Here is a 1,093,036-nt window from a genome sequence, read left to right as displayed (position 1 = left end):
TAAAGGCTAATGGCTACTAGGGAAAGGGGGTGTCATGAGTAGTTTGCAGGTCAGTGCTTTGTTCAAAAGGGTTCAGGAAGGATTATGCAGAGACAGTCAGTCTGGGTGTGTTTTGGCTCCCCAAAGTTCACCAAAAGTTTAGACCCAACATTCCTCCATTTGTAGCTTTGAGATAACTATTAATCAAAAAGCTACACCCTATTTCAAGATCTCAAGGGCCGCCCAATTCGAAGAGAGTAAGGCTTTTAGCTGAAGTGGGAAAAGAATAAACTGACTTACATGAGTTTATGAGGGAGAGGACACACTGAATACAGCAACACAGTATTATAAGGACTACTATGGCCCCAACAACACCCACCAAGAGTTTTTTTAACCCACCCAAATCCGGGCAGCCAATTTCATAAGGCTCCCCACCAATCATAAGGTGGCTGGCCAGAGGAGTAGTTTTTAGCCATTTCCCTTAGGTGTTTGGTACGTTGAAAAGTGTCAGAGTAGGTGTCATTTACAAAAACACAGCATTCTTCATAAGCAGAAAATAAACTAAAAAAGCATAAAAAAAACATACAGTTGTGAGAATAAAGGGTCCTCTCATTTTTTTCGAGTCAATTTAAGTCTAATGTCTGAGAGAGGTAAGCTGGTCCACTGGTCGAAGGCAGTGTCCTCAGTGGTGACAAGAGCTGCTGGTCCGTCACTGTGGTCCACTACGGCTGGCTTGACATGGGAGTGGTGGATCCAAGATTTGCGTCCTTCCAGGAACACTGCAGTCTGGGTTGTTAAAAGAACCTGGTGGGGTCCAGTAAACCTTGGCTGGAGGGTGTCGTCACGAACGAACTGTTTGGCCCAGACGAAGTCCCCTGGTTGGAACGGGTGGATCTGTTCCTCCAGCGGCACGGTCTGGGAAAACTGCGAGGCTTTCCAAAGGGTACGGAGGCGAGCCTGTAGGGAGAGAAACTGACACGCGGTTAAATGATCCCCTCCCAATAGTGAAACATCAGCACGTGGTAGCGCCCCGCCTTTGAAAGGGGGGTGTCCATAGAGCAGTTCAAAGGGGGATAATCCCAATGCGCGGGTTGGGCGAGTACGAAGGTGAAACAGGACCAAGGGAAGTACCTGAGGCCACTTTAATCCTGTTTCCTGACAGTATTTAGCCAATGTAAACTTAAGTTCCCTATTTATACGCTTAACTTTCCCGCTAGACTGGGGGTGGTAGGGTGTATGAAAGGAGTGTGAAATGCCCAGTCCTTGTTCTAAACGGCCAAGGACATGACCAGTAAAGTGAGGTCTGCGATCTGAGTCGAGCACAAGAGGGATGCCAAAACGGGGTACAATGTCTCTAAGGAGAATCTTCGCCACTGTGGCAGCAGTACAATTAGCAGTAGGAAAAGCTTCGACCCAGGAAGTCAGAGGGCAAACCAAAACAAGGAGGTGCTTTTTCCCAAAAGCCTTTGGCATATCTGCAAAGTCAATTTGAAGATGTTGAAATGGAGCAGCAGGCGGAGGTTTTCCACCCTTAATTTTGTTAAGAGGTGGAGCAGGTCCATTACGCTGACATGTGCTGCATGCTTTCACTATTGATAGGCAATAGGGTTGAATGCCTGGAGCATACCAAAAGCGAGCGATGGTGTTCACGAGGGCGTGCGTGCCGTAGTGACCCCCTTTATCATGGTGCCAGCGAACTGCCACGGGGTATGTGGAGCGAGGGAGGCAGGCTCGGCCATCTGGCATAAGCCAGGTCCCTTTGACCAGAGTGGCCCCGAGGCTCTCCCACGATTGTAGTTCAGCAGCGGGTACTGGTACGGGGTGCGGTGGAGTAAAGGAGGAGGCTGCAGTAGCCAATGTGGGCATGGCTAAAGGTAAGGTGGCAGCCTTCTTAGCGGAGGCGTCAGCCAGGGCATTCCCACGGGTAACGGGGCTACTATCTTTAGTATGGGCCCGGCAGTGAACTACAGCCAGGACAGAGGGTTTTTGGAGGGCGTCCAAAAGCTTGTGGATGAGGGGGAGGTGCTGAATGGGTTTACCGGCAGCTGTCTGGAAACCTCGAAACTTCCAGAGGTGGATATGACAATGCACAACTCCAAAGCATATTTGCTATCAGTAAAAATGGTAACGGTCTTACCAGCGGCCAACTGGCAAGCTCGGGCCAGGGCATAGAGTTCAGCGGCTTGGGCTCCCCAGTTGCCTGGCAGTGAGGCGGCCTCTTGAATGTCCCATTCAGAGGTGACAGCATAACCAGTGAAACGCTTGCCATCAACATAGAAGGAGCTTCCGTCCGAGAAGAGGATGCAATCGGGGTTGTCCAGTGGCACGTCAAACAGGTTGTCTCTTATCTGTAAGATGCTGTAAACTACTTCCACACAGTCGTGCTGATCCTGGAGGACTGGCAGGTCAGGAAGCAAGGTAGCTGGATTAAGGGGTCCACACCTTTCAAAAATTAGGTTAGTGTCTTCTAAGAGTTCGGCCTCTAGCTGTTGCTGACGATGGGCCGAAAAGACTTGGGTTGTGCCCCTACGCAGAAGGGCTGACAAGGCATGAGAGGTCCAAACCGTGGTAAAATGACCCAGGGTTAGGCTCTTTGCCTTTGTGATCAGCAGGGCAGCTGCTGCCAGAGTCCGGGTGCAGGATGGGGTTCCCTGAGCGACAGGGTCGATTTGCTGAGAGTAAAAAGCAAGCGGGAAATGGTGGGGCCCGCTCAGCTGGGTAAGGACACCACTAGCAATTCCGCCCCTCTCGTGGACAAAAAGGTGAAAGGGTTTGCTGTAATTGGGGGGGCGGAGAGACATGGAGGAGGCCACACTGTCCTTGAGTAACTGAAAGGCTTGAATAGTGTCCGGGGACCACTGCAAAGGGTCAGGAGCAAGGTTAGCAGTGAGTCGGTGGAGCGGTTTGCTTAACTCCCCGCAGGACGGCAACCAGGGGCGACAGAAGCCAATTAATCCTAAGAAACCTCGAAGTTGTTTCTTGGTGTTCGGTAGAGGGCAGTTTTGAATAGTCTTTATGCGGGCTGGGTCCATCTGTCTTCCCTCTGGGGTTAACAGGAAGCCCAGATATCGGACCTTTTGTGAGACCCACTGAATCTTTTTAGGGTCTACCTTGTGGCCTCTGGTGTGTAGGTATAATAAAAGTGCCTTACCATCGATGCGGAGGGCAGCTTCTTCGCGATTACCTAATAGGATGTCATCTACGTATAGGACCAATGTGGATCCCTGCGGACTGGTGAAACCTTCCAAGTCGTGGCGGAGGCACTGGCTGAAAATCGTGGGGCTGTCTCTGTAGCCTTGAGGAAGTCGTTGCCAGACATAACTTTGTCCCTCCCAGGTGAAACCAAAGAGATACTGAGAGTCTGGGTGCACAGGAATGCTGAAAAAAGCTGATTTTAAGTCAATAACAGTGAACCACTCAGCATCCCAGGGGATTTGGCTGATGATAGTAGCTGGGTCAGGAACTACTGCATGAAGAGGGACCACATACTGATTAACAACTTGTAGATCCTGTACAAAGCACCAACGAACAGGGTCTCCGTCCTTTTTAGGAGGCTTTTTGACAGGCAGTATAGGGGTGTTACAGGGAGTGCGCTGAGGGCGGACTAGCTTTTGTGCAATGAATCCCTCGATAATGGGGCGGATGCCCTCCCGGGCTTCCAGCGACAGGGGGTATTGAGGGACTGACGGGGGGGTTAAGGAAGGCTTCACCTGAATCCTTACGGGCTCTGCCGAAAGGAGCAGGCCAACATCAGTGTCAGAAATTCCCCAGAGGGTTGAAGGCAAGTCAGTGAGGTCAGGGGAGAGAGAGGGGGGTGTTTCCCAATTACCCTGAGTAGGGGCCGAATCTCCTAACACTGTCATCAATAATCCTACCCCTTCAGGAGTGCAGGTTAAAGTAGCCTCAAGCTTACAGAGTAAATCCCGGCCCATCAAAGGGATCGGACAAGCTGGGGAAAAAAGAAAACGGTGAGGAAAACATTTATCAGCATAAATAATCATTCAAAGGCAAAGTGAGTCCCAGAGACTGTGGGTTGCCCTCCACCCCAGTCGCAGTTTTAACCTCAGAGGATAGCCAGGGAGAGGGGGCATGATTTAAAAGAGAGAAAGTAGCCCCAGTATCAATGAGGAAAGAGACAGGCAGTCCCTGGACTGAAAGGGTTAAACGAGGCTCTTTGCTGGGAGGGGAGAAAGTGAGAAAGGAGCCGGCTAAAGACATTAAGGAAATAAGACCATCACATTGTTTGTCTTCGCCCCCGGGGTACCGTCATTGAGGAGGCTGAGTTTGCTGCGGCTGCTGCTGTTTCCCGTAGTTGATCCAGGCCTGGGGAATGGGCTGAGCTGGTGGTGCACCTGTAAAGGCATCTCTCTAACTATACTTTTATTACTCGCAAGAGATTTGACGGGGACATCCTCTGGGCTATCCTCGGGGGGGGGGCATGCACCCTGCTGTATCTGTTTGGACATTAGCCTAGTAACAACTACTCCCGAGGTTTGCCCCTCCATTTCCTCCTCATCCTTCTGCAGAAATTCCAATCTGGGATTCTGCAGATTCCCCTCTGCTACATGGAGAGAGTCCCCCTGCGGAGGAATAGGGGCAGGTGCAGAGGGGACCAGCTGACGAGTCAAAACACGCCGTGGTCTACACCCTTCATCGAAATAACCTGGAGGGGGTTCACTCTCGGGAGAGTACCTGACTGCCATAATTTTTAAAGATTTCCACAGCTCTGCTGCTGTGTCCCAACAAAACCAGTAACATAACTGTCCCAGATGGTCTTTTTCGATCTGGCTCTTTACTCCTCTTAAGGCAGCCTGTTCGAAAGAGCCATACGAAGGCCACCTCATCTCCGGGTCGGCCAATACCGCGGTATACCCAGTCCAATTCCTTACACATAGTGTGTACAACTTCTTCCTAGACATTCCTGTCTGTACTGGGAGTTTCCCTTCGTTCCATAACTTATTTACAATCCCCAACGGACTCTCAAGAGGCACGCTAGTCCCTTGACCCATGGTGTCTGACAGGAGCCCTCCAACTGGCGTTTACCCTGCTGTCCAATACACGACCCTTCAATATTGAATTGGCTGGGAGAAATCTCCTGTGGCGCCTTGCCAATTCATATATGAGTGGTCTGACCACTGGACAGAGGTACCGCACCAGAAGGAATCCCGGACGAGCCCCCAAATTGTTAGGTAATAAAGCAAGTCCTCACTCACCTCTCCAGCACCCGAGTTCGTGCGGAGTTGGTATGGGGCACACAATTCTGTCAGAGACCAGACACCAATGCGTTGATCAACGGGCTCACACTATCCTTAGCTCTAAAAAGCTTTAGATTAAGTGTGGCCCCTTTATTAGGGGTGAGCATCAATATTTATACACAGAAGTAAACAAAGTGATTAACAAAAGATAATGGTCATGCATAATTAATCAAGATTTTACAGGAAAAGCAAGTTAACAAGTAAATGCATAGAGATAAAGGCTAATGGCTACTAGGGAAAGGGGGTGTCATGAGTAGTTTGCAGGTCAGTGCTTTGTTCAAAAGGGTTCAGGAAGGATTATGCAGAGACAGTCAGTCTGGGTGTGTTTTGGCTCCCCAAAGTTCACCAAAAGTTTAGACCCAACACCCCTACTGCAACCCAGTGAAAGAATGAGGGTGGGGGAGAGTGAGCCACCGAGGGAGGGGAAATGTAGTGGGCAGGGCCTCAGGAAAGGAGCAGGGCTAGGGTGTTCTGTTTTGTGGGATTAGAACTTTGATGGGCAAACTACAGCCCAAGGGCTGCCTCCAGCCCTCCAGAGGTTTTAATCTAGCCCTCAAGCTCCCACCAGGGAGCAGAGTCAGGGGTTTGCCTCACTCCATGCAGCTCGTGGAAGCAACAGCACAGCATGTCCCACCTCCAGCTCCTATGCTTAGGGGCAGCCAGGGGGCTCCACACACCGCCCCTACCCCAACTGTAGCCTCTGCAGCTCCCATTGGCCGGGAACCATGGCCACTGGGAGCTGCAGGGACAACGCCTGCGGATGGGGCGGCACCTCCGCGTAGGAGGCGAAGAGAGAACATGCCGCTGCTTCTGGGAGCTGCTTGAGGTAAGTGCTGTCCAGAGCCTGCAGCCGACCCCTTCCTACCCCAAACTCCCTGCCTCAGCCCGAATCCCCCTCCTAGCTGCCAAACCCTTGGTCCCAGCCCAGAGCACCCTCCTGCACCCCCAGCTCCTCATCTCCAGTCCCACCCCAGAGTCCTCACCCCCTCTTGCACCCCAAACCCAATTTCATGAGCATTCATGGCCCACCATACAATTTCCATACTCAGATGTGGCCCTTGGGCCAAAAAGTTTGCCCACCCCTACATTAGAAAGTTGGCAACACTACTGAACACCCATGCCCCAGCCACTGCCTTGCCCACCCTTTCCTGCTGCTCTGCCTCTCTCCCTCCATTGCTTGCTCTCCTCCACTCTTGCTCACCTGCTCATTTTCACTGCAAAGCCCAAACCGGCATATTTATTGTTTTGACAGATGTATTATGCTAGTTTCAGGTCAAAAGGGTAATTCAAAAAACATTTTTTACAGAGATTTTCATGATTCTTTCCCTCCCTTCTTCCCATTTTTCATAACCAGCTCCATGTTTTTTGTTCACTGAAGTTACAGTAGTTTTGTGTGTGGAATTAGGACCACACATTATCACAACTGCAATGGGTCTATTAAAGGCCAGCTCCTGAAGCCCAAGTACAAATCCAAAAAGCAAAACTCCAGAAATGCACATCTGCCCATATATCTTGTCATAAACAGACAGCTAAGGGTTAATGTCTCTTTCACCTATAAAGGGTTAACAAACAGTGACCTGCAAACACCTGACCAGAGGACCACTCAGGAGACAAAATACTTTCAAATCTCGTGGAGGGAAGCCTTTGTTTGTGGGTTTGGGGTTTGGCTTTGTTCTCTCTGGGTCCTGAATGGGACTAGAGGTGCAACCAGGTTTCTGCCAATCTCCCTGCTACAGTCTCTTATCTATTCAGAATTGTAAGTAAGAAAAGGCAGTCATAGTCTTTTAATTTGTTTTTTTTTCTCCATTTGCATATGTGTACTTGCTGGAAGTAGCTTAAATTGTGTTTCTGCTGGAGAAAGTTTCTTTCTATTGTTTATAGTTGAAAGACCCTGTAACTTTTTATCATCTAAAGTGCAGAGATAAACCTTGTACTTTTTTCTCTCTTTTTTATTAAAAGTTTTGCTTTTAAGACCTGTGTAATTTTTTTCTCCTAGTTAAGGTTCAAGGGAATTGGCGGGGAGAAGGGAAGGATAAATTCTCTTTGTGTTAGATTCACACAGCTTGAATCTGTATGGCCTCTGGGTGAGGGGGAAGGGAATGGTTTATTTCCCTTTGTTGTGAGACGCAAGAAATTTGGGTCTTGGGACCCCAGGGAAGGTTTTTGGGGGAGACTAGAGTCTATCAGGAGCTCTACTCTAAGTCCTGATTGGTGGCAGCCTATCAGATCTAAGCTGGTAATTAAGCTTAGGGGAATTCATGCTAGTACCCATATTTTGGATGCTAAGGTCCAGAATTGGGAATTATACTATGACATGGTGTGCAGCGTGTGGGAAAGATAAGAATCCAAAAGCCAGTAAGATTATTAATTTTCTTTTCTCTGTTAGCTGCTTGTAAGCAGAGAGAAGGGTTTATTTTTTTAAACCTACAGCCAGAGAATTTTTTTTTCCTTGCTCTGTCTGGCTGTGCATAGATATGGCCTCAGGCAAGGGCCATTAAGTTTACAGGGGTCTTTTGTTAGACAATAGAACTCCGGCTGTGAGTCAACTACACCAGCAGAACAGATTTGTAAATGAAAGACAGTTTCTTTTGCTTTTTACCTCTTTCGGGAGAGGCTAGGAAGTTAAAAGGACTCTGTTGCTAAGCAACCCCAGGAAGCCAATAGAGAACCTGAATTTCAGGCAGTAAACACCAGAGGGCGCCTCAGCACAAGAAAGCAGGAACCATGAGTTCCAAGGAAAGCCTGAGACAGGAACAACCAGGGCAACAAGCCATGGACAAAGAAAATGAACATAGGAGACGGATGGAACTAATTAATGCAGAACTAGCCAAGGAAGAGGCAGCCCACAAAAGAAAACAACAAGAAGAAGAGGTGGCCCACAGAAGGAAACAAGAAGAAGAAGATGCCGCCTACAGAAGACAGACAGAACTCCAGAGGGAGACCCACCGACAGGCCCTGGAATTAGAACAGGCTAAGCAACAGAACACAGCCAATCCTAACAACACTTCGCCAATAATGGTTCCACAGCACAAGAAATTTCCCACCTACAAAGCAGGTGATGACACTGAGGCCTTCTTAGAAAATTTTGAAAAAGCCTGCCATGGGTACAACATCTCTACAGACCAGTACATGATAGAGCTGAGGCCACAGCTCAGTGGACCCTTAGCAGAGGTGGCGGCTGAAATGCCTAAGGAGAAAATGAACAATTATAAACTTTTTCAAACCAAGGCCAGATACAGAATGGGGATAACACCTGAACATGCCCATCGGCGGTTCAGAAACCAAAAATGGAAACCAGATGTGTCATTCCCCTGACACGCCTACCACATTGCAAAGAATTATGAAGCCTGGATATCAGAAACAAAGGTTAACAATATGGACGAGCTGCACCTCCTGATACAAATGGAGCAGTTCTTAGATGGTATTCCTGAGGAAATAGAGAGGTACATCCTAGATGGGAAACCCAAAACGGTAATTGAGGCGGGGGAGATTGGAGCCAAATGGATGGAAGTGGCAGAAAAGAAAAAAGCTATTGTCAAGGGGAGCGAATACCCCAGGGGGCACACCGACAATAAACCCTACAACCGAGGGTAGCCAAAGACCCCACCTACAACCCAAGGAAAGCCACAGACGCCCTATTCTTCCACCTCACCAGTCTCCAGTAACCCACCTCGACCCAGTGACCAGTCAGCTGGAAGATGCTTCAAGTGTAATGAACTGAGACATATAAAGGCCAACTGCCCCAAGAACCCCAACCGAGTGCAGTTCATTACACCACCATCACACCAAAGATCCCCAAGCCCAGATGCCTCTCAAATACCCTTGGAGCGAAGGGAAATTTTGAGAGTGGGCGAAAAGAAGGTTACTGCGTGGAGATACACGGGGGCACAAGTGTCAGCTATCCACCAATCCTTCGTCGACCCCAAATTCATCAACCCAAAGACCCAAGTGACAATTTACCCCTTCATGTCACAAGCTGTAGACTTGCCTACAGCTGAACTGCCTGTCCAGTACAAAGGCTGGTCAGGAATGTGGACTTTTGCAGTCTATGACAATTATTCCATCCCCATGCTACTGGGGGAAGATTTGGCCAACCAGGTGAAGCGGGCCAAGAGAGTGGGAATGGTTACACGTAGCCAAACCAGGCAAGCTTCCAGACCTGTTCCTGTTCCTGAGCCGTCCACAGAGGCCCAGTCTGTGTTACAAGAGACCCAGACAGAGGTAGTGGACCCGGATCCCATGCCAACAACGGAAACAGCCACAGTGCTTCCAGTCCCAGACCAGGAACTGGAAAAGCAGTCAGCACCAGAACCGGTGCCAGCACTGACGACAGTGCTTGCAAATCCATCTTTAACCCCAACGCCAGAGGGCGCCAGCGAGCCTGAACTGGCAGAAGCAGCAGACAACCACACCCAAGAGGCTCAGCCAGAGCCTGAAATACCCCCTGGTGCACCAGTGGAGAGCGGTTCACCAGCAACGGAAACAACCCCATCACCTACATCGCTTCCAGAGGGACCAAGCCCAAGTCCACGGTCTAAGGGAGAACTGGTATCTCCAGCTTCAAGGGAACAGTTCCAGACTGAGCAGGAAGCAGATGACAGCCTTCAGAAAGCTTGGGCGGCAGCACGGAGCACCCCACCACCTCTCAGCTCTTCTAATCGATCCCGGTTTGTTGTAGAACAAGGACTTTTATACAAGGAGACTCTTTCTGGTGGACACCAGGAAGACTGGCATTCACAAAAACCGTTGGTGGTTCCAACTAAGTATCGGGAAAAGCTCTTAAGCTTAGCCCATCATCATCCCAGTGGCCATGCTGGGGTGAACAGAACCAAGGACCGGTTGGGGAAGTCCTTCCACTGGGAGGGGATGGGCGAGGACGTTGCCAAGTATGTCTGGTCTTGTGAGGTGTGCCAAAGAGTGGGAAAACCCCAAGACCAGGTCAAGGCCCCTCTCCAGCCACTCCCATAATTGAGGTCCCATTTCAGCGAGTAGCTGTGGGTATTCTGGGTCCTTTCCCAAAAAAGACACCCAGAGGAAAGCAGTACGTACTGACTTTCGTGGACTTTGCTACCCGATGGCCGGAAGCAGTAGCTCTAGGCAACACCAGGGCTAACACTGTGTGCCAGGCCCTAACAGACATTTTTGCCAGAGTAGGTTGGCCCTCCGACATCCTTACAGATTCAGGATCTAATTTCCTGGCAGGGACCATGAAAAAACTGTGGGAAACTCATGGGGTGAACGACTTGGTTGCCACCCCGTACCACCATCAAACCAATGGCCTGGTGGAAAGGTTTAATGGAACTTTGGGGGCCGTGATAGTAAATTCGTCAATGAACACTCCAATAACTGGGACCTAGTGTTGCAGCAGTTGCTTTTTGCCTACAGGGCTGTACCATATCCCAGTTTAGGGTTTTCACCGTTTGAACTTGTGTATGGCCACGAGGTTAAGGGGCCATTACAGTTGGTAAAGCAGCAATGGGAGGGGTTTACGCCTTCTCCAGGGACTAACATTCTGGACTTTGTAAGCAACCTACAAAACACCCTCCGACACTCTTTAGCCCTTGCTAAAGAAAACCTAAAGGATGCTCAAAAAGAGCAAAAGGCCTGGTATGACAGAGAGCGTTCCTTCAAGGTAGGAGACCAGGTTATGGTCTTGAAGGCGCAACAGGCCCGTAAGATGGAAGCATCATGGGAAGGGCCATTCACGGTCCAAGAGCGCCTGGGAGCTGTTAACTACCTCATAGCCTTTCCCAATTCCTCCCTAAAGCCCAGAGTGTACCATGTTAATTCTCTCAAGCCCTTTTATTCCAGAGACTTACAGGTTTGTCAGTTTACAGTCCAGGGAGGAGATGACGCTGAGTGGCCTGACGGTGTCTACTATGAAGGGAAAAAAGATGGTGGCGTGGAAGAGGTGAACCTCTCCACAACCCTGGAACGTCTGCAATGGCAACAAATCAAGGAGCTGTGCACTAGCTTCGCCCCATTGTTCTCAGCCACCGCAGGACGGACTGAACGGGCATACCACTCCATTGACACAGGTAATGCTCACCCTATTAGAACCCCACCCTACCGGGTGTCTCCTCATGCCCAAGCTGCTATAGAACGGGAGATCCAGAACATGCTACAGATGGGTATAATCCACTCATCTACCAGTGCATGGGCATCTCCAGTGGTTCTGGTACCCAAACTAGATGGGGAAATACACTTTTGCGTGGACTACCGTAAGCTAAATGCGGTAACTCGTCCAGACAACTATCCAATGCCATGCACCGATGAGCTATTGGAAAAGTTGGGACGTGCCCAGTTCATCTCTACAATAGACTTAACCAAGGGGTACTGGCAAGTACCGTTAGATGACCCTGCCAAAGAGAGGTCAGCATTCATCACCCATGCAGGGGTGTATGAATTTAATGTGCTTCCTTTTGGGCTGCGAAATGCATCCGCCACCTTCCAGAGGCTGGTAGATGGTCTACTAGCAGGACTGGGTGAATATGCAGTTGCCTACCTCGATGATGTGGCCATTTTTTCTGACTTCTGGGCCGAACACCTAGAACACCCGGAAAAGGTCTTTGAGCGCATCAGGCAGGCCGGACTAACTGTTAAGGCCAAAAAGTGTCAAATAGGCCAAAACAGAGTGACTTACCTGGGACACCAGGTGGGTCGAGGAACCATAAACCCCCTACAGGCCAAGGTGGATGCTATCCAAAAGTGGCCTGTCCCAAAGTCAAAGAAACAGGTCCAATCCTGCTTAGGCTTGGCCGGGTATTACAGGCGATTTGTACCACACTGCAGCCAAATCGCTGCCCCACTGACCGACCTAACCAAAAAGACCCAGCCACATGCAGTCAAGTGGACTAATGAGTGTCAGAAGGCCTCTACCCAGCTTAAGGTGACACTCTGTCTGACCCTGTGCTCAGGGCCCCGGACTTTGACAAGCCATTCCTAGTAACCACAGATGCATCTGAGCGTGGTATAGGAGCAGTTCTCATGCAGGAAGCAACGGATCACAACTTCCATCCTGTCGTGTTTCTCAGCAAGAAACTGTCTGAGAGGGAAAGTCACTGGTCAGTCAGTGAAAAGGAATGCTACGCCATTGTGTACACCCTGGAAAAGCTACGCCCATACGTTTGGGGACGGCGGTTCCAGCTACAAACTGACCATGCTGCGCTAAAGTGGCTTCATACTGCCAAGGGAAACAACAAAAAACTGCTTTGATGGAGTTTAGCTCTCCAAGATTTTGATTTTGAAATTCAACACATTTCAGGAGCTTCTAACAAAGTAGCTGATGCACTCTCTCATGAAAGTTTCCAGAATCCACTGGTTGAAATTTGTCCTTAAAATGTAGAAAGTCTTGTAGTTTACATACTTAGTAGTATATGTAAAGGTACATGTGTTGTATTAACCTGTTTATTCTAAAGTTATAGGAAGAAATCACCGTCAGTGAGGTTCCCCACTGTCTGCGATTTGGGGGGCGTGTCATAAACAGATAGCTAAGGGTTAATGTCTCTTTCACTTATAAAGGGTTAACAAACAGTGACCTGCAAACACCTGACCAGAGGACCACTCAGGAGACAAAACACTTTCAAATCTCGTGGAGGGAAGCCTTTGTTTGTGGGTTTGGGGTTTGGCTTTGTTCTCTCTGGGTCCTGGATGGGACTAGAGGTGCAACCACGTTTCTGCCAATCTCCCTGCTACAGTCTCTTATCTATTCAGAATTGTAAGTAAGAAAAGGCGGTCAGTCTTTTAATTTGTTTTTTTTTCTCCATTTGCATATGTGTAGTTGCTGGAAGTAGCTTAAATTGTGTTTCTGCTGGAGAAAGTTTCTTTCTATTGTTTATAGTTGAAAGACCCTGTAACTTTTTACCATCTAAAGTGCAGAGATAAACCTTTTACTTTTTTCTCTCTTTTTTATTAAAAGTTTTGCTTTTAAGACTTGTGTAATTTTTTTCTCCTAGTTAAAGTTCAAGGGAATGGTGGGGAGAAGGGAAGGATAAATTTTCTCTTTGTGTTAGATTCACGCAGCTTGAATCTGCATGGCCTCTGGGTGAGGGGGAAGGGAATGGTTTATTTCCCTTTATTGTGAGACTCAAGGAATTTGGGTCTTGGGACCCCAGGGAAGGTTTTTGGGGGAGACCAGAGTCTATCAGGCGCTCTACTCTAAGTCCTGATTGGTGGCAGCCTATCAGATCTAAGCTGGTAATTAAGCTTAGGGGAATTCATGCTAGTACCCATGTTTTGGACGCTAAGGTCCAGAATTGGGAATTATACTTGACATACCTATATAAAGAAATCTGTAGAAACTGACTCCCACACCAGATCCAGATACACACAGGTATTCCTGTGTACATGTCTGGCATGTAGTAACACATACTTCCACATTATTTATTATTACAATTGTTTAGTGCCTAGAGTCCCCAACTAAGATCAGGGCTCCTGGGTTATAGGTGCTGGACATACACACAAAAAGAATCTGCAACAAAGTTTATAATATAGCTAGACTAAGATAGAGAGAAATGTATGATATATTATCTCTTCTGCAATTACAAGTTAACAACATTCACTTTTTAAGAAATAATACATTTCTTTTAGAGTTCCCTTCTCTTTTAAAAACTTGTTATGAAATTAATACATCTTTTTTTGTGTGCAAGCTAGCAAAAGGAATAAGAGTCAAAGAGTTAGGCTGCAAATTTTATTCACAAAGGTATACACACATGCAGCAATACATGTACTTCCCTACACAAAGACACAGTTTCTTACATGTATGAACACACTTGCCTGCACAGAGACACCCAGCTGGGAAAGGAGGAGGGTGAACTGGCAGGGAAAAGATGGGGAGGCAGGCGGAGGAGAGAGGATGGGGGAGGGAAAGAGGCCAAGGACAAGAGCAGAGTGGGGGTAAGAGGCAACAGTGAAGGAAAGAGTTGGGGGAGGGGTACGTGGGGTGGATGGGGATGCAGAAGGCTACCGGTGCACGTGGATGTGGGAGGCACAGGGGTGTATAGGGACATAATGGGAGTGAACTAGTGTCTGAAGGTGAATAGGGTGCAGGGCTGTCAGGGGTGAGGGACATGGGGATGGGTGAAGGAGGTGGAGAAGATGGGTGGGAGAGTGCTGAAAGGGGTACATGGCTGGGATGGGTAGGTGTGAGGGACAGTAGGATGGGATGGGGAGGGATGCAGTGAGGGGGATGAGGGTGCAGAGGCGTTGGGACGGGGGGTGTGCAGCCTTATTCCCAGCACTCTGAGATGCAGATACATACCACCAACTCCTGGGTGCTGGCGATGGGTGACAGACTGCAGTTCACCACAGGGCACGTGCCGCAGCTTGAGCCCAGCCACAGGAGGAGCATGAGGAGAAGTGGGCCAGGAGCAGCAGGAGAGACACACACCACCACCCCTTAACAGCCACCTGCTAGGCACGCTAGTTCATCCCCTGCCCCAGCCAATGGGAGCTGTACCTGTGGGTGGAGCAGCACGTGGACCCCCCGGCTTCCCCTACATGTAGGAGCTGAAGGGGGGACATGCCAGCTGCTTCCCGGGAACTGTGCGGTTCAGCCCCCCGTGTGGCACTGCTAACCCGACAGTCAACAGCCTGGTCAGCTGTGCTGACCGGAGCCACCAGGATCCCCTTTCGATCGGGTGTTCCGTTCCAAAACCAAACACCTGGTCACCCTAGTGAGGGCTCCAGCTGGGGGTGTGGGCTCTGGAGTGGGGCCGGGGCCAAGGAGTTCAGAGTGGAGGAGGCGGCTCACGCCTGGGGTCAGCAGAGGGCTCAGGGCAGGGGTGCAGGAGCAGGTGTGGGCTCTGGGAGGGAGTTTGGATGCAGGAGGGGGTTCTGACCCGGGGCAGGGGGTTGGGGATGAAGGAGAAGGTTCGGGGTGGGGGAAAGGCTCCAGACAGTGTTTACCTGAGGTGGCTCCCAGAAGCAGTGCTATGGCCCTGTGGCCCCTAGGCACAGGGGTGGCCAGAGAGGCTCAGCGTGATGCCTTCACCTGCAGGTACTGCCTCTGCAGCTCCCATTGGCTGTGGTTCCCAGCTAAAGGGAGCTGTGGAGCCAGCAATCGGGGCAGGGGCAGTGCACAGAACCTCTCTGGCCACCCCTGCACCGCAGGGACATAGCACTGCTTCTGGGAACCATGCAGAGCCAGGGTAGGCAAGGAGCCTGCCTTAACCCTACTGCGCTGCCAACTGGACTTTTAAGAGCCCAGTCAGCGCTGCTGACTGGAGCCACCAGGTTCCCTTTTCAACCAGGTGTTCCAGTTGAAAACCAGATGCCAGGCAACCCTAATTGAAGGGCTAAAGAGGCTGCACACTTGGCTGCCCAAATCAAGCAAGCAGCATTCGGCCCCTGGACAGTTTCATAGGGGGAAGGTGTATCAGATATAGGCAAGCAGGCATCCCATTTATAAGCAACCCACAGGCCCCAGCATACAAGACTCCATCCTAGCTTGCTTTGCATTACATGCAGAGACCAGTAGTTCCCAGGGGACACACCTTTGTAGTGAGATAAGGGTTGCAGAACAGGCACAGCATTTGGGTTCTTCGCAAAGGGATCAAAACAGCCCTGCTAGGGAAAGTTTGGACCTCCTTGCCTGCTGGGATGGGAAACCTAACAAGGCTCCTAAAGAACAGAGATCATCATAGATGGCTGGGGCCAAAATGCATTCACGGGGCAAGTCCACTAGAGTCAATTTTAACCCTTGGTTTCAGAGATGCAGAAGCCAACTCTCTCCCTTTTCTATTGGCATATAAATGAATCATAGCCTGGGGGACCACATGCACTGAGTTGGCACTTGCAGGAGATCGAAGCAGAGGAGCTGGGATTGAGAGGATGCAGCCCCTAGGACTGTCATTGTTTAGGAACAAGAGGAAAGTAGGTTTGGAATTGGGAGTTACTTAACACCCTGCATGGAAATGCCTGGAGACCTGTGCCCCATGGGAGCTTATTCCTTCAGCACAAGAGTTCTTCCCCATTCCCAATCACTCCCCCCTCCAATATCCCTCCACAATGCTTTGCAACAGCTCCCAGAGTGCTCCAGAGCGGGCACACAAGGACTGTATGCAATAGGTTATCAGAGTGCTTGCTGAGCAGGCAGGAGTTGCCCCAGTGGCTGCCTGGTACCCAGAGCCTAGCTCCAGTGGGAATGTGATACATAGATTGGAGGAGGAAAAAAGTCTCTCACCCCTGATGCCTCAACATCCAAGAACAATGCTCTTCACCCTCCCATCAACTCCAGTAGGGTGAGGTACAGCTTGTATCTGTCCCCCACAGTAACACAGGCCCTAGACAACACTGGAGAGAACAGACCCACACACACACACACACACCTTTCCTAGATAGCAAAATATATTTCAACTGCTGAAATACAGTAGATTATATAAACCGTGTTTCTGCATGACAGAACATTTTACAGGTTAATACATTGCAGACAGTAACAGAATCACATCTCCCACAACAGGCATCTCTTGGCAGCTATTCCAGCCTTAATAACACCAGAGGTTGTTCATACAACAACTCACAGGTAGAGTGCACTTTAGTTTCTTCTACTAAGTGGTATTTGCACACTTAATTCTTTCTGTCGCCCACCCTTTCCAACTAAAGAGATTAGAATCTGTCTGCTCCAGGAAGGAGACCAGTAGGGTTGTCAACTACTCTCAACAGCAAAGACTCTAGCGCACTGGGTAGAGACTTGCAGGTATCTTGCTGACTAGGTGCATAACCCTGAGACATCTGAAAAGAATGCATACTCTCTCAGAGGGCACATTTAAATCATTCCCTCCCTCCAGCTCATTTACATTCACAGATTCAAGCCAAATGATTCACTTTCCATTAATAGGTTAATACTGCCTCTTCCCATCCCAGGCACCCTGGCTCAAAAATCACTGATTTCTTCACAGCAAGTAAAAATAATTAGGCTAATTTTGATAATCCTTATTGAACAGTATACAGTTTTAAGAGATCAAAGGCAGGATTTCTTTCAGTTCTAAAGCCATCTTCATGCAGGAAGCTGGATAGCTTGGTGGGTTTTTTGAAAGCAGCAAAAAGGACACATTAAGTATGAAGATTCTGTATGAATCTACAGTTCTCTTACAAGGACAAATATACAATACCCTTGTGAACTATTACATATTTCATATATGCAAGAAACTGGGTACAAAAATATCTCACCACATTAATACTGATTTCTGTGATGTTACTGAGCAGTAAGTTGAGTTGTATTGGCAGGAATTCCAAAATGGAAGCTTCCCATTTCATGGATGGTTAAGAGATAGTGGAAGTAAGCTTCACAACTTTACAAAGAACACTTAATATGTGTATACCGTAAGAATTCAAATAGGTTGTTAGCCTTACGTGGCCAAATCACTGGCCAGACCACCACACTGCTAGAGCTGGTATTCTATGGTCTACAAAAAAACAAAACAAAACTCTTCAAATGAACCAGGTAGTATCTTCAATTCCCATTTAGCCCAGCAATGTGCAATAATTTCGCTAGAAAGTCTAAGGCCTAAAGTATTTCCCCAAGGCAATTATGAAAACTGAATTTCAAGCTGATATCAAATCACAAAATAAGTCAACAAATAGCAAAAATTGTCAGTAGTGTAGTTGTCAATGCGCTCTAAAGGCATGGTTTCAGATGACTTGAACTATAAGGTTAGAACTGAATGTATCAAGAAAAAAGGCCAGTTACAGCAATGGAACATGCCTGTATAATGACTGGCTTCTGCTTGCAGTATTTTAATCCTTTGGCTCCAAGCACTGAGGTTATTGACATAGTAACGCTCAAGATTCTACACTATAGGTAAACTGGCACCAGAGAGTTATACTGAGTCCTATTAGTAGGCAAAGAAGACTCAAAATACAATTCTTCCTTCTTTTGAGAACACTGAGACACAGTAGCAGGAATCAGACACAGGCTTCAGAAAACCCAAGCCTCTAATCCATCATACCCCAGGGGAGTGCAAGGATTTCCATACATAAACAGTACATTGCATTTTAAGAACTATGATTAAAGTGTACTGACTTCAATTCGTCTTAGATGGAAGAGAAGTGCTACTATCTGACCACAAAGCTATTTTTAAAGAGGACACTATCAGGTTAAAAATAATCTCTTAAAATTATTTTACTAGCAGCACATTTTTTTTAGAAAAGGTCTAGTTTACTTTCCATTATAATTGTTCAAGCTCAACTAGTGGAAGTAAAAAACCAACAGACAGGGTAAAGTTTCTAATGATTTTCACCTCCAGGCTCTTCTGTACTAGCACAAATGTCCTATGTTTGGGGGCAATATTTGTTAAATTCTTCCTACTAAAATAAAAAAAATGAAAACAATTAAGAGTTTTTATATTTACTGTCATTCAATTAAAAAAATCCACCCTATACATTCAAAACCTGAATTTGTCACATATTTGACCTGATTGTGTCCTTTCAATAAAAGCAGGAGACCTATTAGACAGAAACTGAAAACTAAGAAAAAAATACTTAAAATCAAAATTAGTTGGCTCTGATGAAGTTATGTTTCAACTCAGGTTAGAAAATAGCTTTCCCAACACTTGAATAGAGTCCCATTGTCAGCACTGGTAGCCATGCCTGTGGCTTGGAGGTCAACAGGATCAACTTGCCACTCAGAAAAATGCCATTAAAAAACATTTGAGTAACTGTGAAATTACAGTACTTAATGAAAGCCAAGTTGTTCTCTACCACTCAGCTCCTTCCTGCAACGGAAGTTGTAATTATTGTAGGATACAATTCAATGTGCATCACTTAAATGAATAAATGCCATTCAGATAAACAGGAGTTATATGGTTAGTTTCTGAACTAATTTGTAACCTAGAGTGCAAAACTGACATCTCCATATAGAAAGTGAAGCAGACAGTAACTGGAAAGGAACTTCAATTAGATACAATAATGCGCAACTGCTGTGGTAAAGGGAATATTCCCAGTTTGAATATCCCATTTATCAATCAGAGTTTCTCCCTGTAGCAGTGCAATGGTCCCATCTCCCTCCCAAAGCAGGGCATGAACTTTTCCTGACTCCATATATTTTTGATGCAACATTCCAAGGGAGATGTGGTTTTCCATTGTAAAAGTAGTGATTTAGAGTGATGGGGGGTGTGGGGAAAAGGCTTTGATTCATCCCCTTATTTCCAACTGCTTTTGTGTCAGGAAGCTATTATGGAGCATCTTGTCAACATGTGGCAAGATTAATGGGCATTGTATACAGTAGAGCCATTTGAATGAGAATACAAATCACTGAAATCAATGGGATTTTTTCAAACTGCTTCATATACTCAATGCATACTAACATATGCAGAATAGTAAGTGCACATGCACAGTAACAACTTTTCACTTTGACAGTTTTGTATCCCCCTAAGATAATTGATTAGTCTAGGGGCTACGGGGAGGGAAGTTGTCAGAAAAAGCAAAACTCCTACTGCTCATAGTCACATGAGCTTCAGAGCACAATACAAAAAGCCAAGGGGCATAAGAGCTGTAGTTGGAATTCTGAGAGCCAAAGAGGTCAGACTTTTGTGATTTAGAGACCAATCTTAAGCTTTTTTAGTGTAACTAAGGTTTTTGTTTTTTTAAGACAGTATGCCCTACTTTTGAGTAAAGCAAATATCTTCATATAGCCAGTAGCAACTGATCGTTCATTGCAACCACAGAAAGAAAAAAAGTCCTCAGCATTAAAAATTAAACTTTCCCCAGCCCATTTTCAGTCTCTATGTACTGTCTGTGGAAAGTAATTCCGGACAGAGGACATAGAAAGCCATCCACCAATACTTGGGCTATGATGCAAAGACATGTTGCTCTGTCACATAATACTACCATAGCAACAAGAAGGGTTCCAAAGAGCATACAAATTCTGTAGAGTCTCCAGTTACTGACGGAGGAAACAACTCTGAAGGAATGTCTAAGAAACAGATGGACAGAGGCTACCACTGAGCTCTAATTAGTCTGACCAGACAATCTATTGTCTGGGTGAAGAGTAGCAAAATATGAAGCATGGCTGGAATGAGCAAAATTCCAATGGACATAACCTTCATCTCAGTGTTTCATGACTGACATGGGAATGACTGAGTAGAGCGGTGTGCAGTGAGAGCTACCTGGATGCCTGCTGCAGTCCACTTCAACTGGGCTGCCTCAATAAAGTTACAAAAACAGTTTATCTCCAATAATCAGGAGGCACAACTTCCCTTAAAAAAGATTTGAAGTGAATTATGTCATTGTTCCCTGTCCTTGGAGGAGCACAGGCTGATCTTCAGATACGGGAGGTAAGATGAAAGCTGGGTTTAATGGTTTTAAATCTGAATATGACAATCCCAGGAACGTGGTTTCACGTAGTCCAGGAACGTGGGCTAGAAGACACAACAGAAGAGAGGCAGCATGTTAATCATGGACATGTAGTGGTGGACATTATTGTACTGTCTATTGAAGTCAGGTAACCTTTTCTGTTCACACTCCCCTTACAGAAAAAGCCAGCAACACCACATAGTCTCACATCTGATAGTCATGGAGGCCATGACTGATTCTGACAGCAGGGTGTACACAGACGACATTTTTTCAGGTAAGCATGAGTGTCTAATCTATGCCATTACAAAAATCTATTCATCTGTCTTCAGCGAAGACAGATTTACAACAGCAGCTGATCATTTCATGCCAGGAGTCAGTTCTGGGTGATAGCTACCACTACAGGAAATGAATACAAAAACTGCAGAGATGACATATTTGTAATGGGGGGGAGGGAGAGGAAGACCAGTATTCCCTCTAATTTTTTAGATCCACGTACGGAATAATTTTGTTATGGGCACCAATATGGAGGTGAGGTGTGACATGTCACCTTAATACTGGTGCACATAAAATTCATATAGTGTGAGTAGGGCCGAGGGGTTTGGAGTGTGGGAAGGGGCTCAGGGGTGGGGCAGAGGGTTGGGGGAGGGCATGAGGGCTCTGGCTGGGGATGCAGGCTTGAGGTGGGGCTGGGGATGAGGGGTTTGGGGTGCGGCAGGGGGCTCAGGCCTGGGGCAGAAGGTGAGGTTTTCAGCTAGGGGTGAAGGCTTTGGGGTGGGGCCAGGGATGAGGGGTTCAGGAGGGGGGCTCAGGACTGAGGCAGAGGGTTGGGGTGCAGCCTCTGGGGTTGGGCCAGGGATGACGGGTTTGGGGGTTCAGGCTGCCCCAGGGCTGCGGTGGAGGGAGAGAGAGAACTCCCTCCAGCCCTCTCTCACTGTAGCAGCTCGGGGCAGGGGGAGAGGTGCCTCTCCCGGCTGGGGCAATTCCAGCAGTCCTGGGCCAGGCCGAGGGAGGGGCGCCTCTCCCCCAGTCCCAGCAAGTCCAGGGCAGGTCCGTGCTGGGGAAAGCAGGGAGGGGCACCTTTCCCCTGGCAGGTCTGCACTGGGGCCAGTGGGGAGGGGCGCCTCTTTCCCAGCAGCAGCAGGTCCGTGCTCAGGGAGAGGAAACTCTCCCCACTGCAGCCCTGAGCCCCTGCACAGGGCTTAATAGGCACATGCGCAGCTTAGAGGGAACTTAGGACCAGACCTTGAATTCTGAGCCCACTTAGAATGGGCTTCAGGTAAAACCTTGCTGAATAGGTTTGAATGCCTTGTCAAGGGGCTGTGCAAGACAAGTTGAGCTATCAAGACTACTCAAACACTGAAGGGTTGGTGTTTAGGAGCAAAGTTGTTCATGTTTGATTTTATAATCATGTTTTTATTTTCCCTATTTTACAATTGCCACTGCTGAAAGCAAGGGGAAATTTCCTACAGACCCAATCAATGCAAAAACCACAACAACCCACAAGACAAAACCCCTCCACCCCAAAACACAAAGCAAAACAAAAAAAAACCAAAATCCCACAACTGTTTCTCCTCATCCTGGAGGCTGAGCATGCTGCCTCCCCTGCACTGTAATACTAGTACATATTGCCTGAACGGATTAAAGTGCTCTGAGTTTAAAGGACATAAGCCCACCACTTGAAAACTGACAGTCAGGGGGAAATAAAATGTGCTGTTTAAACTTCTTTAAAGAAGTGACCCTACAAAGTAAAACTGAAAATGTGTGCGTGAAGGTAGGGGAGACAGTGAACAATGGGCAGTAAAATACCAGATCCTTGAGTTTTTGTCAGCTAGAGACCTTCTCTAATTTCTGTTAGTAGAGTCAGCCCTTCTCCAAACTGATCTCAGAGGTCAGTAATCATGTAAGAGTTATGTCTCAGGCTTTGTACGATTCTGGAGTTTTTGTTATTAGGCTCATCTCATAAGTTTAAAAACAGTAAAAGTGAAATAGAAACCAACTTCTTTACATCATCACCCCCCATTTTCCAGATTACGCCATATCAGTCCACCGCTCTCCTCTATCACATTAGAATTTCTCACCCTTTTTCCCATAAGGCCGACTCTCACTAATCTTTTGTCCTTTACACAAACCAGGCTTGTCCCTTCTCACTGTCTGTACACTTCGTTATTTCAGAATCGAAGGTTAATCACTTACATTTTCCAGGGGGCAATACTGATGTGCATACCACTCCTGACTGTAAAGGCAAATGATGACACCCTGGCCCAGGAAGAGAGAGGTCCACATGATCACATTCCAAATGGGCCCTTTCCGACGGTCATCAAGAATGAAGTTGAAAACCACTGGAAGAGGAAATAAAAAGTCATCAAGGCGCGTTATTCAGGACATCTGCAAGCTCAAGTTTTAACCCACGTTAAGAGCCAATAAGTCTCTTGAATTCTCCTTTCAGTTCCACTAAATTAGTCTGATCATCGGTCTGCTGTCCATCTCCACTGTATTGATGGCACGTTATGGGAAAAGTCCATACAGCACAGGAAAGCATGCTCATCATCTTCTTTCACAAGTGATATGTACCACATTCGCAGGTTTATTCCCTACAAGACTACCAGGTCCATCTGGCAGCCTCGGTTTAGAATGGGAGTGGTAGTGTGCTACAACAGAGGAGTGAAGAACGCTGGCAGAGCAGGGAGTGGGAGGCAGCTGTGAACATCTGCACTGTGCCTGCCCCATAACAACCACCACCCACAATGTAAACATGTTTGCACTCAGGCTCCCACAAAAAGAGGCAGGGAAAAGGGAAGATGCCGTCCTCCAACTCAGTGCTGGAAGGCTACACTTATACACATCAGTTACTGTAGCAAGATAAAAACTGAGCAACTACTCCCTCAGGCTATGGCTTTAAAAATAAAAATATTGGCTACTAGGCAGAAGCGTGGAAACTCATCCTCGAGGGGCTGGCTAAAGGGAAAAGTTATGTTATAAATTCACTGCCCAGTTTTATATACATTAACTTGGTATGTTTTATATGCATGGGAATATGTATGTTGCTATACAACTAGCCATAGAAGTGCTGGCAGCCTTTTTGGCGCCCAAAGCAACAGAAGGTCCCACTCCTAAAATGGTGCCCCCAACGGAGGCAGCAGAAGGCCCCACCCTTGAAATACCACCAACAACCGCGGTGGCTGGATGTTCAGCCGCTGCGGTCGCCGCCCCCAAATGTCAGTGCCCTAGGCGACCGCCTAGGTCGCCTAATGGGTTGCACCGGCCCTGCACAGCAATACAATTTCCCTCACCCTTATATTCCTTGCATCCTTAGACCCCAATCCTGAAAACACGTTAAGTAATTCTTTAATGTGACTCCTTGGACACATATGTTTGCAGGATTTGGTTCTCCAGCTGAAACTTTTCTACAGGAAACAGTTCTGCAAGTATTTGAAGAGCAACTCGCCTAACAGACCCTGATCACTATTTTAGTCTCTGTGCTTTACCCCAGCTGTATATTTTATTATTTTTTACCAAATGCTTTCCTGGTGACTTACTTCCAAAGCACATGAAGAGGCAGAAGAGGACTGGATAAAAATAACCAAAGCAGACTCCCAGGACATACTCGTGTACGGCAGCTGAGACAGCAAAGACGGACAGCATAGCAGCAGCTTTGAACTTTTTACCAAAGAACTGGTGATGGGAAGAGGGGCAGGGGGAAGATATCAAATACAGACCTGTTCTGTTATACTTTATTCTATTTTATTCTAGAGGTTAATACATTTAAAGTAATTTTAATGGACTAGTTAGGATCTGCCCCTGCTATGCATGAGGTGCTTTAAAAATGCCATATATATTACAGATTCCTTAGATTAAGGGAAGTGTCTATTCTTTGCGGGATTTCTACTCTGCTTCTCACTTCCTGAGAACGCACATGAAATATAAAAACACACCAATGCTCATCTATTCAAATAACGTATTACCATGCCAGAATATAACAGTTCTGTGAACCAACATATTAGGTTCAGTTGTTACCTTTCATTAAAGCATTAGAATAGGCCCCACTCCTGCACTTTATGCATGTGAGTAGATCAGTGAACTCAATGGTTCTCCTAACATGCATCAGTGGCTGCCCATACCAGGACACTGAATTTGGTCATTCACATCCCTGAATGCACTATGAAGCAGCGTTTCACAATCAAGTTACTCGTTTGTCTATAGTTACATTTTTAACCTAAGTCTCCCCTCCCATCCTGCAGGAAAGGCTTTGTGATCTCCCCCTCAAAGGTCAGCAGATCGCCAGTTTGTCAGTCACTGACTCTTTTTGTTAGTCATCAGGTCAATCAAAAAGCAAGGCCTTTTTGCACCTCTACGGGATAAGACACTGGCTTCTGTAAAATTGGCATAGAAATAGGGAGGAGCTTTTACTGGATATTCATTTATTCAAAACAATTTACAAACTTCTAATATGGATTCCATTCCTACACCACTACATTAATTCACATTTCCCCACATTCTCTTCCTTTGTCATCCTCTTCAGTGATTTCTGCATAATTGCAGAAATAACCTTGCTGGATGAAAGCTATTCCAGAGTGCTTCTCCACATCAGTCCTGTTCCAAAGCCAATGAGGACTCTAGCAACGCAAACTACTAATTTTCTCACGAGGAAATTTTCTCACCCACCTCCTTACTTTTTTAGAAAAAGATGCCATAGTGTTTCAAAGAGAGGTAAAGAATGAGGACCAAGTCTGCTTGCTGCTCACCCACAGAAAGTCCCTGTAAGCGTAGTAATACAGCCAGTCATGTACCACCACATTCCATGTTCGGTAATAGTTTGCATATGATGTGGAGTTCCACCAATCCTGAAACACATAGTTAAAGGGGAGAAGAGGGCACATAGTTGGTGTTAGTGACAGGTCTTCCATTAACTCTTTTTTGAAAACTAAGTTTGAAAATGTTTGAGGAGACAGATTGTGTGATTAGAACAACTAGTTATCCCAGTTAAATTAACAAGTTGTATTGCACGATTTCACAGGTTACGGCATTTGTAACATCTTGATCTTTCACGGGTATGACAGTTACTCCAATAGCTGAGTTCTGTGGAACTGCAGTGGTCAAACAGAATGAAAAATTTAAGTTATGGTCATGCTAATGAAAAGACTTGACAGTTCTGGTGGCTGAAGTCCTGTTCACTCACAGAGAGGTAATACAGGCATCGGCAGGTCAAGTTTCCTCCACAATACCCGACTGGGATGCCTCAATCCTGATCTAGAGGGACTTTGGAGAAGGAACTTCCCCTACAATGAACATCAGCAGCATTGAGGTTCTTTTCCTCTCCTGACACTATTTCATTTGGAGAAAAAAATTCTAGGAACTTCATAAAACTAAAATCATTTCATTTGGGGTGGATTAACAACAATAGCATCTGTAGAGAACAGCAGCAACATCTACAGACATTGCAGAAGAAAGACCTTGTTACCTTGTAGAACATTCTGTCTGCAAAGCGCAGCATCTCAGCAAATGCATTAAGCCAGCAGTGAAGGAATGCAAAGAAGACCAAGAAGAGAATCAGAACACCTGGAGATACGGGGGGGGAGAAAAAAAAAAAAAAAGACTCATTTCACAACATCTGTTGGTTTACTCATCTGTGACCAGGGATACATAAACAGAGCCATCAAACTGTCTGCTGCAAACAGGTTTAACAGGAGGAGCCAGATTTTGTATTACTCAATCTATAACTATCATTTTTAAAGGCTACCTCACCACACGAGATGCACAAAGGCTGCTCTATGGTGCAGAGACTGTTGACAAAAGGAGCTGAATTAAAATCTGAAGTTCTGTTTGACTCTCTCGTGCCCTCAAGCTATAATATCTCATTGCTGAACTTTCATGGAGAAAGTCTTATTTAACAACAGAACAGCAAGTTATCTTCTTAGTTATCACAGAATAGGTGCACTGCAGGGCAGCCATATCTGCTATAGCAACCAATTCTCCCCTTCCTATGAAAAACCACTCATCTCACACAAACCCTGTGAGCAGGAGTTTTGGCACTTTCTCTGAACCCTCCTTTTACAAGTCTAGCCTGGGTGAGAAATGGAGGAAGGTTGTAATGTCGCACAGCCACCTAGGTCTCACCTGGCAGGATGGAATTGAAAATGCAGAGGACCAGCCCTCGCAGATTGAAGGGTTCCTGACTTATGTTCCGAAATGGAGGGATGCAGAGTCGCACAAAGATGTAGTAGGCATAAAAAAGCGAACCAATCACCTGCAGCACAAGAGCAGTCACACTCCATAAGAAAAATTAACGCACAAGTAACATCTGTAACATCGCAACTTTCTACAGAAGAGAGAGAGAGAGAAACAATGGCACCACCCCAAACTTCCCACCACTCACACACTTCTTGGATTAGAAACAATATTCATGAAACTCCCACGATATTCTAATTTTTTGTTTTCAATTAATATTGGAGCATTGCTCCCAGATAGCTGGTGGGGTAATGTCAGTGCATTGTCACTGTTTTGCCAGAGTAGCTTTATAAATTTCTCCAAGTCCACCTACTGATGTGGCGGCTGTGAACAGTTCTAATATAGTGCTAGAAGATGAAGCTCAATAGTTTTATGCTGATGCCCAAAATACAAGTGAGAAATCTCACAGTTTGGATCTAACCAAGACACTGAGACAGAGCTGAGCACACATTGTATATTATAATCTTTACTTCATATATATTATAATCTTCAATTCTCTTCCACCCGAGAAGTTTTACAACAGGCCGGGCCATTCAAGAACCTGGTTTTGGTTCATCAGGCAACTCCCTATTCAAAGTTTTAAGACAGGGAAGTTCTGTCAGTACACTAATTTGACTGGATGAACACCCTGACTCACTTTATAATTAGCTTTTCAGCTCACCTAATCCCCATTATAAATGCACATACGGTACCGCAACTAGAGTACACATTTTTTCACCCCTTTCCTTCCACATCAAGAACAGCCTATCAAGAGGGAGCTGGGCCCCCTTGTTAGTGCCATTTAGATGCAAAGAAGGATTCCTTGTGAAGTGGCATAACTCCAGGTCACACCACACTGAGGGTCCAAAAAAAATTTGACCTGGAAGTTTCTTTGGATTACAGCAAGAAATAATGAACAACTGTGCTCATTGAAGCACATGGGGCAAAGGAAGCAGTTTCTTGTCACTGACCCCGCAACATACACACACTGCCTTCCCAAGCTCACAAACAGGGCCGTCCTTAACCATAGGCAGAACAGGCAGCCGCCCAGAGCACCACTAGGTCTGGGGGCACCGCTCTGCTGGGAGCCCGGACAGATGGGAAGCAGTGGAGCATGTAAGAGCAGGGCTGCTGGGTCCTAGAGAGATGAATGCAGCACAGTCTGAGGGAGAGGATTGGCTGCTGGGGTCTCTGGGAAGGGGTGGGGGAAGGAACTCACCTGCAGGGTGACCAGATGTCCTGATTTTATAGGGGCAGCCCCGATTTTTGGGTCTCTCTCTTATATAGGCTCCTATTCCCCCCCACTCCTGTCCCGATTTTTCAAATTTGCTGTCTGGTCACCCTAGGTGGGGGTAATTGGTACCTATATAAGATAAAGCCCCAAATATCGGGACTGGCCCTATAAAATCAGGACATCTGGATCTGGTCACCCTAGCTGGGGAGCGCGTCTCTCCCCCAGGCTGGCAGTGATCCATCTCATCCGAGGGGAGCTGCACAGGGCCTACATGAGTGCCCCGTCCCTGAGATCGGATGCTGTGCTAACTTCACCAGGGTCTGTTGGGCTGGCGGTGGTGCCCATTGGCATGTGATCGGACCTGAGGGTTTGCTGCTGCTGTTGCCACTCTGCACCCCAAGAAGTGGATTTTGAGGTCCTGCAGTTTTCCACCTATCTCCTCCTCTACTGCAGCTGTTGGACCAGCAGGCTAGGGGGTGAGCCAAGCATGAAAGCAGTGCTGTGTTGCCATTTAGATGTTCATTTAACAAATTTGTTCACCAAAAATGCTTGCTAACAATCCTGAATTCAATTTCAATATTTTTTTTTAAAAAAAATCCACTCTTAGCCAAAACCAGAAAATTAAGTTGTTGACAATTATTTGTGATGAGTTTGGTATGGGGAAGGGAGTGGTCCAGTTTTCATCAGAGAAACAAAAAATGTTGACTGACTTTCCTATAGCCCTGTTACTGCTAAATAGAGCCCTCCAACAACTGTAATATGCTCATCTCCTTACTAATGTATAGAGCAGGGGTCAGCAACCTACAGCACATGTGCCAAAGGTGGCACGCGAGTTGATTTTTGATGGCATGCAGCGGTGGGCTGAGCGGCTCAGCCTGCCACCGCTCTGGGGTTCTGGTTGCTGCCTCATTGCCACCCAGGGTCCCGGCCACCAACCCCACTCAGTACCCACTGCTGGCCTGGGGATCCCCAAGGAACCCCAGACTGGCAGCAGGCTGAGCAGGCTGGCGGCTGATACCCAGGCAGAGCCACTCAACCCGCAGTCAGCCTGGAGTTCCATTCACTCAGCTGGTAGGTGGGCTGAGCAGGACTAAATTCAATGAAATAGGAAAACAAGAGCAACTAATGACAAAGTGCAAGAACCTAGAGTAGTGGTCCCCAACCTTTTTCGTCTGGCGGTCACCAGACGAAGGACCGTGGCAGTGGACGAGCATCCGCCGAATGCCATCCGGCGACGCCTCTGGATGACGCTGCTTATTGGCGGCAAGTGGCGTCATCCAGAGGCATTGCCGCCGAAATGCTGCCGGATTTCAGTGGCATTTCGGCGGATGCTTGTCCGCTGGCTAGTACGCAGGTGCACTGAGAGGCCCCTGCAGGCGCCATGGCATCTGCGGGCACTGCGTTGGGGACCCCTGACCTAGAGAGCCTCCTGAAGCACGGCGATCGTTTTGATTTAAATGGACTTGAACTGTATGAAGAATTGAGTACTGTCCTCAATGCTGCCACACGCAAAATTGATAATGGACATTGTACAGTTTACTCATACCAGCAAACTTGTTGACATATATCCTAACGTGTACATTGCCACTCGTATTCTACTGACAATTCCGGTAACAGTACCATCAGGAGAACGGAGTTTCTCAAAACTAAAGCTCATTAAAAACTATCTTCGCTCTACATGGAGTCAGGAACACTTGACTAGTCTTGCTATTCTTGCAATCAAACAAAACATCACTTTGTCTTTGTCATACAATGATATTCTTACTGATTTTTGCAGACAAAAAAGCCAGAAAGATTGCTTTTAATTAAAAACAAATCCTTGTTTCAATACCTCTTGATAGAAATTTCCAATAAAATGTTGACAAATTAAAAAAATTATATTATTTGCATCATTCTGTCAAATCAGAATTTTTTCTGTACTGCTGCTTCTTTAGTGCTAGTCCATCAGCATTACAGTGTGCTTCATTACGTTAAACTGGTTTTAACAACATGCATGTGGCAAGTTTTCCCAATAGTGTAAGCTTATGTTTGTGTTGCTAAGAGCAAGACAGGTTCAGGGGCACCAGTTCAATAATTCCGCCTATGGCGCCATAAATCCTAAGGATGGCCCTGCTCACAAAATCTTGATCAGTGCTAGATTTAGAGAAAAAGTGAGGTGAGAATACAGATGTGTAAGTGTCCTCTGCACCAATCTCAGTTGAACTAATTAACTAAAAGTTATGTACTTTGACAAAGTATGGCCATTAAAATAAAACAAGTTTAATGTTCAGATAAGCATCCAAAAGCTTGGCTTGAACTATCAAAACCTCAAGTTTTCAAAAGAATGCTGGACATCTCAAGAGATATACTGGCACTTGTGTTTCTGTCTGGAGCCTTTGAAGTGGTAAACCACCTTTTCCAAAAAGGGTGTGGTTCAAAACTAAGGCAAAGCCTCAGATCAGTTCTTTGTTGTGCAAGGTAATTAGCCCTTTTCCAGTATCCACAGTACGATGGTAAAATGCATACTGGTGTTTCTATTGCCCTCTGTATCAATATAAAAGCCAATGGTCATAAATCAAAGCTAAGGAAAAATCAATCCCTAACTGAAATTATGACAGAATTTCATCATAGGGTGGATTATATATCGAGTCAACTCACTGAAGGAAGCAACTAGTAGAAATATTTTTTCTTAAAAAGGAATTAGATGAGTATCTGACAAAATATTTCAGGGTAAAAATATTAATATAATAGCAGGGATCAGAGAGAGTTTTCTTTTCTTTCATCACTGGAAGGGCTTCTGTATTTTTCCGGTGAAACTCATTGCTGAATAATTCACATAAGCTGAGGCATCAAGCAGGAAGTGCCCGACAATTCCATCTGATAGAGTCTGAGAATTCTCTGGACATGTATTAAGATGATCAAAAATTAAACTAGACTCACCTGTGCAAACTTGGTAGCTACATAACCCCATCTTATCATGGGATTCCTACAAAGAGAAAGACCACAATGTTACATCTAACAAACTCTTTCTTTGAGGCAGCAAGGATCTCATCCAGTACAACTGTATTCTGTAACCATCCCATCCCTTGAGCACAGAACTAAATTAAAGTTTAAATTAGAGGTTTAGTCTGTGGAATATTGAAGGTCTGTAGAACAGGCCCATACTATGAAAGTATGAGAACTCCAGGGCTAAGTGTATTTAAAAGGTACCTGTAGTTCCTCCTCAAATCCAAGAGATGGAGCTGCTTAACAACTCCATATTATGGCAGATACTCAAATTTAACTAAAATCTAAGGGACTGGTCTTCACAGTTTCCTTTCTTTCTAAAGACATTTAGCATCTGGTTGTTTCATTCCTAGATCTAACTCTAGATGGTTTTTCAGAAAAGCTCCTAAAATACACCTCTACTTCAATATAATGTTGTCCTCGGGAGCCAAAAAAACCTTACCGCATTATAGGTGAAATGAACTTGCTTTGATCCACTGGAGTGCACAGCCCCGCCCCCCCAGAGCACAGCTTTACCGTGTTATATCCGAATTTGTGTTCTATCGGGTTGCATTATATCGGGGTAGAGGTGTACCCAGAGACTGATTAGCAGGGGGCGGGTCCGACAAATCATTGGGGTGTTATTTCCAGCCCTGCCAGTCGTTTGGCATATGACCTGCAGAAACTCACCTTATCTCTCAGTGCTTCAGTAAAGTGGGGGTAGTTCCCACTTCAGAGTTATTAAACATTAGCTCAGACTTTTAGAATACTATATAAAGATATCAGTGTTGTTGACATTACCTCGGATAGTTGTCCCTGTAGATGAGGGTGGGAGCGAAGAGGAAGTACAGATACTGGGTAACTTGGGGAACTGGGATGGTGCCTGAAAGAGTAAAAGAGTATCTGGCAGTGAAGCATTCCGCACACTGAAGGCATAGTACTTCCCTCAGTAGCCTTCTGCATACTTAACCCAGGCCTCCTAACTAGCCATCACCCTGAAGACTTTAGTCAAGGAGGCAGAATTCTTAGACTGCCAGAAAAAGAACAGAGGGACAACAGATTAGTAATTAGCAGGAATTCTGTTTGGGACACATAGTTCAGAGAAACCAGCACAGCCACTCAGTGCACAGTGTTGTTAAACTGGCAGTCATTACACACAGTCGCATTTTTAAAAGGAGTTACTGCTGGTGTGTCATGATTACTGGTATCATGTGTACCCCAGGGCCAGAATGTTGGCACCACACCAGCATCTGGGCTTTTATTCCATGCTAATTTTGCTGTGCAGTTCTAGATGGGCTACTGCCCTCTTAGAGGTGCTGTCCTTTGGATTGAAGCATTACACCGAAGTCCCTTCTGCCATTTCTTGTGGATGTCCCAGTGGTAGCAGGATCCCCTGGCACTAAAAGCACATAGAAAAACCCTTGATGTCTTGACCAACTTAGAATTAGAACTGGTTTTAGAGAGACACTACTTCTTTGTAATAACTCAGTCACCCTGGTTGAAATTCACTTCTATGCAGAGGGCCACCACAGACCCGAGGCACCTCTCTAGCCACATTAAAGACCCACTTATACCTGAGTGTCTAAATGGTGCACAGAAGCCTTGGGCTGACCATATGCATATGGGTGAATTTCACCCCTAGAGGAAGGAGGACTTGGGAAGCAAAGAGTAAAACAACATATCCACAAACGTCTAGTGGTAGCAGGGTAAGTTACTCACTTGACTTCTCCTTGGCTGAAGACAGGACCCGAGGAACATTCTCCCTAATGAATGAATAAGCCTTCATAATTAGACGAACCTGTAAAACAAGAGTGTCCAAGATCCCATTTTCCACAGTTTAACTTCCTCAGCCTCTGCACTCCAGTGGGACAGAGTGATGCATCTAGGTAACGCTTTCAGCATATAAGTCTCTTTTCACCTTATCCTTTTTAAAAAAAGGTATGTACTGTTCCCCCTCTAGGTTCACCTCTCGACTAAACACTCAGAGTACCAGAAGGGGCAAGTATGCAGATAGTAGTGGTACTTGCCCCCTCTGCACCTTCAAAAAATCCAAACTGTTTTGTAAATTTAGGTGGAAATTAAAATGAGCTCCAGTCCAGTGCATGTGCTGTGTGACGTGGAAACCAATAAAATGTTAGTCAGGTTAACCAAACACAATCTAGACTGAAGCAATCAATCACATCATTTCAACACCCCAGCTGTTCTCAGCATTGAGATTATTGCTGTCAATCTAGAATTATTTATTGAGTATATGGCTCCATTTTTTAAGTGATCAAGTTGAAACAAGATGGCACCAGCACATGAGCTCTATGCCTACTGTTCAATTCACTTTTTTTGCCCCCCCCCCCCCCCATTTCCTCTCAGGAACTGATAATTGCTTGGCAGTTAATACTCCTCAAACTTGCTCTGAGTGCTGGCGACTCCTTTTTTGAGAGACGCTCACAGTGACAACTGCTTCTAGAATTACAAACATCAGGACTGTTGCGAAACATTCAGAACACAAAACGTGAATATACAGTAACAAACTAATGTCAAACGTAGCTATTAAGAACTGTTTCTGGGTCACAATAGAGGCGTACACTTCTCTTCTTTGTATGAATATAATTGTTCAAGAAGGATCTTAAATTCTCTTTCAGGCCAGCACAACATGTTTAATGAGAGTTTCAAGTAAAAATCTGACCCCCCTTTTATAAAAGCTAGAATTGTTCTAACTCTAATTATATTTAATCTACTTAAGATTGGCTCCCTCAAAATGTAACTGTGCACAGTTACCACCTTCCTACTTGGGATACAACTGAAAGATTATTCTGTGAATATCACAGAGTATTACAAAGAAGCAAAAAGCGATGCATCACATGGGCCATAGGAGCAACATTTGCTACATTAAACTGTTTGCTGTTTGGGTCAATATGGACATATATTTCATATACCGCAGATCTTACAAGAGGATATATGTAGTCTTCATATTTAGATGCACAGGGCACAAAAAACTGCTTGAATTTAGAATTACAGTATTAGAAGTCAAAATCACCAAGAAGGTGAATGGCTATTTTAGACGGAGACCATTCAAAACCATTCCCTACCATTTCTGAATATATTTAATGTCATCTGCACTCTTCATTGACAGAGCAGCAAATAAAATGAGTGTGAGGTTGCAAGACAACCCAAAATTAAAGCTTGAGAAATTACACAGATTTGTTCTGCCCTCTTTATGGGTATTGCACCTTATCTGTTGTGTGACAACTGGATTAATTTACATCACAATGGTCAAGTGGCTTTAAATTTTTACTTTTGTTCTAAAAGCAGCCAATACTGGGAATTGGCAATATTTCAAGTGTTTCCACTTGTGACTGCTGGAAGCAAGAGACATGGGTACACTTTGTCTACAACATATGATATTTAAAAATATACATGCAATAGTTCAGTGCAATTGTATCATATTAACAGATACTGAATTTGATTCAATTGGCAAAGGGTACAATTACTGAAAGTCTGTTAATAAAAAAAAAATTTAAAAAAAATCAGAACTAGTTGCCAAGAGTAATGAGGTCTCTTAGTTACAAATTGCTATTGTCTCACATGCAGAGACAGGTATTACAATAACCTTTTGAGGAGGAAAAAAGGCTTTTCACCAAGTTCTTTCCTAGACAAAATTTTCATTCTAGCATGCAAAGCCATCTACTGTTCTGCCTCTAAAGTCACCATGCAGAGACTCACCTGTTCAAGTATTATAATGAACCGAGAGGCTGGAGGTAGAGCATACGACACAGCAACATATGTTGGCCCAAACCCAAGCCCGATGCTTTGGAAGAGCATGAAGAGCATCCCAAAGAAGAGGGAGCGGATTTTCCGGTGGGAGGAACAACAGTGACCCTGGGCCCACTGCTGGAAGAGGCTATAGGGTAAAATGAACGTGGACAGAAACATGCAGAGCCAGGTGGAAATGACAACAGGAAACTTGCCAAAAGCGAAGACCAAAAGATCAAATTCAAGCACCAGCCTAAAAGAAACAGATACGAGACAAAGCCAGATTAGTGGCATGTGGTGTTCGTTATCTCTTTTTATGAAAGCTTCCAACCCAGTTCTGCAGTGGTCACAGAAAGCGACATAAGCAGACAACAGCTGGTAGATGATCTCAGTACAATTCCTAAATGGACAAGTGCATTGTGCAAAACCAAACCACACTCACTTTTGTTGGCAACACTGACTGGCTGAAAGACTAAGGTCTGACTCAGCAACACGTGCAAGCACATGCTTAACTCTAAGTCATATGGGCTTCAATGGGACTTAAGTGCCTGTTCTAAGGACGTGCATGTTTAAGTTCTTTGCTGAAGATGAATGAGCTTAAGCACGCACTTAAGGGTAAGCATGTGCTTAAATGCTTTGTTAAATCAATACTAGAGTGAGACCCAGAGACAGAACTTCTCTCACTTCTAGCAAGGGTCCCTCCAAAACAGGGAGGAGACATTTACTGGGAAGTGAGAAAAGCTTCTATTGATGCCCCATGGCTGTACTTGTTCTGTGGATAAACAGGATTTCAGTCTCCAGAGATGTCACTTTAGCATGTTTCACAAGAATTCAGAGTCAGTTTATTAAAGATATTTAGGCACCCAAAAATGCAGATAAGCACCTAGTGGGGATTTTCAAAAATACCTATACACCTGATATCCACTGATTTTAACAGGAGTTGGATATCTAGGTGCCTTTGAAAATCCCACTAGATACCTAAGTACCTTTACAAATCTAGCATTAAATCTACTCTGGTTAAAAAAAGGTAGAATTAAATCCCAGGCAGATTTGCTATAGAACATGGTTGATTATTTTTAGAATAATGAAGGAACAGTTCAAATCCACACAAATTAATATTGTGACTGGTCCTTCATGGTTTTCCCCTCCTTTAGAATCTAGTCTGATTTAGAAGTTTTAGATTTCTAGCCCTTCTACCTCAGAAGAACCTTCACTCTATAGATTTAAAACTGCTGGCTCAGGACAGCCTCTCAGGAACATATACCACAAGTACACAAAAGCTTAAAATGTATTCATTCCCATCTGGATTCATACTAGGATTACAAAATGTAACCTGAGACACTATCAGATCTATTTAGGAAGACAGTTTTTAAAAAAAGGATATTACTGCAGATACTATTATGATAAAATATTAGACAGACAGACACAGACAGACAATCTGTTCCTCTGTATGGAAGACAAGTCTCCAATGTAGATCCATCCAATGTAGATCCATCCAATGTAGATCCATCCAATTCTTCCCCTTCTGCCCACATCACTTTCAATTGAGAAACAAAGCTAAGCTTCCATTTGGAAACCCAAGTTACTGCCAGTTTACATTCATCCAGAACTGTACGTGCCAGCTCTCAATGAGAGATGGAAAAAAACACTAACACAAGTCATGTCATAACTGGTTCTGATACATGAAAAACAAGGAAATTGTATTATCAATAAGATAAACATGTAGTTTCACTTGGTAATCTACAGGGATAGCTGCCAAAAACAACCACAATTTAAGCAATAAAGTCAACAAGTCAGAGGAAGATTCTCTCTCTCTCAAGCATGTTCAGTACTGGCTACAAGCATCTAAGCACAGACATAACTGACACTGTTCCAGGACCTTCAAGGTTCTCTTAGAACAACTTAATTTACATCTATTTAGCAACAGTACAGTCCTCCAGAAGTGTGTTCAGTATAGTCTACTAATGCAGGACAGAAGACTACCAAAGAACACCTCTACCCCGATATAACGCCACCCGATATAACATTAATTCGGATATAATGCGGTAAAGCAGCGCTCTGGGGGGCGGGGCTGCGCACTCCAGCAGATCAAATCAAGTTCAATATAATGCAGTTTCACCTATAACGTGGTAAGATTTTTTGGCTCCCAAGGACAGCATTATATTGAGGTAGAGGTATATTTGCCATTTTTCAAAACTGTCTACAATGTCTCCTTCACCTGACATAAATGAAGAACCACCACTATCCAGTTCATAATTCTGGTGCTCTGAGAACCTAAATGAAAAGAAGCTATCATCTACCTTTATGCTGAGTTCTCAAGAACTGCATGCCTCTAGCCCAATGACATTGGATATAATATTTCTAGGATATGTGCCCAAAGCCTATGAGCCATATGACAAAATTGCTCACTATCTACTTAGGCCTTCTGTGGTTGCCTTGTCTGTCTAGATGTAAATACTACCACAATTTTAAAGCTTGTTGAGTCTATTTACAAGTTTTATGACCTGTCCCCACTGCATTATACTTGGACTACGAGTTCCTCCATTTTGTAATTTTATGTACCACTAATTTTTAATTATCAATTTTCAATATGCAAGTGCTTCCCTTTCAACACGCTTTCTTACCTTCCTTCATCAATAAAGTCTACTACAAGTGTGCTGAGAATGAAGAGGATGAGGAGAGCGATGAACATGTGGTAGATTGTCCGGATGTGGTTCACTTCAAACAGCTCACTGGGGAGGAGGTCCAAATGAAGAGCAATATCATTAGCACACATATGAATAGCATATACTGTCTACAGTACTTTTTCCTCTTCCAAATGTTTCCTTTCATTGTGAAACATGCCCCAACAAGTACAGCACAACTGGGAGACAAGAGATCCGAGTTATAGTTCTGACTTGCTACATGACTAAGTCACTGCTCCGTTCCTCACTTTTACCATCTGTAAGAAGATGGTGATACAACTACCTCACCAGGATGTTGTGTGAATTAATTCATGTTTGTGAATAAAAGACACCTGGTTCTCATCTAGCACTTATTCTACCTGAAGACCTCAAAATTCTCTCTTTGAAGGTGGAGTAGGTAATCCTCAACCTTATTTTTACATAGGGAGTATTAGTCACAAGATTAAATGACTTGCATAAGAATCCAAAGGGGACTGTCAGCAGTCAACAACTGAGACAGGTCCATTAAAGCAATGAACACAAGCAATAAACAGTTTCACCCAAAAGGAATTCAGATTTGAGGATCCAACAAGTGTTGTGCTGTGGCAGCCCTCCAGCAGGGCTACAGCTATTCCTAGTGCCTCCCACTGTCACCATCTTTCTAGCACATGTGGACAAGGGCATGTGGGAAAAGGTTTACAGAACCCTCTACACAGGTGAAAGGCAGGCAAGCAAGCTACACTGCTTTATAGCTTCAGAGAACCATTATCTTTTCAACAAATATCCATTTTCTTAGAGATAAAGCTCCAGGGACATTTGCAACTATATATGGCTGAAAAAAAATATTCAACAAGAATCGGACATGGAAAGAAAGGGCTCAACTATAATAAAGCAGAGGTCCCAAAGTAAAGATACTGAGGGTGGCCAAGTGAGGCACTTTTAGCCAGTATGCTTCAGAAACAACAAGTGCAGTTAAAGTACTCACTCCAAGAGGGACCTCCTAGCAATAAAGAGCTTTCCATGTTCTGGAGGTACTCTCAAGCCCCTGTGAAGAAGGAGGACAATATTAAAGACAAAAAATTGTAAACTATAAAGGTTGCAGGAAACTTAACCTCATCCAGGGACTGGCTTACTTGGGTTTGTGCAGGTCTCTCTCTGAGCAGGTAGCTACAGGGAAGGTGGATGTTGCTGTGGAGGATTCCAGAAGCACAGACTTTGCTATCAAACGGTTCACAAACTCTGTAAAGTGACTGTCCACCTCCTTCATGAATGCTGGCTTCAACTCCTGATAAAGTAGAAATAGGTTCACATTATTTTCTATGCCTTGATGGGTCAAGTCAGCTGTGAAACACTATCATGAGTCATGCTTTGAATAATGCTTATTCATCTTTTGATACAATGCAGAAGAGAGGAAAGCTATCCATATTCTGGTGATAAAGTTTAAAGAAGGTGAAAAGTAAAAATTAGGGGTAGTATGTACATCATAAAATGTGGGACCAAGTAAGTTAAATGTAACCTCCTATCCCTGGAAACAAAGCCCGGCATTTTCACAACATTATGTTACATATTTAAATACAAGAACATTAGAATTGGTACACGTGATGTAACATGAGATTGCCCATGTTGCACTACGAGGACAGTGCCCTTTGCTTTCATAGTTTTTATATTTAACCATGTAAGTTTTTTGGGAAGGTTAAGGGAGTAGAGTTACACATTAATTTCTCATATGAACAATGAAATGGTCCCAACTAGTCTTTGAATTTTACACCCTCACAAAATGAATGTGGGCAAGAGAAAAGAAAGGAATTCACACCTGTGCTACTGCAGTTGTTTGGCTACAGGCAGTTTTCTGCATGGCTGTGTTTACAGGGCAACATGTGAAAATGCAATAGCAGATGAAACAATAGCAATAGAGAAAAAAAAAAATCAAACAAATAGGCCCCAAAGTACTGAGCCCTCCAATTCCCATTAGAGTCAACAGGAACTAAGGGTTCTTAATATCTTGCAAGGCCAAGCCCTTTGATTTGCACTGTGGAAAGATTATGCCACTTGTACTTTTGATATTTACAGTTTCCAATTAAAATATTCCTGCATGCCAGGCCAAGATGCTTGCACTGTATTGTCAAAGGGGACTAGGTATGCCATTACAGCATGCTCAGAGGTGATTTGACAATAAACTGTAGACACTTTTTATTCTTCCCTCTCCATGCAAAAGCCTACTACGGGTCCAATGGTTTATCAAAAGGGTGTTCAGATGCATTTTTGAAAGGTCCTTTGGATGACCAAAAAGAGGTCTTATGCTGTAATGTTACATTCTCAATTACAGTATTTCAATGACAGCTGAAGGAATTTTTGCTTAAAAGTCTTTCAAAAAATTTCATAGAATATCAAGGTTGGAACGGACCTCAGGAGGTCATCTAGTCCAACCCCCTGCTCAAAGCAGGACCAATCCCCAGACAGATTTTTACCCCAGTTCCCTAAATGGCCCCCTCAAGGATTAAACACTCAACCCTGGATTTAGCAGGCCAATGCTCAAACCACTGAGCTATCCCTCCCCCTCTTTTGTAAGATAGCTCACTGAATAATCAAAATTGGGTAGTCAAGGCTACTTCATAAAGCAAGCAAAATTATAGCTTCAAAAAGGTGAATTTTCAGAATGTGAAAGTGTGGCTATAACTGAAGTCCTATCTTGTCTATATTACCAGTCTGCATAACATGTTTCCTAGTTGCACATTGCTTTCCAGTTTGTAACGTACTAGGAAACGCACCATAATGCAGTCTACAGTTTGAAGATTGTACTGATGCAACGGAAGTGTCCAGCTTATTTGCAAGGGAGTTAAAATGGTAAAATGGTAGGTGTCTTCAGGCTGACTGTGTAAAGAGAACTACTACTGCTAGTATGTGCTAGATTGACAGTTCTGGACAGTGAAGTGTTCTTCTCGCCCACAGAAAAAATATGGCAGAAGCAGTGGTAGTGAAAGTTTTCCCCATCATATTACATATATATCCTGAGATGAAAGCAACAGCATAAACATTAGCCTCAGGAAGACCGGAGAGCCATGCAACGCTAATTCTTCTAAAAAATCCAGAGAATATGAAAAACAGACTGCAAGAGATATGGGGCCAGATTCTTTGCCTCACGTTAGAAGAGCTACATTGATCTACACCATTTGAGCATCTGACCCCTGGGTAATAGTCTGAAGTTAAATACTTGCTGTTGGGTTGCTCCTCAAAACACCAGCCTGGTGGGGAGGAAAGATGGGGAAAGCTAACTAGTAAGACAACAATGCTCTACCCCAGAATCTTTCCAGAAATTAATTTTACAAAAATTAAATTTCTGCAGCATAAGAGGAGCATTTCTAGGCAATGGATTTCAAAAATAGGGGCTTTAAATTAAATAAAAACTCAAGCTGGTCAAAAACTCAAAAAGGTAATAAAATGTTTAAGTATATCAGAAGCAGGAAGCCTGCTCAACAACCAGTGGGGCCCCTGGACGATTGAGATACAAAAGGAGCACTTGAAGACGAAAAAGTCATTGCAGAGAAACTAAATGAATTCTTTGCTTCAGTCTTCACAGCTGAGGATGTTAGGGAGATTCCCAAACCTGAGCCGTCCTTTGTAGGTGACAAATCTGAGGAATTGTCACAGATTGATGTGTAATTAGAGGAGGTTTTGGAATTAATTGATAAATTTAACAGTAACAAGTCACTGGGACCAGATGTCATTCACCCAAGAGTTCTGAAAGAACTCAAATGCAAAATTGCGGAAATGTATATGGTTTGTAACCTGTTCTTTAAATCAACTTCTGTACCTCATGACCGGAAGATAGCTAATATAACGCCAATAGTTAAAAAGGGCTCTGAAGGTGATCCTGGCAATTACAGACCAGTAAGTTTAACGTCAGTACCAGGCAAATTAGCTGAAACAATAGTAAAGAATAAAATTGTCAGACACATAGAAGAACATAAATTGTTGGGCAAAAGTCAACATGGTTTCTGTAAAGGGAAATCATGTCTTACTAATCTATTAGAATCCTTTGAAGGGGTCAACAAACATGTGGACAAGGGGGATCCAGTGGGCATAGTGTACTTAGATTTCCAGAAAGCCTCTGAGAAGGTCCCTCACCAAAGGCTCTTACGTAAATTAAGTTGTAATGGGATAAAAGAGAAGATCCTTTCATGGATTGAGAACTGGTTAAAAGACAGGAAAAAGGGTAGGAATAAATGGTAAATTTTCAGAATGGAGAGGGGTAACTAGTGGTGTTCCAAGGGCCAGTCCTAGGACCAATCCTATTCAACTTATTCATAAATGATCTGGAGAAAGGGGTAAACTGAAGTGGCAAAGTTTGCAGATGATACTAAACTGCTCAAGATAGTTAAGACCAAAGCAGACTGTGAAGAATTTCAGAAAGATCGCACAAAACTAAGTGATTGGGCAACAAAATGGCAAATGACATTTAATGTGGATAAATGTAAAGTAATCCATATTGGAATAAATAACCCCAACTACACATACAACATGATGGGGGCCAATTTAGCTACAACGAATCAGGAAAGAGATCTTGGAGTCGTCATGGATAGTTCTTTGAAGACGTCCACGCAGTATGCAGCGGCAGACAAAAAAAGCAAACAGGATGTTGGGAATAATTAAAAAAGGGATAGAGAATAAGATGGAGAATATCTTATTACCCTTATATAAATCCACGGTATGCCCACATCTTGAGGCGACCACATCTGTACGCAGTATTCATCTCAAAACAGATATACTGGCATTAGAAAAGGTTCAGAGAAGGGCAACTAAAATGATTAGGGGGTTGGAACAAGTCCCATATGAGGAGAGATTAACGAGGCTAGGACTTTTCAGCTTGGAAAAGAGGAGACTAACGGGGGGAAATGATAGAAATATATAAAATCATGAGTGGTGTGGAGAAAGTGAATAAGAAAAAGTTAATTTACTTGTTCCCAAAATATGAGAACTAGGGGCCATCAAATGCAATTAATGGGCAGCAGGTTTAAAACAAATAAAAGGAAATTCTTCTTCACACAGCACAGTCAACCTGTGGAACTCCTTGCCTTAGGAGGTTGTGAAGGCTAGGACTATAACAGGGTTTAAAAGAGAACTAGATAAATTCATGGAGGTTAAGTCCATTAATGGCTATTAGCCAGGATGGGTAAGGAATGGTGTCCCTAGCCTCTGTTTGTCAGAGGGTGGAGATGGATGGCAGGAGAGAGATCACTTGATCATTCCCTGTTAGGTTCACTCCCTCTGGCACCTGGCATTGGACACTGTCTGCAGACAGGATGCTGGGCTGGATGGACCCTTGGTCTGACCCAGTATGGCCATTATTTTGTTATAAGGAGTGTCCTGGAATGAGTCACCCCATTTTGGGGTGCTGCCAGGAAATAACACACAAGGAAAATGTCTTGGAAAATTTTCTAGGTATTATTTGATGTCCACTTTATTTTCTATCATTGGAATAGCTAGCTGATAATCGAATGAACTTTTAAAATTTAATAATCTTTCTTTAAGCTTTCTTATTTTCCCTTTCTAAGATACTTTGAAATTCACTATAAAGTAGATAATTGCTATGTCACAGCTGGTACTTTTGAGAGGCACAACTTTTACCTGGGACATTATCACATGGTCTCTAGGAAAGAGAAAGCTGAGTAACCAACTTTCTGTTGCAGCTCACCTTTGAGATCAGCAAATGTCATGAGCATGGATTTTTGCTTCTTTATGATGTGTAATGAAAGCCTGAAAGTTTCTGCTGATTCTTTACCTTAGAACAGGAACACAGATAGAAACAACAGACAAGGGAAAAATCAAAGGACTCTTTGGAGAAGCTAACAACTGAAACTCTTGTAGGGCTACATGCGTTTGGATCTTACACAGAGATTTTCTCCCAGTTATTTTTCCCAGGTGTTTTGAGTTGGACAGATTTTTAAAAAAACATCCTTCTCCATCCCCTTATCACCACCCAAATTGCTCATGATTCATCCTTGCTCCTCATGATACCATAATGCTACTAGTTCTCCAGTTATCCATCGATTCCATGAAAAGATGACAGGTTACACAAGGCATGAAATACTAATAAGCAATAAGCCCTTTCTTACACCCTAAAGCAGAAAAAGGGAAGGTGTTTTCTTCACTTTGAGGGCCCTCTTTACCAAAATACTACATATCTAGGGAGATGCATTCTTAGAGACTAGTAATGTGTAATTAAAAGGAAAACAAATCCAGTCAATTAAGTGTACATTGTGCTTAAGACTCAGACATTCAGTTGCGAAAGAGTTGAGATGTGATCGTATGAAAATAATGGTGAACTAAAAAAAAATATTATATAAAAAATTATAAGACAGCTTTGCCTGTTTCTTGAAGAGGTGGTGAGTCTCCGAGTTTCCTACTCTCCACTCGGAAAAAAGATCTGTCCATTGCTCTGCTCAAAACAAATTGCAACTGTTAATATTTAGCTTATTGAAAATACTTGCTCAACAACCACCATGGGAACAAAGAAGCAGAAGGTAAGATGAGGATTTAGTTGAGCAGGGATTATGGCTGAGACGACTGTAGATACCAGAATGCTAAAGCAAAGTATCAGAACCAAAGCCAGAAGAGGAGGAGTTGTTATAGGATTCCTGCTGGTACAGAAAGCAGGAACAGTCCTTTAAAATACACTACATCCCCTTCTCCATTCCCCAAAAAGCAAGGGACGGGGGACAAAGAAAGAGTCCTCATGAGGGTTACCAAAGTCAAATAAAATTTACCCTGGCACCGCACCAGAGAAGTGTCAGCTCCAAGGGCAGGGTGCATTATGGCACCGCTCCTCATTCCTGAGGACTGCCACCTCTCACATTTCCCAACCCCCTCCCACACACTTAGATGATTCACTAGTGTCACTAGGGACAAGGAAAGCAGGAGCCTAGGCAGGTGGTCTTGCAGTAGCTGTTTCTCTCAAGTCTGCCCCATGGGCCACAAGGCAGAGGAAGGTATCAGAAAAGCTTTCCAGCAGGAAGCCAATGCATGCCCTGAGTCCTCAGCATGTACCTCCTTTACTCTCATAATTAAAAGAGCAGTAGAACTTCTCTCTCCCTCCTGAAGTGCAGGCAAGCACCACACCATGCACCCAGTTAGTGCATGTGAAGCTCTGGCCCGCTTTCTTTCCACCTCAACACATCAGTGAGATGGAGAAAAGGAATCTGGCTGATTCTGCCAGTGCCAGCCAGCTCATTAGTAGGGGACATACAGGGAGATGAAGGAAATTCCGACACTGAGGCTCTTGTGAGCTTCCCACAAGTCCCGATACTGCTCCAATAATTCCCTACACCTCCTTCCCCACTAATAAACCAACTGGTCTAGAAAAGATACAGGGGTCTTTTTCCAACTACTTCCTGAAAGGTCATCTAGCCAGCTGGGGAAGGCACATGTTTGGATCAGGGCTAGCTGGTAGTGAGTACTTGCAGGAGGGAGGTCTATTGGCCCTTTAAGGGTGCTGGAAAGAGAGCATGTTGCGGACAATTTTCTGCATCAGGCTAAATCTATAGTCCCTGTAGTACGCAATGATCTATTTCATATGGATTTAATACCAGGTTGATCAACTGCCCTCCACACCTTGGAATGATGGAAAAACAGCATCGCAGTTTTGAGACTCTTTGGTAAAGGATGATCTCCAGCAGCTTTCCTACTCTACTGTAATGGCTGGTCAGGGAGGACCAGACCTCTGAACTCCAATGGCTATATTTTAAATAAAATGGAAAGATGGCGACACTGACACACTCTACACTGATGGGGGGTGGGGGGGAAGGTTTATAACCGAGCCTTATACTGCCCCCCCTCATCCCCATATCACCCAATATTCTCCTATACACAACCTATGAGAACCCCAGTTCTGTGGTCCCTCAACACCCCATTTCTATGGCCCTGCAGACAAATTATATTTATTTTCTCAATTAACTATCAATAGTCCCTTTGCCATTATTGATTATTTACTTTTACATAAGATCTTCCTTGGGCTTAACCTTGGAAGAAAGGCATCATTCAATAGGGATATTATTTATAGCCATGAAAAAAATTGTAATGTGACAGATTCAGCATTATGACTTCCCTATAGGACCAAAGATATAAGCAGCTGTGATTGGAAAAAGCTTTCTGTAAATACAAATTTATTGAAAGCAAAGAAGCTATGAAGTAAAGAATAAAATTTGTTTAAATGCCGTATATATATATATCAGTACTACATCCCTCCCCTACTGTGTGAATCTCTTTAAATGGGACATCAGGAGTCTCCTGCTGTTCCTTCAGGTGCAATTCATGATTAGGCAGCAGTGTTCCAGAGCGAACAAGGGGGAAATGGAACAAGCTAGGTTTAACCAGGCCAGTGCTCTAGGGAGCACACAGTGCTTACATGTCAATGGAATGCTGCTATGGATCCAAAAGCGAAGGGGTTAAAAAACTTTAAGGCCATGGAACAAGCAAGCAGAGTTCAAGTTATTACTCACTCTCCTGCTCACTACACTGAGTATTTCTTTGTCTGCTTATGGAGCTGTCAGCTGACTATAAAGTGGCTGCGGTAGTAGCCCCTGCTTCCTCCCAACATTGCTGGGTCTCTCAGTGGTGAATCAACTAGTCCAGAAAACTGGATCTATAAATAAGAAAATTAAGCACTCTCTCAAACAATTAAAGTGTTTGTTGCAGTTTTTAACTGCCAAATGTGAAGCATGACTTCAAACTGAGTTTTGAACTACAGTTAATACTCATTTCTGTATTATTTGTCTGAAGGATTCCTTCTGTAGTCCAAATACACTTTAATGTTTTAACTAAGAAGGATCAACAGCAATAATCAGATCATTTTCCACCACAGTGTCTGAGATTTCCCCTATACGCAGAATAGGAAACAGTCGTGTGGTACTGGTTGGCAGAGTTTGATTCAATGGCTTCTGCTGTGCATATCCAGGTTGCTGACAGAGCTGAAGCCCTTGGCTAAAATAAATAAAGAGAAACATTTGTTAGAAACTAGACAGATATTAACTGGTTTCTTTTACTAAAAGGACAGGGTTTTAGGTCCTGAAGTCTCAGGTTCAGAGTTCTCAGCCAACAGCTTTCCAAAGCCCATTTATTAAACAAACACAGTGTTTAATAAATCACTTACAGTTAAGTGAGCTAGTCAGATCTCCAGTCACATGCACTACAGAGTTTTAGACAAGAGAATTATATCATTGAATAATTGTCTTATTTACCATGGAACCTGAGCTTTAACAAAAGGGAGGAAGTGTCTCTCTGGGGGAGCCATGCTGTGCCATAAAAAGCATCAATCACAAACTGAATGATAGCAGAGAGAAGAGAATAGACTTTCCATTGCTCTGACCAGGCCCTCGAGGTAGGTGGGCCTCCATCCCCACAGCTTAGCTCTCAACTGTTGCCAGTAACTTTTATTTCAGTTATATTTTCCAGCCTTAACAGCTTTAGTTGTTTTACTATCAGTCAAGCATCACTGTGCTCAATCGCAGTGCAAACCGAGTGACAGAAGAGTGCATTGCTCCTGTTTAGAGTTTATAGTTTAGGAAAGGATAAAGTGTTCAGATCTTAGACCATAGACTTAGGCATCTCAAAGACATGTACTTATTAGGGCCTAAATCTATAATTAGGGATTTAACTCAAAGTTCCTGCATTTGAAAATTTGGACCCAATTTTAGATTTCAACAATAGTTCACACTGAGAAAAGAACAGCGTCAGAGGCTCCACAAAATATCTGCTAAGGATTTTGCTACTGATTTTACATGGAAAGTACACAGACACTATGGTGATGGGTAGCAGTATTAAACCCTAAGAATTTGCTGTTAGTTTAGTTTAAATTCTAAATTTTCAAAAATTATTTGAAAGACTGATCATCAGTAATTAGCCTGTGCATGTTGTCTTCTTGTGTGCAGCTCCATCCATGAGCAATTGAATCTTAATTTAGGCCAGTGGTTCCCCAAACTTTTCAGGGTTGTGCCCCCCCTTACTGCTATTCCCTCCGCCCCCAGAAGCAGGTCTGTGGCTTGCGGGGGAGGGAGCAGCATGAACAGGAGTAAGGGGGCTGGGGCCAGAAGCGGAGATGGGTGGCACTCCCTTCCTGCCCCGTATGAGGGCTGGCCCAGGCCCCAGTCGCACCCAAGATTCAGAAATGCACATTAACTACATGCTTAAATGCTTTTCTGAATTAGGGTCTTCGAGACCGCTAAACTGACCCCTTTTTATACAGCTACATAGTGTCTCATTGAAGCTGTGGCTGCATAAGGGTTAAGTGTGGTTGACAGCTAATAAAAGTTTATGTTCCACGTTCATATTTAATTGCTCCCAAGTTTGTTTGCTACCATATTTTCCCATGAACAGAATTCATTCCACAACAAGCTGTGTAAGCTAGAGGGCTTTCTGTAGCCCACCAGTCTCTATCACCACCATATTTGTTGATGATGTCACAAAGCTAAGCTTTGGCAGGAAATTTGCTCCCCATCTCCCTCACGCTATATGCAAAAAAATAGGGCTGTCAAGTTATTAAAAAAATTAATCACAATTAATCACTTAAACCATTACAGAATACCATTTATTTAAATATTTTCTGATGTTTTCTACATTTTCAAATATAGTGATTTCACATTACAACACAGAATACAAGGTGCAGAGTGCTCACTTTATTTTATAATATAAATATTTGCACTGTAAAAAACAAAAGGTAGTATTTTTCAATTCACTTAATACAAGTACTGTAGTGCAATTTCTATCATGAAAGTTGAACTTACAAATGTAGAATTATGTACAAAAATAACTGCACTCAAAAATAAAATAATGTAAAACTTTAGAGCCTACAAGTCCACTCAGTCCTACTTCTTGTTCAGCCAATTGCTCAAACAAGTTTGTTTACACGTTCAGGAGATAATGCTGCCTGCTTCTTATTTACGTTACCTGAAAGTGAGAACAGGCGTTCGCTTGGCACTGCTGTAACCGGCATCCCAAGATACTTATGTGCCAGATGCACTAAAGATTCATATGTCCCTTCATGCTTCAACCACCATTCCACAGGACATACGTCCATGCTGATGATGGGTTTTGCTTGATAACGAGCCAAAGCAGTGCAGTCCAATGCATGTTCATTTTCATCATCAGAGTCAGATGCCAACTGCAGAAGGTTGATTTTCTTTTTTAGTGGTTCAGGCTCTGTAGTTTCCACACCAGAGTGTTGCTCTTTTAAGACTTCTCAAAGCATGCTCCACATCACATCCCACTCAGATTTCGGAAGACACTTCAGATTTCAAGTGCTGTAGCTATCTTTAGAAATCTCACATTTGTACCTTCTTTGTGTTTTATCAAATCTGCAGTGAAAGTGTTCTTAAAAACGAACATGAGTTGGGTCATCATCCGAGACTGTCATATATTTCATGTTATAGTAATGTGGGTAAAACAGAGCAAGGGACATACAATTCTCCTCCACGAAGTTCAGTCACAAATTTAATTAATGCTTTTTTTTTTTTTTAAAACGAGCGTCATCAGCATGGAAGCACATCCTCTGGAATGGTGACCAAAGCGTGAAGGGGCATATGAATCTTTAGTGCAGGGGTCAGCAACCTATGGCACGCGTGCCAAAGATGGCACGCAGCTGCCTGCTGGGACTCCGTGTGTCATTAAAAATCCTGCCGACGCAGCAAGCCACGGGGTCCGCAGTCCCGCGCCAGTGCGCTGGCCTAGCGCAGCAAGCCGCTGGCCCTTACCCCGCTTTCCCCCAGAGCCCTGCTGCCGCCCGCGCAGAGCTCTGGCGGGCTGGCGCTGCGCGCTCCCGCGGGGCAGCGTTTGGCTCCGTGGGGAGGGAAAGACGCTGCCCGCTCACCCAGAGCCCTGCTGCCGCGCGCACAGCGCTCTGAGGGGTGGGGGCGGAGCAAGGCTGCGCGCAGGGGGGTGGGGGCGGCAATGGCGGCAGGGGCAGGGATCCGGATGAGCAAGGAGCCTCATGGTAAGGGGGCCGGCTCCGGGGCTGGGGGGGGGGGGGTTGGCTAAGGGGTGGGGGCAGTCAAGGGACAGGGAGCAGGATAGGGGGGTGGGGGTCTCTGGAGGGGGCAGTCAGGGAGCAGGGGGGGGTTGGATAGGGCATATGAGTCCTGGGGTCTGTTTGGGGGGTGGATAGGGGTCAGAGCAGTCAGGGGACAGGGAGCAAAGAGGGTCCTGAGGGAGCAGTTAGGGTGGGGGGGGGGTCAGGGGACAAGGAGCTGGGGGGGTTGGATGAGTCAGGAGTTCGGGGGGGACTGCCTGGAGGTAGGGGCGTGGAGAGGGGTTGGGGCAGGCAGGGAGCGGGTGGGGGGGGTTGTATGGGTCCAGAGTTCTGGGGATCCTGTCAGGGGGCGGGGAGCGACTCGATAGGCATGGTGGGGGTGTGGATAAGGCTTGGGGTAGTCAGGAGACAGGTAGGGGGTAGGGTCTTAGGGGGACAGTCAGGAGATAAGGGGCTTAGATAGGGGGTGGGGTCCCAGGAGGGGGTAGTCGGGACAAGGCGCGGGGGGGGTTAGGGGTTCTGGGGGGTGGCAGTCACCCAGCCCTTTGCCCTGAGCCCTGATCCCCCCCAAACACACACACCCAGCCCTCTGCCCTGAGCCCTGCACCCCCACACACACCCAGGCCCCTGCCCTGAGCCCTGTACCACCCAGCCCTCTGCCCTGAGCCCCGGCCCCCCCACACCCAGCCCTCTGCCCTGAGCCCTGCACCCCCACACCCCCCCAGGCCCCTGCCCTGAGCCCTGTACCACCCAGCCCTCTGTTGACTCCTTGACACCCCCCCCCCCCATGACCCCAGCCCTGACTGGCACCCCCGCACATACTCAGCCCCCCTACCCTGACACCTGCACCCCCCTCACATGCCCCCAGCCCTCTGCCCTGACTCTTGCACCTCCCTCACATGACCCAACCCCCCCCCACATCCCATGCACCCTGCACATCCCCACCCGCACCCTGAGCGCCAAACAGGAGCCCCTGCACCCTCACTCACATTCCCACCTGCACCCCTCACACTACATGGGAGTTGCCCAGGTAAGTGCCTCCACACCCAAACCTCCTGCCCCAACCCTGAGCCCCCTCCTTCATTTTAGCTCCTGGCCAGACCCTTCACCCCCAGCCCAGTGCTCGGTCCACTCTAACTCTCAGCTCAGTGCAGAGAGAGGAAGAGAATGGGCCAGAACCAGGGAGAAGGTAGGTACCCACTGTATGTGGGCAGGGCCGGGACCCCAGACCGGCACTGGGCTGAGCTGGTCCAGCAGCCGGAATCGCGGCTGGCAGGAGCCGGAGGATGGAACCCCTGAGCGGCAGTGAGTTGAGCCGCTCAGCCCACTGCCGTTCTGGGGTCCCGGCCACCAGCCTCACAAAGCCCGCTGCCAGTCTGGGGTTCTGGCTGCCAGACCCTTCCCAGCTGGGGTCCCGGCCGCAGGCCCCACACAGCCCACTGCCGGCCTAGGTGAACAGAACCCAGACCAGCAGCGGGCTGAGTGGGTCGGTGGCATAAGATCAAACATTTTAATTTAATTTTAAATGAAGCTTCTTAAACTTTTTGAAAACCTTGTTTATTTTACAATACAACATTAGTTTAGTTATATAATATATAGACTTGTAGAGAGAGACCTTCTAAAAAACATTAAAATATATTACCGGCACACGAAACCTTAAATTAGAGTGAATAAATGAAGACTCAGCACACCACTTCTGAAAGGTTGCCGACCCCTGCTTTAGTGCATCTGGCACATAAATATTTTGCAACACTGGATACAGCAGTACCATGCAAACGCCTGTTCTCACTTTCAAGTGACATTGTAAATAAGAAGTGGGCAGTATTATCTCCTGCAAAAATGTAAACAAATTTGTATGTCTTAGAAATTAGTTGAACAAGAAGTAGGACTGAGTGGACTTGTGATTTACGTAACTGCACTCAAACAAAAATCTACATTTGTAAGTTGCACTTTCACAATAAAGAGACTGTTCTACAGTAGTTGTATGAGGTGAATTGAAAAATACTATTTCTTTAGTTTATCATTTTTAGTGCAAATATTTGTAATAAAAAATATAAAGTGAGCACTGTACACTTTGTATTCTGTGTTGCAATTGAAATCAATATATTTGAAAAAGTAGAAAAACATTCAAAATTTTATAAATTTCAATTGGAATTCTATTATTGTTTAAAAGTGCAATTAAAACTGCGATTAATCATGATTTTTTTAGTTAATTGCGTGAGTTAACTGCAATCAATCAACAGCCCCACAAAAAAAGTAAATCTTAAGTAAAAAGTAAAAATTAAGATATGTGACGTTTTCTGCCTTCCACTGGTATCTCACTGAGGCCCTCTTAGCGTGTGCATATATGAAGTCAGGAGAGTTCCCAAGGGCATTTTAAAGCATCAAAACTGTTCATTTCATTGAAAACCTAAACTTGGTCACATTAGTGCAACAAAATGCATAGAGAGGCATCTTCCTCTGTTGTGCAATGCCTTTAAATCCACTCTAGTTACCGCTATCATATAATGAAACTGTGTGTTCACCACCCACTAGCCATAATACCAAGATTGCGAAATGGTATTTCTCCGAGGCAAGGGCATTCACCTTTCCTTCTAAGAGTTATTCATTCTCTGGCATCAGGTAAGACTGTGAAATTACAGATCATTGCTCTGGAACACTTGTGACGTTAACAGAAGGTGTGAGTAAGGCACAGTGTGTCCTGAAGAACATGCAAACAAAAGAAAACTGGTTGCTAGGATGAAGAGTGGAACTCAATGCTGCCCCACTTAGTATGGGAACAGGGTACCCTTGCAGAATAGCATGGAAAGGTTTGGAAACTCCTTCTGTGTCTTAACAAGAATAATGGCAACCACAGGGGAAAAGGATTAACAAATGGTTTAATAAAGCCAATGGATATTTGTTTAGAAGACTTGGGAAACCATTTGGGAAGGAGGACTGTGGAAGTGTGTATAATTTCTGTTCTGATCAAATACAAAAATTAATTCCTATGTCAAAGTTCTCTACTCCACTTCTGGTGCCCAGGGAAGGGGAGATGGCAAAGGAATTTCCCTTGGTGTTCCAAAGTATTTTATGTATTCTTAAGTAAAGTGAAGAAAACACGATTTTTTCTGATATTAATTTCAAGACCTTCTAGGCAGAAGATGCTTGGACAGGAAAAGGAAGCCCTAAAGATGTTTAAGGTAGTAAAAGCCGCATAACAGCTCCATTAGGAGCAAAAGTCAACATCACTTCCACTAGAGAAGACACTGGCTGAATATACAGTTTATTAAAAGTAATATTATTCAGGCTAGTAAGCCAGAAGTCTCTCTGAACACATGAGTAAGTGTTGATAGTTAGCCTTCCCATTCGAAGATCAGAGCAGGACATGCAAACAAGCTTGTGTCCCCACATCCCTAACAAAAGCAGCCACGGGTGTGTCATTGTGATGACTCAACTGAGATGTTACTTTATGTTGCTGCCTTCATATTGGAAGAATTTTAAATTTCAGATTCCAGAGAACTTAAGCGATTCTCTTTAAGAGGCAGTTCAACTCTCTGGGCCTATTGCTTTGAACAGTGATCCTTCAAAAGTGAACTACTACTGTTCAAATCTTATCCTGCAGACATACGTCAGATGCTCTAAATGGCAAAGACAAATAGAGGATTCAGCAGACAAGCAGCTTGAGGAAAAAAGCTGCTTCCCTACTCTACCAGAAATTGGTAGTATTTTTAACCCTCATATCACTGTAGAATGACCAAGCAGTGAGCACATAACTCAGGAGAACACTGCCGGATGTAGCATGCAGGGAGTTCAGTCATGTTAAAAACCACACTACTGTTTCACGGACTATTATGTTGGAAGCTGGGATATTCCTGTAGGTCCCCTTAAAAAATAAAGGTGTCATAAAGAATGAAGAAATTCTCTAGAAATTAGAACCCACATCAGACTGTCTGCATCTCCTGCTCACACACATTTATGGACAACACAACCTTGTCTGCACTAAGAGAGTCACCTCTGGCTGCTGAAGGAATGCAGAACTCCCTACTGAAAAGGGTGGGAGAAAGTGTCTTAGCTGGCTCCATAGCAACAGGCAAGAATACCAGGCAGTGAGTAGCCCATTCAGTGGATGGTACCATTAGGAACTTTTTCCTTTAAACATTAAAACTACAGATTGCCAAAATAGCAGTCCCAGCTGTACTGTCAAGGGGTAATACAGACAAAGCCAGTCAATTTGTATACGGGTGTCAAAGTTCACATGCTTATCTGTATAATTAAGCTCTTGGGGCCCAAGTACAACACAGGCTGAGAAAGAAAAACAGCAGAGTTTATATTTTGACAGAGATGCTGTGCAGGGGGCACAGGAATAGGTAGGGGAGAAGGAGAAGAATAAAAGCTTGTGTAAAACCGCTACTCCTAAGCCATGTCTGAAATTATGGCATTATAGAGCATTAAACTAACCATAGACAAACACACACAAAGAGATGTTTCATGTTTTCCAGGAGTCTGGATCCCTCCTCCCCGCCCCAAGTAAATGTTAAAAAAATATTTACCTCAGCCTCTGCTATTAGTCGCATTTTCTTTGTTATGCCATGGTCAACATCAACCCAACCTAAAGGAGGAAAAGCAAATATTTAACAGTTATGTTTTCAATAGATATGATGTGGTCAACACACATGCCCAGAAGCATGAAGAGAAAAGGAGGAACAGCATATCCAGCTCACAAAAACTGGATTTACCATTAACTTTCTCTCTGATAAGCCAAGGGCCCCGTTAAGCTCAGAACTGACTGAGCTGTAGGAAGTTTAGAAGCCAAGAAGGAGCATTTTGGTGTTTTATGTGGATGGTGATTTTACTAAACAGCTGCTGAAACCCAAGCACCCCGTAATTTTGCAAGTGTCAAGTCTTCTCCCTCCATCTCAAACAAATAAATATTTTTCAGGTTTCACCAGGAGCCAAATTTTTGATACAAGCAAGAGGACAAATGCACATATACTTGTCAGAGTTAACCCCAGGAGTTTAAATTAGTCAGGTGACAAAGCAGCTGCATCTTCATATTAGAAGGTGCTAGATTTGAGAAAAACTTACTTTTGCCCATTGCTAACCATAACCTAGAGTCATCTTCAGTATGTCATTTGTAATATCATTAGGGCTACGAATCAGTGAATTCCAGAGACCTCTGACTTGAGCTCATGCACCTGGGAGCTGCAGGGTCTCCCCACAGCCCATAAAGGCTGGGAACTGTGGGGACCCCCGCCCCCACAGTTCTGAGATATCACGGATGTGCCCTGGGAGCTCCCAGGAACCATGGGTGGCAGGGATGCCCCAAGCTGGGAGCCATGGGCAGTGGGGGGACCCCACAGGTCTGTGCTGGGGGGCCCAGGGTGGTGTAGGGATCCCAGAGCTTCCAATTTTGTCATGCATATTTTTAATAAAAGTCATGGAGAGGTCACAGGCAAAGAAAAATTCACAGATGGCCATGATCTGTCTGTGACTTTAACTAAAAATAATATGTGAGACATAATCTTAGTCTTAATTATTACAGCACCTAGGACCCCCAATTGTGGACCAGGACCCCACTGTTGTAGCTGCTATGCACACACAGAACAAAAAGAAGGCTCCTGTGGCAAAGAACTAATGATCTAAGTAACAAGTCACACTGATTGCAAGAAGCAATGGACTGAGCTTGTGTCACAATAAGACGACCAGATCCCAGCAGATCTTGGTAAGACCAAAGTGCAAAAGACAAAAACCAACAGATTCCCTGCAGAAGGGCACTTTGGAAATACAGCTTGGTAAGAAAAATACACCAAGATGCCTACACATATTTATGACGAGCTGAGGCAAAGATACAGCACTCAAAGAGCCATACACTATTTAATGTTTACCACTATGCTTAAAGGACAGAGTTCAAACGTTATCCATATTTATAGACACCCTTCGGAAGTTTGAATCTGAAGCCTATTATCTTACTAGAAATCTTCCCTTCTATTATGTATGCACACAGGTATATTACTATAGGGTTGCACACAAAGAACAGTGTTGACTTAGACTCTTGTTCTCTTATGAGACCTGAAGCAGTTCATTCCAAACGGAAATTTAAATATTTAGAGTATTACATTATAATATGTTGGAGCAAAACAGATGGGAGATGTTGTTCTGGCATTTACATAATGGAATAACCAAGGCCTTGCTATGCAAGAGTTGTGTTTCCTGTCAGGCACAGTGCCCGTTTCTGGATATCACTCACTAAGGAACACAATATCCCAACAGTTGGATTGGGAGTAAGGACGCTAAATGGTAAAGGGTGGGAACAACCGATAACATATTGGCTTTTGGAACATTTTTTGTTTGCAACTACATAAGTCTTGCCAAGGTCCCTAAAGTTGGCCAACCCTGAAACAGTGATAAACAACCTTTAGAAGGCCACATGTGTCTGTGTGGACCTTTGCTGTAGTTTTCTCATCCTAATCTTGCAACTAATTCAGAATGCCTAGGTAGAAATGGAATAGTAGTGCACTAGCAGCACACAACCCTCCAAACAATGAGGCCTTTACATGCTGCTACCTTTTTAAGTAAAGAGCACTCAGCAAGTTTCTTATTAAAATAATGAATTCTTAGCAAACAGGTTTAAAGACTTCAGTAAAAACAAATCTTGAACCACGTCCCCCCAAAAAAATCCACAAACAAGTATATAGAGAAATAAAACATTGGCCTAATAGTGTATCTTGCTAAGGGGAGGCCTATTTATAACCACCCCATTAAAAAAAAAAAACTCTCTTCGGTGCCTGAATTTGTGACTTTCACATTCACTTTAATGCTTGTCATCCTGTATTTAAAGCCTTGCCACTTACATGAAGAACTTAACACCAGAAACTTGTTACACCCAATATAATAGGCATCCAGAAACAGCAGCATACAAAGAGAACTGAAGGAACAATAAGAGTTAGTGGCTCATCAATTATGTTTGGGAGAACTTTTTATAGTAACAGGAGTGCAGAAGTATACTGTGTTGTAAAACAACTTTTTCCCATTGTTGTTTGTAGTGTTGTTGTATCCATGTTGGTCCCACAATAATAGAGGATAAGGTGGATGAGGTAATAGCTTTTAATGGACCAACTTCTGTTGGTGAGAGCGGCAAGCTTTTCTTCAGGTTTGGGAAAGATACTAAGCATCACAGCTAAATATAAGATAGATTGTTCAGTATAAGTAATTCCACATATTGTGAGACACCATTCAAGGTGTGGGCGGTGGGGGTTTGTGGGTTTCAGATTCTTGTAATAAGCCATAAATCCAGCATATTTAGTAAAACCATCATTTTAAATATCTAGCTAAGTTACGGATTTAAGCTCCCAACTCATCTTTTGAAAGTATTGTGCAGGTTTCCTTTGAGGACAAGGACAGAGGTAAGATCGTTTTGAGAAAAATGTTCGTCCACAGGTGATAAAAAAAAAACACACCGTATCATTTTTCCCTGGGAGCTCTTTAAAGAGTGTAGTGATTATATGATTTCCACCCACATAGTATTACTAGGATATTTAGTGCCCTGGATGAGATATACTACACTTTGTGATAGATACGTGTAGGACCAGTGGATCTTGAAAGCTGTGTTGTGGGGGGTATTGATCATCGTAGCAGTAGAGATATGTCTGCAGGTTTTGTATCAGTTGTTATGGCAAAGTCTTTGTCCATTTACAGTTGTTTATAAGACATGACAGCTACCTTTTGACTAAAAGAGGTTTTATTTTCAAACAGATGTACATAATAGCATTGCAGTAAAGCATAACTTATCAGATTCACAGAATAAAAATCGCTGTTGTATGGTCGAAAGAAAGTTTATCTTTTTATGATCTTTACAAAAATAGGAAACTGCTAGAATACCTAACTAAGTCCACACCCTATGGATCTACACTATTCCATTCAAATAGTTTGAATACAGAACCCTATGCAGAACACTGTATTTGTTCAACTTATTAAAAAAGCAAATGCTTTAATGATGGGTAGTAGTTTTGACATTCATATTAAATAAGAGGTGGTTAAGAAAAATTAATCTAAAACAAGTTCCTCATTTGAGGGGACTGCAACTCTAGCACTATAATAAAGTTAAAGAAAGGTTTTGAGTTCTTCATTTTGAATGTTAAGTGAGGTGAATTTGGTTATCTTGAAAATGAGAGTTGATAGTACTGGCTAGAGCCTCATATCAACAGCAGTCCCCATGCAAGCCCTCCCAACAAGTCTGTTCATAACATGGCTGATATCTGAATCCTCAGCCTAGTGAACAATCAACAGATGGCACCTGTTTATTTAGTGGCCTTGTGATGTGAACCAAGACACCCAGTAGAGATGACTAACACCAGAGAATGCATTTGGACCACCGTCAAGCTCATGAACATGGGTGTCAACCTCAGGATGGTTTATTACAAACCAGGGAAAAAAAACCCAACTGGTTGTGTGTTCTATGATTAGATTTCACCAACAAAGTAGCAAGTGTGAACTCCTCAAGCACTATAACTGCCTTGAGATGGAGTCACAGACAGTCTCCTTCCTTAGTCACTTCAGTCTATCTTGCCACACCGCCATGCCTGCCTTTCTGGTAGATGGTCCCTTACACCAAAAATTGGAACAACATTCAGGTTACTCCTAGTCCCAAAGGACCAGTTACTTACCCCAGGTCAAATGTACTTTAGATCTCTCACTAAAGACAACACTTGTAGCCAACCCTAGATTAAACTAAAAGTTTATTAGCTAGGAAAAATTAAAAAAAAAAAAGTTATTTACAAGGTTAAAGCAGGTAAACACACAAATGAGTTAAAGTCTTTGGCTTCAAAAAATAATAGAAGCTGCTGTAATGTACAACCTCCATAGGTCCTTTAAGGCTAAGCTAAGCATCTTGGGGATCCCTTGCTTATTTTTAGAAATACTGCCCTCTCCAAATTCAAAGCACCATAGTGATACAGTTCCTCCAGCTCTGAGATTTTATTCCCTTCTCCCAGAGTTAAAGCTATGATGGGATGAGGGTTTGTGCCCATCCCCTCTCCATATGGGTGTGGGGGAGCAAAGTCACCTATCCACTGATGTTCCACAATGGTTTGTCTGGTGTCTATAGGCTTTCCTTTGCTGGGCAGAATACATCTCTTGCAGTCAGGGCTGGCTACAGCTTTTTTGCCGCCCTATGTAGCCACACAAAAAAAAAAAAAAGAAAAGGCACAGATCAGCGGCACCTCGACTGTGCTGCTTCGTTCTTCGGCGGCAATTTGGCAGCCGGTCCTTCCCTCCGAGAGGGAGTGAGGGACCCGCTGCCGAATTGCCACCGAAGACCCGAACGTGCCACCCCTTTCTATTGGCCACATCAAGCAACAGCTTCCCTTTCTGGTGCGTGGAGCTGACTCTGCTTGTGGTGAACTAGTATTTCACACTCGATAATGCTTCTCTCCTCTGAGGGTTTCCATTTTCACAGCAAACATTTAAATATTACCTTATAACGTGGTTTAGACATTGTAAGTGAGATTAATGGATGCAGCAACTCAAAAACATTTCATAAAGTCCAAACACAAACCCATCTCTATAAATCTAATACAAATACTAATATGCAGGTGAGACAGACAGGTGTCCAACTATGCATTTGTCAGTGTTCAGTGAGGTCTAGGGGCCTTGGCATGAGCTGGCACATGGTTGGCCAGTGCCATAACCACTACCTGCTTTTACTGCAAATACGTCAAGATCAACTTGCTCAAAGTTACCAAAAACAGACATTTTCTGACTGCTAGGCAACTTCTCCAACATAAGACTTTGGCCAGCATTTAAGATGATTGCATTATTAAATGCAGGCAATTCTGATTTCAGAGATAATTTGACTAAGATTCAGAGGAGAGAAAAATAAATAGATGTTTGTAGCCAAAAAGGCAATTCTCTCCCTTATCTCTTGCAACCTATTATACATTAGTCTGAAATTGACCAAGAGCATACAAGGAAAAAAATTGAGAAACGTTTACTATTAAGTCACAGCTTTGAATTTAGCAGACATTTTACTGTTAGATCGTTTAATTAGAAACTACAAATATTACAACTAGTCAAAAAAAGATTTTTTTCTGTGAAAAAAAGTTTTTTTTGGTGAATGATTTTGAAAGTTTTCAACCAGCTCTATTAACTAAGGGAAAATTATATTAAAGCAACACCAAAGGAAAACTGCTAAGAATAATGAGTGGGAGGGAAAGGAGGGGAAGTGAGTTTGATATAATAGTGGTTAACAACGTGACCATCAGCATATAAAATGTGGATTACCACTGGAGAGATCAGCAAACCTAAGCATTATCAAGAATGAGGGACCCACAGACTCTGGGCCGGACACAGAGAAACCCAGAAACTGTCTTAACAGAATCTAAATATCCAAAACAGTCAGTCATTTTCACTGTTATCTCATGTTAGAGTATGTACATTGACTACACAAATGTAAATGTACTAAAAAGTTAAAACAAAAGTAGAATAGCTAAATTGTGATTTGCCCTGGAAATCCAATCTCCTAAAACAAACAAATAAATAAATAAAAACTACACCAAGAACTCAGTCTCCTGATTAACACTGGTCAAAAAGATTATAAAAAAGTGAGTCAACGTACAAATACATGTGTACAGAAAAAGGGGACAATTCATTTATTTTCTGTTACATAAATTGTTGCTTACTCACAAGGAACATTTGACTGGAGGAGGAACCCTCATATGATGATCAGTCTGAAGTGAGGAAAGGATGTCTGAGTAGGGGTCATAAAAATTGATTTAACATGGGCCTCTCTTTGGAACTGAAATTTATGATCTACACACAAGGGAAGTCATACTTAAATGACTTACAGGTTGCAACATCTTCTCATTGCAAAACTAAACTATGTTAGCATAGCAGAAATTAAGAACGCCTAGATACTGACTTTTAGAATAGGGTAGGGTGCTAATTAAAGGGAAAAAACCTAATCAATGAGACTAGCAAACAAACTTGCAGGATCTTTGAGAGACAAAATAAACATGATAGTTCCATAAAAAGGTTTAAAAGTGGGCTTATATTTTGTAAAGCAACTTTAAAGATGGTATTTAAGAGTGCCATCTCTGTGTAAAAAACTCTTCATCTGAAAATGAAACTTGGCTCTTTTCTTCTTGTTCAACACCTGAGCTGGTTAAAAAAAATTGGATTTCACAAAAATAGGGAATTTTTTTTAAAAATGTAACCTGTTTCTGTAATGGGAACCTACCAGAAGTGTTTGTCATATGCAAGACTCTAGTTCAGTAGCTCTCAACCTTTCCAGACTCCTGAGAGGGGTACAATAGCCTGATTTGTCTTGTGTACCCCCAAGTTTCACCTCACTTCAAAACTATTTGCTTACAAAATCAGACATAAAAATACCAGTGTCACAGCATACTATTATTGAAAAATTGCTTACTTTCTCGTATTTACCATACAGTTATAAAATAAATCAATTGGAATATTAACACTGTACTTACATTTCAGCATATAGTGTATATAGCGCAGGATAAACAAGTCATTGTCTGTACGAAATTTTAGTTGGTACTGACTTCACTAGTGCTTTTTATGTAGCCTGCTGTAAAACTAGGCAAATATCTAGATGAGTTGATGTACTCCCTAGGAGACCTCTGCACATCCCATGGGGTACATGTACCCCAGGCTGAGAACCACTGCTCTAGCTAGCCCAAATGTGTTGGCTCTGCAATATTAACAAGGCTTCTCAAAAAGCAGTAAATATTTAACCACTCAAGTCAGCAATTATGAATGAGCTCATAAAAGGAACAGATCAGCTGAGTAAAGAGGTGGCCTTTTTATATAGTTCTATTACAGACTAGAATCACACTAAAATCCACGGAGTTGCCTGAAGTTACATACTATGAAGTTAAAACTGGCACAAGACTGGAACATTTTTAATCATGATGCATAGATCAGAAGCCACTGCATGTGGTTGTCAAGTAGTAAGAATTCGGCAAGATGTTACTATTGGCCAAATAATTGCTCAATATATGAATGACAGGACAAGATGCCCCCAGCTGCAGAAAAACAGAGAGAAAGAAGCATGTCAGAGATAAGCTTCTAAGGGTTTAGATGACCTAATATGGGAGATACCACCACACTATACAAGGAAATCAAATAAAAGAACCACCCACAGGTAAAATGGATTTCTCCAATAAAGTGTCTAATCAGGTTGCCACTCCTGGAATGCCACTTCTCTGAATAGGGCCTTCCTTTCAGAAGTCATACAACTGACTTACAAAACTTCAGTCTTGTGTATTGCAAACCCCCAGGCATATGTCAGCCTCCACCCACTACATAATGTGAAGATACGTGGAATCCATCTTTACACACAAAGGATTGTGAGATATCCATCTAAGTGCACAATTCAAGTAGGTGTTTTATAGGTACATGATGCAATGCACATATCTAGAAATATTTAGAGTTTCAACTGGAAAAAATAATTCAAGAATAGCCCATGGGCTTTGACATATACTTTGCACTTGTAAGACATCTTTCAGATCCTGGGTGAAAGCACTTAAAATATTACACCTTACTCCTGAGGCAGACAGACAAATGATCTTTATTTTACAAAGGCGGAAAACAGCTAGAGGTTAAACAATTCGTCTAAGGTCGCACATCAAGTCAGTAGCAGAAGTCAGATGAGATCTTAGTCCCAATTCCCAGTCCTTAAGCCAACCACTAAATAGAACACTACCTGCCTGAAGTAAAAACTACGCTACAATTACTCCAGTGCAAGGCTACCATACTATTCAATTTAACAAGTTCTCCATTTACAATATGCAACTACTAATACTGTTTATTGAGTTAAGTTAATTTTTACAGTGAGCCAATGCAGGCATGTTATGACTCCACAGTGACTAAATAACTCAGCTGATCTACTTGAAAGTACATGCAGGCCACAGAGGGCATAGTTCATTGAGCTGTTGTCCAAAAAGGAATTAGATTAAAACTTCAGACACTGCAGACAATACTCATGTGATCATTTCCACTGGCAAGCTAGAAAGTGCCAGCATTATCTAGATTAAGGAAAAGCTTACTACTGTAGGTGTCTTTTTCTGTCTTCTTCAGGCTTCCTTCACTAAACGTCATTGATTTTGCCATAACAAGAGAAGCAGAGAAAGACAGATCCTAGAATAACTGGTGTTCTTTGTTTGGATCCTACCTGATCCCTGTGAGAAAGAGTAACTCCACATTTGATTTCCACAGAGAATATAAAACATTGGTTGATGTTGCTGAAGCAAACTCCCAGAATATGGATCAAAAAAAACAGGATTCCAGGCAGGGTAGACTGGTTTAAATTAGATTAATTATTTAAGTCAGCAAGCTTTATGTAAAATATCAATTGTAATTTTCATTTATAAAGGCATCCATCACAAATGCAGTCTAGCTAGAGCAGAAATAAAGAGATTAGTAGAGTCACCCAAGAGTTAAGAATCAACTCTAGGACACGTGTAGTTTCCCACTCTTCCTTTCTCCTAGATAATCTAGTAGTTGTTGTTGGTCTGTTTGTTTTAAATAAAATTTATAACTCTTCCTTCTAACTTCACTTTTTGTTCCACCCCTTTTCTGTTTATTTGAGAAAGTGAAACTGAAATATTGCCTATTCTGAAGCCTAAGATCAATGATTTTCTCTAGTAATAAATTCAAAAGTCCTGTCTCCTCTTGCAGAGGAAGCCCAACTCCCACTCAAAGATTTCACCCACAAGGATGACAGCTCCAAAGCGCCTGAGGAACATATATACTTGCAAGATACAGCTCTCAAGGAAAAAGGCACTCGCTGACATGCCGAAAAACAGCTGCAGAAGAACATTAGCTTTTAACTTAATTTTATAAGAAGCCACGATAATGAGACTAGCAGTACTAGTTCTTGGTGGCCGGTGTTGCCAAAACAGGCTGGCTACTTCATTCTGGCTAAAATAATACTCATGCCTTGATAAAGCAAGTTGCAGTAATCCAGCCTAAAAGCCATGATGGAGTGGATGACTGTGGCCAAATCATCCAACAGCATGAGGTATAATCTTCTAACTAGACTCTGGTGGAAGGTTGCATCTTTCACAGCAACAGCTATTTGAACACTCCAGCGGCAGCAAGGAGTTGAAGAGGACCTCAAAGCTGCAGACTACTGATGATGATTACCTGAGGACTGATTCCCTCCAACAGAGTGGGACAGCCACCCTATTAGTGGTTCCATTCGTGCTTTCATTGTCTAGTCTTCCAATAATGAATCCTATTCCTTGCTATTTGTGCTTCACTTTTGCATTTTGCCCTTTGAAAACTTCTGAATTCCATAGGTTCACTCCAACCCTCAAAACTCAGACAACACACTGCTTTGGCTAACTCAGATATTGGGCTAGTCCTACCATCCTGCGGAGGTAGAAGAAATCTTTGAACTTCACCATCAACCAGCCTTTCCTACAGGATGGAATTAGGGGAAGGTGACAGAGGAGCTCACATTGACTTCTGGGTAATTAATCTTATTTTGCCAGCTTGTGAATTCTTTTCCCTACTCCCCCATACATCAAGTGAGCTAGAGTGAGGCGCCTCCACTTGCACCAAAAATGAAGCGCAAACTTTGCAGAAGCCCTTTCATCAAGCCAATGAGAAAGCGTGAAAGGTATGGGAGATGCTTATGATATTTTATGAATATGATATGTCCAGCTATTTGTTATTGCATCATTAATTACCAAGATTAATTCCAGCAGGAGTTACTTAGAATCATAGAATATCAGAGTTGGAAGGGACCTCAGGAGGTCATCTAGTTCGACCCTCTGCTCAAAGCAGGGCCAATTCCCAACAAAATCATCCCAGCCAGGGCTTTGTCAAGCCTGACCTTAAAAACCTCTAAGGAAGGAGATTCCACCACCTCCCTAGGTAACCCATTCCAGTGCTTCACCACTCTCCGGGTGAAAAAGTTTTTCCTAATATCCAACCTAAACCTCCTCCACTGCAACTTGAGACTATTACTCCTTATTCTGTCATCAGGTACCACTGAGAACAGTCTAGATCCATCCTCTGGATCCCCTGTCAGGCAGGGGAATGCAGCTATCAAATCCCCCCTCATTCTTCTCTTCTGCAAACTAACCAATCCCAGTTCCCTTGGCCTCTCTTCATAAGTCATGTGCTCCAGCCCCTTAATCATTTTTGCTGCCCTCTGCTGGACTCTTTCCAATTTTTCCACATCCGTCTTGTAGTGTGGGGCCCAAAACTGGACACAATACCCTAGATGAGGCCTCACCAATGTCGACACTGTGTCCACAGGAAAGGTGACCACAGCACAGCCAGGAGTTCCTTAGCAGACATCCAGGACTATTAACTATGATGTGATATGCATGTAGACTGCATGTGTTAATAACCCTTTGCTCTTGTTCTGCTTTGTTCCTGCTATAAAATTGAAAAATATGTTGTTTTGAAAGGACTGTTTTGTGTCACCATATCCACACACTGGTCACAGCTCCTGAAGGAAGCCTCCAGCCCAGTCAGCCCTACTGAAGAATCACAGTCAGTACCCCAGGATTCAGTCTGAAAGTGGGAGAACTGTGGGATTCCTCCTTCAAAGAGGTGAAGGTACGAGGCCTGGCACCAAGAGGAGGTGTCCCCAGCCAGGCTAGAATGGGTTGCAGGCACAGATAGCTCTGAACCATTAATGAAATAACTCACCATTGCTTGAGTTTTGGAATGGCTTCTCTGCCTCAGATCTCTTCTGCATTTCATTCTTCTCAGGGGTCCCGTGTCCCGTAGAACTCGGCTGGCGGTGTCTTATGGAAGCATAATCTTCACCTACCATTGTAGTCTACCATAGAAGAGGGGAAAGAATTAGTTAACAAAAGGCCTCAGACGTGATGCATTTATTCAGCAATTACATATGCTAGATTTGTCCTGCCTTTGACTGCTCACTGGAGGTGGGGAGAGAAAAAAAAAGAAAAAGAAAAAAGCAGATAAATGGGACTGGCAGTGTAACAAAGCTAACCCCCTCTCCCATCCCAACTATCGACATAGTAAAACCTGTACTAAGAACCATACCTTCTCCTCCCTTCTCTCCACACTAGACAGTAAGTGGGACAGTAAAAGCTAATTCCCCCACATTCCCAAACCACCTCCAATATACAAACTCTTCATTTTAAGCAACTAGGAAACCTCAGGGCTCCCAACACAATGTTGGGAGAGTCACTTCACAAGTGAAGCCTTTAAAATGCTTCATTTTTCACATGATTTTTGCTGGTAATTTATATAGCAAAACCTGTCTCTCAACACTGGTTTGGGGGTTTTGAGATTCCTCCCCTCCGTGCTTTTTCAAATTTCACTTTGGCATCACGGAAGAGAATAGTAGCCTGAGAATACCAAACAATCCCCTCCCTGTTAAAAAAAAAAAAAAAAAAAAAAAAAAAAAAAAGCCCAAGTCCTCAGTAAACCTTGTGCCTTACTTAGGCAAATGAATGATTGTGCTGCAAACCACAGTGAAACAGGAAGAGAGAGAACCGTGTTTGTTTAAACCACGCCAAACTCAACAGCAGGGGCCATTGCTGAAGGCTGAATTATTACTAACACAGATTCCTGCACCACCACCTCCAGATTCAAAACGTAGACCTGTTTTTTAAAGAGAGGGAGGGGTGTTATTTCCCACAGTCACCAAGAGAAAAATGGCATCTTGCCCTACTCTTGACTAACAAAATGGAAATCTATGAAGCTCTCTAAAGTTGCCCCTGTCCCAGACTGGGCTTCCAAAATACCAACCACACACACTTTTCTTTCATAAGACTAGCTCCTTATATTTATCTAAGTGCTTCTCATCCAGAAGCATCCAAAACGTCTCTGTAGTCCATCAGAGTATACTCTGTGCGCATATTTATAAACACACATACTATACCCACTATTGAAAGGCAATATCCATTTAAGAAAATGTACCAACACTACAACCAGGGTTGACACTCCTGCAAGAAGAAACAGGATCTCTCTCAATCACATGTGGTCAGGCCTTCAGCTTCACTTCTCATTAAAGATACAGCAGCACCAGTTACTGTTCTTGATTCTGTAAACTTTATATCTAGCAACAGTTTCCATTCCTTCCCACACCACATTGGGCACTACTTCTGTATCGACAAAGGGAAGAATGCCACCTACTGAACTACCAGCATCACTTCCTGCAGCACCTACATGTTCCTTGGAAGCCCCATAGCAATTACTACTAACCAGGCCCAGTCCTGTTTATCTTATGAGATGACACCCCAGACTGCAAGCTATAAAATAATCAAGGACTATAAAAAATTTGAGAAAACCTTCCCAGTTAACCACACACAATAGCAGGTAGTTTGTGAGAACAATCATTGATATGACAGATATTACTGCTTTAATACAGATTTACATAACCCAGGAAGTGACCTTAGAGGAAGAATTAGTATATTTTCTCACCAAGTACCAGATGTAATGCACTGGATCAGACAACTGGTTGAAAAGGACAGAGTTCACAGGGGCAGGCTTTGTACACCACTGTTGCTGCTATCACCCCACAGCAAAACCAGTTTGTGTTAACTTCACATATTCCCCAATGTATTGAAGGCATTTCCCCCCTGAAAAATCAAAGTTCTAGGGTGCACTCAGAGGTTTGCGGTCACATGGAATATCCGAGGTGGGCCCAAAGCTCGATACCTTTCTCAGTAGCACTTTCAACCCCACAGAGGCTGTAAGGACTGCAAATTCTCTGGTAAACCCACCCCCAAATCCCTTTCCAAAGGGCCTTTGGGATAGTGACAGGAAGGTGAATAGAAATTAAAGAGGAAGGTGAGGGTCACCAAAAGTACATTTAAGAATATAACTAGAGTAAAATAGTCAGTATTGTAGGTACAGTATGTTTAACTGACATACATTAGACTTGTTTTAAAGACAAATATAGCTCTTGCCTAAGATAAATGTCATTCATATCATCAAATCTATCATGCAAAATTAAATAAAAGATTTTTGCACAGGGAGAATGGGATAGTATTTGTGGGGAGTGTGTCTTAATGTGCACCCTCAGTATTAGAAGGCACTCTATTTGGCAACTGTCAATGTGTCACTCTAACAAAAAAAGAAAATATTCTCTCTCTTCTCTAATCTGCTTTAGAGCTGAGCCAATCACAAGAAAAGGCTAAGATAAATCAGAGGTTTTCAGATGCCCTGCAGCAAACAGGGCTAACTGCTTTCTGAGTTTCACCTTGCCACACATGAAAGTCTGAAAGAATACAAAGAACAACCTATAATATGGACACAAGAATCATCTCACCTTTTCTAGTAGGGAGGATTTAATGTTACACCTACCTCACTTTCTGCAAGTGATTTCTGCACCCACAACTATTAATCTAGACCTTGACATTAAAAACCAACATAACTAAAGAGCAGCAGCAGGTGGCTAAACCCCCTCACACTTGTATTTTTTTGTTATTTTCCTGCCCCTTCTTTGCTAAGAACTCCCATGTTTCCTTTTTATGCCTCTGTCCAGTTTAACTGTCTCAGGCAGGTAAGCAAATGTTCTTCAGTCCCCTGGCTCCTTGAATGCTATGCAGTAAATCTCTTCTGGCTTCCTTCCTCCCACAAGCTCAGCATATCACTGCTTCCACAAGCTGAACTTCCTCTTACTGAGAGTAAAGGTGAACAGAAGGGGATGTAAGGAACAGTGTATGTTTCCGATACTCACCCTATGCTCCTTCTGGGCTTCAGAACCATGAACAGATCCTCTCAGCAGATTTCTTTAGAGAGACTCAATTGAAATGGAATATCAGTTACCAGGTACTATACCTCATACACAATCACTGAGGTTTAGTTTCTCCACCTTCCTTTTTAATTATTGCCAATAATCATGAGTTCACCTCACGTTAGCACAGAAACAATATACTTAAATACACCCATGTTTACACAATCACCTGTAAAAAGGTTGTGACGTGGCTTCAAACTAAACTGCAGACTACAATTAATGATCTCACTGTCCAGAGACAGTGTTTTTGTTTTCCATATCAACAGTTTTATAAAAAACATATGTGAAATCTGCACCCTCAGACTGAAAGAGCCCTTCACACAACATAGGGCCAAAAATAACCAAAATAACCAAAACAAGCCTATTACGGCCAGCAAATAAATGCTATTTATTGTTTTGCTGGCACTCAGTACACTTGTATAGTAACAAGTGGACTTCCCTCTCTGCTAAGCCAGTGTTACTTACTACAGTACAGACAAAAAGCAACAGAGTGTCCTATGGCACCTTTAAGACTAACAGATGTATTGGAGCATAAGCTTTCATGAGTGAATACACATTTCGTATTCACCCACGAAAGCTTATGCTCCAATACATCTGTTAGTCTTAAAGGTGCCATAGGACTCTCTGTTGCTTTTTACAGATCCAGACTAACACAGCTACCCCTGATACCTGAGTACAGGCAAGGTGAGTGGGAAACAGCAGCATTACTTATTACAAAACAAACATTCTTTAAGAACAAATATAATGCCTGAACTGGACTCTCTTCTCCAGATTGCATGCAGGCCTAAGAAGCATTACAGAATCATAGTACTATAGGGCTTGAAGGGACCTCATGAGATCACAGCCAGCCTCCTCCCCAAGGCAGGACCAAGTAAACCTAGACCTTCCATAATCAGTGGAAGCCTATTCCAATGTTTAACTATCCTTATAATTGGAAAGTTTTCCTAGCATCTAAGCTACCTCTCCATTGCTGCAGATTAAGCCCATTACTTCTCACCCTACCTTCGGCAGACATAGAGAACTGATCACTCTCCTCTTTAAAGCTGCCTTTAATATTAAAAAAAACTGTTACCAGGGTCCCAAGTCTAATCTCCAGTCTTTTAACCTTTCCACATAGCTCAGGGCAGCTCATCCTTGTCATCTGTGCTAGTCTCCTCTAGACAGCGAGGTAGCCTCCCCGCGAAATCCTAGCCAGACTTGGGGCTCCGAGGACCGTCCCCCTCCCAGCCTGGCGGTCCCCATAGCAAGGCTGCCACACCAGCGAGGGACCGCGACCCCCAGCAGCAGCCAACAATTAAAGCCTCTGACCTAAGAAGCTGGCGGCGCCGTGGCAGAGATCAATGCACAGTGCGAGCCGGTCCGCACGGCAGGGCAGACCCCCGAGCCCGGCCCGTCCGGCGGAGAGCCCCTGGCGAGGTCAGCGCGCGCAGCAGTCCGGCAGCGGGAGAACCAGCGCGCGGAACTCACGAGCGCCCGGCCCAGGTGGTGGAATACGTCACCTTGTCCTCAGGGAGACCGTCCGGGCGACTCCCCTACGCCTCAGCTCCACTGCCGGTTGGGTGAACGAGAGCGAGAATGGGACGCTCCAGCCCACCCCACTCCTCCGCTACGTCACCGCGCAAAGGAAAGGAGTGGGAAGCGTCACCTCTCATTGGCTGCCTGCCCTAGAACCAGGCCCCACCCCCTTGCTACAGGCCAGCGCCGGCGGCGCAGAGACGAGGAGCGGGGGCAAAGGAGCAGCGTGCATGTTGGGGGCGGGGCAGAGGGAGGAGCTGAAGAGGGGGAGGTGGGCAGGGAGCACGTGGGAGGCACTTGTTCGTGCGCTGTGACTGGGCCCTCCTAGCTGGAGCCCTTGTTCTCGCAGCTCTGCCCTGTCTCCTTCCCTAGCCTGGGCCCGTCCGACGCCAGCGTGTCCTGCGGCAGCTCTTAGCGTGGACGGTGGAAGACTGGCCTGCGACCCTCCCGCCAGAGGGCAGCAGGAGTTGCTGCTCGCCCCTCTGTAAGCAGACCCGGGGTCTCTCGGTGCAGCGCTGGAAGGTGCTCAGATGCTGCGGAGGGCAGTGGAAGAACCTCGAGAACATACTGGAGACTAGCCTTGGTGAAGCTGCGTTTTCAGGAGAGGGAACTGCAGAAAATAAGAACGGCCATACTGGGTCAGACTAGAGTCCATCAAGCACAGTGTCTTGTCCTCTGACAGTGGCCAATGGCAGGTGCCCTAAGGGGAATGAACAGACAGGTTATCATCAAGTGGTCCATGCCCTGTCACCCATTCCCAGCTTGTGGCAAACAGAGGCTAGGGACACCATTCCTGTCCATCCTGGCTTATAGCCATTGATGGACCTATCTTCCATGAATCTATCTAGCTCCCTTTTGAACCCCATTACAGTACTGGCCTTCAGAACACCTTCTGGCAAGGAGTTCCACAGGTTGACAGTGCGTTCTGTGAAAAAAAATACTTTCTTGTGTTTGTTTTAAAAGTGCTAACTATTAATTTCAATTGGTGGCCCCTTGTTCTTGTATTATGAGGAGTAAATAAGACTTCGTTATTTATTTTCTTTATATCATTCATGATTTTATAGACTTCTATTATATCACTCCTTAGTCACCTCTTTTCCAAGCTGAAAAGTCCCAGTCCTATTAATTTCTCCTCATATGGAAGCCATTCTATACCCCTAATCATTTTGGTTGCCCTTTTCTGAACCTTTTCCGGTTCCAATACATCTTTTTTGGGATGGGGTGACCACATCTGCGTGCAGTATTCAAGATGTGGGCGTACCATGGATTTATAAAGAGGCAATATATTATTTTCTGCCATATTATTATTATATTTTTACACTTCATTTGCCAGAGTTTACACTCTTTTCTATTTTCCTCATTAGGATTTATCTTCCAGTTTTTAAAGGATGCCATTTTGCCTCTCACTGCTTCTTTTACTTTGTTGTTTAACCATGTTGGCTCTTGGTTCTCTTACTATGAGTATTTCTACACTACAGGATTATTCCGATTTTACAGAAATTGGTTTTTTTAAACATTGTATAAAGTCGAGTGCACGTGGCCACACTAAGCACATTAATTCGACGGTGTGCGTCCATGTACCGAGGCTACTGTCAATTTCCATAGCGTTGCACTGTGGGTAGCTATCCCATAGCTATCCCATAGTTCCCGCAGTCTTCCTCACCCATTGGAATTCTGGGTTGAGATCCCAGTGCCTGATGGGGCAAAAAACAGTGTCGCGGGTGGTTCTGGGTACAGCCTCACCACTGCCTCACCCCTCCCTCTGTGCAAGTAGCAGACAACCGTTTCGCGCCTTTTTCCCTGGGTGAACTGTGCAGACGCCATAGTACGGCAAGCATGGACCCTGCTCAGCTCAAGACAGCAATCATGGACGTTGTAAACACCTTGCGCATTCTCGTGCAGTCAATGCTGAACCAGGACCTGCAAAACCGTCGAAGAGGAGGTGGCTATGGCAGCACGGCGACGAGAGTGATGAGGACATGGACACAGAATTCTCTCAAACCGAGGGCCTCTGCACTTTGGAGATCATGCTGGTAATGGGGCAGGTTCTAGCCACTGAACACCGATTTTGGGCCCTGGAAACAAGCACAGACTTGTGGGACCGCATAATGTTGCAGGTGTGGGACGATTCCCAGTGGCTGGAAAACTTTCGCATGCATAAGGGCACTTTCATGGAACTTTGTGACTTGCTTTCCCTTGCCCTGAAACGCCAGACTACCAGGATGAGAGCAGCCCTCACAGTTGAAAAGCGAGTGGCAATAGGTCTCTGGAAGCTTGCAACGCCAGATAGCTACTGGTCAGTCAGGAATCAATTTGGAGTGGGAAAATCTACTGTGGGGGCTGCTGTGATGCAAGTAGCCAAAGCAATCATTAAGCTGCTGCTATGAAAGGTTGTGACTCTGGGAAATGTGCAGGTCATAGTGGATGGCTTTGCTGCAATGGGATTTCCTACCTGTGGTGGGGCGATAGATGGAACACATGTCCCTATCTTGGCACCGGAGCACCAGGGCACCCAGTGCATAAACCACAAGGGGTACTTTTCCATGGTGCTGCAAGCACTGATGGATCACAAGGGACATTTCACCAACATCCATATGGGATGGCCAGGAAGGGTTCATGACGCTCGCGTCTTCAGGAACACTACTCTGTTTAAATGGCTGCAGCAAGGGAATTACTTCCCAAACCAGAAAATAACTGTTGGGGATGTTGAAATGCCTGTAGTTATCCTGGGGGACCCAGCCTACCCCTTGATGCCATGGCTCATGAAGCCATACACAGGCAGCCTGGACAGTAGTCAGGAGTTGTTCAACTACAGGCTGAGCAAGTGCAGAATGGTGGTAGAATGTGCATTTGGCCATTTAAAGGCGCGCTGGCGCACATTACTGACTCGCTCAGACCTCAGCCAAACCAATGTCCCCATTGTTATTGCTGCTTGCTGTGTGCCCCACAATCTCTGTAAGAGTAAGGGGGAGACATTTATGGCAGGATGGGAGGCTGAGGAAAATCACCTGGTCGCTGATTACGTGCAGCCAGATACCAGGGCGATTAGAAGAGCACACCAGGAAACGGTGCGCATCAGAGAAGCTTTGAAAACCAGTTTCATCACGAGCCAGAGTACGGTGTGGCTGTTGTGTTTGTTTCTCCTTGATGAATCCCACCCCCCTTAATTGACTCATTCCTTGTAAGCCACTCACCCTCCCCCTTCTATTACCGTTTGCTTCCTAAGGAAATAAAGTCACTCTCATTTAAAAATCATGTATTCTTTATTAATTAATTATAAAAAGAGGGAGAAAACTTACAGGATAGCCTGGGTGTGGTTTGGGAGGAGGATAGGAGGGAAGGAAAAGGCCACTAAAAAAATTTCAAAATAATGACAGCCTTTTGGTTGGGCTGTCCACTGGGGTGGAATGGGCAGGTGCACAGAGCCTCCCCCCACAAGTTCTTAGTCGTTTGGTGGGTGAGGAGGCCAAGAAACATGGTGAGGGGGAGGGCAGTTATACAGGGGCTGCAGTGGCACTCTGTGATCCTTCTGCTGTTCCTGAAGCTCCACCAGATGCCGGAGCATGTCTGTTTGATCACGCAGCAGCCCCAGCGTTGCATCATGCCTCCTCTGATCTTCCTGCCGCCACCTCTCATCTCGAGCGTCTCTCCTCTCCTCACATTCACTGGCATCTTTCCTGTACTTTGATACCACGTCCTTCCACCATTCAGATGAGCTTTTTCATTGCGATTCACTTCCATGATTTCTGAGAACATCTCGTCTCGTGTCTTTTTTTTTTCGCCACCTTATCTGAGATAGCCTTCAGGACGGAGGAGGGAGACTTGAAAAATGTGCAGCTGCAGGGGGGAGGGAAGAAAGGAGAGAAGTATTTTAAAAGATACATTTTACAGAACAATGGTTATACTCTTTCACAGTGAACACTATTCACCTTACATAGCACATGTGATCTCACTACAACGTCGCATTTTGCATCTTAATATCGAGTGCCTGCAGCTTTGGTGTTAGAGATCACAGACGCAGGTCCGGGCATCAGAATTCGGCTTGCATGCAGCCATGGTAAGCCATTGTCTTTCGGCTTCTGCTGCCTTCATATATCCAGCGCCCTCCTTTCCCAAATAGCAGACAAAGCCCGTTGAGTGCTGCTTCTTTCCTGTTAACGTGCAGCACCAGAACCACCCCCATCCAATTCTCTGGGATGATCGCTTTACCCCTCCCCCCACCGCGTGGCTGGTATCATGGAAGATCGCTGCTAGCTACCCTCCCCGCCGCCGCGTGGCTGGTAGCAGGGAAGATCCCAGCTACCCAAACGTGAAAAAGCTCAGCGCCAGTCACCCCGCCTCCTTGGCTAAATGCAGGGAAGGATTTCTTTTAAGCCACAGGCAAACAGCCCAACCATCTCTGTCCCCTTAATTAAATTCCCATATTTCAACCAGGTTACCATGAATGATATCATTCTCCTGTGGATAACACAGCAAGATAAAGAACAGATGTTGCTTGAATGCCAGCAAACACTGGGACCATACGCAGCTAGGCTTTGTCATGCAATGATACCAGATTACTTGCTACATGCATGGCGTGGTCAAGTGTCCTACTATGGAGGACAGAATAAGGCTGCCCTGCCCAGAAACCTTCTGCAAAGCTTTTGGAGTACCTCTAGGAGAGCTTCATGGAGATGTCCCTGGAGGATTTCCGCTCCATCCCCAGACATGTTAACAGACTTTTCCAGTAACTGTACTGGCCGCAAATGCATCCCAAGTCCTCAGGGCAAATTAATCATTAAAAAACGCTTGCTTTTAATCCATGTTTTATATTTACAAAGATATACTCATCAGAGGTCCCTTCCATGGCTTCATTGTCTGGGCTAGTGGCTTGGGAGGGCTGGAAGGGTAATTCTGTCAGGCCAAGAAAAAGCTCCTGGCTGTTGGGGAGAACGGAGTGCTGTGTGCTCTCTGCAAGCTCATCCTCCTCTTCCTCCTCCTCATCTTTCCCGTCCGCAGACTCCTCAGGCAAGGCTAAGATTACCCCCACCTTGGAATCCACAGACAGGGGTGGGGTAGTGGTGGCAGACCCCCCTAGAATTGCATGCAGCTCAGTGTAGAAGTGGCATATTTGTGGCCCAGCCCCAGACCTTCCGTTTGCTGCTTTGGTTTTCTGGTAGGCTTGTCTGAGCTCCTTAACTTTCACACGGCACTGTACTGAGTCCCTGCTGTTGCCTCTCTCCATCATGGCCTTGGAAATTTTTTCAAATGTTTTTTCATTTTGTCTTTTGGAACGGAGTTCTGTCAGCACGGAATCCTCTCCCCATATAGCGATCAGATCCAGTACTTCCTGTGCGGTCCATGCTGGAGCTCTTTTTTGATTCTCAGACTGCGTAGTTACCTGTGCTGATGAGCTCTGTGTGGTCACCTGTGCTGATCAGCTCTCCATGCTGGGCAAACAGGAAATGAAATTCAAAAGTTCACGGGGCTTTTCCTGTCTACCTGGCCAGTGCATCCGACTCCAGATTGCTGTCCAGAGCTGTCACAATGGTGCACTGTGGGATAGCTCCCAGAGGCCAATACCATCGAATTGCGGCCACACTAACCCTAATCCGACATGGCAATAGCGATTTCAGCGCTATTCCCCTCAGCGGGGAGGAGTTCAGAAATCGGTTTTAAGAGCCCTTAATTTCGATATAAAGGGCTTTGTTGTGTGGACGGGTGCAGGGTTAAATCGGTTTAACGCTGCTAAATTCGGTATAAACGCGTAGCGTAGACCAGGCCTATGTTTTTTAAATTGGGCTATACGTTTAAGTTGAGCCTCTATTATGGTGTCTGTAAAAAGCTTCCACACAGCTTGCAGGGATTTTACTTTTGATACTGTACCTTTTAATTTCTGTTTCACTAACCTCATTTTTGTGTAGTTCTCCTTTCTGAAATTAAATGCTACAGTGTTGTGCCGCTGTGGAGTTTTCCTCACCACAGGGATGTTAAATTTAATTATATTATGGTCACTATTATCAAGCGGTCCAGCTATATTCACCTCTTGCACCTGATCCTGTGCTCCACTTAAGACTAAATCAAGAATTGCCTCTCGTGGGTTCCAGGACTAACTGCTCCAAGAAGCAGTCATTTAGGGTATCAAGAAACTATCTCAGCATCCCTTTCTAAGGTGATATGTACCCAGTCAATATGGGGATAGTTGAAATCTCCCATTATTATTATTGAGTTTTGTATTTTAATAGGATCTCTAATGTCTCTGAGCATTTCAGAGTCACTAACACCATCCTGGTCAGGTGGTCTGTAATATAGCCCTACTGCTATATTCTTATTTTTCAAGCATGGAATTACTATCCATAGAGATTCTATGGTACAATTTAGTTCATTTAAGATTTTTATTTCATTTGGCGCTATGCTTTCTTTAACATATAGTGCCACTCCCCCACCAGCACAACCTGTTCTGTCCTTCCGATATATTTTGTACCCTGGTATTACTGTGTCCCATTGATTATCCTAATTCCACCAGGTTTCTGTGATGACTATTATATCAATATCCTCATTTAATATTATACACTCTAGTTCTCCTATCTTACTATTTAGACTTCTAGCACTGGTATATAAGCATTTTAAAAACTTGTCATTTTTTGGCTGTCCCCTATTGCATGATGTAATTGAATGGGACTTTTTTTCATTTGACTGTTTCTCATCAGATCCTCCCTGTATTTTATCATTTTCCATCCTCTCCTCCTTATTAAGACATAGGGAATCTCCATTTATAGATCCTCCCATAAGGGATGTCCGAACCACATGCTCCTTTGCACCTGTCGGCTTTCCCCCAGCCCTTATTTTAAAAACTGTTCTATGACATGGCACATTAAACACCAATATTTTGCCAAAAACTCTCTCCCTGCAACCCTCCCATGGCTGAACATAAAGATGATGGCCTGTACGTACTGAGGGTGTACAATACTGCTATAGGGTTATAGGTGATGTGTGCATTTTCAACCGTTCTGGATAGATTAGATGGCACCTCGCAAACTGAGTGCTGAAATGGCACTTCCATCATAATCCCTCTCATCACACACACACATACATACACACACACTTCGTAATCTGGTCCCAGGAAAGCACCAGTCCTTTTAGCACAGCTTAAAACACCAAGGTTGGCAGGAGTCCCAGGCCCCGGGGAGCCTGCCTGCAGTTTACATTGTCCTTCTAAAGGAAAATGATTGCGTAGCAAGTACTTTACCCGATGCTTGGGTTTAATACAAAGGCTTTCCGCGGCTATATCCATTTCAAGTAGATTTACAAAACCTCAGCTAGGCATTTCAAAAGGAGTCAGAGTTCATGTCAACTTCTCAGACTTTCCACCCTTAGAGACAGCTTTTCATATTATTGTGTTGTAGGTGTTCTGATACCGTGTATTTCATCAAGAAAATATTTCTAATTAATTAGCAAGAATGTTAATAATTAACTGACCAGTAATGTAGATTAAATGAGAAATGGTCCTGGAGAAGTCCAATTCCAATCGTTGTCCAGAATTCTAATAGTTGGTGGATTGAAATCTGTGATCTTGGTTCATACATGCATATCTGTTTAAAACAGACTGATGCAAACAATATGAAATAATCTGATTCACTGGAAAATTCCAGCCACAAATGATCTTTAGTAACCTTTACTTGTCTGTGTGTCAGTGGTTATACTATCACGATGAAAAGGGGGAAGGGAAGGAATGTCATACAAGGAGAACTAATCTCTCTCTTTCATCCATGAAGTGTTACTTATCTCCTTCCTATTTCAAGTATAATAGTTTCAAATTCACAGTCTAAGTTAACCAAGCAGTCATGTGTTCTTCACTTGTGCTTTATCAATGCAGTCATGAGAAACACTTTTAAAAAGCTGTACAACTCCACTGAGCTGGATTGTTCAAACTTTACTTAAGTGGCCTCTGGGACTCTGAGTACAGTCCTGAGTGAAAAGAACTTGTACTGATTCAGGTTACAATATATAAAGGGTTACAATGTTAACCCACTACCCATCTTTGCCTCATCTACATTAGGGAAATTTTGTAATTTCCACCATTGTTAGCACCCGCTCAGTCCCACAGATGTTAGCAACCAGGTTTCTGTTGCAACAGATTTTAACATCTTCCCACTAGTTAGACATACTGAGGCTTCCACTGTTGCTAACACTGCTGGAGATTAACCAGTGGGAAAATTTCTCTATAGTCAACAAAGTGTCTACATGAAATTGGTAAATCGTCAGGAAAACCATGCTGGGGGATGATGTACCTTTAACAGGAAGATGGAGCTAACCCACTCACTTCCCACTTAGGAACTTTTCTTGTTATGCCCAGGGCTGGTGCAACCTATTAGGTGACCTAGGCGGTCACCTAGGGTGTTAGGATTTGGGGGGACGGCATTTTCTTCAGCAGCGGCCTGATCTTCAGCTGCCCCAGTCACCGCCGGCATTTAGGCGGAGGGAGCTGGGGCAGGGGGGCGTGGGGAGGGCCGCCTGCAGCAAGTAAGGGAGGAGGTGGCATGCAAGGGAACTCTCCGCCCCAGCTCACCCTTGCTCTGCCTCCTCCCCCAGCATGCCGTGGCTGCTTCACTTCCCGCCTCCCAGGCTTGCGGCACCTAAACTGATTGGCGCCGCAAACATGTGAGGTGGGAAAAGTGAAGCAGTTCACCCCTGCTCCGCCTCCTCCCCGAGCACACCGTGGTTGCTTCACTTCTCCCGCCTCCCAGGCTTGCAGCGCCAATCAGCTTAGGCGCCGCAAGCCTGGGTGTCGGGAGAAGTGAAGCAGCCATGGTGTGCTCGGGGAAGATGCAGAGCAGGGGTGAGCTGGGGCAGGCAGCTGTCACACGGCTCCCCAGGCCGGGGGGGAGCTGCCATGGCAGGGGGAGAGCTGCCGCAAAGGGGGTTCCTCAGGGCGGGGGGATGGGGGTAGGGAGCTGCCAAGGGGGGGTATATCAGGGCGGGGGGGGCAGGGAGCCGCCGCAGGGCTCGGGGATGGGGGAGGGCGCAAGGTGGAAGTTTCGCCTAGGTCACAAAACATCCTTGCACGAGCCCTGGTTATGCCCATAATTGGAGACAAAAGACAGAGACAGTCACATCTTTATTAGAACATCTTGAAAATATTCTCCAAGATCACAGAGGGAAACAAGAGAGACATACAAACATACACCCAAGCATTTTGAAAAGTCAAAAGGTAGGATTTTCCATTGTTCATGGTGTATATTTCTCCATGGAAATCTGGGATACAGGACTCTGCAAAATAGAACAACTTTTTTTCTGCTGTCAAAAGTGGGGCAGTATGTCAATAGTCCAACCATCATATTAAATATATTGGTCAGACGGAATCAGACTTTTCCTCTCTTCCTTCTAGGATTTTGTTAATTAAGATCTGTAAAGTATTTTGAGATTATTGGTGGAAGCCACCTTGAAGGTATCTTGTTTTACCAAGCATAAAGTTTGTGCCTAAATTAAAGCATTTAATTTAACCTAAAAATAACACTTAATGCTCAGTTTTCAGAATGAACAAAAAACTCACTGTTCACCTCTTTTCTCTTATCTTCTTTATTTCTAATTAGTTAAAAAAATATACCAAACAAACCCGCAAACATCAAGAACATGGACACAGAGTTTTTCCCTTTTGCTTTTATCCCTGTTTCTGAGTATAGCATGAAGGAAGTTTATATTCATTTCCCTGCCTCATCACATGACAATCTCCATCTGAATCTGTGAAACAGAAAGCATTTCTAAGCAATCATACAAGCAGAAGGATTGAATCTTCTCAGACTCGTGAAATTTAAGCTAGTGAGTGATAGTTCCCTCTTCCCCACTGGTGGGAGAACTTTAAGGTTCCACAAGGACTCCTTATTGTTGTTTTTTTAAAAAAACAAGTGCATCCAAGCAGCACTCTGTGCCCATGCTTCAGTACATTCTTAGCAGATGGCAATAGGAGCAAATGAATGTCTCTAGTAGGATTGCTTACCAGTCCTCCCTTCAATCCCTTTCACATTTTTCCTTCATCAGTACATCAAATGAAGTAGAAAATTAGAAAATTCCCCCTTACCTACCTTCCCCACCTCTTTTAAAGAGAAGTGGGTGTGACATTGCACTCCATATATTTTATAAAAATATGTTTATAAGTGTGAATATGCTGTAACTGGAATATGCTTCATGCAAAAGGTCTCTTGTCAGGTATCATTACAAAGCTTATAATCTACTTAGTGTGTTCATCCTATTTGTATGCATGTATCATTCTTGTATCTAAAACTAGAAATATGAAGTATTACTCTGAAGTCCTATTGTAATTATGCAAAATGTGGGCCATTAACGGTGGCTTAGGATCTTGATGGTTCCCATTAACTAGGACAATTGGTTGTAAATGACACTGTTTACTTGTAAGCCTTCCTGTGTTTCTGGGAGTCAGGCTGGAAGTAATGGAGGCTTGGGAGTCTCACAGGGCATGTGACCATGTCACCTGGTCTTGGAATCCATCTTAAACCTGGTGCTTTTCCATTTAGAAGGAGGGGTGGGGACCCAGAGAGACAAAAGATTCCTGCCTTGTGCCAAAGCTATAAATGGGGTGGCACAGAATAAAGGGGGCTGCAGTCATGAGAAAACCCCTAGTTATCACCTGAGCTGGAATTAACAAGAACTGTACTAGGGAAAAGGATTGGACCCAGAGTAGGAAGGAGTCTAGTCTGTGAAAGAAGCTTATTGGAACATCTCTGAGGGTGAGATGATATCTATAATCAGTTTCTTAATGTATTAGGCTTAGACTTGTGTGTTTTGTTTTATTTTGCTTGGTAACTTACTTTGTTATTACTTGAAATCACTTACATCCTACTTTTATACTTAATAAAATCACTTTTGTTTATTAACAAACCCAGAGTAAGTGATTAATACCAGGGGGAGCAAATAGCTGTGCATCTGTCTCTCTCAATGTTATAGAGGGTGGACAATTTATAAGTTTATCCTGTATAAGCTTTATACAGAGTAAAACAGATTTATTTGGTGTTTGGATCCCATTGGGAACTGGGTGTCTGAGTGCTGGAGATAAATGACTTGCTGAGCAGTTTTTTGTGAAAGTCTGCAGCTTTGGGGGTGTGGACCAGACCAAGGTCTGTGTTGCAGCAGACTAGTATGTCTGGACCAACAAGACAGGGTTCTGGAGTCCTAAGCTGGCAGTGGAAAATGGGATCATAGGTAATTTCAGCGCCTCAGGTGATAGTCCCAAGGGGGTCTCTGTGACCGAACCCATCACAGTGGGAATGTCATGCCTTCCTCTACGCGAGCTGTTTCCCCAGTTTATGCACTTTTCTTCACTGATCCAAGTTGTTACATTGCTTCATCAATTGCCTAATTTCCTCTGTTTCTCACAGAATATTTTGCAATCTTGACTCATTAATTCTACTGAAAGCATTGCCTCGCTTATTTTCTAATTGCTATAGTTTCTCAGTGATCCTGTCTGTAACACTACATCATCGTTACCATTATTTCACATAGGACAGTGTTAGTTTACACTTGTTATCTGTTTTGATGTTGCATTTGTAACAAACAAACAAAAATTTTAAGACTTTTTAAAACGGCACCAAGCTTAGCCATTTAATGGAAAGCTGGTTACAACCCTAGCTACAAAGAGGCTGCCATCTTTGTATAATGAGGAAAATGGTTTGAATGGAAAGCTGAAGCTAAACCTCAATGAAGGCAACTGCTGGCTGAAAAAAAAAGCATAGTAAAGAAGTGACAGCACAAGGATGCTCATCATCTCAACCTAACCCCGAGATCCTAAAACTGTATTTTGTAGTGAAGAACTAAGGCTAGTTCCAGCAAGTACCAGATCATTTAGAATTATTGACTTGTCTTCATAAATCTTATTTATTTTTTAACCCTTTGGTTCCAGGTTTCACAGTTCCTCCTATAGCAGTGCCAAGACTCTGCATGTGGAACTAGCATTATCTCTGCTCCTCTGTACTGGGAGGTTAGGTTTAGAGTTCCCAAAATAATTGACAACATAATCAGATCAGGAAATCCCTTTTTAAGAATAGATAGAAGCAGCAGGAGGAATTAAACTCAGGATTCCAAAAATAATCTAAAGTAGCAACTCCACTGGTTTTGCTAGCAGAGGGGACAATTATACACATACAAGCCCTAAACATCCACAGAGAGCAGCGGTATCCTGAAAACAAACACCACATCACACATTGCATTTAAACTCAATTCACCTCACCAAGAAGGGTGGAGTGCTACTACCTGCCAACTGGCTGCTGGCCTCCACACAAAGCTAATTAACAAAAGCAGGAGTTTTACTGGGAAGAAACCAAAGAGTTGAGTTACTGAATATTACCAAATAGGAGACATCTGAGCCAACAGTCACTGCCGTGACCCCGCTAGTGATCCATGAAAAGGAAACTTGCATTGTTTTCCAATGGGTGAATAATCCCTCCCTTTTCTGTACAATTTTCAGAGTAATAGAATCAACTCTGCCAGTCTGGCTGATGAACTGGACTTTTAAACAAGGAAGACTATTGTTATTATTTTGCCCTATTGTCATAAACAGATAAGTAAGAGTTAATAGAACAGAAGTACTTCATATCTCTTTTGCCTGTAAAGGGTTAACAAGATCAGTGAGCCTGGCTGTCACCTGACCAGAGGACCAATCAGGGGACAGGATACTTTCAAATCTTGAGGGAGGGAAGTTTTTGTGTGTGCTGTTAGATTTTGGTTGTTGTTCACTCTGGGGGCTCAGAGGGACCAGATGTGCAACCAGGTTTCTCTCCAATCTCTCCGATACAGGCTCTTATAAGTTCAGAATAGCAAGTATTAGGTAGATAAGGCGAGCTAGACTTATGTTTGTTTTCCTTATTTGCAAATGTATATTTGGCTAGGAGGAGTTCAAATTTGTATTTTGCTGAAAGGATTTTAATTTGTACTTGTATACTTAGGCTGGGAGGGTATTCCCAGTGTTTATAGCTGAAAGACCCTGTACCTATTCCATTTTAAATTTACAAAGATAATTTTTACTGGTTTTTCTTTCTTTAATTAAAAGCTTTTCTTGTTTAAGAACCTGATTGTTTTTTTTATTCTGGTGAGACCTCAGGGGACTGGGTCTGGATCCACCAGGGAATTGGTGGGGAGAAAGGAGGGAAAGGGGAGAGAAAGGTTAATTTTCTCTCTGTGTTAGGATTACTTTCTCTCTCAGGGAGAGTCTGGGAGGGGGAGAGATAAGGATGGGGGGGAAGGTGAATTTTCCTCTCTGTTTTGAGATTCAAGGAGTTTGAATCACAGTGATCTTCCAGGGTAACCCAGGGAGGGGAAGCCTGGGAAAGGGTTTACTTTCCTTGTGTTAAGATCCAGAGGGTCTGGGTCTTGGTGGTCCCCGGGCAAGGTTTTGGGGGGACCAGAGTGTACCAGGCACTGGAATTCCTGGTTGGTGGCAGCACTACAAGTACTAAGCTGGTAATTGAGCTTAGAGGAATTCATGCTGGTACCCCATCTTTTGGACGCTAAGGTCCAGAGTGGGGAATTATACCATGACACCTATAGTCTACACACAGCAAGAAGGCCCTCCTGTGAGTCAGACTACACATCAGACCGGGAAAGCTACTGCATCTAAAATCTAGGCACAGGGCAGAATTACTGGTTGACTGTGCCAAGTTCAGCTCAGTTTTCTGAAACTACTCTTCACCCTCTGCATATGACATGCATTCTCTTGCTCAGGGGCAGAAGAAGTTTCTCAAAGCTCCCAACGTTAAACTATTATTGTCATCCTCTTTGGGACATCAGCTCAAAGCATTCTAGGATCTATGGTGTAGTGTATTTTACTGCTTACTAAATGGCATTACAGAAATTATCTCCCTCAGATAAAGCTGCTCTGAGCTTGTTCAATTAGGAATATGCCAAGTCAAGCTATGTAAAGAATCATTTAAATGTGGCTCCAGAGATACCAGTTCCAGAACAAGCTGGTCTTGCAGAAGCCCAAGTGAGAAAAAGGACCTATTCTAGACTGTCTTCCACCTTATATAATCATGTACAGCTGTGAAACCTGAGTGCAAAAGACTACCACACAAAACACTATAAAAGAAAGTGAGGCCCTGAGTGTCTGTATACATCTATCACTGCATACTCAATGCTAATTGTGTTGGTACCAGCAGTTATAGTGAGCTCTACTGCTGACAGCAGAATGCATACTGGAATCTTGACTGGGTGCTCCAACAACTCAATTTGTTACTGAGAGAGAGAAAGGAAGTATCCAAGGGAAGGAAATATCTTCATAAGGCCATGGAGAATTGACCCTTCGTTGTAAACATAAGAAGAAAAAAGTGTTCAGTGTTAAGAGTCAGTCACTTCCCCTTTCTCATCTTATTTTAATCTCTACACAGATAGACAATATCTTTGGAAAGTAGCTCCCAGGAGCAGACTTTTATAAATCCATCCCCCACCAGTGCTGTGGCTGTTTCTATGGTGATGCTGTTGCAAAGCCTGTTATTCTCCTTCCTGTGAGTGCCTTCACCAGATTTACTATGAAGCAAGAGAGTCCTGCATGTGAAACTTTTATTTCACTTCCTCATTAACTTTCCCTCTTCTCTGCTTACAGCCATTTTCTCCCTGTTCCTTCCTATCCCCTCACCCTTACTTGTGAAATACCTGGCCAGAAAGGGAACCTAGAACAAATCAGGTGTGTATTAAATATGTGGGTGTTCGACTTACACTGTGTTTTCTGCTCAGACCTATCTGATTCAGGCACAATGGGGACTGCTGCTGACTGGAAAAGCCATGGAAGAGGAGATAGCACCAATTTGACTGTGACATTACACTCCATATTCTTCATAGACATCATTATGATGTGAATGACATAACTAGGATATGTTTTATGCAAGATGGGTCATGTGAGATATCATTGGAAAAGTTATGATGGACTGAATGTGATTATCCAATTTGTTTGCATTTATAATTTCTGTATCTAAAGTTAGGAATATTTGCTATGTAACAATTACAACTGTGAATGTACTTGGGAAACACCCACCAGAAAGGAGGCCATCAGCCTTGATGGGCCATTAGGAAGAGAACAATAGAACTTTGATAATGCTAATCTCCCTCCTTCCTGAGACATTTACTGGGATGCTGCATTGACACAGCAGAGTCAAGTGACCATGTCACCTGGTACTGGACAATGTCTTAACTTGCTGGTACTTTTCCACTGTAGTGGGATGGGGATCAAACAAAGGATTTCCGCCTTAAGTAAATCCTTTTTAAGGCAGGGGAGGTTAAGCTTGACTCTCCTCCATTGCCCGCACAGGAAGGAAAACTGCTAAAAACACCTGCAGGGAAAGGCAGTTTTGAGTCTAGGCTCAGACAGGAGTCCAGACTGTAAAGAGAAATAACTGGAACTCTAAGGCCTGGTCTACACTATGATTTTAGGTTGAATTTAGCAGCGTTACCTCAATTTAAGCCTGGACCTGTCCACACGACAAAGCCCTTTTTTTCTCTTAAAGGGCTTTTTAAATCGATTTCTTTACTCCACCTCCAATGAGGGGATTAGCGCTGAAATCGGCCTTGCCAGGTCAAATTTGGGGTAGTGTGGACGCAATTCAACAGTATTGGCCTCCGGGAGCTATCCCAGAGTGCTACATTTTGACGGTTCTGGACAGCGCTCTCAACTCAGATGCACTGGCCAGGTAGACAGGAAAAGGCCGTCGAACTTTTGAATCTTATTTCCTGTTTGGCCAGCGTGGCAAGGTGCGAGTGAGTGCAGATCTCATCAGCAGATGTGACCATGATGGAGTCCCAGGATCGCAAAAGAGCTCCAGCATGGACCAAACAGGAGGTACAGGATCTGCTCGCCATATGGGGAGACGAATCCATGCTAGCTGAACTCCATTCCAGTAAATGAAATGCCAAAACATTAGAAAAAGTCTCAAAGGGCATGAAGGACAGAGGCCATAACAGGGACTTGCGGCAGTGCCATGTGAAAATTAAGGAGCTCAGGCCAGGGGCAGCTCCAGGCCCCAGCACACCAAGCGCGTGCTTGGGGCGGCAAGCTGCAGGGGGCACTCTGCTGGCATCGCGAGTGCGGCAGGCAGGCTGCCTCCGGTGGCTTGCCTGTGGAGGGTCTGCTGGTCCGTGGCTTCAGTAGACCTCCCGCAGGTGTGCCTGCGGAGGGTCCACTGGTCCTGCGGCTTCAGAGGCAGCCTGCCTGCCGTGCTTGGGGTGGCAAAATCCCTAGAGCCGCCCCTGGCTCAGGCAAGCCTACGTAAAAAACAGAGAGGCAAACGGCCACTCCGGATCAGAACCCCAAACATGCCGCTTCTATGATGAGCTGCATGCTGTGCTGGGGGGGTAGCCACCACTACCCCAACCCTGTGCTTTGACTCTGTCAATGGAGAATCATGCAACAGGGAAGTGGGTTTTGGAGACGAAGTAGATAATGATGAAGAGATTGAAGATAGCTCATAGCAAGGAAGTGGAGAAACCAGTTTCCCCAACAGCCAAGATATGTTTTTCACCCTGAACCTGGAGCCAGTAACTCCCGAACCCACCCAAGGTGGGCTCCTGGACCCTGAAGGCAGAGAAGGGACCTCTGGTGAGTGTACCTTTGTAAATATTACACATGGTTTAAAAGCAAGCGTGTTTAATGATTAATTTACCCTAGCATTTGCGGCCAGTACAGCTACTGGAAAAGTCTGTTAATATGTATGGGGATGGAGCGGAAATCCTCCAGGAACATCTCCATAAAGCTCTCCTGGATGTATTCCTAAAGCCTTTGCAAAAGGTTTCTGGGGAGGGTGGCCTTATTCCGTCAGCCATGGTAGGACACTTTACCATGCCAGGCCAGTAGCACATAGTCGGGAATCATTGTATAACAAAGCATGGCAACGTATGGTCCCGGTGTTTGCTGGCATTCAAACAACATCCGTTCTTTATCTCGCTATGTTATCCTCAGGAGAGTGATATCATTCATGGTCACCTGGTTGAAATAGGGTGCTTTTATTAAGGGGACATTCAGAGGTGCCTGTTCCTGCTTGGCTGTTTGGCTGTGGCTGAACAGAAATGTTCCCCGCTGTTAGCCATGGGGTGGGTGGAGGGGTGAAGCGTGAGTGATCTCTCACACCAAACCGGCAGGCCCTCAAGAGTCAAAATGAGACCTTATAATGAAAGCACATGTGCTGAGTAATGTGAACAGCAAGGTTTAAAGTGAAAGAGTGTACCCATTTTTCTCTAAAATGTGTCTTTTTAACCACTCTCCTTTTTCCTCCACCAGCTACAAATGTTTCTCCTTCGCAGAGGCTAGTCAAGATTAGAAGGTGAAAAAAATGCACTCGGGAATGAAATGTTCTCTGAGCTCCTGCTGTCCTCCCACACTGACAGAGCCCAGCAGAATGCGTGGAGGCAGACGCTGTCAGAGTGCAGGAAAGCACAATATGAACATGAGGAGAGGTGGCAGGCTGAAGATGATAGGTGGCGTCAGCTTGCTGACAGAAGGCAGGAGTCGATGCTCAGGCTGCTGGAAGATCAAACTCATATGCTCCAGCGTATGGTTGAGCTGCAGGAAAGACAGCAGGAGCACAGACCGCCACTACAGCCCCTGTGTAACCAACAGTCCTCCTCCCCAAGTTCCATTGCCTCCTCACCCAGACACCCAAGAACGCGGTGCAGGGGCTTCCAGCCACCCAGCCACTCCACCCTAGAGGATGGCCCAAGCAACAGAAGGCTGGCCTTCAATAAGTTTTAAAGTCTTAAAGTGCAGTGGGTCCTTGTCCTTCCCTCTTCCCCTCATCCACCAACGCACCCCACCCAGTGCTTCCCTCCTCCACCACCCCTCCCAGGCTACCTTGGCAGTTTTCCCCCTATTTGTGTGATGAATTAATAAAGAATCCATGAATGTGAAGCAACAATGACTTTATTGCCTCTGCAAGTGGTGATCGAAAGGGGGAGAGTGGTTGGCTTACAGGGAAGTAGAGTGAACCAAGGGGGCGGGTTTTCATCGAGGAGAAACAAACAGAACTGTCACACTGTAGCCTGGCCGGTCATGAAACTGGTTTTCAAAACTTCTCTGATGCGCACCATGCCCTCCTGTACTTTTGTAACTGCCCTGGTGTCTGGCTGCACATAATCAGCAGCCAGGCGATTTGCCTCAACCTGCCACCCCGCCATAAACGACTCCCCCTTACTTTCACAGATATTGTGGAGCGCACAGCAAGCACTAATAACAATGGGAATATTGGTTTTGCTGAGGTCTATCTGAGTTAGTAAACTTTGCCAGCGTGCTTTTAAACATCCAAAGGCACATTCTACCATCATTCTGCACTTGCTCAGCCTACAGTTGAACAGCTCCTGACTACTGTCCAGGCTGCCTGTGTATGGCTTCATAAGCCATGGCATTAAGGTGTAGGCTGGGTCCCCAAGGATAACTATAGGCATTTCAACATCCCCAATAGTTATTTTCTGGTCTGGGAAGAAAGTCCCTTCCTGAAGCTTTTGAAACAGACCAGCATTTCTGAAGACATGAGTGTTATGTACCTTTCCCGGCCATCCCACAGTGATGTTGGTGTAATGTCTCTTGTGATCCACCAGTGCTTGCAACACCATGGAAAAGTACCCCTTTCAGTTTATGTACTCGCTGCCTTGGTGCTCCGGTGCCAAGATAGGGATATGGGTTCCATCTATCGCCCCACCACAGTTAGGGAATCCCATTGCAGCAAAGCCATCCACTATGACCTGCACATTTCCCAGAGTCACTACCCTTGATATCAGCAGCTCTTTGATTGCGTTGGCTACTTTGATCACAGCAGCCCCCACAGTAGATTTGCCCACTCCAAATTAATGCTCAACTGACTGGTATCTATCTGGCGTTGCAAGTTTCCACAGGGCTATTGCCACTCGCTTCTCAACCCTGAGGGCTGCTCTCATCTTGGTATTCTGGCGCTTCAGGGCAGGGGAAAGCAAGTCACAAAATTCCATGAAAGTGCCCTTATGCATGTGAAAGTTTTCCAGCCACTAGGAATCGTCCAGACCTGCAACACTATGTGGTACCACCAGTCTGTGCTTGTTTCCCGGGCCCAGAATTGGTGTTCCACAGCATGAACCTGCCCCATTAACACCATGATGTGCACATTGCCAGGGCCCGAACTTTACGAGAAGTCTATGTCCATCTCTATGTCTTCATCACTTTCATCACCGCTCTGCCGTCGCCTCCTCCCCTGGTTTTGCTTTGGCAGGTTCTGGTTCTGCATATACTCCAGGATAATGCACATGGTGTTTACAGTGCTCATAATTGCCAGGGTGATCTGAGCGGGCTCCATGATCCCAGTGCTATGGGATCTGGGCTGAAAAAAGGCAAGAAACGATTGTCTGTTCTTACGGAGGGAGAGGTGACTGATGATATGGCTTACAAGGAATTAAAGTCCATAAAGGGGGTGGCTTTGCATCAAGGAGAAACACAAACAACTGTCACTCAGAATGGCCCCCTCAAGGATCGAACTCAAACCCTGGGTTTAGCAGGCTGCTGATTTCATGCAGGGAGGGAGAGAGGGAGGAAGCAAATGAATATGTTGGGTCTAAACTTTTGGTGAACTTTGGGGAGCCAAAACACACCCAGACTGGCTGTCTCTGCATAATCCTTCCTGAACCCTTTTGAACAAAGCACTGACCTGCAAACTACTCATGACACCCCCTTTTCTCAAATAGCCATTAGCCTTTATCTCTATGCATTTACTTGTTAACTTGCTTTTCCTGTAAAATCTTGATTGATTATGCATGACCATTATCTTTTGTTAATCACTTTGTTTACTTCTGTGTATAAATATTGATGCTCACCCCTAATAAAGGGGCCACACTTAATCTAAAGCTTTTAGAGCTAAGGATAGTGTAAGCCCGTTGATCAACGCATTGGTGTCTGGTCTCTGACAAAATTGTGTGCCCCATACCAACTCCGCACGAACTCGGGTGCTGGAAAGGTGAGTGAGGACTTGCTTTATTTACCTAACAATTACAAAACAAATCGTTTCTATTTCTTGTTTTGATCCACTCCATCTATCTTTTACATCTTTAGGGTGGCAGCAGACAGTGCAGTTTGACTGCTAGCCATTGTCATCTCCTGGGTGCTTGGCAGAAAGTAGGAATGACCTGACTGAGTCACTCCCATGTCTGTCCAGGTGCGCCTGACTGACCTCACAGAGAGGACTCCCCCTGCAACCCTCTCCCCCACTGCTGCTGCCCCTCACTGTAGCCTCACTGGGGGTGGGGGATGGGGCTGTCCCTTGCCCAGCATGGGGCAGGAGCAGTGACTGTGGACGGGGGGCGGGGTGCAGGGTGTCACAACGCTCACTCAAGCCCAAGCTGCTCAGGTCCAGGAAGCCTCCTCACCTCCCCCGTGGTAGGTGGGCGCTGGAGGGGGAGGGGGAGGGGGAGGGGGAGGGGGCTGCCATCACATGTGGCTTCCTCTCCTGCTGCAGCCTGCTGCCCCACTCCATAGCCTCATGGGAGGGGGGCCCTGCCCCTGGCCCCTTGGCTGCGGGCTTTGGGGGGGCAGGATCACAGAGTCGGACACTCAAGGAAGCCCCAGCAGCTGCTCAGGTGACTGAGGTTCAGAGATATCCCTGCCGGAAATCCCCTTGGCGTGGCGTCCATGTGGGTGCCGGGGGGGGGGGGCGGGGGGGAGGTCTGCCAATCATGTGTGCACCTCCTCCCCCTCCTACAGTGCAGCAGCAGCCAGCGGCCTCAGCCTGCTCTTGTGCTGTAGCCTAGCCTTAGGCAGCAGCAGCCGGCAGTGCAGGCAAGGGAAAGCAGCGCAGCGCAGCGCAGCGCAGCAGGGCAGCCGCCCGCCTTTAATCAGACAGGGACGCTCCGGGGCCAGGGGAGGCACGCGGGAGGTGGCAGGCAGGGGCCAGGGGATGATCCAAGCAGGGCTGGGTGAGAGACCCGGCTACAAACATGGGTGTAGCTGGGGCCCCAGCCCTGAATATTCCTGGAGCCCGGGCACCACAGGCTCATGTAACTCGCTGCCTGTCAGCGAAACCCCAATAAATCAGGTGGCATCCTGGACGGGGGGAAGGAGGAGGGCTCCAACCTATCACATTTTACACCAACAGCAGGACTGGGTAGAGGTTTAGAGGGTAGGAAGTTAAAGAAGTTGTAGGTATCCAGAGAGGGCACAAAGCAGAAGAAACAAAATCCAGATTATTCTCCAGCCACTTCCAGTCTCCCTAAAGCATCTGCTGGAACTTGTCCTCTCTGGCCATAGCAACAAGTAGAGCTGTAAATAATATACAAACTCAGTACGAGGCAGGAGTTATTGATGCCAATGGCAAGCGTGAAGAAATGCTTTAAAAAAATAGATGAGCCAATGTCACTGCTGAGCTTCTAGCATATCTCACCAGTCCTGAACTCTGAAGGAAGAAAAATAAAAAGGAGCAAAACCACAAAGCACTGCTCTGAAGAGTAACGTTCCAGTGGGCTTCATTCCCAGCTTATTAGAAAGACGAGGTGGTTGAGGTAATATCTTTTATGGCTTTGCTACACTGGAGAGTTGCAGCTCTGGTGGTGGGTTTACAGTGCTGCAACTTACTCGCCATCCACACTGGCAAGGCACATACAGCGCTCCATCTCCCTGGCTGCAGTGCTGGCTGTACTCCTGCTCTGCCTGGGGTATAACGATTGCGGCGCTGGTGATGCAGCGCTGCTCCGCCAGTGTGGCCACCAAAAGCGCTATAATTGGCCTCCAGAGCTATTCGGAGGTATCAGAATGCCTGTTCAGCCACTCCCAACAGCACTGCAAATGTGGCCACACTGCAGCGCTGGTAGCTGTCAGTATGGCCACACTGCAGCGCTTTCCCTACACAGCTGTACGAAGACAGCTGTAACTCCCAGCGCTGTACAGCTGCAAGTGTAGCCATTATTGGATCAACTTCTGTTGGTGAGAGAGACAAGCTTTACAACTACACAGAGCTCTTCTTCAGGTCTGGGAAATGCAAGGTAGAACAGATTGTTTAGCATAAGTAATTAGCACATATTCTAAGGGACCATTCAAAATAGAGTGGTATCACAACATCTGGTATACCTCATCCACTGCACTAAATGCCTCAATAACAACTATGTGGGTGAAACTTGACAATTACTACGCTCTCAAATGAACTCACACAGGAAAATGTCAGCTGTGAGTGATCACTTTTCACAAAGTGATCACTCTATATCTGACCTATCAGTCCTGATCCTCAAAGGAAATCTGCACAATACTTTCAAAATACGAGCCTAGGAGCTTAAACTCATAACTCTGCTAAACACTAAAAATCATGGACTGAACAGAGACACTGTATGTATGGCTTATTACAACAATTTGTAAACCACTAACGCCCTCATTTTGTCCTATGACTGCAGAGGTGTTAATAGTCCACTCTACCTTAAACGGTCCAGGTGATGGTACCATTTTTCTGGGGGTGAAAGTAAGGTGCTTACCAGTATGGGGGGGCCTAGCTTCAGGCTTCTGGAAGGGGTAGGGCCTCAGCAGAAGGGGTGGGGTTGGGGTTCAGCCTCCTACAGCCAGGCCTTCCACGCTGCATGGCCCATGCCACCTGGGGGTCTGGCAGTGATTTAAAGGGCCCGTGGCTTTGGCTGCTGGTAGCAGCAGTGGCGGCCGGGAGCCCTGAGCCCTTTTAAATCACCAAGCTCAGAAGCAGCTGCCCCTTTTGTCTGTCCCCCTCCCCCGCCATCAGCGGCGTTTGGGGCAGGGGTAAAAGGGGCAGCAATGCACTTTAACATGGCCTGTGTACGAGCTGGTACCAGAGACCACTTCTTACCTGAACTCTGTTCCGGTCCATACCGGCCCACTTTCACCCCTGCATTTTTCTTAATTTCTGGATGGTTGTGGTCACTCTTCCACATAGAATTACATTAAATCCATGACCCACAATCAGGGCCAGCTCCAGGCTTCAGCAAAGAAAGCAGGTCCTTGGGGCGGCCAATGGAAAGGGGCAGCACGTCTGAGTCTTTGGCAGGAATTCGACAGCGGGTCCCTCAGTCCCTCTCGGAGCGAAGGACCCACCACCAAAGTGCCACCGAAGAATGAAGCAGCGCAGTAGAGCTGCCACCGAAGTGCCGCTGATCACAGCTTTATCTTGTTTTTTTTCCAGCTTCGCCGGTTGGGGCGGCAAAAAAGCTGGAGCCGGCCCTGCCCACAATAATATATAAATTAAACACAGCTCTTCCAAAGATATTGCAGGAAATTGCCATACCTATGACAACCTCATCTCAACATGCTGCCAGCTGGCCAGAGGCTGACACCAAGATATTAGAGAATCTCTGGTGTGAGGTTCACAGGACCCACAATTTCAGAAGGAAGAACCAAACTGCCAAGCTGTATGATGTTATTTCATATGAGCTGGCCAAGCACTGAATCCAATGAACAGGACCTCAGTGCCTAGTCTGGTAATTCCTCATGGCTGTGCCTGCGCTACGATGAGACTGATTGCATCATTAGCAGAGCCCTAAGACCAGACCCTGATTTCACATTGGACATGGAGCTCCAAGGAGCATACAAAGCTAGAGAGGGTCCAATAAAAGTTGCAATTTCTTCTGCTTAACTATGACGCAGAAACTGGAAGGGTAGAAGCTTTTCCCAAGGAACACAAAAATGATTTATTATCTCATTGTTTTCCAGGGCCATCAAACCCAAGTGAGGGAAGACTTTTCCCCAGGAATCCTCTAATGGTGAGCAAGCAGCTTCTGACCATAGCAGAGAGGATGCTGGAGGGGAAGGAAAATATGGCTTAGATGGTCAGAAGTCTTAGGGTCACATAGGACAGAATTGAGCTCCAGTGTGGACATTACAGTAACACCCCCCTCCCAGGAACTTGACTGTTATTCTGTAGTGTGGCTGCTCTTTCTCATAATAGGCTAATATGAGGGAAATAACTCAAGGGTAGATCATGCAAAATAGTTCTGTAGTGTGGATGCACCCAAAGAAATAAGAGACAAAAGAGGAGAGGATGCAAATTAGCCATGGCAATGCAACAAATTATTGCATGGTTTACTGAAATCAAATTTGCCTTTGTGTCCCTCTTGTTTAGGAGAATACTGTATAAGAAGAAACAGCAGAGTAACAGACAGGTTTTCATGTCTGTTAGCAACAGTGAGCAGGGTAGCAGGTAGACCTAGGAATCTTCTCCAGTGAGCACAAAGGTGTAAATCTACAATTGTCATAAGGGAGATGCTTGTGTTTCACTGACAGAAGTCTCTATATAGAGTGCAGAGTACAGAAAATGCCTCATTTGAATGAACTGGGCAGTTGACTTTCAAAACTATTGTTTCAGGATGGCCACAGATTCAGGTAGGCATAATTACTTTGGGCCATCTGAGATTCACATTTGACAAATTTCCTGCACAACTATAAGGACATGAAACATTCTTTTAGAAAAAAAGCTTAGAATCATAAACAGACAATAAATTCTGCACCAAACTCCAGTCATGGAATTCACAGGGCCCCATGTAAGATAAACATATTTACCATTTAACTTGTTGCTTTACCTTGGTAGTCTATGTTAATTAATGAGTAAAAATACATACAGCTTAGAGAAAGGAGAGTCTGAATATCTGAATATTTGATTTAGAAGAAGCTACTAGGAAAGAAATATTGCCTGTAGGAGTGGGAACCAGAGGCGGCTCCAGGCACCAGCACGCCAAGCGCATGCTTGGGGCGGCAAGCCGCGGGGGGCACTCTGCCAGTCGCCGCGAGGGTGGCAGGCAGGCTGCCTTCGCGGCATGCCTGTGGAGGGTCCGCTGGTCCCACGGCTTTGGCAGACTTCCTACGGGCTGCCACCGAATTTGCAGGACCGGGGACCTCCTACAGGCAAGCCACCGAAGGCAGCCTGCCTGCCATGCTTGGGGCCACCCCTGGTGGGAACAATAGACGAGATCTCCATTCTGACAAGAACAAAAGAGAGCAAGTCAGTGATTAACAGAAGACTGCTGCTATATGAACACACACAATTCCTAAGGTAGAAAAAATGGGATGTGACGTGAGACAGTGTAACTGTTTTTTACAAGACATTTCCTACTCCCATTTTATAATATATATAAAGACCACCAAAACACAGCAGGCGATACAGAGGAAGGTTCTGGCTCAGTATTTTGTGACAGTTTGCGTAACGAAAAGGGTGATAGCATTGCAGTGAAGCGGGTAGCATTTCTGCGCTTTACAGAAGAAGCAAGTTTTAAACTAAGGCCATGTCTACATCTAAAATTTTGCAGCGCTGGTTGTTACAGCTGTATTAGTACAGCTGTATAGGGCCAGCGCTGCAGAGTGGCCACACTTACAGCAACCAGCGCTGCAAGTGGTGTTAGATGTGGCCACACTGCAGCGCTGTTGGGCGGCTTCAAGGGGTTTTGGGGAAGGCGAGAGCAAACCGGGGAAGGAGACCAGCTTCGCCGCGGTTTGCTCTCGCGTTCCGCGAACCACCCTGCAAACCGCAGGGAAGGAGACCTGCTTGCTCGGGGGTTCGGCGAACGCGAGAGCAAACCGGGGAAGGAGACCAGCTTCGCCGCGGTTTGCTCTCGCGTTCCCCGAACAAGCAGGTCTCCTTCCCTGCGGTTTGCAGGGTGGTTCGCGGAACGCGAGAGCAAACCGCGGCGAAGCTGGTCTCCTTTCCCGGTTTGCTCTCGCCTTCCCGGAACCACCCAGCAAACCTCAGGGAAGGAGACCTGCTTGCTCGGGGTTCGCGGAACGCGAGAGCAAACCGCGGCGAAGCTGGTCTCCTTCCCCGGTTTGCTCTCGCCTTCCCGGAACCACCCAGCAAACCTCAGGGAAGGAGACCTGCTTGCTCGGGGTTCCGGGAACGCGAGAGCAAGCCGGGGAAGGAGACCAGCTTGATTACCAGAGGCTTCCTCAGGTATGCTGGGATACCTGCTTATTCCACGGAGGTCAAGAAAAGCGCTGGTAAGTGACTATACTTGATTACCAGCGCTGGATCACCAGCGCTGGATCCTCTACACCTGAGACAAAACGGGAGTACGGCCAGCGCTGCAAACAGGGAGTTGCAGCGCTGGTGGTGCCCTGCAGATGTGTACACCTCCTAAGTTGCAGCGCTGTAACTCCCTCACCAGCGCTGCAACTTTCTGATGTAGACAAGCCCTCAAGTGAGATTTGATTAAGAAGTGACCAGGCTAATCTCCTGGATAGTAGCTACTTTACACATGCATGCACACACACTTAAAAAACCTTGTTTCTCTTGTTGAAATTACACAATTGGATGCTTTCTTTCATGAGAATAATTTCACACAAATACACAAATAGAAATTCCACACTGTTACAAGTTTTACTGTTATAACTTTAACCATGAAAACAGGAAGGTACAGGGTTTATTTGTTTTTTATTATTGGTCATCATATAAGCCAAGACAGAATACCGTTAATATCCCAGAAAAAGAAAGTTGCAAGCCAAAGTAATCACTTGCAATTCTTTTATAATTAAATTAAATAAATCTGGCGAGGAAGAATCTATCAGCTCTTTGTCGACAGAAACAACAAAAATAATTTAGAGTATGCTTTGGTTAAAAAAAGAAGTCATTTAATTATTTAGAACTATTATATAGGGCAGAAGTACACATGGAGACTCACAAAAGTATTTGAGAGAGGACAGAGTACCAGCCTCACAGATCTCAGAATCTAGAGCCCAACCTTGCAAAGAGTTCTGCTCATGTAAAGCTCAACTGAAATCAATGGTGTTTTGTGTGGTATCAAGATCTGCATGCCTGGAGCTTTCTTAAATAATCAGATCCTAGTGGGTACAATTCAGAAACAAATTGGAGCAAACTCAGAGAGACTAGTGGAATACTTACAGGAAGATGATCAAGATGATTGTGAGACACAGACCATGTTTTTGGAATACATCAGCTGGGAGGCTGTGTCAAACATGAGAGACAGTTTGGAAGAAGCCACAAAGTCAGGAGTGGGTGAAGGAAACAAAGAAGAAAGTCCCTTTCCCCACTCTGTGTCTGTCTTGCCTATTTAGACTGTAAGCTCTTTGGGGCAGGGGCATATTACTTTGTGTTTGTATGGCACCTGGAACAATGGGACCCCATTTTTGGTTACCATCATAAACATGAGTAATCGTAAAAACAACAGAGGGGAAATCAGACAACACCTAGTGCTGGTTTCATCATATTTTGAATTTCACATCTTGTGAATCCTCTTCCAGGCCTGAAGGGGAAGGGAGGGACTCAAAACCATTATGCTCATCCAAGACACTCCCACACATGTATGCTGAAGTCAAAGGTAGACTGTAAAGAATTGCTGAATTTTCCATGTTTTGCCAAATTTATCAGATTCCTCTGTGTGATAGTAACATCCATTGTTACAGGTAACACTTTCCTGAATTTATTTCTGGCTCATATAGCCTTTATTTTGTGGATTGTTGTGGCACTTAGCTATTTTACATTCAAATTTATATATATTACTGTCAGGGCCGGCTCCCGGCACCAGCTTATCAAGAAGGTACTTGGGGCGGCAACTCCGGAGCGGGGTGGCACTTTCAGGTATTCAGCGGCAATTCGGCAGAGGGTCCCTCACTCCCACTTGAAGCAAAGGACCTCCAGCTGAATTGATGCAGATCGCTATCGCGGCTTTTTTTTTTTTGGCTGCTTGGGGCGGCAAAACCCCTTGAGCCGGCCCTGATTATTGTACTCACTGGCAGGTTTAACAGTCAGCAAGACTACAAATGCTGATGGGGCTCCCCCTTGTTCAGGTCCCCCGTCTCCTTCTCCCATCTGCCCATGGAAGAAGAACAAAAAGATGGGCCCCGATGCAGGTTTTTCTTCTGGGCCCCCGCATGCTATCACCTGCACCACAGTCAAATAAACTCTTTCTTCCCTCACCCTCCAACCTCATTCCTGCTTCTGCACCTCTGCTCTGCTGCCCTGTTCCCACCCCACCCACTCCCTGCCAGGCCAACTGCTCCCAGCAGCTCACAGTTCTTTTGCTTTGCTGCAGGGTGTGATGTTATTGATATAAACAGGGACCATATAGAACATGGTTTGCAACCAAGGTCCTGTAGTGGCACCAAATCTTACGTAAAGGGGGTCATATAAGGTGTCTAAGACCAGGTTATGGGTTGCTAGTTATGATTATGCTGTCTGTCTGTCTGTATCACTTTGTAGTTGAAGCTATAAGTATTGGCTGTATACTGTCTGTATTTCAAATTTGTGCTGTGTTTCTGGGAAAAATCCCAGATAAATTGGTGTTAGCTCTGCCTAGCCTGCTTGATGGCCCATTAAGGACCATCAGCTACACAACTGACCCATTGAGAGGAAGCAGATATGCCTTGTAACTCAGCAGGGTGTGCAGGAACTTGCCCATGTGACTGCAGACTCCATTTTGCTGTAATTTTCCACAGTAAGAACAAAGAAGTGTTCTTACACCTGGAAGAGCCTATATAAGGCTGATGCCTCATCTCCATCTTGTCTTCAGTCCTGCTTCTTACCTCTGGAGGGACTTTGCTACAAGCTGAAGCTCTACACAAAGGACTGAATGACCCATCCCGGCTGGGGATGTACTCCAGAGACTTGATTTAAACCTGCAGTTTATTCCATCACTGCTACAAGCCTGAACTAAGAACTTTGCCATTACTGTATGTAATTGATTCCATTTAACCAATTCTAGCTCTCATCTCTGCCTTTTTCCCTTTATGAATAAACCTTTAGATTTTAGATTCCAAAGGATTGGTAACAGCGTGATTTGTGGGTAAGATCTGATGTGTATATTGACCTGTATATTGATTCTTTGGGATCGAGAGAACCTTTTTCTTTTATTGGGGTGTTGATTTTCATAACCATTCATCCCCAGGACGAGTGGCACTGGTGGTGATACTGGGAGACTGGAGTGTCTAAAGAAATTGCTTGTGTCACTTGTGGTTAGCCAGTGGGGTGAGACCAAAGTCATTTTTGTCTGGCTGGTTTGGTTTGCCTTAGAGATGGAAAAACCCCAAACTTGGCCTGTGACTGCCCTGTTTGAGCAATTGGTCCTGAATTGGCACTCTCAGTTGGGTCCTGCCACAACTGCATCGTCACACAGGGAGAGGGGAGAACCATAGCTGTAGTGTCTGGTTTTGAGAAATTGGAAAGTTGGCAACCCTATCGCCACTGCAGCGCATCTGGTGAGTACACTCTATGCTGATGGGAGACAGCTATGCCGTCAGCATAATAAAACCGCATCCACAAATGGCAGAAACTATGTCAGCAGGAGAAGCTCTCCTGCCAATATAGTGCGGCAACATCACAGCCACAAGATGGAGTCTCTAGCCACCTGGGCAAGTCACATGTGTATGAATGATTCAGCTTTTTGCAGGCTGACACCATTGTTTACATGTTCGTTTGAATGTTCCCAGGAAAGCTCAGATGTGGATTGGCATCTCCCAAAGTCCATTGTCAGTTAAGTGTTTCTTGATTGGGCCCTTACTGAGAATAGTCCTTTCAAGAAGCTGATCAGGTGCTTCACCGAGGCTACTTAGAATTAAACAAATACATAGCCAATATTCATAACCTCAAATGTAAAAACGATACATGCATACAGATAGGATGAATATATTCAGTGGATCATATCCTTTGCAAAGATATGTTACATGGCATATCTAGCATAAAACATATTCCAGTTATGTCATATTTACACTCATAAGCATATTTCTATAAAGCATTATAGGGTGCAACATCACAGAGGCTACAGAAAAAAACTACATTTCCCAACAGCAGCTCTTTCATTCATACACCTGCGACTTGCCCAGGTGGCTAGAGACTCCATCTTGTGGCTATGATGTTGCACAAGAATGAGAATATAAAAGGCCCTAGAAACCTCTCCATTTGGTCTTCAACTGGCTTAAAAGATAGCCTCTCCATCCCAAAGAGATGCTTGAAAGAAACTGGAACAAAGGACAGTAACTACGGGGGTGTGAGTGATTGCTGGACCCAGATGAGGAAGGAGTATAGTCTGTGAAAGAAGCTTATTGGAATATCTCTGAGGGTGAGATTTACCTGCATTTAGTTTCCTACTGTATTAGGCTTAGACTTTTTGTTTTATTTTGCTTGGTAATTTACTTTGTTCTGTCTGTTATTACTTAGAACCACTTAAATCCTGCTTTTTATTCTTAATAAAATCACTTTTTGCTAATTAATTGACCCCGAGCAAGTAATTAATACCTGGGAGAGCAAACAGCTGTGCATCTCTCTCTATCAGTGTTATAGAGAGTGAACAATTGATGAGTTTACCCTGTATAAGCTTTATACAGAGTAAAGCGGATTTATTTGGGGTTTGGATCCCATTGGGAACTGGGTATGTGAGTGCTAGAGACAAAAGCACTTTCTAAGCTGTTTTCACTGAAGTCTGCAGCTTTTGGGGGACGTGGTTCAGACCTGGGTCTGTTTTCAGGAGGCTAGCGTTTCTGGCTCAACAAGGCAGGGTTCTGGAGTCCTAAGCTGCCAGGGAAAATGGGCTCAGAGGTAGTCTCTGCACATCAGGTGGCAGTCACAAGGGGGTTTCTGTGACCCAACCCGTCACAGAAGTATGTGTCTTCCTGCTTCAGCTTCTCCCTAGCCGGCCCCACTCTCATTCTGCCATTCTCTGCTAGATTCTGCAAGGAAAAATCAAAAAAAATTTTTAGGATTACTGCCCCAAATTGAAGGATAAATTAAGCAGCACAAAAACACACTTTATTTACGCTGCCTGTACTTCCAACTTAGTTATCTTATCCGGTAAGATGTTTGAAAATGAAAACCATAAACACAAATACACATTTATTTTATAAAAATTATTTTATTACAAACTGCCTCCAAAGATCCTAAGCAGCAGAAACTATTGTTTTCTAAACTTTCTGATCAACTCCTGCAGTCTAAAGCAGAAAATCAGGAATGGCCCCTCTGTTCAGCAAACATAAGTCTGTCATTGTATCAAGGTTTAAGTCAGGAAAACCATTTGTGCAGTACCACTGAAGTTCCACCTGTAGTAGTAGCTGATGAAACTTTGCTTGACACAAGCGCATCTGCATACCCTGTAGATGAGCTACAAGCCAACAAAGCCAAAGATTTCATAGAAGATGATCTTAATACCAAAAAAACCCCCAACAACAACAACCAAAGACCCTGTCGATTAACTTGAAAGAAGCAAAACCAAAAAGGCTTTAGATGAGCAGGTCAACAATGAAGCAGGTCAAAGCTGAAATTTCCCGCTGAAATAGATTTGATGTTCCCATGCCCATCTGATAAATGATGCTTTTAAGACACAGTTTTATCAGCTGAGCAATTGCGTATGCTTGTACAGATTGGTCCTTGCCAGACCACTGAAAGTGATATGCCAAATGAGCAATTTCCATTTTTCCCTACAAACCACCTTTTTTCATCTTCATTTACAGAATGAAAAATGCACCACATGAGGATTTGCATGTCAAATGGCTCAGCATAGCCATGTCTTTCAGATTGTGCATACTGTAACATTTGTTGGTTGTTAGGGATACAGAAACTTGAAAACCAACATGGGTAACAGTGATTGGAAGAATATGCTAAAATCTATATCTATTCATGGGAGAAGCAAACAAGATGTGCAGTCACATGTGGCAGCTCTACAGTTTGTGAAGGGTCATAGTTTCAATGCGGGTTTGATAAACAAGCATCTGAAAGAATTAAGAAACAGCAAGAAGTACCAAAAAATATTGCTTGAGTGAGTCAGAACTTTAGCTAATTTACGTATCCCCAAAAGGGCCCCTGTGAAGTGCTGGAGAGCAATAATGGTGGTATTTACTTGAGCATCAGTAAACTTCTTGCCAGATACAATACAACTTTTGCCCAAAATATAAGTGACACCAAGAGAATCCAATACTTGAACAAGACAATTACTGATGAACTTGTAACTCCTTTAGCAGCAGAAACCAGGAGGCTCATACTTAACAGCTGCGAAGAAGCTAAGTTTTTTACTGTCACAGCAGATGCATGGATATTAACTATATTGATCAAATGGCCATTTTTCTTTGCTTTGTTAATATTGATCAATGTGGACGAGGGGGTGCCGGGGCTCAGCCCTCCCTGGGGAGGAGGGGAGCCACACCGGCCTCGTCTCGTCGTCCGACGGCCTCTATCTTCGGGACCTCAGTCCTCTCTGGCGGTTCGGGCCCTGTGCGTGGGGCCGAACAGCGACACAGTTCAATAACAGGGGGGCCAGCCCTTGGGTCAGGCGGGCCCCAACAAACCTAGTAGTAGTTTATCGGCTCTGGCCCTTTGGGGCAAGGCAGAGCAGGGCAAAGTCAACAGGGGCCCAGCCTTTGGGTTGGGCGGGGCACCAAACACAGTGATCAGCTCTGGCCCTTTGGAGCAGGGCAGAGCAGTGGCAGAGTCAAAGGGGGCCCAGCCCTTGGTTCGGGCGGGGCACCAAACACAGTGATCAGCTCTGGCCCTTTGGAGCAGGGCAGAGCAGTGGCAACAAGTGGGGGGGAGTCTGCCACCCGGTTACGGGTGGCGGGGGAACGCAGGTCCACCCACTCCTCTGCGTTCCAGCCCGGGGCCCTAATAGCGGCTGACGCCGCTAGTGGCGGTCAGTGGGGAGGTGGGTCCTGACCGAAACACACTGACATAGGCACAGGGCCTTCTGCAGCCTGACTATAGTCAGCTGCCCCCAGGCTACTTCCAGCCTCCTCCCTGGTTCCTACCTGGTCCGTTGGGGCGTCCAGTACCATGGGCTCCTCCCAGTCCGGGCAGGGCGGTAGGTCCGGGAATACCTCCGGGACGGCGGACCAGGTCTGGTCTGGCGGCTCCTCGGGGCTGTAGTGGGGACGGGGCAGCTCTGGCAGCTCCTTGTCGTAGCAACTGTGGGGCAGCTCCGGCAGCTCCTTGTCGTAGCGGCGGTGGGGCTCCGCGGCTTCCCGGTGAGGAGAGTCAGTGGGCACGTCTGCTCCTGCCGGCGGCCGAGACCTGACTGAGGGCTGAGGCCTGGCTTTTATCCTTCCGGGTCGCCGCCTGACCCTTTGAGGGGCGGGACTTCCTCCCAGCGGTTCCGCCCTGGGGGGTGATTGACTGGGCTCAACCCTCCCTGGGGAGGAGGGGAGCCACACCGCCTCGCTACACACACCCCCTCAAGTCCGACCCCCGTCGGTCGGGGTCAGGCCATCCCATCTCAGCGAGGCGGGAGAAAAAGTCCGCATTGATGTGGTCCTTGCCAGCCCTATGCCGGATGGTGAACGCATAGGGCTGCAAGGCCAAGTACCAGCGCATAATGTGGGCATTGTTATCCTTCATCCGCATTAGCCATTGGAGTGGGGCGTGGTTGGTTACCAGAGTGAACAGGCCCGCCAGGAGGAAGAACCGAAGAGCCTCCCAGGCCCACTTGACTACGAGGGCCTCCATTTCGACCGTGGCATAGCTCCGCTCCCGGGGGAATAGCTTGCGACTCATATACAGGATGGGGTGGTCTCCTCTGGCCCCTTCCTGAGATAAGACAGCCCCTAAGCCCACATCAGATGCATCCGTCTGAAGGATGAAGGGTTTATCAAATTCGGGGCTATATAGGACAGGCTCCTGGCACAGGCAGTCGCAGAGCATCTTAAAGGCTGCGTCACACTCCGGAGTCCAATGCACGTTTCGGGGGCTGTTCTTCGTCAGTAGCCCAGTCAGGGATGTGGCAATTGACGCAAATTGGAGAATAAACTGTCGGTAATACCCTACGAGCCCCAAGAAGCGCCGTACTTGCCACTTCGTGGTCGGGGTAGAGCACTCCACCAGGGCTTGGACCTTCCCCAAGAGGGGCTTTATCCGCCCCTGCCCGACAGTGTAACCGAGGTAGGTCGTTTCCTCCCAGGCTATTCGGCACTTCTTGAGGTTCACCGTTAACCCCATCTCCCGAAGGGTTCGGAGGACTGCCGTGACCTGATTCAGATGGTCGTCCCAGCAGCGGCTGTAGATCACGACATTGTCCAAGTAGGCGGCCGCATACTCCTGGTGCGATCGCAAGAGGCGGTCCATCAGCCACTGAAAGGTCGTGGGGGCGCCATGGAGGCCGAAGGGCATCTGTGTAAATTGATACAGCCCAGACGGGGTGGCAAAGGCGTTCTTTTCCTTGGACGCCTCCTCAAGGGGAATTTGCCAGTACCCCTTGCTGAGGTCCAGCGTGGTGATATAGTGGGCTTCTCCGAGGCGGCCGAGTAACTCGTCGACCCAGGGCATCAGGTACGTGTCAAAACGGGAGATGGCATTCACCTTTCGGAAGTCTATACAGAAGCGCCGGGGATGGTTCAATAACCCCTAAGGCCAACATTGCCCGAACCTCCTCCTCCACCTCTGTTCGCATTTGGTATGGGATCAGCCTGGTAGTCTCCCTAATGACCTTCCCGGTCGCTGTTTGGATCATGTGGCAAGTGGCACCCGTGCAGCCCGGTAGTGCTGTGAAGGTCCAATGGAAGGCCCGCAGGAGGCACTTGGCCTGCTCCCGTTGCTCCTCCGTCAGGGTACTTCCTAATGCAGGTTCTGACATCTCCTCCGTCCGGGCCCCTTCCGGATCCAACTCTGACTCTGGCGGGCATGGGTCGATCAGCAGGCCCTCCCGGTCCTGCCATGGCTTCAGCAGGTTGATGTGATACAACTGCCCTTTCCTTGTGGCAGTCCGCTGGCGAATCTCGTAGTTGACGGGCCCCACCCTCCAAAGCACCTCGTAGGGGCCTTGCCAATGGGCCAGCAGCTTTGACTCACTGGAAGGGAGGAGTAAGAGAACCCGATCTCTGGGGGCGAACTCTCGCAATTGCGTGTCCTGGTTATAACCCCGCTCCTGCTTCTCCTGGGCCGTCTTAAGGTTCTACCTCGCCAGGACTCCGGCCTGGGTTAGGTGTTCCCGCAGTCGGAGGACATACTGGAGAAGCCCCTGAGTTGGGGAGGCCGACTGCTCCCACGTCTCCTTCATAAGGTCCAGGAGGCCCCGCGGCCTATGCCCATAGAGAAGTTCAAAGGGGGAGAACTTAGTCCAAGCCTGGGGAACCTCCCGGACAGCGAGGAGCAGCAGCGGGAGGAGTTGGTCCCAGTGGCGAAGTTCGTCTGGCGGGAACCTCCGGAGGATGCCCTTAAGGGTGCAGTTGAAGCGCTCCACCAACCTGTCCGTCTGGGGGTGGTAGACGGAGTTATGGAGCTGCTTTATCCCCAGGAGTCGGCAGACCTGTTTCAGCAAGCGGGACGTGAAATTTGTACCCTGGTCCATCAAGACCTCCTTTGGCAACCCCACGCGGGTGAACACTTTCACTAGCTTGCCCGTGATGGTCCGGGCCATGATGCTCCGCAGCGGGATGGCTTCCGGAAACCGTGTGGCATAGTCGATTAGGACCAGGACATATTGAAATCCCGCCGTGCTCTGGGGAAGCGGGCCCACCAGGTCCATGGCAACCCGCTCGAACGGTGTATCAATTAGAGGCATCGGGACCAGGGGCGCCCTCGGTGTCCGGGGTGGGGCGGCCAGTTGACACCCCGGGCATGAACTACAGTACCGCTTCACATCCCCGTCTATCCCCGGCCAATAAAATCGAGCCCGAATCCGTGCCAGGGTCTTCTCATGCCCTAGGTGTCCTGCTGCTGGTATGTCATGGGCCAAGCTCATTACGGCCCTTCGATGGCACCGGGGCACGAGAAGCTGTGTTCGGGGCTCTTGCATGCGGGGGTCCCGCTCGACCCAGTAAAGTCGGTCCCAGCGGAGCTCGAAGTGGGGCCACTGCGTAGCCCGGCCCGGGTCGATGACTGACCCGTCGATGGCCGCGAGCTGCTCATAGGCCCTTCGGAGAGTGGGATCGGCCCGCTGGTCCCGACAAAAGTCTGTGTTAAAACGGGGCGTGGAAGAGTCACCTTCGGTTAAGATCCCGGCCACCCCGGTTTCTGCCCCAGGCTCCTCAGGACCCCCTTCGGTCCTCTCCGGGGGTTCCGGGGGCTCGGCCGCCAGGGCTGGGATGGATCGGAGGAGCCCCTCAAAGGCCGGCCAGTTGCGCCCCAAGATGACCGGGTAGACCAGCCAGGGGGCCACCCCGACAATCAGCGAATGGGGAGGCCGTTGACCGTCAGCCAGGCCCGGGTGCTCGGGTAGGGCCGAACGTCTCCATGGATACACTGGAGGCGGATAGGTCCCAGGCCGGGGTCGATTGGCGGTCCCAGGGCCTGACAGACCAACATTTGGCCGCAGCTGGAGTCAACCAGGGCCGTCGTGGCTTTGTCCCCCATGACCACCGGGATTGTGAGCTTAGGGGACTGGGGTCGTCGAGCCTGACCTTCTCCGGCGCATACCTGCCCATAGTCACATTCCATCGTGGGGCAGTCCCTCTGTAGGTGGCTGGTCCTCCCACACCCAAAGCAGGGTCCTATTTCTGAACGGCTGCGCCGGGGCCCGCTGGTCTGGGGGCTTCGGGGGCTTTGGCGAGGCTCTGACGGGCCCGCAGGAGAGATCCCCGCGTCCGCGGGCGGGGCGTGCTCCGAACGTTGGGCCCGAGGGGCCCCACCTGTGACCCGGGCCCCGCGTTCCAGGCAGAGCGGACCCTCTTCTCCCTCCATGGGGTTGGTCGGGTCCCAGGGCTGGGGCCCGGAAGGCGGGCCCCACTGAAGTCTCTGCAGCGAGGAAATCCTCCATTAAGGAGACCGCGGCCCCCAGGGTGGCGGGCCAGTGGCGGAGGACCCAGGCCCGTCCTTGCGCAGGCAGGATATGCATAAACTGCTCGAGAACGACCTGCTCAGTTATCTCCTCCGCCGAACGGGTTTCGGGCTGCAGCCAGCGGCAATCAGCTTCCTTCAGGCTTTGGGCGACCAGTCGAGGACGCGCACCTGCCGGATACGTCTGGCCCCGGAACTGCTGTCTGAAGGTTTCAGGGCTGACGTCCAAGGCGTCAAGGATCGCCGCTTTCACTCGGTCGTAGTCTCGGGCGTCTTCCGTCGCCAGCCCGCGATAGGCCAACTACGCTGGCCCGGTCAGATAGGGGGCCAAGAGAGTGGCCCATTGTGCTCGGGCCAACTTGTGACTAGAGCGACCCGCTCAAACGTGACCAGGAAGGCCTCCGAGTCGTCCCTCAGGCCCATCTTGGTCAGGCGTAGGGGCGCCGGTGCCCAGGGACTGCCGGCGTCCGCTCCCGCGGCTCCGTCGGCGGGTCGGGTGGCAGCCTTGAGGAGCGTCTGTAGCTGGCCCCCCAGTTGCAGGATAAGTTGCTGTTGCTGATCCAGCCGGGCGGCGTGCTGCTGTCGCTGCTGCTGGAGGAGGGCGGCATCTCGTTGCTGCTGCTGCTGCTCATGAACAGCGGTTTGCTGCCGTTGCTGCTGCAGCAGTTGCGCCATCTGTTGTCTTTCCTGGCTTTCTGCCAGCAGTTGGAACAGCCGTTCCAGATGCATGTCTCGGTCCGGGAACCACTGAGTAGCTTAGTGCTCCTATCGGCCCCTCCTCACAGGGGCAAGGGGCTCAGCGGTCCCTGGTCAGGCGCCAAATGTGGACGAGGGGGTGCCGGGGCTCAACCCTCCCTGGGGAGGAGGGGAGCCACACCGGCCTCGTCTCGTCGTCCGAGGGCCTCTATCTTCGAGACCTCAGTCCTCTCCGGCGGTTCGGGCCCTGTGCGCGGGGCCGAACAGCAACACAGTTCAATAACGGGGGGCCAGCCCTTGGGTCGGGCGGGCCCCAACAAACCTAGTAGTAGTTTATCGGCTCTGGCCCTTTGGGGCAAGGCAGAGCAGGGGCAAAGTCAAAGTCAACAGGGGCCCAGCCCTTGGGTCAGGCAGGGCACCAAACACAGTTATCAGCTCTGGCCCTTTGGAGCAGGGCAGAGCAGTGGCAAAAGGGGGGGGAGTCTGCCACCTGGTTACAGGTGGCAGGGGGAACGCAGGCCCACTCACTCCTCTGTGTTCCAGCCCGGGGCCCTAATAGCGGCTGACGCCGCTAGTGGCAGTCAGTGGGGAAGGGGGTCCTGACCGAAACACACTGACATAGGCACAGGGCCTTCTGCAGCCTCACAATAGTCAGCTGCCCCCGGGCTACTTCCAGCCTCCCCCCTGGTTCCTACCTGGTCCGTTGGGGCATCCAGTACCATGGGCTCCTCCCAGTCCAGGCAGGGCAGTAGGTCCGGGAATACCTCCGGGACGGTGGACCAGGTCTGGTCTGGCGGCTCCTTGGGGCCGTGGTGGGGACGGGGCAGCTCTGGCAGCTCCTCGTCGTAGCGACTGCGGGGCAGCTCCGGCAGCTCCTCATCGTAGCGACTGCGGGGCAGCTCTGGCAGCTCCTCGTCATAGCAGCGGCGGGGCTCCGTGGCTTCCCGGTGAGGAGAGTCAGTGGGCACGTCTGCTTCTGCCGGTGGCTGAGACCTGACTGAGGGCTGAGGCCCGGCTTTTATCCTTCTGGGTCGCCGCCTAACCCTTTGAGGGGCTGGACTTCCTCCCAGCGGTTCTGCCCTGGGGGGTGATTGACGGGGCTCAATTCTCCCTGTGGAAGAGGGGAGCCACACCGCCTCGCTACAATCATATAGAAAGAAAAGTAGATATAAAAGAACATTTTGTAAGCTTTGTGGCAGTAAGTGAGGCACATGTTGCATCTTTATGTGACCAGTTAATTAATGTTTTATTCTGCAAGTAAGGATTAGACCCCAAATACATGTCTGGACAGTAATATTATGGGGCCAGTGTTATGGCCAGAGCTTATGAAGGATTGCAAGCAAAAATGAGAGAATATCTTTCAGGAAAGGGAGACAAAGTGTGTTCCCCACAGATCTATTGTCCAGCCCGTCAGATTAACCCAGTTTTGGTGCATGCTGCTTAACAGAAGACCAGTCCAGACCTGAAGGTTTGTTTTTCAACTTTGCAGGAAATATATACACCTCTACCCCGATATAACACAACCCGATATAACACAAATTCAGATATAACACGGTAAAGCAATGCTCTGGGGGGCAGGGCTGTGCCACTGTTGGCTAACAGAAAGACAATGGCGCTGCTTGGCAGCACAGTTCAGCTAACAACTCCCAGTGCGTAAGCCAAAAACCCTTCCCAGCTCCACCTCCAGCGAGTGATCAGAGGCACTACGCACTGGACAGCCTGAGACAGCCGGGAGTGGAATCCTCTAGGTAACAGCCCGTCAGCCCCCAGTGGCAAGGCGCTGGCACACGCAAGAGGACCCATCTCTACCTGCACAGAGCTCGTTATTTTGCCACCACGTCGGACACGCTTCTGGAGCGGCCACCCGCAGGGCCAGCCTCATCCAGCTCCCACATCTACCAGTGATCTGGGGCAGCAGCAGCAGGGCACAGAAGAAGGGCACAGCGGGAAAGACGTGGGAGCTGCCAGCTCAGACCCCGGCCCAAGCCTCGCCCCACCCCACAGGGCCCACCTCCCCATCAAGAAGTCAGGTTGCACGGTCCCTGCTGCCGACATAGCAAAGGCCACGGCCAGCCAGCGCGGCCCTCAGCAGGGAGGCAGGACTGTGGAGTCACCTCACCCAGCAAGGAGAGGAGAGAGGACAGAGACCAAGCCCTTGTATGGGGGGATCTCCAGGGGCAGGAAAACAGGACTTCCCTGTTCTCTGCCTAGACCGAGGTTGCAGCAAACAGCCCGGGGGTAGCCACTGTGTAACTCAGACCCACTGTGGTCACAGCTGCCGCCATGCTGGCCCCTCAGCCTAGAATAGGGGTTGTAAGAGCTCTGAAAACTAGCAGGGAATTGGTGTCTATCGAAGGCCAAAGCAAGTTCAATATAACGCAGTTTCACCTATAACACAATAAGATTTTTTGGCTCCTGAGGACCGTGTTATATCATGGTAGAGATGTATCTATTTCAAAGACTCTTAACTGTCAATGGGGAAAAACTGATGATTAAATGTAAAAATAATCTTTATCTTCAAATTCTTGCTTGAGAGAGTACAGTTTTGCAAAGGGAAGAGGAACTTGATGATGCACCTCAGGCCCCTGAAAAAGTTGACAGCATTAATACAGCAGATTAAATTGAACTGGCTTCTGAAGAACGAGAGACCTTTACATCTAAAGGCACTCTGCAAGACTAGATGGGCAGCTCAAATGAAGGCAAGGACAGTAAATTTTCAGAGTATAATTGAATCCCTGGAAGAAGAAACTGTCACTGAAAGCAGGAGTAGTGAGAACATATGTTGAGCAAAAAGCAAATTGTCTTTGATGGCTTCGATGTTACACCTCAATTTGCTATGGAGGCACAGGATTTTAAGCTTGGTCTACACTACGAGTTTAGGTCAAATTGAGCAGTGTTAGATCCACAAGACACAGCATTTTTGTTGACTTAAAGGGCTCTTAAAATCAATTTCGGTACTCCTACCCGATGAGGGGACTAGTGCTGAAATCGACCTTCCTGGGTCGAATTTGGGATAGTGTGGATGCAATTTGACAGTATTAGCCTCTGGGAGCTATCCCAGAGTGCTCATTGTGACTGCTCTCAGTGTGGACAGCACTCTCAACTTCAGTGCACTGGCCAGGTAGACAGAAAAAGCCCTGCAAACTTGTGAATTTCATTTCCTGTTTGCCCAGCATGGAGAGATGATCAGCACAGGTGACCGTGCAGAGCTCATCAGCAAAGGTGACAATGGAGTCCCAGAATCACAAAAGAGCTCCAGCATGGACTGAATGGGAGGTACTGGATCTGATCACTGTATGGGGAGATGAATCCATGCTATCTGAACTCCATCCAAAAAGACGAAATGCTGGAATATTTGAAAAAAATCTCAAAGGGCATGAAGGATAGAGGCCATAACAGGGACTCACAACAGTGTCGTGTGAAACTTAAGGAGCTGAGGAAAGCCTACCAAAAAACCAGACAGGCAAATGGCCGCTCCAGTGCAGAGCCCCAGACATGCCTCTTCTATGATGAGCTGCATGCCATTCTAGGGGGTGCCCCTACAACTACCCTGCCCCTGTGCTTTGACTCTATCAATGGACTCTCATGCAACAGGGATGCGGATTTAGGGAACGAGGAAGAGGAGGAAGAGGAGGATGTTGAAGTTAGCGCACAGCAAGGAAGCGGAGAAAATGTTTTCCCTAACAGCCAGGAACTGTTTATCACCCTGGAGCCAGTACTCTCCCAACCTTGAAGGCAATGAAGGCACCTCTGGTGAGTGTACCTTTGTAAATATTGTACCTGGTTTAAAAGCAAGCGTGTTTAATGATTAATTTGCTCTGAAGACTTGGAATTCGCAGCCAGTACAGCTATTGGAAAAGTCTGTTAACGTGTATGGGGATGGAGGGGAAATCCTCTAGGGACATCTCAGTGAAGCTCTCCTTGATGTGCTCCCAAAGCCTTTGCAAAAGGTTTTTGGGGAGGACAGCCTTATTCCGTCCTTCATTACCACACCAGGCCAGTAGCACTTAGTCTGGAATCTTTACATAACAAAGCATGGCAGCGTATAATCCTGGTGTTTGCTGGCATTCAAGCAATGTCCATTCTTTATCTCTCTGTGTTATCCTCAGGAGAGTGATATCATTCATGGTCACCAGGTTGAAATAGGGGAATTTTATTAAGGGGACATTCAGAGGTGGCTGTCCCTGCTGTGGCTGAACAGAAATCACCCCAAATGTTAGCCATGCGGTGGGGGAAGGGGTGAAGCGATCATTCCAGAGAATAGGTTGGATGAAGGGCTTTAGTTGGGTTTGTGCTGCATGTTAACCCGAAAACTGCAGCCTTCTTTTAAATGGCCAACCCAACGAGTGCTTGGTATGAGACATGAGGGTGCTGCTGCTGCTTGAAACCATTCCCACATGTTATGAAGGTTAAAGAAGCCAAAAGACTGTGGCTTACCAGGGCTGCCTGCAAGCGAATTCTGTTGCTCACCAGTCCTGTGTGTATGATCTCTCAAACCAAACTGGCAGGCCCTCAATATAAGAGTCAAAATGCGACCTTGTAAAGAAAGCACATGTGCTATGTAATGTTAACAGCTTGGTTCACCGTGAAAGCGTGCACCCACTGTTCTCTAAAATGTGTCTTTTTAAATACTACTCTCCCTTTTTTTTCCTCCTGCAGCTGCAAAAGTTTCAACACTTCCCCTATCATCTCCATTCCAGAGGCTGGCGAAGATTAGAAGGTGAAAAAAAATGCACTCGCAATGACATGTTCTCTGAGATCATGCAGTCCTCCCACACTGAAAGAGCCCAGCAGAATGCATGGAGGCAGACAATGTCAGAGTGCAGGAAAGCACAAGATGAACGCAAGGACAGGAGGGATGCACAAGAGGACAGGAGGGACCAGTGAGAGGAGATGTGGCATCAGCATGATGAAGGAGGCATGAAGCAATGCTCAGGCTACTCAAGGATCAAACTCATATTCTCCGGCGTATTGTTGAGCAGGAAAGGCAGCAGGAGCACAGACCGCCGCTGCAGCCCTTGTGTGACCAACCGCCCTCCTCCCCAAGTTCCATAGCCTCCTCACCCAGACACCCAAGAATGAGGTTGCGGGGGCCTCTGGCCACCCAACCACTCCACCCCAGAGGACTGCCCAAGCAACAGGAAGCTGGCATTCAATAAGTTTTGAAGTGCAGTGTGACCTTGTCCTTCCCTCCTCCACCACCCCACACCGGCTACCTTGGCAGTTATCCTATTTGTTTGACAAAGTAATAAAGAATGCATGAATTTTGAACAACAATGACCTTATTGCCTCTGCAAGTGGTGATCAAATGGGGGAGGGGTGGGTGGTTTATTTACAGGGAACTGGAGTGAGCCAAGGGGGCAGGTTTTTATCAAGGAGAAACAAACAGAACTTTCACACCGTTGCTTGGTCAATCATGAAACTGGTTTTCAAAGCTTCTCTGATGCGCACCGTGCACTGCTGTGCTCTTCTAATCACCCTGGTGTCTGTCTGCACGTAATCAGCGGCCAGGCGATTTGCCTCAACGTCCCACCTCGCCATAAATGGCTCCCCCTTACTCTCACAGATATTGTGGAGCACACAGCAAGCACTAATAATGATGGGAATATTGGTTTCACTGAGGTCTAACCGAGTCAGTAAACTTCGCCAGTGCGCTGTTAAACATCCAAATGCACATTCTACCACCATTCTGCACTTGCTCAGCCTATAATTGAACAGCTCCTGACTACTGTCCAGGTTGCCTGTGTATGGCTTCACGAGCCATGGCATTAAGGAGTAGGTTGGGTCCCCAAGGATAACTATAGGCATTTCAACATCCCCAATAGTTATTTTCTGGTCTGGAAAGTAAGTCCCTTGCTCCAGCTGTTGACACAGACCAGAGTTCCTAAAGATGCGAGCGTCATGTACGTTTCCCAGCCATCCCACGTTGATGTTGGTGAAACGTCCCTTGTGATTCACCAGTGCTTGCAGCACTATTGAAAAGTACTCCTTTCGGTTTATGTACTCGATGCCTTGGTGCTCCGGTCCCAAGATAGGGATTTGCGTTCTGTCTATCACCCCACCACAGTTAGGGAATCCCATTGCAGCAAAGCCATTCACTATGGCCTGCACATTTCCCAGAGTCACTACCCTTGATAGCAGCAGGTCAAAAATCGCTTTGGCTACTTGGATCATAGCAGCCCCCACAGTAGATTTGCCCACTCCAAATTGATTCCTGACTGACCGGTAGCTGTCTGGCATTGCAAGCTTCCACAGGGCTATCGCCACTTGTTTGTGAACTGTCAGAGCAGCTCTCATCTTGGTATTCTTGTGCTTCTGGGCAGGGAAAAGCAAGTCACAAAGTTCCATGAAAGTGCCCTTACGCATGCGAAAGTTTCGCAGCCACCGTGAACCATTCCAGACCTGCAACACTGTGCAGTCCCACCAGTCTGTGCTTGTTTCCTGGGCCCAGAATCGGCGTTCCATGGCATGAGCCTGCCCCATTGTCATTAGGATGGGTGCTCCTGGCCGGCCTGTTGAGGTCAGTCGGGGGCGCCTGGACAAAAATGGTAATGACTTCAGGTCATACTCTCTTTAAGTTTTGTGTAATGGAGATTCAGTCCTGCCTGGAATATCATGTCAGCTGGAGGCTTCTGCCTCAGGCTCCTCTGCCAGTCAGCAGCACCGCGTGGTCGCGCCTACCCCTTGCTCCCATGGCTCATGAAGCCTGGACAGTAGTAAGGAGCAGTCCAACTATAGGCTCAGCAAGTGCAGAATGGTGGTTCACTCTACTTCCCTGAAAGCCAGCCGCCCTCCCCTTCTCCCTTTGATCTCTGCTTGCAGAGGCAATAAAGTTAGTGTTGTTTCAAATTCATGCATTCTTTATTACTTCATCACAAAATGGGGGGATAACTGCCAAGGTAGCTTGGGAGGGTGAGGGAGGAGGGAAGCAACAGGTGAGGCTGTTGTAGGGGCACCCTCTAGAATGGCATGCAGCTCATCATTTCTGCGGGATGTCTGGGGCTCTGATCTGGAGCAGCCATTTGCCTCTCTGGTTCTTTAGCAGGCTTGCCTGATATTCCAGGCAGGACTGAATCTCCATTAGACAAAACTTAAAGAAGAGAATGACCTGGGGAGTCATTCTCATTTTTGTCCAGGCGCCCCCAACCGACCTCACTGAGGTCGGCCAGGAGCATCCATGACAGCAGCAGATGGTACAGTATGACTGGTAACTGTCTTTGCCAACTTGCAAAGGCAAGGAGCTGCTACTGTATAGCACTGCAATACTGCGTCTGTCAGCTGCACCCAGGAGATGCATGGTGACAGTGAGCTGAGCGGGCTCCATGCTTGCCATGGTATGTTGTCTGCACGGGTAACTCAGGAAAAGAGGCAAGAAATGATTTTTTGCCATTTCTTTCACGGAAGGCGGGGGAAGAGGAGAGGGGCTGACGACATGTACCCAGAACTACCTGTGAAAATGTTTTTGCCCCATCAGGCATTGGGAGCACAACCCAGAATTCCAATGGGGGACAGAGACTGGGAACTGTGGGATAGCTACCACAGTGCAACACTCCGAAAGTCGACGCTAACCTAGGTACTGTGGACGTACACCGCCGACTTAAAGCGCTTAGTGGGGACACACACAAACGACAGTATCAAATCAGTAAAAGCAGCAAAGAATCCTGTGGTACCTTATAGACTAACAGACGTTTTGGAGCATGAGCTTTCGTGGGTGAATACCCACTTTGTCGGATGCATGTAGTGGAAATTTCCAGGGGCAGGTATATATATGCAAGCAAGAAGCAAGCTAGAGATAACAAAGTTAGTTCAATCAGGGAGGATGAGGCCCTGTTCCAGCAGTTGAGGTGTGAAAACCAAGGGAGGAGAAACTGGTTTTGTAGTTGGCAAGCCATTCACAGTCTTTGTTTAATCCTGAGCTGATGGTGTCAAATTTGCAGATGAACTGAAGCTCAGCAGTTTCTCTTTGAAGTCTGGTCCTGAAGTTTTTTTGCTGCAGTATGGCCACCTTAAGATCTGCTATTGTGTGGCCAGGGAGGTTGAAGTGTTCTCCTACAGGTTTTTGTATATTGCCATTCCTAATATCTGATTTGTGTCCATTTATCCTTTTCCGTAGCGACTGTCCAGTTTGGCCAATGTACATAGCAGAGGGGCATTGCTGGCATATGATGGTGTATATTACATTGGTGGACGTGCAGGTGAATGAACCAGTGATGGTGTGGCTGATCTGGTTAGGTCCTGTGATGGTGTCGCTGGTGTAGATTTATGGGCAGAGTTGGCATTGAGGTTTGTTGCATGAATTGGTTCCTGAGCTAGAGTTACTATGGTGCGGTGTGCAGTTACTGTTGAGAATATGCTTCAGGTTGGCAGGTTGTTTGTGGGCGAGGACTGGCCTGCCACCCAAGGCCTGTGAAAGTGTGGGATCATTGTCCAGGAAAGTCCAAGTATCAAATCAATTTCTAAAAAATCGACTTCTATTAAATCAAACTTATTTCGTAGTGTAGACATACCCTTAGTTATCCTGGCTGTAGCCTTTGGAATCCTTCAAAGAAAACTGACCTGTTCTAAATCCTCCAGACATTTGAAAGCACAGCGAAAGAGCTTAGTGAACTCAGAACAGAAGAAAAATCGGAAATTGTAAAGGAATCTCAGAACAGGTGAGAAGCAATGAGTTTTGAAAATGCAAACTAATCAAGCCACAAGAAGAGATGTGTATGCCACATGGCTGATAAATTTGCATATGATTCTGTGTTAGAAGCAAAGGATAATCATTGAAGGAAATATTTTGAGGTCTTAGACAATATGATCAGAGAACTAAAATCTCAATATCAGGGATTTCAAGAGGTAGCTGCCTATTTGATTTCCTCCATCCCAGGCAACTTCAAAATATAAACTTTAGAAGAGTCAAAGGGGGAAATTCTTAAATGTTTGGGGAAAATATTAATATTTTTCTTCCGACTTGGTAAAATAATACATCTTGAAAGACATAATATCGTGAACCAAGGACACAGATGTTCATTTTGTCACTTAGAGTCCTGGGCTACTTGAATTTCACAGTATCAAATTCTCTTGATGATATTTTACTAGAAATGCAAATGTTGGGTTGACTTTCTCACCATACTACTGACCAGGCAATGAGCACATTAAGACATGTCAAGAACTACATGCATTTGACACTATCACCAATACCTTGCTCTACTTGCAACTGAGAAAGACAAGACAGCAAGGTTGGAACTGAACAGCATCATTAGAACAATCTGAGAAGGAAAACTGTCACTGTGATATGAGGTTCCAATAACTGGACATAGCATGCCAACACAATTTAGGTGAGCTTCTACTTTTGTTTAATCCTGTGATTTGTTAAAAAACTTTTAACATGGTGACATGACCATTGGGACCATTAAGCATGTTTTCTGACCATGCTCTAACCCTTAAATCTGCCCCTGACTGTAGTAGTCCATAATAATGATATAGAGGTAATTTTGTCTCAATGCATTGGACTGCACTGGGGGTAGTATGCCCTCACACCATCCTGCATTGTGCTACAAAGCACTAGCTGTACTTTTTTTAAGGGGCCTGGCATACTACTACAAATATCTCTCATGCGTTGCTGCTAACATGTAGGTAGAGAAGCTTTACCTATACAATAAATATCCCTCATCAATCAACAGGACAACAAGGATCCAGGTCCAAGATTTTCAAAATAAGAGCCTAAGTAAGTGGCTTGATTTTTTAAATTAGTATAATCTGTATTGCCATAGCACCTATCAGCCCTAGTCATAGATCAGGACCCCACTGTTAGGGCCCTACCAAATTCACAGACAATTTTGGTCAATTTCACAGTCATAGGATTTTAAAAATAGTACATTTCATGATTTCATCTATTTAAATCTGAAGTTTCATGGTGTTTTAATTGTAGGGGTCCTGACCCAAAAAGGAGTTGTGGAGGGTTCACAAGGTTATTGTAGGGAGGGTTGAGATACTACTACCTTTACTTCTGCACTGCTGCTGGCAGTGGCGCTCCCTTCAGAGCTGGGCACCTGAAGAGCGGCAGCTGCTGACCAGGATCCCAACTCTAAAGGCAGAGTCACCACCAGCAGCAGCGCAGAAGTAAGGGTGGCATGGTATGATATTGCCACCCTTACTTCTGCACTGCTGCTGGCGGGGCACTGCCTTCAGAGCTGGGTGCCCCAGCCAACAGCTGCCACTCTCCAGCCACCCAGGTCTGAGGGCAGCAGTGCAGAAGTAAAGGTGGCAATACTATGGCCCCCCTGCAACTCCATTTTGGGTCAGGACCCTCACTTTGAGAAATGCTAGTCTCCTCTGTGAAATCTGTATATAGCGTAAAAGCACACAAAAGGCCAGATTTCACAGAGGGATACCAGATTTCATGGCCATGAATTTGGTAGGGCCCTACTCATTGTGTTAGGCATTGGCCACACACAGAACAAAAAGACATCCCAGCCCCAAAGAGCTTACACTTTAAGTATAAAACAATAAATGACAGATGGATGCAGACACACAGGGGAGTACAAGGAAACAATAAGATAATATTGGTCAGCAAGTGAGTGAGAAAAAAGACAAATATTAACAGAAAACACCATAGAATGTATACAGTAAAGCAGAGGTCTCAAAACATTTTTGATCGTGCACCCTTATCAGTAAAAAAATTTTGAGCACACACCTCCAATATATGTATATTTATGTATAAATTATATACATGTACTACTGTGTTAATATTTATGTACATTATAAAACATACACAAAAAATAGAAATTAAAAAAGGATGAGATAAAGATGAAATAATATTTTTAAAATAATGTATTTTATTTTATTTATTAACGGTACAAAAAACCTTTTTGCTCTCACAAAAAATTATTATTAATAATATTTTTAGTGAGAGCAATGTGATTGAATATGCTTCATTATTTCTGAAAATCTTGGTTTAACACTTTGTGATACAGCAATTTGAAGGTCTGGTTCTAAGTTCAGTTTATTTCGCATCTTGGTTTTAATGGCTGTGATAGCTGAAAAAGATGCCTCACAAAGATACGTAGATCCAAATGGAGGAAGTGCATCCTTGGCTGCACTTACTAAATCATGATACTCATTTTTCAATCCCATCCACCAATTATGCAAAGATTTTTGTTGAAATTCAGCTAGCAAATTTCCATCTTCCCTGATGTCAACCAGTTGTTCTTGCAAACTAATCGGAAGGTGTTGCATTTTTATATTTTTAACAAATGGGTTCAAAACCCACTGAAACTCTTCATTTGGAAGATTTTTAAACAGGTTAGAACATTCTGTTTCCAAGTTTAAGTGTGCAGATATGAGAGTTTTTATAGGGGACACATTTACATCGTTTTCAGCAACAAAAGTCACATAACGATGGAAACATTTCCAAATATCCATTTTCAAAATGCTCTCTCCATAGCATGAGTTTCTTTTGAAAAGCAGTTACTTTTCTTACTCATTGTTAAAACGTCACCTTTACCTTGAAGGGACAGATTAAGAGTGTTTATTTTTTTGAAAATATCTGCTAAGTAGCATACTACTGACAGCCACTTGTCATCACAGAAAAGGTCAGCAAATTTGGAACACTCTGTCTTTTTGTAAAAGAAAAATGCGTAACTCATCTTTAAATTTGACAACTCTTTTAAGCACTTTGCCATGAGATAACCAGCGAACCTCTGTATAGTACAAAAGATTTTCATGGTCACTCCTCATCTCATTACAAAATATTGTAAAGATTCTACTATTTAAAGGTCTTGTTTTTATAAAATTAACCACATTGATGACATCCTGTAGCACTTTGTGCACTTCTGGCTCCAACTTCTTTGCTGCAACAGATTTATTCTGAAGCATTTCCCATGCACAATTGATATATCAAGCAAACAAACAGCACTGCAAAGCCACAGGGGAGATTAGGATGACACCAAGAGGCTGTTTCATGTACTGTAATATAGAACATCCAAGAATCATTTCATTGGCTGAACATTTTAACTTCTCTTTTTGGAGCAGAGATTCCATGCAGTGTTTGTGACCAGTTGACAGTTGTCGATGTTTGGGAAAAGGAGTTGTGAAATTTATATATGGCAGATGCTTTTAAATTAGTGAATAAGTGCTCCTGGCAATGTCATATTTCTCCTTAAGTAGCATTGCAATCTCAGTTTTGTCTTGACTTTTTGGTAATTTTTCCCCCTCTCCCAAACTGCTTATGTGACAGAAAACTCACTGGAAGACAGAAATTGTCAGGACAGAATTTGTCAGGAGGCCTTGTTTATGGATATTGCCAAACCTTTTCAGACAAAATTAGCTTTATATAAACAACATATTCCTAATACTACATGAGGCTGGTAACATTACAGTTGATTATAATTAGCATTAATACATATTTTTCCTCTTCAAAGCACTTTGCAAACATTAAGTAATTAATACTTAGAGCACTCTGTGGATAAATAATGATTTGGCCCACTTTAAAGATAAGAAGGGATGTGGCTCATGGGCACACGATAAAGTGGCAGAAAAAGAATTAGAATTTATGAGTTTCTTATTCATATTCCCGTTCCTGCTTTACTAGACTATTAAGAAGCTAATTAGGCACAACATATTGCATGGTTTTCAAAGTATTATTAGATTATATAAAATACTAAACACTTTGCAAACATATGCAATAGGTTTTTACAGTCTTACCTCATACCATCTCAGTAATTTGTCCCTAAAGGCAGCAGATTTGTCTCCAGTACACACACAAAGAGGGCCAATCTGTTGAGTTAGAAAGTGCTTACATAGTCACTTTTTGGAATAAAACCACCTTTTAAGAAGGAAGAAGCACTGAAATAACATTTTAGGCAAAGATAAAATGAACTGTCTTGCATCTTCATTGAAAAATTTCTTACTCCCAAATAGGGATGGACTAAAGTGATTTGAAAGATATTCAGAACTTTAAAGTGTAAGAGGTTCCAGACTTTTAAGTTACATAGTTTCATTCTGATTTTGTTTACCAAATAAATCATAGAAACTGTGAATGTTTTTCCCTCTGTGTATACCTGCAAGTTTAAGTAATAGTAATTGTGTTTTAATTTAGTGTAGATAGTTCTATTCAGTTTTACTCAGGTTCTTTTATTGTGCCTATCAACATAGCATCTGGGTACCTTCCAGAAGTTTATTAAGTGATGTAACAAGCATTGCTCATGTGTGATCACTTTTCCTCCCTTCGTAGCTCCCCAGGAAGAAAATAGTGAGAATTATTTTTTAATTTTTTTTTCATTTCTGTTGTGCTCTGTGTTTTTATTACTGAAGGCAAAGTCGAAGTGTGCCAACATTTGGAATGGAAAATGCTGAAGTTTGAAGTCATTCTTAGGTCCTACGGGAGTTCATTCCACAGTCTTCAACCAGACTCTAAGAAAGCACTTTCTCCTACACAAATGAGCTGTCCCCTTCTGATGGACAGCTCCATTGTGCTTGAGGAACAGTTGTCAACCATGGTCTACATCCTAGAGTTTTAGGTGATCTTTTAGGTATCCCGGATGCAGGCCACTGAGCATCATGAAGACATGGACTCGAATCTGACTCAGTATTTTATGGGAGACCATTGTGGTGAGCAGAGGACAAGTTTGTTTAATTACAGGTCCTTATGGAACACATTAGCATAGGCACAACCTGGTGATGTGCTGCCCATCCTGCCAGCTTTGGCCAAATGAAAAAATTAAGGGTGGGGGGAGCAGCAAAACTAAAAAACAACAAACTCTTCCACTAGCCCAGAGTCTTGCAGTAGTCTCTCCCTCTCTCTCTTTCCATAGCTATTAGTTTCCATTCTTCCAAATGCTTATGGTTTGTAACTGGAATATTACTTGATATATGTATGTAACTGTAGTTGAAAATTTGTCCATTATATGCTGTCATATAATTCTGTACTTAACGTTAAGATGTCTATTTTTGTTTTATTAGTGACTATTTCAGGTGAGGTGGTCTTGGGGAAATCACATATCATTTCTCATATAATCAGGGTATGTTTTCTGGGTCATACATCTGCCAATCTGGAATTTTTAGGCCTTTTAGCGGATAATGGATAGTTCTTCACATGATTATTAATGGGCAAGCATTTGACCTGTCTTTTGATATAGTCTTCACCTTCACTGTTTATTCTTTTTACTCAATATCTTAAATGGGAAAAAATTACATCAGAAATGACCAAATGTTGAAAAGAAATAAAAAAGTAGAAGAAGAGGACCACCTTTGAGAGTCTGAGTGTATGTACAAGTTCTACAGCAGCATAGCTGCAGCTATGCCACTGTAGTGTAGACACTTACTACAGTAATTGGAAGCGTTTTTTCCATTGCTTCTAGTAAATCCGCTCCCTCGAGAGGAGGTAGCTAGGTCGATGGAAGAATTTTTCTGTTCACCTAGCTCAGTGGCTCTCAAACTTTTTTACTGGTGACCCCTTTCCCATTGCAAGCCTCTAAATGCAATCTCCCTAATAAATATATTAAACAGTGTGTTTAATTTAACACCTGTGACAAAGTTCCTTCTCTACCTTGGTGGGTCCTGCGCTTATTGGCAGATTTGCTCACCTCAGTGATCTTTCCCACAGTCTGGATCAACTCCTCCTGCGTCTGATCAGGAGTTGGGAGGAACCCAGGCTCGCCCTCTACTCCGGGTTCCAGCCCAGGGCCCTGTGGATTGCAGCTGTCTATAGTGCCTCTTGTAACAGCTGCATGACAGCTACAACTCCCTGGGCTACTTCCCCATGACCTCCTCCAAACACCTTCTTTATCCTCGCCATAGGACTTTCCTCCTGGTGTCTGATAACGCTTGTACTCCTTAGTCCTCCAGCAGCACACCCTCTCACTCTCAGCTCCTTGTGCCTCTTGCTCCCAGCTCCTCACATGCACTTCCTCTCCTTTGGCTCCCCCCACCTGACTGGAGTGAGCTCCTTTTTAAACCCAGGTGCCCTGATTAGCCTGCCTTGATTGGCTGCAGGTGTTCTAATCAGCCTGTCTGCCTTAATTGGTTCTAGCAGGTTCCTGATTACTCTAGTGCAGCCCCTGCTCTGGTCACTCAGGGAACAGAAAACTACTCCTCCAGTGACCAGTATATTTGCCCTCTACCAGACTCCTGTACCCCACTGCAAGGGGTCCGCTGTCGGGGGGGGGGGGGTCTTCGTCCTCTGGGGCGCCTGGGAACCAGGCCGCCTCACTACACCGAGCAGCAGTTCAGTCTATAATGCCCAGGCCCTGGGATCAGGGCGGGGCAACAAACACTAGTGCAGGGCTTGGACCCTCAAGCAGGGGCTGAGCAAGCAGTTCAGTCGTAAAGCTCAGGCCCTGGGATCAGGGTGGGGCAACAAACACTAGCAAGTCAAATAGGCTCAGGCCTTTAGGCAGGGCCGAGCAGTAACAGTTCTAGGCTTTGGCCTCCTCAGGTCCAGGGAGAGGGGGAGTCTGCCACCCAGATGTTGGGTGGCAGGGGGGGACGCAGGCCCTCCCACTCCACTGCGTCCCAGCCTGGGGCACTAACAGCGGCAGGAAGTCCGCTGCTGTGTCAGTGGGGATCCTGGCAGCAACACACTGACATTGGCTCTGGCAGTGTTGCAGCCAGACTGGGGTCTGCTACCCCCGGGCCACTTCCACTCTCCCCCTCATTGAGTACCTGAGTCATCGTGGTGTCAGCCGAGGGGTCAACCACCATCAGTTCCTCAGGGTGAGTGTCCACGGGCGGGCTCAGCAGGTCCTCGGGGTAGGTGGCGAAAGGTAGGCTCGGCTCCTCCTCGGGGTAGCGAGCACGGGGCAGGTTCGGTTCCTCCTCCGGGTAGCTGGAGCGGGGCAGGCTCGGACAGTCCTCCTTCAGGTAGCGAGCGCGGGGTAGGCTCGGCCAGGCTTCCCTGGGATAGTGAGCGAGGGGTAGACTAGGCCGGCCACTGCCTTCTGCTGCCTCCCCAGTGGGAGCCTGGTCGCAGATGTCCAGCCTTTCTGACAGCTGGCCCCTTACGGAGCTCGGAGGGCCTGCCTTTATACTTCTGGGTCGGTGCTTGACCCTTTGTGGGGCAGGCTCAGAGCTCTGTAGCTCCACCCAGTCCAGCCTCCAGCTGGGCTCTTCATCCTCCAGGGCGCCTGGGAACCAGGCCGCCTCACTACATCCACTGGTCTGGGTCTGTCACATATCCCTCCCCCGCGTTCAACACCAAGGGGTTGGGCAGCTTGGGAAGCCAGACAGTGCACATGTGACAAGCCATCATCATTGCCGTGATGGCTCCCTGCTCTGTGTTGCACACGGAACTGGAAAGGTTGGAGGGATAAGAACCCCCTGGTCACCCTTGTGTTCTTCTCCTTGTTCCGCTGCATCCATTGAAGAGGGGCATGGTCGGTCACGAGGACAAATCTGCGCCCAAGCAAGTAGTAGCGCAATGCTTCCATGGCCCATTTTACGGCGAGGCACTCTCTCTCCACCACTGCATATTTTTGTTCCCTCGGAAGGAGTTTCCTACTGAAGTAGAGGATTGGGTGTTCCTCCTCCCCAACTATCTGTGATAGAACGGCCCCCAACCCTACTTCTGATGCATCTGTCTGCAGGATAAATTCCTTGGTGAAATCAGGGGCTATCAGTACAGGGTTACTGCAGAGGGCAGTCCGTAGGTCTGTAAATGCTTCCTCTGCTGCATCAGACCATCTCCCCAGATCAGGTCCACAGGATTTTACTAGGTCTGTCAGGGGGCTTGCCCTTGTGGCAAAGTGAGGGATAAATTGTCGGTAATACCCCACTACACCTAGGAATGCCTGGACTTGTTTCTTGTGATGTGGTCGGGGCCAGTTTTGGATGGCCTCCAACTTGTTCACTTGGGGTTTTACCAGACCTTTTCCCATAATGTAGCCAAGATATTTGGCCTCTGTAAACCCTACAGCGCACTTGGCAGGGTTTGCTGTAAGGCTAGCTCTCCTGAAGGTATTAAGGACTGCCTCCACCTTTTCAGGTGGGTTTCCCAGTCTGGGGTATGAATGACCACATCGTCCAAGTAGGCAGAAGCATAACTGTTATGCGGGCGTAATAGCTTGTCCACGAGGTGCTGGAAAGTAGCTGGGGCCCCATGTAGTCCAAAAGGGAGGACCGTATATTGAAAAAGACCCTCTGGTGTACAGAACGCAGTCTTTTCCTTTGTGTCTTCCGCAAGGGGAATCTGCCAGTACCCCTTTGTCATGTCTAGAGTAGTCAAATACAGGGCATTACCCAGATGGTCCACTAGCTCATCTATGCGAGGTATAGAGTATGCGTCAAACTGGGATACTTCGTTTAGTTGCCGGAAGTCATTGCAAAACCTTGTGGTGCCATCAGGTTTGGGCACCAGCTCGACTGGGCTGGACCACTCACTGTGGGATTCTTCGATGATCCCCAACTCCAGCATTTTTTTTACTTCTGCTTTTATTTCCTCCCTTTTGGCCGATGGCACCTGATAGGGCCTCATTGTTATTCTGGCCCCAGGGTTTGTGATGATGTGGTGATATGTCTCGGTTGTTCGACCCAGTTTTGTCGAGAACACATCTTGGTTCCAGAAGATCATCTCAGACACCTCATTCTTCTGGTCTGGTGTTAAATCAGGAGACACTCTCACCTGTTTGGAAGGCTTGTTTTCCTGGGTTAGGTCTTGTTGGACAGTTATGCACGCCTCGTGTGCATGTCAGGGTTTCAGAAGGTTGATGTGATAAATCTGTTCTTGTTTTCGGCGTCCTGGCTGCCGCACCTAGTAGGTTACTTCCCCCACAGGTTCAACCACCGCATAGGGTCCCTGCCATTGGGCCAGAAGCTTGCTTTCTGCCGCGGGTACCAACACCATCACCCAATCCCCTGGTTGGAACTGTCGGACTTTTGCCTGGAGATTGTAATAGGTTCTCTGGGCCTCCTGTGCCTTTTCCAAATGTTCTTGTACAATAGGGGTGACCCAGGCTATCCGGTCTCGCATCTGTATTACATGTTCTATTATATTTCTCCCCTCATTGGGTTCCTCTTCCCAGATCTCTTTGGCGATATCTAGTATGTCATGAGGGTGACGCCTGTATAATAACTCAAAGGGGGAAAACCCAGTTGAGGCCTGAGATACCTCCCGGATAGCGAACATAAGATAGGGTAGTAGGCTGTCCCAATCCTTCCCGTCCCGACTTACCATCTTTCATATCATAGCCTTGAGGGTTCGGTTAAACCTTTCTACCAACCCATCAGTCTGCGGATGGTAGACTGAAGTTCTCAGGGTATGTATATGGAGCAGCGTACAGAGGTCCTTAATTAGCTTTGACATAAATGGGGTTCCTTGGTCTGTTAATATTTCCTTTGGTAGCCCCACTCGGGGAAAGATCCCCACCAGCTCTTTGGCTATCATTTTAGAGGCTGTGTTCCGCAGGGGGATGGCTTCTGGGTAGCGAGTAGCATAGTCTAAAACAACAAGTATATATTGGTGGCCTCGAGCCGTCTTCTCCAGGGGTCCCACTAGGTCCATGGCTATTCGCTCAAAGGGGACCTCTATGATGGGAAGGGGTACTAAAGGTGCCCTCAGGTGGGGATGGGGACTATGCAGCTGACACTCCGGGCAGGACGCACAGTACCTCCACACTTCTTCATGTACTCCAGGCCAGAAGAACCGTCGTAGGATTCATGCCAGGGTCTTCTCTACCCCCAAATGCCTCCCAAAAAGATGACTATGAGCAAGACTTAATACAGCGTTCTGGTGTTTTTGAGGTACTAGGATCTGCTGTACCTTCTGCCCCTGTATTGGTGCAACCCGGTAAAAGAGATTCTTCTTCATTATGAAGTAGGGTCCTGGTCCCTGGGTTTTCCCTTCCATGGGGACCTCATCTATTTCAGTCACCTCCTTCCTAATGTTGTCATACCTTGGGTCTTCAGCCTGGTCCCATCCAAAATTTCCTCTCCCAGGGCTAATCTGCCCAAGATCTAGGGGCCCAGTCTCTGTTGCCTCTACTGGTTCAGAAGCGTTAGGGTGGGAGTCAGACTCAGGTGCTTCTCCCTCCTGGGTGGCCTCCTTTCCAGCTGCTCAGGGGTGCTTACCTACGAGAGCAACCCTCTCTGGCTTTGAGTCAGTATTCGGGTTCCCAAGGCCTTAGCTGCCCTCCTTTCCCTTTTTGACTTTCTACCATGTCTGGGAATGGAAAATAAATCTGGGGATATTTCAGAGAAGACTGGGGGTTGACAGTCTGCTGTGGATGCCTCACTAACTTCAGGGTTCCCCTCTTTCTCCAATCCTCCTACTGGGAGTAAGTTTCCAAACGCTGGGAAGTCTCTCCCTATGAGCACCAGGTATGGGAGTTTAGGGACTACACCTGCTACGTCAGTAGTGTTCCCCTGAATCTCAAGTTTTACTGGGATGGTGGGGTAATAAACAACTGTCCCATGAACGCATGTTATCCCTGCATGCTTAGGCCACAGCAGCTGACTACACTTGACGAGTTTCCCTGAGACAAGCGTAATAGCACTCCCCGAATCAACCAGTGCTGTGGTCTCTACCTCATTTAGTTTCACTGGTCTGGTGTACATATGTGGGTTAGTGAGGCCCCCACAAGGTGGATTAGGGAGCATGGGTCTGCCCAGTTCCCCAGGTTACACTGCATCGGTCCTCAGCATTGGGACACTGTGCAGCTATATGTCCCCACTCCCCGCAGGCATAACATCTGTATGGAGCCCTAGGCATTCCCCGGTCTCTTGATTTGGGCAATCAAACATCATGATCCTCTTCTTCCTCCATGCTCCGACTCTTTGTGGCCTCTGGTGGGCCTTTAGCCCCTCTCTTTTTCTACCTGGTGGCCCAGTCACCCGAGCTCTCGGGCTTGGTGCTGCTAGTTTAACCCCGAGGTGCCTCTTCCTTAACTGGTTGGGTCAGCTCCCACACCATCCTTCGCCTCTCTACCAGTGCAACAACTTCATCATAGGTGGAGGGTTCGTTCTGGCTTACCCAGGCACAAAGGTCTGGCGGTAGCCCCCTCATGTATCAGTCGATGACCAGAACCTTTAGTATCTCTTACGGACTCCGGGACTCTGTTAGCAATCACTTTTGTGCAAGATGGATGAGGTCATACAATTGGGACTTTTGTTTTCCTGATACCTCCACTCGTGATACCATTGGGCCCGCACTGTAGTCGTTACCCTAGATCTGGCCAGGATCTCTGCTTTCAGCTGGGGGTAGTCTGCTTCAGCCTCTTCAGACAGATCATAGTAAGCCTTCTGGGCCTCCTCACACAGGAATGGGGCAAGGATGCCAGACCACTGATCTCGAGGCCAGGCCTCCCGTAGGGCTGTCCTCTCAAAGGCCAGAAGGTATGCCTCTACATCATCCTCCCACGTTATTTTCTGCAGCCAATGGATGGCCCGTATGATCTGCGTCCCATCATGGCTGCGGTTCAGCTCTGTAAGGGTCTTTACCTGCTTTACCAGTTCCTGCAACATAGCCCGGTCTTGAGAAGCCTGGTCCATCAGCAGGCGATTAGTCTCTTGCTGCAGCCGCACTGCCTCCTGTTGGGCAGCTGCCTGGACATGGGTAGCCTCCTGCTGGGCCGCCATAGCTTGTACCAGTTCCCGTACTAAGACATCCATTGTGGTGGAAAAAAAAAAACCCTCTACCTTTTCTTTTTTTAAAATCACCCTTCTTCTGCCGCGCTGTGCACACCAAATCCCATCCCTGACACCAGTTGTGACAAAGTTCCTCCTCTACCTTGATGGGTCCTGCACTTATTGGCAGATTTGCTCACCTCAGTGATCTTCCCCACAGTCTGGATCAACTCCTCCTGTGTCTGATCAGGAGTTGGGAGGAACCCAGGTCCACCCTCTACTCCGGGTTCCAGCCCAGAGCCCTGTGGATTGCAGCTGTCTATAGTGCCTCTTGTAACAGCTGCATGACAGCTACAACTCCTTGGGCTACTTCCCCATGGCCTTCTCCAAACACCTTCCTCCTGGTGTCTGATAATGCTTGTACTCCTCAATCCTCCAGCAGTACACTCTCTCACACTCAGCTCCTTGCCCTCTTGCTCCCAGCTCCTCTCACACACACTCCTTCTCCTCTAGCTCCTCACTGCTGACTGGAGTGAGCTCCTTTTTAAAGCAAGGTGCCCTGATTAGCCTGCCTTGATTGGCTGCAGGTGATCTAATCAGCCTGTCTGCCAAAATTGGTTCTAGCAGGTTCCTGATTACTCTACTGCAGCTCCTGCTCTGGTCACTCAGGGAACAGAAGCCTGCTTCTCCTGGGGCCAGTAGCAGGTTTCCCTTTGACCGCTCTGCTGTAGAGGAAGGAGGGAGAGGGCTGCTGCTGCTGCTGCTGCTGCTGTTTCCTGCTGGGCACTGGGCCCTCGGCCCTCACTGCTGCTGTTTCTGCTGCTATTGTTCCTGCTCCTGCTGCTCCCCTGGCTGGGCTAGACACCACCACTGGCCCCTCTCTCTGCTGTCTGTTTGCTGGCTGGCTGGTGGTTCCCCCCCACCTCAGTTACTGCTGTTATTCCACCTACAGCCCCTTGGGAGGGGGCTGCTGGCCTGCTTCCCAGAGAGGCGGGGAGTGAGGGACCCCAGCTCTTGTTGCTAAGGACACCACCCTCTGAGCGGGGTCCCTCCTGCCTGGACACCAGACCACCACCACCTGGAGCTGCTGGGGCTGCTGTGGCTGTTGCTGGGGAGCTGTTGGTGCCCGGAGAAGGAGAGGAAGGAGAAGAGGACTACCTGCTGCTGGAGACAGTATGAAGACCACTGTGGAGGGGGCTTTTCTGGACTGAGTCTTTTTCAAACTGTGCTCTTGTGGTGGGGGTTTGGACTGTGTCTGCTGGGGCACCGGGGGTGTGGTGTGGAGCCTGCCCCCAGTCCATCCGTGTCCCCCTTCGCCCCCAACACCATCGTTGCCCCCTCCACCACCCCTGCAGGCTGTTTTTCCTTCTGCTTTGGACTCCTGCCTCTGGGTCTGAGCTGCTCGCCTGGCTCACCACGCCCACTTCCGCCATTTGGGCCTGCAGCAGCAGCAGCCAACCATTGACTTTTTGGCACAAGTGCCTGTGGGTGCACCACCTCCCCCCTCATACTGGACTGACCCCCTCCCCTTTGCCATATTTGTCCACCCCACCTATTTCCCTCTGCTGCCTGATAGTTCTGCCCCAGCCCTGTAGCTGTCCCCGTGGTCCCTCTCCCCCAATCTCAGCTCGCCCTTTCCCCCCCACCCTGTGTTCCCCCAGCCCTGATCGGTTCCCCCTCATGCGCCCACGCCCCCTCTCAGGCGCTTGTGCCCTTCCCCATTTGGTTTCCCCTTGTTCACTGCACTCCCCCCTCTGCCGTTGCCCCCCCGCTCCCCTAGTGCAACTGGAGGAGCCGGAACCCCCCTCTGCGTTGGTGCCCTGCACCAATCCCACCCGTAGTCCTTGGTTGCTCCCTACGCCCCTTTAGCCTTCCCCTTCTGGCGCCCTCCTCCCCTGCCTGCAGCCTAGCGGGGAAGGGTGGCCGCCTCCTCTCCTTCCCCTCCCCTCGCTGTTTGTCCCCCTCCCCGCTCTCGTTATGGCGGGGAACGCGGCGGGGGAGACCCCTCGCGATGCTCCCACTACCCCTCCTCCACCTGCCCCCGTGTCCACTGCCCAAGCCTCTACCTCGACCGCTGCTGCTGATCCACCTACCACCGCCCCTGCTGGGGCACTGGCAGCAGCGAGTACTGGGGAGACCTCCGTTGCTGCCACGTCTCTCGCCCCTTCTGATTCGGGGGGAGCCCCCCCAGCCGGTGGGAAGGGTCGGGGTGGGAAGAAGGGTAAGGGCCCCGCTAGAAAGGCCAGGCCCTCCATGGCGGAGACTGCCCCCGCTGCCGCAGCCCCGCTTCCAGCTGCGGCGTCCCTCCCCGCTGTTCCCTCCACCAGCTCTGCCAGTGTCCCTCCCCCGGCCCCCAGGGCATACGCCCAGGTGGCGGCGGCCCCCCCGCCTGCCGCTGCTCCTCCGCCCGCCGCTTCCGCCAACATCTACAGCGGCCAGGGCCCCTTTCCCACTTTGACCAGGAAGCACGGCGTCCGTTGCCTCCTGGTGCCCGCCTCGCCCCACGTGGAGACCTACGTGCGGGCGTTGGCCAGGGTAGTGGGGCCCACGGCCATCGTGGCGGCCTCCAAAATGTACGGGAAGGTGGTCTTCTTCCTGGCATCGGAGGCTGCCGCCCAGGAGGCGGTAGAGACTGGCCTGGCGGTGGGGGGCATGTTCGTCCCCCTGGAGCCGTTAGAAGACCTGGGGGTCCGCTTGATCTTGACCTCCGTCCCTCCCTTCCTGCCCAATGCCACCCTGCTGCCTGCCCTTTCTGCCCTGGGACGCCCCATCTCTGTCATCAGCCCTCTCCCCTTGGGCTGCAAGGACCCCGCCCTCCGTCATGTTCTCTCGTTCCGCCGGCAAGTGCAGCTTCAACTGCCGCCAGCGGCGCGTGGCGGAGAGGCGCTCGAGGGGTCCTTTCTGGTCCCTTACCAGGGAGCCCACTACCGGGTGCATTACTCAACGGGGGAGGCCCGGTGCTACCTCTGCCGGGCGATGGGGCACGTCCGGAGGGACTGTCCCTTGGCCCAGCACGGAGGAGCGTCCAGGACCCCCGAGCCCCGGCAAGGCGCCGGCCCTGTCATCGCCGGTCCCCCTAGCTGCCCGGCACCCGAAGCTGCCCCTCCTCCTCCTTCTCGGTCCACCTCTGTGGAGGAGGGTGTGGCGGGGCTACCGCCGGCCGTGGGAGAGGGCTCGTCCCAGGGGGAATCCTCCCCGGTTTCTGCTGTCCCACCACTGCCTCCTCGAGTCCCTGAGCCATTGCCCTTGCCCCCCGAGCCGACCCCTGTTAGCCAGCCCCCGGATGATGCCATGGAGGGCTGGTCCTTAGTGCAGGGGAAGCGGGGCAAGCGGAAGGCTCGAGTTTCTTTACATCCTTCGGATTCGGAGGCCCCCCGGAAGAGCAGGAAGGGGGGCGCCGATGTCGAGTCTTCCGCCTTGTCCCCTGATGACTCCCAGTTTGTGGTGCCGGCTGGGGATGCCGTGGCAGCATCGGAAGGTGACACCGCCTCTCCTCCGGGGTCCCTTCCCGTGGATGCCCCCGAGGAAGCCTCTCTCGCCCCCTTCCCACTTGGCGCCTCTGAGAGCGCTGCGGTGGGTATCGCCTCGGGTGCTGGCAAGGAGGGCCCTGGGGTGGTGGACTGTGATCTCCCTCCCATCTACGCAGAAATCGAGGCCCTGGGTTTGACCCCGGTCACGCAGGGGGAGGACGACCCTCTGCCGGCGGGCCTCGATCTGGGCGACCTCACTACGTCCCCCCTGTCCCTGGGTTCCTTCCCCTACCCGCTGTTTCTGCTCCCACCTCTGAGGGTCCCCTGGAATCTTCCCTCGACTCGGCTGCGGGTGGCACTCTGTTGGCAGTGGCCGAGCCCCTTGGGGCAACGGCCAGTGCCCCGCTGCCGAGACCCGCTTCCCAGGGGGTGTCCCTCTTGGGTGTGGAGGACCCGCCCTCCTTCCTCAGCGGGGACCCCATTGACCACCATCTCTCTCTGGATGCCGAGGCTGCCGCACGTGCCACAGTGGCTGAGCCCGGCATCGTTAGGGGTCCCCTGCCCACTTCCCAGATCCTTGAGCCTGGCCAGGAGGAGCCACCTTCTGGCGTCTCACCTATGGAGGCTCCGGATCCTGCCTCTACCTCCTTCCCGGATTCTCGCCCTACTCCTGTTGGCTCTGTCCTTGTCCCCCCCACTTCCTGTGATGCCAGTGCCGCCCCTGGCAATACCTCCCAGGGAGCGGGTTCACTAGTTCTTTCCTGTCCCGACCCCCCAGGGGCTGCTGTTCTCCTTCCACCGCCCCTTCTCGAATCTGAGAGCGGGGCGGGTCGTGTGGCGTCGGTCCATCTGCTGCCACGTTGGGGATCTGCCCCCTGCCTACCCGCCTTGGTGGGCCACGGGGCTGTGACGGGGGCCCCACTGGGGGCCAGTCATCGATCAGTGACCCCACCCCCCCATGCGCTGAGGGAGGAGCTGCGGGAGTTCCTTGAGGACGTCCGTGGCTCCCGGAACAAAGTCCATCTTGCACTCCAGCGGTGGGGGGATTTCCATCAGGTCCTCCGGGCCGTGAGGGCCCTCATGGGGGAAGGTAAGAGGACTGGGAAGCAGGCCGCCGCGGCCTACCGGCAGGTCCGTGTCTTCCGTGACTCCTTACTCACCTTCGGGGTTGGTCACGGATTGCTGCGCGGCCTGCCGGAGGCCGTGGGCGTGTCTGCCAGCGAGGATCCCCCCCAGCCCTCCTCATGGCGCCGATCATCCTTGCCACTTTAAACACCCGAGGCCGTAGGATGGGTCTCCGCAGGAGCCAGGTGCTCTCCTTCCTCCGGGAGGGGGGGTACTCTGTGGTTTTCCTGCAGGAGACCCATACGGATCCGGCCGCTGAAGCTAGCTGGCGGCTGGAGTGGGGGGACGGGGCCTACTTTAGCCACTTCTCTGTCTGCGCGGCTGGAGTGGCGACCCTGTTCTCCCCTGACCTACGGCCCGAGGTGCTAGGGGTCGCCGAGGCTGTGCCGGGTCGCCTGCTGCACCTCCGGGTCCGCATGGAGGGGCTTCTGGTTAATCTCGTCAACGTTTACGCCCCGACATCGGCCCCGGAGAGGCTACGTTTTTATCAGCAGGCATCCGCCTTCCTCGGCTCCCTGGACCCTCGTGAGTGCCTGGTCCTGGGAGGGGATTTTAACACCACCCTCGAGGAACGGGACCGCTCGGGGACTGAGCAGTGCCCGGCAGCTGCGGACGTCCTCCGGGAGATTGTCGACCGCCACTCCCTGGTGGACGTCTGGCGCGACCACCACCCAGACGACGTCTCGACGTTCACCTTCGTCCGGGTGGAGGCCCATCGGTCGTGCCACTCCCGGCTGGACCGTATTTACCTGTCACGTTTCCACCTTTCACAGGCCCACTCCTCCAGCGTTCGGCCGGCCCCCTTTTCGGATCACCACCTTGCCACCGTGACGGCCTCTCTCTGCGCGGAGAGGCCGGGGCCGGCCTATTGGCACTTTAATAATAGTTTGCTGGAGGATGCGGGCTTCGTGGCGTCCTTCCGGGAGTTCTGGCTGGCCTGGCGAGGGCAGAGGCGTGTCTTTTCCTCGGTGCGGCGGTGGTGGGATCTGGGGAAGGTGCGCGCCCGGCTCTTCTGCCGTGACTACACTCGGGGTGTCAGCCGACGGAGGGATGCGGCGATAGGGCAGTTGGAGCGGGAGGTCTTGGAGCTGGAGAGGCGTCTGGCCGTCAACCCCGAGGATCCATCCCTCTGCGGAGCGTGCCGGGAGAAGCGGGAGGAGCTCCGGGCCCTCGAAGACCATCGGGCCCGGGGTGCTTTTGTTCGATCCCGCATCCACCTCCTTCGGGAGATGGATCGCGGCTCCTGCTTCTTCTACGCCCTGGAGAAAAGGAGGGGGGCCAAGAAGCACGTCACCTGCCTCCTGGCGGAGGACGGCACCCCCCTCACGGATCTGGCGGAGATGTGCCAGAGGGCCAGGGCCTTCTACGCCACTCTTTTCTCCCCGGATCCGACCGATCCTAACGCTTGCAGAGTGCTCTGGGACGGGCTCCCGACGGTCAGCACGGGCGACCGGGACCGGCTAGAGCTGCCTCTCACTCTGGCCGAGTTCTCGGAGGCCCTCCGTCACATGCCCACCAATAAATCTCCGGGATTGGACGGGCTGACCGTGGAGTTCTACCGCGTGTTCTGGGACGTCCTCGGCCCAGACCTGGTCACTGTCTGGGCTGAGGCTTTGCATAGCGGGGTCCTCCCTCTCTCGTGCAGGCGAGCCGTGCTGGCCTTATTGCCGAAGAGGGGGGACCTCCGCGACTTACGGAATTGGCGTCCCGTCTCGCTCCTCAGCACGGACTACAAAATTGTTGCGAAGGCCATCTCGATGCGGCTAGGGTCCGTGCTGGCGGACGTGGTCCATCCAGACCAGACCTACACCGTCCAGGGCCGCACCATCTTTGATAACTTGTATCTGGTCTGGGACCTTCTGGAATTGGGGTGTAGGGATGGTCTGTCGTTTGCCCTCCTGTCCCTGGATCAGGAGAAGGCGTTCGACCGGATGGATCACGGGTATCTCCTGGGCACTCTGCGAGCGTTCGGCTTCGGACCCCTGTTTGTGGGTTTTCTGCAGGTGCTGTACACTTCTGTGGAGTGTCTGGTCAGGCTCAACTGGACCCTGACCGAGCCGGTCAGCTTCGGGCGGGGAGTGCGGCAGGGGTGCCCCCTCTCGGGCCAGCTGTACCCTCTGGCGATCGAGCCCTTCCTCTGTCTCCTCCGCAAGAGGTTGACGAGATTGGTGCTTTGGGAGCTGGGGCTGCGGCTGGTCCTGTCGGTGTCCGCTGACAATGTGCTCCTCGTGGTCCAGGACCCGGGCGATTTGGCGCGGGTGGAGGCTTGCCAGGCTGTGTACTCAGCGGCCTCCTCCGCCCTGGTCAACTGGGTCAAGAGCTCTGGCCTGGTGGTCGGGGACGGGTGGCAGGCGAGCTCCCTCCCACCCACGCTTCAGGCCATCCGGTGGAGCGAGGGTTCGCTGCTCTATCTCGGCGTTTACCTTTCTGCCACGCATCCATCTCTGCCGGAGAACTGGCAAGATTTGCAGGGCAGGGTGACGGAGAGGCTCTGGAAATGGACAGGACTACTCCGGTGCCTCTCCCTTCGGGGGAGGGCACTGGTGCTTAATCAACTGGTCCTGTCCATGCTCTGGTACCGGCTCAACACCCTGGTCCCGGCCCCGGGTTTCCTGGCCAACCTCCGGACGGCGATTCTGGAGTTCTTTTGGCCAGGGACGCACTAGGTCTCTGCAGGGGTCCTCCACCTGCCCCTGGAGGAGGGGGGGCAGGGCCTGAAGTGCTTACACGCCCAGGTCCATGTCTTCCGCCTCCAGGCCCTGCAGAGGCTCCTGTTTGGTGCGGGTAGTCCGGCGTGGAGCGTATTGGCGCACGCCTTCCTCCGCCGCTTCCGAGGGCTCCGATACGACCGGCAGCTCTTTTACCTCCATCCGAGAGGTCTTCCGCGAGACCCCTCCGGGCTGCCGGTCTTCTACCAAGACCTCCTCCGGACCTGGAAGCTCTTTTCAATGACCAGGTCCGTGGCGGCCACCGTGGGGGCTGACCTCCTCGCGGAGCCCCTGCTACACAATCCCCAGCTTCGTGTGCAGGTGGCGGAGTCCCCCACGGTGCGCCAGAGGCTGGTCTTGGCGGGAGTCACCAGGGTCGGAGACCTCCTGGACTACGACCGGGGAGACTGGCTGGATCCCCTGACGCTCGCTCAGCGCATGGGGCTCTCCAGACCTCATACTCCCCAGCGCGTACTTTAGGAGGTGAAGGCCGCTTTACTGCCTGCTGCTCGGGCTTACCTCCACCGAGTCCTGCGAGAGGGCACGCCCCACCCACCCTCCACCCCAGGCCCCGCGAACATTTGTATCGGGCCCCTGCCCCGTGGACCCAATCGGCCCCCTCACCCTTTCACTGGCAGATGGCTGCATGATCTGCAGCCGGTTCTGTTCCAGACTGCGCCACAGAAACATCTGTACACGCTCGTACTCCATACCCTTCACTACCTCACCCTCCCGTCCCACCCCGATACCAAATGGCGGGACCTCCTGCCACCTCTCGAGGGTGAGAAGCCCCGGTGGGCCAACTTATACTCTGCCCTGGTCCCGAGGCCCGCCGGGGATATCAGTTGGCGGCTCCTTCACAGGGCCGTGAGCACGGGCGTGTACTTGGCGCGGTTCACCTCTGTCCCTAGCACCTGCCCTTTCTGTGGCGAGAAGGAGACCTTGGCGCACATTTATTTGGAGTGCGCCAGGTTGCAGCCCCTGTTCCAGCTCCTCTTGCATGTTTTCCTGCGTTTTTGGTTGCACTTTTCCCCTCACCTTTTTATCTACACGCTCCCCATCCGTGGCCCCACAAAGTCGCGGGATCTCCTTCTCAACCTCCTCTTGGCCCTGGCCAAACTGGCCATCTACAACACCGGGGAGAGGAGGGGGATTTCCTGCGACTGTAGGACCTATTTCCGTTCCTCCATCTGTTCACGCATCCAGGCAGAGTTCCTCTGGGCAGCATCCACTGGCTCCCTTGACGCCTTCGAGGAGCAGTGGGCGTTGTCCGGGGTTCTCTGCTCGGTGTCCCCATCAGGTTCCCTTAGTTTAGCCCTATGACCTCACTCCTGATCCTGTTTTTTCATTAGTTGTCCCACGTAATTACTTGGTATCCCAGACCTGTGGGTCCTCCCCTTAGGCTGGGGGGAGGTCCTTTAGAAGTGGTCCGGCTTTGCCCGCCCACCCCCTGGACACTAATAGGACCAGACTCCTGTACCCCACTGGCCTGGGTCTGTCACACACCATTATAAATGCTGGAGGCAAGCGGGGTTTGGGCTGGAGGTTGACAGCTCGCGACCCCCCATGTAATGACCTCACGACCCCTTGAGGGGTCCCGACCCCCAGTTTGAAAACCCCTGACCTAGCTGCATTTATAGTCGGCGTTAGGTTGACCTAATTATATCACATAGGGCGCGAAATTTTTCACAGCCCAGTGATGTAGCCAGCTTGTACATTTTAGGTGTAGCCCAGTCCTAATATTATGAAATAATCCTATGGCACTCACTGTGATCAGTATTTCAAGTGTCCCAAGCAGAGTTCTACAGAACCGGGTAAGAGCTTGTGGTCAGGAAGAGCACTATGGGACAGAAGACTAACAGGGTAGTCCGGCGGGGACAGATAGTAGTAACCATGTGAGGAGATAGCGGTGGAGAACATGGAAGGGGTCAAGTGTACAGTGGGGGATAGTCAAGATGATACTGTAGGTTTGTGATGGGGTAATGAGGGGGATGGAAAAAGTGGGGAAGGTTAATAGGTGTGGTGTAGGGGCTGTCGGGGATCAAGAGGCAGGTGGTACAGGATAGGCAGGTCTGTCACTGGGGAATCAAGGGGATAGTGCAGGATGGAAAGGAGGGATGGGATGGGGTGGTCAGGGGTGGGGGTGTCAGGGAGGTGTTGCTGAGTGATGGCAGCGAGGGGGCGGGCGGGCTGCGTGTTGCTGGGTGACGTCAGGGAGGGGCAGTGGTGTCAGGGGGAGGGCGCGGGGTTGCTGGGTGATGTCAGGGAGGGGGCGAGGGGTGGAGCCAGGGGGCTGGCGGTGGCAGGACACCCTTGGAGGACCGGAGGTGGGTCTCTAGGAGACGCTCTGTCCCCTCTCCCGCAGCTCTGTGGTTAAGATGGCGGCGGGGGTTGAGGGGGCGAGTCCGTGAGTCCCAGGCCGGAGCGCGGCGGGGCTGGGGGCAGCCCTGTGGGGAGCCGCCGGGCCGCGGGAGCAGGAGGCGGCCTGCCGGGCCGGCAGCGGAGGCGGCATGTGAGTGAGGGCTGGCGGGGGCCCAGGACGGCAGCGCGGGGATGGGCCAGCAGGTGGGCCGCGTCGGGGAGCCGGGAGCCGGGCTCCAGCAGCAACCGCCGCCGCCTCAGCAGCCCAGGGGAGCGCGCGGGAGCAGCGCGGCCAGGCCCGCGGGCCGCAAGCGGGAGGCGGCCGGGCGCACAGCGGAGAGCGGCTTCAATATCTTCACCCAGCACGGTAAGGAGGGCGGAGGCAGCCGCCGATCACTGGGGAAGGGGGCGCCCGGGGGACCGGTGGGGCAGGGTCTGCAGTTGGAAATAAGGGGTGGGGATGAATTAACAGCGACTGCGGAGGGACCGTTGGGGGCTGCTGGGACCACCCCCTCCCCCATCGCTGTCCGCGGGGGCACCAGCTCTATGTACCCCCTTCCCCATCACCGCCTGCAGCAGTCTGCTCTGGCGTGTCCCTCTTTTGAGATCTGTGGAGGGAGGGAGCTGGAGCTGCTCCCAGAATGATTTCTGTCAGGCATGGATGGGGTGGGGGCAACTCCATGCGTAGGGTCGGGGTGAAGTGTACGTTCAGGGAGAGTGATGTTCCATGGCTGATTTCATTGCCCGTGAAAGGGGGGGGAATTAAAGGATGCTTCTCTCCTGACGTGAAATACCTAGGGAGGAGGCTCTTATTGCTACAGAAACTTCTACACAGCTGAGTAGCTGGTATGCAAGGGGGCAGCGATTTTTGCTGCCTTTTTATTGGTAAGGAGTTGCCTTGTAGACAAATCTGAATAAAAATTGGCAGCTACAAAGGCCCTTTATCTTAGCAAAATGTCTGTGAACATCATTGGAATGGGTCTTAGCTCATTAGATCCTTGTCTGTTTGAGAGGATAAGTACTGAACACATTTCTGAGCTACTTTTGTTGTTTAATTTCATTTCAGTTGCTGACATAGCTTTATAATATATGGAGATATACGTATGTCACAGAGCTGGAAGGGACGCTGAAAGGTCATTGAGTCCAGCCCCCTGCCTTCACTAGCAGGACCAAGTACTGATTTTGCCCCAGATCCCTCAGTGGTCCCCTCAAGGACTGAACTCACAACCCTGGGTTTACCAGGCCAATGCTCAAACCACTGAGCTATTTGCCCCCATTGAACAGGCTGTTTTTGTTCTTGGTCTGGCTTTAATAGTCTACATCTGTCAGCTGACTTAGATGAAGTTCAAATTTACCATCTCTTTTCACTTTACAGAAATAAAAATACTGAATATGAAAGTGAAGTTACAGGAAAAGGTCCTCTTCGGAAAGCCAACCATTTAAAATACGTTATTTTTGTAATTTTCCTGTGCCTTTTTTGGTCCATTAGTTGGGGGTACTTCATCCTGTAGGTCAAGGAAGGTTGAAAACTATGATAAACTGAAAGCTGTACACCTTAGCAAGAGCATGAGGAGCTGAAGTCTAATGTTGGTGCATTTTGTTGGTATTTTTTTTTTTTTTTAAATCTTGTGGACCTGAATCTGCTACTGAGAGGTTTATCGATTTTTATTTCAGCTAGGGCAGTCATGCTCCAGTGTTTGTGGCAGAACTGCTTTTGACAGCTTAGCTCTTTCTGTGCCCAACAGAACAAGCATATGCATTAAAATCCTGGACTGCTGGTTACACATTTTTTAATGTAAACTCATCCACTATGACAGCATTAGTAAATCAATGATACAGGCTTGTGGACATCTACCACCTGACATAGGCAGAATGGAATCTTCAATGAAAATTCACTTTCTAAATATACACCATGTATGGATGAGATTCTAAACGTCCTTTATACTAAACAGCTTATGGAATTTCAGGGCATTGTCAACTTAAAAAAAAAAAGTCTTGTGTGCTGCTATTGCAGGTTAAATCCAAAGTTGCTATAATAGAAAGATTAGAAAGGAAAAAATTCAGTGGGACCTAGTATAGTCAGTTTCAGTATTTCCTCTGTACAGTCAATTAGTTTTCCTTGTTTGTGTGGGTCTTTCACACAGCATCATGGGAGAGAAAAATTATTAAAAGTAGGAAAATCACTGTAAATCCAAAAAGTGGCAGAGGGCCTCAAGGGCAGGTATAGGTGAAAGTACTTTCTAACTCTTCAGTTTGATGTTGAAATCATAAATCTTTATCTCCACAGCAGAGCTGCTATGAAAGCCTGATCAAACAATCTGAACTATCCCTGTAATGACAAAGTGGCTCTCCTTGGTGTTTTAGTAGCAAATAAGCATAGGGATAACTTTCTAAAGGGCTGAGGCAGTGCTGGGAATAGAAATTATGTTCACAGGAAGTACAATGTAGTATATGGAACCATTTGTGGTTGTTTAAGTGTAATGCAGTTAAGGTTAATTCATATTCTCTTTACTCCAACTTACTGTAAATGCTCTTTTGTAAATTGAAGTAGTACCTAGAGGTCCTAACCAAGTTTGAGGTCCTGTTGTGTTAGGTACAGTACATCCATGGAGTAAAAGAGTTCATGCCCCAGAAAGCTTGTCTGAACTGCTGGGGGGGGGAGGGGAAAGGGGAACATTTTGGGGAACAAAGGCACATAGAGACCCTTCTGATGTTGCTGAGCTGATATGTCCCCTGCAGTTCTTCTGCCCAGCACAAGCTCCTGCTCTCCCAGGCCCTGACACTGATATCTCGTAGAACTAGGGAGAGAGGGAGCCTGACATGAAGCCTGCCTCGTTGTAGATAGGCAATTTAGAAAGAGCATTTCTCTGTACTAGTAGTAATTTAGATTATTAAGACAAAATTGCAGCAGCTCAGTTTTTCACTATTTATACTGCTTGCTTTTAACTCTCAGCTTGAACAGTGAAAACTAGTCACTAGTCACTAGAAATAGTTTCACTGTCACCCTCTCAGTGTTTGAAATAGTTTCGTTGCAAGCAGTTCAGGAGGTGTTTTCATAGGATGTGAGACAAATAGAAATTTCTTTTTTATAGATTTTTTTTTCTGTTTTTTAGAAACCTGGATTCTCCCATCCCACAAAAAATCGAAAATTGTGTAAGTTATAGCTCTCACCTCTGAATCCCCACATTACCTCAGTAAGTACTTCAGTCCTATTAGAATTGGCCTCAAGTCCACGCTTCACTAGAACTGATTAGTACCTTAGAGACAAGAACTCATTCATTGGGGAGAAGTTATTATAGTGAACACTAGGCAAGGCTGAATTCTTATCTTTAAACAGTCATCTCAGACGGCAACCAAACCTTGGTGCAGTTAGAGAAGTAGGAGCTCATTTCCCTTTTCTGGGAGGCTCCTTGATCTGCTCTTATTTTCCCTTGGATCCATTGGTTTCTCTTGCTCCCTCTCTTCTCCTTTATTCCCTTCACTCTTGCCTCCCTGACACCGTTCTGCTTTCTGACTTGACCTAGCTTCCCATTAATTTCCCTCAGTACCTGGACCCAGTCTGCCAGATCCCCGCCCCCGAGGCTTTTGCTGTTGGCATTGCACTTAGACTCCTTCCTTCTCTCGCCGACTGCTAGGGAACCTAGTGATTGCAGGATTCCATCCTTTCTCTGGTGAGCAGGGCAGTACTTGTAGCAGTGTTCACTGTATGAATGATAAACCAATGTTCTTCTTATCCCTTCTATGTGCTCAATTATAGTGATTGACCAGCACAGCCAGTCAGAGGCTGAAAATGAAAACCCTCCACCTGCCTCCATTTTTCTTGAAACACCAGCAAATGTGGGGAGATATAGATGGTTGGCCAGTCCAGCCGCTGGCTTTTCCAAATTCCTCCTCAAGCTCTGCTCAGGAAGTTGCATCCCATCCTGTACTACCAGCAGAGTGAACCTTGCTAAATCTGTGTGTACTTTTTCCAAGTGCAGTTCGGGGTGTTACTGCCATTTTAAGTCCTTGATAAGGAAACACATAGAGGAACAATATTTGTTTCCAAACTCAGAGTAGACTTGCTAATCAAGATTTTTAAGTACAAGTGGGATCTGATCAGCAGAGGAAGGAATGTTAAAAACAGTCTTAATATAAACTGATAAAAAGTTTGCAGACAGCACAAAAATTGGGGGTGTGGTAACTAAGGAGGAGGACAGGTCACTGTGTTCAGAGTGATCTGGATCGCTTAATAAATGGGGCACAAGCAAACCATAAACATTTTTATACAGTGAAATCTACAGATCTAGGAACAGAGAATGTAGGCCACACTTACAGAATGGGAGGAAGCTATCCTGGGAACGAATGACTCTGAAAATAACTTAGGATCTGATGGAAAATCAGCTGAACAGGAGCTATAGTCAAGAGAGCTGTTGTGATCCTTCGATCCATAAACTGGGGAATCTTGAGTAAGAATTGAGAAGTTATTTTACTTCTGTATTTGGCATTGGTGTGACCACTGCTGGAATACTGTGTCCAGTTCTGGTATCTACAATTCAAGAAGGATGTTGATAAATTGAAGTGGGCTTAGTGAAGAGCCACAAGAATGATTAAAGGATTGGAAAACATGCCTCGTAGTAAGACCCAAATAACTCAATCTATTTAGCTTAACAAAGAGAAGGTTAAGGGGTGAGTCTAAGTATATGGGAAACAAACAGTTAATAATGGGCTCTTCGATCAAGCAGAGGAAGGTATAACATGATCCAAAGACCGGAAGTTAAAGTTAGATAAATTCAGACTGGAAGAAAGTCATAAGTTTTTAACAGCATGTAATGAGCATTGGAACAACTTACTAAGTCATGGTGGAGTCTCCGTTATTGACAATTTTTAAATCAAGACTGGATGTTTTTCTAAACTGTATGCTCTAGGAATTATTTTGGGGAAGTTTTATGGCCTGTGTTTATACAGGAGGTCAAACTAGATAATCACAGTGGTCCCTTCTAGCCTTGGAATCTGTGAATTTAATTCATCTTGGGCTATGGAGAAATGGGGGCAACTAATGTTTTCTTATTACACAAAATACTTTGAAATTCCAATTGTCCTTACACCTCACTAAGTCTGCTTTGCCCCCCTTTTGTCCCAGTCTGCTCTCTCATGCTAGTTATAGAGGTTCAGTCCCATAGAAGGGAAGGAGAGCAGATGTATCCAGAACTAGTGTGGATGTGAGATAGTTAGGGAATTTGTACAATTTACAAACTCTCTGTGTGTGCGCATGTGATTATGAACTCTGTATATGTCTTTATCAAGCTGCAAATCACATTTTGAGTGTGGAGGCGATTGCCTTCTCACCTCCATGTAGGGCTGAAATTCCAATGTGTTGTGGTACAGAGCTGGCAATAGAGTGTTTTTAAACTTGGAGTGGTCCTCAATTTTAATACAAACATCCTAGACAGACTGGCTCCCACTCAGAAGAATTGGTTTGTCTGGGGAGAGAATGCCAGGCAACAAAGTCATCTGGTAGAGCACTGATCACCAGTTGAGGCTGATTCGGAAGTCATCTGATCAAGGGACTAGAAGTTTATAAAAGGACTCACAAGGGAAAGTCTCAGGACACACATGAGGTTTGGCAGGAGAGAAGAAGGGAACGAACTGATGATGGCCAGAGGTGGTAGATTGGAGAGAAGGCTACATGTTTAAGAACCCAAGCTATGCACTGCAACAGGAGGATTCTGGATGGCTCTAAAGGGCTCTGGTCTCAGCACAGAGAATGCTCTGGAATGGTAAGGAAGCTGAGGCAGAGAAATGCATATCGGGTTTGTTTTTGTGTAGATCTGTATTTCTCATAGTATTAAAGAGCAAAGTCTGTGTTGTGCTATATCTTATCACCTGCCCCCTTGAAGCCTTCTACTTTACCTCTTCAAGTAGAGTTCTGGAAGAGGGTGTGCTAAAGCTATAGGGGGAATCTGAGAAGCCAGTACTAGCCCCAGGGACTGGGCCAGATAGTCCAAACTCTCAGGAGGGTATGCCTGGGGATTCCATGCCGGGGCAGTGCCTGGATTTTGGAGTCTTAGAACACCTTAGGCTTTACTGGCTGGATCTTTTCACAGCAGTCTAGTGAGGGAGCACTAGCCTGGACCTGTGTCAGTGTTTTTGGAGGCAGTTCAAGGACTGGTAGATATATTTTATTACACAGAAGGAAGGGGAGGGAACCTTCAGTGTTGTGCACCAGGTGGCCATTTAAGAGACACCCGGATTTCCCCAGGGGTCTCAAGTTGAGTGCTCTGAGCACAGCAGTGGAGTGTGAGTAGTTAAAAACAGAGGCACCACACTAGCATATCAGCCTGTCTGTGGTGGAGTGAAGCCCTAAGACCTAGACCCTTTTTGCAGATTGGCAGCCTTATCTGAACTGGCCCTGCAAGTTGCCTTATTACAAACGTGATTGTGGGTTGTAAATGCAAGAAATGGATCAGACATGTAGTTGCTAGTAGTATATTATAAAGTCAAGTTTAAATTGAAGTTTTATAAATGCAATACAATAATTCACTGAAAAAGAACACTTTAGTCTAGTAGTTTGAGCATGGAACTAAGAGCCAGAGACTTGAACATTATAATATTGACTCAAATACTGACTCCTGGTGTGACCTTTGACAATTGCTTATTCTCTCTAGTTGGTCTACACTACCAACTTATGTCTATATAAATATGTTGCTCAGGTGTTTGGAAAATCCACATCTGAGCAACAGTTATACCAACCTAATCCCAGTGTAGACAGCACTATGTTGATGGGAGGGCTTCTCTTAGTCGACATAGCTACCCTCTCTCAGGGAGGTGGAGTATTTATGTCGATGGGAGAAGCTCTCCTGTTGGTGGAGGTAGTATCTTTGCTCAGTGGTACAGCAACACAGCTTTAAGTGTAGATAAGCCCTTCATTTTTTCTTCTGTAAAATAAGTGCATTACCTTACTTGGGGCATTATATAGATTGATATTGGATTGGTTTATATCTTCAAAGTGCCTTACAGAGTATTAAAGTAAGTTTATTATAGGAAACAATCAAGAAAGGAATAATGGTCAGTTTCTCTGGCCTGGTTGCTCCTACAGTACCTGTTCGTAATAGTGCTGGGTTTGTCCTAGTTCTGATTTCTTTGTTTGTGGACTCTACCACTCTAGGCTTTTGATCTAGAAGAGCCAGGTCATTTCTGTTCCAGGTTTTGTTCTCTGGGAGGAGGAGTTTAGCAACCTTTTATTTTGTGCAGCAAGGTCAAGCAAGATAAGCCTGTACTTTTAAAAATAAAATCATCATTAAAGCTCCCCTAAGGCAGTTGGAGTGCCATGCAACATGATAAAAACTTTCTGTCATGGGGGGGAAAGCATAAAGCAGCATTTGTTGTTTTGTTTTTGTTTATTTATTTGTAAATTCAAACAGCCTGAGGGAGCTGGATACAGAAGAAAGAGGCAGAGGGAAAGAATAAGGGGTCAACTTAATATAGGTGAATGTGTGATATAGCTCATACACTCTCCTTTTTAAAAATCCTATAATTTTCATTCATGCTAATGAAATATAGAGTTTGGGCCAGGGCTGATTGCTCAGATTTTCCTGTTGCAAAATTCTCTGTGCTGATGTAATATAATGACTGGACTCTGGGTGACTGCCTTTGCATTGTATTGAGAAATCTTGTGGGACTATAACATATAAATAGCTGTCTAACAACTAATTACCCAAACAACGAAGGAGGATGGATCAGTTAAGTGTCTAAAGGAATGACTGAAATCATAGGCATGTTCTCTCTAATGCCCCAATTGCCATATCTAAATTACTCCTACAGTTTCAATTGGATTCAGTATTAGTGACCACATCTTATCCTAAGCTGTGGTGCATGGCAACTTTACACTATTAAAAAGCTGCTGTATTACACCCCAAAAGTGAGGTACAGGTCTGTCACATCTTACGTGCCTTTAACATGCACGATTTCAGCTTTACGTGTTGGCAAAAACAAAACAAAAAAAGAGGAAAATAACAATTTTAATATTGTACCTGTAGTGCGAGTGATTCTGCCTGCTATTACACTCAATGTAATTTTGACTATACACGATTTTCGCTTTACGCGCTGACTTCGGAATGTAACCCCAGCGTGAGATGCGACAAACCTGTAAATGATTCTAATTTCAATGGCTTATAAAGATCCTTGGGTGGAAACATACAAAGAATATATCCTGCCTTTTGCATAGTATTTCTGGCATATCAATACTTCCTATACAATCTTTTTGTATACAAAGAAACTTTATCTGAAGAAGCTAAGCATTAAAGGCAATAAGCAAATTACTTCAAAACATTTTAGCCAGAACTTTATGGACTGACCTGCTTAAAACTGAATTTAACCCTCCACATCCCCCCAACCTCCCCATGCCTCCAATTCCTGTGTTCTCCAGGTGGATCAGACAGCATGTTACAAATTGTGCTGGCAATACTTTGAGGGTTGCTACTGCTTGCAAGTATAGTAGTTTGTAAATTTTTTTCTAAACGGGTTTTTTTGACAGCAGGGACATGGCCAAGTGAATAAATTGGCAGGGCACAATTTTGATCAAGCATGTAGTACAGAGAAAGGAGATTGTCAGAAGTGGTTTTCATCATAGCTTTTTTCCTAGCTGGATTGGCAATTTGCAGAGTTGCTTTCCATTTCCTAGAGAATCTGTGACAGGATTGTTGTTTTGAGCTTGAGGGAGGCTGTATTGCTAACCTTGATTGCCAGTTTACGTAAGAACATAAGAATGGCCATACTGGGTCAGACCAAAGGTCCATCCAGCCCAGTATCCTGTCTACTGACAGTGGCCCATGCTCGGTGCCCCAGAGGGAGTGAACCTAACAGGCAATGATCAAGTGATCTCTCTCCTGCCATCCATCTCCACCCTCTGACAGACAGAGGCTAGGGACTCCATTTCTTACCCATCCTGGCTAATAGCCATTAATGGACTTAACCTTCATGAATTTATCCAGTTCTCTTTTAAACCCTGTTATAGTCCTAGCTGTCACAACCTCCTCAGGCAAGGAGTTCCACAAGTTGACTCTGCGCTGTGTGAAGAACAACTTCCTTTTATTGGTTTTAAATCTGCTGCCCATTAATTTCATTTAGTGGCCCCTAATTCTTATATTATGGGAACAAGTAAATAACTTTTCCTTATTCACTTTCTCCACATCACTCATGATTTTAAATACCTCTATCATATCCCCTCTTAGTCTCCTCTTTTCCAAGCTGAAAAGTCCTAGCCTCTTTAATCTCTCCTCATATGGGACCTATTCCAAATCCCTAACCATTGTAGTTGCCCTCTTCTGAAGTTTTCCTAATGCCAGTATGTCTTTTTTGAGGTAAGGAGACCACATCTGTACGCAGTATTCAAGATGTGGGCGTACAATGAATTTATATAAGGGCAATAAAATATTCTCCATCTTATTCTCTATTCCTTTTTGAATGGTTCCTAACATCCTCTTTGCTTTTTTGACTGCTGCTGGAAACTGCGTGGATGTCTTCAGAGAACTATCTACGATGACTCCAAGATCTCTTTCTTGATTAGCTAAATTATGCCCCATCATATTGTATGTTTAGTTGGGGTTATTTTTTCCAGTGTGCATTACTTTACATTTATCCACATTAAATTTCATTTGCCATTTTTTTGCCCAATCACTTAGGTTTGTGAGATTTTTTTTGAAGTTCTTCACAGTTTGCTTTGGTCTTAACTATCTTGAGCAGTTTAGTATCATCTGCAAACTTTGCCACCTTACTGTTTACCCCTTTCTCCAGATCATTTATGAATAAGTTGAATAGGATTGGTCCTAGGACTGACTCTTGGGGAATACCACTAGTTACCTCTCTCCATTCTGAAAATTTACCATTATTCTTTCCCTTTGTTCCCTGTCTTTTAACCAGTTCTCAATCCATGAAAGGATCTTCCCTCTTATCCCATGACAACTTAATTTACATAAGAGCCTTTGGTGAGGGACCTTGTCAAAGGCTTTCTGGAAATCTAAGTACACTACGTCCACTGGATTTCCCTTGTCCACATGTTTGTTGACCCCTTCTAAGAATTCGACTAGATTAGTAAGACAGGATTTCCCTTTACAGAAACCATGTTGACTTTTGCCCAACAATTTATGTTCTTCTATGTGCCTGACAATTTTATTCTTTCTTATTGTTTCAACTAATTTGCCCGGTACTGACGCTAGACTTACCGGTCTGTAATTGCCAGGATCACCTCTGAAGCCCTTTTAAAATACTGGTGTTTACAGGCTGTAGATAACTATATGGATAATTTTAGGATCATGTTTTCATCAGTGTCAACTTAGTAGCTTGTTCTGAGAGCTACTCACCTTGGCAACTGTCAAATGCCTTTCTTAGAGAGCTGCAAGAGAACTAATTTTTGCTGCAGTTAAATCATACTGTCAAACTATACCAATTCATAGACTAAGGCTAGGAGGAGTCATGATTATCTAGGCTGACCTGTCAACACAGGCCACAGAACTTGACATTATTTCCAAGGTTCACTTAATTTGCTGTTGCCCTTAAGATTAGTAGATTTCCAACACTGCTGACAGCTAATTAGCTTATTTAGGTCTGAACTCAATGTTAAACAACCAATTACGTGAAGCAGGTAAGATGCACTATTTCTTGAGCATTTGCTATTGTTGAAAGCAAGTGTCTGAAAAGTAATTATACAAAAAAACCTAACTGTATCCCCCTTCTTGTGGCTTACCTATCAAATTCATTCAGTTTCCATTTTGTTCAAAGAGCTGAGGACTGCTGACCTTATTTGTTTTACAACATGCAACAGTATCTATGCTACTGTTAGTGCTCCCAGCTACTACTTTGCTGCATGCCAACAATTTTAATACATAATTTGGTATTTACGTGTGTAGCATGGCTTGGTTCTAGTGTAGATGGCACCATAAAGATGTGCAAGCAACATTGTGGAAGGAGAAAAACAAGTTCCGTCTGCCAGTGTGCTCAGAAAGGGTTTGCTAGTGTAGAACGTGAGGGCAGTACTTTTTCATGGAAATTTAGAAAAAATACAGTAAATTGTTGATAGAAGACGTTTGAGTTCCTTGAACAAATTCAGAAAGCAAAGTAAATTTTATTTGTTGATGTGACAGTACAGTTTGAGCAACATATGAAACAAGCATTAACTCAGACCCATATAGTTATCTCTGCTGTACTTTAGCCTGTGTGTCTGGCTTTGTGGTTATGGTTGTAAAATGCTGGCTTCCATTTTGGAGGCTAATCTTGTGATGATCTATGCAGGCTATTCTCTGTAGAATATATAGGCAACTGTAAAGCCATTGAGGCTTCCTGTTGGTAGCACTATAAACCACAATAGCAAATTTTGGTTGTATTACGAGTGTCTGCTTTGGAAACCACATATGAACATTGTGGCTTTATGAGCAGACATGAGTAATTGTATTGGAGATAGGTACCTGCAACTACATCTGAAAAATAATTAGATAGCCTTAATGGTAGCTTCCTGTATCAGCTAAACCACCCCAAGTTAATTACAGAGTGGCTTTTGAAATTCCTTTATTTTTGTGCTATTGAGCAACTGGAGAGGTGGAAGCTACAACTCTCACTAAGGATAGATAGCCGGTTTTATCTTAGTTTTTCCTATGTTTTGATGTAGCATTAAAGAGATAATTAGGTTAAAGTCCTTAGGACTCTTAGGAAATTACTTTCCTTGAAGGTTGTAGACTATTTTATCCAGTGACTTTATAGCTCTTTTAGAACTGTTTTAGTCTTGTAAAGACATTTCTAGAACAACTGTATATATTGAAGTTTAGTTTAATTTTCTATAAAATACTTTTTTTACTTATCTCAAAGTACTTTACAAAACAATCAGATATTGGGGATGCAATAATTGTAGGTAGAGCTATTGTATTCAATAATGCACAAAGAGTTAAATTCTCTCTGGTATTGTGCTTTCATTGTCCACATACTTCAGATATTCTCCAGCTGGACAATTCTGCATGTGAAGATATTTAACTCCTTTTCCTTAGTGATTGCTGTTCATGCGTGTGATGCTTTCCAACAGAACAGAGTAATGCTGAAGCAAACCAGTCAGTTTCATGCTGCTGGATATGAACTGTACTATAAACAGAGGCAGCGGCACCATTCTCTGCTGATGTTGAGGCATTCTACTGAGGAACTAGGGGAAGAAATTAGAACATTGCTACATTTTCTCTTGAATGTGTGGGGTTGGTATATGCACACATGTACACAAACGTGTTCCCAGTGAGAAAATACTGAGCTTGTGTGTCTACTGCTCCACATAGTGCATCGCCACTGTAGTAGATAGAGCGAGAGAGCCTGGACCACTGGACCTGGTGCACAATTTGAGGCCTGAATCAGAGGCTGTGAACCAAAGTTAGACCATGTATTAAAGCAGATGCTTGCAAGTTCACTGTCCAGTACATGAATGTGGCAAAGTGGCTGATAGTATGCTAGGCACTAGATATTTACATAAATATATTTCAGTCTAGTACAAAATAAGATGGTTTTACAATACAGTTAAAGATATTTTGTTCAAAATATCAAGAACAAGGGGAGGTAACAATGTGATGAACTACGTAAGGTAGTATGTAAGTTGTATATTCCAGTTGTCTGCCTCAGCCTATAAATATCGGGTACTTCACCGTAACCCTTTGTCTAGCCTAAGGGGCAACAGAAGGTCTTACCGCTGACTGAGCTGAGTCCATTGCAACAAGCACACGTGTTAGTGTAACTGTAGACATTGATCCAGGGAGCTAGTACTTTGCTTCGTTGACAATAAACATGGCTGAGAGCCTTCACCACCAAACTGTGCCTGTGGTCTTCCTTTATGAATAACATCGAGTCTGCTAAACTAACATGCAGCACTATCTACTCACAGCATTGAAACTCCAAGGACAGAAGCACTGAGCAGCCTAAACAGTGCTACTGAGGCAACAGCATTCCAGCCTCCAGCACTTAACCACGCCGGGTAGTACTCTCAAGCTTTGTTCTAGAAAGTATCTGTGCAGAGTTGGGAACAGCACATGAAAAGAACACCCACTAGCACAGTGGTTCTCAAACTTTTTTTTTACTGGTGAACCTTTTCACACAGCAAGCCTTTGAGTGCAAACCCCCCCCCCCTTATAAATTAAAAACACTTTTAAAAATATATTTAACACTATTAAATGCTGGAAGCAAAGTGGGGTTTGGGGTGGAGTCTAACAGCTCTCAATCTCCCGTGTAATAGCCTCGTGACCCCCGAGGGGTCCCGACCCCCAGTGTGAGAACCCCTGCACTAGCACCATCAGGATGAAACTGATCAGAATTGTGGGGTGGGCAACTATAAAGCTGCTTGTCTCACCATCTTCTAACGTTAGTACGTTTCACAGCATTTGAATTTCTTGTGCCAGGTCTGATCAGTCTCTGTTCCCTTTTGTGATTGTGGCAAGTGTGGAGAAGCTGACTGGAGAGAGCAGACTTTGCATTTTGGGGAAACTTGGGGCTCTCCAAACACTTGGAGGATGATCTGAAATAGCAGGAGTTTGGTGTTGAGGTCTCTGACAGGGCAGAGGAAAAAAGTTATAAGACTTGGAAGGAAGAGGAGCTGTGGGGTCGAGGGAAGGGAACAAAATCAAGATTTTGATATGGCAAAGGAGAAAACTTCCAGTCCTTTCCTACTTAACTCCTGTTTAAAATCTTTTCCGTATTTGCTAATTTGAGAAAATGTAGTGAGAAATATGAGTGTTAGTGAGAAAAAAGGTCATAGAAATGTAGGGCTGGAAGGGACCTTGAGAGGTCATGAAATCCAGCCCTCTGCACTGAGACAGAACAAAACAAAAAAACCCCATGCATCTAGACTATCCCTGACAGGTGTTTATCCAACTTGTTCTTAAAAACCTCCAATGATGAGGATTCCAAAGCCTCCCTTAGAAGCCTATTCCAGAGTTTAACTACCTTTACAGTTAAATATTTTCCTAATATCTAACCTAGATCTTCCTTGTTGCAGATTAAGCCCATTACTTGTTTTACTTTCAGTGAACATGGAGAATAATTGAGCACAGTCCTTTTAGTAATAGCCCTTAACATATCTGAAGACTTACCAGGTTTCAACTAAGTCTTCTTTTCTCAAGGAGGAGGGAAAAAAAAAAAGACTAAACATACCTAGTTTTTTTAAACTTCCCTCATAAGTCGGGTTTTCTAAACCTTTTATCATTTTTGTTGCTATCCACTGGACTCCCTCCAGTTTATGTACATGTAACACGTGGAACCCAGAGTTGGACACAGTACTCCATCTGCGTTCTCGTTAGTGCTAAGTAGAGCAGGACAGTTATCTCCCATATCTTATGTAATAACACTTCTGTTAATACATCCCAGAATATTAGCCTTTTTTTGCATATGCATCATATTCTTGACTCATTCGATTTGTAATCCACTATAACTCCCAGAGCCTGCTTCCCTACTTCCCCATGACTATCTTCCAACTTGGGTTTGCCTACCCCATAGCTATCTCCAGTCTAGCACTGTTTGCTCCGTGGCTCCCCTGCTAACCTTCTGACCTCAGTTCTGCTCCATCTCATGACTGCCCTCAAGCCTGGCATAGCATACCCTATAATTATCTCAAGCTCATACCTGTCCCAAGGCCCATAGTTTAGCACAGTCTACCCCCATAGTGCCTCTACTATCCCCCATTAAGTTAACCCCAAACCCATGCCTGCCCTTATTCCCTCCCACTACAAGTTCAGCGCTGCCCTTTACCCAGACTGCACACACACGATACACTGAGCAGTTTCTCACCATTGCGCAGGTGCAGCTTCTGCCAGGCTAGTCTGGCAAGACTCACTTGTTCTTATGATCTTCAAGTGCTGGTAAAGTCAATGTCAAGCTTTCTTACTGGCAGTCTTACTGTCTGGTTAATACAATAATAGAATCTTTGCTTGGAAATATTAACACAGGAAGTTATGATTGTCTATAGTTACAGGACTAGCTGCACCTCTGTCCCCTTTCTGGTCTAAGGGCTTTGTCTACACTTAACAGAGGATCAGTGCTGCAGCGATCGATGCATTGGCGGTCGAAATAGTGAGTCTAGTGAAGACCTGCTAAATCAACCGCCAATTGCTCTCTCCTTGACTCCTGTACTCCACCTGATTGAGAACAGTAAGGGGAGTTGGTGGGAGAGCGTCTCCCGTGAACGTCACGTAGTGTGGACCCTGCAGTGAGTAGATCTAAGCTATGTTGATTTGAGTGTAACTCAAATTGCATAGCTTAGATCAACTTTTCCCTTTAGTGTAAACAAGGCCTCAGTACAGTCCTTCAGGTCAGTGTTCATGCCTTTACCTCTCCTGGCTACAGTACCCCTTGTATTCACCCTACTTATTTTCCTTTCAGGAGTCTAACCAAACAGCCAAACCAAAATGACTCTTATAGTACAAAGAAAACATGTGAGAGAAGATGATTTAATAAGTCTGTGTACATATTTCTTACCTACGGCCCTTCTATTCCTGATGATAACCTGGGCAGGCCTAGCTTCTTCAGGTATCTCAGCGGGTGCCTGTGTCAGTGGTTTCCTGAAACAACTTCCCCAACAACTGCCTCTCTTTCTCTCTCTCTCTTGAAAGGAGTTCCTTTTTTAAACTGCTGTAGTCCTTTTGACCTGGTATTCCTACGTCTTTTCCTGTCCAGTGTTGTCCCTTAACAACCCTTAAGTGTGTATGTTATTAAACTAAAGCAATATATTCATACAATACATAACTGAACAAGGTCAGCATACGGCATTAAGAGCGGCTCCACACCATCACAGTGCTTTATGCATTTTGGAAAACATTGTCTCCTATAATCTGAGAGTGGTCAGTTCACTGTAACTTTCACTTGGCTAAAGCTGTTAATTTTTTATTCAAGCTTAGTTTCTTCAAATTTCAGGATAATTGTAAAAGTTATTTGAGCAGACCAGTAGGAAATTCACTGGTGAGCAAGGGTACCAAGAACACTGACTTCTGCAGAATTTTCTTTTAAAAAACAAAACCCAAACACACACCACTCTAAGTTTCTAGCCTTTAAGTTGTGATAATCTTTCAAACTTGAACAGAGTATAAATCAGTGCTGTAACATCTTTCTAGGCTTGCTCCAGAGCCTTTGTTGCTACTAGCAACAGTGTGAAATTAACAAGACTGTTCAATTTCATTGCTTCTATTCAGAAGTCTGTGGGGAGCCCTGAAACTGACAAGAATATCAATTTCATGTTGCTCCTTGGGAAAGCTGTGAACAGCAGCATAGGCAGGGAATAAGGTTTTTTTTAAAGTGACTTTCCAGCAGCTTTGTGGCAGTATTTGATTACTTGAGAGATCTGGGAGGCACCTTTACCTTTAAGGTATGACATGGTGAACATTATGATGTGCAGCATTAATCACTGAGTCATGAAAGGTTGCTCTGCTGGCTATAATTAATAAATTAAAACTGATGTAATTATTTCAGTGTAAGTTTGTGTGTATTCAAGCCTCAAGTCAATATTTAGTTTTTACCATTTGATATTTGGCACATGCTCTATGAAATGTTTTGTGATAGTAGTGCTATTAAATACTACAGTACTTTACTTGCTGTTCCTGTTTTACAGTTGGGGAAATTTTGAGAGAGTGCTGAGTATTAGCTCATGTTTGTACAGGAGTTGTCTTTTTACAGCAGCTGGCTTGTAGCTGATATGCAGTAAGATAATGCACTAATGGTTTCACATTTTTCAAGTGTCCTGGCCCCAACAAAAGTGGAAGTGAGCCATGATGGGGGATATCTTTACAATGCTTTCTCTATTGGAAAGCTCACCTTTTTACACTGGAATATGAAGCTGTGTGAGAAATGGCTACTGCATTGTAGGAGTATAGTATAAGTGATCTGTGGTACAGGCAGAGCTGGCTATGTTCTTTGAAATACTGTTAGAGGAAGAACGGTATGATGCTGTGTACATTTAAAGCGAGACAGTAAGAGGAGCAACTATGTACCTTTGCCTAACCTACAAAAACTTCAACATACCACTAGGGGATGCTGAAGTCCTTTACATTCAGCATCCTACATTACCATGCTTAAGAGCTTTGTTTTCTGTTTGTAGCAAAAACCTTTGGGCTCTTTTGAGATTAGGATGCTATTTATGAGGAACCCATTCCTGGAAAACAACTCCCACTTAGTATTCAGATATCTTTGTACTTTCCTAAGTGGTGGGGGTAGGTATCATCACTTTTTTAAAGTGATGTTGGTGATTTCATAGCTCTTTCTCTTTCCTTGGTTCAATACTGAGCCAATGCTCCTAGATTGGTGCTAAGGTCATTTTGTTTCTATTGGGTTCCATCCTAGAGAGTGCCATGCTTCAATGGTACATAAATGATTTGACCATTGTGAACCACTGGATTCTTACCAGCTTGAGGGGAGTTAAGCAGACAGTTATTAAGATGTCTACTTGGCCCTCCACCTAAGGCTCAAATCCCAAACCTCCAAGTGTCACTAAGCCATTGTCTGGTGGCTCAGGATGACCTGACCTCTACAGGAAAAAAGGGAGAAAATGGACACCAGAGATGATGTAGGAATGCTTATAGAAGGGGCATATCAGTTTATCATCAACATCCAAATCCTCTAGTCCCATAATTCTCCTACCTCTCAGTCAAGTCTAAAGTTTTCTAGGGAGGTAGACCCCAGCCTCCCCAAATTCAGTATTTTTACCACCACCACCACCTCCCCGTGGCAGTCTTTTAGCAATCCAGTCATCTTGGGTGTTGCTTTTCCTCTCCCACTCATGAGCTGAATCTTCTATAGATGCCAGACCCCACCCATTCCCAGAAGCCTATGAGAGGATTGGCTAATTGGAGACACCAACTTGGGTTTTCTCCCCCCATGTGACAGTTCAGACTGCTCTTTTCTAATCTGCAATATGGGGATAATACTGACCTAACTCCCACGGGTGTTAAGTATTTTTCTTGGCTTTATACAGTGCTTTGAAGATTAAAAGGGCGTTGTAAGTGCTAAATACACCTCTACCCTGATATAACGCTGTCCTCAGGAGCCAAAAAATCTTACTGGGTTATAGGTGAAACCACGTTATATCGAACTTGCTGTGATCTTTCAGAGTGCGCTACCCCCCGCCCGAGCACTGCTTTACTGGTCCACTGTTCTAGACTGAGCACTGAGTCCCATTGGGTAGATAGAAGGATTAACCTAAATCTATAAAGAAGTCGCTGGAACTTCATAAGATTGGGTCCATAATCCATGAACTATTAGAACTCATTTACAAAGCTTTTCTTAAACATTACATGAATATATTGTCTCATAGAATTAGAATTTATAATCTCTATTCCATTATGAGATGTCTGTGAGCTATAATGTATCTTAATTAAAATGATCTTTAACTATCTTTTTCCTCAAAGCATTTTATCAAAAAAAAATTTTTTAATCTATTGATTTTCATCCACCTTGCTTCAGAGTGTGCAGGGATAGTAAACAGCCAGTACCTTGAGTGGTTGTCTCATATAGGCAATGCCTGTGCCTTTTTTGTTTATGTAAGGAAAGGAATGATTGTCCTGTGGTTAGGGTGCTAGGCTGGGATTCGAGTCCCTGCTCTGCCACAGACTTCCTGTGTGGCCTTGGACAAGTCCTTTGGTCCAGATCCTAAAAGGTATTTAGGCTCATAGCTTCTATTGAAAGTCAGTTGCCTAAATAGCTTTGAGGATCTGGGCCTTAGTCTTTCTGTACCTCAGTTCCCCCTCTGTAGGATAGGGACAATAGCACTTCCTTACCTCACAGAGGTATTGTGAAGATAAAATAGATTAAAAGATTGTGAGGTGCACAGATGCTATTGTAATGGTGGCCATGTAAGTACCTAAATTAGAAATATTTTGACTCAGTATTATGCACCATGACTACAAGAGTGTCTCCTTTACATTTATTCTGTTATAAACTGAAGTCACAGGTTATTCAGTACTAGTGATGGGCAGCCTTGAAGAGTCAAGTCTTTTATCCATAGAACAGGTACAGCATCATCAAAAGTGCATTTTCCCACACACTGCCTCTCCAACATGCTTCAACTCTTACCTCCAGGTACTGCTTCTGGGGATGAAGGCAGAGTGAATTCCTCTGCCTATATATAGAGAGTGCAAGCACTATTAAAACCACTGGCAATCCCCATGTATTTTTGTTTGCTACTTGGAAGCAGAAGGGCTAGATGGCTATCCACTTTCTTTCTTCCTATGGGACCAGGATTCAGTTCAGATTGAGGTTTTTAGATTTATGAATGTGTTCTCAGTTCATTATGAACATGGATTTTCTATGACTGGGATAACTTCTCAGGACTCCTCAGATAATAAATAGGAATATTCTTTCACTCTAGAGACAGATCCCTCAAGGTTAGGGATGGAGACCATTGTTCAGAGTGAAATGCTGATAGTAATGCTACCTGACTCTTTCGTGTCCATAGGAGACTAAAAACTTCACCTATTACGATCTGTCTCTGAACTTTCACAAGCATGCAATGATTTTGGGGGAGAGAGAGTGAGGGGGAGAGAAAAATGGCATTTTAAAAGTTGTCCTACATTAAATCTCAAGCCCAGTCTCTGGAAAAACAAGCAGGAATGTTTAGTCCTCTCAGCAACATGCCTGAGAAGGCAGCTGTGCTGTTAACATTCATGTCAGCCAGAGTCTCTGTGTGCTCCATGTGATAGTCCCCACCCCAAGTCTCCAGACAAGAACTGATAGAGAGAAATGCTAACAGCTGTTGGATACTATCCCACTGAGTTTATGAATCTGTTAATGAGGGTAAATGTTAAGTATCAATGGCTCCTAGTTCTTGGACTGGTGCTTGTTCCTTGTCATCAGTCTGTCTGTGGCGGTGATGAGAATGCAGTGCTACCCTAACAAATTAGGAGACATGTAATAAATATTTTTCTTTCCTGTGTGTGTGGAGGTTGAATCTTAGTGCTCATGAGACTGGGGACTTCTACTTCTGGCAAAGCAAGGCACAGTGAATGTTGATATGTACTGTACAAAGTTGCTTCATATGCTCTGCCAATGCGCTTTAGGGGGTGGTTCATTTGAGGGACACGAACTCATCCAGCTCTATCAGTACCTATACTCTTGATTTTCCAGATTTGGCCTTTGGTGGAGCATAGATTTAAGAATCTGACTAAATGATGTAGTGGTTCTGTAATATTGGAAAAGTGTCCTCTAGAAGCTAAATTCACCACCGGACCCCAAATGAACATTCTAACAAAAGGCGGCCCCAGGCTTGGGTGCCCTTTTGCAGTAGGCTGTGGCACGGCAAGTTTGCCTGCCTCAGTTCTTTCTTAGTCCGATCATAAAGAGCATAGTCTCTTGCATTGTCCAATACTAAGACCCACTTCTGGGCATAATTCTTGTAAAAGGATAGTAGTTTGTAGTAACCTCATGGTAAAGCCATTCTTCCAATTCCCACAGTGACACTTAACATACAGGGATTCTTCCATGCCCCTCTCCAGGAACACTATTTCTAGGTCACCCACCTGTGACCAAGAGCACTCAACTCCCAGTTCCTTTCTGCCCTTGTTCCAGGGCTCCTCTCTCCCAGCCACCCACCTGGCACTGGTTCTCTGTCCCAGTAAAGACAACAAGCTAACTCCTCCACTGGTCTCCTAGTCCTCCCCACTTTTCAGCCTCCTAGCACCAGCTTTCCAGCTCAGGAAGGTCACCAGACTAGCCCTCTGGTGGTCTCCTAGGCCTCAACTTTTGTCAGCCTCCTGCTCAGGCAGGTCATCAGTCTAGGCCCTCTGCTGGCTGCCTAGCCAATTCCTCCTTATTCCCAGAGAGGACCGATAGAGCTTTCTGCTGCTTCCATATCTCTCCCAGGCAGCTCTCACTTGCCCCTTTCCTTGGTCCTCCAGTCTGTGCTCTCAGGCAGTGCTCACCTGCCATTCCTTTCAGGCAGTTCTGGCTTTCCAGATCACTGTCTCTCCTGGTTTCAAACAGCTCTCACTTGCTGGTCTCCTCCCTCTGAGGTTAAAAGGAGTCACTAAGACCCTAATTGGGGTTCCACTGACCAGTCACAGGAGCACTAGCCTCTTCTTTCCAAGGATCAATGTTACCATGACACTCCCTCCCCTAATTTAACTGGAAGGATTGACTCACATTTTATATATTTGGCTCAGACAGAAAGTCACTTTATATGTGAAGAACAAAGCCAAGCTTGTTCATAATTCTCCCTAGTTATCTTTATATACTATACCTGTCAGTCAATTGATACATTCTAACTGAGTGAGTCAGTTTCAGTTTTGCCTTTAGAGTACACACTTGTACTCTATTAATGTTTGTGTCATCCTATCATCTCTTTCTCAGTGCTGCATTTTTCTTTTGTTGGCACACTAAAGCAAACATAATAGTGCCAATGGTCTGAATTCAGTTGTGGAACAAGGAGGCTCCAATATTAGCATTTAGTTGTGGAACAAGGTGGCTCCAATATTAACATTAGTAACATGTTGATACACCAACTGTCACTGTTGAAAACCTTATTTTAGAAATACTGGTCTCTTTCAAGAGAAATAAATTGTCACTTTTTATGTTGAAACCCACTCTTTCTTTGAGACATAGAGCAGAGGGAGAAGATGGGAAATAGGACTAGAAAATTCAGATCTACAACTAAATTTTTATCAGGGTAGAGCCAATTTGTAATCTGATCATTCTCAAAAAATGAGTTAAATGGTTTCAGATACTACACGTGCCCGTTGCCAGTTTTTGTGGAGATCTTTGTAAATCAGCTTCCAAGTTGCCTTTAATAGCAGCTTCCATAGGACTTTCATACTGCTAGAGTCACATGACACGTTTGCAGCAAAATTGCCTTCATCCAAAACCTTCTCTCTTTTTCAACATCCTTGAAACTCAAACATGGCTGAAGTTAGTGACAGATAATTATAAACATAAGTTTATGGATGAGTAGGGGGAATAGGAGACTTTTTTTCTTTTTTACTGAGACTTTGCTTTCATAGTTTTATTTTAGGGAAAGAACTTCCATAGCCGTTATAGGCTCATAAAAGCCAGGATATTCCCTTGCCTTTTACCTGTGGGGTGGTTTGGTGTTTTTGTTTTTTTTTTGGTCTTTAAAGATATGTTTTAATTCAAAAGGAATTATTTTGGGGAAGCGCTATGGCCTGTGTTAGGAGGTCAGACTAGATAATCACCATGGTTCCTTCTGGCCTTAGAATCTAGAAACCTTCCTTCACTTTATTTTCCCCACACCCTTATAGTGATTCTGTCAGTTGCCACTGTACCACTGCCAGCTTTCTTCAGATTTAAGTGTATGTATCACTTTAATGTAGGAATTGATTGGTTAGATTGAATCCAATGTAAATGAACAGGGGATTTGATGTTGTTATGCATTACTATAGCTGAATCAGTATGAGTGATGGCTAAAGAGAAGGAATGTCTGTGGCGCTGTCATTCAAGCTGAATTAGGGAAAGTCACTTTACACTTAAACAGGTAAAAATTGATTAGGTCTGATTTTCTGCCATAAATTTCTTGCTTCTATAGGCAAAACTGTTAAATTAATCACCTTCTAAAAAATAGGGAGAAATTCTGCTGCTGCTAACAACTGTTCCTCTGGTTGCTGTGCATCGCTTACAGCTGATGTCCCTTCGGCGGACGAAGGGATAGAATTTGGCTAAATTGCCAAGTTTGAATTTGATGTCAATAGTGAAAAGATATACTACCCTTGATTAGTCAGTCCTTGTGAGTGTGGTGATGATTCTGTTTAGCTTAAATGCTTTTGAGCGATATGACTTATAATTTGCCATATTACTTAACTTTTCCAGACTCCAGATGTTGAAGCTGACACGTTTATTGAAATTACTGTTCACTGGCTCATCAAAATAAAAACACAAAAATGTGTGGTGTTTATACTTTGTTTGTAGAGGTAGGTTTATTCGGAAATATGGTTTAACTCACATTTCCCCTAGGATGTGCTGCTGGAATGTGTTATCTAAAAGCATTGGGAGGCCATAGGTGCTAAATAACAAAAATTTTATTGCAAAGTTGACTTAACAGTATGCTGACATTTAATTTGTAAACAATAGGAACTGAGCACAATCCTGGCAATGCTGAGGCTCAGCAGGAAGCACATAGTTATTCTAAAGAAATTTTAAACTGAACTATTTCACAAAGCATTGGCATTAGAACAACTTTCTATTATAAGCTAAAGGGTCTTTTATGTAGAGGCTGTGTACAATACTGGCAGTCAGAAGTAATTGGTTTTGTTTCTGGATCTCTCACTGACTTGCTGCATAACCTTGGGTAAGTTTCAGCCTCTGTATCTCAGTTCTTCATTTGCCAAAAGCAGCTAATAATTCTTAGTTGTCTCAGGGGAGTATTGTTAAGCTTACAGAGCGTTTACAGGGTCGGATAAGGTGCTCTAGAAGTGCAGAGTGTTATTAAAATTATGTCCTAGAACCAGGGCTCTCAACTGGAGTTGCAAAAAGATGTCAAGAAGTTTGCAACTTCCTTGTCCTTCCAATGCTGCTAAATGAGAGAGTGGTCTCAAGGCAGCCTCAGCATGGAAAAAGGTTGAGACTCACTTGTCTGGAACTAATGAGTGGGTGAAAAAACAGCCTGCTTTCCCGAGTTACATCCTTGAGGAGAGCGAGAGCTATTGGAAAAAGATAGGGCTTTTTAGACAGAGACCACTGCCACAAGGAAAATGTCATCATTCATGGAAATGAAAAATCTTCTCCCAGATATTAAAAAAAGAACAAAGCTGCTTCTTGAGATCAACAAAATATCACTAGATGATACAACTACCCCAAGCAGAATTTAGTCTCTTAAAATGTAAGACGTATCTTATAAAGCTGTTAAATAGTCAGATGATTCACATAGTGAACTGGAGCCAAAATATGTTAACACCCATTTAAGATGCTCATCTTGGACAAAACGAATCTATTTACATAGAGTTTGAAAGGAAGTTAGTGTTTGTTTTCTCTAATACAGTTCTAAAGCTTTAGTTGCACAACTAAATAGTTCTTTATAGCAAGGAGAAATTTTGTTCTTGTGAAAAATCTTGTTCAATGTTCCTGTCGTCTTGAAATTCCCGAGTTCAACAGAGCCAGACTGACTTCACTGCATGTACTGAACTCTGGTCCCAAAAGAGATACTTAGAAGAAGTATGGCTCATTCTTAAAGGAATACAATGCAACCAGTGTAATCCAAGCAGTCAGCTGTCTTGCCAAACCTGTGTAGGCATGCAACAACTGGGAGTCTTGTTTTATGGAGAGGGAAGAAAGCAAGAGAGGGGTTGCAGGGAGGCAGAAAATAGTCAGACAATCTTAGAAAAAGCTTAACAAAATTAAAGGGCTTAGTCGCAAAAGCAAATGCTACTTTGCATTTCAAAACAGTGGGTAAAGTTCTTTCTTTGATAGTTCCCTCCTCCCTGTGGAGGGGATTTAGCCCTGGCACAAAGTTTACAAGTCTAACATGCCTAGCATCATATCAATTAATAATTTTGCAAAACTGTTTCACAGCATGTCACTCTCGCTGTAGGGATTTTATACTGGCTCTATCTGAAATGTATGTAATATAAAATTAGCTGGGTGATCCTCCAAAGCAGTACACTAACTTGGATGTGTCTGCCATACAGATTTACTCCATGTGACAAAAGGAAGCCTTTTTCTTTCAAGGAATGGCATGGCTTAATTTTCTTAGTATTTTCCCTAGATACCTTGATGAATAGGGTTTATTTTGGTCTGTACGTGCCATCAAAGAGCATTCAGAACCAGTTCACGTCTCCTGTTGTCAGCAACAAGTACATTAGCTAGTTTACACAATGAGAGCAAATCTCTTTGGGTATGTCTGTACTGCAGTCATAGATTGACATACAGTATAGACAATCCGTATAGACTGATATATATGTATATATGTCTATACGTATATGTCTGTACTGCAGTCATAGCTTTAATCTACCTAGCTCGGGTCCGAAAGCAGTGAAGCTATGGCAGCATGCGCTTCAATATGGGATGTACAAGCCTGCTCAGAACACTGGGTAATTATCCTTTGTCTATCAAATGGTAGACATGGTGGAAGTATTAGAGAAACAGTTTGCAGGCATTTTTATCCTTGTGGGGCTCCAACTCTGCTCTGAGCAGATTTAGATGACTTGATGATAAAACACCTGTGCCTTGAAAGCACTTCTTAGTTATTTATATACCAAGTGTCTCTCCATATGCTTTGGGTAGCCTTGGCATAACTTAAAAATTCAACAAAATACTACCCAACCATAATGGGGGGAAGGGATAGCTCAGTGGTTTGAGCATTGGCTTGCTAAATCCAGGGTTGTGAGTTCAGTCCTTGAGGGCGCCACTTAGGGATCTGGGGCAAAATCAGTACTTGGTCCTGCTAGTGAAGGCAGGGGACTGGACTCAATGACCTTTCAGGGTCCCTTCCAGTTCTGTGAGATAGGTAACCTGCAAGTCAATATAAATTATTAACACTACCACTGGTAGACAACTTCATTGGCTCTAGACCAGTGGTGGGAAAATTGCTATAAAAAAGGCCTCATACTTCATGTTGCATTGCTTAGGACATGTTGCTTGTAGTCTCTCTACAGAAAAGCAAAGTCTTTGTCACAGTAAAGTCCACAGAGATTGGACTTTCATTTGGAAACTAATCTTTTACATAGTAAAAAGGAGGAAATGGATTGTTTTACTCAGCAGCAATATTAGACCTCCCAGTGGGAGTTTCAAACTCTTCCTCTTCCTGAATACTTGGAAAATGAGTCATGAGAGGTAGCACACAAAGACAGACATAGTACTGATGGAGGTTAGCCTGGCCTCCTATTACAAATAGCTGACACTGCCTTGCCAATCCTTTTTGGCATCCCAGTCACACCACCACAAACGGTGGCAGCAGGGATAGTGTTTAAACAGCTATGTGAAAAACTAAGTGGGCAAAGGTATCTTTAAATAACTAGAAGTGGGTCTTATTCCTTAACTGTGTCAACATGAGTTGTTGTTCCATCCTACTGAGCAGGAGAAGTGAGCCAAATGTAATTCTGAATGTTGCAGATGTAAGCAATGAAGTGAGATCATTTTCTGTTGCTCATAGCTTTCCTAATCTACACCAGAATGAAACTGACCCAATTGTCAGTTTTTACTGCTTCCATTCAAAGTTCTGTGGGAAACAGTGAGATTTGCAGGAATCAGGTCATTTTCATTATGCTGATGTTTGAGGAAACCATGAGCAGCAGCACAGGCCAGGGGTGGAAGGATGGGACCTAACACCTGATGGAGGGGGGAAGAGTTAGAATAGTAATAAATATTGTCCCCATCTCCTTGGTTTAGATGGGAGGCTCTGGGGTGAGAGAGGAACAGATATTGCTGCTTCTTTCTTCCAGTTTCATGAAGAGTTTGGTTTGGGGGTCTTCAAATTTATCAGGCTGGACACTGTGAAAAATGAAACCTCCAAGAAGGGTTCAGGGTCAGCACCCTAGCAGGAAACTTACAGGTGCTTCCCAGCAAGTAGGTGGGATGGGCAAGTGTTTGGCTAATAGGTTTAGTCCTCTAGCTAAAGTGTGTGGGGGGAAGGAATTGGGTAAATTTGTCACACGTGGCCTCATCTATACTTAAGTTTAACCAAACTAGCTATACCAGTAAATGCGCTAGTGTAAATGCAGTTATACCAATATAAAGGCACCTTGTAGCAGTATATTTTATTCCCCTTCCAGTCTCTGAATAAGGTATAAGCACTTTTATACCAGTGTAACTGCATCCACGCTAGAAGGGTTGTACTGCTTTAACAATACTGGTATAGATAAAGCAGCACAACTTTCTCGGGTAGACAAGGCCTGGGTGGATGGACTATTTGAGAATAGAAATAAGAGATATAGAGGGACTTTGGAGAAAGAATGAATGAGATAGAGACAGAAAATATATGGCAGGAGGGAAGGGAAAAGGGATAGCAGGAGATGTGATCAGAAGAAGTGGAGAAAAGACAGGAATGACACAGGAAGAGAGAGAACCAGATTTATTATAGGAAAGAGAAAAGGGGAGAGTGCAGTAAAACCAAGAAACAAAAGTTCTTTATCACACCAGGAGGAATACAGAAAGAGACATTTCTTACATTACACTGGTCTACAATTTTTGAGAAGTAGTCTGCTTCAGAGATAAAATGTGATATTTATTATGTATTTTGATGTGCTGAATTCAAATATGACAATTAAAGCAACTGATTGGCTACTGTTTCTAAGATCTTTAAGTTTTTACATTTTATACCAGTCTATGTATATTGTGTAGATAGTAGAGTTTTAATCATAAATTGTAAACCTAGGTCTTTTCATGTGTTTATGGTTGCTTTACATGATAATATTTCACCTGTCCTGTTTATGTAACTCTTTAAAAATCAGCAAAAGGGTTATATAAATAAAATTTATTATGAAACAGAAGGCAAAAAACTATTATGTACATAGTTTAGTCCTATTCAGTGTCTACTTGGCGCTTATAGATAGATAGATTCATAGATTCTAGGGTCAGAAGGGACCAATGTGATCATCTAGTCTGACCCCCTGCACAAAGCAGGCCACAGAACCCCACCCATCCAGTTCTATAACAAACCCCTAACCTATGCCTGAGTTATTGAAGTCTTCAAATTGTGGTTTGAAGATCTCAAGCTGCAGAGAATCCACCAGCAAGTGACCCATGCCCCACGCTGCAGGGGAAGGCGAAAAACCTCCAGGGCCTCTGCCAATCTGCCCTGGAGGAAAATTCCCTCCTGACCCCAAATATGGCGATCAGCTAAACCCTGAGCATGTGGGCAAGACTCACCAGCCAGCACTCAGAAAAGAATTCTCTGCAGTAACTCAGATCCCATCCCAGCCAACATCCCATCACCAACCACTGGGCATACTTATCTGGCGATAATCAAAGATCAGTTACCAAAATTAGGCTCTCCCATCATACCATCGCTTCCATAAACTTATCAAGCTTAATCTTAAAGCCAGATATGTCTTTTGCTTCTTGGCTTGTCTCTTGTATTCATTAAATGGAGCATCTCTTGTCACTGTCCAGCAATAGTCTGCAAGCATTGATGGGCTCCATTTGCCCTGATAGCCTGCCAGGAGATTCCACTGCTGTAGTCTGGAGCCCAACAGCTCTGCCTTACTCTTGGGTAGTTCCAAATCCCTGACAAGGTCATTCAGTTCACCTTGTGTTATGAGGTGCGGTTCAGAGGAGGAGGATGGGAGAAATTGTGGGTCTTGTGACATTGATGGTTCAGGACCAGAAGTTTCATCCTCTTCCTCTTCCTCATCTGACTCAAGTGAGAATGATTCTGGTGCATCAGGAACCGGCAGTCCTTCTCCGTGGGGTACTGGGCGTATAGCTGATGGAATGTTTGGATAATGCACAGTCCACTTTTTCTTCTTTGACACACCTTTCCCAACTGGAGGCACCATGCAGAAGTAACAATTGCCGGTATGATCTGTTGGCTCTCTCCAAATCATTGGCACTGCAAAAGGCATAGATTTCCTTTTCCTGTTCAACCCCTGGGGAAGATTTGTTGCACAAGTGTTGCAGCATATATGTGGGGCCCACCTCTTGTCCTGATTTCCAATTTTGCAGCCAAAATAAAGGTGGTAGGCTTTTTTAACCATAGTGGTTATACTGCGCTTTTGTGATGCAAAAGTCACTTCACCACAAACACAGCAGAAGTTAGCTGCACTGTTCACACAAGTACGAGGCATCTCTGCTCACTTTGGCTAAACAGAAATGTGTCCCTTTGCAAAATGAAACACTGACAAATAAGAGAGCATGACACTGTATGATTTTCTAGAGCTGATATAGGGCAATTTGTTCAGCAGAGTGATGTAAGCTTCGTTCTGATTGCATCATCCATGACTTCTAGGAATAACATGATCCTATTCATATCATGTATGATGCAATACCAGCTTCAGATTGCATCATTCATAAGGTATAAGCACTTTTATACCAGTGTAAGTGGTGCTTATACCTAAAAAGCAAGTACTATCCAAACCCAGTCATAGATTTATTCATAGATCCAGTCAAAGATGTATTTTAGTCATTTCTGGTTTAAATTGAGATCCCTTCCCTTTATAACTCACTTATCCTCCGCCATTCCCAAGTCAAGGGTCGTATATACTGACCCAATAGCATATCTTGAAAACTAGAGCCAATCAGCAATTTTAAGCATCATTTTCTTTCACATTGACCCAGAACTGGTAAAATTGGACTACATTTATTTCAGAAGCATTTTGGCTGTAGAGCAGTGTTATCAGTCAACTTTCTGTTGAATAAATTAAAGCTAAATACAGTATACAATAGAGTATGTAACTGTCCTATTTTCTTAAACTGCCGATGATTGACTGTTATGACCTTAGTAGTATTGATAACTTTCATTCTGGTTATTAAGCTTAGCGTCTTAGTTGGTGTTTGTGTAAACAATACTTAAAATTTTCACTTTTCTAATAACTGGAATCACAGATGTGGTGAACTATTTCATCTCTAATTTGAGGGTGAATAGGAAGGGGTTTGTATTGTCCCACTTTGATAAGCTGTTTTACATTTAATATAGCTCCTGTCCTCCAAAGACCTCAGAGTTCTTTATAATCATAGATTGATCCTCATAACCCCCATATGAAATGGGAATTGTATTCATTTTACAGATAAGTATAAACTGAATTACAATAAATTTTGTTGCCCAAGGTCACGCAGTGAGTCAGTGGCAGATCCTGGATATATTGTGGGCATATGCCTTTTGATGAATATAGGAATTCCCTTATGGATTCAGACAAGTGGACACTCTGATCCACTATCCTGTCGCTGGAAGGGGCTGCATTCTTCAGAGGATAGTGCAAGAAGCACTGCAATCGACAATTATGGAATAATCTGCTCACAGGGTTTCTTCCTTATCCCTATCAGTGATTATCTTAAGCCATACAACTTGAGTTTACACCTCTTTGGGAGTGGCAGAAATAAATCCTTGTTAGTTTTGTTGCCTTTCAGTCATGGAATAGTCATATGTTCTTGTTTTATAATAAGATAAATCTGGTATTTGTTTGCCTTCTCTCTGCCATTCACTCTTTTGTACACCACTATAATTTCTCCTCTATAAACAGAAGTCTTTCTATGACTTGTCAGGGTTCCTTCCCCACTCTGAACTCTGGGGTACAGATGAAAGACCCCCTAAGCTTATTTCTACCAGCTTAGGTTAGAAACTTCCCCAAGGCACAAATCCTTTCATTGTCCTTGGATGTTATTGCTGCCACCACCAAGTGATTTAGACAAAGATTCAGGAAAAGGACCATTAGGAGTTCCTATTTCCCCAAAATATCCCCTAAGCCCCTTCACCCCCTTTCCTGGGAAGGCTCGAGAATAATATACCAACCATTGCCTTTAATAAAATAACAGACCCTTTATTTTTAGGACACTGAAATCAAGTAAAAGAAGCATCTCTCTGTAAAATTTGGATGGAAGGTAATTTTACAGGGTGATAAAAAGATTTAAAACACACAGGATTCCCCTCTAGACTTAACTTCAAAATTACAAAAACAAGAATAAACTTCCCTCTTAGCACAGGGAAAATTCATAAGCTAAAACAAAAGATAATCTAACGCATTTTCTTGCTTTACTTACAATTTTTGTAATCTTAGATGCTCATTTTAGGTATGTTTTTAGGAGATTTTTTTTCCTGCCTTGGCTCCTCTCTCGTCCAGAGCGAGAACAACAAAGAGAGCACAAACAAAACCTCCCCCTACAGATTTGAAAGTATCTTCTTTTCTTATTGTCCTTTTGGTCAGGTGCCAACCAGGTTATTAGAGCTTCTTAACCCCTTACAGGTAAAGGAGGGATTTTACGCTACCCTTAGCTATATGTTTATGACACCTCTAAATGTTGTTGCAGTTCTCTGAATCCCTTCTGTTTTTACTATATCTTTTCCAAGTGAGAGTATACTCTTGACTTATATAGTGGTGTCATTCTATTTTCAGCATTGTTTTCTATCATATTCTTTATACATCATAAGATTATCTGTCTGCCTTTTTTTTTGGACAGTTGTTGCAAATTGAGCAGGTATTGTAATTGAGATGTCTACAATGATGGCAAGATCTTTTTCCGAATGACTACAGTTGATTTAGAACCCAGCAATGTTCATGGGTATTTCAAGTTATTACCTCCAGTGCACATTACCTTGCATTTGTCAATACTGAATTTTATCTGCATTCATGTTTCCCATTCATTTAATGGTTTGTTAGCACCATTTGAAGTTTAGTAAATTAAATAATTTTGTCATCTGCAAATGTTGTTATCTCAGCATTCATGCCCTTTTCCAGATCCTGAACTATAATTAGCAACACTGGTTCTAGCATGTAACCTTCTGGATCCCTATTGTTAAAACATTGTACCATCTGAAATATTGATAATGTATTCCTACTTTCTAGCTATTAATCAGTTAATGACATATATCAGTAATTTACATAGGAGCGGCCATACTAGGTCAGACCAAAGGTCCATTAAGCCCAGTATCCTGTCTTTTGACAGTGGCCAATGCCAGATGCCCCAGAGGAAATTAACAGAACGGGTAATCATCAAGTGATCCATCTCCTGTCGCCCATTCCCAGCTTCTGGCAAACGGAGAACAGGGATGCCATCCTGGCTAATAGCCATGGATGGACCTGTCCTCCATGAATTTATCTAGTTCTTTTTTGAACCCTGTTATAGTCTTGGCCTTCACAACATTCTCTGGTAAAGAGTTCCGCAGACTGACTGACTGCGCTGTGTGAAAAAATACTTCCTTTTGTTTGTTTTTAAATCTGTTGCCTGTTAATTTCATTTGGTGACCCCTAGTTCCTGTGTGTTGAGAAGGAACAAATAACGCTTCCTTATTTACTTTCTCCACAACAGTCATGAATGTATAGACCTCTACTATATCCCCCCTTAGTTGTCTCTTTTCCAAGTTGAAAAGTCCCAATCTTATTAATTTCTCCTCATACGGAAGCTGTTCCATACCCCTAATCATTTTTGTTGCCCCTTTCTGAACATTTTCCAATTCTAATTATCTTTTTTGAGATGGGGTGACCACATCTGCATGCAGTATTCAAGATGTGGGCATACCATAGATTTATACAGAGGCAATAAGATTTTTACCTCAGACTTCATGACAACCTAATTAACTTAGTAGCCACTAACAAAAGATTTTATCAGAGGCTTGCTGAAAGTCCAAATTGTCAACTGGTTCTCCTTTGTTTAGTTGACATATTCAGAGTTCTAATAGATTAGAGAGGCATGATTTACTTTGTATAAGTGGTGCTGTCTTGTCCCTATCATATAATTATCATTCTATTTTTAATTATAGTTTCATCCAGCTTTCCTGATATCTGAAAGAGGGCTAATTGCTCTGTGATTCTCAGAATCACTTCTATTCAGCAATAGGTAAAACATTTACTGTCCTCGAGCATTTAAATGGCTGTGTTTTGTTAGCACTTCAGTCACTTCACCTTCCACCTCAAGTCATTGATGTATCCAGCCCTAGTAATAATTTGTTCTTAAGTTTATCTATTTGTTCCAATACTATTACTTTTGATACTTCAATTTCTAGTGGTACCTACTGTTTGTTACCTCAAAGAGTAGGTCTTGGAGTTGCGTCTTCAACATTTTTAGAGGTGAAGAGCAAATCCCAACTCATTTAATTTCTTTGTCCTCCTCCACTGACTCCCTGGTAGCAGTGTTAATATTTTAATACATGTAATTGGCAAAGAAACAGTCCAGAGTTGGCATCTGATTAATTCTCTGTTTACCATCTTTTTTTCTGTGTAACATTGATTACTTTTAACATACACAGTATCAAACATACCTTTTTGTGCCTGTTTAAGTTCTTTAGTGAAGCTTGCTAAGCTAATAAGCTGTTTCACCTACACCTCCAAGCCAGAAAAGAAGACCTTTTTTCTGAGCTCATGTAATTTCAATGAGTGCTTTGTGTCCCTAAGTGCTGGGCGCAAAGGCATGGTGAGTAAATACTGCTACCAACAGATTTGAAAAAAACAAATGCAGTGACATAAGGCTGAAACTGAAAAGCTGTCCAAGTTGAGCTATGAATTGCCCTCTTGCAGTCTGGGTGCTATTGATACCTTGGACATTTAGCAGCTGCAGGAATCAGGCTTGTGAATGGAGTCCCTTGTCTGCATCAACTGAGCCAATTAAAAGTGTCTTGGTTTAGCCAATAGGAAATGACATTGCAGCCAGTACCTAAATATAGTGTGTATGCATGCATATCTGTGATTACATATACACTTTCTTCCACTCAGAAGGTTCTCTCAGAAACTGGAGAAGACAGAGAAACAGAGCTGGCACAACTATAACTCAGCATAAAAGAAGACTGAGTTGTTTTGCTGTGAATATCAGATTCACAGAGTGAGATCTCAAGTTCTAGACATGAGAACCAGAAAAACCCTTAATGCTATTGCCTGGTCTCTCATTTTTACGGGGCTGAGGGGCAGGAGTATTCACGCTTGAGCTTGTCATTTCTTGGAAAGAAAGGAAAAATTTCATCTTATTTGCTCTTTCAACATAAATGCATCTGAAAGATTTCACATTTAAAAATATTTTTCTTGTATTTAAACAAAAAAGATATTATGAAATCTGTTTTGGTTAAACAAAGGAAGTAGCTATAATCTTGAACAGCATTTGGCAGCTGGTGCTACATGTATGAATTTTTGGAAACTTTGTTAAAGCTAGAGTGTATTTGTGTTTCTAGTGACTGCATAGACTTGGTAGTTATTGAATATTCATTGTGGTTTGATGGAATTGAGCAGTGAGTCCTGCGCTAATGAGCATCTTGGGATTGCGTTTAAGAGTTAAACTGATGTACTGGAAATTCAGATTGTATCAGCTCACCTGGGGAACTTTGCCCTCGGAATATCCTCAGAAAGGTAAGCAGTATTGCCAAACTCTAACATTAAAAAATCATCAGTCATGCCTCAAAAAAAACACGAGATTGACTTTAAAAATAGTATTTTAGTATTATTTCCTTTCTGACTTTTGAGACTTTAGCTTATGTTTTCAAGCCTTTCTCTGCAATCCTGAGAGCTAGAAACTTATCTTAAAAACAAGAAACTGAGATTCTATTGCAGTAATACTATTCCAGGAGTTTGGACTTTTAAGAAAAATACCAAACGTTACAGGAGTCATGATAAAATCATGAGTTGGAAAGAATTGCTTCAAATCACTGAAATATGATTTGGAGATTGAATAGTTTGGGATATTCTCAGAGGGTGTGAATAGCTGCTACTTGACATCTGCGGAACAAACTTACTTTGCCAGGTAGCTATTCTGTTAGCATTGATGCTTCTAGCTCCGTTAGTCTTAGGTGAGTGCATTGTTTTTCAGATAGTACTTTCACAGTAAAACTAGTCTGTCTCCTCCCCCAGAATTGTTTCTAGCTGTCATTCTACATATTTGATATTTCTAGAAATGTGTATTGGCACACACAATCTTTTTCCAGAATTGTGGAATTTTCATTTGAGCACTTTGAAATAGATTATACAGTTGACAACCACTTGACTTTTTGTAGTAAGTCACCCTAAATGACTTATACCTTGGAATTCTGTGGAAGAGGAGCTCTCACATGCTAAAAGTGACTATTTTTAGCTTACTCTTTCCCAAGCTCCATGATATGCAGAATATCACTTTGAAGTTATATGTTACCATAATTTAATATTTGAAGATGCACCCTTGCCTAGACCTCCTTACAATTCACACTTACTGAGAGTTAGGCCATGTCTACATTTACCGGGGATCCATGCTGCTGCAATCGATGCATTGGTGGTTGATTTAGCAGGTCTAGTGAAGACCTGCTAAATCGACTGCAGAGTGCTCTCTGGTTGACTCCACCAGAACAAGAAGAGTAAGGTAAGTTGACAGGAGAGCATCTCCTGTAGATGCAGCGCAGTGTAGACACCCAGTAAGTCAACCTAAGCTACATTGACTTCAGTTACGTTATTCACGTAGTTGGAGTAGCATAATTTAGGTTGACTTACGCTGGTAGTGTAGACAAGGCCTTAGTGGAATCTGTTCTGCTAATGGGGGTGTAGCTATACAGTACTAGATTTCTCATCGTAAGTGTATATACAGTTCCTCAGCTATCTTTCAAGCCTGTGTGTGTCGTCATATTTCCTTTTACCCCAACTTGTCATTGTGTCTGTAATGTTGCTGCTGCTCGAGTGTGGTGGTAACATAGATTTGCCATTATGAATTTTCTCAGCTATCATAAAGCAGATCACTTTTGCAAATATCCAACATACTTTAGCTTTGTGAAACCCAAAGAGCAAGTACTGCAAGTGGACCATGTTTGCTGCTCCCTTTCCTCCCACTCAAGCACAACCTTCATTATTGCATATTAATAATCATTTTTAGCTATATTTTTTCCCCACTGCAGCAAGTATTTATTACCAATTCTATTAATATTTTTTACCATTAATATTGACTTTTTTCTTCGATCATTCTTATGCCTCTGATAGCCCTAAAGATATCCCTCCTCTTATTTGTTTATTAGCTTACAGGTGTTGGATGGAACTCCTTGCAGAGTTTAATTGGCTTGAAGGGTGGGGGAGGGATAGCTCAGTGGTTTGAACATTGGCCTGCTAAACCCAGGGTTGTGAGTTCAACACTTGTGGGGGCCATTTAGGGAACTAGGATAAAAATCTGTCTGGGGACTGGTCCTGATCTGAGCAGGGGGTTGGACTAGCTGACCTCCTGAGGTCCCTTCCAACCCTAATATTCTATAATTCTAAGGGTAAAGTGAGTGATATGCTTTCTTCTTCATGGTCTGATCACATGGTCTCCACAGCATTTCCAGGACACCTTCAACATGACTTTCCTACATGGTAGTGGACACACCACTATTAGATTACTGGGCTAACTCTCTGTGTTTAAGTGGAAGTCTTTTATGTCATCTTAAAATATATTTTAAAATTGAAATAAAACTCACTTCTCTAGGTGCTTTTATTTTAACAATTCACTCCTTTCCTCTCCAGGGTGCTTCAAGGTGACTGGTGTTTTTAGGGAGAAAGATGAAGTCTCTTATACTGTAATAATAAATGAACCACCTCCACTAAGATAATAATTTAAGAATTCCTGTCCTGGAAAAGAGCAATGGGTCATCTAATCTGCAGTTGAGTTTCTAAAAATGGCAATGCCAAATGTTTCAGTACAAGGTGCAATGTCTTCATAATGTATCTAGTTGTTCGCTATTGAGCTATAGAGGGATTTCCTTCCTGACTTCAGCTGGTGAACAATTTAAACCCTAAAACAGAGGTTCTCACACTGTGGTCAGTGGACCACCAGTGGTCCACGAGCTCTAGTCAGGTGATCCGCGGATAGTTTCTTCTAAGGGGCGCACCTGGGTGGCCGCACAGGAGAGAATGAAGGGGCACCCACCTAATTGGTGGAGCCATGCAGGCATAGCTCTACTAATTAGGTGCCTCAACCCTGGAGAAGACTCACATGTAAGGTGAGATGGTGGCCTTGGGGGGGAATAGAAGGTGGGTGGGAGGGCTCAGTAGGGTGAGAAGACGAGGTGGAAGGAATTTGGGACATCCATGGTTGCAGTGGACAGAGAAAGAGGTGACTTTCCCCAGCTCCAGGGCTGTGACTCCCAGGGAGAGATGGCCCTCCTTCCTAGCTCTGTGGCTGCTGTGGTTTTGGGGGGTCCCCCTTCCAATCCCCAACTTGGGGGCTGCAGCAGCGAGGGCAGGAGAGGGAGAGACCCCTCTCCTTTCCAGCCCTAGCTCGCAGGCTGTCGCAGTGAGGGAGAGAGGGCATATCAATTTCATTAGAAAGGTAAGACTACTGATATTAAAATTTGAGTTGTGTGCTTTTATTTGTCGAACAAAAAAAGTTTTTGTTTTGTTTTTTGATACAGCGCTTTTATCCAAGGCACTTTACAATAGTTAGTTAACGGTACAAACAACATTTGGAAAGATCATTAAGTGGTCTGCCGAGACCCTCCGCAATTTTCAAGTGGTCCACAAAAAAGAAGTTTGAGAACCACTGCCCTAAACCATCCAAATCTGATTATCTGTAGGTTCTCTGTATGAGCCTGATGTAAGTCTGGCAGCTCGAATGTTGTATTTGGTTCTGGGCATTCTGGGTTCACTAGTTGTCTGGAATTGGGGAAGAAGCAAAAAATGATTTGTGCCACAAGGATGATATGTTTCAGAAACATCAGAAGGGATGCAGGGGCAAGGTAAAGAATACATAAGTCTACAAATGTTTGGAAGGGTATTGACAGAAAGGAGAGAGAGGAATTGAGTCTAGTGCAACAGTGTACAACTAGGAGTAATGAGATGAAAAAGCTTAACTTCACTGCCAAAAAGGTGTATTTTTTTATGTCAAGATAGCTATTGATGTAAAATCCTAGTGGAGACAAGGACCTGTAGTGTTTACCTTAATGTGGCTGATCAAGGTTAATTCTGTATTCCGACCTGAGGTTTTCCTCAACTAGCCACACTGAGGTAAACACTACAGGGCCTTGTCTCTACTTGGACTTCACATCAGTAGCTATTCCATTTTACATGAGGACAGCCATCTTAGTGTAAAAACAACAACAAAAAACAACTTCTTTGCTTTCTCCACATCCCCAGTCTCTTTGCCTCAGCATCACTCTCCTTGACCTCTTCTCCCCTTCAGCATCCCCTGTCCCATTAGCTCAGGGGTGGGCAAACTTTTTGGCCTGAGGGCCACATTGGAGTTCTGAAACTGTATGGAGGGCTGGGTAGGGAACACTGTGCCTCCCCAAATAGCCTGGCCCCTTCCTCATGTCCGGCCCCTCCCACTTCCCACCCCTGACTGCCCGCCTCAGACCCTCCACCCATCCACCCCGCCCAGCTCCTTGTCCCCTGACTGCCCCCTCCTGGGACCATGCCATCCCTAACCTCTCCCCCCAGAACCCCACCCCCATCGAACCCCCCCCCCCATTCCCTGACTGCCTCCATCCCCTGACAGACCTCCCAGGACTCCCATGCCTATCCAACCGCCTCCTGCTCCCTGTCCCCTGACTGCCCTTTGGGACCCCCTGCCTCTTATCTGACCCCACCCTGTCCCGGAACCCCTTGCTCCCATCCAACCCTCCTGTTCCTCGTTCTCTGACTGCCTCCCAGGACCCCCTGCCCCTTATCCAAACCCCTCCCCCCCACTCCCTGCTCCCTATCCAACACCCCCGCTTCCTGTCCCTTGACTGCCCCTGGGACCTCCTGCCCCTTATCCAACCTCCTCGCCCCCTTAGCATGCCACTCAGAGCACCAGGACTGGCATCCGCACCGCCTGGCCGGAGCCAGCCGTGCCGCCTGGCAGGAGCTCGCAGCCCCCATGCCAAGAGCACTGGTGGCACTGCAGTCTGAGGCTGCAGGTGAGGGGGCACAGCAGGGAAGAGGCTGGAGGCTAGCCTCCCCCACCAGGAGCTCAAGGGCCGGGCAGGAAGGTCCTGTGGGCCGGATATGGCCCATGGGCCGCAGTTTGCCCACCTCTGCTTTAGCTGATGCCCTCGTATCTAAGCCCACCACATAAATAAATAAATAGTGGAACTGATGTGTTTTCTGCCATCACATTGTTCATTCTGCTTGTGCGTTCCACCTTTTTCTTCACCCTTTTACCTGTCTTATCTATTTAGATTGTAAACTCTGCAGGGCAGGAACCATCCTTTTGTTTCATGTTTGTATAGTTCTTAGCACAATAGAGTCCCAGTCCATGACAAGGGCACCTATGCACTGTGCTATTACAATTAATTTTTAACAATAATAGCCTACATTTCCCCTTGCCCTTATTTGGCTATCAGGAAAAACTACCTCACCAAGTTCTTTTAAACTATGAAATATTTTTCCAATTCAAACAGAGAGCTCTTTTTCTTTTAGTCTCTTCATATCAAGCCTGCACAACTTGTAAAGCGGCGAGGGCCATATTGCTCCAAAGAAAAAGAGCCGAGGGCCAAACCCCCCCCCCCACGCCACCAAAACACCACAACACCCAGCCCTCCCGGAAACACAACACATGCACCCCCAGCGCCACCCACCCGCTCGGTTCATCATCCCCCCCATGAAATAAGGGGAGGGGAAAAGGGGGACAGTTTGAAGGAATTTTCTAGGGCTATGAACTAAGCCAGGGAGGGGAATGGGGGGCAGTGTGAAGGGATTGGATGTGACTGTCCAACACACAAACACGGGCTGCAGGGAGCCCTTGGGCGGAGGTGAGGGGGGCCAGGGCAGTGTGATAGGGGCCAGGGAGGGGGAAGGTCCTGGACCAGGGAAGGGGGCAGCAGTTGGGGCAGGGCAGGTGCAGCACGCACGTGCCTCCCCCGGGGATTTCCTGTCTGCCCACAGACAGTTCAACCCTCCCCCCCCCATCACTATGGAAGCCGCCCTGGGAGCAACCAGCACAGTAACCACCCCGCCCCCAACCAAAGGGGGGCGCTTGGGGAGGTCTTGGCCCAGTTCCCCCCCCCCCCCCCCCCGCCGAGCTGCGGCTTGAGCCCAAGCCAGGTGCCCTCCCCTGGCTTGGCACTTACTGTCTCTGCTCCCTGTCCCCTGACTGCTCTGCTCCCTCTCCACACTCCCGCCCCCTGACAGCCCCCCCCTGAACTCCCACCCAACCAACCCTCCCCCTGTCCCCTGACTCCTCCGATCCCTCTCCACACCCCCGCCCCCTGTCCCCCAAACTCCTGACCCATCCAACCCTTCTCCAGCTCCCTGATTGCCCCCCTGGCACTCCCCTTACCACCATGCCGCTTCAGCCACTGGCTCCACATGGAGCCAACCAAACAAGCTGCCGAGCACACAACCCCTCCCCCACAGAGTGCTGCGATGCAATCCTGAGGCAGGGGGCAAGTGGGAGCAGGGGAGGGACTCTGTCTGCTGGAGGCCAATGGGAGCAGCTAAATCAGGCCCAGGCGCCCAATTAGCCACACTGCACTCTGTGTGAGGGGAAGGGAAGGAAAGGAGGAAAAATCCCAGACGGTTGCACCGGCCCTAGGCAAACCTGACAGCCCCACCCTGCCACATATGACCCACGGGCCACATGTTGTGCAGGCCTATCTTAGAGGCAACAAAAATAATCAGTGGTAACAGAGTTCAGTTGCCATTAGGTGCCCTCTCATAACCAGGTGTGGCGTCACAGCTCTGGCTGGGCTAGCGCCCCTGCCTATGGTCGCGCTGGTGCTTTCTCTGCCTGGTAACTCAGCCCTGCAGCCAGGTCAACATCTTTAGTTCACCCTTTCCAACATCCCAGTTGTCCCAACTAAAAGTCCAAAAATGCCATTAACAGAGAGAAATCCTTTCATCCTCTGTAGGGTTCCTCCTCAGCCAGTCTTTGGCTCAATCTACAGCACCCTTGCTAGGCTTGATGATCCTTTTAGGGGCTTATACCAAACAGCGAGGTCTGCGCCTTTACATTTGCTGTGGTTTTCCTTGGGCCATTTCCTACCTCTTGTCTCTCACTCCACTCTGGGACTTCCCTGTTTTGGTCAAGGTCTGCCTATCTGAGGAACTTTCTTTCCTGTGCTGAACTGTCTACCTAGCTCTCACTTCAGCTCTTTCCTCAGCTGCACTTTATCACCAATTAAACCTGGCTGTCTCTGCGGCCTCATTACCCTCAGGTGGGGTTTATTCAATAGTCAGATTATTTTAGCCCCAGGCTCTTCAGCACAGCAGGCAAGCTACTCTGTTATATTGCCCTTTTTTTAGATGTAGTGATAAAGAGCATATAGTAATTGAAGTGAGAAGGTACCATCAATTTCATGCATTTTCCATATAATTTATCCCCTTCTTAATTGTTTTCATAATTAAAAATCATAAATTTTACTCACACATAATTATAAATAGAACTGTATTACATACCAAGCCAAGCATTTTACTTAAATGTGACTCTGAGCTGTGTGTGTTTGCTTTATTCAGTAGATTTGTTGCAGTGCAAGGTTTTAACATCATTCTGTGGAAGGCCTGGTTACTGTAACTATTAATCTATGCATTGTTCTCTGAATTCTGTAGTTTACTTCGAGTCATTTGGTTGCCTACCAGGGAGAAGCACCTGGGAATGGCATTTGGTTTCGTTGTCCCTATTTTTCCAAAGCCAGATGTGAACTGTTAGAAAACCTTTAAATTGGTGTTTTCTCATGACCAAATAGAAGTCAGCATGGAGACTAAGTGGTCCTTCTGCGTCAGGGTTGATGCATGTTGATAGGGCAATGCTGGGAAGCTGCAACTGATACTCATGTTATATCATGTTCATTCAATAGACTGAAGCTCATTTTCCTGAGCTATCAATCCAGCGGAACAGCTTGTGCTCTTGCTTTACTCAGTATGGTTTAGCAGGTGATAAATTTTAGCTAGTATGCCCATTTATTAGGATAAAGTAAGCTTATACCTTCCTATTAATTTCTTTAGGAGGAAAGCTCTAATACTTTTTAGCTTCTTCTTGTGTCCTCCACCATGATCATATATCTTTTTAGAGTTGGGTACATGATACGGCTTGGTCTGTGGCCTTGGTGAGATCTTCCATGGTGCAGGGTTCATCCAGGACCCAACAAATGTTCCATGGTTTGTGTTTCACCACAGTCATATGAGTCTGGATCATTCATAGTCCCACTTCTGCGTATTGACTTTTGATCTGCCACTGCTTGTTCAGAGCTAATTTAAACAACTTCAGGTTGACCAATCCTTCTCTCCAACTGTGGAAAGGTGTTCAGCAATGTCAATGTGCATTTTGATGTCCTTGTCAAATATTTTGAGCCGTGAGCACCACATTACCAGTCATGTAGCTGTTGTTGTTGATTTTTTTTTTAAGTGGTTCCATTGCAGCTAGGAAGCTTTTCTGCAATTTCACATGTCTAACTGCTGCAGAGTGACCATATAGTGGATATCTGGTTTCTTCGACTGTTGTAATTATTCCATTTGCCTTGTGATTGTTGTCCTAATATCAGGCAGAGTGGTTCCAAAAAACATATAAAGGCTGATCACATTTGTTGGTTTTAGACATCCTGTGATGTAGCGACAGCTGTCATAAACTTCTTTGTGGGAGCTGCTCTTTCCCACACCAGACATGGGTATTTGGATGTCAAATAGTGAAGTTCAGTTGCTGTTAGTGTTGCTGGGTTGGTTCCTCATTTTTAATTTGTAAGCTTCCTAAGTATGTTGTTCCAAGGGCTAACTTTGCCTTTTGTCTTCTCCATGTGTGCCGTGAAGGAAAGAGTGTAGTCTAGCATCACTCCAAGGTAGACAGGCTTTCAGAAGTGGGTAAGTGATCCCCACATTCCAGATGATGTTGAGTTGCCTATTGGCCTCACAATTCCAGAAATGGAGGAGATTCACTTTTGTTTTTCTGGGTTTGCACAAAATTGGTTCTTGGCGTAATAGACTGAGAGCCCACACAGTGCCAATGTTAACGTAGCTTCGAGGCAGGCAAGATCTTGGCTTGGGCAGCAGTGCATAGTTCATCAGCATAGATAACTTCTTGGGCCAGGATGGATTGATTGATCATTCACGTAGGTGTTGGAAAGTATTGGCGAGAGTACACTCTTTTTTATGGTTTCAGTGAGTGCTAATTTAGATGCTACTGATGATACTTTTGATGTCAACATTTAACTATTTCACTTCTTAGCAAAGCATGTAAGAAAGAGGGGGAAGTGTTATATTTATGAAGAGCTATACTTGTTTCCTAAAATGGGGTGTGTGGAAGATGAATATAGGGGAGTTGAAATGGACTGGAGATCTGCCAGTTAACTTGTATAGGCCTCTAACATGGCTGAAATTTAGAGGGGCACAGTTGGTTTCATTTTCCTGAGGGGTTTCCATCCAATAAACTTGGGAAAAACTGGAGTATAGGTAGGGCTCTTCATTTAACAATGGCCGAAGTGTTGAATACCTTTTTTGTTTCAATTTTCACCAAAAAAGTTAAATGATTGGATGACTGACATATGAAACATCAGTGTAAACAGGGTTGGATCTGAGGCTAAAATAGAAAAAGAAGAAGTTAAGAATCCCTTAGACAAGTTACATGTCTTCAAGTCAGCAGGACCTGATGAAATACATCCTAGAATACTTAAGGAACTGGCTGAAGAGATCTTTGAGCCATTACAGCTCATGGAGGATGAGAGGGATGCTAGAGGACTGGAAAGGGCAAATATAGTACCTATCTGTAAAAAGGGGAATAAGGACAATCTAGTGAATTATAGACCAGTCATCTTAACTTTGGTATTCAATAAGATAATGGAGCAAATAATCTATTTGTGAGCACCTAGAGGAAAATAAGGTAATAAGTAACAGTCAACATGGATTTGTCATGAACAAATCGTGTCAAACCCAACTAATGTCCTTCTCTAACAGGATAACGCCTTGTGGGTGGGGGGACGCACTCGATATGATATATCTCAACTTTAGTGAGGCTTTTGATACTGTCTCACATGACCTCAAACAACCTAGAGAAATATAGCCTAGACAAATCTACTATAAGGTGGGCGCACAACTAGCTGGAAAAACCAAACTCAGAGAGGAGTTATCAGTGGTTCAGAGTCGAGCTGGAAGAGCATATTGAGTGGGATCCTGCAGATATCTGTCCTAAGTCCGGCTCTATTGAATATCTTCATAAATGATATAGATAATGGCATAGAAAATACACTTCTAAAGTTTTGCAGATGATACCAAGCTAGGGGGGATTGCAAGCACTTTGGAGGGTAGAATTATAATTCAGAATGATCATGATAAACTGGAGAAATGGTCTGAGTTAAGCAGGATGAGATTCAGTAAGGACAAATTCAAAGGACTGCACTTAGGAAGGAATAATCCATTGCACAAATACAAAATGGGAAATGACTGTCAAGGAAGGAGTACAGCAGAAAAGGATCTGAGGGTTATAGTGGATCAGAAACTGAATATGAGTCAACAGTGTAAAACTGTCGCCTCCCCCTACCCCAAAAAAACCCCACAAAAAAACCCCACTCCATTATTCTGGGATGTATTAGCAGGAGTGTTGTAAGCAAGACAAGAGAAGTCATTCTTCCACTGTACTCAGCACTGATAAGGCCTCAACTGGAGTACTGTGTTCAGTTCTGGGCACCACACTTCGGGAAAGATGTAGACAAATTGGAAGAAGTCCAGAGGAGAGCAACAAAAGTGATTAAAGGTCTAGAAAATGTGACCTACAAGGAAAGATTGGGGAAAAAAATGGGTTTATTTAGTCTGGAGAAGAGAAGGCTGATGAGGGACATAAGTCTTCAAGTACGTAAAAGGTTGTTATAAAGAGCAGGGTGACAAATTGTTCTCCTTAACTACTGAGGACAGGACAAGATGTAATGGGCTTAAATTGCAGCAAAGGAGGTTTAGGTTGGACATCAGGAAAAATTTCCTAACTGTCAGTGTAGTTTAAGCACTAGAACAAATTACCTAGGGACATTGTGGAATCTCCATCTTTGGAGGTTTTTAAGAGCAGGTTAGACAGGCTCCTGTCAGGGATGGTCTAGATAATATGTAGTCCTGCCTTGAGTGTATGGGACTAGACTAGAAGACTTCACAAGGTCCCTTTCAGTCCTATGATTCTAGATATTTACTGATTTCCCCTTAGCCCTTCAATCCAGAAAGTTTTTAATAAAAATTGCAGGCCCATCCACTTCTTTTGCACAGTGGGTGGAGCAAGAGAGTCAGGGAGCCAGATTCTGGCAACTAAGACTGCCTAACTGCTGCAAGAAGTGGAAGGATGCACCTCATCAACAGTGACTTCCCATGGCAGACAGTGCCCCCTCCTAACCTCAGCCCTTTAACGCAGGAGTGGGCAGGGCCGCTCTGAAGGACTTGGATCAGGAAGGGACCCTGTTTGGCAGGGGAAGTGGACAGGGCTCTATGGGGTGGTCCCAGCTGCCAGGAATAGGCCCCTGGCCCAACTTGTTACACTACTGTGCAGCTTCAGCAACCCCCAGCCTGCAGTTACCCTTCTCTGCAAGCAGGAGCTGAAGGCACAGGCCCACAGAGCCTTGTCCTTTTCCTTTTCCCCTGTTGGACTGAACCTGCATAGCAGAAGCAGGCAGGGCTGGGTCAGGAGGGGGCTCTGTCTAACAAGGGTGTCAGTGTTCAGTGGCTGCAGCTTTCCACTCCCTTCCTGACTGGCCTTTTAGCGTGGCCCCATCCGCTTTCTCTGAACAGTGGCAGGGAGAGATGGGAAGGAGCTGTGTCCTGGCAGCTGAGACCACTGAGCTGCTGCAGGGAGCAAAAGATTTCCTCAGCTGCCAGATGTTTATTACACCTCCCTGCCCACTGCCCTTTGTTTTTGGTTTTTACCAATTTTCTCCCATTTTAAATTTTTTTTAATAAAAACCCACCAGTTCCTGGAAAATTTAAAACAAAAACTGAAAAGGAAGGGCCTTAAGTATAGTAAGTTTCAACTCCTTCCCCCATCCAGTTAGTTTCTCTTTTGCTGTTGTTAAATCCTTACAAACATCAAAAGGAATGCAGAGAAACCCTTATAAAAATTACAGGAATTTCAAAAATTCCTTTTTAAAGGCAGCTCTATAAACTGATGTTTGTTTAAATTAGTCAATTTTAAAATAATCAGTTTGTCCGTGGCCTTTTGAAATAACATAAGTGTTCTGACTTGGATATTCATAAACAAAAAATGTAGGTTTACTGTGCTGTTTATACTTAGTCTTTTTAAAAGGTGTGAGTTAGGACCAGAATGTCAACATCACCACATTTTTATCACTGATTACCAGTTCTCTAGCTTTTGTACATCTTACTCACTCTTTTAATGTTTCTTTAATGTAGTTACTTGTCGTTTCCTGTAAATAGCATATGAGCAGTTGCATGTAGTGTGGAAAATGACTCAAGCTGGGTGGCCCCCTTAAATTGATGACATGGTAGATAATTTGGATGAAAGCTAGCTGTTTCCTTGGAGAAATCATGATTCTTATGGTCTTAATTTGCTAAACCTAATGGAACAAAGACTAACTTGCTTGATGCCAGAGATGTTTCAATTTGCAATCCATTCTCCACCTCCTCCTCACACTGTCCACAGTGCATTGGGAAGCTCCACCCTTACTGTACGTTTAGCAATAGTAGCTAGATAGAGCACAAAATGTATTTTCTTAGTGACGACTCCCCTTGCTCCTGGAGTGATGCTTTTCCTATTGGTTCCCAGTCATGTGAGTAGTAATCACATAGAATGACTTGTGCTGGGAGTGGAATTCTAAAAGAGTGCTTGTGTTTAGCAGTTCCTTTTGCTTGCTGTCGAGCACAGTATGATCCTGGGAACGGTTCTACTACAGTCCAGCAATTATGGCAAAGAGGAGAACCTGCTTTGCTGTCTCTGCAATGAAGCCTCTGATTCTGGTTTATCAGATTTCACAGGTATGGTGTATGGAAATGCTACACAGCACCCCTTCATGCCTATGTTGCTGTGTACGCTGAATAGAGGACTTGAAAGGAAACAAAAGTCTCTTTCTTCCTTATAGTACAAGATCAGCTATAGGAAGACTGAGGATTTGTTTTTGTTAAGTTTTTTTAGAGGATTATTACAACTTGTCATATTGAACAGTTATACCTATTTTATTTCAGAGGAGTAGAGAACTTTAATGTTCTGATTCTAAAATGTCAGGTTTAGGACTTTCTTTTAACTTTCTGTTCAGTTTTGTGCGGGAAGAGAAGTAACAGTAGCATGGGAAAAAAGGTACCTTGCAAATTGTCGGAACGGGAAAGTGAGTGTGCCAGGAGGGGAGTAAATTCTATAGTGGGAACAAAGAACAGGAAAAGGAAAGGGATGGATGAGACACAACCCTTTTCCTTGATCAAAAATGATGCAATTAGTATGTAAGAGAAGTGATTTTCTAGAGTGTAAATCTTCACTGTGGGGGAGACTAATGCAGTAGTACCATAACAATTGTTTTAAAGTTTAAAGTTAAAAGGATCTAGAGTTTAAAAACTAGAGGTTTCTAGTTTGGTGCCCTACCCTGGATCTAAATGTAGCGCTTATGAAGTATTCACTCTATGGGGTTATTATACATACATGTCATTGTTTCCTTGATGAGTTAGACAATCAACATACGTAAATATAGCTTTTTCCATCTAGCAGTTTTTTTTCCTGTCCCTTATTCCTCCTGAAAATAAGGCTCCTATGTGCCTAAATCGCTTTTGAAAATGGAGTTAAATCTTATAAATCCCTCAGGTGTTTTTGAATATTTTACCTCTGATCTCACTGACTGCTGAGAGTTACTCTTCAAACGTTAAACCATTTACTTCAGTTTTGCTTTTTTTAGTATGTAATACTTCTCTTATGAACATGCACAGACCTCCTAAGCATTCAAAAGGAAGTAATGGTAGTCCCACATCTGCTTTGAATTCCTATTGGCGACTCAGGCCTTGGCTACACTGGCGCTTTACAACGCTGCAACTTTCTCGCTCAGGTGTGAAAAAAACACCCCCGAGTGCTGCAAGATACAGCTCTGTAAAGCGCCAGTGTAAACAGTGCCCCAGCGCTGGGAGGGTGGCTCCCAGCGCTGCAAGCTAAACCCCATCAGGATGTGGAGTACGTGCAGCACTGGGAGAGCTCTCTCCCAGCGCTGGCGCGGCGACCACACTCGCACTTCAAAGTGCTGCCGCGGCAACGCTTTGAAGTTTCAAGTGTAGCCATACCCCAAGGGTAGTACCACAAATGGTTTAATGTGGGTAGTGTTGCTCAAGGCTATGGAATCAGCAGCAGGTGGCATACCTACTGCCGCCTTTGGTCTGGGCTTTCCCTCTGGTTAAAGTATCCTCTGCTGAGCTGCATGTGGGCAGGCTAGAAGATCTTGACTGGTTGTAGTGCTTGATTCAGCAGCATTGATATTCTGCTCCTGCTATGAAGTTAACAACTAGATTCATAGTAACTGATTATACATCTGCTGTAGCCTTTCCTTAAATTTGGGCTGGGTGCTCATTGCATTAGCCACCATGGCTTGAATTGAAACACTTGCATTTTTTATCTAAACTATATTTAAACTGTATTTGACTGTAAAAGAAAACTGTGTGTGCACTTTTTAAAAATCTCTGACTTTAAAGCAAATGCATAATTGAAACCAGGAAGACATTTGCACCTTGGTTAATGTAATTTGAGGCCAAAAGTACAAATGTCTTTAAAGAGAGTGCAAGTCCTTATCACACACTTGCAGCATTTCTGCTCCTTTAAGGGAGGAGGACAGTCTGATCACAAAAGTAGAGAGCGCTGGGAGTCAGGAGACTTTCTTTGTCTGAGGCTTGGTGTGTGACCTTGCCCAATGCACTGAAAGACTTGGAATGGCTTTGATGGAAGGCACTACAAAAGTGTAAAGAATGTATTATTTAATTACTATTTATTTTTGCTCCATAAAGACAGCTGCTTCTAGGAATTGGTGCTCCTATCCGTTGCCACTAAAACAGTTCAGTGCTAATTATTTGACGTGTATATACATGCCCAGCTAGAAGAAACTGTGCTGGGATTTGGGCGCTTGTGCTATAATTTATCCACCGGGATTTTCTCATGTTGTCTTGTGATACCAGTGTAGTACTGTAGTATTCTCTAAAACCAATTGGTATTGATGAGATGATAGCAATCCGTGTACAAAAACTGTTGCGCATACCTGCAGTAAAACATTAGGAATGAAAATATCACTAGCTTAATACCTAGCTGCAGGTTTATTTGTTGCTAGTGGAGCTTATAACTTTGAGCCAGATGAGCTCCGCTGGTGCATGTGATAACTTTTCAGTTAGGCCTGGAATGTAGGTTACTCACCGTACACAAGATCAGCAGGTTATGCTGGCAAAGCACATAACTTCTGTGAGACCTCAAATACAGATGTAGTCACTCCAGACACAAGTTTACAGCCCCCCTGAGAAGCATGTTCTTGATTTCATGATAGTTATAAACTCTGCCAGCATAACCAACAGAGTATGTAACTATTCATGAGTGCTGCTAAGAAAAATGTTGGATAAATTAACAATCACAACCTGTGCTGTCATGTTTGTTACAGTAGCATGAAAATGTAGGGGGCGGGGGAGGGGAGAAGGAGAGTAAAGTGGAAAAACTGAATGGATATCGCAGGAAAATCCCTAAGTTTTGGTTTCCTAGCACTGAGTCTTGGCCTCTTCTGAATCCATGCCAAATGTTTGCCTGCTGCTTGGACCATGCCCAGGCCCTTCCCTGTTTGTTTCTCGCTGGCTTCCCCTTGTCCCCATCCTGTAGCACATTTAAGCTTTCCCTCCCCTTTCAGGGGTCTGCGCAGACTAGCTTCTGCTTTTGGGTGTGTCTCACTCTGTGCTGCCTCATTCTTCCCATGTTACTCAGTTAACTGGCTCCTTCATGCCTTATTCCCTCCTGTCTCTGAATTCCTAACACACCAATTAAAAAGAAAAAAAATCTAAATTGTTGCATTAAATGCTAGTGTAGTCCCAAGCTTGTCTCTGGGAACATTTGTATCATTTTAGGCTTCCTAAAGCGGTTGATCTTCGTGGAGACATGCCATTTGATGTCAGTATTAATTAATGTTTCTGGCCACTCTTTCCAGTTCAGCTTCCCTAAAGAGGAGGAAAAATGTGTAAATTGATCATATGAAACATTTGTCATCAATCTTACTCTCACTTAATCTTTAGAAACTTGTGTGTTCCTTTCTCTTGTGGAAGAACTTCTAAAAGGTAAGGATGAGTTTGAAGAAGGGCTGATGAATTTCAGTTTCAACACAAGTTACTATATATTTTCATATGTTTATAACAACCTCGATATTCTCTGGTCACACAGGCTGTTTTTGTGATGCCTGGCTTGATATACAACATCCGTTCTTGAAAAATCCATACTTCCTGTTCTAGCCAGTGCTCACAAAGCTGCAGCAACACTGTTGTGTGTGCTTTGGATTTTGACATTCACAGCTGTTGTACATAGAGTAAATTCCCTCCTCTCACCTTTTTTGTCCAGAGGCCCTTCACCGCCCCTATGGTTGTGATGTTGAACCCCAGGCACTGAATGAAGCCATCAGGTGGAGCTCTAAGGAGAACCTGCTTGGAACCACTGAGAGCGATCCCAATCTTTTTGTTGCACTTTATGATTTTGTAGCAAGCGGCGACAACACGCTCAGCATCACTAAAGGTAAGGCGTGCTGTACCCTTTCAATATCTTCATGTCACTCAGGTTTGTTCTCATCAAGGTGTTGATTCACAGACCTGTGATAGCTAAGATGGTAGCACGTACCTGTCCAAAGAGCCCTAAATTAGAGGGAAAGCATGACTCACATGGACTATTGTTTCTCTGCCGCTCTACAAGGGGAAAGGTATTTCACATTAAGGTTGTGTCTACACTTAAGCCTCTGACAGTGGCAACACTCCAGCTATGCCACTGTAGCACTTCGATGTAGAACTCACTACAGCAACAGGAGGGGTTCTCCCATCACTGTAGTTAATCCAACTCCCTGAGAAGCGGTAGATAGAAGAATTCTTCTACTGACCTATCAGCTTAGCACTGTCTATGCTGGGGGTTAGGCCAGGGCCGGCTTTAGGCCGATTCACCCAATTCCCCCGAATCAGGCTTCGTGCCTAAGAGGACCAGGCATTGGCACCTTTTTAACTTTTACTCACCCGGCGACATTCCAGCTGCATTTCAGCAGCGGGTCCTCAAGTGCCGCCGAAGAGCCTGGAACGCTGCCAGATCAGTACGAATTGGGGCCTGCAATTGCTAAAGCCGGCCCTGGGTTAGGCTGCCACTTAGGGATGTGGATTTTTCACACCCCTGAGCAATGTAGCTGGGTGAACCTAACTTTATAGTGTAGACCTGGTATAAGATGGCAGCATTAACTTCTCCCTTCAGAACTATAGTTAGCTTCCTTCAGTGCTAAAGCTGTGGGTTTAATATTGAGAAAAGAATATACTAGAATCACTTGTCACTTCATTCCACCAGAGAGCATGGAAGAAGTGAATATAGCTGAAGTAGATTATGATCTTTCATGAACTGCTGATAGGTAGATTGGTGCCTTGCTAGTGGGTGTTTTTTCTTTGACTTATGTAACAGGGACCCCTGCTGGAGAAATAACTTATTGCAGAGATTACTATCTATAGATAGTACTCAGTTGGTGATCCAATGAGCATAATTATTACCATCATAGACTTTAAGGTCAGAAGGGACCATTATGATCATCTAGTCTGACCTCCTGCACAACACAGGCCACAGAATCTCACCCACCCACTCCTGTATCAAACCTGTGTCTGAGCCATTGAAGTCCTCAAATCATGACAGTAAATCATCTTTGTTACCAGAAAATGTCAGGTCTGTGGCAGAAATTTACCCAACATCTGTGGTGAAGACTGATAGAAAGTCATCAGTTTTCTGCTCAGCAATGTTTTTATTTTCTTTAATTGCCATCCTAATACTCCAAAATCACCTACGCCTAACCTTCCCATTGCAGTGTGAGAAGTTTCATAGTTTTTCTTCGGAAATAAGTAAACTCTTGGGTTAGGCCTATAGCACTAATTTTCACTGCTAGTATCACTGCATGTCCTTCAGCCTTAGACAGGGCGTTGATTGAAGGGCAGTTAACATAAGCCTTGGTGGTGCTGGGCATTAGTGACCAAACTAACTTGGCAGGTGGGAAGTTGATCCCGCACCTGCTCTGAAACTGTCAGCTTTCAAAACACTAGTTCTTCCCTGCTCCCATCAGCAGCTGCTGATTTTACCAGTATCTCCATCCCTACAGAAAACTAATCCCAGCACCACTGCTGTCAACATGCACACAGATATTTTGGGAACGTTAGGAGCAATTCTCTAAATTGCTTGGCTGGCACAGAGGGCAGGTAATTGAACATCCTGAGGAGCACTGCGTGGTAGGACTGTGATACTAGTACTGAGATCTAGAATCTCATGGTCCTACTGTGGTAATGTGTGCAGGCTTCTTTATCTGTCTGTAGTGACACTTCTCAACTTTATCACCCATATACAGATTTCACTGTCCTGCTGCCTCAACTCAATGGAAATCAAAGACTTCTTTAAATATATCAAGGAGGTCTCTTAGCACTATTGTCAATGGATGCCAGAAAAATGTATCTTGCTGTACAACAATTTTTAAAAGGGTTGGTTTTAAGTCCTCCAACCTGGAATGAGTCCTCAACCTCTTAGGAAAGAATCAGCTTCCTGATTCAGAAATCTAAACCAGATGAAGCACTGGAACTGGTTGACATATGTGGAAATGTGGTTGCATGTTAGTAAGTTTTAGCTGAGTATCCAAATTGGAGTAACTAGGGAATAATGTCTTAACTGTTCAGCTCCTCAAATTTGGAAGTTGTCAAAACTATTCTCCCCACCCCCTTCCCCTGGGACTCCTGAACCTAGGTTAAAAGCTCATATGAGTTCACTTTCTGAATTTTAATTTTATCTACTTAAAAATTACATGAAGCAGCTTGGGACTGTTGAATTAAAAGTTCTTTGCCAAAGACTTGTATTCTCTAGCTGCAAAGGCAGGCTTACATAACTAGTAGTATCAGAGGGGTAGCCGTGTTAGTCTGGATCTGTAAAAGCAACAAAGAGGCCTATGGCACCTTATAGACTAACAGACGTATTGGAGCATGAGCTTTCGTGGGTGAATACCCACTTCGACAGATGCATGTGTAGTAGTATGTGTACTCAAAGGAGACTGACCTGATTTCAACTTGATTTCTTTCCCCTTGTCCCCATCTTCAGGTGAGAAGCTACGAGTCCTGGGTTACAACCAGAATGGTGAATGGAGTGAGGTATGTTCTAAGAATGGGCAGGGATGGGTGCCAAGCAACTATATCACACCAGTGAACAGCCTGGAGAAGCATTCCTGGTATCATGGGCCCGTGTCACGCAGTGCAGCAGAGTATCTGCTGAGCAGCCTCATCAATGGCAGTTTTCTGGTTCGTGAAAGTGAGAGCAGCCCGGGGCAGCTGTCCATCTCCCTCCGGTACGAGGGGCGTGTTTACCACTACAGGATCAATACCACCGCAGATGGAAAGGTAAGGCCCGCTCCAAGGAACACAATGGGAAGAGAAAGTAGGGGATGTCTCGATTATCTTGTCTTGTACAAGTGAAAGGTGAAAAAAGGGAACGTCTGTCCATGCTGTATTCCCTAATCCAAGAAATAACACTTTGGAAAAAATCCCGAGAATACTGTTAATTGTCCTTGTTGAGTGGGTTACTGGAGAGCAGAATAGTGGTGGTTTGATGTAGTTACAGATCTATTTCAATTGGCCCTGGCAGGAACATTCTGTATGTGAGACTAAGCAAGACTTTGTTAAATCAATGGTTGGTTGTCTTTGGCACAATTAGGGTGTGGTGTGTCATATCTGGGGGAGATTCCACTGGTCCTAAGGAGGTTGGAGACTGCACTTTACAATAGTTTTGGTTTTAAAATTATGGAAAGCATGGGGGAGGTCATTAGACAAGCCGATCACTTCAGCAGCTGTACTTTCCCAACCTGCCTCTTACTGCAGATGTAAACCCTATGTATTGGCCTGTTCTATTTCCCTATCAAACTGAGAGCAAATTTATTTATGAATTCCCTTTATATTTATTTGAAAGTTTTTACTGTCCAGTCTTCCACGATCACTGAAATATTTCAGATATCTACGTAGTCAAATGAATTCTTGATCCTTTCTCATCAGGTGTATGTGACAGCCGAAAGCCGCTTCAGCACATTAGCAGAGCTAGTTCACCATCATTCTACAGTGGCAGATGGACTGGTGACAACCTTGCATTACCCAGCACCCAAGTGCAATAAGCCCACAGTCTACGGAGTGTCCCCCATCCATGACAAGTGGGAGATGGAACGAACGGATATCACCATGAAGCACAAACTTGGGGGAGGGCAGTATGGTGAAGTATACGTTGGTGTCTGGAAGAAATACAATCTCACTGTTGCTGTGAAAACACTAAAGGTGGGTTTTAAGACCACTGTGCACTCATTGTTTCATTAGAAGTGTGTGTTTAGCCAACAGAAGAGTGCAGTGTGCTCTTACTTCTGGAATGTTTTGCCCCTGCTAATGTCAAACGCATCAGGAAATTGAGTGGGGAAACCCTAACTCCTATGCTGACTATACAGTAGCCTGCATGGAAGAAAGGTTAGCAACAAAAAACTTTAAGCTCTGTGTGTGGCTTAAAAGTGGTTAGAATTCCCTAGTCAAGTCTATTCTCCATGGAAACTGAGTGTCCAAGGCAGGGCTATTGTAACAGCCACCTGGAAGAAGAAAACGGGTTATGGAGGCTTCTCAGAGAACAAGGGGTCCGGAAAACTCCTCCTCCTCCCCACTCCTGCCATTGGGAAACTTCAGAACCCTTTCCCCCTACACACTCTTCATTTAAGTTCCAATATTGTGTAGTCTGATTCTTTAGTGGTTATTGACTTCCAATTAACACTCATTTAAAGGGCGGGGGGATTGTAAGATTCTAGTCCTAGAAACAAGGTTAATGAGTTCAATATCTGGTTGGGAACCCTGATATGCACAATAAAGGCACTCATGCTGAGGGCAAAGCAGAACTTTCACCACTTGTATTAGCACAATTAGTAAAGAGACACAAGCTCCAAACCACATACAAAGATAATAGTACTACAAAGTTAATGTTATACCTTGTACCATTCCTTGCATATATTCCCACACACTTCTTTGGGGATCTGGCAATGAAAGACAAAAAACCTGTTCTGTCCTTGACATGTCAAGCAAATCCAGTGGTCCAGGTCAACTGATGATGACCACACACGTACCCCCTTACATTATCGTCTGCCCTGTTATAGGGCCTAGAACCTGTCATAAATATTCATTTGAGTGCCCAGCCTCCCTTGTCCATATTTAACTTCCTTACCCTACAGGTGCCTTTTATCCTATAGGTTTGTATACATGTGATTTTAATTTATTACCATATGCATCAATTTGTTGCCAAGGCAAGTTTGTGGCTACGCATCTGCAATGATCCATTGTAAGATATCCAAACTTAGTATCAGTTCAGTGTTCCTGCAGTTACCTGGTATTATTATGCACAAACTCTCCCTCCTCCCCTCACCCCCCACCCCCCAAAAAAAATGCTATTCCCAGTTCTGCAAAACTCAGAGTAATTGTCAGGCCATTTTTCTATGCCAGAGGTCATAGGCCTCAAAGCCTTATGGTAACTTATGCCGTATGCTAACTGTGTAAACTAATATTTTAGAGGATACAGGCTTCTTGTGTTACTGCTAAGTAAAATAAAATGCTAAAGCTATCTCTACGGTCTACAACTATAGCTGTCATCTTTCCAGGTGAGGACACTTTGGCAGGATTCTCTTGTATAACCTATCAAAACTACTCCTTAGTCAGAAGGATTGCTAATAATTGACCTCAGGTCCTCTTTCCCTCCAGAGACTTGAGCTCCATAGCCTTTTTAGACTTGATGGACTATGGAGCAAGAAATCACAAATTAAGCTTAAAGCTCCCAAGTGTCAGTGTAGATCAGTCACTAGGCTGATAAAGTTGCTTTACCATACTGCAAATGTTCAGTCAGCTGCACCAAAGGTTATTGAGTCCTTTTGATGTTGTTTTGTTCAAAGCCTGAGTAGCAGCACCTATGTTGGTCAGTCGTGGGTGGGGAAGAAATGGACATGCTTTTTTGCAAACACTAGTGCATTAATGAAACCAGAAATGAGAAACAGATGCAAAAGACTTCATCTCCAGTTCCTTTGTTGGAACAGTGCAGTGTTAAAACAGACCTTAAAGTCATTGAGAGGTTTGCATGTTTTTCTTTTGTCCCATTTTCTAGGAAGATACCATGGAAGTGGAGGAGTTCTTGAAAGAAGCTGCTGTGATGAAGGAAATCAAACACCCAAATCTAGTGCAATTATTAGGTGAGTGAAGGAGTTTGATCTCTCTTTCTGTGCTTACTGACTTAATTTCTATTGAAACTGAATCTTTGTTTAAAAACAGTGACAGCTGTCATATTATTGACCTGCTTTAGCGTATGCAGTATTCTTGCAAAGTCGGGGTCTAGTCTGGGTTTAAGCTGACAGTATGCTCCAAAGTGTACACTTGTGGCTGTGGCATTCAAACTTGGCCTAATTGAAGGCCATTTTGACAACCTGCCTGAAGCTACGGGACACCCCAAATTTGAATCCAATACTTAATGGAGAACTGTGACATCTATTGACAGAGTCCAGCAGGCAATGCTGCCTGGGTGCTTGGATCAAACTGCATACTCAGATCTGTCGCTTCTTTGGATGGTGCCTCTATTTAGACAGCACTGGTTTATGCTGTGGTACTGTGAGTTGCATTAGACTTAAGGATGATGTTTAGGCCTCTCTGGGTTTAGAGTGTCCTCACCTTTGTGGTATGTGTACTCTTGGGGCACTAGAGTGAAGTCCAGGAGCTTTAGCCATATAAGATACATTTGACAACATACATTCTGAAGTTGGAGTCTTGTACGTACACACACACACACACACACACACACACACACACACCCCAACTCTACATCTTTAGCATCCAGTCAAGCTACAGCCATGTTAATGGACAGACTACTCCTTCGGTCTGTCAGAGCAGCCTTACAAAATGTTACGTACCTGGACTGAAGTTTTCTTTATTAGTGCGATAGCCACAAATACAGAGACAGTTAAAATAATACAGTTATCACTGCACTGAGAAAGATGATGTCATATCTAAAAGCAAATATGATAATCTTATTCACACAAGACACTGTCATTTATAGTCTTTGCTCAGTTACTTATATGAACAGAAAGACATTTATTGAAAAAAGCCCCACTGAATAGATTAAATGTATCTGTAACTAATAACAATACAAAGCAACCAAATCTCTACTGCGGTGGGAAAGGACAAATATGCATATCACCAAATAAATATTAGTGTGTTGTCCTCTAGGTTCAAATATAACAATTAGATAACTGCAGTGGGGTGGCAAAATGAAGAGAAGCCCATATTGAAGCAACACGTGAGTGGAAGAAATACGCAGGCTTTGCAGCTTGGCCATACCCGAGTTTTCCCACTGGAATGTGTATGGTAGGGCGATTACTGCAACAGAGTCAGCATAGCTGTTAATTCTGTATGTGGAAAGATTCTCTATAGACATTAGATCCCAAATCTTCACTATTGTATAGTCCCATCTGCTGCCTCACCTGGACTGTCACTACTTTTGGGAGCCAAGCTGTCAGCTAAGAGTAGGGCAAAAGGAAACAATGCTGGGAATGTGAAGAACTCCAATAATGTCAATCACTCTGCACCCATCATCAAGTAGACATAGAAGATGTCTCTGCCCAACCCTGTCTGGTAGCCACAGGAGAGTATCCTGTAAAGAGACTTGTGTTCAAGATATACATCAGTGCTTTTGGAGTACCTCTTCTGATCCATCACCTGGCAGTATGCTGTTTGTCAGTGTGAGAGAGCCAGAATGATTAGCCCTAAAAGGGAGCTACAAAGGGGGTGAGACCTATTTAAAGAATTGACAATAATATCACATTTCCCTCTACCACCAATACATGTTTTGCACACAGCTGCAATAAATGTGCAAGTTGTCAAAGGAATGTATGTGAATGAGTCCTGATCTGCAAGCAGGCTGCATGGTATTGATAGTTTACCAAGCTGTTATACATGGGAGTTTTCACATACTTAAGTGACATTCCAACTTGTAGACCCACGCAGCTGATTCTTACCTGGTAATGACCAGCTTTAGTGGGAATTCTAATTGGCTCTCATGAGTTTGAGGGTGAGAAAAATATCAAATTCTTAGGGTTCAAAATATCTCTTCTTCCACTCTGCACCCATGCATCACTGTGAGACTGCTCTCTTATGCATATTCCGTTGGATTATTAGAACTTTGGTACTAATTACCCTATATGTAGGGTGGCACTGAATGTGCACTTTGCCGCCTGTATCTTGGTTTGTCCTAGGCCACACTGAAGTTGTTCCTGGAAAATAAAACAGATTCAGCTTTGAGTACAAGAGATGGGATAGGAGTACATTACTTTGGCAGAAAATGCTTTAAATGGATTTCAGTTCCTTCAAGAGTACTGGTAAACTAGGGCGGAGATAATTACTTAAAAGTTAACTTTGTCTATTTCACGGCTAGGTGTATGCACCCTGGAGCCACCCTTTTACATTGTGACGGAATATATGCCATATGGGAACCTGCTGGACTATTTAAGAGAATGCAACCGGGAGGAGGTGAGCGCTGTTGTGCTGCTCTACATGGCCACTCAGATCTCCTCTGCTATGGAGTACTTGGAGAAGAAGAATTTCATCCACAGGTGGGTGACAACATGCCACCATGCTGTGACACAAACCCACATGGCAGTGAAAGGGGATGGGACTTTGCCCTATCGTTCAGAATGATAACTTTTGCAGTTTTCATGGGCTTGGAAATGGGATTTCAAGAGAGGTCACCTACAAGCTCTTTGAAGGAAATAGGGAGCCAGAGTTACCTGTTCGAATCTGATCCATTTCAGTAATGAAAGGGCCTGTGTGTTATGAGCTGATTTCATCCCATTCCCAGTGGGCATGTATCCATCATCACAATAGCCATTGTTGTTGGCAGTGTTAATAGAGGCCCAACAAAGAATGAACCATGGACACTGAACTGTGTTATCATTCCTGGTGGTGGTCCATTTAGTTGGAAGCTTACATTGTCTTTGCCTGTTCTGTGGAGAGAGACCTTCCTCCTTCGGGCTGATCAGTGTCACACCTCTCAGTTACTAAATTCATTTAAAAATATTCTATCCTTTTTTAAGTGTAGGGGCATAATGACAGCTTAGCAGAAGGGTTAGGCAAAAACACATTTGCTCCCACTCATCCTGGTGTGGATGAGAGCGAATAATTGATACTAGAGGCCCTTTCAGCATCAGTCTCAGGGCTCATCCTTCATGGTAAGAAGTGCATATAATTTGCTTCTGTGCCCAGGCCTTTGAGTAAGCACATAGTACTATTGCTGTTACCCTGTCCTTTGCCCTCACCCCTACACCCTCCCTATTGTTTGGTTACCTCTTTAGTTCATCTCATCATAAATTATTTTGCAGCTCTCTGAGACAGGGTCCATGGCCTGTATTCTGCATTGTGCCTTGCACACTTCTGGGTGCTTGTCATCATGCCTCTCATGTCCAGAGCACCTTCCCATGTCTGGGTGCAGTGTTAGAGGGTGTTTTTCAATATAGCACCCCCTCTAGTCATTCTGGGGGTGCCACAACAGTCTGTCATTGTATAGGGCCTAGCCATCCAGGGTTAACAGAAAAGTCCCAAAGAGGAAACCCCCAAGTCTTGTGGCTTTTGAGCCCAGTCCTCAACCTTAGTCTGGGAGCTGAGATACTTGGCCTCTTCTCCTTCTGATTCCCATGTCTTCCCTCTTGGTCTGGGAAAGAGAAGGGGAACGTAGGACCACCCTCAGCTCTGGGCTGTGGCCAAGAACAGTTCATTCAATCCCTCCGACATTTTCCCAGGACTGCTCCTACCTTTTGCCCAGCTTGTCAAAATCTTCTCTCGAGTCTCTGGATTCTGCTATCACTGCCTGGAATCATAGGACTGAAAGGGACCTTGAGAAGTCTTCTAGTCCAGTCTCATACACTCAAGGCAGGACTAAGTATTATCTGCACCATCCCTGACAGGTGTTTGTCTAACCTGCTCTTAAAAATCTCCAATGATGGAGATTCCACAGCCTCCCTAGGCAATTTATTCCAGTGCTTAACTACTCTGGCAGGAAGTTTTTCCTAATGTCCAGCATTGCTTCTTGTTCTATCCTCAGAGGTTAACAAGAACAATTTTTCTTCCTCCTCCTTGTAACAATCTTTTATGTACTTGAAAACTGTTACCATGTCCCCCCCTCAGTCTTCTCTTCTCCAGACTAAACAAACCCAGTTTTTTCAATCTTCTGTCATGGGTCATGTTTTCTAGACCTTCAGTCATTTTTGTTGCTCTCCTCTGGAATTTCTCCAGTTTGTCCACATCTTACCTGAAACACAGTGTCCGGAACTGGACACAATACTCCAGTTGAGGCCTAATCAGTGTGGAATAGTGGTTCTTCATCACTTCTTCTTTGGCAGCTACAAGGGTACCCCTGCTTCCAGCCCCTCACAGCAGCTAGGCTGTGACAAGTAACTCCTTTATCTTTTGCCTGGAACTAGTCAGTCTTTCCCTTCTCCAAGCAGGAATTTTCCCCTCAGCCCTGTCTCCAGAGCTAGGATAATGCCTCAGGTCTCTCTGGCTCAGGTTAGCTAGTCCTACCTTCTGTGACAGACCCAGGCCAGTGTGGTACAGGAGTCTGGTAGAGGGCAAATATACTAGCCACTGGCTGAGTAGTTTTCTGTTCCCTGAATGACTAGAGCAGGGGCTGCACTAGAGTAATCAGGAACCTGCTAGAACCAATTAAGGCAGACAGGCTGATTAGAACACCTGCAGCCAATCAAGGCAGGCTAATCAGGGCACCTGGATTTAAAAAGGAGCTCACTCCAGTCAGGGAGGGAGGAGCTAGAGGAGAGGAAGTGTGAGGAGCTGGGAGCAAGAGGCACAAGGAGCTGAGACTGAGAGGCTGTGCTGCTGGAGGACTATGGAGTACAAGTGTTATCAGACAGCAGGAGGAAGGTCCTGTGGTGAGGATAAAGAAGGTGTTTGGAGGAGGCCATGGGGAAGTAGCCCAAGGAGTTGTAGCTGTCATGCAGCTGTTACAAGAGGCACTATAGACAGCTGCAATCCACAGGGCCCTGGGCTGGAACCCAGAGTAGAGGGCGGGCCCGGGTTTCCCCCAAACCTCCAACTCCTGATCAGACACAGGAGGAGTTGATCCAGACTGTGGGGAAGATCACTGAGGTGAGCAAATCTGCCAATAAGCGCAGGATCCACCAAGGTAGAGGAGGAACTTTGTCACACTTCCTTAACTACAGAGAGAGAGAGATCCTGCTTTATCTCCTAGCTTTAGGATAATCAGTATTGCCCTCCTTCAAGCAGGCGTTCCCTCCCCAGCACTTTCCTTGCAGCAGGGGTTGTGACTTAAATCAGTTGCAAGGCTTTTGCCAATTCCTTTCAGCTGTGCACCCTTCCTAATTGTCCTGCCACTCTGGAGGGTCCAGCAGGGCAGCCTTCTCCCATCAGTGCCTGTCTGCTGGCAGGCAGGAGGCAGCCTTCATGTTGTTCCTTCTCTAAACTCCTTCCGAGCTGGATGGGAGAAAAGGAAGCCTCGCTCCACCTTCTCCGCAAGGTTTCAGGCCCTTGTAGGTACAGTGCCCAGATTCCTTCCACAAGCACATTCATTCTCATGACCCTTAGAAGCAGCAAAGAATCCTGTGGCACCTTATAGACTAACAGACGTTTTGGAGCATGAGCTTTTGTGGGTGAATACCCACTTCATCAGATGCATGTACCCTTAGGTTTCTATATGTATCTGCTGGACCCTCCTGAACCCTTAAAGGGTCAGGTAGTGAAGTCGGCAGCTGGCCACTAGGTGCTGCTACTCTCAATGGCAGACAACTCTGTCATAGTACTGTATGATATAATTAATACATTGTACACCAACTGCGAAATGTAGAATTCTAGTTAAAAATAAATTGTGCATGTGGCCCAGCAGTTGGTGTGCAACGACAAATTAATGTAATGCTTGTACCACACATGTATTGGCATTAAGAGTTCAGGATGTTTGCACCACAGCATCCCTGCAATTGCATCTCTTCTCACTCACACAGGGACCTAGCGGCTCGAAACTGCTTGGTAGGAGAAAACCACGTGGTGAAGGTGGCTGACTTTGGCTTAAGTCGACTGATGACTGGAGATACCTACACAGCTCATGCTGGAGCCAAGTTTCCTATCAAGTGGACAGCACCTGAGAGCCTGGCATATAACACCTTCTCAATTAAATCAGATGTGTGGGGTAAGAAGGAAAGAACTCTCAATGTTCTAAGCCAGGGGTAGGCAACCTATGGCACGTGTGCCAAAGGCGGCACACGAGCTGATTTTCAGTGGCATTCACATTGCCTGGGTCCTGGCCACCGGTCTAGGGGGCTCTGCATTTTAATTTAATTTTAAATGAAGCTTCTTAAACATTTTAAAACCTTATTTACTTTACATACGACAATAGTTTAGTTATATATTATAGACTCTTACAAACAGACCTTCTAAAACTGTTAAGTATGACTGGCATGCGGAACCTTAAATCAGAGTGAATAAATGAAGACTCGGCACACTACTTCTGAAAGGTTGCTGACCCCTGTTCTAAGCCCTCTTCTATGCCAGCCTAGGGAGAAGGCATCTTTCCTTCCTTAGTCTGCTGTCAGAGGGACAAGGAGGATGTGTTCTGATACCAGGCTAGGTCACCACATCCAAACTCAGCAATACTTTTAGGGTGCAAATCTCCCCTTGTGCCTTCCCCCACGGGCTGGCCTGAAAATACCTTCAAAGGAGAGACTGCTTTATGTTACAGTACAAACAGCGGTAGTATTCAGACGATGGAAGAGAAGGGATAGATTTATAATCATAATCTGTTTTTCCTCTTTTTGCAGCCTTTGGGGTGCTATTATGGGAAATTGCCACCTATGGGATGTCACCGTATCCAGGTATTGACCTCTCACAGGTGTACGATCTGCTGGAGAAGGGATATCGGATGGAACAACCAGAGGGGTGCCCTCCAAAAGTTTATGAACTGATGAGGGCATGTGAGTATTTCCTTTCACTTTTAATTTGGAGGCAAAATAGAGTCTGGGGAGGTAGAGGGAATTTATAATAGGCTATGGAGTCTTTTGCTTCTAGCTTGCCACTTCAAATAGAGCTGATGGTGGTAGTGTTTTTAAGTGAGTGTGATGGTCTCAAGCCACTGCCTGAGGGAGCATGTATCCACTTCAGAAAATCACCATTACCGCTGGTACTAGATGGCACTTTTGGAAATGTCAGCAGAGGCCAAGGACTGCATGGTCCCTGAAGCCTGAACTATCCTAACACTGTGAAGAGATTAGCTCACCTCTTGATGCCTCATTGTGGCTGGGCATGGCGTGGCAGCATTCTCTCTTCCCTGGGGTCTGCATCTGCTGGATGCTCCACTTCTGCAGTGGTCTGTCTCTTCCTGTGAGTTGGCCTTCCGGGGTAATCCATAAACAAAAAGCAAGAGGAATTAACACAAACGGAGTTAGTACAAGAGAGATGGGGAATGCCTCAGTCTCAGGGCATATCAGAATCAGGCCCTTCCTGCCTTGAGGGAGGGATCTTCACGCAGTTGTTGTCAGGAAAGATCCTGCCTTCCCACGGCCATTTCTGCAGGAGTGGAGAGTTGAAGGTCTGTTCTCTTCCCTAGCCTGCCCACAAGTGAGCTGTTCTGCTCCCCTTTTAACTCCTCTTCAAGCCTGTGCATGTCTTGCAGGTGTGGTGGGCCAGGGCTGGCTGAGCACAGAACAACTCCTTAACCCCTTGTTGTCAGTGTAGAGTTTGTATACCCCATCACAGACCCCACAGCATAGTTAAAAAAAAAAATCGGTGGTTCACTGCTGAAAAGTTGTACTGATGGTGCTATATATACTACTTCTTTGGTTAGATAAGAATTCAGTCTCCAGGACTGAGGTAGCAAATAAGGAAAAACTCACTTTGAATTAAAAAAAAAAAAAAAAAAATAGGAAAAGCTAATGTTGGTGACATGGTGCTTGGCTTAAATCCAATGATGTAATTCCTGACCCATCAACACCACATCAGTGCTTTATCTTGGATATAGTGGGACCTCTTACACAGCCAGTGTATCAGTAGGATATTGTAGTCCGTCAGGTAGTGGGTTGGCAACTTTTCTGCCTTCCTCAGTGAGAATACTGGATTGTCCACTATTCCTGCTTTATACACTGAGAACTTTCCTGGTTTCTCATGCTGCAGGCTGGAAGTGGAATCCTCCAGACCGACCATCCTTTGCTGAGACCCATCAAGCTTTTGAAACAATGTTCCATGACTCCAGCATCTCTGAAGGCAAGTACCCTTGCTACTCTATTCAAAGTGTTGGGAGTGGAGTTTCACCTCCAGGGCACTGTCTCACTGAAGCAGGCTGATTACAGGCCTATTGGTGCTTACCTTGCTAGAATACAGAAGCCATTTGACTGCATTTTATAGCTTCTTCTCAACATGTGCAAACTTGTGTTCATATTCATTACAATGGATACACTTTAGAAATATTTCAGTGCAGGGGAAACTGAAGTAATTCATTCAAATACAAAGAGGAGAAATTTTTAGAAAGATTAAACTCTTGCTTCCATTGCAGACCTGAGTTTGACTATCATTCAGGAGACAAGTGAGGAAGGTGGGTGGGTGTAAAATAGGTAGGGTTTATATTTTTTACTCCAGAAATTGCACAACTGTGAAAACAATTTATATTTATAAGGTAGTATTACTGCTTTAATCTCTGAAGTCAGATTCTTCTAGCGTGCCATTACCAGCAACAAAATGGATGCAACAACCTCATGGACATAGCTAGAAAATAAATAATAGGGTTAGTCTACACTAGAAGCGCTGCAGCAGTGCAGCTTCACCAGTGCAGCTGTGCCGCTGTAGTGCATCTGGTGAAGCTGCTGTACAGTCTGTGCCCACAGGAGAGAGCTCTCCCACCGACTTAGTTAATCCACCCCAACAAGCTCTCCCACTGACATAGCGCTGTCCACACGGGCACTCTAGGTCAGTGTCCCTTACATCACTTATTCACACCTCTGAGCAAGGTCAGTGTACCTTATGTGGCTCAGGGGGGTGGCTTATTCACACCCCCGAGCAACATAATTATACTGACGTAACCTGCAGTGTAGACAAGCCCGTAGTTTGAAACATAGTACACAGTATTAGACAGAAGAAGGGAGTACCTCAGCACCTCCTAACCAGCTTTGAAACGAAATGTAAAGAAAGTTGATCCATCCACTTCCCTAACACAGAAAAAAGACTCCTGTCTAAAATTCCCCAGTGATGGTTTAGAATAGGGGCAGTCAAACTTTGCCTAGACAAGAGGCAGCCTGGCAAGTTGCCAGGAGCTTTTAAGGACCCACCTGACATGTATACATTGGAGAAAATAAAAGCTGTCTTCATCTTTTAATATGGGGTTGCAGCCTGCAAAGGTGCAATGTCCTCCACCTTGAGCTCTGCAGCTTCCTCCTAGGTCAAGAGGGACTGCATTGTGGGACCCCGCTAGTCTTTGCGGGCTGCTTCTCCCTATTAAAGGTAGAGGTGGTCCCTTTTTAGAACCTCTTGGTTAGCATTTGAGCCATGAGCAGATCTGTCTCAACTTCAAAGTTTAGAATGTGAACTTTTTTTTTTTTTTCGTGGTTGCTGAATTTAAAAATGTAAACGAGTTACCTTGAGACCATCAGGAAATAACCAATCCTCTGCATCCTTGGACTCAGTAGAGCAAAATTACATTCACAGGCTTAATCCGTTGCTCTTCTCTCTCTGGTCCAGTGCTGCTTGTAAAAATGCACACACTCTCATTCCTCTGCTCTTCTTTGTTCCAACTATTCTCCTGGCTTTTCTTACAGAGGTAGCAGAGGAGCTTGGAAGAACAGCCTCCTCCTCATCCATAGTTCCCTACTTGCCCCGGTTACCCATGCTTCCCTCCAAGACTAGGACTCTGAAGAAACAGGCAGAGAACAAGGAGAATATTGAAGGAACACAAGATACTGTGGAGCATTCAGCTTCCAGCTCAGCACCAGGTATGGGCACAACCATCAATGTGACCGGAACGCTGTGGGGCAGATCTTCAGCTGGTGTAAATTGTTATAGCTCTATTAAAGTCAAAGGAACTATGGATAGTTTATACCAGCTGAGCATCTGCCCTGTGTATTTTACCAGAATGTTTTGTAGATTTAATAACTCATCAAATAGACTCAACTGGTTCTTCGAGTGATTGCTCATGTGCATTCCACAGTAGGTGTGTGTGATTGCCATGTGCACCGGTGCCAGAAGTTTTTCCCCTAGCAGTACCCATAGGGAAACGCCCCTTGTGACTCCTGGAGTGGTGCCACTATGATGCGATATAAGGGGCACTGGTGCCCCCCTCCACCCTCAGTTCCTTCTTGCCACCAGTGAAGGTGTTTCAGAACTGCTGTGCTCCAGCTGTCCACTGTAGCTTTCCCTGTTTGGACTGTCATTTAGTTCATAGTTAGTTAGTACCTGTAGTTTAACTTTGTCTATATTAAAAAAAAAAAATAAAAAAAAAGACTAGAGAAGTGTGCCCAAGTCAGGGCATGCCCTGGGCTTTAAGCCGTGCGACACTTTTAAATGGCCTGTGCCCATAAGTGACCCGCACACTAGCTGCTTATGCTGTCTTGGGGAAACCCACATCAGCGGGACACTCTAAGAAGATGAAGAAGAGATCTTCTCCGTCAAGGCACCAGGGCAAGGCTGGGGGCAAGACTAGACCCACACTGGGCAGCTCTCGATCCCCCTCTGACTCAAGTAGAGCGGAGTAGTCCTGCCCACTCCAAGCCAACCTCCCCGGACACCAGTGGCCACATATGGGTGCCCTCCCTGCAGGCAGCTCAAGACATAATGTCTCTCCTGGTACCAGCTACACCGACCCCAGTGGCTCCCCAGTCCAGAGGCAAGCCAGCGTTCAGACTGCCACAGTTGCCATGTGGGTGGTACCGCTCGTGGTTGAGGGAAGGTTCCCAATGCCGCTATATGCAGAGTGACCACTTTGCTTGCAGAGTGCACCAGTCCCTGTCGACACTCGCCCAATTGTCTGGCTGGGTGCCGAGCAGCCAGGGAATTGAGACACCACTCCACATCGAGGGAGCGCAGGCCTCAGGTCAGAGCATGCCTGACCGGGACTGGGACCATCAACTCCGAGAAGCCACTGTAGCCCCTCACGGTATCGAAGTCGACACCACTCACGCTCTTCGTCCCGGTCGAGGTCCACGGCATGGCACCGCTCCTGCAGTTCGAGGCGTAGATCGCCAGCAACCGGCCGTTGTGGATCTGCCAGACGGAGCCGTTTGTGGAGCAGCCACTACAGATGGTACTCCCTGCTCCTCTACACCGGACTCAAGGTCTCGAGCCCAGCACCACTCACACCGCCCCTACTCGTCCCATCCTGGGATAGCAGTCATTCATATGCCAGCCCAGCCTCCCCTCGGAGCCGGCAGTCAGCAGACCAGAAAAGTCCAGCAGGGCAGCCCGCCCCAATGGTGTCACAGCAAGTGCAGTGGCCTCAGACTCCCTGGCCAGCACCCTGGTACTAATGGACCCCCAGGCCCCAACGCAGCCCCCAGTGGTGGCCCACTTAGTAGCCAAGGTCTTGGACAGACCGTCGGCCTCCCTCTCTCAACTCCCCAGGAAGGGGTCAGCGGAGTGCTCTTCCTCAGCCCTATACTCAGAAGGGGACCAAGTGCTGGGATCTGTGGCACCAGTGGGAGTGCAGAGCACTGTGCCTCCATCCTCATCCTCCCCTGATGAGGAGGCGGCGCTATGATGGCCTCGTGTTCCCCAGGAGGACACACAAGCCTAGCAAGAGCTCCTGAAAAGGATGGCTTCAAGCCTCAATTTACAGGATTAAGAGGTGGAGCAGCCTTTGGACTCCCTCTTTGATGTCCTCTCAGCCACAGCACTGGCCAGGATGGTGAAAATCTCCACTGCCCTGTGGCAGACTCCGTCTTCCTTGCCCCCTATATCTAAGAGGGCAGAGGGGAAGTATTTCGTGCCCACCAAGGGGCATGAATATCTTTACACCCACTCCACCCCCAACTCCCTAGTGGTCGAGGCGGTCAACCACAAGAAGCATCAAAGCCAGCCCACTCCCACCCCTAAGAATAAGGACTCGAGGAGGCTGGACTTGTTTGGTAGAAAGCTTTATTCTTCTTTAGGCTTCCAGCTGAGGGTAGCAAACCACCAAGCCCTGCTGGGCAAATATGATTTTAACTTGTGGGGCTCAATGCCAAAGTTTATGGACTCCCTCCAGGAGCATGATAGGAAGGAGTATAAGGCCCTGGTGGAGGAGGGCACCGCTGCTGCCAAAGCAGCCCTTCAGGCAGCCTCGGACGCAGCAGACATGGCAGCGAGAACTATGGCCTCTGCGGTGTCCATGCGGAAGGCAGCATGGCTCGTGTTGTCCTGCAAGGCACAGAGCTCCTTGCAGAATGTCCTCTTCAGTGGCAAGGCCCTGTTCACAGAGCAAACAGACATGAAATTACACAGTCTCAAAGACTCTCACGCAACCTTAAAGACTTTTTTGGTCTCTATGTCCTGGCCCTGGCCAGGACCAAGTTCAAGCCTCAGCAGGCCCCCAGCCAAGCCACCCGTTCTCGATACAAACCTCCTTATAAAAAATCCAAGGATTATAAGAAGCGTCTACAGCGGCAGTCTCGGCCTGCCCCGCAGCCTGGCCCCTCTAAGGGTAAGCAGGCGGGTAAGGGCCAATTCTGATGGAATGCCCGGAGACGACTTACCAGTCTGCACCAGGCATCCGCCTGACCTACCCTTCTCCAGCTGTCTATGTACTTTCCTCCAGAGTGGTCGCTACTAACCTTGGACCAGTGGGTCCTCAACACTATCTCCCAGTGCTATACAATCCAATTTCTCTCTACCTCACCTGCCCACCCTCTTCCCCATTCCTCTTCAGGGATCCCTCTCACAAAAGCCTACTCGAGCAAGAGGTGAGGCAGCTCCTTCACCTGGGAAGGTAGAGCTGGTGCCTGCGGAGTTCAGGTACAAGGGATACTACTACCACTATTTCCTTATCCTGAAGGCAAAAGGGGGCCTCAGGACCATCCTATATCCGCGAGGCCTAAACCAGTACATGGTAAAACTCCAGTTCTGCATGGTCTCCCTGGCCTCCATCATTCCCTCCCTGGATCCCGGAGACTGGTACAATCTCTTAAGACACATACTTCCACATTCACATATTTGAGGGCCACAGGCGTTTCCTCCGCTTCACGGTAGGACAGGAACTCTACCAGTTCACTGTCCTCCCATTTGGCCTCTTGACAGCATCCAGAGTCTTCACAGAGTGCATGTCTGTGGTGGTGGCCTACCTCAGGCGTCGGGGGGGGTCTAGATCTTCCCCTGCCTCAGTGACTGGCTGGTCAAAGGCAGCTCCAGCTCACAGGTACAGGACTATGTAACACTTCTCCTGTCCACATGCACCATACTGGGACTGCTGGTAAACACCACCAAATCCACATTGGTACCAGTACAACAAATAGAGTTTATTGGCACGATTCTCGACGCGACATCAGCCAGAACTTCCCTCCTGCTGGACAGGTTCGAAACCTTGAGGGATCTCATCAGGACGATCATGAGGTTTCCTGTGACAACTGCCAGGGCGTGCCTCCAACTCCTGGATCACATGGCAGCGTGCACGGCTGACCTCAACATTCTCCCAGTCCAGAGACAGGATGGACAAAGTCCTCGCTGTGCCCGAGTCCGTACTAGCCTCCCTTCTTTGGTGGTCCACCCCAGAGAACATGCTCTGAGGGGTCCCATTCAGGAACTGCTCCCCAACTATAGAGTTGGTGTCTGATGTGTTGGACTTGGGGTGGAGAGCCCACGTGGGAAACATCCATGCCCAGGGTCTGTGCTCTGCAGAGGAACTAGCCCTGCACATAAACGTCAAACAACTCCAAGCAGTCCATCTGGCCTATGTGGCCTTTTGCATGTGCCTTACGAGCAGAGTAGTCAGAGTTCTACATCAACAGGCAAAGCAGGGCCCGCTAGCTCAGTGGTTTGAGCATTGGCCTGCTAAACCGAGGGTTGTGAGTTCAATCCTTGAGGGGGCCATTTGGGGATTGGTCCTGCTTTGAGCAGGGGGTTGGACTAGAAGATCTCCTGAGGTCCCTTCCAACCTTAATAATCTATGATTTCTCAGCCCTCTGCCAGGAACTGCTCCAGCTGTGGGACTTCTGCATCGCCCACGATATCAACTTGGAAGCCCACCACTTACCAGGCATTCGGAACTCTCGAGCAGATCGCCTGAACCGGGACTCCTCCTCCCAACACGAGTGGTCATTACACCCGGAGGTGGCTCACATGATCTTCCAAATGTGGGGCACTCCCCAAGTGGACCTCTTCGCAACCAGGCAGAACTGTTGGTGCCCCCGGTTCTGCTTCAGGAGGGGTCTGGGCAAGGGTGTGATTTCCAATGCCTGCCTTCTGTCCTGGTCGGGTCAGCTACTACACCCCTACCCCGATATAACGCAGTCCTTGGGAGACAAAAAATCTCACTGCATTATAAATGAGACTGCATTATATCAAACTTGCTTTGGCCTCCCCATTCCTTGTTCCCTGACTGCCCCCCCCAGAGACCCCTGTCCCTAATCACTTCCAGGACCCTACCCCCTACTCAACCACCCTGCTCCCCATCCCCTGACTGCTCTAACCCCTATCCACACCTCCTGCCCCCTCCAAGCACTCTCCGGCAGCGGCAGGAAGCGGAGCGACGTGACCCCAGCCCGCTCCACTCCTCCACCTCCCAGCCGCGGCACTCCACTTCCCACCACTGGAGAGTGCAGGGAGGTTGGGGAAAGGATGCCCCCTGTACTCACCTGTGGCAGGAAGTGGAGCACTGCAGCTGGGAGCTGGCGGAGTAGAGTGGGCTGGGGTCAGGCTGCTCTTCTTCCCGCTGCTGGTGAGTGCAGGGGGCGTCCTTTCCCCAACCTCCCCGCACTCACTTGCGGTGGGAAGCGGAGCGGTGTGGCGTGGCCCCAGCTCGCTCCACGCCGCGGCGCTTTTTCTCGCTGCTGGTGAGTGCGGGGAGGTTGGGAAAAGGATGCCTTCCACACTCACCGGTGGTGGGAAGCAGAGCGATGCAGCCCCAGCCTGCTCCGCTTTCCTTGCCCCAGCCCCAGCCCCAGCCATGTCGCTTGGGAGGGCAGGGGGAAAGGTTCCGCACTCACCTGTGGTGGGAAGCAGAGCACTGCAGCTGGGAGCTGGTGGAGTGGAGCGGGCTGGGGCCAGGCTGCTCCGTTTCCGCTGCTGCCAGTGAGTGCAGGGGAGAGCCGTCTCCCCAAGCCCCCTCCCCTAAGCAACAAGGCTGGGGCCAGGGTGAGGGAATGGAGTGGGCTGCTCCTGGCCCCCCACTAATCCCCCAGGCCACTCTGAGACTGTGGGGCCCCCCCAAATTGCCCTCCCCACAGGCCTCCTAGACCCTGGGGGGGGGGAAGAGCCCCTGACCGCCCCTGAGACCTTCTGCCCCTTATCTAACCCCTTAACACGCCACTCAGAGCTTTACCGCATTGTATGTGAACCCGTGTTATATCGGGTTGCGTTATATCGGGGTAGAGATGTATACGGTTTTTCCCTCAATTCTGCTGATCAGCAAGGTCATGGAAAAAATCAAGATGGACAAGGTTCACGTCCTCATGATTGCCCCAGCATGGCCCAGAGAGCACTGGTATGGGACTCTTATGAACCTGTCCATTTCCCCCCCACCCCCGCCCCCATGGCTGCTGCCAACCCTCACAGACCTTCTCTCTCAGGACCAAGGTCACCTCCTCCACCCCAACTTTGCAGCTCTCCACCTCACGGCGTGGTTGCTCAAAGGTTAGGCCAAGAGGGGAGGACCTCCATGTGTCAGGTTTACCTGGCAAAATGGTTAAGGTTCTCTCGGTTGGCCGCTGATCATGGTGTCTCACCAGTGGCTGCCCCACTCCAGTTTATACTGGATTATCTCCTTCATCTCAGAGCCCAGGGCCTAGCGCCCTTGTCTGTCAAAGTGCATCTGGCAGCCATATTGGCCTTCCACCCGCCAGTCCAGGGCCACACAGTATTTTCTCACGCCATGACCAGTCAGTTCCGTAAGGGCTTGGATCGCCTCTTTCCTTATGTTAGGCCCCCGGTCCCATAGTGGGACCTGAACTTGGGTCTGGCCAGGGTGATGGGGTCTCTGTTTGAGCCACTTGCCACGTGCTCCTGATCCCACCTTTCATGGAAAGTAGCCTTTCTTGTGGCAATCACATCTGCTAGGAGGGTCTCGGAGCTCTGGGCCCTGACTTCTGACCCCCCGTTCATGGTATTTCATAAAGATAAGGTCCAGCTCCACCCACAACCCTTTGTTCCTCCCCAAGGTGGTGTCCACCTATCATATGAGCTAGGATGTTTTCCTTCTGGTACTCTGTCCCAAGTCTCACACATCTAGTGAGGAGCACCGTCTCCACGTGCTAGATGGGAGACAGGCCCTGGCATTTTACCTGGAACAAACAAAACCGTTCAAGAAGTCTTCGCAGCTGTTCATCGCCACAGCCAAATGCATGAAGGGCAGGCCGATCTCCACTCAGCGGCTCTTCAGCTGGATCACTTCATGTAGCCATACTTGTTACGACCTGGCGGGAGTCCCCCCCGCCACCGATTGTGAGAGCACGCTCAACAAGGGTGCAAGCCTCGCCCACTGCCTTTCTGGCTTGCATCCCTATTCAGGACATTTGTAGCGCTGCTACATGGTCCTTGGTCTACATGTTGGGCTCGCATTATGCAATCGTCTCCCAGACCAGGGAAGACACCGAGTTTGGCAGGGCTGTGCTCCATCCCGAGTGTCTGTGAACTCCTACCCACCTCCAACAGATATAGCTTGGAATCACCTACTGTGGAATACACATGAACAATCTCTCTCTAAGAAGAAAAGACAGTTACCTTTTCCATAACTGGTATTCTTCAAGATTGTTGCTCATGTCCATACCACAACCCACCCTCTTTCTCCACTGTTGGAGTGGTCTGGCAAAAGGAACTGAGGGTAGGACGAGTGTGCAGCGCCCCTTATACCATGCCGTGGTGGCACCACTTCAGGGGTCGCTAGCACCACTCCCCTATGGGTACTGCTAGGGGAAAAACTTCTGGCACCGGTGCACGTGGCGAGCATGCACGGACATGAGTAACACATCTCAAAGAACATCAGTTACAGAAAAGGTAACTGTCTTGTATAGTGGTGTCTTTTATCCTGAACTTGCTGTGCACTGTCAAATTAAGGTAGGAAAGGAAAAGGTAATACAGCCATGGGCAAGTACAGGGCCAGTAAATCTTGGCTGTGTTACTGTTTCTGGAGTAGTGAGTGGAGTGATCAGATTGAGGGAACCCTTGATTTCTTGGGAAAGCTGCAGGTGCTGAGAGACAGGAGGATTCCAATATGGAGAAAAGCAGCATGGCTCTTTTCTTCAGAAGATTGAAATGGTACAGAACAAGTTTGGGCTTTTTGTCATGGTCTGTGTGCAGAAATTGCTTGTTTTATTGTTAAGCAAATTAAGGTATTTCTAGCATTAATTAAAAGCAGGCCTGGTTTGGGCAGGTGCTGTGCAAGCTTCTCCACCTCATTCTAGGACTCAAAAACAGAGTTCAGTAATTGTTTCATGGTGTGAAGCAGCCTTTGTGGTGAGGACATATGCCCAGGAACTAGCTACAGAATTCCTCTGGTTTATTTCACTTGTGGAGTCAAAGCTTGATGGTCACTGTCATGACATACTAGGGCATTTAATCAGTTATGCCACGGGGACCGGCTGTAGCCTCCGTTTTATTTTGGTAAATTCAACTTTTTTTCCTTTTAATTTCACATTTATTGCTGTATTAAAGAAAAATCTCTTGCTGTGTTTTGTCAGTTTTATATGTGAAGTCCTGTATCAAACAATAAAATTCAAAAACATTTTAAGCGTTTAAGGAAGGAAGAGAGAATAGGGACAAGGAAAGGAAAAGAAATAGCAAGAAAGTAGAAGACAAGAGCAGATTCCTCAATTTTATCCTAGATATTCTGTTAAGAGAACTTCTTGACTTATTTTTGTGTGTTAAATCATTTGCCAAAGACCAGATGTGCACAAAATTATATTTTTTTCAGAGGAGAGCCCTGCAGATTTGGAACGTCTACATGTTCCAGGCCTGTTCAATCCATTCCAACCTGCAGGGTGAGTTCAAGTTTTTATCAATTCTTTATTCACATCTGTTTGTTCTCTCTAGGGTTTATCAGAAGCACACAGCCAACAAGTGGATCTCCAGCACTGCCTCGCAAGCAAAGGGACAAGTCCCCCAGCGGCCTCTTGGAAGATGCTAAAGAGACCACTTTCACCAGGGACAGAAAGGGTGGCTTTTTCAGCTCCTTCATGAAGAAGAGGAATGCCCCCACACCTCCAAAGCGTAGCAGTTCCTTCCGTGAGATGGAGAATCAGCCCCACAAGAAATATGAACTCACGGGTAACTTTTCATCTGTTGCTTCCTTGCAGCATGTTGATGGATTTTCTTTTACTCCCACCCAGCAGGATGCAAGCCTGGCCCCAGCCAAGTGCTACAGTGGGGGCTTTGCACAGAGGAACTTCTACAGTGATGACAGTGGTGGTACCAGCAGTGGTGGGAGTGCAAACACTGGTGGTGGGTGGTCAGGCATCACAGGTTTCTTTACACCACGCTTGATTAAAAAGACACTGGGTTTACGAGCAGGGAAACCCACGGGTGGCGAAGAAGCTTCAAAGCCTTTTCCAAGGTCAAATTCTACATCTTCCATGTCTTCGGGGCCTCCCGAGCAGGATAGGATGGCAATGACTCTTCCTAGAAATTGCCAGAGATCAAAAATCCAGCTGGAAAGGACAGTGTCTACCTCCTCTCAGCCAGAGGAGAGTATAGGTAGATCCACTGACCTGCTTCCCAAAAGGCTTGAAGAAGGTCCTGCTCTGACCAGAGAGAGACCGAGAGCCAAACTCTTGCCAAGAGGTGCCACTGCTCTTCCAGTCAGAACCTCTTCAGGGGATTCAGCTGTTGCAGAGAAGGACTGTCCAGGTCTGGCAACAACCCCTAAGAGCAAAGAAAAAAACAGTGGTACACGGCAAGGTGCCCTAGAAGATGGAGAGAGACCAGGATGGTCTTCTCCAGCAAAGGCTGCAGCAATACTTCCAACCACTCATAACCACAAAGTGCCAGTCCTAATCTCACCCACTCTAAAACATACTCCAGCAGATGTGCAGCTTATTGGCACAGACTCTCAGGGTAATAAATTTAAGCTCTTATCTGAGCATCAGGTCACATCTTCCGGCGACAGGGACCGGCCCAGACGGGTAAAACCAAAGTGTGCCCCACCTCCACCACCAGTGATGAGGCTCCTGCAGCAGTCACCCGTTTGCTCAGACACAGCAGAAGAGTTGAGCAACGCCGCAGCAGCGCAGCATGGACTGGAAACAAGTGAAGGTGGTAAAAAGGCAGTGGTGGCACATGGTGGTGGAAAAGCTGGGAGGCCCATGATGCCTCCCCCTCAAGTGCCTCTGTCATCATCTTCCACCTCACCAGCGAAAATGGCCAATGGCACAGCAGGTGCTAAAGTGGCATTAAGAAAGACCAAACAGGCAGCTGAGAAAATCTCAGCAGACAAAATCAGCAAAGAGGCACTGCTGGAGTGTGCAGACCTCCTCTCGAGTGCCATTGCTGAGCCAACGCCAAACAGCCAGCTGGTGGATACGGGGCACCAGCTGTTGGATTACTGCTCAGGCTATGTGGACTGCATCCCACAAACACGCAACAAATTTGCCTTCCGGGAAGCCGTGAGCAAACTGGAACTCAGCCTGCAGGAACTGCAGGTGTCCTCAACAGCTGCTAGTGTGCCTGGAGCAAACCCCGTCCTTAATAACTTATTGTCATGTGTCCAAGAAATCAGTGATGTGGTTCAAAGGTAGCTACTGTCAATCTGGGTAAAGGAAAAATTACACATGGAGGGGAAGCTCTGTTCCTGTATTGATGCTTTCAAAAGGCAAGACTGATACTTGAGTGAGTTTTTGTGAAGTACCTCAGATCACTGAGTTCTCCTCACGTTTACAGTTTCATCTCAAAAATAGGGGGAGGGAGGGAGGGAGGGAAGAGACACTGGAGGAGGGAGTGTGTGTGAGAGATTGAAGCTGAAAGGGCAGAATCTCAAGAATTTTCCCTAACCAGCAAATCTGATTTACTTGTGTCCGCAAGTGAGAGAAGTTCCTTGCTCTTGCCTGTAAAAGGCAGGAGAATCGATGATGGGTTCTTTTGGTAGGGGGGGTTTCCACGTGCTGTCCAGAGTCCTGGAGTGACTGCATGGCCAGCTGGCTGTACAGATCCTCCCCTTTCTGCACTAATGCATATTTTGGCCTCCAGAGATCACCAGGGAAAGGCAGTAGGGCACAGTTGGTACCTAATGCTGAGAATTCTGAGCCTGAGTCCCAGAGGGGGGAGAGTCTGTGTATGGTTGTGGGGAAAGAGGTGTAACGCACTGATGGTGTTCAGAGCTGCTGGAGTGGATGCACTAGCCCAGGTGGCATACTTCCACAGTACTGTTGCTGCTGTAGTAAGAACTGCAAAATGAGTTAATATATTAAACTAACCGCTTTCCCTCCCACCCACTTCATGCCATTACACATTTATATTTGAAGCATCAGGCATGCTGGGCAGATTTGCCACTGATGTCCTGCCCTTGCCCCCCCCCCCCCCCCCAAACCACAAACACAGTCTTCACTTTGGTTGACTCTACCCATTTCAGGTAGTGTAGCATGGGTGCTACCTGACAGTTGGTCACTTGTGAGTAGTTTGAGGCTGTTGCACAACTTACCAGTGTCTGTTGATAAACTGTAGATTGTTTTTAACTTTGGTACAATGTTAGTTCCTTCTTCTGTGTGGTCACCTGGAGATGCACAGTTGCCAAGGCACTGCCTCCTGTCCATGCAGAATCTCATTGCTCTCTACATTCCTTTGTAGCATTGAAAGTGCTGACACTAATACAGCCATCTTGGGAACCAGCCATATAGCCTTACTGGCCCTGTAGTCCCACTGTGTAACAGCCTTCTCAGCATGTCTGACCAACATAGCATTAGCTTTGTGGGAGTTGCTCCACAAGCCCTGGCCTTTCCAAGTCACTAGGCTGTAAATATAAGTAAGATATACCAGATGTCTCCACAGTCTTTTTTTAAAATGCTAGATATCCGACAGCATTTTGTGCTGTGGAACGTAGACAGTTCTTCCTACTATAGCACAGCAGAATGTGATGATGACACAACTGCTTTGTTTTATAGAGCACCAGTGTTTGTGTTGACATTCATCAGTTCTGTAGTGGATTAAAAAGCTGCTGTCTAGTGGGGTTACATAGTGACTGGGGTCAGTAATTGCCATAGGCCATATCCTGAGCTCCTTACTGTTTTATTCAGCCTCCCACTGAAGCCCTTGGGAGCTTGCCTGAGTAAGAACTTCACAATTGGGCCCAATGTGTGCGGAAGAAGGCCTTGCCTGCTATTTGTGCTGTCACTTAAAAGGAGATAATGTGTGACCAAAGCACCACTGCAGGATGGCTCCAGTACAGTATGCTCGGTCTCTCTCTAGGGTTATGACTGCTCTGGCAAGTGGTGGGTTTCACTTTTTCACAAGTGCAAGTGACAGGCTGGTAATCACCACTTTGTTTTAAATGCACAATACACCACTTACAGAGGTCGCCACAAATGGAGATTAGTGACTAGAGCATGCTCAGAAACCTCCTTTATTCTATGTGTGCTGAACGCTTTCCAGTATCTTATGCAAGTGGATTTTGCATGGATGGTCAGTGGAGCTGGAGGACAGAAAAAGATCTTTAGCCTATTCCATGTTGATAGCAAATTTTAGATTACTGAACACCTGCTTTATTTCTCTCTCTAATATTAAATGTCTATACCAAAGGGTCACTCTTCCAATGTGTGTGCTGTGCACAGGGGTTAACGATTATGGTCAGCTCAGCACACAGTTTGTATCAGTAGTGAATTTATTGAGGACAATATTGGATTAAACTAAAAACACCTTAAATCACCAATCACACTACCAGTGTTGTCGATTGTTTTGTTTAATAATTGTTGTTGTAATATATTTGTTTTTTCTAATTTAATTTTCACTCTATTGTCTGACTGTGAACTGCAAACAGTGTTAAACTTGATGTAAATAAGGTTTTGCCTGTCGTTCCACAAGTTTTGCCAAGTTGCATTTTGTTTTAAATAAAAGTTGCAATATTTTATTGGCAAATAAACTTGAATACATGGTGCTTTTATTGGAGTGGTTCAGCTTGCCTGGTTCTAAGCTAAAGGTTGCTGCACTGAGCTTAAAAATTAACATCTCTGCAAACATGTAAAAAATAGAAACATTTAACTGAGCAGGTTTGCAAAGAACCTGAATATGTTATTAACCCCACTGAAATGGGATTGTTCCAGCCAGACTGCATTTCCTTTCAGCCAATCTGAGTGCAAGGATTTGTCTCATTGGTTTTTCCATAACTGAAGTTCTCTCCTGCGCTAGTTACTAAACCCCCTGCCCCCTCCCCCGATCTGTTTTTAGCACCAGGGAGCATCTCAGCTTTTGATGTCCTATAACTGAATCTAAACCACTTATGTTTTCCCCTTTCATCTGAATTTAACCTAGATGAGAAAAAGAGGAAGCTTTGAGGAGGAGGAGCCGGCTTTCTTTTGGTCTTAATTCATGACCAAGTAGTGGTTTATTATGATTTTATGAGGTTTATTCTTTTGGATAATACTTCTTGAAGTCTTGTGTACACTGAAATGAAAGCAAGTAGGGAGCTGGTGAGAGATGGCAAACTCCTTGGCTAGCATGGTGATATATGTGGTCAAATAGAGTTTGTGTAAGTACTCTTTTATACCTATAACTTCTAAACCATTAGTTTATAGTTAATTACTTACAGAAGTGTAGTGGTGAGGTGTAGCTAGGAAGGATGAGAGAGCTATACTGTTTTGACACAGTGTAAGCTGGTCTGCTCTATCACTCAGCCAAAAGAAAAACAGTAAGGAACCACGTGGACCATTTATCTTCACAGTACTATAGCGGTGCATGGTCATTCACTAGTAACTAGAAGCCAATATGCTAGGTGGGAATACGAGCTCAAAATCCACTTCAATGGCAATTAGACAAAATGTGTCTGGTCAGACTCTTTTAAAGCCTAAAATAGATCAAAGAGCAAGTACAACGTCCAGGCAGCTGAACTCTGTCCTCAGTAAAACTGTTAGAAATGAGTGATGTCCACATTGATTGCATTGGCCTCATTAGCACAACAAAAGTAATTCTCCTTTGATAGTCACCCCTTCTTGTCAACTATTGAGAATAGGCCACTTCCACCTTAACTGAATTAGCCTCATTAGCAGTGACCCACCCCCAACTTGATAAGGCAACTCCCATCTTTTCATGTGCTGTAATATTCATATTGCTTTCTGTATTTTTCACTGTGTGCATCTGCTGAAGTGGGTTTTAATCCACAAAAGCTTATGCCCAAATGTTAGTCTCTAAAGTGCCACAAGGCCTCCTTATTGTTTTTTGCAGATACAGACTAACACGGCTACCACTCTGAAATCTGTGCAAGTGTCTGCTGTTCCACCTCATCTTCATAGAGTAAGTGATTATTCATCTAATTCCACTGTATTTAATGTTGTTGACATTTTAGGGCTTGCTTTTTTTTTTTTTTTAAATCATTTGGCAGGTACCCGAGACAGCAAACAGTCCCTCTTGTAGTAATACACATTCTGGCTTTTGGCCAGAGATAGTAACAGCAAAATCCTAGCTCGTCTGTGAAATAGTAATCAAATGGCAGAATTCTCCTTCACAGCCACTACTCTCCAACCTTTGCTCTAGACAAGGACAAAGATAAGCCACCCTGTACTCTAGTCCTCCTGAGTTATCAGAGCAGGCAAGAGGCCAAGTTGCTGCAACTGGGAGCTCCCTTAAGTGAATGCTGCAGAAGTAGTTTAGCCAAACTGAGGAATCTGAGCATGAGGAGTGTGCATAGCAAGAGCTGCCTCCGTGAGGGGAAGATGCTGGCTCGTATCACCCAATGCTATCCCTGTCAGAATAGTCCTGGGCTGTAGTGGAGACATTCATAGACTTGGAATTGCAGACACACTGGCACCTTGCTGTCTAGGGGCGGGGGGGAATGTTAGCATGTCTAAAGTGAACATCTCTTCACAGCACAGTAACAAAATAAGGTTTTTTAATCTTTATATTAAACAAATTGTCAAGAACTATTTGTCCTCTCACTTGGAGTCTTGTAGTGTCATTGCTCTTTGGTGACTTCTATACAAGGTCAGTGTTATACGCCTGGAACGCCCACAGTAGGTGGAGGCTGCAGATGGGAATATTAGTCCTAACCTCTATTCAAACTGTGCACCATCATCTGTGCAGGCTGCTGGGCATCCTCTCCTAGAGCTGTTGTCGTTAACCAGATGTCTTGGTAAGAAGGTTCCTGGGAGAGACATTCTCAGTCTATCCCCAAATGGGAGATTGCTCCATAGCTAAGTTTAGGTTTTTCTCCATCACTGTCTTACCAACAGCTAATGCACTGATTTTACTTTGCAGGTGCTGGAAATGACACATTGGGGGAGAGGCCCAGAGGAGAGGAAGCAAGGACATGACTTCTGTGACCTCTTCAGACTTTCCCACTGACGGTACTAAGCTACCTCAAGACCATTCACACCATAATAAGCCAAAGTCCCAGACCAACTCTGCTCATGTGAAGCAGACCACTGTTTGCCATCCAGAAATCTTGGTTTGGCAACAGCTACTCATTGCTTCTGCTCTGAGCTACTTGTTAAGAGATGGAACTTCAAGTAGGCAAGGCAGGTATAGCAGCCCAGCCTTCTACCAGCTGAATGCTGCACAGGTGCCACACAACTCTGACAATCACAGCAACCCTTGGAGGCCTCTTTCAAGTTCTGAGGGACTTCACAAGTTCTCATCACTGTGCAAGTAGGTGAATTTTCAATCGGCTCATGCAAGAGGAGCAGGTCTCATTATGCAGCAAGCAGCCATGCTGGTCACTGGTACAGTTCCCCCTCACATTCAGGGTAGGAAATAGTTGATGCGGTGAGACACAGATTTACAACCTTGTGCAGAGAAAAGCTGCTCCTCGGGAATGAAAACCATCATCCTGACCACCTCGTCCAACACCTCCTCAGTGTATGGAAGGCTGCGGGCCAGAAAAGCATCCCGCACGCACAGCTTCACATGGTGATTCTCCAGGGGCAGGAATGGCACAAGAAAGTCAATGAGGTTCTCTTGAAGGAGGTGGCTGTGGGCAAAGCCACCATCTGCAATGAAAACCAGAGCAACAAGGGCACTCAATGCACAGTTTGTAACAGAACCATTTGTGTCTTTCAGGCACCTAGATCTCCATCCCTCTCAGCTAGCACAAATGTTAAAAGAACAGTGCAGTTTGCCTGGAGAAGCTGGTTCAACCCTGAGAAAATATTGTCTGAGAGAGAGCCTTGGCTAATTGTGTGTCTGGTTCTTCTGCCCTGGAGTTAAAGGCGTATCTCTCTACAGAAAAGGTCCTTCTGCCCTGAATAATGGAGTTTCTGCCACTGCTCACCTAACCATGCAGAAGCATCTTGGGAAGGGGGAGGTTCATGGTTTCAATTACACACATAGAAATCATGAAACACTCCTTAAGTAGGAAGCCATAATCACTCTTTTGCATGAGAAACCATGTGGGTTCACAGCCTGTGTGCCATTCCTGGCCATGCTGCTGCATGATGATGTCAATGTTGCATGCCACTATGGAGACTCAAAGGGAAAAATCTGCCAGGAGCACGGGGAGGTCTGGTGCTGCCCCTGCACGTCCTGGGCCTCTCTTCACTCTGAACAGCCGGCTCTGGGTTCTGGAGGTGGCTCTGCTCAGCACCGTGTCCTGAGTAGGGTGGCAATAGTCACCAAGAGTAACGAAGTGCCCACGCGAGGCTACATCTGCCCCATATTTCATCCTGTTTTTAGGAAATCTATTTACAGATTGCACACACTTATCTCCAGACACAAGATATGTCTGAAACCATCGAGTGATACCACCAACAGTGGTCAATGCTGTTTTAGAGAAGTAGTCAGCACCCCCACTCTCAGACCAGCTAGCCAACAAGGTATTACTGATTAGTAGGAATTTGGGAGTGAAAGGGGAAGAGGATCCTGTGGTCATCTGGCTAGGATATGCCAGCATAGCATAGGCTAAGGCTGAGCTGCGGAGACATTGCTCATATGGTACTTCTACTCCACTCCCTTTGATAATAGGGGCTGTAGCTCAGATAGAAGAGGAAATAGTCTTATGGCTAAGGCACTAGACCCTCTTGCAAGACATCTAGGTTCAAACCCCAGCTTTGCCACCAAGCCTGTGTGACTGTGAAGCAAGTCACTGACGTACCTCCCCCGGAATGTAGTGAAGATAGATTTTGGGGGTGGGTGTTCAGTAATCTTTGAGGGCCATGAAAAAGCCAATCAATAAAATGAGTCCCCATGTCTCTCTGCTCCCTGCCAGTCCCACAAGGAAGGGGCAGCAGAATGCCAAACTCCAGTGCAGACTTGCAGCGATTAGCTCAGTTACCTGTGGACTCAAGCAGCTCCAGGCGTAGGTGCTGCTCCAAGTATTCCATGGTGATCTCCTCCCTGATCCGTCCAGCTCGCCAGAAGTCCAGGGTCACCTGGTTGATGATGTTCCCACCAGTGTTACTGAGAAGGAAATGGAAGTTAAATGCTTTATCTGGAATAATCCTAATGTTTATTCCTCACAAAATCATACATCAAAAACCACTAACAGCACGCAAGTCCAGGCCCTGAGGCCATTGGTAGCACAAGGATTCATGTAGCTCCAAGCCAAAGCTCTGCCTTTCCAATGGCCCTAGACACAGATTTGCTTTCTCTCCCCCTGCAAAGAGAGCTAAACACTTTTTCACCAAATCAACTGCTTCCAAGCCCCAGCCCTGATTCTTAGGGTTAGGCCCCACCCTCCCAGACTATTACACACTGTGAATCAAGAGTACAGAACATATTGACTCCAGCCCCTGCAGAGAAACCCCCCGTTGCAGACAAGTCAGCAAAGGATAGAGAAACTGGTATGAGTCCCACCAGAAACAATGGTCCCGACAGCCCTTTGCGTGGATGAGAAAGTGGAGCCAGAAGATCATGAAGGAGGCAGAGAACCCACATTGGGGTCCTTGCCTGACTGACTAGTGCTTTGTAAGGAGAAGGGCAGCTGGAACTCACACATTGGGGCCACTTTTAAAAAAGCTTGTTTCTCTAAGCACACGTGCAATGAAAGGGGGCAAGTGGGCACTGAAGTTTCTAAAGGGAGCCTCAGGCAAAATTATCCCAGTCAAACAGCATCAGCCCTGGTGAGGGAGTTGCACCAGCTAGAGTTTTGTCAGCCCTGTGCCCGCGTGGGGGAGGGTGTGCAGAAGAGTGGGGTCACTTGGCAGAGAGCCCAGGAGAAAAGCTGCTTGAGCCCCTCCCAAATGCTTAGCCAGTACAAAGGGGTTAGGAACAGGAGAGGCAAAGAAGAGTAGGACTGGTACACACACTGACACTCCCCCCTCCCTTCTCCAAGGGGTTCATGAGCCATCTCTGATGATGGAGGGGACAAACTCGTAGTCAAGATGAGAGTGGGAGAGGGATGAGACTAAAGACTCTCCCACCTACCCACCCCAGCCCATTGCCCACACGTTAGTTCTGAACAGCCTACTCCCTCTACCCCAGCTCCCCTTCAAATTTTAGTTAGCTCTGTCCTGGAAGCTGCAGCTCCCACATTTCCCCTGGAATCAACAGGAAAGAAACCCCTTCTGCTTCACAGAGACACAGCCACCCCCATAAGGGAGGACCCAGTGTGGCAAAAATTCCAATGACACCTCCGAGAGCAGTCTGGTTTCTAAATGGCAGACATGCAGAGCCAGTGTTTCTGCGTGCACAGCCCAGAGGAGAGCTTGCCTTCCCAGATGGCAGCTTCACAGAGCGGCTCTGCTGCCCCCCTTCCCACAGCACTTGGGATCACACGTTGTTCAAGGTTCCCCTCAGCGTGGCAGGGAGAATGGCCAATGGTACATGACCACAAGAGCAGGGTAGCCCCTCCGTCCTTGGGCTCAGTTCCAGTTTCCTCTCCACAAACAGACTGATCAAGGGTTCGGAGGCCTATTCATTGGAAGCGGGAGAGTCCCCCTGACCTCTGGGCCAGTTCTGAAAATGGCAGGCCAGGTCATATGCATTCTGAGCAGATAAATCCAGCTGGAATCAGGTGGAGAGAAGCACCCAGGCCTCTAAAGATCAGAATTAAGTAGAGGTCATGGGACCTGCCGTACCACAGCAGACTAATGGCCTAGTTTGGTATATCCAGCCTCCATCAGTGGCCAGCGGCAGATGCTCAAGTGAAAGGTAAACACTTCTCATCACTTCTCTGATTAACTGTGCAATGCTTGCCCAACTTTCTGGGCTACACCATCGGAGTGGGGCACCGGTTTGATTCCTAAGATGCAGCTCACTGGCGTGCTACTGATACAGTGCCGAATCCAGGAGTCAACTCCTGAGGGTTGCAGACATTCAGCCTCACAGTCAGCAGCACATGCCAACTCAGGAGCTGCACTGATGGGCTCTGAAGAGACAGTTACAATCAGCCATCATGAGGCAGTGGTGAGCAGCTGTAGTGAGTGGGCTTTGGGGCCACTGCACAGGGAGAATCCTGAGAGCTACTTTCCCATCAATTCCTGTGCCTTCCAAGGGCAGCTCTGTCCCACACCTCAATCTCCCAGATCACGGGACTTTAATATAGATTGTCACGAACCTTGAAGAAAGCAGATCCTTCCCCGTGAGCCATCCCTTTCTCCCTAGGGTCCCTTGTAGTCACCTGAGGAATAGGAAAATGGATCTCCTGTAATCCACCCCATCGATGCTGTCATAGTGATCCACATAGGGTTTGATGGCATCCAGCAGGCCAGAGTGAAGCTTCTCTGCCTCATCGAAGATGAACAATGACTGCTTGCAGAGCTGCACTGTTTCACTTATCTGCTTCTTCAGCTGAACCTGCATGGCAGTAGGAAAAGAGTGTGAACTGGCAAGTAGAGGGGCCTGTGTATAGATGACTGGTGTTCACCACCAGCACCACTGCATCCTTCATACAGACACAACTACCACGGAAGACTGAGCTCCCTCACAGCCAGCACCCCACCTGCTGCTCCATTCCCTATCGTGACTCCCACTGGCAAAGGCTGGGATCACAACAGCTGGGAGCTCCTCCACTGCAAGTGCTCCTGCACCATTCCCTGCAATGGCCCCAGCAGCTCAGAGCTCACCAACCACTAATCATTACACACCAGTTTTCATAATTGCCTTCTGGGAGGGGCCAGTACTGGAGTGGCATTGGGCTCTCCCACAGCCAGCGGCCCCTGCTGGGAAGGGTTGGAACTTTGTAGTTGATATTTTTGTCATGGAGTGTGGGGAAGTCAGGGTCCTGCACCCCCACTTCCTGCGATTCACTGTGACTCTCAGCCAGCCAGTAAAACGGAAGGTTTATTGGATGACAGGAACACAGTCAGAAACAAAGCTTGTAGGTACAACCAGGACCCCTCAGTCAAGTCCTTCTGGGGGGCAGGGAGCTTAGACCCCACTCAGCCCTGGGGCTCCCTGTTTCCCCAACCAGCTCTAAACTGAAAACCCCCTCCAGCCATCTCGTCCAGTTTCCCTGGGCAGAAGGTGTCCCTAAGCCCAACCCCCCTCCTGGGCTCTCAGGTATCTTCCCTCAAGGAAAGTCTCCCATCCCCAATGCAGACAGTCCCAGTAAAACTCCCCTGCAACATTCCCAGGTCAATACTCCCCATTCTCTGCTGTGTCACAACTTTGTACACTGGCATAGGGCTCCTCCAACAGCCTCTGCCCCTGCTCTATCCTCTACTAAAAGTGGGGTCTGAGATAGCTACCTATTCAGAAACGCCCCTTTGATTGGGATTGAAGAGGCTAGGACTAAGGCCTGGTCTATGCTGAGGGTGGGGGTGTTGATGTAAGATAGGCAACTTCAGCTACAGGAATACCGTAGCCGAAGTCGACGTATCTTATTTCGACTTACCTCCCGTCCTCACAGTGTGGGATCAATGGCCGCGGCTCCCCCGTTGACTCCGCTACCGCCGCTCGCTTTGGTGGAGTTCCGGAGTCGACCGGAGCGCATTCGGGGATTGATATATCATGTCGAGACAAGACGTGATACATCGATCCCCAATAAATGGATTGCTTCCTGCCCGATACGGTGGGTAGTCTGGACATACCCTGAGTTACCCTACTAACCGGCAGCTGTTGTGGCTGGTAACATCGGCGCTTGCTCACCTTGTACAAGTCCACATATTTGGGATGTGGGAAGTGAAAGAGCGAGATAAAGACTTTAACACACTCGCTTTTCAGCCCATCTCGGTACAAATGATCAGCGATCATCCGGGCCACAAAGTTTTTTCCAGTGCCAGACCAGCCATGGAATGACAGAGCTAGAGCCTTCTCCGAATGTGGCGTCTCCAGGAAGCCTTGCACTGCTTTCAGAATGACGTCCTTTGCCAAGTGCTGACCATGTAGCCTCCTGCTCAGGTCCAACTCTAACCCTGCAGAACGAATGGAAACACTGATCTTACACCCAACCTGCCTGCTATCAAGGTTTTTCTTTTATCATTGTAAAACCAAGGACGATTTTATAACTTTTTTGTATGTAGCTGTTACATGTAGAGCAACCTCTGTCTAAATAGGGGTACATTACTCCAAAAAACATTGATCCTAGATACTTTACTTGAAGAGAACACTATCTTGTTGTTTAAATAAACTTCTTGTTTAAATTTTTTTTAAAAAATCACTTTAGGGTAGGAACAAGTAGGGAGGACGTTTGGCAGCATTTTTGCTCTAAGTTAAGCCCATTAGAGCATTAGGCATCCTGCCTTGCATTGCTGGAGGGTATGCCTGTTCAAGGGGTCTCTGTGCAGTGGTATTACAGATGCAGAGCTAGAATGGAAAGCAGCATTTTGAGTGATCTGATCACAGAAGTGCAAATCAGGATTCTTGGGCTCTATTCACAACTTTGCCACGGACTCAGGCAAGTCACGTATCCTCTCTTTTCCCCTCTGGAAAGTGGGGATTGTATTTACCCACTTCACAGGGTATTAGTTCATTAACGTTTGCAAAAAGGCACTAAGATTCCCAGATAGAAACCCCTAGAGAAGTACAAAGTATCAATCACTGTTTGCGCTGATTACTGAAGTTCCAGACCCAGTCACAGCTTAGGACATTTTCACATGGACTACCTACAGGGCTCAGTATCTACCGTCTAGGTCAGGACTGGGAGAAAGGGATGGGGCTTAGCAGACCCTCTTTGAGCAAGCTCTTCCTCCCCCCTCCATGTGCTCTGGGTGTGCAGGAGACTACAGGCAGGAACAGGCAGGGTCTCTGCTCTGGAAAGTGCTCTGCACAGTGATGTTAAGATTTTGTCATGGGGTAAAGGAGGGTCTGTGCATCACAGAACAGAAAATGTTTTGAAGTTGAATTGTCTAAATTCATGGAACACTGAGGCAAATTCAGCACCTGGCTAAGAACTGTTACTTCTCTAACTTCTTTGTGACCAAAAATTTGATTTAAGTATTAAAAAAACCTCACATAGGTTTGCCCTTAGTTCTAGGAACTGGGAATTAGAGGTTTCACTCCAGCTGACAGGGAAACATACACACACATTCTGTCTCTGGTACTTCTCTGGCCTCCATTCCTACTGCATCTGAACACCTCATAATCTTTAAAGAATTTAAGGCCAGGCGACACTGACAGCCCCATATACAGATGGAGAACTGAGGCATAGAGACTAAGTGAGTTGCCCAAGGTTACACAGGGAGTCCTAGCAGAGCAGGGAACTGAATCTGGGTCTCCTAAATTCCAGACTAGCACCTTAAACTCTGGACCATCTTCTATCTCAAGGGCCTTTACCTGTGATGTTGTTAGCTATTCTGCAGTCTCCTGTCTCGCAGCACTTTCCAAAGCTGCAGTACCAGCTGGAAAGGATCTCCAGATAATCCTGACCCACCAGGGGCAAGCTCCAACCTAGGAAAGAGACAGCAGTGAGAAAGGAAATTGTATGGCAGGCTATCTGCCTCCTTAGGATAAACCTTGCCCTATCAGCCTTGAATTCCCCACAGACCCATGGTAAATCTCCTATCAATTTACCAGCAGCACCAACGTCCATAGCACAACTCGGCGGGGACAGGATGGGCCTGACATAGGTATCTAGGCAGTCACACAAATGGGACATTGCAGCTACTGGGTGAAGCCAAAGTAACTACACAATTACTGACCATAATTATATACACATCTGAGAAAGACAGTCAGTCAAAATGGCAAGATCCCCATCACACACCCCTGTGCTAGGGATGTAGGCTGGGAAATGGCTAACCCCACTGGAGATGGGACAGCACCTCTCCCCAAGGGATTTCTCTTGGCTTGGATCCAAGGTCTAGGAGCCCATACAAATGAATCCCATTTCGCAGCCTGGCTCAGCAGTGTCTGTTTACTGCAAAGGCTTAGGGGGACCTCTCTGGTTATGCTGATGTACAGAAGGCAGCAATGAAAACTCACATGTGACTGACAGCTACAGGAATTAAATAGGAAACACACACAAAAGCCGGTCACTCCATATTTTACACGCACAGCTACCTGGAGACACGGGCATATGCACAACAGATCACAACACCTCTTAACTGTGGGAACCTAAAAAGCTCCTGGCTCAGCTCCTCAGCTGCTGTAAGAGGCTGTGATGGGATGGTCCGGGCCCGGAGCTCCTCTGCAGCACTTTCTCTCCCCCAGCATCGGCCGAGACATCCCGCTAGCCCAAAGATCCCCCGGCGGCCTGAGGCAGGGCGAGGTGCCCGATCGAGGGGAGGGAGACAGGGCAGCTCCTCACCCTGCGGCTCCCGGCTGGCCTCTTCCTGCGGCTGCTCGCAGCCCTCCCGCCACAGCCGGCAGGCCACGTACTGCCTGGAGAGGTCGCTCCCGGCCCTGCCCGGCGGCACCCCCGGCTCCGGGTCCCGAGGCGCCCGGCTCCGCCCTGCAGCGCCGCACAGCAGCGGCCCGAGGCAGCAGAGCAGCAGCGGGAGCCCAGCCTCATGCGCCATGGCCGCAGGGAGGCGGCGAGCCGGACACCCCAGCGCCAGCTCACTCCGACGGATGGGGGTGGGGCCAGCTCGCCCACGCGGCCGAGGGACGCCCCCAGGCAGCGAACCACCGCGCCCATCGCCCGGGCAGGACCAGGCCAGCCAGCGCGGCTCGGCCGTTTGCACAGGGGCCATCGCCCAAAGCACCGCCGGGTCACCTGCTCTGCAGCCCCGTGCAAGGCGCACGCACAGCCCGCTGCTCTGGCCCCTGCTGCAACCCGCGGGGCAGCGCAGCCGGGGCTTCCGCCTCGCCCAGCGGGAGCGGAACGGCGGCTGGGGTAGCCCCAGAGGCGGCCCGGCAGCTGGGACAATGCGGCAGGTATCCCCCGTGGTGCTTCCCAGCTGCTCGGGCGAGCACTGGTCCTCGCGTGCGGGATGCAAGCTGCCCCCTTTCACCACGGCGGGATTCCCAGGGCAGCGCTGGGCTAAGACAGGCAAGTCCCACTGACCCTGCGCAGAAGATGCTCTACAGCAGGGGTCTCAAACACGCGGCCCGCGCCTGCACCCCACCCTCGCCCACCTGCAGGCCAGGAGTGGGCAAACTACAGCCGCGGAGCCCCGCGCCAGCCGGCATTACAGGGTCGGGGGAATAGCGGGATCTGTCCGTGTGTTGCCCTGGCTTCCAGGCACCGCCCCCCCCGCAGCTCCCATTGGCCAGGAACGGTGGCCAATGGGAGCTTCCCGGGAGGTACCTGGAGGCGCCGCAAGCAGCCTGCAGAGCCCTGCATCCCCCAGCCACATGATTCGAGCTACTTCTTGGAGCAGGGCCACGCCCGGCAGCGTGCCCTGGCTCCGCGTGTGCCGCTGCTGCCACCCCGGAGTCCGAAGTCTTCCTGCACCCGGCCCCGAGCCCAAAGTGGAACCAGGCTGCTGGCACTAAACATTGAAAAGGTTGTAGAGCAGTTTTTAAACTAGGAGATGGGGGAAAGCTGACTGCTGCAGAGGAGCATGTGGCTCAGACACAGACTTCTCTTAGTGGAGAGTCTGATGATAGAGAATCTCCAGGTTATAGTCAGGCGCAGAGGACAGAAGAGGATAATGTAAGGGCTATATCAGATAATAAACAGTCACATAAAAAAGAATCTGGCACATCAGAAAAGGGCAGACAAATAAACAAGGACAAGTTTTTAAAGTGCTTATACACATATGCTAGAAGTCTAAATAATAAGATGGGTGAACTAGCGTGCCTTGTGACAAAGGAGGATAGTGATATAATAGGCATCACAGAAACCTGGTTGAGTGAGGACAATCAATGGGACACAATCATTCCGGGGTACAAAATATATCAGAAGGACAGAACAGGTCGTGCAGGGGGAGAAGTGGCACTATATGTGAAAGAAAATGTAGATTCAAATGAAGTAAAAATCTTAAGTGAATCCACATGTTCCATAGAATCGCTATGGATAGAAATGTCATGCTCTAACAAAAAAATAACATTAGGGGTCTATTATCGACCACCTGACCAGGACAGTAATAGTGATGATGAAATGCTAAGGGAAATTAGAGAGCCTATCAAAATTAAGAATCCAATAGTAGTGGGGGATTTCAATTATCCCCATAGTGACTGGGAACATTTCACTTCAGGACGAAATACAGAGATGAAATTTCTCGATATTTTAAATGACTGCTTCATGGAGCAGCTGGTACGGGAACCCACAAGGGGAGAGGCAACTCTAGATTTAATCCTGAGTGGAGCGCAGGAGCTGGTCCAAGAGGTAATTATAGCAGGACCACTTGGAAATAGTGACCATAATACAATAGCATTCAACATCCCTGTGGGGGGAAGAACACCTCAACAGCCCAACACTGTGGCATTTAATTTCAAAAGGGGGAACTATACAAAAATGAGAGGGTTAGTTAAATAAAAGTTAAAAGGTACAGTGACTAAAGTGAAATCCCTGCAAGTTGCATGGGCCCTTTTTAAAGACACCATAATAGAGGCCCAACTTCAATGTATATCCCAAATTAAGAAACACAGTAAAAAAACTAAAAAAGAGCCACCGTGGCTTAACAACCATGTAAAAGAAGCAGTGAGAGAGAAAAAGACTTCCTTTAAAAAGTGGAAGTCAAATCCTAGTGAGGCAAATAGAAAGGAGCACAAACACTGCCAGCTTAAGTGCAAGATTGTAATAAGAAAAGCCAAAGAGGAGTTTGAAGAACAGCTAGCCAAAATCTCCAAAGGTAATAACAAAATGTTTTTTAAGTACATCAGAAGAGGGAAGCCTGCTAAACAACCAGTGGGGCTCTTTGACGATTGAAATACAAAAGGAGCGCTTAACGACGATAAAGTCATTGCAGAGAAACTAAATGGATTCTTTGCTTCAGTCTTCACGGCTGAGGATGTTAGGGAGATTCCCAAACCTGAACTGGCTTTTGTAGGTGACAAATCTGAGGAACTGTCACAGATTGAAGTGTCACTAGAGGAGGTTTTGGAATTAATTGATAAACTCAACATTAACAAGTCACCGGGACCAGATGGAATTCACCCAAGAGTTCTGAAAGAACTCAAATATGAAGTTGCGGAACTATTAACTAAGGTTTGTAACCTGTCCTTTAAATCGGCTTTGGTACCCACTGACTGGAAGTTAGCTAATGTAACGCCAATATTTTAAAAGGACTCTAGAGGTGATCCCAGCAATTACAGACTGGTAAGTCTAACATCGGTACCAGGCAAATTAGTCGAAACAATAGTTAAGAATAAAATTGTCAGACACATAGAAAAACAAACTGTTGAGCAATAGTCAACATGGTTTCTGTAAAGGGAAATCGTGTCTTACTAATCTATTAGAGTTCTTTGAAGGGGTCAACAAACATGTGGACAAGGGGGATCCAGTGGACATAGTGTACGTAGATTTCCAGAAAGCCTTTGACAAGGTCCCTCACCAAAGGCTCTTACGTAAATTAAGCTGTCATGGGATAAAAGGAAAGGTCCTTTCATGGATTGAGAACTGGCTAAAAGACAGGGAACAAAGGGTAGGAATTAATGGTAAGTTCTCAGAATGGAGAGGGGGAACTAGTGGTGTTCCCCAAGGGTCAGTCCTAGAACCAATCCTATTCATTTATTCATAAATGATCTGGAGAAAGGGGTAAACAGTGAGGTGACAAAGTTTGCAGATGATACTAAACTACTCAAGATAGTTAAGACCAAAGCAGATTGTGAAGAACTTCAAAAAGATCTCACAAAACTATGTGATTGGGCAACAAAATGGCAAATGAAATTTAATGTGGATAAATGTAAAGTAATGCACATTGGAAAAAATAACCCCAACTATACATACAATATGATGGGGGCTAATTTAGCTACAACGAGTCAGGAAAAAGATCTTGGCGTCATCGTGGATAGTTCTCTGAAGATGTCCACACAGTGTGCAGAGGCGGTCAAAAAAGCAAACAAGATGTTAGGAATCATTAAAAAGGGGATAGAGAATAAGATTGAGAATATATTATTGCCCTTATATAAATCCATGGTACACCCACATCTCGAATACCGTGTACAGATGTGGTCTCCTCACCTCAAAAAAAGATATTCTAGCACTAGAAAAGGTTCAGAAAAGGGCAACTAAAATGATAGGGGTTTGGAGAGGGTCCCATACGAGGAAAGATTAAAGAGGCTAGGCCTCTTCAGCTTGGAAAAGAGGAGACTAAGGGGGGATATGATAGAGGTATATAAAATCATGAGTGATGTTGAGAAAGTGGATAAGGAAAAGTTATGTACTTATTCCCATAATACAAGAACTAGGGGTCACCAAATGAAATTAATAGGCAGCAGGTTTAAAACAAATAAAAGGAAGTTGTTCTTCACACCGCGCACAGTCAACTTGTGGAACTCCTTATCTGAGGAGGCTGTGAAGGCTGGGACTATAACAATGTTTAAAAGGGAACTGGATAAATTCATGGTGGCTAAGTCCATAAATGGCTATTAGCCAGGAAGGGTAAAAAATGGTGTCCCTAGCCTCTGTTCATCAGAGGATGGAGATGGATGGCAGGAGAGAGATCACTTGACCATTGCCTGTTAGCTTCACTCCCTCTGGGGCACCTGGCATTGGCCACTGTCGGTAGCCAGATACTGGGCTAGATGGACCTTTGGTCTGACCCGGTACGGCCATTCTTATGGCCCCCTGCTGCACCTCAACCCCCTGCCAAGCCCCCATCCTGAACTGCAACCCCCTGCTGCACCCCACCCCCTGCTGCTTCCCACAGCCCTTCTGCACCCTAAGCCCCCTGCCTGCACCCCCCAACCCCCTGCTGCACCTCAAAGCCCTGCCCTGAGCCCCCACCACACTCCTCATGCACCCTCTGGGGGCAGGGAAGAGGTGGAGTTGGGGTGGGGTCTTCAGGGAAGGGGTGGGAAGAGGCGGTGCCTCATGGAAGGGGTGGAGTGGGGGCAGGGGCAGTGAGGGGTGTGCATCAGTGATCCAGCCCTCAGGCCAATGCACTAGCCCTCATGGTCATTTGAGTTTGAGACCCCTGCTCTACAGGCTGGGCACTTACTCTGGGCATCCTAGTGATTTACAATAAGATCCTGAGGCTTTAACAGCTGCTTTGCAGAATTATAGGGCCAGATCCTGGCATCAGCCAGGATTCCTGGGAACATGAATTTTGGGAGGAGGGGGCCTCTGTTCCATTCATCCTTTCCTAGCTGCATCTGTCCCAGCACATTCTAGAGCACTGGTATACAGTACAATATACAGACAGCCCACACAACACACCCAATCTTAGCTGGTCCAAGAAGGAGCCCCCATCACATAAACCCTCTCCCTTAAGGCTAGCCTGGCCTGTGCTTTTACAGAAAGGAGATTCTAGGATTGCAAATAAAGCAAGACTTTAATATTGGAGAAAAGCGGGGTGCAGTTAGAAATGCAGCCTAGAGACTGAGTCCGTAAATAGTGACCAATAATTTATAAATCCAGGTGCTGTCTGACACAGCCTAGAGAGTAGTGAGAGACTAGCACCTATATTTAGTGAGGATGGGGAGAGGACAAGTTCAAGTTCACTTGTTATATTCCAGTCCTTCCCATCATCCACTCACAACCCTCCATAGCTTAGAGCCTGAGATTCAATCCCAAAACATGGAATGAATATTAAGCACATCCAACTGCTCATGAAGTGCAACAGTTTTTAAATAAGCTTGGCAATTCATTCATTTCAGAGGTTATACACCAGATCAATTCCAAAGTGAGAAAGCCATCCAGTGGAATACAAGGCCCTCTAGAGGTTGATAGAAATATTACAAACTGTGGTCACAATCTACAGGGATTATCCTGTGGGTTGGAAAGAAAAACTTCCCATTTTGCAGATCAGCCTAGAGAAGCATAATTGTCCCTTTGGGCTTTAAAAAAAAAATCTATGAAACCTTAACACTTCTAACCCTCTGCCTAAAATAATGAGCACTGATTTAAAACTAACCTGCCTATGACTTAGGGATTTTCTACACACACAGTTGAACTAGTTTAAAATAGGTTTAAAAACTTGGTGGTTTGGTTACACTAGTTCAAAAACCCTGTGTGGACACATTTTAAACTTGGCTTATATCAACTTAATTGAAGTCAGTTCCTTACCAAATTGAGTTAAACCAATATAAGCCATTTTTAAACTAAATTGAAGTGTCTGCCTCAACTACATCGATTTTTAAAACACCCTTAATTAAACTGGTGCAACTGTGTGTCTAGACAAGAACTTAGACTGAGAAACATCTGCATGAGAAGGAAGAAACTCACCAAAAACAACAAACATTCCCAGGACATAGAGTTTTCAGAGTCTAAAGGAAAAGAAAGTTTGCAAATCCAAATACTGGGGGAAAAAAGAAAACGGTTAACTGACCATCAATACACTGGTTCCATGGTACTCAGGCAGATCTGATAGGTCACCAGCTCAGGCATCACAGCAGAATCCAGGCTGCTGCAGAAGGGTTGCATTTCACAGGAGCTAAAAGGAAAACAAGAATGACTGCTTTCCAGCAACCTGCTGACTGTACACCTATTAACCAGGTTAAGAGATGGGCCAATATGCTAAGTATTATGAGACAATACACTCTGGTTTATCCGGCCTGGGGGACATCCAAAACTGTCAGCTAACCAGGTGTTCCGGATAAACAGACGGGCTTTTCTGAGCTAGTTTCACTGCATGTAGCCCAATGTTAATCACCTGCTAATAGCTTCTCAATTAGCCTCCATGTGCCAGTAATGCTTAATACTTGAATAAAGAGTAAAACACCCTTTGTTTATTAAAACACCAAAAATTATTAAAGCTATATTTACAGTGGTTTAAAATACAATTTTAGTGTCAATTCTATTTGCAGGGCTTAAAGCAGGTTTGTCTTTATAATTTTATATATATACACACCCACACAATGTTGTTAAAATAGCACTAAAATACAATGAACATAGGGGGACTTGGCAGATGCCTAGATGTGATCTTACTTCATTAATCAACAAGAGGTGGGGAGGAAGAGTGGTCATTCTCAAGGGCAGATTCTATGAACTGGTGGGAAAAGAATACAAACAACTCCTTGAAAAGAACACAGAGGGAATTATTGCTTTTTCTGCATTTCTTGGACCGAACTTCAATAATCCACTGTAATCTTTGCTAGTTCTTTTGGGGGGAGGAGTGGCAGGAGGAGCTTAAAGGATAGATGGCTGCAGAGGTCTAAACCAGTGGTTCTCAATCAGGGATACACGTACCCCTAGGGGTACACAGAAATCTTCCAGAGGGTACATGAACTCATCTAAGTATTTGCCTAGTTGTGCAAGAGGCTACATAAAAAGCACTAGCAGTAAATACAAATTAAAATTTCATATGACTTGTTTATATTGCTCTATATACTACGCTGAACTGTAAGTACAATATTTATATTCCAAATTGTTTTATAATTATACGGTAAAAATGAGAGAATAAGCGATTGTTCAGTAATACTGGGCTGTGACACTTCTGTATTTTTATGTCTGATTTTGTAAGCAAGTAGTTTAAGAGGTGAAATGTGGGGTACCCAAGACAAATGAGACTCCTGAAACAGGTATAGTAGTCTGGATAGTTTGAGAGCCACTGGCCTAAACAATTCACAGCGGGAAGAGAGGCTGATCACCAATTTGGAGATTTTCATCTGTAGATGTTTATTCACATGTAGTCCTGATCAATAACTGAGGCCTGGTCTACACTTAAGAAGTTAGATCAACATAGCTATGAAAAATTCAGACCCTTGAGCACTGTAGTTAAGCCAACCTAACCCCTAGTGTAGGTGTGGCTAGTCTGATGTAAGAATTCTTCCATCAACCTGGCTCCCACCATTTGGGGAAGTGGATAACCTACATTGATGGAAAACCCCTTTCTGTTGCTGTAGGAAGGGTCTACACTATGTTTCGACAGCAGCATAGCTGCAGCACTGTAGTGCTGTTGCCTAAACATGGCCTGAGAATAAGCAGCTGATTGATAATTGAGCTCTCAGTTCAAGTCTACTAGACAGATGTTTCCCACCAGGGAAAAAAACAAAACCACAGCACCACTAAAGTTTGGCTAAAAGAACACAAGAACAATCATACTGAGTCAGACCAAAGGTCCATCCAGCTCAGTATCCTGTCTACTGACAGTAACCAATGCCAGCTGCCCCAGAGGGAGCGAACATAACATGTAATGATCAGTGATCTCTCTCCTGCCATCCATCACCACTCTCTGACAAAGGCTAGGGACACCATTCCTTACCCATCCTGGCTAATAGCCATTAATGGACTTACCTCCATGAATTAATCCAGTTCTTTTAAACCCTGTTATAGTCCTAGCCTTCACAACCTCCTCAGACAAGGAGTTTCACAAGTTGACTGTGCGCTGTGGGATGAACAACTTGGAGGGATAGCTCAGGGGTTTGAGCATTGGCCTGCTAGACCCAGGGTTGTGAGCTCAATCCTTGAAGAGGCCACTTAGGGATCTGGGGCAAAAATCAGTACTTGGTCCTGCTAGTGAAGGCAGGGGGCTGGACTCGATAACCCTTTGGGGTTCCTTCCAGCTCTATGAGATAGTTATATCTCTATATTTTTTATTTGTTTTAAACCTGCTATCCATTAATTTCATTTGGTGGCCACTAGTTCTTATAGTATGGGAACAAGTAAATGATTTTTCCTTATTCACTTTCTCCACATCACTCATGATTTTATATACCTTTATCATATCTCTCCCTTTGTCTCTTTTCCAAGCTGAAAATTCCTAGCCTCTTTAATCTCTCCTCATATGGGACCCATTCCAAACCCCTAATCATTTTAGTTGTCCTTCTCTGAACCTTTTCTAATGCCAGTATATCTTTTTTGAGATGAGACCACCACATCTGTATGCAGTATTCAAGATGCAGGTGTACCATGGATTTATATAAAGGCAATAAGGTATTCTCCATCCCCTTTTTAATGATTCCTAACATCCTGTTTGCTTTTTTGACTGCTGCTGCACGCTGCATGGACATCTTCAGAGAACTAACCATGATGACTCTAAGATCTTTTTCCTGATTCGTTGTAGATAAATTAGCCCCTATCATATTGTATGTATAGTTGGGGTTATTTTTTCCAATGTTCCATTACTTTACATTTATCCACATTAAATTTCATTTGCCATTTTATTGCCCAATCACTTAGATTGTGTGAGATCTTTTTGAAGTTCTTCACAGTCTGCTTTGGTCTTAACTATCTTGAGTAGTTTAGTATCATCTGCAAACTTTGTCACCTCACTTTTTACCCCTTTCTCCAGATCATGTCTGGCTTTGGTACAATTGTATTTCCTTTAATTTATCAGAGACAAGATGGTGGTCTTCAGGCCTGTAAGCTGAAAAGCTTGTCTCTCACCAACAAAAGTTGGTCCAATAAAATATATTACCTCACCCACCTTGTCTCTCACAACAAAAGTTGGTCCAATAAAATATATTACCTCACCCACCTTGTCTCACTAATATCCTGGGACCAATACAGCTACAACACCACTGCATAAATTTATCAACAGCCAGATGGATACAGCTACACAGCAGTAATACAGCAAAGATACTGAAGAAGCAGTTTTCAAAACAGGCTAAAAACTTTTTAAGTTAAGCTTTGCCAAATATTGAAAAAAGGAAAAATTTGAGAAAAGTTTTTACAGAAGAAGTTTAAAGAAAAGGTTAAACTTCAATGTAAGATTTTAATTTGAAAAATTCCTAACAGCTGTTGTAGTTTATATGGGTTGCCAAACTGGTGAAAAGCAGCAAGGGTCCTTTCTTTTCCAAGGGGCTAAATGGGCATATAAAACAGTGGAGATGGATATAAAGAGATACTGTTGTTACACAATGCAAAGGAGCAGAAAGAAGTGGATGTAAAGTTCAAAGTTGTGAAAATGGGCATCAGAGTGTGAGTTTGTGTTGGTGCATTTTATCGAAAGCAGACATCCTTGTTTGCATGCTGACATGGATGTGGCACCACAAGCCAAGTCAAAGGTCCCAAATGCAACCTAGGGTCAACAACCACATTGCATTTGAGAAGGTTCTGATAGGTGCCTGACTCCAGGAATCATACTGTTGTGGTCCCTGTAGACCTCACAGATAGAACACACTTCCTATGCATTTCCCTCCAGATCTTCATGTAACTCTCATTTAGAATTGTGCATGTCACACCTGTACCTTTGAAAAACTTGATACTGTGGGGTAATCCAGGAAGCTAACTCATGATCTGGCCAAACTAAGTCCGAGCCTTAGGGAGACAAGGGACTTTCCTGACTCTCTCTTTACTCCCTCTCTCTCAGAAGGGCTTCCAGCCACAATAGGAGTTGGAAGCCAGTCATAAATAGCTGCAATTTAATGCACGTGTCGCTGACAGCTGTGTGTACTGGTCTAATGATGCAATACAGAACAATTGCTCCTTTGCTGATGCAGACCCTTGGGGTGAATTTTCTAATGCCAAAACAATTGCATTGAGGAGACCACTTGAACACGTGTGCATTCCTTTGATGAGTCCATTGCAGATGCATTTCCTTGGCCACGCCTCTCCTAACCTGAACTGCTACTTTGCAAACACATTCCATGCGGCCCCTTTCTTAAAAATGCACTACCAGAGCCCATTTTTTAAGAAACTACCACCAAATATAGTAGCACAACACAAAGTTTAAGCCACTGTATGCTGGGAAACCAGAGCAAGAGAGACTTAAACAATCCATCAATGTTTTATTAAAATTTTTATTCACAGAGTTTCTTTATGCAGAGTCTGACCCTGGGGAACACAAATAGAAAGTCAGGATTGCATTTGTTTTCTCTTCTTACTAACAACCTTCATTTGTGCAGCTGCTCCCCGGGGCAATCCTCTGGCAGCTACAAGGCAGGTGTTTTTGTTCCAGCTCCAGCTGCCACAACAAATAAGTTACCATCTTAATACATTATTTTTTAATTGAAGTTTGTTTGGCAAGACACACTCCAGTTCATTACATGCTGACAGAAGAGCAAATTAGAGTGTTTCCTCCACCTTGTTTGCCGACTCAGGCAGGAGATAAATAAAAGTAGGCTAATAAAGCTCAACTTGATTAGTTCTTGATTTCTGCACCCTGACTTTAAATACCCCCAGAACACCTGAGGCCAATCATGTACCGCATGTGCATCTGTAGACTGTGACAACTGGAATAAGAGGGCATCATGAAAATTTCAATGACAAAGCCTAGCATCTCTTACAAATGAGGGATGCCCATTTTTTAAGGTATAAGACAGACCCCACTGGCATAGGAATGCCATTTTTATTTCTACTTTGGGGTAGCCTAGCTTTAGGTAAGAAAGGACACAGTGTTTCTCTCTGTTAGCTTCATATCCAGCCCTGAGCAGGCTCTTCCAGTGACCTTCACAGGTAACATATTATAACATCCCTTTATTTCCTGCTTCCACCCTTCTCCAAAGTTGCCTATTCACCCCTTTTCCATTTATTGTTAACCAAGATGCAGTGCTTTAATTCTCTGACAGTCACAGTGCAGGAAAGCAGGCTAGTAAATCTCAACTCACTGCAACTCACTTTTCACTCTGGAAGCCAGAGGGAAAGCAAACTGAAAGCTCTTTACACTAATTTCATTTTGTGGCAAGATCGTAGTTTTAAACAAAAACCCATCACCAAATGCAAATGAGCAACTGTTAATTAAATTCCCAATCCCACCCAATATATTTGATTCTTCCCGCACCATGAAACGTCATGGCTTATGCTTCAAAACAGATGGGAATAACAGATTTGTGAGATCATGCAAGCCACACCATTCATTATTCTTCTCTCCTTGAATAAGTTATCTTCAGTTTCACAGTAAATATTTAATGCCAATGCACACCAAAGCTTAATTCCGTTACCCTCACTCATTCCAAGTACACCTCGTGACCGATATAACACAAATTCGGATATAACGCAGTAAAGCAGCGGCTCTGGAGGGGCCGGGCTGCACGCTCTGGCAGATCAAAGCAAGTTCAATATAACACAGTTTCACCTATAACGTGGTAGATTTTTTGGCTCCCAAGGATGGCATTGTATCGGGGTAGAGTTGTACCACCTTACTCCATAAGTAGCCCTACTGAAATCAGTAAGACTATTCACAGAATAAGGCACTATCTGGGATCAGTGAGGGTGGCAGAAGAGGGCTCTCAAAGATGGAGAAAAGAGCCAACACTCCCCACACACACTCACAATAAGCTCGTTCATGCTGAAGCAGTTCTGCTCTGATGGAAGCCAGGAGGAACAATTCACACATAGTAGGAAAGAACTCACTGACCAAATGAAATTTGCCTTTGAAGAACGAATTCTGTGCTCATGAAACTGAAATGATAGGCACTAGTTTAAAGTCAGGTATACTGCCAATAAGTATTATACAAAATTCTCTCTCAGCTGTCAATGCACTTCAGTCCTTTCCTGTAGCACCCACTACTATTCCAGTCCTAAGGCTACATGTGTAGCTGGTTTGACACATGGATGATGCCCAGAGGGGAACTAGAACAAGACCAGACTTTCACTTATGCTCTAATCATGATGTGAGCCCAGGTCCCCTGAGGAGATAAGTATCATCAGGTATTAGCCTATTAACAACAGCATCTCCAGTTCCTTGGGACAGGTTGTGTAAACACCCTAACCTTGAATAAAACCAATTTCTGTAGCCCACGAAAGCTTATGCTCAAATAAATGTGTTAGCCTCTAAGGTGCCACAAGTACTGGTCTTTTTGCATTTTCAATGTAATCTCTTCCACTTATACCTGCTAGACTGGCTATGGCAGCAGGTGCATCAGCTAGAACATTGAAGTTACTTTTTATTTCTATTCTACCTTGTTGAATTTCATGAAGATAAACACCTGCAACAGAAAGGACAATCTCCAACTGCCAGCCACACTATGGCAGAGCCAAAGAGATTCTTAAATTGGCAATTAGAACAGATTTAAAGAAAGAAATCGCAGGAGGCCAGGGAAAGTATAGAAATGGAGATCAACTTGCTGCACTTTGTCTTGTATCATCTAAAGTAGTGCATACAAAAACATCCCCCCAACCCTGCTATTTCTAGGACGAAGCTTAAGTAAGATTATTGATCCTTTTCTGTACTATATAAGCTACACACATCAAAGTGATGCAAGGCCAGTAGATGTGGGAGTGTACTGAAAAAAATCCTCTTTTGCTTCTGGAGCCATGGATTTAAATAATCAATTTATCATAAAGGATGATTTTTGTGGCCTCAAGCTAGCCTATAACAGTTTGAAATCTCTGCTAGAGGATGACACAGGACCAACAGAAGAGGACAGCTACAAATCAAAATTGAGGTGCATTGACAAATGCACAGGAACATGTACACAGAACTCCTCCATCATACCCTCCTATAGACAGCATGTATTTTTCATGAGCATCAAGTTTGCCATACAAAAAATGCCCTGCAAACAAACACAAGGTAGAATTCCAAGACAACCACCAGAGAATCAGTATATCACAGCATGAATTATAGATGAGCAGCTGGGAAAAGGAAGGAGGCCAACTGAAGTTGCTCAGTTTAGCTCTGCCACGAAAGTCAATGTCTGGTCTTTTACAAAACCAACAGCACTGAGAACTGTGATTGCCATTGGGAGTGGTGAGGAGTAAGCCCTTCGACACCATAGGCACAGCAGCCAATACTTTCTGAAATCCTCAGGCTCTTTGTTCACAGTATTGGCTATCTGTTTAGTTCAACAAGAAGCCTGTTCCTAGTTTGTATTACATACTCTGCTCACCCCATTATAGGGCCTAGGGTAAGAAGAATGATCTGGCTAAGCGGAATCTGCTCTGAGAACAGATTTCATCCTGCTTCTCAGCTATAACACAAAGATAATTTGGTTAATATGGACATAGAATCATGGGGATATCTGCTCTGCTATATTCCCTATGTACAGAAAGTAGTGCTGGTCCATGTAGTAATTTCTTGGGGAACAGATATTAATCCTCAGCCATTGGATGAATCTTAGTGCTGTAAAAAAAGCTTGCCATCTCCTCACCTTCCAATTGCATGGATGAATTTTCACTAGCACTTCAGTGCTAACATTGAAGCATCATCACATATGAAGCAGATCCCTCTTCCCAGCAGCTTATTAACGAGAAGACAGCTGAGCAGCAGACACACCATCTCCCACCCCATTGGTGTTCGCAAGACCTTTCTATGCCAGTAGGCAGCACTAAGGGGCACTAATAATTATTTTATTTACCACTTCCTCTTTTTTCTTTCTTTTTTTTTTTTTTTTAAAGAGGCAGTGAAATGCCTAACCAGCTCACAGCTGATTATATACAACCCTGAACTGGACTAAAACCTCATAAGAGCATATTAAGAGTGGGTGGCTGTGGAAAGAGAATGGGGAGAGGACTGTAATATTCCATCTCCACTGTCCCCTCTAGAACCAGCCCACGTATTACTGTTTGAATTCCACTCTTTCTTCCATTAACACCAGCAGTTGTTTTCCCAGTGCAATGTCCACTGCCAACAATGGACACACCACGACGGCGAAGCTGCCTCTGTGGCTACAGGGCTGTCCAAGAGCTCCCAAACTCTCCACCTTCTCTAGCTGCTATCAGCCAAAGATAAAGACCACCACCACTTTTCTCCCTGGCTCAGAAGCTTTTCCATTCATTTCCAGTCCATCCTGGGCATGGCCATTCAGAACCGATTGTGCTGTTTTTCTATCATTTGTTTTTTTTAAAAAAGGAGTTTCATCTGTTTTCCATGAAAGTTACAAATGGGAGAGTGTCATCCTGTCTTCCACCAGCACAATGTCTGGACCAAACTGGTCTGTGCACTGTTTCACTGTAGCCAGGATGCTCAGGAGCCGCTGGTCCATGGCATCCAAGTGAGGGTCGGAGAGCACTGGTGAGATGGGGTCATGAGACATGGCAGTCTTTAAGGCAGACTTCAGCACTCCATTCTTCAGGTAGTTCAGTCTGTTCCAGGTGGAAACCCGGATGCTGGAAAAGAAAGATGAGCACACATCACACTAGGGCACACAGGACTTCCAGTCTAAGGTCCCATCAGCACTACCATATAGCTGCTCCGTTGAGGAGTCCAGTTACCACATGGTTATGCCTGCATAGATGGGAGCAAATTATAACTGGTATCGCTCCGCCCTCCCAAATAGGACTGTAACTGTAACATAATCAAGACCTAAAATGTTGGTAGCAGATGAAGGTGAAGGGAAAGTGATCTAATAGGTTGCATTTCTTCTAAGAATTGCTCCACGGAACTCTTGACAGGAAGAGAGCAGCTAGATCAGTCTGAAGGCCTCTCAGACAGAGCTGGGGAAGGGAACAGCGTGAGAGGTCTGACTGCTAATCCAAAACAATGCTTTACTCAGCATTACTCCAGTCAGAACTTCATCAACCAACAATCAGTCATGGATGAGAAAAGACTCAGAAGATTAACCTTCCCGACCAAGTCAGCGTACATAGCAATGTTCTTTCTACTGTGCCATTTAATCTTTTCATACTATCACATTTGAACCGTTTTCTTCTGGGGAATCTCCTGGGAATCCTCCCATCAAAGTTGCCATGTTGTAGCAATTTGCCACAGCTGAGGTCCTGACTCACATAGCTCCCTTTGGAGTGCATCATTGTCACTGAGTGTTAGGGGAGGGTGGTGTTACCCATGTTACAGGGTACTCCCTATCCCCAGGGGAAGCTGTGAATTCTGCAGTCAAAACAATTGAAACAGATTTGAGCACATTCACATGGCTACCATAGAACATTCTGTTTACAGGCTTCCCTGCGTAGAGGTGTGAGCTGTCCAAGGACCACCTGGGCTCAGTGAAAATGAAAACCAGAAGAGCAGGGAGCTGTTCAATCTTCTGCAAGGATGGAAGAGGAATTGCCTCTGGAAACCTCTCCTCTAGGACTGTGTTTGGAGGAACTTGAAGTAGAGGACACAGACTCCAAAGGAGCCACACAAAACAAGAAAAAGAAAAAACATTTACAAAAATTACTAGGGAAAGCTAAGGAAATGTTTAATCGTTTTTTAAAGCATTTCTATTTACTTATTTTATGCTCCTGTTGAAATTTCAATTTTCTGCAGACTTTAGTGTGCTACAGAAATCAGGGGCGTTACAAAAGAAGGTAGGTCAAATGTGCTGTAGTATATAGGGGCCATATTGGCTGTACTTGCAGTCTGAGGAGCTGAGCCTCTGTACTCTGCAAAGCTCCTGGTTTCCAGAGACACTGAAGAATTCAGGAGACAAACTTAACCCTCAAGGGGCAACTCAAGGAACTCTCAATAGATGGCCTATTTTAAAAAGTGATGTGATTTTCATTTCTCTGTTTGCGTTGCCCTGATGCAGCACATTCATGCAAACTACTGCACCGATTTCCTTTCTTTGTTTGGGTTTTTTAAGTGCTCATGCAACATACAGCCTGTTTGTTAGCTGGACATGGAGAGCAGAGTCCACAAGAGCAAAGAAAGGCTTGCCCCATCAGGTAAGCATGGGGCCACAGAACCCAGAAATCAACAGGTTGCAGGAGACAAAAAATGAAAAAAAGCAGGATGGGGGTGCAGGTCACAGGGACAAAATGAGGGATTCAGAGTGGGACAGTGAACAGAGAATCCCAGACAACGCCATCTGCTCTAAGGAGTCATGGGATACCCTGAAGAACTCTGCCTGGATGCAGGCACAGATAAGGGACAAGAAAAAGGCCTCACAGAGAACACTCTTCCCTCTATGCAGCACAATGACTAGCAGTTTTGAAGTCTCAAGTCCTCCATATAATCCAAAGCAAGAACCGCACAGGTAGCAGCAGTGCAAGCTTCTACACACTGCCTTGCCACTGTTCCTCAGCCCTCAGAAGGGACATCAGGAATGAGGGTGGTTTAGTTACCATGCCTATCCAATCCCAGGCTTCTGTCAGTGAGAGTTCCAATGCAAACATCTGTCCATCAGGAACTGGCCAGAGACCAGCTCATTTCATATAAGCCACTGAACAGCTGCAGATGGAAGCTACTTGTCATTACTGATCAAAGGTAAATCTGAACCAGTGACCTAAAAGAGTTCTGTGTATAACTTGCATGTCTCCAGGCTGTCAGAGGGCTTCAATGCTATGAATTTCAGTGTGCTCCTGATTTAGATTTGGCAATTGCATACAAATAAACTCAGTGGCTTCTCCGTGACTTACTTACATGCAGCACTGATAAAGAGGAGCTAGGATGCTTCTTTCATCCAGGGAGGGGTTTCCAAAACTGAAAAACAAATTTGAAGCAGGTGAGCCAGCTGAACATGCATCTGACGAAGTGGGTATTCACCCACGAAAGCTCATGCTCCTAAACGTCTGTTAGTCTATAAGGTGCCACAGGACTCTTCACAACTTTTACAGATCCAGACTAACACGGCTACCCCTCTGATACTGAACACTCAGCACCCTTTCCGACCTCAGCAGATTCTGTAAGAAATTTGAAATCAAATAACCAAACAAATCCATGCTCCAACAACTCAAATCAGTTAAGCTAAAACATTCTCACCCCCATGACCAATTAGACACAACTCCCAACAGTTTCTGTTAACGTACCCAACAAACAGCAGCAGCAGCAGCTTTAGCTTTTATAGTTCTTTACCCTGCCAAGCCATCTCAAGGCACTTTAAAAACAAGCTGTGAAGAAATGTAGTGATATAGCCCACACTGCTGAGCTAAGGGGGAAAACAAGTGGGATATCAGTTTAGACAAAGAATGAGAGTATCAGCTCCCTGACATTCCTGGACAAGGACTGTATTGAGGAACAGCCATTTGGCACATGTAGATCCCCAAGTTAGCCAACCTCGAGCTGAAGGCCAGGGATATAAAATGTTGATCAGTTCTAATCCATCTAAACCTCACTATCACTCTTTCAGCTAGAGAACTGCCAAAAGGACTTCTTAGTATATTTTGGGCTCCATTTATACAGATGGCAAATAAACTTGCACAGAAGTTATTTTTCAGTCACTTATAAATTTAATTTAAAAATTTCTTCACAAGCCTAACAGAGTCTGCTCCTTAACAAGGGCCATTTACATGCAAAATCTGGACCTGTTTTATTCATCTGAGTTGCTAAGCATAAAAGAGCCTTAAAACATCAGAGTATTTTTTCACGCTTCAGAGTAGCAGCCGTGTTAGTTTGTATCCGCAAAAAGAACAGGAGTACTTATGGCACCTTAGAGACTAACGAATTTATTTCAACACGAGCTTTCGTGGGCTATAGCTCACTTCTTCGGATGCATAGAATGGAACACACAGACAGGAGATATTTATACATACAGAGAACATGAAAAGGTGGAAGTACGCACACCAACAGGAAGAGTCTAATCAATTGAGATGAGCTATTGTCAGCAGGAGTCCTGCTGATGATAGCTCATCTCAATTGATTAGACTATAGCCCACGAAAGCTCGTGCTGAAATAAATTTGTTAATCTCTAAGGTGCCATAAGTACTCCTGTTCTTTTCACGCTTCAGTAACTCAAAGACAGCTGAAGGGACTTTACTCAAAATGTCAGAAGAAATTCATTTCTGGGGCTGAGATGCCCCCAGAGGAAATTGTTTCTGAAGGGTATGAGCATGTGAACACAGTTATAACAAAAGCACAGTCATAACCCATGACTATCACCATGGCTATCCATTGACTAATTTGCAACTCTCTCCCACTCTAATGTCAGGACATTTTAAAAAGCCACCATTTTTGTAGGATCCACCAAAAGCCATCTGAGAGCAGCAGCAATTAACTAATATTCCTAAAGCAGAATACATCCCTGCTGGCATCATGGAAAGAGTCACTGAAGGGGCCGATGCATAAACAGCAATGAAAATTAAACTGAGCCATGTTTATTTCAGACAGATTAGAAATACTCACAAGAAAAAAAAGGAGCAGGAGAACCCAGTACTTAAATGGGAAGAAAGGCCAAGAGTAACAAGGAGGAAATGGTATTTTCAAGCCTTCTGAAGGTCTGTCTAGACGACAAAAAAGGTGCTTTAAACTCAAGTTAGCTACCAATCATGGTAGTTCATTGGTAACTCAACCCCAAGGTTAAGTCTTCACTAAGTTAGGAAGTATTTTCAACCGGTGTTATCTAATGTACTAAGATCATACTGTAGCAAAGTGATTCACCACTTGGAGCACCTCATTGAGACTAAGAGCGATGCTGCACAGTTTTATCCTTTAATTGTCTCCATTCACCTTGTGACTTATCCCTCAAGCTGGGTCACCTATGGTCTCACCCTTTTGAAATAAACCAGTGTTTTCATCCAATAGTCCTGTGATAAATGAAGGAGGAAGGGGGTGGCTCCCTTTTATGAGCACCCATCCAGCCAGTAGCTATAAAATCCTTCTTAGTAGCTGGTCTCTAATTGCTCTACCTGTAAACGGTTAAAAAGTCTCACTGCTATGAATAGGTAAAAAGAAGTGAGTGGGCACCTGGCCAAAAGAGCCAATGGGAAGACTAAAACTTCTAAAAATTGAAACAAGACTCCCCTTCTGTCTGTCTGTGTTTGTTCTCCAGGAAGAGGTAGACAGGGCTGCAACCAGGCTGTAAGAAGCTTGGGGCCAGGTATTTAAAAATAAATAAATAAATAAAATAAAATCAATCTATATTATACCTAGAAACTACTCATTTGAAACCCCAGATATGCAAGTAGATCAGGAAATGTCTAGGAATACACATTTCTTTATGGCTTGTGGACTCCTCTGTGCTACCCCAGATGCTTTTGTTTTCCTTGTAACCTTTAAGCTGGACCTCAAGAAAGTTATTCTTGATGCTTAACCCTTGAAGGTTTTTTTGTTTTTGTTTTTTTAATTTTAAAATCTAGCAAATGCCTAAGTTCCCAGATGGTTTTTTTATTAATAAAATTTACGTTTTTTTAAGAACAGAATTGAATTTGTGTCTCTTAAGAGGATTGTGTACATTGTTTAATTAGCTGGTGAAAACAGCGGATTTCCTTTTTACCCCTCTTTCTCAGCAATTCCTCAGAGTGGGTGTATGCGTGGGGGGGGGGGTAAGGGAGGGGGATTTGAAAGGGCTTGAGGGCACCACTACAAAAAAAGTTTTCTTTTCTTCCTTCCCCTTCTCTCTCTCTCTGGTAATAGCTCATATTAACTGATCACTTTCATTATAGTGTGTATGGTAATACCCATTGTTTCATGGTGTGCACGTTGTATTTTCCACGGCATGCATCCGATGAAGTGGTTTTTTACCCCACGAAAAGCTTATGCTCAAATAAATGTGTTAGTCTCTAAGCTGCCACAAGTACTCCTGTTCTTTCTGCGGATACAGACTAACACGGCTGCTACTCTGAAACTTCACATATAGTGCCACACCCCACCAGCATGAACCTACCTTGTCATTCCTATATATTTTCTACTCTGGCATCACTGTGTCCAATTGATTATTATCAGCACAATACAAATGCCAAGGTCTTTGAAAGCCCATATTATTTGAAAGGATTTGCCATAAGGAATATTGACAGAGTTTTAGCTTGAGCTATTGCAATGGATAACTATGGGAAAGGCAGAGTGGGGGCATGGATAACTGCGTGCTGCCTTTCTCATCACCAAGTGGCCGCCAGCATTAATATGCTTCCTACCTTTTGGCATTGTCCAGGAGGATGAGCATACTGGCTCCTTCATCATCCTGGAAGCTTTCATAATGATGTCGGTCAGCATTCCCAATCAAATAATCAAAGATGGCGGTGTCAATGATATCAAGGAGGCGGGGGCCTGAGTCATAAGGTGAGGTCTTCTTCACTGCATCACAGTAGCTCTCGTCATACTCCCACCTGCAGGCAGACAAGGGGAATCAAAGCAATGTCAACCCGGATGGCAATCTACTGGAACCCCCAGGCACCCCTAAGAACAGACTTGAGCACTTTGCAACTGTTTTAGACAAACATATGAGCTGATCTTTCAAGTCTTGTTTATAGTTGTCTTTTTACTCACTTATCAAAGACTGTGGTGTTTAAAAAGTGGATTTTTAGGGCTGTTGATCAATCACACTTCATTCGTACAATTAACTAAAAAAAATTAATCACGATTAATCGCCATTTTAATCACACTGTTAAACAGAATATTAATTGAAATTCATTAAATATTCTGGATGTTTTTCTACATTTTCAAATATATTGATTTCAATTACAACACAATACAAAGTGTACAGTATTCACTATTATAAATATTTTTACTGTTAAAATAAAAAATTGTATTTTTCAGTACACTATTCCTACTGTCTCAATTTATTTTCCTCCATCCAATCTAACTTCTCTCTCTACTGAAAATGACCCAAGCAACATTACCAGTGACCCCTGCCTGGCCAAGTCTAAAGGCCTTCTTTGTCTACTCATTCTCCTTTATAGCACACAGAAGGAAATATCAGGGTTAGAGTTACTGTGCCCTCTCCCTTTAAGGACTGAACATATGCTGAGGGGGCTCAAAGGGGATAGTTCTGGTCGCAGCAGCAGAATTTTGGTGTGCTATGAAAAGACTGAGCTGAAATGGGGTTGTGTAAGCTCTGCATGTGTTTTTGGACACTAAGTTTAATAAAATCCAGTTTTAAAACTGTCCCCGGTCTGTGAGTGCAACACCTTCGACACAATGATCGTCCTTTATACTCTGAAAGCCTCACCTGCATGCATTTCCATGATACAATTTGTCTTCTACTTCTGTCTACTCCTTCAGAGTTCTGTTTGGAAGCACCTCATTTTCTTCTCCACTAGCAAGCTTTCAAGATAGAGCCCTGCATAAGATTTTTTTTAAATCCCTCCTCTGCTATTATAGCAGTGGGTGCTGCACGACCTGTGGGACCCCAGTCCTGCTGCAGGGTTCTATTTCAGGGTTCTCTGTCTTCTCTCCTTTCTATATACTCATTCTCTGTGCCTGGGGTCCTGAAACTCTTTCATTCTGCAGACCACTCTACAGAAATCTCTCTTATGGAACAGCTCCAATCCCAATCCCAAACCCAGAGAACTTACTTCTCAAAGTATTTCAGTCTTTGGACCACCAGGAAGTGCTCCATGGATAACATTTTGAGAATTGTTGCCCATCCCCACAGTTTCATGCTGATTTCACAATGAACATTTATTTCCAGTGTCTAACTGCAATACTCCATCCTCAACATCCTGCCACAGTTTCAACCTCAAGTGGCAAAAGGGACAAAGTGCCTTTCCTCCCAAAGCTTTTACTCCCCCTTCATTATCACAGTTAACAACTCCATTCTTTTCCTAGTTACCAAGCCTTGAAACATGGGTGTTATGCCCACCACTCCACAGCCAGGCTCTTGCTAAGTCTTGTTTCTTCCTCTTTCTCAAATCCATTCTTCCTCTCCACACAATCTGCTAATACCCTGATTTATGCCCTACCCATCTGTCATCTTGACTAGTAAGAAGTACAACTTCTACAGCACCTTCCATCCATGGATCTCAAAATTCTTCACAAAACATTAACTAAGACTAAAAACCCCTAAGAAGGTTTGTATTCCCATTTTACAAAGAGGTTATTAACTGATCTGCCCAAAGTCAGAGTGAGTCAGCAGCAGAGGCAGAAATAGAATTTAGCTGTTGCAACCATTACCAATGCTGTCTCCCAGAGGACAAGAATAAGTTCTACGTTGGCCTCCCTGTATCTCACCTATCCTCTATCTATCCAAAATACTGTGGGCCAAAGTCTTCTCCTCTCATTGCGCCGACAGTCCTCAAATCCTTTCACTGGCTTCCTCCTTTTCTTCCTGCATCAAGCCCAAACTCCACATCTTCACCTTTAATATTCGGCACATCACTCCAACACCTCATCTTGTATTTCTTCCTATGCCCCATGCACACTCTAAGTGTCACTCATACCACACTCCTAAATGCTCCCCTGCTGCCTCCTAGCAGTCTTTAATTCATATTTTTTAATGACAGCTCTTACTCCACTTGGAACAGCTTTCTCTTTCCCCTGCACCATGCTACATTCCCCTTTCTATCCACCATTTGTCAATCAAGTTACCACACTGATCCTTCTCCAGCACTCCAGATCTGCTCCTATATTTACTTCTGATAATTTTTATTCTATTGCAGAGCTTAATTGTGACTCCGAAGGTCAGGGATCTTATCTAGTACATGGTTGTAGAAAGCTATGTACACTAATGGCACTAAATGAATAATGTTAAACAGAATTATTCAAGACAGAGCAGCAGCTTTGAGGAGAAAAACGCCTACACAAATATCTTCCATAATTAGGAGCAGCAGAAAGGACATTACATGCCATATGGAACATATGTCTATTTCTTCCCCTACTCCTGAAGACAGGTTTCCAGAGAGTGAAAGCAGCAATATAGTTAAGTACATGACAAAAGAGCAATGTTATCTGATTCTATCTGCATGGGCAAGAACAAAGTACTTTATAACATAAGGATTGTCACGTTAGACCTGGAGCTTGTCTACACAGTGGGGTAAGGCACTTTATGGAAGTGTGATTTCTGAAGTGCACTAAAGTTGTTGTGCATTTATAGTCCACACAGACCCTGCTGGTGTGCTTTAACATAATGGTATTTGAAATAGTACTATGCTAGAGCACACAAGGGAACTTATAGTGCACACCAACAGGGTTACAATTAATGCATAACACCTCAGTGTGCTTTAAAATCATGCCCTTATAGTGTGCATTACCCCATCATGCAGAAAAGCTCTAGCTCTGACTCCAACATGGTAAAACATAGCGTAAATGGGCCTCCTAAGTTGAGAAACAACTTCTTAACAGAAGCAAAATGTTTCCTGTTCTCTTTTCCACAAATACATCGTCAAGTGATCCATCCCCTGTCATTCATTCCCAGCTTCTGGCAAACAGAGACTAGGGACACCACCCCTGCCCATCCTGGCTAATAGCCAATTGATGGACCTATCCCTCCATGAATGTATCTAGTTCTTTTTTGAACCCTATTATAGTCTTGGCCTTCATAACAACCTCTGGCAAGGAGTTCCACGCAAAAAAAAAAGTTCAGACTTTTTCTGTGAATAGCTAGCTAGTTAGAAACTGATGGAAATAGCTAAACCAAAAATCTAGTTCAGCAAACAAGATCTCAGGGGCTGAAAATGTTTTTCTGGTCACTTGTCCTGGATCAATGCTTGGAAGTTTACTGAGCCTGAAGTCATTTGGGCTAGTGTTTCTGTCCTAATGAGTTTTTGAGATCCCATGTCTGTCTTATAACGATCAGGCCCACACTGGTCTCTGTCTAACAGTGCTCTTTGGACATGGGTCCAGATCCCTACATGTTGCTGGCATACAAACAAACAAACAAACAACTTTTCAGTTCTAAACTATTTAAGGTGAGAAATACTTCGCAGAAAATAACACAAAAATTTGAACTTTAAAATAAATAAGGAGCGAACTTCATCTCTTCCAGGCTGCACAGAATCTCCCTCAAACACACCGAAATTACTCTGGCATGAAAGCTTTTGCATAGGTGCACAACAAAAAAACAAAACAAAAAAAAAAAACAAACACAAAAATAGAACCAATAAAACCCCAAGAAATTAGGCAAAAAGACTACTAACTCAGTGTCACAGAAGTCTCTTGAGCTAAATAGAGGCACAGCATAAAAGAAAGCCTCAACAGTGAGAGGCAAGCAGCTAAGATTCCACAGTCAACTCGGGTATGGCTGAATTGCTCACTGACTTGTGTGGCAAGTTACTTTCCAGGGAAGAAGTCGGGGAAAAAATGACACTTAGCATTCCTGGATGTCCATAGGATTTTTCCCCCTCTCACTCAAATTAATGCTTGTCCCATCAGAGGCCTTCACTAGTAGTTCTGTTTCAAGAAAAACTGGCTGAAAGTTCCTTTGGATCTTGTGAACACTGCTCTTTAAACAGCCCAAGTCACTGCAAAGATTGGTGTATTCTGAACTGCTGCAGTAGGCCTATGAGGTTCTTATACCTGGCCAATTTGCCTTCACGGTAAGTCCTTCCCCAAGGATGCCGGTGCTTCTGAAGAGGCCAGACATCCGGGAGCCATAGCGTGACTGACCCCTCCATGATATCTCCATCAGCACAAGCTGGTTCTGTTTCTCGACAATAGTAGCACTTCCCATAGAAACAGGTACTATTCCCTTCAAAAACAAAAAAAACATATCACAAGAAGAGTAGTAACTCTATGGAAGCTCAAACAAAAGAGAGGAGCAGCCTGAAGGACCTTTAGAGAGATTTCCACAAAGAAGTCCTTTCAACAATTCACTTCATTTCGCCTTCCTCTTCCTTCCCTCAAGAGGAAACCAAAACTTCTCTTTTTCCATTTGGAACTTCTTTCCAAAAGAGAGATAACCAACAGGAAATTATTCATCTTTGACAAGATGAAAAGCTCACTTTAAAAGGATCCACTGAATAGACAAGGGAAAACACACACACAAAAAACTACATTAGAAGAACATTATTAAGTTTGTAAAGTCAAGCACTCAGACATTAGGAAATACAAAAATTTCTTGTGCTCACATGCTTAGGGTTTAATGGACTGCACATGTGGGGTTGGGAAGGAATCTTCCTCCAGGTCGCATTGGCAGTGATTTGGGGCGGGGAGAGGACAATTTGCCTTTCCCTGCAGCATGTGGGCATGGCTCACTTGCCAGGATTATCCGGGTATCCTCCTTTAAACTTGTCCATGCCATTGCAAAGGACTCAGGCATTGGTTCATCTCTGTCCTTCCTAGTCCCTGCCTGCAGCACATAATAGCCTGACTTAATTTCGGTTGCTGGGTTTAACAGGAGGGGGCTGGTGACCTGTGATATACGGGAGGGCAGACTATATGATCTGGAGGTCCTTTCTGGCCTTAAATTCTGTAACTATGACATTGAACAATGAAGAGAAAACATAATACTGAATTAGTTGCTCAATTAAGTGAGCACTACCATCCAGTGCAGTGAATGAGAAGAGGGATGAAGTGGGAAAAAATAGTATTTGATCATGCACAAAGGGGTCAAACTAAGGTTGCACAGGCAATCTTAATTCTGGCATTTCCTAACTTCTGAGTGCTTGGCTTTGCAATCTTAATTATATTAAGTTTTTGTGTTATATCCTAGGTTTAAAAAAAAAAATAAAAAAAAAAAGCATATGGGTGGGGAGGAAAGAAATTCCACCATTCTGACACCTACTTGGGTCATCTGCAGGATTGGATCCTTTAAAATTCTATTGCAAAGACCTCTGCCATTCAAGCAAATGGAGTAGCTGATAGCAATAGTATGTTGTCATCCTCTGTGTCAGGGATTGGCAACCTTTCAGAAGTCCTGTGCTGAATCTTCATTTATTCACTCTAATTTAAGGTTTCACGTGCCAATCATACATTTTCATGTTTTTAGAAGGTCTCTTTCTATAAGTGTATAATATATAACTAAACTATTGTTGTATGTAAAGTAAATAAGATTTTTAAAATGTTTAAGAAGCTTCATTTAAAATTAAATTAAAATGCAGAGCCCTCGGACCAGTGGCCAGGACCGGGGGCCAGGACCCAGGCAGTGAGAGTGCCACTGAAAAATCAGCTGATGTGTGCCTTCAGCACGCGTGCCATAGGTTGCCTACCCCTGCTCTATGTGGACTAGTTCTGGGCATGGCGGTGGATGGGACGCTGCCAGAGGGTTTCACTGCTTCTGACAGCAGAGAAATGGTGAGACTCAGGAATCTTATGTTCCATTTCAGGCTCTGGAGAGAAATGTGTTCTAATAGGCAAAGCCTCTTCTGCCTATCCCTCCCTGCCCCCAACCCCTCACTTTCACCCCTGCTGCTATATCCTTCCAATCTTTTTCACCCCCATTTCCAAGTCCCAGTCTCTTGCCCAGCCAGCCCTCGTTCCTGTGCACCTTCTGGCTCCTCATTCCCAGTTTCCCCTCCGAGCTCCTCATTTAATCTGCTTCTTTTCTCCCAACCTCCAGTCACCCTACCACCTTGTCCCCCACCCTGGCTTCTCATTCTATCTCCCCACACACTGCCACCGCTCTTTGTCCTGACCCACTCCTCTGCACCCCATCACCGTAGGTTTGGCACTTGTCCCCTTTGCTTTCAAATCAGACAGATTCTCCCTCCATGCTGCTTTGGCATCAGCAAAGGGAGCACTCCCAGCAAAGGAGACACTGGCTCCATGTAACACTCCCAGCCACAGCAAAGACAACAGCTGTGACTGGAGAGAGAGTCCTCCTTCAGGCCCTGGGTGCAACATGCCTAGTGGGGATGGAATCTTCAAATTTTTAAAAGGCTTATAGCTTGGCCAAATTTAGTCAGGTTTCATAGGGGGTAGCAAAAAGCACATCCCCGTCACAAAGGATACCATGTTTCTAAATTTCAAGTCCCTATTCCACAGAATGGGGGCACAAGAGCTCCCTCCTCTAAAAAAGAAAAAAAAAGTTGCCTGAATTTTTGAACATAGGTGAAACAACAATTTTTCATTAGCCTCATTTTCTGAAATAGCTGAATCATTTTGACTGAAATTTCAAAAAAAACCCACAACCTCAGCATAAGGCAGAGACCTGGCATGGTATATTTTAGCCTGAACAGTTAAAGTTTGGCAGAGTTATAAACTACTGAAAATACAGTCTTATAACTGGAAGTGTCTGACAACCTTAATAAGTGCTACCAGCCCTGCCCATCAAACATACATAAAAACAATACATTGTTGATGAACAGTTGTCTCTAAATATGTTTTCTGACAAAGAAATATGATACTTTAGAATCTGACTGAAGTACTAATGGTTGTAGCACAGGACATTTTCTGAGGCATAATGACCACCAGCCAGGACTCTGCCCTTGAGCCATTAACCCCCAGAAAATACCCCATCAACATTATTACTATAAATTAAATGAATGAAACTGTTCTGGGACATCTAGTTATGAACATCTTATCCAGTTCTATAATCATGTTGCTATGCCAGGCACACTGCTGGTGCTATACAAACATCATCATCCATCACCATCTGATATCTTAGCAAGCCACATCGTTCCAAACGTCCATTCAGTTTACTCAGAGTAAAAGATAATTCAATTTTTTCAATTCAGGTCTATTCCTAAATTCTTCTGAACGCTTCTGACATTAGGAAGAAAATACTTATTCAAACAAATACCTGCAAAAGGGAACAAAAATTACAGGCAAACCAAAGTATTCTTTCTTGAAAAATAATCCCACCCCCATTTCCCCACCAAACAAGGTTACACCAGTGTTAAAAACCCTCTGAAGGGCTGGAAGCAGTTTATCAGGTTCCTAGATAGTAGTTAACTGTTCTACAGTTATGTCAGTTTCCCACTGCTCCCTTTTTTTTTTTTTTTTTAAATAAACATGCTTATTTTCAGTGGGCTGCACGATACATAGCACCCACTTACCCAGCATCAGGAAGGTACTCAGCAGCTGCTCTGTTGCAACGGGTTTGATCTCTGTACGCAGATTCACAAATCTGCCAATAACCAGTGGAGCTCGCCGGAAACCCAGAATTCTGTTTTGCGAGGGGGGGGAAAGGGGTGACAAAGTATGAGCATTTTAACAGGGATAGCAGTTTCAAATCTAAAAACCACATCAAATCTCCAAGCCACTGAGCAAATTCAAAGATGGCTGCCTTATAGCAGGTGCTAAGCTTGGAATCCCATTGGAAATTAACCCTTCACCATTTGTACCTTCTATCTTCTTTCAAGACTTTCCTTTAGCTAAGGAAGGCTGGATGGACAAGACTCCCTTTTCAGCCCATCAGCAATGCTCCTATATTGGTCTGAGTGGTCACTGCAGAGCAGCATGAGATGCACCTTTTCTTCACGGGCCAAATACAGTGTCTTCACAGAACTCAGCCCAGGAAATGAGACCTCATATCACAAAATATATTGTGTCTCAGGTAGGAGCTCAAAGCAAACACCATAGGGCCTTGGGCTGGCCACATGGAAAGATAATTTATACTAATTCCCAGAAGCCACCTGATAAACTCTGTTGTAATTTAAACTCCAATTCAGTTAAACTTGAGAGCAGACAAGCTGGTTTGAGAGAACTGGGTGTCTTTGGAAAGCACAAAGACATTTAGAAACACGAGAGAGGGGGGAAAGATAGTTAGCAGGTAAGCACAAGTCTCTCAGGGAGTTCTGTTCCTGTATCTGTTAGACTTACTGTGTGACCACAGGCAACTTAGGTGTTCAGAGTGGGATTTTCAGAAGTGCCTAAGTGAGTTTGGAGCACAAGTATCAATACAATTTGCACTCTTAACTCACTTAGGCACGTTTGAAAGACCCACCCTAAATCTTTATGCCTCAGTTGTCCCCTCTGTAAAATGGAAATACTTATCTCACAGAGGTACTATGAAAGTTAGTTCTTTAACATTTGTAAACTGCTTTTAGATCCTCAGACAGAAAGCCCAAGGAAGTGCAAAGTATTACTCAAAATAGGCAAAGAAGAATGTTTGTCTTAACAAATCACGCCTGAGATATACAGGACAGTAAAAGAGTCCTAAAGATTTGGATGTGTGCAATTATCCAATTTGTATGAGCAAATGTGATAGTCTTAATTCTGTGCCCCTTTGCATATGGCTATTTAAAATAAGTATCCTTTGAAGTGTCAGCATCAGAGTTAAATATTAGCACCCTATTGTGATGAATGGGAAAGATGTCAGTTCACACCTCACTAGAACCATTGCTTAGGTATAAGACAGCACTACATGGAATCATATTCAGAAGGTCATCTTTGCAACATAACCACAAGAAACATACTTAAAACAAAAAAAAAAAAAAATAAAGCTTGCAATTTGAAGCTGCTGTGGATGCCAGAAAAACAAAGTACAAGTGGTCCAGTTCCACCCCAGGTGTCAAACTCATGCTCCACAGAGACCCCTCCCACAGATCTAGGAACAACAATTTTCAGCTCTGAAAGAACTCCCATCAGACCTTCTTAACTGAAAGTAGGCAGCTGCCACACAAGTCCTGAAGAGGTTGTAAATTACGAGAAAAAGCTGGAAAATCTGATCTCTCACTGGACAGCTCTAGAGAAACAAGAGCCCAATGGCGCTGGGGCAGTATCCCTTATAGAAACAGAACCTTTACTCTATTTAGTCCAATATAATCCTATTGTAGGAAAAAAATGTGGCTGAGAAAGGACATCACCATGCCCTATGCAGGAAAATAGACCCTACTTTGTCTCCCTGATTGTGGAATATGAAAGAAAACTGGCATAAAGTTCAGAGCAACAATTCAACACAGGAATTGGAGCACAGCAACTGTCATGCTAGATCAGACCTACGGTCCAACGTCCAGTATCCTGTCTCTAACAGAGTCCAGCACCAGACAAGTCAGAGAAAGGTGCAAGAAACCACCCAGTTCCTAACAGTTAACAATCGTCTTAATATCTCTTCTAAAAGCTACTGTAGTATTAACTATGTGACCAAATCCCTTTCTGAGTCTTGCTCAGTTTTTGACCTCAATGGTATCCTCTGGCAATAAATTCCACAGCTGAATTGCATGTTTGTGAAAATATATTTCCTTTTAACAGTTTTGAATTTGCCCTCTTTCAATTTCATTTAATCTCCCTTTGTTCTTGTGTTATGAGACAAGAGAACAGAACGTTCCAATCTACCTTCTCTAGATCATTCATTATTTTGTATACTTTTATCATGTTCCCTTTTATTCACCATCTCCTTTCTAAAGTAAGAGATTCCAACATTTTCGCTTTTTCTTCATATGAGAGTTTTTTTTCATTCCCTTAATTATTTTCTATACCCTTTTCTAAAACACCTCCTCATTATATAATAGCCTTTTTGAAATGGAGTGACCAATACCACAAGCAGTATTCTAGATGAAGCTGCACCATTGATTCATATAATGGAATTATAATATATTCCATAGTATTTTCCACTCCTTAGATATCCTAACATCTTTGGTTTTTTGACAGCAGTTGCACATTGAGCTGAGGTCTTCACACTGAGCTGTCTACAATGATTCCCAGACCCCTTACCCAAACTGATCGTTAATTTAACCCTTCTAAGGTATATGAGTAGTTGATTTTTTCCCTCCAGTGTGAATTACTCTGCATTTACCATCAATATACTTCATCTGTCATCATGTTGCCCATTCACCAACCTTGGTTAGGTCCCTCTGATGTGCTTCACAGTCCTCTGTCATCTAACCTAAACAACACTATATCATCTGGAAAAAAATTTGCTTTCTCACTGCTCACCCCCCTTCCCAGATCACTGACAAATATACTAAACACAAGACCTAGTACAGAACTTTAAGGCATCCTCATTCTTCACTTTTTGCCAGGATGAAAATTGACTATTTATGCTCACTGTCTCTTGGTCAGTTTTTGATCCATGATAATACTTTACCTCTCATGATGACTACTTAATTTCTTTAGCAGTCTCTCGTGAGGAACCTAGTTAAAACCCTTTGAAAGTCTACGTAAACTATGCCCATCTTGTTCTTTTTTTATCCATTACTTTGTTGACATGTGCTAAGCATTCTAATAAGTTAGGATGATATTATTTCCTTTCACAGAAACCCTGCTCATTGGACTCTATCATGTCATGATGTTTTAACAACATTTTTTGTTCAACTCAATGAGCAGGTTGGAGATTGATGTCTCAGGCACCCTCTCTGAAGTGAACTGGTGCAAAATAAAAACAAAACAAAACAAAACAAAAACAAGAGAATAATTAAATAGTGAACCCAATAGTTCCATACCTGTCCAAGTGAAAGGCTGTCACCTCAGCATTGTGTCTGTCATATCCAGCATATGGCTCTCCTTCTACTACATAGTCTCTGGCATATCTGTAAATGCAATGAATGATGAAAAAACAAAATGATTTATGGGGGATTCTCCTCAGTAAAGTTAAGAGTCACACAAGCAAGAATCATTGAAATGGAATTGGTTCTGGGTCACCTCCAAAATGATTTCTTGTGGGAGAGGAGGAATGAGGTTAGTGAAATTAAAGAGTGTAAAGATTAGCAGAGAGGTACATAGTGAGAACAGGGTACTCACGAATTGATCTCAGTCACCTGGCAAGCTAGGACCAGTCAAACAAAATGAGTTTTAATACAACCTCAGAGCAAAGAATACAAGCCATATCTATAGAATCGGGGACTCTATCCTAGAAAGCAGTGACTCCGAAAAGGATTTAGTAATCATAGTGGACAAAACTCAACATCAGCTCCTAGTGTGATGATGTGACCAAAAGTGCTAGTGCAATCCTTGCATGTATAAACGAGGTCAATAACAGACTGAGAGGTAACTTGATTACAGTGAATAAGTATCTTCCTAGGGCAAAAATACCAGGAGTTAACAGGCTCTTTAATCTAACAGAAAGAGACATAACAAGACTCAATAGCTGGAAGCTGAAGCCAGACAAATTCACTAAAAAAAAAAAAAAAAAAAAAAAGAGTGCCTTCTAATTTGAAGATGATTAACCAATGTAACAAACTACCAAGGAGAATGGTGGATTCTACATCTCCTGATGTTTTCAAATCAAGACTGGATGCCTTTCTGTAAATTATGCTTTAGTCAAACACAAGTTACTGAGATCAATATGGGGGTAATAGAGTGAAATTTTATGGCATGAGATATACTAGATGATCTAATAATCCTTAAAATCTGCAGCTAGTTAGTGCAAGTTAGACAATTAATAGCCCTAGGGACTACCCAGAACAGGTACAGCAGCAGTGCATGTCTCCCACAATATCTGCTAGTGTGCTTTAATCCTGACCCATCTTTTGGTTGAGAGGATAGCTTGTGACTAAGGCTAACGATTTAATCATGGATATTTTTAGTAGAAGTCATGGAAAGGTCACACGCAAGAAACAAAAAAAAAAAAAAAAAACCAAAAAAAACCACAGCCCGTGACCTGTCCATTATGTATACCATAAATACCTGAAGCTGCTCCCACTACTCCAGGGACTGCTGCTCAGGTGGCCCCCAGAGCCAGCTGCCAGGGGCCGTGAGAAGAGCAGCTGGTGCGGCTGGTCCCGAGGCCACTCCAGCAGTGGCTGGTGTGGCTGGCTGCAGAGCCAGTACCGCAGTCCACGGGGCCAGCTGCTCAGGTGGCCCTGGGGTCAGCCACCCTGGCTGTTGCAGAAGTCGTGGAAGTTGCAGGAAGTCATGGAATCCGTGACAAACACAGAGCCCTACTTATGACCCGGAGGAGAGGTCCAGTCAAATCGTTGCTTTAGAACATAAGAATGGCCATACTACTTCAGACCAATGGTCTATCGAGCCCAGTACCCTATCTCCCAACTGTGGCCAATGCCAGATGCTTCAGAGGGAAAGAATAGAACAGGGCAATTATCGAGTGATCCATCCCCTCTCATACAGTCCCAGCTTCTGGCAGTTAGATGCTTAGGACACCCAGGGTTGTGTCCCTGATCATCTTGGCTAGTAGCCATTGATGGACCAAACCTCCATGAATTTATTAATTCCTTTTTTTAACCAAATTACAGTTGTGGCCTTTACAACATCCCCTGGCAACAAGTTCCACAGGTTGACTGTACCTTGTATGAAGTAGTACTTCCTTATGTTTGCCTTGAACCTGCTGCCTATTAATTTCATTGGGTGACCCCTGGTTCTTGTGTTATGTTAAGGGATAAACACTTCCTTATTCATTTTCTCCATACCATTCATGATTTTATAGACGTCTGTCATATCTCCTCTTAGCTCTCTTTTCCAAGCTGAACAGTCCCAGTCTTTTTAATCATATGGAAGCTGTTCCATACCCCTAATTATTTTTGTAGCCCTTCTTTGTACCTTCACCAATATTCATATATCTTTTCAGATGGGGTGACCAGAATTGCATGCAGTATTCAAGATGGGGCATACCATGGATTTATATAGTGGCATTAAGATATTTTCAGTCTTATCTATCCCTTTCTTAATGGTTCATAACATTCCCAGGAGCCAGCACCCCACGTCAGCAGCTCCTCCAGCATGGTTGTAGCCGCTCCCAGCCCTGCCCACAGCTGCTCCTGGGAACAACAGCATACCAGACTGCTGCTTTCACTGCTGCAGTTCCCGGTAGAGCCCTGCAGCTCTGTGGATACCGATTTATATCCACAGATATAGATTTCGTATCCGCACAGGGCTCTACTTTTTTGACTGCCCACTCAGTCTGCTAATTCTCCACACCTACCGGATTCAATCAGAAAGATGGCAAATAGGGAACCTGACTACCTACTCTGGAGCTGAGTGTGGGCAATTGCTTAAAAACTTCCAGAATCCTACGAAAAAGAGGTAGGGATAAACTCCTACATCCTTGCCAAAAATTCCTCTCTGCATCCCCTTCTTTTCTCACATGCACTGCATATCACCGTAAATTGTCTGGCATTCCTTTAAAAACATTCCTGGCTGTACATGTCCTTGATGCGTACATTTTGCCTGCCTGCACACCAACATTCCATTACTGGAATGTAACTTAAGGCTTTGTGTACTTCTTTATGGCATTCAGTTATATAAAAAGCACTATAGAAATACAGTAACAAGACATGGTAATTACAATATGCATGCAGTATCCTGTGCAAGCTGTATCACCACCACTTCAATGCAAAAAGTTCATAGTGTTTCAACACAGTACAGTCCAATGATGTAACTCCAAACCAGGCGTGCAAGTCGTCATTAGAGAAATGGCACTGAAAATTCCAGCAGTCCACCTTTTCCTCAAGGAAAGTTAGTTTAGAAAGCATTACAGGAATACACAAGTCACATAAGCAGCTTTATGGTGGAATGAGAAAATGTTCAATCAAGGCAGAAATGCAATTTCCATATTGACAAATACAAGGAAGAACATAAAATATTACATTCCACTGGTAGCACCACAACCTTCTAGGCCTAGTTTGAAGACGGCCAACAATTTCCATTTCTTGACACCCTATGAGACTCACTGCCATAAAGCACCCAGATCATGACAACTAGCCTCTCACTGTGGAATGCTACATGACTCCTCTTCAGATACCCGACATCTGGCCAGCAACACTGGTCAGAAGCCAGTGTTCAGCACTGCAAGGTTTGACCAACCTTGCTGATTATGTCTCTGAACTATAGAGAGGTTGGGTTTGGAGGTCAATGTTGAAAATCTCAGGTTCAGCTGGCAGACAAGCTGAATATTACCAAAGGATCAGCATGGCTCCATTCTACCTTCTGAATACTAGACTGCATCATATGCAATATGAACATATATCAGTTTATAAATTAATGAATCAGCAGAGAGGAAAAACCCAAACAGGTTGTTTTATCCAGTCACTGATGGGTATATTTACCTCTTAGGTTTGAAGACCACTTTCTGTCCCCCTTCAAGTATCAGCAAAGCTTTCAGCTGGGTCCCTTTGTAGCCCACATCAGCTTTTATAATTTTCTTGGTAGCCATGGCATGCATAACAGCCCCTAGCTCCGGCGTCTCCTCGGGATACACTTCCCGTGGTACCACCCACTGGGCGGCAATCTCCCAGGGGGACTGCAGCGTATGATCAAGTCGGGGGTCTAGCTCCACACGCAAGCTTGCCATCATGCGGTGAAAGGCCCGCTGGTCCTCCCGGTTGGCAGCTGAAGTGTCCAAGTTGTCAATGAGGAAAACTTTCATGAAAATGAAGATGACAAAGAGGATGGCCAGCAGCACCACTCGCTGCTTTAGCTTCATGGTGACCTTCAACTCCTTTCTCCTGACCCTCTCTTCCAAGGGCTACAGGAAGTCTATTAGAGATCAGGGTCAGGAGGGGAATGTGAATGCATTTCATTCATAATTTTCACTCTTGTGGGTCTATCATCACGGAAGTATCTTCTGGTACCTCTACAAATTAACCAAAAAAATAAAAAAAAGAAAAAGAAAAAATGTAAGTTTCACAGGTACCGATCCTCTGGTACCATCAACTCAAAATCTAGTCATGTTTGCTAAGCATGTTAAAGAATGCTGCACTTGCACCCCAGGCCCAAACTTCCTGCCAATTTTTGGGGTTTCACAATCCCACTTTCCTCTTTTGTAAATACTCTCCCTTGTTGCTGTGTGAACATGCCTCACAAACAACGGGAATGGACTGATACAGTTAAACGAACGATATACATAAAAGGCTGCCAAATACAGGAAATGTCCTCTATTATTGCACTTACAAGTAACAACTGAAATTACTGTAAGTACAGTAGGGAGAACATTTGGAAAGAATTATTATTTAAGTTGATGGTACCACATTTAAAAGCAGAAAATGCTCATTTAAAAAAAATGTGGTCCCTACCATATCTCCAAGTTCTCTGCACTACCCCAAAAAAATCAAAAGTGTGTACTAAATTCTGGTGTACTAAATCCATCCTTCATAGCAGTTTTCAAAAATGATAGCCAAAAACATCTCCAGAGCAAACAAACAGAGGAGAAATAAACAATAGACAATTAACAGCCTCACAGACACAAAGGAAATTAAAAAAAAAAAAATCACTCTGTTCTAAAACCTCAGCCCAACCAACTATGCTGTGACACATCTATGTCTTCGTATTTAAGACAGATGCAAGACATCTCCCTCTTCAATAAGTTTTGGCTGATAAATCGTTATCAATTAAGGCCCATCTGATGAGCAGTTAATCAAATCTAGTTAAATTAAATCAAGAAAAGAATATTCAAACATTATTAAACATAACCAGAACGCAGTTGAAAACTGACACTAAATCACCATCACTGTAGGACACACATGGAGCTGATAGAGACTGCACATAGGAACATAAACAATTTTTTTCAAAATGGCCACAAACTGCACCCTGAGTGGTAGATGCTCACTGGGATGAGCAATAAATGGATGAGGCAGAAGTTACATATTCAAGAAACAAGTAATAGCAGTGCACTTGCTTAGCTATTTTACCATCAGTTTTACCATCTACAACACAAGGACAGCCAAAGTGCATCCCACTGGCCAAATACAGATCACAGCCATCCCCACCTTCAGCATGCAAGTTGCGGCCCGCGTGTTCAGATTAACACGGACTACGTTGCATGAGAGAATCAGTGTCTCTCTGCAGGCCATACACCCTGCGCTGAAGAGATGAGGGTAGGTGCAAATCTACCTTGTTTTAATGAGATAGATATCCTTGGGCTCCTAGCTGTCCTCAGGGAGGCACAGTAGGAGCACTCCTGCATGAAATCTTAATGTTAGACTAAAACAATAAGATGGGGGACAGCCTGGTGACCCACTTTTAAACCAAATTACAAGTTACAGCTAGGGACAAGCAGTTCCACACCCAGTCAACAGATCTCTATATTTTGAAAATGACTCTTTGTTCAGCTGGCTAACAGTTTTAAATGTGCAGCATAACAGTAGTAACTTTAGCCCCATCATTTTCATTTTGTCTCATTCGTGAGGTGACAGTTCAGATTAGATTGCTCATTTTCGGTCATACAACTTGCTTCTCAAACACTATTGATAACCCCCATTTTCAGATATTAGTATGTAAACAATGTCATTGTAAAGGCAACTTGCATGCAGCTGACATGTGAATAACTTATTTAATGTGATTAGTCACTCAACACACCAAATTCCATGAAGGGAAAAGGAAGAATTAAAAGAGAGGCCAAATGCCCAAGCTGTGTCAATCTAGCACTACAGACACCTGATCTATGTAATACTTATCTGATCTGCCAATTATAAAAAGAACCTCTCCTGGTATTGATCGGAAATGAGCCAGGAAATTCACATAAGCTAAAATTCATCCTTCAGTTCTATCTAGACAGGGCAGAATTTCTCTGAACAGAATGTCTGTGGTATGCAGGTTGGCAATGGGAATCAGCAGTACTGATGGCAAACCTTCAACTGACCAAAAAGGCCATACTCCTGCAAGTGCAGGATACAGGACTTATCTTCACTGCAACAGTTAGCTCAAATTAGTACACTTGGGTTACTCCACTCAAGCTAGTTTGAGTGACCACACTGCAAAACACCACTAAAACTATACAGAAATAGATTAACAGCTGATGAGTTATAATCAGTGTCGTACCACCACTGCATTACTTCCTAGAGTTTTAGCAGCATTTGAGCTCCAATCATCCCTCCATTTATGCTTAACTAGCTCAAACTTAAAGCACCACTTAACTTGAGCTAGAGATTTGTGGATGTGGATGGGAATTGGGTTAGGAGCTCAGTCTAACACTGCAGTCAAAACACACCCCCTAAGACATTAAACACTCATCCTGAGTGTAACAAAAAGACCAAGCAGATTAATATGAACAGAATTTTATCTTCAACTCACTATATCTTTATTTATTTATTCATTCATTCACTTTATTTCACTTCGTTATTTTAAATGTAACTAGTATAGGAACTTGCTTTCTTTTGTTTCCTTTTTTAAAATATCTCAGAGATTTATGAGAATTAACACTGGATCATACAGCCCACTTCAGAACCACTACTATCTACAATGGAAACACCTATTAAGGCTTTATTTATCCCAGTTCTGAACAGATTAAAGCACTTAGTACCTAAAATTTAGGCACCTACATAAAAGTGGCCTGATTCTTAGAAACGCTGAGCAACCACAGATTCCTTTGATTTCCAAGGGAGCTAATGGTGTTAAACACTTCTGAAAAACAGACCACATATATACAGGCATCTACACTGCCCTTCATTGTTATCTCCCTTCCCACCAAGCCTTCTGTGTATGTTGTTAATTGGTATTTAACAAAAAATATTCCATGAAAGATAACCATTCTTTGTCTCCTACACATTGTGGTTGCTGCTGGAATTAATACACAGTTGCAATTTGATCATTTGCTGAGAACAAATCACAGTCAGGAATCATCAAAATTTTAATGAAAGGCAGCAAGTTAATAAAGCATGGCAGAGCGCTGTAATGACACATTACTGGATCTCACTGTCAAAATGGTGCCTCAAAGCCTCCCTGATTCGAATTGCCCCCCTCTGTACTCCTCTAATAGCCCTAGTATCTGGCTGCTCAAAATCAGCTGCCAGGCGATCCCCCTCCACACTCCACCCCAGGGGAAACTTTTAACCTTTAGCCTCACAAATATTATGGAGTACACAGCAGGCTGCTATGACCATGGGAATATTTTCCTCATTTAGGTCTAACCTGCCATAAAGACAGCCCCAGTGTGCTTTTAATCTGCCAAAGGCATATTCTACAGTCATTCTGCACCTGCTCAGATTAATGTTGAAGTGCTTCTTGCTGCTGTCCAGGTTTCCCACATAAGGCTTCATGAGCCACGGAAGTAAAGGGTACACTGCGTCTCCCGGGATCACTACGGTCATTTCAACATCCTCATTTTGAATCTTCTGGTCTGGAAAGAAAATCCCTGCTTGCAGCTTTCTGTAAAATCCAGAGTTTCTGAAGATGCATGCGTCATGTACCTTCCTGGACCACCCCGTGTTGATAGTGAAACAGCCACGGAAAGCCACAAAGTGCCTGCAATACCATAGAGAAGTACCCCTTTCTATTGATTTACTCTGTCACAAGATGGTCCAAGGCCAAAATTAGGATATGAATGCCATCTATCGCCTTGCTGCAGTTAGGGATTCCCATTGCTGCAAAGCCATCCACCATTTCATGCACATTACCAAGAGTCACAGTCCTTCATAGTAGTATGTGATTAATGGTCCTCCACGCTTGCATTAACGCAGCCCCAGTGATGGATCTCCATACTCCAAACTGATTTGCAACCGACTAGTAGCAGTCTGGAGTAGCCAGCTTACACACAGTGATTGCCACAAGCTTCTCCACTGAGAGGGCAGCTCTCATTTTGGTGTCCTTGAGCTGCAGTGTTGAGGTGAGCTCTGCACACAATTCCACGAAGGTGGCTTTCATATCTGAAATTCTGCAGCCACTGCATGCAATCCTACCACTCAGTGCTTGTTTCCCGAACCTAGAAGTGGCAGTCCTCCACATCCAACTGCTCCGTGAATGCCAAAAGTAATCTGGTGGTGTTTCTTTCCATGGCTCATAACAGGTTAGGCACCTCTCATTTGTGTTCAGATTGGGTGTTCATGATATACTGCATGACCAGCCATAATGTGTTCATAACAGTGACAGCAGAGAACAATGCAGGATCCATCCTTTCAGACAGAGATGGCAGGTGCACAGTAAACAGAGACCGTTGAAAAATGCCACAAAATGCACTCGGAAGCCCATGGAACAATGGAATGGAAAAATGCATCATGAGACGTTGAGCCCTTACCATGATGCACTGCAACCCGTTCTGTCTTCCCACCCCTAGCTGCAGAACGTGGCGAGTTGCACAGTGCACTGCTCTCTCTGTCGATGCTAGAGCACCAACTGTGGACGTGCTCTGCTGAGAGAAGGAGTGTTATGAGAATATACTGGGTTATAATCATCGGCATAACTTCTGTCGACAAAACCCTTAGTGTAGGCAAGGCCTGAGAAAGTCCTTTCACGCAGTGCACACAAGTGTCTCAACTAAAGCATTCCCACCCACTTATTAAACAAAAACATATCTCAGTAACTTTCCTGCCTGTCTGGAAGGTTACTCATGCTACAGCCAAACAGCAGCTAAACCACTCTCTTCCCCAAACTCGCACTCTCAGTGGAAGCAACTCACCACAGTCAGCTCTCTGCTACTTGTTGAGGAAATGGAATCCATTTATATTCTTAAGACTTGGGGTCCTGCAACAGCCAACCACCTCTAAGCCAGCCCAGCACCACTTTCCAAAAGCAAAAAAAATCAGCAGGCACAGCACAAAACCAAAAGGGTGTATACTCTGGCACCTGAGAAATTAGAGAAGAACTGTACTTAGAGGGCAATGCCATTACAGGGACAGAATCAAAATTATCTAATAAGGTGCCTGTCACAATGTTGTCTGGACACAATTTACAAGACTTTCACTTGGTCATTAGGATTTTTAAATAAGGCAGAACAGGGAGAGGCCTCATTAGTCAGATCTGGACCCAGAATTTCATAGTTCAGTCACATGAAATACGCCATTCCATTCTGGCAGATTCCTTGGTAGCTCACCCTCTCTCTCCCTACATAGATCTTATCAGCATAGAATTCTTTTATTCACATACTCCCCCAGACATTATCTTAGAATCTGCAGACACTCTTACCACCTCTCTTTCATTACCTGGTGATTGTTCTGTACTACTCTTATGATATAGTGCTTACAGCTTCCTACAAGTTTACTGGTTGGTACAGCATCTCCCTGCTCCCTTAGTCTGTAACAACCTTCACCATACAGCCCTGCAGGCAGTCCTCTGACGCTGGGCCTATCCTAGAAATTTTTTCCTTAAGAAACACCTTCCATTGCACCTTCACCAGTGGCAGCAGTAGCTAGAGCTCGAGCAAAGACAAGGTACTGGTTGGTCACCAGCATTTTAACACTGTCATGGAAACCTGACATGAAGATAAAAAGTGTCAGTAAACACCAGCGGTTTTTTTTAAGACACCAAAACTCCCCCTATTGCTACTACCAGTGGAGTGATAAGCAAAGGGGTAATTTAAGGAGACTAGTGTAGAAAAGGCCTTAAACTGATGGAAAATGACATGTATTTCCTTCTAGGTTTGGTGTCAATGATGCTAAGAACAAGTTTATTCAGCTGACAAATAAAAAGATGCACTAAAAACTCAAACTGAGATCTGAAAATCTATCTACAATCTTAAATAATAATAGGCCCAATCCTGCCAGGTGATGAGCCCACCAAGGGCCGGCACTTCCATTTAGGTGACCTAGGCGGTCGCCTAGGGCACCAGGATTTGGGAGGGCGGCAGACTGCTCCGGTGGACCTCCCGCAGGCGTGCCTGTGGACGGTCCGCTGGTCCCACGGCAGGTCCACCAGAGCCACGGAACCAGCGGACCGTTCGCAGGGACGCCTGCGGCAGGTCCACCGGAGCCGCGGAACCAGCAAGCCGGCCCTGCGCCTAGGGCGCCAAAAACCCTTGCGCAGCTCCTGGGCCCACCCTATCTCCGCTGGCCTCAACAGAAGCTGAAAGTAATTAGCACCTCTACAGAATCAGAAGCATAGATTCTGGGATCAGATCTTAGCTGCCAATTTTGTTGACAACATGCAAGGCAGTACAAAGTCTATGCGGCTCTCCTGGGACCAGGGCTGGCTCCAGGCGTCAGCATCCCAAGCAGGTGCTTGGGGTGGCAATCTGCAAGGAGCGGGAGTCCCTGTGTTTCTGCCCCCAAGCAGCACGCGAATTGCTGCTGCTGACAGCGGGAGCAGTACGTGTGCCCTTAGGGCGGCACGCACATTTCTGCGGCGGCGGCGGCAATTCGGCGGCAGCTTCTATGTTCAGCTGTCCGGGATGGTGTAGCTTCTGTCTTCAGCCTCCATGGAAACGCAGGTGCCACCCTAACGGCACATGGACTGCCCCTGCCTTCCGTAGCGGCAATTCGGCACGCTGCTTGGGGTGGCAAAAACAGTAGAGCCAGCCGTGCCTGGGACTTTGGTTTGCAAGTGGAAATAAATCGTGTTTTCTCACTGACTTATACCAACCAATGGTCTGGCCTTCAATGCTGAGCCAGGCTCACTTTAATTTTTTTTTTTTTTTTTTTTTTTTTAAAAGGGAGCCTGAATCCATGCTTCTTATGACTGCCACATCTAATCTGTATGCTCAATGGTAAAATTGTTTCTTTTTTTTCATCATTTGACAATGTCATTTGCTGAATGTCAGGTTTTACCTCCAAGCTTTCCCATAACCATAATGGCTGTTCGAAGTGGAACCTACTTACTGAAAAGGCAAAATTTTCCAATTACATAGGGTGGAGAGAGTTTTTGTTTGTTTTGAGGTGTTTATTTTAGATCTAACTGCAAAGGCCCTATAGAATGGAGGTAAGGTAAAACAGCAAAAAATTATTTGCTTTTGTTGTAAGATACACAGCGAAACACCTTGACTGGAAAAGTCAGCCAAATATAGACTGTACTGCACTGAACGCTTAGAGATACTTTTAAGTAAAACGATCCCGTAAGGCAGTTTTCCTGTTGTTGGAGGGGTCTCACTGTGCTGGTTTTATGTTACTGCTAGGTAGACTACGAGGTCTAATAACAGTATAAAAACACTAACCTTCACTGTAGTGTATTAGAGTTTGAGTCCTGTGTCAGAAATGGCTAGAGTACAAGACAGCACTCAAACAATCCCTTTTTACTGAAGATTGGGCGGGGGAGGAGAGGAGAGGGTGAAATCTTTGTCCACTACCGTTCAGCCACTGAGAGGGTCCCAACAATTAAAGTGTGCTGTCTAATTGTCAGAGCAAATAACTTTGAGTCAGGACTCCTGGGTTTTATTTGTGGCTGCCGCTGACTGGCAGTGTGACCATGGACAAGTCATTAAACCGTTCTGTGCCTCAGCTTCCCCATCTACAAAAGGGGGTTAATATTTTTCTAATTGCTAGGACATGCGGGTATAGCTTTAATTGTCTGTAAAGTGCTTTGAAATGCAAAGATGAAAGGGATCACAGAAGCATGAATTATTATTCAAATACTTTTCAAAATCAAGTAGAGGAGGCTTCTCGGGGGACTTCTCACAAGAGCAGGATCTTATCTGAATGATCAGCTATGCTTGGGAAAGGCTCACAAACACCCCAGGGAAATCTGTGCTAAAGACCCGTTCCTACCATAGGCAGCCACTGTAAAGCCCTATCAAGGTTTCCAATGCAAGTTACTTCCACTCTTGCAGACCCAACTCTGGTGGGTGACTGATCCCCTCTCCCTATCGCCCAACATACCAGCCTGGCTGCAGACGGGACCCCACACCGCCCCAGCGAAGCGGGGATTCCCAGAGAAAAGACCCCGACCCCCCTCGGGGCTCGTTATCCGCCCCACGGGCGCTCCGGCACCGCACGGGGGGTCGCTGCTGCTCCCCAACTGGACCCGAGGGGGTGACCGCGGCGCGGGGAAGGGGCGTGTCGGGCGGGAGAGGGGCGCCCCCTGCCCGTATGCGCGGGGCCCGTCCCCGCCGAGCCACGCAAGCAGCGCAGGGCCGCGGCCGCAGCGCTACGAGGCCCCCAGGCCGAAGGGGTCGAGCGCGGCGGGCCTGAAGCTCCCGGCCCCGCTCCCCTGCCCCGGCCCCGGCCCCGGGGCCCCTAGCGAGCGCCCAGCGCGCCGCTCCCGGGAAGGCGCCACCCGGCGCCCCGTACTCACCCCCGCCGGCGCCCGCGCGCCATCCCCGGCCGGCGCTGCCAGTGCCAACAGCCCCGCGAGCTGTCCAACATGGTGGCGCCCGGCGCCGCAACCAATAGGGCCGAATCATCCAACACCACCGACCAATGGGGCCCCACCTTTCCCCGCTCCCTCACCGAAAGGACCAGAGGGGCTCCCGAATAGGGCAGCTCCTTTAACACGCCAGCCAATGGGACCGGCTCGTTGACCTCCATCCACGCCCACAACTATTCCCTGACAGCCAATAGGAGCGTGCCTAATTTAACTCCCTCCGCCCAAGCCAGACCCTCTGTCTAAGCCACACCCAATTAACCCTGCCCTGCTTGAGGCTTGGGAGCAAACAGCAGCCGGGGGGGGGGGGGGTGCCCAAGGTTGGGGGCAGTACCTGCTGCGGGAGAGGGTTAGTCAGAAGTATCTTGCCCCCTCCCCTACAGATTAGGGTTTGTCTGGAGTGGTCACTCATCAAAAATAATCCACATTAAGAAAAGATGTGATTTTAAAGAGGATTAGTTACACCAGATTAAGGCCACTTTATATCTGCATAAGCATCCCCACACAGGGGTTTAACTAAGCAACTTTAAATTCACAGTTAATTCACATTCATGTTCGTGAGTGTCTCCATGTAAACACACCCTAAGGTCAGAAGGGCCCAGATCATAGGTGCACTGGTGTCTCCCACATTCTTCCTAGCAGTGAACCAGAAGCCACACCTTCTACAGATCCCTCATCTCAGCCCCTGATCCACACAACCTGAATCCCCTCCTAGTATGTTTGCAGGTGAATTATTTTACTTTAGAAATAAAGGATCTAATGATAGCAATGGAAGGAGTCACTGACACTCAGACACTATAGCCTACAACATTTTAAGTTTCATGCATATATAATTTGCTCCAGGTCTCAGTCATACCTCCACTGGGGCATGGCTGGTTGAGAAATATAGATACAGGCTCTGGTGCTTTCCCTCCTTTACCCAGAAAAGGGTGGAAGTGCTTTCTCCCATTAGAGGGGGGAATGGCATGCACTAGAAGGAAACTAGATGCTGGGCCTGGCTGACCCCTACAGGAGCTTGTTGCATAGATAAATCCTTTTACCCTACATCGATCTGCTAGAAAACATGCTTAATTTACTTTTTAAAAAGAAGACTATAACGGACAGAGGTGGTAGCAGCACCCTTTTTAAGGCTGTTTGAAGCTTCCCATTATAATCAGGGCTGGCGCTTCCATTTAGGCGACCTAGGCAATCACCTAGGGCGCCAGGATTATTGGGGGGGCGGCATTTTGCCGGGGGAGCGGCAGGCTGCTCCAGTTGACCTGCTGCAGGCGTGCCTGCGGAGGGTCCGCTGGGTCCCGCGGCTCTAGTGGACCTCCCGCAGGCACGCCTGCGGCAGCTCCACCGGAGCCGCGGGACCAGCAGACCCTCCGCAGGAACGCCTGTGGCAGGTCCACCGGAGCCGTGGGAGCAGCGTGCGGGGCGGCGAAATGGCCGTGCGCCTAGAGCGCCAAAAACACTGGTGCCGGTTCTGATTATAATAATACCCTGTTTTCAGTTGCTTATAACTTTGACAACATTTACTTGTTCAGGCTGAAATCTTCCATGCCAATTGCCTGCTTTAGACTCATTTTTCGAAAATTTCAGCCAGAACAACTCAGCTATTTCTGAGAACTTGGAATGGCTGGCTAGGGAGACTGGAGACAAGGAAGTGGGGAAGGGAGAGGATTGGGACAGAGAGTTGGAAGGGGTGGGACTAGGATTTGCTGGGCCAGGAGACAGACTGGGATGAGAAGGCAGAGGAAAGGGGAGACACTGGCTGTGTGGAAGAATGGGATTGGGTTGACAAGCTAGGGGTAGGGAAGAGATTAAACTAGGACAGGGAAAAGTTGGAAGGGACAGCCGTGGGGGAAATGGGCAGAAGAGTTTGTGCTTACTAGAGCACACTCCCCTCCAAAGCCTAGAATGGAACCCAAGGTTCCTGAGCCTTATCATTCTTCTTCTGTCAGCAAATAGCTGTAAAACCATCGCATCCCCCTCTAGTGTTGGTCCCCATCGAGGAGGAGGATGACAACCTACTACTGTTATCAGTTACTCTGTTAACTCATGTCATAGGTGTCTGTTTGGTGATCTAAAGGTTCCAGTCCTGTTGATGATCCATGTAGGTGTCAATATGATGCCACATGATGGAATTTGGATTTTTTAGTTTGCTTTTATAAAAACCCAAGAAATTACACATACAAAAATCTATGTTAAAAGATCATTAAGGATGCAAAGTCAACCACTCAAGTTAAGAAATGCCAGAAATAATAAGCACCAAAGAAAAGCCCATAGAAATTAATAATTCTGTATTCAGATCAGGGTTTGAATAGTGTGTAGTAAATAAGGCCTGGAGCCACCCACTGAACAATGAGGAGAAATGCAAAATATTGAACAGCTGCTCTTTTAGTGAGCATTATCCATCCTGTGTCCTGAATGAGGCCAGGGTCATATAGAAAAAATAGTATGTGAACATATAATAAAAACTGCATCATAATGCATATGCACAAGGTTAATGAATTCAAGTTGCACAGGCAACTTTCATTTTGGCGTTTCCTAACATCTGAGTGCTTGACTCAGCAGCCTCAATAATTTTATTGTGTGGGTGAAGGTGTGGAGTTGTGAGGTGAGGATGTTTATGTTATAAGGGGAGTGCATGGCCCTGCAGTTAAACAGACAAACAGGAGAGCTGGATTCTATTCTTTGCTCTTCCACCATCATTTACCCTTTTGTATCTCAGTTTCCTCTCCTGTAAAATGGAGATGAATTATCCTCACCACACAAAGCTGTTACTAGGCTTATAGATCAACTATAGAAAGCTATCAAAGAGATTTCGCTAACCGAGGGCACAGCGGGTTAAATGGGTCCCATCCTTCCTCTTGAGCCCTCCAGACCCAGAACTGTGCAGAAGACATCCCATTTGGGTCACTAGGACCCAGGTGGCATTCCATTTCCTCCAGCCATGATGATATCGATCTTTAGGAAAGAAACTGCAAGGAGGAGGCAGAGACTGAAGCCATAATAAACACGATTATTAATAATAATATAACAAGATTAGTACCCTTACCGCTGATTCTGATCCACTTCTATTTTCTGCTTTGAGATTCTTTGATGGATGGTGCTGCAGAATGGCAAAACTATTATTTTTATTAGTTTCAGACTTATGTGCCTCATAATATTGTACAACATGAGAACAGGAGATCACATCGAGTCTGTACATCCTTCAAAATCTTTAGTGCCTTACTCAAGCACAGGCTACAAATTTGCTTATAGAAAATTTACACACTAGACTCAACAATCAAGGTAGTTCTTACCAAAAAAAAAAAAAATCTTCCTTCCTTTCAGAAAAACTGTATACTTTTTAAAATGTTTTGTAAAGTCACATTTCCTTGATGTTACCTGTGCTATAGGTTGTGAAGCATCCTAATAGTAATAAATAAAATGTCTGCAAAACAGATTTATTTGATTTTTTAAGAAACATGCCCTCGCCTCCCACTCTACCTGCTTCATTTAGTAACAGTGCCCTTTCCTCTTCTTCTGCTCTGCTTTACAGTATGCATGGCCTGACCGTTTTTTCATGCTAGTCTCCCCTTTCCTGATCTGCTTGTTGTTTCTTTTTCATTTCAGTACCAGTATTTAGGTAGAAATGCTTCCCCCTAGCACTACTGCAGCTGTGGGTCAGTCCAAATTTAACCCTTCCCATCCTCAGGTCTGTCAGCATGCAGCCCTGCTTTAACACTTTTGTTCCCAAATCACTGCTGAGTGCATTGACGGATGTGAAAAACAAGCTTTTCAATATTACAACATGCAGAATTATTAAGTGTTTCAGTCATCTTAACCTCACTCCAAAAATATGGAACACAATATTTAATTATTCCAGTTGTTAAAACTGCAACTTTTAGAATAAGTTCCTATATAGCGCTTTTCATCAGAAGTTCTCAAATCACTTTATTAAGGAGGTCAGTATCATTAACCCCATTTTACAGATGGGAAAGTGACTTGCCCAAGATCACTCAGCAGGCCAATGGCAGAGCTGGGAATAGAACCTAGGTCTCCTGGGTCCCAGTCCAGTGCTCTGTCTACTAGGCAACACTGCCTTTACACTGTTGCAGTGCCAGGCTCTCCCAGCAGGAGTCACTCATGAATGGTGTAGAAATATCTCCATGTGATACTGCCCCAGTGTTTCCCAGAAGATATTATGGCAAGGAATGCTGGAGCAGTATGGTGGACTTCTCATAGCTGTTGCAGTCAACAGAGAGAATCGCTTTATTCGGCATAAGTTCAAGCTACTCATTCCCTCACCTTGAAGATTCTACCCAACTTTGTCCCCATCTCCTTTTACATCTCTCTGCTTCATTTGCTGTGCCCTAGTTTGTCTCATAAGTACTGCTCTCTTTGCCTTCTCAACAACTTGCTTGACATTCTTCCTTCCTTTAAAAACAAAAATCCTGAGGGATGCATCTTTACAGAGAAGGTTTTGTGCTACAAGACCATGCCCACATCACACATTTGTTCTGCTGTGCATTGCTTTGTACTGTACTTACTGGTGCCTTTAGATTGTAGGTGATTGGGGCCAGGATTTTCCTCCAAATCGCCCAGTCTCCTTGAGGAGAACTGGGCAGATCTGGAAATGGGGGCACAGGAGGCGGGAATGCCAAGTCCAAGGTACCTAGATATTATAGTAATGAGTGCAATATAAGAACCTACGTAGATAGATTCTGCCCTTCTGTTGACTCCTTCCATGGAGGGATCCCTCTGAGGAATGAGTTGTGTGCTTGGGACAGGGAGGGGGTAGAATGCTACTCAATCACAGTTTTTCTCCACCTAGGTTAGACAGTTTCTTCCTCTGTGCTATGAAACACCCCGAGGGAGCATACTGGGATTAGCCACTAGGTAAGGGGATTCTTTGGCAAAACACAGTTCCTACAGAAGCTGTGTTATCAGGGAGCTGGAAAAGAGTCCAGAGGTTTGGGGCTTCCACACAGATCACCCTTGGCTTCAATGATGCCTTCAGAAGCCACATGTTTTGGTGGTTGAACTCCTTGGCCATTTCTCAAGGAAGACATCCCGCACTACAAGAGCCATCTGGGGAACTTGTAGAATTTCCCATCCTCTACACGGACATGGTATGCGCTACACACGATGGCCTGCCCATCTGTTATTTGTTTGACATATTGTATGGCGTCATGAACCTTTACAGTATTATTATAGAGGCATTGACTGACACTCCATAGAGATTTTTCTTTACAAGTCCCATTAGCAACCTGCCTGTAATTTATGTCTGCAGCAACCAATTTTTTGCAAATTGGCATGTTAGAAATAGATGAGGAATAGAATTTTTCTAGAGCCTTTTTTAAAGTTTTGGAGTAAAGGCTTAAATTGTTGGCTAATAAACCTTCCTGTGTTTGAAAAGTATTCCTTGTGATTCATGATTTATTGATCCATATGTTTCATCCCAGCAAGTACGTCACAAACATTTTCACACACACAAGCAGAGGCTATTATTCCTATCAATTGTTACTGACAGGAAAAAATTATTACAACTTCATTGTTATGGACTGGATCTCTGTCAGCTGTGTGGTGATTAAAATTTTAAATATCCCACAATTAAAGTTTTAATTACCAAGGAATTAGAAGTTAACATTTTAAGTGCTAGGCAATCAGCTGCTTTCCAGAATTGCTAGGAGTGGAGATGGCTGAGCTGGGTCATGGAGGATCACTGAGCTAGGAATGGAGGATGGAAAGGGGACCAGGGAGAGGTGAAGGCTCTAAGTTTTCATGTTCAGTCACCTTTGGCAGCTTGCAGACCTATTAAGGTCCAAGTAAGTGCAGCTCCATTCCTGCAGACCTTACAGCGGGAAGAGGGTAGACTCAGGATAGGGCACAGAGGGAACCAAGGAAAAGGGCTAGTGAAAGTGGAGTTGGCTGGGGAGGTTGGACTGGTATTGGGCCAGGGAACAAGGACTATCTAGGGAATCAAGAATGAAGATTCTCAGGAGGTGGGGAGTTGGGCTGACTCGAGAACACAACCAGAGAACCAGTAAAATAATTATATCGGTGCCAGTAAAGTCTCTGCATGCCTAGGTGAGAAAACTTTCAAATCAACACATAGGCTGTTGCCAGATGCTGCACAGATCTTCTCACTTGAAGCAGTTGGATAAACATGGTAATATAATAAATCAGATGTTTACAAGAAACAAGAGAAATTCCAAAGTAAAAAACTCCACTCCATTATAGTTAATATTGTTAAGTGCAGTTCCATGAAAACCTCCACAAACATTGAAATGATGGAAATTACAAACTAAGGTTATAAAAACAATTTTGACAATGCTGACACCAAGCTTTACACCCAGTTAACACACACAGACTATTAAACTGGAACATTCTCAATTATCAGCAATCAAAAGGAAACAAAACATTTCGCTAAGCACACTTTCCCACTTGGGGAGAGGATGAGTGAGAGAATGAACCACCCGTGACAGATGTCAGTTATATCATTTTATGCTCAACTGGAAGGCATTCAGACACGATGGTGATGAGAGTGGTATAAGAACCTGCATGGAATAAAATAAAGCAAACAACTTTAACTTTGCCCCACAACAAAGCTCTTGTGATGACTACGAAGAGGCAAATGATTCTTCAGTCTCTAGTCAACAAGGTCAGACCCTCGACAGTGCACTCAGTCAATAGGATGAAACCTTGGGCTTGGACAACAGTTCAACCAGGCATAGCACCAGCGGATCTTGATGAGCAGATCTCCAGAGTGGATGCTGGACTTACACAGAAGGGATGAAAGCCTCCCCTGTTAACGAGGCTTTGAGGTTGCTTACTCACTTTCTGCAGGTCTGTCTATACAAAAGTCAGACACACACACATCCTTTCCTTTCTTCTCTCATTTCTTTGTTTTAAAAAGAAAACTTTATTAACTGATTCACCACAGGACTTCAACCACCAGCTAACAAAAACTGCCACCAAAGCGTCAGGAAAAAAAACCAAGACAGAATGAGGGAAGCATAAGAGTGACTGAATGAGCTCTGAGCTTGTTGCAGCTGGAGCTGTTCATAAGGAACTGAAGGGCAAACATGATACCACTCCTCCTTTTATACCCACCGAACCCTGACCCAGAGGAAGGGACAAGGAGAGAGAATTGTTCCTAATGGACACTGCTTTCTAAAAGATTCCAGAAACTCACGGAGATGTATATTGAACCCACAAATAGGAAAAAACAAAGGCCACCTTCTAACTAAAATAATAATAACACCTAGTTTTTATATACCGCTTTTCATCAATAGATCTTAAAATGATTCACACTCTTTAGGCTCCAATCCTGCAAAGAGACACCAGTGCTTACAGGAACAATTGACACTGAGCTCAGCACACAAATAGCATGCAGAGGTTATGAAAAGCAAACTATTCTCAAAGATGAGCACCTAGCCTTTCTAATTCTGCCCTGTAACAAATCGCTCACTATTACTACAATATCAGCGAACCAAATACTACTTACCACGTGGCTTTCTCTCAAAGCAGTACATAAGAACTTTAATAACTTGCTCTTATACATAGTGAAGTTATAAAAATGTTGAGCTTTCATGCAATATCATACGCAATTCTGGAAAATCAAGGATAGTTTAACAATCCAAGACTGCCTAAATATAATCTTCAGGTTTCTCTATAGCATTGATCAGTGTAGTATATAAACATGTAGCAATCTCTTCTTACTGAGAAAAATGATCTCATGTATTACTACTGTGATAAATATTGCTAGAGACAAAGCTGCTGTGAGAACATAGCCTATACATGACCCATACCAGTTCATAAAAATCCACCCACTACATTAAAGCAGGAGCCATTCATGTCAGAATGAAGCATCAAACTTTACACTTCAGAAGAAACTGTATAAACATTACTCAAATGGACAATGTTAAAAAGGTATACAAAGGCCCAGTCCAACTCTCAGTAAAGTCAAAGGAAAGACTACCTACCACTAGTTACAGTGGATGCCTGGATTGGGCTCTAAAATAGAAAAAACAAATCCAGAGTCAGAGGCTATGGCTACACTGGAGCTTTACAGCGCTGCAACTTTCTCGCTCAGGGGTGTGAAAAAAACACACCCCGAGCACTGCAAGATACAGCGCTGCAAAGCGCCAGTGTAAACAGTGCTGCAGCGCTGGGAGCACGCCACTCAGCACTGCAAGCTAATCCCCATGAGGATATGGAGTACGCGCAGCGCTGGAAGAGCTCTCTCCCAGGGCTGGCGCTGCGACCACACTCACACTTCAAAGCGCTGCCATGGCAGCGCTCCCGCGGCAGCGCTTTGAAGTTCCGAGTGTAGCCATACCCAGAGTTGTGGTTGCTTGCTTGTGCGTCACTGAATTTGTTTCTGTTTAATGGTGGGAGCAAGACCCGGGTGTTAAAGCCGGTGTCAGAATTATGTATACAACTTTAGGCCTTGGCTACACTTGGAGGTCTGCAGCGCTGGGAGTTACAGCTGTCTTTGTACAGCTGTGTAGGGAAAGTGCTGCAGTGTAGCCACACTGACAGCTACCAGCGCTGCGGTGTGGCCACATTTGCAGCATTTGCAGTGCTGTTGGGAGTGGTACATTATGGGCAGCTATCCCACAGAGCACCTCATCCCATTTTGGCACCATGGGTTGTGGGAAGGGGATGGAAGGGTGCGGGTCATTCTGCTTCCTGTCCCAATGCCCTGTGATGCATCGCTTTGCATCCCAGTGGTCCCTGTTTTTCCATCCACGTTTGGCACCATTGTGACTCTCCCAACGGTTTCTGTGCAGTGCGATTTCTGTGGGAAATGGAGCCCGAACTGCTGAGGACTTCACTGATGAGTGTCGCCAGCACATCACGTTTGGCAGTTGAGCTATTCCTTAAGCTCCAAAGCGATGAGGAGTCCGACGATGATTGCGAGTCGCCTGACGCGTACGACACAACATTGCTTGTGGCTTTGATGGAAAAGCTCAGCACCGTAGAACGCCACTTTTGGCTCGGGAAACAAGCACTGAGTAGTGGGATCACATCGTCATGGAAGTCTGGGATGACGAGCAGTGGCTGCAGAACTTTCAGATGAGAAAAGCCACTTTCACTGAGCTCGCCCCCACCCTGCAGCGCAAGGACACGATATTGAGAGCTGCCCTGCCGGTGGAGAAGCGGGTGGCTATTGCAGTCTGGAAGCTGGCAACTCCAGACAGCTACTGATCAGTCGGGAACCAGTTTGGAGTGGGAAAGTTGACCGTTGGAGTTGTTTTGATGCAAGTTTGCAGGGCCATTAATGACATCCTGCTAAGAAAAACCGTGACTCTGGGGAACGTGCAGGACATTATGGATGGCTTTGCACAAATGGGTTTCCCTAACTGTGGAGGGGCAATAGATGGGACTCATATTCCTATTCTGGCACCACCCCACCCCTAGCATCTGAGTACGTTAATTGGAATGGGTATTTCTCTATGGTTCTCCAGGCGCTTGTGGATCACCGTGGGCATTTCATTGACTTTAACACAGGCTGGCCTGGAAAGGTGCATGATGCACAAATCTTTCGGAACACTGGCCTGTTCAGGAAGCTGCAGGCAGGGACTTTTTTCCCAGACTGGAAGATCACAGTAGGGGACATTGAAATGCCCATTGTGATCCTTGGAGACCCCGCGTACCGTTAATGCCTTGACTCATGAAAGGAAGCTTGACAGGAGCAAGGATCAGTTCAACTACAGGCTGAGCCGGTGCCGAATGACTGTGGAGTGTGCTTTTGGCCGTTTAAAAGCGTGCTGACGATCTCTGTATGGGAAGCTAGACTTGGGGGAAAGCAGCATCCCTGTGGTTACATCTGCGTGCTGTACCCTCCATAATATTTGTGAAGGGAAGGGTGAAACATTCAGTCAGGCATGGACTTCTGAGGTTCAACGCCTGGAGGCTGAATTTGCACAGCCAGAGAGCAGGGCTACTAGAGAGGCCCAGCACAGGGCTTCAAGGATCAGGGATGCCTTGAGGGAGGAATTTGAGGCTGAAAACCAACAGTAATGTTTGGTGCCTTGCACGGGAGTGAAGTGCAGTGGTTACAATGTTAGTAGGAATCTGTTTTTCCTAAGCTGATTTGCAGTGCCTGTTTCTTTCCTGTTCTAAGGTATCTTTGACTTTCTGCAATAATAAAGACTGTTTTCAAAGCCAAGAATTCATTTATTGAAAAGAAAATGACTTTATTGACAGACACACAACATTTCGGGAACCTAAAAGGGCAGGGGGGTGTGGTGGGGAACTGTACAGTCACAGGTTTGAATATGTCCTGTCTGGAGCGCTGTGCAATGACTGCTGCACTTCAGGATGCCTGTACTGCATGGTGATGGGGGTTGAGTGCAGAGGGTACGGGTCGTAGTTCTCAGGGCTGGTTGGTGAACGTACAGGTGTTGGAGGCAGCTGGTGGAGGTAAGAACCTGGATGCTGGGGAAGGAAGTTTGGAGCTGACATTGGGGCACAAAGGAAAGAGCTTTGGGACGGGGGTGGGGGGGGATGCGGTAGTGCTCTTCCTGCATGGCTACGAGCGCCTGGATAGAGTCCACTTGGCACGCCAGGATGCTTATCAGCTGCTTTGTGATTTTCCTCCTGGCCGCTGCGTTTCTCTGGTGGATCCTGCTTTCCCTTTCCCTCCAGTCCTGCAGTTTTTTATTCTCTCTGGCAGAGTGATCCATAACTGTTTGCAGCAGGTCGTCTTTGCTTTTTCGCGGCTTCTTCCGCAGGTTTTGGAGTCTTTGAGCTACTGTTAACACGGGCAGCTGAGAACTCATGGTCGCTTGTGGAAAGGAAAAAAAGGCTACAGTTAACAGAGGCAACATTGTTTATATCTCAGATAGTTATTCCCAGACAGTGAAGGAGTTTACAGTCTTCACTTTAGCATAATTTTCCCATACCAAAGAGAGCGCACATAACCCACAGGAGCCCCGAAATGGTGAGTAAGGGGGACTGATTGCTTCAGGGCTGTACAGGGGTTTCTGTGCATTGGGGAAAGCAAACTGCTGCAGGGGGCACCTACAGTGAACACTCTCCCAACAGCTTCCAGGATTAACTCCTGTGGAAAATATCTCACTGCTGCGGGTCACCTGGGAAGGGGGAATGATTGCTTCAGGGCTGTGCTGGGGTTTCTGTGCATTGGGGAAAGCAAACTGCTGCAGGGGACACCTACAGTGAACACTCTCACAACATTTTCCACAGGAGTTAATCATGGAAGCTATCTCGCTGCTGCGGGTCACCTGGGAAGAGTGGGAGGGTCTTCTACAGCAATGCGGATTCCACCCTGGCCCCTATGCAGCTTGCCTGTGTGCAGCAATGGTCCCCCCACCCCTCGCGGCACAGTGGCGCGGACGCGTTAGCCTGACTAGGACAAGGACCACAGTGGCTCTCCCTATAAACTTGCGGAAGCGCATTGCCCACACTCTGGCTAAAACTTTTGAAGAGATTACCGAGGCCGATTACCGCGACGTAATAGACCACATCTAGGCATGCATGCGTGCAGCCCTAACCCTCCCTCCTCTCCCGAAACATTTCCATCCTGAAAATAAAAGCCGCTTACCGGGAACCAGCTCCTCTGCTTCTCCTTCACCAAGTACCGGCTGCTGCGACTGGCTGTCTTCCTCCTGGCTTGAGAAGAGTTCCTGGCTGCATGCCTCCTGGGACTCCGGGGTGTCTCCTCCCACCCCAGTACCCTCACTCTCGGTTTCCTCCTCCTCCGCCTCCACCTCCCCCCCCCACTCTGAAGTGTCCATCGTGGTCCTCGGATTGGCGGTGGGGTCACCCCCAAGTATTGCATCCAGCTCTTTGTAAAAACAGCAGGTCGTGGGGGCAGTACCAGGGAGGCGGTTTCCCTCACGCACTTTGCAATAGGCACTCCGCAGCTCCTTCACTTTAATCCTGCACTGCACCGCGTCCCGGTCATGGCCCCTTTCCAGCATGGCCCTTGATATCTGCCCATAGGTATCGTAATTCCTACGGCTGGAGCACAGCTGTGACTGCACAGCTTCCTCCCCCCAAACACTGCTGAGGTCCAGCAACTCGCTATTGCTCCATGCTGGGGCTCGTTTGGCGCATGGAGGCATGGTCACCTGGAAAGATTCACTGATTGTACTCCACACCTGGCTGAGCAAACAGGAAGGGGATTTTTAAAATTCTTGGGGCATTTAAAGGGCGGGTCACCTGAGGCCAGGGCAGTAGAGTTTGAACTGATGAGCAGAGTGGCTGAGCAAGCATTCTGGGATACCTCCGAAGGCCAATAACAGCGCTTTTGGTGGCCACACTGGCGGAGCAGCGCTGCATCATCAGCGCTGCAGTCATCCCAGGCAGAGGAGGAGTACAGCCACCGCTGTAACCAGGGAGATACAGCGCTGTATGTGCCTTGCAAGTGTGGACGGTAAGTAAGTTGCAGCACTGGAAAGCCACCACCAGTGCTGCAACTCTCTAGTGTAGCCAAGGCCTCAGATTGTAGTTTCCACAGTTTAGCATTTGAGGCTTTTGCCCCCTCTTTTACAGATGTGTTTAATGGTTCATCTTTTCTTGAATTACCCTTAACTAAAAATCAACATTTTTTGTTTGCATTACATAAATAAGAAACAGTGCAAACAGCCAGCCTCTCCACTCTCAGCAGTGTACTTTTAAGTAAAGAGCACAGCAGTTCTGGCTCACATTACATAAAACTACCTTGTATTTTGTTTCCCCCATCCTGTTTGTATAGATGTATCCCTGACTAGCTCATCTCCTCCCCTTAACACACACCCGGCCTTACCTCACTGGCACCATGATAGGAAAAATCTCTTCAGCCTAATCCATGACACCAAACTGAACTCTGACAGCCCCCTTCCTTTCTGTCTTTTCCCTTGTGGGAGCTGTCAGATTCCAGCCCAATCACCCAGTGGAGCAGCAGCCAGCTGATCATAGATCAGACTAGACTAAACTTCCTTGTGGCAAGAGGGAATGAGTTCTGCTACCTTTGCTACATACCTTCCTGATCAAGACAAAAGGTATTCAGAGCAAAGAAATGAAAAGCAGTGAAGTTCATGACGGTTTCATGAAACCCAGATGTTAGTTTAGGTTGGTTTCCCATGAAACACATCCAGATCTTGCATCATTCAGCACCACAGGCTGCACCAGGATGAGAGGGAGAAAATAAGAGACATTAAATACACATTAGATCTGAACAAACACAGACTCTGTCTAAAAAGAATATCAAAGAAGGCCTCTTCAAGTTGGCCACTTCAGCCAGAGCAAAAACAAACTAATGGAGCTAATGTGATTAACATATTTTAAATGTATTCTTGTTTTGCTGCAGGGAAGTGAGAAATAACCCTACAAATTTGTTTAAAAAACACTTCCAAATGTTTTCCACTGTTGCAAATCTGATCTAGGAAACATCAGTTGTTAAAACTGATAATTGTTGATTTTCTTACCATAAAATCTGGTGATAAAAACCCCATGAATAATTATTCAAAAGGAGTTTAATGTCTCATATAGGCTGGGAAAACAGACTGAAGGAAGATGTCTGTCTTATACAGACTGGTAAGCTCCATGGAGCAGAGACACTGTCTTCCGCTACACATAAACCGGCCCCAAGCACAATGTACAATATATACAGGACATATGGAGACTTACATCCTGCTCAGTTGTAATAATGGAAAGGTTGCTGACAGGGGTCAAACTGAATTAAAAATAGTAGCAGTCTCCCAAGCCCCTTCCACTTGCCATAACAGTTTTGGATAGGAAATTAAGAATTGAATTTCAACCAACTGAAAGTGCAAGGGGAATTTGAAGGAAACCATACCGGAATTTGGCCACAATAATGGAGTTTACACATCCATTGTGATGAAAAGTGATATGGTGTCTTTAAACTGCCATGAGTAGTCAAAATATTGGCTATCCCCAAAGATAGAAGGCACCGCACCTCAAACAATGCAGTGCTGAGAAACTGGTTCAGTGCTGACTCATGGGGAAGAGGAACACCTATTGAGGACTGTGTACACAATTAGTTTGCTGTAAACTGCGCATCAATCTACTCTGCACTAGTCTGCTGAGGTGTAACGGTCTGTGTGTACCTGCTGATGCATATTATACTCCTGGGGAAATTCTGCATCCATTTGGCATAGATTTCTTGGCTCCCCTGCAGAAAAATGGGGAAGCACAGAAATCTGTGGTGAACACATGCCCCTTCCCCGGTAGCCTGGACAAATCTGCTGGGAGCAGCCAGCAGCAGAGAGCAGATCACTGTAGGGCAGAGGAGGGAGGCCGGGTGTGTGCGTGTGTCCGTGGAGAGATGTTAAAAGGGTGGGGCTGGGCTCACGCCTGCGTGTGAACAAGTGAGAAGACGAAAGGCCCTGTCTACACTGGCAAGTTTCTGCGCAGTAAAGCAGCTTTCTGCACTGTAACTCCTGAGGTATACACACTGTCATGCGACTTAGCGCACAAAAACTGCGCAGTTGCAGCGCTTTAAAAAAACCACCCCAAAGAGAGGCATACAGCTTTCTGTGCAGGGGCTGCAGAGCCAGTGTAGACACCAAGGTTGATTAGAGCACTGCAATTGGCCTCCAGGAGGTGTCCATAATGCCTGTTCTAGCCTCTCTGGTCATTGGTTTGAATTCTACTGTCCTGCCCTCAGGCGACCAACTGTCATCCCCACCCTGTAAATTCCTTTGGAATTTTGAAAAAGTCCCCTTCCTGTTTGTTCAGTGATGCATGCAGTGGTCTTAGTGCATATTTCCAGGTCGCCATGCCTGCTCCTCGCACCAGGCTACATCATAGAATTCCAGACAGAAATAGCTGAGGTTGCATCTAATGCTAAACTCACTTTTGACCATTTCAACACCTAGGTGAGTCCTCTCGTCAGTACAAAAGTTTGGTGGTGGGTACACAGCTGCTGTATTTTCAACAGTTTTGATCTGTTATTGCTTAAACTGTGGAAGTGGGAACACTGCAGCATCTTTCGCTGGACACAGAAACTTTTAACATTAGATCTCTGTGACGTTCCCCTGGTGTTATCTGGACCGGTGATCTGCTAGATCACTCCAATCCTTGATTCTGGGAGCAAGTCTACCCTGCTCTGCTGTGAGAACTCCCACTCCTGGGCTGTTCACACACCTCTGGCGTGTAAGCTGCTCTTTGGATTGTGCAACTAAATGACATTAGCCAACATCTCCTGTCGTAGACACAACCCTAGGAACCTCCGTCTTGCAGTGTCCAGTTATGCCCGCTGGACGCTGCAAGCTTATATGAGTTCATCAATTTAACAAAGAAATTGATATGTACCAGCCTTGTTATCCCAAGAGGAGTCTCTGACATGCTTCAAACCAAACATACTGCTTCAGATAGAACAAACAAATTTATTAACTACAAAGATAGATAATAAGTCAAAGCACAAGTCAGATTTGGTCAAACAAAATAAAAACAAAACACATTCTAAGCTGATCTTAACACTTTCAATGCCCTTACAAACTTAGATGCTTCTCACCACAAACTGGGTGGTTGCCCTTCAGCCAAGCTCTCCCCTTTCGATCAGCGCTTCTGTTGCTTGGTGGTGGTGTCTGTAGATGTAGGTAGAAGAGAGGACGCATATGGCAAACGTCTCTCCCTTTTATCATGTTCTTTCTTCCATCTTGGCTTCCCCCCCCACATTCAGAGTCAGGTGAGCATTACCTCATTGAAGTCCCAAACTGACCAAGGGAAGGGGGGTGACTCACTCGAGAGTCCAACAGATACTTTGTTGCTGCTTAGGCCAGTGTCCTGGGAGGCTGGTCTGGGTTTGTCCCATACATGCCCTGACGAGGTGTGAACTGTCCCTCTGCTCTTGGAGAGTTTTTGCCTGGGCTTGTTTTAAGCCACGAGGACACATTTTCAGCCTCATAACTATATACATGAAATTACAACCTATAACATTACTATTAACAACAATGCTCAGTGCATCATGAGCCTTTCAAAGACACCCGACAAACTTTGCACTGGATACCACACAATCATTTTATAAAGATGAACATGGGGGTGAAGGGTGTTCCCCTGAGGTACAGAACGTCAATCTCCCAGTGTATTGTGATAATAATACAAATCTTTAGACCCACATAAAAAAAAGGCAGATTATTTTTCTCACAACTGGAGATCCATAAAAAAACCTAGCCAGGTGGTAACCCTGCTTATATACCCGGAAGGGTAAGCAGGCCCATAGTCTCTCTGGGCACCGAGGAACCTGAGAGTGACTCTCAAGCTCTGCTACAATGACGCTAACATCCCCCAGTGAAAGTCCCTGCACTGAGGTCTGAGATGGTATAACCATGGAAAGCTGCCTGCTGAGGCAAACGGAGAAGGCAGACGGAGGGACTAGGTATTTCCAAGGACACAATCACCCTTAAATACTGTGAGAGCATTGCAGCACAATTGGGCTGGCAGTGACAAGGAACCGGAGACTGAGGCATAAGTATTCCTTGGTGGCAAGGAGATTAGTGTCAGGGTATTACTAGCACCAGCCTCCTCCAATGCCACAAAGATGACAAAGGCTCAGCCTTGAGGAAACCAAGGCACTGATCTTCAGAGCTGAGCTGGCTAATATCTTCCCTCAACATCAAACTCTCCAGGTCCTTGACAATGGACTAATTTCAGATGGTCCCTAAAAGTTTTTCTATCTGATTATTTTCAGGCAGCCCTCCACTTCACTTACGGATCCAAAGGGTGAAAGCAATGCACAGATTGAACAACGGACAAAGCTGCGTTCCCCTGCCCAGGCATCTGAGGCACCAAACATGATCATCCGCAATGGATATATGCATGATGAGCAAGGCTTGAAGGTGGTCTCCTGACTGTCACATTGAACCTGAGGGAGGAGAAAGGAAAAACAGCACAACGGACCCAATCCTGACAATCTGACCATGGGACTGAAAAGGAGCAATCCAGTGGGGGCCAAGTCTCAAACAATTCCCACAATGGTGCAGAGAGAGAAGCTGAACAAAGGGGCCAAATTTCCACTAAACCCCACAACAGTGTGGAACTAAGTACAATTATTTGTAGACACAATAAACCTAACTAAATGATTCCTAGCACCCTAATAGGGCAAGGCAGTTGAAGGACAGCAGCAGTGCCATTAACGCATCCTTACCTTTTTACTCTCACAGTGCTTAGATTCTTAGAAGGACCTGAGTGGTTGCTGGGCCCATCAGGCTTTTTTTTATTACTATTATTATTATTATTATTATTATTTTGTAACCATCAGGTTCTAGCATGTGGCTTTTGGGAGGATGTGTGCCTATTCCCATCAAGCACTGCTGTTCTATCTGCAAGTAGCACTATATTCTACTATCCTCCAACTGCGACCAAAAAATGTCATGGATTTCTCCTCAAAATATCTCAAACGTTCCAAAAAGCAGTTTTTTTCACATTTTTTATTGCCCCATAACAATATTGGGTCTTAAACCTATACATTTTATGTAGATATCATACCCTGTACTGACTGGGTATGCACAGTGGAAGTTTTGAGTTCAGAGGTACAAACGCAGCTAATAACTTCCAATTAACCTCCAAGAAGCATTCAATAGTCTAAAACTTAGAATTTGCTGGTCTCACAAACAAAACTTGTGAACAAGAACTGATCCATTATCTCCAGTTATTACAGCAGACACATGTTCTGTGCAAACAGTCAAACAAAAAGGTATCAGGTTTGGGTCACATATGCCTATTACTGGTGTAACCCTTCTGCCCTCACAGTTGGCAGCAACAAGGGCCGGGTTCAGTATCCAGGGGTTCCCTTTCAATAATTCAATGCAAAACCGGCTCGAGCCCCCACCCAGTGACCTGGGACAATTACATACCACGCCCTGGGCACCTCTAGGAGGCAATATTTCCCCTCTCGCAAGCACGGAGTCTGAGGGTACGTCTACACTACGGGATTATTCGGATTTTACATAAACCGGTTTTGTAAAACAGATTGTATAAAGTCGAGTGCACGCGACCACACTAAGCACATTAATTCTGTGGTGTGCATCCATGTACCAAGGCTAGCGTCGATTTCTGGAGTGTTGCATTGTGGGTAGCTATCCCATAGCTATCCCATAGTTCCCGCAGTCTCCCCCGCCCATTGGAATTCTGAGTTGAGATCCCAATGCATGATGGTGCAAAAATAGTGTCGCGGGTGATTCTGGGTAAATGTCGTCACTCATTCCTTCCTCCGTGAAAGCAATGGCAGACAATCATTTCGCGCCCTTTTTCCCTGGACTGGTCTGGCAGACACCATAGCATGGCAACCATGGAGCTCATTTTGCCTTTTGTCACTGTCACCCTGTGTGTACTGGATGCCGCTGACAGAGGCGGTACTGCAGCGCTACACAGCAGCATTCATTTGCCTTGGCAAGTTAGCAGAGACGGTTACCAGTCGTTCTGTACCGTCTGCTGTGCCATTGTAAATTGGCGATGAGATGATGGTTATCAGTCGTTCTGTACTGTCTGCTGCTGTCATGGGTGCTCCTGGCTGAGATCGGCCAGCGCAGAGACAAAAATGGGAATGACCCCCCAGGTCATTCCCTCCTTTATGTTGTATCTAAAAATAGAGTCAGTCCTGCCTAGAATATGGGGCAAGTGTGCTAGACAACCAGTGTACTAGAGAGCACAGCCGCTCCGTGTCAGATCCCGCAGAAATGAGCAGCTGCATGCCATTCTAGGGGGTGCCTCTGCGACAACCCCACCCATTGCTTCCCTGCTTCCCCAATCCTCCTGGGCTACCGTTGCAGTGTCCTCCCCCATTTATGTGATGAAGTAATAAAGAATGCAGGAATAAGAAACACTGACTTGTTAGTGAGATAAAATGAGGGGGAGGCAGCCTCCAGCTGCTATGATAATCCAGGCAGGACATTAAACGGTGCAGGGGAGAGGAGCCCAGCATCCCGCTGCTATGATAGTCCAGGCAGTACAGAATCTTTTCTTTAGACATGAAAGGAGGTGGCTGAGCTCCATCCAGTTGCTATGATGAAGATGGTTACCAGCCGTTCTGTACCATCTACTAGGAATGACAGGGAGTCATTCCTATTTTTACCCAGCCGCCTCCAGCTGACCTCACCTGAGGCCAGGCAGGAGCACTCACGGGCTGATGACGATGGATAGCAGTTATATTGTACTGTCTGCCACCAGGGAGGGGAGGGGAGAGGGTGCTGCTCTTCAGTGCTGCAGCATCGCATCTACCAGCAGCATGCAGTAGACATAGGGTGACATATAAAAAAGTCAAGAAACGATTTTTTTCCCTTTTCTTTCACGGGGAGAGGAAGGGGGTAAATTGACGAGATATACCCTGAACCACCCCGGACAATGTTTGACCCTACAGGCATTTGGAGCTCAGCCAATAATGCAAATGCTTCTCGGAGACTGCGGGGACTGTGGGATAGCTGGAGTCCTCAGTACCCCCTCCCTCCCTCCATGAGCGTCCATTTGATTCTTTGGCTTTCTGTTACGCTTGTCACGCAGCACTATGCTGAGTCCCTGCTGTGGCCTCTGTCTGGAGATTTTTTTCAAATGCTTTGGCATTTCGTCTTCTGGAACGGAGCTCTGATAGAACAGATTTGCCTCCTCATACAGCGATCAGATCCAGTATCTCCCGTATGGTCCATGCTGGCGCTCTTTTTGGATTTGGGACTGCATCGCCACCCGTGCTGATCAGAGCTCCACGCTGGGCAAACAGGAAATGAATTTCAAAAGTTTGCGGGGCTTTTCCTGTCTACCTGGCCAGTGCATCCGAGTTCAGATTGCTGTTCAGAACAGTCACAATGGTGCACTGTGGGATACCACCCGAAGGCCAATACCGTCAATTTGCGACCACACTAACCCTAATCCGATATGGTAATACCGATTTCAGCGCTACTCCTCTTGTCGGGGAGGAGTACAGAAACCGGTTTAAAGAGCCCTTTATATCGATATAAAGGGCCTCGTTGTGTGGACGGTTGCAGCGTTAAATAGGTTTAACGCTGCTAAAATCGGTATACATGCATAGTGTAGACCAGGCCTTAGTGTAGCAAAATCCTTTTAATAAAGGAGGGAAACAATGCAGCATTATGTTGGGGAAACACCACAAACAGGATTCATAACACAAACCATGAGCAAAAGACCCACTCCCCAAGCAAGTTTGGCAGTATCCTTTTCCCCTCAGGGTCTTAAGTCCAACCACCCAAAAGATCACCCCAAAGTCCCAAAAGTCCATCACCCCAAAGTCTCTGTCCCTGTTCAGTGCAGCCTCCAAGTTCAAAAGTTTATCTGCAGAGTTGTACCCCCCCAGCTGAGTGGAAATTGGGAGGGCGGAAAAGGGGCACATGGGGTGTTAAAGGGCACCTTACGTGGTCTGAGGCTGACTGCCCTGTCTCTCTGTGGGGCTCTGCTGCAATCTTTAACACAAGCCACTCCACTCCACCAGCCGTCCCATGAGCCGCTCCAGCCATCCCACAAACTGCTCCACTCTGCTTCACTTGCCGTCCCATGGGCTGCTCCAACTATCCCACAAACTGCTCCGTTCTACCAGTCGCTTAGCTATATATCTTCAGGCTCCCCCACCAGTTAACACAGCACTCAGTGATCTCAGCTCTTAGTAATTTTGGCTCTTTAGTGATTTCAGCTTGTAGTAGGGGAGCCCCAGTGCTGGTGCACCATTGGCCCTAAGTGAATACAGCACAGCAGCCTGTAACTAGACTCTTAATGGAACAAAAAGTAGCTCTGCTATTCAACAGTGGAGAGAGGAGGGGGTGCAATTGGTGTTTCAGGCCCTCAAAAGCGGCCCATACCATCAGGTACAAATACCTGTTCCCAGCCTCTCTCAATTCACTCGGTTTTGGAACCCACGTCCCTTGTCTAGCAAGTGCTACTTAGTTGATCGTGAGTCCCTCTGTCATAAACAGTTCCACTGGCCTTGATTCACATAATCAGGACAAACACTTTATTCTTGCTGCCCCAATAACAGAGAAACTGGGGGGTCCCACAGAAGCCAAAGTGACCATTTGGGCAGCTGTGGGCTCATGCTAGGCAGGGTGGGTGTGCCTATGCAAACAAGACCAGCCTCTGACCTTTTCCACAACTCACCACAATTCATCACTAGAGGTCAGGGTAGAGTTAATCCTAACTCTGCTAACACTGGGATATACAGGACAATGCACATCCATCCAGCTTTGTGAAGGTTTGACACATCAGGGTGACATTATAGAATATCAGGGTTGGAAGGGACCTCAAGTCATCTAGTACAACCCCCTGCTCAAAGCAGGACCAATTCTCAACTAAATCATCTCAGCCAGGGCTTTGTCAAGCCTGACCTTAAGAACCTCTTAAGGAAGGAGATTCCACTACCTCCCTGGGTAATCCATTCCAATACTTCACCACCCTCCTGGTGAAAAAGTTTTTCCTAATATCCAACCTAAACCTCCCTCACTGCAACTTGAGACCATTACTCCTTGTTCTGTTGTCTGGTACCACTGAGAACAGTCTAGATCCTTCCTTTTTGGAAACCCCTTTCAGGTAGTTGAAAACAGCTGTCAAATCCCCCCTCATTCTTCTCTTCTGCAGCCTCTCCTCGTAAGCCATGTGCCCCAGCCCTCTAATAATTTTTGTTGCCCTTTGCTGGACTCTTTCCAATTTTCCACATCCTTCTTGCAGTGTGGGGCTCAAAACTGGACACAGCATTCCAGATGAGACCTCACTAATGCCGAATAGAGGGGAATGATCAAGTCCCTCCATCTGCTGGCAATGCTCCTACTTATACAGCCCAAAATGCCATTAGCCTTCTTGACAACAATGCCAGACTGTTGACTCATATCCAGCTTCTCGTCCACTGTAACCCATGGGTCCTTTTCTGCAGAACTGCTGCCTAGCCACTTGGTGCCAAGTCTGTACAGTGCATGGGATTCTTCTGTCCTAAGTGTACCTGTCCTTGTTGAACCTCATCAGATTTCTTTTAGCCCAATCCTCTAAATTGTCTAGGTCCCTCTGTATCCTATCCCTACCCTTCAGCGTATCTACCACTCCTCCCAGTTTAGTGTCATCTGCAAACTTGCTGAGGGTGCAATCCACGCCATCCTCCAGATCATTAATGAAGATACTGAACAAAATGGGTTCCAGGACCGACCCTTAGGGCACCCCGCTTGATACTGGCTGCCAATTAGACTTGCAGCCATTGATCATTACCCATTGAGCCCAATGATCTAGCCAGCTTTCTATCCATAGACATGCCATAGAAAGAGGCACATTTCAAAACATTGATCAAGAACTGTCCTTTTCTTATAACTGGACATGCACATTCCTTTTGCTTTTAGAAATTTATATTATACATCATATTTGTACTGAAATTTTTTTGGTATAAATTGATTGTTTATTTTTATTGGATTGCAATATTACTTTGTAGAAAGTAGAAATTTAAATAAAATGTAAGTAATTGGGACGTGAAGGAATTCATCAATAATATCAAGCCAAAACACATAATCAAGAGAATTGTCAGCATGATCTGTGGAATCTCTCCCCCTAAGTGTCCACAGGGTGTCAGTGTTATTTCATGCTATTCCATCTTATGCTGGAATCAGGCAAACTCTGTTCAGACTAATTCTCCCCAAAACTATTCTTAACCTTTCACCTGATTATCTCAGAGAACTGCTGCCTTCACCACAAACTTCTCTCCTTTTCCAAGTCAGCAACAGTTCATTATGACTAAAACAGACTTCTAAAAATGGGACACACACACACACACACACACACACACACACACGGTAGAGTAGGAAAAACAACTGGAAGATATGGGAAAGATTTCAGAAATGTGACATTCACTACTCATGTTTGCAGCTTGGGAATGTGGTTGGATTCCCAATTCTTGTTGGATGATTAGCTTTCAGCACTGGTCAAGATGGCTCTCTTTGGCCTGGTCTACATTACAGAATTAGGTAGAAGGAAGCTGCCTTAAGTCGACCTGTTAATGTATGTGTCTACACTACTAGGTCCTTTACGTCCGCCTAAGTCACCTCTGATGTCGACTTCCGTAATCCACCTCTGCGAGAGGCATAGCGCTCAGTTCGATTTTCATGGGCTGACTGCGAGGTAGTGCAGATGCAGTGTTGTATAATTTGACTTAACTGGCCTTCAGGTGGTGTCCCACAATGCTCACTCTCAACTCTGCTGCATTGCAGCCAGGTACATAGGAAACAGCCCATCCCCTGCTAAAGCCCCAGGAACTTTTGAATTCCCATTTCCTGTTTGATCAGCACTGGGAGCATGACAGCTTGAGCACAGCTGATCATGGAGACTACACGCCCCAAACGTCTCCAGCCTGATCTGCACAGGAGGTGGTGGATCTCATCGCTGTGTGGGGAGAACAGTCTGTGCAGGCAGAGCTCCGATCCAGCAGAAAAAATGTTGACATCTATACAAAAATTGCTCATGGTTGGGAGAGAAGGGCTACACAAGGGACACACAACAGTGCCATGTGAAAATAAAAACTTCTCTAAGTGTACCAGAAGGCAAGGGAGGTGAACAGTTACTGTGGTGCTGAACCCCACACATGCCAGTTCTACAACGGGCTGCATGTGATTCTCGGGGGTGACCCTACCAGCACCCCCACAAGCAACGTGGGCACCTCACAGGTTGGAGAGTCTAGGGACAACAAAGAGGATTATATGGTGGATGAGGAAGGAGGAGGAGGATGATAATGGGAGACAGGTGAGTGGTGGATCCATTCTCACGGAGAACCAGGAAATATTTTTAACCCTGGAGCCTTGTGGGTCGCAGGACATCACGGTGGCCGACTGTGATGCCAGAGAAGGCACCTGTAGTGAGTATACCGTTATAATGAAAATCCAGTTAAACTTTAACAGGCACACACATTCAGTAGTATTGCATGTTTACTGTGAAGGAAAAGCGAGGTGCTGTGGTTCTCTGCTTACGATATGCAGTGGGTGGCCCCTGAAAAAGACTGTTTATGTAAACTGGGATAGCCCTGGAATCCTCATGGATAGCTCTAGGAAACTTTCATGGAGTATTCTGCAATCCTTTGCAAAAGGTTTCTGGGCAGAGCAGTCTTATTTCTTCCATCATGGTAGGACACTTTCCCATGTAACTTCCATGGCTGGCTGGTGTCAGCTGACTCAGGCTTGTGAGGTTTAGGCTGCGGGACTGTAAAATTGTGGTGTAGATGCTCAGGCTGGAGTCTGTACTCTGGGATCCTGTCATAAACAGATAGTTAAGGGTTAATGTCTCTTTTACCTGTAAAGGGTTAACAAACAGAGGACCAATTAGGAGACAAGATACTTTCAAATCTCGGTGGAGGGAAGCCTTTGTTTGTGTTGGTTGGGTTTTGCTTTGTTCTCTCTGGGTCCTGAAAGGGACTAGACGTGCAACCAGGTTTCTTGCCAATCTCCCTGCTACAGTCTCTTATATATTCAGAATAGTGAGTATTAAGTAGAAAGGCGGTTATAGTCTTTTGATTGCTTTCTGTATTTGCAAATGTGTATTTTGCTGGAAGTATTTTAAATTGTATTTTGCTGGGGAGAGGCTTCTCTCTAGTGTCCATAAGCTGAAAGACCCTGTAACTTTGACCATCTAAATTACAGCGACAACTTTTACTTTTTTTCTTTCTTTTTATTAAAAGTTTTGCTTTTTAAGACCTGTTTGATTTTTTCCCCTTGTTGAGGCTCAAGGGAATTGAGTCTGTACTTACCAGGAAATTGGTGAGAGACGGGGGTGGGGAACCTGATTTCTCTGTGTTGCGATTCAAGGAGTTTGAATCACGGTGATCTCCTAGTGTACCCAGGGCAGGAAAGATCTGGGAGGAAGAAAGGAGAAGGGGGGGAAATGGTGTATTCCCCTTTGTTGTAAGACTTAAGGAATTTGGGTTTTGGGGTCCCCAGGGAAGGTTTTTGGGGGGACCAGAGTGCCCCAAAACACTATATATTTTTGGGTGGTGGCAGCTTATCAGATATAAGCTGGTAATTAAGCTTAGAGGAATTCATGCTGGTACCCCATTTTTTGGACTCTAAGGTTCAAAATGGGGCATTATACCATGACAGATCCTCCCCTTCATTGGGTCCTAGAGCCTGGGCTCCAACCCAAGCCTGAACATCTACACCACAGTTTACAGCCCCGCAGCCTGAGTCCCTTGAGCCCAGGTCAGCTGACACAGTCCAGCTGCGAGTATTTAATTGCAGTGCAGACATAGTCCTGGTGTGGGAACTGAACCCACAAAATTCCAGCCCAAATGCAGGAGTGCTGCCAATTGAACAACAGCAGCACTTCACCATTACGTGAAGTATTTGGCAGATGGGGAGAGACTCCCCTGAGAAGCTGCAACTGTTCTCAACCGCCACCTACCAGATTCTGCCTTTTACTGGGAAAGGAAGAGTGACTTCATTTCTTTTACCTCTCCGTTCCCCATTTTCTTTGCCCCAAACAGGCAGATATGGCTTTGCAAGAGAATTAATTACAGCTGGAAGCTAAAATAGGAAAATAAAATTAAAAATACTAAACCACAAGCTTCTTCTATTGCTTTTTCCTCTGCAGAGTTGAGGATGGATGAGGTGACCTGGGAAAACTGGCAGATGGAAAACCCATTACAGATGTGAGGTTTGGAAAAAAGGCAAAGGAACAATATGAAAGCTGTAAATTTCAAGTTTGGGGGGTAAAAATATATTGCCTAGCAACAAGAAACCAAATAGGAAACAAGTAGCCCCATGAGAGAGATGCTTTAGAATCCCTACCCAAGGTGAAGACTGCATTACCAGAGACCTAAGCAGCTGCTATTCTCCCAGCTAAAATTATAGCACGGGGGGGGGGGGGGGGAGGAGAGAGAGAGAGAGAGAGAGAGAGATTTAATCTCTCTTTTGCATTTACACACTCATCTGTGTTCACCTTATTCTGTGAGAAAGAATGTGAGCACATGCACACACACTATACATGCACAACTGGAACAGAATCTGTTGTGCACCCAAATGAATTCAGCTAAGAAGAGATGCCTCATGACATGCTTAAATCTCTTCCAGTGTCAGCTCTACTGGGGCATAGAATCATTGCTTCCATATGCTTGACCCTCACTACGTGGTCCAATGCATTTTTATACCATTTCATAAATCCTTTTCTAATACCCATGGCTTATCAAAGCATGGATGACTCTACTCTGTTTCGACGGGGAAACTAGTCCAAATCGTATAGGAGCAAATGCTAAACTCTCTGCCCAATACTTCCACTATGGAAAGACAGTAACAGAGAGGAAGGGGAGAACAGAATTCGAAATGGAACTTAAAGGGACATTGTCAGCTATGGGAAGTCAGAAAGCACCATCCTTTGAGAGTTTCTTCCTTTCTCTTGTTATTTAATATCTGATTCATGCTAACACTAGAAATGCAAAGAAAAGTAATGTGTTTACAACTTAACAATTAAGCCATCACACAACTCAAGGCCTCTACAGTAACACACAGAGAACTCATGCACCATCAAAAAAAAAACTTGCAACAAACAAAACTTTCCTTTTAAAAATAATTTCCCTTGAAAAGCTTGAAAACAACACTTCTTCCCCAGCTATTTTTGTCTCAGCAAAGAGTCAATCAGCTATCAAGTAGTTCCTTGAGTAACATACCCTGATGGATCAGGATGCAGCTGAGTCAGTTCAATCTTGTGTGGGTACATTGGCTGAGTGTGTGTTCTTGGTGAGGGAGTTGTTGTGGGAGGTTCTGTGGAATAGGCCAGAATTTCCCTTGTTCAGTTTTGCTCCTGTAGCTAAAGGGACACTTTTAGGTTCACATTTTTGCTTTTGTAAAAAGCAAGATTTACAAAAGCTAAAATTAACCAAAATGTTCCTGTGAAGGTTAAAACAGCTGTTTGGATAGACTTATTCCTCTGCAGCACTTGTAACCAAAACACTGCAGCATTGTCCTACTGCCCAAGAGTCAGAAAGTGAACTTGATTAGAAACAGACTAAAAACTAAGTGAAACGAGCAAGTCTAGTTCCACCATGGAGTGGAAATACAAAGAATGAACAAACAGCTTTTAGTTCTTCCTTTTTAATCTTCCTTCTCCCCACCCTCTCCCTCCTCTTCCCCCACCCTTTTTTTTTTTTGCAAAATTGAAACCAGAAGAATGGGGGATAAGGGGGAAATGGAGGAAAAGCTGAAGATTGAAATGAGTTGATAAAATTTTGAAAAAAAAAATCTGTATAGATAAGGAATCATTACTTCTTAAAACCTGCAGAACAAAATGTTCAAATTTTCTGAAATTCCTTTAACAGTTTTCAACCAGCTCTAGTTAACACAGAAGATGCCTCCAAAAGGGAAGAGTTTTTGTTGTTGTTGTATGGTGTGTGTGTGGTTTTTAAAAATAAAATATGGAGAAATAGACTGACAAGGAAGGAGTTAGTGCATACCATTGGGATTGCTACAGCAAACGTGTGGTGCCTTCTACTGATCTAAGGGTGTTATCAGTGCAGATGCCTGTTAGGACAAACCTCAAAGAGCAGACTTTAAATGTGATTGGACTCTTTCTTCATTAAGATTCTTAAAAATCCAACAGGACCCACCCACTGCTTTATACGTAACAAATACAAGAAGAGTAGAAATTAACCTAGCTGTATTTGCTGCCTTCCTTGTTTGTGCACCAGCCTAAAATGTTAGGTCAAAGCAACCTTTGGGAATTGGAGTTTGTGAATAACCTGATGTGGCCAAAATATTCATCTAGCAGACCAGCACACAGAGAGATTTCAAATAGGCTGGTTTAGTTTTGGCTGAGGCAGAAGGGGAGAATGCAAGCCGGTTTATAATAGAAAGCTAGTTACCATTGTAAATGTGACTAATCAGGACAAATACGTCGGTTTGTCCCCTTATTTTGCTTTTTGAGAGACATGGAGCAGGCCTAAGAAAAGGGCTTTGTTTCTCTCTTTCTACTTAAATTTTCTTACCTTAGAGAGTTCAGGGATCCCAAGGGTTTTCTCTTCCCTACTTTTGCAGAAAGTTCTCCTTTGAAGACCAAGAAAAGTGGATTGACAATTTTCTAAGACCTGAATCAAAGACCAGGTTGTTGAATCTTATACAGCTAGAAAAAAAGCTCTGTTAGTTTAACAGGGTTCACAAAAAACAAAAACAAAAAACAAAAAAATACTTAAGAGTTTTAAACAGTTCAAATAAAAATGATTTCTTCTCTCAACTACTCAGCTTTCACTTCCTTGGCATGTGATAGAACTCTACAAGTTTTCCAGTCACCCACAGATTTTGCGTACAGCAGTAAATTTCAGAAAAATAATCCACACCAGTTCTACTGTTGCATCAACTGCACTGGTGGGAGACCTGGTGTATTCAAAGTCCAAGTGGCTTTCAGCATTTTATTTCCTCATTGCGGCAGCTGAATCTTTACTGATTTGATGAGAAAGATGCCGGACGGTGACAGTCTTGTCTCCAGTAGGGCTCCCACTGGTACATCTGGCAGGAGTGTTTTGCTAAAATTCTCTGGAGTAGACAGGGCCTTACAACCTTCCAAGGAAGAAAAGGGCAGTCAAAACCTGAGTATTTTATGAAACAAAAACAAAAAAAACCCAGAATTTCTTTCTCCCTCAAAACAATTTTCAGGTCTTCATTTGACGTCATCAAGAAGAAAAAAATAAAGCACAAACCCATTCCCTCCACCCCTTTGCCAGCCCCTTTTAATCATCAAGAGGCTACCCTTTCCATAATATCTCCCCTCATCCAACCAAGCACTGAGAGATTGGCCTGTGAATCCAGCTTGCACTTTTCTGGCACATAAGGCAGCATGGAAGGCATGGACAGAGAAGAGATCCTGACTGTACTGGGTAGCTTCTTGTAACCAGGAAAATATATATATTTGGGACCAAATTCATCCCCCTGTCAATGAGGTGACATTGGGGATGAATTTGACCCTTGGAGTTCAATTAAACTAAAATATTCCCAAGAGTTTATCTATACTGAGTGAAAACACACTGCTAAGAACTGCACTCGAGCTAAACAGCACTACAGTGTTGAAACTAAAATCCCATCAGATATTCAGAAGCATCAGCTTCTCCAAATGTAAAACAGCACTGCTGCTCTTGGATGGCGAAAAAGACTAAGCAGCCAGGGGGCCAAGTGAGTTTGTGAAGTCTGGGAAGGTTCCCCTTCTTGGTGTTGCTGAACCCCCATGGTTTCAACACACACTCCAAGCAGAGGAGTCAGATGGAGTGGGGGAGGAGAGAGAGACAGCGTGTTTTTAAGATGTGCTTCTCTAAGATTTCTTCCTAGTGCAGCGGTTTTCAACCTATGATCCCCAGACCACTGGGGGTCCGCAGACTATGTCAAAGATTTCCAACAGGGCCTGCATCTCCAATCGACATTTTTTAGGGGTCAGCAAATGAAAAAAGGTTGAAAACCACTGTCCTAGTGAAAAGGTACCTTCTGCTAGATGTGAGTCTCCATCTGCCTTTTTGGATATATGCTGCCTTTTGAGTTTATTCATTTCTGCTGGAGGTTTTGCTTACAGAGAAACAGCAGGATATTTTGGCAGAAGTTAAAAAAAAAACTCTACCTCCTTGTGCACTTTAAACACATACAAAGCTACTACAGTAAAGGCTGTATACATCCCAGAAGTTGGACTGATTTGGACCCACAGCAGAAAATGCTGAATATGGTAGTATTTATTTTAAATATGGCATGAGGACATCATATTCAGAGGGGAGCCTTGCATAACACTGAAATTGTCCCTTCGCATGCTTTGTCCACTGTCAGCTATTCAGAGTGCTCATCTAGCCTTCAACATCCTCTTGCCTCTCTTCCTGGAGTCTCTGGTCTCTTCCCTCATCCTCATTCCCATCCCTGTTATGTCTGTCCACTTAATTTGGTGGCAGATGAATGAGATTCTCACTGCCACCTGCTCTTCTCATGCAGAAGGTGGCTGCTTTTCCAGAGTTGTCTATGAGAAATGGAGAAGGGCAGCAGATAGACTGATGAGCAGGCAAGTGGCTTCAAAAGAGCCACCAAAGGCTTTCCCTGTTCCCTAGCATTAGGAGGAGCTTTCTGAAAGGGGGATGGAAATCTGACAGCTTGCCCCATCTTTGTTAGTCTTCACTGTTCCTTTAATGCACCTTGCTTCTTCAACTTCTCCCGCACAGGGCAAACAGACAGGGGCAAGACCTGACTTCTCCCTATGGGAGCAGTGGCTTTTGTGGGATCTCTAGATTCAGGAGAGCCCAAGCTCCACTGCGGTAGGATTTATGATAATTGGTAAAGGACAGCCCAAGAGGTGCTTTATTATTTGCGATAAGAGACTACCAAAGAAGCCACATAGTACTATACTCGCTTAGCTTTGTTTCTTTAATTCTTGGGCAGGAATCTTGGCTAATGCTATGTTTTTCTCTCCCCTCCTACTCATCAATCTTCCATCTTGCGGCCTTCATGGCTGCGTTAACTTCAATACACTATATGCTGGGAAATCACTCCATAAATGCTAAAGAAACTACAGCTGTTACCAAATGTAGTAGCCTGGCTGCTGACAAACACGAGTCAACAGGAGCAGAATAATGATACCTAGGTCTTATATAGCACTTTTCATCAGTTGATCTCAAAGCATTTTACAGAGGCAGTATCATTATCTCCATTTCCCAGATGGGGAAACTGAGGCACAGAGCGGCAAAGTGACTTGTTCAAGGTCACCCAGTAGATCAGTGACAGAACTCAGATCTCCTGGATCTGAGTCCAGTGCTATTATCCTCTACACCAGTATTTCTCAAGCTTTTTGATACCAGGGACCAGCTTGCTGCCTTCTTAAACTGTGTCAGGGAGATCTCAGGGAGTGGTGCCAGTTCACAGACTGTTCATTGAGAAACACTGCTCTACACTACGCTGCCTCCTATCATTACACTAGCTACACAGCAAACAGAAGATGGAGCCTAGGCGCCTGGTCTTGAACATTAAGGGTAAATGGTATGGAGCCAAGCTCTCTCAGTAACACCGCTCCCTGGATCCAGACCTGGAAGGTGTTGGATATGATAAGACTAATAGGAAACAGAACCTTTTCACTGGCCAGCCCACAGCTATGTAACTTCCCTATACAAGAGTCGAGGATGATCACAAACCCATTACCCATTTTCCTCCACTCTTTGACCTAGATTCTTACCATGTCAGATTCATCACTTCTGCATGCGTGAAGGGTGTCCAGTGTCTTTGTCCAAAGCCAACTCTGCAAGCCTGTAGTCAACAAGGGCAGAAAATCCTTCCACTCACGGCCTTTGACTGTTTTTTGAACCATGATATCAAAAGACAAACAGCTTTTCCTTCAGTAAGTATATACGTTTTATGATGCGTTAAGCATTATGTGACCAGTGGTCATGTCTTTGTTTCCTGGCTTTTCCTGTGTGAAGAATGGAGTCAGATAACCAGTCAATAAGCATATGGAAAGTATACATATTTATAATATTCTTACCCCTTTACCCTCTGTCAAGCATTGGTAAATAAAGAATTTTGCCCAACTTGTGCTGTAAATGCCACTCACAAAAAGGTCACCTTCTCAAGGGCAATCTGATTTGTCCACTTACTTCAGAAACATGTTCAGCTAAATATCCAGTGTTACTCATTGGAACTGATGGCACATAAAGAAGGCCAAGGAAAGGGCAGTTGTGTTTTATTGCTTTTACAGCATCACAAATGCCATAGGAGATAGATTGGCTGCCAGTGTAATTTAAACAAAAAACAGGGAGATAGGAAGGGGTGTAGGCTGTTAATCTGAGCTGGAGGGTACAGAAACAAATAAGTGTCTATTAATCTTCTAGGACTTGTCTGTACAGATGTTTCATTCTTCATAACACTTTTAGGTTTAACCCAGCTGTTGTAAATCAAGCTGTAATGTTTCTTTAAAAGAAAGCATCACCTACCCTGCCCACTGCAATGGTTTTAAAAGTTCACAGGGACAGAAGCATCCACCTTTCATACAAAGGACCAAATCCATCCTGGCAGTACAGACAGCAAACCTGCAGCAGGCAGCAAGAGAGCACAGCAGAAGTTCTCTCTCTCTTTGCTGGTTCCCCTCCTAACTGCAACAAGGCCATGTCATAGGGTGTCAAAGAGGAAACTTGATTCTCATGTTATGCATGCACTATTCTGAACTGACCATGTCTGCAGTTGCTCCTTCTTTTTCCTCACTTATATTATTCCAGCTTGTGTATGTGACTAGTTAGTGCCAGGAGTGAGCTTCCTCAGTTGACCCTGAAGTCTAGCCAGCCCAGCCTCCAAGCAGATTAACGAGGTTAGCTGGGTTGCAGTTAGACCACCTGATTGGCTGAAGGGAACAAGCAGGCCTGCTTTTCAGCTCACTAGCTGGTTGCCGGCTGCTCAATGCTTATGCCCGCAGCTGCAATTACTCCTGTGCCTACCTCATGCAGAGCCTTGCTTCAGCTTTATTTCTGTCCTGCTACAGTCCTTTCCAGACCTAATTCCCCTACTTGCTGCTGACTCTGGCCTCGACTCCTGGTTCCTGACCCTTGGCACCTGACTCCATCTCTGACTCCTGGCTTGACTCCGGCTCCAACCACTAGACCTGTCTATGACCTAGTTGTGACAGTTTGAGCAACTTGAAATAACTTGTTTTATCTGCTAGGATAGACTCCGTTAAAGCCTTCATCTCCTTGGCAGAGCTTGTAGGCACCTTGTAGAATCTACAGACCTGGTCAATGCCCCACAGGTGCAAAATGCCGCCCTACAAGCACAAGCCGTACCACCTGTGACCCAGACCTACTGATAGCCAATGACACCCTTGCCTGATAAGTTCTATGGTGACAGGAAAATTCCATGGGTTTCTAAACCAGGTGTCATCTCCTGTTTCTACTCTGCCCACAGACGTTTCCACCTACAAGACCAAGGTGGGGCTTGTCAGCTTGGTGACCACAGAGGCATTGGCTTGGGCCTCTCCACACCTCGGAAAATCTAGCCCTCTCTTGAATCGGATTGAAGAATTTGTCTAAGACATGTCAGTGATTTTTGGCAACCCAAACCAAACATGCACAGCAGAGGCCACACTTCAGACCCTAATGCAGGGATACCAGTCGGCTGCTAACTACACTGCTAACTTCCAGCACCTAGTGGTGGTCACAGAATGGAACAAGGCACTCAGTGCCATTCTTTTCAGCACTGTCTCTTTATGATGACATTAAGGATGAGCACCAGCCTAAACGTTTTTATTGATCTGGCCATGAAAACTGACAATGCCTATCTGAATGCTGCCAAGAAAGGAGGGTGACATTCTGAGCCAGGCTGGTTTTGACGCCCCTGTCATGGGGTACTCCACTCACTGCTAGGATGGCACTTCCTCCTGGCTGTTCTGGGGATTAGCCTCATGAGGTCGAAGTCCCTTCCTACGGCTGCATGTGTCTCTCTGCCTCTCTCTCTGTGTCTACAGCCCCTCTCGCTCCACGAGCTGCTGCCTCGTCGTGACTTGGCCCTCCAGCCAGGTCACTATACAAGTTTTCCCCTTTCGGGAAGTTTTTCTTCAGCAATCTTAGACAGTCTTCCCATTCGCTGGCCCATGGAGCCATGTCCTCAGTGGCTGGCAGGGAAACCCAGGCCTGCTCTCTACTCTGGGTTCTGGATCAGGGACCCTCTAGTCAGCAGCCAAGGTCGGTTCCCTTCTAGACTTTACGGCTCTCTCTGAGCTGTTTCCTTACCATCTAGCATTCCCCCACACCACTGTGGGTTTGCCCACTTCACAACTCCCTCATCCCAGGGAGTAACTGTAGGCTACTTGCCTTTCTCACCCTAAACACTCATCCTTTCTCCCCGGGAGTGACTGCAGCCTATTTCCCAGCAGCCCCCTCTGCTTCCAATTTCCTGTCTTTATACCTCCAGTCCAGCTCTTTACTCACTAACTGGGCTCCCTCCCTGAGCCAGGGAATTACTTTGCCACCTGATTCCTCTCAACTATGGCCTGTCGGGTTAATTAGCCCCCTTCTCAATCTACATTAACCCCTTCATGACCAGTGCAGGGTGAACACCCAATCAGAACCCCCCACCAACCAATCTCCTGTGTCCACACTGCAGCCTGAATCCCTGCAGATTGATGGGCCTCAAAACTGCCTCTCCAAAGGGAAGGAGACTCAACACTAGGCAGGTGGTCTCTGTCTGTATTGTGGACAGCTTGGGCATTTTGCTCTGTCCTGTCCAATGAAGACCTGACCCACATCTTGATTGGGAAACACCCCAGCTGTGATAGAGATACATGAGTTGGGTGGGTTTTCCTCCCCTTATTTTAGCATGCAGAGCCTGCACCTGTCCACAGTGACTCTTGAGGCATCCATCCAGTGGCCAGCACCCCTCCAGCTTCTGCTTTGTTTGTGGTATCCTTCCACACAGAAGTTCAGTCTAGATCAGGGGTGGGCAAGCTACGGATTGCCTCCCGTGGTGCCATGAGTCCAGTGCCGCTCTCAGAAGTGGCCCTTGGGCAGGGGGGCAGAGGGCTCCATGCACTGCCCTCACTTCCAGGCACCACCCCCCGCAGCTTCCATTGGCTGGGAACAGGGAACCGCAGCCAATGGGAGCTTCGGGGGAGATACCTGGAGGTGCAGCAAGGGCAGAGCATGCAGAGCCCTCCGCCCCCTCTCCCCCAGGGGCTGCAGCACTTCCTGGAGTGGCATGGGGCCGGGGACAGGACAGGCATGCAGGGACCCTGCCCTGGCCCCAGTGTGCGCTGCTGCCACCCCGCCCCCACCCAAACTCCCTGCCTGCACCTCACACCCCAACTCCCTGCCCTGAGCCCCCTCATACAGCCCACACCCCTCCTGCACCCCCCAACCCTCTGCCACACCCCTCCTGCACCCCAACCCCCTGCCCTGAGCTCCCTGCTGCACCCTGTAGCCCTGTGTACCCCAACCCCCTGACTTGAGCTCCCTACCACATCCCACACCCCTCCTGCACTCCAACCTCCTGCCCTGAGCCCCCTGCCGCACCCCAACCCAAGCCCCCTACCGCAGTCCGCACCCTGCCCTGATCCCCCTTCCTGCACACTGCACCCTCTCCCACACCCCGCACTCCCTCCCCTGCACCCCAACCCCCTGCCCCAGCCCTGCATACAATTTCCCCACCCAGATGTGGCCCTTGGCCCAAAAAGTCTGCCCACCCCTGGTCTAGATGCACTGGTTGATTCTGGCACCACTGGTAACTTTATGGACTTGAAGTTTGCTTGGGTACATGGGATTCTGACATAGTGCAAGGCCATTCCTGATCTTGTGGAATCTATTGACTGGCCTCTGCCCTCTCATTAGGCCTGGTCACATGAGACACTGCATCCTTGGAAGTCACAACCCTTCAGTATCATTGCAAAACCCTGCAGTTTGGCCTGGTTCACATTGCATTTCCCAGTCAGTCATTCTTGATATCTCCTAGCTCACTAAGTATGAGCTGCATATTTGGTTGGGGCAGGCACAGGCTGTTTTTTGCTCACCATTTGGATGGCAGTCTTGTCTCACTGAACCCAGTTCCATGCCACTGCCCATCCATAGTTTAAACCTGAGGAACACCAGCCACCTCACCCCCCGGTCCCCAAAATCTGGAACAGACAGGATGCCAACACTTCGGAGGATACTGCAAAATTCAAAAAGAGACGACAGCGGAACCTTCATCAGCACCTGTAGCTCCCTCAGTAGCAGGTGAAATATAGAGATCTGGCAGATGTATTCAATAAGAAGAAAGCCAATATATTATTGCCTCATTGTCACTACAATTGCCCCATTGACCTCCAGACAGAAAATTAGGTTCCTTTTGGACGTATCTATTCCATCTCAGAGCCTGAGCTTCCGGCTCTCTGAGAATAACTCAGAGAGAATCTGTAAATGGGTTCATCCACACATCCATGTCTCTGTCTGGAGCCCTGATTTTTCTTGTGGCCAAAAAGGATGGCTCTCTGCACCGTTGTGTAAACTATTAAGCCTTGAATAAGGTAACCATCTGGAATAGATACACTCTACCACTTATCAGTGAGCTCTTCAAGAGACTGCTCTGCTAAGATCATTACCTAGCTGGACCTTGGTGGAGCTTATAATCTGGTCTGTATTTGGGAAGGAGATGAATGGAAGACTGCCTTCCACATCTGATGTTTATACTGCGAGTACTTAAGTAATGCCTTTTGGCTTGTGCAATGCCTCCGTCATGTTTGAACATTTCATCATTGACACCTGTAGAGACAAACTGGATGTGTTCACCATAATCAATAATATCCTCATCCTCCCCAAGAACCAGGTCCTCCACAAACAACCGTGCCTTGGAAAGACACCACAAGAACCACCTTTATGCTAAGTTGGAGAAGTGTGAATTTGACCAGAATACAATTGTGTTCCAGGATACATCATTTTGCCCAAAGGGCTGACTATGGATCCACATAAGCTATCTGACATTTTTGAATGGGCAGCTCTGAGGGACGTGCAAGGGGTACAACAATTCCTCAGGTTTGCCAGCTTTCACCAGCATTTTATCAATGTGTTTTCCTGCCTGGGAGTCCCTATGACAACTCTTGGGAAGAGCATCTGATTTGTCTGGTCTCCTGAGGCTCAATCCACCTTTGACCAACTAAAGAGAACTTTCACCACAGGTCTCATCCTTGTCCATCCAGACCCCACCAAGTTATTAACAGTGGAGGCCAATGTATCCTATTTCATCATCGGAATCATACTGTCACAACAAATGGGCCCATGTAATCAGCTCCAGCCCTATGCCTTTTATTTGTGAAAGTTAATCCTGGCAGAAAGGAACTATGACATTTGTAATAAATTGCTACTGGAGATCAAGGCAGCCTTCGAAAGTGGTGTCACCTCCTGGAAAGAGCCTAGTTCTTAGTTCAGGTCCTCATTGACCACAAGAACTTGAAATCTCCCTTCATGGCGCAAAACTTAAATCAGCATCAGATCCTCTGGTCATGATTCTTCACCTGATTAGCATTTGTCATGAGTTACCTCCTGGGTGCTAGAAACAGAAAGGCAGATGCCTTATCCTGCAAGGATAAGTACATCGAACCCTGCACAGAACCTCCTTCAACAGTTCTTAACCCATCCAATTTTCTCAGTGGAACTGTGGACAAGAGCCTAGTGTCTATCATTCAGTTCCTGCTGCCTCGTGATCCATTCACTACTCAGATCCACAAGACCTAGGACAATGCAGATACCCAGCCAGCATCAGGTTTCCAATTACAGAATAAGATCCTCTATCATGGTGAATGTTTATATACCCCTGATGGAACACCTCCGCTGCAAGTCCTGAAACTGCCATGAGATGCTGCTCACCAGTCACTTTGGGCAAACTAAAACATGGAGCTTGGTTTCACAGACCTTCTGTTGGCGAGGTATGCATTACTTTGTCAGGAAATATGTACGCTCTTGAGACCTTTGTTCCTGAACTAAGAACCCATACATGAAGCTACTTGACCTCCTCCAGACACTGCCAACCCTGTCCCAGCCCTGGTCCACCATGTTTCTGGACTTCATTGTGAATTTGCCTTGTTCCCACAGTTGCATGGCAATGCTGGTTGTGATCTATCTTTTGAGCAAGGTGGCACATTTTGTTCCACCCTACGCAGTCCCTACCAGCTTAGAGTCAGCTTACCTCTTCTTATAGCATTACTTCCCGCTCCACAAACTTCCAACTGGCATTGTCTGAAATTGAGGTCCATAATTTATTGCCTGCTTCTGGGCATGAGTTTTTAAGCTCCTAGATGCAGCACACGTCTTACCTCATTGGCATAGACCAAAGGAACTGACAGAACAGGTAAATCAGATTATGGAGCAATACCCTATGTTGCTTCTTAAATTATCAGCAGGACAATAGATCTGGTCATACACCTACATTATATACAATGGGAGCTCATGGAACATCTGGAAACAATCAGAGACCTACAAGTGCTATGCTAATCAGGGACCTCTAACCTTACTGTGGGGGACAGGGTCTGATTTCAACCAGAACCTTCCAGTCAACCCGACCATCAGCCAAGTTAGACCATCAAACATAGGTTCATTCAAGATCGTGGAGCAAATCAACAATGGTGATGGTTAACTTGCGGCTTCTGGAGTCAATGAAAACCCACCTGGTAGTCTGTGTCCCCCTGCCAAAAAAACCATTTCTCAGTCAGTCCAACCTGCCACCTATATCAGTCCAAGTATAAGAGGAATACTTACGCCAACAGATTCTGGACTTCACGCAAGGGAGGGGTTAGCTTTGCTACCTAGTGGTTTGGGAATGCTATGGTCTTGATGACCAGTCACGAGAGGAAGCAGAGTATGTTTATGCATCACATCTGCCTCTGAGCTCATCCCAAGAAGCCTGCGAAAAGGGCCCCTAGAACGTGCCCCTGGGAGTGTGTGTGTGTGGGGATATTGTCAGGAGTGAGCATAGTCATCTGAACGTGAGGACTTGCCAGCCCAACCTCCAGGCAGATTAGTGAGCTCAGACGGGTTGTGGTAGGACAGTCTGATTGGCCAGCCCACCTGATTGGTTGAAGGGAGCTAGCAGGTCTGCTTTTAAGCTCAGCAGCAGCAATTACTCCTGTGCCTGTCTTGTTCTTGTCCTGTTCCAGTCTGCTCCAGTCCTGCTTGCTCCTGGTTCTGAAATCTGGCCAGGTTCAACTCCTGGCTCTGGCTCCCAACTCTGGTTCTAACCCCTGCTCCTGGCTCCGGGTCCTGGCTCCTGCTCCGACCCCTGGCCCTAGCTCCTGACTCCCAGATCCAGTTCCTGGCAACTGGCTCCAACCAGCAGGCCTGATTGTCCATGCACCAGTTTGGCAGAACCAGAACATAGGTATTAAATTATTACTGTTTTTACAGTGTGTGTCCCCACACCTGTTTTGGAGGCCAATATATGAATTTCCAGAATTCAACCTATACAATTACACATTGCATTCCAAATTAAATAAATTCCATCCTCACCATAAATCCTCCATGTTTCTGCAAATCCCTTTTCACCTTCTCTGGGGATTAAAATTTGTTTAGAATGACTGTTAAATTCTGTATGCAGACTGCTATATAAATGACATTTAAACTCCAGAAAATAACCACCTTGATTTTTCAATTCTGCACTTATATGCACCAATCAGTTTTGTATTCTATCCTTAGTATTTTCTATTTTCTGCACCCTTTTCCTGGTCTTCCACCATCTTAAGTAGTTACTGCAATCCCTACTGAGACTGTTTACAAGAAGTGCCTACATTTTCTTATGTAATACAATAGGAAAAAGAAATAGAGGGTAAGATACTGGAGCCAAATGTAAATCAGACTTCACATTGATAATAAACCAACCCTATCGTGTAAGATCCAGCAACAAATACTAATTCAAAACACCAAGTAATTTATTCTTATTCTTAGAGAGAGAGAGAGATCTCTAAAATCAAATAACAGCCTCAGTGCATATGGAAAAGCTGTCAACGCTCCATACTTAAATGATCTCAGATGCTCTGGAAAAAGTAAAAGAAAAAAAAAGACTTTTTACCACGCTAATGGAACATACAGAGGCATAAAAGGATTGGCTTTCATTTAAATATTTTAGTGAGATTGGTCTAAGTATAGATTTAATATTCATTTTACTGTAGTTTGTGTAACTTAAAGTAACTGCCAGAGAAAAATAATCCTCTGGGAGCACCAACTTTTGTTCTCTGCTTTATTGTAACATCGACCATAAATTGTACTTGTTTCACTAATAAAAAACCTATGCCAAAATTATACATTGTACCTGAGAAGTTAAAAATGGATTTGGACGGAAGAGTTAATGTTTTAAGGTAGTTAAAATATTTTTTTCAACATCACTGTAAAAAAAACTCCCCAACTCCCCCCCCTGCATTTTTGCATGTTACTAAATTCCTTTTTGCTTACATAGCCATTGTTCAACTAAAAAGGGGAAGGGGCTATTAGAGTGCCAATGCAAGAACAAACAGGAGGGGACATAGACCTTAATTAAAAAGAGGACATTGATCACTGTGCAATTGTACATAGAAAAATCTGTGTGTAACCTGATTTGCTGAGCATGCTCTTGTGCACCAATCCTTACTGAACTCAGTTTGGTGCCCAACTGGATACACTGGACTCTCTCTTCAATTTGTCTAAACTGTCACGGCTCAATTCAAATCAATGAAGCTATGACAATTTACCCCAGCTAAGAATCTGGCTGGCTAAGTTCCTGATTTCTAACTTGCAATAAGAAATGTAACATTCATTACAACAATCTTTCTTCTTATGACCTCGCACTTTAAACAAACGTGGACATAGCCTATTAAATATGTATTGTTACACTCATCTTACAGGTGGAAAAGGCAGAAATGTTAAAGTTAAAATTTTCAAAAGTGACTACTAATTTTGGATATCTCCTTTTCTCAACTCTAAACTTGATATATATGGGCTGATTCCAGATGTGCCATGCACCCAATCCTCCCACTGAAATCAATAGGCTCTATGGGTTCTCAGTATCTGTGACAATCAGGTCCCTTAAAGAGTCAAGCTGGACACCCAAAAACTCGGGGACCCAAAAAATCAGTCACTACTATTGAAAATTAAGCGAGTTGCTTAAGGTCACACTATGAGTCAGTGGCAGAACATGAAAAATGCAAGAATGAATATTACTAGCAGGTAACAGGAAATTTTTCAAAGAGATTCCACTGGGCAAACCTCACACAGATACCCACAGTAAGAACTTGCTGAAGAGCAGAAATGTTAGAAAAGCAAGCTGACAACATTCGACACAAAAATAAATTCTGAGAATCTTTCTTTCAGTATTCCTCGATCAAGGTCTCAGCTTCTGTTCCCGGAAAGCAAAGCCTCACACATTTCACCAGTTTCATTTGCAAACATGGGATAGTACTGGAACACTAGCACTTTTTTCATTTGAATCTATGGGATTTATTTCCAGTTTTCTCTGCTTAAACTTGAGGACCAACTCATACAGTTAGGTTGTGCCAGGCTAATGCAGGTAGTTCACACTCAGCACACAGCTCTGGAATCTCTCTCCCTAGCCCTCTCTGTATAAATCAAGCAGCAGGGAAGCTCGGAAACATGACGAATACGTTGGCTGGAATATCTCCTGCTTTAAAGATGGAGGGAGGAAAGGGGATGGAGGAGTGGGGGATACAAAACTAACCAGGCCTTGGATGGAAAAGCAGCTGAAATTTAGTGCTCCTGGAAGCCAGCCCTAGCTGTTCAGACAAGGATCTGCCAGGGAACTCCCCTGTGGGGGCACTGTTCACTCTCCAATGCTTAAATGCCCAGAGAAAGTATCAGAATCCATTAAGCACATTAGATTTGTCCAAGAAACGTTGAAAAAACGGAAGAACAAAAAACAAAAACAAAACAAGTCTTCGATGTTGATGCAAAGCAGAAGGGGTTTCAGTGTAAACTCCAAGTGGGACTCTGCTCAAGCTTGCTGAGTTGAAGTGATGCCAGGCAGAGCTAGCCTTAAGCAGGGTGAACCACAGGAGACTGCCCTGGTCCTGCACTCAGAGACCATCAGGATGAATTCACAACCAGACAATCCCATCAGAGAACTTTACAACTTCGACTTCCACTTGATAGGCTGAGTGGCTGGATCTATTCTGAATTCTCACAACAAAGGGGGAGTTGTGCTGAAACAGAAGGCAGCGAGGAGAGCAGCTTTCTCTGGGGAAGGAGCAGCACACAGCCCCATAAACCCGGGTATGCCTGTGTCCACCATTGGTCTCAGTGGTGCAAGCCCCATTTGATGATTCAGTAGATTTCTCTTATTTTGTAGCCAGTACAGAACCAACACCTTGGTGCGATGACAGGGAAACTGTGCAATTGGAAGTGCCGCTTTTTAGATGAAATGTAATCAGAGGTCCTGACCACTCTGCAGTAATTAAAAATCCCACGTGGTTGGGGTAAATGCCATAGTATCCTAGCCAAATTCTAAGTGGGCAGTTATATTCTGCTGACTTAACTACCTCCTGAAATTTTACTGGATAAGGTACTCTTTTCAGTTGCATCTCCTGAATTATGGTGTAACATTGCAAGCAGCTGGCCATGTTTCATCTCAGAGATGGCTGCAATTCAGTGGTTGTTGGAAGCAATTTCTCTATTTGTATAGAATTTGTACAATTCGTACAGTGTCTGAGATCCTCTTTGGAAGAAAGCCATTATATCAATGCAAGATCAGCATCAGTATCACTGCAGTGATACATACTGCAAAAATGTTAGGAAAGAATTCAGTATTACCAAAACATTTTTTAAAATATGACTCATATTTAATATAGAGGTGTGTATACTCTCCCATGCTATTGAAAGATGTGGCAAATCCTGCTCTCACTTGCCTGGGTGCGGAGGGTTCCACATACCAGTGTTGTTATATTGTGTGTAGAAGGAGCAAGATTTCAGAAGAATATCTAGGTGAGCAACTCCTGTGCAACGCAAAGGGGCTCTTCAGAGGTGGCAAGGGATGGGTAGAGTATCAGTGATGTATCTGGTTTGATTAATTCAATAACCATTGCTCCTACATCAAGCTAGGGCACAAAACCTGCAGACTACCATCCAAGCCCTGAGAGCAGACTAGTGGCCAGGCACAAATCTGCTGCCTCTAGGGGGCCTGGTGAGAGGGCAAGAATATTCCTGTGTGCTAGGAAAAGGAATTGCCCTTTCATATGCACACACGGAACAATGGGCATATTCAAGAGGGAGGGATAGGTGTATTTTTCAAATAAAAAAATAAATTTGAAATGCCCTTTGTGCACTGGGGTAAAACACCTTCTTCTAGAGTAGGCCTCTAACAGAAGTCAGTCCACGTATATTCCAAGCTCTAGCAGCATATGTTGAAAAATTTATGGGATAAAAAACCCAAAGCCGTTTCCCCCTCGCCCCTCACAAAACTGTCTGGAATAGCAATTTCCTTCTAAGGCAGAAACAGATCACTGAGACAAACTTATTCACAGGGATTTCCTGTCATGAAGCCACTCTAATACAAACATTTTTTATTAGGAAAAAATAAAACCCACAGTGACATCAGCAGAAAAATGTTCTTAGAACACGTTATTTCCATTTAAAACAGATTATGACAGCTTGAGAGTTTTAATGGAAAGGAAAGTCTGCTGGCACTGTCAAACTACTGTTAAACCAGCTGAGAATTTTGTTATTTTATTTTTTGGAAAACAAAATATGTTTGAATTAGATACACACTGTCAAGACATTTGGGGATTCAATTTCAGCTTCCATATGTGCTGTTAATAGAACACTTAAGGTCCAAAATTTAACTGACTTTTAAAATTGTGTTATTACTATAAATATGCTTGCTATAGCTTTTGCTCCCTAAGATAACCTTTTTAGAGTTGATTAAAAGAACATCTTCCTTTTCCCTAATCTGCAAATACACTAGGTTCCTCACAAAATATCAGGATGTATACTGTTTTTCTTATTTGTCTTCTAATAGTTAGAGCAGAGAACGGGGAATCAGAAATCTTGGATTCTGTTCCTGGCTGAGCCAATGACTTACTGTATAACCTGTATACACAAGCAGAGTGAATAATGGGTTATGTTAGTGGCTTTTTTTGCAGGGGGGGGGTGGTTTGTTAGAAGGGGATCAGCTAAATGGAAAGGAAGGGGAGAAGAGGGTAGGATAGGCAGATGTGGAGTTGGACTGAGGTGAAGAGACTATGAAGGAGGGCAAGGGGGAGATAGAGGGAGGGAATTGGAGCAAACAGCCAATCAGCACAAAGTCCAGTTATAACTATAGAAAGGTCTACATAAGAACGGCCATACTGAGTCAGACCAAAGGTCCATCCAGCCCAGTATCCTGTCTGCCCAATGCCAGGTGCCCCAGAGGGAGTGAACCTAACAGGTAATTATCAAGTGATCTCTCTCCTGCCATCCATCTCCACCCTCTGACAGACAGAGGCTAAAGACACCATTCTCCACCTAACCTGGCTAATGGCCATTAATGAACTTAACCTCCATGAACTTATCTAGTTCTCTTTTAAACCCTCTTATAGTCCTAGCCTTCAAAACCTCCTCAGACAAGGAGTTCCACAAGTTGACTGTGCACTGTGTGAAGAAGAACTTCCTTTTATTTGTTTTAAACCTGCTGCCCATTAATTTCGTTTGGTGGCCACTAGTTCTTATATTATGGGAACAAGTAAATAACTTTTCCTTATTCGCTTTCTCCACACCACTCATGATTTTATATACACCTCTACCTTGCTATAACGCTGTCCTGAGGAGCCAAAGAATCTTACTGTGTTATATTGAACTTGCTTTGATCCACCAGAGTGCGCATCCCCGCCTGCCCCCCGGAGCGCTGCTTTACCGTGTTATATCCGAATTCATGTTATATCAAGTCATGTTATATTGAGATAGAGGTGTACTTCTATCATATCCCCCCTTACTCACCTCTTTTCCAAGCTGAAAAGTCCTAGCCTCTTTAATCTCTCCTCATATGGGACCCGTTCCAAACCCCTAATCATTTTACTTGCCCTTCTCTGAACCTTTTCTAATGCCAGTATATCTTTTTGAGATGAGGAGACCACATTTGTACGCAGTATTCAAGATGTGGGCATACCATGGATTTATATAAGGGCAATAAGATATTCTCTGTCTTATTCTCTATCCCATTTTTTAATGATTCTTAACATCCTGTTTGCTTTTTTGACTGCCACTGCACTGTATGGACGTCTTCAGAGAACTATCTACAATGACTCTGAGATCTCTTTCCTGATTAGCTGTAGCTACATTAGCCCCCCCTCATATTGTATGTATAGTTGGGGTTATTTTTTTTCTAATGTGCATGACATTTATCCACATTAAATTTCATTTGCCATTTTTTGTTGCCCAATCACTTAGTTTTGTGAGATCTTTTTGAAGTTCTTCACAATCTGCTTTGGTCTTAACTATCTTGAGCAGTTTGGTATCATCTGCAAACTCTGTCACTTCACTGTTTATCCCTTTCTCCAGATCATTTATGAATATGTTGAATAGGATTGATCCTAGGACTGACCCTTGGGGAACACCACTAGTTCCCCCTCTCCATTCTGAAAATTTACCATTTATTCCTACCCTTTGGTTCCTGTCTTTTAACCAGTTTTCAATCCACGAAAGGATTTTCCCTCTTATCCCACGACAACTTAATTTACCTAAGAGCGTTTGGTGAGGGAACTTGTCAAAGGCTTTCTGGAAATCTAAGTACACTATGTCCACTGGATCCCCCTTGTCGACACCTTCAAAGAACTCTAATAGATTAGTAAGACACAATTTCTCTTTACAGGAACCATGTTGACTTTTGCCCAACAATTTATGTTCTTCTGTGTGTCTGACAATTTTATTCTTTACTATTGTTTCAACTGATTTGGCCGGTACAGACGCTAGACTTACCGGTCTGTAACTGCCGGGATCATCTCTAGAGCCTTTTAAAAATACTAGCGTTACATTAGCTATCTTCCAGTCATTGGGTACAGAAGCTGATCTAAAGGACAAGTTACAAATCATAGTTAATAGTTCTGCAATTTCACATTTGAGTTCTTTCAGAACTCTTGGGTGAATGCCATCTTGTCCCAGTGGCTTCTTAGTGTTAAGTTTATCAATTAATTCCAAAACCTCGTCTAATGACACTTCAATCCGTGACAATTCCTCAGATTTGTCACCTACAAAGGATGGCTCAGGTTTGGGAATCTCCCCAACATCCTCAGCCATGAAGACTGAAGCAAAGAATTAATTTAGTTTCTCCGCAATGACTTTATCGTCTTTAAATGCTCCTTTTTTATCTCGATCATCCAGGGGCCCCACTGATTGTGTAGAAGTCTTCCTGCTTCTGATGTACTTAAAAAACATTTTATTTCCTTTTGAGTTTTTGGCTAGTTGTTCTTCAAACTCTTTTTTGGCTTTTCTTACTAAAAATTTTATATTTAATTTGGCAGTGTTTATGCTCCTTTCTATTTACTTCACTAGGATTTGACTTCCACTTTTTAAAAGATGCCTTTTTACCTCTCACTGCCTCTTTTACATGGTTGTTAAAGCCATGGTGGCTCTTTTTTAGTTCTTTTACTGTTTTTTAATTTGGGCTATACATTTAAGTTGGGCCTCTTTATAGTGTCTTTGAAAAGCATCCATGCAGCTTGCAGGAATTTCATTCTAGTCACTATACCTTTTAATTTCTGTTTAACTAACCTCCTCATTTTTGCATAGTTCCCCTTTCTGAAATTAAATGCCACAGTGTTGGGCTGCTGAGGTGTGCTTCCCACCACAGGAATGTTAAATGTTGTTATATTATGGTCACTATTTCCAAGTGGTCCTGTTATAGTTACCTCTTGGACCAGATCCTGTGCTCCACTCAGGACTAAATCGAGAATTGCCTCTCCAGTTGTGGGTTCCTGTACCAGCTGCTCCAAGAAGCAGTCATTTAAAGTATCAAGAAATTTTGTGTCTGCATTTCGTCCTGAGGTGACATGTACCCAGTCATTACAGGGATAATCGAAATCCCCCACTATTATTGAGTTCTTTATTTCTAATCTCTAATCTCCCTTAGCATTTCTTAGTCACTATTGCTGTCCTGGTGAGGTGGTCGATAATACATCCCTACTGGTATATTCTTATTAAAGCATGGAATTACTATCCGTAGAGATTTTATGGAACATGTGGATTCATTTAAGTTTTTTACTTTATTTGATTCTACATTTTCTTTCACATATAGTGGCCCCCTCTCCTGGATGACTTGTTATGTCCTTCTAATATATTTTGTACCCCGGAATGATTGTGTCCCATTGATTGTCCTCACTCAACCAGGTTTCTGTGATGCCTATTATATCAATATCCTCCTTTAACATGAGGCACTCTAGTTCACCCATCTTATTATTTAGACTTCTAGTATTTATATACAAGCACTTTAAAAACTCGTCACTGTTTATTTGCCTGTCCTTTTCTGATGTATCAGATTCTTTTTTATGTGCATGTTTCTCATCTGACCTCACCCATACTTTATCCTCTTCCATCCTCTCCTCCTAACTAAAACCTAAAGCATCTCTATCAATAGACTCTTCTAAGAGAAGAGTCTGTCCAATCCACGTGCTCCTCTGCAGCAATCAGCTTTCCCCCATTTCTTAGTTTAAAAACTGCTCTGCAACCTTTCTAATGTTAAGTGCCAGCAGTCTGGATCCACTTTGGTTTAGGTGGAGCCCATCCTTCCTGGATAGGCTCCCCCATCCCAAAAGTTTCTAATAAATCTAAACCTCTCCTCCCTACACCATCATCTCATTCACGCATTGAGACTCTGAAGCTCTGCCTGCCTACCTGGCCCTGCGCGTGGAACTGGAAGCATTTCTGAGAATGCCACCATAGAGGTCCTGGATTTCATTCTCTTTCCTAGCTGCCTAAATTTGGCCTCTAGGACGTCTCTCCTACCCTTCCCTATGTCATTGGTACCTACGTGTACCACGACCACCAGCTCCTCCCCAGCACTACACGTAAGTCTATCTAGATGCTTCAAGAGATCCGCAACCTTCGCACCAGGCAGCAAGTCACCATCCTGTTCTCCCCGTCATCACAAACCCAGCTATCTATGTTACTAATGACCGAATCTCCCATTACTAACACCTGCCTTTTCCTAATGACGGGAGTTCCCTCCCCCAGAGAGGTAACCTCAGTGCGAGAGGATATGCCTACATCACCTGGAAGGAGAGTCCCAACTATGGGAAGGTTTCCCTTTGCTCCTGTTGACTGCTCTCTTTCCCTGGGCCTTTCATCCTCCTCAACAGAGCAGGGGCTGTCTGACTAAAGGTGGGACAAATCTACAGTGTCCCGGAAAGCCTCATCAACATACCTCTCTGCCTCCCTTAGCTCCTCCAGTTCCGCCACCCTGGCCTTCAAAGCCCGTACATGGTCTCTGAGGGCCAGGAGCTCCTTGCATCGAATGCACACATATGCCACCCACCCATAGGGCAGGTAATCATACATGCTACATTGAGCGCAATAAACAGGATAGTCCCCACTCTGCTGCTGGGCTTCTGCCTGCATTCTCCCCTACAGCTACGTAGGTTAATGATAGGGTTTTTGTTTAAAATCAAGAAGTTTTGATTATAGTTTAGTTTAAAGGTTTTAAAGAATGGCAAGTGTACCTCATCCCCTTCCAAATTCCCTTGCGAAAATCCCTGTTAGTGGTCCCTGTTTGCAAAGCTGAATGCCCACAGATCCCTGCTTTGGTGCCTTTGCTCCTACCATTTGGAGTCTCTGGCTGGCTCCTCTCTGCAGTCCCTCCGCGCCCCTCCTCCCAAGGCCACATGGCACAGGGGAAGGAAGACACCATCCAGGTTCTATTGTACCCAGTATGTACAGAGGGTCTTCTTGCACAGTTGTGTCCAGAGAGTGCTGGGAAGGGTGGTCCTGGCAAGGCTCCATATGCATATGCACTATAGTAGGAAAGCAGATAAAAAAGTTGTTTACTTTACATATAATATTAAAAACAACTACCAAGCACCAAATGATGTTTCATGGACCAAATGGGGATCCAAAGGCATTGTGCTGCAAGCTATTAATAGGTTTTAGTTATAGAAAATGATATATTTACAGGTTAGATAAGCAGATTTTTAAAAAAAATCTCAGACTAATATTTTGGGAGGGGGACAAGAGGTTTGGTCAAGAAATTTGTGGCCTCTCTTGCTGTACCAGCTCCTAATCCAAAGACTCAGGTGAGGCCCCTTAGTTTCCTCCCTTCCTATCAATGGGTGGTGGGTGGACCCCCCTCTTCGGAGAGGCTAGCCTCTTACCCCCTCCTCCACCTGCAGCCAGAGCCTTGAGCCCTCTCGCCTTCCACTCCTGTGGCCAGAGAAGCCCCGGGCAAGCTGGAACCCCTCCCACCCGACCCAAACAGTTCCAGCCACGCCATCTGGCCCTGGGCAGCCCGAGCCCTGAGTCTTGAACAGCAGCTGCAACCAGGGAAGGCAGAACCTTCTCTGGCCTATTATACCCACCGCCTATGTAGCTATCTGTTATGAGGGCACAATTTTAACCATATTTGGCCCATCCCTTTTATATGAAAACAATGGCATGGAGGATGAAGAGTTATTCTCTCTTAGATTGACAATAATGCTGCTCCATGAAGAATCTGTGGAGGAGTTATAGAAGGAGATGGCCAGCTCACTCACACATACAACTGAAGCTTGTCACCTTCACCATCTTCAGAAAGTAGATCCTGATTGATGTGCAATTGGAAAATATTCATCTCAAACTTGGCCAGACTCTAGCCATTTTTTGGGGTGCCTTTGTATAAAAAAGGAATACTCTAGCTGCTAGAGTATTCCCTTTTTGTACAAAGGCACCTAAAACAATGGTTACTAACCTTTCTGTAAATGTTGTTCTTCGAGACATGTTGTTCACATCCACTGCACAGTTGCTGGAGATTTTTCCCTCAGTGGTATTCGTCGGGCTGGCTCTATTACCCTCTGGTGCCACATGCTCATGTGCTGGTATAAGGGGCCCAGCCAGCCCCACACCCTCTCAGGTCCTTTTTGCTGGCTAACAGACAGAACGGCGGGTCATGGAATATATGAGCAAAACATCTTAAATAACAGTAACAGAAGGTTAACTGTCTTTTTCTTCTTTGAATGCTTGCTCGTGTCCGTTCCATGATAGGTGACTCCCAAGAGTACCTGAGGTGGGCTTGGAGTGCATGGACATGTGGATTGCAACACTGCTCTACCAAACTTGGTGTCATTCCTAGCCTGCTGGGGATGGCATAGTGGGAGGAGAAAGTTCATACTAATGACCAGGTCACTGCCCTGCACGTCTTGGATCGAGACCTGAGCCAGAAACGCCGCTGATGAAGCCTGAGCTCTCATCAAATGGGCTGTCAAGATGGCAGCTGGTGCTGTCGGAAGAACACTCTGCACCGATGCTGAGGTATTTGGTGCCAAGTCTGAGTGCGGCTTCCATCAGGATGGCCCTTAGGGTAGCCTCCCTGTCCCTTTTTTCCTACGAGGCTTGAACTTGTGACAGATCTGGCAAGGATCTTGCACATGGGCTTCCCCCAGACACTTCTGACAGCTGGACTGTGGGTAGCTTACTGGCATGGGCTTGCCGCAAGAGGCACAGAGTTTGAAACTTGAAGTTGTTCCAGTAACCATCACAGATGGTAAGAAGGAATGGAGAGGACGTGGGGCCAGCTTGGCCCCTTATACCAGCATATCAGCATGCAGCACCAGAGGGCGATAGAGCCGGCATGCCGGATACCACTGAGGGAAAATTTCTGGTGACTCTGCATGTAGCAAGCAAGCACATGAAGAACTGCAAGCTCTTCCATACAAGACGACCCCTATACCTTGAAATCAGTGGGGCTCTACTCTGATGCAGAGATTTGCCATGTCTGCTATGAGCACCAAGTTGGTGTCAGTAGACGTGCTCCTGGAAGTTCTTGTACAGTGTATAAGGCTATATCTACACTAGCACTTTGTCGGTAAAACTTTTGTTGGTCAAGGGAGTGAAAAAAACACCCTCCTGACTGACATAGGTTTCACCGACAAAAGCGCTATGTTGGTGTGGACAGTGCTATGCTGTCGAGAGACGCTCGCCCCCCAATGTAGCTACTGTCACTCATTGGGCCATATACCGCCATCAGCATACAGTGGATACATGGGAGACCTTATAGTGGTGCGGTTGCAGTGGTACAGCTGTGCTGCTGTAAGGTCTATAGTGCAGACATAGCCTGAGACAGACTGATCCACAGGCTGGTTTCATGCAGCTCTTCACCAACGGCTCATGGAGATTAAGAACTTGAAAGGAATATATTGCCAGAGGCGTAAGGACCTGCTTCCCCACATTCTGAACTGATAACCAGCAAGTTATTTGACAGCTCTTGTACAGTTAAGGGCAAATGGAGAAACACCACAAAGATTTTGATTTAATCGAGACATTGTTTAGTAAATGTTTACTGGATACCATAGTAGCATGCATGCTAAGGCCATGCATAATGGGTAGCAGATATTCTCAGCTAATCAAATGATTAGTGTATTTATCCTCAAATATTTCTGTTATTCCAGACACAGCAAAACCTATAAGCAATACTCTTTTACCTGTTGTGTACGCATTGTATAAAATGCTTTGAAATCCTTAGAAAAAAGGTACAAGGTAAGTGCAAAGTGTATTATTCATATATGGACTATACTTTAAAATAACTAAGGTATTCAATATACAGACATCTGTGGAAGGATATAAAATAAGATTTAAGGCACTATATTTAAGTCCAAAATATAAATCTATTGCTGATGTGGAAAGTAACTTTAAGCCCCATATGATTTCAATTTTTCTTCTTTTTACTGCACAATTTCATTCATTTTCTGAAAAACTGCATCTTTCTAAGTGTGAACTAAAAAACACTGGAAAAGAATGAAAAAGAGGTATTTTTCGATTTATAATCAAAAGAACTTCATACAAAGAGTTTTGGGCTTAAATTGATCTCCATTTATGGTCAGGAAGAAATGCTTCCATCACCATAGATTACTGCACAGTAAGCCAGATGCGTTAAGGGAGATTCACGTTCCTCTGTGACATGGGCTAGAAAGCTGCTGTTGGAAACATGGGACTGGAGTAAATAGAAAGCTGTCTGAGAATTCTGATGTGGTAATTTCTTATATTCTAACTGGTACCTTTGTTGGGGGTCTCAAACAGGATAAGGACTGAATGAGAAAGAAGCCGGAACAATCACTCTAGACGGTCCCTGCAGATCAATGCTGAGATGCATTGGTGGGGATGTATAAGGACACTTGCTCTTCTCCTGTACATATTCTGTAGATAAACTGCAGGTGTCTAGGATGGACAGTGATGCTTTTCATTAGTGCTAGAATTAACTTATATTAACAAAAATCCATTCCCAAGAGGATAAGCTCCCTTCCCCCTGGCTTTTGAAGTTCAATCCTCACCATTCTGTGGAAGAAATGGCAATTTCATAAAATATACACATTTATAAAAAGAGAAGAATTCCTATACATGTACGAAGGCTAGATCTTTTTGAAAGGACCAAGATTATTACAAAGCCATTCAGTAGCTAACTGGTGTCACTGTCTTTAAGGGCGAAATACACTTTGCTATGAAGAGGCAATGTGACGGCTGATGGGTCAGAGCAAGATTAAATGGTGTGGTTTGCTTTCTTCTTCAAAATGCACAACTAACATGCGGAGCTCACTGTCAGAGGATATCAGCAAGGCCAAGAGGTCAGTAGAATTAAAAAAGAGATTAGACATTTGTATGATTAGTGAGAACATCCACAGTTACATACGTTTTAAAATAAGCAATATAAACTCATGCTTCAGGGCATAAGACAACCAATAAGTATCAGGATTTAGGAAGAAACTTCCCTTTTGGGCAAGTCATTCTACAATTGTCCACCATGGGGTATCCGACACCTTCCTCTGAAGCTTCTGCTACTGGCCGCTATCAGACCGGATACGAGATTAAATGAGCCTTTGGTCTGATATGGAAGGGCAAGTCCCATGTTCTTATGAGTTTTTTATGATTATTGTGGAGAAACAGCCTCATTAGTCCTGTCTACACTGAATACCTTGGACATTTACAGTTCAAGTCCAAGCACATGGGCTGCTTGTAAAATATTTCATGTCCACATTCAAAAGCAATTGTAATAGTTCACAAATGTTCTAAGGAGCAGTTAAACTGATCTAGCTGTCAGCAAGCCTTATAATTCAGCCTGCACTTGTTCAGTGGGCCCTGTTTCAGCACTAGTGAAGACAGGAAGTGCAGGTTGTGCAGCTGAACTAATTCAAATGGTTTCCCTACCGAATCCTACAATGATATTCATGCCACCTTACAAATTCTTCCCCAAACCACTGCTTTGGGATAACTTCTACAACAACAGGTGGAGGGATTGCTGTGCATGGACATGTTGAATCAGTTCATACTTAACCAGGAAGATTAGTGTCCACACCTTTTCAGGAACAAAGGGTTATGGTAAATGCTTAGCTGTTGACCTTGAAACTGTTCAGCTCCCTATGATTCTGCATGATGTGGACAGAGATAAATCTGACCATTAACTATGAATTAGTTAAAAATAATCATTTAGAACTAATTAGTATTTTCCCACTTGGAGGAAAAATTCGTAATTCATAGATTCCAGGCCAGAAGGGACCATTGTGATCAACTACTCTGACCTGCTGTATAAAACAGACCTTAGAACTTCCTCAAAATAATTCCTAGAGCGTATTTTAGAAAAATATCCTATCTTGATTTAAACATGGTCAGTGATGGAGAATCCACCATGACCCTTGGTAAACTGTTCCAATGGTTAACTAATTTCAGTTAAAAAAAATTATGCCTTATTTTCTGTCTGAAGTTGTTTAACTTCAGCTAGACTCAATCTGTCTAACTCAATACAGAAGAAACTGACAGGAGGCATTTTGCTGATAGCTGTATTTTTATATGAACTTCTCTCTTAAAGGTGATCAGCAAAAGAGTGTTTCTGCTTTTTTGTTTTTAATTATGCATAAAGAAAGGGGTGGTTTTTTTGTACATAAAGTACACAATTTTTGTCCTTTGCAGATCACCTTTGAACAAGACCTTTATGAAAAAAACCTGAAATTTATGGAAAGTTGCAGCATTTTACACATTGCAGCACATTGTAACAGTCAGTCACAAACTTAAGTTACATGTTTAGTTATGTGGTATACAGGGCCATCTCCAGGCATCAGTGCAGCAAGCAGGTACTTGGGGTAGCCAACCAGAAAGGGGTGGCAGGTCCAGGTCTTTGGCAGCGGGTCCCTCAGTCCCTCTCGGATGGAAGGACCTGCCACCGAATTGCCGCCAAAAAAAGAAGCGGCAGCAGTAGAGCTGCTGCCGATTGCATTTTTTTCCCCCCCGCCACTTGGGGCAGCAAAAATGCTGGAACCAGCCCTGGTGGTATAAAGTAAGGGCTTGTCTTCACTACTGTGCTACGTTGATGGGAGAGCACTCTCCTGTTGATGTAATTACTCTCCACCTCAATGAGAGGCGGAAGCTATGTTGGTGGGACAGTGTCCCCCACTGACATAGTGCAATGTAGACATTGCTGTAAGTCTGTATAAAACTTATGTCGCTCAGGAGTGTAACCCGTTCCCCTCGCCAGTGCGATGCAAATTACATAAACTTAAGCAGTAGTGTAGACAAGCCACAAGTATGCTCATACAAGATCAGTTAAGCAAAGCAGCAGTCTCTGTAAACTAGCTCAGGCAGAAAAAAGTGGAAGACAAGTTTTGTTCTGGATTTCATTTTCAAGTCCCAAGGTTGACAAGAAATTGGGCATTCAAAAGGGATACTTGTTTAATGTCTAGGTGGAAATATAGATAGTGTTATAATATATAAATATACAGGTAGTATTAAGGTGTATTTAAATAATAATATTGTTCAATTTAAATGAAAATAGTAATACAACTTAAATTGATATTAACATGAATAAGTCAAAATGTTTAAATAAAATTCCCCTCAAATTCCATCTGCCTTAAACTCCATTTATTAAGAGCAGTATGAAACTACTGGCCACTTACCAGTTAGAAGCACAAACTCTCTTTCATACTTTTGTGCAGTTTTTCTTTTGTTTATAAAATAGGTGCCTAGCCAATGTTTTAGGTGTATACATTTTCACTTAAAGGGACACCATCTGCTTATAGATCATATGTCTGAATTATTTTTTTACCTAATATTCTTACATATAAAAACACCTAAGATGACTATAAACATAGCTCAGTGGTTTGAGCATTGGCCTGCTAAACCTAGGGTTGTGAGTTCAATCCTTGAGGGGGCCACTTAGGGATCTGGGGCAAAAATCAGTACTTGGTCCTGCTAGTGAAGGCAGAGGGCTGGACTCGATGACCTTTCGAGGTCCCTTCCAGTTCTAGGAGATAGGTATATCTCCAATTATTATTATTATTAAGAGGAAAAAAAATGTCTTCAGGCTTGTTAAGTTTGTGCATTTGACAGCACTTTACTGTGGTGCTGGTTTCACTGCTTCTCCTATACACAGTCAGCTTGTCTGTTTCTCCTACAGTTTGCGCAGGTCCTTCATACAGCAACAGGGAAGCATAGAATTGTAAAAAGGAAAGTATGCAAAAACTAAACATTAGTACACCACACAATTTATAACGTTTCACAGGAAAAGCATTTAGTTGATGGGTTCACTATGATATCTATGAAACAACATCACAGCATGGTTCCTAGTCATACTAGACCTGTAGGCTTCCAATGCAAGATATTGGAAGAGGCACCATATAAGCCATTAAGAGTCCTCCATGTGTAAAATGTGATCATGGTTCTCCTACTGTCTGATTTTACCTCTCCACTGAGGCCCTCTGCTGTAACAAGCAGTCCTCTGGATGAGGAAATTACCTTTGGAGCTCTATTAAGATGTTCAATAATTTGTGAAAATGGTTGCTAGGTACTCAAACCCCAGTCAACTGTGTCATGCAGTCAGGAAGGATGTAATAGTCCATGGTACAAAAATGCAGTACTGAAGATAAGAATGAGGACAGAGGAGCCATGAACAGACCAGTGACAACACACAGAAGGAGTGGAAGCCAAACTTTCAAAGAAGTTACTCACCTTATGTAGTAACAATGGTTCTTTGTGATGTGCATCCACAGGGTGCTCCACTGTAGTTGTACTTGCGTCCCTGCGCAGCTGATCAGAGAACTTTGGTCACAGTGTCCATTAGGCCTGCACATGCGCTGTCTCTTCTTGTTCTGCGCCACAAGGCTAGTCAGTGTGGGTGGGCTAACCTCCTCCAGATCCTTCTCTACCATAGAGTCATTGACAAAAACTTCAAAATAGAGGAGGAGGAGGATGGGTTTGCAGAGCACCCATAGGGACACCTCTCGAAGAAGCATCATTACCGGACAATGTAACTAATATTCTTTCTTCAAGAGGTGTCCCTATGGGTGCTCCTGATTGCATGACAGGAGGGCCAGGACTTTGGAATCAAGTCAGTTACACTGGACAGCACTGTAGAGCTGAAGATGGCATCAGAAGCAAAATCTCCAATGATCACATAGTGTTCTGCAAAGGTGTGGACTGATGCTCATGTTGCTGCTCTACAGATTTCTGAGATAGGGACATTCTTGAAGAAGGTGACAGATGAGGAGATTGAACTTGTGGAGTGTGTATGAACAGAGCCTAGAGGGGTCATGCTGCGAACTTGGTAACCCTGTCTGATGCAATTTGAGACCCACTTGGCGTGCCTTTGGGCTGATATTGCTGAGCCCTTGGATCTTTCCTAAATGGAGAGGAAAAGCCTAGGAGACTTCCTGAAGACCTTTGTCCTGTCCACATAGAAGGCCAGAGCTATCCTGATATCCAGGTATGTAATATAGCCTCCCTGTTGTCTTGGTGAAGCTTGGGGTAAAAGATTGGAAGGTGAATCAACTGATTCATATGGAATGGGGAGGTTACCTTAGGAATGAATTTTGGATACAGCCTGAGCATAACCTCCGGAAAAAAGAGAGAGCGCTCTGGCCTGTAATGAGTCACGGTCAGCACCTATGGATGCCAGGTGTTTCACTCAAACTAGGGTTGACTTCTGGGCATTGATCTGTAAGCCCAGTTCCAAAGATCTCTTGGAGAGATTTGGCTCTGAGAAGACAATTGTCCAGGTATGAGTAAATCATGATCATGTACAAGAGAGCATCCATCACTGAGAGAACCTGGGAAAATACTTTCAGGGCCGATGGCAGTACGAAGGGGACCACTGTGCATTGGTAGTGGTCCTATCCCAGAGTGAATCTGAGAGTCAGTAGGATTGAGATACGAAAATAGACGTCCTGAAAGTTGAGGGCCAAAAACCAGTCTCCCTGCTTCAACACTGGAATGATCATTGATAAGGTAACCATCTTGAACTTTTGAGCCTTAAACTTGTTGAGAGCTCTGAGGTCTAGTATGGGTCTCCAACCTTCCTTCCCTTTGGGTATTAGGAAATAACGAGAGTAGAATCCTTTGCCTGACAGATGTTGAGGTACCATTTCTATAACTCCTAACTGGAGAAGATGATTTATCTCCCGTCACAGTGAATTCTCATGAGACAGGTTCCTGAAGAGGGACGGGGAAGGGTGTTTTGGAGGGGGTAGGGAGATAAAATGGGTGGAGTACCCAGGTCAAACGATCTCTAGGACCCACCAGTCTGATGTTAGTCATTCCCAGGCACTGCAGAACGCTGCCAATCAGTGGCCAATTGGGTGTAGAGCAATCGTCAGCTGTATTGGGGGAAGAATAGTCTAATGGCATCTAGACCTGTGTGTGGTCTCTGCTGAGACTGGGGACTGAACCAGCTTTTTTGTCCTGGTGTGTAGATGCCCAGCGACCAGAGAGTGGCCCTAGAGTCCTTCAAAGTGTGAAGGGAGGTTTTGCCACGTCTCCAAAAGAGAAGTCTTCAACTGTAGACTGTACCTCCTTCAGTAAGCCTTACAGATGGAGCCAAGATGCCCGCTGTATCACTATAGCTGTGGAGTGAGACCTAGCCACTGTATCAAGGGCAGGCTGCAGCAATGTCTTTGCCACTACTGGCCCTCCTTAAATTGGACAAGATGTGACTCCAGCATCCACTCAATAAAGTAATTCTATTTTGAATAGTTTATATAGTCATATTTTGCTGTGAGGTCCTGATAGTTGGTGATAAAGATTTGAATGTGGCCAAGCAGTATGCCTTCCCTCCGAAAAGGTCCAGGTGCTTCCAGTCCCTATCATAGGGAGTGGCCCTTGATTAGTGTTGTTGCCCACAGGAGTTGATGGCACGCACCACAATTGAGTTGGGTGGTAGGTGGGAGAAGAGAAACTCAGATTCCTTGGCAGAGAAATAGTATTTTTTGTCTGCCCACTTGCAGGTAAGGCGCTACCGATGCTGGGGTTTGTCCTACTGTTCTTGTCGGGTCTAAGATGACTTAATTAATAGGGAGGGCAATCTTAGAGAAGGAAGAATGGAGAATGTCAAGGAGTTGATGGTGTGTCCTTGACTTCTTCCAGTGGTATTTTGGAGAATCTGTGCAACTCTCTTTGCCAGCTCCTGGAAGAGACAAAAGTCATCTGCCAGAGTTGATGGGGAAGGCATGACAGCTTTATCTGGGGAGCAGGAGAATATGGTCCTCAGTGTCACTTCTTCCTTAGCTCCGCCCTCCTGTGCCTTTATGATGTCTTGTGGAGCCTCCAAAGCTCTGGATGCTGTGTCCGAGGGGCTGTGTCTTGAGAGTTCTTCAGCGAAGCTGGAAGCCCAAGGGGCATGCTGGTAGTATGCCACCCACGGCTCCTAATAGGGCCATTGGAGTGGTGGTGGCACAGAGCCTGGCAGTGATGCCCATGGGTGGCCACACCAGGATGGCAGTGGTGGGGCCATCTGTGGATACATGTTTGGGCTCTGTCTGTACTGAGCATCATATGGGGCCCGAGAGGAGTACTGTGATGCCACCTCCATTGGTTTGCAGTCTGAACTAGAGACTGAGGAAATATGGCATGGCAGTGGAGATGATTCCTATGCTAGGCAGAGGCTCAGTGAGGCATTCCTGGTACCGAGAAGGGACCCCAGTACATCTGGCATGCGAAGGTTCCTGGAGTGATGGGATTCCACTGGTACCAACTGTCCCAGTGATAGTGTTGAAAGGGGGCGGAGTGGGGGTGTCAGGGATCTTGTCCGTATTGGTCGCTCCGGTGCTTGTCGAGGCATCAATGGTGGTACCAATATAGACTTGTGTACTGGGAACATCTTTTTATTGGAGTTCTTATTCCTGTCCCCCAGTGCTGATGACTCAGTGCCCGTGCTCAGTGGTACTGGCTGCTGATGGTGTCCGTTAGCCATGGGTGCCGGACTGAGATGGTCTTGGTGCCAAATATACCGAGCAAGATGGAGATCGCTTATGGCCATCTCTGGGCTCACTATGGGGACTTCTCGCTCTCTTAGATGACTTGTGAGAAGGGTCAGCAGTTTATTTCCTCAACCTACAACCTTTAGATGTAGAGGGCTGTGGCTCATGCCTGCCAGCTGACTCCTGGCACAGGTCCTGAGGGGGCCTGAGAGTCGCTTCCATGAAGATGATCTTCTGTCAGAGCTCTCTGTCCTTAGGAGATTGTGGCTAAAGTTGCTGGCAGAGACCACACTTCTGTTAAAGGTGGCCTTCCCCGAGGCAGCGAATACACTGGGAGTGCTTGTTTGCAATCGGGATTGCCTCCTTGAAAGTGAGGCACTTCTTGAAGCCCAGCATACCCTGTTGGGGGGAAGGGAAAGAGTCCCCAACGAAAGAAAAGGTTTTTTCCCTCCAATTTTTTTTAAGACAGAAAAAAATGAGTAAAGAAGAAATCACAACTACACTATGCTACAAGGCTAATTAACTATCTAACTGCAAATAGAGCAATGATCTTAATGGACTGCAAGGAGCTCCGTCTCTAGCCAGGGGCAACTGAGAAGGAACTGAGGGGACTTAGCAAGCATGTGCTGAGTAGCCGCGTGGGGCAGCATGAGGAGACACAGTGCATGTGTGGGACTAACAGACACTGCTACCGAAGTTCTCCAATCAGCAGCACAGGGACGCAAGCACAGCTACAGTCAAGCACCCATAGGGACACTACTTCAAGAACAATTAAGGCTCTTGTGTGGAGAGAGGTAATTAGACAGGTGAGAAAGGACTCTTCCAAAAACTTGAGCCAAGAACACTGCTCTAGTCAGCATCATTCAACTTCCAGTAATAGCCATGTTACAGACTGCAGTCCTTGTCAGAAAATGCGCACACCAAAACTGTTGTGCTGAGCTCTAGAGAGCAGTTTATGAGAAACAAAAAGATCTGGAAAATGAGTGAGGAAATAAAACCGATGACAGATTAATTCCATATAATTTTTCACAGTATTGAATACTTACAACAGTCTTAAAAGTTCCATAATTTGGAAATAATGAGGAGTAAAGTCTGCTCTGCCCTTTTTATTTTTTAATGCATCCAGTCTAGAAGCAAACAGTTCCATCAAGGAAACAGGGTAGAAGAGGCCCTAGGTTAATAACCTGTTCCAATGTGATGTAACACAGTGAAAAGGCACAGAACGCTGATATGCCATGCCAAGGACTAATAAAGTATTTTGCACATTACCAACATTCGGTCCACATGCTCAGTTTTTACCTTTTTTGCAGTTTCTTATTAAAGTAATAGGAATAAAACATGTTAACTAATGGCTGTGTTTGCAATGAATTTAATTTATCTCATCTTTAAAGGAAAAGTCTACAGGCAAAGGAGGATGAGGATGGAGAAATCAAGAGGAAAATCTGATAAAAAACAGACAGCACATGTATGGAAATACCATGGTGGGAAAGCATCTGCTCACTGGCAGCTAACAGAAGGAGCAGTAAAAATTAATAAAATAAAAGCTCTTTTCAGTTAACTGTCTTCCCTTGTTAGTTTACTGATTTCTTTATCGTGTTCATTTGTAGTGGTATATTATTATTTTCATGCTGTTCTTCACAAGTCCATTGAAAAAAGCTTATAATACACAAATTCCAGCTGATCCCAGGCATCAATGTATTTCGAAAGAACCAAATTCTGTGCTCAAGAGTGGTTCAATACGCTTATGAAAAATAAACTAATAGTTCACACAAATCCACATTTTAAATAATTTATTTCAGTAGGAAAGATTTCTGAAATCCGTACTTAAAGTAATTTTAAACTAGCTTATGCAAACACACAATTTCACACACACTCACACTAAAGTATTTAAAAAAGAAGAAAAAAGGCTAGAGGACAGTCTAACTGCACATCACTCATAGAGGTCATAGTGCAATTACTATCACTATAGCATCTCAAGTCAACATGGAAGAATAACATTAAAAATGGCTTGTGTTTATCATATAAACAATCTTTGTTTTTTCTTCCTGGATTATTATAGATTGTATGATTTCCCCAGCCTCTGCACTACTACAGTAGGGCTTGAATAGGTGTATTTATCTGTATGCAAGGAGTCAAGGGCTCTGTAAACAGGTGAACCCTAAAGATCCTTTCTCTCCCTATTTAATTGGTCAACTTTTACTACTTTTGGACCATATTTGGGAGGAGTTCTGGAATGGCAAGAGTTTTGCTGGGGAATTGGAGGCCACATCCCTCTTCCACTAAGGTAAATTTGATACTAATCAAGTGTACAGAAGAAACTGAATGTTTATGTTACTCCTGGCTGTTTGAGGAAAAGCTCCAGAAATGAGCCACCACGGTGTGATTTGCAAAAGCCTCCATCTCATTGTGGCACTTTTTTTTTTATAGCAATAGTCCTTGAGAAAAATCCTCAACTCTGTTCAGTAACATGCATGGCTAGACTCAAACCTCTGCTTTCTTCACCTTGGGCTAATCCTTTCAATTGTCACTGAAGAACCCTTTAAGGTTGATCATTTCTGTGCTAGGTTATGCTTTTCCTTTTAAACATCTGAAGAACACTGCAGAGGAAATGCTCTGTTTTCTACCATAATGTCTTAGAGGAAAATGAATATTCTATTGTATGTGGCTTTCATTGCTAAAAGAACCTCAGTGTGTGAAAGCTTATTAATTAATTTCTCCCTCCAAAGCTATGTGCTTCAAAGCTTAATGCTTCAAAGCTCACACATCTCTTGTAGGGAAACTTAGTTTTCACTAGATGGTATGACACTAGAAATAGAACAAACCACCCCTGAACAAATGAGCTTAAAGTATGTCAAGAAAAGCTACAATATACAGTTTGTCCAGTTTTTTTTTTTGAAATTTCTCCTTGATATTTATTCTAAATTAACAAAAAAAAGGTTCGTAGGTATAGTCCTTTCACATTTGTACAGTACAGTGTTTCAAAGGAATAAAAAGGAAGAGAATCCTCATTTTTAGCTAGGAGAATTAAAGGTCACAAAACACTAGAAATTACTCGGAATGCCCTCTGATCCTTATTTATTCTTGCTGCTTTTTTATCTTTTATGCTGGACATTACAAATGTTTCATATTTTAAAGAAAAATTGTTACAAGATGGTTTAGACAGTTCTGATAAAAGCTGCAGACAAATCTGTCAATGGCTGCTTCTGCTACAAAAAGTTACCAAACCTAGAAAAACAGTTTAGTAATTTAAACCATATCTATCTTACACAGACCAAAATTGACTAATTCCTTCTGTGAGAAAGTAAAAATGTTGGGAAAGAGGGTACACACTACAGAAATCAGGGAAAGTAATTCAGTCCAGTGGTTGCTATTATATTTTCAGCTCTAGAACAACAGAACTGGACTTCAAACTGACAATAAGGCACTGACCAGTCTCTCTCAGATCCAAGTGTCTTGCCTCCCCACAAAAGTTTGGATGATGACCAGAAAGAAGTTCATTTGTACCCACTGAAGTAGTTCAGCATTCATTTATACAGATTCCTTCAATTACAACTCTCCCAAACACCAAATCTGTTTACTTTAGACACAAGCCATTTTTAGGGAAAGGCAAAAGAAAAAATGAAAGGGTCGGTATTTAAATAATGATGCTTTTAAAAGTTGACCTCGTAGCAAGAACAAACTCCTCATTGGTGTGATTTAGTACCACGTCTAGTGTTTTGAAGCTTAGAGCAGGCAGTATACTAAAATGGCTGGAAAAGATTAGGACTTCTACTGCTTGTGAATGAAAATACCAGAAGAGGAGAATGAAGAAAAATGCCACTGCAGGAGCCAGAAAAACATCACCACACAATTTTCCTTTTATCAAAAGGGATCCAACTGCCCACAGTGCCTTAGCAGTACAAAGCTACATTTACTTCTGTTGGAAGGGAAATCATCTTCCAGTTGACAACCTTCTTACGTTTCTCCTTAACAGTGGAAGATTACAGTCTTCTAAAAATTTAATTGCAAATAAGCGCACTTAAAATGTGGCAAGGAAACTAGCATTAAACTACATAGCCAACGTCAATCAACAAAAATAAACTGATGCAACTGCGCTGCATTCTTTTGTGTTTCCTTGATAGTTTGTTTCTTTTATGTTTTCATTTTCAGTAGTAAATGTACTGCTAGCAGCAACAACGTTGCTGCAAATTCTTTTATAACACATCTGAGTTCCGAGAGGGAAAGTTAACATATAGTCAATTCCCCAAAAAGACCACATATGAGAGTGCAGAATTGAGGAAGTGAAGACCGCCCTGTCACGATTTTCAGCATAGTGAGCTTTTCAGATCTTACTGATCTGCTTGTTAGAATCTTTGAAAAGTTCCTTGTAGGAAAGGTTAAAAGTTGGGTATTAAAACCAGGTGGCACATACTTAACTCAAATGCACATTGAATCAGAGTAATTTGGGCAATGTTTCAAAGGCATTTTCCACAAGAAATGGTTAGTAAAATGAAGCACATGCCTAGATTAACTCAAATTGCATAGATCCCATTTTGTAAAATGAATTGTGACTAACAATAGCTCTTTAAGAACACTGAAATGGAAGGCATTTGATTAAATGTAAATGAAGTTATAAAGAAAAAAGAAACAGCACTAAATTAGAAGCGAACATTAAGTTAGCATTTAGTGCTTCAATTTACAGCCAGAGATGTATTAGAAGTGCACTACGTTTAGTATCACCACAACTAATTCTCTAAACTGGGTGGATTCTCTGTTGGTGTTTAAACTAAAAATCTTGTAGGAAGTGAAATGTGAAAAAGTGCCTTTGTATACCAGTCAGCAGATGATCAACATTTACATATAACCCAGCCAGGAAGATCTACTCTGAACTATTTTTGTCCACATTCCTGTAATAATGGATCTTTTGTTCTGCAAGACATCTCAAGAGACCTCTTTCAACTAAAGATATAAATACAACAAAACAAAAGTTATGAATGTTAGCTGCAAAACTTCAACAGTTACTGAAAGTAAAAACTAAAGAAAAACATTGCAAGATAAACCAAAGACAAACACAATCAACTTGCTGACATTCTGGATAGTGCATCCTTACCTGTCTATATCTGGCTGCTGTATTGTTTTCCCATTTCTACTTTAAACGTTTTGTTTAACTACTACTTTTTACAGAGAAGTGGATTACTGTGCTCTTCACAGTTGATTTGAGTTGTCATTCTATTTAAGCTTTCTGTGACAGGTTTCCTCTCAGGAGAGAAAAAAAAATCACTTGTCCCTAATAATCTTCCAATTCAAAAGATGTAAAGTCTTAATTCCAGTAATCCTTCAGATTGCCACATAAACACTAACAGGGGATAAAACAGAACTAGATATTGAACTTCTGGTACTAAGTATCTAAAAATGTTTTCATTAATCATTCTCTCTCTTATTACTCTTGCTAAACATTGTAAGAGGCTTCTTTTTTCAACAGTTCTCCCATGAAAAATGAGATATTTGAGGCTAGAAAAATAAAGATCAAAATGATATATGATGTCTAAATAAGTAGAGAGCAGCTACAGGTAACAGTTCATCTAATGGTGACTATTGACAAGGGCTCAGCACTGCTTTCCCCATCTTACTCTATGTACCATAAAAACAGAAGAAAATACAGCTGGATAAATTCAAAGAACAAAAACAACACCTTCTGACCCAACTCTGTCTTTAGCAAAGCTGTGTGATGTCAGGCTGTGGCTCCCAGTTTCATGTTTCCTCTCACTAACATAAGAATAGATATAGTTAACCTGTGATGCATCTAAATTAGCTTATTAAAAAAATTCAAAATCCACAGGGTTACCATACACAATGCTTAAAAAAAGTACACACATTTTGTTAAAAAACACTTTTGAGAAGAAACACACACTAAGTAATTTTAAAAATGCAAAACAAAAACTAAAGCTGTGCAAAATCTATTACAGTAATACTGTTGGCTATTAAGATGTTGTCTCTGCTATACACCCAACATGGGTTAAGTGATGTTTGAACTGAAAAGTGATTCGTCATGAGCAACCTCCTTTCAGGATATACTACTTCAGGATCAGAACTGATTATTCACTCTCCACAGAAAAAGATATACAAAGTGACACCAAATTGTGTAAGTGTGACACAGAAGTGTGCATCTACTATATCCTCTTTATACTGAAAACAGATTTCACAGAGTAACATTTGGAAATGCCCCAACTTTCCACTTCTCTCTTCCCCCAGAATGGTTCTTTCTTTATGCTAGTTTGTTCTCTCAATAGGGACAGCAACCTTCCTCCTCTGCCTCATGAGTCACAAACGATTGATTTCTGTTAAGAAAATGTGATATTGATTCTGGGAACTTTAATGTGTGAAATTCTATCCCCTTACCCTGATTTAGTAAATGAAATGTACATTACCAAACAAATTACCACCTCCGGAATTTCCTGCCCCCCCAGATTATCAAGAGAACTCATTACCTGAGACTACTGGATAGTTTTGGAAAATCTAGGGGTGCACCTGTAAGCTTATTTAGTGCTTTTAAATTACAATCTCAGTGGAATATCTACTATTTTTTCAAGAAGTTTTCCTGGACACTATTGGAATTTCTTCCCTATTTATGAAGATCAATGTTCTGAATCTTAAATAGGGCTTTGTGACAAGAGACTATAATTACATAACTTAAAAGAACCCAAAATAAGGCATGAATGAAAATCTAATGCATAGAACACAGCAAATTTGTCCTCCTGTTTGGGATTTTAAATTTTTTGAGGAAGTACATTTAGTGACAAAGAATTACTCATATATAGGAAAAAGGTTTTGATTATCTAGTCCACCCTATTTTTCTTTCCTAGATTAAACTTCTCTAGAAATTGCAAATACAGTTCGAGCTCCTAAATCTTGAACAATACAGATAATTAAAACCATTTTTTTCAAAATGAAAATATGGAAACTCTGACATTGTGTCTCTCAAACACTGTAAAAAAAGAGGTCTTATAAAACTGATACTCTGAACCATCTTACCCTGAGAGAGGGTCTTCTGCTTTTCCCTCCCTTTAACTGTACCTAGGGAAACACCCCTCCAGAGAAGTAAAAGATCTCTGTGAGCTATATCCAGTGTTTGTTGTGTAGTGGAACCATCACATGCAGGAAAGTAATCAGTGTAGAAACACAATGGGAAGGAAACACTCAGTTCTGACCTGATGACACCTCACTGCTCCCACTTAAACCCAAAACAGACTATTCTTCAACCAGGAACTAGACAAGCATGTATCACAATCCTGCTTACAAGAAAAAACGTGCTGTACAAACACTCAGCCTTTGTGCCACTGGCAGGAAGTAAGGTTCCTATACAGTACTAAGGTTACCAAATTTAGTACTTAAAACCAACAAACAAACAAAAAAAGTTCCATTTGTTACAGCTCTCATAGTCTAGGTCTGAGAAAATTAATGATGCTCCAGATCAAGTGAGCCTGAGAGAAGCTCCAATTGAAGGCTGCTAATACAGTTTAAACACCATCCCTAGAATGTGTAAGTACCGCTATATCCTTAGTCTAAACCCAGATGTTGATGCAACCCTTAAGAATATGGTTAGACCCTTTTTAAAGAATACTAAAAAGGTGGTGTCCCCCTACCCCCAAAAAATTAGTATAAAGTTAAAAGAAATGCAGATTAGCTACAACCTATTTAACCCAAGCACAGCACCGCCATTAGTTTCACACACACTATTTGGTGTTTCATGTTGATTTTCCTTTCACTCTTTAAGGCAGTGGTTTCCACAGGTCAGTTCAGAAAATATTAAGCATAGTCCATGGCAGTTCATGTTGCAACTCCATTTTTCACTCAGGGAATCCATTCCCCAAATTGTTAGTACTCCAGCGTTTAGAGATTGAGCCTTTAGGTTCTGTTCCGGCACAGAAATAAATGTATAGCTGGCACGCTTTCTTCAGGACGTCATGCTCAAATTATGAGACAAACAGTTCATCAAATTGTTCTCTTTCATGTTTTGAATTAGCTTTTTACTCAAAAGACATCAAGTTGGCAGGAACCTAAAACAAAAACACGAGTAACAGCTGATTTTTATTTTGAGAATTGGCTTTCCATATTTCATCTTTTCAGAACCCACCCCATGCAAATGTTCAGTTTACCTCTTCCCTCTACAAAAAAAAAAGGGTAAATACAACCAGTCAGGCAGCATGAGAGTAACTACAACTAGAGGAAACATATATACAGAGAAGGCAGACACTAGATTGCAGTATGGTTTATAAAATGTGTTATAACATGATTTGGCTCTGGTCTATATCTATAGGTGAATTATGACATAATGTAGTTTAGCCACAATTGAGAGTTTAACATTTATTAAAGTTAACAAGCCTACTGGAGACAGACGCAAGGCCTTTGCAGCTGAAGGTGCCAGTTTATGGAATTCCAATGAACAGTGACTAGGATAAGGCCAAGTCTTGCCATGTTTATGGAATATGCAAATCTCCTATCTTTGTGAAGGCATTCCCTAAATAATGGAGAGGAATAAGTGCCCAGCAGTGTTGTTCATCATTCTTTAATAGCTAGAAAATGGGAAGTGCAGACGACACTGCTCCTATAAAAGCAGAGGAAATGCTAATATACTCCAGGAGCAGATCTAGAACAATCAACTTGTTCTATGTGAGGAAGTCATATTTTGCCAGCACTTTTAGAGAGCTGTCATTCCTCATCTGCACTGTGGCTGAGGAATAAATCTTAGTCCCCAAGAGATCCAGCTGCTTAATGTCTTTACCCTTTGATATGTATCTAGAAGCTTCAGCATAGTGAGATCTCACATCAGCTGGAGAGTTAATTTGAGAGCCCAAGGTCAGACAAGTAAAAATATTTAAAACCTTTTTCAATGACCTGATATAGAGGGATAGTTTGTCTATTTCAGAGTCAGAAGAATGAATCTGGGGATAACCAAGGCTCCTTGTCCGTTTCATGGTACACTTGCTTAAAAGGGATCTCCACAAATCTGAGGTACTTGGTCTACAGCAGGGTTTCTCAAACAGGGGTCGCCGCTTGTGTAGGGAAAGCCCCTGGTGGGCCGGGCGCATTTGTTTACCTGCCCTGTCCGCAGGTCCAGCAGATTGCGGCTCCCACTGGCCATGGATCGCTGCTCCAGGCCAATGGGAGCTGCTGGAAGCAGCGGCCAGAGCGCCCATTGGCCCGGAGCAGCGATATGCGGCCAGTGGAAGCCACGATCGGACGGACCTGCGGATGGGGCAGGTGCACAAACTGGCCCGGCCTGCCAGGGGCTTTCCCTACACAAATGGTGACCCCTGTTTGAGAAACCCTGGTCTACAGAATAATGAAGACCCTGTGAGCTTTATTGGGACCAGATTAAGTCCTAGGTTTAAGCTCTCTGCAAGGGGTCAGAATAACTCCAGGAAGGGAAATCGGTTCACAAAGAGATCATAGATTCACCTGGAAAAGGTGAGATTCGAAGTGTTGTTTCAAGGTCACTAGTCATCTCAAACTCACCCTCTTCCATTACTGACCCCTCAAAATGAACATGTTTACACAGCAAAAAGTTAGGACAGGCCTCCCCACCACTGACAGTGACAAACTTTAATACTGCACTTGGTTTACTGGACCTGAAAAGCCTACCTCCTAAGTAAGTGTTTGAGGTGGCTGTCCTGATATTTATACGGGTGACTAGAGAAGACAAGATATATTGAACACCTGTCAGGATTGTGACCTTTTCCTAGGCACCAGTAGCACTGAATAAGAGTGTTTATAACAGACATCACTGCATTATATGTAGCTTATGGCTCAAAGCTAAGCTCTCATCAATGTGCCCCCCAGGTTGGGTAGGTAGACTTGAACTAGCTCAACTTGAGCTATCACACTAAAAATTGCGGCACAGGCAGCAGCATGGGCTAGCCAGCTAAGCTCAGGCTCAGGTGCTTCTTTACGCTTTTTAGCAATATAAGCAACACAAAATTTGATTAAAGGTTATATGGTGTAGCCAATTAATCGTGCGATTAATCACACTGCTAAACAATAATAGAATACCATTTATTTAAATATTTTTGGGTGTCTTCTACATTTTCAAATATATTGGTTTCAATTACAACAAAATTTTAGAGTATGCAAGTCCACTCAGTTCTACTTCTTGTTCAGCCAATTACTCAGACAAACAAATTTGTTTATATTTGCACGAGATAATGCTGTCCACTTTTTGTTTACAATGTCACCTGAAAGTGAGCACAAGAATTCTCATGGCACTGTTGTAACAAGGTATTTACGTGCCAAATGTGCTAAAGGTTCATATGTCCCTTCATGCTTCAACCACCATTCCAGAGGACATACATCTATGCTGATGACTGGTTCTGCTCAATAACAATTCAAAGCAGTACGGACCGACGCATGTTCATTTTAACTGTCTAAGAGTCAGATGCCACCAGCAGAATGCTGATTTTCTTTTTTTGGTGGTTCTGGTTCTGTAGTTTCCGCAAAGTGTTGCTCTTTCAAGACTTCTGAAAGCATGCTCCACACCTCATCTCTCAGATTTCGGAAGGCACTTCAGATTGTTAAACCTTGGGTTGAGTGCTGTAGCTATCTTTAGAAATCTCACATTGGTGCCTTCTTTGCTTTTTGTCAAATCTGCAGTGAAAGTGTTCTTAAAATGAACAACATGTGCTGGGTCATCATTTGAGACTGCTATAACATGAAATATATGGTAGAATGCGGGGAAAAGAGAGCAGGGGCACACAATTCTCCCCCAAGGAGTTCAGTCACAAATTTAAACTTTTTTTTTTTTTTTTTTTAAAAGAAGCGTCATCAGCATGGAAGCATGTCCTCTGGAATGGTGGCCAAAGAATGGACATACAAATGTTAAGCATATCTAGGACAAAAATACCTTACAATGCTGGCACAAAAATGTCATGCAAATGTGTGTTCTCACTTTCTGGTGACATTGTAAATAAGAAGAGGGCAGCATTATCTCCCATAAATGTAAACAAACTTGTTTGTCTAAGTGATTGGCTGAACAAGAAGTAGGACTGAGTATACACTTTGATTTCAATTACAACACAGAATACAATATATATGAAAATGTAGAAAAACATCCAAAATATTTAATAAATTTTAATTGATATTCTATTGTTTAACAGTGCGATTAAAACTGCGATTAATCGTGATTAATTTTTTTTAGTTAAACTGCGTGAGTTAACTGTAATTAATTGACAGCTCTAAATGACACGACAGAGAATTTTGCAGTACTGATTCTAAACACTACTACACCTTACAATAGTGATATTACCAGTAAGGTTTTCTGAATTATTACTTTATAATAGCCTAGTATGTGGCCTTTAAAAAAATAAAGATATGAAAGGATATATTATGTGTAAAACTGTCAATATGTTAGAAGTATTAAGATATCCCTTCCCCCTCCAAATTGCCCAGTTGCTTCATTTGATCCTTATAAAGGCTTAAATCTTTGTTTGTGAACACAATCTTTATGTTACCTCCAAGTTGTATATATTGATAGTTTTTAAGCAAAACAACATACTCCTGACTGACTAGTACCCTGTTTTCTTTCAGAGCTAGTTACCAAAGCCAAGTTCCAATCAGCAGCTCTCAGTTCCATTTCACAGTATTGTTCTCACCTGTTGTCTGTTGCTTTGGCATGCAGCGCTCAGATGTTTGAACCACAGCATTGCATTCATTCTGTTACCAGCTTGAAACTTGTATGAATTTCCTAAAATAACAGAGGTAGGGGAAAAACTGATTAAAAAAATCAGACAAGAACAAATACAGTACTGTACTTCAATTCTACCAAAGTTCAAACAAATATATTAAATAAATAAATAAATAAATAAATAAAACATTATCGAAGAGTGAAAAGACAAAATTCTATTCATATAACTTTAGACCTTGGGTGGTGTGGTTGCAATTTAAACAATATAATTTGACGTCATACCACAGATGTGCTATATTCTACCAAAAGTTCACAGCCTCCAAACCAATTATTAAGATCAGCGTCAATAAAAAACAAAAGAAAATAAAAACAAAAATCCCCCCAAGACCCCAATCCCACCAAATTATTTAGAACGTTGTGACCAAAATACTTTTTGTCCATGGTACCTGTGACAGATGGGGCAATTTCCTGCAATATCCTGGACAAACCTTATTGAATTAAGTTTAAGTATCTTAGGTGTCCATTATATTAAAAATGCAAATGTTTATATATTACTATGAGGTTGTATATAACATCTCTAGGGGGGGAAGAGAAATGGCTAATGTAAAACTGGGAGGCATTATGAGCTTTGAAGGACTATTTGAAACAATGAACTTTTAAAGCAAAGTGAGTTTCCCAAGAAACCTTTAGGGACAAGTATACGCAAATGTAACTCCTCTGATTATGCAAAAACCCAGCCTTTTGAAGCTACTAACTGAGAAGAGACCCACTGTCCACAAATGATCTATTTCCAGTTCAAAGATACTGGCTGTATAAAGGGGCGACTAAACTTTTCATGAGTGTGATTGTTCTGAGCTAACAGCTGTTACAAACTTGTGACCATAGAAAAACCTGTTGGTGAAGTCTGAAGAACTGTTCACCTGCCAGAGCCCTTCATGTACTGGGGTGATTGCTGGTAAACTTATTAGCATGTGTGTATATTCTTTTATTGTTTTTAATATGTACTCTAACGCTTTTACCTTAAGAATAAATGTGCGTTCTCTGAAGGAGCTATGTGGTACCTTAACGGCACAATTACAATGTTTATAGCTTCTGAGGAGAAAGCAATGCGCCCGTTGAAGCAGTCTGACTTGCTGTGGAATTCACAGTGTAGGCAGAGAACTGTGCAGCTTGGAAATATGTTGGTCGGGAGGAAGAAAGACAATCTCTGCCCAACAGAGGTGATGTTAGGGAGCTGGAAGCCTAAGAGTGGGTGCACTTGATGGATCCTAGAGGGGGAATATGGGTGCACTTGCCCTGAACTGTGACAGCCCCTCCTTCCAAACTGCTTAATAATTTATTTTTAAAATGTTGCCAAGAAAACCAGAGTGAAATGCAGGAGAGCACCCTGGAGTGCACACTGGAAAAGTTACCTATGAGAATAGTTGTGAGCTGTTCCAAAAAGTGAGAACATATTTTAGATGAACTTTTTCAGTTCTCAGTTTTATACATTGCTTACTTGACTACAGACAGCCTAAGGAAAAATATTACAGAAGTGTTCAATTTGATGTGAAGTTGAGAAGGGGCATAATTCATATACTGTGGTGCTGTCCTTCGGTTGACCTCTTACAGGAGAAGCGCATTTGCAATATTTTTTCATATAAGCATTAAAATGAACTTCCTTCATTCTGTTCAAATATTCATGTAAATCACCATATTCAAATGTTCACTGAAAATTAACTGCAGTTGTGGAGATATTACAAAGGAGTCAAAGATATTAATTCTTCAATACTATTATATAGATGTCAACAAGAAAAAGACCTAACAAGTCACTGGAAAACTTGTTACATAGGTTAGAACAGGGGTTCTCAAACCGGGGATCAGGACTCCTCAGAGGGTCGTGGTTATTACATGGGGGGGTCATGAGCTGTAAACCTCCACCTCAAACCCTGCTTTGCCTCCAGCATTTATAATGGTGTTAAATATATAAAAAAGTGTTTTTAATTTATAAGGGTGGGGGTCACACTCAGACTCTTGCTATATGAAAGAGGTCACCAGTAAAAAAAAGTTTGAGAGCCACTGGGTTAGAATATGTTATCAAAACAACTTTTGATGTCCTTTCTGCATATTTTTAACTACTATGGAGAGTCAATAGTCTCTCCACAATTAAGGCTGATGCTGGACTTTTTATTAAAAGCCCACTTTGTGAGATGGCTTTTATTTTTAATATTTTCCTAGTTGTTTGTTAGTTCATTGTATCTCCAAAACTGCTTGGTCTAGTAACACTAAACTTATGCTTGTGAGGAATAGTGCAGGGCTTCTCAACCTTTTTCTTTCTGAGCCCCCGCCCCACAACATGCTATAAGAACTCCGTGGCCCACCTGTCCCACAACAACTAGTTTTCTGCATATAAAAGCCAGGGCTGGCATTAGGGGGTAGCAAGCAAGGCCACATACCACGGGGGCCCCATGAAGCTAAGTTGCTCAGGCTTCATCTTCAGCCTCGAGTGGCAGGGCTCAGGGACCTGGGTTCCAGCCCCAAGAGGTGGGGCTTCAGCTTTCTGCCCTGGGCCCCGGCAAGTCTAACACTGGTCCTGGTTGGCGGCCCCCCTGAAACCTTCTGGTGGCCCCCTAGAGGGCCCCAGACCCCTGGTTGAGAACTACTGGAACAGTATCTGAATAGCCCCTTTTTGTTTTAGTTGGGTGAATGGTGTGGACTGGATGTTGAACTACTAGAGGTAGATGCAGTTTAATGTAAATAATGTCTGCATGATTCAAGCATGATTTACAAACATGTATCAGGCAAAGCTGCTGCAAAACTTCTAAGTTAGGAAAGTAGGAGTTAGGAGCTGCAGTCCTACGGAGTTCCTAAATTTGGCTTAAGCTCCGAGATTTAATATCCCTTCCGAAGTTTTTCTTATTAATTATGAGCACACCTAACAAAGAGTTTTAAGTGATTGTAAAGTCAGGTGAATCTGAAGAAAAGATCTTTATGCTTATCACCATTCTCCTGATGTTACTTACCCTTCTCAGAATCAGTCAGCAAGAAGAGATCAGGATGTTCTGGGTCATCAGCCATCATCACCATCCATCCTACCACTGACACATTTTTACTTGGTGTAGATTTGAACTGAAAAAAACAGAGTACATATTAACGTTAAGCAAGAGGGCTCAGCCAGAATTAAAGCATCACATACTACAAAAATATGGAAATAAAGGGGCAATTCTGCTTTCCGCTAACCTGCCATAAACACACAATAATGCTATTCTGGATCTCCATAAAGGAATAATAGGAAACAACACATCCACAAAGTTGTGTGGTCATAAACATATGTATAATACAGTTTGACAAGACTCAGTATTTTCAGCACCATGATACTTTAACTGTATACCAGGGGTTGGCAACCTTTCAGAAGTGGTGTGCTGAGTCTTCATTTATTTACTCTAATTTAAAGTTTTGCGTTTTAACATTTTTAGAAGATCTCTTTCTATAAGTCTATAATATATAACTAAACTATTGTATGTAAAGTAAATAAGGTTTTTAAAATTTTTAAGAAACTTCATTTAAAATTAAATTAAAATGCAGAGTCCGGTGGTCAGGACCTGGGCAGTGTGAGTGCCACTGAAAATCAGCTCGCGTGCCGCCTTCGGCACGCGTCCCATAGGTTGCCTACCCCTGCTGTATACTATACTGATTTCACTGGGAGACCAGCATTTCTTAAATTGGGGGCCGTGACCCAAAAGGGTGTTGCATGGTTATTTTAGGGGGGTTGTAGTATTGCCATCTTGACTTCTGTGCTGCCTTCAGAGCTGGGGAGCGGTGGCTGTTGGCTGGGCACTCTGCTCTGAAGGCAGCAATGTGCCAGCAGCAGTGCAGAAATAAGGGTAGCAATACCATACTGTGCCATCCCTACTTCGGCCACTCAGCTCTGAAGGCAGCAGCATAGAAGAGTGGCGGTGGCTGACTGAAGGCCCAGCTCTGCAGGTAGCAGCTCTGCCTTCAGAGCTGGGTTCCTGACCAGAAGCCACCACTCTCCAGCTGCCCACCTTTGAAGGCACCGCTGCTGCCAGTAGCAATGCAGAAGTAGGGGTAGCAGTACTGCAATCCTCCCTACAATAACCTTGTGCCCCCCACCCCACAATCCCTTTTTGGGTCAGGACCCCTACAAATTACAAACACCGAGAATGTCAGATTTAAATAGCTGAAATCATGAAATGTACAATTTAAAAAATCTTATGACTGTGAAATTGGCCATAATGGACCATGAATTTGGTAGGGCCCTAATGATGTCACAAAGGCTTTTATCTGCATGAGTTTGTGATGGATGCGTTACAGCCAAGTGATAAACCCATTACTCAATTATCCAGATTATACTAAATAAACTTTTATACTGTACCACATCATTTCATATTCTGTTTATGCTATGTATATTAGAGAAAAAACTATTTTACAAATATTTCAGTTACAAGTTGTATTGAGACTTTCACATCTCTCTCTCTCTGCAAAGCCAGGGCCTTAGCTACTCTCATTTCAACTGTCTAGGTCTCCAAATGAACCATAAAAATCTTTTAAAATTACTGAAAATATCCTTTTTATACCTAAAAATTAAACAATGTAACTGCCAGACCTAGAAACAAATGCTTGGGAAGATTAAAACCTGTCTTTTTCATAAGGATAAAACTCCTGCATCTATATCCCTTTGGAACCATGAGATATCAGGTTAAATTTTTGATATTTTTATGTCTAGAAAAGCTATCACTGGGCCAGGACTAAAACATGCCTATCCTGGGCCTCAGGCTGGAGTTATTTGGGGTGGGGGGCAATTTAATGGAAATTCTACTTTTTGGATGGGATGTTGAATGGTGTGATATATGTGAAGAAAAACATTTGCCATGTAGCTAAATTTTTTTTTTTTAAAGACAGTTATTTGCAGAGGGTTGAAATAGCAAAATAAGTACTGGGTGAGATAAATGAGCAGGCAGAGAACAAAAGTGGTCAAAAGTGTATGATAAATGCTTATCACAAGAATATCAATATATCACATATTTTGATATTCTTGCGACAAGCTGCAGAACAGTTTGATAATATGGGGTATACTTTAAGATCATTTTTAGAAGTTTTACAACTGTATTAACACTGTTTCTCCTCTCCCTCTTCTGTACAACTGGTCTCAAGATACTAACAAAATCTGGCTTATCGAGGCTGAGATATGAAAATTAGTATAAAATTAAAAGTAACATTTCTAAAATTAGATTTTTTTTGGAAAAACGTGGCATGAATAAAATACAAAATAGTGCAAAGTGGTGTGAAGACTCATTAGGACCTATATAATTCACTTGTAGCACTGCCATTTGTAAATAGCGAGAACAATCCAAGCTCATGCCAAAAAAATATTTATACCACCATACTCCATCATTATACATGTGATACAAACCCACAAATAAATACTTTTTTGGTTGAGCACTGCCAGGATTATTCCACTTCTTTCCCCACTCCTACCCACTGGCAAAGCTGCTATCCTCCTTCTGGGTCAAGGGGACATTTTGGCAATGATGATGCTTTCCTAACCATTACTCTAAAGGCTTGTGACCAAAACTTGGATTGTGACATCTGGAATTTGATAGGAAGCCTTTACACATCTGAACACATACCTTTCATAATATAATAATTATACCATCTTCTTTTCTGAATGTATGCCATTTTAAAAACCATCAGTGAGTAAAACAAACCTTTTTTTAAAGTTACTTGTCATTAATATCACACAATGTGTTTCAGATTAATTTTGACAGATGCACAATATGAACTGTGACTGGAAATTTGCATGTTGTTTAAATTTACACGGGGTAATGATGCAATGCCCTTAATTTAGAATGAGTGGAAGTAGCTTGTAGAAATGACTCAAGTCTACCACAGCAGTTAGAATGTGGACTTTGCATCTCAAAAAGAAACAGTTGTTTTGGAAATCTTTTCAAACTTCTCCCTGTCAAAAAGCTGATTCTGAACTCTGCTTTAGATATTAACAACTGACCTTTGGAAATTATAAAGTGACAAGAGTCTCAAAGTTTTTTACGTTATTAAAACTAGTTTAAAAATGAAATTTCTATTTAAAATATCTATTTTTTACTATAATATTTTATAGCAGATTTACAGAATGAAGTACCAAATGCATGTTCGAAATGTTTGTAAATAATGTGACTTAACCATTGCATATCCAAAAAAAGGGAGCATTAGCACAGATAATTACCATGGGTGATTATTTTGAGTTTATCAGGAGTAAAAGGAGATAGGGAATCTCTGCTGTAAACTCTAACAGGCAATTTAATTGATAGATTAAAAATATTTCCATTCCATATTTTTATCTCTGCAAAACTATCTTGGGGCTGTGGAAGAAATAAACTGCACTTTAGCCCTCTAACCTCTGTCCATAATTTAAATTAATAAATGCAATACCAGGTACTAGACTAAAAATAACATCCTAAATCCAAAGTCATCATCAACAGTTTAGCATCCCAGCATTCTTCAGTCTCCTTACAATGTGATATAGACAACAAGGAGTCCAGTGGCAACTCCTTTTATCTTGCTGTGTGTACTTTGCATATCCAAGAGGCAGGGGTTGTGCAACCATACTCTTTTACCAGCTCTGGGTCAGAGACACATAAGCCCTCCTGGGCCACTGCTTAAGTTGCTCAGAACAAATACTTGCCTCCTCCTAGGGCCTCAAGGATTTTCCCCTCCTGGTTGGAAAAATTGGCCCTGCTTGAAATTGATCTTTGGAGGCTCTTTGATGGTGAGCTACCTGGGGAAAACTGAGCTAAGGAGGGCTAAGGCTGGAAAGAAGCAGGGAGCTGAGAAAGACAAAAAAGACAAAAAAGCAAAAAGCCCCCAAGTAGTGAAAATAGATAATGTCAGAGATACAGCACATGGGTTTGTGTCAGTGTGTATACCAAGGGTAGACAAACTTTTTGGGTCGGGTCACATCTGGGTGGGGAAATTGTATGCAGGGCCAGGGCAGGGTGGAGGGCTCTGCGTGCACTGCCCTTGCTGCGCCTCCAGGTACCTCTCCCGAAGCGCCCATTGGCCGTGGTTCCCCATTCCCAGCCAATGGGAGCTACGGGGGGGGGGGGGGGGGGCCGTGCCTGGAGGCAAGGGCAACGCATGGAGCCCTCTGTCCCCCTGGGCCGGATCCAAAGCTCAGAAGGGCCAGATTTGGCCTACAGGCCATAATTTGCCCACCCCGGTGTATACACTGCTTCCAGAAAAAAAGAGGGGGAAAGGGCTACTGAAGCTTCCATGTAGGGGAGAGAAATACTCACTCCACAACTCAGGAGGAAAGAATTGACATCTGGCTTCACCAGTGAAGTCATTCTTTTTTTTTTTTTTTTTAAAGCAGCATTTGAGCTATAGGAGAGGACTTTCCTTCCAGAGTGGAACATACTCCAGCTGAACTCCAGGCCAAAAGAACCACCACACATAGTGCTTAAGACAGAATGCCAATGTCTTCTGGGAAACAAAACAGGGTCTGGAATAAAACCCTCTTTAATATCTCACTGTGTAAACCTCTAACGGAGCTGAATGTTGGGGCAGCTAGAGACTTGCCAGCCAGGCCAAAAGTAAAAAATAAGGGCTACTGATTACTTCAGCAAGAGTTCAAAATACAATTGGTGCTTTTCTGCCCACAAGAGAACTTCTGGAGGTTTCCCCAAAGGATGAGACCCATGACATCCTCTTCTCTTGCAGCTCTGTACAACTGTCTCCATATTAATGTAAAGTATCAGGGGGTAGTCGTGTTAGTCTGTATCCACAAAAACAACAAGGAGTCCGGTGGCACCTTAAAGGCTAACAGATTTATTTGGGCATAACCTTTTGTGGGTAAAAAACCCACTTTTTCAGATGCACTTGAAGAAGTGGGTCTTTTTTACCCATGAAACCTTATGCTCAAATAAATCTGTTAGTCTTTAAATTGCCACCGGACTCCTTGTTGTTCATATTGATGTAAAGTACTTAACATGCAAAGAACTAAGTACCATATTACTATTTATATTTTTCATATCAGACATGTATATGCCTTAAAAAAAGACCCCCCTCTCATGACCAGTTCATGTGCAACCCCTTCCAACTATAAATAAACTTATCACCTCATAGTTTCAAGTAACCTGTTTTGTTCCCCCTCAGTTGCCTGTTACCTCTCACCTCTCAGACCTCCCCAATCCTCCTAATACAGACTATGGATCTCATCTTATACTAGCAGATATGAGGAAACATTATGTAGTAGCTTTGACTAAATTTGAATAACTGATGTTTGTATTTTATATATTAATATCTACAAGACAATAAGTTGGTGTTTGTCTTATGAAAAGGACAAAGTTCAAACTTTTAACAATTCATTTCCTGGATATGATTTTATTATGCAATTGTTATTACATGCACCACCTAACCTGTGCAATAGAAGATATATCAATTCATGCCTCAGCTTCTAAACACAAATGAAATTAACACAGCTGCAGACCATCTCCAATTTACCCTCAGATAGTTAAACTTCATTCCTGAATCATAACTAAACAAATATGAGCTGTATACAGGCTCCCTGACAGCCCACAATCAGATAATTAGGACTTAAGGGGCAGGCTGAGGCCTACACTATTCTATTTCAAAATAACCCTGCAATATAGGAGATGCCAAGCTAAATCACCCCATGGGAGCATCAGAAGGCATTGCATTAATAAGGTCATCAGAAGAACAGATAAAATGCCAAAGTGTTGCTATATCTCCATTAAAAGTGAATTTAATAGTTTTTCCTCCCTTTAAAGTTACTAATACATTTTCAGTCTTATCTCTAGTTTAAAGATTCTGATCTGGGAATTATATAATTATCTTCAGAGAAGTATTACTGTATGTCCATTTAATGTATACTACTTATCCTCAATAAGACTTTTAAGATAAAAGATTGCTCCCCTTATAGTGTGATATTCATTATTGTATTTTTACTCTGAAATAAATTGTTAATCAACGAGCCATCTATAAATAGAAGTGAAACTTTTTTTTTATTTAGAAACAGAATACAATAGCTAGCTATGTAACTTCCCTAGGTTTCCCACTGCCAAGTGCTACTCAGATTTTTTTTTCAACAACATGTTTATTAAATCTGTTTTAAAATTACTTGTTGAGAAGTATATGCATGTTACAGGTATTATAGTAAAACCCTTTCTCATCCATGTTAGTATACTAGGGAGGAGAAATAGCTCAGTGGTTTGAACACTGGCCTGCTAAACCTAGGATTGTGAGTTCAATCCTTGAGGGGGCCACTTAGGGATCTGGGGTAAAATCAGTACTTAGTCCAGCTAGTGAAGACAGTGGGCTGAACTTGATGACCTTTCAGGGTCCCTTCCAGCTCTATGAGATAGTACTTAATTGATAATATATGGAGATACACTTATTTCTCCCTTTCTGAGTTATCATTTGATATTTTGAAATGGAGAAAACACCAGGCAAGAGAGATTATAGAATGATGATTCCATTCTTGGAAAAATACATTATTTGGAATAAAAGCTAAAGGCATCAAAAGTCAGCAACAGGAGCACAAAACGTGACATACTGGCAGAAAGGAGGCTTTTTCAACTCTCAGTGCCTTCACAAAGACAAGCAATACACTCTTGACAATATAATGCCAGCAACAAATTATTTTCTTAATTTTTTTTAATATAATCATTTGTACAGTCTTGTTTCTTTCCATTAAGAGTAGAAATAGCAGGAAATAATGAGGCAGATTTGAATATGTAAGTTTTTCATTAATATCACATATAAATCTGTCAAAAATGTATTTCACTAGTTTCAAACTAAGCAGTAACAATTGACAGATTAGATTAAGCAGGACCATTGCTCTCAGCTAAGCAAACTGAATGCCAATTTAAGTGGGAAGAAAAAATAATTTAAATCATGCAAACCTTTTTAGTGCACTAAGCTACTATTATTAAGCTACTTTAGATATTATAATATTGGGTTTCCCAATGAAATTAACTAGTCTAAATAAATTTGGAAAACACCTAGCTTGTTATATAAATGACAAAAGACAATTTTTAGTGGATTCTTTTTATAGAAAGTAGAGCAGAACTTTCAGAAATCCAAGATCTTACCATTGCCCTCTGCATGTAAGAAATAGAAAAAGAACATTTTGTACCACAGACAAACAAGCTAGTCCCCTTTCCAGGATTCTGGAGCACAACTTCTCATTTTCTAAAATTATACAGCTTTATGCAAAGGTAATGACCTAATGTACAGTGACATCTGACAAAATTCACATGGCTAATGAAGACTTGAAACATTGGATAAAGTTACTGCCTAGAAGTGATAGTCACAGTATAGACTCTACATAGACAACATCAGAGGTTCCCAATTCTCTTCTGTCTCTTGACAGATTCATCCACTTCCCCTTTCATGACTACACAGACCACCCTTCTCCCCTTCCAGTGGCTATGGCATAACATTCCTGGGGCAAGTACAGCAATTACTTACATAAAAAAGTAGTAAAAGTAGTATTTAATGTAATTTTAGCTTCTTTCAATGTGATTTAGCAGCTGGAAACAAGACAGGAAAGCCAGCAACACATGGCAAGCCAGCTCTCTGTATACCACCAGGAAGTGCTCTGCAGCCACTGGTGGTCCACAGACCACAATTCAGGAATTAGTGGATTAGCAGAATAGGCAGGAAGAGTAATCCACAAACTGGAGTTTAACACACTCTCCAGTTCTTTACATAATAGCAAATATAAATATTTAAATGTTTGCTTGAACGTTGGGAGGGGGGCAGTGATATATTCTAATCCAGGGGTGGGCAAACTATGGCCTGCGGGCCGGATCCAGCCCCTCAGGGCTTAGGATCCGGCCCGCTGAGCCATCGGCACCACATCCCTGCAGCCCTGGATGGGGGGAGGGGCAGAGGGCTCCATGCGTTGCCCTTGTTTCCAGGCACCGCCTCTCACAGCTCCCATTGGCCGGGAATGGGAAAACGCAGCCAATGAGAGCTTCCAGGGAGGTATCTAGAAACGCAGCAAGGGCAGCGCACGCAGAGCCCTCTGCCCTCCACCCCCAGGGGCCGCAGTGCTTACCGGAGCGGCACAGGGCAGGCAGGCAAGAGGCCTGCCCTGGCCCCGGTGCGCACCACTGCCACCCTGGAGCCACTTGACGTAAGCGGCGCCAGGACGGAGCCCAAAACCCTCCTGTGCCTCACCCCCCAACTCCCTGCCCTAAGCCCCCTGCCTGCACCTTGCACCCCCTCCTACACCCCAACCCTCTGCTCTAAGCCCCCTGCTGTACCCCAAACCCCTCCTTCACCCCAATCCCCTGCCTTCAGCCCCTTCATATGCCCTGCACCCATCCTCTGCCCCAATCCCTTGCCCTGAGCCTCTTCCTGCAAACTGCATCCCCTCCCACACTCCCTCCCACACCCCAACCCACTACCCCGGCCCTGCGTACAAATTTCCCTACCCAGATGTGGCCCTCGGCCAAAAAAGTTTGCCCACCCCTGTTCAAATCAGATATTGTAGGAAGGTATGGTCTATAGGTGACAACTCAAGACAACCATTAGCAGTTTTCTCTCTTTCTTTCCAGGTCTTCTCTAATGCGTTTAATATACAATTTCACTGAGCCCAAAAGACACATGCAAAGTAGATGTTCCCTGTATAGCCTATTACAGTGCCTACTTCTATTAAGTTGTATCCATAGAGAAGACAGAGACTGACTGAAGGACAGGATAGTGCTCACTTGCAGGTCCAGGATTATTCTGTTGGTCTGTATATCAGGAAAGGGCATTAACTTTTAAATTTTGGCAGGCAGTGTCGGGAGATGCACTATAATACATACATGTTTTCTCTCTGTAGCCTTCAGAGACTTTGCAGCATAGTAAAAAAGCTGGGTTCCACACAGCGCTGCCCAGTATTTTGTCCAAGATGCTACCTACAGAGAAAGAGAGAGAACAGATTAATGAAACAAAACATTTTATGTTGTCTTGTTAAAAATGCATGTACGTTTACCTCATCATCCCACAAATTTCCCTAGGGGAGCAACTGCCCAGGACCTAGCCCAGCCAAAAACAGCTGCCTTTTCACGGATGCTGTTTCTAGTTAGATTAAGAATACATGCTCGGGAACACAGTATGGATCAAGAAAGTAGTGCACAGAGGTCTTGATCACTCCTTAATGATCCAGGCATCAAACAAGGTAATATTTATTTCCACTACTTTACCAAGGCTTTTTATTCAATACTGCACTGACTTTGGGTACAGAAATACCTTTTCTTTTTAATGATATATTTGCCATCAAGGGGCAGCATCAAGAATTAGACAACTGACTTGTTTGGAAATTACTGATTTATCACAAAATATTTGTAATAACACAACTATTAAGATCCATTTTAGCTGCTGTCATTTCAGCACTCATCCTCCATTGAGCAGGGTTGAAAACACAGTTACCAACTTTTCATAACTTGTTCTTTGAGATGTGTTGCTCATGTCCATTCCATTCTAGGTGTATGTGCGCAGTCGTCAGAGATTTTTGCTTTAGCGGTATCTGCAGGGTCGGCATTGGTGCCCTCTGGAATGCCAAGCTCATGTGTCGGTATATTAGGCACCACCATTCCTACGCGCTCTCAGTTCCTTCTTGCCAACCACTCAAACAGGGGCAGGAGGACAGGTAATGGAATGGACAAGAGCAACACATCTCGAAGAAAGGTAGGTAACCATTTTTTCTTCGAGTGCTTGCTCATGTCGATTCCATTCTACGTAACTCACAAGCAGTATTCCTGAAAGTGGGCTTGGAGTTCATGGTTATGCGTGGGGGGTGCAGCAGCACGTGGCTCCATGCATTGCCCCTCTCTGCAAGCACTGCCCCCACAGCTTCCACTGCAGTGCTTGCAGGCAAGAGTAGCGTGTGAAGGGAGACCCCTGCCCCCTGCGACCCTGGGGCCACACTGGCCGCTTCTGGGAGTGACGTGGGGCCATGACAGGCAGGGAGCCTGTCTTAGCAGCAGCCCTGCTGGAGAGCGTGATCAACTGGGAGATCCTATAGGATCAGTCGATTGCGATTGATCAGTTAGTGACCACTGGTGTAGATTGTGTCTGTTGGGGATGTAGACCAATGCTAACCATGCTTGCAATGGCTAGAGATGGAGTTGGGCATGATGGAGGCTAGGGAGACAGTGCAAAACTTCACCTTCTTGAGAGACTTGTTGAAGTGCCGCAGGTCCAGAATGGGTCTTAGGCCCCCTTTTGCTTTCGGGATTAGGAAATAACAGAAGTAGAACCCTTTTCCCTCTCATTGCCTGAGGGAACTCTTCCACTGTCCCCATCTGCAGGAGGTTCTCAACCTCTTGAATGCGGAGTTGCTTATGAGAAGGGTCCCTGAAGAGGGATGGGGAAGTGGGGTGGGAAAGAGGCAGCCAAGAATTGTAGGGGGTAGCCCAGGGATATAAAGCACCCAGCAGTGCCAAGTCACCTGTGACCAGGCCGAACAGTAGGGACGTAGGTGGTTGAGGAAAGAATGAGGCAGATCCAGGAAATGACTGGGGCATCGCTCTTGAGCGCACCCTCAAAAAGAGCACTTCTAGCTCCCCATGATGTTTCACCAGGCCGGGCTGCACAGGTGAGCAGAAAGAGGAAGGGTGGCGACAACGAAAACTCATGTCTCTCTCCCTTTTCCTGCAGATCCCTGCTGAGGCTGCCAAGACCTTGGAGGAGGGAGTGGCTGGAACTGCTTCCTCACCAGCTGTGGTGCATGAAGATCCAGCAAGCAGAGGGTTGCCCGAGTGTCTTTCAGTCCATGCAGCCTTGCATCCATTTGTTCTGCAAAGAGTCCATTCCCATCAAACAGAAGGTCCTGGATGGAGGACTGCATCTCCTGAGACAGGCCCGCGGCCTGAAGCCAGGAACTGTGCCTCATGACCACCGCCAATGCGACCACCCTGGCGGCCAAATCGGCCACGTCCCAGGCCATTTGGAGGGAGCATCTAGCCACTGCTGTACCTGCCTGTAGTGGGGTGGTCACCCCACTTCTGCCCAGAGGGGTTAAAACCAGCCCTGGGAGAAGGCTGGAGCAGGGGAAAAGCTGGGCCGATTGAGGGAAGCAGCCTCAGCTGGGGACCATGCCCCAGTCAGGGTCCAGTGAAGCCAGGAGCAGACAGTTTCTCTCTGGCTGTAGGGGAAGACGAGCCTGGCTGCTGGGGAGCTAGGTAAGGTACCTGAGCTGGAGCAGGGCTGGGGGAAGGCCCAGGGAGCGGCCTAGTATAAGGCCAAATAGGTACTGGGGTTGTACGGGACAGCCCAAGGCTAGGCCAAGGCAGTAGGTCCAAACCCCTCCTTGCCTGTGATGAGTGGCTTATACTGCAGTCTGCCCCAGGGAGTAGGGGCTAGTTGGTGACTGGCAGTAGCCTACGACTGAGGCAAGGTGGGGATAAGGGGTGGAGACTCCCTGGGGAGGGGAGACCCAGTGAGACTGCAGTCTGAAAGGGGCACCGGGGTCCAAGAGGGACTTGGAACCCAGCAGGAAGTGGGACACCAGCCTGCAGAGGGCACTCCAGAGTTGAAGAGCTAATTCCCAGGATGACCGACAGGAGGCGCCACAGGGGTGAGTCGCTGCCCCATTACACTGCCTCAGTTAGGGCCTTGAATTCTTGGGCCAAGTCCTGGGGCAGGGAATCCTCGAAATTACGAAGGGAATCCCAAAAGCTTAAGTTATATCTCCCCAAAAGAATCTGGTGGTTTGCTACCCTGAACTGATGGCTGGCCGTTGAATAAATTTTTCTTCCAAAAAGTTCCAGCCTCTTGGCTTCTTTATTTTTGGGAGTAGAACTGGTTTGCCTGTCTGTCTCTCTCATTGGCCACAGAGACGATCAGCAACCCTGAAGGTGGGTGGATATACAGGTATTCAAACGCTTTAGGTGGGATGAAATACTTCTTTTCAGCCCTTTTGGAAGTGGGCAGGATGGAAAACGGGGTTTGCCAGAGGGCTTTAGTTATTTTTAAGACCCCATCGTGCACCGATAGTGCGACACGCGAGGAGGTTGATGCCGAGAGCATAATAAACAAGGTGTCCAAGTGCACTATCATTTCCTCCACCTCCAGGCCCAAGTTCATGGCCATCCTTCAAAGCAGGGCGTGGTGGCTCCTTAAAATTGTCCAGTAGGCTGGCAGGAAAGCGTCCCACAACACCCTCATTTGGAGATTGGGAGGGCCTAGGACATCATCGCCCATGGGGGAAGGGACTTTAGGAGTGGGCATTCGCTCCTCCCCCCAGCATCTGATTCTGCTTCACGTACTGAGCCTGGTGCCGCCAGTTGCTTTTCCAAAGTGGCAACCGATGAGTGGTGCGAAAAGGGCATTGGCATAACAAGCATGCCCCATGCATTCCAGTAGGGCCACTGTGCCGGTCACTGGTCCTGCTGCCCGGAAGGCATCGTGGAGGTTGAAATAGCCTCAGGAGCCCACTCGTGCTGGTGCTGCCTCAGCGAGGGGCTCAACTCCCTTTCAGAGGCCTTCGGTGACCATGGTGGGGCTGTTGACACCTGAGTTTAACGGCTAACTGTCACTGTAGGTGAAAGGTGCCTTGAGTAGGCAGATTGGTTCCAGGAGCGAGTAGACTGGTACTGCATCGGAGATCATTCCCGTGGTCTAGGTGATGGGGATTTATGCCGTGGAGACTACTAACGGGAGGACAACCAGTGCCGGCCATACTGTGACCAACATCTCCCTCTGGACTATCCATGTCAAGTAGGTGGACACCGCAAGTGTGGTGTCGGCAACCTAGGACATCTAACCGGCGACCTGGACTGTGGAGATGGAGAGAGCTGCCCCAGCATTGGGGACCAGTGTGTTTGCTTGCCCTTTGGGGTGGGTGGCTGGGCAGTTTACGGCTGCCCTGCCCTCATAGGGAGCCTTTGCTGGGTCCAGAATTGTGTGCAGTGCCAGCGGCACTGGAAGAGTCCTTTGCTCTCTGGATGCTGGTAGGGCCTGGGAAGACAACAGTCCTGTCATGAGTCAGGGTCCCCCTACCACTCTTGGGAGTCGGTGGTGGATACCTTGAGAGGACGGGGCACTAAGGGGTCTGATCAGGGAGGCACTTCCATATAGCTCTGGGGTGGGCGGGCAGCCCAAACTGAATCCTTTATCTGATGGTCATTGGCCTTTATTGCTTGGTGCTGGGGAGTCGTGTTTTTCAATTTCTTCTTGGCCATTGGCAAAGGGGAGCATTGCTGGGCAAAGTCAGGTCTTAGGGGTGCACTATACACAAGGCTGAAGTGCTGGGAGAAGAGTCCAGCTGGGAGGGCTACAACGCTGGGTGGAGAGCAGCCTCAATGAAGAGGGCCCTCAAACGGATGTTGTGCTCCTTTTGTGTTCTCGAACGAAAGTTCTTACAGATGTGACACTTGTCCTTCACATGTGATTCCCCCAAGCACTTTAGGCAGCTGATATGGGAGTCACTAACAGGCATAGGCCTGTACAGGCCAAACGGGGCTTAAAACCCGGAAACCAGGACATACCCCACCTGGGGCAAAGTCCCCACTGGGACTCTAACTTACTAACTACACTACTTTACTACTACTTACTAATTAACTACTGTAAACAAACTATTTACAAGACACTAAAAGTTTGAAAGAAGGAGAGACTTGCTAATGAACTTGCTAGGCAAGGAGAAAAAGTCGCAGAGACCAACTGTCACGGGCGGTAAGAAGCAACTGAGAGGGCATAGGGCTGGCAATGTCTTATATACTGACACATGAGTGTGGCACTCCACAGCTGACCCTATAGATACCGCTAAGGCAAAAATCTCCGATGACTGTGCAAGTGGGTGCACACACATACCTAGAATGGAACTGACATGAGCAAGCACTCAAAGAAGAACATGCCTTCTGTTCCAAAGTCACTATTAATCAGGTGATGCTTATATAGTGGTATAATTGTCTTCCTCTCAATGGATTCTAAGTCTATCACAACGTGACCATCTCTATCAACTAGTGTAGTGGGAACTATAACATTGCTTCTAACCCACAGACAGCAAGCCAACTGAGCTACAACAATAGGCATTTGTGATGGCTTATAAAAAGCTATTGATTATTTTTGATGTGCTGCTCTTTGTCAGCAAATTGTCAGTTAAAATTACCATGTTTAAATAAAAATAAATTTCCAAACCAGCTGCTGATAGAAGCAATATTAACAAAAAGCAATATTATTTACTATACAATATCAGCATAACAACACCTTTCTGCCAGGCATCATAAACCTCTAATTATTAAAGGACAGATGCTTTTCTTCTTCTTGTGGAACTATACATCAAGATGATTTTAAAGAAGTGCTGCAAGCATTTACTCTTTAATTTGCATACATTCATACTATATTTTAATAATTAATAATACATAATGAATCTTTTTTTAAATGGTCAATTATCTTATTTCTCTGAATTTATTATGTACCAAAATATTGTAGTATATGAAATATTTAAGCAGAATACGCTATTTGTTGACAAATCAGAGCAGTTTTAAAAGACCCATTGTGATGCTCTGCACACACTCGTTAACATCAATAGATTTAGCAAACAAGGACATTTTGGTATTTTTAATATATAAAATGAATAAACTCAGAGCAAATAAAGTTGAAATATTTACATTGCAATATAATTTCCAATACTTTTAATTAGTTGAACACATGCACAAATTAATATATTAGAACAGGGACATTTAAGATAGACTGGGCTTGCAAATAAATGAGAAGTATAGAAATAGATATGATATTTGTGCTTGTGATATCCAAGGGATCACATTTATAGACAAAATACGTCAAAATACAGAAATAATCTATAAGGGACAGATTCTCAGCTGGTATATATTGGGATAGCTCCCTCAGTCAATGGAACTATGCCAGTTTACATCATCAAAGATCTAGCAATAAATGAGTAGGAATAATGACATTTTGTACTCCAGGTTGCTTAGTCTGTTCATTCTTCGGATCAGTTCAACAGTTAGGGAGGGAAAGGGAAAGAAATAGTTAGCACTTCCACAGTCCAGTTGGATATGAATGGCAGCAAAATTGACATTCTAGTTACTAAAAGGAAAGATAAAGACATCTTCCAACAACAGAACATTTTTTGGGAGATGAAGTTTGAAAAACCTACTTGGATTAAGGAGAAAAATATGTAGGTCTAAAAATGTAAATAAAATCCAAAGAATTTTGTGGTGTAAACTTACAATAATCTGATAGATATGTTACTTCTGGAGAAATACTTATTTGCTAAATCAAGAAACATTAAGGTCCTAGATCTTGCAATTGTATCTGCACAGGCTGGCACTTGAAACAATGGTACAGACACAATGGTCCATCCACATGTATTCAACTGAAGCATGGGTTCCCTGTATTGTACCTTATCGTGCAGCATTCCAAGTGCTTTGGCTTGGGGGTGTCTGGCAGTTATCAATATAATTATTACATACATAAATATAATTAACGGTGTGTTACCATTATAGTTTAAAGCAAAGAAGTTCAGAGAAGGATGCTATTTCCTCCTTAATATATCCAGTTTTATTTAATTCAAGCATTGTAGATTCCCCAGAATCGGATCTCATGCCTAAGGAGGGGGTGGGGGAGGGAATCCGCTCGAGGTCTTTGGTGGCAGTGTGTGTGTGTGTGTGGGGGGGGGTCTTCGGCGGCATATCGGTGGCGGGTGGGGTCCTTCGGTGCCATGGAAGCCCCGGAGCGGACCCCCCCCCCCCGCCAAAGTGCTGCCCAAGCCCCGGACCGCTGCTGGGTATTCGAATTGGGCTCTGCTGTTCATAAAGTCGGCCCTGGTAGAGTTGTCTCAACAATGTATGAAGTTATAGACTGTGTATGCAAGGAAGAGGCAATAAAACTGAACAGGCTGTAAATGTGAATTCTCTTGTGTCTATAGACATATCAACACTAATATTTTAATAATATTTCTGTTTAATATCAATAGTTGCCAGGCTCTTGCCCTCTAAAGGTATTTTGATTTGTTTTCTTGTAGTGGTGGATATGGATAGATAGTAAGTTATACTACGGTAAGTTAAACGTATTTATAAGTTATACAGTTTATGCAAGTGCAAAAATGTTAACAATTTAGGATTAATGGAATACTTTTGAAGGAACACAGAAGATCAACTTCCGTAACAGTAATTCCCTGATTTAGACAAATCACATGAATTCCAGAAAATCAAATCTAGGAGCGGGAGCCTTTGTAAGTGGCAAATATATAAGGTATCAAATACTGAAGTCTTTACTCACTTTTTAGTCAGTTCCTACTTGATCATAATTCCTACCGATTTTAGCAAGAGTTGTGTTTCAGTAAGGACTGAGCAAATAGTGAGCAAAGGCTTCCGGATTTTAACCAAGTAGCTTTGTTCTGTTTTAAAGATATCATTTTAAAATAGAGAAAGAGGAAAAATGGTTTACGGTAGTCTTACAGTAGGCTTTTTGCCTTCCTTCAATAAAGTCTTCCTCCTGAGAACACCTTGAATAGTAACTGCTCCTGGATACAAATGAACAGCCAAATCTTCAGATTCTGCAGAACTACAAGAAGCATGTGAGAAAACAGTGTGAAAAATATATAAATATCCTTTTGCCAAAGCAGTACTCCAGTCATTACCCAAACATAATGTAAACATCTGCACTTTAATTTAGAAATGCTGACATTTTATTTATTAGACTTCATCATGGAAAAAAGACTTTGGTGGCTATAAGGGATTGCTCTTAAGGAATTTACAGTCACAAGCAAAAGTAAATGATTACTCAGGCTATGGCTACATTAGAAAGCTTATAATGGCGCAGCTACATCAGTACAGCTGCGCCACTGTAAGCTCCAGTGTAGACACTCTAAGCTGACATGAGAGCATTCTCTCATCAATTTAATTAATCTCCTAATGAGCAGTGGTAGCTATATTGATAGGAGAAACTCTTCTGCCAACATAGTACTGTCCACACCAACTCCTAGCTCAGTGTAACTTATGTCACTGGGGGGTGGTGGTGGCTTATTCACACCCGAGTGACATAAGGAGTAGTGCAGACATAACCTGTGACTCAGATTTTACAGTCAGAAGGGACCATTATGATCATCTAGTCTGATTCTTGCACATTGCAGGCCACAGACCCTCACCCACCCACTCCTGTAATAGACTCCAAGCTCTAGCTGAGTTAATTAAGTTCTTAAATCATGATTTAAAGACTTCAAGTTACAGAGAATCCACCATTTACTCTAGTTTAAACCTGCACGTGATTCGTCGCCATGCTGCAGAAGAATAACAAACTAATGAAGCCAGAAGGTGGTTCATGATTTTAAAATGCACTTCCCAAAGCTTAGGATACAGCTGTATTTCAACAAAGTCTAACTGGTAAGTAATCATAGATTTGTCACTACCCCCTGAACAAGTAATGCTGTATCATTGTTGCAATATTTTATTAGAATCTTTTCCTAAGTGCTAGTGGGAAAAACTGGATTTTTTATTAGAATCATTTGAGTCAGCCAAATTACAAAAAATAAAATAAAAAATCCACAGCAAAAGCTCAACAAAACATGCACAATTTAATTATAAGATATTTGAGAGCAGTAAAGGACATCAATAATAGAGAGCAGAAAACCTGGCCTACAGCAGTAAATTGTGTGTGTTACAATGCAGTTGGTGCGCTGTTAATTCCCTATCAATCTAAATTGTGCCCAAAAAGAATATGGCAAAAACAGATGCCTGGTATGGTGAAAAGGAAACCAAACTTTATTAAAAGTGAGCGACTGGCTTACAAATTATTTTAAAACAGGAAAGATTCTTATTTTCACAACAGGGATAATTTCAGTTTATATCAACCAGTTTACATAATTAAATTGGTGTATGCATCAGCTTTCTAGAAATATGCTGAGAAACTACAGATTTCTGACATGTCTGTTGAAGTAAATCAGAATTAATCCATTAACCCATCACAACAGTTACGCATATGCAAAATAACTCAGAAATCTGGCAAACATTTTCACTACACCTACTAATTGACAGTGATATACTGACAAATTCAGACACTGACATGAACATGAATTTAATTCAATTACACGCAATGCTTGCTACTCATTAATATTTAAGAGTTATTCTCTTCCCTTTTACAACTCCAGTACCACACTGCTGCAGAGAGAGTTGTAATTTAATTAGACAGAATGAAAAGCTGAGTGAGCATGCAGTTTTATATATAGTGCTATTTAGAATGAGTCTGGCCACACAGAGGGCCAATTTTAATGCATGACTTGCAATTTAACCAAGTCAGCCATTTTTTAAAGGCAAGTTCAATGAAGAATTATTAACAAAGAAAACACCTTGGACGCAGTCTCAAGCACAAGTCGCACGCTTTGTGGCCAACGTGGTTTCTACCACCACCACATAGTGTTGCACTGTTAAAAAGCTACCTATAGTAAAGCATCTTTAATGTCTTGATGTAGAGATATAGTATTTAGAAACTGGATAGGCAGAACAGAATGAGCCAGAGCCTGTATGATGAAATAGATCAAATCACAGAAGAGAAATTTTCTGTTTTAAGGATAAGTCGCTACCTTAATTTTGCCTTGAAAGTTAGAAAGATCAGAAATGTCAGAGGACACCCACTTAATTATTGAGCCAGTCACCAACACCAGAAGAAAAATCTGTGACCCCTGGATGCAGGGGATTATTGTACCTGCTGGCCTTCATGTGGCCTCGATAGCCATTTCGTGCCACTCTTGTCACCGGACCGAGAGAATGGTATAATCTGTTCCTGTTGGATTCCATTATAAATTGTATATATTACATACACTTTTATCCACACAAGCAGCATAATTTGCTAGAATAGTGTAATAAAGTCTCTCTTGTGCCACATAACTACCACTCCTACAATAAGCAGTAGTGGATGATTTCATTAGAAAAAAACATGCAGTTGTAGATTTCAAAATCTACATTTCTTATTTGAACAGATGTTCTTGATGTTAGTGCTCATAACACTGGGGTATTTTTATTGTCATCTCAATTAATGGGTTTTCAGAAAAGAAAAGCTTCTTTTAACTCACAAAATAAAAATGAAAATACTATAAGGAACTAGGTTGCAAACAGCTGCCTTTAATGCTGACTATAGATACTGCTACAGACTCTGTGACAAGAAGCAAAGGGCAATAAGGCCCCTAAACTTAGAAACAGGCACACAAGCAACTGTGTGAGGAATACAAAGACTTCTTAACTCAGTCCTGAGTACTGGCACCATTTCCAAATCAATCACTGAAGCCAAGGAAAATCACATACAGTCTGCTATGAGACAATATCTATTTAAAATACTATACATTAAAAAAACAAACAAACAGATACTTTGCTTGGATACACCTTTATTGTCTGGGAAAAGTCAACAAAGCAAAATCTTGTGGCTTATTATATTATGGTTCCAAGATCAAATGCAAATTATTTAAGCTCTAAGAGGCAGCAAACCTGTAACATCTCAATGTGTCAGTTTAAAGGGAGTATAAAACGTTACATAAGAAGTTTTAAATTTTTGAACCCTTCGCTACTGCTGTTTTCAGTACTGCTACCCAATTCCAGCACTTAGTTTCTAAACTTATCTTTTGAATATTATTCTGTGCCTGATTCAAAGCTGGTTATATAAGGTCAGATCCATAGCTAGTGTAAATTGATGTAACTCCACTGAAGTCAATGGTGATATGTTGATTAATTAATAGCAGTATTGAAGAAAAAACAGTAATATCAAAAAGGTTAAAACAAAATATAAAGTTTACACTCTCTTACCAACTCAAATAATTTAATATGCTGTAATAAGAATCCTCACCATAAATGTATTATAAGTATACATTTCCACCCTATTCTTTCTCCCAAGGAAACTGTTTTCTAAATAATTAATCTCTGCCCTTCAGCAACCTAGGTATCTTTGAATTTGCAAAATTCAATAAGGTCAGATTTTTTTTTAATTTCTAAGAAACTCTAATGATTTAGACAGCTAAAGTTTTATACTTACAATTTTAAAAAATTAAATACAACTGTTGCATCAACATATATAGATGAGAGGTTTATGACTTGCATCTATCTTCCATGTAAATGATGGAAATAAGCTTTGTTCTAATCTTTAAATTTGTCTTTGCATAACAAGGAATCAATCAATCTGGATAAAAACTATATTTGGTAAATATGCCCACCAGCACTTGAGATGACAGCCCATTGGTCTATCTACATGCTGGGATACAACCTCCCAGTGGAGGGAACACACTGACAAAATTTTGCTGACAGTATGATTGAGGAGAAATGATGATTAGATCTGGTTTATATCTTAGCCAAAACTGAACAGAATTTCAAGCAACACAGAAAAGGCACTTCTCTAGCATGAAGGCTTTCTCTCTGAAGAGCTTCAAAAGCCTGCTTCAAACAAGAAGAGAGTTAGCACTTCACAAAAAAAAAGTCACAAGAGCTTTTTATAATGGAAAGCCTTAGGCAACCTAAATATGGCTGTCACTATGAGGGAGAGAAAATCCAGACTGATCAATTCCTTGCCATAAAACAACAAATTGTAGATAAGGACAACATTGTCTCATTTTCATACACAAGAAATCCATCAGTCTGGAAATGGAATATTAGGAATTAGAGAGCAATCAGGAACTCAGAAGAGGGAGGGAGGGAAAGTCAAACAGCGATCAATCGAGGATGGCAATCTGCAAGATACTACAACCAAAGCGAGCAGCTGAAGATGATGAACACATTGAACTGTGTTTTATAAATGAATGAAAAGATGCCAGGTTGTCATTTTGCAGTGTTTCCCATAAAAAGCTGTATTTCCCTCTTCCATGAAATAGAAAGAGATTTTACAGAATTAGTTCAAACTAAATCGAGGCGTTTCACCTGCTCAGCTATGCAATTTTACAATCCTGCTTAGACTTACTGAAAGATTGTGGCTTTTGATCTTGCTCTGCCGGAGTAGAATAATATCTTGGCAGACATCCAGACAATGCTACTTTATTTCATTAGGATGGGAAGGATTGGGGGAAATAAAGGGAGTCAAATATACCAATTTAAATGGTAAGGAGACACAATCTTGAGTAAAAATCAAAATAAACAAAATAAAGAAAAAATTATTAATGATAAGGCATTGAATTCACTGGCCATCCTTGAAGAAGTAATGACAACAATGTATTGACAACTGACAAGAAAAGACAACAAGGTCATAGTCATTAGTTCAAAGGGCTGTTGCATCAACTCTCTCTGTACTAAGTTGAGCTCCCAGCTGGGGCTGCAGAAGCTTTAATTGAAAGATGTAATTCTGACCATGTTTTAGTTACTCCTGAGGGCATTCTGTGCCAAAAAATTAAAAATTCTGCACCAAAAATAAAAATTCTGCACACATTTTAAAATTCTGCTAATTTTATTTGTCAAATAAATATGGAGGCTCCAGCATGGCACTGCGGAGCACAGGACACTGGCTGCACAGAAGTGGGAGATCACTGTCCAGCGCCCCCCCATTCCTCCAGACATGGACTCAGCGGTGAGGCTGCACTCAACCATGACACAGTGCAAGGTCCAGGCCTGCCCCAGAAACACCCCAGGGCCCTGACCCTCCATGCCAGGTACACCAGGTGTGGGCAGGCAGGCTCAGCAAGGCAGGATCCAAGTGTGGAAGGGCTTTAGTTTAGGGAGACAGGTGTGGGTTCAGAGGGTTGCGTGTGGGGCAATCTGTGTGTGGGCAGCTCAGTGGAGGATTCGGATGCACAGGGGATTGTTGGGGGTTTCTGAGAGCAATGGTAATGGAAATCTGCAGGGGAGTCCAGGTGAAGGTGGCTGGGACTCAGCCAGAGGGTGGGGGTTGGTTTTCGTCTGAGTGTGGTGGGGATAGAGCTCAGCAGGGAGGGATGGGGGGGCAGATGCTAAGAGAGTGGGGCGCAGTGGTGTGAGGATCCAGGTGCATTTGGTTGGGGCTTGGTGGGGTGGAGATCCAGGTGCAGGTGGCTCGTTGGGGTGGTCTAGGTGTAGGGGGAGTGGGGCTCATTGTGGGGGGGGGTTCTTAGTGCAGAGGGGTGAGACTTGATTAGAGAGTCTGAGTATGAGGGGGCCTGGATGCATGGGAGTTGGGCAGATGCGGGAGCAGTTCCCTGTACAGGGATCCTTGCCCCTGCAGCTGAGGAGTGATGGGTGCAGGAAACAGGGGGGAGGGAGTTTGCAGAGCTTCCTGCAGCTGGGGGAGAAATCTAGGGGTGGATCTGACCCAGCCCCAGATGCTGTGCAGGGGAACAGGAAGTCCCATCCTTCACAGCCCAGCTGGGACTAGCAACTGAGCCTGGAGCAGGGTAGGAGCCATCAGCCAGGTCTTCCCCAGTTCTGCCCCTGCCGGAGGGTCATACTGCTGGAGGGTTGCATGACTGCTGTCGTGTCTTCCTTTTGATTCCCTGTCACAAAGTTATTTTTCTGTGGGGAAGCAAAGAAATCTGAAGGGGATATAAATTCTGTGTATGTGCAGTGTCACAGAACTAACCCAGGAGTAATTTAGTGAATCAAGGGATAGGAGGGTAAAAAACTAACTTTTCCTCATAGATAAGCAGAGGGCTCTTACTGCAGTTACAAGTAAGATACCAAGGAAGTTCCAAAAGTGCCCAAGGAAATTAGGCATCTAACACCCTTAGGCTAGTTTTAGTGAATCTACCAAGTAAGTAGCTAAGACAGGTTTTGACTGACATTGATTTTGAAGTGAGACCATGTTCAACATACAAACCTTTTAAAACACAGCAGATCCTTTCTGGACCACAAGAAGATCTTGACTAGCTGATCCAGATCCCAAAGTTTTTAAAGCTTACTATTAAGTTCCAGACTGCCAGTTTGAACTTCTGAGCCTTGAAACATATTAATCATTGCATTACCAAGTCTCTGGAAATAGGTAACCTCCACAGAGGGCCTTTTTCAGCAAAAACCGTATTTGATAAGCAAACAAGGAAGAGGACTCAGGCCCCATCCCTTTTGAATTTTCTGGTTACCTAAGCCAGGAAAGGAAAAAGAATAGGTGTACATAAGATGGTATGTCCACTTGAATTAGAATAATTTATCTTCCATATCCTGCTCTCCCACTGCTTCAGATAGAAAAAGTACAATTTCTTGTTGCTTGAAGCAAATACGTTGATCTGCTGACTCCCCTGACTCTGTAAAATAAACTGAAGGATACCAGCTTTCAGTTCGCACTCCCTGGCTCTGAACCAGAATGGAGGTGGTAGTCATGAAGGACATTTGGTGGGTCATGGTTTTGCTAATGGCTAGCAATTCCAACTAATTGATGCTTCTCCTCTATTCACAAAGGGACCTTTTTCCTTAACAAGAATGGAGCTCTACTGTATAACTTTCCAACTTTGCAGGCAAGCATCACAGTGACCTTTAATTTTAGGCATGTCAGTCAAAGCATCCCCCATCAAGTTCCTAGCTTTGCTTCACCATCTCAGTGATTGAAAGACATAAGGTATAACTATGAAAGTCTCATACATGTTCCCACTGTCCATAAAGAATCTATGCCCCTTTCCCGGGATGGGACAAGAGAAAATATCCTCAAAAAGAGGTTACATCAAATAGGGTCCAAAAAAGCTTGCTCTTTGGTCAGGACTAAGGGAAGCATCAAAAGGATGTGGAATTTGGTGATGAATGCAGGACGAAAAATTCTCTGAGGTAGCCATGATGCTCAGTCACACACCCATTTGTCCTGGATAGTTCCAGCCCAGACCTGCAGCAAACCTTTCAACATGCTCCCAATTGGGCAGTGAGTCTGATCCATTCAATTCTCATTATTTATTGGGAGAGGGACTGGAGATAACCTGCTTTCTTCTGGATTCTTGAGATAAGGGCCATGAGAAGTACTCTTTTCCTTTGGAGACAAGAAAGATTCTAGCAAAACATAAGAACTAATCCTAAATTTTTTGCCCTTGAGGAAGAAATGTGTGTCTTCCTTGGGCCAGAGGAAGCTTACTCAGATCCATGGCTTCTTTCACCACTGTATCTAAGGCTTACCCATATAATTTTTGGCCATCAAAGGGAACTCAAATCAAATGGACACTCAATATGATACCCACATCTCAGGACCTTGCTCCACTCTTGCCAGGTAGAATAAAGCAGGAAGAGCAGAAAGAAAACCTTGTGATATCACAAGCTGCATCACATATAGGAATGGGTTATATGCAAGTTCCAGATCCTCTTTTTTCTGAATTTATTTCTGTTTAAATATCAATACAGATGACTTGAGCACTTCAGGGATCTCTAAATGATGCTGTATGCTATAGCTGCATGCAGGGTAGCCAAGGAGTAGTCTGCTACTCTGAAGAGACTGTTCTAGCTTTTCATCCACTGGATGCTTAGGGGCTCCTTCCATGGAAATAACAGATTTTATAGGAAGAGATGGTATTGAAGAGTTCACCTTTGGTACAAAGCACAACTTAAATCTCTCTCCATAAGGAACTTGTACAATCTGAACTGTTTCTACAAGACAAAGGCAGAATACTGGGAAGGGATACATTTCCTGGCTATAAACAAAGTCCTTAGGCCAAAATTTCTATCCATGTCTCCATCCATACAGGTGGGCATGGTTACCCCACAGTTTCCAGATTGATGAGTTCCCTGAATATGAAAGAGAGAATTATAATCCATGTTACCAGCAGACTGTTCAGTGAATAGGCAGTGGGCTCAGTACACTTTATTCATGATTCAACTTAATAGCTTGCAGGAAAACATTAGGTTTCCAATTTTTAGTATTTTCAACTGTTATTATTTAACACCTCATCTTACTTTTGAATACTTAGGGGGTTGGATTACAGACGTCAATGACACCTGGATAGTGTTCATATACTATGGTAATGAGCATGATATAAAAAAAGTCTACATTAGATAGGATAGGTCGTGATAGCTGGGATTGCTTCAGGATTAGCGGACAGAGGAGTAATCAGGAGATAGAGTGGGGGAATAGGAGAGAGCAGGCAGCAGAGTAAGGAGCAGCCAGAGCAGCAGGACTTTGGTAGGAATGCAGGGAGCCAGGAATAGAAGAGATACATAGAGGAGGTCTGAGGGCTAGTGAAGATGTTGAAACAGGAGAGGCAAACAATGTTTAGGATACTGAACAGGAGATGCCGGTATTCATGAAAAGGAAATCTGTCGGGGTTTGGTGGTGGTCCAGTTAATTCAGGAGACAAAGTTGAGAAATAAGCCATTACGGTGACAAAGCTCTCTGTTAGCTGATAACCAGAAGCTGCTGCCCCCTAAACTGGCTTGACAAGAACCTAAAGGGTACACCGTACTCTAGAAGCAATTGCTGTTACCCAGTTTATTACATAATTGAGTCCTGCACACCACTAACATTACACTTCATTTGCAAAGAGTTGAGTGATAGGTTTAAACTAGTGAGGTCTGAATGGAGTTGGAGATATAGGTTTAGCTGTAGCAGTTTTTCTTACCTTTCAAATGCTGGCCATGAAGTCTCTTCACTAAGTTCTGAACCATCACTGCTACCTAAAACCAGAAGGCATAATACTTTGAAACCAACTATTTTATTCCTTAGTTTGTACCATCTGTAGTCTAATTGTTCCAATTGTGACATTTTTTCCTTAGAATTTCTATGAGAGCGATTAGGCAGAAATAAATCTATAACAAACGCTACACATAAGGTGCTCACTTTAGGTATGACTTAAAAGAGTTATGGATAAAAAATGTAGGAGATACGGATTTGGTAGGAGACTGGTCCTATGTATCTGCAATATCCAAAGTCTAAAGGGGAGAAGTGTTCTCAAAATTAATGCAACAATCCCAAATTTTCATCTGCCCAACCTGATGAGTATTTAAAAGGACTTGCTTCTTTAGGTGCCATTACAACACAAAATGTGATAATTCACTGTCATGATGAACAGATGCAGCTTCGTTACAAACAAATACAGGAGTAGACTGAAACTTAATCCACTAGCTCCAGACTAACTTCACTGAGAGTCTCCAATATCTTAAAAGCCAATGCTGATTCAGAAACCCTTAATTAACTTTTTTAAGTTAACTGAATTTAACTCAGAGCCGGCACTAGGCATAAGCAGACTAAGCAATTGCTTAGGGCCCCAAGTAGCTTAAGGGGGCTCCATATTAATTATTAGTATGTGTTCTGTGTAATCAGGGGGAAATATTTCTGCTTAAGGCCCCCAATGGGCTAGCACCAGTAATGATTTAACTGAAATGCTTATTAAAATCATAGAAATATAGAGCTGGAAGGGACCTGAAGAAGTCATCTAGTTTATCCCCTACCCCCATGCTCAGGTAAGATAAAGCATACCTAGACTTAGGCAAACAATTAGGTTTCATTGTTTAAAAAATAATTGTTCATGTTTCAGGAAAGTGAGGTGTATGGTCAGACTATTAGTGCATTTGTTTTGCTCCACAGAACATATCGGATGGAGATGACAGATTCTGTAAAGACTAATATATAAATGTGAACATATGGAGGTGTTGTTGGCAGCTCCATAGTACTGAGATGTGCAATTACAAAGGTGACTAAATCCCGTAGTCAGGTCTGAAAATTAGATATATGATCAGAAAACTTATGCCAGTTTCCCCTATGGTTAATTTTCTGGTTATCACTTCTGGAATCTGAAGTCATTTCAAATTACCTTCTTTTGAAATGTGCATCTACTCAATTTTTTTTCTCAGATCCCTCTAACTTACAAATTCCTTGGCCTTAACAGCTGAAATTAAGTATATGTACAAAAAATTCAATATAAAAGGGAGTTTAAAAAATAAAAAATAAAGTTATTTATATTACTTATAACTGCTTCTGTTTACACCAAGAGATACCCTCTTGTCATTAACCTCTCTCTGGTACTTATTATGGCCCCCATTACCATAGTATCTGAGTGCCACACAATCTTTAATATATTTATCCTCAGAACACCCTTCTGAGGTAGGGCAAGCGCTATTGTCCCCATTTTACAGATGGGGAACTCAGGCACAGAGATAACAATAAAGGATTTGAACCCAGATCTCCATGGTCCTAGGCCACTACCATAACCACTAGATCATCCTTCCTCTCTACTGGCTGCAGCACAGCCATTTAAGAATTGAAGCATTTAAAATTGTAAATGCAAACTTTAGTTGCTTCACTGTCTGCAATATAAGGCCCCTCTTCCCTGCTGGACTCTCTTTCTTGCTCTTTAACCTTCAGATGAGCCCTGCTTCCTGGCTCCAGCTACCAGCCTTGCTCCATTCCTCCAGTTATCACCCAATCATAAGACTGGCCTTACTGGGTCAGACCAAAGGTCCATCTAACCCAGTATCCTGTCTTTTGACAGTGGTCAATGCCAGGTGCCGCAGAGGGAATGAACAGGTAATCATCAAGTGATCCATTCCCTGTCACTCATTCCCAGCTTCTGGCAAACAGAGGCTAGGGACCCCAGACCTGCCCATCCTGGCTAATAGCCATTGATGGACCTATCCTCCATGAATTTATCCAGTTCTTTTTTGAACCCTGTTATACTCTTGCTTTCACAATCTCCTCTGGCAAAGCGTTCCACAGGTTGACTAGCTCCAGCCTCCAAAAAAATCCCTGCTCCTTAGCTCCATCCCCATTCTACAACAACAGCCTCTAGCCAGTCCATCACACTGACTTCCTTAATGCTATCCAAGCCTACAAATTCCCTGCTCTGCCTACTATTGACTTGCCATATACCAGGGGTCTCAAACACGTGGCCTGCGGGGCTCTTCTATGTGGCCTGCCAAGCTCCCTGAGCCCCCAGGGGTGGGCAAACTACAGGCCAGGGGCGGATTGCCCCCTGCGGGGCCATGAGCCCCACGTCGCTCCCTTAAGTGACTGGAAGCACGTCCCTTCGGGCTGGAGGGGAGGAGGCACAAGGCTCCTGTGTTGCCTTGCTTCAAGGTACCGACCCCTGCAACTCCTCTTGGCCAGGAACAGGGAACCACAGCCAATGGGAGCTTCGTGGCAGGTAACTGAAGGAGCAGCAGCGGAGCCTTGTGCCCACCCTCACTCCCCCAGGGGCTATGGTTCCGGCTGCTTCCTGGAGCAGAGCGGGGTCAGGAGCCTGCCCTGGCCCCAGTGTGCGCCGCTGCCGCCCCGGAGCCGCTCTAGGTAAGTAGCGCTGGGCCGGAGCTTGCATCCTGCATCCCTCCTGCATCCCAACTCCCTGCCCCGAGCCCCCTGCAGCACCCCACGCCCCTCCCACACCCCAACTCCCTGCCTTGAGCCCCCTGCCGCACCCCACACCCCTCCTGCACCCAACTCCCTGCTGCACCCTGCACACCTCCTACACCTCAACTCCCTGCCCTGAGACCCTGTCACACCCTGGTGACAGGGAAGGGGCAGCGTTGGGGTGGGGACTTTGGGGAAGGGGGTGGAAAGGGGCAGGGAAGGGGTAGAAAGAGGTGGGGCAGCGGCAGGGCCTCATGGAAGGGGTGGAGTAGGGGCAGGGCCTGGGGCAGTGAGGGTGGGAGTATCAGTGATACGGCCCTCGGGACAATGCACTAGACCTCATGTGGCCCTTGTGGTCATTTGAGTTTAAGACCCCTGCTATATACTATAACAGCAGGGGAGTCCCAGCTCTGAGAATGATTTTGGGGTAAGTATTTTCAAATCTTAGTAGGGAAGTAGCATTGGTCTTAAGGGTCATGGAAGGAGCCAGGGTGAAGGGCAGCTTAGAGCTGAGCTGGAGAGCAAGGCTGTCTGTGGCTTCAAGGCTGGAAAAATCAGCAAGGAACAGGGATGCCTTTGTGGATACAGCATGATTGTGCGGACGCAGAACTGGAGACCTGCTGAAGGACTACAGAATGGGGCTGGACCAGGGCATGGGGCTACTCTGAAAAACTTTTCACACTCAGCAGACATAGCTTTAAACTGAAGGTCCAGCTTTTTCCCCTTGACTTCAAAGGATTTCATGTGAACCAATTAGAGCTTGGAGACAATGAAAATCTTCAAGCCCTGACTAGAGAAGGCTCTCTTCATTGAATACATAAAGTCTGAGAGAAAGCACAAATCTCTACTTATCTATCTCTAGAGCCCTCCTCCTTGGCCAATCCAAACCCTAAGCTGAGGGGTCCCATCCTACAGCCACAATGCCAAGCCCCAGATTTGCTACCAAACAGATTTCAGCCAGCTTGGTCTCAGCTACCCTGATTTGTCCCTAAAAGAAGCTTTGACCTGGCTTATAACCAACACTATGGGAAATGAGTAGGAAGCTGTGGATTGGACCACAGAGTGTACAGAGCAGCCAGGAAAAAGGAGAAATGCATGAGAAGGTGCCTATCTAATGAAGTCATTAATTCCTAACTCCACTAGGTAGACGTAAAAGTCCACAAAAAGGGGACATCAGGATCAAGGGGTAAATATTGAATCTGTGGAGCTCCTAAACATTTTCTACTTCTACTAGCAAGCTAATTTCTAGCATTGCCATTTCAGTGAGCTTAATGCTTCTATGAGTTGAAAATTTTAAGTATTCAACTGCTTAAATGGCTACAGTAGAAGCTAGTTTGTTTGTAAAAACAGAACTAAATTCAAAATCTTTATTCTAAAACTAGGAAATTCTCATACAAAAAAATTGCTTAAAAGTAAGGTATTAATGAATTTAAGACACTGACAAACATTCAAATTCATCACTAAGATATGCACATCCTGGAATATAAAAATATATGATTAATTACATATATGCCAAGAATTCATAAATATATTTTGTACATCACAGTTAAATTGTTACTGTAAAATGGATTTTGAGATAGAAAAGTTACTCACTGTAGTTCTCTGAGAGTACCACCTTTGAATATTATTTATACTTGCTCAAGGAACTCTGTAGACTGAGCACCTGAATGCCTTTTTAACAAACAGAGAGTCAATGCTGAACTAACACAGTGTTAGACTTAGGGTAGATCTACATGGGAAGGGTTACATCAGTGCAGCTGTACTGCTGTAGTGCATCTGGTGAAGACGCTCTTTACTGATGGAAGAGTGCTCTCCCGTTGGCATAATTATTCCACCTCCGCAAGAGATGGAAGCTAAATCCACAAGGGAGCATCTCCCACCGATATAGCATCAGTGCGGACAGTGTTTAGGTCACTGAAACGTGCATCACTCAGGGGTGTATCTTTTTCACACTCCTGAGTGATGCACATTAGATTGATTTACGCAGTAGTATACACCTGCCCTTAGTTGACGGGGCCTAAAGAACTTCCCTTGTCAACTAAGATTTCAGAGTGCTCTCCCACACTCCAACGGCCCAGGCAATGCTCATGACGTATGAGCACCCTTCGCTTTCTTTTTAAACTGACTAGCTAACTAATAAAAAAATAATCCCCAAAAATGCAGAAAAACAAGAGGTGATGATGATGAGGGAAGTATTTAGGGCACTGAGCGAATTCAAGCTTGTGTGTACCTTCAGCAGACAAAAGGGACCCTCCCTTTCATACCCTTGGAATTCTGAACAAGCAGAGAGGGAGTAAAGGGGAGGGGTAATGGTCCACAACAGTCATTGCTCTCTTGAATTTTTTGGAAGCACATGGCACAAGAACCCTCTGTTATCCAGTTTTTTCACTCTCACTATTTTTCTTTGCAGTGGGAAAACAATTTTCTTTTAAGGCTTTTTTAAATGTTGTTTTGCCTACTACTGAACACAATTCAGTGCTTTAAAGATGCAAAGTGCTATATTAGTGCTATTATGGCACATATACAAAGTGCAGAATCTTTAAAAAAAAACCCTACGAAATAAAAGACTTCACAAAATAAGTCTCTCTGGGGTAGAAAATATATTACTAAAGATTTCCTTGCAGCTCCCTAAGGCTTGTCCCTATAAGCATTTATGCTGCTTAGTGGATGGAAACAAAAAAGTCTGCTTAGCTTAGTTTATTTGTCTAAGGACACTGGAGTGTGAGCTTATTTCTTCTTATTTTGTTTCCCCACCAAACTTCCCTTCTTTGGGTATTTAGCGAGGAAGTGGGATACCCCACAGCCCCGCTGAGGGACGGACCTACCCTAACACCAACGTGGGCAGAGTCACTGGGTCCTGCGCCTGCCCCTTAGAGGTCACGGTGCAGACCTGAAAGTATAAAAGCTCACCGGCAGAGCTCGGTTGGGAACCAGCCACCGGAGAGGCCAGACGTCTGTGACCGAGCTCCCTCTGGGGAGACAGCAGAAGGCCGTGGCTGGCCTGAGGTCACACCGGGCGGGCCGAGCCTACCCCTCACACATTACCCCGGGGAGGACTGGCCCGGCCTACCCTGCGCTCGTTACCCCGAGGAGGACTGGCTGAGCCTGCCTCTTGCCCGCTACCCCGAGGAGGAGCCGAGCCTACCATCCGCTACTTACCCAGAGGAACTGATGGTGCTCGAGACCGCCGGCGACGCTACCACCACTCAGGTACCCTACGAGGGGGAGTGTGGAAATGGCCCAGGGGCAGCCGACCCCAGTCTGGCCGCAGCAGGGCCAGAGCCTATGTCAGTGTGTTGCGGCCAGGATCCCCACTGACAGCAGCGAGTTTCTGCCGCTGCTAGGGCCCCGGGCTGGGACGCAGTGGAGTGGGAGGGCCTGCGTCCCCCCGCCACCCACTCCTTGGGTGGCAGACTCCCCATTTTCCCTGGCCTGGAGAGGCTAGGACCTTTTGTTACATGAACTATGGACTCAGCCCCTGCTTAAGGGCCTGAGTCTCTGACTGTTTGTTTGCTGCCCCACCCTGACATAGGGCCTGGGCTGCTATTTGAACTATTGACTCAGCTCCTGCTTAAGGGCCTGGGCCGCTGTGTGATTGCTGCCCCGTTTTGACCTAGGGCCTGGGCTGCGCTTTGCTATTGAACTACTGACCTGGACCCTGCTTAAGGGCCTGGGCCTGACTGTGTGACTGCTGCCCCGCCCTGACCTAGGGCCTGGGCCACTTTTGAACTACTGACTCAGCCCCTGCCTAAGAGCCTGCATCTCTGACTGTTTGCTGGCCGCCCCACCCTGACCTAGGGCCTAGGCCGCCATTTGACTATAGACTCAGCCCCGCTCCAAGGGCCTGAGCCCCTAATCGAGTGTGCATTATTTCCCACGATTGCAGAGCCCACAGACGGCAAGCTAGAGCGAGGCGGTGGGATACGCCACAGCCCCGCTGAGGGACGGACCGCGGCAAAGCCGCACTACAGGGTATTTCTAACTTTTATTATGCATCTTTTCCTCTTTTGTTTGATATGTTTAATTGCAATTTCTTTATTTGGGGTGGTGTGGCCATGTATTTTGTATAATTTAAACTGAACTTTTAATTACAGGTTAAAACAGGTCTTTGCAGGCCTAATTTTAGGAGATATAAAAAGTGTTTTAAAATACCATATGTTTAATTCAGAGGCAAGTCTAACATTGATGGGAATCTAAATTTGTGCATTTTACACTTGATTCTGGGCTCATTAGTGTGTAAGTTACATTAATACAGAATCCTTTAGTCTCATACTAATTTACCAATGTACAAATTACACCGATTACACAACACTTCTGAATTTGGCCCTATAATTTCTTACAATAGAATACTGAGGTGCTTTTCAGTGTCCACTCTATAGGACATAAGATTTCTTAGAGCTGCTTTTTTATAATGCATCTTCTCTGCACTTTTTGCTTAGCCTAGACCACTGGGAAGTTTTGGCTGATATAAACAGGATATTCTAGCTCTAAATAGTTCATATATGAAAGTCATGTTTCATCTAACTTATTCGGTTAGACTCAAGATCAGTTTGTGAACTCTGGTATGCAACTATCATGGATTACTCCAGCATCAGATAAAAGGTTATCAGTTTCTTAGTATTCAAAATAAATGTGTAAGCAATTAGATGTTGCAGTGCCTGTACAAAACTGAGGGGCAGTGACCTCCTTGTATAATCACAAGTCCAAACAGGTCCATGAGGAAGCATCCACACAATTCCAATGGCTAAAACTTTCTAGAAGATTCTGTCATAGACACATCCCAAGAGTGATCTGTATAGACAATATTTTAAGAAGGTGTTTTGTTTGCAGATCAGTACCATGCATTTTTCTAAGCACTAGCCTTTCCTTGAAACCAAGTCCTATCATGATTCCTACAGTTAGTTACTAAATAATAACGTATAGGCAGGTGACCAGTAGAAATTTGTGGTATAATTAATATATTTATATATTAAAGACTCATGACATCAAATTGTACATTTAGCTAGTCTACATAACTACATGTGCTTTTCACTGTTACTTCTAAACCTCCCTCTCTTGTTTGTTATCCTTACTTGTTGTATCTTGTCTTACCTTTGGAACTGACCCTACAATTGGAGCCATGCAGATAGCAGAGGGGAGGAGGGAGGGTAATGGAGCACCCACAGGGACTCACATTTCAAAGAACCTCTGTTAATGCATGAGGTGAGTAATGTTCTCTTCTTTGAGTGATGTCCCTGTGGGTGCTCCACTTTAGGTGACTTCAGAGGAGTGCCTTCTGGTGGAAGGAGGTCGCTTTGGAGCGGAAGTCATAGCAGATGAAAAGTACAGTATGTCCGAACAAAGTATCGAAAGATTCATGTTGTTGCGAAGTGTAATGTTGGGTAAATGTGTGTGGAGAGGCTCAGATTGCGGTCCTACAGATTTCAATGATGGGAATATTATTAAGAAATGCTATGGAGGCTGATAGGCCTCTCGTAGAATGTGTGCAGATCCCCACAGAGGGTTGTCGTTCATGCTGGAGGTAACACAGTTTTATGCAGTCTGATATCCATTTGGATAGACATTGTTTGGAAATGGCGTTACCATTTGATTGTTTGATGATTGAAACAGTTTTGGAGATTTGCGGAAAGATTTTGTTCTATCAGTGCAGAAAGTGATAGCCCTGCAAATATCCGGGGTGTGTAATCTGGATGTTCATTTGTTCATGTGTAGTTTAGGAAAAAATGTTGGAAAGTATATTGTTTGGTTGAGGTGAAAGGATGAGACAACTTTAGGTAGAACCTTGGGATGTGATCTCAGGGATACTTTATCTTTAAAAAAGATTGTGTAAGGTGGGTTGGCAATGAAAGCTGCCAGTTCTCCCACCCTTCTGGCAGATGTAATGGCCACTAGGAATGCAACCTTCATGGAAAGATGTAGGAGGGAGCTTGTAGTCATGGGCTCAAAGGGAGGGCTGGTGAGGTCATGGAGGACTAAGTTGAGGTCCCATGGTGAGGTGGGATTCCAAATATCTGGGCAGGAACAAGTGAGGTCCTTAAGAAAGCGTTTAGAGAATGGATGCATAAAAGTAGGGAATCCATCTACTTTATGATGGAACGCCCTGACAGCTGATAGATGAACACGAATGGAACTCATGGAAATGCCAGTCAGTTTCACTTCCAGCAAGTAGTCTAGAGTAAGAGGTAAAGGGGCTGAGAGGGATTTGGTCTGTTTGTGTCAGCACCATGAATTGAATTGCCTCCACTTATGTATGTGAGTCTGGTAGTTGTCCTACAACTGTTTAACAAGATGTTTTGTACGTCTGCAGAACATGTCATTTCAGGGTCTAAGAGCCATGCAGTAGCCAAACTTTGAGATGGAGCCATTGAGAATCCGGATGGATGATGTGACCCACGTCTTGTGATAGTAGCCGAGGTAGAAGAGGCAGTGTGCGTGGTGGGCAGACTGCCAAGTGGAGAAGATAAGGGTACCATATTTTTCGTGACCTTGTAGGGGCTATTAGAATCACTCTGGATCTGTCTTGTTTGATATTGTGAAGCACACAGCTAAGAGGGAAGAGGGAGGGAAGGTGTATAGTAGGGTAGCATTCCATTTGATGAGAAAGACATCGCCCAGAGAGCATGGGCCAAGTTCTGGAGCAGAACTGGGGGTGTTTGGTGTTTTGCACGGTTGCAAAAAGATCTATAGTTGGAAAACCCCGCGTTTGAAAATGTCTAAGAGTACTGGTGTGTTCAACTCCCACTCATGGTCCTGGTAAAACTTCCTGCTTAGGGTATCTGCCATGGTGTTCAGGCAGCCAGATAGGTATGAAGCCATAATACATTGTGCTTGATCCATCAGTGCCAAAGCACATGGTTCCCACACAGAGGGAGTGTGATTGTGCTTCCCCTTGTCTGTAGAACATACAAGCTACATTGTCCGTGAGAATCTGTACCGTCTTCTCTCTGATTAGCAGTAGGAAGTGGGAACAAGTGTTCTGAACCACTCCCAGTTCTAATAGGTTTATATAAAGATGATACTTTGTTGTGGATCACAGACCAAGTATAGAGAGTGGTTGCAGATGTGCTCCCCATCTTAGGCAGGAAGCATCTGTGGTGATAGTGATCGACGGTAGGAAGGGCACCCCTCTGCAGACATTGTCCAGCTTGGTCCACCACAAAAGAGAATCTTTGACTGTTTCTAGCATGGTGAAATACAAGTTTATACTGTGCTTGTGTAGAACTCAATTTGTTCGGAGCCAGGTTTCTATGCACCACATATGTAATCTTGCATGTTGGACGACAAAGATCACTGCAGATATGTGGCCTAGAATTTGTAGGCAAGTTCTGGAAGACACTTGTGGGCTGTTTTGTGCTGTGGAGATCAAATTGTTTCAAGTCAGATATTGTTTTGTTGGTAAGTGAGGCTGTTGCCTCAAGGAAGTTGAAGTCCACTCCCATAAATTTCAGGTGCTGAACTGGTGTTAGAGTGGATTTTTGCATGTTTATCTGAAGGCCTAATCTAGTGAACACTGTTATTGTGCGTTTGGTAGATTTTAGGGCTACCTGTCTTGTTGGTGCTTTCAACAGAGAGTTGTCCAGGGGCAGGGAAAATCATAATTCCCTCTCTGCGTAGACAGGCAGCTACTACGGCAAGTACCTTTGAGAATACCCAAGGCACAGTAGAAAGGCCAAAGGGCAGCACTTTGTATTGGAAATGGTCCTACCCTATTGCAAATCGTAGGAATTTTCAATGTGAGGAATGGATGGATATATGAAAATATGCATCCTGGCGGTCAAGAGCCGAGAACTAGTCCCCTCTCTTTCCAACGATGGGATAATGGTGCTCTGTGTGACCATTTTGAATTGCTGTGTTTTCACAAATTTGTTGAGTTGCCATAAGTCGAGGATAGGCCGCCAACCTCCAGTTTTTTTTCTGTGTGAGAAAAAACTGTGAACAGAATCCCTTGCCTCTGTACTCCGATGGTATGGACTGTGCTGCTCCTAGTGACATGAGGTCGGTTATCTCTTCTTGCAGTAGATGCTCATGAGGTGGTCCTTGAAGAGGGACAGGGAAGAGGAGTGGGTAGAAGGTTTGGAGATACGGGGGATGGAGTAACCAGTTCTGATAATTTCTAATACCCATCTGTTTGATGTAATACTCTGCCAGATTGGGTAAAATGGGTTCAGGCGATCTCCAAAGGTCTTGAAAGGTGTAGATGGTTCCAGCATTGAAAGAGGTGGAGATCTCAGGCTCTTGACCAAAGCCTCAAATTTGTTGTCTGGAAGTTGATGGTTGTGAAGTAGTATTCAAAGGAGCAGGTTGCCATCTCCTCAAGGTTTTTTACTTCTGACCCTGCTGGTCATAGTATCTATTGTGCTATGCATACAGGGGTGGTGGGGAGAAATCAGAATAACTGAGGGGCTTGATAAGTGCTGTGTCATCTTGCATCTTTTGATCTTAGGTGTGTCGATGCCCAGAGATTGCAATGTCACCCTAGAGTCCGTAAGAGTGTGTTAACAACTCATCAGTTTTATCCATGAAAAGTTTGGATCCCTCGAACGGTAAGTCTTCCACATCAATTGTGCTGGTTTTGGGAATCCAGAATGAGCCAGGAGGCTCGTCTCATAACAATTGCAATTTCTATGGATCTCGCAGCTGAATCTGCTGAATCAAGGGCAGCTTATAACGTTGTCCTGGTTATGAGTGGACCTTTCGTGATGAGGGATTTGTATTGTTCTTATTTGTCATCTGGAATAAAGGCAGTAAATTCAGAGAGACTTGTGTAGTTATTGTGGTCATACTTTGCCAATGAGGCCACATAGCTGGCAATTCTCAATGTCACACAAGAATATGCTTTGGGGCCGAAAAGATTAAGTCATTTCCAGTCTTTGTCAGAACGAGTGTCTCTGTAGTATTGTTGCCTACCCCATTCATCGACGGCGTTAATCACCAATGAATTCAGTGTTGGATGAGAAAAAGGGAATTCAGAGCCATTTGTAGGCAATTTTTTTTTTTTTTTAATCAGACCTCTTACAGGTAGGTGGAATCATTGCAGAGGTTAGCCAGAGCAACTTCACAGGGTCTATAATCACATCATTCATGGGAAGGGCGATTTTAGATGAAGTTGAGGGTGCAGTATGTCAATTAGTTTGTGTTGCGATTCCTGGACTTCTTCCAGGGAGACATCCAGTGAAGTGGACCTCTTGTAGAGGTCTTGAAATTGTTTAAAATTATCACCTGTAATGGGAAGTGGGTGCATAACAGTGTCATCCGGTGAGAATGAGGAAAAGTGGACTTCAGGTGGATTAGCTGGATCAGAGAATTCCTCCTTCTCCTCTTGAGCTCCCTGGTCAGAGGTGCAGGGTGGGCCCTGTGGCGTCAATAAAGGTGCATGATGTGTGTCAGCTGTGGAAAGCCAACAGGTATGCCCTGTTGTTGTTGTTATGGGTATGTAGCCCAAAGGCCATTGTGATTGGAAGGACATAGTGGGCATCCAGGGCTGGTTGGGAATGTATACTGGGTAGCTCATGTACGTAGGGGCACCGCGTGATAGGAGCAGCCATAGAGGAGGAATGTAGTGCAGACTACCCTGCATCCTCATCTCCATCCTCATCATCACTGGAGAACTGTGGAGCAGAGGTGGAGAACTGGGTTGACTAAGTGCTGCAGGTACCATTGTACCGTTGGTGCCAAGGATGGGAGACTCAGATTCTGAAAAAAGAGAAAGTTACTCACCTTCCAGTAACTGAGGTTCTTCGAGATGTGTCCCCCTGTGGGTGCTCCACAGTGTTTCCCGGTGCTGTTGATCGGAGATTTTCAGTAGCAGTGCCTGGTTGGGGCGCACGCACTCAGATGGTATCCCCCATCTAGTTGGAATCTTCCTGAGTGTGTGCGCCTCACACCCTCCTCAGTTCCTTCTCTACCATGGAGAATCATATCAGTACTCCAAAGCAGAGGGGAGAAGGGTGGGGAGTGGAGCACGCACAGGGACACACATCTCGAAGAACCTCAGTTACTGCAAGGTGAGTAACTTTCTCTTCTTCTTCGAGTGCTGTCCCTGTGGGTGCTTCACTCTAGGTGAATGTATAGCAGTACCCATTATGGTTGGTGGGACTTTGGAGATGCGGCAGTGAGTACTGTAGATAGTACTGTATGGCCTACTATTGTGTTTGCCGTGGTGTCTTGCGTGAGAGTATAGTGTTTTGCAAACGTGCGTTCGGATGACCATGTAGCCGCTTTGCAGATATCAGGAATGGGAACGTTGTGTAGGAAGGCAACGGATGCCGACATGGCTCTAGTGGAATGAATTCTAATGTTGTCGGGTGATTGAAGATTTTTCGCATGGTAATAGGATCTGATGCAGTCAGAGATTCACTTGGATAGGAGTTGTTTAGAGATAGCCGGACCTTTCGATCTCTCGGCAATGGAAACAAAGAGTCGTGGAGACTTGCAAAATGGTTTAGTCTTGTCTAAATAAAAGGCAATTCCTCGCCTAATGTCGAGAGTATGCAGGGTTGCCTCTTGAGGAGTTTTGAGAGGTTTGGGATAGAAAGTAGATAAATATATAGGTTGGTTGAGATGGAAGGTCGATACTACCTTAGGAAGACATTTAGGATGTGGTCTCAAAGTGACTTTATCTTTGGAGAAGATTGTGCAGGGAGGGTGGGCCATCAGGGAACTCATTTCAGCAACTCTCCTTGCCGATGTTATGGCAACTAAGAAAGCCACCTTCATGGACATATGGAGATGAGAGGAAGTAGCCAAGGGCTCAAATGGAGGTTTCATGAGACTATGAAGAACGAGGTTAAGATTCCATGTAGCCGCTGTTGGGTGAATTTCAGGGTAGAGATTTTGCAGGCCGGTGAGAAAGCGTTTAATGGTGGGGTGGGTAAAGAGTGAGTATCCATCTAATAGGTCATGGAAGGCGGTAAGCGCCGTCAGGTGCACTTTGATGGAGCTGAGCGACAGTCCTTCCTGTTTTAGTTTCAGGAGGTAGTCTAGAATGTTAGGGAGGGTCATGTTATTGGGTGCTAAATGCCTATGTGAGCACCAAAGAGCAAAACGCTTCCACTTCTGCAGGTAGGTTTTACGAGTGGAGTCTTTCCTACTGTGCAGGAGGACATATTGGACTTGCTCGGAACAGGTTAGTTCACGGGTTTGGAACCATGAAGGAACTAGGCTGTGAGGTGGAGCTTTTAGAGCTGGGGGTGAAGAACTCGTCCGTTGCCCTGGTAAAGGAGGTCTGGCCTGTTGGGGAGAGCCCATGGGAGGACATGCGGAAAAGGTAGAGATACCACGTCTGTCTTGGCTAAGCTGGGACAATCAGGATGACCTGGGCCTTGTCGTCCGCGATCTTCCGAAGAACCCTGTGTAACAGAGGGATTGGTGGGAAGGCGTACAGGAGGTAGTTGTTCCATGGGATGAGGAATGCATCTCCTAGGGATGCAGTCCTGAGTCCTGCCCTGGAGCAAAACGGGGCATTTTCGGTTTTGGGTTGTGGCAAAGAGATCTATTGATGGGGCGCCCCAGTGGGAGAAAAGCTGTTGGGTGCAGTTCCCATTTGTGTTCTGTCGAGAAGCGCCTGCTGAGTGCGTCGGCAGTAGTATTGTGGCAGCCTGGTAGGTAGGAAGCGATGATTTGTATTTGATGTTGTATGCACCAATTCCATAGTTGAATGGCTTCCATGCAAAGGGAATGTTATCGGGCTCCCCCTTATCTGTTTATGTAATACATACATGCTATATTGTCTGTTAAGACCTGCAGATATTTGTTCTTTATGAGGGGAAGAAAGTGATGGCATGCTCTCCTCACTGCTCTGAGCTCTAAGAGATTTATGTGTAGATGCGTCTCTGATGCGGACCACCGGCCTTGTGCCCTGTGTTCCCCTAGATGGGCTCCCCAACCAATCAGGGAAGCGTCCGTGGGGAGCATGAGCGTTGGGGATCGTTGCTGGAAAGAAATCCTTGTGCAGAGGTTTTCTGGACTTGTCCACCATTGAAGGGAAGCTGTAACACTGGGAGGAGTTAGCAGCATCCCTAAGGGGTGTCTGTTGGGTTTGAAACTGGAGTTGAGAAAGCCCTGGAGGCATCTCATATGTAGCCTGGCTTGTTGAACCACGAAGGTGGTGGCTGCCATGTGACCATGGAGCTGTAGGCAGATTCTTGCTTGCATCCTGGGACAAATAGAGAGCGTGCGTATGAGCTGCGTGACAGCAAGGAATCTGTTGTATGGGAGCAAGGCCCTGCTCCAGGTTGAGTAGAGGTGAGCTCCGATGAACTCGATCTGTTGCGTAGGTGTCAGGGTGGATTTTTGTATGTTTATTTGGAGACCTAGGCTGTGAAAGAGGGAGATGGCGAAACGCGTGGCTTGAAGTATCTCGCCATAGGAGTCGCCCTTGATGAGGCAATCGTCCAGGTAGGGGAACAGCGTGACCCCGTGTTTATGGAGGTGAGCCACGACCACGGCTAGGATCTTGGAAAAAACTCTTGGAGCTGTGGAGAGTTTGAAAGGAAGAACTCTGTACTGAAAATGGTCCTGACCGATTGTGAATAGTACGAAGCGTCTGTGATCTCGATGAACTGATATATGAAATTAAGCATCTTGTAGGTCGAGGGCTGTGAACCAGTCCTGTTGATCCAGTGCAGGTATTATTGTGCTCAGTGTGACCATCTTGAATCTTGGTGTCCTCACGAGTTTGTTCAGTTGGCGTAGGTCTAGTATAGGCCTCCATCCCTCGGTCTTTTTCTGCATTAGAAAGTAATGGAAGTAGAAACCTGTCCCTTGGTGTTGCGTTGGCAAAGGTTCCACTGTGCCTAGTTTCAGAAGATGTGGCACTTCTGTGCGAAGTAATTGCTCGTGAGAAGGGTCCCTGAAGAGGGACGGGGAAGGGGGAAGGGTAGGATATAAAAGGGATGGAGTAACCGGTCTGAACTATTTCGAGGACCCAGCGGTCCTGTGTAATCCGCTGCCAGGGATGTTGGAAATACTGGAGGCGGTGGTCAAATGGGCAAGTAAGCGGTAGAATCAAGGGGTGGTCGTGCAAGCCCTCGACCAACGTTTCAAAACTGTTGTTTATTGCCCGATGGACAGAAGGTGGTGGCTTGATTTTGATTTTGTCTGCGCTTGGGGGGGTCTACTACGATTCCTAGTTGTGTCGTTTGGTCTAGGTTGAGGACAATAGCACTAATGTGTGTGTGGTCTTTGGTTGGGTTGGTATCGTTGTCTCCTGGGAAGAGATGGGTGAATGCCCAGGGTGCGCAGTGTTGCTCTAGAATCTTTCATGGTGTGGAGGAGTTAATCAGTTTTTTTTTTTGGAGAAGAGTTTGTCCTTATCAAAGGGGAGATCCTCCACTTTGGTTTGGAGTTATTTAGGAATGCCAAACGCAGAGAGCCATGAGCATCTGCGCATAACCACAGCAATTGCAGTGGTACAGGCTGCTGTGTCCGCCGTGTCTAGAGACGCCTGTAGGGCCGTTCTGGAAATCAGTTGTCCTTCAGTCAGGATTGATTTAAAGTCTGCTCTTCTGTCCTCGGGAACGTAGGAGGCAAATTTGAAAAGCTTATTGTAATTATCAAAATCACAACTGGCGAGGAGAGCAGAATAGTTTGCAATCCTGAATTGTAGTGTAGAAGATGTATAAACCTTGAGACCCAGGACATCAAGGCGTCTAAGGTCCCTGTCTTGCAGGGTGGGTCGATATTGTGACTGTTTGGTCCTCTATGCAACTGCATCCATGACAAGAGAGTTCAGTGGTGGATGAGAAAATAGGAAGTCTGCGTCCTTTGCAGGAACATAGTATTTACGTTCAGCCTTCTTGCAAGTTGGTACTAGAGAAGCTGGGGTTTGCCAGAGAGTGTCAGCTGGCTCCATGAGTGCTTCATTTATAGGGAGCGCGATTTTCAAGGGCACAGATGGTTGAAGGATTTTGAGGAGTTTGTGTTGCGTCTCTTGAACCTCTTCTAAGGGGATATCCTGACTAAGTGCCACCCTCCTAAAAAGTTCTTGAAGTTGTTTGCAGTCGTCCATGGTCTGTGGAGGTGAAGGGAGGAGGACTTCATCCGAGGCTAGTGGAGAGTTAGAGTTAGATGAGTCAGGATATGGTGCGTAGCTCCCAGTCTCAGGAGGGGGCTCGGGTACCCTAGAAGTGGATGGAGCAGGAGATTGAGGCACAGAAGGAGGATGATTGGTAGGAGGATGTTGCCACGGGTACCACTGAGGCCATGGCATACAGTAGGAGAACCCAGGAATGTGGGTGTCCCCGAGGCACTTCACACAGTGCGAGTTCCCATCGGACCGTGGCATGGATTCCTGACAGGAGATGTATCTTTTAAATCCTGAAGCTCCTGGCATTATGAATTAGAGATGGGCTAGTAGAGTTTCTCAACGGGAGACGACCCTGAGGGGCTCTTTTATTTTTATTTTTTTTAAACTACGTAACTAACTATACTAAAGGAAGGGAAACAACTGGGAAGTAATTAATAATTATTTCTATTTCCCATAGAGACTAGGGAAGAAAAAGGCAGCACTGCCCCGAGTCCCGTCTTTCAGCCGAGGACGGTTGAGAAGGAACTGAGGAGGGTGTCGGGGGCACGCACTCAGGAAGATTCCAACTAGACGGGAGATACCATCTGAGTGTGTGCGCCCCAACCAGGCACTGCTATCGAAAATCTCCATCAACAGCGCCGGGAAGCACCGTCACCTAGAGTGGAGCACCCACAGAGACAGCACTCGAAGAAGAACAGAGAGGTCCTTTGGGCGGAGGAAACTAAGTGATTGGGCAACAAAATGGCAAATGAAATTTAATGTGGATAAATGTAAAGTAATGCACATTGGAAAAACTAACCCCAACTATACATACAATATGATGGGGGCTAATTTAGCTACAACGAATCAGTAAAAAGATCTCGGAGTCATTGTGGATAGTTCTCTGAAGACGTCTACGCAGTGTGCAGAGGCAGTCAAAAAAGCAACAGGATGTTAGGAATCAACATAAAAAGGGGATAGAGAATAAGATGGAGAATATATTAATGCTCTTATATAAAATCGATGTGGTCTCCTCATCTCAAAAAAGATATACGAGTACTAGAAAAGGTTCAGAGAAGGGCAACTAAAATGATTAGGGGTTTGGAATGGGTCCCATATGAGGAGAGATTAAAGAGGCTAGGACTTTTCAGCTTGGAAAAGAGGAGACTAAGGGGGGATATGATAGAGGTATATAAAATCATGAGTGATGTGGAGAAAGTAGATAAGGAAAAGTTATTTACTTATTCCTATAATACAAGAACTAGGGGCCACCAAATGAAATTAATGGGCAGCAGGTTTAAAACAAATAAAAAGAAGTTCTTCTTCATCACAGCGCACAGTCAACTTGTGGAACTCCTTGCCTGAGGAGGTTGTGAAGGCTAGGACTATAACAGTGTTTAAAAGAGAACTGGATAAATTTATGGAGGTTAAGTCCATTAATGGCTATTAGCCAGGATGGGTAAGGAATGGTGTACCTAGCCTCTGTTTGTCGGAGGGTGGAGATGGATGGCAGGAGAGAGATCACTTGATCATTACCTGTTCCCTCTGAGGAACCTGGCATTGGCCACTGTCGGTAGACAGGATACTGGGCTAGATGGACCTTTGGTCTGACTCAGTATGACCATTCTTATGTTCTTCTGTGCCCAGTATCAGTTTCTTGGCACCGACAGTGCTGAAGGGGACCACTCTTTTGGCTGTTGACAAGGTTGGTGCAGTCGGTACTGGGAGCGTTTGCTCTTGAGTGGAGCGCCTTTTCTTGGTCAACTCCAAAGTCTGGGACATGGTTCCCCGTTTTTTTTGCTGTCTTCTTAGAGGGTAGATCAGGAACCTGTGCAGTGGAAGAAGGGCCGTTATCAGAAGCTGCTGATGGTGATTTCTCACCACATGAGGTGCATACCTCAGGTTCAGATGCTTGCTGAAGAGACTTCTCCATGAGGAGAAGTTTCAGCTGGAGATCTCTTGCCTTTCTGGTGTGAGCTTTCAGATTGTGACAATGCGAGCACTTCTGCAGTAAATGTGCCTGTCCGAGACACCGGACACACAGCATGTCCATCTGAAAGAGGTATAGAAAGCCTGTAGGTAGGTAAGCATTTGAACCCTGGGGAGCCAGGCATGACCCTCAGGTAGTGTACTCTCCCTGTAAAAAATAAAGGGAAGGAGGTACGCTAACTGTGTTGTTGCAGAAGAATGGGAAACCTGCAACCCTATGAGGAAAATTTAAAATAAGTTTCTTTTTTTTTTTTCTTTTTTTTCCTTTTTTTTGGAGAGAGAGAAGAAGAAAAAGACAGGGATAAAATAGGAAGGCTAACTATTCTGAGAACTAAAACTAAGGGAAAGTAAAACTATTCCTAAGCTGTGAGGCGCTACTAAGTGCTCTGACTCGAGCCAAAGACGGTAGAGAAGAAACTGGGGGGATGGGGTGATCGCAAAGCACCAGTTAACTGCCTGAAGTGGCACAAGACGGGGACCACGCATGTGTGACCTAACCAGGCACTGCTACCTTAAATCTCCGGCTACAGGCACATGGGCACACTGACACCTAAAGTGAAGCACCCACAGGGACATCACTCGAACAAGAATCAATGGGTATCCATACAATCACAAAGGTTTTTGCATACTATTTTGATTGAAGGATCAGGGTCTTTGAATGTACATTCTTTGGGGGAAGAAACTGTCTCTTCCTATGTATTTACACTATGTCCAGTACACTAAGGCCACAATTTGACTGGGGTATCTGTGCCCTGCAGTAATACAAATAAAGTCATCAGAACATACTAATTTCAGTTCCTGTAACTGACTGCTTTAAAAGCCAATCTGAAATAAAGAACAGCCGTACCATTTAATTAACAGTTAAAAAGACGAGTGAGCACATCTCCCACACCAAACAAAACCATTCAAAACAAAAACCATAATAGGAAAAGAACATGTTTCAGTTAAGGAACTTGGATACCCAAATGTTTGACTTCATCCTAGCATAAGTGCTCCTTATTTAAAAATTAAATAAAATAGCTTTGAATCATTTATTTAAACCCTTGGGTAAAGCCTTTTTCAATTAAAGAATATGGCTCTTGGTATTTTCACTGTTTCAAATAGAGCTGTCATTGTGACCAAATACACCCCATATTCACACTGTACACACCATTATAATCATCTTTGTACAAAACACACTGTGTGGGCAGTGTTCCCGCTAATTTTTCTCACCCATGTGCAGAATGAATTTTGTTATATACCTCCATAATGGGGCACATAACAAAATTCATGTGGTGGTGATGGGGTCGAGGGTTCAGAGTGTGGGAGGGGGCTCAGGGCTGGGGCAGAGGGTTGGGGTGGGGGTGAGGGCTCTGGCAAGAGATGCGGGCTCTGGGGCGGGGCCAGGGATAGGGTCTGGGGGAGGGCTCCGGCTGGGGGTGTAGGCTCTGGAGTGGAGCCAGGGATGAGGGATTTGGGGTGCAGGCTGCCCCAGGGCTACGGCAGAGAGAGAGAGGACTCCCCCCAGCTCTCTCTGCAGCAGCACCTGGGCTGGGGGGGAGGGGCTCCTCTTCCCACTTCAGCAGGTCCAGGGCCGGGATGTGGTTGGGGCCACAACAGACATGCTTCTCCCACAGCCACAGCTGGTATGTGCCGGGGCTGGGTTGGGGCCGAGAGACACACGCCTCTCCCACAAGCTGACACCTCTAGCCGGTTGTCATCCAAGTGGATGGGAAATCATCTATCAAGTGACCATTCTTTGGCAAAGAAGGGGAACAGGAACAAACAGCAAGGAACCTCTTTCACCACCAGACTTCTTGTCTCCATCCTCATAGCGTGAATAAACTTTAACTTGGGGTAACTCTCAGGAAAATGCATTTCAAAGGGTGACTGAGATATAAAAGTGAGTGGCAAAAAAACCCCAAGTGATCTTCCCCTATCCATATCTTGCTCTTTTATCTAAATAGATAAAAGAAAGAGACTCGGGACTTTTGCAGCAGATCCTGGCCTGACAATTTGGTGAGCAATGTTAATGGGAACATGTAGTAAGGAACTTCACCTTGAACCCAGTCTAATTTGTTAAACTTTAGTACTAGGAAGCATTTTATTGTTGTATCTCGTGTAACCATTTCTGACTTTAATGACTTAGGTTGTAAGTGAACACAAGTATATCTCCTTGTAGTTAAATAAACTTGTTAAATCAAAGCTAATTCAGTGTTGTGAACTGTGTGGGTAACTCTGTTTAAGATAGTTGTATACTGACCCCTTAGAGGGCCAATGGACCTAAAGGAATGCTCTAAGGAATACCTGCAAGGCCTTGAGTAATGGCTATGTGCACAGAAAAGGAGTTTGCTCGCACACACAGTATTCTCTGTATATGCCCTGAAAACTGTTTGATATAGAGCTCGCTTTCCTTTAATGCCTTTGAACTCTATTTTTCAAATCACACTAATTCCTATATGTTTTGGCTTTGAAAAAAAAATTCTACAAGAAAAGGAGTGTTAAAATCAAATCCAATTAAGAACAATAATGTTTAATGGTGGCTTTACTAAGCTGGTAACCTTGTTTCTCCCTACTTCTTTCCTTATTTTTACATCGATTTAATTTCATAAACAGCAATAAACACATCTTTAGTGTGATGGCTACATTATTTGAGTGACTGAAGTCCCTTACTCCTACAGTCCTATGCCTGATAACACCAACTCAGATATGAATATGCCCTGTTGCATCTTTATATTTAAATTTTTAATGCGTTAACATATTTCTTCTTAAAAAACTTTTTAGTGAGGGCTTCTCAGCCAGACAATGCTTTAAATCAGTGTTTCTCTACCTTTTTGATACCAGGGACTGGAATGCTGCCTTCCTAAACTGTCCAGAGATCCCAGGGACTGGTGCCGGTCCACTGACTGGTCGTTGAGAAATGCTGCTTTAAAAGATTTACAAATTCCTCAACATCATGTGTATTAAAATTTTTCTTTGCATTCCAGCAGTTTCCTCTTTTTCAGATAATTGAACATTTTTATCTGATCTTTTGCTTTAGATTTAACTGCAAGTTTCTGAAAATAAAAATAATCCTTGCTATAATACTATTATTGCAAAGGTTAAATTAATTTTTGGGGATTGCATAAAGTTTCATTTAAAAAATTTGATAAACTGTCCTATTAATAGCAATTTTTTATTTTATTTGTTTGTTTATTAAGATATGATTTGCAGTTTAAGAGAGAAACAGACCTTGGGTCATTGTGGCTGGAATAATTTGGTGCCTACATCTATTCATTTTTTTAAATTTCCTTGCCCCGCTTTTTTTCTCTTTTCTTTTTACGATGTATAAAGACATCTAAAAGGGATTTCCCCTCTTTTTTCTGCATTAGAAGTTCAGATTTTGTCTACTCTGTATTTTCTGGAACAATCTATGGATAACTGGACAACCAGTAGGATCATGACACCACAAGTACCAAAGTAGTGAAGCTTGATTAACTGAAAAGGGATTTTTAGTCACAATACTTATTATAATTGCTGTGTGTGTTTGATATACCTCAAACACTTGAACAAATATGAAAAATTTCTTTATGAAAGATTCAAATTTACAACCCCTTCAATTAAGGCATGAGAAAGCTTCAACTCTAGTTGTCTAGTCCTCCAAAGAGATCTCAAAAACACATAAAGGAAGAAACAAGACTTTGTATGCCTTAGATATCTAAGATAAATCATTTAAAATTTTTTACACAGGCCACGTTTATACATCCTAAAGCAGTAAAAAAAAGGGCACAAAACCCAACCTCCCTGCTACTGCACATCACCTTCAAATGTTGATTTTTAAACTTTTTGTGCAAAACACTCCAACAGAAAACCAACCTCCTCTCCCCTGCTCAAAAAAATAAAATGTCCCAAAACCGAAAAAAAAAGGCAGAAAATATTTATCTCACATCTGCACTCCTTTGCACCCTGCTCAAAAGGAGCTCAGCCACAAAACAAACTCACTTTAACTTATTAAACTTTATATCGCTATCCAAGTTTTCTTTAAATACCCTAAATACACCATTTGACTCTATCAACTCAACAGGAAACCCACTTCAGCCATTCAATACTTCCTGTAAAATACCATCTTCTTAAATTCTTCTTTTATGTGTCCTCAATATTTGGTCTTTCCAATGACCTCAAATGGACCCTTCTGGCAAAATTTTATAATTGTTGTTAGCTTCTTCAAATACTTCATCTGAAAAATCTTTAAACATCCTTGCATCTATGCAACATACTGTGCTTGATACTAGTCAACATCCCATTAGCTTTCTTTACTGCTAATAACTACTAGGCTCAGAATTTAAATTTGACTTGTGCAGGCTTTTAAAAAACTGGGCTTCTGTACTTATTTGCTACTTTGTAATGCAGAAAGAAGGCCTGAAAGATTTTCAACCTTCAAAATATCAGGAATGGAAAGTTTGGTGTTCACTGATTTGGCTGGATAACCTCAGAGATCTCAGGGTTGTTTACTGTGAGCTCTAACACCTTGACTGAAAGTATGAGGTGCTGAATCTTTAATACAGGCTTTCTATAGCCAGATGTTCATCACATAAGTTAAGTGGGTATTAATAAAAACAAACATGCAAACAAAGCCGACAGTTTAAAAACATATCCGGAGTAAGATTTTCCCCCTCTTTTGACTCCTATGATGTCATCATTATTCTAGTGCTCCAATCACCATAGACTGTGATTTTTTACCCTAAAACACAAGTGGAAAGAGATCCCTTTCTCAGGAAAAACATTTCAGCCTTCTTTAGATATCATGAAGAAAAAAAGGACAAGCCCCATTTTTCTTTGGGGACCCTCTTGAATTGTTGGGCCGGACCCTCAGTTGCTGTAAACTAAACAGCTCTACTGAAGTTCGGGATGGAGCCAATTTACCCCTGCTGGGTCTGTTATTAAAATCAGAACTTTTCCCTAAAATATTTTAAATAATTCAAGGCTACTTAAATTTTACTTATCTTGCACACTGTTTATACTCAAGCGCATCATTTTACCAAGAGATTTACCATGGGTCAAATTCATAATTTATGTAACTCCATTGACTAACAGCAGCAATAAATCTGGTCCATCATATTTCATATTCTACTTAAGTTTATAAGACCGCTATATCACTAAGTTCTAAAACCACCTATTCTGGCATCTGTAAATTTTAATGCATATATTTGACAGCTTTGTCAAAATCATTAATAAAAGTGCACTAGTCCAATGCAAGTATCCTATGGGATAAGGCTACTCACCAACTTCTCAAAGACCAAGCTCCCAAAGTGATTCAGCTCTATCCTATCACAAGGACACCATAATGGGTTTTAGAATTTATTTTTTAGTTGGAATACCAACTAAATTACAGATGGTCGCCTAACAAAAACAAAAGTCTAGAATAAAGAGTACCAACATCAAGAAGACATAGAATGTCAACCATCTACTGCTCCCAATACTACTGTCAAAATGAAAAGGACAATGTGTTATACTGTCCATGAGATAAAACATACACACAACACATTGGATAGTGACTGTATGCCCTGGATTTGTAGTAACAACCTAAAAATGAAACTTGTGTATTCACAGCCCTCAGTTGTTTCCTCAATTTATGCCCTTGCCATAAGCTCAGTTAACTTACATGTAGCTTTATGCAATACCAAGCATGAGACCGAGGTTTAGGAGAAAAGAAACTCATTTATTTGCATATTCAGAGGTGACTTTTTATCTTCCTGTTTCTAGGCCCCAGATTTGATTTCCCAAAGCAATTTGCTTGTGACTTAGAAGAATTCCAAACACCTGAACAGTGTACTCCACGGGGCTGCATCACACAGCAGTTCTGTGGAGTTCTCTCCTACTGGATAGGGTCCCAAAAATAGAAAGTCAATGTACGTACTGTAACCTATCTACACACACCACTTATTTATAAAAATATAATCTCATTTGGAATCCAAGTATTTCAGGAGCGTAACTTAATAGGAAAATTCTTTAAAATGTTGATACTATGATACATATTTTTATTTCAATATAAATCTGAAAAGACACTGTTCTTATGAAGAGATACTTTCTTGAATTAGTTCAGTTGAAGTTAAAGATCTTTCTCTGACACTGCAGCAGTACAGCTTCTGCCACCATAAGGATAAGGATTGGAGCTATACTTGAGAAACTGGAACACATTGGAGTAAAGACTGTTGTCTTTGTTTAAGGCAGAAATATACAGACACTAACAATTCTAAAATTTTTACCACTTTCCTCCAGGAGGAAAGATCAGAGGAATTAGTCTGAAATTAGAAATGGATTTAGGCCCAAAAGAATTTCTGCAAGACTGGATGGACTATAAACATATTATAGTATTGTTTGAATTTTAATGGATAAAAGCTATGTTTCTTATTGACTGGTTGAACCATTTGGATTTCACACACAAGCATAGACTCCCATAGGTACACATCTAGGACTTCACCCCTAAAAAAAAAAAAAAAACCCGCAAAACACATCAGTGACCACCGACTATAGTAAATGCGTGAGTGGGCAAGTGGATCAAACAGACAAATATAACAGAAGTCACATAGGGGAAAGGAGCAGAAAGAGACAGAGGAAAGTGAAAATTTTAAATTGTCCTTCTCAAAATGTGACAGCTCCCTTTCAACAGCAACAGAAGTGACAGCGACTTTTAATGCAACCTTTATTTTATAAGATAATTTGAAAATTACATATCTAAAACCTAAACCTGAGAGATGCTGAACAACTGCAATGCCTGAAGAAGTCAATGAAGGTCAGATGAATACAGATCCTGGCGCACAAAATGCTACTTAAAAGGGTAGCCTGTTTCCTGGATAATAGGAGGAGGGGAAAAGGATCTAAGGACTAGTCTTCACTATAGTGCTACATTGGTGCAGCTGCATTGATGCTTGTGTGGACAGTGCTTAGGTCAATGTAACTTGCATCACTTGGGGGTGGGATGCGGGTGGGCTTTTCACACACCTGAGAGACATAAGTTGCATTGACTTAAGGCAGTAGGGAAGACAAGCCCTAAATGATGCAGGAAAGTTTAGAAACAAAAATTGGTAGAAAATTTTAACAATGAACTGTCTCCTATTATTTTGAATATATTTATTTTTTTAATCTTTTTTTTTTTTTTTTTAATCACCACATATCCCACTAGGAGCTATTTCTCCCAGTAGAAGGATAAAGCTTAAACTCCCTTATCCTCCAAAATTGTTTTCAAAACCTGGAATTCAAAATAATGAGCAATACCCTATTAAGCTATAAGACACCAACCAACAGACTCGTTTCTCACGAAGTTTAATGGGTGAAGCCTGCACCTGAAACTTGAATCAATCATTTACTAATGCACGCTCATTATGTGCTTATCTGAAACATGTGATCATTACCACCTTCTCCAGTAAGAAAACTTACCAGATAGAGGTTTTCTTTCCTACAATTTAAATTTGTGTTGTTAATTCAGTATTACATTTTAAATAATGATCAGTGCCAGAAGGCAAAAAGTTTTAATTTGGCATGATTTGAACAAAGGATTTGCTTGGAAAAATATCTGGCAAGAAAGTGGTAAAACAATTATTGTTTGGATGCATCACTGAATAGGTTTAAAAACAATCATCTAATAATGATCTCTCAACCTGTAGTTCAGGTCATGCCATTTATTCTGCCACTTTTCACACACAGTCCCCCCACTGCACATTCCTGCCTATCTTTGTTCTAAAACGTTATTACGATTTTATAATAGTCCTGATGGTACACACCTTTGAGTCAACTGTACTAAAACACATTTTTCCTAGCACAGCTAAATTTTAAAAATGTCTCACCTATTGAAATTCCACTAGAAAGGGTGGAGCTCTCTGCCTGCCCTCTGGATGGGGCATGAGGTTCCATGACACTGTCGTCCAACAGATGCCTTGGTCCTGCGTTGGGGAATGTTGCACTTTTAAACTCTGCTGTATTCATTTTGTGTATGAAACTGGAACAAATGAGGATACAAATATTCTTAATACATTTCAACAGCCACTGCTCCAAGGAATTAAAGAATAATACATAGTTTGCTGTGCACCTCTTGATCATTTAATGGGCTCATTGACAAAGCTCTAGTGGTATAACTCGCATGGGTTATTAGTACCAAAACTGCTCAATGCCCCTGAGGACCGAGGGATGACTGTTGCTTGAAATAACATTTATCTGAATGAAAATGCAAGTGCGTTAATTTAATTATAAGAACTTTGAAAATAAACTGTATTTTATATGCTAGGGACAAAATGAAGTCACTTTAGCCTCATATTTGCACAGATAAATGTCACGTTTTTATTGCAGTTTATAAAGCTTTCACGTGAAAGATGAATTAGAGAATAATCTCTAGAACGTGCTCCTTGAGGTGACAAGGGAACTGAGGAGACACTGACATAGTTTTTGGGTATACTACCAAAAGAAGGGTAAGGAGCGTTGCTCAGCCATGGAACAGATTTAATTATAGCTTAAAAGGAAGTTGACTGTCTGCCTCAGCAAAAGGTAAGTGGCATTTGAGATATGAAGCTGGTCTAGAAGTTTTTCTGCATGGGTTTTTAAGAGTAGCTAATATGAAAGAGCAAATAAAAACTCCATGATTTTTACTGGACTTTCAAATAAAAAAAATCAAATGCTTTATGAAGGAAAAATGAATCTGTTTCTCTAAAAGAATGATGTAAACAGGCCCAAAGGTCAGAGTGTCAGTGATGCAATTGGACCATATCTAGCTCAGGGTGGAGCAGAAGGGGGTAACATCACATTGGAAAGTCAAAACTCAATAGGTATCTTCATGGAAAATGCCTCTATTAAAAAAAATCATAATGTTTTAATTACAGAGACTGACTAGAGACCATAGCAAAGGGTGCACTGGGAAACAGAAGTCAAAACTGAGAAACTTTATGCTGACATGGGACAAATATTACTGATTAATGGGCTGCAGTACTAGGGGAGCTCCTTCAATAGTCAATCACAGCTCATCAAAGCACTGAGGAGAGCAAACCAACACCAGTTGATTCTGACAGCTAGCACTTCTGAGTTCCTGCCAGCTCTTCCCACAGATGCAAGAGCTAGTGTGTAGGAATCCACTGAGACTGGTATTCTCACTGTAGCATAAAATTCCTTACCTGTATAACTACTATTCTCTAAAAGTAACATTCTACACAGCTCCATATTTTAAATTCATGTGGAATTCAGAACTGCTTAAGGATACAGAAAAGTACAGATCCTGTCCCATACAACTCTACACAGAAGTCTTGAGCTATAATGGGTATATGAACGCATAGTACCTAACTTCTCATTATAAGCCTCTGTTAGAACTACTGCCATGAATCTCAGAAGCTAACAAGACAAATCTCAGCTCTTCAATAACTATGAATACACAAAACTGTTTGAAGAAAAAATGAAATTAGCAGTTTATCATTTCTCTGTAGGTAAACACTGCTATTGCTAAGTATCAGAGGGGTAGCCGTGTTAGTCTGGATCTGTAAAAGCAGCAAAGAATCCTGTGGCACCTTATAGACTAACAGACGTTTTGGAGCATGAGCTTTCGTGGGTGAATACCCACTTCTTCAGATGCATGCATCTGAAGAAGTGAGTATTCACCCACGAAAGCTCATGCTCCAAAACGTCTGTTAGTCTATAAGGTGCCACAGGATTCTTTATTGCTATTGCTAGAGACTACTGAGCTAGAAGAAGTTCTGGAACCAGTCAATCATTTGGGATAAATTTCCAGTGCAGCGCAGAGATTTGGCTCTGTGACTAGAGTTGCCATTAATGTGAGTCTTGGAGATACAGTGCTGTGTACCAATATTTGGTAAAGTATATATATAATAAATTCTATTTGGTTCCTTTAGAGTTCTGTTAGGACAGAAGAAATCTGAGAATGGCTAACACAACTTTTAAATTGACAGTCCCACTAAAGTGTGTTTGCCCGTTACAAAATTAAGGAGCACAAAAGTCCAGAACAAAAAGTTTTTTCTCTCTCCATTCTTTTGGGATAAAGTGGACTTCATTGCATGTATAGGATGTTTTTTTTCTTTAAACAGCAATTGTAGAGGTTAAATTTCATGCGAGCAAGTTTACAGAGAAATAATTCAACATGTCTCACATACAATTGGAGATAATTAGTTCATCTCAAAACAATAAAAGCTGGATGCACTTTATTATGGCCTCAATTCCTTTCAGGTGTAATTTATGGAAGGCATAAGGGAAAGGAGAGAATATTAGAAGGATAACTGATTAAAAAGGAACTAAACACCACTTGCTTAAAAAACTATTAAAAATCTACTACTTGAAGTACCATACTAAATGAGCAACCTTGTGAGACAGAATTATTTTAGCTTCACATAGAGAAAGGTGCTCTGGTTCTAAGCAATCATATTGTACCTGGCAGATTTGGAATCTCATGGGATCTGCTCTTGCAAATTCAAAAAATAAAGGAAACCCAGATTGCTGCAGGTAACAAGAAGCAATCCATGCAAGTTCTTAAATCACATAAGTATCAGGATCTTTTTTATTTTTACTTAAAAAGCAATTTTATGTTAAGTGTGCAATGAGGAAATCCAGGTCAGGTACTCTGAGGAAGATCTGGTTCATCATTTCCTGAGTCAGGCTCACTCTCAGAAGGAGAGCTGTAAGGAATGCAACTTTTCAGAGGTAAGCAGTAAGACATCATAATGCAAGTTAAAAAAAATGATTAACTAATGGACAAACCCTGTTTCTTGCATAAATTCCTTCCAGAATATGAGCTGTGTTTTGTGGTCTTTAAATAGAAAGATTGCTAATTAAATACTTCAATTTTTAAAGCAAAAGCTTTTGTTGTCAGAAGACGGTCCAATATGTAAATGCTCAAACTTGTAAAAGTAAATAAAATGCTGACTTGTATCCCAAGCTGTGACATTTCCTATGCCCGTGTGGTATCAGGTTCCTAGGTGATGGAGGAGTTGGTGGGAGCAATGCTCCTTCAGCTGCAACATTTTTCCGTGCACTTTGTGGAGATGCTCCTACTTCAGAGCCTGTGAGCAAAGGAAAAATAGGAAATTCCAACTGAGAATGAGAAATACCAATGTGACTACTTCAAATGCTATTCATCAGCCCTCCAAAATAATACAAGGTTCATATCTTTCTAAAAATTGTACAAGATTCTTACTGAGAAAATACTGCAGGATCTTGCTAATGTACAAAATTAAAATTCAGTTTAAGAGGAGCTGACAATTATTCTTAAAAAAGCAATAAGAATATAAACATTTGAGTCTTTTAAAAAAGTCAAACCATTATACTATACATTCCCATTAGACAAGTAATGTGTCTTTTGGTATACTCTGATACAAAGGAAGCATCTAAAAAGAATAAGGAAAAGGTTTCTTTTTATCTTAACCTTTTCGTCTTTATAACATAGTTTTACCATTAAATAGTTATTCCTCCTAACATCATTGTGAAATAAAAGGGCTTTTTCTCCATGTCACAGGGAGAGAAGCAATCATAAATTTTATTATTCGATGTCATTTTAAAATAGTATTTATTCTTATTAAAATAATAAATATGTTAAAAAACCTGGAGCATTACAAAGGCAAAGCAGAGCCAGGTCAAATCTGTGGGAATGGAGAAGCTGGCTGGAAAGGAACTGATGGGTATGTCTGCACTGCAATTAAAAACCTGCCCCTGGGCCATGCCAGCTTCCTCAGGCTCGCAGGGCTTGTGCTGCAGGGCTGTTTAATTGAGGTATAGACATTCAGGCTCAGGTCTGGGACCCTCCCACCTTGCAGGGTCCTACAGCCAGGACTGCAGCTCAAGCCTGAATGTCTACACAACTCATTAGCTCAAGCCCTGCAGCTCAAGCCCTTAAACAACCCCTTAGCTCAAGCGCCGTGAGCATGAGCCAGCTGCAGGTTTTTAATTGCAGGGTAGACATACTGTATAGCACATTTACATATTGTTTGTTCTTTAGATAGTTGTCTTAAAGCCACAAATAAGACAGGAGAAGCAGATTCAACTTTAGCTTACTAGCAGGGTTGACTCCAAGTTTTTTGCCGCCCCAAGCAAAAAACATTTCCTGTGCCCCCCTAGCCCCACCCCAACTCCGCCCCTTCCCCACTCCAGTCCAACCCTTTCCCCAAATCCCTGGCCCCACCTCCTCCATCAGCTCCCTGGGAGGGAGCGGGAAGAAGCGGAGTGGCAGCGCACTCGGGGGAAGAGGCGGAGGTGAGCTGAGGGGGAGTGGTTCCTCTGTCCCCTCCCCCCCAGGTTACTTCCTGTGGCCCTCCCCGTGCCCCACACCGCTGCAGCTCACCTCCACTCCGCCTGCTCCCAAGTGCACTGCTGCCGCTTCGCTTCTCCCCCCTCCCTCCCAGGCCTGAGCAGGCGGCAGTGGAGCGGAGGAGCAGTTCCTCCCCCCCACCAGGGTTACTTCCTGTGACCCTCCCTGCGCGCCCCCACCACCACAGCTGACCTCTGCTCAGGGCCAGCTCCTGACTTTTTGCACCCCAAGCAAAAAAAAAAGAAGAGCCAGAGTGCTGCTCCAAGCACATGCTTGGAGCGCTGGTGCCTAGAGCCAGCCTTGCTTACTAGGTAGCCTAACTGGTTTTGGATGCAATGGTCCCCAATCTGATTTCTTGGTAGATAAGATTCCTTACAAAATATTAACTTTGCTATTTCATTGCACAAAGATCAGGAAATTCAGATTCAAGATTCCAATCAACATCTTAATTCTGTTCCTTTGCTTGCATACACTAAAATAGCGTCTGTGGAAGATCATGTCAACTGAGGTTGAGATGGAAATAGGAGACAGACTTGTTGAAAATCTCTGAGTAAGGATAAAAGGGGTAAAAAACAAGGGTGATGTAGCGGTAGGGGGTCTACTACAGAGCACCTAAGCAGGGAGAAGAGGTGGATGAGGCTTTTTTTTTTTTTTTAAGCAACTAACAAGATCATCCAAAGCTTAGGACTTGGTGGTGATGGGGGACTTCAGTTACCCAGACATCTGTTGGGAAAACAACAAAGCAGGGCACAGATTATCCAACAAGTTCTTGGAATGTATTGGAGACAGGTTTTTTTTTTTTTTTTTTTTTAAATTTCAGAAGGTGGAGAAATCTACTAGAGAAGAGGCTGTTCTAGATTTGATTTTGACAAATAGGGAGGAACTGGTTGAGAATTTCAGAGTGGAAGGCAGCTTAGGTGAATGTGACCATGAAATGGTAGAGTTCATGATTCTAAGGAATGGCAGGAGGGAAAACAGCACAATAAAGATAACGGATTTCAAGAAGGCAGATTTCAGCAAGCTCAGGGAGTTGGTAGGTAAGATCCCACGGGAAGCAAGTCTAAGGGGAGAAACAGTTCAAGAGAGCTCCCAGGTTTTCAAAGAGATATTCTATTAGGACACAAAAGCAAACTATCCCACTGCATAGGAAAGATAGGAAGCATGGCAAAAGACCATCCTGGCTTAACCGGGAGATCTTCAATGATCTGAAACTCAAAAAAAAGAGAGTCCTACAAAAAGCAGAAACTAGGTCAAATTACAAAGGATGAATATAAACAAATGACACAAGAATGTAGGGACAAAATTCGAAAGACCAAGGCACAAAATGAGATTAAAATAGCTAGAGACATAAAGGGTAACAAGAAAATATTCTACAAATACATTAGAAGCAAGAGGAAGACCAAGAACAGGATAGGCCCGTTAGTCAATCAGTGGGGAAAAAGCAACAGAAAATGTAGAAATGGCAGAAGTGCTAGATAACGTTTTTGTTTAGTTTTTCACCAAACAAGTTAGTAATTATTGGATGTCTAACATAGTGAATGCCAGTGAAAATGAGGTAGGATCAGAGGCTAAAATAGAGAACGAAAAGATTAAAAACTACTTCTATAAATTAGATGTCTTCAAGCCACCAGGGCCTGACGAAATACATACTAGAATACTCAAAGAGCTGACTGAGGAGATATCTGAGCCATTAGTGATTATCTAATAAAAGGCACAGAAAATGGGAGAGATTCCAGAGGACTGGAAAAGGGCAAATATAGTGCCCATCTATAAGAAAGGGAAATAACAACAACTCAGGGAATTACAGACCAGTCAGCTTAACTTCTATACCCAGAAACATAATGAAGAAAATAATTAAAAAATCAATTTGCAAACACCTAGAAGAAAATAAGGTGATAAGTAACAGCCAGCATGGATTTGTCAAGAACAAATTGTGTCAAACCAACCTAATAGCTTTCTTTGGCAGGGTAATAAGCCTTGTGGATGGGGGGAAGCGGTAGACACAGTATATCTTGACTTCACTAAGGTTTCTGATACTGTCTTCTATGACCTTCCGATAAACAAACTAGGGAAATACAACCTAGATGGAGATAGGTTTCAGAGGGATAGCCATGTTAGTCTGTATCAGCAAAAACAATGAGGAATCCTTGTGGCACCTTAGAGCACAGGTGGGCAAACTACGGCCCGCAGGCCACATCCAGCCTGCGGGACCATTCTCCCCAGCCCCTGAGCTCCTGGCCCGGGAGGCTAGCTCCCAGCCCCTCCTCTGCTGTTCCTCCTCCCCTGCAGCCTCGGCTCACTGCGCCACTGGTGCAATACTCTGGGTGCAAGCTCCTGGGGCAGCACAGCTGCAGAGCTCGGCCTGACCCAGTGTTCTGTGCAGCGTGGTGCGTGGCTGGCTCCAGTTGTGAGGCACGGCTGCCTGTCATGGTGCTCCAGGCAGCACAGTAAGGGGGCAGGGAGTGGGAGGGTGTGAGCTGGATAGAGGGCAGGGGAGTTTGGAGCGTGGTCAGGGGTGTTGATAGGGGTCGGGGCAGTCAGAGTACAAGAAACAAGGGGGTTGAATGGGAGCAGGGGTTCCGGGGGCAGTCAGGGAGAAGGGGTGGTTGGATGAGGCAGAGGTTCCAGGTGGGGGCAGTCAGGAAGGAGAAGAGGGGTTGGATGTGGAGATAGGAGGCAGTCAGGAGTGGGGATTCCGGGGGCGGGCAGGGAGGCTGGATGGGGCAGGAGTTCCAGGGGAGCAGTCAGGAATGAGAGGAGGGGTTGCATGGGGCAGCTGGGGACAGTCAGGGGTGGGTGTTCCGGCAGTGGTCTGGGGCTAGGGAGAAGGGGTGGTTGGATGGGGCAGGGGTCCCTGGGTGGCAGTCAGGAAGGAGAGGGGGTTCATAGAATAGAATATAGAATATCAGGGATAGAAGGGACCTCAGGAGATCATCTAGTCCAACCCCCTGCTCAAAGCAGGGCAAATTCCCAGTGTTTTTTTTTTTTTTTTAAGCCCAGTTCCCTAAATAGCCCCCTCAAGGACTGAACTCACAACCTTGGGTTTAGCAAGCCAATGCTCAAACGACTCAGCTATCCCTCCCCAAAGGGTGCTGGATGAGGCAGTGGGAAGATAGAGGCAGGGGGTCTGGGGGCGGTCAGGGAGAAGGTGTGGTTGGATGGATCATGGGTCAGTTAGGGGTGGAGGGTCCGGAGGCGGTCGGGGGGGTGGATGGGGCAGGAGTCCCAGGGGGCGAGAAGCAGGAGGGGATAGGGGGTGGGGGCCAGGCCATGCCTGCCTCTTTCGGGAGGCACTGCCTCCCCTAACCGGCCCACTATACAATTTCTGAAACCCAATGCAGCCCTCAGGCCAAAAAAGTTTGCCCGCCCCTGCCTTAGAGACTAACAAATTTATTTAGGTATAAGCTTTCGTGGGCTATAACCCACTTCATCAGATGCATGGAGTGAAAAATACAGTAGGCAGATATAAATATACAGCACATGAAAAGATGGAGTTGCCTTACCAAGTGGGGGATCTACTATAAAGTAGGTCCTTTTCTGGTTGGAAAAACATTCCCAGAGAGTAGTTATCAGTGGTTCACAGTAAAGCTGGAAGGGAATATCAAGGGGGGTCCTGCAGGGATCAGTTCTGGGCCCAGTTATGTTCAATATCTCCGTTAATGATTTAGATAATGGCATAGAGAGTACACTTATAAAGTTTGCGGACGATGCCAAGCTGGGAGGGTTGCAAGTATTTTGAAGGATGGGATTAAAATTCTAAATAATCTAGACAAACTAGAAAAATGGTCGGAAGTAAATAAGATGAAATTCAGCAAGGATGAACGCAAATTACTCTACTTAGGAAGGAACCATCAGTTGCACACATACAAAATGGAAATGACCGCTTATGAAAGAGTACTGCAGGAAGGGATCTGGGGTCACAGTTAGGGCCCTGCTAAATTCACAGCTGTGAAAAATGTGTTACAGATCGTGAAATCTGGTCTCCCATGTGAAATCTAGTCTTGTGTGTACTTTTACCCTATACTATACAGATTTCACAGGGAAGATCAGCATTTCTCAAACAGGAGGTCCTGACCCAAAACAGGGTTGTGTGGGGCAGGGGTTCCCAAGGTTATTGTAGCGGCGTCATGGTATAGCACAGAAGTGTGGGTGGCAGTCTTCAGAGCTTGGTGGCTGGAAAACTGTGGCTTGATTTCTAAAATTCTATGACTGTCAAATTGACCAACATGGACCGTGAATTTGGTAGAACCCTAGTCTTAGTGGATCACGAGCTAAATATGAGTGAACAATGTAACACTATTGAAAAGAAAAATAATAATATTTAATTCCAGAATGAATTAGCAGGAGTGTTGTAACAGGACATGAAAAGTAATTCTTTTGCACTGATATGGCCTCAACTGGAACACTCTGTCCAGTTCTGGGCACCACATTTCAGGAAAGATCTGGACAAATTGGAAAAAGTCCAGAGAAGAGCAACAAAAATGTTAACGGTCTGGAAAACATGACTTATAAGGGAAGATGAAAAAAAATGGGTTTATTTAGTCTGGAGAAGAGAAGACTGGCGGGGGACATAACAGTTTTCAAGTATAAAAAAGACTGTTACAAGGAGGAGGGAGAAAAATTGTTTTCCTTAACCTCTGAGGACAGGACAAGAAGCAACGGACTTAAATTGCAGCAAGGGCAGTTAAGACTGGATATTAGGAAAGACTTCCTTACTCTCAGGGTAGTTAAGCATTGGAATACATTGCCTAGGGAGGCTGTGAAAACTCTATAATTGGAGATTTTTAAGAGCAGGTTAGAAAAACACCTGTCAGGGATGGTCTAGATAATATTTAGTCCTGCCATGAGTTCAGGAGACTGGACTAGATGACCTCTCAAGGTCCCTTCTAGCCCTACAATACTATGATTACCCAAATACAATTTTTTTAATGTATCCTGTAACCTTAGAGACACATATGCTAGTAATTATTTTGGAGAACACATGGAGAATGCATGAGGTCCCAGAGAACTGAGAAGGGCAAACATAGTACCTATCTTTAAAATGGGGAACAAAGAGGACCCAGGGGATTATACACCAGTTAGCAATACACCAGTCAGCAATAATTTTCTAAGCATCTATAGGATAACAGGATTGTATGTAATAGCCAGCACCGATTTGTCAAGAACAAATCATGCCACGCCAAACTGATTTCCTTCTTTGACAGGGTTATTGGCCTAGTGGATAGCGGGAAAGATGTAGACAAGATATATCTTGATTTTAGCGAGGCTTTTGAGAAAGTCCCAATGACAGTCTTATATGCAAATCAGGAAAATGTGGTGTAGATGAAATTACTACAAGGTAGTTCCAAAACTGGTTGAAAGATTGTATTCAGAGAGTTGTTATCAATGGTTTGCTGACAAACTGGGAGGATGTATCTAGTGGGGTTTGGCAGGGGTCAGTCCTGGGTCCAGTACCATTCAATATTTTCATTAATGATTTAGATAATGGAGTGGGGAGTATCCTTCTAAAATTTTTGGATGACACCAGCTGGGATGGGTTGCAAGAGCTTCAAAATGACTGAGACAAATTGGAGAGTATTATCAACATGAGGATATTCAAAAAAGTGCAATGCACTACACCCAGGAAGAAAAAAAACAAAAGCACAACTACAAAATGGGCAATAATTGGTTAGGCAGTAGTACTGCTGAAAAGGATTTTGGGGTTATAGTGGATCATAAATTGAATACGAGTCAACAATGTGATGCAGTTGGTAAAAAGGTAATATTGTTCAGGTGTGTATTAACAGGAGTGTTTTAAATAAGATATGAGAGGTAACTGTCCTGCCTACTTGGCACTGGTGAGGACTCAGCTGGACTACTATGTCCAGTTCTGAGCACCACATTTTAGGAAAGATATGGACTAACTGGAGAGTCCAGAGGAGAGCAACAAAAATGATAAAAGGTTTTTAAAAATGGGCATATTTAGTCTTGAGAAAAGAAGACTGAGGGGAAACCTGATAAGACTTCAAATATGTTAAGGGTAATTATAAGACGGTGGTGATAAATTGTTTTCCATGTCCACTAAACATAGGACAATATGTAATGGGTTTAAATCTGGAGATTTAGGTTAGCTAGCAAGGGAGATGTAGGTTAGATAGCAGGAAAATCTTTCTAACTACAGTAGAACCTCAGAGTTTCAAACACACCAGTCAACCACACACACCTCATTTGGAACTGGAAATACACAATCAGGCAGCAGAAGAGACACAAAAAAAAGCAAATGCAATACAGTACTGTGTTAAATGTAAATGACTAAAAAAATCAAGGGAAAGCAGCATTTTTCTTTTGCATAGTAAAGTTTCAAAGCTGTATTAAGTCACTGTTCAGTTGTAAACTTTTGAAAGAACAACTGTAACATTTTGTTCAGTTATGAACATTTCAGAATTACGAACAACCTCCATTCCCGAGTTTGTAACTTTGAGGTTCTACTGTATAAGGACAGCTAAACATTGGAACAGGCTACTAAGGGAGGTTGTGGAATAGCTGTCATTGGAGATCTTTAACAGGTTAGATAAACACCTGTCAGAGACAGTATAGGTATACTTGGTCCTCCTTCAGTGCAGGAGGCTGGATTAGATGATTCTAAGAGTCTATGTACCATAGCATTTTCCCTCTTACTGCATACCCTGAAGCTAAATTTTAATAATCGTTTTCCTGTAAAAAAAGTGTAATGTTGAAAAAGTTTATTTTTAAACTATATGTGCATTATTTTGGAGGGTAAATTGGCTCACAGGCCCTGACTTGTGGTTACACCAGTTCCTTACATAGGCTGAATCTTTTGCTAGTTAACCAGATGTCTTCTTTAATAGCATTTCTTTTATACTATATTAGGAGCAGTTCCTTAACATATTAAAATGTTTATTTTAAAGAAATAATTGTACTTTCAGTCTAAGAGTAGATTTTCAAAAGCACCCAAGTGAATTAGGAGCACAAGTCTCATTGAAAATATTTGAACTTGTGCTCCTAAGTCACATAGACTCTTGAAAATCCCACCATAAAACATTTTTAAATGTACATCTTGTATGCTGCAAATCAAACAAGATCTACACCTTTGAAAGGTAATTGTTCCAAGAAAAAAAAGGCATTTAAGAGGAAAATAGCAAATATGAAGTTATTTAGTGTGACATGGCAGACAATGAATATTTAAATGTAAAGTTAAATTTCATATTTAAACCAAGGAACTGACTAAGTTTCCTATGACAACAAGAGTCTACTTAAAGAACAAATTTAGAATTTTTATGACAAATACATTTTGTAAATCTTTTATTGCACTTCACTTTTAGGAAAATATTTTTTATACTAGTAACTCAAAAGAAGTGGAGAATGGATTTCAGATTTTGATGTCTTCTGGTAAGTAAGCATTTACCTACTAAATCTTCTCTGGAAGCAGCAGAACGAGGGGTGCTGGTTCCTGGCTCTATCTTTAATGAAAGCCTGCATTAAAAAAGGAATAGAAGTTAAAGTGTTAATTTATCAGGAACCTGAAGTGTTTTAATGTAAAGCTTTGAAAGCTAAAATATTTGTTGGCTTATGTTGCAAGATGTTTTGCCATCACAAGTGTAAGAGAGACTATGCACATAAGAGAAATTTCAGATATGCAAATCACTTACGTAGCAATTAAAAGGGGGCAACAACCAACCCACTTTTTTTCTTTTACTTAACCCAAGTTTATATTTATTGTACTTTGATGTTCTGCTTTCCACAGCAGGGATGAAAATAAAAAGGCATATGCAGAAGTCACAGTAGGCAAAACCATTTATTATCTCCTGTTTTTATTTGTTCTGAAACCCCTATAATAGTGTCTCAATTTTATTTTTATTTATTTATTTTTTTTACTGGTGACTCCTTTCACATAGCATGTCTCTGAGTGTGACTCCCTCCTTATACATTAAGAACATTTTTTTATATATTTAACACCATTATAAATGCTGGAGGCAAAGTGGGGTTTGGGATGGAGCTTGACACTCGTGACCACCCCATGTAATATCCTCGCAACACCCAGTTTGAGAAACCCTGCCCTATAAGTTTTAACCAATAAGAACATAAGAATGGCCACATTGGGTCAGATCAATGATCCATCTAGCCCAGTACCCTGTCTTCTGACAGGGGCCAGTGCCAGATGCTTCAGAGAGAGTGAACAGAAGACAACAAATTTATCAAGTGATCCACTCGATCTTCTAGTTCCAGCTTCCAGTAGTTAGAGGTGTAGACACACTCCAAGCATGGAGTTGCATCCCTGACCATCTTGGCTAATAGCCATTGAGAGACCTATCTTCCATGAACTTATCTAATTCTTTTTTTTGAATCAGATATATTTTTGGCCCTCAACATCCCTTGGCAATGAGTTCCACAGGTCAACTGAACGTTGTGGGAAGTAGTACTTCCACGTGTCTGTTTTAAACTGCTACCTATTAATTTCACTGGATGACCCCTTGTTCATATGTTATATGAAGGGGTAAACACCACTAGTGAAAAGTGCTCTACTATTTTAAAAACAAATGAAATATCCTTCTGTAGATTTTTGATACAATATATAATCATATTGACTGGGTTAATAATTCAACCTGTTTACTTTTCCATGACATCTTCAATACTATTGGAAAGCTGCAGTCTGCTTTTTGCTGAATATTTCGATGAATTGACCATTTTTAAATTAACGAACTTAGGAAGAACTTTTTAGAAAATAAAAGTTTAAAGGTTTGTTAGCCACAGGAATAATTTATACAATATTGTTACCATTTTAAAATTACCATTTCAATACAGCTTAATGAAAAAGGAAACTGTTTAAGTACTTTTTCTTCTGAGACTTATTTTTAAGTAACTATCTTAACTACAGATAGTTACCTTTCTGACTCTTTACCTGTCAGAGAAAAGGGCTAGTTTTCCTTTGAAGAGAAAGAAAATGCTACAAGAATTAAGTATCAGTTGGTTTTCTCAAAGTAGTAATGGCCATCTCCTTTCACCTTGAAGAGACTAAAGTTATCATCTCCACAATTTTCTCAGTATACAAAGGCATATGCACTGCTAAAATCATATTCCTCATTCAGTTAAACCACATGACTCCACTGACTTTGCCTAGTCCATAAAATGAACATAGGAATCGCTACTTTGGACCAATTCACTCTATCTTCTAGTCCAATATCTAATCTCTGACTGTGGTCAGCGCCAGATGGTTCACAAGAAGGTGCAAGAATCTCTAATGAACAATTATAGAATAGCTTCCTTGGAATTCCATGGAATTTTCTTTCTAGCTACCACCAATGATTGGCTTATGCACTGAAGCATGAGGATTTATGTCTCTTATAATTTTTAATCTCTCTCATAAACCTATGGATGTTCTATAGTTACCTAGGTACATGTAGTTCTCTTTGGAATTCTGCTAAGGACTTGGAGTCAATTATATCTTGTGGCAAATGAGTTACACACGTTAATTAAGCGTTATATAAAATTTAATTTATTTTTATCAAATGTAAATGTATTTCTTTACCAGATACCCCTTAGTTCTTATATAAAAAAGTGTAAACAGGAGTGCCTAGTTTACCTTCACTATACCATTCATTACTTTATATATCTTTATTACCTTATATCTCCTCTCCAAACAGTTCCATCTCTCCACACTCTTCTCATATGCAAGTCTCTCCGTGCCTCTTATTTTCATTGTCTACTTCTGTATCCCTTCTATTATGCTTAAAGGATTTTCCAAATAAAAAAACATATTCCACTCTGCATTTAATTCTTTCTATTGTTACACCACCTAAAATTACTGAAATAGAGTAATGAAAAAAAATCTCTACTCTGATCAGTTTGTTTACTTTCTGCCTTCAACAGCATTTTGCAGTTTTACAGCAGAGTAAAGATACTATACTGGATTTTTTCCAACTTGAATGTTTAATTTTCTTATATATCTATCCCTCAAACAATAACAAAATAAAATGTTTAAAGGAAAAATTTAAGTCACGACTACTGCTGCTTATTTTCTAACTCCAGTTTCTTCTCAGTCTCCTTATAGTAAAGAGAGAGAGAGAGAGAGAGAGAGAGACACAGACAGATAGACTTATGGAAGTAAGAGTGGCAGCGTTGAGGTTACATTTATTTACCTGTATGAACGCAGGATCTCTTGCCTGCTCATTATTGTATTCAAGGTTTCTGTTACATAAAACTCACTTTTTTAAAAGGAAAAAGAAAAAGTTATCTAGTCAGTTGTAGAATTTTATACTTACTTGTAATTGTCATCTTCCACAAACTTTTGTAGCTCTTCTATGTATTGAACTGAGTTCAAGTATTTTTGGACATGAGGCAACAGAGGAATATCTACAGAAGAGGCAATATATTAGTTATCACTATGTCATTCATCGTTAGACAAAGGGAGTTTCTTGAAAACATTTGTATACAAGCAGATATTTCTCTTATTGTCTTTAGTTGGGGCCATAGATTACAATGATCCCTCACCACTGTTTTGCAGTTTTTTGTTCCCCCTCATCCATTACCATGCCTGGGCTGACCTCCCCTGCACCCAAGGAAGGCCAGATGTGAACATCTTCACAGCACGTATTTTGAAAATACAGAAGCGATAAGTAGAAGATAAATAAGTCTCATTCTATCCCTGCCTGCTAACAGGACAGGATAACCCAACAATTCCAGAATTTGGTTTTAATAGGATTTATGGTTATAGATGGGAATGGTACATTAATTGGTTAAGACTTATTAAATAAGAGCATGGTAGAAGATGAACATTTTATCAGTTGCCCTCAGTAATACTGCAAAAGTAATAAATGAGCTAGATTACCATATTCACAGGACTGCTGAAAATCTGAGATTATTCTAAGTATGTTGTTCATTAAATTTGATCTCTGCTCGCTTTCCAGAATGCTCCCTGTAGATGGGTATGCGGAGTCAATATACGTCAAGTCGGAGAGATAAATACCTGAATGAATAAGATTAGAGTATTTCCTTTATTTAATGTTTCAAATTTAAAAGAAAAAGCAATTAATTGAATTTGAATGTACTTCTGCTCACACTTACTAATGTGTATAAGGATCCATTGTGGCATTTAATCTTTGTCTTACTCCAGGAGCAATGGAGAAAAAGCTCTGTGCCTGCAAGAGCTCTTTGCTGGTTTGTGCCTCAAGGAGGCACAAATAATATTGCTTGGAAATGCTGTGCCTCCCCTTGGAGCAGTACTCCCCTTCATCACTTGTCCAGTGGTTTTGCCTCACTCCTTTCTCAGCCCTTTTTGCAGTGAACAGCTCCAGCAGCAGTACTAGCCCAGTGAAATCTTTGTGCTTATTGAGTGTAAGGACTTGCATTCTCCCCTGGGGTGAAAGTAACTTATAGGACTTATTGGTATGCTGGAATCCTGAGTGGGGGCCCGGCCTCAACGGGAAGAGGTGGGGCCTTTAAATCAAGATTTAAGGGCCCCAGGGCTCCATCTGTGGCTGGAAGCCCCAGGGCCTTTAAATAACCCACCGAGCTACCAGCTGCAGAGGCAGCTGGAAGCCCTGGAGCTAAGGAGCGATTTAAAGGGCCCGGGGCTCCTGCCACTGCAGGGAGCCCTTTAAAGTGCTGCCGGAGCCCTGCCACCACTACCCCTATCCTGGGGCTCTGGCCACCCCAGCCCCGAGGTAGCAGCGGCAGGGCTCCGGCAGCGCTTTACAGGATTCCCCACAGCGGCAGGAGCCCCGGGCCCTTTAAAACGCCGCCCAAGCCTCGCCACCTGAGTCCCAGGGTAGCGGCAGAGGGGCTCCGGAGGCAATTTAAAGGGTCCAGGGCTTTGGCCACTGCAGGGAGCCCCAGGTCCTTTAAAGCATCAGCCTGGGGAAGCCGGTTTGGTCTGGTACGCCGTACCAGCTTACTTTCACCTCTGTTCTCTCCACAGAGGCCAGGCACAATGGAAGGTTGGAAGCTTTCCTTGTATATTATACAGGGACCAGGCACAATCTGACTCTTAGTCTTTGACGGTGGAAGCATATTAACATTTCAGAATCTTCAAAGTAAGTAAGTATCAAACTATGTGCAACTATGCCAGGTCTCAGCTTCTGTAATCCCAACAATTAATCATCATTCCCTTGACAAGCCTATAGTGGTATTCAACACAGAAGGTTCAAAAACATGAACTTTGTTAAACATTTTCAATGTGATACAATCTAATAAGGTGTAAGTTTTTATCAGAGGACATTAACTAACCATTGGAACACTTTACCAAAGGTTGCGGTGATTCTTCATCACCAGCATTTATGAAACCAAGATTGGATGTTTTTCTAAAAGATATTATCTAGTTAAAACAGGAATTATTTGAAGGAAGTTCTATGCCTCTTGTATACAGTTATCCGACTAGACGATTAGCTTCTGGCCTTAGAATCTATTAATATTTAATTCCTCCAACGCAGCTGTGTTGAAACAGACCAACAGAAAAATCTCCCCTTCTATGCCAGCAAAACGAACAAAAACTTATCAAATTGCAGCAACGGGAAAGCGTTTGCTAGACAAAGAGTATATGCAAATTGAAATCTGATTAGGACACTTGGATTAACATCCTTTCCCCACAGGTGATGGAACTAGGGCTGATAGGGGTGGAGGTGGGGGTGGGGCTGCCACAACCCTGGGCTTGAAGTGGTTTCCATCATATACAGGTTTATAGTTTGCTTCAATGGCTCTCAGCACCCCCACTATACAAACTGTTCCAGGACCCCTGCCTCTCCCTAACACTTTGTAAAAGCTCTATAGGATCTTTAATGATTTTGAGTATTTAGTGTCTTAATTCCAAGTCTCATCTTTAAAGCTTCCATATTTTTCCTTCACCACTGGCAACTTCGTTATTCTCTGTCCCAAAGGCTCACAACTTTGGAGTTAAAGATAGCAGGATTTAACAGCAGCATTAGTGTGTGGAAAGGAGGAGGGGAAAAAAAGCAGTAAAAAGACATCAAAGTCCATGTATTCCTCTCCATTTCCACTTCCAAAGCCTTGTCCCAGTCCTGACCATTTATAGCTGCAACAAATGCAACACTATTCTCTCTCACCAACATGACACTTGCATCACATTTCCTTTAATCCCCTTGCATGTTGGAAGAGGGGGCCTCACTATCTACAAATAAGGAGAGTGAGGAATGGACTGTAAGGAGTGGAAAAAAGGCTACTGAATTTCATCTCCATCACAAGGCTTGCTGACTTATCAATGCAAACTGTCATGCTATGTGTGGGGATGGGTGAATTTCATTCTAATATATACATGCCCCAACATAGCCATACAATTTTTAAATTCATTTCACTAATAGCTTATTTGTTACACAAGAATTCAAAAGTGCTGAAAAGGTAGAACCTTGAGTTTTTCTCTATCAGGAATAGATGTAATATCAAACATCTGTCTAGGGTAAGGGCATGATGATTATGCATGGGTTTTATCCCCTTGACATTTTGCCATTTTTTATTTATGATTTAAGAGCTGGTTGCTATATAACATAACTATCCCTAATGCCTTTTCCCACTAAAAACCAGTAAGCAAAACTGTGCACAACTATGGGAAAAAAGAAAAAAAGTCTTTATTTCTGATAAGTTTGAAGACATTTCTCTCCAATTCCCTCATTTTGGATTCTGCAGTAGAAAACGCTTTTGTTTCAACTGCTCTTCTACCACACTGGTTGCATAGATCTCTTCTCTTGGTTGGAACTTTATGTCTTCTATTTACTACTTCTACATTGTCATAAACAGATAGTTAAGGGTTAATAGAACAGGAGTTTCATGTCTCTTTTGACTGTAAAGGGTTAACAAGTTCAGTGAGCCTGGCTGTCACCTGACCAGAGGACCAATCACGGGACAAGATACTTTCAAATCTTGAGGGAGGGAAAGTTTTTGTGTGTGCTGTTAGTTTTTGGTGGTGGTTCTCTCTGGGTTCTGAGAGTGACCAGATGTGCAATCAGGTTTCTCTCCAATCTCCCTGATACAGGTTATTATAGATTCAAAATAGTAAGTACTAGGTGATAAGGCGAGTTAGGTTTATGTTTGTTTTCTTTATTTGCAAATATGTATTTGGCTGGAAGGAGTTCAAATTTGTATTTTGCTGAAAGCATTTTAATTTGTACTTGTATACTTAGGCTGGGAGGGTATTCCCAGTGTCTATAGCTGAAAGACCCTGTACCTATTCCATTTTAAATTTACAAAGATAATTTTTATTATTTTTTCTTTCTTTAATTAAAAGCTTTTCTTGTTTAAGAACCTGATTGTTTTTTGTTTTTTTTTTGGTGTGAGACCCCAGGGGACGGGGTCTGGATTCACCAGGGAATTGGTGGGGAGAAAGGAGGGAAGGGGGAGAGAAAGGTTAATTTCTCTCTGTGTTAGGATTACTTTCTCTCTCAGGGAGAGTCTGGGAGGGGGATTGAGAAGGAGGGGGGGAAGGTGAATTTTCCTCTCTGTTTAAGATTCAAGGAGTTTGAATCACAGTGATCTTCCAGGGTAACCCATGGAGGGGAAGCCTGGGAGAGGCAACGGTGGGGGAAAGAGTTTACTTTCCTTGTGTTAAGATCCAGAGGGACTGGGTCTTGGGGGTCCCCGGGCAAGGTTTTGGGGGGACAAAGTGTACCAGGCACTGGAATTCCTAGGTGGTGGCAGCGCTACAGGTTCTAAGCTGGTAATTAAGCTTAGAGGAATTCATGCTGGTACCCCATCTTTTGGACGCTAAGGTTCAGAGTGGGGAATTATACCATGACATACATCTACTGCTGTTTCAGCATCTGGTAAGAGCTTCTCATGATCTGCACATTTCACTGTAGGGATGCACACACATACTTACACCCTCTCCCGCCAGGAGACATCCATATCATAAGAAAATGTGACTGCTTTGCCTACATTCTGCTCGCTAATCCGACTTTCATGTAACACTGTAAATTTCAGAGCAGCTTGCTGCTGCTACCACTTAAAAACAACCTGTTATAGAAATGATTTCTTTTCATCCCCCAAGATACAGTCTGAAGTGCAGGACAGGCAATATTCAGTCCTGTAACTGTTAAAAGGCCCAATATAACATTACCCTGCAGGGTGAGGAAAACTTCATAGCTTACCCTTGGAATGGGGAAAATCTCAGTTTTCTAATGAGACAAAGCACTTACTTCTAGCCCTGGAAGGCCTCAATATAGCCAACCTTAATTTCAATACTTTGTACAACCCATCCCCCTGCTATTTTAGGTAATACTTATGGGACTTCTAAAATTAGTTATGTTTTTCTTTTTTCTGAGACCTGTATAATTAGAGTCAGAGTAATCCAAAAATGTTTGGCTTTACAGGTGGAAGAACATTTAAAAACACACTTCGTTGGAGCAGTGATTGTGTTTGTACAGCTCCTAACACAGTGAAGCTCTTAGTCCTGAGTGGGGCCTCTGGGCATTGCTCCAATATTAATATACAAACACAGTCTGCATGCACACAGAAGCAAGTTAATAGTCTTCTGGCTGAAAGGTGACAAAAAGTTCATAGAAAGTTATTAAATAGAATCTGATATAGAGTTTAATTTTATTTTCATCTAATTTTTAATTCAGGATTTTTTATTCTGCTAATACTAGAATATTAATTTACTAAAATGATAAATTAATAATGATCAGTGATTATTATTTAATATTTATACTGTGGTGTTACCTAAAGGATGTAACCATGTTGGATCCCATTGTACTAGGCAGTAGTCCAGAGATAGTCAATAAAAGTCCCTGATCTGAACAGTGTACTATCTAAAATAGAAAGAAGGGTGAATAATGTTGTCATAAACAGATAGTTAAAGGTTAATAGAACAGGAGTACTTCATGTCTCTTTTGACTGTAAAGGGTTAACAAGTTCAGTGAGCCTGGCTGTCACCTGACCAGAGGACCAATCAGGGGGCAGGATACTTTCAAATCTTGATGGAGGGAAGATTTTGTGTGTGCTGTTAGTTTTTGGTTAATGTTCTCTCTGGGTTCTGAGAGTGACCAGACATGCAATCAGGTTTCTCTCCAATCTCCCTGATACAGGTTCTTATAGATTCAAAATTGTAAGTACTAGGTGATAAGGCGAGTTATGTTTATGTTTGTTTTCTTTATTTGCAAATGTGTATTTGGCTGGAAGGAGTTCAAATTTGTATTTTGCTGAAAGGGTTTTAATTTGTACTTGTATACTTAGGCTGGGAGGGTATTCCCAGTGTCTATAGCTGAAAGACCCTGTAACATATTCCATCTTAAATGTACAAAGATAGAAAAAACAGTAAAAATTTTCTTTAATTAAAAGCTTTTCTTGTTTAAGAACCTGATTGTTTTTTTATTCTGGTAAGACCCCAGGGGACTGGGTCTGAATCCACCAGGGAACTGGTGGGGAAAAAGGAGGGAAGGGGGAGAGAAAGGTTAATTTCTCTCTGTGTTAGGATTACTTTCTCTCTCAGGGAGAGTCTGGAAGGGGGAGAGAGAAGGAAGAGAGGAAGGTAAATTTTCCTCTCTGTTTTAAGATTCAAGGAGTTTGAATCACAGTGATCTTCCAGGGTAACCCAGGGAGGGGAAGCCTGGGAGAGGCAACGGTGAGAGAAAGGGTTTACTTTCCTTGTGTTAAGATCCAGAGGGACTGGGCCTTGGGGGTCCCCGGGCAAGGTTTTGGGGGGACCAGAGTGTTCCAGGCACTGGAATTCCTGGTTGGTGGCAGCGCTACAAGTACTAAGCTGGCAATTGAGCTTAGAGGAATTCATGCTAGTACCCCATCTTTTGGACGCTAAGGTTCAGAGTGGGGAATTATACCATGACAAATGTTTACTGGTTCAAACAACAGAGATTCATAAGGAAGAAAAGTGTAGTATTTGTTATAAATTTATGGATTAGTGAACAGATTATTTCTGGAAGGAGATATCTAAACAACTATTTCTTGCTTAAAGTTAAGTGACAGCCTTTTTATCTTTAGCACAATTAAGAGTACCTTTCTAGAGAGCTCCTCTGCAAAATACAAGATCCTTAGACCCATTTATCAAATCTAAAACAATTTTAAAAGAAAAAAATAAACCAAAACATTTATTTAATTAGTCATTTCTGACAAAATTGACAACTACACTAAACAAAATCCCAAACTGAATCAACTCCTGTACACAAACTGTCAAGTGACAGAATTAAAAGCGGACGATGGTATCCTTCATTTCTTAAAAGCACGTAATACATGTGGCTTCTGCTTCTTTTAATACTAATCAGATGGCATCAAATATTCTAATACCCAATCCAACACCAAACATAGCTCTAACATTTTCCACATGTATCAGATTCTTTGTGAGTGTAACAGCCAAAACTGTTTCTTATTAAGTGAACTTCAAGAATTGAATGTGACATTCTGTTCAACATTCTTCTAGACTATAAATGGTTCATTCTTCCTGTTGTACCCAGTCAGTCTGCCTCTTTTATTCCTGGGAACTCAAATTGAGTTCATTAGTCTGAAAGAATCTTTCTTCTAAATGAAGCCCAGTACTGTAACAACTTGAAAGGCATCTTTAGGCTGTGAAATAAAATATTAGTTTTGTAATTGCCTGCTGAACTCTTGCACAGACTGTTTCCATATAGTGCCCTCCCTCTAACCAACAAACAATCTTTCCTTGTCCATAGCTCTTCAGCCTTCGCCTGCCCTTTCATAAAGGCAATGACAGGAAACCCTAAGGAGTTTTGTTTGCTCTTCAGTGAGTTCATAGTGACATCAGAGGTGGGCTGAACGGCTAAGTCTAGTGCGTGTTTGTTTAAGAAAAGGAAAACTGTCCAAGCGTACTGCATATGGAATCTGGGTCAGCTGTAGCTGGTTAGTGCATTTCTGCATGTGATAGTAAGACACAGCAGCTTCAAACACACTACTATCCCTTTTTCTGGAATAGAATACACTGGAACTTCAGTTATGTTTCTTAGAGAGATTTAATTGGATTGATTTTTTTATTCTATTAAATCTGCAGGAAGACGACCAATTTCTTAATACAGTTTGGATCTAACAGAGCAAGAAAAAAAAAGTTTTCACTAGAACTACAGATTAACAATAACACTGGTAACACAAAGAAGAAAAAAAACAAGTTGACTTCTGGATTTTCAATCTACTGTAGAAGCAAAAAGCAGCAGCAAAATTTGTTTTTGGTAAGTTTTCTATTTTAGCTTAATTGCAAATCCATAGGTAAATTATTTGCAAGCAAGTCTGCATATGGATGTTGTATATATATGCACAATTCTGCATGAGATTGATACATTTATGTATAGAATACTATCCTAAGAGTTATTTGACAACTCTCAAACATTAAACTAATTTCTGTAGCATCTGATAATAATCATTAAAAAACTCTACGACACTGGAAAAGTTTAACATAGGGGAAAATCATGACAGCATGAACCAATTCATTTGAGTTGTTTTGAAATACTTTCTAGTCAAATTTTTATTCTACAGCATCTGTACATTTTATTTTATGTTAGCTTAATGACTTAGTGCACATATATAGTGATAGAAAACCAGCAGATAGCATAAAGGAAATTATTTAGTATATGCAGTTAGTATATCTTGAACATAATGGGTAACACCCTGGCCCCGAAGTTAATGGCAAAGTTCCCACTGACTTCAGTAGAGCCAGGATTTCACCCAACTTCAGAGTGTACTGGTAGCGAGCACTACTAGAGCTAGAAAATGGATATCCAAGTAAAACCACTTTAGAAGAAAACAGGCCAGCATAGTCAACAATTCAAACAGCTACTAATACGCATCAGTCCAAATAATATGTTTTATTAGGGGATTTTCTATCTAAGACTACTATTTGCATTTTCTCTATTAACAAACAATTATTCCAGTTGTACAAACAAACAAGAATGATATTAGTCATATATCAGTTTAAAATAACATTAAAACCTGTAAATTGACAGACAATCAAGCTGTTTGATCTCATGGCCAAATACTCATCTTTTCCTTTCCTTTAAAAGCTTTAACTATGTGTAATAAAGGATAGCTGTATGTACATTTGGCTACTAGTGTGTTCCCAATGCATCCACAAAACTAGAGGACTAAAATGTAAGAGAATGAAAGTTAATTACTGAATGACTGGTTAAAGTGCAAAGACCCTGAAATGTTTCATAAATAATATTGTGAATCCTAGTTTACAACTGCATTCATGCTAAACGGAGAAACACTTAAGGTTTTTAATATTTGAAAAATCAAAATGGTTAAACTTGAAATCTAGTTATTAGGACTGAAGAAAAAAGCAGAATTAAAAAATATCAACAGTTTAAACAAAGTTTACACCTTTCATCTCTCCCTATGCATTTTTCAAGATGGATAAATACAAAAATATATTAAACCATCTAGAACAATGGAAAAGATATAAAGTAACTATTTGTATTTACTAATCCTCAGGAATCACCTGCAGATTAAGAGACCCCAGAAAAAAAACTAAAGGGAAATTTAAGTGTGGCAAAAAAAGTTTTGGGGGAAAAATAACTATGGCATAAAACAAAAGTCTTAGACGTTCTTGACAACCTGTTCAAATTCTTTAAAAGGTAAATAACTACTTTTTCTAACCCTCCTCTGGCTCCCATTACAATATGCTATGGGGTGTAACCAAGAAAGCAGAATGTCATTGGAAAATCTACATTTTGTGTTTTTGAAAGTAGTCTTCACTACTGACACATTTAGTTACTTAAGGTCTTTGCTACACACATTTTAGAACAGTTCCTAAAATCTTTCAACAGCTGAGTCAATAATTCTGGAGGAATATAAAACTATATGTTTTTGGACCCTAAGCGCTAGTTTTTTGCTCTGAAGTGTTTATTTTAAATAATCAGTGGAATATCAGTATTTATAGTCAGAATATTTTGGACCTTTTGGAACATGTAGCTAGCTTCTGCCAAAAATTACATAACTATTACCAAGTTAATTCTGACAGCAATAACTGGTTTTAATTTGCTGTTCCTCAGATGTGCTGCTATTAATCTGGTCTGTGAGAGGTATATAGTGATTAATGAACCAAAACTTCTCAGAGCTTACCTACTGCCAAGTGCAAAATGTTTTCAATATCAGTTCTGCAGGGAATTTCTAAACATGCGCAATGCTCACCAGTTTAGTATTTCTGCTTGTTAAAAAGTTACATGTAGGTAATGTAGTTGCAAACAAAAGCCAAAACTTCTGGCTACCAGGAACACAGTGACTTTTGAATCTGAATAGCTTTAAAAAAGAAAAAAGAGGATTTCATTGATATTTTTGCTAAATTTTCATAATATATGGCATGATAATCTTTAAAATCCTCTTCTGCCGAGAGATTTTCTTTCAATTTTTAATTTTAAAAACAATTATCAAGTTTCCCTGCTGAAAAAAAAATATTTATTTTAACACACACCTGAAGATTTTAGCCTATCTTGAAAATAGCCTTCTCTTTGTCCTAAGGAGTATTTTGAGTAGAAATGCTAAACATAATTCTGTTGTGCCACTATAGTGATTTGACACACAAAATATAACATTGTATTTTTACTGGATTCTAGTGGACAGAGATTTACGTAATCCAGTTATACAGTCCAAAGTAGAGGCTCTTGCTGAACAACAGCTTGCCTACATGGAGAAACTTACTAGGAGAACAATACGAATATAATTATACCAGTATAACTGCCCGTGTAGACATGGTTATTCCAGGATAAGAGTGGTTTTTTTGGTTTAGTTTATATGTCATTTTGAAAGCAACATAAAATAAGCCCTCTCCCCCAAAGCCACTCTTATTCTGGAATAAGCATGTCCACATGGAGAATTATACCAGGATGGTTCTGTGAGTTATTTCCCCACATAGATATTTCCTAAAAGATTTTTCACTTCTTTTAACAAGGACAAAGCTGTTCAGATGTGTATAACAAGATGAAAAACTCATAATGTGGAAAAATAATTTGCTTTGTTATAAAGCTGTGCTTTTTCTTCTACTGTGTGTGTTCTTAAAGTATGTGCACGTGTGCACCTAAGAATAACTTCCTCTTATTATTTAGAATGTGTCTAGTATTTATGACTGTATCTTGTTTTAAATGTGAACTCTGGAGAAAGTAAAGAAACACTGATAATATGTTCTCCATTCAAACATAAAGTACAAAAGCCTGTCCTCAGATAAGCATGTTAAAATTCCATCAGTTTCAATAGCAGTAGCCTATGCATATCTGAGGGCAGAACCTGGTCCTAAAAAGTGAAATGAATTGGAATAATCAATCATCCCTACTATGGAAATAAAATCTTTTAGATCTTCAAATTCTATCCTGAGACACAAAATACAAGATGTAATTAAAATATACAACATAATTAGAAGGAAAAGAAAAAACAGGACTAATTTCATGCAATTGAAAGACCACTGTAAACCTTAAATCAACAAAACTTGGAAAATATGTAATCTGTTAGACAGATCACATTTAGCAAAATGACTTAAACCAATGTACATTACAGTTTCTTCCATGGTTTCAAAATTCTAGTATGCTCAGTATGAAAACCACATCAGCTCATATCAGAACAAACAGCTAGCTTTCTTTGTATACAATTCAAATATACCAATTATAAAATTATACTCTCCACACCTACCCCCATTCTGCATACTTCTGCTGGCACTGACGTATTTAAAAGACATACAGTATTTGTTTTGGTAACATGTCATAACCAGGGAGAAACCAATGCTACACTGCAAACTAAAAACTAGATTAGGTTTGGATTTTTTTTTTAAGTTGGTAATAAAGAACATTATTCCCAATTAAATAGCAGCTTTGTAATAAATAAACCAGAAGAGGAATTTTGAAACAAAAATAATTAAAGGTGAATTGAAATGCTTTGTCCTGTATTTCCTTTTAAAACTGAGTCTGAAAAATGTAATGGTACTCTAACTCAAGCTCTATTCACAGTACCTGAATTTTTCTGCTAAAAATGTTCAACTATATAACATACAGTGCAAGAGCTCTGTGTGGCTCGAAAGCTTGTCTCTCTCACCAACACAAGATGGTCCAGTAAAAGATATTATCTCACTCACAATATAATAGCTAATATTGAGACAAGTAACATTTTATTTGCTTGTCTCCAGACTCAGTAAGACACTACTGCATTAGTTTACATTCAGTATATTTTCTTCACAGTCGTAAGGGTACAGAACTTGAAAAAAGAAACAAAATAAATATGCTACAGACTGATAGGAACAGCAGAAAAGTGCCGGGTGAATATACCGCTGACTTCTAGCACTACCTGGCCCCTTGTTTGAGATCTTTAATCTCTAGCAGGATACACAAGCACAGCGAAATGTTACAAATGCATTTTAAATCAGCGGTGTTGCAAGCTCTTCCTCTTCACTTACTTGTCAAGACCTGAGTTCAAGCCCTTGGAGTTCTATATTTCCACTTAAAGTTGCAGGCATTTCTAGACCTGGATATGAAATACAGATCCTTGATCTGCTTAAAAAGTCTATTCTTTTCCTATAACAGTTAAAGACACCACATAAATTCTTCAATCTATGACTGACTTGTAAAAAATCCTTTCATTTTATATCTTATTTTTAAAATGAATGTGTCATTTTTAGGTCATACATTTTATCATCAATTTTGGATTTTTAAAGTTTTTAAAATACAAGTGTTTGAAAACATTTCAGTTTATCTTTAAATAAAACAAACAATCTGATCTATTTATTCAAGCAAGAGATGAAGGCTACTTAAGAACATAATGTAAGAATGCCCACATTGCAACAGACCAATGGTCCATCTAAGCCTAGTATCCTGCCTTCTGACAGGATAGCCACTGCCAGATGCTTCAGAGGGAATGAATAGCACAGGACAACTATTGAGTGATCCTAAACCTCTGACTGCCAGATGCTGGGACTAGATCACAGGGGATGAGACACCCCTTACATGGGTACTTATGGGTATTGAGTTGCTTGGTGGTGTTTAATGGTAGAACGTTCACCAAGCAGTGCCTGTTAGAACGAATGGGCATCCCCTCCTAACCTCCTTCTCACCATTTCCAAATGATCTGAGGGTGAAGCTATATAATGAGGCACTGCACCCACTACTGCCTCAGTTCCTTCCACCACTAAGCCAGCGGAACCACAATAGGACTCTGAGAAGAAGTATGAATATGCATAGTAAACTTGAAGAACTCAAGTTACAAATAACCTTCATTTCTCCAAGCAGCCCTACTTATGTGTAGTTTGACAAATAGTGCTGAAAGCTCAGGATGCAGGACCAGAGAAAAGACAGTTACTTTTTCCGTAACTGGTGTTCTTTGAGATGTGTTGCTCATGTTTATTCCACAGTAGGCATGCATGCTCGCCACGTGCACTGGTGTTGGAAGTTTTCCCCCTTGCAGTACCTGTCGGGGAGTGCCCCAGTGGTCCCTGGAGTGGCATCTCCATGGCGTGATATAAGGGGAGCTGTGCGCTCCCCCCACCCTCAGTTCCTTCTCGCCACACAACTCCGACAGAAGGGAAGGAGGTCAGGATGTGGAATAGACATGAGCAACACATCTCAAAGAACACCAGTTATGGAAAAGATAACTCTTTTCTTCTTCTAGTGATTGCTCATATGTATTCCACAGTAGGTGATTCCAAGCTATATCTGTTGGAGGTGGATAAGAGTTCATAAATTCTTGATATGGTTTGGGAGACTATCACATAATGTGAGGTGGAAGTGTGAACTGAAGACCATGTATCAGCCCTACAAATGTCCTGGATGGGGACATGGGCCAAAAAGGCGGCCAACGAGGCCTGCGCTCTAGTCGAGTGTGCCCTCACAATTGATGGCCGGGGATTCCCACTAGGTCATAACAGGTATGGATACATAATGTGATCCAGTTGGAGATCAGCTGACCGGAGATCAGCTGACCCTTCATGCGTTTGGACAAGGCAATGAACAGCTGCAAGGACTTTCAGAACAGTTTTGTCCGCTCCAGGTAGAAAGCCAGAGCCCATCACACATCCAGCGTGTGGAGGTGGCACTCCTCTCTGGATGCATAGAGCTTGAGGCAGAGGACCGATAGGAAAATATTCTGACCCATGTGGTAGGCGGAGACCACTTCCAGGAGGAATGAAGGATGTGGGCAGAGCTGGACTTTATCCTTATGGAACACCATGTACAGGGGGCTCGCAGGACAGGGGCCTGAGTTCTGAGACCTGTCTAGCTGACATGATTGCCATCAGGAAAGCTAGCTTCCACAAGAGGTTCGACCAGGAGCATGTAGCTAGCGGCTCAAACAGAGGGCCCATGAGGAGGGCCAGTGGCACCAGGTTCAGGTCCCATTGTAGGACTGGGGGCCTGACGTATTGGAAGGGACGATCCAATCCCTAAAGGAATCGGCCAGTCATAGCATGGGAGAATACCGTGTGGCCCTGCACCAGTGGGTGGAAGGCTGATATGGCCACCAAGTGTACCTTGACGGACAAGGGCACCAGGCCCTGGGCCCTAAGGTGAAGGAAGTAGTCCAAAATGAGCTGGATCAGGGCAGCCACAGGGGAAGATGCCCCACTCATCCGCCCATCAGGAGAACCGAGACCACTTTGCCAAGTAGGCTTATCGCGTGGAGGGTTGCTTGCTTTCCAAAAGGACGCACTGAACCCCCTCTGAGCATGTCCTCTCCTCCCGGCCTTACCATTGAGTAGCCACGTCGTGAGGTGGAGTGCTGCTAGGTTGGAGTGGAGGCAGCGGCGCTGGTTCTGGGAGAGCAGGTCTGGGCGGGATGGCAACGGCAGGGCAACCGCCAGGCCCATGAGGGTCCCATACCAATGCTGTCTGGGCCATGCTGGGGCAATCAGTAGGACCTGGGCCTTGTCCATCTTTATCTTTTCAGGACCTTGCCTATCAGTGGGAATGGGAGGAAGGCATAGAGAAACTGGGCTGATCAGGACAGCTGGAAGGCATTAGAGATAACACTCCATCACAGCCCCCACCCAGAGCAGAATTGGGGACAGCAATGGTTCTGCCAAGTCGCAAACAGGTCGACCTGGGGAGTTCCCCACCCATGGAAAAGTCTATACACCATCTCTGGGTGAAGAGACCACTCATGTTGAGAGGAGAAGTCCCTAAATCAAGCGATCCACCCACAAGTTCCAGGAGCCCGGTAGGTGGTAGGCCTGTAGGCAAATGTCATGGCTATACAGAAGTCCCATAGCCTGAGGGCTTCCTGGCCGAGGATCGGGCCCCGCCTTGCCTATTGATGTAAAACATCGAGGCCATGTTGTCTGTGAAAACCCTGACCACCCGGCCCTCCACACGCAACCAGAAGGCCATGCTCGCCAGCCACACCACCCTGAGTTCCTTGACATGTATGTGGAGGGCCAGGTCCTGCGCAGACCACAGATCTTGGATATGAACATCCCCCACATGGGCTCCCCACCCCGGGTCTGATTTATCAGACATCAGTTCCATCGACAGTGGCCTGCCTGTGAACGGGACCCCCTGGAGCAGGTTTCCCGGAGAGGAACACCATTGTAGGGAGGCAATCACCGGTTCGCCACAGTGAGGACTTTGTCCATCCTAACTTTGGCCTGGGAGAATGCCGAGGCCAACCAGAGCTGGAGGGGCCTCATCCTGAGTCTGGCATGGTGGACCACATACGTGCACGCCGACATGTGACCCAAGAGCTGGAGGCACGCTCTGGCTGTCGTCACTGGAAACCTCGTGACTGTGTCGATGAGCCCTTTCAGGGTCTCAAACCTGTCCTGAGGGAGGGAGGCTCTGGCTGACCTGGCATCAGGACCGCCCCAATAAACTATTTGTTGTACAGGGACTAGTGTGGACTTGGTGTCGTTTGCCAACAGGCCCAAAGTGGCTCACATGGACAGAAGTAGCGCCACATGATCCCACGCCTGCGACCAGGAGCTGCCCTTGACCAGCCAGTCATCCAGACAGGGGAAGATCTGGACCCCCCAGTGCCTGAGGTAGGCCGCTACCACCGACATACACTTTGTAAATATCCTGGGGGCAGTGGACAGGCCAAATAGGAGGACCGTAAATTGGTAGTGCTCCTGCCCAACCGTGAAACAGAGGAAGCATCTATGCCCCTCAAATATACGGATGTGGAAGTATGTGTCCTGCAGATCGAGGGTGGCGTACCAGTCCCCAGATCCAGGGAAGGAATGATGGAGGCCAGGGAGACCATGTGGAACTTGAGCTTCACCATGTACTGGTTCAGGCCTTGCAGGCCTTCGGGATAAGGAAATAGCGGGAGTAGTACACCTTGTGTTTGAACTCCACTGGCACCACTTCCACCACTCCTAGGCCAAGGAGCCACCTACCTCCTACTCAAGCAGAGCCTCATTAGAGGAGTCCCCCAGTAGGGACGGGGGTAGGGGGTGCTTGGGCAGGGTGGAGGTAAACTGTAAAACCCTGGGAGATGGTGTTGAGAACTCATCGGTCCAAGGTCAGCCACGACCACTCCTGGAGGAAAGCACCAACCGGTTGGAGAAGGGAAGCTTTACTGTGGGTGGATCCCCGATGAGAACTGGCAGGGCACCCCTGGGCATCCCATCAAAACTGCTGTTTCCCTGCCTGTTTGCCCCCTTGGAGGACCCAGGCAGGGGGGCAGGCCAAGACTGCCTCTGTAGGCGTGTCTTATAGTCCCATGACTTTTTATAAGTGAGCTCGTATTTAGAGTGGGTGGTCTGGGCAGGAGCCTGCTGTGGCTTAAACTTAGGCTTAGCCGGAGCCAGAACGCAGAGGCCCAGAGTCTGAAGTGTTGTGAGGGAGTCTTTCAGGCCATGCAGTTTTATATCTGTTTGGTCCACAAACAGAGCTTTGCCGTCAAATGGGAGGTCCTGCAAGGTCTGTGCCTCACTGGACAGCACAGAGAGCAAGAGCCACAACACCCTTCTCACGGACACTGTGGAGGCCGTGGACCGTGCGGCCTTCTCCATTGCATTGGACACTGCCTGCATGGTTGCCCTGGCGGCTGCTGTACCCTCCGCCACCAGCTCTTTGCCCAAGTCCTCGATCTTGGGCAAAGAGCCCCACAGGTTGAACTCATACCGGCCCAGGAGAGCCTGATGGTCTGTCACCTGTAACTGGAAGCCTGAGAATGAATAAATTTTCCCTCCAAATGAGTCCAGCCACCTTGAATCTTTGTTTTTTGGAGCAGGGGCTGATTGGCCCTGCTGCTCTCTATGGTTGAATGACTCGACCACCACGCAGTTAGGAGCAGAGTGGATGTATAGGTATTCATGCCCCTTGGTGGGCACAAAATATTTGCGTTCCACTCTCTTAGAGATGGGGGCCAATGAGGCTGGTGTTTGCTACAGGGCATTTGAAATTTTCGCCACCCCTTCGTGGAGAGGCAAGGTCACCCTGCCCGGTACTGAGGGGGTCACTACATTAAACAAGGAGTCCGAGGGCTCCTCCACCTCCTCTGCCTGGAGGAGGTGGCTTGATGCCACCCTTTTTAATAGTTCTTGGTGGGCCTTCAGAGTCCTCCTGCAGGACGGAGGGAGCAGGGGCCGTAATCGCCTCATCGTGGGAGGGCGAGGAGGCCAGCACCGTACTTTGCATGTCCACCAGCACTGGAGGGTCCACCACCTGGTCGGTCTCCAGGCACGGTGTCAAGGATGTACGTCCCACCGACTCCTTCCTTGGAGGCTAGGAGAGAGAGGCCAATGGCCCTTCTGAGGCTCCGGATACCAAGCAAACCCCCACCAGGGGCTGCGTCGGGGGCCACAGTGCTCATCGATACCGTTGGCCTGGCCACGGGGCTCAGTGCCACTGCACCTACTGTGGCACCAGGGGAGTGGGTTATTTAGCCTGGCTAGTCTGGCCCATCAATGGATGGCTACAAAGGAAGGCCGGGCTGACCTACAACCGTAAACTGTCCCTGGACTGAGAGGAGCAGTGCTGACCCCGAGACCGCGACCTTGACGTGGAGGACTGATACAGTTTGTAACAGCTGCTTGGCAATCAGCTCCGACGGATGGATCCGAGATGGTGACTCACTGGCGATCTACTCCTGGGACTGTGGGAGCAGTGCTGTGGCAGGATCCAGGAGCGAGACAATGAACGGGAATGGCGTTAACATTTGTGTTGCGACTGGCTATGATAGCCCCTCCAAGATGAGGACCTTCAGCGGCATCTGCCTCGGTCCCATTAACATTCACTCCTCAAGGCGGAGCAGTGCCTGGAGTCTCGGTTGGATGGAACCCAGCCAGACAACCAGGGGGGCGTCAATGGCGACCTATGTGGACTACGCACGGAACAGTCACTGAGCGGCAAATGGCGAAGGGAACGTTCCCTCGACTGAGGGTGACTGCAGAGATCCCAGCGACAGCTTGCCTCTGGAGCGTGGGGCCAACATTGGCGACACCCCTGGTACTGGCATGGACATGATGTCCCGGGCCGCCTGCAGGGCCTCCGGATATCCGGGGAAGCCTGCTCCGACTGGACCGGGCTATTCAGCTCAACTTGAGACGGAGGCCTAGAGGCTGATGGGGATCAAGGACTGCCTAATACGGGTCTAGTCTTTGTCCCAGATTTACTCCGATGCCGCGGCAGAGAAGGCCTCTTCTTAGCCTTCTTGGCGTGCCCCACGGACAAGGAGTGGTGCCGACTAGTAGATGGTGTCGGGGGGTCGCTGGGCACCGACATCATGGTATCTGGTGGTGACTCGGAGTGGCGTGTCGGAGTTGGGGTCAATGCCAACTCAATGAAGATAGTCTGGAGCCTAATGTCTCTCTCTCTCTCTCGGTCCAAGGCTTAAACGACTTGCAAATCTTACAACGATTGCTGAGTTTCACCCAAACAGCGTAAACAGTCTGCGTGCAGATTACTCACTGGCATCGGGCACCTACAAGTGTCACACCACTTAAAACCTGGGCCGCGGGGCATGCCCCAGCCCGGGTACGCTAGCTAAATTAAACTAGAACTAATCGGGTACTAACTACAGGTCACATACATTGAACAAACGAGTTCTGGGGACAAGCTACAGCAAAGCTGGAGCAAAGCATTTCCGAAGCACCTTCACTGGCGGCAAGAAGAAACTGAGGGTGGGGAGAGCATGCAGCGCCCCTTATACCGCATCATGGAGGAACCACTCCAGGGGTTGCTAGGGGCGCTCCCATACGAGTACTGCTAGGGGAAAAACTTCCAACATCGGTGCACGTGGCGAGCACGCACACCTACTGTGGAATACACATGAGCAATCACTTGAAGAACTAATTAAATAATAACCGAGGCAATGCTCTGCCAAATTTGGCATCACCCTTCAAAGCTACACTGAGAACATGTATGTATGTACTCACTTCCAAGTAGAAAGCTTGCAAATTTCTCCAATAGCAACATGTTTAACACAAACAAGAAATGCTTGTACAGCTCTAGTAGACTGAGGCCCTACAACAATAGGCACAGGAATTTCTGCTAACTTGTAACATTCAATGATGTATGGTTTAAACCATCTGGAAATAGTCTGATCAGAGTGACTCTCATGATTCTTGACAGAAGAAACAAACCCAATGTAGATGATTTCCTAAAACTCTTAGTTCTATTTAAATAATACGCAAGAACCCTTCTAGAATCTGAAGCAGATAACACAGATTTCCCTTTATTAGGGCATGGATTTGGGAAAAATACTGGTAAATTTAGTTTTTTGATTAATATGAAATCATTTTGGGTAAAAATGTGGGATCAGGTCTAAGAACCACTTTAACTTTATGAAAAATTGTAAATGGCTGATCAACCATTAGGATATGCAATCTGCTCACCCTTCTGGATGATGAATAATGAATATTGTTTTATACATAAAAGAATGAACACTCTGCTAAGTGTTCAAAAGGGAATTTCATGTTAGATAACTCCTTCATAAACTTTTTACTTATACTATGCACAAAAGGCAAGCTACCATCATCAACAAAAATATGGTTAAGTTGAGACAGCTGCCAGGTGAACTTTTAAAGAACAACTGGATAACTCTTCAGATTTTAAGTCCATTAAATACTCCAAAATACAGGGAATAAAGCTGGACTAGAGAATCATATTTTCCTGCATCCAAGCAACAAATCCAGATTGTTTAAAAGGAAACACTGTCTAGCAGACACTTTTCTAGAAGTGAGCACTACATTCTGCACTAATGAAGAACAGGACTTTTCAAGATTAATCAGAGTCCGATAGCCAAATTAAGAGGCTGAGGATCTAGATAACAGAATTGGCCTTGTTGCTGGAACAAGAGATCTGGAGACAGAGGGAGATGCATGCAAACCCTGTTTGACAGCTGAAGCAAATCAATGCTGGCTTAGTCAAGCTAGACCAATCAGTATAATTCATGCTGCTCTGACCCGACAAATCTCCTGTGCTGCTTTCTGAATTAATGGAAAGGGGCAGGGGAAAGTATACAGAAGACCCCATTCCCTAATGCAGAAAGACAACATACGAGGTGGAATGACTGTCCCTTCCTGCCTTTAAACAGAAGAGAGAACAATTTTGGCTGAACCTTGTAGCAAACTGGTCTATGTAGGGGCAACCCCAGCTGGAGAAAATGTCTTGCACTATTTTGGACCTTCAGGGACCACTTGTGCATCTGAGAACTGTTCCTGCTGAGACTATCTACCAGCACACTGCCCTACCTTGCTAAATACAGGGCCACCAGACAGACCAGTCCCATAATTTGACTGCTTTGACATATAATTGGAAGGCATAAGCACCTCTTTGTTTGTTAGATGTAGCACATCACAGCTGCATTGTCCATCATCATACCTGAACAACTTTCCCTTCTATATGAGGAAGGAAATATTTGAGAGCCAAATGAAGGGTTGTTCACTCCAGCACATTTATAAGCAAGCTGGTTTTCTGAAATGTCCAGTATACATGAATTGTAAGAAGACCTAAATGTGCTCCCCATCTGTTGTTTAAAGATCTGAAGATATGGTGACTACTGGTGAAGGGAGATTGAACAGATCTCTGAGAATTTGATCTGTCCATCCACCTCCTCAACAAATTTAGAACATCTTGAGGCATGGTGACAAAATCTGAAGTCTGTCTAGATTGTGTTTCTAGGCTTGAGATATCCAGTGCTGCATCAAACTCATTCTGGGGTCAGCAAACAGAATTACATAAATGGTATTAGCCATGCCATCCAACCAATGAGACCCAGGCAGATCACTTCCTGGGTTTGACAAGTTCATGTTTCCAAAACAGACTGCACTATTTTCAGAAAACTGTCCTCTGGGAGCAAAGCTTTCCCTACTACCAAGTCCAACACAGAACCTATTAAACGAATTCTCTGGGTTGGACAGAGATTCAATTTTTTGACATTCAGAAGCAGACCCAGATCCAAAAGGAGGGAGGTTATAACCCTGATGTAAAGAAACAGACCCTTGCATGCAGCAGCCTTCAGCAACCAATCATCCAAATATGAGTAAACAAAAATACTATATTTCCTCAGATGTGCTGCTACCAGAGTAAGGCACTCAGTAAAGATTCTTTGCACAGTGGACAGCACAAAGGGAAGGACTTATTGGAAATACCACTGTGCTACTATAAAATGAAGATATTTTTGATGACTGTTGGACAGAAATCTGAAAATATGCATCCTTTAAATTGAGAGTTGAGAACCAATTCATAATTGCAAGTGTGAGGGTATAATGGAGGCTGAGTTAACATAAGAAATCAAATATTCTAAATGTATCTGTTCAATTTTCTTAAATCTAAAATTGGATGAAACACCCCCCTTTCTTCTCTAATGGGAAGCACCTTGCATAAAACCCCTGACTCTACAGATGTTTGGGTATCTTCTTGATAGTTCGCATCAGGAGCAACTTTTGTACTTCCAAAAGTAAAATAGCCTTGTGAGAAGGTTCCCTGAAAAGGGTAGGAGAAGGGAAATTGAAAGGGGGTAATTTTTCTGAACTGAATGACACAGCCCTTCTCTATAATTTCTAGGACCCACTTGTCCTATGTAATAAGTCTCCATTTGTTGATGAATTGGGATAGCCTGTCTCCAAATAAAGGAAAGGATAGATGCTTGCTGATTGGTCCATGACTCTCAATCCTAACATCAAAACCAATGCCTGGCATTCAATTAAGACAAAGAGGAGGGAGAAAGTTGTTTCATCTTACGTCTGGATCTTCAGACCTCTTTTTTTATGCTGATGAAGATGTAGCTTGCTGATAGTACTGCTGACAGCTGTGACTTGAGGAGAATGAAGGTAAAACTGTCTGAGAGCAGAAAGAAGGCATAGAAGGACTCCTAACATAGGGTTAAAGACCCAGTGACTGTGCAGTGGATCTAGTTTCCTTCAATTTTTCCAATAGTTCAGTTGCTTTGTTCCGGAAAAGACCATTGCCTTCAAAGGGGAGATGTTCCACTTTAATTCTTGTGTTCACAGCAAGGGAAGAAGAATGCAGCCAAGCATGTTCCTCAAGGTAACTGTGGACGCTAATGCTTTGGCGGAAAAGTCCAAAGCATCAAACAAAGCCCTTAGACCATACTTTGTCACATTGTCCTGCTGTGAAAATAGCATTCATGTGCCTTCTTTTATCATCTTGGACAAACACAGCCATCTTTTCTCATGGACAGAACTGATAATAGGTTATCACCGTCTGATAACTAGCCATCCTAATACTGAGAGAAGAGACAGGAAAAAAAAATCTCCCCCAAGTGCATCAATCTTCTTTCTCTCTGTGTCAGCGGAGTGGAGTGGCCTTGGCTGGACCTAAGCCTCTTAACTGGCAGCAATCACCACCAACAACTTAGACACAGGATATGTATGGAATTAAGAAAACCCCATCATGGGGTAGCTGATCCTCTTTCCAGAAAAGTGAACAAAGTGTATGGCAAAAAGCAATAGTTGTTCAAACAGTCTTAGCAGGCTGTGAAGGACCAACCAGAATTGGTATGGCAGCATATTTCTTGAGGTAGCCCAAAGAATGTTGAATACCATATGGGAGGTTTCCTGCACAGACACCAAAAGCAGGCTTAATGTGGATGCCATCTGATCCATCAGCTCACAGAACTGTAAAATGTGTTCAGAAGGGGAAGAAGCAGAAGCCACACCCACATGTTCATCTGGTGATAAATTGGGGTCAAAGTCAGTATCCATTTGTTCTGGTTCAAAAAGAGGAGCTCTCTCCTCATCTTCCTCTTCAGATAGTGTATCAGGCACAACTTTCTGAGCTGAAGACAGTCCCAGTGCAATCGGATCCAGAGATTTCTGAGCTATTGGATCCTTATCAGATGAAACTTTGTCTCCCAATCCATAAGAAGAATGATTAAAAAATTCCTTCGGTGGAACACAATAGGGCTGTGGAGTCCAGGACTGCCAGTCTTTACAACAGGAAACATACCTTTAGGAGGGGCAACAAAGGAGTTGGGGAACCCTGGCTGAGTAAACATGAATTGAGATGATCAGATCTCTTAATTCTTCTTCTAAATAAGGATTCAATCTTGGATCCACTGTGGACTGCACCAGCTACAGCATCAGACCTGGAACGCGAAGAGAAATAAACGGTGAGAAAAAGATCTTCATTGATGACTCTGTAGGAGTCTCAGGACAAGGGGGCATAGATTCAGAGGAAAAACTAAATCTCCGCTGCTCTTCTCTTCATGAGAAATGGATACCGATCGCAGAGCAGGTGAAGCATGTCTCTTCCTTATCAACTGGCCCTCAGTCAGATCAGAGAAATATTCAGACATGGAATGGTGCATATCAGCCACCACAGTAAAAGACCTCTTTGGATCAGAGGATGGTCCCTGAACAGGAGTGGAGGACAGAGCCAATCCCATAAACCTGGAGTGTACCAGATCTGGAGAAATACTCAGCTCCACATCTCTGGTCTTCAAAGCTAAACCCAGAACCAACTTGGATTTCAGAATTGGAACAGCAAAGGCCACAGAGTAGGATGGATTCTATAAGTCTGATGTATCGGGTCTGACACTGCTAACAGTGGCTGTCTTCTCCCTCACATTCTTCCTTGGAATCACTACAGCTGGAGCCGATGACATGGCTCTAAGATCCTTAGCAGGCAGATTGTCTTTTCCCACCAACAGTGCCTTAGAAGCCTTGACAGCTTTAACAGAAGGATCCTGAGCCAGAACCAATGAAGATTAGAATGACTTGAAACCTTTAAGAAGCTTAGTGTTGCTAGAGGAAGCCACAGAAGCAGAAACTGGCCTGAGGACTTTGGATTGAACAATCATTCAAAACAAGGTTTAGCAGCTAGAACTTCCTTAAGTAGAAGCACTTGCAGTTCATTGTGCCTCTCTGGATGTGAAGGTCGTGAAAATGAACACCCAGAAGTACGACCTTTGCCCAGGCATGTCAGGTATCTAAAGTGGTCATTGTATGCCAGGAAGACAGCTGTGTATGAAGCACATCTCTTAAACCCCTGGTTTCTTCTTTGGCTCCACCATTACGCAGAAGCAAGCCTACCAGCTATACTAAATTGCCACTTATCGCTATACTTAAACTAAATTATACACTAACAACTAAAAGCTACCAAAAGCACTATCAATAAAGAAAATTCCCAGATCCAAACAGACTGAAGCAGTTCACTTCTGTCTGGTGCAGAGGTTGGAAGGTACCGAGGCAATAGAGCAAAGATTAGCAACCTTTGGCACGTGGCCTGTCAAGCACCCTGGTGGCCGGGCCGGTTCGTTGACCTGCCGCGTCCACAGGTTCCGCCGATTGTGGCTCCCACTGGCTGTGGTTTGCCACTCCAGGCCAATGGGGGCTGCAGGAAGCGGTGCAGACTGAGGGATGTGTTACAGGGTCCCCTGATACAGCCTCATCCTCAGAATGTTCAGAAAGGCTGAGGGGAACAGAAAAGAGGGGGCACACATGCACTCTAATGGGCACTGCTTGGAAAAGGTTCTACCATTTGGTGAGTGAATATGCAAAGCCACATGAACTTTTTATTACAACCTTATTAGGAACCCCAGCTGTGTCAGTCAACATTAGTACTGAACTGCTGAATACCACACACGTAGGGGAGCCAAAGTTTTCACAGTTGGAAGCTTCTGTGACAGCACACAAGTTAACAACGAAGTCTGTGTCTCAGAAGGAACTCATCTTTGCGTGTCTATAGGCACATCTTAGTTTCAGACCAGCTGTCCACACAGCAGAAGGTTTAAACATTTGTTTATTTTGGAGTTCTAAGACACAGCTTGAGCAACTGTTGTCATGGTTATTCCATTTTAGATCATTTAATTTCTTTTATGGTCAGACAGAATGTCTATGGCCCCACTCCTAAAAACACTTAGGTATGTTTGTAACTTTACTCATATGATGAGTAATGTATATGTGTATACAGGATAGACACATATATATATTAATTAGTTCATTAAAAGAACTTACAAAAGTAGACTACAGCAGAAAATCTGAATGGACTAGGTGCTTTATTGCAGCGCATTTGCTTTTAAGAAATATTACTTGTATTTCAGAGAAAAAATACAGCATACCAATTTTATTTCCATTTGTTCAATAATTTTAAAACCGTTACTTAGGCTGTGTCTTTGTGACAACCATGGATTCCATAATATTTATATTTTTAAAAAGTATTTACAAGACTATTTTTGAAATGTCTGTGTGAAAAAGGACCAGAACATAGTTTTTTTTATTGAGTTCATATTTTTAAGGTCTCTTTCACCCCAGTTATAAACATCCATTTTTAAGGAGAGTTAGGAGAGCCAGGCTGGGATTACAAATTTAGTTTGATTAGTTCAATTGGTCAAGGATCTGTTGAGAAGTACAGTATATTACAGCAAATGGCTCTGCTTTCTGATATTTTTATCATGACTCATCTGAAAAAGTTTACCTCGAACACTAAGCATTGCACAATTGGCTAAGTACATTACACATGTGAGGGAGGGGATTACCTTCATATGGATTAGACTACACAAATTAGTGATTTAGTGTAGCATAACTCTTCCTCTCTGACTTTTTGTCCTTTTCACTAGGACTACCTCATAATTTGTCCTGAAATATATCATGACAAAAAATGTTGCTGTTGTCTACTGACTTCGCAGACAGTGTACCTTTAGCAGTTATTTTTACAATTAACAAAACACCCACACAAGTTCCGCTTCTGGAAAAAGTATTTAAAATGGTGTATTTTCTGTTTAAATGTTTTGTTATTGACAATCACTTGCTACTGTGTATAAATTGTGAAATATGCAGGAATATCAAAATGTACATTATTTCAATTAAATTTTCACTACAATTGTCTTTTAACAGTGGCTATTTGTTTGAAAAATACCATTTAGCTCTGGCAGTCTAGTAATCCAATTTAAAAAAAGACTAGAAATATATGTCAATACTTTCTTGCTGGCTAAAACAGAAAAACCATGTCAATATTCAACATTCTGGTAAAACACTGAAGGTCTTGATTGTTAAATCATATGAAAAATGTTAAAAAATGTGAAATTTGCAAAATCAATTACTCACAAATTAGGAAATGCCAGAATTAAGATGACTAAAGGCAACCTGAATTCTGACACCTTGTTCAAATACATTGTGACCTTTCAATTATATGATCACGTATTATGTTTTCCTGCATAAATCAATATTTTTTGAAACCAGGACCTTCAGACACATAGCACAGAGCTCTACAACTTAAGCTAAAAGAGTAACTGACAGAAGAAATAGACATCCTGTATATGGACCAGATCATAGAGGGAACCTGACAATTTACCAGTTATTTACACAGCTATTTGCTAGACAGCAACTCTAACATCAGTGAGTAGCATAAGACAAGAACTTGTGACCACCTGAATCCCAGCCCAGTGTACTTAGGCTAAAGGGCATTTTTTTTTTTTTTTTAAATAGGTGAGGAATTTCTGTCTCTTTCTCTCTCCGGACTTTGACAGTCCTGTTGTGGGTGCGGAACAGTTGTTTCCATTTAGGGACGGTCCAGTGAAAATGGGGATGAGTGGGGTATCCATTGTACCAAGGGTTATCCACCCCTGTACCATAGGGTACTCACCAATTTCCCTCCTGAAGAGGAGGATTGTGTCTGGGCTGATACTTCTGCACAAAGCGTTTGTGCAAAAGTGGCAAGTGCAGCATGAAACCAATGAACTTCTACTTAATTTTACTCTGCTGCTCTTGGTAAGTCACACAGAGACCATTGTGCAGTATTGTGTACAATCTGCTAATATTAGGCTGAGGAGGAGAGAGAGATTAATTTCAGCTCTGCCCATAGCTGAGAGAGAGAGAGAAAGAAAGAGAGAGAAAAATCTCCCTGACAAAAGTGAATCATCTCCGAAGCCACCACCTTTCCACAAGTCAATTAGTCAAAGATAATGATAAAAAATAGTTAATTTATTCTGGGTCTGAATACCACTCGCTATTTATAACAACAAATACAAAACAAAGAGAAATGGGAAAATTTAATCAATAGTCCTCAGATTTTTCAATGTATTCTTACTTCTCTACATAACAGTTTAAGCAAACACATTATTTTAATGTGTCATATGTTTAAGACAGTGTAACAGTTATAGCTGGGGGTTGCTTCTTTACAAGTTATCTGGAATAATGGCAAATTTATCATAAAGATGTTAGGAAAAAAGGACAGTTTATTAAAGACTCTTTTTTTAAATGATTGGTAATAAAAATCCCTTAATACTCTTTAGGACACCTAAAAGCATGCATAAAACTAACAAATACTCCTATTGCTTCTTCACTTCTACCAGAATGTAGTCCATTAACCACCATGTATGTTTTGTGAAAGGTAAATATTAACCTGCTGAAGAAAATATAATTTGAAGTACAGAAAAATTTGTGGGAAGTTGTTCTCCCCCTACCCTGCTTTTTACAGTCTGATTTGTAGTTTTGCAGTGTGTTTGTTTTATTATACCTCAGAGTAGAAATCAAACTTTTAGGAGAAAAAGTCACAAAAAGCAAACATTCTTTGCTAATGAACTGTTTAATCAGAATTGTCATTAAAATGACGGGCTTGTCGACAAGGTGCAGTAATGTGCACCAGAGGGGTATGAATTCTTAAGTGAACCAACATGTTGCACGCTAACTGGCCCGTGTAGACCCTGCTCGCAGGCACTCAACGTTCCCGAGTGTGTAGTGGTCAGTATTAAACAAATGATCCCAGACACTACATTCTAAATATTTAGTTTCACAAAAACAAAGATCACTTACTTGTTTTCATTCATATGTGAAAAAAGATAATCACATTTTCATCAGGTCAGGGCATATGATCTCACAGCTAACCCTATCATTACATTTCTTACAAACCAAATTTACTTGAATACATTTTTTTCAAAGTAAAATTATGACAACCATGTTAGGGAGATCTCCACTAGTTGTAAATCTAGCTGTAGACATAACTAAGACTAATATTCTGCAAATTACAAAAATTGCTTCAACCTCAGATTTTCTGGAAAGCCCAAATCAGGATTTACATATTTTTTTGGCTACAAAAGTATTACAATATTTCCATATTTTAATATTTATGAACTTATGGAGCCAGGCTTATTATCAAATAACTACTTTTATCTGAACATACTGGAACTTGTTTTCTGAAAATGTATTCATTCAAATTAAAGCTAAAACATGTCTACTGCCTGACATCTTTCAGGTCTTGATGCTTCAAGAAAGGAGATAAGTTGTTCAATGCAGTTTAAGTCCAAATAAATATGTAATTTTGTGATAATTAAATTTAACATGTGTCATAAACAGATAGTTAAGGGTTAATGCCTCTTTTTACCTGTAAAGGGTTAAGAAGCTCAGTAAATCTGGCTGACACCTGACCAGACGACCAATCAGGGGACAAGATACTTTCAAATCTTGGTGGGGGGAAGTCTTTTGTTTGTGCTCTTTGTTTTGGGGGTTGTTTGCTCTTGGGACTAAGAGGGACCAGACATCAATCCAGGCTCTCCAAATCTTTCTGAACCAGTCTCTCATGTTTCAAACTTGTAAGTAACAGCCAGGCAAGGCATGTCAGTCTTATTTTTGTTTTCTCAACTTGTAAATGTTCCTTTTTGCTGAGAGGATTTTACCTCTGTTTGCTGTAACTTTGAACCTAAGGCTAGAGGGGGTTCCTCTGGGCTATATGAATCTGATTACCCTGTAAAGTATTTTCCATCCTGATTTTACAGAGATGATTTTTACCTTTCTTTTCTTTAATTAAAAAAGCCTTTTTTTCTTAATACTTGATTGATTTTTCCTTGTTTTTAGATCCAAAGGGATTGGATCTGGACTCACCAGGGATTGGTAGGGGGAAAGGAGGGGGGATGGTTAATTTCTCCTTGTTTTAAGATCCAAGGGGTTTGGATCTGTGTTCACCAGGGTATCGGTGAAGTCCCTCAAGGCTACCCAGGGAGGGGAACGTTTTGGGGGGACAGGGAGTGATCCAGACACTGAAAATTCTGGATGGTGGCAATGATACCAGATCTAAGCTAGTAATTAAGCTTAGAAGTGTCCATGCAGGTCCCCACATCTGTACCCTAAAGTTCAGAGTGGGGAAGGAACCTTGACAACACGGTAAGAAAATCTCAGTTTGGCCAACATCTGTAGCAGAGATGTCTCAGTTGTATTTGTGTCATAAGTAAAAATTTGTGCTCTTCCGTGATGTTGCATGATATAAAGTAAGGCCTTAAAACTGGATTATGATTAATTAACTTTCTTTCTATTTATCCAATGATTAATCTTCTGAAAGCCACCACATTCATCTTAAAATGAAGATATCTACATGGACTTTGGGTGTGCTATTATTCCTACTACTGTCTACAGGACACTGCACAGAAAAGTCTGAACTCAGTAAAATATCCCCGAAGAGGCACCCTCGTTCAACAGACGGTGGAGAGGAAGGAAAAAAATGTGGTTATACGTTCTTGGTTCCTGAACAAAAAATAACAGGGCCAATCTGTGTAAACACCAAAGGACTAGGAGCAGATAATAGAAAAAATGAAATCACAAGGATGGACATAGAGAACCTGAAGGAAGTACTGTCCAAACAGAAGCGGGAGATTGATATCTTGCAGCTAGTGGTGGACGTGGATGGAAATATTGTGAATGAGGTAAAACTGCTGAGAAAAGAAAGTCGTAACATGAACTCCCGAGTCACTCAGCTCTACATGCAGCTCTTGCATGAGATAATCCGAAAGCGTGATAATTCACTTGAGCTTTCCCAACTGGAAAACAAAATCCTCAATGTTACAACAGAAATGTTGAAGATGGCAACACGGTACAGGGAGCTTGAAATAAAATATGCAGCACTAACTGATCTTGTAAATAATCAGTCTGTGATTATCTCTTTACTGGAAGAGCAGTGCTTGCAGATACTGTCACGACAGGACACAGACGGATCTCCTCCTCTTGTTCAGGTGGTGCCACAGCACATTCCTAACAGACAGCACTATACTCCCAGCCTTTTGGGAGGTAATGAGATACAGAGGGACCCAAGTTATCCTAGAGACAGAGACATAAGGCCACCACCTGATCCAGCTACTTCCCCCACAAAAAGTCCCTTCAGGATACCACCGCTAACTTTAATCAATGAAGGTGAGTTGATTAACATGCCCAAAATAAAGAGAATGTCATGTAAACAAATAGACAATCCTCTTACAATGCTTACTTATAACTAGAGTGGAATGAATAATTCAAAATGAATAATTTATTCAGCAAATTCAACCTCTTCTGATGATAAACAGGTTGACAGCAGCTGTAGATTCTCAAATTTATTTGTCAAATAATTTCTATGACTAATTCTTGACCTATAGATAACATGAGAACTTTGCTGCAAGTATTTAATATTTGAAATTGAACCTGTGTAGGTAAGTATCACTGGTTACAGGTTGTAGAGAACTACTTTTACTTCCAGACTGGATGAGCATAAGTTGGAAACAAAATTTGAATTCTGCAAACATTGTTTGATACTTACTTACTGCTTTTTCTATGAACATTATTGTCCCACAAGTTACATTAGAGTTTTGTGAACAGCAAAGAAAAGAGAAACTCCCTGGAAGTAAATGCAGCTAGCAATGTTTGCTGTATTCACCAGTTCTACTTACACTCACTATGCATTATTGCACTGTTGGGTTTCCAGCCTTAATAAATTCTTAACACTTGGCAGATTTTGACTTTATGATAGCAGGACAATTTGATGTCACAACAATCCTCTAAACAACATTTTATTCTTTAGGCTGGGAATTTCAAAGGAGCTTAAGATAGTAAGACAATCAACTCCAAAAATTGAAGTTAGATGCCTAACTCATTCAGGCTCTTTTAAAAATCCCAACCATAGATATTTAAAAAGAAAAACAACATTTTTTCCAGCAAGGGAAAGATAATATTGCATTTGTTTTCTTTATGAAAATATCATGAGAACACATTTAGGAGATTCATTGAATGTTTTCAGTTAACTGTCCTACGTCACCCAATTATATAGATTCACAAAGTCTTTAAAAAAACAGTGACAATGAAAGAAAAATGCATTTAATCTGGGGGTTACTGGAACTCCAGCATGATTCCTAGACATGTTATTAATAGGGTGGATTTGATTTAGATCATTAGTCAGGAAGACTCGATTTAATCATGGATTTCTACATAAAATGCATTCTTGTTGGTTGTTATAACCTTAATACATATTCTTCACAATTCAAGAGATAGATGTAGGTTTCATTTTTAGAAGGTATACATTATACATTTTTAAAACAGTGATTTATTTTGAAAACTTTTCAGATTAGTTTTACAGCTGTATCAGAAAATGAATGATTATTTGGTTATTTCATTTACCAAAGGTAATTGAAGCAGGTATTTATGAAGTCATTGGCAGGTGAACTATTTCCAATTCAACAGGTTAATCAATATTTGGAGGATTTTCTTGCCATGCTGTATTAGAAGGAGATCACCACCAGACAGACATTTAAATTGTTTTATTTAACTAAAACAACAACATTAAGTATTTAGGATTTTTTTCTTCAACAGCAAACATATAATATTTTAACAAAACAATCATATGTCCCTCACTTCTCACATTTATCTCCAGACTTCCTCTCCTTGTCCAGATCTATTCCACCCCTCAACAATCTTCTATTCATTGAACTTTTTGAAACGTTGCACTTTTATAGAGGGGTAAAGGATTGACTTTTTGTACACAAATTTGCAGAGGGACAATAGAGTTGAGGTCTGTTATTTCTCACCTCTACATATTTATTTATTTATTATTTATTTTTTTTTTTTTTTTGCTGTTACCAAGCATGTTACCTCTGGAGATACAAATCCACAGTTTGAGAACTGCAAAACTAAGCATCTCTGATCGTATCTTCTAGACTGAGCACTGAGTCCCATTGGGTAGGTAGAAAGATTAACCTAAATCATCTATACAGAAGCCTGTGAAACCCCAACAGATTGGGTCCCTAATCCATGAACTATTGGAACTCATTTACAAATCTTTTCTTTAACATTACATGAATATATTCTCTCATACTATAGATTTAGAATTTATAATACCTATTCCATGATGAGATACCTTTGAGCTATAATGCATCTTATTTAAAACTATTTTAAACTACATTTTTCCTCAAAAATCTGATTTAAATTAAAAATCGTTGATTTTTATGCACACTGGTTATTAAAAATACTTCACAGAATTAGTTCCAACTGCATCACAAATTGTCAATTTATTCTGCTCAATCCTGAAAGTTTGGATTATCTTTTTTTTCAGTCCATGCTTTCCAAGTAACCATCTTTATTCTTGCCTTTTATGAGCACACAGCATAATGTTCTGCATTGGGTTTTAGACTCAGCTGGACATTCAGTGTTTCTGAGGGTGAAAACACACATTTATCTTGGTTATTCTGCATACACTACAACCAAGCTGCTATTGATAAAAAGAGGGACTATTTGGGGATCTGGGGAGAAGTTAGCCCAGAGTACAACTGAAATGCCAGATGTCATGAGAACTTAATCACCTGTAAGTGGCAGAAAGAAACACAGCTAATATGAAAAAAGCTATGTTAATGTCTAATCAGACAGCAACAGCAGAATTCTCTTAAAAAAAACCCAACAAACTTTCAAACAAAAGTACATGTTAATTTATTGTTTCCCCAGATACCCATTCCCTCAGTTTTATAATTACAAAAACAGATAGGTATGTACATATGAGGAAACACAAAAGCACAAACGAATGTTTTCTGTAAAACATTTATCAAAAAGTCTTCTCTTTCCTCTACACATTTCTGGAAACTAAGTTAAAGGAATCTCAGTCAACTTATTCTAACATTAATGGGTTCATTTGTTGTGCGTTTTCTTTTAGTACTGAGGTCCTTGAATTTTAAGAATGTGCATTTTGTACAGAGGTGGGAGAAAAAGAATTGAGTAGTTCCAAAGCTGGTAAAATGTAGATCATTAAAAGTTAAAATAAAAACCAGTATACAATAAATTACAAAGCTATTCCTAGTTCTCTGTTTCCTGTAATTAAGGTACCATTTGATAAAGCAGTTTAGAAGAGAAACGGGCGGTAAAATAATAGGAAAAATGAAAAACAGCAAGAGGGGGATGTTAGTTTAGAAGATTATGCAGAAAATTTACAAACAGAGACTGCCAAATAAGACTAACAAAACCCAATAAGGCTGTCCTCACCAGATAGATGTTGTTAAAATGAAGAAAAGATTGTACATATGAAAGGTAAAACTGTCTTCTGGATATGTTATAGCATATTTTTTTCTCATTATATTTGAAACAACTGTTCTTCTCAAGTACAAATGAGTCACTAAGCTACAACTGCAGGAAACAGTTACACAAAACATCTTTAATTGTGGGTCGGAAGGAAAATACATAGCACATTGGGAAAACTATTTTACACTGAGGTGAAAATATTAGAGAAATTAACCTCATAGAAGACAAGTTCCTAAAGGGGAAAAAAGTGTTTTCCATACAAATGAAAGATGTATATGTAAACACAAAATTATGAACTCCGATAAATTACTTAAATAAACCTCAGTTGTATACTCATTTCCTAACACAAAAATAAGAAGCGATTTAAGCTTCATTGAAGAATCCTTAGAACTCAATGGGAGCAGGTCAGGCACTCAGCTGCCAATTAAGCAAAATACTTAATGTTTCATTTTAAACTTCAATGCAGCCACTTTCATTCTTAAGACAGGCACATGCTTAAGTAACTTTCTGAATCTGAACCTCAGTGAATAAGTTGGACTGCACAGCATGTAAGGAAATCATGCAACAGTTAATTTTAAATATCTTACTGAAGGGAAGAGGAAAGCTGAATGCAGGACAATTTAAAATAAAAAATTTAAAAACTGTTCTGAATGCAATTAAACTGAATATTTATATTTGCAACTACTTTATCAAAACAAATTAATACATTTGGTCTCAGTTCACAACTTGGTCTGGGTACAAGGATCCTTAGGTCTGTGCAAAACAAATGTATTCTAAGTACTTACGTTCTCTTATTTCCTTATTTTAAGTACTTAATGTAATTTATACAGAGAAAATTTTTTTCAAGTTATTCTTATTGGTTGAAAGTAATTAAAACCTACCACACATGTGTAAACTACAATCTTTAACTACTCATAATCAATTATAACCAATTTTCAGTGGAATGTCAAAAGCATCTTTCCTCCTTAAGAATAGTCTCTCTGCCCAATTTCAACTGTCTACTCCCGAGTTTTGGAGTCAGAGAGGTTTTAATAAAAGCCTCTAAACATTGAGTTTCATAGATTCTAAGGCCAAAAGGGACATGGTCATCATCTAGCCTGACCTCCTGTATAGCACAGGCCATAGAAGTCTCCCAAAATAATTCCTAGAGCATATCTTTTAGACAAACACTCACTCTTGATTTAAAAATTGTAAGAGATGGAGAATCCATTATGACTCTTGGCAAATTGTTCCAATTATTAATTACTCTCACCGTTAAAAGTTTATGCCTTATTTCCAAGTTTGTTTGTTTATTTGTTTGTTTTTCAAGAGTATGAAGTGTTTTTCTCTACTGCTCTCCTACTCAAAAATGGTTGAATCATTTTTGCTCAAGCTCCACATTCCCTCCAAAAAACAAAAAACAACCAACTAACCAAAAAGTTCCACTTCAGTTACAGACCAGACTTGGAAAATAACAGCCAGAAAGGTGAAAAAATGAGAACATTATGAGCAAATGATAAATGTATTTAGCATGGAAATGTGTAGGCACATTTAACTATAGTTGTCACTATTCACACAAGCGATAATACCTCATCTATACTTCAGTGTTTCATACAAGACAAGTGAACGTTAATGGCCTCTCACACATCTTTGTTCTATAATCACATTTTTTAGCTAGTTGGTTTTTATTTCTTTGATTTTTGGATTCTCCTTTAATGTCTCCAAAATACTTATAAAGGACATGAAACTACAAATTGCAATTGCTCAGCAATATCAAAGTCTCTGGACAATCCACATTAGGGCATCAGCCACCTGTTCTATTCAAATCAAGAATTAGGTTTGGGGTTTTTTTTGTTATATTCCATCCTAAGAAAATAGTAATATCCCATCATCATTGATTTGTTAAATCATCATATACATAGAATGCAATTTTGGTACTGTAATAGTAAAAAATTAGGATATGAACTCAAAAAGTGCACATTACCAACAGCATCCAAGCAAACAAATAAGACATAGATCCTATGCTCTTCTCAAGGTCTTAAAATTTGAATGCATATGTTCTAAGTGCTAAAAGACTAGGTGTCCTTTTGTGAAATTGATCTGCTCTCCTTTGTTCTCACATATTTAACAAAATTCCAAAGCTATGGTCTCTGTTCATGTTAATATTTCATTCTTAAAAACCAAAAGCTGTTAAAGAAATTATGTGGTTGGCTTTCAAGAGGAAATAGTAAACATTTCTTTCTGACTATGACATCAACAATAATAAGAATAGGTAATTAGAACTTAGTTAATTTTGTTGATGTGAAAATTTCTATATTCGGGTCTTCAATGATACTGACAATAAGTAGTCTTATAGCTTGATTTTTCAGTAAACAGCTATGACTGTGGGTACGTCTACACTATGGGATTATTCCGATTTTACATAAACTGGTTTTGTAAAACACACTGTATAAAGTCGAGTGCACGCAACCACACTAAGCACATTAATTCGGTGGTGTGCGTCCATGGTCCGAGGCTAGCGTCGATTTCTGGAGTGTTGCACTGTGGGTAGCTATTCCGTAGCTATCCCATTAGTTCCTGCAGTCTCTCCCGCCCCTTGGAATTCTGGGTTGAGATCCCAGTGCCTGATGGGGCAAAAATCACTGTTGCGGGTGGTTCTGGGTAAAGGTTGCCAGTCATTCCTTCCTCCGGGAAAGCAACGGCAGACAATCATTTCGCGCCCTTTTTCACTGGATTGCCCTGGCAGACGCCATAGCATGGCAACCATGGAGCCCGTTCAGCTTTTTTTTTTTTTTACTGTCACCATATGTGTACTGGATGTCGCTGACAGAGGCGATACTGCAGCGCTACACAGCAGCATTCATTTGCTTTTGCATGATAGCAGAGACGGTTATCAGTCACTCTGTACCGTCTGCTGCCATTGTAAATTGTCAATGAGAGGACAGCTATCTGTCGTTCTGTACCGTCTGCTGCTATCATGAGTGCCCCTGGCTGAGGTCGGCTGGAGGCGCAAAGGCAAAAATGGGAATGACTCCCTGAGTCAATCCCTCCTTTATAGTATCTAAAAATAGAGTCAGTCCTGCCTAGAATATGGGGCAAGTGTACTAGAGAACCAGCGTATCAGAGAACCAGAGAGCACAGCTGCTCCATATCAGATCCCGCAGAAATGATGACCTGCATGCCATTTCCAGGGATTGCCCCTGCAACAACCCCATCCGTTCCTTCCCTCCCCCCCCAACCTTCCTGGGCTACCGTGGCAGTGTCCCCCCCATTTGTGTCATGAAGTTATAAAGAATGCAGGAATAAGAAACAGTGACTTGTTAGTGAGATAAAATGAAGGGGAGGCAGCCTCCAGCTGCTATGATAGTCCAGGGAGAACATTAAGCGGTGTGGGGGAGAGGAGCCCAGCATCCCGCTGCTATGACAGTCCAGGCAGGACATAATCTTTTCTTTACACATGAAAGGGAGGGGGCTGATTGAAGCTCAGCTCCTAGTTGCTATGATGAAGACGGTTACCAGCCGTTCTGTACCATCTACTGGGAATGACCAGGAATCACTCCTATTTTTACCCAGGCGCCCCACCCCCCCAGCCGGCCTCATCTGAGGCCAGCCAGGGGTATTCAGCAGTTATCAAGCATATTGTACCGTCTGCCACCGGGGAGGGAAAAGGAGTGGATACTGCTCTTTACTGCAGCAGCATCACGTCTACCAGCAGCATTCAGTACACATAGGGTGACATTAAAAAAAAGTCAAGAAATGATTTTTTTCCCTTTTCTTTCATGTGTGTGTGGGGGTACATTGACGAGCTGTACCCTGAACCACGTCGGATAATGTGTTTGAACCTACAGGCATTGGGAGCTCAGCCAAGAATGCAAATACTTTTCGGAGACTGCTGTGGACTGTGGGATAGCTGAAGTCCTCAGTACCCCCTCCCTCCCTCCATGAGCGTCCATTTGATTCTTTGGCTTTCCATTACGCTTGTCACGCAGCATTGTGTAGCCTGGAGATTTTTTTCAAACACTCTGGCATATTATCTTCTGTAACGGAGCTCTGATAGAACAGATTTGTCTCCCTATACAATGATCAGATCTAGTATCTCCCATGCAGTCCATGCTGGAGCTCTTTTTGGATTTGGGACTGCATCGCCACCCGTGCTGATCAGAGCTCCACGCTGGGTAAACAGGAAATGAAATTCAAAAGTTCGCGGGGCTTTTCCTGTTTACCTGGCCACTGCATCAGAGTTCAGATTGCTGTCCAGAGCGGTCACAGTGGTGCACTGTGGGATACTGCCCAGAGGCCAATACCGTCAATTTGCAGCCACACTAACCCTAATCCGATATGGTAATACCGATTTTAGCGCTACTCCTCTCGTTGGGGAGGAGTACAGAAACCGATTTAAAGAGCCCTTTATATCGATATAAAGAGCCTCGTAGTGTGGACGGGTACAGCGTTAAATCGGTTTAACGCTGCTAAAATCGGTTTAAACATGTAGTGTAGACCAGGCCTGTGAGACACAAGAGGCCATACCATGTTCTCAGTTACACCAGCATCTAACTTTAGTAACTGGACTGAATTTGGTGGAGAGAGAAAAATCTGTCAAAGAAGGAAGATATAAATTATGTTCAGGCACTATCATTATCCCAACAAGACTTCAAGGATGACCATACAGTCCTAATAGGGACACTGTGTATTTGATACGTTATTCCTTTCATTAGCATAAAAACAACACCTCTTTACTTCAACACAGCGCAAACTATTTTATCAAGTCACAAATCTCAGTATTTCCAATGAACAACTACAAAAAATGGATCATAGTTCCTATACCATGATATATCAAAGGATTTATTTGTCCCAAGAAAGTGATGTAAGATAATTAATCAAAGCTAAAGGATTTGTTGGATTTATTCACTCCTTCATTCTAAAATATAACTTTGAAACCTCTTCTACCACTTCAACATTTTATATCAGCAGTGTTTACAATTCTAAGGATCAAAATTTAGACAAATTGCATCCTGTGAGACTAATGCCAGCTGAATTTTAGCAATGGTCAAAAGCTATTATGTAAACAGACTATTGACACCTTCCATTGCGTAGCAGCAAGTCAAAACAGCACTACCATCTGCTTTGGTCTCTAATGGTCCTGGAAATAAGAGTCCTAGATTCCTTTCCTCTGCACAGAACATAGTATTACAGCCATAGTAGAAGATCTCAGACTCACAGACTTTAAGGTCAGAAGGGACCATTATGATCATCTAGTCTGACCTCCTGCACAATGCAGGCCAAACAATCTCACCCACCCACTCCTGTAACAAACCCCTAACCTATGTCTGAGTTATTGAAGTCCTCAAATCATGGTTTGAAGACCTCAAGGTGCAGAGAATCCTCCAGCAAATGACCCATGCCCCACGCTGCAGAGGAAGGCTGAAAACCACCTTTGCCAATCTGCCCTGGAGGAAAATTCCTTCCAGACCCCAAATACGGCGAGCATGTGGGCAAGACTCACCAGCCAGAACCCAGGAAAGAATTCTTTGTAGTAACTCAGATACCACCCCATCTAACATCCCATCACAAACCATTGGGCATATTTACCTGCTAATAATCAAAGATCAATTAATTGCCAAAGTTAGGCTATCCCATCATACCATCCCCTCCATAAACTTATCAAGCTTAGTCTTGAAGCCAGATATGTCTTTTGCCCCCACTACTCCCCTTGGAAGGCTGTTCCAGAACTTCACTCCTCTAATCGTTAGAAACCTTCATCTAATTTCAAGTCTAAGCTTCCTTGTGTCTAGTTCATATCCATTTGTTCTTGCGTCCACACTGGTATTAAGCTTAAATAATTCCTCTCCCTCCCTGATATTTATCCCTCTGATATATTTATAAAGAGCAATCATATCTCCCCTCAGCCCTCTTTTGGTTAGGCTAAACAAGCCAAGCTCTTCGAGTCTCCTTTCATTAGACACGTTTTCCATTCTTTGGATCATCCTAGTAGCCCTTCTCTGTATCTGTTCCAGTTTGAATTCATCCTTCTTAAACATGGGACACCAGAACTGCACACAATATTCCAGATGAGGTCTCACCAGTGCCTTGTATAATGGTACTAACACCTCCTTATCTTTACTGGAAATACGTTGCCTGATGCATCCCAAAACTGCATTAGCTTTTTTAACGGCCATTTCACATCGGTGGCTCATAGTCATCCTGTGATCAACCAATACTCTGAGGTCCTTCTCTTCCTCTGTTACTTCCAACTGATATATCCCCAATTTATAACCAAAAGTCTTGTTATTAATCCCTAAATGCATGACCTTGCACTTCTCTATTAAATTTCATCCTATTATCATTACTCCAGTTTACAAGGTCATCCAGATCTTCCTGTATGACATCCCGGTCCTTCTCTGTGTTAGCAATACCTCCCAGCTGTGTGTCATCCGCAAACTTTATTAGCACATTCCCACTTTTTGTGCCAAGGTCAGTAATAAAAAGATTAAATAAGATTGGTCCCAAAACCGATCCCTGAGGAACTCCACTAGTAACCTCCTTCCAGCCTGACAGTTCAATTGTTCTCAATATTTCAATCTACATTATAAAGTTCTGCTATTTTTCTGCTTTCACATCTTTTATAATCAAGAAGTTGTATTAGAACAACATTTATTATGGAGCCACACTGTTTTTTTAATACAGCATCAAATTGTGCTAGGCAATTTACAGAAAGCTCCCCATGCCCTGGGGAACTTTCACTCCAACTGGACACCTTCAGACAAAATACAAAAGAATGGAGAAAATTAAAACAGGCAAGGGACGGTATATAGAGCAAACAAAATGATTCAAATGTGGCAGATGTGGTCAAAGTAGCAAGCAAGGAAAATGACTTTGGCAGCAGCATTTTGGATACACTGGATGGGATGAAGTGGGTGTTGAAGGCAAGTAAAGAAAGCTACAGTACTCAAAATGGGAAATTATCAAGGCCTGGCCAAAGGTTGGAAGTAATGATTGAAAGTTAGGGACAGCTTTGGATATGTTGGGAAGGAAGTAGCAATAATTTTGTTTCTATTAACAACCCTATTTTTCACCCATCCAGCTTTCCAAAACTCATTTTTTAATTTCTCATGAGTATTAAAACTGGGAAGGGAGAATCTGAGGAGGTTTCAAGAAAATCCTAAACAAGCCATCTTTCAGATACTGGAATTAACACTTCTCTTACACGTAAGCACCATTTTTTGTTCAAAAAACAATCCAGTCTTTACATTTCAAAATCTAGTTTACTTACCTAGGTCTCTGAGAATTCTGATAGACCCAGTTTTATAAACTTGGGTTTTCAGATTTTAAAGTAAAAATTCCTTAAAGTGCCATTAATTAGCTAGACACATTGTTGCAATGTGCCTTGCAAAATTCTTAATGTTGCCAGTACACTGGCACTGTTTCTGACTAGTAAATATGGATAATCAGCAACTAAAAGTGCTGCCGATATGCCAACAGGGCTTCTTAATAGTACAAGTCCTTTACTGTGCCACGACCTGGTGTCTATATGCATCACTAACTTGGACAAAAGGTCTAGTCAGTTACAAACATTGATAGTAAACCAAAACAATTTATAGAACTCATGACTCAATTCGCGCAGCACTTCTTGTAGTTGTTAGTGCCATCAACATTTGCCAAAGGGCTGTCAGGATTGTCACCTATGTTCCAGTGGTGTTTCTAAGCACTCTGAGCAGTTACCAAGTTATTAAACTCCTCTGAACCCTTAAGTCATGACTTAAGATAGTTACAAGTATAACTGGGTAAGCCTTTAATAACCAGGACTCCTAAAATGCATCACTCTGGAGAAGGATAGGCCCCAATGACTTGTTAATAAAGAATGAGTCCTGTAGCACCTTATAGACTAACAGAAGTTTTGGAGCAGGAGCTTTCGTGGGTGAATACCCACTTCGTCAGATGTTCCAAAGCTTCTGTTAGTCTATAAGATGTCACAGGACTCTTTGCTGCTTTTACAGATCCAGACTAACACAGCTACCCCTCGGATACTTAATAAAGAATGAAATCTCTGAGAGGCCTGTAATAAATAAGTCATGGTTCTATGTACCCAGAACTTCAAGCTGTATGGTGATTCAAGCTTTATATCAACTTGTAACAGCTGTGGACTAGTTCTATGGATATCCTGGTTGATTACACATCTAATATCAGACTACTACTCACAAGTCTTTAAAAAAAACAGATAAAAAACCTCCATTATGATGGAGTTAGGGGTGAAAATGGTTTTCACTAATCAAGAACATTAAAGGGATTCCATCAACAAACTTCACTGTGCTTCTTTCCAGACTGCCCGCACACATGGAATATACTCCCTGAATTTAGCAGGTGGGTTACCAAAGGACAGTCATTGCACATCCATCTTTTTGTTCTAAAATAGAGCAGAGATCAAATTAAGACAGTTGTACCTAGTCCACCATCTTAGTAATTGAAGAGAACTGAAAAAAACACTTAAAATATTTTTTAAATGATAATCCTTATATTGGTATTTGTTTAAATTGTTAATTGGGCAGGTTAAGTTTATTGTTTCAAATCAGTATCAGAATTGTAACCCAGTAATGGTTACTTTAGATGTAGCATAAACTTATATGGAGACAACTGCACAATTTATTGATATGTTTATATTATACTACAAACACAACAAAAAAGTAACCAAACCTTTATATGGACTTAAGTATACTGATTTTTCAAATCAGTTGAATTTAAGTGATTCATCACTAGCTAGCCATTATCAGAACATATCCAGTTCGTTATGAAAAAGCTGACTAAAAGATGGTCTAAAACCAGTCCAAAATCAATATAAATAGTGATGTAGTAACAGCATTAATTTTTTCGTGAGGGAAGGATGTAGTGGAGGTAAAAATTATAGTTGGATTTCTAATATTTTAAGAGGGACACATCAACATAGCAAGAATCTCCAAAACATAAGCTGACAGTGTTTCCTACTGAACATTCATAGATCACCTTTCAGAAATGGAGAGCATGCTTTGTAAATATAGTACACCACTACCCCGATATAATATTGATTCACATACAATGTGATAAAGCAGCGCTCCAGCGGATCAGCACATCAGCTTCCAGCCGCGGCGCTCTGCTTCCTGCCATCGGTGAGTGCGGGGAGGTTGGGGAACGGATGCCCCCCGCACTCACCTGCAGCAGGAAGTGGAGCACCACGGCTGGGAGCTGGTGGTGTGGAGCAGGCTGGGGCCAGGCTGCTCTGCTTCCGCTGTTGCCATGAATGCAGGACCTCTCCCCAACCCCCCCACCCCAGCGACACGGCTGGGGCCAGGGCACTCCAATTCCCAATGCAGGTGAATACAGGGGGCATCCTTTGCCCAACCTCCCCACACTCACCAGTGGCAGGAAGCAGAGCGCCATGGCTGGGAGCTGGCGGAGTGGAGCGGGCTGGGGCTGGGCTGCTCTGCTTCCTGCCGCTGCCAGAGAGTGCCTGTCAGGGGGTGGGGGGTTGTAGATAGGGGTTGGGGCAGTCAGGGGACAAGGAGCAGGGGGCCTGGGTAGGGGGTGGGGTCCTGGGGGTGATTAGGAACAGGGGTCTCTTGAGGGAGCAGTCAAGAGAGAAGGAGCAGGAGGGGCCAAAGCAAGTTCAATATAACATGGTCTCACCTATAGCGCGGTAAGATTTTTTGGCTCCGGAGGACTGGGTTACATTGGGGTAGAGGTGTACTCAGAGCCTGAAGAGAACTTTCAAGAACTACAGTCAGCAGCTGCATTTCTACATAACTGTAGGTTTGAAACTCAATAAAATGAACACTATTATCTGCTCAAAAATATCCGGTCCACTGCTTGCATGCTATCCCGGATAACAGCCATGCACATATATCATAACTGTCAAGAAATGGAAGTATAAAAATCATTAGATTTATAAAGGTTCCTGTCAGAGGGTTTGCAGAATTTGACAAAAGTTTTCTAATTAAATTCTAGTTCTGCTGCTATTCATGCATTCTAGTTTACTTTTTACTTTATGACCATTTCAAATGTATGCATTATAGGGAAGAAGTAAGCCAGCATCCGAAATCTGGTAAAGCTATACAGGATAAAGTAGTCACGAAATGCAAGTTGTATTATTTGCCTATCTAGTATCAGGGTGTAATTTGTGATACACAATAAAGAAAAAAGTTACCAAAATAACAGGGTCAAAGAATCAAAATATGCGCCATCTGTTTAACAAAATAGTTATCTATTTGTAAGGTTGGTGGGGGAAAATAGGCAAAATTTATAAAATTAACCATAAACTGGAAAGGATGTTTTGCAGTGTTTACCATGGAAGTTTTAAATTTGCAGTTAAAATGAGAAAGTAAATATTTTCTAGCAGGAAACAGCAAGAATAAAATGGGCTCTCAGATATTTACCACCTCTAAGATAAAGTCTTGTATTGCAATAAAGTCTTTTTGTACATACTGTGACAGACTCAGGCCAGTGGGGTGCAGGAGTCTGGTAGAGGGCAAATATACAGGTCACTGGGTGAGTAGTTTTCTGTTCCCTGAGTGACCAGAGCAGGGTCTGCACTAGAGTAGTCAGGAACTTGCTAGAACCAATTAAGGCAGACAGGCTGATTAGAACACCTGCAGCCAATCAAGGCAGGCTAATCAGGGCACCTGGGTTTAAAAAGGAGCTCTCTCCAGTCAGATGGGGAAGAGCCAGAGGAAAGAAAGTGCATGTGAGGAGCTGGGAGCAAGAGGCACAAGGAGCTGAGACTGAGAGGGTGTGCTGCTAGAGGACTAAGGAGTACAAGCGTTATCAGACACCAGGAGGAAGGTCCTGTGGTGAGGATAAAGAAGGTGTTTGAAGGAGGCTGTGGGGAAGTAGCCTGGGGAGTTGTAGCTGTCACACAGCTGTTACAAGAGGCACTATAGACAGCTGCAAATCCATAGGGCCCTGGGCTGGAACTCGGAGTAGAGAGCAGGCCCAGGTTCCCCCGAAACCTCCCAACTCCTGATCAGACACAGGAGGAGTTGATCCAGACTTTGGGGGAGATCACTGAGGTGAGCAAATCTGCTAATAAGCGCAGGACCCACCAAGGTAGAGGAGGAACTTTGTCACACTACACTACTAACTACATGTTATATGTAACTTGTGTCCCACGTGTACATTTTTAAAAAATAAGCTTGAGCTTAAGGCAGTTCTTTTCAAACAGGTCCTTTCAAGGACTGTCAACAAGCCAAAGAAGCTGGGCATTCCAACAGTGGAATTTATATGATCAAACCTGAAAACAGCAATGAACCAGTACAGTTATGGTGTGAGAACAGTCTGGACCCTGGAGGCTGGGCAGTTATTCAGAAAAGGACAGATGGATCTGTCAATTTCTTCAGGAATTGGGACAGTTACAAGGTAAGTTTTAGAATTCAGAAAAGTAACAGCTTCATTTTGGTAGGCACAGTAACCACTAGAATCTGGTATCAGTATTCACAAGATGACATTTTTCAATGCAATGCTTCTCCACTGCAGTTAATTTTGCTGCAAGATTAACAATTGAAAAAGAATCAGAAGTAAAATAGTTAGTTACCTCAGAACTAAGAATTATCAAAAACAGGCAAATAAAAACAGGAAAAGTAAAAGCTAAAAGGGAGCTAATCCACAAAGACTAATGTTCTTGTCTGTGAACTGGCATCATCATATATGCCTGGTCATATGTTGTAAATTTTACCTCTTAAATGTGCAGAGGAAGTGAATTAAAGTTACATGAGAAGTTTAACCATTGAATTTCTTGGAATCTGACTGTTAAAGCTGTATCCTCGATGACAAAATAACAAATGGTTTTTAATTTATCCCCTCTTTTATAAAAGGAAAAAGGATATTAAAATAATAAAGCACAAAACCAAACTTCTTTTACAAACAAACAATCTGAATAAAGTATTTACCTTCAATAGCCTCAAAGAGTACAACTCTGAACATTTCAGTATAAAGTGAAAGTTTTGTAATGAGTGTACACAATTGGTTTTTCAGTTGCTTAACTTTTTTGGGGAAACTGGCCCACAAACTAGCTCTCACTTAGAGCGTTTTGTGGAAGAAAAGAATTTGTAATCCTACTAAATACCAGACATTTAAAAGAAAAATGAGTATTTTATTTACAACTCCAATCACTTTATACATTGATATTAAAGTGGATATTTTCTTAGGGAAAGGAAACAATGGCTTGCAAATATTAGCAAAAAGGTATCATACCAGCAGTCTGTGATTCAAGACCAATAGTCTTCATTGAATTTACTAGAACTGAAATCTAGAGTACACAGATGGATTGTCTAATTACATATATAGTGAAATACCATTCTACCTTGTAAAAGGTACAAAAAAGTTATGCATCTTGATTATTGGCTTACTTACCTATAATCTTTTGGGCCTCAAAGTACTTCATGTAATGGGTTACTCATACGATCTTAATGGACATTTGTTGTGCCACAGAAAATACTGTTCCAAAAAGCACATCATGGGAATCAAAGGTGCAAAGGATCAGATTCTGACACCTTCACTCTTGCTGAGTAATACATTACACTGCCAGTAGTCCCATTGAGATCAGTGAGACTACTCATGAAGTGGAGTACTACTTACTTTGAGTAAAGATGACAGAATCTAGCCCAAAGGAACTAATTGAAAGGGTGGAGCAGAAGTTTAAAAGCCTAAGCGTTTGTAGTTCAGATACACATATTTTACTGGGATATACTACTACTACTGGTAAATGTCTTCATTCAATAGATTCAGAAAAGCCAGTAGATTTAATCTCATATTCTGGTTTTCTTTGTTCAGAAAGGATTTGGCAATGTTGATGGAGAGTACTGGCTGGGACTAGAAAATATTTACATGCTTACCAATCAGGACAATTATAGGCTACTGATTGAACTAGAAGATTGGAGTAATAAGAAAGTCTATGCAGAATACAGCAGTTTTCGCCTGGAGCCTGAAAGTGAATTCTATAGGCTGCGTCTGGGAACTTACCAGGGAAATGCAGGGGATTCCATGATATGGCACAATGGAAAACAATTTACAACACTGGACAGAGATAGAGATACATACACAGGTAAGGGAATTTTAATGTTATACATAGGGAAAAGCTGCTCAATGCAACAGATTCCATTGGTAGTGCCACCTTATGCATATATAACTGTTTCAAGAAATAATACAGTTCGTGCTCCAGAATAATTTAAAGACTCTTATGAAGATGAATTTTTCTTATAGGCAATGAGTCAGTTAATCCACTCAGTTGTAAATGATCCCAACATAGACTTCAATCCTGTAAATTATTCCATGTAGGCAGACCCATGCATGGAGCCTGCTGCACAACTGGGGACTTAGTTATTTTAATTCAGTCAACTTCAGTAGGGGTAAAATGACTGAATAAGCTATGTGCTTCTTCTATTCCATATAAAGACTTTTGCTGTTGTTCTCAGAAATCATGTCATTTGTCTTTCTTGGTGATCCTTGAGCCAGAGGGTTAGCACATGGCCTTTCCATATCTTACTATACATCTAAGCCTTCTTTTGAGGCATTAGTGGGATTTTAGTTGTGATTAGGCCCAGTGCAATCCTGCAAAGGAGCAAACTTCTTGGGTTTTTACCAGCATGTGAGAAAATCAGTCTTTCCTTCTTATTATGCATGTCAATAAACACATTTTTACATAGCCATTATCTTACAGGGAAACTTCTATCTGAAAATGTTATAGTACTTATTACCAGTTAACATCTAATATTGCTACAACCAAAAGACGGAGAGAGAAGAAATATTTCTCTCTTTTTTTTGTACATTTTGCAAGTCAGCTTTATTGAGTCTCCTGCACAGTCAGTTCTCTTTTTTTTTGTGAGTTTTCCTATACTGAAATGGAGAGGAAAAAAACTTTTGAAATAGGATTATTATTTGCATTAAAGTGGGGCCTACATACCTCAATAAAGAGATTACAACTTCACTGTGCTATGTGCTGTAATGCAATTATAAAGACTCAAAAATTGCCAGAGATACACTACTTTTAACTAGTGTTTTTAAAATAGACTAGATTTCAAATTGACTGTCTCTCTTTAAGCACTCCTTTGGTTAGCAATCTGGAAAATGCTGTTTTTCTGTGGATTAGGGAGTCCCATAGCAGTTTTTGATGCTAGCATTATTTGCACTTCTCAAAGGGACATTGTTAACTTAGGTATTTTTAAACTGACCAGTTAAGAAATTCCCATTTCAGTTAATGTAACATTGTGTCCTTCTAAAAAATACCTTTAAAAACACTTAAAACAGTGTTTCTGTCCCCTTATATTTTTAAGGGTCCTTTTGGCAAGAGAATAACCAACTTATTATATATGGGAAACAGTGAAACCAATATACAAAGAGTAAACAAACCGGAAAAAATAGAGAATACTATTTTCTCTCATCTGTTTCACTAATAGCAATGTTATGCCCCAATCCTGCAGAGATTTATACATGTGCTTAACTGGAATCACTCAGTAGTTCCATTGATGGGACTATTTACAGGTGATTAAAATTAAATACATGAATAAGTCTTTGTGGGATCAGGGCCTTGTATGTTACTTGTATCTATAACAAGTACAACAACATTTTCAGACAAAATATGATTCTTTTCTATGATGCCCCTTTAATGATAAACTCATACTAATATAAAATTGTTGGTTGATTAAAAACTGAAAATGACCCATAGAAAAACATACCATGTTATGGCACCACTCATTGTCCAGTTTTGGCCCTGAATGTAGGTAGCTTCTTAAAAATAATGACGACTTAAAACAATTATTACTTTGTTAACATTGTTACTTTTAAAACTTCAAAGAAGACTGACCACCATCTCTCTTCATAAGGTAAACTTCACCACAAATCACTGAAATTGAAACTTAAGGCACAAGTCACAATGCTCCCGCCAAAGTACTTCTGAACAGTTTAAAGCAGATATTCTTAACAATTGCTTACATAAAGTATTTAATATGTTTAGTTTCTTTCAATATAATTAAGCAGCTGAAATCAAAGAGGAGAACCAGCCCCATGTGACCAGCCAGCTCTCCTCAGATTACTAGCAATCTTCTGTGAACTGCAGTTTGTAGTTGCAACAGAGTTTAGAGAATTGTAAGTGGAAGGAGAAGTGATCCATCTGATCCCTAATGGGTGGCAAAGTGGCAAGCAAGACAAGCACTCTGTTAATATGTAGTCCATAGCATAAAAAAGTTTGAGAAGCCCTGGTCTATCATTTCCCCTCTGAAGTGCTGAGGTTTCACTTATTTTATTCTCTCCCAACAGGAAATTGTGCCCATTTTCACAAAGGAGGCTGGTGGTACAATGCTTGCGCACATTCTAACCTTAACGGAGTGTGGTACAGAGGAGGCCATTACAGAAGCAAATATCAGGATGGGATTTTTTGGGCTGAGTACAGAGGAGGTTCATATTCCCTGAAAGCAGTTCAGATGATGATCAGACCCATTGATTGAAAAAAAAACCAAAAACCATACCCTACTATCTCAAGTGATCAAATATAAAACTTTTCAGTGCTTGAGCTCCAGGGGGAAAAAAAAAAAGTTACATTTAAACTCTTATTTTGCGCAATTTAGCCCTGCAAAATGCAGTGCTACAAGTGTTTTGGGTTTTTGTTTTTTAAACTCTCACTGATACAGTATGTGTTAAACATAAAACTTCTAATAATTCACAAAACACACAAGGGTTTAAACATTTGTAATAAATATTTATCTTCATTAAAGTCCTACACATTTTTCATTAATTGCAGCCATTAAAATAGCTCTTAGGTTACAGTACAAGTTTCTCCAGATCAGTTCAACCTTTAAATGTAAATATGTAAAACAACTATTTGTCTTATTTTAATGTAAAAATTAATTCATTTTCAGTTATTTAATAGTTTTTAAAAAACTCATTATAAGATTACTTTCAATGTATATCTGATCTTACATTATTGTTTTTAACATTTACACACACGAGTTTGCACCCCAAAATAGTAGACAGAAAATTGGTGAGAAACTCTAGTTTTGCCAGCAGATATATTTTGTTGCAAATAAACACTAAGAGTTATTTCCACATGAAGTTGTGAATTTAACATAAAATAGTTGCTAATAATGTAGACTGTTTCTTACAGGACATGCGTATCCTGCTTCCCATCAAAGCATTTAGGAGAAATGTTTTCTTAGCACAATAAAAACAAAACACAATTCTTATAACACACTCTTATAAATGCATGAGTAAATTCCACAGTGCTCATGTCTTTTCTATGTGTCTTTGTACTCCACACATGTAGCAAGCAGGCTGTGCTACCTATGGTATGCATGTTACTGAACAGGAAAATCATTCTTGATCACTTAAACTCAAACAATCAGCAAAATAGGTAAAAATTAAAGGAAAAAAGTTTTACTAGAATATATGAAATACACATTTTCTCAGCCTTTTGCAAATTGTGACCAAACTGGCATTTTGAAATAATTGAAAAACTAATCTCAGTTTCCAAGAAAACATTAAAATTCTTTTTTTTTCATTTTTATTAGTTCACGACTTGAACAGATTTCAACATGTTATAACATGTTGGCATTACATAGTAAATTCAGAAAATATGATGCAGTTAAAGAAATTAATGTTAATTACTATATTAATTTATTTCTAAGCTTTGTATAAATGCAGTCTGGGGACATTTGTGCTTGCCTGGATGAGGAAAGGCAACCAATATACAAATGCAAATCAACTTCAAAAGCAAGAAAAAAAAATGGTATTTCTAAAGCAAATTCGGGCTGATACTCTTGTGGCCCAGATATAAATGGATGGAAGGGACTTTTACTACTTCACTCATACTTTCCAGATACTAATTAGGTACACAAAAAACCAAGAATACAATAAAAAGAGTTTCTTGGTTCCACAGACTTAAGTTGACCTGGCCAAGTATTAACAAAGAACAGTTCCACATATAACACTATTTACTAGTTTGCTCAACAAAATGGTTTAAAATCCAGTTCTTACATTAATCAATCTCAAATATTAACAATCACAAAACTGCAAGGACCTGAAGTTGTGAGCTGACGTCTTTTTTAAATTGTAACATTTTACAATATAAAATATCCAGAATCATGTGAATCTCTCAAATCTGTCATTTTGAATATTGTAAGAACAGAGTTTTAGTTGGAGAAATACCATTTAAAGATCAGAAAGAATTTTCAAAGTAAACAAGCTTACACCACAATTTAATAAGAGATCTGTGAAAATCCCATCTCCACACCTATAAAAGATTATACTAAAGAGAGAAGTTCTGCCTCAGTACAGGCATAGCAACTTATTCTGTAACACCTAGTAAGGGTGAGAGTTGTCGACTAAATTGCATCCTTGCATATCTGCTGTAAAGACACATTGTACCTCTACCTAACTGTCTTTCTAGCTGAATGACCTCATAGTCCTAAGGGACAAAATATATCCTGGGGAATTATAAGGAACAGAAATTCACATTCTCAACCACTTACACAAAAACACTCTTGTACTTTACTTTTCTTGGGTTCTTCAAAATAAATATGGTATTTGCCAGCTCTGAACTTATAATTATAGAAATGTAGGACTGGAAGGGACCTCAGTAGGTCATCTAGTCCAGTCCCCTGCACTGAGGTAGAACTAAGTATTATCTAGACCATTCCTGACAGAAGTTTGTCTAACCTGTTCTTTAAAATCTCCAGTGATGGAGATTCCATAATCTCCCTAGGTAATTTCTTCCAGTGCTTAACTTCACTTACAGTTGGGAAGTTTTTCCTTATGTTGACCTAAATCTCCCTTGCTGCAATTTGAGCCCATTATTTCTTATCCTGTCCTCAAGGGTTAAGGAGAACAATTTATCACCCTCTTTTTTACAGCAACTTTTTACATACTTGAAGACTGTTATAAGTTCTGGCAATAACATATTGCCATCATATATATAAAAACTCACAGTCTCTTTGGCTACAGAGCTGTTGATTCAAAGCCAATTAAAGTCAGTGAGAATCTTAACAGAAAGCCCCCACTGGATATTGGTAGCTCTGGGTCAGGTCTTAAGGAATTGCAGTTTTCTCTGAAGCACATTGCAGGTGAACATGACAGCAGGAAGTACCAACTTTAGAGTCTACTGAAAAAAAAGTAAGACACAAAGTATTACAAGGTGTAACAACTTTAATCTTATTGAAATCTAGATAAGGAGACTGATAGCTACCTGGATCTGAAACTGGGCAAACAGAAACAATACAAAGAAGAAACAGCATCTTATGGGCAAAGAGACTGTGGGGCCTAAAGCAATAAGCACAGGGTTGGGAGCTGGAACAGTAACTAAACTTGGAAAAATTAGTTAAAATTTTCAGTCTCAGATATCTGACCTGTAAAATTGCCAACTATATTGAAGTTATAAGCTACTTACCAGGAGACTTCTAAAGTTTGAATTATCATTACCCTCCCCTAAAAATCTTGGAATACTATTCCCAGGAAACAGTTTAAATTCAGCTTCTGAAGAAGTCCAAGCTGATGGCCAGATATTACAAGATAGCTGTTCTAGAAATCACTGAAGTAGATTATATTTAAATATAAACATAGAAACACAGATTTCTAAACTAAAGGCATTTACTAGAAGTACTCACTGATTTCCAGATAGCAATCTACCAAGGCTGATTCCCTAACAGTTTTTTCAGGGAAGTAAGTGATTCTCAGACAGCTAAAAACCTGTTTAAAAAAACCCGATAAGTGTGCATTTCAAGTAAAAGTGCCAAGAGTGAATCAAACAGCAGCTAATTGTGAAAGCACAATGGCAACAAGAAGTGCTGAGTGTGAAGTTCTAGGATAGTTGCTATGTATAACACTATTGTGGCTTGCAAACCAATAGCTGGTTCTTTCCATTAAAACTATATTCGGACTCAATCAATTAATACACTACAGTTCTGAAACACAATCTTTGTAGATTAATATGTATGATTAACCAGTGCTGGCTTTTGTAAATATTTTTATTCATTTCATGTTTAGTATCAATACATAGGTAAACTGAAAAGTTACTGTCTATAATATAGCCAATTGCTTAACTACACTAGTAGTTTGATATTAAAAGTGTTCACGAGACCAAACACTGAAGCCTAGACAAGTTTATCAGCTAAAGACGACGCAGTTCAATGCAGAAAGAAAAGAATTATTACTTTACAGAATCTTTCAGGGAAGCTTGTTTCTCACAGCATGAAGTTCACCGTACACAGAAGAGTTGCTCACAATATACTCCCCGCCTCCAACTCTACCTAATATTTGTATCATGGTAGTTTACTAAGTAAAAGCATTCTGTACATCACCTAAGACTAAGCATCAATTAGCTTTTTATCTTGTTTTTTTGGCACCATGATGCATACATCTCTCTCAGTTTTGAATACTACATTTCAAACCAGTTTCCTGTGAATGTACCTCTCAACTTGTACCAGGACAGAGAACAAATGTATCTTGCCTTTGACATGTTTCACATTTTCCAGTGCAAAAGCTGACTTCAGCTTTGCAGGTATTGTGGCTATATATCTTGACGTTAGTGAATGAACGTAAACAGGATTGTGGGAAAGACATAATTCAGTTAACATAACTGCCCACGTGTTGGATAAAACACAATATTAAGGCAATGTGCACTATGCCTAACATGTATGTATTGACTAACAAAGTGCATATAAACCAAACCCAACTTGTTTAATGAAGTGCTTTAGACATCTTCAGTTCATGAGAATAAGCCATAAGGAAAAACAAAAAATATTGCTACAAATATTGCAAGTTGGCATATTATTTGCTTGAAAAATACAAAATAACATCAGCTAAACACGTTTATGTAACATTTATTCAATCAGAAACAATGAGGTTTAATGAAATTTCTCTTTGAACAAACAGCGTTCCCCTGAAACAAATGTTTCCTTTAAAAAAAACCACCTGTGTTAATAAAAAAGAGAGAGCGCACACCATGGTAATGACAAAATAAAGTTTTTCTCCATCTGTTAATAACTGCAATTTCTTGGGAAATATTAATGAATCCAAAAAAGAACTCAAAATCCTGCTCTCAGAAATAGGAGTTTATTTTTTCAAACTGTGGCTGCTGTCACAGAATCTTTGGAATATGCATTCCCCCATCCCCTGTATCAAAATATTTCCTGTGCAAGGGCCACTTCAGCCTGAATGGTCTTAGAACAGGGGTCTCAAACTCAAATGACCATGAGGGACACGAGGACTAGTACATTGGCCCAAGGGCCATATTACTGATACCTCTCCTGCACTGTCCTTGGCCCTGCCCCCACTCCACCCCTTCCATGAAGCCCCACCTTGCCTCTTCACACCCCTTCCCTGCCCCCATTCCAACCCCTTCCCTGAAATCCCCACCCCAACTCCGTCCCTTCCCTGTCCCCAGGGGGTGCCAGAGGGGTGCGGCAGGGAGCTCAGGGCAGTAAGTTGGGGTGTGGGGTGCAGGAGGGGTGAGGGGTGCGGCAGGCAGTCAGGGCAGCGGATCGAGGTGCAGGAGGAATGTGGCAGGTGGCTCAGGGAAGGGGGCTGGGGTGCAGAAGGGGTGCAGAGTGCAGCAGGGGATCAGGATGCAGGGTACGGCAGGGGTTCGAGGTGCAGCAGGGGGCTCAGGGCAATGCATTGGGGTGGAGTGGTGTGGTGTGGTGGGGGTTGGGGCAAGGTGTTCAACTGCAGGAGGAGTTCGGGGACGCGGACTCTGGCCCAGCGCGCATCGGCGACAGGGCAGGCTCCCTGCCTGCGTGCCTGCCTGCCTGCCCTACCCCTGCCCCGCTCCAGGAAGTGGCTGGAACATGGGGAGCAGGGACACGGGGTGTGTGTGTTGCTGTTGCTTCAGGCACAGCCCCCAGCATCTCCCATTGGCCAGGAACAGGGAACCACGGCCAATGGGAGCTGCTGGAGGCAGTGCCTGAAACAAGAGCAACATACACACCCGTGCCTCTTCTCCCGCAGGTTCCATCTGCTTCCTGGAGCAGCGCGGGGGCAGGGCAGGCAGGCAGGCAGGCAGGCAGAGAGAAGCCTGCCCTGCCCCCGGGTGTGCGTCAGGCCGGAGCCACCCTAGGTAAACACTGGAGGAGGGCGGGGGGACTGCGAGGACCTTGTGGGCCACAGAAAATAACCTCACAGGCCGCATGTGGCCTGCAGGCCACGTGTTTGAGACCCCTGTCTTAGAATATGTACTAACTACTTATGCTAAATTATCTGTTTGATTGTTTATTTAGCTGTGACATGCCTAGTACCTCTCCCAGACCTGAAGTGCTCTGCATAGCTCCAAAGCTTGTCTCTCTCACCATCAGAAGTTGGTCCAATAAAAGATATTGGCTTATCCGCCTCATCTCTCCATTTCCCTTTTGTCATTCAGAACTAGATACAGGTATCACTTTCTCTGTCAGGCTTTTACTGTAGGATTCCACTGGACTTTAAGCAGTCCTCAGCTTTCCTTTTTTACCACTCCCCCAATGTCACCTCAGAGTTCATTTAGATATTTCATTAGAAAATACCTAGAGAAACTGCATTAGCTAAATTACAGTTACATTTCTAATTAAGGCAGTTATTTCACAGCTGTACTAATCTAGACTTCATTCAATATAGTCTGATTTTCTAAGAAAATTAAGTAAATTTTATTGTAATTTCCAAAAACAATGCAACAGTTTCTGAGAAAAGAGGTGAGTGAAAATTATGTTTTGCTCATGTTTAAAGTTTCCAGTGACCTTTTCTTTGAGACGCTGTGGTCTCCCCATGCTTTGGAGCAGGTATTTGAAATTCGACAGGGATGTGGCCTTTGTGTTAGGGATGTGTCTCCTTTTTGCTATTCCTGTGAAAATTCACCCAAATTTGGCAAAATTAGAAGCTTTTGAGAAAAAAAATCACTTCACACATGCTCGATAGACAGTTGCTTGATTGCAGTGAAATTCCCCAGAGTCCACCACACTGAGCATGCTCCAGCCCAAGCTGCAGGGGCCAAGCAAGATATTCCCTTCAATTGCTGCTCCAGTCTGAGATACACAACTTCAACTATGTGAATAACGTAGCTGACGTTGACGTGCTTAGATCTACTCAATGTAGTGTTTTCACTGCGGTGAGTCGACAGTTGACGCTCCCCTGTTGACTCCGCCTGCACCTCTTGCTCTGGTGGAGGACCAGAGTTGACGGGACAGCGCTCGGCAGTTAATTTTATCGCCTCTAGACTAGATGCGATAAATCCACCCCTGCCAGATTGATTGCTTTCTGTCGATCCTGTGGGTAATGTAGACAAGCCCTAAGAGGGAAAAAAGGCCAGAAGTGTGAACATGCAGAGCTATCTCAAAGAACTATGGTTACAAGTATGTAACCTTAATTTCTCCTTTGATGGACTCTACGTATTCCACTTATGGGTGGTTTGACAAGCAGTTCTAAAAATAACCTGGAGGAAGGAACAGAGCTAACTGAATAGAGACTGAGGCACCGCTCTACCAAAACAAGCACCAGCCCTTGAAGCCAAATCGAGGGCAGAATGTTTAAGGAAAAGTGTCTAAGCAACAGGGACTTGCGTAACGTGAACAAAAGACACAGCCGAAGCTCTGGTGGAATGAGAGAGTACCGTTGTAGGTACAGGAATTTCTGCTACCATGTAACATTCAATAATTCATTGTTTAAACTATCCGGAAATAGCCTGAGAATACACAGTCAGACCCATGTGATTCTTGGAATAAAATCACACAATTGTCTGATAGATGTGAAATTCAGAAACTACTTTTGGCAAAAACCTGGGATCAGCCATCAAGACATCTAATTCATTCACCTCTCTGGCTAATGTAGGTAATAACGAATGCCATCTTAACAGATAAGTAATACAGGTTCCAATTTCCTGGACTCTTTAAGCTGCTTTGACATCCTGGAGAAAGACACAGGAGCAGAGACTGGCCTCCTTAAACCTTGGATCCAACAAATGCCAAAAACTTCAAGAGCCTCAAGGTTAAGCACTTGCAATCTTTTTTGCCTCTCCTTTGAGATCTAGGCATGAAAGTCCAGCAGATGGAACACTGAGGAGAGTGGCTCTCTGCCAAGTACTTCAGGCATCTAACACAACTGTCCAAAACCAGGAAAGCAACTGGACACCATAACCCTGAACAGACCACTAACTTAACTAAGTATACTTATTACTAAACTATAGTCAACAATTACAAAGGTAGCAAGAAATCAAGAAAAAACCCAGACTGAGCGGATCAGAACAGTTCACTCCCACCTTGCACAACAGTTGGAAGGAACTGAGGTAGTAGAAGGCGCTGTACGTTCTTTCCTTCAGCATGTTCAGAGATGGTGAGGGTAGGAACACAAGGGGCCATGCAAGCACACTAATAGTGGTTTTCAAAAAAATTTTCTGGCAATACAGTTGAAGAAAATTGTTGATGCCTGCAACCCAAAGGAGCTGGGGATGAGCAGTTTGGGGATGAGGAGGGGCTCAGGGATGGAGCAGAGGGTGTGGGGGTGAAGGCTGTGCGCTAGGGCCAGGAATAAGGGGTTCAGGATATGGGAGGGGGTTCGGGGTTGGGGGGGTCAGGGCTCTAGGCTGGGGATGCAGGATCTGGGGTGTGGCAGGGGATGAGGGGTTTGGGGTGCAGAAAGGGACTGGGGTTTGAGGCACAGGATTGGGGCATGGGCTTACCTTGGGCAGCTCCGGGTCAGCAGCACAGCAGAGGTGCTAAAGCAGGCTGCCTGCCTTTCCTGGCACCGCAGACTGCGTGGTGCCCTGGAAGCGGCCAGCAGCAGGTCCAGCTCCTAGGCAGGGATGAACAAGCAGCTCTGCGTTGCTCTCGCCCGCAGGCACCTCCCCCTCCAGTTCCTATTGCCTAGCAGCCTGTGCTTGTGGCGGGAGCAGCATGCGGAGCCCCATGGCCCCCCGCACCTAGGAGCCAGACCTGCTGCTGGCCACTTCCTTAGCCAGACAACACTGCCAATGGGACTTTTAATGGCCTAGTAGGCAGTGCGGACCAGAGCAGCTGCAACCCAGTGTCTTATATTCCGTGACCCAGTACCTTACATTCTGTGACCCAGCACTAGGTCACTGTCACACCCCAATGGCCCCCTTCCTCAGGGAGTCCCCAGGGAAGGCAGATCAGCACTGCATGTGGCTAATGCTGCTGCAAGCATCGCAAAGCATTTTGGGGAGGGTCAAAGGTGTGTGAGTGGGGAATGGAAGATTCCTTTGCAGGAGTACAAGGACAGGGTAGGGGGGAGAGAAAGAAAGAAGCAGAGAACGGGTTAAGTCGGCACTTTAGCTAGCTCCGTGTAAAGATAAGACACTGGTCCAGGACCAAGGTCATGAGCTCAATGAGAAATCTACAGACGAGAAATCTACAGCTGCCCAGTTGTGAGAAGAGGAGAACTAAGTGGAGCAGAGCTGCAAGGATAGCAGCAAAAACAGAGTGAATGAGGCAGCGATGGTGAAGGCCAACAGAAGGGAAAACAAATTCTCCAGAGCTGGTGTGTTTTGGGCAGCCGAGAAGGCCACAGCAAGCCGATTGGGACTGGTACAAAGAGCACCAGGGACAGAGGGCCCTGGACAACGATACTGCCAAAGGAACCCAGGACTTAAAACCCCTCCCGAGAACTGGAGCAATTCGGAGATCACACAGCGGATCCTGGACAACATGTGCGCACAGGACAGACCTTCCGTCCACCCTTCCCCCCACACTTTTTTCCAACGCTACACCCAGCCCCAGGTAATGAGTGTGAGAGTATGAAAGTAGGTTAGGGCTTAGGGCACTAATGCTTGCTTTCTTCCTTCCTCTGAGTGACGTGGAAGCATTTCCGGCACTCTCCACTGTTATTTTATTATTTTATCAATAACGCTTAAATTCAGATGTGTGGTGTGCCTTGTCATCTCCTCCCCAAAAAGATCCTGTGGTCCCAGCCTGATCAACTGTGGGCCCAGGCAGATTGGTAACAAAAATCTGTCACATCGTGACCTGCACTTTGAAAAACACTGCTTCAACAGACACTGCTTAGAGAAGATTCTACCATTAGGGACCAAAAGGCAGTGCAGTATCCATAAAAAGGATTATGCAGAACCGCTCGAAGAACTGTGCTTTAAATATATTAGCTAGGTTCTTTGCATATTAACCTGATCCTGAATAAGTAATGTAAAATATAGTATGTTAATGTCTTATTGCAACTTTGCCTTAATAATGTTTCAAAAATTCCCCCAAAACAGTAAGTGCTGTATAATGTTACACACTAAAGAAAAAAAAAATCCTAGGTGTTTCAAATTGGGCATTCAAAATTAGTGGATACTTTTAACCTTAATCTCTGTCCCTCCACTCCCCATCTATATAATGGGGATAATATCAATTCATCTCAGAGGGATGTTATGAAAATACATTCACTGTTTGTGAAGCATTCAGATAATATAGTGATGAGCACCAAAGGAAAACCCAGGAGTAAATTAATAATTCTGTTTCCAGAGTAGAGTTTGAATAACATGCAGTAAATAAAGCATAGGGCCACACAATGAACAAGGAGAAACAATATTAAACAGTAGCTCATTCAGTGAGCATAGTTCATCCAGTGCACTGAATGAAGCAGTATCCTTTAGGAAAAAAAAAGATTATGTAATTAAAGATGGTCATACACACACACAAAGGAGCCAATTAAGGTTGCATAGGCAACCCTTACTTCTGACATTTCCTAACTTCTGAGTGCTTGACCTTGCAACCTTAATACTGTTCTTTTAATGTACATTTTTGCATGCAATACATACATGCACGCACACCCATTAAATACGTGTGTGTGTACACACACACACACACACACACACACACACACACACACACACAATTATTTCCTCAAGAGAAGACTTACAAGACTGCAAAAAATCACTTCAAGGGAAACCATAAGCAGTGCACTTGGAAGATTTGCTCAATTTACTGACTTCAATTTTTGCCTGACTAAAGGTATTTTTCTGCATATTTTCTTTCTCACAGTAACATCCTCAGTAGTATAAATTGTATTGCCTCCTCATTAGGAAAATGAAGTAGGCATGCCTACAAGAATTATACATGGAGAATATTTATCATGTTTCATACCCCAATGCAGCACGCTGTTCTATTTTCAGAGTGCCAAATCCCCAGCACAACACTTAAGATTGTTCTGTAATTTAGGACAAGAACAAAAAAACATTTTTAATGATTTTCAGATTTAGAGCAGTAATTCACACATTTTTTTTTCGTTATGATTTGCCAGACTAGTACTCGCCAGACAAATGTTTACACCTTTACTCTGAGAACCTCTTCTCCCCTCTCCCAGCTCAGCACAACTGATGTCACCTTCAGTGAAACACAAATATAAAAGACTATTTCAAGGAGTAGTACATTTTCAGCTAAGAAAACATCTTTTATTTCTAATCAGTATGACCCACTTGTTTCACTGTGAAGTCTGGCAGCACAACTATAACAAGGGCTTTGTCAGAATTTCCATTATAAACTTTTTTCAGAGAGGTTATATTTTGCGTAGAATAAAATAAACATGACTTATCCATTCTCAGTTTGCGTTGACCACTTACATTGGCCGTATAAGACATGTCTTCACTACAGAATTAACTTGGTGATTGGCATCTGGGTTTCAGCATCCAGGTTAGCTATCCCGGGTGTGAACGGTCACACTGAAAAGCCATATTTGACTTACTGGGTGCATACTGGTGCTGCACTCCCCTGTATGTCACTAGAAATTCTGGGGGAAAATCCCATGGTTCTTAGCACTGCAATAAGTGGAGATGCTCTGATTCCTTCCCAGTGAACTGTGGAAGAATGTGTCTGACCTTCTTGGCTCTCTGGGGAATTATGGGAAGGAACTAGAGGACTATCACCACGATTGATTTAGCCTGCATGCTCACTTGTGCTTTAGACTATAACCAGAGATGTACCAGCAAACCCCAGGTGAAAGCAACAAATTCAGGTTAGAGGTTTGTATGTCTGTATAAGAGACAGTTTAGGGACAACATGCAAGTAAGAGCTTAAGTTAACGCTACAGTGAAAATACATCCATATTAATTTTGGAGACAAAACTGAACTCCTTTTAAACTTCTGAGACAACACCACAGTTATCCTCTTTTTGTGTCCTTCCTAACCCCACTACCAGCAGGGTCCCTCATGACCAGTGCCAATATAACTGTGCATCTGTTAGCAGCAGGATTCTCAGACAGCATATGACAATCTGTCTAGTAAGTCTAGAAAGTTACCTTTTTAAAGCAATACCATTCTTCCAGTTCCTGGAGTGTGATATCCAAAGTTGTTTTCCAAACTAAGTTGTCATGCCACAGCAGAGCCATTAAACCAGTTAATAATTTAACAGCATTTTATATGTAATTTAACACAGAAGCAATACTCTTTCTGCACACGTTTTACATACCAAAGAACAGAAAAAACAAACAATAACCTTTAATAGATTATAGCCTACAAGTGGAAAATCAGAAACAGATTAGTGAGTTGTTTTTATTGAATATTCTTCTACTCATTTCAGTAAAAATCTATAGTTAACAACCTTTAGAGAGAATATTTTTATAAATTCTCAACAGGCCTTACTACAGGTTAAATTTTTCATTGCAGGAAGAGATTAACTGAATTGAACAGTTAAGCTTCCAAGACAGTTCCAGATTTACTAAAATTACTGTTCCAAACCATTTTCATTTGCTTTTCCAGCCATTTATTCATAAGAAGTTAAGTAACATTAGAGAAAGAACCCCAGAAAAGTGTATCTAATTCACTATTCCTCTGGAGAATTAAAATGGAAGCATACGACATTCTTGTCACTAATAACTAATACTGTACAAAGCCAGATGATAGACTAGTTTTTAAACTACAGCTGGTCCCAACAAGAAGCATTACCGACATCAACTAAACCAATTTTTCATTTCTAAGCAAAAAGGAAATACACATTAGACTTTAATAAACTGACATGTTATGTCCAAAGACTTGCTCTACAGTAGAATTTGGACAAAAAGTTGTTCATATGTCTAAAGGAAGATGTTTGCACTGGCACAAACTTGAAATAAAAGGAAGAACAATCATACAGTTTTCCAGTATTTTTCTGTTTTCCCTTGCCAATTTTGTATATATTTGTATTTTGTACACTTCAGGAGGGAACAGAAAAAATCCAAATCAGCTAGATAGAGAAAAACATCTATTTTATTTCTAAAATGTTAGATAACAAAAAGACTGTTTAAGCAAGAAGCAGAGAAGCCCAGGATATTTGGGATGCTGAAAGAAGCCTGACCTACTTGGTAAATTGTTTCTGCTTGGTCTGATATCATCTCAGACCCATAACAGATAAAAGATAATGCTAAAAAACCTTTGAATAGCTATAAATTGGAGCTTTCCAATATTCTAGAGAAACATTTTCTAATCTTGGAGGTTTGGAAGAAGTCAAATCTTAAAATTCCATTCTGATTATGTTTTATGCCCCACCTCCCAGCCCCCTGCTCAGGTTCAGTTCAGTTCTGATTGATTAATGAGATTTGTAATCACTGCAATCTCCTATGCCATATATCTGAATACCTGAAAATCTGTTATTAAAATACATTAAACATTAATCTCTCTATATAGGAGTTTATGAGCAGAGTCACTGCTAAAATCAAGCTGGAATTGCCAAAGAGGTAGAAAGTAGGTTCAATAAACTGATTCTAAGAGTGGGAATCACTGAACAAAGTATTTCCCCTTCCCCACTGTTCTTTTTGATTGAGTGAAAGTCATATGAAACCTTTCAGCAATTTCACAACACTCAAATGTTAACATTTGTACCCTGGATGGGATTCTCCCAAAGGCTGAAGCTATCTGAGTCTTAGAGTGGGGGGTCAGATGGGGGCAACGGCCGAGCCTCGCCTGGCTGTTTGCGGAGGCACATCCTCCCCTAATTGGCCCTGCATACAATTTCTGAAACCCAGTGCGGCCCTCAGGCCAAAAAGTTTGCCCGCACCTGTGCTATAAACAGAACATTTACAGTCAACCAAGTGCTTCTACATTTTTTGTAAAAACACTAAAATACTCTCAAATACAGCTTAAAAGATGGTTTTTAGTTTTTCTGCAAGTCACTGTGCAAGTACTATTGCCTTAACACTGCACATCAAACATATTAAGCTTACCTACCTAAATAAGGAATACAAGGAGTCATTTTCAAGCTGTTAATATAGTCTCTAAGTCGTTTGTAATTATCTTCTTTACTCATAACATACTCCAACTTCTCAAAGGTAGTTTTGTCTTTTCGGCTCAATAACTAGAAAAGAAAGACAAAGACAGAAGGGTTGCAGTTCATTTAGGGTTGAGATGAATTTTGCACTTAAAAAAGGATTCAACCAGTTTGCTACATATGAAAAATACTGAGTATCGTCCCAAAAATTACAGCTCTTACTCTTTGAGTATAGAATACATTTTCTCAGAATTTACAATAAAATTGGTTAGTTTATGAGTTAAAATTCATTTTTAAATGGATCCTTTAAGAAATTTAGCACCAGGTCAAATCATTTTTTTGGCCTTGAATTATCTCAATAATGGAATAATGCAGACTATTAAAACTTCTATATCAGTTAAAACTCAATGAACTCTCATGCACTGGTTACGTTTTTTTAAAGGATTAATTTTTTTTTTTTACTGTTATTCTCCATTATTTAAAGTTTCTTCTTCAGCAGGTACGCACAAATAAAGTTCTAGTACAAAGGATTCCAAGAAGATCTATCCTCTTTCAAAATGGCCACTTTCTTCCATTGCTCTCAATAGGAGTGAAGCTAAAAGTCCCCTTAGAAGAAAATGCCCATTCCTCCCAATGGGAGCGACGTGAAGTTGATTGCAGGAAATATGGCTGCCCTCACACCATAGGTCCGTAACAAAGCCCTGTTTCACAACCATGACATTTTGGTTGAGCTATTGATACTCTTATGGTTTCTTTATCTTGAAACTTCATGACCTGTAAACTGAATTTTCCCAATAAGTTTATTTTCTAGTGAAAGAAATAAGAGCATTAAAATCTAATGAAAATTTTAAAAATACACTATAATTCTTTTAAAATCAATGTACTGCCTGATGCAGACATACTACTATTCACATACATAAATTCTGTTTAGTAAGAGAAAACAGGCAATAGGGGCTTGGATCTGCTTTCTCCACAGAAAAGTACAATGGTCTGAGCACACACACACACCCACCCCTGTACCTCGATATAAGGCTGTCTTCGGGAGCCAAAAAATCTTACCGTATTATAGGTGAAACTGCATTATATTGAACTTGCTTTGATTCACCGGAGTGCACAGCCCCTCCCCCCCCGAGCACTGCTTTACTGCATTATATCCGAATGTGTGTTATATTGGGTCGTGTTATATCGAGGTAGAGGTGTGTGTGTGTGTGTATATATATGTATATATATATTTTTTTTAACTGTAAATCTATACTGTGCTCAACACAATTAACTAAAGCTTAGTTATTGTGTGTGGAATGAGATGTCAAATTAGAAAACACTGCACTCGAGAGAGAACTTTAACAGAATTACCATTGAGCAGCCACATTAAAGGTTTTATTTCATTTTTGGGCCAAAATTTAAGGAAATGTAGAAAAATGTTTAGATTGACTATTTTGGCAGGAGACTAGGTGTTCTAGTCTCACAACCAAAGTTTTAGCTATATGCAAAGATGTACAGTAATTAGTAGTTTAAAAAGTGCAATGAGAGATATCCTAGGTGTGTAGGTACATAATCTTGAGATTTTACACAGCTACTACAACCAAAATCTACCTGGGTTTCCATGACAATGATGAAACAAATCTATGAACTTCAACAAAAATATAATCGCATTTATTTTACACCTTTTGCCTTTCTTGCCTATATGTTCTGCTTACAAACTTCATTAGGGTGCAGCAAATATTACACTAGCTTTCAGAGAGATGCCACTTTTAAAGGGAGAGAACTGTCATCCAGAAAATTGTGTTCCTTGAAGTTCTGGCCCTAAGCCCATCTATGAAACAGTTGTGTGTCTTACATCTACTATGATAGGTTGCTAGGTTTGGGCTATTGCAGATTTCCAGGGAAAGATGCAGAGCTGAGGACAGCCATGAGGATAATGGCTTGCTGGGAACTCATGTGATAGTTTAAACATCTCTGCAGAGAGGAGACACTGTGGCAGAGCATAGAGGGAAAAGCAGTCTCTGAGGTAGCTGGACAATTCAGATGCCATGATCACAGCCATGTTTTCAACGTACTTCATTTTTCAAACCAGCATCATCTCCATCTTGTCCATATTTAGTTGGAGGTCCCACCATTTGCGTTAGCAGCACCTCATGCTCAAAAACACTGAAGACTTCTCTATATTTTAAATGTATTTGGCTACTGTTAGAGCTCAAAGTATTAGAAAGATGTCTGATTTTTCCACTATTATCAGGCTCCAACATTTGGGACATGAAGTTTACCTTTTAGGTTTGTCTTCTCAAAATGGGTATTTGCAGCATACATTAGTTTAGACGAATTCATGTCTTTTCACCATGTGTAAGGACCTGCGTTTCTGGTTTATAGTTTTTCTAAAGTTTCCAGGAAATGCATCAGTATTTATTTCAAAAAAATTTTAAAAAGGGTGAAAAAAATCAGTAGAAAATTTACCTGGAAAACTGTGAAGTTAATATCAGGGTTAATATTGGAGGACAGAACAACAGGGTGAAAAAAAATCAACAAATAGAAAAAAAATTGTTTATGGAACAAACTAACTGTTGGTGATTTGTGCAGTTATGCTTGATATAAGGGGCATCATCAGTGTAAATTCCAAAACTCCAGGGTAGCAAAGGCTTGCAGCAGTTTTTTCAATATTCTCACATTGCAAAATCGTCATCTTTCTTGTCTCAGAGGTGGGATACAGGGGCTAGGAGCCAAGAGAGCAGATCCTAGCTCCTGAGGGTATGGCTACACTTACAGTTGTACAGCACTGGGAGTTACAGCTGTCTTTGTACAGTTGTGTAGGGATAGTGCTGCAATGTGGCCACACTGAAAGCTACCAGCGCTGCAGTGTGGCCACATTTGCAGGGCTATTGGGAGTGCTGCATTGTGGGCAGCTATCCCAGCGTTCAAGTGGCTGCAACATGCTTTTCAAAAGAGGGGAGTGAGGGGGAATGTGAGGGAGAGAGAGTGAGTGGATTTTTGGATCTTTCAGCTCCCTGCTGCAAGTTCTAAAGACTAGAACATACACATCATCAACCTGCAATCAATTTAAAAGTTTTGAGCCCTCCCCCCACCCCTCTCTTATTCACTAAATGCAAATTATGCACTCCTAAATAGCCTTCAGACCACATAAGCAGCTGCTCAACACGGACTCCCCCCTCCCCCTCTGCCATGTGACTTCTTTCTTCAAGCAAACAGCTGTGAACCTTCCAAGGCAATTCCCCTGCCTGCCTCCGATCGCTCACTCGAGCAAACAGCAGCTGTGTTTGTTTTTTAGATAAGCAGCTCGGGGAAGCTCGGAGTTCAGCCATTCTTCCGGTTTGTTGTGAGCAGGCATTCTGGGATACCTCCTAATATCCTGGAGGCCAACAACAGCGCTTTTGGTGGCCACACTTGATGAGCAGCACTGCATCACCAGCGCTGCAATCATTACACCCCAAGCAGACCAGGTGTACAGCCAGCGCTGCAGCCAGGGAGTTGCAGCGCTGGATGTGCCTTGCAGGTGTGGACAGTTATTAAGTTGCAGCACTGTAAACCCACCACCAGCGCTGCAACTCTCCAGTGTAGCCAAGCCCTGAGACTCAGTCCCACCAGCAGCAAGGGTGCTGCCACTATCTTCCTCACCGCAACATGCCCACCTCCACTTACCTCCCTGGGGCTGCACAGGAATCAGAGTGACCTATTCCCAGCCTGGGGGCAAGAGGGTTCTCTGTCTGGCTGGTGAAGCAGACAGAGTTCTGTGCCCTGGGGTTCCTTTCCACGGAGTGTCACATCCCTGAGCTCAACTACTCACAGGTGTTATCATGGAGGTGGGGAAAAGGATGCCCAGAGGGAAGATGGTGTGCCTGACACAGTGACAGCAAGCAGGGAGTGGGGCGTGATTGTTCAGAACTGCTGTTTTTTTTTTTTAAGGAGGAGTTGTCAGGAAGAGGAGACATAAGTAATGTTGCAGGTGGAGATCCTCAGAATCTATAAGGAGAGTCCCCACTCCACAATGTTAAGGCCCCATATGTTTGAAGAAATACCAGCACACATGAAGAAAAAAATTACTTACCTTACAGTAACTTGTTCTTTGAGTGACTGTGAACATATACATTCCACTGTAGGTGATGCATCAGCAGTTCCCTTATAGGATTAAGAACTTTGGCTCATCCAAACAGAGACTGCAATACCTCATTTGCCAGAGCTCACTTCATTGTGAGAGAGATGAGTGATAGCATAAAGAGTGGAAAGTACATGCAGATGACCACATGTACAATATGCATGCATATTAGTTATTGGAACATTGCCCAGGAAAGCTGATGAGGTGGAGTAAGTTGCTATTCTTGATGGAGAAGAGACTTAAAATTTTTTTTACAATCTTTCTAAACAGACAGAAACCAAATGTGAGACGCATTGAGATGACACTGTTTGACCTTTAATTATTTCAGTATAGTTTACAAAGATTCTAGGGGGAAGACCTGAAGGATCTAGCGTGGTCCAAGTAAAATGCAATGGGCTCTATGAACATCCAAAGCATGGAGTGCTTCTTCAGCCTCAGATGAATGGAGGTTTTTTTTTGTTTGTTTGTTTTGTGTTTTTTTTTTGGGGGGGGGGGGGAGATCACCAAAAATTAATCATTTGGCTTAGATGGAAGGCTGAGGTTGCTCCAAGCAGAAACTTGGATATAGCTTAACGGATACCTTGTCCTCATGAAAGACTGTGAAAGGAGGATCATCCAAGAAAGGGTGAAGCTCTGAAACCCTCCTTGCAGAATTTATATCTAGCAAAAACACCATCTTCATCAACAACGAAGGTAATGAAGTTGTAGTCACAGGCTCTCAAACAGGGACCCTCAATTTGGAGAGAACAAGATTTAAATACCATACAGGTACAGAAGCAGACAAGGGAGGGTAAATGTTGATTAGGCCTTTCGAAAACCAAGAAATGAGGGGATGAAAGAAGATGGAAAAAACATCTACTGGTAGATATAATGCAGAAATAGAGGCTAGGTGAACTATCACAAAATTATTTGAAAGGCCTGATGATTTCAGGTGCAGAACATGTCCAGCACATGTGTAACCTCTGTGAGATGGGACAATAAACTGTGGGATTGTACCCAAATGGAAAATCTCTTCCATGTAGCTGCATACCTGGCTCTAGTGGATTCCTTTCTGATGCTCACCAAGATGGTTTGAACCTCCCAGCAGCAATTTCTTCTGAGTGTTCATGCAGTAAGGTGGAAAAATTTGAGGTTTGGATGTAGAGATTTGCCCTGGTGCTGAGTTACAAGTTCTGTGACTAGTAGCAGAGTTATCGGTGAGTGAATAGACAGTCGATGTAGATCCATGAACCAATACTAGCTTGGCCATGCTGGTTCAATAAGGATTAACAATGCTCTTTCTTGTTTCAGTTTCCTCAGTACTCTTGGAATGAGAGGAACTGAAAGAAATGCAGATGGGGGTGTCCAGACCAGAGAAGAAAACCATTTGTGATGGAACTTGGGCAGAGGCTTACCCTGGAGCAAAACCTCATGCATTTGCTGTTGAGGTTGGTCACTAGCAAGTCTATTACTAGATATCCCCAGCAGTGGACAATCTGAAGAAAGATGTCTTTCTTGATTGACCACTCATGTTTGTCTATGAAAACCCTGCTGAAGAAATCTGCTAACATGTTTCTTACTCCCAGAAGGTGAAAGGCCTTCAGGGAAACATTGTGAAGGATTCACAAATTCCATAGGAGGCCAGCCTCCTTGCACAGTTGGGAGATTCTTGCTCCTCTCTGCTTGTTCAAAAAACAAATACGGCAGTGGTGTTGTCCGTGAGAATTTGTACCATTGGTTCTCAATGGTGGGTATAAATATCTCACAGGCCTGATGAATAGCTCAGAGCTCCAACATGTTTATGTGGAAGGAAACCTCCTGAGGTGACCAAGAAGGTTGCACCTGAAATTGACTGGGATGCATCTACCAATGGCTGGGGGACCCATCCATTACCAGAGTAACAGTTGGTTCTCAGGACAGAAATGCAACTACTCTACATACATTTTGTGGATTCAGCTACCAATCCAGGTACGCAAATATGTATGTCCAGAGGATTTCTGAGTGATATACCAAATCGTGTCAGGCCTGCAGAAAGTGAAAGTGAAGTCTGCCATGCGAAGTTACATATATGTATGAGATCACGTGACCCAGGAGCTGAAGGCAAGCAGGCACTGTTCTTGTCCTGGACTTGAGGTTACGGACTGATATTGATAACAATCCCTTGGGAAATCAGCCATGGCTGTTCTGGCATCGAGGTCTACTTCTATGAGTCATGAGTTGAGTGGGTTTTTAATTGTGATTTCTGCAAATTTAGTTTCAGCCCTAAACTGAAGACCATTAGTCTGATGAGCAGAACATTGCTCTGGACCCAGTCGCTTGATAGTGCGCAAACTAGCCAATTATCCAGATAAGGAAATATTTGAATGCTCAAACAATGGAGGTAGTCTGCTACCACCAACATGCATTTGGTGAAGAACCTTAGGGATGAAGAGAAACTGAAGTAGAACACCATTTACTAGTAATGGTTGGTGCCTATAACAAATCAAAAATACTTTCTGTGGCAGGGATATATTGTGACCATCCTGAACTTGATTTTTTTTTTTGATGAAACAGTTCAACTTTGAGATGAAAGCATTTCTTCAGGACCAGAAATCACTAATAACAGAAGCCTTTCCCTCTGTGTTGGCAAGGAACTTCTTCTATTGCTCCCAATTCTAGAAGAGACCATAGTTCTTGAAGTAACACAATCTCAGGAGAGGGTTCCCTGAAAAGGGATGGGGAAGGCGGGTTGGGAAAAGGAAGGTAAGAGTTGGATAGCATATCCCTCCCTTAAAGTGCTGAGTACCCACTTGTCCAACATGATGTTTTCCCAAGCACAGTAAAACAGAGACAGGCATAATCCAAATGAAATAGATATCATCAGTATACATTTCTTGATCAAAAATCAAAATGACTGCTTCGAGGTTGCAGATGTCTGGTGGGAAGGCCTGCTACAGGCAAAGATAGCTGGTGACATCACCTACAGTGGAACATGTATGTGCACAATCACTCAAAGAAGTAGTTTTCATTATTATCTTGACCTCTTCTTCGGGACATAGCAAGGTCTCTGATGAAAAGAGGTTCTAGAGTAACACTGTGCCATAAACCGCTTCTTTTTCATAACTGGTCTATGTCCTTCTAAAGAGCAAAGCATTGCACAACTATCTTTTAGTGTGCACACAGCATTATCTTTTTTGTTTGTTTGTTTTGGTCGAAAACAGTTTAGACCCCTCAAATGATGTCTTTTATTGTATTCAGCAGCTCCTTTGTAATGTCAGAATCCTGCAACCAGGAACAACGTCACATGGAGACTTCAGTGCTCACAGAGTGCAAAATGATATCAGCCTCATCTATTGCTGCCTGAAGGAAAATCTAGTTTAAGGGCCGCCTTACAGCACAAAGCTAGAAACTGGTCCCTAAATTCCTCTAGTAATTTATCAGTAGACTTAAAAAGAGAAGAGAAATTAATAAATTATATTTTGAAGAAAGAGCCTGATAAATTGTCAACTCTCAAGAGTGACAGGAGAATAGTTTACAGCCACATAAATCCAGTTTCTTAAATTCCTTATCCTTTGGAGTGGACTGACAAAACTATTCATTAGCAGTCACTACCACCAGAGAATCAGGAATTGGAGGAATAAAAAAAAAAAAAAAATACTCAAAATCTTACTGAGGGACCTGGTATCAACTGCCCACTCGGTTGGCCACAAGGGATATAGAGGGTACAGTATGCCAAAGATTCTTTGCTGGCTGTAGTAAGGCCTCATTGATAGGAAGGGAAAGCTTCCTGAAGTAGGAGTCTGCAGTACATCAAGGAAGATATGTGTATTCTCCGGCACAGGTTCTGCCTGCACCCTTAGAGAAGCAGCTACTCTCATCATTAGATTCTGGAAAACTTCAAAATTCTCTTAGGGGTAAGGTGGAGAGGGGAGAAGAGGGGAGAAAGACACTGACTCTGGAGTAAACACTTTGTCCAGCGAAGAGGAAATATAGGGAGGAGCCTCTAAGCGTTCCTTTAGTAATTCTTCCTCCTTCATAGATTCCATCACAGAAGGTTGAGAGATGGCTGCAGGATACTGAGAAGATGCCTCTTGTACTAAGGGAGGAGTATACCTCCTCTTAGAAAGTGAATGGAGACAGGGGTCTACAATCTCTTGGAGCAGCCCAAGACTAATAGGACCATGGAGAAATAGGGCCAGGGAAGATACTGAGGTGGCTGAAAAGCCAATTAATAGGTCAGTGCTGGGTATATCTTCAGTGCACAGTGCGTCGTCGACACAAATACTGGAGCGAGCTGCAGCAGAGGAGATTAAGCAGGGAAAAACAAAGAAGAACTCTAACTGTCCATTCCCAGGGAGTAGAAGGCTCCCTGTGTAAGCATATTGATGCCGATAGTGTTGGTGATGCTGAAGTACACTGGACAGTCTGAGTAGTACACTGGCACAGCTGAGGACATCTGTCTCAATGGCTCTGATGGAATTGACGGTGTCACGTCAAATGGGACTGATGAACACTTCAATTTGTGAAGCTTCTAACCAGTACCAGAGGACTTAACAGATGCCACCTTCAAAAAGTGAATCTTAAGACGACAGTATCTCTGCTTTTCAGTTGGGGGGCGATGAAGGTACAAATAGGGCATTTGCCTCACATGGCCCTCACATAAACAAACCTAACGGCTCTTGTGCCTATTTGTGATATGGATATCAGTCCTACACATGACAGTTTAAAATCTAGGGATTTTTTCCATAATAAATCCTCCAGGTTCTAATAAAACTATAATTAATGATAGTATGCTAAATACTAAATGTATACACTAAAAGTTTTTTGAAAGCACTAGGGGAGCCCCAACTCTCACAACAGGAAAAGGAACTGAGAGGCAGGCAGTGGGCACACCCCTTGCATGCCCTGACCTAAGAACATGGGGAGGCAGGGGCACATGGACCACCTAATGGTATTGATGGCAAAAGTGTGTAATTTGTGTGCACTGGAACACAAACACCTACAGTGGAACATGTATGTGCACAATCACTCAAAGAAGTAGTTTTCATTATTATTTGAACTGTAGTAGTGCACAGGGGGTCACAACTGTGGATCAAGGTTCCATTGTGCTAGGCACTATATATAATTACAAAAAAAGCGTTCCTTCCCCTGAAGAACTGACTGTGTCCCTTCTAGGAGGGTCAATTCAAAGCGAGTCCATTAGGCATAATCTTGTTTATATTTGATGCAGCCCTATAGGCTCTTTTTGAGGAATTCGACATGTAATTTCACCCCAAAGGTTCCTGTATGTAACTTCCCTGTGATGGTGGGATACATATCAGAAGTCCTGAGATACAAGTATAACTTTCTAAAGTATTTCAGAGAAGACATCTGCAGAGACTGTGGCAACATCAGAGGTAGTGTCATAAGGAAAAGCAAAAGCCAATTTAATGGATTTTGGGTTTTGTTTTGTTTTTTTAAATCATTCCTCTCCAGTCCCTTTTTTTCACAGAATGCAGACAAGTAGGTGATAGATAAGGCTATGGTCAGACATGCGTGGTCAGTATGTTCCCTTTGTGAAGGGGTTTATATTGAGGACAATCACCTGCACCAATCTGGCCTATTGTCCTTGTAGCTGAAACAGCCAAAGTTTCTCTGCCACTGAGGTGAAAATGACCAATAAAACCTTGTAAAGGGCCATACCAGTATCATGCATGTTGGTGGCAAAGATACAGTTATGCGAACAAAGACAACAGTGGACATGACTACCTGCAGTGCAGTGAGGAAGAATTTAGAGACTCACTTTAGAGAGCTTCAGTCCTGCAACCCACTAATTCTTTCAGAATGCTTGCTCAGTCCACTTTAATTAGGATTTCCCTATGCTGATAATAGTCTTGTTGAGATGTAAAAAGAAAGAGTTGATTTTAGAAGGAGACATGTTTCGTGACAATGGGTTTGCTTACTGAACCCATTAATTTTTAAAGGGGACTCTGTTGATGACTCTTTTCCTCTCTGGATAGTGGGGAATGAGTCCACTGTTTTGTCCAGGAATCTGGAATAGGTAAGGCAGACCAATTGCATCTATGTCTCATTTTCAGGTCTCCTTGTGTAAACTGAGATGTTCAATCTGCCAATTTTAAATGGGAGTGCACAAGATCTACTTCATGCCCCATAGCTTCATTCAGGAAGAGAGGACTAGAGTCATAAGATTCAAAATGTTTCAAGAGGGAGTGGGAAAATGTCAGCTTCTTCAGCTGAAGGTTTTGGGGACTGATTATATTGCATGACCTGCTCCACAGATGACAATGCTGAGTTGGTGCTTCCTATCTTTAGAAGACTTTCCTTCCTATTTATATATTGAGAACCAGAGGGAAATGTTACTTCCAAAAGAATTTACACAAACTGGATTTCATGAGAGAAAAATATCTGAAGAGGTCTCCAGAATGCACCTCCAGGGGTTATCATGCGACTTGAATTTGCAAAGGGTGATGGACTGCGTGACTGAGCTCACCTCAGGAAAGTCTGAAGTGTTAAAAACACTTTTCCAGAAATAGGAGAAGAATCAGTTCTCCATTAAAATCAAAGATTTTTCAAAAACTGGATTACCTGAAATTTCAAAAATGGTCAGAGGAAAGGCTGAGCTGGCTTTAATTTGAGCATCCCCTGATGGAGGCCTGAGACACACCCTTGTGATATGGATGGTGATCCTGGCAGAGAGTGCAAAATGGAATAGGCAACGGGCTTGTGGTTAACCAAGTCAGACTGGGGCAACAAAAGGGAGGGAATTAAAAATAAATGGGAGGTTTGGGGATTCTCTCCCAGAACTCCTTGAAACGCCAACTGAAATTTTCTGAACTTTTGACTATTTTAAAACATTCTGAAACAAAAAATGTTATACAAAAAATAAGGACCTGCATGGTGTTTACTTGGAATTCTCAACAAGCCTAACTTGCCTGAGGCAAATTATATTCAGCTGATTACTGAAGCTTCTACCATCCTACAGGGTCATGAATAGTGTATGTTAACTGAAAAATACTACCCTTCACAATGCCTCCTGGTTTGCAGGAATACAGCAACTCTGGTAACATATAAGACAGTTACCTATTCCGTAACCGGTGTTCTTCGAGATGTGTTGCTCATGGCTATTCCACAATAGGTCTGCATGCTCACCACGTACACCGGTGCCCTAGGTTTTTCCCCTAGCAGTACCCGTATGGGGGGAGTGCCCCCTGCAACCCGTGGAGTGGCGCCTGCCTGGCACGGTATAAGGGGAACTGTGCGCTTCCTCCACCCTCAGTTCCTTCTTGCCAGACAACTTCAACAGAGGGGAAGGAGGGTGGGATGTGAAATAGACATGAGTAACATCTCGAAGAACACCAGTTATGGAAAAGGTAATGGTTTTTTCTTCTCTGAGTGATTGCTCATGTGCATTCCACAATAGGTGAGTCCAATCTGTATCTGTGGGACATGGGTACAAGTTCACAAGTTCCCAGGATGGAGGACAGCCCTGCCAAACCTAGCATCATCCCTGGTCTGGGGGACAATCTCATAGCGCGAGATAAACGTGTGAATTGAAGACCACGTGGCAGCTCTACAAATGTTCTGGATGGGGACGTGGGCCAGGAAGGCAGCCAACAAGGCCTGCACCCGAGTCAAGTGTGCCCTCACAACGGGTGGCAGGGGAACACCTGCCAGTTCATAACAGGAACGGATGCACGAAGTGATCCAACTGAACAGCCTCCATGTGGAAATCAGCCGGCCCCCCGTGTGCTCAGCCAAGGCAACTAACAGTTGCGAGGACTTTCTGAACGGCTTAGTCTACTTGAGGTAGAAAGCCGAGCCCATAGCACACTGAGTGTGTGGAGACGGCGCTCCTAACTGGACATGTGAGGCTTGGGGCAGAAGACAGATAGAAAAATGTCCTGACCCATGTGGTAGGTGGAGACCACCTTCGGGAGGAATGCGGGCTGTGGGTGGAGCTGGACCTTGTCCTTATGAAAGACCATGTACAGCGGCTCGGAGGTCAGGGCTCTTGAGACTCACCTGGCCAATATGATTGCAATGAGGAAGGCCACCTTCCACGAGAGGTGAGACCAGGATCACGTGGCCAGTGGTTAAAACGGGGGCCCCATGAGACGAGCCAACACCAGGTTTAGGTCCCACTGTGGGAGTGGGGATCTAGAATACAAAAAAGACAGACCAAACCCTTAAAGAGCTGGCCAGTCATAGCATGGGAGAAACACCGTGTGCCCTTGCACCAGCGGATGGAAGGCTGATATGGCTGCCAGATGCACCCTGACTGACGAGGGCACCAGGCCCTGGGTCCTCAGGTGGAGGAGGTAATCAGTGATAAGCTGGATCGAGGCAGTCACCGAGGAGATGTTCTGGTCCACCACCCACCTAGAAAATCAGGACCACTTTGCCAAATAAGCGTGGGGAATGAAGGGCCACCTACTTTCGAGAAGGATGCACTGAACCTGGTCCGAGCAGGTCCATTCCTCTTTACGTAACCACTGAGCAGCCATACCATGAGGTGAAGAGCCACTAGATTGAGGTGGAGGATGCAGCCCTGGTCCTTTGAGAGCAGGTCGAGGCAGAGCGGCAACGGCAGAGCTAGCGCCAGATTCGTGAGGGTCCCTCCCATACCAATGCTGCCTGGGCCACTCTGGGGCAAGGAGGACCTGGACCTTGTCCAACTTTAACTTCTCCAGGACCTTGCTGATTAGGGGGAACAGGGGAAAGGCGTAGAGAAGCTGGCCTGACCATGACAGGAGAAAGGCATTAGCGCTAGCGCTCCTCCCCAGGCTCCCCCCCCGCAGGGCAGAACCGGGGGCATCATCAGTTCTGCTGAGTCACAAATAGGTCCACCTGGGGAGTACCCCACCTTCAGAAGAGCCAGTGGGCCACTTCCGAGTGGAGGGACCACTCGTGTTGCGAGGAAAAGTCCCTGCTCAAGCAATCCACCCTCTTGTTCTGGGCGCCCGGTACGTGGAAGGCCTTCAGGTGGATATCGTGGGCTTTACAGAAGTTCCACAGCCTGAGGGCTTCGCTGCAGAGGATCGGGCCCTGCCTTGCCTGTTGACATAGAACATCAAGGCCGTGTTGTCCGTGAGGACCCTGACTACCTTGCCTTCTAGGTGTGAGCGGAAGGCCATACACACCAGCCGCACCACCCTGCGCTCCTTAACATTTATATGTAGGGTCAGGTCTTGGGTCTGAAAGTCCCCCACATGGGCCCTCCAACGCAGGTCCAATGCATCAGACACCAGATCAAACGATGGGGCCCTGTCCCTGAATGGGACCCCCAGATCATGTTGTTTGGGGTGGACCACCACCATAGGGAGGCGATCACAGAGTCCGGCACAGTGAGGACCTTGCCCATCCTGTCCGTGGCCTGGGAGAACTTCGAGGTCAACCAGAGCTGGAGGGGTCTCATCCTGAGTCTGGTGTGACGGACCACATATATGCACACCAACATGTGACCCAAGAGTTGCAGGCAAACCCTGGCTGTTGTCACCGGGAACCTTATGACTGAGTCTGTGACATCTTTCAGGTTCTTGAACATGTCTGGCGGGAGAGAGGCCCTGGCCGATTCTGCGTCCAGGAGCACACCGATGAATTCTATGCGTTGGACCAGGATTAACGTGGACTTGGTGTTGTTTACCAACAGTCCCAAGGTGGTGCATGTGGATAGGAGGAGCGCCACGTGATCCCTCACCTGCAACCAGGAGCTGCCCTTGACAAGCCAATTGTCCAGATAGGGGAATATCTGGACTGTCCGCCATCTGAGGTAGGCCGCTACCACTGACATGCATTTTCTCAACACCCTGGGGGCAGTGGACAGACCAACAGAAGGACCGTGAATTGGTAATGATTCTGTCCCACCATGAAACGGATGAAGCGTCTGTGCCTCTGGAATACATGAATGTAGAAGTACGTATCCTGTAGATCAAGGGCAGCGTACCAGTCCTCGGGATCCAGGGAGGGGATGATGGAGGCCAGGGAGACTATGCGGAACTTGAGCTTCACCATGTACTGGTTCAGACCTTGGAGGTCCAGGATGGGCCTGAGGCCCCTTTTGGCCTTCAGGATAAGGAAATAACGGGATTAATACCCCTTGCCCATGAACTCCTCGGGCACCACCTCTATCGCTCCTAGTCATGGGTGCTGCCCCATCTCCAGCTTGAGCAGAGCTTCGTGCGAGGGGTCCCTCAAGAACAGTGGGGGCAGAGCATGGTTGGGCAGGAGGAAGTAAACTAGAGGGTGTAACCCCGGGAAACAGGGTTGAGAACCCATCCGTCCGAGGTTAACCGCGACCATTCCGGGAGGAAAGCACACAACCAATTGGAGAAGGGAAGCTTTATTGGGGGTGGATCCCTGATGAAGATTGGCCCCCGAGCGTCCCATCAAAGACGCCTTTTCCCCGCCTGCTTGCCCTCAGAGGACCCAGGCTGGGAGGCAGGCCGAGACTGCCTCTGAGGGCGTCTCTTATAGTCCCACTGCTTCTTATGGGCGGCCTCGTGAGGGTGGCCTGGGCAGGAGTCTGTCGCCGCTTGAATTTAGGTTTTGCCGGACCCAGGACATAGAGGCCCAGAGTCTGAAGGGTCGTGCGTGAGTCTTTCATGCCATGCAGCGTTGTATCTGTTTCCTCCGCAAACAGAGCTTTCCTATCAAAACGGGAGATCCTGCATGGAAGACTGCGCCTTGCTGGACAGCCCAGAGAGTAGCAGCCACGACACCCATCTCATGAATACCACAGAGGCCATTGATCGTGTGGCCATGTTCGCAGCATCCAAGGCTCCCTGTAGGGACACCCTAGCAACCACTGTCCCTTCCTCCACTAGTGCCTTAAACTCCTTCCTATTGCGCTCCTGGAGGGAGCCCTCAAACTTAGGCAGGGAGCCCCACTGATTGAATTCGTACTGGCCCAGGAGAGCCTGATGGTTTGCCACTTGTAACTGGAAGCTCGAAGATTAATAAATTTTCCTTCTGAAAGAGTCTAGTCTCAGAGTCTTCGTTCTTTTGGGTCGGGGCTGGCTGACCCTGCTGTTCCCTATGGTTGACCAACTCGACCACCAAGGAGTTGGGCACTGGGTGGGTATACAAGTACTCGTGCCCTTTAGTGGGTACAAAGTACTTACGCTCTGCCTTTTTAGAGATGGGGGCCAACGAGGCCGGTGTTTGCCACAGGGCATTTGAAATCAAAGCCACCCCTTCATGGAGAGGCAAGGCCACCCCACCCAGTGGCAATGGGGACAACATGTTAAATAGGGAGTCCAAGGGCTCCTCCATCTCCTCTGCCTGGAGGTGTAGGCTCACTGCCACCCTCTTTAAGAGTTCTTGGTGGGCCCTAGAGTCCTCCTGTGGGACACAGGGGGGCAGCGCCGCTATCGCCTCCTCCGGGCGGGTGAAGAGGCAAGTTTAGTGCCCTGGGTGTCGGCCGGCACCGGAGGGTCCACCACCTGGTCAGACTCTGGGCACAGTGCCGAGGACTTACGTGCCACCGACTCCCTCCTTGGGGGTCTGGAGAGGGAGGTCGATGGTGCTTCCGAAGCTCCAGCCACCGAGCGAGCCCCCACTGGAGGCTGCACTATAGGCCACAGCGCCCATTGGTACCATTCAGCTGGCCACGATGTTTGGTGCCATCGAGGGACAGCTATGGATGGAGACTAGGCTGGCGTATGATCCGCTGCTGTCCCTGGACTGGGAGGAGTGGCAGGGTCAGGATCTACGGTGGTCACAGGACCGTGATCTTGACGTGGAGGACTGGTACCGACAGTAATAGCTGTTCCGCGAACAGCCTCAGTGGGTAGACCTGCAACGGCGAGATGCCGGCGATCGACGCCCAGGGCTGCAACATTTTGACGGAGACTTGGAGCGGGAGTCCAAGCGAGAACTGCATCGATCGTGTCATCACTGACTGCAGTACTCTCTGCGAGACGAGGACAGACGGCAACGCCTGCCATGGTCCTGTCAATATTCGCTCCTTGAGGACAAGCGGTGCTGCAAGTCCCTGCCAGAGGGAATCCAGCCAGACAGTCTGGTCAGCGTCGAGGGCAATTCACCTGGACTCTGCCCCGAGGGGTCACTGGGTGGTGATCGGCATCAAGAACATTCCCTCGACCGAGAGCGGTACCGAGGCTTAAACGACTTGCAAATCTTGCACCTTTTGCTGATATGGGTTTCTCCCAAGCAGAGCAAATAGTCTGTGTGCGGGTCTCTCCTTGGCATAGAATGCCTGCAAAAGCCGGACAACTTAAACCACGTGGCATGAGGCATGCCCTGGCCCAGGCTCACTGACTAACTAAACAGCTAACTAACTAGAGGTACTAACGATGAACGAACAAACAGTTCTGGGGACAAGCTACAGCAGAGCTGGAGCAGAGCTGGAGCAGAGCAGTTCTGACACACCTTCACTGGTAGCAAGAAGGAACTAAGGGGGGGGGGGGGCGCGCAGCTCCTCTTACACCGCACCAGGCAGGCACTACTCCAGGGGTGGCGGGGGGTATTCCCCCCCATGGGTACTGCTAGGGGAAAAACTTCCAGCACCAGTGCACATGGTGAGCATGCACACCCATTGTGGAATACACACAGCAATCACTCGAAGAAGAGAAAGTTCTGTCCACTAATATGCCCTCGCTGAGAACTGTCAGCCGTCATTTTACAAGTCAATTCATGTATATGCCTTACACGCAAGTATTTCAATTGCTGATTAAACCTTACCAGGTTTGAATACATTGCAAAGGATGAAGCCCATCTGTACGGCTATGCAGGCGTATAATTTATGGCAAAATCAGACAATATTTTTCTTGGATCTGCAGCAGCAATTAGCAAAAGCTATTCCCAAAATTGTGCTGACCAACGAAACTTGTACAGAAAAATCATCTTACTTTCTATTTTAGCCAAATATAGTGTAGCAGAGGGGAAAAACTGCCAAACAAAAAGAACTTCACACTTTCAAAATTTGATATTAAAAAATGAGACATGCAAATATACTATTCAGTACATTTACTACAACTGAAAAAAGATCAAATTTAGTTATCAGTGATAGAAACAAGAAAATTATTTATGGAATCTGAGCAAGTAATTTTTGGACATTTAATCTCTATAGCTTAAAAAACTCCAACAATATGATCCCTTGCATGATTAAAATACAACTCTCTTGGCCTTCATAATATTCCAATAACTAATACAAAATAGCATTTGGCCAAATTAGGAAGCACTGTATTTAACGGAATCTGCAGGGAACAATTTTTCAAAGGAAAATATTTCAATGTCAAAATGGAAAAAGACTCAAGAGGAGAATGGAGACTTAAATGACGAGAAATACACTGTACAATTGGATTCAAAAGTGTCTTTAATAATTGGATCCTTGACGCAAGCTACAAAAGGTTATAATAAATCTATTTTTCAAGAAGGAATAAACAAAATCACAAATTACCCTACTGAGCTTACTTACCGCCCAAGTTTTAGTCAGCCTGAAGATGGGGGCACTTTGCAATCCAGACACCACTGCCATAAGGGCATGCAGGTTATTCAGCTCATAAAGTTTCTGTAGATGAAAACACACACAACTGAAAAAATACTCCAACTGCAGTAAAGTGATGAATGTACAGTGGTTAAAAATACTGATCAAACATTTTAAGATTACACAGAAGGCAAGTTAAGCTCATACGTAAAAAACAAACCATATTGTATAACAGTGTAAAAATGGTATCTTAATTAAATCTTCACAGTATATAACTGGTGAATCCTTGGATGACTGTAGCTATTATCTTTAGGGCACTGAGTTTCATGGAAACTTTATTCTTTGTGATTCTGCACAGATGATCACCATATGTGAACCTCTCTCACTACACACTTTAACAGATTCCCTATTTATGTTGAAATTAATAGTTAAGATTTTTCTATCCCTATCCTTTCATCTTTCATTTTTAATTAAAAAAGCAAAAGGCATACCAAAGTGATTTGTACAAATATTTTCCAAGCTTATATAGTAGATCTCACTATGACTAGGAAATACGTCTTTTTTTGGTCTTTATAGCCCTTACTAGATTTGGTTTGGTTTTGTTTTTAGTTCTCTACTTCTATTGCATTTAGGATATATGAATGTCTTACACGACCCTCTACATTCTTACACCATCCTATATATAATGCAATAAATGATAAACATACTCGCAAATTAACTGTTTTCCCTACACTGCAAAATTAGTGAATTCGAACCCTGTAGAGTTGAAACACTATTAGAAATACTTCACATCTTTTGTTCTCTAAGCCCTACATGGAGAAGTGCAGAATAAGCTGAAGTGTGATTTTAAAGGGCAGTAGCAGAAAGTAATAGTGAATACTGATATTTGGCTATGATTAACATCCCTACCACGAATGAACGCGGCCAGATCAAACACCACTACTCTTGTAACTAAACACCTGTGGAAGTTTTTGCAAGTGTTACATTTAAAACTGTAATTTTATGTTTCATTCAAAAGATAAATACCTCCAACAGTACTTTGTCCCAATATTCAGCAGCATGCTGAAGCATTGGTTAAGTGCTGACTAATGGGTTAGAATGTCACCTGCTGAAATACTGCTTCTTGCAGGACTCTAAGCTTATCTTGTCACAGGCCCAAGGACTCCCTCCCTCAGGGGGGGTCCCATAGGGAGGCAAATCAGCGCTGTATGTTGCTAATGCGGTGGCAAGCAACGCAAGGCATTTCAGGGGAGAGCCAAAGGTGTGAATATGGAATGGAAGATTCCTTGCAGGGTGCAAGAGGCCAAGAGGGGGAAAAAATGAAGAGAGCAGAGAATGGGTTAACTCGGCACTTCAGCTAGCAATGTGTGGAGATAAGATGCTGGCCCCGGCCCAAAGTCATGGGCTAGACAAGAAATCTACAGCTGCACAACCATGAGAAGAAGAGGAGAACTAAGTTGAGCAGAGCTGCAGAAATAGCAGTGAAAATAGTGAGAGCAAATGAGGCAGCGACAGTGAAGGCCAATAGGAGGGAAAACAATGTCTCCAGAGCCCATGTGTTTTGGGCAGCCGAGAAGGCCACAGCAAGCCAATTGAGCACCAGGCACAGAAAGCCCTGCATGACAACACCCCCAAAGGAACCCAGGACTTAAACCCTCCCGAGAGCCCAAGCAAGGCAGAGATTACAGAGAACCACAGACGACCTGGGCCCAGGACAGAACTCCCATCCACCCTTCCCCCTCGTCTTCTTACGTTACACTCAGGTTGGCCAGCAGTGGGTAGAGCGTGTGCATGAAAGTGGGTTAGGGCTTGGAGCACCAACACTTTCTCCTTCCTCTGAGTGATGTGGGGAGCACCCATCACTCTCTGCTGTTATTTTCAGCAAAGAATCCTGTGGCACCTTATAGACTAACAGACGTTTTGGAGCATGAGCTTTCGTGGGTGAATACCCACTTCGTCAGATGCTGTTATTTTATTAAATAATAAATCTTTAAAATTTAAACCCTTGATGTGTTTCATCATCTCCTCCCCAAATGATCCTGTGGCCTCAGCCTGATCACCTGATGCCTCAGGCAGATTAGTAACTGAAATCTGTCATAACCTTAGAGGTCACCTACCCAAATATCAATCAAGCCTGATTCTTCTTAGTTAATGAGATCATAGCCAAAAGTAGCATGGATTCAGGGGAAAAAAAAAAAAAACTACGTAGGAAACAACCCTTTATCCATAAGAGCTGTGATCTTAAAAACTAGATTGCAAAACAGACATTTTGGTAATTGCAGTTTTGTTGTAGCCTTGCTGGTCCCATGACAGAGACAAAGCGCACGTCCAGACTAACCCGCGGCATCGGCGGGTTAAAATCGATTGCTCGGGGATCGATATATCATGTCTAGTCTGGACGCGATGTATCGATCCCCGAGCGCGCTTACATCGATTCCGGAACTCCATCAATCCGAACGGAGTTCCGGAATCGACACGGAGAGCCGCGGACATCGATGCCGCGCCGTCCAGACGGGTGAGTACCTCGATTTTAGAAATTCGACTTCAGCTACGTTATTCCCGTAGCTGAAGTTGCGTATCTAAAATCGATTTTAATACCTAGTCTGGACGTGGCCAAAAGGTGGGTGAAGTAATATCTTTTATTGGACCAACTTCTGTTGGTGAAAGAAAAGCTTTTGAGATACACAAAGTTATTCTTCAGGTCTAGGAAAGGTACTAAATGTCACAGCTAAATACAAGATAGAACAGATTAAACAAGAACATTTTGGGGAAAAAAAACCAATCTTATCAGATGATCAGAATCAAACACACATTAAAAATGCTGCTATGAATGGATGCTGCTGTGCTGTCAGTATTCCTGTGGTGGTAAAATCCTCAAATAAAACTGCTATATTACAATCGATAAGTGTTATTCTGTTCAGACAGAACAGACAGACAGATTGATATTACCCATAACATTATTACTAGAAGAAAAGAGGTCTCAGGCCCTTTCCTTCCAAGCAGCAAAAATAAACAATGTATTTTAAAGAACATCAGCAAGAGCAAAGTAAAATATTCAGGGCCTGCAAATAGCGACAAGTGCTTAATTCAGATTATTCAACAAAACGGGTAATAAATTATACTGATAGAAAAATAAAATTAGTAAACATTAAAATTAGAAAATATTAATTAGTAAATTATTTGAAATACAGCATCTGAAAGCATTTTCTTAAACCAAGTAAATTTTTGTTTAGGCATATAACTCCAGTTCTGGAGCTTTGGTCTGTCACCCTTTCTGCTGATGTTGTCACACTGATGAGGCCAAACACTACCACATGTTAACAGATACCACTACAGCCAAATGGAGCGTTAAACAAATATTTATCCACATGCATTTTTGAAAGAGTGAACTTGCATATAAAAATTACAGCATATCAAGTCTCAAAAAAAATAAAGTCTTACCTTAGCAGTTTTAATATAGTGGCTCAAAACTTCAGCTCTGATTTTTAAAGTTTGTGCATGAAGAATCTCTCTAACGACCCAGAAGCTTACCTGAAAAAGAAAATTCACTTAGTTTTAAAACACATAAAAAGGCAATTAAAGCAAGTAAGTTTTATATATGAAGTGAAAAAATTAAATACATGAAAAATATCATGCTTACAGCAACTTTATAAGTTAGGAAATGCAAAAGTAAACATTGCTATAAAAATCTTAACTGACCAAAACTGCACATAATACTTATAAAATAAATTAACTTAAAAGCCTTAATAATTCAAAACACTTCCCTATATGCAAAATGTGACTACATTAATATTGTTGAGATCCTTAACTTTTGAATTTCCTGACTTTAATATTTGAAGTTTACAACTTTAAGTTGCATTAATGTAGATACTTGCATTTAATTACATTAGATTTAAAAAAAAAATAGCTATCCTACAATATGAAGTTTAGAATTCTATTATATAAACTCTATAAACTGCAAGACCTACAACAGATAAACAAAAATTCTGCTTACGAAGTTATGCAATTGTGTTTTTCTGTGATGCCAGAGAATTTAAACTACACTATTCTGAATTTAGAAGGAAAATATCATTTTGATACTATAGAATTATGAATTTAACCACTATGAAATTATATAACTCCACAGTACTTCAGGCAATAATGTAACTAAAAACATGCAGTAAAAAAAAAAAAAAAAAAGTGTGTTGCATGCCTATGCCGATTTCTAATGCTTATTTCCTCATTTGAAAGTTGTTCCTAAACCTTTCCTCCTCCCCGACAAAAGCTAGCCTTGCCTCAGATTTCTTCACTGAGAACTAACCATGTACGAAGATAAGCTTTAAAGTTCTGCTGCTTGAGGTAAGTGTATGAAGAAAGCCTATTTTTACACGGAGAAAGTATTTTTCCACAAATCATCCATCTCAAAAACAACTGAATATGTTGTGTGTAAACTTCCCCAAAACATTCACTTTTGAGCTGAGACCTGGCTTGAGTTAAGTTTCGGCTCTGCTGAAATCAATGGCAAAACTCTCACTTTCTTAAATGGGGCCAGGATTTCATTCTGAGAGTGGAAAGTTTCAGTTCCAAGGCAAAAAAAATCTGAGACAGTTATGAATGGACATAAGTGGATACAATATAAGTTGAACTGCAACCTTTTTACAAGTTTACATTACTACAAAGTGATATGATCTGATTTTCAAAGATACTGAGCACTAGCAGCTTACATTAACTTCAGTGGGATTTGTGGATGCTCAGCACTTCTGAAAATCTGACCAATAATATTTAAACTAAATCAAGGAAGTAGGAAGGCCTTCCTATACTCTAGATTCCACAGTTTGATGTCTTGTCATTGCTAGATAAACTGATATTTATAAGTAATTTACACTACAAAAATTTCCTTGTTAAAGTCTTAAGATTCACAAATGTTATATTTTTAATATACTGCAGTAAAACCTCAGAGTTATGAACACCAGTTATGAACTGACCAATCAACCACACACCTCATTTGGAACTAGAAGTACACAATCAGGCAGCAACAGAGAGACACACAAAAAAAGCAAATACAGTACAGTAGTGTGTTAAACGTAAACTACTAAAAAAAAATAAAAGGAAAGCAACATTTTTCTTTGGCATAGTAAAGTTTCAAAGCTGTATTAAATCAATGTTCAGTTGTAAATTTTTGAAAGAACCACCATAACATTTTATTCAGTTACCAACATTTCAGAGTTATGAACAACCTCCATTCCCAAAGTGTTCGTAACTCTGAGGTTCTACTGTAGTATGATTATACACACTATATGGCAGGGGTGGGAAAACTTTTTGGCCCAGAGGCCACATCTGGGTATAAAAATTGTATAGTGGGCCATGAATGCTCATGAAATTGGGGTTGGGGTATGGGAAGGGGTGAGGGCTCCAGCTAGGAGTGCAGGCAATGAGGGGTTTAGGGTGTAGGAGAGTGCTCCAGGTTGGAACTGAGGGGTTTGGTGGGCAGGAGGGGGATCAGGGCTGGGGTAGGGGGTTGTGGCTGGGGCGGGGATCAGAGTGCGGGCTACTGGCAGCACTTACCTCAAGCCATGGTTCCCAGTCAATGGGAGCTGCAGGGAGCGGTGCTTGGGATGGGGGTAGCATGCAGAGTGCAGCCCCCTGGCTGCCCCTGGGGAGACATGTCGCTGCTTCCAGGAGCCGCGTGGAGCAGCCTCCAACCCTGCTCCCTCGCTGGAGAGCTGGAGAGCAGCAAACCCCAGATCCTGCTCCCCAGTGGTAGCTCAAGGGCTGGATTAAAACGACTGGCGGGCCAGATGCAGCCCTCGGGCCGTAGTTTGTCCACCCTGCTATATAGTGTGAAATCTACAGAAAATGTTGTACTGGAACATTCTTTTTTAAAGTGTGGCTGCTACCAAATACAACATATCTCAAATTGCATTAACATTTTAAGCTTTCACTTTAAATATTTAAAAATTATATTAAAACTTTGTCAATTTTATTTTAAAAAATAAAAACAACTTTCCAGTTATGACGAATTAGCAAGTGAACAATGATGTAGCTTATCTTGCAACTTTCTTTGTTACACTGTTAAAAATGCTGAAAAAAGATCAGGGTTTGGCAGGATGTAATGCAACTGCTGTTTACAGAGTTCTAAAAAATAAACACTATAGACGCATTCTCTGCTGCATTACTCTTCCCATCCCCAAACTTATACCGCTTCCTCAACTTCTGAGAAACTAATAAATTATTTCTTGCAGACTCTAGCTGGATGTATAACCAGACACTATCCCTGTATCTACTTCCAGTAAGAAAAAGCCTTGTTCATCCTATCTAACCTCACACAGTGCAGTTTTACAGTTCCATATTTGTTTATACAGAACAGCACCAGGAGAGAGTCAAGTCCCTAAAGTACTGCATTCCTGTTGAAGTCACAGAAATTTGGTTAGAACTAAAAGCACTATCATGAAGCAAAACAGCTCTTTAACATCATTCTGGTATCAAATGAGGGTTCAGAAGCAGTATTCTAAATACTTCAAAACTGTGTAATACCTAGAAGAGCATTACATACAGAACTCAGTTTTTTTTTTTAATTTTTAAGCAAACTGATTACTGATAATTGGTGGTGGGAAACAGCAGCGGTTTCAAACCAGCCCTACCGAGTGCAGATAAGTTTGCTGATGAAGGGGAAGGGAGCTCGTTAAGAGCATACATGCAATTTATTGATTGATTGATTGCCTTTTGTTACCCAAAACCTCATCTTCCTAACTAAACCCCCTTCCACCATCATTCCCCATTTTAAAATGGTGCCCATCTTCATCTGCGGATTTACAGAACAAAGGCATTGACTTTTGATTGCTTACTTTAGTAGTATAATGTCAGAAAATAAAACATTAGGGAATAAATTCAAATAAATTAGTATGGCAATCTGATCATACAGTCCACATCAGATCCGTGTCAGAAAGTAGACTCAATGTCCACTTTTCAATTCTTTGGTTTACTGGGCTAGGCAGAGGGGTAGAGCGAGGATGCAGTGTACTTTGTTTATCTGAATAAGGGCATCCCTTTTATCCTCTTGAGAGATCTAAATGAAGCTTTCGTGGAGATACTCTGCAAACCTTTTAAAGATTTCTAGTTATGTCAGCTTGTTTCTTCCCCTGTGACAGGAGACTTTCCTATGCTACTCTGGGATGAGTTTGATTAGCTCTATTGCAGTAAACAGGCCTGCAGCATATGGGCACAGGCAGTTTTGGGACACCACCAGCAGCTGGGTTCTCTGCACCTGTGTCAATCAGGGTCCAAACACAGCAAGGGGAGAATAGGGAGTATGAACCCTCAAAGAATAAGCACTTGAATCAACAGAATATATACAACTTTATTATATTATAAAAGGCGAGTAAAATTTTTTATGAAAGCTTGTAAAGAACTAAACTTAATGGTCATTAGAAGATATGTATGAAGAGTGTGGTTATGAATGTATGTATAAGTGTATATAGAAAACCATGCTCACAATTTGTGGTGCAGTCAGGCAAAGAGAGGCTGCCTCCCCAACCAGATGATACTAGCTAAAAGCACCTAGAAAAATTATACAACCCAGGAAAAGACATCCTGGCTAAAATTTACCTACCCTCAATATCCATGCAGAGAGGAAGACCTTTTAAAAAAGGAGACCTGAAATTGAGGTCTTCTTACACATAGAGAGCTGTGGGGATATAAAAATTTGGATCCGCATCCACAATAAATAACTTGTATCTGACCCGCGATCCGCACCCCACTTTTATATGTATCCGCATCTGCTCATGCGCCGGCACCCTATCTATCTCACTGTACCTCTCAGGAGGAGCATCAATGTGCATGCATCAATACCGTATAAGGAAGCTATATGGCTTCATAAATGCACACACTTGCTATATTATTACTTTAATCATCTTATTATACAACAGGCACCAGAACAAATAGCATTTTACATACAAAAATAGTAAAATAAATGTTTCAAGTCAATAATACTCAAAATCACAAACTGAACTATAAAATAAAAAGTTGGGCAACTGTTTAGCTTGTGACTTATACCAGCCCTGAATTGCGGGACTTCGTCTTAGATGTCTCTCAGAACTGTTGATTTTCTTTGAAATATTATTATAAATCATCCACAAGTCCTGGCTAAAGTGAAGTTTGAGTCTCATTAACTGTGTAACCAGAGACTGAGATGGCCCTCTTGGAGGGTACACTGGATGCAGGGACGGTGGAATGCACAAACCGTGCAACTCGACTGAAAAAAAGAGGAAAGTTGTGCAGCTGCTGGGGTGATGGAGACAACAGAAGCACATCTTCATTCTTTGTCAGCATCAGGGTGACATACTTTGATACTTCATCATCTCCACACTTGTTATTCGAATCCTCAAACTCTGACAATTTTGCCTCCTTTGTCTATGTAGCTGACAAAAGAAGCATAAGATTCACTGCAGCATTATTTTTCCTCATGCAATGAGACAAGCTTCTTGGTTTCTTGATAATCTTCCTGTCTCTCTTCAATGAAAACATTTCATCCCCTTCGTCCGAAGGTGTAGGAAAACCGCTACTCTATGCATAGGCCTAATTTCAAATTTTTCCATGAGACATTGCAAAGCTTTGACTTAGACTAACTTCATCAGTGGTAGAAGGATGGAGATGCTTTTTCAGCCTTTCATACCAAACGGGCACTAAGTGGAGACTGGGCTGTGATGACTGCTCTAGATGACCGCTCTAGTGCATCTGACACTTCTTTGAAGGGCTGAAGGAATTCTATTAAGATGTTCAAGGTATTGTGGTCAATGCTATCAATGAGCTGAGTATCCTCATTTTCTGTCAAAATTGCATATGGTCTGTCCCACTGTTCCTTGATTGTCTTAAACATGAGTAGTTTGCTGCTTCATCGCGTTTCTACATCTCCTTTCAGAGATTTTCACAACCTGCTTTGAAGTAACGAGATTTTGGCTTTGTTTGTTAGCACTTTAATTTTGTTGTCTGTTTCTTTACTGTGTGCAAAATTCTATTTTGGAAAATGAGTGTCTCTATTGGTTTACACCAAGCAGTACAGAATTCATATGGGTGGATTATTGCCTCCTGCTATTTAATCTCCAATGTCACAAGAGACATTACTTTATATAATTATACTATTGTAGTAGACTGTTAAAATGGTCTTTTAAGGCCTCCTTCAGCTGTATTGTTCCATGGTTGGCTCAAATTCAGCAGCTAATCTATCCACCTTGACCCTCCATCATCTTGGTAGCTCTCCCCTCTTCACCTGACATATCACGCAATACACAACATGCAGCTAAACCAAGGGGATATTTGCATCACTGAGATCCAATCTAGTGAATAAACAGCACCAGTGTCCCTTCAAATTTACCAGAAGCATATTCTCATCAGTCACTCTGCATTTGCTGGGCCAGAAGATGGATCTTTCTTTCGTGCTACCCAGGTGGCCAGTGTAAGGCTTCATAAGCCAGAGAAACAAGGGGTAGGTTGGGTCCCCCAGAATCACTATTGGCATTCAACATCCTCAAGGGTAATCCGCTGGTATGGGAAGAACATCCCTCCTTACAGCTCTTTTGAGAAGTCATGTGTTCTTAAAGATGTGAGCATCATGTACTTTCACCAGCCATCCCACAAGTATTACTGAAGTGCCCCGGTGAACCATTAGAACGTCCACAACCATGGAAAAGTATCCCTTCCTGTTGATGTACTGGTGCCAGAATAGGATATGCTTGCTATCGCCCCACAGCAGTTTGGGCAACCTCCATTGTTACATATTCAGCCACTATTTCCTGTATATTACCCAGAATCACAGTCCTGTGCAGCAGTAGACACTTAATGATCGCAATTGGAAAATCCACAATGGGGGCATTCGTTCATCCAACTGATTGCCCACTGACCAATAGCAATCCAACACTGCACGTTTCCAAAGTGTGACCACCACCTGCTTCTCCATTATAAGTGCAGTTCTCCCTACAGTGCCCCTGAGCTGGGGGTCTGGGTCAAGCTTGGCACACAGATCCAAAACATGGCTTTTCACATCCACAAGTTCTGCAGTTACTGCTTATCATCCCAAACTTGCATTATGATGTGATCCCACCAATCAGTCCTTCTTTCTCGGGCCCAGAAGCAGCAATGCACCATATGGCACTGCTATATGAATGCTAGACGCAGCCTGGCAACTTTTTCAGCATCAGCCGCCTCCGGCCACTGTACTTGAACATCTCTGCATCTTCCTCATTGCAATCCTGGTTGTAGTAATATTCATTCAAGTTCTGCAGATACAGGAGGATAATGCATCCTGTGTTTGCATCACTCAGGATTTGTGAGGAGCTGTGCAGGGTCCATGCTTCTGCTAGAAAGATGGTGGATACCAAAAAGAAGTCCACAGGACTGTGGGAGTTGTAAGAAGTGACAAGCAAATTATAGGCTTTCCCCATCTTATAAGGAAAGCCTTATAAAGATGGAGAAAGTGGCATGGTGGGAACTTGATCCCTATCTCCCTGACCAACCTGGGCAAATCGATGGCATTCCATAAAGCACTGAGAAAATGTCCCACAAGATCCTGATCTACACAGCAGCAAGGGGTAAACTGCGATATCTACTTGTCTTGCACTGTATTTTATATCAGTGCAAGCAACTGTGGTGAGTATGCTCATAGGCAGCACAAACACCCAAATGTGCATGCACTGGAGTGATAAAAAAATCGGCGCTGTGAACAGTTTTCTCCAGGGTGCCACTTGGAACTCTGGTACCACTGAGCCTGCCTGACCAACCAGCCTGGGCTCCCTTTACACTCTATTCCTGAGGCAAGGTGGATAAGGAACTGGTTAAAGGGGAGACTACAACGGGTCGTACTGAAAGGTGAACTGTTAGGCTGGAAGGAGGTTACTAGTGAAGTTCCTCAGGGATCGGTTTTGGGACCAATCTTATTTAATCTTTTTATTACTGACCTTGGCACAAAAAGTGGGAATGTGCTAATAAAGTTTGCGGATGACACAAAGCTGGGAGGTATTGCTAACACAGAGACAGACCGGGATATCCTATAGGAAGATCTGGATGACCCTGTAAACTGGAGTAATAGTAATAGGATGAAATTTAATAGTGAAGAGTGCAAGGTCATGCATCTAGGGATTAACAAGAATTTTAGTTATAAACTGGGGACACATCAGCTGGAAGTAATGGAGGAGGAGAAGGACCTCAGAGTATTGGTTGAACACAGGATGACTGTGAGCCGCCAATGTGATACAGCCGTTAAAAAAGCTAATGCGGTTTTAGGACGCATCAGGCGAGGTATTTCCAGCAAAGATAAGGAGGTATTAGTACCGTTATACAAGGCACTGGTGATACCTTATCTGGAATACTGTGTGTAGTTCTGGTCTCCCGTGTTTAAGAAGGATGAATTCAAATTGGAACAGGTACAGAGAATGGATGATTCGAAGAATGGAAAACCTGTCTTATGAAAGGAGACTCAAAGAGCTCGGCTTGTTTAGCCTAACCAAAAGAAGGTTATGGGAGGATATGATTGCTTGTTATAAATATATCAGAGGGATAAATATTAGGGAGGGAGAGGAATTATTTAAGCTTAGTACCAATGTGGACACAAGAACAAATGGATATAAACTGGACACTAGGAAGTTGAGACTTGAAATTAGATGAAGGTTTCTGACCATTAGAGGAGTGAAGTTCTGGAACAGCCTTCCAAGGGGAGTAGTGAGGGCAAAAGACATATCTGGCATTAAGACTAAGCTTGATAAGTTTATTGAGGGGATGGCATGATGGGATAGTCTAATTTTGGCAATTAATCTGGCAATTGATCTTTGATTATTAGCAGGTAAGTATGCCCAGTGGTCTTTGATGAGATGTTAGATGGGATGGGATCTGAGTTACTACAGAGAATTCTTTCCTGGGTGCTGGCTTGTGAGTCTTGCCCAAATGCTCAGGGTTTAAGTGATCGCCATATTTGGGGTCGGGAAGGAATTTTCCTCCAGGGCAGATTGGCAGAGGCCCTGGAGGTTTTTCGCCTTCCTCTGTAGCATGGGGCACAGGTCACTTGCTGGAGGATTGTCTGCAGCTTGAGGTCTTCAAACCACAATTTGAGGACTTCAATAACTCTGACATAGATTAGAGGTTTGTTATTGAAGTGGATGGGTGAGATTCTGTGGCCTGCATTGTGCAGGAGGTCAGACTAGATGATCATAATGGTCCCTTTTGACCTTAAAGTCTATGAGTCTATGAGACTGCACTAAACCAGCACACATATAGGTAGGAACACACTCAGCTACAGTTTTACACACAGATGCTGAGATCAGCTAAGGAACTGCCCAGTACTCAAGTGCACACCCAAAATTATACTGTCTTGTGCTGCACAGAGAACTGCACAGCGCAAGTTCATTTACACTTTAACTTGAGGTGTCCTCGTCCTCTTGCAAGGGTTTAACATTCGCTTCTGTGACGGTGTCTCTCAGATACACTTCTTCAATGCAGACCTATTTTCTATGAATTTCCCCTCACATTGTCACATTGTCTCATCTTCAATTCATTGAGGCCAAAGCCAAGCTCCTAACTTTTCCTCTCTAATATTCTCTGTTTAAAAAAAATCCTCACTCTCATGTAGGCCTTCAAACCGCAGACTAATTTTCTCTCCCTCTCCTTCTTTCCCCACATTGCAGATGTGACCAATTCCTGTGAATCTTCACACTATTTAAAATATCCTCCCCTGGCCATGCAAAAGGCTGAACTGCTTGTCCATGAAAGGGGTTTGAACATTTAGCATGCTTCACTCTAACTCCCAATCTAAAATGCCATTCCCAACATGATCTCATTCTGACCACACTGCCCATATCCTTGAATACCTCTATTTCCAATACATTGCTTACCACACTGAAATCTTCTTGACCTCATTTTCAAGATTCTCCATCACTCAGCCTGAACTATATTTCCCCTACTCCTTCTGCTACACCAATGAGTCCAATCCTTGAGGCTCCTTTGTTTTCTTCTCATTCTCCTATTGCTGTATCCTCTTTCACGTTGCCCCTTATGCCTGGAATACCCTTCTAAACCCAATTAACCAAGCCAATAACTCCTCCTCATTAAGGTCCATTCTACAAATGCTCTTTTGCTGAGTTGCCTATGATGGGTTCTCAAATATTTTCATAGCGTGTAGACTGTATGTTTATAGTGTACCTCATGAAACACCTCACTATTCATTTGTGCTCACATACGATTCCTTTGTCAATGTGTTGCTTTCTGGGCAAGTGGGGCCTTTATAAAGTGTGCTTTAATCCACTGGCTACTGTAAAGAAATGAATTTCAGGAAGGGAATTCTCTGCCATTTTATTCTGTTCTGTCCTTTGATGTGTGTACACATGCATGTGTTGGTCTACACACAAATAAAAGGAAATGCAAGGAATGAGAAGTAACACCTATCAAGCCAGGGTAATGATTATTTTTGAGTTTTCAAATTTGCTAGCTGTTTATTAGAAAAGTAAAAAAACCACCACCTCCACCACCGCCAAGAAAAAAAAAACAACAAACCTGGTGCTCCTGACTCTCAAAACTTATAAAATTCAAATGAAACACAACAAGAATCATAAGAGTTAGATATAGCATAAGGATTACAATAATAAATTTATGTGGTTATTGTGAAGTATGTAGAATTTCTATATAATCTAAGAGGACTGAGATGTAATAATTTTATGAACTCTGTAGGTGACCTGGCCACTGAAGTTATCGTAAACTGGGTTATAAAGAACTTTTCTGTATGAGCCTAACATGGACCTATGGGAAAAAAACAAGCAAGGAAGCAACCATTGAACAAATACTTGTGGGGTAATTAAAGACAATGGAGGAAAATGTTAGCTTTGAGGAAGATTCTATGTCCTATCTCCACCAAAGTGACACAGCTGATCTTCCAGTTATGGAAATGAAGAGATCAAAAGAACATCACAAAGTTTTCTTCATGCACACAAATATATGGCTTTATTAACCTGTGGATTCATGGCTGTGTAGTCTGTTATTTCTGTTAATTCCCTCTGTGTAACCTCATCCTTAGTAGAATGGCTGGAATAAGTTATGGTCTTCACCAGGAGATTATTTTCTACTGTCCTGTGATGTCTCCTCTTTTAGCAGGCTCTTATTATTTCCATTACACCAAACATCTTAACTTGTGATTCATACTGGTTATATGCTTCAACAAGTTTAATTATCTGCATTCCACAGCAGAATCTAGCATCATTGTTTGCAGGGAACTATTATCCTTTGCTGAAAAGACTAGTCCTATTCAGGAAGGCTTCTCAGGAAACAGATCTCACTGACCTGCAAAGTCCAATGTGCTGTCTTTGTTCTTTGAATTTAGCCCATTTACACTACATGGTTTTAGATGTACTGAAGGATACATGACTCACTAACTGTAAATCAGATCTTTGCCCTTCCTGGATGGTAAAGGAGAGTAATTGGGCCCTGAAACGGTGATTGAGAGGCTGCCATGGGTTTTTGTTGTATTTAGTTTCTTCTCCCACTTGGACACCATATGTCAAAGGGCACAAAAAAGCAGATTGGCTTCTAACACTTGTGCTGTAGTCAATCAGATAGAGACTAAAATTCCTCTAACGATTCCTCTCTTCTCTAACTTGAGGAGTGGGGGACGGTCCAGAACACCACCAACCAAAATGCATCTCTGGGGGTGTCAGCATTAGTACTTTGAATAGGTAAATCCTAGACAACTTACTGGCTCATTCTCATCTTCCTACTGATTCTATTCCCCTTTTTATTATCCCATTTTATACAATATCCTCTTGCTGCAGCAGTTAGTGGCCTTGACGATGATGCCTTGTTTCCAGAGATGTGTATTTCGCCTATAATCCCCCAGACCTATAAACTAAACCCTGAGGAAAAGGATTAAAGATTAACTCAATAAAAAAATCCAGACAGCCTCTTAAAGTGCTTAGTCACCCTGTTAGAGGATTACTTCTGACTTACCACTGCAGAATACCAAAGGGGGAGTCTTCCCTTTCACCTTAAAAAATCACCAGATTTCTCACTTGTGGGGACTCTCCAGGCTTAGTTCAGTCTCTTGACCTACTCAACATCTACTCGCAGCTACTAGAAGACATGATAGGGCTAACATGGAGTGAGTGAGTGGACTGTTTATGTGGACGGACAGGAGAGAATAGGGGAAGGAAGTTGTGACTGAAGGGTAAGAAGCATGGAGGGGAGGACAAGTAACCCCCTTCCTTTTTTCATGGCAGTTCTAGCTCTAGCTCCTCTAAACCCCACATCAGACCCCATTCAACAGAGAATAGCTCCCATCTGGCACCCACCCCACTGAATTGGTTTAGTCTTTTTGAGGAGCTTTGTCATCCTAACTCAGCTAGGCTAAAATTAAATGACCTATACAATTACTGCCTTTCTACTAGTTTGTCTTTATCAGGTATAACACATCTCATTAAACTTTCTCTAACCTTTGAATTTACACTGAAATTGTGAGATACAATTGTGATACTCTGTACCCCAAAGAAACACCCTGGCACCCCCATATTTACCATGGTGATATAATTATGGTGTGTTTGTACAAAGTATGCCTTGTGAGATGGTATTTTAAAAGTCTTAATCCGTTAAACATTAATGTCCTGTTGGATTGTATGTGCTATATTTGTACATTAAGTTATGTATATTGTGAGGTTAGGAACACTCACAACCAGCCTTTTAGGTACAACAATAGGGATGCCAGTCAACATTGACGGCCCATTAAGGGGACTGCACATACCAACAAGGATTACCTCAAGAACTGAGATAGCACGTGCACAAGGGAAGCTGTTTGACTCAGATCACCGCAAAAAATCTTTCCAGCATGCGGGAAGAAGCTATAAAAGGGGTAATTGACATCATTTGTTCTCACTCCCCCCACAACTCGAAACCTGAAAACACGTTTGGCGAACGAAGAATGAACTGGGGAAGTAGTCCCAGACTGAAGGGATTTCTAGCCTGTGTGTGAAAGATCTGTGACCTGCCTGTATTGTCTATCAGGGTGAGAATCAAATCCTGTCTGTCTATAGAACCTAAAATGTGTTCTTTATTTTTATTTCTTAGGTAATCAACTTTGATCTGTGTGTTATTCTTTATAATCACTTAAAATCTCTCTATATATAAAAACCCTAAAACAGTGTGTTGTTTAAAGTATAAAAGAAAATCTGCTCAGGAACAGGGGCTGGTGGATTGTCCTCTCTGCACTGAGGGAGGGGCAGACTGGGTAATGAACTTACACTGATCAGGTTTCTGATAAGGGCAAGACGGTACAGCTCTGGAGTCCTAAGCTGGGAAGCTGGGGTGGGGACTGGCTGGAGTCTCTCTATTGTTGGTTCCTGGGTGGCTCGTGAAAGCATTCATGTAACTCAGCTGGATGTGTCCTTGCTTGTGAATGTTTGTGTGAGTGCAAGACCTGGAGGAATTTGCAGTTTGTCACATCATCACAGTGTGAGAGGGAGCCCTGGTTGGTAAGACAGAGGGCTCAGTGGTACCCCACTTTCAGGTTGCACTCCGGGGATCCCGTCACAACAGTACACAAGTCTTAGTTTTCCTCCTCCTTCCCACATGCCTTCAAAAGAAAGGCAGCTTTCATATTGTGGCAGCAAAGGGAGTGTTAAATCACTTACAGATGCTTTTCAGCAGTATTGGTCTGCTGATAGTATTTTGGAAGCAACAATGATCATGTGCAGTAGACTAAAGTTCATCAGAGAACTTTACACTATGTTTACACTGCAAAGTTTGGTCGACAAAAGTTAAGTTGACATAGAACTGCCTGTGCACGCCACTATATTCTTCACAGAGATATTGTTATGATATGAATATGGCATGATTATGATATATTTTGTGCAAGATAAAGCATGTGAGATCATTGGAAAGGTTATGATTTACTGAATAAGATTATCCTACTTGTACGCATGCATCATTTCTGTATCTGAAGTTAGGAATATTACAATTGTGTTTACTCCGGGGGAAAGCCCACCAGACAGAACGCAATCAATCAGTCTAGATGGCTTACTGTGAGAAGAGCCATCAGAGAGAGCAATAGGTCTTTGAAGATGCTAATCTCCCACCTTCTTGTGAAGTCTTCCTAGGGATGCTGAAAACAGCCTCCGAATCATGGCTGCTATGGCGCTACAGAGGCATGTCACCAAGCCATCTGGTACTGGAATCCATCTTGGAATACCAGTGTTTTTCCACTGACCGGGGGTGAGGATGAAACTTGGACACAAAGGGGGGGGAGGGATAGCTCAGTGATTTGAGCATTGGCCTGTTAAACCCAGGGTTGTGAGTTCAGTCCTTGAGGGGGGCCATTTAGGGAACTGGGGCAAAAATCTGTCTGGCGATTGGTTCTGCTTTGAGCAGGGGGTTGGACTAGATGACCTCTTGAGGTCCCTTCCAACCCTAATATTCTATGATTCTCACCATATGCAAAAACTATTTAAGGCAGGGGAGTGACATCATTGTAGTTTGTTTTCGCCTGAGAAAGAAGGCTGCTGGAAACACCTGAGAAACAGAGACTGAGCTGAGGGGGGTTGGGAGGAGAAGGGCTGAGCCCAGGCTAGAGGTTGTTTGGCCTCTGAAAGGAATATCTGGAGTTTTAAACTGAAAGCAAGTCTCTAATCTCCCTAAAACATCATTTAGTGTGAGAATTTGCTACTTGTAACCAATTTCTTTAGTATATTAATCTTAGATTGCCCACAAATAAAACAAAACACAATCTGCTTTGATCTGTTTGCTATTCCTTATAATAATTTAAAATTTAGCTTTTGTAGTTAATAAACTTGTTTTTGTTTGGTCTAAAACCCAGTTTGTGGAATTCATAATTGGGGAGCAAAAAGTTGTTGCATATTTCTCTCCGCATGGAGGGGGGAAGTGAATTTAATGAACTATAGTCAATTCAAGAAAGGAGCCCTGAGAGACTCCCACAGAGGGGAGAACTACTACATCTGATATACAAAAATTTGGCATTATAAAAAAACGTTACAACCTGGAGTATAATAGAGCTTCAAGGCGCCCAGAGATATAGCTGTTTCAAGTAGGGCTGTCAATTAATCGCAGTTAACTCACACGATTAACTCAAAAAAATTAATCGCTATTAATTGCAGTTTTAATTGCACTGTTAAACAATAGAATATTACTTGGAATTTATTAAATATTATTGAATGTTTAGCTCAATGGTATTAAAACCAGGGTTGAGAGTTTAATCCTTGAGGGGGCCATTTAGGGATCTGGGGCAAAAATCTGTCTGCGGATTGGTCCTGCTTTGAGCAGGGGGTTGGACTAGATGACCTCCTGAGGTCCCTTCCAACCCTGATATTCTATGATTGCATTGTGTGTTGTAATTGAAATCAAAGTGTATATTATTTTTTATTACAAATATTTGCACTGTAAAAATGAAAACAAAAGAAATAGAATTTTTCAATTCACCTCAGACATATACTGTAGTCCAACCTCTTTATCGTGAAAGTGCAACTTACAAATGTAGATTTTTTTTGTTACATAACTGCACTCAAAAACAAAACAATGTAAAACTTCAGAGCCTACATGTCCACTCAGTCCTACTTCTTGTTCAGCCAATCGCTAAGACAAACAAGTTTGTTTACATTTACAGGAGATAATGCTGTCTGCTTCTTAGTTACAATGTCACCAGAAAGTGAGAACAGGTATTTGCATGGCCCTTTTGTAGCTGCCATTGCAAGGTATTTACATGCCAGATATGCTAAACATTCGTATACCCCTTCATGCTTCAGCCACCATTCCAGAGGACATGCTTCCATGCTGATGACGCTCATTAAAAAATGCTTTAATTAAATTTGTGACTGAACTCCTTGGGGGAGAATTATATGTCCCCTGCTCTGTTTTACCCGCTTTCTACCATATATTTCATGTTATAGCAGTCTCGGATGATGACCCAGCACATGTTGTTCATTTTAAGAACACTTTCACTGCAGATTTCACAAAAAGCAAAGAAGGTACCAATGTGAGTTTTCTAAAGATAGCGACAGCACTCGACGCAAGGTTTAAGTAACTGAAGTGCCTTCCAAAATCTGAGAGGAACGAGGTGTGAAACAGGTTTTCAGACATCTTAAAAGAGCAACACTCTAATTCAGAAACTACAGAACCCGAACCATCAAAAAAAAAAAATCAACCTTCTGCTGGTGGCATCTGACTCAGATGATGAAAATAAACATGCATCGGTCCACATTGCTTTGGATTGTTATCAAGCAGAACCAATAATCAGCATGCATGCATGTCCCCTGGAAAGGTGGTTGAAGCATGAAGGAACATATGAATCTTTAGCGCATCTGGAACGTAAATATCTTGTGACGCCGGCTACAACGGTGCCATGTGAATGCCTATTCTCACTTTCAAGTGATATTGTAAACAAAAAGAGGCCAGCATTGTCTCCTGCAAAGGTAAACAAACTTGTTTGTTTGAGTGATTGGCTGAACAAGAAGTAGGACTGAGTTGACTTGCAGGCTCTAAAATTTTAGATTGTTTTGTTTTTGCGTGCAGGTTTTTTTGTATATAATTCTACATTTGTAAGTTAAATTTTCATGATAAAGAGGTTGTGCTACGGTACTTGTATTAGGTGAATTGAAAAATACTACTACTTTTGTTTTTTACAATGCAAATACTGGTAATCAAAAACAAATATAAAGTGAGCATTGTACACTTTAAATTCTGTATTGTAATTGAAAGAAATACATTTTCAAATGTAGAAAACATCCAAAATATTTAAATAAATGGAATTCTATTATTAACAGTGCAATTAATTGCACGATTAATCACGATTTTTTTTAAATTGCTTGCTAGCCCTAATTTCAAGTAATTGTTGAGACAACTAAAGTATTTAACATGGTATCAGGGACTTATATAAAAAGTTGCATTTTAAAATAAAAACTGAATAAAGACCACAAACTGACTTTCATAAGATTGAGCAAATGGAGACATTTTGGCTGAGACAAGGTGGGTGAGGTAATGTGTTTCACTGGACCAACTTCTGTTGATGAAAGACAAGTTTTTGAGCTAAACAGAGCTCTTCTTCAGGTCATTCTGGCTGATAAATTATGTCAAACAGGAGACTCACTGGCAAGTCAGTTTAGCACAATCAGACAGGCTGTTTGCAATTTGTAACAAGCTTTAGCCAAATGTTTTCAGTGGTCAGATTTCCACTGCCTTTCATAATTTGGGATTAACAGCAGTATATAACCATCTAGCCACATTGTCAACAGTCTTCTCAGAAGCACAGTAAAAATGGAACCATTCTGATGGAATTCAACACCACGTTTTTTGGGACAAGAACTGCTACACAAATAGAAGACACTAAATATTCTTATAGATGGGAAAAATGTTTCTATTGCATCAGGAACCCTTTTTACACTAAACCCTTCACCCAGACCACCTTATGAAAGGAAATGTACAGCAAATATCCAGGAGAAAACCTACTTAATATCTTTTCCTTCTCTTAATCATCAAAATTTGTTATTTAACAAAAAAGCTTAATAGAAACAAACAGGACTAAAGTAATCACACTGTTGCACCTAAGCAAGCCATTTAGATCACAGGCAGTCAATCCCCAAATATTTAGCAATGAATGACAAAAATATACATATTAAACATTCCACTTGGATGATTTTTAACACTGATACATACAATCATGTTGCCATTACTATAATAAGAACTCACATGGTTGAATCTTCTTGTGAAGGCAACTGCATTTGGAGCAGAACTGTACTTCTCTTTCTTATTCCACCCACAGCTTGACAATTCCTAGAATATGAGGATGACAATTAGTTTATAATATTTATAGTTTATTGAGTGCCATCAGCATATTCAGCATGGTTGATACAAAACAAAGACAGACATGGTTATATACCGGGGTCATCAACCTATGGCACGAGCCAATTTTTGATGGCACGCAGTGGTGGGCTGAGCCGATCAGCCCGCTGCCGGCTCCTGCCAGCCCAGGTCCCAGCGCCGGTCCCACTCAGCGCCTGCTGCTGGCGTGGGTGAAGGAACCCCAGGCTGGCAGGAGCTGGTGGCCAAAACCCCACAGTGGGGGCAGGCTAGAGGCAGAAGATTGGTCCTGCCAGCAGCCAAGCTCCCACCTTCCCCGCTTCTTCCCCCAGCACGCTGCTTTCCTGCCCTTCCTCCTCTCTTTCCCTGTGCCAATCAGCAGATTGCCCTTACAAGGGGGAGGGGGGAGAGGAGCCACAGCGTGCTTGCTACTCCAAGGAGGAGGCAGAGAAGAGGTGGGGATGGGGCACATCCCCCTCCAGCCCTCTGCCGCGAGCCGCTCATGGCAAGGGGCTGGGAGCACCCCAGCCCTCTACCCTGACCCCTGCACCTCCCACAACCCCAGCCTTGATGTCTGCACCCCCTACACATACCCAGTCATCCCACATCCTGACTCCTGCACCCCCTCACACACCTCCAGCCCATTCTGACTGCTGCACCCCCCACACCTCATGCCCTAACTCTTGCACACACCCCTACATCCCCACCCCCACTCTGAGCACCAAACGGGAGCTCCTGCACACAGACCCACATTCCCACCTGCACCCCCCACACCAAATGGGAGCTGTCCCAGGTAAGCGCTCCACACTCAAACCTCCTGCCCCAATCCTGAGCCCCCTCCCTCATTCTAGCTCCTGGCCAGATCCTGCACAACCCCCAGCCTGCTCCTTCATCCCCAACCCTGTGGTCAGTGCACTCCCACCCTCAGCTCAGTGCAGAGAGAGAGGAAGAAAATGAGCTCAAACAAGGGAGAAGATATGTGAGCAGGGCCAGGACCCCAGACTGGCAGCAGGCTAAGCGAGGCTGTCAGTCAGGACCCCGGCTGGGAGGAGCTGGCGGACAGAACCTCAGTGCAGCAGCGGGATGAGTGGGCATAAGATCAGCATTTTAATTTAAATTTTAAATGAAGCTTCTTAAACATTTTGAAAACCTTGTTTACTCTACATACAACAATAGTTTAGTTATATAATATAGACAGAGAGGCCTTCTAAAAAACGTTAAAATGTATTACCGGCACACGAAACCTTAAGTTAAAATTAGTAAGTGAAGACTCGGCACACCACTTCTGAAAGGCTGTCGACCCATTATATACATTTCAAGGTACTCAAATCTTCATTTTCTTTAATTTTGGCAATGAAATGCAATAATGCACTGAGGTAACAAATATGCAGAGTTCAACTTTTTCGAGACTGATTTGGTATGTTTGCGTCTATTGGGTTGGATGCAAATAAGACATAAATGGAAAAAAAATCTCATTGTTTACTAAGTAAATACTATTCCTAAATTTTCAAAATCTGATTTTAGGGTTTGATTTTGGTTGAATTCAGGGTTTGGGGTATTTTTTTTGTTTTGTTGTGTTTTTAAAAGGATGAAATAACACAATAGCAATTTGGTGGGTTTCAAAGTTCTATTTTTAGATTTACATGTGGCCTGAAAAAGCATGGAGGGATGACATGTTTAGAGATTTGGTTTAAGGTAATTTATTCAAGACGCTTATTAAAAAAAACCTAACTGATATGCATCGACAGTTGCATCTTATATACATAAACTAGTATGTTTGATTAAACTGTAGACTAAATTAAAAAAAAAAGTTTACAAACAAAACTGAGAGGGCCATCATCTTCTCCAATGGTTGCAGTGGCAGAAACTAGAATGGCCCCTTTGTTGTGTTACTTGTTTATCCACAATACCCAGTCTTATTTAAGAGATTGCTTGGAGTGCCAGCATTGAAAATGTGAACCACTGGCCTTGTAATTAGCCCAGAATGTCATGTCATCAAACAACCTAGGTAACATGGCAGCAAGTCATGAGAGGAAAACAGGTGATTTCTCATTTAAACCTAAACATAGAGCCCCTAATAATTCATTTACTTCTAAATTCTAACAAATTATTTCTAATTTCTAGTATCTGAAAAAAAAGATTTTCAGAACTATCAAATTATGATTCCTTCCATAATATCTCCACCCCAACTACCACCAGGATTTTATATGGAAAATGTTACTCTCCATTGCTATTTATTTACAATTAATTCTGAAGGAGCAGATCTAGTTAAAATTTCTTACTTCCAAATTGTATAGGTACATGCACCAACAACAATTGCCTCGTCTACATCACACAACATGCACACAGCACATAAAATCTACCTCACAAAGTAATGCAAAATCCTACACAGTATAGCTCAGATTTTCAGTATGCACAGTTTTGCATCTACTCAATCCTTTATCTACATGCACAAATCTGGGGTTAAGTGCATACAACAGAGTTTGTTTGCATGAATATTTGTATTTTGACAATTTGGTCCAATTATTATTTGACAATCTGCCAATTATTAAACGGCCAAATAGCAAAGTAGCTTCATTTGTTTCAATTTATTACTGTCTCTCTCAAGCCCTTTAAACATTTACACAATTTTAACAACACGGACATAGTACCATAACTTATCAAAACCAAGCACTACTCCATGCTTCCAGTAGGCTTCCACTTTATTGGTACAACAAAATTAACACACAACTATTGTATTCAGCTCATAAGGTGTTTCATCATAATTACATTGAGAAGGCCTCCTCAGCCCCAGTAACCCCCTCCCATCCCAGGAACCATCTCACATGACTAACAGATGTGAGTACATCAGAGAGGCAGGAGGACTCTCAAATAGTGAGGACCTAAACCATTTAGGGCTTTAAATATAAGGACACACATTCTTTAATTTCATATCAATATGATACACAATACACTGTATACTGTTAACATAGTACCAACAAGAGACCAGACGTATTTCCAAAGTGGACCTTTGAGATTACAGACTTTAATTTGTCAGCCTGATTGCTAATAGATACATGATGCCTTTGGAAGTATAAACAATTTCTCCCAGCTGTAGAATTGAATGGAAAGTAGGATGCTTTTCTAATTATTGATGAAAAACCTTTGTTCCTGAAGTGTTCTCAAAGCTCTCTCTCTGTGGTTCTCATTCATATTACAAATGAGCAAGTGATCCAGGAATGCATTACGTTGACATTCCCCAGAGAAAAGTTTGGCAATGAGTGACTAGAACCTTTAGGAAATACTTTTGGTCAAAATATAGGGCCTCTAATGATAATATGAGTGAGAGAAGGCAAATCTTGAGACACATCCATGCACCCAACTGGAATGAGAAAATCACTTTTGGTAAATACTCAGTGTGAAAGAGTCTCCATTTGGAATCTCCTGTAACTGAGGATCTTTGATGTCCAATAAGGGCCTGATCACTCCAGACCTTTTCTGTATAGTAAAAGAGAAGTTGGATAACTTCTCCTTTGGGGAACTGGTTCTACAGTCCCAATGGAAAATTGTGGTTCTACTGCCAAGAACAATCCAGTTTGTTTTGAAGATTTTTTTTTTTAAATGTCTGTAATGCAGCAATCTTTTGGGAAGTTTTCAGACTGAAATACCCTTGCTCTTCTATCACAAGAACCCGTCTGTCTACAATGGAGTTCTTTCACATGGGAGAAGGGGAAAAGAGAGAGAAAGAAAGAGAGATCTGCTAGTCAGACAGGGATCTGCTGCTTCTCCCAAGTAGAGAGCCTGGGCATTTGTTGTGTTTAAGGATTGCACATGCTCCTGCCAGGACTTTCCTCCCATTAAATTCCTGTTTCCATATCTTCCAATGTTTTGTGTCTGACCTCTTCTGTTGATCCTGGAGTGATCATAGTAGAAAACAAATGGAACTGTCTGAAATCCCTTTTATGGCACCCTACAGCAGAAAGATTTCCTTTTCTGAATTTCTACCACACACCTTGCCTAGTCTCTACCACCTTTTCAGCTGCAAAAAGAAATGGAAGCCACAATTTGTTTTGCTTGTTCGTCTGCTCTCCAGACAGGATTCATGAATGTCCTAGTAACTGCACTCTATGCGTTTGACCAGGTGGACAATGTGATTGAATCCACAGTGGCATTTTCCTTGAAGTATGAGGTGATCAATTTCATGTTAAGAAAGGCTGTCTCTTTGTCCTTCAGTGGGAGCAGGTCCTCTAAATCATGTTATATATATATTCAAGCAAAATAAATGGCCAGACAGAAGAGATTCATCCGTGGCTTAATTATTCCTACACAATGAAAATTCTATTTTCAGTCCACTTTGTCAGTAGGGAAGGGGAAGAATCTTTCAATGGGCATGACTATTTCTTTTGCCTCAGCAATCACAGCCACATTCCTGGTATCTGCACCAAACAGTAGGTAGGTTTTTGTATCCTGGAATTTATAATATTTCATGAGATGTCTATTAAAGCACTTCTTTCAATGGCTATTTTCATTCTGAACTGATCACTTCCTCAACAACTGCACTGATAGGAAATATGTTTCAATTTTTGAGCTGGAGGGAAAATATTTCCCCTATAAAGAGACTGGATTTCTGCTTGGTTTATTCTGGAGGTACAACTAGGTTAGTGTGGTTTTAAAATATTCATGAGGAAATAGACTGTTCTGTGAGGGAATCTGATTATTCAGAGTCAGATTCTAACAAATCTCCTTCCTATAGTAGAATCTGAGGTGTCATTCTGAAGATGGCTATACTGCCTTCTTTGTCTTTTTCTTGTAGCATTTTGATTTGTCAACCCTGTTGATTAATTCTGTGAGAATGGGTGCAAAGAATCAAGCCCAGCTATGTTTATTTTATTTCATTTTACTTTGAGGGAAGATTTTGGCTTTTATAAAGGTAGTCACTGGAAGTTTTCTGGGATGACTGTCACGAGGCTGTGCGGGCTTAGGATCTGAGGAGACTGCAGAAGGAAAGAAGCCAGTCTAACACACCAATGCCATCACTGTTCAGCAAAGGGAGGGGACTACAGAAGTAAAATAAAAGAGAAAGGGAGAAAAATGTCTGAGTATTCCTTCAAGGAAAGAAAAATCAAATTAAAAGGGAAAGCATGCCATGCTGCACTGCAGAGACAGACACACCAGGCAGTAATATGGTGGATAAGTCCTTTTCTCACCTAACTTGTCCTGAACAAAACATTAGATGCCTCATGGAATAGGGAATATAAATTAATTCTATAATATGAGACAATATATTCATGTAATGATTAAGAATAGTTTTGTAAATTAGTTCCAATAGTTCATGGATTAGGGACCCAATTTTATGGAGTTCCAGGGGCTTCTGTATGGATTATTTAGGTTAATCTTTCTATCCATGCAATGGGACTCAGTGTTCAGTCTAGAAGATACCATCAGAGATGCTTAGTTTTGTGTTCTCAAACTGTGGATTTGTGTCTCCAGAGATGTTAAATACAAAGGGAAGGGTAACAAAATCCCTTCTGGCCAGAGGTACAGAATCACTTACCTGTAAGTGGTGAATCAGTTCAATTAATCTAGCTGGCACCAGACCAGAAGGGCCAATGGGGAAAGAAGATACTTTCAAAGCTTGAGGAGGGAAGGAGAAGAGGGGGAAGGTTTTGTTTGTGCTCTCTTTGTTGGTTCCCCCTTGGGACAAAGAAAGAGACCAAGCAGGTAAACCAGCTTCTAAAAAATCCTAAAATGATACAGCTAAAATTACAGAAATGAATCATAAGCCAGTTTGTTTATAAGACAACCCCCCCAAGACGGAGAAGTAAAAATGGAAAATTTTTATAACCCATTCATAAGCCAACCCTATAATTCAGGGGTCAGCAAACTTTGGCTCCCAGGCCATCAGGATAAGCCACTGGCTGGGTGAGATGGTTCGTTTACCTCACGCATTCGCAGGCACAGAGGTAAACCTAAGTAAACAAAGTGTCCCGGCGTGCCAGCTGCTTACCTTGACAGGCCGGGAGAGCAACTTGTGGGGAAATTTTTGTTTGGGGCAGGGAGAAGCTAGGAGTCAGGGAAGTAACCTCTGTGACCACCCCCCATGGGCCAGAGGAGGATGTCTCTGACTTGGCTGGAGCTGCTCCGGCAGGTTGGGCAGTGCGACCAATCGAATCCACCCTGAGTCTAAATAAGTACAATTATCTAAATTGGGCAAGTTATCAAGTATATTTTGAACATCTTATATTTTTCTTATTTTAAATACTGCCTATCTACAATAATGTATTTGCTAGGCTTATCCATCTGGACTACAGTAATGGTCTTTCTATATTAGCATAAAAGCAACATTCACCCAGTCTATAATTAAAGATATTTTTCCAGTTTCTATATTAACCTTTTTTTAAGCAGTGTCTTGCTCAGCCATAAATCTGCTTTGAGGCATTTTTGTGTTTGTTTTTAAACATACAACATTTAATTTCCCATACCACAAGCACTGCAATACCCAGCTACAAGGTGAATTAAGGACAGTCAGAGCCTTCAAACGAAATTTCTTTGCTTTTCATAGATTCACAACCTTTTCCTTTTTTAAAAAAATAATTAACTTTAATTCATTGGTCTATTTCCTCAAGGTTTACAAGATAAAAAAAGCTGCTAATTTAGTAAATTCTAAATTATGCAGTGTGACAGGGTCAGGCCAGATGGCTACAGCAGTGACAGAAGGCAGATATATTAGCCCCAAGTTAAGTAGGTCTCCTTTCCCTTCGTAAGGTAACAGGGAAGGTTCCAGAACAAGCAGGAGCTGTCTGGAAACAATTAAGACAGACAGGCTGATTAGAACACCTGCAGCCAATCAAGAAACTGCTAGAATCAATTAAGGAAGGCTAATCAGGACACCTGGGTTTAAAAAGGAGCTCACTTCAGTTTGTGGTGCACATGTGAGGAGCTGGGAGCAAGAGGCACAAGGAGCTGAGAGTGAGAGGGTGTGCTGCTGGAGGACTGAGGAGTACAAGTGTTATCAGACACCAGGAGGAAGGTCCTGTGGTGAGGATAAAGAAGGTGTTTGGAGGAGGCCATGGGGAAGTAGCCCAGGGAGTTGTAGCTGTCATGCAGCTGTTACAGGAGGCACTCTAGACAGCTGCAATCCACAGGGCCCTGGGCTGGAACCTGGAGCAGAGGGCAGGCCCGGGTTCCCCCCAAACCTCCCAACTCCTGATCAGACAAAGGAGGATTTGACCCGGACTGTGGGTTCCACCAGAAGGGAAGATCTCTGAGGCGAGCAAATCCGCCAGTAAGCGCAGGACCCACCAAGGTAGAGGAGGAACTTTGTCACAACAGGTATCCAGTAAAACTGCAGAAGTAAGGACGAAAGCAATGCTTTTTCCTGACTTTAAAAACAGTATCTTAGAAGAACAGAAAAATACATTTTAAAGGAATATTTGGATTTGCCAGTTGAAGAGACTGAACCTTTAATTTCAAGATTATAATCCACACAAGAGCTGCATATCATTCCTATAACTGCATGTCTGATGATATGGCATTTCTTATATAAATCAGTGAGTACATTTTTCTTGCCACAATAAAATTCAAAAACTGTAAACTATTTATGAAGATTAATATCATAGCACAGCACCACTCTAGCGTTGCCTAATAAATATTTCATTTCAGCTGATTTTAGCAATGGACCCTCACCAAGCCATTTATTCAGATGCAAAGTACAAATTTCAAAAGGATTAAAGACAAAAAAAAAATCTCAGAAACCTAAACAGAAAGCCAGCCACTGTGGTCCCCATTAAAATATTTAAAGTTCTGCCTTTGCCAAGCAAGTATCATGACTTGAGCACTCTAAAGTTATTCCCTTTACAAAAAGTAGACCGTATCATGGCAACATAATCCGACTGCAAAGGCAATATTGCGAAGATTTTAGATCAGATCTCCTGTAAATAGCTTTTCCCTCCCCATCTCAAATTATTATTCCTGTAGGTCATCTAGACCATTCCTGTGACAACACAGGATCATTTCCTAAGTGTGTATTCTAGTGTTCTGTTCAGTCTAGATTTTTAAATCCATAAGCCTTCTACCATTTCCCTTTGAAAACTTGTGAACGGACTAAAAATTTTGCAGTGTAAGGAAATCCTCCTGACATTGTCAGCCTAAAAATTTTCCTGAAATTTATTCCATTATAACTTGTTATATTCTTTTTTCCACCCTACCTAAATCATCCCTATCCTTGATATTTTGACATGCATAAAATATATCACATGGAAGCTGTGCCTTTGGCAGAGAAGGTTTCAAGACTTGGTGAGGGCACCTAAACAGATGGGAAAGGAAAGAGAGAGGAATCAGGCAAATGGAAAAACGAAGGTGAAGAGGGTGGGGAGGGAGGTGAGATGAAGACAGGGCAAGGCTGGTTTGTTTTTGACATTGGTATATTTGAAGTCTGAAGAAGACGTGCCAAATGAGTAGAGTGGTGAATGAGAAGCATGCATGGAGGATAAGATAGGAGCAAAGAAGATCAGCTGGGGAATGTCGTCGAGGGAGCAGTTTGAAGGAATAGCTGATGGCAGCAGAAGACAGACTTCCAAGTCCAAGAAAAGTGAGGGAGAGAAGAGTCAGGGTTCATGAAAAAGCACCATTTTATATGCATTAAGAATAAAATGGTACCACTTTTTAAATGTGTACCTCAGACTTGCATGGGCAGTACTAGCATGGAGTCTCAACACTTTGAAATCTGACTGAATCAGGTTTTACTTGAAGAAATAATTCTTCAAAGCATTCCAGGCCAGCCTTTCTACCAGACTTAAGTAGTCTTCTTGGAATGCCTCAAGAAGGATCAAAGGCCTAACCCACATCTTTTTAAGAGTACAGAATACCATCCGATCATTAAGGGCACATCTGCACTGGCAAAGTTACAGCACCAGCAGTTACAGCACCACTCAGCAGGAAAACCGCTGTTGTGTGTTCAAACTGACAGCTACCTGCACAATAGCGTGTTCACACTTGTGGCACTTGCAGCGGTATTCGGAGCAGGGCACTCTGGGCAGCTATCCCACAGAGCACCTCTTCCTCTTTTGCTGCTAAGAGTTGTGGGAAGGCGGAGTGCCCCGTGATGCAGTGCTTCGTATCCCAGCAATCCTTGTGCTTGTCTGTATTTGACACCATCTTTCAACTGTTTGTGTACTGCACATCCTGCTTCTTTAGTCTGCAGAAATGGATCCCAAACTGTTGACCAGTATGCTGCTCGCTCTGACCAACACATCACAAGTGGCAGTGGAGTTATTCCTTAAACTGCAAAGGCAAGAGGAGTGCGACATTGATCTCACCACATGAAGTAGCTACGACATGAGATTGCTTGTGGCATTCACGGAGGTGCTGACCACAGTGGAATGCCGCTTTTGGATTTAGGAAACAAGCACTGAGTGGTGGGATCACATCGTGATGCACGTCTGGGATGACAAGCATTGGCTGCAGAACTTATGCATGAGAAAAGACATATTCATGGGACTGTGTGATGAGCTCTCCCCAGCCCTGCGGCGCAAGGACACGAGAATGAGAGCTGCCCCATTGCTGGAGAAGTGCATGGCGATTGCACTGTGGAAGCTGGCTACTCCAGACTGCTACCAATTGGTCACTAACCAGTTTGGAGTGGGAAAATCGACCATTGGAGTCATGTTGATGGAAGTGTGAAGAGCCATTAATTGCATCCTGCTCTGAAAGACTATGACTCTGGGCAACGTGCGTGACATTGTGGATGGCTTTGCACAAATGGTCTTCCCTAACTGCGGAGGGGCGACAGATGGCATGCAGATTCCAACTCTGGCACCAGAGCACTTAGCCACCGAGTATATTAATCACAATGGTTCTCCAGGCGCTTGCGGATCACCGTGGGCATTTCACAGACATGAACGTAGGCTGGTCCGGAAAGGTGCATGACACGTGCATCTTTCAGAAGACTGGCCTGTTCAAGAAGCTGAAAGCAGGGACTTTCTTCCCGGACCAGAAGATTACTGTAAGGGAAGTCGAAATGCCTACTGCGATCCTGGGAAACCCCACCTACCCCTTAATGCCATGGCTTATGAAATCATATACAGGGCAACTTGACAGCAGTAAGGAGTGGTTCAACAACAGGCTGAGTAAGTGCAGAATGACTGTGGAGTGTGCATTTGGCCGTTTAAAAGCCCGCTGGCGATTCCTGTATGGGAAGCTGGACATGGCAGTTGAGAACATTACTATGCTTATAGTTGCGTGCTCTACACGCCATAATATTTGTGAAGGGAAGGGTGAAAGCTTCACTCAGGGCTGGACCGCAGAGGCTCAGCGCCTGGAGGCTGAGTTTGAACAGCCAGAAACCAGGGCTATTAGAGGGGCACAGAGTGGGGCCATAAGGATCAAGGATGCCTTGAGGCAGCAATTTGAAGCTGAAAGCCACTAATATCTGGTGCTATGCTTGGGATTGCAGGGCTTGTAATGCTAGGAGGTAACTGGGGCACATGATGCAATAAGGGGTTGAACATAACTGCACGTTGCTTTGCAGTGCTCTTTTTGCTTTCACTTAATAGAATAAAGATTGCTTTCAAACCAAACAATTCTTTTAATAAAAGACAGCAACCAGAGGAGAGTGTCAAATGACAAAAATACATCAGCAAGGAGAGGGATGGAGGAAGAGAAGATGTCCAAAGAAGGAGGGGTCTTGAGATGGTTACAGATTTGCTTATGGCCAGGGATCATATCCAACCTTCTCTTTTGGAGTACAATGCAGCGGGTGCTGTATTTCAGCAAGGCCAAACTGCAGAGGGATGGGTGTTGAGTGCAGTGGGTGGTAGGAGTCCACACTGCTGGACTGGGAGGAGTGGAATGTTGCAGGTAGAGTGTGGAACCAGGAGGTTGATAACCGTGTGTTGGCAGTTGGGGTGGGGGTACTTGGGAAAGAGTTTTGTGACAGCAGCTGCAGGGGCAGGTGAGCGCGGAGCTGCTCTGTTTGAAGAGCTAGTATCGCCTGGAGTGTGTCCGCTTGGTGCTCCATAACCTTTAAGAGCCACTCCATGGCTTCTTTCTGGTATGCCATGTTCTCCTTTCATTCCCTCTTCTCACTGTCCCGCCACTCCTTCAATTCCTGTTTCTCGGCAGCGCAGTGCATCATAACTTCACGGAGAAAGTCCTCCTTAGTTCTTTGTGGCCGCTTTCTAACTCTGTGCAGCCGTTCTGCCCCCCGATAACAAAGAGGAAGGCTGGGCTCTCAAGGTCATTTCTGTGAAGTTTAAATGCAGCATTTTACAGAAGCAGTATTGTTTGCAACACAGACAACACTGATTCAGTGCTTTAAAACACAGTACTCACACACCTGTCACTAACTGGCTGACCCCAGGCAAGCACACGAGCCACAAGACCCCCAAAATGGTGACTAGCCACAGGGGCAGGGTAAAATCACTCTTCCCAGACCCTGCTGTACACTGGGCACATGGCTCTTGGGGAGAGCCAGCACTGTAGGGGGGGCCTGATAATCATTCCTGTCCCCACACTTTCCACAGGATGTGATCATTATGGAAGATCTCTCGCTGTTGAGGGTGAACAGGGAATCAAGGGAGGGTCTCCTCAAAGACTGCAGCTTCCACCCTGGCCCCTATGCAGCTTGCCTGTGTGCAGCAATGGTCCTCCGGCCAGTACCGCACATTGGCATGGGAAAGTTACCATTAATGGGGCAAGAAACACAGCAGCTCTGCCGAGGAACCTGCGGCAGCAGATTGCCCAGTATCTCCATAAGAGGTTCCTGGAGACCCGAGGGAGATTCCCATGAAGAGAGGGAGTCTAGCAACAGCCTGTTCCGCCGCTCAGACTAGGCATGCGGTGGGAGACAAGCCTGCTTTCTGCAGCCCTCCTGCCCCCAATAAATCACTTCAGCAATTCCCAAAATCAGATCCACTTACCAGGGCCCTCCTCTCCTGTTTGCGCATCACCAAGATCTGACTGCTGTGACGGGCTAGGTTCCTCTGGGGTAGAAAAGAGCACCTGACTGCATGCATCTCTGGTCTCTGAGCCATCCTGTGCCTCTGGTTCCCCCTCTCCCTCTTCATCCAAGATTTCCTCCCCCTGGCTCGATCCACTCTCGACTGGCACGCAAGCCAACGAAGTATCCACAAGGGCCTTTGCAGTGGAGGTGGGGTCGCCACCGAGTATCACATCCAGCTCTTTGTAGAACCAGCAGCTCATGGGCACAGCACCGGAGAGGCAGTATGCTTCCGATGTCTTGTGGTAGGCGTTGTGCAGCTCCTTCACTTTTACCCTACACTGCAATGTGTCCCGGTCATGGCCCCTTTCTATCATGCATCGTGAAATCTGTCCATAGGTATCATAATTTCTATGGCTGGAGTGCAGCTGGGACTGCACAGCCTCCTCTCCCAGAATTCTCATGAAGTCCAGCAGCTCAGCATTGCTCCAAGCGGGGGATTGCCTGGTGCACAGAGCAGGCATTGCCACCTGGAAAGATGTGCTGAGACCACTGCACACATCACCGAGCAAAGAAGAAAAGGACTTTCAAATTTGCAAAGGAATGTATGGGGTGGGGATGACGGTTGGTCACCTAAGGGCGGGGTAGTAGAGTTCAAACCGATCACCAGAGAGGTGAGAACAGGCATTGTGGGACACCTCCCAGAGGCCAATCACAGCACTGCAATCGCCACAGTGTCTACACTGGCACCGTGGTGCTGTAGCCCCAGTGCAGAAAGCTCTACGCCTCTCAATGGGGTGTGTGTTTTGTTTTGTTGTTTTTTTAAAAGAGTGCTATAACTGCGCAGCTTCCGTGCAGGAAGTGGCTTAGCAGTGTGTACACCTCAGGAGTTACAGCACAGAAATCTGCTTTACTGCGCAGAATCTTGCCAGTGTAGATAGGGCCAAGTTTCACTGCTCTTCTCCCTACCGCTATGTGATAGGTGAGCCTAGACAGACAATACATGTGGCTGTCAACTTCATATCTGTCATATGAACAAGCCTTCAAGAACGTAAATTCCCTCCCTTCCTCCTTGGAATACATATCTGTTAAAAACAAACAAAAAAGTGACACCATAAACAGTAACAGGAAAAACAATGAATTAACACTAGAAAAGATCTAGCAAAGATTGCACGATGTCAAGAAAAAAGAAGAACCAATGCCAACACGGCACAAAGGCAAAAGGTGTGTGGAGGCAAAAAGGTTTTGGAAAATAACTGGAATGTGGGAATTGAAAAGACATATAGGGCTAGAGACAGAATATAGTAACACTAGAAACGCATTCACCATCTATGGATAAGAAGGATTGGGCTTGAATTCTGGAGATGCAGTATTTATAGCCTGTGGATAGTGGCATGTGATGCTTGATGGTAGAAGTGTTCCTATTACTGCCCTGACAGGTCAAAATTCTAGCCCTCAGATTTTCACAAGCCTTGCAATAAAAAGCTCAGATCCAGGAAAGACTCTGGGTGAAATGGTGGCTTTAATGAATGATAATTTTTCATTGTTCATTATCTTGCAATGGGTACTTGGAAATCTACATGTTTATCCACCTTTCTTTGAACATTAATTCCAGTGTGCACATTTAGATGTCCAATCCAGGATGTGTACGGTTCTGTCTCAATACAATTTGTTTTACTTCGTCAATAGCGGCAGATGTGATTGACTAGTTTTTCCCCTGAAATTAGGTAGTTTTCATTTAGGCATATTCCATTCAAGTCTATTTATATAATGTTTATCTAACAACTGTGAGTTTTGACAGAGGAACTGTGGGAAGAGGATGTGAAACCGTTAAGAGGTGCCCGTGGACGGTGTGAGGCCGGTAGCGGCCTCTGGTGCGCCGGGACTGCATCGTCTTGGAGTCAGGTTGCTTGGGAATTTGGGAAGATAGTCATTTATAGTTCCATGGATTTTGTTCTTCATTTAAGTCATCTTATTTCTATTAGGAGGCACATGATATTACTATGTCTTGAGATTTTTCTCATGGGTGGACATATTGGTCTCTGTGGCAGGGAATGCTGCAATTGTTATATTTGCATTTCTCTCACCTTCTCCTTTTCTTTCATTCCTTTCTAAATATTTTTACGTAACTATGGACTACTTTTTCTTCTTCATTAAATTTCTGGAATTTTGATTTGTCCTGCTGTTCCCTGGTTAACTTAATCTTGGATTGTCGTTTCAGTGTTATTTTGGCGAGGGAGTGTTAAATGACCATTTCATCCAGATGTTCCAGTGCTCTTCACTTTTTTGGATGTATTTTCCTTGAATTTTGTAAGCAGTTTCTAGTAAGGCAATGGATTCTTTGACCATTTGAGGTGTTTCTGAAGTTCAATTATGGTAGGAAATTTGGAATTTTGTTTTTTAGTGGAGTTTATGACGATGATCTTTAATTTTCTCCTGTTCCTTTGTATCAATTTCTTTTCATTTAAGGAGTTTGTGCTATTGCTATTCACTTTTATTTAGTGTTTCTCTATCAGGTCTGAAAGCGATTCCACAAGATAGATAGTTGAAATACAGGGAAACAAAAAAGTTTTATGCTGTGTGGCTTGCATTTCTGCTCGTTCCTGTATGATAATCTGTATTATTCCATATACTTATTTTATGTACATCAACATGATTGTTCTAGTTTTAATGCCCTGTCTGTAGCTAAAGATTGGGAACAGTGCTGTGTGCTCTTTCTTGGCCAGATTCTCATCTGGTGTAAATCAGCATAACTCTGCTGAAGCCAAGATAAGAATATGGCTCTCAGTATCTTTCTTATAATCCCTCTTTCCTGAGGCAGTATTGGGGATTTTGATTCCATGTGTTCAAATGAGTCCAGTGGCACAGAGACAAATGTAATTTTAGGAAAACTTTCTGGAGTGTTTCTCTTAGCCTTTTGACCTTCAGAGTAGAGTATAAGCTCATTAGAGTCCAAGCCAGGATGGTTCTAGAGAAGCAGAATAACTGAGCCAAGGATCTCAAGGCTTACAAGAGGTTTTGTTGCTCCACCTCAAAGATAATCATTCATTTACCCTACTGGTAAGGGACACTTAGGAAGAAACTCTCTCTCTCTTTTTGATGGGGAAATCACATATCCTGAAATGGATCTTCTTTGGTCAAGTTACAATCTTCATCTTCAGGCAGAGACTAGAGCTTCTAGCGTTACCTGTAATCTGTTTTGCTATTTTTAAAAAATGGCAAGTGTTTGCAGGCTGCTTGCTTGTCGTACTCAAGAGTCCCTTTCCCCTGCAGCTTCATACTGAATTTCCAGGGTTTTGAATAGCTGTGGAAGCAACAGTGTCTCCATTGCCATTTCCTCTGCTTCACCTGGGTTGGATGAAGAAACTTTCCTCTTTTTCTACTGAAAAGTCATATGAAGATGGAAACAGCCTAAGTTTTCCTCCATTTTTATTTCTTCCACTTCAATGTGCAAGTCTGATAATCAGGGCAAGGAAGAGAATGATAAAGGTGAAGAAGCTTTTTATGTTCTCGATCTTTTTCATTTTTTATTCTGCAGTATACGTGCTTATTGGTGCTGACAGATCAAGGCTGAACTGGGAATTCAAGCTCAGAATACCATTGGACTTTGTGTCTTTGGTTTGTTGTTCTTTTTCCTTTGGGGCTGGTATAGGAGAAGGGAGGAGACTGACTGATACCAGGAGTTTCTTTTGCTTACACAGTTTTCGCGGAGTCTGAGGACGGCATCATACATTGCAGACCCCCCCAAGAAGACTGCCAATCCCCTATGTTTTAAGAGGGCTGAACTGACGGTCAACTAGGAGGGTTATCAAATTTACGAGGGCAGATATAACTGTCCCATGCATAATTTAGAAGTGGGAAGGAGGACAGTTTACCACTCCAGTGACATTAAGCCACACATCCTGGGAGACATTTGCTGAGAGTCAAGGAACAGAATTGCCAGAAAGAAGATGAAATATTTAATTACCTACTGGAGTGAGTGAGATTGGGATATGCTGAATGAATGGGAGTGCTAAAGACATGATACTTATTAGATGTTCCATAGTACTTGTCCTCAATTGCAATGGATGGGAGGGGCATGAAAATCAGCTCAGCTACTGAATTAAATGCTGTCTGGGCATGCTATCAATGATTGATCTAGTTGAGGATACAGGAAATGTGAGAGCCTTCCTGGCTTCTGCCTACTCTTCCAATGGACAGAGTCCCAGTTGACATACCAACCAAAGGGCTGGACTCCTGAGGTGTTTGTTGGAATCTAGCCTGTCCCCAGGTACCAGGGTAATCTGGTCCTGTTCACTGTCTTTGTTAGATCCATCATCTTGATGCTTGAGCAGAGAAAGCAAAGAGCAACTTAGTGCCACCTCAAAAGCTCTCAGTTCAAATTAAACTAAATTCAATTTGGAGGAGGAGTGACAAAGCCAAACTGAAGAAAAACTGTAAATTTGGAGAAGTAATGAATCCCCACCCCTAAATTGGTTGAAAAAGATGTGCAAAGGAGGACTGTGTGCCACTGTTTGTGCTATATAAAGACAGAATTTTGAGAAGGATCCAAAAGGAGTGGTCCTTACCCTCAGACCAACTGTAAAGCATGATGTTTCAAAGTTCTTTAAGAACAGGAAATATCCATCACAGTTTGGTGGACATGAAGAGAACAAAGATATACAGCTTTCAACAACAGCCAAATGCAAAACATTAATTGAGGCAAATGCTGTAATATCATGAAAAATGTCCTTTTATAAGGGGTTACATTCTCCAGCATGACAGCAAACTTCCTAAAATTCAATAAATCAGTAATGTATATCTTATTTACCTGGAAAGTGAGAAAAAATTGAGAATCATGGATACAAAATTACTTCCTATGACTGGCTTGTGATGGTTTGAAAGGACATCTCAAAACAGTAAGTATCTTGTGCATCAAAAGTTGGAACCAGAACAGTCCTGTTGTGTTCAAGTACTGGCCTCACTGAATACCTACAAACTGAGTTAAAATTTAGAAAAAAAAAGGATGACCCCATTTTATCAGTTCCATTCACATTAGTAGACCTAGCCAAAGCAGTCTCAGGCCAAATATTCAGCTATGCTGCATCAAACATACAGTTCCAACTCAAATAACACTAAATCTTCATTCTAAAAGGCACCAGGGTACTCCAATATCTGTAGAAAAGGATCACAATTTTTGTCAATATCAATTCCTGCTAGTCACCTGGAGATCTCCCAGCACTAGAGTAGGGAACCTGATTCAACCTTGAAACAAACCAAGTTGTCCAGAGAATCTACAGCTCAGTCTACATTAAGAAATGAAACCATTACAGAAAATGTTTTTAAGCAAGATGTCCTTCTGAACTGGTAGGAAAAACTGTTTAAGTACCATTTCAATCCCATTGTCAACAATATTTTATAAGAATGACTGAGACTTCTTGAATGGTATTGAAAACTATCTGCTCTACATTGGCATTTAAATTGTTTTCTATATCAGTTCAATGGAATCTATAACATTAATTATTTTTAACAAATGTTCAGTTTTCTAGTATAATCAAGGTTTAAGGTAGGGAAAGACTGGGGAAGAGACCAAGTATGAAAAATTATTTCATCTGGAAAGGTGAAAGTTTTAGAGAATCAGAGTGAGTTAAAATAAGTGTTAATAACGGAAATTGTTATGCAACTTTATAGCGAGTAGTAACCCACGCCCAACTATAATCCCTCCTGCACTGTCTCATCCAAATGATTCAAAACTTTATTATCTAACCTAGTCAGAATCCAGCTAAAGGAACTAAACACATTTAAAAAAGTTAAAAACTCATGGGTGTGGATATTGGTAGCAGAAGTTATCTTGATAATTTATAATGCATTATATTGAATAACTGAAGTGAAAAGGACCCAAAGTTTCAATGAAAATCAGTTAATACATTCTCAGATGTGTCTTCTGGAACTCGGGGCAGGTCTACACTTAAACTACAGCAGCACAGCTGCACCACCATAGCACTTTAGTGAAGACACTGCTATGCTTCTGTCAGCGTAGTTAATCCACCCCCATAAGATGCAGTAGCTATGTTGACAGGAAAAGCTGCCCCATTCATATAGCACTGTCTCCATCAGGGGTGAGGTCGGTATCATTGCATTGCTCATGGAGTGTGGATTTTTCACACTCGAGTGATGTAGTTATACTGATGTTAAGTTTCTATTGTAGACCTGGCCCCAGCTGAAAAGCATAATATAACTAGCTGCAGTACAACTGATTAAATCAGTGATAAGGTTTTTGCTCTGGAATCACTGCACTCTAAAGCAGTGGTTTTCAAACTTCCTTTTCTGGTGACCCAGTTGAAGAAAATTGTTGAAGTCCACGACCCAACAGAGATGGGGATGAGGGGACTAGCATGTGGGAGGAACTCATGGCTAGGGTAGAGGGTTTGGGGGTGAGGGCTGTGGGGTGGGACTGGGAATGAGGGGTTCAGGGTGTAGGAGGGGGCTCTGGGCTGGGCTGCGGGAGGTGGTCAGGGCTCTGGGCTGGCGGTACAGGCTCTGGGGTAGGGCTGGGGGATGAGAGGTTTGGGATGCAGGAAGGGGCTCTGAGCTTGTGGTATGGGCTTACCTCAGGCGGCTCCCGGTCAGCAGCACAGCAGGGGTGCAGAGGCAGGCTGCCTGCCTGTCCTGGCTCTGCAGACCACGCTGCGCCCTGGAAGCGGCCAGCAGCAGGTCTGGCTCTTAGGCAGAGGTGTGCAAGCTGCTCTCGCTCACAGGAAACCCCCCTGCCCCAAGCTTCCATTGGCCAGAGTGCGGAGCCAGTGTTCAGGGCTGCACACGGAGCCCTTTGCACCCTTTCCTCCTGCTGCCTAGGAGACAGACCTGCTACTGGCAACTTCCGGGGCACAGCGCAGTGTCAGAACAGGTAGGGACTAGCCTGCCTTTGCCAGGCAGCACCGCCAACAGGACTTTTAACAGCCTGGTCGGTGGTGCTGACCAGAGCAGCTGCTCCCCAGTCCCTTCTATTCCGCGACCCAATTCTGGATCATGACCCACAGTTTGAAAACCACTGCTCTAGAGAATAAAAAGCACTAAAGAGGAAAGTACTCAGCCATGTGTTTATTCAAGAAAGAAAAGTAGGATTGACTTTGGGAATTCTACCTTCTATTGTTATCCAAGCAATTAAAATTCAGATTGATTGCTTTCATACGAGTGAAATTTTCTGCAACAGATGTATGTTAATACATTATCTTGATTCCATCCCTTAAGGAAAGAAAAATTACTTATTAGGAAATGTATAATAATCCCATCTATTCAAACTTTCTCAGGGCAGATCTACTCTATCACTTAAGTCGATCTAACTTACATTGCTCAAGGGTGTGAAAAAGACACACCCTGAGTGACAGAAGTTATAGTGACCTAAGCACTATCCACACTGGCACTATGTCAGCAGAAGATAGAGTAATACTTGCGGAAGCAGAGTAATTATGCCAACGGGAGAGCACTCTCCCATCGGCAAAGAGTATCTTCACCAGACACTCTACATTGCAGCCGATGTAATCCTTCTAGTGTAGAACCGTCCTCAGTATTTTACTCACTGGCAAAGACATCTTGCATGGTAAATAAAAGTAGTAAAAAAAAGTCTGCTCTTTATAAATAGAGATCATGAAGAACCGTCATTCCCACTCATTGATACATATACAAATCAGGCTGGGAAAGGGTACCTATATCAGTAAGATGTGATCCAAATTACTGAATCCCAACCCTAGCTGATCTTTCTGGCTACACTGGATAGGAGGGGAAAGGCACGACCCTGGAGGCTCAGACAGAGAATAATTGGGCACCCACTTTTCTGGCCTATGGGCACCATGGCCACGAGCAGAATTTGATTATCTTTTGATTGGACTTAGGTGCAAACAGTCTATTTACGTATGAAAACACTTACATAGAATCTGATCAATGGTGTCCTAGTCCTGCTCCTTTATTCCTTCATTTAGCTTGCAAGTGAACCTGAATGCTGGTTTTGCCACTGAAGTATATGGCGCTGAAGAAAAGAGACAGGTGTTTCAGGTAAAGAATCTAATCTCTGTTTAGGCTCTTACTTTTTATTCCATCTTGGCACTTGAGTTAAGTCATAATGGTTTTGTTGTCACTCTCCTAATGGATATCTGCAATTTGCAGGGGGACCCTTGGAAGAAAGCTGGTTAGTACATTCCGCACACCTCCAGGAGTTTGATCCCTGAGGTCACCACTTGCCCTGTGCCATGCAAGGTTACATGAGCTTTCCAACCTGATAGTGAGTGACAGTTATTTGAATTGCCCAAGGTTTGTCCTTAAAGAGATGAGACTACCACTGAAGAGACAGACTAATAGCTAGGATTTTCAATAAGGATACATATTCTAAGTCTGTTACCACCAGTGCCTGATTAGAAAGTTCTGAAGGGGAAAGAGGTGGAGTACTGCCCCAAAAATCATTTCCACAAACTACCATCATGTCAACTAGCTGCAAATAGTGAAAGGCATGAATTTTGTTGAATTTTTCTTTAAGCGCTGGCACAAGACTTAGGTTGGTTCAGAGATCCCAGATTTAAGAATTCCTGAGATAAGTCAAAAAGTTCTGCTGCTTCACTCTGAATCCATGATGTGCCAAGAACAGGATGGTTTAGTGACTGTGGACAGATAAAGATGTAAGCCATCACCTCATTTAACTGCACCTTCATCAGTAGATGGTTCAAGTGGCAGTATGTGCAGCTGTGCTTGTCTCAAGTTGGCTACCCAGACCATCATCAACTTTTTGAACACATTGCACTGAGAGGTAAAGGTAGAGATGTCCAGATCTGGACAAAGATCTTTTTACTGATGGAAAGAACCTGAAGTAGAAAACAGAGCATCTCTCTTTTCTGGGACTGGAATTATTGTTCCAATAGAAGAAAATTAGCTACATACTTTTAAAAACACTTATCAAAGAGTGCTTAAACTAGCTTCTTTCTGGATATGGTGTCTGCATCTAAAGCCTAAAACACATTCTTCAAGTCAGTGTTTTGCAAAGAAGAGACATAGCAAAGAATGATCTGACAGCATAGCAGGCATCAGAGGCTATCCAGTGTTACCTTGATAGACGCTAGCTTTTCTTATCTTCCTATATGTTTCAAAAGAGGACCTCTGTCTCCGAGGGAGAAGGTGATACACAGTGTTGTGCTAGCCAAACTCACACTCTGAAGTGGCTGGGGAACTGCACTACTGTTTATAACCTCCTTTCCGAATGTTTGGTGTTGTGAGGGGCTTACAGTGCAATCCAAACAAAAAATACTTCATTATAAGGCTCCTGAAATTCATAAACACCAGACAGCAACATCTCACAAACAGGAATCATCAGAATCAGCTGAGGGGACGAAACTAATGTTCTGTAATGCATTCCACCCAAAAAGAAGGGACTAAAGGAGTATGAAGAAAGGTTAAGATATTTTGGGTACCATAAGTGCACGTTTTTTCACTTTGACTTATTGTTGTCAAGAAAGAAGTCAAATATTTAACAGGGGAAACAGCCCTGCCCCCCCCCCCCCGCCCACACCGTTACCACCCAGGTCTTTCGAGGAGATGCTTGAGAGTGATATGCCTTCTATACGTCTATCCAAGAGCTTAAAAATTCTCTTAATTTAGAAAAAGTACACTTTCAAACGGTTGTTTGTTAGAATATACCTGCTTCTACGAGAAAAATGTTGACATGAGCCAGTCATCAAAAGTTACCTCATCTAAAACTTACGTTTCACTGTGGACTATATAACTATGGTAAATATTTGAATATAGACAAGAAGAATTAGCTCTGAGATAATATTTACAATGCTATGATCTAGGCAAAAAGCTCAAGATGTGTTTAAGTATGTCAGTTGAGTTTCTCCATTGATTTTGATGCCAAAAGATAACCACCACAAAAAATTACCATAAAAATTTAGATATTCAGCTCTGGATTTTGTCAGATAATTAAGCTTATGTGAGAGAAATCAAATTCTGATTAAACAGCAAGTATTTAGAACTTAATTAAAAATATTACAACACAGTAAAGAATATCCAGAAATTTAGATTTAATCTGTATTAAGAGAAACAAAATGATTAAACGAGAAGAGCAACAAAAATTATGAAGTGTCTAGAAAATATGACTTATGAGGGAAGATTAGACTAAACAAACCCAATTTTTTCAAAGAGAAGAGACAACTGAGAGGGGACAGGATAACAGATTTCAAGTACATAACAGGTTGTTAGGAGGAGGAGGAAGAAAAACTGTTGTTCTTAACCTCTGAAGATAGAACAAGAAGCAACGGGTTTAAATTGCAGCAAGGGCGGTTTAGGTTGGACATTAGGAAAAGCTTCCTGTCAGGGTAGTGAAACACTGGAATAAATTGCCTAAGGAGGCTGTGGACTCTCCATCATTGTCTAACCTGCTCTTAAAAATATTCAAACACCTGTCAGGGATGGTCTAGATAATACTTAGTCCTGCCCTGAGTACAGGGGACTGGATTAGATGACTAAGGCTACAATTTAGTCACGGGTATTTTTAGTTAAAGTCTTGCATAGGTCACAGGCAATAAACAAAATTTAACCGCCTGTGATACTTTTAATCACAGGTATCTTTAGTATAATGGGGCGAGGGGGCTGAGGGGATGTGCCGGGGGGGGTGCTGCCGGGGCCAGCAGCACTAGCTGCCAGGGGCTGCTGACCACAGCTGCTCCAGCTGGCCACCTGGGGACCACTGTTTAGGCCCAGTGGACAGCAGCAGCTTTGCCCAGCCACCCAGTCTCGGACGGCCACCTGCGGTGATCCAGTGGACTATGGTTGCTCTGGCTGGGGACCACTGTCTGGGGCCACTGGAGCAGCAGCTGATGTGGCTGTCCCCTGAACTGCTCCAGCAGTGACTGGTGTGGCTGTCCTTGGGGCAACCTGAGCAGCTGGCCCTGGAGCCAGCCACACTGGCCACTGCAGAAGACATGGACGTCGGGGAAAGTCATGGAATCCATGACTTCCGCAACCTCTGTGACAGACACAGAGCTCTATAGATCACCCCTCAAGGTCCCTTCCAGTCCTACGAGTCTATGATTCTCAGGGCTTGTCTACACAGTCCTTGGCAGGTTAGTGCAGGGTATGTTCATGCTCTAGCTTGCCACAAACTGTTAGTGCAGACAAGTTGTAAGAAAAAAAATAAAATAGTTTTAAAAATTATGGCTGTTGATTAATTGCAGTTAACTCACGTGATTTAACTCAAAAAAATTAATTGTGATTTAAAAAATTTATCGCGACTAATCACAGTTTTAATGGCACTGTTAAACAGAACACCAATTGAAATTTAGTAAATATTTTGGATGTTTTTCTACATTTTCATATATATTGTATTCTGTGTTGTAACTGAAATCAGAGTGTACGTTGTTTTTGATGACCACTTTTACAGTGCAAATATTTGTAAACAAAAGAAAAAGAATGTTTCAATTCACCTCATACATGAACTGTAGTGAAATCTCTTTATTGGGAAAGTTCAACTTACAAATGTAGATTTTTTTCTGTTACATAACTGTACTCAAAAAAAACCAACGTAAAACTTCAGAGCCTACAAGTCCACTCAGTCCTACTTCTTGTTCAGTCAAAAGCTAAGACAAACAAGTTTGTTTACATTTACGGGAGATAATGCTGCCCGCTTCTTATTTACAATGTCACCTGAAAGTGAGAACAGGAGTTCGGATGGTACTTCTGTAGCCAGAATTGCAAGGTATTTATATGCCAGATATGCTAAACATTTATATGCCCCTTCATGCTTTGGCGACCATTCCCGAGGACATGCTGATGACGCTCATTAAAAAAATGCTTTAATTACATTTGTGACTGAACTCCTTGGGGGAGAATTGTATGCCTCCTGCTTTGTTTTACCTGCATTCTGCCATATATTTCATGTTATAGCAGATAGTCTCTGACGATGACCCAGCTCATGTTCATTTTAAAAACACTTTCACTGCAGATTTGACAAAATGCAAAGAAGGTACCAATGTAAAAAAGGGGAGGAAGGGGGACTTATGTCATGGCCGCATTGGGTAGGTAGGAGTTGCAGGTGAGCCTGCTCCACAGAAATGGCTTCTACTGTTCCTGTCCCAAGTGATGCCTGAGTTCAGCTGCCTGCTCCAGGCGCTGTGAGGGGTTAAAGTACTGCTCAGCCCTCACTTCTAAGAGGACAGGGGATAGTATAACAGTCCCACAAAACCCAGGACTGTTGGGAACTGTGTATTCAGTTGTAACTCCAATTAATCTAGTGTAAATCAGCCACAATTCTCATAGAAATGAAACACACCACTAATCAGAATATTAGACAAACTACATAAAGTGGCCCAGAAGTTAGGTCAAGTTAAAAGACGACAAGTTAGGTGTTGAAGTAACTGCATGAGACAGCACTGGCACAAAGCATCAACAGCTAAAAATAGTACCAACAATAGACCAAGCTATATTAAATGCAGAGCTAAACAGCTAACACTGGAATGGCCAGTGGCAGAAGAATTCTTTTGACTACTCAAGATAGTCTTAGACATAAAAGCTCCTTATGCTCACATGCTCTATCTGTAGTGGAGATGGTAGAATCACTCAGTCTCTTCCCATCACCTATTTTTGGGCCACATCCCAATTGATCCAGGAAGATCTTTTTCAGAACCACAAAGTGGGTTTATGGGAGAGAGAAAGGGATTCACCATAGGGAAGGCATCCCATTATTCTACACTTCTATCAGGAAGGGTAGAACAATACTATAATCCTCACTCCGTTTATGTGCTTTGGGTAGAAAAAAGAACGAAGCACTCAACTGCTGATGTATGTTTTGGGGTATTATTAATACTTGTATCCACTATTTCCTTTTCATCACCTACTTCATTAACATTCAGGCGTATGGGTATTCTATGTAAATTAGAGAACTAGCAATAAGACAAGCAATGCAGTCAGGGCCGGTGTAAGGATGTTTTGAGCCTTAGGCAAAACTTCCACCTTGTGCCCTCCCATCCCCCGCAGCCTCCCTCCACAGCAGCTCCCCCCCACCGCCATGAGGCCCGCCCGCAGCTCCCCACCCTCCGCCCTGAGGCCCCCCTCTGGCTCACCCCTCCCTGCCTCCTCCCCAAGCACGCCGTGGCTGCTTCACTTCCCCGGCCTCCCAGGCTTGCGGCGCCTAAGCTGATTGGCGCCGCAAGCATGGGAGGCAGGAAAAGTGAAGCAGCCACGGCGTGCTCGGAAAGGAGGCGGGGCAGGGGTGAGCTGGAGCAGGGACTTCCCCTGCATGCAAGTCCCCCCTCCCCCACTTGCTGCAGGGGGCCCTCCCCACGCTTCCCTGCCCCAGCTCCCTCCACGTAAATGCCAGTGATGACCAGGGCAGCCGAAGATCCGGCCACCGCGGTCACTGCCGAAGAAAATGGTGCCCCCCAAATTCTAGCACTCTAGATGACCGCCTAGGTCGCCTAAATGGTTGCACCGGCCCTGAATGTAGTTCACTTGTTATATGGAAAATTTAACCAGACACTAAAAAGTCAAACAGGCCTATCAGTATACAATCAATCAATGTACAAAAAGCATATTATGATCATATTTATTATCATTTAGGTCCAAAGACAATACACCGCCAATATAACAAATGTGTCTTTCAACTAGTAAGAAAAGTTTGAACTTTTAAAGTATCAGGATATATATTCAGCCACAGATGTTTAATATTCAGAAACACTGCAAAAGAAATTCAGACACTTCGTTTTATCATTACTACTTGACTGTGTTTAAATTCCAACAGTTTTCCCAAAACACACCATTATTAGATCCAGATATCCTCAGGATATTTAAAGCCATCTGCTTCAAAGCTATAAGAAATGGAAACTCAGGATAACTGAGCATACATATTCTCCAGTTCCAGAATTTGTGTCTGCTGGTTGACATCACAAGATCTTGATCCTTTTCATTTAAAATTGAAAACAAAACCTGTGAACTACTCACCTCTGGCTGAATAGCTTTAAATACTGGGACATCCATTAGTGTTATCTGACCCTGAAATACAAAGTCATACATTACATTCAAAATTAATTTTCTGTATGTTTAAAATCCTACATGGTTATAAAGGTGCCAACTGTACATGTTTTACTCTGTTATATTGTGTTGTTTCACTATAATCATGCTGGAAATATCAGATATTATGAATCTGTTAACAACAAGTATCTTTGCTATTACCATTAAGACATGCTGCATATCCAAAGTATAAACCAATGGTCAGTATTTTACATTTATTCAAATAAACAAAATCCTATCTACAAGCAAGTATGTTATTCTTATGAACCAAAATCTGCATTTGTTTATGAGAGTCCTGATTTAAAATGTATAAGCTATCAGGTCAAATACAGAAAGACTTCTAAAAACCGCCAAGAAAGCACTTTCAATTCCTCACAAACCCAGTTTCTCTCAATGCTCCAAACGGCCATCTCTTATTATATGTGTATCTTTTGAAACATTTCTGCATCTAATTAATCAATGTGTCATTTCTCATGTTTGTAGCATGTGAACCACAAAGTTGAGTGGTTCTACTGTCCCAAGACATGAGACAAAAGTCCATTTTTCCTGTTTCTATAGGTTCTTATATGGCATCTCTCACTATAGTATCAGTTTATATACCAATAATTAAACACAAAAGAATTGTCTTCCTTCCCACCAGCTAGAATTAATAAACAGTGGTTTGCTTTTCTGTTTGTGTTTTTAGCAAAGGTGACAAGAGGAGCTGTGTTTCTGTGTGAGAAGAACTACTGACAGAGATGGATTTTGTATTTAGTTTTCTAAATTAAGAGAAATCAGACAGACCTAGCCTCACAAGTTCATTTAAGAGGCAACGAATAATAGAACAAAAGTTGTGAATTTCAGTTAGTTATTATTCCATACTCACCCTTTATGCAAGAGTTTCTTTCTGCAATTCTCTCACCCATACCAACCACAATAGTCTACATTATGTGTTTATGCTAAAAACAGAAGAACTGCTTTTTAATTTGAAAACAAACCTGGGTGACTGAAACCATCTGTTCTAAAAATACACTGATTTAGTTTGTTTTTGTAAGACAAGGAAAAGGTGAATTATTCTAGAATAAAAGACTTTTCACCACACCGTTAAAAAACGGCCTATAGTTATTAAATTATCTTTCAGGAGAAAATTGTCACAATAAATCAAACTCAATGAAAGTCTTAGCTTGTTAGGAATATTAAGTACAAGCACGATGTCTGTGTATAAACTGTTAACTTTTGTCATCAATATCTCCTCATATTTTGATTTTATTTCCAGTCACAACTATAGTGTCTGCTAGGGTGTTTACTTCTTGTCATTTTCATCACTGACCACTACAATTATTTTTACCTCCTTGCAGCTATCAATCCAAACAGGCTTTACAATGGATTTTACAGTTGGCAGTTCAAATACATGAGGGGTAGGGGGTGATGTTTACTTTGTTTTTTCAGGTCAACCCAAAATGATATTTTTCAATTGGGTAAATTATCGAGTCGAAAATGTTTTGAGTGAGGTCAAAACAAAATATTTTGTTTCCACCCACTTCAAAGTCTTTTCTTTTAGATTTCAAGCATTTTGACCCTAACAGAGGAGAACTAGATTGGTAAAATGGCCAGGAGAGCAAAAAGGGAATGGTGATGAGGCAGGGGCAGCCTCCCCTATAACCTTTAGCTCAGTGTTTAGGGAACTCACCTGGGATGTAGGAGACCCCAGTTCAATCCCCACCCCCACAATCACCTGATGTGGAGTAGGGATTAAAAAAAAAAAAACAACAACTTTCATCTCCTACATTGCAGGAGAATGTCCTAGCCACAGGGTTACAGAATAGTCCAGTGTGGGTTTTTTTCTCAATCTCTCCTGTTGAAACTGTGCCACTTTTTATAAATAAATAATCCATGGATCACAGATTTGAACTTGGGTCTCACATCCTAGGGAATGCCCTAACTACCCGGTTATACAGTCACTCTCACTCTATTTCCCTGGGTCAACCACTATTTATTGGCTCAGATAGATTGGAGAGGCTATAAAAATAAAAAAAACTCACTCAATAATAATGGGGGATTTCAACTATCCCCATATTGACTGGGTACATGTCACCTCAGGACGGGATGCAAAGATAAAGTTTCTTGACACCTTAAATGACTGCTTCTTGGAGCACGTAGTCCTGGAACCCACAAAAGGAAAGATAATTCTTGATTTAGTCCTAAGTGGAGCCCAGGATCTGGTCCAAGAGGTAGCTATAGCCGGACTGTTTGATCACAGTGACAATACTATAATTAAATTTAACATCCTTGAGGCGGAGAAAATGCCACAGCAGCCCAACATGGTAGCATTTAATTTCAGAAAGGGGAACTACACAAAAGTGAAGTTAGTTAAATGAAAATTAAGAGGTACAGTGCGAAAAGTGAAATCCCTTCAAACTGCATGGAAACTTTTTTAAAACACCATTATAGAGGCTCAACTTAAATGTATGCCCCAAATTAAAAAACCCTAGTAAGAGAACCAAAAAAGTGCCACCATGGCTAACCAACAAAGTAAAAGAAGCAGTCAGAGGTAAAAAGGCATCCTTTATCCCCAATAGGATTTAACGTTCACTTTTAATTGAAAGGAGCATAAACTTTTCCAAAAGAAGTGTAAAAATATAATTTAGAAGAACAGCAAGACCAAGACTCCAAAAATAATAGCAAAAACAATTTTAAGTACATCAGATGCAGGAAAACTGCTAACCAACCAGTACCAGGCAAACTGGTTGAAACGATAGTAAAGAACAAAATTGTCAGAGACAGCAGAACATGATTTGTTTGGGAAGAGTCAACATGGTTTATGTAAAGGGAAATCATGCCTCATTAATCTACTAGAATTTTTTGAGGGGGTCAACAAGCACGTGGAAAAGGGGGAGCCAGGGGATATAGTGTACTTAAGAAAAGCGTTTGCCAAGGTCACTCACTAAAGGCTCTTAAAGCAAAAGAAAGCTGTCATAGGATAAGAGGGAAAGTCCTCTCATGAATCAGTAACTAGTTAAAAAGACAGGAAACAAAGGATACAAATGAATGGTCAGTTCTCAGAATGCAGAGGGGTAAATAGTGGTGTCCCGCAGAGGTCTGTACTTGGACCAGTATTATTCAACATATTTATAAATGATCTGGAAAAAGGGGTAAACAGTGAGGTGGCAAAATTTGCAGATGATACAAAACTACTCAAGATAGTTACGTTCCCAGCAGACTGCAAAGAGCTACAAAAGGATCTCTCAAAACTGGGTGACTTGGCAACAAAATGGCAGATGAAGTTTGATGTTGATAAATGCAAAGTAATGCACATTGGAAAACATAATCCCAACTATACATATAAAAAGATGGAGTCTAAATTAGCTGTTACTACTTAAGAAAAATCTTGGAGTCATTGTAGATAGTTCTCTGAAAACATCCACTCAATGTGCAGTGGCAATCAAACAAGCTAACAAAATGTTGGGAATCATTAAGAAAGGGATACATAAGATAGAAAATATTATATTGCCTCTATATAAATCCATCATATGTCCACACTCCAGCCTAGAGGCTTTCCCCTGGAAAGTTTACAATCTCTGTTAGAGCCCCATGAACCTGCAGAGTGGTCCACAACCCGAAGGCATCCCAGTACTGAATTTACAAGTTCCTTGATAAAGAACCATTTGACTTGCAGAGCTTACAATCTCCTTTGCAACTTTATAATAAATATATTTTTACACTGTATTAAAAAAGAACTCTAAAACACAAGCAAAACTGCAGATTTCAAACATTTAAAACTAGTTAACTATTTTCCCCCCAAAACCTGACTTGCTTTTTAAGCCTCAATGATATATACAAAACAAGCCAAACTGAAGTGTCTCACTTGAGCTGATTAAGTTAGAGGACAACATTTCAGTTCAGAATATGTGGGAAATGTATTTTATGATGCTTACTTTATGAAAACAACTCAATCAATTTTGCTCAGGCTTCCTGAAAAAAATGACTTTTTAAAACCAAGCAAGGAAAGATTCAGCCCAAATGGAATATGAGGAAGTTAAATTCAAAACATGCCTATTAATCTGATTTTGGTAGTGCAGACTCAGAATAAAATTTCTTTCCCAAGTCCTCAGCACTCACAAATCCATGGAAGAAGATTTTGGTGCTTTCTGGCCAACTTCATCTTCTCTTGGTGGCTCAGTTTTTTTGATACTTCAAGAAGAGTTCTGAAATGCTCATCTTGACTTGAATTGATCAAATGAAACAAGTTTACCACAATCATTTTTCTTTATCAAGTTACCAGTATCCTTCAAGAAAAAAACTGTAAGTGCAATACAACTGTAAATTTGCAATATCTCTTTGCTCTGTCCTCCGGGCAGATCTTTGTGAATAAGTATTTTGACTACTAAAATTAACCATATGTGAAAATTCATTCTTCTATATTCCAGAAAGAGAATATGTCTAGCAATGTTATACATAAATTTAAGAATGTCTCCATAGCTTAGAATGAAAAAGAGGAAGGACAGATAAAACAGATTCTAGAAAGATTTCAGAAGACCAACCAACCTACAGCAGAGACAGTCAAAGAGAAATATATTTGGATATGCATTCCAGGTAATAGTTCTAGAATGTGTCAGGGAGAAGCATTACTTTCTATATGACAATGCTGGCTTTCTTGGATCCCGAAAAAATGAAGAATCCTTCAAGACGAATGCTCATACTTCAAGGAATTTATGTAATTTGTGAAGTTAACATCTGAAAAAGCAAACAATTTTGTGGTTAAGGCACTGTACTGGGAGCTGGGAAATCCAGGTTCAATTCCCAACTCTGCCACAGTGTTCTTTATTGGACAAGGTGCTGCAGTACTTCAGTTCCCCATCTATGTAGTGATAATAGTACTTTAACTCACATGGGTGTGGAGGGGATAAATTCATTATTATTTCTGAGGTGTTCAAATACTACAGTGATTACCACCACACAGTTTTCCCTGTGGGCGGGGGGGAGGGGAAGGAGAAAAAATATATAAGAAAAGATTCTCACACAGGCTAAACTAGAAAATTTACAGACAGTAGGAGGAGAACCAACATATTCAGTTTCCTCCTCAAGGATTACCAGGTCCTTTTACAATTTAGAAATTGTTTATTGAGGATTTAGCTGGACTGCTTTAGGGAAAAATGCAAGTAAGAGGGGCCATATCATTCAGTTTAAAAATCTTCCAGAGCTCAGGCTCTGTAGGCATATGATCCTCCTTGACTGTAGTGCTGTTAGGACTATATGCTTCTGGGTGTAGAGCTGTTAAACTGCAATCAGTTGCATAGTGTAGGTAGTGTTCTTTTCTTCCATGGCTGAGACATGCCTTGGGTTTAATGGATCGTGTGTACAGGAACTCTGTCCACTTAATGTTTCTCTGTAAAGGTGGCTGAAGATGACTAGATCCTTTTTTACTGTGTGATGAAAGCAGCCCAAAATATCCTACTTGGTCAAATATCTCTATTTCAGACTAGTTCAAATGCTTGCAGGCAAAGCAGATTTATTCCAGAATAGTGAAAAGTAGCATAGCTGCAGATTTTACATAATTTCTGTCCTTGCTGGTAAACCTCTCAGCTGGTGTTGAAGAGAAATTCTGATAATGTGGACACGGTTTTATGTTCAGAGGTATTTACTGAGTTCATATAAAATTGTTTTCATCAGTTCTGGCACTGACTGAACCAGGAGTGTGATAAATCTCAACAGATCTTCTTGAATACAATATCATTCTGCCCTTTTCTCATTAACATCAGTGTGCCCAGTTAAAAATCTTATAGCTATTGCTTCATTATATAGCCTTCCTGTAATAATGTGGGAAGCAGATAGGATAAATGGAAACCCAAATGGAATTGAACAATTAAAAGAAAAGTAGTAAAAGTACTAAGAGTCGAGGATGGGCTTCCCTACAGGAATAAAAATAAAAGGTTTGTTTTTGAGGGTTTTTTTTTTTTTTTAGTTTATCTGTTTTTATCTTGTATCAGCAAGAATGAGCAGAATAGGATATCAAACAAATAAACTAACACCAGAAGAGAAGTTACATCCAGTTAATGCCTCCACCAGTAAGCAGATATGCCACCTCCTGGTTGCTCAGTTAACAATGTAGAACGTCAGCCATGGAGTACTTCAAGCCTATTCACACAAACATGAACCCTAAAGTAAAGATTTGTCTCATTAGGAAAAAAAATGAATGCATATTCAAACCTTGTTGGCAAAAAAGGAAAGTCATTCGCTGGACAGTGTAAACTGCATTACAACTGCAGAACAGTCAACCTCAATTTAGAAACTCTAGCAAAAGCTCCATTTAACAAAATGAACATCTGCCTAGTTTGGAGAATAATTTGAGTAATGGAAAAAGACTGTAATAAGGATTTTTATGCAATGTTAAGATTCTGACTCAACAGATAACATATTAAAACCTTAATGCAAATTAACGGTTTCTCTTACTAGAGCTGACTTGGTGGCTTTGAAGTGCTGTGAAATATGAAACAGAGAAAATAATATTTTTGTATCTCGCTCTCTAATTGTAATCTAGATTCTGCAGACTGGCTAAATCGACATACCTCATTGCTGCTCAACATCATCCTCTACTGGCTGAATAGGAGTTAGTCAGTGGAGCTCCATTCAGCCTTGCCAGCTAACCTGAATATGTAAGTGTAATGACCATTCATGTTCCAGACCCCAGAATCCAAAACCAAACCATTATTTCCTCCATATAGAGGTACCACAGATTAGAGAAGGCACTGTGGTATTGCATATAGCTGAGCTTGGAATGCCAAACAGTATACTGTATAGGATTGAGAAAAATACAGCACTGAGGGACATTTTTTTAAAAAAATACCTTGCTGAGAGTTTTTTTTAAATTTAAAAAGACTTTTCTAAGGCACTCATCAGCCTAGTATCTGAATTCCTCACAAACAAATGAATTTATCTTCATAACATACCTGTGAAGTGAAGGGTAAATTAATTCCCTGTAGTTCAGATTCTGTAAAGGTATCTTTTGTGCAGAATTTTCAACTCCTGGGTCTTAGTCAAGGGTAACAGTTCTCCCTGAGCCATTAAGATTTAATGATCCATCACATTCCACCTACTGCTAAATACAGATATTTTCCCCTTCAAATGTTCTAGTTATTTTGATTGCACAGGAAGTGATGCTTCCATGATGACAGCCCACGCAAAACCAACACAATCAAAAATACCACCAAAAAAAAAAAAAAAGAAAAAAAAAGAAAGCTAGGCGTAAGAATGAAGATAATTCTAAAAGAATCTCCAAATACCATGGGCAACTAGGGAGGCCAGTGAGATTCCAGGAATATAATAAAATATTGAGAAGCATAATTATAAGTAATTTACCTTTTTCTAAATATATTATCTGAACAATTCTTACTCCTGAAGAGTAAAAAAAAAGTCAATAAATCTGCTCCTGCAACAATCAACCAAAGTGTTGAAAGGTTTTTTTAATTTTTTTTTCTAATTCATAAATACAAAGGAGGAGTAAGGTTCTTCTTAAACATCCAACAGTGCACAAAACAGTCAAGTCTACAAGAGACAACAATTTAACAAATAAACTTCCAGTAAAGTAAATAAAGCATTCAAGTGAAAAAAAGAGACATCTGGAAAAATGAAGTGGATGGGAGAGTTTAGTCTCTCCTTACCTTGGAAACAAGCTCTGGAACAGAGAGCCACATACAGGATTCCCTCTTGAGCCTAAATTCAAACAATAATGTTTTGCACATGTGTATTATACAGATATCTCCAATGGAAACATCTGAAGAGATACTGGCAGCAACCTTTCACAAGATAAATTAACCTTGATATAGCCTCCCATCTGCCAGTCAGTCAGGCCAAAGCAATAAGAGAGATACCAGATTCATTTAGATACAGTCCTTTTGGTCACAGTACTGCCCAGCAAACTGGTGTAAAAATACCCTCAAAGTTGGGTTACTCCTGGGGGAATTCTGTGCATCTGTGGACATGCAGAATTCATCTCTCGCATCATTTTTATCTTCCTCACATAAAAAACATTTTGCCTAAGAGGTGCTGGCTGTTCTAGCGCCACAGCAGCCTCAGGTGAGAAAAACACGGAACTGCAGCACTTAGGCAAAATGTATTTTATGCAGGAAAATACAAAATTCTATGTCAACTGCCGCAGAATTCCCCCAGGAGTAGAGTTCATCACAGCACCCTGCCTGCAGAGCCAGGTTAGGACAGAGTGGGGCACACAGGGCTGCGGGGGGAGGGAGGGCCCACAGACTTGGATTCAGAATGGCTCGTGGTGGGGGGCGCAGATTGGAGCATGGGCTCAGGAGCTAGTGGGCTGATAGTGTTGAGCCTGGGGATGGGGACTGCAGAGACCCAAGGAGAATGAGGGGTGTGTGGAGAGGGGTAGACATGCCTGACTGAATGGGAGAGGCTTGGGGTCGGCCCGGGTCTGCATGGGTAGGCTTCCCAACACCCTAACAATTCCCCACCCACCCCCAAAAGAAAAACCTCCCATTCACACCCAATACCCTCTAGGTTTACTCTCAGGCTCCTTCCCTCTTCCTCGGCTCTTCCATTACCCTTGATTCCCCCAAGCCTTTGCACTGCTTCTGACAGGTGCAGGAAATACAGTTCTGTATTGTAATTTAAATTAATAACACAAAAGTTCTGTATTAATATGCCTTGTAAGTAATCTATGTGTCAAAAAATAATTACCAGAACCTTTTTTTTTTTGGTCTATAGTGTCACAGACATACTTGGTGACAGATATTTTGAAATAATTTACCAAAATAATAGAGTAATGTGTAGAGTCTCTATTTATCCAAGTGCATATGAAAGCTCGGAAAGAATACTGGCAGAGCAACTGACTGTTTGAGGGAAGTTAGTTACCGCTTTGGGCTGAAACATAGGATGTGATGAAGGATCATTCTGTGTTTGTGGAAAACTGAATGGTGAATCTACCATTAAAGCCTGCAGTTCCCTTACTCTTCTGGGAAAATATACTGCTATGATGAATACTGTTTAATAGATTAAGAGGGAGCACTCACTCATAGGTTCAAAGGTTGGTTTTATGAATTGAGTGAGGACTATCAGAGGTTCTCACAGCAAACTTTTTTGGTGGCCTCAGAGTGTGGCCACCAACTCTTGCGGGTGGCTGCTCTGACAATTTTTCCTAAAATATTATTTTATTAACTTTAGGAAAAACAAATATGCATATATGCATATCCAAATCATTATAATTTATTTATGTAGGATTTTCTTTTATTGCAGACAATAATAAAAGTGTACTGCTGTCTCTCTATTTTCTTTAGTTCCAGTAAAGAATAAACATAAATAAGGTGCTTTGCACATTTTTGTCTTTTTTATTGTTTCTTTTGCTTTTTTGGTTGTTTTGTTTCTTAAGACTTGCTAGCTTACTAAAATCTGCTGTGAAATGTTATATTAACAAACTTACAAATATCTGTTTTCACAGCAGACTTACTTAGCCCTGAGAAGCCCAGGGACAAATTAAGCCTTGAATGAAGAGATAGGTACGGAGGGCTTGCGGGCCAGGGATGATGGGGCACTGGGGGAGGCAGTGGGAGCCAAGAGTGATGGGGGGTGAGCTCAGGGCCAGAGCCACCACCACGCAGCCGGAGAACAAAGCCAGAAGCCCCATGGCTGGAACCTGCCACCCACTGTCCCAGGGCTAGAGCCTGACTTCATCACTCCCAGGAAGGCGGAGAACTGACTGGCTGCCTGCTCCTCCAGATTGTGTCTCTCCAGAGGGAAAATGCTATCCCACACCAATACCAAGATTTCAAAGAGGGTTTGGAGGTATCGTGCACAGTTTCTCAGTCCATAAGATGATATCCACAGGAAATCTGACATCCCTGCGTATCCTATTAGGCTACAAGACTGAAAATACAATAAAAAAAATTGCCATTCCTACTGGACATATAGTTCTACTATGGTTTGAAGCCATTAAAGTCAATACTTCCTTCTTCAAAACCATATCCGAAAGACAGGTACGAAGCATTAAAAACCACATCAGACTGTCAGTGAGACTGATAAAAGATCCTCCCAATGCTCAGAACACCAAGTAGCCTCAATATGTTAAGAAACCTGAAATCCCCAAAACCAATATGCTGGACCACCCCAAGTCACACTGGAAAAAAATACTGTGCCTCACTACCAAGACAAACATTGAAGTCTCAGCAACCAAACCAAACCACATCACATCACATCTAAATAGGGTCTGGTATATCAAACAGAAACTGACATGTCAGGGTAGGAACCAGAGCACTATGAAAAAGCACCACAACCTCCTCGCTCAAAAAGAAGTACTGAAGCACTGCAGAGTATGTTGGAGAATTCAAGGCAATGTTCTCAAAAGGAATTTAGGCATTTGCCCTAGACAGATAGACCTCAGTTCCTTAGCGTAAGGCTGGAAAAGTACAGATAAGTGTTATAAGGATACATGAGCAACTCCAGAAGAACTAAAGAAATACAGATGCACAGTCTAACAGGGAGTTCCTGCATCTATTATAGATCAAGAAGGAACTAACTGAAGCATTCGGAGAAAAGGCTATTATAAAAAGAGGACAGCCAGCTTACATTCTACACCAGTGATTTTCAAACTGCAGGTCATGACCCAGTACTGGGTGGCAGAATAAGGCACTGGGTCATAAAGGCTCTGGTCAGCACTGCCGACTGGGCCATTAGAAGTCCCGTCAGCGGTGCTGCCCGGCTAAGGCAGGCTAGTCCCTACTTGTTCTGACACCGTGCTGCAGCCCAGAAGTGGCTAGCAGCAGATCCAGCTCCTAGGTACGGGGGCCCCGTACGGGGCTTCACACTCCCATTGGCCATGAACCAGCCAATGGGAGCTTGGGCGGAGGGGAGGACTGCCTGCAGGCGAGAGCTGCGCAGAGCCACTTGTGCACCTTCGCTTAGAATCCGGACCTGCCGCAGGCCACTTCCGAGGAACAGCGTAGTCCACGGTGCCAGGACAGGCAGGAAGCGTGTCTTAGCACCCCCATGGCACCGCTGACCAAGAGCCTCCCGAGATAAACCAGTGCCCCAATCCCCTACCTCAGTCCTCCTCTGCCCCCCTCCCAAAAACTGAGAGCCCCTTCCTGCACCTGCACCTCAAACTCAATCCATCCCAGAGCCTGTACTCCCAAGCCCAGAGCCCTGACCCCCTCCCACACCCTCAACCCCCTGCCACAGACCTGAGCCCCCCCCAGACCCCTCATACCCAGCCCCACCCCTGCATCCCAATCCTCTGCCCCAGCCTGAGGCCCTCCCACACCTCATCCCCAGCTCCGTTGGGTTGCTGGCATCAATTTTCTTCAACTAGGTCACCAGAAAAGAAGTTTGAAAACCACTGTTCTACACCACTACTGCAGCCCTTAAAGGTTACCAATTCTCATGAACGAAGGGAATTCTACCAGTTTCACACTGAGGAGCTAATATCTGGATCTAATCTTGCTCAAATGATATTATAATTCAAGTATTATGAACCATATTTTACAGATGAGGAACTGAGGCAAAACTAAAAGTGACTTGCCCAAGGGCAACAAAAATGATCAGGCCTATGGAACAGCTTCCATATGAGGAGAGATTAAAAAGACTGGGACTGTTCAATTTAGAAAAGATGGCTAAAGGCAGTTCTACACTACCACTTAAATCAAAGTTGTATCACTCAGGGGTGTGAAAAAGACTCCCGGCTGTGCGATGCAACCTAAGCACTGTCTGCACTGGCACTACATCGGCAGGAGACACTCCATCTGTGCCACTGTAGCATGTCTGGTGAAGATGCAGGAGAGCATCTTCACCAGACATGCTACAGTGGCACAGCTGCACCGATGTAGTGCTTCTAGTGCAGACCTGCCGTAAGGGAGGATATAACAAGAGGTCTCTATACCATTCACTTTTAATAGAAAGTTAATAGGGAATGTTATTTACACCTTCACACAACACAAGAACTAGGGGTCACCTGATGAAATTCATAGGCAGTAGGTTTCAAATAAACAAAAGGAAGTACTTCTTCACACAACACACAGTCGACTTGTGCAACTCCTTGTCACAGGATGATGTTACGGCCAAAAATGTAACAGGATTAAAAAAAAAAGAACTAGATAAGTTCAAGGAGGATAGGTCCATCAATGACTATTAGCCAAGATGGTCAGGGACACAACCTCATGCCCCAGGTGTCCTACACCTCCAACTGCCAGAAGGTGGGACTGAACCACTCAACACTGCCCCTTTTCTGTTCATTCTCTCTGAAGCAGCTGGCTTTGGCCACTGTCAGAAGACAGGAAACTGGTCTATAGGGACCATTAATCGGACCCAGTATGGCCATTCTTATGTTCATAACAACATAGATTTTGAGTCCAACGCTATAAATCATAAAACCACCTTTCTGTAACATACCAGGGTACAATCAAGACTAACGAGAAGCTGTCACCCCTGCCCTGCAACTTTGGGTGCTTCACAATGCCTTGCTGAAGGAATTTCAACTTGGGCTGCTCAAAAACAACTTTCCAGCATGCAAGCCACAACCTGAGCGTTTGTGTGTAACTGCAGCCTGCCAGCCATACTTGGATTACTCTCAGGCTCTTATCAGTCTTGGTTATACTGCAGGGTGACCCCAAAACACTCCCCATCTTAGATTTCCCCCCCAGAAACATATGTCCTGTACTGTCCAGCCTGGAGGAAGTCAGCCCCTGTGACCAAAAGAACCACAGAGGGCCTCTTTTTGAAGCCCTTTGGGTGGGAGGTGGGGAGATATAGGGTTAAGAGGGAAAAAGAAACAGCACCAAAAGTATAAGTATTCCCACAAAAAGATAACTTGCTAATTGCTTACGGCGTATTCTTCTGGTGTAACCTTGAGAACGTCGAATACCACTGCATCAAAGCTTTTCTTCAGTTCAGCAGAACCTTTGTCACTTAAGGATTCAGAGCTGCTACTCTTCTGTCAAAATAATAAAAAAAAAAAGAACAGATATAGTTCTCTCTTCAAAACAAGAAGAAAATGTTTATTTTCAAGTGTCTTTGTTGCAAGAAACATTTCTATATTGCAAATTACCCTTGTACATGTAGCAGATTAGCACATGTAGCATATTAAGGCCTGACCAAAACCCCACTGAAACCAGAGAACCTCAGCTGACTTCAGTGGGCTCTAGAAGATGCTCATAATGCACAACATTTACACAGAGAGAAGTGGCATTTAATCTTGCTTGCTCAAGGCAAAAAATGATTTCTACTAGTCTTAGATTTAAAAAAAATCAATCACTGCAAAGGGCAAATAGATACAAAGATTGGTCAGAAAAGCTAACATTGAAATAAAATGGTAGTTGCGGGTAAGTACTGAGATGACATTATGTCAGCTATCCCATCTCCTTTCTTAAGCACTAAAATCACTGCAATTACAAAATAAATTTGATTTTTGTTTAGACCTTTTGTATTGATTAGGTTAGCAGATAACATGAAAGTAATAATAAGTCTAGAAATCAGTTTCTCTCTTAAATTTGAAAGGATACCAGAACTCCAAAAATTACTTACAATCAAGATTCTTGATATCAGATATGCAAACTATCTTAGTGGATGGAAACTGAAATGTTGCTCTCCTCCTTCCCCAGCCCTCCCATTCCTTTATCTTTCTAGTTTTCTGCCTTTTTCTCCCATTCTCTCTTGATTTTTTTTTGGGGGGGGGGGGAATGTCAGTAAAATATATAAAAAGATATAGACTGTATTCAAGTGTCCTTGCTAAATGCAACTATATTTCATAAGATATATATGATATTTTACACAATAATCTTGGATACAATATGTCTACATTATATATAGAGCAAATTGTGGGATCTGAGGGGGAAGCTGGGTTCTTCCCGTCTCAGGAATTATCACCAATAATGGTTCTGTCAGCTAAACTTCACTGTTTTCAAATTATACTTTTAGTAACCAATCCAGCAATAACTGTCCCAGCAGCTGCATAAGCACTCGTGCAAACTACATTTGGATGTTCTCAAGATGTTTCCATGAAAATCAGAGCAAGCAGAATTTGTTACTGTTAAGATCAGTTATATAACCTAACTTCTAATTTTCCACATATAGATGGGTACTAGGACATTTAGAAATGGAGTGAACTAACCCAGCTGAAATTTTAAATAATAGAGTACTCTCCGTTTTTTAAACTTATTTTAAAGAGCTGTTGGAGCAGAAAAGCACTATTATGACTGTAATGGTATAATCTCTTTTCAACATATGCATCAGGAAAACCACACAGACTTGCATCTTCAGCAACCTGCATGATGTGCTTCAACAACATTTAATGTTAAAAAAGTTAATGTTAAAGAACAAAGATTTTTTCCAATTGTCTAAAAATAGAAACTGGCTTCCAATCACCAACGTTCGGTTCCTGTAATACTAATGTCAAAAGATATTTTCAACAATATGATGTAAAATAATGTAAAAGTTAATTCCATATCAAGTGTCCACCTTATATATTAAAATACACTTTGTAACGTGTGAACACTCAGATTACTGTGCTGAGTAAAATGACAGCAACGCTCTCTTCTTAAAAGCCCTTTTTATTGGTTTACCAGCACACAGAAATGACTGCTTCACTGAAGTAGCCTGGAATGATCAGCCACTTTTGATACAACTCAAATTATTCTGAAGAAAAAAAAAGTAACTGAACAAGCAAAATAGCAGCTACAAAAGATCACACTGATACAGACTGCCACTGTACTTAAAACTTAAAAATCCTTGTGTAATTAAACCCAATGGTATCTCAGCCTAACAGAGAGGTAGCCATGTTATAAACAATCAGGCTTTATGGCGGCATTCTCTAAAGGGTTATTTAATTCCGAAATATATGACTAAGATTAATCATGCAAACCTGAACTATTGGCCTGCAACTAAACAAATTGAGCCTGCCTTGGTATCCAGTTTCCAAATACATCACAGCACATTTAGACTGCTTTCTAAGAGAGCAATATCTCAATTATTGGAGATATTTGACCTGATCTTTACTGTCTTGCACCTTGTGTAGTCGTTTACTCAGCATCCGCTGCTGGCCTGGGGGACAGGACCCCAGGTGGCAGGAGCCAGTAGTGGAAACCCCAGCGCGGGGGTGGTCAGCCTGTCGCCACTCTGGGGTTCTGGCTGCTTTGGCCTCATGCCAGCCGGGGTTCCCGCAGCCCCACTCACCTCGCTGCCACTTGGAGTTCCAGCACAGGCCCCCTGCCAGACAGAATCCAGGCTTCCAGCCCTAAAAGCCGTCAGCACCACTCACCTCAGCTGCCGATCTGGGGTTCCAGCCGCTGACCTCCTGCTAGCCGGTTATCAACTTATAACTCAGAAGCCTGTGTGCAGCTTAAAGTATCTAAATAGGTGCCACAAGACATTGGAAAACTAAGCAAGAAAAAGCAAGGGCAAGGATCACACTAAACTAATAAGATCTGCATTTTAATTTAATTTTAAACAAAGCTTCTGAAACATTTTGGAAACCTTGTTTACTTTACATATAATAGTGGTTTGGTTATATATTATAGACTTATAGAGAGACCTTCTAAAAAACGTTCAAATGTATTACCGGCACGTGAAGCCTTAAATTAGAGTGTATACATGAAGACTCGGCACACCACTGCTGAAAGGCTGCCGACCTCTGTGTTAAGAGACTGATGCATAAAATCTCCTTCAACAGAAACTTTCAAAGAAATTGCCTTTGTAAAATAGCCACTATCTTACATTTGCAATGAGAGTGAAGCCAACCAAACTTCCTCAGGGAAGATGATGGAGCTTTATGTTGTCAGGGGGCAGACACTCGGGACTTTACTCTACACTAGATACTTCCCTCCCAACACCCATTGCTGTGTGGATGCCATTAAATAGATATAGAAATGTTCATACTGGCATAGCTTATTCCAGTTCAGGGAGCAAAATAAACTATACCAGTATAAAGTGCACCCATGCTAGGATTTGCACCAGTATAACTATATTAGTAAAAATCAACTCCTAGCCAACACAGGTTTACAGCAGCAAAGAGTCCTGTGGCACCTTATAGACTAACCGACATATTGGAGCATGAGCTTTCATGGGTGAATACCCACTTCATCGGATACATGTAGTGGAAATTTCCAGGGGCAGGTATATATATGCAAGCAAGAAGCAGGCTAGAGACAACGAGATTAGTTCAATCACGGAGGATGAGGCACTCTTCTAGCAGTTGAGGTGTGAAAACCAAGGGAGGAGAAACTGCTTTTGTAGTTGGCTAGCCATTCACAATCTTCGTTTAATCCTGAGCTGATGGTGTCAAATTTGCAGATGAACTGAAGCTCAGCAGTTTCTCTTTGAAGTCTGGTCCTGAAGTTTTTTTGCTGCAGGATGGCTACCTTTAAAAAGGTTTACAGATAACTTATAGTGTAGACCAGGCCTTAGGTATCTGTTCACTGAACAGTGGTACTTTCTCAAAATGACCACTGAGGGCAGCTGAGGCTTCAGTCCAATACAGAACAGAGGGAGATGGCAGCCATTTTGAAAGGGGCAGCTTTTTGTGGAACACTCTACAAAAGAAATTTGTTCATCTCTACTGAAGAAGAAACTTTCAGTTATGACTAACACAGTGGGGAAAACAGCCCATGCACAAGATTTCAGTAAATTTTAACTATGACACATTTGAAGAGCCTATTATTCCATTACTGAGATCATGAAAGAACAAAAGATCAGACAATGAGTGCTAAGTATTTCAAATATCGTAATTTAATTTTTACACAATACTAATTTTAACTCAGACTAATGCATTTGCTTGTAAAATTCTCAGAAAATTCATTCTATACTTCCAGGGTAGTCAACTGGCATACTTCGGGCCAAATTCAAACTAGACGCCATTTTTGAACAGACCCTGAAATCTTATTTACTCATCATTATTGTTGGAGGGGGTATTATTTTCTCTGGAGTCTGGACTTTGACTTCACCTTGTCCAAGAAATCTGGACCTTGACAAAAAACAAATTGACTACCCCCTGCTATACTCAAACAGTAATTTTGGGGAGGATACAATGTATTTTTCATACACAACTTTGAAGATGAATCCCTGCTTTGTGTGTAAAACTCAGCTCAGCCTTAACTATTGGAGGCACAACTAGTATCCCATAATTATCTGGCAACGTCAAAGTGTGCTAGGCATTTCACAGAAGAAACAGTAACATGGGCACTCTGACAACACTGCAGCCTAAATTTAAATGTGACATAAGAAGCGTGACAAACTGAAGGGGAGTCACTGGGTGAAGCACAATCTGTAATCCATTAACACACAGCTGCTTTTCGCACCACTCTTCCTTTCCTTCCCTCCCTATGACTGGAAGGGTATTAATTGATCACTCCAGTTTGAACAGTCCCTTGAAACATGTGTTAACTACTTAAGCTAAACAAGCTGTTCAAATATCATATTTAGCAGAGACATTGAGGGCTTGTCTACTTTACAAAATTAGATCAATTTAAGTTAGATCAATCTCCAGCCACCACAGCAATTAAATCAGGGGCTGGTGTCCACACTAGCCTCTTTCTGCTGGTGCTCCACATCCTCACTAAGGCCTGGTCTACACTACGCGTTTAAACCAAATTTAGCAGCGTTAAACCGATTTAACCCTGCACCCGTCCACACAACGAGGCCCTTCAAATCGATATAAAGGGCTCTTTAAATCAGTTTCTGTACTCCTGCCCGAAGAGAGGAGTAGCGCTGAAATCAGTATTGCCATGTCGGATTAGGGTTAGTGCGGCCGCAAATCGACGGTATTGGCCTCCAGGCAGTATCCCACTGTGCACCATTGTGACCACTCTGGAAGCAATCTGAACTCTGATGCACTGGTCAGGTAGACAGCAAAAGCCCGCAAACTTTTGAATTTCATGTCCTGTTTGCCCTGTTGATCAGCACGGGTGGCGATGTAGTCTCAAATCCAAAAAGAGCTCCAGCATGGACCATACGGGAGATACTGCATCTGATCGCTGTATGGGGAGACAAATCTGTTCTATCAGAGCTTGGTTACAGAAGACTAAATGACAAAGCATTTGAAAAAATCTCCAGGCTACGATAGACAGAGGCCACAGCACAGTGCTGTGTGACAAGTGTTAACGGAAAGCCAAAGAATCAAGTGGACGCTCATGAAGGGAGGGAGGGAGGGGGTACTGAGGACTCCAGCTATCCCACAGTCCCCGCAGTCTCCGAAAAGAATTTGCATTCCTGGCAGAGCTCCCAATGCCTGAAGGGTCAAAAACATTTTCCCAGATGTTTCAGGGTATGTGTCAACAATTTACACCCTTCCCCCTCCCCCCCCACCCCCCGAAAGGGGAAAAAAACATTTCTCGCCTTTTTTCAATGTCACCCTATGTCTACTGCATGCTGCTGGTAGACGGGGTGCTGCAGCGCTGAACACCAGCATCCACTTTCCAGTGGATAGCAGTCATTGTACCATCTGCCATTGTCATCATCAGCCCGTGAGTGCTCCTGGCTGGCCTTGGTGAGGTTGGCCGGGGGCATCTGGGCAAAAATGGGAATGACTCCCGGTCATTCCCAGCCGATGGTACAGAACAGCTGGTAACCATTCTCTTCATAGCAACTGGAGGCTGAGCTCTATCAGCCCCCCCCCCCCCCCCGGTCATGTCTCAAGAAAAGATTCTGTACTGCCTGGATTATCATAGCAGCTGGAGGCTGCCTCCCCCTCATTTTATCTAACCAAAAAGTCAGTGTTTCTTATTCCTGCATTCTTTATTACTTTATCACACAAATGGGGGGACACTGCCACGGTAGCCCAGGAGGGTTGGGAGAAGAGGGAAGCAACGGGTGGAGTTGTTGCGGGGTACCCCCCTGAATAGCATGCAGTTCATCATTTCTGCGGGATCTCTGGGGCTCTGACACGGAGCGGCTGTGTTTTCTGGTTCTCTAGTACACTTGCCCCATATTCTAGGCAGGACTGACTATTTCTAGACAAAACATAAAGAAGGGAATGACCTGGGGAGTCATTCCCATTTTTGTCCATGTGCCCCTGGCCAACCTCAGCGAGGCCAGCCAGGATCTCCCATGACAGCACTAGACAGTACAGAATGACTGATAACTGTCATCTGATCGCCAATTTACAATGGTATGGCAGACGGTGCAATAGGGATGGTAACCGTCTGCTACCTTGCAAAGGCAAATGAATGTTGCTGTATAGCACTGCAGTACCACGTCTGTCAGCAGCATCCAGTACACATACGGTGACAGTGACAAAAGGCAAAACGGGCCCCATGGTTGCCATGCTATGGTGTCTGTCAGGGCAATCCAGGGGGAAAGGGCGCAAAATGATTGTCTGCCGTTGCTTTCACGGAGGAAGGATTAAGTGACAACATTTACCCAGAATCATTCGCAATACTGTTTTTGCATTGGGATCTCAACCCAGAATTCCAATTGGCGGGGGAGATGCGAGCACTATAGGATAGCTACCCACAGTGCAATACTCCGGAAATCGATGCTAGCCTCGGTACATGGACGCACACCGCCGAATTAACGTGCTTAGCGTGGCCGCGTGCACTCGACTTTATATAATCTGTTTTATAAAACCGGTTTATGTAAAATCGGAATAATCCCGTAGTGCAGACATATCCTAGGATTGTTTGCATCGATTATAGTAGGGCACTGACAACAGTGCAGGGCTCACAGCCAGAGAAAACTGAAATAATAGCAGCTGTGAAACTGACAAAAATGTCAATTTCACAGCTGGTACGCTCCCTGCGGTGAAACTATGTCCTGCACTGGGCTGTCAGCCCTAGGCTAGGAGGCAGGGGGTGAAGCTCCTGTTGTGAGCGCCATGCTGGACTGACAGCTCGAGCCATCAGCACTGGAGGGGGAGGCAGCTGTAAGCCCTGTGCCTGGTTGACAGCTCGAGCTGTCAGTGTGGGGGCAGAGCTTCAGCTGTCAGCCCCACACAAGGATGACAGTCAGACAATGTAAGTAACGCAGTGTCCACATGGAGACTATGCTGCCCTAACTACATCGACCGAAGCATTATGCCTCTCACAGAGGTGGAGTTAAGTTAATGTAGTGGGCAACTTATATTGGCAAGAGCACCACTGTAGTGTAGACACTAACAGAGTTAGGTCAATGTAAGCTGCCTTACGTCAACATAACTATAGTGCAGACTGGGCCAAGTTAGTTTTCCAGATCTGAAGAAGAGCTCGAGGTAAGCTTATCCCTCTCACCAACAGAAATTGGTCCAATAAAAGATATTACCTGACCCACCTTGATTCTCTATTATCCTGGGACCAATACAGCTACAACAACGCTGCATACAGCAAAACAATGAGTATAGATCTGACAGGGGAAAAGATGTGGATATAGACAAAAGCAAGTTGTCTTAAAACTGTGGTGAACTCAATTTTAGTTTTTTGTTTTGTCTTTTTTAATTCTGACCCACAAACATCCTTTGGTTTTCAGTATATTAACAGAAATGGCAAGCAGTATCCACTTTAAACACCTCTTCTCTCATCTACATTTGTCAGCTTAAAAAAGAAAATTAAAAAAAAATATGCAGCATAATCTTAAAGCACATGAAAAAGACAAGGTTACTCACCCTATGCAGTAACTGTGGTTCAAGATGTGTCCCCCTGTGGGTGCTCTACTCTAGGTGCGTTGGTGCTCCATGCACCTCAGATTGGAGATTTTAGGTAGCAGTGTGCATTGGGCTCACACATGCACCCCTTACACCTTACAGCCTTATGCCTTACAATGAGGCTGAATAGAGCTGCATGGGGGAACTGCCCTCAGTTCCTTCTCTGCCGTGGAACCAGTTGTAAAGAACTATGAAGTGGAGGGGAGGAGGGCGAGTAGTGGAAAACCCATAGGGGGACACATCTTGGAAAGCCACAATTATTGCACAGGGTGAGTAACCTTCCCTTCTTCGAGTAAGGACTATGGGTGCTCCACTGTAGCCAACTATTGAGCGGAACTCTCTACAGAGGGAGTCTGGGATCGAAGACAGAACTGTAGAGCTAAATATGGCATTAGAAGCTCAGGCATGAGTGACAGCAGAGTGTTCAGCAAACATATGAATGGATGTCCAAGTCATGGCTCTACATGTTTCTGCAATGGGAAAGGTTCTTAAGAAAAGACTATTGAAGAAGAGTGAGTAAATACTCTATGGAAGTTGAAGATCATGAGATTCATAGCAGTAGTAATGCAGCCAGATATCCACCCAGAGAGTCTTTGCTTGAAAATCAGAGATCCCTTAGCTCCCTGCAATGGAGAGAAATAATCTGAGAGATTTCCTATAGGGCTTAGTCCTGTCTAAATCAGGAGGGCATTAGACTTTTATATCAAGTATATGTAACGTATTATCTCCTTTACAAAAACCAGTGTGACTCAGGGAAGAAAACTGGAAGGTGGATAGGTTGACATGTGGAAGTCCGAAGATACCTTGGGCATGAACTTGGGATATAGTCACTGCGTGACCTTATTTTTAAAGATGACTGTGAAGGAGGTGAGGGGGGGTGATGCTATTAGACACCCTACCTCACCCACTCTTTGAGAAGTACTAATGGCTACTACAAATGCAGATTTCATAACCAGCTGTAAAAGGACCAAGAGTAATTGAATGAGAAACCTAAAAAAATAAGTGAGTAACTTCCGGATGGAAGTCAATCTCTAGTTCTTAGTAGAAGCACATGGAGTGTGTTATTTCTACTCACAATATCCATCTCTGAAGAAGTATATTTATGGAGAACCCTATGATTCATCCTGATCATCCAGGAAGCAACAGACATTTGTCTTGTAACCCTCACATCCTAAGGTCTCCTCAAGATAAAGACAGCGTACTGAATAAGATATAGCAAGCCCCTACCCTTAAAACCAAAACCCACTACAAAAGGTAGGAGCCCATTTCCCAAGCACATAGCTCAGCAGCATCAATGTCCTATGGCTTTATCCACATTAAAAGTATCTCGTCTCTTTGTAACTGCTGTTAAATGAGAAAGGGCAGTCAAGTAACCCACCATAGGATCTGCTGTCTGTGTAACATACTGCCTATAAGCGAAGGACCTAGGAAACAAGAATCTATTTGAAGACTCTGAAAAGCCCAAGGTGGGGGCACCAAGAGGACTGAGACAAGCAACAGAAAGAGAGATGCTCCACCATAAGCAAGACTACAGTGTGTGCTTCAGAGAGGCTCTAACATGCCACCTGAGGCATCCAGGCGGTGACACAAAGTTTTGGTGAAGGCAACTGATATGAGGTGCATCATAAACAAAAATGTGCCAAAGCCTTACCTATTTACTGAGCTTGAAATTATTTTCAAAAGTTAAGTATAAAATAAAAATTGGAACTGCATAAGAGTTTTCAATAAGATTCCTTTTACACACCAAGTACAGTGCGATAGAATAATCAGACACAACAAGAGCTGAAAAGCTTCTACCACATCCACAGAAACTGTGGAGAGGCACTTATTGCCTGTGGCAAATCCACACAGGCTGAATCATGCTCCTGGCTGGTAAGCAGTCTAAAAACCCAGAATTTTGAACTAAATTAAATATGAACCATCAAATGTCAGAGACAAAATCCACAGAATAAAGACCCTGCTTCACTATGTATCTTTGTAGAAAGAAAAAGAAGTCACTGTTTCGGGGGATGGGGGCAATGCGGTTTGTAACCCTATACATTTTATGGATTTAAATATCTGACTAACTAATAGGGGGCTGTAGGTTTCCAATCCTTACCTCTGAAGCAGTAGCGGCAATATTAACATTGCTCGACTGCCCGTTCATTAGCTCCATACTGCTCACACCATTGATCTTCTGCCCTACATTTACAGCAGCAGGGTAGTCACTTCATTTCCAAGGCAACAGAATAATCATTCCTACGAGAAAATGAAAAGAAGTCAGAAACTGTATTCTTATAATAATGCTGCTTGTTGTTTTCATTTCTGCACAGAAAAACTGTTTGGTAATGAGAAATATTTTGGGACTGTCAAAGCAATAAAAAAATTTATTTATATATGAATGCTACTGATATAATAAAGATTTGTTTTGTTTTCAATTTCATGAAATATTAGTGCCCCCTAGTGTAGAGAAACAGATCCTAGCTTAGCTTTTATTGGTATCTACATCTGTAGATAATCAGAGTATAGATTAAATACATTTCCTGAATTTGCTATTTATGAATTATGACTTTAAAATATAGAAGTCAAGTCAGAACTGTGTCAGGGCTGCAATTAACTGGAAAACAAACGGTTTAACGTAACTATAAATAATTCGATAGGACTTTAAAACTTATCTATACATGTTTATGAGTGTGTTTTTTTGATAAAAATTCCATGGAATGTATTAACTTTATTGTGTGTCTGTCTTGTGGCCTTTTATTGCAGTTTTAATATTAAACATTTTAAATTACTTGCAGTAATCTTCATTAGTATATCTGACAAAAATATGTAATCCTAAAGAGCAAGAAACTGCAAGAACTAAAATTTAAGTAATTCAACATGCCCAGGAGTAATCTGATAATTAAAAGGTCATTGCAGGAAAGAAAAGAAAAAAAAAAAAGAAGGGTTTGAAATACAGGCCCACATCCTGAGGCTTTCATGATCTCTCTCCTCTCCACCAATGCTTGCCTGATCTATGCTGAGCTGGTTCACTGATGCAATTTAGAGCAGCCATGCAACTACAAGTAGTTTAGACACCAGTAACCCATCAATAATGGTTACATGCCAACTCTGTTCACACATCAGTTGCACAAAAGCAGTCGATGTACTTGGATGGTCTCAACTCTGTCCAGTATAAACCCAACCACAGTAGCTACAATCCACAGAGCAATAATGAGGGACAAAAGATATGTTTAATAAACATTTTATCAGCTTTTACAAAAAACTTTAAATACAAAAAAAAAGTTTAGTTTAAATATATTCTTGTTTAGTTTTCTCCTCCAGAGGCTTCACATGAAATACAAAACAAAAAAGGGACAAATTCAGCAGCCACTACACAATTACAACCTGTGAATGTACTTCTCTTAGTACGTGTTGGCACAATAATGAAGTAGCTGCTTTGATGCACCTCTCCACATTCCTGAATTCTGAAAAGGAAAACAGAGGGGCATTAGTGAAGAGATACAGTCAGGCAGTTCCCCAATCCTCATGATCCCCAGATTAATCTCAGATCTCAAATTACCTCCTCATAGTGCTCCAGCACCCAGTGATTTCCCCACTTCCATCGCCTGAAGACTGGTACATCCCTTGGACCCCACTGCATCAGATGAGATGTAAGACAGAAGTGTCGGGGAGCAAGTCTTCAATATGGACAGGAACCACTCCTGTTCTCTGAATCCTAGAAGGAATCATGAGAGAAGAAAACTATTAGGTCAGCTTCAAAAAACCCACTCACAACAAAACAGGAAAACAAAATGCAACTTAAAAATGAATTACAGTAATAAACAAGTTCCTTACCTCCTTAACCACCACCATTCAAAAGCAGCAGTGCTCAAAGTTGACTCTGACCTCAGGCCAAGAGTTAATCGGTAGAGGGTGCAGCAGGAGGCGATAGCTTTCTGCCATAGTATCTGCACGCAGTCATGCAAGGAAGCAGCCCCTGCCTCTCACAATGCATGCATGGATCCACCAGAAGGATAGCACTATTTAAAGCAGCAAGTTCAATGAACTAAAAACAAACAGTTGGACACACGTTTCAGGGAGCTGTGACTGCAATTGTCAGATAAGGGCAAATGTGTGATTTCCCTCACACAACTTCAGGGATCATTTGTCTTTTTTAAAAAGTTATGGGAGACAAACACAATACTATATTCAGATAGTTGATTCCTGGCTCTTGTGCAGAAAAGCTAAAAAGTTTTCTATTCATTAACTTTGTCCACAAAAGTTTGGGTTTCTAAAAAGCCTCTCATTTTTTCAGGCTCACCCACCTGCTTATTTGATTTCTGCATACCTTCTGTTTTGTGATTCTTTGTGAAGGGGTTACGTTGAAAAAATGTATTTTATTTTACTGTCTTAGCTATTATTTTTCAATTAAACAAGAACAGACAAACCATGATTTAGTATCTTCTTCTCTCGTTCACTCTATCTTCTATATAAGCACTAGAGAAATAAAACTAAGTAAAAACATTTAAGGAACCTTGCTGAGCCCTGGTCTACACTACAACTTGTGTCAGTATAACTACATTGCTCAGGGGTGTGGAAAATCCACACCCCTGAGCAACATAGTTAGAGTCACTTAACCCCCAACATCGACAGCGCTGTGTTAAAGGGAGGGCTTCCCCTGTCAACACAGCTACCACCTCTTGGGAAGGTGAAGTACTAACAGTGATAGGAGGCGCTCTCCTTTTGGCATGGAGTGTCTTCAGTAACCGGTGCCGTTGTGCCACTGCACTGGTGCAGTGACAAGTGTAGAGAAGCTCTGAGTTTATTATAGCTGACTGTCAGGCTAAGGGCAAGACCAGCTTTCTATTTAAAGCTCGACTCTTTTACATCATGCTCCCGCATGGTTACTCACATTGCCCTGAAATTTGGTGTGCCTCATATGGGCACAGGGTACAGTTAAAAAAACAGTTCTCTTAAGGCTGATAGTATTTTTTGCCCAGACTTGGGGATCAAACCAGTGCTCCGATCCTGTAACAGAGTCTTAATCGCTCAAGAGTTACCCTCAACTAGTGTCTGCTCCACTGCCCTTTTAGAAGAGCAAAATTCAGAACTATATTCACCAAAGAATTTAGCTTTCATTTCAGGTGCATGCCTAATGGTCACAAGGTACACAGAGCATGCAAGAATGCATGAACAGAGGAGCCAAGAGCCCATATTTGGGGGACCTTGACCCTCTGAAGGGGTCTGTGCCAGTCTCTCCCTGCTCTATGCGTGAGCTGACAACTGGGGTTCAAGCTCTGTGGCCCTGCTGCTTGAGGTGGGGAGCTGAGAATAGACATGCTAGGAGCATGCACCAAGAACACACTGCTGAGACTGGAGCGAGAAGGTGAGAATCAAGTATGATTTATACACATCACAGGTTTCTCAAACACTGGGGAAGGGGGATGGAACACCCACTGAGATGAATGGAGCAGTTCACGTCAGACCTATTGTTTCAGGCTGTACTCATCTCTAAGGCATACTCTCATTAGCTGAGACCATCATATTGAGATGAATGGCTCACTTCACACCTTAGAGCCTCCTGTATTTCAGGATTATCTTGTGCTGGGAATCAGGATATAGCAAAGCAGTTGCTGATGATTAACTTCATACAGTATTAAAGCAGAGAGCTAGCTCTACTACAGCTGAGGTTGACAAGACTTTTCTATTTAAAGAACAATTATTCTAAGTGTTCTAGAATCGTGGAGACATGGAACTGCACTAGTGATCCAAATCATGTGGCCTAGAGGAAAGAACAGCAGACTGGAATTTGTCTACACTTTGGACCTTACAGCAGCACAGCGATAGGCGCTGACTTCCCCACTTTTCCCTGGGTGCTCGACCCACCTCCCCCACCCTGCCCCCAGTCCTGCCCCCACTCCACCTCTTCCATGAGGCCCCACCCATGCCCCGCCTCTTCCCACCTCTATTCCAACCCCTTCCCCAAATCCCCACCATGGCCTTGCTCTTCCCCTAAGCGTGCCATGTTCCTGCTCCTCCACCCACACTCCCAAGCTTGTTAACACCTCCGAACAGCAGAGCACACATTAATTTTTCCCCATGGGTGCTCCAGCCCTGCAGCACCCACGCAGTCAGCAGCTATTAACACAGCTGCAGCTGCACCGCTGAAAGCTCTCCTGTGCAGCTGCTGTATGCCGGCAGGAGAGCTCTCCGTGTGGCATATTTAAATAACCCCCAATGAGCAGCAGTAGCTATATTGACAGAAAAGCATCTCCCACTGATACAGCACTGTCCCTACCAGTGCTTTTGTCAGTGAAGGGCACGAGATACCTTAACTCTGCATTATTGAAGGTTGGTTCTTTGGGGGGGTCAGTGAATACTTTTAAGTGTGACTAGATTATTTATTTTTAAAAAAAACAACCTTTTAACTCTTGGGCTACGTCCACACTAGCACTTCTTTGGTAAAACTTTTATCAGTCAGGGGTGTTAAAAAACCACACTCCTGACTGACATAATTTGCACCAACAGAAGCACCAGTGTGGATAGTGCTATGTCAGCAGGAGATGCTCTCCTGTTGACACAATTACTGCCTCTCATTGGGGGTGGTTTAATTATGCCAGTGAGAGAGCTCTCTCCTAGTGGCATAGAGAGTCTACAGGGGAGACCCAGCAGTGGCTCAGCTGCAGCGGTACAGCTGTGCCACTGTAAGGGTATGGCTACACTTGCAGCTGTAAAGCGCTGGGAGTTAAACCTGTCTTTGTATAGCTGAGTAGGGAAAGCACTGCAGTCTGTCCACACTGACAGCTACAAGCACACTGTCGTGGCCACATTTGCAGCATCTGCAGCGGCACTGGGAGTGGTGCATTATGGGTAGCTATCCCAGCGTTCAAGTGGCTGCAACATGCTTTTCAAAAGGGGAGGGTGGGGTAGAGTATGACAGGGAGTGTGGGGGAGAGAGAGAGAGAGAGAGAGAGTGTGGATTTTTGGAGCCGACACTGTGTCAGCAGCTGCCTTGCAAGTTCCGACGCCCTCCCCCACTCCTCTCTCACTCACTGAAAGCAAACAGCAGCTGATAAGCAGCCTCACCGAAACGGACCCCCTGCCCCCACTCCCTCCCTCCTGCGCGCTGTGCTGCTTCTCTCCTCAAGCCCCCTCCCTTCCCCTCTCTTCAAGCAAACACTAGCTGGGGCATTCCAAAGGGAGCCCCCTGCCTGCCTCTGCTCGTTCACAGCAAACAGGAGCTGTGTTTGGTTTTTTGATAAGCTGGTCCCGGAGCCCGGAGTTCACAACAAAACAAACAGAGGCATCACAACAAAACAAAGAGCAGAATCTTTACTTAAAAGGATTATGGGAAGGTTCCGGAGGTCAGTCACAGCGTACTAAGATTAGTCCCTGTTTACACTGGCACCCCAGCGCTGCAGGAGCAGCGCTATACTCTTTATTCCTCTCGTGGAGGTGGAGTACAAGCAGCGCTGTAGCCAGGGAGATACAGCACTGTATGTGCCTTGCCAGTGTGGACGGGGAGTGAGTTACGGCGCTGTAAAGCCACCAACAGTGCTGTAACTCTCAAGTATAGCCAAGACTTAAGATTTCCAGTGCAGACATAGCCAGAATCTGGGAGGTTCTTTGGAAATGAGTTTTGTCTCATTTTGCAAGCTCATGAACTGGAGAAGGATTTACCACCAGCCGCCCCATGGTGAATAAAAAAGTTGACCTTAAAGAAACGAAACGAAACGAAAAAGAAAATTGGACTTCTATTAAAACCCAATTTAAAAAAAAATATAAACCTGTATTTAAAATAAACCTATTTATAATTAAAATGATAATTTATTTTAAAGCTTAAATTTATTATGACCTATTAAAATAAAATTTTAAATTAAGAAAATTTTTAAAAGTACTATTGAGCAGTACATGTTTGCTGCCAAGTTTTAAAGAAAGTTATATCACTGAACTGGTGAAAGACACTGGCAAACACCTGGAACCAGGCTTTTTTGGTATGCTAAACCAGCTTTGGATAGCAGCAGTTTCTTCTGCAGATGCAGACAACGTTTTCTTTATTTCAGTTTATTCAACCACTCAGCTCACTGACTAGTTCAGGGGTTAGCAACCTTTCAGAAGCGGTGTGCCGAGTCTTCATTTATACACTCTAATTTAAGGCTTCACGTGCCAGTAATACATTTTAACGTTTTTGAGAAAGTCTCTCTAAGTCTATATATTATATAACCAGACTACTGTTATATGTAAAGTAAACAAGGTTTTCAAAATGTTTCAGAAGCTTTATTTAAAATTAAATTAAAATGCAGATTTTATCCGTTTAGTGTGATCCTCGCCCTTGCTTTTCCTTGCTGAGTTTTCCCAATGTCTGGCACGTGTTTGGATACTTTAAGCTGCACGCAGGCTTCTGAGTGATCACTTGTTAACTGGCTCCGAGAGGGACAGAGGACAGATTTCATGTGTGAAAATACCTGTTCACACAGGAATGCGGGTCCAAATGCTTAAAGCATTGCAAATGCAATTTTCTTTGAACAGTTAAATTTCACTGGCAGGGACGTCCAGCAGGTCAGAATAGAGGCCCCATGATCTCTCTCAGTAGCTTTAAGTGCACTCCGCAGATCCACAGACATTGATGTCCACAATTCTGAGCTTTTTAACTCTGAATGAGTTGCATTTCGAAATCTTCAAACACCCATCCACTGAAATACAGACAAATCCAAGTGGCTTTCATTGAACTTTTCAGGTTTAATTAGAAAAGAAAGCATTGGGCCAAATTGCTGGAAATCTTGAAATCTGTCAGAAAATTCTGATTCCAGTTCTTGCATGTACTTTCCAATCTCATCAACATTGACAGTGCAATGTGTCGATAGCTCTTTTATGAGTTAGAAGTAGCAGAAAGTAGAAGTTTGAATATCCCTGGAAAAAACTGCTAGTTTCACAACAAATGCTTTCCAGGCTTCATAAAGATCCAGAACTGTTAGCCCTGCATCCTGGAGACAGAAGTTGAGTACGTTTAGGTGAGAAGTGATATCAGTTAGAAACATGCGCTTACACAGCCATTTGTCATCATCCAGTTCATGGTAGTTTTGTTCTTTCTTCCACAAAAAAGGCCTCAATTGCACCAAAACAGTTTACAAAGGGCACCAAAACCTTGCCATGACTTAGCCACCGAATGTTGCTGTGAAGTGGGATGTAGTTATAAGCACTGTCCATCTCTTCTAGCGGTGCTTGAAGCTGTCTGTGAGTCAAAGCAGATCGAGCAACAAGGAAATTCACAATTCGCACCACTGTATCCATCACATTATTAAGCTCTGAATAAGAAATTTTAGCACACAGGTTTTCTTGATGGACGACACAGTCAAATTTGACTGTCGGACGGCCAATCTGATCTTCAAGTAACTTTACAAATCCCTTCTGTCTTCCGACCATGGCAGGAGCACCATCTGTTGTAACACAAAATATTTTTCTGATGTCAATTCCTTGTTTTTCAAAATAGTTTACAAAACTTTCCAGTATACGTTCCCCCTTTGTTGCGACATGCAGGGGTTTTAGGCAACAAAATTCCGCTTGAATTTCATTGGAAGCACAATATCTTGCAACAACTGCCAAACATGGAATGTCGTTTATATCCATGCTCTCATCAACTGCAACACTAAACACGGCTGTGTCTTTCAATGCAGTTCTCTGCTTTTCCTTAATGTTTTCTGCCATTTCACTTATGCGTCTCTCAGCTGTTCTGGCAGAGATGGGCAGTTCTTTTATTCTAGATGAGATTGTATCTTTATTTGGCAAGTCACAGAACAAAATCTCCAAACTGCTGAGAAAAACTTTTTATATATTCCCCATCTGTAAACGGCTTTCCTTTTTAGCAACGCACTGTGCAATCTTGTAACTTCCTTCTGTAGCTTGATTTTTACTTACACTTAAGCTTTTAAAACATTGATTTGCTTCTCATAGGCTCCTACTGCCTTTTTGATTGATTCAGTCTTTTCCGTTTCATCAAGAAATGTTGCTGAGCACTTGATGTGCGACAAACACTTTCATAACAGAAAGCACAAATAGCATGGTCCTTCTTTTCAATAAATCCAAAATGCATTTGTCCAAGCAGGCTGAAATGATCGGACATCTAGCTTCGCTTTCTTAGGAGCTGCTATGTTGTCAAATGTTCCCTTCAACTCTCAGTGGGGAAAAAAAATGGCAATAGAAGGCAGGTACAAGGTCAAATGCAGCGTGGTATGATACGAGCAATTTTAAGATGGAGGTGCTGAGCTGCACCCCCCTCTTGCCTCGTGTGCAATCCTCACTGTCCCAGGCTGGGGACAGTGGGCCACAGTGGAGAGGCTGCAGAGCACTGATCCAAGGCCAGGAAAAGAGCCTAGGGTGGCCTGCTGGGACTCCAGGCCGGAAAGCAGGCTGAGCAAGGCTGGAGATCCAGATCCCGGCTGGCAGGAGATTAGCAGCTGGAACCCCAGATCGGCAGCTGAGGTGAGTGGAGCTGGCGGCTGGTAGGGCTGAGCTGGTCAGGAGGCCTGGACCCTGTCTAGCAGGGGGCCTGTGCTGGAACTCCAACTGGAAGCAAGGTGAGTGGGGCTGCAGCGGTGACCCTGGATGGCAAGGGGCCACCAGCCGAAACCCCAGAACAGCAACTGAGTGGCTCAGCCCACCGCCACTCTGGGGTTCCGGCCGCCAGCTCCTGCCAGCAGCCAGGGTCTCAGACCGCTGCAAGCCTGGGGTTCCTTCACCCAGGCCAGCAGTGGGTGCTGAGTGGGGCTGGCAGCGGGATCCCGGATGGCAGGAGCCTGTGGCAGAAACCCCAGAGCGGCAGCAAGCTGAGTGGCTCAGCCCGCAGCCACGTGCCATCAAAAATTGGCTAGCGTGCCACCTTTGCACACGTGCCATAGGTTGCCGATCCCTGGATTAGTTCATTCAAAGATAAGAGATCAATCAGGCGTTGAAAAAGCAAGGAAAAAAAAAACACAAAACAGCTACTAATCTTCCATAACTGTTGTTTGAGATGTGTTGCACATGTCCATTCCACTCGGTGTTTGCGCACCCCACACTCAGTCACTGGAAAAATTTCCCTCAGTGTTACCCGTCAGTGCAGCTCAAACACCCTTTGCCACTGCATGCCACCAGCTTCCCCTAAACCTGCCTTCCCCTTTTCCTTTTCTCCATACAACTTGTGGAATGGACATGTGCAACAGATCTTGAAGAACAACTATGGAAGGTTAGTAACTGTTTTATCCTCTTTGAGTGATTGTACATGACAAGCTACAAAGCAGAAGTCATGAGAATCTACACACATGCACAACTCATCCAAACTTAAAAGGAGTCTCCAGAATGGGGATGTGAAGGTAGGGACCTACAATTGCTGCTTTACAAGCGTCCTAGATAGGGACTTGTGCAAGAAACACTGGCAAGGCTCACTGCGATCTCGTGGAATGCCATGTTACTTTGCTTGCTGTGGAAATGCCAGCCAGATCATAACATACACAAATACAGGAGGCTATTCACAATTCTCTGTGATGATATAGGAAAAGCCTTCATCCTGTTTGTTATAGCCATGAACAGTTGGTTGATAAATGAAATTGTTTAGTCCTACCTATACAGAATGCCCAAGGTCTTCTAGTATCTAGCATGCACAGATGGTGCTCCTCTCTATTGGCATGGGGTTTTGTGTAAAACATAAGCAAGCAAATTGACTGGCTAACATGAAAATTAGATACCACTTTAGAGAGAAATCTTGGATAAGGGCATAGATGCACTTTATCCTTGAAGAAAATTGTATAAGGAGATTCAAATGTCAGAGCACACAGCTCAGCCACCCTCCTGGCTGAAGTGATTGCTACTAAAAAAGCCAACTTCCATTAATAGATGTAGTAAGCAGCACACTGCTAAAGCCTCAAATGGAAGTATCATAAACTTTGACAAAATTAAAGTTCAAGTCCTGCGAGGAACCCGTTTCCTTATCTGAGGATACAACTTTTACAGGCCTTTAAAAAAATCTGATTGTGATATTGTTGGAAAATGTAGAACAGTTGTTCACATGAAGATGGAGAGCTGATGTTGCTGTTAAGTGGACTTGGATAGAACTAAATCACCAACCCTTGATGTTTTAGGTACAATAGATAGTCCACGCTATGCCGGATTGAGGAAATCTCAAATTGATGAGATAAGATGAAAAAATGCTTCCATTTCAAAATTTAAGTAGTCCTGGTGGAAGCCTACCTACTATTTAACAAGACATGGTGAACTTGCTCCAATCAAGACTCCTCTGCACGATTTAGCCATGGAGCCTCCAAGCTGTTAAATGAAGTGCCCACAGATTTGGATGGAGCAGCCAACCATGATCCTGCAAAATTATGTCTGGGTCCAACAAGAAGTGAAATCAGAGCCTCCACCAACAGATTGGAGAACCAGTGCTGCCGGGGCCAGGCTGGGGCTATTTGTATAACCCAGGGAGGTCTCATTCTATGGTTAGCAACAACTTGGAGTAGCAGTGGACTTTGAGGAAAAAGCATAGCAGGGTTTGTTCAACCAGGATAGTAGGAAAGTGCCTGTGATGAAAACAGGACTGCGACCTTGTAGGTAACAAAACTAGTGGCATTTCCTGTTGGCTTTAGTTGTGAATAGGTCTATTTGGGGATTCCCGCACTGATAGAAAACACTCCTAACTACATCCAGGTGGAGAGATCACTCCTGGTGACTCAAACGATCTGCAAGCTTGTTTTGCACCTCTGGAAAGTAAGAGCCTTTGAGATTGATTTAATCGGCAATGCAAAAGTTCCATTAGCGAATTGCCTCATGAAAAAGCACAAAACAGTGGACTCCTCACTGCCTGATGAGGCACAACATTGTTCTCACAGATGACACAGTGGCAAACAGGCTTCTTCCCTTTACCTAAGATAGGAAAGCCTGACAGGCTAGGTGGACAGCCCTTAGCTCCCTGACATTAATAAGCAGACACAGGTCCCACAACGACCATGAACTCTGAGTATGGAGTGGACCCACGTAAGCTCCCACCTCTGGACAGACATATCCATCACTAATGTGAGCAAACTACTAACTGTGGTATGTAACCTACCATTTAAATCAGCTTCTGCACCAAATGATTGGAGGATAACTAATGTGACACTGACTTTAAGAAAAAGGTTCCAAAGATGATCCTGGCAATTACAGGCCGATAGGCCTAACTTCAGTATCTGACAAATTGGTTGAAACTGTAGTTTAAAAAACACCCCAACGGATTTATCAGACACATAGATTAACACAATTTGTTGGGGGGAAAGAGAGTCAACATGGCTTTTGTAATGGGCAGCGAGTTCTATTCTTTCATGGTGCCCAGGCTTGAGGAATATTCAGGGCTGGGGGCCCTACTCCATGAATAATCTGGAGCTGGGTCTCTCCCCCGGCCCCTGCCTGGAGCAGGCCCCAGACCCTGCCTGCCATCACCACCCCCTGGCACATCCCCCGCCCTGCCCCGGACCGTCCCTGCCTGAAAGAAAGAGGTGTGCACCTCTCCTCTGCCTGCTTGTGCTGCCGATGTAGCACATTCCTACATGAAGCGGTATCCTACACTACACCGGCTGCTGCCGCTGCCGCCGCCTAAGGGCTATAGCACAAGAGCAGTGCCAGCAGGCTGGCTGCTGCAGCACCTCAGAGGGGGAGGCACACACATACTTGGCAGCTCTCCCCATCCCCTCTCCTCCCCTCTCCCGGCAACCACCTGGAGGAGATGCCAAGGGGGCTTCCGGCCAGGAGACCTCTGGAGTGGACCTCACTCACCTGAGCAGCTGCTGGGGCTTCAGTGAGTGTTTGACCCTGTGATCCATGCCCCTGTCCACAGCCCCCACTCCTGCCCAACACTGGGCAAGGGGCAGCCCCACCCCCAGTGAGGCTATGGTAAGGGGCAGCAGGTTGTAACAGAGGAGGAAGGAAGCAAGCAAGCCACATGTGATGACAGCCCCCTCCCCCTCAGCACTCTCCTTCCCCAGGGGAGATAGGGAGGGGGGCTTCCTAGATCTGAGCACCTGGGACTTGAGTGAATTTTGTGACAACCTGTCATAAACAGATAGCTAAGGGTTAATGTTCTTTTACCTGTAAAGGGTTAACAAAGGGAACCAAACACCTGACCAGAGGACCAATCAGGAAACAAGACTTTTTCAAATCTGGGTGGAGGGAAGTTTTGGGTGTGAGTTCCTTGTTCTTTGTCTTGGTTCGGTGACCCTCTCGGCTCTGAGAGTGATCTTTCTATCTCCAGGCTTTCTAATCTTCTGTTTCCGAGTTGTAAGTACAAGGATAGTAAGACAACAGGTTTATATTTTTTTTGTATTTACGTGTGTGTAGTTGCTGGAATGTGTTAAATTGTATTCTTTTTGGATAAGGCTGTTTATTCATTTTTTCTGTTAAGCAATTGACCCTCTATATTGTCACCTTGATACAGAGACCATTTTCCTTTCTATTTATATAAAGCTTTCTTTTTAAGACCTGTGGATTTTTTTTTAGTGGGGGCTCAAGGGGATTGAGTCTGCAGCTCACCAGGGAATTGGTGGGAGGAACAAGACAAGGGGGGGAAGAGAGAATCTCTGTGTTAGATTTACTAAGCCTGACTTTGCATACCCTCTGGGTGAGGGGAGAGAGAGATTGATCTCTCGGTACTTGTGTTTCAAGGACTTGAAGCAGGGAATATCCTAGAATACCCAGGGCGGGGAAATCTGGGAGGAGGTAAAGAGGGGGAAGGGAAGTGAGTTATTTCCCTTTGTGGTGAGACTCAGGGCATCTGAGTCTTGGGGGTTCCCCAGGGAAGGTTTTGGGGACACTAGAGTGAGCCAGACACTGGAATTCTGGCTGGTGGCAGCGATATCAGATCCAAGCTAGTAATTAAGTTTGGACGTTTCACGCTAGCTTCCCATGTTCTGAACTCTAAGGTTCAGATCTGACTAGGAGAGTTATGACACAACCTGACCTTCACACACAGCCCCTACTCCTGCCCTGTGCTGGGCAAGGAGGAGCCCCATCCCCCGTGAGGTTACGGTGAGGGGCAGCAGGCTGCAGCAGGGGAGGAAAGAAGCCACATGTGATGGCAGTTCCCTCCCCCCCCAGCACCCACCCACCAAAGAGGAGATGGGGGGTGGGGGGCTTTCCTAGACTTGAGCAGCTGGGACTTGGATGAATTTTGTGACACCCCACTGCCCCCCCATCCTGCAGCCCCCACTCCTGCCCCACACTGGGTAAGGGGCAGCCCCCTCTCCCACCCCAAGTGAGGCTATGATGAGGGGCAGCAGCAGGAGAGGCCACATGTAATGGCAACCCTATCCAGGTACCCACCATAGAGGCGGCGAGGAGGCTTCCTGGACCTGAAAGGAGCCCTAGGAGCATGTGCAGTGACAGTGGTGCAGACTGAGTGTGCTGCGGGAAGGGAGGGAGGGGTCCCTCCTCTGGAGCTTGCTGCTGCCAGTGGGTGAGGGGTGATCCTCCCTGGCCCTAGCCCTAGCCCTAGCCCTGGAGCAGCCTGTCTGCACTCCAAGCTCCTCATCCTTGGCCCTGCCCCACCCCAGAGCCCCAGCCCTGAGCCCCCTTCTGCACTGTGAACCTCTATTCCCAGCCCCACCCCAGAGCCCTCACCTGAGGGGAAAAACATGCAACTTAAATCTGGCAGTCAGTTTGAGGTATCATTGTGTTTAGCACAATACTTGATGATTTTACACCCTTTAAAGTATATAATTGGCTGTATACAGGTGTTATGAAGTGGGAATATTCTTAACGTTTTCTCTGAATACTATGTGGGTGCCTCAGTTTCCCCTATGCATTTCTTCAGGATCTAGATGGTGGGGTAAGGGGGTGTGATTGTTGTAGAGCCCTAGAGGGCCAGCATGATGCTGTCTGCACAGAGAACGGCCAACACCCTCTCTCCTGGCAACTGATGGGCTGGGCCACTCTCCTGCAAGGTGTCAACTGAAGGTGTTGGAGAACAAAGATCAGGTGGCCTCTTAATGTCTGGAAAAGAGACAAAGGCCAGAGGAGGGAATGTTAGTGCCTGTGCAGACTCCCGGGAAGCACACAGTGTGGAAGGGGATGCTGGGATGCTCTGAAACTACTCCACACAAAGCCAGTCAGAACTCTGGGGAAGCCTCCTCTCTCTGAGCATACTGTCTCCAGGGCAAGAAGCTTATACCTTCCTGGGTCTGACCTCGGAGCATTCAGCATGCCCATCCACACCATGAGCTTCCAGGCGGGCCTCCTGGGAAAGCCAGAGGGTCCTGCACCCCAACTCCACCGTCAGACGTGACTCTCAGCCAGCCAGTAAAACAGAAGGTTTATTAGACAACAGGAACACAATCTAAAAACAGAGCTTGTAGGTACAGAAAACAGGACCCCTCAGTCAGGTCCATCTTGGGGGGTGGGGAGCCCAGACCAAAGTTCTGGGTCTCTCCCCGTTTCCCCAGCCAGCTCTGAACTGACACTCCCTCCAGCCCCTCCTCTGGCCTTTGTCTCTTTTCCGGACAAAGAGGCCACCTGATTTCTTTGTTCTCCAAAACCTTCAGTTGGCACCTTGCAGGGGAAACAGAGGCACCCACACAATATACAGAGAAAACATTAAGAACATTCCCATTTCGTCACAACAGGTACAACAAAAATATAATATATTGAAGCAGGCGAGCGCTGCTTCTGACTTTCCACTTTTAATTGACCCTTGTAATCTTGTGGCACTGACATGTAGCTTCATTTTATCCCAGCAACAAATTCTTGATTTGTAGGACCACTAATAAGCAACAATGGATATATTCTTAATAAAGTTACCCAGAGAAAAAGAAGAAAAGGATAGTTCATCAAGTGATGGCCTGAGTTCGACACCCAGCTGTCAAACTGAAGTTCTACAAAAGAAAGATGCGGCAAATCTACAAGACAAGAAAAGGAGTTTTCAGCAATCTTGGCTATCAAGATTTAAGCGGCTGGAGTACAATAGCAAATTAAACCAAGCTTTTTGCTCAGTCTGCAAAAAACTGTTCTGAAAAAGAAGATCTTAATATTTTCTAAGAAGGCCAAACCAACATTCATTTTATCTGGATTTCAAGATTGGAGACACACATTGTGTGGTTTTACATCACACGAAAAATCCTCCTGTCACAAGGAAGCAGTAAAGAAGTATGCTGCTCTGCAATCACAGGCAAATGTTTCTGCACTAATGTCAGCAGTTGCAGAAAAGAATCACAATCAGCTAGGATTGCATTGCACAACATTTTTACCAGTGTTCAGTGCCTAGCTCAACAAGGAATATCATTAGGTGGACATAATGAGAGTGATTCAAATTTGATGCAGCTCTTGTTGCTACACAGTACAGATTCTGAGGAACTGAGACAGTAGCTTAAATCACACAAAATACAAGTGGCTGTCACATGAGATTATTAACGAAAGAATCAAAATGGTGGCAATGATGGTTCTAAGAAAAATTGTGCAAAAGATAAAAGCTTCTACATTTTATGCCATTGTAATGGATTATACTACCGATTTGTCAAGAAAACAAATAAGTTTTTCTTTAAGGTTCTTTTCTAGTGAAGACTGGGATATTTATGAGGAGTTTATTGGGTTTTACCAAACTGATGCAATGGATGCTGCTTCTCTTTTCAAAATTGTGGAAGATACACTTCTCAGGTGTGATTTGCCCCTTTTCTGATTGCTGGGGGCAGTGTTACGATGGAGCCAGTAATGTGTCCGGCAAATTTACTGAGGTCCAAGCCAGAGTGAAGGATTGAGAGCCGAGAGCGGAATTTGTGCACTGTGCTGCACATTCTCTTAACGTTGCCACGCAAGATGCCCTGCATAATAGTCAAGAGTGTCATTATATGTTTTGAATGGCAAAAGATCTCATCAATGCCTTCAGGGAGTCACCAAAACGTATGGCAACATTCAGAGTGAAGGGGAACCTTCTTTACGACCATTGGGCCCAACAAGATGGACACTAAGGATCAGTAGCATTAAATCACCGCTCCACAACTACAAGGCTATGATGAACTGCCTCCATGAACTTAGTTACTCTTCCAATGAATTTGGCTTAAAATGTAGTGAATTCTCAGAGCAACTTTAATCTTTTTCAATGTACTTTACACTAACAGTTCTTGTGAAAGCCATGGGTCCTGTAGAAGAAGCTAATGGAAAAATTCAAAGTCCAAACACGTCACTGACAAGCATTAAGAAAGTTGGCCTGTTGCGAGAGGTGTTTAGTGGGACGTGCACCGACTCATCATACAATCACTTCTGGGAAACAGTAGAGAAGGCAAGAAATCTTTATTTAGATGATCCTACACTCCCGAGAAAACACGGGTCATCGAGATGGCTCGACCATGGAAGCTTTCCTCACACCTTCAGTGATCCTAAAGAGTATTTTCATCAAATATATGATTAGATCATTGATGCTTGCAAAGTTGCCATTAAATAGAGGTTTTCAACAGAAAGCTTTAATTCCCAGTAAAATTGGAGAAGCTTATAACTGAGGCAGCAAATGGCTCAAAACAGGACATTGTCCCAATAAGTGAAGCTTTCCGTGGTGACATTAACACGGAGAAACTATTTCTTCATTTAGAAATGTTGAGTGATATTTGCACATCGAGAAACTGCCAGCTTAATTCAGTCAGTAAAGTGAAGCAATTTCTAAAACAAAACGAAGGTTTGAGTGACATGTTGTCAGACATTACAATTCTCCTGAAATTATTCTGCACAATTCCGACTACAACCTGCACCGCTGAGCAATCATTCAAGTGCTTGCTCCAACTGAAAAATTATTTGCCAACGACAATGGGCCAAGAACGTCTAAATCACTTGGCATTTATGCATGCTCATAAGAACTCTACCTCTGAATTGGACATTGCAAGTCTCCTGGATGACTTCATTTCAAGAACCAAACAATGACGAAAAGTATTTGCTGCCTCCTGAAGAACATAGCAAAAGGAGGAGCTATATTTGTTTTAATTTAGAAAGTATTTGCTTTTGAGGGTTATTGATCAAAGAGTGTATGGTCGTTTCTGTATTCAAAAGAGTATTAATAATGTTGATATTCTTAGTTAAATCATTTTTCTTATGATAGTGATAATTGTGCAATAAAGAAACAAACGCTTACGGTTTCCAGTCCATTTTTACACTATTTAATAAAATATATATCGCCTTACAAGGCGGGAGTGCGGGGGTGGAAGGGGGATTAGACCCATTCTAGGCGCCATCGAAAATTATACAAATCCACCACCTAATTCATGCCTCATTAAACTAAAGAAATTCTTTGAGGTCAACAAACAGACAAGGGGGATACAGTGGATATCATGTAAAGCCCCAGACATCACTGAACGCTTACAGATGCATAGCTGGAAGCCAGGTCAATTCACTTGTGTATTAGTACATGTCAAAAGTGATGGTTTAAACTTCATAAAAACTGAATACATTCTTGTACATATAAACACCAATGGTGTGCCACATGCATTGTTTTCACTTATCTGTCTCCTGTTATAATGTAATAGCAAACATTTGGCTCTTTTTTTGATTACAGAGTGAGACATGCATTTAGAATCTTTGATCACCGACCATCCCACACAGTGACCTTTTGCTCAGAAATTAGCACTTTCCTGATAGTTCTTCTTTTGCACTACAGGAGGCTTCTTTCTCATTTGATGGGTTATTTAGTTACAGGAGTATACACAATGTACCACATAGGTAGTGATCCTGTCAAAGTTTCTCTCAGAAAAAAATCTAAGTATTCACACAAGGAAAAAATCTTCATCTCTGAACTGTTTGGATTTTAACATGGCAGAATAACTGAACAAGAAAAAAATGGAGATCCCCAGAATTATCCTGGGTAGACCTGGGAGACTTTTGGAAAAAGACGGTTACTCACCTTTGAAACTGTTGTTCTTCGAGATGTGTTGCTCATATCCATTCCAGTAGGTGTGCGCGCGCCGCGTGCACGTTTCGGAGACTTTTACCCTAGCAACACTCAGTGGGACGGCAGGGCGCCCCCTGGAGTGGCACCGCCATGGCGCCGGTTATATACCCCTGCCGGCCCGCCGCTCCTCAGTTCCTTCTTGCCGGCTACTCTGACAGTGGGGAAGGAGGGCGGGTGTGGAATGGATATGAGCAACGTCTCGAAGAACAACAGTTACAAAAGTGAGTAACCGTCTTTTCTTCTTCGAGTGCTTGCTCATATCCATTCCAGTAGGTGATTCCCAAGCCTTAACTAGGCGGTGGGGTCGGAGTGAGACGTTGCGGAATGTAAGATCGCTTAGCCAAAGGCGGCATCGTCTCTCGATTGCGCAACGAGCGCATAGTGAGATGTGAACATATGCACTGATGACCAGGTAGCTGCGCAGCATATCTCCTGGATGGGAATGTGCGCCAGGAAGGCGGTCGACGAGGCTTGAGCCCGAGTAGAGTGGGCGGTGAGACGGCCAATCGGGACATGGGCCAAGTCGTAGCATGTCCGGATACAGGACGTTACCCATGATGAGAGCCTCTGAGAAGATATAGGCATACCTTTCATACACTCCGCCACTGCTATAAATACCTGGGGCGAGCGTCTGAAGGGTTTTGTCCTCTGGATGTAAAAGGCGAGGGCTCGGCGGACATCCAGGGTGTGAAGCTATTGGTCCCTGCGTGATGCGTGCGGCTTCGGGAAGAAGACTGGTAGAAAAATATCCTGATTAATATGGAAGGTAGAGACCACCTTGGGAAGAAAAGCCGGGTGCGGGCATAGCTGTGCCTTATCTTTGTGGAAGATCGTATATGGAGGGTCTGCGATTAAAGCACGGAGCTCCGAAACCCGTCTGGCCGATGTGATAGCTACCAGGAAGGCCGTCTTCCAGGACAGGTACAGCAGCAAGCAAGTGGCTAAGGGCTCAAAGGGTGGGGCTGTGAGCCGAGTCAGGAGAAGGTTGAGATCCCAGGTAGGGGAAGGAGGCTTAACCAGCGGGTAGAGGCGCTCCAAGCCCTTAAGGAACCTCGAAACTATCGGGTGAGAAAAGGTGGAACTGTTCGACTCCCCCTGATGGAAGGTGGAGATTGCGGCTAAATGCAACCTTATTGAAGAGAGTGCCACGCCTTGTTCCCTGAGGTACCACAAGTAGTAGAGGACAATAGGGACCGAAACGGCCTCAGGAACTAGGGAACGCTGTGTACACCAAAGAGAAAACCGCTTCCACTTGGCGAGGTATGTCGCCCTCGTGGAGGGTTTTCTGCTTCCCAAAAGGACCAGTTGAACCTGGGCAGAGCAGCGGAGCTCAGATTGGTTCAACCAGACAGCAGCCACGCTGTCAGGTGCAGGGACTGCAGGTCCGGGTGGTGAAGCCTGCCGAAGTCCTGCGTTATAAGATCTGGGCAGAGTGGCAGTGGTATCGGAGTCGTTAGGGATAGGTCGAGCAGCATGGAATACCAGTGCTGCCTTGGCCATGCTGGAGCGATTAGGATCAGTCTGGCCCTGTCTCTGCAGAGCTTGAGCAGGACTCCGTGGACTAGGGGAAAGGGTGGAAAGGCATAGAGAAGACGTGCCTTCCAGGGGATCAGGAACACGTCCAACACAGAGCCCGGGGAGCAGCCCTGAAGGGAGCAGAACACCTGGCATTTCCTGTTCTCCCTGGAGGCAAATAGGTCTATTTGGGGAAAGCCCCACTTCCGGAATACAGAAAGAAGGATGTCCGGATGGATGGACCATTCGTAGGAGAGGAAGAACCTGCTCAGGTGATCCACGAGAGAGTTCTGGACCCCCGGAAGGAAGGAGGCTACAAGGTCTATTGAGTGGGCTATACAGAAGTCCCACAGTCGCATCGCCTCTTGGCAAAGGGGAGAAGACCGTGTGCCTCCTTGTTTCTTTATGTAATACATGGCTGTTGTGTTGTCCGTGAAAATCGCAACACAACGGCCCTGTAGATGGTGTTGGAAGGTCTGGCACGCGAATCGGACCGCTCTCAGTTCGCGGATATTGATATGCAGACTCAGTTCCTGCAAGGACCAAAGGCCCTGGGTGTGAAGGTGCCCTAAGTGTGCACCCCAGCCCAGGGATGAAGCGTCCGTCGTTAGAGACACCGAAGGCTGCGGTGGGTGGAACGGGCGACCGGCACACACCAGGGAGGTTGTCAGCCACCAGTTGAGGGAGTCCAGCACTTTTGGTGGGATTGCGACTATCATGTCCAGGGCATCCCTGCGCGGATGATAAACTGAGGCAAGCCAAGTCTGGAGAGGGCGCATGCGGAGTCTTGCGTGCTTTGTCACGAAAGTCCACACAGCCATGTGGCCGAGTAGAGCGAGGGTGGTACGGACAGAGGTTGTTGGGAAGGCTTGTAGCCCCTGGATGAGGGAGACTATAGCCTGGAACCTCTGTGGAGGTAGACTGGCCGTTGCAAGATTCGAGTCCAGCATGGCCCCGATGAATTCTATTCTCTGCGTAGGAAGCAGAATGGATTTGTCTAGGTTGAGGATCAGACCTAGATGGGAGAATAGGTCCTTGATGACGTTTATGTGTGCGGTAACCTGAGCCTCGGAGGTCCCTCGAATAAGCCAGTCGTCGAGATATGGGAAAACATGGATTCGACGGAGGTAGGTGGCGACTACTGCCATACACTTTGTGAATACTCGAGGGGCCGAGGAGAGGCCGAAGGGAAGGACCGCAAATTGGGAGTGTTGACGATTTATCTCGAAGCGAAGGAACCTTCTGGGGATGGGGGTAAATCGCGACATGAAAATATGCGTCCCTCATGTCGAGAGCAGCGTACCAATCTCCGGGATCCAGGGAGGGTATAATGTTTCCCAGGGATACCATGCGGAACTTGAACTTCGTGATGAACTTGTTCAGAGCTCGCAGGTCCAGGATGGGCCGGAGGCCCCCTTTCGCCTTGAGAATTAGGAAGTATCTGGAATAGAACCCTCTTCCCCTTAGGTCCTCTGGAACCTCCTCTATAGCTCCCAACGCCAGGAGCCTCGAAACTTCCTGCAGAAGGAGTTGCTCGTGAGAGGGGTCCCTGAAGAGGGACGGGGAGGGAGGGTGGGAAGGAGGGGACGAAATAAACTGAAGACGGTAGCCACACTCCACCGTGCTGAGAACCCAGCTGTCCGATGTTAGCTGGGACCATGCAGGGAAGAATGCAGCAAGGCGGTTGGCGAACTGAAAAGGATCCTGGGAGGTAATTGGTACAGTGCTCTCGGGCGCACCCTCAAAAGTTTGGCTTTGGTCCCACTGGTGGTTTGGTGGGGCCGGAGTTATTATCCCCTTGTGGGCCAGCCTGCCATCTCCGGGAAGTACAGCCTCTCCTTCTGGAGAAGTCCTGTCTTGGCTGAGGTGGGGGATAGGGGCGCTGGGGTTGTGGGCAGAAAGATCGCCTCTGAGTCTGCGGCGTATGCATTCCCAGCAAACGCATGATCACGCGGTTGTCCTTCAAACTCTGGAGGCGAGGATCCGTCTTTTGGGAAAAAAGGCCCTGACCGTCAAATGGTAGGTCCTGTTTGGTATACTGCAGCTCGGGTGGCAGACCCAACGCTTGCAGCCACGATATGCGCCTCATAGCAATCCCGGAGGCGACAGTTCGAGCTACCGAATCAGCGGCATCTAACGAGGTCTGGAGGGAGGTCCGTGCAACTTTTTTCCCTTCCTCCAGGAGAGCTGAGAACTCCTGGCGGGAATCCTGTGGGACTAGCTCTACAAATTTCCCTATTGCCTCCCAGGTGTTATAATTGTATCTACTCAAGAGGGCTTGCTGATTTGCCACCCTGAGCTCGAGGCCTCCCGCGGAGTAGATCTTCCTTCCCAACAAGTCCATGCGTCTGGCCTCCCTCGATTTAGGCGCAGGGGCTCGTTAGCCGTTGTGCTCTCATTCGTTGACGGATTGGACTACTAACGAACAAGGAGGAGGGTGTACGTATAGGTATTCGTACCCCTTGGATGGAACCACATATTTGCATTCGACCCCCTTGGCTGTAGGTGGAACGGATGCCGGGGTTTGCCAGATTGTATCTGCCCGAGCCTGTATGGTGCGAATAAAGGGGAGGGCCACTCTTGTCGGAGCCTCCGCCAATAGTATAGTGACCACTGGGTCTTCCACTTCAGGAACTTCCTCCACGGGGTAGGTTTATGTTAAGAGCGACACGGCGGAGGAGGTCCTGGTGCGACCGAAGGTCGATTGGGGGCGGTCCAGATGTGGCCGTCCCCGCTACTGCCTCATCTGGTGAAGAAGAGGAAGAGACCCCGGGGACCAATGGGTCTTGAAGTGACTCCTGGTCCTGTGGAACGTCCTGGGGTGGTTCTTGCAAGTCCAAGACCTGCGCTGGGAGATGTTCTGTACCCACTGGAGGAGGTCTGCCTCTGGCGCCCTATGTTCGGAGGGGCCAGAGCGCGGCGGCGGATGTGGGGCATCTTGACTCTGATGGTAGGCCCACGGTGTCCAAAAGGACCACTGATGAGGGTCCTGCTGATTGTCCAATTCCCCATAGGATGCCAACCCGGCATGGGAGAAGATTGATGGCTGACGAGATGGCCATGGCGGGGCGAAGACCGTGAAGTGATGGTCCCTGCGTCCACTGGAACCGTCCCTACGCAGGGTGGCGGGGAGCGGTGCCGAGAGCCTCGATGGTGCCGAGATTGCGACCGGGACCTGCGACCAGCGCAGTGCCGGGAAGTCGACCAGTGCCGGGAGCCATCGTGCCGAGATCGGCTGCAGGAAGCCCGGTGCCGCGAGTGATGACGAGATCTGGAACGGTGCCGGTAGTACCTGTTGGGGACCAGGACCTCGAGCGGTACCGCGAGTACGACCGGTACCACGACGGGGAACGGTACCGGGACTGCGAGCAGCCACGGGACTGAGATCGATGGCGGGACCGTGAGCGTCTGCGGGACCGAGAGCGACGAAGTCCCATGGTACTGGGCGAAGAAGGTCTTACAAGTGCCGGCTTGCCTGTTGATTGAGGGACCCGCACCAGCGGTGCCGGGGGGTCGAGGCAGCTCAGGCTCCGTTATGGCAATCAGGTCCTGTGCCACGGAGAACGTCTCCGGAGTGGAGGGCACGACAAGCTCAACCACGGCCCGCGCCGGGGAGCTGGTAGGCACCGGACTCGACGGCTCTTCCGAGGCCAGAATCAACGGTGCAGTGAAAGTCGGTGCCGCGGCAGATGGCAGTGCCGGGCGGTCCGGCCTGGCTAAGCGCTCTGACTGTGGTGCGGATATAGCAGCCGCAGAAGGATTGCGCTTCCTGCTCAAAGGTGAGAGTGAGCAGTGCCGGGCAGAAGCTGGTGCCGGAGAAGGTCGGTGACTCGGAGTCTTCACTGAAGAGGTATGCTCCGGTGCCGACAAAGCAGTTGTTCTCGATGCCGGTGCCGGTACCGAGGAGTGGGGAGTCAGCGCCGCCTCCATCAGTAACTGCTTGAGGCGAACGTCCCGCTCTTTTTTAGTTCGGGGCTTAAAAGCCTTACAGATCCGGCACTTATCTGTCAAATGAGCCTCGCCCAAGCACTTAAGGCAGGCGTCGTGCGGGTCACCAGTGGGCATCGGCTGACGACAGACCGCGCACGGTTTGAAGCCCGGTGAGCCGGGCATGGGCCCGGTACCGGGGTCAGGGAAGGAGCTAACCCCCAATCCCATTAAACTATCTACAACATAACAAACAAAACTACTAAATAACAATAACTAACTACAGTTGATCGAACTATATACAATATAAGAGAAGACGAGTGAATCGCTAGGGAGGTGGAGAACAGCAAGCTGAGCTCCACAGTTCCAACGACTGACACGGGCGGTAAGAAGGAACCGAGGAGCGGAGGGGCCAGCAGGGGTATATAACCGGCGCTATGGCAGCGCCACTCCAGGGGGCGCCCTGCCTGCCCACCGAGTGTTGCTAGGGTAAAAGTCTCCGACGAACGTGCATGCGGCGCGCGCACACCTACTGGAATGGATATGAGCAAGCACTCGAAGAAGCTACATTTCTGCTACCATTTGGAATTACAGACAGACTCACCTGTACACTTATTTTACCTGATTTAAACTCTCAATAACTCATTTTTTTCCCAGCTAATAAACCTTTAGTTAATTACAGAATTGGCTACCAGTATTTTCCTTGCTATGACATCTAGGATGCAAAGAAACCAGGATGAGTGACTGGTCTCTTGGGACAGAGTGTAAGAGATCATTATCACATAGTGCAGCTTGCCTGGGTTGCAAGATAGACTCAAGTGTCTAACGGACTGTCTGTAGCATTTCAGGAGTTTACACTTGTTACTGGCTTGGTGAAATCTAAATATAGAAAAAATACCATCATGTTTGGAGTGTCTGCCCTGCTTTTTTGAAGTAGGCACTCACAGTCATGAGCCACTCCATACAGCATGACATATATTCATAAGTGATCTTGAAAAAGGGGTAAACAGTGAGGCGGCAAAACTTGCAGACAATACAAAATTAAGATTGCAATCTGCTTTGGACTTATCTGAGTTAGAAAGGGATATCACAAAACTGGGTGACTGGGCAACAAAATGGCAGATGACATTCATACTGATAAATGCGAAGTAATGCACATTGGAAATCCATCACAACTATACACACAAAATGATGGGGCAGTTGCTACCACTCAGGAAAGATCTTGGAGTCATTGTGGATAATTCTCTGAAAACATCTGCACAATGTGCCACAGCAGTTTAAAAAAAAAAAAACACTAACAGAACAATGGGAACCATTAGGAAAGGGATAGATAATACGACAAAATATCACAATGCTGCTACATAAATCCATGATACGCCCGCACCTTGAATCCTGAGTGCAGTTCTGGTAGCCCCAACTCAAACAAAGATATATTAGAAATGGAAAAGGCACAGAGAAGGGCAAAAGAGATTAAGAACATGGAATAGCTTCCACACGAGGAGAGATTAAAACGACTAGGACTGTTCCGCTTGGAAAAGAGGTGACTTAAGGGGATATGACAGAGGTCTCATGAAGCCATGAATGGTGTGGAGAGAGTGCATAAGGAAGTGTTATTTATCCCTTCACATAAACCAAGAACCAGGGGTGACCCAATTAAATTAATAGGCCATATATTTAAAAACACACACACACACAAACAAGTACTTCTTCGCACAATACACTGTCAAAAGGTGCAACTCATTACCAGGAAATGTTGTCAACGCCAAAGTATATCTGGGTTCAAAAAAGAAAGTAGGTAGGTTTATGGAGGCTAGGTCCACCAATAGCTATTAGTCAAGATGACCAGGGATGCAATCCCATGCTCTGGGTGTCCCTAAGCCTCTGACTGCAAGATGCTGGGACTGGATGACAGGGGCTGGATTAGTTGAGAATTGCCCTGCTCTGTTCATTCCCTCTGAAGCATCTGGCACCAGCCACTGTGAGAAGACTGGTTACTGGGCTAGACAGGCCATTAGTATGACCCAGTATAGCCATTCTTATGAAGGCTGAGAGCAAACAGAATGCCTACCCATATACTGAATGGGTCTGTCCATCTATCAAGAGAAGTGAATATGTGAGAGGACTTGTTCAGCACAGAGCTCAAATAGAGATGACCTGGAGAATAAATGGAGACTAGTCAACTTTAAAGAAATCCAAGATTAGTCTGGCATGTCAGACTACCTATGTACATGTGGCCATATGCCCCAGGAGCCTCATGCAGTTTCAAGCTATTCGGACTGGGTGGGCCTGGAGATCTACAGCAAGAAATCAAGTTATTTGGGACCTTGTGTCCGGAAGGAAAGCTCTGGTTGAGTAGAGTCCAGGACTGCTCCTATAAACTCTGTCCCCTCAACTGGATGTGAGATAGATTTATTTTCTAAATTAATCAGTAGATCCAGTGCTTTGAGTGTTGACTGGATGATAAACAAACTGGACAGTACCTGAGCCCTGGACTAGCCTCTGACTAGCCAGTTATCCAAATAAGGGTAGATTTGCACCCATAGCATCCTCAGTAAACCTGCTATTACTGTTATATATTTTGTGAAAACCTAAGGAGATGCTGACAGGCCGAATGGCAGCACAGTGAACTGGCAATAAGCATGCTTCATTATGAATCTGAGATACTTTGCGACCTTGATAAAGCCCCTCCCCTCTGTGACACTGAAGAACCTCCTCTACGGTTTCTACCTCAAGGAAAGAATAAACCTGGAAAAGGCGCTCCTCATGAGAATGGTCCCTGAAGAAGTGAGGGAATATAGAAGGGAGGAGGAGAAACAAATTGGAGGGTATATACCACTTTCACAGTGCTTAAGACCCATCAGTCTGAAGTAATCCAGGAGCAAGCACGGAGAAAGTGGCACAAACTGTTTGCGAACAGGGGGAGATGGACTCTGGCATCCTGGAAACTGGTAAAGCTCCTCAATCAACCCATCAAATCACCTGTTTAGCAATCCCTGGGTATCTAGATGGAGGAGGCATTAATGTAGAAGCAGGAGGAAGAGATGTCCATGTCTATAACTTCTACTTTTCTTTCTTTGCAGATCCTGGCAAGGAGCAGGGGCAGAGTACCAATGGGTCTGCTGTAGGTGAAAATGTGTTTCCTGGATGTGCCAGGAGTATACAATCCCAAAAAATTTAAAGTTGCCTTAGTATCCTTCAACCCATAGAGTTTAGAAGCTGTTCGCCCTCAAAGGGCGAGTCAAATTGTTTGTTGAACCTCATGCAGAAGCCCTGAGCTCCTTCACATGGAAATCACAGAAGCCATGGTCCTAGCAGCTGAGTCCTCCACATCTGGTCCAACCTGCAGCCAAGTTCTCGCTACCCATTTCCCCATATCAACTAAAGTGAAGAACTCCTGCGTAGTGCCCTCCAGCAATATGTCCTTAAACTTTAACAAGGAGTCCCAAATGTTACAATCATAACATTCAAAAGAGTTTGTTGGCTGGCAATCCTGAGTTACAACCCCACAGTAGAATAAACTTTTCTACTAAGTTAATATTTTAGCATCCTTTGATTTTGGGGTTGCTACCCGTTGGCTCTGTTATTTCATTTCACTGGTCACTGACACCATCAAAAAACCGAGGGTGAAACAGGAATATAGTCAGTCAATCCCCTGTGTATAGGCAGTGAGTGACTTCTCCATTTGGAGAGCCTGGGCACGCCCAGACTGTGGCTGTGCCCCAAGGCTCACCCCCACTCGGCCTCCTCCCCCTTGCCTGCCACTCACCACCCCCATGTGCCTCTTCGCCCCCTCCCCTGAGACCCTCATGCGGGAAGAATGGGGACAAGAAGAGGCAGAACAGGGCCTCAGGCAGGAAGAGGACAAGTGGGAGAGGGGCCTCGGGGCAGAGCACAGGCAGGATCACAGCGCCCTTTAGGTAGCAGTACGCTCCAAAGGTGGCAGACCAGCTGTTCGGGGAGGCTTAGCCTCCCCTGGCCTCTTATACCTACTGCCCCTGCCCTTGAGAGAGAACATAATATTTATATTCAGAACTTTTTGAGATGGGAGGAAGGGACAAAGACATCTACTAGAGCAACTTATTAGTGAGAAGATTTTGCAGCCCATTAAGTAAGGCATCCCAATAGTGGCCAAAATATCAGAAAGGTGATGGAAGGACTCCTTAACCTCCTCCACCTGGATCTTCAACCCTGAGGCAACCCTCTTCAATAATTCTTGCTGAGCTCTATAATAATTGTGAGTGAGTGAGGTGCCTCTGAAGGGAGGAGGATGCCAGCACAGGGTTGAGGCTGCCATTCCTCCACTAGCTGTCCAACAGACTTCTCCCGAACCACCTTTTTCTGCTTGGTACCGGGCCCAATACCAAACTTGAGAAAAGGCAGCGCCTGGTGAGTAGATTCTCCATGCCTCTCTCATGATACAGAGAAGGAATGCTTTGAGTAAGACCTAGAAACCAGGGGAAATCCCCAGGTGTTTTTAAAAGGACCACTGAACTGGGCATGGCCATATGCCCAATCCCATTCCAGCTGGAGGATCTCAAAGCAACTCAGGGTAATAACACCTAGGTGAGCAGTAGCATAACCAGCTCCAAGGCAAGGAAACATAGGAGCCAATCTCCGATTCAGGGGAGGATGAATCACCCTCTGCTAAGCAAGGGTATGTGGCACACTATGCTTCAAAGCAGCACACTGGAAACACTATATTCACCACTGTAATATAATTAGGATATGTTTTGTAGAAAGCATGCCTTGTGAGGTATCTTTTAAAAGTTGATCTGTTGAACATTAATATCTTGTTGGATTGTATGTGATATCACTGTACGGAAAGTTATGAAGTTTTGCTATGTAGGTGTTACTGAAATATGTTGTAAGGTTGGGAAAACCCACAAACAGCCTTTCAGGTGCAACAATGGAGGAGCCTGACTGCTGATGGCCCATTAAAGGAATCCACATTCCCAAGAATCATATATAATGGAGACTTCTCAGAGATAGCACGTAGACAATGGAGATTGCTTGACCCAAGCATAGAAACGATAAAAGAGGGGAAGTGACATCATCACTGGGCCTCTTCCTCCTCCCTTCCCCCAAGTCAACACCTGGAAACAGTCTGGAGAACAAAGACTGAACTGGGGAGGTGGTCTCAGGCTGGAAAGGAGAATTATACCATCATGGTGAGACACTGCTAGATTTAAATCTTGTCTAGTTTATAGAACTCAGGTTGCGATTTTACTTTTATTTCTTAGGTAACCAACTTTGATCTGTACACTTACTACTTATAATCATGTAAAATCTTTCTGTACTTAATAAATCTGTTTTATATTTTACCTTAAACAGTATTTTGGTCCCCTCTACAACCTCTCCTTAAGGGCTGAGGCCCAGATGCAAGCGGAGGCCAGAAGGGTCCTAACTTAAGGTCAGGAACCAGGCACCTCAGCAAGGGAAGCAAGGGACCAGAAGTCAGGTATCCTCACTGCTAGGCCACCCAGCCCTCCAAACACCCTATCGGGACCTAGACTCAACAGTGCCACTTTCAGCGCTACCAGAGAAAAGGAGTGCTTGAATTTTGGCTGCACTCTACTTTTAACCCAAGCTTACAGAGGATCAGTGCCAGCAACTGGCCTGTCTAGAGGTCTTATGTCTCCTCTTAGGCACTGGGGAAGGCGAGCAGGCAGGGCAGAGTAGAAGGCATACTCCTAACAATGTCAAAGGACTCAGCCAAAAGTGCCAAGTCAGGATGGCTAGGCTCTGACAGAGGTCTCAAGGCCACCTTGACGGTGGTCTACTAGTTCTAAAATCCTGATAGTGAATTGAACTGATTTGTTTCCAGACACCATGCCTAACTACAGATAATACTTCATTTGTTTAATAATTGAGTTAGTTTAAAATGCAAAACATTTTTAAACTTTATGTATCCAGCATTAGGTACTGCAGTTTTATTTAACTAATACAAAAATAAAATGCTGTTTTTGAGCACTTTTAATTGCATTTTTTAGCTTCTATCCAAATAGAGCTTAACACAATTTCAAGTAAAAAAATTCATCTAGTAAATAAATGCATCCTTCACAATTTCCTAATAAAAATGTGAAAATTAAGAAGCTAAATAAATGTAATTTGAGCTACATAACTGCCTAAATAATGTGTACTGGTTAGCAAAAAGAAGCAAATTTATTGTAAAGGGATATTCAGTTGCAAACCAAAATGTTACTAGTCAACAAGAATAAACCTTTCGTTAGGAAAACAGTTCAAAAGTACAAATGCAATAGATCAGTGATTTAAATCAAGGTTTCCTGCTGACTGATTTAAATCAATTCACCTTGTGCTGCCCCTCCTTCAGGAAGGGAAACCAGTCGCTGGAGAGGCTGGCAAAGAACAGAGCCAAAAGGCATATTTGTTTGCATGGGCAAGAAGCTGAAAAGAAGAGGATGACGACAATAGGGGACGTTTATAAATTGGACTGGGATATGCTACAGCTCCACTTTAGAACTTCCCCACAGTTAGTGGTGCTTCCCTATGTTTCTTAGATACAACCAATTATAAACAAAAAGAAATCACAAATTTAAAACTCACAAACCAGAACAAGAGATGAGGTAAAGAACAACGTTTGTATTATACATAAAATTCTGCACTACCATCTGTCCTCTGGATGGGTTGTGATGAGTCTGTCTAGAGACAAGAAGTTAGCATATCTTTAGGCACTTAAACTTGTGGTGGGGAGTGCGGCATGTGTGGGAGGTGATGCACAGTGGACAGAGGAGGGTGTGCAAACTATGAATAACCCATACCCTAGTCTTTAATGCACACAGCAGAGGCTACAAATGGATCCTTGAAGAGGAGTGGCATATTTGTATTTAGATAGGAAAGTCAACAATTAATTTTCATCAGTTTGTAAATGGAGATTTCTCTCTCTAAATTGGGAGCAATCCAACAGAATTAATCATCCTTGGCCAGATCATTCCCTCCAATGTTTGGAGGGAGGAAGGGAGAGATTTTTGTGCCAAACTTCCAGATGGAATCCATTGCAGTGAGTGCAGGCTTTGCAATGTTTCTTTGTCATATGTTTATGTCCTGTATGGAAGCTAGCTCACATGCAGGGACTTTCCTTAGGGCACAGTTACACTTGCAGATGTAGAGCGCTATGAGTTAAACCTGCCTTTGGAGAGCACAGTTGGGAAAGCGCTGCAGTCTGTCCACACTGACAGCTGCTTGTGCATTGGTGTGGCCACATTTGCGGTACTTGCATTGGGAGTGGTGCAATATGGGCAGCTATCTCAGCATGCAAGTGTCTGCAACGTGCTTTTCAAATGGGGGGTGGAGTGTGACAGGGAGTGTGCTGTGTATGTGGGGGGAGAGAGAGTGGGTTTTTAGGGGGCTGAGAGCATGTCAGCATGCTGTCTTGTGAGTTCAGACAGCAGCAGACCCTCCCCCTTCCCTCCCCCCCCACAGCATTCCACACTAATCTCTCTCAGAGCACACTTATCTGTCTCTGAGCAGATAAGCAGCCAGCCGTCAGAAACAGAGCATCCAAAAGGCATCTGCATTCCTACAGAGAGTTCAAAACAATGAGAAGAGTGGCCACTTGACTTAAGGGGATTATGGGATGTTTCTAGAGGCTCATCAGAGCACAGTAATGCAACACCTCGTCCACACTGGTCCCGCGGTGCTCCAGCGGGGGCGCAGCAAACGTTATTCCACTCGCCAAGGTGGAGTACCAGCAGCGCTGTAACCACGGAGTCAGAGCACTCTACATGCCTTGCCAGTGTGGATGGGTAGTGAGCTAGTGTGCCCGGGGCTCCTTTACTGCGCTGTAACTCACAAGTGTAGCCAAGCCATTAGCTTGTATACAGGGCATAAACACAAGACTATCTTCACTACTGAAGAATTTTGCATCCACATCAAGTCACATGATAAACCAAGGGAAAAGCAACAGACATTGCAAATCAATACAAGATTATTCTATCAGGGCATTGGATTAGAGTGAGCCATTGATCCACCAGTTTTAGTCAAAGGTCTCTAAATTTTCACAGAAGTACATATCTCAATGTATAATTTCAATCATTATACTGAACTCTGGCATCACGCAGTGAAACATGAAAGACTAGAACAGAAATTAAAATAAAAGTAGTAACAAAAGACAAGAGGGATTTTCCAAGTAGCTGGTGGTAAACAATGCTTCTGAGAGATGGCAATGTTCTTTTCCATTTGGAAAAAGAGTTTTTGTCATGTTTCCAACAGAGTTTAATAAGATAAGATAAGATAAGATAAGATGTGTTAGTTTGTGTTCCTTCAGCTGATTCTAAACACAACTTTGCCTTGGTCATATAATTAAAATAGCTATTGATGTTTTAATATTTAATGGTGAAAGAATGTTGGAGAGTGATATTTAAGGGTGTTAATTTCATTTTTGTCAGTAAGTGAATTCTTTCCCCAAATCCCCAAAAACATTTTTAAATGGGCAGTGTGCAAAAGTAATAAAGACAAGAGATTGGAGGTGAAGCATGAAGTTTTTTTATTCCTTTCTGCCACCAATCCAAGTATTCAGCTACAACTTCCTCCAGTTTCCTCTTTTTGTCTGCGTATTCTCTCTCATTTCTGTCAATCTCACCCCACCCTGAATTTCTGCACCTTTGATCAGGCATCTTCCAAAAAACAAAACAAAACCCCACACCACTTCCTCTATCTATTTAACTTTCTCCTCCTATCAAAGGCTCTTACCAAAGCGTTAGACTGTTTCTAGAGCTTACCAACATTGATATTTCAGTCTGCCACAGAAAATCTCTACATACAAGAAGTATACCCTTCACCCCATCAACTGGTTGTGCTCATTTTGGCCTAGAAAAGACAAACTCAAAAAGATACTTGCACCAGACCACCAGGTCAACACATCACCATTGATTAGAAAGGAATGATGCAAACTACTCATCTGTTCCCTCAGCAATCTCTTCTCTTGCAATTAGTCTCTTCTGCTTCCTACCTCTTTTCTCCTTCTAAGCACCTCAATCATTTTGCTGCTGACACACATAGTGCTTCCACACAGGGGGAAAAAAATTGTGTACAGGAACAGCATAGTTACAATCCTCTGCTGTGGAGGATAGCTCAGTAATTTAAATATCATAACAGGATGGGCATGTGGGAACAACTAAGGGCTTGTCTGCATTACCCGCTGGATCAACGGGCGGCTATCGATCCAGCAGGGTCAATTTATCGTGTCTAGTCTAGACACGATAAATCGATCACCGAGAACTCTCCCGTTGACTCCAGTACTCCACCAGGAAAAGAGGCACAGGCAGAGTGGATGGGAGAGCATCAGCCATCAACTTACCACAGCAAAGACAGTATGCAGATCTAAGCATGTCAACTTCAGTTACATTATTCACATAGCTGAAGTTGCGTAACTTAGATTGATTCCCCCTACTCCCCCCCCCAGTGTAGACCAGGCCTAAGATATCCACTATACTACCTCAAATTGACCTCAATATTTAGTATCCAGAGTCTGTTTAGTATAAATTTTATACACCCTAAAAATATTAACCCAAGTTAATCGTGCCTTAAAATATTCACAAGAAAGATTAAGGCTACATGCCTCCTGACAAACAGAACTGCTTTCTGGGGGAGTATTCTGGTTGGAGACAGTGAAGGATGGCATCCTCTGCCTTTGTTGAAGCTGGTACCTGAATGGTTTTAAGTATGGCGCTGGTATTCTTGATTACCTCAGCATCTGCCTGGAATCCTTGAAAGAATATAGCACTGCCTCCATTCAGATAAGAGCTCCATTCCCTTAAAGGTAAGTTCTCTACTGTTGCCAGAAATATTCTAGTAAGTGACTTTAGTTCACTCACAGGAATGTTTGCCCTAACAGCAGATTTCAAGAAGATATTGAATAGAATCCACAGAGAGCAAGTTTAAAACTGCAACTATCCACATCAGAAAGTTAATTCTAAGAATTATGTTTATTCTCTCTGGGAACAGAAAAAACACACATACGTACAATATTCATGCCTATGTTGCCAACTCACAATTTTATCAGGAAAACTCGATTTTTGTTCTTAAAGCTTCAGCTCCTAGCTACTTGACATTACATGAGAATCTCAGCTTTCATTAAAAATAACTTTCTAGCCCTCACAGTTGTGGAGAAAGACTTGAAAACACAAACCCTAAAGGAACAAAAGCCAGAAGGCAAATAAAAGGAACCCAAAAATAGTATAATTTTTAAGCTAACCTAATGAAGTTTTGGGGCAGTCATGATTTTTGACTGTGTGGATTTGGCAATAGAGCCAATCAAAGCAGCCCAAATTCTGAATGTCAGATACTCAAAACTGCTCACCAACATGCTGCAGACCAGAAATGTGCACAAAAACATTTGACAAGTAATTTCAAACAAATTCAGGAAAACTGTGATCCATTAGATAAACAGAAATAAGAGGCAAATTTTTCATCTTCATAGCTCCCGAAACTGCAAAGGATAGAAACAGATATCTTTGGAACATTTGGTGTTGTCTCAAACCAAGCAGACCCACTTGGGGAAACCCGCATGAATGGTGAACAAGTCATATACATTTTTAGAAACCATTCTCTCCCCCTGCTCCTCCAATCTTATATTATCCACCAATAAGTCGTCTCTTATCTGCTAGATATATAGCTGAGGGAAAGACCTGGTCTAATCTACTTCACTCTCTACAGACAGCAGCACAAGCAGGCTGTTTTATCTCTAAGGATCGGCACACTTCTCTTTTTACCATCAGGAGAAATAGCTCAAATGTTTGTCAAATTGTCTGAATATTGGTGTGGAGTATGAATATATGGGCCTCCACAGGTCTTCAGCCCTTAGATGGCCTAAAGGCAATCCCAAACCAAGCACCAAATGCAGAAGTTCCTTGCAATGAGAGTCATGGGAATAAAAGTTCTGTTTTTTCTCAGGGGCCCTGACCTAGTGACTATACTCCTGGCTTCCTCCCTGTCCCAGCACAATTTCTGTCTCCAGTTTACACAACCCCTTGGAAACTGGCCACTCAGCAAAGCACAATATCTCTCAGGATTAGCCAGTTTCCTAAGGGTTATAGTAAACAGCTTCATGTTCAAATAGATGGGTTGGGAAAATGGGGAGTTGTTTTTGATAAGTATTTTGTTTGTTTGTTTTGTTTTTTAAGAGGGTTGTTTTGGCCATGTTTGGCCATCTTTAGACAGTAAAAGATTATTACTATCTCTATTAAGAGGGGCTCCCAAAAAATGGGTTGTTTTCCACAAACAGATGTTTTTATTAAGTGATAGTCTAGAACAGTGGCTATCAACTGTTCCTGACTACTGTACCCCTTTCAGGAGTCTGATTTTTCTTGTGTACTTCCAAGTTATACTTCACTTAAAAACAACTTGCTTGCAAAATCAGACATAAAAATACAAAAAAAAAAAAAAAAAAGTGTCACAGGACACTATTCTGAAAAATTGCTTACTTTCTCATTTTTACCATATAATTATAAAATAAATCAATTGGAATTAGGGCTGTCAAGCAATTAAAAAAATTAATCATGCTGTTAAACAACAGAATTCTATTTATTTATATATTTTAGAGTGTTTTCTACATTTTCAAATATATTGATTTCAATTACAACACAGAATACAAAATGTATAGTACTCACTTTATTTTTATTACAAATATTTGCACTGTAAAAAAAATAGGATTTTTCAATTACCCCATTACAAGTACTGTAGTGCAATTTCTTTATCACGAAAGCTGAACTTACACATGTAGAATTTATGCACAAAAACCTTGCATTCAAAAACAAAAAACACTATAAAACTTTAGAGCCTACAAGTCCAGTCTTGTTCAGCCAATCGCTCAAACATGTTTGTTTATATTTGCAAGAGATAATGCTGCCCTCTTCTTGTTTTCGTCACCTGAAAGCGAAAACAGGAGTTCGCATGGCACTGTTGTAGCCAGTGTCATAAGATATTTACATGCCAGATGAACTAATGATTCATATGTCCCTTTATACTTCAACCACTCTTCCAGGGGACGTGCTTTCATGTCGAGGACGGTTCTGCTCAATAACAATCCAAAGCAGCGCGGTCCGACATGTTCATTTTCATCATCTGAGTCAGATACCAACAGCAGAAGACTGATTTTCTTTTCTGGTGGTTCGAGTTTTGTAGTTTCTGCATTGGAATGTTGCTCTTTTAAGACTACTGTAAGCATACTCCACACTTAGTCCCTTTCAGATTTTGGAAGGCACTTCAGATTCTTAAAACCTTGGGTCAAGGGCTATAGCTATCCTGAAAAATCTCACATTGGTACCTTCTTTCCATTTTAAAATCTACAGTGAAAATGTTCTTAAAACAAACAACATGTGCTGAGTCATCATCCGAGACTGCTATAACATGAAATATATGGCAGAATGCGAGTAAAACAGAGCAGTGGACATACAATTCTCCACCAAGGAGTTCAGTTACAAATTTAATTAACATATTTTTTTTAAACAAGCGGCATCAGCATGGAAGCATGTCCTCTGGAATGGTGGCCAAAGCACGAGGGGGCATATGAATGTTTAGAACATCAGGCAAATAAATACCTTGCAATGCTGGCTACAAAAGTGCCATGCGAACGCCTGTTCTCACATTCAGGTGACACTGTAAATAAGAAGCAGGCAGAATTATATCCTGTAAATGTACACAAATTTGTTTGTCTTAGTGGTTGGATGAAACAAGGAGGAGGACTGAGTGGACTTGTAGACTCCGAAGTTTTACAGTTTTGTTTCTGAGTGCAGTTTTGTAACAAAACAAAAAAAAAAATTTAAAAAAATCTACATTTGTAACTTGCACTTTCATGATAAAGAGATTGCATTACAGTACTTGTATGAGATGAACTGAAAAACACTATTTATTTTATCATTTTTACAGAGCAAATATTTATATTATTTGCAATTACAAAAAGCGAGCACAGTATACTTTGTATTCTGTGTTGTAATTGAAGCCAATATATTTGAAAATGCAGAAAACATCCAAAAATATTTAACGCATTTCAACTGGGATTCCCTTGTTTAACAGTGTGATTAAAACCATGATTGATTGTGATTAATTTTTTTATCATGATTATTTTTGAATTAATCACATGAGTTAACTGTAATTAATCGACAGCCCTAAGTGGAATATAATTATTGTACTCACATTTCAGTGTATAGTATATAGGGAAGTATAAACAAGTCATCTGTATGAAACTTTAGTTTGTACTGCCTTTGCTAGTGCTTTCTGTGTAGCCTGTTGTAAAACTAGGCAAATATCTAGATGAGCTGATGTACCCCCAGGAAGACCTCTGCGTATCCCCAGGGGTACATATACCCCTGTTGAGAACCACTGGTCTACAACTCCACTGTACTGTGCCATGTTTATCTCTGAAATTGTCACTATTGTAAAAAAGCTAAAATAGACTGCATGACTACTACACTACATCCTCTTAGGGAAAATTGATGTGGAGGCAGTGGGGGTGAAACCCATCTCTTATTGACATGTCATTCTTTGTTTTGAGTTAAGCAGCTAGCTCTTTCAAATACATTAGACCAATAAAGTAAACCCCTAAGGACACCAGTCCACTCTCCTTTCCATTAATGTATGGAACTTCCATTAGTACTGCAAGATGTATGCACGAGTGCATGGGTGTCGAGAGTTTAGACACCTTCCCCTCCTCATTTATGAGGAATGAGAAAAAAATTCATTACTGTTCACATAAAGCCATGCTGTTTGAAAAAAAAAAAAAAAACCATGTACAGTACACAGATATTTGGCATTTCTCTCAAGTCATACTGGCTAGTTCTCCACAAGATCATGGAGATGCCCTACTGACCTAGAAGTAATAGACATCTGACCTCATTACTCCCATGCAACATAGTAGGGAAAGAGGACACCAAGAGCTGGAGAAAAACACCAGCAACTACAATTTGCAGTTGCTCAGGCACACCCTGTCTCCCTCTCAAGGAGCAAAGCCAGCTAGACATGTGCCCCATTCAGCAGAAGTCAGCCCTGAAGTCTAACACCTAGAAGGAGCTAGAGTAAACCAGGTATGTCTATGCTGCAAATTAAAACCCGTGGCAGTGAGTAGTCCCCATCAATTGACTGGGGCTTGCAGGACTAGAAACAGCAGAGCAGAAGTTGGGGTTTGGGCTGGAGCCCAGGCTCTGAAACCCAGAGAGGAGTGGAGAGTCTTGGAGCCTGGGCTCCAACCCAAGCAGGAACGTCTGTCTGTACTACTATTTTTAACTCCACAGCCCAGGTTCTGACAGCCCAAGTCAACTGACCTGGGTGCACAGATTCAGAGACACAAGTTTCTCTTTGTCATGTAGAGATATTCACAGCGTCTCTGGGGAGTAAGGCAAGTCTGCCCTCTTCTTTCTTTCCCACAAAAAGGTAAAGGGAAAGTGGCTAGTAACCTCATATGTCTTCTAATTCCATTCCTGCCCATTTCCTTTTTGACTAAAGACTATAGTTTTAGGGAGAGACTGGGAAAGCCAGTCTGTAAAACTGTAGAAATTGGACAGGATAAAAAAAAATTATGAAAAATATAATACCAGCTTGCTCAGAGAGCAAATGCAGTATATAAATCTCTTGAGTAAGAAGTACTTTTAGTTGTACATACAACCCTCAGCCTTTGAACATACTCAGCAATTGTTTTTTATGACTTCCCTGAGATGCATTTGTAATTTGATGATTGTATACAATAGGTTAGAGAGACAAATCAGTTGCATCAAAAATATGAATCATCCCAAACATTGAATGTGAACAGACTTACCCTGATTAGTTTTACAATTCCAAGAAGGCTAAATATGTCTCCTAGTATCACACTGATGCCACACATCCAAACTATTGTTACATGGTAGTGATACCTGTTCAAGATTGATCAATTCACATAGATTCCATCCCACAGTGGATTTCTCATTCTATAAGCAGTCTCACTTTTCCTTACAATTGCACTTGGCGGGAAGTTTTTTGCATTAATAGCATGATTTAATAGTTTTCATACCAAGAATAAAAGCGTCAAAACTGAGATATAAAAAACGGTTACTAACCTTCCATAAGCGTTGTTCTTTGAGATGTATTGCTCATGTCCATTCCATGTTAGGTGTGTGTACGCCATGTGCGCTGTTGCTAGAGATTTTCCCCACAGTGGTATCTGTAAGGGTCAGCTCAAGCACCCCTGGAGCCCCATCTCGGGGACCAGGACTTGCCCTGTCCCAGCGATGGTGTCCTCTGAGGGGACCGTTATCTAACTCTGCTAACTATACATGACTAACACTAATTATGTACAAAAACAAACAAACAATCAAATTCAACCACTGGAGAACTCTTGCAAACACAAGGGAGAGAAAGTCATTCCAGCAACCATCACAGGCGGTAAGAAGGAACTGGAAGGGCCTGGGGCCAGCAGCATCCCTTATGCCACCATATGGGGGTGGGACTCCAAGGGTCACTAGAGCCAGCCCTATGGATACTACTGGGGGAAAGTATCTCTAGCCTGCTTCTTGCTTGCATACATATACCTGCCCCTGGAAATTTCCACTACATGCATCCAACCAAGTGGGTATTCACCCAAGAAAGCTCATGCTCCAATAAGTCTGTTAGTCTATAAGGTGCCACAGGACTCTCTGCTGCTTTTACTGGGGGAAATATCTCTGGCAATAGCGCATGCAGCACGCACACACCTAAAATGGAATGGATATGAGCAAGCACTCGAAGAAGAATGTTTAGGACTAATACTTCAACATTACCAAAACAGGTTAAACGGTGGGTCTCTCAAAACACAATATACAATATGTTCTCAGAGTCCAATATAATCTAGGATTCTTTTGTGGAATTAATTTGAGTCTTAAATCCTAAATATAAGATGTAACCTCAACATATATTTTGCTCCAAACATCCACGGCTATTTCCAAAATTTTCTCCCCACAGTCTTGCTTACTCTGGATTTCAAAGTTACATAAGTCAGCCACACTGTTTCATTAGACATATAGGAGCATTTTTTGTTGAGTTTACCTGAGCTGCATCATCGTAATATGATCCTATTTCTTCAATTCACATTTAAATACCACCACATAATGTACAATAGAAACTGTGAATTATTTTGTTGCCATTATTTCAGTTACTTCCTTTCCCTCTCCAGATCATTCGATTCGTCTTTTTGATAACGCACAAGTTCCATTGCACTTGTGATTGTACCATAAATATAAATCTGAAAAAAATCTGTTATGCGCATTCTATTTCTACAAACTGAAGTCTCATATACATTAATTACTATACACAATTGCAATTTCTCCTGGAAAGAGTACTTGTGAATTAGCTTTTATTTTGAAATATTAATTAGGTTCCTCAAAGAAAACTTCAAGTAAATTTGCCTTTTTTCCTGGAGCTGTCATGTTATTTGACTTCTCAAAAACATTAATAAAATACTAATAAAAACACAAGTTGTAGCATATAATGCAACTTGGACTGTACACATAAGTTAGTCACTCACAGCCAAGTTTCATAAATGCACTGTTGGCATTTTGTTTTAAAAAACAAGCAGAAGACACTACATGCAATTAAGTATCAGAGGCGTAGCCGTGTTAGTCTGGATCTGTAAAAGCAGCAAAGAATCCTGTGGCACCTTATAGACTAACAGACGTTTTGGAGCATGAGCTTTCGTGGGTGAATACCCACTTGAGGAAGTGGGTATTCACCCACGAAAGCTCATGCTCCAAAACGTCTGTTAGTCTATAAAGTGCCACAGGATTCTTTGCTGCTTTTACATGCAATTAGACATTCAATAAAGAACAATCTGCAAGCACACTTTCTAAAGATTGTGCTGACAAATATGAAGGAATTACCAGACTTTCCTCAAAAGCATAAAAAAAGACTGTACTCTTGCTTTATACTTCCAAAATGCTTAATTATCCAGCCTTTTAATATCCCTGACAGAATATACCTTCTCTTTACAATTGAACTTACATCCATTTCATATCTGATATTCACTTCACAGAAGACTGAGCAGAAACAAGGAGAGTATCGACTTGCCATTTGGATTTGTTTTAGATTAGGTTTGCTCTCCTTCACAAGCTCCCTCACATTGTATTTTAACTAGGTATTTGTAAAACGCCAACCAGGGTGGTGTCTAGGCACCAGAAGAGCAATTCAAAGGCATAAGAAAATCCCAAACAGGAATTCTGCACAGGTTGCTGTTACTTTGGGCAGGTCTACACTACGGGACTAAGTCAACCTAAGTTATGCAACTCCAGCTACGTGAAAAATGTAGCCGGAGTTGACGTACCTTAGGTTGACTTATTGTGATGTTTACACCACATTGGGTTCACGGGAGAAACTCTCCCATCGACATACCTTATGCTTCTTGTTCCGGTGGAATACCAGAGTTGATGGGAGAGCAATCAGTAGTCGATTTAGCGGGTCTAGACCTGCTAAATCGACCCCCAGTGGACCGATCAGCACGCATCAATCCCCTGTAAGTGGAGACAAGCCCTTAGAAGGTGAGCATTTATTTTTCCTTTTGTATTTGTAAAAACTCTGTGGACAAAAAAGTGACTGACTGCGATTCATGGGGACGAACAAGGCCTTATCTACATTAGAAAAGGTTTGTTAGCTATACCGGCAAATCCCATCCCATCTCCTGCACACAAGGGGGCGGGGGGACAGCTTATACTAACGCTTTTCCCAGTATAGCTTACGTCAGTTCCCCAAATGAAATAAATTACACTGGTAAACGGACTTTTTTGCCAGAATAACTGAGCCTACTCTATGACTTTTTGCTTGTATAAAATTATAAAGAAGAACACTCCTAACCAATATTATTATACCAGCTAAACGACCTACTGTGGATATGGCCAAAACCTGCTTTTGACTTTGTCTGAAGTGCTGACAGCTACCTTACAATAAAATCCATCCAGTTCACATGCATTCGTGTGAATGTAGTTGAATAAAGATGCCTTACAGCTTATTCCCCTATAGCAGTATAAATCACCTTTATATTGGTATAATTGCATTCACAAGAGTGTTATATTGCTTTAACTATTCTGGCATACATTTTATTTATTTAGATTTAAAATATTAAAGACACCTACCTCTGGCTCTAAGAGCCTTAATTATAAAATAAATGCATTTAAATTAAATCTCATCATCACTGAAATCACTTCTCCAGGAAGTCAGCTAGCCAGCCAGTCATAATCTAGAAAGCAAACCCTCAGTCTTTTCCAAAGACCCTATCAAATAAGGATTTTTAGCAGCATGCCCAGGGAATCCCCAAATTCAGGCCAAGAAGGGGGAGCAAGTTTCAGAGACAGAGCCCTCTTAGGAGAATGCTCTAACAGCCAGCCCCCTTCTTTTATAAGAAGGGGGATCCAACTTGAGAACCCCTGCTAATCAAAGTAGTAGCAATACGGCATAGGGAGCCAGGCAGTTTCAGGTCACAACCAACACATTAAACTCCATCTGGAACTAAATGGGCAACCAGTGCAGATCCCAGAGCACTGAGGTCATGTGCTCCTAGTGAAATGACCCACTCAATAAGCAAGCCATTGTATTCTACACCAACTTCAGTCTCCAAATGGTTTTAAGATGTAGTCCCTATGCAGAGCGTATTGCAGTAGTCTAATATTAGAGGTGACAAAAGCATAGATAACAGTAGGAAGCATCACAGCTCAAAGGAAAGATTGCAACTTCCAGGCCAGATGCATTGAAAAGCTGACTGGGACACTGCTGTAATTCTGACTTGCAAACAACAACAACTGGGGATCTAAATATCACCCCTCAGTCGCAAACTCAATTAACTAACCTCAGATGTGCTTCTTTAATCATGGAGGCTGATTATATACCTTCAATGTCTCTTGCAGTTGTTTACTCCAACCCATCATCATCATGTCAGTCTTATCTGAGTGGAGCCTCAGCCAGCTTAGAGTATGGCTACACTTACAGTTTTGCAGCGCTGGTAGTTACAGCTGTGTTCATACAGCTGTGTAGGGCCAGCGCTGCAGTGTGGCCACACTGACAGCTACCAGTGCTGCAGTGTGGCCACATTTACAGCACTTGCAGCGCTGCTGGGAGTGGTGCATTGTGGGCAGCTATCCCACAGAGCACCTCGTCCCATTTTGGCGCTGTGGCTTGTGGGAAGGGGAAGGAAGTGTGCGGGTCTTTCCGCTTCCTGTTCCAACGCCCCGTGGTGCTTTGCTACACATTCCGAGCAGTTTGGCGGCATTGTGAGTCTGCAGCGCGATTTCTGAGATTTCTGTTACAAATGGAGCCTGAGCTGCTGAGGACCTTGCTGATGAATGTTGCCAGCACATCACGCATGGCAGTGGAGCTATTCCTTCAGCTGCAAAGTGACAGTGAGGAGTCAGACGATGATATTGAAACGCCTGACGCTCAAGACACTCAATTGCTTGTGGCAGTAACAGATGTGCTCAGCACAGTGGAACGGCGCCTTTGGGCTCGGGAAACCAGCACTCAGTGGTGGGATCACATCGTCCTGCAAGCCTGGGATGACGAGCAGTGGCTGCAGAACTTTCGGATGAGAAAAGCCACTTTCATGGCACTGTGTGCTGAGCTCGCCCCTACCCTGCGGCGCAGGGACACGAGATTGAGAGCTGCCCTGCCAGTGGAGAAGCGGGTGGCTATTGCAATCTGGAAGCTGGCAACTCCAGACAGCTACCGATCGGTGGCGAACCAGTTTGGAGTGGGAAAGTCCACCGTTGGAATGGCGCTGATGCAAGTTTGCACAGCCATTAATCGCACCCTGTTAAGAAGGGCTGTGACTCTGGGGAACATGCAGGACATTGTGGATGGCTTTGCAGAAATGGGTTTCCCTAACTGTGGAGGGGCAATAGATGGGACGCATATTCCTATTCTGTCACCACCCCACCTGGCATCAGAGTACGTTAATCGCAAGGGGTATTTCTCCGTGGTTCTGCAAGCGCTTGTGGATCACCATGGGTGTTTCACTGACATTTACTCAGGATGGCCTGGAAAGGTGCACGATGCACGCATCTTTCGGAACAGTTCCCTGTTCAGGAGGCTGAGGGCCGGGACTTTTTTCCCAGACTGCAAGATCACAGTAGGGGACGTCGAAATGCCCACTGTGATCCTTGGAGACCCCGCTTACCCCTTAATGCCATGGCTCATGAAACCGTATACAGGGAAGCTTGACAGGAGCAAGGACCGGTTCAACTACAGGCTGAGCCGGTGCAGACTGACTGTGGAGTGTGCTTTTGGCCGTCTGAAAGCCCGCTGGAGGTGTCTTTATGGGAAGCTAGATTTGGGGGAAAGCAGCATCTCCGTTGTTATATCCGCATGCTGTACCCTCCATAATATTTGTGAAGGGAAGGGTGAAAGATTCAGTGAGGAATGGACCTCCGAGGTTCGACGCCTAGAGGATGAATTTGCACAGCCAGAGAGCAGGGCTACTAGGGAGGCCCAGGAAAGGGCTTCAAGGATTAGGGATGCTTTAAGGGAGCAATTTGATGCTGAGAGCCAACAGTAATGTTTGGTGCCTTTGCTGTGCTTTGTTCTACCTTGGGGTACAATATTTACCACTTCCTGCAATAATAAAACGTATTGTAAAAGCCATAAAATCCTTTATTCAAAGTACAGTACATAAAGAGAGCTTTGGGAGGGGTGTGGGTTACCACGGTACATATCTGCCTGCATGGCTACGAGAGACTCGAAAGACTCCTCCTGGCTCGCCAAACTGCTTATCATCTGCTTTGAGGCTTTTTTGATAGCCAATTCCTTTCTCCTGCTTTCTGTTTGCCTCCACTCATACATTTTCTCTCTCCATTCATACATTATCTCTCTCCATTCCTGCGTCTTCCTACTTTCTCTGTTGTAGTGAATCATAACTGCTTTGATCAATTCTTCTTTTGATTTTCTGGGATTTTTTCTCAAGTTCTGCAACCGACGTGAGGCCGGTGATCCGGCTGCATTAGTCAAGGTCACTAAAAAAAACATAGATAGAAACATGTAATACACAGAGGCTACATTGTTTATTATCACACAGTGAAGGAGTTTTTAGACTTTTTGTAGCATCCTTCCCACATACCTCACATAACACAGAGAGGCCAGGGAAGCTAAGGCATGGCGAGCAATGGGGTGAGTGTTTCTGCCCCGAGTGCACCTGCACTGGGTACAGGAGGTAGCTGGTGAGGGGGTGGGGGGGGAACGCACAGCTGTGCTGGCTGCCTGCTGGGAAGGGTGGGGAAAAACCGGAGCGCACCGCGGGGCTGGCTGCCTGCTGGGAAGGGGGGGGGATGGAGCGCACAGCGGGGCTGGCTGCCTGCTGGGAAGGGGGTGTGGAGACCGGAACGCACCGCGGGGCTTGGGGGGGGGAACGCGAACCTGGCGCCCTGCACTCAAGTATCCCTAAATTCTCAATAGGGTTTCCTACTGCCAGATATATCACTGCTGCGTGTTACCTGGGAAGAGAGGGAGGGTCTTCTACAGCAATGTGGATTCCGCCCTGGCCCCTATGCAGCTTGCCTGCGTCCCCCCACCCCTCGCTGCACAGTGGATTGGACGAGTTAGCCTGACCGGGACAAGGACCACAGTGGCTCTCCCGATAAACTTGAGAAAGCACATTGCGCACGCTCTGGCTGCAACTTTTCAAGAGATTACTGAGGCAGATTACAGAGACGTGATAGAGCAAATCAATGGGCTATTCCACGTTTAGGCATGCATGCAGGCAGCCATAAGCCAAACCCTCCTCTCCCAAAACATAAAAATCTGCTTACCCCGAGCACGCTCCTCAGTTTCTTCCTTACCAACAACTTCCAGCTGCTGTGACTGGCTAGCCTGGCTAGCCTCCTCCTGGCTTGAGAAGAGCTCCTGGCTGCATGCCTCCTGGGACTCCGGGGTGTCTCCCTCCACGCCAGTAGCCTCACTGTCGGCTTCCTCTACACCCTCCCCCACTTCTCCCTGCTCTGAACTCTCCATCATGGTCCTCGGATTGGCAGTGGGGTCACACCCAAGTATGGCATCCAGCTCCTTGTAAAAATGGCAGGTTGTGGGGGCAACTCCTGAGCGGCGATTTCTCTCACGGGCTTTGCAGTAAGCACTCCTCAGCTCTTTTATTTTGACCCTGCACTGCAATGCGTCCCGTTCATGGCCCCTTCTCAGCAAGGACTGCGATATCTGCCCATAGGTATCATAATTTCTCCTTCTGGAGCGCAGCTGTGCTTGCACAGCTTCCTCACCCCAAACACTGATGAGGTCCTGCAGCTCGGAATTGTTCCATGCTGGGGCTCGTTTGGGGCGTGGAGGCATGGTCGCTGATTGATTGAATGATTGATTGCACTCCACACCTGGCTGAGCAAACAGGAAGGGGATTTTTAAAATTCCCAGGGCATTTAAAGGAGGGGTCAGCTGAGCCCAGGGCAGTGGAGTGTGCATGATTACCAGAGAGGCTTCTAAGGTATGCTGGGATACCTCCTTATACCCCAGAGGTCAATAAAAGCGCTGGTGGGCATCCACACTTGCTGACCAGCACTGGATCACCAGCGCTGGAATCCCTACACCCGAGGCTCGACCGGGTGTATAGCCAGCGCTGCAACCAGGGAGTTGCAGCGCTGGCCGTGCTTTGCAAGTGCGGCCACATCCTAAGTTGCAGCACTGTAACCCCCTCACCAGCGCTGCAACTCTCTAGTGTAGCCAAGCCCTTACTCTCACCCATGCTCCACTCTTAGTTAGACACTGACTGAGGAGCTGAACTGCATCATCCCAGACAGATATGAGAGAAGCCTACAGTTGGGTGTCAACAGCACACTGAAAAAGCTTAATTCTCCTAATGGCTACATATACATATTGAACAAAAGGGGTGAAAATGGTACCATGCAGCACCCCATAGGACAGCTCTCCAAGAAGAGGGAGAATTGCCCACAACTACCCATTGAGATCTGTCCAAGAGGGAAAAAAACAAAGCCATTGAAGAGCAGTCCCATCCACCCTATAAGGGTTCATAGGTGAGTCAGCATCACCTTATCAAAGATAGTTGATAGATCTACTGTCTCCAGCATGGACACCTGGTCTTCATCTATTGTCAGGAGATGGACCAATGCAATGTCTGTGCAACAGGCAGGACTATATTAGATTGATATGGGTCAAAGAGATAAAAGGCATCTAGGTACCATGGGAGTTGTCCCCCCACAATCTTACCTAACTGACAAAGTGACAGGGAATCTGCCCCCTTCTAATCATAATATATTTCAATACCAATCCAAAGTAGTCCTCCTCTCTTCATAATTTACCAACTTTATTTTACTGTGTCTAATGAGCTATAAAAACATAATGGGAATTTTATTTAGCAATTAAAATACACTGTATATTCTTAGAAACAGATTCTCTGCTCTACATCTTATTCAATTATACAACATTAATAACTGACAACACTTGGGTATTTTTGTAATCATGTGTGCAAGAGAACTGTGATGAATTTCATCTTAATACATTACTGATACTCCTACTTAAGTTTACTTTTATATTTTTAACTTTTGTATCAAAATTCAGATTACAAGAGGCAGTAAATGAGGAAGAAGTTCAACTGAAACTTTATCCTAATTTAAGAATAAAAATTAAAAATATTTTTAATCCTTTTCATTCTTCACAATACATAGACATTTCTCATTTGAAGCACCTTATTAATTTTAACTTTGGAACATCTGGTAAATAGCAAGCAAACGTGTTACCGGCAACGACTGAGTGGGGAATAACCAGTCCTTATATGGGTATATTTATACAGAGAGCTTTTATTTACATCAAATAATCTTTTTACTGCATAATGGATCTAAATTATAACAGTCCCTATGACATATTCTCCTTATAACAATTTATTAAATTCACTGGACAGGCATCATATGAAAAGTAATGTGCTTAAACAAAATTTATGTCCTCTTTGTGATAAGAATACTTATTACAAAAATAAGAGTGAGATCCCACATGCGCACACACACTCAGCTGATGTAATCACACTGTGCTTTCAAGCACTGCTTGGGACACTGATCTTAGAATATACTGCCTTAACCCACCACATTTATCAATTCCGTAACTTTCATTGGGGATCTGATAAGCATTGCACGGATTTAGCCAACTGGAAGGAAATGCAGATCATGGACCATACGCTCAGTTGCATCTGAGGAGAGGAATGAGAGTGTGGAGCTAGGGAAATATGAGGACCACCATTCAGTGCATGTACTGTTTTGTACTGAAGCCTAATATCTGCAGGAGTAAATTCTCTACTTCTTCAATCCACTGACATACAAAAGCTTCCTAACACAAAGGGCTCACGCAAAGTATTTCATATCCGATTTGATGACAAACTCATCATTTTTTTCACTCCACTAGCTACAACAAAGATTCATGTATTTTCTCTGAAAATCTTAACAAAATACTGTATATTTGTTTTCTTTGCTTGAAAACTGACCTAGTCATGGGATTATTATAAAAACTACCAAGTGATTCCCAAATTTAATTTGACTTTCCCACCCAATATATAAGGGCAGACACTTAACAAAAATTCCAGAATGTCCAGTTTAAATCATTTCCTTTGTAAAAGGTATGTTTAATTTCCTTCAGCTTTTCCAAAAAAAGAGGCTCTTTTCTTTACCCTGACAGTTAACCTTAAAATTTTGAAAACAAAGATTTTTGAGGATCTTTTTTCTTATCAGTTAAATGAAGAGCAAAAAAGATCAGCCTTCTGATGACAGCCCTGTTGCAAATATAACTATGGATAAATATTGGTCTCTCCCTAACATTCTCTCCATCAGAGCCAACACATTAAATTTGTCTGATTCGGCTTTTGGGACACAAACCTGCTGTCAGACAAGTCTAAATTTTTTTATTTATACAACTTAGTTTGTATACTTTCCAAATAGTTTCAGGAGGCATTTTTAAGTATCTTCTTAAAAATTTCTTGCTTATTTTCTTTTATAACACTGTCAAATACAGGACTGTAAAAGACTCTCAAAACAGAAACATGTCATGATGTGTTTGTAGTGAAATATAGTGCATGCATGCCTTAGTTCACATAAAAGCCAAGTAATTAGATTGATTACACCACCCAGCCCTAAAGCAAAGTTTTCAATTCAAATGGAAAGCAGGAGTTCAATTGGCTCAAAGTTCTGAGTAGGTAAAAATCAATCAAGAACCAAATCTTGGTCACACAGAAATCAGTGGCAAAATTCTCATAAACTTCAGCAGGACAGAGATTTGGTCCCAACCAATTCTTTAAAAAATACAATTTACAGGGTTGGTAATTTCATGAGAAAAAATAGTTTAGGACAGGGCACTGTCCTAAATACCTGTTTAGGACACTGTCCTAAATACCTGTTTAAGCCAGGAAAAATAAAATTATTATTAGACATTAGTAATGAAAATTACTGAAAAATACTTAATTTGATAAGAGTTTTGCAGTAACAGAGTCTGTTTAATTTTAATTAATGGAAATAAAACCAGAAACCTCATCCTAAAGCTGTATGCCATTGCCTGAGCTATCTCAAATAGAAACTGAAACTTCTGAAATCTGGGATTTCATCTTTTTTATTTTGGGGGAAATTATGGTTTTAGAAAGATATGCATCAGGTATCAATTCCAAATACTGATGAAAGATCTGGAGTATGTCAAGAGAAACGTTTAACTAAAAAAAAAAAATCTAGATATCTTAAAGTCCTAAAACTCCATTTTAATAAAGACAAAAATAAAATTTAAAAGAACAATAGGTTACTTACTAGTAACCAGGGTGGATAAAAAAATCAATGATTTAAATAATCAAAACAATCAGATTTTTTTTTAAACTTAATTTGGATTTTTTTGATAAAATGCTTTTTGAGGAAAAATATAGTTAAAGATAGTTTTAATTAAGATACTTTATAGCTCAAAGATATCTCATCATGGAATAGGGATTAAAAATTCTAATTCTATAGTATGCGACAATATATTAATGTAATATTTAAGAAAAGTTTTGTGAATGAGTTCCAATAGTTCATGGATTAGGGACACAATCTTACAGAGTTCCAAGGGCTTCTGCATAGATTATTTAGGTTAATTTTTCTATCTACCCAACAGGACTCAGTGCTCAGTCTAGAACAGTGGTTCTCAATGTCAGTCCGCCGTTTGTTCAGGGAAAGCCCCTGGTGGGCCGGGCTGGTCTGTTTGCCTGCCGCATCAGCAAGTTCATCTGAGCACGGCTCCCACTTGCTGTGGTTCGCCGCTCAAGGCCAATGGGGGCTGCGGGAAGGATGGCCAGTACATCCCTCGCCCCGCACAACTTCCCGCAGCCCCCATTGGCCTGGAGCGGTGAACCACGGCCAATGAGAGCCATGATCAGCCGAATCTGCAGACACGGCAGGTAAACAAACCGGCCAGGCCCACCAGGGACTTTCCCAGAACAAGCGGCAAACCAACTCTGAGAACCACTGGTCTAGAAGATACCACCAGAGATGCTTAATTTTGCAGTTCTCAAACGGCAGCTTTGTGTCTCCAAAGATAACGTGCTTCTTAACAGCAAAAATGTTTTTAAATAAATAAATAATATAGAGAAGTGAGAAATAACAGATCTCAACCCTATTGTCCCTCTGCAAATTTGTGTACAGAGAGACAATCCCTTACCTCTCTCTAAAAGTGCAAAGTTTCAAAAAGTTCAATAAATAGAAGATTGTTGGTGGCAGAACAGATCTAGACAAGAAGAAATCTGGAGATAAATGTGAGAAGGGAGGGACGGGCAGTAGAAACAAAAGAGAAACCGTTTGAGCAGCCTATTCCAGAACTCTTGAGGTCTTTCTGAGTGTAGCCTTCATTGATTTGAGATCTACCGTACCATTCTCTCACTAGAAGGGAAAACCTACCATGGCAGCAGATTGTAAAAGAGACCCAGTTTGGGAATAAGAACCATTCAAGAAATATATGTTTGCTGATGATGTTTTAAAGAAAGTCATACCAGTGAACTGGTGGAAGACACTTAAGTACTTGGATTCAGAGACTGTTGAAGTGATAATCTCACTTTTAAGAGCAGTTTTTTCTGCTGGAGTAGAAAAAATATTTTCTTCCTCTGGACTAATTTGTTCCAAACTGAGAAATCGTTTGGGACCTGAAAAAGCAAGAAAGCTTGTTTTATTTTGCTTTTCCAGATTATGAGCAAACAAGAAAATGAAGGTGAAGATAACTGAGTTAGCTACAGAAGCCAATATTTTAAGTTTCTCATGTTGACCTGGCTAGCAGAGATGACTTAATTTGGGTTTTTTAAAATATTTCATTCAATTATTTTAGTTAAAAATGATTAACAATAACAAACCTGATTTTAAAAAACTTGAATGTTTAACTACATTCAAAAATTCATATGCTTGTTTTGTTAAAATTCTGTATGTTTGCCACTGAAGAAAAAAAAAATCCAGAATACATAATATTGTTGTTTTAGTTAAATAAACAATTTAGATGTCTGTCTGGTGGTGTTTTCCTCCTAATACAGCATGGCAAGAAAATCCTCCAAATATTAATGATTAACCTGTTGAATTGGAGATAGTTCACCTCCCAATGACTTCATAAATATCTGCTTCATTATCTTTGGTAAATGAAATAACCAAACAATCATATATTGTCTGATATAGGTATAAAACTAATCTGAAAAGTTTTCAAAATAAATCATTTTTAAAATGTATAGTGTGTACCTTCTAAAAATGAAACATACCTCCATCTCTGAGTTGTGAAGAATATGTATTAAGGTTATAACAACCAACAAGAATGCACTTCTATGTAGAAATCCATGATTAAATCAAGTCTTCCTAACTAGTGACTTAAATCATGATTTAAATCAAATTGATTTAAATCAAATCCACCCTGCTGGTAACTGATATTCTTTGAGAGTTGCTTCTGTGTATTCCCACTTGGGGGTTGCTGCCCATTGGCATCAAGCTCTTGGAATCCCTAGCAAAGCAGTGTTCTTTGGGACTACATGGTTACCCTCTATAGACATCAGACGGCCACCAGACACCTCAGTTCCTTCTCATGGAGCCAAATAGTATGTTAAGAATCTCAAGGAAAGGGAAAGTGTGAATGCACAGAGGCAACTCTCATACAACAATTACCAGAAAGTAGCCTCTCCTTTTATGAGGGCCTCTTTGTACAGTATTCTGGCTTGTGGAAGAGTGGCAAGCAATACCACACAGAACACACCATGGATTGAGGAGTTCTTTATGTAAACAAGTACCGAACCACTGCTTGCTGAAATCTAGCATCAGAGGTTCCTCAGAGAAACCTAAAAAAGTTAACTCCATTAAAATAGTTCCCTATAGCAACTGCCAATCTTGAAATGAACCCAGTAAACAGTAGAACTGCAAGAGTTCATGAATTTTCTATTATCCAGATATTTATTTTTCTCACTTTATTTTCTCTTTGATTGGAATCCAGTGTCTCATCTGCCTCTTTTCTGTCTATATTAGCACACAGTTTTCCCTTCCCCCTACCATCCCAAACAAAGTAACAGCTGTGCTAAATTGCCTCCTCTGAGAATGCTGCTCTCTGAATATACTGGACTGTCTGTGTGAAACAGTAACTGAAGGAGTCTCCAACTGCTCATTTAAGAGCAAATGGTTGTCTGTCACTAGTCTGTCTGAGATAGTTACATCGAATTCTTTGCTTAGCCTACACATCCCTCCCAGAACCACCATGTCCAAAAGGACTAGTGTCTATGACCCAATACCTATTTCTGTTCTACTGCAGTGGTTTCCAAGTGCAGGCCAGTGGCATCAGGAGTGTTTAACTTCAGGATTCTGCCACCCAAACTTTCCCTCTTCCTTATAAAAGTATCTATGATAGTGCAGCACTCCAAACCCATCGCAACCCATCCTAATTCAAAGAGTGCATGCTATATTCCATCTTGCAATCCAAACTGCTCCATAACCCCATCTCACGATCACAAAGACCCATTCAAACCCTGGGTGCTTTAACTCATCAACAAGACTACCTTAGTTACCCTGTACCTACACCTCACAACTAATGCATTCAAACCGCAAAAGCTCTAATTCTCTTAACACATAGATAGACCATTCCATACTGCTGTCAATAAGCAAAAGCTTCATTCAAACCATGCACGCTCTTACTCGCACCGGGTTTGAGCTACTGTGTATCCCCATCTAGCGATCACACACACAGACCGATTCGGAACACCGGCGCATTAACCTGGCCAAGAGTCAGGCCCTTCAAACTGTGGGTCCTTTAGTCTGGCATGGGGGGCAGGCCAAGGTAGCCAACCTTCCCAACACGTGCCTTTGACCCATATTCACTATTCCCATCTAGCAGGGAGCCAGTTTCTCACTCTCCAACCCATCCTAGGCTAGGGCTTAAGCCGCTTCGCATACCCCTCTTGCCATCGCGCAGCCCCATTCAAACGGCGGGTGGGCTGGCTGAGTCGGGGACGCGCCCTACGCCCAGCTCACAAGCGCTCTCAGCCCCATCCCACCCTAGGAGATGGTCGGTCCCCCCGGCATGTTCACACACCGGCGGGAATTGGGCGCTCCAGCCCCATTCACACAGCGCACGCTTTGCCCTGGCCTGGCCAGGCTTAAGCCGTAACTACCCCCGTTTCACCCACCGCGCGCCCCTTGCCACCACCGCCCAGGGACGGAGTCCAACTCCCCCGTCGCCCAGGCTGTCTCTGGGGTGAGGGGGACCACACGCGTGGGTGTGGGTGGAGTCAGTGATCCCATCCCCAACTGCAGAGCGCCCGGGTTGGGGGGTCCGGACCCTCCCCGGATCTGGGAGGGGACCGTGCGCCTCCAATCCCCGCCCGGCAACCCTGCGGCCCAGAATCCAAGCAGAGGGTTATCCTCCTTCTAGGGCTGCGGGGAACTGAGGAGCTGGACAATACCCAGCAGCAACTCCCCGGAGAGGCGGCACCGGCCCGGCGGCCTCCCTCACGTCGGGGAAGTGTGTGTGTGGCGGGGGTGCATCGCCTGGCTTACCTGCGAAGGAGACGGAGCGAGGAAGGAACCACTCCGTCCGCCAGGCGGGCTCCCGCGCTCGGGGCCGCTGCTGCAGCTCACCCGGTCTGGATTACTGTCATTCAGTAGCGGCTACCTGACCCGAGGAGGAGGAGGGAACAACAGACACCACCACAAACAGAGAAGGAAGGGAGAAAACGCATGCGCACAAATTCCTCAATCTGTGGGGGGGGGTGAGCCCACCGCGCAGGCGCTGGGTGATGAACGACCGCGCGCGCCCGCCTACGATTGAACAATCTGCGGCGCAAGTGACTACGCGCGCGCCCGGCCTGACAGACCCAACGATCTCAACTGTCTAACTGCCGGTGGCAGTGGAAGAGCTCGCGCTCAACTGCGGGGGTCGAGGGCTTGAGGCGCGCGCACCCTCTTGCTACGGTTGGTCGCCACAGAGAAAAAGGAAGGAGCGGGGGGGGGGGGTGGGGGTGTAGCTACTCATAGCCCTCGCCAGTCATTGTTTCCCCATCACTCAAGTTCAGTGGGGCAGGTTCCAGTCCACAATACATTAAACACGTGGAACATCTCGAAGGGCCATCCCTGGATGCTACCTCAGACTGCTTTTAGGGCCCGTTTCCACTCACGCCTCTTGGGGAGCCTGCTTACTCTGTTCCAGACCACTTGAGTCCCTCTAATAATTCATCGTTCGCATTTATACATCTTCAGGGGTGCTGCAATTTTTATAGTGGGGGGTGCTGATGATGGAAATCATGTATTTGGTTTTTGTTACTACTAGTGGGTGCAGCAGCACTCCCAGAACCTCTAGTTCCAGCACCACTGTTCATCTTCGGCCTGCTTTACAAACATTGATCTCTCTCCTTAATTAACTGGCTGTTTTTTTCTCCTCTGCCTCACTGAAGTCAGTTACTGCTTTGTTCACAGCTCATTTCAGAGATGTGTCAGCAATGTGTACATATACTGGCTAATCCATGAACTACCATCCAAACCCTGACCCGCCTGCTATATACATACATCATTTCTAAAAGAGAAAGGTACTGCCTGTAGTGATGACAGGTCCCAGGATGAAAAGTTCTGTCTGAGCAGACCACAGTAAATCAAGATGGAGCATGGAATGATTTTTATGAGGCTGTGTGCCCTGTTTTTTAAAATCTATAGCAGGAAACCAGGCAGAAGGGATTGGGGAAGATTCCACACAGAAGCCCCCCACTTCCACCTCTTAAAGCAGAAAATGAGAGGGAATGATGTTAGGGATTGCACCATAACAAGCAAATCCTGTTTTTCTGATACTAATAAAAGTTCTGTGTTTGGTGTTACAAGAAAGCAATCCTTCCTGTTGTCACATGGCACAGTGTCAGAAGTTGACTCATTTTCAACCAGCATAAATGAAAGGAAAATTAAATACCAAATTTCAACTCTCCACCAGGCTTTCAGTGTGATAGGCCAATGGAGTGGCCTGAGTGGAAAGAAGGGTTTGCCAGATTTCTAACTGCAACAGAGTTTAGCAGTGATTAAATATTCAATATTTAATCCAAGGGGAAGCAAAGCTGAAAATAATTATAAATCATTTTCCTTCACTGAAGGAAGAGATAACTATTTTGCCTCACTATGCATTTATAATTCTTAGAACGAGCTAGTTAAAATAGTGGATAAGGATAATTGGTTGACAATTTATTTAGACTTTCAAATGACCTTTGGCAAAGTCTCTCGCAAGAGGCCAGTGTGGAAACTAAGTCTGAAGTGAGAGGTAAAGTATTGTCATGCATGAAAAATTGGCTAAGAGACAGGAAACAGTATAGGAATGAATGGTCAAATTCCTTCATGACAAAAGGTTAGCAGCAGAATGTCATTCAATTCTGTACTAGAACCAATATTGGTTAATATATTTATTAATTATCTGAAAACGGAGGTAAGCAATGAGATGTCAATATTTGCAGATGACATAACATTATTCAGGTTAGTCAGGGCCATGGAAGACTGAAATCTTCAGAGGAACCTACCCAAACTAGATGAACGGGCAACATGAAGGAAAATTAAGTTAATCTTTGATTATTAGTTTGCATTTATAAATATTAATGTTCATTAGAGGGAAAAATCAAACTAGTTATACATGATGACCTCTTGAGGTCCCTTACAGTCCTATGATTCTGTGTAATGGGATTTAAATTAATTGTGTCAGTTTAGGAAAATGACATGGGCATTATTGTCCACAGCTCAATAAAGATCTTTGATCAATGTGCAGGTAGAGATAAAAAAAAAAGCAAACAAAATGTTAGGCTGCATAAGGAATAGAGTGAAGAATAATACAGAAAATATGCGATTGTATACATGGTGCAGCCTCATCAGGACCATTATCGCCCATTTCACAAAGGATTTTGAAGAATAAGAAGAGATACATAAGGGGGTCAATAAGAACAATTAGAGTCATGGACAAACTCTTCGGTAGCCTAGGATTGTTTATATTAGCAAAGATGAATAACAGGCAGGGCCGGCTCCAGGGGTTTTGCCGCCCCAAGCAGCAAAAAAAAAAAAAAAAAAAAAAAAAGCTGCGATCGCGATCTGCGGCAATTCAGCGGGAGGTCCTTCACTCTGACCGGGAGTGAGGGACTCCGCTGAATTGCTGCCGAATAGCTGGACGTGACGCCCCTCTCCAGAGTGGCCGCCCCAAGCAGATGCTTGCTAAGCTGGTGCCTGGAGCCGGCCCTGATAACAGGGGATGTGACAAAAATATACAAAATAATTAATGATCTGGCCAAGGTAGACTGGGAGATTCTGTCTCGCTATCTCAAGAATAGAAGGGGATATTCAATTAAATTGAAAGGTGGTAAATCCAAAAGTGATAAAAGGAGAAACTTTTTCACACAAGACATAATTAGGCTGTGGAACACAGTCAGAACATGACAATCTGGACAAGTGTTGAAGCTGGTGAAAATTGGATGTATAATCTAATGTTAATTCTTGTTAAATATATTTTATAGGACAAAAGTGGGTTAGGAGTTGATATGAGACTAGATGATTGGTACTTAAACAATTACAGGGGCCATTTGAGGAAGGTTCTAGATAGAAGCTGAACAGTGAAGCAGAGAAAGTGTGTAGCATTAGATTACTACTTTTTTCTGGTTGAGTCTTTGGTAAGGAATCGCAGAAAGAATCGTTTTCTTCATTCTCACATCACAGGCCACTTCTCTATATGAACTTGTAGCTGCAGCAATCAGCTTCATTTTATGCAATTTGAGTGTGGCATTCAGGTCCCTGCCAAATTATCAACATTATTCCTAACTAACAAAGACCAATTGTTAAAGATCTGAAGAAAAACGTTTTTTTAAAGTTTCCCTCTTAAATTAAAATTACATTAAGCAGTGTACACCAGACAATTAATTTTCCCTTTGTTATATTAAATTTTCCACACAAAAATCTACATTTGCAGAACATTACAAGTTGCACTATTAACACTCAGAATGATAGGAAATGTCAGAGAGGACACAACTACATGAAAGTATAGTGTGACAAAGATTTACTGTTATGAATTTGATGTAATCACGATTGGCAAAGCCACAACTGAGTTTTGCCACTCATTTCAAATTAGAGCGACTAAAACATTTATAGTACACCACCATCACATCGTATTCTATATAGTCCACATATCACAGAAAACAATTTTTTTTTATAAATCTAATCTATTTATCTATCCGGCAGCCAGATAGTCTTCTGGATAGGAATTTATTATTGTAGCATCTCAGAAGCTGTTTCTCAGACACATGCATATCCTGAATAATATCAAAAGTGTGTATTTCTATGATTTCTTGTTTGATTTGCATTTTGTGCAGAAGTATAACTATTCTGCATTTTTCATGTATCATCATCCTGGCAAATCCCAAAGGGACATGGCCTCCTTGCAAACCGAGTGCTGCATTATTCTTACAATTTATCCTCAAAACTGCCAAAGTACAAATATTACTTTATCCAACTAATTAATATACTTCAAAATATTTCAAAACTGTTTCTCTAAGGACTGAGAATTTATAGCCTGTTGAGTTGGAAGTTATCAATATATCTGCAATTGAACATGATCAAATACATTGAAAATTAAATGTTTCCATTAGCGGACATAAAATGTGTGTGTGTGTCTCCAGATGCAAGATACAGGGTACTTGCAATAAGAAATGTAAATGGAATGTTATTCAGAGTGCTATGGAAAGATAAATAGTCATTGACTTTTAGTCTTACACATTCCTACTTCCCTTCCAGTACATGATTCTCATTGGTGGCCTTGTCTGTGTTTTAGTTAAAATAGCAACCAGACCCAGAGCAATCCATGAGTTACTGATATCATCAGAATCTTCCTCTTTTCTTTTTGAGTATGTTTAAGTTCGATGCAATACACATCGACAGTAGTCCTTAGTAAAAACTGGAAGACATTCTTCCTTCATTAATCACAGTACAGTTTTAATTAAATTCAGTTAAATATGAAGCTAATAATAAAAATTATCCCAATGGTTAACGTCTGCTAAGGCTTACACAATACAGTAGTTGCCAATCAGCCACAGACTAGTACAAATGAACTGTGTGCACCATGCTACTATTTCCAGGTCTCCCAGTTAGAAGTGAAAATGCTATATAGGTTTTTATAATGTATTAATCAATTAGTATCTGAGCATCTTCCAACAGTGCATTAAGCAACATGATTACAAATCTGTCACACACTGTTTGTTCTCTCATCCTCTCCACAGAGTGAGAAGAGTTTTCAGTAGAGTGTCTTGTTTTGGTAGTGTATTTTTTAAAAAATATAAATCTATCTGTTGCTATGGGTTTATAGTAGAGAAGTCAAGGTCAAAGAAATGTGCCTTGCTCTTGTAGTGGAAAGCAATGCGGTTCAAGATGGTTCTTAGTTCCTTGAGGAGTTCATTCCACAGTCTCAGTCCGCAACAGAGAAAGTTCTGTCTTCTGCACAGACAAGCTTTACTCTTATTGTTGAGAATTCCACTAAGCCACAGGATGGTAGTTGTCAACCATGGTCTTCATTCCAAATCATGAGACAATCTTTAGATATCCAGAGCCCAGGACTAAGGACTAAGAATTTTATTTGAAATTCTATGAGAAGCCATGGTAGAGGGCAGAGGACAGGTTTTATATGTTTGTGGTAGCATTTGTTGCTAATCCTTAGCACTTCTGTGTTTTCCATTGAAGGGTTTCAAAGCACTTCATAAACACTAATGGCTGGGCTGCAGTTGACCCTTATGTGACTGCACTGTGGAGGAGAGGAAATAAGGAGCTTTCCTAATTTATGTGGCCCGCATAAGGACCAGACAGAACTGGTCATGCAATATGTTGTAATGTACAGTGGAAATGTGGACTGTCCCTGATAGAAAAACATACCAGCTCAGAACTGCAAAGAGTAGGGTGACCAGATGAACCGATTTTATAGGGACAGTCCTGATTTTTGAGTCTTTTTCTTATATAGGCTCCTATTACCTCCCACCCCCGTCCTGATTTTTCACATTTGCTGTCTGGTCACCCTAGCTAAGAGTCATGTGGATAATGAGAACATACCCTTAGATACATGTTCAGTTATTTCTCAGCCCTTCTGTTGTAAGATTGGGCTGGAACTTTGGTTATACGACAGTAGTTAAATTTCATTCTCTTTTTTATCTTCCTCATATTGCACGCACCTCCCTCCCCCCTCTTTTAAGGACATGTTTAAAAAGCTAGTTCTAAAGTCAGCTTTCTCCATATTTTTGAGAAGGTCTTCCATCAGACATTTCCACAGCATTGTTTCCCCAGCCTTTGTAGAGGCTTTTGTGTGCAACTGTGAGTCCAATTACACATCCTTACCATAAAGAATGCAGACACTGGCATCCCCAAAATCATGTGCCTTATGGAAAAAGGACTCTATTTGTAATAGGATTTAGTGATCATCCAAGGGAGCAATATCCCAAACATACACAACAGCAGTTGCTAATTGTTGTAACTAGTTATGCTTCACCACCTAAGTAAACAAAGTGAATTCCTGTAGCAGACATGATTATCAAGAGATTTATCTTCCAAGCTCCCTAATATGAATGCATCTGTCCCTTGCTTAAATCCTGTCTTCCTGCCATCTGTTCCTATACATTCTTTTTAACCACAGGTAGTGATGAATCAGTTACTTGGAAAAACACCTTTTAATTTATGATCTAAGTTAGCTAATAAATTAAAAATGTTACATCTCAGAAAAAAAGCATAAATCAAGCACAAATCTACATTGTACTTGTGATAGGATTTCTTGTTAGTACTGCAGGATTGTTGTGAGGCCTAATTCATTAGGGCTAAATTATGCTAATAGCATTTAGCTCATCATAAGGGTTGGTGCAGAGATACATGTTTTCAGTAGGAGCATCAGGAACCATTCTCCCTCAGAGAGGGAGAAGGTTTCCCACAGCCCCTCACTTGCACAATCGGAAGCTCAGTTTGCCTCACCCTTTAAGAGGTGCAATGCTCTCTCCTCTATATGACCAGCATGTGGGGGTGAGGAAAGCGCCTTGGGTCTGGCTACTCCCCACTCCTTTTTTGGATGAATAGTTCCTAGCCAACAGAACAATTCAGTAGAAGTCCCTCAAGGCAGGAGTGCAGTTCTTTCTTGTCCTGAGAAAGCTCCTTATTCCCTTTCCCTCATTGTGCAGTCACATAAAGGGTCAACCACAGTCCAGCCTTTAGTATTTATGAAGTACTTTGAAATCCTTGGATGGCAGACATTATAGAAGTGCTAAGGATTATTACTTGCAACTGCACTATAAATAACGTTATAAACACAAGAACACTCTCCCCTGCATGGCAGTAATCCTCCATGAAGTTCCTCCAAATAATTGTTCCCTTCCCCTGCCAGAAGAAATCTAGGATTCTACCTCAAGCCACTGTTCCTTGAGAGACACAAGAGGCATGCACACTCAATTTAGATGCTTCTCGCCTCTGCTCTTCTGCCCTGCCCTGAGTTTGATTTCTGAATGGGACTACTTGCATGAATAAGGCAAGCACAATTTTTTCCTTAACTTGCAAAACACTGAGAGCTTTCAGGAAGAATGGTGCAAAACAAATCTAAAATAATTTCTCACCCATAATTAATAATCTTCCTCTGAAAAATGTAGGTCCAAATTAGCTTGACTCCACTGAAGGCCCCTGCCACATAGTACTGAGTGGCTTTGCTGTGTAGGATGCAGTTGGTCTGTTTGGTCAGATTTAAATCAAATAAATACCTGGGTCAATTTCTATACACTATACCTTTTTTTACAATTTTACCTCCAAAGGCCTTCAGGGATAATCAGGGGAGCAGTTTCTGTAGCCTATATGTCCAGAGGCCACTCAAGAAGACAGTTTGCCACCCTAGGCAAACCTTCAGTATGCTGCCTTCATCACCACCACCACCGAACAGAGTTTCTCAACCAGGGGGATGCATATCCCAGAGGGGCACATCAGACTCTGGGGCAATGCATTGAGCCTTTTGATCCTTCAGTGGTTATGGCAGAAGGGGAGGCAGGAGCAAGCACCAGGTTACAATGCCACTCACTCAGTTTTGTCACAGCCACCCCTCCATCGTGATCGAGGCTCAGCCAGACCAAATCTGAGTAGCGTTGTGACCTGGTGCATGGGGTTGCAATGCCACTCAGATTTGGCCCAATGCCCTGTTGCCCTAGGCAGAATTGGCCACCGTAGGCAGCTGCCTTGTTTGCCTATACAGTAACTCCTCACTTAATGTTGTAGTTATGTTCCTGAAAAATGCAACTTTAAGTTAAATGATGTTAAATTAATCCAATTTTCCCATAAGATTTAATGTAAATGCGGGGGGTTAGGTTCCAAGGACATTTCTGGGGGGCAGACAAAAGGCATTATATACTGTACAGTACTGTATTGTGGTGGGGAGGTGCCCCAGCTTACCCCTGGGGCTCAGGGCTGGGAGTGCAGGCTCTGGGAGGGAGTTAGGCTGCGGGAGGGTGCTCAGGGTAGAGGTACTGGGTCTGGGAGGTAGTTAGCGTGTGGGAGGGCGCTCAGGGTGGAGGTGTGGGAGGAGGTTCAGAACTGGGGCAAGCCAGAGATTCAGAGCACTTACTTGGGGCAGCTCCTGTTTGGTGTAGGGGAGTGCAGGTGACTCTGTGCAGCGGGCACTGCCCCCATGGCCGTGATTCTGGGAGCTGCAATTCTGGAAGCTCTCCCCCTACCCCCCCCAGGCAGGCAGAGCCACCCGGAAAGCAGGGGCTGCAAGGCCCTGGGCTAAGCTTCTCTCTGGCCACTGGCTGTGCGGCTGCCCCTGCTCCTCCTGAGTCCTCCGGCCCGTGCTCACAGGGCCACATTCTGAAAGGGGCTTTAGAGCTGCAGGTCAGGGCTCCCTTAGCCCAGGGCCCTGCAGCCCCTGCATTCTGGGTGGCCCTGCCTGCTGGGGGGCGGGGGGAGCTTCCCCACTCACTTTCTTCCTCCCTCCCTCCCAGAAAGTCCTAAGCGTCGGGAGGGAGGAAGGAAGGGAGGGGGAGGAGGCGGAGAAGAGGAACTTGTGCAATGCTCCCTTGTAAAGTCAGCCAAACAATGTTATAAGGGAGCATTGCACAACTTTAAACGAGTATGTTCCCTAATGGAGCAGTGATGTAACTTCGAAACAACATTCCGCAGGAGGATGTTAAGTGAGGAGTTACTGTATGTAGAGCAGTCCCTGGGAACATCTTGGTCCACAGCCCTGAGTAAAAGCCTGGGGGCCGTCTTCCTTGATGCCATTGCACTCTATGAAGAGAAGGGTTTATCAGGAGCTGGGGCTGAAGGGAGTAACTACTCTGAGGCTATGTTCCCACTTTGCTTCTCATGAGTTCGGTTATAACATATTCTTTGCATACAAACATGCAAAAAAGATTGCTAAACATGAAGTTAAGGTTCCAGGTGCTCTATAGTCCCCAGTGCCCCTCATGCCTTTCCTGAATGTGGAATTTCAATTAAAAACACTAAAATGCTGGAAAGCTAGGAAATGCAGTTAAGGTCTCCTTACACACCCACTAGAAGACTGTTAGCGTTACAAGAAAAACAAAATACAACCCTTAGCAATCCAAAAAATGCAAAGTCAAGATGATAGCTCTGATGGATATGGGGGTTTCTCAGAAATCTCTTGACCAAACAACCTCAAATTTCCAGCCCAAACTATATCCTCAGTCGGCGTGAAGATTGCTACGTATGTGAAATTTAGGGAGGTCTGAACATTCGACTTTAGGTAGGAATGCTCTTGCTTGGCTACTCATCACCCTATAAGATCTTACATTAGTGTTGGCCAGTGTTTCCTGTATTAAATAAGAAAACTTCAACAAAATGGTTTAAAAAGACGTCATAAGAAGCCACCGTTTATGTGAGTGAGGCCCGTTTCTTGAGAAAATCATCTGACAGAGCAGCTGGCCTGAAAGGTCTAGTGTCCATAACTGTGTCTCAGCTGGAGACAGCTGCTGAACTTTCTACATGGAATAGATTCTTCTTGTATATTTTGGAAAGACTTCAAAACATTCTCAGCAAGCAGATTCCACAAATATAATGTGCCTATTTCTAGCCTGCTATCTTTTACTCTTTTCTGATCCAGGCTGAGGCCAAAATTGACATTTATAAAGCAATTTTATTTGGTCTGATCCTCTTCCATTGACATGCATGGGAATTTATCATTTGAAGAATGTGAAATCCAAGTTCAATGTAAAGTAGACAGATGTTGAAAACATGAAGGGGTAGAATCTTACATTGTTTCCATTAGGTCTTGTTTGTCCGTCTCACCCTCTCCTCCCCTGAGAATATGGCCATATATAGTGAGGGTATGGAACAACAGTGCTTTAACATTATTTATACAATGATAGCCACTGATTATTAGGGGAGAAGTTTCTGATTAATGCTTTATACAAATATGTACTAATAAAATCTATCAAGTTAAAAACATTACCAATAAATATTTAATACCTCCAAAATGCTGAAAGTTTGCCTCCTTTGACTCCAGTTTCTAGCTGCCAGATTTATCCCATTCAATTTACTACTAGAAAAAGACACATATTTGAAAACTAGGAGAAATGTTACATGAGGAAAATCTCCAATATATTTTTAGCTCTATCTTTTAGATTTGAACCAGGAAAATCATTCACAAAGGAGTCCACTAATTATAGATTCTAGGCTATTCTATTTTTATAGGTTCTTAAACCACTCCTATCACCTTAATATCTGAGGACCATCCAATAGTGTGTTAAGAAACTTGACTAACATCTGTCTTATCTGATTCATTCTCTGTCATGCTCATTCTCTTTCACACACCCAGGGAAGAACTGTGTATGAACCACTGTAATTTGTTAGTTATATTTTTTTAATGTATACTGTATTCTGTGACAAAAATAAGAAGTGTGCCTTGCACTTGGACAGATGTTGGTAAAGTGTATGATAGTTGTAGAATCATAGAATGTCAGGGTTGGAAGGGACCTCAGGAGGTCATCTAGTCCAACCACCTGCTCAAAGCAGGTCCAATTCCCAATTCTTTTTTAATTCCCCCTGTCTGATCCCTAAATGGCCCCTTCAAGGATTAAGCTCACAAGCCTGGGTTTAAGCAGGCCAATGCTCAAACCACTGAGCTATCCCTCCCCACTCCTTAGTTTCCATGAGAGTTCTTTCCATAGTCTCAAACCAGTCCCAAATAAGTATCTATCTTCTGCCCAAATGAGCTTTACCCTTATGGCAGAAAGTTTCACTGTGCCTGAGAAGCAAAATTGTCATCCACAGTCTTCATCCTAGAGCTTTAGGTGGTCTTTTAAATATGCTGGAGCGAGGCCACTCAACACTTTGAAGATAAGGACCAAGAGCTGGGACTTGACCCAATATTCTGTGGGAAGCCTGTCTAGAGAGTAGAGGACAAGCCTGATGTGCTCACAGTAGCTTAGTGTTGCAGAATTCTATACTAGTTGGAGTTTCCTAAGGACTGCTGCTCTTCATTAAGTTGTTGCAGGTTGCTTCAGCTCCTAGCTGATTACTAACAATAGGCCTCATTATCTCAGCCTGAATAAAGAGGCTTAACCTGAAATGAAACAAACACTAACCTAAAAAAAAACAAAACTAAGAACTCAGAAACATGCTTCTAGATAAAACCACCATCGTAGCATACATTAAAACAAGGGTAGGGCTGTCAGAGCTGTAGTTTGCTTTGCAGAAAGTTATTTTACAAGGTAATATTAAAATCTCCCTTTCTGTGAGGAGCTTACCAGTCTGGAATATGGGCTGTACTTAGCAGCACCTCAGGTAGGCTTACTGCAACAGGAAGTTTAGAGGACATGAATATTTTTGTGATTTAAGAAGAGGGGCTAAAAATAAAGCTTACAATTGAAATGCAAATACAGTTTTAATTATGGAGGGGCAACTTGTGCTCCATAATTAGGAAGGGCATAAAGGATAATACAGAAAATACTACAATGCCATTAATGGTATGTCATTACCTTAAATACTGTTTTGAGTTTTGGTTATCTTACCTCAAAGGACAGAGCAGGAAATAGAAGAGGATCAGAAAAGGGCAACCAGAAGGATCTAAGGCTTAAGGGGACAGGAGAAGGCTTCCAAACAAGGAGAAATTTAAAAAAGAGTAAGGAATAATAGCGATAATAATAAATTATATTATTATCCAGTAGCACCTAGAACCCAACCAGATCAGAGTCCCATTATGTTAAGTCCTGTACAAACATATGGAAAGTGATAGTTCCTGCCCCAAAGAGATAAACATATACAAAATATTGAATGATACATCATAGGCGAAGCCAGTGAAACACTGCTTCTGACTTGAACACATAATATGAGAAAAAGGGAACTCCTGGTGAATGAAAAGACAGAAAAAGTTTAAAGGAAATTTTTTCCCTCCCCCCTCCACCCATACACTGTAACACCCCAGAACTCCCTGCTGCAGCAAAAATAGTTTAGTAAATGAGAATTTTCTGAGTAAGATGTTTTAAAAGGATTAGACATATATGGATAACAGCATTTGCACAATAACAGGGATAATAACTACAAGAGCTAGCAACTCTGAGACTTCACTTAATAACCTGATAACTGGCTAGAGTTAAAAAGGAACTTCTCTACTTAATATATTTTTATACAATTGTTTGGGTGTATTATGGCAATGCTTTACCTTCTGAATAGGCTGTTGTCAGAGGCAGGATACTGGTGTAGCTGGACCATTGCTTTGCTGTGGTATGGAAGGTCCTACTTTTTCTATTTTGTTCCAAGCCGTTTGTAATAATTTAAAAAATACTTTCTATACCAGTATTGCTTTGGGGCATCATACATGCAGTAGCTTTAATCCAATGTGTAACTGAAAGATAGACCCAGAAACAAGTTTCCTTATGTAACATTCATTCATGTATGTATGCTTTCTCAGATTGTTCTTAAATGGCTTTAAGGCAGCCAAAAAGACCCTTTGTTTTTCTTTGTATCCCAGTCTCCTCTAATACCATTTGGATTCAATCCTTATGACTTGAATTCACATAGGCATTTTCCTTCAAGATATTTCCATTCTGAATTCATCTGTTTTCCCCAATGGCTTCTTTCCATTGTTTTAGACAATTGAAGACTTGTTATTTAAATCAATGCTGAGAAAATCCACGTAAAAATGCAGACATTTGTATGAATGCTTTAAGAGACAGAAGGCTTTGAATAGATCGGTAAATATTAAGTAATCCAACATGAGAAGTATTATAGTACTTATTTGTCAACAGCAGCAGAATGCAATGAGGACAACAAGACTTACTCAGACAGGCTACTGACCCATCAGTATCATGTGAATAAAAATGCCAACATTACAAAATAACAACATGCAAAACAGCCCCAAGAGAAGTCTCAGAAAAGCTTCTAACTCCTCCCTCTGCCTTGCACTTGAAAAATTACAGAGAGAAGCACCACTAGCGATGCAAAAATATACAGCTATTTAAGAAAATACACAGGGCCAACTTGTACCCCCTACATCCACACACATTATCTGCTCTCCAGACCATGGACATTACCAAGGGGAAAAAAAATACTGTACTATCCCCTCTGCATAACCACCATCTAGGAATGCAGGGAAAGCCCATTCTGCCAGGGAACCAGCAGAGGGACCTGCCCGTGGGAGCCAAAGTTAGTGCAGATGCCCTGGCCTTCCACAGATCCCATGGAACATGCCTGTTTTAAGTGAGGCTCTGTCTTTTGTGTCAGTGGGGCAAACCCTGACCTCACATGAGATGATTTGGGGAATTTAGTCACTGAGATTTCCTTCTTTCCATGGGAAGGGGTTATCTGGACCCCAGCAATTTTACATGCCATGACTCTGTATCTTCAAGTGCTGAGATACTGCAGATCTCCTAAACTGAGAAGTGATAGAACATAAGAATGGCCATACTGGGTCAGACCAAGGGTCCATCTAGCCCAGTATCCTGTCTTCTGACAGTGGCCAATGCCAGGTGCACCACAGTGAATGAACAGAAAAGGTAGTCATCAATTGATCCATCCCCTGTTGCCCCCTTTCCAGCTTCTGGCAAACAGAGGCTAGGGACACCATCCCTGCCCATCCTGGCTAACAGCCATTGATGAACTTATCCTCCATGAATTTATCTAGTTCTTTTTTGAATCCTGTTATAGTCTTGGCCTTCACAACATCCTCTGGCAAGGCGTTCCACACGTTGAATGTGCGTTGTGTGAGAAAATACTTCCTTTTGTTTGTTTTAAACCTGCTGCCTATTAATTTCATTTGGTGGTCCCTAGTTCTTGTGTTATGAGACCGGTCAGTATTTGAATGGAAGAGGGCTAAGTCTGCTGCTATCCCAGAGGTTTTCTCTATGCAGAGTGGAGCCTTGGAAAAGGGGCCAGGGGCTCTGTTAGACCTTGACCTACTCTACCCACTCCCCATCACTTTCCTGCCCAGTTACTATTCCTTCTTCTGTGCAGTTCCTAAACCCACAGAAAGCCTTCCTTGAGTCCCCAAGAAGGGTGGATAGTGCTCCAGATGTAGCCGATCCCCCACTTTTATAGAGTAGGTCTTTCAACAAGCAAATCTCAACAACACCACAGTTTTTAATATGGGAATATTTAATAAATCCCTTTTTCCGTTTTCCACTGTTAGTCTATATCCTCCTGCTCCCATGGAAAAATCCGTAAGCTGGAAAAAAACATTCTGAAGTTCACTTTATTGAGCTACTGATGATTCTTCTGTTCGGATGAAAGGGTCTGCAGAGGCTTTGGAAGGGACAGGACCTTCAAACTCCTTAGCTCCTTGAGCTCTGTGGGGGAAATCAGGCACTAGCTGTTTGTATCCTGCATCATTCCCATAGCGTGTCACCCTTTCCCTGTCTCCTCCCAGTTCCCTTACCTAGTAATGCTGCTCACTGAGAAACCATGCTGTCATTGGCTCCCTCCCACATAGCTATGAACTAATTCCCCATCCCACACACACAGAAAGGAGGTACTGTAAAAGCCATGGAGGTGCAGGGCATGCTGCATGGAGCAGTATTAGTTGCTGTGTAGCTTACCATGAACCCATTGCAATCTAGCATTTTTCCAGATAGTAAACAGAGTTGCTGCTCCCAAACTCTCCCTCCTCATTCCCCATCCTCCAATATCCAGGTATGCTGTATACACAAAGAAGAGCTAGCAGAGACTTATGAAAGTGGGGGTCCATCCACCCCTTCCCTCCTTTCTGCTCAGGTGAGGAAAGAATCTAAGCTAGGATTGTCAAAGGAGATAGGCAGAGAACTTCCTTTGGATCTTAATTGGATTTGGGAGCCTAACTCACTAAGCTCTTAGGCTGTGTCTACAATAGAAATGCTACAGTGGGACAGTTGCAGTGCTACAGCTGCACAGCAGTAGCGCTTCACTGTAGGTGCTAAGGGCTTGTGTACACTTGAAACGGTGCAGCAGCATAGCTGCAGCCATGCCACTGTAGTACTTCAGTTTAAACACTACCTGCACTGGACAGGAGAGGTTCTCCTAATATTGTAGATAATCCACCTTCCTGAGAGACTGTAGCTAGGTGCTGCCTACACCAGGAGCTAGATCAGTCATATCCCTGAGCAATGTAGCTATGCCACGTAGACCAGGCCTTACACAGGCACCGACTTTCCAAAATACCAGAGGGTGCTCAAAAAAAAAGAAAACCCAGCCTACAAGTATTTCCCAGTGTATTAGCTGTACTAACAGCAACAGATTTACACTGGATTTTCTTCTAGGTAGAAGCTCAGGGTCAGAGTAGCATGAACATCATATTGCCAGAAATTTCAGCAGGTAGTTTATAACTTCCAGTTGGCAGTGTGGTTTAATGAATGGAGCAAGAGTCTGGCCTACTAGTTAGAATGGAACTCAGACAGGGCTGGTCCTGAACAAGAGCAAGTGTTGAAGCCAGGAGTCAGAAGCCAACACCTAAGCTAAAAGGTAAACTGGAGTCACAGTCAGAAGGCATAGCTGAGGGTGGGCGTCAGGAGTCCAAAGCCACAACAAAGGTGGGGTAGGAACAGGAGCAAGCTGGAACTGGGGAAGGGCTACAGACAGCAGGGGGTGGGCCAAGAACAGCAGCAGACAAGGAGTACATTAAGCAACCAGTTCACTGTTCTTGCTGCTGGGTTTATAAACCAGGCTGCTGGCCCTGCAGCCAATCAGGTGCTGCAATTAATCAGGCAGTCCCAGGGCAGTGCATCTGGACCTATTAGTTGCCTAGCAGTGAAGTTAGTAGGGAAGCAGGTCAGTAGCTAGTCCTAGCTAGTATGACCCCTGACAGGTAACTAACTTGTCACTGGCTTTTGGAATCCAAGGACAAGCATCCTGCCCGCCATTCACAGATTTAAGCCCCCATGCTCCTCTAACATCATATGAGCTGAGTTGGCAGTCTCAGGCTACTTCTCAATTTTACAAGTACCAGGCCCACATTACAAGTGTACCAGGAAGAGCCAGAGGAAGTGTGGCACTGAAAACCATAACACTGAAAACCAGGCCATTAACACTAATGAAAGTTCAACACATAAATCCTCTTAGCATTATTTGAGGAGGATGAGATGCCTCAAAATAATGAAATGGGACAATATCTCAAAATTAGATATAAACTGTTTCATTAAAATGGAATCAATCACTTAATCTTTCTCTTTGATTCAATGAGCTGTCAAATAGTCACTGTTTTTTGGCTCACATTTAGCATTACAAAAGAAGCAGCATGTTGAAATGCTTTTTTTATGAGAGTGTTCCCTTCAATTCAGCTTGATGTGCCTCAAGAAGTTTCCAATAAGAACTATAATACTGTTGGAACTGTGGAACTCACAGGATTTGATGACTAGGCATATTAGCAGCATTTTGCACGCTCCGCTCTATATTGCTCTATCCAGCAGTCTCATTATCCCCTGCATCTAAAACCATCTGCCTAGACCAAGAGAATTATTGTACTTAAATGGGCGTGGTTATGCTTACTTCTGATTTTGTCATGCATTTTAAAGAAAAACTTGTATCAGTCAGAATGTATATACTGTTTATTTTATTGCCTAATTTCTAGTGTAGGACTTCTAGTTTTAGATTTAAATAAATATTTACTAATAGATTCCTTTCAAAATGTGTTACCAAGCAAATACATATAAATAATGCGTGAGTGTATACAGAGTATGCATTGTAGTGTATGTGTGTAACACACACATCAAAGAACTCTTGCTCCCCACGCTGTTCAGCCATGAGCAGCACATTCCCCTTAATCAGCTTCATTCTAAAGCCAGGATGGGGTAAGCACAGGGGACTCAAATATTCAGAGCTCTGAAAATGAATGCTGAAAAACTGCTGAGGAAAATGTGTAATTGTTCACCAGAAAATAAAGAAAGATATTGCCTGGACTATAAGCAATAGATCTGTCTTGCTGATATGTCATCACAAAGCTGACTCAATTAGTCTTCTGGTTCCACTAAAGTGGATATTTATTTGTGTTCCTTAAAGTTAAAGGGACACTTCAAAGTCAGTAAATCTAAATTTAAACCAAGCAGCTGTGTTTCAGTCTACCGTACTTACTCTTGACCAACATGCTATCCCTTCAGTCTTCCTCTTTGCATTGATCATATGAGCAGGCCTGATGATGAAGAAGAATTTTAAGAATTTTCCTCTTCATACTCAAACAGCTGGTCCTTGTGCACGACAGTACTCTACGTGTCAGCAAAAATGGAGACGAGAAAGTAGAGAAGTAGAAAAACAGGCCTGTAGATACTCAAAGTCGGATACTTGGAAACAACCATGTGGAAATCAGGGAGTGGGATAGAAAAGTAACTGTTAGCCACATATGTGGCTCCATGATTCTTGGGCTGTTGGTCCCAAAGAGCAAATTAAGGCACCTGCAGCTGCAACACCCCCTAGGAGATTTCTGGAATGCAGCAGCCCTCCAACCATGCTCCCTTCCTCTGCAGGGCTAAGGCAGGCTCCGGTGGGGCCCCTGAGCTCCTCCTCACTCAGAGCCGCGTGGTAAGGGGGCAGGGCTGAGAGCTCCAGGCTGAGCAGAGGAAACTCAGGCCCCGCTGGAGCTCTCAGCCCTGCCCCTTACCACGTGGGTTTGGGATGCAGGAGGGGGTTTGGGGCTGGAGTGCAAGAGGGGGTGCTGGCTCCATGAGGCAGTTTGGGTGTGGGAGGGAGCCCAGGTTCGGGCAGGGGGTGATGGGTGCAGGCTCTGGGAGAGAGGGTGCGGGAGGAGGTTCCAACTTGGGGTAGGGGGTTGGGGTGTGGGAGGGAGGTTGGGGTGTGGGCTTCAGCTGGGCAACGCTTACCTCAGGTGGTTCCCAGTCAGCAATGCAGCAGGGCTAAGGCAGGCTCCCTGCATGCCCTGTCTCCACGTGGCTCCTGGAAGCAGCCAGTATGTCCGGCTCCTAGAAAGAGGGGCCAGGGGGCTGTGTGTGCTGCCCATGCCCCTAGGCCAATAGAAGCTGTGGAGCTAGTGCTTGGGGCAGAGGCAGCACGCAGAACCCCCGTGGCCTCCCCTGTACCTAGGAGTCGGCCATGCCAGCTGCTTCCAGGAGCTACATGTAGCCAGGGCAGGCAAGAAGCATGCCTTAGCCCCGCTCTACCACCAACCAGACTTTTGCTGGCCCGGTCAGCAGTGCTGACCAGAACCACCAGGATCCCTTTTTGACCGGGCATTCCGGTCAAAAAACGGACACCTGACAACCCTACCTCTGACCTGGTCAGGAGGTGGGGCCTCTGAGGGGCTGGAGAAGAGAAGGAGGTGGGGAGATGGTGTGGAGTTGACCCTGGGACTGCCCCACTCTGGGTAAGACACTTCAGTTTGTGGGGGGGAGTAATGCCCCCTGTGCTCACGGCTTTAGCCTTCCAGGGAGCACCAGGGCTTGGGTCTTTCGCCCTATGGGGGGCACTGGAACTCAAGGCTTTATCCCTGTGGCTCTGCTCCTGGCTTCAGCCTTATGAGAGTCACTGGGGCTCCCGGCTTTAGCCCCGTGGGAGGCGACAGAGTTTGGGGTTGTGGGTTTCAGCTCCGCAGCTTCCAGCTTTAACCCCACATGGGGTACAGGGCTCAGGGCTTCAGCCATAGGTACTGGGGCTCAGGACTCCAGATTTTACCCCACAGTGCCAGGCTTTAGCTCCACAGGGGGCACCAGGGCTCAGGGCTCCAGTCTTCAGCTGCAGGGCCCTGCAGCTGCCCTGAAAGAGCTTCTGGCCTCCTGGGGGGCTGTGGAACCCCAGTTGAGAACTTCTGCTATAGGCCATATTTTAAAAGAGATCCTTCTTTGGCTGAAATGGTAGGGTCTGTGCTTTTTGGAACAGGAAGTCCTGACTTCTATGATCTCTAGTACTGAAAAATCCCAAATGATTATGCCATGCAGTGACAACCGTAACTCCCTGGTTGGCTACCAGTATTGTTAAATATAAACAATAATAAAGTCAAAACAGACTTTATAGACCCATGATCAACATATTTTAAAGGAAGCAGAGAGAATCAAAACAGAACTTGGTAAACATTCCAATAATAAAGTAAAGATTACATTATAATGGGAAGCAAAAGGAGCACAGCATTCAAACAGAAACCTATCTACAGTTAAATCTGTTTAAGCCTATTTGATATTTTATCAACACAAACTTCCTTTAAGGCCAACATGCCCTTGTGTCTCTCATGGAAAAAAGGTATTAATGAAAAACGTGTTTTCTTCAGTGCAGCAGCCAAATTAAGTAATTTTAAAATAATTTGTTTTAGGGTGAATCCAAACTTGTTTTCACAGAAAGATTAGGACCAGAAACAAAGACAAATTTGTATCTCAAATCCATGCTGCAGCAGCACCCCACAGAATTATGCTAATCTTTTACCAAAAAGACAAAATGAAAGTTAGTCTCCACACAAATGCAGGTATACTTCTAATGTAGCTCCTCACAGACCAGTGGTCCCTTTTCAGTGATCTGTCAGGTCTTAGGCAATCATGTGCAATAAAGCTCATCTGTTAAATCTATGTGTGTGACTTAGCAAGACAAAAGAAAGCATTCTCTTGTTGCTAAAAGTATGTAATTCCTCTCCCTAAAATGAGAAAAATATAGCTCTATTTGACCAAGTTTTTGTCCCATGGAATTCTTGCAGGGTTGATGCCTAATTTCCAGATGCTGTGATTTAGTTTCTTAAGTTATTAATATCAGTGTAATAACTATCTAATTTTAATATCATGTATCTCATGGAGCTGGTGGAGGTTGGATGCTGGAATTGTAATTGTACCCATCATTTTTGTATTTCAGCATATTTACAATATTAAAAATATTGTCCATCTGTTTGGAATTTCTTTCCAAAACAAAAATCTATTTGCCTTACATCTCTCTCAACTGTACCACATTACGAAGTATTAACATTTGCTGTCTTGTCTGAGACTCGAACTCACACTTATCTTCCTTTGTTTTCACTCTTAAATCATATAGAGCAGAAAAGCTGAATCAGGAAACAGTGAGATGTTGTATATTGTAAAGATATGAATTCCACATAAATATATGTTTCTTTCTCTCTTATTTTTCTGTCACTCATTTCAGGTCACGGTCCCATATTTAGCCCTTGGCTGATGTAAAACAGGTATTTCAAGAAAACAAGATAAAATAAAGCTCTGTTTAAGCTACATTCCCCCCTCCGCCCCCATCTCCCAAGCATTAATTTAGGTCTCAGCAGCTGCATATTGTTGGAGACAAAGAAAAACCACACATGCAATATGTGAACAGAATTAGATCATTGATATAATGAGCTCTGCTTATTCATCTCCAAACAGCTCTGAGTTACAATTTTCCCTCTTAAAAAGAAGTTACTGAAGTGAGTTCAGCAGCTGCTAACCAAAAATGACTCTAGCCCCATCCAGTGGTAATCAAAATAATTTCAGGTTTCAGAGTAGCAGCCGTGTTAGTCTGTATCCGCAAAAAGAACAGGAGTACTTGTGGCACCTTAGGGTACGTCTACACTATGGATTATTCCGATTTTACATAAACTGGTTTTATAAACAGATTGTATAAAGTCGAGTGCACGCGGCCACACTAAGCACATTAATTCGACGGTGTGCATCCATTGTCCAAGGCTAGCGTCGATTTCTAGAGCGTTGCATGGTGGGTAGCTATCCTGTAGCTATCCCATAGTTCCCGCAGTCTCCCCCACCCCTTGGAATTCTGGATTGAGATCCCAGTGCCCGTTGGGGCAAAAATCATTGTTGCGGGTTCTCATAACTTAGTCCCAGATTTGGACCTTAGTGTCCAAAATATAGGGGTTAGCATGAAAACCTCCAAGCTTAGTTACCAGCTTGGACCTGGTACTGCTGCCACCACCCAAAAAATTAGAGTGTTTTGGGGCACTCTAGTCCCCCCAAAAACCTTCCCTGGGGACCCCAAGACCCAAATCCCTTGAGTCTCACAGCAAAGGGAAATAAACCTTTTCCCTTCCCCCTCCCCCTCCAGGTGCTCCTGGAGAGAGACACAGAAGCAACCTCCGTGAATCTAAGCAGAGGGAGTCCACCCTCTCTAATTCCAGTCCTGGAAACAAAAGCACTTCCCTCTTCACCCAGAGGGAATGCAAAGTCAGGCTAGTAAATCTAACACACACAGATTTCCCTCTGACTTCTTCCTCCCACCAATTCCCTGGTGAGCTGCAGACTCAATTCCCTGGAGTTCCTCACTAAAGAAAAACTCCAACAGGTCTTAAAAGAAAGCTTTATATAAAAAAGAAAGAAAAATACATACAAATGGTCTCTCTGTATTAAGGTGACAAATACAGGGTCAATTGCTTAAAAGAAATATGAATAAACAGCCTTATTCAAAAAGAATACAATTCAAAGCACTCCAGCAACTATATCCATGTAAATACAAAGAAAACAATAGAAACCTTACTGTCTTACTATATTTGTACTCACAACTTGTAAACAGAAGATTAGAAAGCAGGAAATAGAAATCCTTCTCATAGCTGAGAGAGATTCCGGCAGAAGACCCAGAACAAAAGATTCACACACAAAAAACCCTCCACCCAGAGTTGAAAAAATCCTGTTTCCTGATTGGTCCTCTGGTCAGGTGCTTCAGGTGAAAGAGACATTAACCCTTAGCTATCTGTTTATGACACGGGTGGTTCTAGGTACAGCCTCACTCCTCCCTTCGTGAAAGCAGCAGACAACCATTTCGCGCCTTTTTTCCTGGGTGAACTGTGCAAATGCCATAGCACAGCAAGCATGGACCGTGCTAAGATCAATACCGCAATAGTGGACGTTGTAAACACCTCGCGCATTCTCGTGCAGTCTATGCTGAACCGGGACCTGCAAAGCCAGGCGAGGAGGAGGCGGCGGCTACAGCAGCACGGCGACGAGAGTGATGAGGACATGGACACAGAATTATCTCAAACCGCAGGCCCCTGCACTTTGGAGATCCTGCCATTGAACGCCGATTTTGGGCCCGAGAAACAAGCACAGACTGGTGGGACCGCATAGTTTTGCAGGTATGGGACAATTCCCAGTGGCTGCGAAACTTTTGCATGCGTAAGGGCACTTCCATGGAACTTTGTGACTTGCTTTCCCCTGCCCTGAAACACTATAATACCAAGATGAGAGCAGCCCTCACAGTTGAGAAGCGAGTGGCAATAGCCCTCTGGAAGCTTGCAACGCCAGATAGCTACCGGTCAGTCGGGAATCAATTTGGAGTGGGAAAATCTACTGTGGGGGCTGCTGTGATGCAAGTGGCCAAAGCAATCATTAAGCTGCTGCTACGAAAGGTTGTGACTCTGGGAAACGTGCAGGTCATAGTGGATGGCTTTGCTGCAATGGGATTCCCTAACTGTGGTGGGGCGATAGATGGAACCCATATCCCTATCTTGGCACCGGAGCACCAGGGCACCCAGTACATAAACCGCAAGGGGTACTTTTCAATGGTGCTGCAAGCACTGGTGGATCACAAGGGACGTTTCACCAACATCCATGTGGGATGGCCAGGAAGGGTTCATGACGCTCTCGTCTTCAGAAGCACTGCTCTGTTTAAACTGCTGCAGCAAGGGAATTACTTCCCAGACCAGAAAATAACAGTTTGGGATGTTGAAATGCCTATAGTTATCTTGGGGGACCCAGCCTACCCCTTGATGCCATGGCTCATGAAGCCATACACAGGCAGCCTGGACAATGGTCAGGAGCTGTTCAACTACAGGCTGAGCAAGTGCAGGATGGTGGTAGAATGTGCATTTGGCCATTTAAAGGCGCGCTGGCGCACATTACTGACTCGCTCAGACCTCAGCCAAACCATTGTCCCCTTTGTTATTGCTGCTTGCTGCGTGCTCCACAATCTCTGTGAGAGTAAGGGGGAGACTTTTATGGTGGGGTGGGAGGCTGAGGCAAATCACCTGGCTGCTGATTACGCGCAGCCAGGCACCAGGGCGATTAGAAGAGCACACCAGGAAGCGGTGCGCATCAGAGAAGCTTTGAAAATGAGTTTCATCACGGGCCAGGGTACGGTGTAACTGCTGTGTTTGTTTCCCCTTCATGAATGCCCCCCCTTTATTGACTCCTTCCCTGTAAGCAACCCACCCTCCCCCTTCGATTACAGCTTGCTTAAGGAAATAAAGTCTCTATCGTTTAAAAATCATGTATTCATTATTAAAAAGTAATTATAAAAAGAGGCAGAGAACTGACAAGGTATCCCGGGTGTCGTTTGGGAGGAGGATAGGAGGGAAGGAAAAGGCCATTAAATACATTTCAATGTAATGACAGCCTTTGGTTGGACTGTCCACTGGGGTGGAGTGGGCGGGTGCATGATGCCTTCCCCCACGCGTTCTTACACATCTGGGTGAGGAAAATATGGAACATGGTGAGTGGTGAGGGTGGTTACACAGGGGCTGTCCCTCCTATCCTCACGTTGGTCCCTCCTGTCCTCACGTTCACTGGCATCTTTCCTGTATTTTGCTACCACGTCCTTCCACTCATTCAGATGAGTTCTTTCATTGCGGGTTACTTCCATGATTTCCGAGAACATTTCGTCTCGCGTCTTCTTTTTCCTCCGCCTTATCTGAGATAGCCTTCGGGATGGAGTAGGGAGGCTTGAAAAATGTGCAGCTGCGTGAGGGAGGGAAAAAAGGGAGAGAAGTATTTAAAAAGATACTTTTTACAGAACAATGGTTAAACTCTTTCACAGTGAACAACACTATTCACCTTACATAGCACATGTGATTTCACTACAAGATCGCATTTTGCATCTTAATATTGAGTGCCTGCGGCTCTGGTGCTACAGATCTCACAGACGCAGGTCCGGGCATCAGAATTCAGCTTGCATGCGGCCATGGTAAGCCATTGTCTTTCGGCTTCTCCAGCCTTCATATACACAGTGTCCTCTGATGCTTCTTTCCTGTTAACATGCAGCAGCAGAAGCCATCCCCCACATCCAATTCTCTAGGATGATTGCTTTACCCCTCCCCCCCCCCACCGCATGGCTGGTATCGTGGAAATCACTGCTAATCACCCCCCTTTCCGCCCCCCACCGCGTGGCTGGTAGCTGGGACAATTCCTGCTAGCTAAGCACAAAAAATCTTAGCGCTATCCTTCCTCCCCTCCCTCCGCTTGGCTACGTGCAAGGAAGGATTTCTTTTAAGCAACAGCCCAGTAGGAAAATGGCCATCTCTGTCCCCTTAATTAAATTCCTGAATTTCAACCAGGTTACCATGAACGATATCACTCTGCTGATGATAACAGAGCGAGATAAAGAATGGATGTTTCTTGAATGCCAGCAATCACCGGGACCATACACAGCTATGCTTTGTCATGCAATGATACCCGATTACTTGCTACATGCATGGTGTGGTAAAGTGTCCTACCATGGTGGATGGAACAAGGCTGCCTTGTCCAGAAACCTTCTGTAAAGGCTTTTGGAGTACCACCAGGAGTGCTTCATGGAGATATCCCTGGAGGATTTCCGCTCCATCCCCAGACATGTTAACAAACTTTTCCAGTAACTTTACTGGCCGCGAATGCATCCCAAGCCCTTATGGCAAATCAATCATTAAAAAACGCTTGCTTTTAAACCATGTTTTATATCTACAAAGGTACACTCACCAGAGGTCACTTCCATGGCTTCACTGTCTAGGCTAGTGGCTTGGGAGGGCTGGGAGGGTAATTCTGTCTGAGTCACAAAAAGCTCCTGGCTGTTGGGGCTAATGGAGTGCTGTGTGCGCGCTGCAAGGTCGTCCTCCTCTTCCTCCTCGTCCTCCTCATCTTCCCCCTCTGCAGAATCCTCAGCCATGGTTGAGATTACAACCCCCACCTCGCAATCCATGGACAGGGTTAGGGTAGTGGTGGCGCAGCCCCCTAAAATTGCATGCAGCTCAGTGTAGAAGCAGCATGTTTTCGGCCCTGACCTGGACCTTCCGTTTGCTTCTTTGGTTTTCTAGTAGGCTTGTCTGAGCTCCTTAACTTTCACTCTGCACTGCACTGAGTCCCTGGTGTGGCCTTTGGCCATCATAGCCTTGGAAATTTTTTCAAATATTTTTCATTTCGTCTTTTGGAAAGGAGTTCTGTTAGCAATGAATCCTCTCCCCATATAGCGATCAGATCCAGTACCTCCCGAGCGGTCCATGCTAGAGCTCTTTTTCGATTCTCAGGAGACTGCATTGCTACCTGTGCTGATGAGCTCTGCGTGGTCACTTGTGCTGATCACAGCTCCACGCTGGCCAAACAGGAAATGAAATTCAAAAGTTCGCAGGGCTTTTCCTGTATACCTGGCCAGTGCATCCGAGTTCAGATGCTGTCCAGAGCGGTCACAGTGGTGCACTGTGGGATACCGCCCTGAGGCCAATACCGTCGATTTGCAGCCACACTAACCCTAATCCGATATGGTAATATCGATTTTAGCACTACTCCTCTCGTTGGGGAGGAGTACAGAAACCGATGTAAAGAGCCCTTTATATCGATATAAAGGGCCTCGTAGTGTGGACGGGTGCGGCGTTAAATCGGTTTAACGCTGCTAAAATCGGTTTAAACGCGTAGTGCAGACCAGGCCTTAGAGACTAACAAATTTATTTGAGCATAAGCTTTCATGGGCTACAGCCCACTTCATAGAATGGAACATACAGTAATAATATACATATACACATACAGAGAACATTAAAAGGTGGACGTTACCATACCAACTCTAAGAGGGTAATTAATTAAGATGAGCTAGTATCAGCAGGAGAAAAAAACGTTTGTAGTGATAATCAAGATGGCCCATTTCAGACAGGTGACAAGAAGGTGTGAGGATACTTAACATGGTGAAATAGATGCAATTTGTATAATGACCCAGCCACTCCCAGTCTCTATTCAAGCCCAAGTTAATGTTATCTAGTTTGAAAATTAATTCCATTTCAGCAGTTTCTCCTTGGATTCTGTTTTTGAAGTTTTTCTGTGCAAAATTGCCACCTTTACGTCTGTTACTTAGTGACCAGAGAGGTTGAAGTGTTCTGCTACTGGTTTTTGAATGTTATGATTCCCGATGCCAGATTTGTGTCCATTTATTCTTTTGCGTAGAGACTGTCCAGTTTGGCCAATGTACATGGCAGAGGGGCATTGCTGGAACATGATGGCATATATCACACTGGTAGATATGCAGGTGAATGAGCCCCTGATGGAGTGGCTGATGTGATTAGGTCCTATGATGGTGTCACTTGAATAGATATGTGGACCGACTTGGCATCGGGCTTTGTTGCAAGGATAGGTTCCTAATAATAATTTCAGTCCACCTTAACCCTCATATTTGCTGACTGGTTCAAGGATAAATATTGCATGTATGAGAGAGAGACACGCATCCAATATCTATTTAAAAAAAAAAAGCTGATGCTCTAAGGAGTTCTGATTATCTAGTGATATGGGAGAGTCTGAATGATCAGAACTACTGTAGATCAAAATGGTGCTATTTCCTTATTAGTCTGTGTCCTTGTCCTGGGGTTAATCATTACTTTGAGGAGATTATCTACATCAACCTACCATATCCTCTTTAGCACTTTGAAAACTTTGATCATATCTGTTCTTTAGCCATGTTTATCCTGCAGGCTTTCCACATAATTAACTTGGTATACCTCTTTGGGATGTCTATTGCCTCCTTCTGGACCTTTTCTATCTCAGCAATATTTGTTTGAAAATGAGGATGCGAAAATATATTTTATATACCATACTTTGCTACTGATCAGTCTTCTTTCCATGATATGGTACCTACATCTGGCACAAAACAGTTGTCAAATTATTTTAAAAATTGGGAATATTTTTAAAGTGGGGTTTTGCTTGTCCAAATAGTCAAGCGGAAAATAACTTGCAGTGACCAAAATTAACTTTGTGAACTGATTGATGTCAGACTGAAGGCATTTTAAATCACTTCAAACACTGTTACTGGGCTAATAATCATATAGCTCATTACATCTGACCTCATGAATGCTGAGATAACCAACTCATGTGGCAAGGCGTAAACTGATAACCTATGGGAGTCAGAAAGATCATATCACCTCACTCCCTTCCTAAGTACTGATGGAACAATAAGTTGGGTACATTATTCTTTTGTGAGAGTTTCCAAAGCATCAGCTCATGGGACACTCCTAGAAGCAGGATATTGGATTAGATGAACCAAAATCTGATCCATGAAACCCATCTCTTTCTTTGTTCTTCTCCCTAAGTACTGTAGGTTTTGTCACATTTCCATTTCTTAGTGTCAGATTTGTAATATTTTTCATGGTTTTTAGATGCTAAGTAGATGCAATGCCTCATTTCTAGCTAAACAGTTTAACACATATGTAAAGCCTGACATACTTTTTAAATCAATATGTGCTGCATGTTTATCTGAGCTGTTCTCATTTCCCATCTGAAAAAGCTTCCAACCCTACTCACCTAATTCATTCTCTTGTTCTCTAGCTCTCACCTAATTCCAAATTCCCATATTCATTTTATTTTTAATAACATTTTCCACCATAAAAGTGTAGAAGTGTAGAAAGCCTGGTTTCTTGCATCAATCTCTTTTGTTATTGAACTATATCACATTTGTCAATTTAGATATGAAAATGGTATCAGAACCAAATGAAAACGATTCCTTGATTTTTTTTCTTCTCATGCAAAATCTGTCTTATAAATTCTGTCTTTCAGAGTATTTTATAACAGCAGTTCCATTTCTCAGCCTATCAGTAACAACCAGATAAAGCTAGTTTTATATGGAATAGCAATTTGTATGATGCTCTGAGTAAAGAATTATGGCAACATTACTCACAGATGAAAGGAAGGCATCAAATTCACATCCTCCAGAGCAAACATATTAACTTTGAAACTACAGTGTTTCAAATGGAAGAAATGTGGAAGGGGTGGGATTTTCCTGAATCCAGGCAAACTGAGCATCAGTCCACCCAATCCCTGCTACTTCACAGGTCCTGTTTAATTAATGCCCATTCAGAACGAAAACAACCAAACTACACACTCAGTTAGGAACTTGCTGGGGACAATCCACTAAATACCACCACTAGATCCTGCTAGAGCCAGATGTATTTATGATGAAATTCTGCACTCAAATACTCTAGCATGATTCCCAGTGTAGTAGTACCACATCACTTCTATTGCTTCTGCTGCCACTCAGGTGAAGTGGGATTTACTCAGTCTGAACTCAGTAGGAATGTTATCTCAGTATTTACCTCAGCATGCAAAATACTATGAAGCCACCCTACGGAGACCATTTCAATCCATTAGCTGAAATAGCCTTCACAGTCCTCCATGTCCCACTGTGGCCTGGTCAACACTTAAAACATAGGTTGACATAGCTATGGGACTTAGGGATGTGAAAAATCTACATCCCTGAGTGCCACAGCTATACCAACATAACCCCCAGAGTTGCAGTAGCTATGTCAATGGAAAAATGCTTCAGTTGACCTAACTACTGTCACTTGGGGAGATAGTATTCCTAAAGCAATGAAAAAAAAAACCCTCTTCTGTCGTCATAGTCTGCATCTACACCACAGGATTACAGTGGTATAGCTATGGAGCTGTAGCTATGCCACTGCAGCACCCTGGATAGTGTAGTCGTGTTCAATGGGAGAGAAAAAAGGGATTATGTCTTCTGGCCCTGCCCCTCCCCAACACAGCCCCTGTGTACTGCACAGAGAGGTCTTTGTGGATGGAGTCAGGCTGTGACTGCAGCTTTTGTGCAATCCCCAGAATCCTACCCTGCAGAGTAGTACCACATCACTTCTATTGCTTCTGCTGCCACTCAGGTGAAATGGGATTTACTCAGTCTGAACTCAGTAGGAATGTTATCTCAGTATTTACCTCAGGATTTGGCCCCTCATTAATATATTTCACTAATAGAAAAGTGAATAAAATATATTAGAGTATTCAATATTATTTCAAACTACTATGTTTATCTTATGTATCTAAATACCAGTTTGGATGACATATTTATAGGCTCACATTTGAAAGCCGAGTCCACGGAATGTAACACACATGCGTGTCAATACTATACCCTGTCCTTGCAGTATAATGAATTTATGACGGGCTCACTAACTACAGTCATATAGCCAATGAAGCCAGAAGTAGCCAATGAAGCTGAAAAGTACCACCCATGGGCTATTCAGGACGGCTCAGATAGTGATGTTCCTTGGAGTACCCAGACTCCTAAGTCACTTTGTTACCCCCCCACCAACCTCTACAGCAAGGGAGTCTTGCCTGTGCCTACCTGGGTGCCAGCTCCCTAATAACACCAGGCTTTCAGCCACTCAAACATACTTCTCTTAGCTATGCCAGTCCTGCCTTTGCCTTGCAGGTTAACAATAAATGCACCCTAGCCCCCAAGTCCCTTGGAATTGTTTCCCTGTGATATCCAGCCCCTGACACTGGCTACTCTCAGGAATCTCAGATTCTCTGGCCCCAAGGGAGCAGTGTACCCCAGTTTACTAGTTTTACTTTAAAGCATTGCTCTTGTATAACACACAGCATTTGTAATAAAACAAAGGAAGGTTTATTTAAGAAAGAATAGAGATTCAATTTGAAACAAGACAGAGTGATGGCAACAAATGTTTACAAAATAAAAGAAATTTATAAAAGGCTAAACTTAATCTACTCTTACCAAAAGCTACCTTTCCTGTCTAAAAATGTAGGATTTCCCCTCAAATTTCAGTCTATTGCAGAGCTGGCTGGCTTTGCAGGAAGAAGGATCCAATTTTTCATGAGAACATCTCTACTCATGAGAACATCTCAGTAAAAGGATACAAAGTACCTTTCCCCATCCTGTGTTACACTGAAACTGACTTTTATCTTTACTCATAGGCAGAGCGATTTTCTATCTGTTGTACTGTTCCCTCTTTTTTGTTTTAACCTCTGAGTGGTTTCAATTGGTGGAAGTGGTCTCTGATGATTTTTCCATTGGAAGTGTTAGGATGGAGAAAGGCTAACCTTGCATTACATACCGGCTAATCAGGGTAGGGTGACAATTCCCTCCTGCTAGAATGGGTCTTCACTAAGACATATTATCCCCTGGGGACTAACTTCTACTCTAAGTCCATAAAGCAAATTTTCCATATAGTTACATTATACTTAAGGTTCAGATTTTGTCATGGTTATTTTTAGCAAAAGTCACAGACAGGTTGCAGGCAATAAACAAAAATTCATGGAAGCCTGAGGCCTTTCCGTGACTTTTACTAACAATAATGGGGAGGTGCTGACGGGGACTGAAGCCCGAGCCCCACAGAGATGGAGATGGGGACTGAGAGCCCAAGCCTTGGCGAGGGGAGGGAGGCTCCAGCTCTTGCCACTGCTCCAGCAGCTCAGTACACCAGGGCTTACGCCGCTGGTAGTTGACAGCTCCGGAACCAGGAATGGGGCTGAAGCTGAAAATGTCATGGAGGTCTCTGAAAGTCACGGAACCTGTGACTTCTGTGACCTCCATGACAAAATCTTATCTTAGTTTTTCCTTTTATATTACCAGATATACATCTCACAGTGATTATGAGTAAGGCTCCATGTTAGTCACAGAGGTCATGGAAGTCATGGATTCCATGACTTTTTGTGACCTCTGCAGAGGCTGATGTGCCTGGCCTGGGGCCACCTAAGCAGCTCGGGCAGGCCAGGGCCAGGCACACCAGCTGCTGCTGTGGCAGTCTCGGGGGCCCCCCATCTCTCCAGCAGCAGGAATTTGGGTGTGGGGGGGCTCACGGCTGGGGATTGGGATGTGGGGTGGTGCTTACCTGGAGGGAGTGGCTCCCCTCCCTCAGCTCCTAGCTCCACGTGCTGCCTCTGCCAGCAGGCACTGCTCCCACAGCTCCCGTTGGTCACGGTTCCCAGCAAATGGAAGCTGCAGAACTGGGGCTTGGGGCGGAGCGGAGGCAGCATGTGGAGCTCAGGAGCTGGGTGGGGAGCCTATCCCAGCCCTGCCAAACCCCCATCTGAGCACCCATGCCCCCTCCCCACCAGTCACACAACCCCGAGCACCTGCGGTGTTCGCCCGCCCCCCCACCCCCACAGGCCAGGCCCCCTGCAGCACCTGTGGTGCCCCCCTGGCCATCCCCCCACCAAATTTTAGTCAGGATATATAGTAAAAGTTATGGACAGGTCACAGACCAAGAATTTCCATTTACTGTCCATGACCTGTCTGTGACTTTTACTAAAAATACCCGTGACTAAAACTTAGCTTTAATTGAGTCTTATTAAGTCACAAGCTTTCTGCAGATACCTTATATGTTATGCTTTATGGGTAAATATTCTGCAAGACATGTTTGGTGCAGTGAGTTTGTCAGGTCTGAGGTAAGAGTTGTTCACAAAGAACAGGGGACCCTTTGTAAAGAGGCATTGGTGTCACATCCAATTTGAATTTCTTCTCTCACATGCTCAGTCAAAGTAACAGATTCATGCTCTTTGTGACTTCCAACTCCAAACTGACCTGGGGGAAATTGAACTAGAAAAGATGGATGGAGTGGGCATTGGAAAGTTGCTGTGGAGATTTGACATGGTTATCATGTTCTACAGTACCTAGCTGCCCACTTCAACATACATTTGGAAGTGTGAGTGGTGGAGGGACAACTTATAATACAGTAACTTTTCTTTTGGTGGACTATTCAGTTACTCATCAACTTTGGGAAAAAGAATACCATTACTTCTGTGCGTTAATCATATGTGGTGAGTGAGCTAGGTCACAAGCCAGCCACAAGAGTTGATGAAATACTGTATAAACTCTGTCTCCTTCAGTCTGTCACCATCTTCCTGCAGTCCCTTTAATGCTGTCAAAACCTCCTGAGGTTCTGGTTCCCATTTAGTACATTTTTAAAATTCATGGGTTTGATGGGAATTTTCAAGAACTCAGACTCTGTGTGTTGACTTGGGAAGAAAACTAGAAGATGCACAGAAAATTTAAAAGCCAGATTTCTGAGTGAAAGAGAGATTCTCTTCACAACCAGAAATACGATTATTTAAATCTTCCACTCTTAAATCATATAGTGAAGTCATTTGTTTATTTTATTTTCTACTTCCCTGTTAAGTGTGAGGCTCTTTACAGACTTCTTGCTGGGTCTGATGTAATTTGATGGCACATCAAGAGATATTTACTTTAATATTGATGGGAAGTTTCCTGGAGCAGAAAAACCATAACTCCTGACCTAGGACATTACCAAAACAATATCCATTGTTCCATTAGTTCCAGCAGATACATTAAATACTGGATATAAATGAGTGTTGGGATGTCAAGCAGATTATAACTACACAAAAAAAGAAACCACCACTGTTACCAAAGCCAGCAGGGAAGCTGAAGAGGCAAAAATACTTTGATATATGCATGAAATGTTGACCTTGAAACATGATTATGACAAGCATTTGCACTGCATTATGGGATTGTATCCATAGGCAGAATTGCTACAAAACATGGCTCTGGGGCAAGAATATGGCAGGTAAACAAAAATAATCTGTGTGAAGATAATTGGAGGGCACAGCATAGAAGGCACAGCTTCAGGGAATGGACGTGCCATTACTGAAAGCAGACCTCACCACTTTCTGCAGACCCACAAAGATGGTGGCAACTTACTTGGCATAGAATCAGTAGTAATTTTTACAGATAGTCCAAACTGGACCATGGGTAAACTGTATAGGAAAGTATAACAACCCACCTCCCCGAGAACTTTGTTCCCCTTCTAATACTGAAACCATTTTGGTTTAAGGTCTGAAAATGTTCAATTAGATTTATCCCGAACAGTTTTACCCACCTGATCTCCACTTGTTACAAGTAGCACCCAAATGCACTGTAAATGAAAGCGATTAGATGGAAAAGAGTCTACTTTGAATATGGTTTTCGAAAGCATCTAAGTGATTTAGGAGCTCAAGTCCTTTTGAAAGGCAATGGGATTTGTGCTCTTAATCTCACCCTTTGGGCAGAACCACTTTCACTGGTCCCCCTTTCTAGACAGTCAGACAGTTCCCCTGCTTGCTGAGGTGAGTCTTTTACACAGAAAAAAGGAGCACAACCATTGAAAATATAGGAGACTGTATAACCACAAAAATGGGCAAGAACCTCAGAGGTAGATGTAGTACACAAAACTACTTAAATTCTTTTTTAAACTGACCAGATTTCTGACCTCTGGTGTCCCTTTAAATCTGGGTTTTCATTTACTGCATGAAATCTCTGCTTCTCTGTGAAAGAAATGAAAGTAATTCTTCCTGAAGCTCCTTCAGGCACTAATAGCGAGACAGCTGTAGCTATGTCTCTCTCGCTCTCTCTCTCTCTTTCTGGGTGTCAGTGTACATTGCTGCCTAGTTTTGTGCAGCTCCATGTGTGACATTTCTCTGCAGCGAGAACTCATCAGTGATTCCCCTCAGAATGCAGTAGGAGTAGGTGAGAGGGAGAGAAGGTTGGAGCCTATCCCTTGCAGCATGCAGAAGTGGGAAGGTAGAAGAAAGCAGAGGTGTCTGGGAAGCCCGAAGAAGACAGTGGTGACTAGGGTATTAGATGGAATTGAAGCAACATATGCTTGAGGGAGCCCTGGAGCTTGTGGCGGGGCAGGGCAGAAGACCCTAGGGCAGCCTGAGGGGGTGATGGCAGGAGACTGGCAATGTGGGGAACTGATAGGTGATATTTCTGACACAGTCTCCCTACTCTGTCTCTGCTTCCTTTACTGCCTGTGAGCCCCTTCAAGCCTGTGCACTCCTGAGCCCATTCCCCCTCATGATTCCCTCAGTTCCCCACCACCAAGGCCATGAATCAGCCAACAGCTGCCAACTCCTCCTCCTCCCTGGATGCTCCACACTAGCTGGGTGCCAGCAGAGGCAAAATGACAGTCTCCCTGCTCTAAGTACCTGTGCCTGCAGGGGCAGAAAGGAGTCACTGCAGTACAATCCCTGCTCAGTTACTGCAGCCCTGCATGAGGGGAAATGTGCATGTGAAGCTTGGTAGCTCCGAATCCACTGGCTTTGTGTGCATGTGTGACAATGCCCTCTAGCAACTAGTCCACAGAGAGATTAAGGGACTTCCTAGTACCTTCAGTTAAACCATCTCAAGTGGCACACGCCTGTGTTTTGAGCTGAAGAACAGTTTGACTCCCCAGGAACATATGTTCAAGAGAGGTTGGGATTGATCTAGTAATTGTTCCTGTTGCCTGCCACACATGAGTTGGTTACGCTGGCTCAATGCTTATATAAGAGACCTTCAGAGACAGTTGCAGCCACATGGCTCCCTCATTACAGCAAGTAAGCTGGTTAGAAAATAGTTTGTAACTTCTGTCCCTGGGTTTCCCCAGCCTGGGGATGTCACAGGAAAGATGGTGGCCACCAGCAGGAGACTCCATGATGACCATTTTAACTCAGACCATTATATCCAAACACAATTCTCAGTTCATTCAGAAGAGCTTCTCCTGCTGAGTCCTATGCTGAAGGAAGTACCGGATGTTTTCCATGTTAAAGGCATGTGCATTTTGTGGAGAAACCTTTTGTTGCCTTAAGGCAGGATTCCTCTGTCTGCACAGGAATCCCTTGGCAACATCACAGGAATACAATGTCTCAGTGACTCCCTCAGTAACTGCCATGCACAGCCCAGGTTCCATGGCTCCCATAAGGTTGTTTTCTGCAAATGAACTTGCCACCTGTTGATGGAAACTTTCCATTGACTTTCGTGCAAACCTGACTTGTACGCACAATATCAAGCGAAAGAATCAACAAGAAACCTGACTATACACATATATGCTAATGCACTGTAACTTGCTTGACAGCTACAGCCACTCAGTGAACATCTCCTAAAAAGGCTGAGAAGTTGGTGCCTTCTAATTAGACAAATTTAACTGGCTCCTGTTTCAGACAGAGATCTTTGAAGTAATATTTAGAGTGGAGATTGTTAGGATTTGTCAGGCTGCAGCTGGGCACGGGGGGATGGACCACTAAGGCAACATGTGCTGATCCTTCCAAATTGTTGCAAGTCTCCTGATTTATTCCCCATCCCCATACACTTGTCAGTGCATTGACAAACTCTGGGTTTTAGAGTCCCTGAAATGTTTTTAAATATTGCACTTATTCCCTCTTGATCAGATGACAACTAAACATAGGCCCTACTGGGTGGTAATTCTCAGTTTGTACAGCAACACCAGTTAATTATAGCCAAGGTGATCGGCTGCAAAACCTTTTGTTTCTGAATGTTAGTCAAATGCTGCAACTAACTTACCGGCAACAAACTGTACATTATAAAGCTCTCCAGAGTTATCATCAGAAACAGCATCACATTCTATCTTCACTGGATACTCTTCCCACTGTGGTACACTGCAGACTCCAATAATAGGGCTGCCCCTTTAATGAGGAGGAATTAGAGAACATTTGGGGGGAATATGGAGATTAAGATCAAATGCAATATGGTGTAGAGGAATGAGCACAGGGTTGGGAGTCAGGAAGTACTGACTTACTATGTGACTTAGGATAAGTCATTTCACCCCTCTGCAACACTTCCCCATCTGTAAAGTAGGGATAATCATGCACAGTAATTTACCTCCTTGGATTTACTAGCACAGCGGTTCTCAAATCTTTTTCATTCTGAGCCCCCTCCACCCCTCTCACAACAACATGCTATAAAAACTCCAGGGCCTGCCTCATCCACAACAACTCTTTTTCTGCATATCCATGAGATTAAAAGCCAGGGCTGACATTAGAGGGTAGCAAGTAGGGCAATTGCCTGGGGCCCCACAACATGGGGCCCACAAAGCTAAATTGTTCGAGCTTTGGCTTCAGCCCATGGCAGTGGGGCTCAGGCTTCAGCTTCAGCCCCATGCCGCCGAGAGTCTAACACCGGCCCTACTCTCTGGTTTATTTTGACAGACCCCCTGAAGCCTGCTCACAGCGCCCCCCCAGTGGGTACCAGACCCCTGGTTGAGAAACGTTGAACTAGTGAATATTATTCAGTAATTTGTATATAGGAAGCACTATATAAATGCAGAGAGCTGGGCCGGCCTTAGCATTTTTGAGACAGGCCTGTGAAAACAATGTTCCCCTGCACCTCCTAACTCAAATATTGTAGAAGATTAGGGTTGGAAGAGACTCAGGAGGTAATCTAGTCCAATCCCCCTGCTCAAAGCAGGATCAACCCCAGCTAAATTATCCCAGCCAGGGCTTTGTCAAGATAAGCCTTAAAAACCTCTAAGGATGGAGATTCCACCACCTCCCTGGGTAACCGATTTCAGTGCTCCACCACTCTCCTAGTGAAATAGTTTTTCCTAATATCCAACTTAGACCTCCCCCACTGCAACTTGAGACCATTGTTCCTTGTTCTGTCATCTGCCACCACTGAGAACAGCCTAGATCCATCCTCTTTGGAACCCCCTTCAGGTAGTTGAAGGCTGTTATCAAATCCCCCCCACTCTTCTCTTCTGCAGACTAAACAAGCCCAGTTCTCTCAGCCTCTCCTCATAAATTATGTGCCCCAGCCCCCTAAACATTTTTGTTGCCCTCCACTGGACTCTCTCCACGTCCTTTCTGTAGTGGATTTGTCCACATCCTTTCTGTAGTGGGGGGCCCAAAACTGGACACAATACTCCAGATGTGGCCTCACCAATGCCAAATAGAGGGGAATAATCACGTCCCTCGATCTGCTGGCATTGCTCCTACTAATGCAGCCCCATATGCTGTTAGCCTTCTTGGCAACAAGGGCACATTGCTGACTCATATCCAGCTTCTTGTCCATTGTAATCCCCAGGTCCCTTTCTGCAGAACTGCCACTTAGCTAGTCAGTCCCCAACCTGTAGTACCGCATGAGATTCTTCCATCCTAAATGCAGGACGCTGCACTTGTCCATGTTGAACCTCATCAGATTTCTTTTGGCTCAATCCTCCAATTTGTCTAAGTCACTCTGGACCCTACCCTACTTGCTGAGGGTGCAATCCATCTCATCATCCAGATCATTAATGAAGATGTTGAACAAAACCAGCCCCAGGACCAACCCCTGGGGCATTCCGCTTGATACCGGCTGCCAACTAGACATCGAGCTGTTGATCACTAACCATTGAGCCAGACAATCTAGCCAGCTTTCTATCCACCTTATAGTCCATTCATCCAATCCATACTTTTTTAATTTGTTGGCAAGAATACTGTGGGAGACCATATCAAAAGCTTTGCTGAAGTCAAGATATATCACATCCACCACTTTCTCCATATCCACAGAGCCAGTTATCTCATCATAGAAGGCAATCAGGTTGGTCAGGCATGCCTTGCCCTTGGTGAATTGATGAAATCCATGGTGAATATAATGGACTCTTGCCCCCTGTGATCACATCTCTATGAACATAACTGGTAGGGCGAGTGAGGTAGTTCTTTGGGATATACCCTAAACTCAGCAGACTCATTTTATATAAAGTATGGGTGTGTCTGTGTTGGTAACTCCCCACCTCCTGATTTAGAATAATAGGGTTAGTAATTCCCAGTGATTTAGAATAATAGGGTTAGAAGGGACACAAGGATCTAGATGAGCTTGTGCTGGGGTTGTCTGAATAAGACAGCTGTAGGTGGGAGAGATGGGGCTGTTCAGAAGGTTCTGGTGAATATTATAATGTTGTGCTTTACAAACATTAACTCTCCCGTCATGGCACTATCCCTTCCTTCATTCAACCCTGCAGAGGGCTCTCCCTGGGCTCAGAGATCCATGCATGAGGATGAAAGGGTCAGCAGGGGAAAGGTTAGGACTAAGGATGTACTTCTTTCAAATTGTTGTTCACCATACATGTAGGGAATCTGCTCAATTTGAGGCCATAATAAGTCCTGAGCAGAGTCACCTCTATATGTGGAGCCTTCCATTCCTTGCAAACAGTATACTCAACTGGGTAGATGGCTAGTATATCAAACACCTAATCAGGTGTCATTGATTGATATGGATCAGCATTAGCTTAGGGCAAAGCAAAGCAAGAGTATCAGAAGTTTAAAAAAAACAGACTTGCACAGAAACATTTGATTTATAATTTCCTATTAAAATCCTCTGAATGCAGATTAACTTCCTTTGCTCAATATTTAGTGTTGTTTCACCTGCCTTTGACCTATGCACGGAGTGAAGATTTTAGACTGCTACGGAAGCAAGTCCTCAAAGGATGCTGCTTGGTTTGAATACCTCCCTTGTTCAAATTTGCAGATGCTTTCCCTAAAGCAGCTGACACCCTCAAAAAATGTTAGCTTAAATGGTGGAGAGGCAGATTCCCTTTTCAGCTCTGTCTGGAGTCAGGTCCACAGATGCAAATAACAGCTCCAAAGAGATTGCTAAGCTCTCACTCTCCCTATGACATCCATCAATTTTCATTACACAAACAATATCTGATTTGGATAACAAACCATTTCTCTCCATTTCATCGACAGCTCAAACTAAAAACTTGTTTCTTAGCAAATTAAGCAGAACTCTTATTAGAGTGGGTGAGCACAGAGACAAACTCAGGCCAACAGCTAGGCCTGGGTGGTGGACTAGTTGTTATTCCATCATTCATTTTCACATAGTAAACAATATTCATTGACACACAGATACAAACATCACAGTGTCACTGTATCTGTTCCCAGCACCTCTTCCATCCCCGTCCCTTGCCTAAAATTGGGCCAGACTCCAAAGTATGGATCCACTCCCATACTTCTGTTCTTCCAATAACTGCCCACAGATATTTCCCTCCACTAATGATCCTCCAACTGCAGGATCTTTTGTTTTACCATGGCTGCCTCTCTGGTTCAGCACACCAATTGTTTTCTTCCCAGTGTTTCCAGCTGGGGGGGGGGGCTCCTGTCTGATCCATCTCCAAACATCTGGTTCATGACTTGTGAACTGGATTGAGAATGGGTAGTGGGAAAGCAGGTCACATGTGGAGTGCATGCTAGGGAATCAGAATAAGTTTCTAGATTGAGGTGGGCAAACTACGGCCTGAGGGCCAAATTTGGCCTGCCAGCCATTTTAATCCTGCCTTTGAGCTCCAGCTGGGGAGCAGAGTCTGGGGCTTGTCCTGCTTCGGAGCTCCAGCTGGGGAGCAGTGTCAGGGGCCTATCCACACAGCTCCCAGAAGCAGCGGCATAGCCCCACTCCAGCACTCCAGCCAGGGAGCAGGGTCAGAGGCTGCTCCACGCCATTCCTGGAAGCAGCAGCATGGTCCTTCTCTGGATCCTATGTGTAGATGCAGCCAGGGCCTCCGCTCAGCATGCTGCCCCCGCAGCTCCCATTGGCCAGAAATCACAGCCAATGGGAGCTGCAGGGACAATGCCTGCAGATGGGGCAGCGTGCAGAGACACCTGGCTGTGCCTCTGCATAGGAGCCAGAGAATGGACATGCCGCTGCTTCTAGGAGCCACTTGAGGTAAGCGCCACCGGGATCCTGCACCCCTGAGCCTCTCCCCACACCCCAACCTCCTGCCCCAGCCCTGATCCCCCTCCCACCCTCTGAACCCCTTGATCCCAGCCCAGAGTACCCTCCTGAACCCCAAGCCCGTCATCCTCAGCCCCACCCCAGATCCCGCACCCCCAGCCAGAGCCTGCACTCTTCCTACACCCTAACCCCTGCCCCAGCCTCCTCCTGCACCTTGAACTCATTTCTGGCCCCACCCCAGAGCCCGCACCCCCAACCAGGAGCTCACACCCCCTCCCACAACCCAGCCCCAATTTTGTGAGCATTCATGGCCTGCCATACAATATCCATTCCCAGATATGGCCCTCGGGCCAAAAAATTTGTCCACCCCTGTTCTAGATGTGTGGCAGGTTAACACTTTGTCCAGCCAAAAGTCCCAATTTTCTCCACTTGCAAATGCTGAGAATCCTCCCTCATCTCCAAGATAAGGGAATAAATTAAAAAAAGCCTATAGATTAACCTGAGCTGTGAATGTTACCCGAGTTTAGATTTAGTGTTGTGACTTTATCCAATTATAGCTTGGTCTCAGGCTTCAAATTTTAAATGTAGATATAAACTTTCTCAGAACAAAAGAGGGGGCTTGAGTCCAGACACCTGGTTTGGGTCTATGGCTAGAAACAATAACAATTGATTTGCTCAGACCAGCAGCCTCAAACTGTGAAAGGTCAGGAGCACTTCTTAATGGAGAAACTGCAATGTAGTCTGAAAGGTACATTTTTCAAAAGTACAGTATAATGATGCTAAGCACTTATAATATATTATAGCACCTTACATATGCAAAGCTCTTCACAAGCACTAAATCAGTGGTCCCCAACGTGGTGCCCACGGGCACCATGGCGCCCACCGGGGCATCTATGTGCACCCGTGTACTGGCTGGCGGACAAGCAGCCACCAAAATGCCGCTGAAAAGCAGCGTCATCAAGAGGTGTTGACACCGAAATGCTGCTGATTTTTTGCGGTGACACCTCTTGAAGTTGCCGCTTCTCAGTGGCATTTCAGCGGATGCCTGTCCGCCGGCCACGGTCCTTGGTGGCTCGTCGTCCGGTGCCTGCCACCCGGAAAAAGTTGGGGACCACTGCACTAAAGAATGACACCTTGCAGCTCCCATTGTTAACATGCAGCTACCTTTGGGGTGGAACAAAGTAGTTGTTTAATAGTGCACAGCAGCACTTCATGTGTATGTGTGAGGGTGGTGTTGGTGGCAAAATGTTTCACAGGCTGAGCCCTGGCAATAGGTCCTCAGAGGTTAGTGCAACTGCAGTGGTGTAGTATAGTTTAAGTAAGGGCATGGGGCAAAACTGTATCTGAAACAACATGACTTGTATGAGTACACTGTACCATTGGTAATAACCTTGGTGGTATTCCCATGGTTCAGGTCTCTAGTGCAGCAGTAGGTGTGACTGCAGTTAGGCAAATCATCCCAGTACTATTTAACAGAGGTCTCCAGACGCCCTCGTCTTTCTCCCCTACGGACTGTACAGCATAGACCACAGGATGCTGCTGTTCTTCTTACTGCTTGCAATAGGTATGGTAATTTACTGCTGTCTTAGATTTTGACTTCAGCACAAAGATTGGGAACAGCATCTCCCTAAAGCCTCACCTTTTAACTAGACAGGTGCAGGATTTTCCAAGGTTGGGGGTGGGGGGGAGGAGAATCTTCTTATTTGGGTGCCCAAATTTTGACATTTACTTGCCCCATCCCAAAAATAATTATCTGGAGGTAGATTTTTGGCAAGCAAACATTACACTGAAAAGTTCCATCCACTTTCAAACCAATAATTTTGTAGTATTCCTGGTCAAATATTGCCATACTTGCCCCCCTCCTCTTTCCCTTTCCTGCTAATTTGTTGAGAAGTATCAGGACGTAGCCAGGGGTGTAGAAGTCTGGTTGAGGTAGAGGATTGGGAGAAGTGAGGTGAATTGAGATATCAACATATTCTTATTGACCTCCAAATTATCTGTTTGAATCTGTCCCAAATTCACAGTGACTGAACATTTGCACCATCACTGTTTGATGGCTGCTCTGCAGACCATGTGAAATTGACTGTTGGTCTCAGTCAAATGCCTCATGAGTAGGCTGCCTCATCACAAAAACAACCACCACATATGGCTGCCTTGTTGGCCCCAAAGCCAAGGATTTGATAGGCTGGAGATTGAACTACGCTTTCATCCTAGACATGGTTCCTCCAAGTCAGATGTGAGCCACTTTGGCAAGACTGTTAACAGGGGAAGCTCGCACAGTAGCAGCATGTTCTGTGGCAGATTTTGAACTACAGAACCATCTGTCTGACTATTTTCACCAATACTACCTCTCCTTCCTTTTATTTCTCCATCACTACTTATTTACTGCATCACAATATACTAATTTATCTTCAGCTGGCTTTTACTGGTAAATGCCAGTTCCAAAAGATGTATGTGTTTCTGTTCAATCTGGCAGGGAAGGAGTGTGCATGGGGGAGCTATTTGCTGTTTTGCTAAGTGATTTAATTCTGCTTTGCCCAGTACTTTGCCTATGTCCCCAGTCCAGTTAGTGAGATAAATTATTTGAAAGAAAGGAAACAAGTCCCACATGGAAAGATAGGAAGAAACAAATTAGCTCTATTCATCTTTTGTTACAGTAATGTGTCTTTATGCAGTGGGGGAGATGGAATAGTTACCAGTAGAGAAAGATTTTTCACTAGTGACGAGCATTTCACCTCTAGTGACAGCAATTCAGCATACAGCAAATTGCAATGTGTCTATAAGGCAATGTGCACATAATACTTGTAACATCTGGACATGTGTATTTGTCTCCAGGGTTCTCAAGATATTTATTTTTCATGCTGATAATGGAGTGGTGGTTAGAGAGGCAATTGTAGCAATATATTCATATCATGGCTGCATGGAATTCATTTATCAACTTCATTCCAGGCTCATTCACTCTAGTGGGGATTTGCTAGTTGAAACAGATGTAGTTTTGTACTAATCCTTTGACCCCATACAGCACAGCATAAAGGTCAGTCAAAAAATGCTTATCCTGAAAATAGATGTAACAAAGACAGAGTAGTAACCACACAGACTGGTTGCAACCTAGCATGTATTCCAACCTGCACTGAATAGTCATTTATAAATGTAATCAGCTGATGTAAAACATCTAAAATGAACTAAAGTTATTTCAAACGTTGTGTCAACCATGGGTGTCCTGCCAACATGGCTCAGGTCTGACCTGAACGACGCCATCTAGGATGAAACGATAGCTCAGTCTCCAACCCAACTGTCTTGGGGGCCAACAAGACAGCTAGTTGTGGTGGTGGCTTTTGTGATGAGGAAACCTGTCCATGAGGCACTGGACTGAGACCACCAATTAATTTCACAAGGTTTGCTGAGCAGCCATCAGACAGTATTTGTTTTTGACCAGACATAGCTAAGGCCCCATGGATTACCCTACTGAATCAGATTTATGTTCCCTCTAGATCAAAATCCTCCTGTCTCTTAACAGCAGACAAGGACAGATGCTTCAGTGGAAGGTATAAAATCTTCACCATGGCTCTTAAGTGTGCAATATTATTTAATTATATTCTAACCCAGTTGATGAGGGAGGGGGTGTTTCCTTACCCCAATTGCTGATTTGTTTATGCCCCAAAACATGAGAAAAATTAACTTTTGTCATTTTTATGCTGTCTGGTGTAACTGCATATATTTGACCAATTGTAATTCTTGGGTAAGTAAGTGCAACTCCATTGACTTAAGTGGAATCGCACCCACTCACACCAGAGCTTAACTTAGTTTGTTCTTATCAATAAAAGCATCCAACCCTATTTCTGTACACATTTTTGTTTATTGATACAAGGCCAGACATGTGCTAGACCCTTTATAGATTAAGCATGGGATTTTCAAAAATAGGCCTAAATATCTTAGGACCACAAGTCTCAATAATTTTCAATGGAATCTGGGCTCCTGTCTTTGAAAAATGTCTGCCTACAGCCCCTGTTTATTTCTGGCCCAAGACAGCAGGCTGAGGAGGAGGTAGAGGCAGCCTGGGTGAGCTGTCTGCATTCTTAATTCTCTCTCTCTTGCATAGTTGCATTCCAGACTGTGGCTAGTGAATATGCCTTTGTACTGGTTAGGACCCCAATGAGCTGGGCCACAGCCTATGATTACTGCAGGAGCAACCACGAGGGCCTAGCAGACATTTTAACCCCTCAAGAGCTGAATGGAGTGGTGGCAGCAGCGACTGAAACTGCCTGGATAGGCCTCCATTACAACACAGCTATGAGAGGGCTGAGCTGGTCCAATGGCCTCACAGCAGTGCAAGTTGGATGCCTGATTTAAACCGCTTTCAGTTTATGCCAGACTCGCGTGGAAAAATGTTTAACCTTCTCCTGCTCCCTTCTTGCAGTTGGGTACTACCCTTCATCTGCTCCTACTGTAGGTACTGAGTCACTTCCTAGCTCTACACCATGGGTTCTCAACCTGGGATCACAACTCGTGGAGGTGGAGGGGAGCATCCACCCTGCCCTTTCCATATTGCTGAGTGTGCTGCTGATCTAGAAAAGAGAGTTACAGCATGGAACAGGATGAGAACCACTGTGCCATGCTCTGCATGTGTCACCATAGTCTCCTGGTAGCATAGATGATGTTCTCAGTTCAGAATCTTATGGGGCCAAGTGATAGAGCTTTGTGCTGCTACACAGAAGGCTTCCATGAGTTTCTTGATTTCCCTCACTCCCAAAGTGAAGGGGTCTGTGGAAGCAATACTCCCAGCCCAGGCTGAGGGTGGGTAACACCAAGCACTTCTGGCTGGTTTTGAAGCAATGCTGACCCTGGCTTGACTTAAAGGGCCTGGGGCTCCGGCCACTTTTAAACTGCCAAGCCCCAGGGCAGCTCTCCTTTTTGCCCTCCCCCACCCCCCTCGGCAGCCCTCGGTGTGGCAAAACGGGCAGTGCTGTTAAAGCGCTGTGGTGGCAGTACTTGAAGGAGGGTCCTTAAAGCGCTGCTGTGGCAGTGCTTTAACATTGGCTGTGTATAGGCCCATACTGGTGGCCACTTCTTACCAGTACGCCGTACCAGCCCATACCAGCCCACTTTCACCTGTGGGCCCCAGGCAACTGCCTTGCTTGCTATCCCCTTATGCCAGCCCTGACTTTTATCTGCAGAAAACCAGTCGTGGCACAGGTGGGCCATGGAGTTCTTATAGCACAGGGGTGGGCGGGCTCAGAAAGAGAAAGGTTGAGAACCCCGGTTCTAGTGGACAAGCCACTTTAATTCTTCTGAAGTGGTGAGCAAACCTCTCAATATTTTGGTGAGATAAGCAGCCAAACAGTTATGTTTATCTCAGCATTTTTTATCCCAAAACAGCCAATTTTCTCCTATGATTTCCTGTCCTTGTGGCTTTGGCCAGTAGAGAAAGAATGTGAGAACAGGCTTTCTAAGCAGCTCTACTATGCCAATAGCAGCCAGGTGAAGGGCCTTGAATTGTTTAAGGTGAAATTTTTATTTTAGCCTAAATCAATTAGCCCATCCTACTTTTAGGGAGGCTCAGTCTGACCATCCCAAGCAACCAGCTGCGCTAATCCTAACAGCCTCACCTTTCTGCCTTTGTCCATGAGGCTGTGATAGTTGTGGATGTAGCCTGTGTAGCACCTATTGGGTTTATACAGCCTCCTTCTCTCCAATGTGTCTGCGAAGGGGGCCACTTATCTCTCATGAGCACCTCCTGTTGTCCCGGTGCGAACCGGCACTTTCTCTGTTCACAGTGCCCTTTGGCTGTTGCTCTTGTCAGGTGGGTCTTCAGCCCTCCAACTAAGTCACACAGTAAATATGCATCACCGAGCAAACCTCTTCCAAGGTAAAAGGTCCAACAGAGCCTGTCCTTGTGCCCTTGTTACTGTCTTTAGCCTTGTCTCTGGGGCTAAGTTTTCTGCCCCTTCTGGGCTAGCTTTCAATCTGTCCCTGCCCTGTTATACAGCAGTGTCCCCAGAACCTTCTGCTTGGAGACTGAGTTCTGCCCTTCACTCGGGCCTCTAAACAACACTTGTCCCCTTCTCAGGGCTTTGGCCACTCTGCCAGCAGGGGGAATCCAGGCCCACCCACTACTTCAGGTGCTGACCCAGGACCTACAAACAACACCCCCATGCAGCTTCCCTTAACTCCATTATGGCTGCTGTTCCTTGGGCCACTTCCCACAGAGCCCCTTCCCCGGCACCCTTACCTCAGGGCTGAAGTTCTCCTCTCTCTCAGGCCTCCGTGCCTGGTGTCTCACAGCCTTCCAGCCCTTCCTCACCCGTCTGGTTCCAACCAACAGCAAAACTGTTCAGGCGCAGGCCCGATAGCTCCTTTTAACTGGGCCTGCTGAGCTCTGACTGGCTGCTTCTCTGCAGCCTTTCTAGGCAGGCCTGGAGGGAGGACCCATCTTTACTGCTCCTTTTCGGGGGCAGCATGTGGTAGGACTGCAAGCCCTCCAGTAGCGGGCTTCAAAGGCCTTGGGCCACCCTGTCACAGCATAGTCTTTGAGCAAAGACTGCCAAATTTGCTGACTTCTAAACATGGGCGGCGGGTATGTCATAAACAGATAGCTAAGGGTTAATGTCTCTTTCACCTGAAGCACCTGACCAGAGGACCAATCAGGAAACCGGATTTTTTCAACTCTGGGTGGAGGAAAGTTTGTGTCTGAGTCTTTGTCTGTCTGCCTGTATGCTCTCTCGGATGAGGAGTGATTTCTAGTTCTTGCTTTCTAATCTTCTGTTTCCAAGTTGTGAGTACCAAAGGGTTTGTTGTTTTTGTATTTACATGTCTATAGTTGCTGGAGTGCTTTGAATTGTATTCTTTTTTAATAAGGCTGTTTATTCAATATTCTTTTAAGCAATTGACCCTGTATTTGTCACCTTAATACAGAGAGACCATTTGTATGTATTTTTCTTTCTTTTTTATATAAAGCTTTCTTTTAAGACCTGTTGGAGTTTTTCTTTAGTGGGGAACTTCAGGGAAAGTGGGTCTGCAGCTCACCAGGAAATTGGTGGGAGGAAGAAGTCAGGGGAAACTCTGTGTGTGTTAGATTTACTAGCTTGATTTTGCATTCCCTCTGGGTGAAGAGGGAGGTAATTCTGTTCTCCAGGACTGGGAACGGGGAGGGTAGAGTCCCTCTGCTTAGATTCACGGAGGTTGCTTCTGTGTATCTCTCCAGGAGCCCCTGGAGGGGGGAAGGGAAAAGATTTCTTTCCCTTTGTTGTGAGACTCAAGGGTTTGGGTCTTGGGGTCCCCAGGGAAGGTTTTTCGGGGGGACCAGAGTGCCCCAAAACACTCTAATTTTTTGGGTGGTGGCAGCAATACCAGGTCCAAGCTGGTAACTAAGCTTGGAGGTTTTCATGCTAACCCCCATATTTTGGACGCTAAGGTCCAAATCTGGGACTAAGGTTTGACAGGGTATAGTAGGCCAGGGGAGGCTCTGCCTCCCCCAGCGCTGCCATGGGTGCCGAACCCCCCCCAGTTGCAGGGTTTGGTGGCGAAGTTTTTGCTTTATTATGCTGCATGCAGGTTCTGGGATGGCTGAGGAGACACATACTGCCTCCTCAGCCGCCCTGGAACCTGCATGGGGCATATCAAAAGCGTCTCCTAACAGACGCTTTTCCAGGGGCAGGCTGGGTCCAGGGAGGGGAGGCATGGCACGGCTTTGGACAGCCCAGGGCTCCTCCGGCTGAGGGAGAGGCACTCAGGGCTTCTCTGGACATGGGGAGCAAGGGGCAGAGCTGGGGGCTAGCCTCCCCAAAGGGGGCTCCACCTGCCACCCTTGCTTCTACATTTGTGGTTATTTAGCTATAAATATCCTCTTGGACGTAGGTTAATTTTCTTGCTTTAGGTCCAGCAGTTTTCCAGCAGTGAAAGGTTAATGTATTCATTTATATTATTTTGATTGTAACTAATGGTCTCTTAAAGGGTCAGTGTTAGATCACTGCAGAAATTTAAAATCATGTGTACAATTAGCACTATGTTCTCTCTTCACAGCTGTCACTGATTCTGCCATAGAAGATAGCACAAAATCCCCAGCAACCACTCAGCTACTGCCCTCCATCATCAGAGGAAGTGCCCCTATAGAGGGCTCTCAAGAGACAGGTGGGGACTCTAATGCTGCTTCTATCTTTTGTACCATAATATTAATGTATTTGCACTTGACGGAAGCTGTAACTTTCTATTCCTCAAGAGAGCTAGAATAGGTGTGAATGTCCACACATGGAAATTGCAGGTATGAGAGTTGTGACTTCAACCAAGAGCAGTCCTACAGGAAAAAATTCCAGACAGACCTGCGAGGCTGTGGTGTAGCACATTCATCCCGCAAAGCAAACCCCAGCATAGCAGGGCCATTTGGCATTTCCCATTCATTATTCAGCCCCTGCCACTATACAGTAACTCCTCACTTAAAGTCATCCCAATTAACATTGTTACGTTGCTGATCAATTAGGGAACATGCTTGTTTAAAGTTGTGCAATGCTCCCTTATAATGTTGTTTGGCAGCCGCCTGCTTTGTCCACTGCTTGCAGAGAGAGCAGCCCGTTGAAGCTAACTGGTGGAGGCTTGGAACCAGGATGGACTGGAAGCTCCCCTGTCAGCTCCCCGCTCCCCACATGCCCAGCAGGCTATCAATTGCCGGGCAGTTCACCTGTCTCCCTCCCCCACACCCCCACAGCCGTGTGCTTCTCCTGTCCTCTGCCTTGGAGCTGCTCCCGAGAGCCTCCTGCTTGCTGCAGGGGTGGGGATAAAGAGGGGTGCTAATGTCAGAGTGTCCCCTCCACTCCTTTACCCTATCAGGCTATCTCCACAGAGCAGGGGGCTCAGCATGGAGGGAGCTTGCTGGCAGCAACTGCTGTGTCAACTTGCTGATCTACTTAAAAAGGCAGTGTACAGTACGTAGAGTGGGGTCAGCGTACTTAAAGGGGCAATGCACGTCTCTCTTTCTTTCTCACACACAGTGTGTGTCTGTCTCTCTCTGCCTTCCTCAATTTGTGTTGCCTTGTAGAGTGTGAGGCTACATTAACAACAATGTGTTAACCCTTGAGGGCTCAGCCGAGTGCTAGTTCATAATTTAGCAGTAAGCCATTCCCTGAGAAATATGCCACCCTCTTCCACCCTCTGACTCCACCGCCTCAACCAAGCTTCACAGTCATCATTGCTGTGTATAGTATTAAATTATTTAAAACTTATACTGTGTATGTGTGTGTGTGTGTGTGTGTATATATATATATATATATATATTCTTTTGTCTGGTGAAAAAAAATTCCCTGGAACCTAACACCCTCCCTCCCATTTACATTAATTCTTATGGGGAAATTGGATTTGCTTAACATTGTTTCGCTTAAAAGTATCATTTTTCAGGACCATAACTACAACGTTAAACAAGGAGTTACTGTATTATCTGTACTACACCTGCATTTGGGGGACTTCAACAGTCCAGCTTCTCTTTGATATTACAGTATTTTGATTGTTACTAATGGTCACTTGAAGAGTCAGTGTCACTGCTAAGGAAGTGTATAGCTCCTTTTACCCATGATTTTAGATTTCTACAGTGATCTATGTTCTCTCTTCACAGATATCACTGATTCTGACACAGAAGATAGCGCAGAATCTCCAGCTACCATTCAGCTACTGCCCTCCATCGTCACAGGAAGTGCCCCTATAGAGGGCTCTCAAGATACAGGTGGGGACTCTAATGCTGCTTTTATCTTTTGTACTATAATATTTATTTCTTTGCACCTAGAGGAAGCTGTAACTTTCTATTCCTCAAGAGAGCCAGAATAGGTATGAATGTTGGCACATGGCAACTGTGGGTATGAGTGCTGTGACTTCAACCCAGAGCAGTCCTACAGGAAATGTTTCCAAACAGACCTGCTAGGCCAATTATTAATCTCCTAAGGGTGCTGATAGAAATGCCATTGAGGACATTTCATACTACACAGGCACAACACTAGTAAGTGTCCAATGGGGAACTGGCAGGGGAATGAACTGGATGACCTCATACGTGTTTTCAATCTCTGACTTCTAGGAATATGGATTATTCTTAATTCACAGTTGTCAGGTTAAATGTGTTGTAAATGATGTTTCCTTTGAGGAACTATTAATAAGACTGGGACTTTTCAGCTTGGAAAAGAGACGACTAAGGGGGGGATATGATAGAGGTCTATAAAATCATGACTGGTGTGGAGAAAGTAAATAAGGAACTGTTATTTACTCCTCATAACACAAGTACTAGGGGGTCACCAAATAAAATTAATGAGCAGCAAGTTTAAAACAAACAAAAGGAAGTATTTTTTCACACAATGCATAGTCAACCTGTGAAATGCCTTGCCAGGGGGGATGTTGTGAAGGCCAAGACTGTAGCAGGGTTAAAAAAAGAACTAGAAAAGTTCATGGCGGATAGGTCCATTGATGGCTATTAGCCAGGATGGGCAGGGACGGCGTCTCTAGCCTCTGTTTGCCAGAAGCTGGGAATGGTCGACAGAGGATGGATCACTTCATGATTACCCGTTCTGTTCATTCCCTCTGGGGCACCTGGCATTGGCCACTGTCAGAAGACAGGACACTGGGCTAGATGGACCTTTGGTCTGACACAATCTGGCCGTTCTTATGTTCTTTATAAGTTCCATGCTTCGTGGGTTGAAACTTTGCAAAAACCACAAACTGGAATTTGTCTGTAGGGATCTCAGCCTTGGACAAACATTCCCTTTGAATTCAGGAGAGAAAGGAAGGCAAAACAAGTCTCCATGGAGATCACAAATGTTGGTTGTGCTCTGCATCTGCAAGCTTCGGAAGAGAAGTATTTTGCAATCACTTATTCTTTAATATACACAGCATAGGGCAGTCAACTAAAAGGCATCGGAGCTCTACAGGGCAATCTTCTGGATATTCCTTCTTATGGTGTAGCCAATTCATCCAGCAAAGCAAACCCCAGCATAGCAGGGCCAGTTGGCATTTCCCATCCATTATTCAGCCCCTGCCACTATACAGTAACTCCTCACTTAAAGTTGCCCCAATTAACATTGTTACATTGCTGATCAATTAGGGAACATGCTTGTTTAAAGTTGTGCAATGCTCCCTTATAATGTTGTTTGGCAGCCGCCGGCTTTGTCCACTGCTTGCAGAAAGAGCAGCCCGTTGAAGCTAGCTGGTGGGGGCTTGAAACCAGGGTGGACCGGCAGCCCCCCTATCAGCTCCCCGCTCCCCACATGCCCAGCAGGCTATCAACTGCCAGGCAGTTCACCTGTCCCTCCCCCCCCACAGCTGTGTGCTTCTCCTGTCCTCTGCTTTGGACCTGCTCCCCGGGAGCCTCCTGCTTGCTGTGCGGAGTGCGTGGGGGAAATAAAGAGGGTGCTAATGTCAGGGTGTCCCCTCCACTCCTTTACCCTATCAGGCTCTCCACAGAGCATGGGGCTCAGCATGGAGGGAGCTTGCTGGCAGCAACTGCTGTTTCAACTTGCTGATCTACTTAAAAAGGCAGTGTACAGTACGTAGAGTGGGGTCAGCGTACTTAAAGGGGCAGTGCACGTCTCTCTTTCTCACACACAGTGTGTGTGTCTGTCTCTCTCTGCCTTCCTCCATTTGTGTTGCCTTGTAGAGTGTGAGGCTACATTAACAATGTGTTACCCTTTGAGGGCTCAGCTGAGTGCTAGTTCATCATTTAGTAATAAGGCACTCCCTGAGAAATATGCTACTCTCTTCTACCCTCTGACTCCACCACCTCAACCAAGCTTCAAAATCATCATTGCTGTGTATAGTATTAAACTGTTTAAAACTTATACTGTGTATATGTGTGTATATATAAAATATAGTCTTTTGTCTGGTGAAAAAAATTTCCCTAGAACCTAACACCCCCACCCCCTCCCATTTACATTAATTCTTATGAGGAAATTGGATTCGCTTATCATCATTTCTCTTAAAGAAGGATTTTTCAGGACCATAACTACAATGTTAAGTGAGGAGTTACTGTATTATCTGTACTATACCTGCATTTGGTTTTGGGGGACTTCAACCATCCAGCTTCTCTTTGATATTATTTTGATTGTTACTAATGGTCACTTGAAGAGTCAGTGTCACTGCTAAGGAAGTGTATAGCTCCTTTTACCCATGATTTTAGATTTCTACAGTGATCTATGTTCTCTCTTCACACATATCACTGATTCTGACACAGAAGATAGCGCAGAACCTCCAGCTACCACTCAGCTACTGCCCTCCATCATCACAGGAAGTGCCCCTACAGAGGGCTCTCAAGGTACAGATGGGGACTCTAATGCCGCTTTTATCTTCTGTACCATAATATTTATTTCTTTGCACCTAGAGGAAGCTGTAACTTTCTATTCCTCAAGAGAGCCAGAATAAGTGTGAATGTCGGCACATGGCAACTATGGGTATGAGTGCTGTGACTTCAACCCCAAGCAGTCCCACAGGAAAAACTTATTCTTTAACATACATGGCATAGGGCAGTCAACTAAAAGGCACTGGAGCCCTACAGGGCAGTGTGCTGGAAAACCATTCTTATGGTGTAGCCCCTTCTTCATCCAGCAAAGCAAACCCCAGCATAGCAGGGCCAGTGGGCATTTCCCATCCTTTATTCAGGCCTTGCCATGATATTATCTGTACTGTACCTACATTTGGAGATGTAGTGAGGAGGTGTGGCCTCTCTCAGAGGCGGATGGGGAGGGAACTCCATGAGTTGCCTGGTGTGCGGAGCCAGAGAACCACGCCCTGCACACTGGAAGCAGAAGAGTGGGACAGGAAGGGGAAATATAAAACACCAGCCCAGTAGCTCAACTGGGAGGGAGTCGCTGAGGGAGAGAGACATGTCTTTCCTGCTGCTGGAGTGGGATGCTGAGGAGAACCGCAGCTGCCCCGAAGGTCCTGCCACTCCTCATGCTGAGAAGCTGCTATCGCCACCCTTGGCAGTATATCCTGGAGAGGCGGAGGATGATCCCTGGAAGAAGGTACACCTGAGAGGGAGAGTAGGAAGAAGTCCAGGGAAACTAGACAACAGTCTGGTTAAGACCTGTCCTGGTACAAGGTCAGCATGTTGCAGGCAGATCCTGGCTGACCTAGTGGCAGACCACTCCACCACTGTTAGGGCCCTGAGCTAGGATGTAGTAGAGTTGGGTGGGCCCACGTCTCCCCTGCTGCCTCACTCCCAGGGTGGCAGTACTCCCCCTACCTAGGCCAGGAGGCCTGCATCAGTCTGGAGTCTGCTGAGCTAGGACACTAGACTGTGAATCTGGCCGAGCCCCCTACACTGTGTTTGGGTGCTCAACTAGGGTTGCCAACTGTCTGGGAGGGAGTTTAGATGTGGGAGGGGGCTCAGGGCTGGGGATGGTGTGTGGAGTGCGAGGAGGTGAGGGGTTGAGGCAGGGTGTGCGGAGAGGGTGAGGGATGTGGGCTCCAGCCTGGTGGCACATACCTCAGGTGGCTCCCGTTCTGCGACACAGGGGGGAGCTAAGGCAGGCTGCCTGCCTGCCCTGGTCCCATGCTGCTCCTGGAAGCAGCCAGCATGTTCCTGTAGCCCCTGGTGGTACCTTCTCCACAGGTCCCAGCTGCAGCCAATGGGAGCTGCTGAGTCGGCATTTAGGGCAGAGGCAGTGTGTGGATAGCCCCTGCCCCCAGCCAGGGACATGCCGGTTGCTTCTGGGAGCAGCATGGGGCAGGGAGCCAGCGTTAGCCCCCCTGCCCTGCCGGACTTTTAGCAGCCTAAAATCTTGCGGTTTGGTTTCAGTAGCCTCTGGGAGATATTGCCTGATTCCAGGAGACTCCCAGCAAAACTGGGAGGGTTGGCAACTCTGTGCTCAACCCTGGTCTAAGCCCCAATGACTTGCTGCTCTGCCCTGACCGAGAGCTTGGGATCATAGACTGTGGGCACTTCACCCTAACTATAGGTCAGAGCCCTTCCGGTTTGCTGCCCTACCCTACTTAAAAGCTGATTCAAAAGATAAACTGATTCAGCTCTGCCTGACTGTAGGCCAGAGCCCTGCTTGTTTACTGCCCCACCCTGCTTACCTCCCCCGCACCCCACCTGCTTGAGGGCTGGGCTTATACTTGCTACATCTCTGCCTGACTGCAGGCCAGAGTCCTGACTGTTTGCTGTCCTGCCTTGCTCGAAGGCTGGGCATGTGAACTACTACAGCTCTGCCTGACTGCAGGCCAGAGGTCTGATAGTTTACTGCCCCACCCTGCATGAGGGCTGGGCTTATAACTTGGTAGTGCTCTGTCCTGACTGCTAGCCAGAGCCCAGACTGTTTGGGGCCCTTTCGTGCTTAAAGGCTGGGGCCCCTCGAGTACTGCTAATTCCCTCTCTTTGTTTTGAGCATACCCTGGCAGATCAGACTGCGAAGAGGCAGGGCCTCCCTGAAAGGCAGATGCAGAGGGGCGGCCATGACTGCTTACAGGGGACATCTGCCATCTAGCTTCTCTTTGATACCTGTGGCTATTTCCCCAGGTGACATCCTTCAACCTTGTCAGTGTGTGGACATAGCTGAGAAAAAAAATTGTGTGGGATGCTGTCACCCATTGTATAGTCTAATCTCATCTTATTTTTACATGCTGAGAGCATGTGCACTCTGTGTATAAGTTCTCTCCCCCTAAGATAAGAACATACCCTCTTCCTTTCAGTCTCTGCTTGGAGTGGTAACTCTCATTCAGGGATAGCCAGTAAGTGGCACTAGCAGGGACAATAGTGATGGAATTAACAATGGCATCGGAAGCAGCATTCAGCTCAGACCTGACAGTTTTGAACAGGCAGGGGCACTCACTTCAGGCTCAGGCACCCATTCAAGCTTTTCTTAGTTCAACTGCCTTCCCCAACATGTGTGTACTTCTGAGAAAATAGAAGCCCAACAATTTTGAGGAGATGGACTGCAGCCCTTCTGGAAGCATCATGCACCTCAACTCTGTAAGTAGTGAGTAGATTGCACAGGTGTGATACATGGTAACTTATTATTAGGGGGCATTACCGTTGTACAATAGATGAGAAAAAGCAGCATTTGCTTAGCACTGGACTACACCTCCATTCACGCAATGCTTTTCTCCTGTGTAGATACTGGGTACATGATTCTGAAAGTGGATTTTCTCTTACCTGCCCTGGTAGACCTTGAGAATATAAAACAGCAGCTCCTGAATGAGGTGAGATGCAGTCCTTCTCAAAAAGGGTCTCCCCTTAATAGAAGTTTGCAAACACAGAGTTTCTGGTGGGCTTCAGTGTGGTACCTGCATGCAAACCGACCTAAGTTACACACAGGAAAAATGAGCTGGTGGGAGAGGGAAAGGGAGTTGTGTACAAGTGTGAGCCAGAGCAGTCTGTTCACTGGGGCCTGAAATTTTGTTCCTGTTGGGCACACCTCATGAGTATGAGATCGCTTTTCCCATGCAACTACAGCTGCTACTTACACATTATTCCCTCTGCAATCTAAGGCCTGGGCAACAGGGAGGAAAGAATAATAGAGGCTTTACCAGACAGCTCCATGACAGTAGTGTTTCAATCCATATTCCTGTCCATTCCTCCTCACCTTCCTTCACTTCCAGTATCTCATTACTGGGATGTTCCTCTCCCACAAGGCCCCTTCTGTAACCATCAACACAAACTCTGGGTCTATAGTTGGCAGATATCAGTGGTGGAACGATGTAGTGGTCATTGTTCTGTGGCTCCAGCCCTGCTAACTGCTGTGACAGAATTCTGGACTCAGATGGCAGCCCCTCTCCCTGGTCAGGCAAAGCTGCACTGCTCTGACACTGGGCTAAGTATTAAGGGGGATTTCCTGCAAGTAGTGGAAAGCTGGTCTGAGTCACAGAACCCAGTGTTCTGCTGCATCAGGATAGTTACAGGTTCCCACCAGACATGCCAAACCCATGGAAAAAAAACAGAAATTAGGCTTGTTTTTGGCTTAATTGGCTTGTGAGTTGCTTGTTGACTAGTTTTTGGCTTGTTGCTTCTTTTTATTTTTTTGGATAAGCTCCCAGCAAGCAGGGGCAAGGGGAGTGGGGGGAGTCACATGCACAGCAGGCCCTCAACAGTCCCAGACTGCACACCAGGGGAATCTAGTCACATAGAGTGTTGGGCTTGTTTTGAAATGGGATTAGCTTGATTTTAGGCTTATTGTGAAAGTTGGGGTGCTTATTTACCATGTGAAAATTGGCAACTGTGGTTCCCACTGATCTTATAAAGGACAGCAGAGAACTGATCCTTACTCTGGCTCCATGGAAACAAACCAAAGTATTCATTACTTGATACTGGAAGATCTGAGAGGGAAACAACATTTTGTGTCTACAGCCATGATATTCAATCTACACCACTGCACTGAATAGCAGTAATTGAATATACCTTCTAAGAATACAGGGATATTTAATGTGCAGGGCTGGGAGAGAAGGTGAAGGACAGGAATGTACGGTGTTCTAGAGCCAGTGAGAATTCTCTTTTCAGGAGGATATTGCTTAAGCGTAAGCAAGCTTGTATCCCACAGATTTGGAGAGTAGCAGCTTTTCTGTCAAGTAGAAACATGTACCCTAGTATCAATATAACCATAAAACTTTTATTCTTACATTCTTCAGGTAGAAGAAATACTAAAGGGGAGTTTTCCCATAGGGTCATTCCAGCTGAAATGGGTCAGCTATGAACTGTGAAAAGACCAGACCAAACGACCTAGCACTAACATGGAGTTCTCTGAAGACAGGAAAAACGCTCCTTTTGGTACAAATAATTTTGGACAGTGAAACCGGAATGTGTATGGGCAGATCATAGATAAAAAGGAAAGTTAACATTTTAGGCAGGGAGACAGGGATGTAGAATAAATGTAGGTAATTGCTGAAGAAAGGTGCAAGGAAATTAGTCTCTTTTGTGGAGGACAGGGACGAGGGAATTCTCAACCAGTGTATCACCAGAACATTATTTGTTTTGCCCCAGTGCCCAGAATCCCCATTCAGGATTAGGCCCCACCTTGTGTTGGGCAATGTAGAGGTATATTAGGGCAGGCTCAAGCCCAGAGAAGAGCTTCCAGTCTAAATAAGGACAAGACACCAACAGGTAAATGTAGAACAGAACAGAGATGGTAGAGTCAAGGTGGTGACAAGAAATAGGAGAACAAAGTTGCATACATTCACTGCATGTATAGTTTGAAGGCTTCAAGGCCTTTAAAACCCTGTATATAAAAATGACAGTTTTAAAAACAAACTTTTACCAAATCTATGCCCAACACAAAGTTTTCCATGACACAAATCCAGAGTGGGAGGGATTTTCCACTTTTGATGTTCTCTTGTAATTCATATCTATGGAATGATAAATATAACATTACCAAGAAGCCACTATTCTGTGTGCATCTATGAATAAACATTCCCTTGAAGTGGCAGCAGCTCAAAGGATGTAGCTTTGTGTTAGGTTAGTGCAAGAGAACCTTCAAATTAGAAATTTACTACAAACAAGGGAAACTGAGGTTGCCTTCATGGTCCGCAATTACAGAAATGCACAAAGCGTCCAAAATAACTAATGCAAAGAAAATCAGATAGTTGAGAGTGTTTTCATTACTTCCGGTGTTATTAGTAACATAGATAAAGGAATTTTTTTTTAAAGAGAATCTCTGTCCGACAGTGTCCCTTTAACTTTGAGAAAGGGTAAAATATAGAAAGATGGTTGGAGTGGATCTCCTGTTTCACCACAGGGTGTCACCCTTTCCCTCTATACAGGTTTCAGAGTGGTGGCCGTGTTAGTCTGTATCAGCAAAAAGAATGAGGAGTCCTTGTGGCACCTTAGAGACTAACACATTTATTTGGGCATAGGCTTTCATGCATCCAATGAAGTGGGGTTTAGCCCACAAAAGCTTATGCCCAAATAAATGTATTAGTCTCTAAGGTGCCACAAGGACTCCTCATTCTTTTCTCTCTATACAGTTTAGCTGGACTATTCCGTGTGGGCAAGAAGATTCAAAAACAGAGAGAATTACTGCATAGGGAAGGGGAGCTCAGCAAAAGGGACAAACTTTAGAACTGAGGCCAAGCACAGCACCAGAATTCCAAACCCAGATCAGTGAATAGAATTCTGGTTCCACGCATCTCTAATGGAGAACAGTGTGAGAGAGAAATGACAAACCGTATTGCGCTCAGCAGCAAGGTGCAATTTCAAAGCCCAATCTCTGATGCGCTCTTCAGCCACAGACCATCTCTGTTTCCTGCTTAATCCCCCCCAACCCCGTTGCTTGCTTTCCCTACTCGTACTCACTCGCTCATTTTCACCGGGCTGGGGCAAGGGGTTGGGGTATGAGGAGGGGGTGAGGGCTCCAGCACAGGGTATAGATTCTGGAACGGGGCCAGAAATAAGGGGTTCAGGGTGCAGGAGGGGGCTCCAGGCTGGGGTAGGGGTTCCGTCTCTGGGGTTGGGCCAGGGATGAGGTGTTTGGGGTGCAGGAGGGGGCTGCAGGGTGGAGTCGAGGGATTTGGAATGTGTGTGAGAGACTCTCTGGGCTGGGGCAGGAGGTTGAGGTGTGGGAGAGGGTACGGGATCTGGGCTGGGGGTGCAGGTTCCACAGTGGGGCCAGAAATGAGGGGATCAGGGTGCAGAAGGGGGTTCTGGGCTGGGGCAGGAGTGTGAGGTGCCATCTCCAGGAGAGAGTTTGGGTGTGGGAGGCAGCTCAGGAGTGGGTCAGGGGGTCAGGATGTAGATGCGGGATGGGGCCCAGGAAGGAGCTTGGGTGTGGGAGAGAGCTCAGGGCTTGGGCAGAGGGTTGAGGTGTGGGAGGAGGTGCGGGCTCCAAGCGGGGCTTACTGTGGTGGCTCCCCGGAAGCAGCAATATGTCCCTTGATTCTTAGGTGGAGGTGCAGCCAGGTGTGTCTGCGCGCTGCCTCCGCCCACAGGTGCCACCCCTGCAGCTCCCATTGGCCGTGATTCCTGCCTTAGTCCCACCAATCAGACTTTTAATGGCTCGGTCAGCAGTGCTGACTGGAGCCACCAGGGTCCCTTTTTGACCAGGCATTCTGGTCAAAAACTGGATACCTGGTAACCCTACTTGGATAGCTCAAGGAGTTGCAATGCAAACTGTCCCAGATGTTGAGTTATGCGGTTCCCTTGCAAACTTCCTCCCACTAGTTTTTTTTTTTAAATTGCCTCAACACACATGTACAATCACCCAGCAGTGAGAGCAGTAGGATTTTAATCAATGCAGGCAGATTGAGTCCAAACTGTTTAAAGTTAAAGTTTATTTTTATTCTTCGTAGGAATATCAATAAAAGACCTCAAATGTATCTATATCTGTACATATATAAGAACCTTGGAAAAATTATTCACAGAACAAAAATAAATCTTCTTTAGAACAAACCCAGACAATGAAATGCAGAGATGGAGCTCAGAGACCGAACTATCCAGTGCTACTAGCATAAAAATATGGTTTTGAAAACCAACTTTATTACTTTTTTTAAGGTGTAATTTATTGAACTAAAAAATAAAATTATTTAGAGCTATCATTGTAAAATAGTCCTGTGTAGTAACACTCTCATTAAGGCCCTTGAGATAGAAAATCTATTTTTGTACAGGTAGGATTCCTGGCAGGAGTGATTCACAATGACATTCTCTCTCTCATGGGAGCTAATTTAATGTAGGGAAGGAAGTGTCTAAAAGCATCAACCTACATTTAATCCTTTAAATCTATCACACACACTGTTGGAGAATAGTGATTGACCAGTTAATGTCCTATTTGGTTAATGTTAATCAACAATATAAATATACATGTAATGGTTTAACATAGACATGAATTGTTCCCCAAGAGTGATGTAGACATTTTTACAGAACACATAAATAGGATTTGTACATACATCACATTGGTGACTCGGCAAATGAATATGGCTAACATACACTGCATACACAACTGTTAAATCACTGACTCATTAGTTAGTTAAAAGCTGGTGGTTTGAACTCACATTAGAATATGAAATTAATGCACAAGGTAAAAAAAATGCCAAAGCGTTTGCAACAATGTACAAGAAAAACATTTCTGGGATGGCTGAATATAGAGGTTATCCAACCACATAACACAACCTATGTCCACTAGCTAGGAAATATGCACATCTCTCTCCACTCTACTCGGGGTTTTCTCATGATATGAGAGGGTTTCTAAGAGAGAATGTTTGAAATGTGCAGCTATATGCAGCTGTGTATGTATTTACATATATGAATACCCATTTCTATACACTGAAGAAAAAACAGTAGATGCTTAGTGACTAACTCCCACCCGTTTTCCTTCTTTAGGACCTGAATTCCCTGTGTTGCAAAGAAGGGTCCTTTAGTTTAGGCCATTCACTCACCCTTAGCATCTCCTCCTCTCCTGAGATATTTACTGCTTCTCTTGCAAGTGTGATTACTTTCATCCCTCATCAATGCAGCATACAGCATTCAGAATTTGACAAAGTGCCAGAGCACAACACATGCGATTGTGCTTAACTGCACCACCACAAGCAGGTCAAGAGTTTTTATTTAAAATTCAGAAATCCAACTGGCTGGTATAGGAAAGGGTCTCTTAGTTAATTTGTCTTTGAGGGACTATCATAAAACAAGAGTCATGGATGTGGCTAACAAACACCTAATCCCCAAGGTCACAGTTAGCCCCATCAAACTAGGATACAAGTAGTGCTTCCACACTCCCTCTCTCAAGGAGCTGGGGCAAGAAATAGCACCACGAGCACACAGTCAATGGCTGGCCACAGAGATGTCTGTTGGCCTAAGGCCTGTGTGTCACTGTGATAACTGTTGAGAATGCAAAGGTATATTGTAAACTCCCTCTCTCACTCAGCACAGCTCAGATGAGGGGTGAGGAAATTAGATTTAGTGATAATCACAAACAGTGGAAAGCTACAGTTTTAGATTGAGGCTTGGAGAATCAGTTGGCAAATAATGTTTAACCACAAACTGTGATGCTTAATAGAAACCGATGGCACCAGAGAGCTTGGGACAAGGAATCCTCGCCTTCCTTTTCCATTAGCAGCCCTGTCCCAATGCCTCTACAACACAGACACACTCATGGAGGCAGCCCAAAGTTGGGAACTTCACTCTGTGATGCCAGGTACGATGCCATCAACTCTGGTGGTGCAATGGTCCTCAGTAGGCAATATGTATTTGATGATGATGATTTGATATGATATGCATCGAAAGATGCTGTCCCTATTGAATTTCTTGGCAGAAGCCTGTTTGAACCTTACACAAAGGCAAGTGCACAATACATTCCCAAGAGCCTTCACCATCTAATCACACATCTCAAACAGTGACTGTTTGTGGATTACCATAAGGCTAGAGTGGGTCTGGTCAGCTCCATCTCCCTCAGTAGCGTTAGCCTAGCACCACTAGAATGACATTTTGACTGGAGTCTGTATGTCCTTATAAACCTTCTTCTAGCCCCTACAAAATAATGCATAGACAAAACATTCAATTGCTTCTTAATCTTGAACTTCAGAGAAAAAACCCACCCACACCACATGCTTTATATGCTATATGATTAAAGTACACATCCATCTACAAGGCTGCTTTTTGGGAAAAGATTCTGCATAGCACAGCTGGGTGAATGTAATCTAGGGTAATTATATAGTGAACGTCACTGAATCTGGGTGCAGCTATATAACACAGGGGGAGACGTGTGGTTGCTGCTTGCAAGCCACACAAAAATGCTGATCTAAAGGGGGTTTCACGGGACAACAGCTTCTTGCAAAAATGAGAGCGCTACTCACGACAGACAAATGGATCCACAGCTGTTACTATGACTGCAGCCTTGGTACATGGCTAGGAGGAGAGGGTGAAAGGCACAGCTCCCAAGGGAGAAAATAGCAGGGGTCACAATGACCCAGAGTTGGAAAACATCGTTTGGAAAGTTTTAAAAAAAAATCACTACTGTGCAGATCCAGTACATGGCCCCATTAGCACAGAAGCCTCCACAAACTTGTCTGTGCTGCTTCAAGAACATTAAGCAGGACCTCTCCTTGCTCTTTAGTACCTATCATGTTTGAGAAGCAGGCAGAGGAAGCAGCTTTGAGCTGAAAGAACATTAAAAATAAATTCTTACTCACTTCAGGTAAGTTTTCTACCTCTCAATGGAAGTAACTACCAAGGTCTTACTAAGAGAGATTCATACACTTTTACTTTATATGTCTTACAGTACAGGAGATACAGTCTCTCTGTTTTTGTGCATAGTTATATATGTACATATATATGTGTGTGTGTTTAATGAAAGTAACTTAACTCGCACAGTTAACATATTGCGCTTTACAACAAAGAAAGAGAATTGGTCTAAAGAGTTAGGCTAATTCATTTCTAAACAGCAAACAAACTTGGACAAATGACTCTGAATTAAGGTCATGGTCAACATTGCCAACCCCGAGCAGTCAGAGAATTCAAATCAGGCCCCCCAAAGTCATGAGATTGGCTTAGAAATCCCAAGATTTTTTAAAATAGTAAGTTTTCATAGATTCATAGTGCTTAAGGCCAGAACAGATCATCAGATCACTTAGTCAGACCTCCTGCATAACACAGGCCCTCAAATTTCACCCAGTTACTCCTGGATTGAGCCCAATAACTGGTGTCTGACTAACACAAATCTTCCAAAGTGGTATCCAATCTTGATTTAAAGACATGAAGAGATGGACAATCCACCACTTCCCTTGGTAGTTTGTTCCAATAGTTCATCACCCTCACTGTTGGAACTTTGTACCTAATTTCTAATTTGAATTTGTCTAGTTTGGGGTCCTTTTTACTTACTTTGTGTTGAGTTTTTAGGATTCACACGTTCATGCTTTTCTCTGCAATAACAAGAGCTAAAAACGTACCTTTTTACAAATTGGAAGTGGAGATTCTCACAATCATTTGACTCTAGAAGCTGAGGCTTTAAAAAAAACAACACACTAAGTATTCCAAGACCTCTGGTAAAACCATGAGAGTTGGCAGTACTGTGTAATTCCTGTTAATCTAGTATGGCATGTGATATTACAGAATCTTCCTTCCCACAAGATCATTTTTAATTTTAGGATGAGTGTTCATGTACATCCTGCAAAAGTTTACTCCTGTGGGAAGCAAGTGCAACATTATGGGGGACATTGAGGTTCAGCTGTAAACTCACCTAGGCAAAAGACTGGATACGTACAGAACTCAAAAAACATTAATAGAAAGGCAAATTTAATTTGGGTGGGGTGGCGATGTTAAAAAATCATGCATAGTCTGGAGAAAGCATCTCTGGATGTTGTGATATCTGATAACCCAATGGATGAAATGGTGAAAGTGAAACTGAACAAGACAAAGTTAAAAATAAACAGACTAGGAAAGTTTTATTTTACGTTCACTGATCTATTGCTCGGAGCCTGGATGCCCTTTGATTAGCCCTTTCCTTAGAGTACTAACCTGATTATTTCCAATGGAGAGTGGAGAACAGATTTGGATAGCTATTGCATTGAGACAATGGACTGTGTGCACACTGGGAATTGGACTGAAGGTAAAAAAACCCAGGTATTTACAGTTCTGTAAACTCTAAAAAGGAAACATCAAACCTTACTATAACTGGGGTAAAAATATCCCACCTTTAAAACTGCAAATTCCCGTTGTCTGTTAGGTGAAAAGCCTGGCTTTGGGCAGACCACAAGGAGATGAGCTTACTGCTCCAAAGAGTTCCTACCCAGTATGCTCAGAGAGACTGGAATAGCCTGTTGCCTATATCCTAGCAATAGCAGATACAGAAGCCTGCGTGAAGATTGGATGTGGAGTTCGTATTCAGTTAAAGAACTGGAGAAGAGAAGGTTAAAATTGGCAGACGAGTCCCTTTTATAATTCATTTAACTAATATTTCACTTCACTTCATGTGCTTGTATCAAATCACCCTGATATGTACAGCTTCTAAGTAACCAACTGCTTCTGTCTCTCTCGCTCACGCCCACGCCCTCACCCACACCGGACATGTGCACACACACTCCTCTCTCTTCCTCTTCAAGGACTGCAGTGCTTTGAACAAGAGAAAAAAATGATAATAAAAATAGCAATAATTAAAAAAAAATCTACATGGTTGACTTCCTTTTGGTATATTACAGTGGCATTTTCTGTACATGGCCCACAACAGGCTCCCTATATATATATATATATATATACACACACACACACACACACACAGCAATATGGAGAGCCCTTGCCCTTATTATCCTGGTCTGAATGGTGGGCTCTATTTCCCCACTCCAGAGTTTTTCTTTTAGCAGCATTCTGTAAACCTGTCAGGAGTCAGTGTTTGGCTTTCTTGAGTCTGCTTCCTTCCGCCCTGCCCCTGGGAAGATGGCCAGCAGCATCTAACCTGTTAGCAGCTGCTGTTTTTGAATTCACCATTCTCCGTGATGGAAAGCTTGGTGGGGTTGGTGGGGGAGATGCCATTGCGGACCTGCATGCTGTAGCGCTCCTTCACCTGTGTCAGGGCACTCATCAGCCGAGTGTTGGCTGAGTCCAGAGACACGATCCGCTTCTCCTGAAACACAGACACACAATAAATCAAAGCCACTCCACCCAGTACAGCACTGCCTTAAACTCTTTCTTTGCCAGGAACTTCCATTGCCTGCGCTGTGATCAAGTCTTCAGATGCTTTCTAGGCAGATAGATACATCCTTACCAGCTTTCCCTGTGGAATGGGGATGTCTCTGCCTCTTTCTGTTTTTTGGAGGTACTATGGCTCCAGTTTGCCATAGGCTCTGCACACCCCAGTTTGGTCTCCCCGGTTTCTCTACATGACGGAAGCTGCCAATAAGTTATTGCTATACTTAGTTAACTAATCCAGCCGTAGGTTTTTCAGGTTTTTGACTCTATGGCTCTTTCATAAGGCAGATGAAGGCGCAAAAGCCTTCCTGGATTTATAATTTTTTCTCTTATTTCAAAATTTGGAAAACAGAAACAGGCAGCAGCAAAACAAAGGGTGGGAGGTTTCATTTTGCAAAGAAAACTGCAGGTGGTATGTAAGGGTCATTGTCTCTAAAGACTGCATGGAGAGTGCGCAGTATAAAGCCACAGTATGTTTGAAATTAAAACAGCAGATAATGGCAGCCTGCAGTCACCAGCAACGGTGAGGGTGCAACAGCAACACAGGAGAATAGCAGCCAAAAGCTAAAACTAAGGGGTTATTTGGTGGGGGCGGGGAGGGGTAAGAGGGAAGTGTGGGTGGAGGGAGAGATGGCGTCAACAAACACAACAAACAAAACACACTGTTCCTAGACCCATTCCAGCTCAGAGTTGCTCCAGGACTCTACAGAATCAAAGGTTCTCTCGTTCTGGTTTTAATTCTTCTGGCACAGAAAGTGCTAACCTCCACTTCAAGCAATAAAGTATTTAGAAGCTAAAGGGTAGTGGAATGCACTAAATAAATTAAAAAATAAATCAACTGTGCTATTTGAGGTGGGACACTGAGAAGGGGGATTCAAACCAAGGAGACTGATGTACAAGGAAGCTTGCAATTTTCGTCTTGCTTTTAAAAAAATGCAACCACACAAAGCAGCAATGGACACTGCAGCAGGTAAACATGCTCTCTGTGCTACCAGCCAATTGACTTATTTTATATTCTTATTTTAAAAAAAGCTGCATGCAGTCTCTGCCCAGTCCAGCCCCAGCCCACTGAGAAACAAAGGGAAGGAAAAATGATATACGGAAGGCACAAACATTAAGGGATAATTCAGACATGTTGCTCAGGAGACGTAAGTTTTACAGCAGCCCCATGAGGTTCACATCCCAGCATGTCAGCTGTATGGTACATGTGCAATCAGGGAGAATGTTTGTTCTTCCCAAAGGGTTTCCCCAAGTGAATAAAGGTGGGGGACCCAAAACAAAACAGAGTTTAGGTGCTGCTTGTTTGACTGCCCTTTGCAGACGGAGCTGTGTGTATATAACAGAGCTGATGTAGGTAACAGGGTCAGTAGAGATCAATAGCAAGATCAGGCCATGACCACTCATTGTCCTATCATTTCACTGCTCCTGGTCCAGAAAGGGGAAAAAAGAAGGGGCAAGATCTGAGAGGTAAAGCTTAGCCTTCCCTCCCACACCAGAGCGAGCAGATAGGGTTAAAGGAAGAAAGAAAAAATATCTGACTTAGCAGAGATCTGTTTCCTCTGCAAGTTGAAGTCCCTCGCTCCCTCCCCCAACTCAAGCTTCATTTTCAAAAGAGAACTTTCTACTAAAAAAATGTGACCTTCCAAAGGATTACAAATGGAAGGCCGGGGTGTTCTCTGGCACTGACTGAGCATGCTCGGTACATGAGGTAACTGCAAACTCAGACCAAACGTGGAGAGAACAACTGAAAAGCTTTAACCAGAATGTTCATCTTGAAGGCAGGAGCTTGGTGAGCACCCTGCTGACACCGCCTCACTCAAAGGAAGATGCAGTCTAACCGAACACGTTCCTAATGCCCATGAATTAGGTGCAGGGAGTGGTAGGAGCTGGAATGTGTAGGAGGTCAGTGCACCAGGCCAGGGCTGGGTACTGCTCAGCTAGAGAACGGATTGGGTTTACTTGCCTGTTTGCATTATCTCATCCCCATTTATGACCTGTAATTTAACACAGTGGAGATGTCACTTGCAAGAGCAATTGGGCTATTTCATAGAATCATAGAATCACAGGGTTAGAAGGGACCGCAAGGGTCATCTAGTGTAACCCCCTGCCACGATGCAGGATTTGTTGTGTCACTTTGCAGCTCTGCTATTCTCTGGGGAAGTTACCATCACCCAGACCTCTCTTCTCAGTCTGGGAAGCACAGAGAGGACCTCTGGATTCACAACACCTACAAACATTGTGCAGTAAAGTTGCGAGTAACGTACATAGTCAGTTTAACAATAAGACTGTTGTGCATAGCTTAATAATGGATGCCACACCCTGAACACAAGAAAAGAGGCAATTCCTGCGAAGCATTCTGTGTTGAAGAAAGAGACATGAAGCCAACGTCCTTCACTGCTATGTCCTAGCATCCATTTTCATTTTTAAAATGAGAAACCAGGATCCAGTTCTGTTCCAAGTATCTCTAAAGAGAATGAGCTCCCTACCTCTTTATTCTGGTGTCTTAAACCCCTACTGGCCAACGAATCATGGTCTGAGAACAATCTTCCTTCTAAGTGTACTTTGAAGCAGATCAATTAACAGTAAAAGAAATCTGGTTCTTCAGACAGTTGTGTCCTCTGCAACCAGATGTTGAGTTCCCTGCCAACATCCCTTTTCTGCTCAAGGACCCATAAAAGGCCTTGCATCGTGGCCACGGAACTCTGTCCAGTTGCAGGACTGGACTACTGGTATTGTGTTTCTATGGGTTCACTGATGCACTCGCCTTTCGAAACCCGCTTTGGGCTTTTTTCTGGGCACTCCCCCACAGCTTTTGCTGGTTTGGTGAGTGAGAGGCGAGGTCCAGAAATCAACCCAAAGTTTCTCATATGGAGGGGGTGAGGGCACTGGGCTGGGAGAAAGAAATTCGATTAAAAGGGAAAACCTCTCTCTCCATTTAAAAAAGGTTACTTTTCCTAGCCATTGAAACATCAGAGTTACTGTACGGGACATGTAGAGAACTTTGTCTCACATGGCTGATCCCTTCAAGCAATGTGCACTGCCGGTGATCATGCCACAAACATCTAGCCGTCATGTTGGGGCATTGCACCCCTGCAGCTTGGAGGGGTTAACTAACAACCCTCCCTTCTGCATACTGACACTGAGGCCATGGCTACACTTACAGTTCTGCAGCGCTGGTAGTTACAGCTGTGTTCGTACAGCTGTGTAGGGCCAGCGCTGCAATGTGGCCACACTGACAGCTACCAGCGCTGCAGTGTGATCACATTTGCAGCATTTGCAGTGCTGTTGGGAGTGGTGCATTGTGGGCAGCTATCCCAGCATTCAAGTGGCTGCAACGTGCTTTTCAAAAGAGGGAGGTGGGGTGGAATGTGACAGGGAGCGTGGGGGAGACAGAGAGAGAGTGGATTTTTGGAGCTGACACTGTTCTCAGCTCCCTGCCTTGCAAGGTGTAAGGACTGGAAGATACACAGTGCCTACCTTCAATCATTTTAAAAGTTTTGACCTTTCCCCCACCTGTCTCTTATTCACTAAATGCTAATTATGCACTCCTAAATAGCCGTCAGACCACATAAACAGTTGCTCAACATTACCCCTCCCCCCTCTCTCCTCAAGCAAACAGCTTTGAACATTCCAAAGCAATTCTGCCTTCCCTGGCTCGCTCGCTGGAGCACAGAGCAGCTGTGTTTGTTTTTTAGCAAGTAGCTACGGGGAGATCGGAGTTCAGCCATTCTTCTAGTTTGTTGTGGACAGGAATTCTGGGATACCTCCTTATACCCCGGAGGCCAATAAAAGCGCTGGTGGTGTCCACACTTGCTGACCAGCGCTGCATCACCAGCGCTGGAATCGTTACACCCGAGGCAGACCAGGTGTACAGCCAGCGCTGCAACCAGGGAGTTGCAGCGCTGGCTGTGCTTTGCAAGTGTGGCCACATTCTGAGTTGCAGCGCTGTAACTCCCTCACCAGCGCTGCAACTCTCCAGTGTAGTCAAGCCCTGAGGGACCAGACGTCTCTGGCATGCAACATCCCCATCGTGTTGCTCCTGGAACAGTCACAGGATCGCACAGAGGAGGAGAGGCTATTGGCACAGACTGCTAAAAAAAAAGGGGGAGGGGAAGTTCCTCTCTGCTCAAACACGATCATTCTTGGCTGCATGACCCTGCCCATCAATTTCTCTGTATCTATTACAGTGCTCCTCCATGCCCCCATCTCAGCGCTTGTACTTCCCCCAGTGCAGCTGGCCAACCCCTGAAAGCAAGTTCACAGTTCAGATGGGGTTCACCACTGTGACATTATTGACATGAACTGTGACCATATAGATCATTGGTGCAATCAGGGTCCTATGGTTGCACCAGGTATTATACAGAGGAGGTCAAGGGGGGTGTCTATGGAAAGGTTGTAGTTCGCTGGTTATGATTATGCTCTCTGTATGCGTAGCATTTTTGTACTTGAAGTTATGAATATTGGCTATGTACTTGTATCTCAATGTGTTTGATTCTAAGTAGCCTCAGTGAAGCATTTGGTCGGCTACTTGAGAAAGGACTATTCTCAGTAAGGGCCCAATCAAGAAACACTTAACTGACAATGGACTTTGGGAGACGCCAATCTACATCTGAGCTTTCCTGGGAACATTCAAACGAACATGTAAACAATGGCGGTGGCCTGCAATAAGCTGAATCATTCATGGACATGTGACTTGCCCAGATGGCTACAAACTCCATCCTGTTGCTGTGACTTTGCACAGGAGAACAAAGGGGTTTCCGCCCACAAGAGAAACAACATAAAAGGCCCTGGAAACCCCACCATTTTATCTTCAGCTGGCTCAAGAGATAGCCTCTCCACGCCAAAGAGATGCCTGAAAGAAACTGGAACAAAGGACAGTAACTACAGGGGTGAGAGTGGCTGCTGGACCCAGACTAAGAAGGAGTCTAGTCTGTGAAAGAAGCTTATTGGAACATCTCTGGGGGTGAGTTTTACCTGTATTCAGTTTCTTAATGTATTGGGCTTAGACTTGCGTGTTTTATTTTATTTTGCTTTGCTTGGTAACTTACTTTGTTCTGTCTGTTATTACTTAGAACCACTGAAATCCTACTTTTTATACTTAGTAAAATCACTTTTGTTCATTATTGAACCCAGAGTAAGAAATTAGTAACTGGAGGAGCAAACAGCTGTGCATATCTCTATCAGTGTTATACAGGGCAGACAATTTATGAGTTTACCACGTATAAGCTTTATACAGAGTAAAACTGATTTTTGGGGGGGTTTGGATCCCATTGGGAGCTGGGTGTCTGAGTACTAAAAGACAGGAGCACTTGCTAAGCCATTTTCAGTTAACTCTGCAGTTTTGGGGGTGTGGGTCAGACCCTGGGTCTGTGTTGGAGCAGATTGGTGTGTCTGGCTCAACGAGGCAGGGTTCTGGAGGCACAAACTGGCAGAGAAAACGGGCTCAGAGGTAGTCTCAGCACATCGGTGACAATCCCAAGGGGGGTTCTGTGATCAAACCCGTCACAACCATCGTCTTCAAGGGCCACCTAGAGAAGCCTTTTATACCCCTCTGTATGCCACTGATCACATCCCTTTACTTTAGGTTGGAGACAGCAGACAAATGGCCCCCTCAGCGGAGGATGCCCAGGCCCCTCTGTTAGAGAGTTGGTGTGGGCATGGTCAGAGAAGAGGAATCCACCCTCCTCCCCGAAGTCTAATAGGTTATTGCTTTCTGGACATGCCTGAGCTCCATCAGTTTGGGACAATGAGACCCCGAGACTGTACCTAAGTATGAAAATTGGCTTGCTTCATTCATGTCCCCTCCCCACCATCAGCTTACCTCAAAAGCAACACCAATCTATCTGCATGAAGAAAGGGTCTGCTATTCTGCTTTCTTCACAGGAGTCAAAAATGAAATATAAGCCCCCTGTATTCAGCTCTCTCACCGTAGGTTTTGAGTGTCAGTGAACACAGAAAGCCTTTCATTCTCCTGTTCACTAAAGTTATATCACAAGAGGATGACCTATTCTGGCATCCTCAGTTAGAACATCCTGCAGGGTGGATGGGAAGCAGGTATGGTGTAATTCCAGCAGGATTATATTCTTAGCCTAGAAGTCTAAATATTTTTGAGCTGAATATAATGCAAGGGCCAAGATACCATACTCAAGTGATTTTGTTCATATTAGACGGCATAGGTCCAAATCCTCTAGTTTTCAAGTCTAGCATCACTGCAGGAGTAGCTACAGGAAAACGTGCTGGGGGACAGCACACACAAGTGTTCCTCCTCAGAGACTAAAACTTTCCCGGATTCCAAAATAGAACCTCCTGAAGAATACGTTTTTGCTACCACAAAGTCTTTGAGATCTCTTTCCATTTTATATTTTCCCTAGTGACACATTCAGAGCTCACACGTTTCACAGGTCTCATTACTGTTGGCTATCCATAATGGAAACAAATGGCTAACACGTACCCTTTCCTGCTTGCTCACACTTCTGCTCTAATATACCAATAGCGTCTTTGGCTAGATTAATGTATAACCCCACATATGTCGAGGGAGAGAAATTCCAAGCGCAGCTCAGTGGTTCTGGCACTTCCCGCCTGCATGGTGAGATGACTTTCTGAAACCACCTGGGATACTGTTGTTGTTACATGCATCTTTGGAAAAGTTAAATATTTTAAAATTGTAACTAGGAAGTGACACTAATAATTAAAAAGCACAAAAGCAGGAGAGATTTCTACACTCTTGAGCATGAGGGTCACTTGACAAACAGTCTCACAAGCATAATGCAGCAGGCAGAGATCAAACTGGTTGCATATTTTGTTTATCAGCTTCGTTATATCGGGGTGAGCACTGATACAGAAGGTAAGCCAAACAGATTTGAAGCAATACTTCCAAACACCGGAAGAGCAGAACTGCATTATTTACACCTACGTGTCTCATCCACTAGTTCCTTTTCCCACAGCTAACCTGTATCAGCCAAGGCAAGCACTGGAGATTCATGCCACAGTAGGCATTATTCCAAGACTGATGACAGACAGTCAGCTGAAGTCAAACACAACACTCTTTTGTGCCGTGCTACACAGGAAGTGCTCACTTCTTTCTTAGAGGCTTCACTAAACCCCATAATGCACTGCATCACACTTGCGTTAAATGCTGTGGTCTTTGTTGAGAGAAAGCAGAATTCTCTCCATGAAGGAGGCAAGTAGTATGTTCAATACCACGGACTATGCTGGTTTGGGAGTGAGACAATAATGCTGAGAGCTATCTAATAGATTTTGACATGGCAGCTGCATGGGACACAAGGATGGGGCCTATGGTTTCTGTACAAGAAATGCTTTGTTCGTGGAGATCCAAAACTCCTTACCTGTGCATCAATAATTTTCTGCTTTGCATCAATGACTGCTTGCATCTCAGCATGATCCTTCTTCAGCTCCTCTTCGACCGCCATTAGCCTGGGACATTGAAAGAGATCAGGAAATCTTAATGCAATTCTGGAGTGTTTCAGACAAAGCTGTAGCTCAAACAAGTCAGCCCAACAACTGGCTCTCTTCCTTTTAAGAGGAGTATTCTGCAGTCGATTTGCCCCTCTGTCAACTTTAATTGGCTAACCTCAATCCTTACACAGAGAACAATGCCAAAATTCAACAGCTCTGAACAGTGTCAGGACCACTGATTCCAGTGTTTGGAGCCCACACTTCAAGAGGCGCTCCTTCCCTCTTTCAAAGAAGTGTGGTCTACCTAATGAGTAGAGAGAGCAGAGACTTGAGAGTTAAGGTCTTGGATCCTTTCCTCAGCTCTGTGTGCAAGTCACTTAACTTGTGTGTCTCAGTTTCTCCATCTGTAAAATGGGGATGAGACCACTTCCGAAGTGTTGTGGGGTTTAACTGAGGACAAGAGCTGCCTGCCTGCAAAATATCATGCTTTTCTTGTCACAAAGTAATAAGTTAATCAACTGGATTTCTTCAGTCTCTACAGAGCTTCCATGCTTTCCACCAAAGCTTTTCAAAAGGCACTCTCCTCTCACCTGCTAATAATGCTTTTCATCTGACTGTCCTTCTCCTCCTGCTGCCTGCGCAGTCGTTCCTCACTATCTTCCAGCCTCGTCTTGTATTCCATCAGCAGCTTCTGCATTTGCTGCTCCTGCACCAGAAGGCGCTGCTCATACTCCTCCAATCGGCGGCTTGACACTTTCAGACGGTCCTTCAGCTTTGCTATCTCTTGCTCGTACTGCAGGCAGAAGTGGAAGGGACAGAATCAGAAACAAAAGGGCTAGTTAGATACAGAAGTTCGGATATTTTTGGTGAGGTGTGCATTTTTCTCTTCAATAACACAGAAAATGAAGGAAATGACAGGAAGGGCTAGAACCAGTCACTATGACAACTATGGACTAGCATAACATAAGATCCTACCCATTCAACTCTAACATTTTCTAATATTGCCCTACATCACCCCCACTACGCCACACAGCCTGCCTGACTGTACAGCCCCTAGCTACTCTGAATAGGCTCTCTAAGAGGTGCTAATAGTGCCTATCTGTACGGTGGTTTTCTGATGTGAACAAACTTCCACTATGGATTAGGCTAGGATCCAAACAACCCATTTTCTGTTAAGACCTAATCAAGGTTTGAAGTCAGATGTCCAGATGCCTTGGCACATTAACACACTATATAACAGAGCCTTTGCGGCATTTATTTTGCTGAAGTTCCATTCTCTCTCCTGGCTGCTCCCTCTGGTAATTCCCCCTCCAACAACAGAATTGACCTCCATACATTTCACTCTCCCTTTACAGGTCCTTCATTATTCCTAAAACTCTACTTCATTTTTGACCCCAAACCAAGAAATTTATCTAGGAACTTGTATGGCTCCTGTCACCGTTGCACCTGTACGCCTGCATACCTATTTGGAAAATAATGCACATTGTTGCTATAAATAGACATGACAATTATACGCCTGGGAACACACTAAACCACTGACACGTCAGGAGACTCACATTTCTTCAAATCATATTTGAAAATTACAGACGTGAAAGAAGAGTGGACATTTGTAAACAATACCAAACTCTTACACAATCTGATCAGGTGAAGCCCAAGACAGGAAGAACATGAAGGCTATTGTTGATCTAGTTGCTTAATATGTGCCCACATTAACCCCTGCTCTGGCAAATAACCAGACTTATTTTCATGACCCGTAAAATTCGCACAAACATTAGAACACAGAGCTGGTAGAATATCCTAGTACCAGCATTACTTTAAATAACAGAAAATGAGACTAACAGCATCTAATATATTTAAATGACATGATTTACACAAGAATGGCCATACTGGGTCAGACCAAAGGTCCATCTAGCCCAGTATCCTGTCTTCCGACAGCGGCCAATATCAGGGGCCCCAGAGGGAGTGAACAGAATAGATAATCATCAAGTGATCCATTCCCTGTCGCCCATTCCCAGCTTTAGCAAAACAGAGACTAGGCACACCATCCCTGCCTACCCTGGTTCATAGCCATCGATGGACCTATCCTCCATGAACGAATCTAGTTCTTTTTTGAACGCTGTTATAATCTTGGCCTTCACAACATCCTCTGGCAGGTTGACTGTGCATTGTGTGACAAAATACTTCCTTTTGTTTGTTTTCAACCTGCTGTCTATTAATTTCATTTGGTGACCCCTAGTTCTTGTGTTATGAGGAGTAAACAACGCTTCCTTATTTATTTTCTCCACACCAGTCATGATTTTATAGACCTCAATCATATCCCCCCTTAGTTGTTTCTTTTCCAAGCTGAAAGGTCCCAGTCTTATTAATTGCTCCTCATATGGAAGCTGTTCCATACCGCTAATCATTTTTGTTGCCTTTTCTGAACCTTTTCCAATTCCAATATACCTTTTTTGAGATGGGGGCGACCACATTTGCACGCGGTATTCAAGATGTGGGCATACCATGGATTTAAATAGAGGCAATATGAAATTTTCAGTCTTAAAATATGGTGGAGGTAAACAGCAAGGTATATTTACAAGGCTCTGCCGATGCCTATGCTGTTTTAGTCTATAGATGTATTTGATAACGGTTTCAAACAAAGCGTGCAACCGTCCCAACATGCTTATGAACTGTATTAAATCTGTGGTCAGAAACCATGCAATGTACTAGCTGTGGGGTAGCCTCTACAGGATGGGGATACAAAAAATCCCTCTTCACATTGGAAGGGAAAACTGTGCTACTAACAGCTGCATTTGAAAGCATGATTTTGGCACAAGAGGGTATGCCATCATTCTGAACAGTTCAGCCTGCTGCTGTGGATAGGAGCTCAGTGGAAGCCTCAGGTCTGAGAGCTCGGGCTGGTGAATGCACACTGCAATTACCCTCTCAGCATGCTTGACTTCATCTTGATGCTGCTCTGTATCCACCTCTTCCTCTTCATACTGCCCGTTATTCAGAACCCATGCAGCTGTCCTTTCCACTGGTGACATTGTGGCTGAGTCCACAGGTGACTGAACCTGGAGCAGAGAGGGCTGTAAGCATTTGTCAAAGAAATCACATACTGCCTGGCTCTACAGTCAAAGTTACTCAGAGGAGAAAAATGGAGGGAGAAGGCCATCGTGAGTCCAGCAGTATCAAAGGCTCCCCACCGCTACTTTCTTCCAGAGATATTCCAGACACATACTATACTTCAGCCCCTCTAACATCAGTGCATCCAGGAAAAGTTTAATGCAGAAAGACCCCTCTCTGCACTAAACCCATGCACACAGCTTCCCTTTCCCCTCAATCAGAGTCATTTTCCTAAAACAATTCCATACTCCTTAAGGACAAGAAAGGGGAGTTGAAGGCATGCACACAACAGAATCAGACAACACACCCCAGAGTCCAGAAGTACTGTGGTTTAGACTCCTATAAGGAAGATTAAAGACAGTACAAGACACTTCAGAAAGGAGATGGGCTTACATTTGAAGAGATGACTGTTTGGTGCTTGCTGATATGCTGTGTGTTTGCAGATGCACTTTCCTTTTTATGAAAAAAGATCTTGTTACTGATTGGGTCCTGGCCATGTTCACCTTCTGCTAGCTAGCTTCCTGGTAAGGCTGTCTCAGTCCCCCTCTCACAGCACAAAAGACGAGGAAGTTTTTATTTGTAGCTTGCTTGTGAATGGTAGGTTTGTTACTTTGAAGAACTGAGGTGCTTAACTTGAGATGCAATTTTTCTTTAATACTTCTGTGGTTCATTGTATTAAAAATGCAATTGTGTGTGGGTTACCGTGGAACTGTATGTAACTCCTCTAGGAGGAGGGAGATGCTAATGTAATTCCTACAGTTATCAGCCCTTGAAACTCCAAGAAAACCCCTTAGGTGAGGTGTTAAGGCCTGCTCCTGCCACAGCCCATGGCAGGGTTGGGGTGATTTCAGGCAAGCTTATTAATAATCATGTAGGTCCTTGTATGGTCTTTAATGTGTTTTCTCTGTAGTGCTTTTATCTTAAGAATGAAATACGCGTGCACCAAAAGAGCTGTGCGGTACCTATACATGGGGGCAGGCACACTGTTAACCTGCTATGAAGTGAAGATAAGCAGGTCAGCTTGCTTTTGCTAGGAATCAAACAGTGAAAGCAGGGAACTGTTCAGCCTGAAGATACCCCAGTCAGAAGGGAAAGATGGGTGCCCTTGTTGGACCATAGCGGAGAATATGGGCACAGATGCCCTGAAGTGAAAGACCAGAATTTCTAAATTCTGGGAAATATTGCTGTTGGGAGAGCAACATTGCTTTATTTCCCCAGCTTCCCTTTTGCGAAACTTGAAAATAAAGTTTCTTTCCTGGCTTGCTTTCCTTTTTCTGTTAACATGGCAATTTGATGCCTTGTTTCAGCAGCAGCCTTAAGGACAATACCAGCACATTGCTGGGGATAAGGCAATTTTGTTCTTCCCTATAAATATATTTTATATCTTATTACCAAGGGTCGTTGGCCCTGAGCAGAGAGGCTATGGATAACTATGGCAGCTCTGCTGAAATTTTGGCACTCAAACTCTTCCCTATGAAATAGGCCTAGAGTTACACCACAGAGTGGGCATACTCAGCCAGCACTGATGGAGAGCTGAGGGTGATGAATCATACTGTATGGTGAAGTGGCTAGTTGTTAATGTGGAGGGGCTTACTCTAGGAAGAAGGCAGTCCTGAGTCAAAGTCTGACCAACCACACGACCTACACCTCCTATGTTACTGTTTTAGACAGACAAGAAAAGAGGACCATTGTGGGCTGGGCTGGGGGCTTTGAGGTGTGTGTGTGGGGAAGTGGAGGCTACTGTAGTCTCTTCCACACTGGAGCCGTTGCTGATACAATAGAACCCCTGGAAACCACTCCCATCACTCTCCAGATCAGCAGCTACATGTGATCCCTTTCGAGCAGCTAAGCGTACTTTCCCACTAGGGCCAGCTATGCGCTGAGAGGTGGTGCTGCTGCAGAGGCAGAGTGAGCAACTGTTAGGGCCCAGCTGTTCTGACCAGTCTCTATCAAGGTTCCCAGCCAAAGTCCACAAGCCTGCCACAGGGAAGAGAAGACGAAAGGGGGCATAATGTAGTGAGGCCCCAGAAGACTATGCCTTGTAAAGGCTGAGGGTACTCAGCAAGCTGCCGCTGTGCAACAGGGCCAGAACACGGAGATCTAGAATGACGCTCTGGGACCTTTACGTGGAGGGCTTTGGATGCCAAAATCTCTCCACGAATGCAACAGGGGGTGTCCAACTACACAGATGGACACAGGTGTATGAGGACAGTGTTTATTAGTCACCTTGCCTGGATGGCAATAGAGCACTGAGTGATGTAGTTATCCAGGTCTGATATGAGCGATGGTCACTGGCTTTGCTGGAGGAGTGCAGTTTTTTTTGTTTTAATTTCTTAGTGGAGTAGTGGTAAACTAAAAATATGGGTATCTGAGAAGCAGGGGACATTCACCAACACATTATAACCATTTAAGATCAGTTAAATTATGAGTCCAAATGGGTCAGTGTCCTCCTTTTCATTTTTACCCCTCCTTCTCAAATGCATAAAGGCACTTAACTAGCTTCACATACTAAGTAATAGTCTGTAGAATTTCAGATTGTTGCCTCATTTAGTATTTTTAAAAGTGAGCAAGTTGTTGGGGTGAGATCTTGCTTGCTATGTTTCAGGGAAGCATATGTTATAGGGGAGTTATAATATTTTACAATAAGAGCTTGCTCAGCCTCACATCAGGTCAGACATCCAAGTATGATTTCCAGTTCCAGTCTCTCTTAGGTCTTGTCTACACTGGCAGTTTACAGCGCTGCAACTTTCTCGCTCAGGGGTGTGAAAAAACACCCTCCTGAGCACAGCAAGTTTCAGCGCTGTAAAGCTCCAGTGTAGACAGTGCGCCAGCACTGGGAGCTACGCCCCTCATGGAAGTGGTTTTTGTTTTTGTTTTTTAAAGAGTGCCGTGATCACACAAGCCACATTAAAGCACTGCAGTAGCAGTGCTTTAGAGTTGCCAGTGTAGACTAGTCCTTAGTCACATGCTCAGGGACTGAGAGTGCTGCCAAAACAGTGACTCAGCCATTGGTCTAGGGGATGCCTTAGCTCTGCCAACAATGATATCCTGATTCTAGCAACATGGAGCCCTGGCAGTGATGGGTCAGAGAGAATTTCAGGGCTTTGACAGAGATGGAGGCCCTCTGCCTGGAAAGAGAGAAATTTGTGGTGGAAAGGTTAATAACCCTCTCAGTGGCAGCATGACTGATATTGCTATTAGTAGTGACCCTACTTTATACATATGCTCCTGCAGTTAGACTCTTCTCTTGACAGTACTTGCTGTGAGACAGACAGCAGAGAGAACATGGACCATGGGCAGCTCTGCCACCAATCAGCACCTCTCAGGAGTAAATACTGTTGTAGCTACTGGGAACTGCTAGAAGGCTTGAAGGATTTTGATCCTTAAAAACAAAATTGCTTTTTATTTTGGTTCTGGAGGGATAAGATCGCACAAGGGTCAGGACAAACTGCATTAACGGTCTCCTTCTAGACCTCCGGCTCACCAGCATATCCTTTCAGTTAACCTTTAAATTGAAGAATGGAATATTTTCAGAAATCAAATTCAAAAGCATGAACAGTTAGGACACCCACAAAGAAGCAGGCAGCAAAGGGTAAGATGCAATTTGAAAACACTAACACGAGTCCCAAGAGACAGTATTGCAGAAAAGAGGCCAGAGAGGGAAATTTATTCAATACCAAAGTATCTCTGAAAATTCTATCCCCCACCTCCTCACTAAATGGAAATGAAAGACAGAAGCTAACGTCTCCCAGACAAGCAAACAGCCCTGTTCTGTGCTCTAAAACATATGAAACTTGCAAAGAGGTTGATAATTACAAATACCCACAAAGCAACACTCAGAGAGAACTCACCCAACTTTTTTTTAAGCAAGAAAAAGAATTCCACAGTGATATTTGCAATTAAAAATATGCGGTGGAATTTGCTTCAAGAACAGGCTCGCCACTTAAGTCAGAACAGCTCAAGAAGCTTCTCAGTTGTCTGGGATACCAAACAACAGACCAGATTGATATCTGTGACGGAACTGGGAGCAAGGAAACTAACTGTGCTGGTGAAAAGAGTCAGTGTAGAAAAGGAAGGGTGGACATCTGGGCAGACACATATAACTCAACTTTTATAATCTACAGGGCCAGTGGCATCAACATGACTGAAGGATAAAAGGAGATGGTAGAGAGAGGAGGAAAGTTTGTGACATCACTTTGACTCTGTTATTTCTAAGCAAGTGGAGGAAACTGCTTTACTTCATAGGAATATGGCGATCAGTACCTCAGAATGAAACAGACTCGAAAGGAGATTATCCAAGGAGTTGTAAACAGCCAACTGGGGATTTCTCAAACACGCAAAGGGCAGTGGCTATAGGTTTTCCCATGCATGCCCATATGCACGTGTATGTGCTGGAGAAAAGGGTCAGTAATATTTTTTAAAAGGCTGCTTTAAAAACAGCCTATATGGTTCCCCGCACCACTGCCTTCAAGCAAGTGTGTTTATTTTTCTAGCCATTTCCAGTAAAAGGCCTCAAGGAAACTAACTATTTCCAGAGGGAATTCCTGTAAGGCACTACTTGCAGTACAGAATGAAGCTACCAGAAGAACACACACACTGTTTCACCTGCCAGCCGAAGCATTAGAAAAGCAGTTAGTGGATTTCCAAGTACAGCTCCTATTATACTGGGCTGAAGATTCCGCCCACCCCAGCAGTGGTTTAAACATCTAATATATGGTACCATCCAAGATACTGTATCTATCAACCCGCCTATACCCACTTACAAGACAAGCACCCAAAATGAGGGATATGCACACAAACGATATAAAAAACTTTAAACATTACGGGATTCATTTCTTTGGTATCAATATCACTGCCTAATAAGCTTGGCTTTGTGATTCAATATTTCCAATGTCAGTTACAGTGGTGAAAGCCAGACACCATATGGTAGTTTTCAAGCACTGATTGTTCTCGGGTTCCCAGATACCAGGTATGGGTTGTCCTGCTTTTTCTCCCATGCGTTGCTAAAGGCCTCGTCTACATTTAAAAGTGTTTGTTGGTGTAGATACATACTGCTAGAGTGATACCAACAGGCTCTCCTGGTGGAGATGCAGCTAATACCAGCAAGCCAGTATAGCTCTACCAGCAAAAGGACATTTTGCTGTGCCGGTATAAGTGGAGTCTGTATTACCAGCTACCATAGCTGTCAGTTAAGGGTGCACTTTTTTTCACACTCTGAATCTGCTGACATCATTTCTAAGCGTAAACCAAGCCTAAGCGGTTGTAGCTTTCCCTTGCCACAAGTCCTCACTCGCACCTTTGTGACTTCCAGGATGGGACACTGCAGTGCCCTTTACTTGGACCTATCCGCAAAGACCACCTGGAAGATTCAGCTAGTGCAGAATGCAGCCACCTGGCTCGCGTACTGTGTCAGCATGAGCACATTACTGCTGTTGTCAGAGAACTGCAGTGGCTTCCTTTCTGCTTCCCTGTGCAATTCAAGCTGCTGGTTTTAATATATTCCAGAGCTTCATTTCAAAGCCAGATAAGGTTACTGAATGACAACAATATACTTAGCTTTGACGTAAACTACAAAACTCTAGTACTGAAAAGCAAGGATATTAACAGTTAGGACATCATAAACCTTAAACTGCCTAGAAATGCACTGTTCTAACCTAGAGCAGAGAAATGAATACAGGACATCTTCATAAATCAGAGTTAAGGTGGTTGTGCTATGGACTGTTGGGTATTTGTATGGACTATCTATCTCAATTTCAGTATTTAAGTATTTCATTTTATGGGATACCACTACATTGTACAAATCAGTTAAAATATTTATCAGACACTTTTTTGTTCAATGCTATATAATTGCTGTTTGTTAAGAACAAAATTGTGTAAGATGGAACAGGCATAATGTTATTGACTTCTGGTAAAATTAAGTATGTGGATTTGCATATGTGGCCAATCAATATGCATTAGACATAAGTAAATATATATTTCTATTAAGTGTTTCCATTTTGTTCATATTCTGATATTACTGATGACAGAGTAGTGGAGGTTGGAGCTAAGGTTGTTGGGTTGTGACGAAATATACATTTCTTTATACTTGATGAGAATATTGCATTTGCTTAGCAGTTGGGCGACATGGATTCTATGCTATTCTTATCGATTCATTTCCCTCCTGTTCAGTAGGCAAATATACTGTAACTCAGCCATCTCAACTGGCTTTTGAAACAAAGCTTTTTGTTCTTGGAATTCTTCAGTTTTTGGTTCTTTGAACAAATTTGTCACTTTTCCTATTGTGAAGGTAAACTGAAAACACCCCTTTTTTAAATCTTAATTTGATTATCTTGTGCTCATTTTATTTAACAAGTGAGAGTTGCTGGCCAAGGTAACAATGGTAGCAAGGCAAACCACAACCTGTGTCTGCGGCTCCTACCCATTCCAGCCTCTCCTCCCATAATACTAGAATCAGTTCACATTTCTTGTTTCACATTTAAATAAAGTAAGTGGCAAATGTTGAAGTGGGCAGTTTACCTTTGAGGGCTACAAATATAGAGAATGGACAAAATGTGGGAGAAGAACTTTGTTCCTACCTGCTGCGTCTGCTGCCGCTGAATTGCCCTCACTTTGGGGACAGGGCTTTCTCTGGAGGACGAGGACTGCTGCCGCGACCGGCTCCCATTCTGAACTGGCTCTGTCACCATTGCACCTGAAGCTGCTGACAGGCTCCCTGTGCTCCGCAAGGAAGCGCTATGTGGCAGGGACTGGGCAGGTGCTTTGGCCCTGGCGCCCAACCCAACCTGGTCCATTTTACGGATCTGTGCCTGCCCAGTGCTGTTCTGGCGGGGCAGAGCCATAGGTACATGCTTGTCTGGCACAGTGTGCCGTCTGGTAAAGTCCTCACTCTGTGTGCTGCGTTTGGTAAAGTCCTCCATGCTGCTGTTGCTGGGTCCACTGAGTTTGAAGTCTTCACTGTTACTTTGGCTTCGGGAGCTGGCAGTGCTTAAGTTCTCCAAGCTGGAGTCCACAGAGGCCTTTGGCATTGGTGGAGGAGGGTTGTTGAGCTGGTAAACCGGATTCTGGAAGGAGAGGGGCTGGAGGCTGCCCTGCTGATTCAAGGCTGGGTGCAGCGGTCTCCTTACTTGGGGAGCGCTCTGTGGTGTGCTCTGAGTCTCCCGCAGTTGTTTGATGTTGGCCACCTGTGTTATAGAGAGCTGGCTGCCTGCCAGCCGCAAAGGCACATCGTGCAGGATGGATGCGTGATCACTGTGAGTTGCATGGGGATCCTGCAGGTCCATGAGGGAGACGCTACGTCCATTGGGCAATATGGTCTCCCTCTCGTCCTTGTCTGAGTAAGTCATGCTCTGGGTGGATGCCTGCTGAACTAACAGTAAGGTTTTCCCTCGAAAATACCCATCTATATTTTCCTGGGTTGGAGAATTCAGTTTATGTGAGTCACTGTGGAGCAAATAGGCATCTGGTTAATTTTTAACCAGCCACAACCCCAGTTAATCTGTCCCAAAGATGCCCTTCTTCCTCAATTAACCCCCTTCCCTCTCTCTAAAAAAGTCTCAGGGAACTAGATATTTCCTTTTGTGAAGCTTTTTACTTTTCTCAAGTCACAATACACACGTCTCCAATTAGTTTAGCTTGAAGAATAAAGCCTTACTTAAGAACTGCCTGACTGTCTTCTCACAGGTAAAACTCAAACCATTCCCACTGATTTCTGCCCCCTCGGACATTGCTATGTTCCAGTTAGATTCCAAACCAGTCCAGACTTCTTTCACTCCTCCTCAGCCTCCCAGAACTTTAGGCTTTACCTGTTCAATCTGTCTGAACAAGTAATTGTAGGAGTTGCTGAAGGCCCAGAAAGTAGACACATCTGAGACACAAAACAAAGCCTTACACTTGGCAGCACAAAGCATGGACAGATAAACCATTAGGTTGCAAGTTTTCATGAATTTCAGCCATCATCAGGCTTTTTGCTGGAGCTCTCCAGAATTGTAAGAATTACAAGGTGAGAAATGTAACACTAAATACAGAACAGATTATTTTTGCTATTCTAATATTTTCATTCTCCCTCAGCCTAACTATAACATGCATCTCTCAGTGCTATTGGAAAGGTAATCTAATCTCTAGAGTGAGATATTTCAGTCAGCTTTACAGGATTTATATTGAGCTACACATTTTGTTTGTATCTTTCCATCTCACTGTACTTCACCCAGGTTTGCCAGTGGTATAAGGTTTGGTTTTCAATATCCTAAGTCATTGACTTTAGGCAAACCCCAGCATCTTGGCTAAGTGCAAAGCTTACATGTCTTAGCACTAGTCCTCGCATATCTCAGTGGGATCCTGTCCTCCCTACTACAGACAGCAATTCTGAGTCCTAGAACGTACCTAGTTATAAATTTGGGGTGACTATGCTTGGACAGGGGTTCTCTTAACACAATCTTACAATCTGCCCGATCCTACATCCCTGCTGCTTCATATCTGCTCTTGAACTCTGGCTGTTACATACCCGTCATTGGGGTCCTCGAATATCTTCTGAAGCCCTGAGGAGAGACTGCCACTGACATTTGGACTAGAGCTGTGCTCGCTGAAACGCCGCAGCTGCTGCTGTATTGGCGTAGGATTGGTCATTGACTTGGTGATATCAGCAAGAATGCGAGGGAGGGGTCCAAGTTTTGCCACGGTCGCCTGTAGGAAGGAATTTTCACCCTGATTGGACAATAAGCACCGCGACATCCACCATTTTTTGATAACGATGCAGAGGGGTGGAGGTTGGAAGGAAGGAGGGTGGGTGTTTGTGTGTGGGTGTGGCAGGACCATAATGCATTGTTACGGAGCAGCGTAACCACGGCGACGAGATGAATGAAGGAGACGAAACAGGGTGCAGCAGACATTGAGGAAAGAAAAGGAAATAGAAAAGAAATTAGGATTGACCCCCAAAAATAAAATTCATGCTCAATAAAACCATACTATTTGCCATTCCAACACAAAACTGTCATGCAAAGCAAACTAAATCCAGGGTGGAGTCAAGTTAAAAACTATAGTAACTGCTAATTAATGGGAATTCAGAGACTACAGAATCAGCTAATGGGAGGGAACTTTCCAGGCAAAAGGGGTCATGTGGTAAAAGAAATGCATGCCAACAGAGAACGGAGGGCGGGGGAGCTGGGCTGCATTCAGGGGATCCAGGAGAGAATTGCAAGGGTTTGGGGGAGAGAGGTTTCCATTTCATCAGTCTTCTCCTTTTGGCATTCTACACGGATGTCATCTTTTGTACCAAGGTGCTATCAAAAGCTGGGAGCTAACATGGCTTTCACCACTTCAAATGAAATTAAAATTAACGGCATGAAAACTCCAGTAACATTCACTTCGGTGCATGGAAACTCCAGTAACATCCAACCCAATATTTTCATTTCAGCCAGTGACTAGCGCTTAGTTACTACCTTGCATCATTACACTTTGGCAAGGCCTCACACAACAGCAACTGACCATAAAGCAGAGTTCTACCAACACTATATCCCTGTAGTGGAGGCTGCTGTTCAGATTTTCTGTTCTTCTCTGGAAATCTGCCCTGAGTTTATAAGGTGACTTTGGCATCTACACTGGTAGGAGTGCGGGTAGAGGGTAAGGGAGGTATTATCACACAGTAAAGCTCATTACAAAGACTACTTTCCTGTGAAAGACAGGTTCCACACCCCCCAGAAACAGGCATCCAATCAGTTGTCTACAGTGGAAAGTTACTTTACACCCGCTTGTTTCTCCCAATTATTTCTCCTTTATTAAAACCTCCAGCTTTTCTTGGTAACTTAATTTATTCCCTTTCCTAGTCCCTGTAATCATTGCCCACAGTGAAGCAACATGGCAGTGTAACATTAACCCTTAATTCCCATTTTAGCACAAACAAAACCCCTTTCCCCAAACCTGTTAGGATATACTGATACATCTGCACTGGGAAAAGTGCACAGTATACGCTAGCTTAATACTGTATCCGCTTCCTGCCTGCATTCCCAAGTCATATATCACTTGTCTGCATTTTGAGAGCAGTTCCACGGCCCCCAGTAACTATGAGATAAGATCTGATACCGCCAAATTCATAAGTGCAGACCAGTTCTAAGGAGGGCTTTTCCCTTTTTCCTTCTGACAGTGCCAGAAACTTTCAGTCTTTGGGCCAGATCTTCAGTTGAGGTAAACTGGCAATGGCCCGATATACATGAACTCAGGATCTGCCCATATGTGTTCAGGTAGTCATTCCAGTGGCCTCAGGAAAGCAATCTTTGTAGGAGAGATTTTACTGCAAATGACATTTAAAGTGCAAAAATGTATGAGTGTAGATGGGAAACTGACAAACAAATCCAAAAATCCTTATCAAACTAAAATGCGTGTTTTTATCTTCATGCATCAAGGGCATTTAGATTTACTCTACTACATCAACACGAATAATTTTATACTGTACCAGTAGGAAATAAATCTTTGAATAAATCACTATTTCTCCAAAACTTGCTAGTAACAAAATATTATTAGCAGCTCTCTGCAGACAACTCATCTCCAATTTGAAAAGAAAAGACCTGACAGGTACGGTGTAAATGGAATCTGGGACTGCAGACAACATAATGTGGATTTGAAACTCTGCAATGTGATGAGAATAGCCAAATGCTTGTAAACATGTAAAAATGGCAAAATCTTATTCAAGAACTCTGTTCCTTGTGTCCGAGTCCTCTCCCTGCTTACCAGTTTTTAATTATATTGGCTCTGAAAAGCCCACATGGCTAGGGAAAAGCAAGCCGGAATCTGTCTCATGCATCAGCCAATTTGCCAGCTAAAGGCTGACGACAGAATGTCCATTACCCGTGATGATGTAGGTAGCAGAATAGACACAGCCTGGTTTTCAGATCTCAGGAGCTTGCAGTGTTGGTTCTTAGAGAATCAGCTTCACCATGCACAATGTGGGGCATGTAAAAATACGAATGGGACAGGGCATACATAGGGAACCTGACCTAATGCTAAATCTGATCCAAAGCCTGTTGAAATCAGCAGGAAGATTCCCAGAGACTGCAATGGACTTTGGCTCAGACCCTTAATAAAAACACTGCTGTTAAACTACTCAAATCTAGGAGGAGGAGGAAAGCCTAAGAAGCGAATGTGCAGCAATGAGTTGTCTCCACTGATATTCTCATTTCCATCCACGCCATGCCCTTTTTACCCTGCACAGATGTGAGTAAGGGTGTGGGTGTTCAGGGAGGCTTCATATCACTGTGCAGAGGACAAAACTGAACACCCAGCCTCTGCAAAGCATTTACACTTGTGCTGGAGCACAACTCCCTTGCACATCCTGTGCAAGGCCTCACAGGTCCTGCAGGAGCTAGGCCTTGATCTGGAATCATTGAAAGGATAAACGCCACAGTCACATACTTTTCTAAAGACTGACTGAACTTTAGAAAGTTTCCCCCTAAAATAGGACTTGGCTGCTCCTTGGGCATTTCCTGGTGTTGACAGTTGCTATGGTACCATTGCAGAATCCACCCTCCCAGCCCTTGGGCCTGCTTTACCTTATCAAGTTGGGACACAACCTCCCATAATAGGGAGTGCAAAACTGAAAGCTCCCTGCCCAGGTCAATGTAGCCTTCAAACCCAGGGGTGTTTGAGATGGTGTCCGGGTTAGAGATCTCCAGCAGAAAGCGCTTCATTCCCCCCCATTCATGTTCCAGGAAATCATTCATGAAGGCCATGTACTCCTCTTTATTACCAAACCTAGAGAGAGAGAGAGAGAGAGAGAAAGAGAATGACCTCCACACAGAATACAACAGATGAGTGTTCAGATAATTATTCTAATGCTTTCCCCTTCATCTTTCTTCCTGGGGTAGGAGAATAGAGAAGAGGGGCAAGTGATTGAAGAACCCCACTGCTTTGCTTGACTCATCTGGGTACTAACAATCCACTGTTCATACCACTAGGGGATAGGCACTACCACTGCCCCCCACATACACTACCCTTTTTGGAGACTCTGGGCATATGTCCTTTGCATCATTCCGTTAGCTGGGAGTTTGGATAAAAGGAGTTACCACCTTCAAGTAACCTGTATTGAATTCTACTTGTATTCTTTATATGAGATCAAATGAAAACCAAAGTGTATATGTACTTACACAGAAAACACCTGACTCTGTTCTCAATTACAACAGTTTACACCAGTGTCATTTTACTGACTTCAGTGACTACTCCTGAAAACAGAATCAGGCCGACAGTGTACACATGTCAGTACTCTTCTTGGTTTATGTAGCCACGCACTGTGTGGGTGGAAAAGCATCCTCCCCATTCCAAGTTTCACAGAGCATTCCTAGGATTTAGCTTTAGAATTGCATTTGCACAGAGCTTTCCTTTCCTCAATAATATGCAGTGAGACTGAGACCCCTGGACATTTTGTTGTTTCAGGGCTAATATGCTACTGCCACCTACTTAGCAAAATTGGCGAGGTTCTGAATGACTTTAGCAATGAGTGTCAGAGTGCGAGATGTCCGGTCGTCAGGATACTCCTGCATGAGACTGAAGAGACTAGGGGACATGATAGCCGGGCACAGGAAACGGAGGAAGAGTGAGGCGCTGATCAGGCGTTCACTGATGTCCTGCTTGCCCCGACTGAGGCACTTCTGCTTCCAGGATGCAAACACCTCCTTCAGCTCACGAGGAAACACACTGCAAACAATTAAATCAACCAATAAAATGAAAAAGGTGTGAAATGTAACAGGTTGAAATGACAGCCTGTCACAGGAAATGCAAAACCATGAGAAACAGAAACACTGGCTATTCTGTTATTTCAGCCCAGCAAATGTTATTAGGTTTCTAGTCTTAGCTCCCAGATCACCATTTTAGTTGGTACACTTAAGTATTACTCAAAGCATTCCTCTAGAAGATATAAAACTAAATCCTTTTTAATCACTTTGATTTACGGGTTAAGAAATGTTCATCCCTAGTTTGAAGTGAATGGCAAATTGGTTTGTAAAAATTCAGATACACTGAACTGTTGCTCATTTCTATAATTCGACTTAAGATTTTGAATGCTGAGTTAACCCTTTTTTTTTTATTGCTTTTCATTTGATCTGGCCTGAAGCAGAAAAGCCAGTATTTCAACATTTCCAGCTTGATCAGAAGTCGACACTAATAGAAATCTCCTGTGAAGCTTTTTCCCTAAAATATAATTTCCATAGCACTTTTGCAGATCTAAGAGGTCTGAAAAACATTTCACATAAGCATCCAAGCTATCAGCTGCTTATTCAAACTTGAACTTCTGAAGTTTAGTTTTCAAGTTACCCCCATTGATTCAATCATCATTCACTATTTCTCCATTGCCACAGTAAATATTTCAAGGGACATTCCCATATGATTAGGACTGAGTATGGTGTCAGTACTCCTTGTTTCGATGGAACTTCTCTTTGCGATGTTGTGTAGAGAGTGGTTAGCCACAGGAACCCAAGCTCCTATAATATATGGAAGTATATTTGTCCTCAGTCTCACAACAACTGCTGTTTTCCCATATTTTGGAGAGAGAGGGATACTATTTTTGCCTTTCCTAACCAAATGGTCAAACCAAGTGGCCAATGAGTGAGAGGCAGGTGCTCACCAGTAGGAGTTGATAATCTTGCAAAAGGCCAGCTCACAACACATTTTCAGGTTGCTCTGATGATCAGTTAATTCACTGGATGAACATTTGCTGGGATCAACTTCACAGTTCTCATCTGACTCATACAAAGCCTTGATGAATTCCCCTGTAAGGAAAGAGGGTTACAAACAGTGGCAATTACAGAAAAGTCTTCTTGATGTATCTTTAAATCCTGTTTATGCCTCTCCTTGGCAACTGCATTTTCTGCACCCAGCATCTGCAGTGAGGTAGTCTCCAAACACCAGATGTGGAGTGCATGACTCCTCATAACTGTTTTCAAACACAGGATTTGCCATACCAGATCAGGCCATTGGTGCTCTAGCCAACAGCTGAGGCTTCAGAGGAAGGCAAATCCCACTCGTCTCCCCTCCCAGAATAATGAATCTAGCCAGCTGTGCAACTGCTGTACATTGGGGGACAGGGAAGATGAGAGGGAGAATTCCTTTCTGACCCCTGCAAGATATCAGCTTACACCCTAAAGAATGATTATCCTTACCTCTTTTTGCATAAATACAAATGTTATTAGCGATCATAAAATTATCCATCCCTTTAAAATGCAAAGCCAGGCTACTTGTCTTTGTGACCTTCTCTGGCAATGAATCTGACCATACTTTTTACCTTTATTAGTTCTAAATTTACTGTATTTTAATTTCATTGAGTGTCACCTGGTTCTTGCATTAGGAGTCATGGTAAAAGAGGAGGATTCACCAGTTTTCACTCTGTTCTTTGCAACTGGGAATAATTCAATCCAGGTTAACCAATCCTGGTTTATGCAGTCTTGTCATCCTTACATCTTGCAGAATCTTTGCCGCCTATTTCTAGCGCTTTTAAATTTCTACCCTCTCTTTCTTAAAGTGAGGCAATTGAAATTGGACACAAAACTTCAGACTGGGCATGGTGGGGCCTCCATTGGTTGATATTCTGTAATGTCAGTGTATTTTCTACTCTCTCTCATATGGACTCCAGCATACTCATTACTTTTTAAACTGCTGCTGTGCACTGGGTATCTTCCTTTATCTGCTTAATGATTCAATGACTCCTGAGTTGTGTCCTCACTTTGGAGTTTATGCCAGAAGGACTGTCTGTGCAAAAACTGTTGTTTAAGAAACAAACACAAAACCCCCAAACCAAACCACCAACGGCTTTGCAAGCAGGACAGGTAGTACATTTACCCAAATCTTTTCACCCGGGCTTGCTGGGTTCAGGCTAAGAGACTGTTTCATTGCTATAAAGATTTCTGGGCTCAGGTTGGAGCCCAATTTGGGACCCTCCCACGTCTACATGACAGTGAAATAGCCCTGCAGCCTACGTCGGCTGGCATGGACCAGGTACAGGTGTCTAGTCGCTGTGTAGACATACCCAATGTTGGGATAGCACTTGTGGCTGGGATTACTTGTTTGGCAGTGGCATGTGTCAAGAGCAAAGCTTGCGGGGGCGGGGGGGGGGGAGGCGGGGGCAGGGAGGAACGGCACAGAGCCAGCAGTGTCTCTGTGCAGGTAAGACATGTAGACAAGCAGGATGAGTCTGCTAGGCTTGCTGGGAGGGGGGTAAGGCTAGGAAGGCAGGAAGTTGGGAGGGCTGGGGTGAGTGCTGCTATGGGGATGTAGGTGGTCTGGCCTAGGAGAGCAGGAGTCAGGTCTAGTGGACAGAACAGGTGTCCAGGTTGGGGAATGGCACCAAGGGTCAGCACCAGAGTTGATTTCTAATTACCAGAGTCAGGGGTCGAGCCAGAGTCAGAAGCAAGAATTGAAGCTGAGGGTCAGGGCTGAGGTCAGATACCAAAAGTCAGAGCCCAGGGTCAAGCCAAAGTCAGGGTTGGAGGCTGGGGTCGGAGCCAGGACTGGTCATTGATGGCTGGAAGTGAGGGCAGGCACTAGAGGAGAGGCAAGGATCAAGCATGGGGATGGAGCACAGTGGGAACAGGAGCGAAGACACGAGTGAGACAGGAGTGGAGCAGGAATCAGGAACAGGGTTGGGTACAAGAACAAGCAGGGTCCAATGTAGCCACAAGAAGAAAATCACCTTGTTGCTTGGGCAAACTTTCTGTGCCACCTTCTGGCTTAAATAGCATGGTTAGAACAACTTGCAGAGCTGGACAATCCTCCAGTCAGGGCTCCTGTGGATGGTGCCTTGACTGAGGCTATAGTCCTACTAGCTTCATGGCCCACCAGGTTTCAGCAGACCTTGGGTGGAGGACAGGATGCAGTTGCTGTCCATGGACTCCTAGGTCTGGGTTCGAGATCTGGGACATCACAAGAGCAAGAGCTAAGCATGTAGGCTGAGATGAGCAACTAAAGAACAACTGATTCTGTTCTTTTCCCTGAGTAAAGAGCACTTCAAACAAGCATCCTCAAAGGGTCCCTGGAACAGCCTGAAGCAGGTTCTTCTGGTTTGTGATACTCACTAGCCGCACAACCTCATTCTCTCCAGCTGGCCACATGTAACCCTAAATATTTCTGTTTGCATCTGGTGCAGCATTAGAAGGTTAGGGTGGGATTAAGAGAAATATGACTGTCAGGGTATTGAATTAATTGCTTAAAAGCAGAGGTCATGACCAAAGCTTGTGACTCAGAAGGCCACCCTGCAAATTTGCCAGTAGCTCAATGCTGCACCTAATGTGTATGCAAATTGTCAAATCTTTGTTATAATACATACATGCACCCAACCCTAATACCGGCTTGGACTTGTACCTTCCTTGACAAATGAACAGGAACAGCTTGGTTGGAGGTTCCCCAGCAATAAAATCCAGCGGATGATAAGCTTTGCCTTCAGCCTCACACCACTAGGTGCATATCAGTTTTCAGGTGGGACTTTGGGCTGCCCTGCTGTATGGAACATCTTCAACATTATGGTTCCTTTCCCCCACCAAAGGGGCTATGCAAGTTTACGCAGAACACTACTGACCCTTTCTGGAAATTTCCACTTAGCTTCTTTCATCTGGGATAATACGTGATACTGGATTCACCAGCAAATGTCCAGATGCAAAGCTTACACAATGCAAAAGCACTGAACTTCATCTATGTTGTCAGTGTCTTTCCTAGTTGTTAGGTTATCAAAATCACTTTTATCCCTATTCACATACTCCATAATCATAAGGAGGAGATATGACATTTAAATCAATAAGGAGAATCAAGGGAAAAGATGGTACCTAGAAAAATGTAGAGCACTGGTATGAGATAACCATTAAACAAGACACCTTAATCCACACAGAAGCGAGTGTGAACTTTTTTCAGCTGCTGCAAATCTTAGGAGCCAAATCTTGTTTCTGTGCTCCATAAACACAAAGGGCCCAGATGCAGCAGAACCAGTGAGGTTCTACTGCATATGGTGAGAGAGCAGCATTTCAGGAGTACATGCAAGGGACATGTCACAAGTCCCCTAGGTGAAAGATTCGTGTGCTGCTGTATGCACTGGCTGAGGCCAGTGGATCTGGTGCTATGTGGTAAGGGGCCTGGATCTCAGTACATGGGGTTCCTAGAGCCACAGAACCAACTCCAGCCTTGAGGCTGGAGTAGCAGTCAATGCATTTCTCACCAGGATACTCAAAGAACAACCAAGTTACTTGGCGGATTGCTCTGACAGTGTTTGGCTCTAGGTTCTGGGAAAGAGAGAGAGAGAGAGACTGGAATGTTCTTACCTAGTGCATCATGAAGATACTTCTGCCCTACCAGCTTCAGGTACTCCTCAATGGCTTTGGTGGCAAGCGTATTCTCCCTGAAGATCAAAACATCATGCTCTCCACAGCGATCTACCTCAGACATCACCAGATCGGTCAAGAAGTCCTGAGGGAAAAAGTCCAGCAGGAATAAGGTTTATTAACCAAACCGAATCATGCTATGCTTTTTAAACAACTTTAGAACCCAGATGGGAAGAGTAAAAGGAGCCCTGAACTCCTCAAAACAGGATGAGAGGATAATTGAACTGAAGTGCCTGGCCTCAGGGAAGGCACGCAAATATTACAGCACTGGGGCTATACAGATTAGCTAGAATAGCAGCTGGGACTGGTGGGTAAAATTACAAAGGTGGAAGCAAGCCTCTAAATAAAAATTCCCTACAACTAAGCTTTTTTGGACATTTTATGATATACTCACTCCTTCATGGCTGACATGTTATAATCATGATTTACTGATGCACGTTAGAGATAACTACCTGTGTGTTTCCCTGCTATCCAAACTCAAATATCAGGAGGAAAGCAAATCCAAATTTTTACTGAATACAGGAATTTTATTAAGAAGGATTTAGACCAAGAAAATTAATGAGCATAAAATGGGCTGGGGATTTAGGAGACAAAGTTAGCACTCCTACTATGCCTTGATTTAGCATTGTGTTGAACTGCATTCAGGCTATCAGGCAGGCCAGACAGAACAATGGGCAAGAATCAAAGCAGACTGCAAGCTCCTAATACAGGACTCCGTCCTGCAGTGGTGATTGAATTCCTCAGCTGCTTACTCCAGCAGGAACTGAGGGCACTCAGCATCCCACAGGAAGCAACCAGCCCCTTCCAGAATCCACCCTCAGACACTGTAAGGCTCCTGGGGGCAGAGACCAAATTTTCGTTTGTTTTCTACATATTTCCACATCCCATCAAGCCTCCGTGAATAATACAACAGAAGCTTGCTAATCTGCAGAAAAAAAAGTGGCAGCCTCTGACACATCCCTAAAATGCTACTTCACAAAATTTACTGAAGCACATTACTAGTATACTAGGAAGTCTCCAATAACTACAATCAAACTACATTATCCTTGCTTTATTGTTATTTACTTGCCTTTTATTTTCTCTAAAAATTGGAAACAGTTTTACCAATCAGTGTAAATTAGTGAGATTCAAGTGTAACAACAATATAACAAAATCCTGGATTGCTCACTTGAGAGCTCTAGGTTGTAATATCCTACGTCATAAGATTTCACCAGTACGTTAGAATCCAAAATACAAGCACTACAAAGGCAGAGCTTTAATATGCTAATTTACTTATCTGTTGCAAGGAACATTGAGGGAATCTGGAGATGGCTTGCCAGAATTATTACAGTTCAATGCTACAGGAGCTACTCTAGCTGTAAACTGCTCTAGATCAGACAAGCAAATGATATTGTCTGAATTCTCATCACGCTTGATCATAAAGGACATTCTATTGAGAGGGACATGTGCCATGGAAGATGGTAAATATAGTGTATAAAAGTTAAAGGATTATGTAAACATTCCCGTCCACACACAACACCTGGCTCATTCAAGTTTGGCTGTGCTTTAAAAACTCAGGGTAGCTGGTACAGCTGGGGGTCATAGAGGCTAGAGCTTGGGCACCACTTTCACTCAGGCTGGTAATCTACCTGCTTTGCAGTGACAAAGTGACCCCTTGAGCAGGATAGTCCTCTAATGTCTTCCCACAATGCCCCGCGTACCCAGAAGGACAGACATGTTGGGATACAATCATAGAGCAGCTCAGCTTATTGCACATGAAGAACCATGGGATATGCCTGAGAAGTCTGAGCGACACACACAAGTGAGTGCAGCACCAGTGTGAGGATGCAGCAATGCGGGTATGGCTTTTCAGGGTGGCTACTCACAATCCAGCTAGGCTAATCCAAGTGCTAATCATCCATGTTAACTGTGGTGAATCCTTGCTGTGTTCACTGTTTATAAGACATATTGACAACATTTTATTTGCAAGCCCCTTGATGCTACAGTGTTCATGATGCATCACCTATCCAGCAATGCAGGAAACAGTTCTATGTACTCAAGGTACAAACGTAACATTCTGTGATGGTAGGATGCTATGAAGTCCTTCCACCTACATGGCTAATGTTTTAACCCTGCAATAATTATCTCCTCTAAGTGTCTACATCTAGCTCTTTGAAATATATTCGCACTTACAGATTCTACTTCTGCCTTTGGTAATGAGTTGCACACCTATATTGCCTTCCTTTTATAAAGGATTTGCCCACGCTCACTCTGCTTTGCTTTACTTCGCTTCCCCTCTACTGCCTCTCCCCTTTGGTAGTGTTCCCCTCCTCTAACTCTCATTCTCAGGGCTGTACACCTCTATACTAGTTCCATCTTAATCTCTACTTAAATTTATGCAAACCCAGCCTTCCTAGTCTGTGAAAAAAAATTTTTTTTTAAACCCACGAGAAATGCTTATGAGCCTCAGGAATCATTGTGACATGTTCCTTCTGCTCTTACCTTGGCTCTGCCAGTGCTTTGAAGAATGTGCACCAAAGCACAGGCCATCTCCTCCTTGTTCCTCACGCTGATCACAGGCTCCAGCACTGAGCACAGCATGGTGTAGTTGTTAGTAACAAACTCTGCAAATTCTTTGTACTGTTCCATGGGGAGGATGGTGATGGTCTGGTATCGGGACTTGATCCGAATAGAAGGCCCCCCTGATTTCCCTTTATTGGGCGTAGGTGTGCTGACTGGGTACCACTTTTCCACAAACTGACGGCCAGTCACACTGGCCATGGGGATGTTGACCAGTCCTACATAGTTATTCTTGTCTTTTTTTTTCTTCTTCTCCACATCCTTATAGATGTGAACTGTGATGCTATGGAGGGGCGGGAGGCCATAGAACTCAAAGTGTTCGCCCCAGAAGATGTTGTCTGCTTTTGTTTTGCTGGTGGTGCGGGCAAACAGAGTGTCATCAAGGCACAGCTCACAGAAGTATTTCTTCTTGGGAGCCAAGTCCTTGGCCTCAATGATCCAGAGACGGAGCACATTCTCGGCTCGACGGCAGTTGTCCTGTGCAGAACAAAAAGCTCAGTGTTGATTTAGAGAAAGTGATGAGGAAAAAGAGCATTTTCTTTTCAAACAGAAAACACTGATCACGCAATGAGTGTATTTTATACATTGCTACTTGATCACCTTTGAATCAATTTGATCAAATTGGTTCAGAACACAAACTTGCTCTTCGCTTCTGCCATTAAGAAGATGGCAGATTCATAAAATTTCTGGTAACTCAGTAAAAGAAATGTTTTTGTTTAAAAAACACAGACAGAAATCACTCTGTTACCAAGAGCTATCCCCTCTATTGGGCTATGATGCTCTGTATCCTTGCTCCTGGGTCACACTTTAGAAGGAACCCAAGCTAAAGCCTAGCAACCAGACGCTTCGCCTGACTGATAATGGTAGTTCCTCGATCAGTGTCATTGCACAGAAGTTCTGAGAGATGAGGATCAGGAGGCAAGGTAACACGAATATATTAGTTAAAGGTTTAGCCTACTGCACTTTATATAAAAGTGGTGCCTGGTAGGTTTTGGTACACCAAGAGTGGCCTCCTTCCTCAGTAGCTTCTTTGGTGTGATCAACCTAATTAAATAGGCGAGCACCTCTGTGATGGTTTGATATATATCTGGACAAGAATCCAATCATGTCATATACATTTTACTGCTGTTAATGTTCTTGCAGCTTCCTCTTCTGTTACCTTGTTAGGCTGCACTGTTCTGCGTAGGTTTTCCATCCACTTGTCTCTCTCTGCTGCAGAGGAACAACTGAAACATTTACTGCCACTGGAGTAGGTTACCTGAAACACAAACAATAGGTCCAGTTCTGGTAAGACTGCAAAGCAGAAAAAGGACCAAAAGTCATAGGTGACTTTCAAGCATCGAAAGCAAATATGAAAGCGGGGAAAGAACAAGTCTGAAAAGCACACCGAATGCAGAGAAAAAACCCTCAGCTCAGATGGGTGTAAAACTGAAGGGAAACACACTGTTCTACCCAAATGTTCTGAGAGACTGTAAAATAAGGATGTAGTCAGCAATTAGAAATTTGTGCACATGCTAACTGAACTGCAGCCTCTAGATACTTGCAATATCCCCATAGGTCCCCAAGGCAGACAATCTGATCATTAACAGAGCAGGTGTAGGAAAAGAGCTAGTCACATGTTGATGAAAGGTCTGATGCACAAAAATCCCTGCTGGATGTCACTGGAAATACTGTCTTCAGGAAGCTAAAAAGTGCACACTCTGGGTACTATACACATCAATGGGCTGAAACAGCCAAAATGTTTGACTCTGCTTTAGGAAGAGACACCACCACTTGGAGCAAAACTGATGCTAGCTCTGTTTGTGCATATAAGGAGAGAGTCGCATTTTGCTTCAATTTTTATTTGGCCTTGCCAGCTCTCCCTGTTCTTCTCATTCAGATATACGAGCATGGGCAAACCACTTTAAGACTAAATTTTAGCACTAAATTTTGCATTTATTTCACCAGCTGTCTTCCATCTACCCAGGAAGATTGAAGCAGAATAGGAAATGCTTTCAGCCAATGGGCTATGTTGTGACTATTGAGCCTACAAAGTATACTTCTATTGTGAGCTCAGATGTAAAAAGTATGTGAAAGTTCGTAAGATGTTACAATAACCATGAAAAATAGGTCAAGTTGTTCATAATGCGGAATGCTGTAACAAGTGCAAAAGAACCAGACAAAGAAGATTGATTAATCTAAACCAAAAAGGCCATGTTGATATAATCCAAAGATTGTTGAAATTATGCTTGCTTAAAACGGAAGATGTGGAACCAGACTTAATAGACCAAAATTGGTGTGATGGATATGAGGCCTAACTGGTGAACAAAATACTGAGGGAGATGAACTATGACACCCGCTTTTACCCTTTCTTAAAGAGACTGAAAAAAAGACATGATCAGCTCAGCTCAGTTCTCCCTCTCATATCCCATCCCACCTGAGTCCCAGCTTATCCCCCGAACTGCCAGCACTGCAACTCATCCCAGCTCACCTTGACTCATCTAAAGGACTTTCTTCCTGAGAGGAAGGCCTGCTGGCCTTAATCTTGTTCAAGGTACTTTATTTTCACTTGTGAGTGCTGAAAGTCATCACATGATTGTGACATCCAGTTCTCAAGCCCATTAGCAGGGATATATAATTGCCAGCATTGCAGGGGCACGTAAGATCCTGCATCATTTCCCCTTCCTTTGTTGCAGCGATTCTCAATCATTTTTACTGGTGACCCCTTTCACATAGCAGGCCTTTGAGTGCAACTCTCACCCCTAATCAATTAAAAATGTTTTAAAATATATTTAACGCCATTATAAATGCTGGAGGCAAAGCAGAGTTTGGGGTAGAGACTGGCAGCTCCACCCCATGTAAGAACCTTGCAACCCCCTGAGGGGTCCTGACCCCCAGTCTGAGAACCCCAGCTTTGTGCTGTTATTTTATGCCCTCCCTTCTTTTCTCCTATTCTCGCCCTCACCCTTTTGGCTTTTCATCGAATCCTGAAGTCAGCTATGTTGTATTCATCCAAGCATGCCTTGTCTATTAAGAAAACATCCAGTAAGATGATGTCCCTGACCAGATCGTAAATTGGGATCCAAGTAGCAGGTGTCATGGTCGACTTGCCAGCCAAAAGCATCCTCCTGTAACTAATCCGCAAAAGCTTATTTCACCCATCTTTTCTCACCTGTCTCTCCTCTGCCTTGTGTCTATCTGTTAAGCCCAGGATAAGTAAATGCACTCTACACATCAAGGCTGGAGTAAAAGTAATTTCCGTTTCATCAAAGAAAAGTTGTTCTGAAAATAAGAGACTGATCTTTTGCCTCCAAAAGGAGAAAGGCTTTAAAGGTTTTGACTAAGTTTGTTTTTTGCATAATCACTCAACCTGAGTTTCAATATAAATGCTTGCTTTGATTTCTTGTTCCGTCTTCTGTTTAATCAATAAATTTTTCATTTGAATAAATGCTTTTGGGTGTTTGTCAAGTTAATGAGTAAAACCAAGGCCTCTGTTTAAAATAACCCCAAACCTACCTATCTCTGTTTAATGTTGGACAGTGAATGAGATTATAGGTACCTTTAACTCTTTGGGCCTTGAGATCAATATCCACACAACAGATACTACTCTGAAATGAGTTGGAACAGCTTTTGAACGTGTTCCCTTAAGGAAAAGAGATGAGACTGATATATTTGGAGTTCTGATAGAGCAGTTTTCAAGGCAGCAAACAGATCTTTGTGTCAGGGATTTAGACACCTAGGGCCATATTCATCCCAGGCATAATTCCACTGAAAACCAAGTGGGCCCATGACATGGTGTTGAGCATGATGGCCTTGAAGTAGGACTTGATAATATGTTGTTCATCCTGTCAACTTTAGACAGGTGTTTTAGGTAGGGTTTATCCAATTTAAAAGCACATTTATGTAATATAACTTTAGTACCCTTCCACTAACTTTACAGACCTTTCTAACTTAGAGGCCACTTTCTTCACATGGTATGCTAGTAACCAAGATCGGCCGCGGTGCTGTTGCTAACAGCCTCATAATATGAATGCAGGGAAGCGAGGGAGAAGGCCAGTGGGCACCAGAAGCCCTGAGCCACAGAATTTAATCCCCTGATTGCCTGACAAAGTACAAGTTTGTTGACCTTCCGGACACCTGCAAGGCCTGTTTACTCAAGCTTTTCCTCAATAACCTGCCAGAACAGGGCTTTTGGAGCAGAGCTCTTATCAGCTGACTTCTCAATCTGGTCATGTCAAGGTTCCTTCCCCACTCTGAACTTTAGGGTACAGATGTGGCGATCTGCATGGACACTTCTAAGCTTAATTACCAGCTTAGATCTGGTATCGCTGCCACCATCCAGATTCCTCCGTCTGGAACACCCCCTTTCCTCCCAAAACCTTCCCCTCCCTGGGTAGCCTTGAGAGACTTTTTCACCAAGTTCCTGGTGAACACTGATCCAACTCCTTGGATCTTAACACAAGGAGAATTTAACCATCCCCCCTCCTCTCCCTCACCAATTCCTGGGGAGTCCAGATCCAATCCCCCTGGATCTAAAAACAAGGAAAAATCAATCAGGTATTAAGAAAAAGGCTTTTAATTAAAGAAATGAAAGGTAAAAGAAAACTCTCTGGGAGAGATTAGCATACCAGCTACTCTCACAGACAACAGATTCAAAACTCAGAGGATGTTCCCCTGGGCAGAAATTTAGTTACACAAAAAAATACCCAAATACCCAATTTTGATCATTCCCTTAATGGTACCAAGAGAAGTTACAAAGAAAATAAACATAAACCTATTTATCCCTTTCTAAAACTTACTACTCTGATAAGAGGCTGGTTCCTTGATCTTTTTCACTCCAGCTGAAACAAAACTCTAAAACAAAGGAAAACTTCCCTCCTGCCTTTTGAAACATCTTGTTCCCCCATTGGTTCCTCTGGTCAGGTGTCAGCTAGGCTAGGTGAACTTCTTAACCCTTTACAGGTAAAAGAGGCATTAACCCTAACTATCTGTTTATGACTGGTCATATTTAACTGTTTTTTTTTAACTGTACTGTAAAAGAATTCAGATTATGAGGAGTGAAACAAGCTAGCTTAAGCCATATATCTGCATGCACATTACAAATGCTTAGATATGTATCAGATACACAGACATTCAATTAGAAGAGTATAGTCACTTAAAATATTTCTTCCCATTGACTGATGGATGTCATTAGCCCCAAGGACTTTAGAATCTTATGATGATGGTCTACATCATAACCTCAAAATGTCTGAGAAAACGGATTTATTCACTCACTTAGGAAATCACAAAACAGTGCACACTGGGGATGCATACTGACTGACCACACCATGCAATCTGTACTTTTATAGGGTGGAGTTTCTTTACCTCAAAGCAGAAGTCTTGTCCAAGGATACTGCTGTGAAGCGGTTTAACAAAGACTTTCTCTTCAATCCCAAGATCCAATGCCTCCACTGCGCTGCCCGGGCTAAGCAAAGACTCATGTGAACGAGATTCTTTCAGCTTTGGCAGTCCACGAGACCTGAAAAAGAGAACAAGAGGGGAAAAATAAGAGGGGGTCAGGGAGACCTTTCCTGAACAAGATTTGGCAAGATCCAGAAACAAAAGGAAGATTGAGACTGACGGGTTAACCAGTCTGTACAATTTTACAAGTACTTTATAACCCTAAAGAAAATAAATTCTGTCAGTCCCTTTTTGGCTCTTGCTGACTTCTCAAAGACACACACCTCCAGCTAAGTTGTCACCTTTAGAGTTCTGGGATCAGTTTTGCATGTCAAATGGTTTACAATATTTTCAGAATTAAGTTTCCATGTGATACTTGTATGTTAGTGCTTGTTTATTCAAAAACTTAGTTTGTGACATGCTGGGGTATAAATCTACCCTGCCAGGCACCAAGTGTCTATGTTGACCCTGATGCCATGCACTACAAACTTGTCAGTGCACTTTAATCTACTGTTTCAAAGCAGGGTAGATTGAAGTGCACTACAGTAATTTGGGTGTGCAGCACAGGGTCCACACATGCACTTGCGCTGCAGGCTAGTGCAGAGTAGACTCTCACCCCAGCTTGCTGTGACCTAAGTGTTTGTGTAGACAAGGCCTGCGTGAAATAAAGTAGATCTAGTGCAGTCTACTGTCAAAGTGGCACTGTGGAGTACCAGGTTTCTGACTCCAGAATAAATGTCATCACCTCAGGTTCCTTCCTCCTTGTGCATCACTACCTGGAATAGAAGGTTCTGCAGGTAAAATTGTGCTTTCAGTGGCACTACTTTGGTGGGGCTACTCATGTCTAACTGATCATCCCTGTAACTGGAACTTAGTAAATGAAATGACTGATAGTAAACAAGGAATAGAATCCAGGTCCCTCTCTTACTGCATTTGATTCTGCAGCGTGAACAGGGATAAAAACAGTAAAAACATATTTGCTACTCTAGGCCTCGATTCAGCAAAGCACTTAAACACATGCTTAACCCTATATCACTATTCAGCAATGCACAGCAAATAAGACTAAGCATAAGGAGGAGCAGATGTGTGAGTAGTAGTGCACACATTTTTCAGAGTAGAGCTGCACTTTAAAGCAATACTTTCTCACCAAGGTTTCCCATCATAGTTGGGCCACAATGTAGGCCTGGTCTACACTAGAAAATTAGGTTGGTTTAACTACATCGGTCAAGGGTATGAAAAATCCACTCCTCTGAGCAGCATTGTTAAGCTGACCTAAATCCCCATGCAAACTATGCTAGAATTCTTCCGTCGACCTACCTACTGCCTCCCAGGGAGGTGGATTACCTACGCTGATGGGCGATCCCCTCCTGTTGGCATAGGTAGTGTCTACACTGAAGTGCTACACCGACGCAGCTGTGCCACTGTAGCGTTTTAAGTGTAAACAAGCCCTTAGTTTCAAAGCAAAAACATTTACGAATGGCTATTCAAAGAAGGATTGGGAAGGTTTTGTTAGCTGTGCCGGAAGCTTTATTCTCTGAAAAATTGTACTTCCCCTTGAAACTCTTTTTTAAGAAAACTCAATACTTCATAATATTAAAGAAATCTTAAACTCTCAATACCATAGCAGCAGCTTTATCGAGGGATATTTGAAAATCGGAAGCCTTCTCCAAATGCATTTTTGTTTGCATCTTCACCAGTTCTAAGGCAGCTTACCAAGACATGGATACCATGAAGGATAAATATATTAAGCAGCAAGCAGAGTTCACCTCATTTTAGTTTTGCACAAGATAAGCTACTTCTGGCATGCCGGTTGATTCACATGGGATCTTTAGACATTCTCAGAGAAAATGTAGGTTACACTAAATATATTAAAATGATCTAAACAGAGGGAACAGCTGCATTCTGATAAGATGGATGCTACAAAAAGATTTCAAATACAAATTGACAACATTAGTATGAGCACTTTGTCTGCACTGTGATTTTTTATAATAGGTTACAGCAGCAGCTTGTACCAAGGAAAATCAAACCTCAGCCATGTATAATTGAACACTTGCTGCAATTAGGTAGGGCTAGTCTAAAATAAACACACCACAATGTACCACTTTAATATTATTCTATGCAAAATCCTCTCTCTAATTTAAATTTCTCCTCTAAAGAAAGAACTGCTGAGGTCACTTGGCTACCCAAGTGGCAACTCTCCCAAATTCTAAGCAAATTCAGTTCCAAAAGAAGGTCCTTTAGTGAATGATGCCAGGGAACTGGCTGAGAGTGCCCACAGCTAATTTCAGCCCCAACAGCTCACAGCAGAAGAATATGGGGTGGTCAGAAGTGAGGAGAAGACAGATGACCCCTTCCAAAACAAGGCAACTTTTCACAAATCCTGATTAAGCCATCACATTTGTAGCATCCTAGGGTTAAATGGCCAACACATTCTAATTTACATCAATCAAGCTCACCTACATGAAGCAATTGTACAGCCATCTGGCAGTGCACCCCCAAATCATAGTGGTGCCACATCACAGCCTCTTTAAATCTTTTTCTGGGCTACATCTCAGAAAAGAAATCCAGGTGTGCAGAGGAAGAAATTCACAAAATCCAGCAGTAGTTTTATCTCAAGCCTTTGGTTAAAAGTTTCAGATGAATTTTAGGCCAGGCAGGAACATTGGTAGGAAGAAAAGCTACTCCATCCATACACGTTTAGTAATATCCCTTCTCCTCGCCCGTCATGCTGGATCCTGCCCCTTAGGTGACACAAACAAGGTTCCTGGCGGTGCGCAGCCTGCTCAACACTGGGCCTGTTTCCATGGTGCTGCATCTATAAGGAGGTTAGAGCTGGAAGACAGCAGGGAGAAGCAGCAGCCAGCAGGGCTCAGGGAGCATGCTCTGCAACAAGGCAAAGGTAACCTTTCAAGCAAGGAGGGAATTGCTCTTCCTTGGATTTAACAAGTTAACTAGATCCTAGATAGTAAAGAATGGCAAGGAGGGAAAAATATCTTTAAAAAACCGCTAGCCAGTGGCCTACTAAGAATGGGGCGGGGGCTGAAGAAAAATACATCACAGAAGTTCTATTTATCTTTCTTCACATATGATCTTCCCCCACTGGGAGACATTTACCATATCCCACCTCGCAAGCTAAATTTTTTATTAATACATCTGTTTTGTTTCCTCTGCAGCATTCTCTTTAGCCTACTAATTTTGAACGTGGTTTTATCTCAGATCAACTTGAATATAAAATAGTCTTGTTTGGTCAGGGGAGAGGGGCTGTGAATAAGTTTTAGCAATCCCTGGAAGTGACTCTATTTTCTCCTGCACAGATTTCTTTTTGGTGATTGGTTCCTTTCAGCACTGCCAGGCAAACAACTATCAACTGATTAAAACTCAACCTCATTCTGACATCACAGTGATACTGGAGAGTTGTTTGTTGGGTTAAAAGTGAATGAATGCATCTGCAATTGCCACAACGTATTTGTCATTTATTAGTAAAACTGTTTAGTATCTATGATACTGTTGCTTGGGACATAATTCAGTCACAGGCAATTGCAATAAAAATAAATTTTATTTCTATTAAAACAGTTTTCTGCTTCTGTTAAAAAAGCCTCACCCAACATTCTGTTGTAATTAATAAAATAGACAATTTGCCCACCCCGTTACCTCTCTGGCATAGACACACAGTTAATAACTCAAAAACACTCACTTATTTTTCTAATATCCAGTGATGATGCCAGATTAAAAGAGCCTTTCCCGTATTAGATGGAAAGCTATTGGAAAAATAAGTACTACTTAGAGTGTCTGTGAAGAGAGAGGTAATCCCAGAGAAGCAGGATTACTATAAACAGGAAGATCAAGCAGGCCCAGCGTGGGGGAAGGGTTGTTTGCACAAATCTGTTTCTATTAAACAGCCCCATTAACAACCCAAATCCTGATTTCAATTACACTGAACCTTAAATGATTAACCTTTTCCCTACTATTTCTTCTATCTACTGCACATGGTAAAAACTCCACATAAGGGAACAGATGGTTAAAATGCATCATTACCAACCAACCATTTCTATCATGAGAAGTAGCGTTAGGAGGAGTGTGAGGGAAAACATTTCAACTTCTCACCTCTTTCCAAATGCTGATGGGGAGTGGTCCTCATAGTGGAGCACGCATGTTCCTCAATCAGAGCTTTGACACTGACCCAACCGCCAAATCCCACCACTATTGACAAGGTAACTCCAACCCCAATCTGACCCTGTCTCCTTGCACATCATGATTCAGTAGTTCTCCTTTTCAGGAGGATTTCAGTTCTGAGTAGAGGAGACTGGGAACTGAAAACCTCAGGCTTCCAATGGCAGCATCTGACACACGGTAATCGATTAATGAGCCACTACTGTATTCTAGCAAGCGTAAGGGGGAAAAGGGTTAAAAATCTAATTGCTTTGGTAATGAAGCTGTCCTGCTGATTTTGACCTATTTAAAAGCCACCTACAATGTGCAAAAGGCTTTCAGTTACTCATCATACTAGAGAGAGCATTATATTGTTCCAAAAGCCAACACGGGAATATCAATAATCTAAAACCAAACATTAAATAAGTACAGCACTGAAGGAACAAAATCCCATGTTTTTTTTTCTTCATCAACAAATCAAGGTAAAGCTCAAGAACATTGACTAGAATTATATTAGTAAAGAGAGCTGAATTCTGCTCAGCCCAGCCACTCAACTAAAACCCATGTCTCAACTGTCCTCAAAGTAAAAAATTGTCCAGAAAGTTATGCCTGTATGCTTCAGAAAAATCCACAACACAACACCGATGCAGTAATACAGATACTTCCTAAGATCAAAAGGATTGATTCAATACTTATCCACAAAATCAAGAGAGAACTTGGATTCCTGTGTGGTGGAGTTTCTGCTCAACATTGCAATTAGGAATCCCAGGTCTGCTGAACTGAACCCTCAAGTCAGCAACAGCATCTCAGTCCGGAAGTACAGGTGCACTCAACCAGGGCAGAAGCAGTGGATTCCCATGGCAAGCATTCATTCTATAGGCACCACACCCTGCTTGATTTTCCAACTATCAATTAGCAAAATGTCCCATTACTTGGTCAACAATTCCACGAGTCTAACCAGTTTTATTATATGTATGTTTATTCACTATTGGAAACTTTAGTTTATTTGTTGACAATGAACAGAACTCAAACGTAAACAAGAACCTCTGCTCTTTCTGAGCACAGAGATTCAGATCTTGTTTAATTGCAGGGCCCTACCCAAAGCCCTAAACTCATTGTTTGAACCATGCATGTTTAATTTCAAACCCCTTCGAGCTCTCTCTCCGTACAGATCACAGCTTGTCTAACATAAATCTCATATGGTGCCACAGAACATCCTGCTGAATTTCACAATCATAACATTATCTTTCCTCTGACAATCACAGTCCCTACTGCTAACATTTCAGACTCCTTTATTTTGCTGAAGCAGATACTTAACTATAATGTTTCATTTAAATGCTATTTATGGAAATATACTATGTAGGGTGGAGCCTCCTTTCTGCATGCCTGACAGTGCACTGTGGATTACAGATATGCATCTGCCATGAAGGGGGATGTTTATAAAGGGGCCAACTGAACTGGCAGCCAGGAGAGAGTCTGTATCCACAAAGTGAAGGTTTATGACAGGAAGCTTAACATTGTGGGCTTGTTCAATTTTTCCTGACGAACAAAGCAGCTACATAAGACCTGAAAGCAGTGGCTGAGAGAAACACTCACTAGAACATGACCAATGAGACATTTCCTTCGAGACAACCTGCTTCATCCCCTCCTCCCGCACCTGGCACTCTCCAATATCTAGACAGAAATGACATATGTTGAATGAGTGCTCCTGAGTGAGTCACTCCTTAATAGCAAATTACATAATACAGATTTTATCCCCAAATCTCAAACAGGATAAAATCACCCACTTTTTTTAAAACAAGGATTAAGTAGAATGAATGAATGAGAAAGTGAAAACACTGCACAATTTGTTTCCATTTATCTTATCTTTTTTCCACCTTCGTACTGCAAAGAATTGAGGGGAAAAAAATGAGAGGACCTACCAATAGTAGAAAAAGCTGGTCTGAGAGCAGCGGTAGCGCTTCACCACGAATCCCAAAGCCATGGCTATCAGCTGCCCTGGTGCCTGGTAGGGTCCATTCTTAGCAAGCACAGAAAGGAACGTTTGCCAACTACGAATATCTTATAATGCCATAACATCACTTTTACTAAATCAGGAGGATTCCCACGTGGCAGTAAATCCCAGCAGGGCAAAACCCTCCCAGCTGTTCAAAGAGCTTTAATGCCGTTGCCGAGAGCATATGCAACCAGGCTCAACCATCTTTATTATGAGGCCGGTTGGAGATGCTCTCAGACTCTCAGCCACAAACTGACTATATTAATTTGGTCTCCTTGCCCCATCTCCTATCCAAACCATGTTATCCGTGAACCTTTTCTGCTGTTTTATCTTTAGATTCAGTAGATATGTTTTTATGCTTTAGGAAGACTCTCCCAACACATGTAAGATGCAAGTGTGTGAGATGAATGCATTGGGAACCAGCCTAGGAAAAATGTGAAAGCAAACACAGTAAATGGTGCCAAATGCTCTTGCAACATGAGATACATACATCCAATACAGTATCTCTCTGGGATGCAGTATCTGGACAACTCCATTCAAATCTGGCCTGTCACAAATGAAAAGGGAGTCTGGAAGTTTCAAGCTAGAGCACTGTGAGATCCAAAACAATTTTGTGAGCACAGCAGGCTCTGCTCAGGAGATAGCCAGAAGCTGGAATAGCTGAAGTGAGGTAAGTCAGTGACAAAACAGTGCTGTGGAAGATGCAGACCCAGACTGGGTGCATAGGTATTGTGCTGTTAACATCCCAGTTTTGAAGAGCTGGCCTGATATGCCAGCCAGATATACTGAAACCTGGTTTTGAATCCAGTTTCAGTATATTTAAGCTGGATGATCAATTGCTTCCCCACTGCTGCAGTCTCAGCTGCATCCTGTATGGCAGTTCTCATTTTCAAATGCCCTTCCCTACAATGTTCCTGGGTCATCTCTCTACCTCAAAACAATTCTGCTCACAGGGCACTACCTGCCAACATCCTGAATGAGATACAAATCTGCAATACCAAATCCTGAAACACACCAGAATAGGTAAATCTCCTGACATCTATAGGTATTTATCTATAAATTGCACCTCTATCACTATAGAACCTGAACATCTTGGAACCATTAGAAAAATGAAATTGCAATATCCATCTCTCTCCATATCCACCTGGTAGGAAGAAGCTTATTTTTGTGAATGATTTTAGGGTAAGTTAATGACATTGTGTATTTTACTACTACTACTAATAATAATGTTGCTTTTTTTTGTGAAATGGGATGAAGTAAGTCTCCTGCCTATCTAGCCCTATAAACTTGCATAACGCCATGAAATCCTTTGTGAATATCTCCTCAGATATGGGTGGTAAGATTCACTACAGATTAGGCAAGGAAAGTTTTTTTATGTAATAAACCAATAATAATAAAGGGGCAGTGATGACACCGGAGGTTGGGAAGAATGCCAATTCATTCATATTAAACAAACACAATTATAGAAAAACAAATGCTAATTTTTCACCTTTGTTCACAAGCTATTTTTAATGGTTGCATCTTCCTCTTTTGTCCTTTGAATAAATAAACTCAATATTGTTTTAAAGGAGACTAAAATTTTTTTTAAATTCCTCTTCCTCTTCCCACCCCACCACCCTCTCTGGTACTTTAGCTATCTCTTTCTGTCTTCACTGCCTCATTCACACGTGAATTCTCAGTTGTCTTTTCATACCATACCAGCCAACTGTGTTTCCTGAGACCTTCGGCTTCAAAGTGAAACTTACTAAAAATCATTGGGTAAGATTTACTGTACAGTGGAGTTTAGCTTCCTTTGTGGTTGTACTTATAAACTAAGGTAATGTATACAATTACACACTTTCAAAGATGCTGCATTCGGGTGGTGCATTTCCGGATAAGAGACCACTAATGCAAACACAACTCCATTAAACATTCAATCTCTTCCACATAAGGTGCCCAGGAGGTCAGTACTGCTACAAATGCTCATCAATTTCCTTCCAAAGAGATTGAGGCAGTATTCTTTTCCCTCATTGTCCTGTAGCACAACACTTTACAAATGCATTGGCAGAGCATCTGTGATGTCCAAAGAAATTGCTACACACTTCAAGCAAAAGAGTAATACTCTCTTACAGAACAGTTAATTTATTGATAGCAATAAAGATGCTGGGGTGAATTTTATTATTGGTAGATGAAGCCTAACTATTCTCTCCTGGCTCGCTGCTTCACCTTGGGCCTTTATCTACCCAACTTAGTGTCTTCTCCAAATGAGAAAGGATTTGTCTTCATTGTTTAGATTTCTTGGCTGCCTGTGATAGCTCCTGCTGAGTCCTTTAGAATTTCTGTGCAAATATATTAAAAATTCAATGTTCATGTCACAGGGCCAAGGGCCAGCAAAGTCAAAAATGCCAACAACGCCCTCTGGCCACTTCCCAGAAAAAGAACTGCTATGCTCAGAGAGTGCAGCAAGCTTGGTATTAGAAAGCAGAGCAGCTTAACCCCCAACTATCTTAGCAACTCCTGTCTGGCCCCCCCCAGCAGCATCTCTGGTGCAGGCACAAGGTGGGGGAGGTGTTGGAGTAGGAGCTGCACAGTTGATAGGGGAATGGGGAAAGGTGACAAAGATGTGTGGGAGGTACAGACTGCTGGGGCAAGAGGCTTACATGTGGGAGTTCTGAGGACAGCGCTGTAAGAGGGAAAGTTGGTGTGGGAGCCCGAGGAGAGGAGAGATAGGGAAAGCAGCAGCTTTCAATCACTCCAGCCAGCCTCCCTTTCAGGCTGCCATGCTTTGCATCTACCTTGCCAGCTCCCTGTTTCATCACCTCCTACATTGGGCCCTATCACTGGAACACCTCAATTCATTTGCCCACTGAGCCATTATTTTTAAATCCAGCCCTAGGCGTCTTAAGAGGATCATGGCACACTGACACAACAGACTGATGGTGCCAAATGCCATCAGGGCCTGAAATAGAATGTACAGTTTGCAAATCATTGCCAAGACAGCCCAGGAGTCCTTTAGATCTATCTGATCATTCATGTTTGCATGCTAACAACCCATATGCCGTTTTCTAGGATTAAAAATAGGGTGTACAGTAGCCAGCTTCTACACCAAAGTAACTGGTGTTAAATGCAATTACCTCCTTTCGCCCCCCAGAAAACAGTGCTTCCCTTATGCAGTAAGAGCAAATGTCCATCAGTTCAAATGTAGCAAGATAGCATTCTCAGCTGAAACCAAGTGTAGCCAGAGGAACACAAATACAGGCTGTGACATATATATGCTTATGAATGTATATATGACATAACTGAAATATGTTTTATGCTACATTTGCCATGTAACATATCTTTGTAAAGGTTATGATCTACTGAATATATTCATCCTATTTGTATGCATGTGTCATTATTGTATTCGATGTTATGAATATTGGCTGTGTACTTGTTTGATTTTAAATAGCCTTAGTAAGGCATTTGAATAGATTCTTTAGAAAGGAATTTGCAAGTTAAGTGCCCAGTCAAGAAGCACTTAATGGACAATGGATCTTGGAAGGCTCGGATCCATGTAAGAAGTCTACGTGAGGATGTTCAAGGTAGCATGTGAACCGTGGCTGCTACCTGTAAGTTCTGAGTCATGCATGGACATGTGAATTGTCCATGTGACTCCAAAACTCCATCTTGTAGCTGGAGGGGGGAGGGAGGGGTATCCATCCACAAGAGAAAGTCTATTTAAACCCCTGGGAGACCTCTCATTTGGTCTTCAGCTGGCTCAAGAGATGGCAGCTCCACCCCCAAAGGATACCTGAAAGAAACTGGAACAAAAGGACAGTAACCACAGGCGGTATGAGTGATTGGTGCACCCAGACTAGACGGAGACTAGTCTGTAAAAGGAAGCTTACTGGAACACCTCTGAGGGTGAGGTTTTATCTGTATTCAGTTTTCTTAATGTATTAGGCATAGACTTGTGTGTTTTATTTTATTTTACTTGGTAATTCACTTTGTTCGGTCTGTTACTACTTGCAACCACTTAAGTCCTACTTTCTGTATTTAATAAAATCACTTTTTACTTATTATTTAACCCAAAGTATGCATTGAGACCTGGGGGAGGGGCGCAAACAGCTGTGCATCTCTATCGGTGTTATAGAGGGCAAACGATTTTTGAGTTTACCCTGTATAAGCTTTATACAGGGTAAAATGGATTTATTTGGGGTTTGGACCCTGTTGGGAGCTGGGCATCTCAGTGTTAAAGACAGGAACATTTCTTAAGCTGCTTTCAGTTAAGCTTGCAATATGTGGAACGTGCTTCAGACCTGGGTCCGTGTTTGTGGCTTGCAAGTGTGTCTGGCACAGCCAGGCAGGGCTCTGGAGTCCCAAACTGGCAGGGAAAGTAGTAGTCTGGGCACATCAGTTGGCAGCCCCAAGGGGGTTTCTGTGATCCAACCCATCACACAGGCTTTGTACTACTCATGGGTGTGAGATTTTATATCAGAAAACTTTGTTTAAAGTTTTTTAAATCCCCCATTAAAAATAATAGGATATCACCAGGTGGTGACCTTATTTACCACACTTAAGCCTATGGAGTAAATTTTCATAGCTGAATTATAAGTGTCTGATAATATGAGTTTATGACAGACCTTTAGCCACAACAGCATGGGTGACATGGCCATGATTGAAGGAGCAGCACATCATCCACTTTGTTGGCTACATCCTGTGAACAGTTTCTCCATAACTCACAAAGCTAACAAGGCCTCTAACATCTGAAGCCTTGCTGTCTCCACTATTTTATGCGCTGCTTTTTAGACAGAGAAGGCAGCACTATCGATTGAAGCAGCGCAGCATGACAAGACACAAATAATGAATTCAGCCCAGCAGAGAGAGTGAAAATGCATTACACACACAATAATGTTGTAAAGTCAAAGAAGCCTGTCAGGGTCCTAAGTAGGGGAAGTCCATTTACCACTCAATCCAACTCTACTACTGGGCTTCATGGAGTAAAAAATAACCTGTCTGGCTTCCAATTAAGACAATCATGACACTTTACAAAAGCGAAAAATGCAGTTGAGGCAGGTAAAAAACAAAATATAATTGCCCCTCCCCAAGCCACCAGCAAAACACAAACAAGCCTAGATACAGTGACTGAGAGCACAAGGTGGGTCTAACCAAACTAGCTTCTGAATTTTGGGAGCTGTAGCCTCGACTTCTAGTTTTCTGAAGAATAGGCCCTGCTTCCATTAGAGAAATTCACACTGCGGTAACTACATGCCTGTATTTGACAACAGTATGAATCCCCAATAGTGATGCTCTGCAGTACAGTATATGTTAGGGATTTGCATGGTAACTACATCACACAACCCCTAATGAAGATGCACTGCATCAGGATATTTGTGTTTGCAGTGGTGTAAATACACTGGTGCAAATTCCTCTAATGCAGACAGGGCCACAGTATTGTATTGTGAAACTTAATGGTTATAAGGTGTTTGGAGACCTGGGAGGAGAAGTGCTAAAAAAAACCAACAAAACAAGATATTTTAGTGCAGACACTTAAGCAAACCCCTTTTCACCAGTCATCTTTAGGACTAGTGACAATCTCATCTGATGTAAGCATGTGCAACATTTAACAATTTAACAGGCTAACAGATATATTTCTGCTAGTTTAAAAAACAAAACCACTTTAGTTGTCCCTCATTTCTGTCAGTTTGCAGGCATGCTTACACATGCTTAACATGTTTTGCCAGGCACTTTTGGAAGAGTTGAGCTGAAACTACCAGCCTCCTTCCGAGGAAGTGCAGAGACTCCTACCTGTCATCAGTGTTGCGGATAGATGGAAGACGGAAACTTGTATTCCTGTCCAGCTTTGACTGGCTCTTTGTCCTCTTGATGGAGCCTTTCAGACGTTTGCTGAAGAAGCCCTAAAATGAAGAGTCATAACAAGTGAAACAGGGAAATGCTTATGCAAGTAATGACTAAACAAATGGGCCTCTCTCTACTTTCTAAACCAAAAATGCTTCAGTCTGCAACAAAACTCAAACTGATCATAATCCCATTAAGGTACAATAAAAATTACTGCATGACAAGAGGAGAAGTTATAGTACAAACAGTAGTAACGTGACATTTCCAAATTTTGACTGCATGACATACAGATTGCATTACAAGATCATCAGTTAAAGTACAGCTGTGTTAATGAGTGAGCAATGGAAGCCACACCCAAGTATTTTGTTAAGAGAAAACACACTGAATTTTTTGAGCTCAGCATTGCTTGCTTATCTCATCTTCTGTCCTGTAAATCACTGAGTACATGGCATGCATTTTAAGCCACATCGTGCCAAATTATTTCCAAGGTTTGCCAACACAAGCATTCCTGGCCCAATCAATGCAAATTCAGAAATTCTTAATCCAATAGGATTAAGCAACATTTTATTTGCTGAAACACCTCTCTTTCTTCTTTTTGATGAAAGTCAGACATAGATATTTCACTTCAACTCAGCATAGCTGTCACGCGATATATCAAATGCATCTAAGTTAAATTTTATTTCCTGATGGAAAAGCATAGCATGGTAAGAGAAATTTGCCTAACTTCACAGATTGTTTCTCTATAAGCAAGGTCAAGGGAGTTTTATAAGAGATGTCAAACACAGTTCCACTTTCACTGGTGTTGAAAATTCACTTGTTGCCTTCCTCCTCTCTCTCCAATTTCTAACTCAAATTGGTTCCCCTCTTCCCTCCTTCTCTAACTACCTCTTGAGGTGGAGGACTGAGTGTAGGCTCTGTTCAATTTTCGAATGCAGAGAAGCATTTCAGAGGCCAAGCATTTCGCAGGCCAAAACTTACAGAAAATTCTGAGAAAACTCCTCTCCCCCACCACCCACAAATTCTTCAGTTAGCACTACATGCCAAAATCCTCACCCTCATTCAGCCTTCTTTAAGGGAAATGTGAGGAGGGCAGCTGATTAATAAAAGTCTCTCCCACCATCTTCTCCTAAAATTGGTAAAGATCTTCTGAGCAGAAGGAGATCGCCTCCTCCCCAAACACAATACCAGCTGAAACAGGAAAGAACTTGCACCAATGCAGCTGCTTGAGAAGTGCTCCCCAAACCTTTGCACAGCCGCACAACCCAGTGAAATGATTACTATGCTGAAAGAAGTCTGTTTCCTGCATCTGCTGCTACATCTGGGGCTTGCTATCCCCCAGATTAGCGGTGATCCTTACCAGGCATCACCCTACAAAGTTTTGGTAATGGATAGGCAATAGCTACCTAATGCTCCTTGACAAACCTTGGGAGAGAAGAAAGCTTTTCCCCTTCCCAGAAACTCGAAGAGGCTGATAAGGGAATGCAGCCACTCCTCCCACAATGCCCTCAAGCCAGAAAATATCAAAGTATAGGATACATGTAGTCCATTAAGGAGAAAAGACATCTGAAAAAGGGAATGAGTGTTTGTGGCTATGCACATCACTGAAACTCTAACCAGGTTCCTGGACCTTTTGAGCCAGATCTTGAAAAAGTGCCTTTAAAAATGTTGGAATTGATCCAGAAGAATGAAGGCACTTTCATTTAGTCTGACTTCCCATCACAAGAGGTAACAAGACCCAGCTACTGGGACTTGGCCCTGGTGGACCCTGGCCGCATTCCACGGCATGCTCAAAGTGCAGACACTGAGAAGCTGAACACTTCTGCTGCGCTGTGCCATGCCCTGCACACTGCCCCTGCCTTCCAAGAAACAACTAGACAGGCCTCCTGACCTGACAAGAGTCAGAATGGGGCCCCCAAATATTTTAAAAGTGAATTGACTCTATTCCCAGCAGAGATGGACCCCGACTTAACTCTTTTAGCGTTTCTAATCATTTCAGCGTCACATCATACATTTAAAGGGACAACGGACTTTTTTTTTCTGAGCAAAAGGTATAATAGGTTAACTGGTCAAATATAGCTATCCAAATATTGGTTATAAATGACAGCTTTCTGGAGAGACAGATGTGTAGTGCTAACAATCTGACAAAATAAAATAAAATAAAATGCAAGCTTACTGGAATTATTTTTTTTTGTTTCTGAAAACACATTACATTGTTTGCCTCTTAGTTGCTCTCTGTACTTGCTACAGGATCACATTGGGCTGATGATTGGAGATGAATAAATTGGGAGCAGCAGGAAAATTCACACATGCTAGAAAAAACAAGATGAGCTTTTTGACTTTATATTTCTTTGCTAAAAGAAATCTCTCGAAATGTGGAATGCAAATATCAAGGGGAGGTGGCATCCAGCATTTATTTGCAGCAAACACTACCCAACTAAGAAAAAGAAGAAATCTTTTTAAACACTCATTCTGCCTGAACAAATTTTTCTTTCCCTGAGTTCAACACTACTATTTAAAGAGATATTGTCCGGTTAAAGTAATTTTTAGGAAAAAAATTCCTTGTCAATGCTATTAGTAATACCTTAGCAGGTATGTCTCCCCACCCACATGCTTTTTTTTGTTGCTATTTATGCTACTTATATTTACAGCATTTACCTGAGCACAGACAGTTGAAAATAGACATTTTTTGATTCTCATTTCCTAACATGATGAAATGTCTGGGTTTCAAATAGTACAGAGGAATGTTTCTTTTTAAAAACAGTTTACATTTCATAGAAACATTTCCATTGGTGGTTTAAAAAAAAATGCCTGTTACTTCAACTATAAAAAAACAGGTATACAAATGCTTTATTAACAACACACCAGGGTGTTTAGGAGGATTAACTAGATGCAAAGCACTCTGAAGATGAACAGCACTATATGAATGCGGACATTTAAGTAGTTAAACACTAAGGGTACATCCACACTACCCTCCAGATTGGCGGGTAGAGATCGATCTATCAGGGAGCAATTTATTGCACGTAGCGCAGACACAATAAATCGATCCCCGATCACTCTCCCATCAACTGCTGAACTCCACCTGAGCGAGAGGCGGAAGCAAAGTCGATGGGGAAGTGGCAGCCGCGAGGACATGAAGTAAGTGATTCTAAGTCAATCTAAGATACATCGACTTCAGCTACGCTATTTTCATAGCTGAAGTTGAGTATCTTAGATCAGCCCTCCCACCCATGTAGACCAGGCCTAAGAGAATAACTGTACAAATGTTCTGCCCTAATCAGGATCTCCAGACATTGCTTTAACAGTCCACTCCTAATGAGACAAATAGCAAATTCAATACAAACCAACTTTACCCCTCAAAACCACACCAGCAGAATCTCACATGTGACGACTTATCTTCATGTCACTTGAAAACTCAGCAGCAGATTAAGAGTCTCAGTTTCTGTCCAGATGATGTTGCCAACCAAGGGTATGTCTACACTACAGTCACTACAGGAGCACAGCTACAGGGCTGCAGCTGGGCCACTGTAGCGTAGACACTTCCTAAATCGACAGAAAAGAGGTTTCCACCTATGCAGATAACCCACCTTTTTGAGAGGCAGTAGCCAGATTCATGGAAAAATTATTTTATCAACCTACCTGTCTCTACAGTGGGGGTTAGGTCAACTAAATATGTCATGTAGGGCACAACATTTTTCACAGCCCTGAGTGATGTTGCTAGGTTGATCTAATTTTTAGGTGTAGACCAGGGCTCAAAAGAGGTGAATCAAGTGGGACTTTACAAATGCAGTTGTCAGTAGCAAAGAGAAGGAAGGGGACTATAATCCCTGACAGCAGATCTTAAGTGTGATGGGGTGGTAGTTGTAAAATGCAACTATGCTTTACTTATAGCAGCATCAGTACTGCAAAACAGGACACTCTCCTGTATCTCAGTACAACAGGGGACAATCACCAGGGGAGGAGGATATAAATGCCCAAACAACCAGCTTCACAGACAACACGGTATGAATAAAAATACTTAACTACTGCATACTACAGACGTAAGAATCCTTCACTTTGGGGAGAAGAGTCTGTGCATAACAAATAATGCTTCTCTTAGCAACTTCCTCAGCAACCAACAAGCTAATAATAATAATAATGATGATGTGAGTTATCCAGTAAAACACATTATCAGCAGAGATCTAGGAGCAGTAAAGTCAAGGTGGAATGGGTGACTGCAAGTCTCAGCACCTATGCAACGTTTTTGCATGTAAAATTTAAACTACATTATAATGTCTTAGAGATGGAGACATTGTCTTTGATGTGTTGGAAAAGTGCCATGTTAATTTATAGTATTGTATTAGTAGCAGTAGTAATACATTATTATTAGCCAGAACAATCGCAACAGCAGCATATGGGAAACTGGACTTTAGGAGTGACTCCTGGACTCTTCCCATCTCAGGTTAAAGGGATTACAGATTGGATGAATTATGGAGATGGCCATCATCTCACTGGAGATAGCAATAGTTGCAGCTATTGCTGGCCCACTAGAAATGCTTTGAAGCTGTTACTGAATGTGCTGAAGAGTAGAACGTTTTTTCTGAAGTTCCTCACAAGAAGCTATTGAGAAAGCTTAGAAACCAAGATGAAAAGTTGTGTCGTATGTTAAAAATCCAGTGCAAAAGACAGAAAGCAAAAGGTCTGGGAAATCTGCCCAATCTCAGCGCGGAAGGAAGTTAATAGTGGGAGTACTCCACGAATGAGTACTGGGAACAGTGAGGCTCACCCTTGTTCATACAACATTAATAAATGTAACAAAACAGAAAGATGGAGAAGTTTGCTGTCAGACGAATTATTCAGGTTACTAAAATATTGGAGAACTATGAGGGACTCTAGAAGGTCCTAATAAAAACTAATTGATCAGGCAACAGAAAGACAGATAAATCTCACCATGAATGGTAGCGTATTGGGCAACCCCCTCCCCAAAGTACAACAGATTATGAATAAGCTATAAACTCATAAAAAAAGATCTGGTAGTACAAATCACCGTGGACACCTCAGCGAAGATGCCTTCTTAACATACAGCATTCAAAATAAAACAAAAAAGAGTTTCTATGTATTGAGAAAGGATAAAATGTAATAAGAAAACATAAAATGGTATTATATAAATGCACTGGACTTTCTCACTCTAAATATAGCATTCTAGTGTGGTTATCTCATCTCACTAATGGACAACGCCAAAAAATAAATAAAATAAAGAAGAGTGGAGATAAGAAAAACAAAATTGATTAGAGGCAGAGAGTAAAGGGATTCACATATATAGATAGATTTTAAAGACTAAGATTATTTGGTTTAGAAATAAAAATAAAATGGGATCAGAGGTATACAACAATGTTAATAAAAGCTAATTGGGCTCCCGTATTCATTCTGCTGCAAAACACACACCAAAAAAAGGGTAAAACTGAAATCTGAGAGGCATCACATTTAAAAATGTGTAACAGGAGATTTTTTTCATGCTCTCTATAATCAGCCTGAGAATTCATTGACACAAGATATTAGAGAGACAAATGTTTCAGCAAGATTAAAAAAGGATTATGTAAGTAGGAATAACATTTGCAGTTGCATTAGACAGGTTTAAAAATAAGAGACTGAGCAATCCTCATGCTTCAGGGTGCAAGCTGACTGCCAGCTAGGTTCAGGAAGGAATATTTCTCCCGTGGCACAGCGCTGCACACTTGACCAGGTGTTTTATTTTAAACCTTCCTCTGAATTATTTGGTATTGGCCATTATCAAAGGAAAGACTGAGAATAAGATGGAGAAATCATCTGTTTTGGTTTATCAATTCCGATATTTCTAGGAGCAAAGTGTAATTAATTAAGTGTAGAAAGGAATGAGTCCAGAGAACACAGCAGTACATGCGTAAGAGCATCACATTTCATAGAAGCAATTTTGTGGAAATGAAAGGAACACTGAGCATGGTGCAGAGGAAGGGTATATCAAAATGTAAGTGTAGAGAAAGACTAGAGAATGCTAAGCTACCATAATCAAGATTCAGCAGTTCAATTATCCTGCAAAATTAAAATACAAGGAACAAGTGGGCAGCCTCTGTAACTTCAGCATTATAGGCTCAAAGAGAGAGTGAAAAGTCTTCACTGGAAACAGAGAATGTGAAGGTACCAAACAAGGCTAGAGTCACACTTCAGGTTTGTGACGGAAGATCAGGGAAGCAAAGAAGCAGAACGAGTTAGTGCTATCCAAAAAGGTGAAGAGTTGGCAGGGCTTTTATAAATATACCAAGGGAAAGAAGTCCTGGCAAGAAGCTAGGTCCACCAATAAACATGAAAACAAGTAGCTATGGGGAAAAAAATTAAAAACTAGTTTTTAACAAGGCAACAACAAGGACTTTGAAAAAAATTAATACAAACTAGTACAGGAAAACACAACAGGAGGGGTACGTGATACGTATTCCAGGGTCCTAAATGAATTAAGTTAACAAACCACTGTGAATTATTTTGGAAAATTCACCGAGAAACAAGTAGGCATCCAATGCCTGGGGAGTTAGGAGAGGAGCAGTACTGCACTTTCAGGCCCCAGTTCCTTCAGCACATGTGTAACTAAACCCAAGAGCAGTCTTACTAACTTCAGTAGGATGGTCTACATGCTTAAGCACCTTGCTGAAGAGTGTCCTAAAACCAGGAAAGAGCAATCCTAGCAACTAACATCCAGTGATTCTAACTTTAATCCCAAATCAAGGAATAAATATTAGCAGAAAGAGGTCTAGTCATCTGGACAACGACAAAAACATAGGTGATAAACATCAGGGCTTTATGATGAACAAATCACATACAACTCTTTTATTATTGTTTAATCAAGCAGCAAAATTTGCAATGAAGGGACGGCAGTAGATGTAAAGCCTTTAGAGCCAAAATTATGGCTCAAGACTAGGGAAGCACCTCTGCATAGACAGACACTCTTTGGGCTGTGACGCACACCCAAGCCCCAAAACTGTGCAGAAGGAGTGCAACCAGCCAGATCTTGTTTATTCTGTGTGCTGGGGAGGAAGAAACAAGTTTCTTGCCCCTCTATTCCTCCATCACACTTGCACACAGCTTGCCATAATGTGCACCTATACTACTGTAAAGTGCTTCACAATGTAGCATATAGGCTTATTTGAAAAATTAATTCAAATAGGCTTTTCTAAATTTACTGTCACAGCTTGCACACTGGCTGAAAGACTATCTAAAAAGGGTAATTACGATAAATGACAATTAACAAGTTGTGAGAAGTTAACCAATGGGGTGCTGCAAGGATTGGTGGCAGAACTGGTTTTGTTTAACATCTTTATTAATGACCTGGAAGTTAAACAGCACATTAATGAGATTCAGAGATTATATGAAATTAGGAGGTACAGTGAGTGCCAGTAAGGACAGAGAAATAACACTAAGGGATCTGCAGGGGTTAAAAATAGAGAACACCTGGGCAAGGTGATAGGAGAAATATGCCAGTGAGTTGGAGAGAATTCAGCGAGGAGCAAGAAAAATGATAAAGGGGCTGGGAAAGCCTGATTTACGGAGGACACATTAAAAATAAGGTGATATTGCATAGCTTGGCTAAACCATGCTTTAAAGGTAGGGGATACAATATCAGTACTTGTTTGGACAATGTGAAACCAAAGCAGGAGTGGAATGTTACTATGTGGCCTAAAGGGATATAAATTAATAGTAATGGGATGAAATGAAACAAAGAAAAATTTGGGCTAAATAAAATGAAAAATTTCATGTTGAAGTCCATTAGACTCTGCCACGGTACCAGAATTACTATCTCTTCACCAAGCACTGGAGAATTTACTGTAAAGAACAATTCTGTATTGCATAGGGATACATATCTCTAATTCCTGTGAGTCTATAAATAAGAGCAAACCAGAATAAAGGGAAAGGTGAAAGCTCTATGAGCCCCTTGGAAGTAACTAATAACTCAAGTCCTTCCCACCATACAAAATCCTTGGGAAAATGGGTGAGGGCCCAAAGCCTCAAATCTTATATGGAATAAAATAAACAAAAAGGGTAAATGTAAAGAATAGGTGTTATGGTGTGAGGGCAGAACAAAAAGCAAGATAATATTAAAATAGGGATGAAAAAGTTCAAGCACAGCCAGATGATTTTTCATTAAGAATATTGGGGCACAGAAATCTTGTGCTGCCTTGATACACTAATGGTAGCTCAACAACTGAAATTCCTGCATTGGCACTACTGCAGAATTAAAAACGTGTACTTACAGTCACATGGCCAAAAAAGATCAGAGAGACTTGTTCTAGCTTCGCAACCTGATTGTAAGGGAGCAGTGCTCCTGAGACAACCATTGGTCTCGTTGACTGCATAAGATATGAGTCTGGGCAGCAGTGAGATCTCATCACGCTTTGACCTTCAGTTAGGCTGGCTGCATTGTCTTTTGTTCTATTTAGCAGGACTCTTAAAAAGCAAAAGAGGCAGACACTATTCCTGTATATCCAGTTATATTCCGAACCAGAGGCCAACCAAAGAGGACAGTCCCTAAGAATCAGCCTGTCACTATTTGCACAGGGTTCCCATACAAATCATTTCATTTACTTCAGAGCCTACACTCTGACCTTTTTAGTTCATTTGTATGTGTTTCATCAAGTCTGTTTCTTTCCTTTATTTTTTTTTAAAGTGCCCACGTATGTCATTAAGTCACGTAATATCAGTATTGATTTTAATAAATCAACAAAACTAGCCAAAAAAGGTGACGTGGTGGTGGTTAAGGACCTGTTTTTTTTTGTTTTTGTTTTTTTTTTTTTTACAATAGGTTACTAATGCTTTTGTCCTGTCACTTCTGGAGGTTCCGTATTTTGGAATTCTCATGTTTTAGCCTAATCCCCAACTCAAATGGAATAGCAAGGAGGGGACTGCGGTGTTCTGTCAGAGTTGTACAATGGCTCAATAATGAAATAGCAGGAGATGTGATACTGTAAGACTGAGTTTACTGACAAAGCACAGTGCGTGTGTAGGAGGGGAAAGCCGGTATTTCGCCTACTCATCTACCACCAGGCCCAGTGGTGGATGAGTTCCATCAGCCTTTCTAACTTCTCAGCACTAATGTTCAGTAATTTTTTTTTAAGTTGTGGGTTTTTTTCCAATGTTTTGTGCCTATCCTTCCCCACAAAAAATATATTTGGCAATTGTGGAGTGAGAAGTAACACTACTGAATCTACGGGGAAACTGAAGTAACCTAACACTGATGTAGCTAGGGGGCTGGGGAATGAAGAAAAGGCCAAGCACTAACAGTTCTTATCTCTACACACAAGCCTTTCCTTATCCCTTCTGCAGTGCACTGCCAATATCAGCAGAATCCTACTTCACTCCCTTTTGTGGGAGATAAACAAGACTACCACATTCCATATATTGCTCAGCATAGGCTGACTGTGACATGGTAAACCAAAGAATGTGTATGCATAATCACTGAGATTATAGAATAGTAAGTTTAAATAGAAGAATATGCTTTTAAATATATATGTAGGAGGCAGAGAAACTGAATTTTCTGAAGTTTACATGCCAACACTTTAAATAAAACCATTCCCAATGACTACCACAGAAGAGATTATTTAAAAGAACTTTTCTTGGAAAGAATGTTCACTTACACCACATTATGCATTTGTAAATCAAAACTCCAAGCACTGGACAAAGGCCCATTAACAGTCAGAAAGTCCATGCCTTTTTCTGTGTGAATACCTCTGTTTGGAGTTTAGAGGAAAAGCTGCACAGAACATTGATTTCCAGTACATTCTATCAAGAGTAAGAGTTTTAAATGCTTACCTGAGAGAACAGAAGCTTAGAAAGCTGTAAATACAACTTCTTTTCAAAATCTTGGCATAACCCTGCCAGCTCTGCCTCTCCCCTCCACCCCCAAGCCAGGAGCAAAGAATCATTGAAACAGCATAATGCACAGGTTGCTGGTTTTCCCCCTCAAATGTGCAGTGCAGGTATCAATGACCGAAGAAAAAAAAACATGTGCTTTCCTATTTCTGTGTTCTTCCTGTCTAAAAATGTGGGGGAAGAAAACCCCACATATAACGTTTAATGCTATTAGAGCCACACCTTCCATTCCCAGACCACTGATATTGGGCTTCCCTATACTTGTGCCATTTACCCCGCTCCTTAGATTGATCCCTCCTGGAGCCAGAAAAAACAATATATGAATCAAGAGAATATACAGGAAGGGTTTTCTATTCATAAGTAGAGCTAGACCTGATCCACAAAGTTAGAAGGATGATTGAATTCAGTAGTTCTGGTTCAGGCCCAGCTCTACTCATAAATGCTCTGATTTTTACCAGCAAGCCACTAACCTAATGAGATTAGAGGACTGCAACATCCAGCAGTTGGTGTGAAACACAGGCAGATCTCATCTCATCTTTACTGTGGCCAGGTAACAACCATAGCATACAAGATAGCATATGCAGAGAAAACCCTACAAAAGCCAATAGTCTTGTCTTTTATGTACAAATCAGGAGGGTACGGCAGGCCCACCATTACACAGGTGGTCAGGACAACAGGGGAGCACAATACCAGCTGCACAAGAGGCAACAATAGCTACTTTTTGCTGTTTATGATCAAAAGGATAGGGTGTGGACAGCTTCCTGAACCTCTTTGCCTTAGGGCTTGTCTACATCAGAAAGTTGCAGCGCTGGTGAGGGAGTTACAGCGCTGCAACTTAGGAGGTGTACACATCTGCAGGGCACCACCAGCGCTGCAACTCCCTGTTTGCAGCGCTGGCCGTACTCCCGTTTTGTCTCGGGTGTAGAGGATCCAGCGCTGGTGATCCAGCGCTGGTAATCAAATATAGACACTTACCAGCGCTTTTCTTGACCTCCGTGGAATAAGCAGGTATCCCAGCATACCTGAGGAAGCCTCTGGTAATCAAGCTGGTCTCCTTCCCCGGTTTGCTCTCGCGTTCCCCGAACCCCGAGCAAGCAGGTCTCCTTCCCTGAGGTTTGCTGGGTGGTTCCGGGAACGCGAGAGCAAACCGGGAAAGGAGACCAGCTTCGCCGCGGTTTGCTCTCGCGTTCCCCGAACCACCCTGCAAACCGCAGGGAAGAAGACCTGCTTGCTCGGGGGTTCGGGGAACGCGAGAGCAAACCGCGGCGAAGCTGGTCTCCTTTCCCGGTTTGCTCTCTCGTTCCCCGAACCCCCGAGCAAGCAGGTCTCCTTCCCCGCGGTTTGCTGGGTGGTTCCGGGAACGCGAGAGCAAACCGCGGCGAAGCTGGTCTCCTTTCTCGGTTTGCTCTCGCGTTCCCCGAACCCCGAGCAAGCAGGTCTCCTTCCCTGCGGTTTGCAGGGTGGTTCGGGAACGCGAGAGCAAACCGGGAAAGGAGACCAGCTTCGCCGCGGTTTGCTCTCGCGTTCCCCGAACCACCCTGCAAACCGCAGGGAAGGAGACCTGCTTGCTCGGGGTTCGGAGAACGAGAGAGCAAACCGGGAAAGGAGACCAGCTTCACCGCGGTTTGCTCTCGCGTTCCCCGAATCTCCCTTGAAGCCGCCCAACAGCGCTGCAGTGTGGCCACATCTAACACCACTTGCAGCGCTGGTTGCTGTAAGTGTGGCCACTCTGCAGCGCTGGCCCTATACAGCTGTACTAATACAGCTGTAACAACCAGCGCTGCAAAATTTTAGATGTAGACATGGCCTTAGAGTTCTTAAAGCTCCATCAAAATTGCGAGGAGGAAAGAGAAAACTAAGACAGTACCCAAAGCAGCATTAGAAGAAAAAATAACTTGGAAAAGGTGAGACATGGGAAGGAAGGGCGAGTGCTGAAGAAGAAAACATAAGTGAAAAGAAACATTTTTGAAGTGTTAATGACCTAATTTCACAGACAATACAAAGCAGCTGAAGAAAAGACAGTTGAGAAGGATCATAAAGAGTGAAAGGTACGGAAATAAAAAACAAAAAACCCAGGCTGACATTAAGTGATTTGGTACATGGCTTCTTCAAATCTTGTTTGCGATTTATAGATAAGCTGTAGACACAGACCACCACAATACATTCAAGACTAATGGAATTTCTTATCGATACAGATGGGTTGGGTAAGAGTCACTTACAAAAGCTCCCAAAAATCCTCACGGTACCCACATGTACTGTGCTGCCCACGGTTATACTATAAGGGTTCATTGCACATAGACAAGTTTTGAGATTTTATAAAGTTGTAACAAGTACCGTATATACTCGTTCATAAGCCGATTTTTTTTTTAGTAAAAAAGGGAAGCACCAGAGAAGGGGGTCAGCTTATGAACGGGTATAGAGACTAGAGGTGGGACACAGTCCATCCCCACAACAGAGGGAGCAAGGAGACGCAGCACAGCCAGCAGAGCCAGAAGGGAAGAGGCTGGGCCAGAGTCTCTCGACTTCTGGTCACACTGCTCTCCCCGCCAGCCTCCGAAGCAGCTGCAGCTCCGGGCCGGCAGGCTGCAGCCGTGACACTTGGCCCTGCCCCTAAAAGCAGGCTGTGGCTGCGCCACCTGGCCCGCTGGAGCACGCTGCAGCCGTGCCGCCCAGCTCAGCTCGCTGCAATATGCTGCGGCTGTGCTGCCCGGTCTGGCCCGCCGGAGCAGGCTGCAGCCATGCTGCCCAGCCTGCCATAGCAGCTCCAGCCAGGTCAGAGACATCCTCCCTGGCCATCCCCAGATAAGGTGGGAAGGGATGGGATGGGATGGGATGGGGAGAGTGTGGAGGTCCCAGGCTAGGGATAGGGTCATGTGGGGGTGGTCACAGAAGTTACTCCCCTGACTCCCAGCTTCTCCCCACCAAAAAATTTCCCCACCAGTTGCTGTCCCCGCCCATCAGGGTAAGCAGCTGGTGCGCTGGGACCTTTTGTTTACTTAGGTTTACCTCCGTGCCTGCGGATGCTCAAGGTAAACAAACCATCTTGTCCCATCCGCGGCTTATCCTGATGGCCCGGGAGCCAAAGTTTGCTGACCCCTGAATTATAGGGTCGGCTTACAAATGGGTTATAAAAATTTTCTATTTTTACTTATCCATCTTGGGGGGGGCGGGGGTGTTCGGCTTATAAATGAACTGGCTTATGATCAAATCTATACAGTACATTCTGTAATTAGACTAAAAACCTATTTTCGAGTGCCATATAGAACACTGCACATTAAGACTATCAAAATAGTCTCAATATGAATATTAACTTCAGATGGTCTTTAAAACAAAACAAGCGCATTTTGGTGGTCCCTCAACAGATATCAGAAGTTCAACTTTTGGTCTCATTATGAGGCTTTGAGAAAAACGCAGGAGTCGAGCACAGATAAACTATTCCAAGACAGTGATCTCCCTGTATTTACCACTGATAGTTTAATCTGAAAGAGGATAGGAAAACTGTCCAAGATGGAGCTACCATTAACTTGACCAGTGCTATAGTGCTATAGGTTTTAGTACACCAACTTTAGTACACCAACCAGTGTTGGTAAGAAAATCCACACTCCTTACTTGAAAAGGTAAATTGAAACTAACAACCAGAAGAATTCAGGCCAGTTAATGCACATGCACAGAGATCAATTTCAGTAGCTTTGAAATAAACTGTTAGCTTTCTCAGACCCTTAATTCATTCCACTGATGTGGGGAAAACACACATACCATCACCAACCTAAAGTTCTTTTTTGGAGAAGAAAAGAAATGTCCAGTGTGAAGCTTACAAAGTGATCTCACGGGTATCTAGGACCATGCCATGGTTGGGTTTTAAAGTCTACATGAGTACTGATTTTAGATCAAATCTTGTGGAAAGGTAAATGATGGGTTTCCTAGAAAATATGTCACCTGATCATTTATGGCAGTTGATATGCATGCCTTTCGTTCACCTGCACTATTAAATTGTCACCCTGAATCAAAAGACTGAGTACTAGATTTATTAGGATAGCCTAAACTCCACCCCCAATTCAATGGGAAGACATCTCTCCTTCAGAGGAAAGAGGCACTTACTGGGACTTTGAAAGGAGAGGTGTTTGAAGCATCCATGGAGTTGGTTTTCTCGGATGTGCTGGTTCCAGAGATGCTCCTTCTGCGAGGAGACCTCTCTGCTGGGACCTCTGGAGAAGAAACAGAAAAGAAGGTGGGTGAGGAGAATTGAAAAAAAAATAAATCAGGTTTTATCCTGCTCTGGACAGAAGCCATCACAAACTCTCAGATGCATTAGCTAACAGCCAAATTATACTTACATATTTATATATGGCTTATTTGCTACCAAGATAAGTTACAGAGATATTGCAACTGGCAACAAGGTCAAAATAAGGAATCTGATTTGATCTTATAGGCAACAGGCAGTTATGATTAAACACACTAGTGAAGCTCAATACCTGTATGTATTGCTACCTTGTACACCTGCTACTTACAACTCACAGAACTTTCAACTATTCTTTTTACAATCAGCAATGTAGTAGTTAACATTGCCAAATAAAATCTGTGACAGAGGGAGATCATGATTTTATCCGATGTTGAACATAATTTGACAAAGGTCAAAGTTCAGTCTCATGCAGATAATGTGACCATACTGCTAGCTCAAACTTTGAGACCATCAGAAGATTCATAGTTACCTGGATAAAACAACATATATACCTCAGCACATACAAAAATAGGTCAGTTTCTCCTTGTTCTGGCAATATGACCTTAGTAAGATATGACTTTGGCTTCCTAAAACCACGCAGGCAGATCTTGCAAGCTCAAATCTTTACAGAAGACGTGCTCGTATCTGATTTTATAGATTTATACAGCATGCACATTATAAAATCACACACACAGACACACATATTAATACCTTTATCACAACTGCTGCCCATCTCCAGTTCAAATACTAGACTTACAGGAATCCAGCTTCATAAATAAGACATTCTCAATAGGATATGAAAAACCACATCCTTAGAAAAAGTCCATTGTTATCTTCTGGATCTTAAAGAAAAGCAGTAAACTGTGACTTCGGAGACTGACATTTTGACTTCTGCCGTTTTCCTTTCAAAAGATAGATGCAGCTTAAACTTCCATTTCTGGCCTCCTGGCCCTTGGGATCCGTTCTACTTCCACTTAAGAGAAAGCTGGTTTTCTCTCTCTTCCCCCTCCCTCTTTACAGCTTGCAGAGAGAGCGAGAAAGGACTCACACAGGACTGCAGCTATTCAATCAATCGTTCCGACTGCACATCCTCATTAGTTACTTTCAGGCTATTAACAGACGCCCAACTGCCGGCTCCTCTCAGCTACAGAAAATTTCACTATATATCCTGAGTCACAGCAACAACAAAGGTTTACTGAAATTTGCAGCCAGCTGCTGCCAAGAGAACAAGGATTTCTTCAACAAAAATCATCAAGACCCCCCCCAACACACACACATAAGCCTTCTCCAAGCAGAACATTACCTGTGATGCCTTTGCCAATCGGATTATTTTATCCATATTATAGTAGACCTTGCCCAAGAAGTCTTGAAGGAGAAAACCAAAATTTAACATCATACCGACTGAAAGGTTAAGAAAATAGGATCTTGCTGCAAAAGTAGTAATCCCTCTACTGTAGGCTTTTTCTTTAAAAAAAAAAAAATAAGTCTCTCAGCTTGCCTGTAAGCATCAAGGATTAAAGAACTGCTAACATGGAGAACAGCTTCCAAAATTAGCTACATAGAAAGTTGAACAGTGATCACCAGCTAACATTGGTAAATGGGCAGGGCACAGCATTTAGTACAAAATCATGAAGCTGATGCAAACAGCTCCACTCGCACAGAATAAATTAATCTGTCTAAGCTTGCAACAGAAAGACCCTTAGCTTTCAGTGAGATTTCTCCACAGGCTGATGATTAGCACTGACCAATTTCCTTCATAACCTATGGGGCACCAGCCGTTTCCTGGTTTTGGAACTTGATGATCGCTGCTTGACAGGACACCTTTAGACAACAGAATGCCTCGAGAGGGGCCAGTGCTAGACCAAGGATTGAACAATGGTCAATCCCACTCTCAGAATACTTTGCTAGTTTCTACTTTCTTCTATTAAGTCTATTAAGTGAGGAAAAGAGAAGCAAAGATTTCTACTATCTTCACCATCTCCCCCTACCCCACCCTGCCAAAAAAGAGGGGAAGGAAAAAAGCCAAAAGCTTATGATATGTCTACAATGCAATTAGACACCTATGGCTGGCCTGTGGCAGCTGACTTGGGCTCACGGAGTTCGAGCTAAGAGGCTGTTTAATTGCAGTGTAGACTTTAGGGCACAGGCTGCATCCTGAGCTCTGGGACTCTCCCCTTCCTAGGGTCCTAGAGCCTGGGCTCCAGCCCAGGCCTGAACGTCTACACCACAATTAAACAGCTCCTTAGCTTGAGCCCAAGTCAGCTGGCACAGGCCAGCTGCAGGTTTCTATTTTGAGTGTAGCCATACCTTAGGTAGATACAACCTGCAGCACGCAGCATAGAACTCCTCCTGGCATAAGTACTCAGAGAGGTAGCCATATCAAATATATTTCAATAATCAAATTTTTGGTGGAAATGTAATTGAAGGAAATGGAAGTAATCTATGCATTTGGAACATGGGGCCAAAATGAGCTCCTTTACCTCAAATCAAAGAGCATCAACTAATGTAATGGCTTTGGCTTTCTCCAGTGCACACACAGGAAATCATTTCACATCATCAAAGCATCCCAAGTAATTAAACACAGTGCTGATTTTGCTGAGTCATGAATGAAAACAGAAGACTCAATTCCCTACCATTTGGACAACAGGTGGTCCTTTCCCAGGACAGGGAGTTATAGGAAGAAATAAGATTAAACCAAAGGAGAGCTGAGGAGAATCTATGCCCAGCCCTGATACCCATGTAGCAGCAATGCAAGTTATCTGTAGATAAAAGATGTTGGGATTCCTGCCTGAAATGAGTTTCTTCCATGCTCAGAAGATTCATAAAAGTCTATGAAGTGAGGAAAGGAGAAGCAAATATCCAGAGGAGATGCTTGCAATCAATTAGTAACACAACAAAAAATATCAGCAGGAGCAGATTAGCAACCTGCTGGATCAGTCCCTAGCAAAATGTGAAGTGAGCCCAGTTACTTCTAATTCCAAGACTACAAACTGGAGGCGATGCAACTACTGTGCCCTTAAGAAGCATTTCTGCTGAGCTGGGTGGAAAATCTATACTGTTGCTGCTAGGCCAATATTAGATGGCTGCCTCCCCGAACTTATGCTACATACTACTATTGCATTGTTTTCACCTGCTGTAAAATCAATGCACCTTTCATGGTCTCAGTATTAAATTACAATCGTTCTCTGCATGGCTCACTTTCTGGGGCCAAGACTACAGACAAATCACACTCTCTCTGTGGATAAATAACAGGCTGAAACCTTTTCATCTATTCTCTCAATCTCTGAAAAATAAATGGATTTCCCCCTTTCAATCTTCAAAAAAAAGTTGTAAACATTTCTGTGGGGTGCTTTTAATTCATCACCTCATTTATCTGTGTTAAATAAAATTAGTCAGCTGCAAACTAGCTGAGGCAATTACTCAGAAATGGCAGATGCCTGTGAAACCAGATCTACACATATAGCTCCCTTTTCACCCCTTCACACGGCAATGCCCTCTTCCCACTGTAACAAGCAATTGCTCATTCTTTTGGCCAGTATGGCAGGAGAATGGTTTATTTCAAGACAGACACCATTGTCACTTCATTAAGTGTTCAGCAGGGGGCACTGGTATGGCAGATGGCAGGCACCCTTCTCCATTGAATCCAGTCATGACCACAAATGCTGGCCTCACTTCCCTCCAACGAGGGAGCAATGATCCACACATTTCTGGGTTTCCAGTACAGCAGCTTGTTGTTCCCAGCCTTTTGTAATTTGAATCCTTGTCTTTGTGGGCCCTTGCATCCTACTACCAAGGCCTTTTTCCAGCATGAAGCAGATGAAATGAATATCTTTGACTTGGCTGGAATACTGTGCGCAGTACTGGTCACTCTCAAAAAGGACATTGTATAATTAATCAGGTTCAGGGAAGGGTAATGAGAATGACTAGGGACATGGAAAATCATATGAAGAGAAATTAAAAAGATTGATATTGTTTATCTTAGAAATTAGCAGGTGGAAAATTCAAAGCCGATAAAAGAAAATATTTCTTCCTCAAACTATGCAATTAGACACTCGAACCCACTGCCATAGGAAAATGAGGCCAATAATTTAAAAGGTTTCAAAAGGAGAGTAGACATTTATAGGGCTAATGAGAACATCCAGAGTTCTAATTGTTATTGCTATGAAAAATTATTGAAGGAATATTAAACCACATGCTTTAGGGTTTAAATCTCTAATTAGTAGAGACCATGATGAGACCTAATTGTTGGAGACAGATTATCTCACATCCGACAAGTGTGATGTACTTATGCATTCTTCTAAAGCAGGGATAGGCAACCTGTGGCACGCAAGCTGATTTTCAGTGGCACTCACACTGCCCGGGTCCTGGCCACTAGTCCGGGGTGCTCTGCATTTTAATTTAATTTTAAATGAAGCTTCTTAAACATTTAAAAAACCTTATTTACTTTACATACACCAATAGTTTAGTTATATATTATAGACTTATAGAAAGAGACCTAAAAACGTTAAAATGTATTACCGGCATGCAAAACCTTAAATTAGAGTGAATAAATGAAGACTTAGTACACCACTGCTGAAAGGTTCCGACCCCTGTTCTAAAACATCTGACGCTGGTCACTGTTAGAGATGGGATACTGGACTACATGGGTCTGATGCAGTCTGGAAATTTCTCTATTCCTATGATAATTAAAAAATTCTCAGTCTGTGTGTAGTCTCACAAACCTTCAGCGGTTTAAAAATGCAAAGGCTTGGTAGCATGGAGGCATTATGAAATTTATTACTATGCCCTGGCTCTGATCTTCAAGGGAGACTTTGACATGTGGAAGAAAGTATTCGATATCCAGGTATAAGATAGCTAGCTCTCAAGATATTCACAAATGCTGCTTTTTTCCAAGACATAAACTTTTTATTTATTAACTTGCATGTACCAAGAAAATGCATTCATTAGTTTTTAACAAGCGTCATCAGCATGGAAACACGTCCTCTGGAATGGTGGCCGAAGAACGAAGGGGCATACAAATGTTTAGTATATCTGGCACGTAAATACCTTGCACTGCCAGCTACAGAAGTGCCACGCAAATGTCTGTTTTCACTTTCTGGTGACATTGTAAATAAGAAGAGGGCAGCATTATCTCCTGTAAATGTAAACAAACTTGTTTGTCTTAGCGATTGGCTGAACAAGAAGGAGGACTGAGTGGACTTGTAGGCTCTGAAATTTTACATTGTTTTGTTTTTGAGTTATGTAACAAAAAAAAAATCTACATTTGTAAGTTACACTTTCACACACAGGGATTGCACTACAGTACTTGTATGAGGTGAACTGAAAAATACTATTTCTTTTGTTTATCTTTTACAGTGCAAATATTTGTAATCAAGAAGAATGTACACTGTTTCAATTACAACACAGAATATATATGAAAATGTAGAAAACATTGAAAATATTTAATAAATTTCAATTGCTATTCTATTGTTTAACAGTGTGATTAAAACTGCGATTGTGATTTTTTAATTGCAATTAATTTTTTTTAGTTAATCCCACAAGTTAACGGACATTAATAGACAGCGCTGATTTTTAGCCATGCAATCAGTGATTCAGCAACACATAAACTCCAGTAAATTTATTTTAGCTTTTATGCTGTAAAGATGGCTCCCCTTCCATACCATTAAACCTTAGCAGCAATGGGAATTACGGCTTAAAGAAAGATGAGTTCTCAGCCTTTTTACATTTTATAGTTATGAAAGAAAGCAGAGAACTTTGAACAGTCAACTTACTCGTTATGCTGCCTTAGGGAATTCGTCCTGTGAGGATACATTACTGTACATTTCCATTGTGGTAATATCTAGAGTCTCAAATCAGGATTAAGGCACCATTACATTAGGTGCTGTACAAAGAGAGTAAAAGAGCGTTCTGTCATGAACAATTTACAATCTTATTTGAGACAAGACAGAACAAGTGTGTGTAATAAACAAAAGGAGGACCCGATCCCTCCTTTTGTTTATTACTTACTTACTTACTTACACACACACAGTGTGTGTGAGTGTATAGATATATAAAAAAACACAGAAGGCGGAGGGATAGCTCAGTGGTTTGAGCATTGGCCTGCTAAACCCAGGGTTGTGAGTTCAATCCTTGAGGGGGCCGTTTGGGGGTTTAGTTGGAGATTGGTCCTTCTTTGAACAGAGGGTTGGACTAGATGACTTCCTGAGGACCCTTCCAACCCTGATTATTCTATGATTCTTCCTATAAAAAAAAAATATATATATATATACACACACACACACACACACAAGAGTGAATGTTCAACCAATGGGATCACTCAATTAGGGGGATAATTCAAATATCTCCTGTATGAACAGACCACTGTAAACTATTAAAGAGAGAATCAAATTCATTTTAAAACCCCTTTAAAAATCAATAAAATTTCAACAAGTCAGAATAAAACAATTAACAATCTCAAGGTAATTTATGATTCATTAGTACAGTGTACACATTCAATGTCATGGCATTTGCAATTCAGACAAGACAGAACTGCATATTTTTGCCTCACTGTCCTTTTTGTCCCTCTCAAACCATTCGAGCAACAATCTTGTTGCAGACAGACAGTTCCTAATGGTGGTTTCTTCTTGTGATGATGCCTACAAAGTGAAGATGTTAAAGGCAAGAGAGCAGAAAAAAAAGGAAAGGACAAAAGCATGAGAGAGAGGAATAAGAAGCAGAAGGAAGGAGAGTGTTACCAAACATGCAAAAGGAGCTTGAAGGAAAAGATGAGATGTGATTGAATAGGATTTTTCAAACCTCTATTGTATAATATGGGGTTTTCGTCTTATGAAAAAGGAAACTGCATGTGAAAATGTGAAAAGTTTAAGGCTTTACCTTGGAATAAGCATCATCCCTTTGGATTCGCCCACTTGGGGAGAATTAGAATTGTGGGGCCTAGTTTAAAGACCTGTTATACAGGTTTAACTAATTCCTTTGGTTAAAAACTGGAATTAGAAGCCAGCCAGAACAAATGCGATTTGCACCAGGCTCACCAAACTCTTGCTCTGAATAAAACATAAGAGAATAAGAGTTCCATAGTGTATAACTTCGTGGGCAAAACTGAACCTTGCTGTGGTGATTCCTACAACCACAAAGTGCATATTGATAGGTACAGTCTAGACAGAAAAGATAAAAAGTAAGACATGAGATGGTGTGAGTTTGATAATGAAAAGGGTAAAAGTGAAATACTTTGGATAAGTAAAGAAGAGAATAAAAAATGAAGGAAACACTGTGAGAGCATTTGCTACAGCTTCCCATCACCAACCAATTACTGGATAGCAGCAAGAATCAAAGGCTTCTGATAGGATTGCCAACTTTCTAGTTGCACAAAACCGAACAGCCTAGTCCCGCCCCTTCCTGAGGCCCTGCCCCTCACTCACTGCATTCCCCCTCCTTTGGTGGCTTGCTCTCCCCCACCCTCACTCACTTTCACTGGACTGTGGCAGGGGGGTTGGGGTGCGAGAGGGGTTGAGGCCTCTGGGGCGGGTCCAGAAATGAGGGCTTCAGCGTGTGGGAGAGGACTCCAGGTTGGGGCAGGGAGTTGGGGTGTGGGACGGAGTGAGGGCTCCAGCTGGGGTTGCGGGCTCTGGGGTGGGGCTACAGATAAGGGGTTTCGGGTGCAAGAGAGGGCTCCAGGCTGGGGCCGAGGGATTTGGAGTGTGGGAGGGGGCTGCAAGTTGAGGCATGGGTTAGAGTGCAAGAGAGGGTGAGGGCTCCGGAATGGGGCTGGGGATGGGGGGTTTGAGGCGGAGAAGGGGACTCCACATTGGAGCGGGGGCTCAGGGCTGGGACACAGGCTTATTTCTGGCAGCTCCCGGTCAGTAGTGCAGCGGGATGGGGTGGGTGGGGGGCGCTAAGGCAGGCTTCCTGCCTTTCCAGGGCATTGAGTGGTCCGCGGTGCCAGGAAGCAGCCAGCAGCAGTTCCAGCTCCTAGATGGGGGGCCAGGAGGCTCCATGCGCTGCTCTCACCCACGGGCACTGCTCCCCCCAAGCTCTCATTGGCCAGTTCCAGGCCAATGGGAGTGGGGAGCCAGTGCTCAGAGTGGGGCTAGCGCATGGAGCCCTGTGACACCCCCCACCTAGGAGTCGGACCTGCTGGCCACTTCCGGGGCACGGTGTGGTGCCAGCCAGGACAGGTAGGGACTAGCCTGGCTTTGTGATGCAGCACCACTGACCGGACCTTTAACGGCCCAGTTGGCGGTGCTGACCACAGCCACCAGGGTCCCTTTTCAACCGGGTGTTCCGGTTTAAAACCAGACACCTGGTCACCCTAGCTTCCGAGCCAACTACTGAGTATTTTAAAACAGGTGATCACAATCCCATTATAGAGAAGTTTGAAAATGGAAAATGACAGGTGTTCCTGTTACCAAAATGGTGCTCATTTACTTACAAGAATCTGCCTAGCTCAGGGTCCAGAGCTTCCACCTGGTCTCAGAGGGTTGGGGTTTAGGGACTGCAGCTGCCGCCTGGCCTGACATGGGTGGGGTCTGCAGCTCCCGTCCAACTGCCCTGCCACTCAGCTCTGCATGGCGCGGTCCAGGGTCCCTGCCGCCCCAGCCCCCTGCCCAGGGATCCGCTCCTGGCCCCACTCTATGGAGGGGTCTCTGGGCATAGGGGTCTGTGGGGGTGGTTCAAGATGGGGGGGGGCACTGTGATTGTCAACCTGCAGTGGCACCTTAAAAACTAAGAGATTTATTTGGCCATAAGCTTTCATGGGTAAAAAAACCCACTTCTTCCATGCATTTGAAGAAGTGGGTTTTTTACCCACCCAAATAAATCTGTTCGTCTTTAAGGTGCCACCAGACTCCTTCTCGTTTTTGTGGATACAGACTAACAGCTACCCCTCTGATATCTGATACATGCACAAATGAGTTACAATCTTAAGTTCCAAGAGGCAATAGAAGCTTTCATAATAAGAAAGCTCTATATGTCTTTAGGGCTAACTCAGGCTAAGCAGCTGAGGATCTCTTGCTTATGCCTAAAAACCTTGCCCCTTAGAGTCCAGTCAGCATAAAGGATATGGTTTCTTCATGTTAGGGGTTTACTGCCTTCTCTCTGGCACTCTGAGCTGCAAACTTAGATGATGGGAGTAATTCACTTGCATGACTCATCTTCATGGGGAAGAGGGGCAGATAGCCTTCTTGAATGTTCCAAAATAGTTTGTCTGATGTTAATGGGTCTTCCCTGCTGGACAGGACATAACACCTCATGTTGGAGACCAGCATTTCACACCGTTAATGTCTCTCTCCTGCAGGGTGATCTATACAGTTACAGAGGCTTACAATACAAATGCTCCCATCTTATAATATGGGATACAGATATTATGAGGGAGATTAATGTGTGCAGCAACTTGCAGGCATTCATAAAGTCTAAACAGAAAACATTTTTATAATTCTAATATCCATTTTAACAATACTAACACACAGCTGAGCCAGACTGATTCCTGCTATGTATTTGTCAGTATTCAACTGAGGCATGGGGACTTTGGCATCAGATGGCACCGGGTATGCCAGCATCACAAGGAGCCAGACCAAAACTGAGTCTGCAAGAGCAGAGACAAGCAGCTGCAGCAGAAGTTGCCAATACTGTCATCAGTGCCTGACATTCCTCTTCCCTTGTGCTGTTCCCTCCTGCCCCTTTCTCCACGGTCACTCCATTTCAGGCTCACTGTTCATCTGGTTTCTTTAGTATTTAGCATTTCCTTGGGTCAGAGGAAGCATAGTCTAGTGGGTAGAGCACTGGACTGTGATTCAGGAAATCCAGCTCTGCCACTGACTTTCATGTGAGTAGTTCATTTTACCCCTCTGTGGCTTTGTTTTCCTTCCTACCCTTTGTTTGTCTAATCTATATAAAGTCTTTAGGGCAGAGAATGCCATTCATTGTATGTTTGTACAGTGCCTACCACACTGAGTCCCCAACTTTGTTGCCTTTTAAGCACTACTACAATATATATATTTAATAATAATAATAGTCTGGATCTGCGTTTTGGTTTGAGTCCATTTCTAAGAAGTGCACTGTCGTTTAATTTAACATGCAATAAGCATTTTCAGATGCGATGAAGTCCTGGATGTAACTCAGCTCTGCAGCAGTTTCCCACTGCTCTTAATAAACCAGGGTTGCTGATTTAAGCTTTCATGCCTCTGGTCCATCAGGACAGGACTTCGTCCTTCTGTGAGCAGCACAAAGAGAGACTCTGAGCCTACAGAAGGGTTTGATTAGGGAAAAATAGGTCTCACATGTTCAGCAGGTGTCCAGGGATGCCATTGAAGCCTGAGTCTGGATTTGGGATTGGGCAGAATTTGGAAAGTGGTATCTCATGATGAAGACAGAAAATTGAGGCCATATACAAACTATGAAACATTGAGCAAACTATTTTCTTTCGTGATGGGGAAATTGCAAGCCAGGGCTGAGGTTTCCCTGAGTCTCAGGGCCATGGTAATGAACATTAGAAAAGCTACTTTTTCTATGAAAGGAAGAAAGTACAGAACAGTAAGTACAGGTGTAAATCTCAGGCATTTAGCACTAGGTTTAGGCTCCAAAGGGAAATGAGATATTTAATAGGAGCCTAAAGTAAGATATTGCCTTAATCAAACTGATTATAATGGAAAAGAACTTATACAACCTGAGGACCGAAACCGGGACCCAGGGAACAAGCAGAGAACCCTTTCTTCAAACCATCCTGGGAGACCTCCAGAATGAAAGACAATGGATACCCTTGTTGAAGCTTGTGGATGAAGGGATTCCACGCACTGATGATGAGGGGGGCTGGAGACCAGGGCCCTGCCTCCAGTATCTTTTGAGTCCCGTTCCCCCGGAGGTTGTCTTTGGGTACCCAGGCGATAGGATTTGGGAGCAGTCCTGATGATCTCTGGGTCTGGATGGAAAGGTGGGGGCCCAGGCTGCTGAAGCAGAGCACAGCTGCCCAGTTCAGAAATGCTTCTGTCTCTAGTTAGGCCACAATGTATGGTGGTGGTGGTGGGGAGACGATGAACAGAAGAGGCACTTTCAGTCCTTATCCTCTTGCTTTTTCTGGGATTAAATCTCCATTTTTCTCCCATGTTCTATGTTGCTCTGGAGCTCTGTTGAGGCCTGCAAGTAAGATGGTTTCTCAGTAGAAAGGAACTTGCGGCAGCTACTTCCAGTGAGGCAGGAGAACAACCTGGGGAGCCTGCCTGCACGCTGGACAGAGGAGGAACTAGGCACAAAAATCCAGTATCTAAAATAAGCTATTGCTTGCTTGACTCACAGCTGAAGACTCACTCATTTGTCCAGTATGATGGCAGCCACATCATGGAAAGAAAAAATATTAAAACCCTACCCAGTTCCCCAAGTCAGTACAATATGCAGATACATCACAGCATAAACACCAAGAGAGGAGATATTACCTCTCTATACAGCGTTGAAGCTGAAACTGCACACAAATTACAGCACATGTTTCTAGATATCTTAATACCAGGAAAATATCAAACTGGAGGGAATTCAGAAAACAGCAACAAAACTCACGAAGGGGAAGGAGGCAATGACTTATGTGGAAAGCTTAGAAGACCTAAAATCTAAATATTTACAGCTTTTGGCACTTCACTGTGATGCTGCAACCGGAATTCAGGTTCTAGATTTAAAAAAAATATTTAAGGAATACCGGATCCTCTGTCTGAAATTTTAATTCTAACGTAACATGCACAAATTTCTAATTAAGGGAAAACACCCACAGCCATCTTTTCCATCTGCTTTAACTTATTACTTCTAAGATGCATGATAAGTTAAAGTTGTAGTGCATGTTGAATTACATAGATAGACACTGACTAAACAGAGAGAGATCAGCTGATGAAGCAGAAACAGACCCAAAAGTAATAGTTGGGATGAAACATTTCTATACAACACATGTGTCACTTCACTCTGCTTCAGCATTTGTCCAAATCATTTTGTTGGAACTATTTTAACTGATTCCAGCCAATTAAAACTCCCATCTCGTTTCAGAGCTTGCTTTAAATGGTTTCCTTTTACAACTCTGCACTGAAAAAATTAACCCTCACATCCCCAAGTACTAAAGTCTTGCCAGTAAAGTGTTAAAAATCATTAAATCCCTACCGTACCGAGAAATGAAAGAAGCCTTTTCTCATCTTCTGTGCTGCTATCCAGCCATTCAGTCACATCACCAGGAGATAGGAGACTCATTCTCCAGCCAGAAAACTTTTCCATACAGAACACAATGACTGAACGAAGCAGGGAAGGAAGGGTGGGGATGAGTTGATGGCCTTGGGAGTCCAGCACTTAAGTTATTGACTACACTGACAAAATGAAACAGAAAGTGTGACCCTGCCCCTCTTAATTCTCTGTCAGACCATTTTGATAAAGCAGGCTGGGAGGGAGGGGGCAGTAAGGAAGAGTTGTGTTCCTTGTCTCTTTGTGCCAGATTTCAGCCCAAGCAGAAATACTAGAAAATGGGGAAGGGTGGGGAGAAAGCTTGTAATTAAAATGATGAAGTAGCAGAATAAGATATAAGGGCAATTGAAATAAAAAGAAATGGATCCTAATGCTGAAGAAGCTCTAATTTTCAGCCAGCACAATAGTTAATCAGTTACGTATAATATATCACCATCACCCTATTAAACAAAAATCAAATTCAGTAGCTTTTTGGGTGAAGAAAAGAAATCTTAGAGGCAATTTAAAAAACCCATCACAGCTGGAGAACCTGCATTCCCCTCTTCACCAGTTCCTTCCTGCTTCAGCTATTATAACAGCATCCCAGGCTTTCTCACAATGCATTTATTGATGCAATGGCAGGTTGATAAATCTGTGAATAGGAAGCTCTCACCCCTCCCCTTTCCCCTCCTCCTGCATGGCGGCTGCATTGATCAACAATAATGGAATCTGTTTCTGACTGCCAACAGCAGCATTAAGGATATTAGAACAGCTCCTCTTCGTCAGAATGAGAAGCAGCAATCAGAAGTTCTGCTGGACGATAGCCTCCCTAGTTAATAGCTCTCTTTTGACAGGGCAAATAAGAGGGTCAGTAGAAATGAGCTATGCTGGGGGTTCACAGGAGCCATCCACACTGTAATGGATTCAGTTTATTTACAAAAAAAGAGCGCGTAACAACTCTGCACTGTCCAGACACCAAGACTGTCCAGCAGCACTACAAAGGGGACTTGCAGCATTGTGACTTTACAACAGAGGAAAGGGCCAGATTTAACTGAACAAGATTTTTGGCATATGATTTATTCTGCATAAAATGCTATTTTACAGGTTTACACATGCACAAGCCAAGACAAATCCTGATAAGTGAGGGACTCCTGGACCCAACAAATCAAAAATGTCTTTGTCTTCAGAGATCAGGCTGATGCACTGATTAACCTATCCCATTCCTAACAACTGCATTATTATTGGTCCCAATTACAAACTGCCTCTCTGCAACGAAGAGGAGGAAGGACTGAGCTGGGCCACTTGCTGACAATGGACTAAAACCAAACCACCCAAACAAAAGCCACTAAATCAGCAGAGCAAAGAACAGGATCCTAGCCAGCAAGTGAAGAAGAAAAAGTGGTATCAAGGCCCAACAGAGAAGAAAATTCCAGTTACCCAGGCATCCAGTAGCAAGTATTGTTTGTATGGGGCAGATATTTTCTTAAAAATCTATATAAGCAAGGCAGATGCTACACTGAATCCAAATTAATGAGGGAACATGGTACAGTTCAAAAGTGAAATACCACAGAAGCATGTAAGGCTTAGCTGAGTCTCTCTCATAGACTCGCAGAAAAGGTACTTGATCCTAATATGAAAATTAGGATATTTCCTGTGCTCTTGACAATTCTGTGATGGAAGGGCATGTGTGAGAGAAATATTAATGATTTGACAAACTTTGTGTTTTTCCACAAATTTCAGTTTTGTAATTTTGTAAAAAAAAGGTTTTCTTTGCACATTTTAAAGGTAAACTGATGGCATGACTATTTGGACGGAGGATGGAATTAAACAGAGACTTAGTTACAAACGCTTAGCTAGTCTGTTTTCACCCCTACATTGAGTAATATAGCACCAACACCTTACCTCCTTCCTTCCCAGTTTTCTTGGGAAACTGAAATACAGTGCATACAAAAGTCTTCATATCCACCCTTTGAAAACTGATTCATTTGAAAGGTTATTTATAATGCTGAAAGGCATGAATGCCATCTTCTATAGAAAACTGACTAAAAATGCTTATTTCACTAGTTCTCCTTTCATTCTCTCATTTCACTTTTCTATCCAGGGCATCTGAAGGGACAATCTTGGAACACAAGTTTACACCTTCTTAATTTTTCCCTGTGACACTGTCAGCATGTGTTGCAGACTGAAAACATCCCTTTTCTTATATTGTATTTTTTAAAGTAATATTCACAGGGGGGAAAATATCAGAAATATAAAAGTGGCTTTTTCAAACAGCAATTTGTGATTTTATGTAACATCATGACAAAACACAAAATCGTATAAGGAAGGGAGAAGGAAACAGTGAAGTGCTCAATTAGGAATTCAACATACTCAGTAGCTCCAAGGTTTTCAAACTTTTTCATAATGTTGACTTCTTCTCTTCCACTAACCATCACATAACTCCTTGGGCCAACTACAGTAATTGTTTACACAGGAAGTAATGTAGGGAAGTATTTATGCAATTTAGGTCCTTCTTATGTGACTCACACATAAGCCTGGTCTACACTATGATTTTAGGTCAAATTTAGCAGCGTTACCTCGATTTAACCCTGCACCTGTCCACATGACGAAGCCTTTTTTTTTTTTGACTTAATGGGCTCTTTAAATCGATTTCTTTATCCCCTCGTTGGAGGTGGAGTTAGTGCTGAAATCGGCCTTGCCAGGTCAAATTTGGGGTAATGTGGACGCAATTCATAGATTCATAGACTTAAGGTCAGAAGGGACCATTACGGCCCTCTAGTCTGACCTCCTGCACAACGCAGGCCACAGAATCTCACCCACCCACTCCTGTACAAATCCTTAACCTATGTCTGAGTTACTGAAGTCAAATCGAGGTTTAAAGGTGCAGAAAATCCTCCAGCAAGTGACCCGTGCCCCATGCTGCAGAGGAAGGCGAAAAACCTCCAGGGCCTCTGCCAATCTGCCCTGGAGAAATATTCCATCCTGGCCCCAGATATGGCAATCAGTTAAACACTGAGCATGTGGGCAAGACTCACCAGCCAGCACCCAGGAAAGAATTCTCTGTAGCAACTCAGATCCCACCCCATCTAACATCCCATCACAGACCATTGGGCCTATTTACCTGATAATAATCAAAAGTCAATTAATTGTCAAAATTAGGCTATCCCATCATATCATTTGATGGTATTGTCCTCTAGGAGCTATCCCAGAGTGCTCCATTGTGACCGCTCTGGACAGTGCTCTCAACTCAGATGCACTAGCCAGGTAGACAGGAAAAGTCCCGAGAACTTTTGAATTTCATTTGCTGTTTGGCCAGCATTGCGAGCTGTCATAAACAGATAGTTAAGGGTTAATGTCTCTTTTACCTGTAAAGGGTTAAGAAGCTCAGTGAACCTGGCTGACACCTGACCAGAGGACCAATCGGGGGACAAGATATTTTCAAATCTTGGTGGAGGGAAGTTTTTGTTTGTGCTGTTTCTTTTGTTTGTTGTTCGCTCTTGGGGCTAAGAGGGACCAGACATGCACCCAAGTTTTCTCCAATCTTTCTAAATCAGTCTCTCATGTTTCAAAATACTCTCGGGCATAACTAGTTGGAAAATCTCTGTTAACCAAGCAGTCACTAAGCTGCAGAGGGGGCAGCCAGCAAAAGAAAGCAGGAACAGTGAGTTCCAAGGAAGCCATTAAACAGGAATGGGCAAGGCTAGAAGCAACAAAGAGAAACAATGAACATAAGAGACGGATGGAACTAATTAATGCAGAAATAGCCAGGGATGAAGCAGCCCACAAAAGAGAAGAACAAGCCAAAGAGGATGCCCACAGGAGAGAGATAGAGAGGAAACAGAAAGAGCTAGAGATAAAAGAAAAAGAGATGGAAGAGAGGGAAAGAGAGAAAAAAGCATGAACTGGAATTAGCAAAGGCTAAGCCAGATGTTCCAGCCAACCCTAACAACCCTTCTCCAGGTACTGTTTCCCATCCCAGAAAATTTCCCACCTACAAGGCAGGTGATGACACTGAGGCCTTCTTAGAAAATTCTGAAAGGACCTGCCATGGGTACAACATCTCTACAGACCAGTACATGATAGAGCTGAGGCCACAGCTTAGTGGACCCTTAGCAGAGGTGGCGGCTGAAATGCCTAAGGAACACATGAACGATTATAAACTTTTTCAAACCAAGGCCAGAATCAGAATGGGGCTAACACCTGAGCATGCCCGTCGGCAGTTCAGAGCCCTAAGGTGGAAACCAGATTTGTCATTTACCCGACACGCCTACCAGATTGGAAAGAATTGGGATGCCTGGATATCAGGAGCAAATGTTAAATCTCTGGACGAGCTGTCCCTCCTTATGCAAATGGAGCAGTTCTTAAGAGGGTGTTCCTGAGGAAATAGAAAGGTACATCCTAGATGGAAAACCCAAAACTGTAACCAAGGCAGGGCAGATTGGAGCCAGATGGGTGGAAATGGCAGGAAAAAAAAGCTACTAGCAAGGGACACGACTATCAAAGGGGGCAAACAGAAAATAAACCCCATCACCGAGGGCAACCCAAGACCCCACCTACAACCCAAGGAAAGCCCCAGACTCCCTATTGTCCCACCTCACCAGTCTCCAGCAACCCACCTCGGCCCAGTGACCAGTCGGTAGGGCACTGCTTTAAATGTAATGAACTGGGACATATAAAGGCCAACTGCCCCAAGAACCCCAACCGAGTGCAGTTCATTACACCACCATCACCCCAAAGATCCCCAGGCCCAGATGCCTCTCAAATACCCTCGGAGCAAAGGGAAACTTTCAGAGTGGGCGGAAAGAAGGTTATCGCATGAAGAGACATGGGGCCACAAGTGTCAGCTATCCACCAATCCTTAATGGACTCCAAATTCATCAACCCAGAGGCCCAAGTGACAATTTACCCATTCATGTCAAAATCTGTAGACTTGCCTACAGCTCAACTGCCTGTCCAGTACAAAGGCTGGTCAGGAACGTGGACTTTTGCAGTCTATGACAATTATCCCATCCCCATGCTACTGGGGGAAGACTTGGCCAAACAGGTAAAGCGGGCCAAGAGGGTGGGAATGGTTACACGCAGGCAAGTTTCCAGACCTATCCCTGTTCCTGAGCCATCCACAAGGGCCCCGTCTGTGTTACCAGAGACCCAGACAAAGGAGGTGGACCCGGATCCCCTGCCAACGACAGCAACAGCCACAGTGCAGCCAGTCCCAGAACCGGAACTGGAAAAGCAACCAGCACCAGAACTGTTGCCAGGGCTTGCAAAACCCATCTCCAACCCCAACACCAGAGGGAGCCAGCGGGCCTCAACTGGCAGAAGCAGAAGACAACCCTACCAAGAGGCTCAGCCAGAGCCTGAAATATCGCACAGTACACCAGCAGCAAGCGGTTCACCAACAATGAAAACAATCCCATCACCTACATCACTTCCAGAGGGACCAAGCCCAAGTCCGCAGTCTAAGGAGGAACTGGTGTCTCCAGCCTCAAGGGAACAGTTCCAGACTGAGCAGGAAGCAGATGACAGCCTTCAGAAAGCTTGGGCGGCGGCATGGAGCACCCCACCGCCTCTCAGCTCTTCTAACCGATCCTGGTTTGTTGTAGAACAAGGACTTTTATACAAGGAGACTCTTTCTGGTGGACACCAGGAAGACTGGCATCCTCAAAAACAGTTGGTAGTTCCAACTAAGTACCGGGGAAAGCTCTTAAGCTTAGCCCATGATCATCCCAGTGGCCATTCGGGGGGGAACAGAACCAAAGACAGGTTGGGGAAGTCCTTCCACTGGAAGGGAACGGGCAAGGACATTGCTAATTATGTCCGGTCTTGTGAGGTGTGCCAAAGAGTGGGAAAGCCCCAAGACCAGGTCAAAGCCCCTTTCCAGCCACTACCCATAATTGAGGTCCCATTTCAGCAAGTAGCTGTGGATATTCTGGGTCCTTTCCCAAAAAAGACACCCAGAGGAAAGCAGTACATACTGACTTTCATGGACTTTGCTACCCTATGGCCGGAAGCAGTAGCTCTAAGCAACACCAGGGCTAAAACTGCGTGCCAGGCTGTAACAGACATTTATGCCAGGATAGGTTGGCCCTCAGACATCCTTACAGATTCGGGAACTAATTTCCTGGCAGGGACCATGAAAGATCTGTGGGAAGCTCATCGAGTGAATCACTTGGTTGCCACCTCTTGCCACCATCAAACTAATGGCCTGGTGGAGAGGTTTAATGGAACTTTGGGGGCCATGATACGTAAATTCGTCAATGAACACTCCAATGATTGGGACCTAGTGTTGCAGCAGTTGCTTTTTGCCTACAGGGCTGTACCACATCCCACTTTAGGGTTTTCACCATTTGAACTTGTGTATGGCCACGAGGTTAAGGGGCCATTACAGCTGGTGAAGCAGCAATGGGAGGGGTTTACGCCTTCTCCAGAAACTAATATTCTAGACTTTGTAAGCAACCTACAAAGCACCCTCCAACACTCTTTAGCCGTTGCTAAAGAAAACCTAAAGGATGCTCAAAAAGAGCAAAAGGCCTGGTATGACAAACATACCAGAGAGCGTTCCTTCAAGGTAGGAGACCAGGTTATGGTCTTGAAGGCGCAACAGGCCCATAAGATGGAAGCATCATGGGAAGGGCCATTCACGGTCCAAGAGCGCCTGGGAGCTGTTAACTATCTCGTAGCATTTCCCACCTCCTCCCTAAAGCCTAAAGTGTACCATATTAATTCTCTCAAGCTCTTTTATTCCAGAGACTTAAAGGTTTTTCAGTTTAAAGTCCAGGGAGAAGATGACGCTGAGTGGCCTGAAGGTGTCTACTACAAAGGAAAGAGTGACGGTGGCGTGGAAGAGGTGACTCTCTCCACAACCTTGGAACGTCTGCAGCGGCAACAGATCAAGAAGCTGTGCACTAGCTTCGCCCCATTGTTCTCAGCCACCCCAGGACGGACTGAACGGGCATACCACTCCATTGACACAGGTAATGCTCACCCAATTAGAGCCCCACCCTACCGGGTGTCTCCTCATGCCCAAGCTGCTATAGAACGGGAGATCCAAAACACGCTACAGATGGGTATAATCCACTCCTCTACCAGTGCATGGGCATCTCCAGTGGTTCTGGTACCCAAACCAGATGGGGAAATAAGCTTTTGCGTGGACTACTGTAAGCTAAATGCTGTAACTCGTCCCGACAACTATCCAATGCCACGCACCGATGAGCTATTGGAGAAATTGGGACGTGCCCAGTTCATCTCTACAATAGACCTAACCAAGGGGTACTGGCAAGTACCGCTAGATGAACCCGCCAAAGAAAGGTCAGCTTTCATCACCCATGCAGAGTGTATGAATTTAATGTGCTTCCTTTCGGGCTGCGAAATGCACCCGCCACCTTCCAAAGACTTGTAGATGGTCTCCTAGCAGGATTGGGAGAATATGCAGTTGCCTACCTCGATGATGTGGCCATTTTTTCTGATTCATGGGCAGAACACCTGGAAAAAGTCTTCGAGCGCATCAGGCAGGCAGGACTAACTGTTAAGGCTAAAAAGTGTCAAATAGGCCAAAACAGAGTGACTTACCTGGGACACCAGGTGGGTCAAGGAACTATAAACCCCCTACAGGCCAAGGTGGATGCTATCCAAAAGTGGCCTGTCCCAAAATCAAAAAAACAGGTCCAATCCTTCTTAGGCTTGGCTGGGTATTACAGGCGATTTGTACCACACTACAGCCAAATCACTGCCCCACTAACAGACCTGACCAAAAAGACCCAGCCGAATGCAGTTAAGTGAACTGATGAGTGTCAAAAGGCCTTTACCCAGCTTAAGGAGACTCATGTCTGACCCTGTGCTAAGGGCCCCAGACTTTGACAAACCACTCCTAGTAACCACAGATGCATCTGAGCGTGGTGTGGGAGCAGCATTAATGCAGAAAGGACCAGATCAAAACTTCCATCCTGTCATGTTTCTCAGCAAGAAACTGTCTGAGAGGGAAAGCCACTGGTCAATCAGTGAAAAAGAATGCTACGCCATTGTGTACGCCCTGGAAAAGCTACGCCCATATGTTTGGAGACGGCATTTCCAGCTACAAACCAACCATGCTGCGCTAAAGTGGCTTCATACTGCCAAGGAAAACAACAAAAAACTTCTTCGATGGAGTTTAGCTCTCCAAGATTTTGATTTTAAAATTCAACACATTTCAGGAGCTTCTAACAAAGTAGATGATGCACTCTCTCGTGAAAGTTTCCCAGAATCAACTGGTTAAAAATTGTCCTTGAAATGTGGAAAGTCTTGTAATTTACACAATTAGTAGTATATGTAAAAGCGCATGTGTTGTATTAATCTGTTTATTCTAAAGTTCTAGGAAGAAATCACCGCCAGTGTGGTTCCACACTGTCTGAGACTTGGGGGGGCGTGTCATAAACAGATAGTTAAAGGTTAATGTCTCTTTTACCTGTAAAGGGTTAAGAAGCTCAGTGAACCTGGCTGACACCTGACCAGAGGACCAATTGGTGGACAAGATACTTTCAAATCTTGGTGGAGGGAAGTCTTTGTTTGTGCTGTTTGTTTTGTTCCTTGTTTGCTCTTGGGGCTAAGAGGACCAGACGTGCACCCAGGTTTTCTCCAATCTTTCTGAATCAGTCTCTCATGTTTCAAAATAGTAAGCACTAGCTAGAAAAGGCGGATTAGTCTTATGTTTGTTTTCTTAACTTGTAAATGTGTATTTTGCTGGAAGGATTTTTACCTCTGTTTGCTGTAACTTTGAATCTCAGGCTGTGGGGGGGGTGGGGGGTGGGGGAAGTCCCTCTAGTCTATATGAATCTGAATACCCTGTAAGCATTTTACACCCTGATTTTACAGAGATCATTTTTACTTTTTCTTTCTTTTATTAAAAGCTTTCTTTTTTAAGAACCTGATTCAATTTTTGCCCATGTTTTAAGACCCAGGGGATTGGGTCAGAACTCACCAGGGATTGGTGTGGGGAAAGGAGGGGGAGGGGAAGGTTAATTCCTCTCTGTTTTAAGATCCAAGGAGTTTGGATCACTGTAGCCTCTCAGGGTAACCCAGGGAGGGCAAAGTCTGGGAGGGGGAAAGGAGGGAGAATGGTTTATTTCTCCTTATTTTAAGACCCAAGGGGTTTGGGTCTTGGGCTCCCCAGGAAAGGTTCTGGGGGAACAGAAAGTGTGCCAAACGCTATATTTTGGCTGGTGGCAGCGTTATCAGATCTAAGCTAGGAATTAAGCTTAAAAGGGTCCATGCAGGTCCCCACTTTTTGGACGCTAAAGTTCAAAGTGGGGGAAAAAAACCTTGACACGAGCTGATCAGCACAGGTGACCATTCAGAGCTCATCAGTAGAGGTGACCATGAAGTCCCAGAATCGCAAAAGAGCTTCAGCACGGACCAAACGAGAGGTATATGATCTGTGCTAGCTGAACTCCGTTCCAGTAAACAAAATGCCAAAACATTTGAAAAAGTCTCCAAGGGCATGAAGGACAGAGACTAACAGGGACTGGCGGCAGTGCCATGTGAAAATTAAGGAGCTCAGGCAAGCCTACCAAAAAAACAGAGCGGTAAACGGCTGCTCCAGGTCACAGCCCCAAACATGCTGCTTCTATGATGAGCTCCATGCCATTCTAGGGGGTGCAGCCACCAGTCCCCCAACCCTGTGCTTTGACTCCATCAGTGGAGTAGAATGTAACATGGAAGTGGGTTTTGGGGACGAGGAAGATGATGATGAGGATGTTGAAGATAGCTCACAGCAAGGAAGCAGAGAAACCTGTTTCCCCAACAGCCCAGATCTGTTTCTCACTCTGGACCTGGAACCAGTAACCCCCTAACCCACCCAAGGCGGGCTCCCGGACCCTGTAGAAAGAGAAGGGACCTCTCGTGAGTGTACCTTTGTAAATATTACACATGGTTTAAAAGCAAGTGTGTTTAATGGTTCATTTGCCCTGGCATTCACTGCCAGTACAGCTACTGGAAAAGTCTGTTAACGTGTCTAGGGATGGAGCGGAAATCCTCCAGGGACATCTCCATAAAGCTCTCCTGGATGTACTCCCAAGGCCTTTGCAAAAGGTTTCTGGGCAGGGCAGCCTTATTCCATCCTCCATGGTAGGACACTTTACCACACCAGGTCAGTAGCACGTAGTTGGGAATCACTGCAGAACAAAGCTTTGCAGTGTATGGTCCCAGTGTTTGCTGGCATTCAAACAACATCCGTTCTTCATCTCCCTGTGTTATCCTTAGGAGAGTGATATCATTCATGGTCATTTGGTTGAAATAGAGTGGTTTTATTACGCGGACATTCAGAGGTGCCCGTTCCTGCTGGGCTGTTTGCCTGTGGCTGAACAGAAATATTCCCCGTTAGCCACTTGGTGGGGAGAGGGGTGAAGCCATCAAAATGCAACCTTGTAATGAAAGCACATGTGCTACGTAATGTTAACAGCATGGTTTACCGTGAAAGAGCGTACCCATCGTTCTATAAAATGTGTCTTTATCTACCACGCTTCCTTTTTTTTCCTCCACCAGCTGCATAGCTTTCTCCTTCCCAGAGGCTAGCAAAGATTAGAAGGTGAAAAAAATGCACTCGTGATGAAATGTTCTCTGAGCTCCTGCTGGCCTCCTACACTGACAAAGCACAGCAGAATGCATGGAGGCAGACAATATTAGAGTGCAGGAAAGCACAACATGAACATGAGGAGAGGTGGCAGACTGAAGATGGCAGATGGCAGGCTGAAGATAATAGGTGGCGACAGGTTGCTGACAGAAGGCAGGAATCAATGCTCAGGCTGCTGGAGCATCAAATTCATATGCTCCAGCGTATGGTTGAGCTGCAGGAAAGGCAGCAGAAACACAGACCGCCGCTACAGCCCCTGTGTAACCAACTGCCCTTCTCCCCAAGTTCCATAGCCTCCTCACCCAGATGCTCAAGAACGCGGTGGGGGGGCCTCCGGCCACCCAGCCACTCCACCCCAGAGGATTGCCCAAGCAACAGAAGGCTGGCCTTCAATAAGTTTTTAAGTTTTAAAGTGCAGTGTGGGCTTGTCCTTCCCTCCTCCCCCATCCCACCCGGTGCTTCCCTCATCCACAACCCTTCCCGGGCTACCTTGGCAGTTATCCATCTATTTGTGTGATGAATTAATAAAGAATGCATGAATGTGAAGCAACGACTTTATTGCCTCTGCAAACAGTGACCAAAGGGGAGCGGGGAGGGTGGTTAGCTTACAGGGAAGTAGAGTGAACCAAGGCTGGGGGGAGAGGTCATCAAGGGGAAACAAACAGAACTTCCACGCTGTAGCCTTGTCAGTCATGAAACTGGTTTTCAAAGCTTCTCTGATGCGCATGGCACCCTCCTGTACTCTTCTAACCGCTCTGGTGTCTGGCTGCACATAATCTGCAGCCAGGCGATTTGCCTCAACCTCCCACCCCGCCATAAACGTCTCCCCCTTACTCTCACAGATATTGTGGAGCACACAGCAAGCAGCAATAACAATGGGAATATTGCTTTCGCTGAGGTCTTTCCAAGTCAGTAAACTGCACCAGCAAGCTTTTAAATGTCCAAATGCACATTCTACTACCATTCTGCACTTGCTCAGCCTATAGTTGAACAGTTCCTGACTACTGTCCAGGCTGTCTGTGTATGGCTTCATGAGCCATGGTATAAAGGGGTAGGCTGGGTCCCCAAGGATAACTATAGGCATTTCAACATCCGCAACGGTTATTTCTGGTCTGGGAAGAAAGTCTCTTACTGCAGCTTTTGAAACAGATCAGAGTTCCTGAAGATGCGAGCGTCATGTACCTTTCCCGGCCATCCTACGCTGATGTTGGTGAAACGTCCCTTGTGATCCATCAGCGCTTGCAGCATCATTGAAAAGTACCCCTTTTGGTTTATGTACTCTCTGACTTGATGCTCCAGTGCCAAGATAGGGATATGGGTTCCGTCTATCGCCCCACCACAGTTAGGGAATCCCATTGCAGCAAGGCCATCCACTATGGCCTGCACATTTCCCAGAGTCACTACCCTTGACATCAGCAGCTCTTTGATTGCGTTGGCTACTTCGATCACAGCAGCCCCCACAGTAGATTTGCCCACTCTAAATTGATGCCCGACTGACCGGCAGCTGTCTGACATTCCAAGCTTCCACAGGGCTATCTCCACTCGCTTCTCAACTGTGAGGGCTGCTCTCATCTTGGTATTCTTGCACTTCAGGGCAGAGGAAAGCAAGTCACAAAGTTCCATGAAAGTGCCCTTACACATGCAAAAGTTTTGCAGTCACTGGGAATCGTCCCAGACCTGCAACACTGTACGGTCCCACCAGTCTGTGCTTGTTTCCTGGGCCGAGAATCGGCATTCCATGGCATGAACCTGCCCCATTAACACCATGATGTGCACATTGCTGGTGCTTGTACTCTGTGAGAAACCTATGTCCATGTCTATGTCCTCATCACTCTCGTCACCGCGCTGTTGTTTCCTCCTCGCCTGGTTTCGCTTTTGCAGGTTCTGGTTCTGAATATAATGCCCTATAATGCGTGCAGTGTTTACAGTGCTCATAATTGCCGCAGTGATCTGAGCGGGCTCCATGTTCTCAGTGCTACGGCATCTGCTCTGAAAAAAGGTGTGAAGCGATTGTCGCTGCTCTGACAGAGGGAGGGGCGACTGACAACATGGCTTACGGGGAATTAAAATCAACAAAGTGGGTGGCTTTGCATCAAGGAGAAACACAACTGTCACACAGAATGCCTCCCTCGATGATTGAACTAAAACCCTGGGTTTAGCAGGCCGTTGATTTCTTGGAGGGAGGAGGGAGCAAATGAATACAAAACAAATCTGGTTTATTTCTTGTTTTGATCCACTCCATCCATCTTATACATCTTAGGCTGGCAGCAGATGGTGCAGTACGACTGCTAGTCATCATCATCTCCTGGGTGCTTGGCAGAAGATGCTGCATTATGACTGCTAGTCATAGTCATCTCCTGGGTGCTCGCCAGAAGATGGTGCAGTATGACTGGAGAATGACCTGGCTGAGTTACTCCCATGTTTGTTCAGATGGCCCAGACCGACCTCACCGAGGTTGGCTAAAAGAGCACCCAGGAATATGACGACGATGGCTACCAGTCATAATGCACCGTCTGCTGCTAAAAGGCAATGAGCTGCTGCTGCGTAGCAATGCAGTCCCACGTCTACCAGCACTCAGGAGACGTACGGTGACAGTGAGCTGAACGGGCTCCATGCTTGCCATGGTATGGCATCTGCACAGGTAACCCAGGAAAAAAAGGCGCAAAATGATTGTCTGACGTTGCTTTCACGGAGGGAGGGAGGAAGGAAGGGAGAGGGGGGCCTGACGACATATACCCAGAGCCACCTGTGACACTGCCTTTGCCCCATCAGGCATTGGGCTCTCAACCCAGAATTCCAATGGGTGGCGGAGACTGTGGGAAAGCTACCACAGTGCAAAGCTCTGGAAGTTGATGCTAGCCTCAGTAATGTGGACACAGTCCGCCGACTTAATGCACTTAGAGCATTTTGTGTGCGGACACGCACAATCGACCATATAAAAACGATTTCTAAAAAACCAACTTCTATAAATTCGACCTAATTTCATAGTGTAGACATACCCTTAAGTCTACACTACAGGCTTACCTACATCGCTCCAGCCTGTGAAAAATTTCACTCACTATGCAATTTAGATAAGCTGACCTAAGCTCAGATGTAGAAACCATTAGGTCAACGGAAGAATTCTGCCATGAACCTAGCTACTGCCTCTCGGAGAGGTGCACTTATTACACCAATGAAAGAACCCTCTCCATAGCTGTAGTGAGTGTCTACAGCACAGCAGAGCAGCTGTGGCAGTGTAGCATTTCCAGTGTAGACATATCCTGAGAAGCTGGAGGCAGGAGGGACATCACCATGTGATAAGCCTGCTTGCCCTGGACCAGAAGTTGAAAGTACGTATGAGGGTAAAAAGGGTGAGGGTAAAAATCCTCTTAGGAGCATTGTAGTTATAAAAACACAATAATTGAAAAACCAGTTATTGTTAAACTCTACAGAACTGTTCAAAAACAAGGAAATTCACAGATCCATAGACCAAAAGGTCAGGAGGGACTACTATGATCATCTAGTCTGACCTCCTGCATCACATGGGCCACAAACCTCATCCAGTGACTCCTGCATTTAACTCATTACTTTTGGTTGAGCTAAAGCATATCTTTTAGATAGATATCCTATCCTCTCATAAAGACTTAAAGGGATGGCAAATCCATCCATTTCCCTGCTAAATTGCTCCAATAGTTAATTGGACTTACTATTTATAATTTATACCTTATTTCCAGTCTGCATATAGCCTCAATTTCCAGCCACTGGATATTGTTATGACTTTGCATGCTAGATTGCAGAGCCCTCTATCAGAAATCTTCTCCCCGTTTAGGTACGTCTAGACTGTAAACAGTAACAAAGCTGCATAGCAACTGGTTTACATTTTGAAGCTTCTTGATCGACAGCTTTGGTCTCCCTTTTATAGTCTGCTAGAGATAGAACACATGCTGTTAATAACTTCCTAAATATGCCTTCATCTCAAAATGGGTCTTTTACTCTGAAGCTTGCCAAGAGCTGTCAAATAAGTCTTGTCTGAATATTCCAAGACAAGCAGCTTTTGAGATAAGTTGCTGCAGAAAAACATTAGAAGAATTTTCAAAACATGATTAATACTTATTTCCACCCTGAGACCTACGTTGCAAAAACAGTTCATCTGGATTAAAGTAAATGTGGACAAAAAATATGCAGAGAGAGGCTATGCAGAATTTGAAATGGAAATTACCTTTAGCGAATTCTGAAAGCGTGTATGTGGGGAGGGGAGGTAGAATGGGTTAACAAAAAAACAGTGTTATTATGGGAAGCAAGTCTCCACCTTAATTATGGAAAGGCTATTGCTTTTCCAAAGTTAAAAGTGACAGTTATTTGGATTGGCGGGTGGACAAAATTCAGTATTTCCATTAAACTATTTGATTTCAATTGTCCCGTTCCCAAATTTTGGAGTATTTGGACATTTGAATGTGTGGAAGCCCATCCAGCAAAAAATTAAACTGAACTCCTGGTAAAGCCCATATATTTTGAAAATTTGAAACCTCCTAAATAGCAGCGACAAATTATAAATCCATAATTAGTAACACTTTATATCATCATAAATGGATGAGCATCTACTACTTTTCACCTGTCAGAAGTGTCACCTCAAACTGTTATGGCTTTGAAACCTATGAAACTAAACATCTTTGCTACCCTATGGATTTACAAGTCAACACCCATGATAAGTCAAACTGCACAGAAGCAAGGGTATTCATATTTTTATAAAGCAATTTAGTAAATGATCATTCGTAATATATGCAAATACTGGAGCTTTGACAGCTTCTGATACAGAAGCTATGTAAGCACAAAGTAGCAGTAGTATTATAAATCAAAACGTACTAATGTTCTATGTATGAGGCACTTACTGTATCAGAAAAGGAAAAATGGATCTGACTCACACAGCAGAGACAGTCTCTGATGGACTGACTGACTGATAGGCTCTAATGTAGTCACTGAGCAACTCCTTCACAGCGATGTAATTATACTCTGTACACTCAAGTCACTCTTATTAAAATGTTAAAGGTTGCTCAAGTATTGGATGAAGGTGATGTATTTACAGACCTGGAATGGAAGTAGGTGCGGGATGGGCAGCCATAGTGCAACAACAGTACTTCACAATGTCCCATAAATGCATCTAATTCATGACCCAGAGGGTCCATCTCAAGAGTTAAAAAGGACTAGTTCATTCTCCATAAAAGACGGTTACTCACCTTTGTAATTGTTGTTCTTCGAGATGTGTTGCTCATATCCATTCCAGTTAGGTGTGTGCGCGCTACATGCACGTTCGTCAGAAGATTTTTACCCCAGCAACACTCAGTGGGTCGGCTGGGAGCCCCCTGGAGTGGTACCGCTATGGCACTGGATATATACCCCTGCCAACCCAACAGCCCTTCAGTTCCTTCTCGCTGGCTACTCCGACAGAGGGGAAGAAGGGTGGGTTTGGAATGGAGATGAGCAACACATCTCAAAGAACAGTTACACAGGTGAGTAACTGTCTTTTCTTTTTCGAGTGCTTGCTCATATCGATTCCAATTAGGTGATTCCCAAGCCTTACCTAGGCGGTGGGGTCGGAGTTAGATGTTGCAGAATACAAAACTGCTGAGCCAAAGGCTGCATCTTCTCTGGACTGTTGAACCAGAGCGTAATCAGAAGCAAAGGTATGGACCGAGGACCAGGTAGCTGCACGACATATCTCCTGGATGGGTACATGAGCCAGGAAGGCGGCAGATGAAGCCTGAGCTCTGGTAGAATGAGCAGTGAGATGGCTCGAGGGAACATGAGCCAAGTCATAACAAGTACGGATGCATGCCGTCACCCAAGATGAGATCCCTGGGAGGAGACAGGTAAGTCCTTCATTCAGTCTGCCACCACGACGAAGAGTTGGGGCATTTTACGAACGGGTTTTGTGCGCTCGATATAAAATGCGAGTGCTCTACAGACGTGTAGGAAGTGCAATTGTTGCTCCTGTCGTGATGAATGTGGCTTCGGGAAGAAGACTGGAAGGAAGATATCCTGGTTTACATGAAAGGCCGAAACCACTTTAGGAAGGAACGCCGGGTGTGGTCGCACTTGCACCTTGTCCTTGTGAAACACAATATACGGTGGGTCCACCATGAGAGCCTGAAGCTCGGAGACTCGTCTGGCTGATGTAATGGCTACGAGGAAAGCTGTCTTCCAGGACAGGTATAGTAGCGAGCAGGTTGCTAATGGCTCAAATGGGGCAAACATGAGTCTGGTTAGAACCAGGTTGAGGTCCCAGGTTGGGGTGGGGCATCGTACTTGGGGGTATAGGCGCTCCAAGCCCTTGAGGAACCTAGAAACCATAGGGTGCGAGAACATGGAGCAGCCACTCTCCCCTGGGCGGAAGGCAGAGATGGCCGCCAAGTGCACCCTCAATGATGATATCGCCAGGCCCTGCTATTTGAGATACCAGAGGTAGTCCACGATGGTGGGGATTGAGGCCTCGGTGGGAGTGACATTCTGCGTTTCGCACCAGCAGGAGAAATGCTTCCATTTGGCCAGATACGTTGACCGAGTGGAAGGTTTCCTGCTACCCAGGAGTACTTGTTGTACTGAGGCAGAGCAACGTAACTCGGACTGGTTTAACCACGCAGCAGTCATGCTATGAGGTGAAGAGACTGCAGGTCTGGGTGGCGAAGTCTGCCGTGGTCCTGAGTTATGAAGTCTGGGAGAAGAGGCAGGGTAACTGGGTTGGCTATCGACAGGTCGAGCAGCATGGTGTACCAATGCTGCCTGGGCCACGCTGGAGCGATCATGATCAAGTGAGATCTGTCCCTGCGGAGCTTTATCAGGACTGTGTGAACCAGTGGGAAGGGTGGAAAGGCATAAAGCAGTTGGCTCGTCCACAGCATCAGGAAAGCATCCGAGATCGAGCCTGGGGAGAGGCCTTGGAAGGAGCAGAACATCTGGCATTTCCTGTTCTCGCGGGAAGTGAAGAGGTCTATACGGAATGAAAACGGAATGAATAATGTCCGGATGAATCGACCACTCGTGAGACAGGAAGGATCTGCTAAGTCGATCCGCCAGAGTGTTCCGAACGCCTGGGAGAAAAGACGCTACCAGGTCTATCGAGTAGGCTATACAGAAGTCCCAAAGCTGGATGGCTTCCTGACAAAGAGGGGAGGACCGTGCCCCTCCCTGCCTGTTTATGTAGTACATGGCCATTGTGTTGTCTGTGAACACTGAGACACAGAAGCCTTGTAAGTGCTGTTGAAACGCCTGGCATGCAAGGCAGACTGCTCTCAGCTCTCGGACATTGATGTGCAAGGCCAGGTCTTGAGATGACCAAAGGCTTTGAGTGTGAAGATGTTCGAGGTGGGCACCTCAGCCGAGAGATGAGGCGTCCCTCGTCAGGGCCATGGAAGGCTGGGGTGGGTGGAACGGCATCCCTGCACACATCAGGGAGGGCGTCAGCCACCAGTCGAGGGAGCCTAGGATGCTCGAGGGAATGGTGACTATCATGTCTATGGCGTCTCTGCCCGGGTGGTATACCGAGTTGAGCCAAGATTGGAGGGGATGGAGGCGTAGCCTGGCGTGTTTGGTCACGAACGTGCAGGCAGCCATGTGACCCAATAGACCGAGACAAGTGCGAGCCGAAGTCGTTGAGAAGTTTTGTAAGCTTTGGATAATTGTTACCATCGCTTGAAACCAAGTCGGTGGTAAGCAGGCTCTGGTGAGACTGGAGTCCAGGATGGCCCCAATAAAGTCTATCCTCTGTGCGGGAACCAGAGTGGATTTGTCTGTATTGATCATCAGGCCTAGACGTATGAACAGGTCCTTGACGATGCATACATGATGGGTGACTTGTGTCTCAGAGGTCCCTCTGATGAGCCAATCGTCGAGATACAGAAAGATGTGTATCCGGCGGCGGTGGAGGGAGGCAGCGACTACAGCCATGCACTTTGTGAATACTCTCGGTGCAGTTGAGAGGCCAAACGGTAGGACCGTAAACTAGAAATGCTGACGGTTGGCTACAAATTGGAGGTACCGCCTGTGTGGAGGATAAATGGCGATGTGAAAATACACGTCCTTCATATCGAGGACGGCATACCAGTCTCCGGGATCCAAGGATGGGATGATGGTCCCCAGGGATACCATGCGGAACTTCAACTTCATCATGAACTTGTTGAGTTCTCGCAGGTCTAGGATAGGTCTGAGACCTCCCTTCACTTTGGGGATTAGGAAATAGCAGGAGTAGAACCCCTTCCCCCTTTCGTCTTCTGGTACTTCCTCTATGGCTCCCATGGTAAAGGAGCGTGCGCACCTCTTGTAAGAGGAATTGCTCGTGAGAGGGGTCCCTGAAGAGGGACGAGAGTGGGAGCTGGAAGGGAGGGGGCGAAATAAACTGGAGGTGGTACCCATGTTCCACATTAGGAACCCAACGATCTGAAGTTAGCTGGAATCACGCAGGGAGGAAAAAGGAGAGGCAGTTGGAAAATGGAGGTAAAGGATCCTGGAAAGGAACTGGTACGCCGTCCTCGGGCGCACCTTCTAAAGTTTGGCTTTGGCCCCACAGGTGGTTTGGAGGGCCTTGATTCTGGCCCCCTTGGGGTCCAGACCGCCGTCTACGATTGCCTCGGCCACATCCTCTGCAGAAGTCCTGTCTTGGTCTAGGCGGGGGATAAGAGTGGTGAGGCTGGGGACAGAAGGACCTGCGCTGAGTCACCGGGGTGTGCATCGTGAGGGAGTGCATGATGACCCTGTTGTCCTTAAGGCTCTGCAGCCTGGGGTCAGTCTTTTCAGAGAATAGGCCTTGACCGTCAAAGGGCAGGTCCTGTATGGTGGTTTGTAACTCAGGTGGAAGGCCTGAGACCTGAAGCCATGATATCCACCTCATGGCGACACCTGAAGCCAGGGTCCTGGCTGCGGAGTCAGCCGCGTCCAGGGAGGCCTGGAGAGAAGTTCTCGCCACCTTCTTCCCTTCCTCGAAAAGGGAAGCAAACTCTGGGCAGGAGTCTTGGGGAATGAACTCCTTGAATTTCTCCATCACCGTCCAGATGTTATAATTGTACCAGTTGAGCAGGGCTTGCTGGTTTGCCACCCTGAGTTGGAGGCCCCCAGTACAGTATACCTTGTGACCCAATAAGTCCATGCGCCTAGCCTCCTTTGATTTTGGAGCAGGAGCTTGCTGGCCATGGCGTTCCCTTTCATTGACTCATTGCACGACAAGGGAGCAGGGAGGAGGGTGCACGTACAGGTACTCATACCCCTTAGAGGGTACCACGTACTTCTGCTCAACTCCCCTGGCCGTGGGCGTAATAGATGCTGGAGATTGCCAGATGGTATAGGCGTTTGCTTGTATCGTACGGATAAATGGCAAGGCCATTCTTGTGGGGGTGTCAGCCGACAGGATATCCACCACCGGGTCCTCTATCTCCGGGACCACCTCCACCTGAAGATTCATATTCAGGGCCACCCACCTCAGGAGGTGCTGATGTGCCCACAGGTCAATTGGAGGAGGGCCCAAGGAGGATGTCCCTGCCACTGCTTCATCTGGAGAGGAGAAAGAGGAAAGGCCAGGGACAAGAGGGTCCTGCGTGGGCTCCTGTTCTTGAGCAACGTCAGTCTTGGGTGAACTTGAGACACTGCCAGCTGAATGAGAGCCTCCTCTGTACCTGCGGTAGGGGGGTGGCTGACTGTTGCCTCCGGTACCCGGTGTTCCGATGGTGTGGAGCGGGATGACATTGGAGGAGCACCTTGGGCTTGATGGTATGCCCAAGGTGTCCAGAATGACCACTGATGGGGTCCCTGTTCCTAGATCTGGGTCTCCTGAAAGACACGGCCGGGCACATCAGAGTCACGGTCCTGTGCATAGGAAGCACTGTCCGCGTGAGAAGACAGATGTGTGACGAGATGGCCAAGGAGGCACTGAAAACCCCGGGACGGGTCTCGATCTCTAAATGTTCTTTCCCTGTGTGGCACCGGAGAGCGGTACTGGTTGCCATACCGGTACCGGGAACGAGACCGGGACCTGCGACCGGAGCGGTGCCGGGAGGTCGATCGGGATCTGGAGGCTCGATGTCTAGAGCAGCTGCGAGAGGCGTGGTGCCGGGAATGGTATCGGGAGCTGGATCGGTGCCAAGAGTGGCAGGCCGGCGAACGGGACGCTGAGCAGTGCCACAAGTGCGACCGGCACTGAGATGGAGAGCAGTGCTGGGACTGCAAGCAGTGTTGGGACCGGGATCGGCGATGGGACCATGAGTGCCAGTGGGACCGTGATCGTGATCGGTGCCTCTCGACAGTGCCGACAGAGGGTGGCCTCAGCAGGGCAGGCTTGCCTATCGATTGAATGACCCTCACCGGCGGTGCCGGGGGTTGAGGCAGCGCGGACTCCGTCAGGGCGATCAGCTCCCTCACCGTAGAAAAGGTCTCCGGCGTGGAGGGAATTGTGAGCTCAACCACGGCGTGTGCCGGGGAGCTTTCAGGCGCTGGACTCGACAGCCCTTGCGGGACCGGAAACAACAGTGCCGAAGCTGTCGGTGCCACGGCAGGTGTCGGTGCTGGGCGGTCCGACTTAGGCGGGTGCTGCAACTGCGGTGCAGGTGGCATGGAAGCCGCAGGAGTCTTATGCTTCTTAACCCATGGAGAGAGGGAACGGTGCCGAGCAGACAATGGTGCCAGCGACGGTCGGTGCCAAGGGGCCTTAGCGGTACCAGCTCAATCCGGTGCCGAGGAGACGCTTCTGCTTGATACGGACTGTCCAGCACTCGGTGCTGAGGGCGGAGGAGTAAGAGCTGCCTCCATCAGGAGCTGTTTCAGACAAAAGTCCCGCTCCTTCTTCGTCCTGGGCTTAAAGGCCTTACAGATCCGGCACTTATCCGAGAGGTGGGATTCCCCGAGGCACTTAAGGCAAAAGTTGTGGGGATTTCCCGTTGGCATCGGCCTGTGGCAGGTTGAGCACGGTTTGAAGCCTGGTGAACTGGGCATGGGGCCCGGTACCGGGTGCGGGGAAGGGGCTAATCCCTGAACCCTGTCAACTATATACACCAGGGGTTGGCAACCTATGACACACATGCCAAAGACGGCACGGGAGCCAATTTTTAATGGCACGCTGGAGCCTGCCGGGACTCAGCATGCCATTAAAAATTCTGCACAGCCTGGTCTGCTGTCCTCTGCCCTCTGCTCCTCCGCGGGGGCAGGGAGCAGAAGCATAGCCGTGCGCACGGGGTGAGCAAATGGCCCCACTCTCTTGGCACTGCAAGCTGCTGGCCCCTCCGCCCGGACCGAGCGCAGCAAGCTGCCGGCCCCTCCCCCGCCTTCTCCCCTCTCCTGGAGCCCTGCCACTACGCACAGCACTCTGGGGGTTGGGGTTGCGCGCTCCCGCGGGCAGCGTTTGGCTCCGTAGGGAGGCAGAAACACTCCCTGCCCAACCGGAGCTCTGCCGCCGCCACATGCAGCGCTCTGAGGGGCGGGGCTGTGTGCTCCCGTGGAGCAGCGTATGGAGCTCTGTGTGGAGCCTCATGGTAAGGGGCCCAGGGCTGGGGGGGTTGGATAAGGGGTGGGGGCAGTCAGGGGACAGGTAGCAGAGTGGGTTGGATAGGGGGTGGGATCCCGGGGGGTGATAGTTAGAGGCGGGGGTCTCTGCAGGGGGCAGTCAGGGAGCAGGAGGGGTTGGATGGGGCATGGGAGCCCCACGGTTTGTGAGGGGGCAGGGGACAGAGAGAAAGGAGGGTACTGGGGGGCAGTTAATGTAGGGGGGGTCTCTGGAGGGGGTGGTCAGGGGACAAGGAGCTGGGGGGGTTGTATGAGTTGGGAGTTCTGGGGGCCCTGTCAGGAGACAGGGGTGTGGAGAGGGGTTGGGGCAGTTTGGGAGCAGGGCGGCTTGGATAGGCATGGGAGTCCTGGGGGTCTGGCTAGGGACAGGGGTGTGGATAAGGGTCGGGGCAATCAGGGGACAGGTAGGGGGTAGGGTCCAGTCCAGGGACAAAGAACAGGGAGGCTTAGATGGGGGTGGGGTTCTGGGGGGCAGTTGTCCCAGGAGGGAGTAGTCAGGGGACAAGGAGCAGCGGTGTTGGGAGTTCTTCGGGAGGCAGTCACTCAGCCCTCTCCTCTGAGCTCTGACCCCCCGCACAACCCGGCCCCTGCCCTGAGCCCTGTACCTCCCTCATACATACCCAGCCCTCTGCTTGACTCTGTCTTCCCCCCACAACCCCAGCCCTGACTCCAGCCCTCTGCCCCAAGCCCTCTGGGTCCCGGCCGCCGGCTCCGCACAGCCTGCTGCTGGTCTAGGGTTCTGGCTGACGGACCCTTGCCAGTCGGGTTCCCAGCCGCAGGCCTCACTCAGCCCACTGCCGGCCTAGGTGAACAGAACCCCAGACCAGCAGCGGACTAGGCGGGCTGGCAGTGTAAGCTCAGCATTTTAATTTCATTTTGAATGAAGCTTCTTAAACGTTTTGAAAACCTTGTTTATTTTACAATACAACACTAGTTTAGTTATATAATATAGAGACTTATAGAGAGAGACCTTCTAAAAAACATTAAAATGTATTACCGGCACACAAAACCTGAAATTAGAGTGAATAAATGAAGACTCAGCACACCGCTTCTGAAAGGTTGCCGACCCCTGATGTACACTAACTATAACAAAGAATGAATAAAACTAACTATAACTATAGAATTTACAACTATATACACGAGAATTAATAACAGAACTATGAATAGCTAGGGAGGTGGAGATCAGCTAAGCAGCAATCCATTGCTCCAACGACCGACATGGGCGGTAAGAAGGAACTGAAAGGCAGTTGGGTAGGCAGAGGAATATATCCATCATAGCAGTGCCACTCCAGGAGGCGGCAAGCTGACCCACTGAGTGTTGCTAGGGTAAAAATCTTCCGACGAACGTGCACGCAGCACGTGCACACCTAATTGGAATCAATATGAGCAAGCACTCGAAGAAGAACCATCAGTCCTTTGCTCCTCTGCAGAAGCTATCAATAAGACTGCCAGAGATGTGATATGGTGTTTTTTTGATTAGGTAACTTATTTGTATTACAGTAGCATCTAGAGGCCCCAACCAAGATAATATCAGGGCCCCACTGTGTTGGCCACTGCACAAACATAACTCCCTGCTCAGAAAAGTTTAAAATCCAAAAAGATATTGCGGGTAGGGGGGAGGGAAAGAGATGAAATGACTTTCTCAAGGTCACACAACTAGTCAATAGCACAGCCAGCAATACCTGCTCCTGTGCCTGCCTCATTTGCCCATCAGGGCATAGCAAAAGTTTATTAAGTCATTTTACATGAGGCAAAATGCCATCAAACAGCAATGCCTTTCCATCAGGACAGCCCTCCTGCAGATTTGAACAAGTGACCTGTCCCAAATTAAATATCTCAACAGACCAGTTATAGAAGCAGAAGTCTCCACAGCCAGCTAACAACCCCAAGCTCAACTTCCACACTCAGATCATTCTATAAGCCCATCTATAAAGGAATTCTTATTGTGTTGAGAAATTGTGTTCTAATGTTATAGCCTTCTGACCATGCTATAACATAAAGATGGGACAAAATAGTTGTGTGTGTGCACGTGCACATGCACACATTGTGGAATCATGTTGAAGGAATTAAACACTATAGCATAACATGGATAAACACACAGTTCAGCTTCATTTACATACAGGCAAGATTAAATACCATTTCACAAAACGATAGTCTCCCAGTCATATCATAACATCCTGACAAGACAAACTGCTGCGCAGACTAACCTTTAGTAAGTATCTTATAGTTATGTAAATTTATACCAGGGAGAGAGACTTGCCTCAAGCTAGCCACATGCTTCCACACAATACTGAAGCAATAAATGTATGATAGTATAGGGCCAAACCCCTTTTTCACCTAAGCCTGATTGAAGAATCAGATTCCTTCTTTAAACCAACCCATTCTACAGAAAGCTAATAAGGCAAAACTGTTAATGACAAAATACAAACATGCCCAGTCATATTCTAGTTGTTTATTTTCAGAATGCTTTCTGAAGCTATTATTTTAATTCAGACAATGATCCACAGTAGTCTATCTCAGCAATTCTCAGCCCACTGCAAGATGACAACCTCTATGCAATACAGTGTTGCTGCAACGATATATTTTGCCACATCGAGACGTCCCATAGTTTCCCGAACATAGCCGCCATCCCAAGGCTGATGGATATCAAAAACACTGAACTAGTGATCATTCACTCATGCGGAAAGAAGAAAACCGAATTCCCTAACTGATCATGATGAGAGCAGTAGGAAACACTGGTTTCAATAGGAACTGCCCTCACTGACAGCTTGTAAAGGCAAACTGGAGGAAAGGAGAGGTAGACCCCAAAATGAAGACAGATCTGGCCATTAGCCCTGAGGTCTTCTAGTGTTTATTAAAATAAGCAAGAGGCCACTTCACTTCTGAGAGCATGCAATGTTTCTTAAATAATAAAAAAAAAATCCTTGTGATTGTCTATCACTTCAGTAGCCCATTCCCTTAAATGATTCTGATAGAGCTAAACGCAGACAGCTGTGCAGTTGAAAGACAACTTTAGGCTAGGTCCAGAGGTTGGCAGATTGGATTAAATTATACTAGTAAACTGCTCTTGCCTGTTAGCTGGATGTTTACTCCCTAAGATTATGGTCACAGTGCAGCAATTGCGCTTCAGATTTCCAAGGTACAGATCCAAGAATTCTCTGTGGTAACTTGGTTGACACTTGGAGCCACTCTGCTTGGCTCACTACTACCACATGCAAGCTTTGCGTATCCTGGCATTCTCCATCCCAGAATACATCGTACACAAGATTTTAGTGGAATGATATCTGGGGGGACATCGGGAACGCTGCCAGAAATGGTGAGCTGCACAAGTTGAGCACAAGGTGAGGAGAGATCCTGGGGAGCATTTATTGGACAGTCATATAGAAAGAAGGAATCTGGCATGAGTCTACCTGAAGATTGCAGGGACAATGAGTAACAGTCATCCTACCACTTGAACCTCCTTGAATGGGAGCTGGAGAGGAAGATGAAGCCTTAGCATTAAATTTTTTCAGTACCTTTAACTGTGGTTCAAATCAAAAGATGGGCAAAGAGATTGGGGGTATTTATTTGTTGGATTGATAATACCTATAATTTTATACAAAAGTTAATAGAATCAAAAATTGGTAATAGAAAAGCCACACTACCACGGGTCATCGAGTCAAATTTTCCCTCTATCTTTGTTTATTCACTTACTGCAGAAATTTCATTAGGATCAGTAAACAGTTACACTTGTAACAGTAATCAAGAGCTCTGTGAACAGTATTTCCAGCAGCGAAGATTCCTAGATTTTCGTAAGTGGCTCACTGATGAAGCACCCTGCGTATTATTTTCTTTCTTCGTTGCACAAAATAATTGCATTTTCACGCTGGATGTGGCCCGAGGCCTCCTCTTAGCAGAATCCGTCAGTTGCACTAAATTATGCATTTAGCAGTTTAGAAATCTGAGTATCTATTAATGCTTACCTTGAAAATATTTAAATTAATTTCACTGGAGCTAAGGGCCAACATATTATTTACTAAGCCATCCAATTTCCATCACAGCTTTCCTAAGGAGATGTATGCCCCATGCAAGCAGACATTTTGTTTTAAATTGTAAATATCCAGCTACGGTAAGTAGGATTGCCAGGGGTCTGAGACGCCCAGTCGAAAAGGGACCTCTGGTCAGCACCGCTGACTGGGTCATTAAAAGTCTGGTCAGCGGTGCAGCGGGGCTAAGGCAGGCTCCCTTCCTGCACGGCTCCGTGCAGCTCCCGGAAGTAGCAGCATGTCCCTGCAGCCCCTGGGTGTGGGGCAGCCAAGGAACTGTGTGCTCTGGCACCGCTTCAAGCACCGCTCCGCAGCTCCAATTGGATAGGAACTGTGGCCAATGGGAACTGTGGGGGTGGCGGATGGGGCAGCACGCAGAGATGCCTGGCTGCGCCTCCGCGTAGGAGGCAGAAGGGGGACATGATGCTGCTTCTGGGAGCTGCCTGAGGTAAGCGCTGCCCAGAGCCTGCACCCCACACCTCTTCCTGGGCCCCAACCCTCTGCCCCAGTCCTGATCCTCCTCCCACCCTCCAAAGTCCTTGGCCCTTTCCCAGAGCACCCTCCTGTACCCCAAACCTCTCATCTCCAGCCCCATACCCCCAGACAGAGTCCTCACCCCAACCCCCTGCCCCAGCCCAGAGCCCCCTCCTGCACCTTAATTCCCTCATCCCTGGCCCCACACCAGAGCCTGCACCCCCAGCCGGAGTCCTCATCTCTCCCACACCCCAACCTCCTGACTCAGCCCACAGCCCCTTCCCATACTCCAAATCCCATGGCTGCACCCCCTAGCCCAGAGTCTCCTCCTGCAACCCAAAATCCTCATGCCTGGTGCCACCTCAGAGCCTGCATCATCAGCCGGAGCCCTCATCCCCTCCCACATCTCAATGCAGAGCCCCCTCCCACACCCTGAAATCCTCGTTTCTGGATGCACCCCCAGCTGGAGCCCTCACCCCGAGCCAGCCCGATGAAAATGAGTGAGTGAGGGTGGGGAAGAGCGACAGAGGGAGGGAGGATGGAGTGAGAGGGGTGAGGCCTCGGAGAAGGGCCGGAGCAGGGGCGGTGCAAGGGTGTTTGGTTTTGTGCGAATAGAAAGTTGGCAACTCTAAGTGTAAGATACTTCAATAAGGATGCTAAGAGATATGAAGACTAATTCATTTCTGATGTCAGCCACCAGAATTTCTCAAAACGTGAGCCATCACTCACTAACAGTGACCCTTTCGTTCCAAGCACGTGCTTACAAATTGGGTGTCCCATATTGTTTCCTTTGTTAAACTTCCCACTGATCCCCCTAAAGAAAACCATTGGCTGCTCAAATGAAGTAGCAAACCCTTGAAGAATCACGAGGAGCGATCTGAAAAAAACAACCTTCCACGCACACTGCATACAGATTGAAAAGAAAACTCTTCCTCAGAATAGTATTTTGAAACAGAGTTTAAAAGAGAAATGAGAAAAGCAGTTCCTGCCCTCCAATCTGAAAAAGATTAACCCTGAACTTTAGGGCCAAATTCTCCACAGACTAGAGTCAAGCTGCCTAAATCAAGACAGAATTTGCTATGAAAGCAGGAGGAAATCTTATTTCAATATCTGACACAGGGAAGAACCTGAAAAGCTTGTGTCACAAGTGATATAACTTTTCAGAATTACAGTTTGTTCCAGCAGAAAGGCACTTTCCTGCCTGTGGACTTTTAAGAAGATCCAATGACCAAACAAGGTGCAGCTTCTTCCCCCATGCCCAAAGAGGAGGACAAAAATTATTTAAAAAATTCCAGGGTTCTAAGAAAAAATGTTCTGAAGTTACCCAGCAGCTTCATAGCCTCAATCCAAGAAGCTATACAAAGGGCAACCTTGCTCCCTTCACTTCGTATTAAAATTCATTTCTACTTGGCATATAACTACTTGTGGTATGAGCGGAAGGAAATTAGTTTTTGCTCCATGTAAGTAATAATCTCATATTTTAAGCTTCTCTTTGCATTAACGTCACTAACTGACTACAACTGCCACCCTTCTAGTTTAAGGAATTATAAGGCAAATGCAAGTTACCGTTACAGAACAGAATAACCCCCACTCCCTGCTGGTGACTGAGGATAAATCTATACAAGGGGGGAAAAAAAATATCATGGCAGAAAAGTCTCAGGGCCCGGGTCAACTGACTCAGGCTTGTGCCATCGAGCTAAAAACAGCAGTGTGGATGTTTTTGCTCATGCTGGAGCTTGATCTCTCCAACCTGAGTTAAGCTCCAACCTGAGTAGGAACATCTACACTGCTATTTTTAGCCCTGTAATATGAGCCCTAGTCAGTTGACCCAGGCTCTGAGACTCACTGCAGCAGGTTTTGCAGCATAGGCACACACCAAGATCGTCAATCTAGCTTTCCAAATAGGGGTGGCTCAACTACAACTAACTTTAGCCGCAATGATTGCCACAGTTAGCTGTGTGCAGGAATCACTGTGTGCAGAGAACGTCTAAGAGAAGCCAAGTAGTTGAAGCACCCGCCGGAGCACATGAGATACTTTTGAATGCTAAGATATAGAAACACTGACCTATCTCATCCTAAAGTGCTTTCACTTTTTAGCCATTCAAATTGGTTTTTAAAGGCTTTTTTGTCTGTTGGAGGCGGGGGAAGAACGGAGACCAATTTCCTTAGAAGTTCCTTGGCCCACTTTGTTTAAAAATGTCTCAGCCACTTAGAAGAGACTAACAGTTAATTTATTGGACATCATATTGTAATAATAAACATAGAAAATAAAGTCTGTCTAATTATTTCCAGACCGCTATGTAATCGTTGGGAATTTGTACAGTACACTGGAGTAGGCAATCTGACAAGTTATTCTGGTCCTTGAGGACATCTGCTTGATCCCCAGAAGTGGAAGCTGCTGACTTACTGTGAACTGTCAAAGGAGAAAACAATCAGAGCAAGGTTTTTGAAGTTCCTACTGGTGCTGCAAACTATTTCTTCCATTTACTACAATCAGACATACAGAAGTGAAAAACCTTCCTTCCTACCTATTCTGCAGCATAAAAACATTTCAGAGAACTTAGTGTAAATGGGGGCTTACCTTTTCCAGATTTGGAAAAAGAATTTGAGTTTAAAAACTAAGCCATGTTTGTCTGAATACTTCCTTTGTCCAGAGCGGTTTCTAATGGATGTACTGCTAACCTGCTGTGTAAGTTTGGGCACATAATTTCACCTCTCTCTATTTCCCCTCCCATCCTTTGACTGTTTTGTCTATTTAGATTGTAAGTTCTCTCTGGGACAGGAACACTGTCACATCGTAAGTCTGAACTCCACCTAGCACAATGTCACCCCAATCTTGGTCGGGGCCTTTAGGGCCTACCATAATCCTACTAATACAGAGTTTCAGATCTGATGAAGGTGCCATGACCCTTCATAAAATAGTGCTCCCAACTGACTAGACATCTCCGCCACTCTCCATTGTTCCTGTCACCATTGGGTTACTGCACAAACTTCTTTCTGATACCACAGTGCTCTAACAGGCACCTAGTCATAGTGCAGAGCCCTGAGATTCTCCAAATAGAATCCAGTTCATTTCAAAAGACCCACTCATTCATTGCACCTTTCCCTATTTCTCCTCCTCTCATGAAACCTTCACATAAATTGTTTAGTGATCCAGAAAGGTCCACAGTTTTGAAAAAAAGAACTTGGTGGAAAGAAACTTTAATATGGTTTCTAATCATCCAATATGCCCATCTCAGTGTAACAAGGGTAGTATCCACACAGCACCCCTTATGGCTTAAAAGGCACACAGTGAACCACATCCTGTTGTTATATGTGGAATTCTGGTTGGCTTAAAAAGAAGTCACATTCCATATTCTCAAGGGTTCTACGTTGAATCATACAACATTTTAAGAATTATCAGTCACATCACCCAGGAACACGACCACACTTTGCCCCTTCAGTATTATCTCACAATTGAACAAATTTTACCCAGTAAGCACCTCGCCCTTTTCAAACAAACCTGAGAACTACGTAACACTGGCTTTATGTAATACCCACACAACAAGTTTATCTTGCTGGCTTTATTCGGAACAAGATAAATGCCTAGGATTCTCTAACAGAACAGGGTTTGGCATGTTGTGTCAATCACAAACCCTGCTCCACCTCTGATGTCCCTGCCTGCTCCCTTCAGATGTTAACCAACCACAGGTTTGCCAACATTAGCTGTGAGCTAATCCTCTCCTCTGCTGTAATGCAATTGGCCCAGTTACAAAGATGCCAAATTCACAACAGATTGCATCATCAACATCCTGCAGCACAGAAATCAAACCAGAAAATTGCCCACAAAAGCTTCTTCTAGACTAGTGCATAGTGACCTGCACAATGGTAATTTGAGACCTCTAGTCATGTAACAGGGACTTTCCAGGAAAAATTGTGATGAGTGACCCTGCCCGCAACATGACTCTAGTCTAAGGGGAAAAACAATTGAAGACAGTTGGCAGTTTTTCAGAGACATTATTTAGAGCACAAGAACAAACTATCCCATTGATAGGAAATATGACAAGAGACCATCCAGGCTTACCTGAGAGATCTTCAATGATCTGAAACTCAAAAAAGAAGCCTACAAAAAGTGGAAACTAGGTCAAATTACAAAGGATGAATATAAACAAATAACCTAAGTATGTAGGGACAAAATTATAAAGGCCAAAGCACAAAATGAGATCATAATAGCTAGAGACAAAAGGTAACAAGAAAACAGTCTACAAATACATCAGAAGCAAGAGGAAGACCAAGGACAGAGTAGGCCCGCTACTCAATGAGGATGGGGAAACAACAAGAGAAAATGTGGAAATGGCAGAGGCGCTTAATGACTTCTTTGTTTCAGTTTTCACCAAGAAGGTTGGTGGTGATTTAGGGTGACCAGATAGCAAGTGAGAAAAATCGGGACAGGGAGTGGGGGGTAATAGGCTTCTATATAAGAAAAAGCCCAACTGTCCCTATAAAACCGGGACATCTGGTCACCCTATGGTGACTGGACATCTAACATAGTGAATGCAGTGAAAATGAGGTAGGATCAGAAGCTAAAATAGGGAAGGAACAAGTTAAAAAATATTTAGACAAGTTAGATGTCCTCAAGTCACCGGGCCTGATGAAATGCATCTTAGAATACTCAAGTTGCCGACTGAGGAGATATCTGAGCCATTAGCGATTATCTTTGAAAAGTCATGGAAAACGGGAGAGATTCCAGAAGACTAGAAAAGGGAAAATATAGTGCCAATCTATAAAAAGGGAAATAAGGACAAACCGGGAAATTACAGACCAGTCCCCTTAACTTTAGTACTCGGAAAGATAATGGAGCAAATAATAAAGCAATCAATTTGCAAATATCTAGAAGATAATAAGGTGATAAGTAACAGTGAACATGGATTTGTCAAGAACAAATTGTGTCAAACCGACCTGATAGCTCTCTCTGACATGGTAACAAGCCTTCTGGATGGGGGGAAGTTGTAGACGTGGTATACCTTAACCTTAGTAAATCTTTTGATACCTTCATGACCTTCTCAAACAAACTAGGGAAACGCAACTTAGATGGTGATATTATAAGGTGGGCGCAGAACTGGTTGGAAAACCATTCCCGGAGAGTAGTTATCAGCGGTTCACAGTCATGCTGGAAGGGCATAATGAGTGGGGTCCTGCAGGGATCAGTTCTGGGTCTGGTTGCGTTCAATATTTTCATCAGTGATTTAGATAACGGCATAGAGAGTACACTTATAAAGTTTGTGGACGATACCAAGCTGGGAAGGGTTGCAATTGCTTTGGAGGATAGGACTACAATTCAAAATTATCTGGACAGACTGGAGAAATGGCCGGAAGTAAATAGGATGAAATTCGATAAGGACAAATGTAAAGTATTCCACTTATGAATGAACAGTCAGCTATGCACATACAAAATGTGAAATGATCGCATAGGAAGGAGTACTGCAGAAAGGGATCTGGGGGTTACAGTGGACCACAAGCTAAATAAGAGTCACCATCGAAACACTGTTGCAAAAACAAACTAACAGAAAAAAAACCCAAACATCATTCTGGGATGTATTAATAAGAGAGTTGTAAGCAAGACACGAGAAGTAATTCTTCCAATATACTCTGCACTGATTAGGCCTCAACTGGAGTATTGTACCCAGTTCTGGGTGCCACATTTCAGGAAAGATGTGGACAAACTGGAGTAAGTCCAGAGAAGAGCAACAAAAATGATTAAAGGTCTAGAAAACATGACCTATGAGGGAAGAAGGAAAAAATTGGGTTTATTTAGTTTGGAAAAGAGAAGACAGAGGAGACATGGTAACAGTTTTCAACTACATAAAAAGATTGTTACACAGAGGAGGGAGAAGAATTGTTTTTAACCTCTGAGGATAGGACAAGAAGCAATGGGCTTAAATTGCAGCAAAGGAGGTTTAGGTTGGACATTAGGAAAAACTTTCTAACTATCAGAGTGGTTAAGCACTGGAACAAATTGCCTAGGAGGTTGTGGAATCTCCATCATTGGAGATTTTTAAGAGCAGGTTAGACAAACACCTGTCAGGGATGGTCTAGATCAGGGGTAGGCAACCTATGGCACACGTGCTGATTTTCAGTGGCACTCACACACCCGGGTCCTGGCCACCGGTCCAGGGGGCTCTGAAATTTAATTTAATTTTAAATGAAGCTTCTTAAACATTTAAAAAACCTTATTTATTTTACATACAACAATAGTTTAGTTATATATGACAGACTTATAGAAAGAGACCTTCTAAAAACGTTAAAAAGTATTACTGGCATGCGACACCTTAAATTAGAATGAATAAATGAAGACTTGGCACACCACTTCTGAAAGGTTGCCGACCCCTGGTCTAGATAATAGTTAGTCCTGCCATGAATGCAGGGGACTGGACTAGATAACCTGTCAAGGTCCCTTCCAGTCCTATGATTCTCCCTCCATCCTTATTCATGAATCACATTTCCCTCTCATATTCTCTGCATACGGATAAATATTAGCAAGTTATGAACATGAACAGCGGCAGAACTGAGGTAATTATCAAGGCTCAAGACACTTCCTTGCATTAATGACCCATTCAGGAAGTTTAATGCATCGATCATTTGATTTTGTTTACTACTACTATTTCTTCTAGCCTTAGCCCCATCTGGAGTCAGCTCTTCGAGTCCCGCTTCTTCATTCCAGTCGGTCTTGAAGCAAGGCTCTACAGCAAACCAAATAGTTTTGCGTGACATCCATCCATCTAATTTTGAGGCTTCCAACCTCTCTCTAACCCTCCACTTCTATGTTTAACATGCTGTTTCCTCTATATTTTTTCAGTCTAGTCTTCTATTCACAAGCCCAAACCACCAAAGTCTGGATTCTCTCCGCTGTTCAGTAATTGGTGCCACTCTCCACACTTTCCCTAATTTGTGTGTTCCAAACATGGTCCATCCTTATAATTCCTAGCATTGAACTTAACACTTCCATTTCCTCTGTATTCAAGATTTGCTCCAGTTTCTTCCTCACCATCCAGCATTTGGAGCCATACCAAATTACAGATCTAATGTATGTTTTGTACATCTTTCTTTAATTCCTGTGCAGATTGATGTAGTGTCTTGTTGATACTCTTCACAAATGCCTCCTGACTGAGATTTCAGAACAATCAAAGGGACTTCCCCTGGAGAATCCATCTCATGTTTTACTGGGAGCCCAAAATACACCAGGACAAGGCTTGGGGTTAGGGTTAGGCTTTGGGAGGATAAATTCTGCAAAAGCTTGTGTAGGGTAGAAGATTATTTTTGGTGCTTTATTTTAAGAGACTCCTAGTCACTTTAAACATAATAGAACTGACTGAAAAATGTCACACTCTGATCAGCAGTGTTGTCAACTTTCAATATTATTGTGAATATTGCAATTCTTGGTGTTTTCTTAAAGCTTCAGCTCCTAGAATCAAGTGACCATGGACAAAATATCAGTTTTCACTTATGAAAAAGTTTCGAGCCCTCGCTGTGGTAGAGAAAAGCTTGAAAACTTGACTTAAGATCAACCTAATGACTCAGAAACCAGAAAGCCAGTTAAAAGAATCAAAATGTAATATTTTAAAATAATCTCATGATTTTTAAGGGCCACATCACAAAATCACTACCCCATTCAGCATGCTCAGCATACTGCAGGTGTGGGGAGAGAAAAACTGCATATTATGTGTCATAACAACTCCAAGGGGTGAGTAAGAAGCAGCACTGTTAAGCTATGCAAAGAATTGCCACTCAGACTGATCACAACAGTTGGTAGCTAACATCGGTTACCTAAAAAGTGAGGTTTTTAAAGCACCAGTTGTCCTTTTACCTCCCCACAACAGATACAGAGAGCAGTTGGTGTGTAGGAGAATGGACAAACTATGTAATCAAACAGGCCAATCATTCATACAATACAATCCTGACTCTGGCAAAAATTTTCCAAAAACACAACAAACAAACCAAAGACAAAGCCCATATCCTGCTTTGTGCAACTACATGCCCCATGTTTTTAAACAATTTCAGCACTATTTGCTACTGACTAGATCTATAAAATGCAAACAGTGAATCTGTCCCTCTTTTAATGTTGGGAGGTGCAAGGGCTCCAGAGGAAAGAAGAAGCTATAAATACACCACTTGCTTGTTTACTTTTCACACATTTTCTCTGCCTGGTGAAAGGCAGTAACCCAGTGGTTCTCAAACTTTTGTACTGGTGACCCCTTTTACATAACAAGCCTCTGAGTGAACCCCTCCCCCCCTTATAAATTAAAAAAACCTTTAAAATATATTTAACACCAATATAAATGCTGGAGGCAAAGCAGGGTTTGGGGTGGAGGCTGACATCTCATCACCCCCCATGTAATAACCTCCTGATCCCCTGAGGGGTCCCAACCCCGATTTTGAGAACCCCTGCAGTAACCCATGTATACGGTACATTAAATTATAAGGAGATCATTATGTCTTCTTTCTACATTGGCCCAGAGTCAAACCTCTCAGTATTAACTCTACTAAGGAATGCTTATGGCATCTAATAACAATTAACCTTGAGAGGAAGCTAAAAATCACAGAAAGCCTTTCATGTAGGATTCAAGCTCTGAGAAAATACAGGTATCTAACATGAAAACTGCACAACATGCTGTATGCATTCCCAACTGATCTCTGGGACAGGGATCTCTTTCTCAATGCCACTTGCAAATGGTCTGTTTATGAAATGCACTTAGCCACAACACAGCTGCATATTTCTACTGGGGAGGGTGGGTCACTTTGGAAGTGCCCTTGCTTAAAATTTATTATTTGTATTATTGTAGCTCCTAGGGGTGGTACTTAGACCTTTCCTCAACACACACAACTCTCTCACAAACCGTGGCCAAGAATTAGGATAGTCCTGGATGGGAAACTAACTGATTCTATCTCAATTACAAAAGGAGCTCAACAGGCCTATCTTTTAGACCCTTTTCTTTGTAGCTTTTATATTAATGATACTGCTTTTGCATTAAAAGGCAATCAGTACTTTCCCCCTAAAATCATGAACCACCCTATGTCTGTCTTATTATGTGCAGAGGATATGTTTCTATTGTCACAAACACCTTTGGCACTGAAGTGTTTATCACACCCTTTTGGTTTAAACCAGAGGTTCGCAACCTTTCAGAAGTGGTGTGCCAAATCTTCATTTATTCACTTTAATTTAAGGTTTCACGTAACGGTAACACAGTTTAATGTTTTTTAGAAGGTCTCTCTATAAGTCTATATATTATATAACTAAACTATTGTTGTATTGTAAAATAAACAAGGTTTTCAAAATGTTTAAGATGCTTCATTTAAAATTAAATTAAAATGTTGATCTTACGCCACCAACCTGCAGAGCCCACTGCTGGTCTGGGGTTCTGTTCACCTAGGCTGGCAGCAGGCTGAGTGGGGCCTGCGGCCGGGACCCCGGATGGCAAGGGTCCGGCAGCCAGAACCCCAGAACAGCAGCGAGTTGTGCGGGGCCGGCGGCCAGGACCCCAGACCCCAGTCTCAGCCCACTGCCGCTCAGGGGTTCCATCCGCCAGCTCCTGCTAAGCTGGGATCCCAGCTGCCGGACCCGCTCAGCCCGCTGCCAGTCTAGGGTCCCGGCCCTGTCCACATACAGTGAGTACCTACCTTCTCCCTGGTTCTGGCCCATTCTCTTCCTCTCACTGCACTGAGATGAGGGTGGGAGTGCACTGAACACAGGGCTGGGGGTGAAGGGTCTGTCCAGGAGCTTGAATGAGGGAGGGGGCTCAGGATTGGGGCAGGAGGTTTGGGAGTGGTGCACTTACCTAGGCAGCTCCAATTTGGTGCAAGGGGCGCAGGTGGGAATGTGGGGTGGGGTACAGGAGCTCCCATTTGGTGCTCAGGGTGGGGATGGGGGGGTGCAAGAGTCAGGGCAGAGGGCTGGGGGCACGTGTGGGGGTGCCAGAGTCAGGGCTGGGTGAAGGAGTCAAGCAGAGGGATGAGTGTGTATGAGCAGGGTACAGGGCTCAGAGCAGGGGACTGGGGTGTGTGCGGGGCACAGGGCTGGGTGTGTGTGAGGGAGGGTGGGGGGCGGGGGGAGCGGAGAGCAGAGAAGAACAGGACAGACCGGGCTAGATTTTTAATGGTATGCTGCTGACTGCTGAGACTCCAGCAGGCAGCAGCGTGCCATTAAAAGTCGGCTCGCGTGCCGTCTTTGGCACGCGTGCCATAGGTTGCTGACCCCTGGTTTATACTGTCAATGGGAAGGCTTTTCAATAAATTATTCCAAAACTAATGTAATTGTCTTTAGTCAGAGACAGAGGTTGCATAACTAGAGGATTGATGGGCAATATATGCAACAAGTTAGCTCTTTCCACTACCCGGGTATCTGATTTGCACAAAATGGTTTGTGGGATAAGCATATTCAGGTACAAAAGAGAAGGACTCAGATTCAATGCAAGAGGTGTTACATTTTATCTGGACTTGTGTGGGCAACTTAATTGCACCAGCCTTTGAGTGGTTGAGGCTAAAGTATGCACTCAAATTCTCTATGGAGCAGAATTGTAGGGATAGAATGATCTCAAAGGACTAGAAGTGATTCCAAACAAAAATTCTTAGGAATATCCTTGATCTCCCAAATACTCCAGCTACTATTCTTAGAGCTGAGACAGGTACAAATTCTATTTTGTCCAAAATTATTCTTCTTCAACACTGAGCCGAATGGTCGGCTGCAGTGATCGTTCTCCATTTGGTCCATTCCTCTGCAGCCACAAGGGCTGGATGGCCTGAGTGTCCAATATTGGAACAGACCTGATGAATCTATGTAAGAGGGAGTCTGCCTCTGGGCCACCTCCACTCCCTTGTTGGTGGAATTTTATCGCAAATGTTACAAGCCACTCAGAGAACAGCATTTGCCAGAATGTCTTGTGGCATTCTTGCGACATGTCTGAAAAGCATAAGTCGCTGACTGCGGTCAATGGCCCTGACAGTCTGTAGACTGGAGTGACCATAAACGTATGCATTACAAATTAAGTCATTCCACTTTATGCCCAATATAAGATGTTGGCATTTTGTGTGGAAAGCCTCCAGCTTTGACCAGTCTAAGCGGCACAGCGTCCATGTTTCGCAGCTGTACAACAGTATGGAAAAGATACAGCTTAAATAGATCCTGAACTTGATTGTTGTGCTGAGATAATGTTGATTCGATATTCATTGTAAATGACCCATGGCAGACGCTGCGATGCTAATCTGATGGAGAGTTGGAGGAACTGGTGAGTATAGAACCAAATAGCAAAAGCTAGAGACTGCTTCAACAGTTTCATTATTCAGAGAGATTGGAGTCGCAGGTGGACCTGGTCCTAGATTTTGCAGCTTTGTCTTTGACCGCGAAACCTGCCGGGGCTCTGTACTAGAAGAACAACGTCCTTCCAGATAATTACATTGAAGGCCACAGCCCTCTCGCATATCAATAAATGCACTCGTAATGAGCTGAAGTGAAAGTTTAACACCCTGTCCAAAATGCAACACCATAATACTAATTTTTTGCTTCATATTCATAGTAGGTTTGCAAGGTTGTGCTTAGAGATGCAGCTCAGCAGGACTTTTACACATAAAATTTCCTTGGTTAGAATACATTAAATTCTCTGCATCCTCCAGGCTTTTTAAAATTGGTAATTATTAGATTTAAGTTTAAAAATGTAAAATCCCTAGTCAAGTAGATAACACAGGATATTAATAAGCAACTAAATAAGGCAGATGTTTCTACTTCAGATACATCATCTTGGTTCCCCCTTGCTAAAAAGACTCATGGGTAATGCCAGACAACTAGACAGTTTGTGTAATAACATGCTTAGAAGGGTCTTTACAGATCTCAGTTTTCAATTCATGCAGACAGCTTACTTAGAAAGCCAATTAACTGGCATCAACAAACGTAACTGCCTCTGTCCATTTGGTTTAGGGCAGGTGGAAGATCTATGCCATTATTTATTACATTGCCATTTGTATTGCCATGAGGTCAAAATGGCTTTCCATATTTTTATCCGAGATTCCTCTTCTTGACCTCTCAGAAAACAGAATATTTGTTAGGAGCTGATAGTGCATCTGTAATCCAAGCAGTTGCCGTATTTGCTTGGTCAGCCATTAAAATAAAGGAAAAGGCAAGTCGCATGGCGATCATATGTGGATTACTGGAGTATGCCTTTTTAAATCTGTACTTATGAGTATTCCAATATTTTATAACTTTGGATTTAATTTTTAAGTTTCATTGTAATACTTTTTGTTTTCTGCTCTTTGGCACAAGGCTATGCTGCTATTAATAAAATTCTAACTCATGCACTCGCACATTGTCCTATGGTAAGAGCTACTGTGGTACTAGAAAATGTGAAAGAGCAGGTCAAGACTCATTGCAACAGGACAGCCTCTCTCTCTCTTGTATCTAAACAACAAAGCCAACTCCTTCCCAAACACTGTAAAGAGCGATCTGCGTGTAAAGGCAGATCATTTTGACAGCAGCTTTCCTGAACAGTTTTCATTAGAATTGTGCTGCTTCTCCCATGCCCAGGAAGCTCCAAAAGAAATGTAAAGAACATCAGCTAAACTTAGGGACCACAAAAAACATCTGGATACACATGTCCTCTGCCTCTATCTTCTGGAGCTCCTAGCACTACTGAACCTATTCCTTTTAATTCAACTCTTAAAAAATAGGTTAGTGATGTGATACAAGGCCTCAGAAAAGGCTGGAAATTCCCCTTTCAACCACCTTCCATATGAAACTAGGCAGGGAGCATGAACTCTACTGTAAGCCTCCCCTGTTAGCTGGTTATGAGATTTTTCTTTTGTTTTAAGGAATCCACATTTATATGAAAACATAAATGTAGAATGTTTTCATTCTCTAACCACAAGCAGCTGCTGGATATTACTCGTCACACTGGCTAAGAGTGACACAATGAAAAGTTACTTTGCCTAAGCGAACTAGCAGTTCTGTCTCTGGTGAAGGGATTAAACAGGAAATAACTGAATGACCACTCTCTAATCAATACGTGTTAAGAGACAACTCCAAGGTGGTCAACATTTTATTCCGAGATTTCAGTGCTTGGCTTCATAAAATACTTACTGATTTTTGTAGTCAGTGGCACATGTCTAAAAATATCGAACATCACAAAATCTGAAGGTTTCCAGCTTACTATCTTATGACAATATATTTTAAAGCACAGGTTGCCAGAAAAGCAAAACAGCAGTAGGAAAATTTACTCTTTTGAAAAAGCCTCTTGCTTGTGTGAACCACCTGTGAGGTTTCCTGAATACAGTACCTTTGATTTATCATCTCCTCCTGGTGAACAGGAAGCTAGGTTTGCAAAATTTTATATTAACTTCAACATATAGTGCCAGCTGCAACTAGCACATTAAGAATGTCACTCAATGTGTTCTTTAAAAGAAAGTAAAGCACATTTGCCCTTATCCATAAATCTAATTTTACGTGGAAGGTTGCTCTTCCTGAGTTATCCTAATTATGTAAGGATTTTTAGAGAGGAGTTTGGTTTTTTCTTTAATCTAAGAATTCACATAGAAAGCAACTATTTTAAATATTAAAACTAGTTATGTTAATGTCCTGGTTCTTGACTTCTCTTCTCCCACATGGGGTCTCAGAGGGATACTACTGCCCTTGTTGTCTGCACTGGTGAAAGATAGATACCCATGTTGTCCACTCCCTTGTGCATTCATCCTGTCAGGTGAAACACATGTGAACATCTCTGGGGAAAATAGCAGCTGTGTACAACACTGATAAAGTAATGCAAAAAATATGTTTACAGTAGGCACCAAGGAAAGGCTGAAAAGCAAGGCTTTAGTTCTTAACTACATGCATAGTTACATTTCTAACACAATACCTGTTCTCTCATCCAGTTAAACCTCAGTGGAATACAGCAGTGATACGTTTCCAGATTTGTGTGGTTAATATCATGAGGGGTCTTACCTGTGAACTGCATTCCGTGATGCTCCTAGTGGCTCTACCATAATCCTGCCAGCATGACAGCCAGCAAGTCAGAATCCTCTGTGCATACTCCTCGCTCACTCTCTATTTTCTCTGCCTCAGACAGTTTGGAATGCAGAAAAGCCAGAGCCAAAGCCAGTCAAACCCAAGTCTGTCTACCAGCTCCTTGGCTTCAGTTAAACAATAGCTGCCCTTCACTTGCTTTCTTTCTCTTGCAGCATTCTGGCACATGCAGTCTCCGTGTTAACAGTCAACAATTTACCAGGGATGGGTAGACACTTCATTTTCCTGTCCCATGGGGACTTGAGGGTGGGTGGGTGGAGTGAGTGACAATGAGCACACAGGGCAGCGGTGGGGGGGGAGGGGAGGAAATCTGCCGTTAAACAACAGATGTATTAAACTAATGAAGGCCACTGGTTTCAGGCAGCTGTCTCAAAAATCTACACATCTAAAATCAATTATATAAAAACTAACAAGTGCTGACTTCAGAGGTTGCTATCACAAACTGTCCAAAGTATTAAAAACTAGATTGACACCAAGAAAGTACAATCCCAAATCAACCAGGACCTCACCTGCTGCCACTTTAAGTGCCAGGGTCATAAAATTGTGTTTTATATTTAAAGATACTACTACCTCCAGCTACCTCTACATCTCAGGAAAATATACAACTCCCAACAAGACCTGACGATTTTCTCAAACAAACAATGCACATTTTATCTCTTTAGATCCTGAACTGGGATTGCTTTTTATTCAGGGTGCGATTTCTGGCTTTTGAAAGAGGAATAGTGAAGTCCGAAATAAAAGATATTTTCTTGCTCTCTTTTTTGTTTATTTTAAAATTGCAGAGAGTTTGATTTCTAGGTACAGCAGCATTTCCCTAGAACAGAGAATGAAAGCTGCTCTTAAACATGCAGAGAAAGAATGGGGAAAACACACATTCCAGTCCCTGCTACTGGCATAATGCCTTTAAAACATTATAATGCCACTGCTAAGGATAGCACTTCCAGTTTGATCAATTTAAAAATCCACAGTTTGATTCCCAGCAGATCCTACCTCCCAGTCTGGGCACCAGAGCAGGAGAGAATAGACATGAGAGAAACACAAAATCACTTAGCCTATTGCTACAATTTAATGAACAGCTGATAGTAAACAGACCACATGCTCCTTCCCACCTTCGTTAGTTTGTTCAAAGTTTTTCCTGTTTTGTTCATTTGTTTGTAACATGATCTTTTCTTCCTTTTTAATTCCTCTCTCTTTAGTGACATGTCTCTTCCTTTTCTCTGTGTTACTTCTGTTTCAGATAAGCTTCTGTTCTTTCTCCTCTTATGCAACAACCCCCACGCCCTGGCAATTTTTTCCCAGTAGGAATAGAAGCTTTGATGACCCCACCCCCTGCTAAGGCTCACATGAGAAATATGCATGAAAGCCACAGGACAGTTCTTGGGGAAAAAAACGTAATGACGGTGTGCTCAGACAAAATTGACTGTGGAATGAAAAATAATATCGTCCCCACCTGATGTTCTAAAATTAAGTAAAAAATTAAAGCCAACTACCACACATAGAAACCGAGAACTAGGTATATGGTTCATGCTAGTACAGGCCTTTAGGTTAACCCCCTGCCTCCCGACAGTAACAATGGTATAAAAAAGTAAACAAGCCCATCTACGCAGAGATTGATTTGACCTGATTCTAGAAATACTTAATTATTGGGGAAGTGGAAGGACAGGACAATCTCAGTTTAATAGGATTCCTCAGAAAAGCAATTTGTGAACTAACAGTAATCTCCCTCCATCCCCCACCCCGCCTTTCTCCACACTTGTCCCCAGTAAAATGAACAGTTTGACAATGACATAGCACGTTTTATCCTGAAGGATCCCAAAACACTTTAAAACTATCTTCAGCATGACAGAAATGCAGCTATGTCTGGAGTGGAGAGCAGCAGACAACTGGTGCATACAACATTGTACAACAGCAAGAAGGGAACAATAAAGCCTAGAACACTGGGATAAATCCATGTTCTTCTTTAAAGAGCCATCAGAATTTTAGAATTTATTTAGACAGACCATGGGCTTTTAAGGTCTCATCCAGTTACATTTCCAGTTCTTGCTTTACATCATGCAGGAATCCTCCATTTCAGCCTGGTTAGAAACAGAGGGCTTACACTCCAGTTCCAGTTGTGAAAATGGGTTAATATCCCTGAGACCATGGGTTGGCTGTTCTGTAAATGGAAGTGTTTTCTAGGGACCTGACGAGTTGTCAGATCTGGCTTTGTCAGCCACGATCCTGCTATATCTGCCATGAAGAAATTTAGATTCTTGAAATGCCAAAGGAACTGTCTGATTCTACTTAAAGGAAATAGATCCCCGAGGATATAGTAAGGATGGCTGTATTGGAGGAAGGATTAAACTATACACAGCTACTTGGAGTGTTTTAAAACGCTACCCAATACCAGTGAGAGAAAATGGCAAGAATAAAGTATAGTACTAAGATTGAATTTAAGCCTAATATATTAAAAAAAAAAAGTAAACCTTGTTTCAAAGACTGAAGAAGCACAGTATATTAAGTTCCCTATACAAGTTACAATATTTCTTTAAACATCCACAGTGAAATTGCTAAGCTCTGCCTCAAACGGATTTCTATTTAACTTTAAGATACTTAATATATTGACAGTTCTCTCCCATTATGCCATTAACTAAAAGCCTTCTCAAGCCTGACATCAGGAGAGTAGGAAAGGAACCATAAGTGGTGGTTGATGTATAAGGAGGGAGAGTGCTTAGGGGAAGAGGGAGCAAATGGGGTATCCAAGCAGTTTGTTGCAGGAACTTGAAATGCAATCTGCAAAGTCCTTGTTACAAGCTCTCTCTTATCCAAGAATCATGAAGGTATCTAACATTTACACAAAACAACCCAGTGATTGATGGTGTGACCTATGTGAATTTGGACTATGGCACTGGGTTTTGTCTTTTTGTTGAAATTCCCATTGTGCCAATCTCCTACAGAATGCTGGGACCTCCAAAATGTGGAGGAAAAAACTTGACATCATTATGCACCAAACTAGCTTTCTGCAGGACAGTGCCTTGAATTGCCCCTAAACTTCCCTTAAAGATGCATTTTATTTAACGCTGTTTTTGCATGCAGGCATACTCAGGAAAAAGAGGCATCCAAAAATAGGCATTTAAGTGCTACCAGCCCATCTGCTCTCTCTTTAGTGCTTTCACTCATTTTTCTATCACAGCCATTGCTAAAGCCAGTCATTGCAAGTGACCCCTTCGGTTTCAAAGAATTCTGATTTCTCTTTCTATGGCAGGGATTGAGAAATCCACTTTTCCACTCACCGGCAGCCAGTGTTCCTTAGCAACTTTGGGGGCACTAACAATTTCGGGAGAATATAAGCTTTCAATGGATTCAGTTAAGGTTATACTCTATGTTTGTGAAAATAACGTTCCAAATTTGAATAGAGGATTGTCTGCCTCAGTTCGCACACTAACAGCTCCAGTGCCTCTGCTGCTGCTCACAGCTTTTCGAAATCCGTGGCAGTGGCCTCACTAACACTGTGAACAGTTTCACAGCTTCTATTCAGAACCCTAAAGGCAGCAAATGAAATTTTCAAGAATTGTGTCAATTTTGTGTTGCTTCAGAGAGCCATGAGCAGCAGCAGCAGAGAAAAGGTACTGGAGCTATTCACAGGGGAACAAAAGCAGGGAGAGTGCAGCAGAGATTGCCTCCCATCACAGCATTCAGAAGTCATAGGGAGAAGGGTAGAGAAGCAGCAGAAACCCTGCTCATAAGCAGCCTTCAGAAGACTCTACATAGGGAAGAAGAGGTTAAAAAAGATCTTCCTCCTCTCAACAGCTAGAGGGCTTGGAGCTTCAAATATAACACACACCTACTAGCCAGAGTGATATCAAAAATGAAGTCTCAAATATGATCATAGGTCCTGGCAGTAAGTCCAGCTCTCTCCCCGTTCCCAGGAGCCGATGGTAGCAGGAAGGCTACGTTTAATATCAGGGTGTTGCCTATCAGTTTTTCTAGTGGAACACACTAACTCATCTTTCATATATATCTCTGACTAGCAGGCGCCTGGTATATTTTTAATGGATCAAGCTGTCTTCTACTTTTTAAAATATACTGTGAAAAACGTGTCATGTCAGGAGATGCAGCATTTGCTTACCGGTGCACTTCTTTGGGCAGCTGTCAAAGCACCAATACACACTCTAATGTGGCTTTGTTGCTTATATCTAATCTATAACCCCATGCATGTACTGGTCAGGATGCCTTCCAACCCACGATTCTCAGTTATCATGACACAATGTGGAGCCTCTTCTTCCCACAACATTCCTGACAGTCCATGGGCTGGAAAATAACAGCATTTTCTCTGTCTGGAATTATTCAAACTTAGCATTTACCCACTTGCTCAGAAATGTCATGCAAAGCCACGGCTTATTGTTAGAGCTTTCTTGATATGTTTCACTAACAACGGGAACAGAGATATTCTCTGATATTGTGAGACTCCCTAAAGCCAGCCAAAGATGCCCATTAATACTGTCCTTTAGCTCATGGTCACAAAAGCGGGTCTCTTACCCAACTGGCACAGAGAGACCCAGAGCGCTAGTCAAAAGGTGACCCTCACATCAGATTTCAAAAATCAAAACTTCCTCTAGACCTTTCCAAATGGAAGAGAATTAGCTACAATGTGCCACCCTTGCAAGTGATACAAAGAGAGTGGCAGGGAGGAAAAGAAAGTTACAAAGCAAAACTTTTCAGTGGCCTATCTGGTCTTGACTTCATCAGTACCACCTGCAGATACCTCTGTTAAAAATGTGAATGTTCTTTAAATGTAAATATTTGCAGAGACCTTTAAGACCAAAACGAATAAATGCTTCCATCTTTCACTGGGTAATACACAGATGAAGAAGTCTCAAATATGCATCAGTAATTATCAGCCTGCAGCCAGAAGCACTTTGTTGGACATTGAGTTGGATCATAATGGATACTAATCACCACTAGAACATACAGACCTCCCCATCTCCAAGGCTTCTTTTGGGAGTCAGGGATTTCCATGCGACATAAAGGTGCCTGTTAGGAAAGAGATGAACGCCAATGGAGCTCAATAACCCACTTTCCCTTGGTGGCTTTATTATTTTTCTTTTAAACAAATTATCTCTCTGCTGTGCTGCTGAAACACATTTTTGTCTACTTTGCTGATATAATCAGAGCAAGTATAATTCCTTCCTCTTCCCCAGTAGTATAAAAGAGCCATCAGTTAGAGTAAAGGTAACAAGTTATCAAAATACTCCTCTACCTCGATATAACGCTGTCCTTGGGAGCCAAAAAAATCTTACCGCATTATAGGTGAAACTGTGTTATACTGAACTTGCTTTGATCCACCGGAGTGTGCACCCCCCCCACTCCCCAGGAGCACTGCTTTACCGTATTATATCCAAATTCGTGTTATATCGGGTGGTGTTATATCGAGGTAGCAGTGTAGCCTATATTCTTGTTGGAATAAGTCCACTTCAGTATCTGAGGCTAGGGCTACATTATACACTTACATCAGCACAACTACGTCACCCAACCCAAGCCCACACATCTACACTGTTTTTTTTCTTTAAGCCCCATAGCATGACCTTGAATCAGCTGAACCAAGCTCTGAGACTTGCTATTGCAGGTCTTTTTTACTGTGTAGATATATTCTTAGTCTCCAGAATAGTTAGTATTAGGCAATTTTTTCAAGCTCTATTTATAAAAAGATCACGAAGGCGTCAACTGAATGTAGTGGAAATGGAAGGACTACTAATCCACGGGAATCTAGCACAGGATAGGAAACTTAATGTTCTGTCTATTCTAGATAAGTGCACCAATGTAATGAAATCAATTTTAAAATCAGTTTAGTTAAATTGGTGCAATAGCTATAATTAATGCACTTAAACCAATTAAACTCATATTTGCATTGGTAAGTTATCAATTTAGCGACATTGATATTAGCAATGGTTAAAAAGGTGTAAGTATGGTAGAAGTATTGTAGAACCCTGTTTAGCTGACCCTCCATTATCTGGCTCTCTGCACAGACAGGTCCAGAAGTTGGTGAACTCTCCTGCGGCTGCTAGATGGCGCTGAAGCCTCGCACTTTTCCATTCTCCTGATTATCTGAATTTTTGATTAATCATCTGGCCCTGGTCAGACATCCATTTAGATTGGATAAATGGGGTTCTGTAGTAGGTCTACATTAGGGGTTTGAACTAGTTCAACTACACTGATTTTTAAATCAATTTAGTTAACAAGTTAAGCCTCGTCTATAGTGGAAAAGTTAAGACAAGGATCAGTGTCATCCTTGGCACAGGAGATCTGCATAAAAGGTGACATTTACGGTTAGTTTTCCATCAGGTGTCATGCTATTCATTGTCAAAAAACTTCGTAAGTGTGCACAAACTAGGTAAATATAAGCAGGCTTCTGAAGCAAGAACAAGTAACATAAATACAGAAAAGTAGGCACAAAATTGAACAAGTCACAGCAAATTCATGCCTGATGCAGAAGGTTGTATATATCAGAGGAGCCCTGAACAGTAAAAATATGGCTCAGGAAGGTAAGAGCTTTCTTCAGATTTAAACAGTAGCTTGTTTATAGAACAGGCCAAAAACCTGCCCATCCCAAGGAGTCATGCAGCTTCCCTCTCCTGGCAACTAACATCTCTGTTTCTCACTGTTAGATGCAAGACAAACACTGGCCACTCTTATAAACTTTACAATCTTTTACAGGGATTTCTTTCAGAAAGGTGAAACACATTTCCAAGAAAACCCCCACAGATTATGTGCACAGAGTATCAAAGTGTTAAGATTATGTATTCATATTACCATTAATTCTTGCTCTACTGAGGTTTAAGATTTAACCAGATAAATTTGCTCCCTGCCATAATATGGCAGTTGGCGTATAAGGATTGTGGCTGCAGAATTTAAAAAAAAAAAAAAAGTCATCTGCCTTTACTTGAGTTATATTGGAGGAAAAAGACAGAAGCTTAGCAATTTTCTGTATATGAATAGCTCCAAATGCCAGAGAGGATATCTGAGAGGTCTAAGTATCATGTTTAAAATATAGAGCCTCCTTGAAGGCACAGTTCTAATCTTTGCATGGTTGCCTCAGTTCTTCATCATTTAGGTTTCAAATGAGACTTGAGGGAAAAAACCCAAAGTCTTGTCTCTTTCTGCAGACCCCAACAGTATCAGGACACATTTTGCATCAGACAAGAGCTGGCCTTGTGCTGCACAGCAATTTCATACTGCCATCTATACCAAGAGTTACTGCGTTTCAATGGAATAGAATTTGTAAAGCATGTTGAGACTAAAAGGTGCTATACAAATTTAATTTCTAAAAACAATAAGAAATTATAAACAAACAGTCAGTAAGGTTTAGTTAACTTCCCTGTAAATAACTGCAGTTCAACTACTTACAGCTAATAATCACAGCAATAGATGACAGTGAATCAGTGCACCTGACTTTCACACTTGGATTCAGATATGAGCTACATCAAAAGTTGGGAGGCTCTGTTTAGGCTTCAGCAGACCTTTGTTCATGTCATTAAACTAACCTCGGAGTTTTGAAGTCTCAGCTCTGGAAAGGTTTATGCATTGTGAAGTGTTACTAACATTGTTGCAGGTCAGAACTGAAGTGCAATAGGAAAGCCTTGTGGCTATATTTGCACAATACCCTTCTGCCGTATATGTGGTGCTAGTCAATTCTCTCCGTTCAGTATTGTTAAAATTCACAAACAGAAATGTAGTATTGTGCTTAGTGCATTGATTTCATTAGAACTTATATTGATCTACTGGAGATCTCTCAATCCAGGCTTACTACATTTTTGGCATATAAGGTTTGTTTTACATACACACTTAGAAGATGCTAATTAAAAAAAAACAAATACCAAAAAGTCCGTGCTCTCTCGCTCTCTCTCTCACATGCACACGCACATGCCAATTTGACAGAACCAGAACTGAAGCTCCCATTTTTTACTGCCCCAACCAGACACTTCGTTAGCAGACAGGAGATGGACATTTTGCAACATGCCAACAAGGCACAGAAGGAGAAGTCTGTCAGGAAAAATCTTTCATCAAGGCAGAATACTTGTGGAATATAGACATGAGGAGCTGTAGGCTGCAACTCCCCACCTTCCCTTTCAAACAAATATTCCTCACAGGCTAAGTCCTCTTCAGCATATTGTCCAGTTAGAAGGCATGGTAAGCCTATTTCTTCAAAACATTTGCCCTTAAGTATGCCATTAGCTCAAAGCACACATTTAACCCAGACTGGTGCATTGCAGATTCCTTCACTGACCAGGTCACAAATAACACTTTTTTAATCTGAGGGGTTTTCCAGTCATGAAAAAAGTTGTATTCCTTTATCACGTAATCATTCAGACACTTCATTGCACAGAAAGGACTGCAACAGAGTGGTTCACACAGTAAATCTATTGTCTAAACAGGTTTATTCCTCTGTCACAGAAAGTATTCGTCTCAACTAGAACATGCAAACAGCAAGGCTCGGTTCTGATCATTACAGGTACAGAGAATATTATGGATGGGGAACAGCAGTTACAGAATTAATCCTAGACATCTTTCTTTAGTTACTGTTCTCTCCTGCCGATTTTTTTACCTGAAGGAAGAGCATGGACTGTGTTTCCTTGGTGCAATCATCCTCCAGCTAGAAGTGCTAAGCAGCAGCTTGCAAAAACTGATGGTGGAGGTAGATTCCAAGGAGCAATCAAATGAAGTATTTCTTAACTAATATTCTGATGCTCACACCATTTCCAAGCCCCTGGACATATTCTTTCAAATAGTACTGAGACAGGATTTCTGGATTGCTGAGTAGTCACCTGATAATATTGTCACCTGATTCAGTATCGGATCTGGCACCAAAACAGACGGGTGCCTCATTTTTACCGCTTCTCCCCTTGCATCGTGGATTAGGTGAAAGTGGAATTTTCACTGTTAAAATGAGTTCTGCTCTGAGAAATTCAAGTATGAAAACATCACTAGCTCAGAAAGGATGAATTTAAAAAATCCATCAACTGTGTGTGCTCTTGGGTGCTTGAGCTGGGGGGACAATGAGTTAAATATAAAGTCTGAATGCAAAAATATTAGCTTCAGTAGATTTCACACTTTTGCTTTTTCTGGGTCCTCTGTTTGGGAGCCAAGACCAAAAATTTTAGCTCTAGTATGATGAGCCAGACACCTTGATTAAGGACCTCAAATTAGCCTGGTTTTCATAAATGCCAAACATCCATTCCTTCGGTTTGCATCAATGGTAACTGCAGGTGTTTGGTCTAACTTTAAGCAATCAAGTTTGAAAATTCAAGCTAGGGGATCTGCCTGGGACCCTGGAGTCTAGCGGGTCAGGTGACCTGGGCTCTAAGTCTGGTTCTGACATTAACATTGCTTGATTTGGGCACATCAGATTGTTCAGCCTCAGTTTTCCCATCTATAGTACAGGGGCAATGATATTTAATAACTTAATAGGAACACTGTGAGGGGTATTTAGAACCCCATGTCTACTGCAATAGGACAATGCATCAGCGCAAATGACCACATGATGCATCTTTTTGATAAGCTGTCATGCAAGGCTCTTTGCATTAAATAAATCCACAAAAAAATGCCATTTTTCCATCCTCCTCACACTGCTTAGCTTGTCCACCTGCCAATTTTGCCTTCCTTATCCATATTAGTTTTCCTGTTTTCTCCCCACAGGAGTTCAGCAGGTCTCCAGCACCTGCTCTCACCCTACTACTTATAAGAGAGGGTGCAACGGGCAGGGAGAGGGAGATCCTTCACAGACAAGGATCTTCCCACAGACAGGACGGCAGAAGGGGCTGAAGCATTGTCTAGGGAACTGTGTAAGAGGGTGGGGGGACCCATTATGCAGAAGTCCTATCTTCTATAGGAATGGAACCCTGCTCCTGGGTAGCTTAGCTGCAAAACAGGGGAAGATAATTATTCCGATTGTTTATATTACGGTAATACAGAGAAGCCTTTATTAAGGCTCCACTGTGCTAGGCACTGTACACATATAAACAAGACAGCTCCTGCCCCAAAACACACACACACACAACCTCTCTCTCCCTCAATAGGTGGGCAAATGTCAAATAAGCCAACAACGGTGGGGTAGGGGAGAGAGACAGGGTAAAAGGCGAAACGACTACAATAGGCACCAGTATCAACACCAAATGCCTAACCATTGTAGAGATATTTGTAGACATCACAACACAGGTGAGATTTATGGAGGGATCTGGAGGACAGCAATGCTCATTTTTGGGAGGATCTCCTCCAAAACGGATAGAATGGGTGAAAGCACAAACATGCTTGAATGGGTGGGAAAGGCTAGCAGAGGTGGGCAGGGAGGAGATGGGAGTTAACAGCTCAGTAATGTGCAAGAGTTGACAGGTCTGGCAGGGCTGCATCAGAGAGCAACCTAAAGATCGATAGTCTAACTGACAAGGTGGTGAAAGGAAATCCAATGGAGAAACTCAGAGGAAGCTCGCTGCTATGTGGAGCTCCTAAGCCATTCAGCAATGGCAGTCTCAGTCTGCCAGACTTAGTCTGTCCCGGCAAGCCTCTGACTGCTTCCCCCAGCACAGCGTTTCAGCCCTCCACACTTGGGCATAGCCATTGCTCACCCAGCCAGTCACACAGAACAATAAGATCCCCTCCTGCAGAAATGGACCGTCATTTCCTTGACTTCACAGCTATGAGGGAGGGGTAGGGCTGCAGGTTTGTAGAAATTTTGGTGGTGCCTAGAACCCGCCCCCGCCCAAACTCCGCCCCCCCAAACTCCACCCCCTACCTGCCCAAGGCTCTGGGAGGGAGTTTGGGTGGGGGAGGTGGTCTGGGTGCAGGCACTGGGAGTTTGGGGATGGAAGGGAGTGTGGAGGGAGGGGGTGCAGGCTCTGAGAGGGAGTGCAGGGTTGGGGCTGGGTTTGTGGTGGGGCTGGGAATGAGGGGTTTGGGGAGGGGCTCAGGGCAAGAGTAGGAGTGTGGGGGGTGAGGGCTCTGGCTGGAGCTGGGGATGAGGGGTTTGTGGTGTTGGAGGGGGCTCAGGGCTGGGGCAGAGGGTTGGGGTATGGAGGGGATGAGGGCTCTCTCTGGGGCTGGAGAAGAGGGGTTCAGGGTGCTGGAGGGGCTCAGTGCTAAGGCAGAGGGTTGGAGTGCAGGGGGATGAGGGCTCTGGCTGGGACTGGGGATGAGTGGTTTGGGGTGTTGGAGGGGCTCAGGGCTAGGGTAGAGGATCGAGGTGTGGTGGAGGGGTGAGGGCTCTGGGGTGGGGCAGGGCTGGGGATGAGATTGGGGTGCAGGCAGGCAGGGACACGGGACAGAGAGGACGACTCCCCCAGCCCTTTCCCTGCCAGCAGCAGTGAGCTCTGGAGGAGGAACCCCCCTTTCCCATCCCCTCAGCAACACACTCACCCCCACCACCTGTCACTGCATGTGCTCCTAGGGCCCCTCTCAGGTCCAGGAATCTCCCTTGCCTCCCCTGTGGTAGGTGCCAGGGGGTGCTGTGTGCACTCCTCCCCTGATGTTGCCCCTGATTGTAGCCTCACTGGGGGCGGGGAATGGGGCTGCCTCCTTGCCCAGCATGGGGCAGGAGTGGTGACTGGGGGAGGCTGTGCTGGTGGAGGGTCCTGCTGGAAAAGGGAAGGGTCTGAGGTGGAAGGGCAAGCTCAGAGTCAGTCTGACTTGACAGTCGATATGGGGGCACTAGGACCCTGCAGCAGCAGTTGCTGCAAGGAGGCAGCATGGAGCTGCACAGAAGAGGCAGGGATGCTCTGCTCCCTTCGGGGCCTGGGGACATGCATGGGGCCAGCAAGGGGGCTGGGGGACACACGGGGAAGGGGTGGGCGGGGGGCAGCAGGTGGGGCTAGGGGGAGGAGACCCGGCCCCAAACATTGGTGGAGCTGGGCTCCTGAGCTCTGAATACTGCTGGTGCCCAGGCACCACATGGGTATGGAACTTGCCGCCCATGGGCACTTGTTATGCAGAACTGCTAGTGCAGGATCTCCTGATGAGCATTTAGCTTACTTGCTCCAGGACCCCTTATGATTTGTGGCCATTCTCTCCCCCCGACCCGTCCTTCAACAAATTTAATATTTTAATTGTGTGGTGAACTGTTTGAATTTTATTGCCAAAGATGGGGAGGTGCAGCATACAACAGCTCCCCATTAATTTTATGTATACTGAATGATTTCACAACTAGGTAACGTTGCTGCGTAATTCTCATTGATAGAAACAGAATGCTTAAAGTTAACCACATGCTTAAGTGCCTTACGGGATAGCAATGATTTAAGCACATGCTTAACTATTATCAAGTCTATGTATTACAGTAGTACCTAAAGACCCCAATTGAGAGAGATCACATTGTAGTTGGCACTGAACAAACCAAACACTTAGTGAAGGGCAGCCGCTGCTCCAAAGAGCTTACAGTCTAAGGCCATGTCTACATCTAAAATTTTGCAGCGCTGGTTGTTACAGCTGTATTAGTACAGCTGTATAGGGCCAGCGCTGCAGAGTGGCCACACTTACAGCAACCAGCGCTGCAAGTGGTGTTAGATGTGGCCACACTGCAGCGCTGTTGGGCGGCTTCAAGGGGGGTTGGGGGAACGCGAGAGCAAACCGGGAAAGGAGACCAGCTTCGCCGCGGTTTGCTCTCGCGTTCCCCGAACCACCCTGCAAACCGCAGGGAAGGAGACCTGCTTGTTCGGGGAACGCGAGAGCAAACCGCGGCGAAGCTGGTCTCCTTTCCCGGTTTGCTCTCGCGTTCCCCGAACCACCCTGCAAACCGCAGGGAAGGAGAGCTGCTTCCTCGGGGGTTCGAGGAACGAGAGAGCAAACAGGGAAAGGAGACCAGCTTCGCCGCGGTTTGCTCTCGCGTTCCCCGAACCACCCTGCAAACCGCAGGGAAGGAGACCTGCTTGTTCGGGGGTTCGGGGAACGAGAGAGCAAACCGGGAAAGGAGACCAGCTTCGCCGCGGTTTGCTCTCGCGTTCCCCGAACCACCCTGCAAACCGCAGGGAAGGAAACCTGCTTGTTCGGGGGTTCGGGGAACGAGAGAGCAAACCGGGAAAGGAGACCAGCTTCGCCGCGGTTTGCTCTCGCGTTCCCGGAACCACCCAGCAAACCTCAGGGAAGGAGACCTGCTTGCTCGGGGTTCGGGGAACGCGAGAGCAAGCCGGGGAAGGAGACCAGCTTGATTACCAGAGGCTTCCTCAGGTATGCTGGGATACCTGCTTATTCCACGGAGGTCAAGAAAAGCGCTGGTAAGTGTCTATACTTGATTACCAGCGCTGGATCACCAGCGCTGGATCCTCTACACCCGAGACAAAACGGGAGTACGGCCAGCGCTGCAAACAGGGAGTTGCAGCGCTGGTGGTGCCCTGCAGATGTGTACACCTCCTAAGTTGCAGCGCTGTAACTCCCTCACCAGCGCTGCAACTTTCTGATGTAGACAAGCCCTCAGTAGATAAAGGGTAAGAGAAGAAACTGTGGCACAGAGCAGTGAAGTGACTTGCCCAAGGTCACACAGCAGGTCAGTGTCACAGCTGGGAAAAGAACCCAAGACTCCCAAGTCCCAGTCCAGTGCCCTATCCACGGGGCCACCCTGCTTCAGGTGCTTTTGCTGAATCAGGGCCATAATTCAGAATAGTTCCACTGCATAAATCAGAAGGCCTTTTTGTATAAGGTAGGTCTGATGCAGCATAAAGTATTCGGGGCCCTAAATTCCATTAGCATATAGCAGTATTAAAGCCAGTGACAATGACAGAAGTGGGAAAGCCACTTCTAGCATCATTCCCATCGTTTCTCTCCTCTCCTGCAACATTTTGGAATGCAGGAGTGTGAATTTGTGGAGCAGAAGTGGTTTTGCAAACATCCAGACAGCTGACTGAAGCATCATTTTGCCCAAAAAATGCAAAATTTCCTAAGCATGCTTTGGTTTTGAAGAAGTTCCATGAACCAAAAACCAGATAAATGTTATGAAAAAGAGTTTAAACAGATATACAGAGGAAACATCAGTGTCAACACCCAGCAACAACAGGCACACTAACATCAATTGGAGGGATTCCACTATATAAGGTAATAATGAAAACTAAGCAGGAAACACCGTTACTTGGACCTAAAGAAAGTACCTTGTAGATGAACCTGCTTCCTGCTTGTAGAGCCAGGAATCTGAGATAGACCCAAACCAAAACTGCAGGTTTGGACACTCCTAAATATGAGAGGATTAAAATATCTATCAGTATTTGACTCTTACCAAATATGGGGGTCTTTGGCCTGCAAACTTGGATCTGATATTTTGATTTGGACTCATCTCTATTAGTAATATTGATCCTACGCAATTAAAATGGCAAACGTATACCAACATTCCATGGGTGTTTTAATGAGGAAAAAATACTGTACAAATGCCCAGATGACTAATCAAACTGCAGTTTCTACCACTACAAATTTTTCTAATTCCACAGACTCTTGTGTTCTCTCATTCTTGTTCCTCTAAATTCAGTTTATAGATTTGTATGTGAAGCATCCTAGTTCAGTAGCTATTGGGACAAGTGGAGAATCAAAGTCACATCAAGTCAGGCATATTTTAGATGTGATCAGCCAGAATCTTTTCTATTTCTTAGATTCCCACCCCCCCACCCCCACTCAGAGCATTGAAGCACCAGACTCATTTACAAAAGGTTGAAAGCAAGAGGTTAGATTGTTCCTGTCCTTTTGAAAAATGTAAAACAGAAATTTGGTGGTGGTGGGTTGGGATGCTGCAATCTCACATTCAGAAACCCATTTAAATCACAAATGAAATGAACATGGGGAATTAAGGGTAAATTTTCAAATGCACCTAAGTGATTTAGGAGTTTAAGTCTCATTTGAAAATGTGACATAGGTACCTAACTGTCCATGTCACTTCTGAAAAGGCTATTCAGATACTTTTGAAAATGTTATCTTTAATCTCTAGTCATAAAACCCCAGAGTTTGGCACAATGAGGCAGCTTCTCCCATCTGGGAAAGGGTGAGATAGAAAAGGCTGAGGTGTATGTTTAAAAAGGTGTTGAAATCTACACAGAGCCTATTCACGCTTGACGCCTCTCTAGCCAGTGCTATTAATCCCTCTTTTAAAAAGCACCAAATTTCAGTAAATTCATAGATAAAGATAAGGTACTTTGCTTCAATAGGTCCAAATCCAATAGTCTTTAGTTTCTATCTTCCACAGGACTTCATCTCTCAATGGGTTTTCCTCATTTGCATCAATTACAGCTTTTCTAAGCACAAAGGAATCTTGAGAATCAACTTTGTTTTGTCTTGTTTCCAATTAGATTTTACAGACAGACTGTGTTGTTACTAATTACAGGTTCTCTCTGGTATGGTAATTCTTTCCAGATAACTGAAGCACTAATTAAAATGAGATTTCTGCCTTTTCATTTCCCACACCTTGGAATACATTTGACAGATGTTGCCAAAACAAGGTTTTTCTTCAAAATGCCACAAAAACTACCCCCAAATGATATCATCTAAACTTTGTAGATTTTATTTTGTGCAGTGGTTTGTTTTGCATTTGATTGTGTGTGTGTTTGGGGGACAGGGGAAACATGGTACCCCTTCTAGAAACAGATCAGTGATTCTGTGCTACTGATCTGGCACCTGTTATGAATCAGTGAAATTAATTTGGGCTCCTCCTGTATGGTTGATTTATAAATATCAATATGTAATTATAAACCATGAGACATTGCTAAGAACGTAACCTTTCTAAAGAAGAGTTATAAGCTACTGAATGACAGGACCTAAAGTAATTATAAGGAAGGTAACAGTAAGAGAGAAAATTAAGAAGATACACTAATTCAGTCTCCTTCATGAAACTCATCCTTAAACTTCCTGTGTGGGTGCCAGCACTGGAGGCTCATATTGCTCACCATATGAAGATTAGCACATTAGCATGGATTCCGTGACTTTCCAGGACCTCTATGACTTCTGCAGCGGCTGGCCTGGGGGCTGCCCGAGCACCTCAGACAGCCCCTGGGCTAGCTGCACCAGCCGCTGCTGGAGCAGTCTCTGGCCACCATGCCCCCCTCCCCAGCAGCAGCAGGAGTTTGGGTGTGGGAGGGGGCTCAGGGCGGCACTTACCTTGGGGGACTCCGCGAAAGTGGAAATATGTCCCTCCCTCTCTCAGGCCAGGAACCGTGGCCAATGGCAGCAGCGGAACCAGCACTCGGGGCAGAGGCAGCGCATGGACCACCTGGGAGCCAAGCGAGGGACACATATTGCTGCTTCCAGGGAGACATGCAGAGCCGAGTTAGGGTAGGGAGCCTGCCAGCCCCACCAACCCCTTCCCCCAGCATCAGCAGGGGTCCCAGGCCGTGCCCTGCACTCTAGCACCCACGGCACTCCTGGGCTGCCTCCTCTCCCCTCCCCTTAAGATTTAGGAGGGTAAACAGTACAAGTTATGGAAAGGTCACAGGCCTTGAATTTTTGTTTACTACCTGTGACCTGTCCATGACATTTGCTAAAAATACCTCTGACTAAAACATAGCCTTAATTATGACCAATCCATTCATTATTGTTTTTGTTCTCTTCAAAATAAACAAGATGACCACCTTCTTGTGTGTTATCTTTGTACCTGCAACAGATCTGCCCTGGGCTTCAGTTTCTTATCTAAAACATGGACAATATATAGTTACATACTTCATAGGATTGGTGTTAGGATGTTTCGACAGTGTTCTGATCACAGACAGTGGTATGAGCTCTAAGAATCAGTATTATTACTAGTCATGAACTGAGCCCAAAGCATATGCATGGTCTCATCATATAGAAATATAGCATAATGTTTGTCAATTGCTAAAGTCAATGAAAGGTTGGTTCAGTACAGTATCTGAATGTGTTCTATAAAGGCATAACTATAGCACTGCAGTTAACTGATTACATAATGATTCTCTCATTTCTTATAGTCAAGCATGTACAGTAACCTTCTTATAGGAAAAAAAGCAAATACCATTGCCATCTATTAACCTTCATAACAGATTCAGCTGTAAAATAGATCTAGCTCATCTCTGGATAGTAACTTTAGACACACACATAAGCTATAACGTCTGCTGTTCCCATGTCAAGCACATACTTCCCTAGGTCAAGCTAGATACTCTTATCTGTTCCACACAGCAATTTCATTGCTGGATAGTTTATCTGCCCCATTGTGCTTTACAGCTTTTCATGTCCATTCAAAGACTATTTCGGTCCAGTTGTTCTCTGTACTGCTGGTGGTACACTCTGCCCACTTCCATCTGTTTCCTTTTCTTTACAATCATTCCCAGTGCTTTACTTCATTGGTCTGCCCTCTAGCTCCCTTTCTTGTTCATAAAAATATACTTCTCACTGTTCTCTCTACACCACCCCAGCTTCTTCAATCAGCAGATATTTTGTGATGACTGATAAACCATGTCTCTACTCAGCATGTGAAAAGTAAACAAAAGGAACCTGATCTACTGCAGAGTGATCAGACATTAAAACAGGGGTAGGCAACCTATGGCACGTGCTGAAGGTAGCATGCAAGCTGATTTTCAGTGGCACACATAGTGCCTGGGTCCTGGCCACCGGTCCAGGGGGCTCTGCATTTTAATTTAATTTTAAATGAAGCTTCTGAAACATTTTAAAAACCTTATTTACTTTATATACAACAATAGTTTAGTTATATATTATAGACAATGAAAGAGACCTTCTAAAAACATTAAAATGTATGATTGGCACGCAAAACCTTAAATTAGAGTGAATAAATGAAGACTCGGCACACCACTTCTGAAAGTTTGCCAACTCCTGCATTAAAACCTTCCTACTCATCCATCATCTCTCCCCTTCATTCATGATCTTGTTCTCTGTCTTTCCACCTTCCCTCACCACTCTGTGTGCTCAAACCTCTTTAACTACTAAATTAGGTGATCTATATGGTACAGCAAAATTTTCATGTAGTTGTATACAAAATATGTAAAAAATTGTTTGACTATGCGTTATTGGGTACTTTTCCTATGTACTTTTAATGGATTCTTGTCTGGCATAAGATGCTACATATGCATCTAAGGTTGTAGGGAAAAATATATTCTATTATTTGAGTATGTGATCACAGAATTACAACTTGTATTGTAAACACATGCACACAAAGAAGCAGAGTTAAATTTACATTAGCAATCTTAACTTTGGCATTCCCAGACTTCCAGGTGCTTAATGGTCAGGTATAACTTTCTTTAAACTTATGTATTATTATTATTATTATTATTATTAAGAAGAAGAAGAAGAGAAAAGACTAGGAGTTTCATTCCTGAACACTTCTAAGTTCTTCTGGTTTGCAACAAATTGTATGTAATTTCCATTATCTGGAAATAAGTGTCTAGAAACCACATTTATATTATTCCTGTTCCTAAACACTAGTATTTTCCCTTTTAAGTTTCTAAATTGCATTTCTCTTCCCAAACCTCTAATGCAAGACCGAGAAAAAGCTGAAACTCCCTCCCTCCAGGAAATTTGTTTTCAGGAGGAAAATGTGAGGTAGAGTGCTTCACAAATACAGCCTTAACAGCTACTGAAACTGCTATTTAGCAATCTACAATAGATTGCGATACTGTATCTAGACTTAGGAAAAAAATATGTTTTAGAGCATTTTATTATCCATGTAATTATGGACTAATTTTTTTTACACCTGTAAGATTAAAACCCCTCTCATGTACTCTTCATATTTACATGAAGTCACTATCCTACTTAGTTTGCCACTTAGAGATGTACCTGCAGCCTCTTCTTGCAGTTCAGTCTCTTCTAGGATTGCAACTTTACAGCTGGGCAAAAGCAGAACTGTTCCTAGCCCTAGCAGCAAGTGACAGCCTATTGCCAAGCCATGCTTTTTCACTAGTTGCAGATGGAAACAAGAATTCACTTGGTACTACTGCTGCTTCCTTCCACTATCCGTCACTGCTCAGAGACCTCCCCTGGCTGACTGAAGAGGAGAGAGAGAACATGGGGAACTGAGCTAAAATGTGGCCTTGTAGAAACCCTATTATCACAACTGCTCTTCTATTTTTCAGTTTTCCTTAATGCCCTCCAGTTCTGTCTCCTTTCATTCATTTTTCAAAAAGTATGATTATAACCAACACTGGCACAGCCCCTTGCTCACAACTTGTTGGTTTACTTGGGAAGCCACACTTTCAAATGGACAGTATTTCTGATAGTATGTAATCAGGTGTGGAGATTAGGTGTAGCCCAGTAACCACTAAAATACGAAGCCAAGAAACTTCTAAAATGCTTAAATAAGGTAAATCATAACCAAGTAACAGCTCAACCAAACAGCCAGGAGAAGCCACTTAAAATGGTCTGTAAAGCATGCAGCACTATTGACCTGGGCTCACAGATTCAGTTATAAATCCCAGAGCTCCTTAGTATCCTCACAAATGCAGTTATAAGACTCCGTGCCATGCAGTATTCCCTCCCAGGACTCAACAATAACCTCACTAATGGTCAGATAAATCCTAACACACTGAAGTCACTTTGTCGTCAGGCAATTATAAACAATGGTCACTCTCCTACGAGCTCTGCTAACATTTAGCTGAAATGCTATTAATTTGAGCAAACTGACGACAACAATGCTAGATAAGAAACAATTTCTTTAACACAGAGAAATAATACATCTATAAATTAAAATTAGTACATTGCTTTTCTAATTTTTGTAACTTACCAAGCTTAGTGGCTCCCTCCGGTGGATATTCAGGAAACTGACTCTCAGATGGGACACTTACTGTACGTCGCAGGCACCGCCCTTTGGTAGATTCTGCCTGCTGCTCCTGTACCCCCTCCACAGGCATCTACAGAAAAAGATACCAACATCTTTAATTTGTCATTATATATTTCTTTTAATACTCAGTCTCAATGAGATTTGTTTAATTTTTCACTGATCTGGTAATAATATTCAGACAGGATGCAGCACATCCAACTTTACCACAAAATTCTGGAGAGGTTACAATCCAGAAAAGGGGAAGTGAGGTTATTATAAAAGAAGTGAGCTACCAGGAAATGCAACTATGCAAAGAGACTTGTGTATACCACACAGAGGTACACGTGTCTGTGCCAAAAAAACACCAAGCAACAAAAACAAACAACATATACAATTACAAGATAAATCTTGTACCTGGAAACTACTTTCCCCATGACTGAGGACCAAGAGGCATTGGTCTGAAGTGCTACTCATTTCCATACTGTTAAAATCAGGCAGAATTTACTAATCAGATTACAAGGCTTCTTAAATCCAAGGCCTCAAGGCTCTACAAAAGCATGAAGTAACTACTGCCAACAAAGACACATAGTTGTTATAATCAACTATAACAGAGGGCTGGAATCAAGATACTTGGATACATGGACCACTGCTCTGATCAGTATGGCATACAAAAGGACAGAGGAACTTTTGAATGAAGCTTGTTACTGACAAGAAGGAGATGGAAGATGCCTGAAATATTTTATGAATATTATATATATGTGTCTGTGTTTGATTGTTATAGCATTTGCTATAGGATTACTAAGGGTTAGTGCAGGCTTATTCAGATTTATTAATCGTTACACATCGGTTAAGGTTATTAAGGTTACACATCGGTTAGCATGCACACAGATAAGAGTGCGGAGAAACGTCTGATAGCCACCATTTACCAATAATTAACTGACAACATAGAATCAACTGCTTGGAACTCTCTCTCCCCCTAACCGCATAAATTTGTTTGGCCAAGTTCAATAGAGGCAGGAAGACAAAGATTTGGGACTGATGAAAGGTCTGCCCCTGAAGACAGGGATAGAGACTCAAGGATAGTGGGGAAGCAGACTGAACCTCAGTTCCCAGACATGGAGGTGTCTGGATAAGCCAGATCTACCTAAGCTTTAGGTCAGGCCAATAAGAGATGTGTGCACAGAGTGTTGCATTACTAACCCTTTGCTTTTGTTATGCGTTGTTCTGGCTATTGAGACTGAATACTTTGTTTTGAAAAGGTCACAGCTCCTGAAGAGAAAACTGGCAGGGCTCTAACCCAGTTGGGTCTGCTGAGGAAGTCAGTCAGTTCACAGGGTGCTACACCCTACAACCCAGTCTGAGAGTCAGGGAGGAATCCCACAATTTTTCTAGAGAGATGAAGGCAAGAGGTCTATCACCTGCAGGGTTGCACTCAGGCCATGGCTACACTGGTGCTTTACAGCGCTGCAACTTTCGCGCTCAGGGGTGTGAAAAAAACACCCCCCTGAGCACTGCAAGATACAGCGTTGTAAAGCCTCAGTGTAAACAGTGCCGCAGCGCTGGGAGCTGCAAGCTACACCCGTAGAGGATGTGGAGTACTTGCAGCACTGGGAGAGCTCTCTCCCAGCGCTGGCGCTGCCACGGCAGCGCTTTGAAGTGCAAGTGTAGCCATACCCAGAGATACTGAGAGGCTGAAAATGCAGCTATTCCTGAACCATGACAATTGGTTCCTCTTGTTGTACTATCCTCCTACGATAGGTAGACTGTTACCAATGTCTGCATTTTCAGCTGCTTACATATTTCCATTATAACTCACTATTTTCAGTTATTTAGATATTTCCTTAAGTTTCACTGACTGGGCTGAAATTTTCTGTATCTAGTTTCTCCATAAGTTTGAAAAAAACTTTTGAGCTGTAATAGACTATAAAGAGAGTGAACAAAATTGTTCCTCAACAAACAAATTCTTGCAACCTTTTTTGAATAGCTCTGCATATGAAATGACTGTAGGTAGAAAACTGATGTTTTAGAAGGGCAATAGCCCTTTGTCAGTGGTTACTAAGTGCTCTAGTGAAAACTGGCTGAGATGTGACAGAATTAGAAAACACTGAAAAAATGCAAACTTCAGACATGCACAGCAATTATTTTAAACAATATTTTTTAAACAATTACTCTAAAGGAGACCTGGCCTCACAGGAAACTGCACTGGCAGCATACCACCAATCTGGAACTATGCAGTTTTTTCCCCTTTCCAAATTACTTATTCTATAAATTTTCTATTAAAAATTAACTGAGACATTAATTCTGCACAGATATGCACTCAAAAGTCAAGAAATGTAACTTATTCTGTCTTCTTGCGCATATTGCACTGAGATACAGTCTTTAATTGCATGATCACATAATATCTCATTACACACAGGATCATGTTCTTTATATGGTTGTAGGAAAAAATTGCATCCTATAATTTGCGGAGTGAAAAACTCAGCCTCGCTGTGCACCTTATACATAAATGTCTTCTATTGTTTCTGTCTGGCATAACACAAAGGAACAGTAAGAGCAAAATATATTAGGCATTTGTATCAAAGGCATATACAATATGAATAATATATTGTATTTGAGAAATGTATGTGATCATCTAGTTATAGACTGTGCTGTAAGGGCTCATGCAATCTTAGCTCCGGCATTTTCTGACTTTTGAGTACTTAATCGTGCAATATTAACATTTCTCTTAAGGTCTTTTTTTAAATGTAATTTGATACTATGCTTGTCTGTTGCCTCCTTCAAGCATTGTTCATTTTTTCAAAATAAATGTCTCAATTCCCTCATGGATATTCTATTTGAAACTTTATACTTTGAGGGTGGATTTTTTACTCAGACGATTTAATGAATGAGGTCTATTTGATAGAGTATTAGTAAACTAAGTGGACACTAATATTTTTGGTTTGTGTTACACTCATTTGAACAAGATCAAATATTAGATTAGTTTTCATTTGCAGACACCATTTAGGCATATTTCCTACTGAATGCTTTTTCATTTCTTTTATCAGTCTTTATCTCTGCATTTTCTTTTACATTGCTCTTGTTGAATGCTACATGTAATATCTTCATACTATCCTGTGCCCTACTCCACTTAACCTCACCCACAAAACCTCAAGATGCTGATTTGTGACAACTAGCCTTTTAGCAGACATGCATCACCACTCTAGTTCTAATTCTGTAGTGAATGCAGTTCCTCTCCTTGTGAGCTTCCCTAAGACTAGATTGCTAATTAGCCCACAAAGTGGATATAGTCCCTTCTCTCTAAATACAGCTTCTCTACACCTTTGTCTATTCTTCTCGCACCAGACTCTGCCACTTGGTAACTATTTTTACTTTTACATGACTAACCCTACTAGACCTCAGATCTATCAGTTGAAGCTGGTATGCCTGCATCCATTCTGCTAGCCAGGCAAAGGCAGACAATGGGATAATAGGTTTCCCGCTTCTCAGAGGCCGACCTTCCAACAAGGTTTCTAATCTATATTCTTTGTTAGTAGCAGGTCCAAGTTTCTGCAGCTATGCCTAAGCTTAGTTTTCAGCTGTATCATCAATTCACTGTGTCCTAGAGGGGATTATGGCCAGTGGAAGGAGCTATTACTTAGAAAAACAAAAAGGGCAGAAAAGTATCTATGTAGAAATGCATGAGTGAAATTTATCTGGCTCATTGGTCCATGTTTGGTGCCAATACCAGATAGGTATAATAATATTTAATGAGTATCTTGTCCAGTGAATCTTGTGATTTTTCATACAGTTTATTCAACACTTATTCAATAGTTTCTTACAGCATTTTACCAGCTCTGCATCATGTTGAATATATTATTCAACAAGTACCAGTGAAATCCATCAAATAAGACCATTTTTTCCCATATATTTGAGACCCAACGGTTGCCTAAAACTTGATTAGGGCTCTTTAACTAGTGGCAAGGTTCACAACTCTGATTGCTTTCCACACACATGAAATCCTAACTTGGGTACTGTAATTAATACAGATATCAAATATGCCTTGTAGCTGTTCACAGATCTTCAATCTACTCTCTGCCCTTTAAACTCTCTGCAGCAAGTAAGATTGACATTGATCACACTGTGTATATTCAAAATCTTTAGCTTCCTCTCGGGCAGGATGAGAATTGACATGCCCATCTCAACATGTGAGAAATCTCATCTGAAAGCATCAATTAAACTGAAGTTGAAGTACACTATTTCCAGAAAAGGCAAGCTCAGATGCTTGAGAAGAGTCTTATCACTATTGTTAGTCCCTCTAACCAGAGAGGGTCCCATAATTTACATGTGGATGAAATTTCCATCTTTCTTGGTCTAGTTACAGAGAATCCCTAGCCAGGACACAGACAAGAATAACTGTCCCTTTTTTCCCCTGTGCCAAGTGCTCTAATGTCTCCAATATGTTAACCCAAGGGCCAGAGAGGAGTAGAAAATGTAAGGTTAGACCAGTTAGAAATAGCCTGCTGGATGACCCAAAAAGCTGAATGTTCCAGAGGTCCAACTACCTGATACCCCAAAGCAGCCAAATATATCTTTCACCTGAAATTAGAAACTGTACATTTGTCTGCCTAATGAATCTGCCTAATGTGTCTCTAAGTGAGCAATCTGTCTTATTCCTCCAGTGTAACACCTCAGCCTATGATATGCCCTAAAAGATGTGAAATGAGATATAGTAAATATAATCAGAGAATGTACAATCTATGAACTATAGGGGATGTTTGTTTGTTCTCTCTAAAATACTGTTCCACTACAGAAGTGATAGGAATTTTAACACACCGGAAGATAAAATAATACTGAAAGATATAAGCACCTAACGTGGATATAAAACTTTAGAAAAATAGAAGAATTTACTTTAAAATTGGGATATTTGAATTAATAGTCTATGCTAAATTCTGAAATACAATTTTGGAAGTTAATATAAAAAGCCTCCGAAAAGTAAAGGATTGAAGAAATTTCTTGTAGACTAATGCCATCTACTGGATATGAATGGAAGAAGCAGAGAAACTAAGAGCTGAAAGCTGAGTGCCCAGCTGACCATTGCCCAATAGGAAGAGGAATTTACTTACCTGTAACTGGAGGTTCTTTGAGATGTGTGGTCCCTATCTGTGGGACCATCATTCAAAGAAGAACTGCAGTTACACCTACACTGCAAAATAAATATATATATAAAAAAACCCTGCAGCAGCGAGTCTTACAGCCCAGGTGAGCTGAGTTGGGGTTGTGCTCTGGGGCTAAAAATATCAATGTAGGCATTCCTGCTCGGGCTGGAACCCAGGCAGGAATGTCTGCACAGCTACTTGTAGCCTCCTAGTGTAAGCCTGAAGCTCTGAGATTCACTGCTGCGGGTTTTTTTTATATATAGGCAGCATAGACATACGCTAAGAGCATTGCCCTTCTCCAATGGACTTGGAAATAATATAAAGCTGAGGCCACAATGTGGACTCCCGAGTCTGCTAAACGTCTGTAAACAAACTGGCCTAAGAGACAAATGATAAGCAATTGCTTTTAATATTCTTGTTTTTATCATACCAAATTATTCAAATATCAGGAACCACACTCTCAAAAGTTTCTTCAAAACAGTTGCATCTTTACTCTACAGAGAAGTACTGGAAATATAAGAAGTGTATTAGAGGTAGAGAATTGGTAATTGATTATTAGTAGTAAACATAATAAAAAAAATCTTAGTGGTTTGTTTTGTTCCCTGGTATAGTTGTTGGGTTCCCAACACTGGTCTATGTTAATTTCTTACAAGACTGCATGTATATTTTGTGTTCAGTACATGCCTAGAATATTTGTTGCGTCCACATTGACTGATTAATTGTATACATATGTGGTTCTGGATGCATTAATAAACTGTTGCTTGGTTAAGAATAACCAAGTGTCCTGACCTGAGAAACACTGTCCAAGCTAAATGTAGGCCTCGAAAGAACCAAGTGTTAAAATTAGTCAACTAACACTCCTTGGACTTAGCAAAACAAGGGTATCACAGTTAGACTCCACTCAATACTGGTTATAAAACTTATAATTGGCAAATCTAATTTGTTAGATTTCAGCTTTAAAATCTAACTAGCACCTTGGCGAATTCATAAAACTAACCCCTATTCATGCTTACTCTGCTTCTTCAGATTACCAGAAAGTAGCATCTATCTTGGATTCAAAGAACCCACAGAACTCATCCATACTTTCTAACCCTTAAGAACACGGTATTTTATTCTCCCCTTTTTTGTTCAGTTTTTAGCACTGTAAAGCCTCTCATGGTTTTGACCAAAAACATATAGTAACTCCTTGCTTAACGTTGTAGTTATGTTCCTGAAAAATGCTACTTTAAGCAAAACCATGTTAAGAGAATCCAATTTCCCTATAAGAATTAATGTAAATGGGCGGGGGGTTAGGTTCCAGAGATTTTTTTTTTTGCCATATATTATATATATATATATATATATATATATATATATAGTGTGTGTGTACACACACACACACACACACACACACACAGAGTTTAATACTGTACACAGCAATGATGATTATGAAGCTTGGTTGAGGCGGTGGAGTAGGAGGGTGGAACAGGATGGGATATTTCCCAGGGAATGCCTTACTGCTAAATAATTAATTAGCACTTGGCTGAGCCCTTAAGGGTTAACATATTGTTGTTAATGTAGCCTCACACTCTACAAGGCAGCACAAATGGAGAGAGGATACACAGCATGGCAGAAAGACATACACACACTGTGCGTGTGTGTCTGTGTGAGTGAGTGTGTGAGAGACATACCATGTGTGAGACAGAGAGAGAGATCTGCACTGGCCCTTTAAGAATGCTGACACCACTAAGTACACTGCCTTTTTAAGTAAGTCAGCAAGTTGAGATAGCAGCTGCTGCCAGCAAGCTCCCTCCATCCTGAGCCATGTTGTGTCCCCTCCTTGCTCTGTGAAGATGGGGTACAGGAGCAGGGGGAGGGAGACACCCTGACATTAGCACCCCTCTCCTCCCTCCCCTTTGCACAGGGAGCAGGAGGATCCTGGGAGCAGCTCCAAGGCAGAAGGCAGGAGCAGCACATGGGAGTGGGGGGCCGGGGGGACAGCTGAACTGCCTGGCAATTGGTAGCCTGCTGCTGGTAGCTGCTGCACAGGGAACTTAGGGGAGCTGATGGGGGGCTGCCAGTCCACCCTGGTTCCAAGCCCCTACCAGCTAACTCCAACGAGCTGTTCTTTCTGCAAGCACTGGAAAAGGCAGGCGGCTGCCAAACAACGTTATAAGGGAGCATTGTGCAACTTTAAATAAGCATGTTCTCTAATTGATCAGGAACATAACAACGAAACAACGTTGACTGGGACAATGTTAAGTGAGGAGTTACTGTACATAAAGAAGGAACTAAATGAAATATCACAGTTCAGACCAAAATTAACCACACTTATTTTAGTTCCCCCCACCCCCAAAAGTCATTTAAAAAGCAACACATTGATACAAAGGTATAGGGGTTTAAGAATGCCAACCTCTTTCATTCTCTACTTGATATGTAATGTTTACATAGCACCACAAACTCAAAATTTACACAGCCCTTTATAGCAATACAGACAACGCTGTCCCCGCCCTGAAGAGATTATAGTCTAAACAGACAAAAGCAAGGAAATATGACAAGCGATGAAGAAAGGGCAAAGGAAGAAATAATTCTGACAAATAAAAGAGTATGAAGATGATATTCCAGGATTTATTTTTAAGTTGTGAATAAGGTACCACTAAAGAGGATGAGATAGCACTGGTGAGAAGGTCAACAGTTGAAAGTTAGCAGACTTGCATACTAACCGTAAATTAACTCTCTTAGACTAGCAGATGTACTCTTGGTCAGGACCATTTGGAAAGCAGCGTCTGCCAGGGCCCCAGATATGCTTCTTCGCTAAACTGAACCTTCAAGTGGAAGGTTTTACAAAAGCAAAGGCCTTGACTCCAACCCATCTCCTTTTCACTTAGTGTTTTTCTAAACTGGGTGCCATACACCAGGGGTTCTCAAACTTCACTGCACCATGGTGCCCTTCTGACAGCAAAAATAACTACATGACTCCAGGAGGGGGGGACGGGAGCCTGAGTTTGCCTGAGCCCTGCTGCCCTGGGTTGGGGGACCAAAGTCAAAGCCTGAGCCCTGCCACCCCGGATGGGGTGAGGGAGGGGCAAGGGCTTCAGCCTCAGGCAGGGGGCCTGTAACCCAAGCTCCGTTGCCCAGGGTTGAAGCCCTCAGACTTTGGCTCTGGCCTTGGGCAGTGCGGCTTGGGATTCAGCTTTGGACGCAGGCTTCAGCAAGTCTAAGCCAGCCCTGGGGACCCCATTTAAATGGGATCGTGACCCACTTTGGGGTCTGGACCCACAGTTTGAGAACCACTGCCCTACACTATAAGAGGTTTATTGGTATAACTGTATCAGCAAATTCTGCTCCTGTAGATGCAGCTTATATAATCAAAAAAGTTCTTTTGCCAGTATAATTTATATTAGTTTGGTGAGCACAATAAGCTATACTGCGAAAGCAATTTATGATGGTATAACTGCATCTACACTAGGGCTTTTGTAGGTATTGAAATGTCTAAAAAAAAAAAAGTCATACCACAACAAACATTGCTACATCAGCCAAAATTGTTAAGAGTCGATTTGGCCTAAGTCGGTCTTAAAACAGTGCTGGGTTCAGTAAAATTATTCTTGTTTGAAACTGTGTTTTCAGTCTAAACAAACTCAAACAGAATGTGAAAGACTCTGAAGAAGAGAGGAAGGTAAGTGGCAGGGGAATCAGGGATCCATACTGTAATTTTAAACTAGCATTATTTACTAAGGGCGTGGCTACACTTGCGAGTTAGAGCGCATTAAAGCAGCCCAGTGCGCTCTAACTCATAACTCGTCCACACTGGCAAGGCACGTAGAGCGCTCTGACTCTGCAGCTAGAGCGTTACTGGTACTCCACCTCAGAGAGTGGAATAACATTTGATGCGCCCCCGCTGAAGTGCCGTGGCGCCAGTGTGGACGCCCTGGTCTGTTAATGCGCTCTGATCGGCCTCCAGAAGTGTCCCACAATGCCTGTTCTAGCCACTCTGGTCATCAGTTTGAACTCTACTGCCCTGTCCTTAGGTGACCAACTGTCAGACCTGCCCTTTAAATTCTCTGGGAATTTTGAAAATCCCCTTCCTGTTTGCTCAGCAAGGCGTGCATTGCTCTCAGCGAATCTTTCCAGGTGACCATGCCTCCACATGCCAGGCAATCCCCAGTATGGAGCAATGAAAAGGTGCTGGACCTCATCAGAGCTTGGGGGGAGCAGGGCCAGTGCAAGGATATTTTGTGCCCTAGGCGAAACTTCCACCTTGTGCCCTCCCTCCCGGTCCCCCCAGAGCATCACTTATTATAAACTTTCAAAAATGAATACTGCATAATGTGGCATTGTTCATTAGAATTAATACAAGGGAGTCAGAGGAGATGATCACAACGGTCCCATCTGGCCCAGGGGAACCTATGAGCAAGGAGGAGGCTGAGAATGCCCCCAGCTCACAGAGTCTCTAAATGTTCCCAGGCTCTGAGTACTTCACCCTCCGGGGGGGACCCAGGGGCAAGGAAGGCAGAGCCGAGCTCTCCCAGGGAGCAGGTGAGGATCTCCCTGGGGATCAGGGCCGGCTCCCCGCATTGGCACAGTGCCACTGGGGGAGTCAGTGTTTGGAAGCAGCACCTGCACCTGCCCTTTCCTCTCCATCATGCTGCGAGGTTTAGTTTCATTTTCCCTCGCCTCAAGAGGTGACCGCGCACAGCCCCAGCACAGCGTGTTGGAGGGCAAAGCTCTCCTGAGCTCAGGACTGCGTCCTGCCTCCCCCAACGGCTCCGTACCTTGGCCGCACTGGTCGCCATGCCCAGCTGGCTGTCTCCTCCTTGCTCCGCTGCAGGCTCCCACTGACTGTCCTGTGCGGTGTCCCCTGATTGGTTATGGAGGCCTCGCTCCCTGCCCTGCCCCCCTCAGCTGACTCCTGTGATGCTGGACACCGCTTTTTGGCGCCCCCAAATCTTGGTGCCCTAGGCGGCCGCCTAGTTCGCCTAGTGGTTACACCAGCCCTGGGGGGCGGGGAGGAAGCTGTCCAGTCCCAGCTGTGCTCCAGCCGTAGGAATTACGATACCATTGGGCAGATATCAAAGGACATGATGGAAAGGGGCCATGACCGGGCTGCTCTGCAGTGCAAGGTTAAAGTGAATGAGCTGCGGAATGCCTACTGCAAAGCCCGCGAGGCAAACAGCAGCTCCGGTGCTGCCCCCGCGGCCTGCCTTTTTTACAAAGAGCTGGACGTGATACTTGGGGGCGACCCGACCTCCACTCCGAGTACCAGCGTGGACATTTCAAAGCCCAGACCAACAAGGCAAGAGGAGGAGGAAGAGCGGCAAAGTGGGACTGAGGGTGCTGAGGAGGAGGAAGACACCCCGGCATCCTTAGATGCATGCAGGTAGGAGCTGTTCTCAAGCTAGGAGGAAGGTAGCCAGTCGCGGCAGCCAGTGCTTAGGGAAGGACAAAGACCAGAGGAGGCTCCCGGTAAGCGGCTTTTATTTTGGGAAGGAAGTTATTCAGTGCGGGCTCTTGAGGTTAGGAGGGCTAGGGCTGCCTGTATGCCTAGATGCAGAATAGGGCATTGATGTGCTCTCTCACATCATGGTAATTGGCCCCAGTGATCTCTTCAAAGGTCTCATCCAGACCTTGGTCAATGCGCTTGCGCAGGTTTCGTGTGAGAGCCACTGTGGTCCTTGTCCCAGTCAGGCTAACATGTCCGCGCCACTGTGCTGTGAGGGGCGGGGGGACCATTGCTGCACACAAGCAAGTTGCATATGGGCTAGGGTGGAAGCCGCATTGTAGTAGAAGACTACTTTGCTTCCCAGGTCACCCTCAGCAGTGAGATATCTTCCAGGACGAACTCCTGTGGAAAATGTGGGGACAGTGTTCAGTATAGGGGCCCCCTGCAGCTGCTGGCTCTCTGCAAGGCACAGAAACCCAGAGGACAGTACAGCCATCAAAGAATCAGTCCCCCTTGACCCTGTGCTTACTCACCATTTTGGGGCTCCCATGGGTTATGTGCACTGGCTTTGGGATGGGCAAATTATGCTATTGTGTACTGTAGACTGTGCTTGCCCTCCTTAAGTATGGGGGAATCACTGTTCTGTCTGGTGTGAACAATGCTGCCTCTGTTAAGTGTTGCATTTTACCTCTACAGATGCAACCTTGAGATCTCAGCCAGTCTTGTTATCACCGGCTGAGAGTCTAGCAAAGAATCAGGAAGAGGCCATGTAGAAGCAAAGAGAACATGTTGCATGAAGTCATGCAGCACTCCCTTAATGAAAATCAAAAAGTGCAGGAGTGGTGGGAGAGTGAAAGGAGAGTCTGCCAGCAGAATGTGGATCGCCAGCACCAAAGCACAGAGCAGCTGATAAGCATCATGGAGCGCCAAGTGGACTTGATCCAGGCACTTGTGGCCATGCAGGTGGAGTACTACCACGCCCGTGGCACCCCTCTCCCCCCTCCACAGCCCTTGTCCTAAAACTTTTTCCCTTGTGCCCCCATTTCACCTCCAACCCACTTTCCCCAACATCTGGGTTCTTATCGCCATCAGCTGCCTCCAACACCTGTAGCTTCACCACCCAGCCCTGAAAACTACGACCCTTACCCACTGCGCTCAATCCTCATCACCATGCAGTATAGCCATCCTGAAGTGCAGCACTCATTGCACAGCACTTCAAACAGGAAGGCTGAATATGACAACAGGACATACGCAAATCTGTGATTGTACCGTTCCCTATCCCACCCCCTTGCCCTTTCTGTTTCCCAAGCAGCTGTGTTTCTTTTCAATAAATGGATTTTTTTGCTTTGAAAACATTCTTTATTATTGCATAAAGTAAAAGATACCTTATCCCAGGAAAGCAACAGGCACTGCAAGTCAGTGTAGCAAACACATATTACTACTCACATTGGAACCACTGCACTTCACTCCTGTGCAGGGCACCAGACATTATTGGTGGCTTTCAGCCTCAAATTTCTCCCTCAAGGCATCCCTAATCCTTGCAGCCCCACGCTGAGCCTGTCATAAACAAGAGTGTTAAGGGTTAATGTCTCTTATACCTGTAAAGCGTTACAAGCAGGAAACTGGACACCTGACCAGAAGACCAATCAGAAGACAAGATACTTTTAAATTCGGGTGGAGGGAAGTTTGGGTGAGAGTTCTTTGTTCTTCTCTCGGAGGGTTTGAGAGAGACCAGACATTACTACAGGCTCTCTAAGTCTCTTTTCAAGTAGTGAGTAAAAAACAGGCGATTTAGGTTTTTTTTAATTGTTTTACTCTATTTGCAATTGTGGATCTGGCTGGTTAACTTTTATATGTGTAGTTGCTGGGAATATTCTGATTTGTATTGGTACTGGGGGGAAAGTCTTTCTGGCATCTGTAAGCTATAGGACCCTGTATATTGACATCTTGAAGTTACAGAGATAATTCTTTACTTATTCCTTTCTGTTATTAAAAGATTTCCTTTTAGAGAACCTGATTAATTGTTTTTTCTCTGTTTCCCTTGTTTTATCCCAGGGGATTGGGATAACTCACCAGGACGGGTGGGGGAGATGGGAGGAGGGAGTGATAAAATCTCTCTCTGTTTTCCTTTAATCTGTTTGCCTCTTTGTGGAAGGGAAGGGAGATGCTTCTCTGTATGGTGATTTAAGAGGTTAGATCAGTATCTCAGGATAGCCCAGGGAGGGAAGTTCTGAGAGGGGGAAGGTGGGGGAATGGTTTATTTCTCCTTGTTTTAAGAACCCAAACGGTCTGGGTTCTTGGGGTCCCAAGGGAAGGTTGGGGAGGTCAGAGTGCCCCAAAACACTATATTTTTGGGTGGTGGCAGCCTATTAGATCTAAGCTGGTAATTAAGCTTAGGCAAATTCATGCTAGTATCTCATTTTCTGAGCTCTAAGGTTCAGATCTGAGAAAGAAGGCTATGACAGGGCCCCTCTAGAATCATAGAACATCAAGGTTGGAAGAGACCTCAGGAGGTCATCTAGTCCAACCCCCTGCTCAAAGCAGGACCAATCTCCAACTAAATCATCTCAGCCAGGGCTTTGTCAAGCCTGACCTTAAAAACCTCTAAGGAAGGAGATTCCACCACCTCCACAGGTAACCCATTCCAGTGCTTCACCACTCTCTGAGTGAAAAAGTTTTTCCTAATATCCAACCTAAACCTCCCCCATTGCAACTTGAGACCATTACTCCTTGTTCTGTCATCAGGTACCACTGAGAACAGTCTAGATCCATCCTCTTTGGAAAGCAGCTACCAAATCCCCCCTCAATCTCCTCTTATGCAGACTAAACAATCCCAGTTCCCTCAGCTTCTCCTCATAAGTTATGTATTCCAGCCCCCTAATCATTTTTGGTGCCTGCTGCTGGATTCTTTCCAATTTTTCCACATCCTTCTTGTAGTGTGGGGCCCAAAACTGGACACAGTACTCCAGATGAGGCCTCACCAATGTCGAGTAGAGGGGAATGATCACATCCCTCAATCTGCTGGCAATGCCTCTACTCATACAGCCCAAAATGCCGTTAGCCTTCTTGGCAACAAGGGCACACTGTTGATTCATATCCAGCTTCTCATACACTCTTACCCCTTGGTCCTTTTCTCTAATAACCCTGCTCTCTGGCTGTTCAAATTCAGCCTCCAGGTTTGAACCTCAGAGTTCCATGACTGAGTTAATCTTTCACCCTTCCCTTCACAAATGTTATGGAGGATACAGCATGCAGATATAACTGCAAGGATGCTGTTATCGGCCAGGTCCAGCTTCCCATACAGAGAGCACCAGCGGCCCTTTAAACAGCCAAAAGCACACTCCACAGTCATTCTTCACAGGCTCAGCCTGTTGTTGAACAGCTCCTTGCTCCTGTCAAGGCTCTCTGTGTACGGTTTCATGAGCCATGGCAGTAAAGGGTAAGCAGGGTCTCCAAGGATCACAATGGGCATTTCGACTTCCCCTATGGTGATCTGCTGGTCTGTGAAAAAAGTCCTGGCTTGCTGCTTCCTGAACAGGCCAGTGTTCTGAAAGATGCATACATCATGCACCTTTCCGGGCCAGCCTGCGTTAATGTCAATGAAATGCCCACGGTGATCCACAAGTGCCTGAAGAACCACAAAGAAATAGCCCTTCCGATTAACACACTCGGAGGTTAGGTGGGCTGGTGCCAGAATTGGAATATGCATCCCATCTATCGCCCCTCCACAGTTAGGGAAACCCATTTGTTCAAAGCCAACCTCGTCATGCACGTTACCCAGAGTCATGGTTCTTCTGAGCAGGATGCGATTAATGGCCCTGCAAACTTGCATCAACACGATTCCAACAGTCAACTTCCCCACTCCAAACTGGTTAGTGACTGATCGGTAGCTGTCTAGAGTTGCCAGCTTCCAGACTGCAATAGCCACCTGCTTCTCTACCATCAAGGTAGCTCTCAATCTCATGTCCTTGTGCTGCAGGGTGGGAGCAAGCTCCTCACACCATCCCATGAAAGTAGTTTTTCTCATGCAAAAGTTCTGCAGCCACTGCTCATCATCCCAGACTTGCAGGACGATGTGATCCCACCACTCAGTGCTTGTTTCCCGAGTCCAAAAGCACCGTTCCATGGTGGTGAGCATATCCATGAATGCCAAAAGCAATCTTGTATCATATGCGTTACTCAAGTCAATATCCTCATCAGAGTCCTCACTGTCACTTTGGATCTTAAGGAATAACTCGATTGTCAAATGTGATGTGCTGGCGAGACTCATCAGCATATTCCTCGGCAGTTCGGGCTCCATTCCCGCAGACCGAAAGGGAAGACAGAGTGTGCAGTACAAAAAACGTTGAAAGATGGAGCCAATTATGGACGGAAGCAGAGGGATTGCTGGGATTCGAACCGATGCATCATGGGGCGTTGGGACAGGACCCAGAATGCTCCGCATCCCTGCTCCCTTCACACAAGCCACAGCACCAGAATGGGAAGAGGTGCTCTGTGGGATAGCTGCCCAAAATGCACTGCTCCCAATGCCACTGCAAGTGCCACAAATGTGGACATGCCAGTGCGCTTGCAGCTGTCAGCGTGAACAGATTGCAGCGCTTTTCCTACTGTGCTCTACGAAGACTGGTTTAACTCAAAGCACTCTACATTCGCAAGTGTAGCCATGCCCTTAGTAACCTTTCTTTCTCCCTGAAGTATTGCCAGTACTGCTTCCCACTCTTGAGAAGTTAACTAGCATTAATCACCCGAAGAGGCGGCAAGTCTAAGGAGAACTAGTTTAATACTGCACAACTGCCCTCAGGCACCAGATCTAGCTGTCAAATCACAGAAGTAATGCTGCATGTATGTGTGAAATGAGCTCCAGGCAGAAAGCCTTGCATATCTCAATGTTAGAGACGTCTTAGATATGCTGTGTCAGCTGCTTTAGACTGGGTCAAATGTACTCCAAGAGTAGGTGGCATGGAAACACCTGCAAAGGCAGAACCAAAGCCCCATGACCTATGTAGCACATTAAACCTTGTCTAAACAGTATTCCTCCTGCTTCCCCCAACACTCCGACCAAATCTATTCCATTTACTGAGCATTTCAGCACAGGATTGAAGAGAATCCTGAAATGCTGCAACTTCAGTGCCCATTATGGGATTTAGGTTTGAGTTATTTCTTCAAGTAACTTTTTCCTGGCAAGCTACAAGACCCCACTATCTTGAGTATAGTTTAACCCTGAACTGGCCTTCCTGAAGCTGCTGTTTTAATGTTAGATCCTGCAGCAGACTGCCCCCTGGGATATAAATAGATATCCATGGACATTCCAAAAACTTTTCTTGCCAGTTAAGAAGTTTGACTTGCAAGTTCCAGGATTCAACAAGGGCAGGTTGAGAGCTCAGAGATATCCTTGTAACTGAACTACATGATCAAACTATATTCCGTGGTGCAAATCCTAAAACCAAAGCCTATATCTGGGGCTTTCAGCCAGACATAACAATAAAGGCACCGCAGGTAAAATTTTCAGAAGTATGCAAGAGACATAGGCACCCAAAGCACATTTGCAAAAGTGACTTAGGAACTCAGGAGCCTAAGTCTCAATGAAAGTCAAAGGCACTCAAGGTCCCTAAGCAGAGCTTGGCAGGAACTGGTTTTCCTGTCCTGTGAGAATTTAAGATATTCCAAAATTTCCCAAATCAAGACAAGAATTAAAAAATTTTGTTTTACTTGTCCAAATTGTTTACCTTTTAAAGTATAAATTACCTAAAAGGTCAAACCATAAAGTGATTTCAAGACAAAAAACTTTTGCTTTTAAATTACAAAGTATCAAAATGGGACATTTCAACAATTTTGAAACTTTGTTTCAAAGCAGGAGATTAGCCATTCATTCTTGAAGTTTGTTTTGACAAAGCATTTTACGACAAAAAAATGTTTTGTTGGAAAGTTCTGATCTCTACTCCCAAGTCTCTTTTGAAAACTGCACTTAGGTGCTTTGGAAATTTTTGTTCTGTGCCTTTAAAGAAGAAATTAACGTGACAAGTTTTGCTCCTCGTAGCTTCTGTTGCGAGCACTGCTGCTGCTCCATGAAGGGGGATGGGGAGGGGGGAGGAGTAGGAAAAATAAATTGCTCCCTCTGCTGCTACTAGTAGTAGGAGAGGCCAGCAGGAAGCAAATTTTGTCATAAGGTGGAGGAAGCAGGAAAAAGGATGTGGCAGCTCCATATTAGAGGCGATGCATGGGGATGGGAGGGGGAAGTACACAGGTCACATGCTGTCATAAACAGATGGTAAAGCGTAATGTCTCTTGTACCTGTAAAGGGTTAACTAGCTCAGTAAACCTGGAACACCTGACCAGAGGACCAATCAGGAGACAAGATACTTTCAAATCTCGGTGGAGGGAAGCCTTTGTTTGTGTTTTTTGGGTTTTTGCTTTGTTCTCTCTGGGGGCTAGGAGAGGTCAGACATGTATCCAGGTTCCTCCAATCTTTCTGAAAAAGTCTCTTCTGCTAAATTTGGTACGTACTAATGTCATAAACAGATAGTTAAGGGTTAATAGAACAGGAGTACTTCATGTCTCTTTTGCCTGTAAAGGGTTAACAAGTTCAGTGAGCCTGGCTGTCACCTGACCAGAGGACCAATCAGGGGACAGGATACTTTCAAATCTTGAGGGAGGGAAGTTTTTGTGTGTGCTGTTAGTTTTTGGTGGTTGTTCTCTCTGGGTTCTGAGAGTGACCAGACGTGCAACCAGGTTTCTCTCCAATCTCTCTGATACAGTCTCTTATATGTCCAGAATAGTAAGTACTAGGTAGATAGGGCGAGTTAGGCTTATGTTTTTTTTCTTTATTTGCAAATGTGTATTTGGCTGGAAGGAGTTCCAATTTGTATTTTGCTAAAAGGATTTTAATTTGTACTTGTATACTTAGGCTGGGAGGGTATTCCCAGTGTCTATAGCTGAAAGATCCTGTAAAATATTCCATCTTAAATTTATAAAGATAATTTTTACTGTTTTTCCCTCTTTAATTAAAAGCTTTTCTTGTTTAAGAACCTGATTGTTTTTTTATTCTGGTGAGACCCCAGGGGACTGGGTCTGGATCCACCAGGGAATTGGTGGGGAGAAAGGAGGGAAGGGGGAGAGAAAGGTTAATTTCTCTCTGTGTTAGGATTACTTTCTCTCTCAGGGAGAGTCTGGGAGGGGGAGAGAGAAGGAGGGGGGAGGGGGATTTTCCTCTCTGTTTTAAGATTCAAGGAGTTTGAATCACAGTCATCTTCCAGGGTAACCCAGGGAGGGGAAGCATGGGAGTGGCAACGGTGAGGGAAAGGGTTTACTTCCCTTGTGTTAAGATCCAGAGGGACTGGGTCTTGGGGGTCCCCGGGCAAGGTTTTGGGGGGGACCGGAGTGTACCAGGCCCTGGAATTCCTGGTTGGTGGCAGCGCTACAAGTACTAAGCTGGTAATTGAGCTTAGAGGAATTCATGCTGGTACCTCATCTTTTGGATGCTAAGGTTCAGAGTGGGGAATTATACCATGACAACTAGTTAGAAAGGCGGTTTAGTCTTTTGATTATTTTCTTTATTGCAAATGTGTATTTTGCTGGAAGGATTGTATTTCTGTTTGCTGCAACTTGTATTGTGCTGGGGGGAGGATTCTCTCTATTCTCTATAAGCTGAAAGACCCTGTAACATTTTTTCATCTTGATATTACAGAGATAATTTTTTACTTTTTCTTTCTTTTATTAAAAGCTTTTCTTTTTAAGAACCTGATTGATTTTTCCCTTGTCTAAGACTCAAGGGGATGGGGTCTGCACTCACCAGGGAATTGGTGGGAGAAAGGAGAGAAGGGGGGAGGAAAAGCCTGATTTCTCTCTGTGTTAGGAATCTGTCTCTCTCTCAGGGAGTGGGGTGAGGGGAAAAAGAGGAGGGGGGGAAGGCGAATTTCCTCTTTGTTTTAGATTCATGGAGCTTGAATCTGTATAGTCTTTCCAGGATAACCCAGGGAGGGGACGCCTGGGAGAGGCAACGGTGAGGGAAAGGGTTTACTTTCCTTGTGTTAAGATCCAAGGGGGTTTGGGTCTTGGGGTCCCAAGGGAAGAGTTTGGGGAGTCAGAAAGTGTCCCAAAACACTATATTTTTGGGTGGTGGCAGCTCTATCATTTCTAAGCTAGTAATTAGGCTTAGAGGGGTTCATGCAGGTACCCCATCTTTTGGACGCTAAGGTTCAGAGTGGGGATACTACCTTGACACATGCCTTCAAAGATTTCTGCCTTCCATTTCCAGCCAGGCATCCACCAGCACTGGGGAGCTATTACACCAGGGGGCTCAGCAGGAGCAGTGGAGTTCCGGGGCTCTCCATGGAGACCATCCAACTGGGCAGCACACTGGGACCGGCAAGGGCCACTGCAGCAGGTGGTAGCAGCAGGCTGGGCAGGGCTGTTGCCAGTGCCCAGCAGCGGGGAGTTGGTCTGGGAGGGAAAACCAGCAGATCCATCCCCACCATCCCTGAACCAGCAGCAGGTGCTGGGCTATGCAGGGGCTTCAGCCACCATGGAGCCTGGCCAGAGGTGGCTCAGTGGGGAGGATGCTCCCTGCAGGAGGAACAGCACCATATATGGCTGCTGCCTTGGGCACAAAGCCTAGGGGCTGGAGCAGCCCCATGCTCCTGGGGGACAGGGCCTGGGCTGAGCAGGGTGGCGGAGGGGCGAAGATGGCTCTGCTCTGGAGCCTGTGAATTTGGGGCAGGAATGGGCTGGAAATCCCTCCCACCCCACACCAGTGCTTATCTGAGGGACAGAGAGGCTCACCTGTGTTGGCGTTGCGCAGGATTCCAGGTGGCTTTGGCACACACAGGACTTGGCTTTTCCTGGGTAGTGTCCCGTGCAGGAGGGTCTTGAACTTTTCCAGGGCACCAGACCAGCCAGAGGCTGCGGGGGAGCAAGGAGCCCACAAGGCAGGCTGCAAGTATGTTGAGCGCTCCTGCCAGGGCTGATTCTCTGCACAGTGCTGGTAGCTGGACGTGCCCCGCCGGGAAAGGGAGGGAAGGGGGAGTTAGGGAGGAGCAGCGGGCCTCAGGAGCAAAGCAGGAGGAAACCGGGAGAGGGGGAGCATGCAAAGGGACAATGGGGTGGGCAGCAGAGGCAACGTATAGGGCAGTTGGGTGCCCCCCCAAACTATCAACAGTTACACCTTGACTCTGCTCATTGTCCCCCTTCATCCTTGGAAAAGGCAGGCAAAGAACCTGGAATCTGAGGGAAGAAGCTTCAGAAAGAATCTTGCGCAATGTAAAATGCTCTTCATCCTTGCCTAGTCTACTTCTAATCCAAAAGAAAGCAACAGATTCTACCCAGACAACAGTCACATTACAGACAGCAAACCTCAGAAGAACTGCAACCCTGCTGGTGAGACTGGCACTTACTTGTCACATGATCCCACGTTTATGTCCTCCCTCATGGGAGTCCTGTGTGATTATCCATCTGCAGCCACTCCTCAGAAGCACTAAACTATTCCATTACTCCTTAAATTAAACTCTGTTTCTTTGGCCTTTATGAGAATAGCCCTATACTATGGTATCTTAAAAATATGCTTTCACAGCTCTTACCTTACATAAAAGTTTTACCGAGATGATGGAAAGATCCACATTCTCCCCAAACAACAGAGTGGAAATCAGATCTAGTATATGTTTCCATTGTGGAAAAAAACCTTAACTTTTTAAGTGAAGCAGCCTAGATCTGTTCTACTGGTCTTGGAAGATGCTGCAAGGCATTATCACAACATAAAAGTGCCTCTGAAATCTTACAGTAGGTCCACATCTCACAGGCTAGTGATTCCTCACTTCATGGAGGAGCCCGTGGGCTTATGTCCCCCTCCTCCTCAGACTTATTCTCTTTCTACTTGCTTTCTGGGTTTTGATCTCTTTTCCTTAGTGCTGTCTCCTCTTCTGCCTTGTCAATTTTAATTCCATACAAGTTCACAAAAGTGTTAAGTTTTTATTGTTAGCCTACACTCCAACAAGGTGATGCTGGCATAATTTATTTTTGTCTAAGTAACTGAAGATACATTGGACCCAACTGCATCGTGAAATATATGCACACAGTGAATTCTTGGCATAGTCTCTGTTCAGTCAAATCAATATATGTACTTGTGTAGTGTTTCTGGAAAAAAAATACTTGTAGGCAGTTTTTCCAATGTCTTATTACATGTTTCTATTCATTTCCCCAAGCATACTGAAATAGGTCTACACATTTCATTCAGAACACTCCTTGTGTTGAAATGAAGTGCAGGTAAGTCCAGTGTGACAGGTGAAACAGTTAAGGTTTATTTTACTTCCCTAATTGTATTCTGCATGCACTGGTTCCCCCTCTTCTGGATATAAAACGTTACATTCAGTGAACATCATACTAGTATGAGCCTTTCCAATTTAACCCAAAGTCTCTTACTTTAGTGGATCAAAATCGAAAAAAAAAATAGATGTTGAACACTTTCACCACCTTTCATCTTTGCTACCATAACCCCTCTCTCTCTTTCCCACTGATTGCCTCATCCCCGTCTGACCTAGGCAAAAAGATGTCTCCCAGATCATCTTCCTCCGATGCTATTCTGAACATGTTTTCCCACTTCGTCATTCCCTTCACTAGCTTCCACTTTCCTTCTGTATCAAGTTCAAGCTACTCACCTATACTTTCAGGGCTCTACACAGTTCTGGTCCCACTTGCAGTGTTTTCTTTAAATCTCCTCCTACATCCCACATGATCCACCCAAGCTTGTCTCCTGACTTCTCCTTTTTCATCTTAGTTCACTCCCATCTCTAGACCTTTTATTCTGGCAGGAATAACCTGCCGATTAAAATTCTCCAAGTGGATTTTTTCTTTCCGTCCTCTATAAACACAACCGAGATTAACCTACTGCAAAAAGCATTCAAGATATAAAACCACTTTGTGCTTATGCTGTTTTGTATTAGTCTGTTTTATCAGCTCTTTGTTTCTTCACCTTAAGATTGCACAAGAGAATTTCTTGTAAATACTTGTGCTTTTATAAGTGCAGAGAAACACACCCTCATGTGTACAGATTTAGAGGTCTTCTATTTTTATTATGTGCAATTGAAGGTTCCAGTAGGATTTTCTCTTCTTTCTCCATTTCGAGTAGTTACAATTACTTTTAAAAAAATCAAAATAGCAAGTTTGAGTCTGTAGACTGTAGCTTCTAAAACAAGTCAGCTGCTCAGTGTATGGAGTCACACCTGTACCACAGGCAGTGTCTACTCGGCTCAATTTGGATGAAACGATGAGTAATTTCTCAAGGCAATACTCCTGGCAGGCTTCTCCAAGACCACACTGTGAAGGTTAACTTTCCTGCTGGATTCCTTTGTTTGTAACTGGTATATTTAATACCCGTTTTGTATGCCCACATACAGAATCTTCAATTTCTAACACAACCGGCAGAACAGGAAAGCATTTAAATATTACTCATTAACTTAATACACTAGTGATACTACACACTAATATAACCCTCCCACGATTTTATTTCTAGCCAAGAGATTCATCTTACTCATATCCTTGCAAAACCTTCCTGACCTTTGTAACTGAAACAAACACCCAATTATTATGTGATGTGATTAGTATTCAAAAACAGCCTTCAGATAGTTATTTGTGATTTAACCTAGTGTGTTCCAATTTACATTTTATGAGGTATGTTTCTCTTATGCAGAGTGTAACTGGGATTAGTATATGGATAGTACTAGTTCCTCCATGCCCATGATTTTCTTTAGTGACTTAAACATGGAAATTCCTATCTCACTGCCGGATCTATGGAATCCTGGGCCTTAAAACCATTTTAGGCCACTTTTTAAAAGGTTCCTACAGCTCCTTCTGAGAACTGTATGGTTGGTTTCATGGTAAGTAGAGGAGACTAGCTTTACAGGCAGAAGGGTACAAAAGCAGTCTGAACAAAATCTTTAAAACTAGCACCTTTGTAATAGGGTTTCCTCTAATGTTTGACATACAGACTACATGATAGTGTGGTGTAAGGTAAAGGTTCTATCAGCCTGTGGCTGGAACAATGCGAGTGAAGTATGCAGCTATCCCTGAATCATACTGAGATAGCCTTTATACCAAATCACCATACCATGTATCCCACCGACACAAATAATGAATTTACAGCTACAGCGAAGAAGGCTGTAACAGCTTTGAGCATCCTTTGCCAGTGACACCTATCATTTGCCCAGTTTACCAAGAGAAAGGGGCAAACCCTATCTCAGCTTCCCTTTCCTCCCAGCTGACTATAGCAAAAATGACAACATAATATGAAGTTTGCAGACAGCATCTTCTCTTCTCAGTATACTTCTACTCTGATATAATGCGACCTGATATAACACGGGTTTGCATATAGCGCGGTAACCCCAGGGGTCTGATGGCGTTTTAAAGGACCCGGGGCTTTGGCTGCTGCGGGGAGCCCCAGGCCCTTTAAATCACCACTGGAGTGCTGCTGCTGCTACCCCGATATAATGGGGTTTCACCTATAATGCGGCAGGGATTTTTGGCTTCCGAGGACAGCGTTATATTGGGGTACAGATGTACATTTGAGACAATACTCTATCTCCTACCACCACTAATACTATTTTAGCTTCCCCTGAGCGATACTCTCAACTACAGCCATGACCCCCTTAGAGAGGAACAGAAACGCTCTCTGGCTGTCTGACAAATACATTCAAAAGGAGAAATCCCTTTGGCATTGGCAGTGTGTCTCACCTCCTTCTCCCTGTTGAGCAGCACCAGCTGACTGTCCGTCAGGATGCAATATTTTCTCTCCCATGTTGTAGTTTCAGTGTAGGGAGACTGGCCGCAGGACAGTCTGTGGGTAGGTGGCCCTTTCACATCTGTGAAAGAATAAAATGGAATCATTAGAGAGCTTAATTAGCCATCTTCTTGTGCTTTTGAGTCTCTGTAGATAGAAACAGTCTAAAGCTGCAAATTGTATTTAAAAAGAGTGCATGTTTCAGTATATTAAACAGTCCACTCTTCTTCTACAAGTCAGCTGTGTGGAACTTTGTATAGGTCACAGCACAAATATTAACACGTTTATTTTTATTTATAATAGATCTGTAACAAATCAAAAGCACCTGAGGCACCTCTAAGTGACTGTGCTAAGAACTAAAAAAAAACTGCAACAAAAGTAAAATCAGCAGCTTCCATACTCAATCCTCTTGTCCCTCAAACATCAGCCCTTATCACCTCTCCCTCCTTAAAAGCCTGAGTAAACACACAGGCCTTAAGCCTTGCCTTGAAAGTTAATAAATGCAGGCTATTTCTGACTATGGCGGATGTAGATTCCAAAGCAGAGTGCTCTTCACTGAGCATGTCCTGCCAGCAGTGCCTTCTCTAATACTGAGACGTTTCCCTTCCAAAATGAGGTGTGGGGGATGTCACTCTTCATTATAAAGATTGTAAAGACAGACATAAAAGTCTGCCCAAGTTTGCCCTAAGTCATACAGTGACTCAATAGCAGAATTAGGAATAGAATTCACACCTGCCTGGTTCCCAGAGTTGAGAGGCAAGGTGGTCTAGTGGGCTGAGCACATTTATTTTTAAAACTTGTTTTGTTTCCCATTAAAATTATATGCACTAACTACCGATGCATTGTGCATCTTATCACCAACAAGCTTTCTCCAAGACTGGGGAAGATATCACCTCTATTGTCTTGACTAAAACGTGTGTGTCTATGTCACAAAACACACACCATGCATGGCAGTCTCCACTCAGGAGCAGCCAAGTCCAGAACAGCAGGAGGTGCTGCACATCAGGAATGATGTGACTTGACAGAGCTATTGCTGGCTTGGTATTGTAGAGGAAACAGGTAAGGATTAAGATACACTGTTAAAAGATTTGTGGGAACCCCTCAGTTAAAATAGTGGTAGTAAAGGTCAAGACTGCTGTTCAAGTCTCAAGAATATACAGCCTTGGGTACCCCAATTTATCAAAATGTAGGAAACATACACGCAAAGAACCTCTTTACACACTTCTAAGTGTCAGACATGTTGGCTTTTTTGTAACATTAAATTTTGTTGCTAGTTTACATTCAAGTTTTACACTGGTTTACCTCTGCTGAGATCTGAATGATTCCTAATGCTCCTCTCCTTTCACTAACAACCCACAATTAAAACTGACTTGTTCAGAGCTAAAATATGTTACAGTTGTTAGACTTTTGTATCTTCCCCGCTAGAGGCCAGCAAATCCTCAATCAACCTTAGGAGGAAAGTAGAGTATAAGCCAAGACTGTAGTGTTAGAATTAAATATTTAGCCCTCAAAGGTGCAGTCCATATCAGAAGCTGTACACACACTGAATTTCTATATATTAGTAAAAGCATTATATGCATGTGAGAAGAGTTAATATTTGTATAAAATTTTCAAATAAGTAACTATAATCTTATAGCTCTAAATGTTCTGAATCTGCCAGCTTGAAAACATTAACTCTTCCTTGAGACAAGTTTTCAGGGCACAGATAAAGACCATTACAGTAGGATTTTTCTGACCATTCAGAAAACATGTACATTTTCTTTAGGGAATATTTCATGAAATGATTGGCATTGAATATGCCAATAAATTCATGTCTATGTGCTACACTACCTGACTCTTGCAACATAGGCTTGATTTACAATAGTTTAGAGCAATGCTGAAGCAAAATTAATTTCTGTGTATTTCAACATTCTTCCTGTTTAGGAGACTCAGTTAAATGAGACGCTCTCTAGCATCGGGAAACATGATCTGACCACCGTAGACTATCCTAATATTGAGAAGCACATACACAGCTCAGTCTAAAAAAATAGAACATTACACCTCCAGATGGATGGATATATATATTTGCCATTGACAAATTAAGGTTTGTGAAACAAAGAATTTTACTTGATGTGGTTGTATCAACTGTGCACCCAAAAACCCCTTACTTGTTTTTAACGTAGACAATCACTAAAAAACCAAAACCACGTTACTCAGACTTATTTTTGGTGTAGAAGCTAAATGTGAGTTGCAAAATGCAAAATCTTTTGCATTATAATTTCCACTAAACGTAGGCTTCACCAGTATAGCATCCAATATTTCTACGCTCAGCCAATACGATTTATAGACTAGAATAACATCTTCCACAGCACTAACAACTACAGTACTTAACTGAGCATCAGGCAGAGTGGGCCAGCCACAGTTATGCTGTCAAGTGGGTTAGCTACGTCAGAACAACTTTCCACACCAACTGCTGGCAATGTAATATGCCATCTTGGTATAAGGAGCTGCCAATAGCCAACAGGGAATGTACATCAGTGAAGAGCAATGAATGTCAACACACAGCTCTGTCATCTCTTAATTCTGACTGTACAACAGTACCTGCAATAAAACAGTGGAGAGTGACTGAAAATACATTTTTTGCAACTTTGGATGCCACAGTTTGGATGTCCACTTTCTAGGAATCAGCAGAAAGCCTGTCTTGCAGACCCATGGGAAACTAAATGCAAATTACACAGAGAATGCATCATGATAAAATGATATTTCTTGGTACTAATTTGTATACTGTACCCAGAATGGCCTCTGTTTCTGTGGCAAGCAAAATCCCTATCCAACTTACTCATTTTTAGTGGGTCTTCCAAGGTGGCTGATCTCTCCAGAGCTTGGGCCATAGCTTGTCTGCGAGGTATTTTACTAGTTTAGACTACAGACTATTTGGGACTTAAGTGTTTTCAAAGACCAAGCAAATCTATGACAGTGCACTAGCAGCGTCATAAAGATGCACAGTGGTTCATAAACTCTGAGGCTCTGTTTTCTTGTATTCCTCATCTACACCTTTATCTTACATTTGAACTTCAAGAGGTTGAGTAGTACTGAATAATGGGGACCAAAAGGATTTCAGTACATAAAAATCAACCTCTCAAGTTAGCAACCATAGCAGTAAATTGCCACCTGGTGTTTGAAGAATTGTGGAAAATCAGATAACAAAATTGGGATTTCTCACTAACTATAATGTTGCACACCTTCTCCTGGGGAGAGATTCAAAGCTGGGGCTGATTCATTTCTCAGCGTGGGGCCATTTTGTGAAGGAGTCAGCTCATATAAGAAAGCATAACAACATTTGGAAGGCCAAAGTCTCTCCTGAAGGTAATTTATTCAAGAATGCAGTTGTGTAGCTTTGCTAAGCATTTGGACCTGAAGTAAATATGAAACATGGAATAGAAAGACATCTGGAAAACTGATCCCTATTCTAAATCCTGCACATGTTATGCAGAGTATCAACGTGTTAAGCTGAGTATTGATGAGAGATTTTCCTCCTGCAGTCTGATGCAATCCATTCCATTCTGCATTCTTACAATTAGGCATTCAAAAAAATAGATCAGTTGGCCTACTAACAGGATCAAAGATCAGGCCCTATGACCCTTCAAATGCTAATACCAGTTGAGTAACAAGGTTAAAAAAACAGAACTCCTTTTTCTGTACATACTCCACTGCTAAACTGAGGAGAGCATCACTGCAAGCTTGTCATATAACCTGACCTACCAGATCAACAACTGCATTGTTCTTTTTTCCATGGCTTTAGAAATTCCATTCAGCATGTCTATAAATATCCACAAAGCGTCCTTCTATTCAGCCGGATGGCAACTCGTACATTATCATTCTCAAACCAGAAGGCACCTATGAATGTGAACAATGGATTTACCATGACAGAGCAAACAAAGGGGTATGATTTAGTGTAGAGAGCAGAGGAAGGGAGAGAAACAGCCAGTGTCCAAGCTGGTCCCTCCAGAAAGAGGTGCAAGGCTTTGTGAGAGCTGAAGGGTGCTTTCGTAGTTTTTTGGGATGGGGTACCTGTAGTATAAGTGGGTGCATTTCTGCATCGTTCCATTATGAGCATGCAGCATTTTAAAAATATTACTCAAACAGCATTCAAAACAGGAGAAGTCTAGCAAATTTCCCAAAGCCAGTCCTCAGTATTATATAACAAGAGAATGATTTCCAGAAGTTAACACATGCCCCAATGTCGTTTGGTCTCAATGTGCCCTTTTGTTGCAGTAACAAGAGAGCATCTCCTTCTCCCTTCACAATGCCAGCAAAAATATGTAGTGTTATGCAAATAAGAGGAGATATTTTTAGTATTTAAAAGGGGGTGACTGTCCTAACATAAAAAATTCTCAGATTGAGGAATTTTGCATTAAAACCATGTGCAATTTTAATGCGCATTAAGTCAGCCCAAAATAGACAAAAGTATGCACATATCCTGACCCAAGGTCATCTCTCTCTCTCTGATTACCAAAGGGAAAATCAGGACATTACTTCAGACACTGGAGTTTATTTGTTTTGAAAGTCACATTATTCTTGATTACACCCATTTAAAAAAAAAAATCTTTGCTTCCCTAGTTCTGAATTTAAACAAACAGCAAACAAAACCCCATACTTTGGTTCTAGGTTCGTACACATCCAAGATTAAAGGGTGAGAGAGCAGCTTAAACTGGAGTGGGACCTAAAGCATAATTTAGAAATGTTTACAAAGCCCTGAGATATTTGAGTATTTCTGTTTCAATGCTGATCAAATTAACAGCAAACATTTTTTTAAATTACTAAGTAGTTCTCAACCTGTTGGGGAGAGGCTTGATTTTTTTGTTATTAAAAAAATACCAATATCTCAGCAGCAAAAACAAGCCCTCCTCTGAGTTGTCAAAGAAAGCTCATTCTTACAATATGCTCGCTCTTAGGTTAAAATCCTGGCCTCACTGAAGTCGAAGTCAATGCCAAAACTCTCACTAATTTCAATGGGGCCAGGTTTTCACCCCCTAATGTTTCTGATACAGCTGGTTCGCAATTCCTTCATAACTAAAGTAACAGCAAAGTGAGCCCACAGAGAGGTTATTTTTTATATGTAACTAGTGGGAGCACTAACACACCTTTTGACAACAGGTTCATTAAAATGGTGTCAGTGTTTTCATGATATTTGATATGCTTACCATGGCGACAGACGTCTCAGAGGGCTTTGGGTAAATGCTGTCAGCTGAGAGCCTGTCAGCACCCCCTACTCCTACAAATATGTAGAGGCAAAGCAGTTCAGTTAAAATAAGCATCAACCTGAACCTTCACCCTGCCTTTGACCTGAAACTGATACTTCAAGCCTGGATAGTGCAGTGAAGTCCCACAAGGACTAGGCTCTAATGCACAGAAACCTTTATAGGACTGAATCCAAAACTTGGAAAGTGATTAAGCTAATGATATAAAAGTAAAGAAATGAAGGAAGTAGAGGGAAAACATGTTTGTATGTCATTGCATTTCATTCCTTTGCCCCACATAAGCAGCTTAAGCTTCTACTAAGATAGCGTTGCTTTAAAAGCAGCCACTAAATGTGACACACAAACAGCAATACCTAGAAAACAGGTAGTTATACTGTATTTAACCATCTCATGCAGCCACACAACTTTTAGATGAAGAGTTGCAGAGATCTGCTATACTGGAGGAGTACAGGGTTGAAAAATTTAGAGACAACTAGATCTGAGTGCTTTAAGCAGGAAAGCAATCACAGGTGTCCAGACAGGTGTGGCACAGTTAAAAGACGAGTGAACAAGCTCTGGGGTACAGAAGTCTTAAGGAGCACAGGCTCTGACAGGACATTAGGAAAAGCACAGCGAAGAATATACTATCATGTGTTCACATGGCTCTACCTTGCATTTATCATTTCTTAAATTCCCAAATCCCGATTAAAAAATGTCACATTTCTCAAGATAAGCAAGATTGAGGTAGAAGAAAGTATTCCAAGGAAAAGTTAGGGTGTTCCATTAAGTGGTTTGGGGGAATCAATAGATGGCAAACTTCTCCAAGTCAGTACAGACTCTTAAATAAATGTCCCAGAATGGCACTGGGGGTACTATAGGGCTGCAGATACAGTCTGAGGAGAAGTAAAACCTAGCCCATTTGTGGTAATTAAAGACATGATTGATAAACTACACCAAAGTAGAACTGCTAACCCTGGTGTTTTCGTTACCTTACAATCTGACCCTATCAAGGATTCCACTTGCAGATATAACATTCACACAGCAGTTTAGGATGAGAAATGGTGTGTCCATGATTCAATCAAGAGGCAGCTGAATTTGAATAGTAAGTGAAAAGATCCGTGTGGATTATGCATTATTTTAAATGCGTAAAGCATGTGGGGATCCTTTGGGATGAAAGGTACTCCGTTTACATAGGATATTATTACAGAGATGAGTGTCCAGCACTAATTCCTTCTGTTATATTTAGTACCTGCATCCAACAAACATGAACATGCACATAACTCCATTTGAACTGAATCTAGTCATTTTCTTCTGGCAGCTGCTGGTGCAGATAGATGCCTAGATACTTGCATAGAAATGTGGCACTGAGGGTGGGAGATTGAAAAGATGACTGCTTTGTCAGGCCATCAGCATTTGTGATCTGTCAGGCCTTCTTACTCCAACTGCGTGCAACCAAGACTACCTGAAAAATCCATTTTCCACTGAACAAAGCTGATGATCATAATGATCCCTTCTGACCTTAAAGTCTATGATTCTATGAAAATGTTGTATTCTAATGCCATCAATTATTAAGAAGCGGATAGCACCTACAGTCAGTAGCATAGATAGTGGGGTGCAGGGGAAGCAGTTGCTTACCCTCAGCACATTTTCCAAAAGTAGCGCCTGCCAGGCCGGCACTGGGGGCAGCACGGCCAGAGGAGCCATGGGGGAGGGGGGCGGCAGGCGCATTCGGAGGAGGGGACCGGCTCCTCGGCCAATCGCACCCCATGCTCAGCGCAGCCCCAACATCGCCACAGCCACTATTAGCAGACCCCGGCCGCTGGAGAGCAGCTGAGCGGGAGAAGTGCAGGGCTCCCTGCCAATGGCGGGACATGTCACACGTGCCTGGGGCGGGGCGGGGCGGGAGACTCCGCGGGGAGAGCAGCACGCTCAGCCGGCGCGCTGTGTGCGATCCCGCAGAGCAGCTGGGGCCTGCTAATGGTGGCTGCGGCAATGCTGGGGCTGCGCTGAGCGTGGGGCGCGATGGATGAGGAGCCAGTCCCCTTGCTCCTCCAGCCATGCCTGCCGTCCCGCTCCTCCAGCCGTGCTGCCCTCAGCGCCGGCCCAGCAGGTGCCGCTTTTGGAAAATGTGCTGACGGGAAGTTTATGGGTTTGGGGGACCCCAACCGGCTCCTCACCCCTGTCCGCCAGCTGCCCCGCCTGGGACAAGTCTTGCCCTCAGAGCCCCTCTCCGCCACCTGTCTCCAGTGGGTGGCCCACACCCCTGAGCTGCGCTGCCGCCAGACTCACCACGCTGCCTCCTGGGCTGCAGCGGCCTCTGCACTGCACTGCAGCACTCCCGGCCCCAGCCAGCTATGGCCCGTGTGCCCAGGCTGCTGCATAGGGGCATCTCCTCCCCAGGCCTGAACTGGAATCCAATGGGGCAGTGAGGGGGCAGGACTGGCGGTAGGGATTTGGGGAGGGATCCAATGGGGGAATGAGGGGACAGAGTTGTGGCCACAGGAGGAGCCAAGGGGGAAGCGGCCAGAGGAGGAGCCAAGAGGGGGGCGCCTTTTTTAGGTTTGCTCCCCCTACACTTAGAACCTGGCTACGCCACTGCCTACAATTAATGGCTTGACCTCGCCCTGGTCCCATTGGGGCTGGAATCCAACGCTAATCCTCTACGGCTTCCTTAATCGCCTCGTGCATTGAGCAATCCTGCAATGGTAAACTATTAGCTGATCACTTGCATTTTCTTGGACTTCAGATGATCAGGGACAGATCCATGTACAAAGTAACGACGAATGGTCTAAAATATTGATTTTTTCCCCCACTTTAGGACTGTACCAGATAAGGAGGAATCCATGTGAGTCACTGTGACAGGGTCCAGACCCAAACAGAAGGTGTAACTGCTTATTTTTTGGGAGGATTAAAACAATTGATTGCATAACGTTATTTTACTGTAAATAAAGATCTTTTATGACAGCTTGTAATGCACTGAACTTAGCAGTCATTCTGAGATACATGTACAGGTTATGGTTATGAATGTGTGTATGTGTATATATATGTTTGTGATTATAGTGCAATTTCAGCATCACCTCACACCTGCGCAGTGGTGCAATAAGGCAGGGAGGGCAGATGAAATGGACTTTAAGCACCTAGCCATTGTACAAGCCCAGGAAAAAACTATGAGGAAACATCAAAGGAAATGGGAACATGTTTGTAACCGAAAAGCAAATCCCAGTCTTCGGAAACTAAGAAAGGCGGGAGTTTTCCCCACTTTGAATATCTCTAGTGGCTGAAGAAAACTTCAAACCCTTTTTAAAATGGAAGGGGTTTGAACTGAACATCACCCAGAACCTGGGGGGACAATCTCAGGGCTATTTGGGAATGCTGGATCCATCCTAGAGCTAAGGGGTACGTTGGGAATCTGTTTTATGGTAATATGTAATTTACTAGAAAGGGGAATTTATCTAACATAAAAGTGTAAAGTCTGCAGTTGCAGATATGTTTATTTTCTGGGCAACCTGCATATGTTTGCTTCCCTTACTATTTCATCTGTGAACCTGAGATTTGTCTATTAAATAAACTTTTTGTTTATTTTTATTCCAAGCAAGTCTCTGGTGTGCAAACTGTGTGAAGTGTGTATGCCAAAGTGAACTGATAACCGGGGGATGGCTGGCTTCACCCTTTGGGGTGATGAACCAGAGGGGATCAGGCAGACTGTTGCGTAATTCAGAAGTCAGAAAGAATGTATTTGGGAAGACCCTGAACTTGGAAGGGCTGTTGGTGTCACCCTGCAGAGAGTTACTAGGCTGATGACAGCCAGGGTGAAACCATGTGCTGGTGGGCAGGCTGCTGGTGTCAGGGAACTGAAACACAGCTGCACAGTACAAAGGGCCCCAAAAATATACCAGGCAGGTAGTGACAGAACCCTTTACTGGCGGGGGTGGACCCCAAAACATCACAGACATGACCGGTCTGGAGCCAGAGATTCCCTGACTCTAGTTCCTGTGTGAGAGACAGACAGACAGACACACACACACACGTTTCTCACTGTGGAGGATGGGGGCCACATGGCCAGCTGGACACCATACTGCTCAGGGAAGATCTATACTTGTTTCCACTCAGTATTTCCATTTCAGTCATCAATTCCACACTGAGATCCAGACAAATATTTGATGACCAAACATTCCTTTTAATTTTCCTGTATACTTACATGAATTTGTCTTTACAACATTTTTGAAATTTGCAGGTTATTGCTTGTATTTTTCACCTGACCTAGGTTTAAGAGCCAGCAGCCTAATAAGATTGCTCACTCTCTGTTTTTGGGTAGAAGCTTGTAGTGGGAAAGCTACATTCAGAAGGTAGTTTGTAAAAGGCTACCTTACTTATTTCTTCTGAGGATTCTGGGATACCAATAAACTGAAGCAGATGCTGCAGCCTGTTTTCTAGGTAATGCGTCTCCTACTTGATCTTAATCTCCAAACTGTGGTTTGAAGCTCTTCTGTCCTCTATTAGAAATGAGGAATCTTGGTATCTGTACTAGCGATGGCCAGTTTTAGGAAAGTCACAGTGGCTACCAACAAGTCTTCTTTCATATGGCTTGGGTAGGTAGCAATGGTTATAAATTTATATCTAGATTTGTTGCAGCAGTGAGCTGGTGAATGTCCTTCAGGCCCCGGCCAAAGGGGACATTCAGATATGATGTGCTTCATCATTTGTGCCTGGTGACCAATCACTTACAGGTGTTTGCCTCATTTTCCATTTAAAGAGGGTTTATCCACATCTCCCATGAGCTGTCCTGACGTGATTCAATCTGCACCAGTCTTTTTACAACAGTTGGAAAGCCTGAATGCTTACAAGGAAATCTGCTATGCAGTTAGCTGTCTTCTCCATCTCTCTCAACACAGAAGCAGTCTGGTCTCAGCACAGGAAAAGTAGGGAACTCCCTCTGGAGTTTTAGGAAACAAGATTAAAGTTTGTGAAAATTCCTAAAGTTTTCTGGTAGATATTTTCTACATACAAAATTTAAGATGATCCAGTGAAGTGATGGGTTGACGTACGTAGCAGTCACTTTCATGCATATGAAGTTGCTCCAGTCTCACCAGGAGCTCCTTCACAATTAAAGATGGAAAACAAAAACAAGCCTGTAAATAATTAAGTACAGGCCTGCTCCCTCTCAGCAATGAGATCAGCAAAGACAGCAGGCAGCTCTTTCCTGATGTTGCTGAAGCTACTCTCTAAGTTTTTTCTTTAAATAGGAAACGCAGCACAAGCACTAGAAAAACCCTTTCAAGGAAAAGGATAGATGAGTAACAGCCCTGTTAAAGTCAGGCGTGGTAAGTATACCTATTCAGCTGAGCTTCCAGATGTCTCTGCCAATTTACCTCAATGCTGATTTGCAACATTTGCGTTATTCCCAGTTATGTCATTAGTCTCCCCTGAGAAGAGACTGACACTTGCGCAGCTGTTTTTCCAACCTTGTCAACTGTCCACTAGAAACTAGGCCAAATGCACCACTATCTTACTTATGACCTAAGCCATGTTAATATTCTAGATCTTCCAGTGGGGTAAACTAGCGTATTAACCTGCCTCAGCCTCTAATGTTTAGTATTGTAAGTTTTTGCCTAACAGTACTCAACCGCTTTAGAACAAACTGCATTAAGCTGCAAGGCGCTGTTTACATTGCTAACACATACACAGGAGTAGCCTCACTGAGGTATTTTCTTCTGAAGGAAAGCCCTGGAGTTGTTCTAACAAAAGGAGACCCAAGTCTTAAGGCAAGGGTGGCCAACCTGAGTCTGAGAAGGAGCCAGAATTTACCAATGTACATTGCCAAAGAGCCACAGTAATACGTCAGCAGCCCCCATCAGCTCCTCCCCCCCACTCGCCACCGCTCCCAGTGCCTTTCAACCACCGGCAGCCCTGCAGATCAGCGCCTTCCACTCCCTCGCTGCACCTCCCGATCAAGAGATGAGTGGGAGGGGAGAGAGGAGAAAGGGTATTGCAGGCTCAGGGGAGGTGGTGGGAAGGGGTGGAGTGGGGGCAGGGCCTGTGGCAGAGCCAGGGGTTGAGCAGTCAGCAGCCCCCCGGCACATTGGAAAGTTGGTACCAGTAGCTCCAGCCCCGGAGTCAGTGCCTATACAAGGAGACTCATACTAACTTCTAAGGAGCCGCAGACACAGGTTGGCGACCCATCTTAAGGGCTTAACATTAGCCTAACTGGCAGATGCTGAGTCTATCACATTGTTCTGCCAAGCTAGACAGCGGCCCTCATTTCAGCTCTACAGGCCAGGCAGGCCTAAGCAGTTAGAAGCAGAAGCAAAATTAAGGAGAGTTAAAGTTGGTCTAAGACAACTCAATCACCAGCCTGACAGCAGAATTTCAATTACTGCAGAGAAAGCTTCTCAGTTCACTGCTCAGCTCTCTTTAGCAAAGGTGAGGAAGCTCTTAATGGCAGTTTAAAGCTGGTCAATTAGCTTGAATGCTGCTGAGCTCTATAAGCTTCTTACACGCTGCACAGCCTATTGCTAAACTAGAAAAGAGAAGCTGATCCTCATTTCTCTTGTCTGTCTTCCGGTGAGTTTCAAGTTGGCATGCAACAGTAATGAAAAACAAAATTAGAATCAGGAGAGGGAAAAAAGCTAATCTCTTTGTGAGCCCCTAAAATCCAGGGACTAATCAAAAGTTGCTTCACAGCCCAACATGTAGAACCCCAAAAAACATAACACAATTAAGACTGGAATCCTACAGAACATGCAGGCGTGTTTCAAATCCAGCACAACCTTCTGGTGCAGGTCTGCAAACAAGAGGCTCATTGTACGACTCTGTAAACCTCATGACATCATCAAAACACAAGCTCCCATTCGTATAACAGTTTGTGTTTCCAAGGATACTCAGAACTTCAAATAACTTGAAGTCACTCAAAGCCATTAGTATGACCCTGCCCACAATGCAAAGTGGATTCTCCTTCCCACCTCTTCAGCTGTCATCCTGTGCCAGACCACTGAGTTTTTACCTCTCCTTCACTCCCAAGTATTAAATGCACTCACTCCCACTTAGTTAAATTCCCACTAAGTTTGCAATACACACTCGATTTCTCAAAAGCAGAGAGATTTTATTGAACTGAAGAAAGCATTATATGCCCTACTACATAGCCACCAAGTTCTGAGCATCTCCCTGAGGCCTGGTCTACACTACGCGTTTAAACCGATTTTAGCAGCGTTAAACTGATTTAACGCTGCACCAGTCTACACAACAAGGCCCCTTTATATCGAAATAAAGGGCTCTTTAAACCGGTTTCTGTACTCCTCCCCGACGAGAGGAGTAGCACTGAAATTGGTATTACCATATCGGATTAGGGTTAGTGTGGCCGCAAATAGACGGTATTGGCCTCCGGGCGGTATCCCACAGTGCACCATTGTGACCGCTCTGGACAGCAATCTGAACTCGGATGCACTGGCCAGGTAGACAGGAAAAGCCCCGCGAACTTTTGAATTTCATTTCCTGTTTGCCCAGCGTGGAGCTCTGATCAGCACGGGTGGCGATGCAGTCCCAAATCCAAAAAGAGCTCCAGCATGGACCGTACGGGAGATACTGGATCTGACCGCTGTATGGGGAGACAAATCTGTTCTATCAGAGCTCTGTTACAGAAGACGAAATGCCAAAGCATTTAAAAAAAAAAATCTCCAGGCTATGATACAGAGTCCACAGCACAGTGCTGTGTGACAAGCGTAATGGAACGCCAAAGAATCAAATGGACGCTCATGGAGGGAGAGAGGGGGTACTGAGGACTCCAGCTATCCCACAGTCCCCAGCAGTCTCCGAAAAGTATTTGCATTCTTGGCTGAGCTCCTAATCCTGTAGAGTCAAACACATTGTCTGGGGTGGTTCAGGGAATAGCTTGTCAATTTACTCCCCCTTCCCGCCAGTGAAAGAAAACTGAAAAAAATTGTTTGCTGACTTTTTTCAATGTCACCGTATGTCTACTGCATGCTGCTGGTAGACACGGTGCTGGGGCAATGAACAGCAGCATCCTCTCTCTCTTCCCTTCCACGGTGGCAGATGGTACAGTGCAGTAGGACTGGTAACCGTCCTTGTCATCAGCCTGTGAGTGCTCCTGGCTGGCCTCAGGTGAGGTCGGCCGGGGGTGCCTGGGTAAAAACAGGAATGACTCCCGGCTGAGCTCCATCAGCCCCCTCCCTTTCATGTGTAAAGAAAAGATTCTGTACTGCCTGGACTATCATAGCAGTGGGATGCTGGGCTCCTCTCCTCTCCACCGTTTAATGTCCTGCCTGGACTATCATAGCAGCTGGAGGCTGCGTTCCCCTCATTTTATCTCACTAAAAAGTCAGTGTTTCTTATTCCTGCATTCTTTATTACTTCATCACACAAATGGACACTCCAATGGTAGCCCAGGAGGGTTGGGGAAGCAGAGAAGCAACGGGTGGGGTTGTTGCAGGGGCACCCCCTAGAATGGCATGCAGCTCATCATTTCTGCGGGATCTGACACGGAGCGGCTGTGCTCTCTGGTACACTCGCCCCATATTCTAGGCAGGACTGACTGTTTTTAGATACCATAAAGGAGGGATTGACTCGGGGAGTCATTCCCATTTTTGTCTTGGGCCCCCGGCCGACCTCAGCCAGGGGCACCCATGACAGCAGCAGACGGTACAGAACAACTGATAACCGTCATCTCATTGCCAATTTACAATGGCACAGCAGACGGTACAGAACGACTGATAACCATCTCTGCTATCTTGCAAAGGCAAATGAATGCTGCTGTGTAGCTCTGCAGTACCGCGTCTGTTAGCAACATCCAGTAGACATACGATGACAGTAAAAAAAAGCTGAACGGGCTCCACGGTTGCCGTGCTATGGCGTCTGCCAGGGCAATCCAGGGAAAAAGGGCGCGAAATGATTGTCTGCCATTGCTTTCACGGAGGAAGGAAGGACTGACGACATTTACCCAGAATCACCCGTGACACTGTTTTTGCACCATAATGCATTGGGGTCTCAACTCAGAATTCCAATGGGCAGGGGAGACTGTGGGAACTATGGGATAGCTACAAGATAGCTACCCAGAGTGCAACGCTCCAGAAACCGACGCTAGCCTCGGTACATGGATGCACACCACCGAATTAATGTGCTAAGTGTGGCCGCGTGCACTCGACTTTATACGATCTGTTTTACAAAACCGGTTTATGTAAAATCGGAATAATCCCGTAGTATAGACATACCCTGAGTGACACTTTTCCCTGGAGAAAGTGGAGGCAGAGAGCTTTTCTTAGGAGGCCTAAGGGCCAGAGCTAAATATGCTAGGGTAAAAGTGGTTTGATCTCCTCTCCTCTTTCCTGCCTTTGAACTATCAGTAGAGAGAAATCCTACAGCTGCAGATGCTGACCACTATCTCATTTTACTCCACAATTAGCTCTCTCCCCTAGTTAGCCAGCAGTGGTGCAGGGAGAAGAAAAGAGGCATCTTGTCTCTTTCAAACTGCAGCTCTACAGTGGCCCAAAGCAGCTGGGAGAAATAAGCTTAGGGGACACTCTGCTCAACTCCTGCAATCCCTCTGGATTTCAGTGCAGTTGCAGGATTGTATTTGGGCTAGGGACCAAATGCTCGTGTGCCATGACCAATGTATGACATTTGGCAGATCTGCTATTACCAAAACACCTCTCAAAAGCTGCCTTATTCCATTCCCTTGCCAGCAAACCATCACCAGCTAGCCAAACATAAAACTCACTTCACATCTGCAATTCCAAATGGCCTCTTTACAAAATTGTTTGCTTATTATGTTAGAGAACTTCCTTTAAAAGGAAAGAAAGATGATTAGTTTATCAGTACAGATTATTCCCCTTTTTCCATTTTATTCCCTGATCTTTAACTTCCATAGAATAATTTAATCCACAAATAGAATCTTGCTAGAAGACTTCAGCTACCTCTTGATTTGAAACTTGATTCGAGTTGGATCTTCTTACCCTAGTAACCCTATTTAATACGACAACATATAAAAGCTACATCATGGAACCATGTTCCTTTAGTGAAGCATGATCAATCAAGGGCTACCTGGGATTCTCAGCGTACTAAAACGCTTGACGAAACAGCACAATTGGATTTACTATCGAAGGGAGATCATCATTCCTTAGGCCAGTCCTGACCTAGGAGGCATTAGGCAAGATCCGGGGTCCTCAACTTGAGTGGGCTGGGCTGGGGGTGTTTCACAGATATCAGAGGGTTATGTGGGATATTGACAAGGAAAAGATTGAGGAATGCTGGGCTAGTGTCAAGAACTAGCTGCTGAATGGTAAGGGCTAGGTTTCACAAGTATACCAATACAAGTTAAATACCAATTGGGCAAATGCACACTTTAGGCTATATTTTATCCCTGTGCAGTTTAAACGGGTATAAAGCCTAAACCTTTCAAAACACGTTCATCCTCAGTTTTGCTTCAACAAAACTGAAATACTGAAAGCTAGTATTTATGTGTTAACCCTCCACATACTGCTTTCATGGAATAGACCTCAGGTTTCCCATTTGTTAAAAAAAAAAATCCTGCCCTATAGAAAAAGTCACCTGTCTGAGATGAGAAAAGTTTGGTGTTCTAAAGATGAAAGCCTGTGGATTTCTATGGTATTCAAGCTGGAAGCATAGGGAGTAATGAATCTACATGAAAACCTGATTGCTTCCCAGAAAAATAGCTCAAGTATTTTAAGTATTTTCCACCTCCTGGACTCTGCAACAAACATATATCTTGAAGCCTGAGCTATATGAGTTTTGAGAGGATACAGTGAGACTACAGAAAACCGCCATTGCATAGATGTGTGTGATCTTACTGAGACAGCATAATGTCTTTCACTTAGGGGAATGGGGCATTGTTTCTTGCATTCATAGGGTATTATCCAAGTCATTCAAAGTACATGAACTTCCTTAATAATATATTATTCCCATAGACTCTAAATATTTTATAAAAAAGCCTCCCACCAGGTCCATATGCTATTTTGGAAGACTTCCCTAGTTTTGGCATCTTATAAATGGCTTAATCAGAGTCTGGAACCAGTTATTATCCACCAGTTAGTGGATTTCACCCACTTCAAACAAACAAATAAAAAGACCACCTTCCTTGCCCTCCAAGTCTCTCTCACTCCCTACAGAATCTGCACACATTTTAGTAAAGAAACATTCAGACCATACAGAAGAGGCTTTTTTTACAGTTAAAAGATGTCCAGTAAGGTCATAACTTTTTGGAGGGGGGTGGGGAGAGGGGGGAGAATCGAGAATGAATGTGAGGGGAATTCTGCTCTGTATTACAGACAACAAATAAAAAGTCTTCCCATTGCTGTTAATCTGAATCACTATATTTAATACAATGCACGGAGATAATTGGTTTTAAAATACCTTTTTCTCAAATTCAGCTTTAAGAATTTTTTGAGGTAGCTTACTTTAACCTAGGGAAACTAGGCTCAGATGCAGTAACTGGGAAGGAGATCTGGCTTCTACACCAAAAAAAATAAAAATAAAAAATCCACTTTGGTTAAGGATAGTGAGTTGACAACTGATCTGGTCATGATTGGACAGTGAATCACTGTCTCAGCTCAGATGAAAGATCAGATGCCTCCTGACTCAGTGTTTTCCTTTAACTACTACCACCACATGACCTAAATATTTTTAAACCAAAGCTCACTTTTAGTCAGAAAACTGTAAAGTAACTGGCCTGATTTTGTGCCTGCATATTGTCCAAGGAAACTATGACTTCATAAATAAAGGAAACATAGAAAGAAGTAACCTACACCAGTGAAACTTAAGGGCTGAAACATCATGACAATACAAAAATACATTCTTGTGGTATGTATTTGAGAAGTCCCTTCTTGAGAGACTGAGGTGAATTTAGAAATGGAAGGCAGCCAAGATGTTGCAGGTAGGTACCAAAATGTCACAGGTGAAATAAGTTTACTATGGTTATGGTAAGCATGATTAATTATGGTTAATGCTCACTATGGTAATGGCATAGCTAATGAGGTGTTTTCTAGCAGTCCTGGAAGTTTTACACTCTTCCTTCAACTCTAGAAACATAGGAGGGTTCATCTTTCATTTGTCTGATCTAAAATAAGAGTGCATGTTAAGCAAGCAAGTGATGAGACTCTTTATTGTAAACTAAATTAAATCAAACATTTAAGATATTTTGTTTATTTTTGCTGGAATTATTTTTTTCTAATGTGAATTTTCCTCCTCCAGGTTTGTGGCATCACAAGGAGAAAAGCCAGAATTAATAGCCAAAAAGTCACTCAACTACACAACACACCTGATAATGTTACTAGGGGATTCCTCATACATTTCCCCTCTTTCTTCCCACTTTCCTCCAATCCCCCACATCTCAGAAAAATAAAGGACACCAGGACTAAACCTTTGCTTTACTATTGATACTTATTGGATGCTTAGTGTTAATGCCTTTAATACCTTACATCCTTTAAGCACAAACATGCTGTTGCTCCTTAATATTTTATGTACTGTATGTTTTCCGTACCAATAATGCTGTCCCACAAGCAGGATTTTAAGAATCACCTAAACTTCCTCACTAACATTAATTTTTTCAAGCTGTCTCAAATTCTGGAAGGAGAACATGTGAGGCCCACAAAGATACATAGACTGCTGGGGAAAAAATAAAAGTACTTACAGCAGGACCTTACTGAAATTTGCAGATGATGGCTCTATTTAAAGAGCCCTGATAACATCTGATGGCTGTTAGTCAGTAGACCCAATCTGATTTCTGAGGAAAGAAAAGTAACAGGTCTTGGTTGAAATGTTTTCATCTAGTTTGGGAGTGGGGTTTTACAGAAGGGAAGAGAAATAACTCCCCCATCTGTGCATTTAGCAGTTAATCGCTGAAATTCATCTCCTTTCTATTGGGAAGTACAATTTACAGAGGCAGTACACAATTTCTGCAGTAAGCTCTAAGAATTCTGTATGTTGCCAGAAGGTGGGTGGAGTTGATAATGAGGATTCATGTACACAAGGGATTATCTAGGACCAACTTGGACAATAGAAGGAAATGCTTTTCAAATATAACTGTAGACAGCTGTCCTTCATGTGGCTTTAGTTAAAGAGCTACTTCGATGCCACTGAACAAACACACTGAGATCTCAAAGATGCACACAAATTCAGAGTGTAAACAGTCACACAACATAAGAAACGGTCCCTCTGGGTCAGACTAAGGGTCCATCTGGCCATGTATCCTGTCTTCTGACAGTGGCCAGTGCTAGATGCTTCAGAGGGAATGAACAGAAGGGGGCAATTATCGAATGATCCATCTCCTGTCTCCCATTGCCAGCATCTGTCAGTCAAAGGCTTAAGAACATCCAGAGTATGGGACTGCATCATTGACTATCTTGGCTAATAGCCACTGGTAGATAAGTCCATGGAGAAGAGGTCCAATTCTTTTTTAAACCGAGTTACACTTTTAGCCTTCACAATATCCCTCGGCAATGAGTTCCACAAGTTGACTGTGTGTTATATAAAAAAGTATTTCCTTTGGTTTGTTTTAAGCCTGTTGCCTATTCATTTCATTGGGTGATGCCTAGTTCTTGTTTTATGAGAAGGAATAAATAACATGTCCCTATTTACTTTCTCCACATCAGTCATGATTTTATATACCTCTATCATAGCCCCCCTTTTTCCAATCTGAAAAGTCCCAGTCTTTTTAATATTTCTTCACATGGAAGCTGTCCCATACCCTTAATCATTTTTGTTGCCCTTCTCTGTATCTTTTCCAGTTCTAATAAATGATCTGAAAAAAGGGGTAAAAAGTGAGGTGGCAAAGTTTGCAGATGATACTAAACTGCTCATGATAGTTAAGACCAAAGCAGACTGTGAAGAACTTCAAAAAGATCTCACAAAACTATGTGATTGGGCAACAAAATGGCAAATGAAATTTAATGTGGATAAATGTAAAGTAATGCATATTGGAAAAAATAACCCCAACTATACATACAATATGATGTAGCTAAATTAGCCCCCACCTAATCAGGAAAAAGATCTTGAGGCATCATGGATAGTTCACTGAAGACGTCCACACAGCGTGCAGAGGCAGTCAAAAAAGCAAACAGGATGTTAGGAATCATTAAAAAGGGGAGACAGAATATATTATTGCCCTTATATAAATTGTCCACATCTTGAATACTGTGTACAGATGTGGTGTCCTCATCTCAAAAAAGATATACTGGCACTAGAAAAGGTTCAGAGAAGAGCAACTAAAACGATTAGGGGTTTGGAACGGGTCTGATATGAGGAGAGATTAAAGAGGGGACTTTTCAGCCTGGAAAAGAAGAGACTAAGGGGGAATATGATAGAGGTATATAAAATCATGACTGGCGTAGAGAAAGTAGATAAGGAAGTGTTTACTACTTCTCATAACACAAAAACTAGGGGCAGCAGGTTTAAAACAAATAAAAGGAAGTTCTTCACACAGTGCACAGGCAACTTGTGGAACTCCTTGCCTGAGGAGGTTGTGAAGGTTAGGACTATAACAGCGTTTCAAAGAGAACTGGATAAATGCATGGAAGTTAAGTCCATTAATGGCTATTAGCCAGGACGCGTAAGGAATGGTGTCCCTAGCCTCTGTTTGTCAGAGGGTGGAGATGGATAGCAGGAGAGAGATCACTTGATCATTACCTGTTAGGTTCACTCTCTCTGGGGCACCTAGCATTGGCCACTGTCGGTAGATAGGATACTGGGCTAGATGGACCTTTGCTCTGACCCAGTACGACCGTTCTTATGTTATGTTCTAATAGATCTTTTTTGAGATGGGGCAACCAGAACTGCATGGAGTATTCAAGGTGTGAGTGTACCATGGATTTATATAGTGGCATTATATTTACTGTCTTAGCTATACCTTTCCTAATGGTTCCTAATATTGTTAGCTTTTTTGACTGTTGCTGCACATTGAGAGGATGTTTTCTACAACTATCCACAATGTCTCCAAGATCTCTTTCTTGAGTGGTAACAGCTAATTCAGATTCCATCATTTTGTATGTATTGTTGTGATTAGGTTTTCCAATATACATTACTTTGTGTTTATCGACATTGATTTTCATCTGCCATTTTGTTGCCCCGTCACCTGGTTTTGTGAGATTCCTTAGTAATTCTGTGCAATCTGCTTTGGGCTTAACTGTCTTGAGTAATTTTGTATCATCTGCAAACTTTGCCACCTCACTTTACTCCTTTTTTCAGTTCATTTATGAATATATGGAACAGCACTAGTTCCAATACAGATCAATGGGGTACACTGCCATTTACCTCTTTCCAGTCTGAAAACAGGTTACTCTTTCAGACAACTGAAACAAAAAATATAAGACAAAAGCTCAAGCTGTTCTAAATTCTCCATTATAAAATACTTGATATTTCAAAGGCAGAAATTTTTTCTTCTCTTTGTAAACAAAAGGCCTGCACTGATATTACACAATCTCTTATCTAGTGGACAAACCATTATCTGCATGCAGTGGTGTACTTCCACAGAAAAATAGCTATTTTCATATACTCTTTGTAGATAGTACAATTTCTTCTCTTGTACTGGTATATGAGAGTTTCAAGCTTAAGACACAGATCCACTTCTCTCTTATTATGAATCCTGGAGTGACAGAGAGCTCAAAGAGGCCTGGAGATGCAGGATGGGTGCACAGAGGCTGAGAGGACTCTACAATAGTAGTGCAGGGAGAAGTGTTAAAACAGATTTCAAGCACTTGACACAGAAGCAAGAAGTGTAACAAAAAAACACAGATCTGAGCTAACTCACCTGATAAGGAATCTCAATGTATGTAAAACAGACAACCTATCCTCATTTTGCAACTTCCATAGAATCATATTGGTTGATAAAGACAGATGGCATGTCTAGTTACGGAAACCTCAAATGACAACTACAGTCATGTTGGGCATCTTGTTTCAGTTCCTAGTTAATTCTTAAAGTTTGCTCTAATATTTAAGCTCTTTTCTCCTCAGCTGTAGCTTAATCCTATTGCTACTTGTTCTCTCCTCAATGACAACAATTCATTCCTCTCCTTTTCACAACATCCTCTCCAAGAACAGCATAAAAACTTGAACTGGAATTGTGAGTTACACATCGATGTGCTTTCCAGCACTGAAGCAATGAGCCATCATGGCAAACAGAAAAATCATTTCCATTTCTCTATTTTCTAAACTCTCGTGTGATTAAAGTTCATTAAAATGCAGACTGCCTTCAATTTTATTTTATACATCAATGGCCATGCTTCCATATCTCTAGGCTATTACAGCATCTCTCTTTGTGCATTCTTTGGGCATTAGACGTGCCAGACTCCAGGCTGAGCAGCAAGTGATCTATTCAATATCTCTAAACATTTGTACATTGATCTGGCTTTATTTTAAAAGTGTGTTCAAAGTTTGTTCATCTCAGGTACACAAAGCTAGGGATGTTTGGGTATCTTAAAAAGAATTGCAAAAGCATCACTAAAGTTATAGGTAAGCAGGTGTTTCTTCATAAATCCCTATCTAGGCACATTATTTGGACTGAAGTTTCCTGTGCTTGATTTTGAGTTCTTTGGAAAAGTTTGGTAAAGCTCACACAATCATTTCTGATAGACCTGAACAAGATATTTTAAAAACACACACACAGAGACACACACACACTTACTTCATGGATGGCAAGTGCTTTTGACATATCTGAAGACATTTTAACTGGTTTTTTTTCTATTTTCTGCAATGCTTGCATTCCACCATGTGCATTCAGATCTCTGCTATTAAAATAAACATAGCTATGTCTATTTGAACATGCTATACTCTCAAGCGTGAACATTCCAGTTAAATATGCAATGCATCTATTTGACTCATGTTGTACAAGGGTGTTTATTTCAATCTGCAATCATAGTTTTGTCTCTTTTCCTTCCCCCTTTTAAGCAAGCAAGCAAACAAACAAAACAAAAACTAAACAGTTGACAAATATTAAATGCAAAAAAGTCAGGACATATGAAGTTACAGTTTCCGCAGCAACCATTACTTAGCCACACTGAAAATGAGTTGTTGCATATCTATGCCCCTATGCTGTACAATGCAGGCACGTACTTTTACAATTAGTAGCATATAGTGTAATTCAAAATGCTACATCTGCAAAAGGAGTTCTGGTTGCTGTGCAAATCATACATTAATTTCTCGACTAATGTATTTAAACTCTCAGCTATGATACTGCATAATAAAATTCAGTATGATGCATTCTACATGGGACTGAATCTGTAGTCTCCGATGGAAATTACTGAAGCCCAATGGCACTTAAAAGCGGTAACTGTTTACTGGGTGTGCACCTGTGTGTACAGTTTATTTCAGTCTGTAACAGAAAGCCATGCAGGTGGCAGCTATAGAACGTTCCAACAGAAACTGTCCAATGAAGCAGAAAGAGTATCTTTCCGGATTATACTGTTTTTCTTATTCTAAGAGTTAAAAGAAAGTGACTCAACCCTACAGGATTGGCCTGGAGTCTCCAGGAATTCAAGATTAATCTTTAATTAAAGTTCATGTCATGTGATGAAATCTCCAGGAATACATCCAACCAAAACTGGCAACCCTGATTGTCAGACGTGTGACAACGAGGATACCTTCAGGTTCTTTTCTAGTGTGCAGGTATTTTGTGTATGTCTGTTCATGCTGGCTCTGTCTACTCGGCTTCTCTAACAATTTCAGGGGCTTCAGTCTCTGCAAAGATGATATGAAGAAGAAGTGCATGCCTGCCTGCTGTTTATTCTTTCCACACCCACTCTACATCACTATTCTTCTGTAAAAAAAAATGATCCTCAAACAGCAGAGTCCTGTCCAGTAATATGACAGGCTCTGCAGATCCCTTTAAAATAGCTTCATTATTACAGTACCTTCTGTTAATCCCTGACCTTGAACAGTAATAAGGTCCTTAACAACCAGTGAAATCCACAGGAGTTGAAAGTATTCAGGATTGGGCCCTTAACAGGTTCCAAAGGCCTTGCCCATCTGGACATCTTGATTAAGAAAAGGATTTTACTATGCACACACATAAGTCAGATCCAAAACTAGGCAAAGCGGAGCTTGTTCTCAATTGTAATCAGGATACATGCCAGTGGCACATATAAGGGCAGGCCTACACTACCGCTTATGTCTCAGGGTGGGAAAAAAGACACCCCCCTGAGCAACGCAAGTTACCATGATCTAAGTGTGAGATGCTCTCCAACTGACATAGCTTCCGCCTCTTGCAGAGATGGAGTAATTATGGCAATGAGAGAGCGCTCTCCCATCAACATAGTGTTTTCACCAGATGTGCTGTAGCAGTGCTTCTGGTGTAGACCTGCTCTACCGCGTGTGATTGACAAAGTTGAGGAACCAAAATCCCGTGTGTTCAGATGGATATAATTACTAGTTGCTTTCTCTCAGAGTCAGAACCATTACCCATTTTCCCTATCATTCTGTTACAAAACTAGCTCAAGACTTCAGATATGAGAAAAATCTCACTATCACTGAAAATTGCCTTATGCTGATAGAAAGTCCAGTAAAGAAAAGGACAGTCAGTCATTCTAAAAGTATGGGGGTTTAAACAATGTTTATTTTTATGAAACTACAGTTGCACTGACAGGAAACTCAGCACCTCAACGTTCTAGCAACACGCCAGCCAAGGTTAAGGCTTTAAATTCTTAGCAACAGATGTTTGAAATCAGCAGCATTTCAGTACACCATAGTTAAACACACAGACCCCTATCTTCCTAATAGAACATATGTAGAAGCTAGTTATTAAAATAGCCTTTCCTTATAGGATGAAATTTAGATGGTAAAGAAAAAGTGATTATTTGAGAAAACTAAACTGCACACCAGTAACTGGGAGATGTCCAAATCTGCCTCTGCACCTCTTCACTCCTCCTCCTATACCTGTCCAGCTCCTTTAATCTATTGAGAGTGTCACTAGGTGGAGAACAGGAGTACCTGTGGCACCTTAGAGACTAGCAAATTTATTTGAGCATAAGCTTTCATGGGCTACAGCCCGCTTCATCGGATGCATGCACTGGAAAATACAGTAGGAAGATATATATATACACGCACAGAGAACATGAAACAATGGATGTTACCATACACACTCTAACAAGAATGTTAAGGGTGAGCTATTATGAGCAGGAGAGACAAAAAACTTTTTGTAGTGGTAATCAAAATGGTCCATTTACAGCAGTTGACAAGAAGGTGTGAGGAACGGGTGGGAGTGGAATAAACATGGGGAAATAGTTTTACTTTGTGTAATGACCCATCCACTCCCGGTCTTTATTTAAGCCTAATTTAACAGTGTCCATTTCACAAATTAATTCCAATTCAGCAGTCTCTTGTTGGAGTCTGGTTTTGAAGTTTTTTTGTGGTAATATTTAGGTGTGTACCTAAATATTACCACAAGTGATCAGGGAGATTGAAGTGTTCTCCAACTGGTTTTGGAATATTATAATTCTTGATGTCTGATTTGTGTCCATTTATTCTTTTACATAGAAACTGTCTGGTTTGGCCAATGTACATGGCAGAGGGACATTACTGGAAAATGATGGCATATATCACATTGGTAGATGTGCAGGTGATAATGATAATGTGATAATGTGATTTGATAATGTGGCTCATGTGTTTCGGTCCTATGACGGTGTCCCCTGAATAGATATGTGGGTAGAGTTGGCAACAGGCTTTCTTGCAAGGATAGGTTCCTGGGTTAGTGTTTTTGTTGTGTGGTCTATAGTTGCTGATGAGAATTTGCTTTAGGTTGGGGGGCTGTCTGTAAGCAAGGACTGGCCTGTCTTCCAAGATCTGCAAGATCCTTATGATCCATCACTCTCACAGATCATGGAACCTATCCTTGCAACAGGCTCGTTCACCTGCACATCTACCAAATGTGATATATGCCATCATGTGCCAGCAATGCCCCTCTGCCATGTACATTGGCCAAATCGAACAGTTTCCAGCTTGGTATCATCTGCAAACATTATCAGCATACTCTCTATGCCGGGGTAGGCAACCTATGGCACGCATGCCAAAGGCAGCACGTGAACTGATTTGCAGTGGCACTCACATTGCTTGGGTCATGGCCACCGGTCTAGGGTGCTCTGCATTTTAATTTAATTTTAAATGAAGCTTCTGAAACATTTTAAAAACCTTATTTACTTTACATACAACAATAGTTTAGTTATATATTATAGAATCACAGAAAGAGACCTTTCAAAAATGTTAGAATGGATTACTGGCACACAAAACCTTAAATTAGAGTGAATAAATGAAGACTTGGCACACCACTTCTGAAAGGCTGCCGACTCCTGCTCTATGCCATTATCCAAATCATTTATTAAGATATTGGGGCCCCACTCAATTTGTCCTTCCAGCTTGGCTGTGAACCACTTGTAACTACTCTCGAGTATGGTTTTCCAACCAGCTGTACGCCCACCTCATGGTAAGTTCATCTCTCTAGGTTATATTTCTCTAGTTTGCTTATGAGACGGTCTTGTGAGTCAGCGTCAAAGGCCTTACTAAAGTCAAGATATCACAAATATGCCTTCCCTCCCATCCACAAAGCTTGTTACACTGTCAAAGAAGGATATTACGTTGGCTTGCCATTATTTGTTCTTGACAAATCCATGCTGATAAGTAACAATCACCACATTATCTTCTGATTGATTGATTATTTGCTCCATTATCTTTCTGGGTACCAAAGTTAATCTGACTGGTCTATAATTCCCTGGGCTGTCTTTATGCCCCTTTTCATAATTAGGTACCACATTTGCCCTTTTTCAGTCCTCTGGGATCTCCCCCATTCTCCACAAGTTCTCAAAGATAATCACTAATCATAGAATCATAGACTATCAGGGTTGGAAGGGACCTCAGGAGGTCATCTAGTCCAACTCCCTGCTCAAAGCAGGACCAATCCTCAACTAAATCATCCCAGCCAGGGCTTTGTCAAGCCTGACCTTAAAAACCTCTAAGGAAAGAGATTCCACCACCTCCCTAGGTAACCCATTCCAGTGCTTCACCACTCTCCCAGTAAAATAATGTTTCGTAATATCCAACTTAAAACCTCCCCCACTTCAACTTGAGTTCATTACTCCTTGTTCCGTCATCTGGTACCACTGAGAACAGTCCAGATCCATCCTCTTTGGAACCCCCTTTCAGGTAGTTGAAAGCAGCTATTAAATCCCTCCTCATTCTTCTCTTCTGCAGACTAAATAATCCCCGTTCCCTCAGCCTCTCCTCATAAGTCATGTGCTCCGGTCCCCTAAACATTTTTTTGCCCTCCGCTGGACTCTTTCCAATTTTTCCACATCCTTCTTGTAGCGTGGGGCCCAAAACTGGATATAGTACTCCAGATGAGGCCTAACCAATGTCGAATAGAGGGGAATAATCACGTCCCTCGATCTGCTGCCAGTGCTCCTACTTACACAGCCCAAAATGCCGTTAGCTTTCTTGGTAACAAGGGCACACTGTTAACTCATATCCAGCTTCTCGTTCACTGTAACCCCTATGTCCTTTTCTTCAGAACTGCTGCCTAACCACTTGGTCCCTAGTCTGTAGCAGTGCATGGGATTCTTCCGTCGGAAGTGCAGAACTCGGCACTTGTCCTTATTGAACCTCATCAGATTTCTTTTGGCCCAATAAAATAATATATGGAGATATACCAATCTCAGAGAACTGGAAGGGACCCTGAAAAGTCATTGAGTCCAGCCCCTTGCCTTCACTAGCAGGACCAAGTACTGATTTTGCCCCAGATCCTAAGTGGCCCCCTCAAGGATTGAACTCACAAGCCAGGGTATAGCAGGCCAGTGCTCAAAAACTGAGCTATCCCTCCCCCTAGCTCCCTCCTAGCGCTGGTGCACTGTCTACACTGGAGCTTTACCGCACTGAAACTTGCTGTGCTCAGGGGTGTGTTTTTTCACAGCCCTAAGTGAGAAAGTTGCAGTGCTGTAAACTGTCAGTGTAGACAAGCCCTTGGTAATTCTTAACTTGTTCTTTACCTATTTTATCCTCAGATCCTTCCCTATTTACAATGATGTTTGCTAGGTTAGCTATCTGATCACTGCTAACCTTTTTGGTGAAAACTGAAACAAAAAAGGCATTTAGCACTTCAGTCATTACTACATTTTCTGTTATTGTCTTTTCCTCCTCATTGAGTAATGGGTCTACTCTGTGCTTGGTCTTCCTTTTGTTTCTAATGTATTTGTAAAAAATTTTTTGTTACCCTTTATGTCTCTAGCTAGTTTAATCTTGTATTGTGCCTCGGCCTTTCTAATTTAGATCTATATAGATACACCACCACCTCGATATAACACCACTCGATATAACACGAGGGGGGCTGCGCACTCCGGTGGATCAAAGCAAGTTCAACATAACATGGTTTCACATATAACACAGTAAGATTTTTTGGCTCCCAAGGACAGCATTCTATTGAGATAGAGGTGTATATAGATTAATTTTTTAAAGAGGAAAAAGAGTAAATAAATACTCAAACTAAGTGCTAGTTACAGAAATGCTTATGCAATCTTAATCATAAGAAAAGACCCTGTATATTCTGAAATTTCACAACAGTAGAATTTACAATCAACGCAGACTCTAAATTTGCATGTTGTAAATATTATTATTGAAAACAATCTTGCAGACATGAATTGAGTGGAAACCAACGTAACTTTCTCCTTCCATGTCTACAAACAGCCTGAAACAATAGCTCTTAGGCATATGAATGCTTCTGGTCATCCCAACAAATGATAACTCTGAAGCCTAATACTAACACATAGATTTAAAGGATAAAAACTCAAAACCATGTTGTTATACCCTAACCCAAACGGATCGTACCTGGCTCAGACAGTTTGTCCATGCTACCTAACTATACATTTTATTGACAAGTTTAAATGTTGACATTGTTAATTATTTTACAGGTTTTTTTAAAACCAGACGTATTCAGCTGAATGCGTTTGCCCATTATTACTGGTTCCAGTCCATGTTAGCATTATAATGACTGCAATCAGCCAGTAATGAACAGTAAAAAAGAAAGACTCGGAGAAAAATAAGGAGCTTTTAAATGCAGTGTCCTAAAGCTGTCAAAAACCTGTAATAGCTCCCCGAAGAGAAATTTCAAGACTGCCTTAGTTCTGAGTAATTTTCAACATGCCATAAAGCACCATTTATCACCTCTAAGCCACACTAGAGTTTCAAAAACAGGTTTAAATGTGGCTGTCGTGGATTATTTCCATGTATACAGATCTAAAAAGCAATTTACAAAAATTTGGATGCAGCACTAGGTTCATTATTTATAAAACATCCTTGAAACAACTTTAAACCAGTTCAAATTTTAACAGTTAGCTAAAGTATGTGTAAATAGATCACGTCTTAATCCATCATAGAAACACTCAACAGAAATTACATATAATTACATATATAGAACCATAAATATGCAGGTCACTCAGTCAAAAGATAGTATATCTGCCCAAAAAATTTACAGACTAAGTAATACAATTAAATGCATACAGACTAAACTGGTTTTTATTCAACCGGAAATAACTAAACCACTTTATTGCAAAAGGGTCTTATGTAGACCCAAATTAGCTAGTTCTGAATTTCTCTTGGATGTTGATTTTTAATTAAAAACAGTTTTATAATGCAGAAGCAGCTTTTACAAGTTAATACAAAAACAGAAGCTTCCATGCATACTAAATATCAGACCCTGTCTCCCAAAACAAAATGAAACAGCTCCCTGACTGGGAATTGACAGAACAACTGAGTATTAAAACTGCTAAGTTACTGAAGTCTCTCGAGTCTGAAAAGACAGAATCTAAATAATTTGGATGGAAGGATGTCAGGAATGTAGTCTGAGGAATCCAAACTGGAAACACATATTGAAGGGGACTGAGGCTGAGTAAGCTTATTACAAAGAATGGGGTGTTTTTCAGACAATGAATTGAGCTTTTGAAAAACCAGAAATGCCCCTCTTTTGGAGGTGCCAGGAGAAACAGGGTAAGTCCTAAAATCAGCTTAACTATAAATCAGAATCTTTATGTTGAGCAAAGGTATTTTGTCCTGATGAAGCAAAAGGAGGAAACAATTCTGAAGGAAATACCATAATCACGATAACGAGAGAATGCTAGTTGTAGCCAAACAGAAAAACACTACAGAATAGTAAACTTCTTTTTCTCCAGAACCAAGCATAACTATACAAAAGCAAGATTGAGAGAGTTAGTTCTATTGAAGTGGAGCAGTTGGAAAATATCCCAACTGAACCTGCTCTGACCTGAGCTCCAGGTAAATTAGAACAATCAAATGCATATTTTCTGAGAACTTTCTCCTGCTTCAGTAACCTTTAAAAAATGCTAAGAATGGGAACAGGATGAAAAGTTCCAAAAAAAGAACAGAAACACATGAGTTTACCCAAGTCTTATTTGTTTCTTTCTTTATCCTGTTTCTGGTGAAACTGTGACTCCTGTTCTACAAGAGCATTTACAATCCAGAAGTTTGTTAACTGAAATGATATTTCTCTTTCCTGAGTTGATGCATTTACTGTTCTCAGCTTTCTATAGGTTACGAATAATGTTCAAATTGAAAGTTAATGGCAAAAAATATTGAGTCTGAACTCCTTTAGCTTAAGGCCTTGTCTGTATTACAACCAGTGTGAAGGTCAGTTAATGTTATGCCTGGCTCTAAACACAGTTAAAACTGAGCCACTGTGGCATCCAACGGTGTTTCGGCCATGCCAGAGGCTGATGACGTCTCAGAGTTGCTTTTTTCTAACCAGTTCAGGACATTGTGGACAGGGATCTTTAACTGTTCCTGGGTACCAGCTGACTGGTTTGTCCAACTACCTCTCTCCCAAATATCTGTGTGGTAGTCTATCCCAATATGCCTTACCCCATACACAGCACTGCTATTTTGTGTGCGGTCCTGTGGGCATTCTATCCCCTGCTGAGGTACTTGCTAGATCCAGAAGAATCCCTCCAGAGAAATTCAGAGTCCTTCCACCATTGACGGGGGATGACTGGCTGCTGTAGTTAAAATGATTTGGCCCATTTCTTCCCAGATAAACCCCACTCTGATGTGCCTTGTGACGGGTTTGGGCCCTTTGGGATGTCACCTGATGTGCTGGGATGCCACTGAGTCAGCCTATTCTGCCAAGCTGGGTCTCCTTTACCTGGCCTTGCTGAGTTAGGCTCACAGGTTTCTTCCAGACAAGCACACAGGCAGGGCCACACCCAGCTGCACAGAGATCCGCTTTGGAAAGATTCAGCCTTAAGGCCTCGCCCCAACACTCCGGTGCCCACTCCCTTTAAGGGGTACAAACCCAGAGGTTTTATGAAATTCACCCTCCTCCCTCAATGTGGAGGGAGATATGCACAACTTCTTGCCCACCCCACCCCCAATTAGAAATTACATAAACTGGGTTATATTATAAACAAGAAATGTTTATTAACTAAGAAAAGTGAATTTTAAGTGAATATAAGAGAGAACAAATAGAACAAAGCAGATTACTGACTAAATAAAGCAAATCACGCAAGCTAAGTTCAATATACTTGAGAAACAGGTTACCAAATGTAAATTCTCACCCTAAATGTTATTTTAGGCAGGTTGCAAAGTTTCGGTGATTCAGAATTCCAGTTACATTCCCTTTTCAGACTGAACCCCTCTCTCAGTCTGGACTCCTCGCTTGCCTTCCCTTCAGGTAGCTTTAGTAGTCTTTCTTCTTGGGCAGACAGGCTATGGAGAGGAGGAGTCCAGTTTGCCTTGCTCCCCTTCCTTAAATAGGATTTACATAAGGTGGGAATCTTTTGTTTCCCAAACCTGATCCCTCCCTTCCCTTCCAGTGGAAAGTTACAAGAAGTCCCAGATAATATTTAATATCAGGTGACAAGACCACCTGACTCTGTAGTATCATAGCATCCATGATTCAGTGGCAGGATGGAGTGCCTGCAGGAAAGCCATCCCCAGTCCATTGTCCTCGCTGATCATCAGTCCTGTCTTGCCCACTGCTAACACTTCAGGTAGAACAATGGAAAGGCATCACCCAAAGTAGCATAGTTGAAATACAGATATGTAGTCAATATTCCTCATTTCAGATACAGGCAAACAAATTGGATAATCATATTCAGTAAATTATAACCTTTCCAATGATATCTTACAAGACCCATCTTGCCTAAAGTACATCTCAGCTTTGTCATATTCATATCATAAGCATATTTTCATAAAGAATATGGAGTGAAATGTCACATGCCTCTTCAACTCTGCATTTGAACATCATCTCAGGTAGGCCTCTCCCTCTTGTTAGAAGTCATTGTGACATGACCAAGCAGAGGCTTCTCATACTCCTTTTAATAAAGGCAAGAGGTTTTTTGAGAGGTCTTCAATCCATCTCTTCAAGTCCTCCATGTTGAGAAGAGCCATATTCTGTTGCCTAATATGACTTACTGCTTATTAGTCAGCAGCGGGGATAGTCACAGCCAAGGAAATCATACCAAGAAGCTGGAATCCAAGCAGAGGTTAGCCAATGCCTTTTTCATCTACTTGTGATCCCCTAATGACTCCAAAGCCTGCAGCTAAATGGTTAGCATTTTAGAGCATAAGGCCATGGATGCAGCCCACAATCATCTCTTGAACTGCCTGTCAGAAGGGTCTTTGAGGAAAAACACCTCCCTCAACATTGAGAGTACCAGTGTCTTCACCAAAAAGGGAACTACTGTGCCTGTGCAAGGGAGAGGCCACAAGTCTTACACCATCTCTCAGACATGCAGTAAAAAGTAGCGTATCGCCTTTGGGTAGAGTAAGAATGTGGCTTGTCTGAAGATTCTGATTATGCCCCCTGTGGAAAGGGAAAACTTTTTTTCTGGCCTTCTCATGGGCTTTCAGATCCCTGGATTCCTCCCATGACAAAATCCAGGATTGTGTTCTTAAGTTAGGGGAAGATGCTCTCCTCTGTACACAGAAATCAGAGAGCTTCCTGGAATGCCAAGGTACCACATGGCCAAACACTGGCCTGCCCACTGTTCTGAGCTGAATCTGTGCGGCGTTTGGGAGGAATATAGGAGATCTGATCATTTCCTGTAACTTAGACTCGTCAATAGCAATTGAGGAGGTCCATATCAAGATAACAGGGCTAAGCTGCACCTCTGTGCCCTTTGTGGAGTCTCTGGGCACACCCCTTCTGGGCTTAGACCTTGTGCGTTTACCTCTTCTGGGGTGGAATCCTGGGATTCTCTCAGTCTTAGACTGGACCCTGGTGGCTGCGTTTGGCACCTGTGATTCTTTCCTTTTGGAGTCTGTGACAAGTGGTATAGAGAGATCAGACTGCCTTCTTAACATCAAAGTGTTGTTTATTTTCACATTAGGAATAAAGCATTTAGGGACAAGTGTTTAAAAACAAACATTATACATGCAAGTCTATCTTACCTGAAGACCTGCCAACTTGTAATGAGGGCCTAGTCAGGCCTAGCTTCTTCAAACATCCCAGCAGGTGCCTGTCTTAGTCTGGTGGCCCCAACAACTATCTTCTCTCTCGAGTCCCTTTGCTCATGTTGGTTCCCAGGTTTTCGCCTTGCTTGTCCAAATCAGGTCCCATAACAATGCTCAAGGGTTTATTGAAGAATGTCTTATCTTGAGCCACTACACCCCTCTATGCTCTCACCCAAGTCAGAATCTTGACCCCCAGAGCCTCCTATGTGATAGGGACTACCTGTCCAGCAGCAGCACTTCAATTGGGGAAGAAATGGAGGCCCCACAAGAAGATGTATGTTCAGTGGGGCAGAAAAGGCCTACCAGGAAATGGACCAGGCCCACTCTGCAACACCCCATTCACCACGGTAACCCACTGGTTCCTCCCACTATCGCAGTAATCTGCAATTGGACTTCTTGTCTCACCCTGAATTAGATGATGACTGAAGAGGAGAGAAGAGGGACTACTAGTAAGAGGGTTTTGTCAGGGCACAAAATCCTAGCAACCAGGTAGGCACTAGAGCAACCTACAGCAATGTAAATGAGGATCAGCACCCACATTTCACACTAGTAGGCTCTCCTCAAGGAGATCCATTTTGGGGATCCAGTGATATTAACCAAAATCTCGTCTTGAACAGAATCCCACTGAGTTACAGCCTTACACTGAACTGGGGGTATAGGCCGCATTAAATCACTTAATTCTCTCTTTTAGCTGTTTGTTTTAAAGGGATGACTGACTCCAATAAAAAAAGCAGTGTATAAAATACAAGACCATTCCACTGTAATTAAGAGATCGTAAGTGCCCAGGTCAGCAGAGTACATTCTAATAATAAAACGGAGGCTTTCAGAATACTGAGGGCTTGTCCAATGATCTAAAATGGATCCAGACGTTATCAGGGTTTTAGCACGATAATCTGGAGGATTTTGAAAAACTTTACGAGTTTAAACCCATTTTCATAGCTGCATCAGCTACTTGCGTCATATCTGCCAGTAATAGGAAGTAAAATGAAAAACCAAGAGTGACAACAGGAGGCAAATTTCTCCCCCTTTTTCTCTTTCGCTTTAAAGGCATCATCATCAACAGGGTAGATTTAAATGAAATCTCACAGACTGGCATCAAGAAGCTTGCTGACCTCAATCCCAGCTAGCTAAATCTTTACAAATGTTATTGTTCTTGACATCTAATACACAACATACATTAATTCAGCTGACTGGTTACAAAACTGTGAATCTGGCATGATTAAACCAATCAGTTTCACTCCTGGAAGACTGTTTAGAGACAGCTTTACTTTCCTCCACACTCTAGTTTGACAGTAGCAGGTTTTATATATCAAAGTACTACAAGTCCTCAGAGTTTGCACTCAAAACAGTACATACCACATATCCAATTCATTCCAGAGAGCTATTAGTTCCTAAAACCACCAAAAGACATTTTTAAAAGCCTTTCAAATTTTTAAGTGGATGCAAAATTGTTTGGACAGTCCTAAACACCACCCTACTTTCATTTAAAGAATTGCATTTAGTGCGTTTACTGTTAAGGCAAGGACAACAGTCAAGGAAAGGAAACATTTCAGAAGGCCACAGTAGCATAAACTGCTCTATTTAAATGACATCAGGAAACACTCAATTTAACATAATTGCTATCAGCCTCCCCACATTACTAGCCACCAGTAAAATCAGTATGAAGTTACAAATAGTTTTAAATAACTAAAAATCTCTCCAAGGAGCAAGTAACTATGCTCACTTGTTAACCAGCTACATGGAGAACAAAACAATTCACTGTTACCTGAATTCAAATCAATCTGATTACAGTCCATGCCCCATTCATTCACTGGATCAGTGCTGGGCTCCCCTTTTCGGGTCAACATCTTAGAAAAGCCACTTGAAAGTGTAGAGAAGATACCATGGATGAAATATCCCTGTTGCTCACAATCTACTGAGCGTACTGGTTGCAGAAATGGCTTCACACGTCTATTTCTCCAGTGTGGTACAGGCTCAGACATAGACCTGCTGAATGGAACTCGAAATGGTATACTATCTGCCTGGCTCATCTTTCTTGCTGGGTCTTCCTGGAGATCATCAACACCACTATTGTCCATCCTCAAAGGGCATTCAATAGGACTTAGCTGATTATGTTTCCATTTAAGACTGTGAGACAACTCTCTCTTGCTCCCCTTCCAGTGAAACCTGGGATGCGTCCGCCACCTGTATGCACCAAGTGACTTCCCTAGGTCTGAAACAGCTTGTTCATGTGTCCTCTTACTCTTCATTTGGTAGTACCATTGGTAGTCCTTCAAATTAGCTGAAACTTTTGTACTTCCACTCCCCTGTTCCGACAACGATCTTCTAAAGACTGCAGCAGAGGGATGGTACTGCTTTTTAAACACACTCATTTTCCACCATTCAACTTTCAGTTTCTTTAACTTACACTTCCCTGTGCTTTACCAATCATACAGCTACAGTTCACATTCGTCAAGAGTACTCAAAAGCATTTTAATGCTTGAGTTGCTTTCTTCAGTAGTGTGGCTACAAATGACAGCAGATGTTCTTCCTGATGAGCTAGAATCAATTGGGTATCATTTAGATATAGAGTTTCACATCATCACTTATTACTCCATATTTCTGCATCTCAGTAGAGTCTTCAGCACACAGGAACCCTCGCCTACAGCAAATTGTTTGGCTTCTGAAGATCAATTCAGCTCTGCGAAGTCAGTTGTCATTTCCTGCGCTTTCACATTTCTGCACCAAACTTTCAGGAAATGACTAAAAAAAAACAGTCTTGAAAACCCACAATGGGGTTCTGAGCCAATCGTAATTTACTTTTTCACTTTACAACAACAGTGGGTTAATAAGGGAATGTGAAATTACCTTAGCTTAAAGCCACACATTCATGCAGCACAAAGTCTCAGTAACAAAAATAAAATAAAATAAAATAAAATAAAAAATAAAAATCTAAATTAGCAGTCAGCCTTCTTATGTTCAGGATCTAAGAAGCTGGGTACATCAAGTGATAGCTTAAAGCAGCATTTAATGCAGAAGAGCAATTCCTGAATAAATCTGTTCAGTGTATATTTACCATACATAGCTTGTCAAACAAAGTATCTCAAAATTCCTTTAGAGAGGCAAAGACAGATTCATAAGAATTGGGTGTTGCAAACCTCAGACAGCAAGGCAAAAGCGATGTTACATGGATCAGCTGGAGTAAAGGAAAGAAAGCTGTAATTTGGAGCAGCAATAATGTAAATACACTGAAGACAAATATGCATAGGGGAGGAGGAAAGAAGAGAGAAGGTGGGTGGGATTTAGTCAATTTTAAACCAAAGTGAAGAAAGGGAAAGTTTTGAGGCAAACTCTTGTGGCAAATGGAACATGCCTTCCCCCACCTCTAATAGGGAGTAGACTTTTGCTTTTATAAATGTAATTGGAATAAGTGGGTTGGAAAAAAAAATACTCCTATATGTTTAACCAAAGACATTTTTTTGCCCTCTCTACAGCTTAAGAAACAGCTGACTATTTTAAATTTGTTAAAGAAAATATCTGCTGCTGAACTCAGATCTCATATGCCAAGTTTCATAGCAAGTTTTTTTTTAAGTCTATTCATAAACCCCTGAAAATAGGGGGTTTATAATGGAAATATTGACAGACCCTTGGCTAATGTTACAACAGCGACAATCAAAAAGACTTTTCTGGTAGTATAAAAGGATAATCTGGCTTGGCAGACCAATACAATTGTCCTTCCCACTACAGAACCTTTGCTTTGAGCTAGAGCTCTTTCATCAGCCAATGTACATCACTGATAACTACAGAAGGCAAACACTGAATTGCTCCAGCAATTCCATTCTGGATCAACAATGGACTGGGACTGTAAAGATATCCAACCCAGCACTACCAATTCCCTTTAAAAAAAAAATCTTGTGTTTTCTGGCATGTACGATATAGAAAGATAGCGACTGTGTTTACTTTAAAGTGGCCAGGTTTATGAATAATAAAGAAGAAAATCTGAAAAACAGAATCCAGATTGAAAAATGTATTGTGTCGAGTCCTCTGTTTTGTAAAAACCATGTTGCTCTCTGGAACAGAAGAGTAAATTAATTCACTATGAAAGAAACAAGCCACTGGGCAAGAGTGTCTCAGATACTGCCCAAGGAGACAAGATACAGCTAATGCATAAGTGCCAACAATCAAGCAGCGGCCAGAGGCTCAGGTTTTGTGGGATTTCTGAGGTCATCTCCAAAATCTCAGTACTCCTGATTGTGCAGTGGCTGTAGGTACTCTCCAAGAGCTGCAAGCACAGCAACCACTAAAGCGATATTGAATAGACTAGAGGAAGGAGAGAAAGTTGGATCCTGCCTGGCCAGGCCAGAAAAGGGAGTTCATGGGCTCCAAAGTTGTCCAGATTCATTTATAAGTAAGGACTATTTTACAAACAAGTTTACATTCAGCATTTCCCATCTCTATCCTCATCCCCTTAGGAGAGAGGAAAACAAGAGGACCACGAGTGCGTCAGAAGACAAGAAAATCTTCTGCTTTCCAGTTTCTTACTGTAGTCATGTATGGTTCAACATCTTCATTGAGAGCGCAGAAAAACGGCAAATGGAAGAAAGTTCTAGGATTCAGAGAATTTCATCCCTCTATTCTCCAGTATGATTTTAATCATCAAATAAAAGCTTTGTGTTGTCAGAAAAAGCTCCCATCCGCAGATCATACTCACAGTGCATGATACTGTTCGTATCTGGGCATTTCTAGTTCACCAGTCACTTTAATAGCAGTGCAGAAATGCCCGAAACACCTGTGGCTGGCCTGTGCCAGCTGACTTGGCCTCACAGGACTAAAGGGCTGTTTAACTGCAGTGTAGATGTTCAAGCTCAGGCTGGAGGCCAGGAGAGGATCCCAGAGCCCAGGCTCCAAACGGAGCAACTACATTGCAATTAAACTGCCTCATAACCCAAGCCCAAATCAGCATACACGGGCCAGCAGTGGGTGTTTAATTGCCGTATGTAGACATATTCTGAATATCTAGGCACCAACATGTGTGTTCCCAGTACCTTCCAAATGTAGCTTTTCCCAGATCAATCCTTTCCTGGGCTGAATATTCACCATACACACAAACTGAAGTATATCATAAACACAAATGTTTTGCAGGTATATAGCAAGGAAAGAAAACCAGGGCCGCTATTTAGACATTTTCCTTCATTTGTAACTTTGTAATTTCTTCAGAAAAAATGCACCTGATGAATTAGATACTCAATGACACCAGAGCTCTGCTCAGTGCAGCTGAAAGAGAGAATAAAGAGGGCTATATATAGGCTTAGCAGAGTTTGGTTTATATGTTATTATTTTGACAGAAAATATAAATGTTTATATAAGATTTTTTTTTATTTTTATTGATTCAAATTTTCACAGTTGTGAGAAATTATGGAGGCGGTCCAGCAACTATTTAATGACAGGAGATGCAGAGATCCAAAAAAAGGAAGTTTTATAACTGTTAGAACACAAATTGTAAATTGTACGCGTCACAACATACCAAGTAAATATCCTTAAATCAAACTGTAATAAGTTCTCAAGAAGTATTTTTCTTACTTTATCTACCTGTACATTCCAATTATTAGTGGTGGAAATATTTTTTTCATTAGTTTGTGTGCATGCAAGGTGAAATCAGTGTTTACTAACCCTAACTGATAAAAACCTAATGCTTCCAAATCTAGCTATATACCATCTTCACTCTCCCCTAATGCCAGGGGCTGCTGAGGAGCCAGTTCAGTCCAGGCCACAGTTCACAGCAGCTTCAGGCTGTCTTAAACTATGCAGACTTGTAGTGATTTTCAAGGAGACATGATTGGGACAAGCTGAAGGAATCTTCAGCCATCTAGTTAGGGCAGCTTTACAACCCCTTTGCACCACCAAAACTGCAGAATCTGGCCCAGTGTCTCATCATCAGAAAGAAGTTTTATTTTCCCCTTTCCAAAGCCACATATTGTGATTTAGTGTATTTAGTGGTTCTAGCAGGGCAGGCAGAAGAAATTTGCCTTAACCTTGAGTTCCCAAGTTAGAGGAGTTTAAATAACGTGTCTTAACATACATAATGTATTCTATGTTTATTTCAATCAAAAGGGGAAGAGTTCCCCACATTTCTCAACAGATTATTTAAGATTGCACAGGTCACCTGTAAGGAGAGCCTGCTTTGCCTTAAGAGCGACACCACTAAAACTTTAGCACGGAAGAGTGTGTAACATAAATTACTGATGGAAAAGTAAATTAACCTGCCCTTGTCCAAACTTAGTGTCATATTTGTAACAGCAATTAAGACAAGTCTGATTTTTTTTTTTAATCCAGCTAAGACCCCTTTCGCCTTCCATGACTAGTTAATTTTCAGTTTCTTGAGGAGATTTTACTCTGTCAGCTCTTCTTGCGTCACACAATTCTGCTATTCTGATCAGGGCATGCAGAAGTTTAAAAAAAAATTCATTCTGACTAGGGAACTGGACATTTCTGCATTTTTAAAGCAAAACCAAGAATTTTGTTGTTGTTGTTGTTAAAACCATTCCATCTTTTTTTTCCCCCGCCCACCATAAAGCAGCAAAGAAAAGCACAAGTCCAATTTTTCCTCCCTTTTTCAGTTTTCTTCTAAGAAGAGGGTGGTCCAGTCAGAAGGAGCTTAGAGACACAAACAACTCATTCTGATCAAGGACAGAGAATCACGTAAGGAGAGTCAGAAGAGTCATGAAACTCCAGTAACCCAGAAGTACAATACTTACAGCAGTGTTTCCCAATATTCTTCTGTTGGTGCTCCCCTTTCTAATGAGCTGGCAGGTGGACACGCACACCCGCTTCCACCTATATCTGTTCATATCTTATCTGGAACACTTTCCACTTTCTTTGAGTCCATTTACTCTCTCATTCTTAAGTGCCTTTGTCCTTTCTCTTCTATAATTTTTTCTTTGTCAATTCTAACTATTCCTCAGTTTTGCTCCCCAGTTTTGTAGTTCCCCCTTCCTGTTCCCCATTCAGCAGGAAGCCATATGCTGCTTAGAATGGAGGCATCTGTTGGTGGTTCCACATGTCCAGGTTAGTTATGCTCTTGCTATTTAGTTGATTATGATAGGAGCAGTGAAAAGTGAAGTCTGTTGCTGCCTGTACCAAAAGCCCTGTGGCTAGCTTCATTGTGAACCATAGTGGAAACAGGGAAGGAAGGCAGGCTGCTTTCAAGAAGCACTCCAGCTTCACTTTCAGCCTCAAGAGAACATTAATTATGGCAAGTGAATAGTACATTGTAGAGCAAAGGTGGGCAAACTATGGCCCACGGGCCAGGTGTGAGGCCCCTGAGCTCCTGGCCGGGAAGGCTAGTCCCTGCCCCTCCCCTGCTGTCCCCCCTTCCCCGCAGCCTGAGCTCGCGTGCCACCAGCGCGGGAGGGGGCTGCAATGCAGAGATAGGGGACAACAGGAAGGGAGGCTCACCCGCAGCCTCAGGGGAGCAGACGGGCAGTGCAGATGGCGGGAACACAGCCGGAGGACTGAGGAGCACCGGGTGGCCGTGCAGCCTGCAGGAGACAAGCAGCGCTTTGAAGCGGAAACTGCACTTGTCTCTGGCTGCGCGGCTGCCCCTGCTCTTCCTGAGTCCTTTGCCCATGTTCGCAGGGCTGCATTTAGAAAGGGGCTTTGAGGGGGGATTGGATAGGGGGTGGGGTCCTGGGGGGGGCCTGTCAGGGGGCAGGGGTATGGATAGGGGTTGAGGCAGTCAGGGAGCGGGGGGGTGGTTGGATAGAGGGTGGGGTCCCGGGGGGTGGTTAGGGGCAGGGGGACCCAGGAGGTGGTGGTCAGTGGACAAGGAGTAGGAGGGCAGTCAGGGGGTGGAAAGTGGGAGGGGGCGGAGAGGGTTAAGGTTTAGGGAGGACAGCCTTCCCTATCCAGCCCTCCTTACAGTTTTGGAACCCCGATGTGGCCCTCAAGCCAAAAAGTTGGCCCACCCCTGTTCTAGAGTCCTACAATTTTTCCAGCAGTCAGGAAGTTACTCTTCCCTGTACTCCCCAGGTTGGAGACCTCTGCCTTACCAGGTAGGGCTAAAGATCTATAGCCTTTTCTTTACGTATCACATTACATTGGAGCAAAGGAATGAACATTGGTTGGAGACAATTATGGCTTCATTTCAATTTAAAAAATTAGATCACATTGACATCTCTCTGGCAAGTTATGGAAACTGTTACATTTGAAAAAAATTGATCATGTTTTGCACTGCCCTGCAGCCAATGTCAATACATGATCGCAGGAACAACGAAAAAGGGGGAGGGGAACGCCATTAAGACCAGCAATGGCCAGAACTGCAGCAATCAAAGAAAGCTAATTTCCCCAGACACTAATAGAGGCTTTGAATTCATATATTTAAATCTGATTTATTCTGGTTGCCTCTTACCCATCTCAGTGGTTCTGCTTGTGTCCCTAAATTGACTTTAGTGTTTACATTTGCCTGATGTTTTACCGTTCCTCATATTACTTAATTAAAATATTCTCCAGTCAGTGTAAGGTGTATTTCTGGTCAATTCTACAAAAATATGCTTGACAAGCATTCTAACAGCTGCTACTAGGACTACTACATGCTTTAGCAAAGGTAGAGTGGTGGGTTTTTTGTTTTGTTCTGTTTTTTAGTAATCATACTAGCTGAACACATCTTATAGTTTTCCCCTTTGCAAAATTTTAAGCACATTTTCTGAATGCTGTTGAAACCATAGTCTGTGCAGATGCAAATTATGTTTGGACATAGGGTTTTGAGAAGATCCCAGCATATGACCAGCCTGGCAAGAGTTGTGTGTGAGCGTGGGTGAGAGAGAGAGAAATTAAGTTGGAAAATACACAGCTAGTTGTGTCAGCATTATTCTAAAAAAAAAAAAAAAAGGGATGTAATACAACACTAGTTAAAGGCAGAATGAGATAGACAGTAGCTGATAGCTTGCTCAAGGACAGGAATTATGATCAGTCCCATTCCCTTTCCCCTCTGCTGTTGTCCTACAAACAGCTCATTGAATGACAAGACATCATTGTCATCTTTCCAGTGGTATTTCAGTTATTTCAACCAGTCTGCCTGATCATTTTACTGTAAGTCATCTGTAAGCTGATTTCCTATTGAACAGAATACCATAACCCATCGACATTTTTATGCCACAGTCCATTTCCAAACAAAGATGCACTATATATACACATATGTAGAATAGTTAGCCCTTCTGCATGCATAATACAGGATAAAGCAACACAGAAAACAAGCTATGAATTCAACTATTAAAAAAAGTATCTTTAGTTGGGTGGGGAAGCTCAGACAAAAATTCTATGTTATGCTACTCTGTTTCAGAACTTCAGAAAGCAAAAGAGGCGAAACATTAACTCTTCCAATGATGACAAGTTCAGGAACCTCAAAATCAGAGATCAGTTTGTTTAAATGTAAATGAAGAAAGAAAGGTATTTTACGAATTACTCTCTTCATTGATGCTGCCATTGCTCATCAAATGAAAAATGGACTTTTAAACTGAAGGAAACATTGTCTTGCTATTTCCATTTACCTGAAGTTCAAGATATTCTAAACAACGGATGGCTCTTCTCTGAAGAAAAGTGAACCTAACAATGGCACAGTGGGGTTCTGAGTTTATTGTGTCTCAATGATTTTGCATCAAATTTGTTTACTTAAGAAATAAAAAGATGATTTTTCTAACTGCAAATTCAGCAGACTCAGCCTGGGCTCAGAATCAAGCTGTGTTCTATATTTCTCATGCAAAACTACCAGTAATGAAGATGCTGGAAGTCAAACAAAGCTTTCAGCTACACCAGTGCAACCCCATTGTCTTCAAATTGATCTAATTTGGCCTTCAGAATCTATTATTGTTGGTAGCATCCAAGACAGTTAATATATCAGAGTTCTTCCACTTTGCTCAATGTTAGTCCACTTACTCATGGGCAAGAGCGCCATCATTTCAGACAATAAATTCTTCATGGGAAGCATTTACATAGTCTGTTGTATTGTGATAGATTAATTTGCAACAGTGCAAATTGACTTACTAGTTAGGCTGAATCCCGAGCCATGCAAAGTCACCTATTAATCTGTCAACAGGTGAAATAACTGCAGTGAAAGAAACAGGCTCATTGGTTAACTGGAGAACATTTATTCAGAATATTTTCACCTCTGACCTCCTGTTTTTAACCACTGAGCATACATGAACACAGCCTCACGGCTCACAAGAATTCTTGGCATGAGGGCTACTTTAATTCAACATTGATAATTTTGACCACAAGTTCTGTTTGTTTGGGGTTTTTTTGAATAATCCACCAGTCATTTAATCATTGGATTTTCACACTTAAATGTAGTAATATAAGCTTTGATTATTTTTTTAAAATCTTCAAAAGACAATTAACAGTACAAGATGGGGGGAGGGATAGCTCAGTGATTTGAGCATTGGCCTGCTAAATCCAGGGTTGTGAGTTCAATCCTTGAGGGGGCCATTTATGGATTTGGGGATTGGTCCTGCTTTGAGCAGGGTGTTGGACTAAATGATTTCCTGAGGTCCCTTCCAACCTTAATAATCTATGATTCTATTTAGTCTGCAGAAGAGTGGTTAAGCACTGAAATAAATTGCCTAGGGAGGTTGTGGAATCTCCATCATTGGAGATTTTTAAGAGCGGGTTAGACAAATATCTGTCAGGGATAGTCTAGATAATAATTAGTCCTGCCATGAGGACTAGATGACCTCTCAAGGTCCCTTCCAGTTGTACAATTCTATGATTCCAAGAAAGAACTTGAAACCTAAAAAGATAAAAGCAAATGAAGGGAGGGTTGAAGGGAAACAACGTTCAAGAAAAGTAAGGAGGAGGATGGACAGGCATATGTCTTATTAGTTACATTTTACTTGTTGGTTTCAGAGGGAATAGGGTTTTCCTTTTTGAAGTTAAGCACACTGAGTGTTAGCAATCACTTGGAATGTCATTGATAATTTTATATTAACATTGTGAGCACCAGTGAGGCTTTTTTTTTTTTTAAACCTTGAGTATCTTAAGGATACTGAAGAATCTCACAGATTAACATAACACTGCTATTTTTTTTTTACAGTAGAAGTACAGTTGCTGACTTGCATACTTCAGCTACTAAAATATGAATATTCATCCTCAGTAACTAAATTATTCCCATTTAATCTGTACACAGACAAGAAAAAGATGATGCTGGTAGAAAGAGGAGTGCTGCAAACTGCTAACCAGAACATCAATCTCCTCTCTTTATCAAGAAAATCTGCCTTCTGATCATCAGATTCACAAGACAATGTGCAGTCTTAGTGCAGGACCCACCACGGCTTCTTAACGCATGGCCAGCAACTGTGGAAAGAAATACAATCTTTCATTTTCAGCTAGTCATGAGATTGTACCCATTCCTTTAAAATAAGGAACTAGCCACTGTGAGTCATGCCTTTGCCACCTCTTGGTTTAGTAGTGCAGTTATATCTAGGACTGAAGGCAAACCCACATGGAAAACTACAGTATGTTGTTCACAGTGATGGGAATGAAAAATGACCAAGCACTCTTAACTAGAGACAGAAATCCCACAGGAGAGGCTAGTCCCCAAACACCAAGTAATAGTAGCTAAACCAAGTGGTAGAGAGCAAATTCCTTTATAGAAACTATTTTGAAACCTTTAAATATGCATATAGTACCAAGTAAGGAGTTGATACTGAAGAATATTTGGGTTGGAAAATATACATAGGTTCACCTATAAACTGTTCTTTTGGAACCAAAAGAACACTTAATTACATCAGATCAGTGGCGCACAAACTTCTCCAATTGCACCCCAGCACCACGATTAACGGAATCTGACCATGCCTCCATTCCATTCCTACACAGCCAAGGCTTCCTCAGCAGTGTAGACTGGGTTGAAGGCAGAGCTGTGCGCGGAAATAGGGATAAGGGAGGAGCTGGAGCTAGCGGCTGAGCTAGTCTGAAAGTGGAGAGGGAATGAGGGCAGAGCTGGGCTGGAGGTGGAGTAGGGGGGCAGAGTGGAGCTGGGGGGGTGAAGCTGGTCTTAGGGGTGGAGCGTGACTGGGGGCTGAACAGGGTTGGGGCAGAGCTGATATGGGGGCAGAGTGGGGCTGGAAGCATGGTATTCCCTCCCTGCCCCCCATCGGGGCTGGCCCTAGGATTGCCAACCCTCCAGGATTGCCCTGGAGTCTCCCAGAATTAAAAATTCATCTTTCATTAAATATTATGTCATGTGATGAAACCTCCAGGAATATGTCCAACCAAAATTAGCAGTCCCAGCTGACCAAGGCCCTGCTGCACGTCCCCCTGAACATTCCTCCGTGTTCCCTGGGTGGCATGTCCCATAGTTTGAGGACCACTGCATTAGATCAAGTTTCCCTCAGCGTGAAATCTAAGACAAACTTAGAATAGGGAGCTCAGAGGAGTGCGAGCTACACAGGGGCACAAAAAAAATAGATTTCTGCAATCTGGTTTAGAAAGAGGATAAAGTGCAAGATATCTTGGCTATGGTTTTTTCTGTTGTTTTAATTGGGTTTACTTAATCTACTTTTACAAAACTACTTTGCATCGAGTTTACACTTACTGCTCTATCTAGTTGGTACTCTATCACCTTTTACTTTTTGTTACAACTCCAGCTACTGAAAATGAAGGGAGGAAAAAAACAAAAGAACTATTACTAGACTTGTATAATTTGTATCACTGTAATAAGAAAAAGCTATGTGCAATTTACATAAGTCCTCCTAGAGCTGTTCATGCCAGAAAAGCTGCATAAGTTTTAGTTTTTATTTTAAACACTGGTTGTAAAAATAAATTTTAATTTCCTAAATCCTCTTACAAAACAGTGCCAAATGTGCCATTACTGTCTACTTTCCCTTTAATCCTCTTCCTATAAAAGATCCAAAGAAGCCATTATATATGTATGTCACATCCATGCTCATATAATTCAATGGTTTCTAAAACTAGAGCTGAAAATAGAAAAACATTAAGTTTGCGATCAAAACCCATTAAAATCAAGTATATTCAAATGAAGTCAGCCACTTTAATCCTCCCTCTCCCTACCTTTCTCTCCTCCATGTGGAGGTCCCCACTAGTTTCCTTTCCTCATTCAGTACTTCCCCATGACCCACCCAGCTCAACTGCAAACAACTCCTGGAGGACCAGAAGTTTTAAACACTAATTGCTTAGTAATAAGCATTACTAGTCAAGTGAAAAATGTTAATTGCTAAGCAGTTGGAGCAGATCCAGTCCTTGACAATAACGATTCACTAATTTCTTTTAATGCCCTTTCTGTGAAAGCTAGCCAGTTCCTGAGTGTGTAGAAGCAGAAATAGTGCTACAAAATTCTAGTTCATCTTCAGTATTTATTGCATTGAGAAAAAGGCCACTGAAGCCTACACCGCAACACTGCTTTGTATATGAATAACAGAGGGACATCTGGATACGGCCTTCACTACAAATTCAGTACAGTGCCATATGTGTTGTTTGGACAGTGTGTATGTAAACACACACAAATAAACCAAAGAAAAATGTATTCAACCAGCTATGGGAAAAGCAATCTAGAGCTTTCTATATTCTTTCACTTTGAAAGTCAACTCAGACTGCACGACATGCTAGAGCTGGAACTGTACATAAAGTGCCCTAGTGCCAACCATAATTGGTAAGTTAATAAGAGAGTCACAGACCCCTTTCAATTGACCCAAACATCACAATACATAGCTAAATAGCCTCAAAGAAGACTTTCCTTCCATTTGCTAAAAAGACATTTTTCAAAATGCTAAGTTTTGTTTATGCAAAGCTAATTAATGACTTAACATCCCCTTCCCATCTCCTATCACTGGGATCCATCTGCTTCCCGCTGCAATACTTCCTGTAGGTAAAGACCACTTCTCCTTAGACTACGTGTCTAGAACAGTGCACCTGACATATCAACATGTGACTGCTTCACATAAGTGAATGAAGACACTCAGGGGAAAAGCGGAGTAGTACCTTAAAAAAATTGCAGTGTTTGGCATCATTGTTATCTATTGAAACCTGAATTAGCATTCCTCTGAACGCAACACTACAAAGTGTTAATTCGGCAAACTCTCAGCTAGAAATGCACATCAGAGACTGGACCAATTTGTTAAGTGTTTGCAGGAAAAGATTAGCAATTTTAAATAAATCAGAAAGCTAAAGCTAGTTTCCAGTATCAGAATGGGCCTGTGACCAAAATAAATGGCAACATCCTTCTAGCTTAGTCCTCAGTCATCGTGTAACTACACCACTGCCTGACATCTCTTCACCAAGACATCCAGTAGCCACTGGACTGGCCCTCAGTGCTTTTCTTTTTACTGAGTTGACTTACAGTTGATGTAGCTACATCAGCATACATATACCAGTGCAAATTTCTCTAATGCAGGCCCTCAGTCCTGACTTGTAACAGTTATTATTACAGGATTGGCTTCCCCAATGCAGGGTACTGCCAACTGTGCTATGGACAAAAACATTGTGGGGCTTAACTTGAAACAAATAATTAAGACTTAAATATGAAGTCACATCTAAAAGAAAAAAAGACAAGTAGCATTAACATATTTCATCTCCTTTAGTGACAATCTTTGAAAGATCCCTCTCAACTGAAAAGAAAAACTAAAACTAGCAACTGTTCTTATTCCCACCCTGATATCCATTTCTTTATGATTACAGATTGGGTTGAATACTATGTCAAATCTTCACCAACCTACTGATTTAGCCTTTTACTGAAATTGTTTTCAAGTAGGCAAAATTACCTTTTCATCATCTGCCCAATCCTCTTTTCACTTGAGCCAGGGAAAAAGTATTACACTTGGAATCTTTTAAACCAACATTCTGCCAGCAGTAGACAATATTGCTAAATTTGATCACAGCATCAAGCAAACTAACTGCAAAGTTAGCATTACTGACCAAAAGAAAGGATTTGTAGCATGTACACGTGTTAATAGATAAATATTATACCAGAGGCCCTGCTGACTATGTTCAAACAAAATACACATGACCATTTTTCTCTCTCCGCCCCCCTTCGCACCCAGCTGTAATAAGTGACCACATCCTCTATATGCAGGTTGTCAAAAATAATGAGACCTGATAATTTTAGCATCCACCATTTCATGCGTGCACTACTGGAGAAAGATACACCATATTAATGGGACATCATTCATCTGACATCAAAAGCCTTGGCGGCTGTAAGTAGGAAAGGGAAGGCTAAACATCCTGCCCCACAAACAGCATCTGTAGAATATTCTTCAACTATATATAGATGGGGGGAGGGGAAGAAAAGACAACAGAGCCTCTAATTGATGTTATCTAGAAAAATGGTGAAGTTATATAATTCAGTCTAACTTTTTTCAAAGTTCCAGACATATCAAATTATTTTCTGTAAATTTACAGTGTGTACATGTGTGCAGCCACGCACTACTTCTACTGTTCCAAGTTGGACGAGTTAAAGGTAATCTGTTAAAGAATATGGAACAAAGATTCATTAAATAAAAATAGAGATTAAAAGTATATTAAAATCAGTTCAGTCTGCAACTCTTAAACAGGGCAAAGGGAAAAAGGGGAAGAACAGGACAACATAGGTGGAGTCTTAGGTTTGGTGTTACAATCTTGGGGAGGATACTAAATTCCACCACTATGCATTGAGCTGTCCATAGGGAAGTAGAGCAGAGAAGACAAGGTGGTACCTCTGAAGTCAATTCCACCGTCTAATAAGATTTTAATGTGGCAGCAGCAGAAGTGAGGATGACAGAAGGGAAGGGAGTAGAAGCAAGCACAACAGCACCTTTATATAAGCTTATCCTGCAAAGAGCAACTAGCTATTATACAAATATCCATTTGAATGTAAAAAGAGAATGTTATGTTACACAATAAACAAATGTTACCTGAAGTTCTCTGGTATAGAACAGAATAGATTCTAGGCTAGGATCTGTGGTAATAGCACACCCAATTTCTTCAGTTAATGAGAAATCAGCTGCAGCTATACTGTAGTAGGTGATAACCTCACCTGCAAAGTGTTCAGTAGTGGTTTAACGCATAAGGAAAAAGGAAAGTCAATTGTTAATTTAGATTAATTATTTATATTTAGATTCTAGACATAGAGGAAGATGATCTCAACAGTAATCACAGTTTAACAATTCTAAAATTAGGTCAAATTTTGAGGCCTACTCTAACGAGAAATGTCTTCTGGATTTTAAATAAATTTTGAAGTATTTAAAGAACTTACTATGTAAAAAGACATTACTTCGACAAATTGTAAAAACGAATTGGTTACATGGGACCTAAACAAAGATACTCTGCGTATTTTTGCTCCCCCTCTACTCTCAGTCTTTCCAGCAACAGCAAATAAAATATATTTCAAGACTTAAGTAAATATTCAGTGTGAGGTCCCCTCACTACCAAGTTATGCAAATTTTAACTATTATTGCAGGGGGCTTTTGCCAAATTAAAAGGTTGAATTTTGTAAGAAACAGAAGAAGTAGCCTTCAAATGTGGGTTTGTTCTGAATGACTGTGTAAAAATGGCAGTCTTACCCAAAGAATCTGCTCCATGTATGTATTGAGTCATATCTATTGACAATAGTGAGGAAAAACAAGTTATTTTACTCCTGTTACCAGAAAAGACACTGTTATAGCCAATAGAAAATAAGCTAGAATGGAAATATTTACACCTTTCTCTGAAACAGCTACATATTGTCCACCTAGGGGGAAATATACTGTATTAAAAGAATTATTGACCTGATCCAGAATGGCAATTCCTCTGTTCCTATTACACCTATAGCTAGCAGAATTTAGGAGGAACAGATACGCTGACCAAAACCTCTCAAAACCACATTTGCAGAAATTGCTCTGATTTCACAGTTTTGTGAATCAGTAATCCACAACAACAGAAAACCTGAACACTGGTGACAGAAGCAGTCTCACAGAGTGAATAAACAGCCTTTTTTCCAGCAAGCTACTATCCCCATGAAACATATCTGAAGTTGTTGGCTTTTTTTCAGGTTTTTCAGTTTCTAAGAAGTTACATCTTTATTCCAAACCAAGTAGTAAAATTAACCACTGCTCAATCAACAGTATTCTCCAATACCATTATACACCAATATATTATTACGGTATAAATAAGGAACAAACTTCAGCAATATCCATAATTAGAGCACTTACGCTCTGCTGTGTAAATACCACAAATCTTTAATAGAAAAATTGTGTCTTATATTATGGTTCCTGCACTGGTGTTAGCTAAGAGGCTGTGGTAGACAAGGTGGAAATACCAACAATGGTGGCAATATTCATTCATTTGAAGTATTTGTTTTGGAATTTTTGCCCCAAATTTTCTCCCCTCCCCCCCAAAACACAGAACATACACATGAGGCAGATGATCCCAGCCTTTGCCACCTTGGAAGCATTATGAAGACTACTTGATTAGTCTTTTCCCTATGCTAAGTGGTCATGCATTCAGGATTTCAGTTTACTGTTAAGAAGCCCTAATGGGCAGACCCAAGCGCTATTAAAGTAAAAGAGACTTCCTAGATGTTTTCAAGCGAGAGGTCAGACAATTACATTAGCTCACACAAGTTGTGTGTACCTTTCCAGCATTTTAAATTTTTGAGTTATATGATCATTACACACACACAAAATGACTAGTTTCACTCATAGTTAACCATTGAAGTATTTGAAACTTACTGATCGGATTTCTATTTTCTAATCTGGGCAGTGACTGCTGAATGAGAAGCAGATAAAGAAGTTACTATCTATTAGATTACACTACATCACTTCGTGGGGAATAATGGGCACCACAAGTTACAATATAGGGAAACAGCAAGAGAGAGTGCGGTCCGCTGGAGACTATAAGAAGCTCTTTAGTATATTCTGAGACTTTCAGGGATATAGCAATCAGCTATTTGCTAATAAGGTTTGTGATGTACCTCGACCAGGATCAGGGAGGTGCAACAATGAAGGAATGATCCTCCATCCAGGTGGGAAGCAGCCCAGAACAATGAGGTGACTGAAGAGTAGAAGGAGTTAGAGGAGGAGGCTCTGTGACCAGGAACAGACGACAGAGCCAGGGAAGTGAGTTCCAGAAGAGGGGACCTGGGACTCCGGGAGGCACTGACCAAAGCCTTTGCAAAGAGTGCTGTAAAGTGGTGAGGGCTGAGGGAAGAAATTGCCTACAGATGTTTATTATTTTGCCTAAATTTGAGCTTCTCTTGTGATTTGAAGTCTGAGAGTAATTTGCTTCAATTATCACGTGTCCCTGAAGCGTTAAATTATAGAACAGAATATCCAGGAGGGTGAAGCGTCTACAGCGACTGAGAGGGTCAGCACTGGTCCTGGTGGCCCAATACAGCTGGACCAGAGGATCCCATTCCCTAGAACTGGTTCTAGACAGATACTCTACCTGGGAAGTACGCCCAAGAGGCCAGAGGGAGAGGCTAAACCCCACCCCAAACCCAGGGGAGTTTAGAAGCACACGGATCCAACATGAGTATCCAAACACAGCTGGCAGGTGAGCATCCAGGAGAGAGAAAGCTATGTCAGGACTATCATTTAAAAATAAAATAGTCTTTCTGTGCCAGTTTATTTATATTTAAATCTAATGCTAAACTAAATATATTTGAAGGTAACAATGTACAGGAGGCTTTTCCCAACAACAGAAGGATATAGGATAACTCCAATGATCAGAAGAGGAAGGAAGGAACAGATTGTCACTTTCAGAAGACTATTTATGGAAAGTCTTTTCCATACACACACACTCCTTCACCACCAAAAAAGAAAAAAAGGACAGCATGCACACATGGCAATACATCTGTATGAGGAATATGTTCTAGACAAGGACCCCCATCACCAAGAATACCCCTCTGAGCCGACGGCCCTCTGTATTCTGTATGGCAGCCAGAGAGAAGCATAACCTCAATCCTGAAAGAACTACACACAACAGCAGCCTCAGGCGACGTCCATGACATCAGCACTTTGTTTTTTCATGCCTCATTTCTGTTCTGGAGAGATTACTTCACTTTCAAGTTCCAAACTATTTTGATTTGAGTTTCGTTCAGCACAAACATTCACTTATCAGATGACTTAAGCTGCATATTTCTGAGGTCAATCCTCAATCAAATTTGCATACATAGTCCAGTTCTTCAAGCTATGAAAGCTACAATGAGGACCTTATCTACAACAGGCAACCTAGTCTTAAGCAAACACTTAAAAAAATATTCTTAAACATTTCTGTTACGATATTTTCCCCTGTTTTAACTGCAGACTCCTCTACCAGGGGCTGAGTTTTTCTGGCCCTTTGTGTTATTGCTTAAAAGAGGGTTTACTCTGTAATTCATACTTCTGTAACACATTTCATCTCAAAAGCATTTACTAACAACTAAGTTTCAACATCCCCAGTGAGGTTACTGTTACATCCTCATATAAACAGATGTACACAGAGGTTAAAAGACTTATAAGAGGCCACACTGCAAGTCATTGGCAGAACTCGGAAATAAACCCCAGAAAGCTCCAACAGTACTAATCCACAACTAATGACTGGATCCTATTGCCTCCAGAAAGATAATATAGGAGTGACTCATCCATTCTTAAAGTGCCATTCTGTTGCCTGAACATATCCTATGGCATTTTATTTACTTCCTTCAGTGGCAAAATCATTACTTTTTACTCCTATTGGCCTAGGGCTTGTCTACATCAGAAAGTTGCAGCGCTGGTGAGGGAGTTACAGCGCTGCAACTTAGGAGGTGTACACATCTGCAGGGCACCACCAGCGCTGCAACTCCCTGTTTGCAGCGCTGGCCGTACTCCCGTTTTGTCTCGGGTGTAGAGGATCCAGCGCTGGTGATCCAGCGCTGGTAATCAAATATAGACACTTACCAGCGCTTTTCTTGACCTCCGTGGAATAAGCAGGTATCCCAGCATACCTGAGGAAGCCTCTGGTAATCAAGCTGGTCTCCTTCCCCGGTTTGCTCTCGCGTTCCCCGAACCCCGAGCAAGCAGGTCTCCTTCCCTGAGGTTTGCTGGGTGGTTCCGGGAACGCGAGAGCAAACCGGGAAAGGAGACCAGCTTCGCCGCGGTTTGCTCTCGCGTTCCCCGAACCCCGAGCAAGCAGGCCTCCTTCCCTGAGTTTGCTGGGTGGTTCCGGGAACGCGAGAGCAAACCGGGAAAGGAGACCAGCTTCGCCGCGGTTTGCTCTCGCGTTTCCCGGAACCACCCTGCAAACCGCAGGGAAGGAGACCTGATTGTTCGGGGAACGCGAGAGCAAACCGCGGCGAAGCTGGTCTCCTTTCCCGGGTTTGCTCTCGCGTTCTCCGAACCACCCAGCAAACCGCAGGGAAGGAGACCTGCTTGTTCGGGGGTTCCGGGAACGCGAGAGCAAACCGGGAAAGGAGACCAGCTTCGCCGCGGTTTGCTCTCGCGTTCCCCGAACCTCCCTTGAAGCCGCCCAACAGCGCTGCAGTGTGGCCACATCTAACACCACTTGCAGCGCTGGTTGCTGTAAGTGTGGCCACTCTGCAGCGCTGGCCCTATACAGCTGTACTAATACAGCTGTAACAACCAGCGCTGCAAAATTTTAGATGTAGACATGGCCCTAGAAGATTTAGTGCAGTTATGTCTCTTGGCCTATCCAAGGCCGGGATCAAGTGTCTTGATGTTTTTGTCTTTTGGCCTCGAGATGAAAACCTTGTCCGTCTCTCTGGGATCTTGAAGTAAAAATATTATCTACGTTGTTCTGTTCAGATTCAGACCACAATCAACAGAACTGTTAAGTAAGTACTGACTGCAGAATCTGTATTACACATGATGTGAGCAGCAAACAACACAGCTTGACTTCCACACTGCAGGGTACGTTTCCAGGCAGTTAGTAAACCAACAAAATCCAACAAATATGATGTCACTCAGACACAAACATAGATCCTCATTTCAGTTCTTAACAGACACTTCAGAGTAATGCATTGCACTTTTAAAGCAAGACCAAAAAGGTAAATTCGTGCATTTCAATCCCATTAGGCCAGTAGTTCTCAACCTGTGGCCCAGTCAGCTCATAGCTGAGGCCTATGTGACATCTTCCGGACCATACAGGTAGTATTAGATGCAGCCCACAATGCTAAATTGGTTGAGAATCACTGTATTAGGCAAAAAGCAATTATAGGTTCACTTACTTACATACTATAATATATATATAATTTTTTTTAAAAGCTGCTCTCAACACCTGAAGCCCTCTTATTCTAATGACAGTGCCCCACAGGGAAAGGAAAACTGCTGCAATCAGATGCCTGCATTTTATATGCAATGCCACCAGGATCTAGATTTGCAAAACTGTCAGTAATGTTCAAAGTGATATATATTTTCCAACAACCAAAGCATCCGATTTGGAGGATTTTAATAGCCCCACGATAAATTTTTGAGGGGGTATTTTTATTTTAAACAAAGCAAACCAGTTGAACATAGATTAACACATGCACAATGAGCCAGTGATCTTGTTTAAACAATATTCCAATTATTGTGACAAATCTCACTACCAAGTCTAAAAATAAACTTTAAGACAAGAAAATTTGAAAGGGTTTTTAGTGCTCTGCAGGATTCTCGTATTTATTGTTTACCTAATTATCTAAATTAATGTGCAATTTGGATTCTCTGCCTCCTTGAGGCTGCATAACCATTTTTTCAGCACTACAGCTTACACGGCCTAGGACAAAGGAGTTTTAGCTAGAACTGGAAAAGCAGCACAATCCCACACAATGGATCCTGGCAGTGCACTTGTGTGATTTCAAATCTTGCATCACTGTTTGGGTATGTGCGCATCCTAATTCCCACAGACAGGCCAATGCCTGACAAGAGGCAGATAGGCACCACAAAAGTGAGTCACAACTGCAGAAACGGGCGAATTTTTATAAAGGGTTGGGAAAAATATGTTCCATTTACAAGCCATCAGCAGTGTCAGATTTCTGGTGTCCAAACAGGAAACAGTGAAAAAGAGTTCTCTTTATTTTAGTCTGAATTACATTTGAGGAATTTTACCAGTTGTGTGGTATCATCCTGTTACAGCAAGTAAATCTGCTTCAGTTAGTTAATATGACATTTATCCTTACTGAAACTCTTTTGGGACATATACGTTGTTGCTCCTCTGTAGCATTAATCCAAACTGGCTTCTTACGCAAACCAAGGTAATTATCCAGAAACTACAGTTCCAGAATGGAGAAAAAATTCACACCACAAATATTCTTGGGTACAGAATACAAGAAGCTATATACTCTATTTACATCCACTTCCACAAACAATATGGGAATGCACAATCTTTAAATAAGCAAAGAACCTGCTCCTCCATGTGGTGGAAAACATACAGAATTCATAGTAGATTAAGAACCTGAAATCCAGAATCTAAACACAGTGAACCAGTTAAATTTATATTCATTATGAGTGGCAGGAAATGCTATTGAAATCCTTCCCTTTCTTACACTGAGCACCAACGACCCCAAGAGTTCACTGGCATTCCTTGTCAGTCAATATCCATTTAAAAAACCCTCAGACTACATAGCACATAAAAACAAGATTGTGCCTTATTTAGAATAAAATCTTCATTGCTGCCATTCCCAACCCTGATCTCAAGTTTCCTATTTTATTTTACATTAACGCATGTTCCATGTTTGTTCTTGCACATTAAATCAAAACAAGTCATCTTGCAAATTTCTCCCTATGGTTATCATTGTTGGTATTCTCTTCAAACGATTTTCCTACATTTCTAGTCTCCACAGTTACAGCTAGTAATATTTTGTAACTATTCTTCTTAAACTAATAAGAAATTTACCATGCTTGGATCAAATATATGAAAATATAGTAATTTGCAGTAGAGATTGTTAGTCAGAGAAAAAACAAATTCATGTTGAACTTGATTTATTTATAAGCATCTTCAAAGAATCTTGGAAACATTCCACTTTGGACTGGTGATATGCAGGAAGGAGAGCAGGGGGAAGAGGCAGAGAAAGAACAAGTACGTTTCTGGAAAAAAGCAAACAAAACAGGAAATCCTCTTGATTCAGTATCACAACAATGTAGGACAGACTAAACACAGGCCTGCACTTCCTGCTCCTTCCCCTCTGCAACAAGCAAGGAAAAGACAGGACATCACTCATGTACAGCAGTCACACTCCTGTGAAGTCTTACATGGAAATAGTGGCTTAATATTATAGAAAATATTACAGTACCTACAAAAAACTACATTAGAAGAACATTGAGGTTCCAAATCAAGTGTTCAAAATTAGAAACTTCAATTAAGGTTGCCCGTAGAACTCTAATTCAGCTCCCTTATGTGCAAGCGTAATGACACAGGAACTACATCATCACATCCCCCCAGCCTGTCCCATTCTGATTCTGCTCCCCCACCATTCCTTGCCAGCAACTTGTCCTTATTGCTATTATGTTCCTGCTCTTCTCATCTTTCACCCCAAACATCTTGTTTCCATGCATGCTCCTCAGCCCTGCAATCTGGGGTCTACATCTCAGTCAATCTTGTTCCTCAATCATGCACCCTGGGTGCCAACAGGGAGGGTTTTGGGAGCACAGGGGAAACAGCAAAGTACTCAACACACATACATTCCAACGGGGCTATGCTGAATAGGGATGCATTTAAACATGTGCTTAAATGTTTTGCTAAATTGGGACCACAGTCTGCAAAGAGGCTGACTGCAAGAATAGATGATGAAAATACAGGTGTTGGAGCCATAATAGTAATTTCTAATTAATTCAAGTCTACAAATTACTGCTGGACATTTTTGTATGGTTACATTAATAAAATCAATTTTGTTACAGCCTGTAGGTTAATTCTGTACAGGTTTGAGGGTATATTATTCATGCCTTTTAAAAAAAATTAGGACAACACAAGTTTAACTTTTTAGACCAGAGGTTCTCAATCTGCTTGCGGCCCAAACAGCACAGAGCTGTGGTCCACGTGACATCCTCAGAGTCAAACAGGTAGTATTGGATCCAGCCCACAATGGCAAATAGGTTGAGAACCACTGCTTTAAACATTTGTAATACTCATTTTCACTATGCAATCTATGGGTCTACATCTTGTCCAACCAAAAAACGATTTCACACAGGGCCTTTGGCATACCCACTGCTTTATACCCTCCATAGTTCCTCAGCATATGCTCGTGATCGTGTTCCACAAACTAGAGGAATGGGCAGTGTACACAAATTAAGAGACCCTAAGAGGTTAATGGGGCACTGAGGAGCACGGAGCATTACCTAACCTTAGTGATTAACAGCAGGCAGCAATGTCTCCACCTCTGTTGTACCTCCCAAGCTCCTGAGGTCTTTTAATACATAAAGCAAGTGCTATCAACTCTTGTGACTTCACAGCCTGCTGGAGCCAAACTGGCAATGATATGAGAAACTCCAGCATTTAGGTGATTTCCACTCTGGCGTGGGGAAAACCCCTGTGACTGACTGCTTTCCCCACCTCCTGCAGAAGAGCAGAGCAGGCAATCAGGATTGCTCCAGGAGGCGGACAGAACTCTCCCTACGCTCTTCAGAAGTAGAGGGGACTTTTATGAGCAGAGATGCGGGAGAGGAACCAGGTGATGCCATTCTCATAGGAGGAAAGGAGAGGATTAAAAAAAGTGCCCAAGAAGCATTTTTGCTCTCTCTTCATCCCTCCAAAGAGAGGGGATACATAATTACGCCCTGTCATGGGCTGGCACAGAATTAATTAAAATTACAATTTTTGAGTTTAGGGAAACTAGACACTTCATACCATCCAGCAGCCAGCAAGAGCTTCTGCAGCATGCGGGGGAAGGGAGAGATTGGGGGGAGTCACTTAATTCAATAAATTTGGGACAGCTGGCCACTCTGTCTCTCTGACATACACTTGGCTGGGATGGGAGAGTTCAAAAATCAAAAGAAAAAAACATTTTTTTAAATATCATAATGTTGGAGCCAATTTTGTAATTTTGGGGGTCTGACAGCTTTTTTTTATTTTTGGGATTGGCAATACTGTAAAAGGATCTAAGGAGGACCATAGAGGTACAGTGAGGAGAATACCACTGCCATGCTGCCAAGGTTAATATCAGTTTAAGTATTTCATCACAGCATGCAATGAGTACTTCAACAATACCAATGTGCTGAATGTCCCACTGCGCATGGATAGTGAGAGCAGCCACCAAACTGAGATTGTTCTTTTAAGGTTCCCCAAAAATCACAGTTATTGCTCTGTGGTGACGCTCCATATGCATCTACCTGTAATATCACAGCTACCATGGAGCACCGCAGGCCTATTTTACAGCATATTTTCAACACGCCAGGGGGTAGATCAGTGAGAATATTTAGCTATTTCTGCCCCGACTCTTCCATTTAGCCTGATCAGTGGGGTTATTCAACATACTGCTGAATTAAAGTGATTTTTTTTCGCAGTTCACGCAAAAGAACTCTCACTGCTGCCACAGATTTAATACATCAAGAAATGAACCAAACCTGTATAGATCAAATCAACTGTTGTACATCTGAAGGCCAGGAAACAAGTTCTCAATCTGAAAAACTCTCTCAGACTTTCCTCTAGCAAGCCCCATCATTCCATCACTGCTTATTCATTGACTAAAAAGCATATTTAACATAATCAAGCATTGTTCTGGATTTAGCTATGAAACAGAAATAAATCTGGCATAAATCTTAGTTTATCTTCTTAAAACACAACCGTCCCCCCACCCAGAGAACAAATTCCAGCCATATAATTTCCTTCAATTAAAAAACTCAATCCATAAATTAATCCTTAACAAGTCACAGAGAGAGAGAGAGAGAACGAACACACACACACCGGTTTCACAAACCTGCTCTTCATTTAGGAGTCACAGATCTGCACGTGGGTGGGGTGGGTTCAGAACAAATCATTTTCTAGGACCATTGAGTTGACATTTTGAGAACCCAGTTCAAAATGTTTTAATCTTTAATTAACAAATGCCTCTGAATTCTTGCAGCTCTCATTTGCAAAATCATCTCATTATTTGGACAGTTTTACACAGCATGCCAGGTAAAAAACCGGATGAATTTGAAACAGACATCACACAAAAGTTCAATCAGATTTGCAAAACTGTCATATACACCTCTACCACACTATAACGCTGTCCTGGGGAGCCAAAAAATCTTACTGTGTTATAGGTGAAACAGCGTTATACTGAACTTGCTATTATCTGCACGGAGCGCTGCTTTACCATGTTATACCCGAATTCGTGTTATATCGGGTCGCATTATGTCGGGGTACAGGTGTATTTATAATTGAGGCACAAAATTAACTTTCCTGCGTGAGAATTAAAACATGATTTATATTTAACTCGCCCTTAAAAAACAATTACATGTCCTTGGTAAGTCAGCAAATAAAATTTTGAGAAAATTTTCAGGCCATCTCTTACTGCAGCCAAAACTGCTTCATCTTCCAACACTTTTTCTAATTCAACTGAAGTACAGTATTTTCCTGTGGTAATCTAGCTACATCTGGCCTCCTGTGTTAGTGTTATGGAGCACAGATTCCTTATTCAGACCACTGATGCAAATTTTCAAATCACTTTCCAAGAAGATTAGAAAGACACCTACGTGAGGAAAACTGTACATGAAACTACTTGGAACAATAACCTTGTTATTAATATAAAGTAGCAGAAAAAGGATTAGCAGATTTTTCCAAGGTTAAGTCTTAGTTTATTATTAGGTAGAACTAGTATAGTTGTATATGAAGTTCAAGAGAATGAGAAGCTTCCAAAACTGGTAACTTATGAACTTCTTTTGCTAACACTGTATTTTGTTTTATGTTTAACATACCAGCTTCTAGAACAAGAATGTCAAACTAATTCAGAAAAGAGGGCCAGGAAATAAATTCAGGATTTATACTCCCCTCAATCCACAGAGGATCTCCCACTAACGTCAGTGGAAGGTTTGCACAAAGATCCAAGAGAGAATATAGTTACTACAGTTCCTTCCTGTAGTAACTAAACTCATTTATTCAGTATCCTATTGTCACATCCAGTGATAAAAAATTGTTCCCTATTGGGCCACTGCTATTTCTGCCCTTTGCTTCTCTTCCTTCCCCACTGCCATTTCTCTCACTTTGTCTGCACATCTCTTCTGTGTTTCTTTCCCTGTAGCAACTACCAAACTCCACTCATCAAGGAATTCACTCCCACTCCCTTTCCCAATCCATTCACTATGTCGTTCAGCAAACAAATAGTTATCATTGACATTGCAGTGTCATCATTGAGATTAATAGGAGACAAAAGTTCATACCTCTGAGCCATTTGTCTCAGGGTATGTCTACATCTACAATTTTGCAGCGCTGGTTGTTACAGCTGTATTAGTACAGCTGTATAGGGCCAGCGCTGCAGAGTGGCCACACTTACAGCAACCAGCGCTGCAAGTGGTGTTAGATGTGGCCACACTGCAGCGCTGTTGGGTGGCTTCAAGGGGGGTTCGGGGAACGCGAGAGCAAACCGGGGAAGGAGACCAGCTTCCCCGCGGTTTGCTCTCGCGTTCCCCGAACCCCCCTGCAAACCGCAGGGAAGGAGACCTGCTTGCACAGGGGTTCGGGGAACACGAGAGCAAACCGAGGAAGGAGACCAGCTTCCCCGCGGTTTGCTCTCGCGTTCCCCGAACCCCCCTGCAAACCGCAGGGAAGGAGACCTGCTTGCACGGGGGTTCGGGGAACGCGAGAGCAAACCGCAGGGAAGGAGACCTGCTTGCTCGGGGGTTCGGGGAACGCGAGAGCAAACCGCAGGGAAGGAGACCTGCTTGCTCGGGGGTTCGGGGAACGCGAGAGCAAACAGCAGGGAAGGAGACCTGCTTGCACTGGGGGTTCGGGGAACGCGAGAGCAAACCGCAGGGAAGGAGACCTGCTTGCACGGGGGTTCGGGGAACGCGAGAGCAAACCGCAGGGAAGGAGACCTGCTTGCTCGGGGGTTCGGGGAACGCGAGAGCAAACCGCAGGGAAGGAGACCTGCTTGCTCGGGGGTTCGGGGAACGCGAGAGCAAACCGCAGGGAAGGATACCTGCTTGCTCGGGGGTTCGGGGAACGCAAGAGCAAACCGCAGGGAAGGAGACCTGCTTGCACGGGGGTTCGGGGAACGCGAGAGCAAACCGGGGAAAGAGACCTGCTTCCCCGCGGTTTGCTCTCGCGTTCCCCGAACCCCCCTGCAAACCACAGGGAAGGAGACCTGCATGCACAGGGGTTCGGGGAACGCGAGAGCAAACCGGGGAAAGAGACCAGCTTCCCCGCGGTTTGCTCTCGCGTTCCCCGACCCCCCCTGCAAACCGCAGGGAAGGAGACCTGCTTGCTCGGGGTTCGGGGAACGCGAGAGCAAACCGGGGAAGGAGACCTGCTTGATTACCAGAGAGGCTTCCTCAGGTATGCTGGGATACCTGCTTATTCCACGGAGGTCAAGAAAAGCGCTGGTAAGTGTCTACACTTGATTACCAGCGCTGGATCACCAGCGCTGGATCCTCTACACCCGAGACAAAACGGGAGTACGGCCAGCGCTGCAAACAGGGAGTTGCAGCGCTGGTGATGCCCTGCAGATGTGTACACCTCCTAAGTTGCAGCGCTGTAATCCCCTCACCAGCGCTGCAACTTTGTGATGTAGACAAGCCCTCAGGCTTTCTGAAGACTCAGGCAGATGTAATGGTGTCAGTTTACACTTAGTCCTCAAAATATGAACCATCTCTGCAGTCACAAGGGCGAGAAACTTTTTTTCCCCCAAGACAGAAAATTTAGATACTGCACAGCCTGGATATGTCACGAGGGCAGGGCCAGCTCAGGCTTTTTTGCTGCCCCAAGCGGCGAAGGGGGGGGGGGGGAGGGAAGCTACGATCGGCAGCACCTCAATCGCGCCGCTTCATTCCTTGGTGGCAATTTGGCAGCGGGCCCTTTGCTCCAAGAAGGACTGAGGGACTTGCTGCCAAAGACCCGGATGTGCCGCCCCTTCTCATTGGCCACCCCAAGCACCTGCTTCGTTCACTGGTGCCTGGAACCGGCCCTGCATGGGGGCCACATAAATGAATCATATAAGCCAGATACCACCTCTGGCCATAAGTTTGAAATGTCTGCCCTTGAAAATACCCTAAATGGTACACCAAATAAAACACTTAAACCGAGAAGCACAGTCATCACAGTAAGATTAATCAAATACAATTTTATTTTGATAGATTCCACAATGCAAGGGGTTGATAAGTCAATTCACATTCTGATTTGCTTTTTACTAGTCTTTTAAATTTTTCTTTTATGTTTAAAATAGCAGCTTAAGAAAAGTAAAAGCCAATTTTTGCTGCCTAACCATTAAGTTATCCGAGTAATGCGCTGTGAACAGGAAAATGAAAATTCCTGGGTAATTCTGCTAAGAAAAAATTCTGTGGTGTTACACACACTTTTTATATGCAACACAAATGGTCCATTTCAACAAAGATGGGAGTCTCACATGATAGGATACACATCAGTCAAAATATTAAATAGTATGAAATCTTCAACAGCAATTAATGAAGGACTAGCAATGCACAAAGAACACTCGACTTCACAAAAGTGAGAAGGGAAGAATAAAATCTAAATTTAAAGCTTGTAAATTAAGGCCCATAAGAGTGAAGATGACAACATCTAGATTTGGGGGAGGGAAAGAGAGAAAAAACAAAAATGGATGTGTCCATCATAGCTTAATTTCAGAGGTATGAAAAGCAACACAAGCAGGGAACTAAACTTAATCACAGTTTCTTTAAGAGTAGCCAGGTTAAATGCCACCATTATTTGGCTTTCAGAATTTGACAGTTTCTGCAAAGCTCTTGAAAGCTGACAGCTAAGAAGCTGTAATTTGGCAAACATTATTATTTTTGAGCATTTGCTCAGGAAAGAGCTGGATTTAGCTCAAAGAGGAACTAGCCACTGCCTGCAATTATCTTAGAAAGAAACTGCCAAAGTCAAAGGACTCATGCATGAAACCCTTCAACTGTTTAAAATCTAGAGATACATGCAGGAAATTAACCCACTTAATTTGTTCTGTTCATGCTTTTTTTACTAGCCTAGCTATAACTTCCAGCACCAAAGCAGCTTTCAGTATTAACTGAATTCAATTTGCAGTTTGCTCAGGATCCTAGATACTGTGTGTTCTACACATGATTTTCTTCTCAAGCTCTTCTAAGATCGGAAAGAACCTTTCCAAGTCACTTATCTCACCTACTTACAACTGATCATGAAAAACCAATTTTCAGGACTGCATGTTTAGCCCTACTAGCACCAGAGAGAAGAAATTACTGATAAATCAGTGATAGTCCTTTTAAGGGTTCCAATATCTGGATTTACTGGTGAATCCCACCTTCCTAAAATAAGGAGTGGGAGAAGGCACAGAGAAGAAAAAACTGCATGTTCTTTGGCATTCTGTACTCCATCTGCATTCTTTAAAATCCTCAAGAAGACAGCACACAGATGAAGAAATAAAATTTTCTTCTCCTGCTAGACAAACAGCAACTGAAGAGTTTGAGAGAGCAGGTGACCCCCGAGAGACTCCTAGTGACCCCTGACATCTCCTATATAAGACTTTATTCCAGGGCTTTGGAGCTGTGCTCCAGCTCCAAGCAAAAACCTGCAGCGCCACTGCTCCGGAGCTGCTCCGTGCAGCGCTCCAGCTCCGGGCTCCGCTCCAAAGCCCTGCTTTATTCACTCCTTAACAATCTATTATAATATTTCACACCATAGGACCATTCATTTAAGTATCTCAAAGCACTTTTAATTCACTAATGTTTATAGTTTCACGATACCCCTGTGAAGTAGATAAATTATTATAGCTCCCATTCTATAAGTAGGAAATCTTGAACACAGAAAATGTAAGTAACTTATGCAGGTCATAATGCAAGTCATGTTCAGAGCTAGGAAGGAATTCTCAGTCCTATGCACTAACCTGAAGACACTGTTCTGACCGGGGGAGTAAAGTAATAATCCTATTTGTGATGTCAGCAATTGTTATGGACATACCTATGCCCTTAAAGACATACCTATGCCCTTAATATTAACTGGGAACAAATAGCAGTTTAGAAAACAAAACAAAACACAAATTTATGATGGTGCATTTGTTCCTTGTAATAAATTTAAAGAAAAATAGATAAAATTGGCAAGAGGTAAATTTATTTTAAGTAGAAAGTTTTAGTTTCACATGAGATATAAAATTATTTTTCAAGATTAAGAAAGTTTGATTTAGTCACAAATTTCTTTTTAAAGATGGAAAGAAAAGTCGTCTTCAGAAATACCTACAGATAGGTAAAGATTAAGATTCCAATAAACTGACAGAATGTATTTGCCGATTTAATTACAAATACATACATTCTAAAAGTTATTTGAAAACCAGTGGCTCCTTCACATATTTGCCCAGTTCTACACTCAGGATTTTACATTTATTCAGCTCAATTTTTGCTCCCTGCTACAATTTTCTGATTGAAAGAAACAAAAGAGCCCAAAGCTTAGTACATAAGGAGAACAAACGTACAAGAAGGGTCAGCTTGTTTAATGTACTCTTTTAGAAAATCTTTTCTATTATCTTTTAAATGGATATGAATTAATATTGGATCTTGAAGGTTCCATGTCAGGGAAACCAGAGAAAAAAGGAGAAACCTAACAGGAAGAATCGAGAGACAAAGATATACTACAATCTTAATTATATGTTCACACACTTATATCATATACATGCATAATAGCCTACAATTATTTCTACAATCTAGTAATTTGGTCGATTTTTTAAAACCTCCAATAGTCAAAATAGTCAATGATCTAGAATATTTGTAGTGACTTACATGGTAAAATTATCGCCTAGCCCAAGATATATTTTGTAGTTATTTAGTCAGCAACCAGGTTCTACACACTTGAATTTGGGCTGGTAGCACAGCCTTCATAATGGTCTGTACAACTCAGGGGATGAAGCAGTTAGCTGTGAAGCTAACTTAGCTATGAACTTGGCATATGCCCAACTTTCATTAATATTGTGTGCTTTATCATTAAAACATTGTAGCATTTTATGCACACACTTAAATTACTCTTTGGCATACATAACAGTACTAGATGCTACACAAATGTAGTATTTATCTAAGGTAGAAATAATTGCATTTAATAAAAGAGTATAGGCTCAAATTGTTAGAGACTATTGTAAATCAATACAAAACAAGGGTGCCGGGTTAATTCAGGTGGTACAACCTTAAACCTATCACTTTCTGACATTTGAGCATGTGTGATGGTAGAATTGCAACTTTCAATAGCAGCTTGTACAGAATACCTGCGTTTTCAAACAGCAGCAATCTGATACAACATGGTAGCCTTTTTTGTCCACCACTGAAATAATGTACATAATTATATATGCTAATTCTAAGAACATTCAGCAGAAAGTAGACAGAAAAAGCTTACAGGATATAGTTTAGCAAAGCCCTTCTGTATCCCTTTTTAATTACCTTATAAAGAAATAGATCCATAAAATGTTTAACTAGCTCTTAAATCAAATACTATCAAAACTTCATCTTCTGAATTTTTTTTTTAAAAGGTATTTTCAACTACAGTCTCCTTCAGCTACGGTATGGCTGAAGCTATTTGGCAGTTTTCAGTTTACCCCATCTCCTCTTCTAAAAATGAGTTTGCCTTTTCTTTGTACAGTTCAAAACTATCTCATAGCCAAATTAAACACTAAAAAAAGCACTATGGATCTCAAGAGAGGGGAGATAAACATACTTGCATGCATAAAGCCGGAGAAAATGCCATTTGTCTATTTTAAACTTGACTTTCCATGATATGTATTTAAGAAAAAAAACAATGTTATGATGGCCAATGTCTGTAATAAGACAAACACTTAGGACATTTTACTCAGAGTGCTTTTTGGTTAACTACAAAGTCTTATATAAAACCAGTTTTTCTACCCCAATAATATATATTTTACACAATGGCTGGAACTGCAAGTGGTGTACCTGTAAATCCTGCTATCAACATTTTGACCCTTTCCAAAAAATAAATAAATAAATAAATAATAATAATAATAATAATAAATGAAGTCTATCTTTTTGGGGTAAGTACACTGAATGCCCATAAAAGATTCTGATTTAAGTGACAGAGACTTACGCATTTTCACCACAGAACAGGGAAAAACATGGCCAAGAGCAGCACAAATTTCTCCTCACGACACGTTGTCACTTGTATATGAATCATGATGAAGGTACAGCATCACTTCTAGGACTGAGCCAGAAGTTCAGCCTCTGAGCCCATTTACTCCTTGGCTTCTCTGTTGAGACTGCTGCTAAAGGTGCTAGTTAGTACCAGCTGAGTTGTTTTTGTGATGTGAGCATATGTCAATTAAAATTAAACAGATCTACTATGAGCACCCTAGTTTTCCTGCTCCCAGCAGTGGCTCCAGCGCTCCAAGCGCGTGCCTGGGGCGGCAAGCTGTGGGGGCTGGCCTGCCAGTCCCTGCGAGGGCAGCAGTCAAGCAGCCTTCAGCGGCTTGCCCGCAGGAGGTCTGCCAGTCCCACGGATTCGGCGGCAATTCAGTGGCGGATACGCCAAAGCTGCAGGACCTCCCACAGGTGCGCCGTCAAATCCGCGGGACCAGGGACTTCCCGCAGGCACACCGCCAAAAGCTGCCTGACAGCTGTGCTTGGGGCAGCAAAAAAGCTAGAGCCACCCCTGCCTGCTCCCATCCCAAAATCAGAGCTCTCTGAATGGTTGCTACGGTAAGTCACTGAGGGAAGAAGATATGCATAAGTTACAACTATCAGAATTTGAGGGTGCAGAAATAAGTATATTGTAGACTATTAAAACAGGTAATTTAGAGGATAGAGAAAAGTCAGTCTCAAATTAAGAATTTTTTTTCACATTCGAGCTGGACTAACTATATTTCTGTAACAACTCCAGCACTTTCAAATTACTTCTTTTCCAGACAGCTGAGTTTTTCTTAAAAGAATTGAATAATATTCACCCTCTAAAGAAAGAAAGTTAAATAAGATACTCTCCAATGGGTAGAAGTGAAGCAGAAGTCTATCCATCTGAATTTGATCTGGGAAACTTCCAGTCATATAGATTTTTTCATGAGTTCTGACTCCTTTCTTGGAACAAATTTTTATCCACTGTTAGAATTAACTCAGAGGCACCCAAGTGTCTGCAAAATCCCATTTTGAAGGCATCTGACAGTCTCTGATCATGATGAATCTTTGTCGTAGAAATATCTGGTGCGCGTTTATTGGAATCAAGTTTTATGCTTCATTATCAAGCCACACGACATGTAGCAATGCAATAAAACTGATGTCCCTCCAGCATCAGAGATGAAAACTGCACCAGAACACCCGAGAAAGAAAGGGTTACTTACCAGTGTCCTTTAAACATACTGTCTTTGCAGAACCAATCTGGGATAGGGAGAAAGCCAAATACTTGGCACAAGTATAAAAAGGAGCAAGGGCCGCCCATCACCTCAAATTCCTTCCACTAACTCAGACTAAAGTGCTATATCCTAAAAGGTGGGGAGCAAGTGTGGATCTGTTGAGGCAATATACTGAAAGAACAATAAGCAATGTTTTCTTCTTTCTTCACAAATTGTCTCTACAGAGCTCCACCCATGGGATCTTAGCAAGCAGTATCAAACTTAACAGAAGGGCAGAGTTCACTACCAAACACTGTTAATGGCATCAGAACAAAATGTCACATCCAGAGAATAGGGTTGCGGAAAGCTAAAATTGGAACATCAAGCATTCACAAAAGACTCTCTAAACAGAGAAGTTACATTTGCCTGCCATGGAAACTGCATTTGATGTAGTTAAATGAGCTCTAGGGCTTTCAGACGTAAGAAGTCAGAATACGTAATTTAATACACTGTAGTGGTCTGTGACAAAAGGATTCGCCCATAGACTCATCATCGAAAGGTATAAAATGCTTAGAGGTTTATTAAAGACTTCATTTGTTACAGACAGTAAAATATAGCCCTCTAAACATCCAACCTATACAATTTAGCTTCCTTTGGCAAACAGATTTAGGAAAGAACAGGTTAGTTATCAGATTATTAACATGAATCTCAAAACCATTTTGACATGAATTTGGGATGAGGATACTAGCACTCCTTACTTTTATCAAATGTAGTGAAAGGAGGCTCAACTAAAGCCAGCAGAACCTTGCTATCAATGAAAGAGTTTCTACATCAAGAAATCATGCACACTCCAATATACAAATAAATGCACTACCAGGACCGAGAAGGCGGAAAATGCTCAGGGGTGGGAGAGTTGGACAAAAAAACCTGGTGATCAGAAATGGCCTTTAAGTGATTTAAACAAAGGGTTCTATGGTAGAGGGAGACCCTGCAGCAAAACAATTACATCTAATGTTGCGGACTAAGGTATATGCATCCACCTCAGCCCTTAACACGGTTCAGGAAAAGTCACTACTCCAGGAGCTAACCAATGTCAAGACAGTTACTGCCGGTTAGTTTCCTCCGCCGGATTTTCTGTTTGTGAGACTGAGTAATAGAACGTAATATCTTAAACTATTTAATTCCTCTCATACTGACTGTCCTTCTGATGTCTTTTATGCTGCTTTAGCATTTGTTTCCACAATGCACCATTTCTCCCTCCAAAGGAATGCCAGGGGAAGACTGCCCCAGGCCCCTCTTATCTTCTTGTAGGAAGTTTGGATGTGAGGAGAACGTTGGTATCATCAAAAAAAAAAACAAAAAAAACAATTTTCTATGAAAAAGAGTAGAATGGTTTAAATACACACATAAAAGGGGAGGAGGGGGCGTGCTTGCACTTGCATACCCACTCTGAATATTTCCTCAGGCCTGCCTGCTGCTGGGTTGTAATCCTGTAACACAAAGTGGGTTACACTATCCTTCAAGCATGCTGAGTTTCAGGTTTACAGCCTCCTGATATAAAAAAATGCATTTAAAAACACAGTCCCACACTGTAACTCTAGCTGAAATAAGCGGTTAAATCTCTCCAGAGGTTCAAAAGTTAGACTTTAAAACATACAATAAACTTCAATTTGCTAGCTCTCCTTACTGGCCATGTTTCTTTCACCAAAGATTTGTTCTTTCAAAAGATGGATGAGACAAATCTACTATTTCTCTGAAGTAGTGTAAAAGTGTGTCAGTTGTATACAATACATTATGTGTTTCAGTCATCTGTAAGTACCTGCTGAATCTTTCTGTGGAAACATTGGTAAAATGAGAAAGGACACCCCATTGCAAGTATATTTAATGGCTCAAAAGTGTTTCATCACCAGAAATACATTACAGATATTCAGGTTCTTTCCTGTATACATCGAAGTGAACTGGTACTTACAAAGTCTGAAATTATTTACCTTAAGATGGGAGAGTGGGTGGAGGGGAATCCATTCTGTGTATGATCTTATATGATGCCAATCACCATTATATCTGAGTGCCTTCCACAATTAAACAATACTATAATCTGTCAAGCAATGTTTCCTTTCCATTTCTCATCACAAGTGGAAAAAATGCATGGTTTTAGAAAAAATTAGTGAATAAACAAATATGCTATGTGTTATTGTGTAGGAAAGCTAGAGTCAGAAGTGTAGTTTACATTTGTGCAAGAAAGCAGCAAAATTCACAGATGTTCTTTGGCTATGTCTACACTGTGCACCTTACAACAGCGCAGCTGGGCCACTGCAACCACACATTTGTAAGGTGCACGGTATGGCTGTTCTTTATCGCTGTGAGAGAGCTCTCCCAGTGACAAAATAAAACCACCTCCAACAAAGGACAGTAGCTTCGTTGTCGGGAGCACAGCTCCTGCCAACAGGAGCACTGTCCACACAGGTGCTTTTCGTCACTAAAGCTTTTGTCATTCAGAAGGGTGTTTTCACAACTCTCCTGAGCAACAAAAGTTTTAGCAACGAAAGTGTCAGTGTAGACATAGCCTTAGTCCCTGCACGAGTTAGGGCTTGTCTACATCACAAAGTTGCAGCGCTGGTGAGGGGGTTACAGCGCTGCAACTTAGGAGGTGCACACATCTGCAGGGCATCACCAGCGCTGCAAATCCCTGTTTGCAGCGCTGGCCGTACTCCCGTTTTGTCTCAGGTGTAGAGGATCCAGCGCTGGTGATCCAGCGCTGGTAATCAAGTGTAGACACTTACCAGCGCTTTTCTTGACCTCCGTGGAATAAGCAGGTATGCCAGCATACCTGAGGAAGCCTCTCCTTCAAGCAGGTCTCTTTCCCTGCGGTTTGCAGGGGGGTCCGGGGAACGCGAGAGCAAACCGCAGGGAAGCTGGTCTCCTTCCCTGCGGTTTGCTCTCGCGTTCACCGAACCCCCGAGCAAGCAGGTCTCCTTCCCTGCGGTTTGCAGGGGAGTTCAGGGAACGCGAGAGCAAACCGCGGGGAAGCTGGTCTCCTTCCCCGGTTTGCTCTCGCGTTCCCCGAACCCCCAGTGCAAGCAGGTCTCCTTCCCTGCTGTTTGCTCTCGCGTTCCCCGAACCCCCGAGCAAGCAGGTCTCCTTCCCTGCGGTTTGCAGGGGAGTTCGGGGAACGCGAGAGCAAACCGCGGGGAAGCTGGTCTCCTTCCCCGGTTTGCTCTCACGTTCCCCGAACCCCCCTTGAAGCCACCCAACAGCGCTGCAGTATGGCCACATCTAACACCACTTGCAGCGCTGGTTGCTGTAAGTGTGGCCACTCTGCAGCGCTGGCCCTATACAGCTGTACTAATACAGCTGTAACAACCAGCGCTGCAAAATTGTAGATGTAGACATACCCTGAGTTCCACAGTTGTAGGCCAGTCCCTCAGAAAGAACCATCTATTGCAAACACAAGCTTCATGGTTGCAATAGTCGAGGAGTGGCGCAAAGCCACACAACTAAGCACCCATGATCAGCACTGTCTCCCAGACGTTAGTTGTGTAAATTAGAATTGATATATTACAGTAAAATAAAAAACAGATGTGTGCCAAATATTTTTAAAAGCCAAAACACATTATATTGATGATTAATAATGACTTCTATAAGCAATGAACATGGCAGCTTCCACTCTGATCCAGTATGATGGTTATGAACAAGTCAAAAGACAAGTGAGTTTAGCTAGGGGGAAAAAATTCTGTGATCTCATTAGCCATCATTCTGTCCCCACATCCACTTGTTCGTCCAGTCACAACTGACAAACAGCAGTAACCAACGGCTACCAAGGTACACATCTCTAGCAAAAAACTGAAGCAAAACAAGAAGCCATACAGTTTACAGGGAAGGCTCCTGTTGCAACATTAAACAACCACATGACCAAATATTACTGGGATAGGTGGGAAAATATACTCATTTGTAATCTCCAAATGAAACTCTGCACAATGACCAGCCCTCAGTATGGACAGTAACATCACCATAGCCAAACTCACTGACGTTTTCAGGAAGCTAGTTAGCACTGGGAAGGGAAGTTTGACAAAGAAACTCCACTGTCCATAATGCATTGTATTTTCTGAGCTTTTAAGTCTATGAGTTTTTATACATCTCCATTAAGCAAGAAGCCTCCCACTCACACACCCCTCAACAGCCTTGTCTGCACTAGCCATTTATCCACTGTGCTTGCAACACAGGCACTTTTTCCCCACAGTGTTGTCTAAACCTGCTCAGAGTAGTATTGGGTGACAGTGGTAAAAATATCTGTCTTCTTTCGCCTAGCCATTGCGATCTCCACTGAAGCTACACAGATGCTAAACCAGAGGTGGGGAAACTATGGCCCTCGGGATCCTCCTGCTTGGCTCCTGAGCCCATGGCCCGGGAGGCTAGCAGGCACAATGCTCTGGGTGGTGGGGCTGTGAGCTCCTGGGGTAGCGCAGCTGCAGAGCCCAGCCTGAGCCAGTGCTCTGTGCTGCGCAGTGCGTGGCTGGCTCAAGCTGGGCGGCGCCACTGCCTGTCATGGTGCAGCCGCGCCGCCAGCCACCGGTGCTCCAGGTAGCGTGGTAAGGGCGCAAGGGAGGAGGGTTGGATAGAGGGCAGGGGAGTTCGGGGGGTGGTCAGGGGCCAGAGGTGTGGATAGGGGTGGGGGCAGTCAGAGGGTGGGGAAAGGGGGGGCTGAATGGGGGTGGGGCAGTCAGGAAGGAGAGGAGGGGTTGGATGTGGTGGTGGGGGGAAGTGAGGGGCGGGGGGTTGGGGGCGATCAGGGGACAGGGAGAAGGAGTGGTTGGATGGGGCAGGGGTCCTGGGAGGGCAACCAGGAAGGGGGGGGTTGGATGGGGCGGTGGAGGGCAGTTGGGGTGGGAGGTCTGGGGGCGGTCAGGGAGAAGAGATTGTTGGATGGGGCAGGGGTTCCAGGGGGTAGTCAGGAAGAAGAGGAGGGGTTGGATGGGTCGGCGGGGAGCAGTTGGGGCAGGGGTGGTGGTCCAGGGGCCGTCAGGGGACAGACTGCAGAGGAGGGTGGATGGCACAGGAGTCCTGGGGGGGGGGGTGTGCTGTCAGGGGGCGAGTAGTGTGTGGAGGGTCGGATAGGGGGCAGGAGTCGGGCCACGCCTGGCTGCTTGGAGAAGCGTAGCCTAACCGGTCCTCCATACAATTTCTGAAACCCAATGCAGCCCTCAGGCCAAAAAGTTTGCCCGCCCCTGCGCTAGACCAACAATGCTGAAAATTCCATGTAAACACACCCACAGCACAGAATCAATACTAAGTGTATTTACTTCCTTATTTGTGCTCCAGTATCTCTGATGTAAACAGTGTGTATGTGTGAGCTAACTGAAGCTGAAAAATTAGTCAAGGGAGCACGTGTGTGCGCGCACGCACACACACACACACACACACACACACACACGTAAATAAAAAGATGTGGATCACACAAGGAGTAACTAATTTAAAAACAACAATGAAGCTACTTTGGCATTTCCCCCCATCAGATTAAATTTTAAATTTAGGAAATTCTGAGCCTACTGCTGTGAAAGATAAGGAAGAAACAATTCCAGATTGTGTTTTAGCTAAAGTGTCGTGGACTTCCAATATGAATACATCTTTATGCTTTCTTACTCCTTTCTCACAGCCATACAGAAAATTGTCACTGCAATCATGAGGGCAGAGAAAGAAAGGAAAGGGAAGACCCAGACAAAAACAAGTCTCAAAGTAAAAGAGGCAGAGGTTTCACAGGTTCTCTATTAAAGGCATTACACAAAGGAGGGGTGGTAAGAGACATTGATTTTTATTTCCTCCTCCTAGTCATATGACCTGGGTGAGGATTATCAAAAGCTATACCCCTGTTTTATGGCAAGGGTCAGTCAATATCCACGATTCCAGTAGCTAAAGCTACAGAACTACTGGCAATTACATTAGACTAACTAGTGCAGGGGTGGCCAACCTGTGGCTCTGGAGCCACAGGTTGTGGCTCTTCAGAGGTTAACATGCGGCTCCTTGTACAGGCACTGACTCTGGGGCTGGAGCTAAAGGTGCCAAGTTTCCAAGGTGCTAGGGGTGCTGACTGCTCAACTCCTGGCTCTGCCACAGGCTCTGCCCCCACTCCACTCCTTCCCAGCTCTTCCCCTGAGCCTGTCATGCCCTCGCTCCCTCCCCCACCCCCACCCCCCAGAGCTTCCTGCATGCCATGAAACAGTTGATCGGGAGATACGGGGAGGGAGGGAGAGGCACTGATCGGCAGAGCTGCCAGTGGGCAGAAGATGCTGGAAACAGGGGATGGGGAGCTGATGGGGGGCTGCTGACGTATTACTGTGGCTCTTTGGCAATGTACATTGGTAAATTCTGGCTCCTTCTCAGGCTCAGATTGGCCACCCCTGGACTAGTAGGTTACTATAGTGTGATTTGATCCTATCCTCTGAATGAGGGAAGCTAACTGCTCACATACAGACCAGCAGATGCAATCGGATAAATGTGTATTTTTATTTTAAGTGCCCTCCACTTTTATGTTTGTGCCATTCTGGGCTCATTAACACCACTAACTAGCTAACGTCAGCTTGTCATTTTGGGGCTACACTAATGGAAACCTGCACATCAGAGTTCTGTTCACAGCAACCACTGACTGTTAAGTTAATCTATAATCTCACTAATATATTCCATCATATCCATCCAAGTTATCTTTTTCAAGCAACTGAATATATTTCACAAGATAGCATAAAGCCTTCTAAATTTTCATAGGTCTGTTCTGAGAGCAAGTGTTTGTAACAAATTTAAGTTTTGAGGACAGATCAGGAGAGGGCATTTGAAATACCATTTAACTCATCAACAATTCCTTTAGCATGGTGCTGCAGGGCTGTAACATTTGGTCAATTTTTCCATGGAAGCCAGATGTGAAGTTGATATCTTGGCTTGTGCATGAATTCCAGGCTATTTTTCAAACCCGAAATATTTTCCTGTTAGAGGATTATGATCTAACTACTTTACCAAGGCACTGTCTAATTCTATGCAGTTATGTTATACTGCACAAAGTGTAGTTAGTTTGCCTCAAAGGATATGCCTACACTGTAGTTAAAGACCCACAACTCACTCATGCCAGCTGACTTGAGCTCATGGGGCTTGGGCTAAGCAGCTGTTTAAGTGCAGTGTAGACACTCGGGCTGTAGCCTGAGCTGTCCCACTTTGCAGGGTCCTAGAGCCTGGGTGACCACACCACAATTAAACAGCCTCTTAGCCCGAGCCCCACAAGCATGAGTCAGCTGCCATACACCAGCTGTGGGAGTCTAACTGCGGTGTAGGCATACCTTCACACACAACCTGTTTTCTAAAGCAATTTATTTGGTGTCTTAGGTCACAAGCCCTCCTTGGAATATGAGTAGCTCCACTTCAGAGAGTTTGTCCACTGTAAGTGTATAACTACTGTACTGAGGGCAGTCCTTCAATTACTATCCCACACTGCATTGCTTCACATCTTGACTGACCTGATATCTTTGTACCCTCCACTGCTCTGGAATCATCTTGACTGCATGTAACCTCTGTTTAAATGCTAGTGGGTAGCCAGAGATGCCCCTCTTTAGTACCAGCCAGGAGTAAATTCACATATCCAGTACAGTAGTCATAGCCACTCCTCATGCTTCCAGATTAGTCCTTGCAGAGGTCCTGGACTCATTTCCCTCTTTGGAGACATGTATGTCCAGTCCCACTGGATAAGAACCACCAAAATGCAGACATCCACAGTGCACTGTCAGAGAAAATGAAAGTGGGAGGGAAGGGGGAACACTTCTGGAGCTGGTCCCGCCTGGGCAAAGCGAAGGAGCTCCGACAGAAGAAACTGAAGACAAGGGACCATAACAGGAACTCCAGTAATGCTCCTGCTACATGCCCTGCTGTGAGGAACTGGACCGTATTTTTGTGAGTGATGCCATGACGGAACCTAAAATTGATGTGGTGGATAGTGCCACAGAGAACACAGCAAGTACCCAACAAACCACTGACTGGTCTCTTGACCCAAAGTATGCAGTGGGGTCCAGCCAGGAGGGGAATTATCAGGGCAGCCAAGACCTGTAGGACTCAGCAGCTATGGACAATACAAGAACCCCATGAGGACAGCCATACTGAAACCACTGGATATCTGTACCAGCACCCTGCCTGAAGGGGAGCTTTGCTTACTAACATTGCAGAAATCTCACTATATTCTTAGGCTCTGGAAGACATACAGAAGCAGCTGGCAAGCAGCAGGTAATTTGCAGAAGTAGTGACCTGTCACTTGGATTACAGAGATTATTTAAAACTAGATAGAACAGTAGCATAAATCCTAAGGAGAGATCCAGCATTAAGAACTAAGCACATTAATAAACATCCAACAAGGAAGTTTCCTCATCCTTGATCTCTGGAATGTCCATATCAGCGTTTGCCTCTAAATGTTTCTGATCCATACAGAATGGAAGCCTTTTTTGATCATTGGAAAGTAAGAGTCTAGATAACACAGTTGTCTCTCACTGCATGATTAAGTATTAACTACATGTACAAGGAAAGGCTCAAGGAATGTAGCTTCCCCACATTGCTTGAAAACTTCCCTTGCCTTTAAAATGGAAGAGGTATACCATATTAAGGACAGAACCTGGTAGTCAGTGTTTTTACTGTTCACAAATCTATATGGTTTCTCAAGACAGCAGCTCAATTTGAAGAAAAATCTTATCAATGGATTTTAAGTGAAGACTGAACAGTGATGAACCTGATGCCTTAAATATTTATCCCCAAAGTCTATAGTCCCCCTGCACTCCTTTTTATTTTTTAAGGATTACCTTCTCCTGGTCTACTAACCACCTGGAGGAACTTAACTTTATATCTAAGGTCATCCATCCTACAGTGCAAAGGAGTTTTATTATATCTATTTAGATGTGATAAAGGACCCATGACAATTACATATAGCAGGCCTGCACAACATGCGGCCCACGGGGGCTCACTGTGAGGCCCACAGCGGAGAATCAAAGGGATCTGGGCTGCCCGCAGCAGCAGGGAGTCTAGAGCTCTTTAAATCTCAGCTGCAGCCGGGATTCATAGGGCTCTGGGCTGCCCGCAGCCGCGAGGAGCCCAGAGCCCTTTAAATCCCAGCCGCGGCCGGGATTCATAGGGCTCTGGGCTGCCCGCAGCCGCGAGGAGCCCAGAGCCCTTTAAATCCCAGCCGCGGCCGGGATTCATAGGGCTCTGGGCTGCCCGCAGCCGCGAGGAGCCCAGAGCCCTTTAAATCCCAGCCGCGGCCGGGATTCATAGGGCTCTGGGCTGCCCGCAGCCGCGGGGAGCCCAGAGCCCTTTAAATCCCAGCCGCGGCCGGGATTCATAGGGCTCTGGGCTGCCCGCAGCCGCGGGGAGCCCAGAGCCCTTTAAATCCCAGCCGTGGCCGGGATTCAAAAGGCTCTGAGCTGTTCACAGCAGCGGGGAGCCCAGAGCTCTTTAAATCTCAGCCGCAGCCGGGAATCAAAGGGCTCTAGGCTGCGCAGCGGCGGGGAGCTCAGAGCCCTTTTAATCCCAGCCGCAGCTGGGATTCAAAGGGCTCTGGGCTGACCACAGAGATTCCCAGTCACAGCTGAGATTTAAAGGGCTTAGGGCTCCCTGCCACCACAGGCAGCCCAGAGCCCTTTGAATCCTAGCGGCAGCTGAGAGTTAAAGGGCTCAGGGCTCCCCGTGGCTGCAGGCAGCCCAGAGTCCTTTGAATCTCAGCTACAGCTCCAGCGGATGTGCTGGGGCTGGGATTTAAAGTGCTTGGGCTCCCCTCAGTGGCAGGAGCTCTGGGACATTTAAATCCCTGCACCAGCCCCGCAAAGCTCCGGGTTCCCCCAGCCGCCGGAGCCCCGAGCCCTTTAATTTGCCCCTGACAGCTCCCAGCTTCCTCTTCAGCGGGAAGCCCCTGGTTGATTTAAAATCAAGTATCACCTCCCCACCCTCAACCTTCCTTTTTGGCCCACAACTGTTTTGGTGGAGTGGCGCTGGGGAAGGAGGGTTTGTTTCTGCAGGGCTGGGCAGCGCTGGGGAGGGGTGTTTCCGCGGGGCTGGGAGGTTTCGGCCCTCAGCTGTTTTCTTTGGAGTAATGTGGCCCTCGCCACTTTACGAGTTGTGCAGGCCTGGTCTGTAAAATCAGAATCTCAATTCATGTCAAACACTGCTGGAAAAGAAAACTGAATTACCCTTCTAGGGCAAATAACTGCGAAATTAGAGAAAGTTCTCTTTAAAATGAGATAGGATACCAGAATCAGAAACCTCACAACAATCCTTCCATGGTATCCAAAGCAAGTCTTACCAAAAATATTTAAACTGAACAAAAAAAAAAAAAAAAAAAAAAAAACCCACAAAATAAAACAAACAAACCCACAAGTACAATAAAATAGAAACCAAATGAATCTCTAATAGGCTGTCTACAAAAGGTATTACGAATACCACCTTCACTGTACAGGTTTAAAACAGGCATTTCCTCTAACATAATTAGTTACAATTTCACAGGGTTTTTCCTTATAACGTCACAAAATATGTTGATATGTAGCCCAATGTGCTTTATAAGACCTCTTTCCCAACTCAACTCAGTTTCATCTAATGTATATACCGAAGAATTTAGAAAATATGAATGTATTCAAGAGACTCTCTTGTTTAACAGATATTAAAGCTAACACTAAACTGTAACAAGGTTACAAGAGCCAGATGTCATCAAGGTCTATTAGGATGTGTATATTTATATGCTTACTAGAAAGGAAATCCAGAATTTCTTTTTCTATATATAAAGAAATTACCGTTCACATTTAAAACACTAATTTTCTGAATATGAATATCAAATACTTGCCAAATGAAGGCTCAATAAGCCCAAAACTGAAAATATTTAAGTAAAGCCTTTATTTTAAAAAATAAAGGATTAACCTCAAAAGGATACCTTGTGTAAGACACCACTATCAGAGTTTAAGCCTGAAACATGAGAGAGACTCTACAACCGTATTTAAGCTTTCACCCTTAAACATCAATTATTTCAGATGTAGAAATGTCAGAGGTGCATTTGTCCACAAAGCCTGTCTGTTGTAATATTCTGTAAGGTACTGTGTTTTACATAAATCCAAAGGCGAGGAGCAGTTCCCCCAAAACGTATTCAAGACCCTTCATGTTTCAGTTTTGATAGCAGCCCCATTACTTCTGAGAGCAAAGCAGAACCTCAGTGTGACCGGTTCTGTCTTAGGACTTGGGACTGTCACCTGATGTGCTGAAATTACCTCTGAGCCCGTTTTCCCTGCCAGTTTGGGACTCCAGAACCCTTCCTTGTTGAGCCAGACACGCTAGCGTGCTGCAACACAGACTCAGGGTCTGGACCACACCCCCAAAGCCACAGACTTTAACCAAAAACGGCTCAGCAGGTTACCTCTCCAGCACCCAGTGAGACAGTTCCTAATGGGATCCAGATCTCAAATAAATCTGTTTTACTCTGTATAAAGCTTATACAGGACAAATTCATAAACTGTCCGCCCTCTAACACTGATAAAGAGATATGCACAGCTGTTTGCTCTCTCAGGAATCACTTACTCTGGGTTCATTAATAAAAAAAGTGATTTTATTAAGTATAAAAAGTAGGATTTAAGTGGTTTCAAGTAATAATGACAAAAGAAAGTCCGTCACCAACCAAAATAAAGCAAAAACACGCAAATCTAAGCCTAATACAACAGGTAACATCTCATCCTCAAAGATGTTCCAATAAACTTCTTTCAGAGACTAGACTCCTTCCTAGTCTGGGCCCAATCCTTTCCCCTGGTACAGTCCTTGTTAGTTCCAGCAGACATCTCAAGTGGTAAGCAGGAGCTCTCTTATGACTGGCAGCCTCCTTTGTTCTGCTCCACCCTCTTTTATAGCTTTGGCAGCACAAGGTGGGAATCTTTGCCTCTCCGCATCCCCACCCCTCCTTACACTGTGAATAGCATAGGTGAAGTCCAAGTATCTTAGATCGATTTATCTCTCGTCCTCACGGCGCAGGATCAACGTCCGCGGCTCGCCCTGTTGACTCCGGAACTCCACCAGCATGAACGGCGGCAGCAGAGTCAACAGGGGGAGCTGCAGACGTCGATCCTGCACCGTGAGGACGAGAGGTAAATCGATCTCAGATATTTCGACTTCAGCTATGCTATTCACATAGCTGAAGTTGCGTATCTTAGATCGATCCCCCCACAGTGTAGACCAGCCCTCTGTGAAGATCTGGGCTCAGAGATAACCAGCTATTGCTGGAAAAGGAAGATTTGTGTGGAAACTACCTTGAACAAAAGACTGGGGCCTGTTACGTTAGAAAAAAAATACTTTAATCGTAAAGACTTGTTTGTAACCATTCCATCTTACAAACCTTAAACCTAGGACATTTGTAAAATAAACTTTTTTTTTTATTTTTACCATAAGCCAATTCAGTGCTGTGATTGAAGTAAGACTGTTCATTAGACACTAGTTAAATTAATGAGCTGCAGTGAGCTGTTTAAAAAAGAGCCCACAAACTTAACATATTCTGTGAATGTACAGTGACAGGGGCTGTACTTTGCAGAAAGACATCTCTGAGGAGCTCGGGGACCAGAGTTCACTGATTGTTATATGCTAGGCAAGGTGAAGGCTGGTAGCGTCTTGAGAAGTTTGCTGGTGAGGAAGACAGATAGCTGTGGCAGGAAGCTGACAGTCTAATCTCCAGCAAACCTCAGTCTTTTGAGACACAGAGCTAACACAGTGGCTAACAGCTCTGGGTACCCCAGAAGCATGTTACAGGGCCTTGAATCTTAACCGAAGAAGCTGTTATAGTCTGAAGTCATCTTTGTATTGAGGTTCCACAAGCATCTCAAATTCAGCAAGCTTGACCAAACAGAAGGACACCCCCTACACATACACTTTTTGATGAAGGAAAGCCAACACCCAGCCCAATGACCTGGTGTTTTCCATGCATTTGTACTCTGATAAGCCCTGAACTGCCTTTTTCAGGGCGTTTTCACTATTAATCTTCCTGAATGCAGACATTCAGCCTCAGAAGAAAATGGAATCTCATCCAGTATGTAATGCTACTAAATATAAGTAATGAGTCAAATCCCTCACTGTGCTTCCCAGGACTTTTCATCAGGGTAAAGAAATGCTTCAGAGACTAGATCTACACAATATGATAGTGTCTAATGGAGTCAGAAGACAACTGAACATTTTTAATTTTCATTTATAACCCCTTAAAAACATCAGGTGTTTTTTCCAGTACATTTCACCAGGTAGTTATTTCAGCCCTCCAGCCATTAAAGTGATGTCATTTAGATACAATTCTTTGCAACACCCATTCCAATTAAATAACTATTTATCACCCTACTGACCAGGAAACAACATTTTAAAGAGTGGAAATTTCAAAGATTGTTCTATCAGATCTCTGGCATGAGTGATCAGAAGGAGGGGGTGGAGGGAAGTGTAAAGAGCAGGGGATATGTGTGTCCCTGCTGTGGTTCTCTAGTAAACAACTAGTTTCTGTTATGGGGTCAGTCATGAGGCAATCTGACTGCTGTGCATTGTTCAGCAAGGAGGTTTAATTAGCACAACAGGATATAGCAGAGCATGCCCAGCCTGTGGAAAGATGTTCTACAGTGGAAAAGACAGCTTCTCAAGTCCATTGCGTCTAACTTAAATAGAGTGACAGAAAGAGTTCAACACATCCAGCTAAGCTTGAACAAGAAATATCAAGGCTGGCAAAGTGAGTGAGAGCCAGCAGGAGTTCCATCCTACAATGCAAATGGTTGTAGGGGGCTGCTTTCAAAACCAAGAAAAAAAAAAGTCTTTTGAGAGAGAGACAAATTCTGATCCGCAAGTAAACACAACCGTAGGAATTCAATGATGCATTAATACTTTGAGCATTTCCAATGCATTTCCTCACTGACTTCAGTACATTTCTTATGATATCAGGAGTACAAAGCAGAAAGGTTTGTCCGATTCTACACAACACGTTATGCGCACACACACAGTATGTTCACTCTAAAATTTCCCACTGATGACGTTCACCAGTTTTAAAAAGCACAAATGAAACATTTAAAAAACCTTTAAAACATCTAATCATTTTGTATTATCATCATTAGTAACAAGACTGCCAAATGAGAGCGCACAGATTAGTAGCACATTCCCATAAACTGATTTCCAAAGTCCCCTAAATATAGGGCATCTGTGGTCATCTCTTTCCACTTTCTGAAACTTAACTGAAGCTCAGTGTTTGGTCTCTAGTTTTAGCAAAACTTGCAAAATATGCCAATTATCTGCAACTGCAGAAGATGCCTTTAAAGTTACTGTCACACGAGTTTAATGGCAATGAATTTTAGGGTATTTACCACAAGAATGCAAGTGGCAACTAGGGCTGCCAGGTGTCCAGTTTTCAACCGGAAAGTCCTATCATAAAGAGGACCTGACAGTGTCAGCCTAATGCGGGTAGGGAGGCACTGGGTCATCACCTGCGCCAGCCCCTACTCAGCAGGGGCCACCTCCTACCTGCTTCGGGAGGCTACAACTCCCAGCCCTGGCGCCACAGGCAACTACCTCCTGAACCAGGAAGAGGTGGGGTGTGCAGGGGGGAAATAAGGGAAAAGTGGTGAGCAATGGGGGCAGGTGAAAGAGGAGTGAATGAATTTTAAACTTAATAAAAGGCATAAGCAATGGAAATAGCTACTTCAGAACAAGGGGCGGTGGGTATAAGAGGCCAGGGAGGCTAAGCCTCCTCATAGAGGATGAGGCGCACCTCCCTTTGGAGGCACACTGGGCCCACTGCCTTTGGAGCACCGCTGCCGAAAGAGCACCCGGGCTGTGGCCCTGCCCGCACTCCATTCCAAAGCCCCACTCCTCCTCTTCCCCCAAGGCCCTGCCCAGGGCCATCCTTAGCCATAGGGAGAATAGGCGGTCACCTAGGACACCACTAGGTCTGGGGCACCCTGCCCATGAGGCTCTTCTTCCCATCCCTGCTCTGCCTTTTCTCCTCAAGACCCCCATGCTCGCCGGGGGGGGGGGGGAAGAGGAGAGCACGCCCAGGGGAGGGGAGGGGAGGTGTTTTCAGGGGAGTAGGCAGAGAGGAGCAAGTGGCAGGCAGTGGGGCCTTGAGGGATGGGCCAGAGCAGCACAAGCAGAGGGTAGCTTGGGGGAGGGGGCTGAGTGGGAACAGGGATGGAGGCCAAGAGAGGGCAGGCCTCAGGGTAGAACAGGGGGCAGGGCCACAGTCCAGGCACCAGTGCCTCTCCCTTCTAGAGAGCTTCGGCACTCATGCCCAGCCTCACCCATGTTCAGAAACCACACTTTGAGTGGCAATACTGAAAAGCTTTAGATACAGTGACTGACCCCCCAGCAACTGATTAAGAGGTTCAGAAAACAACCACTGTGAGAAAACCTTGCTACTCTTCTGGCTTTGAGAAAGGGGAAAAAAAAAGTTTCTACCACGGTCCCCAGAAGGGACAAAAGGGATATGTCTGCACTGCACTGTAAACCTGGGTCTGTGAGGCCTGGGCTCATGGACTCATGGGTATGTATACACTGCACAGTAAGCCTGGACTGTGACTCAGGTTTGAGCCCAAGCCCCACTCCCATTCACACACAAATCAGTCTGACTCCAGTCAGCAACACTCAGGACCCAGGTCCTAGGACCCTGCTGGCAGGAAGGGGGATGGAGGTGAGGGGGAATGCCGTTTCCAGAGTCCTGCTGTGATTCGTATTCAAAACCTGTCATTTTGCAGTGTGAACACAGTTCAAGGGCCGATGTTGTTGGGTCCTCTGACGGTGCCAATCCCTCAGACAGAGACAAACACCTACAAAATCTTTATCAAGCATTCTTAAAACTACAATACCCACCTGAGGAAGTGAGGAAACAGATTGACAGAGCGAGATGGGTACCCAGAAATCACCTACTACAGGGCAGGTCCAACAAGGAAAACAACACAACACCACTGGCCATCACATACAGCCCCAGCTAAAACATCTCTGGCACATCAAATGATCTACAACCTATCCTAGAAAACGATCCCTCACACTCACAGACCTTGGGAAGCAGGCCAGTCCTCACTTACAGACAGTTCCCCAACCTGAAGCAAATACTCACCAGCAACTACACACCACACCACAGAAACACTAACCAGGATCCAATCCCTGTAACAAACCTTGCTGCCTACTCTGTCCCCATAGCTACTCTAGCAACACCATCAGAGGACATAACCACATCAGCCACACCATTAGGGACTCATTCACTTGCACATCTACTAATGTGATATATGCCATCATGTGCCTGCAATGCCCCCTCTGCCATGTACATTGGCCAAACCATACAATATCTACGTAAAAGAATAAATGGACACAAATCGGACATCGGGAATGGTAACATACAAAAGCCAGTAGGAGAACACTTCAATCTTCCTAGACATTCTATAACAGATTTAAAAGTAGCTATACTTGAACAAAAAAACTTCAGAAACAGCCTTCAAAGAGAAACTGCAGAGCTACAATTCATTTGCAAATTTAACACCGTCAATTTGGGCTTGAATAGGGACTGGGAGTGGCTGGCTCACTACAAAAGCAACTTTCCCTCTCCTGGAATTAACACCTCCTCATCAATTATTGGGAGTGGACTACATCCACCCTGATTGAATTGGCCCTGTCAACACTAGTTCTCCACTTGTAAGGTAACTCTCTTCTCTTCATGTGTCAGTATAATAATGTAAGCATCTGTAATTTTCACTCCATGCCTCTGAAGAAGTGGGTTTTTTACCCATGAAAGCTTATGCCCAAATAAATCTGTTAGTCTTTAGGTGCCACCAGACTTCTTCTTGTTTTTGTGGATAGAGACTAACACAGCTACCCCCGACACTAAAACACAGAGGCTCCACTAAGGAGTGAAATTCCCATCTAGCACAATGCAGTTAGCTGGCTGAGCTAGTTTTTCTCTATTTGATCCAGTATTTTAAAATGTGATAAAGCTAAGACATTACTAGGGAGGTCACATAAGTTTATGGACAGTTTGCAAAAGAGTTTGATATGGAAGAAACTCAGACACCCCGAGTCTAGAGCAAGTCTGCAAGGAAAGACACCCTGAGGATTGCTTTTATTCAGGTTGCAACCGGAGCCAGATAAATGACAAGAGGCTAAACTTAGAATATGGGAAATCTGAAACTCGGGAAGTGCCTTTGAAAAGAAATTAAGCTATCATCAGCAGAGGGAAGAGAATTTGTGGCTAGTGCTCAGCAGTGTGTGCCAGCCTGGCACATTCCAAAGGCAGGCTGCAGGGAGTTTTTGATGTTCTCATTGCCTCCATTAACTGTGAATAATCCAAAATCCAGGCAAACAGGAAACGTACTGGAGACTGATGGAAAACTACAGACTGTGGTTCATTATTTAGGTTGAATTACTTTCAGATAACATGGATAATTAAAGGGATGCACATTTTTATTAAATCTGTTGTACAAGTTTAAGTGCAGATAAGGGTGAGGGGTATGAGGGAGACTGGGGAGAGACAAAGTGGGAAACATTTCTCAAAAGGCCCAGATTTATAGAATGAGGAAAAAAACTCCCCACCTTCTTAGGGTGACTAATTTGTTCTAAGACAGTGGCTCCCAAACTGGGGTTCGTGGACCCCTGGGGGTTCACAAAATGTTACAGGAGGATCTTGGGGAAAAAATCCTTAATGGTGGACAGAGCTATCCCTAGGGTCCCCAGGCAGAACGGGTCTAGCAGCCCAGAGCCCTTGGACCTCCAAGAGCTAGGCAGATCTAAGCAACCATATCTATCACACTGAGGAGATTTAAACTTCAAGACTCCTTATAAGAAATGGAAAGGGAGGTGGATATTTTTTGCTGATTTTAAAATTAAATATGCAGCTAGTATTGTTTTTAAAATTATGAAGAACAAGTTTAAGTTTTGTTCTAACATGGGCTGTTTGCCTGGACTGCTCAAGACCTGAATGCTTGTGTAGGAGGAACTCTGAGATAGCTTCTTAAATACCTTCATGCTGTTTCACATCTGATACTCCTTGATGAAACATAGAAGCTTTGTTTTATAACAGGCTTATTCAAAGTGATACAAGCTATGAAAATGAGATCCTGGAAGAGTGCTGCCATTTTCATAATGTAATAAAAATACTGTAATGACTAATAATAATAATAAATAGTATATAATAAGAATGTCATAAAAAGAAATTTTTTATTTCCAATATCATCATTTTTATAATTTATACTCAGGTAAAGGAGAAAATCCCTGGAAATATTCATTTTTAGGAGGCAGTTCGTGAGATTTGACATTTTTGTGAAAGGGATTATTACTATTATTACTACTACAGATTATTAAAGTTTGGGAACCACTGTTCTAAGATGATCCATAAGAGAAGGCATGAAAGAGTTGGATAAGAAGCTTCTACCACAAAGATTAATTAGCAAAACAGAATAAAAACAGAAGAAAAGGGGTAAAAGAATGATGATGAATTTATAGAATCTTCCATCCTTATGATGGATAACTATTTTATAGCCTTTAGTCCAGTCCAAATATGAAAGATTTGCAACCCAGAGACTCTCCATCTGTGCAAGAGAAAACTTTTTGGGTGTAATAAAAAAAGCACTGTACTTCTGTAACCCTAAAAAAATCAGCTTTAGACCTCAAGAAGTGGTGAGCACATCTGCAGAACATGCTGGACACGCTAGATTTAAGCACCTTCCAGCAGAGCCAATGTGGAAGGCAGGATAAAGAAATTTGTTTGTACAGTAGTAACAGAGAGATTGTGCAGTCAGAGCAGTCCTTTGGGCAAATTTATGTTAAGAGGTTCTGTTCCTCTTCCTTTTAGGGAAAAGGATCTCAAGCTTAAGAATGTGTGAATTATATCAATAAATCAAAACAAAACCAATCATAAATTACACAATTACTGCTCCACAGCATACTAATACCAAAATGTAATTGCTTCTTAATTTCTGTGATGGCAAAATAATAAATTCTACTACTTTAGGTGCTAGACTCAGGAGCTAGATGGGACTATAAAAACAATATTATTAAGCAGCTGCAATTTAAGGTGACCTGCAAAGGATTTTTTTTTAATGGGGTTTGTGCCCCTTTTTTGCTTTCTTATTCTATACTGAAGAAGGATTGAGGGTTCATTTTTGTTTTCTCCTCTCCTCATTAAACCCCCCCTCCCCTCCAATAGCAATATTGGGAATATCAAGTCTGGTCTTCCTTAGCTAAGCTGGAGAACTACTGGGAAGTCTTAGGTATGTTTATTGCAGGCTTCAGTACCTTAACTGAAGGACAAGACCATTGAATCTTTGGCTATGTTTACACTAGCACTTTTGTTGGTATAACTTATGTAGCTAGGGGGCAGGAGAGACAACACACCCTGAGTGACATACACCAACAGAAGTGCTGGTGTGGACAGTGCTATGCTGGCAGAAGACGCTCTTCCATCAGCACAGAGCAGCTACATCGATATAACTGTGCCACTGTAAGCTCTCTAGTGTAGACATGGCCTTTAACAAAGACTTCCTTTATCAAAAGTGTTAGTCATTGAAATCAAGTATTTTAAAAAAGTTTTAAGCAGACCAAAAATTCCTTCCCCTCTCAACTGCTCAACTTTCACAGTCATGGCTCTTGTAATATTTCACTAATTCTGCTTATTAGTCTTCCAGCCTAGACAGGACCTGAACTTACTACATTTTTTAAAAATGCTAATTTTGTTTGCAACCTTTCAAACCTGCACATATCAATACATTTTTAAACAGGACAGTATCTCTTCAAACCTCACCGCTACAGCTCACGTTTAATAAGCTAAATACAGCTGGAGTCCACATATTTTGGTTTCCTTTACCACCAAGTTGGGCTCTTTACTTACCCTTTCTTCAAAACAGGACTTTCCATTTATACTACTTAAGCCAGCAAGAATTTGGGATTTTCTCTCTCTGCCTACTCATTCATGGAATTATTTCCTCTTTCCCAATTCTCCTCCTCTGCAGCAATCACAGCAGAAGACAGCATACAGTGTTGTTGGGCATTAATCTACTAAACAGCTGCTGTACAAGAAGTTGTATTACTTGGACTCTCTTGTAACTGGCAGAGATAGCGTACACTCACAAAGCCCTCACTTTACCAATGAACTCAGGTATCTTCAGTGTTCAGTACTGCTGACCAGGTTAATAGAATATAGTATCCAGAGCCACACCTTGGGCTTCTAATTTTAATGCCTGAGGTATCAACAAAGAGATCCCTGGCTCAGAGATATGCAAAAAGTGACATTCCCATTCTCACACAAATTTTTTTGCACAGGTAAACTCAATTTTTTGTGAACAAAAAAGTCATATTTTCTCTTCAAAAGTAAGTTGGACCATTTATGTGAAAGAAACCATTTTCATATGAAAAACTGAAATCATGGTAATTAAACAGGGACACACATCTTGATAATTTAAAATGAAATCCAGCAGCCTCTATTTTCATGTTTTCAGCTGCTTTGCACAGTTCTACCTTAGCTGCTTTGTTGAGCTGATCTTTGCATGAATACTAATCCATCCCATTGTAACAGAGGATGCAACCCTACAGCCACCTACCTGATTTTACTAACAGTAAGCAAGCAAGAACAATCCACAATATATTGAAAGATCACCACCAACCTCCAATTTTTTAATAAAGAGAAAATTCACTAGTTTTCCACTGTTTTATGTTTTTGCAATATTCCCCAGGCCCTTGTTTGGGGTACAACCACCCCCCAGCTGCCAAGAAGGATACCAACCTTAACCTTCTTCCTTCTTCTCAAAAGAGGGGGGGGGCGAGGTTCTGTGGCCTGCAATGTACAGCAGGTCAGACTAGCTGATCATGACGGTCCCTTCTGACCTTAAAGTCTATGGGTCTAAAAGCTTAATTTTAGAAAAGACAGCAACCACAAGTGAAGTTAAAAAGTTAATTATAAACAAAGATGCTCACTTAACATTCCTTATTCTTCTAGTAAGCTATGTACATCAGTAAAAATTAACTTTACTACAATAAACAAGGTGATTATATACCATACTACTAGCTTGTTGATTATTATTGGGATTCAGTGTGTTACTTAAGTGGGTTAATTGGAAATTAAGTAAAAGTATCAGGGAAAGGAAGAAAATATGGGTAAGTAGAGCAACAGACATCTAAGAAGTGAGGTGATGTAGAAGAAATTAACCTACCAATGGGTATCTATGTCTCCTAGAAAAGTAACAATATTTCAGCCAAGTTGTTTTTTGAAGGAATAATCTTCCCCTTGAGTTGTGAGGATTTCTTGGATTCGACTTTCTTTAAGATGGAAAGTTCTTTACATCAGTTATGCCTACAGAACAAGGCTAGAGTAAATCCAAGGCCATTTTCAAATGCTAATTTGTAACCAGCACTTCAGTAACGCTTTCAGAGCAAGTTGTTATGTTAACTGGCAGTATTAAGGAAGTCGGGGCAGAGTGGAGAAAGAGTGCAGATGCCACTATTATACTTTGATGCCCAGAAGACACCTCCCTACCCAACAGAAAAGTGAACATATTTTCAACAGCGCCTTTTTCCAGCAGTTGACTTCACACTTAGGCAGTGACCCAAGGCAACAGGGTCCCTCATCTTAGTTTAGTTCTCTGGCTGTTCAGTATTTTGCACATTTTTGCAAGCTTTCTGTAGGAAAGATAGGAGATCAAGGTGCAGGACAGTGGTTGGGATGATAGATTATTTTATAGAATCCAGAAGCTTGCTTGGGGCTTTCAGAAGCCTGGCCCCTGCCCTGAAGATCATAGAATCATAGATTATTAGGGTTGGAAGGGACCTCAGGAGATCATCCAGTCCAACTCCCTGCTCAAAGCAGAACCAACCCCAACTAAATCCCCAAATGGCCTCCTCAAGGATTGAACTCCTGGGTTTAGTAGGCCAAGGCTCAAATCACTGATCTATCCCTCCCGCCCTTTCAAGCTAAACAAGGATCTTATCAATCAAAAGACCAAAAAAAATCATCAGTTGGAGATTGATTTTGAAGAAGTGGGAAAGATGGCAGAGACCCCCAAATAGAAAGAGAAAAATATAAGGGAGTGCAAGTAAAGGCAAAATAAAGGAAGCAAAGTGAAAACAAGTCAGGAGGAGATACACCATGACCTATTGTAGGAAAGAAAAGAGAGGAAAAAAAAAAAAAAGAGTGAAACCAGATAGGAATGGAAGTTACAACAAAAATTAGAGTTGTAGTAAGCCACATTTGTAAATTTAAGGTAATTGCCACATTGTCAGTCAAAGCGCACTACGATTTAATTCCTTTAAAACTGCTGGCGAAGTGGTGGGTCAGGTATTCTTCACCCCAGCTACCAAGCTTAAGTCCTCAGGCTAGTGAGTGTCAGATAAATGTTTCAAGGTCTACAAATGGTGTTTGTTAAAACTATATTAAAATTAAAAATAAAAGGGAATGCTGAACTACTAATTTCATATGCAACTTGATTCCCCACTTATAAATGGCCACGGCTCTAAGAGTCAATGAGAAACTGAAAGGCGATGCATTCCCCTGGGATATGGTTAGTAACAGCTGAGGGATATAGCTAGAAGACATCAACAGACTTTAGCCTGTAAAATAAAGTTTGCCTGCACAGTTGCTGCTGGCATAAATACAGAAGTGTTAGTTATCTACTCTTCACAAATGTCCCATACGTGCTATGAAAAGGTAGTTATATAGAATTAATTCCAGAAGAGAAAAGATTTTTCCTCCAAGTTTTCTATCATTGCCAAAAAGATATAGAGGACCTGGCAATCAAGTGGGGGTTGGAGGGAGAGCAAAGCAAAAGTCTGCCTTAAATACAATTCTTTACTGAAGAATTTTAATAAGCTCATTCATGACACAGCCATGAGTTAACTCAGGCAACCTATGGCACAAATGCCGAAGGTGGCACACGAGCTGATTTTCAGTGGCACTCACGCTGCCCAGGTCCTGGTCACCGGTCTGGGGGGCTCTGCATTTTAATTTAATTTTAAATGAAGCTTCTTAAACGTTTTAAAAACCTTATTTACTTTACATACAACAATAGTTTAGTTATATATTATAGACTTACAGAAAGAGACCTTCTAAAAACATTAAAATGTATTGCTGGCATGCGAAACCTTAAATTAGAGTGAATAAATGAAGACTTGGCACACCACTTCTGAAAGGTTGCCGACCCCTGAGTTAACTCATTATGCCAGAGACAGCAACACACACTCATACCCAGCCAGTAAGTCATTGCCGTTTAAAGACAGATGCATAAATTTTTCAATCCAATCAACCAATGACAGAATGAGACAAGACAATGTTATGGTGTTTGCTACAACTTGTTAAAATGTCCGTTAGAAATTAAAAAATGGCTTTTCTCTCTTTTTTAAAGTGAGATCCTGTGACCTGCTGAGTATAGAAGGTTATCCTATGCTTGCACAGACTTATCTGAGAGCAGCAAATGTAAAGTAATAAGACTCAGTGAGCTGCAGAAGTACACTTTGCCAAAGATCAGTTCGTTCATGTAATTATGGATCATTAACACTGAGTCTACATAAAGCCTCATGCACTGCAGCTCAATGATGTTTTGGAGAGAAATGTTGATCTACTGGAGAACTGTGGTGGTGGGCAAAAGGAAACACTAGTCATGTGCTAATCACTAACGAGGCATCATCTATTTATGGAAGGATAAGTCACATTTCCATTTAAAAAAGTGACTATTTTATTTAACTATGAAGAAGTACTTTTCATATAGGGTAAGTTTTCAAATATATCACTTAACTCTAAGTCTAGGAATTTCCACTATTACTGCTGTAGTTAACTAAAGGCATCTGAGTTTAAAACAAAACAAAAAAGGAGTCTCCTGTTTTCAATGATGAAATAAAGTCATAATGCTGAAATTCTGACAGCCATCTGTTTTTATTATGAAAATTATTGTGATTTCAGAGCCCAGATTCTCTTCTCTTGCAGTGAAGGAGAAATCTCACTGAAACATTCAGATAAAGACTTCTTCAGCGATTAGACATACAAGCAAGGGAAATGGAGCATGGCTGACAAAGCACATTGTATTTTGTAAAAATGTTCTACCCGCAAACATACCCCTCTGCCTGAACTTTGTCACAGCATGAAAATCACCCTTTAAAGAGACAACTGGGAACACAAAAGTCTTCCTGACAAGCTAATGGAATTTTTCTTAAATGAATCTATTTCCTCTCGCATTTTGTAACTTTTCCCTAGGTGATGGTGTAAGTGAAATTTAGACTTTCAAGCCAGTCAGAATTTGCTAGGATACTTAACATGCTAGATAACTTTCTTTTAACTTGAGATTGTTTTGCTTCTGATTTTATGCAGCTCCTGCCTTTAAGGACTATACAGCTCACAGGAATATACTTTGCATGCATATACTGCAAGCATGTACCTAGACACCACTATTAAATGGCTCTGCTGTGTAATAGTACATATAGACAGAGCCTTTGTGAACATTAGTATTACTTGTATATTGTGACTTCAGGACTGCTCTGTATTTCCACCATTTCACCAAAAAGCGGTCCTCACAACCAAAAACATGCAGAAGGAGCTATCTACATTACATGAAAACTCAAAACGTAAAAACTAAAGGAAGCATACTCACTTAAAAAAAAATAATGTTTTCTTAGAAGTGTAATGGAAATAAAGTCACTAACAGCAGAAAAGAGGACACTATTTGCATACCCAGTAGTATGACTGTGTGGAGATTTCATGTAGTATTTCCAAGAAAAGCAACCAACTTTGTCTCTCTTCTTTTAAGGGGACTGAAAAAGCGGCAGCAGCTGGGAGGAAAATGGAGTTCTTACTGGAAATTGAGAAGTGAAGGCTAGGCAAACAATAGCCAAACCAAAAATATCCACAAGAAAAGCCTTGTTGCAAGCCTTGTCATATGCAGTTTGCTTATTCTTTTCTATTAGCTCCTGTCCTTAGTTTGCTGTCTTTGCTTATTGATATTTTCAGAGGGTTTGAACTAGAGTGCAAAAAAAACAAAAAACCTGTGTACACAATTTGCACTTTTGTTTAAAACAATAATATACAATGCTAGCAGCAAATTATCATGAGCCTCAGTGTTTCTCCAGCAGCACTCAATTCATCCACTGCTTAGGAGTGCCACAACTGCACAAAAGCCTGGCCTACCGATTGTGGAACTTGCTACCCTGGAAACATCACAATAGCCCAGAGATATCAAACACTCATCTTACACCACCATATTTCTATTCTGCAGAATCCAAGCTTTCATTCTGAAAAAAAGAGTAAATTTCCAGCCTTCATGGTTGCAAAAAACAGCAATAAAAAAAACCCACTTCCAAATGCAAAACAAGTATAAATCAATGCAGTGTTGTGTTCCTGAGTCTGCAGACAATCTGAGACAATGGCTTTGGGAGGTGTTCACTCCCCGTACTCATTAATTTAATAATTTCACTAGGCCGTTAACTGAAGCCTAATTATGATATTTTACATGTCAGCTATTTCATCCCGGATCATTTTACCAGATAGGACGCGTAGCAAGTAAATCCCACAGGTAAGCTGAGATTTGCTGCAAGAAAAGAAATTTAGAGGGAAAACAGAGGGGCACACACAGAGACACAAACAAAACAAACGAACAAAAGGGTAGGAGTAGCAGTGGTCCTAATGCAGATCATATTTTCCCAGTGAGTAATGCTGAATGAGACAAATAAAATCAGCTAAAAAAAATTAGTAACAAATAAGGTCTTATTCTACTGTGGATCTTTGTGCAAAGCTCCCACTGACATTAGTGGTAGATCTGCTGCAGATTGAGGACATTATGCAGTCTCCAATTTATGTCCTGGCCCATGTACTATAATCAAATGTGGAAAAGGCGCTCTCCAAAAACGGAGCTAGACTCCTCACAACAGTCCATTCCTTCAAATTCTAGGGAAGAAACATTAAAACCACCCCTTCTTTTCAAGTGTACTTACTGTCTAACTATTTTGTATAAAGTCTAGCATTCTGTAATTTTATTTTGTTGGCAGAGCACTCCAAAGATGATTGGGGTGAATTTCATTATTTATAATATTTATTGCAAAGAAAAGCCATGATCGTAAGTTCTGTTTTCACTTATGCTTTACTTTCCTACTTACTTTTATCACAGTAATGCCCAGGGCCCCAATCAGGTTCCACCTCCCACTCCATATTTCTTAGATTCACAGATTTTCATATCAGAAGGGACTACTATGATTATCTAGTCTAATCTCCTGTATAACACAGGCCGGAGAACCTCATCAATTAATTCCTATATCAAGCCTATCGCTTCTGTTTGAACTATAGCAGCTCCTTTAGAAAGGCATCCACTCTTCACTTAAAGACTTCAAACCTCTCCCGGCCTCAGCCCCTTATTCTGGGGGACCAACCCTCCGCTGTGCCCCGATTGGGCAGGCTCTGTGTCAGCTCCTCCAAGTTGGGCTCTGCAGGCAGCAGGTGAGTCCCAGGGGGTGAGGTGGGGGACGCAGAGGGAGGGAGGGTGAGGAGTGAGCGGAGCCTCAGAGGAAGAGGCAGGGCAGGGAAGGGTGTTCGGTTTTCAGCAATTAGAAAGTTGACAACCCTAGTAACAATCAATGGAAAGAAGTGGGAAGAGAGGCGGAGGAAAATGGTAATAAGAACATATGTGATTATAAGCCAAAAATGAATAAGATACTTGGGTGATTGGCTAAGGAATTCCCTCTTCAAAAAAAGGTCTCCCACTACTGTGAGTGCTCACCCATCCCTTCTCCTCCTCTGACTGCTCCAGATTTTGGACTCAATTTAAAAGTTAGAAGTTACAGAACTTTATTCATTCCCAGTTGAACAAGGGGATGGAACAAAATGCAAGGAAGTACTTCCAAGTAAAGTCATCAAAAACACTGAAATTTTCCATTTGAATCAAAAGCAGATGCTTTGATAACAAGTTTCAAATTATATGAAAACGAGTCTAAAGGATCCTTGTAAGATTACCTCATTTAGATAATCCAGAAAATGAAGGAGATGGAAACTGCGCAATAAGAGCATAAATATCCCAGTACAAACAGGGAGTCTTCAGAAATTATCTTTTTGTCTGCCAGTAAAGAGTAGGACTCTGTTCTCTTTGTACTTCTGACACGTTTTAGTCCAACCACCACACCCAGTTCTGGGAAGGGCACTATGATTGCCATTGATTTGTTTGCAAGGTGAAGTCAGTTTTAATTATCCCATATCCTGTTTAACTTTTTCAGATTTCAAACGGGCAAGTCCAGAGGCAAGCCACAAACTCAGACACGTATGAAAATGAGAAGGGGAGGGAAAACCAAGTTATCCTTTTAGCCACAGAATGGTAAACAAAACACCACCACTTTGTTCCAACAAGGAGTCCAATAAGATCAATAAATAGCATCACAGAGCATAGAAAGCCTGCAAGCAAATTTATCACTCATGAAAGAAGTCAAACTGACAGTCCCTGCAGACTGACTCCCTTCTCTTAAGAGCAGGGACAGCACAGGTAGTAGCAAGTGCAAGCTTTCCACATGCTGCCCTGACACTATGTTCCAATCCTGACCTGGACAGAACACCTAGGATAACAGTGCAGTTCTTTCTTCACTGCCATTCAATCACTGGCATTTGCTAAGACTAACAGCAGCACTGTTTCTGACCAACAGGAACAGAACTGAGATCAGAACCATTTTACATAGGCTAAAACAGCTCTCATATGGGAATGCCTTCTGGTCACTAATATCCTGAGTCTGTTTTTAACTGATGACCTAGATAGGAGAGGCAGCATATCCAGATGCAATCCAGACTAGAACAAATAAAGGTTAAAGCTTTTAGAATTCAAGTCACACTGTGTCCTTTACTCTACCCATTTTGGAAATAGAAAGAAACATACCGAGGATATGGGAAGGAGGTGTAAACATAGCCAGTATATATACTCTTTACCCACTGTACATACATCTCTACCCCGATATAACACAAATTAGGATATAACACGGTAAAGCAGTGCTCCGGGGGGCAGTGGGGGGTTGCGCACTTCAGTGGATCAAAGCAAGTTCGATATAATGCGGTTTCACCTATAATACAGTAAGATTATTTGGCTCCCACAGACAGTGTTATATCGAGGTAGAGGTGTACTGGATACAGTATATAAATATATGCTTGAATAAAAAATTCAGATCATTCTTGAATTAAGTTTAGTCACTGTGGCTAAAAGTATAAAAGCATTTTAGCCAGATAGCATCACTTCATTCATCTGCTACATTTTAAACCCCATGAAGTTATGGCCACTGCCATTCAGTTTTGCTGCTCTTGCTTAGAATTAACCATTGAATTTTTAGCCACTTTATGTCTTTATTTGATTACCAGTACCCTCCATCAGACAGGTGTTTTTCTTGGAAGTAGCAATGAGCACTTCAGCAATAGCTTTTATTATAAGAAATGATGTTCCTGTCTCCAATTTCTTTTTAAAAAGAAGAGAGGAGGGATGTTAAACTGGATCAAGTCTTGGGTTTGCAATGTGGGTAATAAAGTCCATGCCCTGGAGCAGTTCTGAAAGGGGCTTAAGGCTAGGTATACACTAGAAACTTTTGCTGTTATAGCAATGTTGCTTTACAGTTTGTTTTTAAATTAAATTTCTAGAGCAGCAAAGATCCTAGTTTTAAGTGCAGTTATAACGACCAAAAAATGCTTTTGCTGTTATAGCTTATTTTGCTTGGGAAACTGTTATAAGCAGTCATTTACCATTAATAAGCTGCTCCTACACTAGGAGGGTTTGCCAGTATAGCTATACCAGCAACTAGACTTGGCCTAACTAACCACTCGCTCAAATCCAGTAGTCATGGGAAGAGAAAATGTATAACTTTGTACAATCATCTACAGAGAAATGAGACAGGCATCTAATTATTTCGGCTTTCTAATGCAATGTGGTATACACAAACTTAGATTTACAACAGTAACACACAACTGTCTCAAACCAACTATGTAAACCAATACGTACTCTTTTCTGGACACTAACACTGATGCACACCCTAGAAAAATAGAGGACTCCTGAAGTGAACTTGAAAACTCACTGACAAAAAAAATCTAATCTTCTGTATACACAAGTGGGTGTGAATAGAACAAGTCCTAAAACTCACGTACTATCAGTGACTGTCCTCGTCCATTTAAGATTCTTCAGTTTCTTAACCCAAGCTGAAAGAGAGAATGGGGGGAGGGGTAAAGCTACTTTTAAAAGTGCAGTTGCAATCTGAAAAGTGACTGTAAAGGGTGTTGAGGTGGTTCCATAAATATTCTTTTTCTGATTCCTGCGCTGATTTTTATAACCGCCAACTTTGTAAAGTCAGCTTGGGAAATGAAAATTAATCTTTGTTTAATCACCACTGAAATCACCAAAAGTAATGGAGATTTTGTAACCGGCATTTGATTGGTAATGTAATCATGCACGAGAAGGGATAGAATCTAGCTCACTAAGCTATAACTACAGTATGTTGGCCCTAAAAAGCGAAAGAGGAAAAACCTGGGTTTGTCAGCAATAGGGTAATCAAAAGGACTAATATTCAAATAACAGTTAGGGAGAATAACAGATTAGCACAAGATTTCAGATCAGGCCAAAGGTGCACTGGGTGGAATCACAAATGAAAATTTGCATAAACATCAGCCTATACTAGACCTGTATCTAGCCAGTGCCATCCACTCTTGAAAGTATTAAAATTTGATAGTTCTCCTTAAGATGAGTGAAAGATGGCTATTTCGAAAGACGAAGAGAGCACAAGCTGGCATTTAAACTGCTTTTCTGGCAAATCCAGTACAGAGGGACACAGATGCAGGGATGACTTTCATTACTGTGTTTATGACAAGGGAATTAAAACTAAAAAAAAACCTCTTGCTGGGAAATGCAGGAACTGGCAGATTTGTACTCTCTATGAAGAGGAAGTAAGCTCTACAAATTCACCATTCAAGGTAAGTGATCCAGAATGGCTTTAAGGTAGCTGGTCAATCCTAAATGACAGCTCACAGATTTTCAGATAATTGTTCTGTAAAGTACCATCCACAGAATATCCCATAGGTCAGTGCAGACGAACCAGAAATCACTTTTGACCTGCCTTGTTAATTGCTGGGTGCCTGGAGTTATAATATACCAATACTGAACACTACTGAAAAAATGCTGCGAAGACCACAGGGACAACCAAGAGGTCAAAAATGAATATCCAGAAATATATATTCAGAACACTAATCATTGGGAATACTGCTGTACACAGCACTTAGGACCCATCTACATTAAATAATTTATTCCCAACATGACTGAAACATTTTCAATTAAGGGTGGATTTGATTTAAATCATGATTTAAATCACTGGTCAGGAAGACTTGATATAGAAGTGCATTCTTGTTTGTTGTTACAATCTTAAAACATATTCTTCACAACTCATAGATAGATGTAGGTTTCACTTTTAGAAGGTACACACTATACATTTTTTAAAAAGTGATTTATTTTGAAAACTTTTCAGATTAGTTTTACAGCTATATCAGAAAATGAATGATTGTTTGGAAGAAGATATTTATGAAGTCACTGGGAGGTGAACTATCATTAATATTAGGAGGAGAACATCACCAGACAGACATTTAAATTGTTTTATTTAACTAAAAACATGTTATGTATTTTGTTTTTTTCTTCTTCAGTGGCAAACATAATATTTTAGCAAAACAAGCATATAAATTTTTGAATTTAATTAAACATTCACTTTTTTAAAATCAGGTTTATTTTTGTTAAAATTGTTTTTAACTAAAATAGTTAAATGAAATATTTAAAAAAAATTAAAAATCTACTATGTCAGCCAGGTCAACATGAGAAACTTAAAATAATGGCTTCTGCAGCTAACTCAATCATCTTCACCTTCATTTTCCTGTTTGTTCATAATTGGGGGGGGGGCGGGGGGGAAACACAAGCTTTCCTGCTTTTTCAGGTCCCAAACTATTTCTCAATTTGGAATGAATTAGTCCAAAGGAAGAAAATATTCTTTCTACACCAGCAAAAAGAGCTACTTCTGTTAAAAGTGAGATCATCACTTCAACAGTCTCTGAATCCAAGTGCGTAAGTGACTTCCATCAGTTCACCGGTGTGACTTTCTTTAAAACTTCATCAGCAAACATCAGGGGTGAAAGTAATTTATAGGACTTACCAGTACTGCCGGAGTCTTGAGGGGGCGTGGCCTCAACCGGAGGAGACGCGGCCTCAAGATTTAAAGGCCCTGGGACACCGGCTGTGGCTGGGAGCCCCAAGGCCTTTAAATCAACCCGGGGCTCCCAGCTGCAGAGGTGGCTGGGAGCCCCGGACCCTTTAAATCCCCACCGCAGCTCTGGCTGCCAGAGCAGTGGGCGGGATTCAAAGGGCTCTGGGCTTCCCGCAGCTGGGGGCGCTCTGAGCCCTTTAAATCCGGCCCCAGCCCGACTGCCGGCACCACGGGTGTGATTTAAGGGGCTCTGGGCTGCCCACTGTGGCAGGGAGCCCAGAGCTCTTTAAATCCCTGCCGCGGAAGCTGGTGCAGTCTGGCACTGCATACTGGCTCTTGCCGGTACGCCGTACCGGACCATACTGGCTTACTTTCACCTCTGGCAAACATACATTTCTTGAATGGCCCTTATTCCCAAACTGGGTCTCTTTTACGACCCGCTGCCATGATAGGTTTTCCCTTCTAGTGAGAGAATGGTATGGTAGATCTCAAATCAAGTAAGGCTTTCACTTAGAAACAGGACCGGCTCCAGACACCAGCAAAGGAAAGGCCAATGGAAAGGGTTGGCACGTCCGAGTCTTCGGCGACAATTCGATGGCGGGTCCCTCAGTCCCTCTCGGAGTGAAGGACCTGCTGCCAAATTGCCACCGAAGAATGAAGCGGCACAGCAGAGCTGCCACTGAAGTGCCGCCGATTGCAGTTTTATCTTTTTTTTTTTGCCCCCTTCGCCACTTGGAGCGACAAAATAGCTGGAGCAGGCCCTGCTTAGAAAGACCTCTAGACTTCTGGAATATGCTGCTCAAACAGTTTCACTTTTGTTTCTACTGCCTGTCCCTCCCTTCTCACATTTATCTCCAGACTTCTTCTCTGACTTGTCCAGATCTACTCTGCCCCCAACAATCTTTTCTATTCATTGAATTTTTTGAAACTTTGCACTTTCAGAGATAGGTAAGGGATTGACTCTGTGTATACACAAATTTGCAGAGGGACAATAGGGTTGAGGTCTGTTATTTCTCATCTCTATATAGTGTTTGTTTATTTAAAAACATTTTTGCTGTTAACAAGCATGTTATCTCTGGAGACACAAATCCACAGTTTGAGACCTACAAAATTAAGCATCTTTGATGGTATCTTCTAGACTGAGCACTGAGTCCCATTGAGTAGATAGAAAGAGTAACCTAAGTAATCTATACAGAAGCCCCCTGGAGCCCTATAAAATTGGGTCCCTTAACCATGAACTATGGGAATTCATTTACAAAACTTTTCTTAATTACATAAATATATTGTCTTATACTATAGAATTAGAATTTATAATCCCTATTCCAGGATGAGATATCTTTGAGCTATAATGTATCTTTAGGTAAGTTTTTCCCTCAAAAAGCATTTTATCAAAAAACCTGATTTAATTAAAAAAATCCAGTTTTTTTTTTAAATCATTGATTTTTATCCACCCTGATTAAGACAGGACTTAACTGTGTTTTGCATTCTGTCAAGGGCCTTGCTACAACTCCCCTAACATGGTCTTTCAGCCCTGTCTATACTGGACTAGTAACAATGTTCCCTGAAATAGTTTTAAACACTTTTATTGAAGAAACTCTGAACACAATGGCTGATCAAATCATATTTCAGACACTTTTTAAACAGGTTCTGCATACACCGATTGATTTGCAGTGTACACAGATAAGCCTGATAAGTCGCTAATATTAAAAGTCTTGAAAACCACCAAAGAAAAGCACTCAAGCCCAGTTTGTTGGCTACATATGCCACATTCTGCTATGTATTGTTAGTGAAGGCACCTCAAAAAAGAAAACTGACTAGTTTTAAAAACAGAGTTTAAGATGTGTGTATTAAAGAAACAAAAATACTTTAAAATGAAGCTTCTTGTCACTGTAACACTGACAAGTGTTCTTAATGTCATGATACTTTCCAGCAGGCGCTCTGGACTGCCAGTGCTGCAGAGCAAGAGTAGGGGCATGCAGAATCCAGTGGCATGCATATGAAGTCAAGCAGTTCAGCCACTGTACATTTAACCAAATTATTTTTGATAGAACTTACCCCCCGGCATCCTTAAGGTCTTATGTTCCTCAATAGGTTCTAGATACCCACTCTTAACCCTGTCAAGGTAATAGGTTCTTATTTCATTATGAATCATCTGATTATATTTAAAACAAATATTTTCAGTGAGTCTTTCTTTATGATCAGAGGCAGTGTTCAGTATCTTTCACGCTACACTGATTATCTGCAAGATAGCTTTATTTTCCTCTTAGTGATGAAGCTTTGAATTTCACACCATAGAAGACAGACAAAAAGCAGGCAAAATAATTTCTTACTCATTAAAAACCACCACATGGTAAACCTGGCACCACTGTTAATGGCAGCCAGATTTGCAACAGTTCACTGTTTGACAAAAAGAATCCTGGGAAAGATCGATGGTAGGCTGTTATTTCATGTCTAGCTAGGTTTATTTATTTAGGTGGGGTGGGGAGGGAGATAGGTGTGAGAAGGGAGTGGAGAGAATTAAAAAAGTCTAATTTCACAGGCAGGCTTGCTAATCAGAGAGAGAGAGAGTGTAAATGCAGGACACCAGTTATTGTAATCCACACTGGGGTTAGGAAATTCTTTTCCAACCCTTCACAATTCATGCGCACTAAAAATATAGTTACAAGAACAATTGAAGTGCTATTAAAAAGCCACAGATAATATATCTGAAATTAACTTTTGTTCTATGTGCTCATAGGGAATACACAGCACAAGCTAATCATTTTATTTTATTAGCAGAAGTCAATGAACAATTTTTCCTCTTTGGACAACACTTCATCAACTCCAGCAAAGGGAAAGTCAAAGAGCCATCTCATTTTGCCAAGGAATGATGGTCAAAAGCATGAAAATAATAAATATTAAAAAACGCTGAAAAAAATCAATGATATTTTACATCTTCTCCAACTTTTCTCCAGTGTCAATATGACATGCAACAATATCATGGGGGATGAGGGCAATGCGTAGCTACTGTACCTCCTACAGATCCTTAAAAAGCAGGTTTAGGTGCAAGAGCGAGCATTTTCACTACCTCCACCATAACAACAAAATGCTGGAGGTGAATATTTTTCTGCAGCTAAACGAAGCTGAAGCAGCTACTCTACACAGTTTTTTCTAGTGTTTTTGCACCACTTCCAATACATGTTCCTCTTCGGCTATCAAGCCACACATTATTCCACACTCTAGAACTGACCTACAGCAGAGAGTTGGAGGTGCACAGTCCAAGAGTAGAAACAAAACATTTCAGTTATGAACCAGCCCATACCAGAAGCCTAAGCAAAGTAAGTTATAATAGTTGGGTCTGAGATCTGCTTGCTAAACTCATATTTATTATATTGGAAAGCATATCTCTGTGTATATCCTATTTTAGATTAGCACAAGGGTCCTGGGAAGCAAAGAAAAAGTTGTAAACATTTAAATCTTTAATCTTCCACAAGACAGATATAGTATAGCTAAAATCTCAGTGGAAAAAGATGACAGCCCAGCTAATGGACCAAACTGCTATAAAACTTAATGATTCAACTATTTCTCCCAGTTTTCACTGATCTGCTCCATCAATTAAATGACCAAGAAACTTCATTCTCCAACTTCTAAAAAGAGGGGAGGACACAAATCGTTGCCTTACTCTCTAGTGTTTTTAAAAGTAGATTAATAGATTCCAAGGCCAGAAGGGAACATTGTGATCATCTACTCTGACCTCCCACATAACACAGGCTCTGAATTAATTCCTGTTTGAGCTAGAGCATTTATCTTTTTGACAAACATCCAATCTTGATTTTAAAATTGCCATTGATTGAGAGTTCACTACAACTCTTGGGAAATTGTTCAAATAGTTAATTACCCTCACTGTTAAAAATGAATGTCTCATTTCCAATCCGAATTTGTCTAGCTTCAATTTCTAGCCATTAGATCTTGCTATTTTTTTTCCTGGTAGATTGAACAAATATTTGTTTCCCATGTAAGTACTTATAGACAGTGATTAGGGCTCCATGGCTTCTGCAGTGGCAGATTCTGGGACTTTCTGGAACTTCCATGACTTCTGCAGTGGCCAGTGTGGCTGAACCCAGGGCCGCCCAAGCAGGTGGCCTTGGGGTCAGCCACACTGGCCGCTGCTGCAGCGGCTCCACCGCCAGCCGCTGCTCTAGCAGCCCAGGGCACTGGCCCTGGGGACCAGCTCCAGGGACTGCCTTATCAAATGTATGTGAGCAAGGAAATCCTATCAATGTAGTAACGTGGTAGTTCTACTTTTTATTTCACAGATATCTAGTGTGGAATACAATAAATATATTTGGAATCATCAGGACAAGTCTAGATGTATTTTATTTTCTAAACCCACTTACTATGATCTCTGGGAGCAAAACTACCATATCTACACTGAAGTTTCTCTCCACCTAAAAAGCAGAGCTCATTTGACAGTTACTAAAAAACACGAATTGCATGCACGTATCCACATGACAAGAATACAGTACTGCAGACTCAGGGTGTGTCTACATTGCAATTAAAAACCTACAGCTGGCCCATGCCACCTTACTCAGGTTCACAGGGCTTGGGCTAAAGGGCTGTTTAATTAGTGCAGATGTTCATCTAGTGAACTAGATGTTCACAATTAGTGTAGATGCTGGAACCTGAGCTGTAGGACCCTGTGATGCGAGGTCCCTGAGCCTGGGCCCCAGCCCAAGCCCGAAAGTCTACACCGCAATTAAACAGCCCCCTAGCCTGAGTTCCACGAGCCCAATTCAGCTAGCATGGGCCACCCGTGAGTGTCTAGGTGCAACACAGACATACCCTTAGAAAACAAGGGCTATTTTTAACTACTGTATTGGATACGTTTTGGCTCATATGGTATTTTATTTTCTTTCCAGAAGGCAGTGTACTGGACAGTGGTGAGGAGCACACAGGGATTAATTTTCATAATAATGGACAGGATAGAAACCTGGAAACCAGAAGTGATGAAAGACACAGTGAAGGTGGACAACAAATTAAACAGGAGTTTGCACTATCAGACAGCAAGAAAAAGAGGGAGAGGCTGTAGCGGGGTGGTTACTCTGCTCCTGCCCTGAAGGGCTTAAAACAGCCCTGGGAGAGGGCTGTGGCAGGGAAAGCAGCTAACAGGATGACTAGGGAAGCAGCCACAGCTGGGCCACACCCTAATCAGGCCTCAGCTGGCCCTATATAAGACATTGGGAGCCAGGAACTCAGCAGTCTCCCTCTAGCTGTAGAGGGAGATGGACCTGGCTGCAGGGACTTGAGCAGAGTACCTGAGTGGAGCAGGGCTGGGTAAAGGCAGAGGAACTGGGAAGGCTCCAGCCTAGAAAGCCCCAGGCTGTGGCCTAGCAGAAGGCCAACGGGTACTGGGGGTTGCAGAGGGCAGCCCAGGAGTAGGCAAAGGCAGCAGGTCCAAACCCAACCTTGCCTGTGATGAGTAGGCTGATACTGCAGTCTGCCCCAGGGCACGGGGGCTAGACAATGACTGGCACTAGCCTTATACTGAGGAGAGGTGGGGATAGTGGGTGGGGGTTCCCCATGGAGGGGAGACCCTGAGAGAAAGTGGTTACTGCCAAGGGGCAGCACCCCAGATAACAGGGCACTGGGTCCGGGAGGGACACAGGGGCCAAGCAGCAGCAGGACACTGGCCTGCAGAGGGTGTTCTGGAGGCTGAATGAGACAACCAGCAGGAGGCGCGGCAGGGGTGAGTCCTGCACACTTACAGAGGCCAATGCAATTTTTGGATGCACATGAAGAAGCTCATCACATAGCGCAGGCCTGCTGGGACCACACGTGGAATACCATGTTCGTTTCTGGGCACTTTGCTACCAGAAAGTGACGGTTTACAAACTGCAGTGAACTCCAAGATGGCATCACAAATAATCAGTGAGATGCAGAGAATTACTTAAAGGTAGACAGTCAACTTGAATTCTAGTCAACGTTTTTAAAAATCTGAAGTAGTTTTGCATATTGCACCTCCCCTAAATCCTACCAGTTTTTGTGGTACTACATTCTCATTTTCCATTTTTTGTGTCTCATTTTCTCCCCATTGCTATGTGAAAGATCCACATGGAAAACCAACTATAAATAGGCAACAGTCAAACCGATTAGAAAAGGTGCTGTCAAAGTGAACAATTTGTTACAAAAGATAGTAAATTGCACAAGGAAAACAACTTCTCTAAATTTTCATGCATACTAATCAGTAAACACAAGTGTCTTACTACAATAGCAGGTTAAAAAAAAATATTGTTAACAGAGAAAACCCCACCATGCAACTCTCCAAATTTTGATGGCTCTGGCACAGTATTTGGAGACTCTAGATGTTCTCCAAACATCCAAACCATGTAAAAACCAAGGAGGCTGTGGAGAGCTATTTATGGCAGCGTCAAGTCAAAATTAAGTGAGATTAAGAAAGTAAATCTAAAACGTTCCCTAACAAAAAAATGTGAGAGATGTTAAATTGTGGGATAATGTACCAACAGAAACCAGTGGAAACATCTTAACTAGGAACATCAAACTACACTGAACAGTAAGTGCCCTCCAGTGCCAGTGGGGATACAGGAGACCTGTTAGATCAGGGGTGAGCAAACTTTTTGACCCAAGGGCCACATCTGGGTATGGAAATTGTATGGCAGGCCATGAATGCTCAAGAAATTGGGGGTGGGGTGTGGGAGGGGGTGAAGGCTCTGGGATGGGGCCAGAAATGAGGACTTCAGGGTTGCAGGAGAAGGCCCCATGCTGGAAGAGGAGGTTGGGGTGCGGGGGGGTGCTCTGGGATGGGACCAAGGGATTTGGAGGGTGAGGGGGATCAGGGCTAGGGCAGGGGCGCAGGAGGGGGTCAGGGGTGCAGACTCTGAGCAGCACCTACCGCATGAAGCTCCCGGAAGCAGCAGCATGTCTCTGGCTGCTACATGGAGGCGCCACCCCGGCAGCTCCCATTGGCCATAGTTCCCAGCCAATTGAAGCTGCAGAGGCAATGCTTGGGGGGCAGTGTGCGGAGCTCCCTGGCTGCCCCTATGTGTAGGAGCCAGGGGTGGGGGAGACATGCCGTACGGAGCAACAGCACGCACAAAGTGGGGCAAGCCCTTGGCCCCGCTCCCCAGCTGGAGCACCAGAGCAGGGAAAGCCCTGGACCCTGGTCCTCAGCGGGAGCTCCAGGGATGGATTAAAATGTCTGAAGGGCCAGATACAGCCCCCAGGCCGTAATTTGCCCACCCCTGTGTTAGATCATTTAGTCTTGCTAATTTCTGATAACTCTAATTTAAAAAATTGAAGCATGTGAGGGAAGAGAGGGCATTATGCTTATTATGGTAACACCTATGAATCAACTAAGAATTGAGCCCCATTGTGTTAGGCGCTGTACAGAAGAGTAGACAGTCCATACACCAAAGATTTTAGAAACTAAATAAAACTATTGAGACTTTTTTGGATTGAGCATAGCTTCCTCTGTATTTTGCACTGTCTGTGACAGGTTGCCAATTTTATTAATGCTGTTCTTTATTTTTTTTTTAAAGACTATTACCAGTCAAATCATGTTTCTTATACAAATTGAGTTGGCATCCTTTAAAATGGTTATTTTGTGAAGGAGGATTTGAATTTAAATTCCTATTATGGGGACTTCCTATATTCCCACCTTCTTCCCCTCCTGCTCTATTAAATGATACTAAGATTTAAAATGACAAAGATAACAGGATTTTAAAATGAACTGAGACAGAAAATCCTGTTATCTGTTACTACTTGATGTTTTCAGACAAACTTGATGTCACTTTAAAGCTCAGAAGGTTTCCACTGGATTACAGAGATAACAGGATTTACATGATCAGCACAATTTTTAAGCTATCCTGTTGCTATCGTTAAATTTTACTTGTCCTGCAGACAAGTGTAGGTGATTTGCCACCTGTCAGAGATGATAAATCAGTTATCTGATGCCATCAGCAGGTGGATTTATCAAAGCCCCCAATGAGGTATTTCAATCTCTCTCTTCAAAATGCCTTTGAACTGCTAAGTGACAGGAAGCACAATAGCACAAACAGAGAATTAGGAACAGTTCAGATTTTTAAGAATGCTGTTCTCTTGCCCTACTTTCCTGACAACACCTACCTGTTTTACCATTAAACCTGGACTACAACACACAGAACTAAGGTCATATTTTGAACCCTCACTTACAAGGTTGCAGTTAAAAGCACAATGTGTTCAAAGATCATTTTTTAAATAGATTCTTTTTCCCTTCCTCACCACAGGGACACCTATCATACCTCTTTGGAAGTATGAAACTAATGACAGTTTCCTTATAGCATTTCTTTTCTCCATCGCATGTCCTTGCCAACTGGTCACCGTAGGGCTGCTCATGAATGCCGAATTGATTTTTTATTAAGAAGAAAGTAGTTTTAAAGATTTTGAACAACCTCTCTTTGCAAAGAGTTGCACAGATCGTGTAAATGCATTAAAAAAAAATCAGGTGATGACATCCACTGCTTAACAATGCCCACGTAATTACAATACAGCTGGAGATGCTATAATGAAACACACAAAGATTGCAGATAAGCTCTAAGGTTCACAAGAGACAACTAACATTAATCAGAAACGTTAGTTTTGTTTTTTTGTGAGGAAAAGGTTAATTAAAATGATTTTAATCTGCTAATGTTTTAAGACGGCCTTGACCTCACCCCCCCAAAAAACAATGAAGACTGCCCTTGGAAGTCCATGAGGGTGTATTCTAGAGGAAGAGTAATTTGGAATATCATTAACTACAGATAAGAGTATGAAAGTAACTAAGATATATGGAGAAGGAACAGGAGCTCTTCTACAGTGTTTGAAAGAGATTCCCCTCTGGTCTAATTCAGAGATTCTCAAAATGTGGCTCACTAATGACTGCAGGGCACTTCCAGAACTCTGTTCAAATAGCCAGGAGAAAGTAAAATGGGAGTTTAAATTTACCTAGACACCAGAAGCAGATATGGAAAATGGACATAGGCGGCGAATTATATCGGCCCATGGTGCCCGTACTCCACCAATGTTTGGACTTATATTTTCAGAGCTGTCTCGTCCATAGGACAGACTGTGGCAATCACTCTGGGCCCTGTGCTTTGGTGAGCCCCACGCTTCAAGGGGACATGGGGTCCAGGGTGGCCTGAGGGTTAGCAGAGGGCCTGGTGCTGGCAGCAGCAAGCAATGGCAGGAGCCAGCGGGGCAAGGCAGAGCAGGGCTGGCTGGCTCGCTGCTGCCAGCACCAGGCCCCCCACTAACTCTCCAGGCCGCCCTGGATCCTGCATCCCCCTGAAGCTTGGGACACCCCCCAAACAGCGGGGCCTGGGGCAGGTGCCCCAGTCCGTGCTATGGACAGAACAGCTTTGCAGACCCATTCTGGGCACCACCAAAAATTTTACAAACCAGGCGCCCACGAAAATGGAGTCCCAAAAAGGCAGCACCCCTGGAAGAATCTCTGTACCTTCCTCCTCCTCAGCAACTCCAGGGTTGGTTAAGCTTCTCATCATGGCACCGGCAATAGACAGTCACTTGGTACACCCCCAGAATCTCACATACCTACTTATGACTCATAGGTTTAATCCTCCAGCTAAGTATTTTAAAGTCCTGCTCTGCTTGATGGCCAGATCTGCACTGATGGGCATAAGGGAAGCTAGGTACAGTCCTCATAGGACAAAGACCATTAATCATAATGAGGCGTCTAAAAGGGCTCGGAGAAGTAAATGAAACAAGGGATCCTAGAGGCTCTCCACCCACAGAAAAGTTTCTCTCAAACTACAGTAATTTCTTTCCAAACAACTGAAAACAAGGAAGGTTGAGATATTAATTTTCATTTTTCACACTGTTAGAATATCCCTATAGCTTGGCAGTAAAATCTCTCATGACTGTCTTCTTTTTTGGCAAACATATATAATTTTCCCAATATTTTCAATGCAGCTAAGGGAAATATTTAATTCTTTGTACACCAGCCCTCTCAAGAATGCCAACATAATTTAGAGACGTGACTTATTTACAGTGAGGAAGGTTGCAGAGCTAGGGAGACAGTGAGAAATGGAGTAAACACTAATTTTGTTGAGTCCTACATAAATAGCTATATTGTTCCTCTAATGTTCCTCAATAATCACACTCCCCTTCACCGAATACCTAAGAGTTGACAAGATGTTTCAGATTGTTACAATTCTAAGGAAGTTCACACTTATTCCTGAACTACTTGAAAATGCACCCCCCCCCTTTTTATCCCATAATACTCTCTTTTTACAAGATGCTGAAAAGCACAAAGATTTTTGGCCTCAGACAGAGGGCTTAAAAGCTTGAAAGCCATCATATAAATACACACACAATTCACCTTATCCTCCTTTATCCTGAGCACTTAGTCAGAGCCTTTTTTCCCCACTGCAAGGAGGGAGAAAGGGAATGGCCATGTTCTGTCCTATTCTACAGTCGTTTCTGGCTATAAGCCTATGGTATTAGTGCAATGTGGGCACAATTCTCATAAAGTCGTTTATTGGAGCTGCTAAGTGCAGCTGTTCACCTCCTGCCTAGCCACCCACACTTTACTGTGAGTGTTAAGAACAAATCTAAAGGGTGAGGCAAAGAAGCCAGGTGGTAAAAATCAAATAAATTACTTGGAAAACAGCTGGAAGACAAGAGGGTGGTCACCCCACAAGCTAAGGGGTGCCCTAGCATGTGCTGTTCTACATTCCAAGTAACTGGATTCAAATACCATCTGCAGAAGCAAACTACATTTTAAAATCACATGCAAATTAATTTGTCCCATAAACTTATTTTCCTACCTAATTCCAAAGAAACATTTGGATAACATTTGGTCTCTAAATCTGGAGGAGAACAGTTCAAAATTTAGAATGGTGACAGGTGCAGAACTTTTTGGAAGTGTCGCATTATTAAAAAAAAATGTTTTGTTTCATTTGGAACGTCTTTCCTAACATAAATCATTATTCATGGGTCTTTAAATCTTTAATTTTGTATCTCCACAATTATGAGCCAAGCAGAAGAGAATTCGTTTGTGGAAATCTCAATAAATTACTTTTGGCTTAGATTGTATTTGTACTTTTCAAAAAGAAAAATAGACTAAACTTGTTTCCCGGGCCTCTGTTGTCAAGGGACAACTGAGCAAAGAAAGCCAGTCAGTTCCTCTTTAAATAAATTCTAAACTGACAGCAGTAGGGTTTGAAATCAGGTTTGAAAGGGGGGGGGGGCGGCAAGATAGATGGAATAGTGCCCACAATGGCTAGTCATAACATTAAGGAGAACATGATTATTCAAAGCTCTGGAATTGTGTGCCAGCTCTTCATTACAGCTTCTGTACAGTTTCCAAGTAAGAAAGGGGGTTGGAAGAAAGGGTTTGGCCGGGGAGGGGGGGAGGGAGATTGTAGAGAAGAATAAAAATATTACTGTTTTCCTCATGAGACATGTACCTTCTATGATATTAAACTATCAAAATCCACAAAGCTACTACTGAAAGTGCTCATATTCCATGCCCATTTTAGCAGCAGCCTTTAACTTGGCAATGTCTGCCTTCAACATAAACAGCATCCCTCCTTCACCCAACACTCTGCTGGCAAGTGTTGGAGAGAAATAGCTGTCCTGTCCAGCAGCCTAGCCGTTACACCATTTGATGCAATTTGGAGCCCAAGCGGAAATCAGAGTTCAGGTCTCCTGCTGAATTATTTGCTGTCAGGCTAGCAGTGCTATTACCATGCTACAGAAGCAGCACACTGAGTCCTAGTGGAGAAGGCAGTCACTAGTGATCCCTCTTGACAACTCAGTCAGTAGAGCTGCTAGTGGACTCTGGCAAGGATGGAGGGTGGGGTTACATTCATCTCCCTTCTGCCAGTCCAACATGCAGGAAAATAATTCAACCCTTATATTTTGTTAACATGTTCTTCATCTCTTTAAAACAGATTACAAATTGTATTAGGTTTTGAAAGAGCAGAATACAATCTTGGTTTGGGGGAAGGATTGAAGAGGGGTAGGTGGCTAGAAAGTCTCTTTTGATGACTAAGTGAAAAGCCAATGCAAGTCAGAGCTTAGAATAAAGTCACATGACATCAACTAGCCTAAGGACTAAATTTACTAGTGTTGGTGGGAGAAAAAAAAATCTCTGTGCCCCTGCGTCCTCGCCACATCCCCAACTCTGCCCCTTCCCAAAAATTGAGGGAAATGGAGGAACAGACGAAGGGGTCCTTTCCTAGCCATCTCCTACAGATGCCCAGTCCTTAGGTCTCAGTCCTGCTGGTCACAGATTTCCCAAGCAGATCTAGTCCCCACATCTACAAAAGTTCTGGTCCCCTGCAGCTATGGGGTCTTGAGGCCCCATGGTTCCCTGCTAGTCACTTCAAATGCTGTGGGGTCTGGCTTCCAAAGCAGGTCCCTCAAATGCTCTGCTCCTGGCTGGTCAGAGCCCAGTCTCCTACATGGCATTTTGCCAGTTCACTGGAGTCCTACCTCCATCCTATCATACTGTTGTATACATTCCTCCTCAGGGGAACAGTCAAACTGGGTGGTAAAGGGGAAGGAGTGGCACCTCATTGTTACGGCCAGGAACTGCAACAAACACACTTCCCTCTATGCACTCAGGCCTTGTTGCTCCCAACACTGCTGAATACCTCTCCCAGTTTGTTTTCCACGCATTGAGCAACAGAGTTTTCAAGCCGTCACTACCAACAGATGCAGCAATATGATCCAATATATGCTGAAGACAATGGGAGCCGGATCAAGACCTATGTCATGTTTCATGCACAGCTCTACAACACATACACTGCTCCTGAGCTCTATTGCCAGAAGCTGGGAACAGGCGACAGAGGATGGATCACTTGATGATTACCTGTTCTGTTCATTCCCTCCTTAGAGTACAAGGCTAACTGATTCATAATAACAAAAAAAGACAGCTTTGAAGAAACCCATGCATCCCATTCTCTCCACTTCCCCCAAAATTCACAGTGATCAGTGATGGAGATCAGAAAGGAAAGAAGTTGCCCTAAAAAAACACCTTCTATCCTTGGAGTAAGAGAGAGGCTACATCAAACTCATGTCCGAGTCTGCATCTACCTAAATTAAAAACATACTGGTTAAAATGGAAATCTACTAGTCGGACAAGATTTCCTTCTATAAAAGGAACGTATCCACTTTGAAATAGAGCAGAAACTGATCCTAAAGCAGTGAACATCAAGCAAATCATGAAAAGGCCACATCAATAAACATCTGAAAACAAAAAAGGGATGATGTGTCAGCTATGGACTCAAATGGTTATCATATATAGATGTCAAAAGTACAGTTGGCAACATTTTGATTGGTAGGACATTTCAGGGACGAATATGAGTGTGTAGTAAGTGATGTACTCTACGTTTTCCTTTTCAAATTGTTACTGTTCCCAGCTTGGAACACTGGGCTTTTTTTAGTGTGTATGCATAACCCATTTGATATGCATCATTAAAAAAAGCTATTGACAAAATTTTACTGAATACCAGTCTCAAAAAAAAAAAAAAAGATTCTTCCCACACTGCACTTAGCAGGCCCCAAAGGGGATAAGATGGATTTATAAACTGATTTTCTGTTTATAGAATATTTGGCTGACTAAATATGGCAGTTGAAATATCTAATGTCTAAGGTAATACCTACTGGTGAAGCAGTAGCTAATCAGCTGCAGCCTCTGCTGCAAACTGTTGCCAACCTGAGTATGTAAGATTCCCGTTTCTGTTTTCTACACCCAGAGGATCACTATCAGGTCATTTTCTTACGTTTTTCTAATGGCCAGGACCATAGCAGAGTTCACAGCCCTGACCAGTGCATATCAGGAACACATAATTAAATTAAATCTTTCAGTGAGCTTAAGTAGCACAGTAGGCTGATTTCACCTTTGGCGTTTGTCTACATCAGAAAGTTGCAGCGCTGGTGAGGGAGTTACAGCGCTGCAACTTAGGAGGTGTACACATCTGCAGGGCACCACCAGCGCTGCAACTCCCTGTTTGCAGCGCTGGCCGTACTCCCGTTTTGTCTCGGGTGTAGAGGATCCAGCGCTGGTGATCCAGCGCTGGTAATCAAGTATAGTCACTTACCAGCGCTTTTCTTGACCTCCGTGGAATAAGCAGGTATCCCAGCATACCTGAGGAAGCCTCTGGTAATCAAGCTGGTCTCCTTCCCCGGCTTGCTCTCGCGTTCCCCGAACCCCGAGCAAGCAGGTCTCCTTCCCTGAGGTTTGCTGGGTGGTTCCGGGAAGGCGAGAGCAAACCGGGGAAGGAGACCAGCTTCGCCGCGGTTTGCTCTCGCGTTCCTCGAACCACCCTGCAAACCGCAGGGAAGGAGACCTGCTTGTTCGGGGAACGCGAGAGCAAACCGCGGCGAAGCTGGTCTCCTTCCCCGGTTTGCTCTCGCGTTCGCCGAACCCCCGAGCAAGCAGGTCTCCTTCCCTGCGGTTTGCAGGGTGGTTCGCGGAACGCGAGAGCAAACCGCGGCGAAGCTGGTCTCCTTCCCCGCGGTTTGCTCTCGCGTTCGCCGAACCCCCGAGCAAGCAGGTCTCCTTCCCTGCGGTTTGCAGGGTGGTTCGCGGAACGCGAGAGCAAACCGCGGCGAAGCTGGTCTCCTTCCCCGGTTTGCTCTCGCCTTCCCCAAAACCCCTTGAAGCCGCCCAACAGCGCTGCAGTGTGGCCACATCTACCACCACTTGCAGCCCTGGTTGCTGTAAGTGTGGCCACTCTGCAGCGCTGGCCCTATACAGCTGTACTAATACAGCTGTAACAACCAGCGCTGCAAAATTTTAGATGTAGACATGGCCTTAGAGAATTGGTTCATATCCCCGTCAAAAGGAAAATGAGTTGGATGGTCTCCTCCTAGTCTCTAACCTGTAGTCATTTACACCAACTGACTACAGGTTAGAATTCCTAACAAAGTTCATGCCCCACTTCCTGAGGCCTGTCTGTGCTGGAAAAGATGGGGTTTGGGGGACTTCCTTCTTAATATGAGTGAATATACTTGGTCATAAAAATGAGAAAAGACTAGTGCTTTATGGAATTAGGCATAGTACAGAAAAGTTCTGTACACCCTTCCTGCACACAACTCTGTCAGTACACATGATCTTTACTTGCAATGCCATTTACTGCAGTGCAAGACCTCTCCAAGTACAAAGGCTGTCAACTTTGGAAGACTGAAAAACAACCTTTTGTTGCAGACAAATATCCATTTGGGCAAGGTCACAAAATTCTTCTAATGCCAACTTAAACTGGATTTAAATCCATTATCCTCAGAGAGGAAAGGCTATTTTACACTTTAATCCATTGGGTCTTGGCTAATGGAGGAAGGAAAAACTCAATGGAATACATGGAAATACTACCAAGTAAACAATCATCCTCCTCCTCCTTCATTGGCATGATGAGGTATGCAAGTGCTTCCAACATGCTGCAGTGGGACAGATCTTTTTCATGTCCATATGTCATTACTATCTACTTCTGATAGTAGTTGGGAAGCATAATACTATCCCTGCCTTCTCATTTCCAAGTCTCAAAAGAAGCTATGAAGTATCTGTTGATTTGTAAACAAACATTAAAATGGAGACATAGTATGGTGTATTTGTTATTGCTAGATGCATTTCTGTAATGACGTAAATGGTGCTAGAAAACCCTTAAACAAACAACCAATAAAAAAATGCTGTGATATTCCACTGGGAATCAATACTGTATGTTTGCTGTGCATCTGCTGTATGGAATAAGTTTTTCACAGCCCTTTCAACCAATCTAGGAAACATAACAAATCTGGCTATTTTGAAGCAGTGTCTCAGCTGCAGTCACTTCACAGAGAACATGCCACTCAGTAAGCCTTCTGTTTCCTCTTAGTTCATTTTCATTACTCTTGTTCTTGCTATATTCCTAAACAAGATCAGACAAAGTTCCCAACTACTGTGGAAACCTGCTGTCAGTCAAGCCTCCTGGCAAACACCACTGAATCTGAAAGCATTATTCACTGGCATAGGATCTAAAATGTCTGTAAAAAGATGTCAGGCATGTATGGCAAGTGATTCTGCCAGTATCATCTTTACCTTAGGGTTTTAGAATTTCAGTCCTTGGTAGACAATGTCAGAAAATGTATCAAAGAAAAATTGCCCATTTCTTTAGGAATGTATAAAATGCACCCATTAAGTGTCTGACCAGGCCTACAAATGTAAGCAAACATTGGTCAATGTCAGCTAAACTGAGCTCCTTTATCACCACCTCAAATCAGTCCATTATCACTCTGAGTAGATAAGCTTTATACTGTGTCCTGAAGGTCAACAAACCTGGGCTTTGTTGGCTCAAAAGTGGGGGATGCATTCCTCACTGAGAACATCTCCCTTCCAGGGCTTAAATCTAGGGAGTGTTAGATGCTTTTCAGATAATTGTCGAGAGCTGTGACAGTACAAAGAGAAAGAAACAGACTTAAGGGCAGTCCCAAACATGAAACTATATCATCTAAAATAGGCAAATAAAGCACTAGATTAGGTCTTAGGAGATTTAAATTCCATTGGCAAATTTCTTGTGTGTCCTTGGGCAAGTCACTCGATCTATTTGTGCCTTATTTACACTATGTCTACACCTCTCCAGTGATTAGAGAATCCTTCTCTACTTCCTAACAGTATTTTGAAGATCAAAAACATTAATGTTTTTGAGGTGCTTAAATATTACAGCGATGAATACTATAGATAAATGAGACATTTTTTCTACTCTCAGGCACAGCATTATTAATAAAGAGGTCATCAGCTGCAACAATAATTAAATAATTGCTCAATTCCTTGAAGAAACTCTGAATACTAGACTCAACCCTCCACTTTTATGTAGAATCTGAAACCTCACTATTATTCAGTGTTCTGAGCAACAAAGCTGATGCCAACTCTGTCCACATATCTATTCAAGTGACACCATCACAGGACTTAATCACATCAGCCACGCCATCAGGGGCTCGTTCACTTGCACATCTACCAATGTGATATATACCATCATGTGCCAGCAATGCCCCTCTGCCATATACATTGGCCAAACCAGACAGTGTCTACGCAAAAGAATAAATGGACATAAATCTGACATCAGGTATCAAAACATTAAAAAACCAGTAGGAGAACACTTCAACCCCTCAGTAACAGATTTAAAGGTGGCAATTTTGCAACACAAAAGCTTCAAAAAACAGAATTCAACAAGGAACTGCTGAACTGGAATTAATTTGAAAACCTGATACCATTAACTTGGGCTTGAATAGAGACTGGGAATGGCTGGGTCATTACACAAACTGAATCTATTTCCCCAGGTAAAGTATCCTCGCACCTTTTGTCAACTGTCTGAAATGGGCCATCTTGATTATCACTACAAACTTTTTTTTCCTCCTACTGATACTAGCTCATTTTAATTAATTAGTCTGTTAGAGTTGGTAATGGTAACTTCCACCTTTTCATGTTCTCTGTATATGTATATATATTTCTTACTATATGTTCCATTCTATGCATCTGATGAAGTGGGCTGTAGTCCAAGAAAGCTTATGCTCAGATAAATTTGTTAGTCTCTAAGGTGCCACAAGTACTCCTGTTCTTTTTGCAGTTCAACAGTTCCCTGTTTATAGGAGGTTAAAGGGCTAGTGCCCCAGTCTACTGTGCTAACATTACAAGATAAATAGGTGTGAAAACTAGCCCTCTATATCTAAAACCACTTAACCATCTCAATAAACGTTAGTAGCCAAAAGGCAAATACATTAAATTCTCAACTACCTATGCTATACAGAAATAGCAATTATCAAGACCCAACCACGCTCAGTTCCACCCACATTTCCTCTAAGTACCAGTAACAAAAGGATACACACAGGATATATCCTCTTTAAGAGGAAATGGACAGTTAATTCGTTATACTTCACTCAGGGCTACATGGAGACTTCCTCTTTTAGGAGACAAAATCCAAGAAAGGAAATGAAAAATAAGTTTCCATGATTTCAGCCTTGTTCAACCCACCACCTCAAAGTTCATATAGAATGCGCTAGTCTGTTGTCCATACAATAGCACTGACACTTTTACATCACAGGGAAAAGTTGGTGTAGGGGAAACACCATTTAGTGCAGTGACCGGAGAGCTGCCATCTAGCAGCAGCTCTGAGCCTTTCAGAAATCTAAAAGCCTTACTGCCTTAATGAATGCTTCTTTCTTCCCCCTTCCACTGGATTCCACAACATGAAAAATCTCAGAACAACTAGCAATATCATGGATGACAAAGTGTCCAAAGATGGGGCAACATTCCTGCCAGTCCCAGAAGATCTTACCTATTAGCTATGAAAACGACTTAAAAACCATTACTGAAAGCCAGCTCCTGAAAAAGAAAAGCTATCACATCTTGGATAAAGCTATCAAAGTTACAGGAAAGACAGTAACCTGGCAATACTGTACTCCCAAATTCCCAGCCTTTATATTTTAATCACTGAGATGTTATTAAGGTGAGATAGCAAGAAAGAAAACAATGGACTTTGACCAAGCATTACCAACTGTTTGGGTGTGATAAAAAAATGCTAGTTGCCAAAGAAACTACCTAGAAGAATTGTAATCCTCAATTCCTCACATCTATTGCTAAATCACATCTCATTCCTTTACAAGATCTAAAAAAACAAAATAAAAACACCAAAACAAAAACAAACACTGTTCCTCTCCATCTTTACTGTCAAAACCCTTGGCTGTGCCATGGTCTTCTACCCTCTAGCCTACTGCAACCTCCCTGACACTTACCTTGCACCTCTACAGTCGACCCAAAATAATGTCCCAAATTTGTCTTCCTCTCCCGCCAGTTCTTCCACAGCCAGTATACCTCCTTCACATAAAATTCAAAAAAAAAATTCATCCTCTCATTCAGTGTTCTGCACATGAGCATCTTTTCTCCCATCTCTCTCCACAACTCCCTTTTCCAAAAAGTTGCACCATTATCTTCCCCCCATACCGGCCCTTCTCCTTGAATAACTTCCTAAAACTCCTGAGCCATGCAACCTTCATCAAGTTCTGCTTTTTCTCTCTCTACAGCACAAATTTTCACTTCCATCTTTGTTTTTAAAAACTTATTTTTATGCAAATTTTACACATGCAATAAAAGAACAAGAGAACTTCATAATATTGTACTGCGTAATACTCTCTCTAGTTCCAACCCCATTGTCTGTTGTCATCTGTGTCATCAATCTAGTCCAGTGTTTCCCAAACTTGAAATGCTGCTTGTGTAGGGAAAGACTCTGGCAGGCCGGGCCGGTTTGTTTACCTGCTGCGTCCACAGGTCGGGCCGATCGCGGCTCCCACTGGCCACAGTTCGCTGGTCCAGGCTAATCGGAGCTGCAGGAAACAGCGGCCAGCACATCCTTCAGCCCACACCGCTGAATCTGCCCTAACTGTCCCATGTGGACCCTGCTGGGGGATAGTACATTCCCTAGTGGACATTAACATGGTCGTGGGACTAAATCACTCTGGAGACAAGCCCATTTTGATTTTCATGTTTGCTATATCCTTTTAAAATTTTTTTTTTTTTGAGGAGATAGACAGATAGACAGACAGGAATAAAACAGAAATCTCAGCTTTTTATTGGCTCTATAAATATAGCAGTTGAAAGGAACCCATGATCTCAGAGTAAGTCAATGGGTCACAGTTATGTTCCTCTTATCATCTCTATTTTTTTCTATTGTTTAAAAATAGGAAACAGCAGCACATGAAAATGTTCAGACAAAGATAAATAGTCTGGCTGAAATACAAGAGTTGAGGAGCTGAAGTTTCAGAAAAAAAGAGCCATCCTAAATCTACCCCAAAATGCCTAGATATTGCTGGGGCCTCCAAAGATTAAAGAGTAATTTTAATATATTAAATGATATGTAGTACCTAGGGAAAACACAATAAGACAAGACTCCAAGTTCAGGTTAAACTCTGAATCACATCATGTATGGATTAACCTTAATGTGACTAACATTTTCTGTGGTTCATCATCTTAAATATAATAAGGTTTATTACTCCTACACTTAGCTTTATTGCAGAAAGAAATAGCAAGAAAGACTAGGCCAGATCCAGTCCTGAGACACACCAGCTTGATTCAATATTGTCAATACCCCAGGAGAAGAACAGGGCTCCCAGCAATGGAAAGTCTATCTAGAGTGGGTGTTGCAATAGCACAAAGTGTCCTCATCTCCCACTCCCCTGAGGGCATTTGCAGCAAGCCAGCGGAGGCAGAACTGTCCATCAAGTGGGTATAGCTAAATGAATCAGGGGACACACAGGGGAATTCTCTGAATAAATCTAACATCAGGTTTGTGACTGCAAGGAGAGGGCAGCAATAAATCCTCTCTGGGTAAAGCTGTCAATTTACAATTTGTATCAAGCTCATTTATTTAAAACCTTGGCTTAATTTAACCTCTCTTCTTTAGACTGCCGTAAGGGACCTAATGTGATCATTTTTGCCTGTAATAAATTCAGCTCCTACTTCCTTTGCCATTTAATTCTCTTAAATTAGTTTTAACTAATATCTTGTGGTAGCTCCTAAAGCCCACAACCAGGTTGGACCCCTGTGTTAGGCATTGTATAAACACATAATAAATGACAGCCCCAAAGAGACCTTATCTTCCCAACCCCTTTCTACCTTGTACCAGAATTCTAGTTCTCTCCTTCATTTTGAATTAAAATCAGTGCATCAGAAGAGGATTTTTTCCATAGATTTTAGGGTTATTCTTCCTTTTACATTTTAAAAATAAGTAATGGATTTTTCAGACATCAATCTGCACAGAGGAATGAGGAACCCTTCAATCTGTGTAGAGAATACTCTCTTCTCCACCTAGCAATTGCTTCTTCCACCATGCACAAAAGACGTGTACGCAATTCACAGGATTGGAGGAAAAGGTGATGAAAGTGTCCTAGACTGCTTTGTATTAGCTCTTATACTATTGCTAGCAAAAATATAGCTGCGCCATTGTCGAAAAACAGAAAAGATGTTTCTTAAATGTAGATAAGATCAAAGAAGGAAGCAATCAGCATGTAAAGATGAATATACAAGAATTAGCAGACACCTGTATGCCTTATTTTCTACACAAAATACTTTGATAATTTTGAAGAGCAAGGGTATTAAATAAGTATGAAACTGGAATTAAGTTTAAAATTATTATTAACTTAAAAACAAATTTGACAATCATTATTGTAAAGTTTTCAACATGATGAGACAGAAGATAAATCTGGCAAGAGCTGATTTTTTCCCTACCACAAGACATTTCATACAAATGCTGCAATTCTAGCTGTAAAACTCATTGTTACACAGTCTATGGACATTCAACCAGCCATACTGTTCAACATAATTGTTCATTTTTACTATTGGTATTGAGAGTGTAGAGAACTCAGCCTTTGTTTGTTTTAGTTTATTTTTAAATAGAAAGGGGCTGATTTGAAACATCTGTAGGCGCTTTAGAATATCTTGTAAAAGGACCTTGCTCTGTATGTGTGTGTATATAAGGAAATATTATGGCTCTTAGTTAAGACAAGACAAAATCTTTCCTCTTATCCAAACTGCTATGACTCTAAAGCAAGACATCAACTACTCCTCTACCTTGATATAACGCTGTTCTCGGGAGCCAAAAAAATCTTACCGCATTATAGGGGAAACCGCGTTATATCGAACTTGCTTTGATCTACTGGAGTGCACAGCCCCCCCCACCCCCACCCCCGGAGCACTGCTTTACCGCGTTATATCCAAATTCGTATTATATCAGGTCGTGTTATATCAGGAGGTAGAGGTGTAGTACACATTCGTTGTGTCTCAAAACTGGTTCTTGGAAAGAGCATCCCACAATATTCACATGACTTGTGTTTCATGAACAATTAAAACTAGCACGCTGACAAACAGCATATTTGCTGTTACTGTCCATTATTCAGAAACCAGGCTTGGAGAAATCAGATTTTGGAACTGACATTGTCCTTGGGTAAGGGCATTATATGTTCATAGATTTATGGAGGTCATCAGCTATTCATTTAAGCATGAACTGTCAAACCTGCAAAAAACAGTGGAAAAAAAGAAACTAAAGATTAGCTATTGAAGTTAACTCAGGAAATATAGAAATAGCTAGACTATGATTTAGATATATCACAGCAAGCACAGATAAGACTTCAGTGTCACTCTGAAATCACATCCCAGACATTGTAAAGTCCTGCTGCATTCACATCATTGTCATACCACTTGCATACCACAGAGACCAATAATTACTATATATTATGACTGAATCCTCTTCTCTGTGCTTACAAATGAAATTTTACCGGCTCCACAATTGGACCGGTTCCTCTAACAATCATGAATAAGCTCCATGGATAGATGCAAACTGAACAGTATACAGTTACAGAAGAGAGATGCACAAAAATAATCATATTTCAGTAAGAGGGCGCAGAACTTGTTTGCTTTAAATAATTATTTCCACTGTTTGAATCACTTCTCAGATAATTAACTTTCATTTTGAACAATGCAAAAGCATATTTTGTTGTCTGTGTTCATAAAAAGCGTTCAGAAAAGAAAGTAAATAGCTATTATATAACTCCTCTTCTTAACAAGACAGAAAACTGTACTTAACATTTCACATTAGATATGCTTCCCACTCACTTATTCACAGTGAAATAGTTAGTATTAATTTATTAGACAACAGACAATAAGGCTGGGCTTTCTGCTCCCCTTTCCCTTAGCTATGCTGCTGTGGTTCTTCAACCAACTGTGCAAGTCTTTAATGTTATAAATAACTAAAATATGTTATACATTTGTCACTTGTAGATTTGAAATCCATATTTAGTTGTGTACGAACATGGCATTGCTTCAATTTGACTTACTGCCCACAAACTTAGTCACATCAATCTGTGAAAGGATCACAAGCAATAGTACGCAGGCTGAAATATTTGTTTACTATCAAAACCAAATGCAATTCTGGAGGGAGGAAGAGAAGACATTACCACCACCAGATCTCTTCATCTGAAGATAAGAACTAGTAATTACTTTGTTTTGATAACAACTAAAAGCCCTTGGGTTACAAAATTCACTTTTATTGAACAATTATGTTTGAATACATCTCTAACTTCTATAGCCTTTGAGCTAGTTGTATTGGTACACAGGCAAATCAGACTATTTCTGCCTGCATGTGAATGTCAGACATCACAAAACAGGATGTACAATGTCACTATCAACAACTAATGTTTTACACCATGGCTAATTTTGAAATTACATTACTGCTTCCACTAATACTCAAGGTTATATCCTGTAACAACCAGATTGTCTGGTGCCAGACATTCTCCCCACAAGTACATTCTCATTTTGCTTCATGACTTGACCTTAGGAAAAATTCTAAACAAGTATACAGCTCAGCGCTAAACTGCTCTCTTCTGTACTCTGCTCACACTAACCTTCTAAAAAACCCCTCCACTATGTTCTGCAATCATTTACATACTAAGATGATACTACTGAAAGGAAAGAGGGAGAGGAAGGTGTTATCGGTCTAACTATGTTGTTAAGCACCACTTTGCGTAGTACTATACAAGACACAAGACAACAATCATCTAATCTCCCAGCACTGTCTACTAACAGTTTCAATATGAAGGATGAAGATCTTTTGGATATGATGCATCTTCCATAGGAATGATGGCCCGATTTCCCCATTGATACCTGACAAAAAACAACTTTGGTGGTATCCACTAAAACAAAGAGCAGTCAGTTGTTTTTCAGCCACTAGTTGTTCTGAGACATCCTGGAGATAACATGTTTATTCTTCAGGAGTGATGCTACTAGCTGACACACAAAGAATGACACTGGAATCAAAGATCACTTGTTCCTAACCATGTAAACTAGGAACAAGTTGAGGAGTCTGGTCAGGGGGATTCATTCATTCACAGGGATAAAATTAGTGTCCTCTAGAGTGAAACCATGAGGACAAGACAGGTTTGGATTTAATCAAGAACCTGTGAAGCCCTCTGAAGTACTTTTGAGTTGTGTTAGGTAGAGGTAATATATCAACTGTATACTCAAATATTGCAACCATTAAGAGCACAAGACATGTTTGGACTGTCAAGTATTTCTCTGGAGGAATAGCAAGATTCTGGCTGGAGTAATCTTCACTTAGAGGCAAGTAACAGGAGTAACTACTGTTAGATGCTTTGAGCAAATAGAAGAGAAGGCATAACGACAGAAAGACAAATAAAACACTAATCCTCTATTTGGACACTGGTCAAGAGCCTCAAGTTTCATGATGTTTCAACTTAGAGCATATACTGCTGCTAAAAACAAAATCAGAGACTGGGAATAGGCTGGGCATACTAGTCAGGTTTATTTTAGGATGTTACATACCAGGGAGGGTTTGAGAAAGAATAGGAAATAACACTAGGTCTTGTACAGCAGCCAGATTGCTAAAGATTTTAATACCCTTTTCCAGACTCTCATCAACCTTTACTATAAATAAGAGAGATGCCAGTTTAATATACAGCAATAACTATGGAGCCACGGGACCAACCATATCAGTATCTTCCAGGCCTTTAGTAATTCATTAATAGAAATCAGAAACCCTGCTGGCAAGGGGTGCAAATGAAGCACGGTGCACATTTGTGTCCTGTACTTGACTACTAGCAACACAAAAGGTTTAAATGTAGACTGTTCCACAACAACATCTTTGTATTTGTTGGATCCTAGGGTACTTTAAATTGAACATCCTGTATTTGACTTCTACAATCTCAGTACAAAAGGTTTCAACATGCACTGCTAAAGCATAAACATCTTGACATTTTAGCATTTGTTGGGGGCGGGGGAAGGGGGGAAATCACAGGGTATTTTAACTAGTGCTTCCTGCCAGCAAATTTGTAAAACTGCTGGCTTTAAAAGCCTGTTTTTTTTCCTCAGAGGGAATTATAAATTGGTGCTAATCAGAAGTCTTTACATAGGGACATTCAACAGTTGCAATCACCAGAAAGGAAGGATGAATGCTGACACTAGAAATTTTCATCTGTTCATCACTTTTCAACCTGCTGAAGAATCTCTGATGGACTCCCATGCCAGCCACTTGACAAAGGGGACTGTAAACAATAGCACATTCTGAAACCTAATCTGTAGGGCTGTTTCTGACAACAGGGTTCACAGCTGAACAGAGCTGCTCTTTTAAGGGGTGGGGCGGGAGATGGGGAGAGAGCAGAGGCTGTGCCGGGAGTTTGGCTTACATACATACGCTCTCTCTCTTTCTCTCTCACAGAAGTTACTCTGTTTTCATTATTCACTTGCAAAGAGTTGACTGCAGAGGCAGCACCGAGCAGCTTCTCAACGCTGAGACACTGGGTCTCAGACATCGTGATATTGCTTTGGTTTGATGTCGGCTCCAGCTTCATAGTAACAGGCAGCAAAGCACCTATATGAAGGTGATTTGAGCAACATCTAAAAACAGGAGCGCAACATCACTTCTCTCCAGGGTCTGAGGAGAGACAAACACACCATGAGCTTCCAAAATTCTGGGACATGCCACTTATCCAACGACTCTGATTTCCAGCCTCTTCGCCCTCTCCATGCGTGCGCCCAGAGCGCATGAAATTGACCCAAAGGCTTGGGCTGGGCCACAGCTCTCCAGGGCAACAGCGTGCCCGCGGGGCGGGGCGGAGGGGTTCCCGGTGAACACGGGAGGAGCGGGGGCGCTAGGCGCAGCTAGGGTGGGGGTTGCCCTCTGAACACTGGGGGCGGCGGCGCTAGGCACAGCGGGGGCGGGGGGGCAACTCGGTACCCCGGGAGGCGGCGGCGCTAAGCAAAGCAGGGGCGGCGGGTTGCCCGGTGAACACGGGGGGAGCGGCGGCACTAGGCACAACGGGGGCGGGGGGGGCAGCGCTAGGCACAGCAGGGGTGGGGGTTTGCCCAGTGAGCACGGGGGGCGGCGGCGCTAGGCACAGCGGGGGCGGAGGGGCAGCTCGGTACCCCCGGGGGGGCGGGCGCTAGGCACAGCGGGGGGTTGCCCGGTGAACACGCGGAGCTCCTCACCATAGACCCGGGCCCAGCCCTGCTGCTGGCACACCGACTCCAGCAGGATCCGGTCCATCACGCCCGCAGCGGCTCCGTCCAGCTCCTCCGGCTCCTGTCCAGCGAAGGGCTCCTGCCCCCAGGGCGCGGGCTCGCCGGGGGCGCCCGGGGGCGGCTCCATGCTGCTGGGGGCGGGCCGCCCGCTCGCTCCGGCCCGGAACCGGCTGCTGTCCGCTGGCCCCCGGTCACTGGACGTCCCGGCCCGGCTCCATTCCTCCGGCCCAGCTCGCTTCCGGCCCGGCCCGGCCCCGCGTCTCCTCTCCGGCCGTGGCTCGCGCAGGGGCTGCCGCTGGCTCGCGCTCACTCTCCGGCTGTGGGGACTCGGCTTCTCCCAGAGACCCGGCGGCGGCGGCGGGCGGCATCCCAGGGAGATAGACAGGAGCAGCGGAGAGCCGAGCGCCCGGCCGCATGGACAAGAGGTGGCGGCCGGAGCAAAGCCTCCGCCAGCCCAAAGCAATCGCCCGTCGAGCCATCCACCTACATCCAGGCTGCTGCTGCGCTGAGAAGGGTAAAGGTCGGGGGACGGGACACGCCAGCTGCAGTGGTCCTGGGGTTACACCACAGGCAGCAGCTCAGCGCCTGCTTGTAAGAGTCAAGCAATCCCAAACCAACGCCCCCCTCCCCATCCACAGTATGGGAAGAGGTCCCGTCCAAATCCTCCCTTTGTATCTCAGCTCCCTCTGTCTGCTCCATGCACTGAGCAGCCAGTAGCCCAACTGAATTGTCCCTGGCCTAAAGCACAGAGAGAGGGAGGGAGAATCCCCAATGGCAAGTCATTTCTCAGTCTCGGTTTCCCCGACATATCCCTCATTCCAAGTGTCACGTTGCCCTGGGGCATCCCTGAAGCCACACAAATCAATGGCACAAGCACCAGCCTCACAGCTGTGAAAACTTTCCTTTCATACACAGTCCTTGCGATGTTACCCAGGCATCAGCCAGCTGGGAAGGGCACTGCTGTAATGCAGTCTGCATGGGACAACATCTGGAGGGAGGTCAGACACAGAAGTTAGGGCAGAATGTGGGGCCTTTGACAATGATGCCCATTATCCAAACTGTTAAGTAGTCATTGCAGTTAAATGCCCGCTAAAAACAACTAAGGGTGTGTCTTCACTAGCAAGGTGGCTGTGTAGTCACAGTATCAGCACTGGGAAAGAGCTCTCCCAGCGCTATAGAAAACCCCACCACCACAAGAGTAGCTACCAGCTCTAGTGCACTATCTACACTGGCGCTTTACAGCGCTGAAACTTTTTTTTCACACCCCTGAGCGAGAAAGTTGCAGGGCTGTAAAGTGCCAGTGTAAACAAGCCCCAAATAAGGGAAGAAGATTTTTAAATAGTCTCACCAGCAGTCCCTTCCTCTCTATTGCTCAAATTTAATTCCTAGCTCTTGTGAGATCACTATTTCACTAATGCTCCAGTAGTCATACAGTCTTTGACTTCTAGGGTAGGCAAGACCTGAATTTTGAATGTAAAAACCAAGCATAGCCAAACTCTTATTATTAAAGAGAGAGAGAGAAAAAACAACCTTTCAGTCTTTCTTTAATAATCATAAAGAAGTAAAAAAAATAACACAGCGAGACCCCTTCTTCTGCAGATTCCCTAAGCAGTATGTCACATAAAACATATAACATCAGTTTCTGATCTGCACTGGCTGTCTGTAGATTTCCAGTTGATATTCAGGATGTTGGTTTTAACCTATACAGTCCTAACTAGTTTGAGATGGTTATTAGCAGTCCACTGCCACATTTTTAGACATCTATTTAACTGCAGTTACATGGTTGGTCTATATGTTCCATACCCTCCCCAAATCTTTGAAAGAAAAGAAGCAATTTGGAGTACAGGTGGGATGGGAAGGTCATTTTATTGCTATTAATGGAGGTAGGCTTTGTTGTTTGTTTGTCCTGAATGTCCATATACTTCACTGATCTCCTTAAGTGTATAAGAAGGTGTATACAAGTGCCCATGGCTTAAGATGGATGCTTAAGCAATTAAAATAAATGGTTGTAAACATACTATATATATAATACATTGTAATTTCAAATTTCTTTTTATGTCTGCTTTCTGTTCCTTCCCTATAAATCTATGGTTAACAGTTTATGGCTACCCAGTGATCAATACAAACTGGGTGATTTCATCCACTCACATAGATTCAGATATTATCTCTGTGCTGATGATTTACAAATCTGCCTGTCTCGCCAACCTTTTTCCACACCTCAAGCTCAACATGACTAAGGGTTTGTCTCTACACAGAATTTTTGTACTGCTTGGTTTGAAAACAGTACAGTTAAAGAAATACAGTTCTCTAGTGTGGCTACAGTTATACTGGTATAAAGGTGCCTTATATCAATATAGCTTTTCCATACACATTTACAAATTTAACTATTTTGTTAAAATAAAAATCACATTCCTAACCAAAATAGTTAAACTGGTACAAAAACTCTGCATAGCCTAGGCCTATCACTGAGCTGTTTGTGCAGAATTCATTCCTGCACTAGCACAGGGACAAAGGAAAAGCAGCTTGCACTGGCACAGACTAGGTAGGCCAGCTATGAAGACTGACCTATCTTGCATCTTTGCTTCAAAGGCCCCTACAGAACATCCCTTCTTTACTCCTGCTCACCCCACCTGAGGACATGCCCTCTATCTTGGCTCCTGGGTGACCCAGGCACTGGGAGGGGGAGTGTTCATGCCAGACTCGTGAGCCCTTTATGCCAGCCTAGTTGGCATCAAAAGACTGTAGTGCAGTGATGAATAGGGACCCTAATTTTTCATCCTAAATCTTCTCCACTCCACACCTACTCCATTACTATTGACACACAGACACACCCTCCCTCCCCCTTATCCAGGCTCATAACCTAGGGTCATTAAACCATAAGGTCTTCAATGCTTCCCCGTAATTTCTTCCCCCAAACTCTGCTTCTCCCTTTCAGCCTGCCAGAGACTGATGTAAGTTCCTTGCCCAACAGCAGCTCCGTGGTCCCTTCCTCTGCTTCCTACCAGCTGCCTCTCTTTCTCTCAACAGCAGCTGGCAGCAACTCCAGCTCACTGCAGTGAACAGCTGAGAGGTAGCTGAAGGGGAAGAGACAGGAGCTGCTGTGGCAACTGAGAACAGAGGAGAAGCAGGCAGGGAAGAAGGGAAGGATGTGGCTGTTGAGCTGCTGCCAAGAGAAAAAAACAGCAGCATTTTAAATAGCTACCTAGTGCTGCCCCATCTTCCTGCAACACTATCTGGAACACCAGTTACCCAGCACTGTCCTGGCCACGTCAGGACTGGTTGATAGTCTGGGTTTAATCAACACACTCTTTTAAAATGTTAAACTGGAGTTCTAGATCTAGCTGACTGTCATACGAACATAAGCACAGACATACTGGGTCAGACCAATGATCCATCTAGCCCAGTATCCTGTCTTCTGACAGTGGCCAATGCTATGTACTTCAGAGGGAATGAACAGAACAGGGCAATCATTGAGTGATCCATCCCCTGTCGTCCAGTCCCAGTATCTAGCTGTCAAAAACCATGATGGGGGTGGTCAGAGCCAGAGATCAGCACCAGAATTAGGAGTCCAGAGCAGGGTGGGAGTAGGATGACCTGATGTCCCAATTTTATAGGGACAGTCCCAATTTTTTGATCTTTTTCTTATATAGGTTCCTATTACTCCCTACCCCCGTCCCGATTTTTTACATTTGCTGTCTGGTCACCATGGGTTGGAGTGAAACCGAAGTGAGAGAAGCGCTGGAGCAAGAGCAAGCTTGGAGCAAGCTAAGGCTTAAACAGTCTGTTGCCAATAACAGACAAGAAAGATTCCCAAGCCCTAGAGCAACAGCAAACAGATTAAGATGCTCGTCCTCTGGTGAGCTTTATAGACCTGCCCTGAGAGTCACCAGACTAGTTCCTGGCTTGTGGGTTGGTGGAGCCACAGGGTGACTCCACATCTTACACTGGCAGTCAGAGGTTGAGGGACACACAGAGCATGGGGTTACATCCCTGACCATCTTGACTAGCAACCACTGATGGACCTATCCTCCAGGAATTTATCTAAGTCTTTTTTAAATCCAGTTATACTTTTGGTCTTCACAACATTTAATGACAACGAGTCCCAGAGGCTGACTGTGCAATGTGTGAAGAAGTACTTCCGTATGTTTGTTTTAAACCTGCTGCCTATTAATTTATTGGGTGACCCCTGGTTCTTGTGTTATGTGAAGGGGTAAATAACATTTCCTTATTCACTTTCTCCACACCATTCTTTGTATATATAGACCTCTATTATTTCACCCTTTAGTTGTCTCTTTTCTAAGATGGACAGTCCCAGTTTTTTTAATCTCTCTGCATGTGGAAGCTCTCCTGTACCCTTAATCAGTTCTTTTGCTCTTCTTTGTACCTTTACAAATTTTAATATATCTTTTTTTAGATGGGAGGCAACCAGAACTGCACACAGTATTGAAGGTGTGTGTGTGTACCATGGATTATAGAGTGGCATTATGATATTTTCTGTTTTATTATCTATCCCTTTCCTAATGGTTCATAACATTGTTAGCTTTTTTGACTGCCACTGCACATCAAGCAGGTGTTTTCAGAGAACTATCCAGGATGACTACAAGATCTCTTTCTTGAGTGGTTACAGCTAATTTAGACCCCATAATTTTGTATGTATAGTTGGGATTATTTTTTCCAATGTGTATTGCTTTGCATTTATCAACAATTAATTTAATCTGCCATTTTGTTGCCCAGCCACCCAGTTTTGTGAGGTCCCTTTGTAACTCTTCATAGTCAGTTTTGGATTTAACTATCTTATTTTTGAGTAATTTTGTATCACCTGCAAACTTTGCCACCTCACTGTTTACCCCCTTTTCCAGATCATTTATGAATATGCTGAACAGCACTGATCCCAGTACAGATCCAGGGGCGGCTCCAGGCACCAGCACGCCAAGCACGTGCCTGGGGCGGCAAGCCACGGGGAGCGCTCTGCCGGCTGCCGTGAGGGTGGCAGGCAGGTTGCCTTCGGCGGCATGCCTGCAGAGGGTCTGCTGGTCCCGCAGCTTTGGCAGACCTCCCGCAGGAGTGCTGCCAAATCCACCGGACTGGGGACCTCCCGCAGGCAAGCCACCGAAGGCAGCCTGCCTGCCGTGCTTGAGATGGCAAAAATACCTAGAGCCATCCCCATACAGATCATTGCGGGACCCCACTATTTGCCTTTGTGAGAACCAACCATTTATTTCTATCCTTTGTTTCCTGTCTTTAACCTGTTCCTGATCCATGAGAGGACCTTTGCTCTTATCCCATGGCTAGGGCCCTACCAAATTCATGGCCATGAAAAATGTATTATGGACCGTGAAGTCTGCTCTCCCCCCATGAATTCTGGTCTTCTGGGTGCTTTTACCCTATATCATGTAGATTTCATGGGGGGAGACCAGTGTTTCTCAAATTGGGGGTCCTGGACCCCAAAGGGAGTTGTGGGGGGGGTCACAAGGTTATTTTAGGGTGGTGTAGCAGTATTGCCACTCTTACTTCTGTGCTGCCTTCAGAACTGGACAGCTGGAGAGTGACAGCTGTTGGCCGGGCACCCAGCTCTGAAGGCAGTGCCTCTTCAGCAGCAGTGCAGAAGTAAGGGTGGCAATATCATACCATGCCACCCTTACTTCTGCTCTGGTACCTTCAGAGCTGGGTGGCCAGAGAGTAGCAGCTGCTGACTGAGGGCCCAGCTCTGCAGGAAGCAGCACAGAAGTAAGGTAGCAGCACCATACCATGCCATCCTTGCTTCTGCGCTGCTGCTGGCAGTGGCTCTGGGGGCTCCAGCTGCTCAGCTCTGAAGGCAGCGCCGCTGCCAGCAGCAGCTCAGAAGTAAAGGTAGCAATACCACAACACCCTCTACAATAACCTTGTGACACCCCCACAACTCCGTTTTGGGTCACAACCCCTACAATTCCAACACCATGAAATTTCAGATTTAAATAGCTGAAATAATGACATTTATTATTTTTAAAATCCTATGACCATGAAACTGACTAAAATGGACTGTGAATTTGGTAGGGCCCTACCCAGGACTGCTTACTTGGTTTAAGATCCTTTGATGGAGCCCTTGTCAAAGGCTTTCTGAAAGTCCAACTACACTATATCAATTGGATCACCCTTGTTCCCATGCTTGTTGACACTCTCAAAGAATTCTAATAGATTTCTGAGGCATGACTTCGCTTTACAAAAACCGTTTTGACTCTTTTCCAAATAGTGTGTTCAACTATGTGTCTGATAATTCTGTCCTTTATTATTGTTCAACTAATTTGCCTGGTACTGAACTTAGGCTTACTGGCCTGTACTTGCCAGGATCACTTCTGGAGCCTTTAAAAAAAATTGGCATTACTTAGCTATCGTCCAGTCATCTGGTACAGAGGCTGATTTAAGCAGGGCTATCCTTAGGCATACACAGCGTACGTGTCTGCGTAGTGCTCCTGAAAATTTGGGGGAGCACCGGGATCACAGGTGGCAACTTCTCATCTTGCCAGGGGGTGCTCGACCCTCCCACCTCCGTTCCAGGCCCCACCCCTACTCTAACCCTTTCCCCAAGCCCCTGGCCCTGCCCCTGCTCCCCCCCTCCTCTTCCTGGTCTCCTCTTCCCTCTGTCCGAGAGCTTGAACACAACGATTCAGCTGTTTGTGGTGCTCCGGAAGCACTAGGAGGGAGGGGGAGGAGTTGGTAAGCACTGGGCCGCTGGCATGCGAGAGGCACGGGGGGGCGGGGAGGGGGAGAGCTTGGTGCTGGTGGGTGTTCCGCACCCACTAAATTTTCCCTGTGGGTGCTCCAACCCCGGAGCACTCACCCTCAGAGTCCGCACCTATGACTCCCACACACCCAGCACGTGCTGCAGTCTCCTTACTTGGCAGAAGGCAGGAGCCATATTCACAGAGCCGAATGCACCAGCATAGGGGCACCAGTTGCGCCAGCATAGGGGCACCAGTTTAATAATACTGCGTAGGACCCCATAAATCCCAATTGCAGCCCTGAATTTAAGTGATAGTTTACATACCACAGTTGTTCTGCAATTTTATATTTGAGCTCCTTCAGAACTCTTGGGTGAATACCATCTTGTCCTGGTGACTTATTACTTTTTAATTTAACAATTTGTTCAAAAACCTCCTCTAATGACACCTCAGTTTGGGATAGTTCCTTAGATCTGTCACCTAAAAAGAATGACTCAGGGATGGGAATCTCCCTCACACCCTCTGCAGTGAAGACATGCAATGAATTCATTTAGCTTTTTTGCAATGGTTTTGTCTTCCCTGAGTGCTCCTTTAGCACCTTGATCATCCAGTGGCCTCACTGATGGTTTGTCAGGCTTCCTGCTTTTGATGTATGTTAAAAAAAATTGCTATTAGTTTTTGTATCTTCTGCTAGTTGTTCTTCAAATTATTTTTTGACTTGCCTAATTATACTGTTACACTTGATTTGACAGAATTTATACTTCTTTCTATTTTCCTCAGTAGGATATGACTTCCTTTCTGACTTTTAAAGGATGCCTTTTTGCCTCTACTCACCTCTTTTACTCTGCTGTTTTGCCATGGTGCCATGGTTTGGATTTTGTTTGTTTGTTTGTTTGTTGGGGTTTTTTTTGGTTCTCTTACTGTTTTTTTACTTTGGGTATAATTTAGTTTGAGCCTCTATTACTGTGTTTTTAAATAGTTTCCAGACAGTTTGTAGGCATTTCACTCTAGTGACTATTCCTTTTAATTTCCATGTAACTAGCTTCCTCATTTTTGTGTGTTTCCCCTTTTTGAAGTTAAACACTGCTGTGGTGGGTTTCTTTGGTATTTTATCCCCTGCCGAGATATTAAATTTAATTACATTATGGTCACTATTACTGAGCAATTCAGCTATATGTTGGACCATCAGTTTATCCCTACAATGACTAACAGAGTAACAGAAAACAGAACAAATTATTTATCTGTTCCTAAGAGCAAGAATCTTGTATTTGGCAGTTAACATAGTATAAAGCACTTTTGGGGCAATATAAATAATAAAATAAATAATAAATAATAATAAAAAGAAGAATAATGTCAGGGATGACAAAAATAGTAAAGCTGACTTTGCAGGCCTGATGGTAGCAAAAATAGATGTATACAGTAAATACAGATGTCCTAGAAATCAGAGACACCAGGATTTCATATCATCAGCTCAGCTGTTCTGAGTTGGGGGTCTGCTCTGCCAATAATGAATGGGGGATTTATGCAGGCATAAACTTATAGTAATGCAAGCCACATGCATGGAATTCCCTATATGTAAGTGGGAGAACAGATCCCTTAGCTGATGTACTATGTTAACATCAAGTTATCAGGGAACCCACAATAGCGCTGGAGTCCTAGGCAAACTTAGATTAAACTCTGAAGAGACCTGAATATCTATTGCAGGGGTGGGCAAACTTTTTGGCCCGAGGGCCACATCTGGGTGGGGAAATTGCATGCAGGGCCATGAATATAGGACTGGGGCAGGAGGTTGGGGTGCAGTAAGCAGTGTGGGGTGTGAGAGGGGGTGCAGTGTGAAGGAAGTGGTTCAGGGCAAGGGGTTGGGATGGAGGATGTATGAGGGAGCTCAAGGCAGGGGGTTGGGGCACAGGAGGGTGCGGGGTGTACGAGGGGGCTCAGGGCAAGGGGTTGGGGTGCAGGAGGGTGTAGGGTGTATGAGGGGGCTTAGGGCAGGGGGTTGGGTGTGGCAGGGGGCTCAGGGCAGGGGATTTGGGTGCAGGAGGGGTGTGGCAGGGAGTTGGGGGCTCAGGGCAGGGAGTTGGGGTGCGGGCTCCAGCCCGGCACCACTTACCTGGAGCAGCTCCAGAGTGGCAGTGGCACAAAGTGGGGATAAGACAGGCTCTCCATTCCCAGCCAATGGGAGCTGAGGGGGGTGGTGCCTGCAGGCAAGGGCAGCAGGCAGTGCCCTCTGTGTCCCGCCCCGCAGGAGCCACAGAGATGTGGTGCCAGCCGCTTCCGGGAGCAGCACAGGGCCCACAACACCACAGGGGTGGCAATCCCGCGGGCTGGATCTAAAGCCCTGACAGACCAGATCCAGTCCTCTGGCTGTAGTTTGCCCACCCAATCTATTGCCATTGAATCCAATAATTCCACATCTTGAAGCAGAAAATGAGATACACAATCTTGAACTGAAAAGATAAGACTTCAGACCATCTTCCAGGGAAGAATTTTGACATCTTCAGGGGCGACCATCCCTCAGTGGAGGGATCTGAACTCTTTCTGGATGGACCTTACCCTGCTATCAAGATCTGAAACTCCTCCTGGAACGGATATTGGGCCTGATTCTAATCTCATGTATGTTGCTTCAATTCTATCTACTTCAATGGAGCCACTTCTTCCTGATTACACTGGAGTAATTGAGGCCACATTCACCCCCTGAAACCTTCAGGGAGAGTCCTCTGTTCTCCTTGCCTCTGGAACCAAGATCTGAAATCTCCAGGGGAAAAACCTTCTTTGAACTGGGATGGAGGATAACACACAAACTGATTAAAAAACCCAGTGCTAGAAGAGGTTAAATATTAAAGAACCACGTCCCAGTTCTAGCTGCTGCTGTTCCCTTCATCTCATGCCAACTGCCTCCAGGATACACATGCTGACAGAATTTCTACCTCACAAAAGAAGCTGCAGCGTGTGTGTGTGTTTTTTTTAAATTCAGGCTTAGTGCTAGAATAGGAAGCAGGGAAATAGAACAGCAGCAATAAGGGTTGCTCCTACTCTCACTGAACTCAATGTCAATGCTCCTATTGACTTCAGTGGTGCATAGATGAGTCCTAACAAAGCTTGATGTATCTCCAAATTATATCTTCAAAAGGTTTGTTTCTCCCATTCCACCTTCCATTCCTAAGAAGGTATTTTCACAGCATGACTTCTCCACCAATGTTTTGTTTTAACCTCAAAATGTTAGTAAGTCTCAAATATTTATGCCACATACTTAGTCCCATGGTCTCATTTTAGCAAAATTATAATTTTCACTAACGGACAGAGCAGGATCTTCAGACCTCTGGTCTGATTTCATCAGGATCGCTCTCTCTCTCTCTCTCTCTCCACTCACACACATGTACTTTTGTAGCTATCAGCTGTTCCCCATTGCTCAGCATCTTCCCCCTTCCAACCTTGTGTGTCCCACTATGTTAAGGTGACAGTGTCCTGCTTGCTGGGATGTGAAAGCAGACACCAGTCCTGAAAACATTAGCCAAGAATATTCCCTGATGAGCAAATATATGGGAGCCATTGTGGGAGTGGGTGCAGCCAGCACTTTTTAACATGTCCTTTCACTCTATTACATGGGTGGTATGCCCCAAGGAATGGTGGGTGGACCAAATTCATCCTAATTGTAGTATGTACATAAAAGGATTGAAACAACAATTCAACTGATGGGTGAGGGGACACACCTGGAATTGTCATTGGAAAAGGGGATTGTGGGAACACTATGCTGGGTACATGGAATCTGGGGGACGAGTGGGTAACCAAACAATTAGTAAGCCAAAATGTGAAGTTTCAACAACAAATTAATTAATTAATGGCACAGCAACTATCGGCAGTTGCCATAGGGTGGAGGACAGCAGTAGAGGTAAACTTGCAGTTAACTCATTGGGCAGGGGACCTGGTGACATGGGAGGGGGATAGCATCAGAAGATTAACATAGGAAGAAGTTTATGAAGGTATTCAAAATGCTCAGTTAATAATGTTAATGGATATTATGAGAGATGCTTGGTCAGAATAATGGCCTTTAATATTAAATTGGAAGGCTAGCCCATATTTATCCACAATTGCAAAAACATGCCCATCTACCTGTGGGGACAGTTCTTGTGTAATTGTTACTATGATACCATGGGAAGGAAATGCAAATACGGTGATCCCCTTGAACTATGTGGGAGTAACTAGGGAAGGGGGGAGTGCGTTGGGAGCCACTAAGAAATAGGGGTGTGTGTGGAATGGGGTAAATTGGACTGTCATCACATTAAGCAATTGTAAACCGGACAGTCTGTATGCAAACGAATAAATGGACACAAATCAGACATCAAGAATTGTGATATTCAAAAACCAGTAGGAGAATACTTCAATCTCCCTGGACACTCAATAACAGACTTAAAAGTGGCAATTCTACAACAAAAAAAAACTTCAAAAAACAGACTCCAATGAGAAACTGCAGAACTGGAATTAATTTGCAAACTGGACACCATCAAATTAGGCCTGAATAAAGACTGGGAGTGGATGAGTCACTATAAAAAGTAATTTTCCCTCTTCTGATACTCACATCTTCTTGTCAACTGTTGGAAATGGGCGACATCCACCTTGATTGCATTAGCCTTGTCAGCACTACAAAAGTAATTTTCCCTCCCTTAGTATTCACTCTTTCTTGTCAACCGTTGAGAATAGGCCACTTCCACATTAACTGAATTGGCCTCCTTAGCACTGACCTTCCACTTGGTAAGGCAACTCCCATCTTTTCATGTGGTATAATATATATTCTGCTTACTGTATTTTTCACTCCAAGCATCTGATGAAGTAGGTTTTAGCCCACAAAAGCTTATGTCCAAATACATTTTTTAGTTTGTAAGGTGCCACAAGGACTCCTCGTTGTTCTTGCTGATACAGACTAACACGGCTACTCCTCTGAAACTTGTGATAACTTGCTCTCTCAACACTTGGATCTCCTCTGTTTCGTGAGCTCATGATAACATGCCTCAACGGCGCGAGTGGTAACCAAACCTCCATCTCAGTAAGAAGGAGTGGAACTTTTTAGGGGGAGCAGGGGAAGGGAGGGGTGGTGCAGATCATACACTGAAACAGGGAAGTAGAGATGGGATATATTCTTGCTTGGAAAATAAGATGAGCCTCTTGACTCACCTACTTCATTCCTTTTGCATCACAGTTTAATAGCTTCCGGTGAGGTGTTATAAAGTCCTAGGAGCTTGGGGCCAGCTTCTTTGAGAGACCACCTCTTTTTCCCTGAGCAGCACTGCACCAGTGAAGGCTCTTCATCTGGAGCGTTCTTGGTTTCAAAGGGAAGGAATTGCTAACTAGGGGCTCCCCAAGAGGACTCTTTTACTGTGGATTTCATCCCTCCCCACCCCTGTGGTCTGAAATAGCCCAAATACGTTGCGCTTCAGAGCACACGGTAATCCACACCCCTTAGGTATTGGGGAAGGGAGAAGGGATGGGGTGGAAGGTTGGGATTGTAGGAGCCAGTAGGATAACTTCATGTTCTTGTGGGTTACTTACTCTTTGAGCTCTATCGTGAGGATATCTGTCACAGGGTGACGCTGGCCTTTAAGAGCAAGCAGAGCCAGTGCACCTGTGTCTTATCAGCTATCTCCTAACTGGGCTTCAAAAAGGACCCTGTGTCCTAGAAGGCAGAAAGACCCAGGAGAAGTGCAGGTGACAGCTGTCAGAGACCAAGGGGTGGTCCCTGGGGAAGGCTGAAGGCAGGAAAGCAGCAAGAGGTGTTGGTTGTCAGGCATCTCCAAGCCAGAGTCCAGGGCTGGAAAGGGCAGAAGGCTGGAGAGCAGCAGAGAGAGTTGCCTGCTGATGTCTAAGATGGGAGGCTCAAGGGGCAGGCTCGAGGCTGGTGTGGAGTAATCCACTCACATCCCCATGCTAGAGAGCAGGAGCCAGAGGGACGGGGGAAGAAGGAGGGGGAGTGAGGAATGCTTCCCTGGTGAGGATGATCTCCCAGCAGTGAGGCTGTGGGGTTCTCCCTGGGAAAGGCCAGGTTCCACGCTAGCTGAAAGGGCTGGGGCAGCTGTCCTACACCAAATCTCTCAAAAATAGACCTCAGACTACATTGTCTTCATCCCTGTTTCAGCAGCCCAGCTCCCCCTACTCTGAGGGTCTGTGTTTCTCCTGAAAGCTCATTTCTTTTGCCTCAGTCCTAAGCTGGGCACAGCCCTTGCTCCTTGAGGGTCTGTCTTACTACTCTCCCAGCACCTCTTGCAGGCAGTTTGTTCTTTCCCCTGCTGAGTCATGGCCCTGCAGGAACTTGCTTACTCCCTGCAATGTTTGTGGACGTCTGCCAACCACCTGAAGCCATCTCCCCCTTTTAAGGCTTTGGTGCCTTCCCTTAAGCCCAGCTGGGCAATAGATAATCAGTCCAGGTGCATTGGTCCCCACTCCCTTCTAAAGGGGCAATCATCCTGTGACTATGTCCCACACTGGACCTGATGTGCCTAGACACCTTTCAATGGATATAAAATAAACAGCACTCATCGATACCTACAGGGTCCCCATTAGAGGAGATGCAGGTCCATTCAGTTTGGTGGACATGTTACTTCCTTGTAGTTTTGCATCATTTCATCTTACCTTGAAAGTGAAAGTGTCAGGAATCTACAGATGGAAAAAAGAACAAGTCAGAAACAATTAGCTTGCTATTAAGCCCAATGGACTTGTTTTAGTTTATTTGTCTCCTTTTAATATGTGCTGCTTTCCTGATGGAATGTTGCTGCCTTTACCTTTTAAAGTAAAGCGTCCAGCCTCCAGCAACCTTCACAATAGATCAGTAAAAACCTCCTCATTAAATCCTCTTTAACAAGTAAAGGCAAGAATAGTTTGACAGACCTGACAGTCTTCTCTTCACACATTGGCTCCCAAGGAGATGTTGGAATGTCATCTAAAACATGGCTTTTTAACTGGCCCTTTCTGTGCGAACGCTGGTCCCCAAGACATTCTGGAGTTGATGGCAGGAGATGCTGAGATAAGTCCCCGGAGTCTTGCCTGTGTGAATGAGGAGGTTGAATGCGGGGCTGAGTTGATGAAATGGATACATTGGCTAGAGGTCAGCCAGAATAGTTCGGGTTTTGCCTTCAGTTCAGAAATGAAGTTAACAAGAAACTATCAAGTTGTGTGTCCCTATTTTTCCATAGGGCTCCAGTGAGGTGCAGGTTAGAGAAAGACTTGGCTTGAAGTCTGAGAACTGAGAAATCATGGAAGATCCAGGTTAGTAGGAACACAAGTTTCTCTGTCCTCTAACGAGTTTCCTACAAGGAGGGTAATGTTAATTTACTCTTTTTATCTCTACTATTGCTTTCTGTGTTTCCTGTACATATGTTTTCTCTTCCTTTGCTATGGTGACTAAAGACTGGGACAAACATTTAAACTTATCTTCTGTTAAGATAAAGAGAAAGCATTGCTTGCAAATACAGTAAACAGAAACACAAACAGCCTCATTTGGTCTGCCCCTGAGATGTACTTCACTAAAAATAGATGCATGAGGGACATCAGAAGCTCCACTCTGCCATGAACAGTTTATAACCAGAACCAAATGGCGATGTCGGCATCTATAAAGCAGAGGTGATAAGAAAATGAAAATCCAGCCTAAAAAAAAAAAGGAGGAAAACTTGCATATTGCTCTCTCTCTCCCCCCCCACCCCCATTTCCCAACCAGCTCTCACTTAAAAAATGAACAGAATATGGAGCACAAGGCAGCAGCTTCAAGGAAGGTGGTGGCAGAAAGGGACAGAACACATCCTAGCTGAGTAATCCATGCAAATGGCATTGTCTTTGTCCCCCTTCAGTGGCTAGACCATGTATAGAACTTTTTTAGCCAATGGACCCAAGTCCTGTTAAGTCAGTGGTTCTCAAACTTTTGTACTGGTAGCCCTTTTCACACAGCAAGTCTCTGAGTGCAACCCCCCTAATAAATTAAAAATACTTTTTAATATATTTAACAACATTATAAATGCTGGAGGCAAAGCGGGGTTTGGGGTGGAGGCTGACAGCTCGTGACCCCCCATGTAATAACCTTGCGACCCCCTGAGGGGTCCCAACGTCCAGTTTGAGAACCTCTGTGTTAAGTCAACCCGCAGCCATAGGTGCTGACTCCATGGGTGCTCTGGGGCTAGAGCACCCATGGGGAAAAAATAGTGGGTGCTCTGCACTCACCGCAGCCCTATCAGCTCCCACCCACTTCCCCGGCGTCTCCCGCCCACTGGCGGCCCCACAGATCAGTGCCTCCCCCATCTGTCTCCATGCCTCCCACCTGCCACAAACAGCTGTTTCATGGTGTGCAGGAAGGCTGGGCTCATGACTGGGGCTCTTAGGCATCACTATAATTAAGCCTTGTTTAGAATGAAAAGTGTGAACCCCCAATTTGTGTTGGAGAGAAGTGAATTGAGTGTTGAAATGGGAATTTGTACTCCATCATGAAGGGGTTGTTCTGAGGTATGGGTGGCACCAATTCTTTAGCCTGCAAAGTCTGACCAGGATCTAGGGATCCAAAGAGAAGATTTAGGAGATGTGCATATACTGAGCCAGAGACAGTGAAAGCATCAGTGTAGGAAAAAGTTTTAAGTAGGGCTGTCAAGCAATTACAAAAAGTAATCACGATTATTCACGCTGTTAAACAATAACAGAATATTATTCATATGAATATTTTTGGATGTTTTCCACATTTTCAAATATATTGATTTCACTTCAACACAAAATACAAAGAGTACAGTGCTTACTTTATATTTATTTTTCATTATAAATATTTGCACTGTAAAACAAAATAAATAATATTTTTCAATTCACTTAATAGAAGTACTGTAGTGCAATCTCTTTATCATGAACTTACAAATTTAGAATCATGTACAAAAAAGTAACTGTGTGCAAAACAAAGTCCACTCAGTCCTACTGCTTGTTCAGCCAATCACTCAGATAAACAAGTTTGTTTACATTTGCAGGAGATAATGCTGCCCGGTTCTTGTTCATATTATCACCTGAAAGTGCGAATCAGATGTTCACATGACACTGTTGTAGCTGGCATTGCAAGATATTTACGTGCCAGATGCCCTAAAGATTCATATGTCCCTTCATGCTTCAACCACTCTTCCAGAGGACATGCATCCATGCTGATGATGGGTTGTGCTTGACAACAATCCAAAGCAGTGCAGACCAACGCATGTTCATTATCATCATCCGAGTCAGATGCCACCAGCAGAAGGTGGATTTTCTTTTTTGGTGGTTCAGGTTCTGTTATTTCCACATTGGAGTGTTGCTCTTTTAAGACTTCTGAAAGCATGCTGCACACCCCGTCCCAATCAGATTTTAGAAGGCACTTCTGATTCTTAAATCTTGGGTCGAGTGCTGTAGCTATCTATAAAAATCTCACATTGGTACCTTCTTTGCGTTTTGTCAAATCTGAAGTGAAAGTGTTCTTAAAATGAACAACAACATGCTGGGTCATCATCCAAGACTGCTATAACACGAAATATATGGCAGAATGCGGATAAAACATGGAGCAGGGGACATATAATTCTCCCCCAAGGAGTTCAGTCACAAATTTAATTAACACATTATTTTTTTAACGAGTGTCATCAGCATGTCCTCTGGAATGGTGGGAAAAGCATGAAGAGGCATATGAATGTTTAGCATATCTGGCATGTAAATACCTTGCAATGCCAGCTACAAAAGTGCCATTCAAATGCCTGTTCTCACTTTCAGGTGACACTGTAAATAAGAAGCAGGCAGTATTAGCTCCCGTAAATGTAAACTAACTTGTTTCTCTTAGTGATTGGCTGAACAAAAAGTAGGACCAAGTGGACTTGTAGGCTCTAAAGTTTTACATTGTTTTGTTTTTGAGTGCAGTTATATAACCAAAACAAATGAAAAAAAACCTACATTTTTAAGTTGCGCTTTCATGATAAAGGGATTGCACTATGGTACTTGTATGAGGTGAATTGAAAAATACTATTTCTTTTGTTTATCATTTTTATAGTGCAAATATTTGTAATAAAAATAATATAAAGTGAGTACTGTACACTTTGTATTCTGTGTAACTAAAATCAATTTTTGAAAATGTAGAAAAGCATCCAAAATATTTAATAAATTTCAGTTTGTATTCTATTAACAGTGTGATTAAAACTGCGATTAATCACGATTAATTTTTTTGAGTTAATCACGTGAGTTAACTGCGATTAATCAACAGCTCTAGTTTTAAGCATTTCATAAGAAACACCTGCTTGTAAATGCCACGTGTGGATATCATATCAGAGTCCCATAATCAGAATTATACTTTGCTTTTCCATTTCAAGTCCTCCTTGTGTGAAAAGGTCTCCAAGGACTCTGCAGATATAAATTAAGCCTCACAACTCATTCTGTCAAACAGGATCATTACTACCCCCCTATTTTACAAATGAGGAAGCTGTGACTTACCCGTGGTCACGTGGCAATACAGTGGCAGAGGAAGAACTCAGCAGTTTGCACTCCAGGCCCCTTCCTTGATGCACCACATACACATGCTCGCCTTCTTACATTTCACAGTGATTTATCTTTAGGGATCTGCCAGCACTGTGATTATAACTCATTCCCAGACATGGCAGACCAGAAGCCAGAGGGCCTATGATTAAGGCTACATTTTAATCATGGGTATTTTTAGTAAAAGTCATGAACAGGTCATGGGCAGTAAACAAAAATTCACGGCCCATAACCTGGCCATGACTTGTACTATATACCCCTGAATAAACCTTGTGGGGGGAGGAGAGAGGGGCAAGCGTGCTGTGGGTGCTCATGAGGAGCAGCTCAGGGGTGCCACGAGTGCTCAGCGAGGGGGCACTGTGGGTGCTTGGGAAAGGGCAGCCTGGGGGGTGCTGCAGGTGCTTGGAGGGCACAGTCTGGGGGCACGGGGAGATGGCAGGGCTGGTAGGCTCCCTACCCAGCTCCTTGAGACTCCCCAGAAGTGATGACATGTCCCTACTCCCTCCCTCAGCTCCTAGCTCTGCACGCTGGCCCCCCAAGTGCTGGCTCTGCAGCTCCCATTGGCCAGGAACAGGAGCCAATGGAAGCTGTGGGGGCGGAGGCAGCACGCGGAGCTAGGAGCTGAAGGAGGGAGGGACACGGTGCTGCTTCCAGGGAGCTCTCCCAAGTAAGCACCGCCCAGAGTCCTCACCACCTCTCATGCCTCAACCCCCGGCCCGCTCCCACACCCAAACTCCTGCTGCTGCTGGGGGCGAAGCAGGGGGGTGGGGTGGCCCAAGACTGCCCGAGCAGCGGCCAGTGCAGCTGGCCCAGGGGCTGCCTGAGCTGCTCAGGCAGTCCCTGGGACAGCCACACCAGCCACTGCAGAAATCACAGAGGTCCCTGAAAGTCACATAATCCGTGACAAACGTGCAGCCTTACCTATGATTCTGATACCCGTCTATGGTGTTACATGGCCCTCATTACTGTAGTATCTGAACACTTCTTAGTCTTTAATATATTTATCCTCACAACACCCCTGTGAAGTAGAGAGCTGTGTACCAAATACCATTGTGCTAGTCCAATACAGTAGAACCTCAGAGTTATGAACAGGAATGGAGGTTGTTCGTAACTCTGAACAAAAGTTTACAACACCTTTGAAACTTTGCTATGCAGAAGAAAAATGCTGCTTTTAACCATCTTAATTTAAATGAAACATACTGTGATACAGCATGGCCAGAGGGCAGCAGGAGAGTGCTAGCAGGGAGCCTTATTCCCTGCAAGGGGAGGTGGGTTTACTATAGATTTAATAGAGCACCTGAAGCCAATTAGAGTTTCCTTACTGTGTCAAATCCTTTATTTTTAAATTTCTCTGTTTTTTAGTAGTTTATGTTTAACACAGTACTGTACTGCATGTGCTTTATTTTTTTCCTCTCTCTGCTGCTGCCTGATTGCATACTTCCAGTTCCAAATGAGGTGTGTGGGCGACTGGTCAGTTTGTAACTCTGGTGTTCATAATTCTGAGGTCCTACTGTGTATATAATATTTCCAAAGGGACTGTATTGGTTTCCCAGGTACTGTTGTGCCTGTAAGGAATACTAGATAACCAAGTCTTACCAATATTCTCTGAAAAGAGAGGGAAGTGCCTTATGTGACTTAGAAAAAAATGGAGTGCTGTTATAGCCAAAAGTGACATTTTGGAGGGATCAAATTTGCTCAGCTGGCCAATCAAAAGAAGAATTTTTCTAACTCCCAGTACCCCAGCATCTTAAAATACAGCCATGTTCTTTTTGCCTCCCCAGTAATAAAGATTCTGCACTTTGAATGCAGCTGACAATGTTGTTAATATGAGAGGCAGGAGAGAATCCAGTTCACTCTGCCTGTAGCTGTATGGGCTTGGCAGGGTAGGGAGGAGTAAAGGAGTTTGTTCATAAGGGCAGTGGCTATAACTCAAAGACGCAGGCAGCAGATGATTAGAGGCTGCCATTTTTATAGCCACTTTTCCGACCTTAATTGCAATTTTAAGTGGTGGTTAATAAAAATGATACAAAATAAACAAACTGAGCCTTTGCCTAATTAAGCCACTTTGCTGAATGCAATGGGCCAAATTTATCCTTGCTGTAATTCTACTGAAGTCAGTAGCGTTGCATTGGGGATGAAGTTGATCCTGTATTATATTCCTTTTAAGTTGTTTCAAGTGCTAACATGCAGTACTGACAACCTTGTTTCCTAGTACGCTAGCCAAGAAATGCTGACCCAGTTCCCAGATAGTCCTCATAAGCTGATTCACAGTCGCTCCTGGAAAACTTTATTTTACAGTCCCTGCTTTTATTTCAGGTAAAATAGCAGTAAGACCCTCCACTGGCTAGAGAAGGGAAGCATAAAAGCTACAGTGAAAACGTCCGAGTACTCACTGGCCAGGTAACAATACAGAGTCTTTCATATCTACGTCCCTGGTTTATATGCAGTCCACAGCGGCAGAGACAGAAAACTATTATTGCTGGATGGCTGCTTATTGCCTGTATGAAATGAGCTGGTGGACTCCTAATGGAAAATTGCAGCAAAGAATGAGCCATGGAGACTGAATGCTTCTCCCAGCCCTTGAAGTGACCCTGCCCAGGTAGAGGATAATGCATGTTGGTGGGACAGCATGGGGGATGATTACACAGATGCTGCCCATGCCAGTACCTGTTCTGTGGATAGATATAGGGCTTTACATTCAGACACCAGAATCAACTCTCCTACCCTCTGAGGAGATAAGAGGGGGGAGCTGCAGAGGGATAGGCAGCCTGGCACAGGAATAAGCCAGGGTGCAGAGAAGGGGTCCCTGGGATGAAATCAGAGGGTCTGATCAAGGTTCTGTGAAATTTGGGCCTGAGTCTCTTGCTGATCCACCAGCCTATATCAGTTGTGCAGGCCTGTCCCACTTAGGGGACAAAGCTGTAGAGATGGGGCCCTGGGAACCTCATAGGATGTCTTCCTCATTGCACAGCATTTTCCAGGGAAGGGCATGATCCGAGTTATATGCTTGGAACATTTCTTCTCACCTGGTCATAACTGATATTTTAAAACCCAATTGCTTCAGATTAGAGATAGCATATGTTCCTCAAAGAGGACTCCCTCCAGGCCACATATGATATTTTAAAACCATACATCTTGAGATAATGAAAAATTGGAAGAGGATCTGAAAATAATCAGTTGAAAACCTCTCCTCCCCACCCCATTAATATACCAAGTAAATGGCTGAACAGATTTTCATGCACATTCTCTCTTGCTTTCAGGGATGAGATCAAGCACAAGATGTTTCAGACCAAAAGGAAGATTTTCCTTAGAGTTGTAAGCAAACGAAAGTTAGATTTTAGAATGAAAGCTCCCCCGAGGGAAAAGATGGTCTCACGGCTGAAACAGAGGATTCAGAGTCAACAGACTTAGATTTCATTTCTGGCTCTGTACAGATTCACTCTGTGACCTCTGGTAAATTGATTAACTTCTTTGTCTCAGTTTTCCCATCTGTAAAACTGGCACTTCTCTGCTATAAATGATGGTGCAAACTAATCGTATCAGTTATAGCTAATGACACTCAGTGCTGCCCGGGGGGCGGGGGGGGAACAAGTGGGGCAATTTGCCCCGGGCCCTGCAGGAGTCCCCATGAGAATATAGTATTCTATAGTATTGCAGCTTTTTTATGAAAGGAGCCCCCAATATTGCTTTGCCCCAGGCCCTCCAAATCCTCTGGGCAGCCCTGATGACAATATCACATATTCCTGCAAAGAGACACACATAGGCCTTGTCCACACTTGTCCTTAATGTGCCGATATATGCATTTAAAACTTGTTCTGTATCACCCTCTAGTGACTGAAAAGGGCACATCAGATTCAGTGGCTGGCTCCTGTGAATCTCTCAGGCCTGGTCTACACTACGCGTTTATACCGATTTTAGCAGCGTTAAACCGATGTAATGCTGCACCCGTCCACACAACGAGGCCCTATATATCGATATAAAGGGCTCTTTAAACTGGTTTCTGTACTCCTCCCTGACAAGAGGAGTAGCGCTGAAATCGGTATTACCATATCGGATTAGGGTTAGTGTGGCCGCAAATTGACGGTATTGGCTTCCGGGCGGTATCTCACAGTGCACCACTGTGACCGCTCTGGACAGCAATCTGAACTCAGATGCACTGGCCAGGCAGACAGGAAAAGCCCCGCAAACTTTTGAATTGCATTTCCTGTTTTCCCAGCGTGGAGCTCCGATCAGCACAGGTGGTGATGCAGTCCCAAATCCAAAAAGAGCTCCAGCATGGATCGTACGAGAGATACTGGATCTGATCACTGTCTGGGGAGACAAATCTGTTCTATCATAGCTCCGTTACAGAAGACGAAATGCCAAAGCATTTGAAAAAAATCTCCAGGCTATGATACAGAGTCCACAGCACAGTGCTGTGTGACAAGCGTAACGGAAAGCCAAAGAATCGAATGGACGCTCATGGAGGAAGTGGGGGGGACTGAGGACTCCAGCTATCCCACAGTCCCCGCAGTCTCTGAAAAGTATTTGCATTCTTGGCTGAGCTCCCAATGCTTGTAGGGTCAAACACATTGTCCAGGGTGGTTCAGGGTATATCTCGTCAATTTACTCCCCTTCGCCCCCTGTGAAAGAAAAGGGAAAAAAATAGCGTCTTGATTTTTTTCAACATCACTGTATGTCTACTGCATGCTGCTGGTAGACACAGTGCTGGGGCAATGAACAGCAGCATCCTCTCTCCTCCCTTCCCCGGTGGCAGACGGTACAGTGCAGTAGGACTGGTAGCCATCCTCGTCATCAGCCCGTGAGTGCTCCTGGCTGGCCTCAGGTGAGGTCGGCCAGGGGCGCCTGGGTAAAAATAGGAATGACTCCCGGTTATTCTCGGCAGATGGTACAGAACGGCTGGTAACCATCCTCATCTTAGCAACTAGGGGCTGAACTCCATCAGCCCCACCCCTTTCATGTCGAAAGAAAAGATTCTGTACTGCCTGGACTATCATAGCAGTGGGATGCTGCGCTCCTCTCCCCTCCACTGTTTAATGTCCTGCCTGGACTATCATAGCAGCTGGAGGCTGCCTCCCCCTCATTTTATCTCACTAAAAAGTCAGTGTTTCTTATTCCTGCATTCTTTATTACTTCATCACACAAATGGGGAGACCCTGCAATGGTAGCCCAGAAGAGTTGGGGGAGGATGGAAGCAACGGGTGGGGTTGTTGCAGGGACATTCCCTAGAATGGCATGCAGCTCATCATTTCTGTGGGATCTGACACGGAGCGGCTGTGCTCTCTGGTTCTCTGATACACTGGTTCTCTAGTACACTTGCCCCATATTCTAGACAGGGCTGACTCTATTTTTAGATACAACCTAAAGGAGGGAATGACCCGGGCGGTCATTCCCATTTTTGTCTTTGCGCCCTGGCTGATCTCAGCGAAGGTCAGCCAGGAGCACCCATGACAGCAGCAGATGGTACAGAACGACTGATAACCGTCATCTCATTGCCAATTTACAATGGCACAGCAGACAGTACAGAACGACTGGTAACCATCTCTGCTACCTTGCAAAGGCAAATGAATGCTGCTGTGTAGCGCTGCAGTACCGCCTCTGTCAGTGGCATCCAGTACACATACAGTGACAAAAGGCAAAACGGGCTCCATGGTTGCCATGCTATGGCATCTGCCAGGGCAATCCAGGGAAAAAGGGAGCGAAATGATTGTCTGCCGTTGCTTTCATGGAGGAAGGAATGAGTGACGACGTTTACCCAGAATCACCTGCGACACTGTTTTTGCACCATCATGCATTGGGGGGCGACTGCAGGAACTATGGGATAGCTACGGGATAGCTACCCACAGTGCAACGCTCCAGAAATCGACGCTAGCCTTGGTACATGGACGCACACCACCGAATTATTGTTCTTTGTGCTTTGTGTGGCTGTGTGCATTCGACTTTACACAATCTGTTTTACAAAACCGGTTTATGTAAAATCGGAATAATCCTGTAGTGTAGACGTACCCTCAGTTGCTGCAGCACACAAAGAGCCTTAAATCCCTCTGTGCTCCCATTCAGAAGTGCATCGCTGTTAGGGTGACCAGACAGCAAATGTGAAAAATCAGGACATGGGGTGGGGGATAATAGGCGCCTATATAAGAAAAATATCCTAAAATTGGGAAAAGGAACAGGAGTACTTGTGGCACCTTAGAGACTAACACATTTATTTGAGCACAAGCTATAAATTTGTTAGTCTCCAAAGGTGCCACATATCAGAGGGGTAGCCATGTTAGTCTGGATCTGTAAAAGCAGTAGAGTGTCCTGTGGCACCTTACAGACTAACAGACATATTGGAGCATGAGCTTTCGTGGGTGAATACCCACTTCGTTGGATAAGGTGCCACAAGTACTCCTATTCTTTTTGTGGATACAGACTAACACGGCTGCTACTCTGAAACCTAAAATTGGGACTGTCCCTATAAAATCGGGACATCTGGTCACCCTAATCACTGTCCACCTGCTGCCAGCCTTGAATAAGCAATACTAGAAGAAACAGGCATCCAGCATCAGCCCTCTGCTCAAAATGAATTATTGCTTTTAAATAGGACTGCATGCCTCAGCTGCCCATCTGTCTATTTTCTCTACAAATATGCCTGAGCTGTCTTCCCCACTGCTCTTTATGGATGGACCACTCACTTCCAGCCAATACCTTCTCCACCTTCAAATCCTTTCTCAAGGGCCATTACAACTGAGATGCCTGTAGGGAATTGCCAGCTGATAATGCAATGGGGATTGCCAATCTAAATAAAACAGGTATTTTACAGTAACTAAAAATATCTGTAAGTGCCTGAAAGTTGCAAAACTGTGCTCAGAGCTAACCTACATAACCATTGTTACCTTTGTCACCTTCTCCCATCCCCTCCTTTTGCTGGTTATATTCACTTGTAGTGTCTTGTCTTAAAACAGACTGGGCTCTCTTTGGGGCATGGACCACATCTTTCCATATTCATACAGCCCCTAACACAACCCTGGCACATTGACCATGCTGCAAATACATCATAATAATAACACAACAGTATCCAACTGAGACCGTGGGGGGAATGTAGATAGGCACAAGACCTACTCAGATGAAAAACTCCAGGGGATCGTCAACGAACACAAATGGTGAGGAGGACACTGGCTTCACGTCTCACATGAGAGATGGCATTTCCAGAACCCCAAGGCCCTCTTGCTTAAGTTCAAAGGCAGCAGGAAGAGCACCACCTAGTGGAAGTTCACACAATGCCAAATCAATAGCCACCAAGATGCCCGACCTCACCAGGGACTGGTTGGAATGAGGGTTTGCTGTACATTGCCTATGCTCTGGTATCAAGGGGTGAGGAGCACAAGAGCTGCTTTGTGCTGAATGAGTGCTCTGTGGTGGTGATAAATTGAGCACAGTGGGAATCAGTGTATAGAACCACACAGCTGTAGGGCTGGAAGGGATCTCAAGATGTTATCTAGTCCAGGCCCATGTGCTGAGGCAGGACCAAGTATACCTAGATCATTCCTGACAGGTGTTTGTCCAAACTGTTCTTAAAAGCCTCCATTGGTGAATTCCACAACCTCCCATGGAAGCCTATTCCAGTACCTAATAGTACTTGCTAGCATGTTTTTCTAATATCTAACCTAAATCTCCCTTGCTGAAGATTAAGTCCATGACATGTCTTACTTTCTGTGGATCTGAGCAACAACTGATCACCATCCTTTCTATAACAGGCCTTAACATCTGAAGACTGTTGTCATGTCTCTCCTCTGTCTTCTTTTTTCAAGACTAAATTTGCCCAGTTTTTTTAACCTTTCCTTAAAAGTCAGGTTTTCTATGCCTTTTATCACTTTTGTTCTCCTCTGGACTCTCTCCAATTTGTCCTCATTTTTCTTAAAATGTGGTCCCCAGAACTGGACACAGTTCTCCAGCTGAGGCCTTACCACTGTCAAGTAGAGTGAGACAATTACTTCCCATGCCTTACATAAAACACTCCTGTTAATATACCCCAGAATTACTTTAGCTTTTTTTGCAAATGCATCACCTTGGTGACTCATATTTAAATAGTGATCCACTATAACTCCCAGATCCTGTCCAGCAGTACTTCCGCCCATTTTGTAGTTGTGCATTTGACTTTTTCTTTCTAAGTGTAGTGCTTTGCATTTGTCTTTATTGAATTTCATCTTTTTTATTTCAGACCAAAGTTATTTTGCATTCTAATCCTGTCCTCCAAAGTGCTTGAAACCCCTCCCAACTTGGGGTCATTTGCAAATTTTATAAGCATACTCTCCACTCAATTATCCAGGTCATTAATAAAAATATTGACTAGTACTGGACCATGTAATGGACCCCACTAGATACATCTCCTCCAGTTTGACAGCAAGCCATTGATAACTACTCTTTGAGTACAGTCTTTCAACCAGTGTTGCAACCACCTTATAGTAACTACATCAAGACAACATTTCCCCAGTTTGCTTATGAGAACATCACATGGAACTGTGTCAAAAGCCTTACTAAAATCAAGATATACCATGGTCCAGGTTGGGTACATTACAGCTTTCCCATCTCCGCCATTTATCAGGAAACTTCCAGCCACTACATACGCCAGTTGTGGACACGGATCCCACGGGATGCTGTTGACACAGTAGTTAAAATGTTGGCAGCCTGTCTCCACTAGTGCTCCCACTGTTGAGCTGCACTGGTGCCAGTCCACTGGTGAGAGAATGAGAAAATCACAGCTGTTGTAAAACGGTGACACTTCCCTCCCTCATAGGTGCTTGAGTGGGGTGTGTGTGTGTTGCTTCATTAGTTTTGCAAAGAGCTTTGAGAACTGGATGGAAGCATGTGACAAAAATACTGTTCTAGGGTTCCTGTAGTTAAATAGTTAAACTGTCCTTTAATCTAGGCGCAAGCAACACTGGGACCATGAGGAAGTTGTCTTAAAATGAGAAAAAACACCTTTTCTCTTCCAGGAGAGGTGGTTTGGAATAAAGAAGCACTGGCCTGAACGTTCCCTGCATGTGACTACAATGTTTGGACTAAGAACCCTCCACCATGCCATGCCATGCCACCCCATCTGAGATCTGCTCTTCCTTGCTATGCCCTGTCTTCTGCTTCAGCTATTGGGAAGAGTCTATGATGGAGAGGTCTCAGAAGGACAGGCAGACCTGCAGCACTGTTTATGGTCTTCACCTCTCCCTGCCCTGGCCTTCCCTTGAGTCAACACTTGCCATGTGCAGTGGCTGGCTCTGACCTCAGGGTAGGGCATAGGGAGCAAGTTTGGAGCCTAAACACCTTTGAGGCTCTGTCCCCAGGTGCCTAATACATATACCCCATCCCCAGGGTCTTTCTGGGAGGTAGAACAGGGGTTCTCAACCTTTTACTTTCTGAGGCCCCCACCAACATGCTATAAAAACTACACAGCCCACAACAACTGTTTTTTTGCATATCCAATAGATTAGATTAAAAGCCAGGGCCAGCGTTACAGGGTTGCCAACTTTCTAACCGCACAAAAATGAACACCCTTTCCCCGCCCCCTTCCATGAGGCCCTACCCCTTCTCTGAAGCCGTGCCCCCAGTGACTCCAGCCCCCTTTCCTCTGGTTGCTCACTATCCCCCACCCTCACTCACTTTCACCAGGCTGGCTCAGGGGGTTGGGGTGCGGGCTCTGGAGTGACGCCAGAAATGAAGAATTCAGGGTGCGGAAGAGGGCTCCGGGCTGGGACAGGGGGGTTGGGTGCAGGAGGGCATTCCGACCTGGGGCAGCGGGTTGGGGTGGGGGTCTGGGAGGAAGTTAGGGTGTAGGAGGAGGTCCGATCTGGGGGAGGGGGTTCACGGTGTGGGCTCTGGCTGGGCAGCGCTTACCTCAGGTGGCTTCTGGTCGGCAGCAGGCTCCTTGCTTGCCCTGGCTCTGCACTGCTCCTGGAAGTAGCCAACAAGTCTGGCTTCTAGGTGGAGGTGCCATCTCCGTTAGCCGTGGTTTCTGGCCCATGGGAGCTGTGGAGGTGATGCTCAGGGTGGGGGGCAGCACATGGAGCTTCCCTGATCACACCTGTGCTTAGGGACTGTAGGGACATGCAGGTTGCTTCCAAGAGATGTGTGGAGCCAGGGAGCCTGGCTTAGCCTCGCTGTGCTGCCAATTGGACTTTTAATGGCCACCTGGACTTTTAATGGCCTCTGACCATAGCCACCACGGTCCCTTTTCAACTGGGTGTTCTGGTGGGAATCTAGATGTCTCATAACCCTACGGCATTAGAGGGTGGCAAACAGGGCAATTGCCCAGGGCCCCACAACATCGGGGGGGGGGCACAATTAAGTTGCTCATGCTTCAGCTTTCTTCCCCACCCCCAGCGAGTCTGACGCTAGTCCCGCTCTCTGGTTTATTTTGATGGAGCCCCGGAAACCTGCTCACGTTCTCCCCGGGGACCCTGCGAGAGAACTGCTGAGTTAGCATAAATGCAAAGTATTGCCCCTCCCCCAAGTTAAGTCAGTTTCTCTCCTTGCCTCTGACCCAGGGGAGAGGGCAGGGCCGGGAAGGTGGGGGAGGGGCCCGCGGGGGTCCTGGCGCTGCAAGGTGGGGCCAGCACAGAGCAGGGGCCGGCTGCCCAGAGTCGGGGTGCGGTCCGGAGGCGGGGCTGGGTGGGATCCAGACTCGGCACGAAGCAGGGCGCTCAGCGAGGGCGGCGCAGCCCAGCAGGAGGGAACCCCGGAGGGGGCGGGCGCTCCCGGGCCAGGGGAGGCGGGGTCGGGACGGAGCTGCCCGCAGTCCCTGTGGGAGGCGCTCGGGGCGGTGTTCGCTGCCCGGAAACCAGAGCAGGCTGCCCGGCGCGGAGGAGCATGACGGCGCCGCTGGCGGGGCTGCTTCGGCTGCAGCGCGGCAGGTCTGAGCTCGGCTCCCCTTCCAGCGGCCCTGGGGCAGCTCCCTCTTCCCGCCGTGCGCCGCCCCGCCGGCTTTCCGCACCCTCAGCTGCCCGCGACCCCGGCCCTGCACCTCTGCGCCCCGGGACCCCGGTCCTGCACCGCCCCGGCCGCGCTCCCCACCTGCACCGCCTGTGCTCCCTTGGAGCCCCAGCTCGGCTCGCTCCCGCTCCTTCCTGAGCTCCCAACTGCAGTCCCCCCTGAAGTTCCACCCTCGGGGCGCACGCCTCCCATCCCCTGCAGAGAGCGGGGCAGTGCTGGGCTTTCCTGCCGGGAGGGAGGGGCGGTACAGTGCCACCAACTCTTGCAACATGGGGTTTCTTTTTAAAGGCGCTTAGCTACTTGAGATCTCGGGATTAGGTGAGAAATCGCGGTTTTGCGCCTTTTCCCATTAAAGTGAGTTTCTAGCTCTCCTGATTGTGGAGAAAAGCCTGAAAACCGGGCCTGAGAGTCCCTAAAAGCTCTGAACCCAGGAGGCAAATAAAGAGACCCCACCCCAATTTTTATACGTATATATATCTCTATCTATCTATCATGTGTTTTTGAGTGCTTGAGGTTTGGCAGTACTGCTGTTATTGCAGTGACAGGGTTACAAAGAAAATCTAGGAGTAGGCACATGGGAGACTTTAATACTGAGCAGACGGCAGCCTCTTCTCCAGCAGAGAAACCTCAGGTAACCCCAGGCAACCTTGTCTTAGCCCACGTCCAGACTAACCCGCGGCATCGGCGGGTTAAAATCGATTGCTCGGGGATCGATATATCGCGTCTAGTCTGGACGCGGTGTATCGATCCCCGAGCGCGCTTACATCGATTCCGGAACTCCATCAATCCGAACGGAGTTCCGGAATCGACACGGAGAGCCGCGGACATCGATGCCGCGCCGTCCAGACTGGTGAGTACCTCGATTTTAGAAATTCGACTTCAGCTACGTTATTCCCGTAGCTGAAGTTGCATATCTAAAATCGATTTTAATACCTAGTCTGGACGTGGCCTTTGGGACAAAGGTGTTAAGAAATGACAGTGGTTAAATTTCACCACCTGGACCATACTTACCTCAAACTAGGTGGTGGTAGCTTATTATTTAGTTTGTACCTAGAGCAACCTCATTGTGCTAGGCACTGTACAAATATATAACCAAGAACAGCCCCTGCCCTGGAGGTCTAAGTGCTATTGGATCCAGTGTTACTGGAGTCTTTCATCAGCAGTAAACTTCTCTCCCGCTTTGTTTTTAAAATGAAGAGTAATGTAAGTTTAACCACTTTATGGAGAGGTTATAGGCAGTCTCCTTTGTACAGTCAGCAGTCTTTGCTGTGTAAACTACTTTCAGTGATACTTTTATAACCAAAATGCTTTATGAAATGCAGCTGCTTCTGGGGTGAGAGGGTGGCAACACAGCACAGTATAACACCAGTGCTTACTCTTTTGTTGCAGGAGAAGTGCTTCAGGTAAACAGCTTCTGGGATTGTCCTCCCTGAACAATGACATCCTATTGCAGTCCTGCCGGAACTATCGAGCAGTGCTGTGCACTGAGCTGACAAAGCCATTGATTATTAGGAACCTCCCATCCCCTTCTCTGCAGCTCCATGAGGTACTGTGATTGAGATGTGCAGAACTGCTGATTATTTCAAATAATCTAATATCTCTTAGGTGGCAAACCCACCTACATCCCTGTGTCTCAGGCTCACAGCCTTGGAGTCCTATGCTAGTCCTCTTGGTTTTTTTCCTCTACACCAATGCTATTGGTAAATCCTGCCAGTTTTTCCTCATAGACATCTCCAAGATCTGCTCTTCCTCTTCAGCATCTGCCAACCCCGGATTTTGTGCCCTGATCATCTCTCACTTTTACTACAACATCCTCCTCCTCACTTAGTTTCCCTCACTCTCTGCTCACTGTCATCCACAATCCAAAATCCATTTCCCATTCCGGTCTTGGTCTGTCTTGACCGTTTACACTGCAAGCTCTTCAAAACAGACTGTTTGTATGGTGCCTAGCACAATGGAGCCTCTAGATTCTACTGCAGTAATAATACAAGAATTTTTTCATCCGTAGAGTTCAACGCACTTTACAAAGGAGTCAGTGTAATTATCTCCCATTTATATATGGGGAAACAAAGGCGAAATTGTTTTGTCCAAAGTCACTCAGCAGACTAGTGGCAGAGCCAGGATTAGAATGCAGAGCTCCTGAGTCCCAGTCTAGTGCTCCAGCCATTAGGCCACACTTCTTCCCTAAATAATAAGAGCTTTAAAGATGAAGGTTGTGTGCGGACTAGAAAGGAGAAAAATTCAATAAGAAAGAGGATGATTTGGGACTTTAAAACAACCACTGGGTCAAAGGCTGAGTGACTTTAGTTGAGTCCCTTCCCGTCTGAGTCTCAGGTTCCCTGTCTGTACTATGGTGGCAATCCGTACCTCACAGAGTTGGTGAGAAGCTTATTTCATGGTTGTACTGCACTTTGATCAAGGAAAGCCCAAGTGCTAATTATTATTTTATCAGCACTAGGATCAGGTAAAACAAGGTGAAAATCCATAGTCCAGTGCTTAGTGCTTGCGTGTACCCATATAATGTATTATGTGACGGCACAGAGAAGCCCATTGAAATGAACAGCTGATAACAAAACTGTGGCAATCAGGGTCCAGACACCCCAGTATCAATTGAATCAATTGATTGTATAGAATATTATTGTACTATAAAAGTGTATTGAGTGAGGTATCATAAGAACTGGTGACATACTAGTCATGAATAGCATTGCTTGATGTGTACAGATGGTATGTAAACAGTTATGTATGTGTGCTAGAAACATGTTCCTAAAAATCTATTCTGGAGGCAGACTCTTTGGAGGCAGTAAATGTAATAATTTCTGTGGGCATCCAGTGAGAGGGACTGGACGCAACAGAGACGTCTCTGGGGAACTTGGGAACTGGGGTTCGCTGGCTGTTCCATGCAAGGCCAGGTTAAGATTGTCAGTCGCAAAGAGTTTGCTGGTGAAGTTGACGGATGCTTGTGGCAGGGTGCTGACGCCTAGTCCAAGTTCCAGCAAAGCTGTCTTGCTGAGGCAGAAGTAACACAGTGGTTGACAGTTCTGGGTGCGCTGAGGAGAGTGTCAAAGAAATAAGCTTGTTAAAAGAATAGTAAAGTAGTACATAATAGAAAAGTATCCTGAGATAGTAACTGCTGTTCAGTGGATACTATCTTCCACCAAAACACTGGGGGTCAATGCCTCCGCTGGTGTAAATCTGCATAGCTTCAATAAAATCAATGGTACTACCCTGGTTTATACCAGCTGAGGATCTGGTCTGTGCCTCAGAAAACATGGGAGTCTTTTGAGAGAGGGATGGGCCAGTGGGTTGGGTTCTGGCCTGGGACTAGAAGAACTGCAGTTTGATTTCCTGCTCTGCCACAGACATCCTGTGTGGCCTTGGGTAAGTCACTCAGCTTCTTTGTGCCTCAAGTCCCCATCTGTATAATGGGGATAATAGCCTTGCCCTCCCTCCCAGGGGTGTTGTGAGGAGAAGCACATGAAAGATTGTAATGTTCTCAGATACTGTGGTAATGGGGACTATGGAAATACCTGGGAAAGAGGAGAGCTATTTTAAAATGCCAGTGCAGTGAAGTCATCTGTTTAAAATGTTTCTACTGCTTGAAAGGTTCCATTCTCTCTTCCAGGTCAGGGTTGGCGTCCATTACTGTGGAGTAAATTTTGCGGATATCTTGGCCTGTAAGGGTCTATACCAGAAGAAGCATTGCCTTCCATTCACTCCTGGTAAGTAGGAGTATGTCTGATCTGTGTTTAATTCTGAGTGAATTTAGTGCTGGGGACAGATTGACAGTGCTGGGGAATAAAGCTATCTAGATAGCCTTTGATGAATTAACACCAATTGGGGTGGTGATTTTGTATGTCACGAACACCCTGTCCATTAGGAACCTCAGACCTCCTCACTCATTTAATATAGGCAACTGAAGAGCCAGAAGATGGAAACAAATTGTGGACTTTTCTGACCTTGACTCGAGTCAGACCAGCAGCCTTGAGGTGGACGTCTTCATGTCCTACTGGCTAATTATAAGGAAGAAAATATTTAAATATGTTTTCCAAGACATTCCCAGGCATAAGGGGGTTGGAATGGACTTCCCATTCTTAACACTCACTGTTCCTTTGTCCTTCCACAAACAGAATGGCCCACAGTAAGGGTGTGTCTACACTACCCACTGAATCAGCAGGTAGTGATAGATCTATCGGGGATCGATTTATCGTGTCTCATCTAGACATGATATATCGATCCCCAAATGCGCTCCCCGTCAGCTCTGGAAGCGGCGCCCGGGGGAGCGGCGACCGTTGATCCTGCGCCGCGAGGACGCAATGTAAGTCAGTCTAAGTTGATCTAAGATATATCAGCTTCAGCTGTGCTATTCTCGTAGCTGAAGTTGCGTATCTTAGATTGATCCCCCCCGCCCCCAGTGGAGACCAGGCCTAAGTGGGTTGTGTATTCGCCCAAGCGCTGCCTCCTTGTGGTGATCCATTTCTTGTTTTTGTATACTGTCATGCTGCTCTGGGGAAACTCTGTGTATCCCTGCCTCCAACGCAGTGCTTAATATGTGCCAGGACTTGCCAGGGCTGAGTGCTGGCACTTCTGGTCTTGCGGCATCAGTTATGAATGTAAAAAATTTGCTTGAGCCCCGGCACCTCTTTTATTACAAATTAAGCTCTGCAACAGCTTTATGGTTAACTGCATCCAGCTAACACACGTTCAGCATCTGCCATCTTTAAGTCAGGTTTAGCATCATATAAATTAAGATATGCTCATTCTACCCTGATGGATTTTCCTAGCATAGACAAGACCTCACTATGGCCACCAGTCTCTTATCACCTGTCAGTTATATAGAGCTTTGTATTTTCAAAGCGCTGGGCAGAGCTTATCTAATTAATCCTCATGACGATGCCGGGTGAGAGGTTGGTAAGTATAATGAAATACACTTTACAGATGGGCAGGGTGAGACACACAGAGGCTATCCTTGCCCAAGGTCGCTTGGCAATTCAAAGACAGAACTGGGGTTAGAACTCAGGAATTCACAACACCCACCAATGCAATCTAGGTTACTATGATGCCCTTTAAAGCAGTGGCTCCCAACCTTTTCAGACTACTTTACCCCTTTCAGGAGTCTGAGTTGTCTTGCCTTTGTCCCCAAGTTTCACCTTACTTAAAAAATACAAAAGTGTCACAGCACCCTGTTACTGAAAACTTGCTTACCTTCTCATTTTTACCATATAATTATAAAATCAATTGGAATAGAAATATTGTACTTGCATTTCAGTGTATCTTATATAGAGCAGTATAAACAAGTCATTATATGAAATTTTAGTTTCACTGACCTCGCTAGTGCTTTTTCTGTAGCCTGTTGTAAAACTAGGCAAATATCTAGATGAGTTGATGTACCCCCTAGAAAACCCCAGCGTGCACCCAGAGGCATAGGCACTGACTTCTGCTCCCGCCAATGGGTGCTTGACCCCCCTCTGCCCCCGGCCCTGCCCCCACTCCACCCCTTCCCCCATGTCCCCACTCTGCCTCCACCCCGCCCCTATTCCACCCCCTTCCCCAAGTCCCCACCCCACCTCTTCCCTGCCTCCTTCCTTGAGTGTGCTGTGTCCCCGTCCTTCCCAGAGACCACCAAACAGCTATTTTGCAGCAGGCAGAAGTGCTGGGGTATAGGGGAAGGAGCAGGAACGTGGCGTGCTGAAGGGAGGAGGCGGGGAAGACGTGGAGCACCCACACAGTCAGTGCCTATGCTCAGAGGTACACATACCCCTGGTTGAGAACCACTGCTTTAAATACTATGTCTGCAGGGATCATTCTGTATAGTGTGTGTGGCTTTCTCCATGCTTGATATTCTAGGCATATGCCCTCCTCTTGCTGAATTCCTCCTGCCCCCAACCACAGAACCTCCTGTCCTTGTAGTGGTGAACATGCAGCACCTCTGCTGTGTTTGTTTGCTGCACTAAAACCTTCAGGCTTGAAGATCTCCTTCAGCCCTTGCCAGCCTGGTAGCTGACAGTCCCACTGATGCCATAAGAACCCGTCTGAAGACAGACAGCCAGGTAGCTTTTACTTTACAATGATTTTAGAAAAGTCCTGACTTCTACTCTGCTCCCATCCATTTACCCAGTGCTGTTTTGTCAGTCTGTGTTCCCACAGTGCCACCTTCTGGCCTCCAAGCATCTTTGCTTCTAAAATCTTCTCTAATGCTGCCTTCAAATGCTGGCTGTATCCCATATGTTGTATGCAAATCTGTGCCATCGTGGATAATCTGGTGATTGGTAATCTGGCAAATACGGTCATTTTCAGAGTTAAAAATGGACTGTGAGCATCTTTGGAGAGCCAAAGTGGCTGAGGTTATATCTTTGATTGGAGCAACTTCTGCTGGTGAGAGACAAGCCTCCGAGTTTACACAGAGCTCTCCTTTGACATTTCAATCTTTTCCAAGCACTGCACTATCTTTGCCAGCTAGTGGGAGTAGAGCTGCCTGCATCTGCCACACAAGGCTAACATTAGCTGAACTCACTATCTCTCTGCTCTCCCCGCCCCAGTCCAGAGCTGGAGTAGATGAGACCTCTAGATCCTGTCTGGAGAGGACAGTGCTGAGTGCAGCTGGGGAAGTGTCCTGGCTCAGTGTTTGTGGGATGTGCATGTCTTTCTCCTACTTTAGGAATGGAGTTTTCAGGGATGGTGATGGAGACTGGAGCGAATGTCAGCACAGTGCAGGAGGTAAGTGAGATGTAGTGGTGCTGGGGTTAGGAACAGATTCCCAGTTGATCGAGTAGTATTGAGGATGCCGTGTGGGGATAGAGTTTAAGCCATCTGCACTATAGCATATGCGAAGTTCTGAGCTCTGCTTGATGGGTTGGAGGTGTGTGCGGAAAGGTAGTAGTATTGCAAGTCCCATCAGAGAGAGGAATAAGGACCTGGAAAAAGAAGCAAAGGTGGGGTGGGTGGGGGAGGTGTCTGACTAATGCAATTGCTGCCTGAACTGTTATCGGGTTTAGTTTGTGCTGCTCGGGTTCTTCGTGGGAAAGAAGAAAGATCAAAGACTTAATCCAAAGAAAGAGGTGAGGTCAAGTGATTGTTCTCCTCCTAACACCTGTTCACTGGTGATTTTCCGGCAGGGAGACAGGGTAATTGGTGTGACTGGCACTAGTGCAATGGCTGAGGAGTGTGTAACTGATCAGAAGGTAACTACAATTTAAATATAAATTTGTCTTCCATTATTGCAAAAGGTTTTATGTCTCATGTTGTTCTGTTTTTGGCTCCTGTGAGATCTTCCAGTCTGTGCCTTTCTTTTTGAAGTTTGTTCTCCTGCCCTCATTGCCATGGGCTGGGGTTTGCTTTGGAGAATCCTTGAAAATATGGATAGGGCTGATAAGAAAAATTGCATTAAAACTTATTTGGATGAAATTAATGGTTTCATATAGTGTAATGTTTGGGACAGTTTGACAACATGCTTCTGTATCATGTTCAAAGTGTTCACTAAAGCTGTTGGAAAAAGCAGAATTTCATCCTTTACCCCTCTACGGATTAAGAGTGTGGCTCTGTCTATCTCCTCATGTAGATACTGTGGCCAATCCCAGAAGGTGTTTCTTATGAAGAAGCTGCGGCATTGCCTGTGTCTTATGGCACAGCCATTTTGGCCCTGGAACATAGAGCACGCATGCAGCCAGGGTAAGTGATCAGAGGAGTCCAAAACATGACGTGTCCAGCAGTAAAGTGATACTTAGCCCTTGCAGAGTGCACTTCATTTGCAAAAAATCAAACATATATCTCATAAGTAGAGCTGGTTGCAATATTTTCAACAAAACATTTTGGTCATTGGGATATACTGTTTTGTCCAACTCTAAATGTTTCATGGAGACCTATTGATTTTGATGGAAAAGCTTCTGACATCCAGGGTGGTCTCTCTGCTCACTTCTAGAGAGAGAGCGACCCCCAGATCTGAAAACTTGGCCTTTTCAATACAAAAAGACATTTTGACATAATTCCATTTACCAAAAATGCTTGAACGGTTTTTGCTTGGGTTCTGTATTGGAACGGAAACAAATTTCAAAGTCTGGAAGGTTGTTGCGAAACAGAATTGTTCTTCAGCCAGCTGTGCTCGTAACATCTAATCTCCCATACGAGGCACACATCAAAATAATGTCAAGGCACTCGGTGAACTCATTAAGTATTGTTATCATTGCCACTATGTAGATGGGGAAACAAAGACGTAGAGGAGGTGTTGTGGCCGAGGTCATGTTGTATGTTAGTGATGAAGCTGGGAATAACATCCAGGCATTCCCGGTTTCTAAACTCTGCTCAGATCACTAGTTCAGGCTGTCTCTTTGTCCTGTGGGGAGTGAGGCTGCTCTGTTTCCCTGGCCTCTGATTTGCAATGAGTTTGACAAGAGTATAGTGCAAATTAATGGGCATCGTGTGTATGGGTGAAGATGTGTTGTTTTGTTAAGTGTCACTGTCCACACCGAGAGTGAGAACCACAAAGTAAACCAGAACTGGATGACAGGTTTCAGAGTAGCAGCCGTGTTAGTGAGTATCAGCAAAAAGAACAAGAGTACTTGTGGCACCTTAGAGACTAACACGTTTAATTGGGCATAAACGTTTTTGGGCTAATCCGATGAAGTGGCTTTCAGCTCATGAAAGCTTATGCCCAAATAAATGTGTTAGTCTCTAAAGGTGCCACAAGTACTCTTCGTTTTTTTTTGCAGAACTGGATGCTGAATCCACTTTGAGGACATATGAAGCAACGCTCTTGAAAAAAAGAAAAGACTCAGATCTGCATCCATTAGTATTTTGTGGGAAAATATTAGGATAGAATAATAGCTGCTAGGGATGGAAATGACCTGTTCTGACAGACAGCCCATCTCCCTACCCCTCCCCGCTAGGGCAGATCTATTCTTTACAGCAAGGGTCGGCAACTTTTCAGAAGTGCTGTGCCAAGTCTTCATTTATTCACTCTAATTTAAGGTTTCGCGTGCCGGTAATACATTTTAACTCTTTTAGAAGGTCTCTTTCTATAAGTCTATATTATATAACTAAACTATTGTATGTAAAGTAAACAAGGTTTTCAAAATGTTTAAGAAGCTTCATTTAAAATTATATTAAAGTGCTGATCTTACACCGCCAGCCTGCTCAGCTCGCTGCCAGCCTGGGGTTCTGTTCACCTAGGCCGGCAGCGGGCTGAGCAGGGCCTGTGGCCGGGACCCCAGATCTGGGTGGGGGAGGTTCAGGGGTTAGGGCAGAGGGCTGTGGTGTGTGGGGGGTGTAGGGCAGAGGGCTGAGTGTGTGTGTGCGGGGGGTCAAGGCAGAAGGCTGGGTTTGTGTGGGGGTTCAAGGGTCAGGGCAAAGGGCTGGGTGTGTGGTGGGGTACAGGGCAGAAGGCTGAATGTGTGTGGGGGGGTACAGGGCAGAGGGATGGGGCTGTGGGGGGGGTGGGCAGAGGGATGGGTGTGTGTGGGGGCTCGGCAGAGGGATGGGGCTGTGGGGATGCAGGGCAGAAGGCTGGGTGTGTGAGGGGGTTCAAGGGTCAGGGCAGAGGACTGGGGGGCATGGGGGCTGCAGGGCATAAAGCTGAGTGTGTGTGTGGGGGACAGGGCTGGGGCATGTGCAGGGCAGAAGGCTGGGGGCATGGGGGCTGCAGGACATAAAGCTGAGTGTGTGGGGGGTGCAGGGCAGAGGGCTGAAGGGTGTGGGGGGGATGCAGGGCAGAGCGCTGAATGTGGGGGGGTCAGGGCAAAGGGCTGCGGTGCTCGGCTCGTGTGGGTGCTTCCAGCCCCCTGCCCTGAGCAGCTCATGGCAGGGGGCTGGAAGGGAGGTGCCCTGTTCCACACCCTTCCCCAAGGCTCCATCCTCACCTGTCTCTGCCTCCTCTAGGGAGCTGCCTACATGCTGCTGCTCTTCCCCCTCCGCCTTGCTAGGGCCATCAACTGATTGGCGCAGGAGAGGGGGCAGGGCAGGAAAGCACCACCTTGGAGGAAGAAGCAGGGGAGGGGGAAGCTTGGCTGCCGCAGAATCAAGCTTCTGCCTCCTGCTCCCGCAGGGGAGACGGGTGGGTGGCGGCGCTGAGTGGGGCTGGGGGCCAGAAACGCGGCAGGCAGCTGCATGCTGCTCAAAATCGGCTCGCGTGCCAGGTTTGGCACGCATGCCCCAGGTTGCTGACCCCTGCTTTACAGTATATTTTCCAGTACTTTGTCTAGTGTTTTTTTTAAATGTCCCATGTCTGCTGCTTCCCTCGGGAGATTCTGCTGCTGTCTGGTTTCACGGGGTGCGCTCAGTGGAGGGCGCACTGTGCTAGGCTTTGAGTCCCAGTCTGTGTTTCAGGGTTTTGTCTGTGGTGGCTGATTATAAGGGCAGTGATGCATAGTTCAGTAGTGGAGGGGAGACCCTTCCAGGCTGACATGGGACATGCTGGAAAGGCTTGGTGATCTGGGAGTATGGAGGTGTGAGGAGTCCTGGGTTCATATAGCGGGAAATCCGTCACAGATATTGATGGTACCTTTACTTTTATGGAGAAATGATAGTTTCATGTTTAACACTGTACTGGGACTTAGGGGTAGGGTGGGTCAGTTTTTTCTCTGTGACAGACTGACTGTGTCACCTTGGGCAAGTTACTTCATCTTTGTCCCTCCGTTTCCCAATCTGTAAAATGGGGCTTATTCTCTACTTCAGGGAGATGTCATATATAAGTAATAATATTGACCGATGTATGGGAGGGGCTCAGATACTATGGTAATGGGGTACCCAAATGGAAGATGGTCACCTTGAAAAGGCAATACACTAGTCGATAAACTGTATGTGTTACTTTAAAATTGTTCAGTGCTCATAGCCTGCATGAGGGGTGCTTTTGTAAACTGAAAGTACACAAACGCATTGATAGCTTTTCAACAATTTAAAATTACATATTTAAAAAAGGATTTTATACCCTTGTGATGCTCTTGACAAAAAGGTGAGCCTGCTGAACAGACTGATTTGTATAAGCCCCAGAAAACACTGCATATTGCTGTGAAATAGCTGGTAGAGTTGTGCTGTATCCTAGGCAGGCAAATTGTGTCCAAGTCCAACCTATTGTTTAGCTGAAAATTAGCCTTGCTGCCCAATACCCGTGCATGCCATGCATTGCTCTGCTAATTTATCCTAAGACAATAGCTCTCCTTTTGGATAAGTAGGCTTGTACTGTTACAGGCAGGTCTTAAGGGAAACATTGGTCCCTTTGGGAGCACAGGAGCCTGTTTTGAGAATTTTTTTACTGCTGGATTGGGATTTGGAAGTTCAGCAAGTGCCCTGCGGAGGTTTTAGAGTGTGTATGGAATAGAGAGACTGATAGTGGGTTTGCCTTTCCAGCAGCTGAACTAAAATGCTTTAAACTGACATCTGCCCCCCCTCCCCCCGGACAATCTCAGAGCTCTTTACAAACATGTTTGAATTGGGCCTCCAAACTCCCCTGTGAGGCACATGAGCATTGCTGGCATTTTATAGATGAAGAGAACAAAGCAAGAGAGAGAACTGACTTGCCCACATTGACACAGGATGTCTGTGGCAGAGCTAAGAACAGCATCCAGAGACAACTTTTGTGCTTAACAGAAAAAACGTCCTCTCCCCACAGTGTAGGTAACTACATTCCTGCCCCAACTCTGCAAACAGCACAGTTTGCTGCAGGGCTTTGGAGCTGTGCTCCAGCTCCGCTTCAGTCCAGGCAAAAGCCCTGGTTTGCTGTTACACCTGAAGTGGAGTAAATGTATATCTACTTGTACAGTCACTGAAAACCAGCAGATATTCTCTTATCAGATCACTTCACTTTGGAATATAAAAGATTCACACTTGACTGGGGATAGGGTGATTAGTTTCACCCGGGTATAATTGGTGTTTGGGAAAAGTCAAGCTCCCCGTACTCATGCCTTTGGGAAAGATTCTGGGAAAGAGAATACCATTTAAGATGGGGAAAATTCTTACTATTGAAATGGATCATGGGGTAATCAGTTGCTGGAGTCTTTTTAAGCTGATCAAGGAGATCTTGCATCTTCAAAAGAAATGGGAAACTGAATTGTTTGCAGGAGTGCAATGCTTTTCTGTTGTGGCGGGAAGCTCTGTTCATTTCAGTCTCTCTGTCTCCGTCTTAGGGAAACGGTTTTAGTGACAGCAGCTGCTGGGGCCACGGGACTTGCTGCTATCGATGTGGCTGCTAATGTTCTCAAGGCAAAGGTATTTCCCTTTTTCAAATGAATCTGTATTCTATATGCGTCCCACTGTAGTAATGCTGTGTCTTTTTGTAGCATGCTCCATCTGAGCATTCAAAGACCTTTCCAAACACTAATGAATTAAATTTAACAAAGTAGGCAAGTATTATTCTTCATTTTCAAGATGTGCATACTAAAGGATGTGGAGGTTGGGAGTTTCCCAAGGTGTGTCAATGAATTATCGGCAGAGCGGGGAATAGAACCCAGGAGATCAGTAAAATCAGAGGGGCTGGTAATCCAGTAGACTAGACTCCATCTCTCAGGCTCTGTCTCTCTCTCTCAGGGTACGTCTGCACTACAGGATTATTTCGATTTTACATAAACCGGTTTTGTAAAACAGATTATATAAAATCGAGTGCATGCGGCCATACTAAGCGCATTAATTCGGCGGTGTGCATCCATATACCGAGGCTAGCATTGATTTCCGGAGCGTTGCACTGTGGGTAGCTATCCCGTAGCTATCCCATAGTTCCTGCAGTCTCCCCCACCCCTTGGAATTCTGGATTGAGATCCCAGTGCCTGATGGGGCAAAAAACATTGTCGTGGGTGGTTCTGGGTACAGCCTCACTGCTCCCTCTGTGACAGCAGCAGACAACCGTTTCGCACCTTTTTTCCTGGGTGAACTGTGCAAACGGCATAGCACAGCAAGCGTGGACCCTGCTCAGATCAAGACCGCAATCGTGTACGTTGTAAACACCTCGCGCATTCTTGTGGAGTCTATGCTGAATCAGGACCTGCAAAGCCAGGCAAGGAGGAGGCGGCTACGGCAGCGCGGTGCCGAGAGCGATGAGGACATGGACACAGAATTCTCTCAAACCGCGGGCCCCTGCGCTTTGGAGATCCTGCTGTTAATGGAGCAGGTTCTAGCCATTGAACGCCGATTTTGGGCCCGGGAAACAAGCACAGACTGGTGGGACCGCATAGTTTTGCAGGTTTGGGACGATTCGCAGTGGCTGCGAAACTTTTGTGTGCGTTAGGGCACTTTCATGGAACTTTGTGACTTGCTTTCCCCTGCCGTGAAACGCCAGAATGCCAAGATGAGAGCAGCCCTCGCAATTGAGAAACAAGTGGCAATAGCCCTCTGGAAGCTTGCAACGCCAGACAGCTACTGGTCAGTCGGGAATCAATTTGGAGTGGGAAAATCTGCTGTGGGGGCTGCTGTGATGCAAGTAGCCAAAGCAATCATTAAACTGCTGCTATGAAAGGTTGTGACTCTGGGAAACGTGCAGGTCATAGTGGATGGCTTTGCTGCAATGGGATTCCCTAACTGTGGTGGGGCGACAGATTGAACCCATATCCCTGTCTTGGCACCGGTACTTTTGGCAAGGGGTACTTTTCAGTGGTGCTGCAAGCACTGGTGGATCACAAGGGATGTTTCACCAACATCCACGTGGGATGGCCAGGAACGGTTCATGACGCTCACATCTTCAGTAACACTGCTCTGTTTAAATGGCTGCAGCAAGGGAATTACTTCCCAGACCAGAAAATAACATTTGGGGATGTTGAAATGCCTATAGTTATCCTGGGGGATCCAGCCTACCCCTTGATGCCATGGCTCATGAAGTCATACACAGACAGCCTGGACAGTTGTCAGGAGTTGTTCAACTATAGGCTGAGCAAGTGCAGAATGGTGGTAGAATTTGCATTTGGCCGTTTAAAGGTGCACTGGCGCACATTACTGACTCACTCAGGCCTCAGCCAAACCAATGTCCCCATTGTTATTGCTGCTTGCTGTGTGCTCCACAATCTCTGTGAGAGTAAGGGGAAGACCTTTATGAGGGGGTGGGAGGCTGAGGCAAATCACCTGGCCGCTGATTACGCACAGCCAGACACCAGGGCGATTAGAAGAGCACACCAGGAAGCGGTGCGCATCAGAGAAGTTTTGAAAACGAGTTTCATCACGGGCCAGGGTACGGTGTGACTGCTGTTTGTTTCCCCTTGATGACCCCCCCCCGATTGACTCATTCCCTGTAAGCAACCCACCCTCTCCCTTAGATTACAACTTGTTTAAGGAAATAAAGTTACTGTCATTTGAAAATCATGTATTCTTTATTAATTAATTGTAAAAAGAGGAAGAAAACTGACAAGGTAGCCCAGGTGTGGTTTGGTAGGAGGATAGGAGAGAAGGAAAAGGCCACTAAAAAAATTTCAAAGTAATGACAGCCTTTTGGTTGGGCTGTCCATGGGGGTGGAGTGGGCGGGTGCACGGAGCCTCCCCCAACGCATTCTTACACGTCTGGGTGAGGAGGGTATGAAACATGGTGAGGGGTGAGGGTGGTTACACAGGGGCTGCAGCGGCACTCTGTGACCCTGCTGCTGTTCCTGAAGCTCCACCAGGTGTCGGAGTATGTCAGTTTGATCACGCAGCAGACCCAGCGTTGCATCCCGCCACCGCTGATCTTCCTGCTTACACCTTTGATCTTCCTGTTGCCACCTCTCATCTCAAGCGTCCCTCCTATCCTCACATTGGTCCCTCCTGTCCTCACGTTCACTGGCATCTTTCCTGTAATTTGATACCACGTCCTTCCACTCATTCAGATGAGTTCTTTCATTGCAGGTCACTTCTGTTACTGAAATATCGGGTCTGCCTAGCTGAGAGCCAATAACAAAGCTATCAGTAACTTTCACAGTTCCCCCTTCGGGTCTGACAATCTGGGTTGTCAGATTGTCAGGCCCGTTACGTAATTTGCGATTAAGCTGGAGGGATAGATACTGGTCTTTTGTATGGGCAGCAGAGTCCCTAAGTCACAGCATTACAGAGACATTTTGCACATTGCATTACTACCCAAACAATACATAAGAAAAACAGAAAGAAAATATTTTATTTAACAACTGTACAGAAGAGGCCAGTAAACTATGACCCAAGATCTGGGAGGAGGTTTTTAAAACTAAAGGTGTGATTAAGAGACACAGCATGGAAAACAACAGCAGCATTTTTAATAGCTTGTAATTTTTTTTTTAATTAAACCAGAGTGATTAACATAAAAACAGCATTTTTTATGCAAGCACAAGCCTTTCCTAACTTAGCATTCATGACATCTAGCACACGTGTATTTTGCAAAGTTATTTTTGCTACTTTATTAATTTTTTGTTGCAACTTTTGAAAAGTGTCTATTGATGCATTAGCTGTTTTTTTAAGTTTGCAGAAATATTTATAACTGCTTTTTTGAGCTTAGCCACCCCCAACCCAGGAATGAGTGTACGTACAAAAGAGTGAAATTTTGTTTGTCTGGCAACTAAGGGATTGGGGCACTGACTATAAATTAGTTAGGTATACCAGCTGGTCTAATTTTTTAAATGTTTTGGTGACTAATTTAGTTTTATATGCATTTTTTTTATGGACTCGTTAGGATTCGGTATGTGGGAGCCCACACTCCCCTAACCGGTCCAAATGCTTGCAAGGAGCACTGTGAATGTTTATACTTTTACCCAGAAAGTGTTCAAGTATGGTTTTATGACCACAGATTAGATGGTATTTTTGATGTGTTTGTAAGGGCAGTGGGCCAAATCTGGTGTTTAAGATTATTTTGAATGGCCATTAGCTGGTTATTTACGAAATTTTGAATTTTTAAACATACTAGATTTTACTGTAATGCCTTTTCAGCCTTAGTTATATTTAATATTTTTTTGGTGTAGTATTATATTATATTTGTTATTTAACTATATTTGATATTTTAAAAAGGCATTAACATTAATAGCCTAGGAGGAGGTGTATTACAGGGTAATGGGGGAGATGGCAGGGGCAACAAGGTGCCTTTGGTACCTGTTGTTTAAAATTTAATTAGGGAGAGCAATACATGCTGAAGGATTTATTTAGAACACAGGGCGCAGCCTGTAGAACAAACCCCAAAATTTAATTAATACCACATTCCCAAGCATGGGTTTTACAAATTTTTTTTGCCAGTGTATAATTTTTTGTGTTTTTACTGGGATTAGTTTTTAATATGTTTTTTAGTTAGGAATTCCTGGACTTTGGCAATTTTAGTGGAGTGAGTGTTTGTTTCAAAAAAAAAAAAATCATGGTTCACCATTTTACAGGGGAGAGGTTACCAGCATATTATTCTGTAATGGTTTTGATTTTTTTAGAAAAATCCGAAGGCACAGTAGGTTTGTTAGTGGATAAGGGAGAGGTTACTAGCACATTACCTTGGTGTTTTTTGTTTTTTTGCTGTCCAGAAGGCACAGCAGAGCTAGAAAGAGGAATAGGCTAATTATTAGTAGGAGAATTCTCCCGAGGTGGAGAGGTCTTTTTGCAGTGAGAATAATGGGCTCAAGCAGTCAGTCTTTGGCACTTTACAGCGGTGTTAGTAGTTAGCAGAACTGAATAAGGGCCTTTTTAGCATGGAGCCAAAGCAGTCTTTCGTTGGTGGACCTTTACGTAGATTTAGTTTTTTGATTTTAAAGAGTGGCAGGGCTGCTAGGGTTTTTGGGTAGCGCTGCTTTACCTGTGAGAGAGGAAACCTAACACATTTTATTAGTGCCTGGCAGTGTTTTACAGATCTCATAGCTGCTTGGGCACATTCAAGCCCCTGCTTTTTGTTTGTCTGCCAAGTCTTAGCTGTGAGGAGTGTTTTTGAATGGAGTTAGTGTTTTATTTTTAGCTTGAGCATACTAGCTATTTTTTTTAGTTATTTTTTTGGGGTTTTTTGGGTTTTTTTGGCTTTTTTTTAACCTACAGAGGAAACTTTTACTTTTTACCGATACACTTTTTTTTTAATAATGAATACATAAACATTGCTATTATACAGTACATCATGTTTAATTATTTAATGTATGCTATATATACCCTTTTACTAAAATAATTTTATTACAGAGCTTTGGAGCAACAAGCCAGGACAAGCACACTCACTTTGAGGAGTTTACATAATACAACTTTTAGTTTAATAGCTTTTTACCATCCCTAGCCCTCTGGCTAGAAATCTGAGGTAGCCAGAAGGATCCCATGTACAATATCGGGAGTGGGTTAACTTTTTATGTTCTTGCTTTTAAAGACTGTTGGTATGCAAATTTTAACAACAATTTTTTTAATTAATAATTTGGCCAATGAAGTTTTTTCTTTTTACTTAAGCAAATGTGTTAGACTTTAGTATATTACATTGTTTTGATTTATTTAAATACTTTGTATTTTAAGTTGAATAAAACAAGTATTTGCATTTAACTTTTTTGTTTGATTTTAAATTAGACTATTTTATGAAAATATTAAACACAACAATTTTAGCCACAAGACAAACGCCACAAAACAGAACATAGAACACAAAACATAATTTTTATTGTGCCAGTAAATGCATGGTACATTAAATGCTGTTTTCTCTGATTATTTGAAAGACAAAAAAAAAATCAGAGGTTTATCCTCCTGGGCAGTTAATTATTGCTTAAAATATATAAATACTTTTATTGATTTTAGGCAAAACAGAGGAATTACCCCATATTTTTTTGTATTTGTTTTATAGGCAGCCCAGGTTTCAGTGGCTTTTACTTTATTAGTTAGATAATTTGCATTAATACAGATGCTTTTTGGCTTGCTTTTGGATTTAAAGCTATTTACAGCTTAAAGATTTTTACTTTAAAAAGGACATAATTAACTTTATTAGAATTTTGATTGCTTTTTACTTTTAACTTTTGCTTTAAACATTGAAAGAAAACATTACTACTTATAGTGCCCCTTAGAGCCTAATAAAATTTTAATTACATAGCACTGTATACATTTTTTAGCTAATTTAACTAAATTGTTTATAGCCAAATGATTGCAATTTAATAATTTTTTTACCTGAATTTATTTACAAACATTTTAAAGACACCAAGAACTTTTTTTTAGCATTTTTACAAAGTTTAACTGCTGTTTTTTTCAGCAACTACAGAGTTAACTTCTCACTCTTCCTTAAATTACTTGCTTGTTTTCAACAGCCATTTTTATTAACTTAAATGACCATTTTAAGTATTGTCCTGGGTATTTGAAATTCCCATGCTTACATTTACTTACTTTTTTTTTATTACTCTCTCAAAATTTTCCAACCTGTTTTTCAATCTCTCTGTCTGTTGCCTGCCTGCCTGGGCCCGATCCTGCTTTTTTTGCTGAACCATCCCTTCCATGGGCACCAACTTGTTCCACTACCAGTTTAGCTAGGAGGGTGGGCTTTTTAACTAGCCCCCACCCTTCCTGGTCTCTTCCCGTAAACATTTTTACTTACAAGACTACCCGAGTCCTTCCTTGTGAGGCTTGCTACCTGGACAAAACCACATGGCCCATTGCCGTTTAACTATTTAATTTTTTTTTTTGACATTTTTTTTTTGAACACCAGGTAAAGGCCATTTACTTAACATATAATTCAAAGGACTGTCCTTAGAGGGTTTATTCAGAGACCCACCCATCTGTCTTCTGACACTTAAACAGAACAGAGAATTACATAGAGAGCAGAGGGAATTACGGTCTAATTCAGGTTTTTTTACTTTTATACACTGACCACTACAGGGGACGGGACAGAAGGATTTTAATTCGACCTCAGAGTTTCATCGCATGCAATGGCTTCCACCCTGAGAAATTACGAACGAGAGGTTCAGTTCCGCCCACACACCTAACACCCAAATGAACAGAGCAAAAAAACAACAGTAACTGGTTAAACAGAACAGAACCAGAACCAGATAACATTTCCTTATCCTATTAGGGCTCACCTTATCGGAGCACAAACCCCAGGGGCTGTGGCGGAGTGAGGAAGAGGGGCTAAAGACCCCTATGGCGCCGCTCCTAGTTCGCCGCAGCCATCCGGAGTCCAATGTCCGAGCTAGGAGGGTCCCATCTGGGGTGCCAGAAACTGTTACCGAAATATCAGGTCTGCCTAGCTGAGAGCCAATAACAGCCTGACAAGGATAAGGAAAAGATGCTTTATTTTGCAGAAGAAAGGAGAGCCTTGTACCTTGGTACAAAAAACTTTACTTAGTACAAAAATCAAGAATTTTTTATACATGCTCACACACAGGCTTTGGTCGTGCTAGCATTTGATTGGTGGTTAACAAACCCTGTCCTTTTCAATCTGCTCAGCAAAAACCGGCTAAGAACCAGCTTTAACTGCCTCAAAACTGATAAGGGGAGACAGTTCAAAAGTTTAGGGTACTGTGTCCGTGAGGCTTCTGCTTCTTCCTACTGGCTGCTTATAAACTGTTAAGGGGGGCTATTAGTGACTTTCACACTTCCATGATTTCCGAGAACATTTCGTCTCGCGTCTTTTTTTTCCACCGCCTTATCTGAGCTAGCCTTCGGGATGGAGTAGGGAGGCTTGAAAAATTTGCAGCTGCATGAGGGAGGGAAAAAAGGGAGAGAAGTATTTAAAAAGATACATTTTACGGAACAATGCTTATTCTCTTTCACAGCAAACAACACTATTCAGCTTACATAGCACATGTGATTTCACTACAAGGTCACATTTTGCATCTTAATATTGAGTGCCTGCGGCTCTGGTGTTAGAGATCACAGACGCAGGTCCAGGCAGCAGAATTCAGCTTGCATGTGTCCATGGTAAGCCATTGTCTTTTGGCTTCTGCAGCCTTCATATACACAGTGCCCTCCTTTCCCAAATACCAAGCAAATCCCATTCAGTGCTGCTTCTTTCCTGTTAACATGCAGCAGCAGAACCCCCCCACCCCAATCCAATTCTCTGGGATGATCGGTTTACCCTTTCCCCCCACCGCGTTGCAGGTATCATGGAAGATCACTGCTAAACACCTCTCTTTCCCCCCCCCACCACCACCACGTGGCTGGTAGCAGGGAAGATCCCTGATAGCCAAGCGCAAAAAAGCTCAGCGCCATTTCCCCCCCTTTCCCCCCGCTTGGCTACCTGCAAGGAAGGATTTCTTTTAAGCAACAGGCAAACAGCCCAGTAGGAATGGCCATCTCTGTCCCCTTAATTAAATTCCTGAATTTCAACCAGGTTACCATGAACGATATCACTCTCCTGAGGATAACACAGCGAGATAAAGAACGGATGTTGCTTGAATGCCAGCAATCACCGGGACCATACGCAGCTAGGCTTTGTCATGCAATGATACCAGATTACTTGCTACATGCATGGTGTGGTCAAGTGTCCTACCATGGAGGACGGAATAAGGCTGCCCTGCCCAGAAACCTTCTGCAAAGGCTTTTGGAGTACCTCCAGGAGAGCTTCATGGAGATGTCCCTTGAGGATTTCTGCTCCATCCCCAGACATGTTAACAGACTTTTCCAATAACTGTATTGGCCGCGAATGCTTCCCAAGTCAACAGGGCAAATTAATCATTAAAAAATGCTTGCTTTTAAACCTTGTTTTATATTTACAAAGGTGCACTCACCAGAGGTCGCTTCCATGGCTTCATTGTCTGGGCTAGTGGCTTGGGAGGGCTGGGAGGGTAATTCTGTCTGGGTGAGAAAAAGCTCCTGGCTGTTGGGGAGAACGGAGTGCTGTGTCCTCTCTGCAAGCTCATCCTCGTCTTCTTCCTCATCTTCCCCGTCCACAGAATCCTCAGCCATGGCTGAGATTACCACCACCACCTCGGAATCCACGGACAGAGGTGGGGTAGTGGTAGTGGACCCCCCTAGAATTGCATGCAGCTCAGCGTAGAAGCGGCATGTTTTCGGCCCTGCCCCAGACCTTCCGTTTGCTTCTTTGGTTTTCTGGTAGGCTTGTCTGAGCTCCTTAACTTTCACACGGCACTGCACTGAGTCCCTGGTGTGGCCTTTCTCCATCATGCCCTTGGAAATTTTTTCAAAGGTTTTTTTATTTAGTCTTTTGAAACGGAGTTCTGTTAGCATGGAATCCTCTCCCCATATAGTGATCAGATCCAGTACCTCCCGTGCGGTCCATGCTGGAGCTCTTTTTTGATTCTCAGGAGACTGCATTGTTACCTGTGCTGGTGAGCTCTCCACGCTGGCCAAACAGGAAATGAAATTCAAAAGTTCGCGGGGCTTTTCCTGTCTGCCTGGCCAGTGCATCTGAGTTCAGATTGCTTTCCAGAGTGGTCACAGTGGTGCACTGTGGGATACCGCCTGGAGGCCAATACCATCAATTTGCGGCCACACTAACCCTAATCCGACATGGCAATACCGATTTCAGCGCTACTCCTGTCCTCGGGGAGGAGTACAGAAACCGGTTTAAAGAGCCCTTTATATCGATATAAAAGGCCTCGTGTGGACGGGTGCAGGGTTAAATCGGTTTAACGCTACTAAAATCGGTTTAAACGCGTAGTGTAGACCAGGCCTCACTGTCTCACTCTCTCTCACTTACACTTTCCCCTCATGAAACACCTGCCTTCCCTGTGCTCCTGCTATGGGCTCCATTGTGGATCCCCATCATTTCCCTTGATTCTTTCCAGTGCAGAATGGAGCTCTTATCCAAGTGGGATATAGAGGGGAAATGTTTTCAAAGGCGCTCAAGTGACTTAGGCTCCTGAGTCCCATTTTTAAAAGTGATTTAGGTGCTTATGAGCCTAATTCTTTTTGCGAGTCAATAGGACTTAGGCTCCTAAGCCACTAGGTCCATTTGAAAATTTCAGCCTTTAGAGTCAAACCAGTGTAGATCTAAGGGAAAATAGTGTTTGATATTTATGGGAATAAGAGATGGATTTGTTCCAACCATCACAGTATAAATCAGGTTAGGAAATAGTATACTGCTAGGGTTTTTGACAGAGATGCTACTTGTTTTTTTATTACTATTATAAGTAGAACACCCCACAGTAAAAAGAACTGCACAAAGTGACAAGGCAGAAATATCTCCGGTTCAAATGGTTTGCTGTGTGATAGAGCTCCCACAAAGCACAGATTCTGATTGGAGAAATCTGGAGCAAGTAATTCAGTGGCTGGTAGGATTTCACTCAGAGGGGAGACTATTATACTACTAGGGATGTAAAACTCTTCCAGATCCACTGGGGTATGTTAAAAATCCCATGGCTCATTTGGTAAGAGTACTAGGCTTAAACCCAGACCAGAGACCAGTTTTGGTAAATGCAGTCTCTCTAAGGCCTGGTTTACACTGTAGGGGATCGATCTAAGTTATGAAACTTCAGCTACGTGAATAATGTAGCTGAAGTCGACATACTTAGATCGACTTACCGTGATGTCTTTGTGTCCACGGTGAGTCAACTGCTGCTGCTCCCTGGTCGACTCCACCTGCACCTCTCGCAGCAGTGGAGTACAGGAGTCAACGGGCGAGCGCTCGGGGATCGATTTATCGCATCTAGAATAGACACGATAAATCGACCCCTGCTGGATCGATTGCTGCCTGCCAATCCGGCGGGTAGTGTAGACATACCCTAAATTTCCCTGCAGTTTCAGTTGCAGATGGGACTGGTCTTCTCTTTCTGCCTTAAGTTATTATGTAGTGCTGCTGTGTGTTGTTCAACAGCTGCTGTGTTCCATCCCAGCAGCGGCTGTTCTTCAGTGAATGGTACAGTGATATAGATACAGTTTTTGTATAGCATTTTAAATGTGTTAAGCATTTTTTGAGACATTGACATAGAAAATACATTACTATAGAGCTTTTATTTAAGTTTTTGGTTCTGTAATAATTATGGTAACATGCTAAGGCACCTATTGTATCACTCTGAGCAGAGATGCCTTTATTTTATTTTATTTTATTTTATTTTATTTTATTTGTATTATCATAGTGCCTAGGAGCCTCAGACCCCATTGTGCTAGGCACTGTACAAACACAGAACAAAAAGAGGGTCCCTGCCTGGAAGAGCTCACACTCTCTTCCACCATGAAAGCTCAGACTGTAACACTGGCTCCTCCTTTGTTTTCAGGTGATAGCAGCAGCTGGAAGTGATCACAAATGCAACCTGGCCCTGCAGAAGGGTGCAGCCCACAGCGTGAATTACATCCAAGGGAGCCTAAAGGAGGAGGTGAAGAAGCTTACAGATAACAGGGGGGTCAATGTAGTTCTTGACGCTGTTGGAGGGGACATCTTCAAGGAGGCGTTACATAGGTGAGTTGAAATATGATTCCAGTTGCATTCGAAGTGACGTGCATTAGGGGTGTGAAATATGTGGTCTCCATGCTTCAGAAGGATCCAGTTGAAACTTCAAGGGAATGTAGGGAGCCATCAGAATGTAATTCTGCAAGCAGGAGTTTGGGCATAACACCCATGCTTGCTCTTTACAGACCACAGATGTTTAGGGCCTTGATTTTTTCACATGTAATTAGAAAGAGGGGTGCCATGCTGGGGCATTGTTTCAGTACTGACTGGGAGAAAGTGTCTCTGATTAATTATAAGAACCAGTTCATGCAGAGCCAGTTTCCCTAGGAGGTCCCATGCAAGTACTAGCTAGAGCTGAGGTTCTGAAACTTAATAAAGAGAGAACTTTGTGAATAACCCTCACTGGCAATCACAGCATGTACCTATGTCAACTACAGTAACTGCTCACCTGGAAAAGTTAACAGTAGGAAAATATTTAGTGTGTTTTCACCTGTCCTTAATTCAATGTAAAAGCTAGAAACAACATGGACCAGTCAGCATCATGTGACCAGCCAGCTGTCTGCAGGCCACCAGCAAGTGCTCAAACTTGGAAACAGTTAGCCGAGATGCTCCTCTTTTAGTTGACAAATTTTGATGAGAGCCTACCTGCAGTTGATTCAGTGAAAAAGTCCTCTCTTCACTGAGCTAACGCTCTAGTATTCAGTTTGAGAGTGTTTCATTAAGGACCAATCTCTGGTCCCACTGAAGAAAAGGCCCCCGCTTTTCTCCAGTGCAATCATGATTTTACCCTATGCTTGCTCTTCCTCATTAAATACATCTCCTTTCCCTTCCCCTTGCAGTTTGGCTTGGGAGGGCAGGATTGTGGTGGTGGGTTTTGCTGGAGGAGCAATCCCCTCTGTCCCAGCCAACCTGCTGCTTCTGAAGAATGTGTCTGCCTTGGGAGTGTTCTGGGGTCGATACCGGGAAGAGGACTTTCCTGTTTTTTCGTCATCCATCTCCTCTGCTCTTTGGTACTGCCAAGAAAGACGGATCCAACCTCATGTGGGTGCGGTCTTCAACCTGGAAGAGGTAAAGTGCTGCCCAAGATGCCACTCATTGGCGGGATTCACAGTTCTCTGAGAGAGGCTGAATAGAAGGAAGAAGCTGTCTAATCTGGTGGGCTGCTATCACCACTCCCCTGGGGGATGGGAAGGCCCAAAGCTTGAGCCCCTGTACAAGGACACTGGAACAATTTGTATAGTGGGGATGCTGAGAGCCATTGAACCAAACTGTAAATCCTGTTCGTAATGGAAACCACTTCAAGCCAGGGGATGCAGCCACTCCCCCCACTCCCCCCCAGCGCCCCTCATTCCAGCACCTATGCCCCTGTACCTGTTAGGGAGGGAGAAATATGAGTTACAACTAGGAGACATATGTGTTTGATCTGTGCCTCAGAACTAACTCTAAACTCCAGTATCCGCCAAGAGCCTGTCATCACTACAGGAAGTAAATGCTGCTGTTGATTAAATTAAAACCTTGGCATGCGTATATTCATAAACTGTGATGACCTTATGCAGTGTCAAGCGCTCAGGATTGCTTTGTTTATAACTAAGTTTTATGTCTGAGTGAATTTTGTGTGCGGTGAATTCCCTCTGATTCTTACAAAACACCCTCCAGTTTCAAACACGGCACAGAACCCTAGTTCTTTAAGAAATCCCGCCCCTCTCCCCTCTCTTTTTTTGCCTGCTTCATTCCAGTGTTATTGGCTTTAAATGTCTCCAATATGTATGATGATGATTTAGTATTTATGTTTTGGAAATGCCAGGTTGGCCCCCCCTTGCGCTAGCCATGGTACAGAGCTGTAAAAATGACAGCTCCTTTCACAAAAACCTTACAATTTAAGAGGCAGTAATACAATGGGGTAATTTTTTTTTTTTTTAACGGTGAATTGGGGGATGCAGCTATGTCTTAATTTACACCTTTCACTCTGGGAGCTATTAGATCAGTGGTTCTCAACCTGGGGTCCAGGGCCCCCTGGGGGCCTCTAGCAGGTCTCAGGTGGGTCCTCCAACCATGGTCAGCATTAGACTTGCCAGGGCCCAGGGCAGAAAGCCAAAGCCTCACCGCATAGGGCTGAAGCCCGGGGCCGTGAGCCCCATTACCCGGGGCTGAAGCCGAAACTTGAGCAATGTAGCTTCACGGGGGCCCCTGTGGCATGGAGCCCCAGGCAGTTGTCCTGCTTGCTACCCCCTAACTCCAGCCCTGGCTTTTATATACAGAAAACCAGTTATTGTGGCACAGATGTGTCATGGAGTTTTTATAGCATGTTGAGGGGGCCTCAGAAGGAAAAAGGTTGAGAACCCCTGCATTAGAGGAGTCAGTATTACACATTGGTTATTAATTTTCTCACATTTCAGTTCCTGGATAATGGAAGTGCCATGAGATGGTCAGCTCTTGTGTTATTTCAGCCTCATAAATGGATCCCTGAGGCAAAAAGCCCATGAAGAGCAAATTCCAATACAAATACTGAGCTGTTTGTTCCTGCAGAACAAACTGCACTGCAGTGATGAGTTGTTCAGGTCACCCAGACCTGTGAGCCACTCGGTCACCGCTCTGCCTCAGCAAGAATGAGCTTTGCTGCTAATAAGTCATGTGTCAGCTCTTTGGCACGCCAGCTTGTCTGCCTTACCAGCAAACTCTTCAGGACTCTGCCAGTTCAAACCCTGTCTTGCTGGTCAATCACTGAGCCTCAGTTCCCCAGAGACATCCTTCCATACTGTTCAGTCTCTCTCATAGAAGTTGTTAAGTTCACTGCCTCCAGAGAGACAGAGCATACTGCAGCGTGTTAGATTAGCTGAAGATGTAATCTTCACTTCACTACACAGCACTGAGATGGTTTTGTAATAAAACAAGAATAAGTTTATTAACAAAGAACATAGGTTTAAATGATTTCAAGTAAGAGGGAAAGAAACATGAAAAGTTACAAACAAAACACACTTTCTAGTGACTAAAACTTAACTTCAGCAAGTTGCAATCTTTTGCAAAGCAGGTTTCTCACCTATAGTCAGTTCCCAGAGACTTCAACTCGTTCAGTTGAGGGATCTGCCTTTCCTCAGACATCAAGAGTTCTGGCCTCTTATGTCCCTCAGGTGCTGAATGCCAAAAATTTTTAATGTTTCAGCTTATATTTTTCAAAATCCGTTGTCTCTGTTTCAAGAGGCAGGAAGGCTTCCTAGGGGTACAGCCTCCACTGCCCTGATTCATAAGAAGTCCTCTCTCCCATTTGCTAGTTTGATGGCTTTGTTTACCTTCCATGTAAATCTACTTCCATTGTTTCTGACTTCGTCTTGCTCAATTTACACTGGTGACAGAGTCAAGCGACTAAAACAATATTCCTTTGTCTAGGACAGGCTAGGCTTATGCACTGTTTCCCAGCCACATTCTACGAACATATTTCCGGCACTGATTCTTTAATTCTTTATACACTGCCTGTACATGCACCGCACAATATTACTAGTGACCAGTATTTTATAAGTTTGTGTATGATACTTTACATGACACCTCTGAGATATAGATTATGACAACAGTGTGTTGGAGCAATGAGTGTGTCAGGTCTGATGTGAATTATGGTGTAGGGGGCCCTCCGGATCACAGCTACCACCTATTGTACTTTAAAGTAACAATCTGATTCCATTTAAATTCCACTATTCATAGCGTCACACAGACACACATAATTACATCTCAAACCTAAAGAGAATGTTAGCCACCCAAACCAGACATCTGTTCCTCATAGATGATGGGTCAGTGGCAACAAGACTGACGAGGAAATTCTGGGAAATGCTACTGGCAATAACAATCTCTGATATTTTCAGTGTCAGACTTTTTGCAGAGACCAATCTGAGTAACATTGTTATGAGCTGATAAGAGAGCACCAGGTACCCTGAGGGCCATTCTGGCCAAACTCCTTAGCATGATGAACGAAACTGGTACTGACTCTATCTTCACTTTGCAATAGTTGAAAATGGCTGATAGAAAAAGTTAGGCTGAAGATAGAGAAATTAACCCACCTGGTAAAGGATTAAGCCCTTGGATGTCTCTAATACTACCCCATTGTGAGTGGGTAGGAAAATTTGATCTCTGTGAATTTCCATTTTTTTGTGGGTAATGATTTTAATTGGGGGTATGCATGGGGGTAAAGAGGTGCATGGTTCTGTGCTTGTGACCAAAAGCACCCCTCTATTCACATGCTTCACATTCTTGTAATAATCTTTGTACAAAATATGCCTTTTGAGGTATCACTGGAAAACTAATAACTCACTGGTCAATATTATCATGGTGAAATGTATGTAGCAACATTCTATGCAAAGTAATGACATCTCCCTCTGTGACATTATTAGCACAGGTTCATTCCCACACAGCCTAGGCAACGTTTGTTAAGTAGGTCTGTCCTAAACAAAGGAATGTGTATAATATACAGATAAGTAGTAAACAGAGTCCTCGAGTCAGTAAAAGGGGGAAATGGCAGGCCGCAAAGCAAATTTGCACTTCAGCAAACACAGGAGAGGAGAAAAAAGGCACGGAGCCTCCTTCACCACCAACTTCTATGTCACTTTCTTTACTGCATGAATAAACTTTACTTTGAAGGGTAACCTTCTGAAAACTGCTTCAGAGGTTCACTGGACTATACAAGAGGGGCAGAGAACCCCACGATATCTCTCTTTCACTTGAGAAGACAAAGGCTCCAGCACCTCTGGGCCTTGGAGTGAGATCATGACCAAGGAAATGGTCGGTTCCCATCTTGCTGGAAGGAGGGGTGTGTGTGTGTGAGAGAGAGAGAGGTCATTTGAACAAAGCCTTGAACCGAAACTTGCTAGATTAGGTTTTAAATGTTTAGCTGCGATTTCACTTTTATTTGCTTGTACCCATTTCTAACTTCATCTCTTATACTTGAATTCACTTAAAGTCCTATCTTCTTTTGTTAATAAACTTTTTATTTTTTAATCTACACCCATCCAGTGCTGTGTTTAAACAGAACTGTAACGGTTGAATATTGACTCTTTACAGGAGCAGCGAATCTTAATATCTGGACTGTCCAGGAGAGGGCTGGACAGTGCAGAACAAAGTTTTGTGGGGAAACTCAGGACTGGTAGTGTGCTGGGGTCACCCTGCAGGTAGTAACCCAGGCTGGTGGAAGCCAGAGTGTGACCGATGTGTGCTGACAGGCTGCTGGGGTCAGAGCTGCTTGGCCAGGGCCGCAGCTATACACAGACATTTAGGGTGTGACTTGCATGCTGTTTGTGGGCAGCCCAGGTTGGGAGCTACAACAGCAAAACATCATGAGGCAACCAAGGTTGTAGGGCAGCTGCTGACACAGCCCCTCGCTGACCTGGATTGCATTCCAGAATGTGACAGTGGTAAAGTCACTAGGTCAGATTTTTAAAGTGTTCCAACCCTGGCCTCTAAAACTGCTCCTGAAATCCTTGTGCATGATTGTTTTTCCTGCACACACAAATCCAAGTTTTCATGTGCCCCAAATCTTTATACACACACACAGTCGCAGGGTGATTTTTAAAGGCCACTCCTAAAAATTTGGCCAAATACATCTGCCCTCTAGAAATTACTGTAGAGAATGTAAATTAAGGGGCCTACAGTAGCAATGAACACTTGCAGGAGAGTGTGTGTGTGTGTGTGTGTGTGTGTGTGTGTTTGCGTAGATGGATATGCCCTTTTGTATAAACAACTGAGGTTTTGTGCTTGCAGGTGAATGAAGCCTTTAGCCGTGTAACCCAGCGCAAGTCAACAGGAAAGATCGTCATCTCAATTAAATAAATCAGCCTGTTTCCTCAGGACACAGCTCCTGCTGCCATTGGACTAATCAGCAGAATCATTCTTCTGGCTTATGGATGCAGACAGCCAAGTTGCGTCTTCCCTATGATTTCTTGCATGATTTGTTTACCACCACCATTAATGTAGAGGGCTATGGGCTCCTGCTTAGGGTTAGATGACATGATAGTATAAATACTTGTGCCCATTTCTAGAACTGGTGGAGTTGCACTGACGCTAGACAAACAATGCAAGGAGTCCTAGGGGAGACAAGCTTTCACTGTGATGGGAAGAGGGAGAATAGTTGCAGAGCAGTGCAATTAATACAAAAGTAAACCAGACTCTCTTTAAAGGAATCACCACTGGGAAATCTCCTTAAATCTCCAGGTCAGCCATGAGTTTTTAATTGCAGTCAGACACTTTGTGTCATGACTTTCCTGACGTTATCTTTCCACATAAGCAAAGTGTTTTTAGCTTCTTGTAATGCAATTTAAGAGCTGGAAATGAGGAGGGGAATTAGTGCCGTGAGGCCAGTCAGTGCTCCACCCACTCTTTGAGAGGAGTTGCTGTTGGTTGTGATATAGCGGCACTTCTGTATGTAGCCATTACAAAACAGTCAGCTAGAACCAAGTAACTTAGGGTGAGGGGTAGAGTTGAAATGAAGAGACATGTAAAAACATGAGGTGGGGGTGGGGGCACAGCTTTTGCAACGGTATAACCAGCCATTGGTCCATATCTCCTGTTGCTCTGCCTTAACCAGTGGCTGGCATTGCATCAGAAGAACCAAACAACCCCCCAATAATTGCTTTACCCAGCCACTTGCATGTGGCACAAAAGACTTTATCCCTGACTCCTGTGTAAGCTCAGCTTGGTCCCAAGAGGTGTAATTATACGGATGGTGACCTTGGTGAGAGTCGCTGCGAACAGGAGAGACTTCAGTCTGAGACACTGTTAACAAACACCATTGGCTCTCTCGAGTCTGCCTGAAAAGAGCTGGACCCATCACATCCTGCTGAACGTGCTCTGGTAGAACTATTTGATGTGACAATACCTAAATTCCTCCACGCTGCTCTGACTTGCAGTCCAAATCTGTATGCCTCAGAACTTCCATCAGACTGGAGCGCTTTCTAAATGTACAATAAGCCTTCTGGTTTTCTTAACATGACTTTGCTGCGGCTGTGGAGACCAGGCTACCTTGCTCTCGTCTTTGCTGCTGTGGAGCGATGACCAGCTACCCTGGCTTCTGTCCAGTAATTTGGAGGAGCCTGTAAAAGTGTTTCACTCCTTAAAACATGGCTGATTCCTCAGATTGCTACCAGCTTCCTGCTGCAGGAGGCTGGTGTCTTGGTTGCTTGTTAGTGTCCTACATAGTTGTGAACAGTTAGAAAAGTTCTGCAAATGACAGCTTGTTCAAATAAGCTTCAGACTAGGTGGTCCTGATGGTCCCTTCTAATCTCAGAGTCTGTGAATCTAAGCTGTAGGACTGGGGGCCACAAACATAAGAATGGCCATACCAAAGGTCCATCTAGCCCAGGGTCCTGTTTTCTGATAGTGGCCAATGCCAGGTGCTTCAGAGTGAATGAACTGAACAAGTAAACATCACGTGATCTATCCCCTGTCGCCCATTCCTAGCTTCTGGCAAACAGAGACTAGGGACACCATCCCTGTCCATCCTGGCTAATAGCCATTGATGGACCTATCCTCCATGAATTTAAATAGTTATTTTTTGAACCCTGATATATTCTTGACCTTCACAACGTCCTCTGGAAAGGAGTTCCACAGGTTGACTGTGTGTTGTGGGAAGAAATACTTCCTTTTGTCTTAAACGTGCTGCCTTTGGTGTTTGTGTGCATTCTGCTTACAGCACTTTACAAACATTCATTGTTACACCATCAGTGAGTGGTAGCTAAATAGGATCCACTTTAGAGATGCAGAAACCACAGCCTCAATGCAGCCAATCAAGGAAACCCACGCTTAATTCCATGTATCCTCTTAAAGTTAATGGGACCACTTCAGTTACGCATCTGCTTAGGTGCTTTTCAGAATTGGGGCCTGTGTCTGGGTCAGAGCCAGCATTAGAACAGAGGAGTTCTGTGGACTTGCTCCTGTGGTTGATGGCGCTGCCTCTTGGGCTGTTGGGTTGTCCTCAGACACATCACAATGGCTTCTACGCAGAGGAAGGAGCTAGCTCAGCAGCAGCCAGCTGCTGGGAAGAGAGTTGGCGGCGATGGCAGCAGTCAGGGCAGCACGGCCTCCTCTCCCCTCTCCCCAGGTCATTAATTGGTTCTGAGTCCTTCCAGAAACTGAGAGAGCGGGGCCTTGGGGTTTCAGCAACCCCAAAGGCCAGGCATGGGGGGCTGTGTGTGTGTGTGTTGGGGGCGTGGGGGTTGGAGTGAACATCCATGATTATTAGGATAAATCAGTGCCCGACTTGAAGCTAGACAAATTCAGATTGAGAATGGCACATTTTTAGCAGCAACAGGGACTAACGATCATTGGAACAATTTACCAAGGCTGCCGGTAATTCCCCATCACTGACAGTTTTTAAATCAAGATGAGGTATTTTTCCGAGAGAGATGCTATTGTTCAAACAGGAAGTATTTCAGGGAAGGTCTATGGCCTGTGTTATACCGGAAGCCAGACTAGAAGATCCCAGTGGTCCCATCTGACCTTGGAATCTGTGGCTATTTTCAGAGACCTTTGCAAAGAAGAAGGACAAACTATTTTTGAATGAAAGATGAGATTAGCTATGATTTCTAATCCCCTGCCCATCCATGGGAGGCTGGGGGAGGGGTGGGGGAAGAAGGGGCTGAAGACTGACTCTGCTTTGTCTCTCTCCTGCAGTTCTTGATAGGGGACTTATTGGATAGGTGGAAGTGAATTATTTTGTATTAATTCTGATCATGTCCAAAACTGATCAAAAGCTTCTTTAAAAAATGATCATCTTTGCAAGTCTCTTGATCCTTGGAAAGAATTAGCGAGGTGTCCCATACAGGAGAAGTGAAACTAGGGATTAGGAGAATGTATGGGAGTCATTGAGCGAAGACAGCAGCACCAAGTGCCAGTGTGAGAAAACAAAGTCCAGTGATCTTGGCACAGGAGGCTGGGTGGAAAAGTCGGTAACTCAACTAGTGTTTCATCTCTGGAACCCCTGCTTCAAATTCCACTTAGATGAAATGAACTTTTGTCCCCTGCATCATTGGGAATCCTGACTTAAGAGGAGCCCAAGGTTAGCAATACAGGGCTGCACTGCAGTTCAGAGCTGTGTTGCATCTATAGAAGTGTATGGAGACTCAACACTGGAATCACAGGGTTCTGCAGATCAAGATTGAGTTGTATAGGAAGGTATGACTGTGTCTAGCCAGAGCTGTTAGCTTTTTGCTTCCATTAGCCCCCCATTCAAATAAATCTAGTTCTGTGATTAAACCTTTATGGGGCACAACAGTTCTCCCTCTCTTTCCTATTTCTTCCAATAGCTGACCAAACACAATGGGTATAAGGACTCTTAATTAACTCTTCATAATGACTGTAAATTTCATTCTGTACATGTATTTATCACATGCCTTGAATCAAAGTATTGTAAGGAGAGAATTGAAAAGAAATTTTTTTCCAGTGTGTGAATTTGCCAAGAACTGAATTAGATTATTATTTTACAGTTAGTCCTAATTGTAAAGATATTAGAAAAATGTATATTAAAGAAAAATAAAATGTTACTTTTGGCAAAAGACCCCTTTCTGAAATGTTGTAATATTTTACAGTGGACTTAAAGTGCTTCTGCATTGAGTTATTAAAATAGGTGATATTAGTATAGTTTATATTTGGAGACTGAGCATAGTATGGGTCCTCATCCTGCAATCTGATCCACGAGAGTGGACAGCCGAGTCTGTGTGGAACCTCCTGGACTTCAGTGGCCCTGCTTCTCGGCCTGTGTGTGCATAAGGGTCTGTCTATCTATCTGCTGATCAGATTGCAGGATTGGGGATATAGTTTGTTTGGGGGCTAGCAAATAGAATACACATCCAGTCCCCTCTAGCTGGCCGGTCTGAATGGGTCCTGGGTCTAGGGATACCAACTTTGGTTGAACGAATTCATGGAGGTTTCATAACATGACATTATCTTTAATTAAAGATTAATCTTTAATTCCTGGAGACTCCAGGACAATCCTGGAGGGTTGGCAAGCATAGGTGGGTCAGCAGTAACAGTCATTTCCCTCTGGAATCTGGCTAGTGAACTCAGTCCAGGCCCAATGAACAAACGTCAGCATCACAGTTTAGCTGCCTTGCTGGCAGGGGTGTGTGCAGAGGCTAAGGAATGAATGTGTTTGAGGCCGAACTTCCTTTTGTGGCTTAGCAGTAGTCCCTTCAGATCAGAAATGGGGAGGTGTATAGGTGTACTGTACACTCCATTAGATCGGGGATACAGGATTATGGTCTCCAGGTCTTTTCATTCAATATTTTTCACAAACACTAGGGGGCAGATTGTTCCCCTGATCTCTTCTCCTATTGCCAGGGTGAAACAGGCAAATCCGTTTATCCAGAGAAGCCTGCATGTGGGGAGGGGAGGGATGAGTTGACCCTATGGCACAATGTTCTGCTTCATGCTGATTCTGCAGAAGCCCCATAAGTGTGATCTTCTCATGCGTGGGATCTGCAGCTTGGTGGAAGGGCCCTCAAATCCCCTATGATTTCCCCCATGCAAGACCAAGCTGATTCATCCTCCTCTGAACCCTCTGAAGGAAAGTCTGAGCCTAGGTGACAGCAGAGAGTCTCGGGAGCAGTGATCCCTGCCGGAGGGAATAGGGAGGGCTGGGGCATAGAACAGAGACCCTGCCCTTCTGGGTATATGTACCAACATCTATGGGATTGGAGGGTCTTGCCAGCAACTCCATCCATTCCCTGACAGGATAAGTCAGAAGGATCTCCATGGATTGTTTCCCAGACAGCCTGTGGAAAAGGGACTGTGTGACCAGAAAGCCCTGGAGGGCTTGCTGACACAATGTGTCCTATAGGATGTACCTCTCAGGAGATTCAGAATGCTTGCCCTGTCCTCTCTCCCTATCTCTCCGTCTTTGTGCAAGATGGGAGGCTGGATTTCCAAGGACTCAGCACCTGCAGCTGGGGCCTGATTGTCAATAGAGCTTAGGATGGTAGGTGTGGAGCACCGAAACAGGAGCCTCTGCTTGCAAAGCCCTCTTGAAATCTGATCCTTAGTTTAGCTGTGACACCACCTATTAAAGATGTGGCACCCAGGCCTGCTGCAAGAAATGGAGCTTTATTTCCTGGCCTCAGTCTGTCTCTTAACTCAGAGTTACAAAGGTAAATAACCTCACATGGCAAAGGTTGATAAGGCATCCAATTACTCCAATGCCACTCTCTCATCAAGTAGGGTGACCAGACAGCAAATGTGAAAAATCGGGACGGGGTGGGGGGTAATAGGAGCCTATGTAAGAGAAAGATCCAAAAATCGAGACTGTCCCTATAAAATTGGGACATCTGGTCACCCTATCATCAAGTATCAACCCCTTCACACAAAGCCAATGGAAAAGGAGCGTGCTTTAGGGAAAGGCACATCTTTGCAGCACTGAAATAAAAATCTATATCTGCTACCAGGGAGCTCTGTCAGGCAGGGTGAACATTTTCTTCTGATCTTCCAAAATGTCCAGAGCTTTGATACGTGTAATCAGGAAAAAATCGAGCTGGAAGTAAACTGAGCATGGACTAGAAAACTTCTGTGATTTTTTTCCTTTCAAGCCCACAATCAGATTTCAGCAAAACTTTGAATAATGGATAAAGCTTTGAATAATGGATGCTCTGTAGTCAAGGTCCCTTGACTTTTCTTTTTGCCTAACAGGAAGCCTTTTAATTTCAGTAAGCATGGTAGAGTAGATACAAAATGCTTTGTGTTTTGCAGTGCCAATGAACTGAAGTGTGTGTTTTCATTAAAAATTCAGCAGTAGGAGTGCAAATTCCAGCTCTGAACTGTGTGTTCTGAAGGTTGGCTGTAGCTGGAACTGTAGACAGGGGCCAGATCCCCTGCTGGTGTAACTCTGTGTTGAAGTCAATGCAGCACTGCCTCACATTATTGTGTGTCTTTTCCCATCTCTCCTCTGGGCAGTTTACAATTCTCTTTTTACCACTATGGTCTTTATGATTGTATCTGATGGGATTGTCACCTGCCTTAATTTAATCAGATTAAAACCTTCTGTACTGAGATCTTGGGCCAGATCCTTACCTGGTGTAATGTGGAGTAGCTCCATTGAAGTCAGTTTCCACTGGCTGAGGATCTGGATCCATACGGTTATGCTGTGATGATTGAAAAGCCAAGACACTACTGAATTCATGACATATTGAGTTTGTGCGGCAGGGCACATTTTTAAATATGCCAACAACTATAATGTATCAGAGTCACCTCAGAGAGGTTAGTGCACAATAACTTGCCCTGATGTTTATATTGCCACTGGATGTTCTGTCGTGATGTGATGATTTTGTAATGCAGAAAGGAATTCTAGCAACTTGCAAGTTAGCCTTGCAGGACACAGGTGGATAAGCATGAGTGGCAAACCCCAATCTCTCCTCTGCTTTTATCTCAACTCTCTGCTTCTTTTCCTTTGTTCTGGTCTTTTTCCAATTTGCTTCTGCTGTGATGAACTTTTTAAACCAGCTGTAGAAATAAATTATCATGCCCCTGAAGATTTCAGACACTCTTATTGACTTGAACATTATTTGTGGATTTGTTTATGCCTTTGGTGTTCAATTTCCTCAGCTCTTTGCTCAGAGCTCTAAGGGTATGTCTACACTGAAGTTAGACACCGGCAGCTGGCCTGAGCCAGCTGACTTGGGCTCGTGGGCCTCAGGCTAAGGGGCTGTTTAAGTATGATGTAGATGTTTGGGCTTGGACTGCAGCCTGAGGTCTTGGACCCTCCCATCTTGCAGGGTCCTAGAGCCTGGGCTCCAGCCTGAGCCTGAACATCTATGCAGCGATTTTTTCAGTATCAGAGCTCTAACCCATGCAAACCCGAGTCAGCTGACCGAGGCCAACCACAGTTTTTTTTATCCCTGTGTAGACATAGCCTAAGTAAGCCAGAATGGGATAGAATACCGCTCCAGGACTTCTCTGAGGGCCCCACTTCTAGCTTTTGTGGTTGCAAAGTAAACACTCTGAATAAGAAACTTCAGTAGAACCTCAGAGTTACAAACCCATCAGGAATGGAGGTTGGTCATAACTCTGAAATGATTGTAACTCTGAACAAAACATTATGGTTCTTTCAAAAGTTTACAACAGAACATTGACTTAATACAGCTTTGAAACTTTACTATGCAGGAGAAAAAGTGCTGCTTTTCCTTTATTTGTTTAGTAATTTACATTTAACACAGTACTTGCAAGTAATAGAACTATGTTTGGTTTTTTGGGGGGGGATCTCTGCTGCTGCCTGATTGCATACTTCTGATTCCAAATGAGGTGTGTGGTTGACCGGTCAGTTTGTACCTCTGAGGTTCTACTGTATGTGTAAACTGATGCAGTGCTCTCTTTCTGGCTCTGCAGCCAGACAGCCTCAAACAACAGCTCCAAGGAACTGTGTTCCAGAATTGTGCTATAGCAAATAGTAAAGTCTAGGGCCTGGTCTACACTAGGAAGTTAGGTTGATATAACTACGTTGCTCAGGGATGTTGAAAATCTATACCCCTAAGCAACATAGATAAACCTACCTAAATCCCACTGTAGACAGGACTAAATCAGCGAGAGAATTCTCCCATCAACCTAGCTATTGCCTTTCAGGGAGGTGGATTATCTATGCTGATGGGAGAAGCCCTCCTGTTGGCATAGCCAGCATCTGCACTGAAACACTACAGTGGCGCAGGGTAAGTGTAGACAAGTCCTAAGACAGTAGCTTGATTTGTGAATGCGTTTAGACATGGTTTGGTCCCATCTATGACAAGCTGCAACAACAAACTGTGTTTGAGCTGCGTCATGGGAAAATAGTAACAGCTTCTGACACAGTAGATTTTACATTGCAGCTGGGACACCTGTCTGGTTTCTGTCAGATTCCTGCAAGGCCTTGTTCATCAAAATAATCCTCACCCATCTGAACAGCCACCGGGATTTCAATGAGATAGCTTAGATGCTGGGGCTGCCTACAAGAGCAAGGTTTACTTGTGTGAGTAAAGGATTGGATGACTGGGCCCTAAAGCTCTGTGGGACAGGGAACATGGCTTACCATATGGAGCAGGGAAGATGGCAGAGTGTGAATAGCCACCAGTTGGGTGGGGGAAGGAAAAAATGGATGACTGGAGGGGAGGAGAAGAATGGCTCGTGGACCACAAGCAGAGTGCCAACATTTTTCCCCCACCCACAGGCTCATTCTGATGCTCCTTTCCAACCATCTGGAAGTTTTAAATTTATTTTAATAAAAAAGACCTCATAGGCGGACTTGCTCAACCCTCTGCCAATACTGACTCCTTATAGTATTTACCATTTTAACAGTGGGGAGCAACGATTCCATATCACAGCTGGATAGCTGTGTACAGTTTCCCTCATTCTTGGTGGAGAGTAACATTGTTACCTAGTCACGTAAAAGAAGTCTTTTTGTTCGTTTTTGAAATGCAAATATATTCCCCTCAGAAAGAAAACGAAAGCTGCAACAAAAGTAGACGCTAATGCCAGAGAGTTGTTGGCTCTGATTCATCTTTTCTAAAGGAAAACACATCTCCACAACAGGGCGGACTGAGTGTAATCCACGGAATTCTACAGTGTGGCCCATGGCTGCCCTCATCTGCAGGTTGGATGGGAGGCCCCAGCTCCATTTTGATCTGCCTATTTGAATCAAGATGGTGCACTGCATGCTGGGACCTACCATCTGCAGTCCATTCCTCTGTGCAAGCAGTTTGCTGCTCCCTTGCTTATAAGGTACTCCCAAGCCAAGGAGAAGGTCACAGAGGAGTGGGCTTCAGCATGCAGTGCTGCATCTTGATTCAAGGCTACTCACCCTTTGCTATCTTCCCTGCTCTCTATGGCAGCATTTTGCTCAAATTAGGTCCAGCTCTTGGGCGCCAGCTCATATGGGAGCAATGCATTTTTCATATGTATTTCTTAATATTAGAAATCTATGGGATACAGCTGAGATCTGAACCAGATCTAAGCAGTGTTGACCACTCTCATGGTTTTATTGCGAGTCTTGTGATATTTAGTGTTTTCCTTAAATCCCCAGCTCCTGGAGTCACAATTACATGAGAATTTCAGTTAAATAAAAGTAAGATTGTAGGCCTCTTGATTGTAAAGAAAAGCTTTAAGACATGACCTGAGTGTACCTTAAAGACTCAGAAATAGAAGGAAAAAAAAAAAAAGAACCCAGAATGTATTATATTTTAAAATCTCATGATTTTTAAGCCAACATCCTGATTTTCAGACCTCTGAGATTAGCAGGAATGCACGTATATAGTATGCAGACTTTCAGTGGATCACTCACATGGCTAAGATTTAGCAGTGTTATTGGTGCCAGAGGCCCTGATCAGGATTACAGACTATTGAGCTGAGCAGGGCTGGCTCCAGGCACCAGCCCAGCAAGCAGTTGCTTGGGGCGGCCAACGGTGAGGGGTGGCTGTCATAAACAGAGAGTTAAGGGTTAATGTCTCTCTTACCTGTAAAGGATTAACAAACAGGGACCCCCAACACCTGACCCGAGGACCAATCAGGAGACAAGATAGTTTAAAATCTCGTGGGAGGGAAGCCTTTGTTTGTGGGTTTGGGGTTTGGCTTTGTTCTCTCTGAGTCGGGGCTAGAGGTGTAACCAGGTTTCTGCCAATCTCCCTGCTACAGTCTCTTATCTGTTCAAAATTGTAAGTAGAAAAGGCGGTCATAGTCTATTAATTTGTTTTCTTTTTCATTTGCATATGTGTACTTGCTGGAAGTAGCTTAAATTGTGTTTCTGCTGAAGAAAGTTTCTTTCTATTGTTTATAAGTTGCAAGACCCTGTAACTTTTTACCATCTAAAGTGCAGAGATAAACCTGTTACTTTTTCCTTTCTTTTTTTATTAAAAGCTTTACTTTAAGACCTGTTTGAGTGTTTTCTCCTAGTTAAGGCTCAGAGAAGCTTGAGTCTGTATTGCCTGAGGGAGGGAATGGTAAAGTTCCTCTTTGTGTTAGATTCACAGAGTTGAATCAGGTGATCTCCTAGTGTTCCCAGGGCGGGAAGGAGCTGGGGAGGAAGGAGGGAGGGGGAAGGAAATGGTTTATTCCCCTTTGTTATGAGACTCAGGGAATTTGGGTCTTGGGACCCACAGAGAAGGTTTTTGGGGGAGACTAGAGTCGATCAGACGCTCTACTCTAAGTCCTGATTGGTGGCAGCCTATCAGATCTAAGCTGGTAATTAAGCTTAGGGGAATTCATGCTAATACCCATATTTTGGACGCTAAGGTCCAGAATTGGGAATTATATTATGACAGTGGCACATCCAGGTCTTTGGCTGCAATTCGGCAGCGGGTCCCTCAGTCCCTCTCGGAACGAAGGACCAGCCACTGAATTTCTGCTGAAGACTGAAGTGGCGGCAGTAGAGCCGTGGTTCGCGATCGCGGCTTTTTTCTTTTTTTTCCTTTTGTCTGCTTGGGGTGGCAAAAAACCTGGAGCCGGCCCTGGGGCTGAGCGCTGCATTACCATATAGTAAGAGGCAGCTCCTGCCCTAAAGAGTTGATGATCTAACTTGCAAGTATTAATGATATCTAAGCCTAATGTGACAACTATGGCATTTCTGTTATAATGTCAGTATATGAATATATCTGTACAACCAAATATATAACTAAACTATGTTAATAATCTGTGTATATGAATCATATACCTTTGCCATGGATTTTCAATATTATACATAGGAGCCAGTTTTATAGCACTGAAAATATATATCATTTTTATTTTTAGGGCATTTAAACATGTACTAAATTATGTTTTTCCGGTCTGGGCAGCAAGTGGCCAATGCTGTCATTGCAGGCGTTCCCCTGGATGGGGCCAGTTTGCCCCTGGACTATTTCTGCAGTTCGCATGTGTTAATTTACATTATTAACTGTGCAACATTGTACGGATCAGGTGGCAACAGAAGTCCAGGTATACAACAAGAGTACTTGTGGCACCTTAGAGACTAACACATTTATTTCAGCATGAGCTTTCGTGAGCTACAGCTCACTTCTTCAGATGCACAGAATGGAACACACAGACAGGAAATATTTATACATACAGAGAACATGAAAAGATGGAAGTATGCATACCAACAGGAAGAGTCTAATCAATTGAGATGATCTATCGTCAGCAGGGGAAAAAAAACTTTTGAAGTGATAATTAAGATGACCCATAGAATGTGTGAGGAGAACTTAACATAGGTAAATAGATTCAATGAGAGTAATGACTCAGGCATTCCCAGTCTCTCTTAAGGCCTGAGTTAATTGTGTCTAATTTGCATATTAATTCGAGTTCAGCAGTCTCTCTTTGGAGTCTGTTTTTGAAGTTTTTTTGTTGCAGAACTGCCACCTTCAAGTCTGTCACTGAGTGGTTAGAGAGGTTGAAGTGTTCTCCCGCTGGTTTTTGAATGAAACCAGGTATACAACAGAGTTCAGTCATTGGGATTAGCCTTTCAGCCTGTCCCCATTTTATCTGCCACCGAGTAAATCTGCAACACTAATAATCTCTCTGTACAATTCAGAGTGAGATAACACCAGTTTTATGGCTGGAGAGACAAAGGAGGAACATTATAGGTGTTACACACAAACGCCAGTGGAGTGTGGGACATGAACACTGACCGACCTTCTTCCCCCACAATGACCTTCACATTATGGCAGAATTCAGCTGCTGAAGAGGCCGTTCCGGCTTCTCTCTGTGCATTGGTGTTCAGATTTAACCCTTCCGACCACCAGCAATGGCTTCAGTATGAAGATTCCGGCAAGCTGACGTGGCAGAGCTTGTGTGCGTGTGAGCATCCTTGCTAGGGAGCCGGGGCAGAGTCTGTCAGGATGGGATGCAGCAGCACAGCCTTTGCTTTAGGGGTAGGCGGTGTAAGTAACCACTTTTCAGTATTCACGGTAGAGAATAACGGGATCTGTTGAAGGGGGAATAAAGCAGGGGGAGGACTTCCAGGGTTGTAAGACTTGATTTGTAATAGGACCCAATAGAGATGAATTGTCTTTCTGCTACAGCCAAACTGAGAACTTTATAATCTGAATAAAAACATGCTTTGATTTTAACAAATGCCAGCCTTTTGCAAACCTGCTTCTTTATTTGGAGGAGCATGGGCTGGATGTATAATGCGTTTTGCTTAATTTGCCATAGGCTAAGAGTGACCCTTTCTTGCAGTTTATTGAACTTTCCTTAAAATCACCAGAGATCCAGGGCCGCTCAAAGCGGTGGGCAAGTGGGGCAATTTGCCCCGGAGCCCCATGAGCCACAGGGGCCCTGCAAGCCATGGCCGAGAATCTCTTTCCTGGCTAGAAGTGCCTTTTTAATTTTTACTTATCTGGCGGCGGTCCAGGTCTTTGGCGGTGCTTTGGCGGCAGGGGGACCTTCAGTTGCTCCTGGTGTTTGGTGACACTTTGGCGGTGGGTCCTTCGGTGCTGCTGAAGACACGGAGTGAGAGAAGGACCCACTGCCGCAGACTCGGAGTACCACCCGATGAGTACAAGTGCCGCAGTGGGTGGCGCTTTTTTTTTATGTCTGCTGCCCCGCTTTGCCCCAGGTCCCCTGAATCCTCTGGGCGGCCCTGCAGACAGTCTTCTTAATTATATTATTAAATGTCACTGTGCATAATTTAGGGGCAAAGTTGGCAAAGTCCAGTGGTTTGGGAGATTGAAAACAGTGAATGTGGGGTAGGGAGACTTGAAAATTTAGCCACACAAGCTGTCTGATTGGTAATGGGAAAATGCTTGCCAAGAAATGATAAATCAACACCTGGAGCAGATCCACAGAGAGGTGCTATCCTACTGCTGGAGATTGCACTGGAAGAGTTTCCAGCTGTTTTCAGGGGCAGTGCTGGAGTATTGTTTGTTTTATATTTCATCCTGTATAAAATCCACACTAATAAATAGGAATTGATATAGAGGCTGCCTCCTCTCTTTGGGCTTAAACCTGTGAAGAATGGAGCCCTCACAACATTGACATCAAGTGGAGTTAAGGGCTTTTTTCATCAGTGAGGAGGCACTGGATTCTAATATAGTCCTGATTTGCCTAGGTCAGCCTGCGTCTTGCAAGATGTTAAAAGGACACAATGCAGGAATTACTGGGTGAGGTTCTACAGCCAGTGCTATGCAGGAGATCAGACTAGATAATCAGAATGATCCCTTCTGGCCTTAAAATCTATGCATCTAATATTACAACCAAAAGTTTTAAAAATCAGTTTTCATACGTTGTGCTGTTTGTTTACCTTTCTGTATTTCTCCCAGTTCAGATGATGATTCTAGATCAGGGGTTCTCAAACTTCATTGCACCGTGACTCCCTTCTGAGAAAAAAAATTGCTACGTGAATCCAGAAGTGGAGACAGCTCCACTGCCCTGGGTGGGTGCACTGGGGAGGGGATGGAGGCCAAAGCCTGAGCCTCACTGCCCCGGATGTGGGGGCCAAAGCCTGAGCCTCACCGCCCCGGATGTGGGGGCCAAAGCCTAAGCCTTGCCGCCCCGGATGTGGGGGCCAAAGCCTGAGCCCCGTTACCCTGGATGGGTGGGGGAGCAAAGCCAAAGCCCTGTCATGCTGGGCAGAGGTCAGGGGGAAAGCCAAAGTCCAAGCCCTGCAGCACCAGGTAGGTGTTCTGTATCCTGAGCCCCACTGCCCAGGGCTGAAGCCCTCAAGCTGCGGATTTGGCCTGGGCGGCGGGGTTCAGGCTTTGGCTTCGGCTGCAAACCTCAGAAAGTCTAATGCCAGCCCTGGCAACCCCATTAAAACGGGGTTGCGACCCACTTTGGGATCCCGACCCATAGTTTGAGAACCACTGCACTAGATTATTTCGGTTGCCTGCACTGAAAGGCAATATATGTGATACATTTTTAAGGGTCTAGGACTGAGAAGTCTTTTCACCTCTCACTACTCTGATTCTATTTTTTAATTCTATTTCCCTGTCATTTAAAGGGATTAATGACAGGAAAATAGAACAAAAATGAGCTAAAAATAGTTGCAGGCAGTACATCTACCCCCAATTTCTCCTGTCAGTTTAAGAGGTGTTACAATCACAAAGTCCTAATTTTTTTATTTTTTTTTTCTGTGAAGGACTCACACAAACAAGGGAAACTGGCTGACTACCTGGGGTGCAGTAATGCTGACTATAAGCCAACGCTGAAATGCACAAAGCAAACAAACTGAAGAAACAGGGGAAAATATTTCCGATCTAATCTTATTAAAACAACTGTAGGTAAAATTTGTCAGAGAAATGTGATTTCTAAGATCTTGTTCCTTTAGCTTTGTTTAGAAAGTATTAAGTTATTCAATATATAATGTGTTAACTGTCAGAAAAGTAGTTAAAAGGTTTCCTACACATACTTAATATTTTTTTGAGCATCCTTTATTATCTTTCTACTGTCCCTTTGTTTCTTTCATCTGTGTCTCTTTTCCCCTCATTCTTCTGTTCCCAGTCTCCAGCTCTTCTGTTGTGCTTCCTGGCTTTCTGAACTGATGTTTTTTGCAACTGTCCAGTTTAGGCTGCTCTTGCTTGAAACTTCATATTGCTGGCCTGGTAGTGTTTCCCCACATCTTCTTTCCTTGCACAGCCTATAGCTTCTCTGGTCATTTCTGACATAAATAGCATTCATGACTGCTGCTTTATGCAATTTAAACTGTGGCTTTTTCCTCACAGCACACACTGTCCTTAGCTATTTCAGTGGATGACTGCAATCTTGAAAATTATGCCCCTTTACAAAGATTCTGCTTATCCGGAAGTGGCTGAGAATTTTAATATCCCTAATATAAATGATGTCATGGTGGGAAGCAGGCTTTAAAAAAAATGTACCAGTTGCCTACTAGAGAGAGGCTTGAACTTACCAGCCAGAAACCAATAGAAAAAACAGATGATAGTAAATAGAAAAGTTATGTACAGGAGTAACAGCATCAGTGCCTCTGCTATTGCTTACAACTTTCTGGTGGGCAAGACAAATGTGAAACTGATATTGTCTGTTTCAGGACTGCACAAAGTTTTGAACAGCAGCGGTGAAACGGACAAGGGACTTGTTAATTTTACTCTGGCAACAACAGAAATAGTGGAACAGTCTGTCTGCCTACTAGTTCTAGCAGCTGATGGCAGGTCAGAATTTACGGGCTCTGGAGAGCCCTGTGGACTGGGGTTTGGAACCCAGTGGTCCCTGACAGTTGTACACCACAGGGAAGGAAGCTTTCCTGAGGTTTCAGTAAGAAATCTTCTTTGACCTTCAGATCATTCAGTAGTTAGAGGTGATGGAACAATCAAACATGATTGGGGTGGGGATTGCATTTGCTAGAACTATAGTCATCCACAGTTAGTAGTAAATTAACTAAGAAGCTTAATTAGCAAGTTTCATTTATTTCTCAGGTGGCCTGTTGGCTGCATCAAATATTATGGTGATGAGTACGGTATAAGACCATACATAGAATAGAATAGATCCACTATTTATTATTAATAATAAAAGGAAAAATATATGTGTTTTTTGGACTCAGTATGTTGCATGGTGGACCCCGACCAATGAGAACAGAGGAACAAATGAAAAGAAAAAGAAAAGTTGTTCCACTTGTATTATAAGGGAGGGAGGTAACTGGTTAACAAGTTACCATGGGAAGTTTATCTCCATCTTTCCTTTGGCTGTTATGGTTTTAAATTCCACTTGCCCCCAGGCTGCTTAAATCTCAGATCTCCGGAAGCCTGAATAAATGCAAGAGCAAATTCCTGACAAGCGCAGAGGAAACAGTCACGGAAGGGTTTCTCCTGAGGCAGGTGAGCAGCCTGCACTTTGCTCTGCTTTGTCAGCCGGGAGGACGTCTCTGTAGCAGCAAAGAGCCGGGAGTGCTGATCCAGGTTGAGGGTCAGGCAGGCATCAGCTGATGTGGCAGGTGGACTTTGACAGCCGCCTTTGGGGACGGAGAGAGCGCAGGCCAGGTCTGCAAAGCTGTTGGTGGTGGGCACGTCCGAACAGGTGTGTGTACGCAGATGGGCATTTTGCTGCTTGCTGGGCTTTCTCCAAGTGCTTGTCATCCTGTGGCACCTGGGAAATCAATCTCCATTTCAACCCCTTGCTTGTAGTTCTGGGCTATGGAATGACATGAACTCAGAATGGACTGACACACACACACAAGCGTGTGCTCTAGAAAGCTGCTCAGTCCAGCATTTTATACTTTGTGTGTTGTGGAGGGTGTGTGTGTGTGTCTCAAGTCAAGATCACCTTGGTGCGAATTGTGAGTGTTGACCCTTAGAATAGCACAGAACAGTTTTGGCAAAGGTGTGGGGAAGGGGAAGAGATTGTAGCTTTTTGGGTGGGCAGGGGGAGAGGGTTTATTAGAACAAATTGGTGTCAGCCCCTGGTTCCGCATGCCCATGAGTGGCTGCACAAAGGAATAAAGAGCTGAGCATATCTTAGCCTTTATAATGGGTTAGATAAAAACCCCACATCTGAGCCCCCCTGAAATCCAGATTTGGATCCAGGTTTTGTGGCTAGGGACCATTTCTATGGAATTAGCTATAATAGAGCTGTGGGTGTCTCCAAGCGCTCCATTCTCTAGGAACATTCTTACTGTGACCTGACTCTCTGGATGTGGGGACTGATAACATTGCAAAGCGAGTGCTGTTGGTGGGTTCATTGCCCACTTTATTGCATCCGTGCAGTTTGGTTGATCAGGACTTTTGCTGTTACACCAGGCATTAAAGGGGGCAAGTGGCCAGGGGCAGACTAAAATGGTGGTGCCTCCAAGTTGCTCCCAGGGCCAGTGGTGCTGCTAACAAATAAACTCCTGCAGTGGGGAGGTGGGATCCTATTTTAGGCCAGGCTGTGGGTCCTGGATCATGCCTTCATCTTCCCTGAGGTCAGGTATCTGGTCAGGACTATACAGTGTCTGAGGAGAAGGCTTTCTGAAGACCCCTCTGCAATATCCTCCCACCCCTGAAATGTACTTGTTATTTTGGAGTTGTGGGAAACATATTGCCCAAGTTACTTGCACTTGCAAGGCTGGCTTGTCTCCTCCTCCCTGCACAAGTTTCACCCATCAAGACTTGAAAAATGTGTCAGACACCTACTAATTCTAATTACTAATTCTAGTAGCTGAAAGCAGGGCCTACTCTGGCTTTTTTGCCACTCCAAGCAAAAAAAAAAAAAAAAAAACCTGCAAGGCAGCTGGAGCGGCAAAGCAAAAAAAAATACCCTTCGGGGCAGCACAGTGGAGTGCGTGCCCCACCTAGCAAGTGGGAGGTGGGGAGGGAGCAGGGAGGAGAGAGAGAAGTGGGGTGGCCAGGGCTTCCTTCAGCCAGGCCGGTAACCACTCAGCCCCTCCTGCCGCGCTGCCTGCCGGGAGGTCTCTTTGCCACTCCGGTCGGCGGGGAGGGAAGGACGCGGGCTGCCGGGTTTGCTGCAGACCTGGCACCGGCTGGGGCAGCCGCGCCGCCACCCCCTACAGGGTGGCTAGAGCAGCGAACAAAAAAAAAAAAGGGTGGCTGCCGCCCTAGGATTGGACAGAATCTGCTGTCCCAAGCATGAACTTGCTTGGCTGGTGCCTGGAGCCGGCCCTGGCTGAAAGTGTTCCTAACAGCAAGAGGGATGGGGTTCTACCAGTCAGGCTGAGGGCCAGTGCCCTGGTGAGAAGCCCAGCCTTCCTGTCAGCTGCTGAGGATGCTGGGATTTCTCCCAGATCCTGTCACCGGATCCTTCCTTGGGCTCCCTCTTTTGTATCATCTATGGCTAATAGATGTCTAATACATTTGAAACCACACTGCTCAAGCTGCTGAAAGGCTTCCTGTCTCTTTACCCTGAAAAGTCTTGGCTGCTATGAGGCAGGGGTTCAGCTGCTCTACATTTTCCACCTGTATTTATTTTTTTCTTATTCTACGAGACTAACTGAAGTACCTGCTTTTGGTGCACTTCATAGTTTTCTGAGCCATCTTCAGCAGCAGCACTGTGTTTTGACAGTTTCACTGCAGCCCACTGGGTTGTGAGTGACTGATCAATCTTGTTAATTTCTGCTTAGGGAAAGCTATGCGCAGCAAGAGAGTCCCTCTGGCTGGCTGACAGCAGACTCAGGAAGACAGCTCTGCATTAGCTCATATTTGGAAGGTTCTCTTTGCAACTGGAAAGGCAAGAAACATTGGGGTTTTTTTAAATGTAAAATTAAATTCTTCAAAGATTGTTGTTTCAGGCCACCTCACTTGCCAGGGAAAGCTTCCAGTTTGTCACTGGTGAGTGGACAAGTAGCTTTTCCATGCCCCTGGACATTGGCATCTTGAAGGGAGTCAAAGGGACATGAACTAACAGCAAAGCTGATCGGTATTATGGCATAGGAAACGTGGCAATGCACTTTGCGGGCTGACTTTGAGGTAGTTTAGATTTCATGCCCTGGGATATCCCTTTGTTTACAGGAAGCTACAAAACTACGAAAAACTAAACCAAGGAGGAGGAGCTCCACAGCAAGATCCAGATGGACCCTTGGGTGCCCCCGGGGCAGCCCCAACCAAGAGGGAGGCATGTAGCCTGGATGGAGGGCCAGGACAGGGGGCCATGGGGCGAAGGCTACCACAGACCTCGACCCCAGTCCAGGCATAATGGTGAGAGGTATTACCACCACCAGCAGGACCTCAGAGCAGGGCCTCAACTGTGGCCAGACCCATGGATGGAGTACCACCCCCCCAGCTATCCTGGCAGGCCAGGGGACCAGATCAGACCAGACTCCAGAGCAGAATATTATGAAAGCAGTTATCTCACTAGACCATATTCAAGGTAAGGTTTGAATAAAATTAAGTAACCATATGGTTCAAACTGTCCTCTGAGGGTGCGTATCTCTCCACATTCTTCTAAATAGCCAGTTATTAAAACAGGAACTGCAGTGGCTGCTTTATTTAGGGCCATGAAACAGATCCCATTCTAATCCCCTCTTTATGGTTATACATAACTTTCTAAAACTTTCACTTTTGGGGCTGAAATTTTCCAGGCTTGACCTCTATCCATCAGTGAATTTCTTTTGAAAATTGGAACAAATATAATTCAGCTCTTTTGAGTGCTAGGAAAGTGATAAAATTTTGAAGAATAATGTAACACAAATTATTGCAGCCATGTTAACTCTGCTGCAGAAACAGTCAGGGGAGGAAGGCTCAAATGTGGGATGGACACATCTTTTATTGAGGAGAAGTGGCTTTGAGTGTCCTGGCAGATACAGGTTTTGATCTGACCGAGGTATGGACCTTTGAAAATTGCACGTTGTACCTACGACGTCCACTTTCCAGTGTGTTTTTCACAAAGCTCTGCTAAGGGGTGTGAGTGAACTGTCAGGGGTTGAGGGAGAGCCCTGGGCACTTTTGGGATGCAGCAGAGAAGGGGGGACTACTGGGAAGCCCCTTAGGAGCATAGCAGCTTCAAATATTTGCAGGAAGGAGGTTCTTTTCTCCAAATCTCCTAAATTGCTCATGAGGGTGGGTCCCTCCAGCAGAGCTCCTAGGGATATTCCAGAGGTGTTCAGCCAAACGATTCTAGAATTCCACCAAAGCTGGCAGGGCTCCAGTGGCCTCCAGAGGCTGACGCTTCTCTGTTAAGAACAGGAGGCGAAGGGAATCTGACCCCCAAACCTCCCGCTCTTGCTCCATGCTTCAGAACACTCACCCTAACCTGTGACCTTGACCTGACTGTGACCCTGCAGCTGACTGTGGGGCTGATGAGATCCTGGCATTTATTTCATTGACCTCGTTTCACAACAGAGTCCCAAAGATCTCAGACTGGGATGGAATCCTAACCCGGCATTTCATTCCACACCTGATCCCTTGGCCTTTCACCTTGGAACTGATCCTGGATGGAATCTGGTGTCCTGACCCTAGATCTAGTTCTGATGCAGGACTAGTCTCCTGATCCTCTGTTTGGATCTGGATCTGAGGGCATGGGAGCTGCCCAATGCCAATATAGTTCTGATGGAGATTCCTTTCTTTTGCTCTCCTTTTGGTTCTCCGCCCTCTCTGTTTTGTATATTTGGGATTCATTTCAGGCAAGGCTATGAGGACTCCTACTGGAGCTACCCATCGCCAAGCTCTGGAGAAGACTACGCTTACAGAGGTTATCACAGACCCTCCCAAATACTGCAGCATGAGAGAGGTACTGTATGTTCCTCTAGGAAATGAAAACTACTTTGCTTGCTGTTTCTTGCTGGGTTGGCCAGTCTATTGGCAATTTCTGACAGTTCTTTTAGCATTAGCCCTATATGATGTGTCCCTTCTCTGACATACATACGTCTCTATGTCACGTTGACCAACCATGAGAGCTCCTCTGGAGAAGAGCTGGTTGTTGCCTCCTCCAGAACCAGCTACTCACCTTTTCTTGATTAGATGGGCTTTCCAAAGAGCATCCCAAGGTGTTCTCCTCCTGAGGAGCTGAATTCATTGCCTCCATTCTCAGCTCTTGAATCCTGGGCTCATGATGTGAGCACTGACTTGGGTTTGCATCTGAGAGACAGCTACAGTGGTGACATACAAGAGCATTTGAGTGCCATGTAGCAGGTGAAGCACCAAGTCGTTACTGGTCCCAAACAGTGTAGGATAATGCTAATTTCACTGCATGGTCAGAGCTAGCAGCCTGATGACATTTCTGAGCTAAAGGAAATGTGAAGGAAGAGATGTCTGTTACTGTGCATGTATTTTATAGGTGTGTATTGTATGTAGACACACACACACACACACACACACACACACACACACAAATATGTATATCATTGTACTAACTAGGCAGAATAATTTGGAAGCAATGGAGTCGAAATGACAAATCCTGACTCAATGTTGTCCCTTTTAAAACTTCATTAATATTAATTGCACTGAAGAAAAATACTAGATCTTTATGTTGGTTTTCTCTGAGTTTGCAGATCCAAGGCACGAAGATCCTTATGGCAGGCACATGAATTACTGGGATCAGAACTACTACAGAGACTCCCGTCATGACCAGAAGACTAGCCCTTTTGGGCAGAACGATGTGACACAATACCGGTAAGGGTGATTAGAATGGGACGGGAAGAACTTAATGTCTGTGCATGAGCTTTGCAGGCAAGTTTCCAACTTCCCCCTTCAAAACCTAAGCAATAACACATGATTAGATGGGGGTGCGTGGTTATGCTGTCATCCTAGATGGACTGGGATGGAATGTCTCTAGTAGCTATGTGCCGGTGAGACCACACGCTGCACACCCTGAACCTGTTGTGGTTTGCCTAGTGAGTTGTGACCTGAGCAAGTACAGTCTCAGCTCCATTGGCCCAGGCTGTTTTGTGTTACTGTGCATACATGATTCTCGCTGGCTCTCCTGCAGCTTCCCATGGTGTCACCATTAGATCACTCTTGAAATAGCCTCTTGGGTCAGTTTCAAGGACATTCTCTACTGTATTTCAAACCTGGTGCAGCTGGGGTTCCCCCAGCTTTGCTCTGTCAGTTTGCATGGTCCGGCCCTGCTCAGTCATGTGCTCTGCAGAGCTGATTAGAGCTTTAGGCAGCAGTAACCATATCCCCACCCTGAGCTTCCTAAGACACAGGCAGTGAGATTATGATGTGTGCATGTGGCAGGGGAAAAAGGGTTCCCTGTGCCTTATCTATGCTTAGTGTCGGGTTATCCATCCTAGCGCTTTTAGGACCTGATCTGGTCCCTACTGAAAGACTCTCATTGACTTCAAAGGGCTTTGGATCAGGCCTCGAGATTAAAAATTGTACCAGGCAGGGACTGTGTCTGTCCAGCACCGTATACACTGACCCCACGCAGGAAACAATGATGACAGTGAATTGTGTTTCAGTGGCTTGGCCTGTTTGATTGCAGCCAGAAGAGGGCTGATGCTGAGGGACAGATTTTAAAAAGCTCTTAAGGCACCTAATGGTGCAGACAATCCCACTAGGAGCCATTCTGACTCTTCAGGGATCTAAATACCTTTAAAATCTGGCCCTTAGTACTCAGTACACAGATCTTCATCTTGGCAGGATGCAGTCAGAATCTGTGCCATTGGACTGCAAAACTACAGCTCCCTTTCTGCAGGCGACTGAGTCTGTTCTAGCAAGCTGGTTCTGTGTCTTCTCATTCCCCTTGAATAAAGAGAGGGAGTCTTCACCCCCATCTGGCAGCAGCACACGTGCCACTGGCTTTTCACCTAGGAAAGTCATCAGTACTGGAACTTGATGAGCACATCTGCAGTGGGTTCTGTGGATGGCTAATGGCACATCTGCCCTCATGTTGGGTTGGCACTCTGTTCCCTCCCACAGCTCAAAGAGCTACAGCTCCTGTGAAGAGAGGTACATTTCTACTCTCAGGCAGGAGCAGATTGGGGAGGAATCCCAGGGGAACTGCGTGGAGGACGCCAGCTTCCAGCCATATGAGGTAATCACAGAGAGACAGATGAGTCAGAGATCTGAGGTTCTTCTGTGTGGGAGTGTTGCGTAGTTGTTAGAACAGGGACCAGGAGGTCTGAGTTCTATCCCTGGATCTACCACCAACTCTCTGTGTGACCTTGAGCAAATGCCTTCACCTCCCATTGCCTCAATTTCCCAGTTTGCAGAATGGGGGTAGTGTTACTTCCCCACCTTCCAGCGTTGATACATTACTGTTTGCAGACTGCTTTGAGAGCCTCACCTGGAAACATGATGGAAGGGCTATTAGTATCATTATCACAAAGTCTCCTTCTGTGGGGCTGTCACTTGCACTCCCCATGGCATCTGGAGGCAGGGCCTACCCTTGCTGCACCTAGAACTGGCCCAAAGGCTGGTCTTGGTGGGTTTCTCCACCCTCTGTTATTCTAGGACCTCTATTTTCATCCATTCCCTCCCTACACCAGGGGGCTGTCCAGCAGCATGGTTACTTGCTCCCAGAAGAGGTGGTGACAGATGCCTATGACAGAGCACTGCTTATTTCCACTAGTGACAGGAGACTCTGTCCGAGTGACTGCATTTTGCAAATGATCAAATGACAAAATGTATCTAGAAAATCCTCATTTGCTTCCTGAGGAGCAGGTGACAGCCATATGGGGTGTCTGCATCAGATTGGTGAGAGCTGCTGGGCTAGAGCCACAGCTAATATCAACTGGTACAGCTCCACAGAAGTCAATGGAGCTTTGTAGATTTACACCAACCCAGGAGCTGAGTCATATTGATCAAAACCGCCGGGAACAAGCAAAGCGTGACTAAAAGAGTTTTAGACCTTAAAGTGCTTGAGATCATCTCAGGGGAGGTGCTGCTGTACCACGGTCATCAGTGGGGGTGATGTGTGTCCCCCTGTGCCAGATCCGCAGAGGACACAAGCCGGTTACAGCTCTTAGCTTGAGACTAGGCAGTTTAGCTCAAGCTGGAGAGACCCCTGTTGTTTGTTCTGCAGGCACTGGTCCAGTGCCAGCACTTGCCAACCTGGGCACTGTATAAATGCAACACGTGTTTGTTGTGTTATGGCTCCATTTCCACACATTGCAACTCTCACCCCTCTTGCCAGTCTCCCCTCCCATCTTCCCTCAGGCCGCCATTTTCTCTGCTTCCCTTTCCCCATGGCTCCTGTGGTTTCTCTTCTCCCTCAGCTCCTCGCCCCATGTGAGCTCAGCCGGCTCGTGCAGTACAAGGAATCTGGCCTCAGCTCCAGCAGCTATGAACTCAGTCAGTACATGCGTGACTCTCCCAGTCAGTACGACCCAGATCTTTCAGAAACCTGGAGTCCAGTTCAAACAGGTAGGTGTGAGGTGAGGGTACCAGGCGTCCGAGGGGAGGGCAGGCACATGCGGACGCTCTCACGGCAGGGACAGTGGGCTGTATGAGAATATGGCTGTTGCCCTCACATATGAACCTGTAAAGCATCATGGGAAGTTCCGAATGGCCATTACTGATGCTTAAGGCCAGATTTTAAAAAGCTTTTAAGGCACCTAATGGAGCAGAAAATCCCATTTGGAAAGCAGCTTGTGGAAAGTACAGGGTGATGCTGGGCATCGCCCAGCAGTACTGTAAGGTGGGGGCTGGGTGATGCTGGGCATCGCCCAGCAGTACTGTAGAGCATGTCCATATAACCCAGTGTTAGATTTGGTAGGGACTTCAGTCAGCTCAGAGAAGGGCTGTTTCCCTGATTTCTGCCTGGCACAGTCTGTGGGGCCTTGGCCCCCATACCAGCTGACAGAGAAAGCTTGGTGCTGCCTGCAAGTGTGTCAGGTGCTGTCCCTAGGGTTTTCCCCCAATAACAAAGCTTGCTGAGTGGCTGTGAAAGGGCTGGCTCTGGTCTGTGTGTGCATTTGTTGCTGTTTAGAGGAAGTCTTGCTGTCCACTCCGCACCACGTGGCCCCCCAGAAGTATTCCTTCCCTCACGTGCCAGTGTGCTTTGGAGCAGGAGGCCAGCTGGTCCGAGTGTGCCCTAACTCCCCGGCTGATGGGCAGCCCGCCCTCATCGAAGTACACAGCCTGGAGGTAACCAACCACCTAGCCACCTGCAACTGAGAGCTAGCATCCCATCACCCACCTGCACTGCCCCATAACCCCATTGTACCCTCCTGTCTCCCGCCTCCACTGCCCCATTACCTCATGTACCCTCCCATTCCCCCCCCGTACTGCCCCATAACCCTTTGTACCCTCCCATCCCCTGCCCGTACTGCCCCATAACCCCTTTCTGCCCTCCCATCCCCCACCCACACCGCCTCTGTAACCCTTCGTACCCTCCCATCCCCCGCCCATACTGCCCCAAAACCCTTTGTACCCTCCTATCCCCTGCCTGTACTGCCCCATAATCCTTGTTCCCTCCCATCCCCCTCCCGCACTGCCCCTGTAACCCTTCGTACCCTCTCATCCCCCTCCCATACTGCCCCAAAACCCTTTGTACCCTCCCATCCTCTGCCTGTACTGCCCCATAACCCTTGTTCCCTCCCATCCCCCTCCCGCACTGCCCCTGTAACCCTTCGTACCCTCTCATCCCCCTCCCATACTGCCCCAAACCCCTTTGTACCCTCCCATCCTCTGCCTGTACTGCCCCATAACCCTTGTTCCCTCCCATCCCCCTCCCGCACTGCCCCTGTAACCCTTCGTACCCTCTCATCCCCCGCCCATACTGCCCCAAAACCCTTTGTACCCTCCCATCCCCTGCTCGTACTACCCTGTAACCCTTCATACCCTCCTATCCCCTGCCTGTACTGCCCCATAACCTTTGTTCCCTCCCATCCGCTGCCGTACTGCCCATAACCCTTGTTCCCTCCCATCCCCCTCCCGCACTGCCCCTATAACCCTTCGTACTCTCCCATCCCCTGCCCACACTGCCCCGTAACCCTTTGTGCCCTCGAATCTCCCGCCCGCACTGCCCCTGTAACCCTTTGTACCCTCCCTTCCCCCACCTGTACTGCCCCCAAACCCTTGTTCCCTCCCATCCCCTGCCCGCACTGTCCCTTTAATCCTGAGGGTGCCAGATTGAGGGACCTGAGTTTTGTGCCATCTCTCCAGTTCCCTGAGAAATGCCAGCTCCCTTCCCGCCCATGTCTCACTGTTGCAAACAGTGCTATGGTTAAGTGCAGCAGGATCCACACAGACCAGTTAAAGAACAACATGTTACTGCGCTTTAGAAATAAATCCCTCCCCCACCCCCACCCCATGGAGACATGCCCTTAGGAACTAGCCATACCTTAAGGTGACTCAGACTTTAGGGTTGAGTAGTGTCCTTAACCTGGACTCAAGAGGACATTGTGTGCATCTTCACAGCGGGCTGCATGTTTTGCCGGCTTGCTCTGCCATCGTAAAATGGAATAACCCAAATCTGTGGTTGAACTCTGCTCTGGAGCCCTTGGCCATAGCATGGATGGAGGGATCTCACACAGGAGTAGGGCCATTCTGGTTCTTACAGTTCCTTGAACAAGACACTGAGACCCAGTTCCAGGTTCTGCACAGATTGCTTTTATTGGCAAATTCCCTATGTGAGTGACCTGGGTTGGCTCTTGTACGCTGTAACCATCCAAATGCCTGGTCCCACTGGGCCAGAGGCCTTGGAGTCACAACTCTCTTCTTAGGGAACAATTTGAGGAAGCATGGTCTGGTGGCTAGGGCATGGGCATGGGTCTTGTGAGACCTGGGCTCAAGTCCCTGCTCTGCCACAGACATCCTGTGTGACCCTGGGCAAGTCCCCTAGCTGCTCTGTGCCTCAGTTCCTTATGTGTGCTGGGGGGTAATAGCCCTGCCCTGCCTGCCAGGGGTGGTGGGAGGATAAATACATTGAAGAGAGCAGTGATGGGGGCCGTATAAGTATCTTGGATTGATTGTGTTCCCCGGCATCTGACCCTCTTTTCCCCTCTGAGCTGGAGCCTTCTGCCTCTCAAAGGACTGCAATTATAGGAGCCAGATCCCATTGTAAAAGGCAATTGCTTTTTATAAGTGTGTGGATCAAGGTGGTAAACACGTCAGTGCATATGCTCCGAGATAACACGTATGCCCAAAGATGGCTTTGAGAAAAGCATCCCCAGTACTACTAAAGCCTTTGCCAAAGCACTTTAGCTTTCAGACAGGGCCTTGGTCACAGTCTCTGCTCTTGCCTCCTAGGTAATCCTTCATGACACCAAAGAGCAGGAGGAGATGCGAGCCTTCCCAGGGCCTCTGGTCAGGTACAATGCCATTGGAGGTGTGCAGTAAACCATGGCCCCTATCAGCATTCCTTTCTGTCCCAGAATTCCGCTTCTCTCCAGGCTGCTACACACACAGCTTGACCATTAGAGGAGGATATGGTCACCTGGAATTAGAGATGAGCCCAAGCTGTGTAATTTGGATTCATGTTTCAAACTCCCCAAAGCCTCAGGGTGTTCAAGCCCAAGGTTTTGGTTAGGCCCTTTGTAAAGATAAGGACCATTGACAAAGTCCAGGTCCAGATTCAGAAATTTGCATGTGGTTGGTTGGATGTGTGGGTTTGCTCTTTTGGGAATGCTCAGAGAACATTGTTTGACTGTTATTTCGTAACCAAGTCCAGGGAAACCCGGGTTGTAAGAGTTCATGGGTGGAGGGATAGCTCAGTGGTTTGAGCATTGGCCTGCTAAACCCATGGTTATGAATTCAATCCTTGAGGGGGCTACTTAGGGATCTGGGGCAAAATCTGTACTTGGTCCTGCTAGTGAAGGCAGGGGGCTGGATTTGATGACCTTTCAAGGTCCCTTCCAGTTCTATGAGATAGGTATATCTCCATATATTAAAGAAGGGCTTGTGGAACATCCACAATCTTTGTACAACCAGTGGTTTGGATGAGCAGGCGTTTCAGTCTTCTCACGCTCTGCAGGACTGAAGCCTGATGTTGTGCTCCTTGGGAGCTGAGCTTCAGTAAATGTAGACCTGGGGAACATCTTCCTTCAACCCATCATGTTCAATCAGGTTTACTCTGCATCACATTGCTTATACTGAGATGCCATTCAGTCACTCATGAGAAAAGCTGAGAGATAAAACAGGCCTACTTAAAAGAAGAAAAGCAATGAAGTTATAAAAAGCATTGAGCAAGCACAGATGCCTGGATGGAAGTCTGAGGATCAGAGGTTAATAGCACAGTAGAAGGAGACAATATTAGTGGAGTGGCATTGTAGGTGCTAGAGTCCAATTAACTGTGATGTTCTCTACAGATAGATTGATCTGGATCAGGTTTAAAATGTCACAGGTGCACAAAGAAGGGATTTCGGATACATTCTAAATCTTTGTGGCTTGGCCATCTGCAAATGGGAATCGTAATAACCAGCCTTATTACATGTTTTGTCTGACGGATGCATAGTGGTGTTACTGATATGCATGTGAGCATCTCCAATTTTCTACCTCTCCTTGAATAATTTTCTGGAGTCCTCCACATAATTCACAGAGTCCTAGGAATTCCCCCTTATGCTGTTAAGGATGTCCTGCCTGCACTTGTCAACACCCTCTTTCTTGTTCCTGCAGGGAGGATTTGCACAAGGTGGATGTGATGACATTTTGCCAGCGCAAAGTGGCCATGAGCTGCAATTTGGAGACTGAGAGAGGCAGAGATTCAGCCCTGCTCTGGAAACTCTTAGTCCTCCTTTGCCGGCAGAATGGGGTGTGTGTTCTTCATGCACTGTGATGTGTGCCAATCCTTATGAGTCTTTTTGGTTCAGTTAAGGATGGCTTGTTGTGAGAATCCCTTTTGTGTGTCTGAAGCAGCCAGGTGCTGCTGTGGGGGATCTTAAATGCATCTCACTCCCTCATTAATGCTGACCACTTCAGTGTGGCCTAAAGCACCAGGTACATGGAAGACACACCTCTCCAGGGCTGCTTCCCAAACCAGGTGCAGCACCTTTGAAATACCAATGTTCCAATGGAACAGCAGCACCTAAAGGGACACTGTCAATTTAATTTAGGAGCCAACGTTTCTGTCCAGAAGGAGATTAGTGTCTCAAACCCAATCTGCGGGAGGTCTGACACAGAATATTAGAAGGAATCAGCACCAGACCACTGAGATCTCTAAAGTTTGATTTTTGCTATTATGTCCCTTGTTGATCACTCATTGCCTTGACTTTCTCTCCACTAACATTATTTGTGATTAAGAATACACTCTTCAATGACACTCACTAGGATAAAAATCATATGAGCCACCGATCCTCATGCTTCAGGGAATAGATTGACCAGAAGTGATGGGTCAGGAAGGAATTACTCCCCATAGTATGGTAATATTTGGTGTGGTGCATTTGGGGGGATTTATACCTACCTCCGTATTATGGAGTGTTGTTCACTGGCCAAAGCTGGATACCACTGGTCTGTTCTAAGATGATAGTTCTCATGTTCCTCCATTTCCCTGTCCAGTCCATGGTGGGCTCAGACACAGCTGAGCTGCTGATGCAAGACTGCAAGCGCCTGGAGAAGTATAAAAGGCAAGACCCAATAGTCAATCTGATCAACTTGACTGATGAAGAGTGGCCAGTGCAGGGCTCCGGGACACTAGACCTCCTCACTGGGGAAATCCCACCCAGTCTGGAGACACCAGAGCAGAGAGTGGAGAAATTCACCAAGCTCCTCTTCTATGGCAGAAAGAAAGTAAGTAGGGTGCATGCACACTTGTGTCCAGAGACTCCCCACTGCTCCCTTGCTAATGTTTTCACTGCCTGCAGAGGAGAAGGTGGGTTTTCCAGGTCCATGAACCCCTCTCTGTAATTGATTGGGCAGGCATCTGAACAACACAGGTCTCATTTTCCCACGGGTGCTGGCAGTGATACCTCCACAGTGCTCCTGTAACTCTCACTGGCTCAGAGAGCCAGAGGATTGGGCTCAGGTCTTTCTCTGACTGCAGTGTGGAGTCTATTTCTAATCCTCCCTTGGCCCAGTCTAACACTTGCTTGTCTTTTAAAGAGGGCTCTAATGGGTGGTAGTGGCTAAGGAAGGTCCCTGTGTCACCATGCCTTAGGGGGTCACCACTGAGACTACCAAATTCAGGACAAGCTGCTGGGAAAAAGGGAAGACATACCCCAAAACTGGTGGTTATTCTTCTATGAGATATACCAATCCAGCAACAAAAGTAAACTTCTATCTCACCACACTGGCTAACAAGAAGTCAGAAATGCAGCCTTCTTAGGTAGTCCTGTCCTGGATTCAACACCCAGACACTAGACTTAATGATGAGTGGTTATTTAAAACCAGTTTAATCAAACAAGAGGTTCTTCTGATCCCAAAGGACCAGCCACATACCCAGATCAATATATAACTCAGATCTTACCCAATAATCACGCCGTTGCCAATCTGTTAGTATCCCAAAATCTAAAGGTTAATTTATAAAAAAGAAAAGTGAGAGTTAAAATTAGTTAAAGGAATCAAATACATATGACAATTGCAAAGTTCTTGGATCAGGCTTGTAGCAGTGATGGAATTAAATTTCTGGCTTGTTAAGTCTATGATTGCTTCCAAATCATTGGAAGGTCCTCGGTCCCTTGGTTAGAATGCTCCCATTAGTATAAGTCCATAGTCCAGAGGTCTGAGCAGGAAAGTGGCAAAATGGAGAGGTTTCAAGGGCCTTTTATAGCTTCTGCCAAGTGAAGGGAAACCCATTGTTCTAGTTTGTGGAAAATTACAGGTAACAAGATGGAGTTTGGAGTCACATGGGCAAGTCACAATACTGCATGCTTTGCTTAGTCACAGCAGAGGCACTTACCCATACTCTAGTTAGAATGTCCCCAGAAAAGTTCATTAAGTGTAAATAGGTGTCTTCCATGGTCCACTGTAAGTTGAGTGTTCTTTGATGCGCCATTCAACTTGAATAGTTCCTTCACAATGTGCTGGCTAAATACCTTGTTACCACAGGAGCAAACATTTGAAATACAAGTACATAGTTAATAATCATAACTTCAGATATAAAATGATACACGCATACAAATAGCATAATCATATTTAGCAAATCATAACCTTTCCATAGACACCTTACTTGACATACTTTATACAAGATTTGTTGCAATTATATAATAGCGGTAGCAACAATGATCTGTATGGTCATATTTTAATCAGATAGTGTCACACCCTGTTTGTGGAATTAACCCCTGAATCTGCATTAGGGCAGAAATGTCCCACTGTTGCTCACACTAGGGGCATCAGCACCACTGATGATAGAAATTGCAGGAGCTCTGCTGTCGATAACTAGCATGACAGCTAAGCCTGATTGGGGTGGGGTCTAATATACACAACAGGGGTGCTGGAACAATTTGTATAATGGGGGTGCTGAGAGCCATTGAACCAAACTGTAAAACCTGTGTGTGAAGGAAATCACTTCAAGCCAGGGGATCTGGCAACCTCTCTAGCACCCCTAGTTCCAGCTCTTTTGGGGCACAATATTCCAAACCATAATGGCCAAGGACGACTCATCTAAGAGTTCCTGCGTTTGCTATCACAGTTGGAGCTGAACCGGTGGTAGCAATGGTGGGAGGGAAAACCTCTAGTTCAGAGAAGGCTTTAGTGCCCAGTCTAGAATTCTGACTTGTGGCATTAAGTACTAATAGGCAGCCTGCAGCTTGCAGTCAGTGGGACAGAACTAATACTTTTGTACAGGTAGGAATAAACATAAGGCAGCCTGGGTGATGGAGAATAATTTCTCTAAGATGGGTCCAGATGGGTAAACCCAACAGTCATATCATCCATTGCAGGCTTGAGCTGGCCCCACATTTGGGGGGACATATTACACCCATGGAAAAAAATCAATTCATTTCTCACGAGCCCGGCTTGCTGCAGATGGGTGGAAGCCCTAGGCCAGTGGAATCAGGCTGTAGGTCCCATGCTAGACCTTGGAAAGTAAGGACCTTCCTTTCACAGCAGTGGGAGAGATCGAGAAATGGTAACAGGACATTTTTTTTTTCTCCTGGCTGTAGGAAGCCCTGGACTGGGCCATGAGAAGCCAGCTGTGGGGTCATGCCCTATTCCTGTCAAGCAAGATGGACCTGAGGACCTACAGCTGGGTTCTGTCTGGGTGGGTAGGAGCTGCCAGAGCATGGTGCTTAAGAACCCTTCACATGATTGGCCCCCTCCCCTGCTTCATAGCTGCATAACATACCTGTTGAGTCTCCTGCGTTGTCCGTACCTCACACAATCTGAACCCTTGGATGGAGGATTTCTGCTATTTGTCTCTCCCTACCTTGGAGATGAGCAAGGGGTTTGGGCTCACCTGTCAATCTCTCTTAGGTACTTACGTGGCCCCCTCGCAGCCATATCTGAAGGCTGCACATTCTTTAATGTATTTATCCTCACACACCCTGTAAGGTAGGGAAGTGTTATCTACATGTTACAGAGGAGGAACTAAGGCACAAGGAGGCTAAGTGAGTTTCCCAAAGTCATAGAGGAAGTTTAGCAGAGCAGAAATTGAACCCAGACCTTACATGTATTAGCTAGTGTTCTAATCACTGGCTGGCCCTTCCTTCCTGTCAGCATAACGGCCCCGTCTCTTTGCTCTCGGTTTGCAGGTTCACCAGCACGCTGGCCCTCAACGACCCCCTGCAGACTTTCTTCCAGCTCATGTCCGGAAGGATACCTCAGGCAGCTCTGGTACTGAATGGAAAAGCATCTAGCTCCCTCCCCTCCCTCAACACCTTGTGTTGGTGTGGGGTAGGAGAGCGGGCCTCAGTGGCACTCTGCAGTGCTTCATAGGATGATGTCTCAGTATCATCAATTTGTCCTTTAGGATGTTCAGTGCAGTGAACAGCAAAGTAATTGGCCATTTTTCACTGTGCTGCTAATCTGTCCACCTGCTGCCACCTCCCAGAGGGCATCAGGGTCCCTGCCTATTTGTGTTTGTCCCATGAGATTGAGGTAACCATATCCTGGTGCGGAGATGCGTTTGCATGTGCATGTCCGGACGCTGCCTCGATACATAGTGACCCAATATCATCACGTGCCAATGCAACATCGTAAGGCAGCACAGTGAACAGTTGGACTCTTAATTGTCTGGCTTACAGGGACAGGACAGATTTGTGCAAAAGGGACTGTCCTGTGAATATGGGATTGGTGACAACCCCAGTATGACCTAGTGACCCCTGCTAGCACCAGCACAGTGCCATTCCGCTATAGAAATCTGATACAGCGGGGATGTAGCATAAGAACCTAGTGCACTATGTAGGATTACATACTGTGGTGGCACAGGGTGGGGGAGGCATGGAGCTGACTTGTGGAAGGTTTCTGTGGAGGCATGAAAGAGCACAGAGGCCTGGAATTTGGGGGGACATGGAAAGCTCAGGCTGACAGAGGGAATGCAGGGAGGCTGAGGCGGCCCGGCTCAGCTGATTGGAGTGGAGGTTGACCCAGAGGCATGATGCTAGGTGAACGTTTTTGGTTAGTCGGCATAAACTAATTGCCATTAAATTGGCTTCTTGCAGAAGGCACAAACTGCCAGGCAGCATTTATGAAGCCAGAGCCAGAAGCAGGAGAAGAGAAATGCACTATAGCTTTTCTGCCTCCTCTGCCTTTAGGTCTCACTTGAACAGACGTAGTCACCTCATTTCTTTATTCATGGACAATGTTCCTTCCCTTGTGACGCTCCAATAGCTCTCTACCTAGTAAAGGCCAGATCAAGGAGCTCAAGCAGCCAAACTATCCATTCATCTTTCTTTGTTTCTGCTTCCAGTGCGGTGGGGATGGCAGGTGGGGAGACTGGAGACCACACCTGGCAGTGATGCTCTCCAACCAGGTTGGGAACACTGAGCTGAACCACCGGGCCATCATCGCCATGGGAGACACCTTGGGTGAGGAGAGGTGATGACTAGGCCCAGCTGAGCGGCTCACACTTAGTGTCAGATAGGACGCCCCATTGTGCTCACACTTTTAGCGTACTCCATTACAGAAGGTGGGAGGATGGCGACTTAATGGCTAAAGCTGCTCCCGGGTTCAAAACCACCCTGATGGAAATAAGTTTAGTCTTGGTTCTGTCCCCACTGTAGGGCCATCCACATCACTTTCACCACCTCACACAGCTTGGCCTCCCTGGGAGTGTGCGTTGAGCATCCACTTGGAGTGTCATCTTGCTCACTGCTGACCAGCGGTTGGGATCATTGGTGGTGCACAGCTGGAAAGTTCCTACTACTGCTACCTGGGAAAAGAGGAGCTCAGATATTTAAATTCCAGTTGCAATAAGATTTGTTGCCATGAAATAGATACTCAGAAATTTACAGGCCACTCAGAAATGTACAGGTCAACATTTTCTGATGTGGATGGCTAAAGTTAGACACCTAAATTAGAAAAGGGCCTTTCTGAGACACTGAGCACACAGAGTTCCGCTGGCCCAGGCTTCCTTCCTGCAGAAACCAAGTTCAGTTCTTTAATTTTTGTCTATGTGTATGGACCCTGACATATACTTCAGTGGGGCAGAGAGAGGCTATGTGAGAACGGGTGGCTGACAAGGTGCCTGCAGGGTAAGGTGAGCACACCTAGGAATAGTGGGACGACTGGCTATCTGCTCAGCTCTCTTGGCCAGCCTGGATGTGTGTCTGTGGAATTGGTGGTGTGAGTGGATATCTGCTCAGCTCTCTTGGCTAGCTTGGGCTTGTGCTGCTTGCATGCAGTTAGGACTGAGTTTGCATCATGCAGTGGTTTAAATGGGTGCAGTTCATGCTGCTGTGAACTCACTGCCCACCATGAAGGAACTATGTGTTGGGGCCACTTGCATACATTGAGAAAGTTACTGGCTGCCTTCTCACCCCTGAGCCATCAGATGCCAGCCACTGGTCTCTCCTGCCCCTGCATAGGTCATTCTGGGGGACTGGTGCAGCAGTCTTGTCTCTCGTGAATTCCCTACACTGTGACCCTGGGGTGCTGCTGCTGTCTTCGCTCTTTGCTTCCAAGCTGAACAACCCTTTATTGCTTCTTTAGCTCAGCCCCATGACTGTATTATTAAATTACTGCACAGCTTCTATTAAAGTGCCGTAAGCTGCCTTGGCAGCACCAGGGGCTATGTAAGCTGTTGTGAACAGATGTGTATGTTTGTGAGTCTTGACAAGATTGTGCATCTGCTCCTTTCCATGTAATTGTGTAGTGTATGCAATTGTGACTGCGTCTGTGCACTTGTGCCCACAGGCCAGTATCTGCATGCATACCCTTGCCCATACACCTGTGTGCCTGGCTGCCTTTAACACAGCGAGCCAACATGTTCCGGGGCAGTGTAATGTGTGTGTAGATGTACAGCAGTATATGTGCTGACATGGGTGTAAGTAACTGTATAAAGACAGGTGTGCAGTGTGGTAGGGAAAGAAACGGGATACTGCTCTGCCTTGCACGCTCAGTCAGATAATAGACACTGTATACTCCTGCTGGTGAAATATCCCGATCGCAGGCTCTGAAATGCATACCTCTGCCGTAGTGCATGAGTCACAGATATGGCTGACAGAGAGACTTAATTGGCTTATTCTTAGTGCCAGTTATGTGGTGACAATGGTAGAAAGCCTTGCCACAGATTCTGCTACATTGAAAAATCCTGAAGAAGCTAAATGGGAGCCAGACACTTACTGGCATGTGCTTCTGCCACCCAGTCAGGTTATCTAATGGAAAATTAAACTTGATGACTAGCAAAATAACAGCCGTTCCAGGGGATGTAGGGTGTGAGGGTTGCCTCCGAGTTGGGGGCCTTGGATGGGCAGAGAAGGGAGATGGATACGGCTGTTTTGTCACGTGCGCATTTGAAGGTGTATGTTTGTTGTGACTGACTTTTGTCCCTTTTCTCCTGTCCAGCTGGGAGAGGGTTAATAGAAGCTGCTCACTTCTGCTATCTAATGGCGAATGTCCCTTTTGGTCACTACGGGGTTAAGACAGACCACATTATCTTGCTGGGCAGTGACCCCAGGTGAGTAAGCTAAGCAGGCAGACTCCTGCAGATATTTACAGCTGTCAGAACAGCTCCCGCAGGGATCTCCGAGGGCTTTGCAAACAGGAACTAACACTCCTTGGAAGGAGACCTAGTTTATAGTTTATTTTTTGTGGTTGATTAACATTCCATTTTAATTGAAGATGTTACCAGGAAGATACTTTAGGAACAGAAAGGTAGAACGCTGAGCCTAAGGCCATCTCTAAAACAGTGGCATAGCTGGGAACAGGACCCATGAGTTCCCTGCTAACCTCGCTAGAGTGCTGTGCATTGTGCTAATGGCCAAAGGTATATTGGGAATGATGGTGCCATTCAGAGATTGGCACTATCAATGGTGCCAATTCAGAGATTTCTTGAGGGGGCAAATTCCAGTCCCTACATCCCCCCAACACTGAAGCCCTTGGTCCATCCCCTGTTCATTCCTCCCACCCCGCAGGGACCCCAGGTTTCTCTTGGCTGGGGAGTCTCCCCGCTCTCTTACCCACATACCACATGAACCAGTGCCACCAGGAGTCGAGGTCTTGGCGCACTCCCCCACGCTCCAGGAACAGACTCCCCGTCCGCCAGTTCACAACGCCACTCAGTGAAATTTGGACCAGTCGCCTCTCTGTCTGTATGGAGGAGTGGTCGGGTCACATTTCAGTGGCATGGCAACCATGCAGCTGGAGGTGACAGAAAATGCTGCTATGGTATTTGATTGGTTGTGTGGAGCCAGCTAGTTACAGTGGGGGAGGCCCAGCCCAAGTTCTAAAGAGCCTTGAAGGGAGATCCACTTGGCACTCATTCTACAAGTAGAGGGGCTTAGGCACAGAAAGGGCAAGGGATGCTCCCGAAGAGACACAGTAGGTCCATGGAAAGAGAGAAAGACACACTGAACTCTGATGCTCACAGGGCACTGAAGGGATTATGCTTGGCAGCCATGTTACCTCCTGGATTTGCGGGTTGATCCTTTCATTGTAGTCACATTAATGGGGATGTATTGAAGCAGCCCAGCACTCAGGCAGCAGCAGTGTGCAGTGCTTGAGGTAGATGGGTGTTTGGGCAGCAGTGCATTTGATAATGTGGGGAGATGTTTTAACACGTGAATGTTTTCCTCCTTGCCCACCCTCTGCCTTCCAAGCCCAAAAACATAAATACTCCCACCCACATATATCAATAACTGGAGACTGGGTAAAAAGAATGAAGAGTACTTGTGGCATCTTAGAGACTAACAAATTTATTTTAACATAAGCCTTCATGGAACATGAAACAATGGGTGTTACCATTCACACTATAACCAGAGTGATCAGTTAAGGTGAGCTATTACCAGCAGGAGAGAAAAAATAAACTTTTTGTAGTGGTAATGGAAATGGGCCATTTCCAGCAGTTGACAAGAAGGTGTGAGGAACAGTGGGGGGATGGGGGAGAAATAAACATGAGGAAATAGTTTTCCTTTGTGTAATGACCCATCCATTCCCAGTCTTTATTCAAACCTAATTTAATGGTGTCCATTTTGCAAATTAATTCCAATTCAGCAGTCTCTCACTGGAGTCTGTTTTTTAATTTTTTTTGTTGTAATATTGTGTCTTTTAGTCAGTAATCGAATGACCAGGGAGATTGAAGTGTTTCTCCAACTGGTTTTGGAATGTTATAATTTTTGACATCTGATTTGTGTCCATTTATTCTTTTCTGTAGAGACTGTCTGGTTTGGCCAATGTACATGGCATATATCACATTGGTAGATGTGCAGGTGAACGAGCCTCTGATGGTGTGGCTGATGTGTTTAGGTCCTATGATGGTGTCCCCTGAATAGATATGTGGGCAGAGTTGGCAACGGGCTTTGTTGCAAGGATAGGTTCCTGGGTTAGTGTTTTTGTTGTATGGTTTGTGGTTGCTGGTGAGTATTTACTTCAGGTTTGGGGGCTGTCTGTAAGCAAGGACTGGCCTATCTCCCAAGATCTGTGAGAGTGATGGATTGTCCTTCAGGATAGGTTGTAGATCCTTGATGATGCGCTGGAGAGGTTTTAGTTGGGGGCTGAAAGTGACGGCTAGTGGCATTCTGTTACTTTCTTTGTTGGGCCTGTCCTGTAGTAGGTGACTTCTGGGTACTCTTCTGGCTCTATCAATCTGTTTCTTCTCTTCAGCAGGTGGATATTGTAGTTGTAAGAACGCTTGCTAGAGATCTTGTATTGTTTGTCTCTGTCTGAGGGGTTGGAGCAAATGCGATTGTATCGTAGAGCTTGGCTGTAGACAACGGATCGTGTGACGTGGTCTTGATGAAAGCAGGAGGCATGTAGGTAAGTATAGCAGTCAGTAGGTTTCCGATATAGGGTGGTGTGTATGTGACCATCGCTTATTGTACTGTAATGTCCAGTAAGTGGATCTCTTGGGTGGACTGGTCCAGGCTGAGGTTGATGGTGGGGTGGAAATTGTTGAAATCATGGTGGAATTCCTGAAGGACTTCTTTTCCATGGGTCCCGATGATGAAGATGTCATCAATGTAGCGCAAGTAGAGTAGGGGCATTAGGGCACAAGAGCTGAGGAAGTGTTGTTCTAAGTCAGCCATAAAAATGTTGGCATACTGTGGGGCCATGTGGGTACCCATAGCAGTGCCGCTGATTTGAAGGTATACATTGTCCCCAAACGTGAAATAGTTGTGGGTGAGGACTAAGTCACAAAGTTCAGCCACCAGGTTTGCCGTAACATTATCAGGGATACTGTGCCTGATGGCTTGTAGTCCATCTTTGTGTGGAATGTTGGTGTAGAGGGCTTCTACATCCATAGTGGGTAGGATAGCATTTTCAGGAAGATAACCAATGAGTTTTAGTTTCCTCAGGAAGTCAGTGGTGTCTCGAAGATAGCTGGGAGTGCTGGTAGTGTAGGGCCTGAGGAGGGAGTCTACATTGCCAGACAGTCCTGCTGTCAGGGTGCCAGTGCCTGAGATGGTGGGGTGTCCAGAATTTCCAGGTTTATGGATCTTGGGTAGCAGACAGAATATCCCTGCTCAGAGTTCCAGGGGTGTGTCTGTGCGGATTTGCTCTTGAGCTTTTTCAGGAAGTTTCTTGAGCAGTTTCTTTTGGTAACCCTCTCAAAGAAAGTGCGGAACCACGTGATCAACATCCTATATAGCAAACAGGGAAAGATTAAGAATGAGCTCTCAAAACTGGATACTCATAAAAAACCAGCCTTCCACACAAACTTCCTCATGGCTGGACTTTACAAAAACTAGACAAGCCATTTACAACACACACTTTGCGAACTCTGTCCGCATATCTATTCAGGGGACACCATCATAGGACCTAATCACATCAGCCACACTATTAGAGGCTCGTTCACCTGCACATCTACCAATGTGGTATATGCCACCATGTGGCAGCAATGCCCCTCTGCCATGTACATTGGCCAAACTGGGCAGGCTGTACGGAAAAGAATAAATGGACATAAATCAGACGTCAAGAATTATAACATTCCAAAACCAGTTGGCGAACACTTCAATATCCCTGGTCACTCGATTAATTTGCAAACTAGACACTGTTAAAATTGTTCTTTTTGTGGATACAGACTAACATGGTTGCTACTCTGAAACCTGGAGACTGGGTGTATCCCCCAGGTGTCAGCTGGGGAGAACCCACCTGCCTTTAACCAAACTGGCCACTGGATGTCACTGTGACTCCAGTTCCACAGGGATCAGCCTGGTTCTGAAAACCAGGCTACTGACTGTTAAGTGACTTCAGCTCTGTGTCTGGAAGAGAGTAATGATCTGTTTCATTTGGAGAGGCTCTTTGCTCTGGATCTTTGAATGAAGGTCACTGCTCAGCAGCCCCATCTCACTTGGTCTGATTCACTGCTGCCTGGAGTTATCGTTTACATCTGGGCAAAGTGGATGTAAAAAGCTGCCCACTTGGAATGGCAATGTTTGCCATTCGCTGTGCACAGGTGCAAATGTTTGCACAGAGGGTAAAAAACAGTGGAAAGCAAGCCCATAGTCTGCAGGGCTGCCTAGTAGAATCTAGATCCCCATTGATTGAGTGTGGTAGATAGAGTATTTTACTGTAAAAGGGACAAAATATTTTTTAAGGGCTGGGATTTTCAAAAAGTTCAAGGCAGGCCACCTCTCTCAGGGCCAAGCCAGAAATCTTACTTACTAAAATATTCCTGCATGTTACTAGCACTCCAGACTACTACCAGTGAAAGGATTTTAGCACTCTAATTTGCTTTTTGCCATTTATGCTGTTTGTTCCTTTTTAGCATCATGGAGGTTTCAGACTTGCTCCATTTACTAATACTTAGACAATGCACAGGTGCCTCTTGTAAACACTTATTAATATTTCAGAGGTTTTCTGCTGCTGTGTGAGCTAGAGGGATCTGGGGTGTGCCCTGTGGTTCTGCATGTGCTGGAGGGGCAAGGGAGTGCTACATGGAGTGTGTCTGTGAGTGAATGGGGCAGGTGTTATAGGATGTTAAAGAAGATTGCCGTACCTCATCACTTTCTTGCTTTTAAAGGTTTCAGAGTGGTAGCTGTGTCAATCTGTATCAGCAAAAATTACGAGGAGTACTTGTGGGTGCCACAAATACTCTCCGTTCTTTTTGTTTTTAAAGGTTTGTGTGGATGGGTTTGATGCTTGCCTGCTTTATAAGGAAGCTTTTGTTGGTGGGATTTGACTGGCTGTGGCATTAATCAGTTTCACTTTTGCTCCTAGTCAGTTTAACATTCTGAAGATTGGTGGGGTGAGGGATGGACGCTCAGTATCCCAGACATGCAGGTTTATCATGGAGAGGAAGAGTCTTGCTTTCTGTTCCTGACCTCACCTCTCTGTCTTCTCCTTTCAGTCAGACATTTGTACAGTTTGCCAGGACGGAATCTATCCTACAGACTGAAATCTTTGAGTATTGTCAGATGCTGGGACGTCCCAAATCCTTCATCCTCTCCTTCCAGGTAATGGAAACAGTCAGGTACAGCCAGTACATTTCATGCGCAGAGCCTCCAGTGCTCAATGTGCTGTAATGTAACTTTTCCACAAATCACAACCTAATACATTTCTGATATGCCTGTTGCCACAGACTATGTTATACAATTACATTCTGCATTCAAATGGTCACTAAAGAACTCTGCTATCCTCCATGCCTTGCTTCACCCAGTGTTATTTACAGACAGGTTTTTCTCTTTTCTTCTTCCTCATCTCCTGTCTAAGCACCATCCTCAGCCTCAGCCGTTGCTGGCTGGGTACATGCTCACCCAGTATAGACAGCTCAGGACAATGTTTCAATTTCTGTAACCCAGAGTTGAGGGTGAAAGGTTATTTTCATCCTTCTGTGTCTGGGAAGTGAATTAAGAGCTCGTGAAAGTGTAGGATGCATTAGTATTGGCAAAGTACATGCAGGCACTGCACTAGCTTCCTCACCCAGTACTGCCAGTGCATGTCAATGCCAGCCTTGCTGTGCCCTTATTTCAGTCCTACCCTTACTCTGCAAATGCATCTCTGTCCTCACCTGAAGGATGCCTTGTTATTCCATTCGTGGGTACTACATACAGCGCTGTTGATGGCCAGCATCATCTAGTCATTAGAATAAGGGATTAGGACTTGCCATTGGCAAGTCATATGGCTATGTGCCTCAGTTTCCCCACCCATGTAAAGTGTGTGCTAATTCTCATCTGTGTTGCTGTGGGGTTGTGAGGCTTTATGTAGTATTTGTAAAGTGGTAATGATGAAAGGAACTATAGAAAGGCAGAGGCCCCTGGCCCAAATCCACAAAGGGACTTAGGAACCTAACCCCCAGACTTAGGCACATTTTTAGGCCTCATTGCTGTCCATGAAAGCCCTGCTCAGCAGCTGCCAAATCCTGTGGGTGCCTAAACTCACTCGGGGCCTAAATTTGCACTTTAAAAGTTCTCTAGGTGCCAAAATTTCTGCCTTCTGAGTTTGCTGCCTTACTGTAGGCACCCAGACCCTTGTCTAACATCTAATGCCCAGAGCGATCCATAACCTGGGAGAAGATAGACGTTTGTCCGCCTAACGTGTGTGTGGCCTGATTTAGTGGGCATGCCTAAGTCCACACAAAACAGCAAGAGGTGGGAAGAGAGCTTCCCTTATAACCTACAATGGTTAGGGTACCCACCCTGGATGTGGGAGACCACTGGTTCAAGTCCCCCCTCAGCCTGATGAGAAGGGATTTGAACAGAGCTCTGCCACTTTTCAGGTGAGTGCCTGAACCACAGGGCTATAGGAAGGCCCAATTAATTATTATTTAATTATTAATGTATTTAATTAAAGTGGCACAGCCTCAATAGGAGAGATCGAGGGAAACCTACATCAGACTATCCCATAGGGCAGATCCTTCTACAAATCTCTTCTCATCAGGTAGAGGGCGGGAACTTGAACTGGTAGCCTCCCATATCTGCTCCTCCTCCTTCCCCGCCCATAGCTGTTCTGCATGGAGTTAGGCGTGCCTACCAGATCAGGTCCCACATGTGGCTTGGGCGAAGGAGGGCCTATCTTCCCCCCGTTTGTGGATCACTAGTGGAGATAGATGCCTCCCTGCAACCTGAACATAGGCTCAGAACTCTGTGAGAGGGGCAGGGCTTAGAGCACACCCCTGCTTTGGTGTGTCCCATTGGCTAGCATGCTGGCTTTCATGGATTGTAGTCTAAGGCGCCTACTGTTGGGATTCCCACCGAGACCTTTTCTGCTCGGCTTATCCAGAGCACCTTGTCGTCTTCTGGGAGAACACTTCATCCAGTTCTCTGGGACCCCTGAAACTTCGACTCCAGCTCGTCACTCCGGTTACTAAATTAGGCATGTGACAGCTCTTCATCCATGCTGGCTAAGCCCAGGCGCAGGGAGTTTAGGTACAGGGTGATACCACAATTCCAGTTCATGTCACACAGCATATTGTATATACATTTTCCTAGCTATTAACCTCTATATATTTCACATGTAAAGACCAATCGCTTTGCAGAATGTGTAAGGCAAGCATCTCACTTCAGGGTGTTTCTGCCTACTGTGTTTACTCTAGACATATCCACAGCAGTGAGTGTAGTTAGCTTCTGCTGCCCTTATTTACTATAAACATATTCATAATAGTTGTTTCAGCAGTTACTTGTTTGGGCATGTCTTGTCTTATCTTGGGCCTCTCCATGGCAGCTAAGCCAGCCCTGCTCCTGTGTCTCCTCATTCATTGCATAGGGAGTCTAGGTGCCTAACTCAGGCTTTGGCTACACTGGTGCATTACAACGCTGCAACTTTCTCGCTCAGGGGTGTGAAAAAAACACCCTCCTGAGCGCTGCAAGATACAAGGCTGTAAAGCCTCAATGTAAACAATGCTGCAGCGCTGGGAGCGCGGCTCCCAGCGCTGCAAGCTAATCCCCATGGGGAGGTGGAGTACGTGCAGCACTGGGAGAGCTCTCTCCCAGCACTGGCGCTGCGACCACACTCACACTTCAAAGTGCTGCCATGGCAGCGCTCCCGCCGCAGTGCTTTGAAATTTCGAGTGTAGCCAAGCCCTCAGACTTTGTGGATCCCATTGTTGTGCCAGCGATTTTCTAGGCACCTAAAAATTAGGCATTACACAAGCTAAATTCCTTTGGGGATCCAGGCCCATTTACTAGTGTCACTGCTATTTATCACTGTCTGTCCTCCTCTCTCCTGGCCTGTTGCACTTCTCGCCACGTCCAGTCTTAAACACTGCCACCATCATAACTCTGACCTGCCACACCTCCTGCTACTCCAGCCCTGGGTAGTCCAACCTCCCTCTCGACTTACAGCTCTTTACCTGGCTTGTGGGCAAGGGGAAGCATTTGGAGTCATGGAGAAAGTGCTGGTGCTGCCTATCTGCTGAGAGTGCCTGGCTGCTTTTGTCCCAGGTGATTCACAGCCTTGGGGTCCTGTAGAGTCCATAGGTGCTCAGTCTCCTTTATCATCTAGTGACCCAGGAGGCTGCAGCTTTTCTTTTCATACACAAAACTGCAAAGAATCACCTTTCAGCTAGACTCACTGCTATGTGCTCTGCGAGGGGCCGCCCTTAAAATCCACCTGGAGGGCTTGAGTCTTCGCTGCCTTTCACGCCTGTGCAGAGGAAGTTCAAAGCAGAACGGTGACGGTTACACACTTTGCACAGATGCGAAGCAGTGAGAGATCAGGCCCTCCCTGGGCTCAGCAGAGCTTCCTCAATGGAGGGTCTTTTGAATTCATTCCCCTTCACAGATCATCAGAGCATGAGTCTAGCAAGTTTCAGGGCAGAGTGCCACATGTATTTATCTGCTTTAGTTTTTCCTAGCTTTTCCTTCTCTAACAGCCATGCGTAACTGATGTACTTTAACACTCTGCATAAGCACCCAGCTGCTGCAGCCTCAAGCGCTGCACAAATCAGGTGAATAAATAAATATTTCTGGCTAGAGTCCTCCCCCACAGATCTGCTGGCACATCTTTACCCTGACTTCAAAATCAGCCTCGCTGCAATTCTAGCCGTGAGCCCGAGGTGAGCCAAGCCAGCTAGCTTGCTGCAATGGATGGTGGGTTTTTGATATGGACAAACGCCCCTTACAGATCATAATGAGACCTTCAGCCCCACTACACCTAAGACATGACCAAGTGAGCCTGTCTCTATTTCGTACCTTTCTAAGCGGACGTGTTAATGCAGAATTCTGAGCAATGGCATGGTGCTGCAATAGGGCTAGGCTGTTCCCTCCTTGACTCCAAGTTGGTATTTCATTGTCTAGGCACCGAGAGGCCTCCACTAGGCTGGGTGCAGCACAGATGCATAGGGAGAGAGAGTCTGTGCCCCAAAAAAGCCAACTGTCTAAATAGAGAAGACCAGCAAGAGGAAACAGGCACAGAGAGGGAAGTTACTCAAGGTCACAGAGCAGAGCCAAGACTAGACTCTAGGTCTCCTGATTTGCAGTGCTGAGTGCTACCCATTGGACCATGCTGCCTCTGAGTCAGACACCTCCATCAAGGCTGTACAGGGACCTCACCTTCAGAGCAGCTGGTCTGCTTCTTCCCTCCTTTTCTTCTCCTCACCTCGAGAGTCATTTTTCTCGTTCCTTTTCCAAGGTGTATAAACTCCTTTACGCTGGACGCCTGGCGGACTATGGGCTCACCTCCCAGGCCTTGCATTACTGCGAAGGGATTGGCACAGCTCTGCTAGACCAGACTCAGGCCAGCCATCCGGTGCTGTTAGAACAGGTTATTAAGGTGCGTCTCTCGTAACCAGTCCTTGTTTGCTTTGGCTGTGGGTGGGGGTTAGCTAAAGTATTTAATGGGTGAAATCCTGGCCCTGTTGGTTAGTTTTGCCCTTGATTTACATGAGGCGGGATTTCAGGAATGCTGTCAAGTTGCCTAGGCCTATATTTTACTTACAATCAACCTTCTGCTGCTAGGAAATTTCTCTGAGCTCCTGCAGCTCCCAAGAGCTCAGCACTTCTGAAAATCAGCCCCGAACATCTATTTGCTGGCGTATGACAACTAAGATCAACCCAGTACCTATGTGAGTCCTTTGGGATGCAATAGGCTGTGCTGTCTGGCTGCCTCTGGTGATTTTTCCGTAGCAGCTGCCTAAATGAGAGATGTGCTGGCCTCACCCCTGGTGCTGAAACAACTACACAAGAGCCAAGTCTAATATCAAATAAAGGGGAGTGGAGGGGGAAGGGGCATCATGTGCCAACTAGGAAAGAACACAAAATTGCAGAAGAAGGAAATCTCACCTTGACGCTTCTAGAAAGTGAAAAATGGTGGGGACTTATGAAGTTAAAATCTATTTTAAAAATGGTTCTTGATATTTCCTCTTGAGTGTATCATTCTGGGATAACATTTGCATGGTATATTGCAAACTCAGGTGTTATAACTGATTCTGAGGATGTTTGTGTGTGTCCATAGGCAGCAACTTAGCTATTCACTATTAGAACTGGTCTGACTTGCATTAGAAGGAATATTCCACAAGAAATCATAATCTCACAACAGCTACAGGATTTGGGGTGTGTTATTGAAGTTGTCAGAGCTGGGTATTGTTGTTGTTGTTTTATGGTAGATGTAATTTTCACATCTGTTTTAGCGATTAAAGTATGCAGAAGTCTTTATTTTAAACCAGAAAATGTCCTATTTTGTCATGTTTGGGATGGTGTTAAAAAAAACAAGCCAACCCCTTTGTCCCAAAAAAACCAGAAGAATAAGCAGCAGCACCTGGCTCTTACATAGGGCTTTCCATCAGTAGAGCTCAAAGCACTTGACAAAGGAGGACAGTATCCTTGTACCCATTTCCCAGTTTGGGGGGTGGGGGGACTGAGGCACAGAGCAGGGAAGTGATGTGCTCAAGCCAGTGCCAGGGCTAGAATTCAAGTCTTTGGCATGCCAGTTCAGTGCTCAATCAAATCAACTAGACTACATTGCCTCCCTGTTTGTGGATGAAGCTCCAGCGATAGAGGTGACTGCACCGATCCCTTTAGTAGGCAGCTGTCTCTTGAACCATTTGGCTCTATAATACTGACAGTGGCACCTGCCCTTTCTGCAGCACGACCTTGTCATTGTCCTGGACCCATTCATAGTCTATCCCATTCATCTTTCTCTGAGTTCTATTTCCTTCTAAAGCTCCATAGTGTGGAGCGCAGGGAACAATACACTCAAAACCTAATTCATCTGAAATGACGCAAAGGAAATATTTCCTGGTCATTGCCACAATATAGTTTAAAGAGAGAAAAAAAGAATACTTAGATAATACACACCTGAGCCAGGCGCTGTGAAAATCCCTGTCACTCTAGCCCTAAAGTTGGAGTTACATAATGTTGTAGTGCTTACCTGGATCCACCTGTTGTGGAAACCTATTTACTCTAACAGCCTCTCAGATGGGCAGTTCTGCTGGGAATAACACTTCTCCTGTGAGAACAGGCTTTCAGATGAAAAACCAGCATAGTCATAGCACCTCTCTTGTCTTTGATGTTGCAGACTGTGTTACAAATTATGATCCACATTAGTGTTTGATTAAGACTTCCCTTCCTTTGAAGCCAGGGACAATTTACAACCAGGTGTTGGTTCATTAATACTGGATCAAAGCACCTATTAGCTTTTGGATTAAACATCCTCCCATTTAGGAATAATCACACTTCTAATTTCGTCTCTCTTGGTATTGGTTTAGAATGAACCCATGTCTGTATCTGACAAGATCTGACCCTGCCCACCTGGACAAACAACTTCTCCTCTATGGTTCCATTTGCTCATGCACCAGGAATCTCTCCTCACTCACTCTCCTGTTAATTATTGTCTCTAGTTGCAGGCTGTGGGTGTCTATCTTGTCTGTAAGCTCCTTGGGGCAGGGCATGTGTTTTACTCTATGTTCGTCTGTTTTACTGCACAATCTCCACTATCATCATCATTAATAATAACCCTTAACTAATGTCCTTGGCTAGTAACCCCTGGCCAATTAGCTGTCACTTGATCAAAGACAATGGTGTTACACTAGCTAGTGGTGAATTAGTCCGTCTCTTTGTCTGGCTAAAGAGTGTCTCTGTCACCTTCTACGGAGCAGACGTCACGAGTGTCAGTTACAGAGTCATGCTAAGAGTTCAGCCAGGTATCTAACAGCTTAGTGGAGCAATGGTGTGGTCTAGCAGGTAGCAAGGCCACCCAGAGGATTCAGGGGGCATGGGGCCCTTGGCAGCGGGGGGCCCCCGCTTTGGCAGTAATTCAGCAGTGTGGGGTCCCTCCGCTCCGGGACCTGCCGCCGAAGTGTCCTGAAGACCCTCAGCAGGGGGCCCCCACCGCCGAATTACTGCCAAAGACCCAGCTCTTCAGCGGCAGGTCCTGAGGCGGAAGGACCCCCCCCACCGCAGGTCTTCAGGGCACTTTGGCAGTGGGTCTCAGAGCGGAAGGACCCCCTCGCCATGGAATTACCACCAGAGACCCAGAGTGGAAGAAGTTCCTGGGCCCTGCTAGAGTTTTCCGGGGCCCCCTGGAGCTACTGAAGGACCTCGTTCCAGGGGCCCTGAAAAGCTCTCTTGGGGGCCCCTGCAGGGCCCAGGGCCTGGGGCAAATTGCCCCACTTGCCCCCTCCCCCCAGGTGGCCCTGGCAGGTAGGGCTCTGGCCAGCAAGTCAGGAGGCTCAGGTTCTAGGCCCAGTTCTGCCCCTGATTTGCTGTATCTCCTTAGGCAGGTCTCTTCACTGCTATATCAATAGTGTGATTTTCCCCCTGCCTTTGGCAAGTGCTTAGGGAGCTGAGCACCCTGTCACCACGTGTGCTGGGTGACAGTCAGAACAAACGGTAAAAATCATAAAGCCCAAATACAACACAGAGGAGAAAACTGGGCAAGTTCCCTCTGACCTGACATGTACTTACTTTCTGTGCCTGGAAAGGCTGATGGGCATGGGTGTGTGCTACACATCCTGGCATAGCTTTGGTACCCTAAATAGAGAGAAACAAGTGACCCTGATTTTGCCCTTCCAGAGTTCTTGCAGTGCTTTTCAAACAGGAGTGAAATCAGGCTCTGATTGTACCGATACACAGCGAGAGATCTGCTCAGGTCACGCAGTGAGTCAGTGGCAGAGATAGAGATGGAAGCCATCAAGACTCATTCCCAGACTCATGTTCTAGCCACTGCAAACACTCCCTCCACCTCCCACAGGAATTATGTGGCTAGCACCCAGGAATGGAAGTCAGGAAGTCTGGGATCTCTTCCTGGTCCTGCTGATGGATAACTGTGCATAGGCACCAACTCTGTGGGTGCAGCAGCCCTGGAGCACCCATGGGGAAAAATTAGTGGGTGCTTTGCACCCGCCGGCAGCCAAGTTCCCCTCACCCCCTGCCCCACCTCCTCCTCCTCCCCTGAGTGTGCCACGTCCCCACTCCTCCGCCTGCCTCCCAGCTGTTTGGCAGCGTTAACAAGCTCCAGGAGGGAGGAGGAGGAGGAGTGGAACTTGGTGCGCTCAGGGGAGGAGGCAGGGAAGAGGCACGGCTGGGGTGGGGACTTTAGGGAAGGGGTTGGAATGGGGGTGGGGAAAGGGTGGGAAGAGGCAGGGCAGGGGCTGGGCCTCATGGAAGGGGTGGAGTGGGGATAGGGTCGGAGGCAGATGCAGGGTCGAGCACCCATGTGAAAGAAGGGAAGTCGGCATCTCTGTAACTGTGGACTCTTGTGGGAGTCACGCTGATCTCTTTGTGTTTCAGTTTGCCCACTTGGAAAATGAGGATAATGGTCCTGACCTAGCTCACAGGTGTGGTGTTTGTAAAGTGCTTTGAGATCCTCTGAGGGAAGGTTAGGGAAGGTACAGCACCTAGCCCAACCTTTCTGGGCCCTCTGGATGTTACTGCAATAGAAATAATAAAGGTGCTATATAAATGCCGAGCATTATTTTTATGTATTATAAGGAAATGCTGCACTCATTGAGTTAACAGCTTTTCCCTGGTCCGTGTGCCTAGCAGCTCATTAATTGCTATGATTGTCAATGTGTGCTCTCCGCATCTGAGAGGTTAACAAGTTAAAGCATCTGTTCCCCACCGCCTTCTCCCCCACCACTGCACAGCTTGCAGAGCAGCTGAAGCTCTCTGACCCATTGCTATTGGAAAGACCTGAGCAGGAACAGAACCTGGAACCTGACTGGCTCATCCAGCTCCGAGCCCGAGGCCAGCAATGGGAGGTGAGAATGATGGAAAGAGCCACTCCAAATCCCATCATGTTTCATGATTGCCACAGTCCTCTGGGGTGGGCGAAACAGGATGTGCTGTGCGACCAGTCCCTATGGTGTGGTCAGTCTGCAGGTGCGTCCTTCCCCTGCATAGTAAGTCCTAGATAAGTGTTTAGAAAGGCACTAAGGTCCCAAGGGGATTTCTGACCTGGGTTCTGGAAAGCTTCTTCCTTCCCCTTCTTTCTTGGAAAGTATACTGTTGATACTGTGCAGACCTCGTGATGGCTAGCATCACAGGCCCTCTCCTGTTGGACCGCAAGGTCTCTGTGGAAGTGGGAGGGAATGTATCGCCCAGAACTCCTAGCAGTCTCCGGGCTAGGCACTAGAGAGTCAAAGAGCCTCGTGCTCGGTAAGACACACCTTTCCCTGTCTTGTTTTTAGGAAAGTGATTAGAAGATGAGAAGGTTGTTGTGCAAAGAGTTCCTCTTTGTGTGTGAGGATGTTGCAGGTGGTTTCATCACCATATGCTTAGAGACATGTCTTCCTTTCCAGTCCCCGTACCCTGAGTATATGCTTCTGTGTGGTTTAATTTCCCATGAACATGTTCCCTTAAAATGTAGTGTCTGTCTCCATGTTTTGTCTCTTTTTCCCCACCCTGTGGCTCCCCATCCTGTCCCTTCCAAAAAGTACAATGGTCATATTCTGATCTCATCTATCATGGTGGAAATTAGCAGTAACTCCACTAAAGTGAACCAGGCCCAATAGCTATGTTCTGAACAGCTCCAGCCTTCCCACAGAGGGAGCCGTTAACAGTGTCCTTGCGCCTGGTTCACCCTCTGGACTGTAGGATCTGAGTGATAGCTGTTGAACTGAGTGGAGCTGTTCACTTGCCATAGCAGGAGAACAGAGCCCCAGGATTCAATGCACCTCCTTGCTCACCCTCTCCTTGGGATGAATGAAAAGCAGGCCTGGGGTGGATGGCGTGGTGAGTGTATCTCCAGCATGGTCTCTGGAGCTGACTGGAAGCTTTAGAATGGAAGGAGCAGAAATAAGGCAGAGATCGCTATCCATGACGTGGCTGTGATTCACCAGGAGCCCGCGTGGCTTTCACTCTGGTGACAATTATGTCTTGATTACCAGTGCCTTGGAGACAATTCTTCTGGGCATCACACTTTCTAGTTTTCCCTTTGTTTTGTAACATTCACTTTTCAAATCCTTTCAGAAGGAAGGAGACCTCCCCAACTTGGCATCCGCTCAGCCAGCGCTCTCCAGAGTCAGCGGATCCACAGCAGGTAAAGAAAGGAATGAACACATTGGCCCAGATCCTCAAATATATTTAGGCACCTAAATACAAAAGGAAGTTAGGTGTTTACATACCTTAGAGGATCTAGGCCGCTCTGGGTAGAGAGAGAGGGGTTCTCCAGATGTGGAGCATGCCCAGATATATGGGAAACCAGTTGGAACAGACTGGAAACTGCCTCCTTGACCCTCTTCAACACACTCTAGAAATGGACCGTGCATTGCCACCTCCCCACAAAGGGTGTTACATGGGGGGCATCAGTCGAGCTCCAGGAATATGATCCTGTCTCTGCTTGGCCAGGGATCTACAGGGTTGGGTCTGGGTGCCCTGTGGATCAGTGACTTTGATGACATTGCTCAGCGCTGGCCTGCTGCACCTCCCCATGGAGCTGAGGGAGGGTGGAGATTAACAGCGGCAGCTGGGAAGTTGTGGAGCTTTTGGTGAGTTTTGTTCCCTTCCCAGTGTGTAGGTAGGAGGGGAACAGGAGGCCATGGGACCCTCAGAATTTCTGAAGTCTTCCTCTTCTCACCCCTCTCAGTTGGCTCTGCCTCCGTCATGGCCCCATTCTAAGGGGTTCTTGCACCCAAAAGAGGCATATTGCCCCTCCTGTCTTTCAACACCACCCTCTCCCCACCAAGGAGGTAAAAGATCTTCTGTGTTGTTTGACCTGTACCAATGCCCCATGCCTTAACCACTCTTATTCCTGTGAGGTCTTTTCTTGCTGTGTCTCTCAGGCCCACTTTCCATGTACAATGACACCGAAGGGAATTCTGTTACCTTGAGTCATTAAAAAAAACCTGTAAATATCCTGAGTAAATTCCTGGGATCTGTTTTCCAGACAGAGATCTCCATCATGAGTTTGCACAAAACTCAGGCTACCAGCACAACCTAGAGCACCAGCAGTATAACCCCCCTGCTCCTGAGAGGACAGGCCAGTACCAGCCAGGTCTACAGGAGAACATGTCCTTCCCGCCTGGTGCATATTCCAGGGTGGAGGGGTCAGAGCATACCATAGCTTCTGTGCCACCAGATGCCATGCAAGAGAATCGTCCCACAGAGGTCAGCTTTGGGGCAAACCTCTCACTAGAAGGAATTTCAAATGACCATTCCCCACAGGTCTACCAGCCACCAGGTAAGCTTGCCTGAGCTGTGCTGCAGGCCATCTGTGATGATTCTTGGGAGGAGGGTTGGGAAAATGTGTTTTGGGCAGGGGGAGAGCATGACACATACATACTGGACAGTTCAGATGAGAGATGGAACTGGAGTGTTCGGCTCCTGAACTTTGGGAAATTCAGGCACAGATCTCAGCGCTGGGGTTTCTCTACATTCCAGGGAAAAGATGGGCCGGAGGTGGATTTAAACCACCGCTTTGTTCTGACTGGTTTTTCTATGAAGGCTCTCACACATGCCTGTGGCGATGGGTTTTCTTTCTGGAAGCGTGGCATGTCGGCGGAGAGTTCCCATGTTTCCTCTCTGCTGAGACGTTTGTCTGCATGAATAATGCTCACAAATGGCCTTTGCTTCACCTTGGTCCCATTTTAATAGGATTCCTGCTCTAGTATTAGGGCAAACATGGTTTGCGTTTTAAACTGGTGCCTCCTGTGCATAGAGCATTTCACCCTGGATTTGCTGTCTTGGGACTGTGTCTTATCCAGCAGAGAGAAGACCAATGCTCCAAGGGTACATCTACACATGGAGCTGTGGGGGTGATTCCCAGCTCCAGGATACATCCCCGTGTTAGTTTGGCTCGAGCTAGCACACTGAAAGTAGAGCATAGCCAGGGCAGTGGGAGAGGCAGGAGGGGCTAGTCACCCCAAGTATGTACTTGGCCAAGACACTAGCTCATGCTCAGGGTGGCGAGCCTCTTCTGCTCCTTCTGCTGCCATGGCTACACGCTATTTTTAGTATGTGCCATAGATGTACCTGAAGTGTCTGCAGCTCCTAATGCAGAGGTGGGCAAACTATGGCCCGTGGGCCACGTCCAGCTTGCGAGACCCTCCTGCCTGACCCCTGAGCTCCTAGCCCGGGAGGCTACTCCTGGCCCCTCCCCTGCTATTCCCCCTCCCCCGCAGCCTCAGCTCACTGCGCCACCAGCCCAATGCTCTGGGCGGTGGGGCTGCATGCTCTTGCCAGGCAGCGAAGCTGCAGAGCCACAGCCTGACCCGGTGCTCTGTGCTGTTCCGTGGCTGGCATGGTCAGGGAGCCTGGGTGTGGATAGGGGTTGGAGTGGTCAGAGGGCGGGGAACAGGGGGGTTGAATGGGGGCAGGGGTTGGGGGGGCAGTCAGGAAGGAGGAGGGGGTTGGATGGGACAGCAGGGGACAGTCAGGGGCAGGGGTTCCTGGGGTGGCCAGGGGAAGGGGTGGTTGGATGGGGCAGGAGTCCTGGGGCGCAGTCAGGAAGGAGAGTGGGGGTTGGATGGGGCGGCGGGGGGCAGTCAGGGGTGGGGGATCCAGGTGTGGTCAGGGGACATGGGTGTATGGGGCAGGGGTCCCGGGGGGCATCAGGGGACAGGGAAGGGGGGGATTGGATGGGGCAGGAATCCTGGGGGGGCCACTGGGGGCAAAAAGCCGGGGGGGGCTCGGATAGGGGACGGGGGCCGGGCCACGCCTGGCTGTTTGGGGAGGCACAGCCTATCCAGCCTTCCATACAGTTTCAGAACCCCGATGTGGCCCTCAGGCCAAAAAGTTTGCCCACCCCTGTGCTAGTGCGTAGTGTTGAGGGTGAGCAGGAAGCTGAAGCTCTGAGAGGCCCCACTTCTATGGTGCACAGTAGATGGAAGGACGCATCCAGGTTAGACAAGGTGACATTTTGCCCTCCCTGACACCTGCCCAATCTCGTTGCCTTCGTTCCTGGGTTGAGCAAGTCCTCTCCCTGCTCGGCATAAGTGCCAACAGTCCAAGGCCGATCTCGAGCTGGCATTTTGGGGCCACCAGGAAAAGGTGCCTGACCCTATGCATTGGGGTTGCCATGGGGGAGTGTGACAGAATACAACAGACTGTAACAAGGGTGGTAGTGCTAGTGCCAGAGGAGGGGGCCAGCACCTAGCCCTGCCAATGCTCAGGGAAGAATAAACAGGAGGAGAAGCAGATTTTGGTGCCCAGCTGCAATGGACTCTGATCGTACCTCTAGCTTTGCACAGAGAGTGACTGTGTGTGCCTAGATTGATTGGGCCTGTTCCTCCAATAGGAGCATCTCACTGTTAAGCAGCCAGTTGGGTCGGTGCCACGATACCACACCAATGATTGCATTAAAATTGCCCCCACTGGACAAGACAGGAGTTTCACGTAAGGAGCATGTGCCCCCCAGGCTGAATCCTGAGTTGCATCATTCTCTCTGCTCTTTAGGGAGTGCTGTGAGGCTTCAAGGACAATCGCGGCCCTTTGGGGTTCAGAAGAACGTTCTGGAACAGCAGGTGAGAACAGGGGGAGCCAGGTCCCACGATGCACAGGATGTGGTCAGACAAACCTTGTGGTCCTCCCTGCCACCCAAGTGTGACCCCTCCCCAGCCTCACTGCCCCAGCTGTCCACTAGCACTCACCCCATGGGCCTATTGGCCCATGCTATCTACTGCCTCTTGCTGCCACCCCTTCCCTGAACCTAGCTTCAGCTGCCAACACGGCCTTCCTCCCTCAGCTGTGTCATGGCTCTGGCACCAGGACCCTCCTCAAACCCTGGGGCTGAGGTACTTCCCAGCCATCAACCCCTAGGAGATAGTTTGTTTCCACAGGGCTAGTGTTGCACACTGGGTTCAACCCCTTGCTTTGGTCACCCGTCAGATGAGATTGGTGTTCTCAGTCTGATCCCTAATGTTTCTTTCACCCGTGGTGTTAATTGGAACTGAAGAGCATGGCCCAAATTCTCTCCCCGTGTCTTGGGCTGCTCATGTGAGGCAAAGTGCTGGCTTCTGCCTCTCACCAGCCAGCTGAGAATTCCTCTAGTGCAGGGGAACTGATGGAAAATATCCCTGTACCCCAGAGCCTTGGTGTAGGGAGCATATTGTGGAGGTGGGGCAGTATATGCCTGTGCGACACCAGTTCATGACTGGCATATGCTTCCATAGGGACCTCAGCCAGCTGGCGTGAGACAGAGCAGCCCCTGAGCTGCTTCAACTTAAGTTCATAGGCTGGGGCTGGTGTAGATGCACCATGAGAATAAGGGAAGCATAACAAACTCCCTGACAGAATCCTCTCTCCTGCTCTGATCAGGAGAGAATCTGGCCTCAGACCTTTCTGCAGGGACTGGAATAAAAGGGATTGTAAAGGAGGCTGTGTCCTGGTGGGATGAATGCTGCCACCTCTTGGAATGGCTGAAGGGTAGTTCTTTACAGCCCCACCCGCCCAGTTTCCCTTGCCCCTCTCTAATGGCACTGATGCCCTTTATCTCTGGTACCAGAGTGTGTTGAATGCCAGGGCCCGAACCGTCTCAGAGAGCTCCACCATCTCCATGGAGGAGGACACTTTGCGACCTCCAGAAGGCACAGGCAAGGGAGTTGCCATAGAGCGGCCATCGACAGAGGGGGCCGAGCGAGAAGAGGCAAAGGTGAGGGAGGGTACTGTGCTGCTTTCAAAGCCATGCCCCCAGCCTGATTCCCCTCTTACATCAGCAGGGCTGCAAGATGGTTACTCCTGATCAGCACCTCAGGGAGAGCAGAATCAGGCCTCACGTGCCCTCTCATTTGGAGGCATCACCAACTTCTCACTCACCTCCCGGCCAGCCTTTCACTGCCTGTATGGCTGGGAGTGCTGCTGTCAGTGCACCCAGGTAGAACGGGCTCCCCCCGGTCCCTGCTGTCTCCAGGCTGATATGCTGACCCCTGCTCTTCTGTCCCCTCCAGCAATGGGGTGGTGGTGGTTCTGAGGTCCTCAGCCCTGCTGTCTGTCCTTGCCGCACAGCGATGTAAGGATGGGTTTCCTCTCCTCTCCCATCACAGCCGTGAGAAGGGGCTGGGTTGCCCTGAACCCTGTCTTTCACCCAAGAAAGCTGCGGGGGTTGGGAGTGGGTGAGGCTGCATTCCACAGTGACCTTCCCTCTCCACCCACCACCTCTAAGTTTTCACGTGGTGATGTCTTTAATATATTGCTGTTATTTAAATGACTCCAGCCCCAATAAGAACTTGTGTTTCCCAGGGCTCAGGGTTTGGCTGGTTCAGCTGGTTTCGATCAAAGCCCTTGAAGGAGGTGACACCTTCCAGAGATGTGTCCGGCCCTGCCCCAGTCTCTGCTGCACTGGGGTCTCAGGTAACAAGAGTTTGCACACTGCCTGCACTATTGCTCCTCATCACCTCCCTGACTCTCCCTTTCATGATCAAGTTTGCTTTTACCAGTGTCCTCCTGCTTCTGGTGTAACCTCTCTGGCCCTCACACCATGCACACCTCCATGCCAAGGCTGAATGGCCCAGAGCTCATTGCTGGGCAGAGGTAGTCCTGTGACCCTTGCTGTGGCAGGAGACTGAGCCCTTAGTGCATGCATGTTCTCAGGCAGCTAACTGGTGCCAAACACCCTGTAAAGGGAACCATGGTGCATGGAGACACCCCAGTAGACAGATGGCCCAGAGGATTGTTAACACTGGGTACAGTTAAGTGGACAGGAATGACTGGTGAAATCCTGACCCTATTGAAGCCAATAGGAATTTTGCCATTGACTTCAACGGAGCCAGGATTTCACCCCTTATCTTTATCTTCATCCATCCTTCACTAGTTTGTCTCTCCATCTCAAAGGCACCACCTCGCTGTCCCCACTACCAAGGTTTTCACTACAACTGTGTGTTCTTTACATGCCACTGTACTTGGGGATTTATCAGTGGGACAGAAACTGACAACTTGAGGTCTCCGTCCTGAAGCAAATTCTCATTACTAATAATTGTATATTTATAAAGTAACTTTGATCCAGAAGGCTCTCCAAGAGCTCTGCTAACTCTGTGGGGGTCAGTTGGCCTCTGCTGAAGGGAAAAGCAGCAGCTGATAGCAGCAAATGGCAACACTTCCACAGTTTTTAGTAGCTGAAGTGAAGAAGAATATATTCCCCCATTGGAATTGCAGGAGAAATGGTAGGCAGTTAGAGTGCCATTCCCCCGGATCCTGGCCACGTTTTCCCATGGATGTGTATGCATATATACACGTACCCACCTCTGACAGCGGCCAGTACCAGATGGTTCAGAAGATGCAAGAAACCCTGCAGCAGGAAGATGTGGGGTGACCTGCCCCCTGAGAAGGTCTCGGCCTCATCTCAGAAGTTAGAGATAAGTTTAAACCCTGAAGCATGAGGTTTTAGCTCCCTCCCAATATTCTTTTTGTGACCTCTCTTTAAATAACCACGGGGCATCAGGAACTCATTGTTACTTCCCATTCCATAGATGGCACCTTCTGCCCCATATCACCCCCTAGCACCACACTGGGGCGTTGGTTCCATTCTAATGCAGAGAGAAGTGTGCTGTTCATTGAGCTATCTCCTGCAGACTGGGCTCCATCCTGCTTAGCTTATGAGCTCTGACAGGATCATAGGGCATCGAGGGCAAGATGATGTGGCTAAAATGATGAGCAGTGGGGTTAACCTGTCCCTGTAGCAGCTGCCCCACAGTTTGAGATAGGGCTGATGTGGTCACCTGCCTAGCCTTGTGTCTGAACTCCCTGGGTTTTGTATGATCAAGGAGTCTTTTGGCTTGGCGGTGCTTCCTGGAATGTAACGAAGCAGAGCATAATGAATCTGCTCTAGGAACAAGCTGGTCTCTGGGGATTGAGCACAGAGCTGCTCTTTCTTTCTTCTCTGAGAAGGTTTCTTTCCTCAGAATTGGTGAGTGTTTTTCTTTCAGCAGGAGAAGGATGCACCAGCCCCACTTCCCTCTCTCCCTCCTCCAGCCACTGGAGCAAGCTCTTCATCTCACCCTCCTCGCCTGCTTCCAGCTTCCCCCAGCCCTCTCTCCAGAAGCTCAGGTAAATACAGGAGAGGCCATGAGTGCTGTCCTTTTTTGGAAGCAGGCCCATGTTGTTGCTAAGGTTGTTTTGGTCACTCGATCCTGGAATGAACCAAATGTTTAGAAATCTCTTTCTTGTTTCCGCAGCTATGAATGAAGCTAAAGGCTTGCAGGACCCCGATGGCAGGGAATCAGCAGTCCTTCCTGGGGCTGGAGGCCAGGTGAGGGACGAGGGCAGACTCTGTGAGTATGGGGTCATTCTTGTTCTTTCGGTTTCTTGTTTTGGTGGGAGGATCTTTAGTGTGCGGGAGGGAACAGGAAGGGGGAAGATAGGTCAGATGGCTCCTTTGTTTGTGGTTTGCTGTGGCAGAGGAAACAGGGACCATCTTCTGCCAGCCCTGTCCATCTCCCCCACCCTGTGACCTAGGATGTTCCTTTGGCTTCTCCGAACCCCAAAGCAGGGACCAGCTGTTATTTTCTCTCTGTTTCCTCTTTCAGGATGACTCACGTGGCCCTCTCTCTGGTCCTGGTGATCTCCTTTTTGCCCCTAGTAGAGGGCAGGTCCCACTCTTCAATCCTGCTCAGGTTCCTCAGGTATGGAGGCTCCTCCTGGCTTATAACCACACAGGGCACCTTAGCTAGTGGGCCCGCCCCACAGGGGCTCCCTGACTTAGGAGGGATGCCGGGATCCTCACGAAGGTAAAGTCAGACCCATCCAGTCTCTGACGGGAGAGGCATGGATGCTCCTTTTTGTCTGTTTCCCAGCCGGCAGAGAGAGAGAGCACAGCTGATGCCTCCAGAAATGTGGGAGAGATGTCCTTGTAGCCCTCTCAGCTGCAGACTTAGGGCCAGCTTCTCTGCTATTGTTGCGATCCATTGTGCATAGTGGAGGTGGGTGGGGTCATCAGGGAGCTGGCTACGGTCCCCTGATTCTCTGCCCGGCCTCAGCCTTGGTGTGGATTAGAGAAGGGACCATCTGGCACCTGAAGGCAGGTGTTTTGGCTGTGCCTTCTCCTTGTCTGCTGTGGAGAAGGGGGGAGTAGGAGCACATTCTTCTCAATTAACTGATTAGTTTCCAGAGAGCCTAGTCCAGAGAACCTAGGGGGTGCTGCAGACCAAGACTAAGTGTGTGTCTACATTGCAAAAAATACCCTGTGGCAGCAAGTCTCAGAGCCCAGGTCAGCTGACTTGAACTCACGCTATGGGACTAAAAATAGCAGTGTAGATGTTCCCGCTTGGCCTGGAGCCTGGCCTCTGAAACCCAGCTCGGAGCCTAGGCTCCAGCCCGAGCCCAAATGTCTACACTTCTATTTTTACCCCTATGAACCGGAGTCAGTTGACCTAGGTTACTGAGATACAGTGAGAATGCTGTGAGGCCAAGGGACACCCAGTGCTGGAGTAGGAAGGGGCAGCAGGCCAGGAGCTGCCTGTGGAGTCAGGGCTGGAATAGCAGACTGGGTTTGAACTGTGTTGGCAGAGCTCCCTGGGGAAAGCTTGCAGAGACCCTGCCAGCACTACACATGGTCCTGTCAGTGCTGCCCATCCACACTCATGAGCATTTGTTCCAGGCAAACAGAACTGGGCTGGCCCCAACCTGGGTCTGGCTCCCTGACTGGAGAAGCTCTTATCTTGCCTGCCAGAATATTGTGGGCTCCTTCCATTTTTGGTCAGCTCCACAACTAGCCAGTTACTTAGAGTATTTCTATCCTTCACAGCTCTCCACTGCTGCCTCCCTTGGACTTGGCCAACCCAAGCGGCTCTCACAGCGGCGCTACCCAGCACAGCCATGACAAGGAAATCCTGGCCTGTGGAGCAGAGGCTGCAAGAGTCCTTGCCATGGGGACAGAAACAGACTATTCATTTGTACTCAGCCCCCGCCCTTTTTCTGCCCCTTTTCCTCTTTCCCCTTGGAATGTTGCCAGTACACCTCCCCTTGCAAAGGGCGTCAATGTTAAGGCTGGGGAGAGGTGGATTCGCTCCTTTCTGAGACTGGGTATCCATCATTTGGCCAAGTGTCCAGTCAGCGATGATTGGCTAGTGGAAGGAGGTTTCAGGGATGTTCCTGTAAGGGGAAAGGTATATCGAGGCTGGATTTCAGAAGAAACAGCCTATCAGTGACGTCTCCTAGTCTGGGAAATTCTCTCCCAAGGACCATGCTGGAGTCCTCATCTCTTCACTCACTGGAGTCTGGAATGGCCAAAGCACTGTTGTATATATTGCAGGGAACAATCCCACAGTGGCCAGGGGTGGAACCCAGGGAATGGCTCTTAACTGCAGATCTCTTCCATCAGACGTGATAGCAATGGTAACATGAGCAAATGTGTGGCCATTTGACTGGCTGCCATGCAGGGCATTTGGTGCAGATTGCATGTTTGCTCCCAGGCTGGGGAGAGCCTGGAGTGCTGTGAAGACAGAACATAACAGCACTGGGTGGGAGCAAGCTCATGGCATTTAAATGCCTCCTCAGACCGACCGGAGGAGTAAGGTTAATTGTCTCTGGAGGGAGCAGCATCCAGCCAAGAGGAGCCATTGATCATAACATAAAGCCAGTGGAGACTGAGAGTGCATCCTCCCCACAAAACATCTGCCATGGGAATGGTTCAGGGGTAGCCAGAGACTGCAGTGCCTTCACATTTGTATAAGATTCCTGATGATAGAGAACATATTTGTATGGTCTCTAATAGCACCTACGCTGCCTTTGTATTTAAAGTTTTTGGAAATAAAGTCAAAATACGTTTACTGCCCTGCTCCCTGGTCTTCTACATGTTAGGCAAACTCAACATGGATCAAACCTATGCTATCACTTAGGCCTCTGATTTTAACCTCTGGAGGGGATGAACCTGAATTAAGTGGCTGGTTGTCATGGAAACCTGTTTTAAAGAATAAAAATATTGTGGTCCAAATTCTTCATTGATGAAACTCCATTGACTTCAGTGAAGTTATCCCCAGGATGAATTTGGCCCAATATCTATTTTTATACATTCTCTGTCACTCTGTGCAGAGAGCTGTGGGCCCATGTGTTTGGATAATGTTTGGAATTTCCTGGACCTCCTGTCAAGAGATACAACTCAGCTGTTATTTAACAGCAACCGCCTAAAAACCCTACACTTTGCAATAGTGACCCTGCAATGACCTGGCTAGTGCTGTGGGATATTGCTTTATAAGGACTTCTCAGTGAAAGCAAGGCACCAAAACCATTTAGCATGTGTCACTGTAAGACATGCTGTCCCAATGACGGTGAGCATACCTTGGATTAGCTCTGTTTCCCAACTGTGCTTTGTGACCCCCAGGTGCAGAGAGGGGTGGATGGGAGCACAGAGGGGGCTCAGGAAGCATGGGAGAGGTCACATAAAACGTGTACAAACTCTCAGTTCCCTGCCAAACCCGCCTCCCCATGTGTTGAAAATGATAGAAAGGGGAGAGCCATCTCTTTGGTTAGTCTTCATACTGTGCTTAGACATACACTTACAGTTAGGTGTGTGAATCACATCATTAACTTCAGTGGGTCTACTCTGGCTTAGTTAAGCAGGTGTGTAAGTCTTGTAGGATCAGCTTCTTAGACTGTATGTTTTTTAGAGTGGAGGTCTTGTCTTCATGTAGGTTTGTACAGCAACTGGGACCCAGAGTCTGATTGGCCCACTACCTACTTCTGCAGTCAAAACAATTAACAATTACCCATGTGTAGCATGATGTGGGACTCACCCCTGCGGCACCTCCTGCTGGTTGTCCTCAGGAATTAGCTCTTTGACCCAGGAGCGCCCTCTGCAGGCCAGCGATCCACTTGCTGTCAGCCCCCCATGTCCCTACCAGGACCCCGGTGCCCGTGTCTCAGGGTTCTGCCTCCTACATTACCCCAGAGTCTTACTGGGTTTCCCCACCCCAGGGGAATCCCCATGTCAGCTCAGTCACGGCTACTGCCAGTCTCTGTTTAGCCCCCATACCCTGGGGCGGACTGCGGCCTATCAGCCAATCATCGCAGCCAACAAGGGGTTTGGACTGGCTGCCTTTACCCACCCTCTGGCTGCCCCCCTACAAGCCCAATCCCTAGGAGACCTAGAACTAGGCCCAGCAGCCTAATGAGTTGCTGGCCTAGGGCTTCCCAGCTCCTAAGGCCTTTACCCAGCCCTGCCTCCCTCTAGGTCCCATGGGTGAGTGCCCCAGCAGCCAGACCTGTCTCCCTCTCAAGTCAGAGTGAGACTGCTCCCTCTGGCTTCCCTGGTCTTATAAGGCCCATTTGCTTAGTTTTGGGCGGTGGCCCCAGCTGCAGCCACTTCCCCCAATCAGCTGGGGTTTTACTCCCTTGCCCAGCCCCAGCCCACTGCAGGGCTTTTTCAACCCCCTCTGGGCTGGAGCGGGTGTTCACCCTGCTATACCATGCAATTAAAAATAACAATCCAAATAATGATTTTTTCATTTCAGGCCACTATAGCAAAGTTTTTTAAATGTGAACACATTGCCAGTTAAAAGGAGTTTGCTATTCAAAGGTCCCATGGTCTAGGTGCTCCTTGACAATTCCTCAATACACAGCTATAGTGCTGTACCCTGAGATCTGCAGCTAGTGGGTCAGTGTAAACTAGTACAGAGTGAAGTTATTAGGCCTTCTGCCAATAAAAGTGTATTAGGATGATAACAATTGTCATCTAGTCCGATATCCTGTGTTGGACAGTTCCCAGCACCAAATAGTTCTGAACAAGATGCAAGAAAGGCCACAGTAAATAATTATTGAAGGACCTGCCTGTTAGAGAAGTTCCTTTCCCCAAGGGCTGAATTCTGCTCTGAAGCATGAGGGTTTCTATTTCTTTATCCTAGTGAATGTAATTGTGGTGTTCTGATTATCCCTATAAACCTCCAATCCCTGCTTGAGTCCTGCTAATGGTATCCTGTGGCAATAAGTCCCATAGGCTAATGATGTTCTGTATATAATAAAATTGTGTTTCCTGTGGCCTTGCATGAAGAGTAGTCTGAAATGGGTTATGATCGCTGGGTGGGGCACTGGCCTCACCTCCTCCCACTGAACTCAGTGGCACTGTCTACAATTCTGTAAAAGCAGCAAAGAATCCTGTGGCACCTTATAGACTAACAGACATTTTGGAGCATGAGCTTTCGTGGGTGAATACCCACTTCTTCAGATGCATTCACCCACGAAAGCTCATGCTCCAAAACGTCTGTTAGTCTATAAGGTGCCACAGGATTCTTTGCTGCTTTTACAGATCCAGACTAACACGGCTACCCCTCTGATACTGTCTACAATTCTGTCCCACATCCTTGGGAGGGGGCACCAACCAGGGTTAATGATCAATCCTACGTAAGTTTCTTCCACTCAATGGGTGACCCTCCCCAGCTCCCAGACAAGCAGGTAATTAAGCTACCCGTTAGGTAATGGCAGCTATTGATTCATGTCTCAGCCCATCTTAGAAGCAGTCAGTAACAACCATGCAGCATGTGACTTCAGTGGTGTGCTTCCCACTGAGCTAATGGCTCACCCAGCCAGGGCAGTGTCTGAGGCCCCAGTATATATGGCATTGTGAGATCAGGGGCAGCTGGGAACATAGCCTAGCATGCATTGAAAGGATATGTTAATTAGGAACCTTCTGTTCCCTGCTCCTTCCTGTTACTTATGGGAGTTTGGACCATTCCTTTATGAACCCCACCAAATATATAAGCCTGTGCTGTGTGTGGCTGGATTTTGTCAATGCCCCTACATGCAGACCAGTAGGAAGCACATCAGGGACTAAGTGCATAGGATTTGGAGCTGTGAGCCCTGAGGCCACAGCAGGGCCTTACACAACTGCCTGGCATTTGTGGCCAGTCTTTGTAAGAGTCCATTTCTGGATGAGAAGTGTTGGCGAAAGCCGGAGCATTCTGTGAGAAGAGCATAGTGAGTTATTCAGGGCCAGAGGGCCACGGTGCTTCCAGGTGCTCCCTGCCAGGCCCACAGCTAGAGGGTCTAGCATGAGGTTCCTTCCCAGCAAGTGAGCGCTGCTGTACCGATGGCCGCTGCCCAGTATCCTTCCTGCCCTTCTGGCATTTACTGTGGCTAATAGTGGTGCTTCCCCCACCCACAGGTCACCCACCCTGGTGAACTACTTGCCTGCCTTGTTTTATACGTCCACACTGAGCCACCATAGGCTGCTCCAGGGCCCAGGCTGATGGTAAACTCGGGAGGAGGCCCAGTTGTGTTGGGAGGCTGGGGGTTGTAACAGGCCCAGTTGGATGCTATCTTAGCGCTTATATAGATGAATGAAAAGCCCCAAGGGCAGCCTGGAGGGATTGAACTCTGACGTAGTAAGAAAAATTCATTTGTTTGTGAAGGCATTGCAGGTTGTATCCATTTTAGGGAGAGGTTCCACCTTCATATAGGCATGTAAAGTGGCAGGCACAGTGAGGCCATGAACCTGACTAGGGGCTCTGGATGTTCCTGCAGTCTCAATAGTTAATCCTAATCAGGCTAGCTCTGTAATGCTATGCCCCCTAGAGGGCATTGTACTGATCAGACTTAACCGCATGCGAATTAAAGAGGGGCTTCTATGCTGGGGCCCAGTGCTCCTTGATGATGCTCTAGTAGGGCAGGCTGGAGGGACGTGAGGAAGGATGGTTCAGGGCAGTAGCCCAGAACACAGTAAACCCAGATTCAGTTCTGTACTTTGGGCAAGTCACCTAGCCTCTCTGTGCCTCAGTTCCCCGTCTGTACCATGGAGATGATAGAACTCTCCTACCTATTCTGTGACTAAATATATTGGAGTGTGAAGTGCATTGTGGGCTACTGCTGAAAAGTGCTGTAGAGGAAACATATTAATATTAAGTTGAGAACCTCCAGCTAGTGGTTTGGTGTAGCCTAGCATAGGGCAGGAGGTGATTCGCAACTCTGCTGGTGTATGTGTGTTAGGAACAGAGGGGGAGAATTTTCCAAAGCACTTGGTGAGTCATGGGACTTGCGCTCCTAAATCACTGAGGTGGTTTTGAAAATGTCTCCCTTAGCAATTGTTACAGTGGGTGAGAGCAGGGGGTCCATCCGGTAAGAGAGTCTGTGTGGGACAGTTCCCAGGACTAAATGTTTCTGAGGGAGGATGCAAGGAAACACACAGTGAGTAATCTGGAAAAAACATGCCTATGGGAATAAGGGTGCTTCCTACTTCCCATGAGATAGTGGTTGGTTTATGACCTGAAGCATGTGGGATTATATTGATTGCCATTATTTTTATTTTTCTTAATGATTTGCCTGTTGAATGTAGCTGTGGATGTTGGGATTATCCAGTCTCTGTACTGAATTCTGATGATCTCCTGGGGCAATGAGTGCTAATGCTAAAAACATAGGCTTGCCTGAAAAAGGTCAGCAGGAGAGTAGTCTGAGTTGGGTTATGATGCCCACATGGCCTCACCTCATCCCATTGTGCTCAGTGGTGCCAGCCATGAGCCTGTCCCAAAGCCCTTGAGAGAATGGGCATCTGCCATGGGGATCAATCCCTCTGGCTTCTCCTGCCACACATCTCCCAATCCAGGGCCCCACATAGCTGGTAACTCATTCCCCTGCAGCAGGTGATGCCCTGTAAGGGCAGCTAATGGCTCTTGTCTCAGACCTTCCCAGAGGTATTGATGAGTAGGTGACAAGCACCCTGTATGTGACCTCAATGGTGAGCTTCCCTCTGACCTGAAAGTGATGTCATCAAGGAGAGTATATAAGGCTCTAGAAAACTTAAAGAAAAAGATCAGGGTGAGCTGGAAGCACATGCCCATCATGCTTTGCAAGTATATGCTTTGCAAGTTCAGTAGTCCAGCAAGATACACAAGAGAGCCAGGAGAGTTCAATGTTCAGGATTTATGCTTTCATATGTCTTTATACAATCACTTGCTGATAAACAAACAAAATCCCAAGGTGCATTGCAAAGATATGTTAATAAGGTGTTCAGCATGGAAACAAGAGATGGGAGTGAGGCCAAGACAGTACAACATTCAGGCTTTCTTCTTTCCTCCATGTATCCAGTCATCTTGCAACTATCCCTTCCTAAAAATAGAGTTCTCTAAGTTCCTAGATTTTACAACAGTGGTTCTCAAACTTTAACAACCTGTGACCCCTTTCACTGAAATGTCCAGTCTCGTGAACCCCCTCCTAAAAATGAATATTTCCAGGGATTTTCTCCTTTACCTGAGTATAAATTATAAAAGCAGTGATCTTGGAAATATAAATAGTTTTTATGACATGCTTATTACACACTATTTATTATTATTTATGCTTCCTAATGCCTATGTGTTGGCAGGTGCTTTATGCGGCTTTATATGGCTTCCACAGATTGGGGTTTTTCATGTCTTATTCAATGGAGCTGTGAATGTCTGGTTTTGGTGCTAACATCATTCATTCCCTGTGGCAGTAGACTTAAAACCAAGAGTGTCTTATAAGAAAATGGTCAGAGGGAGAGTAGTCTGAATTGGGTTATGAGGCCCCAGAGGTGGGTCTCACCTCATCCCATTGAACTCAGCACTGCCAGCCATGAGTCTGTCCCAAACCCATGGGAGGGGGCTAGGCATCTACTAGGGAGATTTCTCTAGCTTCTCCTGCCCAATTTGCCCCACACCCAGGGCCCAACATAGCTGGTAACTCATCCACCTGCAGCAGGTGATGCCCTGCAAGGGCAGCTAATGGCTCTTGTCTCAGACCTTCCCAGAGGTATTGGGCACCGAGTGACAAGCACCCTGCATGTGACCTCAGTGGTGAGCTTCCCTCTGACTGGTTAAAAAGTGTAACTCAACAGTATATAAGGCTCCCCCTAGCTCGTCTTTTTAGCTCAGGATGAGCTGGAAGCACACTCCCATCGTGCTTTGCAACTCTATGCTAATTAGTGGTTCAGTGGTCCAGCAAGAGACACGAGAGAACTAAGACCGTACAACGTTGAGGATTTATGCTTTCAAATGCCTTTATACAATCACATGCCCATAGACAAACAAAATCCTAATGTGCATTGCAAAAGTATGTTAATGAGGTGTTCGGCGTTGAAACAGGAGATGGGACGGGAGTGAGCCAAGACAGTACAACGTTCAGGCTTTGTTCTTCCCTCCACGTACACAGTCCTCTCGCAACAAGCCCTTCCTAAAAGTAGAAGTTACTAAGTTTCCAGACAGCACCCTGTATAGTACCTATGCTACTATCATACCACAGCACCCTCTTTGGGAAACCACCTGTTATAATAATCCCTTGTCATATGTTATGAAGATAGCAAAATTCAACAGGAACGCCATAACCGGCTTGCACGGTTTATATTCTATGATGCTCCCTTAGTCCATATCAGCTTTCTAGCTATGTGCATAACTTAGTGCACATGCTTTTTTCCGTTTTGTTCTCATAACTTGCGTGGGAACAGATATTTTCCTCTGTGTTTGGGAGACTTATTATTTCACTCCTGGGTATGGTGCAGCGTCGGTTTCTATTAGTGGTACTCTCTGTGCACACCCAGGAAAGAGGGAGTTGAGTTATTTGTACCCTGCCCTTCCTCTGCTTCCCCTCCGCCCCCCGGGACTGGTCACAAGTCCCCCTGGTCCTGCTCTGAGGAGCTGGTGTCTGTCTGTCTGCTTGTCCCATTACCGCACGCTGTCCCGGCGCAGGCTGCTGCAGACCACAGGTGATATATGCTCTGGAGGAGACCCCAGCTACTGGGTCAGTGCAGAAATGCAGCATGTCAGTGTCGTGGAAGGTGATCAGTGACTCTGCTAGTAAAAGTGTGTGGGACATGGGGGGAGATCGAGGGTCAGTGAGACTGGTGCTGAAACTTTCTTTGAAAATGTTTCCCTCTTAGCAGCTGCCATAGTGGCTGGGTGAGAGCAGGACTCCATTTAGGCTGGTATCCTGTGTCAGGCAGTTCCCAGTACTGAATGCTACAGAGGGAAATGGAAGGAGCCCATAGTGGGGAATCCGAATAAACCTGTCTGCCAGGGTATGTCTATGCAGCAACTAAAAACCCGGAGCTGCCCCGTGCCAGCTGACTCGGGCTCGCATGACCCGCCGGCTGCTGAGCTGTTTGATTGGGTGTAGACTAAACTTCCGGGCTCAAGCCTCAGCCTAGGTTCTGGGACCGTCCCACCTCGCAGGGTCCTAGCGCCCGGTGTGTAGTCGAAGCCCGGAAGTCCACACAGCAAAAAAGCAGCCGTGCAGCCCTAGACTGGGAAGCCTGAGTCAGCTGGCACAGGCCAGCTGTGGGTTTTTAATTGCAGTGCAGACGTACCCTCAGAGAAAGGGTGCCTCTAACCCCTTGGGCCTGCTGGTTGGTTTGTGTCTTGAAGCATGTCTGTTTACAGTCCTTCCAAACTGATGGTGTTAGTACAGTATATTTTTTTTAATTGAAAGTACTAGTGAATGCAGTGGTGACTGTTGTGATTGCCCATACAAACAGATCAATGCTTAGTTTGTGTGCTGGTACTGTTTGACTGTAGCAATAAGTGTCCCAGACTAATGTTGTGCTGTATATAAATAAAGTTTATCTTATTTATAAATATAAAGTTGTCTCCTATGGCCTTGGATAAAGAGAATCAGAGGGAAAATAATCTGAATTGGGTTAGGAGAACCATACAAGGTATTAGCTACACTTCATCCTACTGAGCTCAGCAACAAGTCTACCCCAAACTCTTGGGAAGTTAGCATCTTCCAGCAGAGAAAGACCCTCTCTTCCCTCAGTTTCTCAGGCATATGCCCAAATCAGGGCCCAGCCTTACTAGTAAACTCATCCAACTGTATTAGGTGATACCCACAGGGCAGCTATTGGCTCTCAGACCTTTCACAAAGTATTGAGCATGAATGATAAATACCCAGCATGTGACCTTAGTGATGAACTTCCCAGGGAACCAGCTAAAACAGCAGCAAAGGCAGTATGTGAGGCTCCAGCATTTGTATCATTTTAGGTCAGGGTGAGTTGGGGGCATCATCCTAATATGCATTGCAATTGCTAATTAGGAATCCTGTCTCTAGACTAGATGCAATAAATCAGTGGTTCTCAAACTTTTGTACTGGTGACCCCTTTCACATAGCAAACCTCCGAATGTGACCCCTCTTATAAATTAAAAACACTTTTTAATATATTTAACACTATTATAAATGCTGGAGGGGAAACCAGGTTTGGGGTGGAGGCTGGCAGCTCGTGACCCCGCATGCAATAACCTCATGACCCCCTAAGGGGTCCCAACCCCCTGTTTGAAAACCCCTGCGAAAAATCGATCCCTGAGCCCTCTCCCGTCAACTCCTGTACTCCAGCACCGCGAGAGGCGCAGGCAGAGTCGACGGGGGAGCGGCAGCAGTCGATCCACCGCAGTGAAGACACTATGGTAAGTCATTCTAAGTATGTCGACTTCAGCTACATTATTCACATTATTCACGTAGTTGAAGTTGCATAACTTAGATCGACCCCTGCCCAGTGTAGATCAGGGCCTAAGTCACTGTCTAGCTGTTGAGATCCATACTGAAGATAACTGCTGTGGGGGAAGCAGTTGACAGCATTAAGCATGTGGCTGCTAGGACCATGGTGCCTGGTATCAGGTCAAGGCAAGCAGTATTTTGGGTAAAGGGCCTTCTTTTCACCCTGAGGCACTCTTTCTGCAGGAGTTACACTCTGTTTGAAAAGGTACTTTGCCCCTTTGCAACACGTCATTGCTTCGGGGCGGGGGGGGGGGATGCATCTGCCAGACGTATTCTAATTAGGCCAAGTTTTATGCCAGGAGTTCTGTTTAATGCTTTATTTGTAATTCTAAATCTGCCTTCTCCTCCCTCTCAGCTGGAGCAGAGATTTGCTTCTGTGAGTGGCGGGTGGTACAGCTGACCCATGGGCAGCTATGCCTCACCCCCATGCGGAAAGCGCACTTAAGTTCTTCAGAAACAAAACCATCTGTACTTCTTTCCACTGCTGGCCTTTTAGACAAGGCTGTGAGCATGTTTATTAGCAATGGGTTTGGATTTGATCTTTCCCCTCCACCAAGCTTTTAAAATATCTGCCTCTGGGTTTGGACTTCACAGGTTGGGCCCATAGATACTAATCCTTGGAATAGACGATGGTGTAAAGGATTTGTGGGCATGAGTTTTGAACAAATGCATTATTCAGAGCAATGCAGGCCTTCTTAAATGAGCACCAATAAACCCTTTATCCTTCTCCATTGCACGGAGGTCGCATTTTAACAGAAAAAACTACTATGAAAATATTTTAGGGAGTGTTTTTTAAAACAAAAAACTTTTTTGTATCTCTTCATTGTAAAAGTAGGTGTTTTAGTAACCCAGGGTACGATGGCATGGAGCTCGCAGGGGGAGACAAAGTCCACTTCCTGGACACTGCAGTACTAATAAGCGATGGTCACATAACTACCACCCTATACTGGAAACCTACTGACTGCTATACTTACCTGCATGCCTCCAGCTTTCATCCAGACCACACCACACGATCCATTGTCTACAGCCATGGCCTACTATACAATCGCATTTGCTCCAACCCCTCAGACAGAGACAAACACCTACAAGAGCTCTATCAAGCGTTCTTACAACTACAGTACCTACCTGCTGAAGTGAAGAAACAGATTGACAGAGCCAGAAGTCACCTACTACAGGACAGGCCCAACAAAGAAAGTAACAGAAAGCCATTAGCCGTCACTTTCAGCCCCAACTGAAACCTCTCCAGCGCATCATCAAGGATCTACAACCTATCCTGAAGGACGATCCATCACTCTCACAGATCTTGGGAGACAGGCCAGTCCTTGTTTACAGACAGCCCCCAAACCTGAAGCAAATACTCACCAGTAACCACACACCACACAACAAAAACACTAACCCCGGAACCTATCCTTGCAACAAAGCCCGTTGCCAACTCTGTCCACATAGCTTTTCACGGGACACCATCATAGGACCTAATCACATCAACTACACCATTAGGGGCTCGTTCCCTGCACATCTACCAATGTGATATATGCCATCATGTGCCAGCAATGTCCCTCTGCCATGTACATTGGCCAAACCAGGCAGTCCCTACAGAAAAGAATAAATGGACACAAATCAGACGTCAAGAATTATAACATTCCAAAACCAGTTGGAGAACACTTCAATCTCCCTGGTCACTCAATTACAGACCTAAAAGTTGCAATTCTCCATTAAAAAATGTAAAAAACATATTCCAACGATAGACTGCTGAACTGGAATTAATTTGCAAATTGGACACCATTAAATTAGGCTTGAATAAAGACTGGGAGTGGATGGGTCATTATACAAAGTAAAATTATTTCCCCATGTTTATTTCCCCCTCCCCTACAGTTCCTCACACCTTCTTGTCAGCTGCTGGAAATGAGCCATTTTGATTACCACTACAAAAAGTTTTTTTTTCTCTCCTGCTGGTAATAGCTCACCTTAACTGATCACTCTTGTTAGAGTGTGTATGATAATACTCATTGTTTCATGTTCTGTGTGTATATATATCTTCCTACTGTATTTTCCACTGCATGCATCCGATGAAGTGGGTTTTAGCCCACGAAAGCTTATGCTCAAATAAATTTGTTAGTCTATACGGTGGCACAAGTACTCCTCGTTCTTTTTGCGGATACAGACTAACATGGCTGCTACTCTGAAAGATATATTTAAAACACTTCCAAGAATGACCCTGAGTGGTTTTTTAAAGACATAAAAAGAACATGACTTTAGAATACCCTTAGTGGGCCCCTCCAGGGCTGGGGCTAGTGATGTGTTTCTCACTGGCTTCCCCGCTCTTTCCAATGGTGCGGAGCACCCATTTCTGCAGGGTTATAAGATATTGAGGGTGATATTTATAGCCCTGGGAGAAAGTGGACTTTGGTGGCTTCGTGCTTCCCCCATCCCAATCTTGGGTTTTTCCAAGAGTTGGAGAGGCCTGCAACATAGTTTTGACAACCCTGAGTTCCAGCAGCCTCACTGGGCTGCCCTACAGACTGCAGCCCTGTCTGGAATCTCTGCAGCCCTGTATTCTGCTGCAGCCCTGGCATGTTCTTTCCACTGCTATGCCAGCATTTAAGAGGAAAGGCAGCCTAATGGGTTTCATCTACAGTGTTTGCACTGTGGGAATCCTCCCTGGCTGATATGGGGCTTTAGGACCCCTTTACACCACTCCAGCCCTTTACCTGGAATAAAGGGCTGGACAAGGGGTGAAGATTTCACCCTGAGCCTTAACCCTGCCACTAGTCCAAGGCTCAATATTATCTGGGCCATGGGCAGTTTACTTTTTGGTGAAAAATCCACATTTAAGAAGTTAAAGGAAACTTTTTTTCTGACAGGTTGTATTTAAAAAACAGTGGCTGTTCAAAACTTCCCTGAACTTGTGGAATGTTAGAATAGGGCCTGGTGAGCAGGGCTAGTTGGCAAAGTGCAGTTGAGACAGTCACCAGTACCTGCTGAAGGTCACTTCCTGGTCACATGACTCTGCAACTGATCACCAGGATCTCCTCCACATACATGGTGTGTGCACAGTATGTAGGACAGGTGGACATATTCATGCTTTAAATTAGCTTCTAATTGACACATCTGTTGCTTTTCTGGATGCATTGCTCTCCCCTGTGACGTTCTGAGCCTGGAGGTGCTGGGCTGAGAGCGGGGTAACCTGGGATGGATCTTAACTAGCCCACCTAACTCCCTTCCCATAGTGCATCTAAGAAAACATTGATATACCCAGCTGAATAACTCAGCAGTGGGTTGGAAGGCAGTACCCAGATGTGTGCAATGGACGCTCATGCCATGTTTAAAAAGGAATCAGGATCTGTGCTAATCCCTTTATCTGCTGTGGGATTGCTTTGCCAGCAGAGCTTGCTGCTGTCCCCTGGGCTTTACCACATTTTCGTGTGGTTCAGCCTGCCGACTAACAAGCGGTGTTACAGCAATGACATGTAGAATGCTGAGCATTGGTGTTGTAGCTGTGTTGGTCCCAGGCTATTAGAGAGACAAGGTGGGGGAGGTAATATCTTTTATTGGACCAGCTGCTGTTGGTGAGAGAGACAAGCTTTCAAGCTACACACAGAGCTCCTCTTTGTCAGATCCTGTGAACACTCAACAGCTTGTCTCACTCACCAGTAGAAGTTGGCTTGATAACAGATATTACTTCACCCACATTGTCTCTCATGTAGGTAGGAAGCAAAGGAGGAAAGCATCAGTGAAGAACAGAGAAGCCAGCAAGCGTCTCTCTTCATTGGCTGCTTCAGGTAGCGCTTAGATCTTCCTAGCAGAGAGGCAAGTGACTGAAACAGGTCATCCCAGTCTCTATGCAAAAATCCAACAGGAGTTTCTTGGGTTGTTCTTTGCTGCCCACAACTCCCGCCTTTACCCAAAAACCACAGAGGGAGCCTGATCCTGAGCTGGTGTAAATTGGCATAGCTCCATTGGTTTAAATGGACCTCCATTGCACTACCCCAGCTGAGGATCTGGCCCATAAGAGATAGGGATGCAGTCTCAGAAACCCACAGTGTTTTCCAAGGGCAGGATACTGAAAGACATGAAATCTAATATCAAAACCCAACAACAGTGGGGGAATAGAGATTCTTTGGGATTCCAGGATGAAAGTGAAATTGAACCTCCCAAATCCTGGGATTAGGGTTCCCTAATTCTTCCGTGCAAATCAAAGGATTAGTGTAGTGGGAAGGGGCAGGGTTCGCACAGCTGGGCCTCACTGTTTTATACAGGCAAGTAGGGACTCTGCCTTCCTGATAAATAGTTTAAAAAAATTCACTAACATCCCCAATAAATTCCTCTTCCTCTGTCTGGCCACAAGGTGTCTCCTACACTTGGAGCAGAGCTCAGCCGCATGCTATGTCCATGGGAATGGCACAGCTTGTAGAAAAGCATGTGCAAACAGAGAGAATGAAAGCCCTTTGCCCTTCACAGGCACATATAAAATCCCCTCCAAATAAAAGCTTGGGCCGCCCTCCCATCAACACTTCAACATCAGAAATACTTTTATTTTTAAAAATGCTTCTGCTTGGTTGTTTCACCAGCTGCCACTGACTTGATATTGTCCATCCTGAAGTCAGAGAGGAACTGAGGCAGCTGCTTAGAGAGAGAGCCAGGATGCCACGGGCAAAGAGATCTGTTCCAGAGGGAGAACTTTCTGAGGCAAGAGAAGCCTGTGTTAAATCAGGACAACTTCCCATGCATCGGTTCCCAAATGGGACCAATAATTGGAAACAGGTCTGTGATCTGTTCGTGAACAGTGCACGGCCTGCAAAGTGCCAGCTCTCCCCTTAAGACTCCTCTGTGTGTTTGTGCTAGGGTGACCAGACAGCAAATGTGAAAAATTGGGATGAGGGTGGGGGGGGCAATAGAAGCCTATATAAGAAAAAGACTGAAAAATCGTGACTGTCCCTATAAATTCAGGACATTTGGTCAACCTACTTTGTGCAGGAGTGGAGGCAAGGAAAGCTACCTGGGTTAAGATGGATACGATGTTTCAATCCAGCTCTGCCTGCAATATTATGCAAAATATTGCTTGAGAAATGGAAACTCTTCATGGTGATTCTTCTCAGGATTGCTGGTAGGAGTGAGTGACCTTGGGCAGCAGCACTGGAGAGACCCAGCTGTTATTTTTGTGTCATGCTGTATCTATGGTCTCCCTAGGTGCAGAATCTGATCGCCTGGCCTCTTGCACATGCAGAGAATAGTGCCCACAGCACCACATCCTCAGACAGCTCCACTGGCTCCCTCTTCGCTGCAGGCTCCATTTCAGGAATTACATGGAGGCCAGATTGGGCTGGATCAATGCTTGGAGGGTTCATGCCCAGATCTACCCTTCCCCACTGTCTCCCCTTTCTTCGGACCCTGCCAAGGGCTCTCCACAGGTGAGGGGATCTGCAAAAGAGGCAGGAGAAGAGGTGTGTGTGTGTGTGTGTGTGTGTGTGTGTGTGTGTGTGTGTGTGTGTGTGTGTGTTGGGGCTGGTGGTGGCATTGGAGTGGGATGCGTATTGTCTCTATCACTCCAGCACCCTTTGGAAACAGGTAGCAGAGGGATGTTAATACAGCCTATGGCAGCCCTGCTTTAAGTCAGCAGGCACCTTACTGACAGGGATCCAGGACAGAGCTTAAGGGTTTGAGAGCTGATAGAGGGAACTGGGCCTTGACCTGGTGGCCCCATATCCTGGTGGATCTGTGGCGATCTGTGGGCCAGAATCCTGCTTTCTTCTATGTGTGGAGCAAGCCTAGCCTTCCCAATGGTAGAATCCAGAGGGAGCTCTGCAAAGGGCCCCCGTACATGGGTATCTGGCAGAGGGGCACAATCCAGCCCCTTATCTTTTATACTGGCCAAGAGGAGGCCACAAAGAACTCAGGGAAGGGCAAGGGGAGGGCTTCATGACCAGAGGAGTCTCTTTCATCAGGCTGCTCTGTAAGCAGGGATGTGTGTGGTGAGGTGGTGGCACAGTCAGCAGAGCGGAGGGCCAGTGAGAGAGAGGCCCCAGGCATGTCTCCTCGCACAAACTGGAATGCTGCAAAAACTATATCTTGTGGTGTGTGTCAGGTTTCACACATTTGCTTGGGCACTGGGAGTTTCTGAAACTGTTTAGAGAGACCCCTCAATTTCTAGTTCAGCTGTGTTGGGGGTTGTCGTTGGCCAGATTGCAGGACTGAGCTTTTCAAAGCTGCCTAAGAGATGTGGACGCCCAGGTCCCATTACTATGAATGTGGGTCAGGTGTCTGAATCCTGCAGCTGGCTTTGCAAAACCTCAGCCTTTCTGTTTCACATAAGCTTGATTTTCTGTGAGGATCCTGGGAGCGCAAGCGTTGATGTGCCAGATGCCCTGGAGACTTGGTCTCCAAGAATGGCCAATATGTGAGGCTTCAGTGGAAAGCAGCAAAAGAGGTCCTGAAGCATGTGCTTGGATTGCAATTAGCATAGGTATAAAAGCTATTTATTGGTCAGACAGTTATCCAGCCACAGTAATGATAATAAAAATAGCTTGGATTCCCCTCTCCCTCACCTAGATCTGCATGCAGAACTTCCCCCTACTTGTGCAGAGAGGGCATCGGACACCATCCCCTCCCCCTGAGGATCCCAGCAAGATGCCATGGCAAGTGGGGCAGGCTAGAGGGAGGGGTTAGGAATGTGCATGGAGGCATGTCATATCCCCTCCTCTTGTCCCATGAAGATATCCTGAAGAAGACAGTGCAGCCAGGGTCTGTGTTATTTTTTCTGGAGAGCTAAGGGGAGGGTCCAGATGGCTGTGGGGCCAGAGCCCATGCAGAAGGACAGGGCCATTGCGCAGATGACCCTGCCGTCCCATGGATCCTGAGCATCTGCCAGATTTGGGAAAAGGTGAAGAAACCCCATCCCCAGCTAGAAGCAAGGGGAAGAGCTCCATTACTAAGGCTCTTTGTGGAGATTTTCTCCCACACAGACCCTTTCCTGCTTGCTGCGCTGCAGGAAAAGGTGACCCAGGCCAGTGCTTTGCATCTCTCTACAGCACCTTCAATTCTAGCCTCTCAAACCCTTTTGTCAACATGGATGAAGCTACCATCCCAGCACCCCTATGAGGTAGGAGAGTTTCATTACCCTCTCTGGGCAGGTCACAGAAGGTAGAGAGAAGGTAAGTGACTGGCCCAAGGTGACACAGCAAATCTGCAGGAAAAGCTTGAATCGATCCCGGGTCTCTTGACTACCAGTTGTGTGCCTTAACGTCAAACCCATCTTTCCTATCCCAGATAGCATTTTCCTCTATGGTCTTCCCCTGCCGCGGCGAATCCAAAAAGTTGACTGCACAATAGATTGCCCGTGATTTGTCATCCAACAGTTTTTTCAATGGTCAAGTGAAGGTTACTGGTAAGTCCATGGAACAGCATTATTATTAGTTACGTAACAGTTGCTCCCACAGATCACATATGAGAACCTGGCGGAGATAGGCACCTTTAAACCTATCATGAGAGTTAATCCCTGCCCCAGAGGAGTTTAAAGTCTAAATAGAAAAGAGAAACACTGTAAGTATCATTAGCCCCATTTTACAGATGGAGAACTGAGACCCAGAAAGACATAATGACTTGCCCAAGGTCATACAGGGAGTCTGTGGCTGAACTGGGAAGTAAAACCAGATTTCATGAGTGTTAATCACAAGACGAGCCTTCCTCATGAGAGCTGCCTTTGAATAACAGCTGGGTGGGAGGGAATGATTCTATGTCATCCTCACCCATTCCAAGGCATGGATTAGGGACTGGTGATCTCTCTGCCTAGCCTCCTCTGGGTTCTGTTTCTGTCGCCAGGGCATCCACTGAATAACTGAAACATTGTGCCAAGGCCCTTGGATGTCTGAGCCTATGGAGAGTTTGGATAATATAATAGGAGAATTTGCTGATTGGGGTTGGGGGAATAAAGCAGATTTTTTCACAAGCAGAGCAGGTGAATAATATTGAAATCACCTATTAGGTGCTTAGAGTGGAGTGTGGAGACAGAAAGCATAAACCCCATGGACCCAGCTCAGTGGAGATGCCATAGGTGTGCTGTATTGAGGACTGCATTGGAACTACAAGTATTCGCTATAAGAGTGTGTGGGGGATGGTGTTCCTGGTCCTGCTTGCAGGCAGGGGGATCTGTATGGAAGCATGAGCTCAGAGTCAGTCAGCAGCCAGCCAATCTAGAGTAAGGTGGGGTGAGTTGTACCTCTTGGTTTTAGGGAGCAGCCTGCTTTTTCTCTCTCTGTTTTGGGGTTCATGTGTGATATTATTCTGAATTCTAAGACATAAAGGAATGTTATGTTGCTACCTTTCAGCATGAGTACTTTATATTTTTATCTAACTTCTCTGTGTGTAGGCTGTGCACATAAAAGGAGGCTTGCACCAGGGCTGGATTTGGTCTTAAGATCCGAATGTACCCCTTTATTGAGTGGTTTCCTCCCAGCCAAAGCTGTTGTGATAGGGCATTGTGATATTCAAGCTGTGATTCTTGCATTGGCCCCAAAGTTATTTTAAGACTGTTTTTGTATCTTGCAAGATTTCCACAGCCTGGCTAATTTGGAACTGCCCCTTTTAAAAAATGGGCTAAGTGATGGCCCCATCTCTGTCCATTCAGCTCCCTGCAATGCCTCTAGTGTGGCCCGCAGCTTCAGGAGGTCACTCATTTTCCTGGCTTAATGATCTGTTGCAGAAACAAGCCTCCATTATGTGCTGACTTAGAACACAAATATTAATAATCCCCAGTGGTTCTTCGGTGCCATCCATCACCCAGTCTTGGAGGGCTCATCCAGAGCTGCTGGGTATGTGGGGAGCTCCTTGATGGAGCCATGATGCATCCATGGACTCTGCTCAGTGAGGCTCTGCTCCAGGTGTCGAGCTTAGAAGTCCTGGTGGAGCAGTTCTTGCTCTTTTCCAGCCCTGCGCCTGATGGGAGAGGGAGCCAGTAGCAGAGTGCAGGCACCTGTGCTTTGTGAGCAGTTCTTGCTGCTAGCAGAGGCAATCCCAGCTGTAGGAGGAAGACACTTAAGGTATGTCTACGCTGCAATAAAAGACCTGCAGCCTGGCTATGCCAGGCCTCGGCCGGCTGACTGCTGGGTAAGAGACTGCTGGGCTTACATTGTTACATTTCCCCACAAATAGGTGGAAGGTACAGGGTATTTCATATCTGATCTCTAGTGAATCCTGGATGGTACAGGCAGCCAGTGAGCTTTGAATGAGAGGCAGGCAAAACTGACACAAGATAATTTCAGAGCCAGTTTCCAGCAATGTGTCAAGACCATAATGTATGTGATTGAAAACAGAGTAGGGGATGCTTACCCTGCCTGCCCTGAGCAACCAGATACTGACTTTACTGGAAATCTCAGGAGCTGGAACATAGCCTTAGATTCATCACAAAATCCCAGGGAGTCCAAGGCTTCTGGGAGTGAAAAACAACAACATTGTTATGTTATTTCTTCAAAGAAAAT

General features: G+C 44.2%; 10 protein-coding genes and 1 long non-coding RNA gene across 41 annotated transcripts; 4 read left to right on the top strand and 7 right to left on the bottom strand.

Moving 5' to 3' along the window:
* Positions 1 to 16,562: 16,562 nt before the first annotated feature.
* SOAT1 (sterol O-acyltransferase 1) lies at positions 16,563 to 69,660 on the bottom strand. Of its 2 annotated transcripts, none has more exons than XM_050963239.1 (16): positions 69,583 to 69,660; positions 65,017 to 65,149; positions 53,886 to 53,944; positions 38,471 to 38,622; positions 38,323 to 38,382; positions 37,299 to 37,406; positions 34,645 to 34,927; positions 32,647 to 32,725; positions 31,729 to 31,810; positions 30,883 to 30,928; positions 26,640 to 26,769; positions 25,984 to 26,081; positions 25,268 to 25,366; positions 24,062 to 24,197; positions 22,719 to 22,864; positions 16,563 to 20,590 (listed from the first exon to the last, which is right to left on the bottom strand). In XM_050963239.1, exons 2-16 carry the CDS (start codon positions 65,141 to 65,143, stop codon positions 20,534 to 20,536), a joined length of 1,662 nt encoding a protein of 553 aa, XP_050819196.1. In that variant the 5' UTR covers positions 65,144 to 65,149; positions 69,583 to 69,660; the 3' UTR covers positions 16,563 to 20,533. The 2 variants fall into 2 exon arrangements, with proteins under 2 accessions (XP_050819196.1, XP_050819194.1); XM_050963237.1 differs by lacking the exon at positions 69,583 to 69,660 and adding an exon at positions 69,392 to 69,539.
* A 67,548-nt stretch (positions 69,661 to 137,208) lies between these two features.
* ABL2 (ABL proto-oncogene 2, non-receptor tyrosine kinase) lies at positions 137,209 to 214,978 on the top strand. 4 transcript variants are annotated; one of them, XM_050963001.1, is made up of 11 exons: positions 137,209 to 137,486; positions 187,037 to 187,207; positions 189,785 to 190,080; positions 190,729 to 191,001; positions 192,851 to 192,935; positions 195,167 to 195,344; positions 198,759 to 198,943; positions 199,572 to 199,724; positions 200,920 to 201,009; positions 202,554 to 202,727; positions 210,946 to 214,978. In XM_050963001.1, exons 1-11 carry the CDS (start codon positions 137,312 to 137,314, stop codon positions 212,643 to 212,645), a joined length of 3,480 nt encoding a protein of 1,159 aa, XP_050818958.1. In that variant the 5' UTR covers positions 137,209 to 137,311; the 3' UTR covers positions 212,646 to 214,978. The 4 variants fall into 4 exon arrangements, with proteins under 4 accessions (XP_050818958.1, XP_050818961.1, XP_050818960.1 ...); XM_050963004.1 differs by lacking the exon at positions 137,209 to 137,486 and adding an exon at positions 140,280 to 142,878; XM_050963003.1 differs by lacking the exon at positions 137,209 to 137,486 and adding an exon at positions 170,771 to 171,018.
* Positions 214,979 to 217,408: 2,430 nt separating this feature from the next.
* Positions 217,409 to 225,912, bottom strand: TOR3A (torsin family 3 member A). Of its 2 annotated transcripts, none has more exons than XM_050963318.1 (6): positions 225,668 to 225,912; positions 224,698 to 224,811; positions 223,072 to 223,337; positions 221,603 to 221,778; positions 219,317 to 219,441; positions 217,409 to 218,036 (listed from the first exon to the last, which is right to left on the bottom strand). In XM_050963318.1, the coding sequence occupies exons 1-6, from the start codon at positions 225,876 to 225,878 to the stop codon at positions 217,789 to 217,791; spliced, it is 1,140 nt and encodes a 379-aa protein (XP_050819275.1). In that variant the 5' UTR covers positions 225,879 to 225,912; the 3' UTR covers positions 217,409 to 217,788. The 2 variants fall into 2 exon arrangements, with proteins under 2 accessions (XP_050819275.1, XP_050819276.1); XM_050963319.1 differs by lacking the exon at positions 225,668 to 225,912 and adding an exon at positions 225,421 to 225,650.
* A 10,147-nt stretch (positions 225,913 to 236,059) lies between these two features.
* FAM20B (FAM20B glycosaminoglycan xylosylkinase) lies at positions 236,060 to 269,478 on the bottom strand. 8 transcript variants are annotated; one of them, XM_050963300.1, is made up of 11 exons: positions 269,403 to 269,472; positions 265,861 to 266,027; positions 264,444 to 265,593; positions 260,579 to 261,105; positions 257,021 to 257,107; positions 253,694 to 253,803; positions 250,275 to 250,446; positions 245,957 to 246,148; positions 242,532 to 242,591; positions 241,104 to 241,294; positions 240,211 to 240,337 (listed from the first exon to the last, which is right to left on the bottom strand). In XM_050963300.1, the coding sequence occupies exons 4-11, from the start codon at positions 260,953 to 260,955 to the stop codon at positions 240,309 to 240,311; spliced, it is 1,218 nt and encodes a 405-aa protein (XP_050819257.1). In that variant the 5' UTR covers positions 260,956 to 261,105; positions 264,444 to 265,593; positions 265,861 to 266,027; positions 269,403 to 269,472; the 3' UTR covers positions 240,211 to 240,308. The 8 variants fall into 8 exon arrangements, with proteins under 8 accessions (XP_050819250.1, XP_050819255.1, XP_050819252.1 ...); XM_050963293.1 differs by lacking the exon at positions 241,104 to 241,294 and having other exon boundaries at positions 236,060 to 240,337; XM_050963298.1 differs by lacking the exon at positions 241,104 to 241,294 and having other exon boundaries at positions 236,060 to 240,337; positions 264,444 to 265,590.
* A 60,481-nt stretch (positions 269,479 to 329,959) lies between these two features.
* On the bottom strand, positions 329,960 to 613,579 carry RALGPS2 (Ral GEF with PH domain and SH3 binding motif 2). 7 transcript variants are annotated; one of them, XM_050963225.1, is made up of 23 exons: positions 612,065 to 613,579; positions 560,603 to 560,813; positions 560,328 to 560,483; positions 560,153 to 560,232; positions 558,885 to 559,024; positions 549,008 to 549,115; positions 536,128 to 536,178; positions 510,144 to 510,227; positions 492,894 to 492,983; positions 489,444 to 489,536; positions 471,903 to 472,029; positions 410,065 to 410,202; positions 409,499 to 409,589; positions 406,645 to 406,712; positions 397,863 to 397,998; positions 394,795 to 394,946; positions 368,276 to 368,330; positions 361,516 to 361,593; positions 359,274 to 359,379; positions 351,675 to 351,767; positions 342,843 to 342,948; positions 339,809 to 339,900; positions 329,960 to 336,220 (listed from the first exon to the last, which is right to left on the bottom strand). In XM_050963225.1, the coding sequence occupies exons 5-23, from the start codon at positions 558,939 to 558,941 to the stop codon at positions 336,191 to 336,193; spliced, it is 1,755 nt and encodes a 584-aa protein (XP_050819182.1). In that variant the 5' UTR covers positions 558,942 to 559,024; positions 560,153 to 560,232; positions 560,328 to 560,483; positions 560,603 to 560,813; positions 612,065 to 613,579; the 3' UTR covers positions 329,960 to 336,190. The 7 variants fall into 7 exon arrangements, with proteins under 7 accessions (XP_050819182.1, XP_050819181.1, XP_050819180.1 ...); XM_050963224.1 differs by lacking the exon at positions 560,603 to 560,813; XM_050963223.1 differs by lacking the exons at positions 560,153 to 560,232; positions 560,328 to 560,483; positions 560,603 to 560,813.
* On the top strand, positions 416,976 to 458,725 carry ANGPTL1 (angiopoietin like 1). 2 transcript variants are annotated; one of them, XM_050963277.1, is made up of 6 exons: positions 416,976 to 417,047; positions 417,196 to 417,370; positions 438,845 to 439,689; positions 453,971 to 454,164; positions 455,578 to 455,848; positions 458,059 to 458,725. In XM_050963277.1, exons 3-6 carry the CDS (start codon positions 438,864 to 438,866, stop codon positions 458,244 to 458,246), a joined length of 1,479 nt encoding a protein of 492 aa, XP_050819234.1. In that variant the 5' UTR covers positions 416,976 to 417,047; positions 417,196 to 417,370; positions 438,845 to 438,863; the 3' UTR covers positions 458,247 to 458,725. The 2 variants fall into 2 exon arrangements, with proteins under 2 accessions (XP_050819234.1, XP_050819233.1); XM_050963276.1 differs by having other exon boundaries at positions 417,037 to 417,370.
* A 21,804-nt stretch (positions 613,580 to 635,383) lies between the features above and the next one.
* Positions 635,384 to 1,007,238, bottom strand: LOC127055870 (myb/SANT-like DNA-binding domain-containing protein 2). 2 transcript variants are annotated; one of them, XM_050963405.1, is made up of 2 exons: positions 1,006,527 to 1,007,238; positions 635,384 to 635,570 (listed from the first exon to the last, which is right to left on the bottom strand). In XM_050963405.1, the coding sequence occupies exons 1-2, from the start codon at positions 1,007,164 to 1,007,166 to the stop codon at positions 635,536 to 635,538; spliced, it is 675 nt and encodes a 224-aa protein (XP_050819362.1). In that variant the 5' UTR covers positions 1,007,167 to 1,007,238; the 3' UTR covers positions 635,384 to 635,535. The 2 variants fall into 2 exon arrangements, with proteins under 2 accessions (XP_050819362.1, XP_050819361.1); XM_050963404.1 differs by lacking the exon at positions 635,384 to 635,570 and adding an exon at positions 1,005,337 to 1,005,493.
* Positions 674,589 to 957,933, bottom strand: RASAL2 (RAS protein activator like 2). 6 transcript variants are annotated; one of them, XM_050962981.1, is made up of 19 exons: positions 957,791 to 957,933; positions 929,699 to 929,749; positions 833,556 to 833,683; positions 810,249 to 810,375; positions 737,622 to 737,728; positions 723,606 to 723,715; positions 711,620 to 711,773; positions 707,436 to 707,534; positions 706,199 to 706,753; positions 703,658 to 703,802; positions 699,982 to 700,126; positions 698,820 to 699,056; positions 697,916 to 698,117; positions 694,879 to 695,078; positions 692,954 to 693,818; positions 686,192 to 686,326; positions 683,861 to 684,063; positions 683,201 to 683,288; positions 674,589 to 675,789 (listed from the first exon to the last, which is right to left on the bottom strand). In XM_050962981.1, exons 1-19 carry the CDS (start codon positions 957,846 to 957,848, stop codon positions 675,625 to 675,627), a joined length of 3,774 nt encoding a protein of 1,257 aa, XP_050818938.1. In that variant the 5' UTR covers positions 957,849 to 957,933; the 3' UTR covers positions 674,589 to 675,624. The 6 variants fall into 6 exon arrangements, with proteins under 6 accessions (XP_050818938.1, XP_050818935.1, XP_050818936.1 ...); XM_050962978.1 differs by lacking the exons at positions 929,699 to 929,749; positions 957,791 to 957,933 and adding an exon at positions 868,045 to 868,905; XM_050962979.1 differs by lacking the exons at positions 929,699 to 929,749; positions 957,791 to 957,933 and adding an exon at positions 868,045 to 868,905 and having other exon boundaries at positions 694,879 to 695,057.
* Positions 971,254 to 985,654, bottom strand: LOC127055931 (uncharacterized). Its single transcript, XR_007775672.1, has 3 exons — positions 984,886 to 985,654; positions 983,552 to 983,733; positions 971,254 to 972,116 (listed from the first exon to the last, which is right to left on the bottom strand). It is a non-coding gene; the product is annotated as an uncharacterized LOC127055931 (long non-coding RNA).
* LOC127055846 (quinone oxidoreductase-like protein 2) lies at positions 985,819 to 1,018,620 on the top strand. 2 transcript variants are annotated; one of them, XM_050963334.1, is made up of 10 exons: positions 985,819 to 985,901; positions 987,370 to 987,526; positions 989,603 to 989,699; positions 992,636 to 992,694; positions 993,093 to 993,158; positions 993,536 to 993,645; positions 998,091 to 998,172; positions 1,008,975 to 1,009,156; positions 1,009,987 to 1,010,215; positions 1,014,887 to 1,018,620. In XM_050963334.1, the coding sequence occupies exons 1-10, from the start codon at positions 985,858 to 985,860 to the stop codon at positions 1,014,953 to 1,014,955; spliced, it is 1,095 nt and encodes a 364-aa protein (XP_050819291.1). In that variant the 5' UTR covers positions 985,819 to 985,857; the 3' UTR covers positions 1,014,956 to 1,018,620. The 2 variants fall into 2 exon arrangements, with proteins under 2 accessions (XP_050819291.1, XP_050819290.1); XM_050963333.1 differs by lacking the exon at positions 1,014,887 to 1,018,620 and adding an exon at positions 1,011,544 to 1,012,194.
* An 8,264-nt stretch (positions 1,018,621 to 1,026,884) lies between these two features.
* Positions 1,026,885 to 1,074,910, top strand: SEC16B (SEC16 homolog B, endoplasmic reticulum export factor). 5 transcript variants are annotated; one of them, XM_050963036.1, is made up of 27 exons: positions 1,026,898 to 1,026,978; positions 1,027,452 to 1,027,595; positions 1,033,496 to 1,033,849; positions 1,035,102 to 1,035,208; positions 1,035,962 to 1,036,089; positions 1,037,341 to 1,037,455; positions 1,038,639 to 1,038,786; positions 1,039,352 to 1,039,509; positions 1,041,616 to 1,041,677; positions 1,042,981 to 1,043,116; positions 1,043,860 to 1,044,090; positions 1,046,403 to 1,046,500; positions 1,046,991 to 1,047,072; positions 1,048,148 to 1,048,265; positions 1,050,244 to 1,050,355; positions 1,055,186 to 1,055,291; positions 1,059,406 to 1,059,546; positions 1,063,859 to 1,063,972; positions 1,065,183 to 1,065,252; positions 1,066,099 to 1,066,392; positions 1,068,606 to 1,068,673; positions 1,069,654 to 1,069,800; positions 1,070,388 to 1,070,498; positions 1,072,070 to 1,072,190; positions 1,072,319 to 1,072,392; positions 1,072,670 to 1,072,765; positions 1,073,887 to 1,074,910. In XM_050963036.1, the coding sequence occupies exons 3-27, from the start codon at positions 1,033,675 to 1,033,677 to the stop codon at positions 1,073,959 to 1,073,961; spliced, it is 3,087 nt and encodes a 1,028-aa protein (XP_050818993.1). In that variant the 5' UTR covers positions 1,026,898 to 1,026,978; positions 1,027,452 to 1,027,595; positions 1,033,496 to 1,033,674; the 3' UTR covers positions 1,073,962 to 1,074,910. The 5 variants fall into 5 exon arrangements, with proteins under 5 accessions (XP_050818990.1, XP_050818993.1, XP_050818992.1 ...); XM_050963035.1 differs by having other exon boundaries at positions 1,035,938 to 1,036,089; positions 1,065,186 to 1,065,252; XM_050963034.1 differs by having other exon boundaries at positions 1,035,938 to 1,036,089; positions 1,072,073 to 1,072,190.
* The last annotated feature ends 18,126 nt before the right edge of the window (positions 1,074,911 to 1,093,036 follow it).

This window comes from Gopherus flavomarginatus, chromosome 7 (assembly GCF_025201925.1).
Source record: "Gopherus flavomarginatus isolate rGopFla2 chromosome 7, rGopFla2.mat.asm, whole genome shotgun sequence".
Lineage (NCBI taxonomy): Eukaryota > Metazoa > Chordata > Testudines > Testudinidae > Gopherus > Gopherus flavomarginatus.
This window is presented reverse-complemented; position numbering and strand designations above follow the sequence as displayed.

Excerpts from the sequence above, each read along its gene's own strand:
- SOAT1 (XM_050963239.1), bottom strand. The coding sequence starts at position 65,143 with ATGGTAGGTGAAGATTATGCTTCCATAAGACACCGCCAGCCGAGTTCT. Across the intron at positions 37,407-38,322 it reads GCTAGGAGGTCCCTCTTGGA|TGAGCTGTTTGAAGTGAACC; the intron begins GTGAGTACTTTA and ends CCTCCTCCCCAG. Across the intron at positions 24,198-25,267 it reads CTTACAGGGACTTTCTGTGG|TTCTTTGGTAAAAAGTTCAA; the intron begins GTGAGCAGCAAG and ends TCCCATCACCAG.
- ABL2 (XM_050963001.1), top strand. The coding sequence starts at position 137,312 with ATGGGCCAGCAGGTGGGCCGCGTCGGGGAGCCGGGAGCCGGGCTCCAG. Across the intron at positions 137,487-187,036 it reads CAATATCTTCACCCAGCACG|AGGCCCTTCACCGCCCCTAT; the intron begins GTAAGGAGGGCG and ends TTTTTTGTCCAG. Across the intron at positions 202,728-210,945 it reads AGCTTCCAGCTCAGCACCAG|GGTTTATCAGAAGCACACAG; the intron begins GTATGGGCACAA and ends TGTTCTCTCTAG.
- TOR3A (XM_050963318.1), bottom strand. The coding sequence starts at position 225,878 with ATGGCGCATGAGGCTGGGCTCCCGCTGCTGCTCTGCTGCCTCGGGCCG. Across the intron at positions 223,338-224,697 it reads AATAGCTAACAACATCACAG|GGTTAGAGTTGGACCTGAGC; the intron begins GTAAAGGCCCTT and ends TTCGTTCTGCAG. Across the intron at positions 219,442-221,602 it reads TCCATTTTCCTATTCCTCAG|TAACACTGGTGGGAACATCA; the intron begins GTGACTACAAGG and ends TTTCCTTCTCAG.
- FAM20B (XM_050963294.1), bottom strand. The coding sequence starts at position 260,955 with ATGAAGCTAAAGCAGCGAGTGGTGCTGCTGGCCATCCTCTTTGTCATC. Across the intron at positions 246,149-250,274 it reads CGTGAAGGCAAATTGGCCAG|GTGGGAGTATGACGAGAGCT; the intron begins GTATAAGAACCT and ends GTCTGCCTGCAG. Across the intron at positions 240,338-242,531 it reads CCTCTTTATCAGTGCTGCAT|CATCCGGGTTTCCACCTGGA; the intron begins GTAAGTAAGTCA and ends TTTCTTTTCCAG.
- ANGPTL1 (XM_050963277.1), top strand. The coding sequence starts at position 438,864 with ATGAAGATATCTACATGGACTTTGGGTGTGCTATTATTCCTACTACTG. Across the intron at positions 454,165-455,577 it reads GGAATTGGGACAGTTACAAG|AAAGGATTTGGCAATGTTGA; the intron begins GTAAGTTTTAGA and ends TTCTTTGTTCAG. Across the intron at positions 455,849-458,058 it reads AGATAGAGATACATACACAG|GAAATTGTGCCCATTTTCAC; the intron begins GTAAGGGAATTT and ends CTCTCCCAACAG.
- RALGPS2 (XM_050963225.1), bottom strand. The coding sequence starts at position 558,941 with ATGGAGCTAATGAACGGGCAGTCGAGCAATGTTAATATTGCCGCTACT. Across the intron at positions 359,380-361,515 it reads GGCCACATGAAGGCCAGCAG|TTCTGCAGAATCTGAAGATT; the intron begins GTACAATAATCC and ends TGCTTCTTGTAG. Across the intron at positions 336,221-339,808 it reads GCCAAAGCAACAGACAACAG|GTTCCTGCCAACTTGATGTC; the intron begins GTGAGAACAATA and ends TTTTTGTTTTAG.
- RASAL2 (XM_050962978.1), bottom strand. The coding sequence starts at position 868,651 with ATGAGTGTGTTTAAAAAGCAGTACCATCCCTCTGCTGCAGTCTTTAGA. Across the intron at positions 706,754-707,435 it reads GAACAGTGCAGCCTAACAAG|GACAACTGCCGTCGAGCCGA; the intron begins GTAACAGAAGAG and ends TGTTCTGCACAG. Across the intron at positions 700,127-703,657 it reads GTATCTTCATGATGCACTAG|GGGAATTCATCAAGGCTTTG; the intron begins GTAAGAACATTC and ends CTTTCCTTACAG.
- LOC127055846 (XM_050963333.1), top strand. The coding sequence starts at position 985,858 with ATGACGGCGCCGCTGGCGGGGCTGCTTCGGCTGCAGCGCGGCAG. Across the intron at positions 989,700-992,635 it reads TTGCCTTCCATTCACTCCTG|GAATGGAGTTTTCAGGGATG; the intron begins GTAAGTAGGAGT and ends CTCCTACTTTAG. Across the intron at positions 992,695-993,092 it reads ATGTCAGCACAGTGCAGGAG|GGAGACAGGGTAATTGGTGT; the intron begins GTAAGTGAGATG and ends ATTTTCCGGCAG.
- LOC127055870 (XM_050963404.1), bottom strand. The coding sequence starts at position 1,007,166 with ATGCACTGGCCAGGCAGACAGGAAAAGCCCCGCGAACTTTTGAATTTC. Across the intron at positions 1,005,494-1,006,526 it reads AGCCATGGAAGCGACCTCTG|CTGCAAATTTTTCAAGCCTC; the intron begins GTGAGTGCACCT and ends TCCCTCATGCAG.
- SEC16B (XM_050963033.1), top strand. The coding sequence starts at position 1,033,675 with ATGGTGAGAGGTATTACCACCACCAGCAGGACCTCAGAGCAGGGCCTC. Across the intron at positions 1,037,456-1,038,638 it reads CCAGCTTCCAGCCATATGAG|CTCCTCGCCCCATGTGAGCT; the intron begins GTAATCACAGAG and ends CTTCTCCCTCAG. Across the intron at positions 1,072,191-1,072,318 it reads CCCTCTCTCCAGAAGCTCAG|CTATGAATGAAGCTAAAGGC; the intron begins GTAAATACAGGA and ends TTGTTTCCGCAG.